This window comes from Canis lupus, chromosome 7, assembly GCF_011100685.1.
Source record: "Canis lupus familiaris isolate Mischka breed German Shepherd chromosome 7, alternate assembly UU_Cfam_GSD_1.0, whole genome shotgun sequence".
NCBI classification, from domain to species: Eukaryota; Metazoa; Chordata; class Mammalia; order Carnivora; family Canidae; genus Canis; species Canis lupus.
This window is the reverse complement of record NC_049228.1, coordinates 76,330,599-77,435,755: the sequence shown is the minus strand read 5'-3', so window position 1 is coordinate 77,435,755 and position 1,105,157 is coordinate 76,330,599. Positions and strand designations below refer to the sequence as shown.

The 1,105,157-nt window shown below is 39.8% G+C and overlaps 3 protein-coding genes, 8 long non-coding RNA genes and 3 pseudogenes across 30 annotated transcripts; 7 read left to right on the top strand and 7 right to left on the bottom strand.

Moving 5' to 3' along the window:
- The first annotated feature begins 12,462 nt into the window (after positions 1 to 12,462).
- LOC102152901 lies at positions 12,463 to 38,518 on the top strand. 8 transcript variants are annotated; one of them, XR_005362706.1, is made up of 5 exons: positions 12,463 to 19,785; positions 26,125 to 26,462; positions 30,308 to 30,442; positions 32,469 to 32,833; positions 34,770 to 35,761. It is a non-coding gene; the product is annotated as an uncharacterized LOC102152901 (long non-coding RNA). The 8 variants fall into 8 exon arrangements; XR_005362703.1 differs by having other exon boundaries at positions 12,464 to 19,838; XR_005362704.1 differs by lacking the exons at positions 12,463 to 19,785; positions 34,770 to 35,761 and adding an exon at positions 38,335 to 38,518 and having other exon boundaries at positions 22,834 to 26,462.
- A 50,422-nt stretch (positions 38,519 to 88,940) lies between these two features.
- Positions 88,941 to 98,754, top strand: LOC111096922. 2 transcript variants are annotated; one of them, XR_005361744.1, is made up of 8 exons: positions 88,941 to 89,117; positions 89,787 to 89,887; positions 91,286 to 91,363; positions 91,602 to 91,835; positions 92,873 to 93,106; positions 95,947 to 96,034; positions 96,979 to 97,161; positions 97,893 to 98,754. It is a non-coding gene; the product is annotated as an uncharacterized LOC111096922 (long non-coding RNA). The 2 variants fall into 2 exon arrangements; XR_005361745.1 differs by lacking the exon at positions 91,286 to 91,363.
- Positions 159,383 to 159,867, bottom strand: LOC100686444 (ribosomal protein L23 pseudogene; annotated as a pseudogene).
- On the bottom strand, positions 248,157 to 249,308 carry LOC119872649 (annotated as a pseudogene).
- Positions 249,309 to 322,645: 73,337 nt separating this feature from the next.
- LOC100686314 lies at positions 322,646 to 323,303 on the top strand (annotated as a pseudogene).
- Positions 323,304 to 412,664: 89,361 nt separating this feature from the next.
- On the top strand, positions 412,665 to 420,655 carry LOC111096921. Its single transcript, XR_005361743.1, has 3 exons — positions 412,665 to 412,998; positions 419,836 to 419,939; positions 420,497 to 420,655. It is a non-coding gene; the product is annotated as an uncharacterized LOC111096921 (long non-coding RNA).
- A 10,131-nt stretch (positions 420,656 to 430,786) lies between these two features.
- Positions 430,787 to 871,658, top strand: PIEZO2 (piezo type mechanosensitive ion channel component 2). Of its 5 annotated transcripts, XM_038543882.1 has the most exons (55): positions 430,788 to 430,930; positions 513,051 to 513,146; positions 587,663 to 587,788; positions 647,781 to 647,823; positions 680,825 to 680,987; positions 692,147 to 692,357; positions 693,662 to 693,875; positions 747,926 to 748,088; positions 751,622 to 751,741; positions 755,197 to 755,235; positions 756,161 to 756,299; positions 759,262 to 759,410; positions 762,393 to 762,623; positions 766,089 to 766,212; positions 767,318 to 767,595; positions 768,658 to 768,806; positions 770,895 to 771,068; positions 774,779 to 774,820; positions 780,507 to 780,539; positions 780,901 to 781,124; positions 783,121 to 783,281; positions 791,867 to 792,043; positions 792,323 to 792,448; positions 794,166 to 794,366; positions 795,041 to 795,245; positions 795,366 to 795,467; positions 796,590 to 796,755; positions 800,589 to 800,832; positions 803,248 to 803,344; positions 804,706 to 804,865; positions 808,772 to 808,861; positions 810,990 to 811,111; positions 812,183 to 812,254; positions 816,551 to 816,657; positions 821,623 to 821,737; positions 825,778 to 825,837; positions 829,728 to 829,894; positions 830,846 to 831,012; positions 837,547 to 837,714; positions 840,213 to 840,626; positions 840,916 to 841,174; positions 844,060 to 844,242; positions 847,638 to 847,890; positions 849,412 to 849,544; positions 850,250 to 850,397; positions 850,495 to 850,709; positions 855,952 to 856,110; positions 857,866 to 858,013; positions 861,178 to 861,366; positions 861,670 to 861,762; positions 863,076 to 863,248; positions 865,089 to 865,217; positions 866,419 to 866,498; positions 869,084 to 869,267; positions 870,107 to 871,658. In XM_038543882.1, the coding sequence occupies exons 1-55, from the start codon at positions 430,867 to 430,869 to the stop codon at positions 870,357 to 870,359; spliced, it is 8,502 nt and encodes a 2,833-aa protein (XP_038399810.1). In that variant the 5' UTR covers positions 430,788 to 430,866; the 3' UTR covers positions 870,360 to 871,658. The 5 variants fall into 5 exon arrangements, 4 of the variants coding, with proteins under 4 accessions (XP_038399810.1, XP_038399807.1, XP_038399809.1 ...); XM_038543879.1 differs by lacking the exons at positions 774,779 to 774,820; positions 837,547 to 837,714; XM_038543881.1 differs by lacking the exons at positions 755,197 to 755,235; positions 774,779 to 774,820; positions 837,547 to 837,714.
- LOC102152771 lies at positions 549,527 to 550,491 on the bottom strand. Its single transcript, XR_005362694.1, has 3 exons — positions 550,301 to 550,491; positions 550,046 to 550,209; positions 549,527 to 549,778 (listed from the first exon to the last, which is right to left on the bottom strand). It is a non-coding gene; the product is annotated as an uncharacterized LOC102152771 (long non-coding RNA).
- On the bottom strand, positions 865,234 to 922,210 carry LOC111096831. 5 transcript variants are annotated; one of them, XR_005362698.1, is made up of 8 exons: positions 919,168 to 922,210; positions 910,134 to 910,685; positions 902,343 to 902,573; positions 901,928 to 902,126; positions 893,963 to 894,111; positions 877,680 to 878,101; positions 867,631 to 870,339; positions 865,234 to 867,183 (listed from the first exon to the last, which is right to left on the bottom strand). It is a non-coding gene; the product is annotated as an uncharacterized LOC111096831 (long non-coding RNA). The 5 variants fall into 5 exon arrangements; XR_005362700.1 differs by having other exon boundaries at positions 865,234 to 870,339; positions 910,134 to 910,281; positions 910,603 to 910,685; XR_005362697.1 differs by having other exon boundaries at positions 865,234 to 870,339.
- Positions 889,407 to 910,764, top strand: LOC102152727. Of its 2 annotated transcripts, XR_005362696.1 has the most exons (5): positions 889,407 to 889,557; positions 903,428 to 903,497; positions 905,367 to 905,421; positions 906,575 to 906,837; positions 910,229 to 910,764. It is a non-coding gene; the product is annotated as an uncharacterized LOC102152727 (long non-coding RNA). The 2 variants fall into 2 exon arrangements; XR_005362695.1 differs by lacking the exon at positions 906,575 to 906,837 and having other exon boundaries at positions 889,412 to 889,557.
- A 2,133-nt stretch (positions 922,211 to 924,343) lies between the features above and the next one.
- NAPG (NSF attachment protein gamma) lies at positions 924,344 to 945,925 on the bottom strand. 2 transcript variants are annotated; one of them, XM_038543883.1, is made up of 12 exons: positions 945,739 to 945,906; positions 942,471 to 942,538; positions 939,807 to 939,891; positions 938,829 to 938,846; positions 938,083 to 938,113; positions 936,398 to 936,507; positions 936,218 to 936,284; positions 935,859 to 935,929; positions 930,358 to 930,436; positions 928,486 to 928,565; positions 927,799 to 927,928; positions 924,344 to 926,767 (listed from the first exon to the last, which is right to left on the bottom strand). In XM_038543883.1, exons 1-12 carry the CDS (start codon positions 945,792 to 945,794, stop codon positions 926,627 to 926,629), a joined length of 936 nt encoding a protein of 311 aa, XP_038399811.1. In that variant the 5' UTR covers positions 945,795 to 945,906; the 3' UTR covers positions 924,344 to 926,626. The 2 variants fall into 2 exon arrangements, with proteins under 2 accessions (XP_038399811.1, XP_038399812.1); XM_038543884.1 differs by having other exon boundaries at positions 926,603 to 926,841; positions 945,739 to 945,925.
- Positions 945,926 to 953,352: 7,427 nt separating this feature from the next.
- Positions 953,353 to 955,589, bottom strand: LOC102152614. Of its 2 annotated transcripts, XR_005361741.1 has the most exons (4): positions 955,457 to 955,589; positions 955,237 to 955,361; positions 954,286 to 954,437; positions 953,353 to 953,734 (listed from the first exon to the last, which is right to left on the bottom strand). It is a non-coding gene; the product is annotated as an uncharacterized LOC102152614 (long non-coding RNA). The 2 variants fall into 2 exon arrangements; XR_005361740.1 differs by lacking the exon at positions 955,457 to 955,589 and having other exon boundaries at positions 955,237 to 955,405.
- Positions 954,637 to 958,067, top strand: LOC119872707. The gene is made up of 2 exons (XR_005361742.1): positions 954,637 to 954,781; positions 955,722 to 958,067. It is a non-coding gene; the product is annotated as an uncharacterized LOC119872707 (long non-coding RNA).
- Positions 958,068 to 980,780: 22,713 nt separating this feature from the next.
- Positions 980,781 to 1,012,226, bottom strand: APCDD1 (APC down-regulated 1). Its single transcript, XM_038543878.1, has 5 exons — positions 1,012,079 to 1,012,226; positions 999,324 to 999,507; positions 995,921 to 996,452; positions 984,349 to 984,670; positions 980,781 to 982,888 (listed from the first exon to the last, which is right to left on the bottom strand). The coding sequence occupies exons 1-5, from the start codon at positions 1,012,134 to 1,012,136 to the stop codon at positions 982,437 to 982,439; spliced, it is 1,548 nt and encodes a 515-aa protein (XP_038399806.1). The 5' UTR covers positions 1,012,137 to 1,012,226; the 3' UTR covers positions 980,781 to 982,436.
- Between the last annotated feature and the right edge of the window lie 92,931 nt (positions 1,012,227 to 1,105,157).

Below are 1,105,157 nucleotides of genomic sequence, written 5' to 3'. Positions count from 1 at the left end.
AGGTTTATTTCTAGATCATATAAGCTGCTTCTGAAGGTCACTCTGATGTAGTGGAAAGGGTTCTGGACAGGGCTGCAGGACCCTTGAGACCTGGGGGTAATAATAAGACATACCAGGACCTGAAGTTTAACTTCAGGTACTTAGAGGTATATAACAAACACACAGATAAGACAGGAAGTTAGCCCTGGCTAACCTTAAAATTGAGTTCCTAGGCCTACAAGGTTGATAAGCAGGAAGCTTAGACCTTGAGGTCAGGCCAGGGCCTCCCAAGATTGTAGGGACATGATCCATGCACAGAATGGCATACAGTTAATTAAAACAACCTACAAGGGACGCCTGTATGGCTCAGCTGAGCATCTGCCTTTGGCTCAGGGCGTGATCCCGGAGTCCCAGGATCAAGTCCCACATCAGGTTTCTTGCATGGAGCCTTCTGCCTATGTCTCTGCCTCTCTCTCTCTCTCTCTCTCTCTCCGTCTCTCATGAATAAATAAAATCTCTTAAAAAAGCACAATCTACAAAAGGGCGGCAATGAGAAATATGAGGAATATGGTATTTTAAATTCTTTACACTGTGACAGGCTACACCCCAATTTCAACATTAAGTTTATGGTATTGGAGTAGTTACTTGCCCAATTCACTCCAACACGCCTGAAACTCTGGACCTCGTTTTCTGTATAATAAAACTTCTGTAAAGTTGAAATAGATGGTCCTTGGGCTCCCTTTCAACTCTACCAACCTGTGATCTAATTTTGCCTCCCTGAAATCATAGGTAGCAGATCCATTTTGACTTCATCCTTCTCTCTTTGGTGTGGTGACCTGATACTTTTTGTTGGTGGAAGGGTCTGTGGAGCGTGAGGCCACAACCACTACAGAGCTCCTGGTTGCATGAACGCTGTTGGATGGAGGGGCTCTCTGCTCTCTCAGCCCGGGGCTTCCTCTATCAGGAACAGTTCAGAGAGATAGCCTTGTGCTCCCACAGTGCTTGTCTCGTTACTGATAGAACACACTGGCAGATCTGATGCCCAAAATGTTCCCACCAAAGCTTGCTTTGCCCACGAATACCCCTCTCATGCACACTGAAAGTATCCTCATACAGTATCGGTCCTTTCCCCTGAGGGACCAACTCCAGATTCTGCCTCTGTTCCTTCCTTCCTCTGGTGAGATTAAAGAATGTCACAACAGCGTGAGCTTTTTTTCTTTGCACAACCAAGACTGAGGCATGATTTACATAATTTACCAATACAACATTTCTATTAGCAATTTAGTAGTGGTGATTAATGCCGTTAATAATCACCATAACATGGGGGTGTGGTGGGGAGTGAGGGCACACATCCTCCACAAAAAAGGGAGTGGGGGGAAGGCTCAGCCACTCCAAAGGCACAAGGACTATAAATGGGAAAGGAGCAGGTCCCCAAATGGGAGTTGGGCAAAGTGGTACATTCCTAGCTATGGAATGAATGAAGCTGACACCTCTTCACAAGCTCCCCCGCCCCCTCAGGAATGAGGATGCTATGTTACCATTACTATAGATTATAGATGCTTTGATGTTTGCCGAGGGAGGCAGAGGTGCTCAAGGTTTTAGGCATCAGTGCTTGTGGGCCCTTGTGTATCTTCCCATGAGTTCCTTCAGGTGCTGATTTTGTTCTCTCAGCTCCCAAACTGTTTGTTGAGATGCAACAAACCATGCGACAGAATGTCCTTTGCAACTGGGGTCAATGTATTTTCTTGTAAATGTTTAAGAACAGGTTTGGTGTCATTTTTGTGTCCAAAGACTGCCCAGTGAGGTGGGGAAGGCCTGAGCTCTCAAGTCAGAGACTCAGGGCTCTAATTCAGTTCTCTATTTTCATAGTTGGGTAACTGAGGCTTAGGCATTTCACCTATTTCCCGACTGGTAGGATGAGGGTGATTGCATCAGTCTCTTCTACCTTAGAGGGTTTTGTGGTGATCAAATGAGATTACGCACGGGAAAGTGCTTTCATAAAAGCAAACGTTATTGGTTACATGGATAAAGATCATATATTTAACAATTTAAACTGATATATAAAGGGTATGCTCTAAAATGTTTGTGTGAATGAATGAACTTGTCTAAGTGTTTTTAATGTTTTGTCCACTTTATAAGGCTCGCATTTATGTTCAGTCAAGATATCACTCCCTATTTTCGCTGCCTTCATGAAGTTACCACATCATGATTCTGCGCAAGGCACAGAGTAGCCCACGTAGGGGAGGGAGCCCTGGGGATGATTGGGGGCCCTCCGAAGCTTCTCATCTGGGGGAACTGGAGTGTAAAGACATGCTTGGGTCTAGGCACCCAACAAGATCTAGAATGTGACAGGCCAAGAAGTCACACATCTCTCTGGTTTTTGATCTCCTCACTCATTGCTGGGGTCTCGCTGAGGTGAATACACCACACACCACTTCCAAAGAGAGATGCGCAATCCAGAAACCTCAGTCAACTTCCCCATTTTGAGTGACTATTTTAAAAAGTTGTTTTCTAGAAGCAAAAAATTGACAGTTCATCTTGGTAAGGAACTCTAAAGGATCCCACAGCACCAGTCTGACATGAGGTCGGGTGATGGTTGGATAAGTCAGAGGTTGTGACTCTGTGAGCTTCCCTGGGATGGAGGCAGTCCTGGGACACAGACTCCTGGGGCCTGTGCTAGTAAGAGCAGAGTCAATATTCCTTGAACTGAACTGAAAAGGACAGTTTAAAAAAATCTTAACTTTCATCCTTCATCTTACAGTCATCATATTAGATGAATTTTGTTGTCATAAAGTACCTATATTTTGGGAGCTCTAAGTTAGAAATAAAGCAAATTTACCCCTTTCCCTATTGTGCTCCCCATTCTAAAAAACAAAGGGGGAAATTCTCAACTTTCTAAGGAAGACGTTACTTAAAACATTAGTCTGAATAATAATCAGATCCATAGCCAATTTCAGGAAAATCCTGCAATGTTTCTTAAAAGAGAGACAGAATATTTCCATATTTCAACTGCATATTTCTGTGCAAATGGACTCCCACAATTCTTACTGTAGGAAGGTCACTATCCCCCGAAGGGTGTGGTGCGGAAGTGTGTGGGTACTTGAACAACCTAAACCACAGGCAATATGAGGAGCTTCAGGTTTTTAGCCACAGATTATAAGCTGGTGCCTCATCCGTCCACTCTGACCAGCAGAGATGATTTGGTTGGTTCACATAATATTTTATGAAAGTTTGAATTGGTTAAAGACATTTAAACATTGGGGCAATCTACACAAAAATTTGTGTTTCTGTCTTCCCTTGAAAAATCTAGAAGACCAGGCAGTCTTGGGCACGTATGCACCCAGGGCAAAAAGAGGGCTTTGCTAGGTGATGACTGCCATGGTAGCTGCTGATGAGGCCAGGTTGGACTCCTTTAATGCCCCTTGCCTGGCTCTGCGTTTATCTGAACTTGTGACTTTTGCTGCTAGAGTGTTTGCAGGAAGAAGGGAGGGTAAACCCAGGGCAAGTCATTAAAGATGTTAAAAACTGAACTTTTTGGTGGAGAGTCCAAGCAAAAAGCAATAACTAGCTATTACCCCTACAGGGTAGGAAACCTAAGCTTTGCAAACTTTGACGTTTCTTTGTTGATTTTCCACATTCACTCATGTTATTAAAGTCCTTTAGAAGATCTCAGCTTTTTCATATGGGCTGAGGGTGAAAAAAAAAAAGATAGACTGTGCTGAGATTGAGGGGAGGAAAGCTGTCCTTTACTGTGGACATCCAGACCTGGCATGCTTGGTTCAGAAAGGATCCATGAACCAGCCAGGCGGTGGTGCCACACACGACCTCCTTGCTCCCTGGCACCTGGAGACATTAAGATCCTCTTCATTTATTTTCTTGGATCTGTTTTGCTTTATTCACATTTGTCAGAGAGAAAAGCCGGTTGGTGGAGACAAGGGCAGAGAGGGGTATAAAAGGAAGAAACCCCTATAGAGGAAAGGAAAGCTCATATGAATGGAAACAAGAAGTTCCTTTTTTCTTATTCTTAGCGAGATTTTGAGGGGTTTTGGCGGGGAGGTGCTGGGGTGGGAGCACTAAAATGTTATTCAAAACTTTATAGAAAAGATTCACAATATGACTTGGGGATTCACTTCTCCCTAGGAAGAAGCTTGAAATAATTTTATAGGTCATGATTTGGCTTAGGCCCAGAAGGGCATTTGGTGGATATATATTGTATTCTAGCACAGTGCTTGTGCCAGTTAATGGGTGTTAGTGCCCATCCCAGGCAAACGCCATCCTCTCACTCAGGGACGTTTCCTGTGAGGGAAGTCCAGGCAAGGCCTCACCCTCCATCCCCTCCACTTTGCACCTGCTGCCCCCCTCAGGTCAGACCTGGCATGTTCTTGTTTCTGAAGAACAAACCTCTATTGAGCTCTGCAATGATGAACAATCTTGACTCTTCAAGGCTCTGAGGAGATACGAAGCAACTCCAGCAGTTTTGACATCCCTTTATCTTGCTCTTTCTTAATTTCCTGTTTACGCCTCTTCTAGGTCTTCTTCTCTCTGAATGTTTTCTCTGAAGTCCCTTCAAGACTACTGTCTTTCCTGACTTTTTGAAACCTCCTTAGCTTGCCTTCTTGTCAGGAGAAACAATAGAAAAATTTACGAAACCCCGACTACCTGGTCTCTTCAGCAGATGCCGTGGGTTTGGAGTTGGAAGGGCTTAGTTCCTCCTGGTTAGGAGAAGCAACAGTTAATTATTACTTGCTAAGTGATGACCTGACCGCTAGCTTTTTAGTGTCCTCCTTTAGGCACGGACCCAATGGGGTCCTTGCTTTTTGAGCAAAAATAAACCCTGTATTTCTGTGTATATCCAGAAGTAAAAATAAGACAATAACAATAAAAAAAGTAAAAAAAAAAAAAAAGGCCTTATTTGTAATGTAAGACCACAATTGCCTTGTGTGGAAGCAACCCTGGTGTATCTTGCATGTACCGCGGTGGAGTTTTGTGTGCATGGCCCTGGGCTGAGGGAATAGGAAGGCAAGAAGGTTCTGCATTAGGAATGCAGAGGGCAGACTCTGGAGCCTACCAGGTTGGGTGCTGAGGGGATGGGAAGGGACCTAGAACAAAGGCCAGGCTTACTGGGCTGTCAGGTGGAGTGTCAGGATTGGGACAGATACTCATATTTCATGTTTGTGGCTGAATAATTTGTAGAATCCATATTGCTCACCAATGCTTTTGTGCAAGTTGGTTCTTTGGGGGAAACTTGGAGAAAATGTTAAGTTTCATGACTTAGGTTGGTGGGATGTGGGGGGCGTGTGGCAGTGACCCTGGGGAGTGGCGACTACCGAGGACAGAGAGCATGAGCACCTACAAAGTAGAGACTTGTCTGAGAGTCTCCACAGGTGTTAGGAGGCTTAGGTTTCCCATGGCCCATTTGAGGGGGTGGCAGGAGCTGGGGTGAGGTTCCAGGTCCTTCCAGGGGTGGTGGTGGGGGAGTCCAGGCCTTAGATGGGGCTCTGCAGATCTAAGAAACTACCTTTTGTTCACGCCTCTCAGTTGCTCTAGATTTCCAGGGTTTGGAAGAACAAGGAAGTCAGGGCTGTTGTCAGGGAGGAGGCCGGGGAAGGGGGCTGGAGGCAGTCCAGGGTCCCTGCCGCCATCCATGTTTTGGTGTATGAAACCCTGTGGCAACACCAGCAGTTTTTTAGAGGCATCTTTCCCTCCCAGCTTCAGAGTGTCCTTCAGTTCGTCTCACCGACCGCTGCCCAGCGGCCGGTGGTTCGGTGTCGGGGGCCCTGCGGCCTGGGGGGCCTCCTGTGGCTGCGAACCCGCAGTGGCAGTGAGAACAGGGTCTGTCTACCCCACAGGGTTGTTGTGAACAGCAAAGGAGACCGTGCAAGCAACGTGTCGCTTTAAAAAGAGTCCCAAGTGGCTATGCAGAGAGTACTAGTTGTGTGCGGGACCCACCTGCCCAGAGTAGTGTGATATTGAGGTGGTTTAGGGCGCCCCGGCCCCTTCCCTGCCAGCCGCCGGCTCAGCCGTCCTTGACTGGGTGCGCAGCCTCCCGAGCCCGCCGCCTGCATCCCGCATCCTGCCTCGGTCGGGCCCTCCTGGGCGGCGGCCTCGGGCCCCTCCACGCTCGCCCACTGCTTCCTCCCAGGCGGATGCCCCCGTGGAAACCTGGCTGTGAGCTCCGGGCACGGCCTCCCTCCCCGGACTCACCTGGGCCCTCCCGGGCCACCCCGCCCGTGAGTGCCTTTGCACTTGCTCTCCTCACATTTTGGAAGGCGGTTCCTCCTCTTCCCAAAGGAGCGGCCTCTCCCGGGGGCTACCACCTTTCTAACAAAAAGTGAAAGTAAATATTCCGCCTGGGTATTTAGGTCCTGTCCACAAAATCGACTCGGGATCTTCAAAGGCTGCCCGTCCCCACCGAGACCAGTCATAAACGTGCGTGGTACATCTCAGAAGTCACACAGGCACGCGCTTTACTTCTGACACTCCCGGCTCTGCTCCCTTTGGCAGGAATGTCAGCTCCCTCACCCCCAATCTCTGTCACCTCCATGCAGTCCCTTCCCTGGACACGGCATGAGCATTTGTCACAGCACGTATGCTGATGTCTATTCGGTCAGCTCTGTGAGAATAGGGTCAGATGATGCCCTTCCCCTACACAAAATCCAAATCCCTCACCTGGGCTTAAGAGCTCTGCATGGTCTGGTTTGTGCCTGACTCTTTGAGCTCAACTCAGACTCTTCTTCTCCTGGGTTACCTGCTCCTTTGGCCCTTGGCCTTTGGCCTGTGCATGGGGCACAGCCAACCTGAGCCTCCTTGTCCCTCTGCCTGGGAAGCCCATTCTCTAGGGCCGTGCCCCTTGTGGTTACGAGACTCATCAGCTCACATATCACACCTCAGAGGAGAGATGGTGGCCCGCCCGCTCTCCTCCGTCTTTGAGAGTGGTACAGACACCGCCAGCCACATCACCCTTCATCATTTCCACTTTGACTCATCTTATTTGTCTGCTTTTGCCATGTCTCCCCCATTGGGTGGGAAGCGCAGTGAGGCTTAGTTTTCGCTCGGTCTAGTGGTGCCTGCGGCGGTGCCTGGCACGTGGTCACCCAGTAAAGCCTATCGGACAAATGTCTTGTTTCTCCAACTAGATTGTAAGCTCTTGAGCACCGGAACAGCCTGCCCTTCCTTTGACCCCCTTCTCCAAAGTGCCGGGTACACAGGAAGTGCCAGGAGAGCATTCACTCATAGGTGATTGAATGTGGTCGACTATCGTTTGGGAGACACCGACTGGAGAGGACGGCGTCTGGAGTAACAAGCTTCCGCGGGGCACTGTGAATTGGCTCTTACATGCTATGTAAAAATTGGGAGCATGTGACATGAGGCCAGCTTTGATTTGGATTCTAGTTCCATTGCTGCCACTAAGCAGCCGTGCATCCTTGGGCAAGTATTTTTATGTATCCTCTAAGGGAGCAAGTCCCCTAGACACCCTCTGCTCTCGTACCTGTGAATACAGAATGAGGTAGGGGCTACGTAAGGCTCCCTCTCAGCTCCAAATTTGGACTGCCGTCCTTTGAGGCCAGCACTGTCCCCAACATCAGGTGGCTTCCACTTGGCTTTCTGAACATTTACTGACATTGGTAGCTCCATCCTTTGCCATAAGAGGTGTCATTCTTTCCAGGACAGAGAAAAGGTGCAAAGGTGAGAGGTATAGAGATGTCACTGAGAATTGGGTCAGGAGGCGTGGGCGAAGAGGGGCGCCCCGTAGCTGGAGAGCAGAGGCATAAGGCTGGGTTCCACCTGCTGTTCCCTGCTCGTTGCTCATGTGAATGCTCCAAATGCAGGGCATCATTCATCTGTGAGAACTGGCCTGGAAAAGCAATCTAGTGACAGAGGTGAGGAGGGCAATGAGCGAGCAGAAGTTTAATTCTGCAAAAAAGTTTAATTTTAGGCCATATTGGGTACAATTTCAACATGCAGTCCACAGAAGAAATGGAAGAGCTGATTCACAAAATTGTTTCAGTGAGTGCTTGGGCTGATACTCACCCTCCTGTGTCCCCCCCAAGCAAGAATTATATGCTTCACAGGGGTGTCGAAGCGGGGGCTTTCTGGATGGATGTAGGACACATTCCCTGTGAATGGCAAATGTATACATGAATAAAAATAAGAGGGAAGCACATGCCCCAAGCCCCTGGGGCGGACGTGGGGTGGGAGGGTAGTGCCAATGCATCTTCCTCAGCTGCTCCCACTGGCACCTCTGCTGGTTCCCACCCACACACTTCTCTTCCCTCCTTTGGGAGCTAATCATAACTGGGGCCCAGTGAGTCAGATGGTCTCAGGCCACTTCAGGGGGCTCAGAAAGGGTCATTGTGAGCCTTCTATCCAGGGTCTGGGTGCCCATGTGCCCACCAAGGGCATCAGGGCATGCATCTGCCCCCCACCCCTTCTTTTTCCCTGTCAAGTCACTGTAGCTTGCTTGAGCGGGGCTCCGCCTGGCCTTCTCAGTCCAGCCCCCCAGGCCCCCAGGGACACTGGTGCTGGCAAGCCGAGGATCCTGGGCCCTGGCCTCACTTCTTGGTCCCCTTGGCAGAAATGTGCGGGCCCTGCCTCCAGTCGTGGTGGGAGTAGGGCCTCACCTGAACCGCGGCTGCAACCACGGGGCCACTGCCCCACCCTTGCAGCATGCACCTTCTACACTGGGTGGCCCCGGGGTCCCCCAACCGTGGCGTCTCTCTTTGTAGACTTACCAGGTGGTTGTGTGTGTTGCCTGGGCGGGCGCTCGCGGGCCGGGGGCCGCTCCCCGGTCACAGTCACGGTCACTGCACTGAGGCCACAAGGCTTTGATGCTCTGGGCCCATGGGGCTTTGCAAGGCTTCCCTGAGAGAGGGCAGTTCCCCATGTTCAAAAACAACCCCCAAACTCCGTCTCATTAGTACGGGAGGCTGATGTGACCTTTATCTTTGAACGTCCAGAGCTTTCAGAAAATTAAAATTAAAAATAAAATGGACCAGTGTAGAATTGTTAATTTGGAAAAAAAAAAAAAAAAAAAAACAACCCCACAGCCAGTGGGGTCTTTGAGAAAGTATTTTTTAGATGGATGGTGTGTGTTTATGACAACTAGGGATGTTTGGGGGAGCTATCTGTGTTTTGTCATTATTATTTTTTTTTTGTGTGTGTGTTTTGTCTTTATGAAGCCTTGATCTTTTCGCCACTAGACCTTCATTTGGGCACACGGTAAGCCAAAATTTTTGTGGAAAAACGGCTCTCTGGACAAGGTTGGTAAACCCAATAGCTGTTTGTCCACATGCCAGTTATTTTCTCTAACCACAGTAGCATGTGAGATTACTTTTCCCCCATGTAGAGCTGTGGGAACCTCAGGTCTGAAGACAAGTAGAAGTCTGCCCAGGCCTGTCTGGTGTTAGAACCCTCTTCACGGTGCTCTGCTGAGAGTATATATAGCCTCAGCCTCAGCACTTCTGGTGACAGAGAACTCATTACCTCTGAAGAGGGACAAGCTCGTACTTGGTGCTAGGCAGGTCTTTTACTGACGCAAGTGCGCCTTCTCATACTTGCTCTCTTCCACTCTTTATATTCAGTTCTTCCCTTTGGGGTCCCATGGAAGTAAGTCCTGGTTTTAGCCTGCGTTCTCTAGAAATCAAAGCTGGAGGCAGAAGGAAGGAGGGGGCAGGGATAAAGAGGAGTGAGGCAGAGGAGTCCATAGCAGTGGGCTTCTTGCTGTTATTAATCACGATTGACGTCCCCAATCCATGGGACTGTGCCTCTGACAGGCCATGACAGCCAAGCCCTGTGATGTCCCCTTAGCAATGAGAAAGGGGAAGAATCCACATATTGGCTCTGGTCTCACGCTGGGGTCCAGCTCCCTACACTCCAGGCTCCACCCACTCATGTGTCAGTGTGGACACCTGGTGATGTTAACCAATGACCTCCCTGGGGTTGAGGACAAGAGGCATTTTGGCAGCATTGTCATGCTGTGCCTGTATCAAGGTGGTTGGAGTACTGGTGACTGTGGTTTTAAAGTTCAAACCAGGACCCCTTTGAGAGTGAAAGAGGAGACCCACTAATTATGTCTGAAAAACAGGTGTAAACTGGGGCTGTTCTGGGCAAACTGGGATGTGTGGCTGCCATCCTCAGAATCTATGAAGAAGAGCAGGATCCAGGACTCATGAGGCCTCGAGCTTTGAAGAGGTGCCTGAGAGGCTCTCCTCAACTCTCATCCACATGATCATCTGAGTTGAGGGTTCATTCATTCATTCATTCATTCAACAAATATTTATTGAGTGTCTGCTAATACCAGCACTGCAGTGGGTTCTAGGAAGGCACAGGTTTCTGCTTTCCTGGAGTCTGTAGTTTAGGAGAGCAGATATCCACTTAGCAATAATTAAATAACTAATTACCAGTGTGGTGCTATGAAGAAATGCTGTAAATACCTAGAAATATATAACCCCCTCTGGGGCTGGGGGCAATCGGGAATACATCCCAGTGGGAGTGATGTTAAAGGTGAGATTCTGAAGTGTGAGCAGAATTGGCCAGGCTGGGCTGGGCGGCAGAGGAAAGCGTGAGGGGAGGAAGAACGGAAGAGGCAGGGGAGGAGAGGGGAGTGTCTCGGGCCAGGCAGATCTCATGGCAGAAGACTCCTGACTGGGAGGAATTTGGTGCCCAAGATGATAAGAAATGCAGCCACGCACAGATCTGGAGCCCAGCAGCCAAGGGGAGGACTGGGTGGAGGCGAGACCCCGTGGAGGCTGGGGCCCGGTTGCTGCAACCTGCCACACCATGCTAAGGATCCCAACTTCAGGGATTTAAGTTGAAGCTGGGTTCCCACTATCATCTGCTACATGGTGGCAAGGACAGAGGGAGAACATCCTTAAGATGTTTTGGGGAGTGTCACACAGTGAAAGTTACAGGTGCTTTGGGTAGGATGGAGGGAGTGGAGATGGACAAGAGTAGGTCGGGTGGGGACATATTTAGGAGACAGGATTGGCAGAGCTCAACACCATCAGATGCAAGTGGGGAGGTACAGGGAAGGGTCAAGGATGAGCTCTAGGTTTTAGCATGAAGGGCTTCATTGATCATGGAGGCGTCATTTCATGAAGGGTAGAGAGGGAGGGAGGAGCTGTTTGTGTGAGAGGAAGAGACCTAGCATGCATTCATTTTGGATTTGTAGAGGCTGGGGCCATGTGAAACCTTCCCGTGGAGATACGAAGTAGGTGACTCATGTGGAGGACTGCAACTAGAGCAGAGATTTGGCCTGGAGATAGGGATTGGGCCTTTATTAATCTCTGTGAAGCCACTGGAGCCGTTAGATCTTTGAGGGAGAACTCAAGAGAAGGGAGTCCAGGACAGAGTCTTGGTTTAACTCCACTGTTTAAAGATTTGGAGAAGGAAGAGCTCTCAAAGGAAATTCAGAAAAAGTGGTCAGAGAATCAGAAGGTAAACAGAGTGGTCACTTGGGAGGCCGGCGGAAGTGTGTTTCAAGAAGGAACAAAATGGTTAACTGTGCCCAAGGCACAGAAAGGTCCAAAAGATCCAGACCGACAGGCGGCAGATTTATGGATGTGCCAAGCCATTGTTGACCCGAAGGAGAGTTGTAGCAGGACAGGCGGATCCGAGGGGCTTGAGAAGTAGTGGGAACTGAGGAAAAGCCAAGAGGAGTGTGGACGAATGTGAGCGCGGCTGAGACAATGAGGTGTGGTGCAGTTGGCAGGGGTCACCGGGGAGGGCTCACTGTGGGCGACAGGAGAGAATGTCCAGAGGCTGCTGGCAAGGAGGCTCGCAAGGAGAGGCTGAGGTTACACGGGAAGGTGAGGACGTGAAATGCCTGAGAGGGCGGGCGGGCAGGGGACCAGGCCGCACCTGCAGCCGTCTTGCCCTTTGTCGGATGGAAAGGAGGTGGAGTGAGTGCAAGAGAGCAAGAGAGCGGCACACAGTCCGTGAGGCGGGGGCCGGTGGCCGGTAGCGCAGATTTCCTGACCCGTGACTTTGTATTCTCTTTGAAACCTTCGAGCTTAAGTTCCCCTGCTACAGGGCTGCAAGAAAAGCCGGGAGTCTGAGGGAACATTTGGAGGTATTGACTTCCAGGATGCGAAGATGAATAAGAAGAGGGGGCCGGCTCCTCAGAATCGGCTGGCGGAGAAGTTGGCCAGCCCACCCCGCAGCACGGTCGGGGGCGCTCACTCTCCTGAGAGCTTCTGGTGGTGTTTGAGGCACCAGTCATTCTGGACCCAGTCTATTCAAGAGCATCTAAGATGCCCTTCCCACACCTTTGTAGCTTTCCATCCAAAACATTTTCACAAACTACTTTTCTCCGCTCCTTGTCTAGAGATCTGAAATTTGGCCTAAAAAATCGGTTTATGGGTATGCCTTTGATCTCACAGCTAAAGTGACAAAAAGCCTAAATACACTTTGGAACAAAGTACATTTTGTTCTTCTGCAGTTGTTCATTGGGATGGGGGTGGGGCAGGGTGGGTACAGTCTGTTTCATTGGCGCGGGACGGCCGCAAATGTGTGCGGATCAGAGGTGGCAATGTCCCTATCTCTAGTCTGTGCTGCTTTGTTGTAGAAATGATGGTCATGTTCTGAGGGTCGCGTGAGAAGGCTTGAGGTTGCTAAATGTGCTCTATACATAGAAAAATCACAGATGCCTTTTTTCCTCCCAATTTTTATTTAAATCCGTTAATGTAGAGTGTAATATTAGTTTCAGGTATCAAATTCAGTGATTCCACATTTCCGTACTTCACCCGGTGCTCATCATAACGAGCACAATCCTTAATCCCTATTACCTGTTTCACCCATCTCCCTACCCACAGCCCCTCCAGTCACCATTAGTTTGTCTTCTATAGTTAAGAGTCTGTTTCTTGGTTTCTCTCTCTCTTTTCCACCCCCCCACCCCCACATTTGTTTGGTTTCTTAAATGCAACGATGATGTGGCAAACACACACACACACACACACACACACATTGGAATATTACTCAGCCATAAAAATGAAAGAAATCTTGCCACTCACAATTTTTATGAGAAGCTGTTTAAGGGACACTATCCTTCCTAGGAATGCCACAGAGATCCAAGGCTTTAAAAGTCTAGAATAAAATAAAATCTGTTGCGAACCTTACTATATTGGTGAACGGCCTAATTTTGAGTTGTCTGGCTGAGGTGCCCCTATTCCTGGGAGGGAGTAGTGTTGATCTGGAAGCTGTGGTTTAGTGTGAAGTCCCGTCCCGTGAATTCCTTTAGGAGGAGTATAAGCTTTTTGCCCTGGAGTTAAGATTTTGGACTAGAAGGATAACAGCTCTTCACAAACATGATCACTGCTGCACGCTTGCTCTTGACTTCTACTCCTCACAACCTGGTCAGGCCAACCTCTGATTCCCTGCGGGAGCTATCCGCCCTAGCTATGCAGATGAGACGAGGCTAAGTCCCCTCGAGCTGCCCGCAGAGTACGCTGGACTCTGCACCTTCTTTCACCTCAGCATCCTCAGGTCCTCGAAGGCAGGGAGGAAGCCTCCTAGGTGTGTGCGTTCCTAGGGTTTCACATTTGGTACTTTTTGGATGTACTTACCTCCTCGAGTTTTCAAGAGTTGCTCAAATGTAAAGACTAGATTTGAATTTGTTGATAGATTTTTTTTTAAAGATTTTATTTATTCATGAGAAACACACAGAGAGGCGAGAGACACAGGCAGAGGGAGAAGCAGGCTTCATGGAGGGAGCCGGATGGGGGACTTGATCCCAGGTCTCCAGGATCACACCCTGGGCCAAAGGCACACACTAAACCACTGAGCCACTGGGGCTGCCCTTGTTGATAGATTTCTAAAGCCGGAGCAAAAGCTCCCTTTCACTGTGATATCGGCAAATTCTATTACCTCTCTGTTTTTAGTAGACAAATAGCAGAATTCTCATGATTTTCCCATTTTCTAGACCCAGCTCGCCCATGCTCCTCCCTTCCTCTCCATTACCTCTCTACTGCTGAATTAATGAGAGGTGAGCCAAGAAGTGCGAGTTATAGAGTTAAAGGTGACTGATGCCACGTGAATTTCAGCCTCAATGGCAACGGGGCAGCCGGGTGTAATACACGGCAGTGTAGACTGTCCCCTGCTGGCTTCATTCAGAACTGCAGAAAGCCTTGGTCTAACCCGCTCTGTGTCACATTAACAGAAGAAACAGCTTTTCACAAACCTAGAAGCTGAGCCCCTTGGAAATCCAAAGACTCAGAATGTTAGTGTCCCCCTCTCCAGAGCTGTACGTTTTATTTTGGTAAATCCCTTAGCATCACCGGGGTTGGTTGTGTTGCTTTAGAAATTGAATGGTATTTCTGCTTCACAACTGTGCCAAATCCAAGGCACTTGATAAAGCTGTCCTTTGAAAAGTCACACTTACCCTAGAAGCCAGAGCAGGGGTGCCGTGCACACTGAGAGAGACAGGGGTGGCCTGTGCTGGGGAAAGGGTGCTGGGCTTAGCTAGGGGAGGACAGCCTTGGATTCCTGGCTTCTTCCTCAGCCTGGGTTTAACTTGTGAAAAATAGGGTAGTTTGACTAGATGATTTCTAAGGACCCTTCCAGCTTTGTGTCTGTTGTAGGCAGCATCATCCCTGCCTTCTAAGAGTGTATAATCCAGGTAGCACGTTTACCTGAACCACCAGTGGTCATGGTAGTAAAGCACGTGCATGGCCTGGAGGGGCTGGTTGCATGAAGTGGTCTGACATGATGGATGGTTGACCATCTCTGTGACTGGACTTGAGTGCTTGCATGTGGGCATACACACACACACACACACACACACACACACACACACCACATGCTTCCTCTCAGATCACTGCCCCCATAGAGTCATCTTTGTTGAGGTCACCTGGGCACCCAGCACTTCTTGGCAATTCCTGTGTTTATTCTTGGCAATTCCTGTGTTTATTCCTACACAGCTTTCCTGTCTATTGAGCACAAGAGTTTTTCAAAGCTTCCCTCCTCTAGTCCTGTGAATCTGCCACCTGCTACCACACTCCTGGTGGACGAATTTGCCTCCCTCCTGCTTCACAGAGAAAGACAGAAGCTGTTGGTAAAGAGCTCCCCTGCCCTGCCAGCCTCTCATGGCTAGCCTGCTCCTGTTAGTATTTAACTTACTCATGCTGCCAAAAAAACAAAAAACAAAATGAAAACCAAGCCTCTCCCAGGATGCCACATTCCCATTCTGTATCTCCTGGTTCCCCTCTTTCATGGCCAAATTTCTTGAAAGCAGTGTCTACATTCACTGTCTCCTCCCCCTTCCCCCCAGTCACCCCCTGCTCCACTGAGTCTGGCTTCTTCCTTCCTCTCCACTCCACTGGAACTGTCACAACTAATGATCATGTTGCTAAAGCCAGTGGACAATTTATCATGTCTTATCTTCTCGGGGCTAGACGGTTCTGCTGTCCCTCAGTGAACCTCTCTCTTCCCTGGACTACCACTACACTGGATGCTTCTGGTTTCTCTTCTCCCTCTTTGGATGCTTATTTCCAGTGTTTGGGTCCCTGCCAACTTTGTTTTTCCTTTGGGTTCTGTCCTAGATACTTTTCTGTTTTGCTCCATGCACTCTCCTGTTAAAAGGAGATGGGAACAGAGTAAAGGAAGAAAGAGCAGAGAGGGAAGTGTCTTGGATAAGTTGGCTATATAAAGACAAAGTGGAGGGAAGTTGGTCCTGCTTCCAGTTCAGAACTGTAGGTGGAGTAGTGGTGGTAGTTGCAGGGGACCTTTAGTGGGTTGGATGGAACAGTGTAAGAATAGAGAAAAGCACTGGTTGGCATGCCTGAGTCCCATCAGCTCCTGTGTGGCATGGGGAGCTGGGGCTCAGACATGCATGCACATCCTCGGGGGCATGTAGGCTGAATCTTCTAGATGGCTGCCAAGGTGGGGGTGGTGATGGGACCCTGTAGATGAACATGGCTAGGGTGAGCTGCCTGGAGAAGGGATGGGGTGAGAATTGCATTGTAATTGTGACAAGGGAGTCCCAAGAGGCTGGGCCCATAGCACCAGCAAGGACTGAGCTGGGGTGTATCAGAAAGAGCTGGTCAATAGAAATGCCTTTCAAGAGAAATGCCTATGCTAGAGGGAATGTCTCATTTTCCAGCTGGATACAAGGGGCAGAGCCAGACCACCTTGCTACATGAAACAAAGGGATGCATCGTCAGTGCCCATAGCACCATCCAGAACTAAGCTGGGGTGATTCCAAAAGAGCAGGTCAATCGAAATGCCTTTCAAGAGCAATGCCAATGCTGGAGGGCAAGTCTCATTTTCCAGTGGGATACAAGGGACAGAGCCAGACCACATTGCTAAGTGAAACACAGGGATGCACTGCCAGTGCCCAATCCAAGGTGGAGATCAGTTGAAGGATGGCAAGGCCTCCACTCTCTCTATGGGTGTTTGCATGTTTTCATGGCATGGTCATTGGCTTCCCCCAAAATGGGTGATCCAGGAGAGATCACATGTGTCTGATGACCTAAACTTGGACGTTATATACTGTGATTTCTATTGGTTGCACGTACAGGCCCTGCTTGCTGTGAAATGGGAGTACAGAAGGGCATCAGTGCCTCTCCACGCCCTGACACCCTCTTGGATAGGGGTAAGGGAGTGGGAGAACATAGGAAATCTTATACATCTCCAGAAGTCATCCAAAAGAGCTCATTTAATTGGACAGAGATTGTTGCAACATAGATCATCGAATTGAAAGTTTACTTGTCCCTATTCTCAGGGAATTGTGGGGTCATGACAATATCCAAGTAGTTACAGAGGATGAACAATTCACATTTTCTTTGCACACTTGATTATGAAGTGAGAAATTTATAAATTTTACAAGAAACTTGAAGGGGTCTCTAAAATACTTGAAAATGAACTCATAATGGTGATAAACATAGTCTGTGAAAAAACCCTATAAAATGTGATATTGAATACACTTTGTGTGTTTGATTTCAACCACTGAAAACTATATGCAGTTGGGTGAAAACCAAGATAAAAAAGCACAAGGAGCTGAAACTACCTTTGTGATATGCACATGGGTAGACTTTTACAAAGTTTGTATTTACTATTAATAAAATGAATTTATTCATTAGTCAATTATGATTTGTTTTAAGTGATAAGTAAAAATCGAGTTTTTCATTTTGTTTTCTGGTGGGGCATCCCACTGAGCGCTGCCTTTTTCTTTCACTGGAATGAGTGTTTCCATTGGAAAACCACCCAGAATATAATTTTCTGTAGCCATTGCCTTAAAAACACCTTTCTTAAAAAACATACAACTGACATACCATTTCCTTCTGCTCTGAAAAATCGTAGAAGTTTTAGGTGCACCACAGGCACCTAAATAGAAAGTATAGTATGATGTCATTTGTGTACAATAGTCAGATGTCTCCACCCTACCTGTCCCCTCTCTGTTCCCAATTTCCTATGTTCTACACTCCCTTGTGTTTCAGTAAACTTATTTCTTTTGTAAAATGTTTACTATGAAATGTATTATTTATCTATTGCTGCATAAAAAATTACCCTGATGCTTAGTGGCTTTAAACAATGGCGATGTATGTACTGTCTGACACTGATTTGGGGGAAGGTAGGAGGTGTCAGGGATTTGGGAGCGGTTTAACTTGAAATTGCTCTTGAGGTTGTAATCAAGGCCTGGGTCAGTTCTGTAGTTGTCAGAAAGCTTTGTGCAGGCGGCGGAAGACCCAGCCTCTGTCCCCTGCCAAATCCATGGCTTTTCCCACATTTTAGATTTTTGTTACAGTAACGTCCCACTACCAAGTTCCGCAGTCTGTTAGTTACCTATGGCTGCATGACTGCATAACAAGTCACCCCCAAAAGTTAGATGCTTAAAACAACAATTTCAAGATGCCTCACTTGAACTGTTTGTTGGGTGGAGTCCTTAGTTGCTTGCTCTATGGAAACCCCTCTAGGGATGTTTGCATGGCATAGTCATTGGCTTCCCCTCAAATAAGTGATGCAGGAGAGCTCAAGGGAAATCTCAAATGTCTTTGATGACCTAGTCTTGGAAGTCATATGCTGTGATTTCTATTGGTTACACACACAGGCCGTGCTCGCTGTGAAATGGGAGTACACTAGGGCATGAGTACACAGGGCATGTATTAGTTCACTAGTACACCAGGAAGTGAGGAGCATTGGGGCCATCTTGGAGACTGGCCACCACAGTTCACCCTCTGGCCTCCAATGACTCATGTCCTTCCCACATGCAAACTATACTCATCTCTTCTCAGGGTCCCCTAAGTGTTTCGTCCCATTGAAGTATCTCCTGAAAAACACCCCAGAATCTCATTATCCAAATTAGGCCCAAATGTGGGGCTCCTCAGGTCCAGTTCCTCACAATCTGAAGATCTGTGAAGTAAAGAGAAAAGTTATTTGCCTCTCACACACCCAACATTCAATGGTGGGGCAGCAGGCACAAGATAACTGCTACATTCCTGTCCAACAAGCAAGGGGAAGGGGGCTATATAGGGGTCACTGGTCCACAGCAACTCTGGAATCCATCGGGATACATTTTAAAAATTACTTTAAAAGGACTCAGTCTTACTCCTGCCTTGGAATGAGTCTCTTTGCATTTTGGCTTTGCTGTCTGGCCCTTATTTCTACCTGAATCATCCTTCCTTTCCCATGAGAGGCAGCCTATGCTTGCAACCAAGTAGTTTCCCAGTCTTCCTGTCTGTAGATGTTTGAGGTCCAAAGTCTACTTTTCATTTTGAACTGTCTCTGCCCCTTTCAGTCCAAGCTGGTGGTGTTTCTGCCATGGTGATTCTCTCAAGGTTTTTGTGGGTGTCCTGCCATAGTGGGTTTGTTCCTTTGGACGAAAGCCACACCCACAAATCTCTTCCAGATAAGACTTTATCTCCACTTAGGCTGCCAGTGATGGAGACATCTGAAAGGCGACATCTTCCTTTGTCCTTTGAAGTCTCAGACTGTGCGGGGCCGAAGAGGTCTTTGAGGTCCTAACAAAGGATTTTTCGGTTCCACTATCAGCTTCATCCTTAGACCACATTTTCTTGAAAGGGCCCTGGATTTGATCTTTGCCTAGACGCCATTTCTTAATTTTAGTATGCTTTGTCATTAGGGGAAACTGGAGATTTTCAAATGCAACCATTTCTGGATCTTTCCTATTTAATAGTCCCTCCTCTGGCTTATCTCTGCCCTGTTGCATCTTAGTATGAGCAGTTAGAAAGAAGCCAATGCACCTTCAGAATTCAGTTATGTCACCCAGCTCGTGAGGTACATTTATGTGCTACATGCTCTGTAGATGACAGTGCTGATAAACTTTCTGCCACTACACAACCTCTTGTTTCCAATAATAGCCCCCTCTACTTCCTTGAAGCCCTCACAGGCAGCCTCCTCAGATGTCACAGTTTTTGCTAACAGTTTTCTCCAAGTCCTCTAGGCTCTCTTTAGCCCTCCTCAAAGTCCTCCCGGCTGCTGTCAGCTGCCAAGCACACAGCTTGGCAGGGTTCTGTTTTAGTAGTGCTTCACTTCCACTGTCCCAGATCTATTAGTTATCCACTGCTGCATAACAAACCACCCCAACACTTAGATGTTTAAGGCGACAATGACCATTTATTATCTCCACCCATTTTCTGTGGGTTGGGAATGAGGGGATGACTTAGCTGCTGGTCCTGCCTCAGGGTCTCTCATCTCGTGGAGTGGCAGGTAAAATGTCAGCTGGACTTGCAGTCATTTGAAGGCTTTCCCAGGACCAGCAGACCCAATTGCAAGATGTCTCACTCACATGGCTGGCAAGTTGTTGCTGGCAGTAGGCAGGAGGCCTTGATTCCTTACTGCATGGATCCCTCGGTAAGGCTGTTTGAGGTTCCTTACAACATGACTGCTGGCTTCTCTCAGAATGGGTGAGAATTTACTTTTTATGACCAACACTTGGAAACCACACACTGTCATTTCTGCATTGATAGCTGGCTGTGCTTATTGTGGGAGGCGACATGCAGGGGTTCACGAATGCTGATACCAAGACTGGGGTGGGGGTGGGGTGGGAAGTGATCTTGGATACATGCTATTAAACCATTGGTGGCACTGTTACTTCTCATGCAGTATTATTTCATTGTACTATTTTTTCCCTGGGGTTAATTGCCTTAATATTCTTTTAGTTTTTAAATATACTTGTCATAAATTCTTCCTCCAAACATGGATATAGAATTATAAAATTCCTCTTAACAGAGGAAAAATACATTTGATAATCTTTCAGATGTATATTTTTTCTCTTTTTATGTCATCTTTTCTGGAGCCCTTTATCTTTTTTTTCTAATATGGGCTCATTTCTCTTTAAGGCAGCTAGCCATTTTTCATCATTATCTTCAGAATTTTTATTATTTTTTTTCCAGTGTTGGATTCCTTGTGTACTTAATTCCAATATTCTTAGCTTCCTTCCTCAGTTTCGTGAAACAAACCTTCTCTAGTAGTTTCATGAGAATGCATGCATAATAAGTTATATATTTAAAAACTTATATGTCTGAAATGTAATCTTCCTTTCTTGGAATTGCTAGCTTGGAGAGAGCTATAAAATTGTAATTTGGAAGAATACTTTCCTAAGATTTTTTTCATTGCTGCATTTCCTTCTAGATGTTTTTGTTCAGAAGTTGGAAAAATGCTTATTTTTGATCATTTTTTCCCCTTAAGAATGATTTTAGAATATTTCCCCAAAGATTCTGAAATTTTATGGTCATGTGATTTTGCATAGGTTATTTTTCATTATTATTACTATTTGCTGTGCACTTCCACCATTCAAAGTGGAGTATATATATATATACCAGTGTGTCATGGTGTATAATTCTTTTTATTATACATTGTTGGATGACTTGCTAATATTTTTTCTCTTTTCACAACTTGTTGATTTTAATAGTCATGATTGGTATACTCTGAAGGTGTAAGATTTGGTCTTTGCAAGGTTGACCATTTTTTTTAGGCTCCTCTGGAGATGCAGGAGTTAGTTCTAGTTCTCTGGGCTCACTATGCATAGGGTATTACTTGGATTGCGAAGTTCACAGGATCCCTTGTTTCTGATTCTGTTTCCTTTTTAGCATGTGAAAATAAATGTGTTGTTGGCTTTATTTCTCTCTTATGCTTCTTGAATGGGTGCTAGATGTTAGGAATTTTCTTGCCTACATATGCTGCAAGGGATATTTTTACCCTCTTGGCTGTCTTCAGCATCCAGTCATGGTCTCCAGGCTGGCATTGACAGGGTGTCACTCTCTTCTTCCTTTCCTAAGTGCTGGAGGCTGGTTGTTCTCCTGTTTTGCTAAAGATTTTTGGGCCTATGTTCATGAGAAATATCTGTTGTTTTCCTTCTTTTTAATGACTTTGGCTATTTTTGGTATTAGGGTAATGCTGTCCTCATAAAATGAATTAGGAAATATTCTTTCTGCATCCATTTTCTGGAAGAGATTGTAGGGAATTGGTATAACCTTTTAAATGTTTGGTAGAATTTTCCAGTGGACTTGGTGTTTTCTGTTTTGAAAGGTTATTAATTATTGAGGCAATTTCTTTAATAGATCTGTCTATTCAGCTCATCTATTTTTTCTTGTATGAGTCTTGCTAGATTGTATCTTTGAAGGAATTGGTCCATTTCATCTATTTTATCAAATTTGTGGTATTATGTATCTTTATTATCCTTAGAAGTGATGTCTTTTCTTTCATTTCTGACATTATAAATTTGTATTTTCTTTTTTAGCTTACCTGGCTAGAGGTTCATCAATTTTATTGTTGTTGTTGTTTTTTCAAGAAGCTCAGCTTTTTATTTTTCTAATGATTTATTGTTTTCAATTTCATTAATTCAACATTTTTTTCTCTTTTCCTCCGTATTTGGATTTAATTTATTCTCCTTTTTCTGGTTTCCTAAGGTGGAAGTATAGATTACTGATTTTAGATTTTTCTTCTTTTCTAAAATGCAATACTACAAATTTCCCTCTACTGCTTTTGCTGCATCAACCAATTTTGATAAATTGTATTTTCATTTTCGTTTAGTTCTAAGTGAAGAACTTCATTAATATTTCTTGCAAAGCAGGTCTACTGGCAATAAAGTCCTCAATTTTTGTTTGTCTGAGAAAGTCTTTATTTTTCCTTAACTTTTTAATAGTAATTTTGTGTAAAAAATTCAAGGTTGGTTTTTTTTTTTCTTTTTCAGCACTTTAAATATTTCACTCCACTCTTCTTGCTTCTATGGTTTCTGAAGAGAAGTCCAATGTGTAATTCTTATCCTTACTCTTCTATAGTTAACAGAGGAACCCTCCCTCTGTCCTCCCCGCCCCCGGCTTATTTTAAGATTTCCTCTGTGCTTGAGTTCCTGAAGTTTGATATGATATGCCTAAGTTTTTTGTTGGGGACAGATTATTTATCCTGCTTGGAGTTCTCTAAGCTTCCTGGATTTGTGGTTTGGTGTCATTAATTTTGGAAAATTCTCATTTTTTACTTTAAATTCTTCTGTTCCTTTTTCTTTTCTTTCCTCCTTCTGGTATTCCTACTTTGCATATGTTATACTGTTACATCTTCCCATGATTCTTGGATATTTCTTTTCATACTTTTTCTTTTGCATTCCAGTTTTGGAAATTTTTATTGACATTTCTACAAGCTTACTGATTCTTTCCTTGCTTTGTCCAGTCTACTGATGAGCCCATCAAAGACATTCTTCATTTCTTTTTCAATGTTTCTGATTCAAGTCTTTCCTTTTTATTCTTTTTTTTTAAAGATTTTATTTATTCATGAGAGACACATAGAGAGGGCAGAGACATAGAAGGAGAAGCAGGCTCCATGTGGGGGGCCGGATATGGGACTTGATCCCAGGATCCTGGGATTATGACCTGAGCTGAAGGCAGACGCTAAACCACTGAGCCACCTGGGTGCTCCCTTTTTAATTCTTTCATAGATTTCTCTCTCTTCACTTACATTATCTACCTTGCATGTTTTATGCTTTTTAAAAAAGGTTTCTTATGATATTCAGAATTTTAAATTCTTAATCAAATAGTTCCAAAATCTCTGCCATGTAATAAGTTTGGCTCTGATGGTCTGTAGCTTCAAATTGTGTTGTTTTTTTTTAATCTTCTAGTATGCCTTATGATTTTTTTTTTTTTTTTTGGTTGAAAGTCAGACATCTTGCATTGGGTAAAAGGAGGTGGGGTAAATAGGCCTTTAGTGTGAGGTTTTATATTTATCTGACTAGGAGTTTGACTATGTTCACTGTTTGCTGTAGGTGTCAGAGGCTAAAATTTATTCTGATGTTTTTATTCCCATTTCCTCTACTGTCTTTGGGGTTTCCATTAGATACTTTTTAAATATGATCTGAGACATGCAGTGCTTTTAGTTTAATCTTCTGTTATTATACAAGAGTCTTACTGATGTGTTGGCAAAGTGTGTGTTGCAGGGTAGGGGGAAGAAGCAGCCTATAATCCTGTGATTGGGTCTCAGTCATTTAATGACCATGTGTCCCTGGGTTATGACCTTCAATTCTTTTTTCCCCTTTTCAATTCTTCCTTTACCCTTAGGGGAGACAAAAAGGTTAGAAGGAATTGAGTGAAATTTCCCTTTCCCCTTGTCAATGAGGCTCTGATGAAACCCTAGTTTTTGGGCTCTGATAAAATAGTGTCTCTTGAATGTATACTTCAAAATTTCTACTTTTCCTTTCTTCTTGCTGGAAGCAAGGAGCAGATTTTCTTTTCAATTCTTCCTTTCCCCTTAGGGGAGACAAAAAGGTTAGAAGGAATTGAGTGAAATTTCCCTTTCCCCTTGTCAATGAGGCTCTGATGAAACCCTAGTTTTTGGGCTCTGATAAAATAGTGTCTCTTGAATGTATACTTCAAAATTTCTACTTTTCCTTTCTTCTTGCTGGAAGCAAGGAGCAGATTTTCTCTGATCTCTGCCATGAGAACCTGGTAGGGCTGCTGGAAGTAAAATTTATTTATGTGGCCCCCTCTGAGTCTAGCCGTCTCTGGAGTTTTAACTCTAAAGCTTTCCACACTGAGGAGTTCATCAACTAGGCAACTGCACTTTAGGTTTCCCTGCCCTAGTGCTGTTTCAGTGGTGGGCTTCTGCTCTTGAGCTTCTGCTTCTGTAGGTTGTGATTTTTCTGGACCTGCTTGCTTGTTTGGATAGTGTTTGCCTGGGACCTCAATTCTCTGCTCTGATGGAACCAAGAAGAGTTGTTAATTTTCAGTTTGTTCAGCTTCCCCTCTTCCCTTAATTGTTATAATCATGAGAGTGAAGACATCTATACTCCTTATATGCTGGGCCAGAAGCAGCAAGTCATTATTATTATTTTTGTAAACCATTTTGAGTTTTTGTGTTTGTTACTACAGCATAAAGTAAAAAGGGACTAATAAAAAATGTCCCTTAATCCACAACTATCCATTCATATTAAAGAGCATGATAGTAAAAAGCTAATTGGAAGCTGTACATGTATGGTTTGTTAGTGGAACTCACGTGGGATTTTTGATTGGAGACCAAATTATTTCATTGAGAGACTCAAAGCACCAGTATCTGTTAGTCTTTTATAACTTTTAGTTTCTCTGATGACTATACAGTCCTCTCTCTTTGGGTTGTAAGATGGCCTCCAACCTTTTGAATTGAGCAGGAGTTGCAGTCTAAAGGACTCAATTTGTACTAAATGCTTTTAATTTTTTGGTGGCTTACAGCAGTTTGTATTGCTCCTGCCTTCTTCTGTACCTGATGTCCTGAGGTTCAGAGTCCCTATGCTTCATTTTTCCTCAGAAAGCAAATCTCTTATCTTCTGGAGGAGGTGATTGAACAGCCCTCTGTACATACCTTCAACTACTTTTTGCTGTTTTTAGCCTACCCCTCTTTTATATCTTCAAAGTTGCCTGTTGCCGTTACTGTCCCAGATTTTCTGGGATGTCATTTTACTTCTCTTTGGTTTTCCTTCTCTAGATATGTAAGTTTCAGCTTTCTTCATTTTGCTAATCACTTGCACCTGTCCCTTTGCTTTCCATATTTCAACTATATATATACTGACACATTATATTAATTTTGGTGTACAACACAGCAATTTGATATTTGTATATGTTGTAAAATAATCACCACCATAATCTAGTTACACCACAATAAATCTAGTTAACATCCATCACCTCACTTGGTTACAAATATTTTTTCTTGTAATGAAAACTTTTAGAATTTACTGTCTTAGCAATTTTCAAATATGAAAAAAAGTATTAACTTCAGTCACCATGCTGTATATTACATCCCCAGAACTCATTTATTTTATAGTTGGAAGTTTTTACCTTTTGACCTCCATCCCTTGTGTTTGGTAACTATCAACCTGGTCTTTTTCCTATGAGTTGAGTGTTTTGATTTTAGTTTGTGTTGGTTTGGTTTCTACATATAAGTGAGATCATACAGTATTTGTCTTTCTCTGTTTGACTTATTTCACTTAACATAATGCCCTCAAGTTCCATCCATGTTTTTGCAAAAGGCAGGATTTACCTTTTTATGGCTAAATAGTATTCCATTGTGTGTGTGTGTCTATCACATTTTCTTTATCCATTCAACATTTTATCTCTTATCAGATGTCATCCTCTCTCATTCTTTCCATCCTTGTGTTTTTTTTTTTAAAAAACCATTTTAAGTGTTAATTTAATGAAAGCAGAGAGATAATCAAGTTTTCAACATGACATATTCAAGCAGTTTCTTTTTTCCTAATTCCAACCAAGGTCTTTCTGATTCATACACTGGATTAATCTCTGAACAATTTCTTAGAAAAATCCTTGATTTGGTTGATAATTTTCCACAAAATGATGCTAATCTTTCCTTCCCTCTTCCTTTTAATACTAATACTTACTGAAAATTTACTATGTGCTAGATGTTGGGCTGAACTATTACATGTGTTATACTACTTAAAACCCATCGAAATCTTAATGGAGTGAAACTATTATTATGCCGATTTCACATCTGAGGAAAATAAAGCTTAGAGAGGTTAAGCAAAACACAGTCACACACCTAGTAAGCAGAAGAGCCTTGACTGAAGCAGAGCTCAATATGTATAGGATAAAAATCTCTAATTCTACAAAGTAACTAATATATTTAAGCTTAATATAAAATCAAAACTAGAATGAAGTAGGAAACTTTTGAATTTTATGGTCTTCTTATCTTTATTAAGGGTATGATATTCTTTTCCAGAAGTCAGAATATTCTGTGTTTTTGCAATGGGTCCCCTGTCAATAAAAACATTTTAGAAACAGAATATGGAGCTGCCAATACTGAAAATGGCTGAGAACATAATGCAAAACAATGCTACCAATGAAAAAATGCAAAATACCTGCTTGAAGGAATCAGAGTTTACAGAATAGCAAAATGTTATCCCAAATACACACAGTAAGCCAAAGGATCAAGAGACCAACTCGAATTGTCAGATTCCAGGAGTCATATTCTTACTGGTTTACTGCACTTCTTTTGGATGGCAACTAATGTCTTCAGAATAGAACAGCCTCCTATTGCTAAGGACCCAGAAAATGAGGGTAAGACTTATTTATTATCAATCATAGGAATTTTCCATAACATAATTTTTGATATATGGCTTTGGCTGTTGAAGATGCTGCCATACTAACCCATTAGTTGGTGAAAAGAATGAGAAAAAATTCTTGGTTAAGGATCACAAAGAAAACCTCTGCTTTTGACCTTTTGTAAGAGGGGCTGTTTGATGATGGAAAGGGGACAGACATAGAGTCAAATTGAAAGGATGGTGTAATGTTTTGTAATGTTTAAACTGCAAAGCTTTCTCTCTGAATTAGGCACGAGCAATGGCTTTCACTGAAGCCCATAGCCTGGAAACCTCCATTTGGCAAATGAAATCTTCCAAATATCTATAAGGCAGGTGTATCTTCACCTTCTATTCAGTGACTTCAGGGCCATGGCTTCTGGATAGAATGTTCCTGTTCCAGTATGAAAATTGAGCTTGAGTTCGTACAAGTGCACTTTTTTGAGGAAATCAGGAATTTTAAAATTATTATTCTGCTTCTGAAGGATAAATTTCAGTGTGTTCAAATGTTCTGTTAAATCAGTAATAATGAAGCAGCTGGTGAAGCACTGGGGAGAGAGCTATAATTCTAAAGATCCTTGACGTGAGACAATAGATTAGTAGATCTCTGTCTAGTTTCCCTAGTTTAGCCATATGACCAAAGTAAAGAAAATCGAATACCTTTTCTAGGCCTCAGAGTCTTATATTACTCAACCCAGTAAGACTGAAGTAGACAGCTTCCTCCATTACATCATTCAATAAACCTGACTTATAGACTTCACAGCACAAACTTACAATAAATGATGCAATGGAATCATAGGATGTTATGACCCCTGACACGTTTCCCCTCATTCATTGAAGGTACTAGTTTTCCTTGCTGATTAACTCAGCTTTTCCATGTTTTGACTAAACTTCTTAAATTCTTTACAGAGAGATGGCTCAGCTCTGGAAGTTCATAGTGCAGGCTTATTAGATAAAAACATTCTTGCTAAAATGGCAGATGATGGGCAATCAAGAGTAGGCAGGCTACCACAGATCCATAGATCACCTACGGGATGCCTGTTGGTGATTTGAGTTTTAGAGCATCCCCGAATGGTTGCTTTTAAACTACTTTCTAATGGATGTGGGGGAAGGAAAGAAGACTTTCTACAATCCTCGAACATCCTTCTCACTGATGTATTAAGGCATTCTTCCAGTTAAAAGACCAAACCCCCCCAAATCAGAGAAGCCAAGAAGAGACAAGAGATGGCCAGATGTAGATAGAGAACATCCAGGAAAGACTGCCTGAAAAATGAATATACAAACCCCAGCTTTATCATGGAGCAAGTAAATGTGAGTTCCCTTGAAGAAAGGGTAGGAAAGGAGACAGAGAACAGAAAATAAAGATAGGGTTTGGGTAATATAAGAAAGGCATTTGCTTCGTTCATGTCTTAGGAACAGAAATGACCATGTAAGATTGATTTAGAAATATATCTCCTCATCTTGGGCCACTCTCTTTTTCATGCATTATTATCTCTTAAGTTTTTTCATTAACCTCACCTTTCCTCCACTAAGGCTTCCACAGGGCTGTCTCTTCTGCCTAAAATGTTCTTTCCCACATCCTTTTCATTGTTTGGTTCATTCTCAACTTTCTGGTTTGACTGGTGCAGACAAAATATTGTGGGCAATAATCAGAGGGCAGGGGCCTGGCTGAGACTTCTCTAAGCTATCACTCTGCAGTTTGCGTTATTCATCTGTACATGCACCAAATGCCCGCCCTTGGCTTTCCCCTCACTTCCAGTCTGCTGGTGTCTTTCCTATAGCATCTTCTGCAGATCATAGTCGCTGTTTCTCCATTGTGCCTTGGCTTGTCCTGGGAACTGATGAGTCCAGGTTTCCTACAGAGAGCAGTGAGATAGGCCCTCAGTATGATGAAGCAGAAGAAGAGCCTTCCAGAGCCTGGCCTCTGCCTATCTTGCCCCATAGAGGTCTTTGATTAGCAGGGTTTTCAGTTGAAGAAGTAACATTAGTCCTTTATTTAAAAAGCTGAGGAATGTACTTGAGACGTTTAAGAGAAAACAATTTTAAAGCATCCAACTTATTGAACTTCTGGCACAAAAATACTCTTTGGCTTTGCTCTGAACATTTTCATTCAGCATTGCTTTCATTCAGTATACAGTGGGCATATTTTCATGCACTTGAAGCTTTTGCTTTTCAGTAATTTTCCTGAGATTAAATAGGCAACTATAAATAGGCATTTTAACCTCAGTAAAACCTCTTTACTTAATATAAGTGGCTTAATTTTTTCATCTAGCAGATGTTGTATGCCTGCCAGGTGCCAGTCATGCATGTTTGGGCAAGAAGAACATACAGTGAACTGCATGGAGGTGCTATCATCTCCTATACATGGGAAAATGGGCCTTTCTCCAAGTTCATCCAGGTGTTTTCAGTCAAATATCCCATAAAAGTGGTTGGAGAAATTAGCTGTGATTGGAAAACAAGATGAGTTCATTAGAAACTTGTCAGGGGAGAAAGCCTTCACCAAATGAATTTAATGGCTTGAGCTCTTCGGTTTCTTGGAGAGGAGTTTGACTTGGGGTAGTTTTAGGTGGGACATGGTAAGTAAGGTTTGGCAACAATTGGTTGGAAGTTAGAAACTAGGGAATAGCTTATTGGGTTGGTATGTGAAGCAAGGTTATTATTGAAACTGGTTTTATTTTTCTAACATATAGTTGGAAACAACTATTGAGTTTAATGGGTTTGTGTTTTAAATGTGATATCTATACAGTTTCTCTGTTTTGCAAGCTCTGGTTACTTTGCAGTTTGTCTATTTTGCATGTTGTGGTTTTAAAAATAAAATTTTTTTCCTCAGCCCTGCCTTTTGGCTATACTTAAGCTAATGCTATAGAGTAGACCACATTCTCAGGATGGTGATCATTCTACATCTACACTGCTGGTCAAAGTATCTGAGGCTATGTTGGAGGTCACTTGAGTCTTTTTTTTAATTTTTAAAAATTTTTTAAAAAGATTTTATTTATTCATGAGAGACACAGAGAGAAAGGCAGAGACACAGGCAGAGGGAAAAGCAGGCTCCATGCAGGGAGCCGACGTGGGACTCAATCCCGGATCTCTGGGATCAGGCCCTGGGCTGAAGGTGGCGCTAAACTGCTGAGCCACTCAGGCTGCCCAAGAGGTCACTTGAGTCTTAAAACTCTTGATAATGTTTTGTTTCTGTTGAACAGTCATTGGTGAGACAGTGGCAGAGTAACAGCCTTTTAGACTTGGGGAATCATATGTTTGAATGCTGCAAAGTTGCAAATACTAAGAGGATTATAATCATAGTATGTAGCCCACTGTGAATCTAGAAGCCATGAGCAGTCAAATTAAACCAGAGAACATATCCTGTCCCAATCTATAGAGCCTGTCATAGCAGACCTAGGGATATCAGATTACCTAATGTTATAGTTTCTTTGTGTGTTTTTCAGATATTTGTAGGAACAATAGTCTGGAAAAGTTTGTGAGCAATAGGCACATTATTCCCATAAAATGTCACACATTTTGCTTTGAAAGCTGCAAAGCTGCATATGACTAGGGCTCCTCAATTTTGAACCACTTTGTTGATCTTGTGAAATTCTTTGGTGGGAGATCTATAGCCTTAGTGGCATTGTCTAGTCCTTCTGTAGTTCTTAGAATCATAATGTGCAGAATGTCTCTACCTTTTAGGTATACTTTGAAACTTGAAATGAGGAGTTGTGAATAAAGAAAAAAAAGTAATCCAGAATAGTTGTTAAGTTCACAAACTGCTGCGGATCAATTTTTCTTCTTCAAGAATTGGCTAAAGAGCTTTTTTGTTTTTCTTTCTGATAGATATCTGAAGATCAAAGAAAATATGGATAAAATGGAGTTTTTGAATGAGTGGTGAGATTTTTCAGCTTCCTGATGACAGTTTCAGTGACATAAGTTCCTTTAGCACTGGACACATATGGGATTTGAATTTTCAAGGTAGGATGATGGTAACTGTATGAAATTTGTTTGGGTCTAAGGGGGCCTTGAGGTCTGGTCTCTTATCCATGTCTTACCTTTATACTTTTCAGAGGTGATGTTGGTGAGAGATGGGATATGCACCATGTACTTGCTCAGCAGTTATAGTAAAATTTCCCCACCAGAGTTAAGTGCCTTTTATTCTGATGGGAATTTTATGGAAATTATTTTGCAAGGTTACATTTTTGAAGTTCTCTGGAATCACTGGAAGGCTAGTATAAGAGTGGGAAAGATTATCTTCATGCAGTACATATCCAGACCATTACCAATATCTTTTTATCTGATTCTGGAGCTACTTTTTGATATCATAGAATAGCGTCTTTGGAATTGCCTAAGAATTTTTTTTAATAATAAATTTATTTTTTATTGGTGTTCAATTTGCCAACATACAGAATAACACCCAGTGCTCATCCCGTCTAGTGCCCACCTCAGTGCCTGCCACCCAGTCACCCCCCTCCCCTTCCATCACCCCTAGTTCGTTTCCCAGAGTTAAGAGTCTTCCATGTTCTGTCTCCCTTTCTGATATTTCCCACTTATTTTTTCTCCTTTCCCCTTTATTTCCTTTCACTATTATTTATATTCTCCAAATAAATTTGACCATGTATAGTATCAGAAGGCCTTGATTGTAGTAAAGGCTGTCCGTGTGGCAGAGTGTTCAGCTAGAACATGTTTTTAGCATCCAAATTATGCTTTTTTGTGTATGCTTCTACCTTTATAATAGCATCAAGGTATTAGGAATTCCTTAATCTGATGATTTTGAGCCCCACATCATGCTCCATTATTTTATTTATTTTTATTTATTATTTTATTTTATTATTTTTTCCATTTTCTAAAGATTTTATTTAAATTCAAGTTAGTTAGCATATAGTGTATTAGTTTCAGAGGTAGAATTTAGTGATTCACCAGCTGCAAATAACACCCAGTGCTCATTACATCAAGTACCCCACTTGATGCCCATCACCCAGTTACCTCATCCCCCCACCCATCTCCCCTCCCCTGACCCTCAGTTTGTTTCCTATAGTTAATAGTCTCTTATGGCTTGTCCCTCTCTCTGATTTCCTCTTATTTAATTTTTCTTTCCTTTCCCCTATGTTCATCTGTTTTCTTAAATTCTTTTTTTAAGATTTTATTTATTGATTCATGAGAGGCACACAGAGAGGCAGAGCCACAGGCAGAGGGAGAAGCAGGCTCCATGCAGGAAGCTGGACGTGGGACTCGATCCAGGGTCTCCAGGGTCACACCCTGGGCCAAAGGCGGCGCTAAACCGCTGAGCCAGCTGGGCTGCCCATGTTTGTTTCTTAAATTCTATACATGAGTGAAATCCTATAGTATTTGTATTTCTCTGATTGGCTTAATTTACTTGGCATAATATCATTGGATCATTTTATTTTTTTTTAAAGATTTTATTTATTCATGAGAGAGACACACACACACACAGAGGCAGAGACACAGGCAGAAGAAGAAGCAGGCTCCACAGAGAACCCGGAGAACCCGACGTGGGACTCGATCCTGGCTCTCCAGGATCACGCCCTGGGCTGCAGGCAGGCGCTAAACCGCTGCGCCACAGAGGCTGCCCTCATTGGATCATTTTAGATCGGGCTGCTTACTGATCTTATTTTCAGAGCACTCTCAAATCATGCACATCCCCACAAGGTATATATTAATCCTTTTATCCTGAGCTCATTAACAAGCTTTAAAGAGTGCATTGAGCTCTTCCACTTGAACTGATTTGCCTCTGCTAAGAGCTCATGATCTAGAGATGATAGTTCTTATGACGTGTCCAGCCTGGAGAACCTAGACAAATTGGTACCGTCATTGGTTTTATTATTTTTTTTTCTGTCATTGGTTTTTTAAAACTGATAGGTCTATTAAGATGTGATTCATCAACAAATGATATTAAATGTGGATTTTCTATGAACATCTCTAACATTCATTTGAGGCAGGGAGAGTTCCCAAGATGCTAACAGTTGTGATCCCTCTTCTTCAGGTGGTAGAAGTGTAGCAGGTTTCAAGATAATACAAGGGTGGATAGAAAAATGAAGATTGAAAATAGCAAGAATTTCTGTGAGGTGGTTCCACTTGTTGAGAAATGTTAAGTTTTTCCAGTGAGTGACAAAGTCTATATACCATGAAAGACCTTACACTCAAAGGGGTAAAATTTAAGTTGGTTAATGCTTCCACATACTTAGGTGATGCTGCTACTGCTCTGAAACAAGGCAGACTTGCCTATGCCACCAGTGAAAAGTTATAATAAGTTGTTGGTCTCTACAGTGCCCATGAAGCTGAGTCAAAACTCCAAGGGTTTGTCTAGAATTTTTGTGCACCAACAAGTGGACGTATTATAATAACCAGGTAGGTTAGTTATGGGAGGCTTTTAGAAGATTAATTTATTTTCTTTTAAAAAATATTTTATGTATTTGAGAGGGAGAGAGAGAGGGAATGAGTGCTGGGGGTTGCGGAGGGCAGAAGAAGGAGGAAAAGCAGGCTTCCTGCTGAGCAGGGAGCATGATGTGGGGTTCAATCTTAGGACCCCAGGATCATGACCAGAGCCAAAGGCAGATGCTTAACTGACTGAAGCACTCAGACATCCCTAGGCCAATTTCAAATCACAAAATGCCTGCTTATGATTGGGTTTCCAGTGAGGACTTAGTTACATCATGTAGAAATGAAATTTTCATGAAAATTAAGAACCCGTTGTCTGTAGTAATTCTTCTTAGAAGATTTAAGGCCTTTAAGATCTTGGTTAAGAATTTATAAAAAGTAATACAAGGCTTCTGTAAAATTCTGAGGTGTGATGTCCAAGCATAATGTAGGCCTTCCCAGAAAGAAATGAACAAGTATTGGGTATCCTAATCTAGAGGAATCTGGTCTGCTGGAAAAGAGCGAGATGTGAAATATGAGGGCTTAGGTGGTACCCAGGCTAGGATGACATCGGAGTTTGATACCATAGGAAAAAGAGGTAAGGCTATTGTATTTATAGTTCTGATGTCCTGGATAAATAATGCCCTCAATTTCTGGATGTCATAACTATGAGGAAAAGAATATTACAAGGTTTGGTACAAAGTATGGTAAGATTTCTTCCCAATCCATCTCTGTTTTTCAGTTCCTCTATGAATTTTGGTTTTAAAGCATTTGTAGGGGTCGTTGAGAGAATTAGAGGGACCAATTAAACCATAATGGGTGTGGTTCCATTACTTCTTCCAGTCAGTGGAGCCCTTTACTCATGAGTCTAGTTCTTTCTAGAGCTGTTCAATTTGGGTTTCTTTTAAATATAAATCGGTTTATAAGTAAAAATTAACTGGCAAGTGAATGTCCAAATTAGTTATGATTTGAGTCTTCAGAAATGTCAAAGAAAAGACCTTTCAGAAGTACAAGACTTTGGAAATTCCATTAACACAGGGAAGCTCTATTTAGCAGGTGTGGTAACAGAAGGAAGAAATGTCAAAAAGTGACAGAAGCCTAGACTTGGGACCTATTTGGGGACTGTTAGAGATATACACAGCATTGGTAGTCCTCAGGGAAAGCTTGGGCGCACGATGGGGAAGAGCACCTGCATTGTTTGGTCATCGTATTTTTCTACTTAAATTTACTATCATATTTTTTATTCCCCCTTTTGCCTCTATTACTTGCAAGAGTCCTCATCTGGGAATTCCTCCTGTGGGTTTAAGCCATTGTGTTGGGGCATGTAATTGTTTAATTTGGAGACTTCAAAGTTTCCTCTGAATATTATTTTTTAATCTATTACTCTTTTTTTTCTCCCTTCAAGTTTTTATTTAAAATCTAGCTAGTTACCATATATGGTAAAATTGGTTTTAGGTGTAGAATTTAGTGATTTATCACTTACATATAGTAGCCAGTGCTTATCACAAGTGCCCTCCTTAATGCCCATCACCCATTTAGCCCACCTCCCACCCGTCCTCCTCTATCAACCCTCAGTTTGTTCTCTATGGTTAACAGTCTCTCATGATTTGCTTCTCTCTCTCTTTTTTCCCTCCTCCCTATTTCATCTGTTTTGTTTCTTAAATTCCATATATGAGTGAAATCATATGGTGTTTTTCTCTGACAAACTTATTTTTCTTGGCATAATACTCTGGCTCCAGCCACATCATTGCAAATGGCAAGATTTAATTCTTTTTGATGACTAATATTCTATTGTACATATATACCACTTCTTTATCCATTCATCAGTTCATTTTCTTTTACCATTTCAAAATTCTTTCAAATGCTATAGTTCAAACAAAAAAGCTCTTTACCATTCTAACTTGTTTAATTAAATCTCCAATTTCAGGTTTTGTCTCTTTGACAGACAGCTGAGTCTGAGCGGTGGTCACATTGGCATTGGAGTCTGTGCCCAGTGCTTTAGAAATATGCTGAACAATCTGTTTTGGAATTTTCCAGGTGCTTCATCAGTTCTCTGCTTACAGGAGTAAAGACTGTAGTCAATCTTTACAGGTTCATGGTCACGCACTACCCATAAGAAAGATTGTCTATTTTGACAGCCCTATTGAACTAATTAGCCATTCCATGGAACCACAGTCCTAGATCACTTCAACAGCATGATCACTGTCAGCCTTTCCCATGGAGGATTTTGTCTTTCAGGGACCTGCCAGCATGAGACTACTTGATATGTGTGGCAATCAGGGTTTTAATGCTAGGACTATTCTGGATTTCTCAATATATTTTTTATCTTCTTTATGCTTAGGAAAGTCTTTCATGATGCCTCTTAATTTTGACCTAGCCCGTGGGTTAAAATCTACTTGTATAGACTCCCTGTTCAGTGGTTTTGCTCTAAGAGACAGTGACTCAAGAGACTTAAGGGATGTTGAGGTAGAAAGGGGAGACAGAGCAGAAGGTAGAGGAAAGTACAGAGGAAAGAAAAGGGTTTGGGCAGACAAAATGAGCAAGAGCAGTACCTGACCTAATCAAGGAATCTCTTGTTTAGGAATAACAGGTGTTTTTGTTGTTGTTGTTGGTGGTGGTGGTGGGTTTTTCTTTTTTTAAAGTAGGCTCCCTGCCCAGTGTGGAGCCCAGTCTGGGGCTTGAACTCAAACCTGAGATCAAAACCTGAGGTCAAGAAGCAGATACTTAACTGATTGAGCCACCCAGGTGGCCCAAAGATATAGGTTTTGATACTAATTCCAAGGGATACACACACCATTATGTTTATAGCAGCATTATCTACAATAGCTAAGATATGGAAGCAGCCCAAGTGTCCATTGATTGATGAATGGATAAAGAGGAGGTGGCAATATATGTACACACTCACACACACACACACACACACACACACGAATATTACTCAGCCATAAAAAGAATGGAAACCTTGTCATTTGCAAGGACATGGATGAAGTTAGTATTATGCTAAGTGAAAGTAGTCAATCTGAGAAAGACAAATACCATATGATTTCACTTATATGTGGAATTTAAGAAACAAGACAAAACAAATGAGCAAAGGGGAAAAATGGGAGAAATCAAGAAATGTACTCTAAACTATAGAGAGCAAACTGATGGTTACTACATGGGAGGGGAGTGGAGGATGAGTTAAATAGGTGATGGGGATTGAGGTGTGCACTTGTGATGAGCACCTGGTGTTACGGAATCGTTGAATCACTGTATTGTACACTTGAAACTAATTTAACACTGTATGTTAACACTATACTGGATTAAAATTTTTAAAAGGAATTTATGAATCAATTTCTTTTTGAAGTCTCTCATGTCAATTAAAGCACGGTAACTCTTGAATGTTAAGAGATTCCATTCCCCTTCTGTTCTAAAGTGTCTCTTACATGATTTTCAAAATTTTTTCTCAAGTAGTCACTGAAATTCTAACATATTCTTGGTGAAATTGTGTTGTTTACAAAGAGAAACATGAGAATCAGGATGTTAATGGGAAATGTGAACAGTGGCAAGCAAGCTGGTGCAGCCACTCTGGAGAACAGTATGAAAGTTCTTCAAAAAATCAAAATAGAACTACCCTATAATCAAGCAATTTTACTGCTAGGTATTTACCCAAAGGATAAAAAAATACAGATTTGAAGGGATATATGCACACTGATGTTTATAGCAGTCTTACCAACAATAGCCCATATATCCATCAACTGATGAATGGGTAAGGAAGATGTAGTATAAATATATACAATGGAATATTACTCTGCCATAAAAATAGTGAAATCTTGCTCTTTGCAAGGACATGGATAGAGCTAGAGAGTATTATGCTTAGTGAAGTAAGAGACAAATACCATGTGATCCTACTCTTATGTGGAATTAAGAAATAACATGGGGGAAAAACACAAGCAAACCAAGAAACAGACTCAACTATAGAGAACAAACTGATCATCACCAGAGGGGAGCGAAGTGGGGAGATGGGTTAAATAGTTGATGGAGACTAAGGAGTTCACTTGTGATAAGCACCAGGTATTGTATGGAAGTGTCAAATCACTAAATTCTACACCTGAAACTAATAAAAACTTGAAGAAAATAAAGAACAGTGGCAAACATCTACTCATGATGAACAAGTCATGGGCAAGCCAGAGATATTGTCCATGTCACCTGGGCTCAGGTTCCTCACTGGAGGGTTTGGCCTTCTTTGTCATTAATCTGACAGGTGAGCAGGTCTTTCCCAGAGCCAATGCCTCAATCATGAGATAGAATGGAGGCACATCACTGACATTTGGTTGGAGGACACAAGTTTATCTTTGGAAGGGCATCAGTCTCGAGAGCACTTTTACTCCTGGGTCCTCAGGTCAACTTGGATCTATGTTTGCATCTTGTTCTATGAGCCTCTGTGGTAAACAGATATTCCCCCCGCCCCCCCAAGACTTATTTGAGAGAGAGCTCACAAGCTAGGGGGGAGAGAGAGGGAGAGTAGCAGACTCCCTACTGAGTGGGGACCTGAGCTGAAGACAGACGCTTAACCAACTGAGCCACCCAGATGCCCCTAGATACCATCTCTGATGCACAGGTAGATAGGGAAATTAATAAAAAAAATCATTGGCATATTTTTATCAAGAGATAAAAACACAATCTTGATCAAATTAATATTTAGGAGGCTGAAAACAGTTCCCTAAAAGGACCTGAATCCTTGGAGTCAAAATAAGCTCAGTGATGAGGGATGGAGCTCATAAAGTGGGATTAGAGCTGAGACATGGTCTAAGGCTGAGTCACTGTGACTAGTAAGGGCCTCCTGTCCAGGCACTTGAGGGGCCTCTGTCCATACTGCTACTGAGGCATCTATGACTACTGACTTGATACTTACACTGGCTGGTCGCAGTGTCTGTGATGGGGGCATATGGTTGCATTGTGCTGTAGTAAAAATATCTGTTGAGAGAGTTGCAATTTGCTGTGCACTGGGGATATGTGAGCAGAAGTTCAAACTTCAGTGCTCAACATAATCCTCTGGAAAGCTTATTAGAGCACTAATCTCTACGCCTCACCCCCACCGCTTCTGATTCAGTAAGTCTGGGGATATGCTTGAGAATTTCCATTTTTTATAATCTCCCAGGTGATATTGATGCTGCTGATTTGGGGCTCCTACTTTAAGGATCACTGCAATGGAAAATCAAATACTCAACAGAGATAGACCAGAACTGTCAAGGAGAGATGTTCTTTATTTACATTATGGCTTGTTGAAATTCCCTGTTGAAGATGCTATCTACTGTGGCAGGGCCTGGGAAGGTTTATCTTGGGCCAGTTCTAGCCATTGAATGAGGGATGGAGATGGAATAATTCCCAGGAAGGCTTCCCCTTAATCCAGTGCTGCCTTCTAAATTTTACCCAAAGTATCTTAAGTTTCTATGTTGTATACTCTGTCTACATTCTTGGAGTTGACATTGCTCGCTTTTACCCCTTTTCAGGAGGTGAAAAAAGCTCAGTTTTGGAGTCACAGTGTCGTGAGTTTGAATCCTGGCTTTTCCCCTCACTGGCTGCTTGATCTTCAGAAAACTAAATCCTCATCCGAATAATGAGAATAATCACCCCTGCCTCATAATGTTGTTGTGAAAATTAAATTAGCTAATGCCAGATTAGCCAACAATGTTACCTCCTCTTCTGTTGTTTTGTCTTTGAGGCCTGATTCTGAATGGCAGACGATCTTAAGGAAAAAATCACCTCCATTCTGGATCAAGATACAATTTTTTCAAAATCAGATTTCTCTCATTCTGAAAACCAAATTTTAAGATTCAGCATATAATATAAAGTTTTCTTTTTTTTTTTTTAAACATGTGAGTGGTTTTCATTTTGGCTCTCTTCTGTCAGGAACATATAACACTGTAGCATTTCATCTACAAGAGGAACTCCTGGGGCTAGCAGAATATATTTGAGGAATATCTTTAGGCAAACAACCACCATGTTATAACTGGATCTGCCACTCCAAGATTCTTGTCAATAATGCTGTGAGATGTTTGAATCTTAGCATGTGGAGCCTGGGAAAGTTCTAAGAATCAGCAGATGGCTCCTATTCAGGGACGAATGAAGTACTCTGGCTGGTGGCTTGCTGGCAGGCCAGAGGCATGATATAGTCCTTTAAATTTCTTCCCTGCTTCTCTTCCTGTTTAGGCTCTTTCCCCAGGCCAGTCTACAAGGGCAGGTCCTGGTATTTCATTATTTTTCATCTGTTCAGTTTCATAAACTCTATCACCACATCCTCCAAAGGATACCATAAAGGACTTATCTTTCATTCTGATTCTGAAACTAGAAATTGGCCTTTGGGTAATGATTCCTACCAGATGGATAAGGCCATAAAAGTACACTGAAGTAAGAGGAAAATATGAGCAGTTCTCAGCTGCATGGCCTTGCCAACCAGCTGAACTGGCCCTAGGCAGCCCCTCTGCCTGCCTCCACTGTCCTCTTGATCCCTTTTTAACCTCCAGCAGGTTTTGCTATTACAAAGCTGTGGGAGACCGAAGCAGTGACTCATCACTCAAAACTGTTTTTCCAAAATAATTGCTAAGAGATTTAAAAAATATTACCAGATGCCCCGAGGTAGGGGTGTGTGTGTGTGTGTGTTTGTGTATATTTGTGTTGGAGAAAGGTTAGGATACAGGGGTAAAATTAGATATTATCTCTCATTAGTTTAGCTCTAAATGTTGTGCCCAAGATCGCGAATCCGAGGAGCCGACACCGAGGCAAACACATGAGGGTTTATTTACAAGCTGGAGCCTGGGTCCAAGTATACCCGACGCAGCGGAGCAGGGACTTGGACCCTGAGACTAAGAGGCTTAGCAACTTTATAGGGGCCAGTGGCCAATGGGATACGCAGAGAGTTGCACAGTCATGCTGGTCCATTTCCAGTTAGGGTGTGCCCTGGTCTTTGACTAGGGCGGGGCAGTGCCCTAAGTAATAAGCAGGTCAGCACAAGGCGGGTACAGCCCAAAATAGAGTCAGTCCTCTCTGCTTGTCCAGGGGTAGGGGATTTTGTTAAATCTCCTGGGTCCCACACTAAAAAATGAAAATATTTACTATTTCTAGAAGCAGTTGAACAGCATGGGTAGTGTTTAAGACAAGAGGCCCAGGAGTTTGACAGAACCAGGTTTGAATTCTGCGTCCCTGTCACACCTGTGTTTCTTGTTATTTACCTTTGTATGTGTTTTTAACCTTTGTGAGCTTAAATAACCTTTCAAGGTTAAATAATGTGTATTCATCTTTGTGAGTTTCAATTGTAAAATGGGAGCATCTCCAGTTACCATTAAGGAGTGTAGGAGGAACGTATGCACAATACCAAGCAGAGTGCCTGGGGCCTGATGAGCACTTATTATCATGTATGCAGGAGAATCCTTAACAAGGTGGGGAACAGGGCCCATGTGTGAGTTAGGACTCTGTCAGTCAGCTGAGGACACAGACTGAAGAGACGGGTGAGGCTGTGGACTCCAGATGTTTTATTTTCATTTTTTAATTTTTAAAATTTAAATTTTGTAAAAGATTTATTATTTGAGAGAGAGAGGAAGGAGGGGCAGGAGAGAGAGAGAGAGAATCTCCAGCAGACACCCTGCTGAGCACTGAGCCTGCCCAAGGCTGGATCTCATGACCCTAAAATCAGGACCAAAATCAAGAGTCAGAGGCTTAACGGACTGCACTACCCAGGGGCCCCAACTCCAGACATTTTAGATAATTAGTCCATAAGCCATCTATTAGTTGAGTGTGGTAGACTTCAAAAGTGATGACCCCATCAAGAGATAGAGTTTACCCCACCCTGCCACATTGGCCCCTCCCAATGAATTTGGGGTTGGCTTTGTTGCCAATAGCCACTAATGAGAGTAATGTTATGGAAGTTATATGCTATACAAGTTAAAAGCCCAGGCCTCAACAGTTTTGCACTCTTGCTGCTTTGGAACTGGTTGCTATGTAAGAAGCTCTGGCTAACCTGCTGGATGGTGCTAGACAAAGGTCCAGTCATTCTGGGCACTCCTGCCACCAGCCAGACACAGGAGAGAGGCCCAGGCCCAGCCAGCCCACACCTACATTTCCATGCAGGCAGTAAGCAAGAGCAGTGGGCCAGCCTGGGCCAGCCCATCCATCTAGTAGGACTGTGAGCCCAAGAACTTGTTTTCATCTAGTAAAATGTCAGCTGTAGAATCTAGGTAAGCAAGCATGCAGATGTACACTCTACAATGCTTGCATTTTTTCTAAAAGTTTGGAAAATTTCAAAATAAGAGGGAGAAAAGAAGACCATTGAAGAACATCTACTCTTAGGGAAAACAGGTAATGGATATCATTCTTTTTAGTATCTAAATATCTACATTTATAGTCTGTTATCATTTGTCAAACATATTATTTTGGACATTTAAAGATAACCATAAAATATATTTAAAAACAGAACTAGTTGTTTGAAGTCTGTAATTCTTGGAGTGGTTTGTTAGGCTTCACAAGCTCATTGATAAACTGACATTCCCTATTCCTCTTCCTGATTGCCAAGGGGAAAAAAGAAGAAAATCTCATGCAAGGCCGTGCTTTTATTTACTGATTAACTTGTATTTTATTTACTCATTCATTCACTTATTTGTTTATTCATTTATGTATAGTTGACATACAATGTTATATTAGTTCCAGGTGTACATCTTTGGGATTTGACAAGTTTATACATTACACTATGTTCACCACAAGTGTAGCTACCATCTGTCCCATTGTGTGGCTATATTACAGGGTCACTGACTCTACGGCTATGCTTTTCTTGAGTTGTTTTAAGCTATAACTTACACTGAATATATTTCATCCATATAAAGTGTGCCATTTGATGAATTATGATGATTGTTTATACCTGTGAAACCACCACCACTATCATGAAGAGAACATTTCACTCACTCCAGATGATGCCCATTTGCAGTCAGCCATCTCTACACTTTAGGCCCTAGGCAATCAGTGCTCTAGTTTCTGGCATTGCACATTAGTTTGCACTTTCTACAATTTTATGTAAATGGAATCACATATGTACGTACTTTGACATGTCTGGCTCTTTCCATCGGAGTAATGATTTTGAGATTCACCCCTACTGTTGCATATCTTTTTCCTTTTTTGCTGTGTAGGAGCCCATTGTATGGATAAGTATGCCACAGCTTGTCCAGCCACCTGTTAATGAGCATTTGTATTGTTTCCACTTACGGGGTATCACAAATAATGCTCTTATGAAATTTGTGTACAAGTATTTGTTTGACATATTATCAATCCTGTTGGGTAAATGTGCAGGTATATGTTCAATATAGTATGATAGGTATATGCTTAGTTTTAAAAGAAACTGCCCAACACTTTTCCAGTGGTACCAATTTATTTTTCTACCCTGAGTGTTCCATTGTTATGCATTCTCCCCAGTGCTCACTACGGCCAGTCTTTTTGACTTTAGCTATTTTAATGGGTGTGTAGTAATATTTCATTGTGAATTTAATTTTCATTTCCTTGGTGACAAATTATGTGGAGTACATTTCATGTGCTTATTGGTAATTCATACATCATTTTTGATTAAATGTCTGATTCTTTTGTTCACACCTAACTGAGTTGTTTGAATTCTTCTTATTGAATTACAAAAGTTTCTTATGTATTCTGGGTACGAGTCCATTATCAGATATATATTTTTAAAGATTTTATTTATTTATTCATGAGAGACACACATAGGGAGACAGAGACATAGGCACAGGGAGAAGCAGGCTCCTGGAGGGAAGCCTGATGTGGAATCGATCCCAGGACCCAGGATCACAACCTGAGCTGAAGGCAGATGCTGAACCAATGAGCCACCCAGGAGTCCCAATTATCAGATATTTGGATTGTGAATATTTTCTCTCATTTTGTGACTTGCTTTTTAGTTTTCTTGATGGTATTTTTCAAAGACCAGAAACCTATAATTTTCATAACTTCCAATTAATCTTTGCTTTTTTCTTTTATAGTTTTTGTGTGTTCTTAAAAAATTTCCTAAGAAATCTTTGTTTACCACCAGGTCACAGAAATTTTTCTCCTCTGCCTCTAATTTTTGCTTTTAGGTTAGATATATGATCCATTTCTAATAAATATATGTGTAACTGTTAATTTTGTGCCAATTTGGCTAGGCCAGGTATGTGCCAAACATCAGTATGGATGTTTCTGTGAAGATATTTTTTAGGTGAGATGAACATTTAAGTAAGCAGACTTTGAGGAAAGCATATTACTATCCATATGGCGGTGAGCCTCATCCAATTAAAGGCCTTTAGAGAAACTGACTGACTCCCTTTCATCCTCCCAAAGAAGAGGAAATTCTCATTGAAGACTGTTTTGGCTTTAGGCTACAATATCAACTCTTGCCTGAGGTTCTAGCCTACTGGTCTGCCCTGCAGATTTCAGACTTGCCAATTTGGAAAAAACAGGCATCATAAAGTTTTGATTCTTCTACATCATAAACACCATATAACCCTCCATTTACTTAGGTCTTTTTCAGTGAAGACATCTTGCATAACTTTGTTAAACCATCTCTGCTTTTATTTCTTGGATATATATATTTTCCTACAGATACATGTTTTAAAATTTCATTTCCAATTCTTTGCTGCTATTATATAAAAGTACAGTTGACTTTTGTATATAAACCTTATAGTCAGACCTTCCTTAATTCACTCATTAGTTGTTTTGTAGTTTTATCAGAATTTTTCTATGCAAACGATCATGGTGACCCTAAAGAGGGCCAGCTTTACTCCTTTTTTTTTTTTTTCAATCTTACTTCTTTATTTCTGAACTTTATGCGTTTTATTTTCCTTTTCTTTGTCCGATTGAAATGGCTAGCACCTACAGGACAACATTGAATAAATGTGGTGAGAGTGGAAATTCTTGACTCATTCTCAGCTTTAGGGGGAAGTGTTCAAAATGTCACCATCAAGTGTGCTAGTGGTAGATTTCTTTTTTTCATGTCTTTAACGAAATCAAAGAGATTCCCTGTTATTCTGAGTTTGGTGAATATCATGAGTCTTGACTTTTGGCAAATGTCTTTCCTGTTTCTGTTAGAGGATCTTAACTTTTTTTTTTCTTTGTTATATTAACATTGTGAATTATCTCTATCAATTTTAGGATTAAACCTATCTTGCTTTCCAGGGAAAAGCCCTATGTGGTCATTAGTATTCTTTTTGTGATTTGTTAGATTGCTTTGCTAACATTTGTTAAGAAAATTTATGTCTGTGTTTATGAGATATATTAGTCAAGAGTTTTCTTTTTCTGAAATATCTGTTGGGTTTCTTTAAAATTAGTGTTATACTGGTAATAAAACACAGTTGAAAGTGTTCCCTTCTCTATTTTCTGAAAAAGTTCATGTATCATTTATTTTTTTTTGAAAGTTTGATAAAATTCACTGATTATACTCTCTGGGGCTTGAGTTTTCCTCATGGGAAGGTTTTAGGTAACACACTAATTTTGTACTTATAGGGTGTTCAGATTTCCTTTTTAATCTTCTGTCAATTGTGTGTTTCTGTCAAGTGTATTTTTCAAAGAATTTGTTCATTCTATGATGTCAACATTTTTTTGGCATTAAGTTATTCAATATTCTTTTATTATTCCTTTAATGTATGTAGAATCTTTTTTATGTGTCCTCTCCCTTTTTTAGGAGGTTAGCATATTATTGATCCTTACATAGAATGAGTTTTTGGCTTTGTCAATTTTCTCCATTGTTTATCTTCTATTTTGTTAAAAATTCTGTTATTATCTTTAATATTTCATTCTTTTTGTTTCCTTGGAGGCACTTTGTTCTTCTTATAGTTTCTTGAAGTGGAACCTCATATCACCAGTTTTAGACATTTCTTCTTTTCTAATATTAGCATTTAAAACTGTCCACTACCATCTAAGAATGCTGTAGCTGCATCACACAAATTTTCATACGCTGTATTTCATTATCATTCATTTTGAAATATTTTAAGACTTTGTGGTTTCTTTTTTAGCACATTGATAATTTAGAAATGCATTGTTTAATTTCCAAGTACTGAGGCCTTTCCTAGATATCTTATTTCTGTTGATTTCTAATTTAGTCCATTGTGGTTAGAGAACATACTTTGAAGTTCAGAACTTCTAAATTTATTGAGATTTATTTCATGGCCCACTACATGTTCTATTTTGGTAAACATACAATTTGTACATGAAGTTTTGGGGTTTAATGTTTTGTAAATAGAAATTAGGTCAAAGTAGTTGACAATGTTTCTTGGATTCTCGGTCTTTATTTACCTTTTATCTCCTTTTTCTATGAATTGCTTAGAGAAAGGTTTGAAATTCTTTATTAGAATTGTGGAATTGTCTTTTTTTCTTTTAACCTGTTAATTTTTGCTTCATGTATCTTAAGGCATATACACATTTATAACTGTTATCTTCCTGATGAATTGACTCTCTATTGTGCCCAAGATTGCAAATCCGAGAAACCACCAAAGAGTGGACACCAATGCAAGCACACTAGTGTTTATTTACAAGCTCCAGCTTGGGTCCAAGTGTACCCGACACAGCGGAGCAGGGACTTGGACCCCGAGACTAAGAGTAGCAGCTTTATAGGGGCCAGTGGCCAATGGGATTGTAACACACATAGAAAGTTGCAATCCTATGGGTCCACATGCAGGTGGCCGATTGAATTACATCTTACCCTATAGTATCCATTTGAGCTGGCCTATTATTTTGGTCAGAATCCCAGTGCAGTTTTGGCGGGCACAAGGCGGGAGTTACATTGTTATGAGCCGATTTCCGATTAGGGTGTGCCCAGCGGCTTGACCAGGGTGGGGCAGCACCCTAAGCAATAAGCAGGTCATGTGGGGGTCATACAGGAGGTGGCGGGTGCAGCACAAAATGGAGTTAGTCCTGCTCTGCTTGTCCAGGGGTAGGGGATTTTTGTTAAATTTCCTGGGTCCCACATATTAGCTTTTCAGATATATGTTTTTGAATTATATTTCAGAAAATGCTTGTAGGAATTACAATATGCTCCCTTACTTATAGTCTACTTAGGGCTAATGTATTGTTGCACAAGAAAACATAAATAATTTGGTGCTTTACAAGTTCATATGCTACCCTTTACTGTCTTTTTTGTTGTACTTGATATATATGTATAAAATTCTATAAGATAACATAATTTTTGCTTCTAACAGTCATATTTTTAAGAAATTAAGAGAAAACGATCTTATATATTTATCATTTTTAATGTTTTTTTTAAAATCTGTTCCTGAATACCTGAGTTTTTCTTCTGATATTTCCCTTTGCCTTGAAGAAATTTCTTTAGCATTTCTTGTAATGTATCTGGGTGGTGACAAATTTTCCTTTTTTTTTTTTTTTTTTTTTTAGTTTTACCATTTTCTTTTATTTTTTTGTATGTTTTTTTACTGTAGTTCGATTTGCCAATGTACAGTATCACACCCAGTGCTCATCCTATCAAGTGCTCCCCTCAGTGCTTGTCACCCAGTCACCCCATGCCCCGCCCATCTCCCCTTCCACTACCCTTTGTTTGTTTCCCAGAGTTAGTAGTCTTATAAAAAATAGTGAAAGGAATTAAAGGGGAAAGGTGACAAATTTTCTTATGCATTCTTTGATTTTATTCTTGAAGGATATTTTTCTGGGTTGACAGTTCCCTGCCTCCCCCCTTTATTCACTTTAAAAATAATATTTCACTGCCTGTTGGCCTCTGTGGTTTCTGATGGAGAGACTATGGTCACTTAAATTGTTACCCTATTTCCCTCCCTCCCCCCATTTTTTATTGTGGTAAAATACAAATAAAATTTGTACATTAACCATTTTTAAGAGTACAATTTAGTAGTATTATACCAATACATTCATACTGTGCAACCATCACCACCAACCATCCTCAGAGCTGTTACGTCTTGTAAACATGCAACTCCATACCCATTTAAACACTAACTCCCCATTTCCCAGTCCTCCCAGCCTCTGGTGACCACGATTCTCCTTTCTGACTCTATGATTTTGATGATTCTAAGAAACTTATGTAAGTGGAATCATAGACTTTGTCTTTTTGTGTCTGGCTTATTTTACTTAGCATCATGTTCTCAAGTTTCATGCATGTGGTGTATATGTCAGAATTTAAAAATATTTCCTTTTGAAGGCTGAATAATATTATATAATATATATATACATATATATATATTCTTCTGAATATACCTCCAGAAGCTGAATCACTGGATAATATGGTAATTATATTTTTCATTTTTTGAGTAATTGCCATACTATTTTCTGTAGAAGCTACACCATTTCACATCCTCACCAACAGTGCACAGGGTTCCAGTTTCTCCACATTAGTGTCAACACTTGCTATTTTCTGTTTTTGTTTTTGATATTAGCCATCCTCCTGGGTATGAGGTGGTATCTCATTGTGGGTTTGATTTGCATTTCCCTAATGAGTAGTGATGTTGATCCTCTGTTCATGTGCTTATTAGTCATTTGTATAGCTTCTGGGAGAAATGTCTATTCAAGTCATTTGCCCATTTTTTAAAAAAATTGAGTTCTTTGTTTTTGAGTTGAATTTTGAGTATAGAGGAGTTTTCTATATACACCATATGTATATTAATATTTTATCAGATATATGATTTGCAAATATTTCCTCCTGTTTTGTGGGTTGCCCTTTTATCCTGTCAACAGTGTCCTTTGATGCACAAAATTTTTAATTTTCATGAAATTTAATTTGTTTATTTTTTTCTTGTTGCTTGTGCCTTTGGTGTCATCTCCAAGAAATCATTGCCAGGTCCTATGTTTTCTTCTGAGTTTTATAGTTTTAAATCTTACATTTAGGGTTACGGATCAGTTTTGAGCTAATTTTTGTGTATTGTGTTAGGAGTCCAAGTTTATTATTTTTGTATGTGAATAACCAGTTTTCCCAGCACCATTTTTTGGAAAGATTGTATTTTTCCCCATTGAATAGTCTTGGCGCCCATGTTGAAAATCATTTGACTATATATTTATTTCTGGATTCTGAAGGTTTATTTCTGGATTCTTTGTTCTCTTCCATTGATCCGTCTGTTTATAATATGCCAGCACCACATTGTTTTGATTATTGTAGCTTTATAGTTAGTTTCAAAATCAGGAAATGAGTCTTTCAGTTTTTTTTTTTTTTTTGGAATTATTTGGGGTTCCTTGAAATTTCATAGGTATTTTAGGATAGGTTTTTCTGTTTCTGCAAAAAACATTCCCTGGTGGGGATTTTGATTGGAATTACATTAAATCTTTAGATCACTTTGGGTAGTACTGACATCTTAACAATGTGGTCTTCTACTCCATAAGCCTGGGAAATATTTTCATTTGTTTATGTCTTCTTTATTTTCTTTCAGAAACATTTTACAGTTTTCATTTTATAAGTCTTTCACCTACTTGGTTAAGTCCATTTTATTTTTTTTATGCTATTTTAAATTGAGTTATTTTTTAATTTCCTTTTCAGATTATTAGTGTATAAAAGCGCAGCTGAGTTTTGTGTGTTGATTTTGTTTGTTGCCATGTTGCCAAATATGTTTATTAGTTCTAAGAGATTTTTGTGGAATCCTTAGGATTTTTCACATTTAAGATAATATCATCTGTGAATGGAGATAATTTTACTTCTTCCTTTATTATCTGCATGCTTTTTATTTCTTTTTGATGCCTATTTGTTCTGGCTAGGACTCCCAGTTCTTTGTTGAATAGAAGTGATGAAAGTGGGCATCCTTGTCTTGTTCCTGATCTTACGGGAAAAGGTTACAGTCTTTCACTATTAAGTGTGATATTCATTGTGGGTTTTTCAAATATGGGTTTTATTATATTAGGGTAATTTTCTTCTATTCCTAGGTTATTAAGTGTTTTTATTATAAAAGGGTTCAATTTAGTCAAATGCTTTTCTTGCATTGATTGAGATGATTATGTGTTTTTCCTCTTCATTCTTGATGTGGCATATCACGTTGATCAATTTTCATATGTTGAAATATCCTTATAATCTAGGAATAAACCCTCCTTGGTAATGGTGTGTAATCTTGTTAACATGTTGCTGACTTGGGTTTCCTAGTATTTTGGGGACGATTTTTGCATCAGTGTGCATAAGGGACTGTAGTTATTGTTTCCATATATTTAATGTGTCATTTATTTTCTGACTGCTTTCAAGATTTTCTATATATCTTTGATTTTAGTAGTTTAACTCTGATATGTCTAGACCCTATCTTTTTCATTTTTGTGGGTTTGGGGATTTCTGAGATTTTTGAATCTGTAAATTTATGTATTCCACCAAATTTAGGAAGTTTACACTCATAATATCCTAAACTACTTTTTCTGTCCATTCTCTCTGTCTCATCTTCTTCTATGATTCCAGTTATATATATTTTAGAATGCTGGAGGTGATCCTATATATTCCTGAGGCTCTTTCATACTTTTCTCAAATTTTTTCTTCTTTTTTTTCAGATTTAATAAGTCCAATGAGTTTTTCCTCCATTTTTTCCATTCTAATATCAAGCTGATCCAATTACTTTTAACTTCCTGTCTTAAATATTTCCATACTACATTTTTTGGTAGTTTCTTTTTTATAGTTCCTATTTCTGCTGATATTCATTCATTATTAGATGCTTATTTTCCTTTTCCCCACTAAGCATAGTTGTAATAGCAGTTTTAGGTCATTTTCTGATAATTCAAAATTGTCTCTCATCTTGATGTGGTTCTTTGCTCATTTATTTATTTGATAATAGATTGGCCATACTATACTAACTTTATATTTTAGGTAGTTTTGAATTGTGCTCTAGACATTGTGAACATTATATTGTGGAAACTCTGGATTCTGTTATATTGCTGCAAAGGCTGTTAATGTTTTGGTTTAGCTTAGACTCAAACTGTAGCTTCTGTGGTGGATGGCAGCTCAGCTCTTAGTTTGGGTTACTTTTGGTAACCTCTGTGATTCAGAGGCCAGGGAGAAACTTGAGCAGAATCTGTATGCAGAATTTGGGGTACTACTTCTTTGCTTGTCTTCTTTTTTAGTAATTTTCCCCTCACTCTGGCCACCCTGGGCTCATTCTCCTGTCCCTTAATTCCAGAAATATGGTAAGCTTTTTTTTTTATGGTAAGCTTTTTATCAGAATTTTTGTCATACTCCATAACTCCACAACTACAACTGCCCTCAGAGCAAAACCACAAAGATGGGAAACTCAACATATACTAGCCACTTCTTTTGAGTTTCTACTTTCCCTCAAAATCTGCCTACTTTGGTTCATTTTCTTGTTACCTTGTAACATTGATTTTGTTTTTTTTTCTTTTTAAAAAATATTTTATTTATTTATTCATGAGAGACACACACACACACACACAGAGAGAGAGAGAGAGAGAGAGAGAGAGGCAGAGACATAGGCAGAGGGAGAAACAGGTTTCTCTAGGAAAGCCTGATACAGGACTCGATCCCAAGGCCCCCGGGAATCATGACCTGAGCTGAAGGCAGACACTTAACCACTGAGCCATCCAGGTGTTTTCTTTAAGAGTGTATAGATGTCATTGTGAGAGGATCTTTTGTATTTCTTTTGAGTGTATAGATGTCATTGTGGGAGGATCTACTTGTTAGTTGCATCCAAATAATAACATTTCAGAAGTTATTACTTTCTGAGTTTGCTGTATAGAGAAGGAAAATATAGAGTAAGTTTCCTAAATGAAGTGTGTGTGTGTGTGTGTGTGTGTAATGAAGTGTGTAAAAAGGTGAGGAGGAGAGAATTATGTGGGAGATGTGTATTGCTTGCTGACACATGGATATTGGTACTTTTATCATGGAACTCTACTCTAGAGGTAGAAGCAAATCTCATAAGCAAAACATTTACTTATTGCACAGGAGTCAGTGCATTTTCTGTTATAAAACAAAACAAAGCTAAAACAATAATATTACATTCTTTAAAAAGTCCTAAAAAAGGCTTTACTTCCTAACCCATTTTTCTATATACTGACTATGGGGAATTATTTGAATTTACTGGAAAACTAGATTTGATAGCTCCCTTTTGTTGAATGTTTGTAATATTATCACAATCTGCTCTTCTCTCTGATTCAAACCAATGAAAGGGGTGTCATGGTATAAGTTTTTTGATTTTGTTTATTTAACTGTGTGTTTTAGAGAATTTTTCATCTTAGTATGTTTAGATCAGCTGTATAGGCAGCATAGCATTCCATAACCTATGGGCACTTTAATTAAGTGTTACCCTTTTGATAGATATTCAAATTGTCTCTAAAATTTTACAGTTCAAATATCATTTTAAAAAAGATTTATCAATTTATTTGAGAGAGAGAGAGTAAGAGAGCGAGAACACAAGCAGGGAGGAGAGGGAGAAGAATGTTCCCTGTGAGCAAGGAGCCCGAAGTGGGATTTGATCCGAGGACTCTGAGATCATGACCTGAGTGAAAGGCAGAGCCCTAATCAACTGAGCCACCCAGGTGTCCCTCTATAGTTAAATATCTTTGTGCATAATTCTATATATATGTGTGTTTATTTTGGGTATATAAGTTGATAGAGATTGGGCTGATGCTTCTGAGAGTATATGGGTTTAGATTTTTGATAGATCCTCTTAACATTCCTTCTCCTTTCAATAGGCTATATAAATTTATAGTTCTACCAACAGTAAATGAGAGTGCCCATTTTTCTTTCCTCACCACACCAGTGGATGGTGTTATTTTTAAAATAGATTTATTCATTTATTTTAGAGACAGAGGGAATGAGAGAGTGCATGAGTTGGGGGAGGGACTGAGGGAGAGAGTACTCAAGCAGACTCCCTGCTAAGCACAGAGCCGTATGCGGGGCTTGATCCCATTGAGATGAAGCCAAAACTGAGAGTCTGCGGCTCGACCGACTGAGCTACCCAGGTGACCCTTGATGCTGTTAATTTTTAAAGTAGTTTCCAATATGATAGATAATGGATTTATATTTTAGTATTGTTTTCATTTGTATTTCTGTATTTATTGGAGAAGCTGATCATCTTTTTACATTTAACAGGTCATTCTTTTTCTTTTTTTTTTTCTGTGTGACTAGCCTATTCATGGCCTGTAATAATGTTTGCATTTGGTTATTTGCATATTTCTAATTGGTTTTTAGGAACTCATTATTTATACATTATAATCTTTCATCTGTTATATGTGTTGCAGATATTTTCTCCCAGTCTTGAACATGTCTTTAAATTTTTCAATAGATTTTTTTATACAATTAAAAAACATTTATGTAGTCAAAGTTCAGTTTTAAAGTGGATTTCTTGTTGCTTATGTACATAATATTTGCATGTATAATATAAAATTATTATATTGAGCACTTAGTTCCATCTTGAATTTACTTTTCAGGATGGTTAGAGGAAAGAATTTAGCTTTTTGTTAAAACAGCTTTAATGAGGCATAACTGATATATAAAGAATTACACATATTTAATGTGTACAATTGGATGAGTTTGGGTATATGAAATACCCATGATACCATCACTATTACCATGGACATGGTAACGAAATTTAAGTGACAATACCATATTGTTAACTATGCTGCACAGCAAAGGTACTGTGCTATACAGTAGATCTCTAGAATTTATTGATCTAGCATAGCTGAAATTATTCTCATTGAACAAGTCCCCATTTCCTCCAATGCTCAGCCTTTGGCAATCACGGAGTTTGACTATTTTTGATAACTCAAATAAGTGGAGTCATGCAGTATTTGTCCTTCTCGAACAGACTTATGTCACTTTACATAATGCCTTTCTGGTATATGCATTTTGTTTCAAATGGTGGGATTTTCTTCTTTTTAAAGGCTGAGTAATATTCCAGTGTATGCATAAATCACATGTTTATATCATGTTTGAGTTCTACTAGGTATCTTCATTGTTTTTTAAGTTTTTAAAATATACATGCACTTTTTTCTCTTCCAAATGATTTTTAGAATAAATTTATCAAATTTCATAAAAATGAATTACTTTGGGAATTTCATTAAAACTAATATTTATTGACAAATTATTTTGATAGGAAGAACGTTTTCTAAAATACTATCTTTCTAGGAACAGGGTAACTTTCCCATTTATTCGGGCTGTTTACCTTCAAGAAATTGTATAGTTTCCTTCATGTAGTTTTGTACATTTCTTATTTAACTTAGGCATTTTTAAAGTGTTTTGGTGCTATTGAAAATGGATCTTAAAAAAAAAAAAGAAAATGGATCTTTTGGTCCATTACAATTCTCCTTTAGTTCTTGGCATATAGGAAAACTATCACCTTTTCCATTTTTATGTTATCTAGTAATGATCCTGAACTAACTTATTAGTTTCAGGAACTTTTTAGTCGATTATCTTGGATTTTCAGAAAAATTACATAAATTAAGAATAATGAGTTTCTCACTGGCTTTCTAATATTTATACCTCTTTTTTTCTTTCTTTCTTTCTTTCTTTCTTTCTTTCTTTCTTTCTTTCTTTCTTTCTTTCTAATAAATTTATTTTTTATTGGTGTTCAATTTGCCAACATACAGAATAACACCCAGTGCTCATCCCATCAAGTGCCCCCCTCAGTGCCCGTCACCCAGTCACCCCCACCCCCCACCCACCTCCCCTTCCACCACCCCTAGTTCGTTTCCCAGAGTTAGGAGTCTTTATGTTCTGTCTCCCTTTCTGATATTTCCCACACACTTCTTCTCCCTTCCCTTATATTCCCTTTCACTATTATTTATATTCCCCAAATGAGTGAGACCATATAATGTTTGTCCTTCTCCGATTGACTTATTTCACTCAGCATAATACCCTCCAGTTCCATCCACGTCGAAGCAAATGGTGGGTATTTGTCGTTTCTAATGGCTGAGGAATATTCCATTGTATACATATACCACATCTTCTTTATCCATTCATCTTTCGATGGACACCGAGGATCCTTCCAGAGTTTGGCTATTGTGGACATTGTTGCTAGAAACATCGGGGTGCAGGTGTCCCGGCGTTTTATTTAATTGGCTAGATCCATCAGTAAAATGTTGAAGAAATAGAAATAGCAGTTACCCTTGTCTTCCTCCAGATTTTAAAGCAATGTTTTTGCTTTATTTCAACATTGAGGATTTTTGGTATTCTCTCTTTATGAGGATAACGAAGTTTTCCCCCAATTCTAGATTTCCAAGAGTTTATTTTTTTAATTACGAATTCTTAAAAACTTTATTATTTTCCTCAAATCTGTTGAGATAACCAGATGGTTTCTCCTTTAACAAATCATTAATTTGGTGAATTACCTTAACAGATACTTTAATCCTGAAATAGCTTGACCTCATGTATTAGCCATTTTAATTCAAAGATGGTTTTATTTTGCTATTTTGTTGCGTGTACATTCAAGAGTGAAATTGGCCTGTGGTTGGTTTGTCTCATTATCCTGCCTGTATGTGGAGTGTTTATTTTAGTCTCAGAAGCTAGTTAGGGAATCTTCTTTTTCTATAACTTGAAAGGTTTTATTTGTTTCTTACACGTTTGGTAGATTTCCTCTTTGAACCCAGGATTTTCTTTGTGAGCAGATTTTTAAATACTCAATTTGGAAATAGTGAGTTATGTAGTATTTATTTGAAAGGAAAATTCTGGTCATGATGAGCTTTCCTTCAAGCTGAAATTTAAAAGGAATTTCTCCCTTGGGATTTATAGGGGACACTGAGAACTACCCAGCCATAACCTTAACATTTTTACAGCAAAGTAACCATGAATTTCATGTGCTTCCCCGCCCCCTTGAAATTATCTTTTATAAATGTCAAGGGTATGGTATAAAAATGCACCTCTGAAGATATTACTAATGGGAACCTAAGTTAAAAAGATTCATGTGTGTATTTAGACTTCCAAGTTTCTGACAATTCAAACTGTGTAATGTTTGGAATTCTCAGGGAAGTGGGTAGATTCTATAGCCTTCAAATTATCCTCTGTAAGTGACTTTTCTCTAATTTAGGCTTTCAGCAGGAGTTAGATAAGGGGTGGTTTGAGATTCTGTTTTATGGTGGGATCCCAGAGAGCAAGTATTCTGCAATAAATGTTAGGAAAACTTCCAGGTGATGGAAATTTTGCAACCAGCCTGAGTAAATCCAAGTGAAGAAAAAAAGAGAAAGTGGAACATATTTATAATAAGAGTCATGGGTTTCTATTTCACGATTGACCAATACTTGGGTTCCCAGGAATTTTTCTCTGGCTTTATTTTTTATACTAAGTAGTCATCAGCTGGAAACATTATCATTAAACCAGGCTCCCCCCACTCACCTTCCAGAAAAACTGAACTCCTATGCAGGAGACTGGGAAATGGTTAGTCTACTTTTAACTCTTGTGCTTTAAATCTGAGTTACAATCTAAGTTAACTATAAACATGGCTGTCTATACCAAATTTAGGAGATTATTGGTTGCTGGTATATATCTTGTTTCATTCATGTGTTGCTTCATTAAACAGTAATTGAATTGAGTAACTATAGAGCCATGGGAAGATTTGCTATCTCACTGATAGAAGCATGAAATATAAAGAGAATACAACATCGAAGGAGAAATTATTACATTCATTCTCCCAAGTCTGTGATTCTGTGTTTCTGGGGTTATTGATAGATAATATGCTAGCAAAGATTTCTGAGATAAAGCAAGAAGCAGCAAGCTTTGAATTTAGAGAACAGCAGAGACAGTGTTAGCCTGAGGGGCTATGGGGGGAAATTACTCAGACTCTATTACCGATGGATCACTGGGATGATAAAAGGAGCCTGGACAATAAGGCTTGTGTAAAGGGTAGGAACTCTAGGAATCAACAATGGGGGAGACGATCGATCCCTGTCTTCAGGACACTCAAAGCCTAGAGTGATGTTGCGCAACGGAAGTATAATGTGGCCCTCCAATGTGCTTTTAATGTTTTAGTGCTGACATTAAAATATTTAAAGAAATGGGAGGAATTCATTCTAATAATGTGTTTCATTTAACCTAAGCAGCTATCGCAATTACCATGTAAATACTCAACCTAAAAATTCTTCGTGAAATATCGTGTATTGTAAAACACTGTCTTTGAAATTTAGCCTGTCGCTTACACTAATGGTGCATCTCGGTTCGGACTGGCTACGGTGCAATCAATGCTCAAGAACCACACGTGGTCAGTGGCTACTGCATGGGCCCGGAGCACTCAGCTCCGGGACGAGAGACAGACTTGCAAACACCAGTCTTCTCACCGTTAGGAGGGGAGCGGAATGGAGACCAAGGTGGGCCTGCAGGAGTGACTCCGAGACCCCCGCGAGAACAGCCACTTACTGCGGGGGGCCCCGGAGGGAACCCCGGTCCCATCCCACTGTGAGCGCGGACCGTGCGCGCGGGGCCAGGGAGTTTGCAGCCTGCTCCAGGACGGCTCCATCCGCCCAGCCGCTCCTGCCCCCAGCGAACGTTTCCCAAGTCCCGAAGAGCTGGGGCGGGTCCGGGGCGCCGGGAGGGGCGCGTGGCCAGCGCAGCGCAGCCCCCCTGCACCCCGCCGGCCGCCGGCCTCCCCCCAGCCTTCCCCAGGGCCTCCTGCAAGTGCCCGGCACAGCAGGGACCCTGTCATCCACTCCCGCAGTAGCCCCGGCAGCTGCTCCTTCATGAACTTCCCGAAGGCAGGAATCCAGCTGGGAGGAGGTGACGTGCCCAAGGTCACCTCGACTAAGGGGAGGACGTGACAAGGAGCGCCTCCTCCAGTGTCACTGGCTGCAGCTCTGGGGATGCCCCTCAGTCCATCTTTTTAGCAGGTTGGAAAGCTGTAAAATCACCGAGTTAGGACGACTTCCAAAAACCTTCTCTCCCACCACGTCCCTGCTCAGGGTAGTCTGTGATCTCGGCTGGGATTTCAAGACGCTCCACGATTTACCCCACGCCCTTTCCTCGGTCACCTGCTAACGCTCACACCCGCTGTCCACGCCCATCGGGGGCCTCTTCCCAGGGTCCCCCACCCCCGCTTTGTATCTTCTGTGTCTTGCCTCCCGTGCAGTTGCCTAGAAAAGGTCAAAGCTAGAACAAAGTATAAAATCCAAACGTTAACAACAAAAATACGATTCATGCTTGTAGCGTAAGAGGGCGCTGTTGGCTAAAGAAGCGATGGTGTTCGATTTATTTGTTTATTTTTAATTTATTTTATTTCTTAATTTTTTCTTTTTTCTTTTCTTTTCTTTCTTTTCTTTTCTTTCTTTTCTTTTTTTGATGTTTGATTTAATCGGAGCTTTGCAGCCTCCACAGCACGGGCTGAGGATGCCTTATCCCGAGGCCACCTGTTTTTTGTGGTTACTGATGTCCTTTACATAGCATCAGTTTGTAACTCAAACTTGGGAACCCAGACATCTATAAGTTATTTGTCGAGAATTGTTTGGTTTTCTGCACTTTCTGAATAAATACAAACTAACAGTTTAATTCTTCATGATCAAGAACTGTATCCTTATTTCATTCAGATCAATTTGTTTCACATCTCACATACATGCAAGGATATTTTAGGCATTATTTGAGTTGTCTACCTAGACATGTGTCTAATTAAGTGAAAATCCTGTTTTTCATTTGGTATTTTATAGGCCTATTGAAAAGTGACCAACTGTGGGAAGGCTGTTTTTATGTGATGTTGGCCCCCAGGAACTTATTTCTGCCTGGAGTGGAGTCTGGGGGGGGGGGGCATTTTACTCAGATGGGGAGGGAGGCACCAAAGACAGCCTGGGGAAACAAGGCAGAAATTAGAACTGCTCTATACAAAGATACCCAAGGATGTAACACTGAGCCAGCTTCTGTGGTTGAATGGGGATGTGACAGCAGCCAGCAATTCAAGGGAAACAAGAGGCATCCTGAGGAACCTATCAGACCACCCATGAGGGGAACGGAGGTACTGAATGTGGTGAGATCTGTGGTCACAGCTGTGTCTGGCCCTCCTGCTGTTCCAGCACAGATGGGGGCCCTTCCTCCGCCCCCCAGCCCCATCAGGGGGCATGGTGGCCACAGGTTTTACAGAGCATGTGCTGGAAGATGGTTGGTTGGCTTCCCTCCCATCCCTGCCCCAGCATCTCACACTGTGTTCTGATTTCCCACATCTTCATGTCTGTCCCCTCCTTGGGTTTGCTGTTTCTCCCTGAGGGCAGTTCATGGCTCTTCTCTGTCTACCTCCTTGTACAAGTGACGAATACAGGTGACAGGTGGGAATGGCTTAGCCAGTGGTTTTAGGACCTGACATGTGGTCACCGGAGCTGGAAGGGTCACTGACTAGCTACATGGGGTTGCATGCCCAGTGGGCATTTAGGGGCTGGTGTTGGCCTGACCAGTATCCATACGGTCTGTCAGGACCCCGTCCAGGAGGGGAGGGGCTGAGAGAGTTTTACATTAGTTTCTCAGGCTTACATCTGTATAGTGTCCCTTGTCGATTTTGTACATGTGTGTGCTTAAATAGGCATCACACACATAGGTATCCCTAAAACAGTCTAAATATATTTTAAGATACATACTTAAGAATAGCTAAGAATGTGCATGTATGTATATGTATGTGGTATGTCTATATATGTGTTCATATACATAGTGTATGTATGTGTACATATGGTGTGTGTATATGTGTGAATATTCAAATGTAGTGTGTGTATATGTATACATGTCTCATTTATCCATATTCAATGAGCCCCCTCGTCAGACCTGGCTGGCTTTCACTGGCCTTCGCTGTCCACCAGAAGGACAAGCACCACTTCTAGCAGGATGCCCAAGTTATGGGATCCTTCAGGATTTTAGTGTCTTGGTACACAGTACAAAAGCGTGCAGTATTTTACAATAGTGAGTGAGTACTACCTGCCTCATTGGACTTTTGTAAGGATTAAGTGGGTCAATGTGTGCAGTACATCAATATCTGTCGCATGATAAAGCTCAACAAATGTTGGCCATTATTTTGATCATCAAACTCCTTCCTGGCATTCAAGCTTTATCTTCCCCTGCTTCCTTATAAACACTGGTTGGTTCTGAATGTGCCTTCCCATCTCCACATCTCGCCTCTCTTTCCCCGGGGGTACCCTCTCCGCCTTGTCTGCCTCTTGAATTACTGGATGGGTGTCTTTCAAGACCCTCCCCGTCACCTCTTGCCACAGGACTGACTGATTTCCTTGGCTAGAACGACTTCCTGTGCCCCTCCCTCCTCTTGTTCTTGATAACGTTGAGACAGTTACCATGTGGTAGCTTGTACTGTGATGTTTGGGCAGATCTTCTACTTCCCTGAATAGATTATACATTTCCTTAGGACAGAGACTAAGTCCTGCAGACTTACCTACCAGGTATATCAAAGATGGTAGTGAGCTAGCAACCTCAAAAACAAATAAGCAAACACAAAATCCACCAGAGTTTTCTGGTATTTCCTATTTTTCTCCTCTCCTGATTAACCCAATTTCTGTTGTGCCTGCTGCCTCTTACCTAGTTCAACGTATTCAATGAAGAGGATATTAGTTTAAGACATGATATTCATTTTTGGGATACAGTTGCCTTTTTGTCAGTGGCATCTTCAATCTTATCACAGCTAAAAAGCACCTATTGTCTATATTTACCATATTCTCTGATGGATAGTTTTAGATAAAGACCACTGCCCTAAAATAATGATTTAAAGAAAATTAAAATATAGAATCAAAGATTGCTAGAAATTACTTCCCTAATCTTTCTCCAATATATGAATCCTTTCTCTGAAGTTGGGATGGGCAGATGTCCAGCATCTGTTGGAAATTCAGAGGAATTAAAATATCTTATGAGGTGGCTTGTTCCCTTTGGGTCATCCCTACTTAATAGGAGTTCTTCCTAATATTGTTAAAGTTTTCCTTTTTGTGATTTCTACCTAGGGGTTTTAGCTATGCCATTCTGAGATACATAGAATAATGATAATTTCGTCTCCACAGACAGATCTTCAAATATCTGAAGGCAGCAATTATTCACATGCCGAGTCTTTCTACTGCTCCCCCCTGTGAAACATCTGAATTTTTTAAATCTTACCTTTTATGTTATTATTCTAGTTCTTTTTCCATTCTTGCTGCTTCTTCTAGAAACTCATATAGGGTATCCAATGTGCAATGTCCAGGGAGCAAACACAGTATTGATGCAGACTATTAGTCATGGAAATATCTTCAAGATTAATGCCAAATAACAGTTATAGCTGATATACCACATAAGATGCAAGGAACTGTATTTCTCATAGAAGAGATCTGTCATCTGAACCAGGATATTCTAAGAAAATTTATTCCCACAGTTTGAGCAGAAAAGAGAATTCTCAGATAAATACATGTTGTTAAGTAGCCCCTACAGAAAGATCTTCCTTCCTTCCTTCCTTCCTTCCTTCCTTCCTTCCTTCCTTTCTTTCTTTCTTTCTTTCTTTCTTTCTTTCTTTCTTTCTTTCTTTCTTTTCTCTTTCTTTTTATAGGAAATATATTCTACTTGGCTTAATTTCACAAGGGCTGGGAGGATATCTTCCTGGCTATGCAATGAAGATGTTCTGTTTGTCCCCACCTCTTTTTCCTGATTCAGTCTCTGTCATTCTGAGTGGAGTGTGGGGTTGTGGTCAGGGAGAGTGCTGTGATAGCCAGTGAGCCTGCGATTCAGGAGTTCTCAGCTGTGTCTTCCAGGAATGCTTCTCTGGCTCCTTTTCAATCCATGGCAGGAGCACGGGATTGTTCTTAGTTATGTGTGGCACATGGTCATGGGCATCTTTCCCAAGCCAAGGAGAGAGCTGACTTTGATGGCTCTACTCCTCCCTCCTTCGGAGCTCCCCCCAGCTATCTGCCCATTCCACTCCACCTTGGGTAAAGGTCCATGGTAGCCCTACTCCCAGAGTGGGTCCTGGGGGCCTGAGTTTTCCTACAACCTTTCCTAACTCTTTGCTTTTGTCTTTTCCGGGCTCTGATTTTCGGTAGGATCCAGAAGGTAGAAGAGACTAACCAAAGGAGTGGGTCCCTGCTAATCCACTAGCTGGTTAATCTGCTATTTCTCCCTTAATGTCAAGACTCGGTTAGAGGCATATCTTCTAACTAAGGTCCGGAGTAAGTACTCCACCCTCTAGGTGGCTAGATGGTGAGATATTGTGGGCACATGGGCCTTTCTGAACACTTCAAATTGTACCATGAGTGTGGTTGCCAGTGTATATTCACACACATTAATCAAGCCTGGTCCATTCATAAGCCTTTTTTTCCCTCTCCTTTGAACCATGAATTGTGAATTAAGACTTGTGTTGTTAAAAAAAAAAAAAAAAAGACTTGTGTTGTTCTCCAAGACCCTGGTTTTGGAGCTTACTTTTCTGGTACTCTTCATAAACATTAGCTGTTACCAGTGATAAGAGGTAGGAAGGAATAAGCCACCGAGATTTCTCTGACTAATTAGGTAACTGAAACATTCTCCATGTTTTTAAAAAAGATATATTATTTTTAAAATTCAGGCACCCATTTATTAACTTCTTAACACTAAATTCTATAGCAAAGCAGTAAAGTCAGGGTTCTTGGAGACCATGAAGTGAACTAGCTCCTATAGCAGGTATGCCCCGGTCCCTTGCCCACCCCAGGATGGGCCACTCTGGTATGTTTAAGCTGATAAATCCCACTGGAAGCCACCTTAGAAAAATTGAGTTTTGGGTTAGGCTTTGCAGCTCTACTGTGTAAATTTTATTTGTTTGTTTTCGTTTGTTTCTTTAATGTATCCACATCCCTAACCCCCTTTTCTTCTGTGGGTTTTCTGCTCTGCTTTAAATATTTAAAAGTGCACAGAGTAGCATGAATAGTCCCTCTGTGTATCTCATCTCATCTGAATCAGTCTAGCAGTCACACAGATTCAGGTGCCTGGATCACTGGTGTGCATGGTGGGACTGCAGGGGCAGGGGTGGGAGATGCTAGGTGGCGTGGCCTCCTGTCAGGGACCTGGGGAGCAGAGAGAAATGATGCCAAGTGGTCATGACAAGGAGAGGGGTGGAGTCAGGTGCATGCTGTCCTCTACAACACCCTCGAGAGTTGGAACACAGCTTCTGAAGCCACATAGAGTGGAGCCCATCCCTGCCACTGCTTCTCTGACTCCATAACCACTTTAAGCTGAGCCCAGAAACACAAGGCCAGGTGGTAGTGGAAAGAAGGCAGAGGGACTGGGTGGGGGTGGCAAGCAAAGGATGCGTGTGGGGCATACCTCAGGCCACATCGACTCTTGCCGTGGGGCAATGCGAGTCTTTCTTACCATACCATCAAATTTTTAAAGAAAAACAAAGAAATCTGGACTTCTGCGTAAACTCTCCTTAATCCAAATATTTTAAGAACACCGCTCATTTAAGAACACTGCTCATTCATTTAACGTAAGCTGCTGATTTTTCCTTGTAAAATGGGAGTAATAATAATAATACCTAAGCCTCATAGGGTTGTGTGTGGATTGCACCAGGTAACATTTGGCTGTCGCAGCGGGATTTCCTGGCAGATGGCAAGCAGTTATTAAATGGAATGATGAATATTATCGTGGTTGTTATTATTTGAGTTAATCAAAATCAGAAGGAACAATGATTCGTTTGTAACAAATCAAGTCCTTCCCTAGTTTGGAATTCAAATACCACCTGGCAGGTATTTGATTCCTAACACATTCACTCATTTAATGCCTCTGTTGAGGATCTGTTCTGTGTTAATACTTAAGGATGAAGTAATGGGTGATGTGAGGTAGTTCTCAAGGGTCTGGCCCTAACCTTAACTAGTCCTTATATAAACCAGGGAGGGAACCAGATGTGTCTGTAGAGTCCATATTTTCGTCATGGCCTCTCAGTGTGAGTTCTTTTGACCCACTTAATAGTACAACAGAGTGTCTACCTCTGTTGTTCAGGCAAATAACATACAAATGACCTATTTATAAAACATACCCCCAGATTATAAAACAGAGATTTAACAGCTCTTAATAACCACCAAATATCCAAATCTTTCTCCCTATTTGCTCCCACACCCTTCAGGGTGATTGATTACTCCATTTTCCCCAGCACAATTGTGTGATTATCATTAATTGATAGGCTGGAGACATTGTAACCTGACTATAGAATCAGAGCTAACCAGTTCTTTGGGAACTCTGTGGATTTGTTAGCAAGGCTGCTGGCTTTCTGCTACTAACTACCTTCTAAGTTGAAAGTTATCCTGAAAATTCATTAATAGGCATGTTGGACCAGAAACTCTGATGATTATTAGTTCTGATCATCACTGAAATGAGAGAAAAACATGGAAGTGCTGACTTACTCTAGACTGACTAGACTGACTAGGATGGCAGGACACATTTGCCAGCAGCACGTTAAGTGTTATCATGTTCTAATCTGGTGGGATGTTTGTGTACAATTAGCATTAGTGATGCAAATTTGAACACCTCTCCTCAGGTGTGCCTGGATGAGGATGTCTGAATGGCACAGACATCTGAGAAACTGCTCATTCATAGACAAGACATTCTATGAAAGGGCTTAGTAGTGCTATTGGATCCCAAGTCTCTGATGAAGTGTCTACTTTGTGCCAGGTACTATGACAAGCATCTAGGACTACCGGACACCAAACCATCAAGTAAGTAACTCAAAAAGCCTTTGTTGAGGGCAGCTGGGGTGGCTCAGCAGTTTAGTGCCGCCTTTAGCCCAGGGCGTGATCCTGGAGACCCGGGATCGAGTCTCACGTTGGGCTCCCTGCATGAAGCCTGGTTCTGTCTCTGCCTCTGTCTCTGCGTCTCTCATTAATAAATAAATAAAATCTTTTAAAAAAAGGCTTTGTTGAGTTAACACTATGATGTTAATCATATTGCATTTTATAAATGTATTAAATCAACACATTACATTTTAAACCTATGCAGTAATATATCAGTCATATCTTAATTAAAAAAAAAAAGACAACCCTCCTCATCCCGACCCTCCAAACCAAACGCCTTTCTTGAGTGGAAAGAGAGTGGTATGGACTGTGCCCTCCATGTCCTTTCCCTAGCTTAGGGGCTCTCCTTGGCCACACATTTGGAAGCATAATAAGCATAATTTAAAAATCCCGATGTCCTGACAACACCCCAGACCAAACTGATCAGAATCTTTGGGACTGGGGCATCCTCATGACTCCAATGCTGTGCACTGAGGTTTAAGGACTACCGTCCTATGCTTTTGGGAAGTTATGTCTGTTGTTTTGCTCTGCCAGGGATTGGTATCTGGGATGCTTTAGTTGATTTCAGAACAAAGTAGGGTGGTGAGCAGTGTGCAGCCTCCTGGCTGGAGGGGGCTGAGGGAGGATGGCTCAGCTCTCTCTACTTACAATGTAACGGCTGTACAGTCCCTCTGCTCCCAGTATGCCCTGAATGGCACAGACATCTGAGAAAGTGCTATTCTGCAGCCACCTTTCTGCACAACTGTTACTTTCCCCAAAACATTAGTGTACTGTTTGCATAAGCCATTCTCCAGAACTAAGAAGTGACTTTGTTGTGCAGAATGTGACATTCGCATCCCACACTGGTCCGGTGCTCCTGGTCTCTGTAAAGCATGCCACTGTCAAATTGATCTATCACACAGTCCATTCTCCTGACCCTCCACCTTGACAGGTGTGAGCCCCCTTCCCCACATTCTATCACCAAGTTCTCTCCATTCCCAGGGCCATCACCCCAGTCCAGTCACCCAAAACAACAGCCTCCTAAGTGGTCAGGGCTGGAGAAATTTATTTTATTTTATTTTATTTTATTTTATTTTATTTTATTTTATTTTATCTTATTTTATTTTTTTAAAGATTTATTTATTTATTCATTCAGAGAGAGCGAAGAGAGAGGCAGAGACACAGGCAGAGGGAGAAAGCAGGCTCCATGCAGGAAGCCCGATGTGGGACTCGATCCCGGGTCTCCAGGATCACACCCCAGGCTGCAGGCAGCGCTAAACCGCTGCGCCACCGGGGCTGCCCGAGAAGTTTCTTTAAAAGTGCACATCTATGTCATGTACCCTGAACCTCCTTGGTTTGATAGCTTTAAGACCAGAAGGGTTGTTCATACAGATCTACTCCACATGGACTCCACTTGTCTCAGTTGCTCTCTCCTGTGCCCTGGCCCCTGGTTCTCAGCATGCAAGCCTTCTTCATATTGTTCCTTCTCCCCAAACTGCCCTGCTCCTTCCCACCTTGGGGCTCTGAGTTCTCTGTTCCCACATTCATGTGGCAGGGACGGTTAAGACTCTCCAAATAGTCCATGGGAGTACTCAATTTCCCAGCCCGTTGGAGTTGGCTTTGGCCACGCTACTAGCTCTGGCCAAGGTGTTGGGAGGGATGTGGCCAGTGTTACTTTGGGGCTGAAGTTGATAATTGTCTTCCTCATGCTCTCTTCTCTTGACACTGAGACAGAACAGAAGCATGTTGGATTGGACAAAAGCAAGTGTTTCAGAGAATTTCCTAGAATTCGAAAGGGTGAAAAAATAAATTCTATTTATGTTTGTTTTTTCTCACTTCAAGTACAGTGTGCTGTGTTTCTGGGTGGTGGGCAACCTTCCATGCATCAGAAGGAGTCAGGCCTCTTGTCTTCATGGTCTATCAGCTCATAGTCCCTCAGAGTCTTCTCTGTTAGCACATGGGGAAAGAGGGAAGGATTGCAGGAGGGTGAATTTTGTGGGCTGGGCTGGGCACACACCATCAGTTTCCTCATTGGTTGACCAGAGCTTTTCCCTTGGATCAGCATCCAGCTGTGCTGCCTAGAGCTGGGCTTGCATTCTGCTGCTAGGTATTAGTGTCCCACCCCTCCCATGCCCACACATTCAGACTTCTCTAGTCCCAGCTACAAAAATGGGGATGTGAGGCCTGCCCCTAAGCTGTCTGTTGTCTGAGAACCTATACTGGTGAATTAACACTTGGAGCTATCTTCAACTTTAGGTGAGTGTCCGCCCAGCTCCTGGGGTGTGACCTGCCACACCACATTCCTAAGGTAGGTGCAGAGTCACTAGAAGGGGAAGAACACTTGGTAGCTCACATCTTTGTTACTAAGCCCATCTCCCCAGATCAGAATTATTATTATCATTATTTTTAAAGATTCACCTCATTCATTTGAGAGAGAGCACAAGCAAACAAAGGAGCACATGAGTAGGAAGGACAGAGGGAGAGGGAGAGAGAATCTCAAGCAGGCTCCAGTCTGAGTGCAGAGCCTGATGCAAGGCTCAGTCTCATGATCCTGAGACCATTACTCAGGCAGAAACCAAGAGTCAGATGCTCAATTAGCTGTGCCACCCATGTGCCCCTCCCCAGATCAAAATTATTCAAAGTTTCTACCATATTTTACATAGTCACAGGTTAGCATTGTTTTTTCAAGACTTACTGCTAAGTTCTTGGTTAGGATCTACCAAAAACTTGATTTGAATGGCTGAACTTCCCCAAAGGACATCTCAAATTCAAGACTAGATTTTCTTCTGTTGAACCAATTGTATCCTAGGGCAGAATGGTAAACTCTAGGGGCTCCTCCTTTGGTGATTTCCCACGCCAGGAACTCGTCTTTGTCCTCAGTATCCCGTATTTATATCCCCTGGAGTAAGAATTGCCGTTATTGTTTTCACATAATTGGTGTAAGTGCCATAATCTTAGATGTTGAATTCTCATTGTATTATATACTTAACAATTAATTTACTAAGATGATAGATCCTATTCCCCCTTGAACTTTGTGTCCTGAGAGATTTTAGCCAGCATTGCCACACTTTAGGAGAAACTATACATTAGTGGAATTACAGAAGGAAGTGTATATGCTGTTCTTCTGCTGGAGACTGTATTCAGTTAAAACCTGTAGTTGTAAGAGATATACTGATTTTTAAAAACAATACTGAGAGTGCAGCCCTCCAGGCAAACAAAAGAGTGCCAGGAAGATGTTTAAGGATCAAGAGACATCTACACGAAACATTTCTTGATGCACATTCTGCAAGTTTGTGCATGCTGGTTTCAAAATGATGAATCAGTTGGGGGTTGCATTTGACTGCTGGTGCCAAGAAACCCAAGAGCACAGAGGCTTAAACCAAAGTAGGGATTTATTTTTTCTCAAGTAATACCAATCTGAAGGTGGCTAGTCTAAATTGATATGAAGTTTCATAGTATTTTTTAGGGATCCAAGTTTATTTATAGCTTTCCTTCTGCTGACCTTCGCCTTCATGTTTTCAAGATGGCTACTGGAGCACCAGCCATCATATTTTCATTTCAGCAAGAAAGAAATGAAAGGTCAAAGGGCAAAAATGATATTAATCATCTGAGTCCTCTCACAAGTGATCTCTCTACGTATCTCCTTTGCCAGAGTTATGTCAAATTTCCATTGTTAGCTGCAAGGGAGGCTGAAAGGGTACATTTTAGCTGGTTGCGTAACATCACTTCCAAATATTGGGTCCCTATTGGTATAGAAGGAGAGAAGAAGAGGTTTTGGGCAAGCAAATGGTGGTATCTGCCACCAAGACTTCTCAGAATCTTGAATATGCTAATGAGCATTGCTTTATCTATGCAGGGGACTTCATATGCAGTGTGTCTCCAGCTGACTTAACTCTGCTGTCCCTTTCCGCGGGGTATTACACAAGATAGGTCTCCTCTGGAACACACGTTAGGAAATTCTGCTTCAGTCAGCTTATTATAGAGGTGCATGTGAACCTCTGTGTTCCACACCAGGCATACATAGACCACTCACAATTCAACTCACGTTTACATTTTATAGCAGGAGAACTGAAGCACCAGAAGTTGAAAGGTAACTTGGCAAGCTAGTTTCTGAGATGAGACTCACATTTTTGGGTTTCATGATTACCCAATACTCAGCTCTCATTAACCTTGATCATCCCAAATCTTATACTATCCCTCCTGGATGTGCTGAATAGAGCGCCCTGAATACAGCCCTGATCCAGGGCTGGTTTTGTTCCCAGTATCCAACCTGACCCCTCTCAGTCATAGACACAGACTATTCAGGTGGGAGCATGGGGACGTGCAGTTAGAGTCTGCCAACGGAGGGGCTCCTTGCTTGGTTAATGCCCCATATGAGCTCAGTATCCTCCTATGACCTCATTCTCGAAGGGCTTAACCCAGCCCAGCAGTTATTCTTCACTCACACTTCATAACAAAATGGGCTTTTTAAAAATTACATTTGCTGATAAAGAGGAAGAATGCTTTTGTTATTTGAAACGTCACTTTAGAGTTGACAGATGCTGGCCATGTAAACAGCAGGAGTTCTCCATGAATGTTGGCATTTGAAAGCTCAGATTTCATCAGGTCCATGTCTGGACCAGTGGGAAACTCTCCATCACACTATGGTCCACACACAGATGATCCCAATGCAACAAGAGGATAGAGAGACCATCCAGCTGCTGAGACAGTCGGCAGAAACCGTTGTATGGTCAGGATATAGCAGCACTGGTCAGAGTTAATGGGCACAGCTGAAGTGTCTACAACAGGAATTTTATGTGAATGAACTGTAATACACACAATCTCAATTTAGCACAGTAACAGTTATTATTATAATCCTACATAAAGTGTTTGACATTACATTTATCGGAAATTACATGTATCTCAACGGCTGTAAAGGCTTGAAATGTTAATGGGGAAAAGAGCCACTTCTAAGAAGTTTGTTTGTCCTAAATCCTCTGAAATTGGTCACATTTTAGATAACATGTTTGTCCTAAAAACTCCCTTCTGAGACCTGTTTTTGGGATTTGCTTTGAACAGACAAATAATAAATAGTATAATTATAACTGTTCAGTAGATTGGAAGCAGAACTTAATTTATCTATTGATTTTGGCTAGTTAGGGTGGGAATGCTAATTTTATTTGCATATAAAGCAGCTCTAGTTGCTGAAACCAGAAACTAAAATTGCATTTTCCTATATTTAACAAGCTGAATTGCTTCTTAACGTCAGCAGAAATGGATGTTTCTCCCAAACAGAACTATTTTGAGAGCAGTCCTTGGCACAATAAGCATAGTTACTGTCTGTAGAAGATCTCTTAGGGGTGTTTAATATCAAAGTTTGTTTCTTAGGTCACGGTCAGCACAAAACAATGGAAAGTCCAGTTGGAAATTGTATTAAGTTCCTATGGCTGTTGTAATAAATTACCACAAAGTTGGTGGCCTAAAACAACAGTTTTAACAATTCTGGAGCCTGAAAGTCCAAAATCAATATTACTGGACAAGGCCGCCCTTTCTCTGGAGGATCTAGGGGAGAATCCTTCCTGGCATCTTCCAGCTTCTGGTGGCCACCAGTTTTCCTTGGCTTGTGGCCATATCCCTCTAATCCCTGCATCCATTCTCACATGGTCTCCTCCTCTTCTGTTTGTATCAAAACTCCCTCTGTTCCTCTATCAGGACTCTTGTGATGGTGCTGAGATTCCACTCAAGTCGTCAAGGAAGATCTCCCCATCTCAAACCCTTCACTTAATCACATCTGCAAGGTTATTTTTGTTGTTGTTGTTGCTCTTGTTGTTGTCGTTTTTTAAAACTACTTAAGGTTCTAGAGATCAGGGGTATGGTATCTTTTGGGGGGCAATTTTCAGCATTTTACAAAAATCAGAGCTGACTGGTAAAGTTTAACGGAAACACATGGGAAGATGAAATCTAAAGTTTTAGGAACTCCAACGCTATGATCTAGGAATCCCTAGAGAATCTCAAACTCAGATTAGAGCAGACCCTCAGATAACCCACTGATACCTGGATTGGGATTCTTGCCCTGTGTTGAGAGTGACTACATCATTGGAAAGGCTAATTCTACTGTGAGATATTTAATGAGTGTCATTGAGGTGTCTTAGGGAGTTCTGATACACCATTTCTGGCAGTCCTGAGAGTCAAATCCTGGATGAAATTTCCTTGGGTGATTTTATGTTGAATCAGTTATTATTTTTATGGAGGAATTACTTGTAACTTTGAGGAGTCTTTGAGAGCCCCTGAAGCCATTTGGTAGATCATAAGTATGGTCTTGGGTCCCATGTTGTGTTAAGGTGACTTGAAGGCTATTGAAACCAAGTCATTTGTCTCAAGATGAACATTAATATTGAATGAAAGAAATAAAATAATTTTTAAATAATTTAGAAAAAACACTAAGTTGCAAATTCATACAATTTGTAATTCTGAATGAATGGAAAAAAAGAAAGTCTATCTCACTGATGAGAAATACTAATTCTCTTTCAGTAGAATGAGTACTCTTGGTTATGGAAGATAACTTAAATTCTTTAAAATATATAACTTCCTTTCTTTTTAAAGATTTTATTTCTTCTTTGGACAGAGGGAGAGAGAGCATGGATAGAGAGAGAGTATGAGCACAAGCAGGGGAAGCGGCAGGAAGAGGCAGAAGGAGAGGGAGAAGCAGGCCTCCCACCGAGTAGAGACCCCAATGTGGGGCTCCATCCCAGGACCCCAGGATCATGACCAGAGTTGAAGGCAGATGCTCAACTGACTAAGCCACCCAATGCCCCATTACTTTCGTTATAATTGCTATATAATCATTAAATATGGTTAAAATTATTATTTTTTTCTGTTTACTTTATGTGTTCTCTTTTTATTTGCCATACCAGATGGTATCATTCATAAAATATTTTATGACATTATGGATATGTATTTAAAGATATATTTTCTGTACTTTTGATAAGTGTTATTTTATGTCAATAGGAAGGATTAAGAGTGTAGGGAAGGGAAGTTTATGTACATAAAATCATTATTATATGATGATGCATTTATAACAAAAGATGTATTATTTGGCCTTTTACCAACTTTTCTGAATGTCAAGAAATTGACATTATGGCTGGTACCCAATCTTTAATTCTATAGACAGCATAGCCTTTTCTATGCCAATGGCTTAAGCAAATTTTGAAGATAGTATTGAGTGCTTGTTTGGTTTTTAAAAATATTTTATTTATTTACTCATGAGAGACACACAGAGAGAGAGGCAGAGACGTAGCAGAAGGAGAAGCAGGCTCCCTGCAGGGAGCTTGATGCAGAACTCAATCCCAGGACCCCAGGATCATGACCTGAGCTGAAAGCAGATGCCCAAACACTGAGCCATTCAGATGCCCCGGAATTGAGTATTTAGTAGGTACAAGAAAAAAAGTCATCCAGCATACTTATGAAATTGCTCTCCTTTCAAGAACTGTCTATGGGGTGTGAGGGTACACCATTCAGGGAACCCTTGTGGGAATTGTATAAGAATCATGGAACTTTAGAATAGAAGACTCCGAAGACTGCACGTCGTCTGAGTACCTCATTGATAGCGAAAAAACTGAGAACTGACTTTCTAAAGTCACACAGCTAATTAGTGGAAGAACCTGATTCTAGAATTCAGATTTTTTAATACCACATTCAAGGTTCTCTGTTCTCATCTTATCTTTTTATTAGGGTGGAATGCTGTTCCTCAACTACATGTCATGGCTTTCTGGTTTATCCACACCTTTCATAGGATTATTGTCTAGTCTAGGTAGTGCATAAGTGGATTTCATGGCTTCAGTCAGAAAGATACTCTTGAGTAGTATCTGTTAAGTATACTTTGAGCTGAGCCTATTTTGCTGAAGGCCATGAGTGGGGACAACTTTCCACGAGCAAGTGGTATTATTTTCAGCTGATACCAAGGAAAGCTTGTGTGGTATAGTCAGGACAAGCTGGGATGAAACAATTGAGTTCCACTCAAATGGAGGTATAATGCTGAAGGGTGACACCACCAAAATTGTTGCTGATTTGTTTGGTGGTATTGTGAGTTGTTTGAGCCTTCTGAGTGTGTCATCAAAAATTCTGGTGTTTGAGAATGTGAGGAGAAGTAGAGAACTAGAGAACTGCTGAGTCAACTATAGGACGATGACCACTCAGGTACCTTCCAATTTTGAAGTCTGTGAGTCTGTGATTGTTAGGCATGATGGTGAGGAGTGTGGGGGAAATGCAAATGAAAATACTTAATTCAAAGCTTGATTATTTAACTGGCTCTACAATCTTTCAATATGTTGAAGAACAAAGCTTTCCATACTGTGCATATAATTTCAGTGGACACTATCAGTGATAGTTAACACCTCCTTACACTATTGCAATGAACTGAGCTTGGATTACTGTTTCTTTTTTGAATGAATAAGTTGAGGCCTGGATCAGTTAGTGACTTGAAAATGGTAAACTACTAAATAGAGCCTCCAGACTGGCCTTGGTTCTTACCCACTGTTGTCTTGTACTTGATCAAGTGTCAGGAGAGAACGTTTCAAATGCCTCTCCCGATTCACGTTGAATGTGGCACTCCCTGATTTCTACCCTTAGGTATAAGCCACACATCAAAATCTATGATGAATTGGCAAGAAAGCTTTGCGTGTGTTTTTAATTTATCCTTAAACAAAACTGCATTCTGTGTAGAAGCTACTGCTTTGCTTTTTCCTAAACCAAAAGACTCACAGGTAGTATCTTACTCTGTAGTAACAGAAATGAAATCGCATGTTGATAAAAGGCTAAACTATCTTGGTGGGGCTACTCTGAAGGGGTCTTCAAAACCTGATAAACTCAAGTGAAATAGATTATCTCAGCCCCCAAATGCTGCTGTCGGGATACTCATAGCTGCCTGTGAGGTCAGCTTAAGGAAACTGATGTCACTGAGGGAAAGTTCTTAGGGGATTTGATGGGAAAGTCAGGGAGAGAGGAATCTCAATGGAGACCAGTCTTAAATGTATTTGGGTGTGAGAGCGACTCTGGCTAGGAGTGGGAGCCAGGTAGAACAATTCAGTCTGTGGTGTGGTTCAAAAATGTATGGACATAGGCCCTCTCCATCGTCAAATCCCTGTCTTGCTTTCTGGAAATGCCCACGCTTTTTCTGCACATATTCAAAGGATCATATGGTTCTTATCTTTTTTTTATTAATGTGATATATCACATTGGTTCATTTGTGAATACTGAGTCACCCTTGCAGCCCAGAAATAAATCCCACTTGATCCTGGTGAATGATTAACATTGAATGTACTGTTGGATTCACTTTTGCTAGTATTTTGTTGAGGATTTTTGTGTCCATGTTCATCAGGGATATTGGCTTGTAATTCACTTTTTTTAATGGGGTCTTTGTCTGGTTTTGGAATCAAGGTAATGTTGGCCTTATCAGATAAGTTTGGAAGTTTTCCTTCCATTTCTAGTTTTTGGAACAGTGTGAGAAAGATAGATAATAGCCCTTCTTTAAATGTTCGGTAGAAGGATGCGTGGGTGGCTCAGCGGTTGGGCATCTGCCTTCGGCTGGGGGCCTGATCCCAGGATCCAGGATCGAGTCCCACATTGGGCTCCCTGTGAGGAGCCTGCTTCTCCCTCTGCCTGTCTCTCTCTCTCTCTGTGTGTCTCTCATGAATAAATACATAAAAATCTTTAAAAAAATGTTTAGTAGAATTCCCCTGGGAAGCCATCTGGCCCTGGACTTTTGTTTGTTGGGAGATTTTTGATTCAATTTCTTTGTTGGTTATTGGTGTGTTCAAGTTTTCTATTTCTTCCTGTTTCAGTTTTGGTGGTTAATGTTTCTTAGGATTTTCTCAATTTCTTCCAGATTGCCCAATTTGTTAGCATATAATTTTTTATAATATTCTCTTATAATTGTTTGTATTTCCGTGATGTTGGTTGTGATTGCTCCTCTCCTAATTGTGATTTTATTTATTCAGGTTCTTTCTCTTTTCTTTTTTATAAGTCTGCCTAGGATTTTATCAATTTTATTAATTTTTTCAAGAAACCAGCTCCTGGTTCCAGTGATCTCTTCTACTGTTTTTTTTGTATGTTTCTATGTCATTTATTTCTGCTCTAATTTTTGTTATTTCCCTTCTATTGGCTTATCTTTTTCTAGCTCTGTTAGGTGTAAGGTTAGGTTGCATATTTGAGATTTTTCTTGCTTCTGGAGGTAGGCCTGTATTGCTATACACTTCCCTCTTATGACTGCTTTTGCTGCATCCCAGAGTTTGGACTGTCATGTTTTCATTATCATTTGTTTCCATGTATTTTTAAAAAAATTTCTTCTTTAATTTCCTGGTTGAAATGAAAATTAAAATTCATTCTTTAGTACAGTGTTCTTTGACCTCCATGTATTTGTGGTCTTTCCAAATTTTTTCTTGGGGTTGACTTCAGGTTTCATAGCATTGAGGTCAGAAGTTATGCATGGTATGATTTCAATCTTTTTGTACTTGAGACCTGATTTGTGACCCAGTATGTGATCTATTCTAGAGAATGTCCCATATGCACTTGAAAAGAATGTGTATTCTCCTGGGCTTTAGGATGAAATGTTCTGAGCTGTTCCTTTTGGGCTGAGACTTTGTGTCTTTAGAAAGTTATCGGCATGGAGGGAAATGGTACAGAAGGAAGAGGACACTGACTTTCCAAAGGCCACTTGGCTACAAGTGGCATGTTCACATGTTTCCTTGATTGGATGTCATTTAGGACATTTGTGTGTGTGTGTGGAGGCAAGGCAAGGGCTGGTCACAAGTGCTGCATGTGCCAGGTGACAGGGGGGGGGGGGGGGCGTTGGGGGAAGGGAGGATTCCAAGTGAGTGTGGTTGAAGCCAACACTGACTATTTCATGGATGGGATGGATGGGCCCAGACTATGGTGAAGCAACAAAGACGATGTGGTTAGAGAAATGTTGTACTTGCATTTATGTGGAAGAAAATGAGGGAGTTTGTATAACAAATATAATGTTTGGGAAGAAGACAAATATGAAGAGTTATAGGTGAGGAAACTAAAAAAAAAGTTTAAAAAGTATTCTCTGCCTGTGTAATGATTTGCTCTTTCTCATTCTGAATTAACATATTAATATTTTCTCTCATTTCTCATAGGCCCACATTTGACCTTTAAGATTCTCCACTTTGACTTGATGGATTGGATTTCTTTGGGTAAAAGAAAAAGATTTTAAAGTTTGGGGTTTCCTCCTTTTTGTCTTTGGAAGCCTCCACTAGTGAGAGTAACCCAAAACATCTGATTTAAATATTGATTACCTTGCATAATCCCTTTTATACTGAGAACCAGCTCACAGTCTTTGTCCTGTACAAGTAGACCTGGTGTTGGTAACATGGTCATACAGGCAGGCTGTGTGAGGCTCAGAGACATAATCAGATTCCAGATTCGGAGGTGCTGGAGTCACCTGAGGCAGGATGTGTGAGCCACTTTGTTGAGATAGTCTGACCTCTAGCGGGTTAATCAGTGGATCTCGTGGATGAATGTCATCCCTTAAGGCAATCATGTTAATGATATACTGAAGGAACAATGGGATCATTGTAGTGGAGTTCTTAGGGAAGCACTGGAGAGAAAGCCTTATTTGCCAACACATTGAATTTATTCTGTCAGAGAGACTCTTCACTAATTAGCTAAGTGAATTTGGAAAAGTGCATCCAACTTTCCTCATTTGGAAATAAGGCCTTTGGCAGAGTTGCCTCCTACCATAACTTTTGGCTCTAACATTATGTTGTTCTAAAAGAACATGGTGGTTTCATGAAAAATGGTTCTTTCAGCTTAGCAGACAATTCCTGAAAAGAAGAAAACCGAATGGATCTGTTTTTCAATTTTAGCTCTTGAACAACAATTTTTTTCATCCTTTCAATCTTGAAAAAAAATTAAACTGCATCTGTCATAGAATGTTTATATTTTAGCCAAAGTAGTATTTACTAAGTTCAAACTAGAAAAGTCCTTAATACTAACAAAGTTATTAGCATTAAGTTGTAGACATACTTTTTAAAAAGCATCTCTGCCTATTCCGCCATTTGTTCTTTCTCATTCTGAATGTTGCATATTTGTATTTTCTTTCACTTCTCACAGGCCCACCTTTGACCATCTTGGACTCAGCAATCTGACTTACTGGGCTGATATCTTTGGCTGAGCTCGATGCTAAAGCATGTTGGTCTGGATATTTCTCATGCTGTGACTCTGGCATTGGGCTTGATGGTTAGGAGTCAGTTATTTGCATACTAATTAGGAATAACTCCCCTAGTCTTTAATTGCACACCCTAACCCCAGTCCTATTTAACAATGATGCCAACATTCTATTACAAGGAAAGAGAAAAAAAGCACAGGGGCATTTTTGGGAAGGTCCCAGGAAGTGGGACCTTTTACCCTGACAGAGGCCTGGTAGGAATCTATGTGGAGGAACCCCCAGGGTTCACAGTCTTTTTGCTCAGACTCTGCCTGTTACCCACATGGGATCAAGCATGGAGAACCCAGAGCAGTAGCGCTGCTGTGGCTTTGCTAAGCCACCTTGGCCCAGCTGCCATGCAGGAAGTTCAGGTTTGGCACTGGGAAGAAAGGTGCTTGAGTCCTGGCTCTGCTACTTCTTGGCTGTATGACGTCAGCAAGTCACTTAAGTTTTGTGAACTTCAGTTTCTTTCCCTGTAAAATGGGGCTTAATGATGCTTATAGGAATTCCAACGCATGGGGTGTTTTTTCCACACCACTAAGCAAGCAATTCTTGGTTACCAGTTGTCTACCTGGAGACACAGATACCACAGGTTAAGGGTGCAGTCCTACAAGACAGCCCTCCTCAACTCCAGATGCCAGGTGAAAGTCCAAGTTGTCACCTGAACTTCTGAACAACTAGCTACAGATGGGTGTCCCAATGACCTCTCCTTGGGTTCCATTTATTTCCTAGAGTAACTCACAGGACTCAGAAACATTTTATTACTAGACTACTGGTTTATTTAAAAAGATGTAGCTCAGGAAGAGTCAGATGTAAGAGATGCACAGGACAGGATATGGGGAAAGGGTGGAGCTCTCATGCTCTCTGGGGCACCACTCTCCTAGCATTTCCTTGTGATCACCAATCCAGAAGAGCTCCAAACTCTGTCCTTGCGGGGTTTTATGGAAGCTTCACTGCATAGGCATGGTTGATTAAATCACTGACCATTGGTAATTAAGTCAATCTCCAACCACTACCTTCTCCCCAAAGATTGAGGGGTGGAACTGGAAGTTCCAGACCTCCAGTCATATCTTTGGTTCCCCTGGTAACCAGCCCCATCCCTAAGAGTTTCCCCAAATTCCCTCATTAACATAAACTGAGGCATGGTTGAAAAGGGCTTGTTATGAATAACAAAAGACATCTTTATGGCTCTCTTAACACTTAGGAAATTGAGGAGGTTTTAGGAGGTCTGTGGTGGAAATTGGGATGAAGAACAAATATATGTATTTAACCATTGTATCACAGGGTAATAGTATTTCATATCTCAGAGAGCAATTAGGGGGATGAAATGAGATATGTCAGACACAGAGCCTGGGCCTAAGACGCAGTAAGCACTCCACAAGTGCTAGCTGTTTTTATTAGGAAAGGTTTTTCATTTGGGGTCCCCATCCCTGCAGGTGAAATTAATTTGAATTCCCAAAAGTCTCCAGCACCAGCGCATGGCACTGGGTAACCAAAGGAAAAAAACCCCAGCTATAAATCTGTCACATTTTCTGTTGATGTGATCATTTTTAGATATTTAAATATTCATGTGTTTGGCAAATGCATTAGGGCCAGAGTGATAAATCTGAAACATATAGATGGTTATCCAAGACATTAAAGGGAGACAGATGGTCTTTTGGGCATCAGAGATTGACCAAGTTTGCATTAGGAATTCGGGTTGTTACATGTCATTAAGTTTCAAGCCACTTTTCTTTCCTTTCTCTATAGGCTGCAACACTAGGTACACTGTATCGACTAGAGCAAAGTACAACGTGGATCAATATGATCAGCTTTAAGGAGAACTGGAAGTACAGAAATGTATACCTTAAAAAATCAGATTTTCCCTTTAACGGGAAATAGCTTTATTGTTTTAGGTATAGGTCAGCAAGTATAGTTTCTATTTTCTTAAAACATATTTAAATTTTTTAAATTTATTTATTAATAAATTAAAATTTTATTTTTTTGGGGGGGAAATCTTTGCAATATAGAGAAGAAAGAACTTCCCAATCCAACAAACTCTTTTAAATATTTTGCTTCATTTTTTTCCAACATAGAATTTCTGAACATAAGATTGTTCTGTTATGATGATATATATAGTATGCATCATTTATTTTCCAATTCTCTTATTTTTCACTGCCAAGGAAGAAAAGGAGATGAAACTCAAAAAGAACAAAGACCTTTATTTGGGGTCTTGGGATTGCAATTTGAAGACGCACGGATTCTGGAGTAACAGAAAAATGTCTTGCTCAAGTAGGGAAAGCAAAGAGTTTTTATGAGAAGAAGAAAGTGTAATTGTAAGAGAAGAGGAAAAAACTGTTAATTTAGTGCTGACCAGTTGAGCTGATTCTGATTACTATTTGATTATTTTATTGGTATTATCAAATGAAACTCTCCCTGGTATGTATTAATTAACTTTACTGTTCTCATATGATCTGAATTATCAGTGAGTCTGTTGGAATTTTTGAGCAACTGCTTATAAAACAATTGCCACTTCTATGCCAGTTCAAGAGTTCATTTGTCGGAAAGGAAAATGGAACTTCAAAATGAATTATGTTATGTCTAGAGATTGTAGACAATTCCACATTGTAACTGAACCTAAGTGAGTTTACTCCTTGTTGGGTCAAGGTGGAGTTGTCAGACAAAGTAAACTTATTTGCAGCAAAGTAGGAGATCACTGAAATAACTTCCAAAGCCATGACTCCTGAGAGAGGGTGAATGAGTTATTTTATTTAGGTTTAGGATGAATAGTTAGATAGGGAAGCTTGTCACTATATGTAGAGGCGGGCATAAGGCCATGCACGCGCCTTAAGGAAACATGTCTATATGTACATCACATGTTATGTAAATGCGGCTGAAGCTCCTCCTTGGGTAGAGAGTTTAGTATTAATTTAGTATGAGGTAAAAGTAGCTATCAGTTATTCTAGAAGTCAGTCCATGGTCTATCTTATCTGCACAGGAGTGAGTTGGGGGTTACCCTCAAACTGGTCTTGGTAGTCTGGGCTGGAGGGAGGTCTTGTCAAGGCAGTTGCCATCGACTGTGGGGTGGTTTTGGGTTTAATTTGGCCAAGAGGTAAGCCAGAGAGAAGAGCTTAACAAAGAATTTAAGAAAAAAGGTTAGTATAAGCAGGTGGTCAGTAAAGTTCAGGTCTTGGGATCTAGCTGGTAACAACATCACTTTTCATTATTATGTCATAGCATTTGGAATCCATTTTAATGTTAATTAATAATAATTATGATAACTAAGTGAGTGCTTACTATGTATCAGGCACTAATTAACCAATCATGTGAGTTAATACATTTACATCTTACAACATTCCTGCAAGGCAGATAAAATTACTAGTCCTACATTACAGACAAGAAAAACAACAACAACAACAACAAAAAACAAGACTCAGAGAGGATTCAATAACTTGCCTGAATTGTTGACAGCAATTAGCGGCAGAGCCAGGATTTGCACCCGGGTGGTCTGGATGCAGTCTCTTCACTACTGCTCTAAATCATTCTCAATCAATTATCATTAAGTTAGGAGGTGATATTTACTTTAAGCAGAGGCGGTGACAGTTTTCACATGTCTAATCATGTCATATCCATCGCCTAGTAAAGGAACTCAGTACATTTTTTTTGGAATGAATGAATAAATATCTTATTTGGGTATATTGGGGAGGAATGATTTTACTTAACCCTTCAATATTTTTCTAGCTGGTCTAAGAATTAAAGGAAAGAGATTAACAGAGGACAAAACCCAAAGTTTAATTATATGCATGTGGAGGCCCAATAATGAAATTGAGACCCAAAGAAAATGACCAAGGCAGGCAATTTTTATGCTTCTTAGACAAAGAAACAGTAAATCTGTGTGAAGAACTGACAAGAGCAAGAAAACTTATGTTCAGGAGCTTCAATTAGTAAGAAATCCAAAACGAATTTGGGCTGAGGTAGTAGTAAATTAGTAAAAGTACGACTTTGTTTATCTACCAAGGATGTCGTCTTCTCTGACCAGTCTGTCTGCAAAACTCACATACATCCTTTAGGAGCTAATCCCTTGTGGGACACTGCTCCCCACTCCTCAGCATTTTGCAGTTGCTCCCACCATTATTCTGATTGCCTCAAGTTGTGAGGTTGCTTGTTTGTCTCCCTCAGATGGTAGAATCCTGAAGATATCTATTTTTTCCCACAACCTGGCATTTAGTAAGTGCCTATAGGGACCAGACACAGTGGCAGGTGCTTTATGTATAATGTTGATTTCATAACTTCCTGTAATATTTCTTGCAATATCATTAAGATGGCCAAAATATATTTCTTGTATATATTTGGTCGTTGTCCATGGTTCCTGACTTACAGCTCCCAAATCCTTGGGAGTTCCCTGAATAATAGGAGCAATGGGTCACCTTTTGTTGCAGTATTTGCTCTCTGGTCCTCCATTCCTAAAATCCACTTCAGAAAGTAAAGGTGGAATACCCACCATTTGCTTCGACGTGGATGGAACTGGAGGGCTATTATGCTGAGTGAAATAAGTCAATCGGAGAAGGACAAACATATGGTCTCATTCATTTGGGGAATATAAATAATAGTGAAAGAGAATAAAGGAGAAAGGAGAAAAAATAAGTGGGAAATATCAGAAAGGGAGACAGAACAGGGAAGACTCCTAACTCTGGGAAACGAACTAGGGGTGGTGGAAGGGGAGGAGGGCGGGGGGTGGGGGTGACTGGGTGGCGGGCAATGAGGTGGGCACTTGACGGGATGAGCACTGGGTGTTATTCTGTATGTTGGCAAATTGAACACCAATAAAAAATAAATTTATTATTAAAAAAAAAGGAATGGGTGTCTTGTTATTCATAACAAGCTCCTTTCCACCTCAAATGGGTTTATGTTAATGAGGTGACCCTTGGAAAGCACCTAAGGATGGAGGCTGATTACCAGGGGAACCGACCCTGAATAGAGTAGTGGAACTTTCAGTCCCTGATTTCTAGGGAGGTGAAAGAGGCTGGAGGTGAATCCATCGCCAAGGCCAATGATTTCATCAATCATGTCCCTGTAATGAAACCTCTGTAAAAACCCCAAAGGAGAGAGTCTGGAGAGCTCCCAGTCTGGGGAAACAGAATGCATTCACGTGCCACCATGTTGAGCCCCAAACTCCATGAAGACAGGAGGTCCTTTGTTTGATACTTCAAACTTTGTATCTCTTCATTTGCCTGGTAATTCGTATCCTTTAATTTTTAAAATTAAAATTGTTAACTGTAATTCAGTATCTAGTGAGTGAACAGGTTTCCTGAGTTCTGTGAGCTGCTCTAGCAAATTAATCAACCCCAAAGAGTGGGGTCATGGACACCTATGATTTATAGCCCCGTTAGTCAGAAGTGTGGTAACAACTTGGACTCGTGGTTGGCATCTGAAGTGGAGGGTGATCTGGTGGGATTGAGCCCTTACCTGTGGGATCTGATACTATCTCCAGGTAGACAGTGTCAGAACTGAGTTGGATTAGAAGATGTCAAATAATGTTGGTGAAAAATCTTCCACAGGGAGGGTGGCGGGGGGAAAACTCTCTTCCCCAAGGGGGCATGGGGTCCAGAACCTTCATTATTTTCCCACTTCACAATTGAAGAAACCAAGACTTGGAGCTGTTTAATAACTTGACTGAGGGCACACAGCTACTGAGTTTGTCTTGACTCTTTCCACTAAGTGGTCCCATCTCGTGTGATGAACAAGTGTTTGTTGAAAGACTGAATAAGTGACAGCAATCAGTGGCTTGATCTGACTGGAAAGGGGAACCAAATGGTGGCTATTAAATGTAGTGCTATAAAGTGCTCATGGGAGGTGGAAATTTATATTCCAGCTCTTCCTGAAAACATAAAATCTACTATATAACATTGAAGAGTTGTCTGCCATTTCTCCATGCCCATCCTGATGTTCTCTTTACTACTTTTTGTCCTTTCCTTTTGCTCTATTTCCTTTTCATTTATTCACTCACTCATTCATTCATTCAGAAGATATAGATGGTCTACTACGTACCAGATACTGTCCTAAATGCTGGGAATTTGGCAGCACTGCACATGTATATTTTGTCCATCCCCTGTGCAGGTGGTTGCTTCTGACCCTCACTTCTGCAGGACGAAAAGAGAATATATTTGGGACACCTGAGTGGCTCCAGTGGTTAAGTGTCTGCCTTTGGCTCAGGGCTTGATCCTGGAGTCCCGGGATCGAGTCCCACATCAGGCTCCCTACATGGAGCCTGCTTCTCCCTCTGCCTGTGTCTCTGCCTCTCTCTCTCATGAATAAATAAACAAAATCTCTTTAAAAAAGAAAAAGAATATATTTGGATCTACTTAGTTTTTGTAGAGGACAGACTGGTGAAGAAAACTGAGACATAATTGGGATCACTATCCCTGCAATTTTGTGATGTTGAGGGTAGCACTGATTGCTGCCATTTCCATAGCTTTGATTCACTATTTGGCAGTGTGTCTGTGGAGTGTGTGTGCATGCATGTAGTAGGTTTAGTGGCTTCTACTTTGCTTTCTCCACTAGCCATAGGCCAGCAAACTAATGTAGGTGATGTGTTCACCACCTAAACTATGATGTACGTTCATTCTAATCATATCTGGGGCCCACTGAAATGATAAGAATATAGTAGACCTGTTTTGAGTTGGTCCTGGACCGGGACACTATCCCCCAGGTTCATACACCCTATTTTAATAGGGGTGATATGATGTTTGGGACTCCTATTCAGTTCACTTTGTGTCTAATGGTCCTTGAAGTGGGTGGGTATTCTCTTTACCTTGGTGCACAGTTACCTAGGTAAATAGCCATGGGCTCCTTTAGGGTAAAACTGGAGGGATCATTACAATTTACAGACACAGGCTAGGGTAAGCTAGGTATTCTTCCTCATAGGGACACAGCCTCTCCTTCAATCAAAGGCCTCCTGGTAGGAAAATTGGCTCAAGTTTGAAAACTGGACAAGGGACTGCCACTTTTTATTAGGGTACTTACTTGTAAGTGCCTTAATCATTCATCCTTGATTTCAAAAAATTGCATATTTTTGAATAATACTTGAGTTGGATGCCCATCTATCTTCCCCTAAGAACACCATGTTCTGTTAAGTATCTCGATAGTTCTTTATAGGCCTGGCCTCTTGGCTGCCATTCCAGTCTTGGTCCTCATTTTGGTAATTGCTTCTACCTTGCTTCTGATGGTTAAGTGCTGACACCTGGCTTCTATTATGTTTGGATCCTGTCATCTCCATTACTGTGAGTTCTATAACAGCATCTCCTGAGATCACCCTGGCCTCTAGCCACCTCAGAGCTTCTCAGTGAGCTGGTGTTCCTCTTAGTAGCACATTGCTTATCTCTGGTGACAGTATGTCCTCTGGGCCCTCTCTTGGTGGTGGTGGTGGTGGTGGCTTGTGGCCTTATGTGGAATATCTACCCTACTATGTTAACCTCTATAAGCCTTCTGATCGGTTCTTTACTCTGCTGTAGCAGATTTGACATTTTGACTACATTTAGTGGAGCCATTGTTACCCAAGCTTCTAAGAACCATCGTATCAAATTCCTTGCTGGATGTTTAATTCTGTGTAACAGGAAAGTTTTCTCGTCTTAATGAATACTCTCATTTCCACCTTCATGTCCAACCATTCCTGATCCAGCATTCTCAGTATCCAGTTCCAGATGTGCTCTCCTGGCACTTGCTGGTACAAGTCGTTCTTCCAGCAACCTCAGCACATGTCCTTGAATGTGGTTTAAGACAACTATTTGATTATATCTCACATTTCCTGGGTTAGGAATACAGGTAGGGCTCTGCCAAGTGGCTCTTTCATTCTATAGGTTTCAGAGGTATGTAGCTAGATAGAGGGTTGGTCTTGAGGGCCTGAGACAGCTTCACTCGTGTCTGATGTCTTGACAGTGATGACTGTAGGCCTGCAATGGCCTCCCCAGCATGACACTACTGGGTAACAGCCTTCTTATATGTATCTCAGGGCTCCCTGGCAGTATAAGAGAGAAGAAACTACAGGGCTTCTTATGACCCAGCCCTCAGAAGTCTATGATTGTGTCTGTTTTTCCACATTCTATTGATCAAGGAAGTCACTGAGGCCAGCTCAGATTCAACGAGAAGAGATGAGACAGCATTTTTTAATGGGAAGAATAGCAAAGAATTTGCTGCCATCATTAATCTATCATACTTCCTTAGCAGAGCAATGTAGCACTTCAGTGATATTGTGACTTGATCCTTTATTACTGACCTGTTGGTTGGGATGACATCTGAGGATAAATTTTTTGGATGGTACATATTGTCTTATAAGCCAGAGACCCCTACATTAATTTTAAGCAATTGAGAGCCTAGTCATCAACATGGAGAAGCAATCAATTCTGCAGGCCCCAGGGGCTCAGGGAAATATGAAGATTCAGTTTTCCCAGATGATCCTATCTCAATCTCAGGATCCCCCTTTCCATCGAGGGCCCTGACTTTGATATTTCAGAGCCAGGTCTGAGCTTCAGTCTTTGGTTATTTTAAATTAAGTCCTGCACCTGATCTTTTGCCTGTCCTGCTTTCTGGCTGGAGGACACGAAAGTCTTTCTCTGTTGCTGTAGTGGCCCAGGGGCTTTCAGGTTTTACCTTAGATAGAAGGTCAATTTAAGGCAGCCTTTATTGTCTTTCTGCAGAGCATTGGTGGTTCCCAGAAGAGCTATCTTGTTCCATAGACCATCAGAACTGATTTCACTGGAATCTCTGGAATTCATATGAATTAGCACCTGCATTGGCCTCCCCTTCACAGAGGTGCCAGCCTAGATCACCTCCAGTGGAACCTTCAGCATTGCCCAGCTACAACTGCATGGGGTCAGCAGGGCTCCACCTATGATCATGTGGGACCCTGAGTGCCAGCCAGACAGCAGATGAGTGAGTGCCAGTGACCTTCCAGGATTATTCCCAGCTCCAAATCTCCAAATGCCTTAGTTTGAGCTCTCCTGGGAAAGGACTCTGAGGCACATGTTTGTAGGCAGGATTTTATCTTACTTTTTTTGGAGGATGGGCAGTGCGCTCTGGAACAATACCTGTGACGAGTGAGGGAAACAGGTTTGGTTAAAAGAAGCTGAACTGTCCTCTGCCAACACTTCAGGAAGCTCTGGAACTACATATTCCAGATTAAGTGATGATGAACCCTGGGCCTTTGTGCTCCTGCAAGCAGGCTGTCCCCCAGAGAGGAGTCATGACCTTGGGCAAGGCAGCTCCTATCAGCCAAAGGCAATTGTTGGGAGGGCATGGCTGTGATCCAACAAGGAGCCAACAAATCCTGGAAGCAGGAGAAAGATTGCCTCAGTTCTGAAGGAAAGCTGGTTAGTGTCCAACAGGATTTACTGCACATCGCCCAGTTGGGTTAGTGGGATACACACTAGTGACAGAATAAGCAGTCAACTGGGACACAATGCACAGACCACAAACTGGGAAGTCAGAGATCACAGCTCTGAAGCAGGCTTATTACCAACAGTGACCAGAGGACAGGCAATGGCAACATTATGACCACATAGTCAGTGCTAAGGATTTATTGGATGGGAATTTTTGAATGACTACATGGTTGGAATAATAGAGAATCAGAACTCAGGGAGCAGTCTGGCTTGATTGGCTTGGCCAAATTCTTCTGGCTTGTCTGAGCTGCATATGCTCCTTTTGAAGCCGCTCATTTAAATCAAGGGCAGGAGTGATAACAAGTCCTTCCTGAGAGGAGGACCTGGGGTAGGCATCTTCTGTGCTATAGTACGTCACCTCAGGTATGTTATGACAAAATGACCACTTGGAGACTAACTCGAAAAAACACTTTCTATTTGTGCTTCCATGGGATAATGTGGCTGAAGTTCTCAATAATCCATTAAAAATGAATTTTTGGAATAAGCTTGTTTGTATTAAATTGGAAACTGCTTGTGCTCTAGTTGAGGTAGGAAAGTAGAGTAATTCCAGAAAGGAGTAAAACAGTAAGAGGCCTCCACAGAACAGTAAGAGTTCTGTCACTTATTTCACTTATTTCAACTAGGTGGCTCAACCAAATACTGACAGCAAATACAACTAGGGGCAGAAAATTAAAAATCATATGTTGGGAAAACATGTTTATTTGCTCCCTTGTTGGAGATGATATTTGGAGAAAGTCCCATTAGATCAAGTACTATAAACAGCGACAGAGATTTGGGCACATGCCCCACAGCAGGCAAGTTAGAAAAGCTGTAAATCGAGGGATATTGATACAATGACAAACACAATTTAATGATGGGGCTTTGAACTTGGGTGCAAGGGAAGATGACATTTCTCTCCCTCGGGTTGCAGAGGCACATGAGGGATGCCTTCCCAACCAGCCCCACATCTTTCATAGACAGTTGTGGCTGTTTCTTCCTATCATTTTCAGTAAGACAATCTTAATTTTTAAAAGAAGTCCTTGAAAATGCTTTTTTCTCTTGAGTTCTGTCACTTATTTCATTTGATTTGTTTAAAAAATTGGTTAAAAAATATCACCAAAGTGCATAGGACTTTTTAAAAATCATCCCGGATTTTAAAGCAACGGATCATTTTTCATAGGAACATTTAAATATAAAGAAATGGTCAGCCCTATTCAGAATGCCAAAATCCAAATGTTCCAAAGGTGTTTCGGCTTCAGACATGAATAAATATATTCTTTGAATTGGTCTCTTTGTACTCGGTCCCATACTGAGAATAAACTGCCAAGTTAGCAGCCTAGAAAGCAGAAAAAAAATTTCTGTAGATTTATGGATAAGCTGAAAAGAGTTATAAAAATACACTGATTGAGCCCAGGAAGCAAATTTCCTGGAAACATTTATAACCCCAGGGTTGTTATAACTCCTAGGGCAAGGCAGAGTGTGGAGGCAATGCACGAGGCTGTGGTGGGCAGCCCCACCTGACCCTGGGTGAGACCACTGTGGCTTCTGGGGGGAGATGATGGTCTGTTTATATTGTTTTGCTGGGGTTTATGAAGGATTCTTGTCCTCTTCTCACAGTGGATACTTGTTGAAAACACAAATTAGGACGGGAAATATGTTGGATCAACCAAACCAGCCTTCTAGGGAGTCTGGTTAGCAGTTTGAGATGCAAATTTCTATAATTTGCCACAGTTTGGGCCAACGGTTGCCGTGGAGTGAATGCTGAAGTTGTCAGATGATCTGATCCGGGTAACACATGGGCTTTGCCACTTACCTGGCTGCATGAACTTCAGCAGCTCATAAACCTTCTGAGCTTCCTTTTCGTTGCCTGGTGAACTGAGAGGGCTCCTATCCCAAAGAGCTGTTGTGTCCACCTGTGATGACACAGGTAAATGTTTGCAGTGTCCCTGCTGGGCATCCTGTCTGGTGCTCCCAAATATTAGTATACCCTGAACTTATTCAATAAGATAGCACAGGCTTAGCTTGTAGCAGAATGTACATAATGCTTGGCATTTAGTGAGGAATCAACACTATCTTTTGACAATTAAACACGGCTTTCTCTTTGGCCTGTGTGTTGGGTGTACGGCACAGTTATAATAGAGGTCAAGAACACCATATCCTTATTCTTCACTCATCAGCAAAGCATTTTTTTTCTTGAGTTCTAATCTTTGCTCATACAAAAACATTTTTTGAACAAATATTAATCATGTAGCAGTTATATATAGACTTTGTGCTCAATGGTAAGCCTAGAATGGTGAGCAAGACAGACTTGGTCTCTCCTCACTGACGTACAGTCGAAGGGAAGGGAACCACAGCAACTGAACAGTCAGTGAGGTCAGTTTCCTGGTTTGCCTTTACCAGCTATGACAATCCCATGGAGGAGAAGTAGCCAGGTGCTGTGAAAGTCTGAGGGGCTCAAGGGAAGGGGATTTGGGGGGAATAATTCTTGCCCTGGGATCTGATGGATGAGTAGCAGCAGATAAGAGAAATCGAATGGTAAGAGGAAGGACCTGGAGGGAAGGGAAAGGAGGGTGTAAGGTACTGATAGGCCATGTGGGTTGGAAGCAAGAAGAGAATGAATCACACGAAGCAAGGATGCAAGGCATCCAGGTCGCATAAGGATTTCACCCTAAAAGCAAAGGGCTGCAGGTGAGGGCAGCAGGTAAACATGTTGGTTTGGCACCAATAACAGGTTTTGGGAGACAGGGTGAATTTGGGCAGACTTAGGAAGTGGTTCAATAGGCCCAAGTGTCTCATGATGGAAGCTTGGACTAGGGAGGTGGCTGGAGAGAGGGAGACAATGAGGGATTCTACATATGCTGAAGATTTTAAATTCATAGGTTGTGGTGATGAGCTGACTGTGTCAGGTGGGGAAAGGGGGTTTCTAGTGACTACTCCCACACCTCTGGAAGGATGATGGCACCATTCCCTGGTGCAGAGACGTGTGTGAGCCTGTGGAGACTCGTGGAGGTGGAGGTGCTTTTGAGACACTTGAATGACAGACACAAGGAGCAGACCCCTGCATCAAGGTCTGGCCTAGAGATGGGGACTTGGAAGTGAGGGCCCCACGTGGGGTATGGCTGAGAAGTAAAGAGGGAAGAGGCCTGGGCCTGGGCCTCTTTATGGTCTGTCTGAGCATAGGCCTGGGAACCTGGTCAGGAATGTCATGGACAACTCATCTACTGAGTTTCTTAGGATAAGAAATCCCTAAGTGACTGGACCCAGAGATGGGAATTCTGGGACCCAGGGGTAAGATATAGCAGGTATGTGCGCGTGTGTGTGTGGAGGGGCAGTGGGCATGACCCATGCTTCTCAGAATGGAAAGCCAGAATCAGAATAGAATGCAAATATACATATGTGCCTGGTATTCTTGGTCTTGGTGGATTGTACCGAAGTGCAGTGCATAAGGGAACCATTTCCATGCAACTTTCTGTTGCATATGGATTTGAAGGAAGGGAAACGCATTGCTTTAAGCCTGCTATTGTTGTTTTTTCCAGAAGTCCTTTTGATTAAAATTGCAAGTACATGGGCGCCTGGGTGGCTCAGTGGTTGAGCATCTGCCTTTGGCTCAGGTCGTGATCCCGGGGTCCTGGGATCGAGTCCTGCATCAGGCTCCTTGCAAGGAGTTTGCTTCTCCCTCTGCCTGTGTCTCTGCCTCTCTCTGTGTCTCTCATGACTAAGTAAGTAAATAAATAAATAAATAAATAAATATCTTTAAAAGAATTGCAAGTACACACACAGTTATATACACACATATGCAACTAGAAGGCACCCACTTTAGTTTATATATTTGGAAAGATAGCTTCATTTTCCCTAAGAAAGTGAAGGAAAATGGCTCTAATCATTTTTCTGTTGCAGACAAAATATAAGAATGCCATACTGCTTGCTTGTGATTCTACTCATTTACTTAATGAAGAAAAAGAAGAGCAAACGTTTTCACTAAGGACTTGATTCATGTGTATAGTGATTGCTAGAAATGCCAGCAACCTCCACATGTCTGTTGGTAAAGAGGCAGAATTCAAGTGTGAGGATTGGGAAGAGGGCAGTAGGCAGTCAGGTGAGCATATCCTGACCTCACCTCAGGGAATGTCATTAGATTTTTTGTTTTTAAAGAAAATTACTTAAAGAGAAAATAATAATGATAATGATAGGAAAGAAAATAATTTGTGAATTTTATGTTACTCTTTGTTCCTATTTTGAATTTGGTAGGAAAGCAAGTGTTCATCCCTAGATATTAAGTGTGGGAGAAAGATGCTGTCCAACACCTAGGACTGATCAGAAAATTCACTTTGGAGAAGTTGAGCTTCTTTTATGAGAGTGTGAGCTAAACCCACTCCCTGCCTTTGATGATTTGATTTATGATTCATTAGGACATTTATAACTTGCTGAAGGAATAAAACCTAAAGTTGCTAGATCTTAGTGTGCTCACCATCAGAAGGTACAATAATGCAGGTGCTCCTTTAATACTGAAAAAAAAATAGGAAGAAAATAATGTACGATAATAAGTGTTATAGGAATACTGATTGGAATATACCTATATAAAAATGGCACATTGCTGTATTTGTAACCGAAGAATTGTGCAAGAAACAGTGTTAAATGGTGTGAAAAGGTGGGAAACCTCATATTTAGTATATAGACAACAGGCAAAGGAGAGGATTGCTCAAAGCAGCTAGAAAGCAGTGGGGAACCACTGAAATAAGGATTTTCCCAATTGTCTTTCTGCTAGGACTTCAAGTAGCATCTTGTAGTTATTATGTCACCAGTGAATCCCTCCAGAAGCAACAGATAAGTAGGACATGAATTTTGACCTCAAGTCCTGAGGCAAAGGTATGTAGATAAATGTGGGAACATGAAGACAGCTTCTCCTCTAATATGTGCTTTTATTTCCTGGAAACTGTACAGTTTAAAATTTTTTCTCCTATTCTTCTTCTCTTTTCTCTCTTACCCTGTGGAATTTGAATAGACAAATTGCCTACAGATTTAAATAGGTGTTTTAGAATTTTTGAATGGTTTGAAAATAACCCCCCCCCTTTTTTTCAGCAAAAGAAGTGCATTCCTGCCAGGTGCTTTTAAAAGCTCTGTTTGTTTAATAAAAATTACTTGAATATTTAAACATAGGTTTAGACTTTGAATAAATCACTCATGACGAATTGAGCACAGCAGTCTAAAAGGGAGGCCTAAAGTTATTTTTATGTTTAGAAGTTGAATTTACTTTTATGAAATGAAAAAAAAAAAAAAAAACACACGCACTTCCAGGGCTGTTTCATGGTGAAGTAGTTTCAGAACTGGTGGGAAGGAAATAAGGTATTTGCTAAAATGAAAGGCATTTTTGGTTTCCGAAAACATGCTCTGTAGCTACTGAGATTTGATGTGATTTTAGACTCGTTGAGATCTGGTAGCATTTCCACAAGCAGTGACATTTCTATAATCTTCAAATTAAGTGTCATTTAAACTATTCAGCAGGCCAGTGACTAGATTACTTGCCCATTTCCACTTCCACGAGGAATGGGGAGCGATCTACGGCTTGGTTTTTCTCATGACGTGCCTGTGGATCTGTACTTCCACTGATCTCCTTATTCACAAATTTTCAGTGGCCCAGTTTTGGAGGAGAAAGATCCACCTTCTTGGGATGTAGACCTCCCCCCGCCCCCCTCCTGCGTTTGAGGGCTGATGAGCTTTCACGCGGTGCCACTAGGGGGCGCGCATGGGCCAGCGGGGAGCCTGCAGCCCCAGGCATCAGCAATAATGATTTTTAACAGGGGCAGAGTTCACTATTTGATACCTTGTATTGGTGCTTGCAGTCTTTACAATTATAAGCCGGGAAGTACTAATTGGGAAAATGAAGACAAATTAAGTTTTTAGACATTATGTTTCTGGGTTTCCTTCATGTTTGGATTTTATAGCATCTTTTTTTTTTTTTTTTTTTGAATCAGTGTGATTTAGTGAGAAGTCTACTGAGTAGTATATAGATGGTCTTGGACAAATTTAATGAGATTTTGTTTTCTTATCTGTAAAACAGGCACATACAAGGATTCTGTGATGATTAGGTGTTTGTGAAGGAGTTTGGCCCATAAGAATTGCTAAAGAATATATTAGAATTAGATACTTCAGTATTTTAAGACTTTTTCTTCTCTTTACGTATTTCATATTATGTATGTCTTGTTCAATCACTTATGTAAAAAACTTTTAAGCAGAAAGAATTTCTCTCTCTGAAAATTTTTACAGTTTTCTGCTCAAGAACCAAGACGTTCTTTCTGAATCTTCTATGTCCAATGAAATTAAATGTGAGACAGAAAGCAGAAGGTATTTTCTGACGCGGGGTGTTTGTAGCTTTGATTCTAAGGTCGGCAATTTTTTGAAGCTTTTTAACACCTACCAGTATAACGGTACATACCTGTCCAGTGGATTGGCTTCACCAGTTCAAAAAAACCCCCACTGTATTAATTGTGATCATTTTAAATATTAAACACCCCTTTTATTAACCAGAAAATGAAAGCTTTGTGAATTTTATGTAACTCTGTTCCCACTTTGAATTTTGTAGGAAATCAAGTGTTCATCCCTAGATATTAAGTGTGGGAGAAAGATGCTGTTCAACACTTAGGACTGATCGGAAAATTCACTTTGGAGAAGTTGAGCTTCTTTTATGAGAGTGTGAGCTACACCCACTTCTCTGTCTGCTTTTGAAGATTTGATATATGATCCATTAGGAGATTTACATCTTGCTGAAGGAATAAAACCTAAAGTTGCCAGATCTCAGTGTGCTCACCATCAGCAGGTACAATAATGCAGGTGCTCCTTTAATACTGAAAAATTGGGAGTAGTCGTGTCAATGGCCGGCAGAGTGGGCCCGTGTGCAGAGAAACCTCCTCTTGGCTTCTGTGTCCCTTGCTGTGAGCTGGTCACACTCTTCAGTTCTGGAGAAAATTCTTTTCTGGGCCAGACAAACCCAGTGCTCTAGGCTAAGCCCAGTCGAAGACCAAGTCAGCTCATGGTCGTGAAAGTTCTTCAGTGCTGGCTGCCGAGGCACTCTTCTCTGGGACAGCCAGAACACAGGCTTGTTCTCTTCCACACTTCTCATTTCAGATCAGTGGCTCTTTCCAGCCTCCCACCCAGGGGCCACCACCATTGCCCGTTGATGAATCTGACCCCACCAATCTTAAATGGGTAAAATAAAGCAAGAGCTCATTTCTTTCGTCTTTCTTATTGCAGCAAGAGCACCCCACGATCCTACAGGGTCTGCTTGTGTGAGCCTGGCCATGTGAATCAGGGTCCCTAGGGACTCCCACATTTATAGCACCAAAAGCCTAAAGCACCTTTGCTGCATTCTCATTTTATATCAAACCATGGGGTTTGGGCTGGTCTCTAACAGCAAAGTACAGGTCTGTGCATGAAGTGGATGGGCCAGAGAGAACCAGCCACCTTCCAAGTGACAGGAGCACAATTTGGACTTGCCCAATATGCTGTTCTTGGACACTTTTGCCCCCCAGACAGAGAGCCACCTCAATCCTATGAAACTTGAGATAGAGGTTGTGACAGGTGGGGTGGGATTTGATGACATAGAAACCTGCCAGTCCTGCTACCAGCTGCTAAACCAGAGGTCGGCAGACTTTCTGCGAAGGAACAGATAGTAACTGTCTTGAGCTTGGCGGGCCACCTGGTCCTGTCACAATTCAACTCAGTCATTGACATGGACAATAGGTAAATGAACGAGTGTCTGTGTTCCCAGTGAAAGTTTACTTATACACCTATTAGGTGGTGGGTGCTATGGGCTGCAATTTGCTATTCTTGCTCTGACCATCCCACCCCCATTAGTTCCACAGAAAAGGGGCCAATAAAGCACCCTTCCGACAGAAAGGACCAAGACCCTGGAATAAAAGAGAACAGACATCTGTTTCACTTTCTCAAATCCTTATTCGGGCTATCGTTGCCCCTTCAGAAGTTTCTGAAGTCCTAAGACATAGCAGGACTGTCTTCTGTAGACAGCCCTCTCACAGGGGAAGAGGAAGAAAGCCACCATCTGGAATGGATTAGGAGCCCACTCCTCAGGTACGTTTGTAGACTAACATTTGTCCATTTCGGTGGGCCTGTGGGCAGTGGGCTTCTTCATATAACAGGCGTTTTCCCCAAAGACTATTTGCAAGAGGGACATTTTTTTTTCTTCCTTCCTTAGTTGCCCTGCAGAATGTATGCTCAGGGGAGAATTCTCCAGCTCACACTTAATCAAGTGGCCCACCAGGCCACTTTGCCTCTCCGCTGGCCTCCAGCTTGGAAGATAATCATGGCACCCAGCCAGGAGGTCTCAGGGCTCAGCCGTGGTTGGGTCTCTCCTGTAATGCCACAGTAGAGGCCCAGGTCACCCTATTATCTACCTCATGATTTAACGTGGATGGGGCAGTCTTTGGAATGGTGGGCCAGATATCGTAAACAAATGACGGTCGCCTTCTTGAATGCTTGTGTGTGGTCACGAGGTAAGATCCCTGTTGCCATGTCTTTGCTGGGACCAGCTTGCCCCAGTGAAGTAAGCCTTGACGGAAACCCGAGAGCTTGTAGTGTTTGCTGTGGGATTGACAAGACAGACCTGCTGCACTTGGTGGTCTGCTGAATCATTCTACATGTTGCCATTAGACGAATCCTTCCAGGATTGTTCAGATGGATGGAAGGCTGTGTTGAGAACAGCCAGTGTTGCTTAAAATCCTGAATGATAACTTGTAAGTGCGTATATTTCCTTCTAAGAAGGAGAATCGGCCCTGTAGATGTTATTTCCATAATCTTTATTTTCCTTCTGTTGAAATCTAAATAATGTAGCCTGTACAATTGAAAAAGCAGCAAAAATAAAATTTCTTTTGGTAATGATTTCAATATTACGGTTTTCCTCTTTATTATTATTATTATTTTTTGATAAACTGCAGTTTCTGTGAGTGACCACTAATGTAACAAGGTGGTTGTTTCTTCTACGTTAAAATAAGACTCGTTTCTTTTCAATCCTCCTACTCACTTAACCCAAATTTGGCTTTCTTTTGCCTCTTTCATCACCTTTCTTTCTTTCTTTCTTTCTTTCTTTCTTTCTTTCTTTCTTTCTTTCTTTCTTTCTTTCTTTCTTCTTTCTTTCTTTCTTCTTTCTTCTTTCTTCTTTTTTTTTAAGATTTTATTTATTTATTCATGAGAGACACAGAGAGTGAGAGGCAGAGACACAGGCAGAGGGAGGAGCAGGCTCCAACTCTATCCTGGGGCTCCAGGATCACGCCCCGGGCCGAAGGCAGACACTCAACCGCTGAGCCACCCAGGGATCCCCCATTTTTTTCATCCCTTTCTAGAGCTTTCTGATCTAACCTGCTACTAAATCAACCGGTCTTCTACCTCTGTGATGAAGTAGAGAAGGAAAGTTAGCAGCCTTCTGCTTTAAGTCCAGACTCCTCTGCTGAGGACTTTCCTCCTTCCTCTTCCCTCCCTTTCTCTGCCTTTACCCCATTCTTTCAAATAGTTAAAAAAAATGTCTCTTGCTTCCACTCCAGACTCCTGGCTCCCCTCCTCTGAGGCAACCACAATTAATAGTTTGCTTGGGGTTTTTTTTGGAAATTCTTCTGCACGTGCAAGCACACAGCCCCCTGTTATTTGTTAAATAAATAGTATGTGGTATCCAGTCAATGTTTTGCATTTTGTGCTCTTTATTCAACCCACTTCTTGAAGATTATTCTACATCAGCACATGTGGGTTGACTCCAAACCTTTCCATGGCTCGTGTGTAGTTTCCAGCGTCTTCCATGCTCTGCTCCACCTTTTCCTAGTGACCGTTAATGGTCATTGGTCCCCTGGGTGGCATCAGGATGGCTTTCTTCCATCTCTCCCATCTGCCCTGAGGCCACGTGTTTCCTCTCCATGCACCTGATCGTTTAGTCTGGCACATCCTTCAGGACCCAATTCATCCTGCCCCTGACTAAAATCTCTTGAGACTATGGTCTCAAGGTTAGCACTTAGTTGTTCCCTTTATGTCATCTTCTTTCCCCCTGATGGAACCACAGATCCCTCCGGGCAGCCCCTTTGACCATCTTATTCTTCCAAAGTGCCTAGCACAGTGCCAAGAACTAATTTCACTGGATTCTTCCTCAAAGGCATGGCCACATCTATCACTTTCCATTTTTGACTGTGAGCACATTTTAGGGCCTCTGGGGTGCTTTTGGGGTTGTTCCCATCCCCGCAGTGAGTAATCCTGATGCTCATCCCAAACAGTAAAGGCCAGGGCTAACTTTTATGCACCTCTCTTTATTTATTGTCATTCTAACATGGAGCCTGGAGCCATGATTTTATTTTACTCTTTCTGTTGTGATTTCCCCAGCTTGCTTATAAAGCTCTAACATTGGCATCAGCCAATGTTGCAAGAGATGTAGGTATTTTCATATCCACTAAAAGATATACCAAAAGCAGACTCTAAAGTAATTAAAGTTCCATGATTTAAGAGAAAGAAGAGGTCTCAGCAACCTGGCTGGGCCTAGTGGGTCACCTGGACACACCCAGACTTAATAAAAGTTGGAATTCAGGGCTTGGGCTCCAGGCCATGGGGTGTCTTTGGTGCATCCTGTCCCCTCTGCCCTACTCAGTCCTTATCCCTCACCTCTGACCTCAGGTACTAGGCCTCTTTAATTCCTGTTGTCTAGATGTGGGTTCTATCACCTCTTCTTCCTCAGGAGACAGAAGCATGTACAATTCACATATAACGGATTGCCTATATTTAGTTAGGGCTAATTGAACACGTTGGTTAGGCATTGGTGGCTTCCTCCATGTTGCTCGGTAACTGAGGCAGACCAAAGCCCAAAATATCTCTTGGAAGTCTTTCAATTGTTCTTTGAAAGTTCTTTCTGACACAGTGTTCTTGATATCATTTTTCTTTAGAAAGTCTTTTTAGTCCCTGGAAGACATCTTCGCCAAGCGATAGATTACTGCTACATTTTGAATAAATGAATTTGCTGTCTCCACTAAGGTAAGCCCTTCCTTAGTTAAGGTAAGTTCTGTTACTTTCTCACTGGATGCTGAAGGATGTGTAATCACTTTCATAAACAGAAAGAACTATTTTTCCATGCCACTTTATTTTTCAACTTCTAAAGGCCAAAAAGAAAAAAAGAAAAAAGAAAGAAGGAAAACCTGAAAAAAAAAAAAACAGTAATACATTATTTTGCGGCAGAAAAAGCTCCATTGAGGTGAAAATTTGGGTGTTGTGATTAAGAAAAGATTAAGGATATAAATTAGGTGATCGTGACAGGTAGAAGGTGCCTTGTAGGTGAGATGTGGGAAAAAAGAATGAAAGAAAATGAAGAATATATCTAGAAAGGCAGAGATAATAAGCATATGTTTTTATTTGCTCATCAATGTTTGTGTTCACAAAACGTTTTAGAGGAAATGTAGTACAACAAATATAATGAAATAGTTTCAGAATTGTTCCTTTAGGGCAATAAGAACCAATTTGTACCCTTTAAGTATATAGTAAGAGTTTAGTAAGTGTGTGCTGGTCCCAAGATAGAAGTAGTATGACAAACTTTTCCCAGATACTAAGTATCAGATGTCTTATTATCAAAATCCCTATGGCTTTACTCATCTTTTAGAGCTAAAAAAGGGGATTTTATTTATTTATTTGACACAGAGAAAGACAGCACAAGCAGGGGGAGCAGTGGGAGAGGAAGAAGCAGGAGGGAGCCGGGATGTGGGGCCCTATCCCAGGACCCTGAGATAATGACCTGAGCTTAAGGCAGATGCCACCCAGATGCCCCAAGAGCTAGCACTTTTTATGATATGATCTCTTATGCACTGTAAAAGGCACAGACAAGCTAACCTTATAGACACAATTAATAATATCACAATATCAGGGTTTTTTTTTTAGAGTTTGAAAGATTATTCTAACTTTCTAATAAAAGATCTGATGAATTACAGAAAGGAGCCATCTGAAGATATCAAGATAAGTGTAGTCTGTAGAAGATTGGAGAAATAATACTGATTTATGGTCTTGTTTAGAAATGTACATTTTAAGCAGTTTGTGTCCAAACTGCCTTCTGATAATTAAGGCACCTCAAATCAACATCAGTGATATGAAATTTTGGAGAGACTATAACTAAAGTGAGTATGCATTTGATTTGTTTTGGTCACTTGATAAAGTTTGATTTCTTAACAAGCCATATGTATGTAACAAAGATCTAATATTCAAAATGTCTCTGCTCATGTTGCATCAGAGGATTGATTCAGCTGGAATTAATGCTATATCTTTCAGCTGCCCTTGAAAATATAACATCTGAAAATTGGATTATCTTGCTGTCGCAATGTGGTTACTATCCAGTCTGGGGTAGATCTTGGATGAACACTGATAGCCACCAGTGGGTCATAAAAAATGGGAAATCTTTGCCTTCCAGATTACAGATCTGGACCTTTCTTCTTCTCATTTCCAGTGACTCTGTCTTTTCTCCCATGCCCATCTTGTCCATCCTGCAGGATAAGGGGACTTATCTTTCCTCCAGACTAACCACACTTTAGGGAACATGCTAAATGCAGCTCACCAGTGAGTTTAGCACAGATCTGAACTATTAAGCAAACCTTTTGGATGTGTGCCTTTATACCTGCACACCCTGTTTCCACCTGATGGCATCTGCAGCTGGGAACAGGTGAAAAGTGAACACCCATCAACAGGAAAGGAAGCAGGTGACCTTAGAACTTAGAAGCTGGGAGTGTAGTCACATAACTCAGTCTAGAGCAAGCCTATGGTGATGAAAGGGATTTTTGTTGCCCTACATTTTTCATGGTGGACCTGTCTGGAATTATAGGAGTGTGATATATTATCTTCTCATTTTCTTTAGACAAAGCGGTCGGCTAGAAAGGGAGGATGCATCATGCCAAGAATTATCTAAGTGAAACCAAATGCAACAGCCTGAAATGCTTGGACTCAGTTGTTTCCAAAACCTGTTCTTCCTTTGTGGAATGAAACCAGCCCAAACTGCTGTCTGGAATGCAGTAATCATTGTGAGGGTGCTCTGCTTTTAACAACGTGTTAGGAGAAAGTGTTTCTATGCCAGCTCCTGGAAGGTTATGTGATATATTAAATTTTACAAGCCTAGTCCCTTTTTTGGTAGGGAAAAACCGATAAAGGAAAACTGGGTTGCCAGGGACTTGCCCAGTGTGCATCTGGAATGTCTCCGCAAGCAAAACCTGGCTTTGGACTTACTCTGATAGCCTTAGGGCTTTTGGTGATTCCACTGTCCAGTCCTCTCCCCTGCTAGTTGCAATGTGAAAATGCAGGCTGAGAAAAAGTTGACAAGAGCCTTGCATTCCATATTCTAGAGAGGCCTTCCTAATAGAAGTGGAGATTTGAGGTCAGGAACAATAAGAAATAGTTTTATGGAAATGGAAAATTTAGAGAAAAACAAAAATACAAAAAAGTAGAATTTTTATAATGCCTCACTTTTCTTGTTTTGGAGTATAAGGATTAATAAGTGAAACTTTCCCTTTCCCCCTCACTGACCCCCAAAGGAACCGGAGCTAACAGTCGAGCAACCATCACACCAGACTGCTCCTTGGGCTTCTCTGTCCAACTGCATGCATCTGCACACAAATAATTTTATGGCATTTTTACCATATTGGACCACAATGTATGTATTGTTTGACAGCATCTCTTTTCACCTGTTCTTTGACATGGATATTTTTTCAAATCAGTTCACATAAATCTACTTCACTTTGAAAAGTTGCTATGTAGTGTTATAGTATATGTATATATATATTTTTTTCCTTTTCCTTTTTTATACATTTATTTATTTTTTCATAAATTTATTTTTTATTGGTGTTCAATTTGCCAACATATAGAATAACACCCAGCGCTCATCCCATCAAGTGCCCCCCTCAGTGCCCGTTACCCAGTCACCCCCAAGCCCCACCCACCTCCCCTTTTACCACCCCTAGATCGTTTCCCAGAGTTAGGAGTCTCTCATGTTCTGTCTCCCTCTCTGACATTTCCCACTCATTTTTTTTCTCCTTTCCCCTTTATTCCCTTTCACTAATTCTTATATTCCCCAAATGAATGAGACCATATAATGTTTGTCCTTCTCAGATTGACTTATCTCACTCAGCATAATACCCTCCAGTTCCAACCACGTCGAAGCAAATGGTGGGTATTTGTCGTTTCTAATGGCTGAGGAATATTCCATTGTATACATAGACCACATCTTTATCCATTCATCTTTCGATGGACACCAAGGCTCCTTCCACAGTTTGGCTATTGTGTATGTATATATTATAATTTACTAAGTTATCCCAATTTTGATGGACCTGTAGGTCATTTTCAAGAGAAATAGCCAATAACAAGCATTTTAGATCTTAGAGATCATCTAGTTAAAATTTCTCTTTCTATAAAGAGGAAATTGAAATCTCAGAAAGGCTGAGTGACTAGAACGATTAATGGAGGGCCATGAATAGAATATTTATGTGTCGTGGATTTTTTAGGCATGAGGACTCATTCTATGTTAAAAAAGAATCTGAGAGAATTCATGGGAGGGCAGAGAGATAAGGAAGCCTTCATTCATTCATTCATCCACTCACTCACTCACTCAAATTCTTCTAGGGACACATCACTAAAGAAAACATAGAACAACTTCTTGCCCTCAGGAAGCCCACACTTTAGTAGGATAAGTGGGGAGAGACAGAGAATACATAGAATAAATTAGTTATGTTATATTGGAAAGTGATAAAATCTATGGAGAAAAATTAAGCAGGAGAGAGGTGGGGTCTGGTGGTCATATTAAAATTTTAAGTGAGAGGGTCAGATCAGAGAAGAAAAGTCACTGACTTTTTATAAGAAAATGAGCTTTAGTGAAGTATAATTGACATACAATAAACCACACATAAAGTGGACAGTTGAGAAGTTTTGACTTGTACAGTATATACTCAAGAAGCAATCCCCACAATCAAGATAATGAACACCCATCATTACTAAGAGTTTCCTCCTGTCCTTTGTAATCCATTCCTCTTGCCACCCCCTGAAACCTCACCAGCAATTGTTACTGTGCTTCTTGTCACTATACATCAGCTGAATTTTTTTAGGCCTTGATATAAATGGAATCATATGGTATGTACTTTTTTGTTTTGTTTTGTTTTATTTCGTTTGTTTAAAGATTTTATTTATTTATTCATGAGAGACACAGAGAGAGAGGCAGAGACTTGGACAGAGGGAGAAGCAGGCTCCTTGCAGGGAGCCCAATGTGGGACTGGATCCCAGACCTGGATCACACCCTGAGCCAAAGGCAGACGCTCAACCGCTGAGCCACCCAGGCATCCCAGCATGTACTTTTTTGGAGAGGCAATGGCTTCTTTCATTCAGCTTAATTATTTTGAGATTCATCTTGTTGAGTGAATCAATAGTGCATACCTTTTCGCTGATGTATACTATTCTATTGTCTACCCATTGGTATTTGATGGATATGTAAATTGCAGTTTTGACTATTATAAATAAAGTTGCTATGAATGTTCATCTACACATTTTTATGTGGATATATGCTTCATTTCTGTCAGATAAATATCTAGGAATGAAATGGCTGTGTGATATGGTAGGTACAAGTTTAGCTTTTAAGAAATGCCAACTCCTTTTCTAAAATGACTGCAACATTGTAGATTCTCCTAGTAGACCATTTGCATTCCAATTACTTCAAATCCTCATCCACACTTGTTATCATTATTCTTTTTTTTTCCATAAAGATTTTATTTATTTATTTATGAGAGACACAGAGAGAGAGAGGCAGAGACACAGGCAGAGGAAGAAGCAGGCTCCATGCAGGGAGCCCGATGGGGGACTCGATCCCAGGATCCCGGGATCACACCCTGAGACAAAGGCAGATGCTCAACCACGGAGCCCCGCAGGTGCCCTCATTACTCTTTTTAATTTTAGACATTCTTAAAGGTGCATTGTGCTGTCTTGTTTAGGTTTTAATTTGTACTTTCCTAATGAATATTGATGATCATTCAATTTCATGTGCTTATTTGCCTTCTGTATTATTCTGTATTATTTCTTTAGTGAGCTTTCTGTTAAAATCTTTTGCCATTTAAAAAAACTTTTTTTTCTTAGTGTTTTGAGAGTTCTTTCAATATTCTATGTATAGCTCCTTTACTAGATATAGAATTTGCAAGTATTTCCTTTTTATTTTCTTAACAGAAGCTCTCGTCTTCTGAAGAGCAAGAGTTCCTTAACTTTGTTGAAGGCTAGTTAATCATTCTTTTCTTGTAGGCATTTGGTGTGGTATCTAAGAAATCTTTGTCTAGCACCAAATCACAAAGGTTTTATCTTAGGCTTTCATATGGAAGCTTTAGAATTTTTATATTTTACATTTAAATTTATAATCCATTTTGAGTTAACTGTTGTGACTTTAAAAAATTCACAATAATGTCCAGTTGTTCCATCGTGGTTTGTTGAGAACACCATTCTGTATTCTCTCTCCATTAAATTCACTTTGTAACTTTGTGCAAAATAAACGGACATGAATGGGCTTATTTTGGGATTCTTTATTCTGTTCCATTTATCTATATGTCCCTCAATATACCAATGCAAGGTTATCTTAATCATTATTTTATATTTCCTGATGCTGCTGTAAATGGCATTAATTTTTAAATTCAGCTTTCTAATTGTTGATTGCTAATACATAGAAATACAACTGGTTCTGTATATCTTATATTCAGCAACATTGCTAAAGCTCCCCTAGTAGTTCTCATAGGTATTTCTACATAGACAATCATGTTGTCTGTGAATAAAGAATGTTCTCCTTTTTCTTTTCAATCTACATGAATTAAACTTCTTTGTCTTGCCTCACAGGTTAGAAATTCCAGTACAAAGCTGAATAGAAGTGAAAATGGACCTTCTTGCCTTTTCCTGATCTTAGTGAGCAACCATAAAGTCTTTTACCATTAAATATCATATTTAAGGATGTGTTTGCTGTAGGTTTTCTTTTAAAGACTATCTTTTTAGAGCCATTTTAGGTTCACAGCAAAATTAAGAGGAAGGTGTAGAAATTTCCCATTTTTGCCCTGGTCCCACACATGTCCAGCCTCCTGTATTACCGACATCCTCCATCACAGTGGTACATTTATTATAACTGATGAACCTGCATTAACAATCACCAAAAGTCCATAGTTTACATTATGGCTTACTCTTAGGTGTTGCATATTCAATGGATTTGGATAAACGTATAATGACAGGTATCCATCATTTTTACTTCCGTAAACTATATGTTTCTTTATACTTGATCTTTATCAGTTTAAGAAGTTTCCTCTCTATTTCTTATTTGATAAATTTTTTTTTATCAATAATAGATTTGGTATTTTTTTCAAATGCTTTTTCTGTATCTGTTGGCATAATTATATGGTTCTTCTATCTTAGTCTGTTAATGTGGTCAGTTACAGTCATTAATTTTGAATGTCAAAGCAACTTGCTCGCATTCCTAGAATATATTCTAATATACTGTTGGATGTGATTTGCTGAAATTTTGTTTTTAATTATTTTATCATTAATCATGAGGAATATTGTTCTATAGTTTTATTTTAAAGTTTTTGTCTGATTTAGATACTGGAGTAATGGTAGCTTCATAGAATGAGTTGGGAAAAAAAGAAAAAGAATTACTTGGGAGGTAGTCTCTCCTCTTCCATTTCTTGGAAAAGTTTATGTTCATTGGTATTACATCTTCAAATGTTTAGTAGTCTTTGTGAGAAGGTTTTGAATGAAATACAGTTCATTTTGTCAGAAGGTAAAGGGCTATACAGGTTATATATTTCTTCCTCACAGAATATAAGGAGTTTTGTTTCTCAACAAATTTGGCCACTTCATGTAAATTAAATTCATCAGCATAAAGTTGTTCATCATATTTCTTGTTCTTTTAATATCTGTGGAATCTGAAGTCCTGGCATTCTCAGTATTGATCATTTGTTTTGTTTCTCTTTATTTCTCAGATCAATAGTGCTAGGGATTTGTCAATTGTATTGATCTTTTTAGAGAATCAGCTTTTGTTGTACTGATTGCATCTCCTATTTCACTATTTACTATTTCAATGATTGTAACTCTGATCTTTATTATTTCCCTCATTCTGATTACTTTGGTTTAACTATCTCTTCTTTTTAAAAATTTCTTAATCTGGAAGGTAAGCAAATTTACTTGAAATCTTTTTTCTTTTCTAATATATGTGTTTAGTGCTACAAATTTCCCTCCATACACTGTTTTAGCTGTATTCCTCAAATTTTCATTTGTAGTACTTTCAATTTCCTTTGGTTTAAAATATTTTCTAATTTGCTTTTTGATTTTTTTTTGGCCTATGATTTATTTAGATTGTATTATTTAGTTTTTAAATATTTGGAGATTTTCTAAACATCTTCCTATTACTAATTTCTGACTCATGTTGTGGTCAGATAATATATTTTGTATAATCTGAAAGCTTTTAAATTAATTAAGACATTTTCCTTTATGGCCCAGAATGATGTGGTCTATCCTGGTAAAATTCTATGTTTACTTGAAAAGAATGTGGTTTTTGCTATCTTGTTGGGTGGAATGTTCTATAAATACCATTAGGTTGAGTTGGTTGATAGTTTTTACAAGTCTTCTATGTACTTTTCTGCTCTTTTACTTACTTTTAAAATTACCTATTGAGAAGAGGTGGTCAAATCTCAGACTATAATTGTGAGATTTTCTATTTCTCTTTTAAGCTATCTCAATTTTTGCTTCTTGTATTTTAAAACTCTGTTCTTGTTTGAATCAACATTTAAGATTTTTATGTCTTCTTGAAGACTTGACACCTCCATCAAAATGAAATAGCCATCTTTATCTTCGGTAATATTTTTTGTTCCAAAATCATGCTTTATCTGCTATTAATATAGCTACTCCACCTTTTTTAAAATAAGAGCTAGCATAATATATCTTTTTTCATTCTTTCACTGTTAATATATTTCTGTCTTACAGTGGATTTCTTATAGCCATCTGATAGATAGGATTTGATTTTTAAGGTCCAATCTGAAAATACTCTGCCTTTTAATTGGGATTTAGACCATTTACATTTCATGCAGTTATTAATATTGCTGATTTTACACCCATAATATCTTGCTATTTAAAAAAATTGTCCTATCTGTTCTTTGTTTCTTTTTTTTCTATCTTCTCTTGAATTGCTTATATTTTATAGTTCCATTTCATGTATTTCGTTGATTTGTTTTATATATTTTCATCTAGTGTTATTTTAGTTTTTGCTTTAGGATTTATACTATACATCTTTAATTTATCACTGAACCTCATATGAGAATATAGTTTTTCATGTATCATATAAAAACTTTTAAACAGTGTACTTTTATTTTTCTGATCTGGTTTTATGTTACTGTTTTCATACATTTCACTTTTACATGTGTTCCAAGTTTCACAATATGTTATTTTTGCTTTTAAATAATTACTTATCTTTTGAGGATATTTAAATAAGAAAAAGTCTTTTAAGTTTAGCTACATAATTACAATTTCTGGTGCTCTTCCTTTCTTTGTGTTGATCTTGATTTCATCTGGTTTCATTTTCTGTGTAAATAAACTTAAAAAATCATTTCGTATAATGCAGATGAGTGCAGTGATGAATTCTTTCAGCCTTTGCGCATCTGAAAAGTTTTTATTTTGCCTTTGTTTTTGGAAGATATTTTCCCTGATTTTAGATTTATTTATTTATTTATTTATTTATTTATTTATTTATTTTTAAATTTATTTATTTATTTTTAAATTTATTTACTCATGAGAGACATACAGAGAGAGAGGCAGAGACATGCAGAGGGAGAAGCAGGCTCCACGCAGGGAGCCCGACGTGGGACTCGATGCTGGGTCTTCAGGATCATGCCCTGGACTGAAGGTGGTGCCAAACCACTGAGCCACCCGGGCTGCCCTAATTTTAGAATTTTATATTGAAATTTGTCTTCTAGTATTTTAAAGATCTTGCTCCACTGTCTTCTGGGTTTTGTTGTTTCCAGCAAGTGTGCTTTCATTTCTTTGTTCTTTTACGTACACTGTATCCTTTCATTCTATGGATGCTTTTAAGACTTTGTTTTCATTAGTTTTAGGCGATTTTATTATGATGTGCCTTGGGATATTTTTCTTTATGTTCTCTTGATTTAGGTCTCCTTCTCCTTCTTCCTCTTTCTCTGTCTTTTTCCTTTTCTCCTCTGCTTCTTTTTTTTTAATATATCTTCTTGAAGATGTCCCTACTTAACATGTTTAATTTATCCCCTAACTAACTTCTTGAACATATGGAATACCATTATAAAAACTGTTTCCGTATCTGTTGTCTGATGCTCAGTGTATTAAAAATGTTTCTTGATTTATTTTTGTTGTTTCAGGAAGGAGGGTAAGTTCAGTCATTATTCTATCTTTTCATGTGAAGTTCCTGCTTGTTATGCTTCTTCAAAGATCTTTGTTGGTAGTATTTGGAGGCTTTTATAAAGTCACCTTTGAGAAAACACATGTTGCAGGCAGAAGAAATAGCTAGGACAGTCTCTGGAGCAAGATTGTGTTCAGGCATGTTGAAGAACATTCAGGAAGCCAGAGTAGCTGCAGTGGAGTGAACCAAAGGAGAAAAATAGAGGATGAATTCAGAAGAATAGTGAGGGATTAGATTGTGTATAACTTGGTAGACCTTTGAGGGGACTTCAGATGTTTTTGAGGATGGGTTTAGAGAGTTTGAGAAGAGTGACTTGATAAGACATCTGACATCACGATTTAAAACAGTTACTCTGACTGTTACATGGAAAATTGAATCTGGAGTTAGGAGAAGTGTGGAAACCTGGAGATGAGTGAGGTGACCATTTCCATCATCCATCCATCCATCCATCCATCCATCCATCCATCCATCTATGAATTACATATAGAATTTCCACTGCTTTCTAGACATTTTAAGCTTTATTATTTAGCCATTCATCAAGTAACTTTGAGTACTGCCTGACTATTGGCATTCCAACAGTGAAGAGACAGTGAAAATATAGCGAAAATATAGCTCTGCCTTCTTAGAATTTTCATTCTCATGGAGTAGGCTTGCAATTAATTACTTAACTATGGTTGTAAAGAGTGCTCCAGGGAGGTTACGGTGCTCTGAGAACATACAGTGGGAAATCTAATCTAGCTGGTGGAGGGTTAAAATTCAAGGGCAGAGGGAGCTTTCTGAGGGGAAGTTACCTCACTTCAGCTTAAGGAGTGAACTGGACTTATGTCTTGTAAGAAGGAAAATTTCAAACAGTTACGTTTTTTAGAAGTACCTGAAGTCAATGTAGCATAAAAACAAGTGAATAGGAGGGTCACCAAGTGTGAGATTATGCAGGGCTTTACAATATATCCTCAGTATTCCTATGCCACAAAGGCAATGAAAAACCACTGAAGGATTTTTAAACCGAGCAGCTGTGATCAATTTTTAATTTTAAAAAGACCACTGTGACGAGTGTGGACAGTAGGTTAGAGGAGGCAGGTAAACAAGTAGAGTGTTCCTTTAAGAGATTATTGCACAATTTGGGGAAGACAGTATTAGTTTGGACCAGAGCTGTCCCAGGGGATATGTTGGGAATGGAGAAGCTGCAGAAGGGAAAGTGTTGCTCTTATGGAGTGCACAGTCTGGTGGAGGAAATAGGCACACACCAGCAATTCCTCTACAGCGTGGTCAGTATGACATGGAAGCACAGAAGAAAACAGGCAATGCAGACGAGGCTTCAAAGAAGGCTTTCTGGAGAAGGGAACACTGGAGCCTGAAGGATGAATAAATCAGTTGGAGATGTGACCAGAAGTATCTCAGGCAGAAAGAATCTTCATTCTTTTGGCGAATAAATTAGCACTGCCTCCCTTTCAGTCCCAGATGGTAAGGCACACATCTGCACTGGTACTTGGGACTTTTTCCAATAGGAATGAAGTAAGTGAGCCTTTAGAGTTTTCATAACAGATCTGAAAGTGAGGTTGGGCATATCATATTATCATGAAAGTCACAGAGGAGGGTGTTGGAACTCAGGGAGGTTAATTGATTTGCCCAGCTCCGCACAGGCAGTAGGGTGCTGTGACCGTCCATACCTTCCACCTCTTTTCTAGTGTCCCAAGGTTCTCAGTGTTGTCTTGTGCCATCTTGGCCAGATCAAACACTGCTCTTCTCAGGCTCACAGATTATTTGCTATGGTGTCCCTAAAAGTCATTCTCTCTGCTCACTTTGGATAAACCTCTACAGCTCCTATTTCTGAGGTAACACTTTTGAAAATTGGTGTGATTAGGAGAAGTTATTGGTCAAAGAGTATAAACTTCCAGTGAAAAGATGAATTAGTTCTGGGAATCTAATGCACAGCATTGTGATTATAGCTAACAATACTGTATTACATGTTTAAAGTTGCCAAGAGAGTAGATCTTAAATGTTCTCACTACAAAAAAGAAATAGTAATTATGGGACATAATGGAAAGCTTTTGGTGGGAACCCTACTGCAATATCAAATAAACACATGGTAAATCTTATACTTATGCAATGTTACACATCAATCATATCTCAGTAAAGCTGGAGGAAAAAAGGGAAAAAAATCTGAAAGTCATTTATTATCTTGTAGGTCACTCAGTCTGGCTGGAGACTACGTGGAATGAAAAAGTGATTGTCAGGAATTAAGAATGGCCACACCCACATCACCACTTCACTTTCCTTAAGTATAACGATCGCGTACTTAACAAAGTCTATTGTGGTATTTAATTTTATCAGCTTTCTATTATTTGTGAGGGTGTTTCTTTTCTGAGACTTCTCCGTGGTGAGCATTTAGTCTCAGTTGTCTTTCTTGCCTCCAGCCAGAACTCATGGGGTCCATTTCAACTTTTGATAGTGTCCCAAGGGCAGCTCCAGGAAAAATTGCAAAGTGATTTCCCATCCATGGTTTCCTTTTCTGATGAGGCTATCCCATCTGGCTTCTACTCTTCTCAAGTTACCCGAGTTCTTCCAGTCAGGAGGAAAATATCTGAAAAAATAACTATGATCTTGGTGTGAGTTACTTAATGTATTTAGCCTTACAGGAATGTTTCAGAAGAGAACCACAGAGAAAGAGGAACCCAGAGAAAGGAAAGTCAGGAGAAGGTGCCTTGTGGTGCGGGGAGGGGAAGGCGTTCTCAGTGGTGTTGGCCAGGAGGGCAGTCTCACACACAGGCATTCATGGAGTTGGCCCTGGGTACATGTTCAGGAATGCAAACTCATTTTAAAATTAGCAGTAGCAAGGCAAAGTAGAACCAGCTGCCAAAAGTTCATTCACTACATCATTAGGTGAAGTAGAAATAAATGGTTTTCCTATTAATACTTTCTTTCTTTGTTTAAGCCACAGTGCCACACCAGCAATACTGCTTCCTTTACTGTAAGTACATGTCTCAATGACGGTAAGGTCCCTTTTCTGAGCCATGATTAGGTCTCTCTGCCATCAGAGCATTTGTGTAGAGATACATTTTCACTGTCCCCTTCAGACTTGGATTTTCCCTTTGTGAGTGAGGGGAAAGGGGTCTTTGGTGTGATGGAGGGGGCAGCGCCTGCTGGATCACTTAATCACTTAACATTTGGGTTGAGTTTTAGCCCCTTTGGGTTAAGGTGGGTTCAATTTCATTACTTTTAAAGCAATGAGCTGAATAAAGAGATTGCTAAGAACTCTATCCTAATCTCCTTCTAGTTTATGGATGAGATGTCCGCTTGCACTGACCTGCTGAGCACTATCAGCTAAAAGCTGGTAATTTGAAGTGGTCTCGAATCTCTTCTGAATTGGACAAGAGATGAAGAAAGCAGGTGGGCACTGTGTGCCCCCTAATGAAGACACACAGCATCTGGTCTCAGCGCCCCATGGCTGTCATGTCTGCATGTCATGTGAACTGACTGACACTCAATAGCAGGTTTTAGCTGGTTACTAGTAGAGCCAAAGTTCTATGATAAAAAATACTTTAGGTTTAAAAATGGCACCCCTTAACTTATGCCAGACTTCAAATGTTTTTTAAAAGAAGAGTAAAATGTTGAAGTAGGTGCCCCTGTAACTCTTTTTCTACCCAAGCAACTGCAAATATTTACAGTGCTGCTAATTTTCCACTGGGAGTATTGGTATTGCCTTGTCCCTGTCCTCTTCACAGCCACACATTTGGATGGATCTCATTTGGATCACTCTAAGTGAGTTCTGTATCACCCTGTGAAACTGAATCCCTCTCTGTGGATGCTTGTGATTACCCAGGAAAACTGGAGGTTGGCAGGCCAGCCTTGGACCTTGCTGTGATATCATCATTTGGTGCTGGAAAGTGGACCCTGCTTCCCTCTTCCCTCTCTTTGTCCCCTTTCTTCTGTGGAGATGCCACCTCACACCCTCAGGCATAGCCCATCAAGACAGGCTCGCGTGGGAGACTTTCTAGTGATATATGACTTTGCTACACTCAGTTCTGCTTCAAATTGTGGAGTAAGGCTTTTCCTTCAGTTTGTTTCTGGCGTGAGTAAGCCAGGTGAAAGAGAGAGAGGTGACAAAGTCTTTTGTATTGACTCCTCCTAAGTAATATAGGCTTCCATCTCCTCCTATGTAAATAGGGCTAGAGGATTACAGACGGTTCCCCATTTACAAGGTTTCCACTTAAAATTTTGTGACTATATGATGATGTGAAAGTGATACCATTCAGTAGCAACCAAACTTCAAATTTTGAATTCGATATATGATATGAACCTTTCATGATGCTGGGCAGTGGCAGTGAGCCACAGCTCCCAGCAGCCACGTGATCATGAGGGTGAACAACCCACATGCTCCCAGCCGTTCTGTTCATCACTCAGTGCAATATTCAATCAGTTACATGAGATCTTCAGCACTTTATTATAAAACAGGCTTTGTGTTAGATGTAGGTTAACGTAAGTGCCATGAAAACGGGTAGGAGAGGCTAAGCTACGATGTTCGGTAGGTTAGGTGTATTACATGCATTTTCAACTTACGATGCTTTCAACTTATTATGTGTTTATTCAGGCATAAATCAAGGAAGGTCTGCAGCTATGTCAGGGTTGTTGTGCATATTGAAAATGCAGATGTCTGCCCCACAACTGCAGAGCCGGGCAGGTGTGTACTTCGTGGGGGTTATTGGTGACTGCCATTGCCACCAATGAGACTTCTGCTTTACCGTTTTAGGTTCTTTAGAGAAGGGCTCCAAATAAACCCCACCCAGATAGGCTGCCTCATTGTGAGGCTCTGAGAACCAGACACACCTGGGTAAAGACTTCTTCCGGTTTTCTTGTCTTTTAATATTGCTAATAATACTTGATTCATACATAAAAATTAAACACTGTGCAAACTATTTGGGTGTATAAGGTATAATTATTTAACTAGTGCAGAACTGTTAGTATAAAGTGACAGCCAGATAGAAAAGCTAGGTTTTATTGTTGTTGCTTCTCTCTTGCTCCTAAAGACTATGAAAGCTCAGCAACCTGGACTGCATACATTGTTTCCGGTTAACCCAGAAGCAGAAATGCCTGCCTTTGCTGAGTTGTTGAGTTGAGGTCTGTATCATAAAACTGTAAGCAGATGATCTTTTATCACAGCATAGGTTTTCTGTGTAAATAAGACATTATTTTGAAAATTCGTCTTATGCCTGGAAAGTGCAAGTTGAAGTTTTCCCCCAATATTTCCTTTTGCCTGCCAGGATCATCCATTCAGGCAGATGGGTTCACCTAACAGCTCTTGATTATCATCAATTGAATAAACAGTCTGTATCCTTATGCTAAAGGGCTTCCCTGCATTTCTAAAGTCCCAGTTATGGTACTTAAAGCTGCTGAAATTACTGTTCACTACAGATGGAAAATTCTGGAAAAAAAAAAAGAGGTATCAGTCACTGAATGGAAAAGAAGGGTTAAGGAGGTACTAGCACAGGATGGATTGTTGTCCCTCAGGATTTGAGGAATACTTCTTCAAGAATTTATCCAGTGTGATTCCTAGCGAGTGGACAAGTGAATCAAATTTGCTGTGATGTAGGAATAGTGTCGGTGAGCCTCAGGTGCTGCTAGGAGATGGGGACATGTTGTGTATCCAGCTCAGGGTTTTTAGATATGTGGGCACAACTCAGCCCCTGCCTGCCTGAGGTGTGCTTTGTGTATTGTGCTTCTGAGGCAAGCAACTAGGAGGTATCACTTACCAGTCTCCATGATCTTCCTGATTGCATCCCCTCTCCTCCCTTAGGGAGCATCGACATTTTGGCCAAACATTAGGAACTTAATATTTAATGTTAAAAGAGAAACTGTTTAGAAAGTCTAGGAACCTCTCATGTGCCTCGTGGCAATTATGAGATCCCTGGGCCCCCCTTAAACAAAGAGCTTTGTTCTTTTAAAGCAATTTACCAGAAGTAAAAAAGCAATTATGCCAGTAAAACTTTTAAAAGGCACGTCTGCAGAAAGATTTGAGTTCAGGCTGTCTGTGGGTAGCTGGTAATAATGTTGTAGGTTGTATAGCTATTGGGGATGTCACTTCCCATTTTCTGAGCTTCAATGTTTTTCTCTGTAAAATGGTGATGATAAGGTCTCCTTCATGCTGTTATTGTGAGGATTAGGGCAAACCTATGCAATAGACTTGGCAACATGCCTCACCCCGACCCTAGTAGGTACTCAACAACATGTAATTATTACATGGGTATAGACAGTAGAGGGATATATTATTTTTCCATTGCTATGACACTAAAATTCAGCTCAGATATTCACTGTGCACACTAGTAAGTTGTAAATCCAATAAGGTAACCAGGTTTCCTGACACCACATCACCTGCTTGGGTTGGCATGCTGTGTGCTACCTTCTGGCAAATGCTTTCAAAAAGGACATTGTGCCACATATTACTCCTCCGGAAAGCCACTGGATAGTTATTTCTTAGAACTACACAGAAAGTCTAAAAAGTAGAGTTCTTCCAAACTGTACATCTCGGATGTATATTTTTAATGTAAAAATCCAAACTATATTATTAAATGGGTAGAACTGGACGTTTAAAGAAACATTGAATGTTTAGAGAAATGTCTCCAAAACTAAATATCCCTTCACTTTATACATCATTTATTTCTATATTTCTGCAAGTCTCTTCTGTATTCAATTTTAAAATTAAATTCCCTTTAAAAAAAACTACAAGAATATCACATGCCTAAAAGGAGAGAAACACTTCATAAGATCACCTGACAACCCCCATCCCTCCACCCACATTAAGGTAACAGCCATGTATGTGTTCTTCTGTACTTCCCTTCCAGCTCAGAGGTATTTTTAAATTGTTTTTACAGGACTGGAATATATGTGTAAACATATATTATGTAAAACATAATATACATATAACCTTAAAAATAAAGCAGTCTGTTATTTTACTAGCAAAAAATAGGTTTATTTGAGAATAACAAAGAATTGTGATTCAGAACAAGCAAGATACAGCAAAAACCATATGCTTTTGGTCAAACCAAAAGCAGAGGAACGTTATTTTATGGAGAAGGAGGAAACTGGGAGGGGATGTTTCGAACTAAAGTCCACTGGAGAAAAGCGAGAGTTCAAGGTGATGATGGTTCTGATTGGCTGAGTTGCAAGGGTAGTTGATTTCTTGTAGGAGATGCAGTGTCCATCTTTCCCTTTTGGGGCCTGAAATTGATGATCCTCTCTTGTTGATGATTCCTCTGTTGGGGTCTGTAATTGACATTTCTTTCTGTAATTGACATAAAGTGTACAGCTCCCTTTTCCATCCCTGTCTTCTAATTTCCCTGGTCCATTGTAGTGAAGTTTCCCTTTAATACTTTTCATTGTATATATATTTCAGATTTTTCTTTTTAACTTGCCATCACAATAACATAATAAGGATTTCTGATTTATGTGTACTTAGTGGTGCTTTTGTTTCCAATGGACAGATTTCTAAAAACAGACTGAAGGTTATACATACATTTTTTTTTTTTTTTTTGCTGCAAATCCTCCTCTGGGAAATGGCTTAGCAGAACAAGTTATGGTCTCTTATGATAGTACTTGTGCAACTACAAGTTTTTTAACATTGTCTTAATGAATAAATATATCTATTTTCCTATTCCACTATTTCTCACTTCACATTACTTGGTGTACCCTTGTTTATATCTTCCTAAGCTTCCTATTTATGATTTTTAATGACTTCATATCCTTTCTTTTAGGAAATGATGCAATAAAGGCTGATGATTCCTCAGCTATTAGGCAGAATGGGTAAGGAAGCTAATGGACACTTTATGAAGAATAGAATAGAATAGAATAGAATAGAATGGCTTGATTTGCTAAAAGATAGAGAAGATAAACCCCACAATGCTATTTCAATAACACAAGGTACTTGAACATGTTCTTTTTTGAACAGGAGACTGTGAACACTTTTGGGTATGTTTTATTGATAGAAAAGAGTGTTGGTCTTCCAAAATGTAAGCAGAATTGAAATTAGAGAAAGGATGAATAAATTTTGATTTTCCACTTGTCACACCTGAAGCACATTAGAAAGTTGGTTACCATTCTGATGTCTTCCAGATATTTCTTTGTCTTCAAATTGAGCCACTGAGGACTTCAAAGAGGCTCATTCAAAGTACTATCTGACTGACAATATGGACTAATGCTATTGTTTTCTTCTTCTGTTGTCAGATCACTTAGTCATTAAAAAACTGCATACATAAATGCTGGAAAAAATGTTTGTTTACTTGGTAGCTTTTGTTTGCTTCTTAGAACATCCATATTACACTGAGTTCATCATTCCTGAGGGCAACTAAAACCCGATCAAATGTGATTTCACTGCCCAGATCTTGGAAGGCGATGTGGGATTGGAATGTTGAATGTTTGCCTTTGGTTTCTGAGGTCCACTTTCCAAAAACAATACAGTGAAAATCAAGTTGTATACTTTAGTTTTCCAGAAAGCCCTGGGTGTGTATTATATAAAATATAGTTTTGGTTTTCATGTTTCAGGAGGCAGCACCATTATCTCCTTGTAATGACATCAGCGAATGTCACAAGCTAGCTGTTTGACATGTGGGGCTTAAGTTGTTCCCCAGGGTGCTTGAGTCCTCTCAAGTTGCAATGGGAGAAGGGGTTCTAGTCTAGAGAGGACAAGCGTAAAGTCCTTGATACACGTGAATGAAGGTCCTGATGACCCAGTCACGAAGGGGTCCATTAGAACATTGAAAGTTAAGGTCAGTATCAGGAAAAATATTGCAACTTAGGAGAGCTTCTGTAAGACAAAAAAAAAAAAAAAAAAAGAAAGAAAAAAAAGAAATTCTCTCAAGTCAGTATAGACGAAATGTAATAGGAGGGTGCTAGATTGAAATAAACAATGATACCTTTGGAAAATCATAGGAATATCAATAAAAAACAGGGAGGAACAGAAGAATTTCTTCCCTATGAGGCCACATGGACCTTGGAATTAGGTGTATCTGGCTGCACTAGCAGTGGTGTCTAAATCACCTGCAGTACTTGTGAAAGTGCAGATTACTGGGTTCTCGCCCAGACCTCATGAATCGGGATCTCTGAAGGAGGCTCCCAGGTAACTTAATTTTTTAACAAGCTGACCAGGTGACTTTTAAATGAGCCAAATCTTTTGAAAACGTATTATGGGGCAGATACTGTTTTAAGTGCTTTGCATTCATTATCTTAACTAAGAACATAATACAACTCTACAAGCTTTGTATTATCATCCCCACTTTCTAGCTGAGGCAACTGAGACTTAGAGGAAACATTGAACTTGGCCATGGTTGCATGGTGACACAGTGACAGTATAAGGACATGACACATGTAATCTGACTTTTGAATGCATGGTCCTGAACACCACTCATATTTTATGCCTATTATACTTTGGAACCCACTAAGCAAACACATTCTCTGTGTGTTTTCCTCATTTGTAAGTGAATATGGATATATCTAAAGAGTAAAGTCTATAATATTAAATTCCAATGATGAAGAGAAAGCCAGCAGCACTATTTTCTTAGGCTATGATCTTATCTATGTTAATGCAAGATTCTTAATTTGTTGTTTGCATTTATAGAACTTCAAACATGGAAATGATAGTGATAATGAAGGCAATTATTATCTTATATATAGATGCTTTCTTTTTCATAGCTTTATTGAGGTATAATAAGCAAATGAAATTTTATAAATTTGAGGTGTACAACATGTTCATTCAACATAATGCCCTCAAGTTTCACCCACATTGTTGCACATGGGGTAGAGTTTTCTGTTCATTGCAGCATTGCTCACAACAGCCAAGGCACAGAAACAACCTAAGTTCCCACTGATGCATGAATGGACAAAGAAGATGTGGGATATATACTCAGTGGAATATTATTTAGCCACAAAACAAGGAAATGCTGCCATTTTCAACACTGTAGATGGAACTTAAGGGCATTATGCTAAGTCTGTCAGTCAGCAGAGAAGACACTGAATGGCATGCTTTCTGAGCTAGCTCCTGGACGGAGTGATTTCACTGCGGCTAAAAGATCTGGATCCCTTCCAATCTGGAAATTTGTTTTTCTTTTCTATTAAATGTTTCTCCTTAAATTTTTTTTTAACCTGATAAAGATGAAATGTTCACTTCTTGAGGTTAAGTGTTTAAAGGTCATCCAGCCCAAACACAAGCATCTGCAGAACCAATAACATGTGATTCATCCCTTTGTCTGTGTAAGGAGCTTTGACTAGTGACCTACTCCCCTTTGGAAAATACATGTTGCTTGTAGGACTCTCCTTGTTGTCCTGGAAAAGATAACTTGCCAGAAGACTGGTGTCCTGACTTTTCCTTTTTCAGAGGATAAAGAGAATTTATTTGGTTTTACAATTAAAATCTTTTTTTTTTAAAGACGACTAAGTATCTTTTAAAATTTAAGAGCAGAAGCTTAATTCAAAAATACACTTACAAATTTATTGCCTGTTGCTGAGGCTAAATATGACAATATGACCTTTTATCCTTTTATTAGTTATTTGGCTGAAGAATTTGAATCTCTGTCAAGACTGTTCTTTCCAGTACCATGGGATGACTCATGTGAGGTTGAGTGCGGGTAGCTTTGGGTATGACTGCCCTGGAGCACAGCTGTGACCTATATTTTTAAGTTAGTTGCTGTGTAGCTTACTTTCACTAATCTTCATGAGGCATTAGGATGATGTGAATTGATCAAATCCACAAACTGATTTTTGTTAGGAATTTCATTATCTTCTTAGAGAAATGTTTCTGGTATGACCAATATGTAGGCAGAATAAACAGCCCCTCTTGTCCATCTTTGGAAGACAAGTTGTCTGTGCCAGAAGAGATGGAAATGTTTTGTGACATTTGTGAAGTCAGGTTGGTTGAAGGAGGAGGAAGAGAGAATCTGCTGGACGGATAAGAACAAACTATTCCTGAATAATCCAGTTCATATCATGGAGGTCTGCCAGAAAAGGGTAAAAATATTGATACTTATTCAACAAATATTTATGAAGCACCTGCCACATGCCAGGTCCTGGGCTAGGCATTGTGGATTCAGTACAGAAAACAATAAGACTGCACATGGTTCCTACTTCCCTGGAGCTCAAGATCTAGGGACAAATATAAAAGAACAGCTTTGGCAGGTGCTGCCAAGGAAGGGCAAGGGGATCCTTAAATGCAGAGTTAATGAACCTGACCTAGAAGGGGGTTCAGGAAAGACTTTCTTGTGGGAATCTTGTTTCATCCGAGCACTGGAGAAACAGGATTTAACTTGTCAAAGAATGGGGAATGCCTTGTAGGTGGAGGGAAAATATATTGATGCTTGGTTGGTAGTGCTGATAGCAGGGATGGGGAAAAGAATAGTATGCTTGGAGAACTGAATGTAGTTGGAGTCCTGGGAGTGTGGCTGGCACTTGGGGGTGCAGCTGGTTCTTGGGCATCATGGGGGTGCTGTTGGCTGTTGGGCATCCTAGGAGGCAGCTAGAACTTGGGCATATACTTTGGGGCATAGCTGGTGCTTGGGTATCTTCAGGAATGAAGCTAATGGCTTTGGTAGGGGCAGACCATGAAAAGCTTGATCACCTTTGAAAAGAGGGCTAAGGTCAGCTATGGAAGGTTTTTAGGCAGAAGGCTATATAATCAGATTTGCATTTGGCAAAGAAATTCTACTATGTGAAGAAAAAAATGTAGGAAGGCAAGCTAGGTATGTGGAGACAAGTTGGGAGGTGGTGGCACAGGCAGCTAGTAGGCATGGTCTCTGGGTTAAGGGTGGTGGTGGAGGTGGAAGCTGGGACTCAGGAAGGAAAACCCCTCTCGTTGTGGAGATGATCACCTATGGTGAGAGAGAGCAGGCTGCAAGTTGACTCCCAGATTTTGAGCTTCTCTAAATGGTTAGATGGTACTTTTAGTCATTTATTTAGGAACCACTGGAAGAGAATGAGGGTTTTTTTTCTAGAAATATTATAAATTTAGATGTATATAATGTTAACTTTGAAATATAATTTTGCTATCATAATGGAGACATCTGAAGGCAATTGATTATATAGATTTGTATCTCATAAAAGCAATTGTAATTGGACTTAGGAATTTAGGAGTCATTGTATAGCCATGGAGACCAAGAGAGTGTGAAACAAATGAACTATACATGAACCTTGAGAAATTGCAGCATTTAATGACTGGGTGGAGGAGGATGAGCCAGCAAAGAAGATTGAGAGGAAAATGTAAGAGGAAAACCAAGAGAATATAGTTTTCCTGGAAACTAAAAGAAGGTGGCGTTTCAAGAAGGAGAGAATAATACTCAAAGATGCCAAATGCTACAGATGGTCAAATAAGATGCGTACTGATCAGATTCCACTGGATTTAGCACCATGGAGATTCTTGGTAACCTCAGGAAGATTAACTTCAGAAATTAAAATAAAATCCAAGTTCAGGGACACTTTTTGCCTAATGCAAAATATAGCAACGGCTCTAACGGCTTTAGAGCACTAAGTGTAAGTTTGAATCAGAAATGAATACTGACCTGTGGCCTGGCAGATTCTATAAAGAGATATGCCATATTAATATTTTTGGAAAGATTTGTGGCTTTTTTTTGGTAGCATTTTGGACAAACAATAGCGTTGGGAAGAAAGAGAGTATCTGAAGACCTACATGCTAATCTTTGATCTTTCTTTGACTGTAACTAACTCACCTTTATCAGGTCCACTTAGCTATCTGAGTGGGAGCTCTTGCATATCAGGAGCTTTAGGTTAGGAAATAATTCCTAGAGCCCCTTAAGTACCAGTGGGGGTTCTCTCCTGTGGGTCTAGAAGGGCAACGAGCAAAAGTTCCATTCTGCTGCTGGTTCTACACTATATTGGAGGGTAATTTACTCAACTTCTCTGGGTTTCAGTTTTTCACTTGAAAGCTGACCTGCTTTAGGTTGTTTTCTCCCCTCTGAGGCCATTTGTAGTTTTGATTGCAATAATTAGGTTCATCAAGGTGAACATCTAATTTTGTCTGCTCTATTAAGCTAGTTAGGCATTTGCTATAACACCTTCATCACTGAATGAGCAAATTCTTTGTACATTTTTCTAAAATCATAATATTTTGTCTTCCTGCTTGCTTTTTAATTCTCTTTGTGTATGCAAGTGAGCTTTGCTTTCCCTCCCTGGTGAGTGAGATCATGTTTACTCTTGAGGCCATGTGTAATCATGGTCTCTCTGGAACACCAAGGTTCAGATTTTCAGGAATAAACACAACTGGGAACGGATGGTTCCCTGGTTTCATAAAACCTCTAAGGAACATTAGATAATGTTCATGATAGAAGTAAAACTCAATTATACTCTATGTCAGTAGTTTTTATGTCTCATAAGAGATTCCACTAGAGGGATCACTGGGTATTTGGAAACAATGCCTTGATGGAATTGTCTTCAACTAAAAGTCATTAATGTTTGACTTTTGGTGGATCTATCAAAACCACTTAGTCCTGCCATTGTTGCATTTTGGATTCAATTTAGAAAAAAAGTATTAGAGGGAACTAATTTTGCAACAAAGAGAAAGATAATCTTGTGTACTGAAAGCCCCCTGAATTCTGGAAGGCTAGGAACTTTAAGACTTATGCCTTATTTGGAGAAATGATTAGAAAGGCAGTTTTAGTCACTTTGTATATTAAAAACGTGGTGGTTTAAACCGACTGTGGGTATGATGAAAAAATATTAAATTTAGTTTGAATGAAATAATTAAGGTTTTAAAAATTTATATTGAAATCTTGGGAAGCAATGAAAATTTAAAAGTTTATCCACTAACTAAAAGCCTCTGCACAGCAAAGGAAACTAACAACAACAACAAAAAAGAAAAGGCAACCTACTGTATAGGAGAAAATATTTGCATATAATGTATCTGAGAAGGGGATAATATCCAAGATATATAAAGAGCTCATACAATGTGATAGTATAAAAACTAAGCAATCTGATTAAAAAATGGACAATGATCTGAATATATATTTTTTCAAAGAAGGCATATAGTGACCAACAGGTACACAAAAAGATTATCAACATCACTAGTCATCAAGGAAATGCAAATCAAAGCCACAAGGAAATATTGCCTCACACCCATTAGAATGGCTATTATTAATGAGATAAGGAATAGTAAGTATTGGTGAGAGTGTGGAAAAGAGGGAGCCATTGTGAACCATTGGAGGGTATGTAAATTGGTGCAACACTATGGAAAACAGTAGGGAGGTTTTTCAAAAAATTAAAAGTAGAAATATCATACCATCAAGCAATTCTACTTCTGGGTTCTTATCTGAAGAAAACAAAAACACGAATTCAAAAAGATCTATGCACCCCCATGTTCACTGCAACATTATTTACAATAGCCACATATGGAGACAACCTAAGTGTCCATCAATGGATGAATGGATAAAGAAGCTGTCAAACACACACACACACACACACACACACACACACACGCTGAAATATTATTCAGCTCTGAAAAGAAGGAAATCTTGCCTTTTGCCACAATATGGATGGACATTGAGAGTGTTATGCTACATGAAATAAATCAGATTGAGAAAGACAAATATCATGTGACATCACTGTGTGGAATCTAAAAATGAAGAACAAACAAATCGAGCTCATAGATCTAGACAATAAATTGATGGTTGTCAGAGGTTAGGAGTTGGGGTGGGTGAAATGGATGAAGGGGGTCAAAAGGTACAAACTTCCAGTTATATTCCAATTATAATAAATATGTCCTGGGGCTATAAGTTACATTATGGTGACTACAGTTGATAACACTGTATTGCATATTTGAAAATTGCTAAGAGAGTAAATCTTAAAAGCTCTCAGCACAAGAAAAAATTTTGTAACTATGTATGGTGACAGGTGTTAACCAGACTCACTGTGGTGACTATTTCATAATATATATAAATACCAAAGCATATATTGTACACCTGAAACTAATAGAATGTTACATGTCAATTATACCTCAATTAAACAAAGTTGATCCACTGAAATATATTTGATACATAGCTACACACACACACACACACACACAAATATTTAGAGCAACACTGTTTACTTTACACAGGTACCTTTGAGAATCTGATGCAAGCTAAGTGTCTTCTCTAAGACAAAGACACACACCCACAAAAGCCAGGTATGCTGCCCCAAAACTGATGGGGCGAAGTTGAACATTAAGCATTAAGTGCAGTTCTGGCTTAATGAGGTGTTTTAGCACAAGGATGTCATTTGTTAGTGATGCTTCAGATTGGGTAGCTACCAGCTAACACAATCTTGTATTTTTTAAATGTGAAACAGAAAGACAAGTAGAGACAAAGGGTAGGCATAATAACAGACAGAAATGGAGGACTTAGATGGGGAACAAGCTGAGCCAGAGAAACTGTGTTGTGAGAAGGCTAGAGCCAGTCAGAAAGCCATGGGTATCTGCTCCTGAGTTGTGTTCAGGGTGACTTTGTTATGCTGTGTACAGATGTGAGAGTTAAAGCAATTGCTAAGTTATTATCATTATTACATTAGATTGAAAATAGTTAATCAGGCTGGAGGTGGAGAGACGAATCATCATTTGGATGACTCATTCTTTTGCAGCTTTACAACAAGGGGATCTAGAGACTTTGCTAGAAGGGAGGCATGTAAATGGCATGAAACGCTGCCCCCTCCTTCTCTCTGCTAATCTGGAGCTGCAGTTGGGAAGCTTCAAGTAGCCTCAAAATACACTAAGCACTGCATGGCCTGATACTTCTCATCATATTCAAAACCATGCGTACTGTCTTTCGCACTAAGTTGCCTTCTTTGTTCCTGGCCTATCTTGTGACACGGTCATGCCTGCATCATCCGTCAATGGTCTCATCCCTGGACCAAGTCCTCCAAGGTGGCTGGAGAGGAGAGCCAGTGTCCCTGGAGGTACTGTCAGACTTCACATAGGAGGGGCTGCCAGCAGGATGCGATACAGTTTCAGGCCCTGTGCAGACAGGCAAGCCAGGGCCTAGTGTGGCTCTGTCAGACCACAAGGTCCTCCCAAGAAGGGCCTCAGACCCTGTGGTCCCCCTCATGCCCTTCACATGCCTGGCATGTTGACTGGGAAAGACACGGAAAGCCATAATTTCAAGTACAGTTTAGGAACTGCTGACTTCACCTGAAACCACATCCTTCTTTAACTTACTTCCTCCTTGCTTGTAGACTCCCCTAAGACCCCTTCAGCTTTCTCACCAGAGCGCTTCATTAATAAATGCCTTGCACAAATATTCCATCTCAGGTTCTGCTTCTAGGGAACTTACCTTAAGATGCTTCCACAATCTGTTCCTTGAATGTGCTACACACCCTTTATCCCATATGTTGAAAGGAACCCCACCTGATATGACATATATATAACTACAAACCCACTTACTGACCCCCAAAGAGAAAGCAAACCATATTCAATCCCACCACTCATCTAGAGATGATGTTCTAGAGCCACTCTTCTTAGAGCAACTTATCTCTGGGTGGTATCTTCCCTCTATTTCTGTCTTGATCAACTTTTCATGTTTCCAAGAGGAAAGGGGAACTACTCCCAAGACAGTGCCATATGTTGGTTAGGAGACTAGATGCACATACAGGGATGATAAAGTAAATCAAAGGACTAACTGCTCTCATAAACATTGACTTGTTGACTAATTCATTTGGTAAATAAGTAAATTTCTCAGTCAGCCAAAAAGACTGCCACAGATTTTGTCCTCTGGGAGAATTTTACTTGCCTCTTATCCTTCCAGAGCATCAGAAAGGGAAGGATTTCTCTGTGAAGGAGGGGGACGGGGACTTTGGTCCATTTTCAACATTATCTGTGCTTGTGCTTGAAGGTCTCAGGTGGATGTTAATTTGAGGGATCTTTCTTGCAGTGCCATTCTTGTAAAACCTTAGTCAGCTATCTGCTAGTTTTGTTTTTGAGAGCTATATTTGCTAGAGACTAATGTCAGGAAGATTGCTGAGAGATGCTTTGTGAATCTCCCACCCTTATAAACTCCCAGGGCTAAGTCATACCTGTGAGAATTCTGGGGCTCCATTTTCCCACGTTTTCTCATAAGAACCTCAGAGTAAGAGTGGGATTTGATGGATCGGAGCCGTGTATGGGCTGCACGGAGCATTTCTCTGCAAATTTAGTAATACTTTGGAATATTACCAAAATATTTCATTACAGGCAAATGAGTGTTACAAATGGAGACATAATTTTTGCTTGTTGAGGGAGAAGGTACATTATAATGGATTTGCTAAAATTTCTGGCTCTTTCTGTGTATTCTCATTCAAATTGCTAGTAATCCTCAGTTTCTCAATCAGTATATAATACCCCCGTGTGTCACACACACACACACACACACACACACACACACACACACACACAAATCTGGCCATTGAAGTTTGGTTCAGCTAATAATGGAATTTATGATCTGGAGCCCTATAGTCTCCTGGGTGCCTTCTGTTCTCTCTCTGCCATTGGTTTTCACTGAGCAGCCTGGAGTTTACATTTCCTCATTTTCCTCTTGCTTTACTGAAGGCCATGAGAAATAGCTCATACAACCTGATACTCTGGCATTTCAACAATGAATTCCTCTAGAACCTCACTGACTGATGAAGTAGAGGGTTTGAATCCCAAGAAACAAGACATATTGCTACCATCATACATGTATATCCAGCTCTCCATCCCAAAGCAACAGACTTCTTGCTGCACCCCATCCATCTTGACTTAGTCAGTACCACATTTTTCTCTACAACCTCATTCCTAATATCAATTTTAATTTTGATGGGTTTTAGGATGTGATAGAAATCCTTGAAAACTAGGGAAGGCTAAAACAAGATTCAGTACAATCTCCTGGAATTGTTGCATAGGAATAAAGCAGGGTCTTTGTTTCACTTATTGTTGCTGGTAAACCACAACCCCAAAACTTGTGACATAAATCAAATATTTTGTATGCACATGGATTCTGTGGATGAGGAATCCACACAGGACAAAGCAGGGATGCTTTGTCTCTATTCTACAAGGCCAGAGGCTTCAGCTGGAAGATTCAGAGGCTGAGATTGCATTGGCATCTGGAGCTTGGGGTCCTGCAGCAATAGCTCCCATGTTTGGAGCTGGTTGTCAGCAGTACCTTATTTGGGGCTGTTGTCGAAGATATACATGTCTTTCCCATGTGAGTTGAGCTTCCTCATGACTTGGTGGCCTCAGGGGAGTCAGACTTCTTATGTAGTGACTCAGTGCTCTAAAGGAGTGATGTATCCTAGAAGACAGGATCTGTATCACCTTTTGTGTCCTAGCTTCAGAAGCCACATGCCACTGATGTTACTGCATTTTATTGGTCACCAGGGAGTCACAAGCCCCCACCAGACTCAAGAAGGAGGCATTGGATTCCGTGTCTTGATGGGAAAATAAATGGCAATGTAGACTGGGAGACACCATTTTGGTTGTCTTTGGAAAGCACAATATGTGGCCTCTTCACGGTACTTACAAAACCATCAGATACCTCCAAAATTTCTTTCTTTACATCTATTTCATTTTTATCTCTTTTTGCATTCTGACTCTGCTTTTTCAGTCTACATGTGGGACATGGAGAAAGAAAGACAGAGTATTCCATGGTCCTCAATATCATGTCATTGAAATGGGAATGACAATCCCTCATAATATTTTGAGTATTAGCAAAATACTCTGTATAAAAGAGACTAGCACAGACTAAATGAGAATTGTATAGCTCCAGTTACAAACTAATTTTCCAACTTGGGTCAGGCGTTCTTGCTGGTTCAGTCAGCTGTGGCTGGGACCAGGGTTAGGGGCCTGACCATGAGCTCACAGGCTGTCCTTTCAACTAGGCAGACACTTTTAAAGGGACTGCTGTATTTATTACACCATTTTTCCTCCCTCAATTTATTTTAAAACTGTACTGTCAGACTCAGAATTTCTATTCACCCATTAAAAATATGCACCCTTTTAGAATTCCCCAAGTGCCCTTTGCAATTATCAAAGCCTATGTAAATAGTTAATGAAACTCATCAGACTTAGTATAGAGATGACAATGTTGCTTTAGCAAAGTACTTTGTGGGCATCAATTTATTTTTATTTCTCATACCATTTTTATTTGAGCCAGGCCTAGGATGAATCTTGAGGTTGGCATACTTGCCTCAATTTTGTTTGCATGAATGCTTTCAATGTCCATTCCAAATATGATACATGCAGGCACACACACACACGCGCACACACACACACACACACACATCCGTGGGTTCAGTGTCCAGGATCTTCAGATTTCATGCTTTCCAAAACTCTGTCTTGGTTTGTGCTCCCTGGGCAATGTGTATTATCTGCTGGATGTGCTTAAACAAGCTGTAATTCCAACCCAGCTCTAAGTGGGCTATAATATCAAAACTAACATCAGAGACTTTTCAGTCTATGATACACAGAATACAAATTACATAGAATACAAACTCTATGGTGCAGGGATTTCTGTTTGGTTTATTTATTATTGTAACACCAGCATCTAGAACAGTGCCTAGCCTATGGTTGGTGGACACTGAATGGATAGTTACTCAAGGTGGGACATGTAGGCAGTTTAATGTATTGGTCTTCCAAGGAATACTGGCATTTTTGTGTTCAGTGATTAAAACTTAAAAGAATGTTGAAATAGATTCCTAATTTTAAACTTTAAGGTAGAAGTATTGTTGGGTCTATGTCTCCCTCAGTATCCCTTAAATAATGAGTTGCTTTTGCCCCTAAATCCCATCTTTGCACATATGTCTCCTGGTTTTTCATGTTCATATTCTTGAATACCCTCTGTTCAAATTCAGAAAGAGGAAGTGGGATTCAGTGCTTGGCAGTTTGTGCATTTGTGGGCCAATGACTCACCTGGGCAGTTATTTGTATGACTTGGTAGTCTTGGGTTTGGCTTGAACTATGATATGGCATAGTTTCTATAATTGGTAGCCTAGCATTCATTCCCCATTTAGTCTCTTTAACTTTTTCTCCCCGCCTCCAATGGAGACATGAATTAGGAACAGAAATGAAAGGATATGCTATCATAAGACTTTGTAAAGCTTTGGACATGCACAATGTTGGTTTGGGGTTTAGGTGATAAAGATCTGTACATAACTGGGAGAATATTGCTCATTTCTGCCCAGACCCAGCACTGCTCTGGCCCACCCAAATGGCCACTCTGGACGTTGGATCCCTGCTTTTGTGGCTGGTTTAATGAACTGCTGAATTCACATCATTAAACTCCAGGGCTCTGTTAGCCATGGTTTCTTCCTTTATTCTTTCTCTCTCTCTTTCTCTCTCTCTTTCTTTCTTTCTTTCTTTCTTTCTTTCTTTCTTTCTTTCTTTTCTTTCTTTTTTCTTCCTTCCTTCCTTCCTTCCTTCCTTCCTTCCTTCCTTCCTTCCTTCCTTCTTTTTTTAGCTATGGTTTCTAAGACAAGGACTAGCATAACCTATGGCTCCCATAGCCATGAATGTTTGACTTTTTACGTATAAAACCCAGAAAGAGATTTGCAGGATTGCTGATGCTATTAATTATAAAACTATCAAAGAATTCTATTGTATTTCATGCTAAGATTTGTCATATTATTCTCCATTTACATTGTCAGATTAATTTTTTGTGATCACTTGTATCTTTGCAGCAGCAATTTCCAAAATTTTTTCCATAAATCACTAGTCCTATATGAAGTTCCCTTAAAAATAATTCTGCGAATGAATGTTTTTGGGATGCACTTCATATATTACTCTGTTGGAGTATTTTATTGTGCATTAGCATATTAAATCCCCAATAAATCTTTGGTAAGGAAATAGTGTTCTTTTTAACCCCCAATATCCAAAACTTATGTGACCAGATCCATCCCCCAGCCATGTTTTTCCCTTACTAAAACCATCTACTATCTGGAGGGAACTAATAGATATAGAATACCTTTGGGTAAGCCCCGTCTTAGAGAAACCAGTTGTTTGTAGACTTCAAAAGCAAGTGCTGGACTCTGTTTTTGTGGTTAGAAGAACTTCTAAGGAAGTGTCACCCTTCCTACCACTGCTGCTGTTGCTGTTCATTTATTATGCCTGCTGGGATTAAGGTACAGGGCCAGGTCTTTCCACATTTAATCTGGAATCCTCACAATATCCCAACCAGGAGAGTATGAAGTATTTATTTTCTTTTTTTTAAGTATTTATTTTCTAATGAGGAAACTGAAATATGTGGAGATTAAATAGTTTTCACAAAGTCCAAGTGAACCCAAGTCTGTCTGCCTATACACACTTTGCTTATGCAGCGTTGTCTTTTAAATGATGCCTTTTCTTTTTCTTTTTCTTTTTCTTTTCTTTTCTTTTTTTCTTTTTTTTTTTTTTTTGCAGCACAGGGTCATGCTCAGGCAGTCAACTAATAAATACACAAAGTCCCTTTTCGTTGTTCAAGATGACTGATTTTCCCTCTCCTTGTCCCTTACTTTAATTCCTTGTTCAGTGCTGCTTGCATGTGTAGTAGTAATGTGAGCAAGAAGGAACCTCCAAGTGATGGATTATGCATAGGCTCCTTAAATAATGAATTACAGGCAGGACACTAAGAAGTTTTGTGTTCACTTGCTGATATAGCATGAGAAAAGTGGGTAATGTTGGATCAGGAAAGGAGAGACAATAACAGATGCTTCATTCTGTGAATTTGCTGAATACCAATTGCCAAAATTACTTCTTGTTCTCTTGACTGTTTCCTTCCCACCTCTGCCGATTCTGGCTCCAAACTTCCCTTTCCAACAATCTGAGAGTGCCTGAAAGCCATTCTGAGAGTCCCTGTCTGTGGCTTTGGGAAGGCTACTTCCTTTAGGACTGCAGTAAAAGCAAAGATTGGACTGCCAGAGGCAATTAATGCCCTTGTATTAGATTTCTAGATGCCAATGTACTGGAAAAATCCAATTTAAACAATTATACTGTACAAATCTAGCTGTGAAACACTCTATTCATTTATTGTAAAATAGTTTTCAACATGTTTTAGACAAGCAGTTATTATATTCTCTTTAGATCAATTGTATATAATGCAATTGTATTTTATCTGATAATTTATTTTTATTATGTAAAATATTTGTAAATATGTAAAATATATCACTTATTTTATATTTCTTTTTGCATTATTATATATTATTATAATGTTATATTGTTACCTGAAGAATTAATTTATCTGAAAAAATTGGGCACTGATATCTTTAAGGCCTCTGTTGGATGATATTTAGCATCTCTCACTGATTAAATTATGATTGATGAGGGAATACCCATGTGGATACATAGACATTGTTCTCTTTGTTACTATGCTACTATGAGTTGCAATTGTAATTAGTATGTAGATCTGTGGGTGAGGTTCAAGGAGCAGGTGATATCTAATTGGTCAATTTATAGAATGCACATATAGAATGTGCTCTTCTTGGCCACCTTAGTAATCAGTATTGTCATGTTTAGTTCACTGACAAAGATGCTGAGGTTAAGAAAATACTCTCAAAATGTATTCTAAAATGCATCATTAGAGATATTTGAAGTGTTCTCTTTAGTGTTCATGAAATGCCAAATAACGGTCTAATTTCTCAGATGCTTCAGAGATATTTAACTTCAATAAAAACCAATAACAAACAGAGTTGAGAACTAAACTAAAAAGTTACCCAAAGAGCACTACATTTAATTTTAAAATGAATTTGCTTGGTTATTGCCTTTTATCCCACCTTCAAATTGCCTAAACCTGGACTAAAGTATATCACAAATTTTTTTTTATCACAAATTTTAATCTCAGTAATCAAGAGGGAAAGCACTGCATTTATGGAAGACTTCCAGAAGTCGAAGGCAATTCTCAACTTAAATAATAAAGAAATTCAGTAAAGCAATGAGCTTATTTTTTATTTTGATTACCTTCTAACCTGTACTCTCTACTCATAAAACCTACATTAGAAAAAAGAATTCTCTTATAGCAGTGTGTGATGTTCTATGATATCCATGTTGAAAGTGGCAGGGACAACAGAACTCCTCCAGTTAGTTTAACTGCTTTTTCTTAGAAGGGGAGAATTTTCTGGAGGCCATGACTGACTACAAAGCAGCCATGCTATTTTTCTGAAAGGCCTGGACAGTCTCCATCTACCTTTCCTGGCATAGGGTTACCATTTCAGGAAGTGGTATGCTATGTGGCTGTAGGCCTTGAGGTAATTCCATCCCATGATGTGAATAGAATCAAATGTGATAACCCATTTGAGTCACCCAACTAGAAATAAACAAGATAGGTATAGGAAAATTTACTTTATGCACATTATCTTTCTTTCCATTCCTAAAACACAAATCTGTATAAATCCTGTAGGCATTTGGTTGAAAACAAGAAGGCAAGATAACGGATATTTGCTTCCTATTTTGGAAGAGTGGAGCCACATAGAAATTTCTAATTTTCTAGGAACTAGGCTTATTTAGCTCTTCACTCTCTACATTTAGAAATCTGGTTGCCTCCTGAGTAGCTAAGTAAATATTTTCCAACTCAGCCTAGGACACTGGGCTTATACCAGCATTACTCAGTTAGATTTAGAATGATCCTGGGGTTAGTCAAAGAGTAAAAGTATAATGTGTGCATTAAAGAGAGCATATAAAATCCTAGGATAAATATATCTACAGGTTGCTCAATCTGTAAACATAATTGAGTTTCCAATAAGAAAATGTGCATTCCTTAAAAAATTCTTAAAAATCTTTACTAATTTACTAACTTACTAAAGTAAATTTACTAATTTACTTTGCTAATATGTATGTTAAGGCAACCATAGAAATACCTCCCAATATCATTGCATTTGTTCCCAAACTGGTATATGCTTATTGAAATTATCACTGTGAATAAAATATTTTACATATTATATAGCCTAATAAGATCTCGCTGTGTAGAGAGTTGCTACTTTTATAAAACAGTGGGCTACATTTTTTATATTGAATTACCTGTGAGTGAGATTACAGTTTAAAAATGGAAGCAAATAGTATAACATCTAGAGACAATATTCATTTAATCTAATTTCAAGTGTTTTAAAATATCTTTTTCCACTTACACAAAGGAAATCTTTGATGATGACTTATAGGTAGTTTATGCAAGAAAGACATTGCAAAACTCCAAAATGCAGATTCATACACAAAGAGAAGTTCTTATCCTTACACCAAAGAGTGACAAAAATGTATATTTGCATCTTTTCTTTTTAAGTATAATGTTAGGGTATGACTATATCATTGTTTTATGACTTCCTGACATAACTGTTTTTCCCCAGATCTCTACTGCCAGCCTGAATTGTAGCAGATGGATGGGATTCCATTGTAGCATTTAACTCTAAGATAGCCATTCTCAACATTCTTGGTCTCAGGACCTGTTTGTACCCATACAAATTATTGAGTACCCCTGAAAGCCCAAATTAACTACATATTAGAAATTTGAGATGAGAAACTTTAAAATCTCTTTATATAAATTAATTTTAAAACTAAGACAAATGACATACTTTTAATGAAAAATAACTATATTTTCCAAAACAAAGAAAAAATTTAGAACAGTGGCACTCTTTTACACTTTTGAAATCTCTTTACTATCTTTTATGTCTTTACAGGACAGCTGATTTATATTTGCTTCTGCATTCAATCTAGTGCTATGTTGCTTTGATTGAGGTATATGAGGAAAATCTGGCCTCACACAGATATATAATTGGAAAAGGGAGAAGTATTTTAAGTGTCTTTTCAGATAGGCGTGGGTATTTTTCTTTGATGCCATGCCAAAACTGAACAAGTAGTAGTTTCTTAAAAGCTAGCTGCACTGTATAATCTGAAAACATATCAACAAACTTTTCATTCTTGATTATATTAAAATCTGCTGGTCTAGGTTAACTTTTTAAAAAAATTTAAAAAATTTTTCTAGCTTGCACTTTGAATGGGTCTTTTAACCCTAAATGATTTTGAAACATTATGCATGGGTTCACTGAGCTACATAGGTCTTCAAAATGTTGACATATTTTATTCCATAACACAAAAAATCCACATTTGTTAATATTACTACTGATCTCATCTAAAAAGCTTTAAAATGTTGGGAAGAGAGGCACTTGGGTAGCTCAGTGGTTGAGCCTTTGGCTCAGGTGTGATCCTGGGGTCCTGAGATAGAGTTCCACTTTGGGCTTCCCCTAGGGAGACTGCTTCCCCCTCTGCCTATGTCTCTACTGCTCTCTCTGTATCTCTCATGAATAAATAAATAAAATCTTTATTAAAAAATGTTGGGAAGATGTCAAGTTCACTATGATAAATACAGTTTTCCAATTTTCTAATTTTCACTTGAAGTTCTTTTTCATTGGAAACAAATGTACTCAGTTGTTTTCCTTGACTTTAGGTCCTTACTTTATTTTCAAGAAAATGTCTGCCAACCATCCCTTTCATCCCAATCATAGTTGATCTGTCAATCATTCTTGCAAGTACTAGAAAAAAATGTCATTTCAAGAATATAACAGTTGGGTCAGCTCATGACTTAGACAACCGTATATGTCCTTTTCCTTGAGGCAACTGTTGTCTTCCATACAGCAGAAGTGCTTTAAGAGAGTTTGTCTCACAAAACACTAAAAAGATGTGTACTCAAGGGTCAAGATTTAATAGAATTAAAATTTTTTACTTTATCAAAAATATTCTTATTCTTAAGTGAAACTAGCTTTTTTTTTTTTTTTCTTTTAAGCAACTTTGAGTGTTTGGTGGTGAAGAATACAATGACTGCCCATACATTTTGGTGCCAAAAGTTTGTGCTCACATACCAGCAATTTTATCTCTTATTGTTTTTGTGTCAGCAGTACGCATAGCATAGGGAGGAAGGCAAATAAGGTCTCCATAGTAGTATGGAAATTATGAAGATCATAAAGTAAAATTATTAAAATTATAAAATATAATAAATTTATTAGAAAACATTAAAATGAAATGATAAAAACATGAAAGTGCCCTGGAGAAACCCAGGAATCTATGTGCCACACTTTCAGAAGCTCCATTCTAAGGGTCACTAAAAGGGTTGTCAGTTAATACACATAATTCATGTAGTGCAATGTTCACGATAGACACAGGAGCTCTTGATTACCATTGCAAACCTCTCTGATGCTGGTGCAGGCTCCCAAATTCCTTAAGATCAGAGATATGTCTGGATCCTGTATAAGGGAGCTTGGCTTGGATTTCTCTGGGGAGAGCACAGGGTAAGAATTAGTCTCAAAAGGAGAAGATACAATCAGTTTTATTTGAGCTCAGGGTCTTAAGTGTCCAGTTTACTTCATTCTAGTAGTTTTTATCAAAATGGAAACCTGTCAGGCCAGAGCACATATTAAGAATGTCTTGGCCTTTGGTGTGCATACATCTTAATGCTAACTGGTCTTGGCTCTTACCACTGCGCTGCTTTGTCTACAAATCCAAGGGGTGGTCAAAACCCGAGAAACCAGTCACACATACTCACACATACACTGATTTGAAGCAAATAGGCAATTTGTCCTTCATGATAGGTAGTAATTAAATTTCCTTCTGGAAGACCAAGAATGATCACATTCCTCCTAAGGGCACTGAAGGTTTGCTTTCTTTGAGATGTGTTTGAGAAGAAAGTAAATTACGTTGAGCAGTGTTATGTCCAGAATGGTAGCTCCTTATAAGGGACCTCATTTTACTTTATTTAATTTTTAAAAATATTTTATTTATTTATTTGTTTGAGAGAGAGAGCATGAGTGGAGGGGAGGTGAATGAGGAGGGAAATTAATAGAGAGAGAGGGAAAGGGAGGAGGGAAAGAATCTCAAGCAGACCTCCGTGCTGAGAACAGAGCTGAATGGGGCTTGATCTAATGACCTTGAGATCATGACGTGATCTGAAACCAAGAGTAGGATACTTAACCAGGTGAGCCACCCACGCATCTCAAAGGGCCTCATTTCAAATGTTTCTTTGGATTTGGATAGCTTCTATGAAGCATGGGGTTATGCATATGCTTGTGTGCATAGAGTGTGCTGGGAACTCCACTATTTCTCTTGATGAATTTTGGGAAGAAATGAAAAGAATTGATTGTGTCCTACTTACCTTATGTTTTGTTAAAGGAGAGTATGCACACAGGAGAACAGGCCAGCCTGAGTCCTCAGTAATGTGTACTGTAGCTTGTTTCTTCTTCAGGATGTCAGCAGTTTCTTTCCTTTCCTGAGGGAGCTAAGGAGCACTCACAAATAATTGGATCCAGAGAAGATTTATGCTTTTAAAGTAACATTCTTTTATCTTGCTTGTCATCTGTCTGATTTCAGATATACAAGCAATTTTAGGTCATCTCTTAAAGTAAAGGCTCTTGACTACTGCAGGTTTGGGAAAACACTGAAATATTGCATAATCTTAAACATGTTGACACAATATGTACCTTAGAAATAAGAACTAGCATTAGAATACAGTTTAATAAAAAGTTATTTTAGAATAACACACATATGCACGAAAAATACAACTTAAATTATAACTCCCAATGTAAATGTCATTTTCAAACATGGTGAGATATGCTATATGTTGGCAAATTGAACTCCAATAAAAAATAATTAATAAAAAATGTTTCACTGCAAAATATGAACACTTCCATTTGATAATTGCTAAGACCACTTATACCTCAAAAGTTCTAAGGTTTCTTTGGTTTCAATCACAGTTCATAGATGATTTTGGGACAATGATGTTACTTGCAGTTTCTTCTCTATGCACTTTTCTCTGTGTGCAGTGTTCATCTGATTTTGAAGATGAGCTGGTTTTGCTGTCTGTCATCCCAGTCAAGTCCCTAGGAATATGGGATGGGTCTCCTCTGTGGATTCTGTCAATGCTCATGTCCTGTCCACATGATCTTCATGGTGACAGAAGGAACTGAAGAGAAGAAATGAACCTGCTTATCTGCTTCCTGTTTTCAGTTCTGTTGATTTATGGACTAAACTAAGCAATTGCCACAGTTTACCTACCTCCTCTTCATTTCATTATGAGCCTTAAAAAAAAAAAAAAAGCTCTCACATTATCCCCACTGAGGGTGATATTACCTGTGGGTCTTTTGCATATGGCCTTTATGATGCTGAGGTATGTTCCCCCTACTTTCTTGAGGGTCCACTTACCTGTAAACATCCTATCAAGAAAGGATGCTGTATTTTGTCAGTGCCTCTTCTGCATTTATTGAAAGAATCATATGGTTCTTATCCTTTCTTTTATTAATGTGATGTATCATGTTGATTGATTTGTGGATACTGAACCACCACTGTAGCCCAGGAATAAATCCCACTTGATCATGGTGAATAATCCCTTTAATGTACATTGGATTTGTTTAGCTAGTATCTTGTTGAGAATTTTTTATCCATGTTCATCAGGGATGTTAGTCTGTAATTCTCCTTTTTGGTGGAGTCTTCTTCTGTTTTTTTTTTTTTTTTTTTTTTTTTTTAGCATTCACCATTTGTTTTTTTTGTTTTTTTTGTTTTTTTTTTAATTTTTATTTATTTATTTATTTTTCTTTTTTATTGGTGTTCAATTTACTAACATACAGAATAACACCCAGTGCCCGTCACCCATTCACTCCCACCCCCCGCCCTCCTCCCCTTCTACCACCCCTAGTTCGTTTCCCAGAGTTAGCAGTCTTTACGTTCTGTCTCCCTTTCTGATATTTCCCACACATTTCTTCTCCCTTCCCTTATATTCCCTTTCACTATTATTTATATTCCCCAAATGAATGAGAACATATAATGTTTGTCCTTCTCCGACTGACTTACTTCACTCAGCATAATACCCTCCAGTTCCATCCACGTTGAAGCAAATGGTGGGTATTTGTCATTTCTAATAGCTGAGTAATATTCCATTGTATACATAAACCACATCTTCTTTATCCATTCATCTTTCGTTGGACACCAAGGCTCCTTCCACAGTTTGGCTATAGTGGCCATTGCTGCTAGAAACATCGGGGTGCAGGTGTCCCGGCGTTTCATTGCATTTGTATCTTTGGGGTAAATCCCCAACAGTGCAATTGCTGGGTCGTAGGGCAGGTCTTCTGGTTTTGAAATCAAGGCAATCCTGGCCTCATTGAGTGATTTTGGAAGTTTTCTTTCCATTTCTATTTTTTGGAACAGCTTCAGAAGAATAGGTATTATTCTTCTTTAAATGTTTGGTAGAATTCTCCTGGGAAGCTATCTGGCCCTGGACTTTTGTTTGTTGGGAGATTTTGATTCAATTTCTTTGCTGGTTATAGGTCTGTTCAAATTTTCTATTTTTTCTTGTTTCAGTTTTGGTAGTTTATATTTCTAGGATTTTCTCAGCTTCTTACAGATTGCCCAATTTGTTGGCATATAATTTCTCATAATATTCTCTTATAATTGTTTATATTTCTTTGGTGTTGGTTGTGATCTTTCCTTTTTCATGTGTGATTTTATCTATTTGATAAAATCTTTTCTTTTTGCTAAATCTGGGTAGGGTTTTATCAATTTTGTTAATTCTTTAGAAGAACCAGCTCATAATTTCACTGATCTGTTCTATTTTTAAAATTTCTATATCATTTATTTCTGCTTTAATTGTAATTATTTACCTTTTTCTGTTGGCTTTAGGCTTTATTTGATTTTTTTTTTTTCTAGCTTCTTTAGGTATAGGGTTAGGTTATGTATTTGAGACTTTCTTTGCTTCTTGAAGAAGGCCTGTACTGCTATACGCTTCCTCTTATGACTGGTGCTGCTGCATCCCAAAGGTTTTGGGCTATTGATTTTCATTTTCATTTGCTTTCATGTATTTCTAAATATCTTCTTTAATTTTCTGGTTAACCCATTCATTCTTTAGTAGGGTTTTTTTTTTTTTTTTAACATCCATGTATTTGTGGTCTTTCCAAATTTTTTCTTGTGCTTGACTACAAGTTTCAGAGTGTTGTGGTCTGAAAAAATGTCTGGTAAGATCTCAATCTTTTTGTACTTGTTGGGAGCTGATTTATGACACAGTATGTGATCTATTCTGTAGAATGTTCCATATGCATTTGAAAAGAATGTGTATTCTCCTGCTTTAGGATGAAATGCTTGAATATATCTGTGAAGTCCATCTGGTCCCATGTGTTAATAAAAGCCATTGTTTCCTTGATGATCTGCTTAGGTGATCTGTCCATTGCTGTATTATTATTATTATCAATGAGTTTAAGTTTGTTATTAATTGATTTATATATTTGGCTGCTCCAAACACATAAATTGGGGTCATAAAGTATTTACAGTTGTTAGATCTTCTTGTTCATAGACTCCTTTAGTATGATATAGTGTGCTTCTTCATTTCTTGTTACAGTCTTTGGCTTAAAATCTAGTTTGGTTTAAAATCTATTACAGCCTTTGGTTTAAGTAAAGAAAAGAAAGCTACTTTGGTTTTCTTTTGATGTCTTTTAGCGTGATAGATGGTTCTCTACTCCCTTACATTCAATCTGGAGGTGTCTTTGGGTCTTAAATGAGTCTGTTATAAGCAGCATATCAATAGGTCTTTTTTTTTTAAATCAGTCTGAAACCCTGTATCTTTTGATTATAACATTTAGTCCACTTACATTCAGAGTAATTATTGATAGATATGAATTTAGTGCCATTGTATTACCTGTAAAGTCACTGCTCCTGCAGATTGTCTCTGTTCCTTTCTAGGTTTTGTTGCTTTTCTGTTAATGCCTCTTTCTTGCTCAAAGTGTCCCTTTTAACATTCTTGCAGAGCTATTTTAGTGTTCATGAAGTCCTTTAGTTTTTGCTTGCCTTGGGAGCTCTTAACCTCTCCTTCTATTCTGAAATACACCTTGCTAGATATAGTATTCTTGGATGCATATCTTTCCCATTTAGCATGTTGAATATATCATGCCACTTTCTTCTGGCCTTCTAAGTTTCCATGGACAGATCTGATGCTGACTTTATGTGTCAGCATAACCTAACCCCTGTAGGTTAAAGATGTCCCTAGCTGTTTTCAGAATTCTCTTTATCTTTGTATTTTACAAGTTTCACTAATATGTGTTGATGTTGACTTGTTTTTATTAATTTTGAGGGTGGTTTTCTGTGCCTCTTGGTTTTGATTGCCTGTTTCCTTCTCAAGATTAGGGAAGTTCTCGGGTGTAATTTGTATAAATAAGTCTTTTGCCCCTTTTCCCATTCTTCTTCTTCTGGGACTCTTATGGTACGGATATTCTTGTGCTCTGTGAAATTGCTGAGTTCCTTAAGTCTATATTCATGATTTAATATTTCCTTTCCCTCTTCTTTTTCAACTTAATTATTTTCCATAATTTTATCTTCTCCATCACCTATTCAGTATTCTGCTTCATCCATCCTTGCTGTGATTACATCCAGTCAGTTTTGCATCTCAGTTATAGCATTTTTTATTTTGGCCTGACTAGTTTTTAGGTCTTTTATTTCTGCAGCAAGGGTTTCTCTGGTGTCTCCCATGCCGCTTTCAAGCCCAGGTACTATTCTTCTGAATGTTGTTCTAAATTCTCATTCAGATATATTGCTTATATCTCTTTTGAGCAAATCTCTGGCTGCAATTTCTTCTTGACCTTATTTTGGAGGGAGAATTCCTCCATCTTGTCATTATTTTTAGGTGTCTTTCTTCTTTCTTTCTTTCTTTCTTTCTTTCTTTCTTTCTTTCTTTCTTTTTCTTCTTCTTCTTCTTCTTCCTTCCTTCCTTCCTTCCTTCCTTCCTTCCTTTCTTTCTTTCTTTCTTTCTTTCTTTCATCTTTCTTTCTCTCTCTCTTTTTCTTTCTTTCTTTCTTTCTTTCTTTCTTTCTTTCTTTCTTTCTTTCTTTCTTTTCTTTGTTTCTTGTTCAATTTGCCAACATATAGCATAACACCCAGTGCTTATCCCCCGTCAAGTGCCCCCCTCAGTGCCTGTCACCCAGTCATCCCAACCCCATGCCCACCTCCTTTTCCACCCCCCTTGTTAGTTTCCCAGAGTTAGGTGTCTCTCATGTTTTGTCACCCTCACTGATATTTTCACTCATTTTCTCTCCTTTCCCCTTTATTCCCTTTCACTATTTTTTATATTCCCCAAATGAATGAAACCATATAATGTTTGTCTTTCTCCAATTGACTTATTTCACTCAGCATAATACCCTCCAGTTCCATCCACGTTGAAGCAAATGGTGGGTATTTGTCATTTCTAACGGCTGAGTAATATTCCATTGTATATATATATATATATATATATATATATATATATATATATAGACCACATCTTCTTTATCCATTCACCAGGTTTCTGTCTTTTGCATGTTATGGAAGCTTGTTATATTTCCTGTTCCTGAGAGTAATACTATGTTAAGAAAGGGCCATACACTGTCTAGGGCCTGGTGCTTCAGGAAGTGTTTCTAGTGTATGTTGTGCACACTCTCCTGTTGTGTTTTGGCTGTTCTTTCCCACAGGTCAGTCCTCTGCGAGTTATTCCTTGTTTGTAGTGGGAAGTGTTTGGACCTTTAACTAGGCATGGTTTGATTTGTTTGTTAAGATAAGTCTGGTTTTTAAAAAAAGAAGCCTAATCCCCCAAAACAAGAAGAGGAAACAACAAATGAGCAGAAAACCTAGGGGATCCCCACACCGTTGCATCTTGCACAAACCCTACATGCTGCTCTCTTTTCTACATGGCTTCTCACTCTAGTTTTTTCATCTCTTTCCAAATCTTGCTGAAGCCTATTGCTGAACCTTGTTTTATTGTGCTTGTCCAATTACAGATAGTGTGCTCATTTCATAAACCTTTAAATTTGTGGCTACCCTAAGGGGATGCTTAATAATTGGCATTTGGCAATGTTCATCTGACTGAAAATGTAGGCATCGTGTCAATGAAAGCTATCAATTTATTTTAACGTGGAACAAAAATTTTAAAAACTAAATTAAAAAGTTTATAGAGTTTCAGAAAAGTTTTCCTTTCATAGGACCTGAGGGTCTAGCCCTTACTTTATCTTTGATCATCTACGTACCTGAAATGGTCACTTCACTTTGTTAGGTCTCAGTTTCTTCTTTTGTCAAATTAAGGGTTGAGGCTAGATTTATTTTTGTGACTCTTTGTCTCCAAATACTATCTTAGAACAGATAGTGGAATCCATTCACGACACAGATAAAAAGAATTCAGAGACCATCCTGATCTTGGATCCTCAGAGTGATTCCTGTGCAATCATCTCCTTTGAGTGTGAGCAGATCTGTGGCCTGCTTCTGATAAACAGAATATGCTAATGGGATGTCACTCCCATGGTTCAGTTAGATTGTACAGCAATGTTGATGGGATGTCATTCTCATGACTGCTATATCACACTATATATAAGACTCCATTTTAGGAGACTGGAGAAAGATTCTCCTGTTGGCTTCTAAGAAGTGAGCTGCTATGTGTGACAGGATCACCTGGCAAGGACCTATGGGTAACCCCTAGTAGCTGAGAGTGACCTCCAGCTGATAGCCAACAGAAAACTTCATTCCTGCAATCACAAGGAACTGCAATTCTTCCAACATTCATTTAACCTTGGAATAAGACTCCTTGTTCTAGAAAGAAATGCAGGTTCACTGACACTTTGAATGCAGCCTATGATACCCTGAGCAGGGATCGGCTTAGCCATGCTGGGACTTCTGATCTACTGACATTGTCAGGTAATGGATGGGTACAGAGAGTTCCTTACATTCCTCACTCAGTTTCTCTCTTTCTTAGTGTTATCAGGTTGCATTCCTGTGGTCCATTTAATAAAACTAAGAAATCAACATCAATCCACTATTATTAACTAAACTCTAGTCTTGATTCAGATCGCACTAGTTTTTCTATCAATGCCATATTACAGCTCCAGGATCCCACATTTAGTTGCAATGTTCCTTTACTATCCTGAAATCTGGGACAGTTTATCATTTTTTCCTTGTTTTTCATGAATTGACCATCTTGAGGAGTGCTGGTCAGGTATTTTGTGCAAAACCCTTATAGATTTATGAAAAGAGTAATAAAAATTTGAAGTGATAGAAATATTCTATTTTATTGTAGAGATGTGATGGTACATGGGTGAATACATTTGTCAAAACTCATTAAACTGTGACATATAAATGAGTACCTATGATTGCATGCAAATCATACATGTAAGAAGCTTTTGAAAAAGATTTTTTATATATATATATATGCACACACACATAAACCAATAAAAAATCCAGTTAAACGATATTCAGATACATGCACCCTCTTGTTTATGGCAACATTATCTACAATAGCCAAATTATGGAAACATCCCACAGGTCCATTGACTGACAAATGGATAAGAAAAATGTGATATATATTTACAATGGAATATTCCCTGGTCATAAAATGGAATAAAATCTTGCCTTTTGCAACAATGGATGGAGCCAGAGAGTATTATGTTAAGTGAAATAAGTCAGTCAGAGAAAGACAAATACCATATGATTTCCCTCATAGATGGAATTTAAGAAACAAAACAAATGAGCACAAGGGGGAAAAAGAGATAAAAATCAAGAAACAGATTCAACTATAGAGAACAAATTGATGGTTATCAGAGGAGATGTGGATTGGGGGATGTGTTAAATAAGTGATGGGGATTAAGGAGTGCAATTGTTGTGATGAGCATGGAGTGCTTTATGGGCGTTGAATCACTATATTGTACACCTGAAACTAATATTCCACTGTATATTAACCAACTAGAATTTAAATAAAAACTTAAAGGAATAAAAATAAACAAACAAAAAAGATGGAAAAAAAATTCAGTTGGTTCTTAACTGCAAGACCTCCCAGAACCTTTAAGATTCGAATATACTAAGGTTTCTTGCAAGTCTGTAAGCATTATATATTATATGCAGCATTTCCAAACTTTTTCAACTATGAAACACTTTTTCTAGCACTTCATAGTATCCAAAACAGATTGGGAAATGGTGGTCTGAGGAAATTATATTTCAGTTTGTAAGAAAAATAACAAAAGCATGGGGAGTTCAGTTTTTCTACTGTGGTCAGCCAAAACTTGGGGAAATGTTTTTGTCATCCAAGTGGAAATACCTTAGGGTGTGCCATGCTACTATATCTGTGAGTGTGGAAAAGGAATAACATTTGAGAGCTGAAACATATTTCTCACTTAATCTAATTATCTATATATACATGTTATTGCCACACATTATATTTGAGCCTATTTGAAAACCATAGGATATGGACTTTAAAGGATGGATAGATGAATTCAGTCCCTCTTGCAGCTAGGTATTGGGTGGCTTACTGCTGAAGAAGTTGGAGGTCCTTTGCCTTTTGCCATTGCTGAATACTTGAGCTCCCTAAATCTATATGAGTTTTGTACAGGTCTGAGGGTACTGGGGCCAGTTGCTGAGGGCCTGAGTGATGGCCCTTCCAAGTAGGAAGAAGAAAGTGGAACAATGCTGAACTCTGGAGGGATTACTCCCACCCCCCGGTGTCCCCCATCATACAGTCATATATTTTTTTATGTGGTTCTATGGCTGACCACAAAAAGTTATCTACTCACAGAACAAGGCTACCTGTGTCTCTGTGTGCTCAAATTGTTCCCTGATTAGAGACTGAATCCATGGGTGAAATAGCATTAGTTGATTTAGCTTTAGAAGAAAGCTAAAGTTGATTTAGCTTCAGACATTCTTATCTTGAATTGTATTTTGATGCCGTGACAAGACTTACAGGCACGTTATGACTTATGACGTGATTCATGGGTCATGTTCATAATTATATTGATAAACATCCCTTGCATATGCAGTTCCATTACACACTTAAATATTGAGACAGTATTGAATACTTTCAAATTTTTTCATAGGCCTCAGACCCGAAGTTGGCAATAATAATGATTTATAATCTTTGGGGAGGCTGTACACATTAAAAGTATTCAATTAGGTTTGCTGCTTCTTGGCCAGTACTGTTTCTCAGGACATAGCCAAGGATGGTCCAGGTAACCACAGTGATAGCCCAGGTACCCATGGCCCAATGCCTGGAGCTGAAGTTGCTGACCTGGATGGGACAGGTTTGGAATTCAGACCCAGCCTCAGACACTGAGCAAAAGTCTAGTCTAGCAATTGGATGTGGTATTCTAAAAGGATGGTGCATCAGGGGTTATACCCTAGTGAAAAGATAAGGCACTGGGAAATCTGAAGGGAGGTGGAGGTTGTATGTTGCAGTTTGAAAAAGATAAGCAATAATACCAGAAGGCATCCCCTGAGGAAGGCTGGCTGTCCACCAAGTCATGTCTACCCCAGAGTGCAAGAGGCAGTTTAGCCATCTCTGGGCCTTGGCTTTTTGAGCCCAGAGGGTGATTGCCAGTGTCTTCAGCAGTAATTGAGCTGGATGACTGACTCTGATGATCAAAAAACAAAATACCATTTTCTTACTTTATAATAAGAATTTGAAGCAGAGTAAATATTAGATTTCCTGCCCAGCTCATTTTCTCTTTGTAGACAAATCTACATGGGAGCCAAATGATAATCAGAGGCTGCTTGCAGGGCATGAGCTCTAACCAGGAAGAGATATCTGATGCATTAGTCACATGCCTTCATTCCTTATAATGGGATATTTTGTCTCATGAACAGATTTCTGCTACCCAGCCTTGGGCATCTCCTCCCTGGCATAGGGCAGGAGACATAGTGTCAGAACTTTCCCTTCACCTACCTTTTTCTTTGCCTCCATTACTGATTATCCCCTTTCTTCTTGGCACATTTCTTTAGAGAGTCTAGTATTTTTTTGGCTCTAATTAGGTATTGCTGGTCTGAGAGCCATTCTGTCTCTTTTTTTTTCCCATTCTGTCTCTTGATGGTCAGTTGTCATAACTCTATTCCAACCAATTAAGTGTTTGTTGTAAGTTTCACTCTCAGAGATTGTCCACTTTCTAAGTTCCTGGGTGAAGAAGTTGTAGGACAGAAGACCCTTACTGTTAAACCCAAGCATTACTAACAGTGAGTAGTAAGGGAGAGTGTAAAGGATGCCACAAAGAGTCATATTTAAAGTCCTAAGCAGTAGGAAAGTGGGTAACAGAGGTGAAAATAAAATCTTATTCATTGGTACATCACTTAGGGCATTATAACTGGTTGAGGCACAACCCTATCTATGACTAGGTTTGGTACTGCAGATGGCAGAGAGCACAAACATTCCTCCCTCCCTCCCTCCCTCCCTTCCTTCCAATAAGTTAAGGCTTAATGGCTTCCATATATGGTTACTAAAAGATAATGGCCAGGTATTAATTCTTGTTAATAGCAATTTGCATCCTGCATCTGAATCACTTCATGTTTACCTGATGTGGCTGTTGTTTGCTTATTGCCATCCTTTATCTCACAGACTCATTTTTCATCCAGCCTGACTCTGAGATGGTAGGGGTAGATATAGTTTCTCTTATCCATCAACTCCATCTTGATTTGCTCCTTTAGAATTTTCTTTGTTTTTGTTTATCTTCTTTTGGTCTTGTTTGTTCCTCCTAATGGGGTGATGCTAGATGGATGTTTCATCTTCTTTACTGATTGCCTCACTGAAACATTTGCTTCAATTAGAGGAATTGGCAAATCTAAAAGGTGCTTAAATATTTCAGAAAAATAAATGGCAGATAAGTTTCCTATATAGTTAATTGTTGGGACTTCTACTTCTGGGAAGATGGAGTTTAGATTTAGATTCCTCTCACCAAATACAACTAAAAGTCCCAAACCTTTTATATAAAACAATTATAAGACTGTGAAAGGTAGAGAAGAAAGCAGACTGGCTAAGGCTGTGGGGGCCTAATAAATAGCGTGATGGTGGGTCCCTCCCCGCCCCCTTGTTTTGCCTAATACATTCCAGAGGCGAAGCTGAAGAAGTCGGCAACCTGGAAATGCCAATAGGCACTGACAACAAGAGCCCAACCAGAGCCCAGTGTCTCTAGTCAAAGGTCTAGGAATAGGGTAGCCTAGTAAGACGGAAACTTTTAGAGAATAACTGCTGTACTGCAACCAAATGCCACAAACAAAAACTGGTGGTCCGGCCCTCCCCAGCACTGGTTGAGCAGGGAAGTTAGACTTCCTCCCTCGTCAGGCTGCGGTGAGGACCCCCAATCCCATACAGGGGTGCAGTCAGAGGAGATGGGGTAGAGAGTTTGGATTTCCAGAACTTCCAGTCAGCCACAGGGCCAGTGGAGGCCATAAGGGAAGGGAAGCCTGTACTTCTTCTTATTCCTTGGAAATGAGGGTGATGTCAGAGGAGGCCTGGTGGAAACTCAGGGCAGAGGCCTTGTGTGAAGTTGAGCTGATACTCAGGACTTTTGTCCCTGTCCAGGAGTAATGAGGCATATGAGGCTTTCAACTTATCTACACCATTATATTTGAAGCACATTTCTTGTAGATGGCATATGTTTGGCCATGTTTTTTAAATCCATTCTGTCAATTCCTGTCTTTTAATTGGTATACGCAAACCATTTACATGAATGTAATTACATTCAATGTAATTATTGATATAACTTAAGTCTGCCCTTTTATTTTATTTTTTGTCTTCCATTTGTCATCTTTGTTTTTCATTTCTGTTTTGGTTTTTTCCTTCCTGTGGGCTACTTGAACATTTATTTAGAACTTTACTTTTATTTATCTTTAGTGATTTCAAGTGTATCTCTGTATAGATTTCCTGGTGTTGCTCTAGGATACTGTATTGTATATAGATAATTTGCCACAGTGTACTGGTGTCAATAGTTTACCAAATCAAGAATGGAAAATGTATCTCTTTGTATCTCTTTACCATCATCCATTTATAATTATCTTATATAGTTCCTCTACATATGTTTAGATACACATCAGATAGTGCTATTTCTTTACCAAATATAATTTAGAAAACGCAAGAGGAAAAAAAAACTTATATTGTATTTTCCCACATTTTATTTTTTCTCTTGTTCTTTCTTCCTTCCTGATGTTTAAAGATAGCCACTCTTACCCTTTCTTTCCTTTTTACAGAGCTTCTTTTGTTGTTCTTTTATGGTAGGACTGCTGGTAACATCTTCTCTTCATTTTCCTTTATCTGAGAATTTCTCTTTCATCTTGATTTCTCCTTCATTCTCAAAGGATATTTTCATGGGATAGGTAATTCTGGGTTAACATTTGTTTTCTTTCAGTACTTTGAAAATGTCATGCCACTTCCTCTGCTCTCCACGGTTTGTGATGAGAAATCCACTGTCATTTGAATTATTTCCCCCCTATAAATGTCTTTTCCCTCTCACTGCTTTCAAGATTTTTGTCTTTAAATTTTGGAGGTTTGACTATGTGTTATGGTTGGATTCTTTTGGTTGGTCATTTTGGGGATTCTCCCAGCTTCTAGAATAAGTAGATGTATGTATTTTGTTGAGTTTGGGAAATTTCCAGCCCTGCCTTACTTCTCTCCTTCTGGGACTTCAATGACACAAATAGTTTTGATATTTAGTCCTACAATTTCCTCAGGCTCTTGTCTTCTTCTTTTTTTTTTAGTCTATTTTTTCTTTGTTGTTCAGATGGGGTAACTTCTATTCTCTCTTCAAATTTACTGAATTTTTTCTCCATCATATTCATTCTGTTATTGAGCCCATCAACTGAGTTTTAATTTTGGTTATTATATATTTTTAGTTCTAAAATTTTCATTTGGTTATTATTGGCTGAGACTTTCTTATTGTTTATTTGTTCAAGTATGTAATTACTCCCTGAAGTATCCTTATGATGGCTGCTTTGGAACTTTTGTCAGATAACTCTAACATCACTGACATCTCAGCATTACCATCATTGATTATATTTTTCATTCAAATTGAGATTTTCCTGTTTCCTCAGTATGAGGAGTGATTTTCTTTTGAAACCTGGATATTTGGGGTGTTATTCTATGAAACTCTGGATCTAATTTAAACCTAGCTGACTTCCTCTGACACCACTCCAACAGAAGAAGGAGGGTGAAGTCACCAAATGAGGCTAGAAGTCCAGGCTTTCCACTCATATTTTGTGGAGAGCCATGGGGGACAGAGGATCCTTAATATTGTTAAGCAGAAGATATAGCACATAAAACTTATTCAAAAGAGAGCAGGAATGTCTACATTATTTTTTTTCTAAAGATTTTATTTATTTATTCATGATAGACAGAGAGAGAGAGGGAGAGAGAGAGAGAGAGGCAGAGACACAGGCAGGGTGAGAAGCAGGCTCCATGCCAGGAGCCTGACATGGGACTGGATCCCGGGACTCCAGGATAGCGCCCTGGGCCAAAGGCAGGCGCCAACCGCTGAGCCACCCAGGGATCCCCATGTCTACATTATTATAAGATAAAGTAGAATTCAGAACAAAGAAAATGACCAGAGACTAGGAAGGACATTATATAATTATAAAATGGTCAAACCACCAAGAAGATGTAGCAATCATAAATGTGTATCACAAAACAACAGAGCTGCAAAACATGTAAAACAAAAACTGATTTAACTGAAAGGAGAAATAGGGAAATTCACATTTACAATTGGAGACTTCAGCACCCCTCTCTCAACAGCCATTAGAACAAGTAGGCAGAAAACCAGCAAGGTTATAGAAGAACTCAAAAAATGCCACCAAAAGGATCTAGTTGGCATTTATAGAACATTCCACCTCATAACAGAAGAATACATATTAATTACAAATATCCATGGAACATATACCAATGTAGACCTTATTGTACCATAAAACAAACTTTAACAATTTTAAAAGAATTGAAATCATGCAGAGTATGTTTTCTGATCACAATGGAATCAACCCAAAAATCATTGAGAAAGATAATTGAAAAATTTCCGAATACTGACAAACTAAACAATGCACTTGCAAATAATCGATAAATCAAAGAGAAAATATCAAGGAAAATAAAAATATTGATTGTCTGAAAGTAAAAATACAATACCTCAAAATTTTCAGGACACAGCTAAAGCAGTCCTGAGAGGGAAATTTATAGCACTGAATGCTTACAATTAAAAAGAGCAAAGGTCTCAAATCAATAATCTAAATCCTTGTCTCAGGAACTTGGAAAAAGAAAAGGAAAAGCAAGCAAGCGGAAAGAAGAAAATTATAAGGTGAAGAACAGAAATAAATGAAATAGAAAACAGGAAAACAATAGAGAAAAATCAATAAATGAAAACTGGTTCTTTTGAAAGATCAATAAAATTGACAAACTTTTAACAAGAGTGCCAAAGGAAAAAAAAAAGAGAAGATAAAATCTACCAATATCAGCAATGAAAAAGGATCTATCACTATAGACCCCCACAGGCATGAAAAGGATAACAAGGATAAATACTATAAACAACTCTACACACACATATTTGACAAATTAAATGGACAATTCTAAAACCAATCCCTGGAGGGTATTATGCTGAGTGAAATAAGTCAATCAGAAAAGGACAAACATTATATAGTCTCATTCATTTGGGGAATATAAAAATTAGTGAAAGGGAATAAAGGAAAAGGAGAGAAAATGAGTGAAAATATCAGTGAGGGTGACAAAACATGAGAGACACCTAACTCTGGGAAATGAACAAGGGGTAGTGGAAAGGGGGGTGGGCAGGCGGGGAGTTGGGGTGAATGGGTGATGGGCACTGAGGGGGGCACTTGGCGGAATGAGCACTGGGTGTTATGCTATATGTGTTGGCAAATTGAACTCCAATAAAAAAATAAAAATAAATAAAAAAATAAAACCAATCCCAAACTACTGCAGTACTCACATGAAAGGTATTTGAAAGGGATATTTCAGGAAATAGGAAAAAAGGAAACTCTTCTTATTCATTTTAGGAAGCTGCTTCTACACTGGTACTAAAACCAGACAAAGACAGTACCAAAAAAATCTATACATCAAATTCTTCATGAATATAGATGCAAATCTCTTTAATAAACTATTGGCAAATAGATTTCAGCCATATGTGAAAATAATTATACATCATGGACAAGTTTTTTTTTTTTTTTCCCCCAGGGATGCAAGGCTGGTTCTATAAATGAAAACCATTCAATATAAACATTGTATTAACAGGCTAAAGAAGAAGCATAAGATGATCATATCAATTGATGCAGAAGAGGTATTTGACACAATTCAATACATATTCATGACAAATATTTCCAGAAAAATAGGAATATAAGAACTTCCTCAACTTGATAAAAACCATCTACAAAATATCTACAGATAATATTGTCCTTAATAGTAAAAGACTAAAAGCTTTCCTGTAAGAAAAATAAGGCAAGGATTTCCACTCCCACTATTTTTATCCAATTCAGTAAGGGAAGTTCTACCCAATGGAATAAAACCAGAAAAGGAAATAAAGGACACACAGGTTGGAAAGGAAGAAGTGAAACTTTCCTTTTCTGCATTTGACATGATTGTTTATGTAGAAAATCCCAACAAATCTACCTCAAACTCCTGAAACTAATAAATAAGTTCAGCAAATTGTCAGTATAAAAGATAAATATACAGAAGTAAATTGCATTTATATATACTAGTAATGACCATAAGGACACTAGATTATAAATGCAGTACCATTCACTTCTCAGAAAGTAGAACTACTTAGGTATAAATACAAAAAACATATGCAGGAGTTATATGCTGAAAATCACTAACCACTGATAAAAGGAATTTAAGAAGAGATATAAATAAATAGAGGGCCATACATGTTCATGGATTAGAAGACTTAACATAGTAAAGATGTCAATTCCTTTCAAATTGACATACAGATTTAATAAATTTCCTATTGAAATTAAGACTTTTGAATAGATAAGATGAAATTATTTTAACATTTATACAGGAAAAAAAATTTATACAGGAATGCAAAGGGATTAGAGTTAAGTAATGTTTTAAAAGAGTAATGAAGGGCAGCCTGAGTGGCTCAGCGGTTTAGCGCTGCCTTCAGCCCAGAGCCTGATCCTGGAGACCCAGGACTGAGTCCCACGTCGGGCTCCCTGCATGGAGGCTGCTTCTCCCTCTGCCTGTGTCTCTGCCTCTCTCTCTCTCTCTCTCTCTCTCTGTCTCTTATGAATAAATAAATAAATAAATAAATGAAAATCTTAAAAAAAATTTAAAACTACAAACTTCTGGAAAAAAATGGGAAACTCTTTGGTATCTAGGGCTAAGTGAAGAGTTCTTAGATTGAATGCTAAAAGCACAATCCATAAAGGGGAAAAATAATAAACTAGAGCTCATCAAAATTTAAAGCTTTTATTCTATAAAGAAGCCGTTAAGAGGACACAACTAAAAGCCATGGACTGGGAGAATATATTTGAAAACCATATCTGTCAAGGTTCTCATATGTAGAACACATAACAACTATAAAGAAATAATCCAAATTAGAGGATATGCAAGATGTAGAATCTTACAAAAGAGAATATACAGATGGAAAATAAGCACGTGAAAGATTTTCAACATTTTTAGATATTAGGGAAATAAAAGTTAATACCACAGTGAAGTATCACTGCACACCTACCAGAAGGACTAAAATAAAAGTAGTGACACCACCATATGCTGGTGAGGATGTAGAGATACTGGTGGGAACGTAAGATAGTACATCCACACTGGAAAAAGCTCGGTAGTTAAACGCAAAACACAACTAGCCACGCAACTAACATGTGACCCAATAATTGCACTTTTGGTCATTTCTGCCAGAGAAGTGAAAGTTCATGTTCACAAAAAGCTTGTACTTGGATGTTTAGAGCAGCTTTGTTCTTAATAGTGTCAGCCTGTATGTGCTTCCCTGGGTAAATGGTTAAACTACCTGCGCTGCATCCCTCCCATGGAATAAACTGAGCAATAACAAATAATAAACTGCTTATACATACAATGCCCTGAATGAAACGCCAGAGAATTATGCTGAATGAAACAGCCAATTCCAAAAGATTACATATTATATGATTTCATTCATATAGCATCATTAAATGATAAATAATAAAATTATAAAAATGGAGAGCAGATTGCCAGGAGTTAAACGTAGATGGGAGGAAGGGCCCAGAAGGAACTAGAGGTGGCTAAAAAGGGCAGCAACAGGGATCCTTTCTAACAGGGAATTATTCTGTATCTTGATGGCATCTTTGCCAGTATCTTGGTTGTGCTATTATACTGTAATTTAGAAATAATCATTGAGGGAAACTGGGTAAAGGGTACAAGGGATCTCTCTGCATTGTTTCTCAGAACTACATGTGAATCTAGAATAATCTTGAAATTAAAAGCTTAAAAGGTTAATTATTATGAATCAAGAGTTTAATTTGACACAAATTCACTATATCCTGGGAATTAATCACTTTTAAATTATTTGTCTTCTGTTGCCTTATTTCTAGCCATGAATACGGGTGAATTTCCATTTGGAAGTTTTTGGTTTTAATTTTTATGCTTAACTAATTTGTTCACTTTTCAAGAGTTTTCTCTTCATTGTACTGATTGTTGGGCAGAAAAATTTTAATCAGTAAAAGAAAAGTGATAAAACTTAGTCAGTGGTGTATAAATTCAAACCTATCAGACTTTGAAAATTGGTTGCACTTGCCATTTTAGATTTTTGCTTCCAAAATGATATAGACTTCACAACCAAATATTTATTACCTTTCTATTTTATTTTTAAAGATGATGGAACAGTTTAAAAAATATTTTATTTATTTATTCATGAAAGACACACAGAGAGGCAAAGACACAGGCAGAGGGAGAAGCAGGCTCCATGCAAGGAGCCCGATATGGGACTCGATCCCAGGACTCCGGGATCAAGACCTGAGCTGAAGGCAGAAGCTCAACCACTGACCCACCCAGGCGTCCCTAGAACAGTTTTATTTTACAGATATTCTAACTAGAGAAAAGATTCACTGGCATTGTAAAGGAACAGAGGGAACAGAGTAGCAACAAGTTATATCAACCCCTGCGGGGTGGCATGGTACAAGAGAAATTTCACTGCAATTTGAGCCTTTGTTTGTTTACTAAGTGAGCAAATAGATTATTACCTTGGAGACTATTTCTAATCTATAGCATTGGTCATATAATAACTATTTTATTGGTTTTGGAGGAATGCTTCATGGAAAGGTTTCATAGATTGTGAAGTGCTCTGCAGGAAGAAGCAAAAGCTGTTTGACACAAGTGGGACAAGATTAACTGAAAATAATTCTTTTTATAAAAAAGATGATGTAATATTTACCTAAATTTTAGAAGATAAACAGGAGACATCCTAGATAAGTAGTAGGATATTTTGATATCATATTGGGGGTTGTTTGTTATACATTTGCTCTGATGGTCATAAAATGTAAAAAAAAAAAAAAATGAAACCTAAACACATCAGTAGATAGCCCAAGTTGACACAACACTGTAGAGACAGGACTTGTACTAGGAAAACTATTACTCATTTCTCTGCTTAGTGCTCTCTTAGTCACATTGCAGATAATCTTAAGAAATCACATTCATCATACAACGTGGGTTCAGAATCCTAGACAGAGTCATTTTGCTGTTTCAGCTTACTTTCCTTTTGTAAAGGGAAAAGATGGGATTTTAATAAAAAGTGGGCTTATAAATCTTTTGGAATAAAAATAGCCATCTTTCTTTTTTCTCTAATTCTTTTTTTGGTGCAGTTTTGAATCTCCCTATAATCTGTGATTTTCACAAGGTGAGCCATGAGAACTGAGTTCGTAGTAGGGCATCAGGGCAAGTAATTTGAGATCACATTAGAAGGCTCCATTAGTTTTATGCATATTTTATTGAATGGCCTTATGTTATTAGCATTCTGTATAAAAAATGTTTCTATGTCCTGTGAAAGGAACATTCACATGATTTCATCATCACTTAAGATCAAAACTTCTTAGGTTTGTACAGTTTTTAGGTTATTGGAGAACCAGTGTGAACTGGTGGTCGAAGATTTAGTAAGTATGTGATCAGAAGTGTTAGAAAGCTACTGGGATGCATTTCAATTGTTTCAAAAAGGAAACTGCCTGAATGACTAAATAGCACACACATACACACACATCTCTTCTCCTTAAGGGTGGAGGTGGGCCAGCAGAGTGACAAAGAGATGAGTAAATAATGTGAATTGTTTATAGGTTAGTATGAACTATTTTTAAAGACACTGTATTCTAGAGGTTTCTGATTTGGGTACTGTAGTCAAGAAAATCAGTATCATTAATACTAACAGTCATTTAATGAAAATCAAAATTACCTAGTGGCTCATTAGCAAAGCACTTTCAGTTGCTTCTTATTTCTCAAGTATTTCACTGACCTTGTTGGAGGCACTGATGAATGGCGGGGTCCAGCCTTCTCAAAGGCATAGAGTGCTTAGATAATAAAACAAAATTCTTTGGCAGAGAAGAGATTGTTTATGCTTCTCTTATTGCTTACTAAAGGCCAACATTCTACTTTACAGAGATCAATATTCCTGAATCGCAAACTTTTTAGAAGCCTAAAGGAAATGGATCCTTGTCAAACTTAAATGTGTTAACCCTTTCTCTGCTATAGGGGAGCAAAGCAGTATTTCCCCTGCAATGTGTTTCTTCTTGTCCATGCCTCATTGACCTTAGCTTTAGTATTCTAAGCAGCGCACTCTTCCCAGTGTAAGAGGCATAAACTGGGTCTCGGCACCCGAGCACATGTGCTGAGAATAGTTGCTGAGGCTGTGGCTGTATGACCTCATTGTTACCCCTCATTCTCAGTTCTCAAGCCTTCAGCTTAAACAGCGTGACCTTCTGGAGCCTTCTCCGACTTTTGACAGCAGTTGGATCTCCTGGTAACTGCTCACAGTGCTGTCTGGTATTCTTCCAACACAGCACTGTTCTCATTGTATTGTTGTTAATATTTTCTTAATTCTCCGTGTTCTCTGCTATACCATAAACTCCATGAGTACAGAGATGCTATCTTGTTCTCAAGACCAGTGTTTGGTTCAGGGTGAGGCACCTAATAGATATATGTGTGACAGGATTGAGTGATTGCCATTAGCTGGGCTCCCACCATGTCTGACCTCATTGGAGCCTAGGAGGGAATCATCACTCTCACCTGTGACATGAAGACATGGAGATTCAGGGTTGACATGATTTACCCTGAGTTCACAGTGAGAGTAGTTTCAAACCTGGGTCTGCACATTGCCCATGTCCATGCCCCTTGTATTCTATCTAATATGCTGCCTCCAGCATTTTCTAGGCCCTAGCTCCTCCTGGTCCCAGAAGGCAGGCTGGAAGAGGGGACACTCCCCACTCACCACCACCCAATCATGGCCTCATTGGAAGCACTCCCCAGGGAAGTTCTCTTTACCCCTTCCCAGTTAGAATTATGTCAGTGGCTCCTAGACTAAAGGCAGCACTCTCATCCTCTAGCTGACTCACAGTCTTTTGGTGGGGTTGGTGTAAGTGAACAGCTGTGGCAAATTTACTTGGGGTAGCCTGGGTGGCAACTGAATCAAAGACTGAGGCCTCATTCTGACATGGTCTGGGATGCACTCAGACCACAGATTGCCAACATCAATACTTTCCTGGAACATGCTAGAATTCCAGAGCTTCAGGAGAAAAGTAAGCCAGCGCCAGCCTATCTTATAGTCTCCAAGACATGCAGAAAGCTTAACTATAGCAGGTTGCACCCTCGCCCAAAGGGAGCTCTAGCTCAGGAGTTGATGAACTATGGCCCAGGGCCCAAATATGCTCCGTCACCTATTTTGTATGGCCTGTGAGCTAAGAATGATTTTTATAGGGGATGCCTGGCTGGCTCAGCGGTTGAGCATCTGCCTTCGATTCAGGTCATGATCCCGGGGTCCTGGGATCGAGTTCCCCATCAGGCTCCCTGCAGGGAGCCTGCTTCTCCCTCTGCCTGTGTGTCTCTCTTTCTCTGTGTCTCTCATGAATAAATAAATAAAATATTTTAAAATAAAATGATTTTTACATTTTCAAATGGTTTTGAAAAAATCAAAAGAAAATAGTATTTCATGACACATGAAAATGATATGAAATCCAAACTTCTGTGTCCCTAAATAAAGTTTTATTGGAACACAGGCATGCCCATCTATTTACATATTGTCTACAGTTCATTTTGTATAAACCCTAGAATTAGGTCACTGAAACAGAGAGAGTACCTTTCTTGAAAGCCTAAAATATTTACTTGTGTGGCCTTATAAAGAAAAAGTTCTCTGACTTCTCAAATCAAACATTTTTTTTATTATAAATTTTTATTTATTTATGATAGTCTCACAGAGAGAGAGAGAGGCAGAGACACAGGCAGAGGGAGAAGCAGGCTCCATGCACCGGGAGCCCGACGTGGGATTCGATCCCGGGTCTCGAGAATCGCGCCCTGGGCCAAAGGCAGGCGCCAAACAGCTGCGCCACCCAGGGATCCCCAAATCAAACATTTTAAAGAAGAAATTCATAGCAAGGTTGCCTCTCCCAGTAATCTTTCAAGCTGGAAATGTCTAACTGTTGGAAGTTAACAATCGATGAAAACTTTTTACTGCTTCCAACTATAGCAGCAACCATATGCACACTCCCCATCCCTGCCTCTCTCCATCCTTTAAAACCAGAGTTAGTTGTGCCACAGATTTTCTAATCTTGTGGGCTGGGGTCCTGTGTTTCCAGTCACCATGTTGGATGAGGTTTCTGCCACTGCTGTGTGGTCAGTGCTTTGACGTAGCCCACTTGCATTCTCCAACTTACAAGATCACATCTTTCCCAAGTTGTGAGTGCAAGGAAGTAACTTGCTTATAAAAGTCCTGATCATAGAACTAAATAGACAAGAACAATGCAGTGGAGGGGTGTAACTATATTTTATTATTCTCTGTGCCAATTTTACTGCTCTTAAATAGTGAAAAAGCAAACTTTAACCAAAATTCCTGCTAATTAAAACCTGCAGAGTGATTAATAAGTTAAAAAATAGCATTTTAAAAAATAACATGACAAGTTGTGGAAGTGATCATTGGTAGCATCACCACATTATGGATGATAAAATATTAGTATACAGAATCATGAGATGTTTCATGTACCGTGAGTGTATGGGGAATCAGACCCGCATCCAGTTTTTCTTGTCTGGAGGCTGTTACCTTTACTCCACAATGTCTTCATGTGTAACTGCAAATTTGTTATTGTGGCCATAAGTATCATCCCTGGCATCATGGAGAACCCAGTGACCAGATAGAATAATGAGAGTTTTGTCATGGGGTGCATTCACTTGTCATTCAATCATTCATTCATCCCTCTAACAAACATTTATTTAGCAACTATTATGTATCCAGAAACTGAGGCTATGTGGTAAAATAAAATGTTATGTTTGCCACCAAGTGTAACTTTATGGAGGACATAGACAATTAATCAATGATCATGGTATATAAAGAATGTAATGGAAACACATAACTGTGTGTCAATCATTCTGAGGGAATTCTGGAAGAAATGGTGCTTGAGCTGAGTTTTGAAGGATGAATGAAGTCTAACCTACCTAAAGAAAGAGTGGGCAATAACAGCCCAGGGATAGTGAGTAATGTAGAGAGAATATATTTTTATAGATGTATATTTTCTATATATCTGTACTAATGTAGAGAATATATATTCTCCCTCTCTTTCTCTAACATACAGCAAAGGAGACCAGCTAAGAAGCTATTTCAGTAACCCAGGTGAGAAGAATGAAGATATGTAAGCCAGATACAGTGGGAAAGGAAGGAGCGAGAGGAAGTTTATGAACTGCATACTGAATGTGATGCAGTTTCATTGTGTGCGTGTATGCATGTGTGCACATGCAGGAAGGTGGTAGAGCAATATGAATTAGAGGAAGTTAAAGTGGACACCCAGAAGGATTGTAATTTATTGTGCTCTCAGTGGAACCATCCTATGGAAAAGGCAAGTGGCCATAGCTCATCATTGACAATCTTATTCCCCATTCCATTTTTCCCCCATTCCAAATGTACTTACATTCTTACATTTCTTCCTGCTCTCTCCCAATTTTGTTGCACTTTTTCCAGTAATTTAATTTTATGCAAGCATTGCTGGAATCAACCAGGGTTTATTGCTCATTGGTTTTCCTTTTTGTATCTTATGTTATTTTTTAAAAAGATTTTATTTATTTATTCATGAGACACACACACACACACAGAGAGAGAGAGAGAGCAAGAGAGAGAGACAGACAGAGACAGAGGGAGAAGCAGGCTCCCCATAAGGAGCCGGATGTGGGACTCGATCCCAGATCCCGGGATCAGGACCTGAGCCAAAGGCAGATGCTCAACTGCTGAACCATCCAGGCATCCTGTATCTTATGTTAAATACCCATTTTCTCTACTGAGAATGAGATAGTTATTTTAACTGCTTTAGTTGTTACTGTTATTGTTGCCCTTCCAGCTAAAGATTCCTCTCTTGAAATTTTGTGTCTCCATCCCCTAAGGGAGCTTTATAGGGCACATTCTTCTGATGCTGGTGGAGTGAAGAGCTTTCTCACAGACACACAGAGGCTATATCTTTCTTCTGCAGAGACCTACACTAAATTTGCATAGCAACATAATGTTCCTTAAATCAACTCAAGATAAATCAACACAAGATTGGAACTTCTTTGGTACCCCTCCAGTCGTGTCTGATTTTCTTTATTCAGGAGGCTCACTTTGCCTTGACTGGAAGATTTTCTCTCAACTTTCATACTTTCCTTTTTTTTTCCTGGCTTATATAGAGACACATTTGTTCAACAACTTCTAGGTTGTGATAAAGACAGACACTGTACTAAGATTTGAAAATTTAGAGGTAAAACTAGAAGATCTTGGCCTTCATAGATTATATTCTAGTCAATGAACAAACAACAAGTATAAAAATTCCTAAATAGATTCTTTCAAAAAGCAGTGGCTGATACGAAGGAAATAGATAAGATATGGTGATAGGGGTTAACCATGACGATGGAACAAGAGTTTTCCATCTGAAAATAAACCTTTCAGAGAAGATTTCTTCTGAATGTTGACATTTGAGCTAAGACATAGATAATATGTAAAGGAACATTCCAGTTGGATGGAAGTATAAATGAAGAGGTACGTGAAGACCACTGTGGCTGATGTGTACTGAGAGATTGGAGAGTTATGTGTGATCCTGCTCATGGTGGAACTTGTGGCCCAGGGTGAGAGTTTGAGTGCTGCACTAAAATCATTTAATCATATAAATATAATCATTATATCATATAAAACCCTTATACTGACTCAGTTGGTAGAGAATGCAATTCTTGATCTTGGGGTCATGAGTTCAAGCCTTGTGTTGGGCATAGAGGTTAAAAAAAAAAAGCTATTATACTGTTTTGAGCAGAGAAGTGACATAATATGATCTCTGTTTTAAAAGCTTAGGGGCACCTTGGTGGCTCTGTGGTTAAACATCTGCCTTCAGCTTAGGTCGTGATCCCTGTGGGGAGCCTGCTTCTCCCTTTGCTGATGTCTCTGCCTCTCTCTGTGTATTTCATGAATAAATAAATAAAATCTTTTTTTTTCAAAAAAAAAAAAAGAAACCTTAGTTGGGCTGCTTGTGAAGGTATGTTGGAGAAGGGTAGAATAAGAAGTCTTGTCGTAGGCACTGCAATCACCCAGGTGAGAGATAAGAGAGGCCAGTGTTAAGGAGATGATGGAGAGAGACAGGTGAACACATTTAGGATTGATTTTGGATGTAGAATTGAAAGGACTTGAGACACCAGGTGAATAATGATGCTATTTACTAGGATGTAGAAGTCTGGAGGGAAAGGGAGTTGATGGAAAAAAAAAATCAGGAGGCCCATTTTAGGTATATAATGTTTGAAAGTTCTATTAGATATCAAAATAGTATATTAATTAAATAGTGTGACCTGAAAGTAAACCAAGAAGAAACTGGAAAATAAACATGGTAAGCTATCATTGTGGCTGCCTTTGCAGGAGTTATTGGTTTTAAGAACCAAAGGACTGGATTTTAATGACCACACAGTGACAAGAATTTGGTTTTGTCATATGAAGGAATGTTAATTGCTGGACCTGAGATCCTTATATGAACCTTGGACTTGGGAACACAATACCACCAATGAAATCGTGAATAAAAAATTGCACTTTGACATAGTAAAATGACAAATGAATTTGTTTATTTCAATTTGAGTTCTGGGCACAAAAAAAGACTTACATCTGAGAATTTGTAACCATTTGCCTATCCTTGTTTGATCTGTGGTTTGAATGTATATTGCTTCCTTCATTTGTTAAACCATAAACTAATTGATTAATTTTGCATTTCATTAAGATTTATTTGAGCAAGTCAACAATAACATTCAAATTGCCATGAAATAGAAAATAATTAAAATATGCATTCATAATACCCTCTAGGTCTATCCATGTTTTGCAAATGGCTAGACCTTATCCTTTTTATGGCTGAACTAATGTGACATTATGTGTCAATTATCCTCAAATTAAAAAATTAAAAAAACTAAACAATGTCTCCCCCAAATATACTCATTTGTTGAGAATCCAGTTCCTATCAGGTAATAGATAAAAGAAAAATCCCTGATTCCCCTGAGGTCAGTCTTAAAGTTCCCTTCTAAACAAAGTAAACCAGAAAACTTGTCTTTGTTCTGAAGCCATATATAGAGGGGTGAGAGGTACATTATGTGTCACCTGTTCTTCCCATTTAGTTTGGCTCAATTTCCAGGCCAAGTTGAACATTCTCTATTAAAATTTCAAACTTTTAGTTCTTTCTTCTATGGGAGTTTTTCAGTGGGCTATCTCAAAATTATTTGTTAAACTCTGGTATCTGGAGCTATTAGCTGTTTTTGGTTTGATTGGCATCTGTTTTAAGATCTTTATTTATGAAATAGACTTATCTTTTTCTCTCAGTAAGGCATTAGGTACCAAACATAATTTCCATATTATTTTTCTTTTTTTCTGAAGGTGCAGAAGTTTGCATAATCGGCCCCTCTAAGCAAAGTCCGTCTTTTCAGGTAACACGTTGGACAGATTATGTGCTCACTAAAGAGGATTTGATTGTGCTCTGTTGCCCATGGATGCTCATTCCCTGCCTCCAGCTGGGGCCCAACTGAGCCTTGTTCAATGTGCCGGACCAAGCCTTCCTAAGGTGGAATAAAGTAAAAGCAGACTGAGAAAATGCATCCTCACTAAATGATGGCTTAGTATGTCAAACAACATTAGTGATATCCACGGCTGGGTTGATGATGATTGATAGTGAGAAGTTAGGCAAGAGGAGAACCCTGTACTTTTTCAAAATTGATCATGCCCTCTTGTCTTGGGATGCACATGCAGTTGATGGCTAACACCTGGGGGATAGCTCAGGTAAATGTAGTGGACCCGAGGCAGAAGGCTTGACAAGCTGGGGATAAAAGTGCAGAAAACTGGGTGACTGGTACTTCACAATTAAATGTGAATGCATTTCCTATTCCTTTTGAGTTTTCAATAGGGAACCTGACCATAAGTGTGTACACTACCACGGTAGAATTGAACTGTTGTGACAGACTATGGTTTGTAACACCAGAAGTATTTGATGTAGGAAACAAAGGCAGAAGAAAAATTATTAAAATTCCTTACTACTCACAGCCCATTGACAAGTCCTTGAAACAGGCAGAGTGACATTCCTCTAGGGACTCAACTGCCTCCATGTGAATACTTTGCTAAGGTCAAAAGGCAATCTTAGCCTGCCCCCCAGGATCCTGTAAGTCCACTTTAACATATAAAAATTCCTTTAGAAATTTCTTTTATCTCTAAATCTCCCAAGATACATGTTAGCAATCATCTCCTAAGCATATGACTCTCCCGTATACATCTCAAGAGTCTCGTGACTAAGATCTTAATAGATGGTAATAAATGACCTTGTCTCAACAATATGTGGCCCCCTAAAGATCCTGGAAACCCTGCTTCCAAAATTCCTTTAGAGACCGATTCTATCCCTAACCCCCTCCTAACTTGAAGTGTATAAATGGGCACTCCTCATGACCCCGGTACAGTTCTTTCTGCTCTTGGGTCTGTCCCCGTGCTTTAATAAAGCCACCTCTTTGCACCAAGGATGTTTAAAGAATTCTTTCTTGGCTATGGGCTTAGAATCCTAACATCTTTCTTTTTTTTTTACAAATAATTTTTATTTTTTTTTAAACAAATACACCAAAGAATCATGCAATGCTGCCAGCATTGGAAGCAATCCTGGGCCACAAGTCTGCACACTCCTTTGCGACTGGTCCTGTAATAGCAGAACCTTTCATTTCACCTTTATTATTTACTATGACCCCCGTGTTATCCTCAAAATAGAGAAACACACCATCTTTTCTCCGGTATGATTTTCGTTGTCGAATCACCACTGCTGGATGTACCTTCTTCCTGAGCTCTGGTTTGCCTTTCTTCACTGTGGCCATCACCATGTCCCCCACACCAGCAGCAGGAAGTCTGTTCAATCGTCCCTTAATCCCCTTCACAGAGATAATATACAGATTTTTGGCTCCTGTGTTGTCAGCACAATTGATGACGGCTCCTACCGGAAGGCCCAGGGAAATCCGGAATTTTGCACCGGAGGACCCACCACGTCCTCGCTTCGACATCTTGAACACCGAAAAAGGACCGGTGTTACACACGACAGTAATTACATCACTGTGATTATCATCAGAATACAAGTGATTTCTTAGTAGTTCTGCCCCCGTGCTTTAATAAAATCACCTTCTTGCACCAAAGATGTCTCAAGAATTCTTTCTTGGCTCTTGGCTTTGAACCCTAATGTCTTTTCCTTCATGAGTATTGACTCAGCCTCCTTATAGAAAATGTTTAGTGACCCCTGGACTAGATGGACCTTCACATTCTTTAGGAAGTGGCAGCCCCACAGCCCTTTGATAACTTGATTTTAAGAGTTTTGAGACTGTAGTCAGTCCCCAAAGGGAGCTTATGAATTTCCTTTTCCTGGCGATTTATACAGAAAGGTTTACGTGTGTGTCCCCCTTAAATGATGGGGATGTTCTTGGGCCCAAGGGTGAACTAAGTCTTTTCTGAGATAACTTCCATTTTCCTGGAGGCCTGTAGTGAACCCTCTTTCCAAATCAAGGGCAGGGCTGCAGAGTTCATCTGGATACAGCTTCCTAAGTAATTGAAATACAGGTAGTAAAAGGCTTTGCAAAGGGAGTGACTGTGTAGAGGTAGCACACAAGAGGAAGCTTGCATCACTCTTCTGTCTCTGCATTTTCCCCCTTCAGATCACTGCTCAGGGAGCTGAGTGCAGGCCTGAGCCACCTTCAGGAGCTGTCCTGCCTGGGGCTACATCTGAAGCTGACTGTACTCTCTGTGTAATAAAATAACAACAGTGATGATAATAGTGACACTTTGTGGGCTTTGCTTTGCTTTTCATAGTCACTATCTTATGAATCCCAGCATTGACTTAGTGAATTAGGTACCTGTATTAGTTTCACATTTCTGTCATGCAAATTACCATAGTCTTGGTGGTTTAAAACAACACAAATTGGTTATCTTACAGTTCTGGACGTCAGAAGCCAAATATAGATCTTGCTGAGCTAAAATCAAGGTTTCAACAGGGAGGCGGCATTATTCCTTCTGGAGACTCCAGAGAATCCAATTCCTTCCATTTTCCAGTTTCTAGAGGCCACCCACATGCCTTTGCTTGTGACCTCTTACTGCACTTTTAAAGACAGCAATGCTAAATTGAATCCTGCTTACATTGACATTTGTCTGGTTCTCCTAAGCAATTCATTTTTAAATATACCTTGAGTAGCTCCAGATCCAGAAACAGTGGGATACTTTTTATCAGGCTAATTCTTGCACATAACAATTAGAAACTACATGAAATATTTTTAAAAACACTACTATTGGAAACCATTAAGAATAAATAAAAACAGCCTGAAACTGTAAAAGTTTGACCCTTAAAAGAAACAAATGCACTGGGTGAGGTTTTCACTTATGTAGGTCTTCTCTTGAAAACAATTCTCAGTCCACACATTGTGAAAGTAGCTAGAATTCAAGCAGAAAAACATCACTGTCTTATTGGGATGCAGTATTAAATGTGGAATTCAGGGCTGCCAGAAACATTAGAAGTTGAGAAAGGAAATCTTAAAGAGGAAGGAGCCACAGAAGAAGGATCCCAGAAATCTTGTAAACACCATCCATATATACTTAGCTTACCCATGAACTGTGCAGGGGGAGAACTAAAGGAGCCTAGAAGAAAGCAACAGCATAAAGGCTGAAAATCTAAGCAAAACTTTAGCTTCTTCACCACAGGAGGGGAAAAGATTGAAATTTAATCTCATCAAGTTAGGAGCATTTGGCCTTTTCCATTGAAATCCCAGAGGAGTTACAATGTAGGAAAAAATATGTCCTAACAATAGGATAGGCTCTAAGGTTAAAAGAAAATTTTAACTTCATTTTGCACTTCAATTGCAAAAGGTAGTCTACATATGTACAAATGATGAGTTGGTAATGACATGCTAGAACAGACTAAACACTATTTAGAATAGAATAATAGAATAAAAAAATCTCTGTCATATCATCTGCAATGTCCACTATACAACATAAAATTATTACATATGAGAATAATTAGTGAAAATGTAATAGTTAAGAGAAAAAGTAGTCACTAGGAATATATGTTAGAATTAACAGTGACTAAGGCAACTATTTAGAATATGGTAATATGAACTTAAAGGAAAAGGTGGTTACAATAAGTGAATAGATGTGGTACTTCAGCAAAGCAGTGGGAGTTATTCAAAAAGCCAGTGGAAATAGGATGACAGAGAAAGTACAGTATCTCAGATTCACATCTTAATGGATTGGGCTTAATAGCAAATTAGAAATGGAAAAAGAAAAAGTCGGTCATATGAAGAATAATCAATAGACATTATCTACTTTGAAGATGAAAAAAGATTGAAAAAAAAATCCAGAGCCCCAGTGTATGTGGGACAATATCAGACCATATCGAATATCACAACATATGTGTAAGTGAATTCCTAGAAGATAAAGGGAGATAGAATGGTGGAGAAAAAAATTTGAAAGAGTAATATCTCCAAATTTCCCAAATTTGTTTAAAAAAATTATCTTACAAGTCCAGGGAGCACAGAGAACTCCTAACACAATAAATGATCCCCTCCTTCTCCTCTCCACACAGTATGGTCAAAATGGTGAATGTCAAAGATAAAGAAAAAAAAATTGAAAGTAAGGATTATATGCAATAAAGAAGGATAACAATGAGGATCTCTGAAAGGAAAAAGAAAAAAAAACTTTAGCCAACCCAGAAATTGATATTCAGCAAAAATAACCTTTAATAAGAAATGAAATAAATATTCAGATTAGTGAAAGTGGAAGAATTCATCACCAGCAGGTCTGAACTAAAAGTGATGGTAAAGGGTATTCTTCTACCTGAAGGAAAGTGATACCAGATGGAAACCTGGACATACAATTAAGAGTGAAAAATAACTACATGATAAACATGTAGACAAATATAATTGTTGCTTTTTCTTCTCCTAATTTCTTAAATAGAGAGTTAACTTATTGAAAAATATATAATAATTTGGGGTCTATAACAAGTGTAAGTGTTAAATAGGATCAGAATAATTAAATGAAAATATACTCTTGTAAGTTTTTTACATTTTGCATGCACTGGTTAACTATTAACTCTAAGAAGATTGTGATAAATAAGGGACACATATTGTAATTCTTTAAGTACCACTAAAATGGTAAAAAGGTATATCTAAATCTTTAAAGGAAATAAAGTGGAATAATAAAAATTGAATCATACGAAAAGAATTTATAGTAGGAGTAACTGAAGAAAAAAATAGGTGAAAAACTTAAAAAAGCAAAATGGTAGTCCTAAATCTAGTCATATTAACATTATAAATTGCTGGGTTATAAGGTGAGGGTTATCAGATAAAAAAGCAAAGCCCAATATTATGCTGCTTCTGAGAAACTCATTTTAATCCTAGAGACACAGAGAGAAAATAAAAGAATGGAAAAACAGACCTTGCAACCTATAAACATAAGAAAACTGGTGAAGGTATATTAATGTCATACAAAGCATATTTCAAACTAAGGATTATTACTAAGATAGAGTAACAACTTATATGATACAAAGAAAAATACATAAAAAAATAACAAACATAAATGTGTGAGTGCCTAATGGTAAAGCTTAAAAATACATGTGGCAAAAATGGAGAGAACTAAAAGGAGGAATATACAAAACAATGATGAGAAAATTTAAAAACCCTTTCTCAGCAATTGAAAGAATACACAATATATCAGTAACATCATCAACCTCTTTGACCTATTTGATATTCATAAAACATTATACCCAACAATTGTATAATACACATTTCTAGGGCAAACGAACACTATACAATATGGACCAAGTGCTATGGTGTAAAATAAATGTCAATAAATTTCAGAAGACTAAAATGTTATAAAATATGTCCTATGATGGCAATACAATTAAATTAGATACAAATATGATAAGAACTCTGTTAAAATCTCCCAATATTTGGCAAATAAATAGCATACTTCTAAACAATTAGTGGGTTAAAGATGAAAGCATAAGAAAAATTATGACATATTTTACAATGAATGAAAGTGGAATAACAAATAAAAGTTTGTAAGGTGCAGAAAAATGGTATTTACAGGAAATTTATTGCTTTGAATGATTATTTTAAGAAGAAAAAGGCTAAAATCCATGATCTAATTTTCTTCCATAGGAAGTTTGAAAAAGATGAACAAATCAAAACTAAAGGAAATAATGAAGGTAAGGATAGAAATCAATGAAATCAATCAATCAAAACAATAGGATATGTTTATTCAGACAAACCTTGGTTCTTTGAAAAAATTAATACAATTTATAAACCTTGAACAAGAATAGTTAAGAGAAAAATTTGGAAAATACAAATTTCCAATTTAGAAATAAAAGAGGAAATAATACTACAAATCTAAGAGACAAAAATATATAAGGGAATATTGTAAATACTTTATTCCAATAAATTCCTTACTTTAGATAAAATGGAAGCTTCCTTGCAGAACAACACAGCAGAAGTGACATAATAAGAATATGAATAATTCTACACCTTGCAGAATATGGATATTATATATTTGAAACACTCCATAAAGAAAGCTTCAGACCTGGATGGTTTCATGGGTGAATTCCATGAGTATTTAAGATAGGAATTATACCAGGTTTACACAAATTCTTCCCGAAATTTTTCATGAAAAAGGAACACTCATTTTTATGAGGCTAGCATAATTCTAATATTAAAACCAGAAAAGAATCTAACAAACAAATTAAGGAGCATTATCTACTATGAACATAGGTGCAGAAATCCTTGAAAAATGTTAGCAACATATCCAACAATTTTTAAAAATGGGTAATATGGTAAGATAAAGTGGGGTTAATCCTAGAAACACATAATCAATTTAACATGAAAAATCAGTGTAATTCACCAAGTTAACAGAATGAAGGAGATACAAATAGATGATCAAATCAATAGAAGGTACAAACATAATTTGATAAAATTCAATACCCACTGTGATAAAGTTCTCAGTAAAAAAATAAAAGTATAATCTTATTACATGAAACAACATGGATAAATCTCACAGCAATTGTGGTGAATAAAATAAGCAAGACATAAAATAACGAATGTAGTATGGTAATTTTATGAAGTTCTATAGCAATAGAAATAAATACAGTCATTCCCTAGAGAAGCACGGAATTGGTTGGAAGTTAGAGTGAGGGAAATTTCTAGGATGATAGTAATGGTCTGTATCTTGATTTGTCTACCAGTCACACCAGTTTATACATTATTCAAAACTCATTGAATTGTGCACTTAACTGATGTTCACTTCAGTGTATAAGTGCTATCTCATTGGAAACATAGACAAATAAACGGTAGTCCAGATTGATGATATATCCAAGGGTCATGAAAAAAATTAAATTAAAACATTTTGGAAGACATAAATCTCCAACCAGCAAAGGAAAAGTCCTGCAAATAAAGTCTCCCTGAGAGTGATAACAAGTCCAAATTATAGAACAATTGAGAAAATAATCTACCAAGAACAAGTGTTAGCTGACAAGAAATGCTTCAGATTTAGAGCTCCTATATATTGTCTGTTGAGTATATACATTAAAAATTATTGAGAACAAAACCAAGAAAGAAAAAATATGAGGAAAAACAAAAGTCCATGAAAAATAATAACTGTACTTGATGGAAAGATAGAACATCTATAAATAAAAAAATATATTATTTGAAATTAGAACTCAGTTGACATAAACATTTGAAGGGAAAACAGGAAACTGGAAGACAGAGCTGAGAAAATTTATCAGAATACAGCACAAGGGTTCAAGAGATTAAAATATATGTAACTGAAGTAAAGGGACCAGAAAAATAGGTTTAAAAGATCCAGAATACATCACATAGAAATTCCTTTGCATAGAAGAAAAGGAAGAGAGGCAATATTTAAAAAAACGTTTGGTATTTCTCCAAAATCAAAGACATGAATTCTTTAGTTTAAGAAGTGTGAGACTTAAGTATGATTCAAAAATAATTTACACCCAGGAATATCAAGTGAAATAGAAGAATATCAGAGACAAAGAAAAGATCTTAAAAGTAGCCCAGGAGAAAAGACAGATTCTCAAAAAGGGAATAACAGGCCGAGGGCAGTCTTTTCAACTGAAATTACAATAGAAGTTTTCAGAGAACACAACTGTATATTATAATTCTATATATCTAAAGGATATTTTAAGATTAAGGATGAAATAAAGACATTGTCAGACAAAGAATGGGAATAGTTGACCATCCATAGACCCTCACTGAGAGAACTGTTGAAGGATTTATTTCAGGGGGAAAAAACCCAACCAAGGAAGAAGGTGTCAGAGGAAACTATGAGTGGTGTTTATTTATTTATTTTTTTTAATGAGTGGTGTTTAAGAAGGTAGTACTTACATGAGTAAATCTAAACATGTATTTACTACATGTTATAATCTATGTTACCCAGAACAATGTACACATGTAATGTAATCCTGATAAAAATACCATCGATGTTTTTCACAAAGCTGGAACAAACAACCCTAAAATTTGTATTGAGTCAGAAAAGACACTGAATAGCCAAAGGAATGTTGAAAAAGAAAACCAAAGCTGGGGCACCACAATGCCAGATTTCAAGCTGTATTACAAAGCTGTCATCATCAAGACAGCATGGTACTGGCACAAAAACAGACACATAGATCAGTGGAACAGAATACAGAACCCAGAAATAGATCCTCAACTCTGTGATCAACTAATTTTTGACAGAGCAGAAAAGAATATCCAGTGGAAAAAGGACAGTCTCTTCAACAAATGGTGTTAGGAAAATTGGACAGTCATGTGCAAAGTGAAACTGGGTTTACCATACCCAAAGGTAAACTCAAAATGAATGAAAGACCTAAATGTGAGACAGGAATCCATCAAAATCCTAGAAGAAAACACAGGCAGCAATTTCTTTGACCTTGGCCACAACAACTTCTGGCTAGACACATCACCAAAGGCAAGGGAAACAAAAGCAATCTATTGGGACTTCATCAAGATAAAAAGCTTCTGCACAGCAAAGGAAACAGAACTAAAAGGCAATGTATGGAATGGGAGAAGATATTCGCAAATGACCTATTAGATAAAGGGCGAATATTCAAATATGAAGATTCCTCAGGAAGTTAAAAGTAGAACTACCCTATGATCCAGCAATTGCACTATTAGGTATTTATCCAAAGGATACAAACTAGGGATTCAAAGGGGCACATGCATCCTAGTGTTTATAGCAGCAATGTCTACAATAGCCAAAATATGGAAAGAGCCCTGATGTTCATTTACAGATGAATGGACAAAGAAGTAAAAGAGATAAGAGTAAAGAGTAAAAGAAGATAAAGAGATTCTATATAATATATATTGTCTATATTCTATATAATATATATATATTATATAAGTGAAACAAGTGAATCAGAAGAAAGACAAATACTGTATGATTTCACTCATATGTGGAATTTAAGAAACAAAACAGATGAACATGGGGAAGAAATGAAAAAATAAGATGAAAACAGAGAGACATACCATAAGAGACCCTTAACTATAGGAAATAAACTGAGGATTGCTGGAGGGGAGGTGGGTGAGGGGATGAGGCAACTGGGTAATGGTCATTAAGGAGGGAACTGGATACAGTGAGCACTGGGTGCTACATGCAACTAATAAATCACTAAATTCTACCTCTGAAACTAATAGTATACTATATGTTAATTAAATTGAATTTAAATTGAAAAAATATATCCACATATAAGTGGACTTATGCAGTTCAAACCTGTCAATTTGTCATGGATCAATTTTTATTTGAATTGTAGGTATAGCCACGGTTTTCAAAAAGTTCTTGAGAAAATATATTTATTGCTCCTGAATTTTCTGACTTAAAATTTCTGCTACCAGATACTCATAAGACACTGTGATAGAAACATGGAATAAAAATAAATGCATAATATGGAATCAAAGCAAGAATCAACATAGAACAATGACAATAATGATAACATGCATAGGAATAAAAACCAGACAGGAAGGAGGTCATTAGATATAAATCAAATTAAAATCTTATAAATGGAATGCCTGTGTGGCTCAGCAGTTGAGCATCTGCCTTTGGCCCAGAGCATGATCCTGGATTTCTGGGATCAAGTCCCACATCAGGCTCCCTGCATGGAGCCTCCTTCTTCCTCTGCCTGTGCCTTTGCCTCTCTCTATCTGTATCTCTTATGAATAAATAAAAATCTTTAAAAAAATACACTATTTGGGAGGAAGGTAAAGATACTTAAAACTTTATGGAATGTTAATAAAATATATCTATATTAAAAGTTAAACACTAAAAAATGAGATTTTCTAAAAACACGACTCTCTCATAAATAGTTTAAGCATAAAATAAATAAGATGAAAACCACTTGAAAAGCCACAGTGTGATTGAATACAAGCATGCACTCAAGATTTAAACAACACTCTTTTAAGCACTCAAGGAATATTTATAAAAGTAGACCATGTTGAAGAGCACAAAGCAAATATGAAAGGAGAGCACAAATCTAGTATCATTTTATCTGACCACAGTGCCATTAAGCTAGAAATCGATAACAAAATATAATTAATTCCCCTATACTTTTGAAAATTCAAAAAACACTTAAGCTCATGAATCAAAATCAGAATGAAATTTAAGAAATATTTAAAATGAAATGTGCAAACTAAATGGTTATATAAAGAAGTTAAATGATTCTTCCCATTGACAATAATTATAAAAACTGGATAAAAAGTGGAAAATTACCAAAAGCAGGTAGGAACTTGAGACAAGTTTACTCATGAATGACTATTACAGCATGGGATAAAATTTATGTATGTATGTATGTATGTATGTATGTATGTATGTATGTATGTATGTATTTATTTATTTATTTTAGAGAGAGAGCTCATACATGTAAGAGCCCATGAGTGGGGGGAGGGGCAGAGGGAGAAGGAGAGAGAGAATCCCAAGCAGATTCCCCACTGAGCTGAGCATGGAGGCTCACTCCAGGCATGATCACTTGCTTAACCAACTGAGCCACCCAGGTGCCCTTTTGTGACATTTTTAGAACACCCTACCCAACAATGGGCAATACATACTCTTTTCAAGTGCACATGACTACTTATCAAGATAAATCATATGCTGAGACATAAAACCACTCTCAAGTAATATAAAAGGATTAAATCATAGTATATGTTCTATAGTCACCAAGGAATTAAATTCTAAATTAATAACAGAAAGATATTTGGAAAATCCTACCATTTGAAATTTAATCAACACATTGGTAAATAATTCACTGGCCAAAGAAGAAATAACAAGAAAACCAGAAACAACCTCAATGAAATGATCATATTTCTTGAAAAATCAAACTCACCAATACTAATTGAAGAAGGAACAGATACCCGAATTGCCCTCTATCAGTGAAAGAAGTTAATTCATGATTAAAAATCTTCCTAAATTGAAATCTCCTGATTCATATGGTTTTACTGGTGAATTAGGAGGAAGTAATATTAAAGCTACAAGGCTCTTGCATAACATTGAGGCAATTAAACCATTCCCAACCCATTTTATAAGGTGAGTGTACTCTCATACCAGACCAAAAAAAGTTACAAGACTAGAAGATAAGAGAAAAATATCCCTTCTGAATATGTATGTAAAAACCCTTAACAAAACATGCTCAAATCAAATTGTAAAATATATCAAAAATAATTATGAGAAATGTTGTTTTATCTCAGTGGTGCAAGGTTGTTTTAATTTTGAAAATCAACCAATATATTTTGCTATATTCTCTTTTATATTATATATTCTTTTACATTAGAATAAAAAATGATTTTTCTCTAGAGGGGTCAAAAAGCATGTGGTAGTCAACACAAACAATAAAAACTTTCAGCAAACTAGTAATAAAAAGTAACTTCCTCAACCTGATGGAAGACAGGTGTGATAAATTAGTAAGTAACATCATATTTAACATCATACTTAACAGTGAAAAACTGAATACTTTGTAGGTTAAGGTCAGGAACAAGACATGGTGTTCTCTTGACATTGTAAGGAAAGAAAGTAAAGGAAAGAAGAAAAAGTCCTATAAAGAAAGAAAAAAAAGTAAAAGGAATTTAGATTGGGGATGAATAAAATTAACTTTGCAACATGATTGTGTGGGCAGCAAATCTAAAGAAAAGTAAAAAAAAAAAGTAATTTTGGGGCAGGTCACAACTCACAAGGTTGAGGTTAAAAATTCAATTACACATATCAGGGAAAAAATAACTGCTTACCAACCAACCTTATTACAAAAACAATATAAAGTTTCTTTGACTAAATTTAACAAATGATATGTGAAAACCACACATCTTGCTCATTGAAAACAGAGAAATTAAAGATCTAAATAAATGGAGCAGGATACCAGCTTATATGCTGGAAGACATGAGAGTTAAGATGGCAGTTTTTCCCGAGTTGATTTATAGATTCAATGCAATCCCAGTCAAAGTCACAGCAAGCTTTTGTAGAAGGTGCCGAGAGGTGATAATTAAAATTTATATGGAAACAAGAGACCTAGGATAGCCGAAAGTATTTTTAAAAGAAGAACAAAGTTGAAGTATTTATACTACCTGATTTCAAGACTTCTTTTTTTTTTTTTAAGATTTTATTTATTTATTCATAGAGATGCAGAGAGAGAAAGAGAGGCAGAGACACAGGCAGAGGGAGAAGCAGGCTCCATGCAGAGAGCCTGACGTGGGACTCAATCCAGGGCCTCCAGGATCATGTCCTCCGCTGCAGGCGGCGGTAAACAGCTGCGCCACCGGGGCTGCCCTGATTTCAAGACTTCTTACAAAGCTCAGGAGTCAAGGTAGTGTGGTGTTGGGTAAAGAATACATTTGTAGATCGATGTAACAGAGTTTGGAAATAGGTCCACGTATACATGCAAACTGATGTTTGGCAAAGGTTCCAAGGCAACTCAATGTCATGTGAGAGCAGAGCCCTTTAAAAAAATGGTGCTATGGGGTATTGGATATATGTATGAAAAAGAAAATAAAAGAAAACAAAATCAAAACCAAAAGGCAACAGCATTCAGCAACAGACTGTGTCTCACAACTTGAATGGCCCATCAACCAAATGCAGAGCTATAAAACTTTCAGGAAAAAACCTTTATAACTGTTGGGTAGACAATAATTATTTAAGTGCAGTTCTAAAAAATGAGCTATGAAAGATCCTTTGGACTTTATGGAAATTTTAAACCTTTTTTTTTAAATAAGAAAATGAAAAAGCACTTCTCAGACTAAAGTAAGTACTTACCCAACATACATCAGAAGAATGGGTTTTATCCAGAATACATGTTTAAAAACTTTCCACTCAAAAATAAGAAGCCAAAGCTTTTAAGAGTTAACAAAGTATTTAAGCAGGCATTTCACAGAAGTTGTACAAAGGGCCAATAACACATGGATAGTCGGTCAACATTACCAATTGTCAAGAAAATGAATATTAAAACCACAAGATGCTCTCCAGAATAGCTAAAATAAAAAAAATTAAGCATCGCTTTTCAGCACCAAGTATTGGAAAGGATGCGAAACTGATATGATAAACATATAGTTATCATGTGATTTGGCAATTACAGTTGTAGGTTTTCACCCAAGTCTACACTAAGACTAGCATGTAAATGTCTACACTGACATTATTTCTTAGAGCCAAGCTGGAAATAATCCAAATGTCTACCAACTGGTGAATGAAGTGGATATATTCATAAACTAGAATAATCCTCAGCAATAAAAACTAATGAAATTCTATATAAAAACCATACAGAATTCTAAGAAGGGCAAAACCATAGTGAACAAAAGTAGATTGGTGTTTGCTTAAGGCTGGGGTGGCAGTGGGGATGGGGAGACAGGCAAGGAGGGACAATAGCAAAAGGCAGTGAGAAAGTGCTGGAAGTGATCTGTATCTTGATTGTGGTTGTGGCTACATGATGGAATTCATTTGCCAAAACTCATCAAGCTATCCACTTAAATAAATACGCTTCAGCAAAGTTTTTTTAAATAGGGGAAGCTAGAAAAGTCTATAATGTTGATAATACTGAATATTATTTAAAAAAACTGTAAGTTTCAACTTGTGACATTTCCAGAATTTTGTATAGATTTAAAATGTTATACTGTAGAAAAAAGAATGATTGCAAAATATGTGCTTGTTATCAGGATTTACAATCACATAATGTAGAGTGATGGGACTAATAATCCTCACAGAAAAAATGGTAATCAGTGCTTTCAGCTATAGCTCTGAATATTCAGTGTGGTGACATGGTGACCTTGGAGCATTTTTCCTCCTGAAGCCTGTAGTCTCTGAAGGTGTTTAGATGAGTGAATATTCTCATGCTGCTGTACTTCCTTTGGGAATTCTTCTGAGGAACTAACTCAGTCTCATGAACTGGCTTATAGTTCACCAGAAGTGAACAAGAAAAGTACCACGGGAGCCCCCTGGAAGGAGGAATAGTCTCTCCTCAAAATGTGTTGGAGAGAACACCCAGAACCGAGGAAGTGATGGTGGAGATGAAGACGAGAAGGTGGATTCCCAAGGGACTTAGGGGGGAAACCAGATAAATGGTATGTGCATGTGTACAAAAGAGGGTTCAAGAGTTAATTCCAGGTTTTTGCTTTGGGAGGATGGCTGGAATAATGGAGTGATTTGCAGAGGGAGGACACACGGGAGGAGAAACCCATTTGTGGGAACTTTTGGCATATGGAGAATAAAGTGGTCCAGCTATATGTTCACTTGGCCCACCGAGTGGTCCTCTATATGCCAATGGCAGTGAGAGGAGGGCAGAAGAGCCTCAGGGGGAACACTTGAAATTTATTTTATGCACATGAGGTCATTGTAGTCATTCATTTGAAGATCCCTGGACAAGCATGTCAGCACTAGAGGAGGTGGGAGGGTGGAACTGGGTGTGGAAGCACGGATGTTAATGAGGCAGGGCTGCTATGGAAGCCACCACAGAGATGGAGAAGAAGGCAGGAGGGAATTCAGAAGAAAGCGGGGAGGTAGTAACTGTGGTCTACCAAAAGAATGGCCTCGAGCTCAGAACCCCAGGGAGCTTTCATCGACTTGGGTAAATTACCTCACTTCTCTGGACTTCAGTGTTCTCATTATGATGGTTTTGGGTTAGTCATCTCTTAACTTCCTTCTGTTCTTCCAGTTCTATTCTGTATTGGCAAAGAAGTAGCTTACACTCACATAGTTGTATCTTTATAAAAATATACCCGTATACACGTGCACACACAAACACCTCAGACAACAGACACCACTTCTATCAACATGGTTTGTCTTAAAAGAGAGGCACAAGGAAAGGAAACAAATTGATCAGTTAATTAAATTCAGTGTCTAAGTACTCTGTTGTCAGGGAGCGTTGGAGAAGCAGGAATGCAGGCAACCCCTCTGAGCAAACCTGAGGGGCTGGAGGGAGAGCAGACACTCTGTCAGCCCGCCCAGCAGCTGCCAAATGAACCTGGACCAACTGTAAAGGGAGGGGTGAAACTGCTACAGTAGCCCCCCTTCCCATGGGGGATACATTTTAAGACTCTTCCCCAGCAGATGCCTGAAATCACAGATAGTACTGAACTCTACGTACACCGTTTTTTCCTCTACATACATACCTTTGATAAAGTTTCATTTATGAATTAGGCACAATAGGAGATGAACAGTAACTAATAATGACGGAACAATTATGTCAATATATTGCGACAAAAGTTATGTGAATGTGGTATCTCTCTAACACTGTGTTGTACTCACCCTTCTTGTGATGCTGTGAGATGAGAAAATGCCTATGTGAAAGGATGAGGTGAGCGGAAAGATGCAGGCATGTGATGTAGCATTAGGCTGCTGCTGACCTGACTCTGCATCAGAATGAAGACCATCTGCTTCCAGATGCTGGTTGACTGCAGGTAATTGGAACCACAGAAAGCAAAACCATGGATAAAGGGGGACTACTGTACACAGAAAGCCGAGAGGATTCTCTTGGGGCCCCATACCTGCTGCCCTTTGGAAAGTTCAATTTCAAATATAAAATTCATGGCTGAATAGTATTCCATTGTATATGTGTGATATTACTTACATGTGTAATCTCAAAACGTCAAACTCACAAAAGTGGTGGTTACCAGGGGAGGAGGTTAAGATTGGTGTTAAGGCACAAACACGTAATGAGAAGCAAATAAGCTGGAGCTCTAACACACAGCATAATGAATATGGACAATATTGTACCACAATTATGTAATGTGATAAATATCGCTACAATGGAAATCATATTACAACATATAAATTATCAAAGTAACACCTACACCTTAAATTTATCAAATGTCAAGTATAATATCAAACATAATATCAAATATATTCATTAAAAATTTTTGATACAACAAAAAAGCTACATTGTCAGCTCCTAGCCCACTGATTAATGGGTTCAGCCCATACCTACATGGGAGGCTGCTGAAATTTGTACATGTCATAAATTTACAACTGCTTTCAGCAAAACATCCACTGGAAATTGATGAGAGATTCAAAGGTGATTTCCTTTTTTTTTTTTTTCTAGGATAGCTCTCTCTTCTTCACATTGCCTCACTTCTCTTAACATGTTTTGATTACTTAATTTTCCAGAGGTGCTGCCACATTTTCCTGTCAATTGATAATATAATAATCATAGTTTTTCTAAGGTCAAATAGTGATTGTAGACATGAGTGGTGACTATGTTGGCTCAAAGAGAATATGTCATCTCAACATGAAGGAATCTGTGAACCTACGTGTTTTACAGACACATACGTTTTTGTGGTCTTCAATGATTTCCTTGAAATGGTGTGAAGTTTAAGATTTCTGACCTTTCTTCCTGCTGTGGCCCCACTCACCAGACAAGTCCAGTTTGTCTTTTGAGCCTCCAGGGCTCCTTTGTTAAAAAAAAAAAAAAAAAAAAAAAAAGGTGGAAATGAAAACTCTCAAATGGCTCTATCTAAATAATAGGTGAAACTGAAGAAGCTTTTATGTTCTTTAAATAACTAGAGAATGTAGAAGTAAAAGGCTTTGTATTATGTCTAACTGCTGAGTATCATGAGAAGCAAATAGAAAACCAACCTTACATGGATAGAAAGGCCTGCTACACTAAGTCTTAATCTTATGTTGCTATTTTTCTGTGACTGTATTGAATAAATTATGTAATATATTTTCTTCTTCAGATTCCTCTGGTAAAATAAAAGGAAGTAGTAATGCTCTATTTTTTTTTATTTTGCAATAGGAACATAAATAACATTATTTATTACTGCCAAGAAAGGTGAAAGTATGAAGTCTATAAACATCTAAAAGAAATAACAGGATGTAGTACTGGCTAGCTTCAGGCCTTATATTTAATTTTACTAGACAGTTTTAATACGCTGAAAACATAATGGATGTGTGGAAAGCAAAAGGTCACCCAAAAAGTGAAATTCGACTGTCCATCTCTTATGGACTGAATTGTGTCCTCCCCCAATTTATTTGTTGAAATCCTAACCTCAATGTGGCTGTATTTAGGAATGAGACCTTTAAAGAGATAATTAAGGTTAAATGAGGTCATAAGGGTGGGGCTTTAATATGATAGGACTGGTGTCCTTGATAGAAGAGGAAGAGACACCAGAGAGCTCTCTTCTGTGTGTGACCAAGGAAAGGCCCTGTGAGGACTTAATGAGTAGTATCTATAAGCCAGAAAGAGATGCTTGACCAAAAACCCACCCTGCCTGGGTTTCTGGCCCTCAGAATGATGAGAAAGCAAATAAATTAAATTTATGTTGTTTAAGCCACCCAGTCTGTGATATTTTGTTGCAGTAGCCCTAGAAAACTAATGTAGCATTTAAATCATTCCTAAATATAGCTTTTCTCCAAAGTTTATAAGGATACAAAGAAAAATTTCTATTTAAGCTTCACACAGACATTTAGACTTCTGGTTTAATTCCAGAGTTCCACCCTTTTGATATGCAAAAGGTAACTGAGAAATCTTTACATATTATGATAGTAAAAGTGCTTTTGATGGGCAAAAACATGGATGACGTCCTCAGATTAACTTTTTTGAAGCTGGCTAGTATCATCCCAATACTTCTTTTCATCTTAAATCACTGAGTTATTACATATACACTAAAGAGTCCTAATGAAATTGAAATTTCAATGTGGAGGCTATTTTATTTCTTTTATCACTAAGTTTCCACGGAGATTTTTCTTAAGAAAGTATATTCAGGGGCACCTGGGTTGCTCAGTGGTTAAGCGTCTGCCTTTGGCTCAGGGCATGATCCTGGGGTTCTGGGATCAAGTCCTGCTTTGGGCTCCCCGCAAGGAGTCTGCTTCTCCCTCTGCCTGTGTCTCTCCCTCTCTTTCTGTGTTTCTCATGAATAAATAAATTTAAACAAAGAAAGCATATGCTTTCAAATACTGCAACACAAGCAATGTTGGGTTGGTCTGGTGTTTTGTGACATAAAAGGTCCATATTGTACTTTTGGAAGGAAGTTACTATGTATGTTTTGGAAGGAAGCCCACATTGGGAGTTATGCTCCTTGAGGGCAAAGTGTTTACATAGAGTATTTGGAATTCCACTGCATGAGAGATTTATCTCTTCTCTCTTATTTATTTATTGAGTCATTTATTTATATCAGCATTGATTCCTGGATATTTACTTTATGCTTGGGTTATAAGCCAGAGCTACTTTATTTTTCTGCTCGAATTATTCTAGCTTTGGACTTTGGAAGCTCTTTCATTTGGCTCCAGCATGTTCCTCTGACATAACTACATCATAGTAGGCATTTTTTGAATACTTCTTTACTTTCTGGACTACAAGATGCTCCAGGGTCACCTTGTATATTTCCTGCCTCAGTCCTGGAATCAGCAATTTGTCCAAGAAGGCGTGATTTCTTTTATCGGAGGTTGGTACTATAAACCATGACTGGTTACTAGGTGTGCTCACTGCCACTGGAATGTCAATGATTCTAGGCCTCTAAGCCAGCAGCAAGGGAACACATGTGTGGTACTAACTTATGTATGTATACTTATCTATAAATATTTCTACATGTAGCTATCTATATCTGTATCAAACCAAGCATGAGCTCATACTGATGTCTCCAACCGTATCCATTGCCACATGGACCATTATAGCCTCCTCCCTTTCTTACTTGTAACCTTCCACTCCAACAGAGGAATATGGCTCCCATGCTGTACCACACCTTTCCTTACTTGATCAATTCTAGGGTATTGCTTAGAGACTTCTGAATTTTTAACTTGTTCTTCTATGGGAAATGATTTTATAGACTAGAGTATTGTGCTTGTGTACAGCTTATTTTGTCTTCCATTTTACAGACTTCACTAATTTCCAATGCTTGGCCAGTACCTTTGTCTCCTACCCCCTTCAGTTAGTTTGTTTCAGATGTTTATAGTACAGTCAGATACTTTTGTCATAGTCTGTAGTCTACCCTGTGATCCCTCTATCTGCTAACCGATTTGTTAAAAAAATTTGTGTACTTTGGAGTTCATTCTTTCTGCTGTAAAGTGTTATGGGTTTTGACAAATGCATGGTGCCATATATCCATCGCTACAGATAGTTTCATCACCCACTTATATATTTACCATCTTTATAGCTCTTCCTTTTATAGAGTGTCATATAAGTGGAATCTAAAGTATGTAGCCTTTTCAGACTGGCTTCTTTCACTTTGCAACATGCATTTAAAATTCAACCAAATCTTCACATGGCTTAGTAGTTTATTTATTAAAATTGCTGAATAGTGTTTTATCTTACAGATACAACAGTTTGTTTATACATTCACCTTATTGAAGGATGCCTTGATTGCGTTCACTTTTTGGTGATGATAAATAACAGTGTTAACATTCATGTGTCTGCTTCTGTGTAGATAGGATTTCTATATAAGGCAGTATTTAGTTTTATTTTATTTTATTTTATTTTATTTTATTTTATTTTAGTATTTAGTTTTAAAGGAAATTGTCAAACTGTCTTCCAGAGTGGCTGTACAACTTTGTACCCCCTCCAGCAACGGATGAGAATTCCTGTTGTGCTCTCTTTCCTCCCTGCATTTAGTGTTGTCACTGCTTTGGAGTTTAGCCATTCTAATAGGTGTGTAGTGGTATCTCATTGTTTAATTCACATTTCCCTAATTACAAATGATATGGAGGATCTTTTCATCTACCCATTTGCCATCTGTATATCTTCTTTGCTGAGGTATCTGTTCAGATCTTTGCCCATTTTTCAACTGAATTATTTGTTTTCCTATTGTTAGGTCTTAAAAGCTGAGGTTTTATTTATTTATTTTTAAAAAATATTTATTTATATTTAGAGAGTGAGCGAGTGCGCATGCTCTTGCAGGGAGCGGCAGAAAAGAGAATCTCAAGCAGGTTCCCTGCTGAGCAGAGACTGCTGAGGGGCTTGATCTCAGGATCCATGAGATCATGATCTGAGCTGAAACCAAGAATTGGATACTTGACCAACTGAGCCACCCAGGTGCTTCTAATGACTGTAATTTTAAAAAGAGATTGTGAAAGGATACATTGGAGCAAAAAAGTTTAGGAACTTCATAGCAATTTGATAATGTCCATTGGCTTTAGTAATAACAAATTTGTGTTTATATTTTGGATATCCTTATTATTTTTAAATTTAATTTTATAGTTATTTATTTTTATTATATTTTACAAAGTTTTCAACCCACACTACCTCAGAAATTTAAAATACAAAATGATTAAAAACAAAAAGAACCCTAGTCGTTCACCATGGTTAGTTTGAAAAACACAGCAGTACAAAACTGATAACATTTTTTGGTGTAGCAAACCATATTAGTCAGGGGTAGATAAATCCCTTACTAATAAGCCCCCACATGTACTGTGGCATGGCACTACAGAAATCTGTTTTCTGACCTCATAAGTGTCTGTTGTCAGTATTCAAGAGGAGACTCTACACATTGTAATGCAGGGACCCTACCTCTTTCTACCTGTGGCTTGACTAATTCCTAAGCCTCAGAATCTTTTGTTAGATGCTATGCCTTGAGCTTTTCATCAGGGGAAGAGATAGAGTAAATAATTGCTCAAGGGATCTATTTGGCTAACATGGGAAGAATATAATTTCTGCTTCACCTTCCATTGGACACTAATGTCACATGCTGACACCAAGGTTGAGAAATGTCATCTATCTGGGAGCTTGAGAGGAATGAGAAGCAGGCAGAAATACTAGTCAGTCTTTGCCATACAAGTGAAATGACAGGAACTATATGCTTTATTATTTTATTATCATAGCTATGCCATCAGATCACCTGGGGGACCATATTCACGATGGGCCAGGGGAGTGGTAAAAAGAGATAGAATAAAGAAAATGAATAGCTATTTACTAGAGAGATGGGGTAAAGAACGCACAATGTAGTTTAGATCAAGAATTTAGGAAAGAAACCCTACCTAAGTTTTTTTTTCTTTACATAAAATTCTGTAATGTCTTTCTTTTGTTTTGTTTCTTGCTTCCCTTATACTGTGTTCTTTCATGAAGTCTCTGTTGTGAGCATTTATTCCTTCAAAAATCTTCCAACTAATCCAAAGAAGCTCCAGATTTCCAAATATATTCCAGAAGTAATTGACTCAGCTTCCAAGTGAGAACTACATCTTTATTCTGACACTCCAGTTGTCTGCAGCAAGTTCTGTCAATCATTTGCAATTTTGTAGTTGTATTTATTTTTTTGTGGTTGTATTAAAGACAGTTCTCTATGGTTTGCTAGCCCCCTTAACTTGGATTTCCTAGTAAATATTTTAAATGCTTGAGGGATTATTAATCCCTCATAACAAGGAGGGCGAATGTGGGATCTGTCATTCAATGTTTTTTTCTAGAGATTCCAAGATGTATTGTTTAATCCAATGCCACATTTAAAATACTGTAATATGATTGTTCATATTACGTTCCTTACTTCTTCTAGGATTTTATCTTTGGTTTTTGTGCAATAATATCATGTCACATTTTGGGGTGATGATTTAGGTTTCTGCATTTACTTGCTGTTTATTGAGCTCTGATGTAACTCTAGTTGAGGATGGGGTTTAGCAATAGTAATAGCAGTAGCATGGTCCTGAGTTGGTGGCTCCATCATGAGATTTCTGATCACAGCAAAAGTGAGAAGGTCCTGGAGTCAGGGTTTGTAGTTGTAGCTTGTCAACTTAGCAAGGAATCTTTTGGCTGTACAACTTTTTGACCTCAGGGAGTCTGTGCTGTGATAATGGCCCAAGAGTCTACTTCTTCAGCTCTCCCTACGATTCTAGAAGCCACCTGTACCAGTAATCTATTGATACAATAATGGTATGTAATGAATGTCCCCAAACACAGTGACTTAAAACTATAACCATTTATTATTGTTTATGAATCTATGAGTTAGCTGACCAGTTCTACTGATCTAGGTAGAGCTTGGCTGACCCCACTGAGAAACAACAACAACAATAACAACAAACAAACAAACAAAACCCCCCAAGTATATGTGAGTATATATAAAATTTTTACTATGTGTAGACACTATTCAAGCTGTTGGGGCCAAAGGACTGTATGAAACACATACAAATCCCTGCCCTCATGTTACTTATTCTAGTGAGTATATTGTATGTCACCTTGATAATGATGATGTAATTTCAACATTTCCAATATTTTGAGTACTTTAATGCTTAGAATTTAAGATTAATGTGTTTTTTTTTAAAGATTTTTATTTATTCATGAGAGACATAGAGACAGAGAGAGAGAGAGAAAGTCAGAGACACAGGCAGAGGGAGAAGCAGGCTCCATGCAGGGAGCCTGATGTGGGACTCGATCCCAGGTCTCTAGGATCATGTCTTGGGCTGAAGGCGGTGCTAAACCGCTGAGCCACCCAAGCTGCCCTGTGTTTTTTTTTTTTATTGACTGATTGATTTTAGAGAGAGAATGAGAGCATGAATGAAGGGCAGGGCAGAGGAGAAGCTGAGAGAGAATCCTCAAACAGACTCCCGTTGAGCACAGAGCCGGCTAGGGAGGCTTGATCCTAGGATCCTTGAGCCAAGATCAAGAGTTAGCATGTAACTGACTGAGCCACCCAGGTGTTCCAAGATTAATGCTTTCAGAGCCAGCTTAGAATACATCCAAACAAGGTTCTTGGGGGAATAGATCATTTACCTTTATATTAAGGGATTAGAAAGAGAATGTGAGTGGGTTTACAGAAATTCATCCTCTTAAGTGGGAAAATGTTTCTTAATACCAATATCCTCTTCATTTATGAGGCATTTTCTATTTGCTGTTATCCATATCATAAACCATAGAAGTTTAGAGCTGAGAGTTTCTTCACTTTTTACATAAGGAACCTAACATCCCCAAGTGCAATATGTCTTACCCTGGCTCACTTGGCCAGTTTGCACATAGACTGTAGGCTAGACTTAGTCCTTCTGATTCTACGTAAGAGCTTATGAGCTCTGGGACTTTTCTGCTCATATTCAATTTGAAGTGCTTGAAACAGCACTTGGCACATGATAAACACTTAATAAATACTTTGTTGAATGAGTGAATGAATTTTTTTTCTGAGTTCTCCATGAATAAATTATCCTTAATTGGCTGGAGTGAACTGAGAACATCTTTTTTTTTTTTTTTTTTTTTTTTTAATCTGCTGGTGCCTGGTTTAGGCTTACAAGTGAATAAGCCTAGGTATCTTCAAGGAAAAGGAAAATCTTTCTAAAAGACTTAGAGAAATGTATGATTGAAAAAAATCTCTAATATTTCTGTTTTTGAGGACATGATGTATTTTAATATTTAATGATAGTATCTTAAGAATAATTTGTTTCTTTTTTATATATACAACTGGGATTCTTTTATTTTTTATGTTATTTTTTTCAATTTAAATTAAATTAGTCAACACATAATGTATTATTAGTTTCAGAGGTAGAGATCAGTGATTCATCAGTTCTTTATAATAGTGCTCTCTAGTAATATTTCTGCATATAAATACAAAAATCTATCTACCTGTGATTTGTCAGATGACAGTGACAGGGTTGTAGGAATACTGAAGACATGACTTTTTCCTGAAACATTTTTATATTCCTCCAGCTTTTAAATATTCAAATCTAAACCCCAAATGTACATTTGTATTTATCATATTTAAACATTGGAAAGCTTTTCATGTTCTTGAGTTCACCTTTACATTATCCTTCCATACTTTTTTAGGAACTAATGCATGCCTGGGCATTTCTAACTTGATTTGACTTGTATATCTGGATGGAATCTTTATTCCTCTATAAAAATCAGGTAGGGTACTCTGCTTGTTATTTTGCAAAGAAGTTGTGGAATAAAGAAAGGAGTAAAAAAGACTTCCACTGTATGCATCACTTCTTCAATGGAATATCTTCTTAAAAATTATCTAAAGTAAATTCTTACACATGCTCCACAGCATGTGAAGGACTTCATTTTTACCATAAGAACAATGAAGAGACCATGAAGATTATGGGGTCACAAAATCAAACAACTAGTGATGATAGCATTCTGGGAAGTTTTCTTCATTTTGATTTATGTAAGGGTAATTCTGATGCTGTATGTGCCATAAGTAATAAAAAAGAAGAGACTGCTTTGCTCACCATTGATTACCTAACATTTAGTACAGGGTCTGACATTCAAAAGTAGGTGGGTCAATATTTGTTGAATGAATTAAAGGATAAACTAGCAAAATATAGACATTACAACACCTGCCTGAATTTACATAAGAGGAAGCCAATTTGGCTTATTTATTGCACCTTTTTAAAGAGTTTCCAATTGTGCATTCTCCGTGGACTAAGCAGGGTTTCTGGAATCCAAGACACTTAGTCTTGCAAAGGTCCTGAGGGAGACATAGGTAGAATGTGGAAAATTTATTTTCTTTCAAAAATTCAGTAAGTTACAGCTCTGTAAATAGCACGTTTTCCAGAAATCTCAAGACTATATGGAAACTATTACTCCTTTTGATTAGGTAAGTCAGGCTTCATTGTTTTTGTAAGAGTGCAGAAGACTAAATTTTAAATGATGATACTATGCCATAGCTATAAGAAATGTGAATAGAAGGGTAATTTTCCTACTGACATTTTAGTAATGTGGCTGCTGGTCTGACAGTGGTATTTGTCACAGTCTTGATGCTTAATGCTGTCTGCATTATGGCCAGACAGAGCCTCCTGACAGAGACTTAATATTAGTAGGGAAGTTTTCCCTTTAAGTCTCTAGACAGTCAACAGAAAGCATTAGAAGCTTCAGATATATTAATTTATTTTAGAACTCCTTAGAACTACCAGCAAGGTTTTCAACCTCATTGACACAAGTTTCATAAGTTTTCTTCAAGTATTTCAGTCAAGTAAGAACTGAGTTGGTTGCCTCTTAATCTTGACAAAGTGAGATGGGAACAACCTTCTGGTTTTTTTTTTCTCTCTCTGTAGTTTGTTAGGGAGATTGCTACCAAAAAACCCCATTACATGTCAGAGCTCACTTCTGTGATGGCTTCTCTGAGACAGAAGTGGTTTTAGTTTTGGCTGTAGGATCTGTTTACATGTTTTTTAATTAGTATGAGAAGAGGGAGGGGGAAAGTAGAGTGGAAGAGTTAGCTTACTCCCAATACTGTATTATAAGATGGCATGACCAAAGGTGACATTCTAGATGTGGCTTCTCCATTGTCTCTAAGACTTCAGTTATGACATCTTTTAAGATGCTTATCAATGCCAAAACATGCATTCTATGAGCAGCAGATGTTTCCATACCCACACATGCCACTTTGCTCATACCACTTCAGCCCACTGTCCAACTTAACTGCCCACCTCTGCATTTCTTTACCTAAGGGCTTTCTTTGGCCACCAAAACCTTGGCTGTCCCGGGCAGCAGGGCAGCAAAGAAATTACTTGGGAAATTAATACTGTGTTGGGAGTGGTCTTCAACCATTGACAAGAGTTTGCAGATAGATAACCCAGCAATTCCCACCCTTGGTTGAGGTACATGGTTCCCAGATACACTGGATCCCAGAATTCTCCAGGGCTCTCAGCGGTAGCTTGTCTCAACTACCATTTGTCACCGCCTTGTCTCAACTCTTATTTCCACAGTGATGTTTTCTTTATCTCCCCCCGTAAACTAGGAGTATTCAAATACTTGCCTCAAGGTCTACTCCCAAGAGAACCTGCACTAAGATTTTATGCAAATAAAATAACTTTTAGTGAAACTCGGTATCTGGGCTGAGAACCTAGAGAGTGGGCACTTAGGAAAGATCCATTTAGGCCCACAGACTTCTGTTTGATGCTGTTCATGTTTTAGTTGCAAGTAAAGCTAAAAAAATGAAAGCAGTCTTCCTCAATCCAACTTGATGATTTAATCCATGTTCACTCCTTACATTGTTTTCAAAATTTAAGAAGCTTCAGTGACATGAACTTGAGATGTTTACTCTTCTACGTGAATTAAAGTAGTGCTGGGATCTGCTGTAATGAGTTTTAATTATCTTTTTAAAGATAAATTTATTTATTTATTTATTTATTTATCTATCTATTTTAGAGAGAGAGAAAGAGAGAGTGAATGGGGGAGGGGCAGAGAGAGAGGGAGAGAAGCAGACTCTTTGAGGGGTGAGGAGCCTGACTCAGGGCTCTACCTCAGGACCCTGAGATCTGAGCCAAAACCAAGAGTCAGATGCTTAATTGACTGAACCACTCAGGCACCCCAAGGGTTTTGATTATTTTTAATTTATCCTTATATGAAAATCTGACCATCTCCATAATTGTTTGGGTTGCTTGTTTTCTGGATTTCAGGACCACACAGTATTTCAGATGAAGATGCACATGTAGCAGAATGCCTTCCATCTTATTTCAAAAGTTTCTCTCATGGATTTATGGAACAAAGATTTACTTGGGGGGAGCCCCGGTGGCGCAGCAGTTTAGCGCGGCCTACAGCCCAGGGCGTGATCCTGGAGACCCTGGATCGAGTCCCACGTCAGGCTCCCTGCATGGAGCCTGCTTCTCCCTCTGCCTGTGTCTCTGCTTCTCTCTCTCTCTCTCTGCATCTCAATGAATAAATAAATAAAATCTTAAAAAAAACCCCAAAGATTTACTTGGCAAGTACTATGTGTGTGGTCTGTAATAGACTCCAGTGATTCACTACTTTTCTTGGAATTTTGATATGTTGCAATTCATTAAATTAATGTATCTAGGCAAGACATGACTTCAATGCTTTTTAAAATTTTCTTAACAATTTAAATCTATCCCTTCAGAAGACAGCATATTTTCTCTGTTCTACACACCCAAAACACTTTTTTCTGTACCTTTCTGATGTCACTCATGTTTTAGCTTGCAAAAATTTTTCTGGCAAATATTTTTTTTTTGTATAATATAACCTCTACTAGTTTATAAATTCCCACACCATCTAAAATATGTTCTATGTAAAATAGCCAAGTACATGTTTCTTATATAATTCTTTCAGAGAATTTTCCTCTTAAACTTGATGAAACTTATTTGCCACTTTCATATGGACTCATAGTTTATTGAGATAATCTTGGATTTACTTTTTATCATATAAGCATTTCATTATTTAGAGAAATAAAATAAGACAACTAAATATCTTCTTCCTTAGAGATTTCTCCTCTAGTATATGGGAAAGTGGCTAAGGAAAATTTCTGTTTTGAATAGGTAGATGACTTCCAGATTTCTCACCCATGTAAAGGTTCCATAAATTAATTAGTAGGGGGAACGCATGCTTACTCATAGCTGAACAAGACCACTGAAAGAGGAGATTCTTCTTTTGCTGTTAAGTGCCTGTCCCTTGGAACACCTGGGTGGCTCAGTGGTTGAGTGTCTGTCTGCCTTCCGCTCAGGGCGTGATCTGGGATCCGGGATGAGTCCCACATCACCCTCCCTGGGAGGAGCCTACTTCTCCCTCCGCCTATGTCTCTGCCTCTGGGTGTGTGTGTGTGTGTGTGTGTGTGTAATGAATAAATAAATACATCTTTAAAAAAATACTTGCTTACCGCATTTTGCTTGTTATCTTAGTTGTCATAAAAAGCATTTCCAAACGATGAGTACATCTAGGTAATTCTACTAAAAACCTAATATCATTGCCCATGTGGAGTTTAACTATTCGAGTCCCAGCAAACTTGGCAGAAACTCACAGCTAACTGGATTACCTATTATATCTAAATTTATGAGTCCTTTTAACTGAATGTGCAAGATAATGTGGGTTTCTTATTCATCTGACTTTTTAAAGGGAGTTGTTGGATTAAATTAAATATAGCTAGTCTGAGCACTGAAGAGGGCAGGGCTGTTTCTGAAGGGAATGGTAGGACTATGAAGTGTGATTCTTTTTTCTATCATTTTTTTTTTTTTGATGATGCTCCTTCAAGCATTGGCATGAGGACTTTTTTTGGCATGCACCTGGACTTTAGGACAGAGCAATTCTCATATGACTAAAAATCATTAGAAGTGATGTTATTAAATATTAATCATAACTGGTATTAAATGTCTCAGATCAAATCAAATTGCATAGTCAGGTGTAAGGGAAATGCCAGGCATAGAGGAAGAAAGAAAGATAAGCAGAAGTTGAGAAGTAAGGGCAATATTTTTATATTTCAGGTTGTGCAAAGTACTTTTACATATGTAATTTCACTTAATTCTCAAAAAATTTTACAAGGGAAATATTATTTCCAGATCTGCTATTATGATTGCTGAAAGTTGGGATAAATTTGTTGGGGGTCACATAGCTTGTGAAGGATAGAGCTACTATCCAGCCAAGGTGGGTCAGAGTCCAAATCCTTGATTAGGAGAAACAGAGAGAGAGGAATAATAATAATAATAATAATAATAATAATAATAATAATGAGGGAGAGTAGGAGGAGGAGAAGAGGAAAAAGAAGGAGGAGGAAGAAGAAAAGGAGGAAGGGAGGGAAGAAGGAAGGAAAAAGATAATACAGAGGATGAAAGTAATGGTGAATAAAGGGTCACAAGAATTGGAAGGCTAGAGACAGGATGGTAATAAAGCTAGGAGGTGCTCTGGTGCATTCTGTGTTAAGGTGGGGTCTTCATCTTTGACAAGAGCAAGAGTTATAGGTATGTTTAGATACTGGCTCTCTTTTCCTAAAATTACCTCAGTTGAGCCTAAACAGAAGAATTTTACTAAAATTCATTTATCGTGGGGAAAATGACTAGGATTGTCTTGATATAGTAAAAAGGATGCTCCACGGAAAAAGCTTTACTTCATTTGCTATGAATATTTTAATTCTTGGTGAATGTCGAGGGTGCTTTACTTGTCAGCCTGACTTTCCATGGCTATAGTGCAATCAATCAAATTTAAAAATAATTATCCGTTCTTTGAAAGAGGTTAATTGATTAGACCCAAACTTTGAGTCCCAGTGGAGTAAGTGCTGGGAGCTGTTACCCATGGGAGGCAAGTGTTGGCCAAGGCTGGGGATGCTCTACTTCTCCTACCTCCAATGGCTGCAAGAGGACACCAGGCCCTGAGGAGGCCTCAATGGTTAATGTGAAGTTTGTAAATGTACTTGCATTTATGAACAGGACATCAGGGTGCATTATTAATGCCTGACTGAGAAGGATAACAAGAGGCTTTTGTGGTTTATGCAGTAAACTGTGTTTTCACTTAAGAGTGGAATATAGTAAATATAAATTGATGATACAGGCAATAGTAATCATAAAACCACAGCACAGGCAGGCTGACAACAGAGGCCTGATGCCAATTTGCAGCTAATTCAATGGTAAACGTTTGCCTTTAAAATGTTTTTATCCATGGTAGATGGGTATTTGCAAATTCTCTGTCATTTCTAAAAACTTTGTTCATGTAAAGATCTCTGAATTTCCACCATTAGAAAATCCAATGTATTCTTCAGATATTATTTGGCTTGTGAGCTTACTTGATAGTTACTATTTTGAGAACACAACTGTTTTTCATTTTTAAGTAATACAATTAAAATACAATGAATTGAAACCATTAAAAATATTTCCAATAACAAAGATGCTGGTCCTTCTTGAAATAATGTTTTCTAACCCATTTTGTTGTTCTGAGAGAATTTGGCATTTATGAAAACTTTAGGGCTTTCTGTAACTGAAGAATATGCTTGTCAACAAAGAAGGAGCTTGGATATCCTCAGTTCACAAATCCTTGAATTATGAGCCACCAGGTAGCACAAATAGGCTTTTCTGGCTGCCCATCATTGCTGAAGCCACAGCCAGAGGAGCCATTACCCTGGACAGAACCATTTCAATGGCAGTTTGGGTAAAATGGGTTTCTGGCCAGGTAGCCTACCCACTATGTGGTTACCTGGAGGAAGAGTTTTAATGGCAAACAATCAAGTTAGGACAGATCAATGAGAGTGCAAATGATTCTTAGGTTGGAAGCTACCCTTAGTGAAATGCATTCCTGCCAATCAAGCTACGTATGTGTAGGCTTCCTTATAAATGTGCATTTCAGAATATTTCCTCAACAAACCCTGAAAGAAAACCTAAGGTCATACTACAGAAATCCCAGCAGCAGATTCCACATAGTTTTTCCTAAAAAGCAACAGCCTATTCTTTCTGTGTATTCTAACAGGCCAGCTATTTGTCTATGAGTTGCAGCATTATGAATGTTAGGTTTATAACATTGGTGAATGTTTAGGGTGTTTTACCTACCAGCCTTGATTTTCCATGGCTATAATGCAATCAGTCAAATTTAAAAATAATTATCCGTTCTTCATAGTCTTCATAGTCATTATAGTCCTCTATATTCTTGAAAGAATGAGAGGAAAGAAGGAAGGATGACGGGAAGGCTGGAAGGAAGGAAGAAACAAAGGAAGAAGGAAGGAAGGAAAAAACACATCCAAAAGGAAGAGTTCACTTTTATAGCACTCAGCAATAAACAACCAATCTACAAACGAGGAAAAGACCCCATGTATTCTGAAAGGGAAAGTGGTTGGTTGATGGTGTATTTATCTCAAGCCAAATGTGGTATATTTAATGTATAGTTCTACTCTCAGAAGATACAAAGAGCTTTAGGGATTTTAATCTCTGTTGTTTATTGCTTAGTTTTAAATTATACATTGCTTTTAGTTCCTTCAAAACTAAACTTTAGAAGATGGTCTAAATGATCACAAAAAGAATTGGGCAATATCTACAGGGAAATTTTCCATAAATAGTATAAAAGAGGTTTTACAAACAGTTTAAAGGCTTAAGTATAGGGCCAGCTGGCTCCAGAGTATTCTTTCTTATTTGTTCCAAGTCTTTCCAATGTATTCATCTTTCTCTCTCTGCCTCAGTCTCTCTCATTTAAGATGTTATAATATGTGCTCCATAGCCTATCTTCCTAAGCACTACCTGATGTAAATATTTGTAATTCCCTCTTTTCACAGACCATAGAAGAGCATAAGGAGGAATGATATTTCTGAATCTCCTTATTCAGGATACATGAAGGTAAGTTGGATTCAGTGGCTGCAACACTGATCTCTGAGGATAAGCAGCTAAACTATTTAGCAGTGAAAAATATATGCTTTAATGTTAGATTATGGTTTCGCATTCTTTAGCTTGTCATAAAATTTATTGCACTGCAGAATGATTACATGATGTTTTCGGATTAGGCCCAGATGTAGATCCAGAATGTAAATTTGCAGGGAGAAATGTATAACATATGGCTTGGAATCTTATGAAGGTTATGAAACCTCTAAGTCTCAAAAGTTAGTATGACCTAAATGTTATTAAAGCAAGGTAATTTCAAAGATATTTGTAGTTTTTCATTATGTTCATGTCATTGTCTAAAAGAGAATGTGATACTAGTAGGTCTGAGGGTGGAAAAATCTTATGACACGAGCTTTTGCCTTAAAAGTGTTTATTCTATCCTCACTTAAGTGCCAGAGAGCCTGAACCATCTTCACTCTGAAAGAAAAAGTGTGCTGCTCTTTACTCAGCTAGTTCCATCTTTGACAAAATTGGTACTCAGAGACTCTAGGATGATTCTGGGGTCCTGGATTCTTTTCCGTAGGTGCCTTTTTAGCCCAAGATCAAGCACACTGTGAGGTGCTATGGACTGAGTGCTTGTGTCCCTCCAAATCTCAAGTTGAAGCCCTACACCTCAATGTGGTGGAATTTGAATATGGAATCTTTGGAAGGTACTCAGGATTAAACAAAGTCATGAGGAGGTAGCCTCACAATGCGCTTAGTGCCCTTATAAAAAGAGGCACCAGAGACCCTATTCTCTTTCCTCAAATACACTAAATTAAGAGGCCATGCATGGACACAGTAAGAAGATGGCCGTCTGTAAGCAAGGAAGACCCGGCTGTGCTGGCACCTTCATCTTAAACTACCAGCCTCCAGAACTGTGAGAAAATAAAGTTTTGTTGCTTAAACTACCCAGCCTGTGATATTTTGTTATGACAATCTTAGCAGACTAAGATATCAGATACAATAAGAGAAGATTGAATTAAATAAAGGAGACTCTTCTTACCCTCTGCAGTAGGCTGAATCATGGCCACACAGAAACATCATGTCCTAATTCTGCAACCAATAAATGTTACCTAACAGGAAAAAAATTCAAGTTAAAGGTCTTGACATCAGGAGATTATCCAGGATCATCTGAGGGCCCAAATCCAATCCCATGTGTCCTTGTAAGTAAGAGATGGAGAGAGAGTCCAGGCACACAGAAGAGGAGGAGGCAAGGTGATCATGGATATAGAGGATGGGGCGATGCAACCACAAGGCAAGGAAGGCTGGCAGCTCCCAGAATCTGGATGCCGAAAGTGATGCCATCTCTGCTTGAGCCTGTGGAAGGAACACTGCTCTGGCAACATCTTGATTCTGGACCTTCTGGCCTCCAGAACTGTGAAAGAGTAAATTTCTGTTGTTTTAAGCATACAGATTGTGGTGATTTGTTACCCTCCATAGGAAATGAATACCCTTCAACTTCTTACTCTTCCTCTGTACAGTGTTTGCTATCTGGCTATACAAGGCCAGGCTTGACTTTGAGTTTGGTGCCAGTGGTCACCCCATGCCTAAGCAACAGCTGTAAAGCAGAAGTTGAGGGAGTGTGAACCCAGGCCTTAAGCCTGGCTGGCTGGCCTACAGAATGGAATATGGTCTGAGAGAAAGTCTTCTGGCTTCTGGGTCTTTGCTGACAAGAAAAGCCTCCTCCCAGGCCTTGGGAGCAAACTCAAACAGAGCAGTGTGATGGTATTTGGCAAATTAGCCCTGTGGAATTTCTCAACAGTAGCCTAGCAACTGTGCCAAATCATACCTTAATTCTTTGAAAAGGATATATGAATTTCCTTTCTAACATTTCTACTCTGCTTTGTTTTTATGACAAAGAATGCCTGGACGATGCTTCTGGAGGATGAATGCTTTTATATAGCTACCAGCAAGCAGAGTAAGAGTGGAAGCCCTCACTGTTTGCTCCAGGAGCCTTTCTCTACTACTTGCTCTGAAGCTTGGTTAAGCAGAAAGCCATTTGGTTGCTGGAAAAGCCTGCTGTTCTCAAGGGACCAGGAGAAGGGGGTGCTCTGAGAACTCTTTTACTCGAAAAGACCAACTCTCAAAAACCAGGCCATAATTAATTGGTTAAAAGTTTAATTTTTCATCCCTGTTGGGGATTTGGCTGAGGCTCAGCCTGGTAATGGAAAACACATGCAGAAGCTCTCTTGCTACCTCCACTTTCTCCTCCAGATTTCTTTCCCCTTTTTAGTTTTGCATCTAATGTTTGGTGTGTTTCTTTACTTGTTTGCATTTGCCAGGAAAAAATAGTGTTTGCCTGGTTCTCTTGTTAGTCAACTTGTTCTTGTGAATGGTATGGATGGCTAGGCCAACTGCCCAGTTCCCTATTTTTCTGCTTTAAATAATCAAAACTTAAAGCATAAATACTAACAAATACCATCTGTGTCATCTTTCTAAAATCTTTCTAGTAATCTCAAAAGCTTTAAGTAATTACTCACAAAGAAAATAAAGCAGAGCGAGGAGCTCTGCAAATCTCTGCCTTCCTGTTTATGATGAAAAACCTTGGACAAACAAATATTTCACAGAGTAAATGCCTGAGAACTTATGCCAGGAAGGCCAAGAGATTGCATAAAAAATAACATACTGCACACAAGGGATTCAACTATGTATTAGAGTCTAATTATTTGTTGAATTACTTCCTTTCCCCCCCTCTTTGACCTTTCTGGGAATCACCCACAACCTGGTTAAAGAGTCACTTATATTTTTAATTCATTCAGCATCTGAATCACTCAGACCTCTGTTCTGTGCTAAACTTAATAAAGGCATCTGAAGTGTGATGAAATAAAGAGGGATTCTAACAGAGAGAAAGCCTCCCTCCATGACTGGACATCCATTATCCATTGATCAGGAGAACCAATGGTTCTTGACCATTGCTCTCATTGAGGCAGGTCTGGTTTTGGCCAAATCTGAGATGTGCAGATGTAATATGGAGTTGTCCTGGGGAAACTGCACAGACTTAAGCAAGCCCTTCTGGGGAGATGCTAGATATCTTAGTAATTATCTATATTTGGACTTGGTAATTCCAGAGTAAGCCATACAGTGTACTGAAAAGATCTGTCCATTTGCAAAACTATTTCTCAGCTCAGAAATGTCACCAATGCACATTTTCCTCCATAGATATATCTACCTTAATGTGATCATTGCATTAAATTTTTACTATCTGTAGCAACCAGAGAAATATAAAAAAATAACTTCTGAGAACAGTCTTACTGACTCAGTCACAAACATTTGTGAACGTTTAGCTTCTTACCCTGTTGAATTGTTCACTTAGTGTGCAAATGGCACCAAATTGTTGAATTGGAAACTGTAGTTATCAGCTAATGTCATGTGTATCTTGTTCAGATTGTGACGGCTAACGACACCAATAAGGGTGGTCAAGCAGAGTTCCAGGTTAACCACACCAGTGATACACTGCTCTTGATTTTATAAATGAAAGCTTCTTGGATTGTTAAGAACTAAAGGTCATCTTTAATTTGCCAGAGAAGATTATGGAAGTTTAAGGGATAAAAATTCCTTTCTCTTTATCTAAGAATTAGAGAGAATTTGACAAGTTTCACATTTATCTAGTGTCCATGTGAGATTCACATTAGGCATAGGTTAGTGTAGCACATACAATTTATCTGGGGAATTGGACAAAATGGAAGAGAAATCTCAGTAAAATGTGGTAAATGATCAAATGTAGTTACAGATAGGGGCAATAGGAACAGAGATTAAGAGCACTAAATTCAGCCTGAATTGGTCAGGGAAGGTGATGTCTAATCTGAGTCTTAAAGTACCTGGAGATCTTAAAACACATTTCAGAAGGACAATTCACAAACAGAGAACGTTACAAGCAAAGATGCAGAAGCATTAAGGTTTATGTAAGCATTATAATTTGGAATTCTAGGAGCAAAATGTGACCTGAAAACTGGTTAGAAAACAAACTGGAGGATGGAAATCCATTCATAAGCGGTCTCAGATGCTGTGCTGGGGATATTGGGCCTTATCTCACGCCCATTAGAAAGATCTTTCAAGGTCTGTCCAGCAGTAATGTAGACAGCAGATTGCAATGCTCCAGGTAAGAGAAGGTAAAGGATTGGACTAAGGTAGTGAAGAAGGAGAGAAAAGGATAAATATAATCTTTTAAGAGAAAATTTGTTTACATGCAAAAAGCTGTGCATAGTTAATGTATACAACTTGATGACCATCTGTGAAACCATTACCGCAATGTATGCCATAAACCTATCCGTCACCAAAAGTTTCTTCCCACCCTAGTATTTATCGTTATTTTTTTGTGATAAGAACAGTTAACATAAGATTTACCCTCTTAACAAATTGTTAAGTCTATAGTACAGAATTGCTAACTATAGGCACTATGCTATACAGTAGATCTCTAGGACTTTTTCATCTCGTGTAAGCAAAACTTTGAACTCTCTGGCTAATACTTTTTCATTTCCAATTGGCAACTGGAATTGCCAACTGACAGTTACCAATCTACTCTCTGCTTCTATGATTTTGACTATTTTGTTCATAATATAAGTGATATAATATGATATTTGCCTTTCTGTGTCTGGATTATTTCACTTCCCATAATATCTTGTAGGTTCATTCATATTGCTGCAAATAGCAGGATTTTTTTTTCTTTTTTTTTTTTAAGGCTGAATAATACTCCATTACATGTATACATCAAATTTCCTTTATGCATTCATCCCTCAGTGAACATTTACATTCTGTCCAGGTTTTGGCTATTGTGAATAATGTTACTATTAAATATGGGCGTGCAGACATGTATTCAAGATCTTGATTTCAATTCCGTTGGCTGATACCCAGAAGTAGGATTGCTAGATCATATGATAGTTCCATTTTTAATTTTTTGAGCTGTACCAAAAACGGTGCACAAAGGTTTCCCTTTTTCCACATCCTTGCCAATATTTGCTATCTTTTCTTTCATTTTGCTTTTGGAAATAGTCATATTCTAACTGTTGTTAGAACCTTATGGTTTTGCTTTGCATTTCCCTGATGATCGTTGATGTTGAGCACTTTTTCATATATCTGTTATCTATTTGTACATCATTTTTAGAGAAATGTCTATTTAGTTCCTTTGCCCATTTTTAAATTGAGTGGTTTTTTGCTATTGAGTTGTAGGAACTTTATATATTTGATTATTACCTATCAGATATATGGTCTGAAAATATTTTCTTCAATTATGTAGGTCACCTCTTGATTTTGTTGATGATTTCTGTTGCTGTTTTTATTTGATATAATTCCACTTGTCAATTTTTGCTATTGTCACTTATGTTTTTAGTATCATGTCTAAGAAATCAGTAAAGTCCATGTCCAGAAGTTTTCCCCTGTGTTTTCTTCTAGAAGTTAAGGTCTTAAATTTACTAGGAATTCAGCCCTTACATTTAAGTCTTGAATTCATCTTGAGTTGATTTTTGTATGGTGTGAAATAGGGTCCAATTTCCCTTCACTCCCTCCTTCTCCTCCCTTCTTTCTTTCTCTCTCTCTTTCTTTCTTTCTTTCTTTCTTTCTTTCTTTCTTTCTTTCTTTCTTTCTTTCTTCTTTCTTTCTTTCTTTCTCGCACTTTCCTTCTTTCATGTGGATATTCAGTTTTCTCAATACCATTTATTGAAGTGACTATCCTTTCCCCACTGTGTAGTCTCATAGCCTTTACAAAGATCACTTGACCATATACATGTGGGTTTGTTTCTGGGTTCTCTATTGTGTTATATTGATTAATATGTCTGTTTTTATGCGAGTATCATACTGCTTTGTTTTCTGTAGCTTTGTAATGTAAATGAAATCAGAAAGTGTGATGTCTCCTGCTTTGTTCTTGCTTAAAGTTGTTTGGGATTTGAGGTCTTTTATAGTTTCACATGAATTATAGGACTGTTTTTCTTTTCTATAAAAAAAGGCATTGACTTTTTTTTGATAGATTGCATTAAATCTATAGAGTATTTTAGGCATTTTAAAAACAATAATTGATTTTGTATCCTGCCATGCTACCAAATTGCTGTATGAGTTCTAGCAATCTTGGGGTGGATGCTTTTGGGTTTTCTATGTAGAGTATCATGTCATCGGCGAAGAGGGAGAGTTTGACTTCTTCTTTGCCAATTTGAATGCCTTTAATGTCTTTTTGTTGTCCGATTGCTGAGGCTAGGACTTCCAGTACTATGTTGAATAGCAGTGGTGAGAGTGGACATCCCTGTCATGTTCCTGATCTTAGGGGAAAGGCTCCCAGTGCTTCCCCATTGAGAATGATATTTGCTGTCGGCTTTTCGTAGATGACTTTTAAGATGTCGAGGAATGTTCCCTCTATCCCTACACTCTGAAGAGTTTTAATCAGGAATGGATGCTGTATTTTGTCAAAATCAATGCCCAGAAATCAGTGGCATTTCTATACACTGAGACTGAAGAAAGAGAAATTAAGGAGTCAATCCCATTTACAATTGCACCCAAAAGCATAAGATACCTAGGAATAAACCTAACCAAAGAGGTAAAGGATCTATACCCTAAAAACTATAGAACACTTCTGAAAGAAATTGAGGAAGACACAAAGAGATGGAAAAATCTTCCATGCTCATGGATTGGCAGAATTAATATTGTGAAAATGTCAATGTTACCCAGGGCAATTTACACGTTTAATGCAATCCCTATCAAAATACCATGGACTTTCTTCAGAGAGTTAGAACAAATTATTTTAAGATTTGTGTGGAATCAGAAAAGACCCCGAATAGCCAGGGGAATATTAAAAAAGAAAACCATATCTGGGGGCATCACAATGCCAGATTTCAGGTTGTACTACAAAGCTGTGGTCATCAAGACAGTGTGGTACTGGCACAAAAACAGACACATAGATCAATGGAACAGAATAGAGAACCCAGAAGTGGACCCTGAACTTTATGGTCAACTAATATTCAACAAAGGAGGAAAGACTATCCACTGGAAGAAAGACAGTGTCTTCAATAAATGGTGCTGGGAAAATTGGACAGCCACATGCAGAAGAATGAAACTAGACCACTCTCTTACACCAGACACAAAGATAAACTCAAAATGGATGAAAGATCTAAATGTGAGACAAGATTCCATCAAAATCCTAGAGGAGAATACAGGCAACACCCTTTTTGAACTCAGCCACAGTAACTTCTTGCAAGATACATCCACGAAGGCAAGAGGAACAAAAGCAAAAATGAACTATTGGGACTTCATCAAGATAAGAAGCTTTTGCACAGCAAAGGATACAGTCAACAAAACTCAAAGACAACCTACAGAATGGGAGAAGATATTTGCAAATGACAGATCAGATAAAGGGCTAGTTTCCAAGGTCTATAAAGAACTTATTAAACTCAACACCAAAGAAACAAACAATCCAATCATGAAATGGGAAAAGACATGGACAGAAATCTCACAGAGGAAGACATAGACATGGCCAACATGCACATGAGAAAATGCTCTGCATCACTTGCCATCAGGGAAATACAAATCCAAACCACAATGAGATATCACCTCACACCAGTGAGAATGGGGAACATTAACAAGGCAGGAAACCACAAATGTTGGAGAGGATGCGGAGAAAAGGGAACCCTCTTACACTGTTGGTGGGAATGTGAACTGGTGCAGCCACTCTGGAAAGCTGTGTGGAGGTTCCTCAAAGAGTTCAAAATAGACCTGCCCTACGACCCAGCAATTGCATTGCTGGGGATTTACCCCAAAGATACAGATGCAATGAAACGCCGGGGCACCTGCACCCCGATGTTTCTAGCAGAATGTCCACAATAGCCAAACTGTGGAAGGAGCCTCGGTGTCCATCGAAAGATGAATGGATAAAGAAGATGTGGTTTATGTATACAATGGAATATTCCTCAGCCATTAGAAATGGCAAATACCCACCATGTGCTTCAACGTGGATGGAACTGGAGGGTATTATGCTGAGTGAAATAAGTCAATCGGTGAAGGACAAACGTTGTATGTTCTCATTCATTTGGGGAATATAAATAATAGTGAAAGGGAATATAAGGGAAGGGAGAAGGTATAAGTGGGAAATATCAGAAAGGGAGACAGAACATAAAGACTCCTAACTCTGGGAAACGAACGAGGGGTGGTGGAAGGGGAGGAGGGGGGGGGGGCGGTGTGTGTGAATGGGGGACGGGCACTGGGGGGGGCACTTGACGGGATGAGCACTGGGTGTTATTCTGTATGTTGGTAAATTGAACACCAATAAAAAACAAATTTATTTTTTAAAAAATAAAAAAAATTAAAAAAAATTAAAAAAAATAAAAATAAAACCATAATTCAATTCATGATCACAGGATGTCTTTTCACTTATTTGCATCTTTTTAAATTTCTGTCATCAGTGTTTTATAGCTTTCAATTCTTGCACCTTTTTGATTAAGTTTATTTCTAAGTATTTTATTCATTTTAGTGCTATTGTAAGTGGGATTGTTTTGTTAATTTCCTTTTCGGATATTTCATTGTTAGGGTATAAAAACATAGCTGATTTTTGTATATCGATTTTTTTTTATCCTGCAGCTTTGCTGAATTCGTTTATTAACTCCAACATTTTTTTTTAGACTCTTTAAACTTTTCTATATATAAGATCATGTCATCTGAAAACAGAGATAATTTTACTCTTTCCTTTCTAATGTGAGTATTTTTAATTTCTTTTTTTTCTGCCTAATTGTTCTGGCAAAGACTACCAGAACTATTTTGAATAGAGTGGGGGGAGTAGAAATCCTTGCCTTGTTTATAAAATTTTAAGGGTATTTTTGCATTCATGTTCACGAAAAATATGAATTTGTAGTATTCTTGTAATGCTCCTTTTGTAAAATGAATTAGAACATGTTCTCTAATCCTCTATTTTCTAAAAGGATTTGTAAAAATGTCATTATTTTTGTCTTAAACATTTAATTAAATTTACCAGTGAAAGTATTTAGGCCTTGGAGGTTTCTTTGTGAAAATTTAATACCTTAAATGATTTTCCATTTGTTTTTATATCCATTAGGAAACTTGCACCTGTTAGTTATTTTATCTAATTTATCTACATTTTTGAACTTATTCCAAATTTTTTGAACCTATTAACATGAAATTGTTATTCATAATAATTATCTTTGTGATGTTTGTAGGATCTGTAGTGATATCTTTTTGTCCACTTCTGATAATGATAATTTGTGTCTTCTCTTTTATTCCCCCCACATCAGTCTTGCATGAGGCTTATCAATTTTATTTCTCTTTTTAAAGAGCAAGATACTGGTTCTATTTATTTTCTGTTGATTTTTCATGTTCTACTTCATTGCTTTCTTCTTTCTCGTTTCTATTTCCTTTTTCTCCTTACATTGGGTTTAATTAATTCTTTTTCTAATTTCTTAAGGTGAGAACTCAGAGCATTGGTTTTTGTTCTTTTCCAGCATCAGTATTTTAAGTTCTAAGTACTATTTTGTTTACATCTGACAAATTTTGACTTTTTCATATTTTTTGATCATTTGGTTTAATCACTGAATCACATCCCTTGGGATTTCTTGTTTGGCCCATTGATTATCTGAAAGTGATTTGTTTCTAAACATTTAGAGTTTTCCTATATACTTTATTATTACTGAGTTTTAATTTAATCCTATCATGGGAAGAGAGCATTCTCACAGGATTCTAATATCTTAAATTTTAGATTTCTTATATGGCTGAGTATATGCTGCATGCTGGTAAATGTAGTTTATATACTTGCAAAGAATATGTATTCTGCTTTTGTTGGGTGTAGTGTTCTATAAATATCAATTTGCTCCAGGTTATTGGTAGTGTTGTTCTATCATTCTCTGTCTTTGCTGACTCTTTTGTCTGACTGTCCTATCAATTGCTGGTCCAAAGGCTGTGAAGGTTTATAAACACACACACACACACACACACACACACACACACCAAATGATATGCTGAAAGCCTAAAATATTTACTTTCTGGAACTTTGGAGAAAAAAGTTTGCTGATTCTTGTGTTAAAATCTCCAACTCTGAACATGTAATTCTTTGTTTGTTTCACGTTGGACATGAGACAAATGTGTCATGTAAAGAAATGTACTTTGCAAATGTGGGCACTTGTAAATGATGAACAGAGAAAATACTAAAATATATTTATGTAAAATTTTATGAGAATGTAAACTTAAGAAGTAGTATAAAAGTTTCAATTGGGAGGAAGGAAGAGAAGTGGCCCAGGTGAGAGATCACAAAGATGAATTATATGTGATGTCAGTCTTTTGGTTTTCATATATTTGCTGTGTATTTTTATAATTTTCTTAAATATTATACAGTTCATAAATAAAACTTAAACAGTGATATTTATTTTGTCAGTATAAGTTCTATGAAATTCTCTGTTCTAAAACTAATTGCATTAAAATATATCAAGCAAAAGATTTTAGTAATTCAATGAGAAGTTTACAGAAATGGGATAGCATTGGGAGACTTTAAAATATTTTTCAGCATCTAAGGCTTATGGTATTAAAGAAAATGGAGGATTTGAAAGCTTACTAAATCATTAGAGTTTTACTAAATAACAAAATTTACAAATTTACAATTTACAAAATTTACAAATTTACAAATTTATTACAAATAACAAAATCATGTAAGCTGTTTTAATACATGCATATGAACTTTTTATCCTACACAACAAGAATGACTCTATCATTGTTCATTGAGTACTTTTTAAAAAATGAATAATATATTAGATCACAAAAAGCAGTATTTTCCCAAATCAGAAATTATGCAGGCCACATTTTATAAATATTACTGTCATTAATTTCTACTTAGTCTATCACATTTTTAAAATGTCTTATTTGACTCAGTAGTTAGTAAGTGCTTGTTGAATGTTTTTTATTTCAACATAATGGATTCACCTTTTGGCTAACAAGTTTTGAGTGGTTAAGTTTTTTTTCCTTCAAGCTTTTATTCATTTAGGATTGATACTATTTTATATTTGTAGACTCATTCATTGTATACTCAAATCAGTTTCTGCTGTTGGAGAACAACAACAAAAGATTCACTGATCTTTGTTGGCTTCATTGACTGATGGGAAAATTATCAATAATTCCTTATAAAAGGCACTAATTTCAAGGAACAGGACTTTTTTTCCTGTACTATTGCATATGGGTCACTTCTCTTATTCACTTCCATTTTAACGAATTGTTTTCCATTCCGGACAAAGGGTAGATTAAATTGGGCATCGAGGAGAATGATCTGACAAGGAGAACAAGAAGCAAATCTAGAAGGAATGAAGTTTTGTCTAGATGTGAAGGCTGGATGGGAAGCAGGTTCAGGCAGCAGCTAAGGGGTGAGGAAGATCCATAAGGAGACAGTTTGTGTCTATGAATTGTACAGTCCTATGCTCATGAGACCTGTGATAGCTATATGTGTTGGTTGTATCAGACAGAGTGATCAAAGGAGAAAAATTCATTTTCTTGAATGTTGAGGTTGGATGAGTACTAAGAAGATATTTGAGTTTCTTGAAGGAAGAGGTGACAATGAAGAATAGAGCATTTGATTATTCTCCTTTGGGACAGCTGAATGTACAATTATTATTATTTTTTAGTAAGAGTTCTATAAAAAGATGGGAGTGTTAAAAAGTTAGAATTTTACCTGAGTTGCATATATGAAAGAAAAACAGGTAGAGATATGCACATTGCACTCCTATGTGATTACTGAGCAATAACAGAACACAAAGACGTAATTGAGCAGTTGCATAATATAAATAGGCAACAATGCCATTAGAAACATTTCATTGAGTTATTGTAAGTAACAGTTTATATCTGCTTTAAAGACAGTGATTACAGTAGTATGAACTTTAGCATGTAAACTAGTGCACATTTTTGAGATTCACATCATCAGCATGGGTTAAAACCAACTATCTGCTAGATGATGTCGCGGGGCAGATTTGAGTGACTTGTTCACAGCAGTCAAGGTCTCCCTGCTCAATAACATCCATTTGTGGATGCTTCCAGGAAATGGTTTAACTTTATAAATAATGCAGTCTTTCTGCAATTTCCTTTCCTTTTAGTTTTTGGACTCTTCAAAGATTTCAAAAATTATTCTGCAATAGCATTATTCCAGTATTATTGCATTGTCTAAATTTTGGCAAAGGAAGGGTCTGGTGCTTGATAGCTAATGTGCAGTGGCGGAAGCAGAATGTTCACACACATGGCTTGGCTCTGCAGTTGGAGCTTCAACTTCATTTGGTAAAATAAATTGTTTGAGAAGATAATGTTATTTGGAAGAGTTCCTCAGCTCTAGTTAATATACATTTTTCTTTGGCTTTTTTAAATGATTGCAATTTTCTATAATACTGTAACAAGAGTACCCACAGACCATGACTTCCTTCTCGTCCTTGTAAAGAGAGGGCAACTATTGGCTCAGGTTGTTCATGGGACTGATATAATAATGAGAAATTCATGGTCTTGTTTTGGTCCCATTTGTGATCTCATTTTAACCTTTGGCATTTTGAAATGGAAGATTTTGAAATATAAATTTTCAAAACCATAATTATGCCAACATTCTCGGGCCTTTGAGAGAGGTTGGATGTTAGGAGAACTGGGGATCAGAGTCCTTGCATTCAGGAGCATTCAGCAGCAAAAATGGCAACAGTGATGTGTTGAGAATTAAGGTCCATAACCAAAGTAGACACCTTGCCCCATACCCCATCGCTACCCAAACTGCAATCATGTTCCTTTCATTACACAAAGAGAACAAACACTGACCCTTGCATTACAGACTTTCCTCTGTGCATTCACATGCATGCACAAACAGGTGCCCATGGCATTTTTTTTTAACCGGGATCATTTTAATTTTTTTAAAAGATTTTATTTATTTATTTGACAGAGAGTGAGTGAGAGAGCACAAGCAGAGAGATCTGCAAAGGGAGAGGAAAGGAGCAGGCTCCCTGATGAGCAGAGAGCCCGCTGTGAGGCTCCATGCCAAGACCCTGGGATCATGACCCTAGCCAAAGGCAGAGCTTAACAGACTGAGCCACCCAGGGGTCCTCATTTAAATGTTTTTTGATAAGCTGCTCTTCCCATTCAATTACTTTAAGGTTGCTTTAACATGCTCATGAACAAAGTTATAATTTCTAATACCTTGGAGATAGAATGTCCAAAATGACCCGTAAGTGTGCTTTTTACAATATGTATAGCCAACTATGCATTTTGTGAATATTTTTAAAATTACTATATGTGCAAAAAACTTATGTTTATTTGTATTTATTCTTTACTACATAATAGATGATCTTTTCCTATATTTATTGGCCATTTGGAAATTGCCTATGTGTCTTTATCCAGTTTTCTATTGTGTCTTCTTTCTTACTGCTTGGTAATAACTCTTTGTACATTAAATGCTACAGGTCTTAGTTATATAAAATAGAAATATTTTTCCAGTTTGTTATTCATGGTTTATAAAAAATGTTTGAAGAACAGAAAATTAAAAGTTTTATAAATTAAATATGTCATTAATTCTTTTACAGTTTCTGCATTTAGTGCCATGCTTAGAAAATACTTCATATTACCAGGGTATAAATAGACAGAGCTGTAATTTCTTTTTTATTTTTTATACATTTTTAATATAAATTTAATCCATCTAGGTTATGTCACAAGAGTAAGATTCATTTTTATGATTTCTAATGACAATTACTTACCTCAACATTATTTATGGAATAATTTTTTTTTTATTTTTTTTATTTTTATTGGTGTTCAATTTACTAACATACAGAATAACACCCAGTGCCCGTCACCCATTCACTCCCACCCCCCGCCCTCCTCCCCTTCTACCACCCCTAGTTCGTTTCCCAGAGTTAGCAGTCTTTACGTTCTGTCTCCCTTTCTGATATTTCCCACACATTTCTTCTCCCTTCCCTTATTTTCCCTTTCACTATTATTTATATTCCCCAAATGAATGAGAACATATAATGTTTGTCCTTCTCCGACTGACTTACTTCACTCAGCATAATACCCTCCAGTTCCATCCACGTTGAAGCAAATGGTGGGTATTTGTCATTTCTAATAGCTGAGTAATATTCCATTGTATACATAAACCACATCTTCTTTATCCATTCATCTTTCGTTGGACACCGAGGCTCCTTCCACAGTTTGGCTATAGTGGCCATTGCTGCTAGAAACATCGGGGTGCAGGTGTCCCGGCGTTTCATTGCATTTGTATCTTTGGGGTAAATCCCCAACAGTGCAATTGCTGGGTCGTAGGGCAGGTATATTTTTAACTGTTTGAGGAACCTCCACACAGTTTTCCAGAGTGGCTGCACCAGTTCACATTCCCACCAACAGTGTAAGAGGGTTCCCTTTTCTCCGCATCCTCTCCAACATTTGTTGTTTCCTGCCTTGTTAATTTTCCCCATTCTCACTGGTGTGAGGTGGTATCTCATTGTAGTTTTGATTTGTATTTCCCTGATGGCAAGTGATGCAGAGCATTTTCTCATATGCATGTTGGCCATGTCCATGTCTTCCTCTGTGAGATTTCTGTTCATGTCTTTTGCCCATTTCATGATTGGATTGTTTGTTTCTTTGGTGTTGAGTTTAATAAGTTCTTTATAGATCTTGGAAACTAGCCCTGTATCTGATACGTCATTTGCAAATATCTTCTCCCATTCTGTAGGTTGTCTTTGAGTTTTGTTGACTGTATCCTTTGCTGTGCAAAAGCTTCTTATCTTGATGAAGTCCCAATAGTTCATTTTTGCTTTTGTTTCTTTTGCCTTTGTGGATGTATCTTGCAAGAAGTTACTATGGCCGAGTTCAAAAAGGGTGTTGCCTGTGTTCTTCTCTAGGATTTTGATGGAATCTTGTCTCACATTTAGATCTTTCATCCATTTTGAGTTTAGCTTTGTGTATGGTGAAAGAGAGTGGTCTAGTTTCATTCTTCTGCATGTGGATGTCCAATTTTCCCAGCACCATTTATTGAAGAGACTGTCTTTCTTCCAATGGATAGTCTTTCCTCCTTTATCGAATATTAGTTGCCCATAAAGTTCAGGGTCCACTTCTGGATTCTCTATTCTGTTCCACTGATCTATGTGTCTGTTTTTGTGCCAGTACCACACTGTCTTGATGACCACAGCTTTGTAGTATTTATGGAATAATTCACTTACTACTATAGATTTGAAATGATATGAATATGCTTTGATCTATTTCTTTAGATCCTATCATGTTCCACTTATTTTTCTGTCCTGTGCAGTCACTATACTGTTTAGTTAATTTTAATTTAATTTCAATTATTAAATACATTTTAATATTTGATTACATGAGTTCCAAGTATCGTCCTACCTTTTCAGAATCTTTTCCTATGACTTGTCTTTCAAATCCATTTTTTTTTAAAAGAGGGAGGCTGGGGAGGGGCCCAGGGAGAAGCAGAGAGAATCTTAAGCAGGCTTCAGGCCCAGGGTGAAGCCTGAGGCAGGGCTCAATCTCATAGCCCTCTTTCAGACACATTTTAAAATCATATTGACAATTTTCAAGTATTGAAATTCACACTGGAATTGCATTGCATTTATAAATTAATTTTGGGGAAACTTAGTCTTTTCAGTCTGAGTCTCCTATAAAAATGAATGATATTTATTAATTTACTTAAGCCCATCAAATTTTTCAGTATATATTTCTAGTTTTTCTCCTTATAAACCTTAGATAACTCATGGTATGTGTGTTTTTATAAATGGTAATTTGTTGGCATTGAAAAGGAAAGTTTTAGTCATAATATTTCTAGCTCTTTATTAATACTATTGAAAATCACAATATTTATATCTTGTTTTATACTTATCCATTTTGGCAATTTCTCTTATTGAATCTATTATTTTTAGATATTTACTGAACTCTCAGACATTACAGGGAAACAATCACAAAGTTTGCAAATAATAAAAATGTTCACTTTTCAAGTGCATTATTTAATACTACAGAGTAGTATTCCACTTTAACATATGCCACAATTTGTCTATCCATTCATCTGCTAATGAAAATTCAGATTGTTGCCATGTTTTGACTAATACAAATAAAGCTGCCATGAACATTAGTATAGATCCATATTTGTATGTATATGTGTTGCTTACTCTTTGATGAATGTATAGAATGCCTGAATTCTACAGTAATTACATGTTTAATGTTTTAGAAACTGCCAAATGGTTTTCCAAAGGATTGTACCGTTTTTAGTATTCACCAGCAGTGTATGAGAGTTCCACTTGCTCTAGCCCCTTCTGACACTAGTTGTATTCAGTCTTTTCATTTTATACATTCTGATGGGTTTGCAGTGATACTTCATTAGGCTTTAATTATGCATTTCCCTAATGACCAGTGGTATTGAGCATTTTTTGTACGCTCGTCTGTCATTGGCATATCTTTCACAAAGTATCTATTCAAATTATCCATTTTTAATTGCTTTTATTTTTTAATTGTTCCGCTTTGAGGGTTTTTTACATATTGCAGGAAGATGTTCATAGTGAGCAGACTACTAAGATGGTCCCCAGTGATTCTGCCTCCACAGGTGCATATCCTGGTGTGATCTCCTCATTTTGAGTGTGTGTTGGACTGAGGGAATGGTCTCTAATAAAAGCAGGCAAAGATAATGTTGTATGACTTCTGTACAAGATTACAAAAAATCATGACTCGCATTTTACTAGTACACTCTCTGGTACTTTCTCTCTGGCTTCTCATGCATGTTACTCTGATGATGCAAGCTGGAGAGGCCCACTTGGCAAGGAGCATGAGAAGACTGCTGGCCAATCACTGATGAAGGGCTGAGGCCCTCAGTTCAACAGATCTTCAGAAACTGGATCCTGCTGGAAAGCCACGTGAAAGGGCTCATAAGCGAATCCTTCCCTAACTGAGCCTTCAGATGAGATTGCGTTCCTGGCTGACACATTGTGAAAAACTTTGATTCAGAAGACTCAGGTAAGCTATGCCAGGATTTCTGGCTCATAGAATCTGTGAGATGATAAATGTGTGTTTTAAGCTGCTAATTTCGGGGTCATGTTTATATAGCAGTGGATAGCTAATATGAAGTCTTTTATCCAATGTATAATTTGCAAATATTTTTCTCCCAGGCCTAAAATTGTCTCTTAATTTTCTTCTATTGAAGAATAGACATTCTTAATTTTACAAAGTTCAATTTATCAGTTTTGTTTTTTAATGAATCATGCTTTTAGTGTCGTATCTACGAAATCTTTGCCTAATGTAGAGTGTAATGATTTTTCTCCTATTTTTTTCCTCAAAGTTTATGTTTTGCATTTAGTTCTATAATTCATGTAAATGTTTTTATATGGTGTGAGGCACAGATTGAAGTGGTTGCTGTTTTCTTTTTTAAAAATATTTTATTTATTTATTCATGAGAGACACACAGAGAGGCAGAGACATTGGCAGAAGGAGAAACAGTCTCCCTGCAGGGAGCCTGATGTAGGACTCAATTCCAGGACCCTGGGATCATGACCTGAGCCAAAGGCAGATGCTCAACCACTGAGTCACCTGGCATCCCAGTTGCTGTTGTTTTTGATGCTAGATATCCAATTTTTCTAGCGCAATGTGCTAAAAAAATCACTCCTTTCCCTATTAAATTATTTTAATGCTATTTTTGCCAAAAAACAACTGACCATATTTGTATGGGTTATTTCTAGGCTTTATATTAAGTTTTATTGATTTATTCATCTATCTTGAATCTAATACCAACATGTTTGATTACTGTTTCTTTTTAATACATCTTGAAATTAAAAGGGGTAAAAGTCCTCCAATTTGTTATTTTTCAGAGTTGTTTTTGCTCTTCTATACATCTTGCTTTTCTGTGTGAACTTTAGAATCAGCTCAACAATTTCCACACACACACACACACACACACACACACACACACACACAAAAGGCCCGCTGATATTTTGACTGGTTTTGCTAGAATTTACAATCATTTTGGAGAGAATTGACATTCTGTCAATATTGAGTTCTTCAAACCATCAACAGGGTGTATTTATCCATTTATTTAGGTCTTTATTATTTCTCCCAGCAATGTTTGTACTTTTAAGTGTATACTGCTTGCAAACTTTTGTGAAACTCATTCCAAATATTTTATATTTTTAATGCTAATGCAAATGATATCAACCTTTAAATTTCTGGTTGTTTGTTGCTTATATATAGTTGAGTTTTATTTTTTTTTTTTTTTTTTTTTTTTTTTTATAGTTGAGTTTTAAATAATGGTCATGTATCTTATAACTTTGCTCTAATCACTTTTTAATTCTATTACTTTTGGACTTTTCCATCAAAGTTCTACTAAGATGATCATGTCTTTTGCAAAGAAGAACAGCTTTATATATGCCTTTCTAATGTAGATTCCTTTCATTTACTTTTTCTTGTCTATTGTAGTGGCTAGAACTTCCAGTACAATATTAAAGTAATGAGAACAAACATCTTTGGTCCTGTTTCTTGGCTCAGGGGGAAGCAACTCATCTTTCATGAATTAAGTGTGTAGGTTTTCATAGATGCCCTTTCTCAGGTTGAGGTAGTTTCTTTCTAACCTCTAATTTGCTGAGAATTTTATTAGGAACAGATGATAGAATTTACTATGTTTCTGTCTCCATTGAGATAGTTACATGACTTTTCTTTCTGAGTATGTTAATATGAATAATTACAATGATTAATTTTCCAATTAATTAGAAATTACCTTTCTGGGATAAATGTCACTTGGACATGATGTATGATTCTTTTTATGTCCTTGGATTTTATTTGCTGAAATCCTGTTTGGAGTTTTTACATGTATTTTCATGAAGCATATTAGTCTGCAGTTTTATGTTTTTTATCATGTCTTTATTTGGGTTTGGTTTCAGGCAATGCTGGCTTTATAGAATGAGTTTGGAACTATTTGCTTCTTACAATTTTCTGGAAGTGATTGTATATAAATGGTATTATTTTTTCTTACATGTTTAGTATACTTCACAAGTGAAATCATCTTGTCCTGATGTTTTCTTTGTGGGAAGCTTTTAAAATACAATTTCAAATTTTTTTTTTGAGAGGAAAAGGGCTATTTCAGTTTTTGAGTAGGCGTTAGTCATTTGTATCTTTCAAGGAATTTGTATAATTGACCTAAGTAGCCAAATATATAAGCCTAAAACTATTTATTATACTTCCTTATTATCCTTTTCATATGTGTCCTAATTGTAATGATGTTAGTTTTCTTACTCCTTATAATGGTAATTTGTGTCTTCTCTCTTTTTCTCTTGATCTAATTACAGGTTTATCAGTTTTATTGATTTTCTCAAAGAACTAGCCATTGGTTTCTTGGTTTTATCTATTTCTTTTTCTATTTCCTAATTCATTGATTTTGATTTTAATCTGTATTATTTCCTATCTTTTTTAAAAATTTAATTTGCACATCTTTTTTAGTTTATTAAGGTAGAAGCTTAGGTCACAGATACAAAAAAATTTAATATAGATATTTAGTGCCATAAAATTTCCTCTAAGTACTGTTTTAGTAAAATTCTATACATTTTTAGATGCTATTTTTTAGATGCTATTGTATATCATTTTAATACTTTTAAATCTTTTATTTATTTATTTATTTATTTATTTATTTATTTATTTATTTATGAGACACACACACACACACAGAGGCAGAGACACAGGCAGAGGGAGAAGCAGGCTCCATGCAGGGAGCCTAATGTGGGACTCGATCCTGGGTCTCCAGGATCATGCCCTGGGTGGAAGTCAGCGCTAAACCGCTGAGCCACCCAGGCTGCCCTAAATTTCCATTTTGATTTCATTTTTTACTTACAGGTCACTTAGAGGCATTTTATGCAGTTTCCTAATGCTTGTTGATTTTCTTGCAGTATTTCTTTTATTTATTTTAATTCTATTGTGACAGAACATTGTAAGAATTCTTTTCTTTCATTTACTTTAATTTTGTATCTGTAAGAGATGATGGTGGTTAACTAAACTTATTCTGGTAATTGTTTCACAATATATAAAAGTAAAATCATTATGCTGTTTATCTTAAACATATACAGTGCTCTATGTCAATTATATCAATAAAACTGGGGCAAAAATATATTTTTTAAAGAATTTTTAAAAATATATGTAGATTTTTTTCATAATGTAATCTGCCTTGCTAAATATTCTTTGTATATTTGAAAAGAATGTTAATTCAGGGGTGCCTGGGTGGCTTAGTCAGTTAAGCATCTGCCTTAGGCTAAGGTCTTGACCCTAGGGTCTGGGTATCCAATGTGGATGAGCCCCATGTTGGCCTCCCTGCTCAGTGGGAAGCCTGCTTTTCCTTCTCTCTCTGCCTGCTGCTCTCGCTGCTTCTGCTCTCTCTTTTTCTCTGTCAAATAAATAAATAAATCTTTTAAAAAAGAAAAAGTAATATGAATTCTGATCTTGTATTGAGTATTTACAAATTAACAAATTGGTCAACAGTGTTCGATTTCTCTATATTCTTACTGATTTTCTTTGCTTGTTCCATCAATTATTGTGAAATGAGTATTGAAATCGCCTACTATATTTGTGAATTATGTTTTTTCTTCTTGCAGTTCCAGCAGTTTTGTGTCATGCATTTTGAAGTTTTATTATTACATACATTAATTTTTAGGAGTTTTATGTCTTCTTCCTGATTGATACTTTTATCATTATACTACTTCATCTCTGGTAATGTTCACTCTCTGAAATCTATTTTGTCTGATATTATTATAGTCGCTCTAGATTTCCCTTTTTGTTTCATGTGAGCATGATATGTCTTTTTCCATTGTTTTACTTTTAAAAATTTGTGTCTTTATATTTAATGCATATTATGGTAGGAAGTATCAAGTAGAGTCTTGCATTTTTAGCAAATTTGAAAATCTCTACCTTTTAATTGGATTTATAGACTTCTTTAACACACTTAACAGTTTCTTTTTAAGTAATATTATACCACTTTACATATAGTATAGCAACCTTATAATAGTATACTTCTATTTCACCCCTATCAGCTTTGATACTATTGTTGTCAGACATTTTACTTTTAGGTACATTAAAGCCCCACACTACATTATTATTTTTGTTTAAACAATTAATTACCTTGTTTATTTCCACTTACACTGTCAGCATCAAATTGAGATGTTATAAAGTATCTATTTTGCTTTTGTCGGGGTTTTTAAACTTCAGTAATTTCTGATATAACACATATATATATATGTGTACGTGTATACATTTTCTATTTTAAGGCTATAGCTTTTTGTAACCTATAGGTTTGTGGCAAGCATATCTTCATTATTTTCCATACCTTTCTTTAACAAAAAAATAAGCCTCTTTGTCCAAAGCTTTCATTCTTGAACTCTATATTTAATAATAATTTTACTTTTTCTCTATTATTATCTTTTCTGTATTTTTGAGGGCATGAAATGGAAATTCTTGTTCCTATTAAAATAAGTTATTTTACATTATTTACATTGCATATATTTTTTTGGGGGGTATAATATCTGTATTCTGTTTGTCAACTGAAGTTATTAATGGCTCTTTAGACTTAATGGCCTTAGACTTAGCATTTGCCACCAGGTATTTATACCTTTACTTATTTGTTTATGAATTCTTTGTTTTCATCACACTTTACTCTGGTAGAATTTATATATAGTTCAATTTGCCCATTTCAAGTTTGACAGATTTTATTGTATATGGTCTTCTGACAACCATCACCCAGCTTTCTTGTGGTCCTGTGCAGCCAGAAAATTTCCCCAGCCTCTAGCACAGGCAACCATAGATCTCTTTTCTGTTTCTATAGTTTTGTGTCTTTTGTAATTTTATATAAACTGAATCATCCACTATGTATTATTTAGTGTTTACTCTTTTTACTTATACTATTTTTGTGTATATCAATGTTTTGTTTGTTTTTATTGCTAAATAGTATTTCATACTATGGATATATCATAATTGGTTAGTCCATTCACCATTTGATCAGCATTTGAATTGTTTGCACTTTTGAGCCATCGTGAATAAAGCTGCTATAAATACACATGTGCATTTTTGTGTGGACAGATGTTTTAATTTTTCATGAGTAAATCCTAACAGCAGGATAGCTGGTTCATATGGTAAGTGTATATTTAACTTTATATGACACTTTAAGATGATTTTCTAAAGTAGCTGCACTATTTTGTGCCACTACAGAAATGTATGAGAGTTCCAGGCACTCTACATTCTTATTAACTTTGAATATTGCTAATTTTTAAATTTTAGTCATGAAAGTGACCTAATAGTAATCACTTATCATGGTTTTAAATTTGCCTTGTTCTGATTACTAATGGTATCGAGTGACTTTGTATGTTTTTAATGGCTGTTGCTATATTTTCTTTTGTGTGTGTATGTTGATAAATTTTGCCTATTTTTCAATCAGTGGGTTTCTTATAATTAAGTTGTAAGACTCCTTTAAACTCTGGCTCCATGCCCTTAGTCTGATATGTGTTATGTAAACATTTTCTCTCACTCTGTTGATTACTTTTTCAGCTTTCTAACTCTATCATTTGAAGAGCACAAGTTTCTAATTTTAATGAAGTCAGATTTCTTATATCCTTTGTGGGTTTTTAGAAATCCTTGTCTAAATCCATGACATATTAATTTTCTTTTATATTTTCCTTCTAGAAACTTTAGAATTTTAGCTCCCATTTTGCTTGTGCTCCATTTTGTATCATTTTAATGTATGTTGTAAAACAATGGTTGAGGTTAAGTTTTTTCTTAAACTGATATCCAGTTGTTAGAGCAAACATCCTTTCAAATGACTTTTCTTTCTTGTTGAATTCCCTTGGAAACTGCCAAAAATTGACTATATATGTTTACATCTGGTTTTGGATACTCTCTTCTGTTTCATGGTAGTATACGTTTATTCCTATGCCAATGCCACACTCTCTTGATTATTTTACTGTTTTAATTATTGAAAACAAATAACATAAATCCTCTAAATTGTTCCTTTTTTCAATTTGTTTTGGTTGACCAAATCATTTTCATGGTTCTGTGAATACCATTAATAGTTTCCAATATTTATTCTTGCTTTTGTCATTAGGTTCCAAAGGGTAGGCAGTGTATCCAACTAAAAAGCTACATTTCTGGGCAGCCTTCTTTTCACTTAAATATGGTCATGTGACATGATTCTGGCCAATCTGATGCAAGTGTTAAGTGTTGTATAGGACTGTGAAGAAGTCTTTCAAAAGTAGGTGGTTGGGGAGTCGTACGTACTCTTGATTTTCTTTAATTCTTATTCTTGGTTGTGCTGTAGAAATAATGACTAGAACTTTAACAGATACTTTATTTATTTTAAGGTTTTACTATTTTTTTAAAGACTTTTAATTTAAGGGATAAAATGACATGTGGGAGGGTTTGTTTGTTTTGTTTACTTTGTAGGAAAATAAATTACTTTTTATTTGTTAGAGAGAGAGCACGAGTGGCAGGGAGAGGCAGAGGTAGATGGAGAGAGAGAAGCAGACTCCATGCTGATCAGGGAATCCAACTGGCAGCTTGATCCCAGGACTCTGGTATCATGACCTGAGCCAAAGGCAGACACCTGAGCCACCCAGGCATCCTAATAGATACCTTAAACTTTGAGCTGCGTGGAGACAGAAGTCAGCATTGAAGATCAGAAAATAGGTGTTAGAGGTCTCTTCATTATTTTTTGCTTCCTTTTTTAATTCAAGGAGTCAGCATACTAGATCTTTCTATATTCTTTTACATAAGAAAAATACCTTTTATCTTGCTGGCATTTTGAGTTGTGCCATTGCATGGAACCAAGTCCGTTTCTAATAGACACAGGTTCTATGATATATATTTTTTTCTGTCTGCTCATTTTAAAAAAGAGTTAGTCTGTTTCCAAAGTAGTGTAGAGCATGTTTTTCTGTTTTTTTTGAAAAATTAATTTCTTGATTAATGGAGGCTAGTTTGAATTTCCCCATTAAAATTATAGAGATTCTAGATAATGATGGCTTATCCTATTTTCAGAGAGCTTTTTGTATATCCACCCAGTGCCCATTCTCTTCCACTTCTTTTAAGTAGGACCAGCTGTTCATTAGTGTATGCATTCCTCCCCAGTCAATTCAGGCATGGAGCAGAAAACTGACCCCTAGTTCCAGGGTGTCACTTTTGGCTTCTGTCTACTAACATATTCTATTGCCCCCATCACAGATCAGCACTCACCAATGGGCAGATTGTTCCTACAGTCACTACAAGTCTATGCCTTGTAATACTGCAAAGGACTTCCTGACAAATGGCATCCTATACAGCTAGATTGAGAAATCCTGTATTCCATTCCATAATTGGACATTCAGGTACATGAGCCAGTAAATTCCAATTATTATTTAATCCAGTGTAAATTGGGTTTTCTGTGATATAAAGACAATGGAATGATAAATGATATGTTCTTTTGTTAAGCTCTTTAAGGAAGGAGAGAAAGAACTGGGGCTGTGGGCACCTGGAGGTCATGGAGCTTTGTCCCCCAGTGCTTTCTCTTGGTATTTGTAAACATCCACTGCCTAGCAGTCAAGGTTTCTATGCTGAGAATAAAAGGTGATGGAATATGCCATCCTAGAATATGCCACTTTGGCATAAAGAGTGTTTTGAACTGAAGGCCATTGAGAAAAAGCAGATAGAGGAGAAGCTCCCTGTTCCTTTCTCCATTGCCTAAAAACAGGACATACATTTCAAAGATGTTCCTCCTCCCTTCTCTGCCAGGAAGGACAAAAGCAATCACTGAAGATCATTTTAGACTTCATCAGCCTGGGAATGGTACCAGAGAAATTTGCATACCAAACATTACTGACTAGTCTTTGCTATTAGTTTACCTTCCCCTAGTTTGCGGACCTCAAAAGCGTAAATGTGTTTTCCTTTGTCCTGACATTTCTCCACAAATTTATTGTTTTTTGTTAAAGATGCCATGTAAACTGGAGTTCTAAGCCAACACTTTGAGGCATTCATTTTTTTCCTAGGTCTCTCCTATGTGTGCATGAGGAAAACATATTAGCAAACTGTTTGTTTTTCTCTTGTTATTCTTTCTTTGATTACAGGAGTCTCAGCCAAGAACTCAGAAGAATAAAGGGGGAAATTTTTTTCTTCCTTTACAGGAGTATACCCCTAGGAATTGGAGTTTCTTTCTTAAATTTGATTTTTCCCTGCTCTGACAGTGAATTTCTTTGTTGTGAAATGATTTTAAATAGACTTCAAATAAGGACATTTAGTTTGAGATGTTTACATGCATATTTTTCTGTCTTAATTTGCTCAAGTTGAAAGTCAACTGCCAAAAAATGGTTCTAAGGAGATTTTTAAAAGTGTTTTCCCAAGGTTTATCTCTTGTTTCTAGAATTCTTTTCTGGATTAGGAGGATGTTACGCACATGTCAAACATCATGCATGATGGTATCAGAGAGCCAAGTTAGAAGGGAAAAAGAAAACCGAGGGATGTTTCCTATTGCACGATTCTTTGATTATAGAACCAGAAAGTGTTCATCCATTTTGTTCCTGGTTTTCTCCTTGTCCTTCCAAATCTGAGGATAGTCATAGTGTTCAATAGTCCCTCAACTTACTTCAGACACACTGCACTGTTCTCTCACAAATGAAACTTGTGTGGAAGAGTATGTTGAGAGGCATTTAATTAGTAAGTCTTCAAGTATACACAGGGAGAGATCAAATTAATTCCAGAACAATTGAGATTTTATTAATTTTTTCTGTGATAATAAGTTATAATTATTAATTTATCACTAAGTATTTTGCTTGCATTATTTCATTTAAAACTCCAATTAGTATGTACAAAGAGAGTAGTATTAATCCATTTTTAGATGAGGAAAATAATACTCTGAGAGGGTAAGTGATATTCTTAAGATTAATCAGTCGTTAAGTGATGAAGCTGGGGTTTGAATCCACTTATGTCTGACTCCCAAAACTATTCATTTTCTTTATTGCCAGATTGCTTGTAATCCAATTATGATGTGAAAATCCATCTTGTTGTAATACATAGAGGCTGAGAAATTGCTGGAAAGGTGGATTAGTTGTGTCATGTTCCTGCGGTTAGTATCTACTACTCGTTACTACAGCTAGATTCTGTCTAGGGATTGAGTTGAAGTAGAAAAGCCGACTCAGAGAGTGAGCAGCATTTCAGAATTGAGTTTACATGTATAGAATAGCCCAAGGGTGGGCATGGAAACAATTTGGGAAGTTGCTTTCCCCAGAGAAGTTAAATAATGGAATTCTTTCCCATCTGCCTTACTACACGGTCATAATCTTGTTTCGATGACAATTGTTAAAGCAATGTCATCTCATATTCTTTTCTACTAGTTGACCAGAGTCATCTTTTAGTTATTTTTTTGAAAGAAAGGTTTATTGATAAAATCTCTAAGAGAGAACTTGAATCAAATCCAGATTCTCCTGGTTATTTATGGAGATTTTAGTCAAGGCCATTATCATTTTAAGTCTGCAAAATGGAGAAAACAATTAACCATGCATACGTACGTTTGAGTGTTTGATAAAAGAAAGGATCTTAGGCACCAGGCACTTAGTAGCCATAGTTGTTGCTATTGGTGCTTCCAAACTGTCTACTCTTAAAAGGGCTCCTTAATTAGAGTTAATTAATTGTGGCTAATGATCTGGTTTAGAGCATGGAAGGTGAAATCCTTAGAAGAAGGAGAAAGTTGTGGGTGGTCTCCTGTGAAATCTACTCTTGTGGTCTTCCCTTGCTAGCAGTACTGAGTGGTGGTCACATATCTAGGACATTGTAGAACAGTAACTTAATTTTTGCTGTGTCAGATACATAAATCAAATGAAGGACATAAACCTAAATACAGATTCAGAGTTTACAAAAATGAGTCATTTTTATTGAAGTGATTTATGGCCTTTTTGGAGAGGAAATGTTAAAGGAAGAGGCAACCTAAATCTTTTTAAATTATTTATGTTTTTATTATACCAACGGAAATCTCTAGTTCTCTCCAGCTTGAACTAATGCTGAAGGAGAAAACCCATGATAATGGAAGACTCAATTCTTGTGTTTGTAACTGAGAACATTATTTATGCTCATCAAAGTGCTTCACAAAAGTCATTTAATGTGGTTTCTCTTTAGTTGAAAGTATGTCGACTTTATTGATGGTTTCTGCTAATGCATAGTAAACAAACAGCGGCAGAATGGCTCGTGTGTTTCTTTTGGATTCTTCATCTTTATCTTTGCATTGATAGTTTCCCTGGATGCTTGTTTTCTCATTTAATAAATAAGTAGTTAGCATCACATTCCCAAACAGTCCCTGATAATGAAAAATTGTCCGCCATTGGACTCTACCAGATTTCAAAGGTAAAGGCTGGAGCCCCACTGGTAACAGATCAGAGTGGGTTTGCTTTGAGCCATGTGGGATGTTCACACCTGAATTGAGTTGGCCATGAAAAGAATGCCTCATTCCAATTTATGCCTCTGAGTTCCACCTTCTCCTCATTGGTCACTCTGGAATGATTTTGCTGTTGCTGCTTGCTTTGCAAGCAATTTGTGGGAATCAAATGCGTTGATGCATTGTGATTTCTGTGAGAAGGGAATGCATCTGAGAAAATAAGACATAAATTTACCTATCTCAATCCCACTCTTCATACTTGTTAACTCCCCTGACTGTGTGGTCCTCAGCACAGACATGCCTATGAGAAGTGGGAAGGATGAGGAAAAAGAAATGTTGCTGGAAGACAACACAAGATTTAGGACTTGCAATACTGCGCTTGGATGCCATGCCATGGAAGATGTGTTTTGCTTGTGTTCACTTACTTTGGTTCTCACTATGAAGTTGGGCACATTTTGTTTCCAGTGTTTGAGAGCAACAGTCAGTGCCCTTATTTGTACTTGTGGAAATCCCTGTGGGCATGGCACTATGCAGTCCAGCTGTCTTCAGTGGCTCTGGCGTTCTTACTCCATTCTTCCTTCTAGCTTTTATTTTCCCTTCACTTCCAGCTCCTTAACTATCAGATTTCCAGGCAAATCACTTTGGGCATTGCATCTTTTGGGATCATTATAAGCAACTTATAAAATAGGAAGGATAGCCTAAAGGAAGAAGTGATATTCTTATAATCATCATTTGCAGATTCCTCCTTCCTTTGGTTGTGGCATGGTCACACTGAGAGTGGGCGACAGGTTTTGTGGAAGGAAAAATATCAGGTGACTTATGTCAATTGATTATTTGGGAAGAAAAACCTTACAGTTTTATTGTAGTAAACTTGACACATGATAACTGTACTTCTTTAAATTATACAATTGGATGTCATTATCTACTGATTTTATTATTTTTTTTTTCATTACTGAGTCTGTTTCTACTGATTGATGATTTTCTTCAGCTGGATTGTTTTTTCCTATTTCTATATACCTGGTAATTTCTGAATGAATGCCGGACATTGTGATTTTCTGTTGTCGATTGCTAGAATTTTTGGTGTTCCTGGAAATATGTATGAATTGCTTTCTGGAAGACTTAAATTCTTTGGAAACAGCTTAATTTTTTTAAAGCTTGCTTTTAATTTTGTTAAGCAGCATCAGGGTAGCCTTCAGCATAGGACCTTTTTGGTCTTGTTACTGAGGCAACATCATTCTGAGTACTAATTTTTTTGCCCTATGACTTGCAAGGTTTGTCGCAGTCTGCCTGGTGTGAGCTAACAGTGTTTCTGGCCATGTGTGACCTTTAGGAATTATTTCACTTGTCTTTTGCAATGCTGCTTTCCCAGGCCTTGGATAGTTTCCTCATATACATGTCTTTTCAGGCAAGAGGTTAATTTTGGTTCCAATCACTTCATCATTGTCACAGTGGAAGTTTGTTTTTTTTAAAAAAAATTGGAATCCTTTTTTATATTGTCTGTGCCAGGTGATTCTTATCACGGAGAGAAACTGTTCCCTGCCCCCACCACACATGGCAAACCTGGATGGGAAAGGTAGTGATGATATCAGGAAAGATCTTGGGGAAAATGAATTAAAATTGGGAAGTTGGAGAGAAAATAAGTTTATTTCAGGATGGGTTATAAAGACAATCTAGGACCCTAAAAACTTTCAGAATGACTTTGTGTCCCAGTAACAAGTGAAAGACTAATAACACTGGTTGGCTCTATCTCAGCTACCCTAGTTTAAACATTGACATTTCATACAGTAATTCCATCACAATATATGGTGTTCTATAACTGTATCTTTAACTCTATCTACAATGAATTCCCATGCTCAGTGATGTCCCAAGAACAGCATCAATCGTGAAGCTACAGAAAATGTAGTCATAGGAATTATCTCCATGTTTCAGTTATGTTGCCAGTAGCAACAAGATCATACATGCAATTGTGCTATTTGTAAGGAGATATTGAAGAGATCATTTAAAAGGTGTGGGACTGACATAGGAATGGCAAAGCACCCCAAGACTAGTAAGAGCACTTGGGGTTAGGGGATTATTAGTGAAACCCATAGAAAGAGGGAGGATGTTTGCAAATAGCCACTGTTGGTCAAGTGCTAGATTATCCTTGGTGACATGACTGACAAAGAATCAGAGAAATAGATGCCCAACTTCACACCGATTTCTCCCAAAATTTCCCGCAAGTGCTCTCTGTTGCCTGACCAAATTGAGATCCAATTGGCCAAACCAATCATTTGAGCCCATTGATGCAGTCCATACATTTCAGTCATCCATGAAACACAGCAGAGTATAAAAGAGTGACTCTTGAAAGGCAATCAAGATCTTGGAAGGCAAACAGGGCGCCTATCATACTAATTTTAAAAACATACAATCCTTGCAGAAATTTTAGAACATTACAAATAGCTCAAAGATGAAAGACCAAAATTTCCAGAGATTATCATTTTGGATTTATCATATGTCACTCCAGTGTTTCCCTTCCCTCCCCTTTATCTGCATACATCTGGCATGCACTGGTAAACGATATATATATATATATATATATATATATATATATATATATATATATATATATCATCCATACAGCATATCACATCTGCCTGTATATGTCACTCTTATATTAATATCACCTATATACTAATTTTACCAAGTTCTATGGAATTTAACATATTTGCTATACTTTGTTACATTTTTCCAAAATGGGAGAATACTAAATATACTGTTATATATATTGTTTATTTCCTTGGCATTATGTAATGATTTTCCTATAGAAAAGAAGATTTTTACCTTTGCTTTAACCCTGCACCATATGCCACTGGAAACCATGGAATCAGAACTTGTGATTTTTACTTGACAAGGCATAATGTGTCCTATTTTATTTTATTCTTTTTTTAAAAAGATTTTATTTATTTATTCATGAGAGATACAGAGAGAGAGGCAGAGACACAGGCAGAGGGGGAAGCAGGCTCCACTCAGGGAGCCCGCCGCGGGACTCGATCCGGGTCTCCAGGATCATGCCCTGGGCAGAAGGCGGCGCTAAACTCCTGGGCCACTGGGGCTGCCCTATGTGTCCTATTTTAAATATTTTATCAAAGATCCAGATAAAATAGCATATTAAGTGATAGAGTTTCCTAAATATTACATTTCCCCTCCTTTTCTACACCATCAAAATTAAACTGGTTCGAAATTTTATTCTGACATTCTTTTCAGATAAAGCCATTAACCAATATAAGAAGGCCATCAACCAATGAAAGAAAATCTCCCAGTTTTATTTAAGCATTCATTTGTAATAGAGCAATAGTTGAGGTTTACATCAGATATTTTTAAGCAAATAGTAGACATTCAGTCAAGAAAGCAGTTGAAAATCCTCATTTAAAAAAAAATTATTTACTTATTCATGACACGGGGTGGGGGTGGGGAGGGGGGGAGAGAGGCAGAGACACAGGCAGAGGGAGAGGGAGAAGCAGGCTCCATGCAGGGAGCCCGACCTGGGACTCCATCCTGGGTCTCCAGGATCAGGCCCTGGGCTGAAGGCGGGGCTAAACTGCTGAGCCACCTGGGCTGCCCAAAAACCCTCATTTTAATCAGAAACATTTCAACCCTCCACAGCTCTGTGTGGCTCTATGGCAAACAATGAAATGGAATTATTTTGTTGGTGATTTACATGAAACTACTACTTATTTTACCTTTTCTATCTCCCTGGTTGACTCATGAAGATCCTTTGAGAAAAGTAATGCCAATTTAGAACAACAAATAAGCTCATTATTTGCCCAAAGATTAATCTATAAGTGGATATAGGAAAAAGATCTTTCTATTTATGATCAAGGATAATATATTGCTTTATTTTTTATTATTTTATTTTTATTTATTTATACTTCAGTTTATATTTTTATAAACTCAAATATTTATTTTATCCTGTTTAAAAGATAGAATGGTGTCATTTTGCTTCTTCCCCTTAGCATTTTCTAAGACATAAAAAGAAACTGAGTATTTAGTTCCTTTTTTATAGTGATATTGTCATTGTCCCTTTTCCCAAAATAAAATAAAGTGAGCTCATAGAATATTCAGGATTCACTTGCATTTGACATGAATTTTCAGCAAGTTTTCAATTTTCCCACTCCTGTTTTATAATAGGTTTGGTAATGTTATAGATAATCTTTTCCAGCAGCTGCATGATTTATACTGCCTTTTTTTTCTGCTTTCACATGAGGGATAAGTGAGCTGAAGAAACTCCAATCTCTCTTCAGGAAAGTGACCATGACGACGCCTGAATTTCTATTTTATTTCTTAGCACACAGAGCTATGAAGGGTTCTCACTGTGAGTAGGGCTGACTGCCAGAGTTTTCCCTGAATTTGAAGATTTCCTTCGTTTTTGGCTTTCACTTCCAAATCCCCTGGGGACACACAAAATCATGGTTCTTGAAAAGTAGGTTTTTTTTTTTTTTTTAAGTGGGGCCTTTCCGATCATTTTGTACCAAAAGTGGACAAAACTGCTGTAACTTCTGAGAGAAAAAGCAAATGCAAAAAGTTCAAAACTTTGCTCTTTATGAGAAATGTTTTACTAATTTTCCTTTTCCTGCACTGAGTGACTCAACTGTTATCAATTTTTATGCTGTGTAGATTTTTCAAAACAACCATCAGGAGCCATTCCTCATTTTGTATTAACATATCCAGTCCCAGAAAAAAAAAATGCTGTGTCGTATGGAGTCAATAAGTCTCTGTTATAAATCTTGTCACTGTTTGAAATAACATGGTCAAAGAGGGAAGACTAAAGACCGTTATTAAAATAATTTGTTGAAAGAATGAATGTGCTAAGAATTTTGTAGTTGTCAGTGCTAAATTTTAATGTGATGATTTTGAAAAAAATTAATTGAGAATAAATTTGGGCATCAGGGATATAGAATAAACGGACTGCAAAGTATGAATGTCTTTGGAAATGTTTTCCTCTAATCATGTGCTCACTTTAAGGAAAGAGTAGACCCATGTAGAATTTTAAAGACACAGATTAGCCAAATAGTGATACTATATTTATCCCTCTCCTCCCAAAATGGGAAGGAGCATAAGATAAAAATGTCCTTTAATGGTATTTTTCTTTTATGGGGGTGATCAATTGTGGTAAATGTTTTACCTCTTGCAGTTGTTGGTCATAATTTGTTGTTTATTGTGAGATCCCACAGGGTTTCATATGCAGCCTCATTTTTGGTTGGTTGGCATGTGTTTGTACAGTTCAGTAGGTACCAGGAGATGATATCTTTCTTGGCTAGTCAAGTTCTTACTGAATATGCCCATCGTGAGTTAGTCAGTCAACAAATAGCCCTGGTCCTGGGATCCTGCTCAGAACAAAACATACAAAATCTCTGTTCTGAAAGTATTAACATTCAGGTGTGTATAAAAATAACATATAGTGTTTTATACAATTTTATACAAATTTTCAGGTACTTTTAGACCCTTCACCAAGCAAGCTCCATGACAATCTGTTATGTTCCTCAGCATTCTCTTCACCTGGGATGGCACCCAGTGCAGAGATATTCAATAAATATTCTATTTAATAAGGAATAAGATCTAGTTTTAAGAAGGCTCATCTATCTCTTCACATCATGTTAACATCTATTTTGAAACTGAGTGGAAATATAGCATTGAAATATGTTGCCGTGCAATTCTTTATTGGTATATTCAAAATTAATTCAGATCTTAGCCTTCATCAAGCTTCCTGTCTGTTCTGGGATGTAGGTGTCCTAAAAACCTGCCCACCACCTAGCCCTCCACTCACTCACAAGTGCTTTTTTTGACTGCCATCCTGGTGTCTGTGACTCTGGTAGCAAGGCCACTTCCTAGAAGATAACACCTACTTGGGCATCAGCATGCCACCTGCCCCTGGATCCAGTGGATTCTCCACCACCAGTCACAGATCTGGGGGAATTGTGTTCCAGGATTGGATCTACCTAGAAAACTGCCTGATGTCTGTTATCATACCTGCTGGGTAGTTGGGTGCCTGCCATCTCATCTTCTCCAGCCCCTCTGTCCCTACAGTTGTACATCCAGAAGGCAGTCCCACCCAGCCTATATCTTTCTAATTCAGTAAACAGAGCCAGATGGGTCAGTCAACAACAGTTGGATGAGTCCATAGAATCTCCTTTCTATATGCCCCTCCAGAACCCTCCACCCTCCTACCTCTGCTCTGTGTCCTGAAAGGCTGACCTATACAGACTGCACTGAAGTCTCCTGTGCCTGAATGCTAAGGATGGCAGGCTCCAAGGGTTTTCATTGCTCAGCCTCCCTCCATAGCCCATTGCTCAGCTCATTTCCTACAGTTGTCTTGCTTTGGCCACCTCTGTACCACAGGTTTCAATCTCTGCCCCAGGACTGTTCCCTCTCCTTGCTCTCCTTAGCGGTAACGGTGCCAGTGTTATTAGCTCTTGGCTTTGGCACTATGCCTCTTGGTTTCCTGGTTCCTTGGTTTCCATGTAAATGGAGCCTGCATTAAAGCCCTCTCTCTATCACCAAAAGGGAGTGTGCCTCTGCTTCTTGCTGTGGCCCTGGCTGGCACACAAAGGATACCTATGCAGTTTTACCTCAAGGTAAAACTGATTGAACCTTGGAAAGCCAGGATGCCAAGACACTTAGAGCAGCTGGGGTCTCTTAGGGCATCCCCTGACACTGGCCTTCCTTTTCTCCTACTGTCATTTATCCTACTGGTCTTGGTCTGCCAGCCATTATTTCTCATTTCATTCACAAGATAGTACAGATACAGTCTCTTTTTCTCTGTCATCTACCAGCTTTATCCATCCATAGCAAATGGGGGCCCAGTGCTTGCCTCTATGGTTGTACAGGGAAGATAAACCCCAACTCACCCCCTCCCTCCATCTTTCTCTTCTCGCCTTTCCCTTCCATAGAATTTTTGCATGCCTGCTGTCATAAATGATAATGAATGAAATGCCCTAGGTCATAGTATCCTAGTTTCTTATTGGTCCTGCAATTCACTAATAAGCTGCAATTAAACCATAATGGTAGTAATAACAATAAAATGAAATTTTAATTTTCCTTGTTATGAGAAGAATTTCCTTGTATTGCTTCACCACAACATTTCTTTATTTCAATTAGCTGTACAAAAAGAAAGAAGTTAATGGCTTAGAAATGAGCCTGCCCCAGAGTGGGGATAAATGCTAGAAAACTAATCAAGAAGAACAGACTTTCCACAAAGAGTTCTACTCTTTTAAAAGAAAGTTGTCTTAAAACTTTATTGTAATTCAAATGGTCCTGGAACAATGATATTTTAAGACATTGCTTGTTTTGTTTGTTTGAATAACTGGAACATTTGGTTATGGGTTCAGAAAATCCATCCTGGAACTATACAAGATCATAAAATCCATTACATTCTCCATCAACTTCTCCCAAAAGCTCAGACTTACCTTATTGCATTCTATAGATACTCTTTCCCACTCGCTAGAGCAAGAACCTCTGTAACAAGCTGGTGGCTCCCTGAACCTAAGACTTTGTCTCTCTCTAGTCTCTATTCCCACTGTCTGATCCATGCCCGGCACAGCAGGTACTTGGGTTTCTCAGAAGGTCTGCACCCTCTCCCAGACCCATGGCAGCAAAGTTGTGGCTCTGTGGAGCTCTCCTGAGTTAGCGTTATGGGCTCAAGGTGTGGAGTCCCTGTTTCTCATGGCACACATTGTTGGGGAGCTTAGGCTCCCTTGCTTATCCTCTGAAGACAGGATATATGTAAAAATAGCTCTTGAGTCCATAAATAATCTATTTACCAAAGCTGAAGGAGTTTTCTGAGTAAGAATAAATATTTTTCTTTCATTCAAGAGCTTGACTGTTTGAACTAGCGTTGGGGTGGGGCAGCTGCCCTGCAGGCCCATCTGATGCTTAGATATTCCATAAATTAACCTAAGGTTTAAGTACATTAAGAAGGAGTTTCACAGGGTTACTAGCATTGAAACAAGGTACAGTGAATTTTCTGACTGATGTAGGATTTACAGCATTTCTAAGTTATTTTGTGATTTTTGGGGTTAGCTCCTAAGTCTGCAATGGTACTTCATTCATCCCAAGTTTGAAAACAGACAAAGAGGTTTCTGTGTGTTAGGTACTGGTTTATGTATCTGGACCCTGCCTGGCCACCAAAAGGATTTTAGAAGGCTTTTCCTTAGAATTAGCTGGCTGTCATTGTCTTCAGGTGAAGTTACCATTTTGCATGTTATATGGTAGGGTTTTAGTCACCGAGTGAACTGCAAAGGATACGCGATGGTCCTTTCTTCCCCATCATTTAGGTGGGAGGCATTCCCTCATCCTGAGAGTGGCCTGGCTGTGGTACATCTCTGTGGCTGTAAGCATGTATTTTAGGAGGGCCTTTGGAGAAGCCTGTCATCCTTGACCTCAGCATCGGGGGCCTCATCATCGGTGGCCTCATCACAATGTCCTGCTTGGCTGTCTCTGTGGCATCACTGTGGCTCTCCCTATAGCTTTGTGTGTGATAGACATCCTGGCTACATCTCATTGATTAGAGGACAGCTAGGCCCCAGGAAGCTCAGTCAGCCTGTAAGAGTATTTGCTAAGATGTGATTAATGTTTTAAGTGTTAAGACTCTGCGGGGTGCATGAGAAATTGTAACTTGTTTTGTCCTTATAATCCTCTGGAAGGGTGGCTATGCCACAAATGGAGAGGTCAGCTTCCTTGAAGTCAATCATTTGCCCAAGCCACCCTGACCAGGCAGTGATGGAGTCAGGGTTCAGACTCAGGTGTCTGGCTCTGAAGCTGCCCCAGCACAGGGACTGTGTTTTCTCTATTCTCTACACTGTGCTGGCGTCCTCCCTTGTCCTGCTCATCTCTCCACTGTCCTTCATTCTCCTCTGTTCCAGGAGCCTCCTGGATGCACTGCAGCCACATGTTCTCTTGACTTCTTTCTCCTCTTTGGGCTTGGCCTGGGAACCCCTGGCAGGAGATGAGACGGCGGGAGGAGAATCCGGTCTGGCATGTGTTTCCGGGCTCCGTTTCCGCTGGCTGTGCCTTTCCATGGAAGGTTCCAGTTTCTTTACAGCCTTCTCTGTTCCCAAGTCCTGGCAACTGCCTCCTCCCTTCAATTCAGGCCTCTCTGTTAGTCTTGGGGTTCCCTTAGGGTACGTGGAGTTTCTGTGTTCTTTTCTCACACCTTCGTAAATGATCCCCCACTAAACCCCATCCAAACTATTCTGCCTGTGTCCTTTGCTTCCTGCAGGAACTCAGCACAGAAATGCTTTTGCTGTTTCATAATCCACTTAAATGATGTCCCCAGCTCTAACGGAGTGCTAATACCAAAATTATGCATTTGAGAGGGTCTCAGCAATCCTCTGGGAATCTCTAGTTAAATGTCTCAGGCATCACGTTCATCAACATCCTCTTTCCAAAGTACTAAGTTACCAAAATTGCAATATTCTTTATATAGGGCACCAAGTGATAAATATCTGGTTCATCTAACTTATAGGTGCCAAAAAATATACTTTGCAAATGCATTTATTGGATTTTTTCGTCAGAAAAATAGAACCATACTAACCCCATGTGCTTTAGGCTGGCTTTGGGGTGAAAGCAAAAACATATCTCAGGTATCTGCCAACATCTTCTTCTGTGATACTTTCCTCCTAATTCTAGCCATTTTGCTCCTTTTGCAAACTACCTTCAAATTCTTTGGTAAAAAGGTGAGAAACTCCTCAAAGAAATGTGTTAATTCCATCCTGCCTGCCTCCTTTTGCCAGATAGATTTCTTTTTTAGCTGAAGACAATAGTTTTTTTCCTCTGCATCAGCTGTTAGAGCAGATGTGATGATTTGAAGGAGAAGGGTTGATAATGCTCTTCATGGTCAGAAACATTAACTCCTCTTTGAGCTCCCGCTCAGCATTTTGGGGCTTTGTAGTGATGTGGAACAATAGACTGATGGGATTAGTAATGAGTATCAGCTAAAACAACACAACTTGTTTCTTTCCCCCCACTGCCCAGGGATTAATGACTGAAACCAAAGCTTCATCAAGAACCAAGTCCATTAGAGTGCAGGACTCACATTTTGATGCGTGTGTTTTGAGATGGTGCTGCTTGGTTGCTATTAAGTTTCTGCTCTTCTTCCCACCATGATCTCCACCCCCAAGCTTTCCCAAAATTACCAAGGGAGTCTCTCATATCAAACAGGATTTTAAGCTAATGTAGAAGTTGTGATTTTTGGAAAGCATTTCTTAGACTCATTCAGGAGGGTTCAAAAAATTCAGGTATGTATGCAGTTTGGGAAATTAAATCTCCTTCTACTTAGTTACTGAAAAGTCATGCCTTATAACTTCTTAAGTAGATGCTCAGCTTCATATCAAGAAAAAAATATTCCAAATAAACATAGCTTTGGTCACAGGATCCATTTAAAATAGCAATTATGTTTTTAAAAATTTCTCAAAAATATACCATTTGATGGTTCCCGCATTATGAGGGTAGGAAGAGGACAGAAGTAAAAACGGTCTTTATTATGTGACACATGGAGCTTAATCCACTACTGAATTATCCCATAACCGTTTGTGTCTCTGTACATGCAGTATCTCTCTAAATGTTACATTTGAAAGAAAACTGATTGAGGCTTGGGAAACCCAGGGCTTAATCCTGCATCTTGATCCCAGAAGACATGTGAACTAGACAGTTCTTTACTTTTCTTTCCCTGGATGAAAAGGGCAGACCATTTCAGTGGTTTTTCAAGTATTTAGTGAAAAACTTCTTCAAAAAACATTTGTGGATGCCAGGTAATACAACTAATATATTTGGATTTGTGTTTAACAGAATTGTGAACCAAGAGTGCATTTCACCTCTCACTTACTTCCCACCTCTGCTCCAACCACATCACCTAAAAGTCTGAGAGTAATTAAAACAGTTGAGGCTGTTATTTTATTATTATTATTATTATTATTATTATAAAAGCCTGTGGCCTTTTTTGACTCTTATATCCCATGTTGTTAAATGTCACTCATTTTCTGTTAAAGTTACCTATCATACATATACAATCAGTTTAGTAGATAAACCATATTTAATAATAAATAATATGCAGCATATCCTTTATGTGGATGAGGAACCGTAGAATGATGTTGCGGGGATAATAAGAAGCAGCTATATTGAAGTAAAACTACAGAGCTTTATGGAGTGGTAACAGCCCAGTACTGCCTGTGCTATGCTCTTGCTTCATCACAGGCCTGTGCTATGCTCTTGCTTCATCACAGGCCAGAATGTCATCAGAACGGTTGGAAGAGGAATGTATATGTATCATCTCATTTTAATCTTCACAGAAATCCCCTACTTGAACAGCATGGTTTCTTTTCCACATAGGTAAATTGAGGCTGAGAGTATTTGGCAACTTGTCCAAAGTTCAGTTAAGAGACAGTGAGGAACCTTCCCACTCTAAAATTGGGCTCTTGGACTGTTTTCTATAGTGATCATGAAAAGTGAGACTTTGGAGGGAAATTGAGTGAACTTTCCAGATTGATGAATGAGCTGTGCCTGGATTAACCACCAGGCTCAATTTTGTGGTCTTTCCTTTGAAGGGTGTTATTGAGCAGTCACTTGCTGCTACTCACTTTTAAATATACGGCTCATATTTTTCTACCAAATAAGGTTACCCAACTGGTAAGGGTCAAACAGTCACCCAAGTTATTCTTCCTGTTGCAATTTAAAAGAGAATAAAGAACTCTCTGTGTTCAACAAAAATATCTTCAAGAAAAAGGTGGATTGGGGGAAGGTGGTCTGTATGCAATAGTATTTACCTTCTGGCAGAAGAAAAAAATCTTTATTTTTTCATTGTTTTGTCCTTCTCTTTTTCTATTTGACATTACATGTACAAAAGGGAAAACTATACTGAAAACTTTGGTTTGGGAGATGAATGATTTTTAAAAACCCTAATAAATATGAGTAATAAATTACAACCTATATTGATGGAATGAAGCCCTTCTTAGATACCATAATGACCCAAAGGAGGAATAACTCAGAACGAAACTTTCATTTTTCTTCAACCTTTTATCCAATGACATTAGAAAACAGAAAAATCAGTTATTTTTACTTGTCTTTCATATAAAGAGATGAAAATCTACTTTTTTTGCTGAGGTTCTTATAAGCAAGTGAAAGCATCCACCATCAACCAGCATGGTGAGCAGCTTTCAAAGTGTGGACTAGTAACTACTGCATCAGACTTAAATGAGCAGCTTGAGAAAAACTTAAATTCTGGGCTCCAGGACAGACCTACAGAATTAGATTCAGGGGCTGGGGAGGGTTGGAATGGGTATTCTAAATGAGCACTCTAGGTGATTCATATGTCTCTAAAGGTTGAGAAAGAGTCCTAATGTGGAAGCTAGGTAGAACTGGCTTCATGTCTTCACTCCATTGCTTAGTATCTGTGTGATTTTTGGAAATATTCTTTATTTTTTTTATTTTTTTATTTTTTATTTTTTTGGAAATATTCTTTATATCAGTATTGGGGGTTGAGATGACTTTGAAATCAAATAATACAGCACTGGAATCTAGAAAAGGTTAGTTATTATTGCTTGAGGATAAGATTTGTGGCAGTGCTGGGCATATACTTTCACAGTGTGTGCAGAAAAGGCATTTTCTCTTAGAGCCTAAATAAAAGATAGGATGAGATTGGGAGGCCTGGGGTAGGGACCACTGTGAAGTAGACTCAGCATAGAAAGGCTGTGTTAGGAGACAGCCTGATGCCTGCACCTAATGAGATGCTCTGTCCAAATACATATCCCACTTTATTATGGAGACTGCAATTTTTCATTGAGATTACTGTAGGGGTAAAATGAGTTTATCTTAGAAGGGTAAGACTTCCTGAGGTCTATTAACACCAATCCAGACAGAGAGGAGGCCTTGGAATGGACAGAACAAGGACTCTGCTGGATGGGAGGAGGTAGGGGGTGGGAAAGGACAGAGCATGGGCTTTACCTCTCAGGTTTCATTTGGACCTGGCTTCATTTCATTTGTCAAATTTGGTCTTAGAGTTAACTGGATAGAGAACAAACTGGCAAATTTTAAAAACATATATAAAGCAGGGGATATAATATAAAGTTGAATTTGAGCCATAAAGAAATCAACAAAAAACAGAAGTAAGAGAGTTTAACACTTTTTTCTTAGCCTATAATGATCAAATATATAGTAAGTACACATATGGAATATTTGAATAAAATAAGGTTTATCAAATAGATCTGACATACATTGAAATGTATACCTTTTAAACAGCCACTGGACTTTCAAATCAAATGTACATGGAACATTTATAAAAACTAACAATATATTAAAATTACAAAGAAATATAACATTGCAAATAAGACTCAGAGTCACATTGTATATTTCTGGCTATGTGATACTATTATAAATAAGTGCCAACCATGAAACTAAAATAATAAAACCTCAACCATTTTAAATTTATAAAAACATCTGGAAAATGACTTTGGGATCAAAGAGAAAGTTAAGCCTGAAATTGCAGATTATTTAAGAAATAACAATAATGGGAAAGCTCCAATAAAAATCCGTGACTTATTGCCAAACTTATATTCAGAGAAAAATAGAGTTTAGAATAAAGCTTGGGTTGTTAATAAGTATCAGAAAGTAAACCTAAGAAGAACAGAAGGGAAAAATTACTTAAGAAGATATTATAAGTCAGAAAAAGTAAAAATTACAGAATTGGTGCATATATCAAGGGTTATACCTTTAAGGGAAAAATAAACAATAATTTAGATAAAACTCAGTAGATAAATAAATCAAGGGATGGGTAATGAAAGAAGTGTAAGAATGCCAAAATGCAAATGAGTACAGGGTAATAACTTGTTATTTAAAAAACTTAAAATAGTTATAAAAGTGTACTTTACACAAGTCTATCCTAAACAAAATCAAATATAAGATAAAATAAAACTATATCCATAAAACTAGACAGAGAAAGACCAAAAGACCTACTTAATCTCAGAAACTTTATAGGGAAATTCTTTCAAACTTAAAAAAAAAAACCAGATTCATTTTTATATTATTTCAACTGTTCTAAAGCTTTCTGATTACTCTTACAATGTCTATATAAAAGCTGTACTAAATTCAGATAAAGGTAGCACACAATATAAAAACTAGATTAGTGTCACTTATAAATATTGATGAAAATAAATAAAATATTAAGAAATGGAATCTGGCAGCACAATGAAAGAATACATAATAAGGATAGTAATGGATTATAACCCACTGGGGATAAAGGAATGTGTGTATCCATAGGAAGGAAGGAAGAAAGGAAGAGAAGAAGGAAGGAGGGAATACAGGAAGAAGGGAGGAGGGAACTAGAAAGAAGGGACACTCTTCCCTATAATAAAATGCTAACCAATAAATATAAAAACAAATGCAGAATTTGAAATACCATGTTGCCACCAGCACAATCCTGTTTGATTCAGGCAAAAGTCATCAAGGGATTCTAAAACTTGTGGGTGAAATGTAGATGAGAAAAAAGATGTTACACAGTATTCGATGTGTCTACTTCCACAGGTTTCTTATTCATTACACGGAAAAAATGATGATTTAACCTGGCATACATGATGTTATCAAAGTCCACATGACCCGACATGAATGGACTGGTGTCAACCAAATGTCTCTTGTGATGCACGGAGCAAGACACAACTCCATGGCATTCCTGCCAGAAACGCTGAACTTAATCATTAGGACACAAGAAAAATTTCAGTTTGAGGGACATTCTATAAAGCTATTGGCCTGTGTTGTTCAAAATTTTAATATCATAAAAGAAAAATAAATCAAGAGGATCTGCTCCATATTAAGACATATTAAAGAAACAACTAAATTTAATGTGCGAGCTTGGATTATATCCTAGATCAGAAAAATAAAAGCTATAAAAACATTTGGGACAATTGGGAAAAACTTTAAAATAAATCATAGGTTAGATAATAGCATTATATCGATATTAACAATTTCCTAAATTTGACCATTGTACCTGTGGTTGTATACTAGAATGTTCTAGATTTTACTGCATACATTCTGAAGTATTTAAAGGAACAGATTAGTCATATCTGCATTTTCTTCTCAAATAGTTCAGTAAGTAAAAATTGGATGGGGGTGAGGGAGATATAGAAAGAAGTTAACAGATCAATCTAGGTGAAGAATATAAAAAACTTTATTGTACTATTTTTATAATTTTAATAAAATCTTGTTTTCTTTTTACAAATAGCTGTAAAAAATTTTAAATAATTTTGAGAAATATAAAATGGCTCAATATTAGGAATGACTGAAATAATTCACAATATTAAGAGTTCTAAAGAGGAGACACTATGTGTTTACCTCTATAGTTTTCAATGTATCATGAAAAAATATGACAACTATTTTTAATGTAAACACTAAACATCTTTGGTAAAGTAGGTGGATAGCTTAGTAGGACAGTATATATAAATATGTATATTTATATATACACACATACACCTGACCATAAGCCAACTTCAAGCTTCATAACAGAATGGCAGAAGCATTCCTATCAGAGTGAGGGAAATAACACTGCTTTATCTCAGCATTGTTTTTAAATATTGTCCTAAAAATATTAGATCATAAAATCACAGCACCAAGTATAAATTAGAGGTATCATATAGAAATAATACCACTGTAATTGTAAAATCCCAAATGAGTAAACTAAATGATTTCAGTAAGATATGCTACTCAGTAAGATTGTTAGTTATAATTAATATATTAAAACCAGTCAGTACTTTTTATTTGAGGGGAAATAATGAATTAATATAAGCTATATTAGAAAGAAAGAAACCATTAACAACAGAATTCTTTTCAAAATTGTGAAGTAGTCCTAATAAAATTAGCAAGTAATTTTTGTTATCTATAGAAAAAATGATAAAATTCTATTGAAGAACATAAAGGAAAAATTGGGTAAATTGAGTAATGTACCTGCTTCTTGAACAAAGAGGTAATTTTGTTAAAAAGTACTTTTCCTGAAGTTAACATATTCCAGAGCAATACCAAAATGACTCTTTTGAAAGTTTCTGGCAATTGTTATGTTTATCTTGAAAAAATTAAAACAAAATCTAAAAATTATGAAAAAAAAAGCTTAAGCCGTATCTTCATTATGTGTATTTTAAAATTCCAATAATTAGAACTCTGCATTATCAGTAGGATATTAGTCATTCCATTTAATGTGAGAGAGAATACAGGAATAAGACAAAGGCATATGTGAGCTTCAGTATATGGTAAACATTTTAACTCAATAAGGGGAAATAAATCATTTGATCTACAGCGTTAGGCAGTGATGTTAAGTTGGGGGATTTTATAGAATTGGACAGCTTTCAGTAGCATAAATAATCTTTTTTAAAAAAAGTGATGTATTAAAATGCTTGTGAGAGGGAGAAGGGAAGTGAAGTGGGTGAAGGAAGTAGAAGTCTCTTGCAAACCACAGCAGAGAGAATGGGAGCATCTTTTTGTTGGGCAAAATGGTAGATACCATGTTTCACATGGAGAACAGTAGGAATGGCATCCAACATTCTATCTGAAATAAACTACTCTTTTTCTCTGAGGTGTAAAACAGACAAAGAAACAGGAACAGAGCATTGTTGGTATGAATTCAGCCTTTTAGTTTAGTCTTAGAAAGTGAAAATCAAGATGTGGGTGTTTTAGCATTTCACAGCAATTTTTATTCATTCTCATTACTACCATGATCAAGGCCTATTTCCTCAACATCTAATTTTATTTTCATTCTAATTCAACCAAAAGAAATATGACTAGCAGGGCTTTCCATGCCTCCTGGGAATACTGCGTGGGCGAATCTCAGCAAATGCTAACTGATTTAAAAATAGAACTTGCCGGGAGCCTCAGTGGCTCAACGGGTGAGCATCTGCCTTCCACCCAGGGGCCATCTGGGCTCTGAGGATGGAGTTCCACGTCAGGCTCCCTGTGAGGAGCCTGCTTGTCCCTCTGTGTCTCTGCCTCTCTCTTTGTGTCTCTCATGAATAAATAAAATCTTAAAAAAGAAAACTTGCCATTGAAAGGATCATGGCTTCCACTTCCAACCTCCATGGCCAAGGAACAAAAAAGGAGTACAATGTCTATCTTAAGGGTGTAATGACTGAGAAACCACATTTTTATAAAACTTTTCTGAGGCGGAAAATAACACATCAATGAAGGAGAGAAGAAATATCAGGTATCGTGAACTTCCAAACTCCAGGTCACTTCAAAGAGGATGACTCAGAGCCACATGGAGCAGCAGCATATTGCATATCTTCAGAGGAAAGTCGTCTGACCACAGAGAAGGGAAAGCACAGCGATCCCACAGAGGATTGAATCATATAAAAGTTTGCCTTTGTTTTTCATTCCACAGAATTCCCTCTTCACCCAAGATTAAGAGCTATTTTCATATGGCCATTCACTGAAGGGAAAATAAATCTTGCCATGTCCCATCTACTGGAAGTTCCATTTTCTTAGGTCACTCCACTTGATCCTGGTAATAACAGTGTATAAGATGAAATGAATTTTAAGGCAAAATTGATAAGTGTTAATTAGGATAACTATATATTGACAACATGAACAATTTTCTGGGAAGATAACATAATTGTGGATCTTACAACATAATGGAAAAGTCTATGGTGCAAAAAGTACAAGATTACAAGTAAAACAGTTATGAAGTTACAATGAGAAATTTGTACATCTTTCAATATTGAGTAGAAAAAGCAACAAAATGTTGAGGATATAGAAGATTTAAAGAACATACAATATTAAGTTAGTAGACATGTAATACGCCTGCAACTAACAATTAGGAAATATGAAATCTTGCTAATGCCACTGAATTGTATCCTTAAAAATGTTGAAAATGGAAAATTTTATATTATGTATATTTTACCACATACATGTACTAAAAAATACATGTGGAACAGAACAGTAGAAGCTAAACTAGACTATTCAAATAACACCAACCAAAGAACTGATACCAGCTTCTGATTTGATTCTTTGACCATGTGCAATACAGTTGGAAGTCAACAATAAAGCGGATGGCCAAAGAAGTCCATATCTGTCCTCAAAATGTTTGGAAACTCAGTGCACACTATAACAGTTCAAGGTACAAAAAAAGAAAAAGAAAGAAAAGTGGGAGAGAGGGAGGAAAAAAGAAAGAAGGAGAAAGAGGAAAAAGAAAGAAAGAAAGAAAGAAAGAAAGAAAGAAAGAAAGAAAGAAGAAAGAAAGAGAGAAAGAAAGAAAGAAAGAAAGAAGAAAGAAAGAAAGAAAGAAGAAAGAAAGAAGGAAACAAAGAAAGAAAGAAAGAAAGAGAAAGAAAGAAAAAGAAAGGCAAGAAAGAAAGAAGAAAGAAAAGAAGAAAAAGATAGAAAGAAAAAAGGCAGGCAGGCAGGTTCAATAGAAATTAGAAAGTATTTAGAAGAGAAAGTAAATTCCAAGGCAACATTTATGAAATGCAATTAAATAAACCAAAAGGGGGGAATTTATAGCCTTAAAATGTATGCATGGGGAAATAAATCTTCCCTGGATTTCTTATTCTTGCTAAGCTCTAGTCTCTTCAGTCATTGAAATTGGCATGCTATGCATGCTATGAAGCTAGAGAAGGTTTTACTTTAGTCCTCAAATATTCTATTTTTCACATGCTTTGTGTCTCCTTAAAGGCAAAGCCTATTCATTCACAACCAAAGGATAATAAACCTCTGTTTACTTCCCTGAGAGACAAAAGCCTGCATTAGGAACCTGGGACACTAGAAAGGGAGACTAGATAACCCTGAGATCATCTGAGAGACTTGGAGAATTATTTTCCTAGGTGTTTACATTTCAAAGAGAGAAAACTCTTTATTGGATGCTTATGTTGGTTTCCTCTGGAGACACTACCATTCCAAAGGGTAAAGACCCAGGATCCTTATATAATACAAAATGTGTGTGCAATATTATAATTTATATATTCATATACTTGTGTATAATAATTAATTTAAAATTTTGAGTTAAGAATCAAACTCAAGAGAGCCGCCTGGGTGGCTCAGTGGTTGAGCGTCTGCCTTCGGCTCAGGGCATGATCCCAGGGTCCTGGGATCAATCCCACATGAAGTGCCTTGCAGGGAGCCTGCTTCTCCCTCTGCCCATGTCTCTGCATCTCTCTCTCTGTGTCTCTCATGAATAAATAAATAAAATCTTAAAAAAATTCAAACTCAAAAAAAAAAATTCAAACTCAAGAGTTCAGAAATAGAACAAAAGACTAATTCCAAAAATAGTAAGAAAACAGAAATAATAAGAACCGAAATTAATGACATAAAAATATGCAAACTTTTGACAAGACTGAGCAAATGTAGAAAACAAATGTATAAATTATTAATCATATGGGGGAAAAGACATGATAATATACAGTTAGAATTTTACTTTTTTAAAGATTCTATTTATTTATTTGAGAGAGAGTGCAAGTGTGAAGAGGATATATCTATATTGAATATTTTCTTCCAGATGTGTCTTCTTTGTTAATTTTCATATCCTTTAATAAGTAGAAAAAATTAATTTTACTTTTAAGCTAGTTATCTCTTTTAAAGTAGAATTTTATAGATAATGCATTGTTGGGTTTTGTCTTTTTATCCACTCTAATAAAATCCATTTTTTAACAGAAGTGTTAAAAATATTTACATTAAATGGCCATCTTGCTGATAATTTTCCATTTGTCACATCTGATCTTTTTCCCTTTTCTTTTATTATCAGCTTGATTTTGGATGAATTGAGTATTTTTTGGGATTTCATATTATCCCTAATATTGGCATATTAGATTATACCTCTTTTTATATGTATTTTAACCTTTAATCTATTTCCAAATAATACACCATAATATAATGCCACTTCATTTATAGTGTAAAAGCCTCACAGCAGCAAATTTCTAATTTCTTCCATCTGTTATGCTATTGTCATATATTTGAGATTTACAGGTAATAAAGACAAAATACATTGTATTACATTTGTTTTATTGTTTATCTTTGTTATTATTTTATTTAAAAATAATTTACATACAGTAAAGTTCACCTTTTTGGTGTACAGTTTGTGAGTTTTGACCAGTGCATTGAGCTGTGTGCCACGTCCACAATCAACACACAGAGCGCTTACTTCACACTGGCTCCCCAAGGCACCTGTGATGCACCTTTTCATCCAAACTTTCCTCTCTACCTTTTCAACTCCGGGCAACCAATGATTTGTTCTTTAGTCCTATACTTCTACCTCTTCCTAATTATCATACTAATGGATTCAGACAGTATTTGGTCTGGCTTTCTTTCCCTGCTTTGAACAACAGGCGTTTAGACTGGCTTCTTTTACTCCGTATAATGTCTTCTTGATCCATCCATATTGATGTATGTTTCAATAGTTTGTTTATTTTCTCTGCTCAAAAGTATTTCATAGTAGGGATAGAGGCAGTTTATGGATCCACTCCCCAATTAAGGGAAGCGTGGCTTGTGTAGAGTTTTTGGCAGTTCTGAATAAAGCTGCCATAAACATTCATGTACAGATTTCTCTGAACATAAGTTTTCATTTCTCCGGTGCAAAAACCTAAGAGTGGAATTGGTGGGTCATATGTTAACTGTATGTTAACCTTATAAGAAACTGTCAAACTATTTTCATAGTATCTGTACCATTTTGCATTCCCAGTAATGCATGAAAGTTCTGATTGCTCTGTATCCTCATTCTCATCAGCACGTCATCTTGATACTTTTCTTTTGAATAGCTCTTCTAAAAACTTTATAGAGATACCTTATCCACCATGTTGTGGTTTTAATCTGAATTTCCTAATATCTAATGGTGTTGAGAATCCTTTAATGTGCTTATTTTTCAGCCATATAGCTTCTTTGGTGAAGTGTCTACTAAAAATTTTCCAATTTTTAAATTGGGTAATTGACTTTCCTATCAAGGTTTGAGACCTATTGATATTTATATATTCTGGATCCAACACTTTTGTCATATATAAGATTTACAAACATTTTTTTCCTAGTCTATGTTTTAATTTTTCATCCTCTTAACTGTTTTATCATTAATTTTGATAAAATACAATTATCATTTTTATTTTTCTAGCTATTATTTTATTTATAAAATCTAAGCAATTTTTGCCTAAGTTAAGGCTACATAGAGTTTCTCTTATTTTCTTTAAATTTTAAGAGTTTGATATTTTAGGTCTATAAATCCATTTTGAGCTAATTTTTGTATAAGGAGATATAGAAAGATGTCTTTTTTTTTTGCATATGGATGTCCAATTTTTTTTGAGTGTAGTTGACATAATGTTACATTAGTTTTGGGCATACAACATAGCCATTCCACCTCTCTATCCACTATGCTGTGCTTACCATAAGTGCAGCTACCATTGGTCACCAGTCAGTGCTATTTCAATAACATTGACTATTTTTCCTATGCTGCACCTTTAATACCCATAATTTATTCATTCCATAGCTGGAATCCTGTATCTCCTATAGCCTTTCACCTATTTTGCCCATCCCCCAACCCTTCTCTCTGATAGTCATCAGTTGGTTTTCTGTATTTATAAGTCTAATTCTGCTTTTGGTTTGTTTTTTAGACTTCACACATAGGTCAAATCACATGATATTTGTCTTTTTCATTCTGACTTATTTCACTTAGTATAATATCCTCTAGGTCCATCCATGTTGTCTCAAATGACAAAATCCCATCCTTTTTTAGAGTTGCATAATTAATTGTGTGCATCTTTACATCTTCTTTATTCATTCATCTATCAGTGGACAATTGGGTTGCTCCCATATCTTGGCTATTGTAAATAACACTACAATAAACCTAACAATATATATGCCCTTTCGATTAGTGTTTTCATTTTCTTTGGGTAAATATTCAGTAGTAGAATCAAATAATATTTGATTATATGGTATTTCCATTTTTAATATTTTGAAGAACCTTCATACTATTTTCCACAGTGGTTGTATCAATTTATATTCTACCAACAATGCATGAGAGTTCCTTTTCTCCCCCCATACTAGCCAAGCTTGTTATTTCTTGTCTTTCTTATTTCAGCCATTTTGACAGGTGTGAGAGGATATCCATAGGATATCCATTGCGATTTTGAATTGCATTTCCCTAATGATTACTGATGCTAAGTATCTTTTCATGTGTCTATTGGACATCTCTATGTCTTCTCTGGAAAAATGTCTGTTTAGGTTCTCTGTCCATTTTTTAATTGGATTGTTTGGGATTTGTAGGGTTTATTTGTTTTTGGTGTGAAGTTGTGTAAGTTGTTTATGTATTTTGGATATTAACCCCTTATTAGATATTTGCAAACATCTTCTATTCAGTAGGTTGCTTTTTTGTTTTGTTAATGGTTTCCTTTACTATGCAAAACCTTTTAATTTTGGTATAGTCCCAGTAGTTTTTTTTTTTTTTTTTTTTGCTTTTGTTTCCTTTGCCTTAGGAGACAAATCTAGAAACATGTTGCTACAGCTGATGTCAAAGAAATTACTGCCTACTGTCCAGTTATTTTCACAGTTTGTTGAAAATATTCTTTCTCCATTGACTCTCCTTTGCACCTATGCCAAAACCCAATTGTCTGTAATGTGTATGTGTATTTCTGAAATCTCTGCTCTGCTGCCTTATTTACTATTAGCTTTATAAGAAATGAGGTAGTATGTGTACTTCAACTTTGATCTTTTTTTTCAAAAACTTCTTTGTTATACTGGTTCTTTTTATTTTATTTATGTTTAATTTTTTAAAAGATTTTATTTATTTGAGAGAGAAGGAGTGAGCAAGCAAGAGAGAGAGAGAGCATGAGCAGTGGGGGAAAGAGAGAAGGGGACAAGCAGACTCCCTGATAGCAGGGAGCCTGACTTGGGACTTGATTCCAGGACCCTGGGATCATGATCTGAGCTGATGGCAGATGCTTAACTGACTGAGCCACCCAGGCACTTCTCATTCTTTTTATTTTTCATGTAAACTTTAGAATAAACTCGTTTTCATATATATGAGAAATCTTGCTAAGATATTGATTGGGATTGCTGCAAATTTGTAGACCAATTTGGGGAAATTGAAAACTTAAGAATTTCAATTCTTAAGCTACTCTACATTTAACCTCCAGCAATTTATCAAAATTATTTTTTAATTTTTCTGTATAGTTATTGGTACAGAAGCTTCTGTTTTAGGTAAGCTGGCCTCTGCTGTGATTCTTTGTGTTCTCTTGTATCTCCAGATGTTGAAGTGGTGGTTTGTCCTGTGACTTCACTTTTATGATGTGTCTAATAAAATTCATTGTGCTTAGCCTTTTCCTTTGTGAGAAAGGGAGTAATGACACCGAGCTCTTTACATGTTGGAGGTGAAACCAGAGGTGGGAATTAAATTTCAAATATTTTTAATATTTGTGACTGACTTGGCAAAGAGAGAGAGAGAGAAAGAGAGAGAGAGGGAGAGAGACAGAGGTGCTATATCAGTCAGGACAGGCGAGATAACAAACAATCCTCAAATCTCTTAAAACTACAAAGATTGACAATGGAGTAAAAATTTTGGCAAATTTTCTCCCCAAAAAGTAATGACAAAAATGAGTAAGATTGTCAAAAGCCATCATTGTAAAATTCTAAAAAGTGACCAGAGGCATACAACAGGTGAGAAGTTTTATTCAAGAAAAATGATTGAATCTTTGGTAAAAAACAATGGGAGTTTGTGGTATTGTAGCCAAGGGGAGCAGCCATTCCTTTCCCACCTCCTGCCAGAGCCATTCTTCATGGGGAATATTTCAGGACAGGGCAGGGCAGGCAGCAAAAACTGGTGGCTTCTCTGCCAGAGGGGTTAGCTTGATTTGGTGGAGAACAAGGCAAACCCCCATATTAGGTGCATTGTTTAAAACAAAGGGATCTCGGCAAATGACGGCTAATATCTCTGATGGCTTGACCTGAGATCGGGCAACCAACAAAAGAGCAAAGTGGCCAGAAATTTATGAAGTGATCCAGGCTGTGAGATAGCCATAAATGGGTCTTGGTAAGGTTTTTTACTGTCTTAATAAAGTTTTTTATTTGATTTAATCACCATAAATATCCCATAAATAAAAATTACCTTAAATTTGCAAGAGAGCAAATGTTTGAAACTGGCGTTGGGGATAAAATCACATCCCCCCCCCCCTTTTCTTCATCTGAAGTGTGTTAGACATTAAGAAATAAAATTCACTTGAGCTGAGAGGCTATCAAAGTACAGGAGCAGTAATGGCTTTTGGAAGAAATGCAGAGGAATTTATTGAATGTATTCTATCTTTTATTTAAAATTAGGGTTAATTTATTGTGCATTAGAAAGAAAAAAAGTTGTTTATACTGTTGTCATTTTCTTCACACAGATCTGTTACTTGAAGAAACTTCTTTGGTGATTTTTTCTCTAAAAATGTCTTGCTCCATGCACTCAGTTCACAGCAGTCCTAGATGGATGTGACTGGTTCACATTTTGGAACTCCAAGGTGTGGGGAATGGAGTACATTCTGAATTTCACGTTTATTTAATAGCTTCTGGGTGTGTACATCACCATGTGTTTTATGTTAAATACTTATGGAGCTCTGCACTTCATTAAACAAAACCATAAGCCAGTTGGTGACCAGAATGAATATTGGAATGGAAGAATTGGGAAAATAAGGGTGAGGAGATTGTTGGCTTGATGATTTCAAATATCCAAAACCCACAAAAATTTTAATTACTTTCAAAACATTGTACAGAATTAGAAAACAAGAAGTGGAGGTTTATTTAGTTACTTTTCTTTTATGCAAACTTGCTTAGCCAATAAGATTTAAGTCAAAACAATGGCTATTTCTAATGCAAGTGGCTGTTTCTATTGAAATAATCCCTAACAGAATGACTTCTAAATAGCAAGCTTGAAGGATAATTCAACTAGTTTTAATTTACAATGTCTTGCTCTCTTGGGACACCTGAGTGGCTCAGTCAGTTTAGCATCCAGCTCTTGATTTCGGCTCAGGTCATGGTCTCAGGGTCATGAGATTGAGACCCAACATGGGGTGCTGCACTCATTGGAGAGTATACTTGAGAATTTTTCTCTCCTTCTGCCCCTGCTTACCACAAGTACGTTCTCTCTCTAAAATAAAAAATCTTTAAGGAAAATGAAATGTCTTGCTCTCTTTATCACGGTAAATTTATTTTGACTTTTAGTTTTTTTATTGTTTTTATCAAAGTGACAAAAATGGAAAGTCCTTCACTCTATCCTCTGTCTTCCTTCTGGACTATGGAAACAGAAAAGTACTTACATAGCACTAAATTCAGAACTATAATATTGTTATTAGTAGTAATAGTACTGGTTTACAGAGGTGAGTGATAAATGAAGAAAGCATTGTTCCTTTCTTCATGGGGCTTAAACCTACTAAGATAACAAACAAACATATACAGAAATAGTTCCAAGTTATAGAAAACTCTGATAAAAGAAAATCCTGTGGATATTGGGTAGGAACCAACAAATATAGACTTATCAGGGAAACTGTCCAAGGGTTGAGACTTTCAAGAATAAGACCTGAAGGATGATGGAAAAGAGCCAGATGTGATTTTTAGATCTTTTCATTGAAGAGATAGTTATAGGCTTTCTTTGTTGTGTGCCTTATATTTGGTGTTACTTCATATTCTGTGTGGCTTAAACATGGCATCCAGATCTTCCTTTACTTGCAATGGGTCATGTCCCAGTAAAACTAAAGTAAGTTAAAATATTCTAAGTTGAAAATGCTTTGAATACACCTAACCTACTCAACCTCATAGCTCAGCCTTGCCTGCCTTAAATGTGCTCAGAACACTTACATTAGCCTACAGTAAGGCAAAAATCATCTGACATAAAGTCTATTTTATAATAAAGTGTTGAATATCTCATGTAATTGAATACTCTACTGAAAGTGAGAAATAGAATGGCAGTATGGGTACAGAATGGCTGTAAGTATGTCTGTTGTTTACCTTCCTGATGGTGTGGTTGCCTGCAGATGCATCACAGGAGAGTATCTACTGCATATTCCTAGTCTGGGGAATTTAAGAACCAAAACAAACAGAACAAAAGAGAGAGAGAGGCAAACCAAGAAACAGACTCCTAACTAACTAACTGATGGCTACCAGAGGGGAGATGGATGGGAGGAAGGTTTAAATAGGTGATGGGGATTAAGGAAGGCATTTGTGATGACAGGTGTTGTATGGAAGTGTTGAATCACTATACTGTACATCTGAAACTAATGTTACACTGTATGTTAAATAACTAGAATTCAAATAAGAATTTAAAAGATCAAAATTCCAATTTCAATGTATTATTTCTACTGAGTAAGTATGGTTTTTGTACCATTGTAAAGTTTAAAAGTCCTAAGTAGAACCATTGTAAGTTGGGGACCATTTGTAAATGGTAATATCTCCAAACCTTAGTTTTAACTCAGTTATTACTTCTGTAATAATAGGATGAATAGAGGCACCTGGTTGGCTCAGTCAGGTAAAGCATCTGCCTGCAATTCAGGTCATGATTCCAGTGTCCTGGTCCAGGTCAGGCTCCCTGTTCAGCAGGAAGTTTGCTTCTCCCTCTCCCTCTGCCTACTGCTCCCCCTGCTTGTACTCTCTTTCTCTCTGTCAAATAAATAAAATCTTTTAAACATAATAGGATTAATAAGTTATAGCTCATACATGACACAGTTGTATTAAGGATTAAATATTGTAATGCATAAAAAGGACTTGCTACACAAGATGCATTAAACTATAGCTGTTAATTATTATAGTTTTCTTATTAGCTACAGTCTGTTCCTTCTCCTATTCAACTACATAATGTCAAAAATATTTAATCAGACTTCTGAGTAAATTAGTATCATCTGAATCCATTCCCTAATATCTGAGCAGACCTCAGCTTGTAAGTCATCTTGTGAATTCCTGTCTTTTTACTACTTGGATTTTCTTCTCTAAATTTCCAGCCACCCTCAGTTTTTGTTCATTTTGATTCTACTTTTGTAAAATAAATGTCTAAATTGCTCCTCTGGGATTTCCCCCTCCCCCTTAAGATCAACAAACCAATAAGCAAAAACAAAATCCCAACCCACAAAATATTACTACCAAATAGCCAACAGGAAATCAGGTGCAGGTTTATGTTGGCTTGCTGCCAAAGGCTCTTTAACCTTAAAGTAATAGAGAGATTTTTGAAGCTATAGGGTTTCCATAATAGTTTATTTCATAGAAGTGGCCAAAATTAATAAATTGGTGATAAATTGACCATGATTTGTCCATGCTTATATTTTAGCTGCTCCATCCTCCAAATCTACTTGTTCTATAAAGGGATGTTTACAGATTTATTTCATGTTTACAAAATGTACAAGATCTTTACGTAAAGATATTAGCTCCTATGCACTATGATTGTAATATCAATATAATTTTTAAAAACTCAACAAACTGTTTTAATTACTGATTATAATGTGTATTGGTCTAATTTTCAGCATTTTTTTTATACTTGAGTTTCATTGACCTTTTGTTGACCTTTTTAGGTATGTGGGTTTATAGTTTTCATGAAATCTGGAAGTTTTTATTATTATTATTATTATTATTATTTTCTCAATTTTTTTTCTGTGCCACTTCTACAGGAACTCAAGTTAACACGTATGTTGTTCCACTGCTCACTGATGCTCTATTTTTCAGTATTTCTCTATGTTTCATCATTTTTAACAGTTGCTCTTTGTTGTGTCTTCAAACTAGTTAATCTTTTCTTCTGCAGTGTCTAATCTACAGCTTCTCCCAGTCAGTGTGCTGTTCATCTCAGTCATTGTTGTTGTTTTGTTTTTGCTTATTTTTAACCTAGAATTTCAATTGAGAATATTTTATACCTTTTGCATCTTAACATGCCCCATATTTCCTCTACTTTCTTTGACATATGGAATATAGACATAATAACATTTTTTTTCCTATACATGCTACCATTTACATCATTTCTTGGTCTGTTTGTGTTAATGGACTGATATTCTCATTATGGATTGCATTTTCCTGCCTCTTTGCATGCCAGGTAATATTTGCCTGGAATGCCAGACACTGTGAAATTTATCCTGTTGGGTGCTGGATATTTTTATAATCTGAGATTTGTTCTACAAACAATTTGATCTTTTCACGGCTCAGTTTTAAGCTTTGTGCATACAATACCTTCTAAGTTTCTCTACTTGCCCCTCCATTAATTATCAGGTTTTATACCCTGGCCGGTGAGAACATGACCTTCCCTTAGCTGTGTGTGTGAGTCACAGGGATTTCTCTCTCTACTTCTTAGGGTGCTTCTTTCCTTTGTGTGTGGTTTCCTTATGTGTGTGATGATCCATCTGAACTAGCTGAAGATCCTCCAGAGTGATCTCTCCCTGCACTTCTCACCCTGCACCCTGTCCTATTCTCTACCATGTGAATTTCAGCGGGAGCCTCCCCAGATTCCCGGCTCCCTCTCCTCAAGTCAGGGAGATTGCTGGATGATTTTGGGATGTTGCCTCCTGGATGGACTAGGCAGTGGAATGGCGCAATGGTGGGCTCCCCTTACTTGCTTCCTATCTCTCAAGGATCAGTCCTATGCTGCCTTGTGTCTGGTATAGAAAACTATTATTTCATATCTTTTATCCTGGTTTTTAGTTGTTTCATTTGGGAGATGAAATCTGGCCCTTGGCTGAAAGCAGAAGTGCTTTGAAGAAAAAAGTTTTTAAGGAAAATTGTGTGGGTTAATTTTGGAGAAAGCTCCAATTTTTCTGCACAAACACCTACCCTCCTGATATCTTGCAGTCACAGTGTATAGGATCTGACATTTCATGTGATAAGCTTGTAGAAAGGGAAAAAGCCAATATTTTATTGAACATGAATGACAGCATTTTAGTAAAGAAAAATGGAGCTCCTCTTAAGACTAACTAATGGCATTTTAAAGTTATTATACTTCATTAATATTAGAGAAAAAATCTATAAGAACAAAAAATACTCTAGATTAATTGTGGCCAATTGATTGGTTTTAATTTAAGAGTACTCAGAATTTCCATACTTGGGAGATTTTTAAAAAATGTCTATGCATAATAATATTAATGAAATAAATTAATTTTCCCTCATGTTGTTTAGAGATCACTTAAGGAAAATTTATACATATTCTTAGAATGACTCTTAAAAAAAAGGTTTAATTGAGTTGGCAAAATGGGAAACAAAATTATTAAAAATATATAAAAAGTAGAGGAACAGATTTATTAGAAATATTTTTTTTCTAAAAAATAGAGGAAGAAATTTATTAGAAAACATTTATTTTTTTCTCAAATAGATATGTTAGGAATAATGGTAAATTGTTTCAATTTTCTCTCTTGCTGTGGGTAGGAGAATACTTTTGAATCTTGACTTCTTCCAAATTTCTAAACATTTACTAGATGGGAAATTTAACTTTTGGCCAAATAATATACCTTGATTAAATAGAAGTAGTGTTGTACAATTACTATGTTTATATTTCTTTTTGTTGGCTACATACACAGAGTTCTTCTATTTCAAATAGTTTAAAAATTTGTGATGATAGACCTAAGATCAGGTATGTAGGACCTGTTACAATGGTGTTTACTGTCAATATACTGTACAGTGTGAATGTACAGTTGGGGGGGTGGGTAGGGGCAGAAGGAGAAGGAGAGAGAATCTTAAGCAGATGCCACACTGAGATCGTAGCCTGACAAGGGGCTTGATCCCACAACCCTGAGGTCATGACTGGAACTGAAATCAAGAGTTGGCTGCTTAACAGACTGAGCTACCCAGGCACCCCACAGTTTGAAATGTTTTGATATTGTAGAAGTATGTTAAAATTTAGTGATTTGCTTCTGTATATTGGCTACTGGCTAAGCATAAAACAGGTGATTAATTTATTCCATAGAAGTAAAGAATGTACTTTTTAGCAAATCGAAGTCATATTTTAAAATAAAGGAACATTTTTCTACTTTTATTTCATGGAAATTCATTTCAAAGTCTTCTAAAACTCCTTTCAATAAATTTTATCCACTAGCTACTAAATGAGCAATACCAAAGAAAGTTGACATATGTTCAAAGAGATGTGTGTTAGATATAAGATATAATGTACATTCCATTTTAGCCTGAAAATAGCAGCCTGTATTACATGTGGAAATAATGTAAGATTCTATTTTTTAGTGTAGAATCACTAAAAACATCTTGGTGCTCTAGATTCTTTGGCATTTCACCCCACTATTTTCTTAGTAGACCTATTACATTCCCATTTGTCCTCTGGAATTTGGTCTCTGTTATTGGCCTGCTTGCCAAGAGAGAAGGTAGGGGCCAATCCCAAGGGCTGAGCATTGTCTTATAAGGAAACTGCCTCATTTGGGACCTCTGCATGATCCTCAAACAAGGGGAGGTCGTCTTTTAACAAGGAGAAGTAGGTCATTTCTGCAAGCCTAATGTGTCCAAGGCAATCTGGGAATTCAAAATTCCTATCTGCATCCACCAGATATTCCCAGCCCACAGTTTCACATTTTCATCTGTTATTCATCATGACAATCTTACATAAGCAGACTGCTCCAAGCCTTCTGCCCTTGTGCAGTGATATCAAGATGGGGGCAGTCTGCATAATTCACAGAGTGTCCGGCCCATATGGACTCAAAGTAAGTTATACCCTTTAGTTTAGGAGATATTATGGTTTTATGGTTGCTGATTCTTTCACCTTATTTCTCAGTGTATTTGGACCCTAGGCAGGTAAGTAGGGAAGGGATAAGTAATATATATTTGACAATATTCTTTGAAAGTAAAGAGGGAAGGAGTAAACAAATTACAAATATTTTTTGAGAACAAAATTATTTTAATACCCAGATCCAAAAAATGTATCACAAGAAATGATCACTCCACATTAATATCTCTTATTAACAAAATTTCAGCAAATGAAATCCAGTAATATATAAAATGATCATAATGCTGAAAGGTTGATTTCACATCTGATAATTAATCATTGTGATTCACCTTATAAGTAGAATAAAGGAAGAAAACCATATAATCCTTTACTAGATGTAGAAAAGTTATTTGGTAAGATTCAACACCCATTCATGATCAAAAAAAAAAAAAAACTGAAACCTGATGAAAGAAATCTATTAGAAATCTACAGCTAACATTATACTCCATATACTTCATACTTTCATATTTCTGTTTAAATACAACTTAAAATGTATTTTTTTTACAATTGAAAAATGATAGGGGCACCTGGGTAGCTCAGTCAGTAAAGCAGCCAACTCTTGATTTTGGCTCAAATCACAATCTCAGAGTGATGAGCCCCACATCAGGCTCAGCTGGGAATTGGAGCCTGCTTTAAATTCTCTCCTTCTCCTCTGCACTTTCCCCTGCTTATGTGCTCACTTTCTCTCTCTCTCTCTTTCTCTAATAACTAAATCTTTAAAAATTAGAAATGATGTGTAATGCACATGGTACACGATATTAGCTGTAGATTTCTTCTATTGCTTTTATTTACTCTACTAAATAGAAGAAAAGTCAAAGATGTTCTCTTTCAGAGTTTCTATTCATATTGTACAGCTAGTTCAATAAGACAAATAAGTTACAAAATGAATATAAACTAGATAGAAAGAAGAAAACTAGTCTTTATTTGCTAGTAACATGACTATCCACTCAGAAATCCAGTGTTTTAATATTAATACTTGTAACAAAGTAGCAAATCAATAAATTACTATGAAGATCACAGTGAGAACCGTGTAGCCACTTTTCATCAACTGAAATTCTAAAGGAATAAAATGTTGAGGAATCACCAAAGGCAGTGGAACTTCAGCAGTCCTCTTAGTGAGTCCTGGACCAAAAGCATTCTAAATGAGCAGAATGAACCTTTGGGTTCATCAGGCCATTCTCCTGGCATGCCGTGTAAATGGAGTTAATAGTAATCTCACTAGCATGGATAGCTGCTGAATTCCTACCGAGAACATAAGAAAACTGTATAACAACAATATGTAAGCAACAATCTTGGTCAAGTTGGGTCAGATACAGTTGTTTCCATAATAAGGTTGAGCCACTTTTAGCCATAGCTGTTAGGGAGGCTCTCAGCCCAAGCTCAGAACTGCAAGTTTGGCAGCCAGTACAATTCAGATAGGGGTTAAAACCAAGAAGAAGGCTTCAAACTAATATGTAGTAACAGATCTTGAGGCAGGAGGACAGACCCTGAGTTATCCAAAATTGTACTTCAATTGGGCCCACCTAGGTAATCCAGGATCATCTTCCTCTCTCAAAATCTTTAAGTTAGTCACATCTGCACATGGTCCCTTTTGCTACATGAGGTAAGATATTCATGGTTCTGGTGATTAGAACATGGACACCTTGTCTACTATGACCCACCCACTAGCACCCAAAGATCCATGTCCATCCCCCCATGCAAAATATAGTCACCCCTCTCAATATCTCCCCAAATCTCACACCATTGCAACTTCTTAGTCTTCTTCAAATCAATTGCAAGTATTCCAAAACCAGTTAGCAAAAAACAGCACAAGGATTCACAATGTAATAATGCCCTGGATTCCTTCTATAATATTTTAGTTTCTTTCTGCAATGATATCTTCCTCACTATCACTGGGAATACCTTCACTTTTTAACACGGCAGTAGTTTGGGAAGTGTTCCTTCCAACAGTATAATCCTGGCAGTAGTTATAGTTGGCATGGCCATTCTACATTTGGCTGCAGCTTGAGAGTACTTGACCAATTTTGCCACGAGAAGACTGCTCTGAGAAACTGATACCCCACATGCTGTTCTGATCTATTACTAACAGTCTGTGCTCTGGTTGATAATCCAGCTTGCCAGATGCCATTTTTTTTTTTTTTTAGAAAAAAATTCCTATCTTTCTGACTTTTCTGTAAACAACTGGAAACATTCTCAGCAGTAAGTTTGAAAACTTATCAGATTGAAATGTGTTAAATGTAAGGCCAGTGTGCAAAACTTCATCCATGACTTGGGTCACTACTTGTATTAGTAATGAGATCTTTTCTTGCCATTAGTCATTTTGTCATTGCAACACACCATTTACTCCTCAAGTCTCAAGCTTTGCAAGGAACCATAGTAGTTGAATCAGAACTACACAAACATTGGTTTTAAATGAAGGAGTTGACTTCACTGCGTAGAAATGAATAGTGTTTCCACTAAGAAAAAGCATCAGTAGCTGAAGCAGGGATTGGATCTACAAGCACCAAACATGGTCCTGGTTCAAACCTAAGACTTTCCCTCCACTGTCACTAGTTTCAAGTGGATGTTATAAATGGGAAATGATAAGGCCGTTTGCTTCACTCCAAGTATCTCAGACTCCAGCCCATGGCTCTTTCCTGCTTGGCCCCTCATCATACAGTCACCTATAATTCTACTTTCAATGATAATTGTGGACTAGGCTCATTGTATCTTAACACACCTGTTCCACGAAGGTAAGCCATATCCCTAAGAAGGTTGCAAGGCATCATTTTGTTCTGAATCAACAAGATTTCTGAAATCTTTGTGGTTGTTATAGCCCATTGGACTTCTCACATGAGCTGGCCAGCCCTTTTGAAACTAACAAGAGAAATTTGAGTTTTCAGACTGTATGGCACTGTGCCTTTTCCCTCATCACGGACTCTTGTCAATGTCCCATCTCCCCCACGGGTGCATCAAAGTTCTAAATGTTGTTGACCTGCCTGAAGGCATTGTAGACTGTTTGATCCTTGCCCCATGAACATAACTGCCTGACATATGAACCATGAAAAATCTGGCTTGAGTTTGGAAAAACTTCATCTGAGAAAAATTCTTGGCTTTCTGAAGGATAGTCAGCAATTCCCCAGAATTTAATATAATAGTCAACAAGATTAATTTATGTTACATGAATCTGTACCTGGCTAACTATGAGACAATCCTCTGGAAAAAATAATAGAATCAATATAAAATATTGGTAACATCTGATATTTGACAGAGCAGTAACAAGGGCCAAATATTTTTAAAAAAATTATGTGCCTGCATCTTTGGCTCTCAGGGCAGGGGGATTGAAAGACTAATCTTTAAAGTATGATTTCTTTTCCTCCCTTCAGGATTGCTCCACTGGGAAAGATCTGGAAACTGGGAGCAACTCTAGGACTCTGAGGCCACATAGTTTCAAGTGGACTCTAGTGACCTCTATGACTCCAGTGACCTCACCCTTACAGATGCTCAAAGGTTACCTCCTCAGGACTGGCCAGGGGTGGGCATGCAGGTGAATGTTTGCTACCATATCAGATAGTTGTTGAAATTTTACTATCTTCAATCATTGCTACTAAAGGCAAAGTCAAACAATCCCTAAACCATATATTTAAAATAACTGGGAAAAAATTGCTAGATGAAATAGAGGCTTTTATTTTTCCCCTTGTCCGAGATTTTAAATATTAGGGATATTTCATTATACTTTCAATTTAATCATTATCTCAAAGAAGTCCAATAAAGTGTGACTGGATCAAAGTCTTTGGGATTCCGCTTTAGTGACTAAGTTAAAAAATGATTTGAAATGATTTTTTTCATGTAAGCAACAATAATATTGTTAGTTGTGGACATGTAATACCATGAAATGCACCTAGAATGTTCTGTAATATTATGTAATAGATATAATATGCAGTGTAGCTGCTGTTATTGCCTCCACTTTGCACATGAAGAAAGTGTGCTTTGGGGAGGTTAGATAACTAACCCAAGGCCACAAGCAAGTTATTGGTAGAATTGTAACTTGACCCGAGATACGCCTGACCCTAAGTTATACTTTTAGGGAGCTCTCAACTACTGCCCTATACTACAGCTCCAGGGAGACTGAACAATATGACCTAGCTTTTGAAACTAACGTGCCTGGTTCAAATCCTGCCCTTGTCACTAACTAGCTGAGTGGTTTTAACAAAACCTCACTTTCGTTAGTTACAAAGCTGAGGTGAGTTCTAAATGATATAAACTGTATGACAGCACTCAGCATCATTCCCGGACAAGATCAACTTAATTGTTAGCTTCTTTCTATAAAAACATATGAGAATTTATTGGGACAGGTATGAACATTGCAACTAGTGAGATGTCAAAAACTTCACTGCCCAATATGGCAGCCTCTGGGCACATATGGCTGTTTAAATTTAAACTATATTTAAAGTTAAAAAAACAATCTTTTGAAAATAAAAAACCCAAATACCGCTTATCATGGAAGGCCTTGTAAGAGCAAATGGAAGTATAAGAGTTATAGCAACTTTGTGAAAGACAAGGGCAGGGTGGGAGTAACTCTGTGGAGCTGAGGGAGCATGGAGAATGAGAGTAGAAAGCAAAAGGCAGAGGGGTCTGTGTGGGTTTCTCTGTTTAGTCTTGGGCCCGGGGAGACTCTTATGTTTTCCTAGCGTTTCCCAAGCATTTGGCATTGAACTTAATTAAATCCACAGTAGTCCACCATCCCTGGTCATTAGGCTGGATGAAGACACACCATTCAGAGCAGCAGGTCTTGTGGGAGAGCCTGGTGATGTGGACAGGCAAGACCAATGACTCCTCAGAACCTCTGGCCCTCCTCTGCCCAAAGCCCATGGGACGTGACAGCTGCACAGTAAACGTGGGGCTGTCGTGTGGAAGTAGCGGTCAGAGGCAACATGAACACTTGGGACAGGGTCCAGCTGTGCTGGGTGCCACCTGGCTGAACCCGAGTGAGGGCTCAAACTCTCATCTTCCAAAGGCGTGATGTGACATGACATAGATGTGGAAGTGATATAATGTAATCTCCTGGCACACAGGAGGCACTACATACATTACTGTGTAATTGTCTGAGTTTTTGTGGCTCCTTAAAGTCCCCAGAACTGCACTAGGGGTTGCCAGGGAATATAAAGTATAACAAATTATCTAGATCCTCAAGAAGTTTGCCTTTTTCCAGGGGAAGAAAGATACCCAACTGGCGATCTGGGGCTACCAAGTAATTTATAGTCCAAAGTGGGATATGTCTGAGAGTGGAAAAGTGCCAGAGAAGTAATTATACCCTATAGCAGACATTAGTCAGGAGCACCTGGGGAATCTGGGGTGTGTGGTCACCCTGGGCCACGTCCAAGGATCCCTGTCTTCCCTAGATAAAGCTGAAGCTCCTGCTGTGGCTCCCTCGGCATTCTGTTTGCCCATCACCTTCTTTACCATGTCACTTGGAAGAGCTCGTTAATGGTCAGCACCTGCTCCAGCTGTCAGATGAGAGACAATGTCGGGGTCAGGAGCTGTGTTCATCTAGGTCCCCTCCCATTCAACTCCTGAGCATGTGATTGGAGTTCAGTAATTATTTGTTGAATGATTATGACTTTTTTTATTTTAAAAAAATTTTTTTTGATTATGACTTTTAATGGTGAGTGATACCTATAAGTGTCAGTATCAGGACCCCAGTTTTATGTTTCATCTGACTATCCAAATTCGTGTGTTCACATGTGTAGTAGAATTCGTGATACAGGCATCATACATATGATAAATTCCCAAAATGCTTTGATTCTCCCGTGGTCCACTATGGCAGCCACCAACCACAAGTGGCTTTTAAAATTTAAATCAATACATATGAAATAATATTAAAAATTTGGTACTTTATCTGCACTAGTCACGTTTCAAGTGTTCAGTAGCCACTTCCAGCTTGTGGCTACCATCAGGTGGCACAAATATAGAACATTTCTAGCAAGTTCTAACGGCAGCATGAGTCTAAGTGCCTGCAAGAGTTAGGACCACCTCAGAAGAACTTTGGAAAATCAATGATTATCAAACCTCCTCAAAATAAGAGGATACATTCCTACTGAATGTCATAAAGAATTTTTCCTCAAAAAAATGTGAAAAGATCAAATAGTATAGGGAAGAGAATCTTTTTTTTTTTTTTTTTTAATTTATGATAGTCACAGAGAGCGAGAGAGAGGCAGAGACACAGGCAGAGGGAGAAGCAGGCTCCATGCACTGGGAGCCCAATGTGGGACTTGATCCCGGGTCTCCGGGATCGCGCCCTGGGCCAAAGGCAGGCGCCAAACCGCTGCGCCACCCAGGGATCCCGGGAAGAGAATCTGTTTGCTGAAAACCCAAAGATAATCTAAACCCTCTGAATAAGATTTCCATTTAGACACATATTCTTGCCACTATTTTTATGCATCTTATGCAAATTCTTTAATTTTATATTTTTCTTTCACACTGTCCTTCTGTTTGAAAACTAAGATTGGCTTCTGATTACTACACTATAATTTCCATTTTTGTTTCATAATATATAGCTGTAAGGCTTATGTTTCCTATGAATAGCATCGGTCTTTGTATTTCTCTTTTCCAATCGTTTTACAAAACAAAGAATGAGGAATATTCAATAAAATATGAAACATATGGCACAAATACTACCTTATAGATCATTTAGTGACAGGCAAAACTGAATTAGACTTTTCTTATTCCAGACAGAAAAGTTCGCAATTTTTTTTTAAGATTTTATTTCTTTATTCATGAGAGACACACACACACACAGAGAGAGAGACTTAGGCAAAAGGAGAAGCAGCCTCCATGCAGGAAGCCCGATGTGGGACTCGATTCCAGGACTCCAGGATCATGCCCTGAGCCAAAGGCAGACGTTCCACTGCTGAGCCACTCAGGTGTCCCAAAAATTTGCAATTTGAAGGCAAAGTCTGAATGGCATATACATCCTGGGCTAGTGGTGCCTGCAGGTAGATGGTAACCTCCTGCATAATCAGTTGTAATTAGTTATTGTTGATCAGATGTGCTGGATCTTCTCAGTTTCCCCTTCTACATCTCCATCTACCATCCCTACTACTCTCCTTGCCACGTGCCCCGGCGGAGGGTAGTTTCTAGGACTATCTCAGTAATGCCTTGCTCACTGGTCTCCATTGAGCTTGGTCAACGGGAGATGCGGGAGGATAGAGGGGCAGTGTGCTTATTTCCCCATGCCCTAGGTTGAGGTGAGGAGGAGGCTGGGCTGGTAGTGTATACTTGATCCTGGGCGCTTTGCCACCTCTTGTTGCTTTTAAGCCTGATCACATATTGGTAAATACCTTTTCACTAAATTCTGTTTACTCACCCATTGTGAGGGATCCTGGAGTGCCAGTTGATCAATCCATTGTTTTGAAGTTGGCAGAAAACCCTTTATAACAAACCAGGCTTTCTTATTCTTTCACTGTGTGCTGTATGTTTCCTGCAGAGAAATTCCAGACCTTTCCTTGGTCCTCGTCTTTGTCCACATTTTCTCCCATGACCTTGGTACTATTTATATACTGTTAACTCCTACATTTATATCTCTCCACCAAATTTTTACAGATTCTAAATTTGTATCAGCAACTCTGTATTTGGCACTTTTGTTGAGTTTTCTATAAGCAGCTGAAACCAAACATGTCCAAAACAGATATTTCTTTTTCGCCTCTCCACTCTGCTTCCTAATCCGTTCCTTCCCGACTTTAGATTAGTTTGCAGATGTTCAAACTATAAGCTTAGGTATTTATTCCTTAGGGTTATTTTCATTCCTTAACCCCCTTTATTTTCTGTCCTGAAACTTAATTAAAAATCCTTGATGAATAATGTAGTTTCTTCATTATTATTTGCTATGATAACAACAAAGAGTTGTCATGTGCACTGCAAAGGCAATAGAGCCTTATATTATTAACTTTCCTACATTATGGATTGTCTATAAGCCTGTTCTTACCACACTGATAGCAACTAACAAATCAAAGCATCTCCAAATCTTTAGTATCTTTGCTAACTATATAAGTTTAGAAATTCTTTCATGTAGGTCCTCCAATGAAAATGACCTCTTCACCTTTTCATACTGAAGGCTTCGTGGAACTAGTGACTTGAAGGGGAAATATTCCTTTCACAGCTACATCCTGTCCCCAGGCTTTCTCTTTATGCCAAAGATACATGCCTGTGTTTATTCTTTGATTCTAAATCACTACCGAATTTAAATTCCTTCCCTGGTGCCTGAGGTTGTGAATACATTATTTTAGATGAGATTTGATTAGCACAATGAGTACCACCAAGGAAAAAAGACTGTAGTTTATTTTGGTTCTGAAATTTTTTAATGCATACTTTTATAATACATAGATGGATTTCCAGGGGCTGCTAGAATTTGCTTTTAGGGATTTGTTGTTTATAGAAAGAGGACGTAGACTCCTTTCAGACTTTGCCAGTCCTCAGATGCCAGAGATGTAGCATCTGGCATCTTCCTGGATAGTTCCTGGATTTCTTTTAGGAAGGCATCTTTACTGCAGGCAATGACACTCAAAAACATGCACAGCGCCAGCCTTTAGATGAAGACAAAGCAGCTGATCATCAGGTGGATGGTAGATTGCTCTACCTGAAAATCATGTCCTCTTCCTGCTTGATAATATTGGGAATGCCACATTTGGAGATGTATTCCACTCTGTAGCATTTAATCACTTCCAACTTTTCATTGATAAACAATGTTTCACTGAAATTATGTATATCTTTACATATTAGGGATATTATTTATGTAAGTTACAGCTCTGGATATGATAATTTAGTGCCATAAAGATGCACAAAACATTTAACTTAGGGTAGGGTAGATAGATAAACCAAATTACACTAAAGCATGCTATTCCAATCCAATGCTTTTATACAATATTTGAGAGTTTCTGTCCATAACAATCTCATAAATACTATTGTCAAATGTTCTAGATTTGTGATATTGTGATGTGATAAATTATGTTTTCTTGTCTTTTTGTCCACTTTTATATTATGTTTGCTCTTCTCTTATTTTTAGGAAGTATTTTTATAAGAATTAACCTTTTATTTGTTAAATGTTTAAGTTCCTAGATTCTTATTTTTTTTCATTTTTTATTTGATTTTAATTTTAAATAATCTCTACACCCAACATGGAGCTTGAACTCACAGCCCAAGATCAAGAGTCATAATCTCTCCCAACTGAGCCACCCAGATGCTCCTGTCTTTCAATTTTTAAAATGGTATCTGTACTGTAAAAATCCTTTGCATTTTAACATAATCAAATCTTCTTTAAGGTTTCAGGTTTTATAGCTTAGGAAAAGCTCCTCCATTGTATGATTGTACAAGCATCTTCCAATATTTTCTGCTAATGTTTTTATAGTTTGAGTTTTTACATGTGGCTATTCAGTGCATCGAGTTTCCCTTTTTTTTTTTTTTTTTGTATGGTGTGAGATGGAATTCAAAACTTACTATTTTCCAAGTAGACATGCAATTTTAAAAAACACTTTTGATATACAATATTACACAAAGATTAGGTGAAATGCTGTTATTTTATGCATCACATTCCCATATATATGCATGTGTGTGTCTCTGGACTTCAGCTTGTTTTATTGACTATTTATTTCTGTTCTAATTATGAGCTCATCACCACCATAATTACTTAATGTGTTTTAACATCTAGCATTACTTTCATTCTATTTCTTTGTAAAAATATACTTCGGTTATGTTTGCCTATTTTGTACACACACACACACTTTAGAATTAGTATTTCACACTGTATAAAAATAGTGTTGGAATTTTAGATGGGATTGCATTTCATAACAAGTAAATTAAATTTGTGACCAGAGTAATAGAATTTTTAATTTATATAATCATTTATTTATTTGTCTTTTTAAGAAAATCATTTGCCTGATATATTTTTGTCCACATTCCTCAGCCTCTACTTTTTGCATCTGCCAGCACACAGTTGTATGCTCATCCTCTCTTTCACCTGTAAGATCAGGTATGTAGTATACAGACTAAAGTGTCTTCCCAGAAATAATCTGACATTAATCGTTTACACCTCCCCAAGTTACTGTATGAATCATTTTCTTCTAATGGTTGCATCAAATTAAAAGCAAAACAAAGCAAAACTGGGAAAAAATTTCTTGCCTCTGAAACAATTTAAGGCCAAATTGGAAGTGCATATTTTGTTCTTGGCCATTTCTGTTTATTTTATCAATTTTGTATTTATATGAGCATATTTGTACCTGGTAGATCCAATACATAGATTACCCAATTTTTAAAAAGATTGTCCCTCTATTCCTGAATGTGATATTATATGAGTCATATAATGGCAGCTTTCTTCTTAATTAAACTTAAAATTTGTTTTCTTTGATAGGCCTAGAGGGTATTATGCTAAGTGAAATAAATCAGGATAGAAAGACAAATAGCATATGATTCCATTCATAAGTGGGACCTAAAAACAAATAAGCAAACAAATGAACGAATTCATAAAAAAGCAGAATCAGACCTGTAAATACAGAGAACAAACTAGTGGTTACCAGAGGGAAGGGGGATGGAAGTGAGCAAAATGGGTGAAGGGGAGTGGAAGATACAGGCTTCTAGTTATGGAATGTGGAAGTCACGGGAATAGAAATCACAGCATAGGGAATATAGTCCATGATATTGTAGTAGGCATGTAATGGGACAGATGTAGCTACCCTTGTGGTGAATATAGCATAGTGTATGAAATTGTCAAACCACTAAGTTGTATGTCTAAAACTAATATAACATTGTGTGTCAACTACACTCAAATTAAAAATTAAAAAAAATAGAACTTTGCTCAGGGTAGCAAGGAACTTCTGGAGTTCAAGCTTGGCCAGTTCAATTCTGGACACTGATACATCTCAATTAATTTTAATTTTATGGATATATATATATATAATGGAATTAGCTGAAGAAGCTCAGTGCCAACTTTCTAGTCCCTGGTCCTTATTCGGAACCTGACCCCTACTTAAGGTCAAGTTTGAAGGGCACCATCTTTTGAAGGATAAGAAAAGCACTTCCTGTGGAGTGAAGTGGCAATCTATTCTGAAATACTTTTTAATTTTTAAGCTTATTCTTTAATGTGTACTTTCTTTTTATTTTTAATTTTTTTTTAATTTATTTATGATAGTCACACAGAGAGAGAGAGAGAGAGAGAGAGAGAGGCAGAGACACAGGCAGAGGGAGAAGCAGGCTCCATGCACCGGGAGCCCGACGTGGGATTTGATCCCAGGTCTCCAGGATCGCGCCCTGGGCCAAAGGCAGACGCTAAACCGCTGCGCCACCCAGGGATCCCTAATGTGTACTTTCTTAACATTTAAACTTTTAAACATTTAACATTTCAAAAGTGAAATTTTTAAAAAGGCCTTTTGAATGACCTCCTCATTCATAGAGGACAACAGCATTCTTTCAGGTGAAGCTGAATAGTTGTGAGTTCCACGTCATTAACCAGGCTTTAAGAGTCAGTTGACAATATTGTCAAATTACATAATTTTTGTTAGGCATCCACCAACATTTGATGGCTTTTGAGTTAATAAACTTACTTAGTTGTTCAGACATGCATTTTACAACTATTTAATCTTGATGAGTGCATCAGGAAGTTTTATTGCTTAGTATTAAATATTCCATGAGAGCTTTATTGATTTTTTTTTGCCAATTACAGGGTGGGTGTTGGACTATTCTTGATTTTAAAGATCTCAGGTTGTTTTTGTTAACCTCAACAGAAACAACTTTCTGGAACTTGTTGGTAGAATGTGGGGTTATCTTTTCAGACCACTATTGTGGTGCCTTGGCTGCTGCTGTGGGTGGTCCATGCAAAACTGGAGGGGTGGGGCTACACTTGCCTCAACATTTGTTGCTTTGATGGATACTAGGCATTCCTATAAGATTTTATTTGAATAAAGAGTTTAATTCAACCACTTAACAGCACTGCTTTATGACCCAGGGCACTAGGGACTAGATGGCCCTTCAGCATCCTGTCATAGTGGACCAGAATTGTTTCTTAAGACTGTTTGGCACTTCAGAAGCAGCCCCGTGACCCATATGGACCACATCTTATTTTTTTTTTTTTTTTGGACCACATCTTAAAGTGGTGCTGTGTCCAGGTGCTGTTCTCGTCACACCACTCAGCTTTCACAGGAAGACCATAGTCATACCTCAGCCCTCAAATCAGCTAACGCTACTGCTTTGCATTTGAACAACGTGGTTCCATACAGTATACTCTACTCAGAAGTATAAACTTGAACCACACTCTTTCTTACCTAAGGAAATATTTCATGAGAGAGATTTATAGATGATTGATCAGTGAATTGTCAATCAATGCATTTTTCTAGGTACTATAAAATCTATTCTTGGGTTATGTTGGTTAACAGCAATCTGCATGCTGGACCCAACTGTGAACTTGCTGTTACTGAATCCTGCTTGTCTTGACACTATGCACTCCTTTGGGAGGATTTAGGAGGGAAGACTAGCAGCTTGTGGCTGCCTTTACTGCACTGAGAGCTGCCTGGGTGTTATCTCTATCCTTCCCTGTCCTCTACAGAAGAAGGAGCCACTCTTTGCTCTCATTTGAAGCATGTGGTCCCTGACCAACCGTTTCATGTTATCTTAGGCATTTCAAGTCATATAATTATTATTTCACTCTTTTAATCAGTGGCCAAAAAGACTCAAAACCTTACCTTTTTTTTTTTTCATACTTCTCATAAATATAAAAGACCTCCAGGCGTGTACCTGGATATTGGCTTTACTGCTGCTGTGTTGCCTTAATCACTTTATTTCTTCTTCCTCTATGATTTCCTCACTGCCTGTATTTTAAATTTTGTTACCATATGTATGTATTTATAGGAATTACCTTCATTTGCTATATAAAGGAATATATAATAAATTTTAAAAAATACAATCCGTTTATAATATAATATAAATTTAAATCAGCAATGTCCATTCTCAGGGGTGATGACTTGTTTTATCTTATCTCTAAAAGTTGAATGAAAAGCTTTACCTCATGATTACACTGGACTCCAACGACCACAACTTTTATGCTGACCTCTGGTGGAGAAATCCTGCCAGACCCTGTCCTGCCATCCTCCTACCCTCACCCCCTACCTTTCAAGCCCTGACCTGAAGAAGATGGGGTATTTCTCATGTGTGTGTGGTGTCTCCATTTTAATATAGATAATGCTCTTTTGTAAGTAAAAAAAAAAAAAATAAGAAAGAAAAAAGAAAGAAAGAAATACATGTTTTGTTACATAGTTATCAGAGTCTTGGAAAGAAAAGGCAAAAATGATTTCCAAAAATATATTTAAAGCTTTTTTTTATAGATTCAGAAATGAGATTCCACTGTGGGACTGTGTAAGTTTATCAACCATTGAAAGCAGATAGCTGGGGGTCATGCATCTCAAATTTTTAGGATAGTCCTTCTTTCAAATATTTTCATTTGTTATCATCATCCATATCATGTGTTTTCATAGTTTAAGAAAGATGGTGATTACATGCTTGTGTAAAGTATGAGTTGAGAATATGAAAAAGAGTGAAAGTCTACAATCTAATGTGTTTTTGTCAACAAAGCCATTTATTTAGGAGATTTTGCAAGCACCACTGTGTTATATACCAGTAGGCCCAAATTATGTTCACATTTTGTCTTGATTTGACACCTTTACATTTTCAATTCAAAGCTATACACACCATGGTAATATTTAAATTTCAATTCTTAGCTAGTTTTTCGGAGCCTTGCTACTCAAATTGTGGTCCAAAGACCAGAGACATCAATGTCAGAAGGGGGCTTGTTAGACATTTAAATGTCAGATTTCATCCAGACCTACTGAGTCAATTTACATTTTAATGAGGGCCTCAGGGTGTTCCTATTCACATTAGATTTTGAGAAACATGTGTTTATTAAAGAAACTCAGAGTTAATTTAATGTGTTTCCATATTTGTTAGAAATTGCTTGAGGTTTATATGATTATAATTGTTATTATAATGGGATATCTAATGAGTCTTATCACAATTATATTATACGAAATGAAAGTGTGCACAAAGGAAATGCCATTCTTAGTGAGTACATTGGGAGATATATGTCTAAAATAAATACAAATTCCCTTGTACAGGATTTTGTTAAGTGCCAGACATTGTTGGAAGCTTTTCTGACATATTATTTCAGTTATGTCTTACAATAACTGAGATGCATTAGTTATTAATCACATTTTTATCATTCATATTGGGAAAACAGAGAGAGTTCATGTAATTTTCCCAAGATAGCATAGCTAGTCAGCGATAGAGCCAGAATTGGAAGCCTGACCCATGCTCTTCCCCTTGGCAATATCACCCTCCACATGGGTACAACTTTCTTTGCTGCATACTGGAGTCCAGTAAGACACAGTAGTGATTGTGCTGAATAGATTTACTCTAGGTGCAAGGACTTCAGGCAAAGCCACTACCCATGATTTTATATTACTTATATTACTATCCCTTTGATTTTTTTGTTTTTAAAATTTATTTTATTTTATCTGTAGTGATAATGTCAGTGGCACAGAGATGAAAATAAAGAGTTTCATATTTAAATATAGGAGTAAGATTGAGCTTTTCTTAAGCATCTAAGTGACTTTTCCATATTTTCTTGGAGATAAATTGTATAGCCCATATTTGGACAGAAGTAGATGAATTGTGAATAGCATAATAAGTCTGGTTAGATGTTTTTTATGGTATTATAGAATTTTGTGACAAACATAATTCAAATATTATCACTCAGATTGAAATTAGGTGGAATGTATTTCTTAAATTACGGTCAACAGACTTCAGGGATTTTGATTTTTTCTAAAAGATTTTACTTATCTATTCATGAGGGACACACAGAGAGAGGCAGAGGGAGGAAAAGCAGGCTCTATGCAGGGAGCCCGATGCAGGACTTGATCCCAGGACTCCGGGATCACACCCTAAGCCAAAGGCTCAACCACTAAGCCCCCCAGGTGTCCTGGGATTTTGAATTAATAAAAAAGTACTTCAGGTAAATCATCTACATTTTTTACTGTTTTCTAATCTGTAAGATGATATAGCCAAATATACAGACCAATAGTTAATACTCACAGCACCAAGGTCTTCAACCAAGTTGCCTGACAATGCCCACTGTTTCTCCCCCAGCTTCCTGGGGAAGGTCTTGGCCCAGGCTGTGTTTTGAGGAAGCGGTTGACACTAACCCACCTAAATGCAGACAACTGATCTAAGGTCAGTGAATCTCAAAGTTGGATGCTGTCATTGAGGTGACCTGCCATGAAAAGTTCTACTAAAGTAGGGTGATGCTTATTAAACCAGGCAAAATTCCTCAGAAAAGTTTAAGAAACTGGGGAGAAAGCCATCAACTTGGGAGAAAATGAGAGAGAAAACAGAGACAAAGAGGGAAGCAATGAAGTCCAGAGGGAAAACAATATGAGCTGTGGTGCCAACACTCAGAAAGAAGAAACCAGGACAGGACGAGGGAAAGGTAAGATCCCAAAATGTCCATTCAGAGTTTACTAGGCTATCCTAATGATACTTCCCATTATTAAATTTTACCCAAATTTCTTTTTCCTTCTTGTCATGGTCACTCTTTGGGTGACCTCCATTCCCATGCTGTTAAACACAGATCTATCCATTAATGGTTTCCAAGTATGTGAGGAATGCTTAGAGTTTAGGAAAATAAAGGAAACAGGCCAAGAGGATTAAGGAAAGGAAGAGGGAATGAGCAAATGTGTTCAACGTTGCAGTGGTTTCTGAAGTGCTGGATATTATTGACCATTAACTTTGGTAACATGAGTGCCATTGGTGGTTGGTAGGAACAGTGATGGAATAGTAGGAACAAAAGTGGGATTTAAAGAGGTGGGCTAGAGAATTGGAGGAGAGGTAGATTCTTAAGTTTTTAGTAACAGAAAACAATGTGGCAATGTGCTATGGTCTAAAAGTTTGTGCCCACCAAATTCATATATTGCACCCTAAACTTCAAAAGTGATGATATTAGTAAGTGGAGCCTTTGAGATGTTCTTAAGTCATGAAGGTGGAACCCTCATCAATGGAATTAGTGTTTTATAAAAGGGGCCCCAGAGACATCTTTTACTGCTTCTGCCAAATGAGGATATAAGAAGTCTGTTAAAAGAAAATAAAGGAATCTGCATGAGATCTGTCACCTGACCATGCTGGCGCCCTGATCTCATACTCTGAATCTCCAGAACTTTGAGAAATAAATTTCTATCATTTATAAGCCACCAAGTCTGTGGTACTTTGTTATAGCAACCTGAACAGACTAAAACACAGAGATATGAGGAAGTTGGGAGAAGGGAACATATTTTTAAATTTGGAAAATTTTGGTATATTTGTATATTTATGGGAATTATCCAGTAGGGAGAAAAATATAATACAAGAAGAGAGAGGTCAAGTGCAGGAGTAAAGCCTTAAGTCAACAAGAGAGAATAGGATCCAGTAGACAAGTCAAAGTATATAGGACTTTAAAAAATGCAGGTAACAAAGCTGGTTGTGGAAATACTGTATGTAAGAAAGTCCTGCATTTAGAAAATGTATATATTGGAACATTTTAAAAAAATTGGCCATTCTCCAAGGCAAGTCTCCATATATTTCAAAAACTTATATAAACATATTCTATTCAATGCAATAAAGTTAGACAGTAATAATAAAGAGATTATTAAAAATTCCCCCATGGTTTTGGAAATTACAAAACCCTAAGTAAATCAGAGGTCAAAGAATAAATTACTATATCAGTTATGAAATACTTAAAAATGAATGATAATTTAAATAGTTAAATACACATACAAAACAAAATTATGAACTATAAGGTATGCCTATTTTGAAGGGAAATGTATAATTTTTAGTCCTTTTGTTAGATTAGAAGAAAGTCCAAAAATAAAAAAGCTGTGTCCAACCACAGAAATTATAAAAAAAAATAGTGGAATAAATCCCCCCAAATCAGAAGAAATAAGTAATAAAGAGAAGAGAAGGGAAAAGGTAGTCAAATATAAAATCTAGAAAATTGAAAATAAAAATTGGCTTTTGAAGACATTTCCTTGTCTAAACTGCTATAGAATGAAAAGGAAAGATAAAGCACAAATAAATACTAGAAATGAAAATGAGACATAACCAAAAATGTAAAAAATTGTAAGAGAATACAATTGACAATTTTATTTCAATAAATGTGAAACTTTTGATAAAATGAATTCCTCAAAAAAAAAAAATAAAGTTTACCATAATCCACTCAAAAAGATACAGAAAATTAAATAATACTATAACCATTAAAGCATTTATGGTTGCAATTTAAAATCTTATGTTAAGAAACATCATGCCCCAGGGGCACCTGGGTGGCTCCATCGGTTAAGTGGCCAGCTCCGGATTTCAGCTCAGGTTGTGATCTCAGGGTTGTGGGATGGAGCCCCTGTGTCTGCTGGAGGTTCTGTCTCTCCTCCTACTCCTCTCCCTGCCTTCTAAAATAAATAAATCTTTTTTTTTTTTAAGAAGAAAACAATATGCCCAGTTAATTTTATAAGTAATTTCCAAAATTTCTCAAGAAAGAGATTCCAATCTCACAAAAACTTCCTCACAGAATAAAAATGGAAAGAAAACTTCCAAATTTATGTTATGAGTTTTAAAGTTGTATTTATTTTATGAGTAAAATCTCATACCAATACCAGATAAGGAGAGTACAAGGCATGAAAATACAATTTCAGATAGTTTAGTAGACCTGATGGTAGAAAGTCAAGGACATTTTCTTCTGATTGTGACTATGTTACGCCAGCACTTAACAGTATGTATGAAGATTCTGGAGTTTGGGGCCATGGAAAGTAAAGGAGTAACAGCAAGTGTGCATCTCTGTTCCTTACTCCTAACCTTGGTTTCCACAAGGTCTGTTTAGAAGCTGACTGATAGAATTTAGCAGCTGGAGATCAGTGAGTGTTCAGAGAATGCCATGTACTTGTTTCTTATCTAAAGCATTCTTTAGATATACATGATCTTTTATTTCAAGTGACCTACAGTTAATGACTCTCTGAAACTGGCTATACTGAAGGAAAGAATTATATAGTCCTTGGGAGATGTTAAAATTGACTAACAGATTGATCTTACATACAGAGCTCCTCACTAAATGCCAATTCATTCCAAAAGGAATAAAAGGGGATTTATGTGTGATGAATTTGGCATTTCCAAGATATCAATGTGTTTCTACTGCTTCTTTTTTGTATCTTTTGTTAATTGTTAGAAAGGTTGGTACTGGGAGAGTCTTGTGTGTTAAGTGAATCTCATTGAAAATTCACTCCCTTGTGACGGGGAAGATAGGAAAACTCAACACAATTTAGATATCATTTTTTCCCCAGGTTAATTTATAAATGTGATACAATGACCATAAAAACACGAATCATACAGGGGAGGGGCATTTTGGAAGAAGCTGGACGAGTTGATTCTGAACTTCAAAATGAAAAAATATCCAAGTTAAACTAGCCAAAAGCTTCCCCAAAACCGAGGGGAATGAATAGGAATAGCTCTACAAGGTATTGGAATATAACATGAAACTACTTAAATTAAGTCTGTCTGGTAATGTATTAGTCAGGAGAGGCTAAATCATGATGAAATACAAAATATCCCAATATCTTAAAAGTTTAAATAACAGAGGTTTATTTCTTATGATATGTGTGCTCCATGTGTTAGCAGGAGACTCTAGCATCGCGATCACTCAGAGACTCAGGCTGGCAAAGCCGCTACCATGTTTTAGCATTCTGGTTGCTGTACCAAAAGGCAAAGATCTCTGAAGGATCTCAAAATGGAAATAAATGGTAATAAATTAATAAACGGTTGTCTATTGTGTAAGCAATAAGTAAACAGTCTCAATAGTAAACAGTTATGCACATTGTGTGCCTATTCATTTTTTCCAATTTCCTTTTGTTTGCCTTCTAAGCATTTGGCTTTTTTCTCCTTATGAATTTTGATATTTCTTGTTGATTTAATGCCTACAAATTTTATCTTTTGGTGTTGTTGTAAGCAGGGTTTTTTTGCTATTGTGTCTTCCAGTCATTGTTTTTATACAAGAAGGCTATTGCTTTCTGAATATTAATTTTGTACCTAGGTACTTTATTGGATTATTTTATCATTATAATAATACATATTATAATATTGGATCTTCCTGGTGTATAATCTTTAGAGTGTAAATAGGAAGTTTTACCTTCTCTCTTCTAATTATTTATTATAACAACACGGCAACCTCTTTGTCTTATTTAATTGCTTAGCTAGGACCTCCAGAATAATGTTATATAATTGTGGATGATGTAGAGTTATGACACTAATATATTTTATAAGATTTCCCCCCATTAAATATGAAATCAGTGTTTAGGATTAGATTGATATCTTAGCAGGGTAAAAGAAGTACCCTCTAATTTCTGTCTTAGTATAACTGGTTAACTAAAGAAAGTTTGTTTAATCATACTAAATATGTTTTCTGAATCTATGAGTTATCTTGTGATTTTTTTTCTCTCACAGCTATTAATATGGTAAATGCATTGATAGTTTTCCTGATTTGAAAGATCTTATATAAAAAAAAAAGAAAGATCTTATCATTCTTAAAATCAACCCCAATGAGTCATGGCATATTAATTTTTAATGTACTCCTGGATTCTGTTTGTCAATAGTTTATTTAGGATAATTTATGTGTGTATGTGTGGTCTTTTCAGGTTTAAGGCTCAATCTTATGTTCCTTTGTTAAAATAACTTAGGAAATGTTTTCTTTTCTATGATCTATGATGGCATTACCGTTACCTGATTTTCACAGATATGGAAGAAATCCCCCGTGGAGCCATTTGGGCTCGTTTTTTTGTTTATTTTAAAGGGTAACTATATAAAACTTTATATATTTTGTAATTAGTCTGATAAGATTCATTGGAGTTCACCTTGGCATATTGTGTTTTCTTTTTGTTTTTTAAGATTTTATTTATTTATTTGAGAGAGAGCGAGAGCAAGCATGCGTGCAAGCAGGGGGAGGAGCAGAGGGAGAGGGAAAAGCAGCCTCCACGCTGAGCACAGAGCCAGATACAGGGCTCTATCTCAAAACCCTGAGATCAAGACCTGAGCTGAAACCAGGAGCTGGGTGCTTAACTGACTGAGCCACCAGGCATCCCAGCATATTATGGAAGTGCACATTTTATGTAAGTTTCAAATGTATTTACATAGAATAAAGCAAAATAATTTCTTACCCTGACTTCAGTTAATTAACTAAATTATGTCAGTGGTCATTTTCTTTTCATCATTTCTTATTATATATACTAGAGTTTTTAAGGTAAAAGTTATCCATTTTTTCCAAAAACAAACTCTTTAATTTTTAAACTTTTTTTACTATTTACTAATTTTTTTACCACTTACTTAATTTTTCACTATCTCTTTTATGTTATTTCTTTAGTCTTTGTTTTCTAATAATTGAGTTCAATTTCATATTTATTCATGCCTTCAATCTGCTTCGTGATCCAATCTGACAGTCTTAATGGTAGGTTTAATCTCTTTACCTTTATGTGTAAGGAAGCTGTGCTTTCCTTTATTTCCTCCTCATCCCCGTTTCCCTCTCTCTCCATCACCCACTTAGACATTTGATGATCTCATAAGTGCTACTATTCATATTTTACACTACTAAGTGCAATTATACCCCTACCCCTTGTTTTTAGCCTCCCGATAATATAACTCCCAATTAGTAAAGATAAGAAAATCAGTGAATTGACATTATCTCCATCTCCCACTTCTTTTCTTTGTCAGTTTTAATGTCTCCACTTTTTTTTTCCTGGTTCATAACAGTTATATTCTGTTTTGAAAACATAATTCCCCAATTCCCTTCAGTCAGTCCACCAAACAAAGTCCAGGCACAAAGCTGGTCTTTCTGCCATATTTCTGTCCCCTTCCTAACCACCACCCTCAGCATCTCTTGGTGCCTCTTGGATTCTTCTTCAGGAATCCATGGGAACAATATTTTCTGACTTCTCAAAAGAGCAAAATTTTTTGTCTGTTGCTTCATACTTTCATTAAATAAGGATGGATAGAAATTTTCTTGGAACAAATTTCCTTTCCTTTAGGACCCTATTTGTGTTAGTTCCTGTGGAAAAGTCTATAAATTATTTGATAGCTTTGCCCAACTACCCAAAGGACTTCTTATCTTCAAAGTCTAGCTTTTCCTGAGACCTGTGTCTCACCCCCACTAGCTCCATCTGCCCCTTCTGGAAAGTTCTCTTCTTGTGATGGTTTGTGATTTCAGGTACCCCTGATTTTCACTGCAAATGGAGTTTTCAGTTGTTTCTTAATCTTCTCTTGACAAGTGATTTCCAAGTAAAGAAGATGTAGATGTCAACTTCATGCTAACATGCTCAAACTCTAAGTATCACTTTCTGTTTTGATACTTTATTTTTAGACATTTGAGTAGAATTGAATCATTCTCATTACTTACATAGGAGGAGAAAAGATCTTATTCTATAATATGACGATAATCTTTATTTAAGTGTATGTTTGATTCTTTTGTCTACATCTTTTAGTGTTAAAATTGAAAAAAAAAAAAAAAGGAATGGCAGGGCACCTGGGTCGCTCAGTGGTTGAGCATCTTCCTTTGGCTCAGTCATGATCTCGGGGTCCTGGGATCGAGTCCCACATCAGGCTTCCCACAGGGAACCTGCTTCTCTCTCTGCCTCTCTCTGTGTCTCTCATGAATAAATAAATAAAATCTTTAAAAATTTTAAAAAATAGGAATGGCAACTGATAAATCCATTTTCCCTTCCTCTTTCTAAGGATGAATATAAAAATGAAAGCTTTATGCCTAAAAGGCTTTGGTTGGGGGGCATCCGGGTTGCTTAGTTGGTTAAGTGTCTCAGCTCAGGTCATGATCTCAGGGTCCTGGGATCCAGCCCAGTGTTGGCTTCCTGCTCAGCGAAGAGTCTGCTTCTCCTTCTCCTCTGTGCTCTCTCTCTCTCTCTCTCTCTTTCTCTCTCTCTCTCTCTCTTGTGCTCTCACCCCTGCTTTCTCTCAAGTAAGTAAATAAAATCTTTTTTATTTTAAAGACTTTGGTCATTTAACAAAGATTTTTGTGAATTTGAAATATAATAGTGTATGAGAAAGTTATCTTGGGAACTTCAAAGCATTATACAAAGGTAAGACTTATTTTTATTCATTTATATTATAAGAAGAAAGAGCAAGAATGAAATGAGGTAGTGAACCTTGATCTTGAGAAACACTGATACAAGTACTAGGGCTGACTAATGAGTAAACCTATTTCTATGGAAAGACAGTAACTACCCAGTAAACTACCAAATCTGTAAATGTCAGTATCACTGAACATATTAAACAACAACAACAACAACAACTTGAATAATCACAATGAAACTAACATAACCCAGGACTAAGAAGTAGAGAGCTACCCTAACCTATGCTGTGAATATACTGAGGTTGACGTGACATTTTTGAGTTTACGTTACACATTCAGTTTTACAGACCATATTACTACTCAAAATACTGCAGACAATCTTTCCAAAAGAGCTATTTTCTTTAAGGTTGGATAGGGCAGCAATCAGATGCATCATTTTCAATGGAACATTTTTCTTTTGTGTAGAAAAATGAAGAAAATAATTTCAAAGAATTAAATCAGGCTCCAATCTGGATGTATGAGAAAGTGTTCCTGACACAGACAAGAGGTGAAAAAGAAATCAGTTCCTTTTTGTTGGATGGGTTGTCAATAGCTTGGAGTTCAAAGACTAAGCAGACATAGCAGCGATTAAAATCAAGACATGGTGGGGAGCCCTCAAGGAGTGGTGGGCTGGAGTCTGCACACACACGCAGCCCACCTGCCTGTCTTAAATCTCTGTCCTGATCACTTTAGGAAGTGGGTCTCAGTGGGTAAATAATAGCCACATCCAGTCAAAGCAAAACTGTTCTCCAAGTTGTACCGATAAAGCAAGATGGGTTAAGACTCTCTGGGGAAGTGTAGGTGATTAACAATCTATTTTTAAAATCTTACTTCAAAGTGTGTGATCTCCATCTGGCTTCTGCTTAATGGACCCTCTTTTCTTTGTCCACAGTGTACTACTGTCTGTCCACTGTGTACTACTGTCTGTGAAATGGCACATGGTTATTTCTTTAAAAATGAACTAGTTCGGGATCCCTGGGTGGCGCAGCGGTTTGGCGCCTGCCTTTGGCCCAGGGCGCGATCCTGGAGACCCGGAATCGAATCCCACATCGGGCTCCCGGTGCATGGAGCCTGCTTCTCCCTCTGCCTGTGTCTCAGCCTCTCTCTCTCTCTCACTGTGTGCCTATCATAAATAAATAAATAAAAAAAAATTAAAAAAAAAAAGAACTAGTTCATACTATTTATTTCTAAGAAATAAATACAGGAAATGTATTTGCAAACAAAACAAGAATCAATGCGGAGTCACTGAAATTAGATTCTATAAGGTTTCCAGCACTGTAGAATCCATGTGCTTGCTATTTTGAAGATTTGTACTATCTCCCTATTTTCTTTTTTTTAAAATATTTTAAAAAATATTTATTTATTTATGATAGGCACACAGTGAGAGAGAGAGAGAGAGAGAGAGGCAGAGACACAGGCAGAAGGAGAAGCAGGCTCCATGCACCGGGAGCCCGACGTGGGACTCGATCCCGGGTCTTCAGGATGGCGCCCCGGGCCAAAGGCAGGCGCCAAACCGCTGCACCACCCAGGGATCCCATATCTCTCTATTTTCTTTTATTTACTTGCTTACCTGTTGTTAAACAGCAGACCCCTTTAGGGTCAACTTATCCTCCTGAAGCCAAGTACTGCACAGAGAGCGCCTGGCTCCCCTGTGGTTAGTCCTAGGACTGAAGGACTTACAAATGAGGTTTTATCCCATGTCTGAGGGGACAGCAGGTTTCATGAATAAACAGAAAAATCTCTACAGTACCTGACATCCAATAGGCCCAGAAGACATCCACTACTTCATGAATTCCAAGCCACATATATTTTCACACTTAATACCTCTGAAATCACTGCCCAGTTTTCAGTTGATGGCTCCGATATTATAACTGAGTGTATTCTTTTTCTGAGAGGTACATAAAGTAAGGGTGCATGCAGCATTCAGTGGTGTCTTAGATTTGATGAAGGACGGGCACTGTTAAATCAATGAAGATAGTGGGGTAAGGCCATGAATTAACTGAGAGACCTTTGAATTTACCTTCTGGGGGATGAGCCCCTTCAATAATTTCTTATTTGATTTAGGAATCCATATTCTGTATTTCATCCTGCTGCTTGATCGGGTGAATGAGAAACTCAACATTGACAAAGGCCTTGATAAGGACAACGGTATCACGAGAACTTCACGCAGCAGCCTGTGCCTTCACGCAGCAGCCTGTGCCTAGTTTTTGCCCCACAAAAGGAGACAGAAGCTTGTGCAGAGTGATATTTATGTGAACATGTTAACACATGGTCACTCTCCTACCCTAGTATCTAAACTTCAGTTTAAAGCTGGAGCAGAGTTCTCTTTTAGCTTATGTTCTTATCTGGCCTCTCTCCTTTCTGTTTTTCTTGCGTGTGCTTTAAGATTCACCTTCTTTGGTCTATGGCCTGGCAGCCACAAATACCTAAAATGCCACATTGTTCCTTTCTGTTTACCCCGTCTGAGTAAACCTAAAAGTACAGGCTGAACTCAGCTGCAAGCACTAATCCCAGCAGGTAATAGGAAGCCTGCATGTGTGCAAGGATCCTGGGAGGAGAGTCTCACCCTGTTCTGTTACGCTCAGCATAGTGGGGCAGCGGCACATATGCTTTCCTACACCAATATTTGAATTTGGCCAGAGGTCTGCATCTCTTGCTTATGTGTCCCAGGTGCTATAATAAATATTAGGAAAGGAAAATAAACGGAGCCTTTTTCTCTCTATATATCTGAGAGTGTATACAGGACTGATGAAGAATCAATTTATAAAGCATCCCTGCCCAGGAGTTTGGGGATGAAGTCAAGTCTTGGGACCCTCCATGGGAGAAAGCTATATAAACGTTGACTTTGCAAATGCCTTTATGTTAATTTCCTGTATTACATTTATAGGGTGTAATACACATGGCATATTTCTACTGTACTTACAATATAAGCATTCATTACAGAGCTAATATTTTTCACAGGTGGTGTTAATTCTGCAATGTCGTGATGTGGACTGTGACATGTCATCACACATAAATACTCCTCCTATTTGGGACTTTGCACACATGTGTGTTTTTTTTTTTTACAAATATATTTGCACACATGTACATATTTTTGCCTGGACATATTTTTAAAAATGCAATATGTAGAAAGCATTAGAATACTTGTTTAAAAAGGGATCATGACCTTTTCTACAGAAAGTGAGGAAGAGCACTTAGCAAATTGCAGTCCTGCTCTAAAAGAAACTTTGTGGGAAGATTTCCATTAAAATTCTCCTTATGTCTGTCAGGACATATGCTAGATCTACAATAATTAGCTATTGCCGCTTCAAAAATGATTGCCAAGATCATTACAATTCTGTTAAGTTTACTTGATTTGAGTCAGCAAACTATCTTGCTGTTCCTTTTTTTTTTTTTTTTTTAAGCAAACAATATAGAAGTTACAAATAACACAACTGGAAGGAAGCTATGGGATTCTTGAGCAGTCAGCTGTGGGCTTCCTGGTTTTGAAAGCAGGACTGTGTAAAATGTGGGTAAAGAAACCTCAGATTCAAGCCAGGTCAGGTGGGAGGTTCTCTGAGGTATAATATATATGAGCCAAATATTGAGGAAATCAGGACTGAGGCTTGATTTGGATGGGTACCAATGAATTCATAGTCTAGAATGGAAACAGCATAGAATGTGATACTTTTACATGGTTTCCATCCAGAACAAGGTAAGACCTCAAATGGCAAACCACCAGGAGCCAAATCAAAGAGAGCATTTCATAAAACCATCGTGGGTGACATCTCCCTACAGACGGTGAGCTGGTTGTCTGTCACCAGAGAGGAGAGGGGTAAACCACATCCAGGATGGCGTTCTCTGTTGCTGTGTGGGATGTCAGTCAGGAGACAGGAAGAGTTTCTCCGGACTTGTACTATGCAATTTACTTAGGGCACTGCCTTTGTTTCCGGGTTCCACCACTGGAACCCACATATGCCAGGACTTCTAGCATGGAGGAAAGTTGACACCAGCAAGGCAAGGGGAAAATGAGCTACCTGACAGATGGACTACCTACTTTGAGTTGGAGATGGGCAATCTAAAGCAATGGGCCATAAGCCTTTTTTTTTTTTTTTTTTTTAAGTGGGCTCCACACGCAGTGGGGCTTGAACTCAGGACCATGAGATTGAGACCTGAGCCAAGATCAAGCCAGATGCTTCACCAACTGAGCCACTCAGGTGCCCCGGTCCATAAGCATTTTTAATGAAAAGTCACTATCAATGAAACATTTATAAGCTAAAATAGTATGAATTTACTTATAGATTTGAGAACACTGTTGTGCAGGCCTATTTTGTATATGATACATTTTAAGTGAAATAGAAATTTATAAAGGCTAGCATAAAAAATTTTACCTGTAAACATAGTTCATTTTAAGAGTGTTAGCTCTTTCACTTTTTTGTTCTCTTGAGCTCATATCACAAGAACTGTTTTCAACCTGTGATTTCTTTTGTGAGGGCCAGTTAAATCTAAATAATATAATCAGTAAGTTGTGGGCACACATAGCTGACAGTGCATCATCATGTTAAGCTAAAGTGAGCCCAGCTGGCAAGAAGTCCTCTGCCTCTCTGACCAGTGACTGATGCTCGCTGAGTGAGGATCTAAGCGCCCATCCACAGTCAGTGTGAAAAAGCCCAAGACTGGGGTGCCTGGGTGGCTCAGTGGTTGAGTGTCTTCCTCCAGATCAAGTCATGATCCCTGGGTCTTGGGATCGAGTCCTGCTTCCCGCAGGGAGTCTGCTTCTCTCTCTGCCTGTGTCTCTGCCTCTCCCTGGGTTTCTCATGAATAAAATCTTTAAGAAAAAAAAGCCCAAGTCTTTTCTATTTTTAGAAAAGACAAACATGGATGTTAGTGCTCCATGTGGCACCTCTGGGTGCATGTGCAGCTCTTGGAGAACTCTCTTATACATTTCTGAGCCTAAGGCAATAGTGGACTATGATCTGACCTTGCAAGCATTGCTTTCCAAGGCAAGGTCCCATTTCATGCCAGAAGTGGATGCTCAGGAGATGAAGAAGGGCACAGAGGGGTCCTAGAAGCAAGGTCCAACCTCTGAGAGCTTCTTCCTTCTCTGCATTTTCAAAGCTGAGCCTGTCCTCACTGATCAGGTTCCTCAACATGTTGTGACCACCTCTATCAGAGAGAGTATATTTCACACTGTCACAATTGCCGTTTACTGGTCTCTTTCCCATAAGACTGTTGATTCTGTGAAAGATGAGGTGAAATGGGATCACTTGTGTCAAGGCATTTTAAAATGGAGCCAGGAGGCCATATAAGTGGTAGGCCTTATGCACATCTTCACCGATGGAACCATAAACTTTTGAATTGGGGGAAACTGCAAATACTCCAAGGACTCAGCACAAGCACCTGCAATCTGCTATAATGACAGACTTTTGCTTAGTGATAGCCTTATTAGCAACCAGTTATAATCAGCCAAGATTCATTTTCTGCAGTCAAAACCAATCAAAATTCTTTGCAAACAATATATGCAAGCATTCCTTTCTGTCTTCAAAAACCCCTGACTTTGGGTGCTGCAATTCTTTGAGCCCAAATAAATGCTTTTGCTTAATTATTGCCCCCAGACACTTAGGTTGAGAGTTACCTGAGGAAGTAGGGACTTTGCCTTATTCATTGTTGTATACTTAGCAACTTGCTTGAGGAATAGGTCAATAAATGATTGCCAAGGAAGTGAATGAATGAAGCAGTCAATCTATCCACTGCCTTCTCTCAGTAGGCTGCATCTGGGATTAGGGCCCAGCTCTACTCCAACAGGGGACAGGAGAAAAGAGGAAAAAGTAATCTATACTGACTTTCAGCCAGGTGAACTAGCTACCAGTGTGCACATTAGGAATTAGAAATTTCAGCCTGATATTCAATTAGAAATCTTACCAGAATATGGAGAACATGTGAACCATAGCATTACTCTAAGTACCTGCAAGTGTCTGCAAAGAGGGGTTGCTCAACAAATGGCTGTGTCTTTTTGGGTTAGCATCAACCCTCCCAAGCTGCCCTTATTTAGGGCATTCTGTGAGTAACACCCCCACCCTTCCTCTACAGACATGGCTTCAAGTGCCCTTTCCCAGCACTGCTCCTACCCTCTGGATGCCCACATAAAGAGTCGCTGCCATATAGAAATTCTCCAGTGCCTCTAGTCACTGAGTATGTAGTAGTCTGAAGGGAGTAGAAGAGGAGGATAAGGGATAGAGAGAGGGAGCAGAGGGATGTAGGGAAGGGATGAAAAAATGTCCAGAAGCCTCAATGTTAGAAGGCTACAGGAATGACTGGATACTAGGGACCAAGAAAGCCTATGCTTCAAGAATTTTCATGTTGCAGAAATCAAGGTAGAAAGTGTTTGGAAGGGGTGAGAAAAGCAACTATGGAGGATGATAACAAGAGTGAGGAAATCTGCTTAGGCCCTGCTGATTGGGCCCTAATCCTTCCCTCTATCAAGAAAATCCTAGAACAGTTGTAACCTTGTCCATGACAATCCTGGCAAGGGATGTGGATGGCTGAATTGGCACAAATGATGTGGAATTCTTGCTGAGTTCTGTCTCTGTCCTTGAACACGGAGAGGCCTTTGGCAGTGACATTGCACACATTACACCTACACTCTGGTGTCTGTGGCCCTTACAGCCTAGATGTTGCTGACATGCACCTTCCTAGGGTGCGCGAGAACCACATGAAGTCACGAGTACTGAGTCCCTTAGCCTGTGCAGCCCTGCAGTCTAGCTGTGGTTTTCAGAGTATCAGGGACATATGTGTTATCTGAGAAGCACCAGAGTATCAGAGAGACCAAGGGAGGGAAACTCTTCTCTTAGGAACCTTTTGTTTTATAGTTAATAAAGGGCATGACTTTTTTCTAAATTTTTACTCTAGGTCCACAAGTGAGAACATATACCACTATAAGTAGGTAGCTGTACAATGTAACTGAGAGGGTATATTACTGGACTATTACAGACCATTACCGAAATTATCAGGACAACATAACACAGAAAAAAAACCATTAGAGTGGCTGTTGCCTCCTAAGTATGAAAGCTTTCTTCATTCCCCATCTGCCATTTTTGTTCATGTCTTTGCCTGACTATAAGCTTCATGTCAGTTCTCTGCTTGTTACTCTTCTTGTGAACCATGTCCTCCCTCATTTCCAGTATCTGGATTTGCTAGGTTTCAACTATTCCACATATCTCTGTGGAGGGACTGATTGGTGATAAGCTCTATCTGTGCCAAGTGCTGGGGAAACAAAGAGCAAGGATAAGACACTCACCTTTGGGTAGTTTATTACCTAGTAGGGGAAGAAAAACATATAAACAATAAGTGTTCTAAAGAGTTGCTGAATCTAAGTGTCCATTTATAGATGGACAGAGAATATGTGATATGTATGTATATACACACACATGGTGGAGTATTGCACAGCCATAAAAAGGATGAGATCTTGCCATTTATGACAACATGGATGGAACTATAGGATATTATATTAAGTGAAATAAGTGGAACTGAAAAAGACAAATACCATATGATTTCACTCATATGTGGAATCTAAAAAACAAAACAAATGAAATAATAAGCAGAGTTGGATCTACAAAGAACAAATTGATGGTTGCCAGAGGGAAGGGGGAAGGAAGGCTGGGAAAAATGGGTGAAAAAGAGTGGGAAATAGAGGCTTCCAGTAATGGAATGAGTAGGTCATAAGGATAAAAGACACCACATAGGGAATATAGTTAATGATACTGTAATAGTGTTGTGTGGTGACATATGGTAGCCACACTTGCGGTGAGCACTGCATAATGTACAGGGGAGTTGAATCTCCATGTAGTACACCTGTAACTAATGTAATATTGTGCATCAACTATGCTCAAATAAAAATATTCTTAAAAGAGTTACTGATGCTAAAATAGAAATGGCTACATAGGTAAGGAAGAACAATTCTTTGGGAGAGGATTGATCCAATTCAGCACAGCTCTTAACTCTGTTCACTGTTTTTTTTTTCCCTTTGCATCTTTATTGCCACCACCTGAGCCCAAATACTATCAATTTTTTTTTGCTTCATTTTTGCAATCACCCCTAACCATCTTTCTGTAGTTGCTCTTTCTGCCTACTATTCCAGTCTCCAAACTGCCACTGTGTGGAAGCACATATGATTATGTATTCCTCCTGCTTACAACTTTATCATGCCCCATTGTTAATGATAAAATTATACAGGGACTTACATGACCTTCCTACATTTCTTCCCTTGTTGCAATTTCTCCTCCTCATTTTTCCTACTCCCTCTTACCACCCAGGCACTTGCTTTCATTTTTTCATTTTTGCCTCTGGGCCTTTGCTGAATTCCCCCTCTGCTTCACTTATTAACTTTCATTCATCCTTCTGATTACAGTTTGGGGGCAATTCCTTACAGAAACTTCCCCTGTGCTCCTAAACTGGATTCCAACCCTATTTAAATATATCTGTGGCACTGTACATTTTCCTTTATAGCACTCATCACCGTTTACATTTTCTATTTCATAGTTATTTGATGTTTGTTTCTTTAAAGAAAATAAAGGAGCCCAAAGCTAGAAGGAACAGCAGAAATAGATGAAATAGGGAATTTAAAAAATAGAATGGATCAATGAAACCAAGAGTTGTTTTTTTTGAAAATAGACAAAATTGATAAGCCTTTACCTAGATTCATCAAGAAAAAAAAAGAGCACCCAAAAATAAATCAGAAACAAAAGAGAAGTAATAGACACCACAGCACTACAAAGAATTATAATAGAATATTTTGAAAAACTATATACCAACAAATTGAACAACATAGAAGAAATGGATAAATTCCTAGAAACATACAATCTCCAAAATTGAATCAGGAAGAAATAGAAAATGTGAACAGACTGATTACTAGTAATGAAATTGAATTGATAATCAAAAACCTCCCAAACAATGAAAGTTCAGAACCAGATGGGTAAATTCTACCAAACATTTAAGAAGAGTTAATACCTATTCTTCTCAAATGATTCCCCAAAACAAAGAAGGAAAACTTCCAAATTTACTCTATGAGGCTAGCATTACCCTGATACCAAAAACAGATAGACACCATAAAAAAGAGGATTCTGAGCTAATATCTCTAAAGAACAGAGATGCAAAATCCTCAATAAACTATTAGAAAACTGAATTCAACAATATATTAAAAGGATCATGCACCATGATCAAATGGGATACATTCCACAGATGTGGAATGTGGCTTAACAGTCACAAATCAGCAATGAAATATCTTATGAACAAGAGAAATGTTAAAAACTGTGTAGACACATCAGTAGGTGAAGAAAAAGTACTTGAAAAAGTATAACATCTGTTTGTGATTAAAAAAGAAATACTCTCAGCAAAGTAGGCTTAGATGTAACATACCTCAACATAATAAAGGCCAGATAAAAATCTACAGTGAACATCATCCTCAATGGGGAAAAACTAAGAACTTTTCCCTCTAAGGCCAGTAATAAGACAAGGATGTCAACTCCCACCACTTCTATTCAACATAGTACGGGAAGTCCTAGCTGCAGCAGTCAGACAAGAAAAAAAAAAAAGGCATCTGAATGGGTAAGGAAGAAGTAAAACTGTCACTATTTCCAGATAACATGATACTATATATAGAAAACCCTAAAGACTCCACCAAGAAATCTAGAACTGATAAGTGAATTCAGTAAAGTTGCAAGGTACAAAATTAATATATAGAAATCTGTTGCATTTCTATACAATAACAAAGTAGCAGAAAGAGAAATTAGGAAAGCAACCCATTTATAATTGCACCAAAAAGAATAAAATACTTAAGAATAAATTTGAACAAGGACTTGAACGTCCTATATTCTGAAGACTATAAGACATTGATGAAAGAAATTGAAGACAACACACACACACACACACACAAAAAAAAAGAAAGAAAGAAAGAAAGAAAGAAAGAAAGAAAGAAAGAAAGAAAGATAGGCCGTGCTCATGGATTGGAAGAATTAATATTGTCAAAATGTCCAGTAGTATACCCAAAGCAATCTACAGGTTCAATACAATCCCTATCAAAATACCAATAGAATTTTTCACAAAACTATAACAAATAATCTTAAAATTCATAAGGAATCACAAAAGACCTCAAATAGCCAAAGCTGTCTTAAGAAAAAAGGGACACAGCTGGAGGTATCACAATCCCAGATTTCAAGAAATGCTACAAAGCTGTAGTAATCAAAACAGTATGGTGCTGGTATAAAAACAGACAAATAGATCAACAGAACAAGGTAGAGAACCCAGAAATAAATACATGTCCATGTGGTCAATTAATAAAGAAGGCAAGAATACACAATGGGAAAAATATTTTCAATAAATAATATTGGGAAGACTGGATAGCTACATTCAAAAGACTGAAACTGAACCACTTTCTCATACCCTACACAAAAATAAATTCAAAATGTCTTAAAGACTTAAATGTGAGACCTGAAACCATAAAACTCCTAAAAGAAAATATAGGTGGTAATCTTTTAGACACCGGTTTTAGTGACATATTTATGGACCTGTCTCCTCAGGCAAGAGAAATAAAAGCAAAAATAAACTATTGAGACTACATCAAAATGAGAAGTTTCTTTAGGAAAGGAAATTGTCAACAAAACAAAAAGGGAACCTAGTGAATAGGAGAAAATATTTGCAAACAATACAACCAACAAATGGTTAATATCGAAAAATACATAATATAATATACACAAATTCTTTATGTAAAAAATTTAGAAAGCTCAACACCAAAAAAAATCTGATTTTAAAAGTGGACAGAGGACCTGAATAGATATTTTTTCAAAAAAGACACATGGATGGCCAACAGACAATGAGAAGATGCACAATATCACTAATCAGAGAAAGGCAGATTAAAACTATGAGACATCACCTCACACCAGTCAGAATGGCTACTTAACAAAATGACAAGATTAGCAAATGTTGTTGACAAGTGGAAAAAACAAGTGGAACCTTCATGTACTATTTGTGGGAACATAAATTGTCACAGACACTGTGGAAAACAGTATGGAAGTTCCTCAAAAAGTTAAAAATAGGAATACCATATGATTCAATAATTTCACCACTGGGTATTTAGCCAGAGAAAATGAAAACACTAATTCAGAAAGATATATGCATCCCTATGTTTATTGCAGCATTATTTACAATAGCCAAGATATGGAAGCAGCCCAAGTGTCCATTGATAGATAAATGGATAAAGAAGATGTGGTATATATACAATGGAATATTACTAAGCCATAAAAAGTAATGAAATCTTGCTTTTTGTGGCATAGGTATACCTAGAGAGTATTCTGCTAAGTGACATAAGTTAGATAAAGACAAATACCATATGATTTCACTTATATGTGAAATCTAAAAAACAAAACAAGCAAACAAACAAAAAAATCAATCAGGGTCTTAAATACAGAGAGAAAACTGGTGATTGCCAGAGAGGACATGGGTAGGGGGATGGGTGAAATTGATCAAGGGGATTAAGAGGTTCAAACTCGGTTGGAAGAGTGTGCAATTCTTGATCTTAGGGTCATGAGATGGAGCCTCACTTTGGGTGTAGAGATTACTAAAAAAAAAAAAAAAAAAAAAAAAGGACAAATGTGCAGTTATAAGATAAATAAGTCACATTGAGGAAAAGTACAGGTTAGGGAATATAGTCAATAATATCAAAATAATTATAATATTGTATGGTGATAGTTATAACTACACTTATCATCATGAGCACTAAATGATGTATAGAATTATCAAATCGATATGTTGTACACCTGAAACTAATATAACATTTTATGTCAATTATACTTCAATAACAACTTTTTGAAAAGAAAATAAAGGGATAGGGTAAAAAAGAGAAGGGTTTTCTTTGCAAAATACTTTATTCTTTTGATTGGCCCTTTGAGGGCATAACTTGTCTTTTATGGAACTAAATTTTTTTTATCTTTTAAGGAACTAAATTAACATTTAATTACCCAATGGTACAATCCCCTTTTTTTCTGGGAGGAGAAGGGTTCCCACAGCCAAGGAAAGAACAGGTATGTTCAAAAGACCATGGCAGATATTATACAAGCCTGCAACTTGAAATCTCCCAAATTTAAATCATTCAGAGCTATCGTTTTCTCTATATATGACCTGGGATTTCCCTCACCACCTTTCAGGCCCAGAGATACTTCCTGATGACAACTCAAGGCTACTACATCTGTTGTAGAGACGATTCCTTATAGATGGGACATGATTTGGGATCCATTTTTGAATGGTCTAGGTTGGGTGGCTGGTGGGGGATGGTACTTCCTACTCTAGAAAAGCTGAAATCTTCCATGAGCTTCTTGTGCTGTAGAATGTCAAGTGGGCAATTAATACATACTTATTAGTAGTAGATTCCATTGCTAGGGACTTCTTGTAGTGCAGTGGGAATGATTACTTCTCACAGGGAACTCAATCCCCATGGGACTCGTTTGCAATTTCCTGGTCTAAAGATGTCTGGAACTAAAGAAGCGAGTTTGTGCTCATGTGATTTGGTGCTGACTCTTAACTCCTCTTCACATCGCACTTCTGACCTGTGACATGCAAAAGGATACTTAGACTCCCCCAAACTTCAGTGTGTATAAATTGAACCTAGTTTCACTTGAGAATTTGCTAAAAAAATAACTTGATGACTAGGAGGACATGGTTTCTCCAGAGACGTGGTGACTGCTACAATATGTACAAATTTTTAAAGATAGACCAGTGGCCAAGAAGCTCAGCCCAGTGCTGTCCTACTTTTGTTGAATTTGAACCAGGTAATTTTATTTCTTCACTTATATTTTCCCATCAGCAGAAATGAGCTAATGGGCACTTGTTGGTCTTCTTTGTCCATGGTGAACCGCATTGCTAAGTCTTAAGAAAAGATCTGACCATGTGTTCTCTTGGATTGTAGAGACCATCTGACTTGTGTTCCTTTTGAATGAAAAGGAAGAGACACAAACACCATGATTCCACATAAATTAGAATCCAGAGTTGCAGAAAGCATAACAAAATGGAATAAGGTGCTAATTGGCCTTAATCCTGGAAGAGACCATTTGTAGATACTGTGGGTACAGAGAACCCTCCCAATTCTCGATATTAAACAGAGCAGTGACCCACCATCACCTACAGTCAGGAAAACTGTCATCACATCAACTCCATTATGACACCACATGCTCCATGCTGTCCTGTCCCTGCCTGTGCCCCCTGGCTGACTCCCTCACACATCATCACTGCTTTAGTAGGTGGTAGGTGTTGGTGGTGTCCTTCACTGTCTGTCTTTTCTACCAGGATGGTATATCTTCCCTACCTGCTGGGAGTGTCAGTTCCCAACAGCTCACTGCTATGGTTCTCTGGAGAACTGTCCCTCAGCCAATGGAACTACATTCCCCTGAAGAGGGGCAGGTATGTGTCCTGCATGTCCTCCCCACCAAGCTCAACATACTGTGTCATTGGAGGCAATCCACCCATTTCCTTGCCTAAGATCAGGCCAAGGATAGACTTAAACCAAGACCACACCTTGCTTGATCCTTTCCCTCTACCTTATCCTGCTTCTCTCCTCTTACGGAGTTTTCCTGAACAGAACTTTCTTAATAAATCAGATACACTTGAAACCCTGTCCCCACCTCTGTTTCTATAGAATTCTGGACACTGTTGGAGCATTTGCTGTTGCCTCATTGCTGGAGTCTATATTTGATGCTCTTTCCTTCTGAGTTTCTGCCCTCATCATTCCCACATCTTGGATCTATGCCTTACACTTCAGCAAGGTCTTTCTTTCGAGGGAAGGAGTCATACAAGCCCACGTTTGTGAGAGCTCTCAGTAACCCTACTACTCAAGGAGCGCTCCAGAGCTGCTGCCACAGTATGGCTCACCCCAAGCCCCGCTTCACAGATTCACCGAAGATTGTGGCTGCACCAAGCTCCTGTTCTGAAAGGAGCAGGCCTGTGGCATTTGGGTTGCATCTTTTAATAGAAATAATTATTTAGAGTGGCTAGACACCGTAATAATCCTGGTTAGCCACATTCTGGGCTATTAATTCATTCAGCACTTACCAGAAGAAAATCAACTCTTCATACCAGCATTTACCTGTTTACTGAAAGGACAGTTTTTCCCAGGCGATAAATTCTCTGACCATAGATGGTGCCCCAAATGCAGAGCAGTGATCAAAAATTGTGTCTTTGAGATTTTTCCCTACTCATAAGTTAACAATTTAGCCAGTCACAGTGTCATGGATACTGACAGAAGACAGAAGATGGCTGAGTCAGAGACAAAAGACTTTATTGCAGTAGGAATATCTAGAAAAATCTTTATTTTCTTGCACTGGTTCCCTGAGCTCCTAGCCACTCAGGGTGACAATGAATTTAACGGTCATCAGATCGCCAAGCATTGATGAGCCTCATTAAAAGACAAGGTACAAATCCAAAACTAATGTGCTGAGATACACCGTTTGAGTCTGGTGAGTGTGATCTGTCAATGTAGCTTTCTGTGAACACAACTGGATTCATCTGTTGAAGTTAGAGAGCCTTGAGTAGAGGTGCTTCCAGTATTTTTCCCTGCTGGTGACATCTAAGTTGTTTCTATTGGCATCTCGTCAGGAGGTACATAGTGGTCATCTCACTCAAGTGCATTCCTGGGAAGGGCATTCACAATGTTGATGGAAGGAGTATGAAAATGCTTTCAGTACCAACTAAGGAGGTGGAAAGGTTGTTACGTTGTGCAGTAACAACTTAAATAGTTGAATCAATGGATAAGCCAGCCTCTGGCGGGAGTGTGGGTATCAGGAATGACCGGGTCCCAGCCAGCAGCTTTGTTTCCATTTCCGTGACTAGCGAAGGGCTCTGCGGGGCCTCTGCCCCTCAGGGTCTGGGGTCTGCGAACCAAGCCTCTGCCCCAGGATCCCGCTCAGGGCCTCTGAGCATCCTCGTGCTCCTTACCTCCAGCCACGACATCGATGACCCAAGCAGCATCTTTTACAGGCTCTCTGTATGTCAAGTGAAATAGTTTGCTACTTTACTGTTATCAGTAAAGCCCCCCCGCCCCCTTACTGGACATCCCAGGACTACCGGCCCATATTTATTACCACCTAATCTAGCTGGTCCCTGGAGTTGCCTCCACCCCGCAGTTCACAAAGCCACCTCCTCTCCTGGCTCCAGCCCTGCCTGCCTTCCCCTCTGGACCCCTACCCAGTTGCAGGCCCCCCAGCCTGCCCCTTCAGTGGACTCTTTGAAAGGCAGCCCAGACCATGCCCCTCAAAGGAAACTTTTCTCGGTTTTCCACTTAAATCTCTTTTCTGGCTTTCTGTGGCTGTCAGGATAAAAGTTGCAAATCCCAGTAAGGTTTTCAGGGCGCTCAGCTCCATGGGCTGACCTCTGACTGTCCTTCTGGCTTCTCTTTCCCCTCCCCTTGTCCTTCTACTTAGTATTTCAGACACTCATGCTTCAAGGGCATGTCCCTTTTTCTTGCCTGTGGTCCCACACCCCACCCCTGTGCTCAGCTACCTCCTGCTCATGGGCTTCTCTGCCCGGGGAGCTTCTTCCAGGATTACCCACTGCCCTCCACATTTCTCTCACCTTCCCTTTTCTTCCCTGTGATGGCCCGTGATGTCAGACAATATCCTTGGTACGTTTGGTCTCTTCCCTGGTAGCCTGTGAGCCTAATACATAGTTGTCTGTTGGGTACATTAATAATACTTTGAAGATGACGATGAGAACAATATTTAATATTTATTGTGCACTTGCCTTGCACTATGTATCGGTCTGAACCCGCATGTATGTCTCATAATCTCCTCATTTTACAGATGAGGAAACAAAAGCACAGAGAAGTTAAATAATTTGCTAGAGATGGCACAGCCAGGAAATGTGGAGCTAGGGCATCTCAGAGAAAATGCTATTTGCTTTTTAAATGAATGCAATTCTAACTCTTCAAGGTAGGAATTCTTTTTTTTTTTTTCAAGGTAGGAATTCTTATCCTTATTTCACAGATAAGCAAATTATCATCACAATTTCAGTTATCCAGTTGTAAGTAAGAAGAGCCTGCAGAGCTGGGCTTAAAACTCGGGTATGTCCAACCACAGAGCCTTTGCCCACTCCCAGTGGCTCTATTATTGGGTCCCTTCTGTGTCACAACTTTCTGTCATGAATATCATTTTGTTCTGTCACCATGGTCAAAAGAAAAATATCCCTGAGAAGAAAGAAGGTCATATAAGAAAGAATCAGTCAAAACAAAACAAAACAAAGTAATTTTGTTTGGTCCCTCTGTCATGGGAGGTTCCCCATGGGAACTCTAGACACATGTGTTATAATCAGGGACTTGATTATGCAGGGGATTAAGCATACTTTAGGATTATCTCCTCAAATTATTTAGTAACTGAGCCTTCTGAGAACATATTCACGTATTTCATATCCTTAAGCTACTGTATATCCTTATAGTTTAAGCTATAGAAAGATGAAATTACAAGGTATTCCGTAAATGCTAACACCAACGCACTCTTACAAATACATTTCTGTGTTTTTCAAAATTATATATAAAGGCCTTTATTTAGGATGAGTCTTCCTGTGTTACTTGTTGGAGATAAATTGCCTGATTTAGTGATATTACGGTATTTAACAAAGAGTGTTTTTCTTTAAAAAAATATATAACTTCCTTGCAAAACATTCCAAAGCAACATTTGATGCTAACCAGAAGCCAATTCAAGTAGATTCATTAAAACTAAAGAAAACGGGAACTTCTCAAAGATTAAATAACACAAGTCGAGTTTGTGTTTTTCCTGCTAAGTTTAAGTTCTCATAAAAACAAGCAGTGGGAGTCAACAGTCCAGGCAATTTCTAAAATACTGGGCACCTCATTTCATAGTTTGAAACTTTGTTTTGTTATATGAGCTCTGAAGAATAACTGCATTTAGCCAAAGCGATCAACATCAGATAGCTGTTTAAGAGTGTCAAATTCTTAATTTCAAGATTGTTCTTGATTTTGTTTTTTTGTTTTTTTTTTAAAGATTTTATTTATTTATTCTTGAGGAACACAGAGAGAGAGAGGCAGAGACACAGGCAGAGGGAGAAGCAGGCTCCATGCAGGGAGCCTGATGCGGGACTCAATCCCAGGACTCTAGGATCACACCTTGGGCCAAAGGCAGACACTCAACCACTGAGCCACCCAGGCATCCCTTGTTCTTGATTTTGAATTCTCATTTTCAACCAAGAAATATTTAAGTTGTTCTTAATGTGAGATTTAAAGGACATGGACATATATCAACTGAGACCATCTGAAACATAGCTGCACAGTAGAAAACAAAAACCCCTAAATTATAAAATAAGAAGAAGCAAAGGTCCTTCCTGAAGCCTAAGTCTATTCATCGGTTCCTTTGTCTTTAGATTACCATAGGGAAAGTTTGCACTAGCCTAGAAGTACCTGGTAAGTAAACTCAGACCTTTGTAATAGCCTCCGAAAATCAGAATACATATTTTGGAAATGCATGAGGAGATTTGGTTGAGTTCTAAAACAAGCAGCCAGATGTAGAAATTACAGAGCTAGGGGATTGTCTGAAAACAGACACTTTCAAGGTTGTGTTCAAATCTTTGATCCTAGCTAATTAGGATTGCAGTTCCTTCTTGGTGAAAACAAAAACCAAAACAAAAGCTCTTCTCTAGAAAGATCTCTGACAAAGGTTGACGTTCAGTGGGAAATTTTAAAAATCACACATCTTTTTGACCTTCCGATAAGGAGTTAGGCCAATATTGTGGCCTTATGCAGCTGAACGAGTCAAAGAGTCTTCAAAATTCAGTTCCAGGTGTCCTTGATGATGATGATATTAATGATAACCAGATAAAAGTCCTCAACAAATGGTTTAGTGGTAGCCGTACCAGATGGGGTCGACCCGGTTCAGCAGAGGAACCTTTACTGAATACAGTCAGGGCGGCCTTCCCTCTCCAGTGGCAGGCTGGAAGCGGCCCCGCCAGGCCTCCAATACTCACCTTCCTGGAAACATGTCTGCCAGCCACCCAACGAGATAGATCACCAGTGGCTGACCTGGACCGCAGAGCACAGTGCCAGCAGAGTAGCTATCTCTGCTCCCACCCAGCCATCCCGGGCACAAGCCTTCTGTGCAGAAAAGCATTCCCTTACCTGGGAGAACTCTGTACTTTTTAAGTCAGCTTTTTTGCTTTTTTGGGTTGAGGGTTCATATTTGAGATTTTTCATCTCTGTTTCTAGGCTTCCTTATACTATGTTTGGCTTGCCAAGTTTCTTTCCGTTTTAAAGTCTGAATTCAGAGCTGTGCAGGTTTGCATTCCAGCAGTGAATGTGTTATGGAGGGAGGGTGTACTCTCGCGGAGCCGGCAAGTCTGGACTGAAGCCCAGCATCCCCTGATGTCTCTGTGAGGCCACTGTCAAGGTATCAAGTGCTTTCTCTCTGGGTGCCTGGGAGGCTCATTGGAGAGTCCCCTGTGGTCATTTTTACATTGCAGTGAGAGAGGAAAATGTGGGAAAAAAGACTTTATTTTATTTTATTTTATTATTATTATTATTATTATTATTATTATTATTTTGCAAGTCAGAGCACTGTTTTAAGTAAATAGGATTTCTGGAAACAAAACATGGAATATCTTTGGAAGACAAAGCCAAATTAGCACATATTTGTCAGGGGTCTCCCATGAGAAAGGAAATGGAGCCCAGCTGAGCAAAACAGAAAATCCTGCATCATGACAGGACTGCGTGTTGGCCTGAACCTGCCAGGATTAGGGCGGTGAAGGTGTCCTGGGAAGGTTCTGAGCCACCTAACAGGCACGGCTATCCTCCCCTGTGATCTGTCTTTCTGAACTTCCTGAACTTTAGTGAACTTGGAGTTTCCAGCTCATAGGCAGAAAACTGCATCTACGATTGGCTTCTCCCCAAACATGATCTTAGCTGGATGAAAACCTAAAAATTATTGTGTCCAATTTCATCAACGAGCACATAATTTAAAATGCTGCAATTGAGCACGACTTGGCAGTAGAAAAATAGTTAAGAACAAACCCTCTGCTGTGAACACTCGGCTATCAGAAGCAATTCATAACGATGTGTCTACATTTTTAAACGGTGAAGCTGATTAGAAAGGCAGAATTCGTCTCCAGCAATGCGGCGGCTCACAGACTTAGCCTGCCTCTCCTTTGAAACTTCCTGACAGATCTGCAAGCTTCACAATTCCACTGATGTTGCTTATTTCTGAATGTTTTTCTTACTAAATGCTCAGTAGTATTAAAATATTCTCCGGGGGACCTTTTCTTTTCTAAAAGCACACTCTTATTTCAGACAAATTGCCAACTTTTTTTTTTTTTTTTTTTTTTTTTTTTTTTTTTTTTTTTTTACTCTTCCAGTTTCTTCAGAATTCAGTGGGCTAAACAAATTCATGGAGTATTCTTTTGGGGTTTTAACAGTGGGTACCAGGAGATTGGTGAAGACACACGTTGTTATTAAGCTGATGTGTAAATAGACACCTAGCACAAAAATTCATCTGCTTCTGTGGGGAAAGAGTCATAGATAGAAAAACAGAGTGACCTGACCAGTTCATTTGATCTAGAATTTTAAATACTTTATACTATTATTTGTTTGAGTTAAACAGTATGGCATTCAAAACTGTTTACATGTCCCCAGAAGCATTTGCTTGCAATTAAAGCATGCTTCTGGAGCTCTTTTTGACAGTTTTCCTCATAACTTAATACAATAGGAAGGATTTTTTTTTTAATTCAATTTTCTTGCTTGACATGATTTACCTAGGCACGCCCCCGAGGTCTCTCCTCAGTGTGTCTGTTGCTCTGCCTCTTTCTAGCAAGCCATCCATTGGTCCACCCCCCCACCCCCGGCCCCCCCCTTCCTGGGCCACTTTCCATCCCTGCACTCAGCAGTCTTCCACTGGTCTCTGGGATACTTTTCTCCACCCTTGTCTCCATGATAGTTTCTCCTGCTGGTTTTAATTCTGCTGCTCCACATTAAAATACAAGCATCTATTCTCAGCTTATCTTCCCTCACAGCATGGACGGTCGCCTCTAATATGGAACTTTCCAAACTCTGCTCAAATCTCGTGTCCAGCTGCCTGTCAGGCGTCTGCACCCACAGGCCCCTGCAAGAGCTCAACTCAGTGTGCTCGGGATGGGGCTCAGGCCCCTGCTCCTCCCCTTCCGGATGCCCAGGGAGATATTCTTGCCTCTAATGCCTCTTTTCTCAGTGACATGCATCAGCCTTCTCCCACTTAATTCAAACCTTCAGTCATTTTGTGTACTCTCATTCCATTTCCAATCACGAAATTGTACTGATCCTCCAACTCTCCTACCTTGTTTTCTTTACTGATTGCTAATTACCCCCCTGGAACAGCTCTGGAGCTGGCTTCTTTGCTTCTCACCTCCATGGCTCCTTGCTCCCTGTCTCCCATCTCCCTGCTCCCCACCCTTTCCTCACCAAGGCAGAAGAGCTCCCTTGCCAAGCCCACAGTGGAGCCCGCACTCTCTTCTCAGCCCCAGTGGCCATAAGAATCAACTGCCTTGATATCCCCCCAACTAACTCTTGTGCCTCATTTCCTATTAATTTCACTCCTGTGTAGCCTGAACTTTTCTGAACATCTGAACACAACTTTTCTGAAAGTTTACCTTTGCTTTTCAGCCTCACGATCTTTGCTCAAACTGCCTTCTCTGTTTGTTATGCCCCTCTTACCTCAGTCTACAGAGCCTTCGAGATCCTGTCAGTCTTTGTGGGCTAGTAGAAATGTCAGCTTCTCCACTGGTACCCCTGGTTGCATTTCCCAGCCCTCCCGCACACATGCCCAAGTGAAATGCTGAAATTATTCTCTACCTCACTATGTCCATATATCCTACTCATCACATCTTGACTTGATTAGTACCATTTTTTTCATCAACCTTTTAAATTCAATAAATTCAGTTCAAGGTCTACGATGACTACGACATCATCAGAATATTCTTCTAATTTTGTTTTCAATGTATCAGGGCTATGAGATCTTTCTCCTGCTTTATCCTTCTATCCCAACACCAGCAAGGTAAGTTTAGAGGCCACAATCTTGCAACCAGACAAAATGTCTATGTTTCAGACATTAGATAAATGTCTGCTGAATTTATTTTAATAGTTACAAATACAACTCATTGGGGATCCCTGGGTGGCGCAGTGGTTTGGCGCTTGCCTTTGGCCCAGGGCGTGATCCTGGAGACCCGGGATCAAATCCCACGTCAGGCTCCCTGCATGGAGCCTGCTTCTCCCTCTGCCTGTGTCTCTCTGCCTCTCTCTCTCTTTGTGTGACTATCATGAATAAATAAATAAAATCTTAAAAAAAAAAAACAAATACAACTCATTATTGAAGGATACTTTGAGGAGTATGTACACTGGCATGGTTATATAAACTTGAACCATGAAGTCAGACAGTCTGGGGATGAATTCATGCGCTATGTTATGGAACAGCTCTGGCTTCAATTTCTTGTAAGAACTGATAACACTACATACTTCTCTTGAGGAATATTAATGAGGAGAGTCAACCTTATACAACCCTTACTGTTTGCTGGGACTTTTGATGTATCTCCTGTACTTAACTGCTTGACGTGTGTTCCTTGATTTAACCTCTGAAAATATCTTTTAAGGCAGATGTTGTATTATAATCTCCAATTTAAAAATGAGAGAGTGGGGCACAGTGAGATGAAGTCATATAACGAAGAAGTGACAGAGCTGGCATTTGTTCTGACACTGCTGTTAGCTATAACATGCTTCTGCCTTTATGTTATTAAATAACATATATGAATATATACTTGTGCAGCATTTACCACGTAGAAGGTATTTGAAAAGCAAACATTATGCACTAAAGGTCTATGATTTAGTTAATCACCTCAGTCTTTCAGATCATGGGGATGTGTTTAGCCAGAACGTGATAAAATCTCTTTAACTTTTGGAAATAAATGTATTATTATTGGGAGCAGAAAGTCCATGTGATAAGGAAAGGAGATGTGGACAGATGCCAGTTTTATTGTGTGTCTTTATTTTCCTTCAAACCCTGTGTTGATGTCACCAAGTTCAGTTGTTGGAAAGAGTGTATGTCAGAGGAAAGGCACTTTCCCCACCCTGTGCTCTTCCATCCCTCTGCCCTGGCCCCAGCCCTGCAGGATTCCTGTGCCTCTGGAGGACTGTGATCTCTCACCTCTTATCTCTACTTGGGTGCTCTAGAAGAGATGAATGAATGGTTCATTGGCCCATCTTACGAATACAACTGTGTATGTATTGTTGCAAAAAGAAAACAGGAAGTAAATTTAAAAAGCAAGTCAATCAAACAAGAACTAAGGAAGAGAAGCTTTGACTAGTGCAAGCCAGGTCATGGTTAATACTGACGGAATAGCCAATTTAGTAATAATAATGACAGTACCTTGTGTTTTTGTAGTTACTTATCTTTTCAGGATACTTCCTTAGCTAATAAACTAATGTTCATCTCTTAAAAATGTTATTTTATGTTAGCCTAAAAATGATGCTCTGCATTTCATTTTTTTAAGATTGTATTTATTCATTAGAGAGACAGAGATACAGGCAGAGGGAGAAGCAGGCTCCCCAAGGGGAGCCCATTGTGGGACCAGATCCCAGGACCCTGGAATCATGACCTGTGCCGAATGCAGATGCTCACCCACTGAGCCACCCAGGGATCCCGATGTTTTGCATTTTAAAGGATAAGTGTTGTTCTATCCATTCAAAAGATCACAAAATCAAGGTTTGGAGACATTAAGTACCTTGTTTTTGGACACACTGGTAGTAGTTTCAACTTGGAATCAAAGGGCTCTTATTCCAAACCAGCAGGGTTTATGTGGTTCTCTGAGATTGACCACTTTGCTGCCTTCGCAACCTGGGGTGTATTACCCATCATACTGAAAATTCTGGCATTGCTTCTATTCATTCAACTAATGTTTAGTGAGTCTCTGTGCCAAGGGTTCTGTTTTGGGGTTGTGAATACTTCAAAGAATAAGAAAAGAATAAAAATGTTTATCCTTTTGTGCTTACATCCCCTCGGGAAATAGAAGATAAAGAAAGTTGCTTAATAGCTAATGCCTTGAGTTTGATTTTAGCACCTAGGCAATGCATGAAACTTTAAACTTCCTTGCTGTTAGAAAGGCAGGATAAAGTCAGCAAATAGTAATATATACTACTTCACTTATATATTCCCTCCTTAGTGTTAATGTCCCTACCCCATGACCTGATCCTAAAACAATTTGCATGTTTTGAATGAGAGAAGCTCAAAAGAAAATGAAAGCATGGACAAAAATTCTACAATATCCCTGGACAGCGGTGTTGATTGTGAATTGCCTCTTCCCTTGGTCAGGGGCTGAATCAACCAGTTAAGCATCTCTGTAGATCTCCAGGAAGGGAAGGATCCTCCATTCCTTCATTTCTAGCTAAAAACTCCAAAACCTGAAAGTAAGAAAAATGACAAAAGATAATCTTGGGTAAGCTTTTGCTTCTCAGTATTCTGACCCGGGTTGGGTTTACTGGGGCCCCGAGGCAGATAGATTGTGGATTGTTTTTTGGGCGGCTCAACAGAAGCCACCCCTCTGCCTAGCTCAGCAATGGCTGGAAGTGGAGGGCCATGGATATACATTTAGTACTTTTGCCTCACATTCAGGCCTGTTTTAATGCAGATACACCCAGATCAAGTGCCCAGATCTCCTAAACTGACATGTGGAAGTGTTAGCTTATTACAGAACCACATGTGAATGCATTTATAGCTTGTCACCGAGATATTCATATTCGCATCCATCTAATTACCTGTGCATAAGTTCATGTGCTCTCACCTCTTGCTTCTAAAAGGCCGAGGGGAGAGACTGGCTGTGCTGCTTTGGGCTGCTCTAGCTGCTGACCAGCTAAGGAATGTTATTCCATGGTCTAAATCCCAGGGCTCAGGAGCCTGGCCTGCTGGGGGACCGCGGAGAGCAAAGTAGCAGCTCAATCACAGGGGAAAAAAAAACAAAACAAACCATTTCAAGTGCTTGCAGGGTCAGACAGTACTCTCTGATGCGACTTAAATTATTAAAATAATAGGAATTCTGAGAAAGCTCAACCTGTGTTTGCAGGTGATTTGACCAATGGTCTAAAGCCTTTCCATAAGACCAAGTTTATTCTGTTAGTGAGCCCAGGAGACAGGGATAATAACAGATAAGTGATATGAGAGAATGTAGGTACAATGGTGCAGGCCGACTTGTGGGCTGGTTTGTAAAAGGAGGGGCCTGTAAGAATGCCAAGGACTAGTGTCTCCCTTCTCTGGTACCCATGATGCTGGCTGAGGATCTTGAGTCTGGAAGCTTCTGTGTAAGTCTTTCTCCTCTCATTTTAATGAGACCCAGAGTCCCTTTTACGTTAGCTCAGTTAAAGGCCTTGACTCTGCAGTAAAAGAGTCTGCTCCCCGCAGGGTCCTTCCTGACTGGAATTCCCTTCCTGTGTCCCCATGCCTACCCTTTCAGCACCCCAGCTTGGAACCATCTGCAGTTTGAGGTATTTCTGACCATGACTTGAAGCATGAAGAAGATACTGTCCTCAGAATGACCTATGTTTGTTATGCTTTGCTTACTAAGACAGGGAAACTGTGATAGTTTTCTTTCACATTTATTTTCCCATCAGATTAACCCATCAGCACATCATGGCATTTGTCAAGGCTAATCAAAACCTTTGCACCCCAGAAAGTGACTGTTTGGTTTTCAGTCACCACTTTCTTCACTGTGTCTAGACTTTATCCCATTTCAGATATTGTCCACAGGCTATGACTATGTGATTCCACACAGGTGGTGTATTCCAGTTTAGAAAATGAGGATGGTTACAACAAGGGATGAGAACAGTCCTCTTTGGTTTGGTCTTCTCATAGGGACCATGGTGACCCTGTGAACCCAAATCATGTTGGATTCTCCTTCAAGCCTGCCGATAGCTTCCCATCTCTCCTGGAATAAAAAACAAAGTCCTTACAGTGGCCATTTATGATGGCATCCTCTCTACCCCACTGGCCATCGGCTTCTTTGCCTCCTTATACCCTGTCTGGCACATGGTCACCTTTTGGAGTCTTTGCTGTTCCCTCTGCCTGGAATTCTGCTCCTCAGATATGAACACAGTCTCCTTCCCGGTTTCCCAATCAGTTTTATCCCTAATACCCAGTTAGGGCCCATCACATGATAGATGCTTAATATTTATGAATAAGTTAATGGCTTTTTTATTGATGGAATACAACTGAAAGAAAGAAAAAAGAAGAAAGGAGGAAGGAAGGAAGGAAGGAAGGAAGAAACATTTGCAAGGTTGTTCAGTTTAGTATAGTGCTACCTGATATTTTTCAGTTAATCAATGAATGCTACTTTGCATATCATTACCACATTGGATTTATGAAATTTCTAGAATATAATGATGTAAAATTAATCAGTGTTACTTGCAACAACTGTTTCCAAATCTGGAAGCACAAGCTTCAAGAAAACATTAAATGTGCTGTGATGACTAGTCCCTTGGCTGTTCATAAGACAGGGATGGAAAGTCAGTGCTCTGTAGGAGTTTTGGTTGGGAATGGTAGGAAGCCACTAGGCCACATTCATGGAAGCTGGGTTTATCCAGAACTTTCTCTTAAGGGAAACCTGTGGCTGGCTCTTTCTCTTTCCTAAGTTATTATTCAATCACTAGTGGGTGGGTCTGCCAATCAGGCTACCTGAGAGTAAGGATTGCCTCACCCTAAAACAGGTCTTAGAAATTAACCCCAAGGCTTTTTGCAAACAAAGGAGAATACCTGGGGCATACCCTGCAAGCTGCATAAGGGGAATAACATTTGCATTGCACATGCTTCTGAAACCCTCCCTTTCAGGGAAGTAGCAGACACTTGAGCATCCTCTGGAGTAAAATAATAATAATAATAATAATAATAATAATACAAAAATTAACAAATTGATTAAAAGGAATGTGCACAAACAGATACTACTCCTCCCTCTTTCCAGAGAGCAATGAAATATTAAGATGAATGTGCAGAGTCTGGAGAGGTGGCAATTAGAAGCTTGAAGGGGGCTCACAGCAGTGAGAACTATGACCAGAGCAGCCATTTGAAAACTGAACTTTTGATATATCACACACAGAAAGAACACAATGAAAACATCCCAGTGTGCTCTGCCTTTAATGTGAGTTAGGCTTTCACAAGAGTACTAGCCAGGAACCCTAGGTGGACATAAGCCGTCATCCTAGATTGCGTCTCCATGAGATTTCCCCTCTCCACTATGTGCTGCTCTGTTTCTTGTTTTCTTTCTACTTTGTAGAAACTCCCATCTAACTGTAGTTGAAATGCCTACTAGTTATGTAGGCATTCTTTCTTTACTCATCAGAGTCTATCTCTGTTTACTCACTTGCATCAATTCAGTGCATGTTAAGTTTATTTCCTGAAGGTTCATTGCATGACCTATATCTACTGCTTCACATCACTGCAGAGTAGTACATTTGCTCTTTTTCACTTCCAGAAGTCTCAAGGGGAAGGTGGACTTAGAGTTACATAAATATTTGTATATTGGCTTAGAGATGCTAATGGAGGAAAATAGTCAATATGTTGAAATAAGTGACATGGGAGGAGAAGTGGAAAGAGGGGGAGGGGGGAACTAGACCAGGCATGGCAGGCAGGACTTGTATAGCAAGTGTGTAAACAGAGGGGGAAGTTTAAGGTAGGGCACTGCAAGTAGCCAAGGAGCCCATGTTTAATGTTTGGTGCTAGTGTAAGAGAAAGCAGTGTCACAGTGGCATCCAGGCCTTATCAACCGCTTACTGGGCATCTTTTGGGTCTCTCTGCAGGGTGTGCCAAAGGTAAATGCACTGAGGACATGCTCCAGATACCCATGGAGGATAGAGAAATGAACAAGACCACCTTCTCCTACATGGAGAGGGAGACAAAGTAATTGCAGTGTGGAGCATTCTGTACGGGCTCAGAAGGAAAAGACTTGGTGTGCCATATGGGGAGAGGTAGAGGGCAAGGACACACACACCTCAGGGAGGAGTGGATGGGGCACTGACGAAAGAGCTGGAAGCATGCTAGAGACATACTTTCTAATTCTCAGCTCTCCCTCTTATTGGCTTTATGCCTAAGAAATAATGTTTAAAGAAGGCAAATATTGGGCCACCCAGGTGGCTCAGCGGTTTAGCGCCACCTTCGGCCCAGGGCGTGATCCTGGAATCCCAGGACTGAGTCCCACATTGGGCTCCCTCCATGGAGCCTGCTTCTCCCTCTGCTTGTGTCTCTGCCTCTCTCTCTGCATCTCTGTGTGTGTCTGTCATGGATAAATAAATAAAATCTTAAACAAAAAAGAAGGCAAATATTTCTCAATATCTGTTTTAAGGGAACCCTGGATCAGATCCTATGAACAAACCCTTGTGTGTGCCAATCACATCCACAGCATTGGTTCAAGTTGCTCTGACAGGTATGTATTGACAAACCACACATATGTTTTTAGAAGGGTTTTTAGAAAATTCCAAAGCCTTACATCTCAATATTTCAAAAGGCCTTTTAATATTATTGTATTTAAAGACTAGAGGAAAAAAAAATCTGAGACTTACTGAAAAGCTCAATACTCCAAAAGATCTTTTTAGAACGTAGTGTAAAGGATTATAATTTAAATTAAAAAAAAACTGTATTCATTGAGAATGTATCCTTATTGGGCATAAGAAGTAAAAGTTCCCTTATTATCTCTCCTCTTAACTCACAAATACGTAGGCAACTGCATTTTCTTCTGATTCTTCCATCCATAGAAGTGCCTCTAGCACGTGGACTGATCTCCACACCTGCTTCTTTATTCCTACTGCTTAGACTGAGGATATTTCAAAGGATTGGTCATGGACTCACACTCGCCCTGGTCAATGCCCACTGTAGAATGGTAGGAGGACTCTCGGGCAGGGATGCCTCCTTCCTCACCTTTTGAACTGGGCCATGCTTTGTGATTAATTTGCTTTATCTTAGAACTCATTGCATTACCTCTGAATAGACATCTCAGTTGAAATGATGTTTCCTTTTCTTTTTTTTATAATAAATTTATTTTTTATTGGTGCTCAATTTGCCAACATACAGAATAACACCCAGTACTCATCCCGTCAAGTGCCCCCTCAGTGCCCGTCACCCATTCACCCCCACCCCCGCCCTCCTCCCCTTCCACCACCCCTAGTTCGTTTCCCAGAGTTAGGAGTCTTTATGCTCTGTCTCCCTTTCTGATATTTCCCACACATTTCTTCTCCCTTCCCTTATATTCCCTTTCACTATTATTTATATTCCCCAAATGAATGAGAACATATAATGTTTGTCCTTCTCCTATTGACTTATTTCACTCAGCATAATACCCTCCAGTTCCATCCACGTTGAAGCAAATGGTGGGTATTTGTCATTTCTAATGGCTGAGTAATATTCCATTTTATACATAAACCATATCTTCTTTATCCATTCATCTTTCAGTGGACACCGAGGCTCCTTCCACAGTTTGGCTATTGTGGCCATTGCTGCTATAAACATCGGGGTGCAGGTGTCCCGGCGTTTCATTGCATCTGTATCTTTGGGGTAAATCCCCAACAGTGCAATTGCTGGGTCGTAAGGCAGGTCTATTTTTAACTCTTTGAGGAACCTCCACTAGAAGTCCTAGCCTCAGCAATCAGACAACAAAAAGAAATAAAAGGCATTCAAATGGGCAAAGAAGAAGTCAAACTCTCCCTCTTTGCCGATGACATGATACTGTACATAGAAAACCCAAAAGACTCCACCCCAAGATTGATAGAATTCATACAGCAATTCGGTGGTGTGGCAGAATACAAAATCAATGCCCAGAAGTCAGTGGCATTTCTATACACTGACAAGGAGACTGAAGAAAGAGAAATTAAGGAGTCAATCCCATTTACAACTGCACCCAAAAGCTTAAGGTACCTAGGAATAAACCTAACTAAAGAGATAAAGGATCTATACCCTAAAAACTACAGAACGCTTCTGAAAGAAACTGAGGAAAACACAAAGTGATGGCAAAATATTCCATGCTCGTGGATTGGAAGAATTAGTATTGTGAAAATGTCAATGCTACCCAGGGCAATGTACACATTTAATGCAATCCCTATCAAAATACCATGGTCTTTCTTCAGAGAGTAGGAACAAATTATCTTAAGATTTGTGTGGAATCAGAAAAGACCCCGAATAGCCAGGGGAATATTAAAAAAGAAAACCATAGCTGGGGGCATCACAATGCCAGATTTCAGGATGTACTACAAAGTTGTGGTCATCAAGACAGTGTGGTACTGGCACAAAAACAGACACATAGATCAATGGAACAGAAAAGAGAGCCCATAAATAGGCCCTCAACTCTATGATCAACTAATATTTAACGAAACAGAAAAGAATATCCACTGGAAAAGGACAGTCTCTTCAATAAATGGGGCTGAAAAATTGGACAGCTTCATGCAGAAGAATGAAACTAGACCATTCTCTTACACCATACACGAAGATACACTCAAAATGGATGAGAGATCTAAATACGAGACAAGAATCCATCAAAATCCTAGAGGACAACACAGGCAACACCCTTTTTGAACTTGGCCACAGCAACTTCTTGCAAAATACATCTATGAAGGCAAGGGAAACAAAAGCCAAAAAGAACTATTGGGACTTAATCAAGATAAAAAGCTTCTGCACGGCAAAAGAAACAGTCAACAAAACTAAAAGACAACCTACGGGATGGGAGAAGATATTTGCAAATATCTGATTTGCAGATCAGATAAAGGGCTAGTTTCCAAGATCTATAAAGAACTTATCAAACTCAACACCCAAGAAAAGATCAGATAAAGGGCTAGTTTCCAAGATCTATAGGGCTAGTTTCCAAGATCTATAAAGAACTTATCAAACTCAACACCCAAGAAAAGAAAAATCCAATCATGAAATGGGCAGAAGACATGAACTGACATTTCTCTAAAGAAGACCTACACATGCCCAACAAGCACATGGGAAAATACTCTGCATCCCTTGCCATCAGGGAAATACAAATGAAACCACAATGAGATACCACCTCACGCCAGTGAGAATGGTGAAAATTAATAAGACAGGAAACAACAAATGTTGAAGAGGATGTGGAGAAAAGGGAACCTCTTGCACTGTTGGTGGGAATGTGAACTGGTGCAGCCACTCTGGAAAACTGTGTGGAGGTTCCTCAAAGAATTAAAAATAGATCTGCCCTACGACCCAGCAATTGCACTGTTGGGGATTTACCCCGAAGACACAGATGCAGTGAAACGCCGGGACACCTGCACCTCGATGTTTCTAGCAGCAATGTCCACAATAGCCAAACTGTGGAAGGAGCCTCAGTGTCCATCAAAAGATGAATGGATCAAGAAGACGTGGTCTATACATACACTGGAATATTCCTCAGCCATCAGAAAGGATGAATACCCACCATTTGCTCCATTGTGGATGGAACTGGAGGGTATTATGCTGAGTGAAGTAAGTCAATCAGAGGACAATCATCATATGGTCTCACTCATACGGGGAATAAAAAATAGTAAAAGAGAATATAAGGGAAAGGAGGGGAACTGAGTGGGAAAAATTCTAGAGGGAGACAAACCACGAGAGACTCCTAACTCTGAGAAACAAACAAAGGGTTGCAGAGGGTGGAGGGATGGGGTGACTGGGTGACAGGCACTGAGGAGGGCACTTGATGGGATGAGCACTGGGTGTTATACTATATGTTGGAAAATCATACTTCAATTAAAAAAAATTTTTTAAATCTTACTACTTTTGTTACTGTTATAACCTTCCTAATAACGTTTTCTCCTTTTTTAAAAAAAAGATTTTATTTATTTATGAAAGACATAGAGAGAGAGGCAGAGACATAGGCAGAGAGAGAAGCAGGCTCCATGTGGAAGCCCAATGTGGGACTTGATCCTAGGACTCCAGGATCACACCGTGAACTAAAGGCAGACGCTCAACCGGTGAGCCACCCAGGCGTCCCATAATGTTTTTTCCTAAAAAATTTCTCTTGCCCCCTACAAGGAGACTTCTGTGGCCTAACTCCCTGATTTTTCCAAGATGTCTCTGAGTGACCCTGGTAAATTGTCCTCCTCTTCCCTGCTCTGGCCCAGAACGGGTGAAACATAAGTCCAAGATGGGGACAGATAGACATTAGAATATGTTCTTTATTAGATAAAATCTAAGTTGGAAGATGTATCTAAAGGTGAGAAAAGAATGAACTGCTCACTCCAGACTGAGGCACTGCCTGCATTGATGATGATGATGACAATGACAGTGATGGTGACCACAGTGGTGAGGATGGAAGTTGCTATCTTTTGATAGTACTTTATAAAACATGTTGACACACATTTAAAATGTTTTTGTTCCTTGTGGGAGATTAAAAAAACTATTTATGGGATACAGTTATTAATACCAAGAAGCTTAGAGCATGGTAGGTAGGTAAGACACAGCAAAGACATAAATCACCACCTAACAGGGTGAAAGGTGCCAAGTTCTAAAGGAATGTAGTGAAATTGTTAAAGAGAACCCAGAGCAAGGAGTAAGTAGTTCTTGCCCAGAGTTTTAGGATAAACTTTATTGAGGAGCAGAATGTCAGGCAAGCCAGGTCTTAAAGTGTGAATAAAATCTTGAAATTTAGAGTGGTAAGGTACATCTCAGAAAAGGAGGTGTCTCAGCCAAATAATGGGAAAAGAAGCTGGGCAGAGTCCCAGGAGTGCCATGTCCATACTTACCTGCGCGGCACAGAGAGAGGAATGGTGTTGTGGTGGTTTCACAGCTATTCATCTCAGGGTGTGGGCTCATAGGCTGTTTCCACCATGCCAGACACTGTCACCACTCCAGCCAAACTGAAACCACACCATATGGATCTTTTAGTGAGGTCTATACTGAAAGTCTATGTGTCAAGAGTGCAATTTGGTGAGGAAACAATGAACTAGAACAAGTCCCAAGATCTTTACCATTTCCTACTGAACCACAACCAGAACAATTCCTTTAGAATCTCAAAATCAATGAGAAAAGTCTCCAGTTTGCAGTCTACCTAGAGGGTCTTCAGGTGACACATCTAATTATAAAAAGTCCCAATATTCATACACAATAGTAAGTCATTATTCATTTTAGGGTCCATAGTATTAACTATACTGTAAATAATGCACACTATATTTTACATATATGTAACTAAATGTAAATTATGTTTAGCCAGATTTATTCATCTTAAAATTATAAATCATCTAAAATCCGTAGGATTTTTGAGAATGCTAAAATAGTTACCATGAATATCTATGCATTTATTTGAAGCTATTGAATATGTTTACCTTTATCCATTTAATTTTTAAAAACTAATGCAAATTCAAGATGCATAGTAAGTATTTAACCATTTTCTATAGTAAAATACTCCTGATGGTGACTAACTCAGAATATGACACATTTCACCAAATCTAAGACACTTCATGATTTCAGAGATAATAAAATGTGGGGGAAAAATGTGTCTTAGGATAAATGAAATGAGATCTGATATTTTCTTCACGTGTGAGAAAGAAAATCAAATGTTTTTCATGAATAGGATCTGTATCCTGGAAAAAATAGTTAGAAGTTAATTATTTTATTTAAAAATAGCACTATAGTACTTGAAAAGTCCCTTTAAGTGGGCAACCAAATATTAGAGTTAAAAAGAGAAGCAGTAATAGAACTATTGCCAACAAAATATATTATGGGATGCTGGTATATTAGGATTTTTATTGCTTATCTCTCTATCCATTCATCCATCTTTCAGAAGTGTAGACAATAGTCATGTTAGAAGAGATTTTCTTCATTTGGGGGAAAGCTATCCCTTAGTTGTACCCTGAGGGAAAGTTATAACTTAGTCTTTATGCTTAAATTTGTGCTATACCATAATCTGTCTGGTGGAACAGAGGTTTCCTCCATCTGATGTGGAATTTTCTGAAGGACAGTTAGACTGTTCTGCACAGGAAGGGATTGAAACTTTCTGATAGTTTTTAACAAACCTTTGAAGTTAAGGCTACCAGTCAGGATGGATGGTGGAAAGGGTGCTGTATCTGTACCAGACCAGAGGTTCACATGTCAATTTCCTCATTACTAATGGAGAAGTGAGAATCTACCTATCCTACATATTATTAATTCAACAATAACCACCTGAAAATACAATCAGTGCTTCAGAGGGGATTCAAATTAAAAACAAAAGTGTATTGAGTTGTTGACTGGAGTTCAAAAGCACTGTGAACAGGCAGGGTGAGCTGATTGTCTCATGCCTGTGGGTAAGTTTGGAGGCCACTGCCCAACCCCCACCATCCCACAGTCATGTGTGGCAGGGATGGCGAAACTTCTGCAATAGAACAAAGAAATGCTTTTTAACCGAGAACAATGGGTAGAAAATCTGCTTTAGTTTTATTCTGACATTGAAGAAAAGAGAGAGAGGATAAAATGGCAGCAATAATCCTGGCCATGGCTTTAAGCAAAAGAGAATATTAATACTCTGTCAGCACTTGAGCAGATTTGCCTTACAAAAGCAGATGAGGTGTTGGATTCACTATTCTCTGGGGGGTAGGGAAACAGGAAAAAAAACCCCAAATAGTAACAATATAATTTGAAAATTTAGCTAGTAAATACAAGACAAATATTTGATACTACCACATACTAAAGAGTCAGTCGTAAACAATGTCTGTGTGTACAGAACCAACGGCTTGTCCAATGGCTGCCAGGGAGAGTTCCTAGGCCATCCAAAAACGTTTAAATGTTTCCTAGGAATTCTGCATTTGCAATATTTTATGAAATAACTCTCACTCAGGGAAATGACTGCATTTTTATAGATTGCTGTACATTCTTGGGCCACCCAGAACCAGAAATAATTATGTTGATAAAGGTACTTAAAGAATAATCTTCTCTTCTGGGAAAGAAAGGAGTGTCTTCAACTCTGAACTGAGTGGATACTACCCATGAATTTCCTGTATGTATTAAAATTTGTTTGAAAGCATTGCTTTAATATTAATCAAATTTAAATATAGCAAAAATAGATGCATATCTCCTGCACAAAGCTAAAAAATACTTAAAAAAATACTCTCTATAAAAGCCATATTGACCATTTTATCAGTAGCACCTTCCTATCAGAATCATGATCCTGTTGATACATCAGCACATCCCTCAATGCCATCTTGATGTCCTAGCTGAGCCCCCCAGAGAATTTAAGACAGGAGAAGGAGGTGACATGGTCAGCTGGGACAGATGTCAAGGGCAGTGAAAAGATGATGGGATTATCTTGAATTACTGTGATAACTGTGCTTCTATGTGATTTTCATTTTAAAAAATAGTTAACAACAATCTTAGAGACACTTTACATCTCAGAATCACATAATAGCATAGGCCATTCAGTAAGGAACTGCCTTATAAATGACTTGACATATTGGCCCACGTTGAATAAATTTCCTTTGAAAGCACTGGGTTTTATTTCATCATGTGTAAGTCAAATTTATTATAAGGATTTATTTTGTGGTTAAAAATCTGTCCATTGTGTTACCAAAAAATTAATCAAGGAAACAATGACAAAGTTTGGATGTCTTAGCCAGAAAGATGACAGTGGCTGCTGAAGTTGGAGCATTAAGCTCTTCTTCCAAGATACCACCACATCATCACAGTCCCTGAAGCTCTTCTGGGTTTCTTCTACCTCGCACCTATAAAATGTAAAATATCAAGGACAAATGTTGATTCTGTGTCATAAAGATATTTCTGGAATTAAATGGAAGAGAAGCAAAATAAAGGAAACAAAAAATGTTCACTAAATAAATTATTTGTAATTTTTTCTTTGCATTAAGCCTTCTTCACTCTTTATTCACATCCTTAACAATTGATTGCCTCACTCTAGTGATACAATGAGAAGTGGATACTGTTTTTGCTTAGAGGGATTCAGTGCACTGAGATCCTTAGAGATTTTCCTGGACATTCTCGATGTTTGAGATATGGGAAATGCTCTAATTCCAGTTGAAACAGATCAGAACAGTGGTGGCCAGGGGCTGCTAGTCTTAGAGTAAAATGTGCTTTCATGTCTTCAGGGCAGCAGAATAAATGTTTCATACAAACTGGTAAAGTTTTAGTGCTTATTTCCACCAATTTTTAAAATGCCTGGTGAAAATAAGTTGTGTGGATCTGCTAATAGGCACAGAACACACTCTTGCTTGTGGAGTCACTTGATCTCAGCCACTCTGCCAAAGTTGAACACTGATTTCCAGGTGTCATTGTCTCCTGTTTTAGGGAAGAATGTAAAAACCTGATTCAATCACACCATGTCCAGAAAGTGGCCGAGCATCCAGAAAGGATGCTTGGCTGCTGACCTTTCAGGTGTTACTAACTGCAGCATCTTTAAAGGTTCTGGTTGTGAGAAATAGGATTTGGATTTAACCAATTCCGTTGCTGTTACAAGAATAGGTAATCATGCTGTGTCACAAAGCAGCGTCACCAACTGTATGATGAAAATGCCATTTCTAGTGCCTGAGGGGTTCTGTTGGTTAAGCATCTGCCTTTGTCTCAGATCACAATCCCTGGGTCCTGAGATGGAGTCCCACCTCAGACTTCCTGCTCCATGGCAAGCCTGCTTCTCTCTCTCCCTCTGCCTGACACTCCTCCTGCTTGTGCTATCTCTCTGTCAAATAAGTAAATAATATCTTTAAAAAAGAAAAGAAAAGAAAAGGATAACATTGACATTTTCACAATATTAATTCTGCCAATCCATGAGCATGGAAGATTTTTCCATCTCTTTGTGTCTTCCTCAATTTCTTTCAGAAGTGTTCTATAGTTTTTAGGGTATAGATCCTTTACCTCTTTGGTTAGGTTTATTCCTAGGTATCTTATGCTTTTGGGTGCAATTGTAAATGGGATTGACTCCTTAATTTCTCTTTCTTCAGTCTCATTGTTAGTGTATAGAAATGCCACTGACTTCTGGGCATTGATTTTGTATCCTGCCACACTGCCGAATTGCTGTATGAGTTCTAGCAATCTTGGCGTGGAGGCTTTTGGGTTTTCTATGTAGAGTATCATGTCATCGGCGAAGAGGGAGAGTTTGACTTCTTCTTTGCCAATTCGAATGCCTTTAATGTCTTTTTGTTGTCTGATTGCCGAGGCTAGGACTTCCAGTACTATGTTGAATAGCAGTGGTGAGAGTGGACATCCCTGTCTTGTTCCTGATCTTAGGGGAAAGGCTCCCAGTGCTTCCCCATTGAGAATGATATTTGCTGTGGGCTTTTCGTAGATGGCTTTTAAGATGTCGAGGAATGTTCCCTCTATCCCTACACTCTGAAGAGTTTTGATCAGGAATGGATGCTGTATTTTGTCAAATGCTTTCTCTGCATCTAATGAGAGGATCATATGGTTCTTGGTTTTTCTCTTGCTGATATGATGAATCACATTGATTGTTTTACGAGTGTTGAACCAGCCTTGTGTCCCGGGAATAAATCCTACTTGGTCATGGTGAATAATTGTCTTAATGTACTGTTGGATCCTATTGGCTAGTATCTTGTTGAGAATTTTTGCATCCACGTTCATCAGGGATATTGGTCTATAATTCTCCTTTTTGGTGGGGTCTTTGTCTGGTTTTGGAATTAAGGTGATGCTGGCCTCATAGAACGAATTTGGAAGTACACCATCTCTTTCTATCTTTCCAAACAGCTTTAGTAGAATAGGTATGGTTTCTTCTTTAAATGTTTGATAGAATTCCCCAGGGAAGCCATCTGGCCCTGGACTTTGTGTTTTGGGAGGTTTTTGATGACTGCTTCAATTTCCTCCCTGTTTATTGGCCTGTTCAGGTTTTCTACTTCTTCCTGTTCCAGTTTTGATAATTTGTGGTTTTCGAGAAATGCATTCATTTCTTCTAGATTGCTTAATTTATTGGCATATAGCTGTTCATAATATGTTTTTAAAATTGTGTTTCCTTGGTATTGGTTGTGATCTCTCCTCTTTCATTCATGATTTTATTAATTTGAGTCTTTTTTTCTTTTTAATAAGGCTGGCTAATGATTTATCTATCTTATTAATTCTTTCAAAGAACCACCTCCTGGTTTTGCTGATCTGTTCTACAGTTCTTCTGGTCTCTATTTCATTGAGTTCTGCTCGAATCTTTGTTATCTCCCTTCTTCTGCCTGGTGCAGGTTTTACTTGCTGTTCTTTCTCCAAATCCTTTAGGTGCAAGGTTAGCTTGTGTATTTGAGTTTTTCCCAATTTTTTGAGGGAGGCTTGTATTGTGATGTATTTCCCTCTTAGGACCACTTTTGCTGTGTCCCAAAGATTTTGAACAGTTTTATCTTCATTTTCATTAGTTTCCATGAATCTTTTTAATTCTTCTCTAATTTCCTGTGTTTGAGTTTCTTCCAAAATTCTTCTTGTGATTGAGCTCCATTTTCAAAGCATTGTGGTCTGAAACTATGCAGGGGACAATCTCAATCTGGTATCAGTTGAGACCAGATTTGTGACCCAATATGTGGTCTATTCTGGAGAAAGTTCCATGTGCACTTGAGAAGAATGTGTATTCAGTTGCATTCAGATGCAAAGTTCTGTATATATCTCTGAAATCCATCTGGTCCAGTGTATCATTTAGGGCTCTTGTTTCTTTGGTGATACTCTGCTTAGAAGATCTGTCATTTGCAGAAAGTGCCATGTTGAAGTCTCCTCCTACTAGTGTATTATTATTTAAGTATGTCTTTACTTTGGTTATTAATTGATTGATGTACTTGGCAGCTCCCACATTAGGGCATAAATATTCAATGTTGTTAGGTCTTCTTGTTGGATAGACCCTTTAGGTATGATATAGTGTCCCCCTTCATCTCTTATTACAGTCTTTGGCATAAACTTTAATTTATCTAATATGAGAATTGCTATCCCAGCTTTCTTTTGAGGACCATTTGAATGGTAAATGGTTCTCCCCCTTTTCATTTTCAGGCTGCAGGTGTCCTTAAGTCTAAAATGAGCCTCTTGTAGACAGAAAATAGATGGGTCTTGCTTTTTTATCCAGTCTAAAACCCTAGATCTTTTGATGGGATCATTTAGCCCATTCACATTCAGAGTAACTGAAAGATATGAATTTAGTGTCATCGTAATACCTATTCAGTCCCTGTTTTTGTGAATTATTTCTTTGGGCTGCCTCTTTCTTTCACAGGCTCCTCCTTAATATTTCTTGCAGAGCTGGTTTGGTGGTCACATATTCTTTCCGTTTCTACCTATCCTGGAAGCTCTTTGTCTCTCCTATTCTGAACGACAGCCTTCCTGGATAAAGTATTCTTGGCTGCATGTTCTTCTCACTTAGGACCCTGAATATATCCTGCCAGCCCTTTCTGGCCTGCTAGGTCTCCGTGGAGAGGTCTGCTGTTAATCTGATATTTCTCGCCACCTACGTGAAGAATCTCTTATCTCTTGCTGCTTTAAGGATTTTCTCTTTATCTTTGGAATTTGCAAGTTTCACTATTAAATGTTGAAGTGTTGAATGGTTTTTACTGATTTTGGTGGGTGGGTGGGGGGACTTTTCTATCTCTTGGTTCTGAATGCCTGTTTCCCTTCCTAAATTAGGGAAGTTCTCAGCTATTATTTGTTCAGATATACTTTGTGGCCATCTCTCCCTCTCTGACTCTTCTGGAACCCCAATTATACATAAATTCTTCCTTCTCAGGCTATAATTTATTTCCCTAAGCCTTTCCTCATGGTCTCTCGATTGTTTTTCTCTTTTTTTTCCTGAGCTTCCTTCCTTACCATCAACTCGTCTTCTATGTCACTTACTATTTCTTTTACCTCATTAGCTCTAGTAGTTAGGACATCCAGTTTGGATTGCATCTCATTTAATTGATATTTAATTTAGGCCTGATTATATTCAATTCTGCAGTAATGAAGTCTCCAGAGACCTTTATGTTTTTTTCCAGAGCCATCAGTAGCTTTGTAATTGTGCTTCTGAATTGGCTTTCTGACATCGAATTGAAATCCATATTCTGTAGCTCTGTGGCAGAGAGTACTGTTTCTGGTTCTTTCTTTTGTGGTGAGTTCTTCCTTCTAGTCATTTTTTTCCAGTACAGGGTGGCTGTATGAGCGGGCTGAGTCAAAAATATCAACCACCACCTAAGTAAAATCCACCTTAGATGATTCCAAACAGGTCAGAGATCAGAAAATGAAAAAGAAGATCAGAACAAAATAAAAGGACCACTAAAGTGAAAAACAAATTTTAAAACAAAGTAGTAAAAAATGAAAGGCCAAAAACCCCAAAGAAGGAGAAAAGAACAAAAGAAAAAAAGTAAGGAAGAGAAAGAGAAAAAAGAAAAAAGGGAGGGGCTGGTGGCTGGTGGTGGTAAAGAAGTAGCAGTGGAGGGAGAATGTAGTCTACCTGAGGGGTCCTAGAGGGTGATCCTCTTGATTCTGAGTGTATTAAGTTCTGTATGTTAAAAGATGCTCAATCCCAAATTTATATAAACCAGCAATACTTGTAGAAAGCCCCAACATTGACCACCAAAACATAAACATGATAAAAGAGGGGGCATATAATCTCACAGAATGAATCAGCATGGTATTCCCCTTGGTTCTGCGTGTATTCTGGTCATGTTTTAGAAGTTGTTAACTTCTGCCATTGAAGAACAAGACAAGGCAGAGAAAACAAAAAACACAAAACAAAAACCCATATTTTGTATATCTCCCAAAATTAAATTGAATACATTGAAGGGAATCCAGAAGTGAAAAATATATCTAAGGCAGGTAATTGTGGAAATATGAAAGTCAAAAAAAAAAAAAAAAAACTTAAAAATGAAGAGCTGGTAAAATATTGTAGTTAAGGTGGGAAAAGAGAAAAATATTGGAAAATTTCAGTCTAATATAAAAACAAGTCGAATGGAAAAAAGGGAAAAAAAGAGACCATTTAGTTCTCTATACTATATTCCCTTGATTTTCCCTCATTCCTGGAGATTTCCAGTGCTGCTTGGTCAAGAACTTGCTCTTCCCCTGTTCTTCCAGCTGGTCTTCTGGGGGAGAATCAGCCTGCTGTGCTGATTCTCAGGTGTGTGTACCTGGGGGAGATGCCTGCCCCCTGCTGGGTGCTGGGTTCATTGGGAGCTGTTTACCTCTGTTCCCAGGCACAAGGTGACACCAGGAGGAACAACAACACTGGTGGTGGCCAGGTCTTCAGCTTTGGAGTCAGCTCCCTGTGGGTAACAACCTGTAGTCTCCTAGTCTGCACTGGCCTAGATGCTCCCAGGGCGGCGGGGGTACTGACCTGCACAGCTTGGGGGCACCCGGCAGCAGGAGAGTCCTCGCCGTCCTGTGCCCTCCCTGCTTCTGCCTGTCCTGGGGGAGTGCAGGATCCTGGGCTGTGTCTGCTTAGGCGCCCTGGGATCCGGGGCCTGCGCTGCTGGAATCTCACTCCCGGGGCCATGACTCCCGAAGGCAGCAGGGCGCAGCCCCCTCTGCCAGGAGCCCTCAACTGACTCACCGGCTTCTCCCTGAGGCCCCACCGGGGTGCTCCGGCCGTTTGAGATCCGCCCACAGAGTGCGCTCTCTCCCGGGCACCTCTCCTCTGCTAATGACTCCAGGAATCTGTAGACTTCCTGCCCCTCCTGAGGTTCTGCCCAAGTTCCCTGCTGAGTACTTTTCCATCAGAGAAAACTCTGTCATGGATTTTTTTTTTTTTCTGTCATGGATTTTTAAAGTTTCGCTGCCCCAGGGCTGGGCTTTCCTGTCCTGAGGCTCTGCTTTAGCCTGGCTCCTCGTGGGGCCCCTCCCCAAATTGATTCTTTTTTTTTTTTTTTTTTTTTTTTTTTTTGCCTTCTTACCTTGCTAGAAGTGAAAACCCTTCTCTCTGTAGCATTCCAGTTGTTCTCTCTTTAAATTTCAGTTCGAATTCTTAGGAGTTCAGGATGTTTTGAAAGTTACCTAGGTAAGTTGGTGGGACCAGGTGAGTTGAGGACTCCTCTTCCCAGAATTGATTTTAAATCTAATCATTCTTTTTACTTGGTTGCATCTTTTTAAAAATATTCATTTATTGGGGTGCCTGGGTGGCTCGGTGGTTGAGCACCTGCCTTCTGCTCAAAAGTAGTAAGATTTGTTGAGCACTCACTATGTGTCAAGATCTGAGTATTAATTCATATTACCTACAACCTGACAAAATGGGTTCAATTATTATATACAGTTACTGCACCATGATCCCTTTGCAAAGCCTTAATTAGGGGATTCACACTGAAACATGGCATCTGATGATTTTCCTTGGGTCTATGATCTTGAGTTCACTCTAAGTTTTAGGGAAGAAGATAATGTGAATAAAAACAGAAGAACCATTTTCATTAAATGTAATGTAAAACGGCTTGGCCACCTCAACCAGCATAACCTCAAAAAGCAAAGGGGCATTTGCTCCAATTACCATAGAATATATGACCCTTTGTGCAATGCAAGGGCTCTGGAGCCTCACTGGGTGGGCAAAGTTGGCACAGCTAGTCCCAGGGCCTGAATGGGATGAGCAGGCCATAGGAGTAGGAAATCACAGGTATGGAGGTGCTGACTGGGGGGTTGTGAGAGCCAGAGAAGAAGCATGGAGTCCTCCCTGAGGGTAGGGGTGCTGAATCAGAAAGAGTGGAGAGTGCAAAGAACTTTCCGTGAGTTCCTGGAAATCAGTCCTAGGGCATTTGAGAAATGCTTAATGGGCACTCACTGGTTTTGCTTTGGTAGATGTGGAGAAACCCTATAATCTCATTCTCCCCTCCCACTCCTTTCTTTCATTTGTTTTCTTTTTTTACTCTTTTATTTAAGAAAAATAAAAGAAGTAGTGCTCTTTGAATCAGCAAAACTCAAGATTAGGAACAGGGCCAAGCATTTAGTTTCCACACCTAAGACACTGGGGCATCAGAAAGAAGGACAAAAAAGTTAAATTCCCAGGAATGACACTTTGAAACTCCCAGCCCTCTCCTCACATTTTACATGACTTTTAGGTCTTGGTGATCTGACCATCAGGAGTCATAAAGTGGACAGAATATGTTTGCACATTGGAGCTCCTTGAAAACCTCTGAGAATCCAGTACACTGCCTCAGGCAATGGAGAAATCATTACAAAATTCAAGACCTTCATTACCAGCATTCCTGAGCCCCAAATTTAAATTGGTAGATTCTCCAAATGAAACTAAATTTTAAAATTGGTGCTTAGGGGTGCCTGGGTGGCACAGTTCATTAAGTATCTGTCTGGATTTTGGCTCGGGTTGTGAAATCAAGCCCTGTGTTGGGCTCTTTGCTCAGCAGGGAATCTGCTTGAGATTCTCTCTCTCCTTTTGCTCCTCCCTCTGCTTCCACACTCTCTCACTAAATAAATAAATAAATAAATAAATAAATAAATAAATAAATAAATAAATAAAATCTTTAAAATTGGCATCTAGACTTGTGTATGAAGAGAGTTTCATGGAAAGAATCCATTTTGGCAATAGCTAAGATTTATTGAGAACCTAACAGAGGCCAAGTGGTAGCCTATTGCTGCACATGCAGCACCTTTCTTGACCTTGACAACACTGTGAGGTACACACTTTTCCTATTTTTCAGATGAGAAAGAAAAGCCCAAAGAGATTAGTATCTTGCCCCTGGTTGCATAGCTAGTGAAGTTTGGAGCTAGATAGTTCCATAAGCCAGGGTACTCCCTATTTACTAATCTGACAGTTATCTCTATCTTTTTTTAAAAAAGATTTTATTTATTTATTCGTGAGAGACACACACACACACAGAGAGAGAGAGAGAGGCAGAGACAGGCAGAGGGAGAAGCAGACTCCATGCAGGGAGCCCGATGCGGGACTCAGTCCCGGGACTCCAGGATCATACCCTGGGCTGAAGTCGGCGCTAAACCACTGAGCCACCCGGGCTGCCTTCATCTCTTTATCTTTGAGGCGATTAGAAACAGGCTGAGAGACACAAAGGGGTTAAATGCTTCTCTTCTGGGGCATTAGTGTAATATAAGGTGAAAATAAATCAGTAAAAAGGCAAAAGTTGTGACTATACTGTGCTAAGAAAGAAGTGGAATTTAAGAGAACCAAATACAAAGATAAGCATTTGTGCCCTGGAAATGGAGCTTACTCTGTTCAATAAAGTCATGTGTGAAAAAGGATTAAAGCTTTAACTCCATGTCCACAGAGTGACATCACTGCCCTCAGAGATCATGCAAATTTAGGTGATGTTTATTAAACCATTGAATCATGAATAGGAAGTGTGTATTCCCCCTTTAAAATCAAGGTGTTCAAAACGGAGCATTCAACAGAGCATTGGTAAATCTGGAATGAGGCTTTTTTGGTGGTCTGTTTTTCTTATTAAGTTGATCTTTTAAAGGTCAATTAGATTGTGGCCCTCGAAGTCCAGATAAAGAGATAGGTGACAACTGGAGACATTCCCTAATGGAGGTATTCTGAACTTGCTTACAGATAGTATTTAGTATTTGTTCTTTTCCAAACTGGTATTATAGAGACACTCCATCCTTCTCTGCATATAGCAGACAAGCCCCAAGAGTGCAAACACAACTCCTGGAACGTCCTTGAAGAGCTGTAGGAGAGTATAAAAATGCAAGTGGGGGATAAATATTAAGTCATCTGCAGTGTTACCAATTAACTGGACAGATAGAACTGGAGAAGAGACAAGTAGAAAATGTTTTCTCATCACTATCCCTTCACACCCACCTTCTAGATGCAATTGCAGGCAATTCTTAGCATTTTCCAGTCGCTACCAGGTAAAAACTAAAATAGTCTCTGTTTTCCAAGTACCAACCCTCAGATCTTGACTTCATTCAAACATTGAGCCTGACTCAGCCAGGAAAGCTGTGGTAAGACGGGATGTCATTGTTTTCTGTTTCTGGCCCTGCTTCATCTCCCCCTCAGTGGTTGTTATTTTGGTAGCCATACAAAATTCTAAGTAAAAGTTGGGAAGAAAGGTAGGGAACAGGCACTGTCTTACTTATCTGATAAAATGGCCACCTGAGTCTCATGGATTCTCAGAGCTGCTTCTTACTTTCCTAGAGGATCCTCTGGATTCTTTTTGAAGACTGACCCCATCAGTGGAGTTCTCTTACCTTGGGTGTGTCCCTCCTTCTCTAGTTGTTTGCTTATGGTTTCCTTGTATGACTCTTGTTTCTTACGATTCATCCCTTTTGGAGTTCAACTCACCCATCAAGCAGTTGTTTTGGGTAGAGTTTCTCTCAGGACCTTACTCTGGATTTCCATGGAGGGGTTCCCATCTGGCCCACAGAATCTGCACTGCCTTTCCTCTTAACTCTGCGACCAGAGTTTCCACCCTTCCTCCCTCTGCCATCACAGAGGCAGCCAGCCAGACATAAATCTTTGTAGTTTGATGGTCTGAGCTATATACAAGTCCTGTGTCCTTCAGATTCCAGGGAGCAGGTACCAAGCTGTGGCTCTCTGGAAGCTTCACCTTTACATGGAGCATACCCCTGTGCCTCCGGGAGAGGAAAACAGAGGGCCCAGTCATATTGATTTTCAAAGGATTCCTAATAGCTGTTCCTTCAGGCTCCATGGTGAGTGATTTACCATCTCACACAGTCTGGAGGCAGGTGGTGGGCTAGTACTATAAGAACTCATTGTGTATTCTCTAAGCAAGAGGCTTGCAGGTGGTCTAGTGGCCTCTCATCATGTGATTAGACTTGGCATCTCATGTAATGATCTCAGACTTTGGGGCCTTAGCCACAACTGGAACAGCAAGAAAAATAACAGTAAGTATCCCATTATTAGATATGTATCTCTCCCCTGTCTGGCTGAAATAGAATTGTTTTTCCCCCTTGCTTCCGACACAACTCTCTCAAACCCCGATTCTCCTCCACGCTTTACTATGTGAATTATTGTCTTATTAGAGGACCTGAAGTATAACAAAAGTTGTATTCCTATATTCACAAATGATTTATTTGAGAATAATGGCATATGTCACCAAAGTAAGCCCACTGTTAGCATAAAGCATTATTTACCTGTGATTCTGCTACATCTACCTCTAACTCTGCATGAGCAAACTGTGCACAGAGAAGATTTGATGGAAAATGTTCCAGCAACTGAGAATTTTGAGAGAGAAGAAACAACTATCCCAGAAATCACAAACGCTATTCTCTCTATTGGCTTTTAGACATATTTTACAAAAGAAATAATGAAGTTAGCTTTTTGGGCAATATAAGATTTTAATAAATTTTTAAACAAAATATTCAACTAGCCTAGAGATCAAGGGTTAGCATTTCCAAGTGAACTTCATTTTCTTAGAATTTTAGGAAAAAAAATTTCATTTGATTACATTTATCTCATGATCCAGGTCAATAATTTCTTAAGATACGCTTTCTAGTCTACATATGGGAATGGATTCTTTGCACATCAAGTGTTTTCCTGTAGGTGTATGTGTCAGAGAAAGAATAAGCTAGATATAAGCAAGGTCAAGGGAGAAAGATAAAATAGAACTAACAGTATATTATATCTGAGTTATATCTGAGACACACAGAGGTAGACAGTATTTTGTCAGAGATACATCAACAGCTACTATAATAAAGACCAGCAGAGGGGATCCCTGGGTGGCTCAGCGGTTTAGCGCCTGCCTTTGGCCCAGGGCGTGATCCTGGAGACCTGGGATCGAGTCCCACGTCGGGCTCCAGGCATGGAGCCTGCTTCTCCCTCCTCCTGTGTCTCTGCCTCTCTCTCTCTCTCTCTATCATAAAATAAATAAATATTTAAAAAAAAAAAAAGACCAGCAGAAATTTGCATCCAGCATCCCTTTCTAAAAATTGCCCTCCCCAATCTTTGTTCATCTGACTGTTGTCGGAGCTACCATAAGGTGACCCCACCTCGAGGCCATCATTTATTTGGCTAGCGGTGGACATGAGATTCAAGGTTAATAAAAAAAAATAAAGAATTTTGGAAGGAAAAAAAAAGAATAAATCAGCCTCTTCTGGGTGTCTTCAATTTATGACACAAAGGTCAGGGCCAGATGATAGCCAAGCCAACCAAAGAAGCAGAGGGAGCTGACTGTGGGCAGAATGAATAATCCAGATACATCTCTACCAAAATGTAGAGAGAATAGGAGAGAAAATCCTCACGTCAGTTGAATCTGGTCCCAGTTGAACCTGAAGCTTAATCATAGCCTTTCCCTCAGTCTCTGATTCCAATATCTTCGTCACAAAAGTATGTTGTTTTGCTTTATAGAGTCTGAGGTGATTTCATATTATTGGAAATTGGAGTCTTAACTAATGGGTATACTTTAACAGATGAAAGAATACAATCTTGATCTCACAACTATTTTTAGCTGGGGTAAGTCCAGGTCAGCCGTGGGAGGGTGGGTACTCCCATAGGAAGGTGGGGGAATCAACATATCAGCTTGTTATTGTTGCACTTGTATTTGTTCCATTTGGCCCACCCTCCATTTGTACCAAATGATCACACTGGAAAAAAGGGGGGATTCCTAAGTGTTCTCACATGTAAGAAAATTCATAACTTAAATTGCCAGGAGCAGGTAAGGGCCTCCTGTATAAAGAATGACAAGAACGGGAAGTGAAATCTCTAGTATCTTAACAAAAGAGAGCCCCAGAAATACTGAAAATTTATGATTCCTGGCTAAAGGGTTTCTTGGACCTAAGAAGTAAGCATTTTGCAAAATAAGGAAGTCTGCCAGGAAAGTAGAATTTAAAAACCTTCAGTGGAGACTTCACATGAAGCACTCTGAAACAAAAAGTAATTTCTCAGCAACAAAGCAGAGTTCAAGATTTTGGAATTAAGAAAAGTATGGACAATGTAAAAAAAGAAGAGCACCACAGATTTCAACTCAAAAGCAGTGGCTCCCAGGGTATGTGAGGAGAGTACTAATAGTTCATTCTGATATTTATAAGTCCATCTATGTGTTACATACTTCACAGCAGCTGTTGTGTGGTCTGTGGATGTTTGTCTAAAAGCAAAGACTTTCCTGGTAACCACAACACTTCCCAGGAGGTAAGATGTATGTGTGTATATGAGGGGGTGTGGGATCCATAAGCATGTAGGCGTTGAATTCATCAAAGCTTACTGTTTTCACTAGATGGTGGATAAATTGTTCAAAGGATGGGCGCCTGGGTGACACAGTGGGTTGAGTGTCTGACTTTCGGTTTTGGCTTAGGTCATGCTCCTCAGCGTCATGGGATCCAGGCCCACCTTGGGCTCCCTGCTCAGTGGCAGAGTCTGCTTAAGACACTTTCACACTCTCTCTCTCTGTCTGCCCCCAGTCTCTCTCTATAAAAGAAATAAATACATAATTTAAAAAAATTGTTCAAAGGATCACATGTTGGAATTTTCTGATTAAAGGAGCCTATCCCAGATTAATATAATGTCTTTCCTCAAGTAATTATTTCTGTGCAAAATCCACTCACTCACTCATCATTCATTTATTATTTAATCCATTGGGCACCAACTGAGTGCTAAATTCTTGAGTTAAGACAATAGAGTGAAGACAACAGACACAGAAACATCTAATTCCAATACAGAAGTTAAGGGCTTGCAGACCTATGCATCAGATTCTACTAAAGGCCTTAAGAAAGCCCTAGTGTCAAGCTCTGGAGGGAACAGGGAGCAGGCCTATTGGAGATCCTGGCTCTGACATGAATTCTGGGGGATGATGAGGAGTCATCCAGAGTCTGAATGAGGCGAGAGCATGGCAAGCAAAGGTAGCAGCATATGGGAAATCTCAGAGGTAGGGAACACGTGGCCCCTTTTTAGCACTTGTACAATGCTCAATTTGTGTGTGTGTGTGTGTGTGTGTGTGTGTGGCATCATCCGTGGGCCTTTAGATAGCCTCTGCTAGCAACACTAGTGGAGGGGTGGGAGTGAAGATCTTTCAAAGAACCACTAGCCTTATCACCACTGGCTGGGATGACAAGTCCCAACCCATGGCACCACAGTCACCACACCATGTGGGTAGCCATGATATCACACATTGTCACTCTGTTCTAAGAACACAAGGAAATGCAGGATTTGCATTTCACAGATTACCGTTAACATTTTACAGATGAGGACTTGGAAAAACATGGAGAGGTGCTGACATAATTTACCATAATTTCACAGTGGTTCTGTGCTGGAGAGCTGTGTGGGGACTTACTTGCCTTTGATCCCTTCAAGTAATCTCATGGCTCAACTGTGTGGCTGCCAAGTTGCTGGAAGAAAGAGATGAGGCTATAAACGGAAGGCACAATGCTTCTTATTGTATACTAAGTGAACTGCAGTGATCCTGTGGTTTTGGTGGGTGTCTCCACTTATTCATGATTCTTGATGAAAGGGTGTGTCTCACTATCCTAAAAGGGTTTCTTGAGACAAGGTTAGGTTTTACGTGGTGCCTTATGATTATGATAGTGAGCAAAATGCTTACATTATTAATTCCCAACTAAAAGTTTCATGGTATTCTAGTACTCTTCAAATGTAATTCTGCAGTCAATGCTCAATAATTGAGGGGTTGCACTTTATGTATTCCAAACTCCTTGTCTATCTTGTTTTTACCCCCAGCTGCTTTACCTTTGTCCAACTCATTGCACTACATCATTCCATAGGAAGTTGTGGTGAGAGCAGGAAAAACAAGCAGGACACAAACTGGCCATTTTGTTTCCTCCTTTAGTAGTTCTGGGAAATAATTTGGTAGAATGTGTACCTATTGGCTAACGTGATCTTGGGGCTTATCTTTATTCATGTTGCACTTACTTTACCCTTTTACCCTTACCCTCCTCCGTCACCTGCTTTTCTCCATGCCTACCCACCACACATAAACACACACACACACACACACACACACACACACACACTTCTTGCAGTATACAACTGATGGTGGGTCATAGTATGTAGGATTTCTTCTTAAGGAAGTAGAAAAATGTTTGAAAAACATATACTATACAAAATCTCTAGACTCAGAGTATGTCCTGGACCAACCACTTATTATAAATTTGATCTTAGGCCTAGAACTCACAATCTTTGAGCCTCATTCTTCTCCCATGAAGCTGAAAGTATTAGGTTAAATGTTTTTTATGCCCCTTCTTATTCTGTGGGGTTCACATGAGCAAAATGAACTTTGCACCTCGTGGACATGAAAAATATTCATTTGATGCTTTAAGTTGGAGTGTTCTTTCTTTGCTCTCCAACAGCTGGAGACAATTAATTGCAAATAAAAAATTTGTCTGCAGCCCAGCTTTAGAGAAGAGATACTTTGTAGATGGAGTTTCCATGAACTTTGTGAGATTTATTAGTTGTGGAATACAGGCGGTTGGGCTTGCCTGAACCAACTTTAAGTATGGGATCAGAGTAGTACTTACTTATGGAGGCCAGAATCTACCTGGGAAGAAGTGACACTGATTATCAAAAGAGACCTGGAATCTCCAGTTATAATTGCTGTAGTAAAACAGGTAGAGGCATGAGTTACTAATCAAGCTAAATATTAAGGTTTATATTTGGAATTTTTACCAGAAATAGAAAAAAAATTCATTTTCAATCAATTGGAGGAAGTTTACTTGTATTTATTCAGATATTTACATCATCTTTCCAGCAGTGGATTTGACTTATATTCTACATATAGGAGATAGGTTTATGAAAAATGTGTAGGCAAATGGCAACAGGAATGCTGAGCACCAAACAAATGAAAATTTTTCTTCAGAAGGATGATTAGGATTACTCTTTTCCAATTCTTTTCTGCCCTTAGTTGTTTAGATTAGTGGCAGGTATGTTATTCTAAATTACTAATTTTTCTCTCAGTTTATCTAGGAATAAAGTAGGCCCAGGATTTTTAGGCTGTGTTTATCATTGAGGGAAAACAATAAGTAGTCTTTAAATATTATAGATATTAATTTCTTGCTGTAGCACAGCTCTGTTCTGCTCAATATTTCATACTTTTGATATAGTTTTCAAAACAATGGGGGAAAATACATGTGTGTGCTTTCTATGTCTTTTTCTTGAAGGAGGTTTGGAGGAAGAGGGAATAAGATGTGATTGGTTAGTTTATTATGATTTACTTTCTGTATCCATAATAAATGTTTGAAATTTTTTGTTAGTCTATTGTCTAGTGTGTCACTCCAATAAAAAGTAAGTCTGAAGGCTGATCTGTCACACACATATGCTGTTGATCCACTGATGTAAGTTGGAGTTGATTTTCCAAAAGCAGAGATGAAATTCTACTATCTCCAACATTAAAAATGGCTCACATTCATGTCTAGTAACCCACATTGGCTGTGTCTCCCCCGTAGGATCAGTTTTCTCTGTGTGAAGTTGCCCCTGTGAGGAACAAATGAACTACATTGCTCTGACAAATGGAATTAACTTTATTAATGGCAACGTTGTTATAAACTCTGTCCCTAAACTGTTGTGTCTTTATCTTCCCTACTCTCATTGAAGAATTAGTTAGATGTATGAATTCATTTGAATCCAATTAGCAGGTGTAGGGGAGGAAAAACTTTCTGTCTACCTTTTCGGTTCATTACCTGGGACCCTGTCAATTTGACAAAGATTAATAGAAGAGAAGCGTACAAATTTTATTTGCTGTTAATCTGTACATGAGGAAGAGGCCTTCCTATGACAAAAGTGAAGACCCAAAGAAGTAGATAGGCCCAAGAGCTTATATGCCATTTCAACAAAGACTGAAAAATTGTTAATATGTGACATGATGATGGAAAAGCGTTTTGGGCTTCGAAGAGTGGCAAACTGTGGGAAGATAAATAAATGGAGGAAACAAATGTAAAATAAGGGCTAAACTTAGCAAGATTTGTTTGTGTAGTGGGAGAGGGGATTTATGGCAGTCCTTACTTCTCAAGACTTTCTTTCAGTCAATAAAGGAAGTTAAATTCCTGTTCTTCCTGGCATGGGAATTTTGCTACTTTCCTTCCTAACCTGTTCTGGACTCATTTGCCTCTAAATGGTACTTTCTTTTCTTTCGAAATTTATTTCTTCTTTCTAGTTCAGTTTCCAATCCTGTTAAGAGAATTTTCTTTCATAACTCAATGCAAAATGAAGATTTCTTAGCGGGCTGGTTCTTCACCAGAGAGCTTCCATTTCAGGGTTCTGACACTTTGCATGACCAATTGATAGCAGCCTCTAAGTTCATTCCAAATTTAATAGTGTTATTTTTAGAGCCCATCTTGAGCATGTTTAAAAGAAAAAAAAGTGTTAAGTTTATACATGATTAAGAAAGCTTTTTTTTTTTAAGATTATATCTATTTGAGATAGAGACAGAGAGAGCTTAAGTGGGGGGAAGGGCAGAGGGAGAGGGAGAAACAGACTCCCTGCTGAGCAGGGAGCCCAATGTGGGGCTCTATCCCAGGACTCTGAGATCATGATCTAAGCTGAAGGCAGATGCTTAACTGACTGAGCCACCCAGGCAACCTGATAAAGAAAAAGCTTTTTTAAAAAAAAAACCCAAATTTAGTGACTGAACTTAAAGGAGATGTTACCATTAGTTTGTGTGTTATTTTGAATATAAACTTTTATATTCAACTAACATAAGCCAAGGCACAGTCCCTGTGTAAGAATAGGGACTCCAGAGTCAAATCACCACAGACAGGATCCTGGCAGTTGTAATAGGCAATTAACCTCTCTGCCTCTCAACTTCTTCACCTTTGAAATGAGGACAATAAAAGTCCTTAACCTGTGGAATTGTCAAACTGAAATTAAATAATACAGGTAGAAAGTCTAAGAATAATGTTTGCTCCATAGTAGAGATGCAACAAATATTTGCTCTTGATTTTATTATTATTGACTAAAAGTCTTAATTTCTCATATGCTCACATTTTCTACTAGTGTTAGGTCCACATATCTAAATGGATATCTAATTATTGTTTTATCACTTCATATAATCTAAAAATTAACCCATGATTTTTTTTTGCACAAATTTCTCTCTAATCCCCCATTTCTGTCAGGAACAGAATTCCTACTATTAGTAGACTTGTAAACTGGTAAAGCCATTGTGCAAAACAGTATGGAGATCCATCAAGACATTAAAAATAGAACTGCCATACAATAAAATATTGCCACTTTTGGGGGTATTTATCTAAAGAAAACAAAAACACTGATTCAAAAAGACATATGCACTTTTTTTTTGACATATGCACTTTTATGTTCATTTCAACATTTTTTTACAACAGCCAAGATATGGAAGCAACTAAGCGTCCATCAAAAGATGAATGGATAAAAAAAGATGGCAGTTCTGTACTTATATGATGGAATATTAGCTTAAAATGACTAAAATCTTGCCATTTATGACAACATGGCTGGACCTAGAGGGTATTAAACTACATGAGGTAAGTCAGACAGAGAAACAAACACTGCATGATCTCATTTATATGTGGAATCTTAAAAACAAAACAAAATAACAAACAAAACAAAATAGGAATAGACTCAAATACAGAGAACAAATTGGTGGTTGCCAGAAAGGAGGGAGGGTAGGAAGATGGGCAAAATAGGCGAAAGAGATTGAGGCACAAACTTCCAGTTATAGAACAAGTAAGTCACAAAAATGTAAAGTACAGCATAGGGAATAGAGTCAATAACATCATAATAACTTCGTATGGTGACTGAAACTAAACTTTCAGTGGTGATCTTTGTGTAATGTATGTAAATGTGAATCACTGTGTTGCATACCTGAAACTAATATAATAATGTATGTCAATTACAGTTTGTAAAAACTACTTCCTTTGGCACCCAGTTACTCAAGCTTCAAACCTTGAAATCTACCTAGGGCTCACCATTAACACATACACACCATTTCACAGAAATTCTCTTGCATCCAAATTTGCAATACATCTAAATGTAACTAACATGTAATCCTATGATTTATGATGAGAAGCACATATTTGGTATTCGCCTCTGGCACAGAGTACCAAAAACTGTTGACATTTCTTAAGAGATGAGAGCAACAAAGGTGTCTTTTGTATGTTATGAGGTGACTTTTGAAAAGCATCTCACAATGGGGATTGGTTGCCATTGGAGCCAACCACCTAATTGGGGGATTGGACCTCCTGAAAGAGGAGATTGGAGAGGAGCTGATGGTTGTTGAATCAATCAAAAGTGGCCAATGATTTAATCAATCATGCCTATGTAATGGAGCCCCATAAAAACTAAAAAAGGGTGGGGTTTGGAGGGCCTCTGAGTTGGCAAACACGTGGAGTTTGGGGGAGAGTGGCTTATTCTTGGAAGAGACATAGAAGGTCCATGTCTAGTTCTTTCCTTTTGGCGATGCGGCCACAGCCATGAGTACGCTCAGGCTTCAGAAGAGGCTTGCCTTCAGTGTTCTCTGCTGTGGCAAAAAGAAGGTCTGGTTGGACCCCAATGAGACCAATGAAATCACCAATGCAAACTCCTGTCAGCAGATATGAAAACGGATCAAAGATGGGCTGATAATCTGGAAGCCTGTGACTGTCCATTCCCGAGCTCGGTGCTGGAAAAACACTCTGGCCCGCTGGAAGGGCAGGCATATGGGCATTGGTAAGAGAAAAGGTACTGCCAATGCTCGAATGCCTGAGAAGGTAACGTGGATGAGGAGGATGAGAATTCTACGCAGGCTGCTCAGAAGATACTGTGAATCTAAGAAGACTGACGGCCACATGTATCATAGCCTATACCTGAAAGTGAAGGGTAATGTGTTCAAGAACAAGTGGATTCTTATGGAACACATCCACAAGCTGAAGGCAGACAAGGCTCGCAAGAAGCTTCTGGCTGACCAGGCTGAGGCCTGCAGATCTAAGACCAAGGAAGCCTGCAATTGCCATGAAGAGTGGCTCCAGGCCAAGAAGGAGGAAATCATCAAGACTCTGTCCAAGGAGGAAGAGACCAAGAACTACAACTCCCTCTCTCTTGTCTGTACATAGTGGCTTCAGCATTAATCAGATCAGTTATTCAATAAAACAAACCTTTATCTGCAAAAAAAAAAAAAAAAAAAAAAAAAAAAAAAAAAAAGAAGGTCCACACCTTGCCCTCTCCACCCCTCCATCTGGCTGCTCCTGAGTCCTATGCTTTTATTATTAGCCGATTATCTAATAAGTAAACTGGTTTCCTGAGTTCTGTGAGCCATTCTAGCAAATTAATTGAACCCAATGAGGGGGGGCATGGGAACCTCTCATGTGTACCCAATTAGTCAAGCACATGGGACCTCGCAGACTTGTGACTGCTGTCTGAAGTAAGGAGAGTTTTGTAGAAACCTGTGGGATCCAATACCATCTCTCTGTAGATAGTGTCAGAATTGAGGTAATTGTAGGACACCCAGATGGAATCCAAGAATTGTGGAAAAAAACCCACAAACTGGAAGTGGATGACAGAACCTGAAACCCCTTTCCATGACTTGCACTGCTACCACTGTGGTCTAAGCAGGCTGCTGAAACCTACTGACTCATCTCCCTTCTCCCACTCTTACTCCTTTGAAGATTAGTATGCACACATTGCCCAAAGTGTGTCTTTTAAAACATAACTCAGATCATGAAACTCCTCTGCTGAGAACTCTCACAGTCAACTGTATCACAGAGAGAAAAATCCAGCCCTTACTATAGCCTTCAAGGTCTTTCTGGTTGTGATACTTACCACTCTGCCTTCACTTCTTCTCCCTCTCTTTTTCACTCTCCACTCCTGCCTCCCAGGTCTCCTTGTTCATAGAACTTGTTGAGCCCAGACTTCTCTTACAGGCTTTGTTCCTTCAGATTGACAATCTACCAGGTATGCCCCTGCCTCTCCTACTGGTTCCATTCAGGTCTCCCTTGTATATCAGCTTATGAGAGGTCACCCAGGATTACTCCAAATAGCGACCATTACCACCTGCCCATCCTCTGCCTTCTCCTGACTCTACCACATTCTTCTTCAGAGAAGCACTTATCACCTGTTATAAACTGCAAGCTCCTGAAACCAGAGACTTTATTTTACTCACTTCTCTATTCCTAGTGACTCTATTGCCATCTGGCCAAGAGTAGATATTCTGTAAGTGTTTATTGAATAGCTTGATTAATAGGATCACCCCAGCAAGTAAATGAGTCAGTTATTTTAGAACCAAAGGCACAAGTTTATATTCCTTTCATAATGATTTTCCCACTTTCAAATCATTTGAAAGCAATAGGACTGCATTCAGACTTATTACCATGACATAGAACCAAGGAACTGATCATTTATTATAATTCCTTCTCTCCCAAATTTTCTCTCCTTTATACCTTCCTTCTTGGAATGGGTAGAACAAGACTGTGGTCTTTTCCTTTAGTTCCCCAAATTTTGTCTCAATTCATACAATGAGTGGTTGGAATGTATGTTATGACAATGGTTGTTTTTTCCCTTCATTACTCTTTAGAGTTATCTTCCTGTTAGTCTATGCAGGAAAAACAATGATATCTTTCTTTCTAAACAATATGCCTCTTCTCTCTTTAACTACTCAAGTCAACTAGCTGGCTCAATAATTTCTGATATTTTATTTTAAAAATCATTATTGTTTTAAAATTTACATAGAATACTCTTTATTGATGTATGGCTCTGAGTTTTATTATATATGCCTATTCTTGTGAGCAACACCACATCCAGGATACAAAATACTTTTATCACTGCTGAAAACTCTCTCGTGCTGTCCCTTTATAGTCAAATCTTCCCTCCACTGGAAACTCTGGCAATTTCTGATCTTCTTCCCCATAATTTCGCCTTTTCCGGAATTTACATAAATGGAATCACATTATGTAACCTTTTGACACTTTCTTTTACTTGACATAATACCTTTGAGATTCATCCAATTATTTTGTGTATCAACAGTTTGTTCTTGCTTATTGCTGAATTGTATTCCATTGTATCCACAGTTTACTTACCCATTCATCTATTGAAGGATATTTGATTTTTTCATTTTTCAACAATTATGAGTATAGATACCATAAACATTTAGGCATAGATGTTTTCAAGAAAGTTAAGTGCTCATTTCTCTGGGGGAAATAACTAAAAGAGGGATTGCTAAATCATCCGGTGAGTACATGTACAACTTTGTAACACACTGTCATACTGTTTCTTTCAAAGTGGCTATACCATTTTGCATTCTCACCAGCAAAGTATAAGAGTTCCAGTCGCTTCATATTTTCAACACTTGGTACTGTCATTAAAAAACAAACAAACAAACAAACAAACAAACAAAAACTCAGCGGGGATCTCTGGGTGGCTCAGCGATTTAGCGCTGCCTTCAGTCCAGGGCCTGATCCTGGGGTCCCGGATTGAGGCTCCCTGCGTGGAGTCAGCTTCTCCCTCTGCCTGTGTCTCTGCCTCCTCTCTCTCTCTGTGTCTCATGAGTAAATAAATAAAATCTTTTTAAAAACCTCAGCAATTCTAATTGTAGTAATGTCTTATAGTGCTATTAATTTTCCATTTTCCTAATGGCTAATGATGTTGAATATCTTTGCATGTGCTTAAATGCCATCTATATGTCACTTCTGGCAGCTCCTCAAATCTGTCCTTTTTAAAATTGTGTTATATTTTTATTGTTCAGTTTTCAAAAATCTTCTTTCTGGTTACAAGTCCTATGTTAGATATGTGATTTACAAATATTTTCTTCACGTGTATAGCATCTCTTTTCATTCCTATTGTCTTTTGAAGAGCAAGTATTTTTCATTTTAATTTCTCTGACTTTCTTCTAAAAGCTGTATAGTTCTATGTTTTACTTTTAGATCTATAAGTCATCTTGAGTTAATTTTTGTATAGGGCATGAGGTTCAGATACAGGTTCATGTTTTTACACATGGTTGTCCAATTGTTCAAATACTATTAGTTGAAAACACTCTTCTTATTCAATTGAGTTGCCTTTGCACCTTTGTCAAAAACAAATTGCAGGTATTTGGATAGGTCTGTTTCTGAGCTTTGTATTCTATTTTATTGACCTCTGGATATGTAACTTTTCAAATATCATACTCTTAATTGGTGTGGTTTTGTTTTGCCTTAGAATAGGTGATGTGAGTTCTCCATATTTATTGTTTTGTTCCAAAATCATTTTGCTATTATGATTATTTTTCTTTGACATATAAATTTCAGATATGTTTATATTTACAAAAAAATATCCTGTTGGTATTTTGATTGAATGACATCAAATCTGTAGATCGATTTGAAAAGAATTGACATCTTAAATATTTTTAGTCTTCCAATCCGTGGTATGTCTCTTACCTTATTTAGATTGTTGATTTTGCTCAACAACATTGTGTAGTTTTAGCATACATATTCTAAATCTATTTTACAAGATGTATATTGAACTGTTTTTTGAGAATTATTGTGCATGATATTATTTTTTCAAATGTGGATCTCTTGTTGTTCTTTACTATCATATAGAAATACAATTAATTTCTAAAAGATGACATATCCTGTGGTCTTAATAAACTCACTTATTAATTCAAGATTTTTTTGTAGATTTCTTCATATTTTCAGTGTAGTCTTTGAACAATTCCAGCTTGTTTCCTTAGCAATCTGTACACTTTCTTTTTCTTGCTTTGTTGCACTGACAAAGACTTTAAGTACAATATTAAATAATAGGAGTGGTGAAATTAAAAATACCTCCCTTCTTCCCAATCTTAAGGGGGTGACGGATTCAGTATTTCACAATTAAGTATTGTTAGATGTGGGGTTTTTTTAAGTGTCTTTGTTGAGTTAAGGAAATTCTTTTCCTACTGCTCTGCTGAGAATTTTTATTATGAACGGAAGTTGAATTTTCTCAGATGTCTCTTTTACTAAATTTGATATAATCTCATGGTTTTTTTTCTTCCTTAGATTATTAATTTGATGAGTTACTCTTGCTTAACTTGGGGTATTAAACTAGGCTTGTATTCCTGAGGAAAATTCTACTTGACCATGGTGTATTATTCCTGTTATATATTGATGGATTTGATTGGCTAATATCTTCTGAGGAATTGTCTATGTTTTGAGGGGTATTAATCTATAGTTTTCTTTACTTGGAACATCCTTGTCTAGTTTTGGCATCAAGGTAATTTCAGACTCATCAAATATATAATGTGAAAGGGGTTCTGATTCTTTAAATATGCGAACATCTAATATTAAAAAGGATGCATGTTAACACCCTTCTCATAGCATCTTTGTTTAGCTTTTTAATTGTCACGTTAAAATTATATGAACTCTAACATAATGACAACTGGAAAATTTCCAAGTCCTTGGAAATTAAACAGTACCCTTCTAAAAAATGCATGGGTCAAAGAGGAAAATCTCAAGGGAAACTAGAAAAGCTTAAACTGAATAAAATGTTCCCTTCTCTTTCCGGAAAAGATTGGTGTAGAATCGGTGTTATTATTTCTTTAAATATTTGGTACTATTCCTAAATGATCTCTTCATAGAGTTTTCCTTTTAACAATATTTTTAAACTGCACATTTAGTAGATGAAGGACTATTCAGGTTATCTATTTCATCTTGGATGAGTTTTACCTCATCATTGTAATTTTTCCTACTTTCATGAAAAAGGCTTATTTTTCTGAGTTGTTTAATTCATTTGTATAGAGTTGTTAATAATATTTCATTATGTTTCTTATAATGTCTGTCAGTTTGTATTGATATGCCCTCTTTTATTTTTCAAATTGGCGATTTATGATATCTCTCTTTATTTGTCAGTCTGTCTAGAGGTATATACATTTTAATAATCTTTTCAAAAATCAGCCTTTATTTGTTTTCTCTATTTGTTCTGTTTTCAATTTCATTTATTTATGATCTTATTTATATTTTTCTCTTTTTCTGTTTTTTTTTTCTGGTGTCTTGATACAGAAGTTTAAAATGTTAATTTAAAAATCTTTTTTCCTTACTAATACAAGCATTGAATGCCATAATTTTCCCTGTAAACATTATTTTAGCTGTATCACACAAGTTTTGTTGTATTGTTATTTTATTTGGCTTAAATATTTTCTATCTTCTCTTGAGACTTCCTCTTTGACCCAAGGATTTTTTTTAGAAAAGTGTTGTTAATTTTCAAATATTTGGAGATTTTAAGTTATCATTATGCTAGAGTTCACATAATTTTAACATAACTACTGCAATTATGAACACAGACATTGTGGGAAAAGTATATTCAGAATTTCACTAGCTACGTTATAACATTTTTTAAATGTCAGGTATTCAATTACTTGAATTACAGCTCTTTATTCTTTTTGGACATGATTTCTCAACTCAGACATCCTTGTCACTTCTATTGATTTCTGGATAAAGTTTAGCTCTATATTGGTCCTATAAATCCTTTCAAATTATTATACATCTGCTACTTTCAATTTATTTAATACTCTTTCTAACAAAAGACTCTGCTCTTTATAAAATATTCTTCTCTATTCTTAGTTCTCCAAACTCAGTAGGTCTGACAACTGAGAAGACTTGCTACTCTTTTCCATGACTGTGCTTTAGCTCTTACACATACTGATGCTTTGGTTGCTCTTCTTTATTCTGTCTTGTCTAAGCTCCATCAGTGTTTTCAGAGACTAGTTAATATTTCATCCTCCTTCTGAAATCCCTTTGATTCTTCATGACTGAGCCTTAATTAAACTTCTAGTTTATTAAGCCCAAATGAAATTTCTAAAGCAAAAAAATATTTTTTTTAAAGCAGATCACAAAATTTTTAGATGCCTGGAGATAACAATCATATAATGTACTTCAATATTCCAAAAGCCATGCTTACTACACATAATGGGTTATAAATGAGAAGTTTTGTTCTCTTTGCTCCCTTCTACTGTTGCTTTGGTGAGTGCTGTCCAGAAAATCAATTCTAGATCATTCTTTAGCCATCGAGTCTTTGTTCAATAACATAGAATAACATTTCTCCAAATATATGTATGGGTTTATGAGACACTTATTTCAATAGAAGAAACAAGAAAGTTCTGTTTTCATAAAATATAGGAAAATGTATTCTGATCACCTCCTATTCACCCCATTAGTGAAGAAGGGACTTCCTACCTTGAAAATTGCACATAAAATATTCACATAATAAATGTCATTTTAATAGAAAAGAAAGACATGTCTAAAAACATATATTCAAAGTAGACTTCAAAAAGAATGGAAATATTCAAATAAAACAAATGGATAAAGGAATATTTTGCTTTGGTTAATAAGCAGGTAAGAGTACTTTATTTCCCTTTACAACTTTTGATGAAAATTATGAGACAGTTTATGAGATGGCTGAACACCACAAATCACATATACTCACACTTGGGGAGAAGAACACTGCACAGCATGCCGGGCCACATGAAAACTGCACTCAGGATCAGAGTGAACCAGAAGGGGCAAACTTTGTAGTAATAGGGTGTGGGGTACTGTTTCTATGGGAGGAGGTGATTAGCTTGTTTAATGGTTTCATAGCTGGCAGAGAACTGAAACCCCTTAATCTGAGACCTGGGTACAATTCAGCTAATCTACCAGCTAGGAAGCAAGCTGGGGTGGGGAGCCCATCCTGCTCAGTGGATGGGCAGGCATATCTGATGTAACAGAGGAGCTCTTGGTTAGACCTTTGAGCCCTGTAAAGCTCAAATGTCAAGGTAACACTTAAAATTTTGGTTTAAACGAACTAGGGGTGGTAGAAGGGGAGGAGGGCGGGGGGTGGGAGTGAATGGGTGATGGGCACTGGGTGTTATTCTGTATGTTAGTAAATTGAACACCAATAAAAAATAAATTAAAAAAATAAATTAAAAAAAAATTTTGGTTTTACAATTTATTGTGTGATAAACAATATTAAGCAGGTTCATTTATTGCAGGGCTTCTGAGATAAAGTAATTTCAAGAGGGAATAACATATGTGGGGTCCTTACACTTATGTATACATGGTGCACTGTTTGAAGAGAAGCATTTTGTGGATTGATGTTTAAGGAACATATTTGGAAATATGTTGCCTTGGAATATTTATATATCAAACATACTGGCTAAAATCATTATGACTAAAGTGATTGTTCATTTAATTAATTTTCATCAAAAGTTGTAAAGGGAAATAAAGTACTGTTACCTGCTTATTAACCAAAGCAAAATATTCCTTTATCCATTTGTTTTATTTGAATATTTCCATTCTTTTTGAAGTCTACTTTGAATATATGTTTTTAGACATGTCTTTCTTTTCTATTAAAATGACATTTATTATGTGAATATTTTATGTGCAATTTTCAAAGATCATATTTCATATATTTCAATTGGATAATACTTGAATAAAATTGTAAATTTGGAGGAACAATGGCCATGAACACAAAACCTCATATAAACCTTATGGTTTTTTAAAATATATATTCAGACCAAATGAGAAAAGCAAAACTATCCAACCTACATTCAAGTTAGTTGGGTGTAAGGTGAAGTAAGAAATACCTTATCTATTCTAATATCTCTTAATGTGTATTCTGTCTGAACACACACAAAGTGTCCCATCTCCACCTATTCCATTCTGGGCAGCTGTCAACTTTATACTATAAAGAAATCTTGTTAATCATCCTGAACAAATGGACTCCAAGAAAGTCAGAAAAAGTGATTTTTCTTCTAATATTGGGATATGGAGATTGCAAAATATCTGACACTACTCCAAAGCCTTCAATGGCTCCATCTTATGCATGTGTTTTTGTTGTCTTGCTTTTTACTACCACTGTGTCTCAACTCTTCTGCATCATACTCTCTGGGGTATTTCTCGCCTCTAAAGATTTTATAAATCCTGACCATCTTTAGACATCAATTCATATTTCACTTTCTGCCATAAATTATTTTTTGATAACTGAAGAGCTGTAAGACTTAACAGTGTATTGGTTAAAATGGTTCCTTAAAAAAAAAAAAAAAAAAAATGGTTCCTTAAAATTTTTTTAACTTGAGTATAGTTGACACACAATGTTACATTAGTTCCAGGTGTACAATATAGTGATTCAACTTCTCTGTATGTTATGTTATACTAACTGTAAGTGTAGCTACTATGTGCCACCATACAATGCTATTACAATATCATTGACTATATTCCCTATGCTGTGCCTTTTATTCCGTGACTCATTCATTCCACAGCTAAAAGCATATATTTCCCACATCCCTTCACCCATCCTGCCCTTCCTGCTCCCGCTTTCCCTCTGGCAACCATCAGTTTTTTCTCTGTATTTATAGGTCTGATTCTGTTTTTTGTTTGTGTGATTATTCATTTGTTTTGTTTTTCAGGTCCCACAAAGGAGCAAAATCATATGGTATCTGTGTTTCTCTGTCTGAATTATTTCACTCAGCATAATACCCTCTAGGTTCCTCCATGTTGTGGCAAATGGCAAGATCTCATCCTTTTTTAATGGCTAAGTGATATTCGTGTGTGTGTGTGTGTGTGTGTGTGTCCACTTTCCTTATCCATTCAATTGGTAGACACTTAGGTGGTTTCCATATCTTGGCTATTGTAAATAATGCTGCAATAAAATAAGGCGACACATATCTTTTTGATTTACTATTTTCATTTTAGGGGGATAAATACCCAGTAGTGGAATTACTTAATTATACATTATTTCTATTTTTAGTTTTTTGAAGAAACTCCATACTGTTTTCTACAGTGACTGTATCAATTTACATTCCCACCAACAGTGCAAAGGGGTTCCTTTTTCTCCACATCCTCACTGACACATCAAACTGTTGCTTTGTTTATTTTAAAATGAACTTTATCTTATAGAAACTCAATTATACAATATAATGGAAGCTAATATTGTAATATCATTTAATAAACAAATAGACAATGCATACATTTAAAATTTTTTGTTAATTTATAAAACTGTAAAGAGTAAAATACATAAGATCAAATTAGGTCTTTGATGCCAATCTTTGTACATATTGGATTTCTTTTTTTATAACTTTTTTTGAGATATAATTGCCATATAACAATGTGCAATTTTAAGGGGTAACAACATGATTATTTGATACATGTTCATATTGCAAAATGGTTAATACCCCATAACATTAATTAAGACATCCATCATCTCTTGTAGTTATCATCTTGTGTGTGAGAACTTTGAAGATTTACTCTCAGTAATTTTCAAGTATTCAATACCGTATTATTAACTATAGTCGCTTTGCTGTACATTAGATCTCATAATTTATTAATCTGATAACTGGAAGTTGCACTCTCTAACCACTTTCACCCATTTTCTCCATTCTCGCAACCACCAATCTACTTTGTTTCTAGGCATATTTTTTTTTTTTAGGTTCTACATATAAGTGAGATTATATGGTATTTTTCTTTCTTTGTATGAATAGTTTCACTTAGCATGATGTCCATAAGATTCATTTATGTCTTAGGAAGTGGTAGAATTTCTTTCTTTTTATGGCTGAATAATATACCTGTGTGCGTGTGTCTGTGTGCACGTGCGTGATTTGTCATTTCATTCATTAATGGACACTTAGGTTGTTTGTCATTGCTTAGTACTTGGTTATTGTAAATAATGCTGTAATGATAATGGGGTGCAGATATCTTTCTTGAAATAGTGATTTCATTTCCTTTGGATATATACCCAAAAGTGGAATTGCTAGATCATATGGTAGTTCTAACTTTATTTATTTATTTATTTATTTATTTATTTATTTATTTATTTATTTTAAAGATGTTATTTATTTATTCATAGAGACAGAGAGAGAGAGGCAGAGACACAGGCAGAGGGAGAAGCAGGCTCCATGCAGAGAGCCTGACGTGGGACTCGATCCAGGGTCTCCAGGATCACGCCCCGGGCTGGAGGCGGCGCTAAACCGCTCTGCCACCAGGGCTGCCCTAGCTTTATTTTTTGAAGGAAACTCCATAATGTTTTCCATGGAGGCTGTTCTAATTTACAATTCCACCAAATGCATTAGGGTTTCTTTTTCTCCACATTCTTTCCAGCATTTATCTCTTGTCTTTTTGATACTAGTCATTCTAACAGGTGTGAGATAATATCTCATTATTGTCTTGATTTGCATTCCCTTGATGCATTAGTGACGTTGAGCATTTTTTCATATACCTGTTGGCCATTTGTATGTCTTCTTCAGAAAAACATCTATTCTGGTCCTTTTCCTACTTTTTACCAGATTATTTGTTTTTGTCATGTGATTTTATGAGTTCCTTATTTATTTTGGATATTAATCTCATAATTGATACATGGTTTGCAAATATTTTCTCCCATTCCATAGGTTGCCTTTTCATTTCTTTTACTGAATATATCTGATATACAACACGTAAATTTGAGGGATACAATGTGTTACTTTGATTTATTTATATATGTAAATATATAATTATGTAAATATATAATGTAAAATGATTGCTGTTGTAGCCATATTTGTCACATTACATAATTAAAGTCAATATTGTTGTTTATACTCATTATACTGTGCATTAGATCTCTATGGCTTAAGCAACATCAATTTTATTCTTTCAACCCTCATCCCCTGGTAACCATCATTTTACTTTTTTAAAATGAATTTTACTTTTTTAGATTTCACATATAAGTGATGTCATTCAGAATTTGTCTTTCTCTAATATCTCTCTTACCATAATGTGCTTAAAGTCCATCCATGTTGTCACAAATGACAGGATACCCTCCTTTCTTGTGGTTGAATGACATTCCATTGCGTGTATATAGCACTTTTTTTAATCTATGCATCTGTTGATAAGCATTTAGGTTGTTTTCATATCTTGGTTATTGTTAATCATCCTGCAAAAACTATGGGAGTGCATATATATCTTCAAAATCCTATTCTTATTTCATTTGGGTATATATCCAGAATTGGTGGATATATTTTTAATTTTTTGAGCAGATTCCATATTGTTTTGCATAGTGGTTGGGCCAACATGTTTCCGTCAACAGTGTGTAAGTGTTCCCTTTTCAGCACATCCTTACCAGCACCTGTTGTCCCTTATCTTAAGGATAGCCATTCTAACAGATGTGAGGTGATATTTCGTTGTGCTTTTTCTTAAAAAAAAAAAAAAGAAAGATTTTATTTATTTATTTATTCATAAGAGACACAGAGCGAAAGGCAGACGCAGGCAGAGGGAGAGGCAGCTCCCTGTAGGGAGCCTGATGCAGGACTGGATCTCAGGACCTCAGGATCACGACCTGAGCCAAAGGCAGATGCTCAATGACTGAGCCACCCAGGTGCCCCTCTTTGTGCTTTTGAATTGGATTTCCATGATGATTAGTGATACTGAGCATCTTTTCATATGCCAATTGGTCATTTTGATGTCTTCTTTGGAAAAATGTCTCTACGGTTCTATTTCTTAATTGGAATATTTGTTTTTTTGTTATTAAATTGTATAATTCTTTGTATATTTTTGGATACTAACTTCTTATCCAATAAATCGTTTGTCAATTTGTTTAAAACAGCCAGCTCTTGGGATACCTGGGTGGCTCAGTAGTTTAGGTCCGCCTTCCACCCAGGGCATGATCCTGGAGTCCTGGGATCGAGTCCCATGTCGGGCTCCCTGCATGGAGCCTGCTTCTCTCACTGCCTGTGTCTCTGCCTCTCTCTCTCTCTCTCTGTGTGTCTCTCATGAATAAATAAATAAAATCTTAAAAAAAATAAATATACAGTCAGCTCTTAGTTTTGTTGATCTTTTCTATTATTTTCCTGGTCTTTAGTTCATTTATTTTTGCTCTGATCTTTATTCTTTCCTTCTGTTAACTTTGGGCTTAACTTGTTTTTCTTTTTCTAGTACTTTAAGTTGTAAAATTAGGTCATTTGAGATCTTCCTAATTTCTTAAAGGATGAGTTATTGCTATAAACTTTCCTCTCAGAACTTCTTCTGCTGTATCCCACAAGATTTGATATATTGTATTTCAATTTTCACTTGTTTGGAGATAGTCTTTTATTTCCCCTTTGATTTCTTCTTTGACCCATTGGCTTATAGACAAGCGTTGTTAGTTTCCACATATGTGTAGATTTTGTCTCTATTCTCTTGTTGATTTCTAGTTTCATATGATTGCTGGTCAGAGAAGATCACTGGTATAATTTCAATCACCTTAATTTGCTAAGATTTATTTTGTGTCCTATTAGTTGATCTATCTTGGAGAAGGTTTCATGTACAGACTTATGTATTCCGTGTGTATTCTGCTTTGTTGGGTAGAATGTTTTGTGTGTGACTGCTAAGTTTATTTGTTCTAAACTATGATTCAATTCCATTTCCTTGTTGATTTTCTGCCAGCAAAATCTATCTACTGCTGATAGTGAAGCACTAAATTCCTCTACTATTATTATATTGTTGTTTATTTCTTCCTTAAGATCTGTTACTATTTGCTCATATATTTTAGTGCTTGGGTGTTGGGAGCATGTATATTTGCCATTGTTGTCTTCTGGATGTATTAACTCTTTGATCATTATGTCATAACCTTCTTTGTCTCTTGTTACCATTTTTGGCTTAAGTTTATTTTGCCTAATAGCTGTACATCCTTTCTTTGGTTTTCACTTCCTTGGAATATCATCTTCCATCCTTTCACTTTGAACATATGGCCTTTTCATTTTGCTGATTATTTCTTTTATTGTAAAGAGCTTTTTAGTTTGAAGAGTCTCACTTGTTTATTTTTGCTTTTGTTGCCTGTGTTTTTGGAGTTGTATCCAAAGAAATCATTGCCAATACAAATGTCAAAGTGCTGTTTCTCTATGTTTTCTTCTAGGAGTTTTGTGATTTCAGGTCTTACATTTGCCACTTTAATCCATTTCTTTTTTCTTTTCTTCTTTAGAGAGAGACATGGGGAGGGGCAGAGGGAGAGAGAGAATCTTAATCAAGTTCCATGCCCAGGGCCAGCCCGATGTGGGGCTTGATCTCACAACCCTGAGATCATGACCTAAGTAGAAATCAAGAGTCATTTGCTTATTTGACTGAACCACCCAGGCACCCCATTTCAAGTTAATTTTTGTGAGTGATGTGACATACGGGTCCAGTTTCATTCTTTTGCATGTGGTTATCCAGTTTTCCCAAAACCATTTACTGGTAGACTATTATATAAATATATTTTTCATAAAATTATTCATGTATTAAATAATGAGACCACAAGTAACTGAAGTTTATAGTCATTTATGTGCTGTTTTGCCTTTTTTTTTTTTTTTTTTGTAGGCTCCACACTGGGTGAAGCTTAGACTCATGACCCTGACATCAAGCCCTGAGCTGAGATCAAGAGTCTCACATTTAACCAAGTGAGCTATCCAGGTGCCTCGAAGTCACTGATGTGCTTTAAAATTCACACAAACATTTTAATTTAAATTTATTATGTTTTCAAAAAAAACAAAAAAAAAAGAAAAAAAAATAAATTTATTATGTTTTCTACATTGTAAGATTATGAAATTGGCTAGCACTGAAGTATTTAACTTTATAGTAATAAAGAATCCAAAATTATTTTTCCTTTAAAGAAGTTTTTCTTTGGTTCCATAAGCACAGTAGTAAATTACCTTATAACTTGTAAAATTAATCTGAACCAAACCCACATTTTTAAAAAAGTGCATATCATGACAAAACATGTAAACACCAGTGGGCGATAAGAGTTACAACAATTTTATGAAAGATAAAGTCAGAATGAAAGTAACTACTTGTGGTGCTAAGGGAGCATGGGGGATGGGGGTGAACAGCAAAAGGAGAGGGATCTGTGTGAGTTTCCCTATTTAGAGTTTGGACCTTTGGGAGACCCCCATAGTTTCCTGGCCTTTCCCAGGCATTTAGCATGAACTTGAATAAATCTACAGGAGTCTACAATCCCTGGTCAACAAGGCAGGATGAAGACACACTGTCCCAAGGAGCAAAGCTTGTGGGAGAGCCTGGTGATGTGGGCAGAAAAGACCAATGACCCACAGAACCACATAGCCCAAAGTTCCATGTGCTGCAATAGCTGAACATTTTTTGTTTTTGCTGAACACAAAAACAACAGGGCTTTTGTGGTGGAAGTGGTTGTAAGAAACAGCGTGACATACTTGGGATAGTGTCCAGATGTGCCGGGCACCACCTGGCGAACTCGGGTGAGGGCTCAACCTTTCTGCTTCCCATCCTTCATCTCTAAAAAGGGTGATATGACGTGACAGAGATGTGGAAGTGATGCAGTGTAACATCTGGCACACAGGAGTCACTGCATTCATTGTTGTGTAATTGTCAGAGTATTTATGGCTCTTTAAAGTCCCCAAATCTGCATTAGGGGTTGCCAGGGAATATAAAGATTGCCCCATCTGACCCTGTTGCACTATGTCATGTTTCCATTTTCATTTGTTTCAAGATATTTCTTAATTTCCCTTTTGATTTCTTCTTTGACCCATTAATCCATTATTTAGGAGCACAAATTTGTGAATTTTCCAGTTTTCCTTGTTATTGATTTCTAGTTTCATATCATCATGGTAAAAAATGACACTTGATATGATTTTGATCTTCTTAAGTTTCTTAAGACTTGTTTTGTGGCCTGCCATATGATCTATCCTGGAAAACGTTCCACATGCACCTGAGAAGAATGTGTATTCTGCTTTTGTTGGATGGAATGTTCTATACATCAGTTAGGTCCATTTGGTGCACAATGTTGTTCAATTTTTTAAAATTTTATTTATTTATTCATGAAAGACACAGAGAGGGAGAGAGGCAGAGACATAGGCAGAGGGAGAAGCATCTCCCCACAGGAGCCTGATGTAGGACTCAATCCTGGGACCCCAGGACCATGACCTGAGTCAAAGGCAAATGCTCAACCATTGAGCCACCAAGGCGTCCCACAATGTTCAAAGTTGATGTTTCCGTATTGTAAGTAACAATGGATGATTATCCATTGTTGCAGGTGGAATATTGAAGTCCCTTAGTATTACTGTATCACTGTCTATTTCTTTCTTTGGGTCGATTAATATTTGCCTTTTATTTTGTTATTTTCATATTAGGTGTATAAGTATTTACAAATGCTATATCCTTTTGATGGATTTATCCCTTTAATGACATTATATAATGACCTTTGTCTTTTTGTGATAGTTTTTTATTTAATGTCTATTTTATCACTATATAAGTATAGTGAGTCTCTTATAGGCAACATTGTATGTCTTTTGATTTATGAATTTAATCCATTTACATTTAATTCATTATTGATGGGCAAGACCTTACGATTGCCATTTAGTTAACCATTTTCTGACTAATTTGTGGATCTGTTGTCTGTTTCTTCCTGTCTTGTTTTCCTTTGTGATTTGATGACTTTTCATAGTGATCTGGTTGGATTCGTTTCTCCCTATCTTCTGTGTATATATCACTGGTTGTTTTTCTTTGCAGTTACTATGAGGTTTACATAAAACATATTATAGTATAACAATCTTTTAAAGCTGATACCAATTTAATGTTGACTTTTAAAAAAGACTATGCTTTAACTTCTCTTCCCACATTTTGTATTATTGATGTCACAGTTTATATCTTTTACATATTGTGTATCTGTTAACAAACTATTGTAAAGGGATGGGCAAGATGGCTGAAGAGTAGGGTCCCCAAGTCACCTGTCCCCGCCAAATTACCTAGATAACCTTCAAATCATCCTGAAAATCTACGAATTCGGCCTGAGATTTAAAGAGAGACCAGCTGGAATGCTACAGTGAGAAGAGTTCGCACTTCTATCAAGGTAGGAAGACGGGGAAAAAGAAATAAAGAAACAAAAGGCATCCAAGGGGGAGGGGCCCCGCGAGGAGCCAGGCTGAGGCCGGGGCGAGTGTCCCCAGGACAAGAGAGCCCCGTCCCGGAGGAGCAGGAGCTGCACCAACCTTCCCGGGCGGAAAGGGGCCCGCAGGGAGTTGGAGCAGGACCTCAGGAGGGAGGGGGTGCCCTCGGGCTCCCGGGGACACTAACAGACACCTGCGCCCCGGGAGAGTCCGCCGAGCTCCCTAAGGGCTGCAGCGCCCACGGCGGGACCCGGAGCAGCTCCGGGGGGCTCGGGGGCGGCTCCACGGAGGGGGCTGCGGGGCGGGAGCGAGAATCCAACTGCGCAGGCCCCGGAGCACAGGGCGCAGGGGACGCAGCCCAGGATCGGGCCTCCCGCCCCCGGGACAGGCAGAGGCCGGGAGGGCCCAGGACCCCAAGGACGCTCCTGCCCCGAGCTGAGCAGATCAGCGGCCCCGGAGCCTCCAGGCCCTGCAGATGGAGAGCTCTGGAATTACTGCAGGGGCTGACTCCAGGGCTCCAGAGCTGCAGCAACCCCTGCGGTTGTTCCTCCTGGGGCCTCACGGGGTAAACAGCCCCCACTGAGCCCTGCACCAGGCAGGAGCAGAGCAGCTCGCCCAAGTGCTCACACCTGAAAATCAGCACAACAGGCCCCTCCCCCAGAACACCAGCTAGACGGACAAGTTCCAGGGGAAATCAAGGGACTTAAAGTATACAGAATCAGAAGATACTCCCCCGTGGTTTTTTTTTGTTGTTGTTTGTTTGTTTTTTTGTTTGTTTATTTGTTTGTTTTTGCTTTTTGATTTCTGTTTGCTTACCCACCCTTTTTCTCTTTTTATCTTTCTTTTTCTTCTCTTTTTTTCTTCCTTTTTTCTTTTTACTTTTTCTCTTTTCTTTCCTTCTTTCTCTCCTCTCTTTTTCTCCTTTTCCCAATACAACTTGTTTTTGACCACTCTGCACTGAGCAAAATGACTAGAAGGAAAACCTCACCTCAAAAGAAAGAATCAGAAACAGTCCTCTCTCCCACAGAGTTACAAAATCTGGATTACAATTCAATGTCAGAAAGCCAATTTAGAAGCACTATTATACAGCTACTGGTGGCTCTAGAAAAAAGCATAAAGGACTCAAGAGACTTCATGACTGCAGAATTTAGATCTCATCAGGCAGAAATTAAAAATCAGTTGAATGAGATGCAATCCAAACTAGAAGTCCTAATGACGAGGGTTAACAAGGTGGAAGAATGAGTGAGTGACATAGAAGACAAGTTGTTGGCAAACAGGGAAACTGAGGAAAAAAGAGACAAACGATTAAAAGGCCATGAGGATAGATTAAGGGAAATAAACGACAGCCTGAGGAAGAAAAACCTACGTTTAATTGGGGTTCCCGAGGGTGCCAAAAGGGCCAGAGGGCCAGAATATGTATTTGAACAAATCATAGCTGAAAACTTTCCTAATCTGGGAAGGGAAACAGGCATTCAGATCCAGGAAATAGAGAGATCCCCCCCTAAAATCAATAAAAACCATTCAACACCTCGACATTTAACAGTGAAGCTTGCAAATTCCAAAGATAAAGAGAAGATCCTTAAAGCAGCAAGAGACAAGAAATCCCTGACCTTTATGGGGAGGAGTATTAGGGTAAGAGCAGACCTCTCCACAGAGACCTGGCAGGCCAGAAAAGGCTGGCAGGATCTATTCAAGGTCCTAAATGAGAAGGACATGCAACCAAGAATACTTTATCCAGCAAGGCTCTCATTCAAAATGGAAGGAGAGATAAAGAGCTTCCAAGACAGGCAGGAACTGAAAGAATATGTGACCTCCAAACCAGCTCTGCAAGAAATTTTAAGGGGGACTCTTAAAATTCCCCTTTAAGAAGAAGTTCAGTGGAACAATCCACAAAAACAAGGACTGAATATATATCATGATGACACTAAACTCATATCTGTCAATAGTAACTCTGAACGTGAACGGGCTTAATGACCCCATCAAAAGGCACAGGGTTTCAGACTGGATAAAAAAGCAGGACCCATCTATTTGCTATCTACAAGAGACTCATTTTAGACAGAAGGACACCTACAGCCTGAAAATAAAAGGTTGGAGAACCATTTACTATTCAAATGGTTCTCAAAAGAAAGCAGGGGTAGCCATCCTTATATCAGATAAACTAAAATTTACCCTGAAGACTGTAGTGAGAGATGAAGAAGGACACTATATCATACTTAAAGGACCTATCCAACAAGAGGACTTAACAATCCTCAATATATATTCCCCGAATGTGGGAGCTGCCAAATATATAAATCAATTATTAACCAAAGTGAAGAAATACTTAGATAATAATACACTTATACTTGGTGACTTCAATCTAGCTCTTTCTATACTTGATAGGTCTTCTAAGCACAACATCTCCGAAGAAACGAGAGCTTTAAATGATACACTGGACCAGATGCATTTCACAGATATCTACAGAACTTTACATCCAAACTCAACTCAATACACATTCTTCTCAAGTACACATGGAACTTTCTCCAGAATAGATCACATACTGGGTCACAAATCGGGTCTGAACCGATACCAAAAGATTGGGATCGTCCCCTGCATATTCTCAGACCATAATGCCTTGAAATTAGAACTAAATCACAATAAGAAGTTTGGAAGGACCTCAAACACGTGGAGGTTAAGGACCATCCTGCTAAAAGATGAAAGGGTCAACCAGGAAATTAAGGAAGAATTAAAAGGATTCATGGAAACTAATGAGAATGAAGATACAACCATTCAAAATCTTTGGGATGCAGCAAAAGCAGTCCTAAGGCGGAAATACATCGCAATACAAGCATCCATTCAAAAACTGGAAAGAACTCAAATACAAAAGCTAACCTTACATGTAAAGGAGCTAGAGAAAAAACAGCAAATAGATCCTACACCCAGCAGAAGGAGAGAGTTAATTAAGATTCGAGCAGAACTCAATGAAATCAAGACCAGAAGGACGGTGGAACAGATCAACAAAACCAGGAGTTGGTTCTTTGAAAGAATTAATAAGATAGATAAACCATTAGCCAGCCTTATTAAGATGAAGAGAGAGAAGACTCAAATTAATAAAATCATGAATGAGAAAGGAGAGATCACTACCAACACCAAGGAAATACAAAAGATTTTAAAAACATATTATGAGCAGCTATACGCCAATAAATTAGGCAATCTAGAAGAAATGGACACATTCCTGGGAAGCCAGAAACTACCAAAACTGGAACAGGAAGAAATAGAAAACATGAACAGGCCAATAACCAGGGAGGAAATTGAAGCAGTCATCAAAAACCTCCCAAAACACAAAAGTCCAAGGCCAGATGGCTTCCCAGGGGAATTCTATCAAACGTTTAAAGAAGAAATCATACCTATTCTACTAAAGCTGTTTGGAAAGATAGAAAGAGATGGAGTACTTCCAAATTTGTTCTATGAGGCCAGCATCACCTTAATTCCAAAACCAGACAAAGACCCCACCAAAAAGGAGAATTATAGACCAATATCCCTGATGAACGTGGATGCAAAAATTCTCACCAAGATACTAGCCAATAGGATCCAACAGTACATTAAGACAATTATTCACCATGACCAAGTAGGATTTATTCCCGGGACACAAGGCTGGTTCAACACCCGTAAAACAATCAATGTGATTCATCATATCAGGAAGAGAAAAACCAAGAACCATATGATCCTTTCATTAGATGCAGAGAAAGCATTTGACAAAATACAGCATCCATTCCTGATCAAAACTCTTCAGAGTGTAGGGATAGAGGGAACATTCCTCGACATCTTAAAAGCCATCTACGAAAAGCCCACAGCAAATATCATTCTCAATGGGGAAGCACTGGGAGCCTTTCCCCTAAGATCAGGAACAAGACAGGGATGTCCACTCTCACCACTGCTATTCAACATAGTACTGGAAGTCCTAGCCTCAGCAATCAGACAACAAAAAGACATTAAAGGCATTCAAATTGGCAAAGAAGAAGTCAAACTCTCCCTCTTCGCTGATGACATGATACTCTACATAGAAAACCCAAAAGCCCTCACCCCAAGATTGCTAGAACTCATACAGCAATTGGGTAGCGTGGCAGGATACAAAATCAATGCCCAGAAGTCAGTGGCATTTCTATACACTAACAATGAGACTGAAGAAAGAGAAATTAAGGAGTCAATCCCATTTACAGGGAGTCAATCCCATTTACAATTACACCCAAAAGCATAAGATACCTAGGAATAAACCTAACCAAAGAGGTAAAGGATCTATACCCTAAAAACGATAGAACACTTCTGAAAGAAATTGAGGAAGACACAAAGAGATGGAAAAATCTTCCATGCTCATGGATTGGCAGAATTAATATTGTGAAAATGTCAATGTTACCCAGGGCAATTTACACGTTTAATGCAATCCCTATCAAAAAAACCATGGACTTTCTTCAGAGAGTTGGAACAAATTATTTTAAGATTTGTGTGGAATCAGAAAAGACCCCGAATAGCCAGGGGGATTTTAAAAAAGAAAACCATAGCTGGGGGCATCACAATGCCAGATTTCAGGTTGTACTACAAATCTGTGGTCATCAAGACAGTGTGGTACTGGCACAAAAACAGACACATAGATCAATGGAACAGAATAGAGAACCCAGAAGTGGACCCTGAACTTTATGGTCAACTAATATTCGACAAAGGAGGAAAGACTATCCACTGGAAGAAAGACAGTCTCTTCAATAAATGGTGCTGGGAAAATTGGACATCCACATGCAGAAGAATGAAACTAGACCACTCTCTTTCACCATACCAAAGATAAACTCAAAATGGATGAAAGATCTAAATGTGAGACAAGATTCCATCAAAATCCTAGAGGAGAACACAGGCAACACCCTTTTTGAACTCGGCCACAGTAACTTCTTGCAAGATACACCCATGAAGGCAAAAGAAACAAAAGTAAAAATGAACTATTGGGACTTCATCAAGATAAGAAGCTTTTGCACAGCAAAGGATACAGTCAACAAAACTCAAAGACAACCTACAGAATGGGAGAAGATATTTGCAAATGACAGATCAGATAAAGGGCTAGTTTCCAAGATCTATAAAGAACTTCTTAAACTCAACACCCAAGAAACAAACAATCCAATCATGAAATGGGCAAAAGACATGAACAGAAATCTCACAGAGGAAGACATAGACATGGCCAACATGCACATGAGAAAATGCTCTGCATCACTTGCCATCAGGGAAATACAAATCAAAACTGCAATGAGATACCACCTCACACCAGTGAGAATGGGGAAAATTAACAAGGCAGGAAACCACAAATGTTGGAGAGGATGCGGAGAAAAGGGTGGGATATATATAATATATATATATTATACTGTTGGTGGGAATGTGAACTGGTGCAGCCACTCTGGAAAACTGTGTGGAGGTTCCTCAAAGAGTTAAAAATAGACCTGCCCTACGACCCAGCAATTGCACTGTTGGGGATTTACCCCAAAGATTCAGATGCAATGAAACGTCGGGACACCTGCACCCCGATGTTTCTAGCAGCAATGTCCACAATAGCCAAACTGGAAGGAGCCTCGGTGTCCATCGAAAGATGAATGGATAAAGAAGATGTGGTTTATGTATACAGTGGAATATTCCTCAGCCATTAGAAACGACAAATACCCACCATTTGCTTCAACGTGGATGGAACTGGAGGGTATTATGCTGAGTGAAATAAGTCAATCGGAGAAGGACAAACATTGTATGTTCTCATTCATTTGGGGAATATAGATAATAGTGAAAGGGAATAGAAGGGAAGGGAGAAGAAGTGGGTAGGAAATATCAGAAAGGGAGACAGAACATAAATACTCCTAACTCTGGGAAACGAACTAGGGGTGATGGAAGGGGAGGAAGGCGGGGGGTGGGGGTGAATGGGTGATGGGTACTGGTGGGGGCACTTGACGGGATGAGAACTGGGTGTTATTCTGTATGTTGGTAAATTGAACACCAATAAGAAATAAATTTATTATTAAAAAAACCAACAAACTCTTAGCTATATTTTTAATACTTTTGTCTTTTAACTTTAAAGCTACAGTTAAAAGTGATTTGCATACCATTACACTATTAGAGTATTTTGGATTACATGATATTCTTACCTTTATTGTGAGATTTATGCTTTTATATACTTTCATGTTGTTAGCATGCTTTCATTTCAAGTGTTCTCTTTGTATTGTAAGGAAGCATTGTAAGGAAGCTCTAGTGGTGATGAGCTCTCACATCTCTTATTTGTGTGAGAAACTCTCCTTTATTACTAAAGAACAATCCTCCCATTAACTACCTTATGACTCAGGGGGTGGGAATTGATATACTTCTGAATTAGAGCAATAAAGATGTATTGTTGGCCTTAGCAGCTGAAGAAAACTGCTTCTGAGAGACCTCCTTGACAGGAGTGAGGAAAAAGGCTTTCGTCAGATCGATAGCTGCATACCAAGTACCGGGAGAGGTATTGATTTACTTAAACAGTGAAACAACACATGGTACAGCCGTTGCAAGTGGAGTCACCTTATGTTTAAGCTTATGGTAATCCACTGTCATTCTCCAAGATTTTCTGTCTTCTGTAGAAGATTTAGATGGGGGTGTGGTGGGACTCACTACACCTCCATCTTTCAAGTCATTGGTAATGCACTAATCTCTACAATACCTCCAGAAATGTGGTGTTACTTTTGGTGTACTATTTAGAGATGGTTCTATTAGGCTTCTCCTGTGCTTTTCCCACCATAACTGTCCTTATTCCACAAGTCAGGGGACTAATGTGAAGATTCTGATAAGTATATTCCAATTATATTTTCTATAACTGGGAAAGTAACAGGGTAGGTTCAGGGATCCACTGATCCTATTGTGAGATGGCCTGAGCTAAAACTCCATTGCTAATCTGACCTCCATAAGCCCTACTCTGACTGGTGGACCACAGTGCCACAGTGACATTTGGGATCTCCTAGAATTAGTGTCATTTAGAGTTAGTGTAAAGTAGTCCCCCAAATGTCAATTATTTCCTTTTCCTCAATGGAGATAGTCTGGTAAAAAGCTATAAGTTTGGGGTACCTGGGTAGCTCAGTCAGTTAGGCATCTGACTCTTAATCTCAGCTCAGGTCTTGATCTCAGGGTTGTGAGTTCAAGCCCTGCATTGGTCTCTATGGAGCATGGAGCCTACTTAAAAAAAAAAAAAAAAAAAAAAAAAACAAACAAAACAAAAAAGCTGTACATTTATTTGGGGAAGGCTGAGAAAAGATTAACAGTATAAATTTTGACAGTGTTCTGGGGTCCTTCGTCAAGGGTACCGGCCTCTCTTCATTCAAGGGATTCTGGGCCTATAAACTAGCTCAAGTCTGGGAATTGATGGAGGGGCTGTGACTTTTTGTTGTTGTAATCCAGGTTAGGTTTTTGTTGCCTTGATCTATTTATTTTCTGCTTCTACAGATCAAGTGAAAATTTAAATCTCTTTCTATCTTTTTCACTTACAGGAATGCCAGATAACCAGCCAACACCATAGGGCTATATGAATCAGAGTATTCTGATTGCTGCTTTGACTTCACTGTCACACTCTTTGCCCATGGTTGTTGAGTGATCCCTCTTGGCCCTGCCACCCCAGGGTCCAGTTACTCCCATTGCATTTATTTTTTTCCAATTCAGTGACCATGATCCCCACTGTGAGGTCTAACCTGAATAGAAGAGTATCATAGAGCTCTTCAAGGACTCTGCTCCACCCTCCTCCAAATTTATTTCTCACAGTAGTAGTGAAAGGTATGTCTTCTGGACCATCCCAGAGTGAGTGAGCAGATCTTAAACCACTGCAGCATTCCAATCTCTAAGCTTTGGATCCCTTCCTCTACATTAAACTAAAGCAGATCTGGCATTTCCAATTCACGCACTGTGGGTCACTTTTTGGTCCATGTTTCAGGCAATCAGCTAAACAAATTGTTATATCCCTTCCTAACTCCTCAATGCAGAAATTCTGCTTAGTGAGCCCTATCAACAAATCCAGCATGATTCAACTTTATGTTCCTTCCACCATTATCCCAGACCCTTAATATCCTTTCCCACACATGGGCTCTCAATTTCTGTCTGCATAAATTAGAAAACTCGAGTAGTTGTTTTGGAGTATAGCTACCTCATAGGCCACACTTTGTACCTTATCTTTAGAGGCCTGTTGGATTTGTGTCTAGTTAAAGCCTAGAAGAAAAGGGAGGTGGTGGAGTGGGTCTTTTGTCTTTTTCAGGAATCATATTAACATTTTTTTTTGAGGCCAGAATTGGCTTTAATTTCAAAACCTTATAAAGGCATTACAAGAAAAGAGGACTGTAAATTAAGATTTCTCATGAACATAGATGTGAACATTCTTAACAAAAAGTGGAGTGAGTCTTAAGGATAATCAGCAAGGTCTTGCATGGTAATGCCATTATAATTTCCACAGGTGATGTAGGGTTAACCCCCTCAGAGGGGATAGAGAGGCCCGTAGTGTTGGGGCTGGAAAGCCTGTTTGTTTTGGGATAGAAAGGCAAAGAAGATTCATCAGAATTTAGGGATCCTTGTCTCTAGCTTCATCAGGATCTTCCCACAGGCCCCCATTCCAACTTATAAGATCCCATTCCTTCCCAATTTATGCTTTTGTTTTAAGAGTAGACATCCCATGAGACTGGGAATTCAATTTGCATTGCAATTCACCCAGTCACAGGATGAGATTCTGTGTTTGACTTTTAGCAATCTCAACAAAGCAGCTATAAGAAATAAGGGACTCCTACAAAGTATACGTGGAAATTTTTGGGTCACTTATGCAATGCTTGAGGTGGGAATTCAAATCCTGAGTTCCTTCTTTTCTCTCACCACTCGTCCAACAGCAATAAGAGCAGCCAGCCAAACTCATTATATTTGTTCTTTTTTCAGAAGTGTCCAAAAATATCATATACACTTACAGACCTACCTCAAAGAGCAAAAATACTAAACCAAATCAAACCAAACCAAACCAAAACAAAACAAAAAACAAACAAAAAAGCCCATAGCAAATAAACAACCTAAACTTACATCTAAAGGAGCTGGTAAAAGAGGAATAAATGAAGCCTAAAGCCAGCAGAAGGGAGGAAATAATAGTTAAGAAATGAATGATATAGAAACTAAAAAGAACAAGAGAACAGATTAAAGAAACCAGAAAGTAGTTCTTTGAAAAATTAATAAAATTGATAAACCTCTACTAGACTTAACAAAAAGAAAAAAGAAAGAACCTCAAAAAATAAAATTACAAATAAGAGAGGAGAAATGACAATAAACACCACAGAAATACAATTATAAGAGAATATTATGAAAAATCATATGCTAACAAATTGGACAACCTGGTAGAAATAGATAAATTCCCAGAAACATAAAGTACCAAAACTGAGGGATGCTGGTTCAGGTTATATTACAAAGCTGTAGTGATCAAGACAGCATGATATTAGCACAAAAACAGACACATACATTAATAGAACAAAATAGAAAACCTAGAACTGAACCCACAACTATATGGTCAATTAATCTTTGACAGAGCAGGAAAAAATATCCAATGGAAAAAGGACAATCTCTTCAACAAATGATGTTGGGAAAACTGGACAGCAACATATAGAAGAAAGAAACTGGGCCACCTTCTTATACTACACACAAAAATAAATTCAAAATGGATTAAAGACCTACACGTGAGATACAAAACCATTAAAATCCTAGAAGTAACACAGGCAGTAACCTCTTTGACATTGGCAATAGCAACTTCTTACTAGATATGTCTCCTGAGGCAAGGGAAACAAAAGCGAAAATAAACTATTGGGGCTTCATCAAAATAAAAAGCTTCTACACAGCAAAGGAAACAATCAACAAAACTAAAAGGCAACCCGTGGAATGGGAGAAGGTATTTGCAAATGACATATCTGATCAAGGATTAGTATCCAAAAAATATAAATAACTTATCAAAGCCAATACCCCCCAAAAAACAAATAATTTAGTGAAAAAATGGGCAGAAGACACAAATAGACTTTTCCAAAGAAGACATACACGATGGCCAACAAACACATGAAAAGATGCTTACTCATAACCAGGGAAATACAAATCAAAGCTGCAGTGAGATACCACCTCACACCGGTCAGCTAAAATTAACAACACAGGAAACAACAGGTGTTGGAGAGGATGTGAGGAAAGAAGAGCCCTCTTCCACTGTTGGTGGGAATGCAAAGTGATGCAGCCACTCTGGAAAACAGTATGCAGCCTCCGCAAAAAGTTAAAAATAGAACTACCCTATGATCCAGTAAATTACGCTCCTGGGTTTTTACCCAAATAATACTAAAATACTAATTCAAAGAGATACATGCACTCAGATGTTCATAGCACCATTATCAACATTAACCAAATTATGGAAAGACCCCAAACATTCATCAGCTAATGAAAGGCTAAAGAAGATGTGCTTATACATATATATATGGATATCACTCACTCATTAAAAAATGAAATCTTGCCATTGGCAATGACTTGAATGGAGCTAGCGAATATTATGCTAAGCAAAATAAGTCAGTCAGAGAAAGACAAATACCATATGATCTCACTCATATGTGAAATTTAAGAAATAAGGTAAATAAACATAAGGGGGGTGTTGGGAAGAGAGGCAAACCAAGAGACAGACTCTTAACTATACAGAACAAACTGATGGTTGCCAGAGGGGAGATGGGTGGGGAGATGAGTCAGCTGATGGAGCAATGGGTATTGCATGACAGTGTTGTATCACTCTATTGTACACCTGAAACTAATATTACACTGTATATTAACTAACTGGAATTTAAACAAAAACCTAAAAAATAAACATATACACAGTCACTCAACTCCTCATCTTTTATAAGTGGTTTATTAGGAGTATTCAATGCAGGTAATTTACGTGTCTCAATTATCAGATCACACCATGGACCATCCATTAGTACTCTTTTTACTTCCAAAAACAAAGTCATTAATGTGTTTAAATCTAATCATATAAGATAGTCAACTCCAGAAATCCTAGAACCAATTCAGCCAATTCACTCTTGGGGTGCCTGGATGACTGAGTTGGTTAAGCCTCTAACTCTTGGTTTCAGTTCAGATCATGATGTCAGGGTTGTGGGATTAAGTCCTGTACCAGGCTCCATGCTCAGCGTGAAGTCCACTCGAGATTCTCTCCCTCTATCCCTGTGCCTGTATACCACTCATGCTCTCTCTCTCCATATAAATGGATAAATCTTTTTTTTAAAATTTTTTATTCATTTATGATAGTCACAGAGAGAGAGAGAGAAAGAGAGAGAGAGAGAGGCAGAGAGAGAAGCAGGCTCCATGCACCGGGAGCCCGACGTGGGATTCGATCCCGGATCTCCAGGATCGCGCCCTGGGCCAAAGGCAGGCGCCAAACCGCTGCGCCACCCAGGGATCCCATAAATGGATAAATCTTTAAAAAATAAGAAATAAAATTCATTCTTAAAATTCTGATTCTCTGGAGTCACTCTCAATACGAAAATCTTTTTTTTTTTTTTTTTTTTTTTTTTTTTTTTTTTTTTAGGATTCATGAGAGACACACACACAGAGAGGCAGAGACACAGGCAGAAGGAGAAACAGGCTCCATGCAGGGAACCTGATGTGGGACTCAATCCCGGGACTCCAGGATCATGCCCTGAGCCGAAGGCAGATGCTCTACCTGAGCCATCCAGGTGTCCCAATACCAAAATCTATATTAGTCAGAATTCTGCAGAGAAATAGAACTGGTGAGAGAGAGAGAGAGAGAGAGAGAGAGAGAGAATTTATATGGAATTGGCTCCTGCAATTATGGAGGAGGCTGAGAAGCCCCAAGATCTCAGTCTGAAGGCCTGAGAACCCAGGGAGCTGATGACATAAGCTTGAAATTGAGAAGGCGGGTGTCAAGTTGCTCAAAGGCAATCAGGCAAAGACAAATTCTCCCTTACACTGCCTTTTGTTGAACTCAAGTTTTCAAGGGATTGAATGATGCTCACTAACACTGAGACAGGCAATCTGATTTATTCAATCTACCAACTCAAATGTTAATCTTATCCAAAAGTACCCTCCTAGACATACCCAGAATAATGTTTAATTAAAAATCTACTCACTCCATGCCCCAGTTAAGCTACCACATAAAATTAATTATCACACAAGTCCATATGTGCAATGAACTCTTCTCTAAGAAGGAAACTTTTGGTCAATTATACTTGAACATAAGCAGGTGTATCCCAGTGTGTTGATCATCTCTTCATTTGTCTTCCTGAACTACACATTATACAAGATTGCCTTTGCCTATTTAGATTTCTTCCCTATATTTTAATTACCTTTTTCTCTATCTGACTCCTCTATTATTTTTCTTCTAACTTCTAGAAATTATAGTGTACATCAGTCCAGAGCACAGTCTACTAAATGTTATGCTAAAATTTTATTTAGACCACCTAATTTTGTCCTAATATACCAATGGAGATAGTGATCACAGTCATACAATACCCAGAGCTCAAAAATCAGAGTTCCAGCATAGAACTTCAAATTATAATTTCCAGATTTTACATGATCCTAGAACAATTAAAACCATGCACACATTCACACACACACACACAACCTATTTCTGGAAGAGGCACACTTTACACACCCACCTAATGCCTTTCCCTCTAAGCCTGTTCTTCTCTTCCAGAAGGTTCTACTATGACCTGATCTGAGGGAGTCAGAGCAGTTAGAGTCCTCAGGTTGGGATGCAAGTTTCCATAGCCACTTGGGATGTTAGAAAAATTCCCCTTTAGTCTCACCTTTCAAACCTGATTCACAAAGAACAGATTCCATTATAACTTGACCCTGCATGCAACTGAAATCAAATATGCCAACATTCCAAAATGGATGAGCTTCTATTTTAAGTGTCAAAACTATGTGATTGTCAGTGGGTATTTTATCTTATTTGGAACCACAGGATAAGAAGAATTGGTGTAAACTAGTCTGTTTTGCAAACGGTTGTGTAAATTACTTGTTAGCAATTACTTTATTTATTAGAGAAGCTTGAGGTTTCTAGAGCAGTACAAAGAATTCCCATATACTTCCTCTCATCTCCCCCCAGTTTCCTGTACTATTAACAAATTATTAGTGTGGTACATTTGTCACAATTGGCAAATCAATATTAATACATAATTGTTAAATAAAGACCATAGTTTAGGGACTCCTAACTAGAGTTAGGGACTCAGCGGTTGAGCGTTTGCCTTGAGCTCAGGGAGTTATCCCGTGATCTGGGACCAAGTCCCGCATTGGGCTCCCTGCAGGGAGTCTGCTTCTCCCTCTGCCTGTGTCTCTGCCTCTCTCTCTCTGTATCTCTCATGAATAAATAAATAAAATATTTTTAAAAAAGACCATAGTTAATATTGCCACACATTCAATGTTACAGTTACATGGGTTTTGCCAAATGTATATGGTCATATAACCACTATTATGGTATCAAACAGGATAACTTACTCACCCTAGAAATCCACCTACTCATTCCTCTGTTTCTTCCCAAAACTGCTGTAAACCACTGATGTTTTTACTGTCTCTATAGTTTTGCCTTTTTCCAGAATGTCATATAGTTGCATTCATATAGTTAAATCTTTGATTTCTTCCATCAGAGTTTTTATTGTTTTCTTCATATAGATCTTACACATATTATGTTAGATCTTTCTTTAAGAACTTGATTTTTTCGGTGCTAATGTAAATGGTATTGTGTTTTTATTTTTTTTAAGATTGATTTATTTATGAGAGAGAGAGAGAGAGCAGTGGGTGAGGGGCAGGGAAAGGGAAAGAGAATCTCAAGCAGACTCCATGCCGAGTGCAGAGCCACAGGACTTGATCTCACAACCCTGAGATCACAATCTAAGCAGAAACCAAGAGTCAGATACTTAACTGACTACACCACTCAGGTTCCCTAGTGTATTGTGTTTTTAAATTCAATTCTAGATGCTCATTTCCTATAGACAGGAAAGCAACTGATTTTTATACACCACTTGGTCATGGTATATAATCCTTTTAATATGTTGCTTAATTCACTTTGCTAGTATATTGTTGAGGATTTTTGCATCAATGCTTATAAGGGATATTGGTCTGAAAATGTTCTTTTCTTGCATGTCTTTGGCTTTGTTATCAAGGCAATGCTAGACTCATAGAGTAAGTTAGGAAATATTTCCTCCCTTCACTTTTTTTGGGAAAATTTGAGAAGGATTGGTGTTAATTCTTCTTTAAATATTTGGCAGAGTTCACCAATGAAGCCATTAGATCTGGCTTTTCTTTGTCAAGAGATTTTTTTATTACTGATTCAATCTCCTTACTAATTACAGGTCTATTCAGATGGGTTGTTTAGCCTTGCATCCTGCTAACTTCCTATAATCACTTATTAGTTCCAAGAGTATTTTCATTGATTCCTTTGGATTTTCTACATAGACATTAATGTCACCCTTTTCAATGTTTTGTTGTATTTGTGGAAAACTGAGAAGCCAGGCCTACTCACCCAATTGCTACAGCCACCTATGATGCTAGTTACCATCATACTACTAGATGGTACTAGATGGTACCATCATACTACTAGATGCAGTCTGGTATCAGTGATGTGTTAGCTCTTTCAGCCATTAACACATTTGGTTAAAGGCAGTGAACTAGGGAAAAGATATTTCAGAAAAGGAGGGACAATTTGAACATGGTACAGAGTACAGAGAGGAATATTCGTGTGTATGATCAATTGTGGCTTCCTGGAAATTGTTTAGTGTGAGGATAGGAGTGGGGAAAGGGAGGAGATTATACCAAGAAGGGATATAAGAGACTACAAAGAAGGAAAGATGAGAGATGGTGGAAAGAAAGTTTAATATTTCACAGTAGCCGAATTTGTGAATAGTAAACATTTGCACATGGTTCTACAAAATTCTGGGTTCCTACTCTTCCTTTATAAAATTAAATTGAATAGCCACTGCACCACAGTTCTTTAATATCTGTGATATAAATCAGAAAAATTATCCAAAATTTGAAAATAACATTTTAGAAAGTGGAAGTCATGACTTTTAATGTCTCTTGGCATGATAACCAGGCAAGGATTGTATCCAGTATTGCACATAGTACAAATCTTTGTTTCCAGCTGATTCAATGTCCTGGGATTAGTCAAATTTCATTTTAACTTGTACATTGTTTTATAAATATATATTAACTTCTATCCAGTAGAACACATAACTCCAAGGGTTTGTTACCCCATGGAAATTAATTAGTTTTGTATCTAACCAACCAAGTATTCTTATCCTTTAAACAACTTAGCTTCTCAAATGTTCCTTTAGTGGGTCATGGCATCTTACAGTTTCCCTCAAATCTTAGTCATTTCAGGCTGCTACAAGAATACCATAGACTGGGCGATTTCAACAGCAAAGCTTTATTTCTGATAGCTCTGGAGACTGGGAGTCCAACATGAGGCTACTAGCATGGTCAGGTTCTGGTGAGGGTCTGCTTCCTGGGTTCCCCATATAGGAAAGAGAGACAGAGACAGAGAAAGAAAGGTGTAAGAAAGAAAGCTTTCTTTTGTCTCTTTGTATAAGGACACTAATCCCATCCTGAAGACTCCATCGTCATGATGCAGTCACCTCTCAAATGCCCCACGTGCAAATAATATCACACCTGAGCTTTGGATTTCAACATGCGAATTTGGGGATGATGCACACATTCAGTCCACAAAGCTCATTATTTAGTAAGTTAAATAAAATCTTTGATACATATACTCCTTTTATATCTACATGAAAGTCATGATTTTACTCTTTTGAAACTTGAACTGTTTTGAAGGTCCATGAAGAGGCCCAGGTAGACTCACTTGACTGAGCCAAGTGAACTGTGCCCAAACTTAGACCAGGCCTATGAAATGGACAGCATGGCTTAAGCCCAGATATCTTTTCTTGGCTTCCCGAATAAATCCAAAATAACAACAGAAATTTTTCTTCACTGACTTACTTTCTATTTGTTTTTTCCCTTTCTAATAATCTTGCTTTGCTTTGGTTTTGTTTCTGGTTCATATATGGCTGCTAAGTTATTCCCATTGGTAGCAGCAATGTTGGAGGATTTGGTTTTATGGTTTTACTATATGATACTGTCGGATGGATGATGTAGATATACTTCCTATTGAGTGAGAGATGATAAAGAATGCAGTCTGTTCATCTTTCTTCCTCTACCTATCTATTTGTGTGCTCAAATCAATCAAGAATTTCGTGCTTGCTTGAAAAAGCTCTTATTTGAGATTTGAACAGGTGAGATTTTGTGTTTCTACATTTTTAACCTGTGGCTGAAGGTGTAGAAGTAAAACTATAACCTTTCTATATATGTCTGTGTGTCTGTAATATGGGAAGGTCTTTGATTATCACGTCATGAGTGTGAAATATTTTCTTACTATCTGAAATATTTTCTTACCACCATAATCTTCTATTATGAGGTCTCTTAAAGGATTTCTGTTCTGATTGGTTAATAAAGATAAATAAGCACTTATATAAATGTAATAATTCCAAATATCACACAAATTAAACAGAATTTCTAATACTTCAGATGTGATATACTTTTAGGAAAATACACATTTTTGTAAAAACTGTTGCTTCAGAAATGTCTTAACATATCCAAGTTTATATAATTAAGATGAATCTTTGGAAAAAGCAGTCTGGTTTAATAATTTTGGCTTAAGAAAGAAAAACACAGCTACACGTTTTTTCTCTGCTTGATGTTAACTAGAATACAGGTGTATTCTTCATAATACTTACACTTGTTTTATGTTGAATCTTCCAACCTTTTATATTGGCTTATTGATCAAAAAGCAGTCACTGCTGTTACTTCGTGTTTTAGACTATGGAAAACATAAATTTGTATTCAAGTAAATTAAATCATTATTCTAGAAAACATTGTCAATCAATAATAATTAAGTTTTGTAAAATGGAAGTTCAAATAGTCTGAAATCTTTAGATTACTTAACTCGATTTAATATTAAATTAATGTAATTACTAACTAATCTTTCTATGCCTAGACAATTTCTGAGTAAACTCAAATCCTGAGACCTTACTAAGCCTAAGTTAAAATTACATACTTTTACTTCTTATTTTCATATGCTATAATGTCACATTAATAAAGCTATTCATTTGGCCACTTTGAAAAGGAAGAAAAAAGATGTGTTTCCTTATATGTATTTGTTGCTGAAATATTGACACATGACAGATAGTTCTTAATTTTCTACCTCTCAGATTTATCTTATAATAAAAGCTCATTACTTTGATTAAAAGTTATGACAAATACAGGTAGGTGGGACTTTACTATAAGCAATGGTAATAGAAATACAACTGAAGGTCAGAGATACATTCTTTTTTGATCTGTTCTGATTTGGCAAACTAAAAGGAGAGGAGAAGAGTAGTGTCTATAAGTGTCTGGTTATTTCAGAAATATATCTGAGGGAGTATAGAAAGTTGCAGAGGATTTGTTGAAAGGAAATTTTTGTTTGCTTGATTTATAATAGTGAGTCTATAATAGTGAGTCTGAAAGATGAAATAAAATGTATTAAAATTTTGACAAAGTTGGCTTATTTTGATGGATTTACTCATAGAGGAAAAAGAACCTTGTGAAACTTTCACTGTGAAATATGTGATATTAAAACTTGAACTTGGCTTCTCTCTATTGAGATGATTGATTTAGCTTAGAATTCGTTAAAGAGATTTTTTTTTAACCTTTCCTGAAACCTACTTGATTGGAAAGATTCCATATTTCTCTAGAATAATTTTTGGTTTACTTATGGTCCTGATGAGTATTAGCCAGTTTTGTGTCTAAGCCAGGGATCTTATCCTTCTATAAATGCCTTTTGAACTAGTCATGGCATCTTACTGGACCCCTCATTAGTCAATGAGTAAAATAAAATCTTGACCGGTACTTATTTCACATTTGCCTGAGAGTCATGCTTTTATAATTTTGAAAATTATACTTTAACATTTATTACTAATAAGGAATTAATATCAATAAAGAATAATTAAATCCTTGATTTTCTTTATAAGGAATGGGTCACGACTGAGCCTGTTTTGAGACATATTGGGAGCTTAACAGAGCCAGGCTGTTCCAGTAGCTCCCACAGGGGCTGACTAGGCTTGCACGTGGATTGTGGAAATGAGAACAAGTAGGGAGAAACCTATAGATTGACAGCTTTGGCAGAGACACAGGTGTCCCACAGACAGCCATCCCCACAGTGAATGAAGTCAGTGAGGAAAAAGATAACTAGTCAAATGACAGCAAAGACAAACTGCGTTAAAGGTCATATACACTCCCAAGGTTCCCAGACCAGCTCAAATGAATTTTATAGGGGTTGGAGTCTTTTAATTAGTATGCAAGAGAAATGTCATTTTATTGGTGTAGTGGTGACCCTAACTTATACTCAGATCAATGTAGCCTAAAGAGGTCTAAAGTTAACAAGATTTCACAATCAATTCCTCGATATGAATTAAACAAAATGTACCAAAGGTTCTAGGAAGAGCAGTAGTCTAAGAACTAGGACTTAGTTTGAGCTTCACCTCTCAGTAGCTACAAGGTTTAGGCAAGGTTTCCTGAGACCTGGTTAACGAAATGGAGCTATCTTCCCTTATGGCATTATAAGGTTGTCATAAGGGTTACCCAGGTGTACATTTATTTGTCACATCTATCCATGTGACATAAAAGCCAGTACTTACATTGCACTTAGTATGAGCTAAGACTATTCTAAATGCTCTGTGTACACAACTCATTTCATCTGCACAGTTATCCTAAGAGAATGTAACAGTATTGTCACCATGTTATGGAAGAAGGGACTTGCTCAAGCTCATGTGTTTTATCTTGATGGAATCAGGATTTGAATTCAAGCAGTCTGTCTACAGCTCTCATTTCATTGTGCTGTGTTTGACAATGGAAGCTCCTTACCCTTTTGCAAAGGCCTATGCAAATGTAGAAAGTATTATTTTTTCTACCTTCCAAGAACTCATAATCAAATGGAGGTAGTAGAGTCGGAAATACATATAACCTGGGGCATGACATCACAAAGAAAATCAAATTGACTGACCCTACCAACATATTCTTATCAACAAGGTTTTGTTAATTTTTGTTTTCTGCCATTGGTTTTATGATAATATGCTTTACCTTTTTTTCCAAATATAAAGTTGCATAAAATTGAGTGCACTTTTTCTTTCTGTCTGTCTTTTTAAGAAGATTTATTTATTCATGAGAGAGAGAGAGAGAGAGAGAGAGAGAGAGAGAGGCAGAGGGATAAGCAGGCTCCATGCAGGAAGCCCAACGTGGGACTTGATCCCGGGACTCTGGGATCACGCCCTGAGCCAAAGGCAGATGCTCAACCACTGAGCCACCCAGGCATCCCATGAATGTGCTTTTTTGAAAGATGCATGCCCCATAGAGATTCTAATGAGTATCCCTGGGAGAGGAGCAACCCACTCCTCTGCTCATGCAGAGAAGCAGACCTTCATATCATATGTTGATATGTAGTTTCAGGGGTGGGCAGAGAAGAAGAGGAAGCAGCAATCTGAAATATTTCAGAGTAAATAACAGCTTTGCATTTGTAAAAGACACATGCCCAGTTCTACCTATGGCACTAGGCACTAAAATTAGACATTTTTTAGAAAGTTTTAAAAAAAGAGAGAGATGCATGCACTTTTGCAAATGGTCTCCAGATGGGAACATTGGCACTCAAAGACAGACTGCACACTTGGCATAGAACCAATTCTTTGAGGCTAGCATTGATGTTGGCCAGGCTTTCATGGGGCATACACATCAGCCTAGTGCCACTGGATGAGATCCAGAAATGTAGATTACTCCAGTCAGCCTGCCACATGCATGCCCATCGATGGTCGCAGCTCTGGAAGGTAAGGACTGACAGGACTTCCATGAACTTGCTACCAAGGATGCTACTTTAAGGACCATCTAATATGATGGCTTTCATTTCTATGTTTACAATTTTAGCTTTTTTTAGTCAATTCTCTGCATCCCTGCTTTTGTGATACCTAAATCATAAATAATGACCTTTCTCTTGTAAATGAGTTTAAAAGACACTCAAATATTACTTCTCTCACAGGGTTAGGAGTCCTTGTCCTTCATCTGCATTCTCAATGCTTCTGCTTCCTCTACTCCTACAACCATGTTCAAGACTAGTCAAAATCTTAGGTGGGAAGTGCCAAAGGAGCTTGATGGAGAGTTAGGTCACTTAGAATATGAGTTCTTCCATGGTCTTGGGACACAGGTCTTAAAATCAGGTCTTTGCCTTTGCAATGGCTGAAAGTGTCTTTTGTTCATCTATACTCTTGTTTACTGGTCTTCTGGACATCACCACTCCCATCACAAGTGCATCTATGGCCCAACTATCTTCCATCAAATTCCTCCAAAACCAGCTGCCTAGGCTCATGAGCTTTGGCTTTCTCTAGTTTCCATACTCTGTCCTTTCCTCATCTGTGGGAAGGACTGTCCTGATGGGTTCCCTTGCACTCTCTGGGATTGGGTCTATGGCTTCCTTGGCCTTGAGATCGGAGCTTCACTTGCTTTCAACTTTGGCAGTGGAAGGAGCTCCTGAACTGGGCTCTAGTCAAGGACTTAGCATCCTCTTTAACTCTAACCACACCATGGCTACTATATCCCATGATATGATTCAACTAGATATAAAATATTACTTGATATTTTAAGTTCTTACAACCTCATCATAATTTCATCATAAAATTGATTATAAATTATTATTAAAAGAGTCAGTTCCTATCAGAAAAAGATCTAATCCTGCCTCATGTGGTTTGTATAAAAAAAAAGCTGCCAGTGCTACTGGCACAAAAACAGACACATAGATCAATGGAACAGAATAGAGAATCCAGAAGTGGACCCTCAACTTTATGGTCAACTAATATTCGACAAAGGAGGAAAGACTATCCACTGGGAAAATGGACAGTCTCTTCAATAAATGGTGCTGGGAAAATTGGACATCCACATGCAGAAAAATAAAACTAGACCACTCTCTTGCACCATACATAAAGATAAACTCAAAATGGATGAAAATGTGAGACAAAGATTCCAACAAAATCCTAGAGGAGAACACAGGCAACACCCTTTTTGAACTTGGCCACAGTAACTTCTTGCAAGATACATCCACGAAGGCAAGAGAAACAAAAGTAAAAATGAACTATTGGGACTTCATCAAGATAAGAAGCTTTTGCACAGCAAAGGATACAGTCAACAAAACTCAAAGACAACCTACAGAATGGGAGAAGATATTTGCAAATGACGTATCAGATAAAGGGCTAGTTTCCAAGATCTATAAAGAACTTATTAAACTCAACAGCAAAGAAACAAACAATCCAATCATGAAATGGGCAAAAGACATGAACAGAAATCTCACAGAGGAAGACATAGACATGGCCAACATGCACATGAGAAAATGCTCCGCATCACTTGCCATCAGGGAAATACAAATCAAAACCACAATGAGATATTACCTCATGCCAATGAGAATGGGGAAAACTAACAAGGCAGGAAACCACAAATGTTGGAGAGGATGCGGAGAAAGGGGAACCCTCCTGCACTGTTGGTGGGAATGTGAACTGGTGCAGCCACTCTGGAAAACTGTGTGGAGGTTCCTCAAAGAGTTAAAAATAGACCTGCCCTACGACCCAGCAATTGCACTGTTGGGGATTTACCCCAAACATTCAGATGCAATGAAACGCCGGGACACCTGCACCCCGATGTTTCTAGCAGCAATGGCCACGATAGCCAAACTGTGGAAGGAGCCTTGGTGTCCAACGAAAGATGAATGGATAAAGAAGATGTGGTTTATGTATACAATGGAATATTACTCAGCTATTAGAAATGACAAATACCCACCATTTGCTTCAACGTGGATGGAACTGGAGGGTATTATGCTGAGTGAAGTAAGTCAGTCGGAGAAGGACAAACATTATATGTTCTCATTCATTTGGGGAATATAAATAATAGTGAAAGGGAAAATAAGGGAAGGGAGAAGAAATGTGTGGGAAATATCAGAAAGGGAGACAGAACGTAAAGACTGCTAACTCTGGGAAACGAACTAGGGGTGGTAGAAGGGGAGGAGGGCGGGGGGTGGGAGTGAATGGGTGACGGGCACTGGGTGTTATTCTGTATGTTAGTAAATTGAACACCAATAAAAAAAAATAAATAAAAAAAAATCAAAATTAAAAAAAAAAAAAAAAAAAAAGAAAGATGAATGGATAAAGAAGATGTGGTCTATGTATACAATGGAATATTCCTCAGCCATTAGAAACGACAAATACCCACCATTTGCTTCAACGTGGATGGAACTGGAGGGTATTATGCTGAGTGAAGTAAGTCAATCGGAGAAGGACAAACACTATATGTTCTCATTCATTTGGGGAATATAAATAATAGTGAAAGGGAATATAAGGGAAGGGAGAAGAAATGAGTGGGAAATATCAGAAAGGGAGACAGAACATAAAGACTCCTAACTCTGGGAAACGAACTAAGGGTGATGGAAGGGGAGGAAGGCGGGGGGTGGGGGTGACTGGGTGATGGGCACTGAGGGGGACACTAGATGGGATGAGCACTGGGTGTTATTCTATATGTTGGCAAATTGAACACCAGTAAAAAATAAATTTATAAAAAAAAACAAGCTGCCATTATTGAACTTGAAACATTTTTACTGTTTGATCTATTGTTTGTGCTATAGATGAGGATTTCAGACCATTTCTTACTCTCTTCCTAGAGTTCTTGTTTCCCTGGGAACACTTCATGAATAATGGTGTGGTAAATACCAGGGCAGCTGGGGCTCACATTTCAGATTCTATTATTTTCTTCCAACCTGATAGAAGATGTTACTCTTTTCATGATTCATGGACATAGGGAATATTTTATTCTAAGTATTTGACTTCCCAGAACTGCTGTAGCCCATACCACCAACCACTAAAAATCCTACTGAGGAGGGTACATGCTGAACAGAGAACCTTACTGGCAACATTGTTCATGACAACCTGTGTTGAGATCAGAAACCTCATAGTTCTCTGTCTGAAGATGACATCTGGGAAGTGAACATTTTCTCTAGTTGTGCAAGCCATATCTTCCCACTTCTTTATTTTCTACCTCATTTAAATAAGATTGGATTTTTAGAAATATTTTTGCTATTTCCTTTTAGAAATGAATATTGGCCTGTTTTTTAAAAATTAAAATAACTTAGAAGTACATAAAAAAATAAAAATAAAAATTAACTATAACCCACATTCACAGATGATTACTACTCATAGTTTGATACATGTTTTTTCTACAATTTTTCTATATATCAGTTTATAAAATACTCTATCTTTTGTCAAAAGCTTTTCATTGTGCGTTTTCCATTGAACTGTTTCTTTCTTTGATTACTATATTTATAGCAATGTTATTTGTTAGGGATAAGTTTTATTGGTCATGTATATTTTAAATATTATCCATCTTTTTCTTTGAACTTTGTGGTGTGTTTTGTTTGCCTAAAAGAATTTTAAAATATTTACAGAGTCAAATCTACTGTTCATAATTTTTCTGGCTCTGGCTTTCCTGGCATATAAGGAAAATTCTTTTCTACTCAAAATGTTATGAAAATATTTATGCTGCATTTTAACCGTTTTATTGAGATATAACTCACATAACATACAATTTACCCAACTAAGCATGTAATGCAATAGTTTTTAGTATATGTAGAGAGTTGTGTAACATCACCACAAGCTAACGTTAGACTATATTCATCACTCCAAAACAAAACCCTAGACCCCTTAGTGAATTCCCCATTCCTCCACCCTTCTAACGCAAGGCAACCACCATCTACTTTCTGCTTCTGTCGATGTGCTCATTCTGCACCATTCAATATAAGTGAAAACATATAACATATGATGTTTTGTGACTGGCTTCTTTCACTTCGCATCATATTTTCCAGGTTTTTTCACGTTGCGGCATCTGCTGGTACTTCATTCCTTATTATTATCAAATAATACTGCATCAAGTGGATATTCAACATTTTATGAATTCACTGATTGAAGGATATTTGATTAATGATTTATTTATTATGAATAATTCTGCCAATGGCATTTGTGTACATGTTTTCATGTGAAAGTATGTTTTCATTTCTGTTGGGTATATACATAGAAGTGGAATCTCTGGATCATAAGAAAGCTATATTTACTATTTTGAGGAATGGCCAAACTGTTTTCCAAACCAACTATATCATTTTACATTCCCAACAGCAAGATATGAGGGTTCAAATTTCTCTTCTCCAACGTTGTGACTGTCTTTTTGATTACACTCATCCCAGTGGGTGTGAGATGGTATTTTGCGGTTTTTCTTTGCTTTTCCCTAATGACTAGTGGTGTTGAATATCTTTTCATGTACTTATTGGCCAGTCTCAGATCTTCTTTGCAGAAATGTCTTTTCAGATTCGTTGCCCTTTTTTGCTTTTTCCAGAATGTCATAAAGAAGGATCAAATGATGTGCAGTCTTTTTAGATTGGCTTCTTTCCCTTTGTTTTTTTTTTTTATAAGATTTTATTTATTTATTCATGAGACACACACAGAGAGAGAGAGAGAGAGAGAGAGAGAGAGAGAGAGAGAGAGAATGGCAGAGGGAGAAGCAGGCTCCATGCAGGGAGCCTGACGTGGGACTCAATCCTGGGTCTCCAGGATCACACCCTGGGCTGAAGTCAGCGCTAAACCACTGAGCCACCAAGGCTGCCTGGCTTCTTTCCCTTTGTAACATGCACTTTAACACTCCTCCATAGCTTGATAGCTCATTTCTTTTCATTGCCATTGTATACAGGTACCAGATTGTTTTACCATTCACCTGTTAAAGGACATTTTGGCTACTTCCAGTTTTCAATCATAAGTAAAGCTGTTAGCATTTTCTTGAAGATATTTTGCATCTATGTTCATGACAGACATTATTCTCTAGTTTTCCTTTCTTGTAGTATCTTCATCTGATTTCAATATTGAGATATTACTGGTCTCCTAGAATGAGTTAAGAAGTGTTCCTTCTGGACATATTTTTCTCAAAGAGACTAGAAAATTGTTATCATTTCTTCCTAAAGCATTTGGCGGAATTCACCAGTGCAACCATCTGAGCCTTATGCTTTGTTTAGTGGGAGAATTATTTATTCAATGTCTTTAATAGAAGCTTATTCAGATTATCTATTAATCTTCATGTGTTTTGTTGGCTGTGTGTCTTATTAAATCGTTTCATTTCATCTAAATGATCAAATTTGTGAGCTTGGAGTCATTCATTGTATTTATTATATTTTAATGCCCATAGGATCAACAGTAATGATCTCTCATTTATGATATCAATAATTTGTATTTTCTCTACATTTTTTTCTTGTTAATCTAGCTGGAGGTTTACCAATTTATTGATAGTTTCAAATAACCAACTTTTGGTTTTGTTGGTTTTCTATATTATTTTCCTGTTTTCAGTTTCCACAATTTCTGCTTTACTTTTTATTATTTGTTTCTTCTAACGGTTTAGGTAGGCTTAAATTGCTCTCATCTCTCTAGTTCTCTAAGATGAAAGCTTAGAGTATTAATTTTAGATAATTCTTCTTTGTTAATATATACATCTAATACTATAAATTTCCCCCTAAGTATTGTTGCCACTGTATCTCACAGATATTATGAGTAGTATTTTTATTTTATTTATTCAAAACATTAAATATTTTCTCTTTAGATTTCTTCTTTGACCCATGTGTTATTTAAAAGTGTGTCGATTAGTTATCATATCTTTTGGGATTTTCTAGTTACCTCTCTATTTCTGATTGCTGGTTTAAGTCCATTGTGGCCTAAGAACATACTTTGTATGATTTATATTCTTTTAAATGTGTTAAGGTGTGTCGTATGGCCCAGAATGTGATCTTTCTTGGTGATTGTTCCATGTGAGCTTGAGCAGAATGTAGTCAGATAAATAACCTACAAATATCAATTAAATCACGATTGTTGGATGATGGCTGTCAAGTTTAACTGTATTCCATGCCCATCAATTTAAGGACCACTCTGCTGACACACTCCGCTTTTTCACCTGTTCTTTTCTTCCCTCCTACCAGCTAAAATCCCATCCCTGGATATGTTTCTACCTAAATGTTAGCAGTGAATTATTGCTAAGAGATTACAACACAGAACACTGCTACTACCATGAATTCATGATCTCCAGCCTCAAATAGGAACAAGTACTAGTTATAAGTCTCCCTAATAACTGTTTCCAATTCTCCAGAAACTAATTAAATGTTTTCTTCAAGCTTCTCAATTTCCTAGTACTTTCCCCTCTCACTCTCACTGAGTAGATAAAGTAGTGTTACCATATGAGCATGGCTCTAACCTCTCTACTCACAAAGCACAAATCTATCTTCACCAGATGCCTCTAGGGAACACAATTTCGGTGAATGATACTACTACCTAGTTGCTTGAGCCCAACATTTCAGGATCACTCTTAATTTCTTCTGTCTCCTTCCTCTCCACCCCAATCCCTCATCTAGTCTACACCAGCATTTTACTTTCTTGTTCCCCTTCTCTCCTAACCCTGTGATCACTCCTCATTCTAAGCTCTTCTTTCTGTTACTCACACAAGTGTTGAAATGGTCCATTCTCTAGACCTTAACCAAAGAGTCTTTAAAATGCAAATATAATTGTCAGCACTCTCTTCTTATCACAAGCCCTCATACACCCCCACCCCCATCTCCCACTTCTACACACACACATCAGAGATTTTCCATTTCTCTTAGAGTAAACCTTGAAATCTCTATTCTGACCTCCTGGGCCCACAGCTGGGTCCTTCCTACTCTTCAGCCTTATCTTTCCCCATGCCCCTCACTCCTCCACATTACATCCACATTTTCTTTTTCAGTTCCTCAGACATATCTGTTCCCTTGCCACAGGACTTCCATGACTTTGTGCTTGGCAAACTAACCACTTCCTCCTTTTATCTCCTCCACCCCACTCCTCCTTTTCCACCATTCCCCAGGGAAACCCATCATGTATGTACTTACAGCCCTGCCTGACTTCCTTTCAGCCCTTCCCTCTGTTGTAATTTTACATTCATTTGAGTGGTCAGGTGATTACATTTTTTCTTCTCTTCTTGTGACAGGGACCATGATTGTTTTTGTCCTTTGAATTTCCTGTGCTTGTCACATTAGAAACAACCAGCAATCACTGGTAAAATGACTCAGTGAATCAATTCTAGGTTTCGGCCAGGCTGAAGTAGCCTAGTGCCTCTGCTGCTCCATTTTGGGTCACTAATATGGTTCTATGATAGAGCTGTGGCATATCCCAGGGTTTTCTTCCATCCTGATATGCCTAAGCCAGTTTTAAATATGCCCCTCACTCCTTGTCAGAAGGTAGTCGTCATCATTACATCATCATTCCTTTTACTGAGGAATGCAAAGTACAGTGCTAAGTACTCTGTAGGTACCATTTATTTAAGGCCTATAGAAATACTATGGATTGGGCTCTATTTTTATCCCTAGTTTTTTTTCTTTTTTAGGAAACCGAGGTGCAAAAGGTCAAAATTTCCCCAAATATCACACTCTAGCAGAGCTGTGATTTGAAGTCTGGTTTTGAGAGCCTGTATGCTATTGTACCTATTTTCCTTAGAAGATGGTAAGCCAAAAATTATAAGAACAGTAGACTTTTCTGAGAAGAAAAAGAAAACACAGTGTAAATAATTTTAAAAAGCTATCTTTACAGATATATATCTGATGATACTAGGGGTTCTACAAAAGGATTTTTGCAACAGTAAGAACTAACCTGTGTACAAATAATTCATTTGATTCTGGCAACAATTTATGAAGTTTTTTCCTTTCTGAAACAATAGATGAACAAATAGAGAAAATTGCTTCCCAAGGTCAGTGAGTTCTATGATATCTATGATAGCAAGGGAATAATATTCCTGAATCTACTTTTTTGTGTCCAACGGAACAGTTGCTTTCCACACTCCCCATGCTGCCTTCCTACCTTAACAATAGTGACTTATATTTTAAAATTTTCCAAGGATGTTCCTGGTTTTTTTTTTAATATACTGTTTGCATCAGGTTTTATTAGAGATTCTCATGATACATTTTTTGAGGATATAATCACTTGTGTTATTAGCCATGATTTTCATGGCTCACTGTCCTTCTTGTCTTTCAGCCTCTGCCAACATTGGATTTAGTTGAGAGAAGAGGTCACCCAAATGACCCTCCAGAGGCCCAATCTTTCCAAGACGTCTGTCCTCTGTTCCTCAGAGAGGCTATAAAACAACACTCGAATGCCAAAGAGATTTTGGCATCTTTCTCAGTACTTAATAACACACAGGCTGCCCACTATTCCTTGACTCTTATCTTTTTTTTCCTGGGAAAAACTCAGCTATTTTGCTCAGTGATGTGAAGCTATGATTCAAGAGAGGGTGGGAGATACAGTTAATATATTCTAAGAAATGTAAAACAGTGAAGATTTTGGTGAGATCTCCCCTCAACATCTATTTGTATAATATTGTGAACATGATGGGACATTTGAGAAGTCCATTGCTTGTTCTGTGAATTTTGAAAAACAATTTTTATTAATTTATATGTTAACGTGGAATAATTTTCCCTTGGACTGAACGATATAGTTTGGTGATCTCAGGATGAGGTGTAAGGGCTTGTTGTATGACTGCCAAGAGGTGTAGTAAGTGACCCTTGTTCCAATTCCACAGCATAGAGAGCAGGAATGTATTTGGATCTGGCTGTGTTAGGCTGGCAAGCTGACTGATAGATGAAAGGTTAGGTCATGCTTGCTTGTATGCTAATGACCATATTGCAAATTATGCATCTCTGAGATTAATGAAGCACATCTGGCCCAGGTAGATTGGTCTTTGGCCTGTGTCCATGTAGGACTAATTCAGGATAAAAGATGTAAAGGAGATCCTGTTACATTTGTCAGTCATACAAAAACAAAAGTGATATAGTGGACCTGATTCAGAAGACCTTGATTCTTAATTAGACTCTGTCAATTACAAGCTGTGGGTTACTAGTAACATTATATAATTACCTGGAGCCTCATTCCTTACCCTACTTTACCGATAGGGAGTAATAAGTGGAACAATACATTTGAAAGTAACAAGTAACTTAAAAAGTATAAGAAAAAAAGAGATGGGGATCCCTGGGTGGCTCAGCGGTTGAGCATCTGCCTTCAGCCCAGGGCGTGATCCTGGAGTCCCGGGATCGAGTCCCACATCGGGCTCCCTGCATGGAGCCTGCTTCTCCCTCTGCCTATGTCTCTGCCTCTCTCTCTCACACACATGAATAAATAAATAAAATCTTAAAAAAAAAAAGAGATGAAAGGCTCTACAAAGTATCATTCAACAAATTATAATTATTCCATCTTTCCAGATATGTGCACAGGTACCAAACAAAGCCTATAACCTATCTTGTCTTTTTAAATTATTAATAATCTATTTGCCAAGTAACATATGAATCCAATTATTTTGGTACAAGATTTCAGCATTGCAGATCCCACTAAAGTTCCTTTGACCACCATCTTCCATGCCAGTCCTCTCCCCACAACCATGCAGTCTCATCACACCTTTTCTTTGAAAGCTACAAACAATGGTGTGTTCTTGACTTAATAAGTAGATATGGCACCCCAATAATACTTTGTATTAATTTATTATTTTAACATAATTATCAAATTGCAAATTCTCTCCTACTTTCCTTTTCTATACAATAAAGTATCTATCTCCAAGGTCATAAAGATTCATCTCATTATGTTGATGTGTTTTCCATAATAGGTATATATCACATTCATCTTGTATTTTATTGCTGTTTGGGTTTGGTTATTTTGATTATTTTTTGACTCCTTACCCTTAAAAACTATGTCACAATCATATCTTTATATATGTCCTTTTGCATGTGTGTATTTCTCCAGATTAGATACAGACAAGAGGAAAATCAGAGCCAGAAGATGTACATGTAAATGATGGAATACTACTCAGAATAAGAAATAATGAAATCTTGTCATTTGCAACAACATGAATGGAGCTAGAGAGTGTTATGCTAAGTGAAATAAGTCATACAGAGAAAGGTAAATACCATATGATTTCACTGATGTGTGGAATCTAAAAAAAGAAAAAAAGAAATACACACACAAACACACACAAACCAGAAGCAGTGTCATAAAGACAGAACAAACTGGTTGTTGCCAGAAGAGAGGGAAGCGGAGAAATGGGCAAAATAGTTAAAGAAGATGAAAAGATACAAACTTCCAGTTATAAAATAAGCAAGTTTTGGGGTTTAAAAGTACAGCATAGGGAAATAGAGTCAATGATATTGTACTAACTTTGTATGGTGATGGATGGCGACTGCACTCATCATGGTGAGCACTGCATCGTGTATGGAATTACTGCATCACTATATTGTACACCTGAAACTAGTATACCATTTATGTTAACTGCAGTAAAAAATTAAAAATAAATATACAAACAGAAACTGCTAAATTCATTTGGAGGGTGCCAAATTACATGTTCATCAACAATGTGTCAAAACCACCAATTTCTCCACATCCTAAATGCATCAAAGTGTCAAAGTCTTTAGTTATTCCAATATGGTAGGTGAAAAAAAACAGAATCTTCTTGTTACCTTAGTACTGTTGATTCATAAGTTGAACATACTCTATTTTGTTTATTATTTATTTTGTTTCTTAAGTAGACTTCTTTTAAAAATTTTTTAAATTTAAACTTAATTTAGTTAACATATAGTATATTATTAGTTTCAGGGGTAGAATTTAGTGATTCATTATTTGCATGTAGCACCCAGTGCTCATTACATCACATGCCCTCCTAATGCCCATCACCAAGTTACCTCATCCCCGCACCCCCATCTCCTCCAGCAACCTTATATGCTTCCTAGAGTTAAGAATCTCTTATGGTTTTCCTCCCTCTCTGTTTTCATCATACTTTTCCTTTCCTTCCCGTATGCTCATCTGTTTTGTTTCTTAAATTCCACACAGGAATGGAATCATATGGTATTTGTCTTTCTCTGACTGATTTATTTCACTTAGCATAATATCCTCTGGTTCCATCCATGTCATTGCAAATGGCAAGATTTCATTCTTTCTGATGGCTAATATTCCATTGTGTATATAGACCACATCTTCTTGATCCATTCATCTGTCAAGGGACACCGAGGCTCCTTCCACAGTTTGGCTATTGTGGACATTGCTACTGTAAACATTGGGATGCAGGTGCCCCTCAAATCACTGTGTTTGCATCCTTTGGATAAATACATAGCAGTGCAATTGCTAGGTCATAGAGTAGCTCTACTTTTAACTTTTTGAGGAGCCTCCATACTGTTTTCCAGAGTGACTGCACCAGTTTTCATTCCCACCAACAGGATAAGAGGGTTCCCCAAGTAGACTTCTTTATATACATAAGCCATATGTATTCCAAGATTATTTACCTTTATTTTAAGTTGAATGTAGATATCCCTTATATAATCCAATACAAATATTTTGTCTGTTGTCCATATTATTCTCACTAGTACTCTGTTTTTTTGCACTACTTTCTCTTTGTGTTGAACTAAATTAAGATTAACACTTGGCAAAATTGTGAAACAGGTACAATCATTAGATATGTTTTTCTTAAAAATCTCTTTCCTGGTTTAATAGAAATAGTGCATGAAAAAGCAGTACTTTGTTACTTATGTACACACTATGGGAAACCCCAGAAATGGCACTTTATGATAAAGACCTGTTGACCTCTAATTTCTGGTTTGCTGGTATCATTTATCAAAGAGTGTGCACAATGTGGGTCATTTAAATGTCTTTTCTTCTCTAAAATCCAGGGATGGAAATTATAATATGTACTCCATTCAAACTGATTTAAAGAATGTAGCTGAGCTTGATTGTTTAGGACAACATTTACAGCACACAAATAAATTATAATAATGTGGTTTTTAAAAGTGCTGAAGTCCTAGAAAAGTGATTGGCCTTTAATTGCTCTCATATATTGAGAGAAGGGGTTCGGTGGGATATACTAAATGGACTTTTGACTTAAATAAATGGAAAAAATGGTCTAAACACAGTCTATAAGTGGTAAAATGTTGGTAAAATGGCAGCTTCCATGTGGAAGCACTCTGTCAATGAAAAGTAGCATGTAGTTGGTGATTATCAGCACTCTGTGCATCTGAATCAACCAGGATGCTTTTTAAAACACAGATTCTGTAGTCCACTCTTGAAGATTCTACTTCAGTGGCTCATGTTTAGAACACAGGCAGATAACTACCTTTGTCAAAAGTGATAATCTCTGACTCTAGTGAAGGCTTCTATCCCAACATTCTAGCCACCTACCTTCTGATTATTATCATATGATTATTCCATTGGTGAATGAAATCAAATTCCTACCTTTCTGTCCAGACCTATCTTTCTTATTAAAAGCCCTGTTTTGCTGGGACACCCGCACCCCGATGTTTCTAGCAGCAATGTCCACAATAGCCAAACTGTGGAAGGAGCCTCGGTGTCCATCGACAGATGAATGGATAAAGAAGCTGTGGTCTATGTATACAATGGAATATTACTCAGCCATTAGAAACGACAAATACCCACCATTTGCTTCAATGTGGAGGGACCTGGAGGGTATTATGCTGAGTGAAATAAGTCAATCAGAAAAGGACAAACATTATATGGTCTCATTCATTTGGGGAATATAAAAATTAGTGAAAGGGAATAAAGAGAAAGGAGAGAAAATGAGTGAAAATATCAGTGAGGGTGAGAAAACATGAGAGACATTTAACTCTGGGAAATGAATAAGGGGTGTGGAAGGGGAGGTGGGTGGGGGGTTGGGGTGACTGGGTGACGGGCACTGAGGGGGGCACTTGGCGGGATGAACACTGGGTGTTATGCTATATGTTGGCAAATTTAACTCAAATAAAATTTTTTTTAAATAAAATAAAAACCCTGTTTTCTTCCAGCCATTCAGACATGAAATCTTGGATCACTCCTGACTTATTGTACCCTGCCCTGTCATCTGATCAGTTTCCAGGTCCCACTGATAAGACTGTCATAACAACTATCACATCTACTCCTTTGTCTACTACTGCCATCATCATTAACATCCTCAAAGTCATGCATTAGATGATCTTAGCACATCACATCCACTGCAAGATCCCTTCTTAAAAGCTCAATTACAATCATTTCACTTTCCTGCTCTAAAATTTCCATCAGTTTCACATAGTCTACATTTGAACAAGAAAGTACAAGTTCTTTGGTCTAATGCTTGAGATTTGCTGCAATATCTTTCAGAAGTCCTCTCTGACCTTCTATTTCTCTACCCCTTTATATATGTCCTATAGTTAAGTTGTACTGTGTGTTGTCCTCAGAGTCTATGCTTGCCATCACCATGATTGTGCTCACACTGCTCTTTCTCCCATACTACATGACCAGCCTACCTACCCTGGAAGGAACATGTCTCCTGCAATCTCCCATCTGTGTGCATTCGTCAGTCTCCGAGACAGACTATAAGCCCCACAAAATCAGGGACTGTGTCTGTTTTCCATACCAGTAGGCTTCCAGAATGTGAAGACAAGAGGGTTTTTTTTAATGGCTTTATCTTAGTCATATTTCTTTTACTTTCTTTACAACCATAAAAAATATCCATCTTGTTACTTTATTATCATCAGCCAAGGGTTTCTTCTGTAGCCCCTCAGAAGAGGAGAAATGGAGGCAAAAGTAAGCACTAATTTCTGAGGTGGTAGTGAGCATCACAGCTACCATCTAATGTTTATTCCACTCTCTTCTCCACGGAGTATCAGTAATGTGGTTCCAATAAGTCACTTTGGCTCTAGGAGTGAGTCTGATTGGTAATCCTATTCTCATCAATGATTGTTTGAAAATAAACATATTACCCAATTCTAGTCAGTGGGTATGAGAAGTGGTTTGATGGAGGCTTTGGGGGAAGTTCTTTCTAGACACAAACCAAGCTCCTGCTTCCACCTCAATGGGGCTGTCCATGAACAAGGAAGCATGAGGAACCAATTTGCTGTTATTATGACCATGAAAGAGGACAGATAGGTGATGTGAGGCCATGATTGACAAAACTGACCCCAGCAGAAAGCACCTTGGTCCCAGGTAGCATTACTGAACCAGTGCATCAACCAACTCTGAAATTCAATTTGCCTCTGGACTTCCTAGTTAAATTTAAAGAAGTTTACACTGGGTTTCTGTCACCTTCTGAAAATGTTCTGTATGAAAAAAAAGAGTGGATATATTCCTTTATAATTGAGGTTGGGGCAGCCACTAGGCTCTGTATGTTATGGAAGGTAGAAATTGGGATTCCATTGTAGACAGACACCTACAACCCACTCTTAAGGATCTACTCAAGCTGTCTGTCCTATCTTGCTTGTGTTAATTATCTGTTTTTATGAGCTGTTTTGGGAGGAACATAGGAAACTTACAAACTATAAGCAGGTGATAACTTTCAATTGCTAAGATGGATGCCAAGGGACCAAGCAATTCAGATACATACTTTTATAACTAATACAATCTGAATATTTGAGCTAATACTATTACCACCAATTCATACTTTAAATTGAGGTAGCATTGTAAACTTGACATCAAGAGTTTTTATAACCTTTGTCTAATTTCCTCCAAATTTGTTACTTGAAAATTATACAAATTTTATACTAAGTGCATGTTTCCTGTCAATCTGAGCCTATTGATAGTGATGTTGTCACATAAGAATGCCTGAGGCACTCACCTGGGCCAGTACGTCTTATTGCGGGGAGCCCCAACAAACATGTCCTCAACCAGAGCCAATGTTGGGGCTGGGTTGGCACAATCATTGGGGAACTTTGATCATGAAGGTTTATTACTCAGTTCTAAAGGATGCCTGGGGCCATACCACAAGGTCATAAGTAGAGAGAGAGAGAGAGAGAGAGAGAGAGAGAGAGAGAACAAGCCTACCTGGGCTCTGTCTTAATTGGGGTAAAGAGTGGGGTGCCTGGGTTTCATAGGTTCATTTCATTTTTGATCTGCAAATTTAAAATATTACAGTAGGGCAGCCCTGGTGGCTCAGCGGTTTAGCGCTGCCTTCAGCCCAGGGCCTGATCCTGGAGACCCAAGATCAAGTCCCATGTCAGGCTCACTCCATGGAGCCTGCTTCTCCCTCTGCCCGTGTCTCTGCCTCTCATTCTCACTCTCTCCCTCTGTCTCTCAGGAATAAATAAATAAAATATTTTTTAAAAATATCACAGTAGGAATTAGACCATGGGAAGTAAGATGAGAAGTCACTCACTCAAGTGGTCTGTTATCAAGATTACCCAAGGCTTTCCAAAAAGGGAATTTCAAAAAAAAGGGGAATTTCATGGGTGGGGCTGGCCTCATTCCCTATCCAGTTTTTCAGTGAGTAGCTATGTTGCACAGCTTGCAATATATTTCTTTGGGATGGAGGACTTGACAATCAAAAGCGCCTATGGTAGAGTGAATAATGATCCAGTCAACATTTCCAAATGTTGGCTCTGAACACTAACTAAGTTTGCAGCTTTAGAAGCATGTCTCACAGAAGTTCTTCAAAATAAAGATGTTCAAACCTTATCCAAGACTCTCAAATCAGCATTTTTGAAGGTTTACCCGGTTTTCTGGATTTTTCAATGCTCCATGAGTGATTCTGATGTATGAGTGGGTAGATGGATAAATAAATATATGGTTCTCCACCAAATTCATTGAACTACAATAGATTCTAGTATCTTTCTTAGAAGCACTTGGCTGTTTAGCCCTTCAATGCCAGTGTTGTTATTGTTGCTATTTTCTTTATTAAACATTAAACCTCTTCAGGTTAGTAATTTTGAGATATCATGCTGATCTTTGCAACTTGCATAGCGCCTTCCACACACTAGGTGGAAAAAGGATATGCACAAGGATCTATACCATTTCTTTTGGTATAATTCAAAAGTTTCTTGTCAGCTCGAAGTAAAAAGTATGGGTAGTGCTGATTGCTCTTATCTCCCCCCAATCTTAACATAACACAGCCTGTCTTCCTAATCATACGTGTCACATGCAACAGAGGCAGGCGAATGGTAGTCCTAACCTGCTAGCATAGAGCTTGGGTCAAGAGGCTAGGACAATGGTGAGCTTCCTGGAATGTTTCTAGTTGGAGCTGGTGGAGAGAGAGATTTCTCTCTTCCTGGGCCTGAATATGTTAGAGGAATGTGCATTTACAATTGTTTGTGGTGCATTGCCTGCTGTCTGGAGAGGGTTTATCATTTGCAGTCAGGATAGGGAAGCTATCCCAGAGGCATGAGAGACTCTGAGGTTGTTAGGGTATAAGTGAAAGGTTTGGAAAGCTAGTGCCACCACTGCTAACCTATAGTTTTGCTAAATTCCCTCATTTTCTTTTTTTTTTAATTTTTATTTATTTATGATAGTCACAGAGAGAGAGAGAGAGAGAGAGAGAGAGAGGCAGAGACACAGGCAGAGGGAGAAGCAGGCTCCATGCACCGGGAGCCTGAAGTGGGATTCGATCCCGGGTCTCCAGGATCGCGCCCTGGGCCAAAGGCAGGCGCCAAACCGCTGCGCCACCCAGGGATCCCCAATTCCCTCATTTTCTTGTGAGCCTGATTTTTTTTTTTTGAAGATTTTTGTTTGAGAGAGAGAGTGAGTGAGAGAGAGAATACAAGCAGGGGGCGTGGCAGAGGGAGAAGTAGACTCCCCACTGAGCAGGGAGCCCAATGCAAGGCTTGATCCCAGAACCCTGGGATCATGACCTGAGCTGAAGGCAGACACTTTAACCAACTGAGCCACTCAGGCACCCTTTTAAGCTCATTTTAATTAGGCTTTGTTACTTACAGATTTATACCACATGAAAGAAAAATGGGCCAGATTGTCTTCATCTTAGCTGACTTTATTTTCTGCAAATAGAACATTGAGGACATCCTGATCTTAGACTAAGCTTAAGGAACATGACTGATCACCATGCCACACAAGTAGGTTTGATGTTTGACTGTGAAGCAAAAGAGAAACTAAATTTCTTTACTACTTACAGCCCATTGACAAGTCCTTGAAACAGGCAGAGTGACATTCATCTAGGAACTTAGCTGTGTTGATGTTGACACTTTGCTAAGGGCAAAAAGCAACTTTAGCTTAACATTATCCTGATCCCCACTCCCCAGGATCCTGTAAGTCTCCTTTAACATATTAAAAATTCCTTTGGAAACTTCTACCTCCCAAGTTACATGTTGGCAATCATCCGCCAAGCATATGGCCCACTGAAGGGTGTCATGGCTTTTTAAAAAAGATTTTATTTATTTATTTGATGGAGGGAGAGCACAAGCAGGAGGAGCAGCAGAGGGAGAGGGAGAAGCAGGCTCCCCACCAAGTAGGAAACCCAATGTGGAGCTCAATCTCAGGCCCCTGAGACCATGATCTGAGCCAAAGGCAGATGCCCAACTGACTGAGCCACCCATGTGACCCATATTGTATTAGTTTTTAAGTAGAAAATCCACATCAATATTTGCCCTTTTCCCTGGGATGTCTACCTGAATTCAGAGGTGTAGTTTTCACCACAAAATGCATAAGAAATGCATTATATTTAGGAGTTTCTTGTAGTGGTGTCATCTATTCCATGACCTTTTATCCAAAGCATTGTTGGTTACTACCTATAAATATAAAAAAAATTTAAATATAATATAAAGTCTATAATATATATGTTTCTATCTTGGTATCAGACTGGCGAACTAAATGTAGATATATTTACGAACACACCCCCTGCATCCTTTCTTCTTTAAGAACCATGAAAATCTCTCCCATTCTATGTGGAATGTGGTGTCATTTTAAATTTACTGTGTAGCTAGAGGTAGAGGCTGTTCTAGGGACTTAAATGAAAACAAAAGCACATACACACACATACACACATAAAGGAAGAAGAAGGAGGAGGAAGAGGAGAAAGAGGAAGTGGAAGAGAAAGAGAAGGAAGGAAAGAAAGAAAAGAAGGAGCAAAAAAGAAAGAAGAAAGAAAGAAAGAAAAGAAAGAAAGAAAGAGAAAGAAAGAAAGAAAGAAAGAAAGAAAGAAAGAAAGAAAGAAAGGAAAGAAAGAGAGAGGGAGAGAGAAAGAGAGAAAGGAAGAGAGAAAGGGAAGGGGAGGAAGAGAAGAGGAGAGGAGAGGAGAGGAGAGGAGAGGAGAGGAGAGGAGAGGAGAGGAGAGGAAGAAGAGAAGAGAAAAAGAAAAGGCCAAAGACAATGAACCACTGCAGACTTAATACAGTAGTAAAGTAGTAGCCACAATCTTAATCCCAGTTGCTGTGCTACAATGATATGAGAGCAGATCAATGTGGTATGAGGTTATTGATCTGATGAATGAGTGCTTTTCAGGAGAAGAACCATCAGAAAGAGTTTCTAGTCTTGCTCAGGGCTATGTTAGTTTTCCTGCTCTTTATTACAATGTGTAATCTGGATGTTTCATAGACCATTTCATTGTTTCCCTATATTGTGCAATCACATGTATTGCTGTGTACCGGAATACACTGGTAAGTACACATGGGCTAGTGAGTTGGACATACTGTCACATCAGTGAAGTCCAATGACCTGGGAAACATCAGGACATTTCTTCCAAGGGAAAGAAGCTATTGCACCATGCACCTCCTCCCACTAAGAGAATATAGTGCTTGGAAGGCCTCTGGATTTTGAAGCCAGCATATACCACAGTTTGGAATTTTGCTCCAATTCACATACCAAATGACATGAAAGGTTGTCAGTTTTAAGGGGAATCTATAAGAGAGAAGGTTCTGCCTCGGATTCCTGCTGAGAAACAAATAGCCCACTACCTTGGGCCATATGTGGCAGATGCCACAGAGTCATCAGTGGAATACATATATGCCTAGGGAGTCTCTGACTTGGAGAGTGACAGTGCAGTCCCCCGGGGTTCTGTAGCAAGGCATCAATGGAAAGGAGTTCTCAGCAAGTTATTGAGCTTCGGCAGAAATGGAGTATAAGACCATGGGTCATCTCCAAGAGATCCTGGCTGAAACTACCCATTTTGAGTTGGGTAGACACACCCTTCACCCCCAAAAGTTTCCTCATCCTCCTTCACAATCCTTCCACCTGCTCTTCTGCTCTTCAAGGGGCAAACACTGATCTACTTTCTGATACTCTATGTTAATTTTAATTTCCTAGCATTTTATGTAGAAGTATATAATAGGGCTGTGTTTTGTCTGACTTTATTCACTCAGCATGCCTTTTGAGATTTATTGATGCTGTTACATGTATCAGTGATTCATTTTTTTATTGCTAATTTCCATTGTATGGAGATAGCACAATGTTTATTCACTCACTCATTAATAGACTTTGAGGTTGCTTCCGTCTTTTGACTACTGCAAATAAGGCTACTATGAACATTCATGTATAAATCGTTGTATGAATTGTGCTCTTATTTCTCTAGAGTAAGTATCTAGAATTGAAATGGCTGGATCGTTGGAAGGTATAGGACTTACCTATTTAAGAAATTGACAGTTATTTGGACCATTTTTTACATTCTTCTTTGGTGGAGTTTCTTCAAATTTTTGTTCATTTGTATTGAGCTGTTTCTTTTTTATTGACTTTTTAAACATTTACAATTCTGAATACAAATATTTTATCATACATATGACTTCAAATATTTTCTTATATTTTCCATTTTTGATTTTGATAAATTCATCAACTTTTTAAACAGATTGTGTTTCAGTGCCATAGCTAAGAGATCTTAGCCTAATCGAAGTTTACAAAATTTTTCTCCTGTTCTGTTTTTTTTTTTTTTTTACAAGTTTCATAGGTTTAGGTTTTTCATTCAAGTATTGGATCCATTTTGAATTAATTTTGGTAAATGGTGTGAGGCATGAACTGCACTTCACAGTTTTGCCCATAGGTATCCATTTGTTCTACCACCATTTGTTAAAAAGACCATCCTTTCCCCCACTAATTCCCTTTGCATCTTTGTCAAAAGTCAGTTGTTTATAAACAAATGGGTCCACTTTTGGAATTTCTATTTACTTCAGTTGATCAAATTGTCTATCAAGGTAACAATACCTTACCGTCTTGAATACTGTAGCTTTATAAAATAAGTCTTAATATCTGGTAGTGTTGGTACTCCAATTTTGTTCTCTAACATTGTTTAGCTATTGTAAATACATTGCAATTCTACATGAATTTTGGAATCAAGTTTTTTCAAAAGTGCTTGCCGGAATTCTGACTGGGATCAAATTCAATTTATAGATCAATTTTGGGAGAACTGATGTCTTAGTAATATTGATTCAGGCTTGTGACTCATGAACATGGTATATCTTTCCATTTATCTATTTCTTTGGGCCTTCTTTAATTTCTATCAGCAATGTTTAGCAGTGTAGAGTGCACAGGTCTTGCACAGTTTTTTCAGATTTATTACTAAGTTTTATCAAATTCAATTCCCAATTGTCCATTCATAATATGTAGAAACAGAGATGAATTTTATATATTGATCTTGTATCCTGCTACACTGCTAAACATGTTTATTAACTCCAGTATAATTTTTGTAAATTTCATCATATTTTCTCTGTAGACATTATGTTGTTTGAGAACAAAGTGAATTTTTCTTCCTATGTTCCAATCTGGATGCCTTTTATATCCTTCCTTTGCCTTTGTGCTGGCTAGAATTTGCAGTACAATGTTAAATAAAAGTGGTAAGAGTAGACATCTTTTGGGGGAAAGAATTCAATCTTTTAACATTAAGTATAAGAGTTCTACATTTTTCAGAAGTTTCTTTCATTAGATTAAGGCAGTTCCTTTTTATTTCTAGTTTGCTGAGAGTTTTTTTTTTTTTTTAATCAAGAATGGATGTCAGAAAAAAAAAAAAAAGAATGGATGTCAGATTTTGTCCAATGCCTTTTCTGTATATATGAAGCAGATAACATATGGCTTTTCTTTTCTTTTTTAAGTTTTCTTTTTTTTTAATTTATTTTTTATTGGTGTTCAATTTACTAACATACTGAATAATCCCCAGTGCCCGTCACCCATTCACTCCCACCCCCCGCCCTCCTCCCCTTCAGCTTTTCTTTTTTTAATTTGTCAATATGGGCAATTATATTGCTTAATGTTCAAATTAAGCTTTGCATTCCTGTGATAAACTCCATTTGGTTATGATATATAATCATTTTATATAAATTGGATTTGATTTACTGGAATTTTGCTTAGAATTTTTAAATCTATGTTCCTGAGGGACACTGGTATGTATTTTACATTTACTATATTTTCATGGAATGTATCTGTTTGCTTTTGGTATCAGAGTAATGCTGTTTCATATAATTAGCTAGGAAGTATTCCTTCCTTTTCAATTTTCTGGAGTGTTTCTGAAGAATTGTATAATTAACTTCTTAAACAGTTGGTAGAACCTAATAGTGAATCTATCCACTCCTACAGATTTCTTTGTGATAGTTTTTTCAGTCCAATTTCTTCATGTATAGAGGGCTATTCAAGTTATCTATCTCTTAAGTAAGCATTGAGAAGATTGTGTCTTTAAGGAATTCTTTCATTTCATAAAATCTTCAAATTTATGGGCATGAATTTATTTTTTTTTAATTTATTTTTTATTGGTGTTCAATTTACTAACATACAGAATAACCCCCAGTACTGTCACCCATTCACTTCCACCCCCCGCCCTCCTCCCCTTCTACCACCCCTAGTTCGTTTCCCAGAGTTAGCAGTCTTTACGTTCTGTCTCCCTTTCTGATATTTCCCACACATTTCTTCTCCCTTCCCTTATATTCCCTTTCACTATTATTTATATTCCCCAAATGAATGAGAACATATAATGTTTGTCCTTCTCCGACTGACTTACTTCACTCAGCATAATACCCTCCAGTTCCATCCACGTTGAAGCAAATGGTGGGTATTTGTCATTTCTAATAGCTGAGTAATATTCCATTGCATACATAAACCACATCTTCTTTATCCATTCATCTTTCGATGGACACCGAGGCTCCTTCCACAGTTTGGCTATCGTGGCCATTGCTGCTATAAACATCGGGGTGCAGGTGTCCCGGCGTTTCATTGCATTTGTATCTTTGGGGTAAATCCCCAACTGGCACAAAAACAGACACATAGATCAGTGGAACAGAATAGAGAATCCAGAAGTGGACCCTGAACTTTATGGTCAACTAATATTCGATAAAGGAGGAAAGACTATCCATTGGAAGAAAGTCTCTTCAATAAATGGTGCTGGGAAAATTGGACATCCACATGCAGAAGAATGAAACTAGACCACTCTCTTGCACCAGACACAAAGATAAACTCAAAATGGATGAAAGATCTAAATGTGAGACAAGATTCCATCAAAATCCTAGAGAAGAACACAGGCAACACCCTTTTTGAACTCGGCCATAGTAACTTCTTGCAAGATACATCCACGAAGGCAAAAGAAACAAAAGCAAAAATGAACTATTGGGACTTCATCAAGATAAGAAGCTTTTGCACAGCAAAGGATACAGTCAACAAAACTCAAAGACAACCTACAGAATGGGAGAAGATATTTGCAAATGACATATCAGATAAAGGGCTAGTTTCCAAGATCTATAAAGAACTTATTAAACTCAACACCAAAGAAACAAACAATCCAATCATGAAATGGGCAAAAGACATGAACAGAAATCTCACAGAGGAAGACATAGACATGGCCAACATGCATATGAGAAAATGCTCTGCATCACTTGCCATCAGGGAAATACAAATCAAAACCACAATGAGATACCACCTCACACCAGTGAGAATGGGGCAAATTAACAAGGCAGGAAACAACAAATGTTGGAGAGGATGCAGAGAAAAGGGAACCCTCTTACACTGTTGGTGGGAATGTGAACTGGTGCAGCCACTCTGGAAAACTGTGTGGAGGTTCTTCAAACGGGCATGAATTTAATAATCTTCCATTATGATTCCTCTACTATCTATAGAATCTGTAGTGGTGTCACCCCTCTAATTCCAGATATTGAGAATTTGTATCTCTTCCTTTTATTTCTGATTAGTGGATCAATTTTTAAAACCTTCCTACACAGCAACTGCTTTGATTTTACTGATTTTCTCTATCATTTTTCTGTTTTCTATTTTACTTCTGTTTGTTTTTTTTATCTGTATTAGTTTCCTATTGTTGCATAATAAATTACCACAAATTTAATAGCTTAAACTAATACAAATTTATCATAGAAGAATATTCCATGGATCAGGAGTCAGGGCACGGGTTAACTAGACCCTCTGTTCAAGGTTTCACTAGACTACAATTGAAGTGTAAGCTGGTGCTGTGGATTCATCTGATGCTTGAGTCCTAGCCCAAGCTCACCATGTTTTGAAAAAAGTCAGTTCTCTATGGTTGTAGTTTCCATTTTCTTTCTAGTTGTTGGCCTAGGGTCACCTAGCAGCTAGATGCCATTTAGTCCCATTGGCAGTTCACAATGTGGTGCTCTGCTTTCTTCTTCAAGGACGGCAAGTGCATCTCTAATGCTGCACCTTCTTTTAAACGCTCACCTGATTAGGTCAGGCCCACCCAAGAAGACCTTTTTGTCTTTCCATCAACTCACTATCAGCTGACTAGTATCCTAATAACACATGCAAAATTCCTTTGCCAACCTGAAAGTGACATCCTAATTTATTCACAGAACCTGTCCACACTCAAAAGAATATTATACAGGGTTCATATATCAAAGAGAAATAATTTTGGAGGCCATCTTAAATTTTGCTGGCCACATTACCATCACCTTTTTAATTATTACTTTAGATTTAATTGGATTTTTTCTAATTTCCTAAGGTAAAATCTGAGATCATTTGAGGACTTTGTTCTTTTCAAAACAGCACTATAAGAATTCTCCTACGGGCAACATCCCACAAATCTTGATTTTTTTTGTCGTTGACATACAATATTATATTAATTCCAGGGGTACAATACAGTGCCTCAATATGTTTATACATTATGAAATGATCATCACAAGTCTAGTTACTATCTATTACCATATGTAGCTATTGCAATATTAGTGTCTGTATTCCTTATGGTGGACTTTATATTTCTGTAACATTTATTTTGTTCTACTTTTTAATTTTTTAAAGATTTTATTTATTTATTTGAGAGAAAGAGAGAGATAGAGAAAGAGAGCACGAGGGGTGGAAGGTGAGGGAGAAGCAGGCTCTCTGCTCAGCTTGATGTGGGACTTGATCCCAGGACCCTGGAATCATGACCTCAGCCAAAAAGCAGATGCTTAATTGACTGAGCCAGCCAGGCGCCCTAGGACTTTTTATTTTATAGCTAGAAAGCTTGTACCTCTTAACCCCTTTTATTTATTTTGCCCATCCCCCAACCCCTCTCCTTTGGCAACCACCAGCTTATTATTTGTCAGATCTTGATATCTTGTATTTTTGTTTTCATTCACATAAAAGTACTTTTTACTTACTCTTTTGGTTTGTTCTTTGACCCATGCCTTACTTAGAAGTGTGTTACTTAGTTTCCAAGTATTTGAAGATTTTCCAGAGATTTTTCTGCTATGGATTTGTAATCCAATTCCATTATGATCACAGAACATACTTTGTATGACTTGGATCTGTTAATTTTAACTTATTGAGACTTGTTTTATGACTCAAAGTACTGTTTCTCTTGGTAAGTGTTATGATGTTCTTGCGCACTTGGAAAGAATGTGTACTTGGCTGTTGTTGGATAGAATGTCCTATAAATATTGATTAGGACAGATGGTTTGATAATTGATAAAATCATTTACATCCATACAGATTTCCTACTTGTTCCATCAGTTATTGAAAGGGAGATACAGAAACTATCACCTATAATTGTAGGTTTGTCTATTTTTCCTTGCAGATCTGAGTTATGGCTTCTTGTATTTTGAAGCTTTGTTATTAAGTATATTAACACTTAAGATTGTTATGTCTTCTTGATGAATTGGTCTTTTGGGTTTAATTCAATATTAGGTATAAAACAGACTCCTTGCCTCATTCTTCATAGGTTTCAATGTCCCACCACATGACTACTATACACGTAAAATTGTCCACATGTTGGTGATAGAGTTAGCTACATGAGAGCTAAAGAAGGATCTGCAAAGAGCAGACATCTTAGGCTCCAGGACCATCAAAGTATAACATCCCTTGGAAGAGCCAAGATAAAAAGCTTAGTGCTTAAATCCAATGTATGTAGGAAGAAAGAAAATCAGCATTTATTAAGCACCTACTCTGGTCTAAGGACAATACTTTTACTCCCGCTCCTCCTCCTCCTGCTACTATCTATAATTTATTGAACATCCTACTATTTGCTAAGCCACGGTGCCAAGCACTTTGTAGTCTCTTTTAATCTTTATAGCAATTCTGTGAAATATACGGTAATTAATTCTATTTTACAAAAAAAAAAAAAGAAATCAAGGTTCATTGAACTTAATAGATTAGTCAAGGATTACTCAGTTTGTTAAATGGGAGTCACACTCATGTGGGGTCTGCAGAATTCTAGAGACAATCCTTTGAGATTCCTTTTTCTGGCTTATTCCACCAAACAATAATCTAGTACTACTGTGAAGAGACTTTTAGACACAATTAAAGTGACTAAATAGTTGACTTTATGATGGGGTAAGCATGTTGGACTATCCGGGTGAGCCCAATGGAATCTCATGATCCTTAAAAGCAGAAGAGGGAGACAGTTGAGCCAGCCAGAGAACGTGGCACAGGAAGGTCAGAGTGATTTGAAGCACGAAGAGAACTCAGCCTGTTGTTGGTGGCATGGAAGATGAAAGAAGGGGACCATGAGCCAAAGATAGGTGGCCTCTGGAAGCCGAGAATGGTTGCCGATTGATTGTCAGCAGGGAGCTGAGAAGCTCAGTGCCAGAACAGACAATCGAACTGCCAACAATCAGCATGGCTCAGAAGCAGTTCATCCCCAGGGCTCCCAGGAGGGATCACAGCCCTGCTGACACCTTGCTCTGGGGTCTGTGAATCCTAGAGCAGAGAACCAACTGAGCTTCACTGTGACAGGTCTTCGAACATCCAGACTATGAGATGATAAGTGGATGTTGTTTTTAGCTACTAAGTTTGTGGTATATGTTAGGGCAGAAATGGAAAGTAGAGCATGTTTGCCTTCCTCCAAAGTCTGCATCATTCCAAGGATTAAAAAAAAAAAAAAAAAAGGAGAGTGTTGGAAATTAATTGAGTTACTCAAGAATAAGACATATTTTATGTCTGCCCTATAGACATTAGAAAACTCAGTTCAGACAAGAATTAGGAATTATTAGGCACTACTCTGTAGTATTTAAATAAATATCTGTATAAATTATAAAGGTGCGCTTTCAACCAACAACTCTATTTCAAGAGAACTTTTTGAGTTCTTTTTGTCATTAATAAACAGAAAAGACCATGAGAAGTCTTACTCTATGTGGGGAAAAGGGAGCCAATGAAAGAATCCAAGTGTAATAAAGGGACAAAAGACAATCGGTTACGCTACTCTGTATATTTCTGTTTTCTGTTCACTTTGTTTGATCCTATTCAGTGTTGAGAAGCACAGTAATAAGTAAAAATTACCAGATAGGCAGAAGCTACCTTTCTCTTTCTTATCAACCAATGCAAAATGCCCATGACCCTGTCCCACATAACTCCACACGCTCACACACCACATGTTGGGAGCCGAAGACAGTCACCACAGCTGTGGACATGGGACGGAAAGTCCCAGTCTGGTCTATAGAAGAAATCAAAGGTTCAATGTAGGAACGTTAAACAAGGAGAGAAAAGAAAAGAAAGGTCTGTCCCTAAACTCCAGACATTTATGTATAGCCTTGCAGCATGGAAAGGACATGGGTGGATGGACTTTGGAAATGGAAAATGGTTTTGGATTTGAATCTTAGTTCAATCTATGCTGGCTGCCTAATTATGATAATTATTTATCTTTTCTAGGTTCTACTTCCTGGTCTATCAGTGTATTCATAGCAACCACAGGTGCCTACTGCGGGCCAGGCGACCCCCATGCTAAGCGCTTTGCTCTCGGTCTAAGTGCAGCTGCAGCGGGCCTCCTGCACCTGCCTCGTCTGGACTCTGAAGGCCAGAGACCGACCACCGACCGCTCGCTCCTCCGCCGGCGGGACTCGCAGCTTCGTGAAGAGCCTGCGACAGGCTGTCGAGGGCGCCGTGAGCAGCACCTGGCGCTGCCAACCTAGGGGACCTGCCTTGGTTAGCGTGGAGGAGACGAACAGCCTCCGCAGGACGCTTCCGTAGGCAAGCTCCGCACCTCCGCTCTCGCCTAACCCAGGAAACTCAGGTGTGTTGGGGTGTTTAGCCCGTTGCCTCCTCCCTGGGGTGGCCCAACGGGAGGTCCGCACGCCCGGCACAGACCCAGACCCAGACCGCTCCGGTGCAGGGTGCAGGGTGCAGGGTGCAGGGTGCGGGGTGCCGGGTGCCAAGCCGCCAGCGCCCGCACCGCTGCCCCCCACCCCATCCCCGGCTCTGGCTGCCTCACTTGTGACCCCGGAGCCCGCGCCGCGGGAGGCCCAGATCTGCAGGGGACGTGGGAGGTGAGTTTCTGGCTTTGCCCGGGGGTTGAAATTCTTCAAATATTAGATCGTCGTTTGCAAAACACTGAGCAGCCTCAAACGTGATTAATGTTCTCTCTAATGACATAAACATCCCCGTGGGGCATTTGGCGCAGCGTGGAGCGGAGGAGGTTTCATTCTGAACGTCTCTATCAGGAGGGCTTAGAGCCGCGGTAGCGGATTTCACCTGGGGCAGCGCGATCCTCTGCGCCCCGGGCGGGGCCTGGCGGGCTCGAGCTCCTGGGCGGCCCCGGGACAGGACACCTGCGGGCGCGCGGAGCCTTCCTCTCCAACCTGCGGGACCCGGAGCGTGCGCCCTTCCTCATCCAGCACCAGGCTTCCGGGAGCGCTTCCAGCGGGGATTTCAGAATAGCCCTCCACCTATGGCCCCCAAGATGACATAACTGAAACAAAAATAAAAGTCAAACCATTTTCCGTGTATCTGCAACTGTATCTTCCCTTTCATTGGTTGTGTTTCTTTTTCCTTGTTGCTTCCCTTCACTGTTTATGCAAGTCTGTTTCCAGACTCTCCGCAGCTTGTTTGTGCACAAAGTTCTCAGAGGATCCAGGGAAAATAATTTAAATTATGCTGTTGATGTGAGTCCAAGTCATTGGCTCCCTCTTCCCTTCCGTTGGCTCCATGTCTCTGTTTCTTTTCCCTCAGGTCAGAGAGAACAAAGAAAGAATGGGTAAGTCCGGATATTTTAAACATCATGACGTTTTCCTTCTAATTAGGAGATCAGTAGGCTTGTGTCATCTACCAATTTCCAGGAAATGAGTTTTGAGATTTCAACTACAATTCGTAGAAGTTGTTATCTCGTTTTCTACAAGCTTCCAGCTCTTAACAAACTGGCATACGATTTTTAAGGAAAGCAGGATCTTTTCTCTAACAAAAATTATTTCATATCCCTGTAAAATGGGCTTGGACTGTTGTTTCTTTTCTTAAATAGAGATGTATTTTATGTAGTGATTTCTCCACAATTATTTCCATGCTGACTCAAACTCGGTGTTAAGAAAAATATGGTCATTGGTGAGTGACATAAAGCATTGCTGTTGACAATGCACTAGAAGTTATCTGAATCTCTCGAAGAACATGATGCCACAGATTTCTCATGCAGTGCGCCCTACTTCTTCATATTCTTAAAACTTTGTCTTCTCTTTCATATTTCATGATCTTCCTTGGTGACTGGCTGAATATGTGGGGATATTTCATCTTGAATGTGAAGAGTAATACTTTAGTAGCATATTACCTCTCCCAAGTAACATGAACCATGTTGAATGGATCATCAGTATTTTAAGCTAAAATAATAATCATTTTAAAAAATTTTCACGGATTATTATGGAGCCCTCAAATACTTTCAATAGGAAGTTGCTACATATTGAGTCTCTCTGTTAGTTGGCCTCAGATTCTTGTTCTCAATCAAATGCAGACCATTTGGAAAGGGATAGAACTGCAAGGCTCAGTTGATAGCATGGTGCATTCTAGGATGGGATGACCAGGATTTTCCAGCAGATCATAAACAGGAGGTGCTGGTACAAAAACAAACAAACAAAACAAAACAAACAAAACACACACACACACACAAAAACCTGCGATGAAATGTTAATCTTCAAATGATTTATCTTTTAGGTCTCATTTGCAGTAGTGAAATAAAGTGTAGTTATGCAAATATGTTTTAATTAATCCTAGGAGTCAATAACTAGCTTAAAATAATGTCAAAGAGAATACATATTTTCCCAACTAAAAGATATCCCTTCCTTTCTTCCTTTCCACCCCACCCAATTTACGAGTGACATAATACAAAAGAACTTGAAGCCTGGCAGTAGTCAGTGGCTGGAAGTCAGATTTCTGGCAAGACGGTATGTCTGCACATTAAAATTCAGTAGCAGCATCAAACCTCTTGGTCTGGATGTCTTTTGTTTAGACATTTTTTGTGTGTCTTTTGCCTTGAGATGAAAAGAAAGAAAACTTTGTCTGAGCATAGCTTAGCTAGCTTTTGGCACGTGGATAGTCTCTATCCAAAGTCTCTTTGGCACTTTATAGTCTCTAACTCTGAAAAAAATGGTGCTTTTAGCTCTTGTAACTATGACCTAATGAAATGCAGAATGACATGAAAGCTAATAAGAAAAAGGTGGTCAAAGTAAGACTTGGTTGCAAAGAAAAACTGAATTTATCTCTTTCACCTTACCACATTTTATAGCTCTACCAGGTAGCAGACGTAAGATGGAGAAGACATTTGGGGTGAGGTAGCAGAGAGTCTGGGAGTCAATTTGACTCAAGAGAATTGATTCAATTAATTATTATAACGTGTAATCATATTTATTTTCCTGAGCCAGTATCTCACAAAGTGGGGTTTCAAAATTTGGACTCTTGGGAGTTTCTGTTGATTTTTCAAGGAATTCATGAGGTTAAAACTATTTTCATAATAAAACTAAGATGTTATTTGTTCCTTTAACCATGTTGACTTTTGTATTTATTTTTTAAAATATTTATTCATTCATTTGAAAGAGAGAGACTGTGTCAAGAGGAGTGAGGGGAAGGGAAAGGGAGAGAATCTTCAAGCAGACTCCCCACTGAGCACTGAGCCCAATGCAGGCCTCAGTCCCATTACCCCTGGCCCAATAGTTTGAATCTGGAAACAAATAATGAGAATCCAGTCACTCTCTAGGAAGAACAAGGAAGGGGGAACTAGGGAGAGTAGGGTGATCTAAGAGTAAAGAAGGGAAGCCATGACTCTGGGGAGGGAAAAACTACTGGACTTCACAGAGAAGGAATGCCAGGAAGAACGAGCTTCATAAAGAACTCTGGGGATCTTTGCCCTTGAGCCTTCAGCTGAGTATGTATGAGTCACTACATGAAAATAAGGAAAATACCAAGTGCTGGGGAAAGATCCACCCAAAAGGAAAAGAGGAAATGAAGCTGGAGTGCACATCAGGTGGGAACATCTCCTGTTCCAAAGAGCCAGAGTGGAACACCTCATAATTCATGGGGCATCGGGTAGAGTGCTCAGAAATCCACGTGGAACGCTTAGCAAAATGGAGTATTCTGGGCCATTAAACAAATCCTCAAAATTAAAAAAAAAAATCCAAGTCATACAAAGTACATTCTTTGGCCACAATGAAAATAATTTAAAGGTCAATGACAGAAAAATATCTGGACAATCACCAAATATTAAGAAATGAAGAAGTATACTAAGTAGTCCATGGAAAAAGGGAGAAATAAAGGAGGGGCATGATAGAGGGTATTTTGAATTTAATGAAAATGCAATTTAATGAAATTAAGTCATATATTCAGACTGGTAACAGAAAGAGAGAATGGGAAAAAAATTCCCAACATCAGAAATCAGATAGATGACATCACAATAGATTATACCAGTATAGAAAAATTATGAGAGACACTATGAACAACTTTAAGACAAAAAAAAAACAATAATGTAAATCAAATGGACAATTCCTTGAAAGAAAGAATCTAACAAGGCTAGCTCAAGAAGAAATTTGGAAACTGAATTCCACTATATTTATTAATGTAGTCAAAAAGAAAACTCCATGCCTGGATGTCTTTATTGGCAAATTGTACTAAGCATTTAAGGAATAAATAGTAGTAATTATAGACAAATTCTTCCAAAACAAAATTGAAAGTTGGGAGGTATTTCCCAACTCATTCCCAAAGTAATCCCAAAGAATCACTTTGATTCTAAAAACAAAGATATGGAAGCAAATGAAAACTGTAGATAAATATTCTTCATAAGCATAAATGCAAAAAAATCTAACAATAAATCACAGTACATAGAATTCAACTATATATAAAAAATCGTAGTGGATAACTTAAAAAATGAGATATAAGGATAAATCTGACAAAAGATGTGCCAGACTTCAATGCTAAAGACTGTAAGCCACTACTGAGAAAAATTAAAGACATAAATATAAGAGGAGATCTACAAGTTTGTAGATTAGGATTCAATGTCAGTTCTCCTCATACTGATTTTTAGAATCAATGTGACCCCGATCAGAATCCCAACATACTTTTTTTGTGGAATTTAAAATCCTGATTCTGAAATTCCCATGGGGAGGGAAAAAGCTTAAAGTAGCCAAACTACTTTGTAGAAAAGGACTGAATTTAAGGATTTACATTTCCCAACTTGAAATCTTATTATAAAGCTACAGCAATCAATTCAGTACACTATTGGCATAGAGATTTGTCTACGTAGATTAATGAAATATAATACATACTCTGGAAATGGGCCCACATATACATGGTCAATTAATTTTTATCAAAGGTACAAAGGCAGTTTGGTGGAGGAAGAATAACATCCAATAAATGGTGTTGTGATAAGTGGATACTCATATGTACAAAATATACTATCTAAACTTCATACCTTATGCGATTATGATTTCCTTTTTTTAAAGATTTTATTTATTTATTTATGAGAGACACAGACTGAGAGAGACAGAGGCAGAGACACAGGCAGAGGGAGAAGCAGGCTCCATGCAAGGAGCCCGATGGCGACTTGATCCCGAGACCCCAGGATCACACCCTGGGCTGAAGGTGGGCACTAAACCGCTGAGCCACCCAGGGATCCCCCAATTATGATTTCCAAATGTAGAACCCTAAACTCTAAAATTCCTGAAGAGGGGTGCCTAGGTGCTGCCATTGATTAAGCCTCCGACCCTTGGTTTTGGCTTAGGTCATGATCTCAGGGTCCTGAAAACAAGCCCCATGTCAGGCTTTGTGCTCAGCATGAAGTCTGCTTGAGATTCTCTCTTCTTTTCCCTCTGCCCCTCTTACTTGTGAGTGCTCTCGTTTCTCATAAATAAATAAATAAATAAATAAATAAATAAATAAATCTTTTAAAAAGATTTCCAACTGTTGTTGGAAAGTTCTCTCTATCTGTAACTTAGGTGTCCTCCCTAATAATAATAGGCCAAGAAAAATGTCTTTTGTCCCTGAAGATGGAACCACCTGGAGTTAAGCAAGTGCCTCAGTGGAGACAGGTAAATAAAGCAGACTAGAATCACCTGATAGGATTCTGAAAACTAAATTATCATTGGAATCACAGCCCACCAAAGAAAGCCAGAATCTACCCACTAAACCTAAACAGAAAGAATGCATGCTAAAATAGAAGAATTAAGTCGAATCTGGATTCTCCTAAAATAATATGTGAAAATGCCTCAAGGATTCAATAAAAAATCATTTTTTCTGAACAACAATGAAAAAAAAATGTTGGCTTTCCAAAGATAAATATTAAATTAAAAAATCACAATACTGCAGTGAAATGTTAAAATTATCTGACAGTTTGAAAGCAGTTATCATAAAAATGTCTCCAAAAGTAAGTTCAAAATACAAAATATCAGGACATAAATAATAGTTATAAAGAGAACCAAAAGGAAGTTATAGAAGTGAAAAGTACAATAACCAAAGTTAAAAACTCAATGTATGGGCTCAAAAGCAGACTGGAGATGAAGGAGGAAAGAGTTAGTGAATATGAGATCAATTCAGATCAATATAATTTATTCAACCCAACAGAGAGAAAGTAGACTATAAGAAAGTAAATATTTCCAAGAAAGTAAATATTTCCAGGTAGTTGTGGACAATAACAAAAGATCTATTGCAGTTTACATAGTTTGAAGCAGGAGAAGAGAAAGAGTTTGAGATTAAAAAAATTATACAAGTAAATACTGATAGAAAACTTCCAAAATTCAAATTTACCAAAAGACATAAACCTACAGATTAAAGAAGTTGAATGACACAAAAGAAGATAAACCAAAAGAAATTCAGGCGAACATATATCATAATTAAACTTCTGAAAGCTAGAAGCCAAGAAAACATCTTAAGAGGAGCTAGAGAGAAATGATGCATTACCTACAAGGTGAGCAATTTGAGTTGGAGTTGGTAACTCATTTGAAACTATAGAGGCCAGAAAGAAGGGGCAAAACATTTTCAAGTACTAGATGTGCTGTCAATAGCAAATTTTAATTCTAGCAAGACAATGAAGGGATAAAGGGAAAAGAAACACATCATTAGACAAAGGAAAAGTAAGTAAGATAATTTTTCACTAGCAGATAAACCCTTAAGGAATGGCTAGAAGAAGTTCTCAATATAGAAAGAATATGATAACATACAAAAGCTTTGGACCTCAAAAAGGAAAGAACAACATCTGGGTAAAAACAGGGATAAATATAATAGAGTATCATTACTGTCATGGTTTTCTTAAATCATTTTTGGTGGTCGAAGCAGAAGTGATAACATTATCTGATGTTAGGCTCATATATGCAGAGGAGATACTTGAGACAATTATATTTTAATAGTAGTGAACACAGAGGAATGAAAATGGAAGTAATATTTCAATACTTGACCCAAAGTTATAAAACATCTATCCCTGTAGACTAATAAGTTCATAATAAGTTCTATGTGTATATTGTAACATCAAGAGAAACCGCTAAGGAATTATACAAAGCAAAGTAATGTGCTCAAACTCAGTATAAATAAAACAAGATAGAATTCTTCAAAATGCCACAGGGAAGCGGGAAAAGAGAAACAAAAAAACAAACAGAAAATATAAAGTAAAATGTCAGACTTAAACCTTAACATGGACATGATCACTAAATGTAAATATTCTAAATATACCAGTTGAAAGACAGAGATTGGCAGAGTGCATTAAAAATACCCCATGAACCAATTATATGCTGTCTACAATAAACTCACTTCATAGGTAGGTTGAAGGTGAAAGTAAGGGAAATGATATATCATGCTATTTATAATCTGTCTCCCTCAAAAAAAAATTAAGAAAAAACAAAACAAAAAAACAGAAGTAGCTCTACTAACAACAAAGTAGACTTGAGGGTGAGATAAAAAGGGGAACATCATAACATGATAAAAGGATGATTCCTCCAGAAAACAATACTAAATGTATATGCACCAAATAACAAAGCCTAAAAAATACACAAAGCAGAAATACAATTGAAAGGAGAAAGGATAAATCCCCAATTATAGTTGAAGACTAAACACTCCAAACTTCTAGTAATTGCTAGAAGCACTAGATAGAAGATCAGCAAAGTATACAGAAGAACTGGATAATCAACCAACTGGATTTTATTGACATGTATGAAAAAACCCTTCATTCAACAATAGAAGAATCATTTTCAAGTACCTTTGAAATATTCACTAAGATAGCCTGTATCCTGGGATATTAAAAAAAGTTAAATTTAAGAATTGGAATTCTATAAAGTATGTTCTCTGATCATAATGGAATCAATTGAAAAGTCAAAAACAGATAAATTTTCCATACACTTGGAAATCAAACACATATCTCAAAATAATCCATGTGTCAAAAAGCAAGTCTCAAATGAAATTTTTAAATGCATAGGATTAATGAAAATATAGTATATCAAAATACATAGGACAAAGCTAAAGCAATGCCAAGAGGAAAATTTATGGCACTAAATACTTAATTAAAAAAGAGGAAAGCCTTCAAACAAATTATCTAAATTCCTACCTTAATGAACTAGAAACAGAACAGCAAAATAACTCAAAGAAAGTAGAAGGAAGGAAATAGTAATAATCAAAAGAGAAATCAATGAAACTAAAAATAGAAAACAGTAGAAAAAAATCAATGAAAACAGAAAGCTGATTCCCAAAAAGGAATCAATAAAAATGATGAACCTTTAGCAATACTGACAAGAAATCACCAATCAATAACAAAAAAGAAATTGGCAAATTCCTCAAAAATCACAAACCACCAAAACTGAGCCACATGAAATAGGTTATCTGAATAACACTACAAATATTGATTTTTAATTTAAATTAAATTATACTGCTTCTGAAGAGAAAACAGCCAAGATCAGACAGGTTCACCAAAGAGTTCTACCAGACATTTAAAGAAGAATGAGCACCAATTTTATATAACCTCTTTCAAAAAATATATGCAGAGAGAATACTTTACCAAATAATCTTATGAGTACTGTGATACTCTGACACTAAAACGTAACAAAACAGAACATCAGAAAAGAAAACTATAGATGAATATTTTTTCATGAACTTAGACACAGAAATTTTACAGGTTTGGAATACACATTTGCAAATTACATCTGATAAAGGACCTCTGTCTAGAATACATAAAGAACTATCATAACTCAATTGTAAGAACACAATCAATCCAATAAAAAATGGGGAGCAGCCCCCATGACTTAGCGTTTTACCGCCACCTTCAGCCTAGGGCCTGATCCTGGAGACCCGGGATCGAGTCCCACATCGGGCTCCCCGCACGGAGCCTGCTTCTCCCTCTGCCTGGGTCTCTGCCTCCCTCTCTCTCTCTCTCTGTATCTCTCATTAATAAATAAATTTAAAACAACCTTTTAAAAAATCCAATAAAGGGCAGCCCGGCAAAAGACATGAAGAGAAATCTCACAGAGGAAGACATAGACATGGCCAACATGCACATGAGAAAATGCTCTGCATCACTTGCCATCAGGGAAATACAAATCAAAACCACAATGAGATACCACCTCACACCAGTGAGAATGGGGAAAATTAACAAGACAGGAAACCACAAATGTTGGAGAGGATGCGGAGAAAAGGGAACCCTCTTACACTGTTGGTGGGAATGTGAACTGGTGCAGCCACTCTGGAAAACTGTGTGGAGGTTCCTCAAACAGTTAAAAATATACCTGCCCTACGACCCAGCAATTGCACTGTTGGGGATTTACCCCAAAGATACAAATGCAATGAAACGCCGGGACACCTGCACCCCGATGTTTCTAGCAGCAATGGCCACTATAGCCAAACTGTGGAAGGAGCCTCGGTGTCCAACGAAAGATGAATGGATAAAGAAGATGTGGTTTATGTATACAATGGAATATTACTCAGCTATTAGAAATGGCAAATACCCACCATTTGCTTCAACGTGGATGGAACTGGAGGGTATTATGCTGAGTGAAGTAAGTCAGTCGGAGAAGGACAAACATTATATGTTCTCATTCATTTGGGGAATATAAATAATAGTGAAAGGGAAAATAAGGGAAGGGAGAAGAAATGTGTGGGAAATATCAGAAAGGGAGACAGAACGTAAAGACTGCTAACTCTGGGAAACGAACTAGGGGTGGTAGAAGGGGAGGAGGGCGGGGGGTGGGAGTGAATGGGTGACGGGCACTGGGTGTTATTCTGTATGTTAGTAAATTGAACACCAATAAAAAAAAAAATTTAAAAAAAAAAAAAAAAAAAAGAACTATCATAACTCAATTGTAAGAACACAATCAATCCAATAAAAAATGGGGAGCAGCCCCCATGACTTAGCGTTTTACCGCCACCTTCAGCCTAGGGCCTGATCCTGGAGACCCGGGATCGAGTCCCACATCGGGCTCCCCGCACGGAGCCTGCTTCTCCCTCTGCCTGGGTCTCTGCCTCCCTCTCTCTCTCTCTGTATCTCTCATTAATAAATAAATTTAAAACAACCTTTTAAAAAATCCAATAAAGGGCAGCCCGGCAAAAGACATGAAGAGAAATCTCACAGAGGAAGACATAGACATGGCCAACATGCACATGAGAAAATGCTCTGCATCACTTGCCATCAGGGAAATACAAATCAAAACCACAATGAGATACCACCTCACACCAGTGAGAATGGGGAACATTAACAAGACAGGAAACCACAAATGTTGGAGAGGATGCGGAGAAAAGGGAACCCTCTTACACTGTTGGTGGGAATGTGAACTGGTGCAGCCACTCTGGAAAACTGTGTGGAGGTTCCTCAAAGAGTTAAAAATAGACCTGCCCTACGACCCAGCAATTGCACTGTTGGGGATTTACCCCAAAGATACAGATGTAATGAAACCCCGGGACACCTGCACCCCGATGTTTCTAACAGCAATGTCCACAATAGCCAAACTGTGGAAGGAGCCTTGGTGTCCATCGAAAGATGAATGGATAAAGATGTGGTCTATGTATACAATGGAATATTACTCAGCCATTAGAAACAACAAATACCCACCATTTGCTTCAACGTGGATGGAACTGGAGGGTATTATGCTGAGTGAAGTAAGTGAATCGGAGAAGGACAAGCATTGTATGTTCTCATTCATTTGGGGAATATAAATAATAGTGAAAGGGAATATAAGGGAAGGGAGAAGAAATGAGTGGGAAATATCAGAAAGGGAGACAGAACATAAAGACTCCTAACTCTGGGAAACGAACTAGGGGTGGTAGAAGGGGAGGAGGGCGGGGGGTGGGAGTGAATGGGTGACGGGCACTGAGGGGGGCACTTGACGGGATGAGCACTGGGTGTTATTCTGTATGTTGGTAAATTGAACACCAATAAAAAATAAATTTATTATTAAAAAAAAAAAAAGGGCAGCCCGGGTGGCTCAGCGGTTTAGCGCTGCCTTCAGCACAGGGTGTGATCCTGGAGACCTGGGATCGAGTCCCATGTCGGTATGTCGGTAGGGCTCCCTGCATGGAGCCTGCTTCTCCCTCTCCCTCTGTCTGTGTCTGTGCCTCTCTCTCTGTGTGTCTCTCATGAATAAATAAATAAAACCTTAAAAAAAAATTAAAAATCCAATAAAAATGCGCAAAAGAATAGATATTTCTCATACAGATGTTATAGACATACAGATGTTAAATACACACATGATAAAATGCTCAATTTTATTAATTATTAGGTAGATGCGAACCAAGACCATAATGAAATATTCTATGTATCTATTAGAATGTCTGAAACTAAAAGACCTTACTATGTGTTGCCAAGGGCATGCAACAATTGGAACTCTCCTAACACTGCAGAAGGGAATGAAAAATTTTATATCACTTTGGAAAAAAGTTTGGAAATTTCTTAAATAATTGCACATCTACCTACTATAGATCCAGCTATTTCACTTTGAGATCTTTTCTCAAAACTAATGAAATCAAAAGTCTATGCAGCGACTTGTGCATGAATGCTCTCAGCAGCTTTTATGTGTAATAGCTAAAAACTGGAAACAACCCAACAAATGAATTGCTAAACAAATTATGATGTATGCTTACAATGGTATATCTCTCCACACTATAAAATACAATGAACTATTGTACACACACACACACACATGTTTGAACTTTAAAATAATCATCCTGACTGAAGAAAGCTAGACAAAAAAAGAAAACATATTCTATATTTCCATTTATGTGAAATCCTGGGAAATGCAAACTAATGTATAGTGTTAGAAAGCTGATCAATGTTTGCTTTGGACAAGGTGCAGGTAATGGAATGATTTGAAATGGAGAATTATAAAAAAGATAGAAAACTTTGGGGGATGATAAAATTCTTCATTCTTTTTTTTTTATAATTTTTTTAAATTTATTTATGATAGTCACAGAGAGAGAGAGAGAGAGGCAGAGACACAGGCAGAGGGAGAAGCAGGCTCCATGCACCGGGAGCCTGATGTGGGATTCGATCCCGGGTCTCCAGGATCGTGCCCTGGGCCAAAGGCAGGTGCCAAACCGCTGCGCCACCCAGGGATTCCTTCTTCATTCTTTTGATTGTGGTGATGGTTTCTAAATTGTATACTCCAAACACTTAATATATGTCAATTACCCCTCAATAAAAGTGGATTAAAAAACAGCAAAAAAGAAGGATAAGGATGTACACTGCTATTTAAGATTTCAGATGTTGAGGAACCTCCAGTGAAAACAAGATCAAGGCAGTGACCTTGGAAGTCAATCTATGAAGCTGAGTGTCAGCGAATGTGTAGTCATTGTAAAGTTAGATAGTTGGATGGGTTGTTGTAGTAGATAGTAAGTCTTCTAAGATGTAGGCAAGAGTTAGGGGAGACCTTGAGATCATGGTTACATGGAGAGTAGCAAGTGATAACAGCGTGAAAGTTTGGTTAGAATTGTTTTCCTTTCAAAGGCTCAAGGAGAGCTAGCAAGAAAGTACTAGGACATACATGGCAGTGAGGAGGCAGGAAAATGTGAATTGACAATCTATACCCCCTGTATTGTGGTTGCAAGTGTGTGAGGCAAGGGGATAGAAAGAATGTTTCCTCAAAACACAGTAATGTAAGAGAATTTGTTTATAACTGAAAGTTCCGGAATAAACACTGAAAAGATGTGAGAGGAGGCTGGGTTCATCACCATAAGGAGGCTGGGGAAGTATGGTAGGGAGATATGGCACAGATGAGGCTCTGTATAGGATAGGGGAGGAGTAGGAAGAGAAGGTGGAAATGAGAAGTCCATGAAGAAGTAGCTGACACCAGATATCTCAAATATCAGAAAAGGTTTCTTTGGAGACAGAAATGACTCAAGGTCTCAGGCTGCCTCTGGCCTGATGTCAACAGAAGGATGAGGGCTGCTGTGAGTTATACAGAAGGTTTCTGTGTCCAGTTGTGGGCAAGACGGCTTCATGATGTTTGACCTTCCAAAGAGCAAAGACATTGGTGAGTAAGTGTCTGGGGTCTATCATTGCCTCTTAAACTCCTCTCCACACACAGGAATTTCCTATAAATGACAATGGCTGTAATGTTGTATTAGTACCAAGATGGACTCTCTAAAACAAGATGATTTTTTAAAAAGATTTTATTTATTTATTCACGAGAGACACAGAAAGAGAGAAAGAGAGAGAGGCAGAGACACAGGCAGAGGGAGAAGCAGGCTCCATGCAGGGAGCCCGACATGGGACTCCAGGATCATGCCCTGGGCTGAAGGCGGTGCTAACCACTGAGTGACCCAGGCTTCCCAACAAGATGATTTTTAATACCATCCCTATTAGAAGTGTTTGTGTTCAAAGGGTTGCTATTAACCTAAATTGGAATATAGAAAGAACTTTGGTAAAATTATATTTTAAAAATCCAAATATCCCTTTACCCATCAAAAATCTTCATAATGCAAACACATTAACTACAGAAGTAGTTGAAAAGCAGTCTACACAGAGAGATGTTTACCAGGTACATATTCACTGTGGGGGTTTCAGATCAATCATATTTACCTTAAAATTAAACTAGCAATCTGATTTATCTGTGGCATTCCAGATCTAATGGGTACAGGCCTTTTAAATAACACTTAGGTCAGCAGCCTACTGAAATTTATAGGCAAACATTTCAGATAAGCCAGAACTGCCAAGGCTGGAGATGTCTACCATTGGCTATGAAATCTTCATTAAACAATTGAGGACACCTGCAATGCATTTCCTTTAGCTCTATGCAGAGTCTTTGTGACTGCTGACAAGGCTCCTATTTGGCTTTTTTATCCTTCTGCCCTTCTAGAATTACTGCAATTGAACTTGAGTTCCAGCACTAAAAGTCTGTTCCTTTATTTTCTTTAATTAACTTATAATGTAATATTCTTTCTTCCCAAAACAGATGAGGTAAAAAATGACTTCCTTCTATAGTTATCTTTTCAAAGCAAACATTTTAGTAGTAGATGCTGCATAGAAAACAAATCTTCTGACCATCTTCCTAAATATCCTAGGACTTTTCGTAAAGCCTATGTTTGAATCATAAGGATGATGGCCCCTCCCTGGTCTTCTCTTCCCTCCAACCATGTGGTCATCTTGAGCTGCCTGGAGTCTTGCAATAACGGTTCCAGAACCCCTAATGTTTAGTCTCTGCACCACCCGGCAACCCACTAAGGGGATTTGCACATAGAGATGTTCTACTCAAGTTGATTCCCTTTTCCCTTTTCCCTCTTAATTCTGCGAGAGGTTTGGGTCTTTCTCTACAATGAATGGTATTTTTTTCCTCAAAGGCAGATCGACCACCTTTTTTCCATCTCTTACTTGACTTTTTGGATATCTAGAGCAATTGTGTATGCGTGCGTGTGTGTGTGTGTGTGTGTGTAACACACATTTACACGTACAGCCTACTTTATATGTTAATTTCCAGGGGAGGAAGGGGACTCCTGAAAACAAGGCACAAATCAAAAACAAAACCTGTTTTCTTTTTATAGGAGGAATAATCCATTGAAAGATGATACTCTGCTGCCTTAGTGGAGAGAGTACGTATTCCTGGAAACAGAAACATGTGGTATGGCCTCAGAGAATAATCTCTAATATTTCCTTTTGAGGGAAACTAAAAATTTGTTGGTAGAGAAAAAAATCTGTATAACCAAGATATTTTTTCTCATTTTAAATACAAAAGTTTATATTCTCACTGAACTTTGTCTAGGATTTAATCATTTGGGGTAGAAAGAACCATATCCATCATATCCCCTTATCCCTCGCTTTCTCTACATATGCCCACTTCACTTTAGTAATTTATTAAGTAAGCATCTACTCTTCCTTTTGCCATAGTCAAAGCCCACCATTTCAACACTATTTTATCAAAATATGGTTTTCAAAAAATTTAAAAGCTTATAAAAATCAAGTTCCATGATGATATTCTGGTGTGATTTATGGCTATGCAGAATGAGAAATAACACATTCTTAAAAGATGATATCTTGTGAAGATTTGTGATGCTTTAGGAACAAAGATTAAGCCCTTTTAGAGAATCTGCTAAAATTATGCATTTAGTGGATTTACTTGCTAAATCCTTAAAATTCTGACATTTAGCTACCATAGATTATTTTTGGAATAAAAGTTGATATGAATAAATACTGCTTTCTTGTGACATTTTAAGCCTGAAACTCTTTCACAAGAAATCTATGATGAAAGGCAGGAGCTCAACAAGCCAATATTCTATGTCATCATTGCTGAAATTGTGTAAGAGCAAAGGTAGAGATTTTTGCAAATTTAAGACTTGGTGTTTTATACATATCTTTTCTTCCACTAAACAATGTCCTTTCCAATTAGAAACTGGAACATAGTCTAACTGCAGTATCTCTACTATAATTAAAAAACGTTATAATACTAAGTAAATGTAAAGTACCTGATATGTACAAAACTTCTTTTTCTTTTTTTTTATTTTTTTTTAATTTATTTATGATAGGCACACAGTGAGAGAGAGAGAGAGGCAGAGACACAGGCAGAGAGAGAAGCAGGCTCCATGCACCGGGAGCCCGACGTGGGATTCGATCCCGGGTCTCCAGGATCGCGCCCTGGGCCAAAGGCAGGCGCTAAACCGCTGCGCCACCCAGGGATCCCAAAACTTCTTTTTCTAACACTGTTTTCCTTCTCATTTCCAGGTAGCAGTAAGGTTTGAGTCTTCAAGGCTTTGATGAATTTCAGCAGTTGTCAGATTTACTGTTTGTTGTTTAGTGAAAACAGAGCCCCTCCATATGGTAAGTAGTAAAAACTTAAGTTTGTATGGGACAGGCCATGATGTGTCAGACAATGACTTTAGGTGGGATGACTATATGTCTGTGATGCATATACTAGATGCTGTAAACTCTGACATTCAGTAAACGCCCTTGCATAATAACTGGCATATGATAAGCTCACTTGAAATATATTTGTTGAATATATCAATTGCTATTGATTGCAAAGTCTTTGAGAGCTTGGCATTATCTTTTCTTTAATTGTTGCTATAACCTTGTTACATGAAATACTGTCTGTCACATAGTGAGTACTCAATAAATATTTGTTGGTTGATGAAATATTGGGGAGTGTGTGAGCAGTTGGCCAACCAGAATTGTGGGGTGATGAGAAGGTAGGCTCAGTATGTAGGTGTCAGGGTTCAAGCCACAGCTCAGCCACTTAGTAGGTGTATGACCTGGGACAAAAGAATACCAATAAGCTTCGGTTTTCATTCAGATAAAATGGGCATATTTTTATATGTACCTCATAAGGTTGTTTGGGAATTGATTAAATATTTAGGAAGGACATTGCATAGTATCTTTTTTTTAAGATTGAATTTATTTATTCATGAGAGACACACACAGAGAGGCAGAGGGAGAAGCAGGCTCCCTGCAGGGAGCTAGATGTGGGACTCCCAGGACCCTGGGATCATGACCTGAACCAAAGGCAGATGCTCAACCACTGAGCCACCCAGGTGTCCCCTGGATGCATAGTAAGCCCTCAAGATTAATATCATGTCTGAGTAACATTCCATTGTAGCTAGATACCACATCTTTAGCATTCATCTATCAGTAGACACTTGGGTTGCTTCCATATCGTGGCTATTATAAATAATGCTGCAGTGATTATAGGGGTATACATATTGTTTTGAATCAGTGTTTTCGTTTTCTTTGGGTAAACAGTAGTAGAATTACTTGATCATATGATAGTTCTATTTTAATTTTTTGAGGAATCTCCATACTGTTCTCCACAGTGACTGCCCCAATTTACACTCCTGCCAACAGTGCACTAGGGTCCCTTTTTCTCCACATCCTTGCCTATATTGTTTATTTCTTATCTTTTTATTTCTAGACATTCTGACAGGTGTGAAGTGATATCTCATTGTGGTTTTGATTTGCATTTCCTTCATGATTAGTTGTGATGAGCATCTTTTCTTGTACCTGTTGGTCATCTGTATGCCTTCTTTGAAAAAAAAAAAATGTGTATTCAGGTCCTCTACCTATGTTTTAATTGAATGATCTCCTTATTTCAAGGTCAGCTAATTAGCAATCCAACTATCATATTATTTTCAAACTAAGAATTTGCTCATCAGAAATCAACTGATTTTGAAACAATTAAATACAATTATAGCCTGCAGGTAACAATAGCACATCTTCGACTAATACTGAAACTGAAGTTCCAAATTAAACAAGTACTAAAGAGAGAATAAAGGAAGACATTTATTGCCACTTTTGGCTTTTCACAAAACAATTCAAGAGAAATCTGAAAGTAAAGAAGGCCTTGTTCTGGCCTTCTTATGCATCTGTACCTGCAATGTGGCTGCATTCTTATAGGTTATTTGGAAAAGAAAATCATCTTAGAAGATGCCATCATATGTACATGCTCCAAAGTTCAGGCCATTCCACATCTCCATACCTTGTCAGCTAGCAGACCAGCAATCACCAGAGTGCTGCTTAGGCATAGCCCAGCACATCAGGTCCCAAGGCAAATGGTCACGATAGTAGGTGCTTCACAGAATGAATAAGCATGAAAAAAAAAGTGAGTTGGAAGAAAGAACAATTTAGCATACTTGAATAGGCTTGTTTTTGCATTTATAACTGTAAATTTTCCTCAAATTCTTATGCTACTGAACTCAGGATTTCTTATAAATCCCTTAATTTAATGAATCAAAAGATTATATTAATACTGTATATTAGGATTTTTTTTTCTGGCATAAAGAATGACTAAACATTTTAATAGTGCTTTCATTATATGGTGTAAATGAGATGATTTTCATTAGAAAAGCAAACAACAAGCAGAACACAAAGGACCACTACCTAAAGGATTTCTTATAATTCAACTCCCTTGCTGTGCTTTTCTGCTAAATAAACAAAAAAGTCCGAGATTACTGAACATTTAGGCTATCACATCATTGTTCTAATTTCCTTCACCCTTACCCCAGAAGTGAATTAAAGGCTCCATAGATTTGAATTCCTAGTTGATTTGCTGACTCTGCAGAGGTCTGTGTAAAAACTTTGGCATGGGCGGCAAAAACTTCCTTATCGAACAAAGGCAATATATTTTTATGTATTGACTTTTGTGTGATTCAATTTGCAGTAAGTATGGGAGTAACCTTTATAAACTGCCCTGTGAACTTAAAAGCAAGTTTGCATTTTGTGGTTAACTTTTCTTTGACTGTATGACTTCCAGACTGATGACCCAGCTTCTCTGGCTCTTGAAACCTTTTAGCGGAGTGATAGAAGTGAATGATTTTCCAAATGCTGAGAGTCATGCTCTAAAAACTGGGTAGAGACTTTTGGGAAGGCAGACCCTATTAATTTATAATTGTGATAATTAAGTTAGATAAAAGACAAATTGTACTTTAATTGTTTCCATAAGCAGACAATGTTTAGCTTTAACTCTGTCATTCTACATAGTCATAATTTCCATTAATAAGCAGGTGTTTTTCACTTGAAAAGCATGTACGAGTCATTCAGTATCTTGGTGTTTTATTTTTCTTCTTGCCTCTGACAATGTGTAAAATTTTACACACTCAACAGATTATTAAGCACATTAATTATTCACATTGTGTTCAAAGTGATACCTCCATTCTGCTTAATCATGAATTATGTTGAAAATAACAAGTACTGGGCAGCCCAGGTGGCTCAGCAGTTTAGCGCCTGCCTTCAGCCCAGGGCCTGATCCTGGGGACACGGGATCGAGTCCCAGTGTCGGGCTCCCTGCATGGAGCCTGCTTCTCCCTCTGCCTGTGTCTCTGCCTCTCTCTCTGTGTGTCTCTCATGAATAAATAAATAAAATCTTAAAAAAAAAAAAAAGAAAAGAACAAGTACTGATTTTATACTTTTAGTTCTCTTGTTTACATTTCATCGGTTCACTCTGGCCTATCACAGATCTACTTGGAAATTGTGGGACTTGCCCTGTTTAAATTTATTACTTTTATAGTTGATGAAACTAATCTTTGTTTACAATATCAATTTCAGCCAAAACTAATCAAATACAATATATCTTATCATTAAACAATTACCTGCCTGATTATATGACACTTCTGAAAGTATTTCCTTAGGAAGACAGTGGTACATTTTTGCCTATATGCCTTCAAAAGAACTTCCAGTTTGGTAACTTTGAAATAGGAACATGTCCTCTCTATGCTCTATTCAGAATATTTCTGGGAAAAAAATAATATTTCTGGGAGGTTTCAGTATAGTGATTGAATAATTTTCACTGTTGAAATGTTTCAGCTTTGAGTAGTTTTTAGCAACATAATGATGTTATCCTGTGTTGTTAACACTAGACAGTTCTCTTTTGTCATTTTAAAACCAAAATCTCTGCAGTGAAATTTTCAGGAGTTATTAAAACATTTGTAATAAATTAATTTATATTCATTATTTCAAATATCTGACACACATTTAGTTTTGAGATAGGTGTTAAATACTAGGAGCAGGACCCCTCCCTCTTTAGAATCAAAAACTCTTTTTAGCTGACTATGTTGTTGTTTAACCCTAAATGAAGAAAGTATCAAGAGATCTATTATTAGTATTATTGCTCTTAATTAGTAAGGTTAAAGTGAATTTAATAAGTTAATTAGTAGAAACTTGCATTTGATTCATCTTAATAAAATAGTGACCTTAGAAACAGGTTTTAGTACCTTCTAAAAGTGTTTGTTGAACTAAAAGCCTCAACCCATTAATAGGTCATGACCTCCCCACCCCACCACCAAATTTAATAAAATTGAAAAGAATAGCAAATAGGCCACATGGTGCATTGATTGTTCAGCAAAATTTTGATTCTGATTTCATGTGTTTGTGTACTTCATGTGTAGTCTGGAAGGAAAATGCATTTCTTACCACGCAGGTTGTGATTGAAAGAGCTTGAAGATGATTACTCTAGAACAGAGCTTCCTAACCATTTCAAAATTGGCCTAAGCTCTTTTCAAAGCACACATGTTTGAACCTCACTTAGGTTTTTAGAGAATTTTGTTTAAACAAGTTTCCAAGGTGATATCATCTCTTGAATATAAATTGAAGAGAACTCACTTGCAGAATTTTTAGGAATGGGGGGGTTGTTGAGAAATGAGTGGAAAGAAGTACAAGTGCTCCTTTCACACCTGGTCAATGGAGCTCTTCACTGCAAGGTCCTGACCTTCCAGAGCCAGGATTAACCCATCTGCTGCTCCCTTTGTATTCAAGTGGCTTCCAAAAGTAGATTCTACTTTTGAAACATCTTTGTCTAAATGTATGAATTCATTAGTTAGTGTAACAAGTTAGATCAAACCCCAAATTTTGTTAACAAGAAACTGGCTACTATCAATAGAAACTTGAGATTTAGTAAACCTTAAATACAAGGTCCTCTGCTAAATTCTGACTTCCAAGAACTGCAATGTTCCTTACAGGATCACTTTCAAGATTATCCCTGAAGTGGGTGGAGGGAAGTAGTACCTGCAAATCAATGCAGTCTAATACAGAGTGGAGATTTCTGCAATTGAAAGGTTCCCTGCTATTTGGGATCTTAGGTATATTTGAATCTCCAGCCCTCCTGGTACAACCCAGTGTTATGCAGAGAACTGCTTTGGGGGTCCCTCAGATATATATGGGAATCTTACTTAAGGAGTACTCCAAGCTTTTGTAAATCCTCTTGTTCTTGACATACCATATGACAATAGGCCATGTGGGTGATTTTTCTAATGCAAGAAGAAAATACATAATAATCATTATTTTTGTCTGAGCATCTATTGTCATCAGTAACACCCATTGATTCACACAGTTTTCTCCATTTGTTTTATTAATACAAATGTATTCTAGTATGGGTAAGGGTCTGTGCTGATGGCCAGCAAAAAATGAGACAAATAGGGCCCTGATAGCCTGGAGCTGAAAGCCTAGTGGGAAAAGGAGGCATTAGATATATAATTACAAATAATTAATTAATTATTTTTGTGCAGTGAGGGGAAAGCACATTCACTTCTCATTTGTGAATCAATCTTTCAACTAAATATTTATCAGGCTCCTGCCAGGAGGGGAATGAAGTGAAACAGGAGGAAAGATGTCTCTGCTTCTTAGCACCTTGCCAGTCCCTATCTCTGAAATAAGCCCCTAACCCAAGGAAGCTGCTGGACTGGCATTTGTTCTTCATGGCTGGAGCCTTTGCAGGATGACAGAAGTCATCAGTAGAGGGGGCTCAGTGCCTCACCCAGATTTCACACCCAAGCTAGCAGTTACTAGGAGATGAACTGAGGAGGGGTGGGATTGTTTTTTCCCCTAGTATCCTAAGTTGGAATGTGAGTTATTTGTTAAAGAAATATGATGCTTGTTTGGTTGTTGTTGTTGTTGTTGTGTGTGTGTGTGTGTGTGTTTTCCAGAAATACGGTTTTAAATGGTGGTTAGATATTGAAGTAATGTGACTTAATTGTATAATGGATTAAATTATCCTGAATGAATTGCTTATCCATTATTACCATTGTAACCCTCCTCTTCCCATTCTGGATTTAAGGCAAAAGTAACTGACATATAATTAAACTTTTGGAACACGCATCATTTTGCTAATTTGCATTCTTCTCTTAGATGCTTGAGATAGATTATTCTCAAGAAGTATGATACTATTGTTGGAATTTGTTATATGTCAGTAAAATGAATGGATATATTGTTCTGATGACACTTTCAGATTTACAAAAGTGCCATCTTGATACTCTTTTAAAGTAGAGCATATATTACGAATGCATATAAGCATAGCAATATCCCTGTTAAATTACTTCTGTGCTTTGACATGGATTCTTCAATGAAATGGACAAAGGCTGCGTTCTTTAAAAATAAGTTTATTTTTATAAAACTGAATAAGTCTGGATGGAAAATAAGCCAAAAATATATTTAAAACACTTGATCTCCTTTCTTTTCTGAGTCAATTTTAAAATACTCTAGAAGGAATGAGAGCTTAAGAGTCTACTGCCATTAACTCCACTCAACAAAGAAAGTCTGTGTACCCATCTATACACTGCCTTTGAGAGCCTCACTTTAGATATAAGGACACACACAGATTGAAAGTGAAAGGATAGGGAGAGCTATTCCATGAAAATGGAAACCAAAGGAAAGATGGAGTAGCTATACTTAGACAAAATAGATTTAAAATCAAAGACAATAGTAAAAAAACAACAAAAGGCATTATATAATGGTAAAGCGGTCAGTCCAACAAGACAATATAATATTTGTAAATGTCTATGCACTTACCATAGGAGGACTTAAATATATAAAGCAAATATTATTAATAAACCTAAAGTGAGAAATTGACAGCAATTCAAAAATAGTAAAGGACTTTAATATCTCACTTACATCAATGGGTAGATTATCCAGACAGAAAATTAATAAGGAACCATCACCCTTAAATGACACATTAGACCAGATAGACTTCATAGGCTTATAGAGTACATTCCATCTGAAAACAGTGGAACATACATTCTTCTCAATTGCACAGGGAACATTCTCTAGGACAGATCATATATTATACCACAGAACAGGTCTCAATAAATTTAAGACAATTGCAATCATACCAAACATCTCTGATCACAGGAATATGAAACTAGAAATAAATTCCAAAAAAAGGCAACTGAAAAAAATCACACATAAGTGAAGATTAAACAACATGCTACTAAACAATCAATGGATCAATTAAGGGATCAATGAGGTAATTAAAGATACCTTGAGACAAATGAAAATTAAAATACCACATTTCAAAATCTATGGGATGTAGAAAAGTAGCACTAAGAGGGAAGTTCATTGAGATACAGGCTTACCTCAAGAAATAAGAAAAATCTCAAATAAACAATCTAACTTTACATCTAAAGGAGCTGGAGAAAAAAACAAATGAAGTCTAACTTTAGTAGAAAGAAAGAAATAACAAAGATCTGAATGAAAATAGATAAAAAAGAAACTAAAAATATGATAGAAAAGATCAGTGAAAATAAGGGCTGGTTTTTTGAAAAGACAACAAAATTGACAAAACTTTAGCTAGATTTAACAAGAAAAAAAAAACAAGAAAAAAGAGAAAGGGTTCAAATAAATAAAATACAAAATGAAACAGAGGTTATATCTGATACCCCAGAAGTAAAATGATCATGAGACTACCACGAATAATTATATGCCAAAGTTAGACAACCTAGAAGAAATTAATAAATTCCTAGAAACATACAATCTTCTAAAACTAAATTAGGAAAGAATAATAAGTTTGAAATTAAATCAGTAAACAAAAAAACTCTCAAAAAAATAGCCCAGGATCAGACCACTTCACAGGCAAATTCTACCAAACATTCAAAGAAGATATAATACCTGTCCTCAAATTCTTCCAAAACATTGAAAAAGAGAGATTTTTAAAACGAAAATCTCTGCAGTGAAATTTTCAGGAGTTATTAAAACATTTGTAATAAACCTATTTATATTCATTATTTCAAATACCTGACACACATTTAGTTTTGTCTCTCTGTCTCTCCCACACCCACCCTCTCTCTAGGTCATGTTTTGTTTAAGCCCCAGGGGTTAGGACATGATTTTATTTCGCAGGTAATGCAGCCCTTCTCTCCCCGTAACAATTAGCTAGAAGGAGAGGAAGGAGTTTTCAAAGGAAAAAAAAATTCAGAATGACCAATTCCTATAAAAGAGGAGTACCTTTTTTTTGAATTTGCAAAACTACCTATTATCTGTTAGGTCCACCATCAGTCAGGCCCCAGAAGACAAAGCCAGAGAAGTTCCTACCCCCACATCAGGTGGCTTGATTCCAAATCCACATCTCCAAGCTTAGCTGGTACCTGACTGTAGGTATCTGTGCCGTCACTAATGACAGAAGGGAGCTCCAAATGGTGTCTGTAAAGCACCCTGGGTTTCCAGGGGTTTGGAGTGGGCTTTCCTGCATACCCCTCATGGACTGGAGCAGACCCACAGTGTGACATGAGCTGATTATGAAAGGGCACCAGGTTCTGGATGCATAGAAAAGGCTGCATTGAACCAAGTTTACATTTTTCTTCCCCCTGCTGAGGGTGCGCTTAGCCAGAGCTTGTCTCTTTCCCACATTCCAAAATCCCAGATAAGCATCCCATTGTCTCTTACATTTTGAACCTCATTATGGAGACATGTTCAGTCACCAACCTACCATTGTGGACAAGGTCCCTAGTGGAATACGTTGGGCCTTCACTGAACCAAGATCTGCCTGCTGTGTACTCTATGCCTGGAGAAATCACCATGTCTGCTACTCAGGTTCTCTGATGACTTCTCTTGGGTAGTTCAGCCACAGGGGACTGTGGTGGAAATTACAAGGGATGACACAGTCAGAGGACCAGGAAGCAAGAATTACATCAGAGTTATTCTATAGTAATGAGTGATCTGGGTTGGGCAATGCCTTTCAGACTTGGCACCTTCGACCAATACCTTAGTGAGAAGAATCACTGAGTGAAAACACCATACACATATGCAAATCCTTCCAAAACTGTATCTGACCACTTCTGCTACTTTATTTACTCATCAAGATTTTGGATCCTCTACAGACAACCTCTCCACTTCTCTACATAACTCTCTAAGATGGAGTTCATTTTGAATTCTTCTCTGCTCTTCATCCCTCATATTCATTCATTCATCTTTCCTTCTAGTTTTAATTAGAAACTAGCTCTTACCCTGTCTCCAGGATCTACCCCACTCCACGTTGTTGATAGGAACATTTTTCTGACCCACAAATGGGAGTTAGTCATGCTGTTCTGTGACCCTATCAGCTCCTCCACCAGCCAGAGAACAGTCTGGCTCTGTCTGGTGACTCAAGAGGATTTCCCTGAGAGGCAGCTGGTCTATGATGACACACTACTTTTGTTTCCCAAGCATGCTCATTTATGTCCTTACTGGTTTAGAACTTTCTCCAAATTCCCCACTCTCTGTGTTCTTCACAGGTCAGCTTTCTTGCCCTTCTCTCTCTCTCTCTCTCTCTCTCTCTTTCTCTCCCTCCACATCCCATTGACAATGAGCTCCCCTCGAGCCTCACAGAAATCTGAGTGAAGCGCAATTAGGACACTTAGGCTACGGTCACCTATGCCTTCTCTCCAGAAAACCTCAGCTCCCTGAGGATAAGGGACATCTATGGTACCGGAGAGCTGGGGTCAAATCCTGATTCTGCTGTTGGCCATGCATGCATTGTCTGATCTCTGAATGACTTCTTCTGTAATCCAAGGATCATGGCACCTGTTTTGCAGAGCTGTTAAGACTAAATGAAACTACATAAGCTACCTTTAAACACAGTGCCTATAGCACAGCAAGATCTCAAAAGAGATTTTTTTCAGAAGAGATTTTTTTTAATGTTCAAATTCCAACAGAGTGCCTGACAAGTCCTCTATTGATAATTCATCCACTCAACAGCTATTCTCTGAGTGTTTACTATGTGCTGAGCACCCAATTATGTTCTGAGGATACAACTCTGAATAAGACATACCAAAGAGCTTGGGATTGAGGAGTGACCAAACAGCAAGTAAAAAGAAAGTTGCAGTTGTGTGTGAAAAGTTCCATAATGAAGCTCATGGTGGCAGGGACTGAAGGGGGGCAGGCATGATTAATTGCCAGCCAAGCAGAGGAAGAGTAGAAGCTGCCCAGCCCACAGTAGGTGCTCAGTAAATGTTTTCTGAACACTCTTACTGATGTTTTTAATTAAAAGAGCAGGACAGGATGAAGGAGGCAGGTTTGTTTGTGGCTTTGTGGTATCACTAATTGGTGCCTTTTAAGTTCTTTCTTGGGGGAAGTCCAGTTTTTATTTTTCAAGCTGTAATGCCTGTTTGATGCTTCCAGGGGGAATTGCCTGACCTGGACATGGAAGAGGTTATTTCAGGACTGATGTTCCAAGGAAAATGCATTATCACCTGATGGTTCTCTTGAGCTTTCTTCAACTCTGCACTGACTTCTGATGGGTTTTGCAGGAGATGTGGGACCAAGGATGGTCTGAGTCACATGGAATCACTTCAGTTGGCAATCCTGAGACTTGTGGAGGGAGGAGGTGGATAGACTCTGCCAAAACATCATGGAATTTACCAAGTGGCATAGCCTGAGAAGTACAAACATTCCAAGAGACACTTAATATTAACTATCCTGGATTAGGGAGGGCTTGCCAGGATGTGTCTGGGGCCGAGGTTACAAATCATAAGGCGCTGTTGCAGGTGTAAAATATTATGAAAAGAGAGTCTATTCCAACAGTTTTACTTAAAGATATCTGAATCTGTACACAACTGGAATTTAGGACCTGTTTTTGAGCCCTGCACCTCTTCCTCATTATTAACATGAATATAATCCAGTGTCTGTTTTGCATGTGATAAACTGTGACATTAAAAGCAAGAAGAGTAATGATGGTCACAATGGGGTTTCTTTTACTTTGCAAATAACTTTAATCCTTTCCGTAAACCTGGTCAATCAACTTACACATGACTTTTCTTGTAAAATATTTTTTGAAGGTAGGGTTACTATATCACAGATTGACTAGTATATTTTGACTACATTGAGCGTAGTGACACACACAGAATATAGGGCACTTGGAGGGACGCGTTCGCTGCATTTCCACGTCAAAGATTTTTTCACCCCTCTCTTTACTATGACTTCTGAGTGTGTCTGGGGCCTTCAGGAGTGGACGGAGGGCCAGAGAAGGGACGGATTCTAGTATCAGTGATGTAATAGAGGGCACACATGGCTGTCACAGACTTAGCTGGCTACATATTGAACTGAAGTGGCAGTGGGGCAGCGAAAGGGGGAAGTGAAGGGAGGGAGGAAAGGAGCCGAGAATATAGAGAAGCAAGGGGGAAGTGAGAGGATCATGGGACTCTCTCTGAATGAAAAGTAGAAGCGGTCCTGTGGCCAGGGCCGTGGTGGCAGATGAGCTGGTGCTTTGCTGACCTGTGTCTTCTGAGCTTTGTGCGCCTTGGATTTCCCAGAAATACAGCTGTCTGTGATTTTTTTTTTCATGGAACCAGCATGGTCACTTTCCTCCTGTTTCTGAAGATGCTCCAGAAGAGACAGCAAAAATGAGAAGAGAAAAAGAAAGTATTGGAGAATTAGGTGAATCTTTTCTGGCCAGGCACTTCAAAGCTAGGAAGAGCTACTTTTTTGAATTTGCAGATTTTTGTTAATTTAATACCCTGGCTTCATTGTCTTGGTGTTGTTTCTCTTTGAGGGGGGGGAGGATCAGATGAAAAACGGTTTGCTATTTTTCCTTCTGGCTGCAGAATAGCATAATACGGTGACAAAACTGCAAAGATTTGATGTTAAATACCATAGCTCTGTAATTGCCAAACCAAAATACTAGGTGCGTGCCAAGCTATGCAGTCACAAAACTGCTGCATATTTCTGGTAAACTTCATAAAAACCTCTTCAAGTAATTTTAAGGTTTTTAACTTTTTAAAGTTTTGCAATTCAGAAGAAGCCTTCCTTTAATTATATCTGAGACATATGAAAAACCCTAAATGCTAAAATCATTTAAAAAATTTGTATAAAAAAAAAAAATAAAAAATAAAAAATTTGTATATACAAAAAGACGTAAACCATTTGAAAATTAAAAGGCATTTTGCCTTCACAGTTTTCTAAGGTCTGCATATTTCTGGGGCATATTTTTCTCAGAAAATCTAATCATATAAGCAGTTTGTCATTTGCATACAACTAAATTAGAAGGAAGCCTCCTAAAGTCAGTAAAGCTTTATTGAGCACTCTCTATGTGTTTGAGGAAAAAGAGTTGTTTTTATATTATTCTAGAATTATTTTATACCTAAAGGAGGCTCTTAGTTTTCATCGACTTCAAAATGTTACTACCCACAGAAAAAGTTAAAAGGATTATACAATAAATGCTTATACGTCCATTACATAGATCCAAAACTTTCTTCTTTTTTAAAGATTCTATTTAGTTACTTGAGATAGAAAGAGAGAGAGAGAAAGAATGAGCAGGGAGAAGCAGACTCCTCACTGAACAGGGAGACCAATGTGAGGCTCAGTCCCAGGAACCTGACATCATGACCTAAGCCCAAGGCAGATGCTTAACTGACTTTCCACCCAGGCTCCCCAAGATCCAAAAATTTCTTACATTCATATTTAATATTTGTCCTCTCTCTCTCTTACTCTTTCTCTCTTGTATAGATATATATTCATATGTTCCAAGAATTCAAACAATATAAAACTAGATACACACACACACACACACACACACACACACTTGTTGCTATGTTAACCATTTGATCTCCTGATGAAGCTACAAGAGACAAATTGAAGAAATGCCATACGTTAGAATATATATAATATAGAAGATGTTGTGGTACCCCTTTCCCCAAAGGTGTCCTTTATTGGCTAGTACACCCAATGTCCAGTCACTGCCTCTCTACTGCCCCCTTCTCCAGAAAATTGCCTTTTGATCTTTCCTGAGATGAGTTACCTCACAGCCCTTTGCCTCAGGCGGGGATAAGTCAGCAACGCAACCCATGTTCCATAGCTGCTTATCCCCACCTGTAGGTTGACTTTTGCATCTATTGAGATAATCGTGTATTTTTTCTTATTTATTCTAATACTAATAGATTTTCAAATTTGAAACTATACTGCAATCCTAAAACAAGCCCTGTTTTATTATGAAGTATTATTCTCTTTACATAGTGTTGGATTTGATTTAATATTTTCATAAGAATTTTTAGTCTATGTTCTTTGGGGATATTGATCTACAATTTTCTTTCCTTGTAATATTTTTTATTTTGGTGTCAGAACAACAATGGCCTCATAAAATAACCGGGGAAGTGTTTCTTCCTCTGCTGTTTTTAGAAAGTTGGTATGCAGAATTGATAGCAACTCTTCCTTAAATGTTTTATGGAATTTACCAATAATATCTGGAACTACGGTTTTCTTGGTTTGGAGATGTTAATTTAAAAAAATAATTTGTGGGGGCTCCTAGGTGGCTCAGATGGTTAAGTGTCTGCCTTCAGCTCAGATCATTAACCCTGGGGGTCCTGGGATGGAGCCCGGTGTCCATAGGGCTCCCAGCTCAATGGGGGGCATGCTTCTCCCAGTCCCTCTGCCCCTCCCCCCCGCTTGTGCTCTCTCTGTGTCTCTCTCCCTTTCTCAAATGAATAAATAAAAAATCTTTTAAAAATAAAATAAATAACTTTTTTTTTTTTTTTTTTTTTTTTTTTTTTTACTGGATATGAAGCAAATCAAACCTTTTATTTCTTCCTGAGGTAGTCTGGACTCTGTCCTAGCCCTGGCAACCACTGGCCTTTTTATAGTCCCCATAGTTTTGCCCTTTCCAGAATGTCATACAGTCGGAATCATACAGTATGTAGCCTTTTCAGATTGGCTTCTTTCACCTAGTTATATATATATATATATATATATATATATATATATATATATATATATATATATATATATAGTTCCTCCATGTGTTTTCATGGCCTGATAGCTCATTTCTTTTAGCTCTGAATATGATTCCATGGGCTGGATGTGCCTCAGTGTATTTCCCTGCTCACCTCCTGAAGGACGCCTTGGTTGCTTCCAAGTTTTGGCAATTGTGCATAATCTGTGCAAATGTGCTGTAAACATCCACATGCAGGTTTTTGTGTGGACTTAATTTGCCGACTCTTTTGAATCAGTACCGAAGAATGTGAGTGGTGAATATATTTAGTTTTGTAAGAATTTACTAAACTGTCTTCCAAAGTAGCCATATCATTTTGTATTTCCACCAGCAATGAATGAGAGTTCCTGATGCTCCACATCCTTGTCAGCATTTGGTGGTGTTGGTGTTCTGCATTTTGTTCATTTGAAGAGGTGTGAGGTGGTATCTCATAGTTTTAATTTAGATTTCTCTGACGGCATATGATGTAGAGTACCTCTTCATGTTCTTTGATGAGGTTGGTCTTTAGTCCATTTTTAAAATCAGGTTGTTTATTTTCTTATTGTTGAGTTTTAGAATTTATCTGTGTATTTTGGATACAGCCTTTTATCAGATGTGTCTTTTGCAAATATTTTCTCCCAGAAAGCTATAGAGATGACAAGTAAGTTATAGGGTTTTTTTTTTTTTTTTTTTAGTGGGTACCTTAGAATTTACAATATGCAAGTCCACTTTCAAATAACCCTATACCACTTCACAGGGAGGGTGAGTTCTTCATAATAACCCACAATAACCCATAATAACCCTATGCCATGCGATCTCAGACACTTGTTTATCAGAGCAATTGAGAATAAGTAGCTCCCTCATCAATGGAACTTTGCTTAAATTTCACTAGCATTTTTTATATCCACAGATACGGCCTCTCAAATCAAGATTCTAAATACTCTAAATATTCAAATTTAAATATGGGAAAGCCTCCATGAAAGCAAATGGGATTCATGATTGTAGTGTGGGCAAATTCTCACATTGCTGTTTCTCCTTATGGCTAAGTTTGAGCCTAGTTTGAATTCCTATGTAATAAATGTCTTGTGGGCATGGATATTTTTCTTTTGTGTCTCTACGGATGTAATTTCTTCTCCGTAGACAATAAAAATAAATTCACCTCCTTTAATCTTTTTCCATTTGCAAGTCATCATTTTCCTTTGCATCTGTGCTTATACGGTCTTCTCATAAGGTAGCACATTTTATGGTGAACAGTAGTGACTGTCCGGTTCCATGGAGTGCTCAGGCATGCAGGAACTTGTTCGTCACCTGCTTTAGTAATTGTCAGGCTGTGTGGTGCTGGAAGTGCTGCACCTGCTTAGCAAGAATCCGGTGGGCTTGCTGCTTCCATTTCTCTGCTCCCTACAGTGAGGCCGGCAGGGGTAGCACCAAGAGAAAGCAAGCATTCACTTTCTCATCTCTCACCAGGATGGTAAGGAATAAGTGAAAGGCAAACAAAACAAAAATTTCAAAGCTTTAAGAGAAATACTCGATAGAGAGTCTGAAAGTTTTCATTCTTCCAAATCAGTTGCCTTGTGCAAAGAGAGTTGTTAGAATCACAGGATTTTGAAGTGCTGTACACATTGTACCTCTTCATTCAAGCTATAAACAAAAGTGGCTTATATTTCACGTAAGTGCTTATTACTATGTGCACTTTACGTGAAGTATTCCATCTAAATAACATATAAGCATAGGCTATATCAATATCCTCACTCCATTGATAGGGAAAATGAAGCCTAGAGAGATTGAAGGCCCCAGAACTAGTGAGTGGTAGGCCAGGATTTGAATTTTGGGTCCATGCTCTTAGCCACTGCACCAGATTGTCTCCTCAAATAGCACGTTTTCTGTGCTGGGCTTTCTTCTAGGAATTGGATCTGAGTGATGAACAAAACACGTTTTGCAGCCCTCATAGACTTTTAATCTAGTATGACAGCATTTACAAATAGACAGATGTGTGCACACACATACAGCTAAAACTTGGAGTACTGATAACTGCTATGAAGAAAAAGAACCACTCACTGAGAAGTAGAATAATGAGAATTTGAGAGGAGAGAACAGAAGCTACAGACTGGGGAGTTAGGAAAGATTTCTCTCAGGAGGGGATCTGAACCACGATGGAAGAATGAGAACAACACCTTTCACAAGAAGACAGGGAAGATGTGCTTTTTGGGGAGAGAAACCAGATGTGTAAGCCTTAAAAAGAAAAAGAAGTTGGTGTTTTCATGTGGAGTGAAATCAAAACCACTTGCCTAGCTGCATGTCCAAGGCATTCAGCCAATATCAATGCCCACTTCTAATCCTTTTTAATATAGAAAGTATATTAGAAATAATACGTGTTGTCCTTGGCCAGGATTCATGACTACTCTGTAAGGAGGAGTTGTCAAACCACATTTGGGCCACCTTGTGGGACAGGATTGGCTGCAACATGCACAGCCAGGATGGCCCAGCCCCTGGCAGCTGTCTGAATCTCGCAGAACAGAGAAGCAGACCTAATTGGCAACTGTCCATTTGGGCAAGGAAAGACCTGACATGAGTCTCAGTAACATCCCAAGCCAATGAAGAGAGAACACTGGTTTTGTGACCCAACACTTTTTGTGTGTGAGATCTTGCAGGCTGTGCTAGGTGGAGATGGCTCCTAAAAAGGTCATACTCTAGACTGGTCATGGAGCAGGGACTCCATTTTTTTACTATTGTGTGCCCAGATCCAAGGACAGTGCCTGAAATAAAGCAAATTCCAAAAACAAAAACCAAGCCAAAACAAAACAAAACACCCCAAAATATTGCATAAGTTGATGGATGGGATTTAGAGCAGTGAAGAGAAGGGGAGGAGTTGTTGGGCCACTGTCCTTTGAGAACAGAGGGCATTTCAAAGCTTTTACTGAACACCTTGTTTCTCATGACTCACTGACTTATTATTTTGTTTGATTAGTTGGTTTCTTGATGCCTGTGTATGGGTTTATTAGAAGAGAAGGGAAGGTATTTGGTAAGGGAAGAATGGCTCCCGCAAAGTGTGTTTTAGGAGAGACCATGAGTGCTTTCGGTGGTTGCCTGGTCATTGAAAAGTGCAATAGCCAACCCAGAAGCTATCCTCAGCACCTGGCCTTTACCGCCTCACCAAGCACACTGTGTACTGGCTAGCTACCTCTTTGCAGTGCATTGCCCTTGCTTGAATGGCAGCCACCTCCCTAGGGAGGTTATGGTCCTACCACGTGCCCTGGGCACCTCATGGCCAGTGACTGGTGATTAAAAGGTACAACAGGAGTCCCCTTTGTAAAACAGTGCCATCTCTGTGATGTAATTTGCATTTCTGGGTGCTTCGTGTGATATTAGAGTCCGCATCCTGCTTTAGAGCCCCTCCTCTGCCCACCTGCTTTCTCACCCCTCTTCTTCTGACAGCCCCCCTCCAGCAGTCATTTGCACCAAAACCCATGCTCAGGCTGGGCTTCTAGGGACCTTAATCGAAGGCAGCTGGTTCATCTTCCTTCTTGACAAGGACTTTGCTCTCTGCCTGGCCGATTGCCCCCAGTTGGATGTCTATTTCCCAGACTCTATGAGCTTAGGGACTTCATGTTTACCTCCTTGTACTTATGCCAAAAACAAATGTCAGGGGAAACATCCCCTCTAGGAACTTCCTTGCTAATGGGACCAGATATTGGCAGTGTATTGATCAGTGTCCTTTTCTATTGCACAACATTTACTTGATCACTGGAAAATATTATTTCCATTCTCCATACTTTTCTATTCTTTTTAAAGGACACTCATACTCCAATCATTGCTGTGTGCTGAGAGAGAAAGCTCACATTCACATATACTAAATACAATAGGAGGTTTGAATCTCACCCATTTCCTTTTCACTTCTGGGAGCATAATTCCGTAAACCCTTTCATTTATCAAGAAATCAAAGAAGCTTTTAATACCCTATCTTCTGAAAGATATGTATTATTTTAAAGATCATGGGAATCTGCAGACCGATCTTCCCTGTGCATGTTTCATATAATAGTGTATCCGTGCAGAGAAGGGGCATCTGCTTGCAGAGAGGATATTTCAATCTTTGACTCTTAGTGAAGTGGTAAGCTAGAAACTTTTATCTGGCTTTATTCCTACCTAACTCCCAGGAATGATTTGCAAATTAATGAGATAATGTCTGAGAAGCACTCTGAGCTCTTAAGAGAAAGGAACCAGATAAGTGCAAGGTATCATCATTTTAGTCACTATATTCTGCTTGACTTTCATGCTTCTGGGAAAACAATTAAGCTGCTTTTTCCTCTTCAGCAGTCCTGTACCCAAGTGGCCAGACCCTTGGTTTCTGTACAGATTGTGAGTTTGCCGCTCTCTCTGGCCACATTTCATCATCATTGTTTTAACAGAAACAAAACTACAAAATTTTAAGTGACCTGTGATAGGTCATAGAGCTTTTAAGTGCACATACTGGGGTTTGAATGCTGAACCACTTAACTTCACATTCCTTCCTCTCATACCTTTGTTTTTCTGAGGATAAGAAATAGCTTCCCTAACTTCCCTGATTCCATGATGAGGAGAAACTGGGAGGAAGTGAACGAAGTTGAATCACACTGTGTGGCAGTTCCACCTGGGGCAGGTATGTGTATTCATCTTGTGCTAAGGGCTTGAGGGCAGAGCCCTTTCACCTCACGGCGCATGTTCGTCATTCTTAATGAATTCTTGAGTCCCCTAAAAGCCCTGTGTTCAAGAACCACAGTATATGCATATTTTGTTGGATCTCAGGGTCAATGCCATGACATGGATGCTGAGGGTGGGTGCCCATCCTGAGGCACCCCCAGAGTATGTTTGGTGCCTGTCTGTGGCATACGTTGTGCCTGTTGCCCTGGGGCCACCATAGGGCTGTGAAAAGAACTCTGGTCCAGTCTGTTCATCTGCCTGCTGGTCCAAATTCTGCCCCTTGCTTGCCAAGAGACCTCGAACAAGTCAAACCTTCCTGCAAGGCAGGTGCCATGGGAGTTGGGGAGGAGGGGAAAAGTATATTTTATTTGTTTTTTTTTTTTTTAATGGTACGTTTTAGAAGCGAGAAAGGAAGATGAAGTCACCACCTCTTAACCTGAGGGGCTTTCTCCTCCAAACACACCTGGACACACTAACCAGTTCATATTTCATTTCCCTGTCACTGTCTTCTTCCAGCCTGGAAAGCAGGCTGGGCACTAGAGGTGGAGAAACTGTCTTGCACACCTGAGAGTCGCCATGAAGAGAAACATCAGTGGCCCAACAATGACTGGACAAAAAGTACCAAAGCAGCCTGAGCTGCTGGAGATGTTATGGCAGAGAAACACTAGCATAGGACCACCCATGGAAATAGGTCTTATAAATGACGATTCTTGTCCTAAATTTGTTGTGTACCCTGATTTATTAGGTGATGATACTGAGATGTGTGTATATATATATGCTAAATATTAATACCATATATAAAAATATAAATATAATCATATTTATGTATAAATGTATATTATGCATATAAATACAAAGGTCATACATATTAACATACTCTAAATATAAATATCATATATAACAATATACATTTAGCTATTACCAGATACAGATAATGTATTCAATATCTATATATTTATTTTATAACTTATAAATATATAATTACTCATGGTTGGGGCATATACACAAAACCCTTTCCTGATTGGTGTGTGTATGTGTGCATGTGTGTGACCCAAAAAGCATGGAGGCTGTCCCTCCATAAAGTCTCCAAAATCAATGGCAGTAGTCATACAAAACTTTATAGTATCTGGTACATTCGATCTTCATAATAACCCTGAGAAATAAGGATTGTTAATATTATTGCTTAGGTTTTATAGCTGCCGAAGCTGTAGTTGAGAGAGGCTCTGTGGCTTGTGCTGTGTTCCTTGGCAAGGAGGCCATGGAGGCAGCCGTACACCCAGACTTCCTGGCTTTCTGGCTCATGTCCTGTTCCTCAGTTGTATTATTTTTCCATTCTGAATCAGAACTTCTTCCTCAAGTCACTAATGCTGACAATGTTCTAGAAACTATCCTAAGAAACATATTGCTCACTCCATGGGGAAAAGAAATGCCCTAAAGGCCTTGCATCTAACTTTCTTCCAAGTTGTCAAATCTAATATGATTTGCTCTTCCGGTGCATAAAATATATGGAGTCAGGACTCATGGGGAAAAATATGCTTGATACACATTATTTGTTGGAGAATTCTTCTCAAAGCTGATGGCTGTTAACTAAAAATTATGGTAGTGACAATAACGATATTCCATATTGGTTTACATTTCATAGTTTATAGGCTATTAAATATGTTCACATGGGTTTCCTCATTTTGTTTTTCCAACAACCTCATGTGTTTAGTTGGGCTTGCTTATGCCAAATCATAAATCAGTGTCACCACATAATTACTGAGAAAACTAAATGGTATATGAATTTAATGACAACAAAAAGAATTTGATTGTCCAACAAATACCATAGAATGTCACGACAACCCAAGAAAAAAGGGCAAAATACTGAAACCTACCACTGACTGAATGAAACTATATTAATTTGTTCTGTTATTTAGCATATTTCACTTCACCTAATGTAATCATAGCTTAGCTAGAATTTTCTGGTTTTTTAAAATATCAGAAACGTCTTGCTACTGATTTTTTCATAATTAAAATATTTGAATACTATTCTGAATAACCTAAAGTGAGCATCTATTAACATTTCCTTATTGCTAGAGAATCAGGTGTTATCTCCAGTTTTTTCACTATTATCAAACAACGTTTTAATGAGTGTTTTATGATGAAAAGAACTAATCCAAACTTCCCAATTTTGGATTAGTTCTAAAGAACTGGATTGGTTTATAGGATTCATGTGGGATGTGTTTTCTCACATTCCTTTGTGAAAGGAGTCTTCAAATTTACATCGGATTAAACAAGAAACACATGTTTGCCTTTCATCATAATTTTGCCAACATCATTTTACTACATTAAAAGTTAATTATGTATTTCATGGGTGAAAAACTACCTCATTTTTGTTTTAGTTTTTCTGATCTTAGTTTTGATGAGGTTGATTATCTTCCTGTGTATTATTTTTCTCCTAGGTAAATTTCATGAATTATTTAAACAATATGGATAACAACTGCAACTCATTGTCATATATGTTGTGAATATCCTGAATATTCCCTTGAGTCAGTTGTTTTCTTTTCACATTTTCATGAGGCTAATTCTTATCATATTTTTTAATTGAATGGTTAAAGTCTAAAAATATTGAAAAATTTTCTGTGTAGGTTTGCACAAGCCTAGTTTTGTGAAGGTGTATATGGTGAGGGATAATGGGGAGTTTGAAGGATTCATGGAGTGAAGAATATGAAAGAGAGGTAGCTTCCTAAGGTCCAAAAATGCTAGCAGGAAACCTGAACCATAGATTTTTTTTTTTTTTAATCTGGGCAGCTTATTTAGAGCAGAACCTGGAATTACATAATTGAATCCTAAGGGGGATAAGCAGGTAGACTGATAGGTTTTGATCATATGAGCAGTTGGGATTCTTCTTGCAATGGAGTTAGATGTCGGAGTGAAGCAACACGAGTGGATACCCAGCCGGAGAGGAGGAGCTGAGTGGACGACCAGGAAGAGGATGCCTAGGAAAAGGATCCCAGGACTGGATTCACTCATGTGCCACCTGACAAGTCACACAACCTCTCCCCCACTGATCCCCATCCAAGAGGAGCTCCAGACTTGGTTTAATGCTCTGTTCCTCCTATCTTGCAATTTTTAATAATTTTATCTTTGAATTTGTGTTTTGCAAGTGACATCCATGGGATAATGGAACATGATGTAAGCAGAGAGATACATGTGATATGCTCGTCCACCGTACCTTGCCTCCCTGTTCACATTTGACCCTCCTGATGCCTGTGAGAACAGCCTTCCAGTGGACCCATGATGCAGAGGAGTACACGGCAGGTGTGTTACTTATGACAGGAAATTGGGGGATCACTGACAGCCCCCAGAGTCCATACCTTCTATTTGAACAAAAGGGCAGAGAGAAGGCAATGGCATTGTAAAAACCACTAATGACCAAGGGTCCCTATCTGTCATGTCCTTTTGTGACTTCCCTGGGTTAGCCAACTACATATGCTCTGATCGATAACATGGACAGAGAGAAAAAGCCACCCCACACTTCCTTTTCCTCTTAGTCTTTTCCTACCTATCAGTAAACTGCAAGTACAGAGTGCTGGTAGCAAGTATGTGTATCAAGAAGTGAAATAGAAACAGTTGAATTTGTTTTGTGTCAACTGTTTTCTTGAGAACAAAATACAAATGCAGCACAAGCTGTAGAATATGAATTATGTGATTTTAAAGATTCTGCATATGAAGTACATGCTCTTATATTTGCATTTAAAACTGGCATTGCAGAATAACAAGATTTATGGTTAAATCCACGAAAATAGTTTAAATAATTTTAATTTCTTTCACATAGAACATCATTAAATGGCAAGTTAAAAATGTTGCAGCAATTGGAGAGGCAGTGGAAGAAAAAGAGAAGAACTTTATATTCTAGTGTCTTAGCAGCACTTTTCTTCTGCTTTGTGAACAAGGAACCCACATTTTGCGCTGGAATAATTTTGCCCTGGGACTCACAAACTGTGTAGCTGGCCTTGGATTCATTCCGGGAGGGAGGGGAGACCAATTATTTTAGGCTGTCCCTGAATGCCGCTGCTGTTGTGAGATGTGTAACACCAGCAACTTGTATTTTGGAAAAGACATCTTCTAACATTTGTGGTTTGTTCACCTTTAATTTTGTAGCACTCTTTGTTTTTAAAATGTCTGCTTTTCTCAGCTTCTTAATAGGATACAAAAAGAGGCATTTTCTCCCCTATTAGAAAGGGAGGTAAAGCAAAACATAGGTCTTTAGCCAGGAGGAAGACCCTGCTTCGCTGGGGGGTTCTAACCTGGATGTCATGCTTCGGTCTTGGGAGAAAGGAGACTGGTGTCTTATATTTATTTTAATAAGAGGGGCCATTTCCTCTCATCCCAAAACAAATAAGCAAAATGCCTGTTTGAAGGTCCTAAAAAAAATCTTGGAAAAACTCATGATGTTTATCTCATCGTTGAGCAAACAGAAAGTTTCATGTTGATCCATGGAGAAAATGGATTGGACTTTCCAGAGTCAGGAAGTCCACCAACGTCGTCTGCTTTGCTTGTTTGGCAAGTGTGGTGAGTATTGCTCATAACCACCAGTGCTTTCCATCTACTAAAGAGTGAAAGGACAGCATGAATAAATTCTGGGCCTAAAGAACAGCATCTCATTGGCTACACTGTGGTCACAGGTCCAGAGAATACATAAATATGCTCTCTCTGTATAAAGATTTAAAAGAAGGTAAATTATACACACAGAAACTCCAAAGTAGGGAAAACTTATACAAAATCCAGGAGGGTCAAGATACTTTATTTACAGTCATTTCAGCCAGAGTGGCAATGACCCAGATCTGGAGACTGAATCTCAGTGCAGAGTAGCAGCGCAAAGACAAGTCCCTACAGACTGAACCCCCCCCCACCAGGTTTGGGGGGCGACTGTCATTCCTTTAACATGCCTGGCTGTGTCCATTATTCTACTTCTGCTTAGTGAGTGTTTATTACTCTTTCAGTTGAATTAAAAAAGAAGATAGAAAGGACACCAATTGGAAATCATTGTTTAAGCTGTGGAGGACCCGTAGCTGGCATCAGTATACCTATGGCTGCAGGAGACCTCTGTTGTGTGCTCATTGCTGGCTTTCTACTCTAAGTACTTGTATTTTTTTCAATATACTTTTAGCCAAAAGGTGGCACTGCAGGAGAATAAGTGAATGAAGCTTTAAACCAGCTGCCTGGGTTGTATGAGTCCCAGTTACGGGTTAATGGTAGTAACTAGATAAAGCCAATTCCAAAACTTGTTTACAATCAATGCATACCCATAATCTGAAACCTCTATAAAAGGCCAGTGGGTGAAAATTATTTAGGCTTACTGAGAATATTACCATTTCGAAGACCATTGAAGATATCTTGATGGAGTTTCAACACATACAGTTGGAATCCAAATCATTCTGAAGTTGTATTTATTAACTAATAAATATCTGCTAGGGTATGGGCAGGTATAGGTAAAGAGAAAATCTCATGTTTTTGTTTTGTTTATTAACTTGCTTCGAATGACTGTAATTCATTGTTAAATTGTCTCCCCAATTCCAGTTCCCTTTTTAAAGCTGTCCCCAGGGTTTGATAAGCCTTTTTAGACAAAATAATGTTAAAACCAGTAACTTCTTCAAAGACTTCAGGAGCAAATACACAGAAAGAAACCAGACAACCTCTGAGATAAAAATCTACTCTTGGTGTTGGCTGTGAATAATGAATGGTGGTTTCTATGTTTTAGTGTCAGCCATCTGGGGACCTGTTTGCCCAAGGCAATTCATCAGCTTTGGCAGAGCACCCTCCCCACAAATTCATAATCTCTTCCTTTATTTGTCAACCTTACAAAAAACAAATAAAATTTTACATGCTCCATTATTTTCATATGATATCTTTCTTGCCTGGTAATAGATATCTGTGTGTGTGTGTGTGTGTACATGTGTATATGTGTGTGTGTGTCATGGAAGCAAATAAATAGAATGCAATTCATTGCATTCTTAGAAACAGTCCTTAGAAACAGCATTTTGCTGTAGAGCCTACTGTATACCTTGCTTTGTGGATGAAATTTTGTCCATGCCCTGAAAACCTAAAATCTGACTGGAAAAATAGGACACATATACATGTCAGCTGATTTTTCAAGATTCTTGGACAGACACAAAGTCAGCAATCTGCTGGCTACATAAGAGGTTTTTTTGCACTTTCATTGTGGATGATTCCGGTTAAGACCATTTGGAGGATAACCTATGTAGCAGAAGTATTACACGATGGTGTCTCCTACAAATTAGAAGTGGTCTAAGTTTTTGGAATTCAGAGATCTTGGAAATACTTCTGCCATAAACATTAAATTGACAGCTTAAAAAGGTTGCAACCACTGAATATATTTGCAAAACGAAAAAAGCTTCCATTATGCCTCCAAGCTTTTTCAAGTATAGGAGCCGAAAACTATATGGCTCCTGATGAAAATAACTTCTAAACAAATACTGTGACTTATAAAGGAAAACACAGAAATGGATACATCTAAAAATATTGTATTGGTACATGTGTAAGGAGAACATATGTTGCCAATGCTAGAAGACATCCTCTAGTTGGCAGGAAGCACTCTATTCTCTATAGGCTAGATGGCGCTGCGGAATTTTGGCAGATTCCACTGGGAGAAGAAAATGCCAGGTTGACAACTTTAGGTTCCTCTGGGAAATACTGGTTTGCAAAGTGACCCTATGAGACAATATCCACCCCTGAGATCTCCCAAAAGAAGCTAACAAAGCATTTGAGGGAATGGTAAAGGACATAGGGCGAAACATGATATGGGACAGTGTTTGCCTATAGAGCATGTGAGAGAAAATTAGCACGGGGGACAAAGATGATGTTTCTGGATGACTTTGTCAATCAGGGTAGCATTAAACCAAGTTCAGAAAAGATAAAACCTAAACAGGTGAGATGAAACCCATGCAAGGCACAAAGTGCCATATTCTTTATTGCTGAAACGCAAACATTGAGGGAGAAAAAAGTCTATGACTCAACTGTGCCACAGTTTTTAAACATATTACTGAGGGCTGGTGCATCTTTCTAAGTATGGGAGCAGGTTACTGTGCTTCAGCATGACAGTTTCAGAAAACCAGTCCTGGCTTTCCAGCAATAACAATGGCAATAGTAATAATAATGGTAATGATGGCAGTTAATATTCATTGAATGATTACTATGCACCAGACACTTGGGTTAATTTACTCTGTAAATTGGGTTAATTACTTTGTAAATTGTCTCTTTCTGTATATGCCACTGCATATTATGTAGGTGTGTGGCTTTCTTCGCCTTAGATGAGGACTCCAATACCCTAAACTCTCAGTAATAATCAAAAGAAGTCACTATTGTCTATGTAGATGCAGAGAGGCATGGAGTGACTGGTGCTTAATTCACCACCTGTGCTATATGGGGGATCATATGGCATTCATCAACTATCAAAATAATGTGTTTGTGAATTTTCTATGTAGTTAATTTTATCCCCCAAAGTATTTGCTACCTTATGCCAGGTTTCATGCTCAGATTAAGGATCAACCTCTCTAGCCATGCAGGACTCCTGACCAATGGGATCAATATTCTTGTGGGCTGGAGAGTCCTTAAAAACAAAGCTGTCTAGACATTAGATACCTACCACTTCTCGATTTAGGTAAATTTTAGGGTAAAATAGCCCTTGTAAAGACAATGCCACTGGCTACTGATATGCATGCTTGAGTCACCCCATTGTGAAAATGTAGCTCCTAATAGGTGGATTTGGCTTGGTGAGGCTAGTATTGAAAACCAATAGTGCGTCTCCTGAGTTCTGATATGTAAGTGAGGAGTGTGATTCTCTAATCAGACTGTATACCTGAGCATCACCTGAAGAGCTTTCACAAAAATACAGTCATGGAGGGGAGGGTGGGGGGATTAAATCAGAATCTCTGGATATGGAGATGGAGCATTTATAGATTCCACCGAAAGCTCCCCAGGTGGCTGTCATATGCGGCCACTACTACTATATGTGTAGTCTAGACAGTTAAAACTCCTTGGGTGTATGTGTTGGTAAGACTAAAAAGCGGGATCCAGTTCTTAGTATCTTTATATATTTTTTTTAAGGTTTTATTTATTTATTCATGAGAGACACAGAGACAGCGGCAGAGACATGGGTAGAGGGAGAAGCAGGCTCCATGCAGGGAGCCTGATGTAGGACTCAATCTCTGGACCTGGGATCAGGCCCTGAGCCAAAGGCAGACACTCTACCACTGAGCCACCCAGGGATCCCACTATCTTTAAAACCTGAACAGCCATATAGGCACACAATGTGGCAGAGAAAGCAAGAACTACATTTGGTAAGATCACTTATCTGCTACATTTCTTGTGTCTTCTTAAGACACTTAAGCACCCAAGTTAGTTGTTTTGAAGGTATCTACACAGCGGGCATATGGAAAGCCTAGAAAGAATGTGAGGAAATATTCAGAGACAATTGAGAGTTCAGGTAGTTACACAATACCATTTAAAATTCGGGAGGGCTTTGTGACTTCTTAGTTAAGTCTCAAGAGCAAGTTGTACCAGGGAGGGAGAGAGAAAGAGGGGGAACACCATCTATGAACATCCAAATGCTAGGCAGGTCAGAAAGGGTGCAGAGTCTACAAAATGCAAAACATTTCTTGGTAGTGGTCAATGATCTGCTGATAATTTAAGTTCCTATTGTCTCCTTTACCTCTACTTTTAGACACATAGCTACATTTGGGGTTTAGATATCCAGGCTTCTTCAGAGCTCCACAACACACAAATGATCTAAATTTTGGGGTATCTTCACAAGATTTTGTTACTTCCAGTCTTCATTAAAAAACGTCATGATTCAGTTTGTCATTGTTAGAGAATTTGGTAAGGCATCTGACCTTAAAACACAAGTTTATGGTATCTCAGAAAAAGGAAGACCTGTTTATCACAGAGAACCAAGGTTTGCATAATTTTCATCAGCAGATTTTCCATCATCAACCAATTCAAGCCTAGAATGCCGGTGCTGAATGAAATTAAATTCTTCCTCTCTGTCCTCTTTGTGAAACCCCAGTTCTGAATGGCCCTCCCTACAGGTCAGAGCATCTGCCTCCGGATTCTGAGGATTCCAACAGTGCTCCAGCAAGGAGCTGGATAACTCTCTTGGATAATGGTGAAATGAGGGACTCAGACACTCTGGTGTCTCCCTGTTGGTACCAGATTTCTCTAGATCTCGCCCTGAGAACAAGAAAAAAGGGAGGTTATTAGGAGAAAAGGGAAACAGTATATATACTCTTTTCCCCGGGAGTCATAACAAGGAGCAAACAAATTTGAGGCGAAAAGAAGAGTTCTCCAAACTGTACTAGGCGGGTACATTTCTGAAAGCCCATACCCATTTCCAGAAAGACCCGGGATTTCTCAGAGCCCATTCTGCATGGAAACTTCTCACAAAGTTAAATATGGACGGGGTCATTGGGTCTGAATTGATTCTGGGTTCCCTTCTTCCCAATCAACGCGCGTTGCGTACTGTGGACCTGGCCTGAGGGACAGTCCCACAGAGTTGTTCAAGCTCCTGGCTACTCTTGTGACACGTCTGTGCAGTTTTCTTGGAGCACCTAACGATCCTCTGGGTTTGGGGCAAGCTCCGGGGCAGTCCCAGTGGACAGGATGCCAGGATGTGTGGCTTCTGTTTCTGCAGAGTGACTGGACGGGGCCGAGCTGAGGGTCTGCAGGAGCCAGCGGCGGTGGAAAAGGCGCGGAGCCGGGGCGGGAGGATGCCGAGGCCGGGCTGCTCCTGCGCGCCGGGGCCGCGGGTGGGGGCGGGCTCCCCGCGCGCCGGCTCCGGAGCTGCGGTCCCATTGGCCCGGGGACACGCCCGTCCCCGCGTGAGGCTTCGAAAGTTTCATTGAAGGTGGAGAAGTGCGCGCCCTCCGGGGAGCCGGGGCCGCGCCGCTGGGGCGAGGCTGCACCTCGGCGGGCGGGGGGCGCGCCGGCATCCGGACGGCGTTCGGTTTGCGTTTCATTATTATTATTATTTTTAAATTGAGGCCGTGGAGGAGGGCACTGGAGCCGGATCCCCCGGCTGTGTGCTTTCGTCTCGGTTCTGCCCACGCTCGCACGATTCCTCCTCGGGAGGGAGGGACTCGCAGCGCCACCGCCGGACCGACCGCGCGAGCCGGGTGCAGTCGGGGATGGCTCTGCGCGCCTGGCCGCTCGCACCCGGGTCTCTCCGGCACCAAGCCGGGGGGCGCAGAGGCTGAGCCGCGCCGCCGCTCCAGGAGCCGCCGCGGGCCGGCTCGGGACCTCGGGCAGCTCCGGGAGCCCGGGCGGAGGGCGGCGCGCCGCAGCCTGCGTGGGCAGGGGGCCGGCGCCCGGCGGCGGGCTGCAGAGGCGCGCGGGCTCGGGAGGGGCTTCTGCGAGGAAAGCTGCCGTCCCGGCCCCGAGCGACGCCCCAGGAGCCCGGGCTGAAGGACAGCACGCCCTCCTGGCCCTTTGCCTCGCCGCGCCGCCCCGGACCCTCCCGAAGCGCGCCCGGCCGCCAGCTGAAGAGGCCGCCACCGCGGCATCGGGGACTCCGCGCTCCATGGGCCGGCCGCGGGGGGCTCCGGCGCTGGGCGAGGGGGCTCCCTAGCCGGGCCGCGGCGGCCGAGCGCCCCACGAAGCGCTGCGGAGAGACCTGCAAGCGGCGAGCCAGAGCCAGGCGACGGGCGGCCCACAGCCCGGGGAGCGCGCCCTCGGGGCGGACGGCGCGACGGCCCTGCCTCGGGCCATGCCCGGTCGGCTGCGAGCCGCCCGCCGCCCGAGGCCCTAGGTGGGCATGGACCTGGCGCCTCCGCTGTAGGGACCCTCGAGCTTCTCCCCTGGGTTTGCGCTCGCCTCGCCGGACCGCCGCGATGGCCTCGGAAGTGGTGTGCGGGCTCATCTTCAGGCTGCTGCTCCCCATCTGCCTGGCAGTAGGTGAGTGTGCTCCACTCTCCAAGGTTACCTGGGGCGGGGGCGCCTGGGGAGGGGGCCAGGCTTCCGAGCAAACCTAAGTTAAGGGCTCTAGTGCTCGGGGATTCGCCGGGGGAGCCCGCGCCACGGTGGCAGGGCCGGCGGAGTCCCGCGCGAGCTGTGGCGGGTGGCACAGCTGGGCACTCTCACTTGCCGCGCTGGGGCGCACGACCCGGGGGTCTCTGCTAAGGGCCCAGGCGCAGGGTCCCGGCGGCCGGGATCCGCAATGTGCTGAAGACTCTTTGTGTTGAATTTAGTTACACGTGGAATTTCTCTCGTAGAGTATTGACTTGTGCACAAAGGATGCAGATCTGGCCGGGAGGCGCTGGTAGACTGTCTTCCAGGGTGCCATGCAGCATGGCACCGGAGTCCCCTCCGCCCGCCCCCTTGTCCGCAGACGCACAGCACATGGTGTGTCCAGGGGGTACCTAAGCCGGTCCGCCCCCACTCCATATCCCAGCAGCTGTGACGGAAGAAGCGAAGCACTCTGGCCGCTCTAAAAAGAAAAGAAGTTAGAAGGCACAGGGAAACAGTGCCCTGAGGTCGCTTACTGTCTTTTATTCCACAAAAGCCCCTACAACAAAAGCTCTGGATGCTGGGGCCCTAGAGGACCAAGACCCAGCTCCTCTGTCCAGCCCACCTCCCACCCCCCCAACCCCTGTCCCTCACAGATCTTTAAAAGGTTAGAGAGTTGGATTGGGACTCCCTGGGACCAGTGAGCGTTAAGGGAAGGCCAGAAGGGAGCCTCTTCAACTCCCAGTACAGGCTTTTACTATTTCTACAGGGCCAGCGGGGGCGTTAAAGGCAACTGGGTGTCAAGTCTAAAGACTGGCAGCCTGCCTGGAGTGAGAGTTTCTGAGTTTCTTCTCTAATAGAAGGTGCCTGTTACACTGAATCCCACTTCTAGAAATGACTGACAGTGCCTTACTTTTTGCTTCCCCAACCAGAGCTAGAAAACAAAATACCTTTTGCCAAGTAGCAGCTGCGTTTACAAAGAAAGCGTGGGCTTCGTAGAAAAAAGCCTCCTTTCTGCAGTGTGCTAGAGGTTGAGGACTCAAGATCACACCTATGCTAAGTGTTTTATTTGTGCAGGAAGTATAAAGAGGGGGGGCATCTAGAGTGTTTCCTGAGTGTTTTAAATCCCAGCTACTTGGGAGGTCTTTGTAGTCTAGTATTGGGGTGTCAGACACTTCCTCGGAAAACATGAGAAGGCTTTCAGAGTGACAATAGTCTGTGGGGAGGACATGAAGGTCTTGGGGGCAGCCGGAGGGGTACGGTGGCACATGCTGGTCTTTCTCTGCCATTTGAGTTTCTAGGCAGGACTGTGTTGCACGGATCTTCAGCCTTAACAGCCACTCGTGGAGGTGAGGAGCGCAGCACCCAGGAAGTCTATGTGGACCTCTCTCTCTCTGCCAGTTTGCTTAAGTTTCAAAATGGAAAAGGCTTGGAGAGAGCCATGGGGGAGAAATAAACCCGGGGTACTGCTGCCTTACATATATACCTATGGTCTGGGGATCATCTGTGTATCCGAAGCACCTGGCACCGTGCCTGGCACGGTTGCTGTTTGCCCAGGGGAAGCCAGTGGCTGAGTTAACAAGGGGCTTTCGGTCCGAGGGCTGATTTGTGATGGTCCCTGCAGAGGAGGCAGGCAGGGGGCCTGGGGAGCGGCGAGGGGCCGAAGGCAAACTCTTCCTCTTGATGCCCGGGTCCTTTTCCCTCCTTACCATCCTCACTTCCTCCTCCCCAGCCTTTCCCTCTGCAGCCTCCCCTCCGGGTAGCAGCTGACCATTACTGACTCTTGGAAGAGTCGGGCAGGTGGTGACCCGCTGCCAGCGCGGTCCACTCCGGGCTGAATGTCGTGGCGGCAGGGTTTGCCCGCCGTTTGCCCGGTCACCCACCCCTCCCTGAGCGGCGGCCCTTGCAGAACCCGGCTCCCGGCAGCCCGGGACGCTCCGTGGCTGCTCGGGCCCTCCGGGCTGTGCCATTCCGTCTAATCACTGGCGGTCTACACCGCAGAGCCCATCAGGAGGACTCCTTGGGCTCTGTCCTGCGGAGGAGAGGAGCGCGCCGCACTCCCAGCTCCCGCGGCCCGAGGCGAGGCGCCAGCCGGCGACAAGGGCGCTGCGCCGAGGCTCCCCGGGGTGCGGGGCGGAGCGGGGAGCGCTGCCCGCCGAGGGGGTCCCCGCAAGGCCCGGGCCCTGACCCCCGCCCTCTGGCTTGTTCCTGGGCGCTGGGCTCCGTAGGTAGGCTCCGCGCAGTGGCTCGCTCGCGGAGGGGACCTTTCTGGAAGGACAGCCGCTTCCAGGGACTCAGAGGCGAGCCCCGCCCGCCGCTCGCCCCTCGCCCCGCTCCCTGGCTCCCGGGAAAGCCCTGTGGCCCGGGTGAGCCTAGGCCGCCTGCCCTTCCCAGCGCGCGTCTGGATTCCACGCATCTTCTGGCCTAACAGAGGGAGGCTAACCTGCGTGTGCGCGCGCGGGTGTGCGAGCGCGTGTTGGGAGAGGCCGCCGTGGAGGCCCCGGTCTCTTTCCTCCCCGACCCTGAACCCAAGGGAAGGTGCAGCCCGAGGACCTCGGACCTCGTGCCCTGCCTGCAAGAGCTCCTGGAAGACGGGGTGCTGATACTCTGAGGACCCCCTCACTTGCTGGCTGCCGCTTAGGAAAGACAACCACTTACCAAGGACTAGATGCCTTCTAATCATTGTACTTGTAGTGACAAAAAGGGACTGGGTAGGTGTCACCCGGTTTGGGGGTTCAAGTCTCAACAAGAAGTGGATATTTTCAAGGTTATTGGAGGGTTTTCAGGTCTGCCCACTCCCAAGGTGCTACTAAATCAAATATTCAGGTCTCCCTAATATCCTGGTCACGGAGGGAGAGTGCAGTGATCTGTTTGCCATTAGAATCGATTTTTACATTTTAGCCATCTATTTTTATATCTGGGCAAGGCAACCTTCAAAGCCAGGCCTTTGCAGACGCTTGTGTATTTAAAAACAAAACAAAACATTTCTCCAATATTGGTGTTGAAATTTTTCTGCACAGATACGCTCTAGCCTTTTCACTTAATGATAGATGTGAAAATTAGCTGCCATTGTGTTTAAACTGACACTGAAGCTTTTTCTTTTTTCCTGCTCAAAGAAGTTTACAGAGAAGTGAGAAGTGAACTCAGGCCTCTTTTAAGCAGGTGTTATGTGGCTCGTAAGCATTAAAAGCAAAATAAAAACTACAATGTTTGTTTATCATCCAAAATGAATATCCTGTGACAGATTTTCCCGCCTCAGTAGAAACTGAAAATTTTAAAGATCTCCCTAACTATTTTTGATTACTTGGGTAGCCATTTTGATTTTTTATCTATATAAATAATACATGGGGGAAAAAAGACAAAACTTTCCATGATATTATGAAATCTCTAATAATCATAAAATGTCTGATCATTGTTAAGTACTTTACAAATGTTTTTGCACTTGTTTTCTATTAACATGATTGTACTCCCCCCCCCCATCTTTAAGACTATGATTTGAGTCTATTCCTGGGTCAGAACTGGATTTGTACATCTTAATTCATATGCACTTGACCCATTCATTCCATTTTGCCCAGTGCTGCTTGGAGTTTCCTAATGTTCTGCCTAAAGAGCCAACTTGACCATTTTCAGGGCAGAGGAGGGGAGCTGACTTGGACAGAACAGATTGGTCCAGGAGGGGCAGAGCCACCGTGGCATCACTGCCTTATGCTTACCCTAAATGAAGTGGCTAGAGCTTAGAAAAGAACAGAGCAGAACAGGAGACTATAAAACACAAAAGGAATCAACAACCAACTAATGCTCTGAGAAAAGAAATCACACGTGGGTAATTGTGCAAATCCTGGAAGAATTTCTGAAATTCCTTTTAGAGATACTGGATAAAAAAGCAAAACCATAGAGTTGTTTTTGAATTATGTATGGGTGAGTCTACTTAATATATTTTTTTCTTTACAGCATAATATGTTTCTCCCTATGTGGCATGTGGCATTTTGAAATCACACTTATATACACCCCAAGAATTCTAGATGATGCCTGATTGGAGGTCTCCTTCCCTTGCCCCTGCTGTAGCTCTCAGGGGAAGGAAATTTCAGCTGTTTGAATAACAGTGTCTGAAGCTACTTTCTCTTCTATTACACCTTCCCAGTCTCATTTAGGTCAATACTATTTATCACTTTCAGAAAATAGAAAAGTAATAGTGGAAAGAATAAGACGTATATAGTTAAACTCTAAAATAAAATATTTTGTAAACACAGATGGATACGACCATTTTGTTGCATGGGCTGTGGAAGCTGGAACTGTGTGTCCAGCCTGTAGGTTTGGCAGTGGGTGTGTTACTTTACAAGCAATATATGCTTGTTCACAATCAATGCTAAGCAGGCTGCTTTGGACCTCACCTTCAGGAAAAATATGTGACTTGGCAGTTTCAGAGATCTCCATTCACATCCTGGCTCTGCCCTTTACTATGTGATCATAGAATTGTTTTTGCTTGTTTCTCTTTTCTTTCTGTAAAAGGGAGTTATTACTGCCTCCTTCCTTGGGCAGTTGTAAGATAGTATGCACTGCGCACCTTGTATAATGCTTGACACTCTGCAGGTTCTCAAAATGGAAGGTATTAGTGCATATATGTAGATGAACAGAAGAGCAAGGATGCTTGAGGAAAGTTGTAACAGAAATTAAGACTAACAGGTAGTGTCATGGGTCATAAGGATACTGATATGTGTAGGTGGGATTCACATGAAAGCAACTCTGTACCTTCCTACAGCCAAGTTATGCAATTGAAAGTGAGTATGTGTGTGTTGTGGAAGAATTTTTAATTATCAGGATTTTCCACACCGGTTTTGCTCAATATTCTACATATGCACAATTGCATTCCTCTGGTTAAATAATATGGTCTCCCTAGAACTATGCCAACAGTGCTTACTTTTGACTTTCTTACACTATACCACCATTTTCATAGTCTTTATCGAATATTATTTTGTTTATTTTACACAGGCATTTTTCTTTTAGTTCCTTTGCTACTATAATTGTATATGAAGTTGAAATTCATATACAGTATATGATATTATAACTTTTCCCATAAATATTCAGAACTTAGCATAGGCATTCCTGGATATTTAAGAGCAATATGGTGATTGCTTTAATAAAGCATTAAATTTTGTAAAATGTGTAGATTTAAACAGTTGTTTTGAGGACATGGAATCAGGTGTACAAAATAAAACAAATATATCATTGAATCGAGGCTAAACACAAAGCTGTTTTGGAAAACATTTTTAAAGTTTTTGGCTGTAAGAGATAAGCATTTATGAGGCTTATCACATTTACCAGATCCTTCGTTTGGCCTTTCAGACCATCAGGACATGGCAGGATCAAGAAAGATACATACTCAGAATCTGTGGAGAGAACATGCCAGACATTTTTGACTACTTCATAATTGTGACCTACCCCCAAATTATCTAATGGGTGTGGAGCACTTAGCTAAATATTTTTAAAAATTTAATAGTGATTACCTAAAACTTTTGCATCTCTTCTATTTATTGGTAGAATTTTTAAAAAACTATATATATAATGGTAATTAAATACATTTCAAGCTTCCTGCAGAATATATATTTTTTTGTTTGCTTCATTTTATCATACAGGAAGGCAAAGTTTCTGACTGCCACTTTTGAATTATCTTATTTGCTGTATTTGTAGACACAATCCCACATTCAACTAGGATATCATGGATGGACATATTTACTTTTTTTTTGATATGTGAATTTCAAATTTTAGATACATTTATAAAAAACAATGGATCTTCTGTATCTATCTGTGTGGTTAGTTCTCATTTTCTGTTGCAATTTCACCAGTCATCTGGAGATGAAGATATTGCTAAGACTTTACTCCTTTTATTTTTATTTTCCAGTTTTATTGAGAAATAACTGACATACATCCCTGTGTAAATGAAAGGTGTGCAGCATGATGGCTTGACTTACATATATTGTGAAGTGACCACCCACCGTAGGTGACATTCATTTTCTCATATGGATACCATAAGAAGAATAGAAAGAAGCAAAGGATAAAGGAGAAGAAATTCTTGTGATGGGAACTCTTAGTATTTCTTAACACCTTTGCTGTATCTCATACAGCAGGGTTAGCTATAGTCATCATGCTGTCCATTACATCCCTGGTACTTGTGTATCTTATAACTGGAAAGTTTTATCTTTTGACCAACTTCCTCAATCCCCTTCCCTATTCCACTCCCTGCATTTTTTTTTTTTTTTAGATTCCACATATAAGTGAAATGATACATACAGTGTTTGTTTTGTGTTTCTCTGTCTGACTTATTTCACTTAGATGATGCCTTTGAGGTCCATTCATGTTGTTGCAAATGATAGGATTTCCTCATTTTTAATGGCTGAATAATATTTCATTGTGTGTGTATATGTAAATTTGTTTTTTTGCTATTGAGTTGTAAGAGTTTTTTTAATATGTTTTGTATATTAACCCCTTATTAGATAGATGGTTTGCAAATATTTTTCCCATTGCATAGATTGTCATTTTTCACTTTTTGTTGTTGTTGGTTTTCTGTGCAGAAGCTTTTTAGTTTGTTGATTAGTTTGGCTCCCTTGTCAAATATTATTTGACCGTGTAATTTTGGGTTTCTATCTGGGCTCTCAATTCTGTTCCATTTGTCTGTTTTTATGCCAATACCATGTTATTTTGATGACGATAGCTTATAACTTGAAATCAAGAATCGTGATGCCTCCTGCTTTGTTCTTTTTTCTCAGGATTTTTCTGGCCATTCAGGGTCTTTTGTGGTTCCATATGAACTTCAGGGGTGTTCTATCTGTTTCTATAAGAAATGCCATTGAAATCTTGATAAGGATTGCATTGAGTCTATAGATGGCTTTTGGTGATATTTACATCTTAACAATATTCCAATCTATTACTGTGGGATACTATTCCATTTATTTGTGTTGCCTTCAATTTCTTTCATCAATATCTTGTTTTCAGCATAGATATCTTTCTTTTTTTTAAGATCTTATGTATTTATTCATGAGAGATAGAGAGAGAGGCAGAGACATAGGTAGAGAGAGAAGCAGGCTTCCTGCAGGAAGCCTGATGCGGGACTTGATCCCAGAACCCCGGGATCACGTCCTGCTCAACCACTGAGCCATCCAGATGCCCCAGCATAGATATCTTTCATCTCTTTAGTATTTTATTGTTAAATTTCTTCCTAACTATTTTAGTGTTTTTGATGCTATTGGAAATGAAATAAATTTCTTTATTTCTTTTTTTTTAAATTTCATTGTTAGTGCATTAATCAGTCTCTTAAGGAGTTATTTATTCTATCACCCAAACTCAGATGGATCCTTCTTTAAATAATTTTTCCAACTCTGAACTCTTCACCTGACTCCCCTCCTCCTCCTTGCCTTGAGAATTGGTTTGGTCAACACCAAGCTTCTTATCTTCCCTCTGCAGCCATCTCTTGTGAGCTTAGTGCAAGACTTCCCTCCTCTCCTTGATCTGTACATTTACAGTGATACTGTTGGTGGCACTGACCCTCAGGTGCAGGTGGTTTTTGTTTTTTTTTTTTTTTAATAAATCAAATATCTTGTTCAGAGATGTTCCTCTAGATTTGTCTTTGCTCTTTCATCCCAGACAACAGGATTATCTTGGGTTCACATTTGTGTGTCCTGTAGTGTTAGAGAACCTCAAAGCTCCATCTTGGCCTCTAGACCTTTTCCATCCTTTCCAGGTGTGACTTCCCCTGCTCAGAGCTCTCCAGAATCAATTCAGCAGAACTTGGGGCTTTTGTCAGCATCAATTAATTCCAGTCTCACTCCAGTCAAATCAGGCAAACCACTATTGCCATTTCACCTTCCATACAGTGCTTGGTTATCAGCCCAAGAAGTTTGTATTCTTCTCCTGGGAGCAAGTGGATTCTTTTCTCCAGTCGATAGATGACCCTTTCGGCCAGTTTCAAGCAAAGACAATTCTATTCTTCACAAGACCTTTCTGTTTCTTAGGCTAATGAGGCTTAGGTAAGATAAACTTTATATCTCTCACATGATAGTCAAGATGTAGGTGATCCAACGCTGGTATGTTAACTATGCTCCATGATGTTACCTGGGGAAGCTACTGTTGCTCTGCTATCTTACAAGTGTTTCACTCATCCCTGTGGTTCAAGGTAGCCTGTTCCCATATTTATATCAAACTGAAGGATAGAGGAAGTAAACACAGAAGGAACACTTCTTCCTTACCCTGTAAGGACACAATCTGAAAGTTGAATGACTCACTTCTATTCACTTCCCATTACCTTGAGTTTAGTAATATTATATACCTACCTAACTGCAAGGAAATCTGGAAAATATTTTTAGTTTGGCTGGTAATGAGCTCAGCTAAAAATGAGGGGAAGATGGTTCTGTTGTAGTGATAGAGAAAGAGAAAAATGAATATCGGCATACAAATACCAGTCTATGCTTCCTATAGATGAAGGTAATTTAACGTACTTGCAGACACTGCTAATTTGTCTAACTTCCATCTCCACTTTGTTTCCAGACCTATAACTAGACTCAGGTTCCAGCAGGCTCCTAAAGGTGAAGTACAAAGTGTGACCCATGAAAATCCAAAAGAACTGAGTTTTCCAATTTATATAGACAGAAATTTGAGGAATATATGTTGGAATGGGCGTTAAGGGTATAGGATAATATAAAGAAGAAACATAAGGTTTGATTGGCCAAATTTATTGATATGAAACCACTAAGAAAAAACTCTGGATTCATTGTTGTTACTCTAGGGGTTAGAAAGCGTTCTGCTTGTTTGCCTGGTTGGTTGGTTGGCTGGAACATGGAGAAAAGGGTGACCTACACTGAGTTGTAATGCCAGACGTGTCTTGGTACTCTATAGAGGAAGAGATCCAAAAGCTTAGAGAGATTGGAATGATAGAGTCAATTTATCTTGCAAGAACAACTCATGCACCTTGGTCTAGAGGACACATCTTTCTCCACAAATGAGAAATAATTTGTGAGGAGACTCTCAAAATTCTTGAAGAACTCTGTGGTTGTTTTTCTCTGTAGGTCAAAAATTACAGTGGACACTGCTGGGAATCCTTAGATACGATGGAGATATTTAGGTCCCAGGCATCAAATGGCCCACTTAATTTCCAAAGCCAAGGTGGGTAGTTACTGTAATGGTCAGTGGAGTCAAAGCAGTGATCAAAGTAGTCTGACCTGAAGAGAACTTGGCCTTTGGCTTGTTCATAGTGTCCTAGAAGTGAAATAGATAAGCAATCTACTAAATTCTGACTTGATCGGTATACATGGAAGAGTTGTAGGACAAATGAACCAAAGTCTGACTTGAATCATGAACCCAGAGTCATAGCCCCTCCATCAATTCCCAAGCTTGAGCCAGTTTATAGACTCAGAACTTTGAATGAAAGACTTGGGAAGAACAGAAATGTCTTTGCTTTGAAGTGCCCAAAAGAACCATCTATCAACTAGAAAAAAAAGGATCTACTTGCTACCAGGACAAGAATGCAAACTTTCTGGGCTGGTAGCTAAGCACTGTATTGCAGGTGGAATGGCAACACCAGTTTGCCTGATTTGACTAGTGAAGACTGGAATGTAATTGATGCTGAGAAAAGCCCTAAGTACTCTTAACTTAGAATAGCAGACAAGGTCCTTTTATGCGGCCAACTACACTTCCATTTCACCTTCCTCACCTTGTTTCTTTGAGTAATAAGTATCTTCATTTAAAGAGTAAATATTTGTGGAAAGATAAGATTACTATTTGTCTTCCACATGTTAATATAAGTTAGTTCAAATAGCTTATTTTCCTTTTTTCACCTAGTTGAAATGGAATGGACATTGGAACTGAATAAGGAGACACAGTTGCTAAATGTTAGATATAGGTATGGTCTAGATACTAGGGATTTTTTTTTTTTTTGAGCCATAATATCACAGGGCATTTAGGGGCTTACCAGGAAGTATTCCAATGCCAAAAGCATCACATCTTTCCTAGGGCTAGCCCTATATACAGGAAACAGAACATAAAAATCCTTCCCTCTTCTTCCTCTTGTTTGTATTATATGGTTTCTGACATTCAAGGGGAGATTGTTTTGATTAAGCCCCCAGCTCTAAAGTCTAGTTGTTTAGATATAGACCTTGGCTAGTCATACTAGCTATGTGAATAACCTTAATCAAGTTGTTTAATCTCTCTGTTCTTCAGTTATTTCCTCTGTAAAATGAGTTGATTATAATAGTGCCTAGCTCAGGGCAGCCTGGGTGGCTCAGCGGTTTAGCGCCGCCTTCAGCCCAGAGTGTGATCCTGGAGTCCTGGGATCGAATCCCACGTCAGGCTCCCTGCATGGAGCCTGCTTCTCTCCCTCTGCTTGTGTCTCTGCCTCTCTCTCTCTCTCTCTGTATCTCTCATGAATAAATAAATAAAATCTTTTAAAAAAATAGTACCTAGCTCAGAGCATTATTGCAAGGCTTAGATTGCAAGACTTGATGCAGTGCCTGATACAGTAAACACTCAATAGATCTTAGGTCTGATGATTAGTTCCAGACTCAGAAATTAGGCATTGCTATTAATCAAAGGCTAGTTTGAGGACCTGTTCATCAGGAGCAATGTGGTTTCAATGTGCAGTTGATTTGGAGTTCCAGTCAACTTCCAAAGAAGCTTTGGAATTAGACCTGTTGGAAGTTGAGGACTGTCTAGATCACATGCGTGCCACTCCCACCACCCACCACCCACCACCCGGGTTCCATCATATATACTGGAATGCTCTGCACCATTGTTTGTTGTTACCTTTGAAACAATGTGACATCTCCCTTTTTTTAAATTCTTTTTCCCAGGCAGAATGAAGTGTTCCCTTTGTGTTCACCTGGCACTAGGTTCATTTTATCACAGAGTTGTACTTAGTTGTATGATTGCGGTCTTCCATTCTATGTATCTGCGAGTTCAGAGACTCTGTGTAATCCTTCATTTCCTTAGCTCTCACTTACCGCTTAACACATAGTAGGTATTTATATATATATAAACTATAAATAATAATAATAATAATAAAATTATATATATTAGAAATTTTAGAGGTTCTAGAAGTTTTTTTTATTGCAAAATTGTATCCAATCATTATACTTTAGCTGTCTAGCAAGGGCTGTAACATCCAGTGAATACTGAAAAAATATTTGCCAATTAATTAAGAAATTCATGGGCTAAATATTTTCTTCTTGAATACCTCAGAAGTGGGAAAATTCAGTTAGGTCTAGCATCTTATAGCTCTTGATTTTTATGTCTTCCAATATAAAATTCATAATAGTCTAATTTACATTCTCTGGGACTTTCAAAATATGAATTTTATCAACATAGTGATGGATAAATTTTATTTACTTTGCAGTGAATAGAGAAGGCAAAGTGCATTTGACAGTGGTAAAGCTTGACCGGAGCATCCTCCTTGAAGTGCATATGATTTTTTAAAATGTTTTCAGCTCTCCTGGAACCACACAAATCGATTTGTTTTCTGTTGTGGTCAAACCCGCTAGGTTAGCAGTTTTGGCCACAGGTGCAGGAAGGAGGAACAGTGGAGATCCTTAACAAGATGGTAATTTTGAACCATACTTCCATGGAAATGAATTATAAATCTGTGCAGCATTGAGTGGTTCCTGCTTCTGCCATTTCTTTGCTCCTTTTGAATTCCCCAGACTACACTTGCCTGCTAGCAGCATTCTGCTTTGGTATCACCACAGGCATATGTGCTCTTGCTAGAGAATCTACTCTGCGAGTATTTTGCAAAGGGCTCTGGTCTGAAAGTCTAACGAATAAGTCTCAACCCTATTAATAATGAGCTATGTGACTTTGCCAAGTCACAGAAACTCCCTATTCCTCAATTACATCATCTAAAATATGAGGTGCTCAAGCCTGAGAAATATTTTCATGGTCTTCACAGTAATATTGCTGCCCATATTTTTTTTCAATACTAAAAGATATGACTTGTAAAACATTGCCTTTTAACCAACACACCAGAATTTTTATATCTAAATGTTCTGGACTCTTACTAACCATCATACATAAATCATTTCACACTTGACCTCAAAGAACTGTTAGGAAAGAAAAGGAAAATAATTTCATATCAAGTTAGGTATTTGAGGGTTTTTCACAACAGTTGGTATGAAGGAGAGTGTAGGTTTTGTAATCCTAACATTTCAGTGACTCTCTGTCACCTGCTCCCAACACAGAATCACACACAGATGATTATCGGTGATGATAATAAAGAACAAAATGTGTGGTCAAAGCTGGTCTGTCACTGGCTGTGTGTGGTTTTGCGAAACTAAATGAATTTTACCAACCGTCGTTTATAAAGGTCAGACATGCCTTAAAGAAAACCAAAACATGTAGAGTTAGTAATTGAAGCTAAATGAAACTGTAGAGACCTAGGATGATATATAGAACATTTGAATGAGGAAAAGAGTTATTTTGAGCACAATATTGAATTTATCACAAAATGTAGCATGTCAGTGACGTTGTAAGACCTTATGAGACTTTAGCTGGACCATTCTGTTATCCAGACAAGGACATGGGAGGAGCACAAAAACTGCAGGTGTGTGTAGATAAGAGTCCAAGGCCGGGGCGGAGGTGGGAGTAGCTCTCCTGTACCTGCAGGGCTCTCTCTGAGCTGCAGAGATACTGTTGGGTGTGAGCTTCCTGCACTTCAAAGCTTCTTACCCTCTTCCTTCTTCTCTTTCCATCTTTTTAATCTTCAGGTTTTAAAAATCTTTTAAGGGCAGCCCAGGTGGCTCAGCTGTTTAGCACCACCTTCAGCCCAGGGTGTGATCCTGGGAACCTGTGATGGAGTCCCATGTTGGGTTCCCTGCTTGGAGCCTGTTTCTCCACCTGCCTGTGTCTCAGCCTCTCTCTCTCCCTCCCTCTGTATCTCTCGTGAAAAAAGAAATGAAATCCTTAAAATAAAAATAAAAATCTTTTAAATTAGCCTGACCAGAGGAATCCTGATTCTTGTTGGCCTTGGGGCCTGAAGTCACACAGCTGATAAGCAGTGAAGCATTCCTAATGGACCCAGGCTTGACACCCCCATGCCAGACAGAATTGCTGTAGCAGTCAGCCTCTGGTGGGTCATCTTCAGGCAGGAGAGACAGTTATAGGTCAGGTTACAAGGCTATGGGAAGAGGGAGAGTCATAAAATGGAGTTTGTTTCTGGGGAGCCAGTATTTTCCAGAAACCTCCAGCTCCCTGGAATTTATCATTAACAACAACAAACTTCTTTAGCAACAATTTTCAAAGTGTCCTCCTTCTTGCTGTTGCATTGCCACATGGTTATACTGTATTCCGACCCATGCTGGCATTTCTCAGCAACCTCCATCTCATGCACACCTTGGGCTATTTTCAGACCTTAAAACCACTCGATATGCAACAGTTTCCCACCATAGAGGTTAATTAAAAGGGATGCTGTAGAGGCCCCAAAGGCATTTGTTAAATTGGATATCAAAATATCTTGAGCATTTATTTTTAGAATAAGGGTTACTACCCAAAGTTACTACCTAGAAGGGCACAAATCTCCGGAATTATCTTACCCTCGTGACACTGATCCGTTATCCGTTCCAATACTCGGATTTGTATCTTAGATCTAGTCCCAGAAAGTCCTTTTTTTTTTAAGATTTTATTTATTTATTTATTTATTTATTTATTTATTTATTTAGGAGAAACAGAGAGAGAGAGGGGGAGGGAGAGACACAGGCAGAGGGAGAAGCAGGCCCCATGCAGGGAGCCCGATGTGGGACTCGATCCCAGCACCCCAGGATCACGCCCTGGGCCAAAGGCAGGTGCTAAACAGCTGAGCCACCCAGGGATCCCCCCAGAAAGTCCATTTTAAATGTAGTCCTGGCTATACAAAAACATCACAATCACGAAAGACAGGAGAGACTAAGGAACTTTCACAGATTGGAAGAGAAAAAGAAGACAAGAAACTAAATGCATTGTGACATCCTTGATTGGCTCCCCAGAACGGAAGAAGTGTATTAGTGGTAAATCGGTAAAACCTGATTAAATTGACAGCTTAGTTAAGAGTATTGTTCCACACTTATTTTCTCAATTTGAGAATTATACTAAGGTTATGCAGGATATTGGGAAGCTGGGTGAAGTCATCATGGGAACTTTCTGAGTTAATTTAGCAACTCTTTTGTAAGCCCAAAATAATTTTAAAATAGAAGGTTTTTAAAGTCAAGAAAAATAATAAATGTAGTGCTGGTCTACCAGAAAGGGAACAGTGCTAGTCAAACTCCATTTAGAATATTTTTCCAATTATGAGCCATACTATAATCATATTTCATAAATTTGAATATGCATATAATTCATTTTCTTGAAAAGAATATATTTAAAATGTGATTTTAATAGTCCTTGATGACTCTGCTTCTTTCATTATTTTTTATTATCTTCTGATTTGGACCATTTTTTCTCCCATTATACATTTCCCAGAATGCACTCAAATAATACAGTAATCCAAGATTTTCATAATGTACCCGGTTTTTCCTATCTTAAAATAGCGTTGGCTTTTGTTTACTTCAATGTCAAAGAAAACTGATGGCTGTTTTTTGTTTGTTTGTTTTTTTTGCTGATTCATCTCTCTGTATCACTTTTGATTTGATTGCTTTCTAGGTTTCTTTTTTTGGCAAATGCCCAAGAGGAGTTTGACAATTTTTTAAAATCTTATTTTTAAAGTTCTCTAACTATTACCATTTAGACCTTCCCACCCATGTATTCCTAGATCAATTATTGGCGCTTCAGCTCAATTCTCAACGGAAGTGTAAGAAAATATATATATGTTTTTTTGGTCACCTATTTTCTTCTTTCTTCTTAAACATTAAACAGCACAGAGGGATAAATATAAGAGAGGTTTACAGATCATCCGTGGTGTGTGTGGTAGTTCAGTGCGGACCCCAGACTGAAGTCTTTACCAATGGCTGTGTGCCCCCCACTGCCTATGGCAAGAGGCCACTGGGTCCCAGGGTTCCTATTTCCCTGCTGGCAGCAAGCTGTTAGGTGCTCATGAAAGGTCTTTGTCATGGATACACTCAGTCCTGTGTGTGTGTTTCTAGCAAAACTAATGAAATTGCAGTTGCTTCATGAACATGAGAGCTGAGCACCACAGCTCTTGTCTTCTTGATATTCTTCTTTCCATGAGTCCAGGACAAACATGTCTTCTTTTGCTCTCAACGTTTTTCTCTAAAGCCATAGAAATGGGTCTGACATGTGGCTACATAAATACAAAGTATAGCTATCTATCATTAAGTAGAGTTTTACAGTTTATAGACTCTCAGAGTTACAGGGTTTCCAACTTAGAGCTGTCCGAGGCAAAAATGGAACATGTCCAAACAAGCTCCCAGCTTCCCACTGAGCCTGCCTGCCTGCCTTCAGGAATAACTAATTCCTTACCTTCTCTTCCCTCTCCCTTCCTCCAAGGGCTTCCAGGACTTTTCCAGAAGGGTGACGGGCGAGGGAAGAACCTGGAGTTAATCAGACAAGGATTCAAACGTTTGCTCAACTCCTCATTAGTGATAAAATGAAGACAAGCTGAAGTTGTATAACTTCTCTGAGCCTCAGTCTCTCCTCAGTCTCCAGCCTAAAAAATGGCAGACATCCCACGTATCGCAAAAATACTAGTAAGGAGTAAATGAAAGGATGTAAGTCAAGCGCCTAGCATTGTGCTAACAAATGAAGGGCTAACTGAATGTTCTGTTTTTTCTCTTCCTCTCTCTTCCATGTGCCTGGGTCTCTCCTTACCCACGTGTCTTCTGAACACTGGACCCTGAATATCATGGCCTTAGCTTCTCTGGTTCAGAACCCTGTGGATTGGTCAGGCATCAAGGGAAAGGGTTATTGGCTGCATGTGTTTGCTTCCCAGGGGCACCAGATATCAAGTAGGCAAAAAGCTGTTACCAAAAAGAGGGCAGTTCTGAGGCTGGGAATTCAGTGACTGATGAGGAGAACAGAAGACAAGGTCTGCTTCCAACATGGTGGTAAAGTGAGTTCCGTGGAGCTCATGGTGCAAGCAATTCAGTTATAATTCTTTGGTAAAATGTGCAAAGGGTAGGAACTGGGGTGGATCCATCTTAAATGGAGGTTGACATTGATGAAAGTTATCCAGTAGTGACATGTCGCAGGCTTGCTATGTGAAGGCAGTGGTGATACAATATATAGTAAATAAAACTTACTTTCAAGTCCTGTAAAGTGTCAGGGCCATGTATCTGATACCTGAGTTTATTTCTTGATTTTTTTTTCTTATTATTAGTTCGGACACTGAACTTAATAGGTGTAAAATGTTTTATATTTTAAGTTTTGGATATCTTAATTTTCCCTAATTGTAATTTTTAGGATATCAAATTGAGGGAACATGTTTCAGATTTGAGGTTTAAGTTATATCAGGTAATTTTACAGAGATCTGAGTGGAGTTGGATAATTTCTTTTGCCTTTAGAGCCTGCTTCAAATAGAGTATGTTAGGTGTCAAATTGATCTTCCAAGAGTATTTTTTAAGGGATTCCTTTAAGGATGGCTTATTCAGTTGGATCGTTTAAAAATTATAGTTTTCTGATTTAAACATTTTTCAAGAATCATTTAAGAATGAATGATTTTATGATAGTTATTAGGTGAACCCAATATTGAGAATTCCAAAATGGTATCAAAGACTATCATGTTTTGCACAATTTAAAGAAGAGAAAAAAGGGACGCCTGAATGGCTCAGTGGTTGAGTGTCTGCCTTCGGCTCAGGGCGTGATCCTGGGATCTGGGATCTGGTATCAAGTCTCATATTGGGCTCCCTGCATGGAGCCTGCTTTTCCCTCTGCCTGTGTCTCTGCCTCTTTCTCTCTGTGTCTCTCATGAACAAATAAATAAAATCTTAAAAAAAAATTAAAAAATAAGAGAGAAAACTTCAAAGACAGAATACAAATGTGATTCTCTGTGCTTATCTGTAATATAAAAATTAATCATTTTTGTAATAAGTGAAAGACATTAAGGAGAGCAAATATTTTTCCATAAATTATTTAAATTAAATAATTTAATCTTATCTTATTATTTAAATTAAATTATTTAATCTTATGTTCTGGGGGTATATTTTTTTAAAAGATTTATTTATTTATTTGGGAGAGAGAGAAGGCATGGGCTGGTATGCATGATGGGGCAGGGAGCAGGATGGGCAGAGGGAGAGAAAGAATCTCAAGCAGACTCCCCTGGGAGGTTGGAGCCTGATGAGGAGCTGGATCCCAGGACCCTGATATCATGACCTGAGCTGAAATCAAGAGTCAGATGCTTAACTGACTGAGCCACCCAGCTGCTTTTTTCTGGGGATATTTTAAATACCATGAAGGTGTCAAGAATTTTAATAACATCAAAACTCCTGCAGAGAAGACATTTTCAGTATGTGTCACATAGATTTCTAGTACCTGAGGGCAGTGGGCTGTGCTATTTCAGCTTAGCTCCCAATATAGTCAGACTGAGTTTCATGAAATTTTAACATAGTTGACCTGAAGTTTGAAGCTACATTTGGATTTTTTACTGGGTATCTTATACAACCTTATTGGGAATTCCAGGGTAGAGCTTACAGGCAGACTACAAATGTAGGAACCTGCTAATTTCCAGGAAGAGATGTTAAGGGGTCATAAGCCTTCCCACAGATCTGTGATGTAATAAAATCAGTGGAAACACACCTGTCAGAATGGCTAAAATCGACAACAAAAGAAACAACAGGTATTGATGAGGATGTGAAGAAAAAGGAACCCTTTTGCACTGTTGGTGGGAATGCAAACTGGTGCAGCCACTCTGGAAAACAGTATGGAGGCTCCTCAAAAACTTCAAAATAGAACTACAGTCACACTGGGTATTTACCCAAAGAATGCAAGAAGACTAGTTCAAAAGGATATATGTGCACCCCATGTATATAGCAGTATTAGTTATAATAGAAATCAATGAAGAAGATACACACACACAATGGAATATTACTGATAAAAAGAATGAAATCTTGCCATTTGCAATGAAATGGATGAAACTAGAGAGTATAAAGCTAACTGAAATAAGTCAGAGAAAGACAAATACTGTACAATTTCACTCATGTATGGAATTTAAGAAACAGAACAAACAAGCAAAGGGAATAAAATAAAAGAGAGAGAAAGAGGCAAATCAAGAAACATACTCTTAATTATAGAGAACACACTGATGGTTACCAGTGAGGAGGGGGATTAAGGAGTGCACATGTTGTGATGAGCACCCAGTGACTTATGGCAGTGTTGAATCACTATATTGTACACCTGAAACTAATACAACACTTTATGCTAACTGGAATGAAAATAAAAATTTAAAAATAAATGGAAAGACTCACTAACTGCAGAGTTCTGAATCTGTTCATTAACATTTGTATAGGTGACACTTACCAGGTGTTAGCCAGTTTCCTTCCCTTTGTGGGAAAGGAATGAGCAAATAATGAAGTCAAGCTTTGGATATTTTGTCAGTGTGGAAAACAATAATTTGTTAACTCAGAACTGATGCCTTACTTTCAGCCTCTTGAAGAGGGTCTTGCCTACAGTGAGCATACAATTCAATACATTACATTAATGTTTATACAAAGATAGAGGCATGGTATCATCATGTTCATTTGTTTATTCACTTGTGTCTCAGTTTCCTCATCTATAAAATGGAGACGATAATACTATTTATTTCACACAGTAACTGGAAAATTAAAACAATAATGCACTTAAAGTGTTATTAACGAAGGATCTGGCATATAGTAACCACTTATTTATTTTTTATTTTTATTTTTTATATATTTTTCAAACACTTTCTTTTTTTTAAGATTTTTTATTTTATTATTCATAGAGACACAGAGAGAGAGAGAGGCAGAGACACAGGCAGAGGGAGAAGCAGGCTCCATGCAGGGAGCCCGACGTGGGACTCGATCCTAGGCCTCCAGGATCACGCCCTGGGTTGCAGGTGGCGCTAAATTGCTGGGCCACCGGGGCTGCCTTATAGTAACCATTTAATAAAAACAATTATGATGTTCATCTTTCATTGATTCATTCAATAGTCAACCAATATGGCTGGATTCTGTGAATACAAGGAAATGTATAAGGCATGGTTCCGACCTTTAAGATTCTCCTTAAACTTTAGGTAGCCCAGATTCGCTGTACTATTCAGAATGGAAAATTGCTAATGGTGTCCACTTGATTATGCCCACTTAATGTTTTGAATGATGGTGAGAGGTGAACAAGAAACTCAACCAAGGGTAGGAAAAGGAATTCCTGGTATGCAAATAATAGCACTGAATAAGGGTAGGGGGATATGAATATGAAAAGTCACAGTTCTTGCCAGCTGGGAGCTCACAGTCCAGTCCAGTGCAGTCCAGGGAGATGAATCCTAGAATGGATTAAAGGCCAAGGAGAACAGGCCATCGCTCACCATCAAGACTCACTTTCAGAAAATGATGTAATAAACAGAACTGTGACTGAAAAGAATATGTCGATACTTTGGGGAATATTTAGAGCAGGGGACAAAGACTTTACACCGAAGAATCAAATCTCAAGTGTGGAGTTTTACATGTGGGTTACCTTTCCATAGGCCTTTGGTGGGCATAGGCAGAGATGAAGTGGTGGGGTCTCTCGGCTGCCCGTGAGGTTGACAGGGCGCGGCTGCCCAGCTGTTCTTCCTGTAAGGCAGATCCAGGGGAAAATAGACACTGAAGCCAACATGTTTGGAGAAGTAACTAGAATTTCACATTCTTTGATTTGGGGTGAGGACAACTGTCCATGCATAAAACCATTGTGACTTCTTCCTTGTCCATCTTCTGGTGGGCTGTATCTTTCCTTTAAAGTTGTGTGCCAGAATTGCACTGGAAGTCTGTGCAGTAGCAGACGTGAACTACTCTATGTGTAGTTCCCTTGAAGGAACTTGTAATCCCCTTAGGTTGGACATGCATAGTCACTTCATGCAATCAAACTGAAGAAAAGCCAGTGCTGGCATAGACTTCTAAAAACTTCAGAAAAATTGGCGCTGCTCGAAAAGAGGATCCAGAATTACTGTCAGCCAGGGCTAGAAGGCTGTCTGGTCTTGGGCTAGAGTCTCTTTTTATGGCATAGAACTGCTTAATCCTGGCTTTGAAGTTTCTTTCTTTCCTTGTGGTTACAACAGGGCTTCACAAAACCAGGCTCTTCCCTGAAGGATAGTCCTTTATTAGGAACGGAGTGTGTCTCAGTTTCCTTAGATATGTGGAGGAAACAATGCAACAGTTTAATGAAGTGTGCTGGTCTTTCAACACTCAACATGAGTTGTGTCAGTAAACAGAGTGACCTAGTTGTATATGTGATAGAAATGACTTATTTCCTTCCTCAAGTGTCTTGAGATAATGGCAAAAGTTGGATTTTAAAATTGTTGAAATGGTGCATTCATCATTGCAAGTGCTATAACAGTGCTGGTGACCGGATATCATCTAACACGTTGCAATTTACAAAACGTTCATATACTTTTTGCATTTAAGCTCAAGAGGTGCAGAGACTGTGGTTTCCTTTTTCACTCCAGTCCTCATCCCATCTCCCAGGGTTCAGTCTGCCTGGCAGATAGAGGACCCACTGTACTTACGTATGTATGCATGCTTGTGTTCTTAGATCTATATAAGCATTCTTCTCTCATTTGCAAGTGCTGTGAGAAATAGATATTATTATGTTGAATTTTCATTCCAGGAAATGGAAAGAGGAAATAGATTTTATGTGAGAAGATGAAAACTTGGAAAAACTAACATTTTGGGGGTCCAGTATCAAAAAGATGCTGGACCCAGACCTGGGTTTCTGATATTATTTTCAAAGTTGTGGTCTAGTCTACAAAAAAGTGATTCCCAGCTACAAAAAAAAAAAAAAAAAATCTCAACAACTACTGACTGATTCTCACGAATGCTCCTAATCTGGATCTTTCCATTTATTTTCTCCATTTCTGCCAGACTGATCTTTTCTTTCTTTTTAATTTTTAAAAGATTTTATCTATTTATTTGAGAGAGAGAGAGAGAGAGAGAGAGAGAGACACTCTATCCCAGGATCCCAGGACCCCAGGATCAGGACCTGAGCTGAAGGCAGACGATTAACTTACTGAGCCACCCAGGTGCACCTAGGTGGTCCTTTTTTTTTTTTTTTTAAGATGGTCTTTTTTTTTTTTTAAGGTTATCTTTTTAAATTGAAAATCTGACCATGTAAAAACCAAGGCATAAAATGTAGCTTTAGCTTTAAAAATAGAGTGTGATAGTTACTTTGAGGAACAGATAAAGGGACCCTGCCAGCAGGAAGGACAATGCTGTCATCTTTCTGAGGGTCTCATCCAGCCTGGAGTCAGGCTTCTGCTGGTGCACGGAAGGGTCTTGGCTGCTGTGTAGAGTGGCAGGTAGGAGGAGGTCGTGGTCATGGCACTTTCTCTTGTCTAACTGTCCTCCCTGAGATCTCCTGGCTTTAACTGCTAAGGCTTAAGGTGTTCCTCATTCTGCACATTTCTTCAGGGGACACCTGCCATGAATGTATGAACATATGTCCTATGGATGTTTCCAACTAGCGTTTTTGGATTGTTTTTCCTTTTGCACAGTGCTGTTATATTTCTAAGGGCTGACACAATAAATCATTCCAGGAATGATGCTTTAAAACTCCAATGTTTAAGTATTTTATAAAATTAGACTATCGCTGTATTAGAATGACTTTGCTGGCTGCACCTGGATGAGTAGAATTTTATCCAAGTGTCTTGTAGACAAAACTTGCTATATTAAAGGACAAGACGCTTAGACTTTCCCTCCCTACTAATGTTACTAATGAATTTCACCTCACTTTTTATTTATAGAAAAATCAACTTGTGAATAATTATTTTGAAAAATCTATTTCAGAACTTTGGTTTGTTTCCCATTCAGTATTGCTACTAATTACCATGACATTAGATCTAAAATAAAAGGACCGACCAACCATATGAAGTGGAAGGTATGTGTGAATGTTTATTCTTGGGCTGGAATTTTAAGGAAGGAAATTATCATTTCAGTGTTTTATATAAAATTTGTGAAATACAATTCTTAGTGATGTTACTCATTGCCATTTACATCTGCTGTAAGAGGTTGCAAAACAATTCTTGACTAATTGCTTAAATCTTGACTTTTGGAAAGCAAATCATGATAATGTCTATCAAAGGCATTGGAAAAGTTGAAAAGTCCCAAATGAAATTAAAAGAAGTCTTCTCATTTAATGCATGATTTTGTCATGAAGTGTGTATGTTCAGTTCACATCATCACTGAAATAAGTAATAGAGAGTTCGTAAAGGAGAACTTATCTACAGATAAATGAAAGACTGCATACACCTATATTTTGGTCATGGGAGTATGTACAAGTACATCCTCTCATTACTGGATCTAATGCTGTAATACAGATAGTTTTCACTGCTTTGCCACATGTTGTCAGAGAAGACTTTGACCTTTTATGCTATAATATCTTTTGGAATTTGAAAGAGAGAGTTGCCAAGAGCTATTTGAGAATGTTGGGGAGCATGAACCATTATGGAGCAAGCCCAGTTCCTCAGATATATCAGGATGAAATAATACTCCATCAACTTTATTGATTAATGGAAAAAATAGAACTGGCGTGATGTTTTGCTGAATTTTGTATTTCTAATATAATTTTATATTTCTTCATAAAGGTGATTTGTTCAAAGTAAGATGTGATTTAATTTACATTAAGGTTTGGGGGTCACAGGGTGCTTGGCAATCTTTTGAATCCATGGTGGGCAGAATCAGATATTTATTTTCCTATTTGGTAGCCCTCCCTGTCCTCCTGACATAGTAGGTGCTTAATAAAATGTGTTGCACTGTTTTCTTTCTGCCAGTTCCCTGGGTGGGAACCAGGAAGTAGATAAACATTTGCCTTGTTTAAATACTGAAATTCCTAACTTCCCTAACAATGTGAAACATGCACTGAAGAAATTTTAGCTAACAATGTAAAGCAACAAAACGTGGCTTTCAGAGGAGAATCTAATTTGTGGTGAATATTTTTCATTAAAACGATACCACTGAATCCCCACCTGGGTCATGGTGGTATGATCTTGCTGATACTTGTAACAGATGTGAAGCTTAAAAGGCTGCGTGACTTGGTGTTAATTCTGGGTTGGGGGTAACTGTAGCTGGGTGTCATTTTAGCTACAGGTGAGTCTGGAAGGCTGATTGGCACCATGACGGCAGCATCAGTGAGTAGGTGGGGACACGTCATGCCCTAGGTGATTCAGACTGATGCAGTCAAAAATCATCCCGATTATTTTATAATAATTCCAAATTAGGATAAGAAACAAACCCAACCTCTAAATTTATATTCTGATTACCAAAACCACTGAAGTTTTTTTTTTTAAGATTTTATTTATTTATTCCTGAGAGACACAGAGAGAGGCAGAGACACAGGCAGAGGGAGAAGCAGGCTCCATGCAGGGAGCCCGAAGCAGGACTCGATCCGGGATCACAACCTGAGCCTAAGGCAGACACTCAACCACTGAGCCACCCAGGCGTTCCCAAAAACCCACTGAAGTTTTATGAAGTATCAGCTAATTAGTAATTCCAAGCTGTGGTTGGTTTTCTTTTCTTTTCTTTTTTTAAAGATTTTATTTATTTATTCACGAGAGACACACAGAGAGAGAAGCAGAGACACAGGCACAGGGAGAAGCAGGCTCCATGCAGGGAGCCGATGTGGGACTCCATCCCGGGACTCCAGGATCAGGCCCTGGGCTGAAGGCAGGTGCTTAACCCCTGAGCCACCCAGGGATCCCCTGTGGTTAGTTTTCACTGCATTCCCGTTCATACATTTCACGGCATTCCCGTTCAGATTGTTTATTTACTGCGAGAAACTCTGAGACTCAGTTTAGTACCTTTTAAACCACAGAAAGGAAAGCTGTTTGAACCAGGCATCTCCTGCATTGATTGTCCTGGCAGTGACCATATTCAGATTGGTCTCTAACAGCTAGACTCAAGGCAGGCCGGTGGTTCGCAGGCCCAGTTACGTTCAAGAACCCAGTTCCATTGCCTCCTCACTATTCTGCAACACTGCTGTCTTCATATTTCATTGTTAATATAAACCAGAGAGGTCACATCGACTTCAGTAAGTTAATTGAGAGACAGTCACACACACAGTTCTTTTCGAACATAATTAGGCAAAGACAGTTATCAGTTGATGATTTTTTTAATTGAACCATAGTAACTTGGTTTTATTTGTAATCAGCTGCTAATGTTTATTGTGTTGCTTTTCTCCTCATCCACTCAAGGAATTATTCTTTTATCTTTTTAGTATTGTTATCAATCAGCGAGAATTTTCATCCAACTCTCCTAGCTTCATCTTCCGCTAAATTTATATCCCTTTAGAAGGCAAACTGTAGTTATATAACCACATGACAGGATACAGGTTTCCCTAGGGATAGATTTTTTTTTAGGCTTCAATTGTTCTCAAAGATTTATAAATTTTTTTCTTTTTTTTTTTAGAGAGAGAGGGGGAGAGAGAATCTTTTTTTTTTTTTTTAAAGATTTTATTTATTTTTTCATGAGAGACACACAGAGAGAGGCAGAGACACAGGCAGAGGGAGAATCAGGCTCCCCCACGGGGAGCCCGATGCAGGACTCTATCCCAGGACCCCAGGATCACAACCTGAGCCAAAGGCAGACACTCAACCAACTGGGCCCCCCAGGCATCCCAGATAATCTTAAGTAGACTACCCGCTGAGCGTGGAGCCCGACTTGGGGATGGATCTTAAAACTGAAATCATGACCTGAGCTGAAATTAAGAGTGGGAGGCTTAATCAACTGGGCCATCCTGGTGCCACTCAAGATGGGGATTTAAAAATTTGTCTACAGTTTAGTGTTCCTGTTTCTTGCCCTGGGTCTTTCTCTGCCTACCATCCACCCATTTACTTGAACTGCAAATTCTTTCAACAGAGTTGGTGCTTCAGACTCTTTTTGGTGTAATTAACCTGATCTGATGGATGAATGATTTTTATCTAATTCTTTAAGTTAAAACACTGTGAAACAATGGTACTCAACCAGAATTTGTGTCAGCGATTTATCCCTAGGAAACTATTCTACAGTAACAGAAGGGCATCTGAGGCGTTTCTCATACTTCTCATTCCATTTTTTTTATGGTACTTTTTTCTTTTTACATTATTTCTATTATGAAACATTCTTGCATTGTTTGGCATTTGAATGAGATCCAAAGGTTAGGCTCAATCGATCATGCTTACTATTTTGTCTAATGTTCTAATGCTGTTTGGAATAGCTTGTCCTCAGCTTAGGCCAGTTGGAAATGAATGCTAACACGTCTTGGAGTTCTCTCTCCAAGCATCTCAATCAATTGTGCAATGAAATAAAAAGGAAACAAGTGTGAAAGAGAACAAGCCTTGGGCAACACCTGAGACCCAGAGCCCCTCAAAAGCACAGGATTAGAGAGACAGAGTGTGTAGTAGTGAAGATCATGCAGAATGAAACATGAATACTCAGGTTCACATTTGGCTGTCGATGGTGGGCAGTTGGCATAAGCTGTGCTTTGCCTGTGCCCATTTTTAGTGATAACAGTACCCCAGGACATAATTTACACAAGTAGTATGAGTAGATGATGGACTTAACAGAGGTAAAAATAAATGTGAATCCTGTGGAATGTGTCAAGAAGTTTATGGGGATTGAAGGAAATATAAAAAATGGTACATGTGTGCTGACAACATAAACCTTTAGACATCCAACTAGTAAATAAACAGAAAGCTTAGTATTCTGAATCAGTGGAAGAGAAGCCAACATGTTGCTCTTAGGAACATCTTTGAATGCAGCCTCTGTATCCCTTGGCATTGGAGCAGCTGTATTTGAGCACGAATGCCGTTGCAGAATTCAGTCTTTTGGAAGCAGAGGGCACTGACTTCATGTCCCTCTGTTGGACCTGATGATGCTCCTGGTGAAGACTGACACCTAAAAAAGAAACCCATTGATTCCACAGACTCTTCCCATCCAACCTTCTTTCAAGGGTTAGCTGGGTCTTTCAGGTCGATGCCACATTTTGAGCCCACAGACAAACATCCAAAGGCAAATTTTCTGTCTCAACTAGAAATTTTTAAATTCTTAGACTTTGGAAATTTTAAGACCCACTGATGTAGGTGATTAGTCAAATGTAGGGGAAAAGTGCTAAAAGACTTGTTTTATTACATTCAGCTTCTACACATCAGCACAGGATCTGTGTCTCCTTATTCAGAGGAAAGTTTCACTTAATGTCACTAGTCCTGTCTTGCTTTTCGGAATGCCGTGACTTCTGGGAATTGTGAGCTTGAGGATTCTCAAGACTAAAATGTGAGCTCATCAGCCAGTCAAATTCTTTGTATTGGCTTTTCACAAATCATATTGTGAAATCTGTATACTGGGATAATTTTTTAGAGTATCCTTAAGTGGTAATGCAAATTTTATTTTCCTAAGTGCTCAATAAAATCATGACTTATATAACTTCAGGCATGTTGAGTCTTTTAGTCACCTAGCTTCTCAGTGTCTGTTTTTGCTTGCAGTCTGATGGCCTTGAAATTTGAAGGCTTCACTGGGATTTAACTAGAGCTCTTTTAACTTTAGGTATAGTTCTCTTTCATAAGAAAAATGATTTTCAACTCAGTGCCATGGGATAAGAAAGGAAGTTTGCAAATCGTGCTCATTCACGTCCAGGAAACAAATCAAGCATGACAGAGGGGGCATTTTCATGCCTTCTGAAGCTGTCTTCTCAAGGTTCCTGAGTGCATCCCTTATCAGGATCTCTGAGTCTTGGATCCACTGCCCATCATGGGAGCCCCACACCCTTGGGAGTTTCCAAAATCAAATACCAAATAGGATATCTAAGGCTAGATATTGAACACTCATTTTTCACTTTTATAGTTCTTCTGAAATTTCTTATGGCACATTTCAAACTAGCAGTTATTTCAGCTACTGTATTTTTATAGGGTGTTTTCTGAAGCTTATTATTGTGTTTATTACCAGTTCCCAGCACTGTGAAAATGATTTTCCTTTCAACTACAGTTGACTCTTGAACAACACAGGTTTGAACTGTGTGGGTCCGCTTACTCATGTTTTTTTGTTTTTTAAATAAATACAATGCAGGACTATAAATGTACTTCATCTTCCTTAAATATTTTTTTTTGTCTAGGTTACTTTATTGTAAGAATACAGTATATAATATGTATGATGTACAAAATATGTGTTAATCAACTGTTTACGTTATTCCATAAGGCTTCCAGTCAATAGTAGGCTCTTAGTAATTAGGTTTTGGGAAGCCTAAAATTATATACAGATTTTTAACTGTACAGGAGTCAGTGTTCCTAACCTCTGCATTGTTCAAGGGTCAACTGTACTTATGTTTCCTTCTTAAAAAGGTCTGAGAAGTTTATCCCAAACCAATGAAAAGTGAAAATATTTATTGACATTTAAATTTCCTTTTCCAAATGTGTATAAATATTAATATTTTGTCATTTTGAGGAATAAAACTTTTTTTATAGGCTGTGATGCTCTTCTTTATCCTTACCCTCAACTTAGTACAAACTTGTTCAATTAAATTATAAGACGTCAAATATTTTGAATGATTATAGTTTAGTATAAGCATTTTCATTTCATATTAGGGTTGCCAGATAAAATAGAAGATTCTCAGTCAAATTTAAATTTCAGATAAACAATACTTTTTTTTAGTATAGTACACTCCTTGAAATATTTTGGAGGGTTACATATGGTTTTATTCACATTTAAATATTTTGTGCATAATTGTGACACTACATTTATGTGAATTTTGCATTTTTCTTTTTAGTCAGTCCTACAACATAATAGTAGTTCTATTTTGTTAAATAAATAGTTTTCAGAGTTATTACTTAATGGCTGCATATAATTAATAACATGCTTATTTAACAGTTCACTATTTTCAACATTTAGGTTGTCTCAACTATTTTTACTTAGAGCAATAATCAAAACCTCTGTTTCTTGACCTGAAAGGGAGTTAGAAAGTGGAGCATGGATAAGGATAAACTCAAACAACGATTTTCATCTTTTTGTGATGTTAACTTATGTTATAGACTTTTTAAAGCTTAATAAATAACCACTTATACAAGTTTTTTTTTACATTTTTTTTATTGGAGTTCAATTTGCCAACATATAGCATAACACCCAGTGTTCATCCCGCCAAGTGCCCCCCTCATTGCCCATCACCCAGTCACCCCAACCCCCCCCCCACACACACTTCCCCTTCCACTACCCCTTGTTCATTTCCCAGAGTTAGGTGTCTCTCATGTTTTCTCACCCTCACTGATATTTTCACTCATTTTCTCTCCTTTCCCTTTATTCCCTTTCACTAATTTTTATATTCCCCAAATGAATGAGACCATATAATGTTTGTCCTTTTCTGATTGACATTTTCACAGTATTAATTCTTCCAATCCATGAGCATGGAATATTTTTCCATCTCCTTGTGTCTTCCTCAATTTCTTTCAGAAGTGTTCTGTAGTTTTTAGGGTATAAATCCTTCACCTCTTTGGTTAGGTTTATTCCTAGGTATCTTATGCTTTTGGGTGCAATTATAAATGGGATTGACTCCTTAATTTCTCTTTCTTCAGTCTCATTGTTAGTGTATAGAAATGCCACTGACTTCTGGGCATTGATTTTGTATCCTGCCACACTGCCAAATTGCTGTATGAGTTCTAGCAATCTTGGGGTGGAGTCTTTTGGGTGTTCGATGTACAGTATCATGTCATTGGCAAAGAGGGAGAGTTTGACTTCTTCTTTGCCAATTCGAATGCCTTTAATGTCTTTTTGTTGTCTGATTGCCGAGGCTAGGACTTCCAGTACTATGTTGAATAACAGTGGTGAGAGTGGACATCCCTGTCTTGTTCCTGATCTTAGGGGAAAGTCTCCCAGGGCTTCCTCATTGAGAGTAAATAATCACTTATACAAGTTAATTGTCAATTACCAACTGTGTAATAAGCGAACATACTTTTTAAAATGTCAAATACTTAAAGTGTGAGCATTTACTTCTGAGTTCCATGTCACCATGAGTACTCATTTTTACTGTTCATAACTAAACCATCAATCCTATGTGTCCAGATCTGTAGGTACCAAAATCTTCAAAGCTCTTGAATATCATATAGATAATAATTGCTTGAGTATAAGATATTAACTTTGGAGAGAGACTGAAGAATAAAAGGAGAAGAAAATATCCTAGTAGTTATGTTGTATCTTTATGTTTGCTCTTATCTATAACTAGATTGAAGTGATACAAAACTCCTGACCTATTTAGTTCGAAGTCAAACTAATCGCTCCTCTGTTGTTGATTAGTGAGCTTGATCAGAGTTTTGACAGATTTAGAAATAGTCTGTGAACTTCTATTTGGTTTTGAAGCCCACTAGCCTTATCTTACCCCTGGTGATCATCTGTGATAATCTGTGAAACTTTATGTACAGTATAGAACAGGATAGCCTAGTTGTTGTTAGCTATCATCTGCCTTTTGAAAGTAGGGAATAAAAAAAAAAACAGCTCTGCCTTAATTGACATTGAAGGACATAGAGTGGATATTTACCTATTGTAACCAACTGCAATACATGTATAATACATACATAAATATACAAATATATGTTTGTGCATATATATTCTGAACTTTGCTCCTTTATGTACTAAAACCCACCTCCTGGAGTTTCCTGATATATACAAAGACAGTGATCCTCAGTTTTCAAACCAGCATCATCAGCATCACCTCAAATTTGTTAGAAATGGGAATTCCCAACCCCCACCCTGGACACAGCAACTCAGAAGCTGAGGGTAGAGCTTAGGTGCCTGTGTTTTGTCAAGTGTTCAGGGTGATTTGAGAGCTCTTGTACTAAGACAAGCATGGCCAAATGTTTCCTCAGTTGGAAACCTTAGGATGAGAAAAACGATGTTTTTTAAATTGAGATATAATTAACACATAATATATTAGTTTCAGGTGTACAATATAATGATTCAATGTTGATATATATTAAGAAATGATCACACTATGTCTAGTTGACATCCATCACCACACATAGTTCTACTTTTCTTTTTCTTGTGATAAGAACTTTTAAGATCTACTCTCTTAGCAGTTTTCAAATATACAACAGTGCTGTTATTTGCAGTCACCATGCTATTCATTACATCCCCAGGACTTAAATATTTTTTTAAGATTTTTTATTTATTTATTCATGAGAGACACACACAGAGAGAGGCAGAGACACAGGCAGAGGGAGAAGCAGGCTCCATGCGGGGCGGGGGGAGGGGCCAACGTGGGACTCGATCCCGGGACCCCAGGATCACACCCTGGGCTGAAGGCGGCGCTAAACCGCTGAGCCACCGGGGTTGCCCGGACTTAAATATTTTTACAACGGGAAATTTGTACCTTTCGACCCATTTGATCCACATCCACCCATTTTGTACACTTCCCCACCCCTGCCTGTGGCAGCCACTGATCTGTTCTCCGTATCTAGAACTTTCTGTTGTTGTTTAGTGACATCATATAATATTTTAGAAAAACACTTCCTAAGTCCCTCTGTGTTAGCTTTGCATGCTTAATCGGTGCTAAGTAAGGGCATTCAAAAATGGTTGCTTAGCTTCAAGGCTAGATGAGCAAGGAACTTGGTGGGATTCATGTAGCTGGGAGAGAATCAAATGCATTTTTCTTATCTCATAGAATCTGGGGCTATAATTGGCACAAAAAAGATGAAGGAAGATGATTTTGATGTCAGTTCAGATACTTATTTTTCATAGTAGTACATCAAAGTTTTGTTTTTTTAAAATAGACTTTATTTTTTAGAGCAGTTTTAGGTTCACAGCAAAACTGAGCAGAAAATAGAGATTTCCCATATCCTCCCTGCTCCCCACACAGGCAAACCGCCCCCACTTATCAACATCTAACACCAGAGTGGTACATTTGTTGCAGTTGATGAACCTATATTGACACATCATTATCTTCTAAAGTCCATAATTTATATTAGGTCAAATTTCAAGACATTGTAAATAACATTATTTATTACAATGAATCTTTGTTGTTACTGTAGGACATGGTTTTCTTGATAAACTATATTTTCACAAAGTGAAAACATTTAAGTTTTTGTAAAATTATTAAAAAATTGTTGTACAACTATTGAACTACCCTTGCATACTTGAAATAAATTCCAGTTGATTGTGTGGATGAACTTTTTAACGTATTATAAAATTGTTTGCTAGTATTTTGCTGAGGACTTTTGCATCTATATTCATCAGAGATATTGGCCTGTAGTTCTCTTTTTTGTAATGTCTTTATCAAATTTTGGAATTAGGGTAATGATGGCTTCAGAGAATGAATTTATTTAGTTTTATTTTTTATTTTAAAGATTTTATTTATTCATGAGAGACACAGAGAGAAAGAGAGGCAGAGATACAGGCAGAGGGAGAAGCAGGCTCCATGCAGGGAGCCTGATGTGGGACTCGATCCGGGACTCCAGGATCGCGCCCTGGGCCGAAGGGAGGTGCTAAACCGCAGATTCCAGAGAATGAATTTAGAAACTTCCCATCTTCTTCTATTTTTTGGAATAGTGTAAGAAGAATAGGTATTAATTTTTCTTTAAATGTTTGGTAGTGTTCACCCGAGAAGCCATCTGGTTCTGGACTTTGTTTATTGGGAGTTTGGAACCTCCATGCACTGTTGGCAGGAAACTGTAAACTGGTGCAGCCACTGTGGAAGACCCTATGGAGGTTCCCCAAAAGATTAAAAACAATTACCATATGATCCAGTAATTTCACTACTGGGTATTTACTCAAAGAAAAGAAAAATACTAATTCAAAAAGATAGATGCACCCTTATGTTTATTGCAATATTATTTACAGTAGCCAAGATATAGAAGCAACCGAAATGTTCATCCATAGATGAATGGATAAAGAAAATGTGGCATATATATATATATATATATATATATATATATATATATACACACACACAATGCAATATGACTCAGCCATGAAAAAGAATGAAATCTTACCATGTGCACACCATCGATGGATCTAGAGGGCATAATATACTAAGTGAAATAGGTGAGTCAGAGAAAGCGAAACACCATGATTTCACCCATATGTAGAATTTACAAAACAAAACAAAACAAACATAGAGGGAAAAAAAAAAGGGACAAAAAGCCAGACTCTCAGATACAGAGATCAATCTATTGTTTTGTCAGAGGAGAAGTGAGTGGAGGATGGGTGAAATAGATAAAGGAAATTAAGAGTAGACTTATCTTGATGAACACTGAGTACTGTATAGACTTGTTGAATCATTAATTGTACACTTGAAACTAACATAATACTGTATGTTAATTATAATTCAATTAGTAAAAGAAAAATATTTGGAAAGTAAATCTCCTTAGACTATATGAAAGTTTGATAAGCTTACCCTCCACAACTATAATTTTAAAATATCAGAAAGGGAGACAGAACATGAAGACTCCTAATTCTGGGAAACGAACTAGGGGTGGTGGAAGGGGAGGAGGGCGGGGGGTGGGGGTGACTGTGTGACGGGCACTGAGGGGGGCACTTGAATAACACTGGGTGTTATTCTCTATGTTGGCAAATTGAACACCAATAAAAAATAAATTTATTTAAAAAATAAATAAAATATCTTTATGCCACGTAGGATTTTTTTACTCCAATTAGAAAATTTTTAGCTCCAAAATCTGACTTGGATTTCAATTGGGTAGGGGAAAAAATCTAAAGAAATGGTGTTGGCATGAATCAAGATTTAGATTCATTTTCCTAATTTATAAGCAGGAGGTTTGGGTTATCTTTTATTCAGATACAATAAAATTTGTTCTAATTTGGAACAGGGTTCTTATATATTTTCATGTCCTAAATTTAGAAGGATTAGTCCTCTGGAATAAATTTCAACTGTATTTTAAATTCCTTCCTGAACTTTTATGAAAATTAATTTTAATAGTGAATCTTAGGATAAAGTCATCTTACTCCTAGTTTAGTTTAGGTTTTTCAGTATCAGATGTCATTTAGTCATTTCATTTCCTTCTCATGGAATTTACAGAAAATAAGTAAATGCTTTCATCAGAAACTGTATCTCCATTCAACACATGAAGTCATATCTTTTTTTTTTTTTTTATGATAGTCACAGAGAGAGAGAGAGAGAGAGAGAGAGGCAGAGACATAGGCAGAGGGAGAAGCAGGCTCCATGCACCGGGAGCCTGATGTGGGATTCGATCCCGGGTCTCCAGGATCGCGCCCTGGGCCAAAGGCAGGCGCCAAACAGCTGCGCCACCCAGGGATCCCATGAAGTCATATCTTGATAGCATTTCGTATTGTGTGCGTGGGTCACTGTAGATTCACTAAAGTGCTTTTTTCTTCCCAGAGTATTGTGATAGCACACTTTTTCAGTTCCAGAATTACTTCATCGGTACAAAATATTTTTATCTCGATGTGCTTTTCCCCCCAACAGTCTTCCCTTTGTACTAATTATACTAAATGATAATTAAACAGGTAGCCACCTGCAGTGCTTTCTTTGTGGATTCCTGCCATGCTTGTTTGTAATGTTGAAAATGTACTCCTATATGGGCTCCCTTGAATCTTTTCAGGAAGAAAGCAAGATGTTTTAAAAAACAAAACAAAACAAAAGGATAAGGGGAGGGGCAAGATGGCAGAAGAGTAGGGTCCCCAAGTCACCTGTCCCCACCAAATTACCTAGATAACCTTCAAATCACCCTGAAAATCTACGAATTCAGCCTGAGATTTAAAGAGAGAACAGCTGGAATGTTACAGTGAGAAGAGTTCGCGCTTCTATCAGGATAGGAAGACGGGGGAAAAAAAGAAATAAAGAAACAAAGGCCTCCAAGGGGGAGGGGCCCATGAGGAGCCGGGCTGAGGCCGGGGCGAGTGTCCCCAGGACAGGAGAGCCCCGTCCCGGAGACGCAGGAGCTGCACCAACCTTCCCGGGCGGAAAGGGGCTCGCAGGGAGGTGGAGCAGGACCCAGGAGGGCGGGGATGCCCGCGGGCTCCCGGGGACACTAACAGACACCTGCGCCCCGGGAGAGTGCGCCGAGCTCCCTAAGGGCTGCAGCGCGCACGGCGGGACCCGGAGCAGCTCGGAGGGGGGAGGGCGGCAGCTCTGCGGAGGGGGCTGCGGGGTGGGAGCAGCTCGGAGGGGCTCGGGGGCGGTTCCGCGGAGGGGGCTGCGCGGCCCGGGAGCGCGAATCCACCAGCGCAGGCTCCGGAGCACAGGGCGCCGGGACACAGCCCAGGATCCCGCCTCCCCCGGGACAGGCAGAGGCCGGGAGGGCCCAGGACCGCAAGGACGCTCCTGCCCCGAGCTGAGCAGATCAGCGGCCCCGCCCGGAGCCTCCAGGCCCTGCAGACGGAGAGCTCCGGAGTTACTGCGGGGGCTGACTCCAGGGCTCCAGAGCTGGCCCCGCCACTGCGGTTGTTCCTCCTGGGGCCTCACGGGGTAAACAACCCCACTGAGCCCTGCACCAGGCAGGGGGCACAGCAGCTCCCCCAAGTGCTAACACCTGAAAATCAGCACAACAAGCCCCTCCCCCAGAAGACCAGCTAGACGGACAACTTCCAGGGAAGTCAAGGGACTTAAAGTATACAGAATCAGAAGATACTCCCCTGTGTGTGTTTTTTATTTTATTTTATTTTATTTTATTTTATTTTATTTTATTTTATTTTATTTTATTTGCTTTTTGATTTCTGTTTGCTTCCCCACCCTTTTTTTCCTTTTTCTTTTTCTTTCTCATTTCCTTCTCTTTTTTTTTTCTTCCTTTTTTTTTCTTTTTCTCTTTTCTTTCCTTCTTTCTCTCCTCTCTTTTTCTCCTTTTCCCAATACAACTCGCTTTTGGCCACTCTGCACTGAGCAAAATGACTAGAAGGAAAACCTCACCTCAAAAGAAAGAATAAGAACAGTCCTCTCTCCCACAGAGTTACAAAATTTGGATTACAATTCAATGTCAGAAAGCCAATTCTGAAGCACTATTATACAGCTACTGGTGGGTCTAGAAAAAAGCATAAAAGACTCAAGAGACTTCATGACTGCAGAATTTAGATCCAATCAGGCAGAAATTAAAAATCAATTGAATGAGATGCAATCCAAACTAGAAGTCCTAACGACGAGGGTTAACGAGGTGGAAGAACGAGTGAGTGACATAGAAGACAAGTTGATGGCAAAGAGGGAAACTGAGGAAAAAAGACAAACAATTAAAAGACCATGAGGATAGAATAAGGGAAATAAATGACAGCCTGAGGAAGAAAAACCTATGTTTAATTTGGGTTCCCGAGCATGCTGAAAGGGCCAGAGGGCCAGAATATGTATTTGAACAAATCATAGCTGAAAACTTTCCTAATCTGGGAAGGGAAACAGGCATTCAGATCCAGGAAATAGAGAGATCCCCCCCTAAAATCAATAAAAACCGTTCAACACCTTGACATTTAACAGTGAAGCTTGCAAATTCCAAAGATAAAGAGAAGATCCTTAAAGCAGCAAGAGACAAGAAATCCCTGACTTTTATGGGGAGGAGTATTAGGGTAACAGCGGACCTCTCCACAGAGACCTGGCAGGCCAGAAAGGGCTGGCAGGATATATTCAGGGTCCTAAATGAGAAAAACATGCAACCAAGAATACTTTATCCAGCAAGGCTCTCATTCAGAATGGAAGGAGAGATAAAGAGCTTCCAAGACAGGCAGGAACTGAAAGAATATGTGACCTCCAAACCAGCTCTGCAAGAAATTTTAAGGGGAACTCTTAAAATTCCCCTTTAAGAAGAAGTTCAGTGGAACAATCCACAAAAACAAGGACTGAATAGATATCATGGTGACACTAAACTCATATTTTTCAATAGTAACTCTGAACGTGAACGGACGTAATGACCCCATCAAAAGGTGCAGGGTTTCAGACTGGATAAAAAAGCAGGACCCATCTATTTGCTGTCTACAAGAGACTCATTTTAGACAGAAGGACACCTACAGCCTGAAAATAAAAGGTTGGAGAACCATTTACCATTCAAATGGTCCTCAAAAGAAAGCAGGGGTAGCCATCCTTATATCAGATAAACTAAACTTTACCCTGAAGACTGTAGTGAGAGATGAAGAGGGACACTATATCATACTTAAAGGATCTATCCAACAAGAGGACTTAACAATCCTCAATATATATGCCCTGAATGGGGGAGCTGCCAAATATATCAATCAATTAATAACCAAAGTCAAGACATACTTAGATAATAAAACACTTATACTTGGTGACTTCAATCTAGCGCTTTCTACACTCGATAGGTCTTCTAAACACAACATCTCCAAAGAAATGAGAGCTTTAAATGATACACTGGACCAGATGGACTTCACAGATATCTACAGAACTTTACATCCAAATTCAACTGAATACACATTCTTCTCAAGTGCACATGGAACTTTCTCCAGAATAGACCACATACTGGGTCACAAATTGGGTCTGAACCGATACCAAAGATTGGGATCGTCCCGTGCATATTCTCAGACCATAATGCCTTGAAATTAGAACTAAATCACAACAAGAAGTTTGGAAGGACCTCAAACACGTGGAGGTTAAGGACTGTCCTGCTAAAAGATGAAAGGGTCAACCAGGAAATTAAGGAAGAATTAAAAAGATTCATGGAAACTAATGAGAATGAAGATACAACCATTCAAAATCTTTGGGATGCAGCCAAAGCAGTCCTGAGGGGGAAATACATCGCAATACAAGCATCTATTCAAAAACTGGAAAGAACTCAAATACAAAAGCTAACCTTACACATAAAGGAGCTAGAGAAAAAACAGCAAATAGATCCTACACCCAGCAGAAGAAGAGAGTTAATAAAGATTCAAGCAGAACTCAACGAAATCGAGACCAGAAGAACTGTGGAACAGATCAACAGAACCAGGATTTGGTTCTTTGAAAGAATTAGTAAGATAGATAAACCATTAGCCAGCCTTATTAAAAAGAAGAGAGAGAAGACTCAAGTTAATAAAATCATGAATGAGAAAGGAGAGATCACTACCAACACTAAGGAAATACAAACAATTTTAAAAACATATTATGAACAGCTATACGCCAATAAATTAGGCAATCTAGATGAAATGGACCTATTATTGGAAAGCCACAAACTACCAAAACTGGAACAGGAAGAAATAGAAAACATGAACAGGCCAATAACCAGGGAGGAAATTGAAACAGTCATCAAAAACCTCCCAAAACACAAAGTCCAGGGCCAGATGGCTTCCCTGGGGAATTCTATCAAACGTTTAAAGAAGAAACCATACCTATTCTACTAAAGCTGTTTGGAAAGATAGAAAGAGATGGAGTACTTCCAAATTCGTTCTATGAGGCCAGCATCACCTTAATTCCAAAACCAGACAAAGACCCCACCAAAAAGGAGAATTATAGACCAATATCCCTGATGAACGTGGATGCAAAAATTCTCAACAAGATACTAGCCAATAGGATCCAACAGTACATTAAGAAAATTATTCACCATGACCAAGTAGGATTTATTCCCGGGACACAAGGCTGGTTCAACACTCGTAAAACAATCAATGTGATTCATCATATCAGCAAGAGAAAAACCAAGAACCATATGATCCTCTCATTAGATGCAGAGAAAGCATTTGACAAAATACAGCATCCATTCCTGATCAAAACTCTTCAGAGTGTAGGGATAGAGGGAACATTCCTCGACATCTTAAAAGCCATCTATGAAAAGCCCACAGCAAATATCATTCTCAATGGGGAAGCACTGGGAGCCTTTCCCCTAAGATCAGGAACAAGACAGGGATGTCCACTCTCACCACTGCTATTCAACATAGTACTGGAAGTCCTAGCCTCGTCAATCAGACAACAAAAAGACATTAAAGGCATTCGAATTGGCAAAGAAGAAGTCAAACTCTCCCTCTTCGCCGATGACATGATACTCTACATAGAAAACCCAAAAGCCTCCACGCCAAGGTTGCTAGAACTCATACAGCAATTCGGCAGTGTAGCAGGATACAAAATCAATGCCCAGAAGTCAGTGGCATTTCTATACACTAACAATGAGACTGAAGAAAGAGAAATTAAGGAGTCAATCCCATTTACAATTGCACCCAAAAGCATAAGATACCTAGGAATAAACCTAACCAAAGAGGTAAAGGATCTATACCCTAAAAACTGCAGAACACTCCTGAAAGAAATTGAGGAAGACACAAAGAGATGGAAAAATATTCCATGCTCATGGATTGGAAGAATTAATACTGTTAAAATGTCAATGTTACCCAGGGCGATTTACACATTTAATGCAATCCCTATCAAAAAAACCATGGACTTTCTTCAGAGAGTTGGAACAAATCATCTTAAGATTTGTGTGGAAACAGAAAAGACCCCGAATAGCCAGGGGAATATTAAAAAAGAAAACTATAGTTGGGGGCATCACAATGCCTGATTTCTGGTTGTACTACAAAGTAGTGGTCATCAAAACAGTGTGGTACTGGTACAAAAACAGACACATAGATCAATGGAACAGAACAGAGAATCCAGAAGTGGACCCTCAACTTTATGGTCAACTAATATTCGACAAAGGAGCAAAGACTATCCACTGGAAGAAAGACAGTCTCTTCAATAAATGGTGCTGGGAAAATTGGACATCCACATGCAGAAGAATGAAACTAGACCACTCTCTTTCACCAGACACAAAGATAAACTCAAAATGGATGAAAGATCTAAATGTGAGACAAGATTCCATCAAAATCCTAGAGGAGAACACAGGCAACTCCCTTTTTGAACTCGGCCACAGTAACTTCTTGCAAGATACATCCACGAAGGCAAAAGAAACAAAAGCAAAAATGAACTATTGGGACTTCATCAAGATAAGAAGCTTTTGCACAGCAAAAGATACAGTCAACAAAACTCAAAGACAACCTACAGAATGGGAGAAGATATTTGCAAATGACGTATCAGATAAAGGGCTAGTTTCCAAGATCTATAAAGAACTTATTAAACTCAACACCAAAAAAACAATCAATCCAATCATGAAATGGGCAAAAGACATGAACGGAAATCTCACAGAGGGAGACATGGACATGGCCAACATGCACATGAGAAAATGCTCTGCGTCACTTGTCATCGGGGAAATACAAATCAAAACCACAATGAGATACCACCTCACACCCGTGAGAATGGGGAAATTAACAAGGCAGGAAACCACAAATGTCGGAGAGGATGCCGAGAAAGGGGAACCCTCTTACACTCTTGGTGGGAATGTGAACTGGTGCAGCCACTCTGGAAAACTGTGTGGAGGTTCCTCAAAGAGTTAAAAATAGACCTGCCCTAGGACCCAGCAATTGCACTGCTGGGGATTTACCCCAAAGATACAGATGCAATGAAACGCCAGGACACCTGCACCCCGATGTTTCTAGCAGCAATGTCCACGATAGCCAAACTGTGGAAGGAGCCTCGGTGTCCATTGAAAGATGAATGGATAAAGAAGATGTGGTCTATGTATACAATGGAATATTACGCAGCCATAGAAACGACAAATACCCACCATTTGCTTCGACGTGGATGGAACTGGAGGGTATTATGCTGAGTGAAATAAGTCAATCGGAGAAGGACAAACATCATATGTTCTCATTCATTTGGGGAATATAGATAATAGTGAAAGGGAATATAAGGGAAGGGAGAAGAAATGGGTAGAAATATCAGAAAGGGAGACAGAACATAAAGACTCCTAACTCTGGGAAAGGAACTAGGGGTGGTGGGGGGGGGTTGGGTGTGAATGGGTGACGGGCACTGAGGGGGGCACTTGACGGGATGAGCACTGGGTGTTATTCTGTATGTTGGCAAATTGAACACCAATAAAAAATAAATTCATTATTTTTAAAAAAAGGATAAACATATAATTAAAAGTGCTGCAAAACTGAAGAATATTTAAGAAGTTGGCAGACCCTGACAACAGTGTGCAGTAGGGGAGAAATCTGGGGCTTGAGCAATCAATCAAAGTTAAGCAGGCTCTGCTTGTTTTACATGTGGGCAAGTTTTAGGGATGGAAGGGAAGGCAGACGTTGGAGTTTCTTTATTCTGGGGCTGAATCCAGGGTGCTTCTGGGAAAGAACCACCAGATAACCTGGGGTTCTTGTCATTTCTTTTGAGTGTAACCAGTCCCACAAACTGATCTGATTAATCAAATAATGATTCCTTCCTAAGTCAAAGACAACTGTTCACAGAAAAGCGATGTGCCTCTGAAGTGCCTGGTGCAGAGGTGAGGCTACTAGCAATAGTCAGTATAGGATGGTGAGCAGTTGACCTGAAGGGATCCTCTTTCGGGATTTCTGAAGTGGAGCTGCGTGGAGAGGAAATCATGGAAGAGCAGATGGCATTCTGAGGGATGCTAAACTATTTTCCTGGGTATCTCATGAGGATTTCTAACCTTGGAATCCAGCATCTGTGGCTAAGATGAGGATTCCATAGAAGATTTCATGTTGTCTGGTAGCTTCAGAAGAATGCCCAATTACTGAAGATGGTTGCACCTGCCTCCTCCTTGTGACAAAGAGCCCTATTTTAATATGGCTATCATTTCAAGATAAGCTTGAGATGTGGTTTGAGAGGAGGCTTCTGAGGACCTTAAGTGCCAAACTAAAGGACTTGGAGTTTGTACTGAGGGGAACCATGATAGAATCTCCCTTAGTCTAAACATCTTAAGATGCTTATTTTAAGGCTGTGTATGCAACTAGACTAGTATTAATGACTTATTAAAGAGGCATATATTTTTGAAGTAGATTATCAGCCTACAGTGATGTTTGATGACTTAGTGTATCCATTACATTAATGCAGTGGACTCCATTGCGCATCAGCATGGTTGTCATAGACTTGGCTTTGCTGTAGCTATTGAAGCAGCATAAATATTTCATCATAGTCAGGGTAGTGGTATGATAAATATTAAAAAAGGACAGTGCTAAAAAATTATGTCTGAAAGGGTTATGTGGTTGGGAACACACCGACTGTCCATGTTCTAACTTCTAGCCTTTCCCCCTAATCACATTGCTGGAGTGGGTTGGGGAGGTGGTGACTGGGAGGACCTGCACTATTGTAGATAACATGTAAGGGGATAACCTATCTGCTGATACTGGAGCAGTTCCTTCTGTGAAATAAAAGCCCAAATTCAGATTTGGGTAAGGAGAGATTTCATTCAAAAAGACGTGTGGCAGAGGGGAGGGCATTCTGGCTATGAGATCTGCAAGCACCTCAAAGGTCAAGAAGAAAGGGCTTTTCCTTCATAGGGAGGAATAAACAGGCGAGGGAGGTGTGGGGAGTGGGATGGCCTCGTGGACAGTCCTCTCAGTTGCTGGGGAGCGTGTTTCCCTGAGGTCAGTCTGTTCTCAGGAGGACCCTTAAGGAGTGGGGTGTTGTGCTCATGGGTGAGTTATGTCCAAGGCCTTATGGGTAGGGTCTGACTGAAGTTTGGTCAAGTGAAGAAAGTGGTATTTTGTCTTATCTGGTCAATGGGGATGAATCTGTTAATAATTTATGAGACTATGAGTGAGAGTGCAGAGGATCTGTGTTTGGTTGGCCTTGTTATTGGCAGACAAGGAGAGCATCTGAGAATTTCATCCACATCATAGAGGAAGGGAAATTCTTTGCAGTGAATCTTTTCCTGGAACATTAAAGGGAGGGGGTTCTTTTTCCTTTCTTTCTTTTGGTAATAAATGCATTTTAATGACATTACTTTTGACAGTTACTTGTACATGCATTTAAAAGTAACTTTGTACTCCTGGGCTCCATTGCCAACTGAGTTGGCAATCACCCTTGTCAGGAAGTGAGCAAAGCTGTTAATATCAAATGTGCAAATCTCACTGTCAGACAATGGTTATTTTGTACTGTGCTGGGGAAAATAAATTGTAAATGTGTACATTGTAAATGTGTACATTGGTTTAGATTTAATGGCTCAAATTAAACAGAGAGATTTTACATATACAAGTATTATATCATGTATAGGTATGTCACATCTGCTTTAAAAGGATAAGGTATTAAAGTTTGGTTTTGCATGCACAACCCAAATCTCTTTCTTACTGCTTGAATCCCATAGTGTGACTGGGCTCCCAGTATACTCATGAATGGGGAGTTTCTTAACCATTGCTGTTTTCCGGGAGCGCAGGGCTCACTTGAAGTTCTATATTGTCACCTTATGGATTCCAAAGGTATATTTCTAGCAGTGAACTACAGAAGTGCCAATCTATGATAACTTAGACCATGTACACAGGAGTCATCAACTGCTTTGTTATTTGGAACCTTGACTCTTAGTAGTGCCATATAAATAAATGATGGAGATGGAGTGTGCATCTTGGTCCTGATACTTGGATTCTGAGGTCGTAGGCCTCTTTAAGTCGGGAAATCTCTAATGGACCAAAGAAGTCCTTTCAAACAATGGTTTTAATTGATCTTAAACTCAAAGGATCTTCCCGATACAATAAATAAATAAATAAATAAATAAATAAATAAATAAATAAACAAGCAAACAAACATACATCCCAAAACAAAAAACTCTTGTTTATTCAGAATCTATAAACTCACTTTTATCTTTGCAAATGCTCAAAACCTCATTCTGTAGGTAATAAATACCTACAAAATAGATTCCAAATAGGAATATCTGGACATTCACAGGAGTTTATCACAACCCCCCAAATCCTATTTTGTTTTACCTTTTATAAAGATTTTATTTATTTATTTATGAGAGACATAGAGAGAGGAGGCAGAGACACAGGCAGAGGGAGAAGCAGGCTCCATGCAGGGAACCCGATGTGGGACTTGATGCCAGGACCCTGGGATCACGCCCTGGGCCAAATGCAGATGCTCAACCACTGAGCCACCCAGGCGTCCTCCAAAATCCTATTTTAAAGTTAAATTACTTTTAGCCTGCTTTAATCCTCTCAGTTTTGAAGAGTTCTTTATTAGTATACCATACTGTCAGGAGTATAAAGAATTCATCCAGAGCTCCTCAAACCCAGTACAGAGCTTCTCTCTTCAGTGAGAACTCGTGAGTACCCATGCAGTGGCTGGCCTGAGATAAATGTTTATTGGAGATCCTGTGTTTTATCTTGAAAGAGACACAGTTTTATTCTACTTCATAATTTATCCATAGTTGTTTTGATACAAAAATAATATCTTATTATAACATACAAGAATAACATACAAGTCCAGAAGCCTCAGGGATATTGGGCAGGCTTCCGCCATGGCTGAGGGTATCTGCTTCGAGAAGCTGTGTCTACTTCAAGTTTAAGTAGGGATTCAGGGTGACCCAAAAACAGGAGAGGAAGTAAGGGTGGCAGGAGGACTGGATGAGGACTCTCAAGCTCAAGTGCCTGCAGGTACTAGGCAGGTGGAGGTGGCGCGGAGAATGGCTTCAGTGTCCCAGACTTGGGGGATGCTGGCCACTGGAGGATGTGTGCCTTTCTGAAAGGGCAAGCTGCTGGGGACTGTTGTGACCAGGTGACACATGAGCCTGGTTCTGCAGATAGTATAATAAAAGAAAAAAATGGAAAACCAGGTGTTGGTAAGAAATCATAGAGTTAGTTTAAGATTTGGTCAGGAAAACAGAAGCCACTTTATCTAAGTAAGGGAACTACAGGTCTACCCCACTTGGGAAGGTTGTGAGTAGGGGAAGTTCTCACAGAACCACAGTTCTTTGTGGTACCAGGATGCAGTCGCTGTTACCACCTGGCATCCTTGGTTGATCTCGGAATGCCCTCAGACTCTGTAGGTTGGCAGCTCCAGTCACTAGGAGCCCAAAGAAGCCACCTCCATCAGTCTTGGTGCCTATGGCAATGAAGTGGGTCGTTCCCAGGGCCCTTGGGAGGCTGCTGAGACCTTCATGTTTGCCCCTGACCTGTCTGCCTGCACGTCTGTGTGAGCTGCTCCAGAAGCATCTCGACTTCTCCTCCCTTCTGAGTCTGTATAGTGTTTCTCCCAGCAGACTCTTACACAGAACCTTCTGGAGTAGAGGTTTCTGGGCAGTGCAGCCCTGGCCTTCCTTCATGGGCACAGAGGGCCTGACAAGGGGGTGGTCGTGGTGGAGACTGGATGGCAGACAACCCAGCCCACTCCTGGACTTGGTATTTCGGCAAATAATTCAAATTGAAAATGCTGTGCTAGCCAGTGCTGTGTGTTCCAAAGAAAATGCATGTGTGGGCCAGAGCTGCCTGTGGTCAGCTGGACGAGAGCAATGGCAGGAAGCACAGGACCCAGAATGGACAGAAAGGCGTCAGGAGGCAGGCTGGTTCAGAAGAGATGGCAAGACACTAAATCAATTTGATCGACTTAAGGATTTTGCCAAGCCTGGCTTATTGAATTCATTTTGTTCCTCTGTCCCAAACTCCCAGTATCTCTGAGAATTAGTGGAACAACTACCATTTCCCTCACATCTGTGATTTCTCTTTTATTCAAAGAAAGATCCGGACACTGAATACGTCCGATGTGTGTTTTTTTCCAATACCGTCAAGCAATTAACTGAATTCTGACATAATCTATCTGATGATAGCCTCAGATTCCTCAGGTTAAGGGCTCAGTCCCACAATACTCTCCCCCTTCGCCTAGCTTTAGCCACTCACAAACCTGGGTTATCACCTGGGCTTCAGACCAACCAGCTATGGATGGGGGTTTCCAATCAACTCCTTCCATTGATTTGCTAGAGGGGCTCATAAAACTCAGAGAAATGTTTTACTTACTGGTTTATTTTAAAAGACATAACTCAGGGACAACCAGATGGAAGAGATGCTCAGAGCAAGGTATGGGGAAGGGGCGGAGCTCCCATGCTTTCTGGGGACATCACTCTCCCAACACCTCCTTTTGTTCACCAGTCAGGAACTTTCAGAACCCAGTCCTTTTCAGTTTTCCTGGAAGCTTCATTAGGTAAGCACCATTGGTTAAATCTTTGGCCATTGGTGATTTAAGGTGATCTCCAGCTCCTTCCTCAACCTCCAGAGGTTGGAGGGTGGAGTTGAAAGTTCCAGACCTCCAATCACCTGATTGGTTCCCTTCACAACCAGGCCCCATCCCTAGCAGCTTTCCAAAAGTCACCTCATTAACTCTGACTTTTAGGAATAACAAAAAACACTCTGGCTCTCTTAGCACTTAGGAAATTCCAAAGCTTCTAGGAGCTCTGTGCCAAAAACAGGAACAAAGACCAAATACGTATTTCTATTACAAATCCCAATATTACAGTAAGGTAAATGATTGGGCTAAAATCGTGTGGGAAACCACCGGATTTTGGAGGACGCAGGTCCCCACTACCCATCACAAAGGCCTGTCAGAGAGAATGTGGTAAAAAGAGGGTCAGTTCTTAACACAGAAAGGTCATCTTCTAAAACAGAAGGATCTTTATGTAGAAGAAACAATTGACATTTACTTTTTAAGACATTTTATATGTATGTTTATTAGAGAAGTGGGGAGGGGCACCTGGGTGGCTCAGTGGTTGAGCATCTGGCTTCAGTCAGGTTTTGGTCCTGGGGTCCTGGGATCCAGTCCTGTGGTCAAGTCCCACATTGGGCTCCCTGCAGGGAGCCGGCTTCCCCCTCTGCCTTTGTCCCTGTGTCTCTCTCTTTCATTTGTAAAGAAATAACATTTTTTAAAAAAGAAAGAAAAATGGGGCTGTAAATACCAGAGCTGTAGCCCCTGAAAAATGGAGAGCTTCCAGTTACTCTTGAACTTGCTTTTCTCCGCCAGAGGTGCCCAGGGATTGGGAAGGAGCACAGTTTTGAAGGCTTATGTTATAAAAATTGGAACTTTGTTTCAGTGCTAGCCATCTACTTTCTTTTCACCTTCTGATGAAAGAAAGAAAGAAAGAAAAAAAAAGGGAAAGAAAGAAAAGAAAAGAAGAGAGCAAGAGAGAAAGAAAAAATTGCCTTGTTCCTAAAGTGGATGCCTATAAAGTCAAACCTAACTAGAAATTTTAGCAAAAAAAATAGCCAGAAAGGCAGGGTCTGTAAACTAAGATTTCAGCATCTTGCCTGTGTTAAGAATTGACCAAAGCACACAGCTTTTTACTTCTTGGCATTAGATTTGCTGTGTTTAGTTCCATACTGAAATAAAGATAGCCTCCCTCACCCACAAACGTGGGATATAAACAGCCAAGGGAGGAAGCTCAATGCAAATACATGGAGAGTACAGTAATTTTCATCTCAGAGATTTGGTAATGTCATTTAATTCAGCAATACCTCTGGCCAAAGAAGCTTTTGCCCCTCCTTAAAGGATCACGTGGATAATAAGAAACAAATGAAATCTCCAGCTGTTCTGGTATGAGGTTGAGGGCTCGGTGGACTTGTGGAGGTGTGGCTCGTGAGTTCTTTTTTTTTTTTTTTAATTTATTTTTTATTGGAGTTCAATTTGCCAACATATAGCATAACACCCAGTGCTCATCCCATCAAGTGCCCCCCTCAGTGCCCGTCACCCAGTCACCCCCACCCCCGCCCACCTCCCTTTCCACCACCCCTAGTTCATTTCTCAGAGTTAGGAGTCTCTCATGTTCTGTCTCCCTTTCTGATATTTCCCACTCATTTTTTCTCCTTTCCCCTTTATTCCCTTTCACTATTTTTTATATTCCCCAAATGAATGAGACCATATAATGTTTGTCCTTCTCCAATTGACTTATTTCACTCAGCATAATACCCTCCAGTTCCTTGTGAGTTCTAAAGACTGTTTGTTCAGTGTCATTATGATCCCCTGGCATGATCTCACCTTTCCCCAATTCCCTGGAGGTAGGGCACCTCTGGCAGCTGCAGACACAGTTTGCTGGCTGCTCACCCCACATCAGTGTTGGCTGTGCTCCATCCAAGGAAAGGGTACCTTTCCTTGAAAATCTCTTGGAAAGAGTTCCTGTGCAAGATGAAATCCACATGACTCTGTAACACCGCCACTGGTGATATTTCTCTTTTTATGCGTGTGTTGGAGAGCAGTGTGGTACAGTGGAAAGAGCACTGGTCTTCAACTTGCTACCCATGCTGCTCACATAGCAGCTGTGATGTGGCAGCTAACTCTTGGTGCCTACACCTGCACCAAGAACAGGACCAACAAGACCCGCCTCTCAGGGGTGTGGTGAGGATAAAATTAGATAATGCACGGAAATATGTTTTAAACTATAAAACTAAATGTCAGTTGCTAATCTTGCACTTTTGTTTAATGGCTTTTCCTACTCAGCACTTGATACTGTGATGCTTTTCCTTTCTGATATTCCACAGGTAGAATTTAGCTATTTTTTTAGATTTAAAATATTGTGTTTTTATTTGAGGCTACAGATCTGGATGTGTGTTTGGTTAATGTGTAATACTCTGCTCTGTACTTTTTCTCAAGCAAATGCAGAGCACACCAATATGCTGGGCATGGAGTTTCAATGAGAACTTTACGTCATATATTTCAGTGATAAAAGAGGTGGCTCGGGTCTTTATTAAGTCAGCATTATAACGTAATCAACACCAGCAAATGTGAATTCATATTGCTTCTTTGTTTTTGTGGAATCCAGTTGACTTTGATTCTCCCCCAAACCTACTCTACTTGTAGATTAAGTCAGAGCAAGTGAATATAAAGGATAGAAGTTTGAACAAGTATATTGTATACTTACAGCCACTGTCAAACTACAAATATGAATTCTGGATTTACTCAGTTTTACAGAAACTCAGAGGAAAAGGATTTGTTTTACTTTGCTGCTGACTTTAGTATTAACTTTCATAATTAAATGATACTTCTGAGCCTCTCTCATTCAAACAAAAAAATTAACCTTCTGATTTATCTAAATATAAAGTGAAATTAAAGGAATTTTTAGTGACCTCCCACAAATTTTGGCAGGGCTAAATTTTCAAACTCACTAGTATTAAATTTGGGTCTGCAATTTTGAATGTTCTGTAATGCCATCATGTAGAAGCATGTCTGTGAAAGAAGTCTATTGTCCAGTCAACTCCATAATGTTCTACATAAATTTTTAAAGCTTTCTTTTGAAAAAAACTAACTCATCTGAGTTTTTGAATGTTTTACTTTGGAGAAGCAAAAACGTATTTTCTTACCCACTAGATTCTTATATTATTCAAATACTTAACTTTTGTGTTTATTTTCAGTTTATTGTCTCCCCTACCTCCCCCCACTCACCCCTGAGTCATGGTTGAATGGTCATGAAGGGATGGCCTATGGATAAAATCAGCTGCCAATTGAGTATTGGCCTAAAGCAGCATTTTTAAGGTATGTTTAGGCACAATGACCAAAAGACATTTTTAAAATTTATTCATGAATGGCTTTTCCTCCCATGTACCAAAAAATGAAGCTTGAACTTTTCAAATAAACAGAAGTTTTTGGCTCTTTTTGAGAAGCCCTTGGAATGACCTAATAAGTCAGATAATCCTACAGCAGAGGCACTAGATGTTCAGGAAGTCTGTGTGGTCCATTAGGGCCACTGATACTTACCAAGTGAATCTTGCCTGGAGGGAGGATCAATCTAAATGCTCTGCTGGTTGTTGTCCAACATAATTTTGCTTATATTTTATAATGTAATTTTTATGCAGTTATGGAGCTTTACAGTCAAACCTCAGGAAGCAATGGCATTCAATGAAATACTCCTCAGTTCAGACCCTTGCAGGACATGTGATGCCATAATGTTGTTCTATGGCTGCTTCGGGCTTCATGATTACTGCGGGGTCGTTTGTGTCTGACTCCAGTGCTATGCAGACAATTGAGTCCATCATGTTAAAACCTCACACCTAAAGCTTCCTGTGCTGATAAGTGGCTGGGGAGATGGAGATAAATTGAGATAGAGATGCTTGCCAAGCAGCTGTTGCAAGTATGGGAGTGTGCTGTGATGATGATGTTAAATGCTGGAATGAGTTTCTGCATCAAGCTCTTTCTTACATATCCCTAGGGGTGTTTTACAAACAGGGCATAGTCCTACTAATTGAGAATATCTTAGTTTCTGTCTAGTTCATAGGCCAGAGGAAGAAGTTTGATTTTCAAGTTCCCTTCCACCTGGACACCCTCAAACAGGGGACATGAGTCTATTTTGGTTTGCAGTGTTTTGAACTAAAGTTTTTGGTTGCAAGTTTCAGAAGCAAAATCTTGGTTACAAGTGGACGATTCACTGGCATTTCCTTAGTCATGGCAAGGCCTGGGGTCCAGATCTCACTTCTCCTTTCAGATTCCCTGGTCCTGCTTTCTTCTGTATTGATGTCATTCTTAGTCTAGCTGTGTCTTGCCAAGTGAGGCAAGTGGTGGTTCTACAGTAATGGACATACCACTGGTGACTCCCAGGAAAATAATTTCTTTTCCACCAGCTCTAACAAAAGCCCCTGAGACAAAGCTAATGGTCCTACTGGGATTTTAGTGGGAATCAAGTGGGAGGGGGTTGGGGGAAGGAATCTCACTGGCCAACCAGGTCACATCTAGGACTGGAGAATATTGTCAACCACTTCTGAACTATATAAACTGTGTTGGAGGAGAGTGTGCCCCAAAAGGAGGAGGTGCAGTTATGCTACAGCAACATAAGACTCCAAGATCTCCTTTGGCTTACAACAGCAAAGGTACATCTCCTGCTGGCCCTAAACATAGTCACTGTAGTTTGTCCACAGCCCTGTCCTGAGGCCTCTTCATTGTGAGACAGGCTGATGGAACAGCTCATAGGGCACTGCTCATCTTATGGCAGAGAAAAAGAGGTGGCTGGCCACTCAGTTAGCTCTTAAAGCTTCTGCTCAAAAGTGCACTGCACTTTCATATGGCTGGTCAAGCAAATCACAAAATCAAGCCTGGTATCAGTACAGTGGATCATGTGATTCTCCTGCAATGGGCCCTCTGGGGCTACAGCCATGATTGTGAACAATAATATAATATACTAGAAAGGCAGTCAGAAAATGGCTGCTAATAGTCCTCAAATGTGTGAGAGAAGGGCCCTCACACACTCTGGGATGTTGGGCCAAATGGGGCATGCCCACAGCAGACTCTGCTGCAGTGGATCCTCAAGTCACAGTCAGTTCTAGGGCCCACCTTCTGAGACCTTGTAGGCCAAGTAGGGGTGTGCTGAGTCATGAAGAGCGTAAGTACCTGGGATCTTCTCAGGTAAGGAAAAGTCCCAGGAAGGGGTACAGGTAGCCATGGAAAAGATGGTGAACATCTGCTTAGTGGAAGGGATTCATGAATAGGCCAGGATGTTAAGCTAGATGACTTTTAGGAACCTTTTATACTGAAAACTTTGCTTAGGACTATGGCAGTAGGTTAATTATTAAACATCATGAGTACTTTGAAAGGCTGAAAAAATAGCTTTTATAATACATGCTGTGAAATATATTCCTAGGACCCTGACTTGCCAGTGAGCTCATTTGCCTTGCCTTTCCTCAAGACTTTTCTTCCTGGAGCTATTCTGATATGCATCCTGAGAACTTCCTGCTATGGAAGGAGTGGAGAGAGAGTGGAGGAACTGGCACTTTCTGTGTGACAGATTAATTGAGTATAGAGCAGTTACATGACTTCCTCTAAGTCACAAACCCAGCATGAATGTTTGACTTTACTTAGATTTTTTTTCTTTTTACTATCCAGAGATACTGCTCTCAGACAATGGCTGCTTGAGGGAAGAGAATCTTCTAGATGGGCATTGTGGGAGATGAAAAGAACTGGCAAATACCTTGCATATTACATATTTAGATTTCCATGTTAGAAATTAGGACAAAAAGCCTCAGAGAGGCAAAGAGGGCCTATAGAGTTTCACCCAGCTGATTGGTTCCAGTGTCAAACTGAATCCTCAGCCAAGCACATAGCTAATGCTGGTATAACCCCCATTGTCTGTAAGTCACCATGTAGAGATGGTAGATCTGGGTCTTGTTTGTGAACGACCACATCGATAATGACCTTTTTTCACTTCTTTCTTTTGTGAATCTTACTTGCATTTATAGTTCAGTGGGAATATTCTAGATGTCCAAAGAGTGGTGAAGTATTTTATATATGATTCAAACACAACACCTTCTTAGTGTTTAGAACAGGAAGAACATAGAGTTCAATTTTGTCACACATGGGTCCATAAGGACCTCTTGCTTCCAAGTCACAGTTGTCTAACTCAGACTACTTTAGATAAAGAGGAGAAAGCTCTGGAATATTTATGTGATTGTAAGAAAGTCAGGAATACAGATGGCATCAGGAAATTGGGATCAGGAATTCCAATGCCACCTGGATTCTACTTTAACTTTGGGTATCTCTAGTTCCCTCTCTGGCTAAACTCTATTATCCCAAATCAGTACTCTTTATTGCAAGTCTAGAAATTTGGCCAACCCATCTCTAGGGCACTGTACTTCCCCATTTTGCCAATGGGGAGGGATCAAGCCTCTTTTCCTAGGGATAATTTGGAAAACCCCAAGGAGGGACTCTTCACTGGTCTTCTGTGGGTCAGGGGTGTGCCATGGTCCAGTCACCCTAGACCAGGGCCAAGGTGTACTAGCATTGGGACAATCACTATGAAGAAATGTTTGGGGAGTTGTCTAAATGTTATTCCTCTGAACAAAAGGTGCTGTTTCTGCAGGATGAGGGGGAAGATGCAGAAGTAAACCAGATTTCTACTACATTATGTCCCAGAATTGTCACAGAGTGGTTTTGAATATAGAGGCTATATGTTCTAAAAGTTTCGTATTTAATAACTGATGCTTAATTAAATGTATAACCCACAACATTCAGTAACTTTAGAAGGCTTTGTAAATATGTTTCATGCCCTTGAAAACAGTTTTATTTTAAATATCAAAGAGATCTTTATTTGTTAAGAGTGATGGAGACAGGACTGACAAGGTCCATTCACCTGGCAAACCATGTGCCTCTACTGTCAAGCCACTTAGAATTTGAAGTTAAAAAAAAAAAAGTTTTATGCAGTACAATGTTCTATGTGAGAAAAGCCTAAACTGAATAAAGAATACATAACATACCATAAGATGAAAACCACAATTGTTTTATTATTTTCTCTTTGTAACAATTGACATCCTCATTTTTTACTGAGAATTTCTAAAATGACAATTATCAGGACAAGTCCTATGACAACCATAAATCTCCATCACTTTTGTGTCATTGGTCTAGAAAAAATACATAGCAGAAATAAGGAAAGCAAAGAGAGGGTGTCAAGGAATCTTAAAAGGACTTGCATTGAAAAATACAGATGTGTGACATATTTTTTATTCACTTTCAACACATGTTGATGTATGGCTTTACATTTGATAGCTTATAATTAGGAAGCTAAGTATGAGAGTTTGTGTGTCCTAGAAAATTTGCCCTGGACATCAGAGGCCTTTTTTTTTTTTTTTTAAAGATTTTATTTATTTTTGGGGGGGGGGAGGGGAGGAAGAGGAGGGTAAAGGGAAAGCATCTCAAGCAGATTCCCCACTGAGCACAGACCCCCTATGCAGGGCTGAATCTCATGATCCTGAGATCATGACCTGAGCTGAATTCAGGAGTTGTTCGATGAACCAACTGAGCCACCCAGGCACCCCTGGATATCAGAGGTCTTTGGCCACATGAATGTCTCCGTGGAGGTTTCCTCAGGGTGATGTCTGTGTAGCATTTTTTTTTTTTTTCTACAGTGACCTAAGGAAAGTGAGCAACCCAACTTTAAGAAATTCTTTGTGAGGGTATACACACTAAATGTAATTACTATCTTTTTTTTATTTTTTTGCCAAATTAACAAGTGAAAAATGGAGTTTTACAGGGGAAATATCACATTTGTTTCATTTAAAAAATGTCAGTGACTGTAATATATTTTTAAATTATTGACATTAAAATATTTGGCAGCTTTTTTTCTGACTGGTGCAATAACAATGATGTGCTTTATAATCCGTGGTCGATCTCTTGTATAAGATGGTATAACAAAGAAGAGAATTGCTGAAAACAGACATTTTTACAGTTTCCTACAATGTTAGGAGAACCACTTGGCATTTCTGTCACCAGGGCCCTCTGAAAAGTGTCCTGGGGCTAGCAAGGGAGGCATGGGGCAGTGCATGCTGCTGCTCCCAGAGCCACTAGATTGATTTAACTGAATCCTCAGACTCTGAAAGGGATTTAGAAATCTCTAGGGATGTTTTGAAGATTAGAGAAGGCCAGTAGAAGGCTCAGGTTGGCTCATTTGGAAGGAACCCAAACTGGGCTTGAGTAGGATGGACCTAACCTGGGGTGGGGGTGCCATTTCACTTTCGGGAGTTTGTAAAAAGGCTGAACCAAACCCAGACCCCATATGATGCCATAATCATCTTTAAACCTCCAAAAGTGCACCTCCAGCTCAGAAGGCTGTCCCTCCTGGAGTGAACGCCTGTGTTTGCTATGGCCACGAGGTTAAGTTACTCATTTTTACTCCCCTTTGTATGGCCCAAAGCACTTTTGGAGCATTACAAAAGTGAAAATGTGGTGAGCATGGCTCCGGACAGAATCAAAGGTGGTGTCATGATATGTAAAGAAACACCTTTTGACAGGATACAGTTAAAATTCTCCATGGGCAGAACAAACTTAAAATGCTGTTGTCTGTGGCATTTAGGGTAGAAGCTGGCTGAGTTCCAGCCAGCTAGATCATCTAAATCATCCCTTTAGTTTCCAGAGACATTTGACTGTATTACATGAAAATTTTTATGATAATTAATTCCATTGCTTTTTAAAAAGCATTCAGATGGAAGGAAAAATCAAATGGAGCAATCATTTGAAACATCAATTGTTTTAGCAAGACAATCAAATGATTGTGGATTTAGGGCAATGGGTGTATTCAATTAAAAACCTCATTCTTTTTGAATAATTATGGAAACTCTCCTAAGTCCAAACTTTTAAATCTTTCCTGCAGAGCAAGATGCAACTTAATGTACCTGTAGGCAAGGGAAAAAATGGCCAGTGTATTGATGCTTCAACTTTCCATTTTATCCATATCTGTTGAAAGCTTTATATTGATCTATTTTAAAATACCCTTAATTTTCTTAATATAAAAATAATAATTAAAAGGGTTTTTTTAATGGTGAAAGACTTCATAAAGTATAAAGGCAAGTGAAATATTAGGAAAAAACATTTGTAGGGCATATAACTAACAATCTCCCTTATATGTAAGAGAATAGAGCAGTTCAGCTGGAATAAAAGAGAAAGAGCCTACAAGAAAAATGGAAAATGGTACTTATCAACAATTTACAAAAGAAGTACAAATTACCATAAGTTCTAGAAAAATAAAATCAAGCTCATTTAAAATACAACTATAAATTTAAATGATAACAAAACCCCACACCTCACCTTTTGAAAAATATGTGAACTCATTTGATATTGCTGAGGGTGCATTTAATAAGGAACTTCTTTGTGGAGCATATGTTTTTCAACTTGCTTTGGAGGATAGTTTGGTATTATCAATAAAACTATAAAATATACCCATGTTTTCTCCCACTGGTATGTTAACCTACAGAAATACTGTCTCACAGGAATCTCTGGAAACTGTAGAGTATGGCTGAATGCAGGATTGAAATCTGAGGCCCGGTCACATGGGCCTGGTTCCATAAATCATGGTAACTATGGAAACTATGCAGTCTTTTGAAAAGGAATACAATACATATTTATGTACTAACATAATAAATTGATTGTTTACCGAAAAAGGCAAGTCATAGCCTGTAATGTATTCTTGTTTTTATGAAAAAGAATCTGGTTTGGAAGAATACACATTAAAGTTAATAATGAGGACTTGTGAGGAAGGGAATTCATGGTAGGGTGGGGAACTTTCTTTTTATTTTATGAACTTCTACATGTTGAAAATTATATAAAGAACATTTATTATTTCGTAAGGAAATTTTAAAAAAATGGAAAATAAAGCAACACAGGGAGAGAGAGACAAAGGGCACCCCTAATTTCACCAACTACATGTGACTAGTATTAGCATTTTGGGATCATACTTTCATCTATATATTTCCACATATGTGTGTGTATGTCTCCTGTTTTCAGATTTTTCTATATATCAGTATTTTCAGAAAAATCCTGTTTGATAGTGGCTTATGATATCCTGCACCAGGGCAACATCATACTTAATTTAATGGTTCCATATTGTTGGATATTAATTTTGTTTCTAAGTTTTAAGTATTATAGCTGCTGCTGAGACTACCATCCTGATGCAGAAATCTCTGCCTGCATCTCTGATTGTTTACTTAAAACAAATTCCTAGAAGTAAGTTTACTGGATTAGACTATATGAGCATTTGTTTAGTTACCCATTCATTATTATAATATAATTAGTGTAACTGAAGTTTGGAAATCATAGAACAGAAAACTGGGAGGTGAGAAATAAAAGGCTCACAGGTGTTTCCTCTGTCACCAACAGGTAGCATTTAAAATAATGGGAAAAACATAGAAACCCACAGATGTCTTCAGAAAAACAGCCAAGTGAGTCAAACTATGTTTGATCTAGGAATATTCATTTGCCATAAACCAGTCTTTCCAACCATTTAATACAAACAAGATAATCTTTCTAAGGAGTAAACAAAAGCATTGGTAATGTAAGAAAAGAGGTTGTATATTCCCGTGAAAAATGAACTGGAGTGCTTTTTTTAGACTAGCCTGCAGAGAGAAGAGGTCAGAGAAGAGGACTTGACTAGTGGCCAGTGGGCTGTTTTGCTCATGAGTAGCTTCTGTCCTCCTCAAATTTGGTGGGTTCTGGCCAAGCCCTGGGTTTTGTCAGGAGGCTCCCAGCTTAGAGCTTGCTTTGTCCTAAATTTGGGACTTGATTCTTCTCCATTCGGGATCAGCACACCTTTTCTGCGAAGGCCTAGACAGTCAGTATTCAGGCTTTTCACACCAACCACAGAGGCTCGGTTGCAAAAGCTCTATTCTGCTGTCATAGCAAAAAAGCAGCTGTAGACAATATGAAAAGGAAAGAGTGGGGCTGTGCTGCTGTCAAGTTTATTTAGGAACGCTGAGATCTGACTTTCAGAGAATTTTCACATTTCGTGAAATATTCTTCCGACTTCTTTCCAATCATTTAAAAATGTAAAAACCATTTTTAGCTTGTGGGGCAGGGTCTGGTCCATGGGAGAGGGTTTGCTGACACTGCTTCATCCAAAACGTAAGTGCAACGTCTTCCAAGGAGAGGATGGAATTGGCCTCACATACAAAAGAAAGGTCCCGAAGGGGAGACAGACCAAACTCATTCGCTGTTTTTGTCTTACAGCCTGCTAGGGGAGAAACCTTGTTGTCTTTAGATATATGAAATCTTTCTCAGACAAAGTGAGTGGAAATCTGTTGCCAGCTCTCCTGACCCCGGGGTGGGGGTGGAGGGTGGGCAGAAGCAGGTCTCTAATTTTGCAGGCTGCAGGAGACACAGGAGGACGGATGCTTGTGATGTGGGCCTGTTCATCCCAGTTCCTGTGGTGACAGGCTGCCTCCTCCTCTCCCCAGTTTTCAGACAGACTACATTTGAATGACAGAAGTAGCAGTGGGGGGTGAGGGTGAGGTGCAGAAAAAAGAAACGATATTGGAGAAGTTAGATTTCCAAGGTAGTCTACGCCCTTTTTCCCTCAAATCTTTGTGAGAAGAGCTGGAAATGGCCACATGGATGGCCCAGTGGAGCGTCTGCACCGTATGGATGAGCAGGTCGAAATCCGGAGACAGTGAGGTGTGTGTTTCAGGTTGCCCGTCTACAGTGGCAGAGGCAGGTCTGGAACTCAGAATTCGGGCTTCTGTACTCCTGCTTGGGGCCCCCAGACCTCTGGACAGGGTTCAGCATTGGGAGCCAAGCAAATAGCAGGGAAGCCAATGAAATGGTATTTGGTAGCAGGATATGGAACCTGATGCCTGGAGCTGGCAGGCTGTGTTTGGTGGACAGGCTTGGTTGGAGAAAGGGCGCTGTGGTCCCTCCCGTGGCTGCCTCACTCAGCCCACATGCCCTGCCCAGGGAGGCCAGGGGTCTGGCCGTAGCTCAGCTGCCGTGCAGCTTCTCGGAAGATCTGCTGCTGCCGAGGTACCTCTGGGGATTAAAACAAGGGACTGGAGTAGACTTGCTGGTTTAGAGAATGTGAGCCGTTTTAGAATAACTCCCACTGTTTTCTGGACCTTTAATCCTGGAATCGGTGGAGTACTGGGTCAATGCTCCATTGCTCTCGTGGTCTTTCATTCAGCATGAAAACAAGAAAGACTTTTCAATATTGAATTTGGAAGGATTGACATTTCTCCCTCATGGCATCTGAATTTAATTTATAGTCTTCTACTTCAACGAACTACAAATAAACCAAAAGCCTTACTGAACAGCTGGGCCAGAGTATTATTTTTGGATGTCATGGGGGCCAGTCAAAGAAAAAGGGCCCAATTCACTTCTGTCTCTCCTCTCATCTGCTGCAGGGGATTTCTGGGCTCTTTAGATCAAATCTTCCAAATTCGTTGACGTCCTGATTAGGATCCAGGAATCTCATGAAAGGGGTTCATGTTGAGGTTATTAGCTTTTACTAACCACAAAACAGGATATGCCTATTTCTTTCCCACTCCCTTTTGATTCTTGATTGGGATGAATAAAGTAATTTTCACTTGTGTTCTACAAGTTTGTTATGTGTTCCACTTTGTTCAGAAATATCTTAGGCCACGATTGCATTAATCTTAAAAATAAAAGGGGAAGCAAAGTCGTGGGATGGAATAAAAAGGATGCTAAGTTGATTTCGACCTGAGTTTTGGTTTAGCTCTGACCTAGGACAAGTCAGTTCACCTGGCTGGCTGTCAGTTTCCTTGCTTTTCAAATGAAAGCTACCTAGGTCAGACACGCCATGATTCCCCAAACATAGAGTTTGGGCATTTTTCTTCATAAGTAGCTTGTATACCCTGCATGACAAGGAAGGAGACTTTTTTTTTTTTTTTTTCTCACTGGGCCTCAGAGGAAAGCGAAGGAGGCCAGTGCCTAGACTTCAACTCCAAGTCCTGATTAGGTATATGCTTTTATTTGTGATTTTACAGCTAGAAGAGAAATGGCTACTCTTCTACGGGTCTCCGAGGTTAGCAGCCATTTTCACTTAACCACCTGGCAAACTTTGGAATCTCCCTCCCATTTAGAAGAACAGAACCAGCATCATCTTGTCCTGAGCCAGAAGTCCCTACCCCAAGGGGGTGAGCAGGGGCAGAGGGTGGGACCACAGCAGACTTCCTTCCCTACCCGCAGGGATGAGGCCATCTGGTGGCAGTGGTGTGCTGAGCGGGCCTTGGACCACCTTCCAGTGGATGGTTTTCAGATTCCTAAGAAGGGCCATCAGAGAGCTCCTGAGACCGCTTTCAATTCCAGCCATCCCTGTGGTGCTGCGCTTGACTTTCTATTAAGTGCTTCTAAATTTACAGACTAATGTTTACATAGAAGAGACATTTTTATGAGAACTGGAAAATGGTCCCAGGCAATGTTTAAAGATATTTTATAATTTATGTAGAATAATCAGCTCTTCATCCAGCTCCTGTTTTTCTTTCCTGTTTAGAATCGGTACAGAAAATTGAGAAGGAATGTCTTGACTTTATTAAGAAACTCAAAAGATCAGCTGGAGTTAGTAGGAAGGCTTGGGGGGCCAGCAGGGGTGAATGGCAGGGCTTCTGAGCACCTGTGGAAATTAATGGATTCGGGGCAGATGCTGTCACTGCCTCCAGGCACCCACAGCTGTCTGACCTCCTGTGTTCTGGCACTAGGTCTCTAAGAGAATGGGGTTGCTTCACCTGCTAGGAAACTTGAAAGAATTGAAAAAGTCATCAATGTGGAGTCAGAGGCCTGGGTTTGAGTTCTACTGCAGCTACTTTCTTTCTGACTTTGTGAAATTGACTTTGCCACAGATGCCTCAATGATAACATTTTAATGGTAGATAGCTTGTCCAGGGGTTTGGGAGGGATACTATTATATGCATGTGAAAGGTTGAACCCTGAACAGTAGATCAGATTATCAGAGTGGAAAAGTTGAATTATGTTAGCCATCCAATCCACTAGACTTATATGGCTGTACATTTAACCTTCTGTCACTTGAAACCCATCTATTGAGTGTTCACCATGCACTAGGCTCTGTGCCAGGCGCTGAGTGTATGGAGATGAGCAAAAAAGGCATGTTATTTACCTTCATGGTACCTATAGTCAGAGAAAAAGCCCTTTATCTAGCCTACCGATGCTAAGGACTTAAAACTTTCAAAGTGTCTTTCAAGATAGTTTAAGATGTTGAGTGAATAGATTTGATACCAAAGAGAAATCCGTTTTTTGGCATCTACCCAGAATCTGTAAAGTGGGAATTTCGTGTCTGGTACCCCAAACTTAAGTTGACTATAATCACCCAGTTATATCATCAGAACAAGCTTGTTTTATTCTTGGTGAATTTACATGAAGTTGTAAAAAAAGAAAAAAAAAACCCACATTTAGTTATTGTGTTTGTTCATTAAATTACGTACATTAAAATGAAATGATTTTAGAACTGTCTTGGGATCTTCATACTGGATCAACAGTATTTACCACAGAGGGTGTTGGTCCAGAACGAGCTGGAGTGGTGGGGTTGGGCCACTGCCTCAGAATGGTGTCCCTGCTTTACTTAGGTTACACAGCATTTCAGGAAGTGGCAAATCACCTTTAGATCAGAGAGGAAAGATACTGTCTTCTTCTAGACAGCCTAACAATCTACTCCATGTTATTTTTCCAGTGTATCATTGGTAAGCAAAACTACCAAAGTTAGAATGTTTCCAGAAATTGTTCTCTGGTTGGAAAATCTTCTGAAAACCAACTGCCTCTGGCTTCAAACATTCAATAGTGTAAGTTCTGTACAGATCAGACCTTAGTGTAAGTAATGGTATGATTTTAAGTGATACCTTAGACACATTTAATTAAACCGTTTTTTTCTGAGGAGAGGTTTTGACAGGGAAAGGCAAGAAAAAATATGCACATCTTCTGCTACTTGCTCAAAAATTAGGTGTGTGGGTATTGTGAGGTTGGAGAAGGTGATTAGAGGAGCCCCATGTACCATAATTTTCTCACTTTCAACCCTAATGATTCCACCTAACAAGCAAAAACTGAACTTCAACTGTGGATCTCATTCCTGGTTTCACAAAACTCTTTTTGTTCAAATTTCTTCAGTGTCCAAAGTTGAATCCAGCGTGCCCCGCCCAGTTAAGTTTATTCTTGGTTGTGAAAAAAAATGTGTCTAGGTTTTTTCGTGAGAATTTGAAACACACTTTAAAATTAAAAACTTCCTGATTATAGAAGTAACCTATGTTAATTCGAGAAAATATAAAAATAGACTGAAATCCGTAAATAACAGAATACAAATCAATCATATTCTTCTCCCGAGTAATGACTACCACTACTATTTTTATCCTCCCTAACCCTAGCTTTTATCAAATGAATATATCAAATCACTTTGTATGATATCTTAATAAAATGTAATCATATGCTATATATTTTTTGTAATTCACTGTAACTATTTAGCAATTTCTTGGTAAATGTTCATCATTAACATGACTTGAGATGAGTGAATAGTATTCTATAATTTGGACTTCCCTTAATGTTTTTTAACTTTATCTATAACCTACTGTTTTTTATGATTCTTTACTTTTATCAGTAGTGTTTGAAATGCTGTATTTTTGATCTTGGAACAGAATATATTCCATGAATCTCTATCCTCAAATTTCCTTTTCCTGGGCACATGGATGGCTCAGTAGGTTGGGGGTCTGCCTTTGGCTTGGGTCATGGTCCTGGGATCCTGGGATTGAGCCCCACATGGGGCTCCTTGCTCAGAGGGATGTCTGCTTCTCCTTCTCTTCCCCGCTCATCTCATCTCTCTTGCTGTCTCTGTTACTATCTCTGTCTCTCTCAAATAAATAAATAAAATCCTAAAAACAAAATATACTTTTCCAGTGAGGGTATGTCAGGCAACCTCTTGAAAGCTGACTTTTTAGCCACCTCTTTCAAGTGAAATTAAGCTCTTATCAAAAGCCACATTTGTCACACACTCCGAGGAGTCTTTTATTGGAATACTGGCTGTGTTTCACTAATAGCCGCGGAAAACCTGCTGTTGTACCCTTTGCTAAACTGCATGACCCAGCATGCTCTGCCCTGGGAGGGTGTTGAGGTGGATGGAGGACTTCTCCCGATCATGTCTGAGTTGTGACCCTCACAGACGGGCGAGACCTGCTTTGCGCTGTTGAGTTGGGGCTACTATCTTTGGAAGCTAGCGTCTGGCCACTCAGTCCTGATTCTGCGAGCTGAATCAAAGATTGGCAGTTAAAAGATCTTTACCCAGAAAACACCTTGTGTGCGAGAAAGAGTCTAATAACAGCAATAGCATTGTGAACAAAAGAAATACTTTTATTGTGCTCGTGATGGGCAGCCCTTTCTTATTGACCCCCTCCCATGTCACCCAGAGAATAGGTAGTCTTCTTCTCCTTCCATTGTAGATAACAGAACCAGAAACATTCATGCCAAATGTGCTGTGAGTTGCTAAGAGAGTGTTTTCAATATAAGCATCCCTTATTAATGCCAGTGTTCAAAACCTGTCATTATTATCATTTCTCTACCATACCTGTAACTTTATTAGGGAGTATTTCTTGCTCAATTTTAAAGAGGTTAGAGAGGCGACGTTTTATGTGTATAATCAGGGTCCCTACAGCCCTACATTTGAGGCTTTCTTAACAAAGACAAATTTTGTCTTCCCTGTGGAACTGTATGGTGCTGTCTTTCATGGAACAATGTGTCCCATGCAGACTCTTCAAGGAAGTAGGGGATGTGGTTGTGACACTGATTGGAAAGATAAAATGGTTGCACATCTATTTTTTGCCTTGTATGTATACTTTAAGCCTGCTTATTGGGCAGTTTGTATAGAGGGAATTGACTCCCCTTGCCCTCTCCCTCTCACCAGAGCCCCTACCCCTTCAGGTCCAAAATAGGTTTCCATAGTGTTTGGCCAGTCCAGCCAGTGGATAATGTCAAGCCATTAGATTGTCAAATTTGGTGCATCCCACATTGAGGATCTCACATTCACTTCCGTTTCCAAGCTTAAAGCCAAATATAAATCCTTATTTCCTTATTTTTCCCTCTGTTTTTAATATTTCCTCCCCCCCCCCGCCTCCCTCATCTTCTTTCTCTCTCCTTTTTTTCTTGCCACTTAATCTGGTAGGCCAGATTCAGAAGCCAGTTTTATCAAAGGTCAGAGGGGACTTCTGCCGTCTGTTCCAGGAAAAGGCACCGTTACAGATGCTCTGTAATGGAGAATCGATAGAAAAGAAAAACCTTGGCAAGTTGAGCTGAACAAGAGGCACAAACCAGCGGAATCGGGCATCTGGAGTTTCCCTCTTTTGCTTCCCCATCCTTTTCCTTTCAGAAGGGCCCTACCTGGCTCGGCATTACCTTGAGGCCCATTTTAGAATTTCAAATTAAGCTCTTTGTTCACGTCTCTATTCTGTAATGAGAAGATGAATTGGAAAGGTTTTGACATCTTTTGTCAGATTTTGTGATCCTTTTTGAAACTACGGCTTGCGAGATCTATAGGTTTTCTTTATAGGATTTAAAATAGCCTGGATTTTTATCAGAGCCCAGAGATTGCAGTGAAGGGCAAGGACAGGACATGGTGCTTGCGCAGAGCTCGAAGAGATCTGTGTTTGAAACACTACTTACTCCTCAGGCCCTGCAGACACGGAAATGAACATCTTCTTTTCCCACTGAGGACCTCTGAAGCATTCCTCATAAAAGGAATGGTTCTCCCCTCCCACTGCCCCCATTATTTCACCTGAAATTCAGTTACACAAGCTTACCTCTTAAAACTAATTTCAAGAGTTTGGCAGTTAATCTTTGTACATATATCCTTTCCCCATTGTTTTCGGAGTTCCAGGGTAGGAAGGCATCTTGGGAGGTTAAGGAGGCTGTCAGTGATTCAGATGCAGTTAGCTGTCTTCAGTGCTTTGGATTCTTACCTGTTGATGAAGGGAATGTTTTGTGAATTCTGTTACGTCTTTTCTGTTGCAAGTGCTCAGTGGAGTATTGTGCTCTGTTCCAGTTCAATCCAACAGCAGTGTGTAGTTCTTTCTAGGGAGATCCTCAGTGTATCCTGTTAAGCATTCTATTGTCAAAATTAATTAAGGCGAATTAAGCTCTGAGAGTTTACAGGGGGTGGTTATCAATCATTATGCACATCTACATTGCCTGGAATACATTGGAAAAATATGGCTGTTGAGGCCCCACTCCTGGAGATTAGGACTCAGTGAGTGTGAATGTGACTGCCCTAAAGATTGTGACATGGCCAGTTGTAAGGATTGCTGACCAGGGAAGAGGATACACACATGTGCACATATCATTAACACTAGACATGTTAATAATTGCTGTAATTGACTTATAAACAGTATATCAAAAGAGTGGTTTCCATGGTAACTAAATAAAACTAAATGTTATTTGTGCAGTTACCTGGCTAATTTCCCTGGGCAATCTGTTTCTCTGTACTTGCCAGTCTCAGTGGGCATCAGTCACAGTGTTGGAAATTTTCCATTTACTCCTCTAGACCACAGGCCACCCTCGTGGGCACTGGGAGGTTGCCCTGCAAGGATTACATTGAGGTGCTTTTCTGTCCTTGCAATCCTGGGTGGTTTTGCCCAGTGACCAGTTCTGGCAAGGGATCCGAGGGTAGGAGGAGAGCGTGCAGGTGTGGTGGCTCCCTACTATTGGTGGTGCTCTGGTTCTCTGACATCCTTTTACCTTTTTGTAGCCTAGACTACCCCACTGGATATAACCCCTTCTTTACACTTTCTTCAGTGACTCAATTTGAGTGTAACAACCTGTGTTCTGCTAAGACCTTGGTTGACATGGCCTTCTTTATTTGTAGCTAGAAGTGGTACGTATGCTAAAGAAAGCAATCACTAAATTCATTACACTAGGGCTCAAAGAATAAAGAAAATTAGAACATAGCAGTACCTATCCATACAGTTCACTCAGAGTTGACCAGGAGCTTTAAAGTTCTCCTATTAACATTTCTTACTTCTGCTGTGTAGAGCTGAAGAAGTCTTCCTTAATATGGAAATCCAATGACTAGACAACTACAGAGAATGTTCTGGATTTCTCATTTCAGGGTATGAGTCCTAGCACTTCATTTCATCTAGGTTTCCTCAGTCAAGCAGTTATTATAAGAGCATCAAAGTGAGAGTTCTTCATTATTCTAATCATCTTGGAAATCTGCTCTCATGTGTTGGTTTCAGGACCTTCTCTGTGTCAAGTCCCAGGGATACAGGAAAAAATAGGACATAGTTGATGCCTTTAGGGGCTTCTAGTTTTATAAGTGGGTGAGGGGATGGACTTCTGGCCAAAAATAATTAAAGTATTGCGTACACATAAGAGTCTATATGAGGTCTCATGGGAATATAGCCAAGGAAGTGCCTCACCCAGGATTGTGTTCAAGAGATGACTTACTGGAAGGGACACTTGAGTGATTAAGAGAGAAACACAGGAGGCAGTATGTTTTAACATGAAGGCAAAGAGAAAACCAGAAGAGAAGCAACCGCAACTGAAGTTACCAGCAGGTTGTTGTGTCTGAGATTCTGAGTGCGCTTAGAAGGTGGTAGGTGGAAAGGCAGGAAGAGCCCATGCACGCACGTCTCTGGGCTGCATGCAGAGCCCTCCTGTTACCACACCTTGCTTCAGACCCTCGAGGGCCCCCCTTGGAGAATGGTGAAGACTGGATATAGCTGGACAGAAGTCCAAAGGAAAACCTGATGTGGGGGTTTAGGCACTCTTGGTGAAAAGTCATGGAAAGAGTGCAGAAGAGAAGGTGAGTATGGTGTTTTTAGGGGGTGTGAAGAGATACAGAAACAAAGTGGGTAATAAAATCATCAGTGTTCATAGAAAGCCCCAGAGCATAAAGCTGTTCTCTTGTCACTGTACATTGAGGCTATAAACTCCCGGAGCATTGGCACCACATTCTTATTTATTTGCGGAGGAAGAACACTTTTATTGTCTAGAAGCAAATAAATATATTTACATTACAATAATGAATGAGCAAGAGTATTGCTTGGGGAGACGTGCCTGTGCAGAGACACAGGCTCCTGTCTATAGAGAAGGAAGCTTGGCCTTGTGCTGCTGCATCCACTCTGATGGCCTCAGAGCTGAAAGGGATACCGATGGCTTTGGCCAATTTCCTGCCATGCCACAGACGGGTTTGGCACTTGTTTTTATCCAAAACACACAACACTTATATTATTCCTTGAGAGGAAAAACCTTGGAGATTGAAGTGCAATTTGGAATTAAAAATCCTGTTTCTTTTCCATATGACATATTCAGCTTCTTCACCTTAAAAAAATGCTTCCCATTTAAAAACAAAAAAAAAAACAAAAAAACAGAACAAACCCCTTGAATGATTTGTTTGCCTCTTTTTTTTTTTTTTTTTTTTTTTGTTATGAGAAAGTTTGGCTGGATAAGCAGGGATCCATTCTCACCACATGATTGTGTTTTTTCCCATCTATCACTTCCTTCAGAACAATTACTGGCAAATTTGTAAACTTGCTCTTATTGTTTGGTGATTTTATAATAGTATCAAGTTTTCCTTTTACTTATTTTTTCCACTTACTCATGTGTCTCATTAACCTGTTTAGCACTTCCGTACTGAATTTTCATATCACTAACAGGCAGAATAATGTCTTTAAAAGTCAACTTCACATTAATTTAAGTTTTATGGCTACTCATAATTTTGACATTTCCCACTGTTGGCATGCTCTCAATTTTCAAAAATCTGCATGTATCATGATAAACATTATTTTCTTGTACATCATGTCAATCTGGTTCAACACAACATATATTTGCACTCACTCACTCCATGCCAGAAGGTTGTATTAGATGCTGGGAGTGCAAGAGGATCTTTTGTGGTCTCTGTCCTGGGAAATTGCAGGGTTCAGATCACCACATGTACTCATTAGGGTTTTCATAATGGGAAGTGGGATTTTCCTCCCTTTTGCTCTTCCTCCCTCCCTCCCCTCTCCCTTCCTTCCTTCCTTCCTTCCTTCCTTCCTTCCTTCCTTCCTTCCTTCCTTCCTTCCTTCTCAAAATGGTATTTGTGTGTGTGTGTGTATTCCAGTAAGCATTATAATTCAAGTAAGATTTTTTAAAAATGTCCTATATTTTCATAGTGATGTGTGTCATTCCACATTTAGCCTCTCATTAAGGTCTAGGCAATTGCATCTTTAATAGAGAAGGGAAGAGGGGCTCAGGAAGAAGGAAGGGTCAGAGATGCATAATTTATCAAGATAAGAATACCGGGTTGTTGTTTGTGACCAATAAACAGTTTCAAGAATAAAAGGTGTGTGTAGCAACCCCCTAAGCTGGAGAGGCATGTGGGAGACTGGGGTGAAGCTCCACCAGCACATGCTATTGGAGCTGGTTTCATCAGATACATTTAAAGGGGAAGGAAGAGGAGAGTCTTCCTTTCCAGGAAATGGAATAGCACATCACTTCAGAAAGAAATAAGGAATGAAAACAGAATTTCAGGAAAAGCAAGCAAGTGACTGGAGTTCGTGGTGTGACAAGGCCTGAGGCTGAGAGGGGTTGTCCAGATTTTAAAGGGTGTGGACTATTGTGGATGGGAGTAGGTGTTGGGAAGAAGAATTCTGAAATGGAGAGATTGATCCACCTTGTCCTGTTGTCCTCTAGCTACCGACATGAGTAAGGGCAATATATCCTTTCAGAGTCACAATGTGTTCATCTTTAAAATAAAAATGACGGTACCACATGGGGCTTTGGGAAGACGAAAAGTATATTCATGTATGGATTCATTCTATCGTCTCATTTACTTAGCAACTGCTATGTGGCATCCTCATTCTGGGGGAAGCAGACAAACCAATGGGCCAAATGATGTCAAGGCTCTAAGAGAAGGACAACTAATAGATAATAAAATATGTATATGACTAATAGTCATTATTAGGGATATTCTCACACAGCTAGTTGAAGGCAAATGAGGGACATGATCACATTTGTATCTTAGATACATGATGCTGGGAGCCTTGCATTCTATTCCATCTCAAACTTAGTTTTTTGAAAATGGGAACTGGGAAGCTCACATTTGCTAGTGGTGTGATGTCTTGTGGAGTTTTCACCATCTCAAATTATTAGAATTAAGGTCTCATTAGATAAAAAAAAAAGTGAACAAAAGTAGGATAAAAGCTTCTAAAGATAAGTAAATTCAATCACAGGGGAGCCAAACTCAAACCCTGTGCGTACAAGAGGAAGGGATGAGAAAGGAGGAAGTCTGTAGGACAAACTCCCTGTAGTTGTGTCTCTAGGGTGATGATTGGCCCATGTGAATGAAGGAAAGCTTTTAGAATCCAAAGTTTGAGTTCTTGTTCTACATCCTAATTCTTGTGTGGTATGTGTTCTCTGAAAAGGAGTGATGACATCTCCTACTTCACAGGACTGCAGCATGTATCAAATGAGATAAGGGCTTGGTAACCTGAATGGCCCTAGAAAGTTTTTTCCTAGAACCTGATAAGTGCTCTTTAAACTTTGGTTCAACAGAGGGTTATAAAGAGGAAAATTAATTCTATCGGATATCAAATAACTAGGGTTCCCTTTTCTACTTCTTCTTTCTCCTAAGTGAATTGATTGGCTTTTTAATCAAACACATACAATGGTTGTTATATGAGCCTATCTCCTGAGCCTCTACTGGTTGGCCTGTGAGAGCCCAGAGCTCTCTGAGGATGATTTCTACAAAATTCCCCAAGCCTTTATGCCTTGGGGCTTTCTATGTCTGCCACCTACCTCACTGTTCTGCCTCATGTGAAGTTGGATGCAAAGAACAATCTTTTTAGGCACTTGTATCATACCTTTTGTGGATTCCTTATATCCACAGAGGAGGCCATGCCATGTCCTTCAGGACTTACACATCTGAGTGGCTTCACCTCCATGTTCAGTGTTCTCTATTTTCCCTACATTTTTTAAGCCTAGACAGCATCATCCTCTCCAGCACAGCATTTGTGGATTCTTGGATTCCTCAGCATTTCTCATTTTACCCCAAGAACCTATCACACAAAACGTCCAAACAAATAGTTATCTTTCTAAGAGAAACTCTAGTTCCAGCTACTAATTGAATAAAAATACCCTCATCTTGTGATAAAACACAACAAATCAGCTTTTTAGATTAGCTAGACATGAAATAAAGTTAAAACATGTAAGTCAGTCTGCCTAATGGTCTTCATCTGTAAGACCGATCACATTCAGATTTGCCTGAGTGAGAGAACTGTCCTTATGGCAGCTGCTGGTTAGGAGTGAACAGGAAAGAAAAAGAGTGGAATGGGCTGGCCCTTCAGGCTGTGAATGGTGGGGGTTGGCAGGTGGAGTGGGTTGCTGGGCTCACCTTGAGTGAGTTCTACAGAATGAAGGAGGTAATGGCCACTTTGGTGACTATGGCTTCTGTGACAGAAAGTATTGTCTCCCATTCACAGGAAGCTACAAATTGATTTGGTCCAGTGTGTTTCCACATTCCTACCTGCTAGTGCATGAGTTTAATATAATTTTTGTAAGACCAAATTGTGCTTTTTCTCCTTTGAAATGCCTCTTCCTCCCCAGTATTGCAGTCTGGAAGAGGCCTTGCTAAGTGGAATTTGGGGGCCCCAGAGTATATTTCTAAAGAAAATGAATAAGGAGTAGCAAGTTGGAGTTTGCTTCCCACTACTCTCCAGGTTATATTTCTAGGCAATCTGCTACAAAAATTAACAGGTTCCAGATGATAGCTGAAGAAACTCACAAATTTGTTCTTTTTCTGAGACAAAAATAAGAATTAGTAGTTCCTCGGGATTCATTTGTGCCAAAGAAGGGCTAGTCAAGGAGCACTTGGGCAGCTTTGTCAGTTAAGCATCTGCCTTGGACTCAAGTTGTGATCCTGGCGTCCTGGGATCTAGCACCCACATCAGGCTCACTGCTCAGTGGGGAGTCTGCTTCTTCCTTCCTCTCCCTCTGCCCCTCTGCCTACTTGTGCACACACTTTCTTGCTCGCTCTCTTTCTCATGCACTTTCATAAATAAATAAATAAGTAAATAAATAAATAAATAAATAAATAAATAAAATCTTAAAAAAACGGGCTAGTCTACCTAAAAATACAAAGCAACCTCGGATGATGTAGATTCAAATAGAAGACAATGACAGCTCATAATTGCTATGTCCCTGGCCTTGCCCTCCTCCTTAAGTTATTACTATGAAGATTTAGTTGGTTTGCTATGCTGGTTCTTGACAATGAGGTGGTTGGGGGTGACTTATTGGCCATTGTGTCATTCACCCCAAACCATGTAAGTTTAGTTTTGCAAGATTTCTGCCCATTTTTAACTAAAAAAGAAAAGGAAGAAAACTTCACTGGAAGTCCTGAAGGCTGTGTTTGCTTTTGTGCTGACTGGAATTTTTTTTTTTTCTTAACGCTCCTGCTCCCATGTTTCTCCTCCAGCCCCCAAGATGGACATGTGAGCCTCACTCAGATCACCTCTGGCAGGTGCTGTCCCAGCTGGGAACTCAGTCTTGCTAGCAGAGAAGTGGCCCCAGGGAGGCTTCTTGTGATTCATCCCATGGCTATTTGAACATTTCTAGTTAAACTAGCCTGTAGTAACAATAAAAAAATTACCCGTTAGGGATCCCTGGGTGGCGCAGCGGTTTAGCGCCTGCCTTTGGCCCAGGGCGTGATCCTGGAGACCCGGGATCGAGTCCCACATCAGGCTCCCGGTGCGTGGAGCCTGCTTCTCCCTCTGCCTATGTCTCTGCCTCTCTCTCTCTCTCTCTCTCTCTCTGTGTGACTATCATAAATAAATAAAAATTTAAAAAAAAATTACCCGTTAACATAGTTCCTTTTTTTTGTGAAGGAAAGCTGAGATCTGGGGTATTAATAGGTTTGTCTTAATGTGGCTCTACTGGGATTAATATTTTGACTTTCTCTTCTGGTTGTCAGAAGTTAGGAGTCATGAGTTTCAGTGAATGTTTGCTAAAGATGGATAGCGGAAAGCCTCTTTTTTCCACTCTCCTTGTTATATATAATGTTAATAAACGTCTTTCCATCCCTGGAGAGCTGACCAAAGTTTCACAGAGCTTCTTGTGGTGAAGTAGGATTTTCACTGAATCCATTTGTAAGAAATAAAGGTTAAGGATTGGAGTTTTAACTTCACATACCTTTTTCTTCCCACAGAAGCTCCCTGGAACTTCACTTCTTTGTGAGAGAAAAAGTTCATGGTTCAAGAAGCTCTCTTCTTTCTTACCTCTTCCTGGATGCCTGAGAAAAAATTATTACCCCTTAATTTTTTTTTCCTAACAGATACCTTCATCACATTCCTTTTCAGTGTTGTCGTAGCCACGTCATATTATGTTAGCCAGACGGAGTGTTGCAGAATGATCTGTTTGGTGAAAGCTGATGAACATTTACACCATAGTCAGTTATGATAGTTCTTCTCTGACCCTTCTGTTTTTAAGGGCAGTGGGAGTTCAGCCTTTCATTTCTGAATTTATTCTGCACAATCATTGTGTGCTGCTAATGTGTGAGGCATTATACTAGGTTTCCAAAGACCCAACGAAGGCCAAGCTCTGCTTTTAAAGTGTTCAATCAAGAAAGTAACGTGTTTTCATGGTGAAATACTACCGGGGCTATATGTAGTCAAGGCACAAGAGTGAGAAAGCTAAATGTGTGTATTCAGAGATGGAAGGGATTACTTTATCTTATATTTAATTTTACATTGGAATACAAAATACACACATACACAGGAAACTTTAACATTATAAGATAAAAAGACACTGTTCTTTCTCCTTCAATGTCTCTCCCAGAGGCGACTACTGGAGCACCTGGATGACTTTGTCAGTTTACATATTCCTAAAGATGTTCTCGATGCATAAGAGGGGTAGCAGAGTACAATGGTGAAGAGTACAGATGCTGGAGTCATCCTGGGTAAATAATCCCTGAGTGGGATTAAATACCAATTTCATCTTGACCTTGGACAAGTTACATATCATTTCAGAGCCTTACCATCCTGAAAGTGGGGATACTGTTAATATCTACCTCTTCAACCTGTCATATTCCATACAGTTTTATAACTTGTTTTTTTAAACCAATTGTATTATGAACATCTTTTAATGTTCGTTCACATGCACAATAATAATTCTTTGTACTGTTGATAGCGTTGCATGGTATGGCAATCTTTATTGAATGACTCCCTTATTGCTAGACACATGTGCTTTTTTATTCAGAAAATATTACTTTATTATTAGGATAATTAGGACACTTTCTGGGAGAAGACAAACATTTGAGCTAGGTCGAAGGATGCTTAGGAATTTGTAATACACTATTGGGCAGAGGACATTAACAGGCTGGCAGAGAAGGAGGCAAGAATTTATACTCTTTCATTAAATATTTGCTTAATACGTACTGTGTTTAAGAATAGAAACTGGTGGGACACCTGGGTGGCTCAGTGGTTGGGTGTCTGCTTTCAGCTCAGGTCGTGATCCCTGGGTCCGGGGATCGAGTCCCACATCAGGTTCCCATAGGGAAACTGCTTCTCCCTCTACCTGTGTTTCTGCCTCTCTCTGTGTCTCTCACGAATAATAATAATAATAATAATAATAATAATAAAAGAATAGAAACTTGAAATAGAGTTATGAACAGGAAATAGCCCCTGTTTGAAAGTGGCCTAGGGCCTGGTGATATGCCTTTATGAAGAATGGCTAATAGGGGCTCTGGCTAGCACAGAGGTGTATTTAAAGGTGCATAGTTGTTAGAACTTTTTCAAGAGATAAGCCAACAGAGGCAGGGTTTTGCAGCCTCCTTGTCTCCCAGTGAAATACTACGAAATGACTTGCCAAAGACATTTGTAGAGGTAAGCAGACCTCCGCAGAAGTTTGATATGAACCATCCAGCTTAGATTACCAGTGGCTCATAATTCATACCTGCATTTTGGAGATAGACCAGCCTATCCAAACAGTGTCATTTGGGGGTATTTTGGAGGAAATTCTGACACATTATGGATCATCTAGTAAATATAGGTCATAATGATGGGTCAGGAAGAGTAAAATGTCATCGAATGCCTGGAAATTCAGGAGATCCAAGACTTCTTTATCTATTGATCAAAAATTAAACACTTTATCAGATCAAGGCTGTGAGCCAATGAAAACACCTAGAGTAAGCTTAAACACTTTATTGGAATTGTTATTCTCATTCTCCAAATAGAGCACCCTACCAACACTTTTTAAAGTATCTTAATTTTACAAGGTGGGAGGATGTGGTGTATATTGAAAAGAAGGGTAACAAAGAGTCAGAGTGGCCAGTGCAGCCTGGGAGTGGGATGAGGTTGGGTGGACAGGCCTAGATATCTCTATAGATTATACTAAAGGATTCTTTTGTACTGCTCCATTCTCAGAGATGCAGACTTTGTGTGCAATCAGTATTTGAAGTGATGATAAAGGGACAGAATCCAAGGTCAAAGACTCCACACGGTTTCAGACAGAATAAAGAGATATGGCGGAAAAGGCTAATTTTGAGGCAATAGTTCAATTCATTGCTATTTTGGATGTTATTTTGGGAGCAAGGATTTGACACTGTGGTCAGAAGCTGCTCCTCATTAGTGTGGTATCATAAACATAAACCTCAGACATGGTCAAGGGCTGAATTCATGCCACAAAAGGTGTGTCTGCAACTTCTCTGGCAACGGAAATCTTTGAAGCCAATAACAATAGATCCATAGATGTCAAGGAAAAGGGCGTTCCCAGGAAGAAGCAGGCAAGATGTCAAAGGAAATTTGTCTAGATAAAAACATCAATTTTTCATCAATTTTGAGTCATATTAGTTGTTAAACAAGATACAGCATTGAGCAGCATTGTGTGCTGCAGCTGGAAGTGCATTGAACTGCATTGATCTCTTCTTCTGCTAGTGCACATTATCAGTCCAGGAAGGATGCTGCCGAGAATAATGGAGAATATTCTACAACCTATGAGGAAAGCCTACACGCAAAAATCACAGTTTACTGAATCCTTCAAAGAAGGAAACTAGCAGGCAATAAATCAATCCTGCTACTAAAAAGCCACTGCTACTTACACAAAGCCTACACATACAAGTATCCATCTGTATTCCAGTCCTGGCTGTCCTGCCTTTTCCATAGGTATCTCAAGTTGCTTACAGATTGGATGGCATTGTGGTTGATTCTCTTATTTCTGAAATGGAAATGATGTTTATTATCCACTCATAACCCAGTTTGAATCATATGAACTTGCTAATATTTAACCATTTAAGACATATTAAGTTCGGTGGTTCAACCTAATAGTTTAGAGATACTGACACCCACATGGATGGATGGTAACTTTCTAAATTTGAAGTCTCAGTGAGTCTATAAAGGTAAACTTGTGAAAGATCATGGCATTAACAAATCAAAGTAAGCAAAAGTCCAGTAAGGAACTTTGCTTTATCATTAGCATCCTAAGCACTTCTCATAGGTTTTTCAGAGGACCAATGATGTAAAAACCCAGCTACAGTGAATTTGCCATAGAGTCGAATTTATATATTTTAGGAAGAGAAATTAACCTTTGGAAAATTAGAGAAAAGCAGCATTAATTAAAGGTAAGTAAGATTGAGTTCATGAAGACAGTTAATTAAAAGTAAAAAATTAGAACCGAGAAGTTAGTATAAAATTAAACATGAGTGACAGTAAACTCTCTTACTTTAAAAATAATGTTTATACTGAGGAAAATATGTTTTTAAATTCTTACAATTAATCTTTTGACAGGCTAAGCCTTCATTGCAACCAATAGTCTGAAAAACTAAAAGAGGACCTCTAGACTGCTCTAGAGGTTTAACGATCCCCAGGCTTTGTAAATTGTTCAGTTCCATGGAAGTGAATTAAGGCTGAGTTAAAAGGTACCTTCCTCCAGTGAGAATAAGTGTATGAAGAAAGAGGAGTGATTTCTTTTTTTTTTAAAGTGCCTTATTATTCTAATAATGTCTTTTTTTAAAGATTTTATTTATTTATTCATAGACACAGAGAGAGGGAGGCAGAGACACAGACAGAGGGAGAAGCAGGCTCCATGCAGGGAGCCTGGTGTGGTACTGGATCCCGGGTCTCCAGGATCACACCCCTGGCTGCAGGCGGCGCCAAACCAGGGCTGCCCAAGGAGTGATTTCTAAGTCCGTAAACACAGTGCCGCCAACCTGAGCAAGCTAGCCCTGTCTTCACTCTCCATCTCCCAGTCTGCAAATACTGACTCTCCTCTTCAGTGGATAAAAAGTGGGCGAATAAACAGTTGTAAAGTTTGACCTTTGTCAGCATTCACTCGCCCACCCTATGCCTTATTCATCATTGTGGTAAGAGAGCAAGTTTTATTTTGGGAAAGCTGAGAAACCATGGACTTAGACTCAAGGCTCTTTCATACCTCTCATGAAATAGATCTAATTCCTAATATACTTTTTCAGATAGCTTAAGGAACTCTCAGCACAAAAGCTTTGTTTCGCCATTTGCAGAGATGATCTGTGCTGTGATTCTCTTGGATCAGAGAGATGTGTAGCATGAACGTGGTCGAGCTTGAGCAGAAGGATTGCAATATGACAGCTTTCTATGGGGAAACCTACAAAATGGTGGATAACACATTAAAAAATATTTATAAAGGAGGAAAAAGCACTGTATTCTTTAAAATTTGTTTTATGCAAATTGCAATCAATCAGGATGAGTTTAGAAAACTCACTTAAACTTTTAATACTGTTAGTAATATTTGTTGATGTATATTAAATTGATTAAAATAGAAAGCCGAGTCCTTCTTTTTTACAACTACTTAAAGGCAATGAATGTTTAAATTCATAGGCCAAAAAAAAAAAAAAAAAAAAAAAAATCTAAGATTTTAGTGACCCCCTCCCACCCCGTTCAACTCGTATTTTACGGATAGTATCCCAGGCTATTTTGCATAAGTAGAAAACTCAGATCAAAGGCTTCTATCCTTTATAAATGAGATGCTTTCACCTGAATTTTCCTTAAACTGACTTAGAAATGTTAGCAATGGTTATGGTTAGTAATGGCTATGACTTTCTCCCACTACAATTTAATTCTAAGACCTTGCAATTCATTACCTTATAAAAGCCTGATTTTCCTTGATGCTTTATTCTTAAAATTACGTTCTTTTAACCAACTTCTTTAACAAGAAATTAATATACAATATTTCTCTTCTTTTCCAGTTTTTCTGAGGTATAATTGACATATAACATTGTGTAAGTTTAAGGTATACAATGTGTTGATTTGATACACTTATATATCACAAAATGATGGCCACTGTGGTGTAGCTAAACACCTCCATTGTGTCACATCCATTGTGTTACTATTTCTTTTTGTGGTGAGATATTTCTGTTCCTTGAAGCTTGAGATATATGTAACAGTCGGATTCAGTGTTACATGAACAAACTCCCAGGACCAAAGTCGCTTTTCATACATCTCTGGGTAAAAATCCCTCAACGTGATAATACGTTTTCTTACTTGAAAATTATTTCTATTGGCCTTTTGTGGCACAGATGTAAGTGTATTCTTATGGTATGCACAAAGAATATAATGCCAGTACTACATGATAAAAATAAGTGTGCAAGCATATATATATATCTTGCCTTTATGAACTGTAGTGAGAAAGACCTCCTGGTAGCATCTTTCTTGATGAAATTACTTTTTAACTTTCTGAAGGAAGCTCTTGAGACAAGACCTCTCATGGATGTGGAGGTCAGACATAAAGGAAAAGGGAATTGCTCAGTGCACTGGGTCTTGACTGTCAGTTCTAAAGCACTACTGCTTGAGACATTTATAACTTTAACCGGACGTAAGCCACAAGAGTGTATAATGGGAAAGAGAATTCTACACAAATAGGCAATGAATCGGGTGACATAACAGCCTTTTTCCTGTCTCTCATTTCTTTGATAGCTTTCCTTAGGAAAAATCTATCATTGTGTAAATATTTTTTTCCTGTTCCATTATAAATACTTGCAGCTGATTCTCTTATTGTCATTTTTTTTAAATAAAATAATCAGAATTTTGAGAGGACATTCTTTTAAAAGCAATTGATTGCTTCAGAGTAGAGAAAGGAAAATATGAAAAGTACTAATGAACAAAAATTTTCTGGAATGACTGCATTGACAGAACTATTTTGTCACTTGGTATTGAAGTTGCTTATTCTGAGTAATGTGTATCTACTGCTCTGGCAACTGTTAAAATAAACAAAGCTCCTTGAGGCAATAAAGAGCATTTAGAATGTACTTAGTTGAAATGGAGATTCTAAACATTTAAAGCATTATCTTCCAGGCCATTAATAGTGAGATGTTGTTTGGCCTTGCTAAAGGGTATGGAGGAAGTAGATCACATCTGGCTAAAAATTCAGCTCTGAGAGCACTTACCTTTAATAACATAATCTAAAATTATTGTCTCCAACTATTATAGAAGGGCAAATTAAAGCGTGCATAAATTTCTCCATGGTCGTATTGTAATGATGGGGTAATTGTTATACGATGGTCCCAACTTAACGATTTTTAGACTTTACGAGGGTAGTGAAAACAATATGCGTTCAATAGAAACCATATTTTGACTTTGGAATTTGGGTCCTTTTCTGGGCCAGTGACCCGCAGTGCAATGTTTTCCCATGATACTGGGTGGCAGCAGCAGCTGCTCCGCGTCCACCATGTGGGCAGGAGGGTCACATTCTTCGCACTCTGTCTGCTTACAGCTGTTGTGTTTGTCATTGTCAGTGCGGAAGTCAGTCAGTTACCCGGACTATTCAACACATGATTATAGGATTGGTTTTGTGTCGGATGATCTGCTCACTCATAGGCTGGTGTGAGCGTCCTGCAGGTGTTTAAGGCAGGTGAGGCAGGGCCAGGACGTCCAGGAGGTTGGGTGTAGTCTGTGCATTTTCTTTTTAAAGATATTTTATTTATTTATTCATGAGAGACAGAGGGAGAAACAGGCTCCATGCAGGGAGCCCGACGTGGGACTCGATCCTGGGTCTCCAGGATCACACCCTGGGTCTAAGGCAGGCGCCTGCTTAACCGCTGAGCCACCAGGCGTCCCAAGTCCGTGCATTTTCGACTTACTCTGTTTTCAACTTACTTTGGTTTTACTGGGACGTGATCCCATTGTAAGTCGAAGAACACCTGTACACAAACTACAATCAAGTATGTTTATAAACGTTACACGGCCAAGGTAACAGTTTCATACTTGGAAGAGATTTTTCCCCTTTCTAGTTTGATAAACTGAATTGTAAAGTCGAATCATTTCCTGCTTGGAGAGTTTTGCCAAAATTGCTTGCCAACTTTCATCTTTGGAAAATGAAGTTTGTTAACGAGGCGAGTTCAATCGTTTACAGTTCAAATAATAATAGAAACTACAGTGCGTTCTTAACCAAATCAAGAGAATCCTTTTGAACACCTGGGTCTGCATTTCAAAAAACTGTACTTTCAATGTAAAATTCTTGAGGCAGAGGGCAGAGGTCCGGGTGCCCTGACAGTCCACGAGAGGTCAGGGATCAGGGGCACGCTGTGCAGCTGGAACACAGGAGCTCCATGAAGAGTAATGAATATGCTCCTGAACAAAGGCAACATCGTGCTTGATAAAGGGGCAGTTGCCATTTGCCTTGTAAGGATTTTCTAACTCAAATGTGTTTTATTGACAAGTTCAAAGGTGTATTTTGCCCTTGATAGGATTAACTCACTTAGAAAGGTCATTCCAAGTCCCCATAAACATAGGTGAGCTCCTGGGTAGCAACTTCGCACATAAAAAGTAAAGCAGTTGGGGTACTGTCATCAGTCGAATGGGATCATTTCAGACAAAAATAAATGTAGTTGGATTTTTGAAGTGGCTTGATTTTTTTTTTTTTTTAAAGTTTGGGTATCTGTGGCTGCATACAAATTACTCAAGTATTTAGCAGCTTAAAGCATTCCTGAATTTCTGGGATTCAGGAAGCCAGTTGTGGCTTGGGTGGGCACAGGCTGTCTCACGGGGCTGCAACCAAGTGGGTGGTGAGGACCCAGTCTCCGGAGGAGCTGCTTCCAAATGAACTCATGTGGCTGTTGGCTGGTGAGGGCTGGCTACTGGCTACAGACTTCAGTTCCTTGCCATATGCCTCTCCCTGGGGCAACACACAACAGGACAGCAGACCTTCCCTCACAGGGAGCAAGGGGAGAGACAGAGGGGCACCGGGCATGGAAGCCACCATGCAGTATCACAATGCTTGTACAGTTTCTGTTTGCTGGAAGTGAGTTATCAGTTCCAGCCCATGTTCAAGAGCAGAGGATTATATACTGGCATGACAGCCAGGAGGTGGCCATAACTGGGGATCATTTGGAGGCTGCCTATCACCCTGGCTTATCCTTGTCCTCTCAAGCTCTCTGGACATGGCTATAAATAATGGTAACTAGAAGGTTGTGATGTGAGAAACCAAGAGCAGGCTCCTTTCTCCCCCTCCAAAGTTCATCTTGGAAAATTTCCTCAGTGCACAATGACCCAGAAAAGGAAACTTGTAAGCCATGTGGCGATATGCCCGATGGAGGAAGGATGGGAAGGTCTTGTAGTTGGAGCATGTGGTGCTGGCTAGGCCTTGAGGCAGGAAGCAGTAAAGCATATGGAAAATGCTGGTTGTTTAGTTGGGCAGCAGTGCAGAACACAGGGTATGCATTGGTGGGGCATGGGGCTGCAGGTGGAGGTGGGAGCCAGGCTTGCAGCCTTGAGCCAACCGTGAGAACCAGCGCTCAGTTGACACCTCAGAGTAACAACCGACACCTTCAGATTCCTTGCAAGATCCACATGATCTGGCCCCATCCAGGTCTCCACTGGCACCCCGGCTCCTTGTGGGGCTTTCTGGGGCAGGTCACACAGCTTAGGCCTTCTTCAGCTCCAGGTCCCATCCCAGCACCCCCTCCCACAGAGGCTCTGTCAGCTGCCTCACACCTGTTGGCCCACATCTCACTTTCTCATTGAGATCTACCTCCAGTGCTCCCAGTGAATGCTGCAGCCAGTCCTCCTCACCCCCAGCGCCCCCTGCTCCCCTGCTTCCTTGCTGACCTTCTGTTCACATAGCACTTGTCTTCCAACATTCCTTGTGATTGACCTTTTATCATGTTTGTTGTTTATCATACCTCTCCCCACCAAAATGTAAATTCCCAGAGTTAGAAAAGGATCTCTTTGGGTCCCAGCACGTAGTACATGCTCAGTAAATATTTATTGACTGAATCAATAACCGAATATATTTGAATTGATTTTAAGGAGCTTCAGTATTGGTGAGAATTAAGAAACAGAAGTAAAAACAAATCCAGAAAGATAATTCAGCCATACGTTTTTATTCTTTTACATGTTCTCATTTATATATTTTCCTATCAGCCCCATCAGAAGTGTGAAAGTTTCTTCCTGCTTTAGGTCTTTCATAAAGGAGGTTAGGAATGTCAATGATGGTATAAAAAGCCACAAATACGTGCATGATTCCTTTGGAAGGAAAAAAAAAAAACTGTTTGTGGGCTCTCTCCTTCCCTAGGACACCATGCCTCACTTTGCTCTACTGGTCTCTGATTGCTGGCTTCTAGAATAAGCCAGCAGAAGCAAGGCCTGGAGGCTGGCGTATGCCATGCTCCTGTTCAAATCCTGTCTCGAAACTCTGCACTTTTTGATCTGGTCTCCCTGTCTGGGTACCATGTTTTTGAATACTGATGTGCATCTCACTCTGGACTGTCCTGTCTTCCCAGATGCTTCACATTCTGAGCAGGAGCACCCAGGCCTTGCCTGTGCCACGTCTTCCCTAGTCGGTCCTCTTGTGGTCTCTTGACGCTCCCTGACTCACGTTCTTGTTTCTTGATTCTTGGTTACAACAGTGTTTCTCTTGCATTTCCATCTGATGACCTCCATCCTTTCTTTTGGCCTGGACTCTTTCTTCAGAGACTTTGAGGACATCCTTACTGATGATCAATTCATCTCTGTGTGGTCAGGAACTTCTTTTGTGAAAACTTGTTCTCATGTGAGACCAGACCTTCCTGGATTTTTCCATATCTGTCCTAAATTTCCTGCTGCTTTTTTTCTTTCATACCTGCCAGTTTTTCCATCCCCCATCGGCTGGCAACAGCCAAGGCAGATGCTTCTGTCTTTTGTGCTTCTCTCCATTGATAGCTTTTGCCATAGGAGAGCTCATTCCTTCTTGTTCTATCAGTGAACACCTTGCTCAGGCTGCATCTCCCTTTCCTGCTAGAGCCCTAGCAGCGATGTTGTCCACACTATAGCCATTTCCATCTGGTCTACACCCCATGATTTAATTCCATGAGTGTGGGCAGCCCTGGTGGCTCACCTGGTTAGTGCCGCCTTCAGCCTGGGGCGGGATCCTGGAGACCTGGATGGAGTCCCACATTGGGCCCCCTGCATGGAGCTTGCTTCTCCCTCTGTCTGTGTCTCTGCCTCTCTCTGTATATATATCTCTAATGAATAAATGAATAAAATCTTTAAAAAAATAATAATTCCATGAGTGTTTCTAAAGGTACACTTACCACTTCTTAAATCTCTTATCTTCCTCGTGGCAGTAATCCTTATCATTTACAAGCCTTGGAGTCACTGTTGTATAATTTGTATAATTTTTCCTCACACCTCTCCATTTTATTTCACAAAATGCTTTTTTATTCCGTCTGCTGTTTTTTAAAGTTGCCATCACCACTGCACCACCTGGAGTCCTCATTTATTCCCTAGTCACCATAATGTTTCAGCCTCACTCTCCCTCAGTCCAGATCTCATACAGTCACTAGATGATTACTATTATTATTACTATTTTAAGATTTTATTTATTTATTTGACAGAGAGAGAGAGAGAGAGAGAGAGATGGCACAAGCAAGGGGAATGGTAGGGAGAGGGAGAGGAAGAAGCAGGCTCCCTGCGCAGGGGGAGGGCATGGGGCATGATCCCAGAAGCCTGAAATGGGGCATGGGGCATGATCCCAGAAGCCTGAAATCATGACCTTGAGCCAAAGGCAGATGCTTAACTGACTGAGCCACCCAGGTACCACTATTATTTTCTAGTAATAATAATAATTATTATGGTTATGTTCTAACATCAACTCCATAATTCTGTGCCCTCCATTTTCTCTCCCACCAACTTTCTTTCCAACATTTTTCCATCTGCGTCATCATTTAACAGATGTCCTCATCCCATAGACTAATACTTAGTCCTTCTCATCTTTAGTTTTTCTTTAATCATCCAATAAATTTATTTTTATAGCTATAATATGCTCATTTTCTTTCTGCATGAAACACTGTACACTTTCTTCTCCTTGGATAATAATGAGGTTGTTTATGATAAATGCTCATGCTTTTGAGGGCTTCTCACGTATGAGATGCTAAGCCATAGGTATTATTATATATCATTCTCTTTATTCCCCATAGTGAGTCTATGAGTTAGAGAAAATTAACAAGTCTGCTGCAGATGGGGAAATGCAAACCTGGAGAGGTAAGGCGCCCTGCCTTGGAGCAGGTCTCTGGAGTTCTGTGCAGATAAGATAAGCACTGCAGAAAAAAGGAGTGTAGGGTCAGGAGCCTGGCAGACCTGAGGTTAACTCTAACTCAGTCAAACCTTAGTTGGGAGATTCTGGTGAATTACTGAGTCTTTCTGAGCCTGTGCGTTCTTACTTATAAAATGAGGATTAAATGAGATAATTTGTGTAAAGCCCTGCCATGGAGCATCGAGCAAATATTCTTCTATTTTCTTTCTCTTCTGTCTCCTTTCTTCCATGGACAGACTTACCTGAACATTCCAAACCCTCACCAATCCCGTTGCCCTCTATATTTTTGTAGCAGTTTTAATTTCTCCAGCTGAATTTCTAACTTACTTATGGACTGCCTCCTTTCAGGTATATGGGTGCTGACTTCTTGGTAAGATTCTAAGAGCAGGGACCATGCATTTTACCTCTGCATTTCTCATGATGCTCAACATAGTGATGAACACAGAATAAATGCTCATTTGCTTCCTAGTTGACATGCCTACTTGGGCCGCCGTTTGATGCAGCAGTCCCTGATACAGTAACCCCACACAGGCCTGTGCACCCTGGTCTCAGCAGCCTGTCATTACTAACGATGTTCTCCTTCTCTTTTCTCTTCCCAACTGCAGCATGTGCGTTCCGGTACAATGGGCTTTCCTTCGTCTACCTCATCTACCTCTTGCTCATCCCTTTGTTCTCAGAACCAACAAAAGCGACTATGCAAGGTAAGAGAAGTTTACTGTTCCCTACCATGGTCTGAGTGTATTTTGTTGGGCTTCTTGGTCTGTCTTTATCTAATGAGAGAGAGGTGCTATCTATGCATCATGCTGATCCAGCTAGAAGCAGGCATCAAGCATTTGGGTGGCTGCAGGTTGAGTAGTGTGGAGCTTGTTGGTGACATGTTTTTGTCACTTACACAGCTATCCTCCCATACAAGTTCCCGAGTAGGCCTTTTTTTAGGCTTGCTCTGCAGATACTTGCAGAGTATCTGGAACATTTTGGTCAGTTAAGACGAATTCAGTGTATTTTCAATAAAACAAGGTAGCGGGCAGCCCCGGTGGCTCAGCGGTTTAGCGCCGCCTGCAGCCTGGGGTGTGGTCCTGAGGACCTGGGATCGAGTCCCACGTCGGGCTTCCTGCGTGGAGCCTGCTTCTCCCTCTGCCTGTGTCTCTGCCTGTCTCTGCCTCTCTCTCTCTCTCTCTCTCTCTCTCTGAATAAATAAATAAATAAATCTTAAAAAAATAAATAAAACAAGGTAGAGGGTGGGGCAATGAACATTGGCACATGCTTTGCATATTGAGTTACCGGGAAGAATGTGGTAGCCAGTGGAAAGGAGGCAGAGCATCGCCTTACATTTCCAAGCCATGTAGCAGGAGAGCTGGGTAAGACCAGGTCCCAGTCATGACTTGTTTATACATCTCTTACATATGCCTCAATCAAGCCCTGAAAGAGAGTAACTTGAGTCTAAGGTATAGTTTCTCAAGCATGTTACTGCAAATTTTTAATCCATTTCTCATTGCTCTGCAAGAATATGCAGGCATAGAAAAGAATGTGTTTCTTCTAAGGCTCTAATTAGGAAGCATGGTCTGGCTTGTAAATTTATATATTTGGAGTTCTTCCACAAGTATATACATTAAACCACACTGGATCAATATAGTATATTTTTTCAAATATAGTATCAGAAATAAGGACTGTGCCTAGTGTCTTAGGTGAGCATGATGCTGTATATTCACATGGGAAAAAAAAGGGAGTTGTGTTTGACCCCACCAAAGGAGTGGTATGGGAAAGGCCATCGGTTGTTCTCGTCAGCTCATGGTGGTGACTCTCCAGGAAAAGAAGTGAAGACTCGGTGTACACAGCATAGCAAATAATGTCTCTTTCCCATTCTTCCCTCCCCTTAACTATTGCATTTATAATGCATGTTATGTTTCCTCATCTGAAAAGTTAGGAGTGCAGATGCTCTGATGACTTTCTGCCTGAGGAGGAACCTAAGTAACAGCTCTTCTAAGTCCTTTAAATCCTTAATACATAAAAGGAAGAAGAGCTCAAAAAAAAAATGGAGGTGTACAAATCCTCATCAAACCTCAAAATCTCTTGTTTGTGGGACCACACCCACTCTAGCCTCATTCCAACAGTTTGAAATCAACAAAAACATTGAAACGGAGTGTTTTTTGACCACAGAACCAGATTATACCATACAGGCAACCTGTATTTCATGCCTGGAGTGCATGCTTCAAAAAAAACCCAGGTTTTTTACACATTCAGAAGAAAGTGCTTTAGCAATGAGTACCTGTATCTAGTCAATCAAATGATCTCTTGCTTTTATATCAAAGTATCTGCTTATTGATACTTTTGATCAGGAAATCAGGAAATCTAAAGGGATTTTCCCCTTTAGATGTTGGTGGCAGCCTGTGGCTTTGCCTTCTGCCCAGCTAACCAGCCTGGCTTTCTGTTGAGTTGCCTCCGTCTCTGCAGGAGTGGATGTGCAACTACGTCCTGAAGGGCGAGACAGGCGGCCCACTGTATGTATCTGGTGTGCCAGGGACTGATGTCAGGAAGCTCACAGGGGAAACATCAAATCAAAAGCAAAAAAGCAGTGCTTCTCTATGTAAAGAAATATCCTGAATCTACAGAGTGTTACGAGGTCAGTGCACAAACAAAGCACAATGAGCACATGTCTGCTGGTGTTACTCATAATGGGAGAGAAGGAAGCACTGGGCTTGAAAGGTAAACCCACAGGCATCTTTCCGGTTAGTATTGTGGAAGCAGTGTTGTGACTACTTTCCTCTTTCCTGCATTTTAGCACCAGGAAGCATGACTGATATTCAACATAACCTTATTCATTTATTTATTTGTTTATGAGAACACAGAGGGTCTCTAGGAGAGGATGTCCCACACATTTTTTTTTTTTTTTCTGAACATGTCGGATTCACAAGCCAGGCATTCCTAAAGTCTGTGTTTTGAGATATCCCACATTGGGCACTGCTGGCGGTGTGTAGTCTGGGACATCGCAGCCAACGTGATGTAGACACAAATAGTAATGGGTCTGAAAGAGTCACCGCACCGCGTGTGGCTTTGCAGGAAGACACAGGCTCACATATACCCGGATCTTCAAATTCATGTTCACACACATTTCTCATGAGTCAGGAAGAAAGTACATTGTCAGAATGAAAGAACTGTCAGCAGTCTCTGCACTGCCCGCTCACAGACAGTCAGCCTGAAATCATGCGTGAATTCGGATTGCTTCTGAGTCAAAGGTATCTGTGCACATTGCTAGGACCTTGCAATGACGTAGACTCCCTGACTGGAAGTGCAAACATGTAAGAGTTAATCCCTGACACCCTGCCCTGCATTTTGTCTATTGAACTTACTTTTCTCTTGTGTGATTATTTTTCCTCTACGTATATACCTAGAGGGCCCAGCGCGTGGAGAATTTCAGAGTTGTAGGTGGAGGCTGGCGGTTCCTGGGATAGTTCTGAAGGTCCATCCCAGTCTCTCCACTGTTGTCGTTTAGGACAAGGATGTTTACTTATTTTGATCTCAGTGCCATCCGTGGTGCCCGGAACACCTCAGTGTTATGGAGGCGCTCACCATGCCTGTGACATAGCAAAAATTTGCTATAAGGCTGCAAGTGACCTTCTTGAGGAGGGAAGGTCAGGTGCAGTTAGCAGTCATATGCTGAAATGTTATCAAGTTAAAAGGAGGCTTGGAGCTGGTACACTGAGCTTGCTCATGGGCTTCATTGAGTCTAGAGTTGGAAGAGCTTTTAGGAGTCACCAAGCATGTTCTGGCAACCAATGGTGGAAGCTCTTCCACAATGTGTGCACTGCCTCTTTGTAATCACTGATGGACTGGGAACTACCCGTCTCCCCGGGAAGGCTTAGGTGGTTCTTTCTTGGATAAACCTGAAGTCTGCCTGGCTGTATAAGGATACAACCGAAGTTATAGTATCCAACGTGGAGCAATAGAGACAGGATTAACAGAGGCTGGAGGATTACAGTTTTTAGAAGATTGCATAATTAGATTATAGTAAAATTGTGAGGGGATGGGCTTCGACTGCAGACACAGGCAGAGGGATAGCAGGCTCCATGCAGGGAGCCCGATGTGGGACTCAATCCCAGGACTCCAGGATCACGCCCCCGAGCCAAAGGCAGATGCTCAACTGCTGAGCCACCCAGGCATCCCCATAAGAGACTTTTAACTAAAGAAACAAACTGAGGGTTGCTGGAGGGGCGGTGGATGGGGGGGTGGGGTAACTGGGTGATGGGCATTAAGAAGAGTAAGTGATATGATGAGCACTGGGTGTTATGTACAACTGATGAATCACTGAGCTCTACCTCTGAAATTAATGATACACTGTATGTTAATGAATTGAATTAAAATAAAAAATAAAATTTAAAAAAGAAAACATGTCCTTTGCCGTAGTGGCTATTGGAAAATGAGGGAGTCTTGGTGCCTTTTCAGGGTTGCACCTGAGACTGAGCCAGAGTCCCATTTTAATACATTTATTTGTTGAGTCTCTAGTATGTAAGCTTCAAGATGGGAAAGATTTTGCCGTTTTGTTTATTACTGTATTTCCAGGACACAGAAGCAATATCTGGTGTATAGTAGGCCATCAGTAAATATGGGTTGAATGAATGAATTTACTCAGAGTCTCTCATTTTAGAAGCATTTATAACACAGCTATAGTCCTAAATGTACCTCAATATCCATGGTAGCAAACATCATAGAAGAAAGCAAACATCATAGATAGAAACCATCATAGATGGTTTATTGCATATAACCATCCTTTGGAGACAGAAGCTTGGGATAAAATGGATCATGAAACTTTCTATTTTAGATTTAATAGGGATCAGAGGATCATGAGAAATTTAATAAATCAAGATGTTTTATGCTCATACTTAAAATTATAGGTATTTTATTTAAGCATATAATATTAAAAGGGAAATATGTCTTTTTTTCTGTTTAATGATGTGCTTTGTATACAGATTGAGACTGCACTCCATTAAAGATTAACGAATACATAATTAGTTATAAGTGACCCAAACATTCAAACTTGAGTTCTTTAACTAGACATGGGTTCCCTATGCCTTATGGCATAAGCCACATCAGCCAATATGGGGGAAGAGTTCTATTTTATTTGGATGGAATATAAATAATAAAATGTATGAGATACGGAAAAGGACCATGGCAAATGCTCAGCATATATTGCCTAATAATATTATTTATTTTGAAGAACAACTTTATTACTTTGAACATGACAGTGAGCAAGATTTAGAAATCTCAGTCTTATGTGTATGACCATTGCCTATATTTACCTCAGGACATTTCTTAGTACTCTTTAAATATCCAGCTAAGAATTAGGTGATTTACAGGGTTTCTTGCTGAATAACATTTAAGTCAAGTAATCTGTTATTAGAGAGCCAATAGCTCTACCTATTAAGTAAATATTATTATTTGTGATGATATATTCATATAATAACTAGTTCATATTATGCATGAACTAGTCTAATTTTCGCAATGACCTTTTGAGAGAGCTGCTAGTATCATTAAAAACTGTTATAAAAAGTTCTGACAGACAGAGACTGAATTCAAGGTGGGTTGAGTACAATCCCTAGGACACACAGGTGCCATGTGGTTGGCTACACTCTTAGCTATTGTGTTGTTCTTACTCATGCCCAAGACAGAACAATAGAAGGTCCTTCTGGAGATTTGCGAGGGACAAGGGGACAAGGGAAACGTAGTCACTTTATAAATACTTGTTGGCTGATAGATCACCAGGCCCAGTGTACAATGGTCTGGTGAAATAGTTTGAATATACTAAAGGAGATATTTTAATTTGCTTTGGTGCAGATTGATGACATACATGTTATTTTTTATAGAAAATATATCTTATTAAGTGTGACTGGTTATTTCTTTCAACAACTATTAATTGAAAGACTACCCTTCACACGACACTGTGTTTGGATTTGTGAAGGATAAAAAAAGAAGAAAACAGGGTTCTTCACAGGAGTAGCCTCCCAGACACATGGATATTATATATCTCACTGAATGAGATAACCTCTTGCAGAGATGTCATCTTTGGAAGCCATATACTTATTCAGTGATGTTGTCATTTCTTTAAACTGATCTTACATTACTTCCCTGAAGTTGCCTTAAGAATTTGCAAGCCATTGTCCTGTTAAGGTGGATCTGATATGTACAACACCGGATGTCAAGTTCAATGGAAAAAATAAAAACTGATGATGAAATTAGTCATGTCAATTTTAGAAAAAAAAAAAGATAAAACCAGAGTACTCAGTAAAATAACATATGTGAAGGTCACCCCTCATTATAAATGAGGATGTTTAAAGTTTCTTTGAATGAGAATACATAACCATTGTTGATACAAGTGACAAATACACATGGAGCATCTTTCCATGATAGATATAGATACTATAAGGATACGTTACCTCCAGAATGCAATTATGAGATGAGATACCCAGACAAGAATTCAGAATCCTGAAGGAAGTAGTGATTAACTAGATTTACTCTGGAATCTTGACTACGATAATTAGGCAACACCTACTTGACCCAGACCACAGAATTGGATGTAATATTTGGAAGTGGCCCTTGAACTGAAGATGTTATTAATTTAAAAAAAGTAGCCAACTTTTATGTCACAGGTATTATTCTAAGTACTTCCCATGTACTAACTTATTTAATTCGAAGATAGAAAAAGGATTTATTAAAAAAGTAGAACCTCCACTCCGGAATGAAAAAAAAAAACACATTTATTGTGAATTGGTTTATAAATCCACTTAACAAATGAGGAATAATACATAGTGAGGTGCTGGTATCATGACTGTCTTCTCTTTATTAAGGAATTGGTGAGAGAGCTACGTTAGTGAGACTTAGTCACATCTTGGCCAGACTAGATTCTTGTTCTCCATGTGCCATACTGCTTTACCAAGTCTTTCCATGTGTCCAAAGGAATCCCTTCCCATGAAGATGGGGAAGATACCTCTTTTCATGTACCTGACTATAAATTCTTAGATTTTGACTCTGTAACTGCTCTGTAAAAATGCTCCAGAGCATTTTTCAGTTGGTTTCAACAGGAAATTTTATATCTTTTCATATACTCTTTTTTTTTTTAATTATAAGATTTTATTTATTTGACAGAAAGAGCAAGCACGTGCACACAGCCAGGGGGAGCTGTAGAGGGAGAAGCAGGCTCCCCACTGAGGAGGGAGCTGATGTGGGGCTCGATCCCAGAACCCCTGGGATCATGACCTGAGCTGAAGGCAGATGCTTAACCTACTGAGCTACCCAGGCACTCCTCATATACTCTTGATAATAATAGTTCTAATATTAGAGGTGTGCATTTAACTACAGAGTGAAATTCACTATTTGCTAGAGATTGCTTCCATCTGTTTGGGTGGTCATGCCCACAAGTTATTTTTGTTAATGTATTCTCCTACAGGCTGGTGGATAAGAGAGTCTTATATTCGTAGTACTATTCAACTAGTACAGTCATTTACTTATTGGGAGCTACTTGAATAGGAGTTCTCCAAATTGCAAGACAACAGCACTCCCTGGGCAATAATTACCACTGACCTACAATAAGAATAGCTTAGAAGCATCATCATCTCATCAGTTCACATGTGAAATGTTTACTCTCTCTCTCTCTCTCTCTCTCACACACACACACACACTAAGGCAAATGAAGATGATTTTGTCTAAGGTGTGTAATTATTTCTAATGACAAAGTTGTCTTCTGGTCTGAGGAACCACATTCCTTCTGAGAACCTTCTTTCCAAATGTTCACTAAGATTGGGCAACCCCATGAAAGATAAGAACAAAACTCCCAATGGTGGGGGAAAGGGATGGACCTTGGGTGCCTGTGTGGGTCTGTAAGTTTTGTCTCATCAGTTATGATGGCTAGCTCCTCTTGGAGAAGGTGAGGCACAGGTAGTGGGCCCAGATCTGTGTCCAGGGCATCCAAATTGCCAGAGGAATAACAGCCACACACTGCTAACCGTTTCTGGCTTTGCCTTCAAATACTTCTCAATATGTGGTTTTTGTGGAGGAGACCTTTTTCTTCCCTGTGATGAAAGGAGTGGGTAAAGGAGAAGTTTTATTGTGTGTTGGTAACATGTGAGCAAGTGAAATTTTTATCAGGCTGAGTTAACTTTTGTAAACAATTGTCTGAGTTATTCCAAGATGATGGGGAGAAAAAAGATAGTTCTTTTCTCCATCTCCAAACAAGGGTCTTAGTTAAGGAGGAAACTGTACTGCACTAACCATAAGAAGTCTGTGTGTGTGTGTGTAAAATAATCATCAAAAGGACCTGATTCTGAGGTTCTCACTCAGGATGGACCTTACCAGAATCACTAATGACACCCTGAGAAAAGAAGAATGATACTCAGTTTGCCTATGTGAAGAGGCAAAGAGGTCTGTTAACTTGTAAAAACATGTTTAGACGTTGGAGAGGAAATGGTAGCAGATATTTTAAAACTGCTTGCGTCTGGTTTTTGTTAAAAACAGTTAGTCTTTATACCATTAGACTTATTATTACTACGTTTTATTATGTCATAATAAAGCAAAGAGCAAGAAAATATTTAATTGAGTAAATTATTAGGTGTGTACTATTAATATCAGCTCACCACCAAGAGGAATGCTAGCAAAAATTATAAGATGCTCGTTTCTTGAAATTTTTAATGAATTAATTATAGGTCCTTTTTTGGGATGGCACAGATGTAATATTCTATTGTTTTAGATTTGGCAAACACTGCTCAGACAGAGGGACTTTCAGGGAATATACATGTAATTCTCCGCTCAGGAAACACTGGCTCATGTTATGTTATGCTTGGGGATAGGTTTTTAGAAGTCCCACACTTTTTGCTTTATTTGACTATGATAAATCAAACCTCTAATATGGCTTCAGTTGATGTTCAAATGCTGTCCTATCTTTACAGTGAGACAGTTCAACGGAATTTATATCAGTTTCTTGATCTCATCTTCAAATTACTATTCTTTTGTTTATTCATTTGACAAACACTGGTGCCTACCCTGTCAAGACTTGTACTGGGCAGCTGGATATACTAAGGTAAATAGTACAGGCTCTTTGTCCCCAGGACATGAAGCCAACTCTGCTCTTTATTAACTGCATGGTCTTGGGCAAGTTCCTTACACTCTTAGAGTCCTTGACACTAAGTCCTAGACATAATATTAAGAGATCTACCTGTGGGGTTCGTATTCATGGAAACCTAGTTGTGTGATATATGATGAATAGATGGCTAAAGGGCGCTAGGAATCATAATTCCTCTCCCACATTTTTTATTGTAGTTGACTTACATTGTTTATTAATCTCAGGTGTATAACATAGTGATTCAACATTTACATATATTATGCAGTGATCACCTCAATATATCTAGCCACGAATTGTCACCCTACAAGGTTGTTACAATATTATTAGCTGTATTCCCTGCTATACATTGCATTCCTATGACTTATTTATCTGATAGCTGGAAGTTTGTACCTTTTAATCCTCTTCCTCTATTTTATTTATTCCCTACCCTTCTCCAGCAACCACCAGATGGTTCTCTGTTTCTGTAAGTCTGCTTTTCATTTGTATGTTAGATTCCATATATAACTGAAATCATACAGTACTTGCGTTTCTCCATCGGACATATTTTACATAGCACAATACCCTCTAGGTCCATCTATGTTGTCACAAAAGGCAAGATTTCAATAAGTACATACTTTACGTATGTATATAGCGTGTGTATGTGTGTGTGTGTGTGTGTGTATATATATATATGTATATATCCCATTCATCTATCAATGGACACTTAGTTTGCTTCCATTTTGATTCTTTATCTTGGCTAAATAGTGCTACAGTGACCATAGGGTGTATTTATCTTTTTGAACTAGTGTTTTCATTTTCTTTGAATAAATACCTAGAAGTGTAATTGCTGGATCATATGGTAGTTCTACTTTTAAGTTTTTGAGGAATTTTTTGTATTGTTTTCTACAGTGACTGTACCAATTTACTATTCCTACCAACTGTGCACGAGGATTCCCTTTTCTCCATGTACACGTGGTATCTCATTGTGGTTTTGATTTGTATTTCCCTGATGATTAAGGATATTGAACTACTTTTCATGTGTTTGTTGGCCCTCTGTAAGTCCTCTTTGGAGAGATGTCTGTTCAGATCCTCTGCACATATCTAAATTGGATTGTTGTTCTCTCTGTATATGCTTTGTTGAGACTTTTTCTTTTAATCATAAGTGGATGTTGAACTTCATAAAATGCCTTTATCTATTGAGACAATCATATGATTTTAATGTTTTTTATTTGTTTGGTAGGGTGGTTTGCTAATATTTTGTGGAGGATTTTTTTGCATCTATGTTCATTAGGGATATTGGCCTATAATTTTCCTTTTTTGGGGTTGTCTTTTTCTGGTTTTGATATCAGGGTATTGGTAGCCTCAGTGAAGGAGTTTGGAAGCATTCCTTCCTCTTGAAATTTTGGGAATAGTTTTAGAGGATAGCTATTAACACTTTAAATGTTTAGTAGAATTTGCCTTTGAAGCTATATGATCTTGAACATTTGTTTGTTGGGAGTTAATATTTGATCTTTTCAGATTTTATATTTCTTCTTGATTCAGTCTTAGAAGATTTTATGTTTCTATGAATTTATCCATTTCTTTCAGCTTGTCCTATTTATTGACATATAATTGTATGTAGTAGTGTTTTATAATCCTTGGTATTTCTGTGGTACCAGTTGTAACTTCTACTCTTTCATTTATGATTTTATTTATTTGGGACCTTTCTCTTTTTTTCCTGATAAACATGTAGCAAAGTTGATGGATCAACCACCTACATAGCTAGTATGAAGTTTAAAAAATAAAAGTGGTAAAATCATCTATATATACAATGATTCATCAAAGGATACACAAAATAATAAGATGTAAAATATGACATCAAAAACAAAACATAGGAGGTGGGAGTAAAAATAAGATGCTTTTAGAATGTGTTTGAACCATTAACTTAAATGTATTTTAACTTAAAACAGACTGCTAATACATAAGATGTTCCATATTAACTTCATGGGAAATAGAAACCAAATACCTATAGATACACAAAGAATAGAGAAAAGAATATAAATGTAACACTAAAGAAAGTCACCAAATCACAACGGAAGAGAGCAGGAAAAGAAGAAAGGAGCAGAGAGCTACCAAAAGTACCAAAATGATCAATAAAATAGGAATAAGTACATATCTATCAATTACTTTAAATGTCAAAGAACTAAATACTCCAATCAAAAGACACAGGGTGGCTGAATGGATGAAAAAACAAGCCCTGTTTACGTGCTGCCTGCAGGAGACTCATAGGCTGAAAGTGAAGGAATGGGAAAAGATATTCTATGCACGTTGGAATGAAAAGGAAACTGGGGTGGTAAGTATCAGGCAAAATAGACTTTAAAAGAAAGACAATAGCAAGAAACAAAGAAGGGCATTATATAATGATAAAGGGGTCAATCTAAGAAAAGGATCTAACATTTGTAAAAATTTATGCACCCAATGAGGAGTGCCTGAATGTACAAAGGAAATATTAACAGACATAATGAAACATTGACAGTAATAAAATATTAGTAGAGGACTTTAATATCCCAGTGGTATCAATGGATATCTCATCCAACAGAAAATTGATAAGGAAACCTCAGCCTTAAACAACATATTAGATCAGAGGGATTTTTTTCAAAATTTATTTATTTATTTGAGAAAGAGAGGGAGCGGCGGGGAGGGCCAGAGAGAGTGGGAGAAGCAGACTCCTTGCTGAGCAGGGAGCCTGATGTGGGGCTTGATTCCAGGACCCTAGGATCATGACCTGAGCCAAAGGGAGATGCCCAACCAACTGAGCCACCCAGGTGCCCTAGACCAGAGGGATTTAATATTTACAGAACATTATATGCAAAAGCAGCAGAATACAGCATTCTTCTTAACTGCACATGGTACATTTTCCAGGATAGATCACATATGAAGCTCTAAAAGAAGTCTCAGTAAATTAAAGAAGATTGAAATCATATCAAGCATCTTTTTTGACCCAGTATGAAAAGAGAAATCAGTTACAAAAGAAAAAATGAAAGAAACAACAACAAAAACACTGTGGAAAAAACACAAACATGTGGAGGCTAAAAAAATATGCTACTAAATGCTACCCAACCAGTGGTCAATGAAGAAATCAAAGGGGAAACCAAAAAAATACTTTGAGATGAATTAAAACAAACACAACAGTTTAAAATCTTTGAGATGCAGCAGAAGCACTTCTAGGAAGGATGTTTATAGTGATGCAGATCTACCTGAGGAAAGAGAAGAATTTCAAATAAACAATCTAACCCTACACCAAAGAGAACTAGAAAAAGAACAAACAAAATGAAAAGTTAGTGGAAGGAAGGAAATAATAAAGATTGGAGAGGAAATAAAACAGAGATTGAAAACAAAAAAACAATAGAAAAGAGCAATGAAACTTAAAAGCTGGTTCTTGGAAAAGCTAAGTAAAATTGATCAATCTTAAGCCAGATTCATCAAGAAAAAGAGGGGTGGGGGCTTCTTTTACTTTTAAAATTTATTTTCCCTTTGAACACATTCAACTGATTTGATACGCTTAACTATGTATGTTGAATCCATTTATTTCAGTTTTGGACTTTGGTTTATTTACTTCAAAGGCGGGACAAGACTAATTTCTGATTGATTCATATGTTAGGGAGTCTGGGCTTTATTTCATGTGTGACTATTTCTCTTAAACAACCTACCTGTGTTTGCACAGACTCATACAAAATAACCTTTTGAGATGCGAAGTTACATGTAACTTTTAAACAGTGCTGATGATTAGTTATAAGAAGAATATGTACAGTGCTTGCTGCATGCCAGGCAACACTTCAAGCTTTTAGGACAGTAAATCATTGAATTTTTACGGGGCCCTTATGAGATAGTAGTAGTGTTATTGTATTTTACAGATAAGGAAACTGAGAAACACACAGAGGTTGAGGAATAATTCCTGAAATGAACAAGTTTTAAACTGATTCAGTGTGTGAGAACATCTAATATAAATAATTCGGTTACCTACATAGACATTTCTCTCATTTGACTATATTTTATTATAAAATTAATATAGAGTGAAAATATAGAGATTATACATGTTGTCTAGTTGCCTTGTAACAATACAAGTGGACAATTATTGTACATTAAGCACTTTTTAGTATATTTCTTAAGCAGCAAAGAGTACCCTGAGGATATTGATACAAAATATGCATTAATTGTTGCTTGTTTACTGAATAAACATTATTGATTGTCTGAAGTGGGCCCGGCAACCAACCTGGTACTAAGCCACAAGTAACTGAAACATTGGTTCTGTTAATCTTACAGCTTACCATTTGGTCCCCCTCATTCCCTCTCTTTCCTCTCCCTTCTTCCTATCTGCTCGCTCTCCATCTATTTGTTTAAAGTTAATTTTGCCTAAGTATATATTCTATATTTCCACTTGCCAATACCATGCGCGTTTAAGGAACATTTGGAGACAGCCACCAGCAGCTCCTTCAGGTGGCCTGGGGCCAGAGCTGTCAAGCTGTGAGAGGTGGTGCGTGGTGCTGGTGATGCTGCCTCTGCAGGTGGCATAGGGCGGACTGGCCTGAAGCCCCTGTCCAGAGCTCCAGACCTGGCCGGAGGAAGGCCTAGAATACGTGGGTATTTGTGTATTGCATGTGTATATTCTGGAGTGGCTTCACATCATGAAGGTAGACTCTTTCTTCTTCTTAGTCTATGACCTGGCTAGCCACGATCAGTGTCACAGGACCCCTTTACAATTGGGTGCCAAGGATTGTCACTCTCATATATCAGCCTCTTTACCTTATATCACCTTCCTTTGGGTTTAATGGCATCTGAAAAATGAAAATTGTTCTCTTAGAATGCAAGGATACTTGGCAAGGTAAAACTCCAGTAGTCTCTGGGGAATGCCTTAACTCTCCTTGTCGTGGATCCGGAGTGCTCTGTCCACATTCCCCCATCCTTCCCTCTGAAAGCAAGGATGGTGATCGTGAGAGACCCCACAGAGTAGTGACCCTGGGGTAGGGCTGGCGGGTTGGGGGGGGACATGTGCTGGGAAACGGCAGCTCAGAGCGCTCAGACAGGCCCTGTTCCACACTGGGGCTCTGTCCAAGAGGACTTGTGGAGACTGAATTCTGGCCCCTATTTTGCTGACTAAAAAAAAAATAATACTCTACTGCGGAATCACTTGCTTCCAGAGGAATGGGTGAGCTAAGAGTGGCCCTGCAGAACAAGGTATGAGAGCACGCATTTTAGAGCAATGCAGTTTTCCTGAGGGCGAGCCCTGTCGTACTCAGAGCATTCCTGTAAATGTTCCCTCCTGATTTCTTCGGCACTCTTGAGAAACGCCAATACACGGCAGGGTGTCATGCAGCCCTCAGGCTATGAGGTCCCTGCCTCTGTCTCCCTGGAGCACCCTTGCCATGCAGGTCGCAGCCCTGAATGGTTGAAATGGGCCATCACTGCTTTATTCCATATGGAGAGTCAGTAAGCCATCAGGTTATTAAGAGCTCGAGAGACAGAGTGTGCAGAGGAAGTGGCTAATGGTGAGGCAAGGTCCTTGAAGAGGTGAGTAATGGGCAACAGAGTTGCAGGATGAGGTCTTCTGGGTCATGTGCTATGTCGCCACCTGACACTCTTTCTTTGTTCCACAGTGACTACCCAACAGAGTGCGCAGGAGCTCAGGATTAATTATCTATTTACTACCATGCTCACTCAACAGCTGGGTTATTAGAAAGCCATGATCATGGACACAGGCTTCGAAGGCCACTTTTTCATAAAAACGAGTGTTTAGCAAACACTTGTCCATCTGATTGAGCGGAAAACAGTGACAAGGTGCTGACTGGGCTGCATCTGCCTTTGAACAGCAGGAACTGGTTCTATCGTTCAGCCATATGTTGCTTATTAAATATTCAGCAGCTAGAGCTTTTACAAAGGCTTTTCATAGGCTCATGCATGTGCAGCAGGGAATAAGGAGTCTCAGCTTCTGAAAGCTGTGCTTGGCTTTTTTCTGTCTGAGCACCAGCTAGTTGGAAGGAGGGAAGGGGTTGGAGAATGGTTACCTGGGAAAGCTAAAAATATTTGCGGTCCAGGGTTTTGCTGATTTATTTTTTAACTTTGTAACACCCTAACAGAGTCTGAATGAATGGGTCCCCTATATTCATTCGCGGAGCCATCTATTCAAGGAAGATAGAGCTATGTGGAGTGGCAGGGCAAGGTGAAGTGTTGACTGATTGATTCATCTGACAAACATTTATGAGGCATTTACTTTTTGCAGGTAGTATGTTACGACCCAGTAGTACAACGGCAAGCAAAAATAAACAAAGGCTTGTCATCCATTTACCATCTATATCTAGTTGGTGATACTAGATGAAGTGCACATTTAGTTTTTTATAATACATTCTAGAGTCTAAATGTAGACAGTCCTCATCATTCAAATATTCTACATCGGTGAATTCGTCTACCTGCTAAAATTCACTTGTCATGCTAGAATAACCCTGGCAATGCTCTCCTTCATGAGCATGTGCAGAGTGGCAGAAACGTGGAGCGGCCCACCATGCACGTTCTCAGTTGAGGAAGAACAAGCTGAAGCTCTGCATTCTTGCTCGAGCTCCCAGACTGTAAACACGTGTCCTTTCTGCAGCCTATCTAGTGCCACGCTTTCCACATTTTGTTCTTTTCGTCTGTGATTTTGCTGTTTGAAATGGTCCCCAGCATAGTGCTGACATACTGCCTCGTGTCCCCAGGGCAAGAAGGATGTGGGGGTGCCCTATGGGGACAATACGTTTATCAGGAAAGCTGAGTCACAGTGCGGTCGGCCGTGAGTTCAGTGTGAATGAATCCACAATGTATATTAAATAATGTGTCTTTAAGCAAACACATAAAACAAAGTTATATATTGATTGGTTGATGAAAATACCATAGCCAGAGATTCTCAGGAGCCTAACCCCGTGTTTCCCCAAGGAGCAGTGACTCTGTATGCTCGAATTCAGTGTTCACGGCAGCGTTATAGAGAATAACTACCTTGAGTAACAAGAATCAACTGTATGCATTTGGCACTAGAAAGTGAGGGGTAGGGTTATAGTAGTATAGAGCTTGAAGTAGGAGAGTATGACTGTCATATTGTTTGAAAAGGATTTCTTAAATAGTGCAGTTAGAGTTTTCTTTAACGTGAGTTATGTTACAGCAGCCTAGGAGAGAGTGTGGCTGAGGAGAGCCTCCGTGAATTTGTTGTAACTCTCTCTTTGGCAAAAAGTTCTCTGATTTGCAATTAACAGTCTCTTTTCTGAACTTTTTTCTGAGAGGCCTGGAATTTTAAACTTGAGACACAGGTCTATCTCTGAGAGTGCCACACCATGTTAAATACGTGTTATCCTTACAGATAGGGTATAGAGGAGGGATGTGAGGGACGCTTGCAATTCTGAAATTTTCAAAGTTTAAATAAATTATAATTATATTATAATAATATATAATAATATATAATAATAATAATAATAATTGTTTTTACATTTCACAAAGACTCCTACTCGTTTTTATTTCTATAACATTCCCAGCAATATCCTAATAGATTGGTATTATTATTTTCCTGCCTTACAAATGAGAAATACATTCATGTTAATTTGCTAGATGCTTATATAAATATATACATATAAAGTTTCTCCTAGATTTTTCAATCCCAATTGCAGATCTAATGAATCCAGATTACGAAGTGTGTGAAAGGAATGTTATTAGGTATCTTGGATAATGTCAGGACTAGCATATTGATGAGACAATTTTCACTAATTGATATTATTTTAAAACATATCAGTAAGCTCTCTGTTTAGGCAGAAAATGGGTACCCTCTTCTCCATGAATTTCATGAATATTTCTTAATTCTTGGTTCTTGTATAACCTATAGGTCTGTTCTCTTTTTTACAACCTCTGTCTCACCTACATAGAGGCAAAACATCAAAAAAACCCATGCAGATTATAGATAGCCTATATGTACATATGTATGTGGATTCATTATAATCATTAGATAAAATGCAGTATGCCTAGTTCCGTGTGAATTTTAGATAAACACTGAATAACATTTTAGTGTAATTTTTCCCAAGTTGCATGAAACATGCTTAATACTACAGAATTAAATTATTCATTTTTACTTGAAATTCAGATTTCACTGGATTTCTTGCATTTTTATTTGCTAAATCTGGTAACCTTGATAATAATCGTGTGTGTATGTATGTATTTGGGTGTGTTTGTAAAGGGAGGAAATATTCCCTACTTTTTAAAATTACCATTTGCTTGGCTGAGTGTGGGTTCCATACTGAGCATTTCTAAATTCCACTTTATAATTTAAAGCAAAATGTTGATTTACTCTACCAGCTGTTTATACAGATGTGTCATGTTAACAACAAAAGAGATGGAAAATTTAATCAGGTTGGGATTATAGTTATGGATTAAACTTGTTTTTAGAATACTCCCCAAGTATAGGCTAAAACACTTTTTTGATAACATTTTTTGGGGTCAGAGCCAGTTTACTGAAAAAAATTAAAACTGGAAGTTATCAGAAGAATACTGTAAAGACATATTTTTCTATATCTTATTTAATTATAAATTTAATTCAATTTAGGAGGCTGGTCACGGTCCCCAAGTTACTTTCTTAGCTCAAAGTGCCTACATTTTACAATTAAACTGCCATGAGTTTGATTTCTGGCATTCCTAGTCCTGCCTTTCACAGCTGTACAGTAACATCCTGGTGTGTCCTCCATCAGACACGCCCATCCTGCTCACGGTGACACCTGGCCTTCTGATAGCTTGCTCCCAGGCCCTCAAGAGGTCCTCTTCATTTCTGTCCCTACCCTCCAGACTGCCATTTCGGGCAGCATTACTTCCAGGTCATCATTGTTCTGCTGACAGGCCACTGAGTAATCGTTGGTGGTATTTACTCACAATCTGGCAAGTGCTGGAATGCTTTTATTGGTGAAGCAGCAGAACTTCCTTTTCCCACACTGGCCATCTGATGCTTGGCCACACAAGGGTCAGTGGGAGCTGTGCATACAAAGTGCACACAGCCTGTGCCCCGGCCAGGAGGCATGAGCGTGTGGGATGCCAACTGCACGGCTGGCCTGTGAAGGCTGAGTTCTCCTGACATTGGAGGGGACAACAGATGATTGGGGCTGACACCCAGGCTCTGTCTCTACATTACGTTTCTTAGCGTCTCACTTTGTCAGAGGCAGGTTTTCTCTTGGTTGATCCAAATGAAAACATAGAAGTCTCAGGGTAGAGTTGGTGAGAGTGCTCTGTGTTGCCTTCCCCCAAAAGGCTGCTGAAGGATGCATCTTTCCTGGAGAGGACCTTTGGCCTTTACAAATGCTGTGAAATAGATGTCATGGTGAGAAGACCGCCAACCAGGAGCTGGGATAAAATCGGCCAGCTAGAGAAAGTCAGATGGGACATGGTTGTTGTGGGTGAATAGACACTCTAAAAGTTCAATTCTGGGTATAATTTTCTCAAAGATTTTACTTGTTTATTCATGAGAGACACAGAGAGAGGGGCAGAGACACAGGCAGAGGGAGAAGCAGGCTCCCTGCAGGGAGCCCGATGTGGGACTCGATCCCAGGACCCCGGGATCACGCCCTGAGCCAAAGGCAGACGCTCAGTTGCTAAGCCACCCAGGCGTCCTGCAGGTATAATTTTCAGTGTCACTGGATTTTGCACCAAGTGGCACTATAGATGTTGAGTGAGCAGATGTTACTCCACTGGAGAATTGGATGAAGTAGCAAGTGGATTAGTTCCTTAAGGAACCTTTACTTAACTTTCCAAATTGCACAGCATTTACATTTTTATGAATTGTATTAAAGCAAGGCTGATTTGTAACATTTTTCTCACATTAAGAACACCCGTACAAAGGACAGAGCAGAAAAATGATGAACACATTTAGTCTAAACACAAAATGACCACAGATGTGGGGAGATAATATGGTAAAACAAACAATGACTAACATCATGATTTCCTCCGGTTCCAACTATTTAGTTTAAAAACCCACTGACCTTTAGAAACAATGAGAGTGGCTGTCTGGAACACAGGATGGGCTCTGTAGTGCTGTTTTTGCTTTGAAATCATGTCTTTGTCCGTTCACGAGCTCAGGGCCATGCTGCCCCACTCACGCTTCTTCTCGTGCATGGACCCTTAACAGCTCCTGCGCTTGATAATCGAATTATTCCTTCTGTTCATTCCTAGAGCCCTGTGATTCCATTTGGGGAACCCATGAGCTATGTCATACTATCTCCTCAGCAGCTCCTCTGAACTCCCAAGTGTGCGTATTTCAGGGCACACATCACTGTCCAGGGTTCCACTGGCGTGTTATCTCAGAGGGTTTGGAGCAACGATCAGAACAGTATAGTGGAGTGGGAACGACTTGATAAATCATGTTTTAGAATTTTCTTCAGTTTTCCCAGCTGCCAGGGTCTATCAAAATACCGATAGCTGACTCTCCCTCCTCCCTGTGACTTCTTCAGGAGGCAGCAGAACATTCTGGGCTCTGGAACCTGTCTTGTTGGAGAGGGGATCCTGTTTCCACCAGAGGGAGCCACGTTGCCCCAAACAGTTCACCAACTGTGGGATTCCAGGCCTTTCAGACAATTCCCACTAACCCCATTTAATTGACCTCATTTACACTTTTCTCTAGAAAAATAAAGATAAATTTCAATAATCCTTATATTGATTATTATTTGAGTTTGAATTGTGAGAACAGCCAGCATTTTTTTTTTTTTTTTTTGAAAAGGAGACCAACAGAACACAGTTTCATGAAAATCAAACTTACTGGAAAGAAAAGTAGCGTTAATGCAAGAACTGACTTAATGCTGAGACCAAAATACACTTTCCCTCTAAATTGAGGTTAATGATGGGGCTGGGGACCAGAGAGCAGGAGAAAAGATTTCAGAAAGGGAATTACACTGCCATAAGTACAAAGGCAGAAAGTGACCTTTATGAGCAGGTACATAGATAATAGTAGATTGTATTTCTATGTGGATGATAGAACGCAGAGCATTAAAGAGCATCCCCAGGCACATCCTTCTGTGCTGTCATGAATTCAAGAAGAGCAGCAAAATACCCGCTTTACATAACTGATTTCATTATATCAGAGACATGTGATGCGATTATTTTATCAATGGTGAAGATGACAGCTATGTTCTCATTCTATTCTCATCAGTATACTCATTACTTCTGAGATATTTATGGAAGATTTTTAAAGTTGGGATGAAGATACAAAGAAATATAAAGAATCCAGTGTATCTATACTCATGGAATTTACCATCTAATTCTGAGATTCCACTGGGGAGTAATGTTACATGATGTCACATTGCATCAGTGGTAGGAATAATAGCACAAATAACTAGAGTTTACTGTTATGTAACTAAAGAGGGGGGCTTGTCCTGGGTGGTGAGGAGCAACTACTGAAAGTCCTGATTTTACTTTGACATAATTAATATTTAACCCCATCTTTCAGACAGCGTTTGGCCAATAACAACTCTGTGTATTTTACGGCTTCTCCTAAAGAGTGAGAGCACATCCGTGTCAGCTGTGAAGAGCTGTATCTGGGGTTTTCTGGGATACAGTTTATCCAAGGGCTCTTTCAACTGTACAACTCTCTTGATTAAAAAGTATGAGTCCATTTGGGTGTCTGTAAGGCAGCCAGGAGGATTGGGGAGTTTAACACAGTTGTGTTTCCTGTTAATAGAAAAGCATCAGGAAAAGAAATCCTTGGGGGAATCTTAACATATCCAGTGTTTAAATCTGTTTTTCTTAATTCTTAATCCTGAGGGTAGGGATGGAAAGGGAGAGTGTGTGTGCATATGTGTATGCGTGTGCACGTGTGTATGTGCATGCGTGTTTGTGTCTCTGTGTACACATGCATGTGTGCATGTGTATCTCTGAGTACATGGGTATATGTGTGTATTTGCGTGAACCTGTATGTGTGCATGTGTACATGTACGTGTGTGTGTGTCTGTGGGGGGAGTACATACATGTCTATTTAAAATAGATCCAATTTAAGAAGTGGTTTATTTTAGTCAAGGCCATGAGAAGAAACAGGAGAATGAGAAAGTCAGGAGAATTTACCTCAACATTTGCCCGCATGCTTGAAAGAATGGTACTGTTCTATAACACCGAGCCAGAAACTGGAACATAACAAAGACCTTGCCCAGAGCAAACTGGTTTTAGAAGGAATCTGTTAAAATGATGTCTCTACCATGCTATAGAAACTGGCACAACTTTTTTTCCTTTCTGCCTATAGAATGTTCCATTTGTCTGAGAAAGTAAAGTGAGTTTTTGGGTGTTACCTTCTGCAGAGAGTGTGCTGCTATCACCTAGTCATTGGTTGAGAGGGCAGTGGTCGTGGGCTTTCTGCGTGCAGACCAGAGCACTCCTGCTTCTTCCCCTCAATGCGAGAGTACACCTGCTTCCTCCCCTTCCTTTTATTTCTCTCCTTTCCTTTCCTCTTCAGCTTCATGTGATCGATTGTACAGATGATGTGAGTTCATTTAAAACTAATTTTGTAAATTAGACACGCTATAAACAGTGGCCCTGGGTCACTTATTTTGTTTAAGGATGCATTCAACAACTACCAACATGCTTCCAGTCAAGGCTAAGGTAGTTTCAAGGCTATAATCTCAAAAAAATGGAAAAATTAAAAAATTGGGAAAATGAAGCATAGCCCTTAATTTATCCCTCACAACTGTGCTTATGATTTGCGTGGAGCTTTTCTCTTTTCTTTTCTTTTCTTTTTTTTTCTTTTCTTTTTTCTCTTTCCTTCTCTTTTACATTTTACCAATGAAGAGATTTAAATATAGAGAAGTTACATAATTTATCCAAAGCCATAAAGTAATAAGCAAGAGGTGAAATCCATACAGGAACCCACACTTCTGACTTCTAATCCAGTGCTCTTTGCTTAGTACCATAGTGCTTTACTCGGCCCGGCTTTGTGTCTATGTGCCATAGATGCTTGGAGGAAGTTTGCGTAAGAAGCATGATCCTCCAGACCCCCGGAGTGTCGAAAAATGACAGGTGATGAGGAGAAAATGAATTGGGCCTAACACTTCTGGAATGGATGGAGATTCTCAAATAAGTCTCAAGACTTACACTTGGTGTGGTCAGTGGTTACCTTTTAATTTCCTGTCATTGAGGAAGTCTGGGTTAAAAACTAGGGAGAAAAATACAACTTAGAAATAATATTGCTCAGCTACATAGCTTGAAGACTTATGGCTTTTCCTTGCAAGGAGTTTACGTTATGCAAATATAATTTGATGAACTCTTTGTGAATAGGAGGTATGATGTTTATGGCTGTGTTATTTTATAGCGATTCTGGTGCCTGGGATCTGGGAAAAAGGAAAGCTATACAGGCTCTAATATTGCTAAAGTTCTCTTAAGGTGTGGTGAACATCTTTTATAGCGTTTGCGCCAACAGAAAAACAAGTGTGATACCATCCGTCTTGTGTTACTTCTGGCTTGTTTTACTTAACTGAGAAGTCGAGGTGTGTGTGCATGTATGAGTGCATGTGGTAAAGAGACATTCAGGTTCTTATTAGGACCAGAAGTGTTTTTTATTTGGGGAAACTCAAACTTGAAAAGAAGATGAGTTTGCCAAAACTAATTAATTAATTAATTAATTTTAAAAGATTTTATTTATTTATTTATTCATGAGACACACACACACACACACAGAGGCAGAGACACAGGCAGAGAGAGAAGCAGGCTCCATGCAGGGAGCCCGGTGTGGGACTTGATCCTGGGGCTCCAGGATCACACCCTGAGCTGAAGGCAGATGCTCAACCCTGAGCCAACCAGGCGTCCCAAGCAAAAATCATTTAAAAGTTTAATAATCCTACTTGGATGAAAAAGTGTTAGGTCCAATCCAGTTTGTCCTCATTATCTGTCATTTTTCAACCCACCTGGAGGTCTGGGAGATCGTGCTTCTAATTTTGCACACTTGATTGCACCTGAGAAGTCACAGAGTACCCAGTTATTCCCAGAGCTTTGGGGACTTCCATGGGGAATTATGGTCCTGAGAGAAATCCCAACAAGGTTATTAGGCTTCACTACTTCATCTTTCTTCAGGTAGGACACTTTGTCTGGCAGACTGCTGGCATGCCTGTCCCTGGTTTCACCTGCGTCTGTCAGCCAGGATGTCTTCTGGAAAGCAGGGCTGGAAGCACAGAAGGTCCTTTCAGAAGCAGTGGAAGGATGTCATCCTCTGTGTGTGTGTGTAATTCCCTCTCCTTCGAATCTACAACAAGCTTTCTCTTCTGCACCCTATGGGACATAATGTCTCAACTTTACAAGCAAGGGCTCCTCAGATATCTTCAGTTATTGGGGATATTCTGATAAGTGTGAATTGTGCCTCCAACCAGATTGTATTTTCCTTTTATTTTAACCTCTTTATAGGAGACAGAGTGAGAGCTCAATAGTTGCTTTGTAGTTTAGCTTCTTTTTCTTTTTCTTTTTTCCCCATCCCCTATTTCACCCATCCCCCTGCCCCCTCCCCTCTGGTAACTATCACATTGTTCTCTATAGTTAGGAGTCTATCTCTTGGTTTCTCTCTTTCTCTCTCTTTTTTTGTTCCTCTGTTCATTTTCTTTTCTTTCTTTTTTTTTTTTTGTTTCTTAAATTCCACATGTGAGTATATCATCCAGTATTTGTCTTTCTCTCACTTATTTGTCTTAGCATTATACTCTCTAGCTCCATTTGTGTCATCACAAATGACAAGATTTCCTTCTTTTGTATGGCTGAATAATATTCCATTGTGTATCTGTACACCATCTTTTTTTATCTATTTCCCAATTGATGGACACTTGGGTTGCTTCCATATCTTGGCCATGTTAATAATGCTGCAATAAACATTGAGGTGCACATATCTTTTCAAAATAGTGTTTTTGTTTTCTTTGGGTGAATACTCAATAGTGGAATTGGTGCATTATAAGGTAGTTCTACTTTGAACTACTTGAGGAATCTCCATGCTATTTTCCAGAGTGACTGCACCTCTTTGTATTCCAACAGTGCAAGAGGGTTCCCCTTCTCTGCATCCTCGCCAGCATCTGTTGTTTCTCATGTTGATTTTATTTTATTTTATTTTATTTTTAATTTTTGTTTATTTATGATAGTCAGAGAGGGGGAGAGAGAGAGAGAGAGGCAGAGACATAGGCAGAGAGAGAAGCAGGCTCCATGCACCGGGAGCCCGACGTGGGACTCGATCCCGGGTCTCCAGGATCGCGCCCTGGGCCAAAGGCAGGCGCCAAACCGCTGCGCCACCCAGGGATCCCCCCTCTCATGTTGATTTTAATCATTCTGACGGATGTAGCGTGATATCTCATTGTAGTTTTGATTTGCATTTATCTCCCTGATAATGAATAATGATGAGCATCTTTTCATCTGTCTGTTGGCCAGCTGGATGTCTTCTTTGGATAAATGTCTGTTCATGTCCTCTGCCTATTTTAAATTGGATTAATTGTATTTAGAGTGTTGAGTTGTATAGTTTAGCTTATTTTTAAATGGATAAATTATCAATACTAGTTTTCATTTCTGCTTCTAATCCACCTTTATTTTGCCAAATATAGGCTACCTGCTTTTGAGCTGAAATGATGGATTGTTCGGTAAATATGTGACTTACCTGTGATAAGTGTTACAACATGATTCTGTATGAGACTCCTGTTTTATGAGTTAGAGGCCTGGGATGTTTTTAAAAGTTCCAACTGTGAACACAAAGTGCTTAGACTTGAGTAAAGTGTATCCTTCCTATGGTGTGAGTGCAGTGTCTTGATTCATCATTCTCAAGAGTAGGATGTAACAGTGATCATCGGAATAACCTGGTCTGGCATGCAGATACTTACCTAATATTAGAATAATTCAGCATCAAGAAGATATAAATGTAATTCATTTTATTATGATTTTAGTGATACTTTCTTTCAATTTATCCCATAGGACATACCTAATAGGCCTGGACTGGTTACACAGGTAAAAGCAGCCTCTAATAAGTCAATGCCTTCAGTACTATCAAAAGGTTTATTATTTTTTTAAGATTTTATGTACTTATTCATGAGAGAGAGGCAGAGACACAGGCAGAGGGAGAAGCAAGCTCCATGCAGGGAGCCCAACATGGGACTCAATCCCAGGACTCCAGGATTGCACCCTGGGCCAAAGGCAGGCGCTAAACTGCTGAGCCACCCAGGGATCCCCTATCAAAAGGTTTATATAAAATATTTACATATATTTATCAAGTATAAATATTCAGTTCTTAAATCTATAACCCACTTTATTCCAAATAGATAAATCTAGGGATAAAGTTAATAGCCAAGGTTCTGCAGACTTTAGCAGAGGTGGGTTCATAGGAAACACCAAGCATTTTAGCAGCTAAGTAAAAAAGGGAAACCGCTAAAGAAGGCAGAGACCCTATGATGGAAAGCGTTAGGTTTCTCAGAAGTATAACAGTTCCTAATACTGTGGTGTAGAGTCCGTTCTTATTCATCCTCAGGACAGGGAGCCTGTGAGATGCTGTGACCCTCTTTCTTACAATCTCTTCAGGAAACAAAATTCTGGGGACTACACCCCCTGTAAGATAAAATTTAGATTCTTCAAGGGAACAGAGGATTGCATTTGTTTGCGGCTGAGATTCTCCATGCTGTAGTCACAGCACATTAGGCTGGCCAGCTGAATCTGTACCTAGGCCTCCAGTCGGCTGCACCTATGTGGATGAGGGCCTGGCATCGGGCAGCTCTGACCCGGTGTTGCAGAGCTCCCCCGGGGCTGCTCCTTAGCTTCCAGGCCATCCTCCAGACACCAACTTCTTGCCAACAGGCATAGATAGGGAGTGACAGAGATCTTGAATTGCTGCCCTCCAGCAGATACCTGGAGTATATAGACTATTGCTGCCCATTAGGAGAGAACCCAGTGGGCTCTTAGAGTCAGAGTGTCATGTTTTTTGGAAGATAGCTGATTGACAAGGAGCTGCTGCTCCTGGTTAGCACGGCCTCCCTACTCATCGTCATCTTACTGTTTAGCCCTCCGTGGACACTTTTCAGGGGGCAAAAGCAGCTTCCACTCCACATTGGTGGTCTTGGATGTTGTGTTCCCCTCACAGTTAGCCTGTGATTCCTGCACTGGAGGAGGCGCAGTGGCCTGCTGCTCTTCGGCCGCTGCACACTGCGTGCGAGATGTGCTCTTGGCCCAGAGGCTGGCCGGGCCCGCCGAGGAGGGGCTGCCTTGGCTCCGCGGGCTAAGGATGGTCTTGGGCCACCTCCTGACTCATTTCGAGTGTTGATGAAAAGCACAGCCTGGCAGTCAGGAAGCAGCCACTTGCTGAGCACACTATCCATGGCTTCAGAAGGATTATGACTGCGGGTACTTGACGCTAGCGGATTTTTTAAACAGGTGGAAACCGAGGTGTTTGCTTCAGTTCCACTCACGAGCAGGGAGTCAGCAGGGCTGGGCGGACACAATCCTAAAAAGATGGCACGTTTAATTTAATAAATAGACTTTCCTCCTTCCCCCAGTCCTTCCTTAAAAGAGAAAAGAATGTCATTCTGTTTGAGCCAGAAGGGAGTCAGGTGAAACTTTTGACTCAAACAGCTCAGGAGAGCTGGCCGGTGAGCATGACCTTTAGACACACCTGAAAGATGTGGTCAGCTCCAGCCATCCTTGCAAATGTGCATGCACAGCACCAGGGAAGAGGAAGCCACTCATGCATCCCGCCAAAGTCTTGGGGCTTTTCAAAACAGTGTCAGACATTAAAATGTGACCTTTTTTTGTCCCTTCAGTTTCAACTCAGCACGACGTTAGGATGAGTTTTTCAAATGTTGGGTTATGTAACCCAACCTAGTAAAACTCTGCAGGTAATATTTTTGCAGGGATGCTGGGGAAAAAAAAAAAACATTGTCAGCTTTGCAAATTCTTTGTGATTATGCACCTAATTATGTTAAAAATCCCATGCCTGTTCGGTCATATGCCAACTTTAAATCATATTTTGAGGTCCTCTGAGCAGCCGTTGTGAGAGCAATGCTTTTCCTCTCCACACGGCTGGGCTGCACCACAGAGAGTGTTTCGTTTCTGGCAGGAGAAACATGTGTCTGACTCTTGTTACGTTGTTTATGTTTTGAGACTGACTTTCTCAGTGAGCTGCAGTTATTTTGACATTAGGCTTTGGAGACAATTTCCAGGAGTCAAACGTTTGTCATGGAATGTGCCCCTCCAGCATCTTCTAGGTGGTGCTGTCAAAAAAAAAAAAAAAAAAAAAAAACATGGCAAAATGAGTCTTCCTCTAAGTCAACATTATGCTAACTTTGACATTAATCACACTTTAAATACAAATACATGACAGACAGATGGCTTGCACAGGGTCAGTGCCATATCTGTGTTAGACTGGCAGGAAAGAGATGGGCATCGCCAGCTAGCATCGACCTGAATTGCTAGTGGTCTAGTGTCTACACTCAGAAATTCCATAAACTTGGAATCAAATCCTGCCTTCTCCACTGCATAATCTCAGGCTTCGGTAAGCCACATTGTGCCTCTAAACCTTGGTTTCCTCATTTGTAAAATGAAGATTAAACTAGTACCCACTTGGTCTAATGTGTCATTTAAGGCCAGTGTTTCTTTATGGATCTTTTTATGGATCTTCTATCTGGATGATCTAACCACTGATGTAAGTGGGTTGATAAGCCCCCTACTGTTATTATATTAGGGCACACTTCTTCTTTTATGTCTGTCAGTGTTTGCTTTATATATTTAGGTGCTTCTGTGTTAGACACATAAATATTTATGAACATATGTCCTTTTCTTAGATCGGCCTCCTTTATCATTAAGTAATGCCCTTCTTTGTCTTTTGTTATAGTGGCTTTTTCTTTAAAAAAAAGATTTTATTTGTTTATTTGACAGAGAGGGAGAGAGCACAAGCAGGGGGAGCAGCAGGCAGAGGGAGAGAAGAGGCAGAAGTAAGCTCTCCCCTGAGCAAGGAGCCTGATGTGGGGCTCCATCCCAGGACCCTGGGATCATGACCTGAGCTGAAGGCAGACACGTAACTGACCAAGCCACCTGGCGCCCCTTATAGTCTTTGTTTTAAGGTTGATTTTGTCTAATATGAGTATTGTTACACTGGCTTTCTTTTTCACTTCCATTTGCACAAAATATCTTTTCTTATCCCTTCACTTTCACCTGCGTGTGTCTTTAGCTTTGAAGTGAGTCTCTCATAGGCAGCATATAAATGGAACTTATTTTTTCATCCATTCCACCATCCTCTATCTTTTGATTAGAACATTTAGTCCATTTATATTTAAAGTAATTGTTGGTAGATACGTAGTTATTTGTTAATTTTTTCTGGTTGTTTTTGCAGTTCTTCTTTGCTCCTTTCTTCATCTCTTGGTTTCTCCTTTTGTGGCTTAATGGTTTTCTTTAGTGCTATGTTTGGGTTCCTTTCTTCTTGTGTATTTATTGTAAGTTTTGGGTTGTAGTTACCGTGAGGTTTATGTATATGTATGTGTATATACAGAAAAGTTTAAGATGAAAGTCACTTAAATTTGACTGCATTCTAAAAGCATTACATTTTTTTTGCCCCATCCCCATTTTATGTCTTAGACGTCATATTTTACATCTTTTTATTATGTGGGTCTCTTAACTTATTACACGTCCCTTAATTGCAACAACCTATTATAGTTGTAGTCAATTTTACTATTTTTTGTCTTTTAGTCTTCATAATAACTTTTTAAGTGGCTGATTCACTGCTTTTATTATATAATTGCCTTTACTAGTGAGATTTTTTTTCTTTCATATATTCTCTTTATTTCTAGTGATGGCCTTCTCTTTTCTGCTGAAAGAGCATCCTTTAACATTTTTGTGTAAGGCTGTTTTAGTATTGATGAACTCCTTTAGCTTTTGCTTGTCTGGAAAACTCTTTTTAAAAAAAATATGTTATTTATTTATTCATGATAGAGAGAGAGAGAGACAGAGAGAGAGAGAGAGAGAGAGAGAGAGAATAAGAGAGAGAGAGAGAGAGAGGCAGAGACACAGGCGGAGGGAGGAGCAGGCTCCATGCTGGGAGCCCGACGTGGGACTCGATCCTGGGACTCCAGGATCGCGCCCTGGGCCAAAGGCAGGTGCTAAACCTCTGAGCCACCCAGGGATCCCCTGGAAAACTCTTTATGTCTCCTTCAGCTCTGAACCTTGTTGGGTAGAGTATCCTTGATGGTATTCTCTCATACACTGTTGGTAAAAATGTAAATTGATGCTGACACTATGGAAAACAGTGTGAAGGTTCCTCAATTAATTAAAAATAAAACTACCATACAATTTAGCAATTTCATTTCTGGTGATTTATTCAAAGAAAACAAAATCACCAATTTGAAGAGATATATGCACCTATATGTTCATTGCAGTACTATTTATTGGTATCCAAGATATGGAAGCAACGCTGTGTCCATTGTTAGACGAATGGATAAAGATATGGTGTGTGTGTATATAAATATACATACATACACATCCTGGGATATCACTCAGCTTTAAAATATGAAATCTTGCCATTTATGACAACAGGGATGGACTGAGAGGGTATTATGCTAAGTGAAGTAAGTCAGATGGAGAGAGATAAATATTGTGTGATTTCACTTATATGTAGAATCTAAACAAACAAACAAACAAATGAGCAAACAAAACAGAAACAGACTTATAGATACAGGAAAGAAACTGTTGGTTACCTGAGGCAGAAGAGGTTATTAGTGGGTGAAATAGGTGAAGGGGATTGAAAGGTTCAAACTCCAGTTATAAAATAAATAAATCATAGGGATGTAATGTACAGCATAGAGAATATAGTCAATAATATTATAGTAATTTTTAATGGTGATAGTAAGATTTATCATGATTTGTCATGAGGATCATTCTGTAACATGAAAATATTGAACCACTACTATGTACACCTGAAGTTAATAGGCTATAGTATGTTAATTATACTTCAATTAAAAAAAAAAAAAAACAACAGTACCCACCTCAGTGTCATAAGGAGCATTCAGTGACACAATATGCCAGGCTCAGAGCAAGTTCTTAATAGATATTAGCTATCATTATTTCCCTAACTGTCCATATCTGACCAGTTAGAAGAAGGGTGACTGACACCATTGGTCACTTTTACCTTCATTCCTTCTTTTCCTGGGCTGTGAGTTGAGCACTATCTTTGAATGGAAGGGTCTCAGGACCTTGAATTCCCATTCCTTGTCCATATGCCAACCAGAGTGGCTAAAGTATTTACACTTGCTCTAGGGCAGTCCCAGAATAGCTCCCTGTACTAAGAAAGTATGGGCTGAGGTTGAGTGAGTCTTTATTCCCAGGTGAGGGAAGGCTATAACGGGCAGATGCTATTACCTTCTGTCTGCAGACACGGAAATGAATGGCCAGTAGTGGTGTCAATGTCACTGATTCCTTTTCAGAAATCTCTGTGGCCTAGTTAAGAGACCCCTGAGCTTTGTTTCAAATGTTGTCTTCTATCCTTCAGACCATACTGGAGACCTGAAAATCAATGTTGGAACTGAAAGCTATCTGCTGCTGTATTTATTGGAGTTTTAAATTCCTTCCATTCACAAAGGTTTTTTTTTTTTTTATTTCATAGTCTTATTCTTCAAATTAAATAAAATAATTAATATCAAGTATTTCTGGCACATGACAGGTCTTCAGAAGTGTTAGTTCTCATTATTATTATCATCATTAGAATCAGATGTAAATATGTGTGTGTGTGTGTGTGTGTGTGTGTGCACTCATGAGAAAGAGTTTTGAAGATGTGGTGGTGAAAATAAAGGGTTAGGCTGATATTCATCTGGCATGCACCTGTGCAGCTAAATGGATTCTAGAGAATTAAAATATAACCAATAGGCTAATAAATAGCCATTGCCCTGAGCCCCATCCCCACTGCCCTAATGTCCCAGTTCTCAACACGTCCAACACCTCCTCCATGACCATGAGACCACCTTATGATATAGCATCTAGAGGGTTACACTTGACTCATCCAAAGACCCGCAGAACCCTTCCCCAGTGATAAAACTAGCATTAGTTCTGAGCATATGGTTTCTGGGTCAGACTGGTGTTAAGTAACTTGAATATTATTAATGGAAAAATTATAAAAATATAAAAATAGGACAACTTGAGTATTAACTTTGTGGAAATTAAAATATCAAAATAGTAAGCTCCAGAGTTGTAAAATTCAGCTGCTTTGGGAAGCGAGTGGGCCAATTAAAAATTCTAGTAGACTTCACCAACAGTTTTTCTGATATAAAATCTGAGAATTAAGAGTAGGATATAATTTTAAAAATCATGATGTGTGAAATTTATTTTCTTGTAGACAAAAAGTAGACCTGTTCAAGATCCTGATGGGCCAATTAGAAAATTACAAAAGCAAGATTTTATCATCGTGAAGTAGTTTATTTGAGATTGACTCTGGAATTCTACTAAAAGTATAAATGCTTTTCACAGAGCAACTAGAACAAAACCCAAGTTAATAAAAAAAGTGATTATTTAGTGAAATACCTTTCTGTAGATGCTCATCTTTATGGACATACTTTACAGGCTCAATAAATGATTCATCTTGAATGTGCCCAGCCCTGGACTAGGTCTTGCCAAGAATCTACAAGTGGACAGCACCACTCCTGCCTAGACAACCTGGGTCCTCAACACGGACCCAGAGGAGACCAGAGTTTCTGGCCCTTCACTGGGGAGGGAGCCAAGCTGACATTGTATTTGGCTTTTGGAAACCAGGATGGAAGTAAAACTTGATGAAGCTATCTGGTGAATAAATGCTAGGGCTTTCTAACTGATATTGGGCACTCCTAATTACATTGGGCAGTTGCCTGATCTTGGACAAAGTCACCTACTTGGGCCTTCCTTTTCTCATCACAGGGTCAGGGGTTGAACTCAAGGAGTACATAAGGACACTTCTAAATAATAAAGGAAAGGTGGTCCCAAAACTAAAGGAAAATTTATAGAGAATACTAAGAAGAAATGCTGATTTTTCTTGATTCCTAGATATATTTTTCTTTTTGTTTTGGAATTTTGAAAATTATAAAATGGCTCATAATGGAGGAGCAAGCTGTCTTATAGTCTCTACTTCCATCACACCTGTGGATTTGACCATGGATAGTATCTATTCAGATGCTTGATGCCTTAGGTGAATTTGTTTACATAAGAGCACTACAAGGACAGGTAAAATAAGATAAAAATTAAGAGAGAGGCAAACTATAAGAAACACCAAGCTCTAAGAAACAAACTGAAGGTTGTTGGAGGGCAGGGGAGTGCAGGGTTGGGGTAACTGTGTGAGGCATTAAGGAGGGCACTTGATGTAATGAGCCCTGGGTGTTATTTGCAACTGACGAATTACTAAATTCTACCTCTGAAACTAAAACAAAAAACACAGAGAGATTGATTTCTTGGCTGAAATTTTGGATGGTAACATGTCACTTAAAATTCTTTAGAAATAGCATAGTATGAGAAGCATTGGCATTGAAAGATGTGTATGCAGAATACTGTCTTCTTACATTACTTAAAGGCAATAAGAATCCCCAAATTTTTCAGAAGAGATAAAATCTTTTCAGGCTGGTTAAAGTCATTCAGATCAATTCATGCATATTGCTGCCCACTGAAGGGGACAGACCATCCCCAGGGAAGGTGACAGTGATTGTAGTTACTGATTGGGTTCAGTGCTGTGAAGAAGATGAGGGCAGTGGTGTGAGAGAGGAAACAGGTGCTGGAGGAGTCACCTTCTTTAGAGGGACAGGTAAGGTGTCTCTGATGAAGGAAGAAAAGCCAGCCAAGTGAAGAATGGGGCAGAGTGGGGACACAGAGGGGATCCTCCTGGAGGGAGAGAACTATACATGCCTGTTGGCCTGTGGAGGAACGGGGTGGGGGGGGCTGAGTGGCTGGCATGGACAGGAGTGAGAGATGCCCAGAGCCGGAGCTCTGATGATAATCAAGGCTGTGTAGTCTCTGGCCAAGAATTTAGATGCTATTCTAAGTGCAGTGGAGAACCCTTAATGAGTTGTAAGCAGGAGAATGGTCTTATGTGCTGTTTTAAGGATTATAACTATGCAAGGTGATGGATGTTAACTGAACATACTTTGCTAATCATTTCACAATATATACACCACCACGTCAGTATGTTGTGCACCTAGAACAAACACAACACTACATGTCAAGCATAGCTCAACATACAGAAAACAACCCGTCCAAGGCTGGAGTGGGAAGAGAAATGAAAACGGGGGGCGGAGGCAGGACCAGCTGGGGAGCGGGGCCGGCTGGGGGCTGGGCCAGCATGGGGACAGCAGCCACAGGGGCAGACCTTTGTCATCTGTTTGGGAGAGGAGAGTTAAAGAAGTCCTTGGTTTCAAGTTTTGAGCAACTGGCTGGGTGGTGGTGCACATTTACTGAAATGAAGGTAGTGCAGAGCTCATGGAGGAAAACTCAGTTTCCTTTTAGATGTGATATGTTTGGGTTGGCAAGGAATCTGCCAAACAGTGCTGCCATGTGGGCCAAATTCAGATATAATTTCAAGTGGAATATGAAGAAAGCCTAGGTTAAATTTTAACTGTGATTGTGGGAATTTAATGTAATATCCTGGTAATCTTATGCTATTATAAATTAGTAAAATTTTACAGTTAGCATGGTGTTGCGCAGCTGTTGCTGAAGTCACTGATGGTGTAGCTTGCAATCCCCGTTGCTTTAGATGTAAAGTAAAACGCTCCCTGCCATCATAGCTAATTTTCTTTCAAGTCTATTCCTGGGACATTGACCGTGGTCTTTGGCATGGGGGCACTTGATGAATTTTTGCTAAGGAAATGAACTAGTAGGTCTTTTGATAAAGTACCAAGTACAAGAAAGTCCAAGATTAATGATCTCAACACTGTGGTCAACTCTGGGTGGCCACATACTACTCAAAACTGCTCAGACTGTCAGTTGTATCTCTTTCCAAAATATCTTAGGATCTATCCAAGGTAACACAAATGCCTAAAATGGCAGACTTTGTGGTCTGGCTCCACTTTGTCACACATCATCATGGGAGATGTTAAAGTAAACCTCAGTGACTATGCTGTCACTCGAACATGATGCTCCTGCCCTCTATAAGATGCCCCAAGTGCAGCAAAGCCTGGTTTCTTTCCTGGAATTTGATTCTGCAAGCAGAATACCAACTGGAACTTCTCAGAAGTACATCTCAGGGTGCCACCACACCTAAATATGAATGTGAGCATCAGATCTGTAAACAGAAGTCCCCACTTGCTTGTCGTTCTGTGACAGCACTTGTGGAAACTTAGGGACTTTATTTGCAGGTCCCCCTGAACTGACCATGAATAGCAAATCTCCTGGTTTTGTGGTGTCCTTCTCAGGTAGGGTTTTTGAAGAATTTAGCAAAAAAGATCTTATTTTAGTAAAACTCTTTTAGACTGCTTAACAATTAAGTCTGTTCTGCTATTTCAGAAAGAAAAAAAAAAGCAATGTAAAAACCTCTTAAATGGAAAAAACCACTTACCAAGTCATAAGCTGAGACTCCAGTATTGAGCTGAAACTCTAAATGATATATCAAGATCACTATTAGACCTGGAGTTACAGTGAATGGCTATTTTCACTTAATGCTAATGATTTCTATGTTTGTTTGCACAGCATAATTGTGAAAGAATTCCCCAAATGGAACTTAAGCTCCGCTGAACTTCCATTGTCCATCAACCAATTACCTATGACAGATGTTTAAATTACATTTTCTCCAGGTTTTTGTTTCTTTTTAAAGATACCAACAGTGGTTTCTGAAGAAACCCATGCAAATAAAATGTGAAGTTGAAGATCGTTCCAGATGATTTTTACATATGGCTCTCATACAAAGCTTAGGTTATATTGAAAATTAAATTTTAAATGATATTTCCCATTTCACTGTCAATTTGATTTTTTTTTAACCTCTTGAGCCCTATGACCAAAGTTCCCAGACAGGAGCATTCGAGGCGGCCTGGTGGTCCCTGCAGTATTTGCTTGACTAGTTTGAGTAGCCCCTCATTTGTTCAGGAATGCGTTCAGCAGATCTGGGTCCTCCCTTGACAGGAGCTAAGAGATCAGGGTTCACAGTTAGCTCTTTCTGTTTGTTTTCATCTCTTCAGGTCTTATCCTCACTCTGGGGGCTGTTCCATCAGCCACCCCCTGTGTGTTCTGGCGCTTTCTTCAGTTTGCCTGAATTCCTCTCTATCATTAGAGTGTGATTGAGCTCACATTTCTTACACAGTTGAGCAATTGACTGCTCTGTGATATTTCATTTATGTTGGTCTTGTGTCACCAAATAGTTTGTAAGGTGCTCTCCAGCAGAGCCAAATCTAATAAGCATAAATCCTGTACAGGACTTGGAAGGGATTTACACCAGTTCAGTTGCTGCCATAGATACTTATATTTGCTTCTTTCCAGGGGATTGGGCTTTCCTTTTTATCTCCTTCCTTCTGCATGAGTCAGTTCTACACACATTTAATAAATGCATCTTTTCCCCTCATCCTGTCAGGGAGCTGAAAATGCAGAGCTGAATGTGATGTGGTCTGTGTTTTAAGCCACTTACATGTTAGTTGGGGAGACAGATACATCAGGAATTAATTTAATACATGATACATAAGCAAAGCAATGTAATTTTGAAGACAGTGTTGGGGAGATATAAGTGAAGCATTTGAGCCTTTGGGAATTCAGGGGAAAGATTGAGCAGGTGAGGGGCAGTGGAGGGAGTTCTAGACAGAGGATGAAGCCCTAAGAAGCTAAGCAGTAGTTTGGTAAGTGGAGTTCAGTCTATCCAGAGCACTGGGAGGAGCACCGAGAGCAAAAATACATGCTTATCAGGGCCTTGCCCTTAGTTTGGTTTTACTATTTGCTAGTAGATTCCAGACAAGGAGTCCTAGAAGATGGAAATGTGGATGAGATCAGGTCACAGATTATGCCCAGGATCTTGGAGCTATCCAAGGCATCGAAGCCATGGAAGGGTTCTACGTACATGAGAATGGCTAACTTTGGGTAACATTGAGACCCAGGGAGGTTACCAGAAACATTGTTTCCATTCTGATACACTTTGGCTAGATTTGTTTAGTTGTGCAACAGACTCTAAATGCAACCACAGTTTCAAAATATTAATGAAAATAAGCATAATGTGTGAAAAAATTAAAGACAATCACCCAGAACAGCTCCAGACTGTGTGCTTTGTCATTTCTTTGGTGGCCTTGGGTATTAGTAATGGCTTCTGGTGCAACTTAAAAGCACATTCGTAAAGAAGGGGCTCATCAGGAGGGCTCCCCCACCCCCAGCTGAATACTAGAGAGATCCTTGTAAACTTGGAGGGCAGTGCATTCTCTTGGTCTCACTACCAACCAGTTGACAAGAATTGGGAGGGCCATCACTTCTGACCTGTAACTATGTGGAACCACTCTAAAAACAAGAATTGGGAGGGCCATCACTTCTGACCTGTAACTATGTGGAACCACTCTAAAAACGGGGCCCCAGGGATCCCTGGGTGGCGCAGTGGTTTAGCGCCTGCCTTTGGCTCAGGGCGGGATCCTGGAGACCTGGGATCGAATCCCACGTCGGGCTCCCGGTGCATGGAGCCTGCTTCTCCCTCTGCCTATGTCTCTGCCTCTCTCTCTCTCTCTCTCTCTCTCTGTGACTATCATAAATAAATAAATTAATTTAAAAAAAAATAAAAAAATAAAAAAAATAAAAACGGGGCCCCAGCAGGGACTGGTGTCCCCTGAGGCTTGATGTTGAGTGGAACCCAGAGTTGAAAACATGTGGAATTAAGACTAGCTCCATCTTCTGCATTTACTGACTCAGCGAGAGTTGTGCACTATTCAACTGGGGCCAGCCAAATCTTCCCCCAGCCACTGCGTAGGGGAGAGTAAATTAGGGAACTTTCTCATTTTCTGAACAGTTGTCCATGGAGGGCCTGAGCTCCTTAAGGGGCCTCCTTTTGTGTCTTCACAGTCTTACTGAGGGCCAGGCATTCAGGAAATGTCAGAGTCAAAAACAGGGAGCCTTTTAATTCCAGAAAGGCAAAGAAACACATCCATCCTGGGATGGTGAAGGGAACAGAGTTCCCTGAGCTCTTCTGGGATAAGACCGCCAGCATTCCCCTTGCCCTTTGGAAGCCCACTGTCTCTTTCCAGGTTTTCCCTGTACTCCCTGGACTAGAGGAGTTGAGACCCGAGATCCTGGCTCCACTAGGAACTTGCTGTGCATCCGTGGGGAATCCTCTCAAACCCTGAATATTTCCTATAAGACAACAAATACACATGTCAGCCTTTACCTCACATAAGATTTGTCAGGATCAAAAACCATAAGACACATATATTGTTGACTTACTATTTAAAAGACACTGCTTCAAGAGTGTTATATATTTTATTTTGTTTTATTTTACTTTAAGAGTATTATATATTATTACAATATATAATATGACCAAAAAATGAGGAGGATATGTCAGTTACCATCTTTATTTTACAGATGATGAGGACAGAGGGTAGCAAAAGTGTAAGGACTCACCACTCTTAACTGTAGTTGCTGGGATGTGAATGAAGGCAGTTTGGCATAGATTACATTCCTCCTCACTACAGTCAGCCTCGCTCCCCCAAAGAGCTGACATCTACAGAAAAGCTTAGGTATAAAATGAAGGTCCACCTCACATGGTAGATATGTTCTGCGTTCACCTGTAAGGCAAAAATTACATACTGTAAATATTACTTTTAAAACTCTTAAATAGATATTAAATCTTTTCTCCTTTCTTCCCTCCCTCTTTACTTCTCCCCCATTCTTCTTTTTCCTTTTCTTTTGCAGCCAAGTACAGATATTTTTATTTATGTAATTAAACAGAATTGTGCACGCTGAAGCTCCAGTATTCTATTCACATGTAAGGTCATTATGTAGTTGTTATGGATTGAATTGTGCCCTTGAAGTTAGTATGTTGAAGCCATTGTCCCCATATGACTGTGTTGGGGGTGGGGCCGCTGTGGAGGTAATTAGGGTTTATGAGGTCATAAGGGCTTGCCCTAATCCAACAGGACTGCTTTCATAAGAGGAGGAGGAGAGATGAGAGACATTGCACACACACGGGTTGTCACACATCTCTCTGAGGACATAGCAAGACGGTAGCCATCTACAAGCCAAGGAGAGAAGCCTCAGGAGAAAATCCCTGCCAACACCTTGATTCTGAACTTCTAGCCCCCACATTTACTTGTGAGAAGGCATATTTCCAAGTCATTAGTGTGTGGTACTTTGTTATGACAGCCTGAGCAAATGAAAACAGTAGAAATATGCCTGACATACTGCCTTGCTCTTTACTGACTTTGCTTCTAGTGTAATTTTTAAAGAGTTCACTTTTTTTCCCCTTGGAACAATAACTGAGCAATTTTCTTGAGGATGCTGCTATTGTTGCACCCTGCCCAAAGATCATGCTATGCCACTGCATGCAGCCCTGCATGGGCAGGATGCCATGCCTCTAGGGATCCAAGAACTGGAAGCAGTGGCAACATCTATTCAATTGTAAACACCCTCCTCCTGCCCTACTCTTTCATGCAACCAGTCTGCTTGCCAAAAGTGAGTGAGCCTTGGTGGAGACAGGTCATAAGCATTGCAAACTTTGCAGCCATAGGAGATTGCAAACACCGGGTGAACGCATGGAGTTTGCTCATGAGCTGCTCTCCTGCGGACCCATCTTATTTTTTGGAAGCCTTGCTGAAGTGCTCGAGGAACAACTGGAAAAAGGAAAGGCCAAAAGATGTTGTCAAGTATACTGGGCTCCTGGACAATCGCTTTAAGGTTGAGATGAATGGCGCCAAGTCTGGGCAGGGTGTTTCCCTCACTTATGCTTGTAATTCCCAGTTCTAGAATAATGCCTAGCACACTGGAGGTGTTCACATGTACACGCTGAGTAGATTGAGGTTATGAAGGTACCGATGTAAAGGACACAGGTTTCTCATTCATTCTTTCAGCAGTTTTAGTGTGGGCTAGATACTGAGATCTGAGGAAAAGGAAGTTCCCAGATGCCACATGTAGGGCTTTGATGACTCTGTGTCTCATCCTTGAGAGAATGCATGGCGGAGGAGGAAAGCCATCAGAGGATGGAGCATTAGGATCTGCCCAGAAGCTCATCCCACATTCCCAACACCACACCAGTAAAGCATGCACATTGAGCCTGTGGGACCCAGAGGAGGAGAGAAGAAGACAGACATTCTTTCAGAAGCACCCAGACTGCATGGACTGCATGTGGTAGGATGCTTTCGTTGAAGGGAAAAGAAAGTGTTTTCTCCAGAGTGGAGGACATGGGGAAACTGGAAGTGACAACATTACTTTCCATTTCACTCCATGAAAAACCAGCTTGAGTTCTTCCAAGAGGGGATTACCCATTTCCTTGGCACCTATGATGGGCACCTTTGGGTTGAGTTATGATTTTGAGCTGGTTAAGGTGGTATAGTTCAGGAACAGGTGGGAATGGTTGAAGTTTCCTTTTTTATGAACCAGAAAATAAGTGTAGACCCCTTCAGTGGGGTTTGGGTTTATCTCCTAGCCCAGACAACATGCTTCATATGGTGGAGCTACACCTGTTGGTGCTCCTGGACTAGGCAAGTATGTCCACTTCAGGATATGAAATAGTTGTAATCCCTCTCTGCTTTCTCACCTGTTCACTTCTTATCCTTTTTTGTTTTTCTTTAGGGTTCATGTTTACTTATTTCTTTTATTTATTTTTTTTGTTTTGAAAGACAACAAAAAAAAATAACTCAAAGTATAAGACAGAAGAATACGATAGCAGGTTAGTCACTTTCTTATAAAATAATGAATCTCAAGAATTCTTAAAGCTCCCTGTGAGGCCTTGGGCTTCAAGAAAGGATTATAGTAGTGAGACCCACTAACTGTTTAAAAATACAGGGCTGACTTTGTGAAATATAAAGTATGAGTTTGGCTGTCCCTTATTCCCAACTTCTATTTAGTGGTTAGAAAACTGCTAGAGACCTGTGATATTAATATTTTCAAAACACTACTCTGCAATTATGAGCAGTTTGGACAAGAGCTGTCTGCCATGATCTTATCCATAGCCCCAAGACCTATGAGTGTTACTTTTTTTCTAGAAAAATACAGTAATTCATCAGTGCCAGGCATAGACAGAAAAATGAGTATGTAAATGTGCAAATTAGAAATACCTAATTTTTGCATTTTGACATGAACTTATCATGGGAAATAATTGTACCCCAAGTGCCAATTCAATGTAAGCCAAGCAAAGATATTAATATGGGAAGTTGCTTGGTAAAGACTGGTAGACCAACCAAAGCATTGGAGCCCTAGAACTCTGATAGTAATTCTGAGATTTTTTTTTTTTTGAGATGTTAATAGAGCCCATCAGACAGAGGACAACTGACTACAAGTTTTACAAACTATACTTGCATAAAATACGATTAAAAGTCACATCTAATCTTTGTAAAAGTATTCTGTTCTGTGTTGTCTTTCCTTTGCTGTGCTGAGGGGAAAGTTGCTTTTTTTGTTTTGTTTTGTTTTGTTTTAAGCATGTCTCCAAATCCCAAATTTTGACAACTAGGAAATTAAAGTTGAAGTGCCTAATTTGATTGATAGAAAGCATTTTTAAAAAATTTTTTAAAAATTTTATTTATTTATGATAGTCACAGAGAGAGAGAGAGAGGCAGAGACATAGGCAGAGGGAGAAGCAGGCTCCATGCACCGGGAGCCCGACGTGGGATTCGATCCCGGGTCTCCAGGATCGCGCCCTGGGCCAAAGGCAGGCACTAAACCGCTGCGCCACCCAGGGTTCCCGATAGAAAGTATTTTTAAAAGAGAAAGTAGAAATTGGGTCAAATGAAGATTAAATAAAATCAGCCCACCCCCCAAAAAAATCAGCCCCAAAGGGAGTTCTGCTTACATTGCACAAAACAGTGGTTGTGCACATAACAGGCACTATATTAGGGCTGAGATGTGTCTTGTCTTTGTGGATTTACTCTTTAGTGAGAGCTAATCAACAAGGAAGTGATTAAGTACATAATTCCATTAGATAGTGTAACTAGTGCTATGAAGAAAAGAAGCAGAGTGATGAGATAGAAGGTTTATCAATCACTTTATGCTGCATAACAAACAATCACAATGTCCCAGTGATATACAAAAATCAGCATTTCATAGCAGCGATATCCACAATAGCCAAACTGTAGAAGGAGCCAAGATGTTTATGGACAGATGAATGGATAAAGAAAATGTGGTGTATATACACAATGAAGTATTATGCAGCCATCAAAAAGGATGGAATCTTACCATTAACGTCGACGTGGATGGAACTAGAGTCTTATGCTGAATTAAATAAGCCAATCAGAGAAAGACAATTTTTATATGATCTCACTTATATGTGGACTATAGGAAAGAGCACAGAGGATTCTGATTTCTGAATGCAAAATCAGAGACTGAGACAAACCATGAAAGACTCTTAACTATGAGAAACAAACTGAGGGTTGCTTTAGGGGAGGTGGAGGGGGATGGGGTAACTGGGTGATAGGCATTAAGGAGATCATATAATGTGATGATCACTGGATGTTATATGCAACTGATCAATTGAACGCTACATCTGAAACCAATGATGTATTATTATATGTTGGCTACTTGAATTTGAATGAAAAGAAAATAGAAATCAGCATTTCTTCCTAATTTCTGTGTATAGGGGCAAGGAACTAAGGACATTCTGTCCAGTTTGAAGTCCAGCAAGGGCACCAACATCAAACACTGCTACCAGGCTGAGAGAAGCTAGAAAAATGTTTTGTGTGACATTGGAAGACCTCACAGAGGAACAGACATTTAGATAAAAACTTGAAGGAGGGAGAGCAGCTAGTCATGCTGACATGGTACACATTTATGGTGTAAACTCTGGATGAGTTTACCACCCAGGAAGTACAAAAGTTCTCAGGTAGTAAAAGGCTTACCTTATTCCCATGATGTGAAAGGAAGCCCATATTGATGATGGAGAACAATATGAGATCAGTATGAGAACAACATGGAAAAGTTGGCACTGGGGATCTTGTAGGCCTTGGTAGGGATTTTTAATTTCATTCTCAATGCTATGGGGTATCTTGAATGGTTTTAAGTAGGGGATTGTGTGAGAAAATCAATGTCTTTATAGGACCTCTATCAAAACTGGTATGGGAGTGAAAAAGGTCCCAGGGAGACTCCTTAGAAGGCTGTTGCTTTCCACAGTTCAGGACAGAGGTGGTGGTGGCTTGGGCTCACTGTTCAGTGGAGACGTCAGTGCATATGGGGGAGAGGATGGATTAGTGGACATTTGGGAGGTAACTCAGCAGGTTTTGGGGATGGATTGGATGTGGAGTATGATGGAAGCAGAAAAGTCAAGAATTTCTCCTGAGTTTTTGCATTGATCAAGTAGATGGATTATGCTGATATTTACTGAGAATGAAAGAAATAAGTGGGGAAGTGCTTTGGGATAGAATTAAGAGATTCACTTTTGGTCCGTTCTATTAAAGATAACTGCTATGAGTTGAATTGTGCCTCAAAAAGATATGGTGACATCCTAATCCACAGTACCTCAGTGTGTGACCTTATATTTTTTAAGATTTAAGGTTTAGTTTTCATACCTGTATCTATATCTATATCTATATCTATATCTATATCTATATCTATATCTATCTATCTATAGAGAGAAAACAAGCTGGGGGAGGAGCAGAGGGAGAGAGACAAGCAGATTCAGTGCTGAAGACAGAACCTGACACAGGGCCTGATCCCACTACCCTGAGATCATGACCTGAGCCAAAATCAAGAGTCAGACCTTAACTCACTGATCCACCCAGGTGCCCCAGTGTATGACCTTATTTGGAAACCAGGTCATTGGATATGTTATTAGTTAAGATAAGGTCATACTGGAGTAGATGGGCCCTAATCCAATATGACTGGTGTCCTTAAAAGAAGATAGAGAGACATGGACACACATACACACAGTACTACATCATTACTGAGACAGAGATCACAGTGATGCAGCTGTAAGACGAGGAACACCAGTGTTGCTGGCCACCCCAGACGCTAGAAGAGGCATGGGACAATTCTACCCTCACACCTTCAGAGAGATAAAGGCTGACAACCTAACTGCAGACTTCCAGCCTCCAGAACTATGAGGCAATGTATTTCTGGGGTTTAGGACACCTAATTTGTAGTACTTTGTTATGGCGGCCACAAGAAGCTAATATAATGCCTAAAAAGGTGGTTTGTTACAAAAGTCTGTGTGGGCTAAGAGAAAGAGGTCTGAATCTGAGGATGAGTGAATCCATCAGTGCAAAGACCCTAAGGGAGAACGTTCCAGGCAGAGTGAAGAGCACTTGTTTAGGCAGCATGTTGCTATCTCATTTGTACTTAGGAATTATTATGTGATGCAACTATCAAAAACGCTGAGAAAATAAATAGGAATGAAGTTTTATAGCATGTTTCCCATTCCTGGAATGGTTGAAATAGAAATTTTATATTATATATATTATATTATATTATATTATATTATATTATATTATATTATATTAAATACCCAGTGAATATAAGAAAAATCAGGCTTTAATAACAATTGCCTACTTGCAATGAAATATGTTAGGGTGAGAGTCGTTTGCACTTCTTCAGAGTATTAAAAATACCCGTTTTCAGAATCAGTAAGGAGGTTGTCTACTGAAGAACTCTCTTCTTAATGCTGACGTTTCCTACATTACTATGAAGAAGTCACTTTGTTTCTACTTAAATACTTCCGGTCAGATAAGGAACTCATTGACTTCCAGGCAGCTCAACCATTTGACATTTAGATGTTTGACCTTAGAGAGCAAAACACATCTTTTAATGACTTCAGCAATTTTCCTGAGTTCTGTTTTTTGAAAATCTCAAAGTTAAATTCCATTTCTCATCACTTGGAAAGCCATTTAGATGTGTGAATGCTGCTTTCTGGTGAGAATTTTCCCTAGCTTGGTGTGCCAGAGTTTTCTGTCCAAGTTTGTTTCTGGCTCCCACCAACTCTCTGGGCTTCCCGGCCCTCCTTTCAGCTCACCAGCATCTCTCCCAGCTCTGGGTTTAAACACCAGCAGGTCAGAGACTTCTGTTAAAAATCAATACTGAGGGGAGAAGGAAATAACAAAAGGCACTGAGCATGAAAGAATGAACTTTTCCCATGTATGAAATAAAAAAAAAAGAGCTAAATAAATATATAAAATCTGCTTCCAATGAACAAAAACTGAAAGGGACTATGTCTCCAATGAAAATATACTCTATACCTGGAAACAGTTTTTATAATTGAAAGTGATCTAGGCCACGTGTCTGTTGTTACACGTTTTTGCTTTTGCCCTTCCTAGAGCTCAATCTGTATACAATTTCTGCGTCTCTTTCTTTACCACCTGATCACTTGTTTTCCTGAATACCTTGTTGCTTGTTTTTGATGAACTAACTACATTTTTTTTTTTCTGGCTTTATCCTCTGTTGAGTGCTTTGGTCTCCTAAGTTCTTGTGGAGGCTCCCCAGAGTTCACTTTCTCTCCTGGAGAGAATTGTGAATTGAATTGTCTGGGCTTTTGTTTGTTGTTTGTTTGTTTAATACCCTTTATTCTTACCTGTGGCTTTCCTGTTTCCTTTTTCTGTCTGTGCCTCTTTCTTGCTCCTGTTTTCTGTACCTTAATTGTTCACATCTGTCCAGATATTATGATCATATTCCTTGTCATTCTGTCTGTCCCCTTTTTGCCACTCAACCTGTTTCTCTCCCCGTGGGTATCCAGCTCTCTAGAGAGTCACTGAAGGTTTATTTCCTTCCTTCCACTCACAATACTGATTACGTTTGCTACATAGAGGCATAAACACAGGTTAATAAGAGTTTCTGTTGTCCTTGTTGATTTTGGTGTACCAGAGTGATGGGAAAGAGGAAGAAACAACTGAGGTGAGGGAAGAAAAGGACAAGCAAGGCAAGATGGAAGAGGGTGCCCGATGCCTGGCTGACTGTCACTAACGCAGAGCCGATTTTCAAAGGCTGAAGTTGTGACTGAAACAAGGACATGTAACAAAATACCTGGAAAGTATTCTCCCATCTTCAAAATAATATCTAAAATACAAAGTTGGGGACAGCCCAGGTGGCTCAGCAGTTTAGGGCCACCTTCAGTCCAGGGCCTGATTCTGGAGACTCAGGATTGAGTCCCGCATGGGGCTCCCTGCATGGAGCCTGCTGCTTCTCCCTCTGCCTGTATCTCTGCCTCTGTCTCTCTCTCTCTCTCTCTCTCTCTCTCATTAATAAATAAAATAAAATCTTAAAATAAGATAAAATACAAAGTTGAACACACATGAATCTGTACCCAGTTCTGACTGAAACTGTGCATCTTCAGGGGTTTTCACTGTGTGTATGTGTGAGTGTGTGTGTGTGTCTGGCTCATAATTTTCCATTAGGACTTCAAGTCTGCCGTAGAGGGCCATGCAAGTAAACAGAAATGAAGTATTATACATGCCATTTTTTTTTCTCTGTTCTGTAGCTTCAGGTATGATGGAATTATGCCCTGTTTCCCTCAAGGTCAAACAAGTGAACAAAGTAGGTAAAGTGATAAGTCTTTATTGCCAGAGAATATTCTTTTTAAATTTCTAGATGAAATCAGGGAGATTTGGTGATGCTGGGACTCTGGAGCATAGGAGAGGCCCAGGTGTCTGTCATTTGGATTTGCAACAACACCTGAAGCAAGTGATGGGGCCTCCAAACTGCTAATGCCAACAGATGTTGTGGATTTCATTAGGGACTGAGTAGGTGGTCTCTATATTCTTGACTTGATAAACCATCCTTTACCTTTTCCTCCTCTGGGCTTCTTAACCCACTTGCAAGATGTTCTTAAAGTCACATTAGCTCTCTGGTATCACTTGTATAAAACTTGGGAGAATTTTGGAACTTTATGTTTTTGAATGACCTCTGTTTGAGGAGGACTAACACATTTGAGGATTGAAACAGTACAGTCTTGGGTGCCATCCAGCTATTAGAAGTCTCTTTAATATGTTTTATCTAAATGTTAGATTTCCCATATTACCACTTTAAAGAGTTCATTTAGTTTCTCATTGAGGCCTACATCAGACCACCCACATGGGCTGTAATGCTCCTAATGAATTAGGATGTTGCATTCCATTGTTCACCATTATATGGTTGGCTCTGGAACTGGTAGGGGTAGCAGCTGATCCATCTGCTCTATTTACAACCTCCCAAATTATTTAAAAATGCAGATTTTTCTGTTTGGGTGATTTAGAATTAATGAGTAAAGTATAATAGAAAATGGCAAAGTCAAGGTCAAATGTTGATGTGACCTATTTTTTCCTACTGCTGCTATAAAGAGTTACCACAAACTTTATGTCATAAAACAACATAAATATATTCTCCTATGGTTCTGGAGGTCTGATGTCTGAAATGGGCTAAAATTAAGGGCTCTTCTGCCTCCTGGAGGCTCAGGAGAGGACCCATTTTCTTCTCATTTTCAGCTTCTAGAAGCTTCCAGGGCATTTTGTTTTTTGGCTCATGGCCCCTTCCATCTGTCCTGCTCACAATGTCATCTTTTTTCTTGCCTTCATCTTAACCTGGTAAGTGCCTTTGTGATGACACTGGACCTGCCAGGATAATTCAGGCTCATCTCCCCATCTCAAATTCTTTAACTTAATCACATCTGCAAAGTCCTTTTTGACAAGTAAGGGAACATATTTTCAGATTCTGGGGATTAGGGTGTGGGCATCCTCAAGGACCATTATTTAGCCAAGTAACTTTTCAAATGGATAATGAAGAAATAAAAGATTTAATCAGAAAATTGTAGAATATATGAATAATGTAATGTTTTGGAAGAATACACTGATAACCAATGCCAATACAAGTCAAATTAAATATTACATTAGTTTACAGACTAATGAATAAAAAAAGGATGGTCATCCATTTTCTGGTTTAAAGATTTTTTTTTTTTACATGATGTGATATAATGAGAAATGCAAAAAAAAAAAAAAAAATCAACTTAAATCACCACCTGAGCTGGCAGCCTAGTATGTACCAGGAAAATCAGACATTTACATTTAAATTGCTCATACAAGTTTCTAATTACTAAATAGCAATGAAGCCTAATTAAAGACTTTTAGCATCTAGAGGAGTTTAATAGGCTTTTCACAGTGTCTATGGAGAGTGGACATAAGGTGAATAAGGACTGAATGGCTGTATGTGTCCTAGGTGCTGGGAATATAGATGATTTCTGTACCTTAGTTTGAGGATGTGTGGTACTTGAGAAAAAACCTGCTTATTAAACGTTGTGGATAGATGCTTTAGCTCACATTTAGATGTCTAATGGAGCACTTAAGGCAGTCAAAGAGGATGCTGAAAATGATTTTCTAAAGTTATAAGTAACAATCATTCAGGTTTATGTACTTTTGAAATTATTTTACCTTCAAGAATAGAACACAACCTAGAACTTTTTTTTTTTTCCTTTTGCTAAGGGACTGTGCAATGAAATCCATTGGTAACATACCTGTTTTCAATTATAAGAATGTTTATATTTAATTGTTTGATGGCCCTAGATATATCAAGTATTGTAGCTTTACTTTTCCTTGGGAATGCAAGTCAAAAAGTAGCTAACTGCCTGTTTCAAGGGTGTTTCTTTTAAGACAGTGTGGTATCAGCTATCTCGGCTATGGATCTTCCTGGTGAAGTTCTAGCAGTTGAGTGATGGAAAAGAATTGTGCTAAAAAAGAAATATTAATGCCTATTGCAAAGTTTTTAATATTCTATTTAAAAAAGAATTCTAATTCTATTATATGCAAGACACTTAAAGTAAAATTATCTAGCATATTTAAAAAATAAATTTGCTAATACATGCAGTAATAAGGTCTTTATTAGCTATGGGAAGGAAATATTGAAATGTAAGTTTCATTATACTACAAAAGGAAAAAAGTAAAAGAGTCTTATATAAGAGAAAAAAAAGTCTGACTCAAGTATAATAGGTTCTAATTGCCATGAAAGATTAATTTGATACTGATGCTTATAACCTTAACCCCATTTTTCAATCCTTGGTAACACAATTGAATTAAGACCCTCTTTAAAAGTACACTTACAGGAAACATAGAACATATGTAAACAAATCCTTGTCAAATAGATGAATGGATAAATAAATAAAAGATTTGAAAATTCAAATATCAAAGAACAAATATTTTAAAAGGTCCTAAGTCCTTTATCCTTGTAGTTCATAGGAAGATGTTTGCATGTTATGGCTAAGGGACTGGATGTAGCAACTTGTAGTTAAGGGCTGTGCCTTCTCTTTTTTCATGCTATGTAGCACAGTGTCTTATACATTAGAAATGTACAATGAATAGATAGTGAATGAACAAATTCAGTGCATTAAAAACTAACATTTCAGCTATTTGTTGATTCAGTAGGAAGATGTATAAAATTATATACTTATTCTCTTAAAAGTATTGATTGTGCTCTCTGGGCCAAGTACATCTTTGGGCTAAGCATACGAACATATAGAATATAGGCAAGAGCCCCATCCTCATGGCAGTTATCATGAGGCAAAATAATAGTCAATGTATTATATTCTTATATTGTTAAAGACCTACAGATGGCTGCTTGTAGTTTTGCTTTTCTCCATTTTTTTAGAGACACCCATTCCAAGTTGGTGAGTTTTTCTAAGAAAACAACTGGAGAGTAATGAGGATAAATGACGGTTAGTGAATAAAGACCCTTTGAATCAGTGACTGGATCTATGCACACTTAAGAGTGAAGATGCATTTCACTGGTGCATTTCTGTCCTCAGAGATTTTATGGATGTATATGAAGTGTGTGGGGCCAGATTCTGGCCTTCAAGAGGATTGTGGGATTAGGTTTCTGTCATTTCCAGGTTTTATATGGCATGCCATCCTTCTCAGAGCATTTTACAAGCATTAAATCATGATCTGGCAAAGACCTTCGGGGAGCAGATAGGGAACATTTTGAATGGCTCAGTGTGACAATTTTGGAAACCAAAGCATGGAGTGCTGATCTCCTTAAGAGCTATTTCCCTCTGGTTTATGTGTTATTCAAAGGCAGGTGCAATCTACTCTACCTAGTAGGTATTTGGCACCTATTTCTTGAATTGAAGCTACGTAGCACTTTGGTGGAGGATCTATTGACTAAAAATATCTTAAAGGTTCAGGAAAAATTCCTTCATAATCTTTTTCTTTTCATGGAGTGCCCACAGATACCCATTTGATAGGGCTGCTATAACAAAGTTTCACAGCTCTGGAGATTGGAAGTTCATGATCAAGTTGTCAGCACTGGTTGGTTTCTTCTGAAACCTCTCTCCTTGGCTTATTGATGGCCATCTTCTCCCTATGTCTTCACATGGTCTTCCCTCTGTGTGTGTCTGTGTCCTAATCTCTTCTTGTAAGGACACCAATTATATTAGATTAGCACTCCCCTGACACACCGTCCCAGACCTCATTTTAACTTACAGGAAACATTTCCTTTTTGTAAAACCTGTCTCCAAACAGTCACAGTCTGAGCTCCTGGGGATAAGGCCTCAATATAAGCATTTGTGGAGGACACAGTTCAGCCCACAACATGTATTTTTGCAGTGCTCTACTTATATTATTACTCTATGAATACAAATAAAATTTAAGGATCTTTAAAAATTAAGAACTGCTAAAACCTCTAAACTTGAGGCACCTGGGTGACTCAGTGGTTGAGCTTTGGCTCAACCTTTGACCTTTGGCTCAAGTCGCAATCCCAGGATCCTCAGATTGAATCCCACATCAGGATCCCTGCGTGGAGCCTGCTTCTCCCTCTGCCTATGTTTCTGCCTCTTTCTGTGTTTCTCATGAATAATAATTTGAAAGTCTTAAAAAAAATAAAACTTCTAAAATACTTCTATGGTTTACCTCAATGAGTCTACTTGCCCAGCCAGGCCTGACCTTCCCTCATCCAGAACTTTCTGCACAGTAGTTTTTGGCCCTCACTTACTGCAGAATTACCTTGACAACAAATCCATGATTTAACCTGTCCCAGAGCAATGTAATCTTAAGCTCTGAGAGTGGAGTTTGGCCATTTTCTTTGTAAGGGCCCCCAAGTAGCTTTAATGACTTCTGTGAATCCCTGTACCCTTCAAACACTCAGGACTTAGTTAAAAAGTATTTCTTAAGAACCCTTGGCATACATTGTCCAGTTAAATGGCAACTACACCTCAAGAACAGTCAACCATAATTTCTGCTTTGAGGCAACCTCCAATTTGATGTGGTAAGAGAGTATGTCACAGAGATTCTGAAGAACTTAAACAAAATCACTTCAGTAGTTATGTAGCAAATTTAATCTACAGCACAGTATAAGGCATAATATGAGAAGTTAAGAAAAACAATAATTGTATGAAAAAGTTTCTATGACCATTTCCCTATTTAACTAATCAACTGAAAGATTTATTATTATTAATAGTGGGAGGGCTCTAAAATACTTATGATCTTTGATTAAGTTGGTGAAAAATAGCACACATTTCTTTGAGTCTTAAGCCTTTAGAACACCGTGTCATCCCCTCTAGCCTTAATCAACTAGCCGATCCTTCAACCTTTCAGAAATGTGAGTGGTTTCAGTGCAGGGATTATGTATTGTTCATCTTTGTCACTATAGCACCCAGTATAATGCTGGAATGTAGTATGCAGCTAGCATGCCACAATGGATCAGGGAATGAGTAAGAGATATGCAAAAGATGGAATTTGGGATCATAAAAGTGATTTGGAATCCAGATGATCAGAACTAGAGGACCAGAGGTATCAGTGACCAAGGGTCAAAAGCCAGGATGTTTTGCAGAAGCCATGGGCTCAATAAAATGGGGGGCCCAGTGGATAGCCAAACACAGATGTGCATAGGAAAACAGTTGAGGAGTTGGGAAAGTCATCACTGAGTCGAGAACTGTGCAGGTAGCCAGGAGGCAAGGCAGCCACAAGTATTAACTAGCAGTTGTAACTAAGATGAAGGCATGTATTTGAGATTCACTTTGATGTTTGTTGGTTGGACAGAACCCAGTGCTCTGGTGTGGTTGGCCTGCTTTCAGTGCAGAGGTAGCATCTTGGGTGATTAGTACAAGGTCACTGGTATGGCTGAAGTGTGTATTAAAGGCACAAAAGGCAAAGTAATTTGGTCATTTTCCAAATGATATGGCAAAAAAATTATTTTTTCAGGGGACATTTCTAAAGTCAGGGAGTTCAATGCCCACAAAGTGATTGAGGAGAAAAAGCTATTGGAAAAAGGATTCTCAAGTTTACAGCTTACTCTGTAGATACATACATCACCCTTTTGTCCCATACACATTTTACTTGCCAAGTGAGGAGGAAAATGTGCCCTCTGAAGGCAGTGGGAGCCAGTGAGACTCTGTCTGACTTAAATTGGTATAGGCGAGGGGCAGATTTTTCTATTTATCCACATACTTAATTAACACTTCTGTATTCTTCATTCCTTCCTGTACGTAGGAGTTGCCAGGTAGTGTGATTTTCCTTTTCAGAAGAGCTTCTTTTAGTATTCCTGATAGTGCAGATTTGTTGGTTGTGAATTTTCTTGGTGTTTGTTTGTCTAAAAGTGTCTTCATGTTTGCCTTCACTTTTGAAAGATAGCTTCACTAGATAGAGAGTTTTTGGTTAAAAGACTTTTCCCTCTTTGCTTCTGTATGATAAATACTGTCATTCCAATATCTTCTAGCTTCCATAGTTGTTGATGATGTTTGTCATAAATCTTATTTTTGTTCTCTTTTACTTAACGTGTTTTGCTCTGGCTCCTTTAACATTTTCTCTTTACCTTAGCCTCTCAGTGATTTGACCGTGATGTATCCCACAGTGGTTTCGTTTTGAGCTTATTATGCTTAGGGTTCATTGAGATTCTTAAATCTCTAGGAGGGATGAGAAATGACTGAAAGAGGACATGAAGGACATGTTGGGTAGTATAAATGTTCTATATCTTGTCACTGATGGTCTCACAGATGCAAACATTTGCCAAAACTCATTGAATCATTACATTAAATACCTATAGTTTCACTTTATTCCGTCTAGTCAAGTGACTTAGAGCTTTTATGTTTTTTTTTTTTAAGTGTAACCTATGGGAGTCAGATGTATTTTCTCTAATAACTGAGTCTGTTATGACTAAATGTGGGAATTCATTTTACTATTTTGTTTCTCAGGACACTTTTAAAATCTCTGCACAATATATTTTTCTTCTAAATGATGTAAGTCCTAGTTAAAATGAAAAAAAAAATAGGTAATATAATAAAAAACAAAAATACTTAAAATCATTTTTTAGACTATCCAGGAAGGATCTTCATACTAAAAATATACCCAAGAGTCAAATAATAGATAAAACTAGAAGGGAAGCATCTTAAGAATGCGTGTGTATATGTGAGAGAGAGAGAGAGAATGAGAAACGAGGGAAGGAATGAAGGAGAGAAGGGAGGGAGGAAATAAGGGAGGAAACAGGCCACCTGGGTGGCGCAGTGGTTGAGCATCTGTCTTTGGCTCAGGGCAGGATCCCGGGGTCCTGGGATCGAGTCCCACATCAGGCTCCCTGCATGGAGCCAGCTTCTCTCTCTGCCTATGTCTCTGCCTCTCTCTATGTATCTCATGAGTAAATAAATAAAATCTTAAAAATAAGAGAAATAAGGGAGGAAAGAAGGAAAGAAAAGGATGAATGAATTTGAAAATGGTGGGAAGGAGGGATCTGTGGATTTGGCTGCTGTGTTTCATAGCAGATGTAGGAGTGTGAATGTGGATGCAATGCCAATAAGCTAATAGTAGGTAAATTTTTGAACTCCATGAATTTAACTGTGAGGAGGTTCCTATTCCCTTTCCTGCCACATGCTAATATGTTAATGCCCTGCATCTTTTAATCTTTTACCCTGGAGAAAGATAAAGATTTTTCAATGTGTCCCCCATATGGCTGTGTTAACAGCTGTAAATCAACATAGGACTTATTATGTTCACCTGTTACATTTCATTCATGTGTTCATTCATTCAACCAATATTTACTGTGTGCTAACTATCTGCTAAGCACTTTTCTATGCATCGATGGGCGCAGTGATAACTGAGCAGGAAAAATAGGATCTTGGACTTGTGAAGCTTACATCTGAGATAGAGACAGAGACAGAGAACAACAACAAAAAAAGAAATAAAGTAATTGCAAGTAGTGAGGTGTGCAAAGCAGGGTAACATGAGCATCTGGGGAGATGGTGTCCGTTTTAGCTTGCATGACCAGGGAAGGCTTAAACATCTGAACTGAGACCTGAGCAAAAGGAAGGAGACAGGCATGTGCAATATATAAAGAGAAATTGCTTTGTCTTCTTGCCAGCTTTAAAGATAAATTACAACGTACCCTTGAAGCAATGGCGAAAAATTAATTAAAAGCCGATTTTTGAAATTGTACTAGGCTCTTTCCTCTTTCTGGGGAGAGATGTTGAGGATAATATGTGCCTTTTACTGGAGACCCCCCTTTGCAGATGAGTCATTTTTGGTGCTTGCAAGCACAAACAACCAACAGAAGGCAGTGCTGGCTGACAGCTGCCCTGCCCAGCTTCCACAGCCTGACAAGAAAGCTCAGGGATGGAGAGCATAAACATAGCAGGTCACAAGGCGGTTAGTCATAGCGACCTGGTACATGGTCACTGTGGGAAAAATGAGCTGTTAACAGGGCAAAAGTCTGTCTTGACTAGCAATCCAAGACAGAAAGGCTATCCTGGCCAACTAATCTGGGTATCTCTTGCTAATGGAAATGCAGAAAGCTGGGGGTGGGGGGAAGTGTAATGAAAGTGGGGAGCAGCTGGAAGCATGCTGACAGTCCCTAATCTCCACCTGCCTTTGATGAGTGCCATTCTTAGGTGTGTGGGGACACTCTCCACTTTGCCCCCACCCAAGGTTCCTAATCTCTATCAACATGAAGTTGAAGGCAATAACTTCATGTCTGACGATACATGTGGAACTAAATGAGTTTTTGAAGAGATGTGAAAGAAAAAAGAGACAAAGGCAAAGTTACGTGGGGTAAGAGAATGAAGTGTAGCAGAATTGACATTTTTTTTTTCAGAATTGAATTCACTGTTTTCTTAAAGGAATTGTAGAATAACTCTGTGCAGAAAACATCTAAAGCTAATTGCTGGAAGAATGCTCCACAGGGAATGAGACTGCCTTGATGGGGAATGGACTCAATAGCCTAATTGTTTTCTCCCATTCATTACCATTTGTAGGTCCCTTGGTGCAGAATTTGGCAACCTGGCCTAATAAAATAACAAGAAGTATGTAGACTTCTTGTTGGCTTGATGTGAAATGTTCTTGCCAACATATATTGAGATCAGTACACAAGGACCACCTTCTCTCATTTATGTGATTTTCATTTATTATGTCCTTTCAGGAGCCATTTAATGGGTACTCTTATGTGCAAAGCGCTGTGCTAGACACTCCCGAGTGTCTAGAGAGGTGTGATATTTGGCTCCTACCTTCAAGGAACTTACAGTCTGGTCAACATTAGGAAGTGCACAAATCAATTATCTGGAGCAAGATGTTGGAAAGAACTTCTCTGTCAAAACTGCATCGTGTTGAATGCGGTGAGAATTGGGGACACACAAATTTCAGAAGAGCTCTTCTTCCCTTGAACAATGAATTATTGTTCAACAATGAATTATTGAGATAACTGAAGTTTTTAGAAATGAGACCATTCATAAGTTCAGAATTTCCTTAAAAAAATTCTCCCTTCTGATTTTGATAGCTTGATCAACAGAGCAGATTTTTCTCATTTACTACTTGTTTATTTTGTATTTTCTTCCTTCCACATCCTTTGTAGCTGAAAGAAAATGTATGGACATCAAACCATACTTCTCATAGCTTGAATCATCTAAAAAAAAATGACTAAGGCTTTTTATTCCCAAATGGCTACTCCCTGATAAAGATAAATTGCTATGTGGTTTCTTTGAGGATAAATGTGGGGGGACAACTCAGTCTGGAAAATCTGTGAAGTCACAGAATCAGAGGTAGAATGGGGCCAAGTCTGGTAAATATCTAAATTCTTATCTTTCTTTAGTTTCACTCTGAAATTTGCAGGATTTTCGTCCAGAGGGAACCAGAAAGCAGTATAATCGCCCCCTACTCCCGGTGCTCCCTACTCCCTGCCCCATGTGCCATATGAAGATCCCTGAGAACTAGCAGGGGCATGGGCAGGACATGTCTGCCATCAGAAGACCTGTCTGTAATGGGGGGGGGGAGGGTTCTGCAGTGGACAGACCCACACTCACACACTATGCTTATCAGGTCTTAGCAGAAAAACATGGAAACCATCAGTTGTTTACAGTAAGAGTTGCCAAAGTCATGGCATGGTTTAAAAAAAAAATGTAAAAGCTCCAAAATATTGCTCTGTTCTCTTAGTCCTATAGTTTGTTTACTGAATTGGGGCAAGAAAGCCCCAATTCAGAGGTTTCACTTTTACCTGAAAGCTTTTCTCAGTACTCTAGTAAATAGCATCCATAGTCTTGACTCTTACAGCATCATTCAGCCTCTAAGTGTTCTCCTCCCCTCCAGAAGGAAGACCTGGAAGGACAAGGACAAGGCTCATCACTGGGGTGCTCTGCAGAAGGTTGAGCAACTTCTTGTCTCCTGGGTTTGGATCTCTGCCCTTGGCTTCATGCAAAGGTGTTGGCCAATCCACAAGGAAGCCCCAGTGCTTGCTGCACTTGGAAATGCCTTCCTCTGTGTGAGTGGGACTGGTTAATCAATTGATCCTACTAAAGTAAATTCTTCATATCCACACTGGATGTTTGTATTGGCCTGTTCTCTGCCAAACCTGCCTGTGGAGGGCCATGAGAATGTGCAAGGAAAGCCATTTTTTTGGGGTGCTTGAGTTACCCAATTTGGCCTCCTTTCCATAGTTCAGCTTTTGAGACCTTAGCAGGAATTTGTAAGTGTGCTTATACAAGGCTCTGTTTATATTAATATATTTCTATATGAATATCTTTTTTTCCTTCTAATAAAACATCACAACAGAACAACTACCTCCTGATAATAGGAATGAGGCATATATTTACAACTTGAGCTGTGATTTTTGGCCTGACTTCTTTTGGAAATGTTGAAATTAGAGAAAGTAAAAGTGCGTATGTGTGTGTAGAAGGGGGGTGGTTTTCTCCAAGGAACAAACCATGTGAGTATAGACAATGAGGGCAAACTCTTATCACCTGGTATGAACACTGTACTTTGTTACTTCTCCATAAATGAGAAATGACCCTCAGACATCATGGAATCTGTGGAATGCCTACTAGAAATTTCTTTAATATCAAGAACATTTTGCTGTCAAGTGTGCTCTCTTCTGCTGGAGCCGGGGTCAGCAAACTGCAGCCCACAGGCCAACACTTCTCTACCCACCATTGTCTTTATATGACTGTGAGTTAATTTAAATGGTTGAAAAAAAATCAACCTAATTCATGACATATGAAAATTATGGGACATTTAAATTTCAGTCTCCAGAAATAAAGTTTTACTAGAATATAGCCATTACTAATTTGTTCATGTATTGTCTGTGACTGCTTTTGTACTACAATGGCAGAATTGTGACCTTGCTTAAAATATTTACTGTCTGGCTCTCAGAGCTAGAGGACCTAGAATTTCCAATTCTGCTGAAAGTTTTGGCTCCTTCCCAACTCTACGTGTTCATGTACGTGTATAGTTGACCCTTGAACAACACAGGTTTAGACTGCAAGCCCATGTGTATGTTGTTTTTTTTTCCAGAAAATACGATACAGTACTATAGATGTATTTTCTCTTTTTTCTGATTTTCCTTTTCTTTTTTTTAAAATTGATTTATTTATTTTTAGTGAGAGAGAGAAAGCATGCGCAAGCAGGGGGAGGGGCAAGGGGAAAGAATCTCAAGGAGACTCCACAGGAGCATGGAGCTTAACATAGGGCTCCCTCCCATGACCTTGAGATCATGACCTGAGCCAAAATCAAGAGTTAGACACGCAATCAACTGAGCCACCCAGGCACCCCTATGATTTTCTTAGTATCATTCTCTTTTCTCTAGCTTACTTTATTGTAAGAATATGGTATATAATACACATAAGGTATAAAATATATGTTAATCAGCTGTTTATGTTGTTGGTAAGGCTTCTGGTCAACAGTAGACTATTAGAAGTGAAATTTTGGGGAAGTCAAAAGTTATATGTGGGTTTTTTACTGTGTGTGGGAGAACCCTAACCACTCACATTAAGAGTAAACTATGTCTTTTTACAAATATAGTTTTTAACTAATTTTTTAAAAATGTTATTTCCAATTTCTAATTGTTATTATCTTTATGATGTACCTAGCATATTTTCTGCTTCTCAGTAAAATGAATGAGCTCAAGGGTACACTATGCCTTATTCTATCCAAAGACTATGAAGTTTTTAACAAGATGTCTCTCACACAGTAGTTGTGAAACAATGGTTTGTTTCATGAATAAATTCACAAATAAATGGAAGGCAATTAAACAAATACTTCTTCCACCTTTTCCTAACTATCTGTGTTGAGTTTTTTCCATCTGTCTTCTGTCTTCCATGTCTCCCAACTGCTGTTTTTTTTTTTTAATATTTTTTTATTCATGAGAGACACAGAGAAAGTGGCAGAGACACAGGCAGAGGGAGAAGCAGGGTCTCTGCAGGGAGCCTGATGTAGGACTCGATCCCAGGACCCCAGGATCACAACCTGAGCCAAAGGCAGACACTTAACTGCCTAGCTACCCAGGCTCCCCTCCTAACCACTGTTCTTTGTGTCCTTGTGTTGAGTCCTGGGTGAGTTCCTCAATCTTATCATCCAGTTCACAATATTTATCTTTGTCTCCACCTGATCCAGGGTGTAGCTTTCCTATTGATCTACTTAATGAGTTAAATGACTGGGTTTAGAAAAGACATTTGGTTACTGTTTTTCAGTGTTACCTAATTTATTTCATGTCTCTATCTTTGAAAAAATAATTTCTTGTTCATTTTTTTTCATTGAGTGTGTGTTTTTTTTAATATTTATTTATTTATTTATTTATTTATTTATTTATTTATTTATTTATGATAGACATATATAGAGAGAGGCAGAGACACAGGAGGAGGGAGAAGCAGGCTCTATGCCAGGAGCCCAATGTGGGACTGGACCCCAGGACTCCAGGATCGCGCCCTGGGCCAAAGGCAGGCGCCAAACCGCTGAGCCACCCAGGGATCCCTCTTGTTCATTTTTTAGGATTTACTTTATTTGTCTTTTGGAGAACCCTAAGAAACTTAAAGTCATTTTCAGTATGTTATATAATTTTTCATTTTACCTTGAGTGAATTCATGTTTCTTCCTGTGTTTGAATTATAGTTTGTTTACTCATCCTGAACAAGAAAGCTTCTTTGGTCTCAGCCTCTCCCTCTTTCTCTTGCTCTGGTTCTAGCTCTCTTCTCCACATCCTCCTTACTCATCTTTCTTTCTAAAGCTTTTTGGTTGCTCCCACCTGCACCCATGGAATCCTAGTTGAGACTGAGAGATCTGTCCTACGATGACATTAGAGATATGGGCTTCCTGGGTGTGTGATATCCATGTTCTCCCTCTTACCCAAGCACATAGCGCCTTGTAAACTGTAAATCATGACGTGGTCAGGAGCAGATTCTTTCCCAGCATCATTTTAAAATCTGAGGAGCTGTAACCCAAATCCTTGTTTTAATCAGTCTTCCTAATAATGGCCTCCTTGCTCATATCAAGCATGTAATTAGATGTTCACCATGAAGCCAACTTTAAGGTGTGTGTTTTTTTTTTTTTTTGCCTGCTTTAAGAGCAGCCTGCACTCAGCTTTGCATTTCTCTCCTAGTTTTGTCCCTTAGGGTGGTTATCTTAGGCTGGTGTGTGATTATGTCTTCTTGGCTATCAGCTTCATAATTCACTTATTATGGTTGACCCTTGAATAAAGATGGAATTAGGAGTACTGCCCGCCCTACACCATGCAGTGGTAAATCCACCAGTAACTTTTCACTCCCCAAAACATAACTACTAATAAGCTACTATTGACAGGAAGCCTTACTGATAACAGTCAATTAACACATATTTTATATGTTATGGCATTATATACTGTATTCTTATAATAAAGTAAGCTAGAGAAGAGAAAATATTGATAAGAAAGTCCTGAGGAAGAGAAAATATATTTATAGTACTTTATGTATATTTATAAAAAAAAAATCCAGAGATAGACAGGCCAGGCTGAGGTGAGTGCAGGGGCAGGGTGGGACCTGGGTCCCACCCCAGGCTGGCATGGCAGTGTTCAGCAGCCTGGGGGCCTTGACTTAACTACCGGGGGGTTACTTCAGGCAAGGACAGATGCCTGTATGCTTGGAGGTACACTGCCAACCATCAGTGGCCTTCAGCAGCCAAAGCTACACATGAGTATACTGGCCTTCAGAGCTGAGACGCTGCAGTGGGACAGGGGCCAAAGCAGGGGTGGGGTGGGAGGTGGGAGGGCTTCTTGTTATATCCCATCCTTGCCCTTTAGGCAAGTTCCTTTGCTTCAGCCAAGCTTCCTGCTTGCCAGCCCTGGTGCTCACCCCGACCACCATCAATACACAGGGTGACCTGCAGTCCTGCCAGGTCCTGCCATCACCTGGGCCACCCAGGGAGTCTCCTAGATCCTCAGAGGGCAGCAGGCATGGCCCTTGTGCAGATCACCTTACATTAGGTCCTGTGGAGATCGGAGCAGGCAGTTGTACAGAAATGTCTTCTTGCTATTGCTGTCAACTCTTAAAAAATAATCTGTGTATGAGTGGACCTGCCCAGTTCAAATCCTTGTGGTCCAAGTGTCAACTATATCTCCATGTGTTTAAGGCAAAGGAGGTACTTCAAAGTGATAACTGCACTCTACCCTGGAAGTCCCAGGCCCCAGAGTTTTCTGTAGTGAGAAAGCCCTTCTGCTTCATACTCTTAGTTCACTTCTTGCCCCAGATACCTGTTAAACTTGACATCTTATGCAGGAGCAGTCCCTTGCCTTCAGGATACTTACACTGTATGTGAGGACAATGAAAGTCTAGAACAAGAGGACCTAGTTGCCCTGTGGGGTGTGAGTGCCCCTACCCACTCCATGATGGTGGCTCTGATCCCCCAGGTTCCTGGAGAGTTGATTCAGACTGCTCACAGCAATCTTTCGCTGTAGGAAGCTGCTTTGTCCATGTAACACCCATCTCTGGGGACATCCCACATCCACCTTCTGGCCAGTGATGGGAGTGAGTGGAATACACAGGCTCAGCCTTCTTGCCTCATTCTAGACAGTTGTGAAGGGCCATTCTAGCTCCACATCTCCCTAAGGACCCTCCGAGGGCTCCACTGCAGCTGCATCCCCAGTCCAGCTCTTCCCCTGGCCCAGTCCTGCCTCCCTCACTGCCCTGTTGGTGGTTTGCTTAGAGCCCTCTCAAGTAACTTGCTGTATACTCATCTCAATCTGAGTCTTTTCCTGGTGACCCAGCCTAGGACAACAAATGACATGGTAATATATATATTTCCAAATGTCAGATAAAGACATTATACAATATAGGACTCAGAAAGAGGTCCCTTTGGGTCCAAGTAGTAAGGAAAGATAAATAAGACATGGTACCTGGTCATGAATGATAAATTTAGAAGGAAGGATGGAGTGGACATTTGTGATTCTGGCAACTTCATGTCCTTTTCCTAGTCCCCTATCATTCTTTTATGTGCCCAGAGCACCATTCTTCTTTCTGGAACCATTTTCCTCGCTGATTATATCAGTTTCATTGCAGGGAATCTTGAAGCAGAAATTATAATACTTTAGAAGTTATTAAATAATTGTACATAAAGCCAAAGTAATAAAGGATGGATCCAAATGTGAAGGCAAAAGGGAAAAAAATCTTTTTTTTGGCTCCAACAATATGTCAATAAAAAAATTGGAAATAGAAAATTGAGCTTTTGCAAAGGAGGATTAAGAGGTGGGTGTGGTGGGGAATTCCAAGTCCCACTTGGAGACATTCAGTGGAAGTTTTTAGTCTAATTTGTGAAGGTGGCGAGAACTCTGAAGGAAATGATCTTGTCATTCATTCTTCCATTAGCTTTGTAGTGTTCACAGAAAGACTGTCTTACTCTTTTTAGCAAAAAAGGTCTTGAGAAGTGCTGGAATGGTGACCTCAATAAGATTTCAAATAGAATGTGTAGTAGACATGTATTTCTTCTCTCTATTTGTGGGAGTTTGATGCTAATGAAATGGCCATTCTTATAGATCAAAATGATTAGTATTAGCAAGTTCATGTACTCAACCTTTTAGCTTGACTGCTTAGTTGATTTTGAAGTCACTCTTTCCAGCTAATAGGTATCTATATTTAACCTCAGTTTTAAGAATTAACTTGCTTTTCATTTGTTCTATCTGGAGCATAATATTATGGGAAATCCTGAGGTATTCTTTCCTAGATAACATGTGCACTGGCTACATGGTATTTCTACTAGGGTCTTTCCAGTTAAGTTGCAAATAAATAATAAAAAATATCTTGGGGATGTAAGGTGAAGACTTTGAAATATATATAGAACTCTTCAAATTTTGTCTTAATGCAGAATTTTCATTCAGTTCATTATTTTACCTATAGAACCATACCAGTGAAACTTTTTGCTGTTTCATTTTCACCAAAAAGCAAATGACCACAAAGCTCAGAACTCTCCTTTATAGGAATGGCTAAGTTTATGGAATGCCTTACTTCCTTTTTTTTTTTTTTTTTTCTTCCTTTTTGGAATGCCTTACTTCTTAAGTGGAAAATTTCAAAATTAGCTTACACATATTGGCACAGTCATGAGGACCATGGATCTTCTACATTTGCGTGTCACATTTTGAATCATTTGAAAGCTAGAGAATTGGAAATTTTGGCTAAATTACTTCTGAATTACTTTCAAAAGTATAATAAATTATTATTCCTATGTTTAGATTTATACCTAAGTTACCTTTATACCTGTGTTTAAATCCCTGTTCCTGGGTGAAATCCATAAAGTGATAATAGGCTTTTCTTTTTTTAAGCTCTGTTTGAGGAAATACATGACAAATAAATATAATCCAAGAAAAAAGGTACTTTTGCAAATCATCTTGAAGTTAGCATATAAATTTTTAATTCTTTTTAATATATACCCCATTTTCTTATGTTGCTGAGTGATTATTTATTAGGTGACATATCTTTGGATATTTCATATTTCTTGTATAAATAAGAGTGACTACTTAAAACACATGGGCAACATAATACTCTCATGATTTCTACACATACAAAATATTTCCAAAACCAGAAAAGCCAGGGATCCTTTCTAGAAATGCCATGACTCAGTTGGAGCATAGTTATAATTAAGTGTGTGTGTGTGTGTGTGTGTATGTGAATACATACCTTTTTATCCATTTTTGTTGCTGTTCTTCATGACTGAAGTTCCATTTTCCCTTAGTACCATTTCCCTTCAGCCTGAAGAACCTGTTAGCATTTCTTTTAGAGCAGAATTTCTGATGTCAGATACTCTTAGTTTTTGTTTGTTTTTTGAGATTGTTTGTGTTTTGCCTTCATTCCTGAAGGATATCTCCACAAGATATAGTATTCTTGTTTCATAGTTCTTTTCTTTCATAACTTGAAAGATGTTCTGTTGTGTTCTAGTCTTCATGGTTTGTGATGAAAAATACATGATAATTCAAATAGTTGTCTCCCTGTATGTAATGTGACATTTTTCTCTTGCTGCTTTTAGTTTTTCTTTATGTTAGGCTTCTGGCAGTTTGGTTATAATGTGGCAGGGAGTGGTTTCCTTCAGTTCATCCTCTTTAGAATTTGCTAAGCTTATTCAATGCGGAAATTATGTCTGCACCAAATTTGGGGAATTTTTTTCCACACTAGTGTCTTTTCCTTTGATAAGTCTGAGGACACAAGTGACACAAATTACAGACCTTTTGACCCTAAGGTCCTTGAGGGTCTTTTATTTTTAAAAATATTTTGCTTTATGTTACTTGTTTTGAATAATTCTGTTACATTTACTGACTCACTCCTTTGTTATCTCTCTTCTACTATGGAGCCCATCAAATGAATTTTAAATTTCAGATACTGTATATTTCACTTCTAAAATTTTATTTATTTTTCCTGTACTTTCTATTTCTCTGCTGACAACTTTGATCTTTCCATTCATTCAAGGTTGTTTACCTTTACCTCATGGAATGTGGTTGTAATGGATGTTTTAAAATCATTTTGTAATAATATCAACATCTGGGTAATTTCAAAGTTGGCTTTATTGTCTTTTCTCTTGAGAATTGGTCAAATTTTCCCGGTGTTTTGTATGTCAAGTAATTTGGGATTGTATCCTGGTCACTTTGAAGATAATTTTATGAGACATTGGGTCATGTTAATGTCTTTGGGAAACTGTTGATTTGTTTTTGCTTCTGTGGGTTTCAAGTCACAAGTTTTGTCTTACTTTCTGTGGGTAGTGGTTCCAATGTCAATTCAGTTCTCAAAATCCTGCTTGTCTCTTTGGGTCTTCCCTGCATGTGTACCACTCAGGGACAGACTGGTACTTGAGTAGTTCATTATATCATAGTGCAGTTCTCAAAGGTCTTTTGGGTTCATCCTATACATATGTAGTTTGGGGTGAGATCAGACTTGTATCGATTTGTAATAGATTAAAGGGGAGATTGGCTTTCTTCTTGTCAGTATCTCCTCTTTTAGTCTTTAGCTTTTGGGACCCCTTTCTCTAGTTTCTCTAATTAGAGAGATAGAATTTTGGGGGAGAAGGTGAGGACTTTAGATGCCTTCAGGGCAGTAACAGCAGTGAAGCTTTGCAACTGGGACAGTCTTTGGAGCAGGATTAGAAGAAAAAAAGTTTTGAAAGAGTACATATTTGAAGGTGTTATAGTCCAATTTCTTAACCTGGTTTTATTAGCAGGAAGTTATGGGAATACAGCAGGACATTACTAATGGCTCTTGGTATATTACCTAAGTTGGATTTAGTTATTATGTTGCAATTTATATAAATGTGTAATCATCTCCTATTCAATTACTTTGAAAGAGTATATACATGCACAATATATGTACACAATACATGAACACACAGGAAATGAAAAACAGAAGTTGTAATAAAAAATATTTTGAAACCAAAAGAAGACATCAATGACAATGGCAGAAGAGGTAGCAAAAAGAGCTTTCCCTCCAGAGCAGCAGCTAAAATTCAAGCAAAAATAGAATAACTTTTTCAGAACTCTAGAAAACCATGAAAGATTTACAGCAACCAAAGAAATGCTAAATAAAGAAAAAAGGTAGGGACGCCTGGGTGGCTCAGCAGTTGAGCGCCTGCCTTTGGCCCAGGGCATGATCCTGGAGACCTGGGATTGAGTCCCACATCAGGCTCCCTGCATGGAGCCTGCTTCTCTCTCTGCCTATGTCTCTGCCTCTGTGTGTGTCTCTCATGAATAAATCTTTAAAAAAGAAAAAAGGTAATTTAATGGCAGGATAGCGATTTGTCATTTTTATTTGCTTTTTCTCCATGCCCAGCTCAGCATGTTGGCAGTTCTGAAGACAGTTGCCAACATTTCCCATGTGGGACCCTGGTCCCTCATTCCAGGGGGAGGAGAGCAGACCCATGCTCAAAGAATTGTATTTGTATGTTCTTGTCTGTCTGGGGCTGCCTGAAAGGCTGATGCAAGACACTTGTTTTACCTAACTCAGAACTTACTGAAAGTAGAGAAGAGCATGCATTTCTTGAAAGTTTGTAAAGGAAGTTAACAACTCACAGTTGCTTGTTGCAGAAGATTACAGCTGAGGCAAACAATAGAGTGCTGAAAGCCTGGGAGCAAAAGCTGAAAAAAGAGTTTCTTTGGGAAATTATGGCATTCAAAAGTGCCCATGTATACTGAGGAGTATAGAAAGTCATGCATGCCCAGAGCAGGAGGCATATTCTGAAGAGGCCTAAGAAGACTCCAAGTTTTCACTTTTATAAGATCTCTAATCTCAGTGCAAGTACGAAAGTGTAGGCTAGGGCAGAGTTGTAAACAGCCTACCCTCTCTCCCTCTCTCTTTCACACACACACACACACACACACACACACACACACAATCCCTGATATTCAAAAACATTTCTGTGTAAACACTAGTGAAAGACAACGCAAAGGAATGGACTATACATGGAAAAACATACAGATTTCATAAAAAAATAGTCTAGAAAAGTAACATGTAGGAGTGCCTGAGTGGCTCAGGGTGCCTGAACATCTGCCTTTGGTTCACATCATGATGTCAGGGTATGGGATTGAGCCCTGTGTTGGGCTCCCTGTGCAGTAGGGAATCTGCTTCTTCCTTTCTCTCTCTGCCCTTTCCCTCCCACCCCACTAATGCTCTATTGCTCTCAAACAAGTGAATAATAAAAAATCTTGAAAAAAGTAACATACAGGTGTAGCCTACAGTAATCAATAAAAATAAATTCTGAAGCAGAAGAATCTGATTTCCAGAATTATCACATGGTAATAGTCAAAATGTCTAGTTTTCAGCATATAATTATTAAGCATGCAAAGAAACAAGAAAACATGACCTGTTCACAGGGGAAATCAGCAGAAACCTTCCCTGAGGAAACAGACCAGACATTGAACTTACTAGAAGACTTTATGTTGCCTGTGTTGAGTATGTTCAAAAAGCTAAAAGAAGCCATGAGGAAAGAGCTAAAGGAAATGAAAATAACTTCTAATCGAATAGAGAAAATCAATAAAGAGATGGAAATTATAAAAATATAACCAAAAAAGAAAAAGAAATTCTGGAACTGAAGAGTACAATAGTTGAAATGAAAAGCTCACTAATAGGTTCAAATTTCAGATTTGAAATTTTATATATATATATATAAATTTTATATGTATATAATTTCTCTCTCTCGATATATATCTATATATTGATATATATCCATATAGATATATATCTGTATCTCTCTATATATGTATATATATAGAGAGAGAGTGAGAGAGTGAGATCATGCACTGAATAATAAGAGAATGCATATTCTTCTCAAGTTTACATGAAATATGTTCCAGGAGAGATCATATGTGGGGCCATGAAAGAATACTCAAGAAATTTTAAAAGATTGAATCATATAAAGTATTTTTCAAATTATAATGGGATAAAGCCAGAAATGAATAATAGAAGTAAACGTGGAAAATTTGCAGATAACGGAAATTAAACAATGCATTCTTAAACGTCAATGGGTCAAAGAGGTAATTATAAGGGAAACTAGGGAACACTTTAAGATAAATGGAAACAAATGCAATATACCAAAATTCACTGGATGCAATAAATTGAGAGAGAATTTGCTGGAGAATCAACAAAACTCAAAGTTGATTCTTTGAAGAGATCAACAGAATTGACAAACCTTTAGCTAAATTCACAAATCTAAGGTTCTGAGACAGATGAAAATAATAAAATTAGAAATGAAAGTGGAGACAATACTATCAGCCTTACAGAGTTAAAATAATTATATGTGAGTACTGAGAACAAGGGTATGCCAAAAAATTAGATAACCTACTTGAAATGGTGACCTTTCTAGAAACATGCAAATTACCAAAATTGACACAAAAGGAAACAGAAAATATAAACAGATCTATAAAAGTAAAGAATTGAGCCAGTAATTAAATGTCTCTCAACACAGAAAAGTCTTGTACCAGATAGCATCACTGGTAAATTCTACCAAAAATCTGAAGAAAATATAACACCAGTCCTTCTCAGACTTTTCCAAAATGGAAAATAGTAGGAGAGAACACTTCCTAATTTATTCTGTGAGACCAGAAACAAAGCCAAAGACAACACAGGGGACAAATAACCACCTGAAGTCCAATATCCCTTTGAATAGAGATGCAAAAGTCCTCAGTGAAATGCCAGTGAACAGAATCCAACAGCACTTTTAAAGGATTGTACATTGTGTACAGATGGAATTTATTTTAGCATGCAAGGGCGGTTCAACACAAGTACATTAATGTATGCACCACATGAATAGGACAAAAAGGGAAACAAAAACATAATCACCTCGATTGAACTCAGATTTGGCCACAAAAGAAGTGATTAAGTTAAAATGAAGCCATTGGAGTGAGGCCTAATCCAGTCTGTCTGGTGTTATTTATATTTATATAACACCTTTATAGGAGACATTTGGGCACACAGAGATACCAGGGATGCATGTGCACAGAGAACAGACCATGTGAGGACACAGCGAGAAGACAGCCACCTGAAGGCAGCAAGTGAAACAGGGAGACCCCAGAAGAAACTAGAAATTGCTGGCATCTTGATCTTGGTTGTTTTGTCTTCAGAACTGTGACAAAACAAACTCTTGTTGTTTAAGCCTCCCGGTTGTGTAACTTTGTTTTGCTAGCCCCAGAAAATTAATGCATCTGCTTTTACAATTGCTACTCAACATTGTACAGCAAGTTCTGGCCAGAGAAGTTAGGTGAGGAAAAGTAAGACTACCAAATTGGACAACCAAAAGTAACACTATCCTTGTTTGAAGACGGCATGTTCCCATATATAGAAAATTTCAAAGAATCCATAAAAATAATACCAGAGCTAATAAAGAAATTCAGCAAAGTTTCAGGGTGTGAGATCAACACACAAAAATCAGTTATGTTTCTGTACATGGACAATGAACAATCTATAGGAGAAATTAAGAAAACAATTCCATTTACATGAGCTAATCAAATAATAAAATAACTAGGAATAAGTTTCACCAATGTGTTAAACATGCTGACAAAAATTAAAGATTTAAATAAATGGAAAGACATCCTATGCTTATGGGTTAGAAAACTTAATATCTTTAGGATATCATTACTACCCAAAACAAACTATAGATGAAGTCCAATCCCTATCACAATCTCAATGGTCTTTTTTGAAGAAATAAAAAAGCTAATCCTTAAATTCACATGGAATTGCAAGGGGTCCCAAAGAGCCAAAACAGTTTTGAAAAAGAACAGTTTCAGCATTCATACTTCTGCTTCCTGATTTTAATACTTACTACCAAGCTATGGTAACCAAAATATAGTATTTCTATAAGAATAGAAATGTAGATCAAAAAAAAAAAAAAGAAATGTAGATCTATAAAATAAAATTGAGTGTTCTCCAAAGAAGTTATGCAAATGGCCAAAACAAGTACATGGAAAGATGCTCAACATCAGAAGTCATTAGGAAAATGGAAATCAAAACCACAACGTGATACCATTTGATATCCACTAGAATTATTATTATTATAATAATTTTAAAAATCAGAAAGTACCAAGTGCTGACAGAGATATGGAGAAATTGAAACTCTTGTATATGGTTTGTAGGAATATAAAATGGTGCTACACCTGCTATGGAAAATAGTTTGGCTGCTCCTCAAAAAACGAAATATGTAATTACCATATGATCCAGCAATTCAGTTCCTAAGTATGTTCATAAAATAAGTGGAAAAAGTACTCTAACAAGTACACATACATACACATTCATACCAGCACTATTCACAGTAGTTAAGGTATTTAGATACAGAGTATTTAGATACAACTTAAATACCCATCAACAGATGAATAAATGAACAAATGTTCATACATACAATGGAATACTTTTCAGCCATAAAATGATGAAGTACTGACTCATAGTACAACATGGATGAACCTTGAGAACATTAAACTAAGGGAAAACACTCCAGACACAAAGGCCCCATACCATATGATATTTACGGGAAATATCCAGAGATGGAAAGCTGACTTGTGGTTTGCAGTGGGAAGAAGAAGACGGAATACTGAAAAAGTAGCTGCTCAGTGGGTGCTTTGGAGTGATGAAATGTTTTGTAAAATAACGGCAATGTGCAACACTGCGAATGTACTAAATGCCATTGAATTTTTATATATCTTTGTGTATATATAATATACATATGAACTTATATATATGTGTTATATATATATTTAGGAAATATTGCTAATACATATATAAATATATTACCTTAATATATATTTAGGAAATATATATATTCAGGAAATATTGCTGTAAGGGAGTACATGACAAGTAAAACCCAATTATTCATATCACATAATTATACATTATTTAATCCTTAGTTGTCCCTAATGAAAGCAATAAAAGCTACAGTAGGATTGAGAAGAAATCAGAAGACTAATTCCCTTGCCTTCTGCTTACATTTATTTCAAACTTTTCATTTCCCTTAAAAGGCTAATAAAATTCAGCTTCCTTAAGTAACTGACTACATGCCAAAACTATATTACGTCAAAAGTTAGAAAAATCTAAAGAAAAAGCATTTTAGAATGGAATGCATATTTTAGATACAGTGTGTGTGTGTGTGTGTGTGTGTGTGTGTGTGTGTGTTGACTTTTTAAACTTTTAAGCTTCATTTTTTTTTATTTTGGCAGTTCCACATTTTTCCCGAGGGCGTTTTACAGGGGCAGCGTTCGCTGAGGTTTGCAAGTCAACATTAGAAACACAGGAGTAAATATTCTGAGCTCAGAGAGAGCCTGGGGAGAGCAGCAGAGGGCAAGACAGGTAATGCCATGGCAGAAAGGAGTGGGCTAGGAGATGGATGGTTTCCCATGACCCCACTTTGCCTGAAAGATGCGTTATGTACAGTTTTTTTTTTAAGATTTTATTATTTATTCATGAGAGACGGAGAGAAAGGTGCAGAGACATAGGCAGAGGGAGAAGCAGGCTCCCTTTGGGGAGCCTGATCTGGGACTTGATCCCAGGACCTAAGGGATTAAGACCTCAGCCAAAGGCAGATGCTCAACTGCTGAGCCACCAGGTGTCCCCTGTACAGGTTTTAATGGAATCTTCTCTTAGGCTATGGAGAAATCCCTCTTTTCAGTATGGGCATGTTGAATGTTAGACCTGAAAGATACTCAGTTTATGGTATCTCGATATTTTCATTGAGTGTCTCACTTTTCCTGACCTCAGATTAGTAATCAAGTCATTTAGGCTGCGGCAAGTAGTTTTCTTACCACTAAAGAAGGATTTTAGGCTGAAATGAGATAATGTAAATTTTGGTTAGATCTTAAAGATCTGTGTGTGAATTTACACATGGATACTTAAGTATAAAATTATAGATTCCATATTACATATATATTTAGTTTATATATATTATGTAAATATAAATCTAAAATTTATTTATACATACATAAATACATAAGTATACCACATATCTATCATGTATATGTTTGCCACACAGATAAATTTTATTTATGTCTAAAGTCTTAGAGTTTCAAAGGCCTGGGGGCCTGTCTAATCAGCGTTGCATAGCCAGAGGCAGACCAAAGGGCCAGAATGTAGGTCCTCCAGTCTAACATCACCTAGTCCTCCCCAGAGAAGTGTTGCAACAGTGTACTCTCCAATTTACAGAACAGTTTCACTTGAGGATTATTCAAGGTGTCTATCATTTTATTGATTTACTCTTGCTTGTTAATACCCCATTCTCATTCCTGTTTCCTGAGTCCCCATATGAAACTACACAAATGTGTGTGTGTGTTTTTTAAGATTTTTATTTATTTATTCATGAGAGACACACAGAGAGGCAGAGACACAGGCAGAGGGAGAAGCAGGCTCCATCCAGGGAGCCCAATGTGTCCCTCGATCCCGGGACTCCAGCATCACACTGGGCCGAAGGCAGGCACTAAACCGCTGAGCCACCCAGGCGTCTCCACAAATGTGTCTTTTACATATATTAAATATACATAAACACATTTGTGTTAAACATATCTCTTGTGCTCTTAATTTATCTGAGTGTTCTTTGGTCTGTGTCCATTTTGTTTCTTATTATTTGTTTTTTTTTTAATTTTATTTTTTTAAAATATTTTTTATTGAAGTTAAATTTGCCAACATATAGCATAACACCCAGTGCTCATCCCGCCAAGTGCCCCCTCAGTGCCCATCACCCAGTCACCCCAACCCCCCTCCCTCCTCCCCTTCTACTACCCCTTGTTCATTTCCCAGAGTTAGGTGTCTCATGTTTTGTTGCCCTCACTGATATTTTCACTCATTTTCTCTCCTTTCCCTTTATTCCCTTTCACTAATTTTTATATTCTCCAAATGAATGAGACCATATAATGTTTGTCCTTTCCCAATTGACTTACTTCACTCAGCATAATACCCTCCAGATCCCTCCATGTTGAAGCAAATAGTGGGTATTTGTCGTTTCTAATGGCTGAGTAATATTATTTGTTTTTAAGATCCACATATGTTGTTCTTCTTGTATACACCTAACGGTTGAACATATTACAAGATACACATTCACCTCATTTTTACATATTCATCTCTTTAGTGGCAGAAAATTGGAATATCACCAGTTCTACTCCAGTTCATTACAGACAAGGATGTGAAAAATGTCATGACTCAAGTCCCCTTGATAGACCTGTTGCAAAAATTTCTCTGGAGTTTATAACTCAGTGTGATTGTCAATTCAGAGACTTAGGCATACTTAAGTACTGACCTCCAGGAAGACTGTACCAATTTCATGCTACTAACAAAACATTGGTTCCGCTCACAAAAACCCCCTCAATATTATGATTTTGTTTTAAAGATTTTATTTATTTAATTGACAGAGAGCACACGCAGAGGGAATGGGAGAAGCAGGCTCCCCGCTGAGCAGGGAGCCAGATGCAGAGCTTGATCCCAGGACCCTGATCATGACCTGAGCTGAAAGCAGATACTTAACCTCCTAAGTCACCCAGGCGCCCCTCAATATTATGAATTTTTATAATTTAATCTGATGGGTGTAATGTCTCTATTAAATGTCTCTACAGTTTTAGTTCCTCCGTATATACATAGTGCCTTCTCAAGTTTTCCCTTGTAAGATGCTCATTTAGATGTTTTGCTCTCTTTTCTGTTGGTTGACCTGTCATTTTGTTAATATGCAGGTATTCTTTATCTATTTGAAATATTAATCTCATATTTAATCTTAGATATCCCAGTTAATCATCTGTTTGTGAATGTTATTAATGGTGGCATTTGTTTAATTTTCAGTTTTAATGTGGTCAAATTCATCTTTTTTTTTGGCTTATAACTTATGTTTTGAGTCTTATTTTAAAGGCAATGCCCATGGAAAAGGCACAGTTATTCTTCCGTATTTTCATTTATTGACTTTAGAGTTTTATCTTTCACATTTAGGTCTTTATTCACCTGAAGATCACCTTCGTGGCAGGGATCTAGCATTATTTTTATTTTTATTTTTTTATTGAAGTCATTTTGTTTTATTTTGTTTTGTTTTTTGAAGCCAGTTTTTTAAATCTGCTAGATAGCCTATTCTCTTCTTGACTTGTGGGCCAACTTTAACATTTATCAAATTCATATATGTAAATTAAGGGTTTTTTTCTGAACTCTATGTGGTATTCTATTTGACTTTTTTTCTTTTCTGTAAGGAATCTAAGTTCCTGTTTGTTTTATTTTTTTAAAAGAATTTATTTTATTTTTTATTTATTTATTTTTTAGATTTTATTTTTTTTATTTGGCAGAGAGAGAGCACGAGCAGGAGCATGAGCATGGGGAGCAGCAGAGGGGGAGAGAGAAGCAGACTCTCCACTGAGAAAGGAGTCTGATTTGGGGCTCAATCCCACCTGAGCTGAAAGCAGATGCTTAACCAACTGAGCCACCAGGCATCCCCTGTTTGTTTGTTTTATTTTAATTTATGCTTTTATAGCATACCTTAATCTTCTATTAGGACAAACAAACCTCACCCATTTTTTTATCTTACTTTTCAAAATTTCAAAATTGGCTTGGCAATTCCTAGGTTTTTGTTTTTTTCCAAATATATATATATATATATATATACATATATATATGTATATATATATATATATATCTTTTAAGATTTTATTTATTAATGAGAAACACAGAGAGAGAGAGGCAGAGACATAAGCAGGCTCCACGCAGGGAGCCCGACGTGGGACTGGATTCTGGGTCTCCAGGATCACGCCCTGGGCTGAAGGAGGCGCTAAACCACTGAGCCACGGGAGCTGCCTTCCAAATATATTTTTAAATAAGTTTGTCGAGTTCCTGAAAAATTCCTTTCTTATATGTTTTGAAATATGTTTGTTGGTGACCTGAAGATTTCTCCTGGCATTTAATTTGAAATTAAATTGAATTTGTAGACTAAATTTGGAAAAAATTGATGTTTTTGTCATATGAAGTCATCTCATTCATGAATGTTGTGTATTTCTTCATTTATTCAGCTCTTTTACTTTGTTTTTCTGTTGGGTTTTACAGTTTTGTCCATAAAGGTCTTGTGCATTTTCTGTTAAGTTTAATTCTTACAATTTTTTTTTTCAGTTCAGGTTCAACCTGTAAGATATGTTTATGTGTATATAATTTATGACAAGGGATTGGTTTGCACTATTGATTATATGAACTAAATATATAGTTAAGCAAGTCCAAAATCCATAGGGTAGGCTTTCAGGAAGGGAAGAAGTATGGTCATGGGAAGTTGAAATTCTTGGGCACAGTCTGAAGCTACTGTGCACAGGTGACAGTTTCATTTTTCTTTCTCATACTTTCTCTCTCTCTCTCTTTCTTAAGACTAGTTTTCAAGACTTCCAACTGGATGAATCTGAATCAGGCCTGCCCAGATTATCAAGGATAATATCCTTATTTAAAGTCAATTGATTATGGACTTCAGTCATATCTCTAAATTCATGGCAACATCTAGATTAGTATTTCAGTAAATAACCAAGGGACTATAGCCAGCCAAACTGGAGTTATTGCAATTCTTCATTCTTTTTCTTATCTTATGACAATGGCCAATTTACCCAGTGATATGTTAAGTGGTGGCAAGGATAGCAAGTGTCCTGATCATTCTCGGATGTTAATGTATGTGTAAAATTCCACCACAAACAGGATGCTTGGTTTAGTTATGGTATAAATCCTTTATCACAGACAGGATATTTTCTTTTATTTCTAGTTTATTGAGTGTTATTTTCTCTTACCATAAATAAAATTTTAACTTTATGAAATGTTTCTACATCCATTTAGAAAATTATGATATCAGCCCACTGGTATGTGACTTACACACATACATTTATTAATGTTGAATCACACTTGTTTCTCTGTGATAAATAAACCTTAGTCTATTTAGGGGGGTGAGGCAGGTATAGTTAACACAAAATATTTCATTAGCTTCAGGTGTACAACATAGTGATTCAACTTTTCTATGTGTTATGCTCTGCTCACTACAAGTGTGACCAACGATGCAATCACATCATTAACTATATTCCCTATGCTGCGCCTTTAGTCCCATGCTTATTTGTTCCATAACTAGAAGCCTGTATCACTCTCTTTCACCCATTTTGCCCATCCCTTCACCCCTCTCTCTTCTGGTAACTACTAGTTTGTTCTTTGTGTTTGTAGGTCTGATTCTACTCTTATAAAGCCTAGCTTATTTTTTTTTTAAAGCCTAGCTTATTATGATGTGTTACACAACCTTGTTAGTTCAGTTGGTTAGCAGGTATCTTTTAATAATTTATGTCTATGTTCATAAGTAAAACGGGCTTATGATTCCTTTTTGTTTTCTACCCTTATTTTATTTTGAATTTGTTTATTTATTTATTTTAAAGATTTTATTTATTCAAGAGAGAGGGAGAGGCAGAGACACAGGCAGAGGGAGAAGCAGGCTCCATGCAGGGAGCCTGATGAGGAACTCAATCCCAGAACTCCGGGATCATGCCCTGAGCCAAAGGCTGACACTCAACTGCTGAACCACCCAGGCATCCCTTATTTTGAATTTAAAGTTTTTCTAACTTTGTAAAATGGTTTAGGCAACTCCTCTTCTTTATCTACTCCCTGAAACCACTTTTATAAGATAGGGGTTGTTTGTTCTTTCAACTTTGGCAGAACTCTTACAAAATTTTCTGGGCCCGGGTCTATTTTTGGTTCCATTTTGTGGTACTTTGTCATCCAATAAGTAGGAAAACATATTTCTTTAACATTGAATTTTTAATCCATGTTAGTCATATAATTTTAGAAAGGGAATAAGATAGCTTTACCATTAGACTAATAATTAAGAGAGTAATTGTTACACTTCTAAGTGTGTCTATATAACAGATTAGGCAGAAATAGGATCCTTGTGGAATTCTACAAAGGTCAGAGTGAGTGTGTTGCATCTGAAGCTCCCTCATTGTCTCTGTGCTTCTTACTTTCTAGGACATACGGGCCGGTTATTAAAGTCTCTGTGCTTCACCAGTCTTTCCTTCCTGTTGCTGCACATCATTTTCCACATCACATTGGCTAGCCTGGAAGCTCAACACCGTATTGGACCTGGTTACAACTGTGAGTATTATGGTGATTTTTTCCTTCAGATTATATGTAAATAAACCTATGTGTCATAATGGCCATAGAAATCTATACACCAATTACATGATAAAATTCATGATCATTCCTGGTCATTTGGCAATCTGTTCTATAGATACATATAAAGAAACTGTCATGGAAAATAGTGAGTAGTGTAATGCAAGCAACTTAATTAGTGAATCTTCAACAAAAATTAGATATTAGGCCTCTATCTGTATGCAAGACATTATTACTGGGCTTAATCTAAAAAATCAAGATTTATATTAGTCTCTGGAGCATACAGTACAGCTAGGCAAGACATGTATAATTTCTAACATGATTAATATGAGTACAAAAATCAAATAACATTATATGACTATGACCTCAATCCTATTCTAGAGCATAATGTAAGATTTCATGTGTCTTTATGGGAAAAGTGTAATGACACAGTTTCTTTGTTAGGTGGGAATTTTTTATTGATACTTATAGAAAAATAATGTCTTATATGCATTATGTTTTGAAGTTATGATCTGACAATGTCAACATCTATATTCTTTGTCCGGGCAGCATATCATGTTTCCAAAATCAACCTGCTATTAATAAATTCGACTTCAATTTTTTATAGAATGTTTGATTGTCATTTGAAAAAAAAAAGAAGCATTTCAAGTAGATGGAACATAATCCTCATGTTTTAAGTTAAACCTAAAGAAACCCCTGACATATTTGAATTAGATTACAGTAAGTTTTAAATTGTCAGTTTTCCTCTGAGGAACCCAGTTGTGAGTTTTAAATCTCCTGATCTCTCATAAAGGCAAGCACAAGTAATAGAAAGTAAACCTACTCTTCCCAGTAAAATAACAAAGATCAAAAATTCTTCATGGGTCAAAGACTTTTTACAGAAGTATGGTGAGAGATCCTTTAGTAAAATCCATATTTATAAATTATTCAATATCCTTCAGCATATAACTTTTAGAAAGCTACACTTCAGAGATATAAATTTAGTATTCATTTTGGCCATTTTATTGAGTTCAGAATTCATTGGATGATAATGCCTATCAAAATGGTTTTGTTTTAAAATCTGTGATTTAAGATGTGGCTCTTGTTTTTTAAGTTGGGATATAATTCATATACTATAAAATTCACCTATGTAAAGAATACAGTTGAGTGGTCTTTAGAATGCACAACCTTTGCCACTGTCTGATTCCAGAACATGTCCATGCTCCCCTCCCCATGGAACATTTATTCCCCATTCCCTCTCCAACCAGCCCTAGGCAACTACTAATTTACTTTCTGCCTCTGTTAGATTTTGCCTGTTCTATACATTTCATCTAAACAGAATTGTACAATATGTGACCTTTTGTGTCTAGCTGCCTTCACCGAGCATGATGTTTTGAAATTTCATGTTGTAGCATGTCCTACAGGACTCCAGTCCTTTACATGGCTGAATAATATTCCATTGTTAAGATGTGGCTTTACTATTTGGTGAAAGTCACTTCGTCATTCAAAACTTGATAAAATAAAATGTTTAAATAATGGTACTTTAGTTATATTATAATGATACAAAGCAATTATTGTATTTGACCAGTTTCAGATTTTTTGTATTTAGTAGAAATGTTAGCAGCAGTATTTTCTTATGTTTCTCAATCACAAATCCTTTGGATAAATGTTAAGAAGGCATTCCTGAGATAAGGAAAGACTTTTTTAACCAAAAATGTTGTCTGAATAAAAGACTGTTTCAAGGATAATGAGTTATTCATCACTGGAAGTGTTTAATCCCAAGATATTTTACAACTCATCAGATTTTTAAAATTTGAGTTTATAAATATATATCTTGTCCATTTCTACTAATGAATTTAGATGCTGGGTGATATTGTGGAAACAACGGTACTTGGAGGGTATCTAGATTAGGAAGTGCAATTCCCCATTTCTTTGACCCAGAATCTAGGCATTTCTAATTTTTATTCAAGGTGATGATTTTTGGGGTGTCTGGCTGACTCAATCAGAAGATCACACAATCTTGCAGTTGTGAGTTCAAGCCCCAAGTTGGGTATAGAGATGACATAAATAAATAGAACTTTAAAAAGGATAATTTTACACATTTAACAAAAATAAAAATAAAAATGTAATATGAAATGTTAAAACAATATTCTCATTCCACATTTATAAGTATATTTACCCTATGTATGGCCTCCCCCATAAGGTACAGACAGGTGGGAAGACATACATACTTACACACATACACACAAAAATTTGTTTTTCTCTTGTCTCCTCTTTCCCAGGCAAGGATCCAAATTACCTGGCCCCTTTGAATGGGTCCTGAATTAATGCCATGAAGAAGTCTGCACTTCTCAGTGGTGAAGGTGTAGAGGCCATCTGGAATATAATCAGTAGTCAGAGTTGACCTCTTGACATAAGCATTCCTTACAACTCAGTCTTGGGGAGTTAACTCTGCCTTTCCTAACCTCATATCCTAAGTATCTGGCTTCCAGATACTAAGATATTTCCATGTGTCTCTCTCAGAGATATTTTTATTTGTGCACAATTACCATCTACTGGCCGCCTTCTCTGCAGTGAACTTGAATATGTCCTGATCTCATACACTGTCCTCCCTCCCTTTTTTGATATCCCCATATAAAAATTCTATTCTGTTCCACAGAGAGCTGATATAATGGAAGTCATAATAGTAAACTCTATTTCTACCAAGTTAAATTCGAGTGTGAAGTTTATTCCTACAAAAATTAATATTCCAATTTGCAGTTACAATATTTTTGATGAGGTCACCAAGAGAGAAGGGATGTGTTAAAGACTGAGTTAGGAAAGAGGATGTGAACCCTTTACTTTCAGTCTCAGGCACCTTGAAAGTGAGCTTACAGAAATCATAAATTTCCTCAGAGAAACGAGTGATGCATGTAACAGCATTGGCTCATCGGGAGTTACAGATTTTTTTGGTCCAGTTTCACGTGTAGTATTTAAAAGTAATACATTCTTGAAAAGGGATAAAAGGGAAGGGCAAACAAACTTCAGAGCTTTGCAAACTATGTTAGTCCAAGATTGACACAGACCAGGTTTTCAGCCTCGAGCATTTTTTAATGATCAAGTTATATAAACTCCAGAAAATACTGTGAGAGTGGGTAATGGAAACACTGACTTTTAATTTAGAGTTGACTTCACTTCACTAATGTTATTGTTCCTGGAGCATTTGGAGTTTTGATTATACCATCAGAGTTGTAAACACAAACTCAGTAGTTTGATATCCCACATTTGAAGGGGAGCCTTTTTTGGCATCTGTAGACACAAAGCAGCACAATTTCAAACAAAAAGACAAAAAAAAATGTCTTGGCCAGCAGGACTGTGCAGTTTGAATGCTTTCTCTCTGTTTAAGACACTGGTAAATTAAAATGCAATAACCCACACAGGTCAGATTTCCCAATCATTGAAGTCATATTCAAATTCAAGACCACCAAGTGCTCATTTTTTATGTTTAATTTTATTTTCCTACCTACTCCTCTCCCCATTTAAAACTCACATACCTTCACCCTCATTAGAGCAAAAGCTCCCAGGACCCCTCAGGAATCTAAGTCACATATCGGGGGACAACAGTAGCATTTATAAATATTGAGTCATTGAAAGTTCTCATTCCCCTAGAGCCCTGTGAATATTAACTGGCAGTAGTAAAGATTTTTTCAAAATGGCCTATTTAGTTTCTGACTAGCTGGCAGGTTTGTTAAAGGTACCATTGTGCAGACCTGAAACTTAACTCCCCATTCCCTCTTTCTCTCTCTTTCTTCATTTCCAAAACGGTGCTTATAGGTAAGTGAGGAAATCTATGGGGCAGGAGGTACCTCTGTAAATTTTCCTCAAACATGTGTTGTGCCGCTTACTAAAATATTTTCATTCCATCAAAACTATACTATTTAAATAAATAACTATACTATTTAAATAAATGTAAACCCGGTTTCAATTATGTCATTACAGATTCCATAGAAGTAGTTTGTTTGACTCACTGGTGGATGTGTGGCAATGTTAGTGAAATTTCGGGGCCAGTCTGGATCCTTGTGCTCTGCTAAAGCATGTTATTGATTGAAAGAAACTTTTGAGTCCAAAACTATGAAGAAAAAATTTGTGGTGATAACAGGTACTATTTGTAGAGCACCTACTAACTGTCAGACCCCAGGGATTATTATATTCCTTTTCTAATTAACGATTCATTTTTTGTTGTTTTTGTTCTAGATGAGCTTGAACGTTCTTAAGTAGGGCACTCTGTACACATGACCCAGTTCCATTCTCTGAGCAAGTCTTTGGGGTGGGTCAGGCTGTACACATGGACAGCTGTGTACTGCCTGTGGGGTTCCCTGAGGAGGGGGGTGGTAGCTGCCATCCACCCTAGGCTCTGAGCACTGGGCTGGCAGCCTCTTCCAAGCTGGATTAAGCTGGGCACAGGGGATCATTTTTTTTCCTACAAAGAGGCTGTCTGCTGGCCAAGCCTTGCCCCTGTGAGCTATATTCCCCAGGGAGTTGACTTTCTTTTGAATAAATGCAGTGCCTGTCAGCTGGTGGCGCTGAGGTAGGGATGAAGCTAATGAGTGATGAAGGAGGGGTGAGGGTAGCATTGAGCATGACAGTGAAGAAATTGACTCCAGGAGAGCAGGTGATTCACCTAAGCTGCCCTATGTCTGAACTGGATCTGAGCACTGACCTTCCTGGCCTTCCACTTTCTTTCCTTTTATTTGGGGGAACTCCTTATTTATCACCTGCTTAGGGTTGTTTCCTCCATTGCACTTCTTAGGACTTTGGATTAGTCTAGTATCACAGGACTTGAAGATGTTTCTGATATGTCCTTCCAGTATTTCCTTTGCTTCATTCAGTTGTAGTATTCACAGTTAGAGTCATTTCCCCCTAAGGGCAGACTCCTCAGATCACCTGCTTTCTACCCCTTTAGGAGGAGGAGCATCTAGAATTCTGATTTTCCTCAGTAGGAGCACAGGGCCCTGAGCCTAGAAGCCCATTGACCAAGGGGTTATTATAGGCTTTAATAGTACTTTATCCTGTTTCTCTTCTGTGCTCATAACATATGAGGGTCCCCGTGCTGAGACACAATGTGTGAAACATTAGCATATGATGAAAACACTGAGGGACAGACTTGGGCCTGGCAGTTCAGCATCTCACCTTGATGACTGTGAGGTGGAGGCTTAGAGTGAGCTTTCTGATAGACACTCTGCTTTTTGATGCCAGTGCTGACTCAGCTTTAGCACATGTAGCCAGAAATTCCATCAGTTGTCGTACTCATCACTAATTGTGTTAATTGCAGATATAGACCCCTAGATGTCCAGAGTCACCTGATGAGTCCATCTTTGTATAAATAATCCCTATGGATAGTCTTTATTTTTCATATTTGACACAATACTGTGAAGGAAGAGTTAATATTTATGAAGTGGGAGATAAAATAGGTAAAAGGAAACTAACTCTGTGCTTGCTTTAAGAGTAGTTTTTTTTAGAGTAATTTTTGAAGTCACTTTCTGCTGCTTGCTTTCACATGGAAGGTGGCCTGGAGGCCCCAGGAGACAGCATCTGGAAGTGCCTTGATTATCCTTCTTTTCTTCTCTTCCCTGATAGCTTCCTGAAAGGGCATAGTGCCCCCCAATGCAACAATTAGAAAAAAAATCCAGAGCAAGTTGATTCTTTGGTCATTTGTGCTGGGGTGAAGGTATTGGTCTAATTTTCTCTTAACTAAAATAGTCTAAAAGCATCTGGATCATCCATATACCTTCCAATCACATCTATTATAAGTGCAGTTATCCTTAGGTGTTATTTCCCTCAGCCCCTGGTAATTGATGCAGATTGCTTTTTCCATCCCCCAACACACTTAGGCACGTGCCAGCCTGTGATGGAACCTGCTGCTCAGCTCTGTGGGCAAGGAAGGCAATTCCAGTCTAAGACTAATTTATGATCTGTAGTCCCTGGATGGGAAGCATTGCTGAAAGAGAACTCTGGCAACCTGAGATTTGATGGAAGCTCCTTTCTTGGAAGAACAAATACAGTCAGTTTTTCCTGCCAAAAGCCAGAATTCTATAGACAACAGGGAGGATTGAGAGGATGGCAATGCACACATGTGGAAGAGAAACCCCTTCAGGATGAAAATCTCTTAGGCCAGTACCTGGTCGATATCCTGATTTCTCTTGGAGTACTAGGCATGCAGTGCTATTCAGTTTTCAGAGTGTTTTTCAAACAGAATATAGCATTTTATTGGGAGAAAGACTTTTCAGAAGAATTACTTATATTATTCAATATAGGAATAAATGTAGGATCTTATGTGACTGTGGGCAGGTACTCATCTGTGCCTCAGTGTCCTTGACTATAAATCTAACAGTCTACCATCTCAAAGGGTTGTTGTGGCGGTTCAGTTAATACAGTGCATGCTCCTAGAACAGTGCCCGACCCATAGTAAGCGCACATTAAGTATAAGCTATTATTATTGCTGTTCATTATTATTAGAGGAGTCCAGTTTCTTGCCCAGGGTTATGCACTACGGCAAGGTAACAGAAGTGCTCAGAACTAAATCTTGTCTCCAAATTATACTCACATGGATGAAACTTTGAAATTATGAAATGTAGGAAACTTACATGGTACCAAATAATTCTCTATTTCAATCTTTATCCTAATTTCCTACTAATTCTGTTATATTTGGATTTATACCCCTTCCACGCTGTGTGGCTGAAGCCCTGGATAGTAAGGTGAAATGGTGCTGGTTGGAAGGTGGTGTCAATGACCTGCATGTTTTATGACCTGCCAGTCTCCTTCAGCACTTTATTTCTCTTCTTCAAGAGCACCCTCCTTACCAGCCCCATGGCTACAGTTGATCTGGACTGGTGAATACATTACTGTCCTCTCCCCATTCCCTCCCTGCCACAAAGCTTGTCACCCACCCCATACCCTCCAGCACAGAGGAATAAGTACTAATATATCATTCACTATTTATTACCCTTTCTATGTTATGGAATTTTAGACAAGACAAAGGATGAAAATGTTAGGAAGAGAGGTGCTAACTTTCTTCTTTCTTTCTTTCTTTCTTTCTTTCTTTCTTTCTTTCTTTCTTTCTTCTTTCTTTCTTTCTTTCTTTCTTTCTTTCTTTCTTTCTTTCTTTCTCTTTCTTCTTTCTCTTTCTTTCTTTCCTTCTTTTTTTGTGAACTAACACTTTACTCATATTATTTCACTCAAATCCTCCTATGTCTCTTAAAACAGACAGGCTCTCACTAGCACGTTACTGACAGTGACGTGAGGATCAGAGGTGGGGAGCATCTTGCACTAGGTCACCCAATTAGTGGTAGTGCCAGATTTCAAACTGAGGTCTTCTGTACTCTATAGCTCATATTCTTTTCAGTGCCTCATGCAACCACGTGGGTGTGCAGGGAAAATTTTATGGAGAAATTGGGCTTTGGTTAATTCGATTCTGAGAAATCAATAAGGTTAGAATACATAAATTTGGGAGGATCTGCTTGGGGAGAGGGTAATTAATCTGGCATAGTCACTCTACATAAAGCATTAATGGTTGGTAGTATGTTTTACTTGGTAAATATTGGCCTTTAAAACTGCCTTCATCCCCAAGAGTGAGCAATGTGGATTCTACAGGCCTGCATGTTTGAGTGCCTAGGGGCACATTTACCAGGGGAGATGCTTATTTTTTACTCCTGCCCGACCCACTGCTCCTACCTGCCTCACTTCTGGTGGATCCTGTGTCAACTTGCTAACAATGGACACCTTTTGCTCTGTGAGTGGTTTTAATCTGTATTCTTCAAGCCTGAGAAAATTGGAGGTGTTTTTTTTTTTTCTGAAGATGTAAATCAGTCAATAAATCAACAAAAATATACGGGATGCCTTTTGTGTGTGGAAATCTCTTTGCCTGAAATGTGAACCCCTGAGATCCAGGATCCTGAGGCTGTTTCCAAAATGACACATAGTGTAGTCTAAGCTGTTCTCTACACCGCAGTCTTTCAACTATCTGAAGGCAGCAATGATGTCATATCTAAGTGTTTTTTTCAGATCTGTCTTGAGTCCCTCCCCTCTGCTATCTGCTCAGCTCCTCAGGATCTTGTGTGTATGTTTAGATAAGAAAGCATCAGTGTCTTATCAGTAGGGTAGCTGCGGCTCCATTAATGCCAAAAATTATGAGGCTGTCACTTTCCTTGTTCTAGAAACAGTCCTTTTTCCCCATCAGCTAAAATTATGGGTCTGTCATATTATATATTTGCCATGTAGATCTTTTCTTACCTAAAATACCCAGACTCTTTCCTGTGAAATCCAACTTTCCTTAAGGCAGATGTGCCCCTATCCTTGCTTTGGGATTTTGATTCTACTTGAGTAGAACTCTTTCTTTACCATATGTCATCCCCATCTCATCCCTAAATGAGGTAAAATTGTCTGTAGCTCCTGGCACAGATCAAGCACCCAGTAAGTCTTATTTTCCTTCACTCTTGCTTCCACCTCACCATATCTCACACCCTGCTTCTCCATCATTTTTTTAAATAACATCGTGTTGGTTCAAAGTTTTGCTATAAGTCAGTATTGGTAATAGCTTCCATGTCTAATTGCTCCTTATATAGGTCAGTCACAGTTTCTGTGTAATATTTCAATTCCTCTTAATTCAGCAAGTTGCTTGCTATTTTACTCATTTATGGATAAAGAAACTGAGCAGCAACAGAAGAATTAGGTCCTGATTAGATTAAATAACAAAGTGAGAAATGTGACAATAGCATGCAGGGTCCCGAGGATGGTTCTGGCTCTCTGAAGCCTGTTATGATGCAGGTCAGTGGGCTCATCTAGACAGAGGAGGAAGAGGTACAGCCAAGGCAGAAAGACGACCTCACCAGCTTTACTTCTCCCCACTCCATGGGTGTTTTTTCTGCTTCCATTCCCCAATCCTGCAAAACGCCAATTCCCCATCTATATCTTTGCTTTTGTTCTTCCCCTGGGGGACTGTTCTTACCCATACCACCATCCCATTCCTTCACTGGACCCACCCTTCTGTACTGAGCTCCTCCTCCAGGAGGCCTGGACCAACTAGATCAGGTGCCCATCTGCTTCCCAAGTGCTCTAAGCATTGGTCACTGGTCTTCTGGTGCTGAGTTATAATCACTGATTTTATATATTCTTCCATTAGAGTATGATCATAATGAGGGCAGGGACTATCACATTTTGTTTATTTCTGTAACCCGAGACCCGAGTACCTACTGCAGTGGCCCATAATGTATAGTATGCTGCTCCGTATTTATGTATTGAAGAGAAAAATCAATGAATTAATAGCCACACACACACACACACACACACACACACAAGAAATGAAAATGTGACAAATAGGAAAGGGGATAACTCTTGTTTTGTGACCAATTTTCAGTGGAACCCTACCCATCAAAGATCAAAGTGGCTAAGCCACCAATGAGAACAGCTGTCATGCACAGCGTCCCCTCTGCCGGGAGCTTACTCCCCTAGCTGTCTCCCATGTGCCTCCTGAAGATCCGACTCTTACAGTTGTTGCCGTTCCCCTCTTTTCAGTTCAGGAGGAAATACAAGAATGATCCGTTCACTTGAGGGCTTTTGTTTCTGCTTAAAAATCATATACCAAATGAAGCAACTTGGTATTGATTTTCTTTGCAAAAGGAAGTCTAGATTCCCATTTGGATTTGGGAAAATTGGGGATGAATGTAGAGAAAACAAGGCTGGAGATACCAAAGGGGTGGGGGGAAGAGGAAAGAGCTGTGAGAGGTGGGTGTGCTGTAGCAGAGAGGCCTCATTAATAATTAGGGAGGAAACAGAAGCCTGTGAAGGATAAAAGGCATACCATTCTCCTGGAGCTCATTGCGCCCAGCCCGTGCCCACTGGTCATTGCTGTAAGATAAATCACAGGGAAGGAAATTTAAAATGATTTGGAATCGATTGTGTTTGCTTAAATAACAATTTCCCTAACCTCGGTTTCATGATGCAGCATTTCTAGTGTAAATTATTTACCATAAAAGCACTAAGGCAAGTCTGTGTGGTATGGGAGTAAACTTAACTTCAAAGTGATAGGCAACATAAAGCTATAATTGTATGTTTTGAAACTCATGGTGTAGCGGAAGGATATTTCAAGGGCAGAGTGGAAGCAGCAGAATTGGGCCACATATTATCATGACATTTCAGACAATATTAATCGTATGACACAAGTCCAGTCATTCTTCAGACTTACAAAACTGATACATATCTTAGGGCTTTGGTAGGTGGATTCATAAGTGAATACCATTTCTTCCTATAAACAGAAATTTGGACTTAGAAAATCCCTCTTGATTTCATGTATTGAAGATATATTTCAAGGATGCAGAAGCTCTGCAAAGACGTTACTAATGTAATTTCTCTCTTACATTAATTTTTAGAGACATTTAAACATTTCCTGACATTCCCATTGTGGGTTATGGGCATATATAGAAGATATTACATAGAATATAAATACTCTAAAGTGTTATGATACACTTACAGACAGATGTTTTGCATAATTGCTTTATCATTTATTTTCTGAAAAAGTATTTGCTTTGCAAACGTGTCACATCGATAACTATGGTTTAAAATGCTTTTCTTTAATTGTCTTTTTAAAAAAGATTTAATTAATTAATTTATTTGACAGAGAGAGGGAGCACAAGCCTCAGGGGCAGTAGGCAAGGGAGAGGGAGAAAAGCAGGCTCCCCACTGAGCAGAGAGAGCTCAATGTGAGGCTTGATCTCAGGACCCCGGGATCATGACCTGAGCCAAAAGCAGATACTTAGCTGACTGAGCCACCCAGGCACCCCTTCTTTAATTATCCTGCATGGTTATTTACTAATAATCTCTAGTTTTTGAGCAAGCAATCATCTCAAAGGGCCCCAAACCATTGTTAAGAAACAATGCAGTGGAGGAAGTATCAATGGCTGGTTTCCAAAAATTCTTACATAGTGATTCTGTCTTCCTCACTGCCAATGGGGTAACAAAAACCAAGCCAATCATGACATATAAACTAGACTAATCTAATCAGGATAGAGCATGCACAGATTTCCTTCTTTTTAGTTTTGCAGAATAAGAATTTTCTAATTGAGAAATTTAGAAGAATGCTACATTTAAATTATAATGATGATAATTATTATATTTTGCATTGTCAATTTTGAAAATATTTTCCATAAAGTAGATACCTTAACAACCACAAAGAAAATTAGTTTTAAGTAAGTTAGGATTTTCATAATCTCACAATCTTGTCACATATTAATTTATTTGATAACTATTCATTAAATCCTTACTGTGTGCATTTATTCTGTTGGTTGCTTATCAGATAGCAGCCAGTAGACGCCACAGGCTCTGCCCTCATGGACTTCACAGTCTGCCAGTGGAAGGTAGTGTCAGACAAATAAGTGAGTGACAATAATAGAGTGTGATAAGCACTATTATTAAGGTGATACAAAGAACTATTGAAATATACATAGTCTGTACCTACTTTAGCCTGGGATGGGAGGCTCCCTGAAGTTATGTTGAAGCAGAAACCCAAAGTGTGAGTACATTTCCTTAAAATCTATGTCCCTGTGACTGACATTAAGCCTGGGTCGCCTTGATGGAAATCGGAACTCTTTTTTGCCATGTGCTATGTTTCCACATTTCTATACCATTTTTATAAATATTTCATTTCTGGCATAATTTTTCTTCATGTTGGTACGTAAGACCATCCCAACTTTTTCCTTGGAGGGTTTTGATTTTTGCTGTTCAGTACTGTTGGTGAGCAGTTATACATGCAAATCTGTTGTTTACTTCCTTAGGATAAATTTCCAAGAGTAGAATTACTATGTCAAAGAATTTAAATTCCTCTCCTGAAGCAGATTGCTTATCAATGTGCTTGTACCTTTTGGAATAAATTATGAATGGATGGATAAATAGATAAGTAAATAGCTAGCTAGCTGGTAGATAGGTGGGTAGATTTTTAAGGATGTATCATAGACTTTGAAGCCTTGGAACACCGTGAGGCCTCAGAGAAATCCTCACTCACAGCCTCATTCTGACATACACATGGCCAGTGAACACATTAAAAATGCTCAGCATTAGTCATTAGGATTATCAAAATCATACCCACGATAAAATACTACTTCACACCCACTAGGATGGCTGTAATGAAAAAAGGCAAGAAGATAACAAGCATTGGTGAGGGTGTGGAGTAATTGGAACCCTTAGACACTACTGGGGGGAATACACAATGGTGCTGGAATATAATTTTGTAGTTCTCTAAAATATAAAACATACCTCATAATTGGCAATTCCATTTCTAGGTATATGCTCAAAAGAATTGAAAGCAGGTGTTCAGATACTTATACATGAATATTCATGGTTATGGTATTCATAATAGCTAGCCAAGGATGGAACAAAACCCAAATATCCATCAATGCGTGAATGGATAAACCAAATGTGGGGAGGGAGCAATGGGGGATGACAGTTTAATGAGTGTGGGATATTCTTTTGGGGTGATGAAAATGTTTTAGAAGTAGAGCGAAGTGATGTTTGCATAATGTGATGGATGTACTAAAGGCCACTGGATTGTTTACTTTCAAATGGTTAATTATAAGTATATGAACTTCATCTCCACAACGGAAAAAAAAATAAAAGAGTGTACCATATTCACTGAAATCTGGTCAGCATTTGAAGAGAACATTTTTGCCACCCTACTAGATGCTAAATAACCCAATGCTCTTTCTAAAAATAACTTTTGGTAAAAGCAAACATTTTCCCATATGTTTACTATTTATATTTGTTTTTGTGGAAGACTTGCTCATATTATTCTCTATAAATATATTTAACAGGTTCGATTTGTAAAGCTGATTTTTGTTAACTTTCATTATATTGAGTTTTTTATGTTTATAATTATTTTTTTAATATTTTATTTATTTATTTGATAGATAGAGAAAGTATGAGCAGGGGGAAGGGCAGAGAGATAAAGCAGGAGCTTTATTTTTCGCTCCCATTGAGCAAGGAGTCTGATGTGGGGCTAGATCCCAGGACTCTGGGATCATGACCTGAACTAAAGGCAGATGCTTAAATGACTGAGCCACTCAGGCGCCCCTCATGTTTATAATTGTAATCAGTTATTCCTATTTTTTTCTTAGAGCTTCAATGCTGTAAATTTAGAGCTGATATTTGTTGTATTCCACTTTTTTATTTTTTAACCTGCTAAGATATATGCAATTCTTTAATTTATCTAGAGTTTATTTTGCATAGAAACCTTGGAGGATGGATTTTTTTCCCAAAATATCTATTAAGTTTCCCATTACCTTTGATTAAATATTCCTTTCTGTGTACCAGTGGGGTAGCTTTACTCGTGAACAAGACACTCTTCTCTAATGCCTGGTAGAAAGGTGGCTTTTTCAGCACATGATAGAGTCTGTTTCTTTACTACAACTACTTCTCTTGCTGCTTCTCTTTCTCCTGCTTTCTGCTCCCCTCTTCATGCTTTTTTTTTTTATTGTGAAACTTGAAGCTCTATTTGTGGAAGATTTTGAATAAGCCTGAAGAACCAAAATGCAGGTAGAAAAATATAGATTCCCAATGCAGATAATACCCTGAATTAGCAACTATTGATATGCTCAATCACCTTTATTTCAGAAGAAGACATAACTCTGTGTCTTAATACAAATTGTAAAATTGAGAAATAGTTTCTGGTAAAGGTAACATTATACCATATATTTGCAGATCTTCTCACCTTTCATTTATAGGTGTTTTGTCTGTCATTCTTCCATGAATTATGTCAGTATGGATAAGTTTATCTATTTGGGAGCAACAGAAGATAAAAGTAGAAGAGAAATAAAATGTTTTCCTTATTGTTATCTAGTGTAACAAGTTAATGTGGAAAACTATCTATGACTTTTTCCAGAAGTTATGCATCTGGTCAAGATCTCAACTTTAAATTTGATATGTGTTTGATGCAGTTCTTCAATTAGACTCCAGGCAGAGATATAGAAATGTTGCTTTTAGTTTATAAAGTGCTACTATTTAAAGAGCTATCTGAAGTCTCAGTAAACTGATTCTTTCTGAAGCTATTTCTACAAGACTCTTGATTGAAGGAATGTTTGTGAGGGTGTTTATAGCCCCAGAGCCAAGTCTAATATTTTAGAGTCCACTAGATGATTGAAGTGTATGCGCTTCTTGATAGAATGGAGCTTTCACGGTTGTTACAACAAACAGCCATCAGCTTATATAGCTTAGAGGGCAAAGTAACCACTTATATTGCTAATATGTACTCATAGAATGTGGTCACCAGAAAGGATCTGTCCATTGAAAGAGGGTTGTCTCAATATACGTTCAATAATGGACACATCGTAGGAATGATGCTGCATCTCAGGCTGAGTACTGAAAGTGTGTCAGTGGAGGAGGGAAAGTAAGAAGGAGGGGGCAATGTGGCACAATGGTCTGAAGCACAAAAGTCTGGTTCTTCTGCCATCGTAATAGCTGAGACTGGTTGAAAATCAACCATGAATCCCAAGAAGAAGAGCAAGGAGTGAATGAAGCCTGTGTGTAGCTCCTGGACTCCAAGTCCAGTGGACTCCTCACTCCACTCACTCACTGAACCAAATGAGAATGCATTGTAAGGAAAGGCTGGCTGTCAATGGGAGGCTCTGGACCCTGGGAAGGAAGGCAGTGGGTCCCCAGGAGAAGCTGTGGGCCAGCAGAGGGGAGAGACCAGTAGAGGAGCAGGAGGGCAAGTGTTGCAGATCTGACCTACCACACCCACATGGATGTCCACTCCCCTCAGAGGCAGGGCCAGGCAGGTGACTCTCTTCTCTGAGAAGATGAGGAGGGCTTACATCTTTGTGGAAGAAATGAGATAAAAGCCACATTTCTCTCTCTCTTTCTGTCTCACACATGCACACACGCGCGCGCGCACAAACACACACACACATCAGCCTGGAGGCAATTCTTTTGCACTCCTTTTGAGGCTCTTTAATCGAACAGAGCATGTAGGAACAATTCTAATTCAGTTGCAATTTAGGGGATGAGTATAAGCCTACAGTATAAAGAGTTTGTTGTCTCACTCATGCAATTGATTATAACCTTTGGTCATAGATTATTGGATGAAAAAGTGTGAATGTTGTGAGAATCAGAGTGCATACCTGGATGGCTTTTCACACAGCCTAAACAGTGAGTGGCTCACTTGAATTTCTGTACATCCTTCAGGGAAAGCCAACACTCTTCAGTGCTGATGTTTGGTTGTGAGATATTTTAGGGAAAGTCCTTGTTTTCTATTCCTTTGTTATTTGTTTCAGTTTATTGTCTCTTAGACACGAGAGCCATGTGGCCATATTGACGTTTACATTTAAGGTTGGATAAGTGTAGCCTTCTATCATTCACAAAAAAATCCTCTACTGAACTCAAATTCTCTGTGGAGTTAGATCCCCAGCAATGTAATTAAAGAGAGCAAAACTGCCTGTTTTAATCTTTAACTTAAGAGGATACCTGGAAGCACCATTCTAAATGGAATTTACTCTCCTGGGAATTGTATTCTCTGTGTGCCAACTCATTTTTAAATATCTATCTCCACAGGATAATGGGCTCTTCTACCCAGTGGAATGTTACAGATTATCCCATCCAACCTTTTCACTCTAAGGAATAAGCAAACAGAGACATAGTAATGATATGACTTTCCCAAGGTCACTGAGAGCTGATTGCAAAAATCGCAGTAGGACACCTCGTCCACTGCTCATCCAATAAAGTTTTTGAGAAAACTGAGAATATAATTTTAAAATTAGGATTAGGGCACTTTTTTTGGTCTGGGTTGTCAATGCAGGAATAAAAAAATGCACACACAGTTGGTTTATGAAAACCAATCAATTAAAACTGGATGCTTACCATAAAGTTAGAAAATTCATTTTGGGGGGCCATAGCCATATCATTTTGGGGGGCCATGGCGATTCATTTTGATATGGCCATAGCCATATCATTCTTACTACTGATTTCTTCTTGATGTCAATAAAGGTGTTAAAATATACTGTGTCTATAAATGACATTTTTTAGGGCTAGAAATACCACACTTCATGTTTTAAATTATTTTTTAGAGTCTGAATGAAGATAAGTAATAGTATAAAGACAATAGCTTTTAGGCTAGAGAATTCCTACTTCTGTTGTAGAATCTGGCTTCAGTGTTCCTTACAAAAAGGAAATTGGACGTATAAGAAGGTTTGCTTTTAACTATGATGTAGCCTTTTAAAGCTATGTTTAAAACATTTTAAATGAATTCTGCAGCATTAGGTTGAATAAAACCAATTTTAATATTTAAAGTACATACTAATATTGTTTTGGCATTTAAAGATTTCCTAATTTCAGAGCGACTGGATAGCTCAGTTGGGTAAGCATCTGCCTTTGGCTTAGGTCATAATCTCAGGGTCCTGGGATCAAGCCCCACATCAGGCTCTTTGAGAGAAGCCTGCTTCTCTCTCTCTCTTTGACTGCCACACCTCTGCTTGTGCTTATGTGCTCTCTTTGTCAAATAAATAAATTAAAGATTTCCTAATTTTACTTAAAAAAGATATAATGCTTACTATATTAGAGCAATAACTTAAACCAGAGGCTCTTAACTAAGTCTAAAATTCTTCTGACTTTCACTTTCTGCCCTTGGACAAGTCACTGTTCCTCAGCGGACTTTGTGATTTCCTAAAATTAAAGGGTGGTGGCGGGAGCATATGAACTGATCAAAAATCTTGCAGAAGGTGTTGGTATGCACAAGTGTTGTTTGACAAAGTGCGGTGCAGAGTTGCCATAATACATTTTAAGAATTTACTCATTATATTTGGGTGAAGTGTTACAAGACATCTCACGTCAACCATACCTGCAATAGATTATATGATGTTCTGACATGATGATGTTCTGACATATTGGCCACATGACATTTCCCTCAATCCAAACAATTAAGTGATCTAGAACTTAAGACATTATTTAAAATTCTGCCTTTAGATAATCATAAGCTTAAAATAAAAAATAGGATATGAAATCTTTGATGAAATCTTTATGAAATAACTTGCCCTTTCCATTAATTCAGATACAGGTGAGCATACAGTTCTACCTTGAAAGTTTTGCAAACAAGACAAAACAAAATCCATTTTCCATTTAAAACAGCTCTTTGAGTTATTAGTTCATATTTTAAAATTTGAATCAATAGGCTAGTGAAATGCAACAGGCATCTTTGTAGTAAGACCAAATAATTAACATATTCAAATATATTTGTTATCTTTGTGCTACAGTTATAGCTAGACATTATCATCAACAGTATTTGGCATTTATTTTACTCTTGAAATTATTATTTTCCTTGACATTGAGTCATAGCAGTAAACAATCTCAATAATGATGTAATTTTTAAATTTATTATGTCTCAGTAACTATACCAGTAGACTTTATACTTGATAATATACAATCCTTATAGAGTTGGTATTTTTATTTATGTTGTAAAGTCAGAGTGACCAAATTTATTTCCTAGAAAATGAACATGTCTACATTTTTATGGCCTTAATACTTATTTTAAATGATAGGCTGCCTGAAGTACATGCATGCACTGGAAAAAGTAGGCTTATTGTTTCCAACAGGGTGAAACCAAGGTGTTATTATAATAACATTGGGACTGGCTGAGAATCCTGAAGCTGGATCATGATAAGACTCATCATTCCCAGGAGGGCAACTCATTCAAGGCCTTATATTGAATTTCCTGGAAATAATGGCAGATGCTTACTTTAAATAAACAGAGAGAGGATGCGCCCCTTTCCCCACCCCAAGAATGTCAGAGTCATGGAAAGCACAGCCCAAGTCTAGTTATCCACCCAACAAATATTTACTAGTCAAACACAATGTATTAGACACTGTTCCAGATGTTGGGGATAAAGTCGCTGCAAAAGAACAACAAAAGCCGAAACCCTTGCTCTTGAGGAGCAAGCACTGTGTAACATGAAAGAGGTATAAATAAGCGAGTTTCATAACATTCTGATGGTAATAATTGCTAAGAAGAAAATTAATCCAGGACAGTAGAAATGAAATATTGAAGTCAGCTGTGCTTGAGATTCTAGATAGAGAGGTCATGGAAACACACAAAGTGGAAACATGAAAAAATACAGCAGCAGTCTTCCTCCTGCATAGAACTTCTATTTTCAGATGCAATTGCTTCCAAAGCACACACTCCTTGGGGTTGTTTATAGAGCTGAAATGTTAAATAGCAGGGGAAAAAAACCCATGAAAACACAAGTATTTCTGTTCTAGTGACTGTGTGTCCACATGTTTCCCACCTCAGGATCCCAGATAACAGGTAACTGAGAAGAAACATGAGACAGAATTAAATAACTTCTATTAGCATCTCAGGGGCCTCCAGGCCTCATCATAAGACATTTCTGGGGCCCCTCCTTTCCTGCTAGGGCCCAACCTTGCTCCTCCTACCCCCAGGCCCTGTTGTCAGTGGAAGTGAAGGTGACCTTGTCTAAAGATAATTTGGACTTGATTTCTAGAAATTTGTTTCTGTTTGAACTTGTGTATTTCAATTCCACTATGAAATACAACATCAAAGGACGCCTGGGTGGCTCGGCCGTTGAGCGTCTGCCTTCGGCCCAGGTTGTAATCCTGGAGTCCTGGGATGGAGTCCCACATCGGGCTCCCTGCAGGGAACCTGCTTATCTTCCCTCTGCCTGTGTCTCTGCCTCTCTCTCTCTCTCATGGATAAATAAATAAATAAATAAATAAATAAATAAATAAATAAAATCTTAAAAAAAATAAATACAACATCAGGACACATGTTCTTCTATAGCTTTGAAGCACATACTCACTTCCTTTCAGCTCTGCTCCGCTTCATCTTTCTCTTTTTCCTTTGTTCTTCTCCTTTCTCCTGTTCCTTCTCCCTGTCCCATCTCTCTTCTCTTCCTACTCTTCTCTATTGAACAGTCACATGTACGAAGGATTGTCTCAAGTGCCACAAGAATGTAGAGAACCTAGCATCTTGTGACCTCCTCACCCCCCATGGCGTGAGGTAAAGGAAGCCTTCCCAAGGGGGCATCATGAGGAGAGGACATTAAGGGCAAAATGTGGCAGCACCCTGTGGAGTCTGCTCATCTTTGTACCTGACACTTGTCATGTGTTGCTTCAGATCCCCTCAATCTCCCTGTCCCTGGGGCCTTTCATCACCTGTGTCAGCCATAGCCATCATCATGGCAACCAGTTCTGAGTGGGCTGCCACCAGTCGCCCAGGCTCAGACTTCACCATCCTGCCCACAGATTCTTCTGGTGATGTTGAGGTGTGATTGCATGGAGGCTGCTAGAGATGAGGCTCATCATACATAAGGGTGGGGGGATTGATACTTCAAGGGAAGAACCTTCCATCAGTGCATGTCAGGAGGATAGATTTATCTCTCTCTCTCCCAAGATGGATTGTCCTGAGAGGCAGTTACTATGTCTACTGTTGGTAGACAGTCCTGCATGATGAAGTTATGAGTGTCTCCAGGTTGCTAGAATGTCCATTTCCCTACTTCACTTCCCCTTTTCACTCCTGATCCTCCTGAAAAAAGTTCCTCAGGCTCTGTCTTCTGGGGAACCTGGGCTGAGAGAACCATGCTGTAGCTTGCTGTCCCTAGTCTTGGAGCTCCTGGTGATGACCTCTTTCCTATATACCCATGGCATCAAGTACTTAGAACCAAATATTCTTCATAATAATCAAGCTTATAGATCCATCTGTAGATATAAGACAGCTCTAGAAATTCTAAATACAGCTTTCATGTTTGTTTATTTAGGTAAACCAAACAAGGTATGTGTTTGCCAGCCTACCTGTGCAGAGGATGGATGGGAGGGTAAAGCAGAACTTTCTGGGGGCTGTTTCATATTGCTTAGATCTGATCTGCCAATAAGCCATAGAGATGAGACCCTGTTCAACTGTTTATTAGCTCTCATGACTCACCAACCTGTTCTAGTATGTGTCAACTTTAGAGAAAAACTAGTGTCATGAACACTTGATCATTTTTGAAAATTTGGAAAACAGCCATAAATTATTTTCATTCTTGAAAATAAATGAATGGATATAGCGCAGGACAAAAAAGGCACTTCTTCTTATGATTATTATTTGTTTAGTGACTAAGTCTACCCAGGGAATTCTTTCTGTAGATGGTTGGAAGCTTGCAATGCTCCCTGCCTTAAGCACGGGTATCTCTTCAACAAGGTGTTACCAAGAAATGTGAGCAACTGGCTCAGCATTCCTGGCATCTGACATATGGCTTCTCCACTGCCACATGGGCTTCTTTCCAGGGCGTAACTAACAGAATCACTGCATCTCAGGTGACTCCAGTTCTTTCAGTTGGGCTTTCAGTTGGCCCTGGGCTCCATGTGCTGTCATGCCTCAGTCATCACTGTTCCCAAGCTCTGAATATACCACAGGTGTGTGGATGGGCTCAGAAGGTCCACCAAATCCCCATTCTTTCTTTCTTTCTATTGTTTATTGGGAGTTAAAACCTGTCTGCAAGGAGCAGTTCAAGAACCTGATAGACTCATTTAAGTGATTAATTCGTTGTTTTCCTGCTGCTTGTTTTTGTATTCCAATTTAAGCAGCCTCATTTCTGTGCAGTACATGTATAAATGATTCTCATACCTATATAAATGTGTGCTCTGTCAGGGACTCTATGTAGAAAATTCCAAACAATCCAGGTTTCAAGATTCCAGGTCAGTATGCAAAAGTCAATTACATGTTTACATACTTGCAATCAACAATTGGAAATATAATTTTTTAAAGTACTATTTTTAATAGCACCAGAATAGCACCAGATTTGATATAAATCTAACAAAAGATGTGCAGATCTGCATGCTGCTAAAATAAGTCAAATGAAATCTAAACAGATGGAGAGATAACAATTATGTTCATAAATTGGAAAACTCAGTGTTTTCAAGATGACATTTATCTCCTGAATGATCTATGGATTTAACATAATCCCAAGCAGAACTCTAGCAGAGTATTTTTGTAGAAATCAAGCAGCTGATTCTAATGCATATATGGCAAAACAAAGGAACTAGAATAGCCAAAATAATTTTGAGAAAGAAAAATGTAAGTTTGAATATTTACAGTATATGAATTCAAGATTTACTTATGGAGTGTAAGGTCTAAAATTTCAAGTGCTGTGTTGACATCTTTGAGCCTCACAGTGCCCCAGGCCAAACTGTAAGCTCCTCTGCTCTCACTGGATATACGCCCCACAGCCAGAAAGCTTCTATCAGCTGCACCCGCCGAGCTCCAGCATCCTCCACCTCAGCTTGATTTCCTGCTAGCCCACAGAATCATTCAAACAAGCCAGTCTCATCCTCCTGCGTAACTGGGGGCTACCCTATCCTCTTCACATTACAAAGCCTGCCTTCCACAGCCCTGTTGATTTGCTCTGAGTGCAACCCAGTAACCCTGTGTGGTATGCAGTGTCCTCCTTGCCAAGGTTGTGAGTACATGTGGCTAAGAAACTACTGCCAACCTGATATGGGTAGTTCTGTGTGTTGTATGGCCTTCTCATGCTACTTAGGGCAGGGGATCCCTCCCTTACCAAGGAGTGAACAGGAGGTGATCAGAACACTACAAAACCTTAGGTCAGTTTGCTAATGGTGGAAGGACATCTACATTGATAGAATGGAATAAGAGAGTCCAGAATACACCCACATGTATATGATCAATTGGTTTTCAGCAGTGTTACAAAAGCAATCTTGTGGAAAAAGAAAAGACTCCTTAGCAAATGATGCTGGAACAATTGGGTATCCATATTAAAAACAAAAAACAGGAGTGCCTTGGTGGTGCAGTTGGTAAGGTGTACGACTTTTGGTTTTGGCTCAGGTGTGATCTCAGGGTGGTGAGATTAAGCCTCAAGTCCAGGTCTGTGCTCAGCACAGAGTCTGCTTGAGATTCTCTTTCCTTCTCTCTCTGCCCCTCATGCTTGTGCATTCTCTCTCTCTAAAATAAATAAACAAATCTTAAAAAACAGAAAACAACATCCATGCTTACCTTGCACCGTATGCAGAAATTAACTCAATATGGGTTATAGGCTTAAATGTAAAAGCTAAAACGATCAAACTCTTAAAAAAATATAGGAGAAAATCTTTATGATCTTGGGTTAGACAAAGGCAAAAATTTCTTAAATATGGCACTGAAAGCATGATTCATATGAGAAAAAAATGACAAATTGGACTTCAGCTAAACTTCTGCTCCCCAAAATCCACTGTGCAAATGATACAAAGGCAATCCACAAATTGGAAGAAAATTTTTGCAAATCACTTATCAGATGAAGGGCTTATATCTAGAATATATGAAGAACTCCCAAAACTCGATATTAAGAAAACGTGCATCTCAATTTTTAAAAATTGGCAATACTTTGAAGAGACACTTCACTAAAGAAAATACATAGATGACAAATAAAAACATGCAAATATGCATAAATAGCATTGTCATTAGGGAAATGCAAACTTAAAACATGAGATTAACACTATATACCTCTTAGATTGGCAAAAAAAAAAAAGAAGAAAGAAAGAAAGAAAGAAAGAAAGAAAGAAAGAAAGAAAGAAAGAGAGAGAGAGAAAGAAAGAAAGAAAGAAAGAAAGAGAGAGAGAGAGAGAAAGAAAGAAAGAAAAGTAAAAGAAAAAAGAAATAACACCAAGTTCTGACGAAGATGTGGAACTACTAGAATTTAAATATATCACTGGTGAGCATGCAAAATTGTACATCCACTTTGAAAACAGTTTGGTGGTATATTATACAGTTAACCATATGCTTATTATTCAGCCCAACAATCCCACTGTTTGATATTTATTCAGATGAAATGAAAATGTCTTTGCACACAAAAATCTCTAAGCAAATGATATAACAGTTTTATTTATGATTACCTCAAACTGGAGAAATAAAACAAATATCTTTCTGCTGGTGAATGGATAAAGAAACTGTGGTCTTTTGATGGAATATTAATCAGCAATAATAAGTAGCAAAATATTGATACCCACAGTAACATTGATGAATCTCAAATGCATTATGCTAAGAGAAATAAGCCAGTCTCAGAATACTACATGCTCTAAGAGTATATATATGATATTCTGGAAAAGGTCAAACTCCAAGGACAAGAGATAGATCAGTGGTCACCAGTGGTGAAGGGATTAGGGCATGGTTGACTACAAATGTCATGGGGAATTTGGGGGCTGATGAAACTTCTTGGTATCTTGACAGAAGTGGTAGTCACATTACTGTATGCCTTTATCAGAAGTTGAAAAATTATACACAAAAAAGCAGTGAATTTTATTCTATATAAATTATACCTTAGTAAGAAAAAAGATTTTAAAAGTCAGTGACCATTATTGGAACAAATTGGATTTTTCCCTCATTATTTGTTTGGGGCTTTAAGGAGGAGTGGCCAGGGGAACCCCGGGTGGCTCAATGGTTTAGCGCTGCCTTCGGCCCGGGGCATGATCCTGGAGACCCAGGATTGAGTGCCACGTCCGGCTCCCTGCATGTAGCCTGCTTTTCCTTCTACCTATGTCTCTGCCTCTCTCTCTCTGTCTCTCATGAATAAATGAATAAAATCTTCTAAAAAGAAAAAAGGAGGAGTGGACAGATCGCAGCAGTAGATTCTTTCTGGCTAGAAGTTCTCAGGATCAATATTACTTGTGTCAAGAGTTATTGTAAATACCAAATTAGATAATGTTTTTGAAACAGTTTTATATCTTATATTTTCTTCATTCATTTATTCAACAAATATTTATTGAATATATGAGCATACTGTGTCCCAAGAAGTGTGCCAGCCTCAGGAACTCACAGATAAGGAAGCTATTGCTCCCTGCCTTGGGGAGTTGCACATCTAAGAGGCAAGGTTGACATATAGACAGATCCTTGGAGCAATGCATGATGAAGCTACTGAAGATGGCTATAAGGTAAAGTGGTTTCCAAAGGAATGATTGAAGAACTCCTCCAGTTGTGGGGCCATAAAAGGGGTCCCAGAACTTGGAAGGTCTTGTACATCATTTAGAGAGTTTAGAACTTAATCTGTAGGTGATAGGACCACTGAGGGTTTTAAGTAGTTGTAGAAACATGAGCAAATCATGTTTTAGAAAGGCCATCTTGGTCACAGTGTTAATTTTAGTGTATAGGTGGGTATCGGTGTGGATGTGTGTGTGATGACAGATGAAGGCAATGGGGGCAAGAAGAGCAGTCGGGACTGTTAGATGAAAAGTGGTATCTGAACCAAGCAGATTACAGAGGAATTTTAGAAAAAAAATGGGATTCCCTGTCTAATTCAACAAGGAGGAAAGAGAAGGGCTGGCTTGGTGGATAGAGGTGCCATTTAAACAGTATAAGATCACATGAAGAAGCTCAGATTTGACAGAGGGGAGGGAAGGAGTGGAAGGCGGAGGGAAGTTGGGAGTCAGTTCAGTGTTTGAAATTGAAATCCTGAGATCAATGGGTCTGCCCTGAGATCAGTGTGCTTTATAAGTGGAAATGTCCAGTAGGTCATTGTGTAAATGGCTCTATGGTTCAGAAAAGACACCTTGGAGACACAGACATGGAGGTTATCAGGGTGTTGGTAATAGATGAAGCCACATTTACAGTAACTTACTTCTCCTGCTCCATAGTTCAAACAGAAGAGCTGAAGATCAGCTGTATTCAATTGGCAATCAGGGATTTCAGCTGAAATGACAAAATATCATCAGTTAGTTTGTGCAGTGTGTGTCATTCAGTTCTCATTTTCCATTCAGTTGTTCAAGCTTGTATTTTCTGTTTTTGTACCTGCCTCTTCCATTAGGTGGTGAACTCCTTCAAAGAAGCTTACTTCTCTCTACTTCAGGTTCAAGCAAAGTGTCTGGCACATAGTAGGCAGTTTTTAAACTGCTAACTTGACTGGTATCTCTCTATTGACCTTTCTTCAGTTTACTATATGCGCTTTACATGTCCGTTAATTTGTATTAGAAAATAGTAGATTTATCTGTGCTAACTCCTTCACCGGAGTTAAACTGTCATTCGTCATTTATTTTCAATATTAGCTCTTGTTAAAATATATAGGATGAAGCCAATATACCTCTCAGATAATCTGCTTTACTGGCCTTGTTAGCAGTCTGAAGGCAGTGATTTTCCTGCCAGGGTGGCTGGTGTCACGGCCAGATTGAATGCTTTTCTGAGATCTTTTATTCAGATGGCATAGGAGAACTTTGTGCAAGGTTGCTGCATGGGGCCTGGGAGCTGTGTGGTTTCCTGTTCTGCCTGAAGCCACCTGAACTCTTTTGACTAAGGAGGTGGGAATAGGGGCTCCTGGAGCCCTCCTGTCACCTCTGGGCTAGAATATACAGCCCTGGGATGATTGCTAGGAAGGATATTTGAGAAGCAGGACATCTTTAGCCTCATAAAGTTTTTGTCCAACCTCCTTTAAAAAATTATTTGAGCATATTCAGGTTGATATTGATGTAATTTGTTCGATTTTTCTTGTTCTTTTAGGGGTTGTTGCTTTGCTTATGTGAAGGGCAAATATACACAGACTCTTCTCTCATATCCTGCATTGCTATTGATTTAGGCTGCTACAAAGTGGCAGGAAATGAGGAAAAAAATGCTTCCTATTTCTCAGTCATAAGCCAATTACAAAATTTCAAGCCTTACATTATTGCTTCCTGGGAAATATTATCTCAAAATAGATATAACTACTATTTCTACTAACCAACAAATGATTATCTCAGTGTTAATACTCAGTTCTATTATTATTAAGCCTTCTTTTGGGGACTTTCGGCTTTGCATTGAAATAGACAGGTTCCATCTATATTTGGAGCACATACATAACATCAAAATGTTTATAAGAGACTGGCTTTTAGAAACAGGCATTAACACCCCCACATATATTGTCATGAGAGTGAATGCATATATCCACATGCATCTATACAGAACACGTCATTTATTTGCATACTTTGTATTTCTGTTAACACACATGCATGAACAAACACACATTATAAAATAAAATCTGAAGTCAAATTCTCTATTATAAGTTAAAATTTGTAAAGAATATTATATCTCTATGAATTACTATTCAGGAATGCTAGGATAGTTTGGGAAAAGAACCAACTGATCTTTTATAACTGCTTCCAGAGATTTTTCCCCTTTGAGAATGTAAAGCTTTAAGCAATTCCTGCCCCTCCCTGCCTCCTCTCACTATTTTTCTCCTCTGAACCATACTGATTCCTATCATTTCTGACCACAGTGAATACATTTCAAACACCCATTCCAATCAAAGAACCAAAAAAATGTATAAATATTAAAACATCATCAATGCAATAATTTGAGAACCAGGTCAGATTTTATTAGGATTATTGACATTTGCTGGTATTCAAAAATTGCATTAATCAAAAAACATGCATCATAGGATTTCTTAAGAATACATGTCTTAGAGGGATGCCTGGGTGACACAGTTTGTTAAGGTCATGCTTTTAGCTCAGGTCATGATGCCAGGGTTCTGGAATCAAGCCCTTGACTGGGCTCCCTGCTTTGAGAGGAGACTGCTTTTCCATCTCCTTCTGCCCCTCTCCTGCTTATGCTCTCTCTCTCAAATAAATAAATAATACCTCAAGAACAAAAGAATGCATGTTTTATAGAAAAGTCTTCTAATTTAACAAAATTAATTATATCTCATAAAGCATCTGAGATAAAGAACTATTGATCAGAACATAAAAATACTTCCTATATATGCATGAATATTGTTATGGCAATTGTTAGCATGAGATTCTATGAACAGCTCTGATTATTTTAAATTTTTAAAAGATTTTATTTATTTGAGAGAACTGTTCATTATATATTGAAATTATATTGAAAATAAAAAGATTAACAATACAACTAAGATATTACATATATCTTAGCAGTCTCAAGTGTGCCCTTCCACAATCTGGAGGCCATTAACATTTAATGTGGTAATTGATATGTTTAGGTTTACGTCTTTCACCCCCTATTATTTTCTATTTGTACTGTCTTTCCTTTCCCCCCTTTTTTTCTTTCTCTACCTTCTTTTTGATTCAGTTTTTAAAAAAATTTTATCCCCCCTCTTGTTTTTACCTAAACTCTTTGTTTTGTTCTTTTAATACTCTTTTCTTTTTCTTTCAGTTTTACTGAGACATAATTGATATGTAACATTGCATTAGATTTTGGTGTACAACCTAATGATTTGATATATGTATATATTGTGAAATGATCACTGCAATAAGTTTAGTTAACATCTGTCATCACATGTAGTTATAATATTTTTTCTTGTGGTAAGAACTCTTAAGATTTACTCTCTTGGCAACTTTCAAATATGCAATACAGTGTTATCAGCTATAGTCACTGTATTTTACATTATGTATATGTGGTTTTCTTTGGGCTTATGATATTCACCTTTAACTTATCACAGTCTATGTTCATGTGATGTGATAACACTTTATTATGAACCTTGCTATAGTGTACTAGAATGTATCTCTTCCTAGCATTTATGCTTCTATTTTCATCACATTTTACTTATATATGCTTAAAAAAACAGTTGCTATTTTTGTTTATTCAGTCATCTTTCAAAGAAATATGTATAATACATAAAACATCTCCTTTTTTAAAGATTTTATTTTGAGACACACACACACACACACACACACACACACAGACACACAGAGGCAGAGACACAGGCAGAGAGAGAAGCAGGCTCCATGCAGGGAGTCTTATGTGGGACTCGATCCTGGGTCTCCAGGATCACACCCTGGGCTGAAGGCAGATGCTCAATCACTGAGCCACCCAGGCGTCCCCATAAAACATCTTCTATATTTACCCATGTAGTTATCATTTCCAGTGCTCTTCATCTTCTTATATTTTCACCTGGTATCATTTCCTGCTACCTGAAGGACTTCTTTAGAAGGGGTCTCCTGGTGTCTGAAGAAATCTATTTCACCTTCATTTTTGGTTGGCGTTCACATGATATATCTTTGCCATCCTTTTATTTTCATGATGCCTAAGTCCTGTTTGAAATGAGATACCGTATATAGCATATTGATGAATCATGTTTTTTCTTTTTCTTTTTATTCACTCTGCCAATCTTAATTGATATTTTTAGACCATTTATATTTAAGGTAATTATTGATATGCTAGGGCCTATGCCATCTTATTTGTTTTCTGTTTGTTTCTTTTGTTTCTTTCTCTCTCTTCTCTTTGATTTTCCTGTGGGTTATGCAAAATCTTAACTTATTTGCAGCATTTTGAATGTATTGCTTAGTGCGCTTTTCTTAGTGGTTTCTCTAGGTATTACAATATACATATATAACATATCACAGATAATTGGTATTGGTGTTTTAACACTTAAAATGAAGTATAGATAGATTACTTCCATTTAAGTCCCTTTATTATCCTCATTAAAATATAATTGTCTTAATTATTTCCTTTACATACACTCAGTTCCATATCAAATGATGTTATTAATTTTACTTTAATCATCAAATATAATTTAAGAAATTCTTTAGAAGGATAGTCTGTTGGGATAACTGGATGGCTCAGCAGTTGGGCATCTGCCTTAGGCTCAGGGTGTGATCCCTGGATCTAGGATCAAGTCCCACATCCAGCTCCCTGCAGGGAGCCTGCTTCTTCCTCTGCCTGTGTCTCTGCCTCTCTCTCTGTCTCTCATGAATAAACAACTAAATCTTTTTTTTTAAAGGATAGTCTGTTTATTTAGTCCAATTTTTACCCATTCCAAATTCCTTTCTTTCTGAAGTTCCAAGCCTTCCTCTGTTATTATTTCGCTTCTATTTAAATAATATCATTAGTCATTATTTGTTTTTTGTTTTTGTTTTTTTTTGAGGGAGAGAAAGAGAGTGAATGTGCATGGGGGAGTTGTGGTATGGAGAGAAGGTACAGAGGGAAAGGGAGAGAGAGAGAGAGAGAGATAATCTTAAGCAGGCTCCATGCTTAGTGCAGAGTCTGACACAAGGCTTCATCTCATGACCCTGAGATCATGACCTGAACTGAAACCAAGAGTCAGACACTTAACTGACTCAGCCATCCAGGTGCCCCTTATTTAGTTATTCTTAAAAGATAAAGTTGCTGGAAAGAAATCCTCTTAGTTTTTATTCATTTGAGAATGTCTTTATTTCTCCTTCATTCCTGGAAGAGATTTTTACCATAGAATTCATCATTGACAGTTCTTTTATTTCAATACTTGAAAAGTGTTGTGTCACCTTCATCTAGATCTATGTCCTAATTTGAACTGGTCTCCACAGATAATGCATTGTTTCTCCCAGGCTGCTTTTAGAGTTTTTTTCTCTGTCTTTAGTTTTCAGAAGCTTGAGTAAGATGTGTTTTGGCAAGAGTTTCTTTGGGTTGAGCCTATTTGGGGTTTGCTCAGCTTCTCGAATGTAGGTTTGTCTTTTATCAAATTTAGGAAGTTTTCACCCATTATTTCTTTGAATATTTTTTAGCTCTACTTTCTGTTCTTTTATCTGAGATCCCAAGATATGAATGTTAGCTCTTTTGTTCTTGACCCAAAGGTCCCTGAGACCTGATTCCTTTCATTTCCATTCCATTTTGTCTATTTTTAGGATTTGACAGTTTCTATAATTTTGTTCTTCAGATTCATCATATTGATTCTATACTCTTTCATGTCCACTCTACTACTCTACTCTAGCAAGTTTTTAAAAGCAATTTTGGATTTGCATTTTTGTTTTAAAATTTCCATTTAGTTTTTTTAATAGCTTATTTCTTTGTTGAGATTTTCCATTTTCCATTTGTTTCAGGATAATTTATAATTGTTCATTAAAACTTTGTGATTACTGACTTAAAATCCTTGCCAAATAACTTTAAAATCTGCTTCATCTTGGTGTTGGCCTGTGTTAATTTTTTTTTCCTTGTTCAAGTTGCGATTTTTCTGATTCTGGTGAGGATAATTGATTTTCAGTTGTATGTTGGACATGTTAGATGTTATAGATAAGATTCTGGATCCGATTTAATATATTTTTTTAAATTTTTTTTATTAAGATTTTATTTATTCATGAGAAACACAGAGAGAGAGAGAGAGAGAGAGAGAGAGAGAGAGAGAGAGGGGCAGAGGCACAGGCAGAAGTAGAAGCAGGCTCCATGCAGGGAGCCTGACATGGGATTTGATCCCGGGTCTCCAGGATCACGCCCTGGGCTGAAGGTAGTGCTAAACCACTGAGCCACCCAGGCTGCCCTAATATATTTTTTTAAACACACAGTCTCCCTCTTGGGGTGTAGCACAAGAGCTAGGTGGTGTTTGGCTTCCCACAGAGCCCTGCCGAAACCAGCCCAGAAAAGTGGAATGTTGACTTACATTGCCTTATTAGAGATATATGATATGAATCAACTCTCCTTTGACCCTATTTATACCTTCCTAGTGAAAATGGTGTATTGTCTCATACCACCTCATTCCTCTCAAGTGTAAGCTTGGCTCCTTGCTGAACCTACTGATTCCAGGGAATGGGAAGCAGAGTCACACCTCTCTGTTGCTGCACAGCAGAAGTGAAATCAGTGTTCCTAACTAAGCAGCCCTTTATTTTTGAAAGATATCTTTGCAGGAGATACAATTACAAGTGATAGGCTTTTTCCCCTCAATGCTTTAAATATGTTGTGCCGCTGTCTTCTCACTTCATTACCTCTAATAAGAAATCTACAGTCAGAGGCACATGAGTGGCTCAGGTGGTTAAGCGTCTGACTCTTGATTTCTGCTCAAGTCGTGATCTCAGGGTTGTGGCATTGAGCGATGTGTCAGGCTCTGCACAGCAGGGAGTTGGCTTAAGATTCTCTCTCCTCTGTCCTTCCCCTTGCTCTCTGTCTCTCAAATAAATAAATAAGTCTTTAAAAAAATCTGCATTCTTATCTTTTTCCTGTCTCTAGCATGTCTTTTGTCTCTGGCTGCTTTTAAGATTTCCCTTTTTCATTGATTTTGAACATTTAAATTATGATATGCCATAGGGTGATGTTTTTCCATCTCTCTTGTTCCTGGAAGTTATTGAGCTTTTTGGATCTATAAGTTTATGTTTTTTTTCAAATTTGGAAAATGTTTGACAATTATTTCAGGGTCCATTACTCGTATACTATGTTACTTGATGTTGCCCATAGTTCAGTGATGCTTTTTTTATTTTTTAAAAGATTTATTTATTTATTTTAGAGAGAGAGAGAGAGAGAGAGTGAGCAGGGGAGGGACAGAAAGAGAGCAAGAATCCTGGAGCAGACTCTCCCATGGATGGGGAGCCCAACACTGGGTTCGATCCCAGGACCCTGACATCATAACCTGAGCTGAAATGAAGAGTTGCCATTTAACTGACTGAGCCACCGAGGCACCCCTGTTTTTTATTTTTATTTTTGTTTCGATTGCTTTTCTTTTCTGTGTTTCATTTTGGTTACTTGCTGATATTATATACTCATGCTCACTAACTTTTTCTTTGCAACATCTAATCTATTAATCACTTCCAGTGTATTTTTCATCTCAGACAATATAGTTTTCATCACCAGAAGTATAATATTTGTTTTTTTTTTCATATCTTCCTTGCATCTACTTAACTTCTTGAATGTATAGAATACAATTACAAGAGCTGTTTTAATTTACTCATTTGAACATATGCTCATTTGAACATTTGTGGCAGTTCTGGGAGGATCTTAATTGATTTTTCTGCTAATTATGGGTCATTTTTTATTTCTGATTCTTTATATATCTGGTAATTTTTGATTCAATGCCCACTTTGTGAATTCCTATAAATACTCTGTTCTTAAATGAAGTTAAGTTATTTGGAAATACTCTTACCCTTTTGGGTCTTGTTTTTAACATTTATGAGACAGAACTAGAACAGCATTAAGTCTATGGTCAATTTTTCTTCATTACCGAGGCAGGACCCTTTTGATTATTTTATTCATTGCTGGCTGGTAGGCAATGTTGTCAGCCTTGTAAGAAAGGTAGGTACTGTTCCTTTTAATCCTTTCAGATGGTTTTTCCTTCAGGTTCATGTAGCTTCCTCATATCCATGTGCTGTCCACAACTTGGCTTAATTCCAAGGAGAACACTACAGATACAGGGCCCCTTTTCTGTGCTGATCCCTAACCTCTGGTACTCTCTCCTGTGAAATGTACTATTCTTGGTCTCCCTGGATGCTCAGCTCTGTCTCCTCCACTCAGGGAATCCCCTGGACTAACTCAGCCTCCCTTCCCTACATGCTACATATTATACTCTCATGGTGGTAATCTGGGACCAATGAATGGTTGGGCGTTTAGTTTGTTTTCTTTTCCTCAAGGACCACTGTCCAATGTTGCTTGAGATTCAGTGTCTTGAAAATAATTGTTTCATAGTTTAGTCTTTGGTATATTTTTTGTTTGTTTTGTTTTGTTTTTTTATTATCCCTAATGGGAGGATAAATCTGATTCTTGGAATTACAGCTTGGCTGGAAGTGGAAGCTCACTCATCAATTTGAAGATATTATTCTACCTCTGATGTTGTTAGAGCTGTGTCAGGTTAATTATTTCTTCCTTTTGGGTAATCTGCTTTTGCTCTCAGGCTGATTTTAAGATATTGCTTATGTCTTTTGATGATTTTTACATTGACCAAGATGTTTGTGTAAATTTCTTTGTGTTTATTCTTGTTTGTGTTTCATTGGATTGTTGTGATATAGCTCAAGAGTTCACATTTTTAGTCAAATCTGGAAAATTATTACACATTATATCTTTGAATTGTTTCTTTTTTCTTTTTCTTCTCTCCTTTTGGAACTCTGACTAGGTGGAACTCATGTATTTTGGATATTCTTTTTTTCAGTCTTCCAATCCCTGATCCTTTTCTTCACTTATGCCCAGTATGATGATTTCCTCATCCACTGAGTTTTTATTTCTTTTTCTAGTTCTTTGATTCTTTTAAAAATCCTCCTGTTTGTCATTTGGTCTTTTCCTCCTTACTAACATTTTCAATCTTCATTTTTATGTCAATATATTAAACCAACTCATTTTATATTTTGTGTCTTTTCTCATAATTCTAATATCTCAACTCTGAGTAGTTACTTTGGTTGTCAATCATGATGTTTTGGATTCTTAACTCTTATTATTTTAAATGTCATCTCTTATTCTTGGGAAATTCGTCTTAGAGGAATACTTAGAAATTCAGAAAGTGGATACCTTTCCAAGAGAATTTATTTGCTTTCACCAGGCACCCAGGGGCTCTACCAACCTGGCATCACCTTAAAATAAATTCTCAGGAAGAAATTTTTCAGACCACATAGGTTTGTGAAGTCATGCAGCACATCTGTGTGTGTAGTACTTTGTAGGTGTGATTTCTCAAGGGAAATGTTTTTCTCCCTTTCTTAATAGAAATGGGAAGTCATCTTGCCATTTACCGCTGGATTGCATTATTTTTTTGAATAAATTTATTTTTTATTGGTGTTCAATTTACCAACATACAGAATAACACCCAGTGCTCATCCCGTCAAGTGCCCCCCTCAGTGCCTGTCACCCATTCACCCCCACCCTCTACCCCCCACCTTCCACCACCCCTAGTTCGTTTCCCAGAGTTAGGAGTCTTTATGTTCTGTCTCCCTTTCTGATATTTCCCACACATTTCTTCTCCCTTCCCTTATATTGCCTTTCACTATTATATATTCCCCAAATGAATGAGAACATATAATGTTTGTTCTTCTCCGATTGACTTACTTCACTCAGCATAATACCCTCCAGTTCCATCCACGTTGAAGCAAATGGTGGGTATTTGTCGTTTCTAATGGCTGAGTAATATTCCATTGTATACATAAACCACAGCTTCTTTATCCATTCATCTTTCGATGGACACCGAGGCTCCTTCCACAGTTTGGCTATTGTGGACATTGCTGCTATAAACATTGGGGTGCAGGTGTCCCGGCATTTCATTGCATCTGTACCTTTGGGGTAAATCCCCAGCAGTGCAATTGCTGGGTCATAGGGCAGGTCTATTTTTAACTCTTTGAGGAACCTCCACACAGTTTTCCAGAGTGGCTGCACCAGGTCACATTCCCACCAACAGTGTAAGAGGGTTCCCTTTTCTCCACATCCTCTCCAACATTTGTGGTTTCCTGCCTTGTTAATGTTCCCCATTCTCACTGGTGTGAAGTGGTATCTCATTGTGGTTTTGATTTGTATTTCCCTGATGGCAAGTGATGCGGAGCATTTTCTCATGTGCATGTTGGCTATGTCTATGTCTTCCTCTGTGAGATTTATCTTCATGTCTTTTGCCCATTTCATGATTGGATTGTTTGTTTCTTTGGTGTTGAGTTTAATAAGTTCTTTATAGATCTTGGAAACTAGCCCTTTATCTGATCTGTCATTTGCAAATATCTTCTCCCATTCTGTAGGTTGTCTTTTAGTTTTGTTGACTGTATCCTTTGCTGTGCAGAAGCTTCTTATCTTGATGAAGTACCAATAGTTCACTTTTGCTTTTGTTTCTTTTGCCTTCGTGGGTGTATCTTGCAAGAAGTTACTGTGGCTGAGTTCAAAAAGGGTGTTGCCTGTGTTCTCCTCTAGGATTTTGATGGAATCTTGTCTCGCATTTAGATCTTTCATCCATTTTGAGTTTATCTTTGTGTATGGTGAAAGAGAGTGGTCTAGTTTCATTCTTCTGCATGTGGATGTCCAATTTTCCCAGCACCATTTATTGAAGAGACTGCTGTCTTTCTTCCAATGGATAGTCTTTCCTCCTTTATCGAATATTAGTTGACCATAAATTTCAGGGTCCACTTCTGGGTTCTCTATTCTGTTCCATTGATCTATGTGTCTGTTTTTGTGCCAGTACCACACTGTCTTGATGACCACAGCTTTGTAGTACAACCTGAAATCTAGAAAGAGATGGAGTACTTCCAAATTCGTTCTATGAGGCCAGCATCACCTTAATTCCAAAACCAGACAAAGACCCCACCAAAAAGGAGAATTACAGACCAATAACCCTGATGAACATGAATGTAAAAATTCTCAACAAGATACTAGCCAATAGGATCCAACAGTACATTAAGAAAATTATTCACCATGACCAAGTAGGATTTATCCCCGGGACTTAAGGCTGATTCAACACTCATAAAACAATTAATGTGATTCATCATATCAGCAAGAGAAAAACCAAGAACCATATGATCCTCTCATTAGATGTAGAGAAAGCATTTGACAAAATACAGCATCCATTCCTGATCAAAACTCTTCAGAGTGTAGGGATAGAGGGAACATTCCTCAACATCTTAAAAGCCATCTACGAAAAGCCCACAGCAAATATCATTCTCTTTTTTAAAATTAATTAATTAATTAATTTTTATAATAAATTTATTTTTCATTGGTGTTCAATTTGCCAACATACAGAATAACACCCAGTGCTCATCCCCTCAAGTGCCCCCCTCAGTGCCCGTCACCCATTCACCCCCACCCCCCGCCCTCCTCCCCTTCCACCACCCCTAGTTCGTTTCCCAGAGTTAGGAGTCTCTATGTTCTGTCTCCCTTTCTGATATTTCCCACACATTTCTTCTCCCTTCCCTTATATTCCCTTTCACTATTATTTATATTCCCCAAATGAATGAGAAATATCATTCTCAATGGGGAAGAACTGGGAGCCTTTCCCCTAAGATCAGGAACAAGACAGGGATGTCCACTATCACCACTGCTATTCAACATAGTACTGGAAGTCCTAGCCTCAGCAATCAGACAACAAAAAGACATTAAAGGCATTCAAATTGGCAAAGAAGAAGTCAAACTCTCCCTCTTCACCGATGACATAATACTCTACACAGAAAACCCAAAAGCCTCCACCCCAAGATTGCTAGAACTCACACAGCAATTCGGCAGTGTGGCAGGATACAAAATCAATGCCCAGAAATCAGTGGCATTTCTATACACTAACAATGAGACTGACGAAAGAGAAATTAAGGAGTCAATCCCATTTACAATTGCACCCAAAAGTATAAGATACCTAGGAATAAACCTAACCAAAGAGGGAAAGGATCTATACCCTAAAAACTATAGAACACTTCTGAAAGAAATTGAGGAAGACACAAAGAGATGGAAAAATATTCCATGCTCATGGATTGGCAGAATTAATATTGTGAAAATGTCAATGTTACCCAGGGCAATTTACACATTTAATGCAATCCCTATCAAAATACCATGGACTTTCTTCAGAGAGTTGGAACAAATTATTTTAAGATTTGTGTGGAATCAGAAAAGACCCCGAATAGCCAGGGGAATTTTAAAATATGGATTGCATTATTTCCATTTAAAATTCATACGAAAGGTGTGACCATTTAGGGGCAACTTTATCCAGATGTCTCCATTTGGATTCCCTACTACGGTGGAACCTGGGACTGATAACCATTTCACAGTGGTCTGTGTGACTATATCAACATTTTGGGTAAGTCAGATACTTCTGGAGCACAGGCTTACCCTTCATTCCTTCTCTGTCCTCTAAGGATTCCTTAAGTTTTTCTCAGGTCAGCGATACATTTAAATGTCTTTTGAAATGTTGTACTCAACATTTCTTGCTTTTTATTTTTCAGTTGGGAGAAATTTTCATTTAGGTTATCTAGTTGGCTATACAGCCAAAGATGGAAGTCCTTTATGTTTAGATATTTCAATTTGAGACATTTCATATTTTCAAATCACTGTGTCAGAATTGTAAATGGGACCAAATAAATTGGATCATATACAACTATTTTTAAAGATTATTTATTTATTTGAGAGAGAGAGAGAAAGAACATGGGAGACAGTGAGAAGGGGAGCAGAGGGAGAGGGAGAAGTTGACTCTCCTCTTAGCAGGGAGCCCCATGCGGGCTTCATCCCAGGAGTCTGGGATCATGACCAGAGCTGAAGGCAGATGCTTAACCCACTGAGCCTCCCGAATGCCCCAGTCATAGCTTAACAACTGTTAAGTTATTTTTAGTGAAGACCAGTAGTCCTTGATATTTAGAGAACATTTAGGGCCATATGTTTTTTCTCTATAACTCTGTTTGGGTTATGAGTACTCAGATCCCATCTTTTAGTATCTTAGATTGAATATTTTTTAGAGTTGTAAACATTCATTATCAGCAGGTGTAAAAGCCATGATACATCCTGGCCTGTATTGTTCACAAATTTCCAGTGCTTAATCCTAGAAGGAACTCTGAGAACCCCAGTGTGACATGTTCCCCAGGGAGAAGCGCCATGACATTCTATAGGCAGGATGAGTCATTTCTCCTGTCGGCATCGGTGCAGCACAAATCGTGTGAAGTCGGTAGGTAGACCCAGCACTGCGACAGAATCAGTCCTCTCAACTGAAGCTGTGCTTGGAAATTGGGAAAAGAGCTCACTAGACTCATATTACATGTTCGTACCAGGGCTTTACCATGTGCTCACCACGCAATATAGCTTGATCACCTATTTCACCTGTGAAGCCTCACTTAAACATTTATTTTGATAAATAACAAATACCTGTGTGAATCAGTGATCAAGAGAGACAAAGCACTAGAAGCCCCTTTCGAGTGTGGCTTTTTTTAGGAAATGTTGACTAACCACCCCTGGAGTGTGTGTCTCTGATAAAGGCAACTGACTGTTCCTGGGGTGCAGATGAAAGTCCACTAATGCACACAGATCTCACACAGCCTATGCTGAAGCATTTTCCAAGTGCATACTTTCTGTTACAGTTATCAGTTTTGTGGTATGTGATGATTCTTCTTTTTGGATCCTCGTTATCAGTCTCAGATCTTTTGCAGGCATAAATGCACATGCATCTATGAGCTTAAAAGTGGCTTGGGATTTAATTTTTGGCATAATCTATAATATTCACTAAGGCTCCTGCATTTTTAAGAGTCTCTTCTTGAAACTGTATTGAGCATGTAAACCTACTTTTGAAATGTCAATAATCATACCCTGATTATCTCTTTTGTGTATTAGAAATTTTCTGTTTGGTAAATCATCTTCATTTATAAAATGAATTCACTTATAGATTCATTTATAAAATGTGTTGGGTATCATCTATTTTTCTGGTCATGAAGACTCTTTCAATATGTTTATTGTTGTTGGAATAATAATATGTTTTATTCATGACATGTGAGGGCTAAATAATTAATTTTCAGTATTTTTATGGACTTATTCAATGCTAATTAAACTGAAATCTAAAAATGTTTAAATCTTTGCTGACTTCCTAAGGAGACTTCTTAAGGAGACTGATTTATGGGCCTTTCCTTCCGCTGTCTGGCCCTGGATTTTTGGCACAAGCCAGAGCTTAAAATAGGTGTTTGCCTGTGGTCAGACCTTGCTGCTATTAATACTTATTAGATGCCTCGTATATTAACTTCTATCCAGTTTTTTACATTTCTGCAGCATTGAGCAATTTGCAAAGCACTCTCCATGCTATTATTTCAATTTAATGCTAAGAACCACATAAAGCAGGTATTACTAATTTCATCTTACAGATAAGAAACCTGAGGCCATTAGCCCATAGTCAGAATTAGTCAAGGTTCAATGAAGATTTAACCACATATGTTACAATACCAAGTTTGCTCTTTCTCTTATTCCCATTTTGGTGAATTATAAAGTGGAATTTGCTATAAATGAGACCTTTACATGCCATTTCAGATGACTAAGTTATTTGCATATTAAAATATAACATACAAAAGCAAAAATGTACGTAAACTCACACATACAAGACTATTAGAAGTTTTCCTACATAATTCTTAATTCTTATTGAGAGTTATTTCTCTCACCTCTGCGCTGCTGTCTGCAATCCACTATTTGTGTCTCAGCCAAGTGAATTAAAGCTATTTTTTTTTTAAAGGAACACTCTTACATCAGTCAATTTGCCATTTTCCTAGATAATCACAGCCAAGGCAAAGCATTTGAGAATTTGGAGTATACCTCAAGAAAACATCAGGGAAGTTGACAAGAAAGGACATCTAGAACCTAGTAAATTACTCAGGAGGGACTGGAAGTGGCTGGAAGGTTAGGTGCTTAGAAGCGAGTTCCCACAATTTGGGAGACAGAACACTAGTAAAATTTGAGGAATAAAGAAAAAAATCTGATTTTGTGGAAATCCAGTTTTGACCATAATAGAGGGCTATTTTTAAATTGCTTCCATCTATCACAGGGAGCATAAAGACATTATAATGCACCCGCTCTTTACACAGGGGCGGCAACAGAAAAATTTAGGGAAATCTGCCAGAATTTTCCAAATCCACCCAATCCCAGCCACAGGAGAAGCATTGACCCTTTCTTCCATGTACGAAACTCCCCATGAGCGTTATAGGCTTAGAATACGTGAAGATGTCACATGCAAATCTGGTGTGAAGAGGACATCTGTAATAAGTCTAAGATGCCTCCATTAAGATGCCAAACTCAAAATCAGAAAAGAGTTAATTAAGACTCCTAGTGTTTGTGGCGATGGAACTCTGAAATCGGCAACAAACAGGAGGTATACTGAACAAACAGGAGGTGGCTTTTCATTCATTCCTGTAGTAGCTCATGGCATAGCTCCATTCAGCTGCATTCAGAAGCTATACTTACTTTCGTGCCATCTCCTGGTCATTGCATGTGATTTTCTAGTAAATAGTTCACTCTTTGTAAACTAAATATTCATTTCTCTTGATGACAGTAAGCTGGATTGTCTGTTTAGAAGTTGTCGTGGTGGAGAAACCAGAGTGGACTAAGATGAGCATTCTAAACAAGTTTAAAAACTGCCCAGGTCTCCAGTGATGTCAAGGGGCTGGGGGTGTCATCCAGGAGGGAGCTCAAGGGGAGGATAGCCCTTAGGTCTATCAGGCAAAGCTGGCGAGAAAGCCTTGTCCTCACAGGATTCAAGCCAGAACAGCTGCAGTATTGACAGTGCAGTTGGTTTGTGTCTACACAGTCCTGAAAGCAGAACTGAATGTAGGCAGCATTTTGTTTTTCTTATCTTTAGCGAAGATGAGATAAGTGTTCTGCTGGGGTAAGTTTTTGATTGCCGGGCCTGGAGCAGTGACATCTATTTCCTTCCTACATTCAGAGACTGTTAATTCTAGCCCAGGTATTTTAATCTTGGCAAAACTTCTACCACATAGCTGCCAGGCCTTGAACTTCTTCCTGGCCAGGAGGGTTAACACCAACTACCAAGTCAGCAGAAATGAAGGGATGGTGAGGGGCAGGACTTTTATATCAGTGACACTGCACCAAGGGCTTACTATAGCCTGGCTGTGGATGAAGCCTCCTTGCTGTGATTTTAAGGCAGACTTTCTTTCTTTCTTTCTTTCTTTCTTTCTTTCTTTCTTTCTTTCTTTCTTTCTTTCTTTCTTTCTTTCTTTCTTCTTTCTTTCTTTCTTTCTTTCTTTCTTTCTTTCTTTCTTTCGTGTTAAAAAGCAATCTCACTGTGCACAGACTCCAGGAGACATTCCAAAGCAAGCTCCACCTTTATAAATCCAATGAAGGTTTATGAGCTGTAAAGTTTGCATTACTTTAAAGAGAATAAAAAAAGGAATTGAGATGTTGCAACTTCATAACTCTGATCTGAAAACTATTCTGGCAGAAAGTAAGGCAGGGCCCCAGGAAAGGCAGTCATGCTCCAAGACAGCAAGCCTCATTTTTAGCAGGAGAGAGTTGTGGGGAAAGCAGGTGCTAGGTTACAGTGCTGAATGTCACCCCACAGAGCCTCTCTGCCATTGCTCTGAGAAGTCATTAGAATCTGCTTCTTATCTAGACTGCCCGAGACTTCCTCAAAGATATCAACTAGGTTTTTAAGGGGACCATTTTAAATGAATTACCTCCCATGAGGACACCCACTAAATCTGTCCTCAAATGTGATAGAAAGAAGAGAGTTTTGAGACTTAGAATCTCCTTCCAGGTCAACGTGGGCTACAGAGCTCTACGTTGGGCCATGTCTGGTGCTCCCGAGGAATGCTGTGGGCAGGGTGCTACCACTGTCAAGGCAGCGAGCGGTGGCCACAGCTGTGCTGGAGATAGGCGAAGGCTCCATAAGCCCTGGGCAGAGAGGTGGGTTTGACCGGCGATAGAATGAAGACTTGGCTGTTGAATAAGCCATCCAGATTTTGAACAAAGTTTGCCTTAATTGTAGCTAGAATTTGTTCATGGTTCTAATTTAGCAGGTTTTTGTTATGTGCACTAAGGCTCCTTTTCAGGAAATCTTAGGTTTGAAAGACTTGCAGGGTGCTTTGCTTCATTCCCTCCACCTTTGCACTGAATTTTATCCACATAACCATCCACAGAGTCTAATTCAGAAGTGGTGTCCTTTTAGAAGGAGCCGCATGAACCTTTGCTGTCATTTTCATCCACAACTTCTAATTCCTCCCTCTGAGTAGTGCTGAGCAGCCTAGCTTCTCTCCTGCATCATTGCACTAGAAAGTTCGTAAGAGTTGTCAAGTTTCCCTTCCTCTTTGTCAACTGCCCACTAAGTAATCCAGGCTTCCTCTTGCCAAGTAAATATTCTTCCTCACAAGCACAGTGGTACCGTAGGGAATGCTTTCTGAGAGTCCCACAGTTCCCTAGGAATTTTACTATGTCCCCTGGGAATTTTACTATGATATTCTCCCCAGTTACTAAAAAAAAAGTGACATACTTTTCTTTTTGTTTTCATTGTTTTTTTTTTTTTTTTTTTTTTTTTTTTTTTTTTTTTTTAGTTCAAAAGCCATGCATAGCTGTATCCTGGGGGAGCAGCGGCACCATAGCATGGTGTTTAGAACAATAGAGCCAAATGGCATATGCTGGTTCCTGACTCTCCCACAATGGCTGTGTGACTCAGGGCAAGTTAGTTAACCTCTCTGGGGGCCTCAGCTCCCACATCAGTAAAATGGATCTAATAAGAAAAGAGTCTCTATCTTCCAAAGGAGATGTGAGGATTTAATAAAATGAGCTAATATTTGTAAAGGCTTGTAATAATACCTCATACATGTTAAGTGTTATAAAATGGCTTATTAGATCAAAAGGAAGGAGGAATGAAAGAAGGAAGGATAGAAGAAAGGAAGGATGAAGGAAGTAATTTAAGAAGAAAGACATTTTTTTTTTATTTCTTTGGATGCTTATAGGGGGCCATTAAAGCATGGGCTCATAAGAGAGACCCAGGGTGAAATTGTCCTGTTGGATCAGGTCTCAAGAGGAATGGAGAGTCGGCTATTAAATTAAGTGATTTTTTTTTCCTGGATGTTTAGGTTTTGACATTCTTTACTGTGCCTAATAGGCATAACATACTTCAAAAAAATGATCAATGAGGGCACTGTGTGTTTGCAAAAAGTAATATATGGTCTGTCAATATATATTAATAATACTGATAGTTTCTGACACTTTTCATTTCTCAGTCTTTGCATAAGATTCAAGTTACCCATGAAATTAGTCAGAATGCCTTAGCATAGTAGCATATGCTTTCTGTAATTTCAATGTATGAATTAAGGTGGATTCTCTGCCTGATTTGGGCTGGGAGTGGGGCCGCAGAAACCTCTGTCCACATCTTCTGCTGAAATACACACACAGTGAGAGCCATGTGGGCTTCCAGGGCTCATCCTGTCCTATCTTTGGCCTCGGTTGGCTGCCTGGGGACACATAGTCTGTGAGGGGCTAAAGCTCTTGTTCTGATGGGGAAGGTACATACCACCGCCCTCCTCCACTCAGGTGCTGGGAAATGACAGTGGTTAATTCTGCTGACAGAGAACATGACAAGTTTCCAGTGGGGATTCATTCATTTTCCTTATAAAAATCCTTTCATGGAAACTTGATTATGGCATAAAACAGCTAATGAAGTCATGAAGGACTGTCCTGGGCTGGCATTTTTTTAGACTTTGAAAAATAGTTATGTAATGCCACCAGTTCACCTGAATCAGAACTCAGGAAAAGATACTTTACATGATATATCTGCATGCCAAGCAGTGGTCATCGACAGGGCTCTCGAATCCCCCCCCGCCCCAAGTATGTTGGATGGATAGAGAGAAGGTGTAATTCCATCATCTTAAATAAATGACAGATGATGTGTCTGATGGGGTCTGTCCCCTGATGGTAGGGGCCCTTGCAGCATGTAGCATAGCACCCACTAATCAATTCCATGTTGAGAGGTAACAAGTGGAGAAAAAAAAAGCAAAAATAAATGAAAAATTGTTAACATTCTTCATACATAATTGTAGGAATGAATAAGGAAATGATTACTCCAATAGAAAAAATAGAGAAACAAAGGGGAAAAAAGGAAAATAGAGAAAAGACAAAACAGGCAATTAAGAATTTTAAATGGCCAGTGTCGTGTGAAAAGAATCCATGTCATTAGGATTAAAGAAATGTCAGTTAAAAGAAGCATTAGGTAACATTTTTGACCTATAAAATTGGTAAAGATGTAAAAAGTGAATGGCCCCTTTCTGCTCTTCCACCTGCAGTCTGTGGCTTTGTCCCCAGTTACAACTTTCTCAGCCCTTCTGACCTGCCTCCAGCAAGTTCTCAAAGATGCTGATAGACAGTTTTGCACTGCATCCCTCCTGTCGCTTCTGCTCCTTGTCTGCTCTGCTCTGATGCCTCTTTACCTCCCAATTTAAAGTATTCCCTCCCCATCTTTTTTTCTACTTCTTAAAACTTGGTTTAATTTTTAATCATCTAATTGTCTGTATTTCTTCTCTTTTGGTCTGGACTGTAAGCTGCAAATGGGCAGGAACCACGGGTAGTGTGGTCACTGATTTATACACAGAGTCTAATATAATACTTAGCAGAGAGTGGCTGCTCCATTCATATTTTCCAAATGACTGAATACATTAATTAAGTTGGGTTATTAAGATTCTTTTCAAAATATTATGCTTATGGCTTGTTGAGTCATAGGAAATGATTTTTATAGGCCAGAATTTTTGTCAACTCTTATCAATTTAACATGGTTTGACTTATAATTTGATATGATTTTTCAGAGGACATTTTTAGGTGAAAGTATTAAAAGATGTAAACATGCCCATATCTTGCTTGCTACTTCTTTATCTAAGGATATATATATCTTTATCATATATATACATACTCACAGCCTTATTGATAATTTAGTAATAATAATAAAAAAGATTGAAACAGCCTAAATGTCTAATCAAAAGAACTAGCAAATTAAGTTAGGATTCATCCCTGCATTGGAAATTTAAGAATATGTGTTGACAGGACACATGTTACCACATGAAGTTAAGCGAAGTGCATTATGTAACAGTATATATATTCTCTCTCTCTCTTTCTCTTTCACACACACACACACACACACACACACACACACCCTACAGATCAATAAGGAGTCCAGAAGGATATATCCCAACATATTAACAATGGTTAATTTCTGGATGGTGGGGATACTCACGATTTAAATGAATATCCATTACTTGTGCTATAAGGAAAGATCCTCTGAAAATATTAAATTCTAGAACCTATTAAAATTATAGGTAGATATATGTTTAGATACTAGATAGCAGATAAATAAGGAAGAGAGGAATACAATTACAATTCAATTGAAATCTATACCTCAGACCTTCCCAAATCACAAGTGACTTATATTTAATACAGTTACATAATAGAGTTCTTGATTTTATCATTGAAGTCCAGGGTAGTAAGTGCAAAGTTCTGCAATTTAAGATGAACTATTCTCTGTTTTCAACTAAAAGGGCTGAGAAAAATCAAGTGGAACATTCCTGATATCACACTGTGGTGCTTTTAGGAGATAGGAGATCCGCTACAGGGGTGTCCAATACCTCTTTCTCTGAACTTAAGGAACATTTGAGCTTTATAACCGAATTACAAAATTCTTATCTTTAATAGTTCCCTAGATATGTTCTTCTGAAATAGTATCTTAGAGTTATAACCTCATTCCCTGCAAAGTGTAGCGAGAACCTGAAAAAGCAGCTATGAGCAGATGGCGTAGGTCCATCGGTGCACATCCCGGGGCCTCGGTATATGTCAGTCCCCTCCTTCAGCCCCAGCTAGGAAGCCACCAGAGCGCTGTGAACTCGGGACCCCCTCAGGTCAAGCATATGTTTACTCTGACATCCCATCCATTTACCAATTTGTGTCAAACTCCTTTAAACACTGTAGAAGAGCTTTCACAAAAATGATGGGTGAGAGTAACCGCCTGTGCTCTAAGGGCTGGCAGCGAACGAGGCGGGAGGCGGTGGTGGGGACCGTCTCCTGTCACCACCTTGCCAGTGAGGTCTGCTCCCCAGCCCCTCAGAGGTGAGAGTGTGTGCAGCCAGCAGCCTACCTGTGCCTTATTTGAAATGACCCCCAAATGTGAAACTTCTGAAAACGCAAAAATCATTGTTCACACTCAGCGATCAGTCAGAGCTTTTTCTTCTCTGGTTCAAACATTCCAGTCTTACCCGAAGATGCAGGAATAGGGGTAGGAATACGGTCCAAATCATTCAGACCTTCTTTGCGCCTGGGGCGGTTCTGAACACTCTGGATTAGTTCAGGGAGGACAGCAGGCGCGGGATGTTCCCATTCACCAGGCCTTGGTGTGGTCTGTGAGCTTTTGCGGCTCGTATCACACCTTTTTCCGGATTCTTCTATTGAGCTTCTGTATATTTCAGCGGGGCCGTCAGTGGAGATGTTACACCTCATCCCATAAACAAGAATATTTTCTGTGGCTCTAATTTACATTGCAGCTGTGGTTAATGCTGTGAGTGTTTACAGAAAGACTGATGCTTGGATACCTTTTCAAAAAGCAGCTGGGAAGCTGAAGTCAGCCAAAACCTGAGCAAAGCACTGTAAATCTTTTGGAGTCAGCACTAAGACAAACCAAGAATCTTTTTCTTCCCTTCCCGTTAATGCATCTGAATTAAACCATTAAACAGGGATGAAGGTGAAGTGCTCTGAAAGTTTTGCAGAAATAGGAAAGTGCGATGTTCATCTTTGAGACATTGTGACCAGACTTGTCTTGTTCGGCACCTTTCATCCCCAGTGCTGCGTGGGTCTGTTTCCAAATGTTCTTTTGCTTTGAATTATGGCCTGGGAAGAGAGGTTTTGGCCAGGACAAGAGGGGACGAATGGATGCTCTGAGGAAGGTGGCCACAGATCGCTTTAGATCACTAATAAATAAGGGGAACTTTTGTTATTGTGATGCTAAATCTGGAAAAATCTCCTGCTCCTGATCTGTCCCTGTGGACAGAAGGTGATGGCAGTAAGACTAGGGACCTGTTAAATCAGGGTTCCTTGCTTATCATAGGTGGTCTTTTGTAATACCCCCTTTTCATTTTTTATTTATAGCATTTATGTGTCAGGCACTGTTTAAGAATGGAGGATTAAAAAAATAAAGTGAGGGGCACGCAGGTGGCTCAGTGGTTGAGCATTTGCCTTTGGCCTCAGGTTGTGATCCTGGGGTCCTGGGATCGAGTCCCACATCGGGCTCCCCACAGGGAGCCTGCCTCTCCCTCTCTCTGTGTCTCTCATGAATAAATAAATAAAATCTTTGAAAAATTTTTAAAAAGTGAAGTGAGACCCTAGCTCCTTGCCTCCGAGGGGGAGTGAGAAGCACGTGTGAAGCGGAGAAATCCCTGTAGGACAAGTGGCGCGATGCTGTCCTCTCTCCTACTGGTCTGTGTGCAAGCCTGCCCCTAGTGTTTCCACGGGAAGCTCCCTCCAAAAGGCTGCTGTAGGAACCATGTGGCCACGCGAAGGTATGGTATTGTTATTAAGGAAGCGGATGCTTATGAAATTCTGAGTCCTCCCCAGACTAAATACAGTAATCCATGTCTACTTTCTTCAGGCTTTGGTCTCCTGCCCTCATCATAAACATTTTATTCCCCTAAAAATGCAGCTTTTATATATCCAATTTGACCTAAAGCACGGCGAGTATACAATAAAATCAAGGAAGCCTGCTATAGTGATCAGCCCCCAGAAAAGCTTATGTCTGTCCGCAAGTGTTTGTCTGGCTTGATTTGAGCTGGACTACTGGAAAACCGCAGAGAGACAGGGAAATTCTGTAGTTTGTCCAAGAGAGCTTTGCTCTTCACTTTAGGTGTCATTAAATACTTCAGATTTGAAAAAAAAAAAAACACGGTATCTATCTATCTACCTATCTGCCTACCCACTTTTAAAATGCCTGATATTTGCTGCACTCTTTAAATGTGTATTGATTGCTTTTCAGCTGGTTTAGATTTAAAACTCAGGGACTACTCTGTGCCAAGAAATTAGTCAGACATTCTGAAATGTGAATGTCGTGCTCACAGTATTTATCAGTAAAAAGCATGATTCTGAAGCAAAGGCTCAGCTTCTCCAGAACTATCTTCCATCAGCCTCTCCCCATGGTCTGGGGGAGCCAGAGGAAGGATCCCCTATGTGGGACCTGGAAACTCCCCATGGAGTTCCCCAGCTAACCAATTTCAAGTTTCTGTGTGGAAGGCAGAGTTTCTCCACAGATGCTGTTTTTGGGCCAGGAACTCAAGCTTTCAAAAGGGGTCTTTGTAAAAAATAAAAAATAAAAAATAAAATAAAAAAAGAAAAGAAAAGAAAATCCTGACGTCTGAGAGAGTCAGATAACAATACTTGGAAAAGTGTCTGCCAGTCTCTGGGGAGAACAGGAAGGACATTCAGGAAGTTTGCAGCTTGCCTCCTTCTCCTGTGTGTGACCCAGATGACAAGCACACGCCTCTCCCTCCTTCCTGATGGCTACTAAGTGAAAAATAGCCTTGAGTGAAACCGTTTTCATTGTTTCTTTCACAGAAGCAGACTGGATAGGAATGGTGTGGCGTGGGGGGTGGCATTTAGCAGTCAGACTGCATAGTTGCTTAGTCGTTTCCAGTAAGACCTCAGGGAGAAGAAGAACGAGTTCAGTAGAGTGTCCAGTTTGTGTTTTCTAGCCAGCTAATAGCCCTGTAGACTCCCACTGTTGCAGATCTTTGCATGAAGCTCTTGTCCTCTTGCTCCAACAAGAGCATCTCAGAGTCACGATGGCTGTTCATCTTTGCAGGCTGGTCCAGGAGAGAGGACAGGGGTATTTGCTGAAGGGGCAGGAAATACCTGGACTCCATCCTTTTCATAAAATCTGGTGTTTAGTTTGTTTCAACTATTTCTTTTTTCCTGAGAGCAGAGTACTGGAGGGAAAAAGTGCACAACTTAGCATCAAATGGAAGTCTGGATTACTGAACTTTCTACCTAGTTGGGTTTATTGTAATTTGCTTTTCTGTCAAGTTGATTTATCATGCCCCAGATTTTCAAAACCCCCTATTGTAGCCTATTCCATTTGTCTGATTGAATTGAGACCTTCCAAGTGTTAAGACAGCTGCCAGGAATATGTCCCATCGAGTGGGATGAGGAATTTGACATTCAACTAGATATTCAAGGAAAACCATCTGCTTTGTAGTATTGACTGATTTCCATCTCATAAATACCTTGACTTACCTTGACAATGAGTGACTCCAAGCTATGGGCATGATGCTACCGACTGTGAAGTTAGGAAGAGACCCAGAGTAGGTGCTAGCTACCTCCAGCACACCCCTCCTCCCCAGGCTGTGATCAGTCAAAAAATGTCTCTGAGGGTCAAACCCTGAGCTTTAGCATCCTTGTGCAAGCTGACATTGGAAGACACTTTCTGTACCTTTCCCATTATAGATCTCTACCCTGGAGGACAAACTGAATCAGAGTCCTGGGGAGGCATTTCCTAATACCTGAATGAAAGCATCAGTGTTAGTATTTCTCTAAGTAAAACTGGCAACCAGTTGAGGAGGATGTGCCTAACTTAGAATGATCGAAGGCCACCATAAAGTCAAACCTTAGATTCCAATTCATCATCTACCTTGAATATGGTTCAAAAAAAATTTAAACATAAAAGTTTCACTTCATTATAAATAAGTCCTTCATTTACGTCTTAGCACTTTTATCCTTAAATCCTTTTAAATCTGTAGCACTTCTAGGGTGTCTGCGTGGTTCATTTGGTTGAGCAGCCAACTCTTGATATTGGTTCAGGTCACGATCTCGTCCTGGGACCCAGCCTTGTGTTGGGCTCCGCACTCAGCGGGGAGTATGCTTGAGGGTTTTCTCCCTTTCACTTTGCCCCTCCCTCCCATTCACATTTGCTGTCTCTCTCTTTCTCTCAAATAAATCAATCTTTAAATCTGTAGCACTTTTATCTCCATACCCCTACTTTCTTCTTTATTTTCTTCATAGTATCTATGCATGTGGCTATTTATATGTATGCCTATGTATGTATATACCTGATTATTTTTGTAACTTCTCCCCCAGTAAATGCAGTTCATGTTTACTGCTATATTACCACTGCTTAATATGTATTATGGCTTAATAAAAACTGTTCAATAAATTGAATGAATATCTTACCTGTTTTCATGGGTATTAGTAAATAATGAGTGAATTTTATTTCCATAATATTAACTCATAGATATAATCTGACATTTAACAGCAAAGATAATTAAAATAATTATAGATAGAATCATTTAGAAACATACAGTATTCTCAGGAGTAAGGTAATCTTTTTTTGTATATTTTTTTATTGGAGTTCGATTTGCCAACATATAGCCTAACACCCAGTGCTCATCCCGTCAAGTACCCCCTCAGTTTTCATGGGTATTAATAAATAATGAGTGAATTTTATTTCCATAATTAACTCATAGATAATATCTGACATTTAACAACAAATATAATTAAAATAATTATAGATAGAATCATTTAGAAACATGCAGTATTCTCAGGAGTAAGGTAATCTTGAAAGAAAAGTTTTAAAATGTGTGACAGGATGAGAGGAGATTTTTCTACCTACATTAAATATGTTATGGCATAGCATAGTATATATTTTATCAAATGTATTCAAAACAAGGAACTACCAGCTACCTAGCACTCCATATAATAAATGGGTATGACGGTCTTTTGTCTGCACTTTATATCTGACCCATGTTCAGTGGAAACAAAGACTCAGCTGCTGCTGTCGCAATTTTCAACTAAATATGCTTCATAAGTTTTTCTTTTTCATAAAATTTCCAGCTATCAAAATGTCCACCAGTGTTACTTTATTTAATTTTTACAAGTGAACATCACTCTTTGGCACACACTTCTGGCAAAAGGGAGTTTGTAGTTAGTGTAAAGAAAGCCACAAAACATACAAACGAACTGTAATGTCATAAAAGACACCCAAAGGAACATAAAAGTGAAAATCCTCATCCTGGGAAACTAAGCATCCTCCATTGAAATGCTTGCCAATGTTCTATAAATACTGAGAAATAAGAAAACTGAAATAAATCTACCTTCTTCTTCCTTCTCTCAGAAGAATACTATAAGCGCATTTTTAGTAGAGAAAATATAGCCGTTTTTAAAGAGACTTTGTAGGTCAACTTTGCAACTCATTATTCCACTACTTCTTTTGTGTATATGGCATAAACCTAGGACCAGCAGCATAGGAAATGACGAGAACCCTCACATGCAATTCATGTTCTCATGTGTATCTTTCAGAGACAACCTCATAAACACCAATTTGAATACTTTTATTCTCTTGGTAAGCTCTTTCTGAAGACTTAAGTTTAAATGAACAAAGTTATTTAGGGGTTTAACCTACATACATACTCTCTGACTTTCCCCTAAGATAATTTTAGGAGGGTTTTGGCAAACACATACAAAAGGGAAAAGTATGTATTACAACTTGGATTAACTGAAACCAATCACAAAATGTAATGATGTGCCAATTAAAAAGAGAAATGATGCTAGAGCTTATTTATATACAGTTTAATGCATGCCTTTGTTGAAGTATTAGTGTGTGTGTGCGTGTGTGTGTGTGTGTGTGTGTATGGACAACGAGGAATTGGACTGTGGTTATTCTTCTGTATAATTAAGGTTCTCAGGCTCCCAGGTACTGCCAGCATTGTGGCAATGTACACTTAAATGCTATTCAAGAGCAACACATCAGTCGTGGCTACTAGCTATCTACTGCCTACTGTATGCCAGACACTGTGCAGATGCTTTGAGTACATGTTCTCATTGGATTTGTGTGATGTGCTGCTGATCTCATTTTAGAGTTGCCTTGACTAACCTGGAGACCTACAGCGAGTATTCCAGCATCATAGCTGACCATGACAGGTAGTAGAGAAGAGATTCAAGGCCAAAGTTATTCTGCTGGAGCTGAGGTATTGCCACCTGCCCTGCTGAAATTTCAGATACTTCATCTTTGGTTTTGAGAAGAAACTGACACCCCCAAATGGAGAGAAATTACCATCATTGATGCAATCCAGTCAAAGCATATGAAATAGCAAGCTAGTTTAAGAAAGGACAAAAGCTGTGCATCATTGACTCTGAAATGTAAAATTGTATGTTTGAGGCCTAGAAAATAAGTATATATGAATTAAATATTGACTTATGAAGATGTGGTAACCACCTTATGAGGACCAAGGTGGCTAGACTCCTGATACCCTCGTTTTATTTTTTAAAGACAGTTTTTTTTAATTTAAGGTTTTTTTTATTTATTCATGAGACACAGAGAGAGAGAGAGAGAGAGAGAGAGAGAGAGAGGCAGAGAGAGAAGCAGGCTCCATGCAGGGAGCCCGACGTGGGACTCGATCCCTGGTCTCCAGGATCATGCCCCGGGCCAAAGGCAGGTGCTCAACTGCTGAGCCACCCAGGGATCCCATCCTGATGCCCTCTTTAAGATGATGCTCTAACTTGTCTCCTGCTAAAACTCAGGCCTTTCTTCTAATGGGCTGCTCTAACTTGGTCTCTTGTTAAAATTCAGGCCTGTCTTCTAATGGGCTGCTTTTAATGGCAGCTGCAGAATTTTCAGCTGTGACCCACAATATTCCCAATGCTGAACACTGCCAGAGGTGGATTGCAGACTATGAATCTTGACAATTAATATTTTCTAGTGATTTTCCACTCTTAGTTGATTTCTTACAGATCTTTATTAAATTTTTCTTTCAAACCATATCAAGAATTTCCTATAAGAATGAGCAGAATGGAATCTTAAGCAAGCATCTAAGAGATTCAAGTAAGCCAGGAAATGGGCACATCATCACAGTGCAGTATGCTAAAAAGTCCAAAGTCAGATTCAAGCCGTTTTCTGGGCAAATGCATCTGTTACGAGGCTGTGCAGGAAACTCCCGTTAATCTAGCTTTAGAAACAACTAAAATTATCATTACTGGAATGTCTTCTATAGTCAACTCTTATGAAAAAACAATATGGGCATCAGACATTTATTTTTAAAGTTGATTTCAGAGTATAACATGGGGCCAGTTCAGAGGCAACCCTGCGTTCTAAGCTTCCACAATAAAGGTTGTTCTTCATAATGAAGTATATGGCTGATCTTTAAGTATCTTCTAGTATCTCGGAAATGGGTCACTTTCATTTTATAATCATTGGGTATTTAGATGATTTCTAATTCTCAGGATAGGTAATTGCCAGAGATTTTCAGACCCTAAGAATTCCTATAACTTTTCCTTGGTGAGGACTGTGTACCTCAAAAGATACTGGGCCAAGGGGGTTGGTTTCCCTACCTCCTGTGCATCATTTTCACACACATGCACACACACACAAAAATAAATACATACACAAGCAAATATAGACACACATAGGAAAACACACACACACACACATTCTCCTGTTGCCAGTTATTTCTGAGGGTTGCAGTGGATATGGAAAGATCTGGAAGGCAAGGGAGGGCAGGCTGATGGTGGCAGTGACAGGAATCTAGCCTCCTCAGAAAAAGGCTTTCTGTGCAGAGAAGACACAATTTCCACTTCCTATTCTGTATGGATTTGTGTTTCTGAACCACGGGGAGTATGATGGGAAGAGAATGGAACATAGTTTTACCATCCATAGGGCTGGCTGCTTTGTTTGGTTTCCATGGGAGACAAATGCACAGAACACTACAAACTGAATTTCACAATTCAGTTCAGTTGACCTACTTGTGAAAGTTCCTCTGAGATCCTTGAAAATAAATTTACTCTGTGTGTGTGTGTGTGTGTGTGTGTGTGTCCATGGCTATTCTAGTGGGAAGTTGGTAGAAGAAACATCACAGACTGCCAAAAATTCCAATCTTTTTTTAAAAAAAGATTTTAAGTAATCTCTATTCCCAACATGGGGCTCAAACTCACAATCTTGAAATCAAGAGCTGAATCCTCCACTGACTGAGCCAGTCAGGCGCCCCAGATCCGATCTTAAACTGGAAATTTTGTACTCAACAATTATCTTTAAAAATCCATTATTTGATGAGGGGATTAATTATTTAGGAGTTACATTTCATTTTAGAGTACTTTGAAGATAATTTTTCAAATGAAAATCTTTCAAGGTATTGAAACATCCTCTATTCATAGAGGAGAGTATAATGTATTTGTGAATAGACTTGAATAATTCTGAATAGGCTTGCTCTAGTCTCCACAAAGAGTGAACACTGATAACAGATCTTGTTTCAGACTGAACTCAGATGACAGCAAGAAACACGCATTGTGTTCATTCAAGACCTCCTGGAGTTGAAATATTTGGATACAAATAAACAAATGTAATATTTGTTCCCACCTCCTGGGGCAACAAACTTGTAAATTAAAAAATTGAAAAGCTAAAATGATGGAATTAATTAGTAATGCAAACATTCAGGAAAGTAAAGTAAATAAATTATATTCAGGAAAATGAAATAATTAAGTATTCATGTTTTTAACCTCAAAATATGTATTTCCTGTAGACATACATATTTGGGGTTATGAACTCTAATATATAAAGTGTTGTTATAAATCAATAGCATAAAAAACAAACCTCTAATGTGCAAATGGGCAGTGAACATGAACAAGTGATTCTTTACAAAATATTAAAATCTTAAAAACCTAGGAAAATGTTCAATTTCATTACTAATTATGAAAATATAAATTAAAATAAAACATTTTATAAAAGGTAAAATGATTCATAAACTGAATTCAATCAAGGACATGTATTTGAATAAGATTTGGGGGTAAAATTTTGATTAATACTATCAAATATACATTAATATATATTAATATAAACTGTATTAATATATGCATAGATCATGACATATTAATTCTACTTTTAGGAATTTACCTCAAAGAACTAATGGAACAAATGTTCAAAGATACATATAAACATTCTATGGTTAATCCAAAAATGTAGATAGAATTCATATATTAATAAGCACTTTCATTTTTTAAAAATTATGGAGTACTATATGAGCAATAAAACGATTGCATGCTTATATTTATTTATTTTTTATTTTTTTAAAAGATTTTGCTTATTTATTCATAGACACACAGAGAGAGAGAGAGAGAGAGAGAGAGGCAGAGACACAGGCAGAGGGAGAAGCAGGCTCCATGCAGGGAGCCCGACATGGGACTCAATTCCGGGTCTCCAGGATCACACCCCAGACTGCAGCTGGCGCTAAACCGCTGTGCCACCGGGGCTGTGTGCATGCTTATATTTATTGACATGGAAAGAGTTACATTATATATTATCAAGTGATTATAGCAAGTTTCAGAATAGGATGACCCTTATTTTATATGTACAAGTATCAATGTGAGAGTGTGTAAAGGTGTTTATGCAAAAATAAAAGATCATAAGTATTTTCATGTTTTGTAATGGTCTATGGTTGATCCTTAAGTAACATGGGTTTGAACTGCACGGTTCTGTCCACACACAGATTTTCTTCAATAGATATACTATAGTACTGTCAATGTCCTTTTCTTCCTTATGATTTTCTTAATAACATTTTCTTTTCTTCAGCTTAGTCTATTGTAAGAATACAGGATAGAACACATGTAACATACAAAATAGAGGTTAATGTCATTGGTAAGGCTTCAGGTTAATAATAGGCGAGGTTACTGGGGACTCAAAAGTTACATGCAGATTTTCAAATGCACAGGGGTCAGTGACACTAACCCCCACAATGTTCAAGGTCAACTGTATATTATTTTACAAATAAGGAAAAATATAATGCTGTTAATTTTGGAAAGCATTTTGTTGATCATATGTTCTATATATGCCACCATATTGTTAGTGAGAATGGAGAATTCTGACCCTATCATTTATGAGCAATCATCCCTAAATGATGGAAAATTAAGACCTATTATGAAAATAACTGACAAAGGGGTCAGTGAAATGAAAACTAAAGTATGAACCTGAATGACAGTGACTGTGTACATAAAGGGGTGTGCCATGTATTTACTAATGACAGAGGAGATGATGGGCATTACAAGAGTATTAGGTAGAAATGAAAATGATGTTTTTAAAAGTATATGTCAAAATAAAGTATATAAGTCATTTAATGTGAAACTTATTAAATAGAGGATGTTGAAGATTTTTTTTCCTTATCTCTATCTTTTATGGTTACTTTTACCCAATTAATGACAAATCTCATCTGGGAATTAGGACTCAGAAAATTTTACAGATCTTACCAGTTAATCCAAAGTGCTGCAGTCATGCTCACTGGCTGAGAAAGTTGCATTACTTGGGCTCATATCATTCATTAGAGCAGCCATTTCTGTGGTTTAATAGATTTTAGCTACAATTCAACACAAGAGCATCTTAATGATGAAATTGTGAAGTGAAATGTCAGTACTGGCCCATTGAGAGGATCTGTTTTTCTCCTAGAGTTTCACATTACATTCAACATTTCATACTTGGTTAAATCTTGACTCAGAATAGATGTGAAAATCTTTTCAAGAGTTAAAAGTAATGTAAATGGAACTTCCACCAGAAAACTTAGAAGCGGTATCATTTCCTGATATTTGTGTTTGATCACCAGTTTCTGTGCCAGGTCACATATTCAGCTCCCTGGCAGCCCCTGCGATATATAAAAATACTTCCATTTTTATAGGAATGTGCTGGCAAAAATCTACTACTTCTATGAATTATTAGTCCTTTTCTGCTAATTACTTTGAAAAAAAAAGCAGAGGTGCAGGTCCAAGTTCAAGTGGCTCTCAACATCTGAGACATACTTGGTATAAAACTGTACAATTAGAAGAAAATCTTTGCCTCATTTGGCTACCAGTTTCACCACTGCGTTATGAGGCCTACAGGAAAAATCAAGTTCCTTTCTTTTTGTACTGGAAACTGAGCAACAAGTTGATTGAAAGAATGATTGGTAAAAGTAATCACAGAGGAGACATACAACATAAAGGTAGGTTTTTGCATTTTCCTTAACATTTATGAAAAATAGAAAATTACAAACTGAAAGGGACCTGTTGGCAATCCTGGAACTCAGATGTCGTGGTTTTAAGTAATAAGTAAAGCCTGGTGATTTTAAACTATTGCTACAAAAATGTTAGAAGAAGGGGCACCTGGATGGCTCAGTGGTTGAGCATCTGCCTTTGGCTCAGGTTGTGATCTGGGGTCCTGGGATCAAGTCCTACATCAGACTCCTGGCAGAGAGCCTGCTTCTCCCTCTGCCTGTGTCTCTGCCTCTCTCTGTGTGTCTTTTGTGAATAAATAAATAACTAAAATCTTTTTTTTAAAGAAGTAAAAATTAATCAGCCCTGTCCCATCTTCAGATTACATATTGGCATGTGGCCTTTTTCTGTGCATCTGTACAAATTGAACTTCTGCTGGTCATGCTGAGTGCTAAACAAAATTAACATAGGGAAAGTCACAGGTCCTGGATGAAAGGTAGTATAGGAAGGTGTTGATGATATAACTCCCACTAGAGGCTTTCACATGCTACTAATGTTAATAATCAGACACACAAAACTTTGTAGAATAAAAAAATTGTTTTGAATTTTTTTTATAGCCGGTTCAGGGTGAGAGATGAATGATAGTAAGGAAGAGTGAAGAAAGGAAAACGTAGAAGGAAGGGAAGACAGGAAAACAGCCCCCAAAGAATGACAAGGCCATGAGTAAAGAAGTTCAGAACATTGACACTGGAGTCCCCAATCTGCTAGATTTTCCTGCCTGCTGGGCCAGGGTGGAGAGATAGTAGGACTGGGAGCCCCAGTAGAAACAGCTCATTGATGGCAGAAAGTGGTTCCTCCCCCCCCCCCCCAAAAAAAAAGTTTCCATAACTTCTTTCTCTTATGGAAAGAACTGGAGCTTGGATCTGCAGAGATCAATAGGAAAATGGGATGAGAGAGGGAGGGAGAGACAGAAAGGGGGAGAGAGAGAATACGTAGGCAGAGTTTTGTTTGTAAAGGAGTGCTTGCTAATTGATGTTTTTGAGGAGGAAATGTCCTGCACTTCTTGGCATGGCTGTGCCCCCTTGGCATGTCAGTGCTGCAGGATGCAAAGGGGCATTTTGTCACTTCGGGCACACAGGACATGAGGTATGGGTACTTGCCTGCAGACTGAATGACCTTGATTCTAGGGTGTGTTTGCAGCTTCTGGACACTGTGATGCTCCATTCCACATCTCAGTTCTGTTGTTGGATGTCGATGCTATCAAGGGGAAGTTTTGGAAGCAAGGAATCATAATTCATTATTTCTAACTTCATCTATGATCAAAAAGGAAAAATCTCCCTAAGCTTTGTGTCCATTCCTCTAGGCTATATATTTTTCTCTTCGTTGTTGCTATCCTTTGCTTCCCCCCGAAGAATGTAACATGTTTTAGACTTCTTCATATTATAAATCTAATTTAAAAAGTGTTGAATCAAGAAGGTCTGCCAGCTACTTTTGTTTTCCCTACTTTTCTCTCCCTGTTGGACTGCTCCAGCAAAGGAGAATAATATTACCTTACCATGTAGAACATGGTTAATGGCTTTAAAAGAATTCCCCAACAACTGAATAAATGAGCTGCCAAAAATATTCTTGGTGCCAAAGGATCTGGATATGTCTGTTCCATTTATTGTGTGTTTCTCATTTCATCATGACTAAGTGCTCACAAAAGACATAAAAACCCAGACCTCTAGGGTATGTGGTGTTGGAGGGCAGAAACCATATTTTAATATATTCAGTCCCCTACTTAACAGAATAAGATGGTTAGTAGAGTATCAACAGCAAAGATGAATGCCTGTTGTGTGTAAGATGCTCAAATTACCAATTAAATTAATATCTACCTACTAGAAGGATGTTCTTTCTCTACCATCTCTATTGTGCTTGGTTGAGTGGCTGGGAATGTTTCTTCTAAGGAGTACAGGAAGTCGCACACCAAAAAACTTTAATCTTGTTTTGCTTATATGAGTAAGTTGACTTTTCTAAGAAATGTGAAGATGGAACCTATTTCTTAATTAAAATTTCATGTTTTAAAAGCCCAATAGTGCAGTATGACAAATCTTTTATTTTTATTTTACCTTGATAATGGCTTGGGTCTATGAAAAAGGGGGGTTTTCTTAAAAATTTATTTAAAAAATCAATTTAGGAATACACTGAGCAGATCTGAGGGGGCGGGAATGAAAGGTGCTTTGGATCTCACTGGAAGCAAGTCGAGAAGAATAGCATCTGAATCCCCTTACCAATCACCCTAGCCTCCCCTAGACCCTTCCCACTTGGTCTGAGCTCAGACTGTCTGGTTCTTACTTGGCAGGAGACTCTTAATCTCTCCCACTTCTCCGTTTGGGCCAGGCAGTTGCCAGCCGTCTTTATGTGGTTTCTGACTCAGGTTATGTTATGTTTTGCCAGTGTCTTAATTGCTAGTATCTCTAGGGCAGGATAATTGTCTTCCAAGAATTCCTGAGATAGGGATTTTGAATTGTCTTGCATGTGATTTACAGGAAAGATGACATTCATATAGGCCTACTCCCTGGACCGGGAGCCATGGGGGAAATTCCTGGGCTGGTAAACTAAAATTCCATGACTTTCACTCCTACTCAGCAAAGCATATTGGAATTCAATTGGATTAGAGTGACTTCATCCAAGGAGATAAGCCTGAATCTGCTTTAAATTTGTGTGTGTGTGCATGTGTGTGTAATCCATTTCCAAAATGTAGTCCATTATTATGTATAATACTTAAAATGCTTCATCATAACCAAGTATAAGAACTCAAAGACCATCGTGAAACACCATATTCATGCTCCCTTGGGACTAGCTCAGTCCTCAGAGGGCCCTGAGGAAAATATTGGATAATCTCCTGCCTCTCCACAAGACCTAATGCTTTACGTTAAAAAAAAAAAAAAAAAAAAAAAGACCTAATGCTTGGAGACACTTAGTTGTTACCTGATAGTAAAGGATTTGAGGCAGAGTTCTCAAGAAAGAAACGTAGCACCATCCTACTTAACTGTGACTGTAGGAAAAGAAGCAGGGTAGATTTTTAGCTGCCTCTGGAGACTCACTGCTGAATCTACCATTTCCCATTTGCAGAGATAAATTGTACAGAAAGGTACTGATTATCTGCTGTGATTATCAACCAGTTAGTGCACAACTCACAAATATAGGGCTAGGTGGGTGTTTACTGGAATCAAAGTAATTGTGTCATTGATTAATGTAAAATGTAAAACTATGGGTTAGTACAGACCCATAATTTGTATTAATGTGGAGTTTTTATTAAAGTGGTCTTTGATAAAAATTGGCACTTTTCTTTATATCAAGTATTCAGAAAATTATGATGCCTATAATGTAAGGAATAATTATTACATGAAAAATATTATAGAAAGTCTTTTTTTAAACTCAGCTGTTCTTTTATAGATTTGGATATACAACTCTTCAAATCATGTCACTGGAAGCAGGATTTTTGCATTCAAGAGACTTCTGATTTAAAAGCTTAGCTTTAAAAAGAAAGAAACGTTCTTCCTTATGCTTCAGCAATAGTGAGATAAAGATCTGGAGTATAATGAGCTGGACATTTAAAGAGTCGTCTAGCTGTCCATGTGCCACAGGAAATTAAAAGCTGGATTTTAGAGAGTACAATTTACAGTATGCTTTTGCATTAATTTTGACAGGAGAATTTTACTCATGTTATTCTGACACATTCAGACATTTATAGAATGATTCAGTGGCATACAGTGTAACCAGAGGAAAGTGAGGGAGAGCTTTGTCACCTTGCTCGTAATGTGGACTGTTCTCTAAACGGCCATTTGGAGACTGGAGGTGGAGAACGATGCATTTGAGGGAAAACTCATCCCACTTAACTGTGAAGCCAAGTATTTACCAGCGCGTGCAAAAACAGGACAAAACTAACTGCATCCTTGGTGTGCATCAATTAATTATGTTCTTTCCTTCTGTTTGTAGGTTCCACGTGGGAAAAGACATTTCGGCAGATTGGCTTTGAAAGGTAAACAGGGGTTAGCATGTTTGCATGTCTTCAATTCTAGGTTCTCACGTCCTAATTCATTCTAAGTAATTTACTGATGATAAATCAGTGGTCTCACCACCACGACTTTCGGGACTGTGTGTCCATGAGGAAGTCATCATTTTGTCACATGAGCCTCAGTTTCCTTGTAAAGTAGCCCTTTGCGTTATAAAATCCCTGCCTGCACACAGGGTGAACATTGTCAAAGTTGTTACATCTTAGTCGCTCCAAGTTAAAAGCTGAGATCACAGCTCTCCTGGCTGAAAACATTCCTACACCAGTGTCTCCCTAAACAGAAAACAAAGTGGACTCATCGTAACATTAAACAAAGTAGAGGTAAGGTCAGTAAGGTTACAAACCCACCTGCATTGGAACTGAGTGGCAGCCTGTGTGACAAATCTCTCCCAGGGGCATTTAGTGTCTTGCATGGAGCTTGCCATGTTGGTACAGCTATTGGAGTAGCGAAAAGTGATTTTAATTTCATTTTTACTCTCAAAGCAGATTTTGGCTGGTTCTTTTTATCATATTGAAAATGTGTTTTATGTGTATTAATCACACCGAATGCTTGGAGAAATAATAAAATACTTTAAAATGCTTTTCTCCAGTAGTAAAAGAGAATAGCTCAGCAGCAGGCTGACTGTGGTGGCATTTCCTGTACCATTTTTTATTTGGTTCAAAGATTTATTTCTTTCTCTCAAAAACTCCAATTGAATCAGCACCATCGCTGTAGGTCTCACAGGAAGGCTATTGCAGGAGGTTGGCTTGAGATGAGTAGGTCTCGCAGGCCAACCTAAAATAAAGCATAAAAAAGTCACTCCTTCATTTTATGTGAAATCTTTTCCCAAAGCACCTTCTTTTGATTCTTCCTTCATATTATGATAAACATATAAAGAGGAGAGAATAACAAATGGAATGTCATTAACCAGTTTCAGTAGGACTTTGTCACACTTCCTTTGCCAATTTGGGGGGGGGCGGGTAAGGGGTTAAAATATTTTAAAGGAAATCTCAGACGTTGTGTCATTTCATACCTACATGGGTTGTGGACATATCTCTGAAAAGAAAAAAATGGGTGTTTTCTTCCGGAATCATGGTGCCACTAATCATGTCAAATGCAAATAACAATAAGTCCTTGGCCTCATGTAGTATCGAGTCAGTATTTACATTTCCTGACCATCTCAAAAATGTCATCATGCAGAGACTGGTTTGAGTCAGCATGCTTCTGAAGCCCACACATTCCAGCTTGTCGTGACATCTCGACTAACAATTCTCTCCCAGCTTCATTTTGTTTTTCTTCATGTCATTGTTTTGTCAAGAAGCCAGATTCATTGTTTGGAGAATGTCTCACGTTCTGGATTTATCTGTTTGTGGTATCGTTTATCTTGTTATTCTATCCCCCTCTTTCATGCATGTTCAGTTTGTTTTCTTTCAGTCACTTGGAACAAGTTCATATCTACTTTTTGTCCTTTTGACACAGGACCACCAGTCGTTTAAAGTTCTTATGTTTCTAGTACAACTGGATGCACAAGGCCATTCAGTATTCTAGACCTGGAGACAGCCATTCCTCCAAGGAGCCCTCCCTTTCTTTGTGGAGAATGGCATTTTGAAATCACAATCTAAATACTAGGGACGCCCATCATATCTGGACCACCAGTGTTTCCAGGCAGTTTCAATACATGTTAGAGCTAGAAAATACCTTTTTATTTATTTTTATTTTTAAAGATTCATAAGTGTATTCATTTGGGAGTGAGCAGGGGTGGAGGGGCAGAGGGAGAGGGAGAAGCGGACTCCCCACTGAGCAAGAAGCCCAATGAAAGGCTCAATCCAGGACCCTGGGACCACGATCCAAGCCAAAGGCAGACGCTTAACCAACTGAGCCATCCAAGCACCCTGAAAATACCTTTTTAAAATAAAAGAATGACCTGAATTCATATATTATTTCCAAATCAAACATAGACTTGCAGAATTTTTAACTTCCCTGGTACTATATTTATACTCATTTTCTTTTTCACTAAAAATTTTGGTTCCTAACAAAACTTAAAACATATATATATATATATATAAGTATATATATATATATATATATATATATATATATATATATATAAATATATATATGTACTAAATGAAGTATTCTTATTAGGCACCCCAGGAATATTAAATGAAGTTTTAAAGTTTGCTGTTTGCTGTCCAGGGCTCCTAGGTGGCTCAGTTGGTTGAGTGTCTGCCTTCAGCTCAGGTCATGATCCCAGGGATCCTGGGATCGAGTCCCACATTGGGCTCCCTGCCCAGCAAGGAGCCTGCTTCTCCCTCTCTCTCTGCCTACTGCCCCGCCCCCCACTTGTTCTCTCTCTCTCTCTGTCAAGTAAATAAATAGAATCTTAAAAAAATAAAATTTGCTTTCCTTCTTAATTTTATATTACATTAAGGATATATAATTAAGGACTCAAAACTTAAGTTGCTTAAGTTTTTTTTCTATGTGGTTGTATTCTAACTTTTATATGTAATTTAATTCATTTCAGAATCTTTTCAATTTTAATGGATTTTTTAAATTTCCTTTTATTTTTGAATATATGACATTTATATGTCTCCCAGAGCAAATTCTATGTTTTTATATGTATACAGTCTTTTCAGAGAAACATCACCTGAGCTCTGTATCCTGTGCCCTCTTCTTTCCACAGTTACATGTTTATTAGCTTTTGGTTTAAGCTTTTGGTGTTGTTGATTTTCACATATGCAAGCAGATACTTGTATATAACTGTATCTTTGCCCTGTTCTTGCATGAAGAGTGGCATATTGTATACATTATTCTGTACTTAGATTTTTTTCATCAGGAGTATATTGTGGAAATCATTCCCCATCAGTGTATATAGGTATTCTTCACTCCGTTAACCTACAGTTGCCACTCCTTTAGGTAACATAAAGGATGAGATTGGTTCAATCAGGGATCTTATCTGGTATCAAGCTTTCATAATAATTTCCAGGATTTGAGTGACCAAGGGATACTGGTAATGGAGGGAGAAATCCAGAATATCTTATGTGGCTCCTCATATCCTTCTTTTTCATATAACATATATACTTTTTGGCTCAGAGTGATAGATGAGGTTTCTAAGGAGATTTGCGAGTCCCTCACATAGCAGGAAACATGATTTTGCAACATCTCCAGTTTTACACTTAAGAAATTTGAAAGGCTCATGTGACATTCTCCAGAGTTTTAACTCATCAATCTATGGACTGAAGATTTGTTTATCATAACATCTTAAACCACGGTGTTCCTGCTGGAAGCTTTGGATTAATGAAGACTCTCTTCCTAGAAAAAAAAATAGTTATTCTATTTACCCAATGATCTAGTTCATATGTTTACCAGAAACCTAAATCAGGTCACTCACTTTTTTCCCTCAACCCAATATCTCCTTGGTAATCAGGGGAAAATGGATCACACTCAACTTGCTTTAACTCCTTCTTTTCCAGTACCCTACGGGCAGACATTCAGGCTATTTTTGCTCTTACAGAAAAATGTTTTGATGAATAACCCTGTGCACACTTGTGCTTTTGCCAGAGATCTTAGAGACTAGACTCCCAAGAACAATCAATGAATAAATTATATGGAATTTTGCTAATTTTGCCAAGTTTCACTCCCTAGAATTTCAACAATTTTCACTCCCAGTAGCAATGCATGAAAGTAATTATTTTCTAGAGTTTCACCAGCAGGATATGCTTTCAGACTTGAGATTTTTGCCAGTCTGATAGGTGAGAAGTAGTATCTCAGTGTCCTTTTAATTTGAATTTATCTTGCATCATTTTTCCATAGAGTAAAGAACAGGTTAAGATCTTTTCTGTCAAGTAAGTGAAGTATGTTGGGCAAGAGCTTCTTCTCAGATGGTTAAGGATTCATTGATCAACAGGACTGGACAGTTGAAACATTTTCTTCCTAGCTTGTATGCCTTTAACCTTTCCCTTACTTGAATAATCTAATGAAACAGCTGCCATGTACTAAGCACTATGTTAAATAATTTGCAGTCCATACAGTAACATCACAGACCAGGAATTGGCAAATGGTTACTGTAAAGGACAGATAATAAATGTTTCAGGTTTTAGGGGCCACACAATTTCTGTTATAGCTTCTCAATTTTGCCTTTGTAGCAGGAAGAAGCCATAGACGAGGAGTATGGCTATATTCCAATAAAACTTCATTTACAAAAACAGCCAGCTGTCCATCATTTACTGACTCCCCTCTATAGACTCTGGTTGCCATCTCACAGGTAAAGAAAATATAAGAGAAGTCAGGGCGTCTGCCCATATAGCCATGACCATTGACCAGCATTAGTACCAACCTACATTCAGTTCTAGGTTTGCCTGGTTCCAAATATGAAGATTTTTATACCAGAACACTCTAAAATCTTGATTATAGGTCTCTTTTGTTTTGTGTTGTTTTCTGTTTCCTACCCCTGTGCCTTTGGGCACATGGTCTCAAATCACGATCTTTTTGGATATTCTCATCTGAATAAAGCCAGACAGTGTAAAGTTCATATCACAATGCCTTCCTAAAATTGTTAACTTTCCAAATAGATGTACAAATATAAATATTGTTAAGGAATATATTGTGTAATGCTTTATTTTTTGAGCTGTAATCTTGACTGGGTCATCTTCCTGATCTTTAGATGTTACCTTAAAATGTCATCTTGTATTTTCCCACATTATCCTGTGTTTTCTCACTGAAGTACAGTGAGTGTTCTCTCCATTGCACCCACATCTTAAAATATAGAACAAATATTGATCTTCAGGGTTATTGTCCATTTACAGTTGCAAAGACCGTGTCAGGTAGTGCTGTTAAATGTGGTTGCGCTTTTTTTTCTTCTGGAGTTTTAAGCTTTCTTTCTCTTAAAGGGAATTCCAATTATATCTTAAATGAAGCTATCTGGTTCTTTAGAGCAATTGCATGGAGATATTGATCCTTTTGTCGCTATGTTCTTTGAAGTTTGTCCATCAATCTGTTTGCTAACAGATTATTTTAAAGTGACCACATCTAAAGAAAAGAAGTGACTGAGTCAGCTAAAGCTTCAAAGTCTTCTCCAAGAATAAGAAAGCAAAGGTGCCCTTTGTTGGACATTTTGTAACTGAAAGGAAGACCCAGGGATCTGTCCTACCTGTTCTCCTTGCAGGAGCACTTGCCATGAGATGGTGTTCAGCCAATTCCTTTCTGGAAACTGTGGGATTATATACAGTATCTCAGAATAAATACACATCAATACAGTTTATGTGGCTCATGAAAATATGTTATATTCCCCTTGTAGACAATCCCATTGCCCCTCTGTGGGGGATAGCAGGAGTTTATTTTAGAACTTCATTATAGGGGCGTATTGTAACACACGAAGGACATAGGTGGGTTCCTAATTCCTGGGAAATCTTACTGCTGCCTATTTTAAAATAATAATCTATTACTGATCTCTCACCCCTCTTTACTTAAAAAGCAGAAAACATTTTTATATGAATTTATTTTTTATTGGTGTTCAATTTGCCAACATATAGAATAACACCCAGTGCTCATCCCATCAAGTGCCCCCCTCAGTGCCCATCACCCAGTCACCCCCACCCCCCGCCCACCTCCCCTACCACCTCCCCTCGTTCGTTTCCCAGAGTTATGAGTCTCTCATGTTCTGTCTCCCTTTCTGATATTTCCCACTCATTTTTTTCTCCTTTCCCTTTCAAGAAAACTTATTCTTAATGAATCTGTAGAATCAACACAATACCTTCGATGATATTATTACTCACAGTACTGCATGTGACTTTATTTGATGCTCTACTTGAATTGTGGAATGAAGTCTCTTTCCCCTTCAAAGAATACTTGAAAATATAAATCACCCTGAAAACAGTCTGCTATGATGAAACACAAATATTCCAAGGATTTTTTTTTCCCAATGTGGTCATAATTCACAAACCATTGTCTCGGGGCGGGGGGTCGATAATTCCTCCCTTGCATCTCTCCTGTAAGGACCTTCCACCCACCATTCTAGTTTTAAACATTATTGTTTTTGTGTAATCTTTCCCAATGGCTTCCTCCCAGGGCCCCTCCTCTTCCGTCCACACTTCCTACACTCTTCTCATATGGCATATTAGTACCCCACCACAGTGGATGAAATATGGACATATTTTATCAAGTACCTCATATTATGTGACATATGGACATATTGTATTGAACTTTATCTTCTGTGTTTCTCTCCCTTTGGACCTTGATGTTGTAAGTGTGTGAAAGATGAGACTGTCTCGTTACTGTGGTGCCCAGGGCACTCTTGCCATATTCTAGATTATCAGACATGTGTTGAGTACAGAACTGAGTCCTCTGTGAGGAGGGGCCCAGAAATTTTGTTGGAGAGTAATTATATCAGAGTGGGCTTCTTGGGGAGCAGGAGATCAGGGTCCCAGCATCTCTTCTTCACAGCATCACAGCAGCTGGTGAGAGGATAGGGCAGCTACAGCCTGCTCATCCCTGAAAGCATAAGGACAAAGACTTGGCTTTATTCTATGTGTCAGTGTGAGTGATCACTTAACTCACTGACCATTCTATTAACATGGATTCTTCTGAGTCTTTCCTCTCAAACAACCAAGTCTAATGTTCTTGGTTCGGCACCAGTTGAGTGATCACTTAACTCACTGACCATTCTATTAACATGGATTCTTCTGAGTCTTTCCTCTCAAACAACCAAGTCTAATGTTCTTGGTTCGGCACCAGCTACTCCCCATCACAGGATCCCTACGATAGGATTGAGAACTGCACCGGGGCAGGAGCCATGTTTGTCCTGTCAACTGAGACACCTTGCACCTAACTCACTTAGGTGAGCAAAGTGAAATGGCTGGATAAAGGAAGTAAGAAGTGAGGATCTTATTCTGTGGCAACAGAACCAGAGGGGGCCTTAGCAAACATCTTTGTATTGCCTTTCATTGGCTTTGCCCCCATTCTTGCCTATGGTGCTTTTCAGGACACTGCGGTTGCTCGTGCCCAGCCCTCACCTCCTCCCAGAGCCTTCCCCTAACCCCACTGACCACCACCCCCAGGGTCCCTCTTCTGTCTTCCCTTTCCATACTGTCTTTAAGAACAAAGCCACCAGGTATATTCATTAGCTTATATGTACTTGTCCGTGTCTTAGACTAGATCTGTCCTTCTGAAGGCAGGACCTCTGTCTGGCTGTCTTATAATCTCTACTGTCAGCTCAGGAGGTGGCAAATAGTAGGCACTTAATGACTGTTTGATACACAAATGGCCTTTCAAATAAATATTAGCATGTCATTTCTCTGTCAGCCCAGCCCCATGGAATCTATTCTTTCTGAAAAATTGTATTTTCTATTAGCTTTGGAGAATGAACAGATTCCTTAGGAAATGAAGGCCAATTTTTAAATTCTTTGCCCTCTTCCAGCTTTATGTGTAAATCACTAGCCGCATTATTGAAATTAATGCTGTTTCTGCAGGTAATTCTATATGAAATGTTGAAAAATAATGAAAAGCTACACTCCAGTGATGGATATATGATTTTGCATATGAAAACTTGCATCCAAGAAATGTGGTGGTTAAGTGAAATCAATTATGACAGAAACAAAGATACTGATTTCTATAGTTACTGCTATGTTTTCCCGAATTTTAAAAATTAAGGTCATAAGTTTGTAGGATATAATGGATAATTTTGAATACCTATTCATTTAGATCAAGACAAGTATTTCTTTATGTTGCCTCTTGGGGAAGCATCTAGAAAAGAAAACATATTAAATCCAAATCACATCATTGCTAATATTGTGGTCTGTGGAGTCAAGCAAAGAAGGTTGTAGCTGGGCTTTGGCAACGTACAATCATATTCCCAGTGAACCCGGCAGAGGTACATGGTAGATATTTCTCAATTAAATCATTTACCCTGTTGTTGTGTTGGCCTGAAAGATGAGCTACTCAATTCTTTAATCCCTTCAGACTGCATGTAAGTATTCCTGGAAGCTTTAGCAAGCTATTTTGAAATCATGATATAAAATTTTTGTCAAAAGAATTTATATACAGAAAATGACCAGATGAAAAAGATGCACCTGTGTTTTGGTGTTTAAAATTAAGCCCAACTTATACGTTTATTTATTTATTTTTTGAACATTTTCAAACCAGCCTCTACTTTGTGCCCACCTCTGGGCTAGATTTGGGTTTTCAGAGGAACGTGGAGTTAGATGTTTTTAAAGACCTATTGAATGCTGGCCTCTCTGAGTAGTGCTTTGCTTATCTAATTTATTGAATTCTCACAACATTCTGGAGTTGGATTCTGCTGACTTATGCTAGGCTATCAAACAAGCTCAAATCCCAGTGACTTGGGGGATGCTTTCTTTCTCCATCCCTTGTTGTCACATTCTCACACTTTCCAGGAGGGCTTCCCAAATAAACCACCTGCACCCAGGGCCTCTGGTCCAGGTTGGCCTTTGGAAAACCTGAAATAAGATACCAGCACTAAGGTATCTTAACTGATACTAAACTAAGAAGGTTGGATTCCAATTCTTTTGAAATATTTTATTTATTTGTTTGAGAAAGAGAGAACAAGCATGAGCGGAGGGACAGAGGGAGAGGGAGAAGCAGGCTCTCCTCTGAGCAGGGAGCTTGATCCTAGGACCCCAGGATCATGACCCAAGCTGAAGGCTGACTCTTCACTGACTGAGCCACCCAGGTGCCCATTAGATACCAATTTTATCTTTGGTATTGGTATCTTTGGTATTCTGTGAGTACAAAACAGCCTTATTATTATTTGTAATATTATTATTTTAATCAACAATTATGAACCTTCAGAAAAATTTGGTTTATAACTTCTTGGAGAACATAGGTGGTGTCACAGATTGCTGATTTCTTTCTCAAATTATAAAATTTACAAGTGTTTATTCTCCTCCCTCAACTACTTGGAACTACATGGGCAATGGGAGTTAAATTGGGGTCATAGAAAATGCAGTTTGATATCCCAGGGACCCCAAAGGGAACCTCTCCCTTCTTTTGCAGATGGTTACATTAAGGCACAGAGAAATTAAGCGAAAAGCTAGAAAGAGGATTTTTTAAATTGGGGTTGGTCAAAATCCAGATCTGTGTTTAAATTTCATATATTCAATGAAATGGAATTTTATTACTAATGTATTCATTTTGCCACCATTTAGTAAGAATAATTTCATCATTATTCAACTAAGTAATGATATTCAACCGAGCATTGTAGACACGACTCTGCATGCCTCATCTCTCCCCACTCTGCTGCAGTGGCTGTTAGCACCATGCCAGATCATGCACGTAGAAACCAAGAGCTCCTACATCCAGTGTCTACAGGGCTTGTAAGTAGTAGTAGATGGATTTATTCTCTGAACACCAGCCATTTAACCTGCTTTCTTGCCTTAGGCCACAGTGACAGTTGTCAAAGATGACTCTATTGTCCTTTACTCTTTTTTTTAAAGATTTTATTTATTTATTTTTGAGAGACACAGAGAAAGGCAGAGACAGAGAGGCAGAGAGGCAGAGGGAGAAGCAGGCACCCTGCGGAGAGCCTGATGCAGAACTTGATCCGGGGACCCTGGGGTCACACCCTGAGCTGGAGGTAGACACTCAACCACTGAGCCACCTAGGTGTCCCTATTGTCCTTTACTCTTAATACCCCCTAGTGTGTGTGCATGTGCGTGTATATGCGTGTGCACATGTGTGCAAGCATGTTTTAAGAAAAGTAGGTGATTCACATTCCCTGCTTCACACCATTACAGTTGACACACAATCCAGAATCCTCATCACACCATTAGAAAGGCTAAATTGAGAGCCCTGGGGTTCAAAGAAGGGCCCCTTATGATAGAAATATTCATAACAATTCTATGGATATACTCCTCATATAGAATAAAACAAGCACCTAGGCGTTTTGCCTTGAAACAATGAGACAAGCTTGGAAAAACACCAAGGAATCAGATGGCTTAATTCTCTCTGCATTCCACCATCATTCTTTGACATTTCCTGAGCTTTTGTTAAAGTCACAGATTTGAGTTCTCTCAGATGATGGTAGCATGCATATTTCAAATAATCTTTGTCACTAAGAGACTTCGTTTTGTTTAATAAATATTTTCCTCCTCTTTCTTTATTAGTTCTTTTTCAAAAATGTATCATTAAATAAAAGATCAAGCACAGTACTAAGAATATTGCTTTCCATAACTATATCCAGGGAACTCAGATTCATTGCAAGTGGCTAACCAAAGCCCTCAATTTAAAAGATTTTAGGCAAAAATGCATGCTGTGGGCAGGTCAGGGAGATACCTGCCCTGGGTGTGGAGGGAGTAGAAGCACGCCTGCCCCTGCTCTCCATTCTCAAGGAGACCGTGGACTGTGCCAGGGGGGTCATCCTCACACTCCCAGACTAGCCTAGTGGATGTCACCATTTGGAACCAAAATGTATACAACAGGGATTTGCAAGGATGTGGTGTCTAGCAGTCTCCTTAGGCACCATTAGAGAAAACTGCTGTGTTATGACTAAGACCCAACTGTGTTCAATTTTATCTTAGTCTAAATAAAGTACTGGCTCTAAAGCACACCTGTAAGATAACCAGAATTCTGTCCTAGATTTTCTTTAAACTCACGGTCATGAGATAGCCATATTTCATCATAGGATAATAGATAGAGATCCCAATCATTCTTGTCATAAGCATTCACTTAGTGCTGTCTCAGTCTATCCAGGCTACTGTAATAGGACACCACAGACTGAGTGGCTAAGAAACAAACTTTATTTCTCACAGCTATCAGGGCTGAGAAGGCTAAAATCAAGGCACTGGCAGATTCAGTGTTGGACAGAAGGAATGATTCCTGATACATAGACAGCTGTTTTTCTCATTGTGTCCTTCATGGCAGAAAGACCAGGATTGCTCCATCAGTTACGTGGCTGATTCTTTGATTTCTGCTCAAGTCATGATCTAGGGGTCCCAGGATAGAGCCGTGTGCCTTGGGTCCCATGTCTAGAATGGAGTCTGCTTGGGATTCTCTCCCTCTTCCTCTGCTGCTCCCCTCACTTTCTCTATCTCAAATAAATAAATAAATCTTTAAAAAGAGAGAGAGAGAAAGTGTAGGAGAGTTCTCTGGGGACTCTCTTATTAGGGCATTAATCCCATTCATGAGGATCCCACACTTATGACTCCCAAAGGCCCACCTTTTAATTCTATCACATTGGAGATTAGGATTGCAACATTTGAATTTTGAGGGGACACAGACATTCAGTGCATAGGAAGTGCCTATAACTCCCACACAATTGGAGGAAAAGTTAGAAGATCTTACATTTGTGGCTTTTACATCTCTGTGATAACATGTAATCCATTTTATTGAATGTTTCTTGTGCAATTGATCAAAATTGCCATTTTCTTTGATCTGCCAAAATATCTTGTGTATACTTGAAACAGATTAAAAGCTACACACTAGATGTGTATGTTTGTGATACACACACACAAAAGTGGATGATTTACATTTCTTAGGCTGTTGAAAGCTTTACTCTAGGACTTTGGCTCTCAATTTAGAAAGTGACTTTTTAAATTCAAGTATAGTGACATCATTTAATAAGTATTTGGTGAACAGATCTGTTTTTCTTCTAGAAAAAAAAACGTAATCCTTCATTAAAATTTCTCTTTCTTTTAAAGTATGGATGGAAAAAAAGATTTTCTGATTTGTGATCTCCATCTTCACTAAGCAGGTAATTATGCCTAATATAAACAGTCTGAATTCATGAGTGATAAAGATCGAGCCTACGGAAAATGGTGCGTTCTTGAATTAAAAACCTAAATTCTCAGGTGGTTTCCTTGGCACCTTCTTCTATACAAAATTAGAGGTACCAGCAGGAATGTTTTAGATTTCATTAGTGACATGAACAAGTGAACTGTATAATGTATCACTTAAAGATTTCAAGTTTTGGTGTAGACAGCATGATGAATAATAGGAAATTCATGCTGTTTGATTACGGAGGTAAAATTTGGATGTTGAGTCTGTAAAATAGAATGTTTTGGAGAATTATCCTAATAGTTACAGGCATGGGGTTCAGATTTCTTACTTGTTCTACATCCTACTTACAAGTCTGAAATTAGCTCTTAAATAGCTCAAACTACTATGAAATCTCTTTTCCAGTTAAACACCTTAGCTAGAGACCAAGACATTATTGCTTACATAAAGTGGCAGTTTGTGGGAGCATCTGGGTGGTTCAGCAAGTCAGGGGTTGGACTCCTGGTTTCTGTTCAGGTCATAATCTCAGGGTCCTGGGATTGAGCCCTGCACTGAGCTATGCAGTTAGCGGGGAGTCTGCCTGAGGATTCTCTCTCTCCTTCTCCCTTTGTCTCCCTACCACCTCATGCACATGCGCACTATCTCTCTCTCTCTCTCTCTCTCAAATACATAAATCTTTTTTAAAAAAGTGGAAGTTTGTGTTAAGCCTAGCTCATAGGAATGTTGGAGTTTTTCATCAGGACTCTTAGAAATCCATCATTCTAGATGAACAAAGGCCCACCCTATTCTTCCTTGGGAATGTAGAACAGCCTTCTGCATTATCTTATTTCCCTATCCCAATATTTCCATATCTCCTTCCTGCTAGACAGGAAAACTAAGTCATTTTTACTAACGCAGATATAATGAAATCATTCATTTCCTACAGGATCAATTTCTAAGTCTTCAACCTTAATATACCAAACCTTCCCAAACTGGGTCTCCACCCACATTTCCAGTCAAATTATCTCTCACTACTTCCTTCTACACACATTCTCAGTTTTCTGAAGATTGTATTCTGAATCCACCCCAAACTTTCTAGCCTCTGTTTCTTTCTAGAATACCCTTTCATGCCTTATTTTCAAAATCTTGCCTCGTATGGGCATTTCCCTTATGAGAAACTCCCTTAAGAGGTTGCCTCACCTCTTTCTGACACCTCCTTGCCCTGATTTTACATGTTATGTGTAATTTCTCTTCATCGACCTTTTACCTTTCAGATAGCATCCATGCTAAACAGAACCATAGTCTTGGTTGACTGTGCAGCACAATGCCTTATGCAGAGCAGATACAAAATAACATTTGTTGCACAAATTTCAGAGACAGTTGGTAAGCACCACTTTATCCAAAAATGTTTTCATCTGCATAAGGAAGAGGATTTGCAGAGTTTGCATCTGCCTACCTGAATATCATTTTATAGCAGGGAAAACTTTAAGGAGAGAATATTTTATGAAGATAGAGTATTCTCTTCTGATGGAAGAAGAAGAATAGTTTAGAAATCCTCAGGTCATCGTATTACATAAAATCCTCAGGTCATTGTATCACATAAAAGAGTCCTTATTTCAGAAGGATTGTATAAAATAATTATAATTTGTTGGCAATGCAGACTGTATTTTCCTTTGACTCTACGGGTACAGTTTCAGAAGTCATCCCACATATATTGAAATGTGTTTAAAGTCCTTAAAAGTGAGGGTGCCTGGGTGGCTCAGTGGTTGAGCATCTGCCTTTGGGTCAGGGTGTGATCCAGGTGTCCTGGGATCAAGTCCTGCATCAGGCTTTTTGCAAGGAGCCTGCTTATCCCTCTGCCTGTGTCTCTGCCTCTCTCTCTGTGTGTGTCTCGTTGAATACATAAATAAAATATTTCTAAAAATAAATAAAGTCCTTGAAAGTGGAAAAATTATGAATATTTTTGCATATCTATGGTCATGGCTATATGAGTGAACAGCATTATTTAGTATTTTTAGTTTTTCACATGAAGGTCTTAAGACTTGGGAATCAATGCTGCTGCATTCTGTCACTGTGGTGAATTAGAAGTGGCTTATCTTATCCTGATAGGTTGAGCGAATTTTTTTTTTTTTTTCCGCAGAGATTGTGTTGTAGGCCATACCTGAGAAGGAAATAGTTCTAGGTTCCCACCCCCCACAACTCTTACTGGCACAGTAGGTGGTGAGGAAAAACAAGCACACAAACCTGCTCTTCAAACAAGAGCCAGAGACAGGTGGTGATAAACTTCCATGGCAGAGCAAATTCACTAACATCTTTTATTTCTGCCCTCATCTCATGACCGGTGAACACTAAAAAACCCAAGAGCATTATTCACAGAGCAAATGGAAAATGTTGAACGGTGAACAAGTCAATAGCACAGGGAAGTATCCATATTAAATGAGAGGAGTCAGAGAAGCCACAGAGATAGTTTCAAATGGCTTCTACCGGACGCTGTTTATTGACCTGCTTGTCATAAACAGAAAATTGTTTTCACTTGGTCATCATGAGAACTGTTTGGGTTTACAGTCTTCTCTGTACTCTGCTTTGACAGGTGAAATGTATTTACTTAGAAATCAACACAGATAATAGAATTCCATACTGGAATGAATGTAATTTCAGTGAATATGCGCGTTTTGTATTTGAGCACTAATGGATGTACACTACCGTCTGGTGGATTAGGAGGCCCTTGTCCCCAGAAATCTGAAGCCAAGTGCTCAGGCTTTGCCTCCAACTGTTGGGTATTCACTAGCACTTTCCAGAAAACAGGTGTGTAACTTCTTGAAAGAAAATTGTGGTAAGATATGAACATTGTTCTGCTTGACTCATTCATTTTTACTAGGATACATCTGCTGAATGGCTGAGTGCTTAATGTTGGTCTCCACCTCTCCCAACCCAGGATGCTAGTATGGGTTATAAATTATCCACTCATTACTCTGGGTTACTTTAAGGGAAGAAAAAAAGCCAAAACAAACAAACAGACAAATAAAAACCAAAAACCCACTCCATCTTTTGAAGAGGGGCATCAGGTAGAGATAAAAACCTGTGGATCGAAAGAAATATACTCATTCCAGTGGATAAGCTCAGGTTTGTTTCCTTACTTGGTCGGAGTTAGGCACCTCCACAACTGCCAGTCCCTCTCAGGCCCTGACATTGCACATTATTTGGCCAACAGCACCATCCCCCAAGCCATGTGTTCTGTTGGTGGTTCTGGTGTGGGGTCCAAGTAGCTTCACAAGGTGATTGGCTTTCTCCACCAAGCAAGCCAAGAGTAGCCCAGAGCTGATGGCTTGTAAGCACCTGGAGGACAAAAGTCCTCTCTGGGCATAGGATAGTCTATGAAGGCTGTAAGGAGAGGAAAAGCCAGGTAGAAGCATGAGCCAAATGCTTTGCTCTACGAAAGAATGTCCTCTCAGTAAGGAAGGGGAGATATTGTGGAATCTGCAGACACATAACATTACGTGTACCAGGAGGAAGCTCTTGAGCCATCATAGTGCCTAAGCACTCAAAGAGCATTTAATTGAAGTGTGTGTGGAATTTCATGGTAAAATGAGAACTTCACTATAGTATGAACTTATTGAACAATCAGTCTCACCAAAATTATTGACTATGAAAAATGATTTCTTATACAGTCCAATAAAGGTGTTAATTAGATAAATAGTTCATACTTGGCCTTGAAGTAGGCATGAAGAGAATTAGAAAGAAGTGTAAGAAATGGTCTCATCCTGAATTGCTCACTCATTCTCAAGTAGACACCCCAGAGTTGTCCATGTGGATAATGTCAATATGGATAGCTTTTGCATTATCAAGGAACCCAAGTGGAGAGACCATGGGTCTGGACTGAAAGAGAGATACCTACTGTGGAAAGCAGGTTGCATCTCGGTGAATCAAGAAGGTTTACACGAGGAGAGTAGAGAGTCTGTGAGGGGCAGGGACAGGAAGAAGGATGAGTAGGGGGCGTGGCCTGTGTAAGGCCGCTGAGCAATCTAGTTTGGCTAGAGTAGAAGACTCATATCCTGAAAACAGGAGAAACACACTGTGTTCAGATTTGTAGGCATACAAATGGCCACAGCTCCCTCAGGGAGTGTTTATCTTATGTTGTTTATTTATTTATAAAAATATTGAATCTTTGTTTAAGAGAAACTCTTTCAATAACCTAGCCATAATCCCATAAATCAGTGATTCGGTAATAGGTCTCGGAGTGTTAAACATAATTTCCCAGAATTTCAAGCAAGGGGATTCACAAAAAAACCATTTCCTCTGCATCCAGCAGTGTTAATTTTATCCTTGCCATAAATTTTTCTATTAGGGAAATTCCCTGGGAGAAGAAGCCAATGAGCAGCTTCTGTGGAAATACCATAGTGAAATGCTCAAGGACCTCTGGGATCATCTTTCTTTTTGACTGTTGAGGTGTCACAGGACAATGTCTACCGTTTAGTATATTTGTATCAAGTGCCTCCTAGGTTTGGTTGCAGTGTTTCTTTCTTTACTTTGTCTCGGATGTTGGTTTTTCCTCTTTGGTCATTCTAAATTGCCTTTTCATTTCATACTCGTTTACTCCAGCTTGCTGTCATGCTTGCGTGCACCTGCTCTCTCTCTCTCAATCTCTTTCTCTCCTTCAATCTCTCTCTCTCTCTCTCTCATTGGGTTAAGGTATACCCAATTATACCTCTCATTGAGATATAATTTATGTTCAGTGAAATTCACCCCCTTTTAGGTAAATAGTTCTGAGTTTCACAAACATATGTACCCATCACCACCACATTCAAGATATATGACATCTCCATCATCCCAGAAAGTCTTCTTGTTTTCCCTTGTAGTCAGCCCTCTCCTTGCGCAACCACTGATCTGATTTTTGTGTCTGTGGTTTTATCTTCTCCAAATTGTCCTATGAATGGACTCATGTAGCATGTGACCTTCTGTGTCTGGCTTCTTTCACTTAGCATACTACTTTTCAGGCTCATTCACAGAGTTGAAAGTATCTGTACTTCGTTCCCTTCTTTTGCTAATCGCATTCTGTTGTATAGATGATTGTGTAGATCATAATGATCTCTTGACCAGTTAGTGGATGTTGGAGTTATTTTTAGTTTTTAGTGATCATAAATAAAGCTGGTAAAAAATTTGCATCTAGGTCTTTGTGTGAATATATATTTTTGTTTCTCTTACCCTGGGAGTCTCTAAATTGTCTATTTTGCCTTCAAAAGTCTGCCTTCCAGTTAATGAATTCTCCATTACTCAAAATGCTTACTGAACAAACTTCTGACAACTAAATTACATTTTAACTGCATGGGGAAATATATTTAGAGATACTCTTTGGCAATTCTATTTGTAGTGTAGACCAGCACATTATAATTTTTGCTTTACAAATTTATATTTTCATTTTTTAGATTTACTTATGGGTACACTTTTTGACAGTTAAAAATTCAGAGATTTTTTTGTTGTTGTTCATGTGATTGTTAAATTTATTCCTGGAGCAATTTTGATTTGTTTTATAGCTTAGTACTTCTAAGTTTTATTATAAACTTCTAAGGTTTATTATAATTTGCTTGAGTATAGATACACATCGCTTACCCACAATCTCAAATTCAAAAACGATCTGAAAACTTAATGTTTTAGAGCCCAGTTTGTCGGTGGCAAAACCTAACCTGACCTGAACTCACCTGGTAGCTAACAGACCATTGCAATTAGTGTGGGTCATCGCAGGTGTGTATTTGGATGGGGCCACTCTCCTAGTGCTAGCTGCCAGTATTAAATCATATAGTAAAAGGTATCTCTATGAAGTCTGGAAGAGTATGAAATTTGAAATATGTTTGACTCCAAGAGACTTGGAGAGAGAATATGTGTTATTTTTGTCTGTTTTTTACCTGTGTATCATCTTCCTCTGTGTCCTATACAACTTCTCCACCACCTGTTTGATAGAATGTGCTAGAGAATCATTTTCAAGCTTTTTCTACAGTGACTACACTAGTACCCTTTATGTCATGATCCAATGCAATGCAAATGAATTAGTTGCAAAAAAAAAAAAAAAAAAACACTTGGTACTCTTACCACCTGCAATATGCTCCTCCTCTATTTTTGTTCCACTTTATTCTATTGCTTCATGAGAAAGAAAATGTTGGTTGATGGCCACTCAATGTATTTGATAATAAACTAATTAGTTATGACTTGCATTTGCAAAAAACATTGAGCTGCAGGGCAACACCCAGCATGACATACAGAAAGCTAGAAGCAGATTAGTAGAAGTTAATTCCTCTTTTGGCTGCTTACTATGAGACATTACTACAAATGACAAATGCTTGTACTTCATGGCATTTGCAGACTGTCACATTGACGAATGAGAGCTGCTCTGCCTCAGAAATGTGTGTGGATTAGATTCATAATCCTTACACTTGAGATCAAGCAAATGGACACACTGAGGCTGCGTATCCTCCAATAACCTGGAGTCAATCCCCAACTTCCAGACCGAGTAGATTTTACCTGTTCCCCATCTTGCCATAATTCACAAGATCTTTGCAAGCCAATTAGTAGGAATGTGTCAACCAGGGCTTGTGGGGGACTAGAGCTGCTCAGTGATGCAATAAAGAATTTATTCCAGAAACTAGACTGTATAAACTGTGGGCGGAGCTAGGGAAGTGAAGGTCTGAGGGGAGAGACAGAGGTGACCTGGTGCATCAGAGAAGTGGGCACATCCAGATCTTGAAGTGGGACCTGGTGAAAAGCTTCTGGAAAAGCCCATGGGAAGCTCTGTCTGTGCATTCACCCAAGCAGGTGGTACTGGGCCTGGTTCCCTTGGCCGGTGGGGACCAGCTTCTTGGAGAAAGGGCTGGGTGTGGAGTGGAGGAGAGGGACAAGGGGACTTGTATACACTTCTCCTTTAGTCTGTCACTGCATTCAGCTCCAAGAAGACCACAAACACAGTGGCCCGCTTCACTTGCACTCTCTAGCTCACATATGGGTATCTTCTAAGACATTACTGATTCAGAACTCTGCAGGGCAGGGTCAGGATTCCAGAAACAGCCTCACCTTAACCAAGTTGAGGCAGCACAACCCAGGAACGAGGAGGTTCCTCTAAACTGCAGATTATTAGTCTATATACCTTTAACCACTGGCTCCAGAAACCATACTGTAAATGCTCATCATTAATTTCTCCAATCTGCAGAGACATTATAATCACATTTTATCATTTGAAGGGGTCAAGCATTTGGTCCAAGGCCTGAAAATAATTCATTATCAAAACAAAAAGATTGCTCAATCTGACCTCACCAAACTACTCTGACTTATATTTAAATAGGCTGTGGTTTAGATTAATTTGCGGCTGTTTTCCTTAAAGATTGCTCAGTGGTACTTTGTTCAGTAGGCAAGTCTCAGATTGGGTGGGTGGATGGGTGGGTGGGGACTGAGGGAAGGTGGAGGAACGTAAAGCAGATTTGGAACTCAGAGTATTGTCTGTGATGGCAGTGCCACTGCATGTATGGGCTGACCCAAAGGTATCGACATCTCTCTTTCCTGTTGTTGCTTCTTAAGTCTCCCCCGTATCAAAAATCAGTGAGATCCCCATCTTTCCTGGCTTCCCCATCTTTCCTTCCTCCCCTTTGCAATCAAGCGTTTAGATGTTGGTGTCTGCAAAGTGTGCCTTTAGGGTAAAGGGCTGCCTTGATGTGCTGGCTGCTGCAGCAGGCCAGTGTGTGGCAAAGCTAGGGAGTGGAAAGAAGGCCTCTTGGAGGTGCTGGAGGCAGTATCCTCAGTGACCCTGTGCCAGGTAGATGAGGCAGCTGGAATGAGGCAGGTGGTGTGGTTTGGAAATTAGTTCCATTAAACCAAAAAAAAAAAATGATTGAGCATATAACTAAATATATAAAGCATAATGGGACCTGGGTTTCTCACTATCTGAAGGAAGATTTATAAACATGGAAGGCAGAGACCAGAAAGAATCCTGAAGTGTTGAATTAAAATGGAAAGTATGAGAATGAATTTGTGTATTTTAAAAATATATGCACACAGAAAGATACAGAAATTGTTATAAACATACATTTATGTGTGTTAAAATAAACGCACCTCTCTGTTTACAACCCTGTTGAGTGGGGTGGCCCAGAAACAATGAGCATGCCAAGCACCAGACTCCTGAGAACCCAGTTCTGAATACCACACTCCACTGAAAGAAGAACAGGGCTCTGGGTTCCAGAGGGTAGAAGGACTGGTAGAAGAGGAAATAGAGAATGGGCCTGAAGCCTTACTGTGACAGAAAGTAGGAAAATGCTTAATGAACCAAAAGGATGTCATAGAAGCCAGCTTCCAGAGACTCTCCCAGTTCAGAAGCAGTCTGAGTATCAAAACCAGTAACAGTAGTTTCAAAAAACAACCTATCTAGTAAACTAGGAATTCATGGTCCACGTTGATGTCAGTTGGCTAAGTAATTAATTAACTGGGGATAAGGCATAAAGTGCTTTCTTGGAGTGGACACCAATTAATAAGGAGCGGCACAGCTGACCACCTTTGGCAGCCATCATGATGGTTGTTGATCCTGGCAGGAGTTGCAGATGATGGCTAAGGTTGGTAGATGGAGGTTTGACAAGGAATGGGATTATTGTAATTTTGAAATATCTACCCACAAAATATGAGCCAAATACAAAGAGGAAAATGGCAATAGTAACGCAACCAAATGATTCAGGTGGGATATGTTGAAATGACGTGCCCAGTTTGGCTATTGTGGACATTGCTACTATGAACATTGGGGCGCAGATGTCCCAGCATTTCACTACATCACTATCTTTGGGGTAAATACACAGTAGTGCAATTGCTGGGTCATAGGATAGCTCTATTTTTCACTTCTTGAGGAGCCTCCACTGTGTCCTTTGACAGATGAATGGATAAAGAAGAATATTACTCAGCCATCAGAGAAGACACATACCCATAATTTGCTTCAACATGGATGGAACTGGAGGGTATTTTTCTGAGTGAAGTAAATCAGTTGGAGAAGGACAGTCATCATATGGCTTCACTCATATGTGGAATATAAGAAATAGTGAAAGGGATTATAAGGGAAAGGAGGGGAACTGAGTGGGGAAAAATTAGAGAGGGAGACAAACCATAAGAGACTCCTAACTCTGGGAAACAAACAAAGGGTTGCGGAAAGGGAGGAAGATGGGGAGACAGGATGACTGGGTGATGGGCCCTGAGGAGGGCATTTGATGGGATGAGCACTGGGTGTTATACTATATTTTGGCGAATTGAATTTAAATTTTAAAAAATGTAAAAAAGAAAAGAAAAGAAATAACATGCACCCCTCCTGGTACACTGAGGACAGCATCATTTATCTGGTGATTTTCACAAGAAGCACGAGCCAGGTTGAGGAGCATCTTACATAATGAAGACTGTACTCAGTCACTGCCCAGGGATGAAAAACGTAGAATGACAGACTGAGATCTTGTCCCAGATGGAAGGAGACTGAGGAGACTCGACAGCTAAATTGTTTGTTCCGTTGATCAAAGATTATTGGATCAATAAATGATATAATATTTTGACTGGTTAGTCTAGATTTTAATCACTCGGAAGTTTTTTTATATTCTGAGGTCACCCCAACCTAAATTGTTAACCCATAAAAATGGTAGTATGCTATGCCTGATAGGTTAATAATACCCATGAATTTGGGTTAATTAATTAAAGCTCCATAGGGTTTTCTCGTCTTATTGTATTATTCTCGCCTCTTCACAGGAAGGTCAATTTCACTGATTGGAAGTAATAGACAGTCAAACCCTCGTGTAGCCATTCATACACGTCCTTATTTAGAGAACAATTGATTATGCTACCTTTGCACGGTCAGGATACCACGGGCGTTGAACAGATGTCACTGGGCAGGCAGTGCCTCCAATACTGGAAATGGTGGGGGTGATGTTTGTGGTAAACAGGCAGGGTTTATGTTTGCTGAGTACCTTTCACTTCTTTTAATCTTTCCTTGGGTGCATACCTGTGTTGGGTTAACAATGGGATTGATAAATATTTTATTTTTGGATTAATTTTATTGTATTGTTAACTATCAGTGGTTTATCCATTTCTGATATAAACTTATGCAGGGAGAAATAATTCTTCTTACTCATACTAGCATTGTTGCTTCTATATTTAAGTAGATTAACCCAGTGTAACATTAGGAGTTAATTTAATATTGTTGGAATTAAGTCATATTAATTGTTGAGGTTGAACGCTTTCTCAATTGATGGTTGCTTTTAGGCCAACTATGGTAGTATTAATATATACTCTCTAAGAAAGGTTGTATCCTTGTTCTAAAAAGCTCTACCTTTTTAGATTATATTTTAAATTTACATTAAAATTCTAATTTTTAGGTAAATTTAAAGTTGAACTAAAATTCTGTTTACTGTGTTGAACAGAAACATGTACCCTCCCCAGGAACATGCAGGAACACTGCATGTTCCTGGGGAGCTTCCTGGCCCCAGAGGAGGAGGAGGCATTGTCAGCACATTTGCTGGAATAAGAATGGGGTCTGCCATTGGATGGTAGCATGTCAGTGTCGATGTCCCAAGTGGGAAGAATGCATGGTGGTAATGCAGGAGAGTCCTTATGTGGGAGAAGTTCTCAGTGGTGCAGAGGGAGGGAGTGACACAGATGGAAATATCTGGTCCTGATACCTGGTCCTGATTCATCCCACACAAATGCACAGAGCACATCAGCCCACCCTCCTGTACCCAGACTGAGCTCCTGCTTGCTTGATTTAACCATATTTGCAGTATGTGTGTCAGGCACGAGTGCAGTAAGATTAATGTGTCAGTCCCTCAGGCTGCTTGCTGTTTGCCCATTCTGTCTCGTTTAGGGTTTTCTTCAGATCCTGGACTTATTCTCCAATGGATGCCTTGGACTTGACATCTCATTTTCTCCCTTTCTAACCTCACACACTTGAATAGGAATAAACACTGGTTCTTTTTCATCACACCCCACTGCTCTGGCCACTCCCAAGTACAGCTTCTTCCATTCATCTACAATTTGCCTGATAGGGAGGTGGGTAGGGGTACAGCAAGCACCTGTGTATTGTCATGGCCTTATAAGGGATGTAATATTTTTTCTTTTATGGTATAGGAAACTGAGAAGTTAAATAACTTGCATACATACACGTAAAATCAAGTGGCTTATAAATAATGGTCAATAGCTCCTCAAATACCTTGGCATTGGTGTTTGCGTGTCTAAATGACATTCAAGGTCATCCCTGGCCTGGACCCTACTACCTTTCTTTTTTTTTTTTAAGATATTTATTTATTTATGAGAGAGAGAGAAAGAGAGAGAGAGGCAGAGACACAGGCAGAGGGAGAAGCAGGCTCCACGCAGGGAGCCTGATGTGGGACTTGATCCCGGGTCTCCAGGATCACGCCCTGGGCCAAAGGCAGGCGCTAAATGGCTGAGCCACCCAGGGATCCCCCCCTACTCTCTTTCAAGCCTGTTTCCCACCATACATTTTCATCTTGTGGATCACAACAAAGTCAATTTTATTGTAATTCCCCAGCCACACCATTTCTAGTTCAAGTAGCCTTCAAACCCCATCTCAGACTTGGTCAGCTGAGAGAACAGTCCCTATTGCCTCCTTGACATACAGAGTCAGTTCTTCCTTCTCTTTTGCTAACACTTCCACACATGCATAATGTTTTGTTCACTCATCTGCAGGAATTCATTTGCCTCCTATCAGCTTCTTACTATACAAAGACCTTGCTGCAGGCAGGTGCCGTGTCTTTCTCAGTCCCGTCTGCCTAGGACCTGGCAAAATGCCTGTGACCTGATACATGCTCATACATACTTGTTGAATTAAATTAGCAGGGATGGGGTTCAATTCAAGGTCTTCAAGTCCAAAGTTCATGCTGTTTTCTTTATTCCACATTCACTTCCAGTAGTGACACACAAAGCCTTTTTGCTTTATTTTCAGGGCCAGTGTTTATGAGGAGGATAAATGTGCTACTTGGTTGCAGCCACCCATCACATGTCTTACTTTCTTTTTAACAAAGTGAATTTTAGTTCATTTTTTCCAGGCTTTCAACACAGTAATTCAGGCAAGAGGGAACACCTGATCTGGCATGTTGTGTCTACTGCCAGTGTAGTTTAAGGATGGAGATTTCTGATGGTTTTTAATGTTGTTCTTGTAACCCCTATCTCCTCCAGAACCTGGTAGCTCACCAGCTGGATAGTGTGACCCATGCTTTGTTTTTAACTTGGAAGGCAAGTCACTTTAGGATATGCTCCAGGTGCTGCAGCTCTGTTTTTATGAATGTTATGATGGAGTTTTCGCTTTTGTTATGAATAAATGATGTGGAGACTCCAAACAGTGATCTATAGGAATTAGTGTTGTTGATAGAGGACAGACTATGCTCGGCAAGATCAGAGAAAATAAGAAAAGGACAAATCCAAGAGGCAGGGCAGATATAGTTTCCCAGTAAAGAACAGAGGACAGCTGGAGGCAGTTCTGAGGTCGCTGCATTTTTATCATTATTTTTGACAAACAGTAAGAAAGGATGTCTGAGAGGCTTTTGCCAGGACATTTCCTTGGTGATGGCCCTGTCGTGGTCACAAAATCAATAAAAAGGAGGCACAGGAGAAGCTCTCAAATGCTTAGAGAAGTTGACAGGAAGGGAGACCAGTGGATAGAATGGATGATCACTTACAGAAATGTTTCTATCCACAAGCTCGAAAGAGCACGCACATTATTTTTGAATGGGACAAGTGCGGAAGATGAGGTTGAAAATTCAAAGTAATAGAAACTGCATTAGCAAAAATCCAGAAGTTGGAAGGAATATGACCTTACCGTATGGTGGTGAGGCCCCTAGAAGAAGACAGGTTTAAGAGGAACCAGAAATAAGCTTAATGATAGGGAACCTTGAAATCAGGTAGAGGATTTTGGACATGAAGTTTTAGGGTATTTTTTAGAATTTTGCCCCAAAGAGTCACACAGCAAAAGGAGTGAATTTTATTGTTATTTCTTTGGGGTTTTGTTTTATTTTGTATTTTGTTTGTTTTAGTTGGTTTTTTTAAAGTTTTTATTTGAATTCCAGTTAGTTAACATATGGTATAATATTAGTTTCAGGTGTACAATTTAATGATTCAATACTTAGCTACATCACCCTGTGCTCATCACAGCAAGTGCCCTCCTTAATCCCCATCTCCTATTTCACCTGTCCTGCTACCCCAACTTCCCCCCTGGTAACCGTCAGTTTGTTCTCTCTAGTTAGGAGTCTGTTTCTTGGTTTGCCTCTGTTTTTTTCCACCTTTGATCATTTTTTTTTTCTTAAACTCCACATTTGAGTGAGATCATATGGTATTTGTCTTTCTCTGACTGACTTATTTCACTTAGCATAATAGTCTCTAGCTCCATCCATGTTGCTGCAAATGGCAAGATTTCATTCTTTTTATGACTGAGTAATATTCCATTCCAACCAGCTCTCTGGGGGGAAAAATACCATATCAGCAGCATTTGCCAGCTTCCATGACGTAAATACTCCCACGGTGGTCAATTTCCAGCTAGTAATAAACATTGTCATTGAGCACAAAGCTGGAACCAGCAAGCTCCCGCACATTCCTGAACAACTGAGTACATAAGAATAAATTTGGAAGTCTCCTCTCCCTTTTCTTTTCCCTCCTCTTCACTTCTGTGAATGCCTTCATCAAAGTAAGAACCTTAGGATTCTCTTAATTGTCCCTCTGCCTCATAAATAACAGAAGTGAAAAGCCATCAATATGATCATTTGAGAATGAAGTGTGTGTGTTCCAAATAACACACACAATAATTGGAAAATAGCAATTTCTCACAATGAGATAAGTGGATTAAGATATTCTAGTGTTTCACCTTTAGGATAAAAACAGTCCTGCCACTAATGTAAAAAAAAATACTGAAAATCCAGCATCAACTCATACCTTTAGATAATTAGAAATTGGCATGCAATTGCTATTTTAGTGGTAGAAAAGTTTCTGACTTCACAGAAGTGAGCTATTTAATAGGCTTCTCCAATGCATCAACAACTGTGGAATCCCTTGATTTGAATATTGAAAGTAATTCTTAATAAATAGTACATTTCTTTCCAGAATTTCTCATCTATACCTTTCTTCCTTTATGTGAAATTTAATACTTCTTTATGCAACTTGCTATAAAGTCATATATTTAATAAAAAGATAGCCTCCATACATATTTTTAAGTTGAAATCAGGGTTTTATCTCTTGCGTTAAGGTTTTACTATTAGATATACATTCACTTTGTCTGTTCTTAAACTGATTTATGAAATCTGAGTGACTGATGGACCTCAATCAAACAGAGTACTTAAGCTTAAGAAAAACAAAAGTAGTCCGACTCTTCGTGTGTGAACTTCAGAGGCCACCAGAGAACTAGATAGACCATACTAATAGCTTGCATTCATTTAAATAATGTTCATTGATATTTTCAGTATTTATTGGAATTCCTTTGAAGTTAACCTTTCTACTAACTCTGAACCAAAGGACTTACCTCCCAAAAAGAGTTGCATACATGAAATTATTCTTTTTGAACTTCTGGAGAGGACTGTGGTTGCATTTGTACCTGGATGCTGCTTCTCAGCAATACCTAAAACTCCAATATTTTTCTTCTTTCCCAGTCTGATGCAATTCACTGCCCCCTTATCATGGATTTTCCTAGTTGAAATGAAATTTTTGAGCCAGGAAGACCCTAAGAAATCATTTTGTAGATGAAAAAACTGAAACTTGGAAAAATGAAGTGGTTTGCCCATGGAAATACTCACATGCTTCACGTGTTCTCTGGACTTTGCCAGGAAGGATGGTGATTGTATTTGATTAATAAGTCATACCTAATATAATCATGTTCATTAGAGCATCAGTTGATCATTATCCTTTGAAACCATAACACTCCTAGAAAAAAAAAATATAGGCCATAAGCTTCTTAGTGTTGAATCTTTAGATCTGACTCCAAAAGCAGAAGTAACAAAAGCAAAAATAAACAAGTGGGACTAATTGGAACCTAAAAGCTTCTGCACAGCAAAGGAAACATCAACAAAATGAAAAGCCAATTCAACAAATAGGATAAAATACTTACAAATCATTTGTCTGATAAGGGCTGATATCCAAAATATATGAAGAACTCAAACAACTCATTAACAAAAAATCGAACAATCCAATTTTTAAAAATGGGCAGAGGATCTAAATAAGCATTTTTTTAAAAAAGCCATACAGATGGCCAATAGGCACACGAATACAGTCAACATTACTGATTATTGGGGAAATGCAAATCAAAACCATAATAATATGCACCTCACCCCTGTTAGAATGGCTATTATCAAAAAGAAATGAATGTTGAAGAGGATGTGGAGAAACTGAACCTCTCTTACACTATTGGTACAGCCACTATAAAAAAATAGGATGGAGGTTCCTCAAAAAACTAAAAATAAGGTCATGTAATCTATAACTAGCTTTCCACTTTGGGGTATTTATCCAAAGAAAATGAACAGAGTAATATGAAAAGATATATGCACCCCTATGTTCATTGCAGCATTAGTTACAGTAGTCAAGATTTGGAAATAGTATTCATGGATAGGTGGATGTTAAAGAAGATGTGATGCACCCATCTCCCCCCACACACACACACAATGGTATACTATTTGGCCATAAAAAAGGAAGGAAATGTTGCCATTTGTGACAAAATGAGTGGACCTTGGGGATGGTGTGCCAAGTGAAATAAGTCAGACAGAGAAAGACAAATGCCGTATGATTTCACCTCTATGTGGCACCTAAAAAAACAAATCAAAGGAACAAAGAAAACAAAACTTATAGAAACAATATATTGGTAGTTATCAGAGGGGAAGGAGATGGGGGTGAGCAAAAAGGGTCAAGGAGGGATCAACTGTATGGTGATGGATGGTAATCAGACTTATTGTGGTGATCACTTTGTAGTGTGTTCAGATATCAAATTATTATATTGTACACCTGAAATTAATATTATAGACCGATTTTACCTCAATAAAAAAGTCATTATTTTTTCCAGCTAAGATCATTGAGTTCGTATTTTTAGGTTACAAACAGGAAATTTAGGTAGCATGACTATTCCAATTTTTTAAAAAAATATTAAGTACTAAAAGATATACCTTTGTACCTAACAACTGGCTTTCAACTGGTTTATGAACTTGAACATTACCAATATTTTATTTTTGGTATCTATATAATAGTTTATTGTATCCATCTTCCCTATCCAGAAACATGTGTTTGTCATTTTCATGTCATTCTTTGCTCATGAATCCCTAAGTGATCTATATTCTGTACTTTTGCTTCTTCTTCTTCATTCCACATTACATTTATGAGATGATATATCCATATTCAGATGCATTACACATGTTTTGCACTATTTTATTCATTTATAATATTTATTTTATTTTGTGGAGGTGCACTAATTTAATCTATTCATTTTCTTCTTGAAGGATATGTGGGTTATTCTCAATTTCCAGCTTCCTCAATTCCTTTTCAAGAGGTATAACCACTCTCAACAAATAAGATCAATGTGACTAGATCAAGATTGGAAAGAAAAGATTTGCCCATTTAAGAGAACATGATGTTTTAAGCAGTTTAGCATATGCTTTTATATATGAAAAATATAATTGTTATATGCCTGAAACACTAGGATAACATTTTTAAGGGAAATGTAATATATTGATCTCATGAATTCATTAATACAAGACTCCTACCCAAAACCTGGCTAGCATGATTTCAAATGTAGAATTTATTTGAAATAAAATTTAATTTACTGTTAAATGCTCTATATGTATACTTATAATTAGTTCAGAGAACCTTATACGAAGATTTACTCCATGCAATGCCCTGTCCCTAGACAAATCTAATTTATTCTCTTGACTTTAGTCAACAGATATGGAAGGAAACTCTCAAGTTTGCCCCTTCAGCCATGATTTCTCTCTCAGGCACAAATCCCATATGTGGAATAAAATATTTCTAGCATGAAATATTGCCTCTGCACTACACCTCACACTTACCATGAAAACACGGCCTCCATGGCCCACTTCCTACAACCAAATCACATTCTCACCTACAGTCTCTCAGTTTCCTTGCTGATTATGTTCCTCCCTTACTCCAAATCTTTCAGTAATTCTAGTTATATGGATTCTTTGCCAAAATCCAAGTCCAAACTTAACCCATCTTTTTTATTTTATCTCCTTTACATGCCTTCATAACCAACAATCAATTTCCAGGACAGTGTTTGGCATGTTGTAAATGCTTAATACATATTTTTTAAATAAATCAATAAAAAATTCTGCCAAATTGAACCATTTAATGTTCATTAGATACACTTCATATCTCTTGTTCTTGAAATGTTTTTTCCAACATATGTATTTAATGAAACCACATATATTTTGTGATTTATATTTTCTAATTTTGACAATTACATCTTTGTGTCCAAGTAACTGAAACTACTCATGAACTCCTGATCTCCAGCTATTCCCAGGCAAAGCAACATTTCTTCCTGTCTGGGTTTGTATTTTATTTTTCCTGAATGAAATTATCTAAATGAACTAAAACACCTAATTCTTCAGCAGTACTTTGCACAAACTACTGCGATACAAAGTAAAGTGTAAGTATTTAGATATAGCATTTATTCTGCTGGCCTTTACTCTGTGTGCACTGTACCATATATATATGCATATATACATATATATACATACATAAACATACATATATGTATACACACAACATGCAAATTGAGTATACATATATAGTTCTTGGATAGAGAGAGAGGAAGTAGACAAGAAGCTCTCATATGGTAAGTAAGTGAGTGACATAAAATGTTAAGCATTTTATGATCAAGTATGTGCAAGGTATGGCAGGCTTCTAAAGGAGGAAGTGGTCAAGGAAGGATGATGGAAGAGCTTCCAAGTGGGGATGTGAAAAGTGAGTTTGAGAGATGAGGAGACTTTCTGCTTTCCCCCTTATTGGTTTCCAGTCTATCACATGAGAAGAACTGGATTATTTCTAGTTACCTTCCAGCTTCATAACTTCAATATCTTGCTGAGTCAATGGATGGATAGTTGGATGATTAGATGAGAGAATGGAATAAGATGCCACCGACTCCAAAAGTTATCAGAGACGATTAAACATCAAATTTGTAGGGATTAACTGCACTTTAGGATAGTTTCCAAATTATCCATTCATTTAAATAAAAAATGTAGACCAGGAAGTAGACTCTAACCCAACATTTCCTAAGACCTGGTCCGTGAACACTAGCTCAGTAAAATGTGATAGGCATCAGATAAAAATTTTAAAAAATGAATTTTGGTCAAAATAATTTGGGAAACATAGACTTAAATAAATTCAAACTTCTTATTTTACTACAGAACTCCCAGGTTCTTTACTACAATAATATGCATTGTGATTTTCTAACACTTATTTGACCAAAGACTTCTTTTTTTCTTTTATCTTGCCTTGTTTTGTTTAATACACAGCATTTCTGAGGACTAGCATTCTAACTACTGTACTTTAGTAGACACTGGTGTGAACAATGATGAAGGAAACTTGATTGATAAAGATGATCCCCAAATGATATATATCAGTTAGACTGTGACCTGTTCATTGTACATGCTTTTCATTATATTCTTCAAAAGTTTCTTTGTTTCTGCAATGGTAGCTCTATAAATGCTCTGCTTTGTTAACTCAACAAGCCAAGAGTAGTAGTTAATAGGTTAGCACCTCTGTGGCTGAATGATTTCATTGCAAATCGGGGTCACAGCCCAATCCTTGATCCAGTAGCTGAATTCTATCACAGCGAGTGGAGTGATTGCTTTTGCAAACAGCATTCATTTACTCCCATAATATATGTATGCTGTGAAATGTATCTTTTGGGACCAAGAAACACAAAGCTGAGACTGTTGTCTCGTAGTGACTGTTAGCAGACTGGGAGCTTAATGCAGTCCACAGATGGGAAAGGCATGGCTCTGCTCTGGCTTTCTAAGTTTCTGTGCTGTGGGGCAAGAAGTAGCTGAGGCTGCAGCTGGAGTCCTTGTCACCTTTCCTTTAAGAATCTTTTTCCTCTCAACTCTGCTTGGTTGGTGCTTTTTTGTACAATGTCACAGTTCATTTGTTTCCCATGAAAGGGGTGTAATAATCTATTCCCCTAATCCACCTGATTAGGACAAGTGGCTCTCCTGACCTTAGCCTCACACAACAAACATCCACTGAAGCCTGTCCTTTGTGTTCTGGTCTCTCTCCTGGATCCTCTCTTTCTTCTCATTGTAGTGATATTAATTTTTGTTTGCTCTGTTTGATCACCTTAAAAGTATACAGCAAACTTCTACCTTTGTCCTATGATAAAATCAATCATTAAATCTCATTGTTATAAGTGTAGTTTGAAGTTTTCCTAATTGAATTCTCTTCCTCTTACCCCAAATGAAAGGAATTTGCTATTTTTAATACCTCTGACGCAATCATATTTGTTTTCATTTATGGAGGTAAAGAGATCTCTTGCCACTTTCATGTTTCTCTGTTCAGAAGGGTTTAGAGCCATGTATAAAATAATGAAGCTTATGTGGGGCATGCTCCCTTCCAGACCATTTAAAAAAAAAAAAAGCAAATTACACTGGTCTGAGTATTTTTTTCCTGAAATATCGCAGATGAGAAGGTTCTTTAAGTAATTAATATTTAACTTTTACACATTATTATAGTAATAAATACATGGAAACATTCTAAATGTACTACAGTAGTGAAATAGCTAACTGCTATCTGATCATGAACATGGTGATGTTTAAAAATCATCAGTGAGTTGAAAGCTATTAGGGGTATATTAAATGAACTAATAATTTTCCAAACAATATATAATATATGAGCTTAGCATTGTAAACTCTCAAAATGCATGTCGAGGCACAGAGGAAGCTTGGAAAGGAAAGCCATGAAGGTACATACATGAGAACGCAGTGGTTGAGAGCATTAAATTTGTGCCTAAAGGGAGCTTGAGTATACTACTCTCTCTTTATCTGTATGACTTTAGGGAAATAATGTTATTGTTTGTAGCCTTAGTGGTTTTTTTTTCATAAGTATAAGGAGGATAAAGAACAATGCCTAACTCTTATGGTAGTTGGTTGGATGAAATAATATGTACCAAGCTGTTAACACAGAGTGATTGCTCAGTTAACGGTAGATATTATTAACAGTGCTTTCATTTACCAAAATGTTAACAATGGTTATTTCTAGGTAGTGAAGGGTCTTGCCATTTATTATATTTTATGTTTTGTCAAAATATATAATATACACAATATAAATGAATCCAGTATATATTTGATCATACACATGCCTAGTCCCTAAACAAGCTTTATCTCTAATAAACGTTGAGTCACTTTCATTTGACTCAAATGAGATAAAGACAAGGAGTAGTATCTCTTTGTCACAGAGGAGGAATGTATGGCCATGGGAAGCCCCCCAGTAGAATGCTGCTCGTCAGTGTTGGGGCTTACATTTGAACCCAAATATTCCAATTCTAAGTTCACTGTCCATTCTCCAAGATTAAAAGAAGAAATGTACTAGATCTGCCTTTTTTGGAACAGTATGGAAAACAAAATCAACTACGTATTCAAAATAATGGAGAGGTCTTACATTCAAGGATTGCTATAACATTTTTTCTGTTTTCCCTCCAGCTTTGATTTACATGTAAGGTAAAATATTTCTAGGCTGTTAGTATGTGTCTAGTTTTTAACTGCTTCAGCTAGATTGCTGACAGCTGTGTCTGGACTGCACATGTGGCTTATTTAATAACAAATGTGGTTCATTAGCATGTTTTAGAAGTGACAATTGGCTTAGGATTCTTTATAGTACTTCTGAAACTCCAGTGAAACCCTGGTACCTTCCTGAATCTTAGTAGATTACATAAGACTCAGAGGTTGATGAAAAGCTTTCTTGTACCTTCTAGGCAGAAATTGAGTATTGCTTTTTTATTTTTTTAAGATTTTATTTATTTATTCATGAGAGACGGAGAGAGAGAGGCAGAGACACAAGCAGAGGGAGAAGCAGGCTCCATGCAGGGAGCCTGATGCAGGACTCGATCCTGGGACCCCAGGATCACTCCCTAAGCCAAAGACAGATGCTCAACCCCTGAACCACCCAAGCATCCCAAGTATTGTGTGTTTTTTTTTTAAACTCATTAAGGAGATATGGGCATACTTTAAGATAGTTCAACCATAGAAATAGAAAAATGACTAAATTTCCTCCCCCTCCTTTTCTTTCCCTCCGTAGCTTAAAGGGAGCTGATGCTGGCAACGGGATCAGAGTGTTCGTGCCTGATATCGGGATGTTCATTGCCAGTCTGACCATCTGGCTCGTCTGCAGAAACATTGTTCAGAAACCAGTGACAGAAGAAACAGCACAATATAACTCAGAGTTTGAAAATGAAGAATCGGTAAATCTGACTTCATGCATCTATCCTCCTTCTTTGATTCCTGAGGGATTTAACCCTTACAATAAGTTGTGTAAAAGTGAAATGTGCATAGCACTTAAGCTTTGGGGTGGTTGGCCTCAGTGTTAACAGTTACCTTGCACAGAGCCCTGGTATAGTTCTGATGAGTAGGCATCCTCATCCACACCTTGGTCATGAGAAACCGGTTCAAGGAGCATGAGAGCTGCCCTTCATGAGACATTCATCCTGACCTGGTGTTCTTTTCACTCTCATCTAATATTATCTCAGATGGTTAACCTTTTAAATTTATATTATAGCCCATTGTCCAGATACCTTAGTTATCACAAAATAATTTGAGAAAAAGTAACACCTGGTAATTTTAGGAGAAAAAAGCAGTTCCTCCCTGAAGGAAAGCTTTCTGGTCTGTGCACCTTGCTCTTCAGAGTGGACTCGTGGTAGCATGTTTTGATGAAGTTCTTTTAAAGCATTCCAGAGAAAAAAATAGATATACTTTTGGAAAAATGTAAGACTTGGAAAAAGATAAAAATAATGAGGAAAATGTGTGTTAATTTTTAGCTGTGTGTTTTAGTAGAAAGAGTTTCAGGCGGATCAGAAAACATGTTAGATCTCACTAGGTCAGTTAGACAGCTCATCACGGTCCCCAGATCTGGTTCTGAACCCTGCTCTCTATTCTAGTGACTGTACTTCCTTATGTGAGTTTCAGCAACACTGATGTGAAAAGTAATTGATTTGGTAATTGAAAGATGAAATTTATAACGAAAAAAATACTAAAAAGACTTACTCTGTACATTTGACATAAGACACAAGTACCAGATGTTGTTATTCAGAGGTTTTGGCAAGAATTTTAACCTGAAGAACTGAAGTTAATTGAAAGAACTTACTTTGAGAGTGGTAATGACAAGGAGATCAAGGAAGACAGTTCTCAGTTATGGCAAATGAACTATGTGCCTCACAGATAAGCAGCAAATTGCCTTGTATTGTTATCAAAAACAAAACAATAAAACAAGGATATAATTCAACAAGTCTATACAACAAATCTATCAAAGATTATAGACATTCTAAATATTAATTATTTGGGGTTTTGAAAATACTAAATATCATTATTATGCAGTTGAATTTCTTCTCATTTAAATTTGTTTTGGCCTCATTTAGATATTAATTTCCATTCACCTAGTTCATTCCAGCCCACCAGGTGGCCCTGAAGGAGCAGGCTGGTGTGTGAATCTTTTGAGATGAGTCCACAAGGAAATATTTCTTACTTGTGAACAATCTGGCTTGAGTCTGAAAAGAATAGAAGCCATGGCCAAAATAAGTAGGAGAATTTATTTTGTTTTGGAAGGCCCCAACATATTTTCTCCCTTTTATAAATCTTGACATTTGCACTGTAGAATGTTTGGTTTTGAGGATCCTTTGAAAGAATAGTATTTGCTGGCATTGTTTCTTCTTTCATTTATCTCAATGGAGAAATGGCAAGATTAATCCATTGGTGCCTGGGAGAATTTCTTTTCAAATCCAGCGTTGTTTTAAACTAGTAACTAATCCCTGGAGAAGATGGAGTCTTTCCTAATATTCCTCAACTTGATAATGAGGCTCAAATTTGCTGTTTTAAAGGAGATTGCAGATCCCAGGATTCCCCTCGAAAAGCCCCAGGGGAAGTCAGCGGGTAGGAGAATCTTGAACTGACACATCTGTGGTCTTGTTTACCTGTTCATTACAATTCAGAAGCAGATCTACAAATCATAAACTGGGAGAAAGATCCCTAATCTTAAATCTTAAAAAAATGAGTTATGTTATGAAAATTGAATTATGTAGGAAAGGGTTACGTCTGCAATGAAGCACTTTGGGATTTCACCAAACTGCTGTTATATTGTATGTTTCTGTACTACTAGCTCTTTCTAGCTATTTATTCAGATTTCAGGCTTTACTTTTTTTGGGAAGCGAATAGTATTCTAATATGTTATTAATTCAAATTTATGATAAATGAAATGTTTATTCAAATAGGAACTTTAGTCATGACTTGGTCAGCTTAAATAGTCTAAGTATGAAGCATAAAAAGAATATTTCAGTATAAGCATCCACCATCTTTTAAAAACTCATGGGTGCAACATTTGGATCCTGCCAACATTATTTGGAAATTCATATTGAGCCTCAAAACCTGTACCTTTCTTCATAATACCTAATGTCCATTAGGCTTCTACAGCATCTGCATTCTGGCACATAAAATCACCAACGGGGCTATACCTCAAGTCTCAGCTTTGAGGTTCAAGTTGCTGTTCTTTTTTTTTTTTTTTTTAATATTTCATCTTTTTTTTCTTTTTTTTTAAATTTTTTAAAATTTATTTATGATAGTCACACAGAAAGAGAGAGAGAGAGAGAGAGGCAGAGATACAGGCAGAGGGAGAAGCAGGCTCCATGCACCGGGAGCCCGACGTGGGATTCGATCCCCGGTCTCCAGGATCGCGCCCTGGGCCAAAGGCAGGCGCTAAACCGCTGCGCCACCCAGGGATCCCTGCTGTTCTTTTTTTAAAAATATTTTATTTATTTATTTGAGAGACAGAGAATGAGAGAGAGTTTACCAGCAAAGGTGAAGGGCAGTGGGAGAAGCAGACACTCTGCTGAGCAGGGAACCAAATGCGGACTCGATCCCAGGACCCTGGGGTCATGACCTGAGCCAAAGGCAGATGCTTAACTGACCGAGCCTCCCAGGCACCCCACTATTCTTTTTTGGAAGAGCAATAAAACAAAGGATGATAGAATTCGATCTTTCTACTGTCCCCTTCTAATAAGGCATTTAGCGTCTCCCTTGAGATTTAGTCCAAAATCACCTGTTTTAAGTTTTCTAGATCCTGTCTTTTCAAGCACACAGACATGATCATCTGAAACATGGCAGCATGCAATACAGTAAGAAGCTGGGCAAGTGCCCAGTTGCCCTACAAGCCTTGTGCTTCATGGCTTTTGCTGCCTGTCAAGGTCACTCTCAGGAACCAGGCAAGAACTTACTGTCAGGTGCCCCCCCAAATGCAGCACACTTGGTCCGTCTTCTCTGGGTTAAACACATTGACAGTTTAGGGGAACCTTTCACTGTGGTGATTTTAGATGCCATTAGCTTAAATAAGAAGAAAGTTTTTAATTGGAGGAAATCATTGTCCTGTTGTCTTCAAAAAGCTTCAGGGGCAGCCCCCGTGGCACAGCAGTTTAGCGCCGCCTGCAGCCCGGGGTGTGATCCTGGAGACCCACGATCGAGTCCCACGTCGGGCTCCCTGCATGGAGCCTGCTTCTCCCTCTGCCTGTGTCTCTGCCTCTCTCTTGTGTGTGTCTCTATGAATAAATAAATAATAATAATAAATCTTTTTTAAAAAGCTTCAGAAAAGCTCAGTATTACAGTATGAGCTTCGGTATGAGTATCATAGGGACAAGTTAGCTTTAGATCCATGGCTAAATGTATCCACCACTATCTTTCAGTTACCTGGACACAAGGTGAGAGTATGCAGTCTCTCTCATCCTCTCCTCTGAGAAAAACACACCTGAAGAGCATACCTACTTTATCACATAGAAAGGCAGGGGCGTTATATTATTGGACAGGTAATCGAGTGAACTTTGCATGGACGGGACTTGAAAATGTGCCTGATAGTAAAAACAAAGGAAAGAATAAGCAATCAGGAAGGCAATTCAAATATTTTTAAGTTATTAGACTAAAACTATTCCAAATTAAATACACCTTCATTTCTCTCCCATTCGTTCATCCATTTAACAACATTTAACAGTGCATGCCTATTCTCTGCTTTATTTTTTTAAGAAAATCAAAGCTCCAAAGTAGACATTTACCCTTAACAATATGTCTAGATCTATGTTTTTTTTTTTTTCTGTCCTTGGAATATTCGACAGGCAATCTTGTGCATTTGAATTGCAAGTAACACCAAATTGCCCACAAGGGAAACTTGTTTGGAGAGATTGCAGAGCCCAGTGTCCCTTCAGTGAGGGTGGCATGGTCAGGCACATGTGGGATGGGAGGAAACTCTGTGCCCACCTCTGTCACCTGCTCCTGTTGCAGGGAGTCTGAATCTGCCTTACTTCTTTGAGGGCAGTCCTGCTGCCCATCCTTCAACTGCAAATACTCCTGAGATGGTGTTGTCACCAACTCAATGTCATTTAATTCCCCATGTTTCTTTCAAAGTATTGGTGGTGTGTTTGAGGGCAGGAGCTAGATCTCTCACCCTTCCTTCTACCCAGCCTTTCTGCTGACTGCCCACTCAAGTTAATCAGATAACGGTTCACTCAGTTGCTATAACCACTTGGACCCCTTATCCATGACCATCAACAGGTCCTATGGGTGCTACCTTGACATGTTGTCTAACATCTGTTCACTTTCCTATCTCTACTGCCACAGTCCTCATCCCCTCTCTCATCTAGACCTCAAAATAACCTACAACTGGACCTTCCCACATCCAGCTTCCATTCTTGCCCTATTCCACTGATAGCACACACAGCATCTGGATTATCTTTGAAAAATTGTAGATCATATTAAGTCACTTCCTTAGGTAAAACACCTCATTGGATTCTAATTAAATGAGAACAAAATTCAGACCCCTGCGGGCCTTGGCACTTCCTGCCCCACACCCTCATCCTGTGCTCTGTCCTACCTCTCCCTTTCTATCTCCCTCACTAAATTATAAGCTCAGTGAGGGAAAGGGTCACATCTGTCATGTTCTCTGTTGCAGCAAATCTTAAGTTAGCATAGTAGCTTGAGGTTGTACAAATAGTAATACTTATGTGCTTATCAAGTTAATTGGTTCAGCATGGATTAATTAACATGGAGGCTTGTACAAAGCACTCCGAAGTATAAAACTAAAGCAACAAACTGTAAAGCGGTCAGCCCTGGGCCAGGATTATCTGCAAAGAGCTGCTTCTCTCCCAAACTGTTAGAAGATGTGGCAGGGCCAGGGCAGAACCACACATCTGTCTTCAGTGATGTATCCTTGCTGTGACTGCAGAGAAGGATGAGTTTTTATCCATGGGCCTGCTTATTTATTCAGTACCTACTATGTGCCAGAATGGGCAAAAACTAACGTCTAACAGGGACTGTTCTTTTTTTTTTTTTTTTTCGGCTTTTTTCCCCAAGACATTTGTCCTTTTTTTCCATCATGTTTGCTTCTGGAATAACTGGATTTGGGCATTCCAGATCCCAGTAATTAGACATAATCCTTTTCCCTCCTCAATATTCCTAGGATTTTATATTCTTATTTTATAAACTGTTAGATATAACTTGGTTTATTTCCTCCGGGTGAGTGCAAACCTCTGGGGTGCCAGGGTGGATTCCCACCCTGGACGTGGCCCAGTGCTCAGAGCAGAGTTCAATCTCAGGAAAAGTTCTGAGAGGAGGGAGGAACAGGAATGGAGGATGGGAAAGTAATGCTGTGGATTCCAAAGCCACACCAGCCCTGCTCAGCCTTTTAATAGTTTGATAACAAAGACAAACATTTTATTTTCATCTCAGTCCATCAGAAGGTATTATATGGGTCCTGAATCTTTCAGGAAATTTTGGAGCAAAAGGAAGGGCTGTGTGCCTTCAGAATGTTGCTTTTTTATCACTCCCTGAATTCTTTTTTTTTTTTTTTTTTTTAATTTTTTTTTTATTTATTTATGATAGGCACACAGTGAGAGAGAGAGAGGCAGAGACACAGGCAGAGGGAGAAGCAGGCTCCATGCACCGGGAGCCCGATGTGGGACTCGATCCCGGGTCTCCAGGATCGCGCCCTGGGCCAAAGGCAGGCGCCAAACCGCTGCGCCACCCAGGGATCCCCCTGAATTCTTTATTTCTAGGGGGAACACGGGGTGTGTCAGTTAGAAGGGCTAAACTCAGCTGTTTCTTATAAGAGAAAATGGATGGTTCAGGTCAGTAATAATCTCTATAACTAGAGACAAACTGATTAGATAGTATCAGGATGTGTTTGTGTGTCTATGTGTTTTAATACAGACTTGGTTTTTTGGTATACAATTAATTGATTTTTTTCAAAATAAGCCTTTAAGATATAAGCCTTTAAAATAATGGTCAGTCCAATTTGGCTGCTCTCCATTATTGTTCATTTCCCTTTCAAATGATGTTTAGTTGATTCTCAGAGACTGGTGCAGTCTCTAACTTGACTTGACTTGAGATGTTTCTGAAGGTTCAGATGCAAGACATCAGAGTGTCCATGAGTCAGGAGAATGTCAAGGGTGGCACCAGGCTCCACTGCTCTTGCACGTTTAGAAAAATAATCTTCCTAAAACAAGTGTGAAATATTGGCTTATCTGTATGATGCTCTACTGTTAGGCTTGTATAATGTATGGTGACATCACAGAGACAAGGCTCTCTCTCTCTCTCTCTCTCTCTCTCTGCTTTCTCCTGCAGGCACCACAGTGCCTGTAGCATTTGTCTTGTACATGAGGCCCCACACTTGCCTTTCCCTTCTCTGGGCTCTTCTGTTGAGATGAACCCATTCTGTAAAGATAAATTGTTAACTTTTAATAATAAACAATGAATAAACTACTCATGACACTTTAGAAAAACGTTCCCTTTGCCTCCAGATCTTTGGCTCGTTGTTTGTGACTTTGGTACACTCCATCAAAATGTTTTTAATAGCTTGGTTTTAGCCACAAAGAAGAAAGTGGATTCATCTGATGAGAAGTTCTAGGCTAACTTGTCAAGGTTGACAGAAACCAGAAGGAGGTTCCACAGATAAACCTCAATGTATTTTCTAATTAGGGGGTCTGCCTAGCGTATGATTCCAACAAAATGTTTGCAATTTTGCATAGTCTGCCGAGTGTGGAACCAGTGGATCAGCCATTGTGGATGGTAGCCTGTGCTTGGATTCTAGATTGGCTGCTTCAAAAACATGTGGGGGGACACCTGGGTGGCTCAGCAGTTGAGCATTTGCCTTCGGCCCAGGGCATGATTCCCAGGTCCAAGATCAAGTTCCACATCAAGCTTCTTGTGGGGAGCCTGCTTCTCCTTCTGCCTATCTGTCTGTCTCTGTATGTCTCTCATGAATAAATAAATAAAATCTTTAAAAAAAAATCATGTAGGGCTGCTGTTTGGTCATACAGATGCCTGAGATTTGCTCCCGAATTTCTCATTTAGGAAGTTTGAGGTGAAGCTAGGTACCTGTCCTCTTAAAGGATCCTGGGTGATCTTCATGACATACCCCAACCCAGGCTGAATCTTTGACTTCTCGGAACTAAGGAAAAATGGATGCTTGTGTTCCATCAAAACTAGCTGTTGGGTGTTCCTTGTCTGAGTTGTGTGGAAAGGCTGCTGGGCATGTGTCAAGTGTGGAGGTGGTCATGCAGGGAGGCAGCTGTGGGATGAAATGTGATGGCTGCTTGGTGCTCAGACCTTGACCCAGGTTCTGAGAAAAGTGTGGCATTGCATACATGTAGCATCCCAGAGATGCTACGGGAATACCTGTTGGCACATTTGAAGCTGGCAACTTTTAGCAAAGGCAAGTTGAAGGATTTACATGTCTTCAAATAAGTCTTAGATGTTGACATGGGCAGTAATAATATGGATTTTTTTTTTTTTGCCTTTCTAAACTGTAAAGTGTTCTCTCCTTAATTTCTAAGATCACTCTGGAACCAGGGAAATGAAGGCCAGAGTCCAGTTGCGTTCCAATGCCGGGAGAGATTACAACTCCCACAAGCAAGGCTGCGTGTTAGTAAATATATTCGAGTGAGTGGACGCCGTTCCAGAGGATCAGTGTTTATACTTAACCAGATGAATCATTTAGGAGGAGAAAGCCTGCCTGTTAATAAGCAGGCCTGATGTGACTAATGGCAGTTCTGGCCTCAGCCTGGACAGTAGGGGCTCACAGAGGCCAACCTGGCTCAGCTTTGGCTCTCTCTCAGCTTGGCAGGTTTAGAACGTGTTTCCAACTGAGGGCCCCAGGGATTCTGGTACAAAAATGCTGAAAACCCTCAAGTACAGTGGTATGTTTATAAAAGTCACAGGGGCCCCAGTCCCGCCCAGGAGAGGTCAAGGAAATGCGTTTGTCTAACCTCACAAAGGTTCTCCCAGAGAATTCTATTTGATTTAATCTATGTCCGTAGCAAGCACAACTGAATAATAAGCCATTTATTATGAAAGTTAAGAGTATGTTTCTGACTGGGACCTAGGTAGCTCTAGCTGTGTTGTCTTTCCCTGTCTCCTTTTTCAAGTACAGTGACTGAAGGTTTTGTCTGGACTTTCTTTTTTATGTATCGCCCTGTTGTGAAAGGGAAATTAAGCAACACATATCCCATGAACAGATGGTTTGAGTGTGGTAGTGTGGACGCCATAGCAGCACCTTCACTGGATGGATCCCCACAGAAACTGCTCAGGGGAACGAGGGCAGGTGGAAAGGAAGAGCTGGTATAGGAGTGCCTGAGGAGTTAGGAGGGGATACCATGGCCAAGGACACATTCCAAGCATGTCCCAAGGCCAAGAGAGCCTGTGGACTTTGGGTTCCCCCACGTGGTTGCCTGCAGGGGGTGCTTCTAGGGAAAGATGGGAATAAGGCTGGAGAGACAGACTGGCTCCAGGTATGATAGCACCAGAGACATGAGCAAGCTCTGTATTTTCTCTAGGTTATCTCATCACTTTAAAAACCATCTCTCTACCACTGGAATTTCAGACAGATCTTCCCAGTTTCCACCTCTCTCCAGATTTCTATGCCGGCTGCCCTTGTAACATCTCCAACAAGAAAGCCTGAAGGACATCTCAGAACTGAATTCTCCAACCTGTTCCATCCCCGATTATCCCCTTTTTCTCAATAATGACAAAAATACAAAACTGTCGTTGATGCACTCTTCTCTCCATATCAAATTTACTGATGAGTTCTGCCAACTTGACCTTTAAGACATACTGCAAAGACTCAAACCTCTCTTCAGTACCTTGAGCTCCTGTTTCTTTGACCACAGCAATAACCTCCTAGCTGTGGTCTCCCTTGGCATCACCACATGAAACAGACCACGTCATACCCCTCATTATGTGGAGTGACTGGCGATCAAAGTCCTGTTAGAGTGAGTTCAAGAGAAATTAGGTATAGGGGAAGTGACGCCATATTTTTAGTCAGCTCTGGGAGAGTCATTTTGAGAGGCAAATGTGAGTTGGAAGGGTGTGGGTTGGAGAAAGTGAGGCATGTTTTGTTTGTTGATGGGGAGATATGGGAGAAAGGGAGCACAAGGTAATGCTAGGGTGAGGGGAAGATGCCTGGGACCATACTTCTCCCTGGTGTCTCAGGGAATACAGCTCATCCACAGTCACAGGACAGAGGAACCCGAGTGCCTGCTGCACAAGTGAGTTTTAGGTTGGTAGACTGATGTCCAGCCACAGGTTAAAACCCCTTCTCAGTGAAGTAGTAAGTGGGCTCATTAGCTGACAATGAGGAGGGTGAATTGGTAGAAGAAGAATTATGTCAGGGAACATATGCCTTCTTTCTGGCCCTACCATGGAGTCTTTGACTAGCTCTTCCTTCCATCTGGAATGTTTTTACTGAGGATTTTCATATGGCTGGTGACTGTGACATTCAGATCTTTGGCCTAAATGTCACCTCCTCAGAGAGTCTCTCTCTGACCTCAGAATCTAAAATAGCCACCTTGCCACTCACAGTCACATCACCGTATTTTAATTCTCTGACTAGCATTTGTTACTGTGAGATATTCAGCTAGTTTATTTTGTACTTGTTCACATATTTATTACTGCATCTCTTATGAGGTATTAGTACATACTAGGCCCTGAACACATAGAGAAATTTTCTTGAATAAGCATGAGACATTCCTTTTCCTTCAGGAAAATATGCAAATGTATCATGATAGAACTATAGAACCCAATTTGGGTATATAGACTTGAGTAGGCCTGAGATTAAATCTGTGTGTGTGGTATAGAGGGTGGCCGGCCATCCTGTACCCTTGGCTTCAGCAGGAGGCAGCTTAAGATACAAGTGACCCATACCTTTCCAGTCAAAGAGAAGATCTCTGAGTTCTCAAGGTCATTCAGTACTAACCTGAACTTTGTACCAGCCTTCCTATGCTGGCTTCCTCTAAGTGTACATGGGCTTAGTTAGAGGTCCAGTTACCACTGGTGAAGATTCTTAAAATATCTGACCTAAGTGTATCAAGAAAAAAAACCTTTAAAATGGGAAAAATGGAGAGGCTGAGCTGTATTCTTTAAGTCTTAAATCGATGTCTGAATTGGGCCTAAGGATCCTTCTGGCTCTGCCACCAGTGCAATCTTTTCAGTGGGCTAAAATTAAGACCTCCAGCCTAGAGACAAATGCAAACAAAACTTCCTGCATCTAAAATAACCTTTTATCTTAAAGTGATAGCTTATGTTTCTAACAATTTCTTAAAACCCTAAGCCATCTAGGGAAAGACTGTAATTAGCCAAAAAAAAAAAAAAAGTTCATTTCTATGTATTCTCTAAAAACAAAACAGACCAAAACACCTTGTACACCCAGTTTAAAATAATTCATAGAAATATGTATATATTCTAGCCATGCGTTTCTTCTCTAAATCTCTGATGATTGTCCTGAGGTGCTGAATCACTTAGGACTGAATCTGTATATCAGTCCCTAAAAGGATAAAATAGGAAGTGACCATGTATCTAGTCAAGTAACCCAAGACCACTCACCCTCCCTTGGCCAGGAAACATAAAAAGAGTGGACAAAATTTACTTCAGAAAGAAAAGAAATTTCATAAGCACTGATTTGATGCACCATTTTGGTTAAAGTCATGGATACTCCAAACTACCTGTCACCTTGATGGCAAACTCTGTAAATGGGAGGAACCAAACCAAGATTGATGAAAGTTAAGATTTTTAATAGCTGTTTCATTTTCTTCTTCTGCCTATATATAAAAAAAAAAATGACTTCATGTGGCTCAGATAACATGCTGTCCAGAGTCCTATAATTGGTGACGTTTCTTGTTTATTTCTTCAGGAAAGATCCAAGTGACTTGGGCTTTCAAAGGCACTGTCCGAGACCTGGGGGGACATAAGTGGGTGTCTGCATTTTTCTGCTGGTTTGTGAAGTTCACCTCACTGACTGACCTATAAATTACCAACCATATAATCTGCTGGATGGGCATGTAGAGTTCTGGACTGCAGTGTTTTCTGTTTCTCCTTTATTTAGGCTGGAGGAGAAAAACTAGATCCAGAAGAGGCACTGATCTATGAAGAGGATTTAGATGAAGGGGATGGTGTTGAAGGCGAGGTGGAAGACAGCACAAAATTAAAAATGTTCCGCAGACTCGCCTCTGTGGCCTCCAAGCTTAAGGAGTTTATCGGCAACATGATAACCACCGCTGGGAAAGTTGTGGTGACAATTTTACTTGGTTCGTCAGGTGAGAGTTTCCGGTACCGGATGGAGCACATGTAGCACTCTGGCGAATAGCGAGAGACAGGGCCAAGGAGAATATACAAAAAGAAACAATTCTGGTTTGTGACACTAAACTCATAACCGGAGCTGTTATAAAACCAGCCAGGTGTACGCAGCACACACAGAGAAATAATTTTCCCCATTCAGTTCTAGCATTTGTGTTTTTAGTTGGTTTCTGTCAACTTCTGCAAAGCAATCTTTTTCTATATCTAAGTGATATCACTTTTTTGAATGTGTAGATCCGAAAAACACTCTCCTTCTCCCCCAGAGCCCATGAATGGCAGTGGGCTATGATGCACAATGTTGGTGTACCCCTCCAGAGCCACACTTGTGGGTCCTGAAAGCCTATCTGTTTACATTGGATCATTAGCAATCTTAATTTAACTCTCCAGGACATACTATTTTTCTTTCTCAGTTAGATTGTAATCTTGCAGCACAGACACTCACTTCCTTTAAATCTTGGCTGCTGACTGCTTGTTCCATAATAATGTTATCTCCATCTTCTCCCTCCTTCCATCCTGAGGTTGGCAGCTGCTCCACAGCTACTGTGAACTTTAGTCCATACCTCTTTGTTGAAATTATACAAAATGAAATGATGTGACTATTTTTAATAGGAAAATTAGAAATTAGAAAGTGGGAAAGAGAATAGAATTTCACAAGAAATATATCCCAGTATTTTAATAGAGTCAGTTCAAAATGCCCCCCCAAAAGTTTTTAAATACCTGTCAAATACCTCATTTTACATGTCCCCTTTTGGTAAGAGTGTAAATCATTGATCATTTTGTTAGGTAGGGCAAAGTTTTAGTGAGACTTTGCCACAGGTGTGGTATTATTATGAATCCTACTTAACCAACAACAAAAAAGTAAGTTATTATAAAAAGTGGTATCAGGGAAAGTTGGAGTGGAATAATAGAGTATTCCTGAAAAATGGAGAGGGAGGAGTAGAAAGTTGGAAACAGGCAAGTAAATATGCCAAATTCTTTTGTATGAAAAGTAGATATTTACTTTGCTCAAACACCATGGGAAGAATTTCTTCATCATCTTGTGTTTCCCTATATTTGTAAATATCACTTTATGTATGACTTTTTTCACAAAAATAGCATAAGTTCTGATTTTATAAATAAAATGTGACTCATATATTAATAACTTGACCCATACCTGAAAGCATATGAAGGAAGTGTACATAATCCCCAATAGTTACATTTCCTGAGTAGTAAATTATTTTCTCATTCTGCGCAGTTTTTCATGACCACCACTCTTCTTCCTTAGGTATGATGTTGCCATCTTTGACTTCATCTGTGTACTTCTTTGTATTTTTGGGTTTGTGCACCTGGTGGTCCTGGTGCCGGACGTTTGATCCATTGCTGTTCAGCTGCCTCTGTGTTCTGCTGGCTATTTTCACTGCGGGACACTTGATTGGACTTTATTTATACCAGTTCCAATTCTTTCAAGAAGCTGTTCCACCCAATGACTACTATGCAAGGTAAGAAAAATTGTTAAAACATTTCAAGGGGAGCTAGCCCTCCTTTATGATCTCGTTTGACTTTGCAGGGTTTCTTCCTGATGCCAATTCATGTGTTCAGCAGAGGTTTAGTGGGGATGTGAGAAGCAATCAAGTGCTTTCAGGTTATTGAATGACAAAATCTAGAAGGAAGTAGAAGGTCACTTCAGATAGAGGTGCTGCTGGAACATGGAGAGAGAGAAGACTGTTATTTGGGCTCAGCTGTGAAAGAGATCCCAGGAGAACATTTTACATCAAAGAATAGTAACGTGTTAAAGCATCCAGCTGGAGGATGCTCTCACAGGCCAAATAGAACATCAAAAATAATAATGAATTGATTATAAAAATATAAAAATAAAAATGCATGAATTCATGAAGAGAGAGAGCTGATTTGCTTCAGTTGAAGACGACTATTACACCAACTCCTTACTTTGAAAAATGAGAATGAAAGGCAAAGAATCCAGCATTTGCTTTGACTTTTTAGAAGAAACTCTAGGAGATTCTCAGCTGATGAGACAAAACCCACCTTTACAGGATAACACTAGTAATGAAAGGGGGAAGAATAAAAGAATTAGAAAATTACTATCTCTCTGTTCTTAATGAAATACTGATTTTTGTTGCAAACTGAAACCATTACTTTAAAAAGGGGCTGTTGGGCTGAAGGATGTTTGCAGAATGACAAAGTATAACCTCAATGACCATTTGCCAATGGCGAAGAGAAAATCAAACTTTTGTAGTGGTGATCAACACTGCAACCAATTGATCAAACTAGTAGTACTACCTAAAGTGGGATAGCTCAACATTTCACACTTGTAGATGTGATGCAATATGACATATACAGCATCATTTTGTTAAACTTCTAGACCTAACCTCTGCATTGTAGTAACATGTAAAGGATAAATGTAATGACTCCACAAGAAAACAGAGAAACCCAGAATGCGGATTCTATGAGGCAAATTATCTGATCTCTAAAAAACTCAGCATCATGAAGAGAAATGTATGTAGAGGCAGTAAGGATAAGGGCTGTTCTAATTTAAAAGATAACTGGGGAGACCCAGCAGACAGATGTGAAGACTGACTCTAGATGACCTCTTGGTTCAATGACACATCTCTAAAAGACATTCTGAGGTTAAATGGGGGAAATGTCAACATTCACTGGTTATTAGCTGATTGTATAGAATCATTGTTAATTCTTAGGTGCATGATTGTTGGGTGGGGATATAAGAAAATATATGATTGGCATTGGGTTATCCATTATGCTGTTTCAACTTTTCTGTTTCTATAGAAAAGTTTATAATTGGAAGTTATAGTAAAAAGAAGCGAAGACAGAAATGGTGGGAGAGAATATGAGGGGGGTGAAAGCAGTGCCTGTAGCCTTATCTCTGATGTGTCTGGGAAGTGGTGTAGATGTTTTTTGTCCTTTTGTTGGGAAATGAGGAACCTCCAATTTAAAAGAACATGAGTAATATTAGCAACCTCATGATGTATATTTGCATCCTTCTTTCAAGGGATCCTGATTGTGTTTTCATATGATAGTAAATATGAAGCAGGAATGTGTGTACTTACCTTGTTTTTATTAATTCATACATAAAATCTGTCTAGTCTGTAGCTGTGTCTACACAAGTCTAGAAAAAAATTCAAGTCCTAAAACCACTTATATCCTGTTAAAACAAGTTAGTACTCAACACACACTTATAATCTGACAAATTCTAAACCCAATTGGCATAATCCGGAGGTTTACCAAGTATAATTCAGTCTAAAAAGAGAAGAATGTTACATAGACACATTAAAACTGAGGAACCACAATATGGAAACAAGCTAAGTGCCCACTGACAGATGAATGGATAAAGAAGATGTAATATATATATATATGTATATATATATACATATATATATAACATATATATTATATCTATTATATATAGATGTAATATATATAATTACATATATTATATATATGTAATATATATAATACAGTATATATATACTGTATATAAACACAATGAAATATTATTCAGTCTTTAACAAGAAGGAAACCTTGCCATTCATGACAACATGATGAAACTTGAAGGCATTATGCTAATGAAATAAGTCAGACAGAGAAAGACAAATACTGTATATTTGTCTACTTATATATGGCATCTAAACAAAAGAGCCAACTAACAGAAACAGAGTAGAAAAGTGGTTACAAGGGGTGACGTGAGCAGGAAAGAGGAGAAGCTGGTAAAAGAGTACAAACTCACATATGAGGTGAATAAATCCTGAAGATCTAATGCACAGGTTCACTATAACTAATAGTACTGTATTGTATATTGTACACTTGATAATTACTAAGAGATTAGATCTTAAGCATTTTCACCAAAAAAAGTAATTATGTGAGGTCATTGGTGTATTAATGAACTAGATTGAGGTAATCATTTCACAGTGTACATGTCTATCAAATAAACACAATGTACACTTTAAATATATTACAATTTCATGTGTTGGTTACACCTGAGAAGCCTCATTAATGGTGCAGATTTATATAATATCTATTTCTTTTAGGCAGAAGTGAATAAATGCTAAATTTCAGTACAGACACAAGTTCTAGACTAAATGAATCCTTTGGTTTCTTTTATTTTTTGGTCTGTTGAACATGCATAGAAAAAATGTTTTTGGGGCACCTGGATGGCTCAGTGGTTGAACATCTGCCTTTGGCTCAGGTCATGATCTCTGAGCCCCAGGATCGAGTCCTGCAATTTGCTCCCTTCAGGGAGGCTGCCTCTCCCTCGCCTGTTATCTCTGCCCTTGTCTCTGTGTCTCTCATGAATAAATAAATAAAATCTTAAAAAAAAAAAAAGTTTTGTCTGTTGGAAGGGCTGACTTTTAGAGGGTGATTTAATTGGGAATGTAAGTATCTTCTATATGCCAGTATCCCCTCCCCCCAGTTTAAGGATCTTTTCTGCCATCTAGAGACTGACAATAGGAAATACAAATAATATTCAGAATTGATGGGATGAGCACTGGGTGTTACGCTATATGTTGGCAAATTGAACTCCAATAAAATAAATAAATAAATAATAAAAAATATTCAGAACCACCTCGAAAACATTTTTTGTGTCAAGAATCGGCTAGTAAATATTTTAGGCTTTGTCACAAATTATGTTAAGAAGCCATGGTAGCAGAAAAGCAGCCAGGGACAGATTTAAAAGAATGATGAGGTTCTTTTCCAGTAAAGTTTTGTGGACACTGAGATTTGAATTTCATATTATTTTCACATGTCACGAAGTATTATTTTTCTTTTGATTTTTTCCAGCCACTCAAAAATGTAAAAACAAAACAAAACAAAAAATGTAAAAACCATTGTTAGCTCATATTTTATACCCAAACAAGTGGTGAACAAGCCTTACCAACCTATGATGTAGGTGATAATAGTCCTAATAGGGTAACAACGTGCCGTATTTATTACTCATTCGAATTGTCACAAACAAAATTATAATTTATTACATGTAATAATAATCATATTAAGTAATTATACTTACATTTTGTAGATGATCCATTTAAACAGTTTAAAAAGTTCATCACAAATAATTTCATAGAGATAAGTCATTAAAAGTTAAGTTGCTAAAAAAAAAAAAAAAAAAAAAAAAAAAAAAAAAGTTAAGTTGCTTATTAGGGTATAGACTTTTGGAGCTAAACAATGAAATATAAATATAAATATAAATACACTGCCTTGTTGTAGATTCCTACCCTCCCTCCATTCACTTGGGTGATCACAAGCCATTGCATTTTAGTCCTAGAAAGCTTGAAAATTTGTATATCTAAAACAATAGTTTTTTCATAAGGTGTAATTCCAGTGCATTGTTATCAACCCCAAATTCTAAGTTGGAGGAAAACAAACTGGAAAGTGGCAAAAGAAACTCATCTTGCTTGGGCACTTGTCAAAAATTTCATAACCACAGAGATTTCAGCGTATATATCCAGCTTCAGATGTGGCTGTTCTTAAAACAATCCATTTTTGGAGACAAAATGGACAAGCCATTTTTGTCTTCTCAAAAGCTTTCAAATGCGCTCTCTGGTCCAAATTATCTTTATTTTTAGAAAATTTGAATTGATTTGTTTATCATTAGTATAATACCTATTTTTTGGTGATTATTTGGAAAAATATAATGAAGGATAAGGAAAACCACCTTTTTAAAATGTAATCCCAGCCTCCCGAAATAAGTGCTATTTATTTCTGAGTCTATATTCTTCCAGAATTTTTCCTAGGCATATATGAGCCTTTTTAAAACAAACTCTGAATCATAATGCACATACTGTTTTGTAAGTTGCCTTACATTTTTGTTTTACATTCTCCCATGTTATGAAATGTTTTTCTAAAATGTGATTGCCAAAAATAAAATAAAATAAAATAAAATAAAATAAAATAAAATAAAATAAAATAAAATGTGATTGCCATAGGCTGCAAAGTGCTTGAATGTGTCGATAGATTATAGTCAGTCCCTGATTTCTGACCACATAGATTTTTTTCAATTCCATTAACTTTATTTTTGTAAGTTTTTATTTAAATTCTAGTTCGCTGATATACAATGTAGTATTAGTTTCAGGTGTACAAAAGAGTGATTCAGCACTCCATACAATACCCTACGCTCATCACAACACGTGCACTCCTCAGTTCCCACCACCTATTTCACCCATTCCCCCAACCCACTTCCCCTCTGGTAACCATCAGTTGGTTCTCTCTTTTTTAAAAAAAGATTTTATTTATTTATTCATGAGAGACACAGAGAGAGGCAGAGACACAGGCAGAGGGAGAAGCAGATTCCATGCAGGGAGCCTAATGTGGGACTCCATCCCAGGACTCTGGGATCATTCCCTGAGCCAAAGGCAGACGCTCAACCGCTGAGCCATCCAGGCATCCCAGTTGATTCTAATTAAGAGTTTGTTTCTTGGTTTGCCTCTCTCTCTTTACCACATTGCTCATTTATTTTGTTTTAAAATCCACATATGAGTGAAATCATATGGCATTTGTCTTTCTCTGATTGACTTGTTTTGCTTTGGGTAATACTCTGTAGCTCCCTCCATGTCATTGCAAATAGCAAGATTTCATTCTTTTTATGGCTGAGTGTTAGTCCATTGTGTGTATGTGTGTGTGTGTATCACATCTTTATTCATTCATCCTTCGATGGACAACCTGGGCTATTTCCATAATTTGGCTATTGTAGATAATGCTACTGTAAACATTGGGGTGCATGTATACCGTTGAATTAGTATTTTTGTATCCTTTGGGTAAATACCTGGTAGTGCAATTGCTGTATCATAGGGTGGTTCTATTTTAACTTTTTGTGGAACCACCACACTGTTTTCCAGAGTGGTTACACCAGTTTGCATTCCCACCAACAGTGCAAGAGAGTTCCCTTTCTTCACATCCTCTCCAACACCTGTTTTTTCTTGTGTTGTTGATGTTAGCCATTCTGACAGATGTGAGATGTTATTTTATTGTAGTTTTTATTTGTATTTTGTATTGTACAATATTTAAAATATTGTAGTATTTTATTTGTATTATATTGATGATGAGTGACTTTGAGCTTCTTTCATGCGTCTGTCAGCCGTCTATGTCTTCTTTGGATATATGTCTATTCGTGTCTTCTCATTTTTAAATCAGATTATTCGTTTTTTTTTTAGTGTTCTTTATGTATTTTATATACTAACCCTTTAGCTGATATGTTATCTGTGAATATCTTCTACTATTCCACAGGAAGCCTTTTAATTTTGTTGATCATTTCCTTTGCTGTACAAAAGCTTTTCATTTTGCTGTAGTCCCAATAGTTTCTCTTTGCTTTTGTTTCCCTTGCCGTAGGAGACATAGCTAGTAAGAAGTTGCTATGGCTGATGTCAAAGAGGTTACTGTCTATGTTCTCTTCTAGGATTTTTATGGTTTCATTGACTATGTTGATTTATTATTTTTTTAATTTATTTATTCATAGAGACACAGCTAGAGAGAGAGGCAGAGACACAGGCAGAGGGAGAAGCAGGCACCATCCAGGGAGCCGGATGTGGGACTCGATCCCGGGTCTCCAGGATCACGCCCTTGGCTGCAGGCGGCACTAAACCGCTGCGCCACTGGGGCTGCCCAATTATGTTGATTTAAATTGTTCCTCATTTTTGCTATCTTCATTAATGCTGTGATGAGTACCCACATTACTTCTAAATTTAAATAAAACTCATGATTGAGCAAGGTGCAACCTCACATTCCCTCAGTTGTGAAGGAGTCTCTGCAGGACTGTTTGATACTTGCCTCTGCTACAAGGATCTGGAGATTTCAATAGTCCTGGGCCAACATTGTGATAATATACATGGTGATTCCCTCACCATGCCAGTAATGTATACTGAAATCCCATATCTAGGTGTAGCACAGATCTGGAGTTTTATTTTTCTCCAAGGTGACCTCTTCTTTCAACCAGGAGATTGTGTGCTTCCTTCCAGCTCCTTCCAGGCCTGTGATGGAATTTTCCATTACATTTAGCCAAGGAAGGGTGTTGAAAAGGTGAGTATATGGGATGAATAGGAGATTAAAGTTTGCATAGAAGCAGAGTAGAGGAGTGACATTGCCTCAGGAGGAGAATTAGTGATTCTCTTCCATGTTTTGCACATAGGAAGCACATGATCAGATTTCCAAAACAAAATTCAGGGCTCATTATTTGATAGCTATGATTGTACTCATGGGAAAGTGAAGACTTTGTGTTTGAAAGTAGGATAATTTTTCCTAAATCTGAAATGCTATAACCACATAAAAAACTTGGTGACCACTCTTCTGAAGTTTATCCAGCAAAATAAAACTGCAGAACAAATCCACCTAACTTTACGTGAGATCAAGAATGTACCAGTCAACATAATTTGTTTAATAGAATAGAGCCCAGTGACAGCTGCTATTTTTGAAGGTCTCCCTAACAAAAATGATGAAGTAAACAAAATCTGGCTTTGCTAATGCAGCCTGTAATCTCTTCCAAAGGTTTTGTATTTTCAAGGGAATTTCTATAGACAGCAACCATTTCCTGTTTTGAAAGACATGAAGCAAGATTAAAGATGGTAGGCTTATGTTCAGATTTCTCCAATTATACATATGATTATCCTCACCTGTTTTCCTACCTGTAGGGCTGGCCACATTTATGAAGCTTTGAATCTTGGACAATTTCTGTCCTGCAGGTTTTCTGCACTAAAATTTCGAAAAGTATGCTGGGTAGGAATGGGGCCACGCTGGTGGACCTGATTTGTTCTTCATTGTTATGAATGGCAGGTACCTTGAAAGGCTTTAAGACACATTTGAATGTGATAAACTTCTACTTACCAGTGGCATGAATTAAAAGCTAATTGCAACAGTTTGGCAGCACACCACTGACTACGTTTCCTTGTGAAGATGATACCAAAAGTCATTTTGGTAAAATGACTAAAAAAAAAATCCTGACAGGAAGTGGGTTCTTTGTTTTTTAATCTTAAATTATCTCAATAAAACAGGTAAAAGTTCTGATGTGGGCCAGGGTGGAAGATGTGACTGGAGGCTAAAAGTCTATTGTTTTCTTAATTAGTATGGAGACACTTAGAACATGTACATTTATTTTTCGACCCTATTAATGAACATTATGTGTGTGTTAAGCATTGGGATGATAGGTCATCCATCCATTTAAATTATCTCATCTGGTCTTCAACTGGCTTTTGTTCCAACTTCTGAACTTTCTCAAGAATATCTGCAGGAATTACTTCAGGGATTGGACTTATTTGCTCAAATTTATTTTCTTCATTTGCTGCCTTCTTCACTTTAAGATAAGAAGTTTGAACATGAAAGGGCAGGAAGGAATGAGAGATCTTGAGGCCTTTCTCTGTGAAAGTAGGATTCTCTGTAAAATAAAGAGACAATGATTTGCCCCATGTTACCCTTTTTATGTGCTATTTCAATAACTAATGATGATAAGAAAATGCATTATGTTTAAAGAAGGAAAAGCTTGTGTTTATTTCAGGGTTAAAACAACGTAAAAAAGAAAAAAGCAAAGCCTGAATCTCCAACATCATGAGTTAACTATTCTATGAAAAATGTTTAAAAACAAACATTAAGAACACAATCTCATTTATTATATTTACACTATCCTAATGCTAGTCATAAAAATGTCAATAATATGTAGGGAGTAATAAAGGCCTTAATGCTGTCTTTTTCTCCTGATTGAGGGAAGCCAGTGGGTCCTTCAGAAAACGGAACAATGCAATCAGTTTTCCTGTCAGGTCTGCTGCAGTTTGCTTTGTAAGCTATTCTATCATTCAGGTTATTTCTAAGAATGTACTTTTCACCCCAGCCCTGGATTGCTATGTTGTGCCTGTCTTGCGTTGGAGTAATCTAGAGTTTAGTTACAAAAACAGCACAGAAAAACTAAATTATTTTCCATGGAAACCAGTTGGCAAGAATTTCATCTGAAAGCAGTCAGGGTGGGGGGGCAGGGATAAATGTAAAGCAGGCCATTTTTATGGTAAGGAATGTAAATTCACCCAAAGAAGTTAACACTTTTCCTTTACCTTTTTGTTAAAAGATGGCACTGGCAGATATCTATAGACTTGTAGAGTTTGTAGGTGATATAAAGATAACCAAACACTGGGTTTCATTCTGAAAAGAATTTTAGCCATTAAGTGACCTGTTCAATGCCTCAAGCAGGGTTCACTTGTGCTTATCTGAAAAGTGAAAATAGAAGCCAAAAGAGACATTGACTTTCCACAGATAAATGGAAAATCAAAAGAACATAAATACTTGAACCCCTGAGTCCAATCGGGCAATTTGCCATAACCTTATGGCTACCTAGGACCTTAGGTGTGTGTGGACCTAGGTGTAGGTGTGTGGTAGACCCAGGAGGCCTGGTAAATGGGGTGCCCTACACAGCCATGACGCCTGGCATCATGTATGAAGCAGCTACTGCTTCTCACCAGGTGGACAAGCCTTGGCACAGGATGTTTATCTAACTGAGGGAAACTAAAACTTTTCAACCTCATTTTCCAGAATGTCAGCCTTGATTAAATGTTGTGGACCAAAATTTTTCACCTTTTACTTATTGAGAGCATTTCCCAGGAAGGGTGTCCTTTCCATTTTCATGGAAAATCTGTTCTACTCTCTGTGGGATCCACATAGTACAGTCCAGTCTCGTTCTGCTGGGTTCATATATACAAGAGCAGCTCATCTGCATACATGCGGCAACAGGGCAGGACTTTCTGCCCAAATGCTATCCCTGTTATCAAGCAGAAGGTGGGGGTCCACTGGCTTATAATGTGATATATATGGAGAGGATTATGGTAATGCATTCTCTGGAGCCCAACACCTAGGGGATGAATCTTGGCCTCGCTACTTTCTAGACAGAGCATCTGGGCACCACTATACCTCATGCTCTGTGCTTGGGTTTCCATATCTAGAAAATAGGGATGAGAATAATGCTTGTCTCAGAGAGGAGTGTTGTATTAAATAGGGGAATACCCACCAAATGCTGGACCATGTAGGGTGCATATTTAAAAGGACCTGACTTTATTGTTGTAGACAGCGTATTAACACACATAAAACCATTTTTTATTCAAACTCACTTTCCATAACTGACAGTGTACCTTATCTGGCACCTCAACTGCAGTTCTCTGAGAACATTAAGCTACTCTACCCCTTGTGCTGTTTCCTTCACTGGAAATGTCCTACTTCTTCATCCCACTGGCTAGCACGTACACCTCCTTCTGGAACCTTCCATGTTTCTGTCTGTGAGGACCGAAAATTATTATCTGGGCAGTTACTCTATGCAGACTTGCTTCCTTGCACCTGCTGCACTGAACCATAATGATTGTCTATGAATGTGTCTCCCTGCCGGTTTTGGGTTTGGGTGGCCTGAGTACTGTCAGACTCTAACACTGCTGATCACACTGCTTTTAGGAAATCCCTGTTCAATCTGTTTTGTGCTCTGTCTCCTGCAACCCTTGTGTTTCATCTCTTTGTGCACCAAAATAAAGTAAAACTTGTTTAGACTTTTCCTGAACTCTAAACCACAGATAGGGCCACTGGCTATGAGACATGGGAAAATGATTTCCCAGAAAGGTCACTGTCAGTTTCAGGACACCCACTGTAGTCCCACTGCTGTGTTCTGTGGTACATGTCCCCAGTTAGTGAAATATTAAGTCCAGCAAGAAACTAAGGAGGCTGTAGTACATGTGGTTCCTTACTTGTGGTGTTGGCAAATATTTAGCTTTTGCTTGAGAAAAAAAATGATAGTTTTACATTTATGCATTTAGAAAATTCAAAAATAGCTTTATCCCTGATGGTTAAAGTTAACATGGTTAATGTAGTAAATAGCTTTCACTTTTGAGGAAATTAGAGATTTCAGTTCATACTGTGTTTCTTGGACACCCGGTTTATCTCTTAATTTTGAGGGACTTTGGTTTATGTTTCTTCATTTCTCTGGACTTTGTCTTTAAAATGAGAGAGCTGTGGTGAATATTGATGAGATGGTGTTGCACAACAGTCTGCCCAGGCCTTACAATCAGAAGGCGATTAAGAAATGTTAGTTCTACTTTTCTCCATAGTTTTTGGTGTAGAAGGCATACACAATATGATTTTTTCCTCAATTTTAATGAGAAATATTTGACATGCATTACTATATAAGTTCAGGCTACAGCATGATGGTATGACTTATATATATTATGAAGTGATTATCACATAAGATCAGTGAACACCCATCTTCTCATGTAGATAAAATAAACAAAAGACGGAGGAAAAGAAAAAAAATGTTCTCTTTATGATGTGAACTCTTAGGACTTACTTTTTTAACCATTTTGCTATGTATCACACGACAGGGTTAACTCTGTCATTGGCTGTGGTCATTAGGTTGTACAGTACATCCCTAGTGCTTACTTATTTTGTAACTGGAAGTTTGTATCTTTCGACCACCCTCCTCCAATTTCCCCTCCCCTACCTTTTCACATCTGGTAACCACAAGTCTGATCTTTTTTCTATGAATGTGGGTTGTTGTTGGTTGGTTGGTTGTAGATTCCACATATAAATGAGATCATATAGTATTTGTCTTTGTCTGACATATTTCACCTAGCACAATGTTCTCAAGGTCTATTTGTGTTGTTGGAAATGATAGGAATAAGAAAGAAGAAAAGGAGAGGATTTCCTTGGTGTTATGGCTGAATAACATTCCATTGTATATATACCTCACAACTTTATCCACTCATCAATTGAGGGACACTAGGTCATTTCCATGTCTTGGCTATGGTAAATAATGCTGCTGTGCACAAGGGGGCATAGATATCTTTCCAATTAGTGTTTTCAGTACCTTTGGATATTCTCAGAAGTGGAATTGCTGAATCATATGGTAGTTCTATTTTTAATTTTTTGAGGATCCTCCATACTGTTTTGCAGGCTACACCAATTCACAGTTCAGCAGCACACAGGTTCCCTTTTCTCAACATCCATACCAGTTATTTGTTATCTCGTATCCTTTTTGATAATGGTCATTCTAACAAGTGTGAGATGATAAGCTCATTGTGGTTTTAATTTGCATTTCCCTAATGACTAGTGATGCTGAGCATCTTTTCATGTGCCTATTGACCTTTCATGTACCTTTTTTAGAGAAATGTCTATTCAGGTTCTTTGCCCAATTTTAAATTGGGGTATTTTCTTTTTTGAATATTGAGTTGTAGGAGTTTCCTATATGTTTTGGGTATTAGCTCCTTATCTGATAAATAGTTTGCAAATATTTTTTCATATTCCATAGGTTGTCTTTTCACCTTGCTGATGATATATTTTGCTGTGCAGAAGCTTTTTAGTTCGATGCACTCCCACTTGTTTATTTTTTATTTTCTTTCTTGTGCTTTAGGTATCATATCAAAAAATCATTACCAAGTCTCATGACAAAGAGCTTTTGTTCCTGTTTTCCTCTAGGAGATTCATGGCTTCTGGTCTTAAATTTAAGTCTTTAATTCATTTTGAGTTAGTTTTGTGAATGATGTAAAATAGGCATCTAGTTTCATTCTCTTACGTATGACAATCCAGTTTTCCAAGCACCATTTATTGAAGAGACTGTCTTTTCTCCACTGAGTATTCCTGGCTCCCTTTTGAAGTATCAGTTGACTTTGTATGTTTGGGTTTATATCTGGGTGCTCAGTTCTGTTCCCTTGGTATATTTGTATATTTTTATGCCATTACTATTAGCTATCAGGATAGCTAATAGCTATCAGGATAATGTTGGTTTCATAAAATTACCATACTGTTTTGATGACTATAGTTTTATAATATAGCTTGCATTCAGGAAGTGTGGTACCTCCTGCTTTGTTCTTTCTCAGGATTTCTTTGGCTATTTGAGGGTTTTTGTGTTTCTATACACATTTTAGGAGTGTTTTATCTACTTCTGTAAAAAATTCCATTGGAATCTTGATAAGAATTGCATTGAATCCATAGACAGCTTTCAGTAGTATTGACATGTTAACAATATTAATTCTTCCAATACACAAATACAGGGTATCTTTCCACATATTTGTATCTGTTTGGATATCTTTCATCAATGTCTTATAATTTTCAACCAAGAGATCTTACACCTCCTTAGTTAAATTTGTTCCCAGTATTTTATTTTTCTGCTGCTATTGTAAATGGGATCAATTTATTTCTTTTTCAGTTGTTAGTGTATAGAAACATGACTGATTTTTGTATGTTAATTTGTGTCCTAAACTTTACTGAATTCATTATTTGTATATGACAGTTTTTTCATTGAGTCTTTAGGATTTCTCTATACTAAATCAGTCTTTAGGATTTTATATATATATATATATATATATATATATATATATATATATATATATAGTGTATTTACTATATAATTTAATAAACAGAGACAATTTTATTTCTTCCTTACCAGTTTTATTTTTATTTTTATTCTTGCCTGATTTATGAAGCTAGGACTTCCAGTACTATGTCAAATAGGTGTGGTAAGAGTGGGCATCTTGTCTTGTTCCTGATCTAATGGGAAAAGCTTTCAATCTTTCATCATAGAGTATGATCAAGCTGTCATCATATGGCCTATGTTATGTTGTGATATGTTCCTTCTGTGCCTAATTTGTTAAGAGCTTTTATCATGAATGGATGTTTAGTTTTGTCAAATGCTTTTTCTGTGTCTATTGAAATTACCCTGTGGTTATTTCCTTTCTTTTTATTAATGTAATGTATCACATTGATTGATTTGTATTTGTTGAACCATCCTTGAATCCCTGGGAAAAATTCCATTTGATTATGGTAAATCATCTTTCAATGCCACTGAATTCAGTTTGCTATTATTTTATATAGAATTTGTTTTACATTTTTTTATTTAAATTCAATTTGCCAACATATAGTATAACACCCAGTGCTCATCCCATCAAGGGTCCTCCTCAGTGCCCGTCACCCAGTTACCTCATCCTTCCCCACCTCTCCTTCTGCAACTCTTTGTTTCCCAGAGTTAGGAGTCTCTCATGGTTTGTCTCCCTCTCTAATTTTTCCCACTCAGTTCCCCTCCTTTCCCTTACAATTTTTAAATCAGTATTCATTAGAAATAATGACCTATAATTTTCTTTTCTAGTAGTGTTCTTTTCTGGCTTTGGTATCAGGATAATGTTGGTTTCATAAAATGACTTTGGAGGTATTCCTTCCTCTTTAAATTTTTTGGAAGAGTTTAAGAAATATTGGTGTTAATTAGTCTTTAAATGTTTGGTAAAATATACCAGTGAAGATATCTGGTCCTGGACTTCTGTTTGTTGGGATATTTTTGATCACTGATTCAATTTCCTTATTAAATCCATTCAGATTTTTTAATTTCTTCTTGATTCAATCTTGGTAATTTGTATGTTTCTAATAGTTTTTCCACTTCTTCTAGGTTGTCCAGTTTGTTAGTGTGAAGTTGTTTATAGTAGTCTCTTGCAATTCTTTGATTTTCTATGTTATCAGTTGTAATGTCTACTTTTTTGTTTATAAGGTTTGATTTGGGCCCTTTCTCTTCTTTCCTTGTTTAGCTAAGGTTTGTCAATTTTGTTTATCTTTTCAAAGAACCAACCTTTAATTTGGTTAATATTTTCTATTGTTTTTCAATTTTTCATTTATTTTTCTTCTAATCTTTATTATTTCCTTTCTTCTGCTAACTTTGAGATCCAATTGGTCTTCTTTTCTCTGTTCTTTAAGGTGTCTAATTAGGTTGTATATTTGGGACTTTTCTTGCTTCTTGAAGTATACACTTATTGCAATGAACTTCCCTCTTAGATCTATTTTTGCTGCACTTATAAGTTTTGGGATGTTGTATTTCCACTTTCATTTGTTTCAAAAAACTTTTTTCCCCCTTTTTAATTTCTTCTTTCATCCATTGTTTGTTCAGGAGAATGTTGCTTAATTTCCATGTATTTATGAATTTTCCACTTTTCTTCTTGATTTCTAGGTTTATGCCATTGTGGTCAGAAAAGATACTTAGTATGATTTCAGTCTTCTTAAATTTTCTAAGACTTGTTTTTTGGCCTAACATTTGGCTATCCTAGAAAATGTGCACTTGAGAAGAATATTTATAATGCTTTTGTTGAATGGAATGTTCTGTATATGTCTGTTAGGCCCGTTTGATCTGGAGTCTTGTTCAAATATGCCATTTCTTTATTGATTCCCTGACTGGATAATCTATCCCTTATTGAGAGTGAGATATTAAAGTCTCCAACTATTATTGTATTACTGTTTACTTCTCCTTTTAGCTCTGTTACTTTTTGCTTTATATATTTAGATGCTATAAAGTTGGGGTCATAAATATTCTTGATGGATTCACCACTTTATCATTATATGATGATCTTCTTGGTCTCTTTTTATTATTTTTAAAGTCTATTTTATCTGATATAGGTTTGGCTACCCTTTCTTTTTGTTGTTGTTTTGGTTTTTGGTTATCTTTTGCTTGAAATATCTTTTTTCATCCCTTCACTTTCAGTGTGTCCTCAGTGTGTCCTTAAGCCTAAAGTGAGTGTCTTATAGGTAGCACATTGTTGGATCTTATTTTTAATCTATTCAGCCATTCTATGTCTTTCCATTGGCATATTTAATCTGTTTATGGTTAAAGTAATTGCTGATAGGTGAAGACTTACTATTGCTATTTTGTTCATTGTTTTCCAGTTATTTTATAGAATCATCATTCCTTATTTCTTAGTCTGCTGTCTGTGTGTATGTGTGTGTGTATGTTGTGTGTGTTTGTGTTGATGCTACTGATGGCATCAGTATGCTTTGACATTTTTATTATGTTCTTTTGTGTAATTGCTATAGGATTTTTCCTTCTGGTTACCATGAGGCTTATATAAAAAAATCTTAAACTTATAACCTATTTTAAACTGGTAACAACTTAACTTCAATAGAATTTTTATTATTTTTTTTATGATAGTCACAGAGAGAGAGAGAGGCAGAGACACAGGCAGAGGCAGAAGCAGGCTGGCTCCATGCACCGGGAGCCCGATGTGGGATTCAATCCCGGGTCTCCAGGATCGCACCCTGGGCCAAAGGCAGGTGCTAAACCGCTGCACCACCCAGGGATCCCCCTCAATAGAATTTTTAAACTTTACACTTTTACTTCTACTGCCCCTCACAATTTAGTTATTGCTGTTATAATTTTTTATAGTGTGTAGCTAATTACAGAATATTATAATTATGGTTATTTTTACTTCTTTTTAAAAACTTTTAAACTAGACATGTGAGTTATGAACCATAATCCCATACATAGAACTATGACCATGTTTACCATTACCAGCAAGGTTTATGCTATCTTTTACTGTTTTTAGGATGTTAATTAGTGTTCTTTTACTTCCATTCAAGAAACTCCCTGTGACATTTGGCTGGTCTGGTGATAGTAAACTTCCTCAGCTTTGGTTTGTTCAGGAAAGTTTGTGTCACTCCTGCATTTCTGAAGGACAGCCTTGTCAGATGTAAAATTATTGGTTGACAGTTATTTTCTTTCAATACTTTGAATATGTCATCCAATCTCTCCCGACCTGAAAAGTTTCTGTTGAGATATCTGCTCATAGTTTTATGTTACTTCTCTCTTTTTTCTTGCTGCTCTTAAAATTCTGTTTTTGATTTTGACAATTTAATCATAATCTGTCTCAATGTAGTCCTATTGAGATTCAACCTAACTGAGGTCCTTTGAGCCTCATTGATGCAGATGTCTATTTCTTCAAGTTTGGGAAGTTTTCAGCCATTCTAGATTGAAATATACTTTTCCCCTTGTTTTCCTCTTCTCCTTATGTAATTCCCATAATGTTAATATTCCATAATTCCCGTAGGCTTTCTTCATTTTTTTCATTCTTTTTTTCTTTTTGTTCTTCTGACTGGGTAATTTCCAGTGTCCTATCCTCCCAGTTACTGATTTTTTCTTCTGCATGGTTGAGTTTACTGTTGAAATTCTTTATTGAATTCCTCAGTTCAGTTATTGTGCTTATGAACTCTAGGATTTCTGTTTGTCTATTTGATGGTTGCTATTTCCTTGCTGAACTGGTTTTGTTCATGCATTGTTTTCCTAACTTCATTTAGTTGTCTGTGTTTTCTTATAGGCCACTAAACTTCCTTAAGATGATTATTCTGAATAATAGATAATAATAAAAGATAAAGATCTGATGGTGCATAGATCCCCATTTCATTGTGATCAGTTATTAGAGTTTTATTAGTTTCCTTTAGTGGTGTCTTATCTAATTGATTTTTCATGATTCATGATTTCTTATGTTGTTATGAGCACATTTGACTGTTTACTTCCTCATCCAGATTTTAAGAAGTTTGCTTTGGCAGAGATCGTTCTTCACAAGTCAGCTCAGTTTGGTGTTTTGGATGTGCCTACTGGTAATGTCCTTGGGTCAGTGGGACCTGCCATTGTGGTCTATTTTTAGGAGAGACAGCTGTTCAAGTTCTGATGATGGGTATGTTTGGAGTATGCCTCTAGCAGACAACAGTAAAATAGGACTGTTGATTTGGTTCCCTTTCTAAGTAAGGCTGAAAGATACACTCTGCATTTGCCTGGATTCTCTGATCAGGCTTACTAGATAGTCAGGACTGCATGCTATATTTAGTAGCAGAAGGAGCTTTGAATAGCTTCCTTACCCTAGCAGGGCAACAAGTTGGGACTCAATACCTTTATAATCCATTGTTTGGGAACCCAAATCAAGCCAGTGTGCACTGAATTCTCTTGTTACATGAAGTTTCTAGTTTTGCTCTTTCATTGGGGGAAGCCATGGTCTGTGTTCTGTGTTCAAGTGCCATGTACATAGGGCCATTGAATGGGCTACACAGCTTCCCATACGCTCTGCTTAGATTCTTTGGTTAAACAGAGTGAATGCTGTTTAGCGATGAGTAGGACTACAAATTAGATTTCCTGCTTGGGTACAGCTAGAAAAGCAGCTCTACAATCAGCAAAGCTCTTTCTTTTTTTTTTTTTTTTTTTTTTTTTTTTTTTTTTTTTTAAATTTTTATTTATTTATGATAGTCAGAGAGAGAGAGAGAGAGAGGCAGAGACACAGGCAGAGGGAGAAGCAGGCTCCATGCACCGGGAGCCCGACGTGGGATTCGATCCCGGGTCTCCAGGATCGCGCCCTGGGCCAAAGGCAGGCGCCAAACCGCTGCGCCACCCAGGGATCCCAGCAAAGCTCTTTCTTAAGTCAAATCTATTCATACCCCAAGTTCTTTGGTTGAACAGGACCGTGGGCTGTTTTGAAAACTATTAGCTTTTCCTCTGGAGAGCCTCTGAACATCACAGCTTCCATGAATTCTGGCCAGCTCTCCTGGTGAGATGGGGCTGGAAGATAGTTCACAGTTGGTGGTACAAGAACTCTACTCCTTACAAGGGCATGGGCAGAGTGAACTCTAGGGCCTGCAAAACTCTTCCTTTGAGGATCTGTATCAGGCATATCTGCATCCCACTGATTTACCTGGTCAGAATATGCCCCTGACGTGGTTCTGCAAGTGAGCAAAACTGCTGGTTGGGACTGCTACTTCGGCATGGTAGGTATGAACTTGCTCTACCAGGATCTGTGTGCTGGTTGTTGCAAGCTCTTCCCCATTTCTCCATCATAGTCAGATTCCCAGTGATTGAACCCCATAGATTTTCCTGCAATCCCTGTGGCGTGAGATCTGAGTAGGGGCTCCTGCAAAGTGACCATAATGCTGGGAGGCATTGGTTGTTCAGCCACCCCCCTCTGGGTTTTCTTTAACTCCTGAGGAACTGGAGGCTCAAGGGGACTTCTCCATGTGGTACTGCACTGGCCTGAAGGAAGGGCAATGCAATCAACTGGAGCTGCTTCTTTCACCCTTCTGATGCAGCCTGTCTTGGTCTCTGGGTTGCAAGACTGCTTCAGCCTCACCTCTGTGTTCTAGAAATCTCTCACTGGTGTCCTGTTCTTGATTCACTATTAGTTATTCTTATGAGGGAGAGTGAAGTCAGAAATTACCTATTTTGCCATTTTGGTGATGTTGTGATTTTTTTTCAAATTAAATAAATTATTATATGCCTGAGTTAGTAATGTTTTTCTCTATCTACTGATTTCCAACTTACATGGCATCTAGTAGCTTAGTAGAATCTATTCTAATAAAAATAACTCTTTTTCATCTTCTCATAAAAGTCTCATCGCCATCACTGTATTACTGATACAAAAAAGCCAGTCCTGACTCTGGGAAAATTGAACACTATTTATTTCTATTACTTGTTGTCCTCCCTATAAAACAAGACACAGTCCATAGACAAACCTAAGTTGAAACTGTATATATATATAAACATATGTTTTTGAATATGCATAAAATAGGGATAAATATAATAGAAATAGTACCTTCCCCATAGGTTTGTCATGAATATTAAATGAATTAATATTTGTAAAAATATTCCTAGCACATACTAAGAACTGTAAAGAGATATTCATTAAATAAACATATTAAATAAGTTGTCTAACAATAGGGATTCAAGCCTTTGATCAGAAATTTAATAACAACATATGGCTATAATCTTTTATATATTTTATTTGTAAACTTTGAGCTCACACTATAATTTTGGTTTTAGGCAATATAATTGTAGGTGCTTGTTGCATGACGAAGAAATAGCTGTTATTTTCATATGTGACTCTGTACAACACACTTTGTTTATTGCTTTGCACTTCTTACCTTATTTAATTTTGATAATAACCATAGGAGGTAGGTATTGTTATTTTTATGCCCATTTTTTAAAAGATAAAACTGAGATTTACAGAGATTGAATAACACATCAAGACTGCAAGTTTATTTGAATAACACATCAAGGTCGCAGGTTTATTAAGTGACAAAGCCAACATTTTAACCCAATTCTGTCTAACTCTGAAGTGTGTGCCCTATTAGCTGTATTGAGTATCACCACCTTCATAAAAGAGTAATGTTTCTGCTACCTTCTTAGAATATTGAAGAGCCCTTTATACTACCAGTCTCCAAAATGACTTTTAGGTGAGCCAGTTTTTCTACTTTCTTACCCTCTCAGAGGTGCAGGGGTCTGCAATCTCAGCCCATTTGTGGGACATCCATAGCCATAGCAACATGAAGCAGCCCATCAGTCTGGACCTAGTAGAGGTGAACTGAGCTAGTTCTCTTTGACACATAACATTTATGTGTCATGGGCATGGAGCAGTGTTAGAGGATTGGCCTAGCAACTCAAGGGCAGAAATCACATCTAATTTATCTTTGTGTTCTCTCGGTATCTGGAGCCATGCCTAACATGCCACAGGTTCCTGTGAGTACTTGTTAGGTAAAAAAGTGACTCATTTTATGTTTACTCTTTCAAAATATGAAGAAGAGTAAAGATGTAGTTTGCAGTTACATTTTTTTTCCTAAATTTGTTCCAAATGATTGGTATTAATGGATGTATTATAAACTATGCCTGGATGGTACATTTAGGTCCTTTCAACTTTAAAAATTAATAGCAAATTAAAGATGATAGAATTTCTTGTAATAGAAAGACGAACTGTTCCTTCAAGTTATGATAACAGCTTATGAAAAAATTAAGTCTAAAGTGACCTTTTGAGAAAGGTCATTTTGGAACAAAAATGTATTTAGTTACTAAGCTTTTTATTGGAAAGTGTGGCCATCTTGTTTATTAGAGTTAAGGTTCTCATCATGGCCTGGGTTTTCATTAATTGCACCAACACTTCATTAATTTTTTTACTTTGATTATAGTCAATTTGGCTGACTTGTGAAATATTTTGAGAGTAAATATAATAAACAATATTGCCTCATAACTGCTTGGCTTACTAATGTTCCAAAGATTGCTTATGCAGTAACTTCTGCAGTTGGATCTCCTTTTAAAGTTCTAGAGCAACTCTGATTCGAGCATAGATGAGCTCTGAAAATGATTCAAGATATTTTGATTTTCTCTAAAGCCTCTAAGGAGGCTTTTTATTGAGAAAATTTGGCAAAGGTTTTTATAAACATGCTAGTTATTTATTATTAGTGAAAGGAGTGCAACTGCTTCCTTGAAGTATTATTGATATGCAATAAATTGCATATATTTTAACATGTACAATTTGATAAGTTTTGACATAAACATATCCACGAAATCATTGTCACAAGCAAGATAACAAATATATCACACAGACCTATATTTCCTCATATCCTTTGTCATTTTTCTCTCTGGTCCTTTAACCTCTTCCCTTCCCATTCCCCAGGTAACCACTGATGTGCTCTTTTTAACTACATGAGTTTACATTTTCTAGGATTTATACAAATGCAATCATATAGTATGTACTGATTATGTTTATGATTTACCTATTGAGTAGGGACAGGGAGTACATCTGCCTTCTCTCACTATGCCTGATTATTTTGAAATGTAACCATGCTGTAGTGTGGAATTTCAGTTCTATATCCTCAATAACTCTTAGTGTGGTCGATCTTTTTTTTTTTTTTTAATTTTAGGCATTCTAATAAGTGTGTACTGGCAATTCATTGTGGGTTTAATTTAATTTCCACTCTTTTAATTACAAAAGAGACTGAGAATCTTTTCATGAGCTGATTTTACATTCATGTGCCTTCTTATGAAGTGTATATTAAAATATTTAAACCATTTTTTAAAAAATCAGGGCTGTTTGTTGTTTTGATAATGAGTTCTAAGAGTTGTTTAGAAAATCAAGATATAAATCATTTGTTATTTATCACATCTCTGTTTTTGAAAATATTTCTCTAGTCTGTAAATTTTTAAGAGTAGAGTTTTAGTTTTGATGAAGTGCACTTTATAGTTATAGTTTATGGTTCTTTTATGAACCATGCTTTGCGTGTGTAATTAAGAAATGTTTGCCAAGCCCAAATACACAAACCCAAATTCTGTATTTTCTTCTAGAAATTTTATAGGCCTTTTTTTGCCGGTGATTTCAAATAGTTCCATCATCATTTATTGAAATAATTATCCTTTCTACACTGAACTGCCTTTGTGCTTTGTTGAAAAAACAAGTGTCCATGTATATGCGATTGCATTTATACATGGACTCTATTCTGCACCATTGTTCTGTTCATCTTTATACCATTGTCTTGATTACAGTAGCCCCCCATTATCCACTGGGGATACATTCAAAGACCTCCAGTGGACGCCTGAGACTGAGGATAGTACCAAGAACTCTGTATATATTATACTTTTTTCTATACATACATACCTAAAGTGAAGTTTAATTTATAAATTAGGCACTGTAAGAAATTAAGAATAACAATAAAGTAGAACAATTATAACAATGTACTATAATAAAATTACATGAGTGTGGTGTCTCATGTAATGAGACTCAAAATATCTTACTGTATCCACTATTCCTATTTTTGAGGTGATGTGAGATAATATGTGATAAAGTGAAGGGGGTGAATGAAGTAGGCTTGTGACGTAGTGTTAGGCTACTATTGACCTCCTGGTTATATATCAGAAGGAGAATCATCTGCTTTTGGACCACAGCTGATTGCAGGAAACTGACAAACTGCAGAAAGTGAAACCACAGATAAGGAGGACTGCTAGCGTAGAGCTTGGTAAGTCTTGAATGTAGATAGCGTTAGTTCAGTTTTTATTTATCTGTTTGTTTAGGCAATTCTAAGACCTCTGTGTTTCCATATGAATTTGAAATCAGTTTGTCAATTTCTTCAGCAAAGCCTGCTGGGACTTAGGTTGGAATTGAACTGAATCTGCATTATGACTTGGGTACATTATGTCTTCTGATTGATGTTGTATCTCTCGATTTATTTAGGTCTTTTCAAATATCTCTCAGAAGTGCTTTTTAATATTTAATTCACAGGTTTTGCACAGCTGTTGTCAGAGTTATCCCTTAAGTATTTCATGATTTTAATGCCATTGCAAATGGCAATTTTAATTTTTATTTCTGATTGCTCATTGCTAAGATGTAAAAATACAATTGATTTCTATATGTTGATCTTATATCCTGCCACCTTACTGAGCACATATTAGTTCTACAATATTTTTTTATTGATTCTATCAGGTTTATTGATTCTATCACTTTACCTTCATCCTTTATAGTCTGGATACCTTTCATTTATTTTTCTTGTTTTATCACACATGCTAACATTCCAGTTCAATGTTGAATTGGAATGGTGAGAATGGATAGTTTGTTGTGTTCTCCCTCTTTGGAGGAAAGCTTTATTTCATCATTAAGTGTGATATTGTTTATAAGGCTTTTGATAGATACTTTTTATCAGACTGACAAAAATCCTCATCTTTTCTTACTTTTCTGAGATTTTTTTATCCACAGTGCACATTTGATTTTTGTCAGGTGCTTTGCATCTATTGAAATCATCATTTTTTGTCAAGTCAGTTAATATGGCTAGATTTTTTAATACTAAATCATCCTTATATTCTTAGGATGAATCTCACTTGATCAAGTAGTAACTTTTTATATGTATTGTTGAATTTGAATTGACAAAATTTTATTTAGAGTTTTTTACATCCCTATTTCATTACAGATAATGGCCGTTTTCTTTTTTTGGGCTGTGTTTGGTTTAGGTATGGGGTAATGCTTGCCGCATCGAATGACTTGGGATGTATTTCCTGCTTTCCAATGATCTGGAAGAGTTGGTTTAGAATTTGTGTTATTTCTTCTATAAGAAGAAGAATTTGGGAGAATTCACTAGTGAAACTATATGGGCTTGGATTTTCTTTTGTGGGAAGGTCTTTAACCACACATGTAATTTCTTTAGTAGACATAAACTGTTCAGGTTATTTCTTCTGGAATGAGTTTTGGTATTTTGCCTATGCATGTAAGATGTTAACTTTCTTGGCATGAAGTTGTTAGTGATATTTATTTATTTCCCTTTGAATATCTGTAGAATCTTCAGTGTTATTATTTAGTTTATTACAGATATTAGTAATTTATGCCTCTTTCTCTTTCTCCTGGTCAGTCTAGCTAGGTGTTAATCAATTGTCAATGTTATCTCAAAGTACTAGCCTTTATTTCTTCCCTATTTATGTTCTATTTTCTGTTCATTGATTATAATTCATGTTTTTAGTTTCTTTTATTCTACTTCCCTTTTATTTAATTGACTTAATTAAATTAAACTTTGGGCTTAGTCAACTCTTCCTTTTATTTATCTTCTCTGTTGCTGTTCCAAAGGTGGAAATTGAGGTTATTAATTTTATATCTTTCTTTTTTTCTAATATAAGTGTTTAGAAAATTTTATTTAAGTTGAAATCCAAATTCTCACCTAAATACTATTGTAACAACATCCTACAAACTTTGATATGGCATATTTAAAAAAAATTTAAGATTTTATTTATTTGACAGAGAGAGAGGAAGAGAGAGAGCACAAGTGGTGAGGAAGGGTAGAGGGAGAGGGATAAGGAGAAGCACACTCCTTGCTGAGCAGGGAGCCTAATGCAGGGCTTGATCCCAGGGTCCTGGGTTCTAACCTAAGCCAAAGGCAAATGGTAACTGGACTGAGCCACCCAAGTGCTTCTTTAAAAATTTTCTTATTTGAGTATAGTTGACACACAGTGTTTTTTTTTTTTAAGATTTTATTTATTTATTCATGAGAGACACAGAGAGAGGCAGAGACATAGGCTGAGGGAGAAGCAGGCTCTTCACAGTGAGCCCGATGTGGGACTTGATCCCAGAACTCCAGGATAATGCCCTGAGCTGAAGGCAGACACTCAACCACTGAGCCACCCAGACATCCCAACACACAATTTTTTTATTAGTTTCAGCTGTGTAACATAGTGACTTGACAAGTTTGTATGTTATGCTGTGCTCACCCCAAGAGTAGCTGCCATGTTGTATTTTTCTTTTCTTTTTTTTAAATTTTTTTAATAATAAATTTATTTTTTATTGGTGTTCAATTTGCCAACATACAGAATAACACCCAGTGCTCATCCCGTCAAGTGCCCCCTCAGTGCCCATCACCCATTCCATTTGAGTTTCCTCTTTTATCTATCTATCATCTATCTAGTTTACAAATATTTGGAGATTTTCCAGAGATGTTTCCTTTTGATTTTAATTTACTTCCATTGTTGTCAGAGAATATAATTTGTTTTCTTATCTGGAAGATGGTTCATTTTTACAAGTTTTCCACATGGAATTTTAATGAATTTGTATTAAATCATGTAGAAAATTTAAAAAGTGGCATTATAAACCAAAAGTACAACACCTCTAGCTTTTATAATTGTCCATTTATTTATCTTTACTGGAGATCTTTATTTCTTCATATGGTTTCAAGTTACTATCTGATATCCTTTCATTTCATCCTGCAGGACTCCCTTTAGCATTTCTTGCAAGGCAGGCCTCGTGGTAATGAACTTTTTCAGTTTTTGTTTGTCTTAATTTATCTTTATTTCTCTCTCATTTTTAAAGGATAGTTTTGCCAGACATAGAATTCTTAGTTGACAGTTGTTTTCTTTCTAGCATGTTGAATATATCAACCCACTGCCTTCTGGACTCTAAGGTTTCTGATGAGAAATTAACTGATAATCTTACTGAGGATTGCATGTATGTAATGAATCACTTCTCTCCTGTTGCTTTCAAGATTATTTCTTTGGCTTTTGACAGATTGATTATAATTTGTCTCAGTGTACATCTTTGCAAGTTTATAAGCTTCTTGAAGATTCATGTCTTTCATTACATTTGGGAAGTTTTCAGCCATTATTTCTGCAGATCGATCTTTGCCCCTTTCTTTTTCTCTGCCATGAGTCCTACAGGGCATTTGTTGGTCCTCTCCAATGATGTCCTACAGATCCCTTAGTTGTGTTCATTTCACTTCATGATTTTTTCTTCCTGTTTCTCAGATTCAATAATTTCAATTGTTCTAACTTTAAGGTTACTTAATATTCTGCCCCCTCAAATCTGCTTTTGAACCATTTGAGTGTAATTTTCATTTTAGTTATTGTTCATAATTTTTTTGGTTTCTTTTTATAATGTCTCCTTATAACTATCATTATTTTGTTCATGTATCATTTTCTTGCCTTTGTTCATGTCTCTGTTTAGCTCTTTGAGCATCTTTTTTTTTAAGATTTTATTTATTTATTCATAAGAGACACAGACAGGCAGAGACATAGGCAGAGGGAGAAGCAGGCCCCATACAGGGAGCCAGATGTGGGACTCAATCCGGGGACTCCAGGATCACGTCCTGGGTCAAAGGCAGACGCCCAACTGCTGAGCCACCCAGGCGTCCCTCTTTGAGCATCTTTAAGGTAGTTTCTAAAGAGCCTTTGTCTAGTAAATCGAGAGTCTGAACATCTTCGGGTATAATTTCTTTCAATTAATTTTGTTCCTTTGAATAGGTAATACTTCCCTGTTTCTTTATATGCCTCATGATATTTTGTTGAAAACTGAATATTTAATCTTATAATGTGTTAACTCTGGAAAAGATTCCCAGGATTTTCTGTTTTGATTTGTTGGTTTTAAATTGTAAAGTGTCTTGGCTGGAGATCAGCCTGAGGTGAAAGCCAAAGGTCTTCCCTGGTCTTTTATGAGTCTGCGTCTTTTCCTGGGTATCTGTGATAGTTTTCTCAATTCCTCCTTATAAATGTTTGCTCTCGAATCCCCTCCACCCTAAAAAAAATCCCAGATCTGGCTCCTTTAAATCCTTTAGAAGCCATTTCACTCAATGGAGATTGAAACATAATAGCTAACCATTCTCCCCGCACTTCAATAACCATAAACAGCAACCTGCAATTCCAATACAAACTCTGATACGTGGAGAGCAAAATCCTTATTGCCCACCCTGACCCCAGCAAGCCATACAAGGAATGCACACGACCATCACCATTACTGCTTGTGATGGGGCTGGAACATGGGAGATGTGTAGCTACTACCACACCAAAGGCTGAATTTGACCCAGATTAACTGTGACTTCCAACCATGCATTTCTCTAGAAGTGTCAAGCCTTCTAGTCAACTCTAGAGTTCCAAAATAATTACTTCAGTAAGTTACTGCCAGTACAATCATTGTCTAGATGAGGAGACAGTCTTACTATTTTCTAGACAATCATCTTTCCTGACATATGATCTCTGCCTTTTTATTAGAGGTACTTAAATCATTTACATTTAATGTGACTATTAATATGTACAGCTTAAGATATGTCATCTCAATTTTAAAAAATTTTTCCCATTTTTCTTTATTCTCTCTTTCATATAAATTAAAAGTTCTTCTGATTTCATTTTATCTCTTTTGTTTTGGTAAATTGGTGGTTGCTTTAAGGTGTAATTAATTCAAATTTAAGTGATATTATAATACCACTGCTTATGTAATATAAGAGGGTCAACCATATTTTAAGTATTTTTAATTAATGAAAAGCATGTATTTACTCATATATTATGATTCCTCATGTTCTTCATTCCTTTGTATATGTCCATATTTCCATCTCATTATTTTTCTCCTGCATGAAAGAATTACTTATACACTTTTTTGAATCACAATTCTGTTGGTGATAGATATTTTTGCTTGTAGAACTCTAGAGTGATAGTTTCTATTTCACTTCTTTAAAGATGTTGTTCTACTTTTCACTTGCACTGTATCTAATAAGGTATCTACAGTTTTTATAATTGTTTCTCTAAAACATGTCTTTTTCCTCTGGCTACTTTTCAGATTTTCTATATTCATTAGTTTTTAGTATGGTATAATTTTTCTTTTCCTTCAGGTTCATTAAGTATCTTGCCACTCTTTGTATATAGTTTTCATCAAATTTGGAAATTTGAAGGCCAGTATTTATTCAAATATGCATCCCTTTTGAGAATTCCAGTAATACATATATTAAGCTAATTGAAATTATCCTTCAGCTCATTGATGCTCTGTTTACTTTTTTGTTATTTTCTTTTCTCTTTGTGTTATATTTTGTATACTTTCTACTTCTCCATCTTCAGATTCACTGGTATTTTTCCTGCAGTATCTAATATGCTGTTAATCTCATCCATTGTATTTTTCTTCTTATACATTAGTTTTTATCAGTAGATGTTTAGTTTTGGTTTTGTATCTTTATATCTCCCATGTCTCTATTTAATTTTTTGTATATTATGAAATATCTGACTTTGGTTACTGATTTAGCATTGCTCTTAAATCTAGGTCAGTTTCAATATTGATTTTTCTCCTTTTTATTAGATCATAATCGCATGCATTCTTGTATGCCTAGTAATTTTCCTTGGTTGCCAGACATCATTATTTTTACCTTGTTGGGTGCTGATTACTTTGTATTCCTAAAATTACTAATGAAGAGTGTTCTGGGAAGTAGGTCTTAGTAAAATTTGTCAGGAGGGATGAAAGCAGTTCTCAGTGTAGGATGAATTATTCCTTCCTAATGAGGCAAGATTTTTCTGTATACTTTACGCAATGCTTCATGATAATATGGATTTTTACTCTGATTGGTGAGATAGACACTATTCTCTAACCTGTATGAAGACTAGGTACTATTATCTCTAAATTTTCTGGGTGGTTCTTTTGCCAATATAGTGTAGTTTCCTAATATACATCTACATACATGACACTGGATTATACTCTGCCGAGTGACATGATGTCTCTTTTTGATCTCTGGAATTCTCTCTGTATATAATTTCCTCCTCTCAGATACTCAGTCCTCTGACCTTTAGCTACTGTGACCTCCCTAAATCCTCCTCAAACATCCCTTCAACTCAGAGAACTTGCCATATACTGCCTGGGCTTCTCCTCCCAGCACCAGAGGAGCAGATTTCCATAATAGAAATTCAGTGCAGTAAGCTTGGGTAATTTTAGAGATTAGGTTGTTTTTTCTCTCTCTCTCTCTTTTTTTTTTTCAGAAATTACTACTCTTCATTCCCTGATGTGCAGTGTCTATCACATTATTGGTTCATATGTTTTTGGTTGTTCCAGTAAAAAAGGTAAACCCAACTGTTGTCACTCACCATGACAAGAAACAAATTTCTGTGTAATTAGTGGTGCTAACGATAGAAGTTTGGAATGTTGTTTATCCCTTCCTCTACAATCATCCTAGACCCTGATGCTGGCAAACACATGAAGGAGTCTTTTCTTTATCATCCACATGCAGGCTGTCCTCACATTCTATATTAAACTAGTGTATCTGCGTCATAACTGATGGGAAGGATTTGGATAATAATCTGAACATCCAGTGAAAATTCATTGAGCATGAGAGATACATTTTTTTCTTACATTTTTCCAGCTACTCTGGAAAATCTGGTCTCCAGATCCCAAATATAGTTGTCAGGAAGAATCTGGCAACCTTGAAAGAAATGAGCCTGATTCAAAGAGCAGATCTAATCTGTTTCTGTAGATACCATGCATATTGACTTAATGTATCCAATTCCAGTATTTTTCCATTATACCTTTTAATGAGAAATGAGTCTTTTATTGTCAAATAAGATACTTTGAGTGTTTGTTTATAAACTATACACATTTTATTTTTATTGAGCTAGATTTTTCCCACCTATTTTTGAAAGAACTAGTTTCACTTAAAGTTGTGGAAGAAATCATACCTGAAGTTAATATAGAGGAGAAATTGTTGAGGTCATCTATCTTCCTGACCACTGCTATTCAGAGTGAAAAAGAAACAGCTCCAACATTCATCCTAATGATCATTGGGTTTGGAACTGGTTAATGTAACCACTAAGTTAATATTTTGCTTTTCTAAAGTTTTTTAATCCCATTTGACACTAACATGCATGACATGAAAGAGCATGCATGGCAGTAGACATAAATAAGAAATTATCTTAGGACAAATCAAAATTTACTTACATGAAATTTATTGGTAGAAGAGGATTTTGTTCATAAAGATAATCTTTGCCTTTCTTTAAAATTGCTTTGAACGTATTTCCATGATACATCTGTATGTTAAAATGTTTATGTTTACTTTTTTTCCTAAGAAAAAACAATTCCCAAGAATAATCTATTCAACTTGTACTTTTTGTTGGGTCTTGTTACAACACTATTTCCTGGAAAGTTTTGGTCATTTCCAGTCACTTGAACCTTAGAAGCTTAAGACTTTATCCCAGAATTTATGGAAACATTTTACCTGGATCCAAAGTGAGAAAATCTGGGTTTCAGTTAGACTTCTGCTGATTGTTTCCTTTTCTACACGTGTTTTTTCTTTCCTGAGTAGCTTTCAGTAAGCTACAACTTTTACAACTTTTCTTATCAAAGATTTATTGCTTTCCCCTTTTAGAGTATGCCTCTATGAATGGATTACCCAATCTTCTTCCTTATATTTCTCTAACATTTCTAGCACTACTTGAACATCATTATCATTAATTTGCAAGTTTCTTATTACCTCCCTTCCTATAAATTAAAATGCAAGAAGAGATAAGCAGTTACTCTCCTGGGAAGTGAGGTCCCTCATATGGGGTCATAGAGGAGCCCTGGTGCCCTCAGGGTTAACTCGAGCTGTTTTACTGCTCAGAAAGAGGTTGAGTGAGTCATCATCCCCCTCCCTCCCTCCACTATCCAGGGAAAGTAGTTTCATGAGGGGAAAAGCTTGACAACCGCCTTCCTATGGGGTGAGTAGGTCAGAGCCAGTTTCCTAAAAACATTCCACCATATTTGAGTAACATTCTTTCTATATTGTGGTGCTCTTTGTATCTTATTTATCTGGGTGTCCCCAGCACTGACTATAATACCCAACACAGAGTCAGGATTCAGCAAATAAAAGGAGGGATTAATAAGTGAGTCCTGTATTGGAACTCCCTTTTAACTAATGCCCTTTCTTTAGGGTTTCCTGATACTTTTAAGGTTTTCTTATACCACCATTTATCGCATCTGAGAAATAGGGCAATGTGATTTGAAGCCAGCTGACCTGGATTCGTAAGCTTCACCACTTACTACCTTTTTAATCACTTGTGCCCCAAATCTCCATGCAAATAGAAGCAATAGCAGATACCCAGCAGAGCTGGTGTAAGCCTTTTAACATAGTACTTGATTCATTGGAGGAATCACTTACTGGGTGTTGGTCTCCTTCTCTCCCACAGTGCAACTTTATTGGTTATTAACTATGTAGGACTTCAAAACGAGGTATTTAAATTTGTGTTTACATTATAGCTACTTAGGGAAAGTTATATTTGTGTGTGATAGAAATGCTTACATTTACTACTTCTTATCTTATGCTCCCCAGCACAGTGGGTCACATGGCTTAGGCATCAGGTTTGATCTTACAGTCATAAGAAGCAGCCCAGGAAGGAGCCTCGATGAGTAGCTAGCCCTGGGAGTCCTGGTCCTGACTCATTTCTCACATTTCTCTCAGAGGTGAAAATGTGTTCAGGCAAAGGAAATAGACCATAAATTTGAAACACTCATAGAATATAAATGTGCTTTTATGAAACTTAGATGTGACATCAGAGAAGGGTAGAGTGCCTTAATAGTTAAATGGAAAGGACCTTTTAAATGGCCACAACTTCTCTGTCAACAATCACAGTTCTGAAGAAGGTGTGCTACCTTCTACCTGGTGCAAAATTGTCCTTTGGGCAGAGTGCCTTTCTTACAAAGTAGTGTTTTGCACATGTAGCCTAAAGCCCAATTATAGCAAATTGGCAAACAGTTAAGACACATGTGTGCCAAAAAAGACTTCAAAGCCATGATGCAGAGCTCAGGAGACTCAATGCAAAGTTTTTCCAAGCTTAAAAAAACAATGTAGTGTGAAACCTGTCAGAATTCAATTTTCCCACACACACGAAAAGTGTCTATGGGTTTGGCATGGAAACGTGTTTAAAGCACAAGTAAGAAACTAATGAAAAAAAGATCGTTAAATATTGGCTGTGTTTTTCATATGATGCAATGCAGAGGGAAAAGGGGAATTGGAAGCCAAGGTGGCAAAAACTCATGTGTAAAAAGCAGTATTATACTCATATGGATGGGATTTCATAAGAAAGAGAGAGAGAACCTTGCTGGAAAGATCACTTAAAGATAGACTCAATCCCTTTCCAGCAAGACATTTGTCTAAAATTGAAGAGACTTCTTAAAAGGGTTAGGAATACAAACATTGTCTTTTGTGCACATCTGATTCCCCTCACCTTTTTGACAGTGTGTCCTTGCTTTCGTTAACACATAAAAACTAATTCTGTTTCCCCTCCAGCCAGTAGTAAGACCTGGGACCTTTATTTGTGCTAATGACACCATGCAGTTTTGGACTGGGAAGAGATTCTCCACCATTTACTGTTGCTTGTCAAGTTTTTTCCCTGGCACCAGTATTCTCAAGAGCAGTCCTCTCTCCATCCCACTCCACCACCCCATCCCAGGATTTAGGGTCCCAGGACTCTGGGTGCATCCTGCAGGGAAATGTATCAGACTGCATGCAAGCCATGTGGGGGCAGTTTGAAAAGGGACCTCAAGAGTTTCTCTTTTGCCTCCTCACGGGGGACTTCCTTTTCTCTTTGATAATCACTGAATCCACAGACTTTCTCCATTTTAGACTTGGAAATGCATAAAAAGAAAGTTAACAAAGACTGTGGAAATGAAGCCCACCAGAAGTATTGATTCCTGTGTCCAGTTCATGTCCATATAAGACTGCACAGTACCCTTGCCTCATTCACATTCTTTCTAGCTTGAAAAGTCGTTTCTGTGTAAAAAGTATTTGTTTAAATGAGAAGCTAGCATACAGATTATGAGTGTGGGAGTGTATATATGTGCAAATGACAGAAGAATGTGTGTTTTGCAGAAACCTGTCTGCAATCTTGAGTATTTTCAGTGGCCCACTTCTCCTTTCTATGATTGCATTACTAGGATGAAAGAAATAAATTTTTTCTTGGTGAATAATCTAATTAATAACACAATGGGAGTAAGCTTTACACACTCTTTCTACCACCTCATCCAAGCTCTCCCAATCTGTGCCAAATATTACCACCCTTGAAGAGACCCATTTTACCCTGAGGAGGATTGTCATTCTCTTCCATCTTAAAGAGGACATTTATTATCTCTTATTTACTAGCAACATCAATCAATATGGTATTATAAAAAAGCTGGGACCCAGACCTCAATCATGTTTATGTTATACTTCATAGTAATGACAATAGCAGTAGCAATAGCCAGAATTTCTTGAGCAGCTATTATGTGCCACATTCAATGGTATCAATTTATTTGCATTATGTCATATTTCTCATTACCTCAATCTAGCATTAGCAACAAAGTAAAAGAATTACCAATGGGCAGACAATAGTTTCCCAAAATTCTTTCTTCTAGATTTAGCCCTTTTCTTCTATTTGGTTTGTGACCTTAAGCAAGTCATATCTGGACCAGAAAAGAGGGGAGGGAAGGGCACTGGATAGAGATAGGAGTGGCAGGGGTAGAGATCAGTGATTGCTAAGATCTTTTCCAGCTCAAAAATATTTACGATTTAAAATAGATCTCCAATTTAAAATAATAGTCAATAGGCTTTGGATTGCGTGCTGACATGGGATATCTTTATCATTCACTATTAAGATATGGCATTATAAGTTCTAGTAATCTTAAATCAGGGGAGGAAAGTGAGTATAACTCACTTAAATTTGGAGATGCAGGGAGTGATTCCAGAGAGAAGTTAAGTCTGGCTTGGAGTTATTTTATTCCATTTTGAGGGAACTTGTTAATGTTATCCAGTAACTGAGAGAATCACGCAAAGTGTTTAGAAAATGAGATGTTTTATTTTACATTCTAATAGGGAGAACGTTGAAGTGTAAGTGACACTGGCTAATTTCAAATTATTTCTATCAGTTTTTGGCAATGACATTATTCACACTAATCAGAGTAAGTGAATGTTTTACCATAAAGAAAATTAATATAAAACTTCAATTGGATCCTTGTAAGGGAGCGTTTGCTAAAATACTGCAAGTCAGAACTGAGAGTTAGTAAGAATTGCTGGGAATGTAAGTAATCAGTGTACAAACATGGTTAGGAGTTTTATTGTGAAATCAAGTTTTATCATAGGCGTATTGTCAGGGTGACATTATATACATTTTTAACACAATGGTGGTGTAAAAAAATGCTAGAAAATATTGGACAGATACCTAAAAAGTTTCTCTGTCTTTCTAGAACAGTACTTTATATTGGATGGTGAACATTCTCCTGTGGCTTCTTGCTCAATATTCTAAATCTGCAATGTCTATTTCTCATCGTATGTCTTCCATCTTCTTACCAAATAGACTGAGGTCATTTGTACAGCCTTCCACCTAGGAGAGCTTATGGATGATGTGCTTATAAAAGTGAGGAAATGAAGGTACTGTGAGGAAAGAAAACTAGGTGCTTCTTGCTCAAGTGAGAAGAGAAGTTGTTCTTGGGCCACTGATCCAAGAACTCTCCCTTTTCTTGGCAGTCTGGCTTCATGAGGTGTGGGACTTGAGCATTCCAACCAGCCTGGATTCCCATGTGCCATGGCTCACTCTCTGTGGGACTGCCAGTTACTTTAGCTCTTGGACCTTTGGCTCCTCCATCCTGTAACTGATTGGATAATATCCACCTTGTAGAACCGATGAGGTGTTAATATAGGTTGTAGATAAAACAGGCCTGACAGGAAAGCTCTAGGACTCTGGGGAGACATACAGAAGGCAAAGCAGGTGCCCAGTGTGCCTAGTGGGACTGGGTTCATAATTACAATAGTTAAGGTTTATTGAACACTTACTATTATCAAATTCTAATCAATGCATTGAACGCCCCCACCAACTTTGTAAGGTAGTTTCTAGTATCCCCATTTTAAAGATAAGTAAAGTAAGATGGAGTAAGCTAAGTCATTCACCCCAAGGCACATGGTAAGCATGGCAGAGGCAGAGCTTGAAGTCAAACCAAAGTGAAGCCCATAGTCCAAATGGCTACTTGACCCTGTTTTCTCACTGCACAGAAAGGTAATGAGCTCTGTAGAAAAGCATAAAAAACAAGCATTCTGGAGGAGTGTTAGCCAGTGCCAAGGATGTGTTTACAAGGACAACCTTTGGTTTGGGGAAAGAATAAACTAATGAGTTCTCCAAACAAAGGACATGCAGATATATTTTTGTAAGCAAAGTCTTGAGGTTCCAAACTGAGGAGAGAAAACATATTTGAGTTGAAACTGAGGGGAAAGAAGGAGGGCTCTCTCCAGAGACCTAGAAGCTTGACAAGCTTGGTCTAAGCCAGAGGATAGAATAGACTGACACAGGGAGACTGGCTTTTGAGGCCTCTGTGATCTGAGGTCTTTGCAACTTGTTTTTGTATACAATTTGTACAGTAGAGCTGCTCATCCTTATATTAAGCATAGTCACAGATAGATTATTCTCTGTTCTAATTGCAAATATAAACCCAGAGGGGTGCTTTATAAATGTTCTGCTACTTTCAGCCCCACCTGAAGAGATTCCAGGTGTTCAAGGTAGAGCCAGGCAGTGGTACATTAAAAGGTCCCCAGGCGGCTCCAAAAGAGGAAGAAGGGCTACACGAGCCACAGTAGGTTCCAAGTACCAAAGGGGAAGAGAAAGTGGGAAAAAGTGAACCCAGAGCCTCAAGTCTCTGTTTCATTCTTGCACCCCTTCATCTCTTGTTACCTGGAACCAACACACTCTGAGCTCTCAGCCATTCACTAAGTGCCACCCCCATGATCACTGCATCCCTCTGATGTGTTCACATCCCAACCACACAGAGTCACAGCTGGCCATTCTGGGCTGAAATTTCTCTCTGAGGGAAGTCTGCCCACAGCTGCCAGCAACCCAGTTCTAAAGAAAATGCCTCTCTTATCCTTTCAAACCTACAGGGTTATGAAGGGCTCATTAGATCAGGCAGTGGAGGGTGGGGTAGAGACAGGCCTCCAGTGGAAATGTCAGGTCGTGCAACCTACAGAGCCACGCCTCAGTGTCTTTCAAGGATGTACATACAGACTACCTGAACTACTGATCCAAAAAATATGCTTATCCCTGAGCCCCACTTGACTTGAAAATCAGAATTTACAGAACTGGGGCCTGGAAATTGGCATTCTAACAAGTTCTTCAAGTGTACAAGAAACCTCAAAGAGAAACACTTCATAGCACATAATGGTGGGTAGGCTAGCCCATCATTTATCATGTTGAATGGATTGATAGGATTACAGAGCTCTATTTGTTCTAATTCCTCATGTCCTTCCTACTTGCTTTTGTTCATTTAACAAATATTATTAATAAGTACCTACCATTTCTGTTCTTACTGAAGAAGACAAAATACTTCTCCCCTCTTTAAGGGCCAATTTGGTCTGTATTCAGATGTGCTCAGCCACTTGCCAGAATCTGTGTTCATTGAGTAAATTCCTCTTTCTGTGTATGAGTATCCTTGTCTGTAAAGGCTTATTGTTAGTACAATAATAGTGCCCACCTCATGGGGTACAAACAGTAGGTCTACAGGAGCCTCAGTAAAACACCCACATGACTTTTCCCAGTATCTTGTCTGCCTGTAGGAGTCCTTTCCTTTACAAGTATTCTTACTTCCTTTCAATGCTAAAGAGAAAATGGGAATTAGAAATGTTCTCGGTCTAATGAGAATGTTTCCAGCTTCATTTCATTTGTATTTATTCAGCATTGTTTTATACTGGTATTCAGTTGATCAGAGTTTTTCAAACTTTCATGGCATAAGAATTTCTGGGCATGGGGACTACAGGACAAGTTTAATACCTATCAAATAAGATAAGGCGTGTGAAGTAACTTTGGATACAAATCATGTATGGCCATAAAAATGCAAGGGAGCTCTCAACAGTTGAGGTAAGTAAGGGGTAAAAACTTGAGAAAAGAGAGACCAATGTGGACACAGCATGCTGTGGGAAAGCTCTGGGAGGTGCTGGGGGACATGAGTGACTTGAACCAAGAGCCAGGATTGTTCATGAGAGGGAAAGATCTGAAAAACAGCTGAAAGATGGTGGTGACCTGGGGGTAGGGATGCCAGTTCCTGACTAGGACTTGGGATCATTTGGGCAACCAGAGAGGAGACAACAGGACTGAACCAGGAACCACTGATGGCCAGACAGGAAATGAATGCACATTATTGCTCAGGATAGATTAACTTACCTGTGAACTCCTGCCTTTGTGTGGTTTATTTCCACGTACACGGAACTCATGAAAGCATCCAGAATATCATCCACACTTGATATTGATAGCAGATGAGATAGACCTCTCAGCCTTAGATATGAAGGGAGCAGAATGTATTATAAGGTTCTGATTCTTTTGTGGATGTACTGGCTGCAGACATTGGAATTTCTCTAAGTATATGATCCAGTAGTGTCACCTGCATTGTAGTAATATTGGTGCATTTGGTAGTAAGAAGAATCAGATATTACAGTTCACTACATGAGATCCAGGGGCCTTTCTAGACATCAAAATTTTAGACTCTGCAATAATTCCATAATACCCCTAGAATCCATTCTTTCTGTATGCTTTACCTTTAGTCTAAAGCTCTTCCAGGTTCATTTAGAGAGTGATGGAATGAGAACTTGGCTCCTTTAATAGAAGAGAGCAGTCACAATGCACCAGAACTGCCAACCATTTTATTAAAATAGGGAACCCTACAGGGCAGCAGCTAAGTTTCTCCCTTTGATGAATTTATTGCCCAATAGACAGTTTAGTTAGTGAGTATTCAAACTCCAACAACTTCAAATTGTAAAAGCTTGGGAAATTTTTCCATTATTAGCACACTTCTAAGAAAGTGGGAAAAGTTTATATCAAGTAATACTTCAACATTCTGTCTCCAACTCTTCAAGTTGGAAGTTCAGTGACATATGACTGTCTACAAGATTAGTTTTATTTTAATTAGATGCTGTCATACTGTTTAGAGTTTTCCCAGATTTAGTCATTGTTAAGCTTGTCTTGGAATAAGGTGATATTTTATGCCTTTATTTTGTCTTTTGCCTATAAAATCTGCTTATATAATAGCGTGCCCTTGAGATGTAGTTGCTTAGCTCTTTGTTTTTGGGATAGATCTTTTTTTGTCCAGAAACTAGTTTTCCTTTTGACATTGTTAAAGAAAAAAAGATAATTAAAATAAATAGAAGTTAAAGGCATTATTCACTTCATGTGCACCAAGAAACCCCCTAAAAACTTTAGCTGTCTGAGTTGAAGGAGGTTTAGTTTTCATGAGGCAAAAAGAAGAGTGGGGTACATGACTGTGGTCTTGTCCAAGGTTGTGGTTGCCTTTATCTGGAACTGCTGCAAAACTCGTTACTAAAACTGTTGGAAGATGATGCCAGTTTCTCTTGTCTTTTTCTCAGAATGGTTGATGCAATCACATTTTGGCAGTTCTCAGAGTAATTCTTTTGAAAACTGTCTTTGTAAGCCTTGCGTGGTGCCTGCTAATGTGAAGTGCCTATTAAGGTTCAGTGGAAAGAGTAATACAAAAGAAAAACAGGGAAAAGGAACAGAGAGAAAGGAAAGGAGGCAGATGCTGGTCTAAGCAAGGAAAATTGGGCTAGTTTAAATTGTTTTAAACATCAAAGTATAAACAAAATGCATGATAAAAGTAAGTGCTAGGCCTACTCTGTATATATTGTAAATGCTTTTAATAAAAAATCTTTGTGTCAATTATAGGAACAAACATCTAAGAAGTATACAAGGGCATGAATAAAGAAAGAAAATATAATAGCAGAGAAGGGAATTTTTTAAATAATCTTTGAAATTATAGTGGTGATGCATGTTCATTGGAAAAATGCTAAATCAATCAGAAAATACATGTATGTAATATATATTATGTATGTAATATATATATATATATACATATATATATATATATATAATGGTGGCAACATGACACGAAACATTTGTCAAAACCCAAGGTACTGTATAACATAAAAAGTGAACCTTAATGTATGCAAATTTAAAAATAATCAGGAGATTGGAAGATCCCAGCATGGAATGCAGACTGTGGCAAAATAATCTGTGTTACAAATGTATGATATAACCCTACTGAAGGGGATAGGGAGAAAGGTGTTTATTTAAGTAACTTTGGATTTTAGTAGAGGTCATGAGATTAGAGCCAAAAGAAACTAAGCACTATACTCCAGTTGATAAAGTTGTTTACAGAGAGCTATGTGTTGATAATTCTGAGACCTCTGTACATGTATATGGGAATTAAGTAAATACAAGGTTGATTGGAGGCCAGGTTTCTCACTGTTTGAGTGGCAGTTCACAGATAAGCAAGGGCAGAAAGCTAGAACTATTTGATAGCAGAGTAGAGTTGGAGACATCAGTATGAACTCATGTGTTCATATGAGTTAGTACAAATACTGTATTAGTAAAAATACAGATGGTTACATACACAAATATATACAGATATGTGTGTGTGCATGAGGAAGTATGCACACAAGTACTTCCTTGCTCTGTCAGCTGAGAGGGCAAACAAATGGTGACACTCCAGTAGCAGTGAGCACACTTAGTGCCCAGGGCTTGGGTTTTTTCTTTCTTTCTTTCTTTAAAGATTTATTTATTCATGAGAGAGAGAGATAGAGGCACAGGCAGAGGGAGAAGCAGGCTGTCTGTAGGAGGCCAATGCGGGACTCGATCCTGAAACACAGGGATCATGCCCTGAGGTGAAGACAGATGCTCCACCTCTGAGCCACCCAGGCATCCCAGGGCTTGGTTTCTAATGCCACTCTACAGCAAAAGGAACTGGTATTATTTGGAGAAATGGCTGACTCTATGGTTTAGTCAAGGACTGTGAGTCTGGAGCATCTTGTAGTGCCAGAAAAATAACAAAGTAATAGACCTGTCAAAGGATACTAGAACAAGCTGAAATAACTCCCAGTGGCCAAAGCTGGAACAATGTGGGCAACAAAATAAATAAAGCAGTCTTGGATTAAAACAGTACCCATGAGTGTATATGGATACAAATATATATAAAATACATATCCATGAATCCATATGGATCTAAGTAAATGATTTAATAAATATATGGGGGAGAAGAGACAATTCTCCCATATGAAAGAATTCCACATCATTCATGTTGATACTGACCCCTCAAGAAGGTGGGGCATAACTTCCCACCCCGTTAGTGTGGGCTGAACACAGTAACTCCTTTCCGAAGTGTAAAATAAGGAAAGGAGGAAAAGAGAACCTTTACAGTGGAAAAACCTAACAAGCACTACCTCAACTTGGTGGTCAGAATTAACCTTATTAATAATAAATCATATTGAAGGCATGTATCCTTGATGTGATGTGATGAGAATGGCACTTTACCTCTGTGGTTTTCCTCCCCCCAAATCCATAACTTTTGCTAACCATGAACAAGCAAACCAAAACCAAGAGAAGTTCTATAGAACACCTGATCAGTACCCAAAACTGTCAAGGCCATCAAAAACAAGAAAAGTCTGAGATGTCACAATCTGGAGGAGCTTAAGGAGAAGGCAACATTATGACCAATTGTGATGCTCTACTCTTGATGGGATTCTAGAACAGAAAAAAGGGACATTAGATAAAAACTAAGGAAATCTGAAAAAAAGCATGGACTTTGGTTTTTAAAAAATGTGCTGCTGTTGGTTCATTAGTGGTGACAAAGGTACTATACTAATTTAAAATGTTAACAATAGAGGAAACTGGGTATGGTGAAACCCTTGTGAAATCTTTGCAGCTTTCCTGTAAATCTCAAATTATTCTAAAACTTAAAGCTTACTTTAAAATATCTCTTGCAAGGGGAACCTGGGTGGCTCAGTGGTTGAGCATCTGCCTTTGTCTCAGGTCATGATCCTGGGTCCTGGGATTGAGTCCTGCATTGGGCTCCCTGCAGGAAGTCTGCTTCTCTCTCTGCCTGTGTTTCTGCCTCTCTCTGTGTGTCTCTCATGAATAAAATATATAAAATCTTTAAAAAATAAAATAAAATATCCCTTGCAACATTTTCTATGTCAAATATATGGATATATTCTTTATTATTTTTAATAGTGCATAGTATTCCATAATACACATGAATGTCATAACTTATTTGTACATACCCCATGGTGGTCATTTAGAAATTTAGTAGCTTTGTCCTATTACTGTGCATGCCCAAGAAACATTCTTAAATATGCACATATGTAAGAATTTGTCTGTATCTAACACATAAATCCTAAAGAAGCTTTGAAAAGTGCCATAGAGAAAGCTGTCTATAAGAAGCAAATGTGGAGTGCCTGGGTAACTCAGTTGGTTAAGTGTCTGCCTTTGGCTCAGGTCATGATCCCAGGGTCCTGGGACTGAGCCCTACATTGGGCTCCCTGCTCAGCGAGGACTCTGCTTCTCCCTCTCCTCCCTACTGGTGCTCTCTCTCACTATCTCTCTGTCTCTGTCTCTGTCTCTCAAATAAATAAAATTTCTTAAAAATAAAACTAAATAAAAGGAAAGAAGGAGATCAATCATCTTAAAAAAAAAAAAGAAGCAAATGCTCTAAAAATGTCCAGGTCCCTAAGACCTTTATGTTACCTTCCTTTTGCCTTTATTTTTAGTAAATTTTCCACACAAAATAATGATAATTGTATCTTTCTTCTCCCATAAAATATTCTGTTTCTGGATTTCTCAAGTACTTGGTTTATTTGTGCAATGGAATAGTATCCAGAAATTAAAATGAACTCTATTATATAGGTGCTTAAGAATATATACAAATATGAGCACTTATATAAAGTCAAATTCTTTTTTTAAGATTTTATTTATTTATTTGACAGAGCGAGAGCACCAGGAGGGAGAGCAGCAGAGGGAAAGATAGAAGCAGACTCCCTGCTGAGCAGGGAGTCCTATGTGGGGCTTGATTCCAGGACCCTGGGATCATGACCTGAGCTGAAGGCAGATGCTTAACCAGCCGAGCCACCCAGGCACCCCAACATTTTCTGTCTTAAAAGAAAAGTTCTCAACCACTTCGAGGACCAGTGCACATTCTCACACCTTGTGCCCCTTCTGATGCAGTACAGAGTAATGGATCAGATGTTCCCACCATTGGCTCCAGGGTCGTGAAAGATCGTAAATACTTTGCAAATCTTGAAAAAAAAAAGTTGTATCATGTTCAAAAATGTCTTAATTTAAGATAAAATCTATTTAGTTAAAAATAATGACGTATATAACACAAACGAAGTACACAGATTTCAGCTTAGTCCAATTCCCAAAGTCTGTGGAGCCACTGATTTATTTGGGTTAGATATAGATGTTAACTTTTAAGTTTTATTTATGAAAGCTAGTTCAACCCAAAGTCTCATGCCTCTGTTTTTTGGCTGTCTTTTGGCTTGTGCTATTTTTAGAAACTGGGGAAGTAGACATTAATGAGCAGCATAGTGCTCTCCAACCTGTCCTCACTAAATCCAAACCTGCGAAGAGAGATGCTGATCATATCCAACAGGAAGCACGGTGGCTGGTAGTTGCCAGGCCTGTGCCTTCTTCTTCACCCATGAGAGCTGATCCCATGGGTTGACCAGATCTTGGCCTGATTCCTTCCATTCTTTCCAGGGTCTGGGATTTAGCAGGAAGCACTGTGGTGTGCCAGCATTGCTTTTACAGTGCTCAATCAGGAGGCTCCCCTTCCAACAGGCTGTCAGACACCCTGATGACACAAAGTACAACAGAAAATATGTGTTAGTATTTCCTCAATGAGTTTAAAGAATCTCCCCCTGCACACACACCAGTAAGGGAATTTTAATCACTGTTGATTATATTGATAGTTTTAAGAAGAGTAATTATATTGTAAAGAGCAATTCTAAATGTTTATTTTGAAAGATGCATCTGAGGAGAAGATTAATTTGATTAAACCTTTAATAATAGACTACTGACAATATTCTGACAAGGGCTTCTGTATACTCTATGCAGCAGGTCATTGCTGTTCCATAAATTATTTGAAACAGATTTTTAATAACTTAAATACAGAAATGTGTCTCTAAAGAGAGAAAGCATTTTTTAAAAGATTTTATTTATTTGTTCATGAAAGACACAGAGAGAGGCAGAGACATAGGCAGAGGGAGAAGCAGGCTCCTCCCAGGGAGCGTGATGCGGGACTCGATCCCTAGATCTGGAATCACACCTGGAGCGGAAGGCAGACCCTCAACAACTGAGCCACCCAGGTGTCCCTAAAGAGAGAAAGCATTTAAAACTTATATAGAAGCTTGACATTGCTATGGCATTTAGGCATGTGATTATTTTTCTAATTACTTCTTGTTGTATTTTACAAATGTATCTGTGTGCAATGGATAGGTATTTCCTAAATGGTCTTTGTAGATAGTTTGGGAAACACATTTTAGAAAGTGATTGAACTTGTCCTTACATCTATTTTTATTACAAAACATGCAACTTGTTATTTTCCCTGAAACATATTCCTCACTAGCACTCTTGTGTTTGTAATTTGTCACTTAAATCACTTTGAGATTTACAAATAACATGAAGAGAGAATGAAAAGAAAAGAAGAAAATTTATTCTGTGTGTTCCTGTGAAGTGCATGTTGTCAAAGGTGAGACACAGAACAGGAGAAGGAATTACTGATAAAAAAAAAAAAAAGGATACTGGGGTGACACATAACTAATACTCTTGGTGACAACAACCTGGAAAACTTTGGGGTTGTATCTAAAATGATAGGGAAAAAATGAGTCAAGGACATAATCATTCATTTTTATGTATGGACTTTTGGAATTTAGCTATTTATTATTTAGGCTACATTTACAGATGGCAAATCTATGACAAAAATTTTCTATCTAGAATCCCCTACTTCTAGGTAGATAGGTAGGCAGATGCCATCATGCAAGGATATATATGTGTATTAACTAGCCAGGCAGGTGTTTGAAAGTTATACTAAGTGTATGAGACTAGCCTTCTTTCTATAATCAAAGTGAAAATTAGACGACATATATGAAACAACTGTTTCCAACACTGGACAATTGGAAATATATGATTGTGATGCTTGGCAGAAGGGTAACAACCAAGGTAAGCTCTTTGATTACTCCAGCTTTCTCCTGATAGCATTTACTACATGTCATATAGAAAAGTGAACCCCAGCAGAGCATGGTGGTCTTGCTGGGCTGCAGAGAGATCAGAGTTTGGAGAAGCTGAGGGAACCGAAATTTGTGACACAGACCAAGGTAGAGGAGGAAGCAGGACAGAGAAAGAGTTCTAGAAATCTTCATGAGGTCACCCAGATACTTCAGCTGGATTCTAAGTTGTGCATGCATAGGGTGAGACTCCATGAAACCAGATAAAGCAAGATTCCTGGGGAAGGAACAAATATTGAGGAAGCATAAACTCAGTAGCTCCCAGAGCTCGCATAGGTTTGGGAGAGCACTTTAGTTCTAGCCCATCAGAATAGAGTGACTACTGAGTCTGTTAAACTGGTTACATAGTAAAGGCTACTCCAGACCCATAATAATAAAACTTAAGAACAAGCCTGCTGAGATAAAGCTGATCTGCAAGGAACTTAACTGCCTGCCAAAACAAAACTCAATACTCTTTAAAGGAGGACAAAAAATCCAAACACTCAATAATATAAAAATTACAATGTCCAGGATCCAGTTGAAAAATATTAGACATATACAGAACAAAGGAAAAATAGTCAATCAAGAGATGACCTAGAAATGGCAAGCTTTTTAAAATGGCTCTTTTAATTATTTTCAAGATTAAAGAACATGAACATAATGAAGACAGAAATGGAATCTTTTAAAAAAGAACAAATGTACAAAAAGAACAAATGGAACTGGAAATGTTTTTTAAAAATACCATAGATGAAATAAATCCTCTGAATGCACTTAAGGGCAAATGAGATACCACAGAAGAAAAAATGAATAAACTTAAATATAGGGTAATAGAAGCTTTTCAAACTGAAGTACAAAGAGAGAAAAGAGTTATACTATATGTTGGCAAATAGAGCTCCAATAAAAAATATACAAAAAAAATTATAGTGATAAACAGAACCACAGTGACCTGCAGGATAATTTCAAGAGGCTGGACATAGGTGTAATTGTAGTCTTTGAAAGGTATGAGGACAGAAAAAATATTTTAAGAAATGATGGGCAAGGGTATCTTCCAAATGGTAAAGTATATATAATCACAAATCCAAGAAGTTCAAGAATCAACCTAAGAAAACGCAAAAGAAGTCCCACCGAGAGACTTGAATTTTTTAATACCCAGGGTAGGTAAAAACATTAAAAGCAACCCAGCAGAAAAATACAGTATGTGCAAGGGAACAATGATAAGAGTTTTCACAGACCAGAAATCCTACATATCAATAGTACAACATCTTTAAAGTTCTTCTGAAAGAAAATTTTTTAAAAAATTGGTGTATAATTCTGTATTGAAGGAGGTAGGTGGAGAAAAAAAAGGTCAAAGAAAAATTTTCTTGGAGAAATGAAAACAGCATTTGGCACCAGCAGACCTGCACTACACAAAGCATTAAGGATTATTCTTCAAACTAAAGAGAAGTGATTCTAGGTAGAAACTTGGAGCAAAAAAAAAAAAAGAAAAGAAAAGAAAAGAAAAGAAAAGAAACTTGGAGCAGCAAATAAAAAGCTCTTGGAATGAAATTCCCCTTTCCTTCACCTATCAATGAATTTTCGTGGAGATATCATGTCTGAGGATGTGGTGCTCACTTCGTGATCATGAAAGAGAGAACATGAAAGTACATACCAACAATGCAGTGAGGACAACATCAGGGAGAAGAAAATACACCTGAGTTCACTGACTCAACCACCCTGGAACCATTCATCTTTGGGCTATTGAGTGAGGTATCAAACATTGATAAGGCAGTCAGTGTCAGCGTGATCAAAGAAATCGGCAATTTCAAAACCTTCATACCTGAGTCCTTGAAAATTGCACTTGCAATGCTTGTGTTTGCGGCATTGTTTTTGCATTGATTACATGATTGAAATCTAAAATCTGTAATTGATATCTTGAATTGGTCTTAAAAATATTTTAGTAAAGCTACTCCTACAGCCATGCTTGTAATAATTCTGAGTATAGGCTATTTGGAAAACTATTGTAGGTGCTATAGAAGGTGCCAAGAACTACATGATGTTGGCCCTTAAGGAGTTTACAAACTATTTGAAGACACAGGACACAGACATATAACAGAAGACTAATGATATAACACGGTGATTTGTGCTTAAACGAGGACTATAGACTTTAAGTACATCAAAATGTCAACCACTCACAACAGTTGAGATGGGCCTGGGCAGTGGATGAGATTCACATTTGCAGAGATCAATGGATCAAGAGAGATAAGAGACAAAGAAGATCCTCCCAATAAGAAGGACCAAGAGCTACCAGCAAGAGACTTACTGGTCTGCCAGGCAGGAAGTTGTCCCAATCAATTCCTGTGCAGCAACCAGCAGGATCTGATAATAACTACAGCCTGGTAGTGATAGAATATGCACCATCTGAATCTTCATCACTTTTTTTTTTAATTTTTTATTTATTTATGATAGTCACAGAGAGAGAGAGAGAGAGGCAGAGACACAGGCAGAGGGAGAAGCAGGCTCCATGCACCGGGAGCCCGACGTGGGATTCGATCCCGGGTCTCCAGGATCGCGCCCTGGGCCAAAGGCAGGCGCCAAACCGCTGCGCCACCCAGGGATCCCTTCATCACTTTTTTTAACCTTTAAAAAGAAACTCACCTGGCGCACCTGGGTGGCTCGATGGGTTAAACATCTGCCTTTGGCTCAGGTCATGATCCCAGGATTTTGGGCTCGGCTCCCAGCTCAGCAGGGAGTCTGCTTATCTCTCTCCATCTGCCCTCCCCCTGCTCATTCTCTCTCTCTCACTCTGTCTCAAATAAATAAATGAAACCTTAAACACACACACATTTTGTTACCCTTAGCCTTATGGTCATTAGGGTAGGAAAAGAGAGGGCAGAGATGGAAGAAAAAAAGAAAAGTTGGTTATTTTTAAGTGGTTAGTGATATCACTCTGAGTTACTTCCACAAGCTTCTTCAGGGAACCCATGTTTGCCTAAAAGGTCAGGCCCCCAAGGACCTTTTCTGGGCACCCGAAGTTATGGCTAGCTTTATACCTCCCAACACAGTTCATCCCAAAGGCTCTGTGCTTCCCTCTGAACCATGACTTGTTTACAGCAAGGAGGCTTATCTTTCCCTCTTTGAAGGCTATTTGCTATTCATTCTGGGTACTCACCTGAGCCAGCTGAGTGTATATAATCCATCTGTGATAATGATCACTGATTAATTTGGCTTCTTGTGTTTCATGAACCTCCAGAATATCCAGCATGGAAATTCTCCAAAGGGAGCACTGGCCCCCTTGGAGTCTGCCACCAAACCCCTTTCCAGGGAAAAATGGTCTCAGAATGGAAATGGCTAAGCAAGCACCCTGACAGCATGAAAATCTTCATCCTGAGGGAGCTATGCCAGATTCCAGCAGACATAGCTCCTCCCTTCTATGTTTGGTTCCTGACCTACAGCCCACACTGCACTCAAACTCCCTAAGAAATATCTGCCCCTCCTGCCCTCCTTCCTTTTCTATTTCTTCCCTCCATTCTGTCCCTCATTATTTCTTTTTTTTTTCTTTTTTTTTTTAATTTATTTTTTATTGGTGTTCAATTTACTAACATACAGAATAACACCCAGTGCCCGTCACCCCTTCACTCCCATCCCCCGCCCTCCTCCCCTTCTACCACCCCTAGTTCGTTTCCCAGAGTTAGCAGTCTTTACGTTCTGTCTCCCTTTCTGATATTCCCCACACATTTCTTCTCCCTTCCCTTATATTCCCTTTCACTATTATTTATATTCCCCAAATGAATGAGAACATATAATGTTTGTCCTTCTCCGACTGACTTACTTCACTCAGCATAATACCCTCCAGTTCCATCCACGTTGAAGCAAATGGTGGGTATTTGTCATTTCCAATAGCTGAGTAATATTCCATTGTATACATAAACCACATCTTCTTTATCCATTCATCTTTCGTTGGACACCGAGGCTCCTTCCACAGTTTGGCTATCGTGGCCATTGCTGCTATAAACATCGGGGTGCAGGTGTCCCGGCGTTTCATTGCATTTGTATCTTTGGGGTAAATCCCCAACAGTGCAATTGCTGGGTCGTAGGGCAGGTATATTTTTAACTGTTTGAGGAACCTCCACACAGATTTCCAGAGTGGCTGCACCAGTTCACATTCCCACCAACAGTGTAAGAGGGTTCCCTTTTCTCCGCATCCTCTCCAACATTTGTTGTTTCCTGCCTTGTTAATTTTCCCCATTCTCACTGGTGTGAGGTGGTATCTCATTGTAGTTTTGATTTGTATTTCCCTGATGGCAAGTGATGCAGAACATTTTCTCATATGCATGTTGGCCATGTCTATGTCTTCCTCTGTGAGATTTCTGTTCATGTCTTTTGCCCATTTCATGATTGGATTGTTTGTTTCTTTGGTGTTGAGTTTAATAAGTTCTTTATAGATCTTGGAAACTAGCCCTTTATCTGATATGTCATTTGCAAATATATTCTCCCATTCTGTAGGTTGTCTTTGAGTTTTGTTGACTGTATCCTTTGCTGTGCAAAAGCTTCTTATCTTGATGAAGTCCCAATAGTTCATTTTTGCTTTTGTTTCTTTTGCCTTCGCGGATGTATCTTGCAAGAAGTTACTATGGCCGAGTTCAAAAAGGGTGTTGTCCCTCATTATTTCAATTAAAAAATCTAAGGTTAAAATGAGAAGATTATTAAAAGATAGTTTCTCTAGACAATCATTACCCCCAAAATAATCATTTTACTTTCACTGGAAAGGATATAGTCCCTGGTTTCATAAGAGGATTTAAAACCTGCCCAGACTTCCGTTAACCTAACTGCATTCTCATGCATTCTAGTTAGCAAATACTTAACTGAAGGATATGTCTCCCTGTATCATGAGAGGCTTGGAGCATAAAGAGATCTGAGATCTGAAGAAGAAAAGGCTAAATGAAAAGTGTGATGTCCGACCTCACACCCACTAGGATAACTACTATCAAATACTAGAACATGACAGGTGTTGGCAATGATGTGGGGGGGAAATTGGAGCCCTTCTGCCCTGCTGGCAGAGATGTAAAATGGTGCAACTATGATGTAAAACAGGGTGGATATTCCTCACAAAATTATGAATAGTACTTCCAAATGATCCAAAAATCCTACTTCTGAGCATATATCCAAAACATTTGAAAGCAAGTCCTTGAAGAGATATGTGTACACTTGTCGCCACAGGAGCATTATTTACAATTTTTTAAAGGTGAAAGTGTTCATCTATAAAGAAATGGATAAACAAAATGTGGTCCATACATACAATGGGATATTATTCAAACTTAAAAAGAAAGGAAATTCTGACCCAGGCCACAACATTGATGAACCTTGAGGACATAATGCTCAGTGAAATAAGCCAGACACAAAAGGACAAATACTGCATGATTCCATTTGTATGAGCGACCTAGGCAGTCAGATTCGTAGAGGCAGAAATTCGTATGGTGGGTACCATGAGCTGAGAGAAGGGGGGAATAGGGAGTTATAGTTTAATGGGTGCAGAGTTTCAGTTTTGCGTGATGAAATAGTTCTGGAGATTGGTTGCAGAGCACTGTGAGTATAGTTAATTCCACTACACTGCACACTTAAAAATTTAAGATGATAAATTTAATGTTATATATATTTTACCATAATAAGTTTTTTTAAATGAGGTGTTATTTTCAGTATTACATAGTTTTTTGCAAGTGGCTAAGTTTCTGTATTACTAGTGACCAAGCAGATGTGGTCTGGAGTGAACCTAAAACAGGTGGAGGTTTTATAAATCTGCCAACATGTTCAAATTGAAACAAATACACTGCCAATTCATTTTCACCATATGTTGTCAGATATTATGAGTACTTTGGAGGAAGAGAAAAAAAGTGAAAAGCAAGTGCTCCCTGGCAGGTGGAGAGGCATCTACAATGAGCCCACAGAGCCCTGACGGAGCTGGGAGAGTCAGCTGTATACTTGGGCCTGCAGGGGAACAGTTCTTCCAAAGAAAAGTAACAGTGTCTTCTGTGAGCAGAGACACTTCTGGTAGCTGTGATGCCCTCTTCTATCAAAAGATGTAGAATGCATTTTTATCCATAATAATCTGAGTAAAGTGCAGCCTTGGGGTTTTGAAGGAATGATCCAAGCTCCCCCATATTTTGCTCTTATTGGATATTTGAATCTCTTATTGCTTTTTTAAATTATAAACCTCTTGAGTTGAAAAAGATTACTTCTTGACTAAATACATTTATTTATTGGTCCATCCAAAAGTTAAAGTTCAAGATTTTTATTCGTAGCCTGTAGAGAACAAAAATAATGATCTGTAGATATGATTTAAGATAGAATTTAAATAAAGTGTTCTTGCAATGCCTTTGTTATGCTTATATTCTGTGTTCTAGTTTCCTAGACCAAGGGCACTAAAATTATGGATGGCATGGTCTGGGCCACAGATGTTCTGGAGTTCTCTTGTGAACTATAATTCCTTCCCATCCCTTCTTTCTCTTTTTCTTCTTCAAAAGTAGGAACTTTGCTATCCCTTAGTTTCTACACCTACTATAACCATGGTCACCTGCTATGACTTCATGGTATTACTTAGTGCTTTTAATTCAATTCAATAAGCTTACACTTAAAATTTGCTAGACACTAGGCACTTCCATCAAAGCAAGATGACAAAACACGTAGCCTTTTTGGAAGTGATCACAATCAAGCTGGGCAGAGAGATAAGCACATAAACTCACAATAATCCAATTATAAACTATGACTACAAAACCCGTTATTATGGATGCACTGGAAGGACAAATTTATTCCTGTTAGGAATCATTTCCCAAAAGTGAGATTCCTAGCTCCTAAGATTTGGGCCTTGATGATGTCCAGGATGTCCCACAAAAACAGAAAGGAACAGGAAAATGAAGCCTAAATGAAGAGTGCTGGAAATTGGTTTTAGAGTGTCAGTTCTATAGAGACCATCTGGACCAAAAGAATGAAAAATTAATGCTTTCAGCAACAACAACTGTCATAAATTAGCATGAAGGTACAGATGATGGACTATGATGGTAATATAACTATTTATTCCTGGGCCTCTGGTATCCTAGGGACCCCTGCAGTAATTTGGGGTGGTTGAGTATACCAGGAAGGAATACATTGGTATGTACAGATTATGGGATGCAGTTGGAGCTGGGGCTGGAGTTGTCCTGAGAGATAGATATTTGAGAGTCCATGAGCCCTCCCTGGCCTGTTGCGTTGAATTTGAATTGCCAAGGATTGGACAAAGCTTACCTAGCACACATACCCTAATTGTTGATTTGACAACCCCTGAAAAGTCACAACTACCTGGAAATAACCCTGGTAAAACAAGAAGTAGCAAGACCAAAGGGCTGGAGATTTTATGGTAAAACCTAAATAGCCCAGTTTGAGTTTGTAGTGCCTGGGACAAAGGAGAGGAGATCTGGCTGCTCAAGGCCCAGGGGTACTTTGCAGGACTTGGGATTATTCTCCAGATCATGAATGAATAGGAAATAGGAAGAGGGGGTGACGTACTGAACTAAGTTTTCCAAAGGTGACTCTGGCAAAGGTCACACTGTAGAGAGGAGAAGAACTAGAGACTACCCTTTGTGTTATAATTGTCCAGGAAGAGATGCTGAGTACCTGTTCTGGGGACAGGAATATTGGGAATGAAATAGCAGAGCAAGACAGGCCAGATACTAAATAGGAGATGAGTCTAAGGATCTGATATGTTTCTACTGGAAACTGACCATCACGGGGAGCTGTCTCCAGCCATCCTCTGAAAAATAGAAGAGTTTGTGAGATCTTAAGCACTTTGCATAAGATTTCCTAGAAAATGCCCTTTCTTTGTTCATATACTTACATCCACTCTCCACCCCCAATTCTTCTAGGTTTTATAAGGAACTGGATTTTCAGAGACCATGAGCCACCTACCAAATGCACCCCTGTCTGTTATTGATAGAACTAGCCTGGGGTCCAAGGATATTCCAAATGCATAGAAGAGAGGAGCTTTATCTTTCTGCTTCTAAATAAGCAACAAACCAGAATGCATTACTCCGTAGCTGTGTCACCATATACTTCTTAGGCAAAGAGACATTTCTACGGAGATATAGAAAATAGTCATTTTTGAGTATTTTAATGGCCAATAAACTTTAACAATATAGGTATTTTTGTTCAATCAATGTGAAGTAGGACCACTGTAAAGACACTAGCAGTTTTGTGGGAATCATCAAGATAGAAGGAAGCTTATAAATATCCAATGATGCACCAGTAATCAAAATAAAAGGTTGTCTTCACTGTGCCCAGTTACTCTTCTCAGCCCAACCTCCCAACCTGGCAACATCTCCCAGGACTTCTCTTTTTCCTCATTTACTCATCCGCCCTTCTTTGACTCTCCTGACATGCCACATTCTTCTTCCTGACTACCCTTCCCAGACAGAAACACCCCCAGACAGAAAGGGTTTTGTAACATCTTGCTCTCCTCAACCGAACATGTCCAATCACTGTGGTTAGGTGGAGAATAAGTTCCTGGAGGCCAGGCCCAATAATTTCACCTTTCTTTGTATTGTCAGTATTAAGAAGCTATTTTGGATTATGGGAGGTTCACAAGAAAAAGCTAAGCAAGTTAAATAGTTGGATGTTGCATAGCATCCTAGAATTTTAGTGCCAGAAAATATGCAAAACTTTTAAAAAATATTTTATTTATATATTTATGAGAGACACAGAGACAGACAGAGACACAGGCAGTGAGAGGAGATTCCCTGTGGGGAGCCTGATGCAGGACTCGATCCTAGGACCCCAGGATCATGCCCTGAACCAAACGCAGATGCTCAACCACTGAGCCACCCAGGTGCCCCAAGGATGCCAGACTTTAAGTGCGAACTTCCCATCCTATGTAAGAATTATTTTATAGTATCCCTACTATTAAAAAAAAAAAAAAGAAAGAAAAAAAACTCTTACGTCTTACAGTATTTGCACAGTTCTGTTAGAAATTCCTTATAGGGTACAACAATCCGTCATTCTATAGCTTCTTACCCATGTCTGTTAGTCCAAACTCGTAGTACAAAACATGAAACAAATCTTTAGTATTCCTACAGAAATGTGCAGAATCAGTTTGCAATAAGCCATGATGTCAACAGTAAGTTGTGGAGTATCCATGTGGACTTTTAGGAGGCACGTGGTTCAGTTTACAGATGGCTACAGTAATTACTATTGACTTTCTGATGGGGCAACATGGATATTTGTAAACTGATGATTGATGAAATCATTGCTAGTGCATGTACCAGGTGTGGGACAAGAAGAGGAAAGACTTGCAGGCTGAAGACTACTGCCTCATCAATTGTGACTTCCAGCTAAAATTTGGTTCTATATTTAAAAGCTTTCAGTTCTGCACACTGGTTACAGGAAATTGACATTTTGCTCTAAGACTGCAAAACCACTTTCAGAACATTCCACCATTCTAAAAGGGACATAATAAAAATTTTGTTAGCAGGAAATTTTTCTTTCTAAATGCTAACTGCAAAAAATCTGGCTAGACCTAGAAGAAAAAAACCTGTAATAAGAGCAAGTTCTAATAGAACTTATGGGATTTTTTTTTTAGAAAATTGAAGAAAATTTAGTTTCTGTTTAGCTTACTTTAAAGCCTGTGTTGAGCAATTCACCAATATGGCACTTGCCTTGTGATAGAATACAGTAATAGCCCTCAGAGGCTGTATAAATGAGGGACATGTAGTACTTGAAGATCTTATAACTGAACAAAGAATGTAGCATAATACTTAAAGAAAGTTCACATATAAGAGATTCAAATAATAGAAAAAATATGAGACTCACTTAGTGTAAAAGTTTTATTCACTTAGTAAAATCCTTTCTTAGAAAAAACTTATATAAAATGAATTTCTAAATGAATCATATATATACAACTTCCCACTATAAAGTCAGATACCCTCTGATTATATAGTAGAAATAACATAAAAAGTCATTTCAAAAGTTAACAAGCCTCAAGCCTCATAAAGTCATATTTGAAAATAAATAATTAATTATAAATCTTTAAAACTATCAAATTGCCCATAAATGAAATTTGACAGAAATATATCTTCCAGAAACCCTAGTATATAATATCTGACTTTTATGGCTGAATCATAGAACTGTGTCCAATTTCAATATTTGCCCAATAACATCAGCATTAGCTGGATAGCTAATGCTAAATCCTGCCAAAAACAAAATGGGTGCTCATTTAGTTGAACATAGCCACATGATATCACTTACTTGACATTTCAGTAATGCAGGGATTTAATAGGGCTGATTGGCCATTAAAATGTAAATTTCTAATAGGTGTGCAAGGAATTAGTATTAGATTAGATTAATGGTATTAATGGTATTAAATACCATTAATTAATGGTATTATTTAATTGTATTAAACAGCATTAGATGGATTTTGAAGCAGTGTAAAGATCAGCTGACTACTGTTGGCATCAATTTTACAAATAGGCATACACATTAACTATACATATATATGATTTAAGGATATATAGCTTATGTTGTATGTATATTATATGTATACATATATATGTTATTTAAAGATGTAGTTGTATATACAGAAGAATAATGAAATATCTAGAATAGGATGAGTTAGCCTAGGGCTAGCTCATCAGTGTATTAAAAACAAGATGTTTTTACTCTATGTTAGGGACATATGATTTATGGCACCTTCCTAATGTTTTCCTTTGTTTTGAAATAGGTTGTTTGGTATCAAATCAGTAATTCACACGGACTGTTCCAGCACCTGGAAGATCATAGCAAACCCAGACCTGTCATGGTATCACCATGCCAACCCCATCGTCCTGCTGGTGATGTACTACACGCTGGCAACGCTGATCCGCATCTGGCTACAGGAACCCCTTGTAAGAATCAAAAGGTTTTGGTGATCTATCTGAGAAATAACCTGGAGACTCCAGGTGAAATGGCCCATTCCTATTAACTGCTGATTAATCAGTGCTATATTCCAAAACAACTATAGTGTTCTGGTTCTAGTATTGAGCACAACGTGAATATAAATGCTATCAGAACAAAGCCCAGCTTCCCTTGGCTATATTTCCACACACTGCCAAGAATGGCCACTGGTGAGGAGAAGGGAAGACACTTTCATTTTCATTGAGCACTTGCTAAGGGCCAGGCCATATGCTAGGCTGTTGACATAATTTGTTTCACTGAATGCACTACATGATTCTGAAGAATAGGTATCATACCCATCCTAGGGTTGAGCAAAATGAGCTTAGAGAAGTAAATTGGTCTAAGCAGTAGAAATCAGGCTTCAAATTCATGTTTGACAGTTTGGCTATTGTGGACATTGCTGCTATAAACATTGGGGTGCAGGTGTGGAGCCTCGGTGTCCATCGAAAGATGAATGGATAAAGTTGTCTATGTATACAGTAGAATATTCCTCAGCCATTAGAAACGACAAATACCCACCATTTGCTTCGACGTGGATGGAACTGGAGGGTATTATGCTCAGTGAAATAAGTCAATCAATCGGAGAAGGACAAACATTATATGGTCTCATTCATTTGGGGAATATAAAAATAGTGAAAGGGAATAAAGGGGAAAGGAGAAAAATGAGTGGGAAATATCAGAAAGGGAGACAGAACATGAAAGACTCCTAACTCTGGGAAATGAACTAGGGGTGGTGGAAGGGGAGGTGGGTGGGGAGTGGGGGTGACTGGGTGATGGGCACTGAGGTGGGCACTTGATGGGATGAGCACTGGGTGTTATTCTATATGTTGGCAAATTGAACACCAATAAAAAATAAATTTATAAAAATAAAAAAAATTCACGTTTGACAACAAAGCCAGGGCTTCGGTGACTACACAGCCTGTTTTCATGGTGACTGGAGTTTTCAGAAACTTCTCAGACCTTTAACATCTGAGAATGTGATAGGGACACCCCATTTCTCAGGAGTGCCTGTAACCCCCTGAGGACCCTCCTGTGAGGCGTGTGGACTAGGGGACTTCCTTTAGGCATGACAGAGGACTGGGTTATTCCTGTGAGTATTAACAAGGTACATAGCACTTTTGAGGGCAGGGCCACAGAGCCCTGGGAAGCCTCCCTTCCCTTTTAGTGAAAGAAAACTTCAGCTGTTTTCATTTCTTCCCCTAATTGACTGTAAGAAGCTCAGTTGTAAGGTAGCTATTGGCACCCGAGGGAGGAAGGTAGTGTAGACAAGGGTTGTCACATCTCCCGTCCACCACCTGTCAGGGTAGTGTCCACATATCAGAAGCCATTCCAGTGAGCATGGCTGCATGAAGCCACACCTCCTGTCCTGTCACTTCCAGGTTAGGGCCTATTCTGTATTTACATCCACAAGACTGTTACCCACACGCTCATTCATTCAGACTGACAGGCAGACAGCAAATATTTATTGAAAGCCAACTATCTCAGACACTAAGCTCGAGGCAGGGGTAGAGCATCACCCATAGGCGAGGTCCCCACTCAGAGGAAGTGGACATTCTACAAGAGAAAAAGCAGTTCAGGAGAAGTAAATGGGGTCCAAGTCATATAGTGTGAGGGAACTAGGTCCCTCCGTCCCTCCCCCCCGCAGAAATGGGCCTCTGTCCTGTCCTCCTTCCTGTGTGACACCTCCTTCCCACTGGGCAGACAGGCCCGGGTGATGAGGGCCACAGAGGCAGTTTTGTTCATAGGGTTCTCGTATAGCATCTTTCTTTGGGTTCACTGATGGCAGCTGCATGTAACAAAATGCTTATGGGATCATAAGGAACCCCAATCTTTCTGTGTTACGTTTTTCTCCGACTCTCTCCCCAAATCTGTGTGTGCCAGTAAAATGCTTTAAAGTGAACTAATTGTGTTCACTTCCTCCATAAACACACAGAAGGTAAAGGATGTGCACATATGTGCAAATAAAAGTGTATACCAAAGAAATAAAAATAGATGATGCGAATGGCTTCAGAACAATGTCTTACAAGGGATGGAAATGATCGTAAGGCATCCAAGCTAATAAGAGGTCCGGGTGTTCTTCACTCTCCCTGCATATCCCAGGCAGGCCCACAGAGTGGCAGGAGCTGTTGTAGCCCTGTTGTCATGCTTCCATATGGGTGAAGGCTGTGGTGTAGCCCTTCAGGCATTAGACATTCGGCTTCCTCAGCCTCGGACCATCTGGGGACAAAGGAAAGTAGAGTTAATAGCAATATTAGAGATGGCAGTGTCTGGAGGGGAGTGTGCAGAACAGGGCCCGATTCATACCAGCGTCAACCTTTCAGGTGGCCAATATTTTAAATGGGCTGGGACACAGCACTTTTTCATTGAGGCAATGATGGAAGACAGGTGGCTGATTATATCATAGTTCCAGATGACCTGGCACATTTCACAAAAATGCCAGCCAACAAATGTGAGTTCTGAGGTGAAAGTCTACAACGCATGTTTGAGAAGGAGAGAGAGGGAAGCCGGTGTCGAGAGTTAAAGAATATATGGGTCCCACCTGGCAAGCGTGAACTCCGACCTGGGCCTTTGGGTACTCCCGTGGGTGCTCCACCCTGGCACACTGGAGCCCAGAAATTGAGCACTTTGTCTAAGTTCCCTTCCTGTACGCCCGTCTCAGCGGTGTGTTAATGCCCTTTTTGCTGGAGCGCCTTTGTTAGGAAACCACACAAAAGCACCCCAGGGCATCCTGCCCCTTATACTACTCTCTCTCTCTTTATAGCTCTTCTAGACCAATGGTCTGATTTAAGCCAGCATCCCACAAGGCAAGGTGACGGTTTTGTGCGTTGGATATGTTCTTTCTTACTATTGTGTGTAAGCTCCAGATGATACCACCTTTACTTAATTTCTTTTGTTTTTTAAAAGATTTTATTTATTTGTGAGAGACACACACACACACACACAGAGAGAGAGAGAGAGAGAGAGAGGCAGAGACACAGGCAGAGGGAGAAGCAGGCTCCATGCAGGGAGCCTGATGTGGGACTCGATCCCGGGACTCGATCACGCCCTGGGCTGAAGGCGGCGCTACACCGCTGAGCCACCCAGGGTCCCACTTAATTTCTTTTTAATTAAAGATTGCTGGAGGCTGGGTTACATAGTCCACTGAGTACTTTTTTGAAAGTTCTTCCTTTAAGGAACATTTGCATTAGTGTAGTTTGGAATATGCAGTGAGACGCTGTGGGCCTTTCACATGAGAGCATATCTCTGTAATTTATGGGACTTAGGAGGGAATCAGGATGTAATACTAACATGCTGAGCCTTTACAGGGTAGCATTGGTGTCCTTCTTAAAGCGTTTTACTAAAATTCCGTATATCATATGCATTAATTTAAAAAAAATTGATCGTTATCAAGGCACAGGTGAAAAACTTTCTCTGGGTCACCCAGGCCACTGAGGAAACTGCTCTTGGAAGAAGAGCTGGTCCTGTGGGTTATTCTGTGTCTCAGGTGCAGGACGACAGGACCAAGGAAGAGGACAGAGCCCTGGCTTGTAGCCCCATCCAAATAACAGCCGAGAGGAGGAGGAGCCTGTGGTATGCCACCCATTATCCAACTGACGAGAGAAAAGTAAGCTACAAGAAAGCAATTTCTGTTTCCTAATTTATTGTCCTTCTTTTGTGTTACATTGCTGAATATAAATCATGTGTCATATGCAAGCTCAGATTGCTCAGAGTTTATAGATATAGATTGATTTCGATATTGGTAGCAGAGGGCTCTATTCAGAGAGGAGAACCCAGTGCTTCTGAAGGAGATACACGGTTCCACTATACCCTGTGAGAACACCATTTCATATTTCAGTGCTTTCTATTGAAATATCTTAATCCTCAAAAGAAAGTTTGTTCTTAATTTTAGAAAACAAATTTGTGTTTAGAACAAACAAAACATAACAAAGCAATTGGTTAGCATCGGGCAGGGAAACTCTCAGTGTTGAAACACATTGCAGAAAATAATTTCACTTTATTGGTAGCCAGCCACAGTAACAACTCAGTAACCGCTGAGAGAAAAACAAAGCAGCCTATAAGAATATGATTAAATATCTTGTATTATTTTGAGGCAACAGTATGGATTGATGAGGGAAAATGAGTCACAAAGGGTAATTCCTATAACCCTTGGATCATTTATTGACCATTTTAAATTCAACTCAGTGCTACATTGACTTGTTAAAAATGCCCATTTGCAGTGTTTTAATGACAAATTCCAAGCATTTGCTTCCCAGCATGTTAGAGAGTTGAGGAGTAGATTCTCTGATTTGGTGGCTGGTGAGTTTCTCTAAGGCACATGGCCTTATTCTAAGCATGGTCATGTACTGAGGGAGGGCAAAACAGTGGATAACTGCCTTAGGCAGTGGATGGTCTTTTTTTTTTTTTTTAAGATTTTATATATTTATTCATGAGAGATGCAGAGAGAGGCAGAGACACAGGCAGAGGGAGAAGCACGCTCCATGCAGGGAGCCTAATGTGGGACTCGATCTCCGGACCCTGGGATCACACCCTGAGCCAAAGGCAGATGCTCAACCAGTGAGTCTCCCAGGCGCCTGGCGGTAGATGGTCTTATGGCCCCTGAAATATCTGAGGATTTCCAGTGACCTTTCTCTCTCCTCATGTCATGTGTCAGATTATCCTGCTCCTTTTACTAAATGACAGATATCCATAAGGGATAGCTATATCCATAGCTCGGGAACTTTTCAAATTGAGGTCTGTGGACCTCTGGGGATCCCTGAGACCCTCACAGAGACCCAAAAGCTCAAAACTTTTCTAAAAATATTTAAAAGATGTGCCTTTCTTCCCCTGTGCTGACGTGTTCTGATACAAAGCACAAAACAAACCCAGGCAGTGGCATGAATCCCCAGGGCAGCAGTCCTGCTTTTCGCAGCCACGAGCTCATAGAAAACAAAGTGGCAAGGCCAGTTCTACTTAAGAATATTCTTGATGGTGGGATCCCTGGGTGACTCAGCGGTTGAGCATCTGCCTTTGGCTCAGGGCATGATCCTGGGATCCCAGGATCGAGTCCCACATCGGGCTCCCCGCAGGGAGCCTGCTTCTCCCTCTGCCTGTGTCTCTGCCCCTCTCTCTGTGTGTGTCTCTCATGAATAAATAAATAAAATCTTAAAAAAAGAGAATATTCTTGATAAGCCAAAAATAGTTGTCAGTTTTCTTAAACCTCCACTTCGGAGCTCACATCTTTTTAATATCCCATGTGGCAACATGGGACGTTGCACAAAGTCCCGTGTGTGAAAGTGTGATGACATCTCGATGAAAAGCACTTGGCTGGTTGTAGGAAGCGTGAGCGGAACTCGCTGTTGCCCACTGCACGGCACAGTCATTTGAAAGAGCCGCTCGCGAACAAATTACGGTTCCTCAGCGATGGGTAGGTGGCCAAGAATTACAGCAAGGTGAAGGGAGTGAACTCATCACTTCAAGGCAAACAATCGATAGCACTTGTTGACAATGGTAAAATTTGAACTTTTGAGTGAAAATTAGAATATTAGAAAACTTGTATCTGCTGTTCAGAGCTTGAAAACTTCCCAGTGCTCAGGACCTTCCTGATGAGATCAGTGGTGGTAGGATATTAACAAAGGTGCTTTTTAAATATTGTGTAATGAAATGTGTCAATATTTGATACTTTATAAACTCATTGACACAAATCACCAACGCATGACACATCAGTAGATTTTAAGGTAACAGTGTGAAAAGTTCATTGATACAGTTTCAGATTCCATGTAGCAGCTAATCTTCAGATTACTACCCACTCTTGACTTTGGTATAGTATCAAACAAACAAAGAAAACAGCAACTGTCTACAATTACCTGGGTAGCCAATTGAAATGCTCTTCCCTTTTCCAACTACAAAACTTGGTGAAGCCAGATTTTCTTAATATATTTCAGCCAGAATAACATCCCACAACAGATTAAATGCTCAGCAGATATGAGAATCCAGCTGTTTTCTTTTAAGCCAGATATTTAAAAAATCGCAAAAGCATAAAATAATACCATTTTTTCACTGTTTTTTAAAATAGCTATTTGAATAAAATGATTTATGCTAACATGTTCAATTTTAAGAAAAAACTAATGAACTAATAAATATCTTTAAAGGCTTCAATTTTAATTTCTAGTATAGTAGATAATGATACACACAACTCCCATCATTAAAAACTCTTTAGGGGATCCCTGGGTGGCGCAGCGGTTTGGCGCCTGCCTTTGGCCCAGGGCGCGATCCTGGAGACCCGAATCGAATTCCACGTTGGGCTCCCGGTGCATGGAGCCTGCTTCTCCCTCTGCCTGTGTCTCTGCCTCTCTCTCTCTCTCTCTCTCTCTCTCTCTCTGTGTGTGTGTGTGACTATCATAAATAGATAAAAATTTAAAAAAAATAAATAAAAATAAAAACTCTTTAGGACTTTCAGTGATTTTTATGATCATAAGTGAGTCCTGATGCAAAAACTTGGAGAACCATGAGCACAGCAAGTACTTATTATTTGAGGGGGGGGGGGGGGGCGTCCAAACCACCTGGCCTTAAACTATTATAGTTTGAAGACATAGTCATGTAATTAGTTTGTGGTAGACGATATGTAAATCTTAAAATAATCTCAAGCTGCATTGCAAGTCAATTTTTCTTTAGTATGAAACTTCTATTTCTTGATAAATCCGTAAATATTTTCAGAATTCTGCAGAGGTCTCAAGGGTTTTGGGAGTATTAAATGAAGCAGCTTATTCTATTAGAACAAAATTGTTGAAAAAATATTATCCATTTTTGTAGTCACGTAGTTTATGACTGGTTATTTGCTGTCATGATTAAAAGTTAACATCAGAAGCTGGAAAACAGTTATAATAAATAGCGACATCCAGTTCAATTATTTGTCCCTTTATATTTTGCATGGCAACTTTAACATACTAGCATCTAGCTAGTTGAAGGAATGGGTATGTGTATAGTAAAACTTTATAGATATAGATAGATATATATATATATAAACATTGCAGTGCTTTCTGCTTACATATTAACATTGCTGTCCTGCATTGCTTTTTGCAGCTTTTATCCATGACCCAAGATGACTACAAACCATCTGATGTTAGTATATTCTTAGAATTATCATTTATGCTCGTGTAAGTGATGTAGAAGCAATATAAATGGAATTAGCTCCTTTGGGTATATTTTAATGATCCATAAAATTTTCCTAAGTTTTTGAATTTTTTTTTGTAGAAGTTATATCTGGTTTGTTGCTGTTGTAACACTGACTCATATAATATGAGCTCAACTATAGTCATACAGAATGTATTTAAACTTGTAAAAAGCCACATTGGAGGGTTTCTAAAAGCATTTTGCTCTGCAGATATATTAATTACATAATTTGGGAAGTCTTGCATGTTCATGGACACACACATGCACACACACACACAAGTATATTTATATCCTAAAGCCAGAGACAGGGGAAAACCCAAGAAATTGCACTTAGTGTTACAAAGTGCTTCAACACAGGAACTGCAAGCTGGCAGCATCAGCAAAGATGTCAAGGTGGGGTGCCTGCTAACCTGAGACTGCATTAGTCCCCTCTGAGTTCCGTGGGATGGTGGGCAGGGCAGGAGGGCTCTGGCTGGGGCTTAGGAAAGGTCTGAGGGTCCAGGGGCTGGAGGGATGGTTGGGAGGAGAAGCCACAAGACCAGAGGCTGGAGAGGTGCTCAGAGCAGATTAGGAAGCCCTGGCCAGCCTTTTCCAGGGTTCACACTTGGAACTGAGGACACTGTGCTTTGCATGGTGTGTAGCAGAAGTACAACCAGATCAGATTCGATTTTTCCCAGGACCATTCTGAAAAATAGATCTGAATAGAGGAGCATGCACGATTCATTTTGTTAAAGTGGAGAATTGATGAGACTGTTCAGCTCTGTTCTTCACTGTGGAGTTGTGCTCACATAGATGAGGGAAGGCGGCAGTACGCCCACCCTGGAGGCGGGAGCTGCTGTCGCAGGTGTGCCTTTGTCCTGCCCTCCCCTGGCAGGGCCTGCTGGTGACTGTGAACGGCAACCCAGTAGACTATCACACCATCCACCCCAGTCTGCCCGTGGAGAACGGCCCTGCCAAAGCCGACCTGTACTCCACCCCCCAGTACCGGTGGGAGCCCTCCGAAGACTCCTCAGGTAAGGACCAGCTCTGCGGAGTGCACGTTGCACCCCCGGTTTTATCTCGTCTCATACATACACTCAGCACCTCTCTGTGTCTTGTTTACTGTTTATTGTGTTGGTTCTGTTTTTTTCTAAGATGTGTTGTCTTCCGAGGTCAGTATAATTCAGCTCATTATCTTCAGTTCTGTATTTTGCCCCAGCACATTGCTATGTGTATTCTATCCTCACACACAAGATAAATGGAATAATTGGGGCAGACTTTGAAAAATAACAGGTAAAAAATTATTTTAAACATGCCAACTCAGTTTTCGTGTTAAACCTATGTGTGTCTGTGTGTTTCGTTTTTTTCTATAATTTGATATTGCAGTCACGGTCAATAGTTTTGCTGGTTCATGGATGAATGTTTTCAGAAAAAAGCTCTTTTTATCTATTTAAAAAAAAAAAAAGGAGGAGGAGGGTCCAAACTCGTACTAAGCCTTTATTCCCATTTGTCTCAGTTTATTATGTTGAGGGAAAACAGGCAGTTACTAGAGATGACAAATTGGTGACTGTGACTTGGGTTTTGTTTCTGTTGGCCTCTGCAGCATTTTCTAAAACGAAAAAAAGAAAGCAACCAACATTTTAAAAGTGCAGCTCTGACTATGATATGGAAGTTTCTGGAATCCCTTGAAGAATGTGAATATTCTGGCAACCCTGGCCCCTCATTTCTACAAGGCAGCGGTTGGCTTGACCACTGTTGTCACTGCCCTGACAGAGACCTCGCTGGTCACCAATTCATAGAGACAGAATTCACAAAGTTTACTCTTGGCAGGGAGGGAGGCAGAGCACATGCAGGTGGCAGCAAAGTGGCTATAAAACTCTACTGGACTTTTCTGTTTATATGGAATTAAACCTAGAGTTGTTGTACATGATCCCACCTTGAGCAAATGGCCAGCAACTGAGCAACTATCCAGCCTGTGTTATTGATGCATTAAGCTTAATGTGTTTTTTCTTAATTCTTTATCAAGCATATTCTACTGCAGTGTTCTGCATAGGTATCAGTATGGCCTGCAGTTGCTCCTGCCCTGGCACCTGCTGAGTAGCACAAAGGGTTATAACGTCACACTACGCAGCCTCAGTAAGGTCAGAATGAGATCAGTTCCCTAACCCAGCAGCTTTGCCCATCCCCCTAGCCCCAGGTGGCACCTACTATCTCCAAAGGAGCACTGGACTCCATGGGTTAATTATCCATTTCTGCTTCCTACATGCATGCGTTTCAGTTTGTAAGTTGGATTTAAACCAAGATCTTCATTTACTAAATGCCTCAAGGAAATACCATACTTTCTAAAGTGTGCTCTTCAGAATCATGAAGGGCAGGCCCAGGAACCAGCATTTGTGACTTTTTAAGGTTGAGACTCTCGGGTCACAGCCAGGTAATCTTTTCTTTACATGTGACTTAACATTAAAAAAAAAATGAACAGAATTTGGCTACTGACAGGGCAAACTCACACATATTCACATCATAACTTCAACTTTCCAAGGTAAAACAAAAACTGGAAAGTCATTTTTTAATTCTAATCTGTTTATGCAGACAGCATCACAACCACAGAAGTAACACTCCAGGAGCTGTAAAATCCATCAGATTCAGTTTTTTCCACATTGTCTCGGATCTGTGGACTTGCCCTCTCAAACCCCAGCCCTAACACTGAGGGGATGGAAGGTAGCAGGTGTCTGCACGAGGAGATACCACCAACCTCACTTAGAGGCTTGCTTCTGGAGCTTGTGCACAGCAGTATGATGGTCACTGGTTTTTCAGTGGTTTGTTTTCTTTTCATGGTGCAGAGCAACTCCCTGATGCAACCCACTTACATGCAGCCCATTTAATTCAAACAGGACAGAAAGGACATTTCACATAAGTGTGTCATTCATTACTTCATCTCATAAATCAATTAGTTTTCCTGACATGTGGGAGAGGATCTTGAGGAGGATCCTTCTTTCACCCCTATGCCAGGACTTTCCTATTGCTGGTCCTTCTCTCCTCAGCCCTCCACACTTTCTCTTGCTTTTAATGTGATAATTCTATCCTTAGTATAACTATTCTGCCTCTGAATGACCTAAAAGGAAACCATGGGCTACTGAGCTCACACCAGGAAAGTGGTTGGTTGGTTGGTTGGTTGGCTTCCTGTACCTTCACTATCCATATTCCAGATAGTGTTTGTATTAGTTATCTATTACTGAATAACAAATTACTCCCTAACTTAGTGACTTAAAACATTTAGTGTCACAGTTTCTGTGGGGGCAGGAATTGGGTGTGGCTAAGATGTGCTTCTCTGGCTCAAGGTCTCTCATTAGGTGGTAGATAAGCTGCTGGCTTGGGCTGTGGTATCATCTGATGGCTTACCTGAAGAGAATCTGCTTTCACGCCCACTCGTGTAGTTACTGCCTGGCCTCAAGCTCTTGTTGCCTGCTCACCAGAGACACCAGTTCCTTGCCACCTGGACCTCTTCTTAGGGCAGTTCACAACATGGTAGCTGGCTTCTCTCAGAATGAGCAAGAAATGAGAGAAAGGGCCCAAGGCTAGAGCCACAGTCTTTTTAAATATAACCTTGGAAGTCACATTCCATCCCTCCTATTTGTTAGCAGCTCATCAGAGGTCCCACTCACACTCAAGGGGAGAGGACTACACAAAGGCATGACCATCAGGAGGTAGGATTCATTGGGAACATCTTGGAGGCTACCTTCCATACCCTCTTAAATTGAAATTTTCTTTCTGGGATTTCTGAGCACAGGATTCCATTACTGACCACGCACCACTTCCTGAATCCGTTGGCATTCTAAGGGCTTTGTTAGTTGAAAATAATATCTGATGTCTTAAATAAGTCTCTTGTAAAAAAAAAAAAAAGTCTCTTGTAAAACGATATATGTGCTGCAGTGCTGGGGACATTTATCAAGAATTCACCTATTAGCATAAAGTTGTATAAATGATTTCTCCATCTAGAAAAGAAAGAGGAAGAAGAGGACGAGAAGGAAGAATTTGAGGAGGAAAGGAGCCATGAGGAGAAACGAAGTGTTAAAGTTCATGCCATGGTCTCCGTGTTCCAGTTTATTATGAAGCAAAGTTACATCTGTGCCCTTATTGCCATGATGGTATGTATGAGAGAGGACATCCAGCATGCCTGACAAATGCCCCACTAACCTCTCGTGGCTGGCACAAATATCTAATCTTCCTAGTGCCTTGGCACAGATTGGTTGGTTATGTTATTTTTCTTGGGATCTTTATATTACAGATTTCAAAATAATGTTCTGTTCTATTTAACCTCCTTGAAAATATTAATACATTTCTCTCAAATTAGCCTGTCTAATGAGACTGTTTCCTAATTTGCCAGTTTAAAAAGATCTATTGGAGGTGCTCCTGGGTAGCTATGTTGGTTAAGTATCCAACTCGTGATTTCAGCTCAGATCAAGTTCTCAGGACTGTGAGGTTGAGCCCTATGTCAGGCTCTGCACTGGGCATGGAGCTTGCATAAGATTTCCTCTCTCCCTCTGCCCTGCCTCCACTCTCTTTCCCTCTCTTAAAAAAAATAATAAATTTAAAAATAAGAGGATCTACTGTGTAGTGGCTCTGTGTGGTATGGTGGTGTCCAAGATTGACATAGACTGCTTTTATTTCCTTCAAACAGTGAGAGTTACATTCACATCTTATCTTTTTTTTTCTTTTTTTTCTTCTTTTTTTTTCACATCTTATCTTAATATGAGTGAGACTTTACCCCATCTTAGTTGCAATAAATTTTTACCAATTTGAACATCAAGCAACCAGAGTTCCCAAGAGCTTTTCCAATGGCAAGCACTCAGTTGACGTGTGTTTATACTCACTTTGAGGTACATCTTCCATCTCTGGCATCACAGCTTCAAAAAAATAGTCCTTTGGCCTAGAGATAGAAGATAAAAGACAGTCTAATTTGTAACCTTCCTAAAAACAAGCTTGTATGGGAAAACGGATTTATTTTTGAGAAACCTAACACTTATCTAACACAAAACTCTTCCGTATTTTGTGGTCAGTGGCAAGATCCCATGGACGACTTTGGTGATAAAAAATGAAAATATTTTCTACCTCTAGACAGAAGATGCCTAAACAAAGTTTCTCCAGACACTCTCTCAAGATGTCTTCCAATTGCACCTGCATGTTAAGTCAACTTCAGTTTCTATTGCACATCTGAGAGAGAGAGCTGGCAAAGAGAAAGTTCCTTGAAATTAAAGATGATTCATTTAGTGATTGCAGACTCTGTTCTTTAAATAATATTAATTCTGTGTTCTTTGGACACTTTTTGACATGTTTGATATATCAACTTCTAATTTAAACTACAACAAAATTCTAATTTTAAAATATCAAATATAAACACAATTTACAATTCTGACTATGAACCCAAAAGAGTATATATACACCTTTCTTCTCTTTTTTCTAAAAATAAGCCTGTTTAGCTTGGTCCTTCTTTAAAAAAAAAAAAGATTTTATTTATTCATTTGAGAGAGAGAAAGAGTACAAGCAGAAGGAGAGAAAGAGGGAGAAGCAGGCTCCTCACTAAGCAGCGACCCTGAGACCATGACTCAAGTTGAAGGCAGTTGCTTAGTTGTCTGAACCACCTGCCACCCCTAGTTTGGTCTCTCTCTCTCTTTTTTTTTTTTTTTTTTTGTAAAGAAATAGAGCTAAAAAAAAAAAAAAGACTTGGTATACACATTTTGTTACTTAGTAGAAAAACTCTATTGTAAAAACTGCATAACAGAGGAGATCCTTCATTAAAGATATGTCCTTGTCTGGTGCCATTTTCATTGTTTTAGTGGAGCCATAATACTAATATTTTAAAAGTGCCTGCCTTCCAAGGAAGCACTCCACTACAGCAGAGTTTTCATCACAGACAGAAAGGGCAGTCCTGAGGAGCCAAATGTGTTAGAATGATACATGCATTTATTCAAAAATACAAAGTATGAATTTACTAAATTGTTTACTATCAAACAATCTGGAAACTGAACATAATGCAGAAGTATCCCAACTACCGTAACTGAAAGGCATATATGTGACTTAGGCACTATAAATAAAATAGGCTTAAAAAAATCCTCATAACTTGTTTTTCTTCCTCTTCCACCCTCACCTTCCTAAGAATAGTGGTGGGGGGGTGTGAATCTGCTGGAATTATAATACCTGTGATTTTTTTCCTGGATCACACACAAAAAATGGCAGTTACATCTGCGTTTCATACTGAGATAAATGCATTTAATAGTGAATTTAATGCAAATACAAAAGCATTCAGTGTTACCTAATTTGATAAACAGTATTTCCAAGAAATCATATTTACATGAAAATAATTCAGACTTGATAATAGTTATGTCACTAATCTAATTTTAATAAAAGCAATTTTAATTTCCAGTTTATGTTTTTCATATGTTTCAACCAAAAATTTTAAATAATTCACCATTTACAAAGCTAGGTGTCCTCTAGAACAAATTTACAAATTTCTGAGAGGAAATATTTCTCTGTTCCACTCTGCTTGTCAAACATTTTGGACTTTCCATCTAACTCTTGGTAATTTGTGATATTCAGGAATACAATTGATTTTAATAGCCTCAAACATATCTAGAAAACATTTTTAAAGGTCTTTTCACAAAAATTAGGTATGAGATATCGGTAGGAAAGGCTAGATCTCTGGAAGTTAATAATACCGTTGAGCCTGATTTATGTATTGTTCTGGTAGCTGCCCTCTGAGATTCATTTCTGGTTCTTTGAAAGTTTAGTGTGAATGGAAGAAGATAAATCATTTGTCCAATGAGTCTGATGGCTTTTTAGTCCTACCCTTTACAGGCCAGAAGCTGAGTCTGGCCTTTAAATGAATTTGATGTTATTGTTTGGAATGTGCAGAAGCTGAAGACACACCTTCTTCTTAGCAAGATCAAGTTTTCTCTTCAGGTCATCCCTATGCCTCAGGTTGGGATGTCTCCCCATGGTTTCACCACTCTCTCTTCTCCCTGATTTGAATGTTATTGACATTTTCCTCTTAGATAATTTGTAACCTAACAGAGCGGGGACTGTACATTGTACTGATCATCATTATATTGTCCCTTCCCTTTTCCCTTGAGGCTTGGAGCATCACCTATCACAGCTGGTTGACTTTCGTGTTGTTGATTTGGTCATGCACCCTTTGGATGATTCGCAACAGAAGAAAATATGCCATGATAAGCTCTCCTTTCATGGTTGTCTATGGAAATCTGTTGCTGATACTACAGTATATATGGAGTTTTGAACTCCCCGAAATTAAAAAGGTCCCAGGATTTTTAGAGAAGAAAGAGCCAGGAGAACTTGCCTCGAAGGTAAGTGAATAGGAAAACAAGAAAACAAAACATTGAGACGAATCCAAAATAACCATAATAAGCATATCCAATCACAAACTTGCTAACATAGGTTCCAAATATTCTGTGCTTTACAAAAAGGACTAGACTAAGAACTCTGAGAAATAATTTATATTGCTTAGAGGTCTTTATGATCTAAACGTGAATAAATATTATGCCATGATTTTATATTTTATTTAAAATAACGCTTTCCACTGAAAGGAAAAATATAGTCTGTTATATTTTAATGTCAATTACAGTGTAGTAGAAATTAGATGGGGAAATAGGAAAATACATGTAAAATGTATCCAAGGGTTGGAGAATTTTCTTTGATCTCAGTTTTCAAAACAGGCTGAACACATTGCTGTGTTCACTGATTATTAGTAAAAAAAACATTTTTTTCTTCAATCATGTCTTAAAAAAAACACGGTTGGCAGCAAAAATTAAGTGTGACACTTACCTTTTTTCTTTCTGAGATTATATGATATGCCTTCATGCCTAGGAACAAGGTTCATGATCTTTCAGTGCTCATTATTTTCATGGTCCATTTTAATAGTTTTTACTTCAGACCCAACCTTTCTGTTTTGTGGACAAAGTGGCAGACTCTAAAAACACATTCCCTTTGTGCTGATGACTTTGTGTTAAGACTGTGAAAGCGGTCTCGTGTCATTACTCAGTGAGCCTTGAACACCTTTTTCTTCTAGGCAGAGAATCACTCTCTGAAAGGGGCATTAATTTACATCACACAAAACCCACCTTCCCTGAGAGCAAGCACGTTTTTTACAGGTTACCAGATACCCCATATTCAAGGCAACCAGGCATAAATGGGGTGCTAGTAGATACCAAGGATTGGTTCTCTTAACAGACTTGGTGAAGGCTATTGGGGTAAAAGAGAAACTCCTAACAGGTAAATAGTAATGACAGAAATTAGATCATAATCCCCTGTGTTCACAGACCATAGCAACTTCACTCATTCATTTATTCATTTATTCATACAAAACTCTCATGCCTATATACTCCCACTTTCTCTCTCAAACCCCACTCCATGCTGACAGTCGCACAGAATATTTTCACTGACAAGTCACCTTTGTCTCACACTCTTCCCTCTCCTTCTTTCCCTCCCTGAACTTCCACTCAAACACACACCCAAAACTGGTAAGTTAGCCTTTTCTTTATAAAAGAAATTCAAAACCTCATCTTTTGACTATGCAAATCCATTTCAGCCTCTTCAGGATATGGAAGAGATATCTGAAAATGGATGCCAGCTAACTGGTTGAACTACTTCCTGTCTAATCTAAAATGAATAGCTCTTGGGGTGGGGGACATTTTTGAAGAAATAAATGTATTACTTGTAAAAAAAAAAAAAAACAGTGTCATTCTGGGGAAAGTAGGGTCTGCACTTATATTTTAATGTACCCAGAAGCTAAAACAAAACAAAACAAGAATTTATCATAGATAACAACACAACCCAAGACCATAAAGTCTCTATCACAGTGATATTCATCGAAGTACACATCTTTGTACATTCTCAAAGTACATTGTCAAAGTACAATGTCAAAGTACTTGTACAAAGTACAAAGTATTGTTTGCAGAGTATGAAAGGGTCACTGTGATGGAAAATAAGAGAAGGAAAGAATATGCTCCGGGTCCTCAGAGGTCTGACCACTCTGGGGGAGCCAGACTCAGATCCTTGGTAGCACCCATCAGCTGCTAGAGTGTCTTTCCCATTCCATCAAACTACATCAACCATGCCTTCCAAACCTGGCTTGTAAATCACCTTTTCCAGGACAGGTGTCTCATCTGCCCCCACGTATTCCTAGGCTCTATAAGACATGCATTAGAGAAACAGATTTCTTTCCCACCTTGCAGCTATAGTTCAATTTGTTGTGACTTCCATAAGTTTAGTGCCAGGTTTTCAGAAATGTAGGCACTCTGGTTCTCTACTTCTTTAGGCCCTAAACCTGTTGTCCAAGACTTACTAGGTCTGATTTATGCTGTAGGCAAAGGAGAAGTGGCTATTTATGGATTGTTAAGTGGGCAGTTATTCTAAGTGAAATTGACCCATTTGCCTATTTTTCATTTCTTTGGCAAATATTTATTAAAATCCTCCTATGAACCACAATGAGATGCCACTTCACACTCACCAGGATAGCTAGAATCAAAAAGCCAAATCATAGTAAGTATTAATGAGGAGGTGGAGAAACTGGAACCCCTACACTGCTTGGGAGGCATGAAAAATGCTGTAGCCACTTTGGAAAATGCCCTGTCAGTGCCTCAAAAGGTTAAAAATAGAATTGCCGTAAGATCCAGCAATTCTACTCCTAGGTATTAAACCCAAGAGAACTGAAAACCTATTTCCACACAAAAACCTGTACATGAATACTCATAGCAGTTTTTCAGAGTGGTCTCAAAAAATGTAACAACCTAAATGCCCATCAACTGAGAAATGAAATGTTTTCTGTCCATACAATGGAATATTATCAAGGAACAAAGAGAAGTGATGTGTCAGTACAGGTTACAATATGAATAACCCTTGAAAACATTATGCCAAATAAAAGAAGCCACTGACAAAAGAATGTTTCTTAAGCAATTCCACTATGTAAAATGCCCAGATTAGGCAGTCTCCAGAGATAGAAAGTAAATTGGTGGTTGGCCAGGACTGAGGTGGGCAGGAATGGGGTGACTGCTCTGGGGCTTCTTTGGGGATGATGAAAATATTCGGCAATTGATTGCAGTGTTGGTTTCACAACTCTATGAATTTACCGAAAAGCACTGAGTTGCCCATTCTAAATAGGCAAATTGTAGGGCATGTAAATTGTATTTTAATAAAGCTAGTAGAAAACAACTACTATGTGCCAGGTCCTATATTCCCTGAAGGAGCAGCTCCCCAAAGACATCAGCTTTTTTTTTTTCCTAGCTTTCAACAAAATCTTAATATACTAGTATGGACGCCTAGAACAATTCTTCTTTCAGCTTTGGGAGATGAATGGGATATTAACAGGTTCTGTTTTCCGGGATGAAATGTTCTTTTTCCCATCTGTGGAATTCTTCATAAGAAGGAACATTGCAGAGTCAGCAAGCATTATGGAAGAAATATGTCTTCCTGTTACAATTGTGCTTATGTCACAGTCAGGACAGGAAATCAAGGACTAGCACCTCCAGGGAGATCAATTGCCAAAGCTGATTTCCGGCCCAGATGGAAGTAGTTTGGACTGTCAGGACACCTTCCCTGGGCCCTCAACACGCCTGCTTGTGTCTTTAGCAAATGAGATTTAAAAGCCAGTGACCTTCAGGTGAAATCTAGTGGGCTCCCGACTCTGTCTCAAATAGAAAGACTTATTTACTGTGTTTCCATTGAAATGTGGAGAAAACATTGTATATGTTGAATTTTATTTACACTTCAAATGGGTGGCTTAATTCTTGTTTTTGCTAATTCTCTACTTTCAGATACTTTTCACCATTACTTTTTGGCTATTGCTGAGGCAGCACCTCACAGAGCAAAAAGCTCTTCAAGAAAAGGAAGCTCTTTTATCTGAGGTCAAAATTGGAAGTCAGGAAAATGAAGAAAAAGGTAAATTAGTATGACCGGAGATTTTTATACTCAGCAAAAGTACAGAGAGGGAGCATCCCCAATACATCAGAAAACTTCTATGCTTCAGATCAGATAAAGCTGAACATTAACATGGAGCAATTAAAAAATAATAATAATAAAAAAACAGGGCTCCCATCCGAACAATTTAGTGTGCATGTGGGAGCTTATAAGAAGCTTTTGAAAATGTGCTGTCATTCAGTCCTCACAAAACTGATTCCCACTTAAGGGAAGAAGAAACAGGCTCAGAGAAGTTAAATGATTTATTCAAGATCACACTTTCAGAGCCATGAAACAATCAGAATTTGAAACTGATAGATCCATTTTCATTTGTGTGATTGTATGTATGGGGGATTCCTTATTCATAAGGGGTGTGTTACACGACCCCAGTGGATGTCTGACACTGCAGATAGTATTGGACCCTAAAGATACTATGTTGTTTCCTATACATGTCTATGATAAAGTTTAATTTATAAACTCAATACAGTATGATGCAAACAACTAATAATAAGATAGAACAATTATAATACATGGTAATAAAAATTATGTGAATGTCATCTCGCTCTCTCTCAAAATATCTTCTCATGCTATACTCAGCCTTCTAGGGATGCTATGAGATGAGAAAATGTCCACGTGATGAGAGGAAGTGAATAACATAGGCAGGTGACATGGTGTTAGGCTATTATTCACCTGACGATATGTCAGGAGGAGAATCATCTGCTTCTAGACGATGGTTGACCTCAGGTAGCTAAAACTGTGGAAAACAAAACCAGTGAACTTAATTTTTCTAGATCCTGCAGTACTTAAAAGTGTCATTGGATACTAAAAATGAAATTAGGTATTATAAAAAGGTTAGCATAATATATTACCAGGTTTATTTCTTTTAAATATATTTCATGAAGGTTATATACATTGATTATGATTAGCTCTACATGCTGCCTTGTTTACTGGAACAGCCCAAAATCATTCAAATCACATAGTAACACTTTTATGTTGTGCTTCCATGTCCGACATACAACACCCAGTAGGAGTGTGGCTCTGGGCAGGGAACCAGCTAAGTCTAACAGCACAGTCTTCTATTTTGAAGATGATGAGCAAGATATACAAATGGAAGGAGATGCCGGAGAGAAGGAGGAAGACGAACCCAAAGAAGAGAAGCAAGAGAGAAGGAAGGAAGAGGAAATGGAAGAAGATGATGACCAGGACATCATGAAAGTGCTGGGCAATTTGGTGGTGGCCATGTTCATCAAGTACTGGATCTACGTCTGTGGAGGAATGTTCTTCTTCGTCAGCTTCGAGGGTAAAATTGTGATGTACAAAATCATCTACATGGTGCTGTTTCTGTTCTGTGTGGCCTTGTATCAGGTGGGTAAATGATTGTCCTCTGTTTATTTTATTCTTGTAGACATCCCGGGAGCATGTGCAATCTTCCTTTGACAAGATTCTAAATTACTATAATCCCATGAACATATTACATAAAGTGATCAATGCAGTTAAAACATTACAAACTTAGAAGGCCTAAAATGCGAAATGACTTCAGCTTATCCATTATTTTAAAATTTAGGGGTCATAAAAAGTAAAACAAAAAACAAACAAGTTAATGAGTTTTTCACAAACTTTTGATAAAGAAAAACATCTGTATAATTTTTAAATTTTGAATAGTAATTTAAGAACAGTGGCTGGATAATCTAAAATATGGGTTGATACCCAGTTACTTGTACTTCAGACTTTAGAATCAGAAAACCTTGTGTGTGTGTGTGTGTGTGTGCATAATGCATCAACTGTTTTAGTATTTTATTAATTAGAATTTATAAAAGATTCTACTGAGATGAATTGGCCTCTCTACAAATTCAGTCTTAAGTCACAGAAAAATTGTAGCTTGGTGATAGAAACAAGTGCCGCAGTACACTATTCTTGCAGGCAACCAACAGAACAAGTCAAGCAACTACAATAATTCACCCATAGAAATAAAAGTATCTCAATACTTTTAAATACTGGAATTTCAAAACGGAGACATTTTTTCTCCCAACAGTAACTACCATGATGACAACATCTACCATATCATTGCTTGAATGCCTCCTATAGACTAGGTCGTGTGCCGAGAGCCTTATAAATATTATGATTTCATCCTTATACCAGGTCTCAAAGTAGGTACTTACAGAAGAAGAAACAGAAGCTCAGAATGGTCCAGCGAATTACCCAAAGGTGTAGTTAGCAACTCTGGTTATACTGAGAGATTCTGATCCAGATCCAACTGACTCTACGAGGAATAGATCCTCAAACACAAAACATGAAATAGATTTGATTTTCAAGTATTTGTAAATATCACTTGTCATACTTGAATAAATGACAAGTGATGATTTTTGTAAGGTTATATTTTTTAATCAATTCTTTTTTCTTGTTTGTTTTTCAACATCTGATTCACAGGTGCACTATGAATGGTGGAGGCGAATCCTAAAATATTTTTGGATGTCTGTAGTTATCTACACTATGCTGGTGCTTATCTTTATATACACATATCAGTTCGAGAATTTCCCAGGCCTGTGGCAAAATATGACGGGATTGAAAAAAGAAAAGTAAGCAGTTTGGTGTAAAAATGGGCTGTAAAAGTAACAGAGTGAAGACTTGCATGCATATTGTTCAGACATCTTTAGAAGGTTTTGGTATAACATGATGTCATCGGTGTCTATCAGTTCCTTGAGAACAGATCATTTCATGGTCTTCCTGCTGAGCCGTGGGCTTGACACATACAGTACGTACCTAATGAATACTGATTTAAAAGTGCATTTTCTGCCCCATTTTGATGAAATAACTTTTTAAAATGTCTGTTTCATGTGAAATACCTGCTTACTGCTCAGCCAATCATGCCTTCTACTTTCCAAATTGAAGCTCTGTTCAACAGTTCAGTCGATTCATAGGCTCATAATATAAAGCAGCGGTCTCTCCTCATGTATGTGGCTGGTACTAAGATTCTAAGGAGCACTTGATGCCATAGAAAAAGTGCTAATAGACTAATGCAGATGAAATAATTGTTTCTGTGTGTGTAATAGATCTGCGCATGTACTATATCCTTTTCTGATTTGCTGCCACCAACTTCTTAAACTAGTAACTAGAACTGGACATAGAACTAAATGAAGCCTGCTGAGGTGGCTAAGAGAAAAGCTTAAAAGGAAAGGCTCACCATGTAGCTAGGCTAACATGACTATAACATTCATTCAACAAATATTTACCAAATGCCTCCTCTCACATGCCAGACACTGACTCTGCCTGGGTACACAACAGGAAGCAAGAGAGAGTCTAAGTACTGCCAGAGTTTATATTCCAGTGGAGGAGACAAAAAACCAAAAAACTCTACTTACTGTGCAAATAAATTAATTACAAATTGTGGCAAGACTATAAAGGAAACAGACAGAGGTAGTGAATAGTGCAGAATACAAACTATAAACGGAGTGGTCAGGGCAAGCTTCCCTGAGGAGGTGACATTTAAACTCCACCTGAAGGGCTGGCCTTAAGAGAAGTGTGTGAGTTGGGAGTTGAGGTGAGGAAAAGCATCCCAGGCAAAGACAGCAGCAACTGTGAAGATCCTCAGACAAGACTGAGTTTGGTGCCAACGAGGAAGCAGATGAAGGTTCACCTGCTAGGAGCAAGGGGGACAGTGGATGGAGCAGAGGTGGAGAATGGAGCCAGGCACCCAGGATATGCATGGCTTGTAGGTAGTGATGTTGGCATCTTATTCTTAGTGAAAATTTTTAGTCTTTAAAGAACCCTTGACTGGCTGAAAAAAAAAAAAAAGTGCTGTCAGAAAGCAAGAGTAGAAACCATGAGGCGGGGTCACCAGCAACATGTCCTATGAGAATTTATGGTGGTTTCATCCAGAGCAAGTGTTACAGAGATGGGTAACAGAAGTAGGCAGTTTTAAGGGATGTTTAGGAGACTGAAGAAAGAGTGGAGGAATGCAATGCCAAGGCAAAGAAAGAAAGACTTCCTTATTTCAGAATTTGGCACAGTGTAGACGATTGTATCAGAGACAACTCAAGTGGGGTCCGGGGTGGACAACAGTGTGGCTGAGCAAAACTGGAAATCAAGAGTACTGTTTGGAAGACCCTAAATATACAATAATTGTGAGAGAGAAAAAAACAACAACAACCCCTGGTAGACATTTGGGCACGAGAGTCCACAGGAGAAGCCTGAGCTGTAAATGCACACGTGAGTCCTTGGCATTAAGACAGTGTATAAATCCCCGCGGACTTGTGAGATAACCTGGATAAAAGACTCAACACTGAATGAATCTGAGGCTGTTTCACATCTGGAGGTCCAATTAAAAAAGGAGGAGACAGCAACAGAAGAGAAAAGCCAGGACAGTGTGGCAACACCAGGACCAGGATTGTTTCAAGAAGGACTAGAGGCAGAAGTAAAGACAGAGAAGCAGCCATTGAGTTTGGCAATATTGAAGTTGTTACTGACCACTGTAAGAGCAGGTCAGTCGGACTGATGGAGACAAAACCGAAGCGAATGCATGAGAGAGAGGAAAGAAATGGGAGAATGCAAGAAATGGTATAACTGAGGCCAGTGAAGGACTGTGATGGAATTTAGAGTGAAAAGAATGTGCCCTCATTGCCTAAGAAAGGCGCTTGATTTTTGTTTTGTTTTGTTCTATTTTACAGGCTTGAGGATCTTGGCTTAAAACAGTTTACCGTGGCAGAGCTATTCACTCGCATATTCATCCCAACCTCCTTTCTGCTGGTGTGCATTTTACACCTTCACTACTTCCACGATAGGTTCCTGGAACTCACAGACCTGAAATCCATTCCCAGCAAGGAAGACAGCGCCATCTACAGGTGAGTGCTCGCAAGAAGCACAAGCCTCTTGATCTGGGGGGACAGCTTTGATTCCTCACCTCAGCTGGGTCCCCTGTAGGAAGCCAATAACTAAGGTAGAGCCAATAACTCAAGGTAGGAAACCTTGAGCTTTCCCTGAGCACCAAGCTGTGAATGCAGAAAAAGAAATGAGAAAAAAATATGGAGTGTTTTATGAGCTTCTGAAACAATACGTAGTGACTCATGACTGGTTAATGCAAAGTGATCTTGATCGCGTGAGTAGATTTAGAAGAGCTGCTCAGATGCAAATTCTTTAGAGTTGGTGATGGAGATTTTGTATCTGGGCCCGTAATGTGTTTTTAAAACATTTACAAAATCTGGCTGATTCAGAGGATGAGTTCTCTATGGTGCTAACAGCCAGTTAAGAAGTGAGAGCAAAGCAAAATGTGATGTGAAGAGCTTTCCCTTCCACTCTGGAAATGAAGAACTACAGCAAAAATGCTAGAATCTGCAATCTAATAGTAGTAAGAATAACGTGTAAGGAAATAAAATGAAGACAGTGTTTGCCTTTATCAGCTCTCTGTTGTCTTCTTATCAATAAATATAAATTGTTTATAAGCAACAGATGAGATAGCTCTCTCCCAGCTCATGTGTGTTGAAACCACCACTGGATTTATCACAAATCTCACAGTCTGGTCCCTCACAGGGAAATTTCAAGCATTCTTCTAATGAATGTTCATACTGATCTGATTTTCCTCTTTGCTTCAGATTTAGTCCATAGTTCAGTTCCTGGAAAAATCCTTGTTAAGGAACCAGGAGAGCAAAGGGCTATATGGAAGGACTGCAGATGATAGCCACCAATCCCCTCTCGTCCTTTAGAATTCCTTCTGAACTCTTTTTGAAGGGAAACAATGAGTAGTACAGCAAAGGAAGAGAAGTTGTATTTCAGCTCAGACAGTCTATGAACTACCAAGCATTCGATTTTCTGCTATAGTGGAACTGGAGTCGCAGATAACTCCAAAACTCTTATTTGATGATGAAAACCATTTTCTAATCTCTATTTATTTACATCCAGCGGATTCATTTTCCATATTGTGTTTTGTTGAACCCGGTTTACCTTTCCTTTTCATTCTGAGTATGCTCCAGATGACCTTCAGGCTGTGAATGGCTCCCAACCAGTAGAATCCCAAAGTATCAAGCAATCATGATTTCTTATCCTGTCTCGCCACCATCAGTAAGCAAGCTCAGTGAAAACTTGTCTCTTCCTAACGCCCTGGCAGGGAGAGGGCACAGATGGCATCAGTAGCTGTCCTCAGTGATAATCAAACATTAGGAAAAATAAGGTAGTTATTAGAAGACAGGAGCCCCCTGGGAGAGATTACTTTGAGGCAAACTTGTTAGCAGCAGAAGTCACCCTAAGGTTAAAAGCTTCCAAACACAGTGCGGGCACAGGAAAGTGAGATTTATCAATAATTAGTAAAAGTATTTTTTTAAAGATTTTATTTATTTATTCATGAGAGACACACAGAGGGGGGGTCGGTGGGCAGAGACACAGGCAGAGGAAGAGAAGCAGGCTCTATGCAGGGAGCCTGAGGGACTGTGGGACTCGATCCCAGGACTCCAGGACCAGGCCCTGAGCTGAAGGCAGAGCTACACCGCTGAGTCACCCGGGCTGCCCAGTAAAAGTATTTTTGATGACTTTCTTGACATTGCTTGCAAAAGCTGGGGATAAAATTAGTATTTGATATTCAACTCTGACAAGAAGACATACTTTGTATCATTATAAATTCATTATGTTCAAAAAGTCATATTCAATAATCAAGAAAAACCTGTTGGCCCGCAAACTATATCTGCATGCTTATAAAAGAAATGTAATGATTGGTGGTTGTTAATGATACTTTTAATTTTTTTCTTCCAAATGCCTTTCTTCCCTTGAATCTCTATTTTCTCCTCATGCAAAGCTCTCCCAGAATGTAGGAGCTTTCTCCTGCCCTTGTTCTTCCTATCGTACCTTTGAATCCAATACCACACAACCAAATAGAAATATTTGGAAAATATTTGGAAAATAGAGATTTTCAGGACCAGTTTTGCAGAAGACCATGCAGCTCAACAAAGATGGCACCAGCCCAAAAGAGTCACAATTTTTGAGACCTAGGGTACATGAAAACTGAATTTGTTCCTCAGAGTTCCTTGGAAGCATTTAGAACATTATTTAATTATGTAGGTTCTGGGGAAGGACTGCAGTGTCATGTGGAGATGTTTTCTCCCTGTTTCCATGGCTGCTCCACTTACAGCCCTCATCCTCCATGCCCTGGCAAGAGAAGAAAGAAGATCTAAATGATCTGTAGCCATTTGAGGTCATTGCTTGCCTTCCTCATGGCCATGGCTTAGCCCTGAGCATGACCTGAAGCAGTTAATTTTCCAAGACAACGTAGAATGACGAGAGATTACATAAGGCCAGCTTTCTAAAGAAGTTAGGAATATGGGATTTCATTTTCAGTTCTTTGAGATACAGTTTTCTAGGATCTGAAAGTTCAGTTCAAACTCAAGTTTGGTGTTTTGGGATTTCCTGCAACAGTTTCATATAGTCCCCAAATTTTAACTTTGAAGGTACGATACATATCCCATCTTTTTTAAGCAACTTGTTCCCATGCTGGACTTTTCCTTACTAATAGTTTTCACCTCGCAGTATTTTTTGTCCTTGGAGCCCTAATAAGTGACCACATTATGATAAAAATTATGAAGAAAAAGAAATATTCACAGAGTTGGGTTAGACTGTCATGCTTTGCCTTCTCTGCTCCCACCTCCTTAGGAGGTGCTTTACAAAACATGGCCCACAAATAGGGAATAATTGATTCATTGTATTCCTTACGTTGATTCCATTACTGCTGTTTCTGTAAATATCCACCTGTTCTTTTCCAGTTTTGTCCACTGTTTGTGTGTGCCATGTTTTTATGCACACATAAAAGATCGTGTGGGCAAATGTCACTTGTGTTTGAAGAAGAATTCATTGTGGTTAGCCTTTGAGAATTTATAAAGTTAGCATTTAGAAAAAGTTTTGATATACATCATGAGAGAAGAAAACTTATTTCTAGAAGGTGTTCTCAGGAATATTATTTCATTTATATATTGTTAAACTATATAATATTATAACATAACTATAGTCTACTATAAAATATATATTTAATACTAATGTACTAAATATCCATCATGTATTTAAATATTCATCCCTGCAATTTGTCCATCCTTTGTTTTAGAGAGTATTGGGATGCATATAGAAACAAAATGACTTTTTTTTTTAACTTTAGTCTTATACAATTTAGAAAACAATATGTTGCATATGGTTACTTAGTAGGATTTCATTTTTTTTTAATTTGGGGAAAGGAGCAAGAATCAATCTTTTAGATGGTATTTTATTTGATAACTGTGCTCTGAAAATTGAAACCTTAAAAAATTTTAGCAAAGTGTGTGAGATGGGGAGGGCAAGAAGCAGGGAGCAACTTGTTATCTTCAAGCATTTTTCTTGAATATGTCTAATTTCACATTGTTCTTAAATCTTGCTGCCCTGACTTGTCTTCATGCATCGAAGTGTCAATGACCACACACCTGACGACTTAAAGCTTGCAAGACAATCTACCTCTTTCCCCTCTAACAATCTCCTCTTTCTCTCTCCTGCCTGTCTCCCCATCACCACCACATGCCACCTTGTGCTTCCATCTCTCACCTCGTAGCCATGCCAAAGTCAATGGGCGCGTATATCTAATAATAAATAGGTGGGTACTTCAATGTTTTCTCTCTAGTTTTTTTTTTTTTTAATGGTCTCTTGGTTTGGTAAACACTTTGCTGTTTTATAAATGAGAAATGATGTCATCAGACAGTGGACAGGTATGCTCATGGATGTATTTTGCCAACCAAACCATTGGGTATTTATCCTGAATGGCGCTGCAAGTGGATTTGGAGGTTGCGGAGGGTCTTCAGCTGGTGCTTGGCCTTTGGTCTTGGTTCAAACATATGCCCCGTTAATATCATTATTTGGTAAATTGGTTCAAGGCTTGCCTAAGAGTTTATCACCCTCTTGAACACATCATCAAGAGCTCAGCTCAAGAACCACCTCCTCCACAAACCTGCCCACAAATGCCAACTTTCCTCGCTGAAAGTAATCTGCCCTTCCTCTGAATTTCCACAGCACTCTATTATTGCTGCCTTCTGACACTTGCTGTACAGTCCTCTGCCTGCCTGTCTTATCTCCCTTGCCAGAGGCGTCAGCTCCTCAGGCCTGGAGTCCCTGGTATAATTCACCATGGTGTCCACATATCACCTACCTCTGGGCCTCACCCTTCAGTTGACCCTTGGCAGTTATTTCCTGAATGAAGTGATAATAGTCACAACAATATATGGTTAAAAGAAAATTAAGACATCAGTTTCTTCAAATATACCTTTACTTGAAATATCAGTGTATTGAAGAAAGATCTTTTACATCACCAGATTTCACAAAAGATGCAGAAATGGGCACTACCTTAGAGCCACATCACCCAGCTGGGGAGATAAAACATGCAAATGACCACACATAATAAAGAGTATTGTTTGCAGAGTTATCCTCAACTTCCCAAAGAGTAAGGAGAAAAGATCCCTTGGGATCTAATTTACTAAAGCTGCCCTGACTTTATGAAATAGGTGAATTAAAATATCCACTCCTATAACTTTACATCATTTGCAATAAAGCCAGTAATTTAGGCCATAGAAACATATATTTTGCAATTAATCCAATTAACAAAGCAACCCTTTGAAAGAACTGTTGGTCTCTATTGCATTCACTTTTCTCTTAAGGATAATCCCAGGGCTGACGACCAAGTAGCAAACCCTGGAAGCCAAAACTTCCAGAAAGAAGTGTGAAAAATTATTGCATCACTGTGCAGATCACTGAAGGAGGGAATGAGGACTGGCTGGTTCCTTTGGGAGCCAGTTTTGTCAGTAGCCTGGGAGAGAGGAGCCAAGCTCAGGTTTTTAGCTGGCAGGCAGAGAAGCAAGATAAAGACTCCAGCTGGAGATCTTGAGCAACTATTGAAATTTTATCTTTCCAAACATAAGGATCTTCTCCCTCAATCTCTCTCCCCCTTTCCCTCTCTCCCTCACTTCCCTTCACTCCTATCTCCCTCCATCCATCCCGTTCCCTCTCCCTTTTCTCTTGTTCATCTATCTCTTTCTATCTCTCACTGTCTCTTCCCATAAAGTATTTACCACTGGCTATATGAGAACACAGCTGGGACACCTAAGAAGGCAGGAGTTGGTTTGAGGGGTTCCAACAGCAGAGGTTGGCACAAGTCATGGCTCCAGTTATCTCAGACTTCTCTCTTGAGAGAAAGCCTATCCATGTCTGTTAACCCAAGTCACAAGGCCAAGGAGGGAATGCACTCAGGAATTCTTAGAATGATCAAGATCCTGAGTCATATAAAATAATTAAAAGCTCAAAACATTCCACTGTTACACTATCTTCTTTGCAGTAGAATCTTTGTTTTTGTCTGAATGCTGACATATTAAGAAAGGCCAGAGTTATTGCCCACGGAAGATGTAACCCAATAAACTATCCCCTCACCGTGCTTCTGAAAAGCTGTGTGTAAACCATGTCCAATTTTGAATAGGACCTGCTTTGATGTTTTGAGGAAAATAGTTAAGTCAATCCTTTTGTTAAGTAAGCTTTCTTTCTACCATAATTTCTTCCTTGTATGCTCAGTGTTTTTTTTAAATATTTTATTTATTTATTCATAGAGATGCAGAGAGAGAGTAGCAGAGACACAGGCAGAGGGAGAAGCAGGCTCCATGCAGAGAGCCTGATGTGGGACTTGATCCAGGGTCTCCAGGATCACACCCTGGGCTGCAGGCGGTGCTAAACTGCTGCGCCACCGGGGTTGCCCAGCTCAGTGTTATTTCATAAGGAGAATACTGTGTTTGTAAATGGGAGTTCTAGATGAAAGAGAAGGTGTACCTACATTCAACTTCAGGGTTGATTAAAATTTAGACATGGCCTAACAAAGTGTGAAGTAGGATTGGTGAGGATAGTGGGTGACTGATGACATTTTGATTTGTGTCTTCTGTTTCAAATAAGAATGCCTATCCAGGGCATAGAATCCATTGATCAAACATTCAATGAGTCACATTGTATACCAAGCCCAGTGCTGTATTGTGCAAGGGAGCCCAAGAGAGTTAAGACTGGCTTTCTGCCCTCAAAGGAAGAGTCCCCAGAACTATAATTAGAATAATATTATGTAGATACAAACAGAGAAAGGTACACAAGGAGGACCATATAAAGAACCATATAAAGAAAGCTGTGCATGCAGAAGGAAAAAGTGAGTGACAGCACAAAAAGAACATCACCTGCTTTGTTAGAATGCAAAAGGAGAAATGGCCAGTGAGAGGCTTACAGCTCAGAGCCTGGAACATCATAAAAGCAAGGCAAGGAAGTTATAGGAATGGATAAAGATAATGCAAAAGAAAAGAAAATGAACTCCATAGGGGGAAAGGCATGCAAAAAGATATACTTTAAGGGAGTAGGGGAGGAAGTTTTCTGAGAATCCAGTTCATCACCAAGTCTATTTGTAAATTTCCTTCAAGTGCAGATTAGGTAATTTGCACATGAAGTTCAGCACAGAATTACCAGTATTGTGAGTTTTAGGGAGCATGGTTGCTAATTTATCTTTTGAAAAACCAGGATCCCTTTTTAAAATTTACTACTGAGGGGAAATAGCTAAATTGAGGCACACAGGCTTTCCAGGAGCTTCGGGCCAGCTGTTCATTAATGGCAAACTGAAGGCTGGTTCTGTCCATGAACTCCCCGTGGTGCAGATGGCCCCACCTCCGCCTCTGCCCCACCTCATCAAATGCAGTAGTGGGAGCTGGTTGGTGGGCAGACTGCAGGGAGTGCAGGTTCAAAGTGATGGAGACAGACTCCTAAGGAAGAAACATTGGCTCTTTTTCTTCCCAATGGCCATTGTCATACACCAATTCTGTTAAGAATGTGCTGATGACAAAGTTATAGTCCGGGTTGAGCATCTGCCTCAGTGTCCAGTGTGCTGTGGTCCCTTGCAAAAGCATGTTTCTAATTCCGCCTCTTTGTGATACAATTATCAAAGCAGTACATGAAAATCTGTCATTAGCAGATGGTTCTTTAAAAATAGTCCCTGTGTACTAAGCACTTCTTTAAGAGCTTAACAGAAGTCACCTTAGTTTTCACAGCCTCCTGTGAAGTAGGCGCTATTATTGCATTTTACAGATCAACAGACTGAGACTTAGGGGCAGGGTATGGAGTTTTGCTAAATCATCCTGCTAGTAAGTTCTACTTGAGGTTTGAATCTGAATCTTTCCAATGAGCATGCTTTAACATTATTTTGTATTGCCTTCAAAAAATTGCTATGAAAAAAATGGAAGAAAAATGAAAGCATATATACACAGGTGTTCTCTTTAAAATTGTAAACTCCAATCAGGCACTAGAAATATTTTCATCTGTACACGTTTTATGCACACAGATTTTTTTTCATGTAGTTTCTCCATTAACAGACTCCTAGACTCTAGTAAGTTCCAGCCTGATACAGATCTTCCCTTTTTTCTCTCCCATCCATTACAAGCTCCCAAGGTTAGACTGGTCCAGAAGGCATCCAGGTATCACAGGCCTGGTTTCCTTATAAGGATTATGTCAGAGGGAAATGCACAGGTACTTGGCTCAGACACAGATATTCGGTTATCTTCTCTCCCCAGCCTTATTTAGTCCCAGATCTCTCTTAGACTATTACAAGTTTCCAGAAGTCCATCTTCTGGACATGCTTCCACACGGTTTATTCCAGTGTTTTTCTTTGATCTTTTCATTGGCTTATCTCCCCTTAATATGCTCCACCTATGGAAAGACACTCTGGGGGCCTCTTTGCTTGAGGACTTTTTGTTATGTAGCTAGAGTGGCAGCTTCAGAAACAGCCTCATCTCTGTAAATTTCATCTCACAAATTAGCTCTAATTCTTGGCAAGCTGTTTTCCTTGTCAGTACTGAGTCACAGCAGTTATCGATGTAGATGATAGAAATGCACTCCGAGATGATCATGCCGCCACCAAATGTCATAATGAAAAGTATCTTCTCACTTAGAGAATGCATCATATGACTATTACAATTGTGTGACACATGACTGCTTTTACATTTAATATCACCTTATATGCAGAGTCCTAGCGAAGTAGGAACAGCATGTATGTCCTCTGAGATTTGACATGCAGTGCTGGGGTGTAAAATATGGCCTTGGAGTTTCAGGAGAGGCCAGGGGGTACTTTCCCAAATATAGGAGGGTGAAGCGACTAGCTTTGGAAAATAAAAAAGTAGTATGTCGTGGTAACTCCTACCAACGTGGAACCATCCTCAAGACATTCTTTCCTTGTTTAATTGTTTCCGCATTCTATAATTTACCTGGTGGACACTGTGAAAAGGAATTAATTTTGGATTATAAAAGCTCTAAAAGTCTAAGAATGATGCGGATTCATTGCAACAGTTACCCAGCATCATAGGTAGGTTTCAAATATAAAATCGATGAGTTGCAAGTAAGCTTAGATTTTTATCTAGCCAAACTTACTCATTTTATTGAAGAAAAAAGTGAATTTCAGAAGGGTTAGATAATATACTCAGAGCTCACAATTATACAGATAGGATAACATCATTATTTGTCCCTCCTGTTACAACCAGGCTGAAACGTATACACTTATCATTACAAATGGAGAAGACTATCGGGATTTCCAGTACATCTTTCCCTGATATTTATTACCCACAAATGTTCCTTCAAATTGGCTATGAGTAAAAAGATATACTTTTAACAATTTAGGAGGAAGATGCTACTTGTTATTGTGCAATATGAAATAAGCTGTAATGCTCCGGCTGCTGTCCGGGCTCAGTGAAACTGTGTCCCTGTGCCTCACCCAGGCTGTCACACACCCTCCCGTGATCAACACCGGTGCCCGCGGGCTGGGGACGTGATGCAAACTTCTTACTCCTGAAAGCATTTCGCTTCCACTGCATATGCTTCAAATGACGGCAGAGTGGGATGAGTCTATACAATGGTTGACTGTGATTACACATTACTTAAGAACAATTTTTTAAAAATCTATTGAGAGTGTGAATGACTGGATTCTTGTGAGATGGTTTTCCGCGTTACTAAAAAGCATGTTGTGATTTGCCTCTGTTGTCTATATGTTCTCCCCTTTATGATCTGCAGTCCAATCCACTCTCAATTCAGTCGCCAAGCCTAGGGTTCATAGCAAAAGCACGCTATTGATGCCATCCTGGAATGCACTTGGCATTAGGACGTACTGCAACCGGCATACAGGAATGCAATAGTGGATGATATGTAGCATGATGTGTGATCTCTGACATTCCTTATAATTCTTCTGTTCTCATCTCCTTTTTTTTCCTTTCTATTTCAATTACTTTGAGCAGCATCAAGAAAAAATTACCAATCCACCAAAATGAGTAAGTCCCCCGTGAAGCCATGAAATGCTTGCTCTACATGATGCCATTTCATGCTTCTACATCCTAAACTCTGACCATTTTCTCCTCCGGGAAAAATGTCAAGTTTAGGTGTCAATAGCTCTCATTACTGACTAATCACTAGAACCTGAATTGGAAAAGCTAACAAGACCTAACTGAGTTTACAGTTTGTTTTTAGAAAGAGCTTAAAAAAAAAAAGTGACAAGATGCTAACAACCCCACATTGCAAGGCCTCTGTACATGCACTGATTTTCATTTTTATTTATCCTCCTTTTACTTGCCCCTCATTCACATCTCTCCCAGGGCTCTTTCCTCTCTTGACTTCCCTGCTCTCTGCCAACAGACTGGCGCACCCTGAAGGAAGCCTTCCGGACCTTGCCATGATGAATCTGACCGCCAGCCTGGACAAGCCGGACCTAAAGAAGCTGGCTGAGCCTAGGGAGGACAAACCAGAGGGATGCCCTGAAAAGGCTGAGAAGGCTGAGCTTGGAAAAGACAGCGAGGAGGAGGAGGAAGAAGAGGAGGAAGAGGAGGAGGAGGAGGAAGAGGAAGAGGAAGAGACCTCAGGTAATCCACCCACTATCAGTAGCTACTCAGAAAATCCTGGCTGACAGACCCAGTGAATGAATCGGACTTGTTCCCAGGTGGATATAGATTTGATCCAGTCCATGAAATAAAAATTGGGGTGTGGTCTTTTGGTTGTTATAGTTAACAACATTTGGTTCCAATTGCTCCCATCATTTCCTTGTGATTCTGATGTAGAAGAAGAGAGCTGATCCTCAGCTATGGATCCTGGATTCTGATCTGCCAGAGGTTGTCTGGGCCAGGCCCGGGGAGCTGTGGCTCTGAGCTGTGCTGTCTGAAACCTGAGCAAGGACATCTCCTACCAGCAGCGGAGGCAGACAGCTGTGTAGAATTTGAGAACATTCTCAACAGGGCTTTTTCAAATGCATTCTCAAAGATCCCAAAAATCCCAGTCTGGGAACTAGTCATTAAGAACACATTTATAATTTGGTCCTAATGTTTCAGGACCTGGGAACTGGAGGAGCAAATGAGTGATGGGATCATTATTATGTCAAACCAACTCCTAGAGGTATTTTTGTTGTCATTGTTAGTTTCAATTTTTCCCTTTTGATTCTTTAGGCTCCTTTTTCTATTTTCCTTCATAGACTTGAAATAACGTTTAATAGGGCACAATGAGAACTGGACCTCCGTGATGATCAGGACGCCTTATCTGACAGCAGAGAAGGCGGGGTGCTTGGTCTGGTGAGCAGCTCCCAGACAGTACGGGAGGAACAAGACTGAGTAGCCTTGGGGATGGTGTTGTGAGTCCACGACTGTGGAGTCCTGCGCTTGTCTTTGCTGGTGTTCTGTGCTTTAAAGGATTAGAAGACGTAAAAGCACAAGGCAGAAAATCCCTCCCAAGGCAAATTCCCCCAAACATGATGCCTTTTCACCCCTCATCTCAGAAGACCCTGAGAGAGGCCCAGAACTACGCTTCCCATATCTAAGGAATGGCTGTTTCTCTGGGTAAAGGAGAACTGCGCTTAGTGAGACCAAACACTTAGGACTAAGATTTAGCCAAGTACTTCATGAAGGTCTGAGCTTTACTAATAGGATTTCACCAAAAATTGGATTGCACTTTGCCCTGGCACTCCCTCATACATTTGCCATCTATACCTCTAAATTATTCTCAGTTAGGACTGAAATCTTTGTATCAACTATTGTCTGTGTCACTTCATAAATAAGCATTTTTCACGATGTCTGAAATGTTATTGAAACTTTTAGAACCAGGTACAATAACTGCTACAACCCTCCCAGTCATGTGAAGAAGAAACTACTTAAAGCCTTATCTGTCTAGGCTCGTGAGCTTTTGTTTACACATATGGTGATGTGGTGATTCCACAAAATAGTTCTGTCATGACTTCTATTCACATGAACTGGGACAGCCCCTCTACACAGAAGCATGACCCCAGTCTGCAAAATTTTACCACTTAGCACAAGGTGGAAAGAAGGAAATGATTCATTTGATCAAAAATTATGATTAAAGTGAGTTTGACCACATTTCATGAACTGGGCCTGGGTCATTCAGACTCTCTGTTCACTCTCAGTTGCAACAAGGAGCAGGCTCTAGCTGCTGGCTCCTCTGGGGTGAATGGAGAGTTTATCCACTCCCTTTAAGCTTCTGAAGGAACTAGAACTTATGGAAGCATGGTTTTGACAAGAAAAATGTCATTTAGAGGGATCTCAGTTACCTAATATTCCCAAGAAATTATGGAATTATAGCTCAGCCTTAAGAATAAATAAGCTCAAAATTATTCTTCACACTCATTTAATGAAAGCAACCTTGTCCCTCAGAGTCTCAGTGCGTGATGTCTAAATCATTATGATATGGGATTTTTAGACCACTCTTCCTCCAGATTTCGATATTCTTAGAATTCATTCACTACTACTACTTTACAGCTTCTCATTCCAATCTGAATGTTATAAGATCTGCTTTAAATAATAATGAAAAAAAAACCCACAACATTTTATGCACTTGGGTGAATTTACTATTTTGCAGATTTAAGAAACAAATGGCATCTGGTGATTGACCGCCTCACTGTGCTCTTCTTAAAATTCCTGGAGTATTTTCACAAGCTGCAGGTGTTCATGTGGTGGATTTTGGAGTTGCATATCATCAAAATTGTTTCATCGTACATTATCTGGGTTTCTGTGAAAGAGGCAAGTGAACATTTGTTGTATCGTCAGGCCAAATAAAACCACAGCGGGTCATCATTTTCCTTTTCCAACTGTCCACGATTTTATTTTAAATGAAATTCCTATCACATTAGAACACCAAGCCCCTAAGACAGCACATATACTTTGACATGCAAAAAAACAAAGGACAGTTGTCCTTAGAAGTGGGAAAGAAAGAAGGGGAGAAAGATGCTCCTGGCTTAGTTCCTGATTGGCTTCATCATATCACAAAGGTTACTTATTTTCATTGAGTCTTCAGTTGAATTGTGTGAGAGCAGGCTGTGCTTCTGCACTACCTGTGCACAAACTCTTTTTGAGGAAAATAATAATATTCCAGTTTATGTTACCACTGGTGTAAACTCAGCTTCCCAAATTTAATACAAATCTGTGCCGGAGTTCACCTTGTTTATTATTGGATATTTTGAGACAAGACACAGTGCTTCAACATTGTATTGTATTGCAGTTCTGTTTTCTTATCTGGAAAGAGGAGAGACATCATTTAGCCAACAATTATTTGATGCTTACTATGGAGAGATTAGCTCAATTTCAATTTATTCAGGAGATAATTTACACATATTTCTCATTTTTCTGGACTAATTTTGAGTGACAATTCAAAGAGTCTTTGCCCTCTAAAAATTGAGTCAGGGAGCTCCGGCCTCTAATTTTTAAAAAGTTAAATCATAACAACATATTACAACTACAACACTACAAACCTAAAATATTCACGAGTAGGTAACTAAGGGATGAACCTTAATTTGAGCTCCCCAGTCTAAACTAGGACTTTCTCCATTTCACACAAACCATCTGGAATGGATCTATGATTGCTGCCAGGTGAAAACAAAAACAGAAACTACCTGTGAGATTTATAGCAAAAAGAGACATGTTCTACTGTTAACAGTCTACACATTAATTAGAATTAAAATCTAGCCTGCTATGTGTATTCACTGAAGATAAAGATGTTTAAGCATTTTAACTATAGAGGTAAATTGGCCAATTCAGAAAGAATCTGAGGGTCAGAGTATTAAAGAGCAATGAAGAAGGGCAAGAGAAAGCATTTGGCTAAAAAATAGCAAAGGCCATTTCAGAATTAACCAAATCAAATGTACACACACGTCTTTGGATGGCATGAGAAGTTATTGCAGAGAAGACAATTATATGATGGAAAGGGGCATCAAATGAAAGAAATTAGTGTGAGTAGGGCATAGAGAATCCACTTTCTGAAATTCATCCTACAAAGTTTAGAAAGAGAAAGAAAAAGTTAAATGATACCACTTTCATACAAATCCTAAATGAAAGGGAGGCATAAATTTGTTAAAATCATCCTAATGAGTCCTGAGAATTAGTCTATAGTTAATAGAGTATCAAGATAAGGGATCATGGTCTGTTCACCCTGCTACACAATTGGGAAAAAGGCCTTTGATGGCATATGACCATTCCCTTCTCTAGGATTCATACATTGTGCAATCTTCCAGAATTTTCCTTCCTAACTCCATCTCTTTCTCCTGTAACTTTAAAACACATCAGAGACTCATGCATCAAAGAAATACTGCTCCCACTGCTGCTAACATCTTCCAGAATCCCTTTGTGAGAAAGTTAACCTCGAAGTGTGTCACTGTAGGTTCACATGTTGTTATCCCACCTGCATGAGGGGTTTCTGGCCCCGGAGGGTGAGTTCCTGTGTGATACTTGGACATCATGAGGTCTCTCCTCTCTGAGCACTGACTTTGGTCTCTGAGCTTCCCTTCATCGCTGATTCTTATTAACATCACTGGAGTATCAAGGGATCAGAACACATGGGATGTAATCATAAAAACCATTTTATTTCGGACCTCTAATGTCCCTTGAAAATGTATCCTACAGAGAAAGTTTTCTCCATGCCCCTGAATGAAAAACACTTTCTGATCATTCCTTGGTAATAGAAAGTCCTATAATTATGTCAGATAGTGAACAGAATCTCTCTTCGTTAATTAGACTTGTCCAGTCACAAAAAAGAACCAAACTCTGATCTCTTTTTTTTCACATGAAGATAGAAATGGCTTTAGTTTTTATTTTTTTTTAAGTTTTTATTTAAATTCCAGTTAGTTAACATACAGTGTGATATTAGTTTTTGGTGAACAATATAGTGATTTGGCACTTCCATACATCACCCAATACTCATCAGAAGTGCGCTCCTCAATCCTCATCACCTATTACACCTATCCCCCACTTCCTCCCCTCTGGTGACCATCAATATGTTCTCTATAGTTAAAAGTCTTTTTCTTGTCTTGCACTTCTCTCTCTCTCTCTCTCTCTCTCTCTCTCTCATTTCCCTTTGCTCAATTGTTTTGTTTCCTAAATTCCCATGTTAGTGAAATTGTAGGAGTCTTGTCTTTCTCTCACTGACTTATATCGCTTAGCATAATACTCTAGCTCCATCCACATCATTCAAATTGGCAAGATTTCATTCTTTTTTATGGCTGAATAATAGTTTTATATATATATATATATGATAGATGGATGATAGATAGAGATAGGTAGATAGATAGATATCACATCTTCTATATCCACTCATTAGTTGATGGATACTTGGTCTATTTCAATAATTAGGCTGCATTGTAGGTAGTGCAGCCGTGAACATCAGGGTACATATATCCCTTTGAATTAGTGTTTTTGTATTCTTAGGGTAAATACTTAGTAGTGTAATTGCTGAATCATAGGGTAGTTCTATTCTTTTTACTTTTTGAGGACCCTCTATACTATTTTCTGGAGTAGCTGCACCAGTTTGCATTCCCACCAACAAGGCAAGAAGGTTCCCCTTTCTCTACATCCTTACCAACACCTAAACTCTGACCTCTTACCAGGTAGAAGAGTTCCCTCTTCTAGTGATTTCTTTTTTTTTTTTTTTAAGATTTCATTTATTTCTTCATTTCTCATGTACACCTCCCTCACTGCCTCCTCCTCTGCCCTCCTTTCCAGTGATATAACTTCTGTTATAAGCCTCTTACCCACCCACCCCCAGCTCTGGGCTAGACCATAGCCTCGGGCGGGGAATGGTGGTGTGTTTTCTTTGGATGGCCTCACACTGGCCTGGAGCTGATTAAATCTTCCTTTTCTCTCATGGGGCTCCTCTAGCCCCTAGTTTCCCAGCATCTGCTCCTCCTGACCTTTTCTGTCGGAGTCTCATCACCCCTGTAGACAGTGTCCCTGAGCAAGACTTAGGACAGCTCCGGGCACTCCCTCTTTCCTGCTTCAGGTCTAATGGCAACACTCACACAGCCTGTAATTCTGCTAATGTCTATGGCTCCCAATGAAGCAACTCCTGTGCCTTGTCACCAAACCCCTGCCAGCCCAATTTTCTGACTGAAGTTGGACATCAGTGTCCAGAGTACACAGATTAGCATCTCTGCATGGTGCTGCTTGAAGCTCCTCGCTTGGGATTTGGGTAGAGAATGGCAGCATCCTGTCCTCCCTTCCCCATCACCTCGTGGGAGGAGGGGACTAACAGAAGCGCCCTCTACAGAGAAATTTCCTGACACTCCCTCCTGTCACCTTCACCATCTTGACCCTTTTCTGCCCCCCAAGAGAGCTTTAAAAGACCTCTAAGCAGTTTCCCATCAACTGTTTTGATTTGAAATTTCTTCAGAGCTGGCTAGCACCTCATTTTGGAATGTTTTGCCTCTATGGGTTCTAACTTGGTGCCTCATGAGGCCTCAACTGAACACTTTCTATACTAAGTACAGTTGGGAAAGAAAGACAAACACCGACTCTTAGAAGGAGCCACGTGCCAAATCCAGGCTAGGATGCATCTGAATCATATCTGCTTATAACAAAGGCGAGTGTCTTCTCATGGGTATGGGCTGGGAGGGAGCTAAACTGCACAATTATAGGGGCATTGTTCACCTGTGACCAGTAGCCTCTGACATTGTGCCTCTGAGGTGCTGATTTATACCCGCAGGGGCCCCTTCTGCTTTGAAGGCTTGGTTTATCCTCAACCAGAGACGCCTATCAGTGATGACATTTGCCTCATATATTTTCTATTCATAGCTTATTCACTTTGATTGGCATAAAAGATATCTTCTCTCAAAAATGACAACATGGGGCACCTGGGTGGCTCGATAAATTAAATGTCTGCCTTCAGCTCGGGTTGTGATCCCAGGGTCCTGAGATTGAGCCCCGAATCAGGCTCCCTGTTCAGTGGGGAGTCTGCTTCTCCCTTTCTCTCTCCCTCTGCCTCTCCCTTTGCTCATGCTCACTCTCTCTCTCTCAAATAAAAAATAAAATCTTTTTAAAAAATTTTCTGATCAGTAAATGGCAAAATGAGAACAAAGTCAACAACCTCAGTGAAATCATCCTTATCAGCAAGGCTGCTTGTTTTCACAAACTTTCAGGGTCATTTCTCGGGTCATTTTATTAAAATTCTCGGGTCAAACGTTAAACCTCTCCAAGGCTATCATGGGCATCTAAGGAAGAAGAAGCATGAGAAATAATTTGTTATAGAGGCCTTTCTTTTACATCAGCAGCTCTTACTAGAGTGACACCACTTTGGAAGGACCTAGATTTTAAATACATGTGACATTGTCATCTTTTTTTATATACAACTACGTTTCTAATTTCAAAGGTTCCTAGAAAGTTCTGAGAGATCTGGTTATTCTTTGAGGAAGGGATCACACCTTATTTTAGCATCCTGAGCAGCTCCTATGGGGCCTGGCCTATTGTAGAGGCTCAGTAATTGTTTACTGGCTGGAGGAAATAAATAAAACATCTTCGCAAGCTTGAGATTCTCCCCTCATGTCAGTTGGTGTTTTCTTATTTTCACACTCACTAACCATTCATTTGGCCTTTATTATGCACTTAAACTAAGTTGCCATAAACTGAATGTTTATCCTGTGCTAGATGCTGGCACAAAGGCATGAAAGACACATTTCTTGCCTCAGTGCGCAGTCTGGTGGTCATGGCTGGCAAATCAAACAAAAGCCACATTAGAGGTGCCCCCAGGAGGCTATGGGTACAAGGGGGTGGGTGTGTCAAGCAGGGTTGTGGTTGAGTGTGGAGGCGCTCACTGAGGTGCAGATGCTCTGAGGGAAGAGGCCAGCTGGCCCCTCCATAGTGGAGACCACAGTTCTCAGGGGTTCCTCTCTCAATGCGGTGGCCTCAAGCCTTACAAGTTTATATTCAGAGAAAGTGACAATTTGTGGAAAAGTGTTTTGTAAGGAAGGCATATGACATAAAATTACTTCCCCAAATTTCTTGATAATACAAATCACCTGGATGCTTATTAGATGCATGGGTGACCAACTATTTCCCTAGAAATTCTGATTCATCAGATGTTGGTTGGGGCCCAGATATTTGTCTTTTGTGAATTTTTCAAGTACATTTCACAAGATTGCCACCATCAGGGGAAAGGATAAGACCATTATCAACTATGTTTATATTGGAGGAAGCATAGTGTTTCTCTGAGTCTGTGTCTTCCCATCTCACCAAAACTGCGAGGCCTCATTTTACTTAATTCCCAATGACATTGGATATTGGCAGTCATTTCCTTGTCCTTGAAGAGCTTCTGTTGTCTTCCAGAACAGTGTACTTCCTTGGCCCCTCCCTTCTGCCTCATTCATGGGCTCCTTCTCTTCCCACCAACTCCTCTCTTCTCTAGGTTCTAACTGCAGCCCCTTTCTGCTTCTAGACCTTCTCTGGGTGGTTTCATGAGCTCCTGTGGTTCACTCACCATCAACATGCAAGAATCATAAATCTATGTCTTCATCCCATCTGGTCTTTGAATTCCAGGCCCGTGTCTCTAAGGGACAACTGGATATGAGTGACCTCGACCTGGAGTGTCCCAAAAGTACCTTCAATATATCTAAAACTGAGCCCCCTACCTCCACATAATTTCCCTTTTAGATTATTCGACCATATGCCTAATCCTGCTCCAATCCCTTCTCTGGCTGGTATGTATTCCATCACGCAGCCAGAATAGTCTTTCCAGCGCATAAATATGATCATGTTAATTCTCAACTCAAAAACTTTCAATAGCTTTTCTGTCCTCACAAACATGAGATATAGGACCCATATAGGTTATGGCCCAGGACCACTTCACTGCTTTCTTTCCTAGACACCCTAGCCTAGGTGGATTCCAAAGCCCTCTAAAGCGACCCTGATCACACTGCTACTCCAAGGATGTCCACCCCATGCTCTCCCTTGCCAGAAGGCCTCACACCAGCAATTCCCCAGTCTGGCTAACTTCTATTTGCACCTCCAGCCTCAGTTTAGATCAAACACCCATGGATAGTCTTTCCTTAACCCTGGACTGTGCTGCCATCCAGCTGGCATCAGCCCAGGCAAATACTCCCTCCACCATTTTGTCATGAGCCGTCTACACAGTTCTCACTTGCACTACCCCATGTGTTTCTTGAGCCCAGGGACTCACATAGGATATGTTACCTTGAACTTAGTTAGGACTTAATATATCTTTTTTTAACACTCAAAAGATCAAGAGTTCTTTGTGAACTCATTGTGCTGTTTTTATACTCAGTGGCTTAAATGCACACTAAAAGGAATAACTAAGAGACTTAATTTCATAGTAGCTTTAAGTGGCATACAGAATTAATTGAGGAGAAAAGAAATGTTTTTAAAAATCCCACTTAAAGTGACACTGGCTGATGACTAAGAAAGAGTCACTTAGCCAATCAAAATATTTTGTTAAAATGTAACATTTATTGTGTTTGTGAGTGCTGTAGAGTTCACGGGGCAATATTTCTTTCCTCCTCAATTAATTCTGAAAGGCAGTTCTTAATACCCTAATACTTCAGCACTTCATTCCCAGAGAGGTTCCTTGCCTGGACAGTGACAAGTAGTTGAGTAGAAAAATAGTGGATAATAAATTACAGAATTAAATACTGTCGCCTGTCTCCTCGCTTCTTGTGTAGTTTTTGTCAGCAAATCAGGTGACCATACTGCCATATGTTGAATTGTATCAATTGAGTGTGTGCTAATTAGTGTCAGTATTAATTAATTCATGCTGACAATAGTAAATGTTCTTATGACCTTATTTTATCAATATCTAGATATTATTTTAATCACGTGAGTGTTTTCCATGGATGAGTAAGATGGCTGTGCTTCTGTATTGTTCAATGAACTGCTGGCTATGGAGAACAATTGGAAATGATTAGACATCTCACCTAGTTGATAAACACATACGCACGATCTAAAACCAAGTTGAAGTCATTGCCTTCCCTCTTTACGCCTGCCCCTTACCCCAGCCAAGATCCTGTCTCAATAGTGTCACTATCATCCTCTCAGGGCTCTGGATCCCAAGCCAGAAACCTGGGAGGCGTTCCTTATACCCCCTCCTTTAGCCCCACGTCCACACCATCAAGCCATTCAGTCAACAACTTGAGCTAGTTTTACTTCCCATCTCAAACCCATGACTCCTCCCCATCTCTGCTCCACTGCCCTAGTTGGGCCCTGGTCATGTTCTCCTGGTAGTACGTGTGATCCGATCTCCTGACCTCTCCATTCTTCAGTTATACTTATTTCAACAAAATGAAAATCTATCCTTAAGATTTTCACCGGGCAGGGTTGGCTGTCTACCAGAGGGTTCCTAGGCCATAGAATGGTTTAAAAAGGGTCCATTGGTGTGGATCCCAACTATATCTCCAGCCTCATTTACTGCTACAGTTCACTGTGTTCAACTTTAGAATTTCCAGTGGTTTGTGGTCACCTGTCCCTTCCTTTTTTTTAATAATAAATTTATTTTTTATTGGTGTTCAATTTGCCAACATACAGAATAACACCCAGTGCTCATCCCGTCAAGTGCCCCCCTCAGTGCCCATCACCCATTCACCCCCACGCCCCACCCTCCTCCCCTTCCACCACCCCTTGTTCATTTCCCAGAGTTAGGAGTCTTCATGTTCTGTCTCCCTTTCTGATATTTCCTACCCACTTCTTCTCCCTTCTATTCCCTTTCACTATTATTTATGTTCCCTAAATGAATGAGACCATATAATGTTTGTCCTTCTCTGATTGACTTATTTCTCTCAGCATAATACCCTCCAGTTCCATCCACGTTAAAGCAAATGGTGGGTATTTGTCATTTCTAATGGCTGAGTAGTATTCCATTGTGTACATAAACCACATTTTCTTTATCCATTCCATGCTGCTTCATGCTTTTCTGCCTATACTTGCCTTTACCTGGAATGCACTTCTCACTTTTCTTTGCTTGGCTGACTTTATGCATCTTTCAAGGTTCAGCTCAGGTGGTATCCCTTCTGGAAAATGTTCTAGAAGCTCCAGATTGGGCCAAGGACCCCTTCTGGGTGTTCTCGCAGGAGCCTGTTCCCATGTATCACCAAGCCACTGCTACGCTACACTGACATTATCTGGTTATGTGTCTTTCTGCCATACAAGACCCCTTGCACACACACACACACACACACACACACACACACACATACACACACATTCCTAGGGCAGTGCCTCATACGTGCTAGGAACTCAATCAAACTTTGCCAAACTTAATAAATCAAGTAGCCACACATTCTGTGGCTATTGTGCCATGTTATGTATTTTTGTCCCCATTTCTGATTTTATGTTTTCAGGTGTCTCTGTTCAACTATGTATTTTTGATTTCTTGGGCTTTTGCTCTACCATACGCCAAGCTACGCCGTCTGGCTTCAAGTGTCTGCACTGTCTGGACATGTGTGATCATCGTCTGCAAAATGTTGTACCAGCTGCAAACCATTAAGCCTGAGAACTTTTCTGTTAACTGTTCCTTGGTGAGCCTCAAAGACAGGGGGATCTTCTTGACTGGTCTTTAGAGAAGTGAGGCAGATACTGGGGAACCCACACCCCCATTCTGTCTGGTCTTTCAGTCACCTCAGCCATGTTGGATATATCTCGGCCCTAGTTCTCTTCCCCTGCTGAGATCTTCCCACTGAAGTGGATCTGTCCTTCCTGGCCCCACCGTGTCCCTTTGCTCAAAGTTTAAGGAGAAGAATCTGAATTCTTCCAATCTGTGCAACCATTTTTTTAACTCCTTGTTCTCTTCTTTTCAGCCAAATGAAAACCAAACAAATATACCCATCAACCAGTTGAACAAGTCTCAACTCTATAGCGCTCCTATTGACCCAACAGAATGGGTCGGCCTGAGGAAGTCTTCCCCTCTGCTTGTCTACCTGAGGGTAAGGCCCCCTCATACTTCTCTGTGCCTCTGCACAGTTAACGCCTGAGATCCTTTGCTATGAGACCTCTGATATCTCATCTGATAATAATCTCACCTTTTTGTGTGACATTTGGAATCACCTTTGAAACAAATGATTAACATTACCATCAGTGTCACACGGTACTGAAAATGATTGTGTAGTTTGAGATTAATTGAATAAAGTCGGACAAATATATTCACTAGAGTATTATCTAACTACTAAAAGATTGAGGTATATAGATAACGTGAGATGCTGAAAGATGTCCAAAATATATTAACTTTAAAAAAAAAGGCAGATTTCAGTGCACTATGCATAATGTGATCTCTTCTAGATGCAAAGAAAAATACTGCATAAAATACACAAATTGACTACAGTGATTATCCCTAAGAGGGGGAGGTATAGTATTATGAGAAATTTTTACTGTCTAAATTCTGTCTCTCTATAACGTTTAATAAAGGACATATGTTGAAATATAATTTTGTTCTTCAAGCTTTTGTTTAAATTCCAGCTAGTTTAAACATTAAAGGTAAAACAATTTTTAACAACCTATCTTACAACTTATCTTAGATCTTACCTATCTAACAACCTAAGAAACTAAGTGCTTAGAAATAAAGCATTTAGGGACACCTGGGTGGCTCAGTGGTTGAGTGTCTGCCTTCAGCTCAGTGCATGATCCTGGGGTTCCATGATCCTGGGGTTCCAGGATCGAGTCCTGCATTGGGCTCCCCACAGGGAGCCTGCTTCTACCTCTGCCTACATCTCTGCCTCTCTCTGTGTTTCTCATGAGTGAATAAATAAAATCTTTTAAAAAAAAGAAAAAAAAGAAAGAAAGAAAGAAGAAGAAAGAAAGAAAGAAAGAAAGAAAGAAAGAAAGGAAAGAAAGAAAGAAAGAAAGAAAGAAAGAAAGAAAGAAAGAAAGAAAGAAAAAGAAAGAAAGAAAGAAAGAAAGAAAGAAAGAAAGAAAGAAAGAAAGAAAGAAAGAAAGAAAGAAAGAAAGAAAGAATTTATACTCAACACCTGGAATTTTTTAATGTACTAAGTGTTCCATATTTTGTGTGTAGCTTCCTCATTTTTTTCTCCTACAACAGACATCATTTGCAACAATACAAATGCTACCCACCATCAAGAGCTGCTATAAGGATAAAACAAACTGATACCTGAAAAGAGCGATCAGAATAGTGTCAGGCACATGTGGTGCCATCAACGTTAACTATTTTCATTATTATTATTATTATGACTTTGTTATCACGAGCAGCATGTTTGTCAGTCTGCAGCTCTCTCTAGCCAGATTTCTGGGATGGCTTAGTCTGTTTCCCAGATGGCCCTGTACTGATTTGCGCTGCTATTTGCAAACGAGGTTGGACCACCCCGAGGCAACTGGTCACTGCATCTTCTTATGGTTAGTGTACTTTTCCAGAAACAGGAATGAGCATCATCAGCCTTCTGCCTAGAGCCTCTAGATCCCAGCATCCTGGAAGTTACCCTGATTGGTACCGTGCAGGCAGCTTCACCACCTTGTTACTACACCATAGGGAAAATGAACATTGAATTCAAGACTTTTGTAGAGGTGGAATTTTATAAAGCATTGTTCTTTTAGACACCAAGGATGGGAGAAAAAAGATTTATTACAGGGGTTGCCTAAAATTAGCAAGTGAAAGCATTTCCCTTAATGCATCTGTGTTTTCTTGCTTTGTAGAATAATCTCCTGATGCTGGCCATTCTGGCCTTCGAGGTTACGATTTACCGCCATCAGGAATACTATCGAGGTCGAAACAACCTCACAGCCCCTGTGTCTAAAACCATCTTTCATGACATTACAAGACTCCATCTAGATGATGGGCTTATAAATTGTGCCAAATATTTCATAAATTACTTCTTCTACAAGTTTGGTCTGGAGGTGAGTTTCCTTGCTGACATGTTTTTTTGTTTTTTTTTTTTTTTCTTTTTTTCCGTGAAAATTCCGATTGCTGTGTTTGGCCAGCTGGCCACGAGAGCTTACTTGTACATCTCCATGCTGTGATGACTATCTCCTCAAGATCAGCAGGAGGAGATTTTCCTGAAAGGTTACCCTGGCCTGTTGAAAGTTTTCTAAGACCAAAGCCAATATTCCAGACTCTGCAGCACTGAACCTAGCCTCCCTGCATCTCTGTGGCCTTGCAGATGCTTGGATATCACTTTGTCATTTCAACTGGTTTCTTTTATGTATTACAAATCTTCTTTGTGTTTTGTGCATTCTGAAAGTTTAGCTTTGGCCAAAATGAAGTGATGCGACCTGAAATGGTTGTGGTATTTGGGACAGTAATGCTTCATGAAGAGATCATAGCTGTATTCTCTTCACAGTTCAAAGTGGTTCTTATTAACCGTGTTTTAGTCAGTCATTTCCTTGGAAGTAATTTATACAATATTTCAGTCTTCACCCTGAAGGACCCCCCAAAGAGGCAAGACTCGGTGAACATGTGTGGAGAGACCTGCCCTTAGGAATGCAGGCATCTGAGCACAGGGCTGACAGGTGATACCACTTCCCTTCCCTGTAAAAACCCAATTTTTTTGCCTCTTTTCATCCTTACACAGACCTGTTTCCTAATGTCAGTTAATGTAATTGGTCAGCGAATGGATTTCTATGCCATGATTCATGCCTGCTGGCTGATCGCTGTCTTATATCGACGCAGAAGAAAGGCCATTGCAGAGATCTGGCCCAAGTACTGCTGCTTCCTGGCTTGCATCATCACCTTCCAGTACTTCATCTGCATTGGCATCCCTCCGGCTCCTTGCAGAGGTGAGCAGGCCCTTCCTGAGACAAGCTGCTCTTGTCGTCAGCCCTCATGTCATGGACCTCTGGGACAGGGGCAGGGAAGAGGCGTACTGACTTTGCTGTTTACCACTTCCCTCCCTGCAGATTACCCGTGGAGATTCAAGGGTGCTAGCTTCAATGACAACATCATAAAGTGGCTGTACTTCCCAGACTTCATCGTGCGGCCCAACCCCGTGTTTCTTGTCTGTAAGTGTTGCAGCCATGGGGCTGCAGAGCACTGGGGTTTGGTTTTCCCTTTGGTAATCCTGCTTTGCGCATTGTGCATTAGTACCCCTGCTTCTTCCAACACACTTTGTGATCATGTAAAAGCTTGTCTTGATGCATTAATACCACAAGTTCTTAATGGCTTCTACTTGCCCTATTACATTTGCAAAATTAATAAATAAACATGGGAAATACCATAGCCACTTCCATAATTTTACCTCTCAACACACACACACACTCCCCAACACCCCACTACACACACACACACACACATACACACACCTCTACTCATCCTCCTTCTAGAAGATAGACTGCAGAGGGAGGCCTTGTTTTTTGTAAAGTGGTTCTTTCAGGCTGCCACCACAGACAGATAGAAGCTAATGTTAAGACTGTGGAAGCTAGGAAGATACTACCCAAATTGCAGATGCTCTAGTGCCAGGCTATAGCCCCTGGCCCTTCCATGGGCAGGCAGATGATGCCAAGGTCAGAGCAGCCCCACCTAAAATGAGAGGGCCACCTCCAGAGGCACCATGCTGCCCCCACACACTCAGGTTTAATGTAAAGTACAATGAAGCCACTTGGTGCTGGGAAGCTGCCTGCCCATAACTAGCCATGATCTCTATCTGCATTCCACCTGCCTTCATTGCCCTGTCCACTCTGGGAAGAGTCTGGTAACCAATACAATGGTGGATTGAGGGGATGAAGAAGGCCACAAGTGCCTGCCTCTACCACAAGTAAAATGATAAAGATGGGGAAGTATACTCAACTGGCCTCCTCAAAAGTGCGATGGGAGATAAATGCAAATAAACATTATCCCATATGAAAGTCACAAGACTAGAGATTATCACCTGATACTTGTACTCACCTCCATGCAGACAAAAATCTAGACTCTTCCGTGTCTGTGCCCCTCTCTTGCATCTTCCATGGTGGGCAAGGTGGGACAGGCCCCAAGATCGGAATCCAGGGAGAACTGTACAATAGGAACTTTGGGAACGTGACTCAGTCAGGAGCTGGGGAGCAGCTCATCCCATATGGGGACTGTTTTGTACACTGTAGAAACCAGGATGAGGAGAAGGTCACTCAGCCATCCCTCTGTCTTGCCAGATGACTTCATGCTGCTCCTGTGTGCCTCCTTGCAAAGGCAGATCTTTGAGGACGAAAACAAGGCTGCCGTGCGGATCATGGCTGGGGACAATGTGGAGATCTGCATGAACCTTGATGCGGCCTCTTTCAGCCAGCATAACCCCGTGCCAGATTTCATTCACTGCAGGTGAGGGCGGCTGTGTGGGTCTGGAGCCACTTTGCGCATGCATTTCACTTGGAGGATGTACCTCCACTTACAGGTCTCTCTGCCATTCTTGGGAAATTGGGCAGCTAACGGTACACAACAGGCTCAGAAATGCAGACAGAGGGCTTGGTGGTCTGAGGCTGAACTGCTGAATTCCATTTCTGCTTCTGCCTTTCTCAGCATTAACCACACATTTCCCCTCAGTTTACCTCCACTTCTTCAAGCACAAAGTGAGTAGTGCCCATGATGCTGTTCCTGGTGTGCCAGCAGAGACCCCTCTTCTGATTCACCGTCCTTCATCTTTATCCTCTTCCTCCTCCTCTTCAGCTCCTGTCTCTCCTGATCCCCCATCCCTTCTCTTCACCCCAACCCTCCTCTTCATCCCCTGTTCCTCTCCTCATCCCTCTCCCTCCTGATCCCCATCCCCTCTCCTCACCCCAACCCTCCTTTTCATCCCCTTCCCTCTCCTCCTCCCTGTCCCTCCTGATCCCTCATCCCTCCTCTTCACCCCAACCCTCCTTTTCATCCCCTGTCCCTCTCCTCATCCCTGTCCCTCTTGATCCCCGTTTCTCATCCTCGTTCCGTGTCCCTCTTCCCTTCATCCATCCTTCTCCTGGTCCTCCCTATTCAGTGGGCCCTGTGGCGGGTTGGGAACCATACAGCCTGTCCCATGCTGGCAGTCCTCTTGTGTGACATCTCCTAGGGCATGTGGGTTCCCCTTGCAGTACCATCTCTGTCCTCCACTGTCTTCTGCAGTCTGGTGGCAGCTGAACGTGGCAGCCTGATTGTCCCCTCAGCAGAGTTTGCATTTAAACCTGACTAAACTTGTCACTCTGTGATCCTTCAATGTTCTCTGGGTTCCCAAGTCCTCGTGCTTTCTTTTCCCTGCTTCTGCGTCATGGCGAGCACCCCCTGTCTGTGCCCTCAGCAGTCACAGTCCAGCTCTGCCCCCTGCAGTTGGGGCCAGAAGGGCTGGTGGCATTTTCTATGCCTCCTCACCAGCCCTGCACCTCTGGACTTCCGGATTGGTGCTAGTTAGCACCTGCCCTCCAGCTCCACTGCAGTGATGCGCAGCCCGGAAATCAGTCTTGTTCCAGTCGGGGTGCCTCTCCTCAGATGAGGTTTACTCCCCGGCTTCTGAGGCCCAGAGTATCTTGTTTGCATGGGATTGTTATTTGAAAAATCTATCCACTCCCAGTCTCAGATATAGGCAACTTAGGGCAAAGTTCACTTCTAACTTACTTTGGTGCTTGCGCCCTTCCCGAACCTTACCCGTAGCTCGTGGCCTACATGTGGCAGTGTTAATAGTGGAGTTGTTGGGTGCTTGCTATGTGCCCTGCTCCATTCCAAGTGCTTTACATAGATGAAGCCATCTTACCCTAATGACCACCTCTGAGATATTATTTTTGCCATTTTGGAGTTGAGAAAGCTGAGTAAGGATTTGAACCCAGGCAGCCTAGCTTCAAAAGCAGCTGGGTGCTGAGGCCCTTCTGTGCCTCTCAGCAACCTAAGAGCTCAGCGTGCACTGAACAATCAATAAGTGAATTTGCTTTAAAAAGCTAAGGTCCATAGACTAAAGATTACATTTAGGAATAATGTACCACACTAGATAACAATATAAGGTAGGGCATTCACTTTTCACCTCTTCTCTGCGATGCTAAGAGAACATATCAGTGCAGCTGATGTTTTTCCCTATCGTTAAGGGAGAAAGAGAAGTATTTTTTTTCTTAAAGAAGTTTTTATTTGAAGGCAAGATAGTGAAATCCACAAGAAATCATTAACAGCATATGTATACGTTTTGCCCTGCATCAGACACGTTTGAATAATTCATGGCTACAGGAAATCTGGAACAAAATCAAATATTTTCTCACATCAGGTTGAGAAGTTGGAGGAAGATAAGTGTTCAACTCTACAGTGTACTTGTGGAAAACCTAAAACATGAACTAGAAAACTTTTGTGTACCGCTGATTTTTAAAATTTGAATTATTTCAAACTTTTAGTTCTATTTTCCAATGAGAACTGCCAGAGAAGTGCGCCTTGGGAGTAACGTGCCACAGCATAATCATGAGCAGGAAGTTAGTGACCACATTGTCGTGGGAAGCACGGCAACCCCCACACCCTCTGCAGGCAAATGCTCCTCTGCAGCTCTGCAAAGCATCACTGTGTACCACCAGGGCTCATTCATCTGCTTAGGGGCCCTTGAGGCTCCTCTTCAGAGCACATTGGCTAGTGTTTTCCATGTGACCTTCACAAGCTGGTCTTATGATTTCTGAGCCTGGTGCTAAGGAGTGGAGGCTGGGACAGCTGGAATAGGAACTAATGACTGTGGGCAAGGAAGGGAAATCCACAGAAAGCATGTGATACACTAACACACACGTTTCTACACACACACACACACTCACACTCAAAATGCCAGCACACCAAGTTGGCTGACTCCAAAGTGTGTGTGTGTGTGCATGCGCCCAAAAGGCCTTGTAGGCATTTCTGATATTATGTCTCAAATGAATCACTGATTTCAACTGCAATGCCGCTGGGATACTGAGAAATACTGACATTTTATTCATTCTCCTTTAGCTATGAAGTCGAAGAAGGGTGAAATATATTTGAGAGAGAAATTTTATGAAAACATTTTAAAGGACTGAGTATTTTACTCCCAAAAGAGTAAAGTTAGAAAAGTTTGCTTATCTGGCAATGTACCTTTTAGGAACAGCTTTCTCACCCATGATGCTGGCAGTGTAGTGCATATTTTATCAAGTCATTCTTTATTAACTCTTACAAAACAATAAGTCCTTAATCAAATAACTGACCCACAATTGGTTCTGCTGTGCTTTTCCTCTTACCTGGGAGGAGAAGCAACCAAGATAAAGCTCTAATTAAGCAAACACAGATGGGTCTTGGCCTGTGGGTACCACGTCCAGGTGACCATGCTCAGAAGCTCCGAGCAGCTGCCACTTATTGCACAGTGACTGACCTGAATGCTGTCTCATCTCACAGGGAGAAATCACTCCCCCAAAAAACATCTCGGGGATCCCTGGGTGGCGCAGTGGTTTGGCGCCTGCCTTTGGCCCAGGGCGCGATCCTGGAGACCCGGGATGGAATCCCACATCGGGCTCCCGGTGCATGGGGCCTGCTTCTCCCTCTGCCTATGTCTCTGCCTCTCTCTCTCTCTATGACTATCATAAATAAAAAAATAATTATTTAAAAAAAAACAAAACACCTCAACTCCAACTCAGGGCCATCCAAAGACAGAGTGTTGGACAGAGCCTATAAGCCCCATCATGGCTGTGTGTGCTTTGTGAGAATGATTCCTCATCTGCAAAGAGGGATTTCCATCTCCAGTAAGACCTTCAATGTAACACAGATTTGTTTTGTTGATCAATTTCTAGTTCATTGAAGGGGATCCATTCTTACCTGCTCTCTTGCTTCAGGAGGCATCCGTATCTTAGACTCTCCCCACCGCATGATTATTCATGCCTCCTATAGGAAGACAGGGAAGAATTTTGAGTACTCTACTACTCTAGTAGTACGCTGTTTGTGGGACACTGTTTGTGGGAAATTTGGTGCAAATAAGATATTGGTAAGTGTTTTCACAACTTGCTTACTCATCTCTTACTAGCTGGGTGAGGATTTCCTATAGATGAGGCAGTGTTAAATGAAAGATGAACACAGAGCTCACAGTATGACTTGCAAAGTGCTTCCATATTGAGTCAAATGGATAGTATGAACCCTTTCCCTCATTACACAGAATCTCCTGCCTTAATTTTTTGTTTATTTGTGTGTATGATCATTCTCTGATGGTTTGGTTTGTTTTCCAGATCATACTTAGACATGTCCAAAGTGATCATCTTCAGCTACCTCTTCTGGTTTGTCCTCACGATCATCTTCATTACTGGGACAACCAGGATCAGCATCTTTTGCATGGGTTACTTGGTGGCCTGCTTCTATTTCCTGCTCTTTGGGGGTGATTTGCTGCTGAAACCCATCAAGAGCATCCTGCGCTACTGGGACTGGTTGATTGCATACAACGTTTTTGTGATTACGATGAAAAACATACTGTCAGTAAGTGCCTCCCACTGTATAACACATTTGTGGTTTTAGCACAAGGGTAAACAATCCACTCAGTGGTTATTAAAAGCCCAATTGCCCGTCACACTCTTCTCTTAAAAGCCCCAAATAAGATGATGCAAAGGCAGAATTCAAAGAAACATTTATTACTCTTGTTTTGCCATATTAAGCAGAATCCTGTTTGGAATCACTTCCCCCATCTCAAAGTCACATGACAGGAGGCTAGATATTTGTAGGAATAAGTTCTAAAGTGTATTTTTAAGTTAAAATCCCATTTATTCAGAGGGATAATTTGTCATCATTCACACTTTGTGCTACAAAATGGCCCTTTTATGAGCTGAATTAGTCATTGAATCTCTTCAAAAGTGATATTGTGTTGGCTTACCTAGGAAGAATTATGGAAGTGTATATTAAAATGAGCATAGTTCTCTGCAACATTGTAGGGTGGGGAATGAGGCAGGATAGGCTGTTGAGTGCACATTTTATGTACCCATGAGATATGCTAGACACACAGGAAGACACAGCTTTGCAGTTAGCTCTGGGAACAGGTGTCCTGACTAGGGCTGAAATAAGCCACTAGAGGTGGAGGCAAAACATACCTCCTTCTCTACAAAGTTCAGCTGCTATTAAATATCCATGTTCAGAGGGCACCACTTTTCCCCTGACCTAGTAGGTAACTCACAAGGCCCTCTAGTCATCCCAGGATCACATAAAATCTTTTGAGCCACAAGGACACCTTTTAAGTTATTTACTATCTCAGGAAATTAAGCAACAACCTTTCATGAGCCGAAGGAGTTAATACAACTTTAACTGGCCCTAAATCAAGGTTAATCCTGTGCCTGCTATTCCCAAGTAGTGATAGTGCATTAGAGGAGCCATGAGATAATAGCTTCCTGCTTCTCACCTTCCTGGTTTCTTAAGATGAGCTCACCAGGCAAGTCTACTATGCAGGCATTTAAATTCTTTTTTTTTTTTTTTTTTTTTTTTTTTTTTTGCGTGTGTATTTCTGTGTTTAGAGGTCTTGGAAAGCCAAGTCTGTGGCACCATGAACATATATTTGAGTCATTTATTTTGTTTTGTCTAAAATCAGTTGATAGCAGAAGTGACTCTTAATACAGCAATTTTACCTCACCGATATTTATTTACATTTGGGGTAGTGTTGAAAGTTCTTGGACAGAGAGAACAACAGAACACCATTTCACTCAATAGCCAGTCTGAGAGTGAGGAATCTGTTGACAGAAGCTGATTCCTACAACCAATCCTGAAAAATGTATGGCTGCAAAGTCCATTTACTCACCCATTCATCTCAAACTACATTGCAGACTTGTTCCTCACTAGGCACTATTTTTGTCTTAAAGAACTAGATCTAGTATTGCCTTCGGGTTTTACCCTAAGAAACTCCCATTCTAAAAGGGAAGACAAAACTACTTATTAATAATTATAATATGGCCTGCTAATGCTAATTATCACAACATTTGAGGAAACCAAAACAAAAAAGGAGTGCCTCATTCCTTGCCTAGGTAAGTTGGGAGCCGACTTCCAGGAGACGATGCCATTTGAACCTATCAAAGACTTGAGAAACAGATTCAAGGGTGTCCAGAGAGACAAAGGGAGGAGGAGATTCCCAACCTAGAGAACCCAAATGAAAGCATGGCCATGTAGGACAGAGATTATCATGTGAAGAGCATGTTCCACTGGGTGCAGGGACTCAATCTGAGTAACAGCCAATTTGGGAACAAATCCTAAGTATATTCTCCTACCTCACATGTGCCCAGGAAACACACACAATTCAGCCATTATCTTTATGTATTGGCTTGCAATAATTGTCTGTTTAAATTTCTTCCCCCTCAGCATGTGAACATAACATAAATCATTGTTATGAGAAAACGACATGCCAGTCAACAAAGATTATTCCTTTGCCCGGAGAATTGACCAAAAAAGGCTCAAAATACATGCTTTTTCCTATTCTAAGAATTACACCATGCAACTGATGTTTGTATTGATCTACAGGCAAACAGCATAGGTTTAATTTGTCTGATCTTGTGAGAAAATAACTGTACCAAAATCAAAGTCCTGGGGAGTCTTTGTTCATCCATTTGATATCAGAGTTTGACTTGTTTCTATAGGAGTGTAAGATGTTCTCTGTGAGAGGACAGGTGCTTCTACATGCTGAAATCATCACACTAAAGAATCTTCCTTTATTCATGGGTTTTATTTTCCCCCAGGAAATTATGGTACAGCTAAAGCATCAAATGTGCTACCCCATGGTGACTGAAATTTAGGTTCTACAGATACCTCCTGGAATCATTGGCATGGAGACTTAGTGAATTCTTGCACAGACTGGGATCACAAAGCATCGACTTCTTTTGCTGGGCATTGAGTCTCACAATTTGCTCATTTGTTTTTCAGATAGGAGCATGTGGATACATTGAAAAATTGGTTCAAAATAGTTGCTGGTTGATCCAAGCTTTCAGCCTGGCCTGCACAGTCAAAGGCTATAAAATGCGTAAGTATGAAAAGCAAATTTGGAAACAGAAGGACAGAGAAGCAAGGGCAGTTGTATTGTTATTATTTTATTATTTTATTTTATTTTATTTTATTTTATTTTATTTTATTTTATTTTATTTTATTTATTCATGAGACACACACACACACACACAGAGAGAGAGAGAGAGAGAGGCAAAGACACAGGCAGAGGGAAAAGTAGGCTCCATGCTGGAGCCTGACGTGGGACTCAATCCCCGGTCTCCAGGATCAGGCCCTGGGCTGAAGGCAGGAGCTAAACCGCTGAGCTACCCAGGCTTCCCTGTTCTAATTTTAAAATTGGGCCAAAGCACATAAAGAAAAGAGATAAAAGGGACAGGCTCTAGATGTAGGGTATAGGACTGTAGTACTTTATGAATCTAGTGTCCATAACATGAAGTGCCCCTACTCCAGACATTTTTGATCAACCTCTGGAAACTTACCAAACTCTGGCAGGTCTGAGGATTGTGTGTGCCCCCAGACTTCTTTGAGTTACATTAGGAAGGGTTATGGAGGGCCGCAGATCTGTGTGATCGCAGCTAGAATCTTGGGTTGTCAGGGTACCTCAGACTTCAGTCCTTCTCCCCTCAGGAAGCGCAAGGAGCTTCAGACTCAGGAAAACAAGTGGGAGGCCCTCCAGGGTCTCTGTAGTAAGACTACCAGGACAGAGACAGAAGTTCCACTTCCATCCCTCTGCCTCTTGCACCAGAACATGGGAAATACCACGCTTGATCATCTGTGTGCCCAGAATGCAGGCAACTTGAACATGACAATCTCCCCACTGTGGCCTCCAATCCAGGCTACACTTTGCCCATGATGAAGAGTTACTGGGACTTTGTTCTGATTTAAGATAAGGTGTCTGCTCATACATCTTCTAATAGACCATACTGTTAACTGCTCCTCTGATTACCCCAAATCACCATTCCCAAAAGAGGTGTTTTTTGTTTTTTGTGTTTTTTTGTATCAGAGCATTGCCCTTTCCATTAGGCCACACAGACATTATTTCTCCATGGCCCTCGCTCAGGGAGAAAGAGATCTCTCTTTCCCTGAGAGAGAAAGAAGTAATCAGGAACCATCCCTGGCAAAGAGACCCTCCTGTGCCTTCCACTGTCAAGGTTCACTTGTGGTCAGTCTGGATGATATTGGATTTGAATGTTGATACTGGGTTTGAAATGTGTATATTTGCTTGTAAATAAATCCACCCGTAAGTGAGTCCATGCATCGGAACGTTGCTCTTATGCCTGTGGGGTTTCCCAAGCACAATCATACCACAGAGATTATAAAATAACAGTGAAAATAGATTTTAATTTTAATTTGTTTTTTTTTTCTCCTTTTCTATCCCAGCTGATGATGATTCCTCATGTAAACTACCTAGTGGTGAAGCAGGAATTATTTGGGACAGCATATGTTTCGCCTTCCTCCTGCTACAGAGAAGAGTTTTCATGAGTTACTATTTCCTACATGTTGTGGCTGATATAAAAGCTTCACAGATCTTGGCATCAAGGTAGGTCAGGCCATGGAATCAAGCGGTTTCTCTTAAAAAAAAATCTGTCTGGAAGTAATGCACTGTGCTGTTGCCTGAGCTTGCTTGTAGAACCCACAAGAAATTAAGAAATTCCTTCTAGGAAAACCAGTCCAAGAAGGATTTAGCACAAGGCCTTTAAAACCTAAAATAGAAGAATAATAAGAAGGTCTTTGGCACCAAGTCACACTTAGAAGGATATGGGACGCTTGGGACGTCTAGAGTCCTCAAGGCACAGACCACTTCACTAGACATAGCTCATTCTGGCCTCAGCCAAAGCAGTAACACAGGCCAGGTTGGTCTAGAGGCTAGTCCACACTCCCCCTCTCTGACCCAGTGTTTAGAAGAATCTCCTAAAAATGGAGAAAAACACAATTATGTATTATTTTTCATACCTTATGTTGAGAAGGGGTTGTGGTAACTCCAGGGTCATTCTAAACTCCTTCTCTATCTTTCTTTATCCTTTCGTTCCTTTCAATCTTCTTTCCCCAATGACCTGATTTTCTTTTCTCTGGGCCACTGGTTCTATTCTGTTACTACCTTCTTCTTCTTAGATTCCATCCCTTTTCTAGCTTGTTACCCAATCATGAGGATTTAGGAGAAAAGACTGGGAAGAAAACTAGGTATTACAGGGAATGCCATTGAGATGGGATGGGATCATAGTGCCCTAGGCTGCTCTGCCTGTCTCAGAGACACCAGCCTTGCTAGGTCCCATCAGATCTGTGGTGCCAAATAATCTGATAAACATTAGCTTATCATATGAAATTTTGGAAAAAAATCTATCATTTTGATCTGTGGTTTAGACTAACACACTTTTGTCTATACCACCAATGTTCCTAGAGACTATTCTTTTCCTTTGCCAGGATAAACAAAATGTTTATTTCAGAAGTCCATTTATATGGGAGCAATTCCTGGCCTTTGTTAACTAACTTGGAGCCCAGTACAAAGAATTTTCAGTGGGGGACCTCCATTTAGTTTGAGGAGCTTTGCAGTACCCTAGGCCCTCATTATGTAGTTGAACAGTGACTTCATTTTATGTACAAGACTGGCCTTAGAATTCACCATTACAATTGTTTTTCTAACACCCAGGATATCAGTTTCATTTGAGTACAATATCTTGTCCTTTTTTATGTCTTTTTATTTATTTTTTTCTTTCTTTATTTCTCTTTTATTTCTTTTTTTTCTTTCTTTTCTCTCCTGGAGTTCATTCAGGCTGTCTTTTCCTAATAGTAATTTTATTTACTCATAGAGCAGCTGGTATTTGTGCTGAGAAATGTGTCTTTTTTGCCTTCTCCTGAGCATTTGGTCCTGAGACATCAGGGACATAATAGTAAGCCAATATCTTTTCCTATTTAGAAAGCATATTCCTCATGTTATGGAAACCAATGGCTTTCGTTTAGAGCACAGCTCGTGCTTGCCTAAGAAAAGCCATGTCTTAATAAACACTGAATTCACAACAGAATTTCCAAAGAATGGATATCATATAGATTGATATGTTCACTGCCTACTGTATTACAAGGAAATAGCTGCTTGGGCCTTCCCTCAGAGCTTATAGAAGGGAGAGGGACATAGCAACAAGCAACAAGCATCACAGTGACTAGTGTGGTGGTAGGGGACATTCAGGAAGCTGTGGAGAATTATATCAGGAGTACATAACCACTTGCCAGGGGCAAGAACCAAGGCAGCCTTCTGTTCTAAGCTGTAGCCTGAAGGATGAACATGAGTTAGTGGAGGGAGGCAGGAGACACAGCCCCAGTGAAGTTTTAATAAAGAAACCGTGAGAAGCTCAGGGTGGCCAAAACACAGAAATTTGAAGGTAAAGTTAGGGAGTGATTACAAATTAGCTGGAGAGATAGGGAGGAGTCCAGTTATCAGGTACCTTGTATGCTGTGTTTATGACTTTTAAAGTAACCCCACAGACAAGAAGAAGCAAGAGAGTGCTGTGGCTATAGTTGTGTTTCGGAAGCGCACCCTGCTTGTGGTATGGAGGACAGATTGGACAGACACAGGTGGCTGCTCTGATGATCCAGGACAGAGACAATGGCTTAGCCCAGGATAGGATGAACCAGGAAGATATTTAAGAGTAAAACTGGCACAACTGGAGAGTCAATTGGAAGTAAGGGAGGTGGAGGTAGAAAGGAAAGGAGGATAGAGGATGATATGGCTGGAATTCTAGTGGTGCCAACCTAATGTAAAGAAGCCAAGAAGCTCTAGATTGGGAGAACACTGACCACAACCAGGGGAGTTGCAGGGCTTGTGGGCTTATGAATCTAAACCCATGACGAGTCCAGCAGACAGCCAGGAGGATAGGTCTGCAGGTAGAAATAGACTTGAGTGTCATCGTGACACAGATGAATTTACAGCAGAAGAGTGGTTGGACAGCATGTGAATGAGAAGAGGACCCTGAGGAGCATCCACATTTAAGAAGTGGGCAGAGCAGACCAGGAACTCTGAACCAGAAAGGAAAAAGGAAAACTAGAAAAGCATGATGCCTGAGGAGACTGAGGTAGGCTACTTCCAAGCAGAAGTCCAACAGACAGGGCATACAAACACAAGCCTGAAAATTGAATATTGACCTCAGTGACCTCAACACATGGGGACTGCAGCCCAACTCCAGTGATCTGAGGTTGAAGGGAGAAGCTTGGGGACAGTGGCTGTAGATATTCATGTGGGTACAGTGACGAAGGTTATACATAGAACACTGTGCAGTGGGCATGGTTTTTTTTCTAAGATTAGCAAGATGTGAGCCTGTTTGCATACTCCTGAGGAGGATTTGGTGGCAGCAGGAAGGCTGAAAATGCAGAAAGAGAGGAATAAAGGGCAGGATGGAGTCCCTTGGGCTGCGAGCAATTAGGGGGGCTAGAGCCCAGGAAGTCTGCAGGTGATAATGTCACCTCTCCCACTATCCCTGCAGGAAATGGTGTCCATAGTATAGGTGATAGGCAGCTGAGCAAACTATTGCCTCATGACTTGTGTTCTTTCCAGGAAGCTGGGAGACTAGGTTACTAGGAGTAAAAAGCCTTTGACAGAATTCTAATTTGAGAAAAGTGTGAGGTGTTTTAAATAGTCACTACAGAGCAGAATTTCCTGGGCACATGAGGGATCAGCAGATAATGTGCCCCATGACGCCTTTTCTGCCCTTCTGACAACAGCCCGGCACAGGGCAGATATACCATCTACCCACTCTAGTTCCGAACCACTTGGGATTTACCAAGCACATGTGACCAGATGACAGTGGAACAGAATTGAAGATATTAAGAGAAGTTGATGAAATAGATCTTTGGGGACCCTAAAGTTGACTTGAAAAGTGAGAACAAACAGAAGGGAATGGAAGGACAGGAAGAAGAGAAGCAAAGAGGCAGTAATCTAAACATCCCAGTGATGGAGCTTGAACTCCCAGCTATGAGTATTTCCTTAGGGAATCCCAGCTCACTCCATACCCTTTTCTGCTCATTGAGTACAAAACTAATCTTGACTCACTCCTCCTTGCCAACAGCCCCTCATGGGACAATTATAATAAGGTCAGGTGAGTAATGCTTCGCTGAGACATAAGGTTCTGTGGGACAGGTTTGAAGGGGTGCATTCTTTTTAAGGTCTTAGAAAACACAAACGTTTGTTTGTTTGTTTGTTTGTTTGTTTGTTTGTTTGTTTGTTTTACTGATCTCCTGTGGTTGTGAGCAGCCCACTCCCTCCCAGGAGAAGGTGTGATGTGTTCATCCACCAGGAAGGAGCTTCTACACAGGGCTTGGGACTCCCCATCCTAGCCAAGAGGCTCTAGTTAATAGCCCCCAAAGAAATGTTTTCTGAGCCTTGATAATCATTTTCAGCGAAAGGTAAGTAACAATGATAGAAATACTAATATGTTCTCTTTTTCCATTTTTTCTCTAGAGGGGCTGAACTTTTCCAGGCCACAATTGTAAAGGCTGTAAAGGCAAGGATTGAGGAAGAGAAAAAGTCAATGGATCAGCTAAAAAGGCAGTAAGGAGGCTTGATCTTATCTCCTTCTCCTTTCCTTTTAATTGTGGTTTGTCAGTTCTCATTCAGCTGGCTCTCGTGTCCCATTAGCCTGAAAAACCCATTGGTGTTAACATTTACAACTTCCGGGTATGTGCTCTGTGTCAGGGCAGTGGCCTATGCCCACTGGACTGAACGTGGAAGTAGTTTATTTATTTTTTTAAATAAATGAGAGACACAGGCAGAGGGAGAAGCAGGCTCCATTCAGGCAGCCTGATGTGGGACTCCATCCTGGGACTCCAGGATCATACCTTGGGCCGAAGGCAGGCACTTAACGCTGAGCCAGCCAGGCGCCCTGTGGAAGTAATTTAAAAGAAAGAGAGCTGCAATGTGGTAGAAAGGGGAGCCACGTCGGACAAGACCAATGTCTAGTCTTGGTTCAGTGGTTTACTCTAGAACTGTGATTAAGTCAGTCTGATTCTCTGAACTTCAGCTTTCTGTTTTAAATTGGGGCTCACAATTCTACCTGGGTTTTTATAAAGATTAAATGCGTATGAATGAGACAGGGTCTTTCCCCATCCCATTCAGTTGGAGTAAATGTTTATTATATCTGTGGATTAAGGGAATAAATACAAAGTCCTAGCTTTGGAAAGATCTCTAAAGATATTATAATACAGACTCTCTGGGAAGAAACTCATGATCCATGACATTAGATGACTTAAAATCCACAACATACTAGAGATGGCACTAGAAATACAACCCCTGTTTTCCTGTATTCAGTTTAAGACCTTTTTTTCTACTGCCATGCTCTGGATAAACCAAGTAATGGACTGAATTTCTGGGAGATTTGAGAATTTTTCTTCAAATTAGTTAATTTTTAAAATAGCCCTTGAAATACATTTTCTTTGAGTGACATTTTTAGCAGTAAATGTAACTTCTGAGGATTGGTAACCCTTCATTTGGGGACTGGGTTTAAGAGCTGATGGCCACAGAGTTCAAAACCTAGCCACTTTCTCCAGGAAAGCAGAGAATCCATCACCCTGCCAAGAAAATTCCCCAAGTTTTCTGAGATTCCTTCATTCCATTCTGGTCTCATTTCCCAGCTCCTTTCCCCATGCAAAAAATGTTTGCTACCATAAGTTATATCATCCCATGGCCTGGTTATTTCCACAATCAAAGATATGAGGTATATAAACTGTTATATAAGCAGTTATGGCATAACTGTTGCTGTTGTTGTTTCTGGTTATCTACATCAGGTCTAGACAAGTAACAAATTTGGACCCACATTTAGAATGAGTTCCTACTTACCCGTTAGGGAGCTTTGTTACTACTATTCACTTCACTGAGTTTTTCCATTTGTTTAAGAATACATCTTCTTAGGTGACAGAAAGTCAGAATATAAAAGAATGAAGGTAATAGCCATTGCAAAAGAGAAGCTGAAAGTGTTGTTTAGGCTGCAGGAAACAGAAATGGCAGTTAGTCTGCTTAATAACTTGAGCAGAATTTTTAAAAATTAAATTAAGAAATGGAACACTGCAGGAGGGCAGGTCTGGGAAGTAGAGTTCAGCATTGTAGTTTCTGAAGAGTTGGGCTTCCTGAATAAGCAGACAAAATAAGTCACTAACTCAATAATTAAAGATGCAATAATACATTTTTCTAGAACTGATAAGAGATTGGATTTGAAATAGAGAAGAGTCATGTGGTCTACTAGAATACTTGTGAACATCTGGGGAGTAACTTGCTTTTTATAAAACAATTCTCACACTTTTATACCTTTACATTTGATCTTCACAACTATGTGAGATAGAGTTCTGATTTTTAAAAATTGCAAGAACAAGGATTGTTTAAAATGGCTATGGTACACGGTGTCAGTGGACATAAAGTATTGCATATCAAATCTTAGCATAATTATGATCATATTAGTAAAATTAACATCTATATAGAGCAAAATAATATGCGCATACACACACACACACATATAGACATCCCAAGGAGATGCTTGTTGCTGATAAAAAAAAAAACATTTACAAATCCCAAATATTGGCCACTTTGTCTATGATTTTACCTACGTATCTACAAATGTAAGGCCAAACTGACCATGTGATAACTGTGGGTGCATTCTTGGCATTGCTGCTGCTATTTTATTTTACAGGATGGATCGCATTAAAGCCAGGCAACAGAAATACAAAAAGGGTAAGGAGAGGATGCTGAGCTTGACCCAGGAATCAGGGGAAGGCCAAGACATCCAAAAACTCTCTGAAGAGGATGATGAAAGTATGTCGAGCATTTCCCTCTTGTTCAAGTAGCTTGACATTGAATGATAGCATGATGATGGGTAGGGCTGTAAAATAACATTCTCACTCTGTGAATATTATCAATGTTTTTTTTTTAACTTAGCAAGTTTTATCTTCTGATTGTGAATGAGATGCATGTATGTGTTTCATAAAGGACCTATTTAGTGACTTCATGATTTTACGAGTACTTCCTCTTCAGCAAAGCAATTTTAATCAACTCATAACCTAGCTTTTGTTTCACAAAGATGTGTTTCTGAAGAAAATGAGCATGAATTTGTTTGATTTATTCCTTTAGGGAAGATATTTCAAATACAGAATCTACTATTATCTTTGATTTCTATAAATTTTATATAAAAAAACAGTATGTATACATATTTTATGTGGCATCTGAATAATGGTAGTTAAGATATCCTTCAATTATTATCTATTCCAATGAAACTGAAACTGAATATATATTTATTATATCTGATTATAGATTTATTATATCCAATTAAATTTAAAAGGTCTTCTTATAAATGTTTGCATGCTTTTTTGTTTGAAGGGAATGGAGAAATAATGCATGGTATTTTCCAGTGCATAGCATCTATTAAACACCAATAAATTTGTATTTTTTCACCCATGCTTTAAAATAATCACAAGGAAATTTCTGGTTATTGGAATATATGCTTTTTTACAAATTATTTGTCCCTAAATTGTTTTATAAAATTTTTATATAAGATAAGATGCTTCTTATCTGTTAATTCAGTGACGAATTCAATGTGAGATGCCTTTTTGAGAGATAATCCCTTCTTTTTGATGTTTCTTTATATGCCCTCCAGTACTAAAAACAAAGTGAAATTGTGGCATAATGTTCATAGAACACTTAGTATTTGCCTTGTGAAATCAACTGTTCATTTGTGTAAACATTCCAGATTCAATATAGTTCCTTTCCCTGACCTCTGATGTACTTTTGCAACTTGTCTAGATTTTGACAATTGAGTTGTTAAAGCGTGGTTTTCAAAATTTGTTTTCTCACTTCTAAGAATTAATATTTGGACATATTTTATTTTAGGAGAAGCAGACAAACAGAAAGCCAAGGGCAAAAAAAAGCAGTGGTGGCGGCCTTGGGTTGATCATGCTTCCAGTAGGTTTCCTTGATCCTCTTACAATTTCATCGATTCTAATCCTTATATCCTTGACCAGAATTCAGGCGTCCCCATGACCTGTGTGTTCCATGCATGGTTTGATCCTTGTGACTTGATAGGGGGTCAGAGTGTAGGAAAATTGTGATGTGAGTGGGTCTCTGGGCCCTGGAAATGGAATCTTCCAGAGAAGTCAACCAGTTACCATGCTGGCTGAAGAAAGCCCAGCAATGTGGCTGACACACTCCTGAGCACCATTTATGGGCTCAGAAAGGGAAGAAGAATTTCTAATATTTTATCTAATTCTGAGGCCTAGAGCTCTGCTGATATGTATTTGTTTTATGGCTGAAAACCCTTATTAAAATGAGTTTTGGCTCCTCCTGGGAGAATAATCATTAGGTTCAAAGTGTTTGTGACCCTCTTTGTAAGGCACTAGGCATGGATGCCAATGAGTCTCTCCTTCCCTCATCCCCCAGAGCTTTGATTTTATTTGCATGTAAGGTTTTTTGGCAATTTATTGAATACAAAGAACAGGATCACTTAAAGTGCATTCACTTTCTCACTCTGCCTCTTCCCCAGTTTCTAAAGGCTCTCAAATTACACTCCAGATCCAAAACCCAGCATGTGGCACAGTTGCAGTGCAGCTGGCAAACAGCTATGACCAATTAAGAGCAAAGGTGGACAACAGGTTTTGAAAAGCAGAGCTTCGCAGTCACATAGGATTATTGTGTTTCCCTCCTGATCATAAAAAGGAATGAGGAATTACAGAACTCAGTGCCTGTATTTGTTCTGCTTAGCAAAGGAAATATCACTCACTATTGGCCAATGGATGGTCTTAACAATGGAATGACCCATTTCAATCTGACCCTCCTTACATTTGTTAGACTGTTGAATAATTATTATTTCACACATTACTTATAAAATATTCAGGCTTTTATGCCTTATCCTACGGTTCAGTAACTGTAGCTAATGTGATCAGATAGGGAATATCCTTGACACCCACTATCTCACAAAATGGTAGGAGAGACTCTACTAACAGGATCTTCAGAATCACTAGAAAATCAAATCGATCAGAATCTTGTGCCATGCCTAATTCTTGGCAGCACTGAGATATGGTATTGGCTTCTCTCACCCCAAAATTAATTTTTTAAATCAGCAAGCCATTTTCAGAAACTATTATACAAAATTTGCTCAGTATACCTGGATGTAACTAAACTTAACCCCAAATATTGAATTCTAGCATTATGAGAGGAAAAAAAAAAAAGATTCATGAGTTTTAAAGAGTTTTGTTTATTTTGCTGCCGAGTCAAAAGACAAAGATTCAGGTCAAAATTCTGTGTGACTCTTTATTGTTCATTGGCCATGTTCATCATGCTAACAGTCCAATAATGCAGCACACTATAAGCCTATTTCTATCAAGTCACAAGTAAACTGTGCCTATCTTTCTGTTTTTAAAGGGACCTTTGCTAGTTTAGACAGACCTATCCATTTCAAAATTGTGTCATAATGTTTTCTCTTTCACCTGGGGTGAATTCCCATTGCAATCATAGTTGTTTTTCCTTTTCTCATCTAAACTTTGCATTTTGGAAGGAATTGGATATGGTCTTTGATAATAATCTTTCAAGTTGGTAATAATTTAAATAACTTCTTATGAAGGTTATTGACTTTAGTTTTCTGATTCATTTCACCCTCATTATATCAAGTTCTTAAACACTGGTATTAAATTAAACGTGCCTCGTTACAACACCTCTTGGTGCAATAATGCAGGAATGTGTGTAATTCATAGTTTGGAATCAGATTCTGACTATGGTGTTAACATTTTTCAGCAAAACGTGTTTCCATTTACAAGCTTGTGAGGAAAGGAAAGGAATGAATATGTGTATTATTTTTAAGACCACTATGAGTTCCAAAATTTATCTTTAGATCTGGAAGCACTTCATTAAAAGCTCTTATTTTGATCTCATGAGTCATTGGGCTTTCAAATAGATATTTCATACAGGTGTGGAGTATGAGAATATGTGTAGTTGGAATACCCTTGTGCAAGTCTATTGATGATACAATAATATCGCTATGTTGTTCCTATTACTGGCAAGCAGTCAGGATCTTAACGTAGTCTGTAGGTGGCAAACCTTCCACTTCCATACCTATGTGCACACATACGATTGCATTATTGCTGTTCAATGATACCTTCCATTCGAGGATAGTATGTCTTCGTGCCAATTCAGTACTGCCTAAAGCAGTAACAAGCCTCACTTCATTGTTAAATATTGGAAATCGAGGTCCAGCTTTCTGGGGATACAGGTGGTAGGATTTTTAAAAGTTATTTCCACGCTCAGTTCAGCAATAATGTCAATATCCATCATATGTTCATGGACACAGCCTGGAGGCAGGATCTCTCTCTGAACTAACAAATGTATATGCAGGAGCTTCTTGACTTATTAGCAGATAGCACTAAAGAAAACATGCTCTGTGGTTTTCCTACTTTTATTTCAATAACATTTTGTAAAAGGAGACTTACCTAAACATCTCCTGCTTTTTTTAATGTGTCAATTCTACTCATACAAATTAATAATTTTTTAAACGATCAAATCAGTGTTGTGACCGCTTGAGATGAAAACTTGTTTGGGCTCCCTGTGTCCACAGGAGTAAAAGTTATAGAAGGTATGATTGAATACAGTTTAAGCTATGGTTGATTTTAGAGCCTATAATGAGGGTAAAATGCTCAATCCTGTAATATTCTGTTTTTACCAAATGACCATGTGACATCAAGTTGATGTAACTTTCCTGCAAATGTCTGAGCTTATATGAAGGCATTACTTTAATGGTCTTCCTCACTGTCAAATGTAATGCTATAACTTTGGTTTGTTCTTGCTTATTCTTACCTTATGTTGTATTGCATTTATTCCCTCGGGCCTGGACCCAGTATTCTGGGCCTGGTTCTTTCTTCAGAATAAAAGTAACGAATTACAGTGCTTCTGTTCAAGGATATAAGGCCCAATTCATTCACTCTGCATCTTCACGGATGGAGGCTTCAGATACTTCTGAAATCATGGGCAAAATTATCTACCTTTTGACCATGTTTAGTGATATTCAAGCAACTAATTTTAAACAAGCCAAGGTTTTCCATTACCTTACAATGTATGAATCCAAAAGATAACCAAAGACATCATGTTATGTCATCCAAAAGACACCTCAGCATTTGAAAACTTGAATATAACTTGAAAATACTCGTATTTTTTCCTGCAATGATGGTACAGTTCTTGTAGCATCAGAAATGTATATGCTGGGTCTCTTTTCCCTGATAAAATAATGCTTAAACCGATAAAGATTGGATTCTCAAATTTCTTTAAATCTCTGGACATTTCCGCTTTCTCTGCTCCTGACTTTTAACACAGCAATATGTTCTTGCAGGGAAAATATCAGGCAAGACAAGGACAATCCGTACTGTTTGTGCTTTGTGTCTTATGGTCAATACGGTTCTCCTCACATTTCAGTAAACAACTGGAGCTCCTTGTTGACCTGAAGCCTAATAGTGCTAAACCTTATGGACCCTGTCTGCCATGCCTCAGTCTGTCCCATGCTATGTGTAGAAACAGCCAGAGTGGTGGTGGTGGTGTTTTGTGGTTGTATTCTTTTTTTAATATAACCTGCTCATTTCCTCCTCATGGCAATGTGTTTGTTGTTGTTGTTTTAATTCTTTCAAATGTCTTGCCATATATGTCATGTCCCTTGTGTCACGTGTGGAGGAACCAGGTCTGCACAGTATAAAGTGAAGTAGAAGTTGGTGATGCTGATTCTCGGTTCTGAATCATCCTGATTGGCATGTCTACAACACACTCGACCCATTCAGACAACACCAAGTCCTCCACTTCACTTTGGCCTCGTCTAAAGGACCCAAATTGCTGAATTGTCTGAATTGTGAAACTCTAACAGTTTTCCATCCATGATTTTGGCCATCTTGGTAACAAAACTGGTTGCTACAGAGTTCACCTGATGTGTCTGTATAAAATTTACAACGAAGAGGAGAGAAACTATCAGATGAACCCAGTAGTGGCCAGTTTTCTTACGTTGCATAGACAAGGCCTTGTGCTCTGTAGACCCAACCATGCCGACACCATGTAGTGTTAGTCCAGAATGAGTTCTCTTCATCTCTTGTTTTTTTCTTCCCTACCAACATCTCTTGCTGTGGTCTCTTGTGGACAATTTATATATCTTGGGGGGGGGGGGAATTTCATTAATAAGCCCTTAATTATCTCATATGTTTTTCAAGAAATAAGTAAATATTTTGTTTTACTTAGTGGTCAGGAGTGGAGATTATTATTTGTTTGAAACGGATAGTGAAGAGGAAGAAGAAGAAGAATTAAAAAAGGAAGATGAAGAACCTCCGAGAAGGTCAGCTTTCCAGGTAATTATGGGAAAACCATGTCCTCTGCTAGTTGAAGAGCTTTTCTTTCCAGCAGACCTTGATTGTAGGTCTAGTCTTCGTCCGCTGTGTTCATGTGTAACAGCTTCCAGAAGCTTCTGATTTATATCTGAAATTGTTTATTCATTAAACTGTAATGCTGCTTGCTCTCAGCATTGGTATAATTACTGCAAGAACACTGTTCCCATGAGATCTTCATTCACTCACATCAAAAAAATCTTCTGATGCTATAAACAAAAAATAAAGCTTCCCTGGGTGAACTTTATTTTTCTGTTACATGTAGAAGGTGAAGAAGACTTCGTTAGCATTGCTTTGGATCACTTGAGTGGACTTATATTTTGATATGTGAAAGAGTTGATCATAAAAATAAAGCATTTGCTTTGTTTTTCAAACAAATGGTCATTTAAATGTCATTTCAAATTTTGAAAATCCATTTCATTTGTGTTGCTAAAGATTTGAGAATTTATTGAAATCCCAAAAATAGCTGGCACAGTTCTGATTTTTTTTTTTAAGCTTAATTGCCTTTCCTTTTCAGAACCTGTCATATCATTCTTGGTTACATAGCTCACCAGCCCAGTATGATGTATCCAGTGAATGTCTAATCAATGCTTTATAACTCTACTGGTCAGTAGAGCTACATATGGGGTGCAAGCTTGGTATATATTTCTTTTATGAAGTAGTCACATGTTAAGACTGTTATTTCTCAGTTGTTATACTCTAAGACACATAGATAGAGTGATACCCATCAAGCCACAGGATGGGTCCATGGAAAGGTCATTGTTGCTTTGCTGGCCAGGTCTTCTCAGGCTGGAAGGTGAATACATTCACCCCTGTATTCCCAATGAAATTAAAGAACTAAATTATTTATGGAGACACATTGCTCTGATGCTTCCTCACTAGCCCCATCACTACCTGAATGTGTTTCTTGAAGATGGTGTCTGTGTGCATGTATGGGCCTGGCTTGTCAAATACTAATGACTTGTTTATTTTTATTCTAATGAGTTTTCTTATAACCACCACTCATCGTTCAGCAAAGGAGAAAACATGATCATCCTCGCCATGTTTATGGATTATATGCAATGACTATTTTCCTTATTCCTAACCTACAAGCAAAGCACATTTTACTCTAGCTTCAGTCATTGGCACGTTTTAACCTACTTGATGTAATTGTAGAGACAAACTCATACTGACATCATATATTAAATTATTAGTCTTTGGTGTTTTTCTACTAATCACTCTTGCTTTGTCCTTCTTTGTAGAGAGCTATTGGGAAGTTTGCGTCGGCCATTTTAGCCTTGCCAAAGTCTGTCATTAAACTTCCCAAAACTATTCTTCAGTATTTAATCAGAGCTGCAAAGGTATTTGATGTTTCACTGACATGTGGTGTGTGACTCTCCGCTCCGTAGAACTTTAGACAAGCAGATCCTTGTTGGCCTACACCTGCATTTTCCCTGTTCTATAGATCGTACAATGGAGGAAGTAGAAGAACTTAAAATAGTAGGCAAAGCTTTCCAAGGAGAGTTTTGAGAAGCCAAATTTCCAATTATTTGATTCTTGATCTTCACATGGCACCACAGCCTATCGAAATATAGAGAGAGAAAATGCAGATAAACGTCTACTCTGTCCTTCTTGTAGTTTTGCCTAAGTCACGTCTCATTTTAAAAGGGTCACATCTGGTTGCATGTGTCAGTCCTGATGTGTTACACGTGTGATCATTGTCCTCAGAAAGCTGGTCAAATTATGAATGAGCTAATAAAAGACTCATTTGACCCCATTTCCTTGTTGGTTTCCCATCCAAGTCTCCATCTTCCCTGAATTTGGTATCGTCTTCCATTTACTCTTCTGATTTTGATACAAACCCTCATGAAGCGGTGTTGCCGTGAAAGATCTGTGTAGTTTTTCACTCCCATGTCACCTCAGATAGTGCAGAATAAACTGTGAAAAAGCTGTGTGTCGATTCATCTAATGCACAACAAACATTACCCAGCTACCTATGCTGTAGTCACTCATTACTGAAAATCATAAATAATGAATTACTGTTCATGTACTTTATAGAAAGCTGGTTCTGTTGACTTAATCTGGGGCAGGCATTTGAACTCTTAGGTCTTTATGCTCACATGTTAAGCAAGTGTTTGGATACTGAGGGAGACCAACATTTTTTCCATGTCACCTGGGATCTTATTTAAATGCAGGTTCTGTCAATGAAGCAGGTCCTGTGGCACTTACAATTCTGTAATGCTCTTGAACTCCCAGAGGAAGGGCAGCTGCTGGTCCATTCTGAGTAGGGAAATCTAAACTTCTGGTTCCTCTCATGTTTAAAATGCCAGGAGTCTGAAAGTTCATTTAATATTCAAGGTATTCACTTCCTTAGGATTGTTTTTCTTTTCCCTTTTATGACTACCATATAAGTCTCTCCATTCATATTTATGAGTTTATATGAAAGATTGCAATGTAATTATCAAACAAAGGAGCACCTGGGTGGCTCAGTTAGTTTAGCTTCTGGCTGTTGAATTCAGCTCAGGCTTAGGTCATGAGATGAAGCCCTGTGTGCAGCTCTGCACTGGGTAGGGAGCCTGCTTAAGATTCTCTCTCTCCCTTTCCCTCTGCCTCCTGTGCACCTCCACCAGCTCCCTCCCTAAAAAAATAAAAAATAAAAAAAAATAAAATAAAATAAAATAAAATTTAAAAAAAAATGAAACTAAAATTAAAATTAAAATTAAAATAAAAAAATTAAAACAGAAATAAAATAACTTCTTACAGACAACATAAAGTTCTGGGTCACACCTGAATTAAATGAGAGTTTATTAAATTTAACAAATTTCAGTGAAGAATCTCCATCCACTTTAGTAAAAGTCTCTCCTGTTTTAAAAACTAAATGCCTTATGCATTGTATATTTTCAGTAAGATGAACCTCATTTCCCACTAGCACTGAGAACTTCCAGTAAGAAACTTCTATTTCTTGACTCAGTAAGAATTGGGATCTTTCCTCCCACTTTGTTATCACCATTTCTTGAAACAGTCAGACTGACCCTCTATCAAATATTCCAGTCGCTATATAGGGTTTGAAGTTCCAAACATCAGCATTAAGAAAATTTACCTACAAATAGGGACTCCTCATAGGATTTTCTTCCCTTCTTTTGTTCCCCCTTATTTGAATTATGTAAATTCTCATCTCAGTGAGAAAACACTGATGGACTTAATCATTTAGGGATCATAGGTAGAACCAGGGGATTCCTTTTCATAAGACAAAAGCTGAATGGCACTCACCCTCCTGCAAGACTTCTGCCATCCTGTCCTAAATGCCCCTTCTCCTTCTAGCCTACCCTCCCCATTTTTTTCCAGAACAAAAGAATGCCTCCAACTTGTGTACCTAATACCCTCACAAATCCTGAGTTACTTTTTTATTTTCTATTTTGGGGATTCTGGCATTATCTAAAAGTAATATTGTCATAACCCCTTTTTTTAAAGGAATTGTCATCATATGTTGCTCTTAAACGTGAAAATTTCTTGTGTTTAGCAGTTCAGATTGTTTTAAAAGAATCAATATTTTGCTCAAGCAAGTTTGCTTATGAATGTACTAAACGTCAAAAATATTCTTTTTGGGAGGTGGCAGGTTTAATAAGCAAAGGACCTGACATACATGGCAAAGATACTCTTGATGGAACACCCAATTAGCATGCTCAATACATATCTACCATAAGTTCCTTCATTTGATGTTTCTCCTTCCAGTGTCAGTTCATCTTCTCATTTTCCAAAAAAACTTTTTTGGCATAAAATAAGATTATTTTTTGCCTCCTTGGTTTATTATTCCGAAATAATACAGATGTTCCATTCACATTAATTGCCTGTAGGACTCAGATTTCTACCAGTGAAATAAAAGCAGTGTTCTTCCTTTGTCACCTATGACCTTTACATTTCCATCCATTGAAAAGTTGGATCCCTCTTCATTTTTACTGACATCACCATGCAAGTGGTTTGCTTACACTGTATTTTTCAAAGATTTCAGAAATCTGAAAATAATACAGAATACAGTGAAAATATCTGGGTTTACAAAGTGCTCCCATAAAACATTCCTTTAACTTTATCATTATAATAGAAAACCCAGCTTCCCTGAGACCCAGGTGTGTTTGTGGGTGCATGAGGAGCATGCCTGCTTGGCTTTATGATTACAGATGGCTGACTTTGTCTAACAAGGTTTTCTTTTTGTTCCTTCTGCATGACTTGAGAGACATTTTGCGGGTGGGCTGTTAAAGTTGCTCTCTGGGGGTTATTGGTTTTATTATGTTAATGTAACCATTTTCAGCTTTTGAATGAAAATGACAAAAGGCAACCAAAAGCACCATGGTTGGCCTTCAGTAACATTCTGGAATGACTCCTTCACCTCAACATCACATTAGTTTTTCCTCTACAAATACTAATCAATCTACAAAACCCTTTCTCAAGTCATTGGTCATAGCTGTTTTTTCACAAGGGAGAATATCAAATGTGCATAACTATTTTCCCAAATTAAATGGGCAAATGATGTTTTGTTATTGACTCAAACTTTATTTGCAAGGGGAAAAAAGTACTCCAGTTACCCTTAGCATGGTGCCCAGCGTATCCTATTGTGTGTGATACAAAAGAATCAGAAACTCTCACAAAGTGGTGGTAGTACACAGGGACTTGGGAAGAATGGAGGTTACCCAAGTATCTCATGATTGTGATACCAAATGAAATATATTCCTACAATGTCTGTTTTCATGTTTTATTTCATGATAGTGGAAATAGCACAGGTCAACTCAGAATATTGAGGGATATGGGAGCAGGAGATTTAGTTTGTGCTGGGAGAAAAAAAAAAAATATATATATATATGTATTTCCAAAAGTTGGGAAGTTTGGTGTTGGTTCCTTTTCTTTTAATTCAAATTATTACAAAGCTAGAAAATAACTGAACTTTCCCCCCTTCAGTTTGTTTATCAAGCCTGGATCACTGACCCTAAAACAGCACTGCGACAGAGACGCAAAGAGAAAAAAAAGTCTGCAAAAGAAGAACAGAAAAGAAGAAGAAAAGGATCTGGGGAGGGTGAGTGTTGTGTGAATGCAGAGTCCAGCCAGCACTCACTGTTTGTGTGGCCCTGGGATACAGTAGGGAGCTACAAAGGACAGAAGCTTTGCAGGAATGCCATTCTCATATTCTAAGGAGTGCACAGAGTTCTACTTGTCCATCACTGCTCATATCTGACCCTTGGAATAAATAAAAACATGAATTTAAGTTAAGATACATTTTATAGAATGAAAAAGAGAGAGGAGCAAAATAAATCCAAAGAAAGTAGAAGGAAAAAATTAATTTTTAAGCAGATGTTAAGTCACAGAAAAGAAATACAAGACAAGATCTATCATTAAGTGAAAAGTTGATTCCTAGAAAAAATTTTTGGAAATTTTTTGGATAAACTTTTGTAAATTTGACTAAGAGGAAAAGGCAAAACACATGTAAACAGGATCAGAAGCCAAAAATGGAACATAACTACCAATACCATATTCAGCATATTTGAAAATATACAATAGGAAGACATTTCTGAAAATTGCAAAAATTCCAAGCTACAACAAACACCAAAATCAAGGTGACAGTGTGAAAGGGGGGGCCATCAGAAAAAATATTTTCATTATTTATATGAGACTAAAGATTAGTATTCTAGATATACTAAGAACTTCTAAAAAGTAGTAAAAGAAAAAATTAACCCAATATATGAATAGATATGAAAAATAATTTACAGATCAGGAAACAGAAATAGCCAAAAGAATCTCAGCTTCACTACTAATACAAGAAACACAACTAATACTTGGATGTACTACTGTTTTCCTTGTTTGTTTTTTTATCTCAGATTGGCAAAAACCCAAACATTTGTTAATATCACTGTTTAGAGCTAGTGGGAAGATAGGTGCCTGTATGAGTTATAACTCATACAACACTATACATGGAGTAGTAAAGTAGTGCATTCACTTTGAAGAGCAATATGCTAATATCTACAAAAATGTTAAATGTCCATATCCTACTACAGATCAGTCCTACTTCAAGCTGTGTGACTTAACCTGAAGCAATATTTGCACAACCTGAAGCAATATTTGCACATGTGCACAAAGACGCATGTCCAAGAATATTTATCAAACATTTGTTAATAATAAAAACTTGGAATTCGGGATCCCTGGGTGGCGCAGCGGTTTGGCGCCTGCCTTTGGCCCAGGGCGCGATCCTGGAGACCCGGGATCGAATCCCACATCGGGCTCCCTGCATGGAGCCCGCTTCTCTCTCTGCCTGTGTCTCTGCCTCTCTCTCTCTCTCTCTCTCTCTCTCTGTGACTATCATGAATAAATAAATAAAATCTTTAAAAAAAAAAAAAAACTTGGAATTCTATTCAGTAGTTTAAAAAGCGAGATGGATCATAGTTGATCCTAGAACAATGTGGGGGTTGGGGCACTGACCCCCACAGAGTCAAAAATCTTGTATGACTTTTGACACACCCAAAAGTTAACTACTAGTAGCCTATTGTTGACCAGAAGACTTACCAATAGCATAAACAGTCGATTAATACATATTTTGTCTGTTACATGTATTATATATTGTATTCTAACAATAAAGTAAGCTAGAGAAAAATGTGATCAAGAAAATCATAAGGAAGACAAAATGCATTTGCAGAACTGTACTGTATTTATAAAAAAATAATTCACATATAAATGGACTTGCACAGTTGAAACCTGTGCTGACCTTGAACTTGACATAATGTTAAATGAAAAGTATTATGTTGCAAATGGCATGCACATTATAAAACCATTTATGAAACAACAGAAGCCAGTGTTCCTCAAGACAGTATTTTGCATTTTTAATAGGTGAATATAATACTGCATAAATGCAAGAGAAAGACCAAGAAGAATACTTAGCAATTAATAACAGCGGTTACTTCTGGGAGAGGAATAGGAGTCTCTTCTGTGGAGAGACTGAGATTAAGTGGTATGATTTTAGGGAACTTTAGGTTTAGCTGTTATATTTTGATTCTTTACAAAGAAAATCTATGCAGATTTTTTTTTTGTGAAATTAAAAATGTATTGAAAAAATCAGAGAAAAGGAAGCATAATTACTAATGGAACTCTAACTACAAACTCTCTCTCCTCTTTGCCCATTCTGCTCCCTGCTATCTCCTGGTAGCTTTAATTTTATTTTACTTTATTGGTTTAAAAGACAAAATGAAGGCACAGCCAATGTAACAAGACAAGCAGTCAAGAAGTAGATGTGACAATCTGCCATGGAAACACATCCCTGCAGGTGCCACATCCTCACAATGTGGGGTGTTCATTTCCACTCCTTACTCATGTGTTCCGTAAATGTGTGCAGGCACCGTTTCTTCTGTTTATTTTCAAAAATGAGTGCGTGCTATGTAAATCAGTCTGGTACATTCATTAGCATTGTGTTATGAACATTTCTCCAATTAAGTATTTATAAAACTATATCATCCTTTTTTAATGACTGCAAAATAATCTACAATATGGATATGCATAATTTATTCAACTATTCCATCACTAATGGACATTGTTTGCTTTCAAATTTTTGCCACAATGAACAATGCTATCATAGTTACCCTTGCACAAAAATGCATACAGGCATGCATATACATGTGTGTATATTTAAATGCATAGCTAAAGGTCAGGAAAACACAGAGTTTCCACAGAATAGATTATCAAAAGTGGGATTTCTGAGTAAGGACGTATGACCTTTTATACTTTAATATATGTTTTCCCAAAAGGTTTTAGAAATTTACATTCCTATGTGTAAGGTACAGGAGTGTCCATTTCCCTACAGCCTAATCTTACAGAATGTTATTTTTTGTACTGTTTGTTTTTCTTAGAGATGACAGATGGCTTTTATTTTCATTTGAATTTCCCTAACTAATGAGACTGAGCATTTTTTATTTCCTATTTTCATGGTATTCTGTACTTCCAAATCTAAGATTTAAACATTTTTATCATTTTCCAAAATATTATTCCGTTGGGTTGTTTGTCCTTACTGATTTAGAGAATATTTATATATTAGAGATATTATCCTTTCCTCATGTGTTACAAGTATTTTTCCCATTTAAATTTTTTTTTTAATTTATTTATGATAGCCACGGAGAGAGAGAGAGAGAGGCAGAGACATAGGCAGAGGGAGAAGCAGGCTCCATGCACCAGGAGCCTGATGTGGGATTCGATCCCAGGTCTCCAGGATCGCGCCCTGGGCCAAAGGCAGGCGCCAAACCGCTGCGCCACCCAGGGATCCCGTATTTTTCCCATTTAGTGCTTATTTTTTATTTAGTTTATAGCATATGTTATATAAACAATTTTTTTTTTCTGACGTCAAAGAGGTCTCAATTTCTTTTTGCAGTTTCAGGGTTTCCATGTTGCTAAAGAAAATCTTTCTCCCACATATTATGCAAATGTTTTCCTTTATTTCTTCACAGTATTATTTATATTTTGAATTTTTATTATTTTGTGAAGTAGAAATCTAATTTGTTTACTTTTACATAGATAGACCACTATGCTATCCTTGTTTATTAGATTATCCTCCCTTTTTCTAGTGAACCTAAATGCTACTTTTGTCAATATTAAGCTCCCATTTATTCTTTGGTATGTTTCTGGATTCTGAACTCTGATCCACTATCCTACTGTCTAGTTCTGGGCCAATGTCATCTGTTTTTTAGTTCAGTAGCTGGATAGTTAGTTTTAATATTTAGTGTTGCAAATTCCCCCCACTAGCACCCTTTTACTCCAAACTTGTACTTGCTGTCCTCAGACATTTGTTCTTAATGTCTAAGAACAAATCTTAGAATGTTCTAAAATTATTTGACTAGTCCTAAAAATGGTTTAGCCAGTGGATTATAGTTTATTTATTCCTAGTTATACATGATTCTTACTCTGGAGTGGAGTAAAGGGAATCTGAGAGCTATGGATTCTTACAACTTTTTCCTGAGAGCTCTTAAATTAGGCAGATATTCTAAATTTAATTGCAAAATAACTTTTACTCCAGAAGAGTAGTGTTGACATTTAATTTCCCCTAAAACGATCTAACTCATGTTTATTGGACACACTGGGCAGGTCCTGTGGAGTGGGAAGACCGAGAGGATGAACCAATCAAAAAGAAATCCGATGGACCAGGTAACCAAAGACAAATATGAACTGGGGGGAATTTGAAAATGTTGCTTTCCCAGAAGGTATGTCATGGGAGGCTGCCTAAAAATAATTAATCAAAAACTATTTCTGGACTATGGCTAAATAATCAATGTCCCTTGAAATCTCATCTTAAGTAAAATTTCAAAGTGACTCCTTAAAGTAGATTTGACCTTTACACTGTTGGATTGAATGTTGGATTAGAGTCAGTTTGTAAACTATTTTATCCAAATATCTATGAGAGAGGATTTGGGGAGCAAATTATAAATGTCCCATGGAAGCCACCAATATAAAAGCACAAAAAATATTGGCAATCAATTTTAAAGGACATAGAAAGAAGGAGTTAAATCAGAGGTAAGTACAGTTGGAGAAATGAGACGATTCTAGAAGTTTAGGCCAAAGTCTTCACTTGATGAAGTGGTATTCCCAGTGAGTTTGCTCAGGATTCTACAGCTACTAAGTGAAAGAGTCAGAGACTGAATCCATATCTTCTAATTCCTAGCTCAGTCATGGTGTCATTTGGGCTTCATAGGATGTGAGTGGTGGAGGGAAATTTCTCCATGAAGGCAAAAAAAAAAAAAAAAAAAAAAAAAGCAAGACAAAAGCTTCCAAATGAAATGAACTCAAATGTCTCTCTAATTCCATAAACATATCATTTCCTCCATGTCATAGGGCTGGAACTCCTGTGTACATACATTTATTTATCAGCAGGCAAGATTTTCAGGCGCACTTATTCTGGACATGAATACTTCCAAGGATGCCATCTGCTGGCCCAAAATGAGACTAACACCACCTACGACATCGTTCTTAAACCTGAACCCCCATTTCCAGATTATTTGACTCACACATATGTGGAGAACACCAGATGTTCTATTATTGCTGCAAAGTTACATACAGTAATAGTAGCTAACACTTTGGATCACACATCTTTACCGGGCACTTTCCAAGAGCTTTAGACATATTAACCGCTTACCTCAAAATCCCTCTCCCTCATTTAACAGATAAGAAACTGAGGCAGAAAAAGATTAGCTGACTTTTCCAAGTCTACACAACCACTAAGAGGCAGAGTTGGGATTTGAACCAAAAAAGTCTAAATTCAGAGTATGTGACTTTAACCATGATGCCTTAATGACTCTGGCGAAAAAATAAATAAAAATTTTAAATGCAATTTCCACATGTTAGTTTGTGGTCACTCAGGTTAATAAAGTGTGTGTTATTCGTGTCTCCAACACAGCAATTTTAGTTTTACCTTCAGGACCAGCCTTGGCAAAACTGTAAAATAATCATATGTATCATTACTACCTCCCAGGCAATAATTGTGTATATGAGAAAAAAATTGTCAAAAATTGTCAAGTTTATCGATAGGTGTAATCCCCAAGTCCTTCAGCCTCTAGGGCTCAGACTTTCTTTTTATGTCAAACCAATCAGCTAGAGATTCTGTCCAAAGAACTGTGGGATATACGAACCTTGGCTCAGATTAAACCCCAAACAGGAGCTGGGGGGAGAAGGCAGCAGCAATATAGATGCCCATGGCTGCCTTTGGCTCAGAATTGCTCTTCTGTGGAATCTGCAGGACCTCCCTCCATGCAGCATCATGTAGCAGCTGGTCCCTTCCTGGGCTGCTTTGTTCATCAGAAGATGCTCTCATTTCCTTACTTCCTAAAGTACACCTCATGGAAGACTGTTAGGTGTGATGGCATTTTACAGAGGCTTTGGGGAATAGCAGGGGTGGATGGGGCAGTGACAGCAGAGTCAGGAAGCAACTTCAAGGGGAAAGTCAGTGATCACTGTTCCTGCCTCAGTGGGTCTCTCCCTAGCTGGTGCCTCTGGGGCCTGGCTCATTAGATCATTCCCGCTTTCTTTCCCAGGTACCAGCTGGCAACTCCAAGATTCCTGTTCCTTCAGTAGGTAGAACTGTTCAACTCTTCTTTGTCTCTATCTTGCCCACCTGGACTCTGTCCTGAGGCCACCCTGTTCATAGATAAACTTCCCTTCAGTGCTTCTCCTGTTGAAAAGAGCAAACCTTTCCCCAAGAGAAACTCTGCCTTCCTCCTAGGCAATCCAATTCACAAATAACGTTTTTCCCCTATTACAAAGTCAAATTCAGAGTCAGACTGTGGTCTATAGAAAGAGAGGATTAGCGGTGAGCAGGGGTGATTCATGCCAATGTCACATCTGATTGCACTGGATTTAGTGTAGGCAACTATACAACCTTCAGGCCAAATCCCACCTGCTGCTTTTATGGCTTGTTAGCTAAGGATGATTTTTACACTTTTCTATGGTTGAAAAAAATCAAAAGAAGAATCATGACATATGAAAATTATAAAATTCAAACTTCACGAATAAAGTTTTATTGGAAACCCAGCTGTGCCCATTCATAGACATTGTCTATAGCTGCTTGCACGCACACCACACTAGAAAAGACGAAGAGTTGTAGTAGGGACAGTATGGCCTGCAAGCCAAAGATATTTATTGTCAGATCGCATCTACAAAAAGTTTGATGAGCCCTGCATAAGACCATAGAGGCTTATGCCCTTTTCTGCATGCTATACTCAATTCCAAACTATAATCATTAATCATAAATTCATTAAGATTTTACTATGACACTTGAATCTGTTTTCTTTTTCTTTCTTTTCTTCTTCCTTCCTTTTTTTTTCAGTTGGGAGAAGGTTGAAGGGTACAAGCTGTTTTTCTTGATGGTGGTAGAGGTGATGGTGTTTTAGGTTTTCGTTAGTAAACACTTAAGGCGGTTTTTGATTCATTATGATGTTTGCTAAGTATTCACTTTACCGCGGTGTTTGAAATCACAAATAAAACATAATCTTTGAAATGCCAAGTTAAAAAAAATTCACGTGGATCAAAATTTGGTGGCCCAGTTTGAAGGATTCCTTGTGTACCAGTCGAGAAACCATTGGCTTATGGGAATGGATGAATCAAACAGGCAGTTAAGACACCATCTTAAAAAAAAAAAAAAAAAAAAAAAAAAAAAGACACCATCTTCCCTCTTTTATTTCAATTCTGACCTCAAATAAGTTAGGTCACAGTTGGAACCTCCTCAAATCTTAATGATCATCAGGGAGCTCCTGTGGAATTCTCTGAGGGCACAAGGAAGGCACATGTGCTGCACCCAGATGATGTCACAGACACGGTGGCAATCTGAGCTGAGCTTACCATGCTGGGCAGGTTGGCCAGGCTCCCCACATCACAGTGGCAGACAGAGAAGGGAACCCAAGTGCATCAGGAATCTTACAGCATCTGTTGGTTGTACAGGATTGATCCCATGTGCAGAATTTGGCGAAGCTCAATATAATGAAATAGAATGATGGAGATAATTTAGTAGTATCTGAGCCCTTTTACACAATAAGCTGGAACGTGTTTTAACTGAAATGCAGCTGCAGTGACAAGCATCAAAAGTCTTACTGAATCAATAGAATTGTTTCCAACAATAATCATTACTTAAGAAAAGAAGAACTTTATTTAAATAGCATTAAAGGACCCAGTTTCCTGGATAGATAGACTGTTTCTGTCCCTGTGTCATCAAGAGAAACATCTTTGAGTGCAATATCTACTTTTTATCAAACCTATTATCTGTCAATGGGCCTATTCCAACTGCTGTTTTGACTACAGGATAAAAATTCTATCCCAGTTGGGTTTTGATGCTGCCAGTGCATGTCTCGATAGACCCACCCATAGCTTCCTATACTGCCTGTCTTCCTTCATGCCCCCCATCATGCTGAGTGTCACGTGCATCACTCCGTATTAGGCATGCTGGTCTGAAGCCAGGTCTGCCTTTGGTAAAACATCGCTGTGCTACACAACAGCAAAATGGCTGATGGTATTTTGCTCCTTTGAAATCTTGTTGCTTTTCTTCTTCCTAGATAATATCATCAAGAGGATATTTAATATTTTGAAATTTACCTGGGTTCTGTTTCTGGCAACAGTGGATAGTTTCACAACTTGGCTTAACTCCATTTCAAGGGAGCATATTGATATATCTACAGTTCTGAGAATTGAAAGATGCATGCTGACCAGAGAAATTAAAAAGGTAACACTGTTGGTACAATTCTTTTTGCTTCTTCCCACATTATAAGGATTTTAAAAGTCAATGTCCAGGGCTCCAAATAGGATAACACAAAATCTGCAGTGTGTCTTTCAGACTGTCTTTACATAACCCTTCTGTTTTTCTGTATATTTAAATCTGCTCCATGCTCAGAATTAAAATAATCAGACACTGCATGCACATATGCACATGTGTGTGCACACATGCACGCACAGTCCTGGGACAATGGCCAGTTTATTCATTCTGTTCCTTCCCCTCCCCAGTTTGCAAGTCCACAGGCTCTACTGTCTCGTGGATTATGTTGTTTAGTCTGGGAAGTGTGATCTGAAACTTTAAGATATATGCAGAGCAACAAAATATCATCATATACAGTTTATAGATAGTATTTAAAACTAATAGTTTGTTTCTGAAAAAGTTACTATCATTTAGCAAAATTACCTACATATAAGAAAGGGTTTGTTGAAAAGGTTTTATCTTATTTTTATTGAGATATAATACATAAAACATATTAGTTTCAGATGTATGATATAATGATTTGATATTTGTATATATTGTAAAATGATCACAGTTAGTTGATTTAACATCCATCAGCACACATTGTTCCTGGGTTTTTTTTTTTTTTCTTGTGATGGGAACTATTAAGTTCTAGTCTTTTAGAAACTTTCAAAAATGCAGTACAGTTACCATGCTGTCCATGACATCCCCAGGACTTATGGCCTTTTGAACATCTTCACCCATAACCAAAAAGGGATTTCTTGTGAGCCTTACCCAGTGATATTGGGAGCCATTAATCCAATGAGTTAAAATCAATCCCCACCTTGACTAGCTTTGTAATCTTCGCGCAAGGTGTGTGTGCCGATGAGAGTTACCGGTATTGAGAAATGCCAGGTGGCCACACCGGCAAAGAAGAACTGTGGCGCTGTCTCCCCTCCACAGGGCAACGTCCCCACTCGGGAGAGCATCCACATGTACTACCAGAACCACATCATGAACCTTTCCAGAGAGTCTGGACTGGACACCATTAACGACCGTCCTGGTGCAGCTTCCGGTGCACAGACAGCCCACAGGATGGATAGCTTAGATTCACATGACAGTATCTCCAGGTATTTCACGTTCTAAACAGTGGGTTTGCTTTTGACAAAGGTAAAAGAGGTGGGCTGCAGCAATATGAGAAATGAATGTCTGCGGAAACAGTTAATCAGAAACTGACATGGATCCCCACCCCCCTCAGCCTACCTGCCTGCGTGCAGCAAAGCAAAAAGAATCCTGTCCTCCCCTTGACTGAGCCAGGTACAATCAGGTATCAATAATAGGCTACTAGAGGGGTGCCTAGTGGCTCAATTGGTTAAGTGTCCCACTCTTGACCTCACCTCAAGTCTGGATCTCAGGGCCGTGAGTTTGAACCCCATGAGTTTGAGCTCTACACCAAGTGTGGAGCCTACTTTAAAAAAAAAAAAAAGACCATATTAGAAACACCTGTATGACTCACAAGCCTAGGACAGAGACTTCCAAGCTGGAGGCAAATAAGAATGAGTGAGCCTTTCCAATCACAAAGTGACTGTGTCAATGGCTGTATCTTTAATTCCTTTGAAAAAATGCTGCCCCGCAGAGTATTTTCTTTACTAGAATCTTCTACCATCTGTTGCTATCTTTGATCTTGTCCTTTCAGAATTGTTACTTTGTGATCCATAATAAAAATTCAAGAAGGGAGTCTATCAGCTTTCATCTTCTCTGGCCTGTGGGATCACATGCATAGTCTCACTACAGGAGCCCTGTACTCACCACGGGCCAGCGTGACAGAGTGTACATGGGCTACCTCACTGTATCCTCGAAAGCCCCAGATGCATGTTATCATCCCCATTTCACAGAACATGAAGTTCAGTTACAGAGAGTAAGTCACTTACCCAAAGCCACACAGCTAGGAAGTATTTTAAAAGAAGAGCCACGAACAATCCAAAACCACATGGTTCAGCTCAGAGCCCGGTCTCTCAACCACTAAGGTATGCGGCCCCTCATGGCCTTTTCCTGCACTCCAGGCCAACTTTGAGAACTGATGTGCCTTTCTTACTACCTACCCCAGTTGAGCCTTCCCATTCTTTCCCTCAATTTTCTAGACAGCTGCTGCCGATTGCACGGAGCTAGCTTCTGAGTTAAAGCTGAAGTCCTGTGTTTGGAGGAGGCTGACATGCCTAGGATGATTAGCTAGATGGGATGAGTCACACCTGGTATACATCTTTATAGGGCAGGAACATCACCACTGAGGACTTTTGTTGCTTTTATTAAACATGTTTAAAAGTACCTCTTCCATGCTAGCCCCTGAACTTGATTTTGAGATAGACACATGAAGGTACATCATCTCTAAGTAGTGTGAGTCTGGGAAGAAATACCTACCCATAGGACTCTCCACAGAACCCTGGGTTGGGGGATCCCTGGGTGGTGCAGAGGTTTGGCACCTGCCTTTGGCCCAGGGCGCGATCCTGGAGACCCAGGATCGAATCCCACATCAGGCTCCCGGTGCATGGAGCCTGCTTCTCCCTCTGCCTGTGTCTCTGCCTCTCTCTCTCTCTCTCTCTCTGTGACTATCATAAAAAAAAAAAAAAAAAAAAAAAAAAAAACCCACTCTGGGTTGGGATGCCTGCCTTGGGAAAGGCCGCAGGCACGCCAGGTATTCCTGCTGTCTTATTAAGCCCCTGGAGAGCCTGGGGTGCAGGTCTTTAGAGGCCTGTTGGAATATCTGTCCTCCACAGATACTGAATATATTACAGGACAAGATAGGAGAAGGAACTGAGACCATTTTATTGATACCAAATCCAAAACAGACAACTACAAGTTGAAATTGCAACCAGAATGGGGAGAGGTGGGTAAGAAAAAGTTTTACCTTGAAGAGCTCTGTTTAGCTATTGCTGCATTGCTATATTTGAGCTTCTCCAATTGTACCTGTAGTCTTGCTACCCAATAATTACCTATTGATGCAGATCTATATTTATTGGTATGGAAAGATATTCATTGCATTGAATGAAGATTTAAAATAGAATGTATACGAAAACTTCATTTTTATTTGTGAAAAAAATATCTGTATTCATGTATTGATTTAAATGTGATTTTTAAAAAGATTTTGTTTATTTATTAATGAGAGAGAGTGAGAGAGGCAGAGACATAGGCAGAGGGAGAAGCAGGCTCCATGCAGGGAGCCCGACGTGGGACTCGATCCCAGGTCTCCAGGATCAGGCCCTGGACTGAAGGCGGCGCTAAACCGCTGAGCCACCCAGGCTACCCTAAATGTGATTTTTGTACTAGATAAAATTCTGCTTGGATATATCCCTGCCCTCTACTTTCCCCCAAAATAGGGATGGATTCTTTTAAATCAGGGAAAATCAAAGGCATATATTTTCCCTTTAATTTGGGAATAATCTTTGCTCATTTGTCAGCTCCAAAAAAAACAGACATATTTCTGCTATCGTAGATTTCTGTGAGAAGAGACACTTAGGACAGAAATTCTTTTAAGACTTTCAAGGTCAAAAAACAAAAAAGACTTTCAAGGTCAAAACATTTATTTGCTAATTGAGATCCTGTTCAAAGTGTTTTTAATATCTAGAATAAGATAAGCGACTAGTAGAACAGTGGGCATGCTAATAAAAGTTTCTCATTCTCTTTACACCCAAACATACATACATTTCTTATCAGTAATTCCAAAACCACTAGCAATAGAAAAGTTACAAAGTGAAAATCTAGTGTCCTTTTATTGACAAGTACTGACGGCACCCCCTTGTGTGTCTTCCTGAAAATGCCCCACAATCTGCATTTTTGAAAGGGGAGCTTCATTCTCTTTGGACAGACTCCACTGAGATGAAAAAATCATTACAGTTTGCATTTTATTTTTACTTTTTGCAAATCATAAATAACTGTCCTATTTGGAAGCTGCCAACTTTTTAAATTTGTCCTTATTGCAACAATTTTCTCTATATGTAGACCAGTAATTTAAACAGAATTATTTTCTCTTTGAATTCATTTTTATGCAAAAACTGAAATTCCATTTTTATCCACATTCTACCAAGGCTCATACATATACCAAGTTACTTCATGATAGCTCTTCCCTTAAAAATAAATAGAGACCGCATGACCATGTGTGCAAGTGTGTCAGCAGGAAGGCAGAGGGAGACAAGATTTGTCTAAACGGGGAAAAAAAAAAATGTGTCAAAATGTAGTGAATATCCAAGATGCTGATAGATGCTGCCTCCTAGTTACTGGGGTAAATGAAGGTCAGGGGATCACAGAGTTTCCAAACCTACCCACTTTATAAACTATTCATGATCAAACAACTGGTTTTCAGAAAGAGGAAGATAATGGTAGGAGGAGAAAAATGCTGAAATATTCTAACATCCAAAGGGGAAAAGTGCAAATAAGTACAAATTTTTCCCATAAATTTTAAAGAATTTCACAGGCCTCCTGACCTGGCTTGAGAATAGCTGCTCAAGAGTCAAGCTCTGAATCAAACAAATAAAAGAGAGTATTAGAGAGTGAATTGAAAATAAGTTGTCCATAATATAAACATAATTGATTCCTGTATTAGTAACTTTTAACTACATAACACTGACAACATGCCTGATCAAGAAATTAATTTAATAGTATAAGTCATAACCTAAGAGGGATAAAAGAAGAGGAAGACTGGTTAAAATAAAATCAGTAACTGCCTTTAAATCGGACCCAAGATTACAAATATAAAACCACACCCATGATCAAAAACCTGAGACAGGAGTTATTTAAATCCATTGATGGCTTTTTCACAAAACCTGTTAAAATACCCCCCAAATTTAGAAGTGGTCAATCAATCAATGAATTTACTAGTAGAAAACCAGGACCTTTAAAATTAGTTCCTAATGTATCTTTTATTTCTTATTTCAACCCAAAGAAAAGAGAGACATGATAGGGTTCGTTATGTCATTAATAAATGAATCATCATGCCAGCTCTTTCTAAATGGCTGAGCTCCACTTCCAGTTTTCTGCTTTAGGAAACTATCAAATCTGCAGACAAAATCTGTCTATATTAAAGCCTACAGGAAGCCACAATCTAGCTGATTGCTAGAAAGGTAGGAATCTTCCCAAGGAGGAATTCAGAGTGTGGAAGTTCACTCGGAGACACCTGTGTTACTAAGCAGGGTCTAGCACCATCCCCAGTGGGGCCACACGCACTTAGTGTGGCCCCGTCCCCTATGCAGGGGACCTAGCCTGGGTGGAGCTGTCCCAAAGGCCACGCTCTGCTCTGGCATCCAAGTCACCTGTTTTCACCCTGGAGCTTACTGCAGATGGGATTGGGATGAGACTTTGTATTCCCTCTGACTTATTGCAAAAATCACTCTTTCCTTCAAATCCAGCTGTAAAAATGGCACTTATTTTAATGGTTGTTTTATGAAATCAGATATCATCTACATTCCCAGAAAACAAATTATTTAAATTGTTGTGAGAAACATTAGATGACATTCTAAGGAGCATTCCTAGATATGAAGGGAGTGGTTATCACTTGAAATATGTCACCTAAGAGGCTGCATGTGCCCCAGGGTGGCTCAAAGTGTGGGCTGATTGGTGCGGTGATAGCACCTGTCCCTTCAGGCTTGTCATCTGGGCCTGTTATCAGAAAGCTCCTCATCTTCCTTTCCACTTTTCAAACTGCCCTGGATTGGATGATAAATTGGTGATATTCCATATGACCCAACTGGGTGGGATGGTGTGGAGTGTGAGGGCAAGCTACTGTGACAGTGGACTCAGACATTAACAAGACAAGTCACACTTAAGGGTTAGAACAGTGGTCCCCACACAGAAAATCTGAGCAGGGCCGCAGGGGACAGTACACAGTATCTTTTTGCCTGTAAATCCCTAAAAGGCTGTAGGAGTGTACCTCTAAGAATAGGAAATTAAATACAGAAGTTCCCCTGTCTTATAAAAGAGAAAAAGGGGTTAAATATTATTAGATCTATAAACTTAGGGTCAAACATTTCTACTGAAACAGCTTCATCAAATATGCAATTATATCTATAGTTATTTTCATCATATTACAACCTCTTCTGATTCTTTAAAAAAAAAATTAAGACTTCAGAGCAGGGAATTAATTTATCTAAACCTCAATGACCTGTTAACGTCAATGTAGGGACTCAAGCCCAGACCTCCCTGTACTTGGCCTTTTTGCGTTTCTACTTTACCTTGTCCTCATTGTCTCATTCTGTCAAGGATTTGATGACATCTAAAGGAGGTAGGGCCTTTTAAAAAAAATCAGTCTCTATGTCCTTATTAGAGACCATTTGGTTGCTCACCTGCTCACGTCTCTCATCGCTACCTCTGTCTCGACCACATGCACAGCATGTGACAACACACGGCAGGATGGCTCCACAGAGCACTCCTGGAACCTAAAAAGCCCTTTAACTGGTTCCATGAGTAAATGACCCAAATGTCCCTACTTCCTAAGCCCTGGAAGCTGTTACTTCCTGCATGGTTTCCATTCTGCCTCACAGTCACTAACTGAGCACACCTGCCCAGCTTGCACACTGTAGGCCTCATTTGCTCATGGGATGATGTTCAGCCAGGAAATCAGTCATCCTGTATCACAACGGCCCGTTCTCATGGATCAGCCAGGTCATTGATGCTCACGGTAGAAGATTCTTATTCTAGTAGCCTCCTTCATAGGCTCTTTGGGGTGTTTGTCTCCCTTTGGGTTAAACTCTATGCCAGTCCTGAAATTATGCCTACAAATGCCTCTCCTCTAGTAGCTGATGCAGCCCTCAACCCTGAGTCAGCCACCATTCCCTCCCCAATCATTGGTCCATGGGGTAATAAGACATGAGGATTTTAGCCAGTGGGTTCTCATCCTAATAACATCTCTCAAGACCTAAAACATGATCCAGAAGAAAAAAACTCATTAGGCAAAATGAAAAGTTAACAGACAAAATGATCCTGCCATTGCTAGACTTCATCTGTTGTTTCCTTTGTACCATTTTTTTTTTATTTTTTGATGTTGGTTTATATCCAGTTGCATATCAAACCAGCATCTTTTCTACATGCAAGGCATCTAGTTTGGCTTAACTGAATACCACTCAGAAAGTGGAGTGGACAATTCAGTTCATTGTGGTCATTTCTGAGCTTCCCTCTCTCATTTCGGAGACTGTTATTTTTTTTTTAATTGAAATGTTCTATATGCATTTTATATAAGCGGATATTCTTGCTTCAACAATTTGCTTACAAAACACTTTCAATGAACTCAGGATCGGGAGCTCCAACTAAAAAGTATTTTCTTTAATTAAAAAAAATTAAAAGCTCAGTTACAAAGTTCTAAAGTATGAATTCTGCTCTGTGTAAGAAATGGTGGGACTTGTAATTATTCTCTTTCCCTGTCCTACCCAGAGAGGGACAATTCATGATTTATCACCAGCCAATATTTTTTTTTTTTACAAATCGGGGACTGCTATGTTTTATTGTTGGCCAAACAGGTCCTTTCCCAGCCTCGAGCCCTGTGGTGGCTCTCGTGGTCAGTAACATTGGTGTTGTGTGTGGTTTGCTGCATGGCAATGTGTTGGTCAATTGATCCATGTGTAAACTTATGTACCACTGGCGTTTTAACACTGTGTCTCTGTAACTGTTTGCGCTGCTAGCTGCTACACTGAAGCAACCATGCTGTTCTCAAGGCAGTCTACCCTTGATGATTTAGATGGACCAGAAACTGTTCCTAAAACAAGTGAGCGTGCTCGACCTAGGCTTCGTAAAATGTTCAGCATGGATATGTCCTCCTCATCAGCTGACAGTGGCAGTTTAGCATCAAGGTGCTTACCTCATGCATGCTTTGTTCCAGAATTTTATCACTTTTTTCACCTTCATGTCATTGCAAATATAAGTGCTTGTGACGTATGTTTTGTTTTGTTTTGTTTTTTAGTTTTGATTTTAAGAATTTGCATGACTAACCAAAGCATAACCGCCACTCGTTCTGGGCCATAACTGATCATTCCCAGGACAGCATTCTATGAAACTAACTGCTCTTTAGTTTTTGTCTGTTAGGAGTTTCTTAAAAATCCTTACTATAAATCTTGTCTTCCATTTTGTAAGTATCTTACCCTTTCCGCTTTTAAAGAAATAAGCATGCTTTCTCCGTGATTGAGAGCTCATATAGGCAGTCCTCATGGGGGAAAATGTGTCAGGAAAGATACAAGCAATAGGAAAAATTTTTTTTTTAAATCTGCCACCTGTAGTCCTTTTTAGTTGATAAGAATAATTCTGTAAAAGCTAGAATATATTTTGCCATTGGTTTTTGAAAAGAACATTATGATGCAGTATAATATATCCTCTTTGTAGATGGTAACTTGTATTGGTCTTGAGTTGCCTCGTGAAATCCCACCATAAAACCACAATCATTTAGAAATGCAGTCATTTGCATATGGTCCAAAAGTTCCCTTTTGAATTGCCTTTCAGAATGGTCCACAGGGGCATAAAGACATCAGCTACATTGTGCTTATCCTGACACCAAAATGACCCAGTTCAAGACAAATTTCAGTTTTGACTGTACATAGGTGGTAAATCAGAGGGGTGTTAACTTATTTTTGTTGACAGCTGTGTATCTTAATACAGTGCTGCAGTATGCTGGAGCCTGGCATTGATGGGAATGCCTTGGCCTTTTGAGATGTCCTCTGGCAGGCACATGCTGTCCCATTCCACTTGGTTGAATCTTGAAGGTACCAGGCCTTGTTGAGTCCCTTCAGGGTCAGACCTGATGCAAAACTGTAAAAGAGCATGCTTGCAATTGGTTAGCATCCAACTGGAAGTTAACCTTGATGTGGGGTTGGCTCCACTGCTCTTGAAAACTGTCTCGGGTGATCAATTTCATGACCTTCCTAGGCGGCTGTTTAATTAAGGTAAGTAAGTCCTAGGAAAAATCCAGTTTGCCTTGACATTCCCAGAGCTTTCTATGTGATGTCCACACTGAAGGCTAAGGTCCTGGGAACATTAAACTCCTGAGTGGACATCAAGGGTTCACACAAATGTTTTTCAGTCTCAGGATGTCATGAAGGGCAAGGCCTGTTCATCGGTCCATCCATCTATCCATCCACACACCCGTCCACTTACTTACTGACATGTCTACACTGGTGTCTATGACAAGAAAAATGGGTACAATCTGTGTATTTGAGAATCTCAGAGTTTATGGACTCTCACTGCTCACTATATGCCCAATCAGGTAACAGGTCAACTTCAGAGTCTAATGCAGTATGGCTCACTCTATCTACATCTACGGGATTCCACAGCTCCAGAACAGTTTTGCCCTTCTCCCCTTCGGGGGCTGGGGTGGACGACAAAACGAGGTGTGCCACGAATTTCCCTGGCATGGCTGCTGTATTTTCATTTCCAAAGTCTCTGTCAGGGAAAGTGAGGAGATAAAGGACCACAGAAGAAGAGGTACAAGAGAGATGGACAGGTTGCCAAATACAGAAGGTGAAGATAAGTAGGGAAGCTTTGGGAGACTGAACACTCCATGGGGAGCAGATAGAAGAAAGTAAGTTGAAGTCGTTTGGAGGAGAGAGAGCAGGAGTGCACCCTGTGGGTGGAGCCTGAAGCTCAAAGTAAGAAGGGCCAGAGGTCCACAGCACCCTTGAGGAGGAAAAGGTGGTATCTCCATGTGCAAGGCAAAGAACCCAGTGGGGGATGACAGGGAGCTGGAGAGGTGGTGAACATTCAGTCAAAGGTAATCAGCACCAGTGAGAAAAAGGCAAAGGATGGAAAAATAGGGAAGAGGAACAGGTGTTTAAGAAGTATGCCATCTTTTCCAGAAAGCATGTCGTTGTTTAATTCAGCTAATATTTTACCATTCCTATCCTCCCTTTATGGGCAAGTGTGGGCCCATTGTGTAGAATTGAGAGTAGGGTGCCACCTGGCCCACACCTACAGACGGGGACTGGCAAGGCTTCCTGTTTCCGTAGGCACCCTTCTTTAATATAGTGGTAGGTATGCTATGCTAATGGTCTCGATTTGGAAACAAACACTGGAACCCACGGCTGTGAGTCCTGAGCGGATTTAGACAACCTCTGTGCCTAGGTGGCTTTAGCAACTTATGAGCCCCGTCATGTCACTTGCTCGGGTTTTCAGCCCCGCGTGTGCTTTTGCAGGCTCTGCAGCCCAGACGTGGCCATCGCAAGGGAGTAAGGCAGGTGGATGTGGGGTGGGGTGGTTAGAGTTCTGGCGTGCCTTCGCGGTGTCACTGGGGCGTGCTGGGGAGGCGTCTGGAGCCCCGGCGGATGCCGAGAGCCGGGTGTATGCCGTGCCTCTCTCCCGACAGCGAGCCCACGCAGTGCACCATGCTGTACTCGCGCCAGGGGACCACGGAAACCATAGCGGAGGTGGAGGCCGAGCAGGACGACGAGGCGGTGGCCGCAGACGTAGACCAGGGCGGGGAGGCCACGGGGAACGTGGGGCCAGAGGAGGCCTCGGAGGGCTCGGAGGCCTCAGAAGTCGGCCTGACACCGGACGCCGAGCTGCCGCAGTACCCCACAGAGGACGGGGACGTGGAGGCCCCGCCGTCCTACAGCAAGGCCGTCAGCTTTGAGCGCCTGTCCTTCGGTTCCCGGGATGACTCTGCAGGCCAGAGCCACATGGCTGTGAGCCCCGACGACAGCCGCTCGGACAGGCTCGAGTCCAGCATCTTACCGCCCCTGACCCACGAGCTGACAGCCAGCGAGCTGCTGCTGAACAAGTAAGTCCTGAGGGGCTTCTGTGCCCCTGTGGCCGTAGGTAGAGGAACTCCCATGGAGAACCGACCACCTAGATGGCTAAGTGCTTCCATTGGGAGTGCTAGAACTATCAAGAGCCGTCCATAATAGATACTTGTGCACAGGCTTCTTTCTGTAATAGGCTGTTAGGTTGACTCCACCAGAAATCTGAGGACATGGGAAGTGGGGAGGGACAGGAGGGATCATGCAAGGTGGAAATCAGTAATCTGGAGAAATTAAGATGAATGTATCATTGCATTGTTTATTTTACAGGATGTTCCATGATGATGAGCTTGAAGAGTCAGAGAAATTCTACGTTGGCCAGCCCCGGTTCTTGCTGTTATTCTATGCCATGTACAACACTCTGGTGGCCCGCTCAGAAATGGTGTGCTATTTTGTGATCATACTAAACCACATGGTCTCCGCCTCCATGATCACTCTTGTGCTTCCCATTCTGATATTCCTCTGGGCCATGCTATCTGTCCCCAGGCCCAGTAGACGATTCTGGATGATGGCCATTGTCTACACAGAGGTAAGCTTGGGGTGGAACCTTCTGGAAATTGCTGCTGGCATTTACTCTAGGCAGGCCTGCCCTGTCTCCAGGACAGCTTTACATAGGACATTCAGTTAGGATGGATGCTCTTAGATAGGCACATGATTATTACGAACAGCTGCTGAATGCTAGCAATTGTGTGTGTCTTTTCACATTACACGCCTCACACAAGATATGTGCTAACATCATTCCATTTAACAGAGAAGGAAACAGCTTTGGTGAGATTAAATAATTGACCAGAGTTACCTAACTGGCAAATGGTGGGGTCTAGGCTTTTGAAATCTGGTCATCTGTCCTATGATATTAACCACTGAGATAATGTGTTATGCAGAACTAAGTGTAATGCCTTGGTGCCAGTGGATGTTCAGTGAATGGATGCCAAATTAAACAATACAGTAAACATTTTGAATATAGTTTGATACAACAGTCGTATTTTCCATTTTTAAGCCTAAATGCCGGTTTCCACACACCAGAACACGAAGTCATATGAGCACTTATCTAAAAATCTGAATGAAACAAGGGTAAATTAGCTTGTTTTCATCACATGTGAGGGGACAGGAGACACTCTTCCCAGTTGTCTAAACTTGCTTTTCTATTTTCCTTATTAAATATATAGAAGATCACAAATTCCCGTGACAACAATAAATTGGGAATAAAACGGGAGACTCTATAGACTTTGTGCCTTGGGTTATTGTAGTTATTTGTGTTCTGGGGTCTGTGAAGAAAGCTGATTTTCTTACCTGACTCATAAGGAAAAGTTTTCACTAACAATGGTACTGTAATTGCTTCTTAAAGGATAGAATTCATGATGGATGTACATTTAGATTTTAGAGATTTTATACGTTAATAGGTAAATCAGTAAAATAAAACAGTTTTTGTCAAATCATCTCAAAAGTATTGGTTTAAGATATCATGTATCTCATTTTCATAATAATTCTTTAAATTCATTTAAATGCTTATAAAAATAAATATATATATATAAAGCCAAATACATATCTATTCTTTTAAGTAGCCTGTCCATCACAATCTTGCTAAAACAATAATTTTTAAGTATTACTTCCATTATATCACTTTGTGATCCAGGACATAAATGACTCCCTATTTGGGGAGTGGGTCTGTTCTAATAACTCCTTGTGAAGGAGTTTCCAACCTAGAAGTAAAATAAGAGCAGGTACTAACTAATTTAGAATAGGGAACAAGATCTGCTTATATGTCACTTTGATCATAAAGTAAAATCTTCCTAATTAAGTTAAACTGGGTTCTCGATTTTCTCTGTGACACTGAGGAGTGAGGAAGTGGAAAATTAGGTTGATCTTAATTCACTGTACAACTTAGACTATGTGCCAAAACCCTAGAATTGTTCTAGGCATAAGAAGAGGACAATAAGTCTTTTTTTTTTTTTTTAAGTTGTTTTTCTGTTTCTCAATGCCTCACAGACCAATGTGGCAAACATCATTGTAAGCAAATAACTGCTCTATAACAGGACACAAGACTGCCTTAGAGTATGTAAGAAAGATGGATACTGTGCCTCATGCAGCCTGAGTGCAGTGGAGACAGGCATGGCAACTTCTCAGTGAAGGACATCTTAGGCCTGAGTCTTAGGGATGATTGTAAGGTCACCAAAAGATGGAAAGCAAGGGGAGCTGCAAGTCATTGGGAATAACCTATGCAAAGAAACAAAGACATAAGACACTGTGTCATGTGCCAAGAATGACAGGTGGCTTCCAGTGGCTGTGAGTGGATAGCACAGTAGCAGGCTCTTGGGAATGTCAACAGGGTTTATGCTCAGGACTTTCCCCTCTTGACATGGAAGCATTTGAACAGAGGCAGGTCTCAGTCATGTTTGTCTTTAGCAAGATTTTACACAAAATTAAAGTGGACACCAGCTAGGAAACTGTTTTAAACTGTCTAGGTGAGAGTTCATGGGATGTGAACTGACCCAACGGCGATAATATTGAAGATGAGTGGGTAAATGAGACATTTTAGTAAGTGACTAAAACAGTTTGGGGTGTGAGTGAGAAGGGGAAAGGCAAAGATGAGCTTCAGGTTTCTGCTCTGGCATCCAGTGTGTGGCGGTGCTGCTCAGCATGATAAGGAACACAGGAGTGTTCTTTACAGAAGCTGACTGTAAGAAGGAAAGAGACAGGAGAAGAGATAAAATGAGACTCTAGGACAAAAGAGGACTTTTAAAAATATTTTTATTGATGAATTGCATATATTGCAATTAATCTCTGGTGACACAAATTTTAGAGGGATGCTTAAATAAAGAGCATCAGTTTTCTCACATGTCTTTGCCACAAAATTCCTCTCTATACCATTTATACCCTGAACTAGTCACGACAACTGGAAAGTCTTTGTTTTACTACTTTTATTTCTTCTTGAGGAGAAATTCCAGGGAACAATAAAATGGTGAGAAGAGAGAGGTCAGAAGAAAGTGAAAATAGGCATCAAAAATGCCTAAAATGCTCAGAAAGATTATAAATTAAAGCAATGTGTAAAATATAAACTTCTTTTTGTTCAAGTTTTACCCCATTACCGTATTTTAGTAGCTGAATAATTATATCAGTATAGATTATCCAAGTCCTCAAAAATAGAGAAAATCATTTAAGTAGGTGTCATGAGTAACCTGACAGGCCCTCATGTATATCTGCAATCAGAAGCACTAGTGAAAGTAAAATATTACTCTTGGTCTAAAGTTCATGTGAGAATCTTAATGTTATTATTCTACATATTTGTATTCATAATTATCACCAAAACTATGAAATGATCATTTTTCTTAATTTTTTTATCACTGTTTTTCATATATAACTATTCTTAAAAGGAGTAATTTTTTTTTTTTTTTAATTTCCACCATCCATGTGTAGGTGGCAATTGTGGTCAAGTATTTTTTCCAATTTGGGTTTTTTCCCTGGAACAAGAATGTGGAATTGAACAAAGATAAGCCTTACCACCCACCCAATATCATAGGAGTGGAAAAGAAAGAAGGTTATGTCCTTTACGATCTCATTCAGCTCCTGGCTCTTTTCTTCCATCGATCAATTTTAAAGGTATGGTACATTAACACCTAATGAGCACATGTTGATAATTGCAGCCACCTGTGATATTCCTAGAGAAGCTGAACATTAGGATTGGTGATGAGGACAGGAGGCCAATGACTGAATCTACTTGTATGTTCTTTTTCTTTTTTTAACAGTTCTGTTCATTTCGTGGATGTTTTCTCTAACACTGTGTGCTCAGTAATGGAACTTATAACATTTGAGAGAAAATTCCCTAATATTTCTACCTCTATTATGAACATATCATGCTTAATCCATATTTGTGGTAATTTCTTGGATGGTGTACACTAAATTCTGCTCCTTGTTTAAGCCAGAATACCAGAGAGTTACAATTTGGGGTGGATCATATAGCCTCTCATCTCGGTTCCAACTTCTGCCTATTTTCTTTTAGAAGAATTGCTTTTGTTGGATATTTCTTGTCGTGAACCTATTAGCTTTAGTGAGAGACCATACATTAAATGGCTAAGTGAAGCCCAGGGCTGGGCTTCTTGTAAGCTTACTGTTGAGGAAGCCGTTCCTTACATCACTCTGAGAAGATCTATCTACAGAATGGCCTATCTCAGGTTCAGTAACTATTGTCATTACCTCTGAAAAACAATGTGGGTTTTTGTTCTTTTACACTGTGAACTAAAGGCTAATCTTGCAAATATGCTACTCATCTCTAAAAACTGGAAATTGCTGCATAATATACATTTTATGTATCAATGTGCCAATTGAGACTTCCATCTCTTATTTAAAAATGACCTCCTTTTATAAAATATTTTAAATTCATTGTATCAAGTGGTATCTTTATTAAAGTTCCTCTTTAGAACAAGCTGACATAAGTTAATACACACACACAAACACATACATATGTAACAGTGTGTTCAACTCTGTCCTATTCAGTGCGCTATTTCAAACTGGGCTTCCTCTGCATATAGCTTGGTCAGGATCTTCATCACCTTACAAAATATGCAAGTCCCTAACCCTCCACTCAGGGATCACCTTACCTGGGTCACAGGGGTGTAGTGGGTTGGCAAAGGTATGCTTTCCAAGGAAACCAGTTGCCCAAAATCGAATTTGCCTGAATTTTCCAGTTCTTCTGATAAATTACCTGAATTCATACAATTTACTAACTCTTGTTATGACTATATTAACAAATGTATTAACAGAATTTTCTTAGTTCTAGAAATTGAAGTTTAAATTTCTGCATTTAAGACATGGTGGTATTCTGTTGTATATCAATTATACCTCAATTATTTTTTTAAAAAGACATGATTATATAAATTTGGTCACTTTAGAACTCTCTGGCAACTTGTTATACCCTTTTGTGCATCATTTAAAAAATTGCAGGGGTGCCTGGATGGCTCCATTGGTTAAGTGTCCAACTCTTGGTTTCAGCTTTGGTCATGATCTCAGGGTTGTGAGATCGAGCCCTGCATCAGGCTCTGCATTGGGCATGAATCTTGCTTAAGATTCTCTCTCTCCTCCTCTGCCCCTCTCCTACTGCTCACTCTTTTAAAAAATGTAAAGCATATAGTAAACAAAATTTTGGTGTTTCATATTGATATACTTTCAGTGATTTCTTCTTAGAAAATTTTGTATGTATGATGAATGTATTTGAGGTACTATTGTGCTGGAATTTTGGCTAATGATATTAAATAGATTTTGGAATGATAGATATTTCATAAGAAGACAAAACTACCCTACAGCTGTGGAAACCTCTTAAACAATGCTACTATGGAAACCAAACAACTCAAACTATGGAAATTTCAGAAGTGCTTAAAACTATCTTATTTGGTATGAATTGCTAGAAATGTTTATAAATAATTGGATGAATTAACTAACAAATATGCTACCATGGAAAAATAGTAAAAGAATCTAAGTATCTTGGGCAGCCCCGGCACTGCCTGAAGCCCGGGGTGTGATCCTAGAGTCCTGGGATCGAGTCCCACGTCAGGCTTCCTGCATGGAGCCTGCTTCTCCCTCTGCCTGTGTCTCTGCCTCTCTCTCGCTCTGTCTGAATAAATAAATAAATAAATCTTTAAAAAAAAAAAAAGAATCTAAGTATCTTCAAATGTTGGCAAAAGAGGGAAAAACGTTTAAAATGATTTAAAAGAAAAAGTGATTAAAAAGAAATAGATGAAATAGATACAAATTTAAAAATCCCATTATGAAAATCTAGAAAGTTTGTTATGTTTATAAGAATAGCATCCACTGAATATCTTTTAGAAATAATATATCTATTGATATTTATGAATAATCTGTAAATTAGGTGACCTTGTCTTTTAGTGAATTGATCATTCTCCAAGTTGTTTTTCGACAAACTGAATTTTAGTAAATTGGCCTGGAGCTCTTATTCTCTATAGCTCATGTCAGAGGGAGGACTGGGTGAGGTCCTGGGGAATAAATACATAGCCTAGCAGTCTAGGAACTCAGGAGGCAGTAGGCTCACTGGGGACCTTTGAGCAGTAGCAGCAAGGTCATTGTAAGGGGCATTTGCTGTCTAGGTAGCATCTCACACCAGCAAGGTCCTTGGTTTTTCTCAGCCTCCTTGGCTAGCTGTCTTCCTCTCTGTCTTACCAGCTCCTTTTGCCCATTTCTCTGAAGCAAAATCCAAACTCTGCAGAGTGCATCACAATCTCTGTCTCATATGTGGACCCACATTTTTCGAGTAAAGCATTTGCAGCTCTGTTCCTGACTCAGCCATGTGTGATCCGGAGGTTCACATCTTACTGTGTAGGTTGAGGGAGGGACAGCATCAGTATTTAAGTATAGAGACTTGGTGAGCATGGGGTGCTGGGGCTAAATTCACCCGTTGATATTTAAAATGCTACTTGTAAGCACAGAGAAATATGTTCTAGAAAGTATTTTCACTCAATAACAAGTCAGGTGATTATAATTTCACTTTTACTCCATCTGCCAAACATCATCTACTTCCATATCAATTAATTAACCAAACTCAAATGAACTGTACTCACCTATACCCACTCTAATGGGACCATCATAAACACCTAGATAATAAGCTTTTCTAGAATCCATCGGTTTTCTAACCTTTTCTCTGCTCTACTGCAGTATGAATGACAAAAAATTATAGTGTATTTAAAGTGTACATCATGGTGATGTGATTTACGTAGATACCATGAAAGGATTCCCTTGATAGAGTTCATTAGTACCCATCACCTCCCATAGGTATCTGTGTTCTTTCCCTTTTTATTTTCTTTTTTCAGTGAGAACATTTAAATTCTAACTCTTAGCAAATGTCAGTTATATAATACAGTGCCACCAACTATAGTCACCATATTTCACTTTTGGCTTTCTAATCATGGGGGATGTGATGCCAGAGAGCAGAATAGTGGCTCCGTCACCAGAAACGACCACCTGAATTGTCTGTTCTGCTTTCTCAGTGCCATGGTTTGTGGGATGAAGATGACATCACTGACAGTGGCACAGACAAAGAAGAGTCAGATGATGAGCTCTCCCTCAGTCGTGGCAGGAGGGCCTCCTCCGATTCTCTGAAATCCATCAACCTGGCCGCGTCCGCAGAGTCAGTGCACGTGTCTTTCCCTGAGCAGTCCACCGCCATCCGGAGGAAGCGATCGGGAAGCAGCTCCCAGATATCCCCCAGATCCAGCTTTTCTTCCAATAGGTCCAAAAGAGGTATCTGTTGCATGATATCCTCAAGCTGGAATAATTCCTGAGTTTTCTGGTTGTTCTGATGCCAGGGGGTCTGGGTCTTGGGCAGAGGTGTTTATTTTGTGCTGTCAAAGAGAGAGATGTGTTATGAGAAGAAAGTACTTTGAAATCAGACAGACCTGGGTTGAGATCCTGACTCAGCTGTGTGACCTGGGGCAGTCACCTCATTCTTCAAAATGTCCAATTCCTTCCCAGGGCAAGGATTTCAGGTGATTGTGAAAAATGGCTAACATATTGCCTATGTGGGCACAAGCTAGTTTTTAAGTCATATACAGAGATTCTGCTGGGGGTAACCAGAATGCTATAAATCACTATTTTTTAAGATTTAATCAAGGGAATTTTTAGTAAAACCATTTATTTATACCCTAACCTGGTGGTTCATTTCATACTAACTAGTAAGTATCATCAGCAGATGAATAGCTCTACAGTTGTCATTCTTGCAGAAATTGGGCTTTTGTATTTATAGTGATCCTGCCTGAAGCTTTCCAAACACCTGTGTATTCATCCTTGGGATGCATTTTTCAGGCAGACATCAGCAGTCATCCGATATTCATTTTACAGTTAGAGAAATCTGGACATGAAAAAGGCAGGGGCCATGGACCCAATCTGGAAGCCCACAACCTGGGGCCCCAGTTGGCACTATAAAAACTGTTCTTATAGTCTCTTTCTTCCTGAGATAAAGTTCACATAACAACCCTAGAAAGAACCAGTGTTGGGTGTAGAAGCCCCAGATGCATTTTACTGTGGAGGCAGAGATGAAACTGCAGATTCCAGGGACCCCTGGGTGACTCAGCGGTTGAGTGTCTACCTTTGGCTCAGGTTGTGATCCCAGGGTCCTGGATTCAAGTCCCACATCGGGCTCCCTATGGGGAGCCTGCTTCTCCCTCTGCCAATGTCTCTGCCTTTCTCTGTGTCTCTCATGAATAAACAAATACAATCTCTTAAAAAAAGAAAGAAGAAAGAAAGAAAAGAAAGAAAGAAAGATGGGCAGCCCTGGTGGCTCAGCAGTTTAGCGCTGCCTTCAGCCCAGGGTGTGATCCTAGAGACCTGGGATCAAGTCCCACATCGGGCTCTCTGCATGGAGCCTGCTTCTCCCTCTGCCTGTGTCTCTGCCTCTCTCTTTCTCTGTGTGTCTCTCATGAATAAATAAATAAAATCTTTAAAAAAAAGGAAAGAAAGAAAGAAAGAAAGAAAGAAAGAGAGAGAGAGAGAAAGAAAGAAAGAAAGAAAGAAAGAAAAAGAAAGAAAGAAAGAAAGAAAGAGAAAGAAAGAAAGAAAGAAAGAAAGAAAGAAAGAAAGAAAGAAAGAAAGAAAGAAAGAAAGAAAGAAACTGCCATCCCAAATGCTCAGTCACTGTCCTTACAGGCACCTGTGTATACTCACCATTTCAAGCCATCCCGCTGCCATGGGGGTTCCAAGGGGCCTCTGCAGTATTTATGTCAACAAACTGTAACTCAGGACATCTTGGTTTCTTTTTATTTCTAGGCAGCACAAGCACCCGAAACAGCAGCCAAAAAGGAAGCAGTGTTTTAAGCATCAAGCAGAAAAGTAAAAGGGAACTTTATATGGAAAAGCTTCAAGAACATTTAATCAAAGCAAAAGCATTTACCATAAAGAAGTGAGTGCATGAAGACACTTGAGTGATGTGTTTTATTTTAGGACCAGGTAGCTGGTATCAGTTGTTTCATATAAACCAGGGGCAAAGAGCAGATACTTCTCATATAGCAAACATCATCTGCTTAAGGTACAAGAAAATGACCCATTATCATATTGTTCCATATCATTGACATATAAAATTAGGTTAAGTTCAGGTATATAACATAATGATTCGATACATGCATATGTTGAGGAATGATCACCACAATAGTCTAGTTAACATTCGTCACCACATATAGTTACAAAATTGTTTTCTTATAATGAGAATAAGATTAATGTACAGTATAGGATTAACTGCAGTTACCATGCTGTGCATTACATCCCTGGGATAATTTGTTTTATAACTGGAAGTTTGTACACTTTGACCCTCCTCACCCATTCTGCCCAACCTCTCATTTCTGGGACTTTAGACCACTCTGCTATGCTTCAAGCAAGAGAAGAGGCCTGTGGTCTTATGGGCAAAAAGGGCCACAGTGCCTTCCTTGGCAATGAATTTGTCTACACTCTGTTAGAGCAGGAGCTACCCTACTGGACTCTGCTGAGTCTGACAAGAGAGGTGTGACCTACTTGGAAAGAGGGATGCAGAGGAATGGAATGATGGCAGTATCTGATCATTCCTCCCATCTTGCCCCTCCTGAAGCAAGTGCTGGGGGTCTCTGTTTTGCAGGACTCTGCAAATATATGTGCCCATCAGACAGTTCTTCTATGACCTCATCCACCCAGACTATAGTGCTGTGACCGACGTGTATGTGCTCATGTTCCTGGCCGACACTGTTGACTTTGTCATCATCGTCTTTGGCTTCTGGGCCTTTGGGGTAGGTTGGGGGCAGAGGCCACCGCACATCCAATGAGTAAGAGTGATGTTATCTTGTGAAGTGCCACTCGTGCCTGAACCTATTGTTTCCTTCCCAGAAACACTCAGCAGCAGCAGACATCACCTCTTCCCTGTCAGAGGACCAGGTTCCTGGGCCATTTTTGGTGATGGTCCTCATTCAGTTTGGAACCATGGTGGTGGACCGAGCACTATACCTCAGGAAGACTGTACTGGGAAAGGTCATTTTTCAGGTCATTCTTGTGTTTGGAATTCACTTCTGGATGTTCTTCATCTTGCCTGGTGTGACTGAGAGGTAAGTTGGAGGCTGGAGACATGTGCCCACTTTAATGCAAATATGCTCCAGAAGATTACTGTCCCATATGCACGGCCACAGCAGAATCACCAGGTACAGATGGAAGCATGGGAGAAGGGCACCATGGGTTTAAAAAGTTAGGGGGATCCCTGGGTGGCTCAGCAGTTCAGCGCCTGCCTTTGGCCCAGGGCATGATTCTGGAGTCTCAGGATCGAGTCCCACATCAGGCTCCCTGCATGGACCCTGCTTCTCCCTCTGCCTGTGTCTCTGCCTCCTTCTCTCTTTCTCTCTCTCTCTCTCTCTCTATATATATATAGATAGATAGATAGATAGATAGATAGATAGATATAGATATAGATATAGATAGGTTATATATATAAAGATTATATTTATTTATTCAATATATATTTTTTCAATATATTATTTATTATATTTTTATTATATTATATTTGTTATTTCAATTCAATATATATATTTCTATATATTCAATATATATATTGAATAAATAAATATAATCTTAAAAAATAAAAATAAAAAAGTTAAAGATCTTTATCAATAGTAAATTTGGTGTGATCCAAAATGTGAGTCGGTTCCTCAAAAACATTTTCATTGCGTATCCATGTGTATTTGTAGAAATAGGTTTTTCAGAATGAAAGGAGTGATAGCCTTAGTGATCTGAGAAAACTGTGGTCCTTCCATTGTGATTGTCTCTACAATGAGACAAAGATGAACTGGAGCATGGCCTTACGGGATTATGAAGAGGATGAGAGGATACCAGGCTATTTCATGTGAAAAATGGATGCAAAAAAATGGAGACCGTTTAATAGAAGAAAATATAGAGGGGTCGTGGGCTGCAGATGACGGTAGTGTCTGCCACATAGGCTAGTTTTGTTTAGTGTGACAATGTTTGGAAAGTGCCTGGTGGGGGGAGAGGAGAGGATGGAAGCATTCGGCCCCATGACGCCATGATGCTGTTGTTGTCAATATAGCCACTGCTGCTGGTTAAGATGCGTTGGAGATGGGGTGGGAGGTGGGGTGACCTAAAAAGAGCAGCCTAAAGTTCCATGAGGAAAGGGCTGGTGACATCCTTGGACATGGCTGGCTGCTGCCTTTCAGTCTGTCTCCTGCAACTCTAAGCTCTAGCTATATTGACCCTCTTCAGTTCCCCAAGGGCACCGTGTCCTTCCACACCTCAGAGGACCTTGTTCACTGCTCTTCTGTCCTGCCTCCGAACCACTCTTCCTCCTCACTCTTTAGATTTCCTGGGGTGCTTCCACCCAAACACTGCTTGAGGCCAAGTTGGTGCTTAATGTATGAACAAATAAATGGGTCAATGGATAGAAGAGAAACAAGAGAGGACTACTATAAATGGGGGATTATGTGAGCAAAGGGTCAGCACTTGGGGACATGGAGGCACCCATATAATGTAATAGGAATGATCTTTTAAATGAACATATCATTAGAGATGCCTGGGTGGCTCAGCAGTTGAGCATCTACCTTCAGCCTAGGGCATGATCCTGGAGTCCCAGGATCGTGTCCCGTATCGGGCTCTCTGCATGGAGCCTGCTTCTCTCTCTCTGCCTGTGTCTCTGCCTCTCTCTATATATATGCCTCTCATGAATAAATAAATAAAATCTTTAAAAAACTGAACATATCATTAAAAGTCTTCATGTTTAACAATAAAATTGATCCTTTTATCATACCTCAAGGGCCATTCCTGGCCAAGCTTCATTAATAACATTAATATCAGGCTGGCAAATGCTTTTACAAAGTGTGATTAGAAAGTAATGAAAACTTCTTTCATTTTGTGATTCATAACTTGATTTAAATATCATTTCTAATGAGGATATCCAAACATCTTCTGACAATGCTAGAGCTACCTGTCTGCTCTTGCCTAAATGGTTAGGCTCTGATCTTTTGATTTTAGTGACAATGCAAATATTTTAAAAGGAAAAATGGAATTAGGATAATTTTCCATGAGTCTGAAGTAGAACTAAGTAAAGAAAGGATTGTTACCCAGAAGACCACCAATAGCCCAGTAAGTCTTTCACACCATACTGTGTATGGGGAGAATAAAGATAGCTTGGCTGATAGAAAATAATTCAGATTAAGGCAAACTTTTTTGTAAAAATACTAGAATTTGCTCATGAAAACATTGTAGATCTCATTCATTAGTCTTTAGAATAAATGTGATTTTTCTCTATAAATATTTCTCTATATATCAACTCAGAAATAAATCATATTTAACACCCATGGTAGTGAGTGTTGAGATCTGGGACTGAGCCTCGCATCGGGCTCCCTCCTCAGCAGGCATCTGCTTCTGCCTCTGCCCCTACTCTCTGCTAATGCTTGCTCTCATTATTGCTCTCTCAAATAAATAAATTAAATCTTTTAAAGAAAAAACAAAAAAATAAAAAATGATAAAAACTTAAAAATATATTGAATAGTTCCATCACCCAAAAACTTTCCTGTGCCCTTTATAGGATCCTTTTCCCTCACCTCTAGCTCCTGGCACATCCATTTTCTGTTCCTACTATTTTGCCTTTCCCAGAATGTCGTATAAATGGAATCACACATTCTGTGGCTTTTGAGGCTGGCTCTTTTCACTTGGCATTATGTATTTAATATTAATCCATGTTGTTGCATGTGTCACTACTTAAATATTTTTTGTTAGTTGGTAGTATCCTATTGTATAAATGTACCAAAGAGTGTTTAAGCATAGAAAAGTTGAAGGAAAAAAAAAAAGAAAAGAAAAGTTGAAGGACATTTGGGTTGTTTCTACTTCTTTGGCAATTACAAATAAAGCTGCTATAAATATTTTTTTAATGGCCTCAGAGATCATTTCTATCTCATTGGATCTCACTTTTAAGCCCCACCTAAATGGCCATTCCTAATGCAATGGATAACCCTATCTTTATTTTTGGATGTTTAATTCAAGATGTTAGAATTGTTGAACCTTGAGTCTTCATTACCAGCATGTCAGTGACAGCATAATTTCATGACATTTCAAGCCATGCTGCCATTACTTGTTGACATCCCAAATTCATTTTTTCTCTTTCAGATACTGTTCCTGAAAACTTAAATTCCTTATTGTGCAAAATAAAACACTCATTAATCATCATATTGTCTAAATCCTTTTCAAAACAGGAAAAGAATAAGGGGAGGAACAGATTAGGAGTTTTAAACTCTACAGAGAAAAATTATGGCTACTGGTTATAATACTGAGCATCAGGACCCTCCAGTATTTTGAATAATTAACCTGATAAATGGCTTTTTCTGTGTATATGCATATGATTTAGTCCACAAACTTTCAGTGGTTGATATAGTCTACAAAGAACTGTGTGGCAGATACTGTGGGGGACGGAGACATGAGTAAGGTCTGACTCCATCCTCAAGTAATAAAACATGGAGAGACGACCAAAGAAAAAGGTCTTCCATTATAGGACAACCTTAATGTCCCTAATTAGATTTCACAGGATTACTTCAGGAACTGAAGTAATCAGATTAACTATTAACAGATTAGCAGATTAACTATTACTTATTCCAAGTTGATTCACTTTAAGGTTGTAGGAAGGGAAATGTTTGTTTGTTTGTTTGTTTGTATGTTTTTATGTTTTTATTTAAATTCCAGTTAGTTAACAAAGAGTGTAATATTTCAGGTATACAATTTAGTGATTCAACACTTAACATTCAACAATTGTCATCAAACAATGAGTAGTTCCTTTAATTAGGGCTAGAAAAACAACAGTTTTATGTCTTTGATTATAATTTTGATAGATGTCGAATTTTTCTTTGTGCAGTTTTTATATAAATTATCTTTAAAATCCAAAGGCATTTCCCTGAAGAGCTAAAAGACTGCTCATTCTTACTACTACTGTACCAATGGAGACAGCCCCTAGAAAGGGATAGGAGGAATAGTTGCTATGGATTCTCTGTAAAATGTCTGATATAGTTATAAATAACTTGTCAAGTGCTAAGTGATGGTCAAGTATATTTAATTTATTAGGACCCGAAATACTGAAGCTGGTTTCTCTACAGCAGAGACACTAATCAGCAATATTTTTGAGATTTCTGGTTATTGAGATCTACATAGATCCTTATGCCCCTGAGACACAAAGGCCCATGTGTTCCTGGCTGGTTCTTAGATCTGGCCAACTAAATAGCTATTTTCAGTAAACAATAAACAAACAAACAAAAAAACCACAACTTCTTCTAATATCAAAAATAAATATTAAGAGACAATTCTGAAACATAAAGAGTAACACACTTCATGAATAAGAAACTAAGTATTGTTCTTAATTTTAAATCCAGGGAAAATGATACCTAGGTCTTGCTGAGTCAAAAGTCTTATTGTTTATTTCCTTTTAAAAATGTGTTGACCATGTTTAAGATTCTCACAGAATTCTGCATTTATACAAAGTTAAAAATGGTCCTGTGGCTCACCATCCTTTGAAAATGTGTTCCAGATTTTTTTCTGGTGTGAAATATAGTTCCACCAAGTTTTCCCTCAAACTTATGCTAGCATTTATGAACTGTATAGCACTATGAGTCTCTTCATTAATTATTCACCAGGAGAAAGGACTACCATCTCTATTACTGAAGACATCATTAAGGAAAGAATGTTAGATTATGGAATCATATATTTTTCAAAGGCAGGGAAAATCTTCAAATAAAGACATGAATGTCTTGAGCATGATATCTTGAGGAACAAACTCCATAGCTTGTTAACACAACTGGAACCAAAATCTGGGTTGTGAAACTGTTAATCCATGACCTATCTTTATAGATAGAAAAAAAAAAATCAAGGGGAGGAGGGAACTCACTTCTCAAAACTCTTCTACATCTTCCAAATTATGGATCATTTAAAGTAAACAAAAAAAATGCTTTTTCTAATGAGCTTTAATTTGGATCATGTTAGCAGCATTTTCCACATTGGGAGAAAATGATAATTCGTAGATTTGCTTTAAAATAAATTAGTTTAATTATAGACTAAGTAACTGCATAATGCACTAACACATTGAAGGCACCATTTATAAATTTGTTTTTAATTATTAGATTTTCCTAACCTACTTTTTCTGTGTTTAAGGTGATCTATGTAGAGGATTCTTACAATTGACTGAATTGACTCTAAGTGGCAGAGGGACAATTAAGCTTTTTTTTTTTTTTTAATCCTAAACTGATGTCATTTTGTGCCAGAAGAATATTCCAATATTTTACTTTTCTGTTTTTTTTTACATTTTAGGAAGTTCAGCCAGAACCTGGTTGCTCAGCTTTGGTACTTTGTGAAATGTGTTTACTTCGGATTGTCTGCCTACCAAATCCGTTGTGGCTACCCAACACGAGTTCTAGGAAATTTCCTCACCAAGAGCTACAATTATGTCAACCTCTTCTTGTTTCAAGGGTAAGGAAAGACTGTATTGTCACTGTCACAGAGGAATGACTGGCAATAGAAAGGCATTTTGGTTCCTTGGGAAGAAACAGGAAGGTGCAGAACATTGATGTAGCAATATAGATCGCCATGGAACTCTTAGGATGTCTGGAAAAAGATGGATATGCCTCTTTAAATATCTTTGTATGTGTAGAAAGTAGGTAGTTGCCACATACTTTGCCAGTATATTGTTCTAGAATCATTATCTAGAATCATCATTCTCTATTGTCCTATCCTGCATAGTTACTATGGTAATATTTCAGAAGAAAAATAGGGATACATGATCCTTAGGTATTAATATATTTCTGGGCTCAGTGGAACAGAAATTTGGAATCTGGGCTATTTCAAAATACCTTTAGGATTTTGTGTTTACAATGATTTCCTCCATTGGCCATTTATTCCACCTAACATCAACCTAAACGCCACATTACTTACTTGCTCCTAATAATGTTAGCTACTCAAATGAAATATATTGGCTTTTCTGTGTGAGGATTTCTTTGGTAGTGTCTCTTCTCTGTTCCCTTGGAAATTATACCACAGCATAAAAGGCCGGGCTGCTCACAGCACTGCTGGCTCCTTGGTTGTACTAGATTTAGGGATGGGTAACTTACTCACAGAAGAGGTGTTGAGCATGCTCAGTGAGTCATTTAGTATTGTTCTATGTATGGCCTGATATTTCTTCCAGGGGTGGAATTAGTGTTCACTTGGCAGAGCTGAGTGGCCTAGGGGAGAATTTCTGAGTGGTAACCCAAGCTGCTCTGAAGGCCCTGAGGTGCACCCAGGTTCTCCAGCCTGAGAGAAGCTGTGTTAGTCAAAAAGGAGGAATAGTCCCCAGACCCAAGAGGAGCCCAGGCCAGCCCATTCCTTAATACAAGAAGCTAAGCCAGAATTTTATTAAACTTAGGCATCCATTTACTGAGTCTATAAGGTATGGGCTCTGCTATGTCTTGCTCCTTCTGACATCTCTCATTTGCCCTCATCTTTCACGTACCAGGTATATAGCTTTTCCTAGTTCATTCAACAGCAAAACCCCAATATTCTATAATCCTCTAGCCAACAGATTTTCATAAGCAAATGCTTAAAATAGTAAAATTATGGTTGTTGGGTTTTTTTTTTTTTTTTTTTTTTTTTTTGGTTTTTGCTTTTTGTTTTTGTTTGCGGTTTTTTTTTTTTTTTTCAGAAGATAAAATCTTAAGGTATAGAAAATCCTAAAGACTCAACCTGAAAACTGTTGGAAGTAATCAATGAATTCAGTGTAAAGTGGCAGGTTGTAAAATCAATATGCAGAAATCAGTGGTGTTTCCATAGGCTAAAAGCAAAACATCATGGAAACAAATAAAATCATCCCATTCATGGCAGCATGAAAAGCAATGAACTACTTAGACATAACTTTAACCAAAGAAAGATTTGAACAATGAAAACTACAAAGCTTTGGTAAGAGAAAGTGGAGAGGACATCTTCAAACTTACTCAAAAAGGAAATCCTAATTTATGACCACCAGCAAAAAGGAAAAAAAATGGAAAAAGGAATGGGCAATACTAATTTATACATTGATTCATGATAGGAAGAGATTGTAACTCCAAGTTGCATTTTCCCATAAGAGTCTCCCTGAGAATGTTCCCTGAGTCACAAGGACTGAAACAATAAGAAACTAAATGAGCTCCTGGGGTTGGGAGAGTGAAGAGGGTCACCTCACAATCTTGTCTAACAAGATGCGGTTTCTGGCAGGTTCCGCCTCGTTCCCTTTCTGACTGAGTTGAGGGCTGTGATGGACTGGGTGTGGACAGACACAACCTTGAGCCTCTCCAGCTGGATCTGTGTTGAGGACATCTATGCTCACATATTCATCCTGAAGTGTTGGCGTGAGTCCGAAAAAGTAAGGAAAAAAAAAAAAGAAGGAAAGAAAAGATATAATCTTTTGGTTTCCCTTCTATCCAAGCTGGTTATGAGATTAATGTGAAACTGTAAGTTTTGTGGCCAAATAAATGGAGGCAGGGGGCAAAAAACTGGGAGGTTCTATGAATGTTCCATTGGTTTCCACCCGTGGACTTGGGGATTTTGGACTCACTACTGCCTCAGTCAGCAACAGCATCCAGATGTGTTCCCATTTTGGCAAAGTATACTGTAGTTATTTTTAAAAGAAGAAATGATATATTGCTTTGTGACCCAATAATTCTTAAATGGTTCATTTGGGAACAGAAGAGAACGTGGGGTGGTGGAGAATGTGGGGTCAGGTGGCTTGGACTCAGGATCACCCTCTGACTCACCCTTTGATGAGCAATGGGACGATATAACTTCTTTGTGTAAAGGAAATTGAAGTACAAATATTTGCTTATCCTGTTAGATTGAATATTAAGATTGAAATATGGATAGAATTACTGTTATTTGTTGGATTTTTTCCAAAGTTTAACATCTGTGTTTATGGGGTTTGTGAAGGCGATAGGGCTGGTAGGAAACTTAAAACCATAGAGCTTGTCTTGATTTTTAAGGAGTAAAAGCTGTTAAAATGCCAAAACATGAGAGCTGTTCTACCAGAGGGACTTTGAAGGTACCAATCTTGGTGACAAAGGGTCTGGAAATCATAACAAATTGTTCTGTCTGAAGTAGAAAAATATGGAAGGAGGCAAAAACAATAGCCATTTCTAACTATTTGAAATACTGGGAAATAGAGGAAATGTCTGAATTAATTTTTAAGACTCAAGATAGCAGAATTAAGACAGTTGGGCAAAAGTTCTGGTAAGTTTCAATGACATATGAAGAACTTTCTTGCAATTGAGGCTACCCCATCATAGCTTGGCTGCCTCAAGAGGTGTCCATGTACACACAGTGACATGTACTCACATCCTTGAACATTTGTGCCAGGAAGCGTGGGTCCACCTCCAGCTCTGGGAGCTATTCATTCAACAGTCACCGTATCAGTTGTCTATTGCTGTGATCAAACTACCTGAAACTTAGTGAGAGAGAGAGAGAGAGAGAGAGAGACAGACAGACAGACAGACAGACAGATAGATAGAGCCGGGAGGGAAAGAGAGTGAAGGAAAGAGAGAATCCCACTCAGGCACCATTCTCAGCACAGAGTCCAACGCAGTGTTTGATCTCACAACCCTGAGATCATGACCTGAGCTGAAACCAAGAGTCAGATTCTTTTTTTTTTTAATAAATTATTTATTTATTTATTTATGATAGTCACATTGAGAGAGAGAGAGAGAGAGAGAGGCAGAGACACAGGCAGAGGGAGAAGCAGGCTCCATGCACCGGGAGCCCGACGTGGGATTCGATCCCGGGTCTCCAGGATCGCGCCCTGGGCCAAAGGCAGGCGCTAAACCGCTGTGCCACCCAGGGATCCCCCAAGAGTCAGATTAACCAACTGGACCACCCAGGCTCCCCAAACTTAGTTGTTTAAAAATAACATTTTCTTTGCTCCCAATTCTGTGGGTGGGCAATTTGGGCTAAACTTCACTGGACAGCCTTGCCCAGGGTCATCTGGTGGCTGCCATTTCAGAGGGACCAAGCACAGGTAAGAGAAAGGCCAGAGAGAGAGTCAATTCAAGAGAGAGGCCAGTTGAGAGGATAATTTCAGAACGGAGAGGATCTGAACCCCTCTGGGTGTTAAGGAAAAGAATACTAGGAAAAGGAAAAGCAAAAGTCCTTACCAGCAGAGCCAAAGGAAGAAGGTCCGGGTGGGGGCCTGGAAAGCATAGAATCAGGGGCCTGGGTGAACAAGTTAGCTGTGAGAAAGAGGAAGCTGGAGAACGATGGGCAGTGAACACACACACCACATAGACTGGCTTCTCCATGAAATAGATGAGGTTGTCTGTTGACTAGCAAGAGGGAAGGACGGCATCCTAAGATGACCCAGAGCCTGTCCGCAGGGCCATCGCAAACTGTGAGATGCTGTTTCTTCTGGATGAATGGATGGGGAGCTCTTATATGAGGGGGTTTCTGAGTCAGAGCTCACATTACTGTCCCACAGTGATACAGGGCCACCTTTCATGCGGGCAGCTGCATCTGCCCCATCCGTTGGCTCTTACAAGCTTTTCACTGCCTTAGAGCCAACATGTTACAACCTTTTTAATGCCGTAGCAAGAAGCTCACACCCACTGCCCATCCTCCTTGTGAAGGCCCGTCTCACTCTGCCCTAGAACCCTAGGCGTTCCTGCCCAATGAAAGGTTCACAATTATTGTTGTTATTTTATCTTCAAGAAATTAGAAGCCTCTTTTTAATGTATCACCTCTACTTAAATATATACTTATATCTTTTGCTAAGTCAGTGGATATTTCAGAGTATTAGCCTTTTAAATCCCACGTGGTAGAGCTTCCTGAGGAGCTTAGGTGTCAGGGACCTAAGTGTCAAGACGGTCCAAGTGAATTCTGTCCCACCAGAGACTGAAACGTTATCAGGGACAATCTCTTGTCTAGTGTGAAGCAGAAGAGTAAGCTTCTTTTAACAGTAACTTTTCTTGGGGATTATCTGGAGTCGAATATGCTGTGCTCCGGGGGCTATATGAATACACTTTATGAAGCCAGAACAATTTCCTGAAAGCTGGAGTGTTGGCATATGAATGCCCACAAACACAGGCCCCTCGGTCCTTTTTTAAAAAGATTTTATTTATTTGAGAGAGAGGGAGTTCAAGCATGAGCAGGGGGAGGGGCAAAGAGAGAGTGAGAAGCAGGCTCCCCACTGAGCAGGGAGCCTGATGCAGGGGCTCAATCCCAGGATGCTGGGATCATGATGTGAGCCGATGGCAAATGTTTAACTGACTGAACCATCCAGGTGCCCCCTCACACAGCAATTTCAAGGAGAAGGTCTCTCAGGTCCCATTGGTCCCTTGATACCACTGTGAGGACATGTTGGGAGCTCATTACAGCTTCACATCACTACTTAACTTTGTAGAGTGGGGACCAGGTTGCTCTCCCCACTTCAGAGTGGACAGAGCAGAAATCAGGCCCCAATCAGGTCCTGTGGGAAGAGTGTGCATCCTTCCCCTGCCTCATTCTGGTGGCCGGAAGCCTGAACCCTGTGTGCCTCCTCTGTTGCAGAGATACCCACAGCCTCGGGGGCAGAAGAAGAAGAAAGTGGTGAAGTACGGCATGGGAGGCATGATCATCGTTCTGCTCATCTGCATTGTGTGGTTTCCCCTTCTCTTCATGTCCTTGATCAAATCTGTGGCAGGGGTCATCAACCAGCCCCTGGACGTCTCAGTCACAATTACCCTGGGAGGGTACCAGGTAACTGCTGTGTGCCTAGCCAGTCATCAGCTAAGGATGCTTAGTTAGCTCTGTGGGCCAGATTCGTCCCTGCATTTTAACCGGTCAGCAGATATATGATGTATGAACTAAGGCACAGGAGACAGTGAAAGGATAGTTCTGTTCTGGTTTGGGGCACTGGAGTAATCACTTCAAAAAGAGATCTCTGAGGCCAGCTGCCATCAGGTACTCAGTGGGTGATATACTGTGTAAATATCTCTCTTTTAACCCAGGATGCAGAGACGCACCTCCGAGTGTTGACAGCACTGTTTCTTTGTTTTCCAGCCTATTTTCACAATGAGTGCCCAGCAAAGCCAGTTGAAAGTTATGGATCAGACAAGGTTTAATAAATTTATGAAAGCTTTCTCTAGGGACACTGTAAGTAAATGCATGCAGTAGATCTCTGTGAAGACCCTTCACCTAGGTGAACTTACTGCTTGTCATTTTATTCCCAGTTCTGCCGTGGCCTCTGGTGGTGGGAAGGACTTTTCAGGGATTACCAGTTGTTCACGGCAGATTTCTGGCCACTGGCCACTTTGATAATCTGATAATACATTATGTCTGTATTGTTGGATATAAGTATCAATAAGCAAAATTTTAATTCAGGATATTTTAATGTAAAGTAAGCTCAATGAATGTGAATCCTCTTGTATATTTCTAAATGTTCTTAATTGTGGTAGATATTGATCCCTTTGATGGGTAGGACTACTCTGAGAATCTATCTTAAGGGGATAATTCAAAATACTGGAAAAGCTCTATGCAGATAACCTGCTTGTGATAGCATTCTCTGTATTGATAAAAGTTGGGAGTAACTGAGGGGCTTGATAAATAGAAACTGGTTGAATAAATTATGGCAAATGTATTGAGTGAATCTGATAGGCATGGGCTTTCCTAGGGTGGTTGGCATGGGACAAGGGGGCTACCACTTTCCATTTTATTAATGTGCCATGTCGTCTAAATATTTTCCAAGCAACTTCTTTTGTCATGCAAATCATCATTACGAAGACTGTGCATGGCATGAACATTTCTGAAGATAAAACATAAATGAATAAGAATGTATGCTATTATTTTTTAAATGATTGAAAAAATAAAATATACATTTCCTAATGCATGTAACAGTGATAATGTTCTGGTGGCAAAGTTGTGGCTAATGTATTTTTTTCTCTACATTACAAACTTATAATAACATAATAAGTTGATTTTTCTCAATTAAAATTTGCTTTACAAATAGTACTTTCTTATTTAAAGAAAATTACTAGGCAAACAGATGCTTATATCTTTTATAAAATTATCAGCCTGTAATGCACACTGCCCAAACTCATCTTGAGGGATGTGCAGCTGGGAGGTAGGACAAGGATATTGTGGGTGGATTAAATTTGACTGTCTCTCTAGAGGGAACACTCCAAGAGTTGATAAATTTCCTTCTTAGTGGGGAGGAATAATGACACTAGATCATTTGCTTTTTATTTATTGATTAATTGGAATGAATCCATAGCTGTACTGGTCGGGCAGCATCACCCTTGCTCCATGTGACTAGGGCTGCCCATCCCTGCTCAGAGGGGAACAAAATAGTGCCACACAACACCAAGACCGTTCACTGTAGAAACTGTCCTTCCATAGGCAGAAATCCTCTTTATGTAGTCAGACCATGTGTATGATCTATTTATGCATGTGTATTTGTGCACATACAGGGTGCTATGCAATTTCTGGAAAATTATGAAAAAGAAGACATAACAGTAGCAGAACTGGAAGGAAACTCAAATTCTTTGTGGACCATCAGCCCTCCCAGTAAGCAGAAAATGATACACGAACTCATGGACCCCAATAGTAGCTTCTCTGTTGTTTTTTCATGGAGTATTCAGAGGTAGTTACTGTCTTTCCATGTATGATTTCCCTTTTCCCCCCAATCTAAACTCGGGGTGGGGGTGGGAGGATAGAAGGAAAGAAAAATTCCATTGATGTGGATTTTAGTGGACATTACACTTGGGAACATTCATTCGATGCTACAGCTAACATTTGTGTTTATTAAATAATGATCTGCCTGGGAATCTTTGACAAAAAATAAGAACTTCATCATTTTCCTTTTTCCTACTAACTTCTCTTTAAAGAGAGGCTGTCAATGAGTTCTGTGAACAAGAGAGAGAGGTAAAGTGAAAAGGAAAAGGGTAATGACTTACAAAATGAAATAGTCTGGATGGTTGTAAGATTTCCCTGAAGGGGTGAGGTTTGGTCTTAGTAATAAAGAACAGGCAGCCTTAAGAACCTAAATTCTCATTTGTATCCCCCCAATGTCAGGAAGCCCTGACAGATCTTTTCTCCAAGCGTGAGGTGTGAGAGCAGCCCAGCAGTCCCAGGAGAGGGAGAGCCAAGAAAGATTCCTCCTAACCTGAGCCAGTAGCCAGCATGCAGCCGCTACTTTGCTTTTTTCATTTTTTCAAGTTTTTATTTAAATTCCAGTTAGTTAACATACAGAGTGATACTAGTTCTGAGTGTATGAAATGGTGATTCAGCACTTGCATACATCATGCAATGCTCATCATGACAAGTGCGCTCCTTAATCTCCATCACCGTTTCATCCATCCCCCCACCCACCTCCCCTCTGGTAACCATCAGTTCACTCTTTATAGTAAAGAGTCTATTTCCTGGTTTGCCTCCTTCTCTCTTTTGTCCCCCTTTGCTCATTTGTTTCTTAAATTCCACAGATAAGTGAAATCATCTGGTATTTGTCTTTCTCTGGCTGACTTATTTTGCTTTACATAATACTCTCTAGCTCCATCCATGTCTTTGCAAATGGCAAGATTTCATTCTTTTTGGTGGCCGAATAATATTCCATTGTGTGTGTATACACACACATCTTCCTTATCCATTCCTAATGGCATGTTTTAGGAAAAGTTCTTGCATTCAAAACTCTAAAGTGTTGGTGAAGCATTTGAGAAATTTTGACACAGTACATTAGTTCAAAGGCTTAGTTTTTGTTTGTTTGTTTGTTTGTTTGTTATCACAGTCTTGTGATCCAGGATTCTATGCAATCTTATTTGGACAGTCAAGTGATAGTTCATTTGGGTGCATGATTCCTGGATTCTAGGATGAAATTAAGAATCATGATAGGTACCTAAGAAGTCTTCTCCAACCTAAAATGAATTTCCAAGGAAATGGTAAAGAAAGATTTCAAAGGGGGCCATACAGAATTGAAAGAAAGCCTTTCTTCATCTTATTTTCTCTCTTAGAATTTATATCCCAAGTTCCTCGCATGGAATTCTGGACTGCCAAAAATTTATTTTATAGCCTTTCCTTTGAAGAGCTACCAAAAATAAACCATAGTAAAGATCAAACTTTGATTGAACATTCTTTTAAAAACATGGATTTTATGAGTCACCACAGAGACTAATTTCATTGGGTTAATACAAAGAGTGTTGCAGAAATTCATGTAAGAGCATCAAGACAGTTTCTCTTTGAGTCAGCAGACTGCCTCCTCACCTGCCATCTGTTTTAAAGGTGATTGTGGCCTCCCTGGGGTTTACTAACTTGCTTGTCTAAGAAGCTGAACGTAAAGGTGAGGTGGACAGAAAAGGTTGGGGTTGACAGTTTGGACCCAATGAAGACTTGGTGAGATTAATAAAATGAACAGTCAAGTGAGTTTTTGAATCTCTCTTCCAGACTTCTGAATAATCACTGACATTGAGCCCTTTTATCTTTCTTCACAGAAACATGAGTCTGGGTGCAAAAGCAGAAATTGCAACCGATAAGCTTTCTTTTCTTCTTAAAAATAATACACGTAAGAATATAGCTAAAATGATAGCCGGCAACAACACAGAAAGTTCAAGAACACCAGTGTAAGTGATTGCTCCTGTAAATTAGCTTTATTAGATGGATATATCTGGTACAAAATCTCCATCTGCAAATTCACATATGCAGGAAATTCACCTTTCTTCATTCTTCAGTAACTCAAGTAAATCTCTACTTGGAGGACTTGTGTTGCATTAAAGCAGCTCTGTTTCCCTCCTTTCCCATTCTCTGTCCACTTTGCCCTGGAAGTACTGATCTTGTCTCTGGGTAGCAAAGCTTGCTCTTATCTGACCATAATCACCAAAAGCCAAGGAAAGTCTCTGGGAGACCCCTCTTCTACTATTATTCCTGGCCTGGGGTCATTGAATGCCTGGCTAGTGGATGGGGGATATGGGGAAGACAAGGGGTAAAAGGAAACTTGGGGAAAAAAAACTTATCTTAATATATTATCCTGACATATAAGTAAGTACTTCACTTCAAACAAATCCAAGATGTGATGTTTAGATTCTAATATGAGAACTAGTAGAAGAAATGCTATTGGTACAAAATTGCTAAATGAAGTATTCCAGACATTCACCGGCCAGTGCCTGGTTCTGACCTCCAGTTAGCCCTGGCCCGACTAATGCATTGAGTATAAGAGCCACCATGCTGAAGTCCTCACACGTGTTCCCTAAAACAGCCTTTTTTAATCACTAAAGTTGAAGGAACCTCAAAGATTGTCACATCCTCCCCCATCATTTTCCCTTGAGAGAGCAAGTCTAGAAGGATGTGAGCAGGTCACTCCATTTGTCCTTGGCAGAAGGGGGATTAGGTTCAGGCCACCAGTCCTCTCCTTGAGACTCACTCTTGTCACTCAATGGATTCATGAAGTCCACTTGATTATAGATATAATTATATATTTACACAGAGCATAGACATTGATCCTAGCAGGAAAGACAGCCCCTTGCCTCAGAAACAGTCCCAGACATGGAAACTCTCTGTAGCAGCTTTTAAGCCATTAACTAGCTCATGTACAGAGTTTGCGTGATTATTTGAAGAGAACCTGGTGATTTGTTTGGCTTCAGAGATTTCTGATTATAATGGAACCCATAAACTGTGATGACATCACATTGTGTAGATGTACAGAGACTCACCATTATTTGTTTGATATGAGGTCAAAGTTCACAACAAAAAAATCTATTTTATGTGGACAAAACAACTAAAACTTAACTACTTCCCCCCCCCCCCTTTTTTTTTCTTAACATACAGGACTATAGAAAAGATCTACCCATATTATGTGAAAGCACCTAGCGATTCGAACTCAAAACCTATAAAGCAACTTTTGTCTGGTAAGAATGAGAAGGAATTGTTTCAGAACTTTATTCAATGCCTGCAGTTTGCATTTTCAGCCTTTCCTGAGCTGCTTTCCAGTGTCCTTTCCCTGTGAGACACAGCTTACAGGAAGCCTAAGACTCCCAGCTGTGGTGACAGCTAGAAGAAACCAGTCCATCACCAGAAGCCATATTCTTCATTGTGTTCATCACTCTAGAACATGATTGGCTCAAATCCACATTTAGCAGCTTAGGTTACTGATTAATCAGTCTGTTTACTTATTTCTATTAATATCCATATCTTGGGCAGAAAATGGTTTCATGCAATGTTAAATATGATGGCCCTACAATAAGAACAATAAAAATGGAGCAGGGAATGTACTTGATTCAATTCAAGGGTGGTCAAGTATCCGTGCTAGCCTCCAAGGACTATATTTACCCAAAACAACAGTAGTACGTTGATGTTTGGGGATTCTTAAGCATTAATTATTTAGTTATGTAATTATTTAATTAAGTAATTTAATTATTTCAAGCATTGTTTGACTTCATCAATTGCCTGGATCAGAGAAGATGTGAACATATGTTAAAGATAGAAGGACAATGCAGTCATCCAAATCGTGTTCTTTCCTTTGCCAACGTGGGTTGCTCATGGTCACCAGGCAGTGCGCCAGGCACTGGAGAGCCTTGCGTGGCTCATGTTTAGCTGGAAAGATAGAGATGTAAATAAACAGCTAGAAGCCCCCATGGAGATCACGTGAAGTAGAGGCAGGGGCAGGTTCAGAAGATGAGCATGGGTGGGGCCCCACATCTCTATGCTTTTCTCCCTCAACAGTCAATAATACTTATGTCTTACATGATAATTGTAAGATGCCTTGACAACTTTGGTATTTCCCTTTCAGTCCAAATAGTTCTGGAAATGTTTAGTCCAAGAGCCAGATTTCTCAACAACATCATGCCCTCTGAAACCCTTCTGTCCTTCAGTGGGTCCTTCACACCTGCTCCACCTCAGCAGATGACCCCGCAAACCTGCCAGGCCACTCCTTCAGCTGCTTCCCTTTCCCTAGCAATGGGTCTCAAGTTTTCACCAATCTCCCCAGTTCCTTTCAGCCTCAGGAAGATGGAGGGCCCCTCCCTCCAAGATCAGCCTCACCTTGTGCCCAGATTCTCAGCCTCTCCTCACCCCTGTTTCCCTTTTCTCAGCTACGTGTTCTGTTCTCCTTGAACACAGGCTTGTCAGCTGTGTCATTTGAGGTCCAGGCAATGAAATCCTTCTTCCCCAGATCACACGGTCTTGGTGCTCTCAGGTCCTGCCAATACAACACCTTCTCTGATGAGCTTTCCTGAGTTATGTCTGATATTTACCACAAGGCATATTTAGCATAGGTTAGTGGTTATCACCAGTTTACAAAGGAGGAAACAGAGGCTCAGGGTGCAAACTGCTCAGCAGAGGCTATACAACCAGTATGTGGAAAAACCAGATTCAACCCTGGGCCAGATGTCCCCTCTCAAAAATCTCTAGACTTCAGAACCAAGGTTCTTTTTGTTCCTGAGCATTCTACATCGTTCACATGCTTCTTTCTTTATCTTTACCAGTTTCCTTCCTCACCATCCATCCATCCATCCATCCATCCATCCAATAGTTATTCATTTCTAGGCACTATCCTAGATTCCTTTGCTCCAGGAATTGAGTAGGAAATAATGCAGACATGGCTCCATGCTCACAGAGTTTACAGCTCACGACCATGATTCTCAGTGGAGGCTCTATTGTCATTGGCAAGGGTGGCATTTTCCTAGAAAGACCTACTCAAAAAATTTCAAGCTTTTTGTTCACCCTTTAACTGTTCTTTTATATTGACCCTGTGCTCCAACAAAAGTAATCATGAACCACGCATCATGGATTTTCAGAACATTACTGAGCCTCATGCCATCCAGTCTTCCTGAAATAGCCTCCTCTTCCCTTCCATCGCCACTTACTGAAGTTCTCACTCCACAAAACTCAGCTCACAAGTCATCTCCTCTGGGAAGCCCTCATGGATACTACCAACCAAAAGTAGACTCTCCATAACAGACCTTGTCAATGCAGGTCTTGCAGTGCTTGCCATATTCCCATTAGTTGTGCTTGTATACATGGCTTATTCCCATTGAGATATGGAATCATGCTGTATGCAACTTTGTAACCCCTTATCACCTAACAGAGGGCCTTCTCCTAGAAGACACTCAATAAATGCTGGTCATAGGATTAAATTAGTCAATTCAATAAAAAGTTAGTGATTTGGGGTTTTAAATGTCTAACTAGTTCTTCGGAATTATCAGTGAAGATACTTAGGTGATTGGTCTTCCCTCTCTCTCCCTGTGATGTGGCTGCCATGTGTACTTAGCAACAGTGAGCTGTCTAGTGACAAAGAGAAACATTATGCTCACCTAGGGCCCACTTTTCTTTCAACACTCCCATTGTTAACAACAGGTCCCTGTGTCCTATTTATCCTGGCATCATAAGCTATGGATTGCAGTAACCAGGTTTTGCCATCTGAGGGAGGACTGTTTATGTGCATTAAATTCTAATATTCTCATGCTAACTTGATTTCATTTTTCTCCTCTTCCAGAAAATAATTTCATGAATATCACCATCACTTTGTCCAGAGACAACACAACTAAAACTAACAGTGAGTGGTGGGTTCTCAACCTGACTGGAAATCGAATATACAATCAGCATGCTCAGGCCTTGGAACTGGTGGTCTTCAATGACAAAGTCAGCCCCCCGAGTCTGGGGTTCCTGGCTGGCTATGGGTAAGAACTTATGTCACAGTTAACAGTTATAGGAGTCTACCTCTGTATCATATAAAATTGACAATGGGAAGCCTTGTATCTTCCTAGAATTCTTGAACTTAACAGCTGCACCATTAAAATTCACAGGTCATTGGCCCTTTGTTTTAAAAAATGAAGAGCCAGAGTCCCAAAGAAGTCAAAATGCCTGGTGTGAGTAACACCCTTCAGGACAAGGAAGTCATATTTCCAGTTTCTTCACTCTACATCTTCCTGTTACATTTAACGCCATTCAGTGTTCAAACTTAGAAATTGATGTACGATTACCTCTTTTCTGTTTAGATTGCCTTCTAACCTTAGCAAACATGGCCTCAATTAGACATCACAGTTTGGGATGTGGTCCAATGTCCAGAATGGTCTGACACTACCATTTCACAGTGTTCTGATGCTCAAATTCTAGGACACATACATCCCCAAGAAGACATGAAAATCTGTTAAGAACTCATTGTCTATGCAAAATTATATTATAAAAATAAAGATCTAGGTGCAGAAAAGTGTAAATAATACAATTGCATTTCTATCAAATGTATTATGTGCTTTCTTTATATAATATATGCAGCAAACCCACATGAAGTTCTTCCCTGAAAACTGTTAACATTGGTTATCTCCAGAATTGAGATTTTTTTTTTTAACTTTCATTTTTCAGATCTTACAGTTCTGTAAGGGAAAAACTCCAAGCTTTGATAAGTTTATCATACCTTCTTTGGAGTTTGAGGGAAATACTGTTTTTCTTTTAGTTGTGTTCTGTTAACTGTATTTCACTGGCAGATACAATTTCTACTTAATGTTTTGTTTTGTTTCAGGATCATGGGATTATATGCTTCAGTGGTCCTTGTGATTGGGAAGTTTGTCCGTGAATTCTTCAGTGGAATTTCTCACTCCATCATGTTTGAAGAGCTTCCAAACGTGGATCGAATCCTGAAGTTGTGCACGGATATTTTTTTAGTTCGAGAGACAGGAGAACTGGAACTAGAGGAAGATCTCTATGCCAAATTAATCTTCCTGTACCGATCCCCAGAAACCATGATCAAATGGACTAGAGAAAAAACAAATTGATACCTTGAGACACAGACTGCAAATCAAGTGAACATTTGAATTTTTTAAAAAGCACAATATTCTCATAAGAGCTAAGCATTTCTAGTTGGATGGAAATGGTTTCTCTTCTGACAGGTGGTCAAAAGGAGCTGACTTCCTTTTGCAGTCTAAGCTACCTTGCAGATGAAGGCGCCTGTTGAAAAAGTTATTTGTAATTCCATTTCTCCAAAATCAGGGCTACTTGTTTTATGTTTTAGTCAACAGTGTCTTGCATTCTGATTGACTATGCAAAGGAGTCACTTATGGGTCTCCTCCCTCAGAGAAACAGGAGAGAAGAAGGAAGAAGGAAAGACACACATGTTCTTCTGTGCAGGGACTGCACCCTTCCAGAAAAGATGTTATGATGCCCTACGTTGTGCTGTGTCACCAACAGGGAATCTGCTGTGAGGAGAAATGATGGGCCTCAGCATACCCCAAAAATACACAACAGCAATAGGAGGCTGAAACTCCTGAACAGATTTCTGGGGGGACGAAGGGAGAAAGGGAGCCAAAGACCCATGAAGATGCCAGAGGAAGGATAAGCCTCATTCTAAGCAAAAAGTTAACATTAGTGACACTCTTACTGCCTTATCTTAACTGAAGACTAATAAAAAAAAAAATCTTTTCATTAAACACCAGTGACTTCTCAGGAAAAAAAAAAAAAAAGCAGCAAAATAAATATGTGGACACTGTCTTTGTTGAGGCCCAGCTAGTGACTGGCTTCAGTGGTGGTGACTGTTCTGCTTCAGAGTTCCTGCTCCTCGTCAGACACAGGCTCCAGGTAGAAAGATAAAAATGGCACCCAGCTGGATGTGGAAAATACTGACTTTGTAACTCTTTACTAATGGAGGTCATGAACGCTCTTCTACCTTTCTCCATCCCTTAACACGCTTTTTTCCCATTTCGGTGATTTAAGGCAATGGTGTTTTCCAGTATGTGACATTTTCCTTCCTGTTTTTCAGGTATATCAAAGAGTTTACATATTCCAATTCACATTTTTACATCTGAGACGGGTTTTTTAAGTTCATAATTATGAAAGAAATATGTATATTGAGCTTGGGGAAATAAAAAATGGCCTTTTCTTAAATTATTATTGGTAATACAACCTCTTCGTTAAATAACAATGTAGCATGAAAATTTATGATTGAAATGTAGTTTTCATTCCATATTAAAATATAGTTTGTGAGGAATCATCGAATGGACTAGAATAAGTAAAAAAAAATGATCCTATGTAGTTTGGGTTCAGGACTGACTTAAAATAAAGCACATCTTGCAAAGTCATTTCAAGAATGTTCTTCATTCTGCCTCTTTTGCATAAAGTAGAAAAAATAATTGTTTTCAATACTATCTATGCACAAGGTGTTAAAAAAATCAACTGAGAGAAGAATTCACTTCTTGTTGGTTTTATTATTTTGTCTTTCTCATCTGAATAATGAGATTATATTATTCTTCGTGAATAATATAAGCAGAACACAACTGGTAATAAATTGATTTCTAAAGAGTTACAGTGAATATGGAGCTTTAAAAGAAATAGAAGAGTTCAAATGATGTTCAGCGTCGACGTTCAGCGTCTTCTAGAGAATCAGTGCGTATTTGTTCTTCAGACATGAGAGCCAGCATGCTTCCACTCTGCAGGAATCAACTCCTCTAGTCATTGTTGCAATAAACTCAGACCCCTTAGGGGAACTCTTTAGACCATGTTCTGATTTCCCAACAACAGGAAGAATCATTGAGCATATTTCTGGTTGTGAATTCTTTCTTTTAAAAATATCAACTTGGGGATCCCTGAGTGGCTCAGCGATTTAGCAGATTTAGCACCTGCCTTTGGCCCAGGGCACCATCCTGGAGTCCTGGGATCGAGTCCTGCGTCAGGCTCCCTGCATGGAGCCTGCTTCTCCCTCTGCCTGTGTCTCTTTCTCTCTCTCTCTCTCTTTCTCTCTCTCTCTCTCTCTTTCTCTCTCTCTCTCTCTCTCTGTCTATCATGAATAAATAAATAAAATCTTTAAAAAATATATCAATTCAAGGGAATTTCCAGAGAGCACATTATGATATATTTAGGAAAGAGGAGAAGTAGGAAATGCTCCTGAGAAGAAAATGTAAAGGCCAAGTATACCAGAATGGTAGTGTTCCTCAAGAGAACAATTTCCAGGGTTCAAGAGAAAGCTTCCCCGTGTGTCAGAGGGGAAAATGTAGAAGTAAATCTAAAAGATCGAAATAAAGAACTGTAGAAGGGAAGTGCTTCTTCCAAGGAGGCATGTGCTAGGGTGGAAATGTCAGATCCCCAGGAGGTCTATGAGTGCTGGCCCAGCCTCCGTGGGCAGGGAACCCCCAGGCCAGGTCCCTTCCCCTCGTAGCCTCACATATCTGACGACATGAGGGGATCATCCTACCATACCCAGCCACACTCTACACCCTAGCCCAGTAGACCCTCCTTGTGAGAGGAGCCTGCCACCTCAGATTGGGTTCTCTGGAGATGGCCTCTGAAATGAACAGCCACATTTCAGGGCTGTGGGTCCAAAAGGACATTTGGGGCAGTGGTCCCAGGAGTGACAGTGGTCAGCGAAGATCAGACAAAGCGTGAGTCGCACCCAGCCCTTCCGGGCAGTCGGGACCTGGGGTGGTTCTTCCTTGTCTCAAGCAAAGACGTGGCACCTGGAGGCTGGCACCAGCAAGCCATTGTCACAGCCTCTGCCTGTGTGGGCGCTGATGAGGCCAGAGCTCACTCCCATTAAGGAGGGGCACAGCCCTGAGCCCTGAGCACGGGCATGTGGGCGTGCAGAGGGCGGTCACAGCAGTTGCAGTACCCACCCCTGTCTATCCTTGGGCCACTCAGACTCCCAGGTTCCTGTAATGAGATCACGAGGTCTTGCTTCTCACACAAGGGAAGAGTAAGATGTGGTAACTCCAGCCTCCGCTGCTGCAGCTGCCGTCACCGGACGTGACAGTCATCATCTACCCCCTCCACCACCTGCGCCCCTCACCCTCGTCCAGCCCCTGTTCTGATTAGGCAGGGAGCCTGGCAGGGGGAGAAAGGCCTCAATCCTAGGAGGCCCCCCATCCTGGTTACCACCCTGCTCTGGTCACAGCTGCTGCATTTACCTCTTTACCATTCAGTCCAAGTGTGGAGCACTAAGTACCCCAGGGGCCACTGAGCACTAGCATATCCCTCACACCCGTGCTGTGTAGCCATGGCCTTCCCCTCTCTGGTGGCCTGGGTCAGCCACCCCTGCCCATAAGGTGACTCTGAGCATAAGATGACCCCATGTGTAAGGCGACCCTGTCCATAAGATGACCGTGTCCCATGCTAGAACTGTCTTATTGTCCTTCTAGTTTAATTATGCTTTCTAAAATAATTATTTGCCTTTTTCACTAGTTTTCAAATCCTGATTTCTATTGTTCTTTAATATCCTCTATTATCTTCTTAATTGATCTTAGTTCTTCTTGAAATACTACGTTATAGTTTTTACCCAGTTTGTGGGTATGTCTTTCTGGTAAACTTTTTTGGTCTCTAAGGATGTGATCCTGCTTCTTACTTTTTTTTACTGATAAAAAAAATATTTACTGATAAATATAATTGATATTATATTTAAGTGCAGCCTTTCTCGGTGGCTCCTTTGTGTGCGACATTAGTTTTCCTAACTTTTGGGTATGAAGATGGCTCCTTTACCTCCATGATGCTGGAGTCCATGGTCCTGGAGTGTCCACAGATTCACCCTGCATTCTGAGGCTCTTGCCACTGCTCTCCCCACCCATACCTACATGGGCCTCTCCTCCCAGTGCTGACCCATTCTGCTTCTCTCTATCCCCAGCAGTGTCCCCACATCATGGGGTCTGGTCCCGGGAGGCAGTTTCAGTCCATTAGCTTTGCAAGTTCAAGGGCCCAACCTGCCTTGCTGCTATCCATGCTGCTAACCAACCCCCTGCCTTCATCCCAGTGTGAGGACTTGTAGAATCCCCTCCTAGGGTGTCCAGGGATCATGATTGTTGCCACGGGGGGGCCTGATCCCAGCTCTGCCAGATGGTCTCTTGCTTCTATCTTCTGCCTCCTGCATAGGGTTTGCTCCACAGATGTCTTGTTGCTGCCACGAAGTCTGTGGGGTTTGTCCTTGCTGGTCTCAGGTTGCTGCTGCTTTTACCTGTCCTAATTCCTCTAAACACAGCCTTGAAACACAACATTCAACAAGGAAGAACACAATTAATTTCACGATTAGAGATAATAGCCTTACATCTCATTGGCCTGCTTAGATCAATTATTTGGTATAAAGTTGCCTTAGGACAGTCAGTGTGCAGAAGTGATTGGTTCTCAGAAGTCTACATTGTTTGGAGTAAGGGGTATTTTTTAAATAAGATATTTTTAATTAGAGCATTGTTTTAAGTCATAAATATCTATGGTTATGTTCACAGGTATTTTTATTTATCAAATTTGCCTGTCCATCTACCCTGCTCATATTTTTAAGGAGCATTTGGTAATCTTCCCTATTGTGTATTTGCTTTTGCTTTAGAAATCTCTGTTTCTACCTTTCTTATTCCTTCTTTTCTTTGTCTCTGTGTGTGTGTGTGTGTGTGTGTGTGTGTGTTATTCTTTATTCTTTTTCTGACTTCCTGGGTTGGGTACAGAGATCCTTATTTTTCTCCCTGATGATAGCTCTGCAAGGCTCTATACAGGGTGTCCCAGAAATGAATTAAAAGTGGAAATGTTCCAAGCTTACAGAAATCATCATTTAAATGTTTAGTTCTTTAAATACTGTATGCCTCTTCAGCTTTTTTATTTTTTTAAGGTTTTGTTTTTAGAGAGAAGGAGAGCAGTGAGAGGGGCAACGGGAGAGAGAATCTCAAGCAGACTCCCCACTGAGCTTGGAGCCCCATATGGGACTCAATCCCGTGACACTGAGGTCAAGACCTCAGCCGAAATCAGGAGTCCAATGCTTAACTGACTGAGCCACCCAGACACCCCTCAGCTTTGTGAATTTTGAATATTACATTTTAGTTTTTTTTTTTTTTTAAGATTTATTTATTCATTCATGATAGAGAGAGAGAGTGGCAGAGACACAGGCAGAGGGAGAAGCAGGCTCCATGCACTGGGAGCTCAACGTGGGATTCGATCCCGGGTCTCCAGGATCGCGCCCCGGGCCAAAGGCAGGCGCTAAACCGCTGCGCCACCCAGGGTTCCCCTACATTTTAGTTTTTATCCCACATGTGCAACAATGTGAGGATGTCCTCTTCCAGGCCAGCACCCACAAAGATGAGGCCTCTGCGTGACTCACTCCCACCTCCATCACTCGTGTGGTGGTGAGTCAAGGCAGGTCAGCCACTGGATTCCTGTTCTTGAACAATCTGCAAATGCAGCCCTTTCAATTCCTTCTGCTCAGGGTTTGCAATTTGAAGACTGACTAGAACCGCCGGCACTGCACAGTGGTAATTTGAATACACTAAGAAAGATAGTAGCATCTTAAAATATCAAATATTTCTCCTTCACAGCAGGGCCTTTTCCAAGCTTGTAGCATTCATACTTCTAAAGCCATTAAAGTTTAAATCTGCATAAGACTTTGGGACCCCGTATCTTTTCTTCTTTTTTTTTTATAAATTTATTTTTTATGGTGTTCAGTTTGCCAACATATAGAACAACACCCAGTGCTCATCCCATCAAGTGCCCACCTCATTGCCCGCCACCCAGTCACCCCCACCCCCCGCCCACCTCCCCTTCCACCACCCCTCGTTCGTTTCCCAGAGTTAGGAGTCTTTCATGTTCTGTCTCCCTTTCTGATATTTCCCACTTATTTCTTCTCCTTTCCCCTTTATTCCCTTTCACTATTTTATCTTCTATGGAAGACTAAGTCCTGGGCCAGAGACTTTCATGGGTGGGTTTCCATTTCATGGCTTTCCAGAAGAAAGGCATGTATTGATAGCACATGTGGGGCCAGTGGTGGTAAGGAAAGGTGGGGGGAGTACTTAGGGCTCTGGTGGGAAGTTGTGGAAAGAAAGGAACTTCTGGAATCATCCCGGGACTCTGGGAGCAGCCACTGACTGTGTGTTTCAAGTGTTCAAGGAAAGCAAGATAAAAATTCCTAGCCTCTTGCACCCAGACTCTACTATCACAGTGAGCCCAAGAAAGATTGGTGGAGACAGATATAAGAGCCACTCATAAAATAATAATAATAATAATAATAATAATAATATAAAGAATAATAATAGGAAGAAGATGGAGAAGGGCAAGAATGAGTCGATTGGTGTTGGCTCTTATTATTATGTGCAAACCCCTGTGCTAAAAGCATGAGGAATCAGAGACAGAAAGAAGCTTGGGTACCTGCCCACAGCATAAATAGATCAAGGACTTGATTTCTTTCCCTTGGGAATACTGTCTGCTCTGTGTGACTCCCAGCCTTCCTGCTAAAACCTTGCCAGCCTTGCTAGAGCACACCTGCTGCCCATACCCCAGCCTCCTGTCAGAACCCCGCCATCCCACTGGAAACCCAGCCTCTACTGGAACCCAACCTTTCCGTGACAAGCCCAGCCTCCTGCTGGCACAACCTCTCCACTGAAGTCTCCTTTTGATCAGCCTCTGTTCCTGCCTGACCTAGCCTTGGTCGGCTCTTCACTACGCTGCCAATGTGAGCACCCCCACCTGTCAGACCTCACTGGGCCCTTAGATTCCTGAATACCTTTTTGGTATATTTGGGGTAAGATTAGTTATGACTGAGCAATTCTTCCCCAATCCCATCTGTGTGGCCCCACAGTATTTCTTTCCCACACTACCGAGTTTCTGGGGTGGGAGCAGGGAATGCACAGTGAGATGCACCCTTTGGCACATAGAGGTACCACTGAACTTCTCACATAATGGGAGAAAGGGTGATGGAGGTGACTTCCTCTGCACGTCACCCAGGTGGGTGAGCACAGCCAAGTCAAACGTGGGCAATTGGTAAAGTTTTAGGAGGTCTCAGGATTATTTTTCAACCTAAGAATCTGATTTTTGGCTTGATAGCCTGGTCTTTCTGTATTCTTTGATAGTAATAAATGAGCTCGGATGAAGGATAATGCTACAGATATGGGCAATATAGAAAAATGTTACCATAAGGATCAATGATTTAATAGATTGCATTTCAATATCATGCATTTTAAAGAAATCGCCAAAATGAGATGGGAAGTATATGTTTTGACACTGACAGTTGATCTTATTTGCCCTTCACCAGTTACCCCATTTCACTTACACTGATAGAAGCATACATGCTTCAAAGTCCGTGCTATCAAAGGGAAGACAACCCACCCCTCCCCTCCTGTTCCAGGGTCACTCATGCCTATGCTCACCTGGATAAGCCAAGCCCAAGTCCCTCCAGAGTCTGGTCACTTGCTCTCAACCATATGTAGGAAAAGAGCTTTCCTGAGTCACTGAGGTGTCATCCTTCCCTTGGGCAAGTCTACTCCGTGGACCAGCCAAAATGCAAGGAGAAAAGGAGATCAATCTGCTTCCAGAATGGAGGTAGTCTCTCTATTCCTGATTGTGATGGACTTTCCAGAAGAACATTTGAAAGTGAGATTGAAGTGCTCTCTGACATGTGGATTCCTGGTGCCTTCCTCCTTTACCATGTCTTCCAAAGAAACAACAAGCATGTGCTGGCATTTTAGTGGAGACAGGTTCCTTGCTGAGGGCTTCACATAGATTATCTCTTCTAGTGCTCATAGAAAACCCAAGGGGTAGGTATTGTTTTTTCCATTTTACAGATGAGAAGCTAAGGCACAAAGAGTTTAAATGTTTTTCCCAGTGGGGCATAGCCAGTGTTCATAACCCATACTTCCCACCATGCTATGTAACCAAATCCCCCCAATCTTCTAGTTACAAAGGAAGTCATTATGAAGGAAGACAAGGAAAAATATATGAAAACCTGGAAGAAGATTATTCCCAAGTAACCTTTTTACATGTGAAATAAAATACTAATCTTAATATAATGATCATTTATAAAATGCTTAAGAATATCTGTTAAGAATGAATAAGTTATTCTTATATGCTGTCCCTACTTTTCCCTTTGTAGTTGCCTGGGGACTTAATGTTTACAACAAAGGAGTTAGTTGGTCAAGATTAGAATATTAATTTACTTGAGAAACATATCTGAACAAGGTGTCATGATGTCTACAGGTGTCTATTGAATAAAAGCCACCTGGTGAAATAAATTAATGTTCCTCATCTGAATCACAGTCCTTCCAGCCAAGTGTGGAAGAAAGTAACAGTGTGGTATGCTTGAACCTGCTACCATCAGGTAGCATCAAGAACATGAGGGTGGAGACGAGAAACAGTCATTTCATCAGGCCGTAGGCTTCTTGGACATGCTCGTTTTTTTCAGCCTCTCAGACCCAGCACTTTGATCTACCATGCTCTACTCTTGAAGAAAGGCTTAAATATTTTATAATTACAGTATAGTCACAGACTACTAGTCTCCAGTCCAGTAACTAGAATCCCATGAGATCCTACAGATTGTGTGCTCTGAAATTGGTCCTATCAAAAAGTATAAACACTACAATTTGCAGGTTGATATATTTAGTATCTTGTAAATGATTAATTTTCTATTTCCTTTGTAATCTTTCCCAAATCAGAAAGTTTGAGTTCATAATGGATGTATAATTGAATAAAAAAAATAGCCAGTTTTCCTAAGAAAGCAGAAATATCTGACTGTGATCAGTTTCTCACCTCTAACCTCAAGCCTCAGCAATTCCTGGGATTATTCCATATGCAACAGGCTGATACTCAACCTCTGAAGCACCTCAGGTAACTGAGTGGAGTTTACATAAAAATACAAGTTCTCAGGTTTGCAATCCCCTCGGGGCTTGTCAACCCAAATCTGAGGATGTAGGGCTTGAACACCTTGAGTCTTAAATGCTTAAAGGGTCATTCTGACTTTTAAAGAAGTTGGAAATTACTGGCTTTGGAGAACCCTGCTGTTGTGGAGGTGACATTTTAATGGGAAAAAGAAAAACAGCAAAGCAAGTAACACATGTTGAAAATTTAGGGAGGCCCAATTAAGAGCCCTTGTTTTGCCTTCTTGGGCTCTGAAAACAGCTCTGAAGCAAGAGGAAAAAGGGAGGGACAGCGGAGATGTCACCTGCCACCTTCACAAAGACTAACTCGAAAAGGATCACAGATCTAACTATAAAACATTAAACTGTAAAACTTCTAGAAGATAACATAGGAGAAAACCTCTATGACTTTGGTGTGGCAATGACGTTTTAGATACAACATCAAGGGCACAATCCATGGAAGAAATCATTGATAAACTGGATGGAATTCATTAAAGTTAAAAACTGCTCTTTGAAAGACGGTATCAAGAGAATTAGAAGACAAGCCACAGACTGGGAGGAAAAACCTGCAAAGCACACATCTAATAAAGGACTGTTTCTAAAATATATAAAGAACATTAAAAAATAAACAACCTAAAATAAATAAATAAATAAATAAATAAATAAATAAATAAACAAATAAACAACCTGATTAAAAAATGGGCCAAAAACCTTAATGTATATTTTTCCAAAATATAAAGAACATTAAAAAATAAACAACCTAAAATAAATAAATAAATAAACAAATAACCTGATTAAAAAATGGACCAAAAACCTTAAGTATATTTTTCCAAAATATATAAAGAACATTAAAAAATAAACAACCTAAAATAAATAAATAAATAAACAAACAAACAAATAAACAACCTGATTAAAAAATGGGCCACAAACCTTAATCTTAACCTTAACAGAAACCTCACTAAAGATCTATAGATGGCAAATAAACATATGAAAAGATATCAACCTTATTATATATCATGAGGGAAATGCAAATTGAAAGATCAGTGAGATGCCACTACACACCTATTAGAATGGCCAAACTTGAGAACACTGACAACACCAAATGCTGATAAGGATGTAGAGCAATAAGAACTCTCATTCATTTCTGGTAAAAATGCAAAATGGCACAGCCACTTGGCAAGACTATTTATTTGGCAGTTTCTTGTAAAACTAAACATACTCCTACCACATGATTCAGCAATCACACCCCTTGGTATTTACCCAGAGGAGTTGAAGACTTTTGTCCACAAAAAAGCCTGCACATAGCAGCTTTAGCATAATTGTCAAAAGGTGGAAGTGACTGTGATGTCCTTTGGTGGGTGAATGGATACATCCAGACAATGTATCCATCAATATTATTCAGTATTATAATCTATCGAGCCTTGAATAGAAACATGGAGGAAAGTTAAAAGCATATTATTATGCTTTTAAGAAGCCAATCTGAAAAGGCTATCTACTGTACAATTCCAACTATATGACATTCTGGAAAAGACAAAACTATGGAGACAGTAAAGAGATCAGTGTTGCCTGGGGTGAGGTGGGGAAGGGGTATTGTAGGGAGAGCGCAACACAAGGAAGGCAGTGAAAACACTGTGTATGATACTGTAATGATGGATACAAGTCATTATACATTTGTCCAAACCCACAGAATGTATAAAAACCAAGAGTTAACCCTTAAGTAAATGATGGATTCTGGGTGATTATGATGTGCCAATTGCAACAAAGGCAACACTCTGGTGGGAGGTGTGGAAAATGGGGAAAGCTGCACATGTGTTGGGGCCAGGAGTATATGGGAAATCCCTGCATCCTCCCTTCAATTTTGCCTTGAACATAAAACTGCTCTAATAATAGTTTTAATAAGTATCATCTGTAATATTGGGGGAATAAATATGAAAGTGGAAAGAGATCAGGAATATTTTGGTAATGACAATCCTCCCTGTGGAAAAAAAACCATAGAGTATGGAGGGTGGTGGAGGGAGTCTTCTCAGGTTTTCTTCTTAACCCCTTAGGCTTAATCACTAGCCTCTGGTCAGCCAAGGCTATGGCCATCCCATTGGTGAAGGGGAAGCCAGATCAGTAACCCTCTTCACCCTCCTGTATCCATATTAATGAGCCCATCCTTCAACACCAACCACATTGCTTTTTGGGACGTCTTCATGGGGCCTCCAAAAGTTAGTCCAGATTTTGGCCCCCCAAGGTTCTGAAGTAGCTCAGAACAATCTATTGGTTAAGTTCTGTACTGCTGTATACCTAAGACCAAAATTTCAATCCCTAAACAATTTTCTCCAACAAACTATGTCCACATACTTTGGCTGACATATTTAGGTGAGGGTCTTCGTGAAATGAAATGATAATATTAAGATTCTTCACAAATAAAATGCTACCACAGAAATGTTCCAAATATAACAATAAACCTCTTCTTATAATTTTTTCAGTGAGAACAGAAGTTAGAAAATTAAATCAAGTCAATGTCCAAGAACCAAAGACTATGAGTTAAAAGTCAAAGAGATTAAAGCCCTCTACCAATTTCTGATTCTGATCAGTCTCAGGGAGAGGTATTCTCAGCCCCTTGGAGAAACTGAGATCACTTCAGGAAAACACCTTGTGTTGTCTTCACAGATTCTTTTGGTCCTTCAAATGACAATCCAATCCAACACCAAGTTTCTGATTGTGTTTCGTTTTCTAAAGAGTCCAAAAATCAGTAGGACCCACAGAACTTGCCCATAATGACCAAATTTCCTATCTCCCCAGTTATCTAAGGCAAAAACATATTCTCAGAAGCACAAAGAGTGTTGCCAAAACCCAGGGCAGAAACTCACAGGTGGTTGAGTGAAGACTGATGGAGAAAGTCATGTTGACCCAAGACTGGCTGGGAAGCCAGTCAGTCCACACCAAGGAAGCAAAAGTCTACCACCATGAGGTAGATTAACTCAATGAGGAGGTATATCCCAATGAGCAGTTAACTTTGGCTTGGTGCATTTGCCATATTGGGGAGAAATCCACATTTGTACCCCATCCCCTCTCTGAGAGAGACATGGCTGGCAGGGAGCCAGGGCTGCCTTCTTGCAGAGTGTAGAAATTTGCAATGTTGACAGCTCCAACCATCAAATGCATTAGAGATGCTCTTCTATCCCACCAGGTGTATTAGAAACTTCTGAATTCCTATTCCTTCTTTTTGCCCATATTACTAGGAGCTGGAATGCTCTTGGGAGTACTTTATACTTAAGTCACAAGGTAGCAGTGTTAATCCTTAGCTGCAATAATGGCTTCCACTGTCCCTTGTCATAGAATTATCCAGACCTCCAAAATCTGCCTCCTGTGCAAGGGTTCTTCCTGAAGTACAGTCAATTACCCAGACTACGGGAAGGTAGACTCTGCAATATGTGGAGCAGCTACATAAATGCAAGCTTAGCCTCTCCACAGCCTCTTCCCAGGAGCAAATGCAGACGGAATGTTGAGGCAGCCAACAGAGTGCCACCACTATATGCATATATGTCGCTAGCACTCAGTGATGCCCACAGGGTGCAGCTATTCTGCAGGTCTAAAGCAATGCATCAAGAAGCATCTTTAGGTAAAGGAAATCAGTAGACAGGGAAAATTTTTAATAGGCTGCAGAGAGGTCTTCCCCCAAAGTCTTTGTTTAACATTTATTTCCACACATCCACATTTTTTTTTTTTTTCACATCCACATTTCTAATTCTCATTCTTTTGGGCAGTACTGGTAAGTAACACCAGCCAGGAGGAAATAAGGCACTGCGTGGGGGACACGGCGGCTCCCCAGCCTTCACATGCCGCAGCCCTTCGTCAAGCATTTGCCGCAGGCCCAGCGCCTCAGGCAAGGCCTCCCCCCCCCACACCCTAGCTGCAGCCCCCATGTACTCAAAGGTTTAGGACTCAGGACAGGTTCTCACCATCTTGGGGAATGTTAGGCAAAGATTTAGAGTTAAAACAAAATGTTAGTTTGAGACCTTTTGCCAAAGGCAGAAACGGAGGCTAAATGTCCCAGGGAACATCATAGGAGAATGGAAACTGCGAATGATATGTAAGGAGCTGGGCCCCTCTTTCCCTGCCCTCTGTCCCCCACTAGGGTCTGGGAAAGGGCTTCAGAAAGGCCACCTTTACCCAGAAAAACTGCAAGACACCCAGGTGTTTCCATCACCAACTAATGGCCCACAGGAGAGTGGCATGGCCAAGGACCACCAGCAAACATGAGAGGGGATGGTGCAGCAGGAGCAGCTGAAGATGTGGATGAGTTCCAGGCCAGACGACCAGAGTTGGGATATGAGAGCAGATTCTGGAAAGAGCCAGAGGATTCGTTATGGAAAATTGCTCTAGGGACGCCTGGGTGGCTCAGCAGTTGAGCGTTTGCCTTCGGCCCAGGGCGTGATCCCGGAGTCTTGGGTTAAAGTCCAACATCAGGCTCCCTGCATGGAGCCTGCTTCTCCCTCTGCCTGTGTCTCTGCCTCTCTGTGTGTCTCTCATGAAGAAATAAATAAAATCTTAGAAAAATAAAGAATGAAAAATATTCTAGCACAGCTTGGCGGCTTCATTTTGGTGAGCTCAATCAGGCTTGGTGGCTGGAGCCCAGCCTTGTGTCAGCAAGTGCATGGATGCTGGAAAAGCATCTGGTCACCATATTGCATCAAGTAACGTAATGTATGAAGCGACCCAGAGGGGCTGGATTGGGAAGAAGCTCCCTAGTCTCTTCTCCATGTCCGTGGGCTCAGTGCACGGGGCAATCTGACACCTGCACCTGCCAAGGGGCCTGCCCCCTCCACAATAAAGTGCCCTCCCCATGCCCCATGCCCTTCTCACAGCTCTCAGCTGCTTCAGGTTGCTCACTCTTCACTAGGGCCCTGTCTTGGATCTTTCCAGCCTTCGGTGTATGTGGTCATCATCCTCTGTTTAGGTCCGCTTTCAGGTGCTACTTGGGGCAGAGAGGGGGAAGGATTGGAAAAAGGCTCAGGAAGCCAGGCTGCAGGCTTTGGTTTTCTCAGAATGGAGGAGAAGAGGGAAAAGAGGTTTTCAGGTGATCTACCCTCCGATACGGTCCCCAACATAGAATGGGCTCTCCCCAGGCAAGGATTCACTCCTTACTGACACATCTCTCTGCTCTTACCCTCAAAGAATTTCCGTCTTCTTCCCAGTTGAGCTATATGTTTTCTAATAGACACATAGTTGATACACAATGTTACATGAGTTTCAGGTGTATAGCATAGTGGTTGGGCAAGTCTATGTGTTATGCAGTGCTCACCTCAAGTGCGGTTACCTTTATGTCACCATACAACGCTACTACGATGTCACTGACTACACTCCTTATGCTGTACCTTTTATTCCTGTGACTTATTCTATAACTGGAAGCCTGCATCTCCCAATCCCTTCACCTATTTCGCCCACCACCCTCGACCCCCCTCCTCCCTGGCAGTATTTAGTTTGTTCTCTGTGTTTAAGACTTTGTTTCTGCTTTTTGTTTTGTTTTTTAGATTCCACATATAAGTGAAATCATATGGTATTTGTCTTTCTCTGACTTATTTCACTTATCATAATACCTTTTAGGTCCAACCATGTTGTCACAAATGACAAGATCTCATTTTTTATGACTGAGTAATATTCCATTGAATATATACCACATTTTCTTTACCCACTCATTTGTGGATGCACACTTGGGTTGCTTCCATATCTTGGCTATTGTAAATAATGCTTCAGTAAATATAAAGATGTATGTATCTTTTCAAACTAGTGTTTTCATTTAATTTGGGTAAATATCTACTTTGACTGGATCACACAGTATTTCTATTTTTAATTTTTTGAAGAACTTCCATACTATTTTCCACAGGAGCTGCACCAGTTTGCATTTCCACCAACAGGGTTCTTTTTTTCTCCCCATCCTCAACAACACTTGTTATTTCTTGTCTGTTTTATTCTAGTCACTCTGACAAGTGTGAAGTGAGATCTCATTGTGGGTTCGATTTGCATTTCCTTGATGATTAGTGATGTTGAGCATCTTTTCATATGTTTGTTGGCCATCTGTATGTCTTTTTTGGAAAAATACCTACTCAGGTCCTCTGCCCATTCCTTAATCAGATTATTTGTTGGTTTTGCATGTGTGTGTAGGTGTAGAGTTGTAGAACTTAATTATATATAGTTGGGTTACATTTTAAAAAATGTCTTCCCATTACTCAGGAGATATCAGGCTCTAGCTTATTGATGGCATTGTTGCCTTAAGTAAGAAGATACCAACCGGCTTCCAAACTGAGAGGTGATCATGGGAGTTCAGAACAGTCCAGAAGTTTCAGGGTCACAGATGGAACATAAAGAGCCTGGCTCTTAGTTGTGAATCAACTATGTGAAATCTTTCTCATAAGGAACCCAAGTCCTAGCTCATAGACAGGACAAGCCATCATATAACAGGAACAGAAATGCTCCTGCAGATTCCCATGTACCCAAGATACAAAGTTACCTTTTAAAAGTACTTAAAATTGGCACTGAAAGCTTCCCTATGGTCCGTTTTTCTTCTGAAGATTCTCTCTTCCAAGCTGGTTTCATGGATGATGAATGTCATCCATGCCCACAGATGGAATGTCCTCACCATGCTGGCAGTGCTAGATGTCTAATCTGACTTCCTTTCTGTCTGTTCTGCTTTCTTAACTGCTTAGAGAGATTCTATATTAATAATTCATTGGCACCTCACATTCAATATGACCAAAACCAAAATCATGATTTTCACCTCAGCTTTCATTATCTTTCCTGCCTTATATTTGTAATAAATACTCTCTTGAGCTGAGGACCTCAGATAATCTGAGGTCCAGCAGGTATCTCACTGGTCCAGTCTCCTAAATCTCTGTTCTTCTCATCCTGTGGCTCTGCCCCAGCCCTTCTTATTGCTTACTGCAGCAGCCCCTTCATGGTCTTTCAGGCCTCCACTCCCCATCCATCCTGTCTGTTCCAGGAGTTTCCAGATCTTTCTGATGATCAGAATCAACAGAGAGATTTATAATGCTGTAGATTCAGAAGGCTACAAGACTCAACCATCAGATCATATAGCTCCAGGGCCCAGAAATATATTTTTTTACCCAGTACCCAGCTGATTCTGAATGATTGGTCATGGATCTGTGTTTAAGGACAGTACACCTAATTGACTGGCTCCTGAAACTAGCTAATCATTAGAATCAACCCTGGCTCTTGTTAAAAAATACAAACTCTGGACTCCCCAGGGCTATGACTTAGGAGGTCAGGGTCTACAAATCTTTATGGATTTAAATCCTTTCAGATGATTTTGACATCGGCCAGGTTTGAAGACACTCCCTTCCCATCCCACCCTGAAGGGGATCCTTGCCAGATAACTCTAGGTCTCAGATATCATGATAACATATAGAAGATGCACAATAATGCTGGCTCTGCCATCCTTCCAGCCAAGTTGGCTTCAGATTTTTGTCCTCATCACCTCCATGAAAGGGATGTCTAAAGCCTTTGAGGAACCAGAGCTCCAGAGATGGAAGGTAGGTCTCTGTTGCCCATCAAGAAAATTAGGTCAAGTTTACTGAGAACAGTGAAGAATTTTTGCAAGCTTATAAAAGTAATGGCTGACAAGGGAAGTCTCCAGGCTCAGAACCAAGTAACCAATAATTGGAAATGTCTGGTCAGCCTCATTAATAAATGATAATCCAGGAGTCATAATTGGTGGCCTGAAGCTTGGCCTCAAACACAACTGGAAAATGCAGTGAATCTCCCACTTGGAATGGGTTCAGTCACACTGGGAAGGCACTCATGCCTCACATGAAATCATTCTCCTCCCACCAGATTACACTAGAGATGATTCTTAAAAGAAAACATAAATTTTTCTATCCTTAGCTAGAGCAAATTCCTATGTGCAGGCACCAGCAGGAAAGGTAACATATCACCTTGAAGTTATGCCAAGGGTTTGATCATCTCTGAGAGTCTGTTTTGATATATGGAGGGGAGATGAGTAGGAAATATGAGAGGGTGAGAGTAGAAAAGGCTGGAGTCACCAGGGAAGGACATCACCTGCAGTGATGCCTGGAGCGCCTGGCCAGAGTTGAATATCTCTATCCCTTAGCCCCATCCTGACTTATCTACGTGATGGAGTATTCAATCAGATATACAAGACTTGGGGATCACTATGGCTTTTTAGGAAGTCTAAAACAGCAAAATCATAAGTAAGTACCCTTCCAAGTGTGGAAATACAGCTGCTTAAAATCTGACTAGATAAAATTATTTTTCATATGCTAGCGGTTTTTCATTATGCATTCATCTTTCTATGTTTTGGGGAAAGTCTCAGTGGCAACAAAGTTCTTTGTGGGAAAATTTTATGTCCATGAATGTCGTTCCATCTCCATGTAGGAAGGCTTTGTGCAAAAACAGAGGTGGATTGAGCTGTGGAAAGTTCTAGGGTAATCTTCTTGGATTCCCAGTGCCTTTGGCTAGCTGACAGATCAGCTGCGCTGCTGTGTGCAGCATACTCTCCCCTCCCTGGTGCAGAGAAGCTGCCCAGAGCCTGGCCTCTGAGGTTGCCAGCACATATGCAGAGCACTCCATGGGCCAGACCATCCTAAAACACTAATGGTGCATTAGGGAACTGTGTAGCAGTAGTATTAAATTATGAATTATGCTGCTTTGTGGCACCCAGACTGATGCAAGGCAGTGAAATATTAATTAACCTTGCAGATGGCTGTGGCTCACATTGTTCATCACTGCCCTGAACCTGCAGCAATGAATAACAAGCAGCTTTTGTTCTGCATTGCACTTGGAACAAGAGACCGAGAAAATATTTTTTTAAATAAAAAAAAAAAGAAAATATAATAACTCCGGGAGATGGTGAAAAAAACTTCTGATGTAAGTTGATACACTGAAAGCAAAGCCTGCCTGCACCTCAGACTGAACAAGGACCCTTGCAGCCAGTGGTCACCTTAGGAGTCCGACCAGGCCACAGGCCACCTCCCACACTGGAATCTGGCAGAGAGAACACTCTGGAGTCAGGCAGGCTCCACAGAAACACCAAAGCAGGACTAAGCCAAAAGATTGACAAGGAGGAGTATAAACAAGAATCATCAGACTTGGGGTTGATGTATGGGAGCCCTCTTGAGAATAACTTAGGAAACATGCTCCAGCAAAGGGAGTACATATTTCAGGGAAGGAATTACAAGGAGGAAGGCTTACAAGCTAGGAAAACATCTCCACTAAATAGCTTGTATTCTTTTCTCCCTCCTCACCCTGGTTGTGTTAAGCTTCACTGTGTGGGGGATGCTAACAGGGTACAGGTAAATGAAAGACCAGCTAGACGCTCTTCAATTTGTCAGAGTGGCAAGACTCAGCTTGAATAGATCATTTACAAATATTGGCACCACAGAGATCTAGTAGAACAGATTCTGGGGACAACGTGTCTTTCATGATTGTTTTGGCCTCAAACGTTGACTTGCCTTTTCCTAGAGCAGCATGGGCCAAGAGAAGAGTCCAGACTTTGAGGTTCTGGTGTGGGATCCATGTACTAAGGAGTAAATCGGGAAGAATGATATGGCAATAGCCTTACAATGGTACTGTCCAGATAAAATGAAATCATGTACCTGCTACAAATAACTACTAGTGCCAAGTCCTGTCAATTAGTGAAGAGCCAGATGTTGAAGAAATGATGTACCCTCTTGGTCAATCAATATTTTTATCATTTTTGGTAGCGATAAGGATACAGAGCAAAATGACATAGCAGTAAGTTGGATCTAATCATGTGCCCTTCAAAATACATAAACATAACTGCAAAGACAAGTTGACAAAACCAAAGTCCCAGCCATAGTGGGATATTATGATACAGCTCTTGTAGAATTTTGCAGAGTAAGCTGAATAAAAATAAGATTTGAACAAGTCAGCTCAGAAGTTTGAAATAAATGGAATGAAATGTGTGCAATGGAATGAACTGTATGGAATCTACCATCTGTAGATAGAGAACATATAAAGTCTCCAAAGATCCATGGAACATTTACAAAAGTTGAACACGTAGGAAAAAAAGTGTCAACAAATTTCTTAGCAAATATTATTATACTGTGTTTTTTGTTCAACCAGTGCAGATGGGCACACGGTATGATTGCATGTCCCGTCTCTACCCTCTTGTGAATGGGTATGACTATGTGATGAGTTCTGGCCAATGAGTTGTGAGCAGAGATAGAATGTGTCACTTCTAGAGCATTCAACTGCCTGTGAAAGATTTCAGAACATTCTTTCTTCTCTGTTGACTTTTGACATAGCAACTGGCAACATTTGAAATGGTGGCTATTCCATCAACTTGTGTGTCTACGTCATCACAATGAGCAGATCCTACTTGCCAAACTTCGATGGTTGTATAGTGTAGGTGAGATAAATATTTTGTTATTTTAAGCCACAGGGATTTGGGGGTTATTTATTATAGCAGTATGATCTAGGCTATCTTGACTAACATCTTCTTAAACCAGTACTAAGTTAAATTTTATTTTTTTTCTAAATTAAATTTTAAGTAGTTACCAAAAATAATTCTTAAACTATGGTAAGAAATGATAAACTCCTAAATAATTCATAAATTTAAAAAATGAAATTCAAAAATTTTAAACTCATCAAAATAAAAGTACTACATATCAAAACTTGTAGAATATATGTAATGTGCACTAATCAATGAGATAGAAAATAAACCAATTAAGCATTTATTTTTTTTAAGATTTTTAATTTATTTATTCATGATAGACATAGAGAGAGAGAGAGAGAGAGAGAGAGAGGCAGAGACACAGGCAGAGGGAGAAGCAGGCTCCAAGCCAGGAGCCCGATGTGGGACTTGATCCCGGGACTCCAGGATCGCGTCCCAGGCAAAAGGCAGGTGCCAAACCACTGAGCCACCCAGGGATCGCCCAACTAAGCATTTAGATCAAAATAAAACAGAAAATAAAAATGGACCAGAGAATAACTAAAGGAAGTCAAAGGCAAAAATTAATAAATAAGAGAAAGAAATTACATGAGAAGAAAAGCAAAAATGCAAGAGTAACACCAAAATCCAAGTGTTTTCTGAAGAAAATACAATCATATACTAGACTCTACCAAGGCTGATTTATAAAACAAAAAAGAGAGAGAGGAAGAGAAAGAAAGGCAAAGCAAAAATTAGTAATCATAAAGAAATAGTCTAAGCAATTATGCACTAATATATTTGAAAACTTAGATCAAATAGAAAATTTTCTGAAAATGTCATATTATAAAATTTAACTCAAGAAATACAAAAATAGAAATAGAATAAAGCAATAGCTATTGATTTGATCATCAAAAATCACCCACCACCCTAGTAGAAGACACATACCAATCTCATTAAGAAATTTTACAGTTGAATTTTGCCACACTTTCAAAGAACAGATAATTCCCATTTTACACAAAATATTTAATGTCAAGGAAAAGAAGGTAAATAAACTCTATAAATAATGTCATAAGGTTTATATAAGCTTGACTTAATAAAACACAGGGACAGTTTAAGAAAAGAAAATTATGAAATATAATCTACAATAAAAATGTAAAAATAATAAACAGAGAATTGATTTTGGTACTATATATATATATATATATATATATATATATTATATATATATAATATCATGATTAAGTATATTGGTGACTAATTAGGGTATATCCCAGTAAAATCACCACAATATAGACAGAAAACAAGCATCTGATAAAATTCAATACTAACTCATCATTTATAAAAATCTCTTTGTAGAGCAGGCCGGGTGGTTCAGCAGTTTAGCGCTTGCCTTCAGCCCAGGGCCTGATCCTGGAGACCTGGGATCGAGTTCCACATCGGGGTCCCTGCATGGGGCCTGCTTCTCCCTCTCTGCCTCTCTCTTTGTGTCTCTCATGAATAAATAAATAAAATCTTTTAAAAAAAATATCTTTGTAAACTAAGTATAAAAAGGAATTCTCTTAAGAAGATAAAAGTTACCTAACAAATATTATAGTAAAACTTGATGAAATTCTGATTAAAGTCATAAACAAGACAAGAACTCTCATTATTAGTGATTCTATCAAACAATGTACTGTATACTCTAGGAAGAACAATAAGATAATAGAAGAAGGGATGCCTGGGTTAATACAGCAGTGCTACATTACCATTATAAATATGTATAGATACTCTAATAACATAGCTCTAAGACAAAGAGCTGACAAACTAAAAGGAGAAAAAAATCAATATGGTATAAATGTATATGTGTATTTTATATGATATATGTATATAGCATATGTAATATCTTTAATTAAAATTATAACAAAAATATTTATAATACAATATATTTATTTAATGTATAAATAAAAATTTATATAAATATACATATATAAACTTTAGTGGAATACTTCAATACTCTCTCAGCAATTGACAGAATAAATAGGGAAAAAATATCAGTAAGTATACAGAAGATCTGAACAACATTTCCAACCAATTTAATCTAATCTCCATGTAGAAAACACCTCAGCCAACGACAAAATACATCTCTCCTTTCCAGTGGAACATTCACCAAGATGCACCACACTCCAAGCCATAAAACAAGACTGAAGAAACGTAACAGAAATGAAGGCACATAGAGTATGTTTTATGATCACAACGTGATTAAATAAGAAATCAAAAATTGAAATATATCTGAGAAACCCCCAAATAACTAACGGATCAAAGGGGAAGTCCCAACATAAATTAGAAAATAGCAATTATAACTAAATATAAATGAAAACACATGTCAAAATGTGTGAGATGCAGGTATGGCAATACCTAGGGGACAACTTTAACTACCTCTATTAGAAAATAAAGATGATGTATAATTTATAATAGAAGCTTCCATCTTAAAAAGTGGAAAAAGATGGGACACCTGGGTAGCTCAGTGGTTGAGCATCTGCCTTCAGCCTAGGGCCTGATCCTGGAGACCCGGGATAGAGTCCCATGTTGGATTCCCTGCATGGAGCCTGCTTCTCCCTCTGCCTGTGTCTCTCATGAATAAATAAATAAAATCTTTTTTTAAAAAAATGGAAAAAGAAGAGCAAATGAAACAAAAAAAGTAAATAAATAATCACATTAAGATCTAAAAGCAATAAAATGGTAAAGAATTTTTTTAAAAAAACAAAAGGTCAAAAGCTGATGGACAGACATCATTCCAGATTTTACGGACATTAAAAGGATAATAAGTTTATTATGGACAAATGTTGGTCAATAAATTTCATGACTTAAATAAAATGGGGAAAAATTCCATGAAAGACATATATTGCAAAAACTGACTCAATTTTTTTAAAAATAGAGCGACCCTGTCATAATTAAGAAAACAGAATTCGTAACTGGAAACTTTCCCATGAAGAAAACTCCAGACCCAGCGCCTTCACTGATGAATTCTGGCAAAAAATTTCAAAAGAAATGCCAATCCAAACACAAACCCTTTTAGAAAATAGAGGAAGGAGTACTTCTCAACTCATTTGATAAGCTCAGTATTACTCTGATTCTCAAATCATCAAAAACATCTCAAGGAATTAAAGGAAGATACCCCCCATGAACAAATACATAGAAATTCTTAACAGAATATTGGCAAATAGAATCAAAAAAGGTACCGTGATGGAGTGGGTCCCACACCAGGCGCCGGGGCTGGCCACACCAGGATGCTGGCACTAGGGTGGGAGTGCCAGGTGGGAAATCGATTGAGACGCTCACAGCGAGCCCAGCAGATGCAGGAGGGACTCACAGAGCAAGTGCAGAATCCTGACCTTTCTAGGGTTTTCTCCGAGGCAGAGAGAGCCTAACTGAAGCCAGCTTACTGGCTGTCCAGGAAAGTTGATGGCAGGCTGTCTGCTTTGTTGTGTTTCTCATGGCCTCTTGCATGTCTCAGCTACTGACATAAGTCTAGGTCCCTGGTAAACCAGGCTGGTTGTTCCTGACACCTCTGGGGTTCATTACTGATAACAGAGGGGTGGCTGGATGAACACCCCATGGGGGGCCACAGTGCTATAAGCAGGAGAGGCAATGAACATCCAGAGACCTGGTGGGGAGTGAAGGCTGGAAAGCCAGCAAGAGAAACCACCATTGGAACTTTCTGTCTGCCAGAAGAAGAAGAATACAATAACTGATTAGGAGTGGGAAAACCTGGTCGTCAGATACCAGAGGGAAAGGATTTCATTTCCCATATTTCCTCAGTGAAGAGTCAAGAATTAGTTGAGGTAAGGAGGACCACCCCCAGTGGTGTGAGCTGATCCCTTCCAATACATCTCCAGCTGTCTCCTACAGGTGCTACTTCTCTGCCTGAACCCTGCCTGCCACCCCAGGGCTCCCCCTTAGCCACGCACAGATGTCTATACTGCAGGACTGGGGAAATCTACACAGAATCAGAGCACAGGTGGGACAGCAGACATGTGACTCCTTCTGTCCACAGGGTCCAAGGGAAAGTTACGCAGAACTCAAACTTTCTCTCAGTTCCCCAGCTTCTCCTTTCTCCTCAATATACCTTTTTCTTCAAGTCTCCACCATTTGTACCTCTACTGGCTTTTGAAAAAGAATTAAAACACACACACACACACACACACACACACACTCCCAAAGACAAAAACATTAATTCCCCAAGGTAGTAGAGACAAAACTCAGAAGAGAAACATTATCCTGATTGCTTCATAAATTACACACTCATTTCAGCCACCCTGAAATAAGCATTAATATGCATTGTAGGGTTAGTTTCTTTCCTTCATCTCCCACTTCTGATCATCTTTCAAATCCTGTGCCTTCTTACCTGCAAGGAATAAAATGAGCCACGTGCCTCTTATAGGCCATTTCTCTGGCTGTCAGTAGACTGGCTGATGTTGGAATCACCATGACAAATGCACAATTGTAGGTGTAGACATAGGCCAGACTCTCTCAGAGCCTGCCATGGCTGGGAGCCTGTGAAGAAAGGGAATTCCATCTTTTTATTTGACACATGCTGTACTAAAGACTGTTCACAGCCATGACACATAAATTAAATTTTCTTACTCCTGCACTAAGAAAAAGTGGTTACTGTGACTACAGTTAACAGTCTTTCCTTTCTCTTGCTACTGGTACCATAAGAGCATTTCCAGGCAGTTCTAGGACCCCCACAAAGGGGGCTTTGTGCTCTTGTGAATCAATCCTGTGTGTGTCCCCTTGACTTCCATGCGTGTGTCCTCTACCCCATGAAGGCAGCCTGCAAAGCACGGGAGTGGCCTGTATTCCTTGGAGTCTTCATGCCCATATGGCCCATGGTTTCTGGGTGGATATGCAGAGAGGCCCCTTTGGCCTGAGGAGTCTTCCTTCATGTATGAACCAATGAAGGGCTGCCTTGAGACCCAGTGTCAACAAACACAGAAGCCACAGAGCAGATTTATTGTTCCTTTTCTGTTTGCTGGTTGGCTTGTGTTTATCCTCTCCCTAGGACTCAGGTAGATGCAGAGTGGCCCTCCCATCTTTTGATACAGCCAACCCAGCTCCTGCCAAGAAAGCTTGTCTGCAGGTAACTACTATAAACCACTGGGTAAAATACAAAGAAGAGGAAGAGGAAGAGGGAAGAAAGGAGAGGAAAACAAAAACAAAATAGCCCAGAGGCACTAGAAAGACAATAAAAGCAGGTTGGCACTTGGAAACATGGAAAAGGCAATGAGTAAGCTCTGGTTTGAAGGACTAGGAGCCTGAGGTCAGGGCACAAGCAGAGCCACACAGGGATCACTTAGGTACTTACGATGTGTCTTTCTTTCTTTCTTTCTTTCTTTCTTTCTTTCTTTCTTTCTTTCTTTCTTTCTTTCTTTCTTTTTTTTTTTAACGATTTATTTATTTATTCATGAGAGACACAGACTGAAAGAGAGAGGAGAGACACAGGCAGAGGGAGAAGCAGGCTCCATGCAGGGAGCCCAACATGGGACTCGATCCTTGGTCTCCAGGATCATGCCCTGGGCTGAAGGTGGCGCTAAACAGCTGAGCTACCCAGACTGCCCCCATGTGTCTCTTTGACCTGAAGAAACAGGACAGAGTTCAAGGCACTTGTGAGGGAAGTGAGAAAGGTGGTCCTGGAAAGGAGAGAATCAGAAAATAGAATTATCTGGCCACTTTGAACTAAGCATGGGCAGAGAGGCAGCAAGCAGCCCAGTTAAAAAGCAAAGAACTAAACTGAGGTAGAATTGCTGTTCAGGACACACACTTTGATGTCTGCAACCAACCAAGTTAATTTTGATAAAACAAAATATCACACATGCGCATTGGAGGAAGATGCCCGAAACTGAAGTCTCAACAGAGCATTCACGATGATCAGGACATAAACTAAAATCATCTGGCATCTAAAGAAACTAGAAAGTAAGACACATTCTCAAGAGAAAAGACAAACAATGGAGACCACTCTGATATGACCCAGGTGTCAAAATTAGCAGACAAGAATTTTCCAGCAGTTATGACAACTATGTCCAATGAATGACAAGCTCTTAATGCATAAAGAGATGGCAGTTCCCTGCAGAGGAATAGAAAATAGAGAGATCAAAGTGGTAGTTCTGAAACTCAAAAGCATCATACCTAAAATGAAAATATTTATCAGCTTAAATGGAAATGAGAGAGGAAACAGCCAGTGAATTTGAAAGATTAGTTGAAACTATTTAATCTGCAAAAGAAAGAAAATGAATATGGAAATACCTTGGCAATTAAGGTAGAATAGACAAATTCCTTGAAAAATAAAACTTGGCAAAACTGTCACAGAATGAAAGGGAAAATTTGGAAAGCCAAAAGTATGTTAAAGAAATAGATTTTTTTATTAATATTTTTCCAGAGAAGAAGATCCAGGCACAGATGATTTTTGACTGGGCAATTTATCAAACACTTAAGAAAGAAATAACATTAATCTTACACAAACTCTTTCAGAAAGTAAAGAAAGAAGGGAAACTTCCTAACTTATTTTTTAGGCAAGTATAACCCTAAGATCAATATACAACAAAATATCTCTAGAAAAGAAAAATGCAGACCAATATCCTTATGGAATAGACACGAAATTCCTCAAGAAAATATTACTGAATTGAATCAAGTAATATATTAAAAAGATAATGCATTGCAACCAGATAGGGTTTATCCCAGAATTGCAGGGTTGAAATTTACATTCAAAGATCAATTATTGTAATCCAACAGTTTTAAAAAATCAAAGAGAAAAACAAAACTACTGTTTCAATAGATTCAGTAAAGGTTTCTATCAGTGTGATAAAATCTCTTGGGAAAGTAGGAATAAAAGGGAATTTTCTTGGTGTAATGAAGACATTTATGAAAAACTTATATTACTGACTTGTGAACAACTGGGTGCTTTCTACCTACAACCAGGAACAAGGTAAAGATGCCTATTCTCTGCATTTCTATTCAATACCATACCAGAGATATAAACAATGTAATAAGAGAAGAAAAAGAAATAAAAGAAAAATCAGAAAGGAAGAAAACTGTCTCTAATAGCCCTGGTGATCATGAGTAGAAGGTTAGGTGAACAAGATGTGGATTAATCATACAATAGATACTACTCAGCAATAAAAAGTGAGGACTACTGATATATACACAATAGTATAGATGAATCTTAAAAACATTTTGCTCTGCAGGGGAAAAAAATACTTATGTGAAAGAGGACATACTGTGTGCTTCCACTTATGTGAAATTCTAAAATAGGTAAAACTACTAATGGTTGCCTCTGGATGGATGGGAAAGGGGATTCAAGAAAAGGGCCCCTGAGAAATTTTATTGAGTGATGGTAATATGGTACTGAGCCTTGATAGGGTTTGTGAATTCAGATTTTACATTAAAAAAAAAAAAAAACAGAACAAAACTGTAAACAGATATTGAGCCTTGATAGGGTTTGTGAATTCAGATTTTACATTAAAAAAAAAAACAGACAAAACTGTAAACAGATATTGAGCTTTATTTACTAATGTCTACAATTTGCCTTGTAACGCATCCAAAAACTAAGATGGATTGATAGATAGAGGAATGGATAGATATGTGACAAAGCATGTATATAGCATATGTTAATGACAGACTCTAGATGGTGTATATATGGTGTTCAATGTAAAATTCTTTCAGTTTTGCTATTTTTGAAATTTTTCATAATTAAATATAATAAATATATTGGTTTTTCTTCTCTGACAGCCTAAATATTAACAATTATCATTAGTAGTAATTATTATTATATTATTATTATTATTGAGAACCTTGCCCCTTTATCTCTCTCTTCCCCAATATTCATTCATTCAAATTCAAAAAGTATTCAGCATCTACTATGTGTCAGGTACATGGCAGATGTTCAAAATGTAAAAGTGAGCAGAACAATCAACATCCGTGCCCTTATGAAGTTTAAATTCTAGTGGGGCCAGTGATCAATCTCAAAAAGCTGGAAATCACCTTAATGTAAATCAATAAAATCATTTCAAAAGATAGTTTATGGTATATCCATATAAAGAAATGCTCTGCGGGCATTAAATTGTGTTTTCCTAAATTTTTCAATGATTATGTTTGCACATGTAAGACTGAATTGGTTATAAAGAAAAATGTTAACAGATACCCATTGACATAAAGGGGAAATGTATTACAAATACACAAAAAATACATATTCCCAACCAACCATGGATATATCACCTTAAGTATTCTGTGCTCAAACTGTGACTGAGAAGGTCGGGTTTTCCACTCCCGGGAGAACTTTTCACACATCTTTATGAGGCATTTGGTGCAAGAAAGCTGAAATATCTTATTCAAGGAAAGAGTGAAGCATGATTTAAGTAGAAGGCCATAGATAAGAGCCAACCTTGGTGAAGAGATTACAACATGAAATGCAAGAAGGTAGGGCCTGGTCTCCAACAAGAGACAAAGGCCGGAGGTCAGGGACAAGCATATCATCTGAGCCTTTTTAGTGCAGGCTGGAATGAAGCAAGGTATCTTGTTTGCCTTTGCTGGCCAGGGAACAGGATAGTTGGCTTTTGTGACTAAGGCTGGGAGTGCCTGGGGGGTTAAGCGTCCAACTCTTGATTTCTGCTCAGGTCATGATTCAGGGTTGGGATCAAGCCCCACCTTGGGTTCCACACTTAGCAGGAGTCTGGGTGAGATTCTCTCTCTCCCTCTCCCTCTGCCCTTCCTCCTCCCTCTGTTGTTCTCAAATAAATAAATAAACCTTAAAAAAATAAAAAAATAAAAAGACTCAGGCTGAAGCAGACCCAAGAACATTTTCCCCAAAATTTCAAAGCCAAAATTCCCTGCCCCTCCTCTGACCTTCTCACCAAATACTCCTGGCTCCCACAGCAACATGTGTAATCTTCTCCACAGCCCCAGATATTTCCACTCCAATATTTTCTGCTCCATTTATCAGGTGTGTCTTCTATTTCCCCCCAAGATGTCTGGGTCTATCATTAACTGAAACTATGCTTTTCTGAGAACCAAATTTGGTTGACTCATTTGAGATAAACTTATAGGGTAAGTATGCAAATTCTATGGACATCCATCTCTTCATGTAAAAAAAAAATATGGATAATGAAATATGTCCCTCTGATCTCTCTAATCTGTTGTGACCATTAAGTCAGATGATATGGGTGCCAGTGCTTTGTATGCTTAATATCCTGACAAACTTTTGGTATAATATCCTATATCAGGACATGGCCCAGCATGAATACACTTACAATCCTCTCCCAGTAAAAGGATACTCACCCACTCATATATAAGTGTTGCGTGTGCAGAAAATGGAAGTAGTTTGTTTATTTTTAAATGAGAAAATATCCTAGGGACTATGAAACCTTTGTGGAGACCCTGTCCTCTCTGAATCCCAAAGACCTAGTTTTATTCTCTGACTCACTGAAAGCCCTCTGTAAAGGTTTGTTGCCATATTTACTATTTCCTGGATTCATTCTGCAACTGTGTCTTCCCCTTGGCATTCATTCATTTTGCACACATAACATTGAATGCCTACTATAACTAATGTTAAATGAGCTCACAGTATAACATGGGGGTGGGGAACAACGAACAAACAGACATGTAACATGTGCTGGTCTGTTATATACACATGGCTTCTAGGGCAGATCAGAGCGGCTCAACAGCTCAAGCCATTGCTCCTACTTGAATCCCTCTCTTTCTGCCACCTTACTACCCATGAGTCTTTTCTGTTCACATCCTCTTCACTCTTTAAGGATTTTAATTATTTGAAAGAGAGAGTGAGCACAAGTTGGTGAGCAGCAGACAGAAGAAGAGGAAGAAGCAGACTCCCCCACTGAGCAGGGAGCCCAATGCAGGGTTCCATCCCAGGACCCCGGAATCCTGTCTTGAGCTGAAGGGAGACCCTTAACCAACTGAACCACTCAGGTGCCCCCATCCTCTTCATTTTAAGGCTTGGTTCAAATGATTCTTAAGATGTGAGACCTCCTCTGATCATGCTGTTTTGTGTCTTTGAACTCTAGGCTCTTTTTTCTAACTTGTGCTCAGAACATTTACCATATGAATGAGGGATGCTGAATGAAAACCAGATAAAGGGTTAGTATCCAAGATCTATAAAGAACTTATTTAACTCAACAGCGAAGAAACAAACAATCCAATCATGAAATGGGCAAAAGACATGAATAGAAATCTCACAGAGAAAGACACAGACATGGCCAACAAGCACATGAGAAAATGCTCCGCATCACTTGCCATCAGGGAAATACAAATCAAAACCACAATGAGATACCACCTCACACCAGTGAGAGTGGGGAACATTAACAAGGCAGGAAACCACAAATGTTGGAGAGGATACGGAGAAAAGGGAACCCTCCTGCACTGTTGGTGGGAATGTGAACTGGTGCAGCCACTCTGGAAAACTGTGTGGAGGTTCCTCAAAGAGTTAAAAATAGACCTGCCCTACGACCCAGCAATTGCACTGTTGGGGATTTACCCCAAAGATACAGATGCAGTGAAACGCCAGGACACCTGCACCCCGATGTTTAAGGAACAATGTCCACAACAGCCAAACTGTGGAAGGAGCCTCGGTGTCCACCGAAAGATGAATGGATAAAGAAGATGTGGTTTATGTATACAATGGAATATTCCTCAGCCATTAGAAACGACAAATACCCACCATTTGCTTCAACGTGGATGGAACTGGAGGGTATTATGCTGAGTGAAATAAGTCAATCAGAGAAGGACAAACATTATATGGTCTCATTCATTTGGGGAATATAAAAAATAGTGAAAGGGAATAAAGAGGAAAGGAGAAAAAATGAGTGGGAATTATCAGAAGGTGAGACAGAACATGAGAGACTCCTAACTCTGGGAAACAAACAAGGGGTGGTAGAAGGGGAGGTAGGTGGGGGTGACTGGGTGACGGGCACTGAGGGGGGCACTTGATGGGATGAGCGCTGGGTATTATTCTATATGCTGGCAAATTGAACACCAATAAAAAATAAATTAAAAAAAAGAAAAAGAAAGAAAACCTACCATCTTGAAACTCACAACTGAGTAAGCTTCAAAATAAAAATAGAGCCTTCTAGATAAACTCTCCTTGTGACTTCTTTTTTACACACATCTTTATAATCCATTTCATTGGCTGTGTGAGTTGTGCTGGTAACTGTAGGTTGTGCTGGTAACTCTACAGACTGTGATGGTAACCAGGTTGCAGTGTAAGGCACATGTAGGAAAAGCAAAATAATGAACAAACCTCTCAGCTCATTACTCCACACGTTCTCTTTGCTGGACATGCAGAACTCCTGCAATTCTGGGTTCCCACAGTGCCTTGTTTACCCTTGCTCCCAGGGCCTGAGCCAGTGGATACTTTTGTGCCCAGCCTCTCAGCTGCCAAACCATGCACATGACTCTCTCTTCATTTCCAGAAGAAATGCCAGTGGGCAGCTGTGTTGATTTAAGGTTATCAAATAGTCTTTATTCTAAGAGGTAGAGATGCATTCCCAGCATTTTGGGACCACATGCCCCCCTGATGAAACACAAATGTAATTAATACTTGGCACCTTTAGTTTGAGATTGTACAGTTATATGCATTTCTATTTCGGTTGGTCTGTTTTTGATAGTTTACTAGACACTTTTCTATTGATAAACCAGAGTATTAGTCGCCAAGACAGAGAGGGAGAGAGAAAGAGAGAGAGGTAGGAGAAGAGGGAGGAAGATGGAAGGAAGGAAAGGATGGACACAGGGTGGATGGAAGGAGAGAGGAAAAAAGGAAGGACAAAGAGAGAGAAAAGAAATAAAGCTTGATTGATGGTTACAGTCCCTGGCCTCTAATTCCTACCTGGACTTAGATTCTCATTCATATCTCCGCCATGCAGCAAGGCATCTATAGCCTGAAGTGACTTTGATCCCACTGGAGAGATGAATGTTCTAGAGAGTGGTGGTGGTGTCCTCTCCTTGTCACCTTCATATACTACCCCATATATAAGTCTATGGGATCATACATAATTTACAGCCCTCTTCCAGCTAATAATAATTTTTTTAAACCAAACTCAAGATTTGTCATCAAAAAGCTTTTACGACATAAAGAAAAAATGTATTAATGTGCTTTGGTGTTAGTCCAAACTGCATCTGCAGGACAGCACAAATCAAGTTATTTTGCCTTGATTTTGAAAAAAATAAATTTATAATTGCCTAAATTAGCCAAAGTATATTCTCTGTGGTAAAATGCTAGGGAATTTACACCTTGGTCATGGGGTTCATTTTTCCAAGATGTTCAGGTAAGGCCCAAAGTGCTGGTCAGAGATGAGGAAGAACTTACGTAGCAGGGTTTGTGGATTTCCAGCCGCTGTCCAGAGTAAACTACATTAGTTTTCAGTGTTTTCTGTGAGGAAAGGTTCATGAGGCTTGAGGTGTAGAAAACAGATGATCTGGAATGGTTTAGCTGCACATAATAACTCTGGTCTCATCACAGACACAGAGGATCACTATTGCGCTGACAACGTGAGGAGCAGGGAAGCCTTCAGAGAGAAGAGAAAAACCACACGGTTATTTTTCTCATTTGCTTTCCTGGTGAGGAGACACATCCTCAAACCGAAGCCTTGAATGTGGTGGGCCACACAGAGCCATCTTGCCATGCAGAGGCACAGGACTCACTGGGTCTCCCACGGGGTGCCCACCCTGCCCTTGCCCCTCTGTATCTGCTTTCCCCAGACGTCTGCTGCCAGGCTCCTCACCTCCTTGGCCCTAAGGGCTGCCATCCCATCCTGAGGGGAGACCCCAGGCTCTCAGTGCCCTGGAGGCCCTCAGGTTGTGGTGTGCTCCTCGGGTGACAGGCTCTCCACGCCCAGCAGGGTCACCGGTAGTGGAGCCAGGCGGGAAGGGCTATCTTGGGAGCCCCATGAATATCTGGGGGCTGCTGGGACACACCGGCCTCCTTTTCCACCTGCTCATAGAACCCTGGAGGCCTACAAAGACAGATCCACAGAAGAGACCTTTGGTTCCTAAAGATCTAGGGATGCTCAGGAGAGGCTTCTGAACACCTGTGCCCAGCACCCTGCAGCCCCGCCCCTTCGTCCGTAAGGCCCGCCTCAAATGCCCCCCCCCACCAACCACCAGCCCTTAGGGCCTCCCCCTCCAACTAGAGGGACGGGCTAGACTGCAACGGGAAGGGCAGAGATGGAACTCAGGGGCCAGATTTCAAGAGCACAATAATATGTTCCAGAAGATAATGTATGATAGTGCCTTCTGGAAATAAGAACACTTTCTGTTAGGAGGGAGAAACAGAACAACTGGAAAACAAGGTAAGGAAAGGGCTCAGTGGAAATTAAAAATATGAGAGCTTACATGAAAATTAGGTGGAAGATTTGAAAGATAAAGAAAATCCTCAATAATAAGCTGAAAAACAAGAGAGAAAAGATGATAAAATCAGAGAAATAAATCAGAGTGTGGAACGCCCCATCACTAGGAATCTAAAAAAGAGAAAACAGATGAGTGGAAATAATTTTTAAAAATAAAAGAAATGAAGGTCTTGATTTTTCACAGTGTAATCAATGAAAAGAATCCTGCAAGGCGCCTCATCATGACATTTCAGAACACCAGAGTTAAAGAGAACATCCTAAATAATCTCAGAGATAGAGAGAGGAAAAGTTGCCACAATGGACCTCTCAACAGCATGGGAACTAGAGGATAATGGAGCCATCTCTTCAAATTTCTTCGGGTTTCCAGCCTAGAATGTTAGTTTTAGCCAAATCACAAATATTAGAGAAAAACAGTTCAAACATGCAATAGCACAAAATGGTTCCTCTGTTCCCATTTGCAGAGAGTTACTGGAAGACATGCTTCACGATAAGAAGGAGTAAACCAAGAGGAGAAAGACGAGGACTCAAGACGTAAGGACCCAGGAAGGGGTACCCTGGGCGGGGAAGGGAGTCCTGAGCACACACCCCTGGCAGCCTGGACACCAGTGGGGCTGCGGGGTGGGGGAGAATCCTCTGGTCCCAGCATCACAACATAGAGAAACAGTATTCAGCGGTGTGGGCACGGAGGTTATAATTTCTTTGGAAATTTTGGAAAGGATCAATTATAATTACATAAAAATATAAGCAAGTAGAACGTGAAGCAATGATTAATTCTAGACAATTATTAATTTGGGGGAAAATCAAAAGACACACAAAAAAGAATATATAATCACAGCACTCAATTTTCTCAGCATTTATCTACTTAACAAAGATTTAATGAGTGACCATTTCAAGGTAGTCTTGTTCCTAAAACCTGAGGATGAAGGAGGAACAAAACAGATTAATCCTTGGATTGGATTCTTGAGGGGAAGAAGGACAAGACAAGGTTATGGGGAAAAACATCAGGGTAAGGAAGATGAGGAAAGCCTTCGGGTCCTCAGGGAAAACCTCTGTGCTAGTTATGGCAACATCAGATAGGTAATAAACATTATTTATGTAGTGAACATAATGAAATCATTAGACATCAATCAACCCAACTATGTTAGTTGAGAAAGGATGGAAAGAGTAAGGAAAAAATCTCAACTTTTATTAAAGGAAGTCATTTAATGACTTCTGAAATCTAAAAATTAAGAAAGAGCATCACAAGTATATTATTTAGAAATACAGAAGTACACATAAAAAGAAACAGAAAAATTTGAATTCAGTCAGCTCTGGAAAATAGGATGGGGCTTGGGGAAATGTGGGACAGCGTGTCTTTGACTCGTAAGTTTTGTACATATATTACCTTGATGAAAATAATAAATTCATTTGGTAGAATTAAATATCCCTGAGATAATGATATATTTAATTCTACAACTTTAAAGAACACAACCTGTACTATAAATAGTGTAGATAGATGGATAGAGATAGATGATAATTAGATAGGTAGATAGGCGATAGGTAGATACATAGATACATAGATATATAGAGATGCAGATGTAGAATTACCAACACCAAACTTAGTCCAGACTTCTTACTGAACTCCAAGGGTACAAAAAGATTTATATGCTCATTCAGGCAGAAAATCCACCTTACATACAAGGGAAAAGATTGGATTGGGCTCAGATCCTAATATTTAATCTCAGAAGTCAGTGAAGCAATATTTATAAGATTCTGAGTGAGAAAAGTGTCACCCAGGAGCTCCCTCCTTAGCCAGGTTATACATAAAGCAAAAAGACAAAAGGCAGATGCTGTCAAGTAGGCAATAATTCAAGAAATCCATGAGCCTTTTGGGGAAAGAAAAAGTATGACATTTAGCCAATCAAGGAATAAATCAAAACCATTTCTTTCAAAAAGAAAACAATGGTTAAAAATGGATGATGAGCCCTGAACCCATTTAAATAAAAAAGTAAGACTAAAAAAACAGGAAATTTTCATTAAAGTACAAACTGTAAATATTCTAAATCTTGAAAATGGAAAATTAATAATATAACTTTTAAAAAATCAGGACACATTTTTTTTTAAAGGTGCAAGTCCCCTAGGTGTGCTAATGTCCCCATATTTCCAAGCAAGGAATCAATAGAAGATGTCTCAAGTTGAAATAGTTAGGTGTAAAAGCATAAACAATCTAATCCATTTTTAAATATGAGAGGAATCTTATAGAAATGAATCTCTCTTGTGAATAAGTATTTATCTAAATTTCAAAATTCCTTTAGTTTTCCTCTCTTTCACTAAGTTCCATGAAGATTGTTACAATTTTATTTTAATATAGTAAATAAGTTCCCATCCCATATAATTTGTATGTTTTTGTATTTTCACCAGTTTGTACAGAGAGGACTGGTGCGGTCATCACAAAGGAAACATCTATTTCTGAATGGTAAGATTTGAAAGAATGTTTTTGTTTTTTTCAAATAAACAAGTTATACCATGTCCATAAAACGAAACCCAAAATGGAATATTTACTGACTGGTAGTCATTTTGTGTATGACCCTGGCCACACCTAAACACTGTGGGAAATACAGAAGATACCTGGAGGCCTTCTGTGCAGGCTAGTTAGAGATACAATTGGTGGTGGTGGCGGTGATGGATCAGTATAGAGAGAGAAATAGGTGAGAAATAATATAGATGCATGATGCACACGCACACACACAACGATAGCCCAATGGGTATAAAAATACGTAATGGCGTAGCAATGCATAACCAAAACACCTTACTTTTGCACCTGAGTTTACACAGATTTACTCAGTAGGGAAAATAATAGCAGAAAGATGTTCTGGATGTCACCATATTGTCTAACACAGAGAGAGAGAAATCCCTCTGCATGGGTGCTGTGGTTGTGAAGATATTCCTCTAGTTTCTTCTATTCATAAGCCCATGTCCTATTTGAATAAAACATGATGCTAATATTCAAACTGGATATCCTGGATAGGTTTGATAAAGATTTTTATAAGATTGCAAAATCTGCAAATTGAAGGGGAAATGGCTGTGGTTCTTTTTAGCTACGCTATGCACGTGTAAAGCCTAATTTTTTCCCACTGAGGGGTCACTGCAACTGATGGCCACCTTTCGGTTCACTATGGGAGGGGACCATGCAAGGGTATGAGTACCATGGGGCAAGGGCCGTGGGGGGGCTGCATTCCTAGAGTGAAAAGCAGAACTCCTCTGGGAGCTCTGAGAGTAGCAGAAATAATGGAGGGTCGGGGAGAAGTGATCGGAGAAAAGCCCAAGATTGTGCAGTTGCCCAGGCCCCTGTCGGAAGTCACATTATTGTTAATACAAGGACATTTGTACCCCAAAGCCAGAGAGGACTGGGGATGAGGGGTTTGTTTTGCTACAAGTCAGTCTCCTCTAAGGGACTGGGACCCCCTCAGGATGAAGGCCACATGTCATGCATCTCTGTACTCCCTGGACAGAGCACATTGCCTGGAACATGGGAAGTATTTCTGGGGCATTGGTGAAATGAGCAACTGGGTGATTTGAAGGACAAAGCATTTCTGGACATCGTTTGACAAGGACTCTTTATTCCCAAGCTTGGAGAGAAATGGGGCTGGAGTGGGCAGGAGAGGAAGCACACCACCCAGATGCTCAAAGCCTGATGGGAGCAAGAACGGGGAGCCTCCAGGGGCTGCCCCACCATCGCCCGTGCTCTGCCAGCAGCCAGGGAAGCCAAAGCCGACCGCTACTTCACAGCCCCTGCCGTGGCCCTTACACTTGCTCCTGACCTTGCCAACCCAGACAGTCAGGAGACGGGGATGAGGTGGCTGCCGGGGTGAACACGGCCCACGTGACACAGGTACACGGGCCTAACTCCTGTTTCAGCCAGGTCACTGCACAGCCAGCCTGTGAGTGGGCCTGCTGGGGGAAGGGGGTCCAGCAGGAAGTGGGGGTTGGCATCAAAGCAAGTCTATGTACCTCCGACCAAAGACAAGAAAAGCTCAATATTATATTTCAAAAGTTACCTAATAGTAAAGTAAAATATGAAGTGGCCTAAGAGGCATCAAGCTCTAAGCTTGGGCCACTGCTTATTTCCCAAACCCTTGGACATCTGGAACCACACTGTTGGCTTGAAATGTGCAGCCAAGCAACACATGTCCTGATCGGCCCCAACGCAAGGACCCTGAGCATCCACATCTGCAATCCAGCCCCTACCAGCCCCCCCTGGGGCATATGTGTGAGGTCAATAGAAAGTGGTGCGGAACAGGGACTGATTTGTAGCGGGGACTAATTCTAGGTCTAGCAGAGGCAGGACAGTGGCTTGAACAAGAGCTGGCTGATGGGGACTGAAGACAAACTGCAGCATCTCCCCAAATCTGTAGAAATTTCCCTCCATCTTCAGTGCTGGCTTCCTGGGAAATGTGTGTCCCCAGGAGAGCTCAGGGGCTCTCTTGTCTCCACTGCTGCTCACACTCTCCTGGATGCCAAGACGTCCACTGCCCCCTGGATCCCCACAGCCAGTTTCAACAAAGTAATCAGTGAAGCTGAATTCTTTAGCTCAGAGGTAAATGTGACCCAGATTTTCCTAGTGATCGCATGAGCCTGGATATGCTGGGAACGTACATTATTCTCACCTCTACCGAGCTTTGGGTCACAAGTCTGGCTTTTCCTTCAATAGTGAAGGGGTAGGAGCAAATTAGTCCCCAAATGAGCCAGAGGTCCAGTCCCAGCTGGGCGGAGTATGCAGATGTGCAGCTGCCTTCCTCTGCCCCCTTTGGGGCCTCCATCTTGCTATGCATAGATGATGGATGTGATTGAATTTCTGCAGGGAAGTGTCTCTGGAAAAGCTATCCTGTCCTCCTGCTCTCCAGCTTCACACCTGCAACCCAAAGGCAGCCAAGCCCCGAGGTCAAACAGTGTCTCGCACCCCCAGACTAGGCTGGGCAGAGTCCTGGAGGGGCCAGACCTTGGGTGACCTCAGGGCCATGCCACCTACACTCTGCTTCGGGCCCCAGTCCTAGGAGCTCAAGTGCCACCTCACCAGCATGGGCCTCTGTGGCCTAGAGCTCCAGCAATCCTGAGTTCTCATGGCATAAGCATTGACCTTCTGGTCCTGCATCCAAGCTAGACAGCTGCCTGGTCCTAGCAGCCAGGGCAGCTCCAGACTGTGTGGGACCTGAAGCTTATACATTTTGGAAGAGCCTTCCTTAAGAAAAATTGGAATATGAAATTAGGTTTGAAGTATCTGTTTATTCCGAAGGAGAATGAAACCACAGCACTCTAAAAATGTTGAAAGCTGGCAAATACATAAACATCACAATGCAGGAAAAACATTTTCAATTAACTTACTCTCTGTTGTAATTTTATAATACCTAATTTTCCTAATAGTTTTGGCTCTCATATTCTTTGATCTTTTTCTTATGTGACAATAGTTTTGTAACATCATTTGTCTATAAAGAGGATGCTTCAGCTTTTCTATAACACGATTGAACAAAATGTGTTTTCTAGTATCAATAACTTAGGGAAGTTTCCTTTGTGTTAACAGCTCATTATTGGAATTTCAGTCTATTGGATTTTTGTCAAATTTGGGGAAACCTCTATGATGTTTCTTCCATGTGTTAACTGTAAGTTTTCAGAACTAACAAATTTTCTTAAATACATTTTAAAATACCAAACTCATTAACCAGTTAGTAACTGATGTTCATACTGTAATGGTGCATTACAAATTTTATCAAAGATGTCATTGTTTTGATATCAAGTCGGCAAGAAACCTGCATCTCTCCCCCGTGTGTTAACATGCTTCCTGCCTGTTCATTCACGTCTGCTTCTCTGCTAACTTCTCCTGCTTCCTCCATACCAGGGAAGGTGTTATTGTCAAAAGCCCCCTGCCAATCAACCTCATGCACCCAAATCCCCATCTCAAAAGCTGGTTTCTGGAGAACCAGTCTACACTGGGTTGAATATGTATCCCGCCCCCCAGATTCATGTCCACCCAGAGCCTCAGAATAGGTCTTATTTGGAAACAAGGTCTTTTGCACATGCGATTAGTTGAGATCAGGCCACACTGGATTAGGGTGCATCCCAAACCTAATGACTGAGCAGAGGGGAGGAGACAGGCAGAGGTGCAGAGGGGTGAAGGCCATGTGAGGATGAAGGCAGAAACCCCAAGGCCAAAAGAACATTATACAATTAAACAAAATACAAATTCAAAAGAACACCAAAGATTTCCAGGAGCTAAGAAGCTGGAAACCAGCAAAGGAGAACTCCCCCCAAAGCCTTCAGAAACCTTGGCCTTAGGCTTCTGACCTCTAGAAGTGGGAGAGCAGCCCTAGGAAACTAGGAAACAGTCCCCTTGGCTAGAGCCCATCACTGGCCTGGCCACACTCATCACGTGTGATGGCAAGAGAGGCCAGAACTGAATGGCTACCCTACCCGACTATATTTGAAATATCTTACAAAAACTTATATGAACACGTGGGTAGGTAGGCCCCTTTCCCAGTCCTGAAAGTCCCCGACACATAAACTGCTTCCAGAGCCAGACCCTGGACCCTCTGTCTGTGAACCAAGCACCTTCTCTAAGGAGCATCCGTGCAAAGTTCAGATCACAGGTCAGACTCACATGATGTCCTTCAGATGTAACCTCCACAAACACAGATGCTCAGAGTGAATGAGCGAGTGAGCAAATGAAAAGACAGCATGGAAAGCACAGTCCCTCTCCTAAGGAGCTGGCAGTCCAGAAGAGTCTGACCACATGGAGCATGGAGCAGAGGAGTTAGAGAAACGCCATCAAGTGCACGTGAGCAGAGGGAAAAAAGGAGCAGGCATGCACAGTAGAGGCTTGGTACTTCGTGGAAACAGCAGCAGAAGACTGGGATCTCAAAGGATCATAAAAGGTTTCGTCTTTGTTTTAGAGAGGGAGGGTGGAGGGGCAGAGGGAGAGAGAAAGGATCTTAAGCAGATTCCATATTCAGAGTGGAGCTCGACTCAAGGCTCGATCTCATGACCCTGAGATCATGACCTGAGCCAAAACCAAGAGTGGACGCTTAATGGACTGAGCCACCCAGGTGCCCCAAAAGATCATAAAGTTTTAACCAAAGGGGTTGAGACCTTTCCTCCAGCCTGACCCAGAATAGGTGTTTCCACCCCTCAGAAGACCTGTCAGCAGCAGACTTCATAGCAGACTTCCTGTAGTTGTCAATGTTGAGAAATTTGGCATGCTGCTCAGTGTCAACCTTACTTTCCCTTCACAGGGCTTCCAGGTGTGGCAAGTGTGTATGAGACCCAAGAAATGGAATTTTTATACCTGTGAATCAGAGGAAGATAAATTGAAGCCAACCTGAAAGAAAGAGGGCTTTAGGTAATTCTGTCGTAAGTCCTGAGTCTTCAACATTTAGGGACCTTGAGTACACCTAGGCCCAGCCCCTCTTTTCACAGCAGAGGGAAAGGAAATCCAGGGGTACAGTAGCCTGGCCACAGTCACCGCAGGAGTACAATCACTCTGCTCTGAGCCCTGCACAAAGCCATTGCCTTCCTGCCACACCAGGCTGCCCTGTGACACTGAATCATTGCTTTCAAGGCTATTGATTAATCAGGGGAGAAAGAATACATTTCGAGGTGGATTTACCCTGTATGAACTCGCTTTAAAGGTGACATTGGAAGCTAGATCTCCACAATCAGGCAATGTGGCAACTGACTCCACACAAGAACCTTTAAAAAAATAAGTCAATTATTTCAAACCATTGTATTTGAACTACTGTCACTTAATACAATTATTCTGGCACCATTATACAGGTTGAATGCTTTTTATTCATGTCACTGTTAGAGCTGAAACCTAGATATTTTCACTATGTTGTGTCCTTCTTTGACTAATTGCCTTTACTTTGTTTTTGACATCAAGAATGCTTGGCTTCAAAAAAAAAAAAAATGCTTGGCTTCACTGTTGGGTCAGGGCAAGGGGGCACAGGAGTCGAGATGGGGTAATACCTAATACTGGACTCACCTGGATCCAGATGGGCCAGGATCAGGGGGATAGATGGGATACTCTATCTGGATTTTTGTGGCCCACTTTTCCTGGATCCTTTGGAGCAATGAAACAAAGCTCTACTTTGAGAACAACTAATCAAACTCTTTTCATCTAGGTTTTCATGCACATGATCAGATCTAAAGTAGAAAAATTGACTCTAAAAACTTACCTGAAAGATGAGAATTGCAGCTTCTTCTTGGGATAGCCAAGTTACAAAGCTTTCAATTAAAGCTTTAGAAGAATTAAAAAAAAAAAAAAAAAAAAAAAAAAAAAACCTAAATTCTCCCAGATTGGCTATCCCCTTCTATGTGGTGAGATCCGCCTTCTCACAAAGAAGCAGGCCAGACATTAAAAAAAAAAAAAAAAAAAAAAAAAAAAACAGATATTGAAAAAAAAAAAAAGCCGCATAGCAAAGGGCAATCATGTCAAGAGGCTTAAAATAATTAAGAAGAAATTTCTTAAATTGTATTATGTCTAAAATACAGAGCAGCTACATTAATTCAGGGGAGGCAAAGGCCAGGAAAATCTTGTACAAGGCAGGAAATCCATTTTTAACCCAGAGAATGAATGCCTGATTTCATTGTGGGGCCCCAAGTGAGGGCTCGAGGGACATAGTTTCCAGATAATAAGCCCCAGTGATACTGAATGCGCACTGCTTTGCAGCGGTTACTGTCAGAAGCCTTATGCCAAGAGTAGAGAGACCAATTACCCGGTTTGCCCAGCATTGTTAGGATATTAAACCTGACAGTCCCAGGTCCCAGGGAATCTCTAGAACCGAGCAAACTTGTTTGGTCACCAAACTCTTCAGACAATTTCAGTATTATTTATGGTCGTTCCCTACTTTCTTTTGTCAATTTGATTGTTAAGCTTTTTTCCCAGGGAGGGGTACCTGGGTGTTCAGACAGTTTGAGCATCTGACTCTTGATTTGGGCTCTGGTCATGATCTCAGGGTCATGAGATCGAGGCCCACACGGGGCTCTGTGCTGGGTGTGGAGCCTGCTTAAGATTCTCTCTTCTCTCCCTCTCTCCCTCCCCCACTTCCCCTTCCCTCTCTAAAAAACACACAAAATAAAACAAAACAGTCTTTCCCAGTGATATGTAAGAGTGAACATGTAAAGCCCATGGGAAGCAATGAGAATAGTCTTAAATTACTCCAACTGCTGCATCAAAGTATAATTTGCTTCTTAGTGGAAATTGTAGTTGTAATGAAACTGTCACAGACCTTATCATATCCTCACCCAGGAAAATCACTGAGGTTGTCTTGCACCATATCCTAGGGAAGCTCTTAGCCTGCATTATTTACACATACAAAGTGTTCCTTTTTACATTTTGGAGGAAGTAGAGTATGGATCAAGGTCAGTTTTTTCCTAAAACAAGAACCAAACAGTACTGTGACTCAGTTTCCCCCTGTCTAAATCAGAAGCAGTGATAGTATCTCTTTCATAAAATTGTTCTGAAAATTAAATGTAGCAATATTTGTAAACAACTTAAAACAGTGCCCAGCACAGAGGAAGGGCTGTACGTGGGTTTGTAAAGTAAATAATTAAGACTGTACTGGTTAAATTTTGTTATTGCTGCCTTTTAGATAAATGTAGATGGATACAGGTACAAGTATACACACGTGTATATACATACACATGCACATACCCACAGACAGACTTGTGTGAGAAGACGTGTGTGAGGAATGAATATAAGATTTGAGTGGATACTTGAACATCTCTGACCCTATTTCCGGTCCATGCCCTGTGCACCCCGGTTGGCACGGAGTCTCAGCAGAGGTCTCCCTGGGCACCTACTGAGCCAGTACCTCTGGGAAGAGAGGAGCTGGAAACTGGGCTGCCATTCCTGAAAATACATGAAAAATGCCACCGGGTGTCGGCCCAACCTGCTCCAGGACCGCCCCCAGCACAGGATAAATCCCTCTACCCGGAAACGGGGGTCAAGGAAACCTGGAACTGAGCTGCAGGTGTCTTGCCCAGCTCCTCCCAGCTGGGTGGATGGAGAGTTTCCCAAATAGGATGAAGAAGGATACAAGAGCCCAGTGGACTCTGGAGTCTGACTTTGCGTGGCCTATCCTGACCCACCCCGCCACCCCCACCACCCCCCCGCCCCAGAGTCTGCAGCTTTGCCACAAAGGAATGATCGCAGCAAGTGCCTGATGACAGCCTCCAGTGTCCTGGATGTGTGAGAATGGGGCCTGGCAGTGGGGAAACCGCCCATCCTGAAGAAGGGCTGGCTATCCACACAGAGCGACCTATGAACCTGTCTCCAGGGATAAGATCCTGAAGGGGAAATGAAAAAAAAAAAAAAAAAAAAAAAAAGATCCTGAAGGGGTCCCTGGATGCCACAGGACAAAAGGCAAATGCCTGAGGGCAGGCCAGGGTAACTGTGCACTGGAAGTATGGAAGTGAACCGGGATACAGCCGAGGGCCAGTGGGAACAGGTCAGATCTGGAGCAGCGTGTATTGGGCTACAGAAAAAATTTTATTAAAATTAATTTTACCTATTTCTTTTTGCTTTTTAATCTATTAGAACATTGAAAATTATATATGTGACTCATGTTCTATGTTTTTTTTAATCAGACAGTGTTGGTCTGGATTGTTTTCTTAATCAGAATGAACAGGGCAGCAAAGTTAGGAAAATTCTATGAAATATAGAAAGTGTAGGGGTGCCTGGGTGGCTCAGTAAGTTAAATGGCTGTTTTGGGCTCAGGCCATGATCTCAGAGTCCTGGGATGGAGCCCGAGTTGAGCTCCCTGCTCCACAGGGGCCTGCTTCTCCCTCTCCCTCTGCTGTTCTCCCCACTTGCTCTCTGGCTCTTTCTCTCCATCAAATAAATAAAATAAAAATCCATATATATATATATATATGGAGTTCACTCTCACAACACACGAATTTATGCAGCTCACCTGACAAAGCCTGTCCACAGGGACTTGACTCACCTGGGGCCAGAGGGACTTGACTTCTGAAAACAATCAGCACAAAACAAGTCCGGAGACATGGACAACCCTTGTAAAGCATATTAAGAAGCTGAATTTGCTTCCACGTGCAGGGAGAGGTTATCAAAGGTTATCAAAGGCTTAAGGAAGAACAAGGTATGTCCCTTTTATTTCCGGAAACCTGTTTTTGGTGGTGTGCTGCTACAGTGTTTAACACTCCAGCTTTCTGGAGAAGAGAAAAGGTCAAGAGAGAAGAAAGGCCCTGATCAGCAGCCTTTGGGATTTCTGAGGTGGAACTGCCCTGCCATGGCTGGGTCCACGCTACCCAGTGAGGTTCTGGACGACAAAGCGGAAGGGGAGGGAGTGCTAACAATCAGCTCAGGAGTGAGGCCTAGCTACTGTGTGGGGCCAGGATGGAGTGGGCAGATGGGGTTTGGGGACATGGTAGGCGGAACCTGCTGGGGGGCCAGCCAGGGAAGTAACACAGCAAGGATCAGTTCTCCATCTCTGCAGGGGCCCAAGACCCACTGCCTCCCTGTAGGAGGGAATCTCCTGTGTGGGAATCTCCAGGTTTCCGTTACAGACATGGTGTGCTAGCAATGTGGAAAGGACAGGGACCAAGCAGGCAGCTGGACATGAAAGACTGAAACTCAGAAGAAAGGCTGTTGGTCTAGGTCCTGAAACTCGGGAATAATCAGAAAAACCAGGTCTTTCAATCTGCAGGAAAAGACATGCTCCCAGTAGAGAAAAGAGGGAAAAAAGCCCTCCAGCATGGGGAGCAGGGGTGAAGGGAGGTGAGGGGGCAGGAGCACCCCAGGGGCTGGGAGGTGGTCCAGACGTGCCCTTAGGGGGGACAGTGGAGCCCTCTGCCCTGCTGAGATGTGGCCTGGTGGGCTCCTGCTACTCAGCCCTCCCACCGGCGCCCTCAGGGAGGCAGGGTCCTTCGTGGTCATCACCGTGGAAGAGCAATCAGTCTGCACGGCCCAGGGCCTGCATGTGGTAGGCCATCCTAAGACACAGATACTTGGCCCAGGCGTGTGCACAGGGGGACACTTCAGCCCGGGGAGGGGGCTGTCAAGCTGGGTCCAGAAGGAAAAATTAAGATTTCTGGGCAGACGATTAGCATGGATCAGACCTGAGATTTTCACTCTTGCCATCCGCCTTTGGGGTTGACACCAGCTGTCTGTTCCTTGTCTGTTCCTTTGAGGGGCCAGATGTTCTCCTTTAGAAATTAGGAACTTGAAAGGTAAAAGAAGTCTTAGCCTCTCCATAAACTTTCTGGCTCCTTTAGTCCTGTACCTGCCAAGCTATAGTTCAGCTCCGCTTCACCAGTCTATTTGGAAATGTTGAGATTTACTCATGTCTGCGTCCTTCCCTTAACTGTCCCCTCACTCTATTGCTCCCACTCACTGAAACATGCTGGCATCATCCCGAGTGGTTTGCACATATTCTTCCTGCAGTCCTCACGGCTTCTCTGGCACTGGGGAGCTTGTACAAGCCCCACTTATAGACAAGGAAGCTGAGGCCCGGAGAGGTTGAGTTCCCTGGCCTGGGGGAGCTGGGATTTGATCCCAGGAGAGTGGCCAGGGGTCTCACCGGGAACCGCCATGCCATTCTGCCTGGCGACAGGACATTAGTCTGTCTCCCTCTTGGGGAGAGGAGACACTAGTCTCACTCCCTCTTGGGGAGGGTTCTTTTCAGATTCCTTGAAGAGTGACTGTGTTGTACCCTCTTCCATTTTACCACATCTTTACCGCAACCATCCCAAGTAGGTATTCCCATAAGAAAGTTGAGGCTCGGAGCGGTTTAGTAACTTTTCCAAGATCACAGGACTCTTAAATCCTTATCTCTTTAATTCTGAAGCAATAGAAACTTTGCCCCATAAATCAAGGCAGCAGAACTAGGATGTAGTAGAAGAAACATCACAGCGACTGCCATCCCCATAAACAATAGTTTGGTGAAGGAGCAAGTGCCAAAGACTTAGAAGCAAAAGATTCAGGTTTGAATTTCTACTCCACTGGCTCAACGATGTAGGGCAAACGGCTCTCTGCTAATTGTAAAAACGTCCTTCCTGCCCCTCAGGACTGTTAGACATTAAAACAAAAACAAAAACAAAAACCCACACACAAACCAACGAAGCCTTTGTGATTGTAAGATGTCCTATCGTCACTGGCCATCCGGCTCATCGGTGGGAAGCAGATGCCCGGCTGCAAGGCCCTCCCCTGGCTCTTTCTCTCACTGGTGAACCCTGCTCCTTGGGCAGCTCCCCAGCAGGTGGGCACTCAGCAGGGTCAGGAGGGGGCGCCCAAGCGCAGAAGTCCATCACGGCTCAGGCTGGGTCCAGCCACCTGCAGGTAAACTTGCAGCTCACAGCTGCGTCTTTGGACCGTCTGCCAGCTAAAGATGTGGTCTGTGAGAGAAGGTCATCAGGGTCACAGGCATCCAGGAAAATGCTGAGGTCCACAATTCACAGCTATTTTCCTGTCCAAGCCTTTAATTTGAGATAGTGTGTAGTGAGGTTCCAGAAAATACTACATAGACTTTCTTAAACTTTCTTAAACATTGAGCTATTTCCTTAGAACTAATTGTTCAAGGAGTATCTCTTGAGAAAATGGCCTGAGACATGGCCTGGGAGATGCTCCCTGCTGGAAGGGTTGCAGAAACAAGTAGTTGAGATGGAAAAGTGGCAGGTGGGCTCATACCTTCTCCAGGATTCTACTTAGACCATCTCCTCCTCTTGGGGGCGAGGAGATGTTTATTTGAATCCCCCTCTCTGCTAATAGTTCCCCAATCATCATCACTTGTTTAAGCAACTTAGAAGCCCACCTGCACAGGCAATGTTTGGGTGGTGGGGTTTCATTTCTTTTCTTTTTTCTTTTCTTTTCTTTTCTTCTTTTCTGTCCTTTCGTGATTGCGGTGATGGGGGTAGTTGTGAGGGAGGAGGGAGGGGGGGGTGAGGGAGGTGATGGAGTAGGTTGGAGGTGGGGAGGCGGAGGAGGAGGGAGGGGGAGGGAGGGGGTCAGTGAGTGAGGGCTTTCTTACTTGGCGTTATTTTTTTGTTCTTTCTTTCTTCTGTTCTTTCTTTCCTTCCTTCCTTCCTTCCTTCCTTCCTTCCTTCCTTCCTTTCTTCTTCCTTTTCTTTTCTTTCTTTTCTTTTCTTTTCTTTTCTTTTCTTTTCTTTTCTTTTCTTTTCTTTTCTTTTCTTTTCTTTTCTTTTCTTTTCTTTTCTTTCTTTTCATGAGAGACACAGAGAGAGAGGTAAACATAAGCAGAGGGAGAAGCCGACTTCCTGCGGGGAGCCCAATGCAGGACTCGACTCCAGAACCCCAGGATCATGTCCTGAGCCAAAGGCAGACACTCAACCACTGAGCCACCCAGGTGCCCCAGGTGGTAGAGTTTCTGAAGCCCAGGTTTGTAGGCCTTCACTGAGGAGGGTCCACACTTCCTGTTCCCACACTGCCACTATGTGGTGCTTTCTGTGTAACCAAGCCCCTATATTCTTTGTTGGGGAAGAGGGTATTTCTGTCAGAAACGTGCAAATATCTCTGGGTTGCTAACATGGGCAACCTTCCCCTGATCCAGTAACCCCATCTGAAGGGAGAAAGAGAAAGAGCCAAGGACTTCCCATTTAAGTGACTTTGTGACTCTCAGGAGAAAGAGCATGAATCCAGTGATGTCTGACTGAAAAAACAGTGGTTTCTTGGGGCCTCTGCATCAGGCATATATTAGACTCACAGGGTGGACAGAAGGACCAGAGGCAGAGCAGCCAGGAATACCCAGTTCCAGGGATGCAGGATCGGCTCTACCTGGACCTGTAGCTACACAGGGGGAGATGGCCGGGCGGCTGCAGCAGTCATGTCACCGATCACCAGGATTGATCTGTGGATGTGCCACCAGCACTGGATCCTCTGGCCAAAACAGTGCTCAGGTGTACTCCAAAAGAACAATCACGGGCAGTAGTGTCCAGCAGGACTTTCCAGGATGATAGAAAGGCTTTATTGTGCCCACCCAGTCTGGTAGCCACTAGACACATGGGCTATTGAGCATTTGAGATGTGGCTAGTGTGACAAAAGAAATGAATTTTACTTCGTTTTAAATTTTAATGGCTCCATGTGGGTATTCTATAGGACAGTGTGGCCTGGAGCCACATTGCTGATGTCAGCTAAGTGTTCAGAAGGTAGGGCAGAGAGATATTGTATTCTCAAAACTCTCTTGGTTCCTCACAAGGGACATAAGCCCAACCCTGGGTGGGGCACCTGCACATGTGTGAGGACACTGTTGGTTTGTCACAATGTTTGGGGGACACAACGAGCATTTAGTGGGCAAGAGCCAGGGAAACTAAGTGACCTACGATGAGGGGAGCAGGTCCATACGAGTTGCTCTGACCAAATGCTATTAACACCTCCTTACTCCTCCCCTCTTCCCTCGCTCCCCCACTCATCTGCAGGAAGAAGGAGCTCAAGACAGAGCCTTCGGGAAGGCCCAGGCTGAGTCACATCCACTACATAATGTTATGCCATGTCTTGATGCTAAGAGTAACAACAGGAAGATAAATATAACCAAGGGTTTGCATACAGAGCACAATGCATGCTGATGTGCATGATTCAGAGACAGACACAGAGCTGCAAGTTTTTATCTGATTGGTAACTCTGAATCCTGTTCACCCATGCTAGCTATAGTTTGCTCCCAGTCCCTATGACTAACTTTGGAGTCAGTCTGTGTTAGGCTCTGGGCACTGCTCCCAGAGACCCAGGCACCCTGCACCAGCAGCTCTGACCAGGCCAGCTCTATAAGTGCTCTGCGGCGCCACTTGGTGGCTGGAAAATTCTAACACTGGAGCCCTGAAGAAGCTGTCCCTATAAACCTAAATAACCCTGCCCCAAAAAGGGAGGGAGGAAAGAAATACACAATGAATAATGATTCCACTCCAGAAATGTTTTCTGCTGGAAAACAGCATTAGGTGTCTTCAGAGCTCTGTTCCAAGGTGAGATCTGGAGAGGGTCTGAGAGGAGGGGCTCCATGGGAGTGCTAACCCTGAGGCTGGCCCTCACAGGAGGACCCTCCTCACCTCCAGCTCCCCTCTGCACCCTGGAAAAGCTGTGGATCCGTCTGGCTTGGCTCCACCGGCTTCCTGCCTCCCACGTGGCAGGTGGCTTCCCTCAGCCTTGGTTTGAGGTCGTTTTCTCTCTCTGCTTCTCCTCCCACTCTTGGAGATCCCAATCTCTTACCCACATGTCTCCTTCCAGATGGATTTGCCATGGTCCCTGCCCTGCTTCTCTCCCTGCATCTCTGCAGTGGGCAGCCTCCGGCTCCTGTGTGGGTTATCAGCTTGTGTGCACAAACTCAGTCTGGGGACATTTCCAGAGGGCAGCCCAGAGAGGCCAGGTGTCCCTGCACTTGAGAAAGCAAAGGAGAAACAAATCACAAACATGGAACCCATGGACACAGGCAAGCTAGAATCACAGCTGGGAGGGAATCACCCAAGGATTTGTTGGTAAACATAAACATCTGTTTTCAGGAGACTTTCCCTGGCATTTCTATTGGGTCTAGGGCTTTGCTACTGTGGACTGGTAAAGTTCGGTTTCCTTACATCTCCCTGTCCCTCTCCTCACCCCCAGAGGTCTCTTAGCTTAATAATTCAAGGAAGCTGGATCAGAAGATGATCGATATTAACACAAGAAGTGCTATTTGTGTTTATTTACTCCGCAGTAAAGAGCCTGGAGGGCCTTGGTCCACTCCTGCTAATGATGTGAGGATGTCCAGGCTGTATGGACCCATCTTCACCCAACTTCCGGCACTAAGATCCCCAGGGTCCCTGAGGACTTCCTCCAGAATGAAGTAACAACAGGGGAAGGAGTAAAAGGGACTCCCAGGTGTGCACCTGCAGGAGGGAGAAATGTGTACCTGAGCAGAAGCCCCTGCTTCCCAGCAGCCACATGCCTGGGTTTGGCTTCAACACCTTTGGCCTCTGGCAGGTGACCAGTGTAACTGAGCAGGGTCCATGCTCACAGGGCCCACATGTGGGGTTATCTTCAATTTCTCAATAATCTTGTTTTTGGATTTGTGTTTTGTAAGCAACATCTGATGGGTCAGTGGAAGATGTGCCAGGGCCTTGGAGCCTTGGCTCTCACATGGGGTCCACCTCCCCATCTTCACAGGGTGGGTTGTCAGCAACCGGCTCCCTGCTCCTGCCCACCAACCTGCTGCCACCTCTGCTGTGATGGTGACCTGGGTGCAGGTAGGGTCAGCGTCAGACCTGTGTCCTGGTGCCAAGCTGCAAAGCAGCACCCAAGTCCCCAAGAGGGCCTGGTCCCAAAGGACTGACACTGAATAGCAAATGCAGACATAATGAGAGAGAGAGACACAGAGGAAACAAATACACCCTTTTTCTTATTTTTGAAGAAAAGGGCCTGTACTTTCCTTTTGCACAGGGCCCAGAAAATCACCTAGCTGACCTGGCTAGAGAGGACCTCCAAACCTCACACTCACTGCCGGCTGGAACTGGGTATGTGTCATGAGGACCAGGATGGGGTTTCCAGCAGCTGCAGAGCAACTCTTGGCAGCCCTAAAGTTCTAGGTCATTTGGCGAACCTTGCATTTTCTTTCTTGTGCAGCTATCCACGGGCACACAACTGATGCGAGGAGATGCAGGAAGTGGGGAGCAGGGGCCAGCACTCACCATCCCATGTAGCCACAAGGTAACATGTCAATCCATATTCACCGGATGAGCGCACACCAGTGGTGTAAGAAGTCTTCAGGTCTCAACGGCACTCAGGTCTCGGTAAGTCTTAATACCTCCATCACATTCATCTTTTTTTCTCGTGCCTTCTACACCCTTCTCTGATAACCTAGCTACATCAACCCAGTGTGTTTGCCAAGAGAATTGGTTAGGATTATCACATTATACTGTTTAAACTAATGTTCAGGGCAGCCCTGGTGGCACAGCGGTTTAGCGCCACCTGCAGCCCAGGATGTGATCCTGGAGACCTGGGGTCAAGTCCCATATCTGGCTCCCTTCATGGAGCCTGCTTCTCCCTCTGTGTCTCTGCCTCTCTCTCTCTCTCTGTCTCTCATGAATAAATAAAATCTTTTAAAAATAATGTTCCGCTCTGAAAATAAAAGTCTGGGTATCCCTCTTAAACATGTCTGCAAGGTGACAGGATTGCCTGGCTCCTGGTGGGGTGTTCAACTGTGTATGTGCACACATAAGCCATGGATATGGACCTTGAGCTAAGAGGCTCCTGCGGAGGTGAGCATGGGACAAAGACACAAAGATAAAAACAAAACGTTCAGAGACTGAGGAAGCTGTTGAAGATGTTGGAAGATGCAAGTCAGGTACAAAACCACTTCTTAAATCTGGGGATATAGCAAAACATGTGTTGCTAATTCTACAATGCTCTAAGCATGACAGTTCAATCATGAGTTCATTTAGCATGCTTGGCTTTGGCCCTGAAGCTAAAAACATTTCTCTGCATGGTTCTGGGAGGTATCACTCTGCCCAGCAACATTTATAAAGACTCCTTAATTAAAAATCATATTCAATCAAATTCCAAGAAACATTTGCTAACAGCACAGTTAAAAGGAGCTGCTGGCATCAGGATTGAACCTAAGCACACTAAAAGTGTAACACTAGTTTCCTTCTGAACAGAAATCCTCAGCAGGCAAGGGGACTTCTGAAAGCTGTCTGTGCAATAAGCTACAGCAGTGCTGACTATTCTCACCACCAAGGTCTTCAGTGAAAAGAATAAACGGGAAGATGTTCCACTTCTTGAACTTGGAAGCCCAGGTTCTAGAAAGAGCTGAAGAAGGGCTTCAAGAGGAAAGGCAAGGTTTCTGTGTAGGAGTTCTAAGGTTTGAAGAGTGCAACTCAAACCATGTTTGTTTCACATTTGTTTCTTTCCCAATGGCCATCTCTCCATCACCCCTGGGAAATCAAAGCCAAACTGTGCCTCAGCTTCAAGCAATAAAACAACCTCATGGTTGGGCTCTGATACCTGGAGAAGTTGCAGCCTGAGAGTCACCCAAGATACCCTAGAGGGCAGGTAGCTGAATGGATCTCCATGTGCTCACATATTTCTCAAAGGGGGTCTTTACTTTAAAAAGAGAGAGAGAGAGAGAGAGAGATGCCTAGATGGCTCAGTGGTTGAGCCCAGTCTTTGGCTTATTCTAGGGTCCCAGGATGAAGTCCGGCATCAGGCTCCCCATGGGAGCCTACTTCTCCCTTTGCCTGTGTCTCTGCCTCTTTTTCTATGTCTCTCATGAATAAATAAATAAGATCTTAAAAAACATAAAAGATTTTTGACAAAGAAAGAGACAAAGCATGAAGACAGCACAAGCAGGGGGAGCAGCAGGCAGAGGGAGGAGAAGCAGACTCCCCACTGAGCAGGGAGCCTGATACCGGACTTGATCCCAGGACCCTGAGATCATGACCTGAGCTGAAGGCAGACGCTTAACTGACCAAGCCACCCAGGTGCCCTCTCAGAGCATATCTTTAAGTCATTCGTGTGCTTTGGCCTAATAATATGCAGCAGGGTATGTTCAATCCCTCTAAATTAGGCATGGATAGAGGGAGAAAACAATGCCCATGATTAAAGAACATTTTCATGAACTTAGTAATATTACACCTGTTCGGTTTAAAAAGTACTAATGAAGTCCTGGCTAATACCAATTAACAGAGATGAAGAGTAGGACAGGAAAATTTCAATAAGAGCAAACAGAGTAATATTTGTTGAGTGATTTTGCTCATGTACCTATTAATATTTATTTGATGCCTACCATGTGCCAAAATTGTTCCTGAAGACCCACAGGTGAGGACAAGAATGAAGGCCCTGCTTTCGTACAGACCATATTTTAATATTTGGAGTTCTCACCATTTGGAGTTCTCATCTCACTATGTGTAGATAATAAACACATAGCATAGTTTCAAGTACTGAGAAGTGCTAGGAAGTAAAATAAAACAGGAGGGAGAGAGCAATCTGGATAGTGAGACCAAATCTCACAATCTCTGAGAGGGAACGAACCCTAATCTGCTCAGCCTGAGTCTGAAGCCAACTTTGAGAACAAACCACTATAGCCAGGGGGTGTGGACAGAATCCCAACATGAGCACTGAGGGCCCGTCACAATGCTGAAAGGTAGCTAGCTCAGTTTCCAAAGGGGGAAGGGAGATGTTGGGCTGTCACCCCACTACACCCCCAGGTTCAGAGCCACTGGTCCTGGTCTGAAGGCAGGCAGATTTCAGCTTCCAAGAGATCAGGAAGCAACGAAGGATACAAACAAAAGTCTGAGGCAGGGCAGGGAGCATCCTGAATGTGCAAAGCCCGAGGGCTGCAGCCCGTCAGTCAGTGGAACTGGGAGGCACCAACCGGCACAGAGATACAAGTCCCTAACAAAGGCTTATCCGAAGTTACCATCGGGTCATGAGGAAAATAAAATGAGGTCTTAGATAAAATGACTTATACTGTAATCTCAAATGCGTAAGTTCCCAACAAAGTTTGGCTGTCAAAATTGGAACTATTAGCTGACCTCTTCTCTCCCAGAGTTCATGATCTCATTCATCACTGAACACCTACTATTTGTCAATTACTCTGTTAAACAATTAGCACTTATGAACTCTTAATCCTCAAGGCTGCTCTTAGGGGCACCAGGATGTTTCTGGGGTTAAGTGAGGAAACTGGTTTACCCAAGATCCACAGCAAGTCAGCTGGGATCACGCCAGCCCAGAAGCCTGGCTCACCCACGCCACACAGTACAGCTTCCGTCAACTCTTAACAGCAAAGTCCTATGTGCTGTTTAAAGACCTACTAAATTACACCTTATAACAAATTATGCCTTATTCCAGGTTTGTATCCTTAAATAGAATAAATAATAAATGTATTTTTCAAGAAAAATTTCTTGAATAATTAGTAATAGTCACCTTACGCCCAAATCCTGGGACATACTAAGATGACAGGAAACCTCGTTCACTCCTGCTCCAGGTGAGGGCTCTGCTCCATGGCTTCCACTCTCAGGGAGGGACAAGGGAGCATTACGGATCCAAGTGCAGGGAAAAGGAACTCAAGAGTGTCCCTCCAGCAATAAGTGGTCCATCCCGGAAGTGAGGCACTTGATGTCCACTGCCTCCCTTAATGAGAGAATTACTCTCTTGAAAGATTAGTATAGTCTTCCATCTTACCAAGTAGCAGATAGTACAGTATAGTAACTGGGTGATCAGCATCTTAAAAAGCTCAGTTTCAAGTGACTCCTAAAGGTGCTTAGCTGACTCCCAAAGAACAGAATACACAATTTAAGAGAACAAAATACCACCCTTGTAGAACAGAGCTGAAATCACATAAATAACTAAGAATGTGTCCCCGGAAAAACAGAAATAAGCAAAGCAAAATAGTAATAGTAATAGTCATACTTACACAGTTTCAGATTTTATTTTCATAATTATCTTCCCATAGAAGCAATAATCTATATTTCCATAATAATACATTTAATATTTACTCATCAAAGAACTGGAAAAAAAATAGGAAGCACAGATTCCATACACAAATACCATAATATTCTGCATATGTACAAATAAATTCAATATATTAAATATATTTCTAGATTGACTTCACTTACAATATAATAACACTGAGTATTCAATTCTGAGCATATTCATGCAGACTTCCACTTTGGTAAAAGGGATGACATGAGTTCTGGAAATGTTTTTCCTGTTGTAAACACGTTTCCTGCTTTTGACCACACTCTCAGGATAAAGACTTCTGTACGTGGAAAAATAAAATGCATGAAGACGAAACAAGGGCTCTTTCCCGGACACCACACATCAACCCTGACATCAAAGAAATACCCCCAAGTCCTACACGTTAGTTCCTAAATGTGGGCAGGGAGGGGGGAAGAGGCTGCACTTAAAATAGAGCCTTTTATGTTGTTAAGGGTCAGCTACCCCGCTAAAACAGAATGCACTGAATCAAGCACTCCTCATTTTTAATATGTAAAAGTTAAGAACTTTTCCAAGGCTGCAATGAGTAATATAGTCTGTAAACAAATGGTCTAAAATACTTTTTAAGTGCTGCCAAATCTGTTTAGACATATGGCTGTTTAACTCACATGACCATTAATACAAGATTCCTGAAGTTTCCGAATGGATTTAAAGGGCACAACAGCAATGGCAGGATCTTGGAAGTATTAGTGTACCACCATCCAGTACAAATGTCTCTAAATGCAGCCTCACTGAGGCTGTCCCAAGTTAACCTCCATACAATTATTGAAAATGAGCTGCTACCTGCAGAACTATGAGGAATCAAAACATTAAATTTGCTAGAGTTTTAAATCAGATCTTCAATAAAGATTTCTACCCTCCTACCACCCTTTTAAGTGCACCTGCCAACCAGCTAAGCCCTCCCCTCCCTTGGAAACAACTATGGCTAAAACCACTCATCATAATGAGCCTTGGTGTCTCCAGGAGCAGCAAACTACACACACTGGACTCATATAAGGCTGGCTCATGGAGATTCATGGCTTCATGAATCTCTATTAGCATTTTCAAAACCATGACTGCAATAAAATCTTGATACCCTCAGACAAGGTCTAAGTCCATGAATGGCATGTCAGGATTTTGTTCTTTGTTCTATGGTTTCCCAGAGCAGAAAACCACTCTGGGTGGCAAGTGCCTACAGAATGCATGCTGCTGCTGCTGACTGGCACCTCTCTTCAATTAACAGATTTGGAGATAGGGCCAAACCATACAGGTGAACAAGGAATGCTTCAAAAATAACCTTTTAGGAGTACCTACAAGGACTAAAATATTGGCAGCACAGTCCTCTAAAAAGAAGTACTTCAGAAACAATTCTTCCCTTTCAGCTAAATGTTAATGTTACACAGCATTTTCCATGTCCAGTTACTGTCCTGCTGCAACTGTAAATGAATCAGAAATTATTTTGGAGGGAAGAAATGTCTATATTCTAGGTTGATGGGAACATCCCCTCTTAGAATGCATAAAAACAGTCATTAGTTTCCATTTAGTCAAGAACCAAATGGATTTGGGGACAGTCACTGTGTGTTTATTTAGGTACAAAAATGTAGTTCATAAAGGAGTTGAATATACCGTAAAAACTTTCAATGTACACATAAGACTTTAAACCTATCTTTTATTGGGCTAAACAGTATTGTAAGGCTCAAAACAGCATCCTGTCCCAATCGTGCCTCTGAAAAGATTTGAAGAAATCTTCAATAATTTAAATGTATCTAATATCACTGGGGATAAACTTGTCAAAAGTTTGAAATACTACTTTAACTCAGTAAACTTCACTTTTAGCAGCAATTATTAAATAAAACGAAAGGGAAATTCTCTAACAATAAATCACAAAAGCCCAACAGAAAAGAATTTCTATGCCTATTGTCCCTTTTGTTTAGAACACAGTTTGTAGCTTGCAAATTAAAAATCAACTGTGTTAAAATGTGATAGTACATTTTTTTCTATTAATTCCTATGGTGTCTTAGAAAGGCTGCTATGGAAAGAAAAAAAAGTGTTTTCAGGTAGTGGGTATGATGGGTGACTTAGGGAAATGATGACTAAACATGAATCTAGTAGCATTTTCAAAGCCATGACTGCAATGAAATCTGGATCCCCTCAGACAAGGTCCAAGTCCATGAATGGCATGTCAGGATTTTGTTCTTCCTTTCTGCAGCACAGCAAGATCCTAGCACAGGCCTCCTGCATACTCATCTTCGTCTTCCTCAGCAGTGGGGGCGGTGGCACCTTCAGATTTAGCCTGTGGCGCCGCAGGTTTCTTCTTGATTCCCCCTCCGGGAACCACCAAACTCAGGCCCAGCTTAGCATACTGTCAATGACAAAGCATGTTCTCAGAAGCTGGACAACAGGAATCTCAATATGCCATGTGTCAACTGTAGCTATCTATAAGAGAGAGATCTTAATTTTCTACCTCAGGAAAACCAATACTACCAGTAAAATGTAAAAACCACCACAAAAAATTCAACAGTGCACTGCCATCAGATGGCTCATGACCGTGACATGACAGGTATACAACTGGTCATCAGTTATATGCCACACTTAGGAATTTGAGATAATTGGGACACACTCAGTTAATACTTGCAGTACCTACAAAATAAAGATCTGTTGAGTAAATGAAGAGTTAAGCTAGGGACAAAGTCTTAATAAACTTATAAAAGCCTATATAAGACTTGACCTAGGGAAAAAAATGGAGTCCTCTATCCACATCATTACCAAAAAGAAAGGTCTCAAGCTGATCTGATACCAAATCAAATGAACTGGGCTCAGAAATCTACTAAAAAGGGAAAGCCACAGTCACAGCTCACGTTCTGTATACAGCACTGTGTGAGGCCATTTCTCACATGCAGACCAATCTATTCTGCAAGACAGGCTGGCAAGACAAGGACCAGCTGCTCCCTTCTTACGGATGAGTTAATGGAGGCTCACAGAGTTCATTAGTAACCAGCATCACATAACCAGCTGTCAAAGAAGTAGGCTTCCGAGAAGTGTATCAAATTACAAAGGCCACTACCTGATGAGCCTCTTTCAGAAAGTGAAGCCTAAAAGAAACTTAAACTAAGCAACTTACAGAGGTCAAAAGGTGGTAGAAAAGGCCAAGAAATGGAGCCGAATTAAAAAGTGTACATACTCAACATCATCAGATGGCTAGATAAAAGGCTGTAAACCCACATGGTTGACATCTAAACAGTCTAAGAATACAGTGAAATTCAGTGCCAATGCCACATTCCTCCGTAAGCAGTGGCTGGAGGTATAAAATAGAGGGGGAAATCTCACAAGCCCATAGGAGAGAAATAATCTCTACCTCTACCTTTCAAGAAAAAAGAAATAAAGGCCACTTACATCATTGTCCATGTACTTGAAAAGTGGCGAGTTGCACACATCAGATACTTGGTCTTGGTCTTGTTGGTCATAGCCTTCAAGAAGCTGTTCCAGGGCAGCACAGTCTTCACTCCCACTGAACCCTGGAATGCTACAGCAAGCACGAGTCACACCCCTCCACCTGCCCTCAGGGGGTTCTGCCCCCCTCCCAGATGTTTGGCAATATCTGGAGACATTTTTGTTAACAGGTGGAAAGAGGCCTGGAATACTCTAGACATCCCACAGCGCACAGGCCCAAGAAGAGCAAGGGAAATGGGTGGCTTGCAAACACATGCGCAGATTGAGACCACTCACTGTAACTACCTCCAACAGGAAATGATCTTCCCGTAACATGCAATCTGAGAACATTTCTTTACTCTTTTTGTTGTTGTCTCAGAAGACAAATGGAACAAAATCATTCCGGTCATTCACTCCCATGAAATCCCCAGGAGGAAAACATGAAAGATCACAACTTGTAAAAAAAAAAAAAAAAAAAAAATACTGCTGAATTGGCAGGTAAGTCTACCTACCACTACAAAATTTTTTTTCACTATGAAATTTTTTACAACACCAAAAATAGCTTCCTGGCCAAGAACAGCTGTCTAAACAGTGATCTCCCATCGGGAAATAGAAATTCTACACTGCAAGACAGGGCTGCCAGCGTCTTACCTGTAGCTCTCCCTGACACACCTCTCTGCAGCCACGTAGTCGTTTCTGTGGAGGTGAACTAAGACTTGAGCAATTGTTTTCTAAAACAAAAGAGGTGATTATGGTCCAAAGTTACACCGAACTTGTTAGTAAAGTCAATTTCTTGACGTCTAGAATTGAACTTTACAGTCCTGGTTTGCCTACAGAGATTTATAAATTCTTAGTAACTTCCACGGGACACGTGAGGGAAAATGCCCTGCCATGGTACATCTCAAACTACTCAGGGTTCTGTTACGTGAAGGCTGAGTTAGGGGGTCCAAGGCAAGCCCAGGTGGTCTGAGGATCACACTGAATAACACAACTTAGAACACGACCACCATACACTGTAAAGAAAATGTCTCTTAAATATCTATACAGGTTTAATCTTGAAAAGGGAAATCTTGAAGTGGGACCCATGATGCCACAACACTTTGGAATTCTTAAAGAAATACTAGGAAAATGGTTAATGAATGAAAAAAACTTTAGATGATAGGAACAATACTATTTATAAGCCACAAAGGCATTAGCAAGACCGAAGATGTGACTAATAAGATCTTATTGGCAAACAGCTCTTCATAATGTGTTTTTCAATCTTTTTTCTTTTTCAGACGGCTTTTATTGATCTATCCTTAAATTTGCTGAATCTTTTTAACATCTCCATCATCAGATTAACTTTAATCCAGTATTTTACTGTAGACATTTGCTTTTTTAAGTTCCAAAATTCGATTTTAGTTTCAATCTAAAATAAAACAAAAACACAATCCTTTTGTCCATTCATCTATTTACCTTTATATCCCATGGAATAGTTAAAATAGCTACTTTGCAGTCATGACCTGGTAATTCCCTCAGCTGGGCGACATCTCTGGGTTTCCCTGGTTGTCTTCTCTTGGGAACTGGTCCTATTTTCCTGACTTCCTAATGTTGAGTGCTTTGAGACTATATCCTGGACACTGTGGTGCTTTGCTACACAGACTATCCTATAATTCTCAGGAGAGTGAGATTTCCAACAGGTCACCCAGCAGTCGGGCTTGGATGCCTGTTCTGTCTGCACTTAGTGGGCAGCAACTATAGTCTTCAGTGCCCCTGCCCCACTGCTGCAGCTCAGCCCCACACAAGAGCCTTGCCAGGTGCTGCGAGTCCTGGTTGGTGACCAAATCTTACTATAGCTCTCGAGGCCTATGCTCTGCTGCTCCACGTCTGTCCACCAGACACAGAGCTGGAGACTAAACCCAGGACTCGTGTGGGCACTTGCTCACACCCACACTCAGGGGATTCCCTTTTCCTCTTTCCTGGGCTTTTCTCCTTGCTCTTAGCTCATCGTCCTAGCTCCTCTGAACAGAGACTAATAAGCCTCTTGGGGTGTTTTATCTGCCTGCACCACCATCACAGCCGCTGCTCTGGTCCTGACTAAAGCTTACCTTCAGAGTAAAGCCAAGAGAAAAACAAGAGGAAAAAAATGGGGCTGCTTTTCCCCATCTCTCCAGTTAGAAACTTTGGCTAGATGGATTCCTTGGGCATTTTAGCTGGTGGAACTTCTGCTGCCCAGCTCCATGACTGAGGGCTTCTCTCAGGCAAGGTGCAAGAGAAACAGGGAAAATGCTGGCAACCCACTCCCTTACTGGCTGCTTCTCTAAGTGCTCCCTCCTCCTGCTATTATTTTTCACAGTCCAGAAGTTTTTTAATTTTGTCCAGAAGTTTTTGTTGTAATCAGCAGGAAAGATAGACTATAGTGGGCTTACTCCATCTTGGGCAAAATTATTTTTTAAAATATCCAAGGAATCTAGTCTTATATAGTTGCACCAATATGAAAAATTAACCAATGTAAAGCCAAAAATAAACACTTTCAAAACATACCTTATAACAAGTTGGGTAATTTTCAATCTCCTTATAAATATTTTTTTCTTTCTGAATAGAAAGTGCTGCCTCATCAAACCTAACGACAAAACAAAGAAATGTCAAATAAGACAGCTCTAAATGATCTAAAGCAGAGATCACTGTTGTGTTTGGTATTACAGATTTTAGCAAAAGTAAGAAGGCTTCAGGCATTTTTAGCAACTGCTCCACAACCCAATTTCCATGAGCTCTGCACATGTGTCTGGCTTATCTTTTAAACTGTTCACCTGTTCGTGCATTAAGCAGACAGACAAAAAGCAGAACTTAAGGATAGGTTATTTCAAATAGAGTAGTTTAAGTCTGGTAAAGATCATCCATTAATGAGCATCAATCCAATTCAATAAACTGCTCTGAGAAGTTTTGTGAAAAGTATTAGACAACTCCCAATTTAATCATCCCAGAGTTCTTTCCTTCCTCTAAAGCCATCTAGACATCCCAGAAGGCACTGCCTGCTGGAAAATTCCTTCCCCACTCCATCCTCACTGCCACTCTCCACTGCTGCCTCAGTGGGCCACAGAAAACATCCTTCCTGCCACCTTTCATCCTTGACATTCACCTGTTTCAAAGAACTGTCACCCATTCTCCTTTTCTTCCATCCTACTCAGACGGCAAGATGAAGAAGAAAGCATCTTGAATACCATTTCACCAATCCTCCAAGGTCCTCTCCCTTCCCATGCCACAGCCTCAATCCCAGCACACCCTAAGCAGCTCCTTACTGCTTTTACAAGCTTATCATGCCCCTGTCCTGAGACTCTCTTCCTGGCATCTAACCTATGTCTAAAGGAAGTGTACATACCTTGCCCATCTCCCTCACCCCGAAAGTGAAAATGGCAAGCAGTCTGCACTATTAGGATGCAGTGGGAAAGAGCTATTTCATAGCCCAAATTAAAATATAAAAACATTACACTACACTTTTTTGTATGTTAACAATTATCTTTTAAAAAGATCTCCATGCATGTGCACACACACATGTATGCGCACACTATGGCTTGATTTAACTCATGTGAATTAAACTGAATTTTTGTGGGCTGCGCCCTCACACCTTACTTCATACAGTAAGATTCATTGGAGAAATGCATTCTGAATTTCCAAAGATCAATTTGCTAAATTTTGGGAACAAAGCCAGTTTATATGTTGGGCATGGTAGCAGAACTGTAAGATTATTCCCCAAGACCTTTTCTCCTCATATACACTCCTTGTACGGTTTCCCCTTGAATGTGGGCACAACCTCTGAATATGATGGAACTCACTCCTGTAAGGATACTAATCAACTGACTTTGATGCAGAAAAGATTGTCCAGATGAGCCTGACCTAATCATATGAGCTCTTGAAAGGTCAGAGGTTGAAAGTCAAGAGACGTACTCTTACTAACTTTGAAGCAGCAGCTAACTATACCATCTTGTAAACCATCCAGAGGGTACATGCCAAGGAACTACAGGCACCTGTAAGTCGGAGAACTGACTCTAGCCAACAGCTGACAAGAAAACATGGGTATGCATCCTACAGCTGCAGGGAAAGGAATCCTGCCGACAACCTGTAGGCCTGGAATGAGATCGCAGCCATATGGGGCACCTGATTCTAGCCTAGTGAGATTCTGAGCACAGGACTCAGCTATACTGGGCCTGTACTTCTAACCCACAGAGCTCTGAGACAGTGAGTGCGTGCTGTTTTAAGCTGCTAGGTTTGTGGCTATTTGTCATATAGAAAAGGAAATTAATATGGGGGATTATATATATCTGTATCATTTGTAATTATGACTTTGAGCTTATCCCAGATCCTATTTTATAAAAAACATTACATCAGAACATTTGGTGACCATCCAGATTATATCATTCTAGTAGGAATCTTAATGTTTTAAGTTTTTCACATATTTAACTATTAAGGCTGCATTCTTCCCACATGACTTACTTCCTTGGCATAAAAACAGCATTTCTGTGTGCAAATAACCGCGAACTAGCAAAACAGCCAACTAAGAGAAATACTGTATATTTATATGTAATCAAAAAAACTGATCTACTTGGCTAAAAAGCCATGAAATTGATATATAAAGCCAATTGTTTTCAAATGATCAGGAAATTATTCATAAGTTAAAATGAAACCCAAAGTTAATTCTTAATACTCCTAACAAAATAAAATACACTTGGTTTTGCTGAAAGAGAATAAATTATCTTCCTGAAATTCAAAAATAAAATAAAATGCCACAAAAATTATGTGCATATGACAAGAAATTGTCATAGGACTTCACTCAATCCAGCTTTCAATGGCATTCTCCCTCACCATGATGTAGAACTCCTCCTCTGGCACCAACTTCTTCCTGAAGTCCACGACATATTTTTAACTACTTACAAAACTTTTCAAACGATTCATTATCATGACCCCAATAACTTGGCATCACAACGGACAGGACAAAGTTATGCAAGACAAAAACCTAGTGATTATGCTTAACTGGTACCTACTCCACATACACACACCCAGGCCTCCCTGAGTTTAGAGTCCAGTGAGTGTCTCAGTCAACTGGTAAGAGCCTAAGAGAGACCCTTGGAAGTGTGGAGTCAGGTGGGGGCAAGGGTGGTTAACTGATACAGAAATCGGGTTCTCCTCCTTGTTAGGAATCATGACAAAACTTTGGAAAGCGTTCCTGATTTGGTTCAGAGAGCCAACCAGGCAGGGTTACCAACCAGCTCAGCTGCCTCAGAATTTCTCTGGAAGGCACAGGATCATACGTTTCCCTGCAAAGTCAGAACAACTGGAAAGGCCTTTTCAGGGAGGGAATACTGGCAACTGCCATGATTTAAGGCCTCACAGATGCAACTAAAATTAACTCTGATTCACTTCTAATTATGGCTATCCAGAAAAGAGGGAGGAGCAGAGGACTAATACAAATATATTAAATATTTAATTTTGCCATCTTAAAATATAAACTATTGTTAAGTTAGGATTAAATATTACAAAATCACATTAATGTAAAAATATAAGCATATTATCTAAATGTAATAAGCATAAAATTTAAAATTGCATGCTATACTCTATATTAGATGTTATTTGCATAAACATATAAAATTACTGTTCTAGTTTTTTTTGTTCTAGTTCTTTTAAACAAATGGTAGCACCAATTCAGATTATAACCAATATGTATTCAAAATATTCAAATATCACATAAATTCTCCCAGTTATCTTTCTATTAGCATAGATCTTCCAGGTTTTTCTTACTCTGCACTATTCTGAAATTCCTGATGGCAGTATTGTGACAGCTAACTTTTAATTTTTTCATACTCTGTTTTCAAATATAAAATTCCATAACACTCCTGAATAAATTCAAATCAATTTTTATATTAATCTATAACTTAAACAAATATTTCCATGATTTTTGTTCAAAACACTGCGTAAAATACTATCATTTTTTCAATGCATTTTTACTCAAAAGGAAGGCAAAAAGCAATAAAACAAATTCACAAAGTAATTAAAAGATGTACTGGTTGCCCTAGATTTATAAATGTCCCTCTTTCCAGCATCTCCACACCACTTTCTACAACTGTGAAGAAAACTTGTTCTAAAATAATGGTTCTCACTACACACGTCAACCAGACCCTTCAGGGAATGATAGTGGCTACCACTCCATGGTGGAGCTTTCCAGAGGAACATGCATACGTAGCTGGAAAATGCTGCTCAGCAGCCCTCCTGAGGAGGTTCTGGCCCCCCCACCCCACCCCTTTGCTACTCTCCTGGAACCTAGCTTTAGATAATCTCAGTCTGGAAAACAGAAGGGGAGCAGATGTGAAAGCAGAAAGATCCTAGGGAAGCTGAAGGAGGGCCCACATCTACACAGAGTGGAGCTTACTTTCTGCCCTACTTCCAACTTTGCTTCTTAGACTTTCAGTGGTCTATGGGACTTGAGCCCTAAGAAGGCACTGGAGGCCTTGGGGGAAGAACATCAGGGGAGTGGATGAGAAAAAGAGGTAAAAGTATGCCACAATGTCCCTGACTGCCCTATAATGGGTAGAGCCCAGGGCACCATTCTCTGTTTCTACAAGTATGAGGACCTGCTCAAAGGGTCAGAATTTAGGTACTGTCTTACAGTTCGGCTCTTCTACAACACCTAGGACCATCACCACAAACAGCTGTTACTATAAGAAACCTTTTCAGGGACTAGTCTAAACTTACTATACCATCATTTGAAGTTGAGAATTGCCAGAGTTAGTATTCTAGTGGTTTGGATTTCTAGGAGGCCAGGAGAATTAAGATGAATAAAGGTAATGACCTAAGGCTGACGTATAAATTAAATTTTGTCTCATGGTTTAATACAAAAGTCCTAAAAACAAAATTAAGTAATGCCCGGGTAGCTCAGAGGTTGAGCATCTTTCTTTGGCTCAGGGTGTGATCCCGAGGTCCTGGGATTGAGTCCCACATCGGCTCCCTGCAGGAAGCCTGCTTCTCCCCTCTGCCTATGTCTCTGCCTTTCTCTATGTCTCTCTCATGAATGAAGTCTTTAAAAACAAAATTAATATACTATTCAGTTTAGACCAACAAAAAACCTAATCAATGAAAGAAGGTCCTATAAAATAGTCCATCTAAATAACAACACACAAGAGTTATTATTCTATAGTAATTTATTCTGATGCTACTTTAAACTTGCTTGAATTATATTTCAGATCTGTAGTCTTCATGAAGAAAGCACTTAATTCCATCTCAGAAAGGAGTCAATAGACTCTTTAATCATTTGTTTTTTGGTTCCTTCCCAAAATATAACCCGGGGGAACTAGGGGCAAATTTTCTGTCACTGGGGAACTATGGGCAAATTTTAATGAAAAGATCTATCTTCAGACCTATAGTTTTCTTTTTCTTTTTTTTTTTTTGACCTATAGTTTTCTAAGCATTTTTACCTTAAATACTACTAAACAACATTTTGGCAAACAGAATTTTATTAATGACAAGATGTTTACTAAGCTTAAATTAAGGTAAAGTAAAAAACAAAGGAAAATCCAGTAGAATTCTAAGTTTGTTGGGGTCCAACTATTATTTATGCCTTGAGTCGTATGTTTAAAGGATGAAAAAACAAATGCCAAATTTCCTATTCAATGACACTATTTAACTGTCAAGAACCTGTCGATTTGCATGGGTGAGCACTTTGGGTACCTTGTTATTTATGCCTATGTAGATACGTATCAAGAAAAACACATTATAACCCAACCAAATAACATATCAAGAACACTGCTTTCTCATGCTGCTGAGCCAGGTTTTAATCAATAAAAACATAATTTATGATACATTTTGGCGTCATATTTAGAAAAACGGCAATTCTGTTGATACTTAATTCAATGTTCCCTCTTACACCACTCTTTCTGCTAGGCAGCCTAGTGTGCCTGTGGCTTACACCAAAAACCTTACCAAGCAATTCTCCAAGTTCCTTAGCAGTTCCACATGTGGACTAAAGGTTGACAAGAACACAGTTCTGGAAATCTCACCTGCGGCCTCGTACCAGCAGCCTGGAAGCTTTTCCTAGTAATTCAACTGCCTGTCGTAAGCGTTCCTCATTCTGAAGGAATCAAAGAAAAGAGACTATTTATTGGCTGCTTTACCCTAGGAATCTTTTTTTCCTCCCAATAATTATTTGAAAGACAAGTAATAGCACTCCATCAAAGTGGGCAGGGGGGAAAAGTACCAAAGCTGCTAATCCATTTTATTAATATAAAAAAAAACACAGTTCAATTGTGAGCACAGATAAATTTTCAAAAGCAGTCACTGCATTTCTCTATTTTCCTACATGTTATGAATCTAAACATTCTAAGTATACTTAAACGAAAAAAATCAAATTCAAACTTACTTCAAACACATTAGCTGTCTGTTGATATAATTGTACAGCCTTTTCTGGATCTACATTTTCGATAAGCCTATATGACAAGAAAATTGGACTTATATGAAAAAGAGAAAACTTGTTTTCCAAAGGATTTTATTAAGACAAACAGCCAATGGCTTCTATGCAGAAACCTGTGCCAACACTCACTTTCCAGCTCGCTCCAATGCCATGGCTGCTGTGTCCGGGGTGCCATTTTCTAGGTACATCATGCTGGCTTTCTCAATCAGCTGAACAGCCTCAGGCAGTTTCTGCATCTCCTTCAGGCAAAGGATACAGTATGGATCAGTAAATGCATCAACTTAAATGCAGAATTAACAATCTGAAATTCATTTTATTCCTATTTCATGAAGATAAATGATTCAAAATGTTATATAACAACAAATACATTTAGGATGAAACGCCTTCACATGGTTACTCTTCCCCATCAAGCTTCATTCAGGCAAACTAAAAAAGGTATTCAGTGAATTTCTACACAGAGCTCCTCACCACTTTTGAGTTTCAGAAAAACTCTACAAATGGTAGAAACCAAAACATTTGCTCTTAAATGTTTTCTAAGATTTATAATTCTTTGCACATTTACTGAGTCCCTTCTATCTATGAAGCTTATGCCAAAGGCTGTGAACTGGCAGCTCAAGGGCCATACCTCATTTCCAACTGCATCTTGCTTTAGTAGTTTCCAGTTAGATCCTTTCACAACTATTCTACAGCTTCCAAATTTAAGAAAAAGATCACAAGCTGCGGCATCAGCAGGCTGGCATTCCCACAAGGCAATGATAGGTTGGGGCTGAGCAGCAGCTGTCCTGGAAGCATGGTGCCTCTTGGTGGTGGCTGCATTTCTCCATACTCCTCGCTGCCGCCCACACCAGGGCCTGCCTTCTGCACCCCAGTCACTGCCCAGATCCTGAGCTCATCTGAGCTTGCAGCCCCCTTTCATGAGGAGTGCCACCAGCACATTAACTCTGTTTCTTACTATGAAATCATAGGTATCAGCATCCTGTGGTCCTTATATATCTATTATCTCCAAATCAAAACTCTTCTTAAAAAAGGGAAGAAACTGAAAGAATCCTAAATAAAATTTCACTTGGAAAAAAAAAAAAAAAAAAAAAAAAAAAAAAAGGGAAGAAAAATCACTGAAAAGCTAGACATAAAGTTTACAGGTATTATCTACATAAGGTTACCATCTTAAAGGAGGCTCCACACTGACAATTCAAGGGTTGTTTTTAGTCTGCCTATTCAGCACCTAAGTTGACAAATTCTTTAGGATATAAAACTTGCTAGTCTCATTCCTACTGACTTCTGCATGTGACTTTTTTATTATTTAGTTACAAAGTAAAAAAGGATGGGCTGCCTTCTTAGAAGTTACACTATTTATATTCTTCCCCATGTTTTTGTAGCCCAGCAAAATCATTAAGAAGAAAATGAAAATATGCCTATTGTCAGTGGTTTGTGTGCCTCAGTCACCCTATGGCTTCTGTGGAGCAAACAGGATATGAAACCACCCAGTGTAAATTTTACATTAAATGTCAAGTTCTCAGAAGTAGGGGAGTCTCTCATCTAGCTCTTGTCTAGCAACACTCTCCTGGTTGCAAAGCTTAGAAATTTGTTGTTCCCAGTTCCTGCCAATATATTCTTTTAAATTTCACCTTTAATACTCTCTATCTTAAGGTGCATACAATGTATCCTTGGGTTCAATTAGCAATACTTGGGATAAGAAATCTTAGCACCTCTGGCCTTAGAGCTAGGAGAGTTTTTCACTTCCATGTGAATCTACTTTAATAACACCTTGTAGTTAATTCATTTTACCTACAAGACAGTTGTGGCACATTACTGACCTTTAACATCATGCCAGCTTGCTCATAAGCTCTGCAAAGAGAATACAATTTTTCAGATGAGATCTTAAGGACATATGGGGGAGAGAAAACTTTCTACCACAGATATGAGAAGCTATGTCAATTAAAACTGACTATATATTGCTTTAGGCTTTTAATAACACATTTCTTTTTTATTTTTGTGGGCAATAATGCCTTGGAAATAAGAGACACTATATATTGCACTATATATTGCTTTAGGCTTTTAATAACACATTTCTTTTTTATTTTTGTGGGCAATAATGCCTTGGAAATAAGAGACATCTGAATTAAAGGGATTTTATTTGGTAGATGCAAAATTAAGTAAAACTCAGAAAGGTTAAAGGACTTATTATCTGACAAACCTAAATCCAAGTTTTGAAACAAGTACTCTCTAAAAAAACAGTAGAAAGACTGTTTCTCTCCACAAGTACTATTAACTATCAAGAAGGGGGGGGGATTCTAACTTGCTTTTTCATAGGCTATTGAAGAAAATGGTCTTAAAAATATACGGTGATTTGAATGTAAACTCTGTATATCTAATTAGGAGTGACTTAGTTTCTAAGGGTCAGGTAAAGACTGAAACAAATGGAAAGGATTATTTTATTTAAGTCAATACAAATAATTCACTATTTATGGATTTATAACTTAGGAAAAATTTACTGACCTATGGAAAAACATTTAAAATATAATCTCCAGATAACATGAAAACATGGAAAATATTTACTTACTTGGCAGCATGAAAAAGACTGAATGGATGTAACAAAGTTGAAATTAAGGAAAAAAAAACGAGTCAACAGTTTTTAAAGATCTACTATTTAAAAGAACAATGTCACTTGCCCCAGTTGGCTCCAAAAGACAAATCTTATAAACAGATGAGGCAATCATCTTATGTCTGTTGATGTCTCTTACAGTTACATAATTCACAAAACACTAACAAAACACCACATAGATTCTTAAGCTATTTCCACCGCGCATTAATCTGAAAACTATCACTGAAATGCAAAATTATTACAACTGTAATTTGAAAATGAGATAAAATGGACATTTTTTACTTAGTAAGTTTTAAAATATTTCAGCAAAATTTTTTTGTTTTAAACTACTTAAAAATCTTTTTTCAAATACCTAAGAAAGACTTAGTTTTAAAAATATTTATAGAACTGAGATGCCTGGGTGGCTCAGCGGTTGAGTCTCTGCCTTCAGCTCAGAGCGTGATCCCAGAGTCCCAGGATCAAGTACCCCATTGGGCTCCCTGCATGGAGACTGCTTCTCCCTCTGCCTGTGTCTCTGCCTCTCTCTGTGCCTCTCATGAATAAATAAATAAAATCTTTAAAAAAACATTTTTTTTTTTACAAACAGCTTATACACTTCTAATACCTGTGCTACTGTTTCATTCTTCAGCACCTGCACATTTCCTTCACTTCAACCCAAAGAAAACTGGCATCACGCAAACAACAGCATATACTCTCAAATACAGCTCTGCGAAACTATGAACCTTATGATTAAAAGTCTCGGTCTACTCTTTCAGAGTCTAAAAATGCAGAATTTTTCTAATCATTTTCTTTTTTTTTTTTCTAATCATTTTCTAAATTAATACCATTGTAGTACACATGTAGGAAACTTCTAACAAAAGAAAATAATAAGTTTCTGTCCAAAGTATCACATTGTTGAATTTCCTTGTGAAGGTTGAAAAGGGTTGAAAAAGATACGCCCTATTATTCTCATGGGCAACAGCTTCTCTCAGGCAGGCATCTTTTGCTTGCTCAAATTGTTTGGCATTTTTAAAAGCAACAGCTGAAATAGAACAACAACAACAAAAAGACTTTCCAATCCATTATTTTAAAAAACTTCAAACGAATCATTACCAAAATCTGCATCATGTGGGAAGCATGAGAAAATATCCTTATTTTAATCAAATACATAAGTTTTATACAACACTACTTTTTTCTCAGGAATTTTCTTACAATTTTTTTTGATTACCAATAACTTGGCAGTACTTTCAAAAATGTGTAGCTTTGTTTCGTTTTGTTAAATTATAGACTACTAGCAATAAATCAGTGCCATTTCTGCTCAAAACCAAGTCTTTCTACAGCAGCACCTAAGCTTTGAGAAACCAAGACTGCATCAGTCAACCAATACTCCCAAACAACAGGTCCTGTCACAAAAGACAGGATCTTACTTTGCCAATTTTACATTTACTACTAAAAGCAGTGCTTTAGTTACAGCTTATTCAACCTTTCAAATTATTTAGAAACAGAAGACCGATATGCCTTCCTTTTGGCATAATCTTTAAATAAATGCCTAAAACATTAATAATGCATTTCTTTCAAATAAAGCTTTTACACTGTTTAGTAGGTTTCTGTGAAAATGACATCTCCACTGTTGTAAAAGTGTCATCATCAGAGCAAAACACGGAGTGGCCCTAAAACTAGAATCTTACAGATTTTGGAAAACTTGTTTACAAACAAGTAAAAAAAAAAAGGATACTGTAAAAAAAAAAAAAAAAAAAAAAAATTGTTAAAATCAAACTGTTAAAATTCTCTCTTTTTTTTTAATTTATTTTTTATTGGTGTTCAATTTACCAACATACAGAATAACCCCCAGTGCCCGTCACCCATTCATCCCCACCCCCCGCCCTCCTCCCCTTCTACCACCCCTAGTTCGTTTCCCAGAGTTAGCAGTCTTTACGTTCTGTCTCCCTTTCTGATATTTCCCACACATTTCTTCTCCCTTCCCTTCTATTCCCTTTCACTATTATTTATATTCCCCACATGAATGAGAACATGTTTGTCCTTCTCCGACTGACTTACTTCACTCAGCATAATACCCTCCAGTTCCATCCACGTTGAAGCAAATGGTGGGTATTTGCCATTTCTAATAGCTGAGTAATATTCCATTGTATACATAAACCACATCTTCTTTATCCACTCATCTTTAATAAAATGTTCAAAATAAATTACTGAACTATTTTCACCCCTGGACTTACACATTTTGCTTTTTAAAAAAATGTATTCTATTGATTAAATATATTTTGTATAACCCCTTAAAGAAAATAAAGGATGATTTAATGGGAAAATATGATCTGAATGTGTATTTGTGAAGGCAGTTCATGGTCTCGGATGCTTATAAAAACCAACCTGTGATAAATTTCCCTCAAGAAATTTGCAAAATGTTGTGCCTTCTAGTTACAAAAGTGTTCTTGTACTAGGTGTCCATAGAATCCATATGAAATTTGAGCTTTTAATAATTTTCCTTTTAAATAGGACAAATAATTTACATCATCCAACAGAGAGAATAGTCAGGATTTAAATAAAAGTGCTAAAGACTCATTTACCCAAGTTTCTATTTACCCAATTTCTCTACTATTCTTTGATGATATGCTAAAACTAAAAGTCTATGAAAAGCACATTATGTAGGTGGTCTCTAAGTTTGGCTAACAAACGTGATCTGGGCTATGGCTGAAACACAACTGCAAATGTGTTTAGAGTACTTCAAAAAGGGCATTATGCTTTGTATCCAAAAAAATTGTGGATATGCTAAAAGCTGTCATTACATAATTAAATGGTAAATTTTTAGTAAGGTTCCTCTCTGTTGCATGTTGCAGATCATTTTTATCTAATATACAGATAATATTTATTCAAATAGTCATATAGCTTAATACTTCACATTTATCAGCATTATACCAAAAGTGTGGTTCTTAAAAAAAACATGTGCCAAACAGACACAGGATCTGTAGATCTGCCTAGAATATGGCTAAATTAAAAAATAAAAGTTAACAAAGAAAAATCTTTATTCCATTATAGAAGTATAATAGAGAGATATGGCAAAAACTCCTGGAAATAGTGGGCAACTGATTGAAGTTCAAGAATATATGAACAAAGGGGATCCCTGGGTGGCTCAGCGGTTTGGCGCCTGCCTTTGGCCCAGGGCGCGATCCTGGAGTCCCGGGATTGAGTCCCGCATCAGGCTCCCTGCATGGAGCCTGCTCCTCCCTCTGCCTGTGTCTCTGCCTCTCTCTCTCTGTGTGTCTATCATGAATAAATAAATAAATCTTAAAAAAAAAAAAAAAATATATATATATATATATATATATATATATATATATATATGAACAAGGCAAAAAGCTTGAAGCTACGTACTGCCAACCCTACCCATCTCTGCTGTCAGAAGAGAGCTGCAGGTCACTGGGTCTCTCAGCCCCCAACACATCTGAAAATAACAAGTGTGAAAAAAGCAAGGGCCTGGGCAGGTTTGGTTTTTTTGACTATTAAATTCTCATAGAAAGCATTAAGTGTAAGTATTTTTGCCAAGATGAAGTTTTCAGCCTACGTTAAGACTAGATATTGGAGTCAAAGGGCTATCATTATACATACCTGCTTTTCCATATTCAGAAGCAGCACTGTCATAATCTGGTTTCCATTTTAAAAAACCAGTTTTCAGGCTAAAATGAAAAGACACATTTAACAGAAGTTAGCAACCACATTTAGAAGTCAGAATCCTGCTTTAATGGCTTTGTAGGTGACTTAAAAACAAAACAAACAAAAAACCCACGAGGTACAAAATCCCCATCTTGCCCACTTCTTCCCAAATTTATTTACAATTAAAATCAACCTATTTTCCCTCTCACTATCACAGATGCGGTTTTCTTCTTTTAAAATGTCTGCATAAGGGACACCTGGGTGGCTCAGCAGTTAAGCGTCTGCCTTCAGCTCAGGGTGGGATCCTGGAGACCGGGGATCGAGTCCGATGTCGGGCTCCCTGCATGGAGCCCTCTGCCCCTCTGCCTGTGTCTCTGCCTCTCTCCCTCTCTCTGTGTCTCTCATGAATGAATAAATAAAATCTTGAAAAAAAAATAAAATGTCTGTATAATATCCAAGTACAGCAGAAGTTCTCAGCACATGGTCCCCAGACCAGCATTACTAAGAAATGTGCTAGAAATGTAAACTCCAGTCCTACAGAACCAGAAACTTTGGGGTGGCAGCAGCAATCAGAGTATAACAAGCCCCAAGGTGCATCAAAACTTGAGACCCTCTGAAGCGCAGCATCAAGCAAGCAGTTGGATTCATGAGGCTGAAGCTCAGGAGAGGCTAGAGGTATTAACTAAGGAGCCACTGGCACATACCACACAAAGGGCCCAGTTAAAATCCACCAGGGAGATCTAGAAAGTGAGCAGAAAGCCTACAGAATACAAATATTCAGAGCAACAACACAGGGAGTCAGCAAAACAGGTTGAGAATTAGCCAGGAAAGATAACTGGAAAGACTGGGATGTTATGAAAACAACAGGATCGCTACTGGTTTCTCATACGCCGAAACAAAGAGCCATCAGTTTTGAGTCTTTACCTGACCTGCCCTTTCAATATTTTCTTTTTTAGAAACCTAAGAGTCAAGCTTTCCCCTCTATATCCAGTCAAGTAAGTAAAGCTTACCCCCTCTTTTTGACGGATACCGTCCAATGCTGCCTCTTGTGTTGTTACTTTAATTCAGGCCCTCATCATGAGTCTACTAACCAGTCATGGAAAGTCACCTTTCTTGCCTGCCCTCCCTCCTCTTCCACTCACCCCACCTTGAGGATATTAATTTTTCCTTACTTTGTACACCCCCTGAAACAACTGCATACCTCTGTTCTAGCATTTACTATCTTATTTCTACTCTCTGATGACTTGTATGCTTGCCTGTGAATTCTAAACTCCTGAATAAAGAACCTCTTTTGGTTACTTCAATAGCTCCAATGGCTGGGTCAGATATACACTGCCTGAATGTGACAAAATTCTCACTTTTCTCTCCCCTCCCCAATCTCCACATTTCTTTTGCCAGGTCCTATTGGTTACACGATCCCCAGAGAAGCTAACATTCAGGACCATCAGAGGGGCAGCCCATTCAGTCTGGCCCCAACTTCTCTGCTCAAGCTCATTCCCTGGCACTGCAACTACTCTACTTTATTCCCCTGGCATATTTTCAAGCCTATGCACATACTAAATCCTATACAGATTCTCGTGGGATTTTCCTTCTGTTTAAAAAAAAAATTATTTTCCGGGACTGAGTGGCTCAATGGTTGAGCATCTGCCTTTGGCTCAGGGCGTGATCCCAGGGTCCTGGGATACAGTCCCATATCGGGTTCCCAGCAGGGAGCCTGCTTCAACCTCTGTGTCTCTGCCTCTGTCTCTCATGAATAAATAAAATCTTAAAAAAATTTTTTTTTTTTTTAATTTTCCAGGACCTGCTTAGAAATCACCTTTGGGAAATCTTCCTGAAATTTTCCAGATAGAATAAACTCCTCCTCCTGTGCTACCAAAGCAAAGCTGAGACCGCTTTATTATGGTCTTTATCAAACGCACTATTTTAATGATACTTTTGGGTTTGCTCCCAGAGAAAAAGAAAAGAAAGAAAAGAAAGAAAAGAAAGAAAAGAAAGAAAAGAAAGAAAGAAAGAAAAGAAAAGAAAAAGAAAGAAAGAAAGAAAGAAAGAAAGAAAGAAAGAAAGAAAGAAAGAAAGAAAGAAAGAAAGAAAGAAGAAAAGGGGGAGAGGGAGAGGGAGAGGGGAGAAAGTAAGATTGCTGGGGGCATCTCCTGCAAAAAAGGGAGTAGAACACAGTCACAGGGAGGAAGTAGTAACACAGTAACTATAGACTTGACAATTGGAACAGTTTTTGGAACAATGGAACAATTTTTCCATCGTTCAAGGGATCCCTGGGTGGCGCAGCGGTTTAGCGCCTGCCTTTGGCCCAGGGCGCGATCCTGGAGACCCGGGATCGAATCCCATGTCGGGCTCCCGGTGCATGGAGCCTGCTTCTCCCTCTGCCTGTGTCTCTGCCTCTCTCTCTCTCTCTCTGTGACTATCATAAATACATAAAAAAAAAAAAAAGAAGAAGAAGAAAAAGAGCTGGCGCTGCCATCTTTCAACGGTGCAGCCCTGGACAAGTCATCATAAGGCTTCTCCAGGCCTCTCCTCCTCTTCTGTAAAGTGAGATTCTGTACTCGACTCCATGTAGAGGTTTCGTTTTCTACAATTACCAGACACGACTTCGTCGCAGCAATGACACTGAGGAGGGGAGTGCGGAGAGCTGGGCGGCCTCAGCTCAGTCCCGCCTATCTGCCGGGTGCCTACAGCGTGGCCGTGGCAGAAGCTGGGAGAACACACGCAATCAGTAGGGGAGCGCGAACCCCTGGGACGCGACAAGGGACCCCCGCGGATTATCAGCCACAGCCGCAGCCCCCTCCGCAGCCCCCTCCGCACGCGAGAGGCTTTCAGAGCGCTGGTTCTCAACAAGGCGATTTCTGCCCCGGGGAGTCCGTTCTGGTCGTCAGCGTGAGGGAGGACAGGTGCTGCGGGCATCTAGGAAGTAGAGCCCCGGGATGCTGCCAAACTGCGAGGCGCAGCGCGGTCTCCTCAAGGGAACACCCAGAGCGAGCGGCGGAGCATCCGGCCCCGCAGAAGGGAGCCCAGAGGGGAGCCCAGAGGGGAGCCGGGACGACTTCCGGCAGGCGCTGAGTCCGCTTCCGGAGGGGCAGCCGGCCCCGCCCCGGACCCCCGGCCGCAGCCCCGCGGAGCCGCCGCCCTCCGCGCTCGCTCTCCACGCGCCCCCTCCAACTCCCGCGCGGGGCCGGCGTGGGCCACGGACCCACCCGTGTCTCTCACTCACTATTTCTCTGCCTTGGCGAGGTGCTCCAGCCCTTCGTTTATCTTCTGAGCCGCCATCTCCGAGGTCGGGCCCTGACGTGAAAGGCGAGAGCCCGGCTGAGGAGGCGTGGGAACGCCGCAGTGCAAGCCGGGAACGGCCCCGCGGCCCAGCTGCTACAGGGGCCTGGAGGGCTCAAACCTAAGGCGGCGCAGCAGCCTGGGGAGCGGGTCTCGGGGCCGCGCCGGCCCAAACAGCGCAGGCGCGGAGCGTCAGGGTTCGCCCGCTCCCAGGGCGTGTAGCGCAGGCGCAGTGGGCGCTGAAGGCGGTTGGCTCGTTCCTGCGTTGGTTCAAGGAACATTTACTGAGCACCTACTAGGTGCCAGGAACCGCTCCAAGCGCCGGGAAATCAGCAGGGAGTACAGCGGGCAGAGAAGACCCGCCGTGGTGGAGCCGTGCCTTCCCGCTGGTGCGAACACGCCGGTGTAGAATCGATGACTCGCTCCATAGCTGGGAGCGTCCTCACCCTGCCGAGGAGCGCCCCCTGCACAAAACAGACCGTCGGTGCCCTGGACTGTGCAGCAGTCACCGGGCGACACTAACTGCGGTCCGCGCTCGGAAGGAAGGGTTCAGGGACATTGGCGGGGCTCGGGCACAAGTACAAGCTTGGCCCGATGGACCATCACGGAGATCCCGATGCCCGCGGGGCCCGTGCAGCCTCCCAGCCGCCCGCTCCCGGGGTCGCAGCCGCAGCCGCAGCCGCAGCCGCAGCCGCAGCTTACGGATCGCCAGGCCCCGTGCGCCCTCCCCTGTGTCCACTCCAGCCCACCCTGCCTGGCGCCGGGAACCCCTCGCCTTCAGCAGAAGGCTCTGCGGTTTCCTGTCCTTCTGCTCTTCTTCCCACGTCCCCCTTTACCCGGCCTAGATCCCGTGTTCCCTCCTATTAGCCGCACTTGTGATAGCTGGGCCTCCTCGGCCCTCCCTGTCTGGAGAACCCCCAACTCTCCACCTACCCTGGAACTGCTCTTAGGCAAGTAAGTGTGGCTGGAGAAATATCAAACTAGCTGCTGACATTCCTCATTGCAATGGTCATAAACATCAAGGAGATAACTTGGTGCTGCTGAGCAACTGGGCTTCGTTTTCCTGTCAAATTACTCACCCATCCACTTGGATGGCTGTTTGCACCCTCTTTCTCCTCAAAATTCCCACGCAGTCTCCCCGCCTGCCTGCCAGCTTTTACTTCTTGTTTTTTTTTTTTTAATTTTTTTTATCTATTTATGATAGTCACAGAGAGAGAGAGAGAGAGAGAGAGAGGCAGAGACACAGGCAGAGGAAGAAGCAGGCTCCATGCACCAGGAGCCCGACGTGGGATTTGATCGCGGGTCTCCAGGATCACGCCCCGGGCCAAAGGCAGGCACTAAACCACTGCACCACCCAGGGATCCCTCTTGTTTAATAGGAAGTAGCAATTGAGGGGAGATCTTGCATTTGGCCTCATCAGCCCATCCACCAATCACCTGCATCTGTTCCTAGTAGTCTGCCTTTTCTCTAGTGATCCTGTCTCATCTATCCTCACTTCCTTATTTAGTCTCATGGGTATAGGTGCCATCCATGCCCAAGGCTTCCCATCATCATCCCATCACTAGCCTGAGCTTCCCTGTATGAGGGCACAGCCTTCCAAGAGGGTGGAGGCGGGTGGAGCTATAGGCCTCCTGCAACCAACTCAGTATCACTCCTGCCACTTGTATTGGTCAAACCAAGTCATGAGGCAAGTCCAGATTCGAGAGGTCGGGAAATAAAGGAGTTGTAAAATATTGTGACTGTGACCTCCAGCTCACCATAGCTCTGGAATGACTGATGCCTTATAAGAGACCTGAGGCCTTTATCAGGAAACGGGCAAGTCTTACATTTTTTAAGTGAAACTAGACTTAACGTCCACCCAGTGACCCAGTGCTATCAACCTCCAAAACCACTGAAAGTGCCAGAAGTTTTCCTAAGGGATCTACACCAAGTCTATTGCCTCTTCCTCCCTCTCTCTTGTTCACACACCCATTCATTAAATCTTTTCTGAGCCCCTACTCGGCACAAGGCACTGTTCCTCACAGGATGCAATTGTAAGCAAGAGAGTATGGGGGAGGAAGAATTCTCTTCCTCTGCCCTTCTTAGATTCTCCAGCTGGGGCTCTGTAAATCAGACTGGCAAAGACAGCAACAGGAGGAACGCATACAGATTTATTTAATATAAGTCTTACAAGATGCAGAGCCTTCCTAAGGAAAAGAAGTCCTGCAAAAATGGCTAAACCTGCATGTTGTTACGCTAGATTTGATGAAGAGTGGGAAGTTGTAGGAAACACGATAGTACAAAGGGCACGCCTTAAGGGTAGTAAACTGAAGGAAAATTAGCAAGGACAAGCAATTCAGGGTCCCTGCAGGGGACCTGAATTCCTCCATCTTCTGAGATAAATCATCTCTTCCAGATATGGGGAGGACACTTCTCATAGGAGGACTGACAGGTGCAGGACATGCTCCCCCAGAATATGTCACCTTGACTTGTTGACTATTGTGCGGTGAGGAACTTTGAGAAAACAGCAGAAGCAGGAAGATCACTCTGACCTCCTTTGCCCATTGCCCTTCTGCCCTGAAACAGGTCATAAAACCCTACCCGAGAGCTACTTCCCTATACCTGGTGGAAAGCAACATCCTTATCTCCAAAGATGGAGGGACCCAGAAGAATCTGAGCGGACAGTACTTGCCAATCTTCCCCCACTATACTACCCTTACCTCCTGCTCCTTAACCTGTCATGTTCCTCCGTGCCTGCCCACTCCTCGCTGAACTCAGCATAAGAGTACCAGGTGTGGTTCTTTGGGTCCTCTTTTCCTTAGGAAGGCCCCCATGCCAGGATAAAACTTACATGAAATATGCTTGCATACTTCGCTCCTGTTCATCTTTGTCTAATTTTCAGACCTAGCCAGAGCTCCTAAGAGAGTTGAGGAAAACTTTTCCCCACCCTACAGGATCTTCTGACCTGCTTCAGGGGAGAAGGGGGTGGTCAGAGAGACCTTCCTGCACCTGTTTTGTTTTCAAATCCCTTCATCTTGGTATTCCAAGGTGCCATAATTTGGGGTAGCCTGTTCTTTTTTTTTTTTAAGATTTTATTTATTCATGAGACACACACACAGAGAGAGAGAGAGAGAGAGGCAGAGACACAGGCAGAGGGAGAAGCAGGCTCCATGCAGGGACCCCGACGTGGGACTCGATCCTGGGACTCCAGGGTCATGTCCTGGGCCGAAGGTGATGCTAAACCGCTGAGCCACCCGGGCTGCTCGGGGTAGCCTGTTCTAAACCCTATCAGGACATAATGTCTGCTTACATGGAATTTGTGATCAATTGAGGGGACACAAATATTAAACCTAAATTTTATTAGGAATTGACAAAGAATGGAAAAGAGAAAGAAGGTTATGGCAGCCCCATGGCATTGGAGGGTTCTCTGTTCCCAAAGACCTTAGACTAGGGAAGCTGTAAGTACAAGCCAACTCACCTCCCCGGGAAAGGGAGCAAACAGGGCCAGTAAAGGGGGGACACCAATGCTCTATTTTCTTCTTCTCCCCCTTTCCCTTCCTACATGAGGGTTGAGGAAGGGCTTAAGGGAGGGATGTTTACACTGGGAAGCCAGCTTGGAAGAGCCCAAAGTGGAAGCTTGCAGCAAATAAGGAAACACTACAGTTTTTCAAGCTAGACACTGTGGTACACCTCATGAAAAGAATTCTTGCTATCGCAGCAGCTTCCACCAGCGCTGCTGGTGTCTCTGTCATCTTTGCCTTCTACCAATCTCCTGCTTCTTTCCCCTCCTTCCAGGACATCTCTCACCTCCTCTCTTGGGTCCCTTCAGATACTCAATGTCCCATTCATTTTCCAGTCTGGCTGCTGGCTCAGGGGACCCCATTGAACTCATTCCCTCCTCTTATTCTAAAAGTTCTATTTTTTAAAAAATTTATTTATTCAGGAGAGACACACACAGAGAGAGGCAGAGACACAAGAAGAGGGAGGAGAAGCAGGCTCCATGCAGGGAGCCCGACACGGGACTCAATCCCAGGACTCCAGGACTCCAGGACCACACCCAGGGTTGAAGGCAGGTGCTAAACCACTGAGCCACCCAGGGATCCCTAAGAGCTCTTCTTTCCTGCCTCAATAAACATTTACATTACCAAGGGCTCTACCTGTTTTGGATCTGACTACAGTGATTTTCACTGAAGGGTGAATGAGAGCTTGCTACCCCTTGGCTGGCTGATGGTGGGCTGCAGCCTTGGGAGAGTTCTTCATGCCCCGGTCCCCTTTCCTCCTGTGCACAAACCTCCCCTCCCTTCCCCTGTCTGCTCTGCTGCCACAAGCAAGATTCTTGGACCTACCTTCCTCAGCTGAGCATTCAGGGAAATTAAGAGAAGCTTGGGAGAGAGTTTGGTCAATGAACTCTGATTGTTTTAACTCAAAAACCATAAATGAGGAAGCACAAAAGCTCCTATATCACTAAGTTCTGTGTGCTTGTTAAATTACCAAGATCTCGGGCAGCCCCAGTGGCCCAGCGGTTTAGCGCCACACCGCCTTCAGCCTGGGGCCCGATCCTGGAGACCCGGGATTGAGTCCCGCGTTGGGCTCTGTGCATGGAAACTGCTTCTCCCTCTGCCGGTGTCTCTGCCTCTCTCTCTATCTCTGTGTCTGTCATTAACGAATAAATAAAATCTTAAAAAAAAATTACCAGGATCTCAGCTGTGCTGATTTTTTAAAATAATTTGTTTCATTTTTTGTTTTGGTTTTGCAAACATATTGCTACCTTATAGAGAGACTTGGCCCAAGAGTTTAACCATGAGCCATAAAGTCATTTCTCTGGGAAGATACATTTCTCAAAAGCACAAAAACAAACAAAAGCTCAAAAACTTTTAGGACAAATCTCATAATTTGACAGGATCCTCAGAACAGGAGTTCAGAAAATTATTCTCAGCTTTTGTTGGGATAAAACTGATAGGTGCCACTACAATCTATATTTTTGTTAATATTAATGAATCCACTGCTTAAAAGTCACTTCCAAGCACCTATGAAATTAATGAGATCAATATAGAGATCAAGATTGAGAATTATTCCTCCAGATTCCCATGTCCAATATATGTTCAAAAGCCCCACTCAGAAATCGAAAATCTCAAACCTAACCTGTGCAAATCTGAACTCCCGAGGTTCTGCAAACCTGCTCTTCCTCATCTTACCCACATTGGTTGATGGCGACTTTGTTTGCTCACTGCCCAAGCACGTGGAGTGACCCAGGCCTCCTCTCTCTCACACACAACACGTGCTCCATCAGAGCATTTGGGTGACTCTACCTCCCAAAGACATCCAGAACCCAGTGGCTTCTCACTCTGTCCGTAGCTGTGACCACGGCCCCATCCTCTGTTACTGCAGTGGCCTTTGGACCAGTGTCCCCACCTTGTCCACACAGGTTATTGTCAGCAGAGCAGCAAGAGGGTTCTTTTAGAATATATCAGATCAGGTCACTTGGAGCTCCACATGCTCCAAAGACTCCCATTTTTTCAGGGTAAAAGCCAAAGGCCTGAGCTTGGCCTACAAGACCTACCAGGACCAGAAAAGCCTGCAGCCTTTCGTCTGCCTCTCAGCCACACTAGCCCTGCCAGTTCTCGAACATGCAGGCACACCTGCCTCAGCGCCTATTCTCGAATTACCTCACCTGGAACACGCTCCCAGAGCTTCAGGAACCCCCCATCTTCCTTAAATCTATTCAGACCTCACCTGCTCTCTGATGCCTGCCCCACTGAGGCTATGACCCGCTCTCTTCCCCTATGATGGTTTCAGTATTGCCCCACTTTTCCCCTATCATCTCCTTACATGATGTCATTTTCTTGTTTCATTAAGGCTTTGTTTATTGTTCATCTCTCCCCATGGAAGTTAAGCCCCACGGGGCTAGACGTCTTTGTATGGCTTGTTTGCTGGTGTTTAGAACAAGCCCTGATGCTTAGGAGACACGCAACATGCACACATGGGGTGAGCTGCTGAATTGTTCCCTTACCCCTATGGGGCTATGTATGATGATTGGCTCTATCCGCCCCACCACCAACCTGTAAGCTTCAGGAGACAGGGCCCCTGGCTTCCGGGGGACTCTGTACACTGTCGTGTGCAGAACAAAGCTCACTCAGCGCTGCCCTGAACTTCTCACATTTTTACAGAAGAGAAAAGTGCATTAGGACATTCAGAAGCTGCCTCCTCCGGAGCCTTGGTGTTGTCTCTTCCGTAGGGTGGCTTCTCTGGCTTGCAATCTGCCTCTATTCGCTGGGCTTCCTCCCTGGTGCCCTTGGTCTCTCCCATCTTAACCTTTCATGGAATCGTCACTGTTAATTTCTTTATATTTTCAAAATAATTCCAAAAAGAGAGTAAAGGAGTAAGTCTGTGAGACTGGAGCAAGACACATCCACGTGGCCACTTCTCTTACCTCAACACAAGGCAGCGCAGGCCAAAGTAGCTCAAGCCAGAGCGTAGCTTCCAACAGAGCCACAGGCGGACGGTGGCCTCTGCTTCAGTGAGGAGGAGGAGGGGACAGTGATGCTGAGAGGGGACCCCACACTGGCCAGCTTGCCTGACCCTCGGCCCCCCGTGGAAGGCAGCAGCTGACACCCCCATCCTAGGGGGGTCGCTGGCAGCCACGAGAGCAATGGCTCAGTAGAGCAACTACAATCTGTCCACTAAGTGTTTTGTGTGCCATCTTAGGAGCACTACAACTATCCCATCTCACATACAGGTAGACTGAGGCTCAGAGAAGCTAAGGAACTTGCTTAAGATCCCAGTCAGTCAATGGGAAGGAAGAATTTATTTATTTTTATTTTTTTTTTATTTATGATAGTCACAGAGAGAGAGAGAGAATGAGAGAGAGGCAGAGACAAAGGCAGAGGGAGAAGCAGGCTCCATGCACCGGGAGCCCGACGTGGGATTCGATCCTGGGTCTCCAGGATCACGCCCTGGGCCAAAGGCAGGCGCTAAACCGCTGCGCCACCCAGGGATCCCGGGAAGGAAGAATTTAAACCAGGACCATTTGGCTCCAAAATGTATAGTTGAGCTACTGTAATGGACTGAAAAGTGGTCCCTGTTTTGCAGTAGTTTAATAACACCTCACCCAATACCTCCCCTTAGTTGTATGGGTCAACTACACAGGTTCAAATATTCTCGAAAAAAAATCAGAGTGCACTTTACTACACATCTGTTGGTGTTTGCAGATTTCACTAGTAGTTGAAACATGGAGCTGGGGATTTGTTAGGTATGACTGAAGGTGCCACATGGCGGGGGAAGGAAGCATCCCCACCAGAGGCGGGACGTGAATCCTGCTGAGATTCTCCCGAGCTCATCCCATGGCTCATGGTCTCGTAGTTCTCGCCAGGAAACACGTGGTGGCAGCACTCGCACGGGCTCCCACCCGGGTTTCGCCCCGCGCCGCCCTCCGCAGCATCGCTGCTTTCGCTGGGAGTCAGATGCTGGCAACATTTTGCATCCATAACTGACCTTTCCACATAAAAGTGCTACCTCTCACTATTTTTTTTAAAGGATTTTATTTATTTATTCATGAGAGACAGAGAGAGAAGCAGAGACACAGGCAGAGGGAGAAGCAGGCTCCACGCAAGGAGCCCGACACGGGACTCGATCCCGGGACTGGGGATCATGCCCTGGGCCCAAGGCAGGCGCCAAACCGCTGAGCCACCCAGGGATCCCCAGATTGTAATAGTCTAATTTTGTGGTTATGTTTTGTGTAAATAAAAATCACACGTATTTTAAATACAACATAAATATTAATAATCCCCAGACCTATCAATGAAATTCTATAAATAACATGCATCTTCTACATTAAAAATTCCTCAATAATCGCATAATTTGAAGCTGTCGAGGACTAAGAGTTGCAGACTGGGGTTATGCTATTCAGTCTTTCGACATTGGTTTGTGGAGCTGCTTCTCCATGCCAGGCACTGTTCCAGGTCCTGGGGGTACAGATGTGGGTACAACAGTCAGAAATCCTGCCTGGCGCTCATGGAGTTTACCTGTTGGGGGGGTGTGTGGGGGGGCGCTTGGGAGCCAAGTGGGATCCGTGCTTCCTGGAAACTAAAGCAGGAAGAGGGCCGAGGTGGCGCACACCCAAGGGTGGAGGCAGTTACCTGGCTGGGCAAGGTGACAGTTGAAGGAAGACATGCAGGTGTGACAGCTTGAGCCAATGGGCTATCTGGACAGGGGGCGCGGATGACAGAGAGAAAGTGAAGCACGGTGCACCTGGCCTATTCCAGGAACATAAGGTCACACAGGAGGGCAGGAGGGCAGGAGGGCAAGAGGGCAGGAGGGCAGGAGGCCAGCCCCTTAGCAAACCAGCCAACACGCTTTCCTGCATCAAGACCCCTCTAAAATCAGGCGAAGTTTGGCTTATGTTTGAAAATCTTCAGGAACACGTCTCTTGCTTACATGCAACTTCCTTCTGCTCATGTGATTGGAAATGCACACACGTTAATAAAGGAGGTAAAAAAAAAAAAAAAGTGCTCACCTTCGGTGATGGAGAGTTCACTCAAACATGAAAATTTCAGACCCCCAAAGGGCGCTCTGGGTGCAAAGCGGCCACGAGACCCCTTTTCTCCACATTGTCGTGCCGGTGCGGAGAGAGACCAACGAGACAGACGATGAGGGCACAGCCCCATCCTAGAAAGGAGACGGCAAAGGTCCAGAGAGGACGCCTGCTCCCAGGCAGCAGCAGCAGCAGGACCCGGGTCCCAGGGACTCGGCGCCGCGGCCCCGCCGTCCTCGCTCCTCCCGCTGGGGGGCGCGCGAGGCCCGCGGCCGGCGCCGGCGGAGGGCGGGACTGGGGGCGGGGGGGGGGGGGGGGCAGGGGGCTGTGCATCGCTCCGAAGGAGACCTTCCACGTTTGGCAAAAAGAACAGGGGACAAAACAAAACAAAACATCTCCCTAGCTCCCAACAAAGTCAGAGATGAAAGCAGACGGTTTTAGCATGGCAAATAGGAAAATAAACAAGTGCTTGAAATGGGTAAGTTTTTCCTTAAATTTGTTTTTGCAAAGGGTTTTTTTTTTTTCTTCCCTGAAAAACAAAATACTAAAATAGCAAGTTATGTTTTCATTTATGAATCCTTCTCAAGAGGAAATCTAATAATAACAAGGGGTTCCCATTGGACTCCAGCTTATTTCATAATGTAAATCTATTTCTATCCTCTGGGGAAAGAAACCTATCCCGAGCCAGGTAGTTCTCATTTAAATTGGTGATTTTGTTCATTTGTATTTCTTCCTCTTCTTTTACCTTGAACAACCTCTCAAACTGGAGAGATGCGTTAGATTCTAGAGCTGTGTATGGGACTGGGGGCCTTTAGCTAGTGCTAGAGGATGGGGGATGACAGCAAAATGACTTGTTTTGCTTTGATCTGTGTGGGTTGGGAAAGGTAGTTTGCCCCTCACCAGGTTTTATCTAATTATACCACATGTTCATACCTTGAGAGAGCAGGGTCATGTGCTGGAAAGGGATAAAAGGCTTAAGGCAGTCCCACGTTCCAATCTCAGCTGGGTTCCTCGGAGGATGTAAATGATTTCACTTCTTGGAGCTTCTGTTTCCTCTTCTATAAAATAGAGATGATAATAATGTGGTGGATTCAAAATGGCAGTCAAGTCTCTGACCCTCCTCCCACGGAGAGGTGGAGTCTCAGCGCCCTACCTGGAACCCAGGGTGGGGAGGTGTACCGTGGCTGCCTTGACCAAAAGAATATGGAGGGAGCGATGTGGTTCTGAGCAGCTCCCACTGCCTGCCACTCCTGGAGCCCTGAACAGTAGGTGAGCACACCAAGTGCCTATCTTGGGGAGCTGTTGTCCATTTTCCCATAACAAATACCTCCAAGGCACCCAGCCCAGAACTGACACGCAGTGAGTGCTCAGTAAATAGCATCATCATCATTCTCGCTGTTTGCATTTTCTTTCCATAGGACTTTTTTTTTTTTTCAACTGTGGGCTGAGAATCCTCTCTGAGCTCAAGAGGACAACAAAATCCCTCACAGCTGACTTGCCTGGGAGTCCACAGGCTTCACGACTGCAAATCCTCCGGAGTCTAAGCAAGTCAGGTGCAACAGAGCCACTGAGTCCAGCCTTTGCTGGCACTTGCCTTAGGCACATGCTCTGTCGGTGAGCAGGACGTGCTGGCCCTGCATTCCAGGGACACCACAGGGCATACAGTGCAGCTCTGTGCTTGCCTTTTGCTTTTTCTCCTGTAAATCTCCTTAACTACCCAAACTCAGAAGGCAACCAAATACGGGGTTTAGAGAAGGCATGGTGGCAAGAGATTGTCTTTAAATGCAGCTGCTGATACTGGGCTTCATGGAGAAGTTGAGGGCTTGCCAGCCAGCCTGAGAGCCTCTCAAGCATTCACCCTCCCCATGGCCTCCAAGTGACCTTATCATTTGGTGACAGGTATTTAGGGGATACTCCTGGTGATGACACTAGACATCCTGGGACCATCAAGGCAGTAGTAATGTTGGGATATAAAGTACCCTTAATGTAGTGAACTTAAAAAGAACTCAGAATCCCGAGAAATGGCATATGCTGATTCCTAATCTGTCCGGCATGAGCCTACGGCTCCCCATCCCTACTGCTACTGGCTGCTTCTCTGGCCAAGACTACTGGTCAACCTCTTCTTACTGGCCAATCATCCTGCCACCACTCTGACTTCTGTAGAAGCCATCATCTTCTCTGCAGCCTTCTGGAAGCACCAGTGTCACGGTATGGCCACACCACTCCCTCTTTCAACGACTTCAGTAGTTCCTCGGCAGACAGAAGAAAACATAACAAGTCCAGGGTCTGGAGCCCAGGTTTCCTGGCCCAGGCTCTGTGTTTACCCCACCTGCTCTGACTCATGGCTCAGGCCAATATTATGCCCATTCCCAGACAGCTGGGGAAGTAGGGAGGAGTGGGCAATGAAGGTAGGGATGACACCGTCCAAAGGTGACAGACGCTGATGACTCAGTTTGAGGTGAGGTGAGGATCTTTTGTGTAAGGACTTTGTATTTCTCACAATCCACCTCTGGATTGTAACCTGGGAATCTCAAGATCATTCAAATGACTAAGAATGGAATAACTAACTTTGGATGATACGCTTCACCCCATTGGTGTTTTGGAACTGCTTGAAACAAGGCAGGCTTAACTAAAATCAAAAAGTAAAAAAGCAAAAACTGAAAAGAGAAGACTTCTGGCCAAAGCTCCCATGTTCCCCAGCAGACTGGGACCGGGCACTTCAGTTCTCCTGCTAATGCTTCCAAACCCCTCTGCTCCCCCAAGGACTGCAGCTCTGCACTAAGGCTCCCATGCAGCCCTCATGACCTCCTCTGTTCCCACTTGGAAACCAAGCTTCAGGACTCCCGGGTGGCTCAGCAGTTAAGCATCCAATGCTTGATCTCGGCAGGATCTTGATTGTGAATTAAAGCCCTACATTAGTCTCTATGCCGGGCATGGAGCCTACTAAAAAAAAAAAAAAAAAAAAAAAAAAAAAAAAAAAAGAAAGAAAGAAAGAGAAAAGAAGCTTCTATTTTTTGTGTTTCCGATCTCTCTTGTCATAGGAACTTGTGTTTTTAGTTCCTCCCTCAGGGTCATAGCACACAGCTCCATGGTATTCCCACAGGATTGACCCTGGTTTCTTCTGTTGACCTGGCACACAGCCCCCGCTCACTTCTGTTCTCCCCAGGGCCTCATTACCTTCGAAGGACACTCCCTGGGTGGCATCTTGTTGCTCTTGCTCGCTTTCTTACCTACTAAGTATCGCACAGGGGACAGAAAGACAAAGGGGCTGGCAATTTCCACCTGGTGGGCTCTGTGTTTAACAAGGGAGCCTGTACACACAGGCAGTTATGAGTGTGCAGGGTGTTTGTGGGTGGTTCTAAAAAGCGCTTCTACATCAGCTGTGATTTGTTTGAACTCTCTCCATTTCCGGGGGTCAGTGCTGGTCCTGCAGATGAACAGGGAAAGATCCTGCTCTGGCGCAGTGTGAAGAGACAGCGGCAATGCACCTGAACAAATAGATCCCGTGGCACTGCTAAAGCTTCGTTTCAGAGTCACCCTTTCTTGACAAGCTGTCTCATCACTGTAAAACTTTTGTTTTATGGTTTTGACTTTTTAGTTCAAGACCAAACCTATGATTTAGGTAAGCATCGACTGGCAGGCAGCTTATAGTTTAAGCTATAGTTTAAATTTTCGGTATTCAGAATCAGCTCTCAAATCAACCCTCTTACTGAATTACAATCTTTATATCTCACTTATTAAAAATAAAAATTTATAAAAGTGGATGAACTCAGTAACTTTTCCTTTATCAATATATCAAGACTCTTCTGTTGTTGTTAGAAGCTCTTACAGTACAGGTGGCCCCCTGCCTCCCCTGCCTTGGACTGGGTCCAGGTCAAGGTCAGCCAAGTTGCTGCTCTTGGTTCCCAGAGACCTTCAGCTGCCTTGCTCGCCAGGCACTGAACAGAATAGACATAGATCTTCACACTTGTTGCTGTAACTATCTGTGTGTAATTTTCCCAGACAAGATTCTTTTCTCTGCCTCCGGAATAATGGGTTCCCTTTCTGTGTCTGAGACAAGAATTGGCTGTCTTTACATAGAGGAGCACTGACAGTTCAGTTTGCTTCTGACAATAGTTTTAGGTAGATAATTAGAATAACATTCATCTTAGGAAAAAGTCTGCATGTTTTATACAGAACTGAACATTCTGATTTGAATCAAAAGATCATTTTTTGAAGCTAGAGTTCTGCTCATTTTATTGCCAGAGCTATGATGAAATCTGTTTATGTTCAAATTTTGTAACATCCTGTGACTTTGAATTCTTCTTTGGACAGTTTTTAATGAAGCCAGGCTTTATGGTTGGTGGGGAAACCAGACAGTGCATTCAATGTTCACTTATTCATCTAGAACATGTTTGGGAGGTACTGAGGTCCACGACGTAGACACAGAGTGGGCAAGTCAGGCACCTTCCTTGCCTGGAGGAGCTCACTCTGTAGCAAAAGCAACAGATATGAAATAACATTTTAAAGAATTACAAATATGGATGCTGCTGTGGGGGAGGTAGAGCCTGTAAGGAGGCTGGATGTGGGAGGTTAGGGAAGGGTGGGCATAGGTGCAACCCCAAACGGCTCAGGGAAAAGTTAGGGAGATGAGATTCTAAGAAAGAGGGCACACTGATAACCGAGTGAGCTACTGAGACAAGCCCTGGTGCCCACGAGCCCCAGCTATACTTTGGGTGTGGATGTGGACCTCCGAGCAGCCAGGCACTCAGTGCCTACCAACTGATGGCTTCATCGGCACATTATGGGTTAAATCACAAATACTGAAAAGTTGACTGAAGAGGTTGAAGAGGTTGAGAAATTATAATATAAGAATTAGAGAAAAAGAAACATTCTGGTAAGTCTGGTATTTGTCACATTTGAAGGCTATTCTTCAGAATGATTGGCTTTTAAATGATTGGTTATTTATATGTGAATATTATCATTTTATGAAGATGAGCAGAGGAAATGCTTTTATGAGGAGAAGAGAATGAAAGACAGAGTCTAACTTGTATTACTCTTGGATTGAAAGCAATTCCAGGGAAGGGTTGGATGCTACAGTTAAAAAAATAGTTCTCATCTGGTGTGCCACGCTTGCTTCTGCTGATGAAATCTGCCCAAGTTCATGCCGCTGCCAATGGTGAGGAGGATTTGGAGCAGTCTCTTTGTAACTCATTTTGGACTCATTTAGGGACCACTGCCTTCTCCTGCTATTTGGGAGCAGCTGTGACCCAGACAAGAACACAACTTCCATTTAAGGCCCAGGACACTGGTTTATAAGACAAAAGAAAAGTGTTGTGATGCAAAACACAGACACACACACAGATACACACAGACACACACAGACACATACACATACCTCTCTCAGGGAGAGCAGGGATTTCTCTGAAAAGAAGCTGGCCCAGATTGAGGGCTTAAAAAATAACCCCCTGAAAGTAGATAAGGGAGAACTGAAGAAAGCAAGGTAAGCGGATAGATATAATGGTAATCTGAGGGGCTCAGCCCTTGAAGGCCCATCACCTATCAGTAGGACAAGAGAATGATCTGTGCCCAAGAGAAAGAAAAATTCTGTGCTTAGTGTTTCAGGTGCTGTGCCACGGCTCTGAGATACTTAAGGCCGGCATCTCTGACTCTTAAAGAAATACCAACAAGGTCTGATGTCATTGGTCTGGTGTAGATAGATGGTTTAGGCCAGAGGTATCCTGGAAAAAAATTTACAAAACCTCTCTTACTGCCAACCATTTGGTGAGTGAGCTCGGGTGAAGGAGGGCAAGGCTGATGCCATTAATATTGGTGCAGAGAGAAGTAGACCCACTTGCTGGCCTCATCAAGACCCTCCAGTGGTGGGGACAGTAAGCAGAACTCCCAGTTACCGCTTACTCCCACACCTCCCTCCAAAACGCTTTTTCCAAAAACAACTTTGGATACATAAAAAAGGCAAGGACCCTTCCACACGGAGGTTACACGATAAACAGTTTTGCTATAAAGAAGTAGAGCAATTTAGGGTTTTAAAGTTGGATTAGCTTAACAAAGACCATCCTGTCAAATATTCCACAGAATGTACTCTGCATACAGACTGCATGTTTGGGCATTCATTGACACCTGATAATAGTGTACCATAATTATGGGAGTGCTCTGGGGACAGTTAATTAAGTCCCTTTGATGGGAATGCAGCCTCGTGTTTATGACTGGGGTAACAAGGAGACAATCTGCCTTTCATTAGCACATAATAACATCTCACTTTTATGGGAAGTTCCTTCAGTTGATTTTTAATTAGATTAAACTGAAGGATGAAAGTCAACTTCTGCTACACAAAGCCCTGGAAAGGAAGACCACTGTGTTTAACACAGTAATTGAACATGAAAGCCACATACTTCAAAGGTACACACAAATAAGAGAAGTATGTTTTCAAAAGATCCCTGAACCAGTAAAGGCTAATTTCAGATGGGCCCAGGGTTTTAAATTTAAGTGAAAGCTTCCATCCTGGGACTAAATGTTGTGCAGACCTGGGGTATGCAACACAGGCGTCCTTACTGCATCTTCTAAAAAATACACAAAAGGGCATCCAGTTCAGTGGGTGCAAAGATTGTGTCACTTTCAAATTCCTAGTAGAAGTGACTATACCGAAGAACAAACAAGTGGATGTTTCTTTGCTGAATAAGTTTTCCAAAGAAGAATCTCTGCTTTCATAAATATACATTCTTTTTTCTGAGCAATAAATTTGTTTAAGTCATATGAAATTTTTTTTTAAGTCATATGAAATTTTAAGTCATGTTGCCACTTTGGCTTCCGGAGAGCCTGATATTAAATATGGCTCTCCTCTAAGTGAGGGGCTGAGGTTTGCCAGCACCTCTTGAGAACACCAGGTCATGTCTGGATTGTTCTTGTTTTTGTAGCCCTACATTCTGTTTGCTCAGATGCACTAAGCTATTTTGATATTTTATTTGTCTTGTTGAATTGTAGGTATACCCGTTAGCTGCCTTGAATTATTTTGGGAATAAAGTGGGATGTAAATAAGTAAGTAAAGAAACATTGATTGCAAATTAAAAAACTCAAGCAATTTAAGTCTACTAAAGTAATGCAGTAAGATCAAAGCCACGAATAGAGATCAACCCTTCAAAAGGAGAGATAATAAAGCATGAAGATAAACAAAATAAAAGTTTATAACTACTCTACTCTACCTACAACCATTTGCTATCAGGCCAAGGTGATGTTCCTTATTTTACCTTCCCTTCAAAATACATCAAATTCTTAAAACTTCCTGGTCCTTAATGGAAATAAAGCTCAAAGGTCTGGCCTCCAGGGATTCCCAAACATGCCCTAGTGTCTAGTCCTGCAGACATTGCAATTAAGTATTGTCTGTGAGTTTTGATAAGCACTGAGTCTGTCAAAGGTAAACTATTTTAACCAAAATCATCGTGCAATATCTGTTATTTTGTGGATCATATATAATGCATGCCTCAGCTGCCAGACATGAAGGAAGTGAAGTTGATGTTGTACTAGAAGAGCTTCTAGACAGACACAACAAATACATAAATTATTTCTATATGAAAAACTTTGAATCTTCTCAAGTTCTTAGAGCAACTGAGCTCTCACATTTTTACACCATACAACATAACAGAGACAACTTTAGCTTCTAAATCTTTAAGGATACAATGCCAAAAATAAATGCAAGCCTTAGATTTAAAACTATAAATTACTGATATGACCAGAATTAGTTTAGAATAGGGAAATTACTGGTACTAACATTATTTTCATTCATCTAATTGATTGGTCTGCTCATTTAAATATTTATGATTTTTTTTTATTTTTTATTTTTATTTATTTATGATAGTCACACAGAGAGAGAGAGAGAGAGGCAGAGACATAGGCAGAGGGAGAAGCAGGCTTCATGCACCGGGAGCCCGACGTGGGACTCGATCCCGGGTCTCCAGGATCGCGCCCTGGGCCAAAGGCAGGTGCTAAACCGCTGCGCCACCCAGGGTTCCCAATATTTATGATATTTTATTTAGTATTTTAAGAGAAATGTTAATTTGTCAGACTGAAGCCAACTAAAAGAGATAGAATAGAGAAGTGATTTTTAGCGCTGTATCCAAGTCATATTAGGAAGTGTGAAGAAATTACCAAAGAACAGAATTGGAAAGAACAGTTATTTGGAAGCCTATCAAATGAAGGAAGTCTAATTTATTCTGACAAAACAAGGGCCATAGGTAGAAAGAAATTTTAACTCAATGTTAAAAAGCTTTTGAAACTTGCAAGTGTTTAGAAACAGAATGACATGCCTTGAAGATTTAAGCAATGCTTCTGGAAGTGTTGGAGTGGGTGTCCCCATCAGTTACAGCATTGAGAGGATCACCACATTGGGTATATAGCAGGACTAGATAGATTCAAAGTCTCTTTGGGTGTAAAATTCTGTTTGTTGCAACATATTTGCTATTGCTAAATGGAGGAAGGGCGTAGCCCAATAACTGGTTTGCATAATGTTGGTCATGTAAAAATAAGTGAAAAACTATCAAAATAAATATGTGAACTTTAGAATAATTAACTTAAGTCATCCCATCTAAGATTAGCTAATCTGCCCTCACCACTGTTTTGTAGCATAACTCCTAGTAAGAAGCAGTTAGAATATGTAATTTGCATGCAGGAAGATGCTGGGATTTCACAGACCCCACAAGAACAGGTTGAATAACTATTTATATTTCTTAATAGATACTTGCATGTGCAGCAGAATTTTGCGTGAGAACTACTTTTCATTTTACCAGAATGTCTGGTAATAAGACTATAGAATCACAGATTGTCAGGCAAGGCTGTGAAGTCACAAGTCACAAAATATGCCAAAAATAATCTGAAAACTATGAAGAGCCAAGTTCCCAGTCCCAACAGTTATTCTTGAGATAATTCTGAGAGATAGAACATAATAAAAAAATATTAGTATCCAGCTTGTTGTTCACAGATAATATTATTGTAAAGGACCAGGTCCTAACATTTATTAGAAAAAAAGGAAGGCCTAAATTTTTAAGACACAGTCAATAGATAAATGAATTTTATTTTGAGGCAATAAAGGATTGCCATAAAATTTTTTCCATATCTTTTATTCCATAAGAAAATATGGAATAGACCCTACTTCAATGCCCATCAAGAAAATATGTAAAGATATCAGATAAAGAGCTAGTATCCAAAGAACTTATCAAACTCAACATCCACAAAACAAAAAAATCCAGTCAAGAAATGGACACAAAATATGAACAGAAATTTCTCCAAAGAGGACATGCAAATGGCCAACAGACACATGAAAAAAATGTTCAACATCACTCAACATCAGGGAAACACAAATCAACACCACAATGAGATTCTACCTCCCACCAGTCAGAATGGCTAAAATTAACAACCCAGGAAACAACAGATGTTGGCGAGGATGCAGAGAAAGGGGAACACTCTTATGTTATTGGTGGGGATGCAACCTGGTGCCGCCACTCTGGAAAACAATATGGAGGTTCCTCAAAGAGTTAAACATAAAGCTACCCTACAACCGAGCAATTGTACTACTAAGTATTTATCCAAAGGATATAAACATAGTGATTCGAAGGGGCACATGCAGCCCAATATTTATAGCAGCAACGTCCACAATAGCCAAAATATGCAAAGAACCGAGATGTCCATTGATAGATGAATAAATAAAGAAGATGTGGTATATATAAAAAACGGAATGTTACTCAGCCATCAAAAAAATGAAATCTTATTATTTCCCATGATGTGGATGGAACTAGAGTGTATTATGCTAAGTGAAATAAGTCAGTCAGAGAAGGACAAATACCATATGATTTCACTCATATATGGAATTTAAGAAACAAAGCAGATGAACGAAGGAGAAGGGAAGGAAAAATAAAATAAGATAAAAACGGAGAAAGAGGCAAGACATAAGAGACTCTTAACTATAGGGAACAAACTGAGGGGTGCTGAAGGGGGGGTAGGTGGGGAAATGGGGTAATTGGGTGATGGGCATTAAGGAGGGCACTTGTCGTGATGAGCACTGGGTATTATATGCAACTGATGAATCACTAAATGCTACCCCTGAAACTAATAATACACACTATATGTCAACTAAATTGAATGTAAATTTAAAAATTTAAATGAAAGAAAATATGTAAAGAAAATTTGATTCACAGGTGTAGCAAGGTCTTGGACTTTCTGCACAAATGTCCTTTCTGGGATTAGCATAAATTATGCTATTAAATATGAAACATAAGTAACAGTTGTAGAAAAGTTTAAGTTAAAACATTATTACATGACTGAAATGGTAGTATAGAGAACTTCAAAACTACATCCTCCCCCGCCCCATCTAAAGCAATGATTAAGCTAGAAAAACCTGTCAGAATTAACTTTTTGGATCCCTGGAATATAATTTAAAAACTTACGACAACTGGAGAATGATTAAAGAAGAAAGAAACTACTGAAATTCAATGAGAGATAATGGTGGCATTTTTCTCTACCTGCCTATGATCCTCCTGCCCCAGCATGGCAGTAACCAGGAATCCATAATGCAGCTTGCTAGAACCAGTGGGAGCAGAGTGGGCCTTGTTATCAGAGGATTGTGTTTGTGGGCTTTGATCTGTCTGAGGATTGGCCCCAGGGAGGCTGGGGCAGGAGTAGGGGGCAGATAAACTGTTTTTCTACCTTGGAGCTTTCTCAGGGCTGGATGGCCTCCTATGTAGTATTTGTCAAATACGTTCAAAGGCATATACACTAGCAGAAGCCACCCACCAAAGGGCAAGCAGCAGACCAAAAAGCCAGGGAAGGATAAGGAAAAATTAAACAACACATTCTTAAACCACTAAAGGATCAAAGAAGAAATTGCAAGAGAGAGTAGGAAAATATTTTGAGACAAATGAAAACAAAAACACAATATAGCAAAACTTATGGGTTGCAGGGAAAGCAGCGCTCATAGAGAAATTTATAACTATGGATAGTGACATTAAAAAGGAAGGTAGAGGGATCCCTGGGTGGCGCAGCGGTTTAGCGCCTGCCTTTGGCCCAGGGTGCGATCCTGGAGACCGGGGATCGAATCCCACGTCGGGCTCCCAGTGCATGGAGCCTGCTTCTCCCTCTGCCTATGTCTCTCTCTCTCTCTCTCTCTCTCTGACTATCATAAATAAATAAAAAATAAATAAATAAAAGGAAGGTAGATCTCAAATCAATAACTTAACTGTCCACCTTTAGGAACTAGAAACGGAAGAGCAAACTAAAACCAAAGCTAGCCATAAGGAGGAAATAATCAAGATTAGTATAGAGATAAATGAAATAGAGAGTAGAAAAACAAATAGGTTAAAAATTAGTTCTTTGAAAAGATCAACAAAGTTTAAAATCTAAGAAAAAAGATTTAAATTACTGAAATAAGAAAGTACCGACTTTACAGAAATAAAAGGGTTATAAAACAATACTATGAAAACTTGTACATCACAAATGAGATAACCTAGACAAAATGAACAAACTCCTAGAAACAACACACTACCAAAACTGACTAAAGAAGAAATAGAAAATCTCAATGGCCTATAGTAAGCAAAGAGATTAAATCAGTAACCAAAAACCTGCCAACAAAGAGAATCCCAGGATGGTGACCTCTACCAAATATTTAGAAAATTAAACGTAAGCTTTCCTCAAATGCTTTTAAAAAGTGGTAAAGAAAGAAACTTCTTAACCTGTTCTATGAGGCCAGCATCACCCTGATACCAAAGCCAGACAAGGACATTGCAAGAAATTTAAAATGATAGACTAACATCCCCAATGAATATAGACTAAAAATTCCTAAACTAAATGCTAGCAAACAACCCAGTAGCATAATGAACATATTATACATAATGACCCAGTGGTATTTATCCCAGAAATGAAAGGGATAAGAAAATCAGTCAATTCAAAACACAACATTAATAGAACAAAGAAGGAAGAAAAACCCCTCAATCACCTCAATTGATGGAGAAAAATCATTCGATGAAATCCAATATCTTTTCACCATAAAAACACTCAACAGACTAGGAATAGAATGAACTTCCTCAAAATGACAATGGGTATTTCTGAAAAACGCCACAGCTAACATCATACTCGATGAAAAACTGAAATCTTTGCTGTTAATCTCAGGAACAAGACAAAGATGCCTACTTTTGCCACTTATATTCAAAATTTTACTGATTACTTCTATCCAGAATAATTAAGAAGAAAAAAGAAACAAAAGATATCCAATTATAAAGAAGGAAATAAAACTATCTATATTCACATATGACATTATCTTATATAAAATCCTACAATATCCTTATATAAAAACTATTAGAGCTAATAGATAAATTCAGCAAGTTGCAAGACTCAAGATCACACAAAAATCAGTTGTATTTCTACACACTAGCAATGAACAATCTAAAGAGAAATTAAGAAAGCAATTGCATTTTTACAATAGCATTAAAAGAATAAAATAGTTCAGAATAAACTGAAAAGGTATAAGACTTGTACACTGAAGACCACAAAACATTGTTGAAAGAAATTCAAGAAGACCTAGGTAAATGCAAAGTCATCTGTGTCCATGGGTTAGAAGACTTAATACTGATGGGGCACCTGACTGGCTCTTGATTTTGGCTCAGGTCATGATCTCAGGGTTGTGAGATAGAGCCCTGCATCAGGATCCATGATCAGCCACAAGTCTGCGTAAGATTCTCTCTCTCTCTCTCAAATAAATGCATCTTAAAAAAAAAAAAAAAAAAAAAAGGCTAAATACTGTTAAGATGGCTGTCCTCCCCAAAGCAATTTGCAGATCCATTGCAATTCCTATCAAAATTCCAAAAGCTTTTTTTTACAGCAATGGGAAAGCCAATCCTGAAGCTCATACAGATTTGCAGAGCACCCTACATAGCCAAACAATATTGAAAAAGAAGAGAAGAGTTGCAGTATTTATATTTATCAGTTTTAAGACTACAAAGCTACAGTAATCAAAATAACGTGGTAATAGCCTGAAGATATTCTAGAAGTAAAGGTATACAGGAGATCATATTCTTCTTATACATCATGGAATAGAATTTAGACTTTATAAATTACCTATACATCTATTTTTCAACAAGTCTATCAAGACCATTCAATGGGAAAAGAATAGCCTCCTGAAAAAATTGTACTGAAACAACTGGATATTGAAGTATAAAAGGAGGACAGTGGACCTTTATCCCACCTCATATGCAAGAGTTAATGCAAAATGGTCTGAAGACCTAAATATAAGAGTGTTTAAAAGTACCAAATTCTTAGAAGAAAAAATAGGAGTAAATCTTTATAACCTTAGATTTGGCAACGATTTCTTACATATAATGTCAAAAATATATTTGAGAAAAGAACAAAAAACATAAATTGAACTTCATCAATGGTAAAAAACTTCCATGCATCAAAGGACACAGACAACAAAAAAGGAAAAGCCACAGTAGCAGAGAAGATATTTGTAAATAATATATTCGATCATGGTCTAGGACTAAAATATGTAAAGAACTCTTATAACTCAACAACTAAAAGACAAATAAACCAATTCAAAAGGTGCCAAAGACTGGAAGAGACATCTCTCTGGAGAAGATACAGAGATATATGAAAAGATGCTCAACAGCAATAGTCATTAGGGAAATGCAAATTAAAACTACGATGAGATACAAATTCACAACCACTGGGATGGCTATAACAACAAAGGGAAATAACCAGTGTTGGCAAGGGTGTAGAGAAAGTGAAATATTCATACACTGCTGGTTGGAACATAAAATGATACAGCTGTCTCTCAATAAGTTAAACATTACTCTACGACCTAGCAATTCTACTCCCGGGGTGGGGCGTGGGGGCGGGTAGAATTGAAAACAGGAGTTCAGAGAAAAACTTGTACACAAATGCTCAAACAGCACTATTCTCAATAGATCAAAATTGGAAACAACTCAAATGTTCATGAGCTAATGAACAAATAAACAAAATGCTGCAGCCATAAGAAGGAATGAAGTACTGATAAATGTCACAACATAGATGAACATAGAAAATATGGTGAGTAAAGGAGCCAGACAGAAACAGCAACATATGGTGTGATTCCATTCAAATGTAATATCCAGAATAGGCAAATTCATAGAGATAGAAAGCAGATTAGTGATTTCTTGGGGTTGGGGGTAGTGGGTAATGGGAGTGACTACTTAAAGGGTGTTGTGTCCTTTTGAAGGTGATGAGAATGCTCAGGAACTCAATGGCCATGATGGATGCCAAACATTGTGAATGTACTGAAAGCCACTGAACAACACACTTTAAAGTGGTTAAAGTGGTGAATTTCAAGTTATGTGACTTTAAACACAATAAAAATAATAATTATTCAAATGGTAATTTATAGACATTGTCTGTACTTCATTGAGTGTCACATTTTTCTGAGGAAGACACAAAAAGATGGAAAAAAATTCCATGCTCATGAATTGGAAGAATTAATGTTTTGAAAATGTCTATGCTACCCAGGGCAATTCACATGTTCAAGGCAATCGCTATCAAAATACCATGGACTTTCTTCCGAGAGTTGGAAGAAATCATCTTAAAGATTTGTGTGGAATCAGAAAAGACCTTGAATAGCCAGGGGAATATTGAGAAAGAAAACCAAAGCTGGGAGCATCACAATGCCGGATTTCAAGTTGTACTACAAAGCTGTGATCATCAAGACAGTGTGGTACTGGTACAAAAACAAACACATAGATCATTCACCCATTTTGAGTCTATCTTTGTGTCTGGTGCAAGAGAGTGGTCTAGTTTCATTCTTCTGCATGTGGATGTCCAATTTTCCCAGCACCATTTATTGAAGAGACTGTCCTTTTTTCCAGTGGATAGTCTTTCCTGCTTTGTTGAACGTTAGTTGACCATAGAGTTAAGGGCCCATTTCTGGGTTCTCTATTCTGTTCCATTGATCTTTTTTTTAATCCATTTATTCATTTATGATAGACAGAGAGAGAGAGAGAGAGAGAGAGAGGCAGAGACACAGGAGGAGGGAGAAGCAGGCTCCATGCCGGGAGCCCAATGCAGGACTCGATCCCAGGACTCCAGGATCGCGCCCTGGGCCAAAGGCAGGTGCTAAACCGCTGAGCCACCCAGGGATCCCCGAAAGATCTAAATGTGAGACAAGAATCCATCAAAATCCTAGAGGAGAACACAGGCAACACCCTTTTTGAAATCGGCCACAGTAACTTCTTGCAAGATACACCCACGAAGGCAAAAGAAACAAAAGCAAAAATGAACTATTGGGACATCATCAAGATAAAAAGCTTCTGCACAGCAGAAGAAACAGTCAACAAAACTAAAAGACAACCTACAGAATGGGAGAAGATATCTGCAAATGGCCTACCAGATAAAGGGCTAGTATCCAAGATCTATAAAGAACTTATTAAACTCAACACCCAAGAAACAAACAATCCAATCATGAAATGGGCAAAGGACATGAACAGAAATCTCACAGAGGAAGACATAGACATGGCCAACATGCACATGAGAAAATGCTCTGCATCACTGGCCATCAGGGAAATACAAATCAAAACCACAATGAGATACCACCTCACACCAGTGAGAATGGGGCAAATTAACAAGACAGGAAACAACAAATGTTGGAGAAGATGTGGAGAAAGGGGAACACTCTTGCACTCTTGGTGGGAATGTGAACTGGTGCAGCCACTCTGGAAAACTCTGTGGAGGTTCCTCAAAGAGTTAAAAATAGACCTGCCCTACGACTCAGCAATTGCACTGCTGGGGGATTTACCCCAAAGATACAGATGCAATGAAACGCCGGGACACCTGCACCCCAATGTTTCTAGCAGCAACGTCCACAACAGCCAAACTGTGGAAGGAGCCTCGGTGTCCACCGAAAGATGAATGGATAAAGAAGATGTGGTCTATGTATACAATGGAATATTACTCAGCCATTAGAAATGACAAATACCCACCATTTGCTTCGACGTGGATGGAACTGGAGGGTGTTATGCTGAGTGAAGTAAGTCAATCAGAGAAGGACAAACAGTATATGGTCTCATTCATTCGGAGAATATAAAAAACAGTGAAAGGGATTATAGGGGAAAGGAGAGAAAATGAGTGGGAAAAATCAGAGAGGGTGACAAACCATGAGAGACTCCCAATTCTGGGAAACGAACAAGGGGTAGTGGAAGGGGAGGTGGGCAGGGGAATGGGGTGACTGGGTGACGGGCACTGAGGGGGGCACTTGATGGGATGAGCACTGGGTGTTATACTATATGTTGGCAAATTGAACTCCAATAAAAAATACAGGAAAGAAAGAAAGAAAGAAAGAAAGAAAGAAAGAAAGAAAGAAAGAAAGAAAGAGAAAAAAAGAAAATCCGGAAGAAAATATTCAATTGCAAATGCTTGGAAGCCAGTCAGTGTAGTAACATCTTTGTATTTTTCACAAGTTGATTTTAATATCCTTAAAGTAAAATGCTTCATGAAGAGGAAAGAGGTCCCCTTAATGCATGAAAGCCTCAAATCCCCAAGATGCACAATGACAAGCAGCATGACCACTGTAATAATTTAAATTCTTGGTGCACCTACCCTGAACCATGCACATTCATCATTTCTAATCTTTACAACAATTCTGCAATGTGGGTACCACAGGGTACCATGTCATGGGGGATCGGTGGGGGATGACAGTAGGTCAGCTAATACCAAGAGTGTGTTAAAATGAGAATATTCTAGATGATAATCCCAATATATCCTTGAACATTTTAACTGAAAACATATAAGTGTACATTTACTCATTAGTTTTTTCATAAGGAACTAGAAACTCCTTTGTCCATCGGTTCATCTATTTCTTTTGTACATCTCACTTATAACACATGACCCAGTTTCCCAATTTCCAGTTTGTCTTTCTTCAAAGAGAAGGGAGAACTTCGAAACACTTATGAAATCATTAAAGCTCAGATTCTTTCTGCGTCGTTATGTCCCACCAGCCCAGCCAGCAACTCACAGTTGTCTTATTTACACCTCACGCAACAGAAACATTTTCATTCCCTTTTTGTACTGTCTTTCCAACACATTCGATGTGGATTTCTTTTAAAAATTTTAAGTCATTATTTTGTTTATTAATTTTCTCTTCTCTATCATTTTAAAAATCAGCTCTGAAGTCATTTATATAATGACGATAAAAAGAAGAGCAAGCATAAATAAGGGTGGGAATTAAAACAACTTTGCAATGGGCATTCGGTCAGTTGGTGGCAGTGGAAGTGCTGAGTGTACCAGAGAGTAAGCCAAAATCACACTTCTCAGACTTGAATGTGTGCACGAGCCACCCAGAGAGAGATCCTACTGAAATGCAGATTCTGATTCAGCAGGTCTGGAATGGGACCTGGGATTGTACATTTCTAACAAACTTCCAGGTGACCCAGTGCCACTGGTTCACAGTCCCCCGCTCTGACAAGCAAGCTGCTGAAGCAGGCCGTGGCATCAGCCCGAGTATCTTCTGGAGGGAATGGGAGAGTCCATGAATGCAGATCGCTGAGAAGTGCCGGTCGGCTGTAAAAGCTTCTATTCATTATATAAGTGCAGAAGCTGAACACAGAGGCTGAAGGACTTGCCAAAGAGGGCAAGTGGGCAGTGGGTGAGCAGGGACTCAAACAGATCTGCTTGGCTCCAAGGACTGCTGGAGGTCCTGCACAAGATGCCTGGGGAAGGGCTGTAGGCAATGATGGCAGCTCTGCCCAGCCTGCTCAGAGGAAACAGCAAAAAGGAGAAACAGTTTCCGGGGCAAGATTGGTGACTTTCTGGATCTTATACATATCATTAGATGGGTCAGCTAAAGATGAGAGACTTCACGCTCTCTTCCTTAAATGTATGTATTGCCGCAAACATTTGAGGCTTGCAGAGTTCCTATGGGTTTTTAATTATTTTTATCACCACAATTTTGTCCAATATCCTGGTGCTCTTCGAGTGAATTGCAACTGGAAAGTTAACTTATTGGCTCTCTGTTGTCTGGAAAACTGATCAGAAGCTAGGCACAAATCAACAACTGGGCATTGTACAGTGATGTTAGTGCCTACATCATTCCTTAGAAGAAAGGTTGTTCCAGAAATAGAAAGTATTGTTGTTGGTTGTTTTCTTTTTTTCAATCAGGCTGCTCATTTGAATTCATATTCACTGCTTTATTATGCTGAAAATTGCACATGACTGCTTTGGATCTTTGGCTCAATAATCACTTTGATGTTTTATTTATTGATGCAAAAAAGGGACTTGCCTTTCAAGTTTGTTATCTCTCATTTCAATGGAATTTTTCAAAGTATTAAGAAGCTAGCTCCATAGTAGTGTCTACCCAGTTTGGAACTGGCACAAGATTCTGAAGTGTTATTGGTACCCCTGGGTGTTTCCTACCATTTAGTTTCAAGCTAATAAGGAAATGCAGAGGTTGACTAGAGTTTGCTGTGAATACTGTAGATAGACATTTGTACTGGAACACACTCAAAGAAGTTTCTTTAGAGAATGCATTTTATCGTACCAGAGACTTTGTTTTTTTGGCTATTGAAATGATCTGTATTTGGAAATCAGAGCTATTTCTCATCTTTGACCAACTCTTTTGTGAAGTCTGAACTTCCATGTTTATGGAATCTGTCTGTGACATTATTCAGTTTTTACCATGGCAAAAAAAAATAATTTTAAAAAGTCTAGAGAAAGCCAAGGAAGAAACAATATAAAATATAACACTATTTTTGGAGAAATGCCTATTCAAGTCCTTCATCCATTTTGAAAATTGAGTTATTTCTTTTGTGTTTGGCTATTGAGTTGTAGTGGTTCCTTATACCTCATATTTCTTGGGTATTAACCCCTTGTCAGATACATGATATTTTCTCCCATTCCATAGGTTGCCTTTTTATTCTATTGATTTTGGTGTGCAGAAGCGCTTTGGTTTGATATATGCTCATTTGTTTATTTTTCCTCTTGTTGCCTTTGCTTTTGGAGTCATATTCAAGAAATCATTACCAAGACCAATGTCTGTGAAGCTATTCTTTTGGTTTTTTTTTTTTTTCATAGAAATCTTACAGTTTCAGGAGTTTAAGCTTCTAATTTATTTTGATTGGATTTTTGTAATGATGAAGAATCCAATTTCATTCTTTTGGGTGTGGATATACAGTTTTCCCAACACCATTTGTTGAAGAGACTGTTCCCATGTATTCTTAGTACCCTTGTCAAAGATCAATTGACTTTATAAATCTGATTTTATTTCTGGGCTCTCTATTTTGTTCTACTGATGTATGTCTTTATGTCAATGCCATACCATTTAATTGCTATAGCTTTGTGATATATTTTGAAATCAGGGAGTATGATGCCTCCAGTTTTGTTCTTTCTCAAGATAGCTTTGACTCTTCAGAGTCCTTTGTGGTTCCATATAAATTTTAGAATTATTTTTTCTATTTCTGCAAAAAATGCCATTGAGATTTTGAAAGAATTACATTGAATCTATAGATCTCTCTGGGTAGTATGGACATTTTAACAACATGAATTTGTCCAGTTCATGAACATGGATGTGTTTCCATTTATCTATGTCTTCTTTAATTTCTTTCATCAATGTTTTGTAGTTTTCAGTGTACAAGCCTTTGACTTTTTTAGTTAAGTTCATTCTAATGTGAAAAGCAAACTATGGAATTGGAGAAAATATTTGCAAACTATGTATCTGATAAGGGATTAATAAAAAATATAAGGAAGTCTTATTACCCAAGAGCAAGGATATATATATATATACAATATATAATATATATATTATACAATGAATAATGAAAATAATTATGCACAATGACTAAGGGGGATTTATTTCAGGTATGCAAGTCTGGTTCAATATTTGAAAATCAATAAATGCAAATCATCATATCAATAGGGTAAAAAAGAAAAATCACAATAAGCACATCAATAGGTGTAGGTGCAGTAAAAATATTTAACAGAATCCAACAACCATTCATGATAAAGATTTTCACTAAAGTAAGAATAGAGGACTTAATTAAGTCCCCAACTTGATAAAGACTATCTATAAAAACTGACAGCTAACATCATACCTAATGGTAAGAAATGGAAGTGTTCCTACTAAAATCACGTACAAGGCAAGCATATCCCCCCTCATCATCACTTTTCAATATCATACGAGAAGTTCTAGCTAATGCAAAAAGGCAAGAAAAGGAAACAAAAGGTATACAGATTAGGAAGGAAGAATAAAACTGTTCACAGCTGCCATGATCATTTATGTAGAAAATCTAAAAGAATCAACAAAAAACCTTTCAGAACTAATAAGTGATTATAGCAAGATTTGCAGGACAAAAGTCAATCACTTACCTATATACTAGCAATGAGCAAGTGGAATTTAAAATTAAAAACACAATACCATTTTTTAAAAAAAGATTTTATTTATTTACTCATGAGACACACACACACACACACACAGAGAGAGAGAGAGAGAGAGAGAGAGAGGCAGAGACACAGGCAGAGGGAGAAGCAGGCTCCATGCAGGGAGCCCGATGCAGGACTCGATCCCGGGTCTCCAGGATCACACCCTGGGCCAAAGTCGGCGCCAAACCTCTGAGCCACCCGGGCTTCCCCACAATACCATTTACATTAGCACCCTAAAAACTAATACTTAGCTATAAATGAAACAGAATACGTACAAGATCTATATGAGGAAAACTATAAACCTCTGATGAAAGAAATATGGTATCTACATAAATGAAGAAACATTCCACATTCATGGATAGGAAGACTCAATATTTTCAAGAACTCAGTTATTCTCAACTTGATCTTAGGTTCAATGTATTCCCAATCAACATCTCAGCAAGTTAATTTGTGGATATTGACAAAAGGGTTCTAAATTTATATAGAGGGACAAAAGACCCAGAATAACCAACACAATATTGAAGAGGAACAAAGTTGGAGGGCTGACAACCCTGAACTCTAAGATTTACTTTAAAGTTACGGTCATCAAAACAGTATAGTATTGGCAAAAGAATAGACAAATAGATCAATGGAAAAGAAATGGACCCACATTGTTGTACTCAATTGATCTTTGACAAAAGAACAAAGGCAACACAATGGATCAACAAATTATGGGGAAAAGTGGATACCCACATCTGAAAAGTTAATTTAGACACAGACCTTTCACCCTTTACAAAAATTAACTCAATACGAATCGTAGACCTAAATGTAAAACACAAAACTCCTAGAAGACAACATAGTAAAGAGCCCTAGATGACCTTGGGTATGGCAAAGACTTTTTAGATACAATATCAAAGACATGATACATGAAAACAATAAGATGGACTTCATTAAATTAAAAACTTCTGCTTTGTGAAATACAATGTCAAGAGAAGAAGACAAGCTGCAGACTGGGAGAAAATATCTACCAAATAAACATCTGATAAAGAACTGCTATTCACAATATATAAAGAATCTTTAAAATCCAACAATAAGAAAACAACCCAATTTTAAAATGGGGTAGAGACCTGAAGGGACACCTCAGCAAAGATGTATGGATTGGAAAGGAAAATAAGCACATTAAAAGATGCTCTGTATCATATGTCATCAGGGAAATACAGGTTAAAACAATGAGATACCACTGCACACCTATTAGGAAAGACAACACTAAATGCTGGTGAGGATGTGCAGCAGGAGGAACTCTCATTTGTTGCTGGTGGGAATGCAAAATGGTACAGCCACTTGCAAGACAGTTTGGTGGTTTCTTACAAAACTAAACATACCTTTACCATACCATCCAGCAAGAACGCACTTTGGCATATAGCCAAAGTAGTTGAAAGCCCACGTGAAAACTTGCATATGGATATTTACAATAATTTTATTCATAATTGCCAAAATTCAGAAGCAATCAAGATGTCTTTCAGTGTGTGAACTGCTAAAGAAACTGTGGTACATCCAGAGACTGAAATATTATTCGGTGCTAAAAAGAAATGATCTATCAAGCCATGAGAACAAAACGGAGGAAGCTTAAATGGGGATCACCAAGTGAAAGAAGCCAATATGAAAACACTGCATATTGTATCATTCCAACTACATGGCCTTCTGGAAAATGCAAAACTATGGAGATAGTAAAAAGATCCAAGGTTGTCAGGGGTTGGTGGAGTGAAATGGGGAGGGATCAATATCTAATGACCACAGGCAGACATTGCCTTACCGGGACGATGTGCTAAGTCAGGGCCAAGATGAAAGCTAGCCTGCTAGAAAAATTCACTAAAACACACTTCAGCCCCAAAGAGTGCAGACACTTGTACACATACTTCCACCCAAAGGATCTCTCACACTGCACAATATGCTTCTCCTAAGGAGTTTCACTGAGTGCATTACATCTCTCTCCAGCTTGACCCAAGCTGCTCAAATGTCTGTCCCTTGAGCTTTAAATATCCTGTGTGTGCTCCTGTGTGCCAAAGACCATTATGAAGGCACCTTCACTCACTGGTCTGGAGACCTTGGACCAGGAAAGATCTGGATGGAGTCCTCTTGGGCCGGCTGAGAAACCGAGGGTCACTGAAGCCTGACAATGTTTGGAAGTTGCAAATGCCCACTTGATGCAAAGAGGGCACGCACTGTTCTGTCCAGACGGTTTCCAAAACCTTCTGAGAGGAAGGAGGCTCCCTCAGCTTCCCCAAGCCTGATCCAGAGGGTAATGATTGGAAGTTCCACTCTTAAAGTTAAAACCAGAGAATGACACTGCCCTAGTTTCCACTCTCTCTCCCCTGAAATCCGGGACTCACATATGTTTCACCAGCTTTGCTGTATCTCCCCATGTTCTGGAAGGGTGGGTGATAAAGCCCCCAAAGAAAAACTGGCTTGTTTGTGGGGAGTTAGGACAAGCACGCTGCAAACCATAACCAGATTTTCCAGCAAGAATTCAAAACTGGAAAGAATTCACTACAACCATGCTAGGTTGTAGTGAAGATGAAACGAGTTAATGTATGTGAAGAACCAGTTATGATGTCACATATTCAATGTGCATTCAAGAAACGGCTGCGGGGCTGGGGAAGTCAGGCTGAAATTCTGGGGCGTCATAAGAACGGCTCCATAAAAGCTCTTTGATTCCCTAATCCCTGACCTCAGGGAGCTTCACCTTTATCATTTATTAACATGAGATTAGTGATGCCTTTTTGGTCATCTCTGGAGCCAGTTGGAGTTTACAAGGAATTTAATGCTCTATTTGCTAGCCTTATTTCAAGATTTTACCAATTGGTCAAATTTAATCTGGAGCATGTAGTAGGAAAGAAGATTTGCACATTGATGAAATATACATATAATTAAAAACCAGAAGGATCTTCACACTGACAAAGGGTGGAAACAGCGTTGAGGTGGATATGGACGCCTGCTGGAATTGCATACGGACTGCTTCTCTTTCTACATAAGTGGCATGAAACCCTATAAAGAATACTATTTCTTTTTAATGGACCATCGTACTTGTCTTGCTGTGCTCTCTGATATTGGGAAGAGAATTCATTTCAAAAGCTTAATTTATGCAAAGGGCTTTTAAGGCAAAGTGGCCTTATGTGTTACTAAGGTGTCTTATTTCCAGGGATCGCAAGGCAGTAATGGAGTAAGAGAACTGTCTTCTTGCCTAATGCGAGTTTCCCCTGCCAAACTGCTTGTTTCTAATACAACGCAATATACTCTCTTGTGCTTCGAGACAACACACTCTTTACAGGAACCTTTTTTCTTTTAATGTTCTAATTAGTTGCTCTGAGTTGAGAATGCTATGAGGCTGATTATTCTTTCACGTAAGTGATGCTGGGACTCAGATGTAACATAGCTCCATTTCCCAAATAAATTGGAGGATAAAACTGCAACATGCAACAGATATTTCCATTTTTCAGTCTATGAGATATCTTAATGTTTCAAACTGATTCCAGGGCAGTCGTATTACCCAGGGCCCAGCCTGTGAGAATGTGGACTGTGTTATTTAGGGAACAGAAAGACATTCTGCAAATGAGCTTTCTTTTTTTTTTTTTTAAAGATTTTATTTATTTATTCATAGAGACCCGGAGAGAGAGAGAGAGGCAGAGACACAGGCAGAGGGAGAAGCAGGCTCCATGCAGGGAGCCCGACGTGGGACTCGATCCAGGGTCTCCAGGATCACGCCCCGGGCTGCAGGCGGCGCTAAACCACTGAGCCACCGGGGCTGCCCCAAATGAGCTTTCTTAATACACAGCGTCCCTCACTTGTTTATTATAACCTTGATTTTCTGAAGGTCACGCCCTATCAATAGTCCTCCGTATTGGCCTCATCTGCCGCAGAAAAATGTCTGAGCCTCCAGCGCCTGAAGTCCTTGGCAAGTACAATTCCTGAACTGCGGAGGATCTTTCTCAGATTTTCGTATCACTCGAGAAGGAGAGACTTCATGGGGAAGGGAAAGGCTGAAGCAGTTCCTAAGCAGCAAAGCTGCCAGGCGCCCCTCCAGCTCAGGAGGATGAAGAGGCAGCTAGTAGGTGACAAGGCTTGGGGGCACGGGGCTGCAAAGTGCTGCTCTCTCTGCTCCCAAATCCTCTGGCCTCCGGATTCCAACATAATAGCTATACCAGATTGATTAAGTCAAGGGGGCATGGAGTTGCTCGGGTGGTGTTCCACAGGGCATAGGGGTCATAGAGGTGGTGGTATAGCAGATGTCAGAAACCAAGAGACCAGAATGAATCCATGGAAACCATGGGAGGCCACGGGTCATATCCCACAATCTGTTGCCCAGTGAGCTGTGCAGTTGAGTAAAGGATGTGTGTTTGCCCGGTGTGGCACCTCTTGTGGGTACAACTGGGCGTCAGTTGGGTACCCCCTGGAGAAACGTGGTTGTGTCAAGCATCCACTTCATCAGGCCTCAGCCAATGTTGAAGTTGAAGTCATAACCAGTAGTTTTTTTTTTTTTCTTATGACAGTGTTACTTCTACCTACTGAAACACCAGGGAGATGGGGTTGTGAAAACATAGGAGCCCCACGGACACTCAGAGATGGTTTGTTTGCCCTGTGAGCCCAAAACTCTTGGATCATTACAGGGATTTAAAGAATTCAACTAGTATCTTAGGACATATGATTCTCTTACTTGAGAATGCTTACACATTTTGTCAAGAATCTAGAAATCAGTGAGAAATATTTATCCAAGCTACTTTTATTTGTTCTTCACGCAGATATATTCTTATGAAAGATGTTTGGATTCACAAAAGCTTAGATGTCTTGAGAAGGCCAGAAAAATCTGTGTCAAGTAGAGAAATTGTGTCAGAGTGGGTTCCTCTCTGTGTATTTCCACCCACCATCCCTACTCCCCCAGTACCCTCAGGACGGTCTGCATTTTCTTTTGAGGACAGTGTCCAGAAATGCCTCGTCAGATGCTATCTGTTGGTTTTGGCACTCCATTGCTACGTGCCTGATTTAAGTCTTATAGGGATGGCGGGGATACCATTTTAAAATATAATATTGCAATATGTGTGTGGACTACTTAACATAATCTTTGCATTCAAGATATATTTAAAGAGTTGGTGGGATGGAGAATGGCTCTTCTATTATTGTGAAAGCTTTCCCTTCAACCAGGAACCACAGGTCTTATGTTCCAGTTGTTTTACAAGATGTGTGTAAAGCCCTGTGGAGGATGCCCTGACCCTCAGCTCCTCTTGCAGGGATCCCGGGGACTGGGCACTGCTAAGAGTTACACTAGTGGGCTGCCACAGCACCGGACCCCCTGGTGGACTGTTCAGGATGGCAGGATGGACATCACCTGGATGTCACAGACACTGGGCACCTAAGCAGATGACCAGATTTGTCATGTCTGCACAAATTACCTTTATTCCACACTGAGTGATGGGGGCTCCAGGAAACTCCTTTCTGACTCTAGGGTCCACCTGGATTTTACAAGGTTCACCCAAGGAACAACTTTCTGACCCTGACCATCATCAGCCTACTACCCAGGAAAACAGGAAGTCTAGTTCCAGGCCAGGGAAGTCTAGTTCCAGGACAGGGAAGTCTAGAAGAGCCATCTTTTATTTACTTACTTCTTTCACCAAACCCAGTTTTTACAAGTGGAACTATCTGCTATTAACTTACTGACCCTTATTTGCATTAACATGACATAACCAAGACAAGATGTGATACACGTGGGTGATATAGCAAGCAACAGGCATATATCGGTGTGGATAATTTGTGAGTAAATTATACCAGCCATTCTCTGTAGTGATGTATAGTGGATCAGGAAGTGCTATGACCCCACGAATATCGTGTTATCTCTAAGACATAAACACATACATTACATACATGTTAATATCTACATATTTGGATATACGTGTGTGTGTGTGTGTGTGTGTGTGTGTGTACGTAGTGTACTTTTTAAAAGTGTGAGTAGCTAAGTCTAGGTGAGTGCCTGTGAATTCAATGGCTATAAATCTATCACTTTTATGGCAAATCACTGAGGTATTCTTTAGCAGTGAACATAGTTTTTCACATAATTTTATTATATCCTTTAAAGGTAGCATTAGTATTGATTAAATAGATCCACAGGTAAAATGTATTCTGTGGGAGTACTTTTGACATCTTTATTAAACTTGGCAGACATTAAGTTAGTATTTTCATTTGAATAAACCCCCTCAGTATGCACCACAACTTAAAATATATTCTAAAGATAAAGCTCTTTGGTACTCCATGCTATCCTTATAACTTATCACCACACTGAATGCTACAGCATTTCATAAAGTTAATTTTTAAATACAAGTATGACTCTCGACCTTGATCACGGTTTCCATGCTCACTCCTGATTCCATCCAGGCTTTGGATGCCTTGCTATTTCCCTCCGTCGGTCTCTATTGGCAACAGCACTTGGTGTTCAGATAGCACCATCTGTAATAATCCAAAGTAATGGGCAGACATGTCTCATGCATCCTCCCAGTGTCTGAGAGAGAGAAAAGCTCACAGTCGCTCTAGAAGGTGACCCTGAGACCTTCTGCGGTCACAGAGCAAAGGCAACAACAGCAGAGCAGAAACCAACTCAAGCTGGCACATCCGATGATACGGGGGCTTTACCCAAAGCCTGGGTTGCACACACATCGAGTATCTAGTGCAGGCCTGGTGAGGACGCCCCCACGGCATGCTCTCTGAACATCCCGGCCCCCGAACAGCAAAGCATGGTCTCTGAATAGTCATCTTTGAGGGTAGCAGAGATGGCCAGGTGAGGTTCCATCTACTCACCCCAGCCAGATACAGCATGAGCGAGGACGAGGGTTCCACGGGCAGGAAAGTGTGGAATGAACAGGCACTTTTTATCATTCGGGTGGCACATGACACACTGTCACCACCCCGTACATTGCTGGGCCTGCCTGTCTTGCTTTTGATATTTGCTTGACTACCCTTGTCAACTGAGCAGCAGTAAAGCAGCGTGCATTCCGCAACCAGCCAGAAACCAGCACATAACCAAGTCTCCTCCCCCCATAAGTTAAAACAACGATAGTTTAAATTACGTTAAAACTTTAATTACAGATGTTTTTCCACTCAACATTTGAAAACTTGGATTCCTTTTTTTTTTTTTTTTTTTTTGCATAAAGGCTGTCAGGATGGTTAAGCTAAACCCTGTGTCTTTCCCTATATACATATCTACACTCAAGTCTTTTCTTTATTAATAAGAGGTGTCTTGATTGCAGTCCCAAACCAACTCTGCATTGGATTCCAGGTTGCAAAACAGTTTCAAGGGAGGACAGGAAGCAACCGCGATACAGTGGCAGGAAAAGCTGGAGCTTGATACTCATCTAAGTTTAACTCAGAAATATAATAATAATTATGAGGAAGAAAAGAAGAGGACTTCGTTGTCACCCTGCCCCCTCTACCAAACACACTAGCTCGACACTCTCTGCGGTCTTAAAGTGCAATTACCCTTGAGAAGGCGCCCAGGCCTGGGATCCCACTGGACAGAGTTCAAAGCATAAACTTCAAACAGCACTGCTCAGGACTCAGGCTGAGAGGGAGGGGGCCAGGCAGCAGAAAAGGAGCCTCAGTTCTGGGGCATTCAAGTGCATCACAAGAAATAGTGTCCTTTCTTTTGGTAAATCTGTAAATTATAAGGAATCCTGGTCTGGAAAAATAGAGCTTCTTAAAAACTTCTATCTGAGGACATTCCAGTGCAGTAGAGTCAAAAGGCCGGGGAGTACAGCAAGGAGCAGGGGACAAGCGCTCCTTCCAGGCGCCCAGCTCCCATGCTGGTGACCCCGGTAGTTCTCGGAGAAGTCCTCAGCTCTGGGCACAGAGGACGCACACTGCACTAAGGGCATCTGGTAGGAGGTGGCTCTCTTCTCAGGCCTGTCTGGACTAGACCCATCGCTGGGCCTCTGGCCGTTGAACAGCAGATAGCGGCCACGGGCATCCTGCTCCATTTTGAAGATCTCGTATTCCGTGTGAGGTAGTTTGATCCCCAGCGCCACGCAGCCATTGGTGTGTGTCACGTCCTGCTGGACGCCCACCTGCCAGGAGCCCTCAGCTCCACACTCATTCCCGTTAAAGACGTTGAGGAGCGAGGCTGTGGCCGCATCCATGGGGGTGACCTTCATGTGGTTCACTGCGAAGGAGAGAGGACAGGTCGGTGACTCTCGGGGTGGCGTGTGGTGCAGAAAGCACTCCCGCTGCACTGGCCATCTGCTCTAAACCCCACCACGCCCAGCCACCCCCCTGCCGCAGCTTGCCTAAAAGCGTCCCCCAGTGGAGAGAGTTCAACATGTCGATCTGAAGGGTCATGACGCCAAACACACTGCAGGCAGACCACATTTGGCGTAGAAATGCTGCAGCTGACTGCATGTTGACGTGACATCAAGCCGTCACACAGAGTATCTCCAAGGAGCTGTCTTTGGTGACAATGACTCTTGGCGATTGACGAAATATTCAACACAAACTGGAATGTTGTTTTTATGAAAGCATTTTGAAGTTTTTAAGTAGCTTTGGTGTTGAATACCTTTCCTAGTTATTTAGCAGTCTGGCAAATTAATACTGGCCCATATATCAGGTATCTAAAATAAATTAGGCTGCAGGCAAGTAAAATACGAGTAATTAAATAGAAACCCCAGCACTTATAGAGGGCTGTTTTTGAAGGAGCCCAGGGGACCGTATTTTATGTATGCCGCCACAGCTCCAGGGTGGGGTCAGAGATTGTTGTTCTCTTAGCCACATCTAGCAAAGGTCCATCCTCCCTGGAGAAAAATCTTCCTTGCTAAGGCGCGGGGGGGTGGGGGGGGGTGCAGCATGGGCTAAGATGCCCTAGGACTTATCTGGGTCAGCAGAAATATTTCATGTTAAATAGCCTGAATCAGGGGGTCACACCCAGTCTCTGCGCCACCTCTCTTTTATTTGTCTGTGATGTGACTGACAGCATCTCTTAAAGATGCATAAGCTTCAAAAGAGGCCACAAGACCTCCCTCACTTGTAACAGCCTGGTGAATTTCTACCCCTTAACCTTTCTCACTTTGATCCTCATTACGAATCCCAAACTTCCCACCTCCAAGCGCATGACAACTTGCAAGCGCATGACAAACTCAGCGCTGGAAAGGACCCTTCGGAGCCCCTGAGGCATGTAACTACCATCTCCTCTTTACTGCCCACTCAAGAGAGCACCCTGAATGCAGCAAGTATGTGTGACGTCATCCCAGGGGCAGCTCCAAATTGCCCCCAGCTGTGCACACGACAGGAACATGCAGATGCGAGGTTTCATCTGCAGTAACGCACCCCGTGGCCACATGTGACACCTTGCACAGTGGGGAGGGGGGCGCTCCCCCACCTTGGCCCACAGGCTGAGCCACCCCTGTCGGCCCCATTCTGAGCAGAGGGGAGCCTCAGAGGCCGGTGTAAATGATGAACTAAAAGCAGAAAGTATTCCCTAGTCTCTCACCCAACATCTCTACTGGAAAAAAAAAAAAAAATAAAAGCCCTTTCCTTCCTCCAGGCTCTGCCTCGACAAAAAGGTACCCAAGCCGCTCACGTTTGTCACCCGCTGGGCTGTTACCCTGGTTGCTGAGGCAGGAGCCCTACCTTTGAACACAAACTCCGTTCCTCCCATGACCCTGGAGGAGTGCACGCCCCGGCTGTAGCGGCCCTTGGCGTAGATGGTGAAGGTGGGGTGCTTGCAGACGGGGTCAGAGTAGTGGTAGTAGTGCCCTTCCCAGGTGTTGTTGTTGTCATGGAAGATGAAGTGGCGCGTGAGGAAGAGGACTTCGGGCCGCACCTCGCAGCGCTGGCTCACCCACTCGCCATGCAGGCCGACGGTCAGGTCAGCCTTGGGGGGCAGGAGGGGCGGGCGGTGCTCGTCTGACCTGTGGATGATGCGGCAGGCTATGCAGGCATGGTCATGGTTCTAGAGACAGGAAACAAACACACGAGAGAACTTGGTCTTCATGACAGAGCAGTGCACGCACGCTTCCTTCAAGTCAGGCTCACAGTGGGACTGGGCAACATCGCTTGTCACCTGGGCACCCAAGAGGCGCCTGGAGCCAAGCCCTCGGGCACAGATGGGAGAGTGTTGTGTGTGTGCAGGGAGGGGCTCACAAGCGCACACATGTGTTCGGCTGACTTCAGGGACGTGTCTAAATATTTCAGCTGTGATGTGTACTCTCTTTAGAATCCTATCATATGTCCCAGACACTTGACTTTGGCAAGCCTGGCTTCCCATCATACCCATTGGGATGGCTAGTATGAAAAAAATGTGAAAAGAACAGTGTGGACAAGGATGTGGGGAAGCTGGAACCCTCGTGCTCTGCTTGTGGGAATGTAAAATGGTGCAGTTGCTGAGGAAAAGACCTCCTATACGATCCAGCAGTTTCTGTGCCCCCTCTGGTTTCTGCACAAAGGAACTGACACCAGGGTCTTGAAGAGACAGCTGTTCACCCACGTTCCTCGCAGTATTATTCAGACGGCCCGGTGACGCTAACAACCCAATCACATAGACGGGCAAATGGAGAAACAAGATGTGGTCCATCCATACAGTGAAAGATGATTCAATCTTGAAAAAAAGAAAAGCTCTGACCCAGGCTACAACAGACGAACCTTGATGACACGATGCTCAGTGAAATAAGCCAGACACCAAAGGACAAATACTGTATGATCCCACTTATATGAGGCACCCAAAGTGATCTAATTCAGAGACAGAAAGTAGAATGGTGGTTACCAGGGGCTGGGGGAGGGGGGAAGGAGAGTTTGTGTTTAATGAGGACACAGCTTCAGTTCAGGAAGATGAAAAAGTTCTGCAGATGGATGGGGGAGATGGGTGCCCAATAACGTGAATGTGCTTAACGCTACTGCACTGGGGCGCCTAAAATGGTTAGGATGAAAATGCTTCTGTGTATTTTACAATTAGTTTTTTTTTTTCACTTTTAAAAACAATTATGAGACACACAAAACTGAGAAAAAAGGACAGCATTCCAATTGCTGGAATGACAAAGGGAGTTGCGTAGTAGAGCAGGGGTCCTTTCAAAGGAGGCGGCTGGCAAGAGGGCAAGAGCAGAGCCTCCGCGAAGCCAGCCTGCACACCTGTCATCCATTTGTGTCTGCCCGCCTCGAGGTTTGAAGGCCTATGGGCTCTTAATTTGCTTCCTGCTTTTTAGCTTTCAGCCATTTAATTAGTGCAAGATAGCTGCAGCTCTTTCAGGGGCGCCTCGTTGTGCACCTGCTTGAGAACACTACCACAGCCTCTGGACAAGGGCTGTCTGTCTAGGGCTGTGGCTGAGAAAGCCTTCCAAGGGTAGAGGTGGCCAGACACTGCCAGCCATGTAAATGCTGTTTGTCCAGAGAGCTTGGGGCTCCTCTCAAAACGCTACAGTCTGGAAGACAAGACAACTGGGTTCTGGGTTGCATCTGCCATTGCTGGGTGTTCAACTGAAGCCATGGGACACCTGCGTGCCGTGGGCTGCGTGCCCCTGGATTGGGGGATGACCTTTCTGGTATTCTCCTCCCACACCAGCTTGGCTAAAGCCAACTGGGCTAACAGAAGCACAAGGCAAATCTGATCAGTGCTGTGGAGGGAGGGTAACAGTTGTAGCCCACAGTCAGGAGGGCAGCTCGTGGACACTGGCCGGGGGCTCCCCTAACCATGGGGGCCAGGGTGTGCAGCAGCTCACTGGTGTGGCCTCAGGCCTGAGAGTGGGCACTGACAGGAACTCCCAGGAGCCTATGTATATGCTTCCTGGAGTCAGAAACCCAGATTTCCAATGCCTTTTCTTGTCTAGCAGTGGCTCAGTGTGACCTACGGTTGTTTGGTTAGGGGCTGGGAGATCTCCGAGGGTAGGAGAGCAGGAAAGGGCTTTTCGGTCGCCATGCCTCTACATTCCCTCTACATTCTCCTCCAAAGAGAACACCAGGCTTGCTAACTTGTTGCTGTGCTCATCAGATGAGTCTAGAGTTGGAACTAGGGGAGAGAAGGCTTCCTTTGTTCAGCTTTGTTTGTGGTTTGTAGATGATAAGATCAAGTGGGCTGCCACAGAGTCTCATTCCCCACAAACTGCTTTGAGATCTATAATTTGGGAATTTTAAAAACATCGTATGTGGCCACTTCATTGCTGGCCATTCTTAGGTAGGAGTCTCATTCCCTGACAAGATTTGTCTGCTCAAATACCAACATCAAGTCAAGAACCTCCCAGAAAGCTTCTGGGATGGGGTGGAGGTGGGCAGGAGAATAGGGGTCTTAGCTCTCACAAGACTGCTCCAGCATAACATCAGGGATCAAATGCTCTTCCATCAGAACAGGAACCAGCTTGGTGATGAGAGGTAGGCACAGCCTGCAGGCCCAGACTGCTCCGGAGACGTGCCATGGTAGCATCTGGAGTTCATGTGGTGCTTTTAAGGTCAATGGCATAGAGGCCTGAGCCTTGAGATGGGGACCTGGCTGAAGCATTTCCATTTATCAGCGGAGAAAAGTAGGCCACAGGCAAGGAAGGCTTGCCATCCATCATTTGGGTCTGTGAGAATTGAGGGACAGAGTGAGAGGAACCTGGCCCTTGGGTATTGGTCTTACCAAATTCCTACTTATTTTATTGTGGTAAAATATATAAAGTAAATACATATGTACATAATGTAAAACTTACCATCTTAACCATTTTAAGTGCACAGTTCAGTGGCACTAAGCACATTCATACTCTTGTGCAACCATTACTACCATCCATTACTAGAACTTTTTCATCTTTCCACATTGAAACTCTGTACTCAATAAACACCAGCCCCTCATTCTTTTAATCGCAGCCCTTGGCAACCACTACTCTACTTTCTGTCTCTATGGGCTTGTCTACTCAAGGCACCTCATAGAAGTGAAAGCATACAGAATTTGTCCTTTTTGTGACAGGCTTATTTCACTTAGCATAATGTCCTCAAGGTTTATTCACATTGTAGCTTGTGTCAGAATTTCATTTTAAGGCTGAATAGTATTTCAATGTATGAATGTGCCACATTTTGTTTATCCATTCATCAGTTGATGAACACTCCAGTTTTTGGCTACTGTGAATAATGATGCTATGAGCACAGGTGTACAATCTATTTAAGACCTGACTTTCCATTATTTTGGGCATACCCTCAGAAGCTAAATTTCCGGATAATACCATAATTCTATGTTTAACTTTTAGAGGAATCACCATACCTTTTTTCCACAGCAGCTGCACACTTTACATTCCCACCCATGGTGCACAGGGTTCCAATCTCTCCACATCCTCACCAACAGTTTTTTTTTTTTTTTCTCTTTTTGATAATAGCCAATCTGATGGGTATGGTGCAGGGTCCTACTGTAGTTCTGATTTGCATTTCCTTAAGGATTAGTGATACTGAGCATCTTTACATATGCTTATGGGCTCTTTGTATATATCTTCTCTGGAGACATGTCTACTCAAGTCCTTTCACCATTTTTTTAATAGGGTTGTTTTTGTTGTTGAATGGACTAGTAACTTTTTATAACAACTCTTAAGCAGACATTAAGAAACCAAGATGTCATAAACAAGGGTGGGATTTTTGGCCTCTCTGCAAATGACGTCATCAAGGGGAAAGTTTAGCCATGGTTAGATAAGGGGGAAACCTTTCTGTTGTACAGACAGATTTTTTTAAAAGTCTAATTTGTGCTCTTTATTCCTATCATCCTTGGCTTGAATAAAACCTGCAAGACCCATAGCGACAATTATGTGGAAGCAGAAATTAAGGCCTATACTCTGTATTGGCTCTAAAATTTTTCTTCTTCAGGATGCATTTCTTGAATAGCAGCTTTTCAAAACAAATAAATGGGAAGAGCTTTTTGACATGAAAAGCGATGTGTACTCTGAAATATCAGGTGCTTTATGATTCTTGGTCCCCAACTCCGATCCATTTTCTCCTCTGAGAAGCTGTCCTTTTGTAGGCTCTACCATTGGGGTTTCAAACCACTCCCTTCCCTGAATCGTAGAAAGGACTACTTCAAAGTGAGGGTCCACAGAAGATCTGAAGGTTAAAGCAGAGGGACCAGAATGTGTTTTCTTGTTGCAACTCTTTACACCAACTATAAAATGTTTTAGCTCTGAAGGAGGAGGAGAGAAAAAAGATCCCTATGGAATTCATTTCCTAGAAGAAGACAATCAAACCTATTCTAAAAATGAAAAATCGGCCTTCAACCTCATAAGTGTGCAATGTTCTAGGCAGAGTGGGGTTTTGCCCACTGTGCATTCTGATTCCTGCACATCAGCTAACCACAGCCTGCATGTATGGGACATTTGAGTCTGAGGAAGGTCAAGTAAATCATCCCCTTAGCTTATGATCTCTCAAAGAGACCATGGGCACACTTTACAGATGAGGCACCGTGGCACAGAGAGGTAGAATAACATGGCCCAGAGGATTCTACAAGCCAAAAAAAAAAAAAAAAGGATTCTACAAGCCAAAAGTAGAGTCTGGAACATAATTTATTCTTGGGGCTTTGCTGAGTGCTATCCCCTGGTTACCCCTTAGGCTGACGTCCTGCAAAGAACAGATGTCTCCCTATCAAAGACTCTGGTCCCTGGAACAGGTCTTCTCTGACTGATGACTGATAGGGATTCTCCAGGCTTTCTCCCGGTCCCAGCCAACATTTATTTCTGGAGAGTTGGTTCCTCAACAACATTTGGTGACAGTATCCACTTGTTTCCAGCGTCTTCCCAGAATGGAAGAAATTACTTGATATCATCTTGCTGTGAACAGATCAACTAGAGAAGCAGGATGAATAAAACATTTCTTGGGCTAAAAGTTTTGCCCAAGGAGGAGAAATGGGAACAGATGATGGAAACTTCCTTTCACAGTTTTCTTCCATGGGATAAAAAACACATTCATGTTTCTCAGGAAGAAACCTGCCAATGACTGAAGCTGAACACTTTTTTTTTTTTCCATAACCGCAATTCTCCATGCATTTGATTCAATTTCTATTGTAGGTATTCCTACACATACGGCCTTCCTGGGGCCTCTCCATTCCACTGGAGAAGAACTCTGTCAAGTTCTTGGAGGCCAAGACCAGACGTCTCTCCATTTTTCCTACTTCCCATGACCCTGGGGGGGCGTGACAGATATGAAAAAGTCTCACCTGTGGCAGACTAATTGCTAGGATGCTGTCACTGGCTATTTACCAAAATGAATAGAGTAGGCTAGCATTCATCACAAATGATGAGAGCTGACTGCCTTGTGGAAGGGGCCTCTCAGGGTGCTTTTCAGATCTGGGGTCCCAGGACTTGATGTACTTGGGCTCATTTTGACCACCTCAATGAGTCATGATGATTCCACTTTCAGGAAGCAGTAAGTGGACTAGCCACGGTCACACATGCTGTGTCTCCCAAACAGTAGCTTTAGGGGCTGGAGGTAGCTGGCAGGAACCATGAGGGATGAAAGGATGATGGAAGGACACAAGAAAGCTAGGCTGCCGACTCCTCAGGCTTTGCATTTGTCCCCTGACCACTTAGTGAGACAATGGTCAATTCAACACTGTCCTGCAGTTAAGAAGTGGAGGAGGCGCTTGGGGGATGGGGGTCCCTGGGAGCAGCTCTTCATTTTCTAGAAAGAGGCTTTCTAAGAAGTTTTGAACCTAAAGGTTAGCTCACAAAGACCTTTCTGGTTTATAAAACATTAGAAAAGCACACCAAAGATAAGTTTGCCTCCCCCTCGCATACACACACACACACACACACACACACACACGCAATGTGCAGACTCAACAGCCAGATAGGGCCCTCAGAAGCCAGTTCTTTAAAATAAATGACTTCAAGGATGGTTTCAGAACAAAATTTCTGATTGACATTTTGACTTGTTTCTTCCACTTCTAGCAATCTAAATTCATTTCAATAGCTAAAGTAGATTCGTTTTAATAATCACACTAAATCTGCTAGAAATCCAAAGCCCCCATCAGGTCTGGCCCATCCCCCTCCTCCACTCTCCCTGCAGCGCTGAGCAGACGCCCCTACACACTGCGGGCTTACTACAGACTTTCTGAATGGTTGATTTCTGGCATGCCCAGGCTCTCACTCTGTCCTCCGGGCTCTCTTGCCTTTTAAGGGATCAACTGTTTACCACTTACACTATCCCTGACAACAAGTATTTCCTGGTCTGCAAACTCCTTAAATAAATCAACCTTGCATGTCTGTTTATCTGCTGAAATACTCCAGAGTCAAGGAGTATAATGAACTGTTTCTGCAATAAAAGTACGTGCCAGCAGGTGCGTGGTGCAGCAATTGCCTGACACTTCATACCCTGGCCCCAATAAAAGGTCCACACCGGCAATCCTTTCAGCATCAAGACCCCATCATCCAACCCCAATCGTCAGCTCCGTCTTCTCATACAATGTGCAACGTTTGCTGCTCCACAGTAAACACCCAGCCCCGGCCAGCAGGGCCACACTTTTCTTTAGGACTCATCCTCAGTGTAAGATGGGCTTTTTAAGTGATGACTCCTTGAACTCCCCAGTCCTCTATCACCTCCTGTCACCTCCGGGATTCCCTCTTCTTTCCTGCCAGTGGCGGGAAGAGAAGGAAGGCCAATTCTTCCGCAACCCACCTTCCATGGCTCCTTTGACACCCACTGACCCAGCCACTGGGAGCCCCACCACACTCATGCCTGAGGAGGGGCTCGTCTGTGGCAGAGCCATCTCCTGGGCCTGGGCTGAAAAGTGCGCTGCCCGTGGCCACCTGGCCCACAGTCTCTCGGCTGTCACAGATACCAGAAAGTCTCACGGACTCTGAAAAGGCTCAGGAAGGCAAGCTCCCTCATAAACAAAGGCCGGTTGGCAATCTAGACATTTCTACAGAATTCAAGAGAGAAAGCACATGAGTATCACCTTCTTCATTTTCAGTGCTCAGCTACTTTTTAAAAAAGCACTTGGGTGCCTGTCTCCCTCTGATGTGCTATGAATGTGCAGGGGTACAATATTTGAGATACACGGCTTGGGGAAAGTGTCTGGTTTTAGACAACCCCTTTGATTTATGGCCCTGTGGCTAAATCAGTGCAGGATTTTGGAGAAAGATCAATTCCATTTGCTTACAAGTCTGATCCTGAGGCTCTGGCATTTCCAACAACCGGGGCGATCATTTGCTTTTAATTACTATTTGATTCTACCACTGAAAGAATTTGGTTTGCTAACCCTTCAACTGCACGAAAATCTAAGCAGAGGGTGACGGCTGCCCTGATGTTAAATTCAATTCAGGGAAAGCATCTTTTCAGGGTTATTTTATGTGGTCTTGATTTTTTTTTTTTTTTTTTTTTTTTGTACTGAAGACTAGCCAATTTCATCCTGAAAGAATCCTCCCGGCACACCTGATTCTCTTCAAACGCAGCGCATTTGCCAAAGGACTCTGAACCTCACAGCGAAGCTGTATAAAGCTTAGAAAAACAAGTTGATTTAAAGTTTCTATTTTTACATGGTGTCCCGTTTCCAGAGGGGCTGAGACTAGTGGTTTCAAACTCAATTTAGCATTTAAACTAATTTTCAGCCAGGTCTCTATGGACTGGCAATTAAGGGAGGCAAAGAGTTCAAAGAGGCGGGGTGGGGGGGGAGTGTGGTCTCTCCGGATGCTTCCCAGCCCTCCTCCTTCCCCTTCCCGGCGGGTGAGGTGACCTGCCACCAGCCAGTGGCCAGGGAGCACCCAGGGCTGTGCCTGCCCTGAGTCTGGAAGGGCACCACTGGCCAAGTCCGTTTATTCCTTCTCATAGCTGTCCTGGGGAAGGATCTAAACACTTCCTGAGGAATCGGTGGCACACTGCGCGCCAGGCGGATCATGCCAGGGACAACAAGAGAAGAAGAACGGGCCCTTTCAGCTCCCAGAGCCATGCAGACCTCACTGGCCTTCGAAGGACGCCCATGGCCATGCAGGCTGGCAGTCGCAATGGTGGACAGCACACACCAGCCCTGGACGCCTGCCTGGGTCCTTCTCTCAGCCCTGCCACCATCTCCAGCTGTAGCCACAGCCCTCCTCTGAGCCTCAGAGTCCTCACTTCTGAAATTTATTCTAATTTTGCATAGTGACTGTTCAGATAAATGTAAGATCGTGGCAAAAAAGGTACAAAGATGTATAGGGCGATGAGTCTCGGTCCAACCATCACCAAAATGTTCCCTTTCTCAGAGGCAGTTGCTACATTTCTCCTGGACCCTTCTGGAAATACGGCCTCCTTTCTAAGTTCATCTTATACTTCTTTCATTATTAGTTTCACACAGTAGTATCATGCTGGTCATGCTATTCTATATCTTTTTCTTTTCTTTGTACTTAACAGAATGCCCAAGGTTCTTTCCACCCTTAAAATTTCTTAAATCAGGGCATCAGGCCTAGGGCTTAGAGGGTCTACCTCTTAAGTATCTGGGTAAATGTCCTCACAATTGCCGTGGCAGGGGAGGGAGGAGAAAAGGGGAGGCAATGATTCATGATGATGAATCATCAAACACTTTGAGGCCCCAGTCGATGTGATTGTCCTTGTCATCCCTCTAGGAGACACCCGCCCAGAAGGGCTACCTACTTCAGGTGTGGAGAGAAGGGGGCTTTGGTGAAGGGCCCTACCCAGATGGCAGGCAGCATTCTGCACACTAATGCAACTGAGTCTTATAGTCTTATCACTTTATTGAAGGAAGATTAGGCTTCAGAAGCAGATGACACCACCATCACCTGCAGCTGATGGCCACAGGAGAAGTGAATTCCAGGATTGACTACCACCTTCAAAGTCCATATTCTTGCCAATTTATCCAGACAGTGTTAAACAAGCAAACAAACAAACAAACAGACAAACATGTCTCCCACTTTTTTGGGAAGCCTTACAACTGTCATCCTCAGTCCTCATGCCAATGGTAATAACTCATGGTCAAGACATTTCTCCTCCAGGAACCACAAGTGTGTGCCTTTGCTCTCTCAACAGAAGGCTCTGTTCAGTGAGTCCACTGACAACATAAGAAATCCCTCCTACAGGCCTGGGGAGGGAGTAGGAATCTTCCAGAGCTACAGGTCCTAGGAATACTGGTTTCACCTATCTGGCCTCCTGATGAGCCATGCCACAAGAAATACAAGGGCAAATTCAGAGTGAGGGAATAGAGGTAAAAAAAAGAAAGTGCATGGTTAATCCTTTCTTTCGATTCAGGACTAAAAGCAGCCTCCATGGGTGTGTGTAGTTGACAAAAACGAATCAGAACCTGTGTGTGGGCAAAGGACCAGCCGAAGGAGGGGACAGCGACCAGACACCAGCCCAGGCAGCTCCAGGACTGCACCTGCCTCCTCCCTCAGACTTCCTCCTCCTCACCCAGTTCCCCGCCTCACTGCTCCCGCCTCTGGGCTGTTTGCTGCCTATTAGTGTCTCTGCTGGAGAGCCAGCAGGCACCATGCTTAGCATAGCTTCCTAAGGGTTCAGGGTGGGACCTGGCTGGTGCTCTTGGCTTACCAAATGTTTCTGGATTATCTGTGGGCTGTTTTTATTCATGACATTTTTACCCCCCATTCCCAGAGATAATTTAAAAGTTGGCTAGACTGTACTCAGAGGAAGCCAAATGTTCAGAAGAAAAGCTCCCTTACCTGGCTGCTCCCTCACACCAGAGATTTCAAGAGAAGTGCTGTTCAGCCGTGTTGATCAGCACCGACTGTGGATGATGCTTCCACCCGGAAGGGTCCCGTGAAGGGATGGGGAGCCCATGATTCCTAGCCGTCGTCTCATAAGCCACCCTTGCCTAGGTGCCACTTATGGCAGGCACCTTGTGCTCTTGACGGCTTGTTGTGATGCACAGGGCCTGCAGAGCTTCAACTCTGCTCCTCACCCATCCTGAGGAGGCCTGGCAAGAAAGGCCACCTTCTGCTTCACTGCCCTAACTTACCTCTTGCTCCTCAGGGCCTCTGAAACCTCACGGCTAGACCCAGTAGGCCTGGCTCCCTGTTCTGTGCTTGGGGACATGCTGTGAGCCCAGGGAGGGGCTGGATCTGGGGCTCTGGGCTGTCTGGCTTCACCTCACACATGGGGACAGTCCCTGGTGAGGCGCATCTAGAGGAAGCAGCGCCCGCCAAGTGGGCTTCCTCAGCAGATTTCCCACAATTATAATAAAGGCGACTTTCATTACAGGAGCTCACAACAGCACAGATAAACAGAAGATAACACCAAGTGGTCCTTGGCAGGGGAAGTACTCTGGGATATCTCTACCAGTCATAAGAAGCTCAAAGGACTAAGAAAAGCAATATATTTAAAAAAAATGAATAAACTATCAAACAAAAGGCAAATGGGGCCCCTCATTTGAAGAGTCATTGTTCTAGAGAGGAGTCCACAGAAGCCAATCTGATGGGGGGCGGTTACTGGAGAAATCTCCTTCCACCCCTCCCCGCACACCCCTCCCTACCTGGAGCTTCCCCAGCTTCTGTGGTGGAAGATCATGTTACAGGCTGACACGGATTCTGAGCCCATGGGAAGGAAATGCTTTGTGAATTCCAAATATAATTACTGGACTATCATTCAAAAAAAGGAACATTATAAGGTTTTAATTGTTTCCTGCCCCTCTCTATCCTCCCTTGTGATCACAGTGACTTTACATTTCACTTAGTTGAATGGAATGAATGTGGGGTCTGGAGAAAGAGGTCTGGGTTCAAGTTCCAGTTCAGAACATCACCAAGTGCATGACCCAGGGCAAAAGAAAACCCCCAGAGTTTCAGCTACCTCCCCTTTCTGCCTGCAAGGGAGGCAATACCTGCCTCAGGGGGTCCTTGTGAACTCTGAAAGCAGCAGTGTGGGTGGGAGACCACAAGCCCCACAGCCTACAGCAGCACCCCCTTCCCCTCAGGCACCTCTCCACCTCCTCCAAGGCTGGGATCATTGCTATTGTGACATCCCTTTCACGTGTGGCTATGACATCTCCGAATTTCCTTTATGATTTCCTCTGAGATCAAAGGTGATGTTGGTGGAGGGTTAGAGCTGAGAAGAGCCTTAGGAACCTTCGGAACCACCGCCCGTAGCCACAACATAGGTCATTAGGAAAACCAGAGCCCCCACCCCCACCCCACTGTCCTGTCCCTCCCTGGGCAGCCCCCACCTCTGCACCTTGATGCCTGGGGCTTCCTGGGTCCCTTTGACCGCACCCACGGGCCTCCCCACGGGTCACTCGTCTTACTTGGGCCCTGAGTAGAGAGCTGCGGGCTACCTTGGCATTCTGCAGGGGCGGCTGGTAACTGGACGGCCGGTAGAACATCCTCTGCGAGGCGTCGGTGTGGATGTCCCCAAGGAAGAGCTCCTCCACCAGGCGGTCCAGGTTGTGCTGCAGGTACTGCTTCTCCACGCGGATGAGCTGCAGCTCGTGCATGGCGAAGTTCACGGCCTTCGTGCACTCACAACCGTTCTCCGCCCGCCACAGGTCATAGGGCACGTCCTGCAGCCAGGGGCCCCCAGCGGGCACGAACCCCGGGCACGTGCGGTTCACCCGCTGGCTCAGCCTCTCGGCCACGGCCTCCGTGTGGCAGACCACCTGCACGTTGTGCAGCTGGTAGTCGGCCTCCGTGCCCCCGCGGATGATCCAGGAGGCCTGGCGCAGGCGGACCTTGCCCCGGATGACCAGCGTGTAGGTGGGGCTCGTGCACCGGTTGCCACCATAATAGAACTGGTAGGCCTTGAAGGTGTTATTATGGTAAAATCTGTAGGACCGCGTGATGAACTCTGGGCCTGACCTCACCTCACAGCTGAAGGAGGAAAGGAGAAGGCATAGGAGGAGATTCGTGGCAGTGTCAAGAAATTATGGCCATAGCAACAAATGTTCACTCTGAGCCGCCGTTCTTGGGCCTACCACTTATGGAATCCTCGCTGCAAACCCCATGGCTCCATTTTACAGCTGGAGAAACCGAGGCATGAGGGATTAGGGAAGGTGCCCCGGGCCGCATAAGCACCCAGGAGAAACCAGGCAGTCTGGCTCCGGGCTGTGTTCCTAGTCTCTCTACACCACAGTCCTTATTCATTGTATGAACAAGCTAAGGGAGCCCGAACCTGCCCTTCTCACTTCCACCTGGGGGCCTAACTCCAGGGAAGTAAGCGTCTCTCTTTCCGGTGGGAAGAGAGAAGAGAATAGTGCTGGCCTATGAAGGAAGTCTCCTTAGGCTAGTCCAAGACCAGCTGATTTCCTGAACACTTCTCTTCTATGGACCTTGTCTAGAGCAGACAGGTGCTGGATGTCTGTCATCCTGAAATGGAATCTAGTCTGGGGAGAAGTCACTTAGGGGCAATTAGAAATTCGCCCTCCCATCTACTGACAATTAATTTTCCCTCTACTGGGGAAAAGAGTCCATTAGTGAAAGCAAAGCTAACGTAACAGAAGTAAGGGCTCCTTTTGTTTATGCTGACTGACAAAATGACGACAAAATGTTTTTTCGCTGTGGCTTTAGATAAATGCTAGATTCGTAGGCCAGAGATACTTGGACTAGGTCTACAGGGAACAAATGGTTGACAGGAATTGATCACTGCCCTACCCATGGCCAGTTCCTAGCTGTGCAGCACAGCTAGCACCAGGGAAACGCCAGAGGGTTTCTTCAACACATCGGCCAATGAATCCGACCTCTGTAACTCTCCACTAGATGCTAATCTCAGTTATATCATGACTTACATCCATCAGGTTTGGCCTTATAACTCTGCTTGAGTCTGTGATAAATATATAACTATATAATATCAAAACTCAATAGAATATATAATACACACATGTACCACATATATAACATTTACTATATATTATTGACAATATGATTTGAGCAGACTCAGCATTGCTAAATGAAGCAGTGGAGCTGAAATCCCAAAGGCCTATTACTCTCAAAATCACTGACATTTCCATTTTTCCCTTAACACACTGGTACAAGGTAAACATTACTCCAAGTGGGCACCTCTGGGAAAGGCTGTCACTGGAAGCCCAATGAGGCCACGTGCACAGAAGGCACTCAGGGGAACCCTGGGCCCTGTGGTCTGTCAGAGGAGCCACAGAGGTCCTCCCCTTCTGAAGAAGGCCTCGTCCAGCGTGAGTGGTCATTGTGGTCTGTTTATAAGGGCACTGTAAGCGTGCTGCTTGGCCTCAGGACTCAACATATCTCAAGTCCTCACACACTCCACTGGGCCGGCCACCCCCCTCACCTAGGCCTCATCTCCTCTAGATGCACATGTTGCACCATCTTTTAATTGGTCATTCTCACTTTTTCTACCACCCGTTTGCTGCACAGCAGCCAGAGTGCCTTGTGCAAAAGCTGACTCATGTCTTAAGCATTGTCCTTGCTGCAAACTCTTCGATGACTTTCTAGTTCTCTCAGATCTAACTCCAATATGGCCAGACCTGCCCTGGAGCTGACCCTCCCCACCCCAGCAGCCTCATCTGGAGCTGCCCCTCCCGGATCACTACACCTGGGTTTACTATACCCTGACTACAAGGGCTCTGGATCAGTTGTTTCTCCAACCCAGTCTTTCCCAGTTCTTCCAGATGGAAAGTTCTTCCCTGGGTCTTCCGCACAGCTAAGGACATTCCAGTTCAAGTGTCCTTTCCTTTGGTAAGGACCCCACCCTCATCCTAAAATAAGGCCCTGGTATTCTCCTTGAGCACCTGTTGTTTTTTTCCCCTCTTCATAGTACTTCTTTGTATGTTTATTTGTAAAATTCCTGAAGACAGGGACCATGTCTTGTTTTGTTCACTGCTATATACACAAAATCTAGAACAGTGCTAGGCACACCGTAAATATTTTTACACTCAATAAATATTTGTTTGAATAAAATGATAAATTATTTAAAAGTACATCATATTAAGATTGTGCAAATATTTATCACACGGTTATTTTATGAAACCACATCTTTAGAGAAAATAAAACACCTCTGGGTCTTCATCATCTTATAAAAATTCCTTTTTTTCTCTTTTCTGTGTGCATTTGATCCCTTCCCAAGGTACCTGGAGAAGTGATCAGATCCCAGAGTGAGCCTTGTTAAATCTCAACAGTTTAATGGGTAGGGGAAAAAAAAAAATCACAGGTTTGCCTCTAGGCTATTTTTAAAAGCTGTATTGGAAGATAAGCCAGAGCTCAAACTGGGATAAATCTCAGCTCTGTAGCTTGAAAATGAGTCCAAGAACTATGCCCTTGCTAGTAGAGGTAGCTTGAGTACCTTTTCACTTACTCTTAGAACCCTGAAGCCATATATTAAATTACCAGAATATGGCTAGAATATTCAGATCCTCAGAAGCTTGCAAGTTATGTTTCAGGGTTGGTGAAATACAGACTCCTAATTTCACTTGCTAATGGCTTCTTTTTATACACCAGTGGTCCCGCAGACTTCGGTAAACAAGGACCCATTCACTCCCCGCCTGTGGTTAACAGTGGTAGGCATCTTTGCTTTAGCTAACATTTCTACAGTCTTTAGCTCTGTTTCTTTCCCAACCAGAGTTTCAAAGTGTTGCTTGGCTTTTAGGTAGAACTTAGATAACACCCAGACCATTGCAGAGAGGATACAGTCTCTGAGCATCTGAGAAGCCTCAAGGAAGGCCTTCCCCTGCCTTCCCCTCCCACCCCGCCCCGGTCTGGTCCCGGCCCTCTTACCCGGTGGACACCCAGTGGCCCTCAATAGCTGGTGGCATCTGCACGGTGATCCTTGCACCATTGTGGAGATGTTTGAGCATGTGATGGCACTGTGATTCCTTGAAAGCCCGCCAGGCGCTTTTCTCTAAGGACCTGGGATGGGATCTGCTGTCTGGATGAAGGAGGGCTGAACCCTCTCCCAGCCCTGGAAGAAAAGCGGGAAGTTCGCTGAAAGGAGAGCTCGGGGCAGACAGGACTGGGGCTGAGGGGCTGCCTCCTTGGCAAGGAATCACCGCAAATGGGAAATGCACTCCTACCCCATGGGTGTACCACTGTCTCTGCTCTCCAGGAGTTCACATCTCAAAGGGGGCTGTGTCCCGGGAGACCACTTCCCAGGGGAGAAAGCCAAGACCCACAGAGACAACTTGTCTCTCGGGAGATCTCTTGGCTATCTCCTGGCAAAGCCTGAGCTCCAATCCCCGCATCTGTGAAATGGCAAATCAGGTGGCGCATCCAGGGGAGAGCTTACAGTGCAGACTGATGAATATTACGAAGAGACAAATGAAGATTATTCCAAAGTCACCCAAGGGAGGTGTAAGAAAGGAGTCAGCAGGAAGGATGGGCTCATGCAGTGGCACATCTGGGGGTGGGGGGGAGCACGGGGACCAGCCTCAGTGGAAGGGGAATTCTGAGGGAATGGAGGAGGCCCAGGAACAACTTGGAGGACTAACTGACATCTGCTCCTACCAAGCTACGCATCTTCTGGTTCTCTTCATCGCTGGATGGCCACCCTCTATAGGGCTGCCCATGGGGGGGGGGGGTGGTATGCAAGTCACAGACCACCCCCCTCCAGCGGGGTATGTGTGGGACACGTTTCCCCAATCCCTTTCCCACTCCAGCCTCTCACACCCACAAAGTCATTGCTAATATAGGGTTCTCAATTAAGAAGAACTACAAGAAAGAAAGAAAAAAAAAGAATAACTACAAGAAGCCTATTTTTATTTTCCACAGATAAAGGAATATCAGGAATAAGTTCATCTTCAGTATAAGCAGTTTAGGTCGACAGACACTTAAACGTGCAAAATAACCACCAGCCCGTGTTCAGAATAAAGCATAACACCAGCAAATGGAGTTGTAATCTGAAAGCCCACTGTTTTCTTGAAGATTCACTCCTGAAGTAATTATCACATCAACACACCACTATTGTGGACCTATTAAATAATCTGTACTATGTTAGTAAAAACAAAACAAAAACCCCAAAACAACCCCAAAACAAAAAGAAAGCTCAAAACCAAAAAACACTAGATATACAAAAAATAAAATAAAAATATACACAGAATTAATAAAATACACTCATCAGAATGCTACCTATGAAGAGGTAGTTAAATATTTTGTAATCAATACCTAATTAACTTCACAGAGAAGCCAGGACTTATGAGGGATCATTCACATGAAATGCAACCTCACCACCAACCCTGTTTAGCCCAGCCAGGTGCTTTGGACCCCAGCAAGAATGAGAGAAATGTTAAATCTCCAAAATCCACGTCTGGTGGTGGTGGTGCTCACAGTGGTTCAGTGAGGCCCTTCCTTCCAGAGGCGGCCCCTGCTTCCATGGAGGAAGAGTGACATTCCTAGGTATTCTCTCTCTATCCCTCATTCAACCTTCCCCAGTGAAGCTGCGTGCGTGACTATGCCATTCACTTCTCTCTGCCAAACTGGCCTCTTTTCAAAATATAGTTCGCCCTTGAACAATGTATTATAGTGTTATATACTGTATTCTCACAATAAAGTAAGCTAGGATAAAGAAAATGTTATCAAGAAAATTATAAGGAAGATACACTTACGGTACTGTGCTGTCTTTATAAAAAAAAAATCCACATTTAAGTAAGTAGACTCACACAGTTTAAACTATGTTGTTCAAGGGCCGACTGCACATGGATTTGGATCAGTGCCTACCCCTGCCATGTAGTAAGGGCCCTGACCCTTTAGTTGTTTGGCTGTGGCACTAGGCCAGGTGGAAAGTCTGAAAAATTCAGGGGTGAACTATTAGCAACCCCACCGTGGACATCTGTCTATACTGTGTCTTCTGATTGAGTAGTTATCACAGTTCTCATGTTTTCATCCCCATTTGTCTGAGGACTCTGTGGATCTCTCAGTTGGCTCTGAACTAGAGAAGGGAGAGGGGGTACTATGGACTGTACCTCCACCAATCCCAAGAGTTGTAATTATCTTGATGATGGGAGGCAGTTCCTGAATCCTCAGTTAGGGGATCAAGCAATGAAAGATATCCACAGCTTGCCGTCTAATAGGTCAGTGACTGTGTGACCAATTACAATGTGGCTAACAAAATAGATTTTAATTCAACTTATGAAGCGCTGGGGGTTGGGGAAGATTCTGCTTTAAATGTGACACTAAGCAGGTGGTAAAGGACCATTATCTCACTATCAATCAAGCTATGTTCTGAAAATTGATTTGTAAACTCCTTTACACCCTGGAACTGCTTTCCCGTAAAGATAATAAAAGCCGGAAGGATAGTGGATATAGGCAAGGCTCTGGAGCTAGGCTGCCTGAGTCTGAAACTGGATCTGCCACTTAAAGGATTTCATCGAATCCAAGACTTCAAGGATTGTTAAGATGCATCATTATTTTAGTACCAGTGACAAAAACACTCGCAGTTCAACGATGACACCGTGCTTGAACAACAGTCCTGAGATACCACTGAATGCTGCACAGCAGTGCCCTACTGCTCTCTCTTGCTTTTATCTGTTCAAGGAGATTTGACGATGTTTCTTGCCTTCAGTTGCAATGCTTCACCTGTGACAAGTGTTTGTTTTGCCTGTATCTCAATAGCAAACAAACACGGCCGCATCTTTTTTTTTTTTTTTAAGATCATATATATTTATATATAGAGAGAGCCCAAGTGAGGTGAGTGGGGAGGGCATAGGGAAGAGGGAGAAGCAGACTCCCCGCTTAAGCAGGGAGCCCCATGTGGGGCCAGATTCCAGGACTCTGGAATCATGACCTGAGCCGAAGACAGATGCTTAACCGACTGAGCCCCCCAGGAGCCACATCTTTCTATGGGTATCATCCTTTCTATGTAACTGATTGTTGCTATGTGAGAAAATACGGAATCGCAGTTTATTGCTCCAGTGATAAACATTTTCCTCACTGATGTCAAATTAACACTCCACTGCTCTGTTAGAAGGCCACACTGATTCTGAAGAGTGTAATTTATAAGTGGGTAATGGAGAAAAATAACCCAGCACGCATGGCTCAAACATTTACTCTATTTTCAAAACCGACCTATTTGCAACTAATCCATCGACATGGAGTAACAAGGAGACACATAAAAGAAGTGATGTGATGGGGATCCCTGGGTGGCACAGCGGTTTAGCGCCTGCCTTTGGCCCAGGGCGTGATCCTGGAGACCCGGGATCGAATCCCACGTCGGGCTCCCGGTGCATGGAGCCTGCTTCTCCATCTGCCTGTGTCTCTGCCATTCTCTCTCTCTCTGTGTGTGACTATCATAAAAAAAAAAAAAAAAAAAAAAAAAAAAAAAGTGATGTGATGACTGTAGGAGCTGTTGTGTCCAGGTTCACACAGGCAAAGACTGTATCAGGGAAGCTAACCGGGGCTGGGACCCCCATCGACCCTAAAATGCACATCCAATGCAGAGACCTTAAAATAGGAAAAAAGCTGTATCTTCCAATTGATGAAACACACCATTAGCATGGTGATCTTAAACAAATGACTCAACCTCTTCAAGCTTCCATCTACTCATTTGTAAAGAGGGGATAACATTACCTATCTCTTAGGGTTGGTCTCAGGATTCACTGAGCCTGTCTTCGTTAGCACAGACACACAGTTCTCATTAAATGTGTTATTATTTTAAATAATGATCAGGCTTTTAGACTGCCTACAGAAAATCCTACCTAACAGCACAGTTAAAATAATGGGAAAGTTGTCCAGAGCCAGGCTCCCTCTGAGCTCTGAGCAGGACAGAGTGCTCAGGGTAAAGAAAGATACAGGGCTCCCCAACAGTTAACTGGAGATCCTTATACAGAAGAGGGCGGAACCCAAAGCACCAGGCTCTGTGGTTGTTGACGAGTTCTACTCAGTTTAACAAATACCTATTCACTCTTACTTTGTATATTTTAGGAGCTGGAAACATGAAGAAGAATGAAGATAAGTTTTTCTGACCTTGAGGCTCGCAAGGATTCATTGGCCTGGATGTCAAAGAACAAGGGTGGAGATGATGAAGGAGGGTTCTGGGAAGGAAGCTGGGAGTTCAAAGGCAGAGGAAGAGGGAGTGGTGGTCAGAATCTGCATGGGTCATTCAGAAGGCCAGTCACAGAGGAAGGGAGCCCATCGTGATGCTTTTTAACCAGGGGTGGAAGAAATAAAATCCCACAACCAGAACCACCAATATTGCAATCATTCAGAAAGAGGCAAAAGATCACTACATCACTTGGGTTTCTAGAGACAAATCTCCACTTGGCCATCACTCTTATCAGACAATAAGCAAAAATTAGAGACCTGGTAAGGCTCAGTGCAAAAGATCAGCAGCACGAGCAGCCAGGTAGAGAAGAACTCTATAGTAAGCATGGCTCCTCAGCATACAGTGAGTTATGGTTTGCACACGAGGCTGCTACTATATTTTTAGGGTAGAAAAAATAGGATTGTTCTCTTTCTCTTTGCCCTTTGAAGTACTCACCACCTTACTCTTAGTAGCAAAATTAAATGGGTCATGTGAAAGCAGGAACTGCTGTACGGTCGGACAAACTGTCTCGGGTCTGCAGTCAACCGCCAACAGTAGTCTCCAATATTTACTTGGCTTGTCTTGTGTGGAAGCTCCAGTTGACCTTCTCATGAGTGCTACTTCTATTAAATGGCTTAGAATTAAAAGGTCATTTGAAGCATCAAGTCTAGCTGCAAGAAGGGGCAAGTTTAACAGCTTTCCTTATCCCTAAGGCTTGTGTCTCAGGATCAGCCATCCTGTGCCCTCCAGGGAGAACAGCCTTAGATTTCTGGTCAACCCAGGGACCTCTGTGTTCACTGTGCCACTCAGAGTACATCAACTCCAATTTGGCCCTGAAACTAGCAGCTCATTCATTCAAACCATCAGAAAAGTTCTGAAGGACAAGGATCTAGTCTAAGCATGGAAGCTACAAACATTATGCCCTGAGGGAGTATCCAATGGGCTGGACAACACCAGATCCCAAGTGGGCTTGTAGGGGGACTCATGGGACAGAAAGAGCAGGCTCTGAATTTATCCTACAAGGATTCATGAAGGGCCAACCATGCCTGGAACACTGAATGGAAGTGGTTTAGGAAGAATATACAGCATAGCCAACATAAACAGGTGGACAGGAAGGGTTCATATAGGAGGAACTGGGGCTGGGCTCAGGGAGGAGGGATCAAATGGGTGGTTCACAACAGAGGAACAGAAGAAGAGAAGCAGGACCAAAATCAGGAGTGCCATGAATCATACTGAGTGTATTTCACTGGAAAGGCAAAGAGAAACCAGCAAAAGATTTTTTTTTTAAGATTTTATTTATGAGAGAGAGAGAGAGAGAGGCAGAGACACAGGCAGAGGGAGAAGCAGGCTCCATGCAGGGAGCCCGATGTGAGATTCGATCCCGGGACTCCAGGATCACACCCTGGGCTGAAGGCAGGCGCTAAACTGCTGAGCCACCCAGGGAATCCCCAAAAGATTTTAAGCAATGTAACAATAGAATTCCCTTTGGGGAAGACCGATTTTCCCATTTTTGGAGGCATGGGAAGCAGATGGGATACAGGAAGATCCATCTTGAAGCTTCTATGATGATGGTTCAGTATATCATTTTTGCTTGAATAAATGAGGAAGAGATGATATGGGAACAGTCTGAACAAATAGCAGTAAATCTCTCTTATAGCCTCTGAGTTTTCTGTCCTGACCATCTTCTGAATGTTGTGGAGAAGGTATACAAGAAGTTATAGTCAAAGAAAGCAAAGAGGGAGGGAGGAAGCGAGAGAGAAAGGAAAGTAGAACTTACACTAATTTAGCACTACATCTGAAAAGAAACTTGTGCAAAATATTTATATATCTTAATCTTAAATTGTGGAAATCCATCATCCTGGTACTTAGCAATGCAATACTCAGGGGTGGTGACTATTAGAATAGTTGCTGTCTGAGTATCTCTATTATTCATAATAAATGTGCTTGTTATATGTAATCGCTTTTTAAAACCTCCAAGTAATTGGACTACCTATGTAACTGGACATGTCGACTAGTCACAATAGCTCATTGCTGAAAATTCTGCCATTGTATGTTGAATGCAGTTGACATTTATGGGCGTTCTTTGATGGTTCAGGTTCTCAAAGTGGTTCAAGGTCATTATTAGGAACACTGGTCCCTACAGGGGCCGCATAGGCACAAATAGCATCGACATTTGGTTAACTGAGGATTCTAGATATTTTGGATATTATAGATTTGGATATTATAGATGATAGATCTAGATATTATAATTGAGAAGACTAGTAAATTGGGTTCTCATTTATTAAGATTTTGCTATAAATGAATCCAAGGAAAAGAGGATCTCAAAGTCTTAAAAAACAACTATACAGTAGGAAAGTAAATGAAAATTTAGTCCTCAAGGTGGCTTTGGTAGTTCATCCAATTACGTACATGCCTTTTACCTGCATAAAAGTAAAAATTATAATACTAGTAATAATAAAGTTTGTGTAACACTTTACAATTTACTTTATACATACGTGATCTCATTTATCAAATGCCAGTTACTACCTGGGTGTAGAAAGTTACAAATGGAGAACCATTCTTTAGAACCACTTCTTTCTTTTAAAGAAGTACTCTTTAATGTGAAGTGTTATATAAGCTGCCAGTCAAAAGCTACCAACTGAACTGGAAGCTCTTCATAGCACTGTTCCCTATCCAGCAGAGTTCTGAATCGGGAAAATGACTTTACCATAAAATGGTCTCCAACACTGGGGGTCTCATAGCCTGGGCTCAGACAAAATTATGACAAGTGGGTATTCCTTTCAAGTAAGTGTGGGAGAAAATAGTAGACTTTGGAAGGAAATTATTTACCTGTTGTAAACGAAAATTAATTCCTGAAGGGTTTAGGGTGTAATTCTCTAGATTACCACTTCTAGAGAACTAAATGAGATCCTAGAGCTCTGGATGGTTTATTCACGCGTATGCATGTGTGTGCATGTGTGCACGTGCGAGTGATTAACTCCCAGGGAATAAGACATTCTGTAACAGAAGTTCAAAATGACTGCACAGTGACCTTAACCACTATCATAATTGTAGTAGTCTACTGTTTAGAGACTGAGAACTCTCAAAGATACCAATAAAAAACAAAACAAAACCCAGAATCCCTGAAATGAAAGAAAGCATAGGGTTGACCATTTATACAGAGATTTACATCCTAAATACAAAGCCCTGTGACCAGATGACTGTTGACACAACTGAATTCACCAGACTGTGCATTCAGAAAGCAGTCCTTAGCACAGTTAGTTGTCAAAGGCAATGAATATACTACTTCTGCTACAGCCATCCGCAGCAAAGCTTGCTCCTAAACGCACCGTGTTTTCAGGAAGCAACCAATCCAAGGACAGGGAGGGATGAAACAGAACAGTGAGGGGTGGGGGAATATGCAGACAGAGCAGTGACTACTTGCCTTTTGAAAGTCAATATTCATTCATTCACCGACTAGCTGAGTGCCTACTATGTGTGAGGTTCTCTCTCATGCATATACCATTTTTAAAAAGCGTTTTAAAAAATTTGAAATATCTAGCTATATTCCAGAGTTTCTCACCTGCCCATCAAGATTGAGAACCAAAAGCTCCAAACCATTTTGTGTGTAATAAAATGGAAAATTAGTGGGGAAAGAGACAATTTTCAAGCGCTCTTGGGACTGAATCTTTGATCAGGTCAGTCTCTATAATATGTAGTTCAATGCTTTAAAAAAAATCCAAAATGGCTAAATAAACATAATGTAAAAATATTAGCAATGGTTGTCTCTGGGTAGGGGATCCTGAATGATCTTGCTCATTTTCTTGCTCATTTCACGTGCTTCTGTTTTAAATAATGTGACATGTATTACTTGGATAATCAGAATGAGAAAGTATTCTCAAGTTAGAACTGGTATGATATGTAAAAACCCAAAACAGATAAAATGTGACTGATTAGATTAAATGCAGGTAATTACTTAGCCATGAAATTGCCCTGCCCAATTAAATAAGCAGTCATTACTGTAAATGTATGCTTTACCATGGATTCTGCTAGATAAACTCCAGCACAGCTTTCCATGTGCTGGAATAAAAACTTGTAAGCATTGCAGACAAACTGGATTTTACTACCATGTGGGCAGCTATGCCTACGAAGCTCTTATTTTTATTTCCAAATTGTTTTTTGAGGTAAAAGCTAGAAGAGCTGCTTTCACCACTCTTCAAACCTTTTTATCTAAAAATATTTTTCCCTTTATGAGAAATACAATAAAGTCAAGATTTCAAATTCTTGGCCCCATTCAACCATAGCTGAAAATGAGGTAATTTTCTATGTCATTTTCTTCTAAAGCCATGGTCCCCAGGCTAGACAGTGGGGTTGAGCTACAAACTATACAATATGCATGTTGCGTCTGTAGCTGACTGCTGAGGCCACAGCCATGCTCTTTAGCATGGTCGTGTGCATGTGCGTGCACGCATGGTGTGTGTGTGCATGGTGTGCGTGGGGTTGGTGGGATTCTCAGCAGAGAAAGTACTGCAGTCACACAGAGCACACCGTCCTCCCAGCTCAGGGACTCAGCAACAAGCTTTTCTTCTTTACCCCTCGATATTCTCTGGGGCTCTGCAGGAGAGGGAGCATGCGCCTCCTCACAGCTCCTGTCCCTGGCATGCAGTGGTACTTGGCACACAGTAGGGCCTCATAAATGTACCCGCTGAATGAATAAAACTGGAAAACCCTTATGGAACAGAATACCCTTAATAATTTTAGGGTGATACCACATTATTTCTCGAGCCTCGATTCCTATCTCGTGACTTTCCAGAATAATTCTATTCCCAAATTAGAACCAAACAAGGACCTGTACGCATGACATCTTGACACATGTGAGAAGATGTGCATGGACAATGATGGCAGTTTTGTCACTTCAACACTATACACCAGCGTCCATTGAAGGCATGTCCTGCTAGTGAGCTTTCGGCAGATGTATACAATCACTAACCTATCTTTTCGTGCTTCTAGTCTTAAATGTCTCATGCTTCACTTTAATTGATTATAGTTGCCATCAGAGTGTCCCTAAACAGTATGTAATTACACAGTCATATCATCCACTTAAGGTTTAGTTCTTTTCTCATTTGGGGAGAAAAAGAGTGAACGTGACTCTTATAGATCTGCCCAGCCACATGTTTGAAGCAAGTCAATTGATTTCACAAGAGAATATTTAACATCTAAGACCCTTGCTCCCTGCTTATGTACCAATGAGTCATATTTCTTTTCAAGATTTCACTTTATGACCAAGGGGGAAAGGGTACGGGAAACATGTTGTTTTCTTGGTTACAAAAACTGTCTTCAGTACAACAGTATTTCAAAGATTCGTAATTTACCCTATTTAAGTGTTTCCTCTGATTTTGTTGGGTAAGCTCTCATTTGGAAATCTAGTTTTTTTTTTTTTTAACATTTTGCTAGAATATGCTTGAATGAAAAGGAAGAGCTCAAAAGTACCTTCTTTCAGAAAAGTCAACGAGTTCTACACAAGTAAACTGCACTGGTGGGGTTGGGGGGGGGTGGGGGAGGGAGGAGTAGAACATCTCCCCCAGCATCAGTTCCAAAACTTAAATGTTTCCATTAGCAAAGAAGGTCAGCACTTTGCTGAGTATTAAAGCACCAGTTATTCTGGAATACCTCATGCTAATCTGTGTTTCTGGAGCCGAATGATTTTTGTGGCTTTTCATCTAAGCAAAGAAAACAGTGATAATGGACATCTTCCAGCTGCATACCTCTGTGACATTCAATAGGTTTTATTTGGATTAAGAAATGCAATTGTTTTCAGAAGTTGAAGGAGACGAAAGTAAAATTGACATGTATACTTTTATGCCACTAAATTTTGAACTTGAGTCTTGCACTACATTTGAAAAACAGCAAAAACAAACAACAGGTTCAAATCCAGCCAGAGCCTAATTTACTCACCAGCAGGACATAGGGGTGATTTATGACTTGCAGTGAGTTGAAATGAAAGTAACCAACAAACAGCAAAGGCTGGAGACCAAATATCATAGTTTCTATAGCATCCTTACACAGACTCTTCATGAAGGCCTTGTGCACTTTTTAGTCTTATTAATGTGGCATGCTAGTGTAACAATCTATAAATGATGTCCAAAACTACATTTATTAAAATTTGTCACAAATACATTCCTAACCCCAGAAAGTGTGTTGTTACCTGGTAATTGCTACCATAAATAGACAAATAGTATCCTATGTTTGACAATACAAGATGCCTCGGCATCAGGAAAAAAAATCCTGATACCAGGATTAAGCCATTCTAAGAAGATTTCAGGTACTCTCTTTTGGACTCATAACCATTAAAATATATGATCAAGCTTGTCTGTCATTACAGAATTTTTGCATGCTTGTAAACCCCCCAACTCTAGAGTAGAACACAGTCCTCAAGCCATTCTCTTGGGTTAAGATGATTAATACTCAGTTAAAATTACTTCAATTGGGGAATATCAGGAGGAAAAAGAGGAACATGAGAATACTCAATTCTTTCCTAGTGTTTTACATTATCCTAATGAATTATGACAAGCCTTTCTTAAATCTCAAGGACTTATACACTGAACAATCATTCCATCTGTTTATTTTTTGTGCTCCAGTCCAACACTCCCTGCAGGATCCAAACTGGTCTTTGAGCAACTTCAGTGTTAATAATTTTGCCATTGCAGATTCACTTTGAAATTGGATAATTTTTTGCAGGGTATCCATGTCATTCAATTAAAATTTGCAAACCCCTTTTTTATCTTATATTCTCTTCGCCACACAGGCACATACACATGTGCATGGGGCCTGCCTCCCACCCCTACCTTGGGGTATACTGCCCCCTTCCTTCCTCCCTCCCAGCACAACAGGGTCTGGGTAAATCTCTCGTCCCAAGAAGTTCAGGCCAGCACAGACTCAAATTTGGAGATGCAGATAGCTATGCTCACGAGGATATACTGGCCTTTTATTACCAACTATTAGTCACTATCCCAGCTTGGCCTGGCGGGCAGGGTAGGGAGGATAATCACAACACCCACTTCTGAAAAGAGGGAGAAAAAGTTCATAATAAGCTTCTCCAAGCTGCCCATACTGAGGACCACTTTTGTAGTCCAGCACGCAAAAAACGATCCTGCTTATGCCAAATTTCCAAGTCGTTTCTCATTTTAAAATCATCTGACCATACTGCCGTTTTTGTTCGCAGATATCACAACAGATTTTTTTAAGGGGACAATTTTCTCTGTTTCATCTCTCTCACCCTCTTTCTTCTGGTGCATGTGGCAGCTGCTGTTTGATCTGTTCATTGGCTCTGATTTGTTTCATGTTTCAGCCAAAGATTAAAACTGCTCTGTAATTCTAAGCAGATGGGCCTGGGAGTGCAACCCTATAATTATACCTTCTCTCCTTGGCCCTCAAACTGCAAGCCTTCCATCCTAAGTTTTAAAGTCTGGGATCACTGGGGCTCCGTGTACACACCCTGGCAATTCAGGCAGGTCTGGCCCCACCGGACACCTCGGCAGGGCCCCCAGGGCTGGAGGCGTCTGTCCTGGAGCAGGACTCCCCAGGAAAGAGCCAGTCGGGTAGAGCTGCGGGGTTCACGGCTCCTGCCTTCCTAGATTATAGGGCTGGTGGGGTGGGGGTGGGGGTGGGGGTGGGGGATCACAGCGTGGCCCTGACCAAGCATCCATGCGTTCTGAAGCTCCACCCCGCTGCGGGTCCTGCTCGGAAACGGAGCGTCCTGGAGGGTGCTCGTCTGGCCCGCAGGGCCTCTGGAGGTTTGGTGGTGTGGAGGGAGCAGAGCCACGCTCCCGGCAGAGCGGCTCCGCCGAAATGTCAGGTGTCCACCCTTAGGGAGAGTTCGCTGGGGCTTCTGAATCAGCACAGCGTGCTATGCGGCCGCCGGCAGCGAGGGCCAACACCGACCTGGCACAAAGTCTGCCTTACCCTTCCCGGAGCGGTTCCTGGAACTCTGAAAGCGCTCGTGTTCTCTGGCTGCGGGTTCGCCGGGGCCCCGGAGGGAAGGCGGCAGGCGACGCGCGGCAACAGAACCATCCAGCAGGAGCGCGAAGGAGGCCGGTGTCCGGTGCCCGGCTCCGGGACCCGGGGGTGACAGCCTGGCTGCTCCGAGCCCCCTGCTCCTTGAAACTGCGCCCCGTGCGCTTGGGAGAGCGCCCTGAGCTCAGCCCCGGTCTGCAAACGCCACCCCCGCGGGCCCCGGCAGCTCGGGCAGCTCGGGCAGCTCGGGCACCTCGCGGGCCGCTCCTCCGCCCGCGCCGTCCGCTCCGCAGCCGCCCCAGCCGGGGCCACACCGCGAGCGCCTCCCGCGGGCGCCCGGACACCCGGGGCCCCGGAGCGCCAAGTGCACCCGTCCGTGAAAGTCTTCCCTGGAACCAGATGCAGTCCATCCGGGAGCCGAAATGTAGGGGCGTGTGTGTGTGTGTGCGCGTGTGTGTGCGCGCGTGTGTGCGCTGCGCCCTCCGGAGAGCACGCCCCGGCCGCCGGGGGCCCGCGGGGGACTCACCGTGAAGCAGGAGGGCCGCGGACAGGTACGCGAGCAGGAGGCGGCTCGGCCCGGACATCTCCGCCGCCGTCCAGGGACGCCTCGGCCCGGGGGACGCGACCAGGCGGCGGCGCGGGGACACCGGCGACCCGCCCAGGCCCCGCGCGTCAGGCGGCCACGGCGCGCCCCATGCCCGGGGGGCGCGGCGCGGGGGCTGCGGGGCGCGCGCTCCCGGCCCGGCCTGTCCGCCCTCCCGGCCTCGCCGCAGCCCCGCGCTCCGCGTCCCGCCCCCGCCCCCGCCGCGCGCGCCGCTCCGAGCTGCCGAGGCCGCCGCCGCCGCCGCCGCCGCAGCTGCAGCGTCTCTTCATATTTCCCGAGCGCCGCCGGCGGGGCGGCCGGGCCGCGGGCCGGGGGAGGGGCCGGGGGCGGGGCCGGGGCGGGGACGCGGGGGCCCGGGGCGCGGGGACATGAAAGGGCGCGCGGGGCGCCGCCTCCCCCGCCCCCGTCCGCAGCCTCCTGCCGGGTCCCCCGCGCGGCCCCTCCCCGCGCCCTGCGGCCTCGGCTCGCCCCCAGCTCCCCTTCCCCTCCCCGGCAGGTCCTTAACCTCCTCGGTCCCGCCAGCATCCCCCTGCCCGGTCCCGGGCTCCGCGCCCCTCTCCCTCCGCCCCTCGCCCTCCCCCCGCTCCCCCCGCTCCCCGCCGGCCAGGAAGGCCGTGCCCTTCGCCCTCCCGCCTCCGCCCGGGGCCCCGGACCCCTTTCCTTCCCTCCGCGGGGATGGGGGCACCGCTGGTGAAAGCCGTTCCCAAGGGGGCGCGGGCCGCGGGGGGAGGCCGGCTCGCGGGACGGGGGCGCCCCGGCAGGGGAGAAAGGGCGACCGGGAGCCCCGGGGCCGGTTGCCGGGCGGAGCGGAGCTCTGCACAGCTGCTCGCGGCGGGGACGCTGCGGCGGCGCCCTCGGGGGAGCGGGGCGCGCCCTAGGCGAGGATCGTGACCACGCGCCAGAGCCGGGCCCCCCGCGAGCCCGGACCCGGCACAGGCCCCAACGTGTGAGGGCAACGGCGGAGGCAACGGGAGGCAAAGGACTTGTTGAGACAAGGGACAACTCTCGGGGAACCACGCGCCGTCAGTGCCCGGGCTGGGTTCCTCCGCTCTCCCAGCCCCAGTCTTGACTCTGGTTGCGGCTGTGGCCCAGGGCAGGCCTGGTCACTTTGACGGTGGCTTTTAACACCCGAAGGCAGGACAGGCTTCCAGTCTCTCTATTCCCCCGGGCTCGGGTACGTCCCCTCCGGGGCAGCTGGGCTGCTGGGCCGCGGTGCCAGGCTCCAGGCTTCTCTTCTCGGGGCCTCTCCCCTGCAGAGCTCCTCCCTGGGCCGTCCACCAGCCCCCAGGGGGCTAAATGTCACCTCCTCCTCACACTGGGATAAGGAGCAGCCACGGGACCAGATGGAATCAAGAGAACATTTCTTGACTCTGCTAGTGTTTTTCAGAAGTAAAACACTTAAAAAGAATGCCTAATTTCCCAAGAGAGTTCTCTGCCCCTTTGAACAATGTAACAATTCAACTCCTTATGCTCTAGACTTTCAAAACTAGTGGGACCTTAAGCATAGGCGTAAAACTTAGTAAAAATAGACAAGAATACATTTGACAGTTTCTAGCTGTTCCATTTCTTTTTTCTTTTTTCTTTTTTTTTTTTCTGGGAAAGCCATGGGTCTTTTGATGAGATGGTGCTGATTCTGTTTGATGTGCTTCAATTTTTATCACCATCATTATCATCTTTCCATCTTTAATATGAGGGATCATAACTTGTACCACCTGCCTGGCTCGCAAGGATGTTGTGAGGATTATGAGCCAATGTTTGCAAATCTCAGAGATGAAAGACTCCGTGTGTGAGAGAAAGGGAAGATTGAGCAGGAGCATTCTTTTGTGCTAGGTTTGCTCTGCAGCATCTCTCTGGACCCACTTTGTTCCTGGTGTCTGGCTTGTCCCTTTTACAAGGTTTGGGTAGCAGATTATGATTTGTTGCATTTGAATGTTGCCCAAAGGTCAGTCGTGTTTAAAGTGGGAACTTGGTTTCCTCACGAATGTTGGGCAGTTGGAAATGATGTAAACAGCATACTTGGCTGCTTAAAGCAGCACATTAGCCTTGTCACCAGGAACACATACTAGGCAGTGTTTAGCTTTTCTATGCCTTCTAGTCATTTGGTGCTTTTTTAGTCTATCAGCGAATATTTGAAACAACAGGAGAGAATGCTAGGGATGGAGCGTTCATGAATAAGCAACTGAGTTGATAGTAATTGAAAAATGTTAAGGTCATCACATGTTAGCAGAAGAATTAGGTAATATATTTAGTTAAATAATTATTTGATTCAGTTATTTAAAAAGAAGAAAACTAGCAGGCCAGCCAATAATTTGGTGTTGTTTTGACAGTCAAGTTGATTCCGTATTTGTTTTTCCAACTGGTTTTACTGGTGTGCTATAAACATAGCCAGAATGATGTCATCAGCATAAAATGTGTTTTGCCAGTTTACTTTCCTTATGTAGTGTCATCGATTTAAAGGCTCGACCCTCAACCCTCAACATAATTTCCAGCCAGAGTTGCTACTCCCAGAAATTCCCTCATTGCCTCTGCCTTGTCCTGGCTGTAGGGTTCACTCTCTGTATTAGTTTTTACTCTTGCCCAGAGTGTGTGGACTTTTGAGAGAGAATAATGAAAATAGTGGGAATTTGTCTTAGAGTGATTACATAGTACGTGGCTATCTGTTTGGAATTGGGATGAGGACCTTTTCAGGGGGTGGTAATAAGGTGGCTGTGAGCACCAGCTCAGTAGCTGCCCCCTGCCCCCACCCTTGCAACCTGCACAAGGAATTCCCCCAAACATCCTACAAGGACCAAGCTTGGAGCAGGAGCGTGTGTAGTTAGGCCCTGGTGATAATGGCAGGAGTCCTTGGCCCTGGGCGGCTGGACAAGGTACCCTCAGCAGTATCAGCAAGTACGTTCCACTAGTCAGAGCTACTCATGACTAACCTTTGGCATGTTGATGGGGAAGAGGAAACTCAAAGGGGCTGACTTCCCAGCCACACGGCAAATCAGAGACACGCTCAGAACTCCTCTGATTGTTCCGTCACCAGCTCACAGGACCTCTCACATGCTTGGCAAGTGGTCTTTTCCCACGGACACTGCTGATCCTAACTCAGAGCCTCTACAGTTGGCTCCGTCTCGGAGTCAGGACCAGCCCTTTGCTTTTGCCCAGTAACTGAGTCATGAGCATATTTTCTAGAAGGGACTGGGCTGGCCACATAGCTTGAGTGATCACCTTGGCTTGGTTTTCTTAGGAGGGTGTCTCAAGTATTAGTGAGCAGAGTAGTGGGCAGCTCACCTGCATGGTTACCCTGGGAGGGACAGGGACCAGTGTCCTTTAAAGCCTGTGCTACAATTTGGTTTCCTAATCAGTCTTTGGAAAATTGATTAAAGGTATACAATCATGAAAATCATTGCAAATTTAGGGATTCCATGTCTTTCAGTCCTTGAAAAAAAAATGATAGTTTTAAGAAGGCTCAGAGGAATGAAAACCTGAATTCTGAAATGTATTCAACTATGAATAAGGTTGAAAGCATTTTACTACTGCTGCGTCTTCAGAGGATAGGAAGTGTCACTAGGAACAGACTTTTTTTGACACTTGCTGGACATCAGTAACCAGGTTGTGACACGTGGAAATGCCTCTGAGTATCAGAGCCTCGGGACAGGAATGGTGTCTATCACAACTCAACCCCTTTAAAAAGGCACCTGTGTCAAGGTTTCTGTCTTTTGCCCCCAGGAGGACTTCAGTAGTTGATTAAGACATTACATTTTAGAGATGCCTGGGTGGCTTAGTGGTCAAACGTTTGCCTTTGGCTCAGGCTGTGATCCCAGGGTCCTGGATCGAGTCCTGCACCGGGCTCCCCGCATGGATCCTGCTTCTCCCTTTGCCTATGTCTCTGCCTCTCTCTGTGTCTCTCATGAGTAGATTAATAAAATTTTTAAAAAGACATTACATTTTGATAATCTTCTATAGCTTCCTCATAGGCAGAGCTAATTAAATTATCCTGAGGTGTCCTTAGAAAGGGATATAAATCTGAGTTACATTTTTAAAATATGTTATTTAGGAAAAACTCAATTTTGAAAATAAAGTGGGGTTTAGGTGCGTTTCTGAGTGACATGGTCTTCGGAGCTTCAGAAATTAAAGGTTATGTGCCATTGTATACTCATGACAGTTATCAGAGGAAAGCACTAAAATGTGAGCTTAGCATTCATTCATTCATCCATTCATCCATTCATCCATCTGACACACAGTGACCACCGCTGAATATAGATATGTATGTACACCCATCCCGAAGTAGGGAGAGATATGCATGAGGATGGCCCAGCTTACCCACCCATTCACCCTATGTCACAAATCCGTTTGGGGGGCTGGGATGACAAGACTTGGGACCCTTAACCCTGAAGGAAAATATGAGATCAACGGGGACAGGAGGCAATAAAGGGCCTCAGTAACATTTTTGTCTACACTTTCATGTGCCTCTTATAATATTCTTTCTTGTAGTGCTGGTTGCCCTGTCTAACTGCTTTATCTGCTTAACGAGATTACTTGGCTCTTTGAGGGCAGGAAGAAAATTGGGTATTATGTTTGCCTCTCCTCCCCCCCAATCCCTTCACAAGTCTTTCCATAATGGGCATTTGTTGGGCTGTTAGATGAGGCAGGATAAGATCAGCCCCTCAAGAAAGAGTCTTTATGAGGCCTACACCACCCTAAGCCACTGCGGCACACAACTACAGAAACAGGAAGACACAGAAACGCTAGTATTCAATCCGAGCATGCCCTGTGTTGTTAGGGCACACATAGCAACGCTCAAACATGTTTGTCAAAGGAGAGGCAGTGTGGCACACTCGCTAAGGAGCCAGATTCACCAGGCTCAGATCTTTCAGCTAGAGGACCTTGGGCAAGTTACTTAACATGGCTTTGAAATGGGGGCAAGAGTAGCATGTGCCCTGCATGTAGTCAAGCACTATGTAAGCACACCCTAAAAAATGACTCGCTGACAATATTGACCTCAGACTAGACCATACAGTTTCAATGATGGTGAAGACACCCCCAAGAGGGGAAAAATTGAGTTTTGGTGGGAGAGGGTGTGGGAAAAAAAAAAAAAAAACCCACAACAACTCTCCAAAGGGGCACAGTACTGTATATTGACATTACTTATAATTTAATGGGGGTAAGGGGACAATTAGGACTAAATGTCTAAAAGGCTCCTTGTAGGCCAATAATGAGAAAAATTTGAATAACCGTTCTAGAGGAATAAAGTAAGAGTAGTTCTATTATAATTAATCACAGAGAAAACATTTATAATAACTTCACTTCTTTAACTCACTTGATATGTTTTGATTGCATGAAACCAAACGTGTTTCACTTCAGCTGACCATCTGGTGTGACAATCTACCATCTGATTATATCATCATAATATCACATCCAAATTGTTTATCTTTGATATAGATACTTTAGCGATTACTAGCTTCTCTTCACAGATGGGAAAGCTGAGGCCAAACAGATCAAGGTTTGCCTAAAAGTCATACGACTTTCCAGGGATAGAATTTCCTAACTTCCAAAGAAGGTGTATTTTCATCTCTAAGGCCACACCACCAAAAATAAGTGCCTTTTACCTCTCAGATGGAAACAACAACAAACACAACTTTGCGTTAGATGTGTTTGGAGACATTCAAGCTAAAAAAGCAACACCATAGAGTCTATTTGGACATTTCTTGCAACTGTCATCTAGGTGGTTGGTGCTGCAGTTTTGCTGTTTTACATGTAAAATATCTGAACAGTCCAATTTCTAGAATGAATGGTTGAAGTCTATAAAATGAGAGGGTTGAGCAGATGGTCACAAAAGTGCTGCCCGCTGCTGTGAGTCTCTGAGCTCCTCAGTATTAGGACGTGGCCAGCCCTATCAGAACTACACATCTGTGTTTACTGTGCTTTTGGTCGTGTATATGCGGAGTGATGAGCTGTGTAGGCATGACTACATGTAATCTGATTTCATCTCCATAGAGAACAGGTCTCTAAAGCAGTGTTGAGTTTAAACAAAACAGTCATCCGGGCCACCCACTGCAACATCACCAGGTCCAGAGCGATGCCTAGCCTCTGCATTTGTGTAACATTTTGTAATTCTCAAAAGACTTCCAAATACATGGTCTCTTTGGATCTTCGTGCCGTTTTGCAATGGCCAGAAGACTGCCGACGGCTGTTCTGATTTAAAAATGCCAACTTGAGCTTCAGAGAGGACTATGATGTCTGTGCTAAGATTTCATGACGCAGAACACTTCACAATCTTCTATCTCCATGCACTGACAATATTACTTTAATTATATCAGGACATAGCAGGCCCTAACTTAGGCCCTCACCATTTTGTTTTTTATACAGAACTTGGTGTCCTTGCTCTATCCTCTATCCTTAGGCAGGCAGCTGAGAGAATCTTTTATAAATAGACACAGCACTCAAAAAGTATCAGAGTTTGGTTAAAAATAATCATATTAATCTAGGAAAACTTTAAGGGTATATAGTTTATTTTCTCACATTTTATCTCCATATTTTTCATAAGCTTTAGACTGGTGCCTAAATTAGTACTTATTCACAACCTCTCAATTAATTAGACAGCTCCTAATATTTTACTGTAATGGATCCATTGAGTCAAATGAAAAACAGCCAGTATGCTAGCAAATCGTGCTGGAAAATAGACAAGGAGACAAGAAACCGAGTCATGTACACTAACCAACCTCATACAACAAGAGGCCAGCAGGCAGTAAGTTCATCCAGAACAAAACAGTGTGCTTAGGAAGGAGTCTCTGGTTGTAAAAGTCTAACATGGACCTTTTGGTTGACCCTACACCACTGGGGATGCCATCTAGCCATGGGGCAGGACAGCACCTCTAGGATGAATGCATGGCACCCACAGTGTCTGCAGGTAGAGTTAATTAAGCAGGTGGTCAAGGCATAAGTTAGGCTTGAGGCCAGAACTCACTCCTTTCGTGATGGGATGGGAGAAGGGTTGAGTAACTCTAAAAGTCAAAGTGAAACAACTGACCATAAAGCAGATGGTAGAAATGCCAAATTGGTACACTCACATTTGGAGGGATGGAGTTTGCCTGTGATGGGTGGTGAGGAGCCTTGAGTTTAGCCAGAGCGTTCATGGCCACAGAAGGACTGAGTCCCAGGGTCACACAAGCTGGGGTTCAGATCCAGAGCTGTGACCAGATTCTGGGTCTCCCATCTCATTTCAGAGCATCCTGCACTTCTACCTGCTGATTCAGATGTGTATTTTCTGTCTCATAATTCTCCAAAACTTGGAGAGCATGACCTTATGAGGCATTATGTTTGTTAAATTAATTATGCTTTGGATTTCCTCTTAAATATATGTTCTGCATCATTAATTCTCTCCTTCACTGCATCGATTCTGCCTTTGTTGCTTCCGGAGCCACAATTAGGTTCTTCTATCCAAGATCCAAATAATTTCTACTTCACAAAAAGCTCCTGTTTTCTAATCATGTAAGTTTTAACATTGTAAACTAAGTGATTTGAATTTTATCTGTGGTACTTATGTTGTTGTTGTTGCTGTTGTTGTTTGTCTCCATCATGGTAGCTGTTGACTTTGTGCTCTTCTGTGCAGGATGGCCATTGTGATTCAATGAGATGAGCCACTGGGGAAAACCGTTCCTGAAAAATTCATTCATGTTGCAAAGCAGGCCTGGGGAGAGATGGATAAAGGAGGGAAAATAGAATCTACATTTTGATACCGATTCTGACATACTTTCCTAGATCCTCCAACTCATCTTTCTAATATTTTAATGCAGAATGAAGTACAAAGATTTTTTTTTGCTGTTGCATAACTGGCAAGTATGCCAAGATGTGGTACCTCTCTAAGGACTGACAGGTAGAGGAAGGAGCAGGAGTTGACTCCATGCTTCCCAGAGGAGAGGCTAAGGCTTTCCCGGCCCACCCTGAATTTAACATGGTGCTAGGTTGCCATCAAGCCCATGGAAGCCACGGTGGCAGACAGACTTTCTGAGACCCGATGCTTTTTAGAGTCCGAACAGCTTGTTAGAAGGCCATTTGAAGAAGCTGACCCCACATATTATTCTTGAATTTAGTAACTCAGGTTTAAAATCTTAATCTACTCCCCTATACACAGTTTTGCACAGAAGACACTCCATTCCCCCCTCGCACACACACACACATCCACTGCTCTGCCCTAGAGATAGGACCTTCCTATGGCGCCCAAGCATTTGTGCAGAGCTGAGCCTGGCTGTAGGAGGTGGGTGCTGGAGCATAAGAGCTCTAAAGCAATTCACAGACAGCAGTCATTGTTACAATGACTGCCAGGGGACGAGTCTACAAATGCAGTTGTCTGGCTCAACACTTTAAAAATCTTCATCTTCAAGTGCCCATCAATAAATTAATGGATATATATTTATATACATATATATACTCAGTCATCAAGAAGAATGAACTCTTGCCATTTGCAACAACATGGATGGAACCACAGAGTATAATACTAAGCTAAATCAGAGAATGACAAATACCAAATAATTGCAGTCATATATGGAATTTAAGTAACAAAGCAAATGAGCAAAAGGGGGAAAAAAGATGCAAACCAAAAAACATACTCTTAACTATAGAGAACAAACTGGTGGTTACCAGAGGTGGTTACCGTGGGTGGTGGGATGGGTTGAATAGGTGACAGGGACTAAGGAGTGCATTCATTCTAATGAGTACTGGGTGATGTATGGAAGTGCTGCATCACTATATTGTACACCTGAAACTCATGTAACATTGTATTTTGACTACGCTGGAATTAAAATTAAAAACTTAATTTAAAAAAATAACAAAAAGCCCTCAAAACCCTCACCTTGGATAATAGATTCCTCAGCCCAAAGAGGTAAGTTGGTGGTTAAGCATGTCTCTGACCAGCGGTCACTAACATCCTATTATAACAAAATTATTTGAAAACATATAGCAGCTCTATCCAATAAGCCAAAGAACAGGAACAATCTAACAATAAGGAAGAACAGGACAAGAAACATTAACTGAAAAATCTTAGAATAAAGCTGCCATATACAGAGAGCCAAACACAAAGAAAGGAAAACATTAAAACCCTTTTTCTCTTTGTTCAGCAAACAGTTACTGAGCATCGAGTCTTATTTGTCCTCTCACACAGCCCTCAGATCTTAATTCAGATGTCACTTCCTCCTGGAAGACTTCCTGGACCTCAGACCACAGCCCGCACAGCAGCCCGGACCTCATCAAGTGATGCCAATCCACTTGACTTGATGACTGTGGGAAGGCAGGGCCTCAGGCCAGCATCCAGGACAGGCATGGCACAACATGCATTAAATAAGTTTTTGCTGAATGATTAAGAGGATGAATACCATGTTCTACACATCCAGCTAGGGGCTAGAAATATAAATGTGAGTCGAACAGAATCCTGCCTCTGCAAGCTCACAGCCAGCATGAAGAGTGTGTTGAGAATCATAACTTCTCCTGCACACGTTCTGTTGATAATCTGACTCAGGGCAATGTGAGACCACAGGGAATCTGGGATATCATAAGGAGGTGGGTCAGGACGTTTATTTTCAACTCTGCTCCTGCCAGTTAATGCTCTCTTAGGCCCCTCCCAGGACTGAGTCCTGTCCTGAAGGAGGGGAAGGAGAATTTTTATATCTACTGGGCTTTGCTGGAAGGAGAAAATGGAGCCAGGGGAAACTAAATAATCGTTGTTGATTTCCCAGCACCCTGCTACTATGTACTGTTCAGAAGGCACTGAAAGCATAGCTTGTGAACTTGATCTTAAGACATACGGTCTCCAAAGGATATTACTTTTGTCATGAGGCAATGACACTTCTTATTCATCATCTCTAACTTTGCAACCAGGACATACATGGCAAGGGCATGCATTTGAGGTACGGAAAGTACATAACCCAGTGGGACAGTGGCTGATACCTTGTCCAACACCCATCCTAGCCTTTGGATTTAGTGCATCCTTGCATTTGGGGTGGAAATTTGACCAGTTGAGGTCCTGCATTTCCCAGCGTTCCTGGTGGAGAAGAATGGTAGTGAGATTTCAGGTTACATCAGATGAAGGTCTGGGAAAACAATCTCCGTCCCTTGCCCTTCACATTCCTCTCGATGCTGTGCTCCAGCATTACCTGAATTAACTCATCCAGTTCTCACTGGTGAGCATTGAGCTATCATCCCCATCCTACCCTCAAAGAAACTGAGTACCAAGGCTCCAAGGCTAGAAAGAGGGTGCACGGGGATTCAGATGCAAGCATTTTTAAGTTTAGATCCTATGTTCCTGACTGCAGTGCTCTACTGGGATCAACAAGACCAGAAGGCCAAACTAGTGATGCAGAGAAGAAGCGGGGCAGGGGATAGTCAGGGAGAGCCTCACCAAAGAGGTGCAGATGAAGTTGAACAGGTATGCGCCCTTCCCTGGGAGACAGGGTGACACCCTGCCTGTCCGCAGGGCAGCAAGGAACAGAAGCACACCCAGGGGAAATGGTGTGTTGAAACAAGGGGCTGCTGCAGCACAGGACAGAGGGAAGGCGAAGAGTGCCCCTAAAGAAGATCCATGCCACTGTCCACCAGCCCATGCTAGCGCCCCAAGATTCCCTCATGTGCTGGTGAACACTCGCTCTGTGAGAGGTGAGGGCAGAGGCTAGCCCCACATGGTACCCGAAGGCACAAGGCATTTGTCCTCTCTGTTCTCGCCTCCCTCTTCACACGCGTACAACAACACACATGCATGTCACACATACACATACACATATGCAGACACTAGTATATACGTGCAAATATATGTGGCTTTGAGAATACTTTTGAAAATTAAAGTCCTGGAGTTATAAGTGTAGCTGCACATGTGTGGGAATCACTGCTGGCAGGTACACTCCGGATTTCAAAACCGTTGGTTTCCTAGAATTTCCCATGAAGATCCACTACATTATATCTAAGCCCCTTCCAAACACATGTGATAAGAGTGGAAAGAACCATACTGATACATGTGATGGCATATTTCCACTTTTTCCACAACAACAGAGGCAGCAGAGTATGTAGAAGGTGGGCTTTGGGTCCCGGCAGATGAGATTTCAGTTCTGAGTCTATCATCTGTAAGCCCTTATGCAAACCAAGTCTTAGGCTTCTCATCTGGGAAATGGTCATAATAGTGAAATAACTATGGCTATGACTGCTCACCGATTCTTGGTGCTGGTGGGTAGGTGAGGTATGTGAATTATGTAAAGGTGCCCGGTCCTCAGATGAGCCTCACTGATGTTCCCCTAGGCACCAAGGCGCACCACATTCTGGGCTTCCTATTATAACTATTGCTTGAACAGCCTAAGGCCCTTCTGTGTCTACTTTAAATCAAGCATTCATTCACTAAACACTTACTTAGCATCCACTGTATTTCAGACACTGTCTACATAAATGCACCACGATTTTCACCAGAAAAACACAGAAGAGCATCAGGATTAGATGAAGGAGTTTCAAAAAGATCCCCTTCTCCCTGGTGCTGCTCTGGGTCATGTTCAGCACTCATCCGACTCGTCTTCCTTCTTTCCTTTGCCCCATCCTCCCCAAAGATACCAGAGTGCTCTTATGTCCTCTGCCCTTATTCCCTAACAAAACAAGAATTGATCTCATAAGCCCATTCGTACTAAAATGCAAAAAAGTAATCAGTCTGAAGTGTCAGCATTTAAATTGCATATAAAACCCTAACCCAGGATGAAACCGGAGAGGTGGAATTTTAGAAATCAGTAGGAAGTAGAGGGCTAGCCAAGCACTATCTTGAGTGACCACCCTGACCCCAGAGCATCTCTGTTGGAAGTAGAAGGATATCCAAGTACTATCTTGAATAACTACCCTGACCCCAGAGCCTCTCACTTGGAAGTACAGAGGGCCATCCAAGTACTATCTTGAGTGACCACCTCGACCCCAGAGCCTCTCAGTTGGAAGTAGAGAGTTATCCAAGCACCATTTTGAGTAACCACCAGATCCCAGAGCATCCCACTTCCTCAAAGCACTCATATTGCCCATGAGCCTCTGTGCTTGTATTTAAGAGGCTGCTCACTCCCTTGTGGGGGTGTGAGTGAGGGAGTGGTGGAGACTTGGCTTTGCTGTGTTTGTTTTGAACTCCAGGGGAAGCCAGATTTCTCTTTCATTTACATGATGGCTCAGGTTGTTTTATGTATTATTTCTAGCTGGGGGTGGAGAATTCGGTGACACCACAGGAGTGTTGTCTTCTGGTTCTGTTCTAACTTGTAAATGCTATCTAGTTCTGTACTGTTTTCCACTTTATGTAATATAACTTCAGTATCTAGATTGCCTGAACCATTAATTGGGTTGCAAAACCCTTCTCTTTCCCACGTGAAAGCAGAGAGGAAGAGAAGACATAGCTATAGATAGTTGCCATACATATTTAGTTAGATTTGTTTTTTTAAGACTTTATTTATTTGAGAGAGGGGGAGAGAGAGGGAGAGAGAGAGAGAGAGAGAGAGAGAGAGAGAACAGGGGGAGGGGCAGAGGGAGAAGGAGACTCCCCTCTGAGCAAGGAGCCCAAAGCAGGGCTCTATCGCAGGACTCTGGGATCATGACCTGAGTTGAAGGCAGAAACTTAAACAACTGAGCCACCCAGGTGCCCCCATATTTAGTTAGATTTGTGGGATCATTTCCACAATGAAAAAAAAGCATTTGCTTTTTACATGCGAGATGGTTCTCTCCTCTCCTCCCCTTTACTATCGCTTGGCTAGTCACTATTTTCTATAAAGTATTGACATACCCGGCATAACTAAAGCTCCACCTGGTTTTCACTCCATGCTTTGGTCAGATTGCCATATTGTACGTTTCCCAGTGTCAATTTCTCCATCATGGGCAAGCTGGGATTGAGATTCTCAGCTCCTGTTCTCTCTGGCCAGTGGCGTCATACATGAGGTCTCCTCTAATGGATGGGAAGCTGGTGCATTTCAAGAGCAGGTCCATGGTCCCATCATTGAATAAATTGATGGTCTTTCTTGTTGTCCGAGAGCATTTTAAGAAATGGGGAAATGACCCCTGGAAAAAGCACGTTGTGTCAGGATGGACTTTGCAGGCTCCTGGTGGATGGCAAGATGGGTCAAAGACCCTGAAAGTGGTGATGTAATCTGGGACTGGGGTTTGCCTGGCCTGAAACCTAAAAAAAAAAAAAAAAAAAAAAAAAAAAAAAAAATCAATCTATTTCAGTATTAGATAAGGAAAATAAGAGTCTATTTTTACATGTGGGACTCAGTATGATAAACATCAGCTATAACAAACTTATTTAAAACTCATTATGAAAATGAGTGTACCTGGCTAAAGTGGATAAATAAACAACAGACTCTAGCAAACAAGTTACTATCATTTCTTTCATTGGGAAAGCAGTTTGCCCTTTTGAGGATAAAAGCAGAGACTTTTTTTTTTTTTTTTGGAGAGACATTTTCATATCAGAGCTTCAAAATAACTTTTTACAATTTCTATTCTTTTTGGTTGCAAAGCTCTTTGCGGTTAAAATAAATAGAAATAAGAAGACAGAAAAAACCAGTAAAACAAAACAAAACAAAAAACATTTCTCTGGATTGCACTAAGCCTCGTGATTCTTTATGAGATAGGAAATGCAAAGTAGAGTGTGGTCATTATTGTTGTTGTTTCCCACTGGGAGGTGGGCTGTCCATGTTTTTTTTAAGATTTCCCTTGTGTTTTGTTTTGTTTTTTCTTCTTTCAAAGTAGAACAGCTTCTAGGAATTTGAAGATATAGCATCTTCAATTTATTCAGGTAATTTCAAGTGGAAACAGAAGTTGTTACAACGGAGAAATGGAGTTGTTTAGCTTGAACCCCTTTGCTTTTTGGGGTTCCGTTTTACTTATAATCCATTGAATGTACAGCATGGCTAAAAGCTAGCCTGAAATTACACACACAAAGAAAAATAATAATCATATTAAATGACATTGTATCTTACTACAATGAAGCCATCTTCAGGCAGCTGCTAAACAATTAAGCTTTGTGTGGGTGTGAGGGTGGGGGCTCCCGCCTAATACATTCACAGAATACACATGGTGGTATGAATAAACTGGAGAAAAACAAAACAGCACCGGATGAAGTTAATATGCCATTCAGTTGACAATCTCCTGTGAGCATTTTGGCACTAACATTCACACAAAGAGGGAAAATATTAAACCATAGTGAAGAGAACCAACTCCTTTTACGAAGCGTATGAAGTGTAGATGGTGTCACTAGATTAGACAACACTGCTTTATAAAAGTAAACTAAACCATCTGCTCGGCAAGACCGGTACATGGGGAGGCATGACTGGGGCTTATATCTGCAATGAATGAGCAGTCAGTGTGCATATTTTTTCTATTGTCCCAACTTCAGTGATGACATTGCTCAGCTCAAGACAGATGATAAAAGAGATGTTCAGTTAGGTAGTATCAACGTGGTTGGGACTGGCTCGGACAAGGCAGGAAGGCTGTAGATTAGATGCTTAGGAAAAATTCTGATAATGTCTCCTAATGTCTCCAACACTGGATCAGATAAGATCACTCAATCACTTTATTAATTGATGGAATATCAGGCCCTGAGGCTGTTCTCTCCAAAGGGAGTCATCTATCCCAGCAGAGAGTACCACAGATCACTGCAGGGTGGGAGACAGGTTTCTCTTCCGCCATTTAATTTTTTTTTTCAGAGACACCAAAAGTCATGGCCATGTCTACAGTGACCAACTAGGCAAGTTAACGGCTGTTTCTCAAACCTGCATTTTGGTGGCAAAGGTCTGAATAGTCAAGGTTGAAAACTGCTCCCAGTTTTAAAATTAGCCACAAGATAGATCAAGTTGTGAGGTTCAGTTGGGGTCAGAAACGTGTTGCTGGTCTGCATGGTGGTAAATAATTGTGTGTCCAGGGGGAAGGAGACGTGCAGGACTTGAGGCAAATGTGTGGACTTTGGTGTGTGATGGGCCTGGCTTCGAATCTTTACTATAGCTGTGGGGCTTTGGCACATTGTTCAATCTCTTGAAAACCCTGTTGTCTCGTTTGCAAAATGGTAATGATGGCAGTGTGGATCTCATAGCATCGTCTGAGGATTAGCTGAGATGACACAAAAAGCTCTGTGCACCGTGCCTGGCACCTAGTGAATGTCAATAAATGAGTCTTTAGTGGTAAAGCTGAGCAGCCTTTGAGATAAGATGAGCAGATGAGTTCCTAATGGTGCTAGCTCGTGCCAGCAGCCAGTCTGAGAGTCCATGGCAACTCTTCACATTTTCCTTGAAATCTATTTGAATCACTAATTGAACAAGCTAGGGTTCTTGGCTCTAAAGCAACACAGATCAACTTTAGTTCATTTAAACAGAAAGCACAGAGCTGGGCTGGTAAAGACACAGCCACTACTGTCACTGGACCAGACCATGAAGATTGCCCTGTGGATACCACTGCCACGGGACCCTGAGAATGGCCACTAGAACTGCTGCCCTACCCCTCTGAAGCAGAGACTGACTTCGCCTGCTGGCTCCACCTACACCATGAGCTCCAGCCTCAAATCTGGAGTGGGTGAGTTGGATTGGCATCCTTGGTGCCCCCTGAAGTCACTCTTATTCAGGCTGTCTGCACTACTGCCCCCCTAGGGGCTGCCTAACTCTGCAGTGGGGATCAAGTCCATCTAGCACCTGGGAACTGTGAAATGATGTTTGAGGACTGGACCGTGGCTGGGTTCTGGATGTTTCAGCCCACCCATCTGTGATGGTCTCAGTTTTCCCTGAAGCTCAGAAGATGGGAACTGGTTGGTGAGTCTCCTTGCAGAAGATATCTAGGGGGTTAAATGATGGAAAACACAGTGGGAATAGAAAGTAATGTGTGGGAATGTGAATATGGAAGACGACATCACTGGATTTTGAGAGGGGAAGTCAGGGGAGGCTCAAAATCCCCAGCATATCACTGGCTACACTCCCATGCAGGCGGAGAGCACCCGGGTTGCAAGCAGGTCAGCTCAGAGCAGCTTATGCCTTGTCACATGGCTCCAGCATGGATTAAGTCTCAATCCTGCATACTGATGAGGGCTGAAGAAGCTCCCCATGCCCCTACTGGGTGCTCAGGGAACTTTTACTCCTACTCCAGCAGAGCCAGGAAAAGCCATGAAAGATCACCAACGTTTTCCCTACTCCCAGGTCCCTTAGGTGGAGAGGAAAGAGTTACCAACATCAGCTTTCTCCAGATATAACTGGCAGGGGTTGATTTACCATCATACAACATGGTTATGCCTTTGCCAATTCCAGACCCTAGATTGGAGACGGGAGGATGGAATATACAAGCATGATTGAGAAAGCCACAAGACAGTGATTTCCAAAGTGGGCCGTATGTACTTCCTGCCTCATCAGGGGACAGAAAGAAGATAGCAGCATTTCTTTCTTTTTTTTTTTTCCTTTAAAAAAAAATTTAGATAGCAGCATTTCTAACTTACTTTTACTCTTGTGTTTAAAATAAGAAAGAAGATTAAGGTTTCCTAACGTTTTATACAGAGGCTGACCTTTCACCCTCATTTGGTCTGTGTGGTGAGGGGTCTCAGGTCTCAAACACAGAGCCTTGGCAGGACCCTCACAGGTGCTGGCTGCAGCCCAGTGCAGCGCAGCTGTTCACATCCTAGGAATCTTCAGTTTCCTTTGATTTTCACAAACTGAGAACTTCAGATGGTAATTGTTCATAAAACTCTGTAACGAGATTGTGAGTTAACATATCCTTGATACAACCCTGAGGTTTATTGTTAGTCTTATGGGAATGTTCTTAGGAGAGTTATCTATTTTTTTTTAAGATTTTATTTATTTATTCACGAGAGACCCAGAGAGAGAAGCAGAGACAGAGGCAGAGGGAGAAGCAGGCTCCCTGGAGGGAGCCCAATGCGGAACTCGATCCCGATCCCAGATCCCAGGATCCCGCCCTGAGCCCAAGGCAGACGCTCAACCACTGAGCCACCCAGGCGTCCCTGGAGAGTTATCTATTATAAAATAAGCAGTATCTTTCTTATTAGTAAGGGACAGTGGGCTTCAGAAACTCAGACCTTTTCTTTAACCATAAATCCATGTCAGTGGAAAGCTGCCTAGCAGAGTTTTTTTTTGGCAGCGGGGAGGGGAGCAGGTGGGGAGAGCGGAGACTCAAAAATAAGTAATCAGCAGTTACTTATTACCCTTAAAGCAAAGGTGACTTTAAAAAATAATAAATGAAGGAGAAACTGGTTTTCAAAAGAGATTATTCTACCCTCAAATATTGGAAATATATCCTTGCAATTGTTTCCATCACTATACGATTTGTTGCTAAAATACTATAAACACCCTCATATCTTTCTACCTCTAAAACACTTGGAAGAAAAGTTTCTAAACTGTCCAATTAAATGCCCAAACATTAAAGTGCAAAACTTTCTGATTAGTTTGCAGTGAAACAGAAAGTTCAAAGTCTTGATTGACATAAAGTGGACATTTTTTAGCCAATTTCAGTGGAAACCTTGATAAAATTGGTAGACAGGATTGAAAAATGAATGTCATGATTTAGAACTCCCAACTGATACAAAGTTTCTTCCATTTGGAGCCATGTAACTTTGAGTATTGCCTTCTTCAGCCGCCAGGGCTATTATAGCCAAGATGAAGATAACCATATAACTGTCTTTATCATAAAGTATTAAAGCAAGATTTTCAAAGATTTTTCAAAAAAGCATGGTCAAAAAAAAAACCCAAAATCATAGAGCAAAAAGATATTGACACCATTAATAATGGTTTTAAGATGCTATTTAGTTTAACCTTATTTCATCCTGTTAAAAAATCGTTTTTATGTATATTCTTTCAAGGATGTAGTAGAGTGATGCCTTTTTTTTTTTTTTTTTTTTTTTTACTGATAGGGGTGTAAGATCAAAAAAGGTTTAAAGACCTCAGCTTTAGATGTTTTCTAAAACTGGCAGAAATTGCATCCCTTTCTATAGGAAAAAGCCAAATGGAAGATAGTTTTCTCCCTGTCCATTATAGGCATGTACCGTGTAAAGCTAAATTTAAAACCTCAGGGGGTTTACTGAAGTCTGCTAATTTTGTGTCTTAAATAAAGTTAAGGACAAAATTTAGAGTATTAACTCGAGAAAATGCATATAATTTTACATGTCGAACTATTTATAAGTATGTTAGCTATTAAATATTTTTAAACATTGTTCAAACAAGTGAGGGTCAAAATAACTGGTAGTAGATTACAAGCTATAATAATACACATATAATTGACCAATTGCATACAATAAGAAGAATTTTAGGCTATTTAATTTCTATTTATCTTTAAAACACTTATTTTCAGCTTCTACCTTCCATACATTTTAGATTATGGTTTACTAAATATCAGAGCTGTTTTTTTTTAAAAAGGGTTCTTATAAATAATATGCACTAAAGTGGAAGTTTGGGGAATGTTTATGCCACATTAACTTCATCACAAAGATTTATATATTCTGCAGGTTCAGTGAAATCTACTTATGGTAATTTAGCTATTCAGGATTAGCGTTTTACTTGATTTTAATTACAGAATTCTATGGAGCTAGTAAAAGCAACATTTGGGTTTTTGGTCTATTTACCTGCTTACTTTTGATCCATCAATGCATTGTCACTTCCAACTAGTTTGTCATTAGTCACCACCCACTTCTATATACCTATATGCTCTTTTCATATCATATCTCCAAGTATAGCCAAACTTGATAAACCCAAAATACCCGGTCTGTTCACCTCCTACAGACAAAGCTAAGTTAAAAAGGCAATATATAACGTTGGAGAGGATGTGGAGAAAGGGGAACCCTCTTGCACTGTTGGTGGAAATGTGAACTGGTGCAGCCACTCTGGAAAACTGTGTGGAGGTTCCTCAAAGAGTTAAAAATAGACCTGCCCTACGACCCAGCAATTGCACTGCTGGGGATTTACCGCAAAGATACAGATGCAGTGAAACGCCAGGACACCTGCACCCCGATGTTTCTAGCAGCAACGTCCACAATAGCCAAACTGTGGAAGGAGCCTCAGTGTCCATTGAAAGATGAATGGATAAAGAAGATGTGGTCTATGTATACAGTGGAATATTACTCAGCCATTAGAAACAACAAATACCCACCATTTGCTTCGACGTGGATGGAACTGCTGAGTGAAATAAGTCAATCGGAGAAGGACAAACATTATATGTTCTCATTCATTTGGGGAATATAAAAAATAGTGAAAGGGAATAAAGGGGAAAGGAGAAAAAATGAGTGGGAAATATCAGAAAGGGAGACAGAACATAAGAGACTTCTAACTCTGGGAAACGAACTAGGGGTGGTGGAAAGGAAAGTGAGTGGGGGTGGGGGTGACTGGGTGACGGGCACTGAGGAGGGCACTTGATGGGATGAGCACTGGGTGTTATTCTATATGTTGGCAAATTGAACACCAATAAAAAAATAAATTTATTAAAAAAATAATAATAAAAAAGAAAAAAGAAAGAGGAAAAAAAGGCAATATATAGTCCAAGAGACTATCTGTTAGGGATTAACAATAGTGATTGAACAATTGCTGAAATATCCAATCTATCAAGCATCTATATAATAAACCAATCACTGTTTCAACAATGAGCAAATAAATGAGTAAGTCAAAATGCTCATTTGACCTGAAACTAGTACTACACTACATGTTAACTAGCTTCGATTTAAAGAAAATCTTGGAAGATCAATCAATCAACTAACCAATCAATCAAACTATCAGTGGGGAGGGACAACAAACCCCAAAATGCTCATTTGAGCAATCATCGATATAGAACATTTTCTGTATGAGCTATATTGTGGGTAATTACATGATTGCATATGAGTTTATTTTGTATCTGTTCAGCAAAATGGTATAGATAAGCTCTTTCAACAAATATCAATGAACAGGGGTCAAGCTGAACAAATGTCAAACAAAATCTCAAGCATTGCTATTAATGGCTTTAAGATACTTTTTAAATGAACTTTTCATATTATTGCCTTAAAAGTTTTCCACTTAATTTTGACCCTAAATTTTCCTAGTCCTTCAGAAATCCAGGGCCCTGGCATAGGATTTGCTTCCTATTGAGTATTGGGGAAGTCTTACCCCGATTGCTTCCAGATGTGTCTCCCTAACCCATACCAGTAAGTCTGAAACATATGCACTTGTTTGGGGGAGGGAATAATCCTTTTGAATCAGAATCTGTTTTTCTAATGTTCAGTGTATGAAACTGGACCATTAAGATTTGGACATTTGATGTGGTCCAAATTGCATCTCTTCGTCTTATGTATTTGATGAATGTTAATTAGTTGTTTTAAGTTTTCTTCTAATGATTTACTTAAAAAAAAATCTCCCCTAATGTATACTACTTCAAGACAATACCATATGAAACATACATCTGAAATGTCACATGTGGTTTGCTGAAAACAATTATGTTTCTTCATTGAAAGTTTTTTTTTTTCTTTCTTCTTTTCTTTTCTTTTTTTTTTTTTTTTTCATAGTTTCACTGACTCTTAAAATGTCAAGTAAAAGCGCTAGGGAAAAAAATCAGTTAAATTATATTCACATGAACAAATAACAAGTTGCCTCAGAAGGCAGACTATTTGTTTGACCACAACATACAAATATCAGTATCAATGTAAACGCACACACGCATATGCTTATGTGTGTGTTTAGATCTGTATCTTCAGACACCAAATGGCAATCATAAACTTGGAAGATTAAGTCTATAAAAAAAAAAAACAAAAAAGAAGAAAAGAACTATAAAGGGGAAGAAAGCTTTGAAACATGTCTGTAAACCATGTGAATTGCATTTAGGCTTTTCAAAGAGAATTGAAGGCTTTTAATTTCAACAGAAGTAAATTGCACTCATTATTAATAGCAGACATGTGGCAGTGTTTTTAATTGAGACCAAAAGTGTGGGTTCTTCATAGCACAAAGACGGTGCAAACTCAGAGGCTGTGAAATATTTAAAATCAATTTTTAGCCCCCTAGAGGTTTTTTTTTTAAGCCTAAAAATTTAGTGCGCAGCCTTAGAGCTCAAGGAATAAGATATTTTGAAAAGCAGTGATAATCCTTTGAGCAGAAAAGAAAGTCTATCATTACAATTAAATGAGGGTAGCCAAGAACTGTGGCTTTTAATGAGAGTTAGGGCAAAACGTACTCCTACAGATGCTTCCAGGCAGCATGCAAACACCTGCTTCTTTGTCATTCTCTGACATTCTTTCTCCTAGGATTACATGCTTCTCTATAACATGGTTCGACTTAGGGAACTAAATATAATTTAGTAAGTCTGTTCCCTTCATAAAAGAGTTAATAAAACTGCCCCAAATTTATAAACAGACTGATACTACCTGGAAAGCAACAGAAAGTGGCAAGGCTACCTTCAAAGACCTTGTAGTCAAACTGGGGAGGTAGATAATTGCAATTTAGTGTCTAAGTTCAGTGATAGAAATATGAACTGGCCTCCTGGTAATACAGAGCCGGTAGTTGGCAAGGCTGCTTGGGGACAGGCCCTCACTCAGGGAAGGTGGTTCTTATACTGGAATAGTGGTTCTTATACTTCAGGGAGCATTAGAATCCCGCCAGAGGCTTGTTATAACAGATTGCCAGGCTCCGCCCCAGAGTTTCTGATTCGTGTGTAGGCCTGGGTGGAGCCCAAGGGTATGCATTTCTGACATGTTCACGAGGGATGCCAAACCTGCTGGTTAGGGGCCCACCCTTCGAGAGATACTGTCCCACATGATGAAGGGCTTGGCTGGGTTTTGTAGGAGAAAGAGAGGATCATTCTAGGCTTATAAAATACCAAGGGTGAAGGCCCCCAGAGGGGGCCTCTGAGGAACTATAAATAGCCCTTAGGGTTATAGAGAAGGGCCCCAGTGGGGACACTAATCCTTCTGGTTGTCTAGTGACTGAGACGGTCCCAGGATGCAGGACTAAAAAGCAGGACACACCTGGGTGAACCTAGACAGTTGTTTGCCTGGGAACCGCAGGGGATGAAGCCAGACAGGTGGGCATAATTCACACCCCAATCTTCCCTGGAGCCAAGTCACGGGATTTTAACTCCAACCGGGAAGCCACGGCAGCCATAAAAGGACCTTCAGCAGAGAATTTTAAAAAGGTTCACGTTTTAGGAAAATCACTTCGAAAGTCAGGTGGATGGTCTCGATTAAAAGAGGGAGAAATGGAAGGCAAACGGGGGTGGGGGGAAGCTACTGTGGTGAATTCGGGGATCCAGTGAGAGTTGGCAGGGCCTGAGGCAAGATGTGTGAGTTGTGATGGGTAAAGGGGAAAGACGCCAAGTACGCCAGCAGGCAGGCTCAGTGGACCGCTCCCTGGCTTCCAGGCACTGAAGATGGGAGGGTGGCTCCCAGGTATGTGGCTGGGAGCTGAGAGCATCACTTCACAGGCTGGGATGGGAGACTGTGAACGCTTAAATGAGTGGCCCCTGCTACCATGTGCACCTGGGAAAGAGCTAGAACTGAGTTACCACCCGCCCCCCACCCCCCACGCCCCAGGATGAATTCGCTACCACGCTACTCCACCTCGCTGTTCGCTAGTATTTTTTTTTTTAAGATTTTATTTATTTATTCATGAGCAACACAGAGAGAGAGAGAGGCAGAGACACAGGCAGAGGGAGAAGCAGGCTCCATGCAGGGAGCCCGACGTGGGACTCGATCCCGGGTCTCCAGGATCACACCCTGGGCCCAAGGCAGGCACCAAACCACTGAGTCACCCAGGGATCCCACACTAGGAGCATTTAGGCAGTGACTTGGACCGCCTCCTCGCTGTCGCTGTCGGGGGCCACAGCTCCCCTTCTTCGTGGAGTACCAGGCCGGGGAGGAAGTAAGGAGCAGTTTCAGCAGCTGTGCCCAGAATACTCTCTGCTCCTTGACTTCATTTAGGGGAGGTGTCTTGCCCCTTTCAGGGAACATCATTTATCATACATCATTTATGGCTTTTTTACTCCTAATGTGGCCCTGTGCGTGCTGGTTTCTTCTCCTCTTTGTTCCAAGTTTCACATCAGTGGGGCAGCATGCAGACTCAGGCTTTGTCAGCTTTTGGGTGTACGCTCAAGTGACTAATAGTGGTTTTTAAATGAATTTCTATTGCTCCGAATTAATCCCTTCTCCATTTTGGCCCACTGGGTAATAATGCTTTCAAACACAACCTTTGTGAACCGTGTTGACACAGTAGGAGTGTTTTAAGGCTGCCTGAGGAGCACCTTCTACTTAACATCCCTGCTAATTGGAAATAAATCCCGAGTTTCAGAGTGAGTCAGCTAGCTTAATAGGAGCTCAGGGCCATTTCTATACCACTGCTGTGCAAACAGGGGCCAGGCAGGCTTTTTGCCTTTGGCTAGGGTTAACCAGTTTGAAATCCAGAAACAGGTGAAGGTCTTGGAAACGGCTGTGTGTACAGAGTGACCAGCACGGATATATCCCTTCCCCTGATCGAAAGGAGACCAGTACTTGCTACCTAAACAGACTTTTTCTAGTAGCTCTTAGGCATTTATGTTTTGGTTTATTTCGAGGGACATGTCCTATGGTTTCAACAGGGCCAAGGCTAGCTGGAGATAGGGGAAAGCCTGGAGACTATGAGGTTGCTCTTTGGGGCTTGACTACATATCGTCCTTCTCTATAAACACCCCTCTTTTTCAGGCTACACTGTGCCCCACTTGCAGTGGAGACTCCAATGTCCCCTGCTGTTCCGAGGCTTCTGTGGGACCCTGCCCTGGTCAGCCAATTCAGACTATGCCTAATATTTGAGCCTTATGACTGCACTCCTTGGGGCCCCTGCTCGGCAACTTGAGCCTATATTGTGAGCCAGAGACCTCCCAAAGAAGGGTCTGGCAAACAACTCTAGCCCAAAGGAAATTACTCATAGTGTCCCCATCTCAGATTTATTCTTCCATCCTATCTGTCCCTTAGTTCCTCACTGATTGTGGTTCTCAAACTGACTCTGTTTCTGACATATTCAGCCTTTGGAGTCTATGCTTTACGAACACCTGTTCTATGGCCAGTTTCTCTTCTGCCCACCAGCTCTGGTTTCTTGCATCTTCATTCCCCCAGGCATCTGCTGCTGACTTTGGCTATTGCTTTTCCTAGCACAGTCCAGGCTTCCAGCATATATTTATCATCGCTTTGGATCTTTGTCTTGCACCTACCAGCCGGCTGATAGGAAATTTGGTAAATGAATTCATGTGGATGTAACCATAATTGACAATTCAAAGGGATGATAATTTTTGATGGGCTGCTGTCTTTTTGTGTCCTTTAAATCACACAATATAGGCAAGTGTCTTCTACTTATCTGTAAGGTTGATTCTGTGCCTGCGGGAGCTCCTTTTAAACTGGGTATTGGTGTACACAGCCCTCTCCCTCCAGATTTGCTAATTTTTCACCCCCAGAGGCCAATTTATTTTCCTCTAAAAATGACTTCTTTATATTTCTTATGAAGATGGTTCACAGTTGATATAAAAGTCTAAGCAATGTAGAAAAACCTAAAGAAATGGGAAAAAATGGGCAGCCCGGGTGGCTCAGTGGTTTAGCGCCACCTTTGGCCCGGGGTATGATCCTGGAGTCCCACGTAGGGCTCCCTGCATGGGGCCTGCTTCTCCCTCTGCCTGTGTCTGTGCCTCTCTCTCTGTGTGTCTCTCATGAATAAATAAATAAAATCTTTAAAAAAAAAAAGAAATGGAAAAATATCCTAAATCTCCTCATAAAGAATTAAGTATTATTAGCATTATGTGAACAAATTTCCAACGGTCTTTCTAGGAACATATACAAATAAAAACATAGATAGGCTCACAACATTGTCTTATAAACATGAGATCATGGTGTACATTCTATTTAAAAAAATAAAAATCATCTTTCTTAAATGAAGCAGAAACATATGTAAAAAAAAAAAAGGGATTTCAGGAATTCGGATCAAATTTTTTCTACATGAAACAGTCTTTCCTGAAGAGATCCTTCTATGATTGATGAAAAAGACCAAGAAACTATAAATGGCAGGAGGCATTGGCTGTTTTAAAGTATCTCACTTTTAGATGGGATAGATACTCTCTTGAGAAAAGTAGGATATTTGTGTACTTTTCTTCTTCTCCTCTCTTAGGTCCTATATGAGTTTAAATTTTTTAACATTGATATTTCATTTTGTAACCATAGTTCTCTTTGTAAGCGAGTCCTTACCATCAGTTCTCTTACTGTGGTTATTCTATTCCTTGTTTCTTTACTTTGATTTATCACTTAATTGGCTGGATTTCATTCTTAAATGCTTGAAAGGAAAACTTGGCCAGATATCATATTCCTGGATCACTTTCCTTTAGAATCTTGTAAACATTGCTTCACTATTTTCTGTCATTAAATGTTGGACCTTGGTTTGTCCATTTTTCCCTTGGTTTCATCAATACATAGTTTTTCGAGAAGGACTCCAGGGTGCTGTATTTCTTGAGTTCTTTCATGTTTGGGACTTTTTGTACTTGAATGACATCTTGGTTGGGTGTAACATTCCTGGATCATGCCTTCTTTCCCTTATAAGATTGCTCCAATGTAATTTGGCTATGACTGTTGTTGTGGACAAGTCTGAGGCCGGCCAGATATTCTCTAGAAGCTTCTCTATTTGGATGACTGAAGAATTCTTGATTTTTGCATGGAAGATTAATAACAACCAGGATAAGTCTCAACAGTCATAATTCTTTTTTTAAAGATTTTATTTACTTATTCATGAGAGACACAGAGAGAGAGGCAGAGACACAGGTAGAGGGAGAAGCAGGCTCCATGCAGGGAGCCCAATGCGGAACTTGATCCTAGGACCCTGGGATCATGACCTGAGCCGAAGGCAGACGCTCAACTGCTGAGCCACCCAGACGTCCCAACAGTCATAATTTTTGTATCGATTTTCTGGAAAATGTGTCCACATCAATAGGAGGTTCCCTTGATCCTACATTTCAGGAAAATTCATTTCTTGCTTTGAATACCTTTAGTTTTCATTTGCTGACTTTTTTTCCTTTAAAGATAGTAACTTTTTAAAAATAATTTTATTTTTATTGGTGTTCAATTTGTCAACATACAGAATAACACCCAGTGCTTATCCCATCAAGTGCCCACCTCAGTGCCCGCCACCCAGTCACCCCCACCCTCCGCCCACCTCCCCTTCTACCACCCCTAGTTCGTTTCCCAGAGTTAGCAGTCTTTCATGTTCTGTCTCCCTTTCTGATATTTCCCACTTATTTTTTCTCCTTTCCCCTTTATTCCCTTTCATTATTTATTATATTCCCCAAATGAATGAGACCATATAATGTTTGTCCTTCTCCAATGGACTTATTTCTCTCAGCATAATACCCTCCAGTAAGATACTAACTTTTATCTCTATTACATTCTCTTTACTGCGATTTGTCTTTTTCCTCTCCATTTACTTTGTTTATTTGAATCTGTTATTTTATGTTAGTAATTGACTTCTGACTTTAACTATTTTGTTTCTTGCTATTTTTAATCTATTTATTTGTTCTGGAATGGTATTATTTCCATGCACAATTTATTTTTTTCAGTTCTGCAATTCTATAAACCTCAGTCTGCATTTTTTCCAAATCCTACTTTGCCTATTGTTTTCTGGAGTTCTTTTTAATGTTAAAGTAGTGACTTTATATACAGAAAGGATTATTCATGAGTTATTTGGATTAATATGAATATTTGACCTAATTGCAAATATTAAAATCTAATTTCTACTTCAAGTTTAATCCACAAATCTAAGTGTTCTTTTTATAAACTTCACACAAAAACTAATCATATAAATTTGAAATACTTTGTGTCTCTACTTTTCTCTATATTTTTACATCTCTATGCTTTATATTTTTCAAAGCCCCGTGTATTGATATATTTCCATAGACAACCAAGAGGAGTGGTTTTGCCTCCTCGGGTGGACTGGGGTTTCCAGGATCAGACAACTCTAGGCATCGGTCGGAGCTGTTGTTTTTCAACCAGGAATCCGAGTGAGGATGCAGGAACCGGGTGTACACTTGCAGAGTAAATTAATGCAAGTAGAGCAGCAGGCACAATTGTGCACTGTGCCCAGCACCAGGGTATCTTTAAGGGAGCCTTATGGGGTTGAAATCTGGCCTGCACACTAAGCCCTGGCCTCAGCAAGGGTGTGCTGTCAGTTGGAGGAAGGGCCCCTGCGCTAATCCTTCTGCCCAGGGCGACTGCCTTTTTCTTGTTGCTGTTTGTTTGTTTGTTTGTTTTAATTTTAAGTAATCTCTACCCCCAACGTGGGGCTTGAACTCACAAATCCCAAGATCAAGAGTTGCCATGCTCTTCCCACTGAGCCAGCCAGGTGCCCCTTGCCTTTTTCTCACTTGTACAGCCAGAGGGGCACTCTCTCTCTTTATTCAACTGTTCTCCTATTGCTCCTGCCTTCTTCTGACTTGTACAAAGCCGCCTTAGGGGGTCGAGTGCTAGTGGCAGCCCCAAGCTCCGCAGATGAATGTGTGCCTCCTCTCTGATGGCTTTGGGTTAGCAGAGAACCCCAAACCCTCACTTTTAGGTGGAATTCAGATTTACAGCCAGCGCCTCCTGTGCACACTGTTCTGGTGTCCAGTTCCACTGGTCTGTGAAGTGGTAATCTCTGCCTTGGTAAATGGAATTCTGCTCCGCACTTACCTTACTGCCAATTTTTTTTTGTGACGTGATCGATTCAATTTACCTCTCTACCGACTTGTTGGATTCTCTGGCCGGCTGGCTGGCTTTCCTTTTTTCTTTCTTTCTTTCTTTCTTTCTTTCTTTCTTTCTTTCTTTCTTTCTTTCTTTCTTTCTTTGTTTCTTTCTTTTTTGGTTAGATCATCGCCATTCTTTAGTCATTTGTTAACAGTATGTTTTCAAAATTCCCATAGTGTAAAGCACCTGAGGAATTTCTTCTTTTCCTTTAAGTTATATTTAAATTTCTTCCATTTCTTAATTTATGTGTTTTTCCTGATTGGGCTCTTAGTCATGTAATGCTTCTTTCCTTCCTCCTCCCCCCTCTCTCTTTTTCTTCTCCCTTTCTCTCTTCTCTCTTCTTATTACTTTGTTGCAGCAGACTTGTATACTAAAAGGAGGATTTCTTAATTAAAATACTTCTTTAAAAAATTGGATTTTTTATTGAAAAGATTTTATTTATTTGTGAGGTAAGAGAGAGAAAGAGAGAGGAAGAAGAAGGAGAAGGAGAAGAAGGGAGAGGGGCAGAGCGAGAGGGAGAAGCAGAGTAGGAGCCTGCTGCGGGGCTTGATCCCAGGACCCTGAGATCATGACCTGAGCCAAAGGCAGACACTTAACCAACTAAGCCACCCAGGTGCCCCTAAAATCAGTTTTAAGTTTATAGGGAAAATTAAGGGGAAGTACAGAGTTCCCACATCCCTGCTCACTCTGTGCCCCAATTTCCCATTATTAATATCTTGCCCTGGTGTATGCTGCATTTGTTACAACTGACTGGCCGATATTGATACATTACTAGTAACCAAAGTCTCTGATTTACATCAGGGTTCTCTCTTTGTGTTGTACACTCTATGGGTTTGGACAAATGTATCTACCATTACAGTATTACACAGAATAGTCTCCCTGCCCTAAAATTCTCCTGGGCTCCTCCTACTTACCATATGGGGCTTTGATCACCTGAGCTAGTTTGGGTGGCCCTATTAATTATATCTGATGTTTGCTGAGGTTCTATGTGTACTACAAATTGTAAAGAAGTTCAGATTCCTGAGGATTATTAGTAATCTTCAAAATATCAACCATTCTGCTCTGCAGAATCCTGCAGGTAGAGGGAAGCCAATTGGTATGGATGAGGGGAGTGCCCTCGAACAGAAACTGTGGGTTCCATTACCATGGTCTCCACTTAAATGCAAGTGTCCCACTCAAGTCCTCGTTAAACCAAGCTGCCCAAAATGAAGTTGGTTTACAACACGTTTCCTGAATAAAATTTTCAGCAAAATATGTTTTCAAATACTTAACTAAAAAGAAATGGTCCACTCATGAGTGCGATTTTACCCTTATTTATCAGCACAATGGGAAGTTGGTTTAAAATCTACTAGGAAAGTCTTAAATGACTGATAGGAAAATCCAGCCCTGGAACTTGTTTTCCCTCATGATTCTAATGACACAAAATATAAGACTTGAAGGTAGGATTTTGACATCATCACTAGTAATGTTACTAGCAATATCTTACAAAAACATATGAGAAGTGCTGAAAATTTAGAGATGTTCATTGGCCCCACCTTTCAAAAGAAGGGAGAAAGGTTGACGGCAAAACTCAACACCAAGTTATTCAAGAGTTACATTATGAGTATTTCTTAGACAAAAGAAGTCATAGTTCCAGGGGATACCATATATGTAGGATGGCAGACAGTTCTGAGTAGCCCATTCTGGGCAAATTTCTTGCTATTTTGAAGCATATTTGGGAAACAGATATATCCTTGTTCTCTCAGCCTTTAAAGGCTCCACTTGACCTCAAGAGGAAGTTGGCATTTTGTTAAATGACATAGGAAGCCACAGAGAAAGGACAGTTTATGTCACCTGTTTAGCTCTGATATCAACCAGACCTGTTATTACATCTTGGCTATGCCAGCTATCAGTTGTGTGACCAAGGGCAAGTTAATGAGCATGTCTAACTCCAGTTTCCTCATCAACAAAATGGGGACATTGGAGTTTGTCCCTAGCAAGATTGTTATGAAGACTAACAGAATATGTATGTGAGACACTTAGCATGCTGTGTGACACCTCATGTGCCCTCAGAGGGAAGCTACTAGTTTTGTAAAGGCCCGTTAGGGTCATGCCCTTGACACCTCTTCATTTGGAAAATCCCTCATCCTTGCAAAGGTTTTGTACATCTTGCCAGGGATATTTTAGAGAGAAATTCCTGGACTGCCTGAAGGTTGGAGTAGATGATCTAAAAATCTCTTCCAGCTCCAAGATTCCATGATTCTTGACCTTGTACAAAGCCACAGTTCCCAGGCAGAACTGAAATATTACTGGGCTCCAGAATTACTCCATTTTTGTCCCACTCACTTGGGATACTTGTGTTGCTGTGTCTGCCTCTTGCCTCGTTATCACCATGACTCTTCAACACCAGTGGGTGACTTTCTTTGGGGGGAAAATAACCCTCTGGCACTCCTACTTCAGAGGACATTTTGCTGCCTCTTATGAAAACCAAAGAAGAGAATTGGGTAACATGTATCTCAGTGGCCTCACATGGAGGAGTAAGGACAGGGTCAGAGGAGTAAGCTCTTCCCCCAGGAATCTCTGAAAGTCAAGGCTGCTACAGTTTGCTCTTCCTTATGCATGGGGCTTCTTCACCCACTCCACCTCTGTTCTGAGTGTACCTACTGGGTCATGTAACAGTAGTTCAAAGAGTCTGTCCCCCAGGGAGCAGAGAATTGCCTATTGCAGCCTTTGTGTATGTATTAATTCATCCAACAAATTCATCATCCAAAAAAAAAAAAAAAAAAAAAAAAAGCTCATGCTCACCTCCTTGGTCACTGCAGAGGGAGCCCTCAGGGATGCGGGAATATCGATTACAACCATCATGGTGAGCAAAGACACCCAGAATGGTGCCTGCTTATGGGGCCAGGCACAGTGAATATTTGTGACCTCAATGAGCAGGGCTCAAGGTGGCTGTGGGCACTGGGGCTGACAAACACTGGGGATGCTTTTGCTGCCATTTCCCAGTCTGGTAAAGGCAATAGTCTGCATCACCATTTTCCTAAGTTGGGAAGAAACTGTGTCTAACAGGAGATATTCAATCCTTTAATTCTGAGAAGCTAAGTGTTTCCCAGGATTTGAGATGAGGGGAGATGAAGGGAGACGGGATCATCAGAAATACAGTTGGGCTATAAGGAGGAATGTGACAGTAGGTCTGGTTGTGTTTTTGTTACCTACCACACGTGTTTATAAATGCAGATTTTTAGGCAGAACAGCCATTTCAGCAGTTTAAGTTGGTGCTGGTTAGGCCCCTGCTTAAAAAGAATACTTTGCCCTCAAACCTCACTTCTAACCCAAATTTCAAAAACAAAAGAGATCAGAAATTTCAAGTGCAATTGTTTGATTAAGTGCCTTGGCTTGGCATTTGCAGCATGTTGGAGAACATCTCAGCTCGGTGTCAAGGGTTCTGGTAGAGGTCATAACTAAGGAAGGAAAAACTCAAAAGCAGCATGAGGGAGTGATCTGAACATGGAAATCCCGCCAAGATATATCCTTCCAGTGGCATAAAACTGAAACAAATCAGTAAACTTGCTTCATAATGAAATGCATACTGCTTTTAAACTGTGCTGTCTTTCTGGAACACTTAGGAATTCTGAACTTGTACGTTCATTTGTGGGTTTACCATTTGAGAGCGTGTCCCTTCTTAGCCGAAGTGGCTGCCCCTGTGGTTTCCTGCATGTTTGCTAATCTGTAGTAGAGTCGGCCACCCGGCGGAGGTCAAAGACAGAGCTCCCGTGTCCCACTGCCCACACCCGGCCCCCATGCCCTCTGCCTCGTGGTGGCCTCTCTGAGAGGCTCTATGCTGAGAACCTTACTTTTATCTGAAACTGAACTTCCGTCTGGAGTCTGCCTATAATCTGACCTTCACATTCACCGTCTGAAAGTACTTTTATTATTTCACTGTTAAGGGCGATTCCCTATCATACCCTGCTTTTGCAAAAGTCAGAAATGAAACACTGGGGGCATTACCAGTGTTACCAACTCTCTTTTTTTCCAGAACATATTTATTGAGGACTGCCTCTAGGTCTAGCACCATGCGGGCACTATGGACACAATTTGAAGGAGGCCACCAAGGCGAAGGATTAAATATAAGATCAAGGCCAAGATCGGACAGCCACCCTTTTCACTAGGGCTGGTTTCGGGGTTTGAAGGGCTCTGGGCCAACATTTTTCATGAGGTCCCTATTTGTACAACTTGATTTAAATATGTATTACAGGAGCACCTGGGTGGATCAGTGATTGAGCGTCTACCTTTGGCTCAGGGTGTGACTGGGGTGGAGTTCCACTTCATCGGCTTCAGGCATCCCACAGGGAGCCTGCTTCTTCCTCTGCCTATGTCTCTGCCCCACCCCCATGAATAAATAAATAAAATATTTAAAAAAATAAATATGTATTACAAAATTCATGGGTCCATAAGAGGTATAAATCCATAGATTTATCAATAATGATTGAGAATAATGGAGAGAATAATAATTTGCTGGATTATTGTCTGTGAATGAATGTACTTCGTGGGCTCCAGGCACCACCTCTCCGTGTTCTTTATTGTTCAGATCACCATTCCTGGCTAACGTCATAGTTCTTAATTTGAGAAAAAGTAGCCACGTGGGGTTAGGGTGGGGTGGTGGGTGCAGGGCAGGGTCTACGGGGCCAAGCACACTTTATTCAGGCCAGGCCGACCCAGAAAATCGCCCTTTGAGGTACGGGAGGCAATGTAGCCGACACCAAGCAAAGGCCCCTGGGGCTGTGAGGACTGTTGTGTTGGGCAAACTTGGGTCACCTCTTGGGGACATGCTGTTGGTGGAACTGTGTACCCTAGCAACTTCCCGGGCATGCGGCAGTGGGTAACCAAAGTCCATCTCTTTAACCAAGACCTCCAGGAGAAGTTGTGTTTGCCGTCACAACCCAGCACCCATACACTTACATGAAAAAATTTTTCACTGGACAAGCCATACCTTTACTACATAAAATAGTCTACCATGCTGTGTTAGCCTATCCTTCAAAGAGCTGGCCTTAGAATAGCTCAAGGAATTCCTCCAAGTTTAACTACTCACCATACTCTTGTCCTACTGCCTCAAGCCCCATTCCCCTTGTGCCTGGCTTCTTCAGTCTGATCCTCCCTCGGAAGGACTACCTTGCTCCTAATTTTGGTTTCTACCTGAGGTGTTTTCTCCAGCCTGGTTCCCTTGTCTCTAAGCATCAGAGCCCAGGGGCAAGTTCCACCTGAAGGGCCACGCCCAGTCTTGGCATGTGGCCCTCCCACTCCAGCTCAGGTGCGGTGCCCCAGGTTCTGCTGTGTGGGAAGAAGGCTCAGACAGCAGGAGACATGACTTATGGGCTGAACAAACGGCGAGTCTAGTCGCTGCTTCCTGAGTCAGGGCAAGCAGTCTTCCTGACCCTGAGCATGATGGCTCATTGTCTGGGACCCTGGAAGAGGACAGTAGCCAAAAATAAAGGTACAAAGACCAGGTGAACTGACCACCATTGTCTGGGCCAAATTCATTCCATTCATTGGTTTGGGATTTTCATGCTGCCTGTCTGCCCCAGTTGACTTGTCCTTTGGGAGTGTTTCAACTGCCAGCTTGCTCCCCTGCGGGGAGCCTGATGTGGGGACTCAATCCCAGGACCCCAGGATCATGACCCGAGCCAAAGGCAGACACTGAACCACTGAGCCACCCAGGTGCCCCACTTGCTTGTATTTTTAGTTTACTGTTTATACACTGTGTGCAAAGTTGTCACAGATGCAGGTGCTGCTCTTACCTAGCTCCGTACATTCTTACTGATAAATCAGGGGCAACTTCTGTCTCTCTCTGAGGGCCTTGCTACTCTTTCTCAAAACCATCCACCAAGAGTGTACATGTAAAGTTTGGTATTTCTTATTCTTTTCCTTAAACCTAGAAAAAATATCATACATTATTGGCTCAGATCCCTTCTTGGAATGTCTAAAACCTTTCCTTTTGAGTTCTAGACCTTACCTCATATTTAGAATGAATGAAGATATTAATTCCAGTGTGTATTTAGCCATTTAACTTTGAGCCTGAAATCCTCCTTTGGAATTATCATCTCATGAAATGTCTTTCCTCTGTATATAAGATCTTAGATGAGCAGGTCATTTCTCTTTGAGAAAAACATGAGAAAACAACTTGTTTTGCAATGTAATTAGTCCTCTGGGGCACAATAGTCTATACATATACACATACTTTGTCAGGCTGAGGGTCTGCCTTTCAGGAGTGTCATTCACTCTGGGTAGGGGGATGGTCTACTAGGTCAGCAGATGGACTGATCACATTGGAGTGGAAATGGCATCCTATTTGTGATGTAGTGTCAGCAACTGGACCTTGTCTATGAACTGCTAATATCTGAGTACTGCTTAAATTTCAAACTTTACAAAAGACAATGCCTTAACAGATGGAATTTCTTCCCAGGTGATCAGAGGTTCACACTGGAGAGTTGAAGCAATTGTTCAGATAGGAAGCATTAATCAGATGCTGGGCTCCATCCCAGTTCTGTACTAGCTATTGGGTCCTGGGCAATTCACAACCTTCTGGGCTGTGTTTTCTTCTGCGCAAAGAAAAAGGGGGTTAGGATTAGAATCTGCATTTTCAAACTTTAGTTTATAAACTTAGTGGGTTGTGAAATCAGCTTGGTGAGTAGAGCCAGCGTTTTGAAGGATGTGATAGAATGGAATAGAAGAATAGAATAAAGTAGAATAGAACAGAATAGAATAGAATAGAACATAAATATAGGAGAACATTGTATGAGGTTAGGGTGTGGAGTGTTCTATGAATTGCTCAGTTTAGCTATGTATTTGTATGAGTAACAGATTTTGATATAAAATATAATTTATATTGTGGGTCTTGGTTAAGAAAAAAGGTATTAAAAAGTCTCTGGGCTAAATAGACAATCCCAAGTTTCTTTCCAGTTCTGTGTATATGTTCAATGATAATTTAAGACCTAAGAATTAATTTTTCTTTAGTTATCAATATATAGGACAAAGATACCTTTTGGATCCTCAAAGATGGGTGACGTAGGAAATGGACGATATTTTTGTCATAGAAGCATGTTTTGTTTTTAAATGTCAGAGGAATTGGGTATCTAGTAGGAGACCCAAAGGAATAGAACAGTGGTGTTAAGCAAACATTGAAGGCAAAAACATTGTTCTTATGACTGGGTTCTTGGGACATATTTTTCTCTTTATGGGTTCAAATGGTCATTTATATTATGCAACTGAATTTCTTTCCCATGTGTGACCAGAAGACCATCACATTCCTACAAGTTTGTGAAGAAATAATTGTGCCTATGTTGAAAGTCGTATGGGCACTGAAATTTAGGGGGGAAATTCTCAGTGTTCTATACATTCATTCATTATACAAAAATGAATGATTGAGGATATGCCCCCAGGACCATCCTAGACTCTAAGGACACAACTGGCCTGTCCTCCTGGAGCTTACATCCCAATAGGAGAGATAGACAGTAAGAAAGAAACCAGCAAGCAGCAGTAGCTGCAAAGCAAAGAATGAAAACAGAGTTTAGGGACTGGATACTGATCCAGTGCTAGTGCTGATGATCCAGAAGGGCCTCTCTGAGGCTTAACATTATAAGCTGAGATGTGAAAAGTAAGAACGGGCACCTGGGTGGTACAGTTGGTTAAGCATCTGACTCTTGGTTTTGGCTCAGGTCATGATCTCAGGGTTGTGAGATCGAGCCCTGCATCAGGCTCCATGCTCAGAACAGAGTCTGCTTGAGAATTTCCTCCCCCTCTGCCCCTTCCCCTGCTGGCATGCTTTTTCTCTCTCAAATAAATAAATAAACAAATCTTAAAAAAAAAAAAAAAAAGAAAGGAGAAAGCAAGAGGAACAATTACTAGAAGATCAGGGAAGATGAGTAGGTATTTATGATTTGTGTCCCTATATCCCTTGCTATGTTAGCGTTGATTGAATACATTTAAAATAAATAAAATCAAGGAGAAGAATACTACAGGCTAAGGGAAGAGTGAGTTAAAGCTGTAAGGCGAGAATATGCTTGGCAAGTTCAGGAAAAAAGAAAGCAGGCCTGTGTGCTGGGGCAGGGGGCGAGAGAAGGAGCCCCAGGACAGGGGCGGGCAGTTGTGGCAGGGCCACGGCCAGGAGGACCATGGGCATCAGGGCAGAGAGTTTGAATTGTGTTCTGACAGGAGTATGAAGCCTTTGCAGGCTAAAGCAAAAAGGGACCTGAGAAGACAAGTGCCAAGAGAATGACTCTGGCTGCTGGATGTAAAAGGGACTGTGGAGAAGCCCCGCTGAGGAGGGAGACCAGCCACACCGCAGTGAAAGAACACTGCATGGACAGCCTCTGAGAGGGCACCTGCTCCCCCGTCCACGCTGGCAGAAGCCGAAGCCTCGTCTCCAGGTCAAGCAGTGGCAGTGATGCTTGCCTTCTATGGACACCATCGGGACTCCTCTCCACGGCCTCCCTAGTGTTTTCTTTCCTAAGGGAAAGCCAAAGCCCATTGCCTCAGGATGAGTCAAGCTACCTGGTGCTGGACGAACACCACCTTTGAGGGGAACGGGGGACACCCAGTGCACCCGCTGCTCAGCAAAGGGACAGGCACTATTCCCATGCCAGGCAGCCTTTGGGTTGGAGCATAGAGCTACCGTGGCCACGTGGGGGGCCTGGGGCGGGCCGCGGCCCTTACTTGTTGGTGCCTAACTACCAGCCAGTCAGCAGAGCTGCCGTCGGGGTCTGCAAAGGTGACTGTCAAGATCAAAATGGTCATTTGTACTTAGAATAATTGCTTTGGTGCCATTTCCAAGCGCTTCTGAATGCTGCTAATGTCAAAGAACCCTTTTGGAAAAGGGTAATATTAAAATACCAAGCCACAATTCCATGAGGTGTGATAGTGTACAGAATGTTCTGGAAGCTTCTCTAAGGGCCAGAACTTAGTAAAGTCATGCAGGCTACCTCCAAGAAAGGCAAGGCTCAAAGATAAATAGTAGCATGGAGAGAAGTGCTTTGTCACGATATGCCCCATAGCACCCCGCATTGCTCCAGCCTGGCTCGCTGTTGGTGATGGAGGAGGAACTGAGCCACCCTCGATTTGGTGCAGGAGAGCAGATGGGCATGATTGTCTCCAGAATGGTGATGGTAAAAGGCTTGATAGGAGGGTCTGAACTTGGATTCATGAGCGGTGGCCAGGCCGCCTTGCCTTCCAGGTTTTGCAGATGACTTACGTGCAGATCGGTCCTCGGCAAAATCTATCATGCTGCCCTGAGATAGACGTGAAGGAGAGATTTCTCAGCCATTTTGTTTTGTTTTGTTTTTTAATATATATAAGTCAGAAAGACAGACGCCATTCGGGGTTTCTGGGGTTGGGACCTGACGGACAGGTTCCCGGTCTCCTACCTGCGTCTGCTCTGTTCCAGCCGCCACAGTCTATGGGAGCCCCGGGCAAAGGGTGCCCACGTGGCTGCGAGACCCTGCGTGCTATTAGGCAAGGGTGCACTTCCCACACAGTGGTGCCCCTTGCAGGCACGAGGACGGGAAATTATGTGAGGAATGTGATAGCACCCAGCCTGAACACAGAGGAGGGACGTGGGCGCAGGCCTGCTCAGTCTTGATTTCAGCCTCCAGAGGAGCTGCAGGAGGTTGGCCTCCTTCCTCTGCCTCTCAGAGGGGATAGCCAGGCTGCCTGTGGCCCTTCTTCCCTCTGCCCACGTGGCGGTGCCTTCGCGGAGGACGTGGACACACACTTGCGACCTGGAGTTCACCATGTCAATCGGCAGGAGGAAGACAAGTTGGCTGGGCCCCTTGTTGGGGTGCCAGCAGCAGGTGACAGTGGGGAGCAGGAGTGTGCAAGTACCCCTTGTGCAATGGGGCTTCCATTTGCTTGTTCCTCTACTTCTCCGCACCCTGAGGTGAGATCCGCATCATGCTTCTAGAAAGACAGACAAAAACACGTCCAGGAGAGAGAGAGAGAGAGAGGTGGAAAAGCTGCTTTGTGTGAAGACCCAGGGGTGGATAAGAGGAAATGATAATTGTTTGCAAATGTGGAAGATGGTTAAGGAGAATGGAGATGAGACTTATTTTTTATCAATGAATGGGAAGTGGGATGATAAGTGGAAATACTAGAGAAAAGGTGCCTCTCAATATACATGTTTTCTGATGATAAGAGCAGTGAAGAGTGTGGGCTCTGGGTGAGGATGTCCAGAGTTCAAATCCCAGGCCTGTGACTAACCAGCTCTGCCACCCTGAGTAAGTTAGACAACTGCTGAGTTTGTTTTCCCATCTGCAAAATGGGTATTTGTTCAATAGTTTCCTATTGAGCACCAATTACATACCATGTTCTAGGTAGAGTGGGAAAAAGGGGTAAAGTCCCACCATTTGCATTCTAAGGGGGAGAAAGAACAAGCAACAAAGTAAAATATACACTATGCTGCAGAGCACAGAGTATAATGAAAGCAAAAAACAGAATGTGAAGAGTGGGTGGGGTTGTGGCTGTGTATGGTGATAGTAAAAATCTCTACCTCCTGAGGTGTTAAGACTGAACGGAAACACATGCATCGAAAGCCCTCGACACATGGTAAACAATAAAAACTAGACTCTTTCCTGTCCTATCCAACAATGGAAAGGCTGTGAGCCAGTGATGCCGTTCACTGTGTGACATGGGGAAGTTACTTCTCTCTTCTTGAAAATGTAGTATCAGGAGTAAGTGAGCCAGTGTGGCTCGCTCACAGCGGTGTGCAGCACGCAGCAGGTGCTATGTAAGTGACAACCAGCTCGTGTGTGTAAGGGCCTCCCCCTGAGGAATAGGACCCATCCATCGGCCGCGCCGTTGTGGAGCGCTGGAGCTGCAGAGTAAGCACTTGGACAGAGTGAGAATGCACAACCAGCCAAGAGGAGGCTCGCTCCAAAATATTACCCTGCCATCCTAAAGAAAGTCCTGCCTCTGGCAAAGGGCTGATTGTGTCGTGGTGTGGGTGTGGACCTTCAGGCCACCCGAGAGCGAGATGATGAAGGACGGAAGCCTCCCTAGCGAAGCTTTAAGGGTTATCCCATTACCAATGTCAAGGGAGGATTTGCTGCTCAGCAGGGTGACAGCTGAGGTGTGAATGCGTCAGGAAGGCTTCCATTAGCTAGGTGGGGTGCACTAAGAATTCGGGTTTCTCTTTTGGCCTGGTGCAAACTGTCACTCGCATCCTTCTTAGCTTCTACCTGCTGTTGTTTATGTAGGCTTCAGTACCAGGCAGAGAGCTGAGACAAGGGGCAGTCCCGTCCTCTGTTCTGGGCTTTGTCATCTGCATCGTGAGGCCTGAGGACGAGGGTGACACTGTGCAGTGCTTGGACGTATGGACCTGAGGCAGTGGGGTGGCTGAGACATAGTCCAAGGGCTGGAGGATGAGGGAAGATTCAAATGTTCCACGTGGGAAGAGTTTCTGTTCCACTTCAGTGATGCTCCTCAGAACAGCATCTGGACCGCTGCTCAGTGATGCGCCAGTGGGTCAAGACCCCCCTTTTCACACTGCTGTCACTACTGCTGGTTGGTGACACTCATAAAGCACCACTGTACTGCAGACCCGTGAACACTTTATGTCTGTGTTTCGATGGGTATTCACAAGGACCCCAGGAAGACAGTCCATCCATTTTGCCACCTACTGTGGAGGAAACGGAGGCGTGAGGAGTTGAAGCTGTTTATCCAGCCCAGGTGGCCAGGGGTAGGGAGCTGGCAACAAAATTTCAGAATCTGATCTCGGAGCTGGACTTCATCAAACCTTACAAGTTACATGGTTCTTAAAACAAGTTAGAATGACGTCGTGGTTACCAGTAGACCCCATATCCTCCCTCACTTGGATGGGATGGGAGCCAGTGCCACCAGCCTGGGTTCGTAGGTGCGGGGCATATGGGAAAGTATGGGATGGGTGCATGAAGCAGGGCAAGGCCCGGTCACAAAGGGGCAGGACTGAGACCTGCAGCCGGAGCTATCTCCCTCACCCAGAATCACAGCCTTCTCCCCTTCGCCCTATGGACCCTCTGGAGAGGAGAGGAGGAATTCTTCTAGGGGTTGTGTTTTTTTTTTTTTTTTTTTTTTTTTTTTTTTTTTTTGGCCAGAATGGCAGAGTTGAATTGGCCTGAAAGGAAAGGAGTCCTTACAATGCTGATGAGTGTGGGCTCCCGCCCTGTTTCCAGTGGCTGCCACAGGAGCTGTATTCAGTTGGCCTTCAGCACTGGCTACACCCTACAGCGCCGGGCCCTGTCCCAGGAGCTGCTCCCCCAGCTCTCGTGGGGCTGGCCTGTCACTCTCTTCATTCCTCAGACTGTGAGGAACGTGTGCAGAGCTGTTCGGAGGCCGTAGTAGTTGGCCGAACTTATTCTGCTCCGATCTGAGTGGAGGTGCAAGGCTGTCAGAGAAAGGGGACTTGGAATCCCTTTCTTGGGATAACCCTTGCAGACCTCTTACCAGTTCACAAGGCTGGAGATCCCTTACGTCCACATTTGACTTGATGCTCACGCCTCTGAGTGGTATTACTGACGCTCCCTTTTACTGCTCAGGAGAAGGGAGCTCAGAGCTATTAAGTTACCAGCTTGAAAAGATCACAGCCATCAAGAAGCATCCGTGAAGCCAAGTTTTATGACCCAGAATCCATGTTCTCTAGGCATTCCACAGTGGGGGGTGGTAATGAGATATGGAGCAGCATATGTATGTGAAATAACATTAATTAAAGAAGCAAAATTTACATATAGTCTAGAGCCAGAGTGCAGTATGCAGGAGTACACGGCTGGGCATTGATAAAAGTAAGAGGGAAATGGAAGTGATAAAAACAGAATTCAGTGATCATTTGCTCTTACTTCCTATTAAACTTTACACATGTCCATCTTAAACGTTTGTATATAAAGTTTCATCTTACAGACATGGGTTACTAAATGGTTCTGTTTTCCTGATTAGCTTCCCGGGATTTCTTGTTTTCTCTCTTCCTCATATTCTATGGGGAAAAGAAATAAGAATTGATGTGTCACTTGCAAAATCCCTCTCTAATTGAGGAACTCGAACCATCCAAAGTCTCTGTACCTTCATGCTAGCAAATTGTATTTCCAAGAAAGAACGTAGTTAGGTGTGCATCACATCGTGGAACATATTCAGTCACTAAAGCAGCCAGCTTTTACACCATATGGAAAAGAAAAATTAATACCCCTTGAAGGAACTCAAAGATCATATCTGCTGATGAAGTGGACTTTTTTTCTTCTCTTTATGAGCTATCTATTGCCGTGTAAAAAATCACCACAAACGTAGTGGCTGAAAGCAAAACCCATTTATTGCCTCGCATTTCTGTACACACCAGTCAGGGCATTCCTTGGCTGGGCCCTTTGCTCTGGATCTCACAAGACCCCAGTCAGGGCGTCGGCCACCCCACAGCTCTATCAGAGCCCAGGGTCATCATCCCAGCTCTTTCAGCCTCATGGCAGAATGGAATTCCTCATCTGGTAGGACTGAGGTCCCCGTTTCATGGCTAGCCACGGGCTAGAGACCACTCCCAGCTGCCCAGAGGCTGCCACAGTTCCTGGCCAGCGCGTGGAGATCTGGAGAAGTCCAGTTTGTACTTTAATAGTGTTTATTTATAAGATGAACATTTTTAAACAAGCTCATAACAGAAGCTTGGCAGATTTTTAGGAGCTTCACAAATATTAACTCATTTAATCCTACACAAGACATTAGGAGGTGGCCAAGATTATTATTGCTATTTTACAGATGGGAAGCACTGCGGCGCAAAAGAGGATAAGTCACACAATTAGGAAGCAAGCAGGCGCGGCCCGAGTTCAAGTGTATGCCCCTCACCCCTGTTCGCACTGCCTTGTCTGTCCGCCCTGGTGGGTGATGGTGAGGCCTTCCCCTGCGGGCGCTGCGCCTTAGGCCTCAATTCCAACTGTGGGAGGGGCCTGGCTGGGGAAAGCAGAGCTCCTGGACACTCCCCACATCAGCTCATGCTTTCACCTGGACACTCCACCGTCCTCAGCCTTGAAACTGCTCGCCGTCATTACTGTGAAAGCTCCATGACGTCACCTTCATTCAGACAGTTCGATGGATGCAAAATATTATGTACAAAAATGGCCCGGAATGCATTGAAGTTGATTTTAATTTTCCTCTACTTTCTCACAAGCCATTTAATTTTTTTCTTAGGTTATGTCAGGATGGGGAGGCTGATATTTGGAATGATAAAGGCTAAGTCTAAACAGTAAGCTTTACTTTCATGCATACAGCGCCAGAAATATCGGAGCAATTCACACTGCCACAGAAAATTGAATGGCTTACTGACCATCCTACCAATGCTAGGTTTTATGTTTCTTAGATTTTTCTGTTAGGGTTATAATGGGTATAGTGCTACCTTAGAATTACCTTAGTTCGTGTTGCCTTTATTATCAGGGACATGGTGAGTGTGCACCTGTAGGGTGATGTTTTTACTTTTTGAAATCATTTCCTTGTGTACTCATTTAACTAATATTAATTAATTAATGTTATTCAATCAACATTTAACTTGAAACTAGCAGTACCAATCTGTATGGTAGCATGCGCCTTATCCCCATATAGGTTATACGATGCTCAAACAGAGTTTTGGACTTTGGGCTACAGGGAAGCTAAAACACAAGAGGTCCCCCAGGCATTGTGTGGCTTTTCGAGCACTTACACGTACCTGATAATCAATTGACTTACTGAAATTGGCTTCTAGCATAAATTCAGTGCATAACAATTCCTTCTCATACAAGTTGAAAACAACACAGCACATCATGGGGGGATTGAGGAAGCAGGAAAGGGGATGCAGGGCAGGTGGGAGTATTGAAATGGGAGCTTTTGAGAGCTGCTTGGAGTCCAGAGGGGCTTCAAACACTCCTTTCCCCTGATGTTTAAACTTGGATTCTGAGTTTACTTTACAAACAATGGATCCCAAGCATTCTGGCCGAAAGTGCTGATGAATCAGAAGAAAGCACCCAGCTGGGGTACTTCCAGTAAAGTCCTTGATGTCAGGACCCAGTGAGTGGGATGTTCTCCCCTCCCTCAGGGAAGAGCTGAAACTTCCATGGCTCACCGTGGGGCTGGCTTTCTCCCGGGCCAGGGGTTAGTGGACTGCGCTAAAATCAAGCTCAGGTTGATGGGAAGCTTCTGCTTAAACAGGTCGAGGTGATTATGGGGTCACTCTTGCTGTGACAGACATTTACACAGGTGCCAGGCTGCCAGCACCTCTCAGCTCCTCTGTGGAGTTCCCAGCCAGCATTTCCTGGCCACATCAACAGATGGTTCTCTGAAGCTGGCTAGAGAAGAAAGACCTCTTGATAATGAGCTCAGGGCTCTCTCTCCTCCGCCCCCAGTCTCTCCCCTTCCCACCCCCTCACTCTGATGATTTATATTCCTGGCCTGAAAGGCGCAAGCACTTTAGTCTTGCCTTTCTGACCTGCTCAAGAGGGGAACATGATGGTCCCCTCTCCCCACCCCGGTGATCACATGTGATCCTGTGCACACCTGTTAGTTAACACAGGTAGAGGCTCTGGAATCTCAGGGCTGGTACCCTCTGATGGATGGACCTTCTGTTTCTGCTGGGCTGCTGATGGGGCAGAGGCCCTCGTGGCACAGAAACCAGCCTCCCTGCCTAGTGCAGGACTACACATCCTGAGCACCAGTTTCTAAGGTGTTCGAAACTCACACAGGAACAGCCATCTGGTGAAAGTCGATATCCGTCCCAGGTTGACAGGGTCCTAGCACTTAAATCAGTGGTTTGTAAGGGGAGTTGGGTGCCATGGGTAGTGTCCATGGGAAAGATTTTCCTGCTGCTTTGGGGTTCCATTCTGAGAGAAGTGGTGCTTATTTAAGTTTTCCCCTTGTAGATAACAATATGCCAAAAACCCGGCTTTGTGGCCATGACACAAACCTTCTAAGTGCTATTTAAGATATGTATCAACTTAGACTTTGGCTTTGCTTCTTCTCGTGTAAAATAGAGCCAAATTTCTTATCTTCTGGTTTAAAAAAGTATATCAAAAGCCATTGCATTTAAGAGAACATACAGCACTAGTCTCCTTGTCATATCAACCGGAGAACTTCAGCTTTCATTTTAGATCCCTTTCTTCATCTTTAATTATTTCCTTCATTTTGATTTCAAACATTCTTCACCATCAGCTGATAATTGATAATGAGTTTGATAGAACATAATGGATCCACATAAAGGATGAGGCTATTTAATGTTTTCCAGATGCAGGCAGTTGTCAGGAGAACTGAACGAGGCTGCAGGCCCCGGCATCCCATTACTCATGTAACCAGGACTCTGTTTTCCAGAATCCACATTCAAAGCATGGGATGAGGTGGAAATGAGGGGATGATCAACAGTGTGTGAAGTCCTACCACTCTGCTGTCGAGTCTTATCTCCTAGTTAAAAAAAACAAAAACAAAAACAAAACAAAACAAAAAACAGTAATACCATGCACCATTTTAATCAAACTGCTGGGGGCGGGGGTTCATTTTTGTCAAAAATCATAGTCTCGGAACCGACAGATGCTGGCCTGTTCACAAATATGAGGAATGGAACGAAATAGCACACTCAATGATAACTACAGGGCTGTTCATATCAATGTGAAACCAGCCGTCTTTAGCTTCCAAATTCATATTTCTTTAATAAATAAGAAATCATGTAATATTTAAAATCCATTTCCGGGATCCCTGGGTGGCGCAGCGGTTTAGTGCCTGCCTTTGGCCCAGGGCGCGATCCTGGAGACCCGGAATCGAATCCCATGTCGGGCTCCCGGTACATGGAGCCTACTTCTCCATCTGCCTATGTCTCTGCCTCTCTCTCTCTCTGTGACTATCATAAATAAAAATAAAAATTAAATAAATAAAAATAAATATTAAAAAAATAAATAAAATCCATTTCCAAGCTAGAGGACGGTGTAGGGTAGGACACAGCTCTCAGGTACAAGGCATCCGACTCATTCTAGTTGCACCTCTGAAGCAATAGGATATAGTCTGACTTTGTTTCATGTTGTAAATGTGCCGATTTGAAAACTGATGGCACCTATGAGTAAATATTATATTTTAAGTTACCCTGGAGGCCTGGCACATTTTTAAGCCATTTTTCCTAGTTGTCACATCTGGGAGCAAAAGGAGGGGTTAGGGACTCTGGTCCCCACACATGATGTTAGAACTTACTTAAAACTCAGCATCTCCATCTTCCTCCTTTGCTCCTAGAATCGGAGATGAGATTATGTCACAGAAACCTACAGCCTTCACCATGTACAAGCCCCCCGCCCCACGTTGCCCTCTCCAACGCCTGCTCCGTTTGTTTTTGGAGTCCCTCCTCAGTGGACATTTAATCCTCTTAGGCTCCCATTCTCTCGGGTTGCCCTGAACCTCTGGGAACAGAGGAAGGAATTGGCTCCGATCACATCTATTGGCAGGAAGACAAGACGGGGCTCGTTATCCTGCTCAGGACTCCACGCTCAGCAAAACGGCTGGAGAGGTGGGGGGGGACTTTGGGGCACCATGTGGGGGCTGGACAGATTGGGGCTGCTGCAGGCTGGTCCCTCCAGTGGATGAGCCCGGCCAGCCCAGGGTGCCTGAGCACCGGGCCAAAGCGTCAATGTGGAAGTGGCTCTAAGGGCTGGAATAAGATGATTTTCTTAGAAGGCCTTGTCTGAAACTTTGGCTCAACACAGTAGACCTTAGGGTTAAGGGTTTCTTTGAGTATCCTCTTTATTTCATTCCTAATAAGTCAAAGTGCTTTTGAGTTCTTGCACGGAAGGTGCTCTGAGCATTCAAGGATATGCAGCGTTATTAGGATTTTGATGGGTGGAGTGCAACCAAGTCCTTTGGAGCCTCAGGAAAGGAACCCCATGCAGTAAATGAGCCACAGACTCACAGCGCCAACTTCGGCCCAGCTATTCACACCGTGCCCTGGGTCACGTGCGTTGGCTGCTCTTTTCTCTGTCCTCCATGTAATCCCTGAAAAAAAAAAAAAAAATAGAAGTCTTTTTGTGTGCCTGGGACCAGTGGGGGTGGGGCCGGCTGTGCAAATCCCCCTGCATGGATGCAAATCTGCCCCCGAGTTGCCAGGGAGATTTTTCAGCCTCTGCGGAAATTAAGGAGCTCATGGAAGCAGCTTATTCTCCATTTGTGGCGAGTTCAAGTGGGACAATGCGTCTGTGTGGCAAAGGATTACCCAGCCAGTCACAAAAGCTTCAGGACCTTTTAATCTGAAAATCAAAATTGTGCACCCAGTGACCCTACCACCAGAGGAGGGCATCGTGCTGGAATGAAGGGATATTTTTTTTCTCTTGATGGCAGAGCTTTCTCATATGGGAATATCACTCTTCGGCCTCCGACATTTCACTGCCCGTTTCAGATCTCAGGCTACATGAGAACATTCCCTCAGGATCCTGCCAGGGCTGGATCTCTCTGAGAGGCGTCGTGGGCTGCCGCCCTCTGACGTGCCCCTGGCCTGTGATGCCGCCGGGGAGAAGGAGCTTGTGTTCATCTTAGAGGAACAAAGGATGCCTGGTGTGCTGGGTGGGACTGTCCATTCTCTTGACAAGACACATGGGCTCCTTTGAAGAATGTGCAAGGGGTTTATTTTATTCAGCAGTTCACTTCTGGCCAGTTTGGTTTCTTTTAACCCAAGGGGCCTATCTGTTGGAAGGCCAACATAATAAAGTACAAGTCAAAAGAATAATAAAATATATGTAATGTGTGCCTGATGCCTGGGTGGCTCAGTGGTTGAGTGTCAGCCTTTGGCTCAGGGCATGATCCTGGGGTCCTGGGATCAAGTCCCACATCGGGCTCCCTGCATGGAGCCTGCTTCTCCCTCTGCCTGTGTCTCTGCCTCTCCCTCTCTCTGTGTGTCTCTCGTGAATAAATAAATAAAATCTTTCATTGTTACTACTCCCTTTTTGGTTTAGATAAGAATGCAATTCGGAACGTCAGGAAGATGCTCCATCTTACCAATGGCACTCACTCCAGAGAGGCATTCAGAGAGCCTTGAACTTCTCTGGAGATAGCCCTTGCTTTAATGTCTACGTCTCTTAGTGATCGGGATACAAGGGTGCACCTCTTTACGTGCTTTGTCAACCGTGAAGTCCCTAAGACCACTTCTGTGAAGTAACGCAACAAGGTGGCCGGAAACTCACCGGCCTGATCATGGGTGTTCAGAAGTTTGGTTTTGAAGGCTGAGATGAGATGATGGGTTCGGAGCCCAGGCCTCAGGAACTACTGTAGATGTGCTTCTGGAAGTCATCAGCCCCTTGTTCCGCTGTCCTGTGGAAGGCAGACTGGAGGCAGCCTGGGAGCTGACCTTGGCCTGGAAGAACTTGAAGCTGGGAACAGCACCCCTTGTGGGGACTGCATAGCCCTGGGCAGCACAGCTGAGGGGTCCTGAGGACTGCGAGGGAGGGAGGAGGGGGTCTCTGCTGGAGCACCGAAGGTGCTGCTGCCCTGGGGGGCGACACCAGGATCAGGGTGTTCTCCACCGCTGCTCTACAATGGAATCTACAACAACCTGGGAGGAAGAGCAAGAACAATATGGCTTGGATCCATTTTTCATAACAGAACGGAAGACTTAGATGGTTGGAGTGACTTCCGACATGACAGAGGCTCACAAGAGTTGTGCTGGAATTCCAAACCAACATTCTTCCTTCAGTTTCTTGGTCTTGTTATTACAGTTGTGAATTATAGGGATTGGTGGATGTTTGTTGCTCAGATGACCCAACACTATGATTAAGTAATACCATCGTGTCCTAAGAAATGGGTCACTTTTGTTGAAATAAAAAGAAAATCAGGTAGTAATAAATTTATCTAATTCATTATTCCAGGAGCAATTTCAGCCTAGAAGAAGCCTTTATCAGGAAAGCAAACGCTATGTTCCCTCCCACCACCACCCCCCCAGTCCCCTTCCTCCCCTTCACTCCCCTCCTTCCCCGCCTCTCCCTTCCCCTCTTCCCTTCCTCCTTCCCTTTTAGGCAGCTATTTCTAGTGTTTCAAGTAGCTTCCAAATTGGCCAATCCACTTTAATAATTCAAAATTTATTTCTTTAATTTTTATTAGGTTACACATTAACATGTTTTATACATCCAAAAATATTAAAAATTATGGCCAGTACCTTCTTCCCAGCACATCCACATCTACCCAGTTTTCTCCTTTACCGAATTAGAGCAAAGCAACAAGTAACCATAATTATTGGCCTCTTGTGTATCCTCTCAGAGATTTTCTTCACCCTTCCATAAGCAAATACAGATATACATTCTCCCCTTTTGAAATGTAGACTATATGTCGGTATCTAATGTGACAATATATCTCACAGACTTTCCCCCATCAACACATACAGAGCTCCCTTATTTCGTTGGCAGTTGTGTCATACTGCATTGAATGCATGCACTGGAATGTACTTAATATAATTGATGAATGCACCAACCATGTACTAATGGACATTCAGATTTGTTACACTCTTTTGGAGTTACAGTGATATATTATATGATTTCATATATATATTTTTTTCTCCTATGTATACCAACAATGTATCTGTAGGATACTTGCCTGGAAGTCTAATTCCAAGGGCAAGAATGGAGGTATGTATAATTTACTAGATATTTCCAAATAGCCATTCCCAGTCATCGCACATATTTATATATCCACAATTCTACATGGAAATGGTCTTTATGCCACAGCCTTAACATAGGTGTTTTATCAAACTTTATTTTTGTCACACTACTAAGTTAGAAATTGCATCTTTATGGGATTTTATTTAGCATTTCTATGAGTGAGACTGTTTCTTCTTATGTTTAACGTGCATTTTTTTTTTGTTCCTTGTTTGCATCACCTCCTCCTTTTTAACTCATTATCTGAGTGATGGATAATGTACTGCTCAAGAGAAGCAGGATGCTTTGGAGTCATGCCCTAATAATTTCTGAGGTTGACATCAGGAGTTCACGCATCCTTTGTGTTGTTACCAGGAACAAAGCACTTAGCAGTGTGGGTCCTGAGTGAGCATGAGTCCCATTGACAGAGGGAAGGAATGGCATCCTCAAGTGAAGGAATGGCCAAGCAAAGACACAGAACTTTGCTATTCCATGGCTTGTTTGCAAATGGATCATGTCTGTATGACAGAACCACAGGTCCCATGAGGTGGCACATGGGACTAGGGCCCTAGGATGGAACTAGATTATGGAGGGCTTTGAATGCCAGGTCAAGGAGTTTGGACAGTTCTACCCGGCATGGACAATAACAGCAAGTTACTGGATATAAAATCAATATCTTGATTACCCCCAACTGTTAGTGCAATGTTCACTGCTGTGTCCCAGACATAATATATAAATTTATATTAACAAGCAGAACATCTTAAAAAAAAATCAGATGTTGGTGAAGATTCCAGGAAAGGGGAACCCTCTTCTACTGCCGGTGGGAATGCAAGCTGGTGCAACCCCTCTGGAAAACAGTGTGAGTGTTCCTCAAAAAGTTGAAAATAGAGCTACCCTATGACTCAACAATTGCACTTCTGGTTATTTCCCCCAAAGATACAGATGTAGTGATCCAAAAGAGCACCTGCACCCCAGTGTTTGTAGAAGCAGTGTTCACAATAGCCAAAGTATGGAAAGAGCTCAGGTGTCTATTGAAGATGAATGGATAAGGAAGATGTCATATGTATATGTATATACTACTCAGCCATAAAAAAATGAAATCTTGCCATTTGCAATGATGTGGATGAAGCTAGAGGATATTATGCTAAGAGAGGTAAGTCAATCAGAGAAAGATAATTATCATGTGCTTTCACTCATATGTGGAATTTAAGAAACAAAACAGAGGATCATAGGGGAAGAGACAAAAAAATAAAACAAGATGAAATCAGAGAGGGACATAATCCATAATAGACTCTTAATCATAGGAAACAAACTGAGGGTCACTGGAGGGGAGAGGAGTGGGGGGGAAGGGATTACTGGGTGATAAATTTTTCTTTTTAATAAGGAAAAAAAAGAAGAAAAAGAAAAAGTCAGTCACTAGAAATAACATTAGTGGCAGAAAATGCTGGAGAGTTACAGATTGTTGGCGATTTATGGTAGCTCAGTGTTGTGGTCTAGTTTTTGATATCTTAGCAGCCCTCCAGGCATTGGCTTTGATCCTATGTCAAAGATCCTACCTCCACTCCCAACTTGGTCTCAAAGATAATGCTTTCAGGGGGTGGGGGGTGCCTAAGTGACTCAGCTGTTTAAGCAGCTGCCTTCAGCTCAGGTCATGATCTCAGGGTCCTGAGATAGAGCCCTGCATCAGACTCCTTGCTCAGTAGGGAGTCTGCTTCTCCCTCTGCCTCTCCCCCCTCCCTCCTATACTTGAGCTCTCTCTTTCTCTCTCTCTCTTTTTTCCAAATAAATAAATAAAATCTTGTTTAAAAAAATATTGGAATTGAGACTGGAGAGGGGAGATGGAAATCAACCCCTCCCCTAACCTAGAAGCAGAGGGCAGAGATGTTGACCCCAAGGCACTTTCTTCCTAAAACAGATTCACTAGATTTGTAGATAAAGGAGAGGAGAAAGATAAAGTAGGACAATTAAAGTCTAGAAATGTTAGGGGTTTCCAGATCTCAAGATTTTCATTTCTGATCATTATTACATAGTTGAAGTCCAACATCCATTGATATATTTTGTTTTCATAGATACAAAGAGCATGTCACTAGGAAATGGAATGGGCGTCTTTTAATTTATTTCATACCCAAATGTAAATTGTTTTGAGGTTGGCTACTGATCTGAGTGATTTTTCTGTTATGTGTTTCTTATTGGCATGAGCAGCCCAAGTTGAGACATGTACACTGACTTCTTACTGTGCTCAGGGCATGGGGGAGGGGAGGAGGTCCTATAATCTTTTCTGAAGTGCACATATTCATTCACTGTGCCTCCAAAAGAGGGAAAGAGACCTCTGATCCCTGTTTCAGAGGAGATGTGAAGCTCTTTTAAGAGCTTAACTTATTCACATGAAATACAAGCGTTGTAACATTTAAACATCTGCATGAAAATGAATAGGTTTTATTTATTAAGAAATGATCATAGAAGTTGATGTTATTTAACCAAATTATTAGAACAGACGTGCAAGCAGAGACACACTAGACAATTTGCATAATAGTGCTTTACACTTGGACATTTGGAAGTGTGTGAATAGGTGTGAGTGTGTGAGTGGATGTGTGTCTGAAGAGCCCCGTAGTAGGAGCCGGCTCTTCAGCGGCTCTCTCATCCCCAGGTGCATCTTCACTTGGCATTCTTCATTGCTTCTCTTGCCCTAAGGAGACAGATGGTGTCCACGCTCATGCTTTGCCAGAGATAATAATATCCACTCTCAGCAATTCTCAGACCTCCTAGTCCTTCCAGCTCTCACAGCTGATGGGGAGGACTCCCAGGGTGGATGAGTCTGAGAAGTTGGCCTTCAATATCAAAATAATGAATAGGCTTTAATGTGATTCTGAAAAATCATTCAACCAGGAAAAGTTGGCTCTGACGTGAGAAGCAGTTTTCCCTGAGTTCTCATTTACATATGATTTTCCAACTTCATTTTCTTAGGAGCCCAGAAATACCAGTGACTTAGTCATCACAAATGATTCCCTTATTAACTGTAGGTACTCCATACCAACCCCCAAAATACCAGTTTTCCTATGCATTATAAATTTCTTCAAGGCCATAGTTTCAAATTATCAGATGAAAACAAAATCAATGCAGGGCGCCTGGGTGGCTCAGTCAGTTAAGTGTCTGCCTTTGGCTCAGGTCACAATCCAGGGGTCCAGGGAGACAATCCTGTATTGGGCACCCTGCCCAGTGGGAAGCCTGCTTCTCCCTCTCCCTCTGCCCCTCCCCCTGCTCATGCTCAATCTCTTTCTTTCAAATAAATAAATACAATTTTTAAAAAAGAATACAAATGAATGACTTGGCTATTCTAGCATCATGTTCTTCTTAATCCTTAGTAATCAGTCAGACTGCTGCTCACCTTCACAGGCTAGCTTATAAAATAAAGAAAACTCAGCAAGTATGTCACCTGATCCTCATACGACCCTACAAACTATTGATGTTACTGTTTTTCAGATGACAAAACTATCTTGGAATGGTTATTGAGTTTCCCAAGTTTCACAGTGGTGAGCGCCTTTTGTCTGGATCACATGATCTTTACTGCAGTGTGTGTTATACCTTGATATGAAATTTTAAAATTGGCAGGACCCTGACTCTACATTTGTCTTGCATACGTTTTATTCCTAGGGAGCACAGTGCCCTTTTGTACATAGTACATGGTTGTATTAATGTCTGGAGCAATAAAAGGGCAAATTTATGCCCATTTTTAGGTGAGATTCTAGAAGGCCATCCTCTCAATTTTCAGCATTATTGAGATTATCATCCCAGTACAGTAAGCATTCTTTACCATGACAGTACACAAGTACCTGTCTGCTTGAGGTCTTTTTCCTCCCTTTTTGATTTTTTTAAAGCAGAATATACAAGCACCTGAATCCTCACTTTAAAAGTTAAGAGGTTAATATTTAGTCATTTTGTTGTTGTTGTTGTTCTGGATTTTATTAAAATGGAATGTGTGGAAGATGATAGTGTTGCATCTGGCTTTGACACCCAAGTACAAACCTGCTTACCACCTCTACAGAGAACCACAGTCACAAATTTGGTAAGTGTCCCCCTAGTTTCTATATTTTACATTTTCATTATATATATTTCTCATAAACAGTATATAGTAAATGCTCTCTGTGTTTTAAAATTATGTATAAGTGATATTATCTTAGGAAAAAATTTCATTTCTTAGGGGCATCTGGGTGGCTTAGTTGGTTAAGCATCTGCTTTTGGCTCAGGCCATGATCCCAGGGTCCTGGGGTGGAGCCCCACATTGGGATGGTGTGGTGGTCCCTGCTTAGTGTAGAGTCTGCTTCTCACTCTCCCTCTGCCCCTCCTTTTTGTGCTCTCTCTCTTTCTCAAATAAATAAATAAAATCTTTTTAAAAAATCATTTTTGAAATTCAGCATTACATTTTCAAAATCTATTTATTTTCACCTATATACTTAATATATAGCTGAATTTTAAAATTCAAAGAAGATGTGGTTTATGTATACAATGGAATATTACTCAGCCATTAGAAATGACAAATACCCACCATTTGCTTCAACGTGAATGGAACTGGAGGGTATTATGCTGAGTGAAATAAGTCAATCAGAGAAGGACAAACATTATATGGTCTCATTCATTTGGGGAATATAAATAATAGTGAAAGGGAATAGAAAGAAAGGGAGAAGAAATGGGTAGGAAATATCAGAAAGGGAGACAGAACATGAAGACTCCTAACTCTGGGAAATGAACTAGGGGTGGTGGAAGGGGAGGAGGGTGGGGGGTGGGGGTGAATGGGTGACGGGCACTGATGGGGGCACTTGACGGGATGAGCACTGGGTGTTATTCTGTATGTTGGCAAATTGAACACCAATAAAAAATAAATTTATTATTAAAAAAGAAAAAATAATAAAAATAAATAAAATTCAATCTTTGTATTTTAACATGTAAATTAAATTAACTTATAGTTCATGTGATTACTGGGCACATTTAAATTTATTTCTAAAATTGTATGTATGTTTTCCATTCACCATGTTTTTTCTGAGACATGTTCTAACTTTTATCCATTACATTTGTTTAAAGTGGTGAGTTCATTAAAGTGCACCCCTATAAAAAGATGTTTGACATCACTAATCATTGGAGAAACGCAAATCAAAATCACAATGAGATACCACATCACATCTGTCAGGATGGCTAAAATCAAAAGAAACAACAAGTGTTAGTGAAGATGTGGAGAGAAAGGAACAATTGTGCACTACTGGTAGAAATGTAAATTGGTGCAGCCACTATGAAAAACAGTATGGAAGTTTCTCAAAAAGTTAAAAATAGAACTACTCTATGATCCAGTAATTTACCCAGAGGATATGAAAACACTAATTCATATATATATATATATATACATATATATATATATACACACACCTCTATGTTTATAACAGCGTTATTTACCTCTATATTTATAACAGCTAAATTATGGAATCAGTGAAATGTCCATCAATAGATGAATGGATAAAGAAGATATGATATATAAAATATATATAAAATGGACTATTACTCAGCCATAAACAAAAATGAAATCTTGCCATTTGCCACACTGTATGCAAGAGCTGGGTGGATCTGGAGGGTATAATGTGAAGTGAAATAAGTCCGTCAGAGAGAGAAAAATACCATATGATTTCACTCAAATGTATACTTTAAGAAACAAAAACAAATGAACAAAGGAAAAAAGAGAAAAACCAAAAAACAGGCTCTTAATTATGGAGAACAAACTGGTGTTACCAGAGGGGAGATGGTGGAGGATGGGTGAAACAGGTGATGAAGATGAAACAGTACACTTATCATGATGAGTGCTGAGTAATGTACAGAATGATTGAATCACTCTATTGCATACCTGAAACTAATATAACAGAGTATGTTAACTATACTGGAATTAAAATTTTTAGAAAAATGCACCCCTATGCATATTTTCATTTCAGCCTTGCAGCAACCATTCTAGATCTATTTTTATCATCATCTTAAGATCTCAGCTCATGTGTGATCTTGGGCAAGTTTCTCCCTTCCTCCTTTATTTTCCTCTTCCAGTAGGCTAGTTTCATTGGCCAAGAGTTTTTTTTTTCCATGTGCTAATTATCTTTGATAACAATATCAACCACAGCAGTAATGAGAGCTTTGATTTATTGAGAGACTGCTATATTTTAGATAGCATTCCTAAAGAATAATAAGTTCTTGTTAAAAACTAGGTTTGGAACCAATTGCAAAATAGAGCAAAAATCAGAGATGGTGGTCTTCTCAACTGGACTAAAAATGTGTCATGACCACCACTTCAAATGAGATGTATCATTCCTTCCTTCTCCATTTAGATGAGGAATAAAAACAAATATGCAATCATATTGAAAATCTTGGCCTATGAGACTGTGAATGACCTTGAAACTGTCATCAGATAGAAAATAGATTCATTATAATAAAGATATCTCACTCTCAGTTCATGCTCATCATGTTACTGTGATAAATTCTTCTTGAATTAATCACTTTCACATTCTTACCATTGGCAAGGTACAGTATTGGAGATGATCCTCTGAGCTGGTAACTCAATAAATGTTTAAACAAATCACCAAGTAGAAACCAAATCATAGTCAATCTTTCCATCTTTGTTTACTTATGATCCAGATCACTATGGAAAAAAACAACCTATTGCTTGTTCAGTTTTGATAAATCCTAAGAGAAAACATTTTCTAAGTTGAAACAAAGAAATGATTGACCAGGATCATTTGATAGAATAATATCTCTTAAATTTGTGGAGCTTGAAGAATAAAAATTGCACAAGCTTTGAAATACCACCTTGTTCTCATTTTTTGAAGATTTTTTAAGAACTATTTATTGGTGAATTGTTATTTTCCAGTGTAAACTTTAGTGGCCTTAATTTCTGTCTCAGCACTGCTTTATCTGTGTCCCACACATTTTGGTATATTTTACTTTATTTTTATTCAGTTCAACATATTTTTAAAAATATTTTCCTTGAGACTTCTTTTTTAACCCATGGATTATTTAGAAGTGTGTTGTCTAGTTTCCAAATGTTTCAAGATTTTCCTATTACTTTTCTATTATTGGTTTCTCGTTTGATCCCATTATAGTTAGAGAACATACTCTGTATGGCTTCAGTTCTTTAATATTTGTTGAGGTTTGTTTTACAGTCCAAGATATGATTTGTCTTGGTAAGGGCTTTGTGAGTATTTGGAAAGTATATGTCTTCTGCTGTCACTGCGTAAAGTATTCTATAATTGTTGGTTATATCCTGTTGATTAATGGCATTGCTGTGTGGCTTATATCCTTTCTGATTTTCTGCCTAGTTGTCCTAAGAGTTGTTGAGAGATGTTCTATACTTTTATTTTTAACCTACCTATACTATATTTGAAGAGAATTCCTTTCAGATTATGAGTGTGTATCTCTATTCTATATCTATCTATCTATCATCTATCTATCTATCTATCTATCTATCTATCTATCTATCTATCTATCTATCATCTATCTATCTATATCTATCTATCGTTGGGGCAGGTTTCTTCTTTTTTAAATGTAATTTGCCAATATCTGCATTTTAATTTATATATTTAACCATTTACATTTAGTGTAATTATTGATATGTTAAAGTTTAAGTCTGCCATTTTTTTTGTTTTCTCCTTGTTTCCTGTTTTTTTTTCCCCTTTTGTCTATGGTGTTACTGAGTGTATCTCTTCATAAAAATTTTTAGTGGTTCTGAGTATTATATTAAGCATGTATAACATTATAATCTATTGATGTTGACATTTTATCAATTTGAATGATGTGTAGAAACCTTACTCTCTTTCAGTCCTTTTACTTTTTTCCCACTTATAATAGAACTGACTTAAATTATTTCCTCTACATATCTTGAGAACTACATCAGAAAATGTCATAATTTCTGTTTCAAAATCAAACATAACTTAGAAAATTCAAGGAAAAAGAGAATCTATTTACCCATATTTTTGCTTTTTCCATGATCTTTAATCTTTCCTAATATTTCCCAAATTCCTTTAAAAAAATAATTTCCTTTCAGTTTCAAGAATTTCCATTAAGCATTACTTAAAGTAGGTCTACTGGCAACAAATTCTCTTAGTTTTCCTTTATCTGAATATGTGTTGATTTCCCTTATATTCTTGAAGGATATTTTTTGCCATATATAGGATTCCGGGTTGACAGTTCTTTTCTTTCAAAACTTGAGAAATCTTGTGATGCTTCCTTCTAACCTGCTAGGCTTCTAATGAGAAATCCATTGTCATTTAATTTGTTTTCCTTATAGCTAAGGCGTTATTCCTCTTTTGCTGCTTTCAAGATATTTTCTTTGTTTTTAGTTTGCAGAAGTTTGATTGTATTGTGTCTTGGCATGAATTTCTTTGGGTTTTTATTATTTGGAGTTCACTCTGCTTCTTAAATCTTTAGGTTTATGTCTTCTGTCAAATTAGAAAAATTTTACTAATTACTTCTTTGAGTGCCATTCAGCTCTACTTTCTTTATTCTCTTCTTCTGAGACTTTCATGACACAAGTATTCGTTTTTTTTTTTTTGTCATAATACCACAAATCCCTGAGGTGCTGTTTATTTTGTTTTTTCAAAACAAAAGGTTTTTCTCTATTGTTAGAATTGGGTAATTTGTATTGTTCTATCTTCAAGGTCATTGATTGCTTTTTTTGTCCTCTCTATTCTTCAGCTGAACCTATCCATAAAGTTTTTAATTTCAGTTATTATATACTTAAGTTCTAAAATTTCCATTTGTTTCCTCCTTATTTCTTGGTATTTTTTTCTATTTCTTTGCTGAAACTCTGTATTTTATTCAAACATGTTCATAATTTTCCAATGAAGCATTTTTATGATGGCTGCTATAAAATCCTTAGATAATTTCAACGTCTGTGTCACCTCAGTATTAATGTCTGTTAATTACTTTTTCTCATTCAAATTGAGATTTTCTGTGTTCATGATATGAAGAGTAATTTTCAACTACATCCTGGACAGTTTGGACATTATAACATTCTAGATCTTATTTAAGCCTTCTGTTATAGTAAACGTGTGTGTGTATGTGTGTGTTTATTGCCATTCTGTTTATTTCTACATATAAGTCCTACATTGTTAATATTTTTGTGTTAGATATTCATTTATTTTTTATAGATATTAAAGGAAAGTGTCTGTTGTATTTAATATCATTTTTATTATATCCATCACTCTTCTTTTCTTTATGTACATCCAAATTTCCATCTGCAATCCAACTCTTTCTTCCTGAAAAACTTTCTTCAGTATTTGTTGACAATGAATTCTTTCAGCATTTGTTTGTCTAAAAAGTCTTTGTTCTGCCTTAATTTCTTTAAGATATTTTTTGTAGACATAGAATGCTGGGTTGATTAATTTTTTTCTTTCAATACTTTAAAATGCCTCTCAATTTTCTTTAGGCTTGATTAATTTCTGACGAGACATTGGCTCTAACTCTTATTTTCCCCCTCTGTGTAAGTTTTCTTAATCTCTGGTTGCCTTCAAGATTTAGTTTTAATCTTTTTTTTTTTTTCAGTTTGATTTTGATGCACTTAGGTTGTTTTTGTTTGTTTGTTTGTTTTAATCTTGCTTCAGTTTTCCTGAGCTTCTTGCTTGCTAACTTTTATTAATTAAAAAAGTTCTCAAGCATTGTCTCTTCAAATATTTCTTCTGCCCACTCACTGTATACTACAAATATGGTTTTGATATTATCCTACAACTTTTATAGTTTGTTCAGTTATTTTTTCTTTTTTTGTGTGTTTCATTTTGTTTAATTTCTATTTACTTATATGTTTTCACTGATTTTTTTTATTATTCTATTATGTCTAGTTTGCTGATAAACCCATTGAATGATTTCTTCATCTCTGGCATCATGTTTCTTATTACTAGCATACACATTTCACTCTTCTTATGGTTTATATCTTTCTGTCCAAATTCCCCATCTGTTGACATATGTTGTTTATCTGCTCTACTAGATTTTGCAACATATTTAACATCTTTATTCAAATATTTATTAATTAAATATTTAATAACTCTCCTATAGTTCCAATATCATTTTTGAGTCAAGGTCTGTCGACTGTTTATTTTCCTTGCTACAGCTTAACCTGGTGCTATAGGTACTGGCAATAATTATCAAGAAAGAAAGGGGGGAAAAGCAGCATGATGATTGAAAAGGAAGAAATAAACCTATGATTATTTCAGACACTAAGATAATAGAAAATTCAACAAAACCCAATAAAAATAATAAAAGAGCTTGGTAATGTCAAATTTCAAAAGTCAATACCATTTTTCAAGCCGATCAACAGTCAACTAGAAAATATTAGAAAAAAAGAAATTCAAAATTGTAACATCTGTAAAACATTAAGAATTAACAAATCATGTATAAAAACTGTTCAGAAAAATCTTAAAATTTAATTAAAATTTGTAAAATATAATCTGAATAAATGGAGAATCAATCATATTCATGGAATGACTAATTTTTTAAAGATATTAATTCTCCCAACAGTGTTCTGTAATGTGAAAACTATCTCAATAAAGTGTCAGATATGTAGTTTTAAGACACTTGGTAAACTTTTTCTAAAATGTATGTGGCCGGGATCCCTGGGTGACTCAGCGGTTTAGCGTCTGCCTTCCACCTAGGGCGTGATCCTGGAGACCCGAGATCGAGTCCCACATCAGGCTTCTGCATGGAGCCTGCTTCTTCCTCTGCCTGTGTCTCTGCCTCTCTCTCTGTGTCTCTCATGAATAAATAAATAAAATATTTAAAAAATAAAATAAAATAAAATGTATGTGGCATAATATTCTAATATTTAATGGTCTATGAAGAAGAGTTAAGTCAACTTTGAAAAAGAGGAGCAAAAAAATAAAAAAGAAAAGAAAAAAGAAAAAGAAAGAGAGGAGCACAGAATGGTATCTTGCTCTACAAGAGCTTCCAAACACAATACTAAAAACAGTGTGGCGCTAGTCAAGAAGATATAAAAGGCCAATGAAGTGGCATAGAGCATTCAGACAGGTCCCTATGCACGTGGGAGCTGATCACTAGAGAAAGGATGATTAAATAGATGACTTCAGTGGTATATTGGCCAACCAGCTCTCCAAAGGAAAAAAAAAAAGACTCACATTATAGCACTTGCTGATTACCATGGTATAAATACTCCCACCACAGCCAAATTCACACTACCAACAATTTAACAACCAACTTGCAAATTTTCTTAATGTTCAACAATCAGCTCTTGCCACCTGGTACAAGGCTTATCAGGCTCAGATTCAGAAGGGACCTCAGCTGCACCTTATAGGAGATTACCTGAGGCTAACCATAGTTACAGAGATCTTGCATATTACATTGTGGGTATTTATGTCATGATTCAGCTGTTGGGATTATAATGTATTCTTTGAATGTTTTGCAGTGGAACCAATCATGATTTGCTTTGGAAGAGCTCACTGGTTGAAATCTTCTGGCTAGAATTTCTAGTCATGCATTAAAGAGGACAATGGCACTGACCCCTAATGAATAGCTTAGGAGTAGAAGAGTTGCTAGAGATGAGATGATTGCAAAATTGGTTTCAGATTATTGTATATCAGACAACAAAAATGAAATGGAGAGAGACCAAAGAAATCACATAAGAGGTTAATTATTTGGATATTTCAGAAAGTGATGATTAAAAAAAAAGTGATGATTATGGATGGAGGATTCCCTGGAGACAAAAGAGGAACAAATCTAAAGAGATGTAATTATTGGAAAAGAAAGTCCAAGCACATAGGAGTTGAGTCAGAGAAAGTGGTTTTATGCCCTTCAACCTTGTCTTTTAAACGACGACACTGGCCATGGGGTATTGGGTCTTCCAACTTTGTTTGGAGGCTTTGTCTACATCTCTCTCCTCCCAGTGTCAAGTCCTTCTGGTTTTGATTGCCTCTGTATCCTTTTGTCCCTTTCCTACTCTTTCTACCACCCCAACCCCAATCTACACACATTTTAAAAACCACTCTGGGGACAGGACCAGTTTCCAAGTGATCTTGCATATATTTGACCTCTTCTAACATGTTAGAATATATTTGTTAGACTCTCAGAGTTGAAGAAGCTTCTCAGAATAAAAGTATTATATCTTCTATGTATCTTTGCTCTAAAAGAGCAAAGAAGGAGGGGCACATGGGTGACTCAGTTGGTTAAGTGTCTGCCTTTGACTCTGGTCTGATCCCGGAGTGCTGGGATCAAGCTCCATATCAGTCTCCTGCTTCATGAGGAGTTGGCTTCTGCCCCTCCCTCTGCTCCTTCTCTCTCTCCCTCACTCTCTCAAATAAATAAATAAAATCTTTGCAAAAGAAGAAAGAAGAAAGAAAGAAAGAAAGAAAGGAAGGAAGGAAGGAAGGAAGGAAGGAAGGAAGGAAGGAAGGAAGGAAGGAAGGAAGGAAGGAGGGAGGTCTTTATGTTCTAATTATGACCAATTTCCAGTCTGGGGATTTCAGGCCCCTAAAAGCAAGAGGAGAATACAGAGCCCCTGCAAGTGCCTGAAAGACTTGAAGTGGCCTAATTGTATCTCCAGTGCCTAGCAGGATGCCTACATACACTTATTTAGACCTGACTCTATACAAAGGCATATTGTGTGGTATGGCATTTGTTATGGACTGCATGCTATGTCTCCCCCAAATTTATGTGTTGGGATGGTATTAGGACGTGGGGCTTTTTAGGAGGTAATTAGATCACAAGGGAGGAGCCCTCATGATGGGATTGGTGTCCATATAAGAAGAAACAGGAGCTCTCTCTCTCTCCCTCCCTCTTTTCCTCCCTCTTTTTCTATCATGTGAGCAAGAAGATGGCCATCTGTTAACCACAGAGTTCTCATCAGACAGCACATCAGCTGACACCTTGATCTTGGTCTTCCTAGCCTCCAGTTTTCTTGCTTGAGCCATCCAGCCTATGGTAATTTATTAGAGCTGCCTGAGCAGACTAAGATAGTATCCTTAAGAGAAATGAGGGCTATGCTAATGTGGAGGAAACAAGACCTATGCTATTTGTTTCTTTAAATAGTTAGAGAAAAGACTTTCAACATGACAAGGAAGTCATACTTGAAGAAGTTAGATAACCATCCATGTGGAAATATGCAGGAATTCTTTATAGGGCTGTAGCTAACAATCCCTTCATAGGGGTGCATTTAAAGTAAGCCAAATAGGGACACCTGGGTGGCTCAGTGGTTGAGCGTTTGCCTTTGGCTCAGGGCCTGATCCCGGGATCCAGGATCAAGTCCCGCATCAGGGTCCTTGTGGGGAGCCTGCTTCTGCCTCTGCCTATGTCTCTGTCTCTCATGAATAAGCAAATAAAATTGTTAAAAAATAAAAAAGTAAACCAAATAAATAAGAGAAAAAGGCATAACTTCTCCCCTAAATAGTAAAATTAGCAATAAATTACCTATGTCAAAATAAGCCATAGAAAATGAGCAGTATTAGTATCTTCATCTAAGTTAAGGCTGGTTCACTCAATTGACATTCACATGTCTATTTATAGAAGGCAAGAGATAGCTTTAAGAGGGGATCTAGCTACCTGGGCAATCTCCATGAGTCTGGGCACTTTGGATAGGGGTACAGAAGACTCCGCTGAAGCAACCGGAGCCAAAATTTCCAGCCTGGTGGTTCTTGCTTCATTTGGCCACAAGTTTGCCCTTTGCCCAGGAACACAAGCTTGGGGCCAGGAGGTGGCCCTGGGTAAGGTGAGGCATGTGACTCCAGGCAGTGGACTACTGAGAGCCTGAGTCCTTCACAACCAGAGGCCGAGGAAAACTGGACAGAGGGCCTCAGTGGACCAGAGCACATTCACTGTGCCCAGGGCTCTCCAACACCAGCAGACCCAGAATCATGAGGCTGAACTGGGCTGCACCAGGGTATAGTGTAGCCCCTTAGCTCCCTTAATAATCACCACAATTGCTACATGAGTGCTATTGACCATGTTTGTGACAAATATTTTTTGAAGTATGATGAATTAGGATTAGTTACTCCCCCTTCACTTCTATAACTATATTTTATTCCTCCACCCCCACCCCAAGATTCTGGAAGATCCTAAAGTGGTTGCCGTTAAAAAAAAAAAAAGAAAAAAAAAGATAGCATGGAGACAGATTCAGATAAAAGCTCCTTGTTGGCAGACCTTGGGTCCTTGGGTGGTAAGGGCCATCCTGTAGAGCCAGCAGACAGTGGCCCCAGGTGTAGGTGAAACTGTGATCAGTAATAATTGCTGACGTGTACCGGGTGCTCTATGCCAGGTACTATTGTAATCATCCCACAAGCCATAATGCATTTAATGCTCTTAACAGTCCCGGGGTGTGAGCATTTTTAGTGTCCCCCATACAAGGAAGCTGAGGTGGAATGGCTAACTCATCCAAGGTCCAATCTCTGATAGTAAAGGGTGAGGTATGATGTGAACCCAGGAGACTTCCCGAGAGCTGCAGGACACCATCATTCAGTGCTACCTCTCGTGCACGTGCATGTGAACTGAGATAAATGTACTCCATGCCTACTTGGGACCTGAACAAATCACTTCCTCCTCCTGTAGCATCCTTCACTTCCTCACCTCCGAAAGAAGTGGGCATGACAGAAGAGACAGCAGATTGCTGAGGAAGGGCACTGGCTATTATCCAGAAGAATTACCAATCATCATCTGGATGTCCTAGAAAACTTACTTTGCCTCTCTGAGCCTTATCAATGAATCTACACCGACCTTGCACTCAGTGCCATTGATGTCTCTGTTTTCTTCAGAAAAATAGTATGGTTCAGAGGTGGGAGGGAGGTCAAGCAAGTTAAGGAACCCACAGTTGTCTGAATAATTCCAAGCTGAGTCTTGAATATGGAACCACTTGGTGCCTCCCAAAATACCTCTGTGAATCTGATATCTGTTAAATCTACTTTGCAGAATTGGTGAAAGGATGAAATGAGGCAACACTATTGAGTTTTGTAAACTGAAAACCCCCATGCAAAAAGGAGCTGTGCTGTGGTGTAGAAGATGATGCATCCTAGCTCTCCAGTGTGTGATGAATTTGCACATGTCCTAGGAGTTGGAAGTCCTCAGATCTGAGTAGGAGAAAGAAAGGAAAACAGATAGTCTGCTCAAGTTCCATTCCAAATTTGGGAGACTTGGAGAAGAATACAAAATTATGAATACCAAATTTCTAGGGCTCTTCCTTGGGCCCTGGAAGGAGTTTACTCTGAATCTGCAGTTGGAAGCTGTGTGACCCAGGGTGATCACTTAACCTCTCTGAGATTCAAGTCTCTGAGATTCAAGTCTCTCAAGAAAATGAAGATAATTATACCTAACCTTAGGAATGAGTTTCCTTGAAGCTAAATGTTTGATCTCATTTGGAATTCTGACGAGATGGTCTATACCATTTAAAGTAAAAATGACAGGTGACTGAATGGCGTAGGCAGTTAGGTGTTGGGCTCTTGATTTAGGCTCAGGGTCAAGAGATGGAGCCCCATGTCAGGCTTTGTGCTGGGTGTGGAGCCTCCTTGAGATTCTCTCTCTCTCTCTCTCTCCCCCTTCTCCCTCTGCCCTTCCGTACTCACACTTCTCTTTAAAAATAAATAAATAAATAAGCAAACAAACAAATAAATAAATAAAATAAGAAAGTGACAGTAGGAAATAGAATAAAATAATAAATGAGAGCCTAAGGGGGCACAAACAATACTGAAATATCTGGCTGAGAACAAATACCCTGAATGGCAACATAAACACCATACAAAGAAATCTCAGAGAAAGCTACCAAGAAATGGAACATGGTAGGGAAAGTGAAATAGTTGCCTCAAGAACATCCATAGTGCTTAAAGCAAAAGTTTCATATCAGTGTTTGAAATGACGCCTGTCAAGAGCCACAAACGAAAGGGGAAAAATGCCCAGTCCCCGAGGAGGAGTCACTGAGAGCATCCTGCAGAAAAATAGGAGGTCCGAATGCTAAAAAATGGAATGTGTGACTTTAAGAGAATCAGGTCTTTGGAATCAAAATCAGCTTGGAAAGCTTTAATGCTTATTCTAGTCATGCTTCCATTGCTCAAAACTTCTTTTGTGAAGAAATCTTTAGACTTCAATGTAGGTTTTGTTGAATGCCTAAAGTGCTGGCAAATCTTTCTTACTGGTGTCTAGTTTCGTGATTTAAAATAAAATCGTTTTGAGCAGTCTAGTGATAAAGGATAGGGGAACAATTTGGGTGATAACATTTTTGGCAAAAAAATATGAGAAATAAGTATCAATAAGACAAATTTTTCTGTGTATTGTTAATATCCCAATGTTAATGATATTTTCCAAAGAAAAACAGAGGTAAACTGTTCAAATACATTTAGCAACTCCTAATGTGGTTATCCTCAATTGAAGAATTCTTGCTGTTTCCTTAAAAATGGAAATAATATTTAATGAGCTATAGAGCTCTTCTAATACTCCATATCTTCGTATATGATGCGGAGTTGATAATACTACCTACTTACAATATCGTCACAAAGATTAAATGTCAGAACATATGGAAAGCATTTAACATGGTACGTGAAATATATAATAAGCGTTTAATATATGTTAGCTAATATATTGTTAGTGTTCAGAGCCTTCCATTTTCAAGTCCCCCTGCTGGAAGCACCTAAAAAATTATCTTTACTTAATGCACAAAAGAGTTAGAGATTATAATCTTCAAGTTTTAAATTGAAATCCCGAATCTCATTAATAGAAGTAGCAGGAGTGAGTAAGTGGTCAATGGGAATATTCCAGCCTAGATTATTGTGGCTCTGTGCTCAGCCCTCCTTTTCATCGTAGTCTTCTGTGCGCTTTTGCATTACATGCAGTATTGCTTCATGCAACTCTGCAAATGTGGGTAGGTTAGGTGTTACTTTCCCATTTAACAGGTGAAGAATTTGAAGAGATTCCCTAGGGAACCTAAATTTGAATCCATATTGATGGCCTTCTAGTCCAGAGTTCTTTCTAAACTGGTGTACACACTGTCTCTCATGCCAAGTCAATAACCAAGGTTGATTTATAGATTTCTGCTCTGAAAATCATAATTTGCAACCCCCACTTATTTCCTGAAACATGACCCCAAAACATCATGCAATAACATAAGATGTATGAAAATTTTATTCACTAGGATATCTTTGTAATGAGTAGGGAAGGATTTGGCAAAAATCACTTATCATCGGGACCTGCTGTAATACATTTGTGGAAAATGGTCGAACTTCTTTATAGAAAAGATCTGTCAATATCATCTGCTTGCTTTTGCTACAACTCCCCATTTCAAGTTTCTGTTTTTCTGTGTGAATCTGGAGTCTTGTCAATTCAGTACGAAATGACTGTTGCTGGGTGAAATACGTGAAATTCTTAATACACAAAGCATTCTTTGATGGAGTCACTTTTGGTCTGTTGTGAGGCACCTCACTCTTAGACAGATTTAATTGGGCATCAACGACTAGTCATTTACAACCTGTGGATTAAGCCATCATCATGGGTGATGTGGGTCACAAACCATGGCACATTGTTCTTTCAATATCATGGTGGTGCAAATTTTTAAACTGCTGTTCATTTTTGAAATTCTCTTAGAATTGTTCTAATGTGTGGATGCTTCTGGTGTTTACCCTATTGGGCAAATGGTCTTTTACTCTATATCCTTTTGGAGACTGGGGTGTCATTTGGTAAAAATAACCCTTATGACACCTTGGGCTTCCTGGTGTGCTAGAGGATTAGCAATGACCTAGATGTTGAGCATTTTTGTGCTTCCTAGAGGGATGAGCCAACCACATTTATGCTGTGGGATTGTGCCATATGGGAGTTCTCCATTAAATGCTGGGCTTCCTTTGTACTGTATGCTCATGAGACACCATTACTCCCCTGACTATATCTACTGTCCTGCTTACCTGGAAACTGCAATGGCTTTGGATTTGTTAACAGTAATTTCTGTAGTTAAAAATGAAGACAAATCTGGACTCTGTTTTTTAATTAGTTAATGTTTAAAACAACTGGGCTTAGATACTTGGATTGAAGAAAGAAGCCTGTTTGGTTAGTCAGTGCTTGGGGCAAGTGCATTCATTAGTAAGCACATACTTACATTAGTTTCAGTAAAAACACATTTGTTTGTACAAACATGGAACAGAGTAGGAAAATGTTTATAGCATTCCCATTTGCCAACTCAGAAAGGACTTACCCTGCAGACAAACAGATGAATCAATCTCCTCCTCCCCCTCCGTGTGTATTATCAGGAAAAGAAGCTGCAGCTCTTTGGGGAAATTTGTAAACATTGAATTTGCCTCATACAAGGAGCTCTGACTGTCCCAAATTAGAGGTATGTCCTCCAACATCCTTTACAGGTTCTTCTCCAGCTCTTCCTGAACAAGTTCAAAGATAGGATCCCTTCCTCCTTAGAGAAAGATTATTGTTTTTCTAAACAATTCTGATAGAATGTCCTTTTTCATTGATACAAAGTCTGGATCCTTATAGCTTCTTACTATCTGTTCTAATTCCATCATCTGGAGCCAAGCAAAACAAAGCTTTTTCCTCCTCCAGACAATAGTGCTTCAAACATTTGAAGGAAGCTCTGTCATCCACCCTTTGTTTTTTGTCTCTAGTAAACATTTAGTTCTTTAAGCAATTCTTCTAAGACATGGCTTCGAGTTCTTGCACAATCTGGGCATCCTGCCCTGTCCTTGGGTTTGGCCTGGTCCAGAGACAAGGGCTCCCCTTCACCTTGAATTTCTTCTGATAGACTAGAAGTACCTAGCCACCAATTAAAGTCAGAAAGTAATTGTATTGGAACATAATATTATCACTAAAAGGTTATGGAAATGTATATGATTTTCTGGTTAATCCGTAGTTGGGTAGAGATGTGTGTTCTGAAATCTTATATGATTTAGTTGCTATCACTTCTCCTTCTGCAAAGGTAGTGTGCATGGGCTCAGCTGGCATTACCCTGCAGCGGAGGTGAAGTGAAGTGAGGTGAGGGAACAGCTGGAGAGCCCATTTCTTTAGGGGGATGGAGGCGAGGAGACATTCATGGAAGGCTTCCGGTGACCTTGATATGCACGTACCCCTTGCAAGAATTGAGAACTCCTGATGGAAAGATTGTTCTCCCCTTGGAGGAAAGGCAACTGATTGGTTGGATTCCATGGAGGAATCCTTCTCACCCACCAGAGTGAACCTACTTATATTCACTGAACCACTTTCTCAGAGTCTTCAGGAAAGAAAAAAAAAAGTTGTCTGTGAATTTTGAAGCTGATTCTGGGCTCTGATGTCCACACACAAACTGTTAGGAATGTTGTGTCCCATGGGAACACCAAGTGCCCAACTGCTTATGTTCCCACTCAGCACGACCCATGTGTGTTCCCTCCCAGGACCCCCTGCCAATCTCTCCCTTGATGTTTTAAGGGGGCCTAAATGATGTCCAGACTCATGAGCAGAAGGGATTATGGTCGGAGATCATTTTGAAGTTTAATGTCTTGGAACATTTTTCTTTCAAATTTGTTATTTTAAGCACACATTGTGATTTAATGACTCTTTTTGGGAGTTCAGTTTGTGGTTGAGGTCCGAGCACTGAGGAATGCATGTTTAATTTTTTTCATCCTATAACGAGCATTTCATCTTAGACTAAATAGATGCACATTTTAGAAATCCCACAGAATCACTGAAACACTGATGTTTATATAAATGCTTGCATGTTTGAGTGAATTTCGCTAAAGGAAACAATCAGAGCTGATTCCAAAGGCTTTGTGGAACTTTGCTAAGTCCTTAATTCTCCATCTGCACCAACCCCTCCCTCATCTATCTCCCTACACAGGACTTTATGCACATATGCAGCACTGAACTTACTAAAGGACACTGGGTCTCCCCCATGGATTCTGAGCTTTGTGATGATGAAGAGAATGTCTTGTGCACCTGGACCCAGCACTTAGCACAATGAGTGTTCACTTGCTGGACCGGGGCTGCACTCTGGCTGAGTTTGGATACAGGGGTGGAGATTTTAATCCTCTCATAGAAGCAGTGAAAGGAACTGGATGGATACCTGGATGGATACTGAGACAGAGACAGATTTACAGGACAACCTGTGACAATCAAAAAGCCTCCATCTTCCGCAAGAGGAAAGGAGAAGAAATGGGCCACCTTTTCAGCAAGGCTATGGTTTCATTTGAGTAAGCATCTCCCAATATTAGAAAGATGGAGAGCTATTGGCTGCATAGGAAGAGATAGTCTAAAAACTTCTCTTTTGTTGGCTGTGCTCAGTGGGCTGCGTTTCTGGGAAACAAATCCACACCTTTTTCTATCTCCGGATCACTAGCGCAGAACAGGCTAATCATGCTAGTTGCACAATAAAAGTGTGCTTAATTTTAATGAACCCCAAAAAGTAAATGGCTCAGGGTGGGATAGAGAACACACAAGAATAGTTGCAGGGGACCTCTCAGCCATGTGAGTAAGAAAAATTATTTACCAATAGGCACATGATTTCCCGGTCTTACACACAGAATTCTGAGACCCAGTTATTGCTACTCCCACTACTGGACGTGAATATGCAAAAGAGCAGCAGTATTACCCATATAGATGCAGAACATATACAGAGAAAGAGACACTGCAGATAAACATAGTGTAGCTTGAACACTGCTTCAGCCACACAAAGAGATTGGTTTTGAAAGAGTGGGTGAATTGAATGTCTGGAGAGTTTTCTAAGATCAGTGAATTCTATGACAATTGGAAAACAAATGTGTTTTTTGGCAGAATTCTGAAGTGGGAAGAGGTGGGAAAAGAGGGTCACTCCCAGGCCCACCAGCTGGCAAGGGAGCTCGAGCCATGTTAATGGTAGCGAGCACTGTCAGGGTTTCCAAGGGATTTTAATAGTCGTGTGGTCAGAGTTCCCTGAGTAAATAGTTCCCATTTCCACTCTGGCTGCCAGCTGGCCAAGTGGGGGACCACCTAGGTTGCATACCCCCCAAGGAAATGAGGAGGCAGGTTCTCTTCTTCTACAGTTTGCCTACCAACCACTGTCTCTAGCTTGCCTGACATTCCACCATCAGAGTGACATGCCCTAACTCACGCTTTGCTCCCAAACTTTAAATACACTCACAAAGCCAGTATTTTAAACTTTTGTTACTCCTTACAAACTGGTTTCTGCTTATGAATGCGCTTTAGCACCTGTTCTGAAAGCAGGGATTGAATGGGGAAAGGGAAGAGACCAGAAATGCCCTGGCTAAGGAGCCCTCACGGGTGGCAGTCCTGCATCAGCCTGCTTCATGCTCTTCTGTGCAGCTTCTTGTCATGACTCTGCAGCTTCTTCCATTGGGACTTCGAGTATATTTGCAATCCTGGACTCTGAGCTTGGCCTTATCTTGGCCAATGGGACAGATGAAAGGCTTGGAAGACACTTGGATGATTGGGCTTGATTGTTCTTGCACTGTCTTGAGAACGCACCTGAGTTAGCCTGTGGGAAGCTCAAAGACCCACGGATCAAAGCTGCAGGGTACCAGCCAACACCAACCTAGGGTGACCAAAAGCCAGCCAAGTCCCAGAAATGTGAGGGAACCACCCACATCAGTTGATTGGCTTAGGCTCAGGGACTAAATAAATGTATATTTTTGTGTGCCACTCGTGTTCTGGGGTTGTTTGTTGTATGGTGTTATTGTGATCATGGATAGCTGATCCATGATCAACTCATCAGAGGAAAAAGGGCCCAGGATAGAGAAGGCTGGGAAGTACCAAGGCCAAGTTTGCCTCCCTCACAATTATAAACACATGGGCTTGCCTCTGCCTTTGGGCTGCCAGAAGACAGCAGAGCATAAACATGGTCCTAACACTGCAGTCAGCCTGCCCTTCACAGTGTGGGGGAGACTGGCTTATCCTCCCCCAATATGGGGATGTGACATCATGTCTTCATTGGAGGGGGTGGAGGGAATGATCCAGATTCATCTTTTTTTCTTTAAGATTTTATTTATTTATTCATAGAGACAGAGAGAGAGAGAGAGTCAGAGACACAGGCAGAGAGAGAAGCAGGCATCATGCAGGGAGCCTGACGTGGGACTCGATCCCGGGTCTCCAGGATCACACACTGGGCTGCAGGCGCCGCTAAACCGCTGCCCCACTGGGGCTGCCCGATCCAGATTCATCTCATGGCTCTTGTGCGCTGGTGACTGCGCTGGTTACAGTTTCATATTACCTCAACCAATCCTTCCTGGGAGTTAGGAATCCTCTTCCTCGCTCTACAGTGGAAAGACTGAGTCCTGGAGAGATCCAATAACTTAACCATATTAAACATCAGGGACTGGCTAACCTGTTGGCAGATGGTAAGCAGGTCAGGCTTTGCAGGCCTGGGGCAGCTTCTGTCAAATTCCGCTCTGCTGGAGGGACGTGAAAGTGGCCGGAGGACAACACCACAAAGAATGAGCGCCCACCAGCACACGCGTAGTTATGAATGTGAAAGTGAATTTCATGTAATCTTCACATGTCGCAAACAATATTCTTTCTGGTTTTTTTTCAACCATGCTAAAAAAAAAAAAAAAAAATCCTTAGCTCACAAGCTGTACAACGGGCAGCAGGCCAGAGCTCACCAAACCCTGATGGAAACATCAGGGCTTCGATTCAAACCTATAAAATTCTGCAAACGATTGGGAAGCCAAAAAGTCTTTGTGGAAGAGCGTGGATATTTCTCCGGTCCTGTTCCCTTTATTACTGCTGCTGAATACGTTCCTATATAAAGCAGATAAACATCAAGAAAATGTCCAACTCACTTTGGAATGTGTCGGACAAGTATGTGAAACAACTGACCCTTTGTGTGCAGTTCTCTTGGGATCAAGTAGATTGACTCAGGGTTTTCATGTGCATGAATGTTCTTATGCACATGTGTGTGTAGTGCATATGTGTGCGTGCATTCCTGCGTGCATGTACATGTGTATGTGCATAGGTGCTGAAGACAGACCTTAATGAAGTCATGGCACACGACGAAAGATAATATATACATATTAGGTGAGTACACCGTGCTATTATTACCTCCATGTTGCAGATGGGGAAACTGAGGCTCAGAAAGGATAATCAGCTTGTTCAAATTCACTCCAAAAGGGAAGCCAAAATTCAAATACCATGTTACCTGGCTCCAGAACCACGGCTTTAGCTACCAACTTGTGCCCCTCACTCTCCTGGAAAGAGAATCCCCTCTGGCCCTGGCTGTCCCGAGACACCCTTGCTTGCCACCAGCTCCCTCTGAATCACACTCTGCCTTAGGTTCTCCTAAGAACAAACAGGTAAATAAATACTCATGACAAGAGTAAAAGGACCAGCGTGGACTGTTTACAATCATGAGTGGAAAGTTCTAGTAGAAGACAATCCTTTCCGTGGGCTTCTGTGCTGTGTTTATGAAGTTCTGATGTGTGCTGGTGTCTTGCGTCATTCCCTGATAATGTGATTATGTAAGAGAAGTGGATCCAAAGCAATTGTGGCCCATGCTGTCTTGCCCCATCACTGGAGTTTCATCCACGAGACTGGCCAGGTGCCCTTCCTGACCCTGGATGGCAGGCCCCCCGCAGCCCCCACAGCCTTCCCCTTAGAACAAAAGCCCTGGCCTCTCCCACCTGGCTTGTCCAGGAGGTTCTCCACCTGGAGAGAGTGCTCAACTCATTGAAGTCACTTCCACATTGCCCATCCCTGTGCCACCAGGGCCAGGAGCAGCAGACTCAATGACTGTCCTCCCCTTGGCCCGAGACTTCCCATTAACAAGGCATAAAGCATACACGGACTTGTTCATTTTCTGAATTCTTCTCTCCACATGTTATAAAGTAGGATTCTGAAACCCCGATCTTCACTTCACTTAGTAGCTCAGATTACAACAGCATTCACCAGTCAAGGAGGCATTTACCAGACTGCATCTGATTGCAGTAAAATCACAACCCTCACTAGGCTGGCCCTCCAGCTCCAGCGTAGGGCAGCCTACCAACCCAGCAACATCCCTGCTAGGGTGCCCATGTCCCCATCGGCCACTCTGCTGCTGGCATCATTTCATTACCCAAATGCTTTCAAAGCTGATACATGCAACTTTTTAAAATCTGCAGCCACCACCTTTTACAAGCAGATTCTACAGCATTACTTACTCTTCCTAACTTACTGAAAGCAAAAAGCAGAGACAGTTTTAAAGTATAATATACAATTAACATATTTTTTAATGCAAAACCAATTTATTTCCATGTGCAACAATGAAGATACTATTGAAAGATACTATTAAAAGGAAAGCAGTGAGATGTAAGAGGTCATGTGTTTTTGCTCTTTGTCTTTCAAGAATGTTTGACTAGTCATTAAACAGGTATGATTTTATCTCAACAAATAAAGTAATAATGAAACATATTTTTAAAAGATTTTATTTATTTATTCATGAGAGACAGAGAGAAAGAGCGAGTGAGAGAGAGGCAGAAACACAGGCAGAGGGAGAAGCAGGCTCCACACAGGGAGCCCGACGTGGGACTCAACCCCGGGTCTGCAGGATCACGCTCTGGGCCGAAGGCAGGCGCTAAACCGCTGAGCCACTCAGGGATCCCGAAACACATTTTTATCTATTCTGTTGGTTCTCTTTTCTCTTCAGGCTCTGGCAGCCACACCGTTTACCTATGCAGTTCACACGTGCTACCCACTGTCCGCGGCGTAGTGCTAGCCATACAAAAAGGAAGCACTACAGGTGCCATGAAACAGCTTTGATTTACTGGTACAATATTCTCAACATGCTGGTCAAGGTGTCAAGATTGGGCGGGTGAGATGGGGCCACATAAGGAAAGACATTACCCTCAAAAACAATGTTAAAAGTCATGGAGAAGCTTTTTATCCTGATTAAGTCTCAATAGGTCATTTTGGTTTTTGTCTCCCTTGCCTTCATAGCTGTATCTTGCAAGAAGTTGCTGTGACCAAGTTCAAAAAGGGTGTTGCCTGTGTTCTCCTCTAGGATTTTTTTTTTTTTTTCCTCTAGGATTTTGATGGATTCTTGTCTCACACTTAGATCTTTCATCCATTTTGAGTTTCTCTTTGTGTCTGGGGTAAGTGGTCACGTTTCATTCTTCTCCACGAGGCTGTCCAATTTGCCCAGCACTATTTATTGAAGAGACTGTCCTTTTCCAGCGGATACTCTTTCCTGCTTTGTCAAATATTAGTTGACCATAGAGTTGAGGGCCCATTTCTGGGTTCTCTATTCTGTTCCATTGATCTATGTGTCTGGTTTTGTGCCAGTACCACACTGTCTTGATGACCACAGCAGCTTTGTAGTACAGTTTGGAATCCGACATTGTGATGCCCCTAGCTATGCTTTTCTTTTTCAATAGTCCCCTGGCTATTTGGGGTCTTTTCTGATTCCACACAAATCTTAAGATGATTTGTTCCAACTCTGTGAAAAAGCTCATGGTATTTTGATGGGGATTGCATTGAACGTGTAAATTACTCTGGGTAGCATGGACATTTTCATAATATTAATTCTTCCAATCCATGAGCATGGAATATTTTTCCATCTCTTTGTGTCTTCCTCAATTTCTTTCAGAAGCATTCTGTAGTTTTTAGGGTATAGATCCTTTACCTCTTGGTTAGGTTTATTCCTAGGTATCTTATGCTTTGGGGTGCGATTGTAAATGGGATTAACTCCTTAATTTCTCTTTCTTCAGTCTCATCGTTAGTGTATAGAAATGCCACTGGGTTCTGGGCATTGATTTTGTATCCTGCCACACTGCCAAATTTCTGTATGAGTTCTAGCAATCTTGGGGTGGAGGCTTTTGGGTTTTCTATATATAGTATCATGTCATTTGCAAAGAGGGAGAGTTTGACCTCTTCTTTGCCAATTTGAATGCCTTTTATTTCTTTTTGTTGTCTGATTACTGAGGCTAAGACTTCTAGTACTATGCTGAATAACAGTGGTGAGAGTGGACATCTCTGCCGTGTTCCTGATTTTAGGGGAAAGGCTTTCAGTTTCTTCCCAATGAGAATGATATTCACTGTGGGCTTTTCATAAATGGCTTTTAAGATATTGAGGAATATTCCCTCTATCCCTACACTTTGAAGATGAAAAGCTTCTGCACAGCAAAAGAAACAGTCAACAAAACTAAAAGACAACCTACAGAATGGGAGAAGATATTTGCAAATGACATATCAGATAAGGGGCTGGTACCCAAGATCTATAAAGAACTTATTAAACTCAACACCCAAGAAACAAACAATCCAATCATGAAATGGGCAGAAGACATGAACAGAAATTTCACCAAAGAAGACATACACGTGGCAACAAGCACATGAGAAAATACTCCACATCACTTGCTGTCAGGGAAATACAAATCAAAACCACAATAAGATTCCACCTTACACCAGTGAGAATGGGGAAAATTAACAAGACAGGAAACAACAAATGTTGGAGAGGATGTGGAGAAAGGGGAACCTCTTGCACTGTTGGTGGGAATGTGAACTGGTGCAGCCACTCTGGAAAACTGTGTGGAGGCTCCTCAGAGGTAAAACTAGAGCTACCCTATGACCCAGCAATTGCACTACTGGGGATTTACCCCAAAGATATGATGTAGGGTAATGCCAGGACACCTGCACCCCAATGTTCATAGCAGCAATGTCCACAATAGCCAAACTGTGGAAGGAGCCACGATGTTCTTCATCAGATGAATAGATCAAAAAGATGTGGTCTATATGCTCAATGGAATATTACTAAGTCATCAGAAAGGATGAATACCTAACATTTTCTTCAACATGGATGGATCTGGAGGGTATGATCCTGAGTGAAGTAAGTCAATCAGAGAAGGACAATCAACATATGGTTTCACTCATATGGGGAATATAAGAAATAGTGAAAGGAATTATAAAGGAAAGGAGGGTAACTGAGTGGGAAAAATTAGAGAGAGAGACAAACATGAGAGACTCCTAACTCTGGAAAATGAACACAGGGTTGCAGAGGGGGAGGTGGGCGGGGGTTGAGTAACTGGATGATGGGCACTGAGGAGGGCACCTGATAGATGAGCACTAGGTGTTATACTATATGCTGGCAAATCAAACTTCAATAAAAACAATGAAAAAATAAATCAGGCTAAGCAAACATCAAATAACTTCTGATATTGGCAAAATAAATGGAACAAAATGTGAAAAAAAAGTCATGGAGAGTTATTGGAAGGCTTAATGCACTGGGTTAATGGGGGCTTACTTGTGTCTTAAAAAGATTAGTTGGGCAGTGGAGTGGTGACAGTTTGAGGGGAATTATTAGGTCAGGAAGATCAGTTAGAAAATAACTTGAACAATCCAGCAGGGGAAAGACAACCACTTAAACCCAGATAGTGGAGCTGGAGAAAAGGAAGCTGATTTTATGGCCACTTAGGGAAAACCAGTTGATGGCACTTGTAGATCAGTTAGATGATGAGGGCAAAGGAGAGAGAGAACTCCCAGGCTGGCTTTGGTGAATGGAGGGGAGGCAGGGATGACATCCATGAGAGGGAAAATGAATGGGAAGCCATTAGTGGAGGAAGATGGTGTGTTCAGTTTCTGATGTGTTTGGTTTGAAGTGCTTTGGAGACATCCAGGAACAGGCGTCCAGTAAGCACTGGGTAATGCATGTCAAGGTCAGAGAAAATGAACAGCTTTCAGGTGGTGGCAGAAGCCATGAAGTTGAACGAAATCACTAGGAAGATTGGATGGTGTGAAGAAAGAAGGTTGCGGATCAAGACATGAGCAGTTCCATGGGAAGGAGTCGAGGATAATCAGAATGTCAAATTAAGGGTGTCTAAGAGTGTCAAATACTGCATAGATGGTGTTAAAAAGGACCAAAAAGTGTCTGTTGGAATCCGCTGTCCAAAAGGCAACTGGAACTTTGTGACAGCAGTTTCACTTGAAAATAAATTACCTTTATGTTCTTGTTCACTCTGAGATTCTCTAAGTCTGCTGAGTAGTGGCTGATTCATAAGGCCCACGTTTGAAAGAAGCTTAAGATTGGAGTTCTAGGTATTTCTGTCTCTAAAAATTCCTAATAGCCATCTTCCTTTTCTAGCCAAGTTATGTTCCAGTGTAACATTATTGAGAATTCATTTCTTTTTTACTTTCTGCCAAATTGAAGGGTGGTTAAAATCGGGGTAGCATATGTGAAACTAGGGTTGATCATATCTAGGAACTACACTCAGCTCCAAACGACTGCTAATGTTGGCTGAAGTCGCCATGCCAATTCTGAGTTTCCATTCAGAGAAACAGCAGTGAACTGGATTTCCTCTTTAACTATGTGGTCCAGTGCCCATCCCCTCAAGCAATGCAATATTTTCCCAGTGCTGAATTAAATGGCCCAATGTCCCTGGTATTTGTGGGTGGGGAGGCAGGAAATAATGAGCAGTGATTTCATTTGTTTCTACAAGTTAACAGAAAAGGTGCTGGGTCCTTCCTTGGAGTCCAGTATTAGGGGCTTGGGACCCAGCTGTGATGTGTGAAGCAGCTCCTGTGCAATTGCCATCCGCAATCAGTGCAAAGTCCAGCATGAACAAAATCCTCAAAACACTTCTTTACGTTGCCAGGCTGACGAACCATATTAGGCCAGCATTTAAAATTGATCCATGCTCCTTCTTTAAATGACTCAAATGGCCTCTGCAGGATGGGAATTAGCTAAGGTGTTGAGCTAAGCATGTATAGCTGGAAGGTAAAGAACCATCTCAGCATGGTGGCGATGGATTCCATAAGCTGGGATAGGTAATGTGATATTTCATTGCAAATTCTTCACTGGCTTCTAGAGTCTTTACTGCTGCCTGAATTATTTCTCAGATCACTTCACTTCATATTGTCCCCCAAAACAAAGAAAAGCCATGTATTCAAAGTTCATGTCAAGTGCATTTATTTCTTTCCCAAGTCAACTGAAGAGACGTGCCTATATTTGTTTGTGTCTCGTGTACAATCACAGACACGCTCACATAGGCTGCAACTGTTCTAAATGGATTTCTCAGTCACAAATATTTTTGAGGACAAATTCTTAACTAGAATTGAAAATCTCACCACTTTCCTTAACTTTTTTTTTTTTTTTAAGTTATGAAGGGTTGATTTCAAAATCAGTCATGTAATGGAACTTTCATTCTTAGAACTTGAGAGCCCCATTTTTTTTAAGTCGCCCAGAGTTCAGTACCTCAAGCCTAGATCCTTCTTAGCCTAGGGTGGGACACACCACAGGCTCGGCTGCCTTCACCCCCCTATGCCTGAGCCAGAGAACTCCCAAACTTCAACTGATTGTCGGGCTTATTTCATCCATGGTTGATTTTCACTTGTTAGGAGAGGAATAATTCCTTTTTATCTCTTTTTCTTTTTACTAACTCAATTAAATCAGCCCTCAAATATACTATGGGATTAGTGCAGGCATATAGTTTTATTCTTGAAGACACAGATCTAACTCTCTTTTTTTTTTTTTTTTTTAATTTATTATTTTTTTTTTATTGGTGTTCAATTTACTAACATACAGAATAATACCCAGTGCCCGTCACCCATTCACTCCCACCCCCCGCCCTCCTCCCCTTCTACCACCCCTAGTTCGTTTCCCAGAGTTAGCAGTCTTTACGTTCTGTTTCCCTTTCTGATATTTCCCACACATTTCTTCTCCCTTCCCTTATTTTCCCTTTCACTATTATTTATATTCCCCAAATGAATGAGAACATATAATGTTTGTCCTTCTCCGACTGACTTACTTCACTCAGCATAATACCCTCCAGTTCCATCCACGTTGAAGCAAATGGTGGGTATTTGTCATTTCTAATAGCTGAGTAATATTCCATTGTATACATAAACCACATCTTCTTTATCCATTCATCTTTCGTTGGACACCGAGGCTCCTTCCACAGTTTGGCTATAGTGGCCATTGCTGCTAGAAACATCGGGGTGCAGGTGTCCCGGCGTTTCATTGCATTTGTATCTTTGGGGTAAATCCCCAACAGTGCAATTGCTGGGTCGTAGGGCAGGTCTATTTTTAACTGTTTGAGGAACCTCCACACAGTTTTCCAGAGTGGCTGCACCAGTTCACATTCCCACCAACAGTGTAAGAGGGTTCCCTTTTCTCCGCATCCTCTCCAACATTTGTTGTTTCCTGCCTTGTTAATTTTCCCCATTCTCACTGGTGTGAGGTGGTATCTCATTGTAGTTTTGATTTGTATTTCCCTGATGGCAAGTGATGCAGAGCATTTTCTCATATGCATGTTGGCCATGTCTATGTCTTCCTCTGTGAGATTTCTGTTCATGTCTTTTGCCCATTTCATGATTGGATTGTTTGTTTCTTTGGTGTTGAGTTTAATAAGTTCTTTATAGATCTTGGAAACTAGCCCTTTATCTGATATGTCATTTGCAAATATCTTCTCCCATTCTGTAGGTTGTCTTTGAGTTTTGTTGACTGTATCCTTTGCTGTGCAAAAGCTTCTTATCTTGATGAAGTCCCAATAGTTCATTTTTGCTTTTGTTTCTTTTGCCTTTGTGGATGTATCTTGCAAGAAGTTACTATGGCCGAGTTCAAAAAGGGTGTTGCCTGTGTTCTCCTCTAGGATTTTGATGGAATCTTGTCTCACATTTAGATCTTTCATCCATTTTGAGTTTATCTTTGTGTATGGTGAAAGAGAGTGGTCTAGTTTCATTCTTCTGCATGTGGATGTCCAATTTTCCCAGCACCATTTATTGAAGAGACTGTCTTTCTTCCAATGGATAGTCTTTCCTCCTTTATCGAATATTAGTTGCCCATAAAGTTCAGGGTCCACTTCTGGATTCTCTATTCTGTTCCACTGATCTATGTGTCTGTTTTTGTGCCAGTACCACACTGTCTTGATGACCACAGCTTTGTAGTACAACCTGAAATCTGGCATTGTGATGCCCCCAGATATGGTTTTCTTTTTTAAAATTCCCCTGGCTATTCGGGGTCTTTTCTGATTCCACACAAATCTTAAAATAATTTGTTCTAACTCTCTGAAGAAAGTCCATGGTATTTTGATAGGGATTGCATTAAACGTGTATATTGCCCTGGGTAACATTGACATTTTCACAATATTAATTCTGCCAATCCATGAGCATGGAATATTTTTCCATCTCTTTGTGTCTTCCTCAATTTCTTTCAGAAGTGTTCTATAGTTTTGAGGGTATAGATCCTTTACATCTTTGGTGAGGTTTATTCCTAGGTATCTTATGCTTTTGGGTGCAATTGTAAATGGGATTGACTCCTTAATTTCTCTTTCTTCAGTCTCATTGTTAGTGTATAGAAATGCCACTGACTTCTGGGCATTGATTTTGTATCCTGCCACGCTACCGAATTGCTGTATGAGTTCTAGCAATCTTGGGGTGGAGACTTTTGGGTTTTCTATGTAGAGTATCATGTCATCGGCGAAGAGAGAGAGTTTGACTTCTTCTTTGCCAATTTGAATGCCTTTAATGTCTTTTTGTTGTCTGATTGCTGAGGCTAGGACTTCCAGTACTATGTTGAATAGCAGTGGTGAGAGTGGACATCCCTGTCTTGTTCCTGATCTTAGGGGAAAGGCTCCCAGTGCTTCCCCATTGAGAATGATATTTGCTGTGGGCTTTTCATAGATGGCTTTTAAGATGTCGAGGAATGTTCCCTCTATCCCTACACTCTGAAGAGTTTTAATCAGGAATGGATGCTGTATTTTGTCAAATGCTTTCTCTGCATCCAATGAGAGGATCATATGGTTCTTGGTTTTTCTCTTGCTGATATGATGAATCACATTGATTGTTTTACGGGTGTTGAACCAGCCTTGTGTCCCAGGGATAAATCCTACTTGGTCACGGTGAATAATTTTCTTAATGTACTGTTGGATCCTATTGGCCAGTATCTTGTTGAAAATTTTTGCATCCATGTTCATCAGGGATATTGGTCTGTAATTCTCCTTTTTGGCGGGGTCTTTGTCTGGCTTTGGAATTAAGGTGATGCTGGCTTCATAGAACGAATTTGGAAGTACTCCATCTCTTTCTATCTTTCCAAACAGCTTTAGGAGAATAGGTATGATTTCTTCTTTAAACGTTTGATAAAATTCTCCTGGGAAGCCATCTGGCCCTGGACTCTTGTGTCTTGGGAGGTTTTTGATGACTGCTTCAATTTCCTCCCTGGTTATTGGCCTGTTCAGGTTTTCTATTTCTTCCTGTTCCAGTTTTGGTAGTTTGTGGCTTTCCAGGAATGCGTCCATTTCTTCTAGATTGCCTAATTTATTGGCGTATAGCTGTTCATAATATGTTTTTAAAATCGTTTGTATTTCCTTGGTGTTGGTAGTGATCTCTCCTTTCTCATTCATGATTTTATTAATTTGAGTCTTCTCTCTCTTCTTTTTAATAAGGCTGGCTAATGGTTTATCTATCTTATTAATTCTTTCAAAGAACCAACTCCTGGTTCTGTTGATCTGTTCCACAGTTCTTCTGGTCTCGATTTCGTTGAGTTCTGCTCGAATCTTTATTAACTCCCTTCTTCTCTTGGGTGTAGGATCTATTTGCTGTTTTTTCTCTAGCTCCTTTATGTGTAAGGTTAGCTTTTGTATTTGAGTTCTTTCCAGTTTTTGAATGGATGCTTGTATTGCGATGTATTTCCCCCTTAGGACTGCTTTTGCTGCATCCCAAAGATTTTGAACGGTTGTATCTTCATTCTCATTAGTTTCCATGAATCTTTTTAATTCTTCCTTAATTTCCTGGTTGACCCTTTTATCTTTTAGCAGGATGGTCCTTAACCTCCACGTGTTTGAGGTCCTTCCAAACTTCTTGTTGTGATTTAGTTCTAATTTCAAGGCATTATGGTCCGAGAATATGCAGGGGACAATCCCAATCTTTTGGTATCGGTTCAGACCCGATTTGTGACCCAATATGTGGTCTATTCTGGAGAAAGTTCCATGTGCGCTTGAGAAGAATGTGTATTCAGTTGAGTTTGGATGTAAAGTTCTGTAGATATCTGTGAAATCCATCTGGTCCAGTGTATCATTTAAAGCTCTCGTTTCTTTGGAGATGTTTTGCTTAGAAGACCTATCGAGTATAGAAAGAGCTAGATTGAAGTCACCAAGTATAAGTGTATTATTATCTAAGTATTTCTTCACTTTGGTTAATAATTGATTTATATATTTGGCAGCTCCCACATTCGGAGCATATATATTGAGGATTGTTAAGTCCTCTTGTTGAATAGATCCTTTAAGTATGATATAGTGTCCCTCTTCATCCAGATCTAACTCTCTAATTTCTAGTAGAATGTCTTTTTTTTTTAATTAGGACTTGCCTTGACTTTCTGATAATTTAACGAAAAATTCGAATATCATAAATAATAGTAGTTCACATGGAGCTTAAAGGACTATAAGACCCATTCCAGAGGAAAAGTCTTTTCTGTAAATGATTTGATATTTGATATAGATCAAAGCCTTGTGGGAATCACGCGCAGAAAAGTCAGACCAACCTGCAGGATTCTAACGGTTTACAAAAAATATGCAAGTGGGCTTTACCTTTTGTCTCCATGCAAACATTTTTGCATTTTGTAAGGTTGTTATGGTCTTCAACTGGAACTGTAAAGATTTGGTGGCCGTCCAGGGCAGGGCATGGTGTGGATCTTGACCAGGCCACGCTGCCAGACCTCCATCCTAGCAAGAGGACAGGAGCACTGGGATCACTTTTTCTTCCAACAGAAATATGTGTGGGTGAGGAACAGAGATCTGTAGAATGAACTGGCTTTATTCTGGGAGCTCACCCAGACATAAAAGGGCGCCGACCTAGAAGCAGGCCTGTGCCCACATTGTGCTCTGGGAGGCCCAGGAGGCCACCCCCGCCCCCCAGGGCTGCTATGGGTCCTGGCTTTAGAAAAGGCTAGAGCACAATGAACCAAGATGCAGGAACACAGGCCTGAGATGTGAAGGCAAGAAGTGATGAAAATAAACCCGCCAGCAGGCCGCGATCCTACATCACAAAGGATTCTGTGAGGTTTCTGGAATAGCTGATGCCTCACTTCCCATCAAATTTGGATTAGCCGTGGCAAAAGGGGAGAGGGAACAAATAAAGGAAATCCACAGATAATCCTCAAACCTCCATTTGAGCTAATAGTTTAAATTCCTTCGATGCCAAGTCAAGCCTTTTTTTGTTTACCGGAGTTGATAATGAGGGACAAAATAAACCAATCTCACTTTAACCTCCTTCCTGTGCATGCGGATGGAGATAGGGAATGGGCTGAGGTCATCCCTAACGTGGGCAAATCTGCACAGGCCCCACCTTGGAGGAAAGAGGACTGCCTGCCCCCACCCCAGGGACACTGGCTACGCTGTCACAGGAGGAGGAGCTGCTGGAAGCCAGCCACGCTACGGGGTGGGTATGGAGCGCAGCCAGCAGGGCAGTGAGGGCAGCGTGGGGTGCTCCGGTTGTCCTAGTCTGGGGGTAAGTGTGAGATGGGACCGGCCGGTGGAGCCCAACCCAGTCCAGAGCCACTCAGCTTGGCATGAGTGAGAGGCAAAGAAGGGAGAAGAAGCAGAGAACGGGAACGCTCAGGGAGCTGCGTGGTGTTGAGGCAGGGGTCTCTCTCCTGCTCTCCCTCTCTTGGACACCCACTAGCTTAAGACCATGGTACTGACCACGACAAAACCGGCCCCCAACTAGAAGTCTACTCGGTGTGTCACTGAGTTATCTGAGTCTGAAACCAGAGCCCCAACACCAATGCACAGTAGCGAATGGCTTTCTTCATGTTTCCACACATGGAGCCTCTCAGGGCCCAACTCCCAGAGGCCCTTTCCCTGGTGAACTGCCTTCTGAAGTGACTTCACCTGCTTTTTCTGACCTTCTCAGATCATTTTGCCTGGGGATGCTTCCCGAAGGAGTAGAAGCAGTTCCAAGTTTGCAGGTCTGGGCTGTGGCCCAGCTGTGTCACTAAGGAGCTGGGTACGTCATTTTTCTGCTGTTTCTTTTGCCTCAATTATAAAACAGGAATAAAATTGGCCATTGCAGAACACCCGGGTGGCTCAGTGGTTGAGCATCTGCTTTTGGCTCAGGGCGTGACCCTGGGGTCCTGGGATCGAGTCCCGCATCCGGCTCCCCGCAGGGCGCCTGCTTCTCCCTCTGCCTCTGTCTCTGCCTCTCTCTGTGTCTCTCAGGAATAAATAGATAAAATCCTTCAAAAATAGCTATTGCTCCTCAGCTTACACAGCTGATGCAGACTAGAAGAACTTATCCTTTCTATTTAGTAAATACTCTCTGAGAACACATCTTAAGTACCTTCTTTCCTTCTCTCTCTCTCTCTCCTTCCTTCCTTCCCTCCCTCCCTCTTTTCTATACATTGTTGCCTTTTTTTTTTTCTTCTGTTTTTCTTTTTGGAAGTACCTCTGGAAGAAACTTCCAGCATTCCCTTATTGATAACCTGGTGCTTTTTCAACTCTTTCCCATTTGGCAATAATTTTATAAATGTGTTCTGGAAAAATTTTTTAAAGATGAAATGATATAAATACGATGAAACAGTGGATAGGAGAGCCTTTCAGACACTAATACTCTGCCAATATAAGTCAGTGAGATGTTATTAAAGAACTGGAATCTTCTGGGGGCACAGGAGATGCAAAGGTCAGATTGGTCTTCAAATTCCATGTAGTTTCAACCGGACTCATTTTCATACAAATTCCTTCTAGAAGGTTAATCTCCTGAACAGCCCTGGAAGGACATTTAGAACCACCCCAAGTTCTTTTCCCTTTGGTATCTGAAATGATTTAGCCTAAAAGGGAGCCTCAGTGGGCCTCCTGTCAGCTGTCAATAATTTTAGGCTCTTAAGTCAGGATTGCCCCTGTCTTTCTTCTGAAAAGAGAAGAAACCAGCCTACTAGTTAACTGCTACGCCCTTAAAGAATTCCTAGTTCGGGCAGCCCCGGTGGCAAGCTTGCAGCCCGGGGCGTCATCCTGGAGACCTGGGATCGAGTCCCGCGTCGGGCTCCCCACTGGGAGCCTGCTTCTCCCTCTCCCTGAGTCTTTGCCTCTCTCTGTGTCTCTCTTGAGTAAATAAAATCTTTTCAAAGAATGCCTAGTTCAAGAAGTCAACTCTCCGTGCTCTGCCTCTGAGGACAGGAAAGGAGCCCAGGCCGTCCCAGTGCCCTCAGGGATCCTCCCCGCCCTCCGCCACGTGAGCCCAAGGGCGGGTGAGGCAGCCCGAGGAGGAGGCAGGCGCCCCGCTAGGGAAAGGAAGGGGCTTCTCTCTCCTGAGTACTCCGTGGGGGTTGAGGCACCTCCTCCAGTTGGTCTCCAGCCTTCCCAATAACCCTTCTCGGAGCCCCCACTCCAGGCCCACAGGTGCAAAGGGCCTGTGGCCTGCACCCACCAAGCCCTCGTGCTTCCTCCTGAGGGACAAAGCAGATGTCCCCACACGGTATTGGGGCTTCCCGAGTGAGCACTGCTGTCCCTGAGAATCAAAGGCAAGCAGCACATCAAACGATATCTGCACATAAAAGTTGTTGCAAACAACACTTCCACCAAGAAGGGGGGTTCAGGCAGCTATTCAGGGAAAACAAAACAGGGTCTGCCTTTTGTATTTTGCTTTGTTTTGTTTTGTCCTCTCATCAGTCTTCCCTTCCGCTCCCTCTTCTTCCCCCTCTGCCTTCTCTCCCCCACCACCTGCCCCCTGGGCTCCCAACTCTTCCCGAGTTAGGACCTTAGGTGGAGCACACCCACAGAATTAAAAGGAGCTGGTGGTTATTACTCCGTTGTCTTGCAGAAGTGCAGGGACGATTTGCAGCCCGAGGGCCTTGTTGGGTCACTGTTTTTACCTGGCACCCGGAGACTTGTGCAAGCCGTCCCCCAGACGGCAAGGCACAGGGGCGCGGGCACCCCCAGCACCCCCCCCCCCTCCCACCAGGGAGGATCTCCTGGTTTTCAAGCAGCTCTTTGTTGTGATCCTCAAGGTATTTGCCTGGCAGTTCGGTGTCCCTTGAACTTTTTATAAAACCTGAGACTCCTTCCACATTAGGCATGTGCAATCCAACCACTTTTGCAGACCATCTGTTATTTAGTAATGTGCAAATTACCAGTAAATAATTCCAGATTCTTTTTTGCAAGCCCAGCTATAAACAAATGCTCCACATGCCGAAATGGAAGTCATTTTCCCTTTGAAGGCTTACGAAATGGTGCACGATTGGAAGGGATCGAGGGAGAAGCTCCCTAGCAGATGCCCGCGAGCGACCCCCGTGCCGGTCACAGCCTGGCCTGACACCCAGCAGCCTTGGGGACTCTCCTGCCCGCCTTGCAGGGACCCTCTTCCTGCCGCACAGTTCTCCAGGATCTTACCATCTGGCGTATATGTGTTCCTATAAAACCCCGTAGGGCCGATCTGTGTGTCTTATTTGTTCTTTAACCAGTTAAAACATGGGCAAACTCTGATTTCTTGTCTGCAAAACAGTAAGCTATCACAAATGAGAATTACATTGGACTTGTTTATTCCTAACAGGTTGTGGGGAAACCAAGCTTCCTCTGTGCTTGGCTAAGTGAGCCACTGCCCTTTCGGTAACACTGACTGCCGCTGTTGCTAAACGGTTCTCAGGGGAGGGTTTATGGGAAGTAGAAAGAAAATGGTAAGGAGGGAAATCCTGGCTGAGTGCATTGCCACTCTCACCAAAGGTAAATGTTTATTCTCTTGGAGCAAAATCACGTTACCAGGGGCAGCACTCAGGCTGAATTGGGATGTGGGTCAAGTTCTCTGGGACTGCCTCTCTGTTCCTTTCTAAGGGGTGTCTCTTGGAGCACTAATTCTCTTGCATAAGGAAGGCCAATGAGTCTCAAAAAACAAAACAAAACAAAACAAAATAAAACTCAGTTTTATCTTATTTTCAGCAAGGACTTTTTTTTTTTCCTTGAAAAGAGACTCATTCCAGAGCCCAGGTAAATATGAACTCATTAGAAGTTAGAGGGTTTTGTCTTCTACTAATGAATAGAAGTTTGGTTAGATGAACACACTTCCAGGTTGCATTTATAAAATATGCACAAAATGCACACACACACACACACACACACAAACACATGAGTGTCACAACCAGAATCCACTGGAGAGCTACTGAAAGCAAACAGAAACTAAAGGAAAGTTGACCTTGAAAGATGAGAACCAAACTGGGTAAATGTGTGAGTTTTCTATTGCCACATGATAAATCATCACAAATTTAGTGGCTTAAAAAGATACAAACGCATTTTCTCATAGTTTCTGTGGATGAGACACCTGTGGACATTGTAGCTCCATCTTCTGTTCAGGATCTTATCAGACTATAATCAAGGTGACTGCCAGAGCTGCAATCTTGTCTAAGGTCTGGGTCTTCTTGCAACTCACAGATTGTTGCCAGAAGTCAGTTGCTTGCTGCTGTGGGACTGAAGTGCTCAGGTCCTAGAAGCTGCCCAGTGCGCATTGCCACATGATCCTCCCCACTACATGGAAGTTTCTTCTTTAAGGCCAATAGGACAGCATCTGCTGCTCTTGTCTCTGACTTCTTATAAGGGCCCCCCTGATTAGGTCAGACCCACCTAGGATAATATTCCCTTTGGTTAATTCAATGTCAACTGATTGGAAACCTTATTCATGTCTGAAAAATCCCTTCCTCTTTCCCACACAACCTAATCACATGAATGAAATCCCATCCTATTCACAACTGTCCCCCATACCCAGTGGTGGAGATTTTCCTAGGCGTGTGCACTAGTAGTGGGAATCTTGGGAACCATCTCATAACTCTGTCTACCACAGTGAAAATTTAAATGCCTGATGGCACTCCCCAATTTCAACTGCAAGAATAGATAGTCTTATACAAGCTTAAGGAGTCAGAAGTCATCTGACAAGAAAATTAGAAGATTAGGAGAATACCAGAAGAAAAGAAACTACATAGAGAGTGAGCCCATAACTCTGCATATAAACTCCTCCTGAATAATAAACTCTCCTAACTATTGAACCAAGAGTGTGCATGGGCGACTTCAAGAGTCCTGGCATAAAAAAAAAAATTTAAAAAGGCAACTGGGAGCTAAAAGAACTGAGAGATTTTGTCTGCTGGACACCACAGGACAGACCATTTGGAGGCCTGCTAGAACAAAACTTGACACTTCTCAGAGGAACATAACTAAATTCAGTCTCTACGTGTATCATTCACAGTATTCACTATACAATAAAAATTTACTAGACATACAAAGGAACAATACATGTAACCCTAGTCAAGAAAAAAGTCAATAAATACTGACTCCAGAATAAACTAACATGAAATTAGCAAACAGAGACTTTAAAACAGCTCTTATAAAGTTGTTCAAGAACCTATAAAGAATAATGTTGCCACTCCTCTCATTTTCTTTGCATTTGCATATCTCCTTGCTTAGCCCTTTATTTTATTTTATTTTATTTTATTTTATTTTATTTTATTTTATTTTATTTTATTTTTTATTTTATTTTTAGCCCTTTATTTTAAATTCCTCTTGTTACTTTAAGTGATTTTCTAACTTTCAACATTTAGCTGGGCTTTGTTGTTTTAGTACAATCTGGAAATGTCTGGTTTACAATAGGAAAACTTAGCTGTCTTTATGTTTATCATAATAATTTTTATTCCTTACATATGAATTTATGAAATTATTTCTCCTATCTGATTACTTTCTCTTTTTCTCATTTTTGGTTGTATCATCAGATTTCATTTATTATCCCCTTTTCCTTCTGTTTATGGTTATTTTGTCCTCCCTGGTGTTTGTGAGCTTTACAATACTTTCAGGGCCCTACTCTTCTCTCTCAACCCCTGACTCATCCCCAGATGAGATATTTGGTCATTTTTCAGTTCTTTTCTTCTTTCTTTATCCTCCCCCATTTCTAAGTTTTGCTGAGATATATATTCCACTCAATTTATCAAGACTCACTTGCAATTGTCCTCTGTTTTAAGTATTCTTATGTTGAATTTATATGGCAGAGTCTTAGGAGGTTATCTTCCACTGTTAGGTTATCTAGTCATTTATTTCAAGTTTCATTGCTTGTCATTTTTCTTCTCTTTTTCACCTTTCCTTTCACTTTTTAAAAGATTTTATTTATCCATGAAAGACAGAGAGAGAAAGGCAGAGACACAGGCAGAGGGAGAAGCAGACTCCCTGCAGGGAGCCCGATATGGGACTCAAACCTAGACCCCAGGATCATGACCTGAGCCAAAGGCAGACACTCAACCACTGAGCCACCCAGGTGCCCCTACTTTCACTTTTTGATTCATGTGTTCTTTGTTTAGAGCTCTTGAAAAGTTATTTTCCTAAAAGGTATACACAAGTGGTATAGTTTCTGCATCTTTGAATATTTGCAAATATTTTTCTTTCAACCTGACAAATGAATGAGATATTTGGAATAATAATTGTAATGCCTAATTCTTTCTAGTCTATAGATACTATTCCACCATTGTCCAGCATCCTGATGCTATAAAAGAAAATCTCTTTTGCAATTCTGGTTCTTTTTACTTTGTAAATAAATAACTCTTTCTCTCTGGAAATCATTATATTTTCTATTTTTGCTCAGAGTAAGATATACCTAGGTATATGCCTTTTCTCATTCAATCCACCTGGAACTCAGTGCAATTTGAACTGTTACATTGTAACATTTCATTTGTGATTATTGCATCTAGGTTCATAAATGAAAGCCTATAAATTTCTTTTATTTTTTGGTCCTTGTTGGATCATGTATCAAGATACTAATTCTGAAAAAAAAAAGATACTAATTCTGTAAAATTAATTTTCTGTCTTCAGGAACACTATCTTTTAGATTTTCATGGGGACTGTCAACTCCTTGAATGTTTGATAAACTTTTTTTGTAAAGCTGACATCAAGCACTTGTTGAATTTTATTTATCTAGTTAAGGTTAAACAGACTTTTGTTTACCATTTTAATTAATTTAATGGCTATTAACCTACTTGGGATTTCTATTTCCCCGCTTGCATTTTTCCAGAAATTCATTTTATCTAGGTTTTCAGATATATATTGGAGTGTGTTTATCATATTCTTCCATAATTTTAAAAAAGTTTGTTATATCTAAGATTATTTCCCCACACTCATTTTTAATTTTATTTGTGTGCTTTTTCTTTTCCTTATGATCATCTTTTTCCAGAGATCTAACTTACTAGCTTTTCAAAGAATCAGCTTCTGTTACTTTATTTTTATTTTGTTCTTCGTTTTTATAAATTTCTGCTTTTACATTTTTTTCAGTAAGGTTTCTTTGGGTGTACCATTAGTTTTTTTATAGTATCTTGAGTTGAATCCTTAGCTCATTTATTTTATCTTTTTCTTTGTTTTAAATATTTGTATTCATAATTATTAATTTCTAAGCTGATCCCACAGATCTTGAATAGTTTTTAAGCATTTTATTTATTTATCTATTTTATAAATATTTTATTCATTTATTCATGAGAGACACACAGGCAGAGAGAGACAGAGAGAGAGAGAGGCAGAGGGAGAAGCAGGATCCACGCAGGGACCCTGACGCGGGACTCGATCCCTCGACTCCAGGATCACACCCTGGGCTGAAGACAGATGCTTAACCGCTGAACCACCCAGGTGTCCCAGATCTTGAATATTTTATAACTCTTATAGCTTCTCTTTTAACCTGGATTATCTAGTAACTTTTTAACTTTAGTTTTTAGTCATACAAGATTATGTTAGCTACTTTGTCATTGCTGATTTTTGTTTTCATTACATTATTTTCAGAAAATAGAATCTGGATAATGTAGAATGTTGTCACCTATGTTATGAATTACTTTGGGAAATGTTCTATGTGTGCTCAAAAATGATGTATATTTTATCGATTGGGATCAAGTTCGATATATTGGGTTGAAATATACCAAAAACTCCAACTGCGAGTGTTGAGCTATGTATTTCTCACTTTGGTGAGAAACCCTCGGCCCTTGCAAGAGATTCTCTATCCTAGATCCCCACACTTTTGAGGCCCTTGGGTGTCACAAATGCACAAAACTGAAATTACTAACTTGAGCTTTCACTCATGACTAACTCTGTTCTGGCCCTCAGGAAGATACTTGCCCACATCTTTTGTGCTATGCCCTTGACATAAAAGTCAACTATTTCAAAATGTCATGAAGGCTTGTGGGTTGTGCTGCTGCTGATCTTGGAGAAGGACATTGGTTTTGGAGTGCTGGAAGGATGGAAGCAATGGAAGAACATAAGTAAGAGAAAATAGAAATGAATTAGTTTGTCAAATCCTTCCTCTCAGAGAGCACGGGGCAATAGATGCTTGTATAATGAGGTAGTATTTATCCAGTAGAGCAGAGCGTCATCTATTTTGGTTTGACTCTCTTGGTTTCTAATCTGTAGCTCCAGAGGTCACCACAAATTAGTATATGTTTGTAAAAGTTGGACATAAAAACCAAGGAACATTCTGAAACATAAAAAAATATTGATATCACTCTTAAATTTATAAATATGTTGTAAGACTGGCAAGTAGATAGTGTTAAATGCTAGATTCATAAAACCATTGATAATATTTATTTAAATTCCATAAGATAAAAAATAATACATTTTATTTAGAATGTTAATATTTATGAGATATAGTGAATTGCAATGTGTATTTTGCTTTTGGATTTCAATGGATAATTTTGAAAGCTTTAGACAAAAATAAATTTTTGGAAAACATACAATAATTTTAAATGCTTTGTCTTTCATACCTTAATTTACGTATACACATAGATTGAGGGAAATACACCCATATTTAAAATAATTACATTTTAGGGGATCCCTGGGTGGCGCAGCGGTTTAGTGCCTGCCTTTGGCCCAGGGCGATCCTGGAGACCCGGGATCGAATCCCACATCGGGCTCCCTGTGCATGGAGCCTACTTCTCCCTCTGCCTGTGTCTCTGCCTCTCTCTCTCTCTGTGACTATCATAAATTTAAAAAAAAAATTAAAAAAAAATAATAATTACATTTTAACACTTTATAGTAAGTAAAAAAAAAGGAGTACAAATAGAGGTCAAAATGAAAAAAAGTAAAAAAGTAGAGCCTCAGAAAGAAAAAATAAGAAAATAATAAAGAATATTTTCCAAAATGTGGTCTTTTTAAATGTTTAAAAACTGGGAAAATTTAAATTAGCAGATTTCTGTTAAAGATAACAAAAAATATAAACAAAACATAGACATTTTATTTATAAATATTTAATCCTTTGTTTTAAAAAGTACGGTTCATAAAGAATATGAACAGTAAATTATCTTCATCAAATTCATAAGTTGATAAAGCCATATGAAATTCCTAAAATTTCATAATCTTTGCTAAATGAAGATTGAATTACTGATTTTGAAAATGACAGAAAAAAGTCAACCTGGATGCCGGAAATCAACTCTGACCTGTCCATTAGGATAAAATTGGAAAATTTGAACGGAAAACTGAAAACTGAGTGATGCTTATTGAATAATGATCCCAGAAAATGGCCATCATATCCATGTGATGACATGAGGATGTTTCAAGCAAAATACACTGCATTAAAATTTATAGTCTTCCATTGGCTGAGTGTCAGAAATTTTGAGATTTCATTTTATTTTATTTTTTTATTTTTTATTTTAATTTATTTATGATAGTCACAGAGAGAGAGAGAGAGGCAGAGACACAGGCAGAGGGAGAAGCAGGCTCCATGCACCGGGAGCCCGATGTGGGATTCGATTCCGGGTCTCCAGGATCGCACCCTGGGCCAAAGGCAGGCGCCAAACCGCTGCGCCACCCAGGGATCCCGAGATTTCATTTTATACCAAAATCTTTTAAACGGAGGAAAAAAATGTAACTTTTGTATGCTGGGTTCAAAGAAAGCATTTTGTTACTACAGTCAAAATGTTTTACAACCAGTTTTCAGGTTAATGACCACATTTGTAACTGGGAAAATTTAATTTCTTGATTAAAATATCATGAAATGTCATTTGTATAGCATAAGAAGTTGCACTTGCTGTAAGTATAATTTTCAAATAAAGCTGATTAAAGGATAAACAATAAATAGAATTCAAAAATAACAAGTAAACACTAATAGAGAATACCAGTGCGTTATTCTTATGAAGTAACATGTCCAGTATTTAACTAAGCATAACATTGCTCTTTAAGGCAGCATGTTAATTAAAGAATATAATGGGACATGTATAGATTTACTAGAAATAACTTCATAATTTGATTCTAGAAGGATAAATGCAAAAGTCAGATAAAATAAATAAAGCAAATGATAATCTCCAGGATGGAGAACTCAAAATAAGAGTAGTATTTTAAGGAGTGGTAAAGTGAACGAAAAATCATACATAACAATTTAAGTATTATTTATTTCAACTAGATTATAGCAGGAAAAAAGTCAAGTTGAACAACTAATGTTTATTATGGATGTCAAATTACATGCAGAGCAAAAACAAGAAAACTGGGATTTGAAAGCAGCTCCAGGTTTTATACATGTTGTAAGAAGCACAGGTTAAATCAAGAACTGGAAAAATAAATTTTAGCAGGAAGAACTAATTCGAAGATTTTTCTAGAGGCGCTATGAAAGTGTAGAGTCCTAGATTAGCAAAGAAAAAAGTGCTGCCAGAACTTTGGCCAGAAATCCAAAAGGATTCTTGTGTCATAGACAATGTCTAATTTGAACTTATTATCAAAGACATGTGGGTGTTGATGACATTTTTCAGAACCTCTCAGTGATTTCTGTGATAGTTCTTTGCATTTATGAAAAAGGAATGTCTCTCTGAAACAGAAAATATGGCCTTATGGTCACTTTTGGATACATGACAAGAAAGCCAATGAAATGCTTTAAAAATTGGGTTTAATTTAGA

Coding starts and splice junctions, on each gene's coding strand:
- PIEZO2 (XM_038543882.1), top strand. CDS start 430,867: ATGGCCTCGGAAGTGGTGTGCGGGCTCATCTTCAGGCTGCTGCTCCCC. Junction 841,175..844,059: donor TGGCCATTGTCTACACAGAG/GTAAGCTTGGGG, acceptor ATCCATGTGTAG/GTGGCAATTGTGGTCAAGTA. Junction 861,367..861,669: donor TTACCCTGGGAGGGTACCAG/GTAACTGCTGTG, acceptor TTTGTTTTCCAG/CCTATTTTCACAATGAGTGC.
- APCDD1 (XM_038543878.1), bottom strand. CDS start 1,012,136: ATGTCCGGGCCGAGCCGCCTCCTGCTCGCGTACCTGTCCGCGGCCCTC. Junction 996,453..999,323: donor GGCCACTGGGTGTCCACCGG/GTAAGAGGGCCG, acceptor TTCCTCCTTCAG/CTGTGAGGTGAGGTCAGGCC. Junction 984,671..995,920: donor CGCCCCTGCAGAATGCCAAG/GTAGCCCGCAGC, acceptor TCCTGTCTCTAG/AACCATGACCATGCCTGCAT.
- NAPG (XM_038543883.1), bottom strand. CDS start 945,794: ATGGCGGCTCAGAAGATAAACGAAGGGCTGGAGCACCTCGCCAAGGCA. Junction 935,930..936,217: donor AGACAGCTAATGTGTTTGAA/GTAAGTTTGAAT, acceptor TGATTCCTTCAG/AATGAGGAACGCTTACGACA. Junction 928,566..930,357: donor ATTACCCAACTTGTTATAAG/GTATGTTTTGAA, acceptor CTTTTGTTTTAG/AAAACAATTGCTCAAGTCTT.